Source organism: Phacochoerus africanus, chromosome 10, assembly GCF_016906955.1.
Source record: "Phacochoerus africanus isolate WHEZ1 chromosome 10, ROS_Pafr_v1, whole genome shotgun sequence".
Lineage (NCBI taxonomy): Eukaryota > Metazoa > Chordata > Mammalia > Artiodactyla > Suidae > Phacochoerus > Phacochoerus africanus.
In genome coordinates this window covers 136,828,584-137,954,811 of record NC_062553.1, presented here as the reverse complement: position 1 = coordinate 137,954,811, position 1,126,228 = coordinate 136,828,584, and the positions used below count along the sequence as shown (strand labels likewise).

Sequence of the window (1,126,228 nt, the reverse complement as noted above, 5' to 3'; positions counted from 1 at the left end):
ATTAAGATTTTTCCCCAACTTTAACTAAGGATCCAAGTTTAATACTTTAACTTTCTGCAGAGTAAAAAGCACCTAATCATTAAAACTGCTAGCACGAGTAGCTTGTAAAAATTCCTGTTTATCTTTACATATGCCTTTGAGACACTTGCTAAGGCTATAAGGTCCGAGTCAAACGCATGGATATATTTTCCAATATCTTACTCATCTTTTGAGAGGCTTCATCAGATATAAACTGTACTATCAGTTGCCTCTGACAAATTATAGCCATAAAAAATTAACTGAGACATTACTCTGTCATGGCTAATTATCAAATTATGTTCTGTGGTTCAATGTCTTTTTTGGAACTAAATGGCAGTTTGCAGAGCTAATATAACCATGCTCTACAAATAAAGCCAGTTATTAAAACTCTGAAAACATAAATACCAAAACATCCAAAATGACTACGTTCATAAAAACGGTGTCGGAGCTGGAAGGAGCATTAGGATCTCCAGTCCGTCCGTCCGTCCATCCGTCTGTCCGCCTGCGTCCATTCTGTGGCTGAGAAGCTGACCTGCTCAATTCCAGCAGGCCGGCTGTGGCTAGGTCTACGGTCTAGGTCCTCCGTCTGTCATCCTACTCTTCAGCCCAGACAATTCATACACTCTGAGTTAATCTCCACCTCTGCCACTCTGTCTCTGTCTCTCTCTCTCACGCGCACACATTCACCTTAATATAGTTCTTGCAAAGCAACCCCAACAAGCCTATTTTCATTTGCATTTTACACGGTGTGCTTTCTTATCATCATTTTCTTTTGGCAGAAAAGCACAAAAATAAAGCGTATAAAAAACATACGGCTCGCTACATTATGATTCCTTCTTTTATCAAACTGACTGAATTAGATCCTACTAAGTGGAGAAATATTAAAAAAAAATTCAAGTGTTCTCAGAAATAAGCCATAAATTCACTAAGCAAGATATTAATCTAGCTTGAAACTAGAATATGAGCTGCATTCACTTCGTTAACTGCACATAGACAACATCCTCCAGCTTCTTCAAACTTACAGCAGATGTACCAGAGTTACTCTAAAATTCTAGAATATACATTTCTTTCATTACTAAAATAATGTACATAGCTCTCTTCTGTGAACAAATATCCATCAAAGTTTGCTAGTAGCAATAAAACACTAATACGCTTCCTTAACTAATGTGATGCTGTATAAAATCTAGCAAAAGTTAACCACAGGCTTTCTGCTGGAGGAGGAAATTACAAGATTTACAGTATTTGTAAATGTGATCAGATTATATTTTCCCCTCTTAAAACTGAAAACTAATACATGTAAGCTGATCAGTCAAAAACATTTTGGACACCTTCATGGCCATAATATAGGCTGTTCTAATTTTTTAAAAAATAAACTAATAAATTGCCTCTGAGCAGTAAACAAAGGTTAATGGTATTTAGATACTCAAGTTCACAGAGACACCCAGATCTTGCATTCAGTAAGGATTTATTAGAAAAACAAATACTGAATAATTTATGATTTAAAGTGGTTAGAATGAAAGTCAGGAAAAGTATAAGCAAATCCTTTCTTTTCTAACCATTTAAATTATAGGAGGTTTAAACCTTACATACTTTTGCCAAAATAGTAATTATCCATAGATGACAGATGCTGCTCCCTACTTAATGGAGGGTCTCAAATTTTACTCTGCATCTCATTGGGAAAGAAATATAAGAATTTAAAATAGAATTAACTTGGGGGAAAGGCATCAGTGCTGCAACTCTTAGCACCAAATGTTTTTTCTTGGAGCACCAAATGCTTTAAGGAAAACATTCCAAGTATCAAAGTTTTCAGATAGATAAATATTTATGGATCAAATCCATAAAGAACAGACATTGTTATGAAATATATATAGATGCCTTCAAAACTTTCTTTCCAGGCAGAGTAGACACATAAGTTAGGAGTCATTTCCCACTTAATTGTTTTTGCAACCTTATGCGACACAAATGGATTGTGGATAAAGACTTAACTCGTTTATTCACAGAAAGTAGATCTTGACTGACACTGTGTCCAAAAAATTAAACAGTAGCTGTTTCTCTCTATAAAATATAAAATGTTATTAAGCTTATAGAAACGGCTTTATTTTAACCTTTTATTTTCTTAGTTGGAAGGTGTAGAGGTTTTCAACTGAGTCCTCTGACGAGAAAACAGTACTCCTTCAAGCAAATTCTTCTGTTTGCTTGTGAGCACAATCAAAGAAAATCAGAACCTAGCTCTGCTTCATATCTTTAAGTGCAATAAAATTCCATCTGTCTTTCAACTTAATGAATGATACTTTTTTAGGCTACACATAGACCGCTGCCACTCCCTCTTCAGTGAGTTCTTCATAGTGGGAGTAGAACTGGAACTCCATTGGCATTACCATGTACAGAAAGCTGTTTTGCCATTTACGGGCAGAGGTCTAGTTCCCTTGCTTGTGTAGCAAAATAAAAGTGCCATACAAATGCCATATGACACCAGACAAATTCAAAGCAGCTACCAAAGCAACAGCCTGGGCTTCTGTGGTGTATCATGATGCTCTTGAGCCGAGTAGGGTGCGGCAGTGATCAGAAATGAAGCACCCGCTTAGGAACGCAGCAGGAGGCCCGGCCCCAGAGGCGCCGCAGAGCACCGGTCCACAAGAGCTCGGTGGGTAGATATTTGGTTTCCCAGGCGCACTTGCACATGCGGCTGATTACAGTATCGCTTGAGGACATCAGGGACAAGTTGCCACTGGATACACTCTGTCCCTGAAACTAACCAAGACAACTAAATATTCAACCAAACCAGGCTTGACTTGATGTGGGCTTAAAGAAAATGAGAGCCAAGGCACAGGTAAAATTTTATTTATGAATAGGTAAACACATGACTGTGGATCCAGCCAGCCAGTGATATAAATAAACTTGAGCCAAGGATTCAAGCGCGAGGATACACATGGCTATATCTATAGAGAGCTATATAGAAAAATCGGTGCGTGAGTAAGGCTTCTTGGAGCAGTGCCACAAATCCGGACCCCAACCATCCGAATCACTGCGTCCTTTGAAATTTCCATTACGAGCACAATGGGGGCAATTACACCGGCTGCTCCCCACCGCTGTTTCCGTCTCGTGCACTCACATGCCCGCCAAACATGCAATGTCCGCCTTCTCCCTTCCAGTGTGATGGTTGTTGAACTTATTTTTAGTGTCATTTGATAAGCCTCTGTGCGCACAGAGAGACATCCCACTGACCCAGCCACTGGTCATTGTCTATACCAGTTCCCATCAAAGCAGGCGCGCTGTGTCAGGTCTCCAGTCGAATATCCATTTCGCCTCTGAAGGACAGTATCGAAAGTGACTGGATCATCTGAGCTTTTTCCTTCGGCTGCTGCCTTCGTCCTCCCCCACAGTGCTTCCGCTCCCGCTAACACAATTTGGCACCGTCGACGTGACACGAGGGTGGCTCTTCTTCAAAAAAATGATCATACGTACATTTTCGCTATTTTGTGGTGGTCGACCCGCCTGAAAATTTAATTTCCAAATTGATGGGGGAGGAGTGCTTTGTTCTTCTCCCTCTAGGACTCACAACCAAGGTGGGGTGCCCCTCAAACTCCGAGCAATGCTCATACAGTAATAGGTCATTCAATGTCAAAAGGCATAAAAAAGATGAGCAAAATCTTCACAGGCTGCTGCTTGCTGTTGCCTTTAATTATATTAATTAAACTTTGAAATTTTCATGCAAAGAGAGTTGCTGGCTTGTGACGCTGAAGAGCCTTTGGAGACTTGGGGGAAGAAAGACCCTGAGCGGAAGCTTTGTGGTTCCTGCTTCCTTTGCATCAAAAGCAAAACAAACTCCTGGCTTCGCTTAGAGCTCTTACTGCTTTGCGCACTCCTGAGCCCCAAACAGAGAAAGAGGGGCAAGTCCGCCCCTCACAGGGACAGGTCCCCAAGTCACGAGTCCCTTAATTCCACCCAAGGTCTCTGGCTAGAGGCTGCTTCCCGTGGAATAATGCGCTAGCAAGTTCCTCCTTTTCCCAGGGGCGTGATGAAGGAGAGGTGGCTTCAAAAACTCAAGGGCAAAATCTCGCTCGCTCCCAGCACCTCGAGGCATCCTGCCCAATTCCGCCACGTGTGCGCCCTCCTCCGCGCTGGAGGGACACGGTTTCCCAGTCCCAAGCTCCCCGGGAGGCACACGGTGAGAGGGGCGCGGACGGATTTCGCGCCCCGACAGAGCTGCGAGGCAACAGCCTCCTCGAGCTGCTCGGCCCGGTGGCAAAGCTCACACGCCGCCGGGGCGAACCCGCTTGCCGTGTAAAACCCAGTGCCGCGTTTTCACGTGGAACACCCCGTTCTCCACGGCAGGTCCGCCGTCGCCATCGTTTCGCGGTCCCTATTTTGAGCTCATGCACACGCTTCTGGTTTTGCTTTCTCCTCTTCTACACATTCAGACGGACTCTCTTGCAGAAACCACGGCACGGAGGTTATAACCGTGCTCCTCTCTGTGGCCGGTGTCCTGAAGCAGGCGGTGCCCCTGGGTTTCATCAACGCCCATGTAGATGGCAGAACAAGTGTTTGAAAAGGTCTGGTGTAAAGCAAAGCAGAAGAAGGTAGAGGAAACATTTCCTGACTGAGACGAACAGAGCTGCTCTTCCAACAACTTCTAAATGCACTGGTTTTCATCTGGATGGAAACCGGCCTTGTAGATGGACCTTCTTCATACCTCTTGGTCTTCCAGATTCGCTTTATTGGGAAGGAACCCGGGAGAAGTTTATGCACCGGCCCTAGGAAAGACACAAATCCTTATTGAAATACTGCAGTAATTATTGAAAAGAAAAGCATCAGAACACATAGTCTTCCCACTATTACGTAACAAATGATTAACAAGGTCAGGTCAATGTCACGATGAGACACGAGGGGCTAAGTGTCCTTCCTTGGGTCAAGGCATGATGGTTGCTTCAGGTCTTTTCCACAGCAGGTTCATCTACACAATGGCAATGGGACAAGGAGAGTGAAGAAAACACTTGGGAAAACAGAGCCGTGTTGTCGCCAAGTAAAGAGCAGCACTACTATCCTAAAAATAAAAACAGCAAAGCCAGGACCTGTATGTTCCTAGAATGAATGAAAACGAAAGCATTCCTTCATGCAATCTGGCGCATTTGAAACCAAGATAAATCGGGTGCTTCTCAAATGGATGCAGGAGGAGTGTATTTAAGTAGCAAGAGACCGAGGAGGAGAAGAAGGGAGAAAGGGAAGAAATGCCACCTCATCTCTTTGGGACTCCGTGCCACAACACGCTTCGCCAAGAGGCTCATTCGCAAACCTGTCTGCTGCTGTTGTCCATTTGTCACAACCGCTCGCCACCACTAGGTGGTCCCTGCGAACGGCGACTTTATTCGCATTCCACGCTTCCAAGGAGTTTGCCATGCCAACCTCTGCGCAGTTGGGCGAAGCTTGTGGAAACACACTGTGTCATACGTAATTATAGCTAATCCAAGAATTATTTGAAAATAAAATTTCCAACGCGTCACAAAAGATCCCGTTCTTCTCTCCCTTTGGTAGGCCACTGGTGACATCTTGTACTATATAAATCATGTCCAGATTCCTTAATAGGCCAAAAGGTAGCATACTGCTTTCTAATTTAGGGTCCAGATTATCGCTCTGCTGAGACCTGCCTCTTTCTTAGAGTACCTGTCCTCTAACTTGATACTTTAAAACTTCTCTTTATTTCCCTCTAGACATCAACAAGATTGTCTTTAACATCCAGTACATCCAATGCACACGCACCTTCAAAAGGAACAACTGGGGAAAAGAGCTTGAAACATAAAAACAAGATTTTGGGAGTTCCCGTCATGGCGCAGTGCTTAACGAATCCGACTAGGAACCATGAGGTTGCGGGTTCGGTCCCTGCCTTTGCTCAGTGGGTTAACGATCTGGCGTTGCCGTGAGCTGTGGTGTAGGTCGCAGACGTGACTCGGATCCCGCGTTGCTGTGGCTCTGGCGTAGGCTGGTGGCTACAGCTCTGATTGGACCCCGAGCCTGGGAACCTCCATATGCCGCGGGAGCGCCCCAAAGAAATAGCAAAAAGACCAAAAAAAAAAAAGATTTTGGTCCATTTTCCTCTCAAAAATAACTGAAACAAATCTATAAATTTCTGACATTAGAGAAGAGACAGAGAAGTAAAAAAGCAAACTAGTTTGCATTTGTTTTTGCCTAAAAAGCAAATATTCACCAGATTATCTGTCTTCTAAATAATTCTGGCAGCAACATTATTATTACAACTGTCAATTTTATTACTTACATTGTGCCTAATTTTTATAAATAATATCCATGCAAAAGGAAGGGGAGAAGAGCATGGAGACAATTACCTTAGAATGAGGTCAAAATTCCTTGGTAATGCAGTGGGCACAGGTCACACGCAGACTGTGTCTTTGTACTATCTAGAACCTTCAAACAAGGTTTTTAGAATAAATACTAAGTGAAAGGATGCTCTTCTCCAAATTAGGTAAGAATGGCATCAAGTGCCAAGAAAACATTTTAAAATGATGTGTCCTTTTACAAAAATTTTTTTCCGGGGGCAGTAGGAAAATGACATAATAAATATTTGAGCAGAGCAGTAGATCAGTCCTTCTGAGCCACAGCAGTGTGATCATATAACTCTACGCATGATGAGAAATGGATGTTAACGATGCATATTAAGCAGTGATGAATATTAAACATATCATCTTCCGACAAATTTCCAGGATCAGACACGTGCATGAGGAGTGACGTTACGATGGCAAAGAGATGAATTAATGGCATCTTCACTGAGATATCGGATAACGTTCTGTTCTACAGAAATTCAGAAGTTGGAACCTTAGAGAAAAGGTTGTGTTCAAAAGCCACCTCCTCTGTTGAGCATTTCCCAGCTCTCTCAGTCAGAGGGCTCGTCCCCACAACTGCATCTCTACCGCAGCCGAGCTACACTACACCAAACAGTACAACCGTCTGCTGCAGCATCAGAAGGAAAGATGAGAGTGGTTAAATCTGAGAGCTCCAAAGCCTAAGCAGGCGTCCCAGCCCTGCTGCTGCTTCATTGTGTGAGCGTGAGCGACTTACGATTTTTCATCAGTAAAATGAGTATGTGAGTGCCTGTTGGGCTCAGTGGGTAAAGGACCCAACATCGTCTCTGTGAGGATGCGGGTTGGATCCCTGGCCTCACTCAGTGGGTTAAGGATCCAGCATTGCCGTGAGCTGTGGTGTAGGTCACAGACGAGGCTCGGATCTGGCATTGCTGTGGCTGTGGTGTAGGCCGGCGGCTATAGCTCCAACTGGACCCCTAGCCTGGGAACCTCCATCTGCTGTGGGTGTGGCCCTAGAAAACACAAAAAGACACACACACACACACACAAACCGTTATTATCCATTTCCCCTCTACAATGTCACTGCAGTGTCTGACATAGAGTTTCTAAGTTGAATACTCACTTAGAAACAAGTGGATGGATAGATTGGGTATAAAAAATGAATACATAATAACTAGACCTTCACTGGGGGAGAAGCCATACCTTAAAAATGGGAAGATTTAGAAAAAAGTATGACTTGAGAGGATAAAAGGGATTACAAAGGAAAAAAAAACACAATGATGGAAAAAGACAGAAGATTACATAGCGAAAACAGAAGCGAGTAGTTCTAAAGAGACAGAAAAAGAATAATCAAAAAAAAAAAGAGAGAGAGAGAGAAAGAAAGAAAGAAAGAAACTACTGGCCAAGGACATTTTCATTTAGTAGTCCATCAGGCATCTCACTCCTAGGACGTAATTTCATGCTAAATGCTACCATCCACTTACCAGAATATTCTAAAGTCAAGGCAACATACCCTGGTTGCAAGTGGCTGTCATGAGGAGTCCGTGGCCCTTCAAACACTATTCAACACCGCCTTACAAAATCCATCAATCTAATGCTAGTTATGTTTAAGGTTGAGAATGTTTGGGCTGCTGTTGATATCATGGCAAGTGGTCTATGCCAGAACACTGCACGGCAGGCAACTGCTATTCGCAGGCAATGTGACATGACAAGGCTTCAGGTCTGCCATATCCTCATGCGCATAATGCCTATACAATGAAGGTATGTCACCAAGGTAACAAGCGAAGCGACAGAAAACAGCTTGAGCATGACAGCTCATTACTGACTAGCACAGAATGGAAAATATTAGCAACTAGTGTATTTTTCTGAGACTATTTCACTTTAATGGCAAAGAACACAAAAGTTATGAAAACTTTTTAAAAGTGAATCAAATGGCTTAATAAGTAACTATTCGATGTAACCTAAATACATAGAAATATACATAGAAACAGAATTGTAATACTTTATTCTCTATATAGAGGTTAACACTAGTTTCTGGTAACAGAATTATACAGTAACCACTAAAATTGTATAACAATGCTAAACAAATGAACACAAGATTTCTGCTGGCTGAATGTGTAAATGAGTAAATGCTAGTTAAATGCGTAACATTATGCTTGTTATATTTTACAAAGTAATTCAAGAAATTTGAATACAGGGTCGTGGCTCAGCGGAAATGAATCTGACTAGGAACCACAAGGTTGTGGGTTCGATCCCTGGCCTCGCTCAGCGGGTTAAGGATCCGGCCTTGCCATGACCTGTGGTGTAGGTCGCAGATGTGGCTCGGATCTGGTGTTGCTGTGGCTGTAGCCAGAGGCTATAGCTCTGATTAGACCCCTAGCCTGGGAACCTCCATGTGCCACAGGTGCGGCCCTCAAAAAGACAAGAGAATTAAAAAAAAAAAAAAGAAATTTGAATACAGGTGGCATATGTGTTTAGGGAGTAATACAACATGTAGTATTACATTATAAATCATAATTATTAATAAAGACAAATAATACTAATTTTCTGCATTTTTTTTTAATTAAAAAATTTTTTTTTCTTTTTATGGCTGCACCTGCAGCATAGGGAAGCTCCCAGGCTAGGGGTCAAATTCCAGCTGCACCTGAGGCCTATGCCACAGCCACAGTAACGCAGATCCGAGTCGCATCTGTGACCTACACTGTAGCCTGCAGCAATGCCCAATCCCTAACCCACTGAGTGAGGCTGGGAATTGAACCTGCATCCTCATGGATGCTATGTTGGCCTCTTAACCCACTGAGCCAGAACAGGACCCCTTGTATATTTTTAATTTTTAATAAAATATTTTTAAAAAATAATTTTCTTTACTTAAAATCATGCTCTAATCATGCATCTAAATTATGGATAAAATCAAAGTATATTCTTTCATAATGCTTTCGGTAACACCCATATTATTTATTCAATTAGGCAATCACTACAAACAATTTGAACTTGATATCATGCCTTATAAGTCACTAGGTCATAAATTTCAACAATAACAACACATAGTTAATATAAAATGGAGCCAAATTAGTATCTTAGGAATGTATTGGTTTAAAAATGAACTATGAGTACATTCCATTCTTCCACCTTGGGATTACAGAATTCTTCAGATGCAATGAAGTAATTGTTAAATTTATTCATTTTGCATGACATAAGAAATTACGAGTAAGATTTCTTACACATTAAAAAAAATAAGGTTAGGTAGAACAATGGAATTTAACTACTGACTCTAGGTTGTAGCCAAATACATTTAAGGTACATTCATTTCAAAACTGATAATTCAGACAATGACTGACCAGGTTATAGTTTACCTTCTCAGTATATTTAACAAGCAGTTAGGGCAATTAACTATAAACAAGATTACTATTGACATGGTTGCCAACTTAAAATAAGTTCTAGAATATTAGAAAGTCATTTATATATTAAGAATTGACACCACTGTATTATGATCTTGGTATAACATTCTATTTGCCTATTAAACATTCTGGCTTAAAAAGGATAAAACCTCCTCCCTTTTAATGTCTACTGTCTTATGCAGCCTTATCCTGAGCACGTTACCTAATTAGTGAGCTTCTGTGGCAAGAAAAGAACTCTCATGCATTACTAGTGAAAGTATAGCCTGGCAAAAACCACAGAGTAAAAAAACGTATGTAGTAAGTCTTTGAAGGCTTGCATTCCTTGACTCAGTAATTTCATTTTGGGAATTTGGCCCAATAAAGTAGCTAGACAAAGATTTCAAAATATTTACCATGGGAGTTTTATAATATGAAAAATATAATCAGTCAATTTATATTTATTTCTGTCTAACAATCAGAGAGTAGTTCAGTAAATTATGATTCATCTATTTAAGTGTTATGCAGCAATTGAAATAGAAACATTTTTTAAATTTTTAAGATGTAAGGAAATGATAAGTAAAAAAAAAAAATCTCAACTTGTACAGCTATATAATCAGGCAACGTATGTCTAAAGAGCAAAAGACAAGACTAAGAGATTATTCCAACCTGCTATGAGTAGTAGAACTGGCTATGGCTTCTTACATTCTATTTTACACCTCTTCTGTATATTCATATATTTGATAGTTTAAAAATCAGTTTTCAAAGAGCAAATTCCATCAGCAGTAATTGAAGAATTCAATCAGGGATCCTTTCTAAACATGTATATTTATGTATTTTTATTACTCAATGAGTTTATTACATTAATAGTTGTGCAATGATCATCATAATCCAATTTGAAATCCTGTATTTATGGTTTTTAAAGTCAGTCCAGGAACCTGTTGACTACTTACCCCCAGGAATCACCACCAACTATCAACTATGGCAAAGTTTTTCAACATTCAGTGTTGCCATAGGTCAACTCATCTACTCCTGTCTAGGCTGTCTTTTGCAGTTAATATCCTGGTGAAGACACGCGGATGCAGTTCTTCCCAAGGGTGCAGGAGGGTGGCAGAAGCCAATGCTTAATAAACTTTATAATCCAGTCCATTTTCATTTTTATGGTACACAATCCTGTTTCCATAAGATGTCTGTTCAAGCGTTTGTCTGGGTCACAATTAGCAATCTAAGTTTTTAAAATGTGGTGTGTGTTGTGTGTACATGGGCACACATGGCCCACCTCAAGCCCTGTACACACTGGAGTTGATTATATTTAAATACTTAAATAAGGGAAATCTAATTTTCATACAACATCAAACTTTCTAAAGACATGCACAGTATCTAGGAGATATATATATATATATCTTTCTATATACATAGTATCTCCATTTGATCAACAACATAGACTATACCTCAGACACTTCTCAATAATAATTTTGGAATCCTTTCTTTCCAGGTCAGTGGGCAAAGCATTTTTGATAGTGAGGTTACAAGTGAAAGCTGGCCATCAATTTCTCTAGGTCACTTTTTTTTTATGCTGTAGTCCATGAAGTCCTGTGGGTTCTATAAGGTACCTCAGGGGCCACTATGGCTGGAATGGCGCACAAGAACGGAGCAAGCAGGCACCTGCAAGCTCTCAGTCCTAATTGGAAGCAAGAAGCTGCACTTTCATTTTCCCTTTAACACATAATTTAGTATAATATTTTCTTTTTGTTTACACTCAAAATGTACTTTGATAACTATTATTCAAACTATTCATACCAAGCCAGATCACCAGCAAACTGTCAATATACCTGGATTTTGTTTCTTTCATTCTTTTTTTTCTTTTCTTTTCTTTTTTTTTTTTTTTTGTCTTTTTTAGGGCCACACCTGCAGCTTTTGGAGGTTTCCAGGCTAATGATCAAATTCGAGCTGTAGCCACCAGCCACAGCCACGCCAGATCCAAGTTGCATCTCGACCTACACTACGGCTCACGGCAACGCTGGATCCTTAACCCACTTAGGGAGGCCAGGGATTGAACCTGCGTTCTCATGGATTCACTTCCACTGAGCCACGACAGGAACTCCCAGATTTAGTTTCTTTACTTCTCTTTTGAAATGCCTTTCCAAATAAACCTATGACAAGATTATAGCATTATTCCTTCAACTTTTGGCCATATCAAGAGCCCACATGAATTCTGGTCATACATAGAGAATTTTGTATTTTGGAAAACTGCTATTAAGGACGCTGATAGCAAGAGATCAATTCTTGGAGTTCAGAGCTGGCTAGAAAAATTTGTCTTTTCATAAGCTTGTGTGCTTCCTATTTATTATATAATAGCAATTACATAACAGACATTCTTTCTGTGCCTTGACTTTCAAAAAGCTCAGATTTACATCATGTTCTAAAAATACTGCTACTCATAGTATATACATTTTCTTGTATAGCAGCTCTATCTTAACTTTGGTCCATGATTATCTATTATTATTAAGTTTTATGGTTTTTCTCAGTTTTATGGTTTTATGTTTTTCTCAGTATTTCTTTACAAGTAGATCAGGTACAAGTAAATGTAAACTGATATATATTCTCAACTTTCTTAATCATAAAGGCTTGGCATTCATCTTAATCTTCAAAGCCCTCCAACAAATGTATTACCCTCAACCTCTACCTGTACGAAAGACCATACCATGTCTAATTCCCTTCTTTGTTGCCCTTTCTTATTCTGATAGGACTTAATGAAGTACCAGTCAAATAGGTGATGTCCAATGATGACTCATTTGAACTTCATCTTAACTGAGTCAACACAGATAATATGAACTTGAAGCCTACAGACGCAAGCGTGTTGAAATCACACCCTTCCAAAAAATCCCAAAAGTCCTTCTGCAAGAATAAATCCCCTAGGTCTAAAGACTGAAAGCTTAACTTCATTTTCCTTGACTCCTAGGAAAAATAAGTAGAGCGTGATTCTTTATAAACTAGAAATGTATTTATACCCCAGTTCATCTCTTAAGCAGAGATCTTGCGGAGGCTTTGCTTCATTACTCACATTCCCTCAGTATAAGAAGGAACAGAATGTACCAAAGATAAACCACAAACAGAACGCTGGTCATAACAAAGGCTAAAGTCACAATTAGGATCAACTTCACTTAAGTGATTTTTGGGCAACACCAAGTATCTACTGAGTAAGAAGTTCATTGACATTTCATCGTTGTCAGCCCTTTATCTTGGATTTCATAAGGAGGAGTGGAAAGTTGATGCCCCCAATAAAAAAGTCCAGTCCTATCACTGTTCTTCAGTTAACTAAACCAAAAGATAAAACTAGACAAGAGTAGGAAACAATGCATTTGCTATTGTTTAAGTATATAGACCCCAACTTTGTTGCAATATCTGAAAATTGATTTTGCTATTCATTTTCACTGTGACCAGTAAGAGCAGCATTAACCAGAGCAAGTGTTACATTCCCCATCTCATGAGCATTAAAATTCTGCTGGCATTAACACCTGCAACTTCCTTTACTAGCTATCTGCACAGGATATATTTCAGTGCTATAACTGTTATAGTTTCATGCTCACCGCATAAATATCCACTGACAAGCGGAAGCATACAACTGCACTTTAGTTCAGACTTTTCAAACACAGATAGATGATTTATTTATATCTCCACTTCTAAAGAGAATTTACTAAACCTTCATGCTTTGTGCAGCAGTAAACAGTGATTCAAACTTAAAATTGCATACAAAGCACAGATACACAAAGAAATAAATACAAGACAATTCAAGACATCCAGGAAATCACAAATATCAGGAAAGAAGGTTGACTTGAGAACACAATAGTTTCTCAGAGTGAAGATTTCCTGTAGCAACCAGAGGTACAGAGTGAAGCAGGGCACATCTCTCTCCACCAACCCCCTCTCTCTCTCTGAATGTCAGAACTTCCTGAAAAGCTTACTTCATTTTCTGTTTAGTAACTGGGCAAGTGAATGGTCCTTACATTTTTACTAATAGGAAAAATAGGACTATATTCAACTCAGCTACACACACACACACACACACACACACACACGTATGGAGAGAGAAACAGAAAAATATATCTATATACCCACATGTATATAACATATATATAAAAGAATCTGTGTTATCCTCTGCTTTAAAAAACTGATAGACTTCAGGCTGAAATATAAGTTCCATATACTATTTCTAATGGAAGCTCAACCTATAAATGTCTCATTTTACAGTAGAAACAACACACCACATGGATATTCAGTTGATCTCATGAAGGGAAGTACTAAGTTTGCTTGATAAATTCACCTTCAAAAGTTTTTTCTTCTTAATTCTGTTACGGTACTTGCAAAATTTTAGTGATTCTACACATTCTGTTGACATTTATTTTGCAAATATCTATGTATCTTTATTTTCCTTGATATTCAGGCATACAGTTGGCAGTTAATGAAACATCTAGCCCATACCTAATAATAGTAAGATATGAAAAGTAAAATAGCCTTCATTAAGTGCAAGGCTGAACTGCCAAAAGCTGAGGACACAGCAGGAAAGCTGAGAGATCTCCAGAGAAAGAGTACATGACATTTTCCTTGAGAGCAAAGTAGTAGTGAACTGAAGGCTAGGGAGAAAAGTGAGAGGGCAGTGAAATAATTCCTCTTTTCAAAGACATATTCAATCTTCCCTAGGGGAAAGGAAGCAGCCCATTGAAGGTTTGAAGGTTTGGGGAATGGCAAGGGGAATGAGAAAATAAACCTGAGGGACTTAAACCACATGGCAGAGCAGAACTGGGGGCAGAACGGAGAAAGATCCCCCTAAGACTCATGGAGCCTTCTGAGAGTGCAAGGAATAGGGCCAGTCAAAGGCTATTGGAGGAGAATTAATATGGAAACAAGTCTCTTAAGGTACAGAAAGTAGTGGTTGGTGGGGATAGGGGAAGTGTGGTCCTGGTAGAAGGAAGGCAAAGAGAACTCCCCTCTATAAAGGAAAGAGCTATAATGGAGAGAGACAGGGAGAGGCAGAGGATGAGGAGGAGTGGGGGGGGAGAGGGAGAGGGAGAAGGGAGAGGGAGAGAGAGAGAGAGGGAGAGGGAGAGAGGGAGAGAGGGAGAGGGAGAGGGGGAGAGAGAGAGAGGGAGAGGGGGAGAGAGAGAGAGGGAGAGGGGGAGAGAGGGAGAGGGAGAGGGGGAGAGAGGGAGAGGGAGAGAACTCTGCTAAAAGGAAATCCCTGATCCTGTCCTCAAATTTTTGGAAGGCAGTAGTAAACTAAAAATAGCCAAGGAGAACAAACTGAGACCCAGCCCAACTACAGATTAGCAACATGACAAAGGAAGTATATGTATATTTCTAGAGGTAGATATAATTTAGGTTAGTCTATTTTTTTTATGTCAGGGTCCAGCATAAAAATCACATATTATGGTACACACAAAGAAGCAGGACAAGAATGACTTTAGTCAATGGGAAAGTACAGTTAATATAGGCAAACCTACAGTTAAGAGTTAAGGACTTATGATATGATAAAAGTATTAAAAGTTCTAATGAGAAGGGTGCATAAAAATATGCCCTGCATGTATAAAAATATGGGGAATTTCAGGAGGAATATGGAAACTCTCAGTGAGAAAAAAAATGGAAAAACTGGAGATAAAAAAAGCAATATCAGAGCTAAAGAATGTTTTTGATTCATGTAAAAATAGGCTAGATGTGGCAGAAGAAAAACCCACTGAATCTGAAGATAGGAGACTAGAAATTGTTCAAACTAAAAAAAAGAGGAGAAAATAACTAAAGGGAATCAGAGATCAGTGGAACAATATCTTATGGTATGTCACATGAGGAATTAGTGTCTCAGAAGATATAAGAAAGAATGGGGAAGAAAAATTTGAAAAAAAAAAAAAAAGGCTAAGAATTCCCTAGAATTGATGAAAGGCATAAACCTACAGAACAAAAAAACATAGTGACTTTCAATCACAGAAATACATAGAAAACCTTATCAGGGAACTAAAAAAACCTAGGAAAACCAAAGAGTATCATAAGAGTATATCCCTCTGTCCCTCATCATCCCCGAGCCAAAGACATTCTATACAAAGAAAACAACTATAAGAATTACCGCTAACTTTTTATCGGAAACAATGGAAAGCACAAGACAATGGAACTATCTGAAATGCTAAATGCGGAGGAAAAAAGTCAACCTAAACTTCCACATCCAGAGAAAAACCATTCAAGAATATAAGCAAAGTAGACATTTTAAGACCAGCAAAACTTGACATAATTTATCAGCAACAGATTTCAACAACCACGGGTAGTAAATAAAGTTCTTGTAAATAAAGGAAAAGACACTAGATGGAAGCCTAGATGTGCAGGAAGAAATAAAAGCAGGAATAAATATAAGCATAAACATGAAATATAAATGCATAAAAGAATTGAAATTTCTTTATGATGCTATTAATTACTTAAAGCAAAAATAATTATCAGGAGTTCCCATCATGGCTCAGTGGTTAACAAACCCAACTAGTATCCTTGAAGACTCGGGTTCAATCCCTGCCCTCACTCAGTGGGTTAAGGATCCGGCACTGCCACAGGCTGTGGTGTAGGTCAGAGACGCGGCTCAGATCCTGTGCTGCTGTTGTTATGGCTGTGGCATAGACTGGCAGCTACAGGTTCAATTCAACCTCTAGCTTAGAAAACTCCACATGCCATGGGTATGGCCCCATAAAGACAAAAAAAAATCATGTTTTTTTGAATCATTACTCAATTCATAACTTATGTAGAAGTACAACATACGATAATAAGAGCTCATAGAAATAGACGGGGGAGTGGAAGATAGCCATGGTAATGTTTATATATTATTTTAAACTAGTATACTATTATTTGCTTGTAGAGTGTGTAAAGTTTAAGAAGCATATCATTATCTCAGCAACCACTGAAAACCAGTACAGAGATAGAGCTTAAAAAGATAATACAGAGGATGGAACAGATTATTGAAACAATACTGTATTAATCCAAAAGAAGACAGAAAAGTAGAAACAGAAGAATGAAGAATGGGTAAGATGATTAGAAATAAAATACAGTACACACGTAAACTGAAACAAATGAACCAGATATATAACCACATTTGCAAAAGGACTATTTCAAGTGACAGTATTTTGTTTGCATACCAACAACAGAATATCATCTCAGGATAAACAGACTGGCAAAAAATGTTTTATTTCATTCATTAGTTTTAGTTTTACTAATACCATATTATCATTAATTTGTAGCTAAATATATTATAGGATAGAGCAAATAAATATTTTAATATTGGTAAGGCCAAGATTTTTCATGTAAGGGAAAAGAGGTACAAGTATAAATTCAAAAATATTCAATAAGATACCTTAATGCTAAATTAGAGTTGGAAAATATATCATAAACGCATGGTTTTTGTTCAAAACTATTGAATTTGCTAGTTTTGCATGCTGAAAACACTTATAACCAATGAAAACCCAATAACAATTAGCACCCCTACTATCCAAATATGTTCTTTAAATACTCTTCTACCAAGAGTATAGAAGGCTCCTTGGAGTTAAGTGATTTATTCCAGAAAATGTAAAAGGTGAGCCTGGGACATACCATGTCAAAACGAAAGACATTTATCAAAGATGAATATGGGCTGTGTGAAAAATAGACAGTAATCAACATGATGAATTAGGCTTTTACAGCATAGTTTATCTGATCATGATGGCTAATTGAAAACTCAATCCACATCTGAGTTACGTATTTAGGTAAGTGTTAGACAAATCCAAATGAAAAGTGTATCACATCACTATTCTTCAATCCGGTGGTGAACAGAATAAATTTATGCACTCAGTCTGGAAGAACAGTGCATGAAAATCTTAACTTGTACCTACCTGAGTATCTCTAGACTTAAAATTTTAACTTCGGTTGTTAGCATCACAGAGCAAAACTTCTACATGCAATGCATATCTTTTTCCTAAAAAATTAGATATTGAAATCATTCATTTGTCCTATCAATCTGAAACTGCTTTCTGACATATCTAAAGAGAAAGCCTGAATGCCTATACACCATTATCACTGAAAAACATTTACTGGGGGACTTTGCCTATGTACGCAATCTTAGAAATGCAATGATTTATCTCTAGCTAAGTTTAGTCTCTAAGAATTAAATCCTCACTTTTAGGACTCTAAAACAGTCTGTTGCCCCAGTTAAAAAATTAATAACTAAAAATGTGTTGGTGAATTCAGCCTGCATGTGATTCATATAGATTTTCACTTGCTATCTCTACTTCAAACTATTCACATATCTCTGGTTGTTTGTTAGCTAAATTCCCAGCTAATTTAAGACTAAGGGCAATCATTTAACAAGATCTTTCAAAGGAAAACAAATGTTCAAAACTTCACTTAAAATTAATACTTTAGCAGTTCCCGTCATGGCGCAGTGGTTGACGAATCCGACTAGAAACCATGAGGTTGCGGGTTCGATCCCTGGCCTTGCTCAGTGGGTTGTGGATCCAGGCGTTGCCATGAGCTGTGGTGTAGGTCGTAGACGCGGCTGGGATCTCGCGTTGCTGTGGCTGTGGTGTAGGCCAGTGGCTACGGCTCCGATTCGACCCCTAGCCTGGGAACCTCCATATGCCGCGGGAGTGGCCCTAGAAAAGGCAGAAAGACAAATAATAATAATAATAATAATAATAATACTTTATGGAAAATAACCAGCTAAAGATACCTTAAAGAAATATACAGTTTTTTAAAGCTTCACTTTAGGGAAACTATACATTATAGATTAGAAATTTAAAATTTTACTAAAAATCTCCCTAAAGCTTTAGCTGGAAAATTAGTTATTGAGATGCTGTTTTCCTGCAGCACAGCAAATACGTAGTGAATTCATTCTAGGCGTTCAGGCCTAATAGAAGACGTATGCATGTATTCAACTTCCAGATAACAAATTCATGCGTTAGGTGTATTTTATTACAATTAGGAAAAACCATTTTAACCGATCACGAAGTCATTTTATATTTAATAATGACATCCAAATCCCCAAAGTCAGGATTGGATTTAATTCTGAATATTTATTGCAGACTAGTATTTAGATGTATGATATGAAATGATATATGCTTTCCTAAAACACAAAAGTAATGTAGATTAAAATTCTTCACGTTTCACTTCTACCATCTAAACTGCTAGCACAGCAGCCAAATGATTACATTTATTGCTAAATTTATACTAAGGAGAACAAAACTTCAAGCAGCATCTTAAATTGTTTATAGTAAAATTAGGTCGGTAACAGCGTGAAGACTCCCCCTGCTTTTATGTGCAGATGCAACTCGGAACTCGCCTTTCATACACAGCCACAGGGATTTATATTATCACAAAGATATGTGCTGCTGTGCCCCAGATACCATTTCACTTATCAATGAGGATACAGTGGCACTTAATGGGAATCCCTTATTCACGCTATGAAAAGAGACTAAACATGAATTCTGTCCTTTGATCAATACAGGATTCCTAGGTGAAACAATGTATCAGCTAACAAGAAGGACTCTTAAAATAATTGAGGTGATATTAAACCATCTCTAGAGATTATAATTAATCCCCCTCAAATGGAAAGAATAAACTTTCAAGGTTTAAACATTTATACATAAATGAGCAAAGGGATACATTCAAATAAGTAAACAAACATGATTGTTTGTTTAGTATACTAATTACGTAGTCATATGTAATAAGTTACTTCTATACAAGGACAGTTCTTCATCCACAGAACTCAAAAATGCTGAAGATTTGTACATTTAAGAGTCAAATAACTAAAAGTGATTGGCTTTGATTATTTAATTTCCATTTGATTGTCTATATATAATTATTCAACATAAATCCCAGAGCTGGAAACTAGAGTTTAGGTCTGTCTGCAACTCCAGTACTGGTCTAGTGTTGGTGCAAATAGATGATGAATGGACAGATGGATAGACTGGTGGGTAGGCAGACAGACAGATAAACAAATAAAGAATATATAGAGATAGATATGGATATAGAAAGTCAACTTTCAGTTAGCTTAGAAAAGCAAATTCAGATACATTCTAAACCAAAATGATTTTCTAAACCAAAAATAATATAATTAGCCTAATATGTTATCCTACTACCAAAAAAATACAATTAGATTCCAGAGGACAGCAAAGTTTGTTCAGCAGTATTAACTCCTACTTTTTTTTAACAAAAACATCTTAAGTATTGACTTAAACTCTCCATCTTCTTCCTAGACTCTAAGTTCCATGATTGTTTTTTCACTGCTGCTTTGCAAATGCCTAAGATGGTGTTTACCCTGCAGTTTAAGTGTTTAAAAGCATTGGCTGAATGAATGCTGACTACTGGGTTCGAAATACCAAATTTGATCCATGCAGCGAACATCTCTTTGAAAACACATAATTGACATTAATATATTCAAATGAATATTGAGATGATTCAACCTACACAATGATTGGCAATCTATAAAATAAGAGTGGCTCACGTGCCTCAACATACAAACACAAAACTATAAAACTACACTTCAGTTTTTGCTAAACGATTGGTAATCAAGCAATCGTGGCAGTCGTTCCACAGCAAAAGTCTTCCTGGTGGATTCTGGGACGTGGGTACCAAGCAGCTCTGAGGTCTCTTTTTCTGTATTTCAGCCCAACGGCGAGACATAACAGGGAAACGGCTGAACCGGAGGAGAGGACTGCTCTAAGCTGGCCAACAGGGAGGCACCAGGGAGGAACGGAACTTAAGGCCAGTTTCAACGGAGAGCGGATGGTGGGAAGTGAGGCCTGCTTCATGCCCGAAACCACCAGCAGACAGAGAGGATAAGACTCTGTATTCCAAGTCCATTACGCTTCTTAGGTCCACATGGGACACATGTTTGACAAGCAGGACGTGGTCACTACGAGGAACCTAACCACATGAAAACATTTTATGAAGTAGTGAAACACCAAATCAGTGCCCAATTAATTAATTGATTTTGCGGGTGTTTATTTTCCTTTTATGGCTGAATTTCCTGTCAAAGAAATCAATATTTGAGGAAACGATGTCTGTTCACACAAGAGGCAGAGCACTTTTGCTATCCCTCCGGGTGTCAATAAAATTCCAGCGACCAAGTTCCACATCCGGAGGGATTACTCACACCATTAAATTTGAAAACAATACGCACAATTCATGCAGTTTCCCAAAATACACACTTTTAAAAGCGCTCTTAAAATTGACGGCATTTGCTGACGAATGTGAAAGCTTAACATTCAGTTCATACTGGACTCTATCAACAAAGATTTAGGCTTAAAAAGAATGCAAACAGTCTGAGAGGAATAAAACATAACTTACTAAATCAATTTCCATTACTACTTATTTGAAAAGTTAGTGAGATAAGTCTTCAATCCACAATGATTGCTGGAGTTGCTCTTTCTTTGTAAGAGACTATGAGAAAGTATTCATATTCTACGGCAGGACTGCACATAGAACAATCTTCAGAGTCCGAAACATCAGAAGAAAAGGTAAGAAGCTGCCTTTGGCAACTGCCAAAAACCCTCGTGTTCCTCAAGCTCGCTTTCTTTACCTTCATTCCCTGACACACTTTCAAAATACGACCCTGAAAATTCAATTCCACCACCTGGCCCCTTGAAAATGTCTTTGGACTGAGACAAAAGGGAGGTGCAGGCAGTCAGGCATCACTCAGCACCCCAGTGAGGGCTGTGCTGAGCCCTCCTCCTCCGACCCAGCACCCTGTCATCAGAGACAGCGAGGCTATGTGGGATGACAATGCAATGTAGTGTCTAAATGGCATCCCTGAGAAAAATCCAACTGCAGCAGTACGTTTTTAGATTTAAATACGAAAGACTGGTCATTCGAAATACAGAGCATTGCATTTTTTCCCATCAAAGTCAACATCTGTCTTTGGCACTCAGAGAAGACTGAATGAATAAACTACTACTGTATTGGCAAGCCCCAAAAGTGGGCACTGCACCAGCAGTTTTTACTCAGTCTCTTCTGACAACATCGATGCACCTTGTAGAAAGCAAGCCAGATGTTCCCTCTAGTTGGTGCTATTAAAAGTCGTTTTACAGACTTAAATTATATTCACTGTTCCTCTTTTTTTTTTTCCAAATGATGACGGCATTGAAGCCTCTGATAATGAAGAAAACATATTTTTATGTGGGTTTTTGGGTACTTCTAGCTTTAAATACACAACTTAACATATGTTTAAAACAGAGCATATGGAAATCAGAAAAAAGCAAATCGAAATCCAGGCACAAATATTTCTTTATAGTAATCTCAAACCAGGCAGGTTATTGAGACTCAGAACTAACAAAAATACAATCTCTTTGCCATAATTATACTAACTTTCTGAACCTAAAATGTCCACAGTTATAGCTTATTGTTCAGGCTCTACAACATCATTCCCAAATTTTAGTAGGAGTATATCAAGAGAATCCTCTTCATGTGGTTTGGGGTCACTTCTTACTGAACAATATTAAAAACAACACCTTTAGAGATCAGCCAGTGAATAAATTAATTCGCAGCAAGCAGTACTACCAGTGTAACTACTTCCTTCCGTCTCTCCGCTGAGCTGCATTATTGCAGAGGCAGTGTCCATGAACAAGTCAGTGTTGGGCAAAGAAAAACATAACATTCAGCCGTCTTCTAGACAGGAATGTTTAAAGCATTTTTCTTTTGTTGCTTTTCACTTCTAACAAAATGATCCTACCATTTATTATGGGAAAAAGAGAGGTTTCACCTAACAAAATGATCCTACCAATTATTTACCACCTGTCGCTGTGTTCTTAAACAATCACTTCAACATCCAATGTTCCTTTTACCTTGGGAGAACCGCAGACCTAAATTTGATTCAAAGTGATAGCTTTGCAACACTTTCAAGGTGGAAAAAAGACCTGCTGAATTATAACACTGATTGATATGTGTTGACCAAAGCGACCACTATTTTAAATGGGAATTTGAATTCAATTCGTTTAAGAATTAATAATCTATTAGTTTGCGGTATAGCAGAAATTGACAGACCACTGTAAATCAACTATAATAAATTTTTTAAAAGAATTAATCATCTATTTATGATTCCTATTTTCTTGCACAAGTTTTTGAGAGGACTTAGTTAACCAGAATATTTGCTGCCAAAACATAGCAATCTTAATTATGTCTATTGAAAAAAAGGTTTATTAAACCACGTTATCAATGACATAGGGATACGTCTAACTTGACGTCAGGAGGTTGCAGTTCTAACCTTACTGTTTGACAAGTCGTATGTCGACCTCCATCACGGGGCTGTTTTAGTTTATGTGGGTTCAAAGAGGAGGGAGATTGTTGCCACACTGAAGCAAATAAAGAGATCTGCTTTGGGGCTTAGAAATAAAAATGAGGATTTATAAAAATCTGTAAAGACTTGCATGTGAAAATAACTGTTTTCTTTTAAAAATATATCAATTTCATCAAATGTGGAGACAGCTAGACATAACACGTCCGTCGATAGTTTTAAATGAACTAAGAAGTCCAGCTGTGTTTCCTACACGGAAAGCTGCTATGAGCTTCCCATAGCCTATTACCTACATTTTTTTATCTTTGTATTCCTATGCCAAGCAAAATGCCTCCGTTAGAAACAGCTACCACCTGTTTGCAAAGGGAAAAAATGAGTGGAAAAGTAAAAGCAAAAATCCCAAACTGTCCTTATCCCACTTCACACCTCTTATCACACAAGCAAAGAGGACCTAGCAAGTGTTGACGAAGAGGCGCAGGAAGGAGAAGCCTCGCGCGTTTCTGCTGAGGGGTATGTGAAACAGCGCGCTCTGGGAGAGGGAACGGTAGTTCCTTAAAAATTACAGAATTATCATATGATTCAGCAATTCCACATCTGAGGATACACCCCGAAGAACTGATGGCAGAGAGTCAAACAGATATTTGTACACCTGTGCTGACAGCCGCACGATTCCCAACAGTCAAAAGGTGGAAACAACCCAAACGACCACCCACATGTGAAAGAACAAAGGAATGCGGTACATACACCTAGGCTATCAGTCAGGCTCAAATCGAATGACACTCTCACTCATGCTGCAACACGCGCGAGCTGCAGAAATGCTATGCTTCGTGAACTAAACTGACAAAAAGGACAGTATTGCATGATTCCACTTCTACGTGGTACGCAGCACAGTGAAATTCATAGAGACAGAAAAATAAATAACGGCCTGGAGTGAAAGATCTGTCATGGGCACGCCTGTGTCTTGGGTCACTGCTGCGGTGTGAGTTTGATGCCTGGACCAATCCCTGGCGCAGGAACAACCGCATGTTGCGGATGCGGCTCAGAAATAAGGAAGTGTTACTGGATGGGAATATAAGTAAAATGCTCAACTCTACGAAACTTAGGTCCAGGGGGAATTCGGCAATTAAATACTTTATAAACCAAATCTGAAAAACATTATGAAAAGGATTCTACAATTTTCAAAAGGAACTTACATGAAAGAGACCTTACCTATTTGAGACCGTAGGCCATGAACTCAGATCTCCAGTGCTTGCACACAACAAGCTAACAAGTGAGGAGAGGCACGGATTAACCCCATTAAATCCTGACACTTCACATACCTTCCATCCAGGGGGGTCTCTTTTCAATAACATGCTCGTATTTCTACGCTCCTAAACTGAGTTGTCTGCACATGTTCTCATATCCCAGACAGAGCTTTCAACGATGAGTATCGATTACTATACTAGGACGTAGTCCAGCCACGTCCTTAGGGCATTCTGGGGAACGGGAAGCTGTTTCTTCCCATGTTAAACGCGTCCAGACTGCAGTGTTTGTCTCAGTTCTCGCGTTCTCTTCCTTGCAACTCTTACCTCTCACTACTGTGACGTATCCATTTTTTCCAGCACCCCACCCCCACCTCAATTCTATGGTACAGCTTTGAATTTGCCACGGGCTCGAAAAGCAAGTAATCAAATCCACTCAAACTAAGTATCAGATGAATAATAACAGTGTAAATGAACTAGGACTCTTGTTACCTACTTTTACTCATTGGAAGATTATTGACCTATTGCCATTTACAGCTCTAGAGTATGTTTTCGGTGTGAAGGTTGCTGGTCTATAATGTATATCCTTTGAAATAAAATAATCTCACAAAGATTCTACAGAATAAATTCAGTACACTGATTATTTATTCAACATAGAGCCACACTTTTCCTACATGTGACTGTAACATTCTTAAGTCTTGATTTCAACACATTTACCGAAATAGAGTCCAATTCAAGCCGTCTACCAGAGCTAATCAACAAAACCAAACTTACATTATGTATATTCACTATCACAGGAGAGCACACATATTCAAGTTGTACAGAATTTTTCTCAACTTGAAAATTTTGCAAATGTGCTTTGGTGTACTTCCTTATTTAAATGCTTGTTTTTAACTTCTTTGGCATATCATGAGCTAGAAGTCAATAGCTATTGTATATGTACACATATATATAAAGATGCATATATACACACACTTTTAAGAAAAAGCAAATGAATAGAGTTAACTTTATAAGCTTGAAGTCAGAGAAAACCAGCTGCAAATATTTTATCCTATTCTAAATTCCACTTGTGCCAACAGTGAATAAAATAAATGTGCTAGGATCTCTCTCATTCTCTCTCTCTCTCTCTTTCTCCCTCTCTCTCTCTCCACTTTCAGATAAATGCCAGTCATTTGGCCAGGGCTGTACTCACAGAAGGTACAGCAGGCACAGATGGTACTAATGCATAAATGTAATCTAGCAAAAGAATGCCAACGCCAACCCAGAAAAGGTTCCAAATAACTGCAGTGCACTTGCAGGAAGTCTGTGATTGGCAAGGTTAAAGCTGCAACTGTGAGAGCTCACTATTTGTTCCCAGATCGACAATCGATATTCTTGAGCAAATGAGCATATTTAATTTGTTTTATTTACCATAAGTGTATTAATTCAGACGGTGTTTAGATAAGTGATCCATCCTTAGAAATAACACTCAATGAAGATAACCTAATTGCTGCAACTGTCTGAACACACTCACAAATTCATGTGCATCTGAGTATCTGCAGACTCTTTCCCACCCATTCTCTATTTCCTTACCTCGTGTTTTTTGTTTCCTTTTTGCTTGGTAAAATGGTATGTTATCATAAAACTATGCAACAACATAAAAATAATAATGATACAACTTTAAAGCAGGATAGGCATTAGTATTTATACAGCATGATTGCAACTATATTTTAAAAACACGTTCAGAGAATTTCTCAGGTAATACTTTCTTCCATGGTTTCAGTTTGTGTGATATGCATAACAAGAGACTTTTTCTTCTTTGTTCTGAAATCTCTGCAATGTTTCTTTAATAAGTATGTATGTATTTGTTTTGCAATAACAAAAAGTTAAAAGGAAACGTACCACCTTCGTTATGTACATATTTTTATCCCATCTTATTATGCACCTGCACACAACAAAAATCAATTCCTGGAAAAAGCTCAATCGCCGTTAAGGTTCTGAGTTTTCTCTCAGATGTAAAGTGTGGTACGTGGAAAGCATGTGCGAAAAAACGGAACAGAAGTTCTGGGACAAGAGCACCGTGAATGACCGTCCGAGCTTCTGAACGAGAAGAAAGCTGTGGCCAAACACGCAGGCGCTTTCTTCCGTCTTCAGAAACCGAGTCCACCGGGCGAGGGTCCCTTGATGGGGAGCAATGTCTCTTTTCCAGTTTACTGTCCTCATTCACAAAGTGGGGACAACACCAGCGCGACCTCCAGGACTCGGCGGGAGAAGGACGCGCAGGCCCAGGAGGTTCGACGCCTGGCGCGTGCTGAACGCACACACATGCCGAGGGTCGTGTGTTCCCACCCGCGCCGCTGCCCGACACAGGCGAACCGACAAGAGCCTGGGGCCCAGGACTGCTGCAAAATAAAACTTTGAAGCAGATTTGGGGGCAAGAATAAAAGGCTTTCATCGGTCCAGGGCCAAAGCAAAGACAGATCTCTCTCTGCAGCAGTGCTTTCACGGAGGAGACCCCCGGTCGTCTCAGCGAGACCTTGGGTGACGGCCGAGGACGGCCTCGCGACACTCCACCGGGACGACACCTCGGCGGGCCTGGCCACCGCTGGGGACAGGCCGGCGTGCGACGCGTGCTCCTAAAACTGAAGCACGGGCCCTGCACCGACGCGGAGACGGCTGAACCTGTCCGTTCCTTGCGGGAGAAAGGCACCGCCAGGGCCGATCAGGACAAGCAGCCTTTCCTGAGGCCGACTCCGCTCGGCCCGCACAAAGCGGCCTGGGTTTCAGGGACCACCGCCGCCGCGCCTCCCTTCGTTTCCACCTTTACCGGGATGGAACTTGCTGGACGAGAAGCGCCATTCCCCAAACCACTCGCTCACCGGCGGGGGCGCGTCGCAGGCCACAACTGCGAACACGAAGTCTTGGCGAGGAGTGCGGGCGCCTCGTCCAGGAAGAAACCCGGAACCCCAAAAAGACGCTCAAAGGCCAGCTGGGCGGGAGAAGGGGACCGAAACTGAAGGAAATGCCAGCAGCAGCAGCAGCCGCCGCCGCAGCTAGGGCGAAAGGCAGGTCCAACTTAACATGAGGAAGCCAAGTGGGAAGCAAAGAGCGAGAGAGCTCACTGGCAGCCAGGCCTCGTGTGCCTGAGGAACGCGGCGGCCCACAGAGAGAAGAAAGCCTTCCTTCTCTTGGCTGCACAAAGTATCATGTGAAGAAACTTTTTACGATGCTTACAACGCAAAGGACCTGGCTGCCTAAGGCACTGGGAGGTGAGGCTGTGCCGGCTCATGTGTGTGCCGGCAACTTGCTTGGGAAGGAACACTTGCTGCTGCCCATCCACTGCATTAGCAGGTGGTGCCTCTCCCCTGCTGTCCAGCTGCCACATGGCCAAACTGAAGAGGGACACCTGAGTTAATAAACCCTCAGCAGATGACGTAGTTTCCAGTAGGATCTGTCTTCGTAAATAATAAATGCCTGTTCAAAACAAACACACAAAAGAAAACAAACAAAACACACCAGCAACTGCGACTCCCTTCTAAACTTGAAAGAAAATGGGGTTGAACAGAATTGGACACATGCACAACCGACTACAGGTCACCTCTTCTGACACTAAGACACGACTCACAGTCCCGGACGCAGGAAACCGCCCCGCGGCTGCCACCATCGTTTTCACGCTGCGCTTTAAAGGCGTTCGCTGTCTCAGTCGTCACGCTCGGAGAAGGACTACGGATGAGCTACTACTTATTTAGGCGCGGGTGCATCCTTTTCGCTGGATATCCAATTCATCTCTATTCAGATAAATTTTTACGTGACTCAACGCCATTTAGCCGCTATGTTCAGACCTTCCGTCATCAAGACCTGGCTCCTCATTCCAAACTGTCACCGTCCTCTTTCCTAAATCAGCACGAGCGGCGCCGCAGTCACCTTCCTATCCACAGATTCCCCTCAGCCAACTCAACCAAGCTGAGTGCGGGAGTATTTGAAAAAAATTCCAGAAGGTTCCAAAAACAGAACTTGAATTTGACGTGCACTGGTAACCATTTGCATAGCACTTACAGGCACTAGGTATAATAAGTAATCCAAGACGATTTAAAATATACAGGAGGATGCGTGTGGGTTATACACAAATACTACTACTATTTTATCTAAGGAACTAGAGCAGCCGCAGATTTTGGTGTCTGCAGGGGTGGAGGGTCCTGTGGAACCAACCCTCTGTGGATGCTGGATACCAAGGGACTGTAAAATCCTGCTTCGAGGATTCCCACACAAGAAGTTTCCCTCAATCTCACATCCCAAACCTAAATGAGCGGCCAAAATGTTCCCAACAAATTCTATAAAAGTTTTGTTTCCTTTTAAGATAATTTATTTCCTCATAAACATTCAGGTATAACTGCTGATGGAAGGAAGAGTGAACTATTTCAACAGCATTCAAGCTGGTCTCAGGGACTAGAGAATGATGCAAAAGAAATAAAAATCCCTTATTAAACCTAAAAGATTGCAAAGGAGAAAAGAACTAACATGAAATAATCAGGAAGAAATTAATTTAAAAATTATTGCACAATATTAAAGTAATTCACTTTAAGCTCTGGTTATTTATTGCACTCTGGATTATAATGAGTTTTGCACTTACAATCATTCCTCCTAGCACTATATAAGAATGAGAATTATTCTTTTTTTTTTTTTCTTTTTAGGGCCGCGCCCGCAGCATATGGAGGTTACCAGGCTAGGGGTCGAGTCAGAGCTACAGCTGCTGGCCTACACCACAGCCACAGCAACACTGGATCCTTAACCCATTGAGCAAGGCGAGGAATGGAACCTACAACCTCATAGTTCCTACTCAGACTCATTTCCCGCTGCGCCATTATGGGAACTCCAAGAATTATCCTTATATTTTCCATTTTTATATCTCTTGCACAATTCTAGACACAAAGTCAGCAAGTTACAAGTAATTTGACTATGCATTCATTCAATCATTTGGAGACATTTCTTATTTTAATCTTTGTCACAAAGAAAAAAAAAGTATTCTTGATTTTTTTTTGCTTTATTCTTAAGAAGTTAATAAAGGAATGAGCCCTAATATTATACATTTTGAAATCATCTATAAATTTAATTAAGCTTTTAATTCAGCTATAAAGAATGGGAGTCAATCACCATGGTCTCAATAGTGGCGTTAAGAAAACAAGGTGCCCATGCCCGTTTCTTAATGAGGCAAATTACCAGCAACTGGAAAACCTCAAAGGACTCAGATTTGGCTCAATTAGATTCCCTGAAAATCCATCTCATAGAACCATTTAAAATAGCACAAAATAAGGCAGAAGAAGAAATTCTCTGGAAGACTATTTGCAATATCCAGCCAGTTTCTGGTTCTCTGCATTTGGAAGTATCTCCACTGAAATTCTCACTAAGGTACGTGCACAGAAAATTGTCTGTCTGTGAGTGACGTTTCTGCCTCTCACTTGAGCCACTTCCTCCCAACTCTAATTTGCAACTCCTGTCTACCCTGACAGAGATACTGCCTGGACTGTGCTGTCTTCCAACAACAGATTTCTATTTCATCATCGAAACCAGAAATAGAGAAGTCATCAAATGCTGTGTGTCACTGCCAAGTACAACCTGAGCAATCAAGTATCCACTGAGTCAAATATTGGTACCGGGCGTCAACCCTGCTACCTAGTACTGTGCTGCCGTCTTAAAAATGCCCTGGCTCCTACGCAGACTCATCTCCCGCTGCGCCACGACGGGAACTCCCAGAGTTATTCTTATATTTTCCACTTTTCAATCTTCGTTGCTTTTCGGTGAAAACGAGGACTGATATTTCGACATCTGGTTACTATCGTATTCCACTTTTCATTGATAAACGATGGCCTTATCTAGTGCTAACTTTTAGGAGTTTGCTGTTTCAACTCTTTGTAGGCTTTCCCGAGGCCGGTTCTCAACACCACCACTGCCCCTTTAGACAGAGACGCCAAGGAGGAGAGCGCGCTGAACGAAATGGAAGCTCTCTTGCGACGTCTGAAGGCGGAGTGTCTCTCACCTCCGCGTTTGAATCAAGCTAATTAAAACCTGCCAGAGGCTCCGCAGAACCCACCATCACCGGCAGTGCTCCCCATACAAACGACAAAGGGTCTCCCTCCAGAGGGTCCCCTGCGAGCCGCCGAACAGTAATGGGAAAGCAGGACAGAGAAGAGAGCTCTAGAATTCAAGCTCATTAACTCTCTCCAAAACGCTGCTGCATGCGCGCCAAGCCCTCTGTAAGCAATTCGGTCCCCACAGAAAAATCTAAATAATGCTGAAAGAGGAGTCCAGTACCTGAAGTATTGCCGCTGTGTAATCCATGGTGGTTAATATGCTGTATTATGTATGGGAATAATTACTACTGTTAGACTCATTAAAAACCACTAAATCACAAGACCATTTTAAACTGCTGCAGCGGGAGGAGAAAAATGTTCGGATTTTCACAGTATCGCCTTCTGGCACCACACCAAAAAAATGATGTACTGCCCTACTTGGGAGAAAAAATGTGAACGCGAGTTCTTGTACTTAGTGTACATTTCTAATTTGTGTGACAAATAAAGGATATTTCTTTCAGCCTTCAGAATTAAAAAGCACTACCCTAGGCCTGCCATATTATAAAAGCAAGCCACTGGCCTAAGCCGTAGCCCATATGGTTGTTACACATGCAGTTGTGAGTTTGGTACAGCGAGCTTTGTGTTGGCAATTTTAATTTCAATAGCCTATTAATCTTTTAAATACATTAAGCATGTCCATCCCTGCTGCCAGAGTCTCCTGCCTCTTTGATTCTCCTTCCTTCTAGCCTAGGGTTTTCTCCCTAGAGCTTGAGGTTTCAGCAAACAGCAACTCCTGCCAACAGGAGGGAAAGAAGTTCACTTAAAATTACAGAGTGGTTTGGTAACTGTCTTGTGACGCTGCAATTTTCGCTACATAAACTTTGTAAAATCAAGCATAAGTGCTTTTCAAACAGATAATTCTTGTTTGTTTAGTTTTTTTTTTTTTTTCAAATGTTACCTGAATTATTTATTTCACTCATGAATCTAGGCTTCGTTTCAAGCACCGGTCCACACTAAGCGACCTCGATGGTGCGCGAGGGTCTCTCCCCCCCCCCCCACAGAGAACTGCCCACCGACGGCAAAGGGGAGGAACTGCACAGGCGGGGGGGGGGGGGGTGCCCTGCTCGACAGAAGCCAGCTTCGCACAATCTTATGCACCAAAGTCCAGTATGGAACTCCCTCTTTTGAGGAGTATACCCCGGAGTTTCTTTATAGAGCAGTAGTTAACCTAAATATGGAAATAATCAAAATCCCCACTTCCATTTCAGCTTCCAGATTTTTTAAAAAATGAATGTTACTGGCGTAGAGTTGACTTAAGTTGTATTCGTTTCAGGGGTACAGCAAAGGAAATCCGTTATGCACACACACACCATTTCCGATTCTGTTCCCCGCACAGGTTATTACACAGTATCGAGTAGATTACCCTGTGCTACAGCGTAGGTCCAGATTTTTAAGTCAACCATCAGCCACCTTAAATCATTTTATCGGAAGAAATGCACTGATTTCCTATGTACTAACAGCTAAAATATTTGTTCACATTTATTGAGCATTTACTCTATGCCAGGCAATGTCCTAAGGGTTTCACACGTGGGAACTCACACAGCCTTCACCAAAATGAAGCCGCATGTTGATGTGACATAAAACAATGCCAGGGAAGCAACTTCATGCTTTCTGCCTTCGTAAACCTACTATCTACCAGTCAGAGATCCTCAATGCCAGCTGGCACCAAGGTACTCAGTTTCATCAGATCCCCGGGCATCACAGCCATTTGGCACCACGCTACAAGTTCAGCTGTCATTCCTACGACAGCGGTAAAAGCACCGCAGAGTCAAAAAGGTCTGAATTCCACCAACTAGAACCTAACCTAAATTTATTTTGGTCATCACAGATAGGCCCTACGTTAATATATTTTTTTCTCACACATTACTATATGCCCCAGATTTGCCCACTAAAAATTTTAGCCGTAAAAATTTTTAAAGCTGAGAGCAGGGAAAGAGCAGAACATAGGAAGTGGTCAAAGGCAGAGAATGACACTGAGGAACAGACACTACCAACTGCGAAAATATAGTAGTATGGTAAAAATAATATCAGCAACTAGTTAATAAGAACTTCCTGGGGTTCAGTCACTGGGCTATGTGCTTTACCATCTCACTTGAGGAACCCTGTATGCTAAGTGCTATTATCACATCATTTTCACGCTAAGTATTAAAAAAGGAAAGCCTAAGAATCTCCTTAAGGGCCCAGAGTTAACAGTACAATTGGGGATCGAACCTAGGAATCCTAAATTAGGTCGTGTGCCCCTGAAAATTGACTAAGATGAACGTGTGTGTGCAGAACGTTTGCTGGGGGGTGCTTTCAGAAACACGCCCTGTTTCTGTGAAGAAAAGTGAGAACTGGTTTCGTGCTGCATTTTCAACAGAAGCCTCAACCGATCCCGGGGGGCTCTCGGGAGCTCCAAGGTGCTGAAGCTTTGCTCTCCTCCGAGCAGTCAGTCAGTCACCGACGGGCAGCCCATTCTGCTCCTGCTGAACCTTCAAAGGAAACACCGCTCTAAAGAGCTCTCACGAACCGTCAGGAAAAGAAGAGAATGAGGGTCATAGGCACGAAACCCTCCCTGCTGTTTTAACTGAAGGCTTTTTTCTTTCTTTTTTTTTTTTTTTAGGGTAATGCTCCTTGAAGATCTACACCAGAGAGTTTCTGTCTTATCAGAGGAAGGCCTGGTCCTAAAACTGGAGAATCTAGACATCATATAAAACAAAACGGGCACCAGGCTTTCTCTCTTTACTCAGGAAAGTGAAAAAACTTATAGAGCCACAAAGACAATGTTCCAAATTGCTGAGTTTCTTCTGGGTGTAAAGGCCTACTCACTCTACCAGAAACAAATAGGAACCAACTATAGTTAATCACTGAATCGTAAGCCCTACTTCTCAGCCAGGTGGGGCTGGTTTAGGACCATCGAGAATAGCTACCCTAAAGCAAAGCAGTTCTTTCCATTAGAAATGTTCTCCTCTCTCCAAATTCTAGGCTAAGTGGATTATTTGCATTTACTGTACTGTATTTTTATTTCATTTAAAAATTATATTGAATTTGATGTATGACATTATATAAGTTTCAACTGTACAAAGTAGTGATTCACAATTTTAAAGGTTTTACTCCACTTATAGTTGTTATAAAATATTGGCTGTATTGCCGGTATTCTACGATATATCCTTGCAGCTTACTTGTTTTATTTCTAGCAGTTTGCACCTCTTCTTCTTCGGCCCCATGTTGCCCCTTCCCTCTCCCCACTGCAACCAACAATTGTTCTCTATTTCTGTGAGTCTGCTTCTTTTTTTATATATTCACAGTTTGTTTGTTTTTGAGATTCCACATATAATTGACATCAAGATTTGACAACAGAATTTTTCTTTCTCGGAATTATTTCACTTAAGCCTAAGGCCCTCCAAGTCCATCCACGTGGCTGCAAATGGCAAAAATTCTGTTTGTAGCTGAGTAGCATTCCCTTGTATGCAAACACCATTTCTTCTTCACCCATCCATCTGCTGATGGTCACTTAGGCTGCATCCACATCTTGGCAACTGTAAATCATGCTGCTACGAATACTGGGGCGCGTTATGTTTTTGAAATAGTTTGGGGTTTTTGGGGGGGATATATACTCAGGAGTGGAATTGCCGGGTCATATATGGTAGTTCTAGTTTCAGTTTTTTGAGAAACTTCCATACTGTTTTGCACAGTGGCTGCACCAATTTACGGTGGATGAAGGTCCCCTTTGCTCTACATCCTCACCCGCGTCTGTTACTTGCGTCCGCTTTGAGGACAGCCATTCTGACAGGTGTGAAGGGATAGCTCATTGTGGTTTTGATTGGCATTTCCCTGATGCTTAGCAATGTGGAGCATCCTTTTGGGTGCTCGTGGGCCATCTGCATTTCCTCTTTGGAAAAATGTCTACTCAGCTTTTGCCCATTTTTTAATTGGGTTGTTTGGGGGGGTTGATATTAAGTTTTATGAGGTATTTATATATGTTGGCTATTAACCCTTTATCAGTCATATCATTTGGAAATATTTTCTGCCATTCAGTAGGCTATTTATTTTGTCAATGGTTTCCACTGCCGCGCAAAAGCTTTTAAGTATAATCAGGTCCCATTTGTTTATTTTTTAATCCCCTTTGCTTGAGGAGACAGACCCAAAGAAATAATTCTAAGATTTGTGTCAAAGAGCGTCTGCTGTTTTCCTCCAGGAGTTTAGGGTTTCTGGTCCTACATTTACACCCTTAATCAATTGTGAGTTTCTTTTTGTATATAGTGTTAGAGAATTTTCTCGTTTCTTTCTTTTACATGTGGCTGCCCACATTTCTCTTATTTTAAACTGGCATACGTACAGAGGGAAGAACGTGCTCATAAGCAAACAATGAAATTAAAGAAAAAATAGGGATCGCGCTGCTCTGCACTGCTACCTCCTCTCATAAGCGAAGCCGCTCCTGCACGTTGGCCCCCTCAGGTAAATGTGATGGCGCGGTCCTACTCGCAACGAGGACTGGCCTGCCACGGCCACCACTCCTGTTCTGAGTGTCACAGAGACTAGATAGCGAGGCGGGCTCGTAACACCAACACCAGCATAAAAATGCGTTGTTTCGCTCCGGCAGAGCATTTTCTAACCTACAGCTTCTGATCACCTCTTACTGTGGGCGACGTCAAAAACACTTATGACACAAGCAGAAATCTGTGTTTCCTTTGCCACAGACAATAAATCTTTAGTGTCTTCTCCCGATACGCATCACTCCACTTGCTCTCAAGAGGCACTGTCTTGCCTCCCCTCACCTAACAAGGTCACTTTTGAGTGATGATACAACTTATTGCAAAAGTGTACAGGCAGGCACAGTCACTGTTACCTACTGTTAAGTATCTGGTCAGAAAATATTACAAAACTCTAAAAAAGGTTGCTTTCCAAACTTAATGCATACATAAATATAGATCTGAATAAGCCCATCTAAAAATAGATTTCTGCCCTGTCCCCTCTGTTCACTATTGCTATAAAGTTGTACTCTATCTAAAAGGTAGATATTAGATAAATTTTAGTACAGAGAAATCTTTTTATCAAGTGATAATTTGGGAACGAAAAAAAAAAAATTGCTAGTTGATGGCATTCACCTCTAGCTTACAAAACCGAAGCTTTTTCTCAATTCATGAGAAAAATAGTGGCAAAAACATGAAAAGCGGAATTTTTTTTTTAACCCTGATTAGCCTTTCTCAGCCAGGGTTCCCCGAGTGCATGAAGACCTTTGGGCATCTATTGTGTGTGACAAACTAACCTCTCACCCGAGCCGTCTGCTAGTTGTGTAGTATCCTTAGGAGAATGAGGAAATAATTCAAAAATAATTCTTTAAATGACTCTCTCTGTTCTCTGATTCGCATAAAAAGCCTCAGTTTAAAAATGCTGTTAAAAAAGTTCAGAGAGGTTATACAACTTGCTCAGGGCCAATCTGTTGGTAAATTCAAAAGTTGGTATTTGAACCTGGTCATCTGACAAAAAGCTGGGGAGATCACATGATGAATACAAGGGCATGCGTTATTCCAAATTGCAGGCATGACATTTTGTTTTCTTAAAGTGCCAGATTAAGACACACAAAAATTCAGAAGTGCATTTTAGATGGCTTCTCCTAAGTAAAATAAACCAAAACATATGAGTGTGAGCAGAGTCTTAAGCAAAAGAAAGATAATACACGTCTAAAAATATAATAATATTATGATCATTTAAAATCTGATGGAGGTCCTTTCCATTTTGATAATTTAATGAATATCCTGGGTTTTATAAAGAGACGAAATAAAGAAGGGAGGGAGGAAATTGTCCTTGGAAATAACTCAAACTTTGAAACTGAAACAAAGTTTTTAATACAGGAGTTACAATACCTTCTGTACCTGACTTACCTGTTGGGGCTTGGTCATCATTCTTTCATCAGTCAGCACTACTATGCCTCTCTCTGGTTTCCCCCCTCGCTCCCGGATACGTCTGGCAGGATGAAGAGAGACTCTAAACCTGCTGACCGTGCTTTATGTTCAGAAAGTACGATCCCTCAATGGACGCCTGGATAGTATTTAAAAATCCTTTCCGTATGAGTGACAGGATGAAAATGCTCCCATTTAGGTATAAAATGTATTTGAACATCAGGAAAAAAAAGGAAAGACAGAGGACACAGGTGCCCAGAACAAGGATGAGAGCACAGGAGCTAAGATGCGTTTGGTGTATTATCATGTGCGCTTACATGTCTGGGATGACTAAGAGCTGTCGGTTAAATAGAGGATGACAGGTAGTAATTATTCTAATGCACTACATTGTATACTAAACAAGGATGGCTGGGATAAAGTGTCAAATGCAGGTCATTAATGATGACAAGGGCTGGATTCAGCTGCAGCAGCTGTCACCGTCCCAGGTGGGCGACCATACTGCCATCATTCCTATCTCCATGGAGGTCCTTCCTGGGAAAGTGCAAGCCAGTCCTGCAGGTTAAAAAGCAGCAGTAATAATATACACAGGAACATGCACATAAAATCTCAGTGTCTCAGGCACCAAGAATTTACTTCTTGGTAGCTGACAGCTTTACGAGTCACTAAGTTCAGTGTAATGTAAATGAACACCATGATATCATCAAACTCTGAGTTTAAACTTGACGACCTGCCAGCTGTTCAACCCCAGTTAACATCCTACATGCCGAACGGAGAATCTACCTTTTATGAGGACAACAGTGAAGAATGAATACACCATTGCCAGCATGCTGAATGTATGGGATGCCTGGAGTTCCCATTATGGCTCAGTGGGTTAAGGACCCAACATGTCTCTTTGAAGATATGCGTTCAATCCCCAGCCTTGCTCAATGGGTTAAGGATCCAGTGTTGCCCCAATCTGTGGCATAGGCCAGCAGCTGCAGCTCTGATTCAACCCCCAGCCTGGGAGCTTCCATATGCCACAAGCGAGGCTGTAAAAGGAAAAAAAAAAAAAAAAGAGAGAATGTATGGGATACATTTCGATTCTCTCCTAAATAACTCTGGTTGGTCAAATCTAAATTGCTTTCCATTAGTGAACAAGTACCATTCCCACAAAGTTTTGCTGGAAGTACATACATTTACAAATACTATACTTTATGAATTATGGGTCCAATATTTTAAAAATAAGGCAAATAACGGATGGCTATATCTGAAATTTGGGGATTAGGGAGGGGCTAGGACAGGTTTCCCATCAGTGCTGCCCTTCTTAAATATGCACAATTCCAACTAAATCTATAAAACTACTTGAAAACGTCCATTCTTAAGAAACCCCCACTCAATACTCATTATTTTATTCAGTATCTGTCCACATTCTTTTGAACTAAACAGTCATCCTAAGACTCTCCGCTGGATTATCAGTTTTAGAAACAGCCGTAAAAACAGCCAAACATACCTTTATCGTATATTCATCCCCACTCTTCCCCGGTCTGCAGAAGACTTCAGTTGCTCCTCTCTGCACCAGTCCTTTCCCAGCATCCAATATCATCGCTCGCATCATGCCTTAACCCTTCATTTTCCGACCCGGTGGTCCACAAGAACCCACAGACCCTCATCCTCCAGTTCATCCCACATTAAATCTATGAAACTCCTGCTGCTTTAGGAGAACGAAGGTCTGTATCTCGTAGCTACACCTCTTGAAAGAACTAAGCTGCTGAAAAGAGCTGGAGCAAGTTCACAGCTTCAGAATTTTATGAGCCAAAGCTCACACTTCTTCTTCTCCCTCTTTCCCCCATTCTCTCTGCTGACCCACTCTCCAACGGAGATTATTCAAACAGTACTTCAGTTTTGGTATATTCCATGTTATCAAAAACAGTGGAGAACTGGAAGATATATGTCAAGGAGAGGTTAGGATGCTAATTCTAATTTTAAAAAAGTAAAAGAGGCTCATTCTGACCCATAGGAAATAAAATTTCCAGTATGAACAGTAGGAGAGAAACGGTCCCCTCTGTCTCTGGAACCCAGTTTGGTTTCTCTAAGGAGCCTCTCCAGTCTTCACGTCCAGTCTGATCTTTTAATTTCCTCAAAACCACTATTTCTAACTTTCTACTGAGCATTTCCAACTCTTCCTTCAAGCTCAATTCCATGACCCCACGGGTGCGCCCTCTCCTCCTCCTCCCTGCCACACATTCAGCTCCTCTTAGTAACCAAGTCCTGCTAGAGGCTCTTTTTCAACCCGTATTTCCCCTTCCTATGGAATCCCACTGTCCCTTGCTCTGGCCGAGGCCCTCACTCTGTGGTTCCTGCTTTAGTTCAGCCTTCTGGCCTTTCCTTTAATCTATCATGAAACTAACACTCTTGTAAAAATGTCTTCAGGAAGTCCTAACACAGAACTAGAAAACAAAATTCAATGAAATGTTTTGTCTACTGGGACGAAAGTTTAAAAGCTTGAGAAGCGGCGCAGTGAAGTACTTGCTGGCTCCTGACTGCTAATACAGCAGACCTTTCAGAAGCGGGTATGACACAGCTTTGGTCCCCGTGGTTCCCCCACACAGAGCTTGGAAGTAACTAAAGCAAACAGCTGAGCCACGGTCCTGGACCAAATGTAAACTCTCCTGCCTTCTCTACCTGTACAAACCCTTCTTGGTTACTGTCATCTTACTTCCTCCTCTGAAGGGCTTTTTCCTGATAACTCAAATAGCAATTAATGTCTAGCCCATTCATATGGAAATTAATAAGGTGACACTTTTGCTACATCTCTTGTTACTTCCTTAAATTGGTGTTTAAATATTTCATTATTTTATTTTCTATATATGTATTCTGGGTCCTTTGAATAGATTAAAAATTTATTGAAGGCTATGTACTAAATATTTTGGAGTCTCAAAGGTTGCTTAAAAATACTGGGTGCTCAAGAAAAAAATATTAATCCTAATTCTAGCTCATTTTTTAAAACTACCAATTGCTTGATGTGGAATTATAATTGTGGATAGATATACATGCATGAATTTATATACATATTTATACCATTCTTTGCTGTATTAATATATACTACAGATTATCTGTAATACCTTTGTTATGTGTTACTAAGAATTAATGTGAAGCTAAAATATTAATACTTCAAAATACAGTACTTGCCGAAAGCAGCACTACCAAAGATTTCACGACCACACAACGGTAGAAAACCTGATTAGAAATTAGAACCATCCAGATTGTACATGTGGCTTTATCTTCTCCTTTTGTTTTTAAACTGAATTATAACTTTTGAGGCTTTACTTTATCCTCTACCCCAAACAAACATACATTTTTAGATGGTAGGGACCATTAAGTCATCATTAAAACTTTAAAAATATTTCTCTTAATTCAGAGAAAAGAGTTTATGGACAAGATTACAGTTCATTTTCCTTTCAGTCTAATTTTACTGAACATTTCAACCAAATACTTAGAAAAGACAAAAGCAAAACATGTGTTTAAATGTGTTTTCCAGCACACCAAAGAGAAAAAGCCTAGCATCAATACTTCAATTCAAAGAGACAGTTACCTGCAGTCTTCTAGAAGGAATAATTTCATTAATGTTATCAATGGTGCCAGTGTTTTCCCTGTTTCTTATTCCTAAAAAATTTTCAGAAACAAATCAGGAAATGTTTATAAAGGGCTGGAAGAACTGCTTCCTATAAATAAAATAGCTTAAGCTTTAAAACATAGTTTAGGGAGTTCCCGTCGTGGCTCAGCAGAAATGAATCTGACTAGCATCCGTGAGAATGTAGGTTCGATCCCTGGCCTGGCTCAGTGGGTTAAGGATCCGGTGTTGCTGTGAGCTGTGCTGTAGGTCACAGACGCGGCTCGGATCTCGCGTTGCTGTGGCTCTGGCGTAGGCTGGTGGCTGTAGCTCCGATTCGACCCCTAGCCTGGGACCCTCCATATGCCATGGGTGTGGCCCCAAAAGACAAAAGACAGAAAAAAAAAGGGGGGGGGATATTGTTTATATGGATATTGTTCTTATGTCTTCAGTTAAATAGTCTTATCATTACTATTCATTTTGATATGAGTATTTCTATATGAGAGCGTGCGCACAGAACGATACCTTGGAAATAAGGGAGACCCTGTCCCTTATAATTGGGTAAAGAGGTATTTTCTCAGCAGAATAACAGCAGCAGTAATGATAACCTCAGCATGCCATGACATGAAAGTTTTTCAAGATGCCTCATCAAAAACAGGATCAAAACCAGTTTTACTATGAGGAAACCCTGTCTCCCCATGGGAAGTGGGTGGAACAGAAGAACCACTTACACTGGAGGCCACTGGCCTGCAGCTGTTCAACCTGCAGCTCTAACTACACAACACTCCAGGGATTGCTCTGAAAAGTAGTGACTGGCAGCCCATTTGCTTCCATTTTCACGAATGTATCTGCAAAGACACTTGGAAAACCGTTTCAGTGGGCTTTTTAGGATGATCCGGGGCACACTGTGTGTGGCGAGGACAAGGGATACCCTTGACAAGTGCCACCGGTTGCTCCATAGACCAAAATGAGAGCTCAAGCAAGAAAGGTCAAGGAAACAAACAATGAACTCAAAACTTAACCGAAGCTGCCAATGATGATGAAATAGTCCGAAAACTAGATTTTAAGAAGGATTCTGAACAATAAATTACATGACTGTGCCAACAGTATCCTAAACAAAAAAATGACGGCCTTTCTATAGCGAATGTGCATTTTGATATGAAGCACTCTTGGAAAACATAACTTGGAACTGTGTCTCAGTCTCTGGGTGGGACTCTCCTTTTTAGTCGGATTTCATAGATTAGAAATAACAATTGATTTTAAAAGCTTGATACTGAGTAACCTGTCAATATGTTTTCTACCACTAATTTTATTTCATTTCTTTTTTAAAGGAAAATATATGTTTCCTAATTGTTCCTAAGCCTTGGCCCCTGCATAATATCTGTAGGTGTCACAAAACAAATCCACAGATAATTTTCTAACCCCAATATTTACAAAAATGTGAATACTTAATACTTAAAGTTTTGAATATTTTGTACTTAAATAGTCCTAGTGATTCCTATGCTATTTAAATAGTTGATCAGTAGTTTTCCATTTCTATGTCAGATTTTGCAGTGTAATTTCATTAACATAACTTTCTCAATCTAGTGCATAGGCCTATAAATTACAACTAAAACACTGAATTCTAAACTGCAGTACATTTTCTATATAATTGGCCGATTTATTTTACAAGATAAAGCAGACATTAAATGGTACACTAAATTTTCCTATAACCTACTTAAAGTTCAAACAAACTGAATACCACTCACTTACCACCTCTATGGCTGATGCTGGCAACTTACCTGTTCCTTCTTATCCTCAGTTTCCTCATCCATAAAAAGGGAATAAGGAAAGTGAGTTGTTTTGAGATTAGATCACATATGCAAGATCACTAGCACAGTGCCTGGCACGTGGCTGTTCTATGCTTCATGCTGGTGTCTCATGTGTTAATAACGGCGGCAACGCAACTTCCACAGAAATACACTCTTAACCTTTTCGTTAAGCATGTGCTTCAGGCTGTGACTTTCTCCGCTGGCCATTACAGTTTTGGGTCCTGACACTGTCCCAACATCAATGCAATTATCCAGGGCGTGTGTTACATTCGGATTGGGATCCTTCCTGCTTTCTGATCTTCTCTGGTTGTGAAAATGTAGTTAAACACTACTGTGTTTCCAAGTCTTGCCAGATCCTTGAATCTCCCAGGAACATGTTGCTGTTTCTATCCACACTATATTTATAATGAAATATTTCTGATATACATTGAAAATATCAAAAGTCTAATATGTGTGGTTAAAATAATATTAATTCAGAATTTGTCTATCTACAAATAACATCTAAAAATACTTTAACCTAACTGATCAAGAGTAACATAATTCTAATATAAGAATAAAGTTATGATCAAGCCATTGTCCTCAGAGGTTTAAGTTAGAAGCATCCAAAGGCTAAAGGTCACTGCCAATGTCATCTGTCATGTAGTCAGCTGTAGGGAAAAAGACCACTTAATAAACGGAGTGTATGTAGCCGATTTAAACTAAAGCGATTAATTTTCATTTGACATTTGTTCCACTATTGTTAGCCCAAGTTGGAAAATCAATTTCAGGATGACCCAATGGGAGAACAGTTCCAAGCAGCCATACATATTTAATGACAGGAACACATGAGTACTGCACTGCTTATAACAGTATTAAATAAAAGAAACTTTGTGTTTAAATTATTTTGCAGTTGTGACACAAGGCAGAAAATTGCAACATTTCAAAATGACAATGGAATTAACCCAGTATCACACATTAGTATCATCACTTCCCTTCCTTTGGAAAAAAGCAGCAAAAAATAGGCATATAGCGACAGAACACTGGCATAACATTTAAGTATATTTCGCTCTCTCAAATCTGTACCCTCTTTACTTTCTTCCATGGGCAGTTATTCTTCAATGTACTTAAAGCATAATCATATGAAATATCCATTACAGATCTAGACTGCAGCGTTGTTATAGTCATTCAAGCGTGTTTCAGAATGCTGAGGGATGTGTGTCATTTAAAAATTCTTTCAGTGGCCTGTAAAATGTTTCTATTTATCAATTATTCACAGCCTCATGAACTCTCTAATTACTAAAAAAGTATGAATTAATGTCAACAGATTTGTAAACAATGGACCAAATATTCTACCTCGATAAATTCTTTCCTTCCTCAAAGACCATTAAAGCCCACCGCCTGAGAGGCAGTGCCCAAGACCCTGCCTGGTGTTCTCCTAGCGCACATTACAGGCAAGGTGCCATCTTTATGGAGCTGGCTTGGTTGGAATTAGATAAAAAGACAAGATTTTGAGAATTCAAAGCTATATCCTTGTGATCATTTATTCCCTAAATACAAAGGAGAAAACTGAGGACCAGAGAGATGAGGAAATTTGTGCCAGGTTTCAAGCTCATCAATGACAGCATAGAGATCCCACTTCTTTCCATTCAATGTTGTGGTCTTTTCAATATGCTACCAAGGGCTTTAGGAATGGCTGTAATTCTGCCTTCCTCTCATGACTTAACCTTCCTCATAACTTAATCCCAGTTTCCTGCTCCAGCCTAGAAAACGACTTGCAATTCCGGGGATATACGAACTATTTCATCCCTCTTGTGCCTCTAAACCTGTTCTTCCTTTCGGAGCCCAGGCCTTAGGTGCTGGCGGAAGCTGCGGGACGAGAAGGGCCTTACATCACCTCGGAGGGCCTTTATGACGCAAAAGGTCCTTATTCCACCCAGCTCAGGAATTTTCTGTGGGATGTCGTACTGCCATTTCTAGACATTATCTTTCATTTATAGGTGAATGCAAAATTAAATTATTTTTAAAATCACACACAGAAATAAGAGGTTAATACGCATGCATTCTGAATACATTTGTCCCTCTGCCCTCAGGATCTGTGGGGCACTGGTTCCCAGACCCCTGAGGACACCACAATATATTCACGTCCAAGTCCTTCGTACAAAATTGTCCTTCCTACCTACACTCGCCACATCTGCAAACTCAACCACTCGCAGGGTGAATTTCAACTGCACATGCTAAAGTAATGTATCAATACAGACACACAAAATCGATCACTTTGGCTGTAAGAGAACCAGATTCCAAACTGGAAATTTAAAAGTACTCTTCTACCTGTAACAAAAGCCCTAATGCACTCAGTCTTTGATTGAACAGGGGAATAAAGTGCTGGGCTGGCCAACAGTGGCATGGCATGCTGGGGCACTCCCTCAACTGGAAATAGATCAAACCTGGGTTTGAATCTAGGCTCTGTCCTTTTCAGCAATGCAACCTTGGTAAATTCACTAAATGGCTCCGAGTCTCATTCTTTGTCTGTAAATGGGAATAAAATGACACCTGTCTTTGCACTAAAAGTTGAACCTACCTGACTGAACATACCTAAGACATAGCAGGGGCTCAATGCCTGATAGCTGAATTTGCACTCTAAATTTTTCCCATGAGGAGAAAGCGTTCCCTCTTTCCCAAAACTATGAGTGTGCCCTGCTGTCACCCCCCATCAGACATGTAAATATCGCCCCCCGACATGACCTGCGCACCTGAGCATATGAATGAATATGTGCATTCATGTGCATCCGTACTGCAGGTCTGAGCTTCAGTTATCTTTCTAAATACCCCAAGACTCCTGATAAATCAGGAAAAATGTGTGAAGCCATGACTTTCTGACTTTTTTTTTAGCTAATGAACCTAAGTTGGTGTTCCAAAAAGGGGGGGGGGGTTCTATTAGAAAAAGATGTTATTTTATCCAAGAAACCACTTGACCACTTAACAATCCATCAGATCTACTGAAAATTAGAAAATTCATAATTTTCATGTGAATCTTTTTGCAAGTCAAAATAAAAGACTATATATAAAGATAAAAAACATTGGTACAGGGCTAAGCTATACAGAAAAACACATACTATCTTCACTCCTGTCCCAAATTTATTTGAGATACTTTTAAGAGCCTAATTCTAATTTTATTTGATCATGTTATTACCCAGTTCCAAAACTTTACTGGCTCTCCACTGCTATGAATTAAATCTAAACTCTTGATACCTGCAGATGTTCACATTGTCTCTCCAATAATTAGTGGCTGCATATGCAAAACTAAATAGGCAGATACACAAATACTATTTCATTTTCATGTTTTGTCCAGTTTACGTCTACGGCTACTCAGAAAAGGAAGAAAATGCTGCTGTAGAGAGTAAACATAATATATCTCAGAGGCAAATCTGTGATTTTAAATTTGTAGACAACCATATTCGAGTCACTGGCTATAACTTGCTACTGAAATTCAGTTGACAGTCATCAGAAGTAAGATATATGTGTAAAAACTAATTTAGTGTGTTGTATATTTTCATTACAGATCTTTTCATGTTGTCCATATACATAGGGAATTTGAAATGTAATTCTGAGATCATAAGTCTGAAGCTTTAAGCCTCATCCACTTTTTAATATTTCCCCTGGAGGAACTGCAAGCTAGTTTTCCATAGCCTCCATAGACAAAATATTTATAATATGATACAGTGAGTTGCAATTTCACATTGGAAAGTACCATGGAATAACAACATAGATTGAATAGTGAAGGGAGATAAACCCAACAAACAGGAGTGGAATATCCACAGTGGGGAGGAAAAGAAAGGATTTAAAGGAAAGACTGCTTGGTCATTTCAAGGTTCAATTTGTTTAATTCCAAATGATAAGTGCTGCAATAGCGGAGTATAGAACCATACAAGCATATAGCTTGTACTTTATTATTTAAATAAACCCTTAATTCTCCTATTGCCTGCAAGTTTATCAGAGGAATCCTCTCCTCTTTCTTCATTTCTTTTTCCTTTTTATTTGCTCCTTTTCCCCTTTCTGCTTCTGATCTTCCCTCTTTCTATTTTAGCCCATAATCTGACACTTCCTCTTCAGCGAAGTATTTTGTATGCTGGTAAACATGAAAGTAATATTACTCAGATTTACCGCTGTAGCTACACCTAGGAATTTTATTTGGATTTATTGTTACTTGTCTATAATTCCTAACTGCCCTACAGTAACTGTCAAAAGGTGAAGGCCTGAATATTAACCCCGGAAAATCTCTGAAAGATGTAAATGAAAATATTTATGTAACATACACACACACACACACACACAAACATACACTCTTCTCTCCCTCCCAAACCTCTTATCTTATAAAAGAGAATCGGATGCCAAAGCATGAACGGTGTATTAGGGGCTTAACTTCAATATTAATAACTCAGATTTAAACTCCTGGCAATTAATTAAGATTAATGACAGAAGTCACCCTCTTCTCCCCAATGTAACACTTCCTCCCATCTCTTCAATTCCCCACTCCACTGACCCTTCCATGCTCATTTCAGGCTGTGAAAACCTGAGGGCCTGAAATTTTGATCCTGTTATCTGCTGCCTTTTGTATCTGAGATTAACGAAGAAGACATTAGCAAATTTACAACCAACAGCTCAGACAGCTGCCCCACTTTAAGCAGTTAATGGAAAAGGAACTAATCTAGTTAAGAGCATAGGACTAGTTCATAAATCTGGATTCAGAGGACAGATAAAGCCATCACACTTCTGGAGAGTAGGAACTGAATTCAGTCGTCAGCCTCTTGTCAGTGTTTGTTGGGAAAAGCCAGCATTTCTATAAACTGGACTAATGAGACACTCAGAGCTGGCATAAGCCACATGTGGGCCTGCCTAAAAGAGGATAATGCAAGAGACGGACATATAATGCATGATTTCACCGAGATAAATACACCCCTCACAAGAATTCCAATCACTGAAAACATCTCTTGGATCAAATACGAAACAAAGATTAAATCTGTTTTAGAAAAAAAAAGAAGAAGAATGCAACTGCAAGCAAGAGAATAATAAACATATCCTAATAAAGAGAATGAATAAAAATGATAAGCCTTCATCTATTCAGAATTCGACCTAAGGGAAAATGATTGTGTCATGCTCCTATAACTCAGAAAATGTCCAAGAGATTTAACTGTAAATTAAAAATTAATCATCATCCCCAAATGATAACTCGTAGCTCCATATAAATAGCATCTTTATACTATTTATCAGCATCCTCAGTCATATATTTATAAGAGATAATTCAAATTTGTCAAATTGAGAATTGCTCTCATGTCTTATTTTTCTCAGTAGCTTAGTTTCAGGGTAGAATCATGAAGATAAAATTATGAGTCCTGATAATGAAAAACTTTCAAGTTCTGCAAAGTCAAAATGCTCTATCTCTTAAGACTCAGTAGTCTGCTGCATGAATTTATCAATAGCTCGTTTTTGCTTCTAGTCAAATTGTAACAAAGCTAAAAGTACTATTAGCACACAAAATTCCATTCATTGTCTCAGGATCTTGTGCGCATCACAGGGAAGACTGATCTGTTGGCCGAGGACACCACGCCCAGACTTAGGTCAGGGCTTGAGTCTTCCCGCTGAGGTGAGGGACGCGTGAGGTCCGCTGGAGCTCAGCTTGATGCATCGGAGGAAGGGTAGTCAGAACGGCTGAGAGCAGAGTTAGACTGGGAAAGCCAGACAGAAGGAACGCGCTAGCCCAGTTTAACAAAGATCACGTGGCGACAGGAGGCCACCCAAAAGGAGGGCTCATCCGAGCTTCCAGAGAAATGCAAGCGGGGCTGAGGAGGAGGACGGGCTGGTCCAAAGGGACGCGCGTAAGGAGGACAGCAGAGCAGCCAAAGTCTCCGCGCCCTTTAGAGACAGGAGGATGAGGGGAAACATCAGACCGGGGCTGGGCCCTGGGAATCAGCCCACGTTAGGAGACAGGAGAGGCAGAGAAATGAAGGCCTCAGAGAGAGAATCAGAAAGTAATCGCTCTTTCCCTTCGACCGCTTATCTGCATGTCGTGCAGATCGATGCAATACTGGAGGTTTTTAAAAATTCGTATGGCCACACCCATGGCATATGAAAGCTCCTCGGCCAGGGATTGAATCCAAGCCACGGTTGTCACCTCTGCAGCAGCTGTGGCAGCACCAGGTCCTATAACCCACTGTGCCAGGCTGGACCAAACCCTCACCTCTACAGCAACCCAATCCACTGCAGTGGGATCCTTAACCCCCCCAAGCCATGGCAGGGACTCCCTATTTGAATTTTGCTATTAAAGCATAGTTTTATAGATTTATTAACTCTGTGAGACAATTGAGATTGGACATGATATGCTATAGGGATGTGTGTGTAATTACAATCCAAAATGTGCTTAATACTGGGCAGGCTTATGAAAAAAAATATAATAAATACTGTTTTCAGTACACTAACCTTCTTTTGAAAAAGCATTATGGCAATCTAAAGTTTAAGAAATCAGAACCCTATTTTTCCCACATTTTCTAAGTGAAAAGAAGCTAAAGGAGAGGTAAGCAGTACATAAGTAACTAAAATTATTTTGAAATAGCAAAGAGACTGAGCTTCAGTAATTGGGGGGAGAAAAAATAAAAGGATTAAGAAAAGTTCTTGTAACCCTTTCAAATAAAAAAGTTAATTTTTAATCCAAAGTCAGATAAATAAAATGGTAAATAAGTGAGGGTCCACTGGCATTCTTAAACAGAATTTGTTGCAAAGTTTGAACAGTAAATCATTTTTTACACCTCACAGTTACAACAGTTTCAAGTTTCACAAATGTTAGAGGCTATGATTTGATTCAGAGTGGAACTGATGGAGCACATAAGTAAAAATTAAGTGATGCAATTTTAAAGATGATTTTCTTAGGGACTACAAGTGTATATGATAAAAATCACAGTGTTTCATTGAGAGATAAAAAAGGAAATGAAAGCTATTGAACCGAAAAGTCACTTATTTCTCCTTAGAAGAATATATTTAGGTAACATGTTACTATATATTCACTTTTAAAAAGAAAGGGGCAAGAAGAGCTTCCTACTCAGGGCAATTTCCTCCACTGAGTTATGAAGGTTTCCTTAAACTAAACTGAGAAATGGGAGTCTGGCAGACAGGAAGGCACCATCATTATCACTCTGCTACAGAATAAACTCTCTACAAAATAATGCACTTTGTTCCCTCCTTGGACCGTGTCCTTTGAGCTCTAAATGGAAAACTGAGTATTTAACATATGCAAAATAATAAAGATTTTTATCAAGCATTAGAAGTTGTAAAGTGCTTATTTAAATTTAATCTCCTGAAATGAAAAGTACATAAAGACTGTACAAAAAGTACTCAAAAACAGAAAAGCAAAAGTGTAAAAATTCCGTCTTTGCCGACATTTCAGCTCTCCACTGGATGAGGTAATGAATATCCAGCAGTGTACTCTGCATCAAAGCGGTATACGGAGCCTAAGAAAAGAATGTCCTTAGACCACCAGTGTTAATGCTCAGTGTTTTAAAGTGTGAGCCAAAGGTCTTTGGTTCAGTGTGCCAAAGGTCACTGATGCCAAAAAAAGTTTGTCTCTAAACTCAGCGCATTAATCTGAGAAGAGGTACATACACTAATTATTTTCATCTCTTGATTATCAAAAGGTTGCTGATCCATTTTAACCAAGAACTACCTCTACCTAAACTTGTAAATTAATATATATCATATATATCATATGCCCCTACAGAGAGGTTACTTTGGGTCAGAGAGGTAAGAAGTCAATTAAAGTTCTATGTATACTTTCTTTGAAAAACATACATCTTTTTTAGTAATTTAAATGATTGAAATTTGCATATTCTGTACTTCACTTTATGGAACCAAACTGAGTCAACGCTTTTGCCAGCATATATACATAATTAAGAGTTGGTTTTATTTAAGCTACGACATGGCATCAAAGCAGCACGCTCTTTCATGAATTTGTGATTTTCCACTGAAACAGACATTAGCTGATGATATACACACGGAGAAAATATGTTCTATAGGACTATACACACATATATTTATATTAAACATATTACACACACACATATGAATCAGACAGTGGAATTGTAGTAAAAATGGCATGTTTGTGACGTGAGCTACGCTAGTAAAATTTTGTCTTTCAAATAGGTATAAACCAGGACTTCCCGTCGTGGCTCAGCAGAAACGAATCTGGATCCATGAGGATGCAGGTTCGATCCCTGGCCTCGCTCAGTGGCTTGGGGACCCACCGTCGCCATGAGCTCTAGTGTAGCTCACAGACCAGCTCGGATCCCACGCTGCCGCTGCCGTGGCTGTGGCGTAGGCCAGCGACTACGGCTGCAATTCGACCCTTAGCCTGGGAACCTCCACATGCCTCGGGTGTGGCCCTAAAAAGACCCCAAAAAAGTATGCATAAACCAAAGTTAATGTCTTCTTCTAATTGAAACAGGATAGTTAAGGCATTTTAAGGTTATCCCGAAATATAAAGAGATCCTAAGAATGAGAGGTACTGGTGGTAACACAAAGGACAGAAAACCCAGCGGCCGTCTTTTCCAGGGAGGTCACATCAAAACTGGCCTGAAGGACCGTATACGATTTCAGCGCTTATAAAATATAATCAGTCGCCACAATTTTTTAAATTTTTGACAATTTTGTCTACTCCTTCATTAAGTATAAAAAAGGAAAAGTATGAAAGTACTTGAGGCATTTTGTGTTCAATAGGACTGACTCAGGCTAAAATAAAAGGCTATCTCACAGCCCTAAACCTACTACAAAGTTTGGCCGTATGACACAAAATATTTAGGTGGGAACTAAAAACTCAGTTTAAGAACGCAGTCATTAGCAGCAGAATTCCAAGCACTGAGCACATTTGACTTATCAAAGCATCTGAGCGAAGGTTTCAATCTGCTCAGAAACACCTGCAAGTGGCTTACGTTTCACACGTGATGGGGAATTTAAGGGCAGGGTAGCAAAAAATCTCGGCTTGCCAGATGCTTCTTCAATCAGCAGATGAAGTGGCTTAATAGCACAGAGCACCGGGTGGTTTGCAAACATGACACAGGGCTCAGAGTGATCCTCGGGAAGGTAAGAGTTACTGAAAAGGCCACCAGTGCAGTGGGTGAGGCCCGTTTGTTCCCAGCAAGAGAATTCGGAAGCCAGAATGGCAGAAAAGAGCAATAAATCTAGAACCGGAGATGACAGCCAGAGGTCCAGCCTGAATCTGTTGTCGCTGAGATTATCAGGCTTCTCTGGTGCCTTTTAAACCATTTGTTTTTATGGCCACATTGCAGGCATGCAGTTCCCGGGCCAGGGATTGAACCTGTGCCACAGTAGTGATAACTCAGAATCCTTAACCAGCTAAGCCACCAGGAGACTCCTCGGGTGCCTTTTAAATGAACCTGTGCTACTTATGTTCTAAGATTGTGTTTTGTGTTTGTTTTATAGATTTTTAAAAAAATCAGAGTACTCAGAGATCCCGTCGTGGCGCAGTGGTTAACGAATCCGACTAGGAACCGTGAGGTTGAGGATTCGATCCCTGGCCTCGCTCAGTGGGTTAAGGATCCGGTGTTGCCATGAGCTGTGGTGTGGGTTGCAGACGAGGCTCGGATCTGGCGTGGCTGTGGCTGTGGATGTGGTGGAGGCGGGTGGCTACAGCTCCGATTCGACCCCTAGCCTGTGAATCTCCATATGCTGTGGAAGCAGCCCTAGAATAGGCAAAAAGACAAAAATAAAATAAAAATAAAAATCAGAGTACTAACACTAAATTCTGTCATAATAAACATTTTTTAAAAACAGCTACCATCAGTCATCTTAAAAAATGAAAATATCTGCATCCTTAACAGATGTCCTCTCCATGCAGTGAGTGTGGCTTCACTGGAAACTCACTCTGCGCTTACCTCACCAGCGACTGAGGAAAAACCTTGCCACAGGCCAGCATCACTTCCCACCACCCACCTCCATCTCCCCCCACCCAGAGGAACCTCCTGCAACTCCCTTTCCTTTATCAGAGGGGTGGCACCGCTATTTGCTCAAGCCAAGCAGCCTAAATATTATCAAGGACAACAGTTTTCATGACCATAGAATCTGTATTCCCTACCATTCCCTGGAGTTTTATATGTCAGGCTAATATTTGCACCAAACCGGTTATGCCATAGATGTTTACGTGCTCAGTTAGGAGTTTTTGCCATGTTCCCAGCAAAAATTATCCAAATCCCTAATTTTAGGGGTGGCTGAATCCAGGTGCCTGAGAGGGAAGCTTCCTCCAAAGGCAAAACGCTTCCTTCCATTGACGCATCATTCTTCTGACTTTTACCATCCAACTCTAGGCATGAAGCCCTTACCAATGGAAAAGCAAAGGCAATGCAATGTTCTAAATTCTGTCTTCCTAAGAAACTACACACATCTGGAAACCAATCTCATTCTATTTCATCTGCACAGAATAAAAAAGCGCCGTACGTTTCAAAACAAAGGAACGGCGAGTGAACGTGGGCGTTCCTACCGCCAGGATTGTTTTACTGCCCTGCTTAAGTTTCTGCCTGCTTCGGGCGCCCGAGGGACTGCGGTCTGAAGGTGAACACAACCTCCACGACAGACAGGAAGCTCCCTGGAGATGCCGCTGCCTTGGGGGACAACTCCAAAGCCAGTGCTGCGCTTTCTTCCTCGCTTTGCCGCTTCTCTGGCGCTTGTCGAATAAAAAAGGGGAACGCATGGTAATGCATCATTTATAAATTACCTTGTTGTTGCAAAACAAAACGCCGCTTTGAAAACCAAACGCACGCCTGCTGCGAACTGCAGCATGTTTGATGGAGGCCCTTCAAAAGAGTCCAGGGCTTAACGGGGGGTGTTTATGCGGAGCCTCGGATCTGTACCTGCTGTCCCCCATCACTCCTGGAGACGTGGCGGCAGATGTTGCGGCGTTCAGGCGTCTCTGAAGTGGCTTCCGGCCCTCCTCTCGCCACCGCAGCAGAGTCAGGCGCATTAGATCTCGCTATTTGTGCCCGAGGCAAGTTGGGGAGCGCAGCTGCGGCCACCCCCACTCCTGCCTTTGGTGTTTCAGGCCTCCAGGCAGCGCGCGTGGGACCGAAACGGTTCTGCGGCTCCCGACGACCTCCGCTGACAATCGCGCCGCTCGCTGCGGCCGCGGACGCCGCCGCCAACAGATGTCGGCGGCGACCTGCGAGCTCACACCTGCACGCGCGGCCCCAACCGCGCGCCTGGGGCCGAAACCTCGAGGGCTCCGGGGGCGGCAGCCCCGGCAAAGCCCCGCGCCCGGCGGCGCGCAGGGGCAGGCGGCGCCGAGAGCGGGCGGGAGCGACAGGTGCCTCGCGCTGCTTCGACCCTTGATGCCCGAACTTCAGGGCCCTGATCAAGGGCCTCGAGTCAGCAGTGGATTCTGCAGAGGAGCCGTGCGGCCTCTGAGCCATAAAAGGAGAGCATTTGGCTCGAAATCCAGCGTGACGGGACTTGCAGAGTAAACGTGCGTGACTCCGGGTTTAGTTCTACACACGCTGATTTGTTTATCACAACTAAACTCTCCAGAGGCAGAATCTGCAGTAAACAATTTATAAATAAATGACAAGATCGGTTTCCAAGGTAGAAAACACGCTGTTGACGAGGCAGAGGTTGTGCAGTTTGGAACCTTCTGCCACAACCCGAGGACTGTTGTGCTTAGTATATACGAAAGAGCGTGACTATGACCCCCTTTAAAATACAGAAATGAAAAAGGCTCATTTGTTCTTGACAATATAAAACAAAGTGCATCCAAGTCCAAGGATCAGAACATGCTTCCAAAAGTTCTTATCTCTACAACGCACAGACTGCTTCAAACACACACCCACCCCTTCTTTACACACACCTTTCATAAGAAGCATACTCGACGGCTAACACACATAAGTGTTTACAAGCACAGGAAAGTAACAATTATGTGCAAAATTTATATACCACCTTACATGCTGATGAATGAGGAAGTTTCTTTTCAAAAGAATTGGCCTTGGACAGCTAACATGCCTTCCAATGAATTATTTGCAATGAAGAGACAACGCTTTTTGGTGGAAATCAATATTAATACATAGAGATACCATATATCTATATATACATAAATATAGGTGTGTGTATAGAGAGAGAGAGGAGAAAGAACGCAAATATATATGAAATCTCTCATGAGTCATCTGCGTAGTCTAAGATTTTGAAGTAGTTGCATTGAGTATTGACTGCTCTCAGAGGAGTGACCCTGAACACACTTTTTTTTACTTTTCCTTATGCCTTGAAGCCCAGTGACTGGTAAGTGTGGTTACCTAAAGCTATCAAGATAAACCTCCAAGCTAGTTTTCTCATTCAATGTTTATGCCCTGGCTTGCCTAAAATATTCAAAGAATAACCAGAAATAATTAGCAGACACTGCTACTTGGACCTCTTAGATTCCTAAATTTATTTACTTATTTATTTTTGTCTTTTTAGGGCCACACCCATGGCATATGGAGGTTCCCAGGCTAGGGGATGAGTCAGAGCTGTAGCCGCCAGCCTACACCATCGCCTCAGCAACGCCAGATCTGAGCCAGCCTCTCTTCGACCTACACCACAGCTCAGGGCAATGCTGGATCCTTAACCCACCAAGAGCGAGGCCAGGGATCGAACCAGCAACCTCATGGTTCCTAGTCATACTCATTTCTGCTGCACCATGATGGGAACTCCATTAGACTCCTAATTTAAATTCTCTACTCCATGTTAATCTGATGACACAAATCACGTCTATATAAACTCAACTGGTAAAAACTATGCATAGAGTCCAGGCAGTTTAATTGCTGAGGGCGAAACTAACTAGCCACAATAAAGAGAAGGTAACAGTGAGCCATGGTCTTTTCATGCATAGACAAGAGCATTACCAAAGCAAATCAACCCATCCTAATATCATCCATCAAAATTAACTGGGCCAAATTGGCCTAAAGCTCTTATTCTCTTTCTGCTTCTGTGTCCTCAATTTCTTATTAGGTAAATTAAGTTTCTTAAATGAAAGGTACTCCAAAGCAACAAAAGTACTGGAATTTTTAAAATATTACATATTCTTTTTTAAAATAAAATTTTTGGGATGCGGGACTGTCAGTACAGATTATGCTAAGCACTATGCAAATGCAGTTTTATTTAGACAAATTATTAAACATTACTTTTAGATAATATTTGATGTATTCCAGTTTATTATAAAACCTTTTAAATAAAATCCACGAAACATTTTTATGATTCAGTGTCCTCTGACTGGTGCAGACTGTCTGGAGCTAAAATCCCACAGAGTCACATGGGCTGGCCTTACCAATAACGATACTTACTGTGCTCATAACGAGAAGAACAGAGCAACTGAAAGCTTCATTCAGAAGCAGCCCAAAGAAAATTAGCTGTATATAAGAAATGCAAAAACTGGATAAGAAGTCAGCAACTGTGAAAGTGAAAGCACAGTGGATACAGATGTGTTTGAGAAGAGACGAATTCAGTGAATGAACGATGGAAGAAAGATGGACAGAAAGGGATGGGAAGGGAAGGGAGGAAAACATTCTGGCATATTCTGGAGGCCACGCAGCTAAAGCAGGAGGATGGCTTCCTAAAACATAATGTAAACACATAAAAAATGCCAGGCCTTTGTATTTCTTTCTGGCTGAGCCCGCAGTGCATAGAAGTTCCCAGGCCAGGGATCGAACCCATGCCACAGCAGTGACCCAGGCTGCTTCAGCGACAATGCCGGATCTTTAAGCCCCTGTGCCACCACAGCACGCCATCAGATGCCCTGATAATAAACACTGACTCTGCCAAAGTATTAAAATGATTCTTGCTGTGTAATCCTGCCATTAAATCTCTGGGAAAAAAATACAGGTTACAGTGATGTGTGGGTGCGACGGGAAGTTTCTACTGGAATTAATTCTGTCCCATGAGGAGCATCCGGTCGATGAGGTGGAGCTGACAGAGACACGGATGTTCTCAATGTCTCGTGAAGCACGAAAAATGTGGGGCGGGAATGAAAGAGAGAGGCGGGCAGAGCCTCCCCAGGAGGTCTAAACACAAAAAGCTGTCTGCTGAAAACTACAGCCTAAAAAATAATAAACATTATAAAGGGTCATAGCAAAAACCAGAAGCAAAGGAACAAATCACGGCTTCTCCTGTCAAACAATTTCGCATCATTGGTTTGGCTGGATGAGGGAATACCGCAATATACATTATACCTTAAATTCAGCAAACTAACAATATTTATTAAATACCCTTGCGAGTAAGACGGTACACCGAGTTTATACTACTGGGGGGCTACTGGCTCTACCATATTAACATCCATGAACGGTGTGCAGGGTCGACCCGTGTATGGAAGACTTGCATGGGGTACCCCATGGAGGTGTCAGCAGTGGCTTGAAATAAAGTGACGAAAACCTGCAGTTGACAGATTTTAGAAGGAATAAAGCTATCAAGAATAGGTACTATGAAGAAAGATCAGTGCTTGCTCTGGCAGCACACACACTAAAATTATAGAGAGAGATGACATCAGGCTATGTCAGGCACACAGAATCATACATCTGAGGGGAAAACACACCAACTAATTGAACCAACGATTGATATTGAGCAAGCTTAAAGTCCCGCATTTAAATAAAAATAAAGTATTAAGAAATAACAAATCACATATATTAAGTGAAGAGTGAAAAAACTGAAATTTTGGTTAATAACACACAATAAAGTTTTACTATATTTTATCTACATTTTTGAAATATGAAATCTTTGGAAACTGCAAGTTTTGTGTTAAGTTTGTGACCAAAATTCATTTGGAAGCAAAACCTGACCTGAACTAACTTGAGGGCACTTACGGTCTAATTTATCCACTTGCAGTAATTAATATTATCAATAGCAGACTGTCTCAATAATGAGTTCAGGAGATGATGCTTTACAGAGTATATGATGTTTTCAACTACATCAGATTCCTAAATCTGAAAAATTCTGAATTTTGAAACAATTTAACCTCAAGTAGAATAAAAGGCTTTAGGATTATATTAGACAGAAGTGTGACCAAATTACTAAAAACAAAGGAAATCTTGGTGAAATTAATGGCAGCGTTATTCTTCAATTGTGGAAAAAGTACATAATGCTTTAACCTGCTGGGACACCGTATAGAGTGTTCTAGCACTGTAATTTAAGAATGTCAGCTTTACTTGGTATCTAGCAAAGTGCTTGGTACATACTAGACGCTAGATAGATATTTATTGAATGAATGAAAGAATAAGTATAATGCATTAATCAAAAGCACAAATATCTCAGTTTATCCAAACTCAAAGATTTTTTTGCTTCTCTTCCCAAGCTACAATTCTGGTGTTAATTCCCAAGCTCTATACTACCTTGTATTCCACAAATCACTGTCTCATAGATTTTCCTTGTGATGCTTCATCTGTAGAAATACTCATTCCACCTAATTCCATCTCATGAAACCCTACCCTTATTCAAAGACAGAAGACCTATTTTTTAAATTTTTTTGTCTTTTTAGGGCTGCACCTGCGACACATGGAAGTTCCCAGGCTAGGGTTCGAATTGAAGCTGCAGCTGGCAGTCTACACCAGAGCCACAGGAACGTGGGATCCAAGCTGTGTCTGTGACCTACACCACAGCTCACATAAACACTGGATCCTTAACCCACTGAGCAAGGCCAGGGATCAAACCTGCATCCACGGATACTATCAGGGCCTGTTACTGTTGAGCCACGACAGGAACTCCAAGACCTTTATTTTTTAATACGCAGTCCCAAATTCCTCCAGGAAGAGTTAATCTCTCTTCCTCCATGCACTCAAGAGTGCTTGACACCTACCTACAGCCCAGATCACATTCTGGAACAAAATTTATTTTTCTATGTGTCTTGTTTCCCAAAGTAGGTTTCTTAAGGGAAAAGGCTATAGTTTGTACCCACCCCTCAGTATTACCTGATGCCATTACTTGTGGATATTTATAATCGAGAAATTATTGAATTAAGTAAAAATTAGTATGAATGATAAAAGGCCAAAACACCAAATTTTAATTATGAGAGTTAAAGGAAATAATAGAAAGTATTGACAAGAGGCTGGATGGAACCACCGTCTATTTTCGCTAATGCGCCCGTCATCACTGGCACTACCTCCAACACTTAAAAAGAGGAAAATTATTCAACAAACGAGCTAATGTCGAACTTGGGAGAGAGAAAACTAAGATGATGCATGAAAACAATTCTAAAACCTCCACAGTGAAAGTCTAAATTATTGCAGAACAGTGTTGGCATGCGCTGTTCTAGGAGCAGAACTCCAGATCATGCGTAAATTTAAACAGAGGCATAAATTTCATTAAATATAAGAACTTTCTATTAACCACAGTGGTTTGGTAATGAAAGAGGCTGCTTCATAAACCACCTGGTTCTCTCTACCTATCATCCCAGCAAAGGGTAAATGTTCTGCTGGGAGTATTCCAGGAATATTTTCTCAAATTGGCTTTCTGAATGGTTGAACTCAGATGTTTTAAAAATTACCTCCATCTCATAGAAATAAAATCTAAAGATTTCCATGTTTTGGTCTTTTAAACACCAAAACTGGAGTCACAGAACACTAAATGTAGCTTGGCAATAAAAAAAAATAGGTATTAACCTTATCAATTATTTCATCCTTAAAAAAAAATTTACCCCATCAGGAGTTCCCATCGTGGCGCAGTGGTTAACGAATCCGACTGGGAACCATGAGGTTGCGGGTTCGGTCCCTGCCCTTGCTCAGTGGGTTAACGATCCGGCGTTGCTGTGAGCTGTGGTGTAGGTTGCAGACGCGGCTCGGATCCCGCGTTGCTGTGGCTCTGGCGTAGGCCGGTGGCTACAGCTCCGATTGGACCCCTAGCCTGGGAAACTCCATATGCCACGGGAGCGGCCCAAGAAATGGCAAAAAGACAAAAAAAAAAAAAAAAATTTACCCCATCAGACCTGAATAACCTCAAGTCCTTTAAAGCTGAATGAGCCTCATCCATTTGTTAAAAGAGAAGGAGGGTCACACCGACACACAATGAAGCAAAACAAGTTCTGTTATGATTGCTACCAGTGTTGTGTCCGAGACCAAGCTGCCGTCATGAGATATGAAATGGTTTTAAACTATTTTCCTCATATAGATACAATAGGACGTGGCGCTGATCTATGGAAGAAATGATGAAACTACAACGATTCTAGCCAAGTTTCCCAAGACAAAAAAGCTTCAAATAGGCTTCCCTGAGAAGGAAAACGCACGCATGCGGAAGCGTGTGCGCATATGTGCGTGTTCTTGGCGACACACGAGAGTGCGCTCACCACCGCAGATGCCACGCCGCGTTCTGACTGCAGCGGCGCCTACACTCAAAGGATCCGGCTGAACCTTCTCGGAGGCAGCCGCGATTCGCGCATACCTGCGGCAACCGATTCGCATATACCTCCGGCAACTGAGGCGCCGCGGCGGGCCGGGCCCCGGGGCTGGTGGGCGTCAGGAGGACTGCCCACCCCCAGCCTGTCCTCCCCCGTCCCCGGGCCAAACTCAGGACGCCACGAGCGGGACTGGTAGAGCCTGGGCACGGCCGACCTTCATTTTCGCGTGTTCCTTGAACATGGACCAGGGTGTTCAACCCGGCTGAAGACAGGGTCTCGGGGCAGGTCACGATGGACAAAGCTCCCGCGAAAGAGGCCAGCCTTGCCAGGGCCAACGGGCGTTCCTTCCTCGGCCATTCCCTGGGATTCTCAGACCTGAGCAGCCAGGGTCTTCCCAGCCCATCCCCACATACAAACCTCGTCTCCTTCCTGAGGTCGCATCAAGGACACCCGGTCGTACTGCCTCCTCAGCAAAGCCCAGAGCGCGTCCAGCCGACCCTGAAGGGAAACGTGACCTGTAAATCCCCAGGGCAGGTACTCAGCCTGTTTCTCGAATAAAGGAGCTCCAATGATGACGGTGAGGCCTTCTTCTCCAGTTTACGTGCAGTAAACTCATTTTGAAGACGTTTAGAAATGTAAAAGCACACATAATCTAAGACTCAAGCTCGCTACGAATCACAAACACCTTTCTAAATAAACTTAGAAAATATGTGAATATCATCTAGAGTCTCCTTACTGGTGAACCATCCACCTAGGATACATTACAGCCTTCAATAATACTAGAGAAAAAACTACAGAGACAGACCACGATGGGAGATGATGTAAGAAAGGGAATGTGCGTATATATATACGATTGGTTCACTTTGTGTTCCCTTCTTTCATAAATTAAACTACTAAGCAAATAAGTAATAACAAAAATGGGACTTCCCACTGCTAAGAACGTATTCAGTTGTGGAGTTCCCGTCGTGGCGCAGTGGGTAACGAATCCGACTAGGAACCATGAGGTTGCGGGTTCGGTCCCTGCCCTTGTTCAGTGGGTTGACGATCCGACGTTGCCGTGAGCTGTGGTGTAGGTTGCAGACGCGGCTCGGATCCCGCGTTGCTGTGGCTCTGGCATAGGCTGGTGGCTCCAGCTCCGATTCGACCCCTAGCCTGGGAACCTCCATGTGCCGTGGGAGCGGCCCAAGAAATAGCAAAAAAAAAAAAAAAAAAAAAAGAACATATTCAGTTGTGAGAAGGAAAATTGAATGGCTGCTGTTTGACGGCCCCTGCTCCTCCTTCAGACAGTAGCGGGTGGGGCGAGGAGACAAAGAGGGGTACAGTTTCTCTAGGAAGCTGCAGTCGAGTCACACAAAGCTTAGACAGTCACCTTAATTGGCGTGTACCACTTTGTCTGAGGAGGCTGGTGTGTGGGTTTGGCGCGAGGTGGTCTAGGCCTGACGGGTTCCTCTGGTTCTTCAGGAATCTTCACGACAGCATTTTTGGCCTTCTCCAGTCTTGCACCTTCCTCAGTAGATCCCTTATCACCCCAACGAACCTTTCAAACAAAGAGAAATAGTAGAATCAGACACACACAAGCTCTTCCTTAGCTCGTTCTCTGACCCACCTCAGAGTCAAAAGGTGAGGAGGTGTCACAACTCCAAATTCCTCTTCTGAGACTCGGCAGGTTTCTCCCCTGCCTTACGCATTTCATATCAAATCCTAGAAATAAAGGCCCTTCGTAAAAAAAAAATCTGGCATCAATTAAATTTGATGCAATCATTTCTCCATTGTCGCAAATAAGGAGCTCATAGGTGGTTTCTATACGAAAGGCGTGCAGTGTGCAGCGCTCTTCTTTAAACTAGGCACGTGGGCTCCAACCACACACACACCCATGTACACGGATGGCACTGGGGGAAAGAGAGGGGAACCACGCTCTCAAGTAGGACCCGCTGAAGGGTTACTAAGCGCCCAGCTGCAGGCAACCCTCGCGAAAGTGCAAGGAGGCAGACGCCGTGTCTTTCCGCTTCCAGATGAGGAAAAAGACACACAGGTTTAAGGACGAGCCCAAAGCCACAGAACTAGTAAGTGACAAAACAGGGAGGTGAACATACGAGTCTGAAATGAGTCATAAGTTTCAAATTAGATTTGAATTTTACCAATATATTTTATACAAAGGAGTTAACTGTTCCTTCCAAACTTCCCATCACGTCTGACTAAGTCAAAAAGCATGATTTAACCACTTAGCCTCTGGAAGCAAAATAACTATGTATGTTTATCGCCCTTTTGTCAAGCTCGACTGGGTAGTTTTCAGTCCTCTGCTCTACTCGTACAAATGCGGCTGTTTGACTATCGGTTTCCCATTGAGAAAGGCCAATCTGAGAAGACGCTGCTTTGAAGAGAAAAATCTAGGGACATCAGAGAATTCCACAAATTTTAGGGCATTCTCTTCTCTGAAAACTCTGGAGATTGAAAAGCCACAAGGTCAAGCGATGCTTTATTTTTCCATGAAAATTGGCTAAATTGGAGTTAGTTTTTTTCAAGTGTGGGCATGTGAAGAGGATGTGCCCCCTGGAGGAAGGTTTCCTCCAACCAGGAGTCGTCGCGGAGTCTAAAAACCAAGGGCACCGCCAAAGAAGACAAGGGGCGGCGAAGCTCTAAAAGGAAGAGGACAGCCTGCCCAGGGCACACGTGACTCGCCGGACTTAAGGAATCTCTACAAGGAAAAAACGATGAAATGCTTTTAAAAGCATTTTAATGACCTGAAGCAGTGGGTAGGAACGCAAATGATACTGTGCCCAGAAACATCTACTCATAGCTTTTTGACAAGGCTTCCTTGGGTGTTTTTACCTTATTACTACAGTTTTAGACTAGGTTTTCCATTTCAAGTGGACCCTGTTGAGTCATTAAAGTGTATCTGTATCTTTCAGAGTGACCAGTGGCCCTAGACGGTTCTCTACAAGGTTGTGCAAACTGTTTTAAACGCCATGAAACCTTTAGAGCTGGACAGCTGGCTTTCTTTCCGGAGAAATGACCTTCTCTTTCAAATCTTTACCTAGATATACTAAAACTTTAAAAATCTTTAGATATACCTAACTGAACTAAAAAACTCCAAAACCAAGACACACCTCCTGAAGTTGCAAAGTCTCCGTTTTGAGCGGAAAAAAACAAAAGATGATACCTAGTCAAATAAGCCTATGAATAGCGTAACTCAGAGAAGTACTTCAGAGTAGGAATACAAGTAGGTGCAATTGAGGTCCACGCAGAAAGCAGTGACTTTTAAGTTCGATTTGAACTGGCCCAGCCTCCACAGTTGGTATCAGAGCTGACGGTAACGGCATTCTTCCTCCAAGGGTCACTGGCACCATTCTTAGACATCGAACACAGAACTGCTGAGCTAGAGGTGGGACCCAACATGGCACTTCTGGGGACTCGGCTCTCAAAGGACTGAACGTACGATATGCACTTGCTGAAGTCTAAAGAAAATGCACTAAATAAATCCATTAGTGTTAGTTTATGAAGTACCTGTTTCATCATTATCACCATCACGACAAGCAACACGACAAGCAATGCTCACTCAGACTCAAAGTCTAAAAGTAGGAAACACTTTATAGAGTTTTCCTAAAACTTTTAAAGGCCATTAAATATACATACACAGTTATATGTATAAATTTTATCTTTTTAGTTTGAGATCGTCAAAAAGGAAAAAAGAATAACAAGAGTAGACTGCCAAAGGCAGCCTGAAGAGAATTACTATATCTGACTTTTTATGACTAAAAAAGTAAATAAACAAAAGCAAACCCGATAGCTAAATTCTTCCAATCCTACTTGGCTTTCAAGATCAACAACAAAATTCCATAATTTCCAGAGCACATGTGGATGACTTGGAAGGGTGTGTCATAAAGGAGCAATTTCAGAATTAAGAAAAGCAGCAGAAGCCGCCTCCCACCGAGCTGGCGGAAACCGTGTAAAGTCTTCGGGTGTGGGGGCCAGTTGTGCTGACAGGTGTTACCAACATCAGCTCAGTCCCAGCTCCCTGCAAGCTGCCACCACCACAGTGTTTAAATATTTAATGTAAAGGAGGAGGGAGGAAACACTTCCAGGTAAAACCCCTGTACGGGCTTAACATAAATATTGAGTTATGAAGATTTATTCTTTAATTCAGAGGTGCTCATAATTTCTATAATTCTGTTTACTTTTCCCAGTTTAAGTTATTTTTTTAAGGAAGGCACTTTCCAGGTTTGAAAAGATATGGTTTTAAAACAGGTTTTGTTTTCTATTTTTCTTCTCCAAGTTTAAAAAAGTTGATGTTTGAATGACACTTCATTCTCAGTTTATTTTTTATCATACAGTTTTATGTATTATGTTTCCCTCTGTGATGCCCAGATTTACTTTCTCATTTTTTCCCTCATTCTCATTGCCTATTTCCTGCCCACTAATGGAGTACTCCATAAAATGTTGCCAAATTATCCATGGCTAAAACGGACTCCAATTTATTAAAAGTAGGTGAGTTCTTCCCATAAACTTTTTACAGCTACAAAGGGCAATATAATTTCACATTAATTAAGAGTAAATATCTAAAAACACAAATAAATTTCAATTAAATTTAACTTAAAACTTAAAGGTTGGGAGTTCCCGTCGTGGCACAATGATTAACAAACCCGACTAGGAACCATGAGGTTACGGGTTCGATCCCTGCCCTTGCTCAGTGGGTTAACGATCCGGGCGTTGCCGTGAGCTGTGTTGTAGGTTGCAGACGCGGCTCGGATCGGATCCCGCGTTGCTGTGGCTCTGAGGAGGCCGGTGGCTGCAGCTCCGATTCGACCCCTAGCCTGGGAACCTCCATATGCCGAGGGAGCGGCCCAAGAAATAGCAAAAAGATTTAAAAAAAAAAAAAAAAAACTTAAAGGGAAAGAGTCAATAACTCTTTAATGGGAGTTACTCAAGCATGTTCATGAGCCCTTGGCTTTTTTTTTCTTGGACAAATTCCAACACTGTTCCTTTTCACGCAGGACCCATTCAGGAGCTCAACACGTGCTTTTCGCTGCTGTAGAATGAGATCTTGATCTTTGGAACACTAGAATATCGGAGTAACGAGAGTCTGCCACAATTCTTCATGTTTTTAGCAAGAACTAATGTATCCAAACCTCACTGTCACGTGGTATCTTATATGTGAGGATTTCAAAGTGGAATTAAGTTTATTTATTATTCCGAACAGAAGCCAGTACCTGCTCATGGTCTAATAAGTTAGGAACAAACAGGGAAATATATAGCACAAATTGAAAATCACTGCATCTAGAGAAGCTGCTAAAATGTTCCGCAGTTTCCTATCCAGCACTTTCCCCCTTGCATACATTTTTACACATAGATTTTGGAACGAGACTAAATACACTAAAAATAAGCTGTGACAGATCAATTTGGATATTCACATGTAACAATTTTATTTATAAGACTATTTTTCATACTCGTAGGACATCCAATCCGCTCTTTCCTCACCCCTCCAAGCCTACGGTATCAAAAGCAAAGGCAAGGAAAAGGACCTTCCTTCCACATGGAGCAGCAGGAGCTAGCCTAGCCGTGTTCTCTCGGACTGCCTGATACTCCCGGTTACGCCCATGCCAATACATGGGCAGTGTCTTCTCCAAAAGACAAATTCAAAGGCACCTGCCTTTTCCATGACTTACTGGCAGTGAGGTACCTGCCTCAGAGGATATTTAAGCAGTAAAGCGGCAAGCTCTTAGGAAAATGTGCATTATCTTAAGATCTAATGTGGTCAAGGAAATGAGAATCGCTATCAGATGATTTGAATAACCACGTCATTCAATGACACGTAATGACAGCCATGTTTAGTCTGGGCTTCTTTTGAAGAATACTGAAATTTATTCTGAAAATGGGAAACTCTCCCTGGGAATCTGAATTTTATTCAAACGTATCAAAAGAGAAAATTGCAACAGTTGCGAGGTTGTTAATTAGCAATTTTTGCTGGCAGTATGGGACAAAGCGGACATGGCAGTGGGAGACATGCCATGATTGTGAGACACATAAAAACTCTTTCTTATCAATACGTAAACTAAAAGAATAACTAATGAGACGGAAATTCCAGTCAATGTATCAGTGAGAAAATTCCTCCGCTTGCTTTTTGGGGCGGGAGGCTGGCCTGTCTCTACTGCTGCGAAGAGCTCAGTGCTGACCATGTGTGCTTATTATTTATTTATTTATTTATTTATTTTTTTGTCTTTTTTTTTTGCCATTTCTTGGGCCGCTCCCGCGGCACATGGAGGTTCCCAGGCTAGGGGTCGAATCGGAGCTGTAGCTGCCAAGCCTACGCCAGAGCCACAGCAACGCGGGATCCAAGCCGCGTCTGCAACCTACACCACAGCTCACGGCAACGCAGGATCCTCAACCCACTGAGCAAGCGCAGGGACCGAACCCGCAACCTCATGGTTCCCAGTCGGATTCGCCAACCACTGTGCCACGACGGGAACTCCCTGCTTATTATTAATTAATCTATCATTCTGAAAAATATTCCTGTGGTGGTAACAAGACGTCATTTGATCTTCAAGACACAATCCTAAATTCAATTTTAATCCACACTTTTTGCCAATCTAAAAATTCAGTACCTTCTATAAATGGCATTTAATATTAATTACGATCATTCCTAAGTGGTAACTAAAAGTTTAAAAAAAAAAAAAGCCTTAAATGTTCTTCCTCTACATTTGTGATAAGGTCATATTCACACTATTGAATATTTTTAACATTTTTCTCCTCAAACTGTACTCAACTCTTGGATCTTTTCAAAGGCGAGCATTGTTGCAACCTTAAGGAGCTGGCTTCTTCAAAGTTGTTCTCTGTAGTAATTTTTTCCAAAACAGAGGGAAAAACCCATCTTTGTTTTGCCTCTTAGAATTCGGACATCTTATCAACGCAATTCTCTGACTAATGAAGTCAGTGCTTCTTGAATAGCTTTGAAATGGCTATGGGATTATTTCATAAGGGGGGGAGGGGAACTTGTCTAGAAAAAGACTTAGTGTTAAGTAAAAAATGGACGATATTTGAATATTCAGTTGTGAAAAGTACAGTTTCCATGACTCAATAGTTCTAGAAATACATCTTCCAGATTAGTGGTTTTTTTTTTTTTTTTCTTTTTAAGATACCAACCTCCATTCTTTTAATTCCTCCAACCCCTCGGCCACCATAATAGGAAGCATCCACGGTTGGCCATTTCTTGGTAGGCAGAGGTTCTTCTTCCTCCTATGTAGATACACATTTTTAAAATGAGTTAAATTAATTTCTTAACATGTTACTTAGACCTGGCTCACATTTAAACATTCTTCTGAATAATGCCACTGACAAGGAATAGATGCAGTAAGAATTACATATGGCACATACAGAAGTACTTTCGCTGACATTCACACATTTCAAGTAAAGTCCTACAGAAATTGAGAACTCCTTCCGTGCCACAATTTTAGGAATCGACCTTATTTTGCTAGGCTACTAGAAGGTGCTCCTTAACCATGAGCATCATTTCCTTTTTTCAGGTTTATTCATCACTTCATATTTAAAAAGATAAAATGTTAAATTAGGACCATCTTGTGATAATCCTTTAAAGCATCCACCTATGTATAAATTTGAACTCTGCAAAATGTGCACTAAAAAGCTAGGTAGTTGAGAAGCTTTGAAAATGCATGAGGGCATATTTCCTGTTGCTAACACAATTTTGGCTGAGTAATATTAAATAATTGCTTTTTTTTTTTTTTGTCTTTTTGCTATTTCTTGGGCCGTTCCTGCGGCATATGGAGGTTCCCAGGCTAGGGGTCGAATCGGAGCTGTAGCCACCGGTCTACACCAGAGCCATAGCAACGCAGGATCCGAGCCGCGTCTGCGACCTACACCACAGCTCACGGCAACGCCGGATCCCCAACCCACTGAGCAAGGGCAGGGACCGAACCCGCAACCTCATGGTTCCCAGTCAGATTCGTTAACCACTGTGCCACAACAGGAACTCCTAAATAATCGTTTTGAAGAAAGTCATGATATCTTTAAACTGCCAGCTTGGATCTTCCAACTTTTTCTACGTGACATCAGAACCACGGATATATCACTATAAAAAGAAAATTAAACCGCTATGTACTATTGCTCTTGATGGCCAGTCTACGTTTATCAATGTGTAAAGATCTCAGTCCTCTAGCACATGAAAGAAATCATGTGAAGACAAAAAAATGACAGCTGATTTTCATAAATTCCAAAGCCAATAGCTAGGTATTACAGTTATCTAGTAACAATGTCATTGATCAAATTTGGGGATAATGTCTAAATACAGAAGAGAAAAACCCACCCACATCACCTATTAGGCACTCATTTTACCTCTTTTGGTGCAGGAGGTGGTGGTGGAGGAGGATCCTTGATAACCTGTACAAAAAAAAACACCAACAAATGTAGACACTTCAGTGGCACAGGGAGGAGGCAGTAGGATATGCAGAAATAAATGGATTAATAATTAGATTAGTAGAATATTGTGGTGGTGAAACTAGCCTCCCAACACATATGCCTTTGAACCTGGGCTTATTTGTAACTAGCTTTGGACCAGCTAGCAACTACTAGGTGTTTCCGACTAACTAGCTAAGTCACCTGTACATTCATTCCTTTTATCTCTATGATATAGATACATTATAGCTTTATTTTTCAGGTGAGTAACAGAACAAAAATTGTCAAATACTTTGCACCAAGTGGTTCTTCCAATGACAAAATGCAAACATTTCTCAGTAGATTACAGTACCTCCCCTCGACGGAGTAAGAATCGACAAGCAAAGTCTTCCTACTACGACTCATTGATTTTTTTCACAAACTGACAATACAAATGTTAGCTTGTCTCAGATGAGATAACAGGGAAATTAACGTACTCTCTTTCCCCACCCCTTAACCTAGAAACACATGATCTTTTAGCCAAGATTCTTTTCCTGTGAAGCATCACTCAAGATGTTAGTTCAGGAAATGTGATATGGTTAATTTTTTATGTGGGAGGAATACAGACTGAGATCTAATTTAAATGACCTTTACTGATCCTGGGTATCTGAACTTTCACACCATCATGACAGAAAAATCACTGACCAAGGGCCAGTAGTTTCTGATAGTTCAGGTACACATCCAAGTCTCTATGTTAAGATGGAAATTTGTCTGAAAATATAACTGCTTCACATCATCTAAGGTCAAATGCTGCAATTATGTTATTAAAATTTTAAAGCGTTAAAACAATAGTAGCTTTGAAAATGAATATCATCAGAGAGTTACTGCTACTGTTCAGATATATTCATATTATCATGAATATGTTTTTTTAAAAGCCGCTTATATTTTAGAGGTATATACTGAAATATTTCCAGTTTAAAAGATATAATCCTGATTATTTTCATCAAAATAATTTGGGGTGGGGGGGGTGAATAGAGCTATAGATGAAACAAGATTAGCCATAAATTGAGAATCACCGAGCTGAGTGAAGAAGACATGGGGAATTCATTATTTTACTCTTTTTCTTTGTATATGTTTGAAATTTGCCATAATGAAAGGGTTTTTTTTTTTAATTGTTACTGATAATGTTCAGAGAATTGACTCATAATTTTCTTTATGTGTATTACTTTCATAATTCTAATTCTAGTTTAGATCTAAACCTCGGGGAAAAAATACACAAACAGTAACTACAATCACATAGATACAACTAGGCAGTAATTTAATCTGAGTCGCAAACTCATTGTAGCAAATCAAACTTTTGAATGCTGCAAGAAATGCTGTTATTCCTATTTAACCCTTCTATTTAACTCAGCTTTATTTCATCAATAAACATAAAATTCCAGTTCTTTTTAGTAATTCTGAAGAGTAAAAATTTGTGAATTTTTACAGTTAGCCCGGAAATAAATGCCAGGAGCTGATTAACACTGAAAAGAATCCGGTAGTGATATAACGGTTATAAAGTTACAGGGCCGTTCCTTTTAGGAAAAGGAAGCACTCATGTCATTATCAATCTGCCCGTTCAAAATCAGTCGGGGAAAACCAGATCCATCAATAGTTCACACCCAGGGTCAACACCAACCTAATCGTTTCCCTTGAAAAGCCAGCTCTTCTTCCTATTTCCATTTCTTTCAAGTAAATCACTCTTTCTTTAAAGTTGCAGCCGTAAACTTGTCTCATAATCTACCAATTATTCTCTCTTCTAAGTGACTTCACCAAAATCATTCACCATGTCCAATACTTTGAAATATTCCTCTCTCTCTCTCCCCATTTCCTGTATTTCCCTCTCCTCTTTCCCGCACCATGAATTCCTCAGTTTCCCAAAGCAGTCCAGACCCCCTTCATACGCATAGATGCTGCTTTGTTCTCACCTAGCATTGATCACAACTGACAATCTTATCTAACTCCCGGTCTAACCATAATTTTTATGAGGATGTATTTCATGTCTGCTTTGCCCTTCCTGTATTCCCAGGACTCAGTAAAGTGTCTAGGACAAAAGAGAAGTTAGGAAGAGAGAAAAAGGAAGAAGATGAGAGAAAGAAAAAAAAAGGAGGAAGAGATACAGAGGAGGAGGAAAATAAGGGAAAAGAGGCAGGAAGAAGGGAAGAAGGAACAAAGGAAAGAAGAAAGGAAGCAAGGAGGAGGAAGGGGCGGCAGAAGGAGGGAGGGAAGAGAGGAAGGCCAAAGGAAGAAGGAAGGTTCCTTGCCTTCCATCCCCACTACCATTACCTAAAATCATGAACTCAAGATTCTCTGGACCTTAACAATACCTACTACAATATTTTTCAACTTCTCCAATGCACATCCAACCAAAACGTCATTCTTCTGAAAAATTCCCACCTAGCTGTAGTCCAACTATGTTTGAGTTCCTGCAACAAAGAGAAATTCACTACTTCACGAAGTAACTGGTTCCACTGGCAAAGAACTCACATCATCTGGAAAGGTTTCCCCCAAAGGAAGCCGAAGCCGCCTTCTCCGTAGCTTCCCCTCTTTAGCCCTGGTCCTGGGGTGTGGACACACACACACACACACACACACAACTATGTTTAATTCCAGAAGAGAGCGGTTCCTACTTTTGAATACTGAGATAATGACCATATATCTATTAAGCCTACTCATTTGGAAGCTAAAACATCACAACTGTCTTTCACGTAAGGATCTGAGTTATTGGGTCATCTTGGTCAGTTTCTTTAGCACATATTCATTGATCAGTATCTCCAAGTGTGGTTTCTGGAATGATAAATAACATGCATTCTAATTCAATACATGGTGCTCAGGCAAAACAGATCCACCTCAGCAGTCCTCGCTCTCATCCTATGCCCCTTCATTGACAGCATATTGGTAACACTGACTGAGAGCCTATAATTACCAGAGCTCTATGCTGGCATCCATGTCTGCATGCTTTACTTGCAGCCGCACTAGACATCCAGCTTGTTTCTCTCTCTCTACCGCATCCTTCATGCTAACCTGCATAGCTAGGTCAATATTTTTCTAACGGAAGTTTAACTGATCATTTCTCCAGTCAAAATAGATTAAAGTGTTCACTGACCACAGCTGGAAATCAAGGAATTACCGAATTTTTGGAAGACCCTTACACATCATGCTTCCACTCAGTTTTGCAAATTACCATGAAGTGCTCTCTAGTTTTCTCACTAGAAAAGGCCTCCCTGAGTATAATGTACTCATTTTCATACCCTTTTGAAGATTTCAAATTTACCCTGCTTATTACCTGTACATCTTGCATATAAATTTCTGAGGCCAAAAACAGCATCCCTAAGCCTGTTCTACATTATCTGCTCCTGAGAATTACCAAACATCCCCTCCGTAACACTTCGTTTTGTTTTGCTTTTTAGAGCCACACTCTTGGCATATGGAGGTTCTCAGGCTAGAGGTCGAAATCAGAGCTACAGCTGCCGGCCTACACTATGGCCACAGCAACACCGGACCTGAGCCGCATCTGCAACCTACACCACAGCTCAGGGCAATGCCAGAACCTTAACTCACTGAGCAGCAAGGCCAGGGATTGAACCCTCATTCTCATGGATACTAGTCAGGCTTGTTACCACTGAGCCACAAGGGGAACTTCCTGCCTTCTTTATCAAAGACCATTCATCTCTTATCATAAGCCACAGCCTGGAAAACAAAAGGTTTATATCTACACAGTCACCTCTTGTGTTCTCATTGTCCAAATACCTCAGCATTGGTACAGTTCAGCCCAGCACCCTATCTTAAACCTCCCTGCATGCGAACCTCTGCTCCAAGCTGACTGAAGAGCCCTTTGCTGCCCCAAAGAAAACCACCATCTCCACGTCAGGTCCCATCCAGCCTTCACAGAGTAGTCCACCAACTTTCCTTTGCTTTATCTAAAAACTTTAAAACTTCTAAAAACACACGCTGCTGCCCAGTTGAGCCATTCATGCTTTATTAACGTGGGATAATAAGTTTATTTTGGAATTTTTCAAACACCTCTCAAAAGTGTAGGTTTCTTAGGGGCCATAGCGTCTCTCCCTCCTTATAAACATCATGGTGCCTATAAAGCACTCTGCAAATAACGGGTCCTAAAAATATGGTTGAAAGTGAGCTGAAGGACCTAGCTGAGAATGTTCACAAAGGCTCATAGCCAACCTCTAAATTTACAAGAAAAATACGGAGGAAAAAGATATAAATGATGACTGATAGAGATGGAGTTCCATGAAGCTAAAATTTGCTAGTTCCAAAGAAAACGAAATATCAAATTTCTCTTTCAACCAATAATGTCAGAGAGCTAATCAACTCAAAGGCGGATGGGGAAATATAAGACCACGCTAAGTTTCTTCATCTGGCAAAAAGATGTGATTCACTGGAGGTCCTTCCCAAAGTGAAAATTCTAGTAGAATGATAAAGCAAGACACATATCACAATATTTCCACCAGGTCTTTTGCTTCTGTGCTTTTACATAATTAAGAAGGCCATATGTCTACAGGCATTTGTGTTCACCTTACTCCAGAAAAGAACACTAGGGTTTGTTTTTCCAATAATGTGTAATTACTCTTATGCATGACTAAATGCATGGCTTATTACAAATTTAAATGGATTTTGAAATCCTGGCAAGTATATTTCCTACATTGTTAAAAAGGAAAACAAAACCCTTAAAAGTCTACATAACCAAATTGCGACGTAGTAGATTAAGAGACACAACCACCACCACAACAAGTAAGAGCACCTTCAGAAACCCAGCAGAGCTAAGGCTCATCTGTGCGTTGTTAATACTGCTAACAACTACCGCTGTGATTGGTGCTACCATATGCCACACACTCTAAGTCTCTCTCACTTTCCTAACAGTCCTGTGACGTCACCATGTTTATCTCCATTTTAAACAGAAGGAGAGGGAGGCTCCAGCTTCAGCAGCTTGTCCGAGGACATACAGAGAGAACAACCAGAATCAGGGTTCAGGCCGAGGGCCCAGCTCATCTCCCTCCCATGAGTGAGTTCAACGTGTGCCACATCACTTTGTTTTAAGTAAAGCTTCGTATTGCAAAGGGCAGGGCCTCGGAAGAAAAGGCTAAAGCTTTGGTGAGTAGTCAGTCTGTTACTTGTTGGGAGGCATGGGTGGGTGAATGACTGGATTCATGGGTGACGGCCGGATGGATGGATGGATGGATAGGTAGGTAGAGACAGATACGGGTCAATATTTACAGCAACCGTGTGAGGCAGATGTGACCTCCCCAGTTTACGGAGACATAACATATTCATTCATACGCCCAACATCACTGCCCTAGGAATGCCAGAAAGGGAAATAAGTTGTGGGCGGGGGGAAGGTTTCAAAATAGCCCTCTCTCCATTCTACCACAAGCCTCGAAAGTAAGAAAGGAAGGTGAAAACAACCTGAAAGGAAATTTGACTATTGGTCCAAATACATTAAAAACAACAGTCCTGAGAAACCCATTCTTGTATTAAATAGTGCAAGAACACATTCATCTCAGAAAAGCATGTATTCATAGGCACCATATTTTATGAGAATTTGCAGATTTTAAAAGGCATAATATTGCCTAGTTGCCAGAATTTTTCCACTTAGCATCCTTCAGCTCCGTACTGAAAATTCTGGAAAACACTTTCACCACTTTATGAACCATATGCAGAGTTTGATTCTTCTCCAATTTTTTTTTCCATTTGTTATTATCATCATCAGGGAGGATTACATCTCATCTACTTAGCTGCTAGAGTGAAGATTTCAGTTTGGAGGAGAGCCGATTGCTTAAAAAAAAAGAAGTTAGCTGCTTCAGGCAACAGTCCTTTTGATCTGCTCATTAACACTTTTCAAATGTTCGAGTGATGTGGGCATTCTTTGCGCTAGAAAATGTCAGCACTGGAGCCTGCAGCCAGCTTGATGCAATCATATGTTCCGATATTCAGAAAAAAGTGAAAAGAACTGTCAACAGCGAACTGCCTTGGATTAAAAAAAAAAAAAAAAGATACTGTACAATGACTGTAGATCAAGTAGTATTTCAGAACTGATTCTTGCCAGGGACAAAAACAAATGCCCAATTTATCAGCAATGTCATCAAAGAGCCTAAGAGCCCACAGGCTCCTAGAGAAATTGTTCTTGGTGTGTCTACAAAAACTTGTTTAAAGTATACATGGGACTTCCTTTCAATCTTCCTTGTCTTTTTTGGTAAGATCGGAGTGCAAGTATAGTCCCTTTCTTCTCAAGGGCATGAAAACAAAGTTCTGACTTTCATATTTGGGAAGTCCTTTTCTGAATCCCACGAAGCTAGATCCAGTCCCAGACACGGTCAGGGTCAGGGTACCTCCCTTTCCTCTCCTCCTCCACAGACTCATCAACGTTCAAAGAGTCTGCGTTGAACAAATAAATAACTGGTGGGAAGTCTGGACAATAGATACAATTCTGGAGTTCCCGTCGTGGCTCAGCGGGAACCAATCTGACTAGTATCCACGAGGATGCGGGTCCGATCCCTGGCCTCGATCAGTGGGTTAAAGAGCCGGTGTTGCCGTGAGCTGTGGTGTTGGTCGCAGTCATGGCTCAGATCTGGCGGTGCTGTGGCTGTGGTGCTGCGGCTGTTGCTGTGGCAGCTACAGCTCTGATCCAATCCCTCGCCTGGGAACCGCCACAGGTATGGCCCTTAAGAGACAAATAAATAAACAAATAACCCAATATAATTTCAAGCGCCCAATGAAGATTAGGAAGAACAGCGTGAGGGTGTGTCCTCTCGGCCTTAGGCAGAGGTGCTGCCTTCAGAGCCAACACAGGAGACGGGGGAGAGTCTGGCACCCTGTTTCGTAAAAGATGCTCTGCTGGAAAAGATCACCATGGAGGGGGGGCCCCTGACGTCACACTCCACTCCAAGGAGGCAACCAAACATAAATCATTTTAATTAATGGTGCAAGGAAGGCATATTAAAATGGAAATTACTTCTGTTTTATTGTGCACTCCGAAAAAAAAAAATCAGGCTGCTCTCAAAGTAACCCAATAAGGGCACCAAGAGCCCTCCTCAACAATAAAAAACAAGTGCGGTGTAGAAGCATTATTACTGTTCAGAAAGAACAGCACAGCTGTTGCTGCCTAAGGAAATGATTCTATAGAGCCCCGATCAGATATATCCTCATCACGAAAGCACCACTTACTTATAAGGAAATTGGGCTTTAAAAAGCTAACTTTTTAAAATGGTTTTTAACATTAAGATTTATGAGCTTTATGTAATGTCTCAAAGGCACTAAGGCAAAACGAGCTTGCAGTTTTCCCTTGCGGATGGAGAACTTTGGCCAAGGACGCGGGAGCGAAGTGAACATTTATCATCTCCAGCATATTCAGATATTTATTTGCAGCTGTGTAACACACATGCTAATTGACAACACTCCAGAAAGCCTTTGTTTGCCACCTCATTAGCCTTACATCTGTAATTCTGCAGAATGTCTGGTTACTCCAAATGATGCAGCTAGAGGACTGTCAGTTCTGCCATCCTGAGAGTAAAACATCTGCCGTAAATTCAACATAGCTTCTAAGCTAAACAATGATGAAAACATCCAAATCTTCCAACAACTCACTAGTAAGTCAATACATGATTTTTCTCTCTCTTATTTTCTGGGGGGGCCACACCTGCGGCATACAGAGTTTCCCAGGCTAGGGGTTGAATCGGAGCTGCAGCTACTGGCCTACACCACAGCCAAAGCAACACCAGATCCAAGCCACATCTGCGACCTACATCACAGCTCATGGCAATCCACTGAGCAAGGGACTGAACCTGTGCCCTCATGGATACTAGTTGGGTTCTTCACTGCTGAGCCATGATGGGAACTCCAATACATGATTTTGTTTTTAAATCTCTCCTGCCCCCTCTTTTAATTGAAGAGAAAAGGAAGGCCGCTGCTGCTGTTTTCCTTACAGAAAAGCAGTTGTAAAGGATGGACTGAGGCTACTCAATGAGTGGGATACAAGCTCCTAAACAGATGGTGATAAATATCTTCACACGAAAATGACAACTTTCCCTCACGGAGGAGTTTGTAAACGCAACACACTCTTAACTCACTACTGGCAGTGCCTAAAGATTCCAGCTTTGCATGAGGGTTCCTTTATTATTCTTACGAACGTCCTCGAAAGATCACTGGTTTAGATCCTATTTGTCACACAGAGGACTCAAATCTGCATTTTAAATGCTATCATGTCTCTCTTTTACCTTTGAATGTACTCATTAAAATGAAGAGAGAATTGAAAGTTACCAGAGTCTGATAGTAAAGGTAAATCTGTGGTGGCCAGAGACTCTACTGCAGGGTTTTTCCCCAACCTTTTTTATTCTACATCCTGCTCTAGCAATCTGGTGAGCCTATGAACCCCTCCCCAGAAAAAATAAGCTACATTAAAATACACAAGGTTAAAAGGAATTCAATTGTACTGAAATATAACTGTCTTGTTAAAAACAAAGAAACCAAATCTGTGATACAAGAATGCCACGTGCTTCTTTATCAATTCATTAAGAAACAGAATAGTAAGCCAAGGGACTATCAAATCTTTTGCAGTTGACTTGTAATGTTGTATTCGTTTTAGTTTCAGGTGTACAGCACAGTGATTCAATATTTTTTGCTTCTCAGGGCTGCATCTGCAGCATGTGGAAACTCCCAGGTTTAGTGGTTGGATCAGAGCTGCAGCTGCTGGCCTGCACCACAGCCACAGCCACACCAGATACTCAACCCACCAAGCAAGGCCAGGGATCAAACCCACACCCTCATGGATATTAGTCAGGTATGTTACAGCTGAGCCACAAGGGAACTCCTGATTCAACATTTTCATTCCATACAAAGTTCTATCAATGTTATGGCCCATTTTTCTCTGTACTGCGTATTATATCCCCATGACTAATTTATTTTATAACTAGTAGTTTGGACCTTTTAATCCCCTCACATATTTCACCCACCTCCCCAACTCCCTCCCCTCTGGCAACCACTGATTTGTTCTCTGGTTTTTGTTTGTTTGTTTTTGTCTTTCTAGGGCCGCACCTGCGGCATATGGAGGTTCCCAGGCTAGGGGTCCAATCGGAGCTACAGCTGCCGGCCTACAGCACAGCCGCAGCAATGCCGGATCCTTAACCCACTGAGCGAGGCCAGGGATTGAACCCGAATCCTCGTGGATACTAGTCGGGTTCATTAACCACTGAGTCACGATGGGAACTCCCTGTTCTCCGTATTAGTATCTGCTTCTGCTTTTTGCTCCTTTGTTTTCTATAGTGCACCGTGCTGTGTGTCGGAATATGAATGGGATTGTACTGGCCTCTGCCAGCAAATAACAAGGAGTGACATCCCGAGGAAACTGACCATGGATCCTTGCTGTCAATAGGTTCTAATAATATATACGCCTTGGATACTTGCGAAGATTAGAAACCCGTTTCTTCAACAAAATCCCTTGTTGCTCTGAAAGCAGTCAATAAATTCTACTCAGTTTATAAAGCATTATGCATATTTACAGTTACTCAAAACGAAACAGAACGGTAATTCTAATTTTAAAGAATGCACATGGATTTTCACTGCCATGGAGGCTTTGTAAATATTCTGAAGACTATTTCATTATCTCCCATCTTACAACCTCTTGTACTCCATAAACACTGATGTAATGACTTGGTCTGAAAACACATAAGATTTCTCCAAATCATTAGCCTGAGCAGTGATTCCCAACCTTGGCGAGTATCAGAATCATTTCAGGAATCTATTCGTTTCTTAATGCTGCTGTGTCACAAATTACCACAAACTCAGTAGTTGAAAATGACCGATTTTTTTTTTTTTTTTTTTTTACAGTTCTGGGTGCCAAGAGTCCAAATTGAGAACTACAGAGCTAAAATCAGCTGTTGGCAGACCCTGTCATTCACAGGTGCCCAGGGTGTCTCTGCTCCTTGCACCTTCCAGCCTCTGGTTGCGACTGGCGTCCCTGCCTGGTACCGGCCGGCATCACGCCAATCTCCGCCTCCACCACTGCGCTGCCTTCCCCTGTCCGGGGGTCTTCTCTCCTCTGCCTCCCTCTTACAAGGACACTTGTGCCGGCCTGTGGGGCCCACTTACGTCATCCTGGATCATCTCCCTATTTCAAGAGCCCTAGTTTAATCGTATTGGTGAAGCCCTTTTTGCCATAAAAGATACCATCCATGGTTTCAAGGAGTTAAGACCTGGGCCTCTCGAGGGTCTGTCGGGCAGCCTTTCCCAAACTGCACTGATCCCTGGGCGTGTCTCATCCAGCCATCCTCTCCCCTCGAGAGAGGCACCGCGGGTGGGAATTGGGCAGCTGCTGCCCTGAGGGCTGTCCAGGTACGAGGAGCAGAAAAGAAACGGAGAACCACCGCCCAAGAGAGAAGCCACGCTGTCCTCTCTGAGCCACTAATGAGACGTGGGTGAAATTTTAATCTCTAAACAAGGAATGGCTAAGTTATTTCGCAAGATACTTTAAAAACATATGAAATGACTGAATGAAGAACGAGTGACAGACATTGGTGCCTCCATCTCGGGGTTTTTTTCCTCCAGGATTTCTACCTTGATAAGACCTTCTGAGCATGCCATTCTCAAGGAGGGGCTGCTGACGTGATGCAAATGTGCCCGAAAACAGACACTTTAAGCTGTTGAGTCATATTTCAGGTAGGAGGTGAAATACTGGCCCCAAGACTTAAAAGACAAGCAAAAGAAGTTTGCCCAAGAGCAAAGCTGAGATGAATGTATTCCATTGCCCCTTAAAAAGCAGGATTACTGGTAACAATAGGCAGACAAAGAGCAAAGGGATTCCTAAACAAGTTAATGCTGCTAAGAACTGTTTCATGAACCACATTCTGACGTGAGCAGGGCAGAAATACAGTCTCTAAGCATAATGAAGTGGACACTCTGCCGCTGAACCACCCCCCTCTGGTGCCCTCGGGAGCTCTGTGTTCACGAGGTTCAGTCTCCTCCTCTTTCCCAGGCGCACGGAGCTTCCGTGCGCACTCGACACAGCTCAGGCCGGGTCTTCTTTATGTTAAAGGCTGCCCTCCATCTACAGTTGCTACAAAACACTGGCTCTGTTCCTCGTCTGGCATAATACATCTCTGCAGCCTCTTGCCCGAGGGAAGTCTGCACCCACTCCCCACCCCTAGGCGGTGCCCCCCGCCCCCGCCATATCCAAGGCCCGCTCTCTGCCACTGGCCTTGCGTTTCAGTTATTGACGGAACTCAGCTGGATGGCTTAACCCCCACCAGGACCAGACCCAGCAAGCACCACACCAAGCCAGCAAAACTTCTTTTAGGGGACTACACTGATCAAATCTTTCCAGTGGCTTCTTATCATCCCTGGGGTGAGTACAAACGTCCTCAAAGACACAGGAGTGGCCCCCTGAGGGGGTTCAGGGCCCCCTTTCCCTGGCATGCCAGGCCTCAGCCTGGCCCTTCCGGAAGCATGCCTGAGTAACTCGTCAGTCCACACGCTTCAGGGGACGGCCCCTCTTCAACTGCGGTGTCTCACTACATTCAAAACTCGGTTGGGAGTCAGCAGCCCGGCTCCACTTCTCTGAAACAACCCCTTAACTCTGGCAAAACCCTCTTCCTTTGTGCTCCTCACACATCTTGCTACCGGGACACACGCCTCCATTTATAAGCTTCAACCTCCGTCCACACTTCGCCCACGGTTCTGGGCTTCACAGGAAAACGTGCTAATCACGTCATTGCCGTGTCCCCAGCTCCTGGTACAGTTCTGGCACATGTGACAGTGCTAAGGGCTGAATGCAGAATGCCGCCTCTACCATCTCCCTGGGGTTTCTTGGGGGTTTTTGTTTGTTTGTTTGTCTTTTTTGTCTTTTCCAGGGCTGCACCCACGGCATATGGAGGTCCCCAGGCTGGGGGTCTAATCGGAGCTGTTGCCACCGGCCTACACCACAGCTCACAGCAACGCTGGATCCTTAACCCACTGAGCAAGCCCAGGGATTGAACCCACAACCTCATGGTTCCTCGTTGGGTTGGTTAACCACTGCTCCACGACAGGAACTCCCCGTCTCCCTGTTTTTAAACTTACTTTAGGAACCATTTGCTAGGGTTCATTTATTCCTAGGCCTAAGGACAAGCTCGTTCTCAGGGCTGGCTGCTCTTCAGTCTATTTCTAAGTGTAAAATAAAGACGCTTCTCTCTAGGAAGTAAAAGCTCCAGGAATGAGTAAGCACATGCTGTTTCTGAGAAGAGGAAGCCCTTCTGACTTCCCGGAAACACACCTTCATGCTGCCCCAGGGTGCCTCGCACAGAGAAGCACGCCTGATTTGATTTGCCACCGGCAGGGACGGGAGGGCTCTACGCTCACCCCCTGGCGACCGAATCCTTTTCTGCAACATCCAGCATGAGGGTGGAGACGTCACTGAGCGCGTCCCGTCCCGGCGCCTCCCAGAGAAGCTCGCTGCAGTCTTCCACAGCCGCCTTTTATTTTTTGGACTGTTTAACTACAGCTGACTTACGACATGCTGTCCCTTTCGGCCATCCGGCATGGAGATCCAGTCACACGTATATACACACTCTTTCTGCCACATTCCCCTCCCCCGCGTTCCATCACAGGGGACTAGGTACAGTCCCTGGGCTGTACAGCAGGACGTGTCTTTGTGAAAAATCAAAATGCTTTGACACTTTCGAGCCCTCTGATCAATATTAAATGAAACTGCAAAGTAATGCAAGAAGGAAATCTGCCACGGTGAAGTTTAAATTAAAAAAACAAAACAAAAACAAGGATCATGGATCACATGAAGGTGCCTTTTTGCTTTTTAATTTGAGACTCAAGAATGCTCGCTTGCCTAAAAATCACCCTAAGATAATCAAGATTACAACAGGAAACTGAGCAGAAATTGCTACGGCAGGAAACTGATTAGTTCAGCAAAAAGACAGCACGCTTCTTGTCTCCACTGGTGTTGCAGTTAATTCTGTGCCTCCTCCCTGGGCCAACTGCTCTGAGATAAAGGACTGCAAAGTTGCCTCATGGAAGCAGACTGAAACGCAATGCAGGAGTAAAACAAAGCACTGCCTGAAGTTGCAAGAAAGTGGAAAGCAGTGAACAAAGGTAAGGAGAAGAAAACACAGTCTGGTAATACCATGTAAAACACTAGTGACCTACAGATGACAGCATTCCATATAATGTGCTGGGAAGAAAAGGCGTGCTATCAAAATAAGGTGGGATTCCCTTTCCTATGAAGTCTGAACAATCCAAGTTGCATTGCTTGAAATGTGCTCATGTTTATTACTCAAAGTTCCACCCTGGGGTAGGAAGAATCACAGTTCTATAATGATGTCCACACCCTAATTCCTTGGAACTGTGACAAAATTGCCTTAAAGGGCCAGAGACTTTGCTAGGAGATTAAGGTTAAGAATCCTGAGATGGGAGATTATCCTGGATTATTCAGATGCATCCAACCTAATCACATGGTCCCTTTCCCAGGGGTTCAGAGTCAGAGGGACCAGTGATTACAGAGAAATGGTCGCAAAGATGCAACCTGGCCGGCTTCAAAGGAGGAGAAGGGGCCCGTGCAGCAAGGAACAGCGGTGGCCTCTGGGAGCTGGAGGAGGCGAGAGAGCAGATTCTCCCAACAGCAGGAGAGAGGAATGCAGCCCTATCGATACCTGAATTTAGCCCAGTGGGACCCATACTGGAGGCGATTACGTAGCAGCTTACACTGGTGTGGCTCTAAGCCAGCAGATGCGCGGCAGTGTGTTACGGCCGCAACAGAAAGGTTATACACACCCGGACGCTTTCAGGTTTTCCTCACAGTCAAAAAATGGCACAACCTAAAACCAACTGTAGTAACATCAAAGTGACTGTTTAACAAATATCCTAACACTTGCACAAGACTTCTTGCTTTTTTTATTGAAGTCCGGTTAATTTACAGTGTTACGTTAGCGTCCCGTGTACAGCAAAGTGACTCAGTTTCTCATACATATATTCTCTTTCATCTTCTTTTCCAATGTACTTTTATCACAGGATATTGACTATAGTTCCCTGTGCTGTGCAAGAGGACCTTGCTGTTGATATGCTCCTTATATACCGGTTTGTATCCACTAATCCCAAACTCCCACTTCATCCCTTTCCCACCCTCTCTCTTCGTGGCAAGCACAAGTCTCTTCTCCTTGACGTGACTTATTTCTAAAATGTTTTCTCCAAGAGGCAAAGAGAGAAGGTCCTAAAATAGCAGAGATTTCAAAGAGGTAATGAAACACTCGATAAACGCTAAAAAAATCAAAAACAAAAAACCCTGACCGATTACCAACCTCTCCCAATTAATCCGGCAGAACACATCAACTCACTTGAAGTTCTTTTGCACTGGAGCAGAAAACCCTTCATCCCATAACCTCTCCTACCTTCTTCTCCCCTTCTTCCCCCAAACCTGATTGCAAAGTGTCTTCTGGATGAATAAATGTTCATAATAAACATTCTCTGGAATGCATGAATAGAATTTTATTATAGTGATAAAAACTATTAAAATTCAATTTGCTAATTGAGACTCTGCTGTTGCACAATGTGGCACTGACTCACACTTCAGCCTGACTTTATACCTCAGTGTTGTAGGTCTGCAAATCTTTCTTACTCACCACTTTGCAGCAAAGGGGCCAAAACCACCACATCAAACCGATACCCAGGAGTAGCAGTAACACCAAAATAGCGATGACGGCTGCAATCCCATTAGACTAGAGGAAGCGGAAAACAAAAGCAAGGCAGTCAGCAAAGTTAAGGATCAAATCCCAAACACACTTTTTTTTTTAAAGGAAACAGCAGAAAGTAATACAGAAAGCAACAAAATGTCAAACTGGATTTCAATTGCATTTCTTTAAATTCTTTACATTGTATAAATTACCTTATATCCTATTTATATGATATTCCTTTTTATTACACTTATATATTAAATATACTATAATTTGTATTAAATTCCCTTACATTTATTTCACATATACTATGTTAAGACAGGCCACAATAAAGATGAAATCTTCCAAAGTGTTTTAAATTATGCCTTGAAGAAACATAAGGCAAGCAAAACCACAATTTGGAGCTGTACGCATGGTCGCTGCGGCCCTTTCTGTCTCTGGGGAGGATTCTTCTGGTTACGAGCATGAGTACCTCCAGGCAGCACTTCCCCAGACTTTGTGAAAACGGAACACTACTTGTTTGTATGTTCAAATGACAGGACAAGATGAATATCAAAAATCACCAAGCAGGTGACGACGCAGCAACAACGGTTCTTCTCGGCAAGTGGAACGTGTGCGGCAGCGTAAATGCAACCTCACACCTTCACAGATCAGATCTCTGAGGGCAGCTCAAGTGCCACCCACAGGAGAACCACACTGGCGTTTTCACCTCCTAATGCTCAGCTCCTCCGGCCCAAAGGCTCTGCCCTGCTCTGGGCTCTGCTGCCAAGGCCCAACCCTCTTTGTCTACCGGCTCCCTGTTCATCCTACGGGGCTTAGCTTAAGTCCCTTCCTGGGGAAGCCTTCCTTGTACCTCCAGCTAGAAAATGCCCCTCTTCACCATAAGGGCGTGGTTCTCTGTTCTTTAACCTTTAGCCTTTATCACAGTCTCTTGACGGGTGTCTTCGCATATTTATTTACGATGAGATACCATTATTTACCTCATTTGCCTTTTTCATATTCACTGTGAGCTCTGGGAAGGCAGGGCCCACACCCAACTTCCCTGCCCAGGCAGACCGCGCTTGGCATCTCCCTCTGTTTACTAGGCGCATGGGCACAGCCACAGCCACAGCCACAGCAGAGCCGAGCCACGCCTTTGACCTACACTGCAGCTCCTGGCAATGCGGGATCCTTAATCCGCTGGGCGAGGTAAGCGACCAAACGCACCCTCATGTACGCTAGCTGGGTTCTTAACCCGCTGAGCCACAATGGGAATGTCTTAGTTTTCAAAGACATTGATTGCTATCTGCTGTAACTGCTATCATTACTTTCAGTTTTAATAAATTTACTAAAAATAACTTTAAAATAATTCTCAGAGCAGTACAGAGAATAAAACATTCATTAATTTCAGAAATTTTTAGGAAAAGATTAAGAAGCAAGTATACATGAACAATTACAGCTGTGCTTTGATTTCTAACTTTGCATCTATCTGGATATGAGAGGGAAAAATCATACAAGCTATTTCTACAGCTGACGTTAGGCTGCAAATGAACCAAAACAGACACCACCAAAATATCGCCCAGAATCCTTGATTACTTCATTTATTTTTCAGAAGACAATGAAAATAACTACAGAAACGTCACATACACACAACCTTCATAGAGCTCTACTGTTTCCTAGTAGAGCATTCTTAAGGCACTCAAAGATGCTCTCACATGACGATTACCATAAGGAATTTAAAATATGAGAAATAAAAAGACACACACTCATCTAGAATTTCTTGATGTACGTTTGCTGAAATGAACATGTAATCTCCACATGCGGTGACTGATAAAGCCTAAACATCCACATCAGAGTCTTACCCAAGAAAGTTGTGTGTGTGTGTGAGAGAGAGAGAGAAGATAAATACTTTAAGAGAATTTCCAGGAAAATATGTAAATGTTCTGCCCTCAAAACCAAAGAAAGTAATTCAGAGCACACATCAGGCTACTGAAGAAAATACTCAGTAGTGCACCTTTCTGTACAGAATTCTAAACATTCACGAGCAACTCCTGCAACTCTCCACAGGCTTGACCACGCTAAGCTCTAAAATCTAGACAACTAAGAGCACGGCAGGAAGAGAATGTCGAAGAAATACATGGCAGCTCTGACGTGCTGCGGGAGAAATGTCGTCAAATGTATAAATTCATGATTCCCCTCCAAAGACAAGGCCCCCCGGCCAGTGCCCGGCCACGCGTGCTCAGCAGTCCTTGCCAGGCCTTTCCCACGTGAGGCCCACGCCACAGCATCCTCGGAACTGGCTCGCCATTCGCCAAGTCGCTGCACGACTTTCAAAGGGTCCCATCGACCTTCGTTCTCCCCTCTCTTAGAACTCAAGGCCTGTGTTCAGAAATAAGGATGCGAAACTGGGGGGTGTAAATAAACTAAAAGCCCTAGGGTTAGTTTTCTCTTTCTACAAATGTTTCAAGAGCAGGAAATTCAGAAAATCACACTGACAGAAGTTAAAATGGATGAGCTGGCCACGACAGGCAGTTAAAATTCTTGGGTTTTCTTTCCCAAAATACCCCTGTTAGGAATATCAACAAAACATTATGCACATCCAGAGGCAGACATACATTTTGCATGACGATATTACCAATTCAACGGATTCTTAAGACTAGTCTACAAGAAAACTGAATATGAAAATACGTGGACTTCCCACTCTGGCTCAGCGGTTAAGAACCCAACACAGTGTCCATGAGAATACAGGTTTGATTCTTGGCCTCTCTCAGTGGGTTAAGGATCTGGCATTGCCTCAAGTTGTGGCGTGGGCCACAGATGTGGCTCAGATCCACTGTTGCTGTGGCTGTGGTGTAGCCCAGCGGCTGCAACTTTGATTCGACCCATAGTTTGGGGCCTTAGATATGCCACAGGTATGGTGATAAAAAGAAAAAAGAGAGAGAGAGGGAGAGAAGAAAAGAAAATACATACTTTCTAAAGATCTAGAGACCTAATCTTTATTTAAGCTAAGTATGATGGAAACAGGTCCGAGGAAGCGAAGAATTTAATGCAACCCAACTTGCCACAAACACGGCCCTGGATGCCCTGGTCCCAGACATTGGCTCACTTAACTGGATACAAATCTAAGCTTTCCCAGTTCCTTTGTTTTGATTTGCCAGAGCTGTTATCAGAGCATGAAAGACTTTAGCCTTGAAGGGGAAATAATTTTATTGTTCCCATCACTTTATAAACAAATTAAGGAAAGGTCAAAAACACACACTGCAGTCCCATGAGAAGACACCATGCTGGAGACTGCAGACTTCGAGTCAGGTGAAACTTCAGCGTTCCCGCTGTGGCTCAGTGGTTAACGAACCCGACTAGTAACGATAAGGTTGCCGGTTCAATCCCTGGCCTCACTCAGTGGGTTAAGGATCTGACGCTGTGAGCTGTGGCGTAGGTCACAGATGTGGCTCAGAGCCCAAGTTGCTGTGGCTGTGGTGTAGCCCAGCAGCTGCAACTCCGATTGGACCTCTAGCCTTGGAACCTCCCTCTGCTGTGGGTGCAGCCCTAAAAAGACAAAAAAGACCAAAAAAAGAAAAAAAAAAAAAGAATCAAGTGAAACTAGGTATGATTACTCACAGATCTGAATCAGAGGTGGCCCTAACAGCCTCTCACTTCTGTTTAGGCATGCGGCTTTTCCACACCCAAAAGCTGCAAAGTTACAATACTGGACAAATCTTCGTGAAGCCACGGGTTATGTGGAAAGAGGAACAAATAATCATAAATGAGAGGCGTCTAGAAGGCGAGCACACGGAAACGGCCGAGAGGGAACCAGCCTTGCCTGGGGTTCTGAGCAAATCTGAGAAAGCCCAGAAGGGAGTGTGGGTGGAAGGCGTGGCTTCTCCAAGAACAAGAAAAAATAACTTTGGCTGGAACACAGACTTGGAGAGGACTTTGTAGTACCTGAAGCAGCTGAAGAAATGTACGAAACACAAATTTCTGGAAAGCATTAGTCCCCTTTACTACAGAAAGAGCCAGTTGCTGGATGAATGTCTGTCTGTTAGATGACCTTCCAATCGGCCATTTGTTGGATCAATTCCTCTAACTCTCGTTCTGAACAAGGGCCGTGTTCAGATGTCTACCAAACAAAGCCAGCTGAGGAGTCCAGTTAAAAACAGTTTCCAGATGTTGACCAAGGCTTGAAGTCAAAATCCCTTTAAGGGTTAACCGAGGACTCCTAGAACCTTGAGCTTGATTTTAGGGTCAGAAGAATGTATTTTCTGGGCATCCTGCACCCATTCAGTTTTTGAACTTCATCTGCATCTAATTTCCTTTTTCTCATTAAAAACAAGTGACAACGTACAATCAAAAACTTTACTCCACCAAATATAACTGAAATTCCAGCTAACAGAACATCAGAATTAGAAAAACACATCCGTCCTACTGCACTTGCAAAATAACTGTAGGAAAAGAGGAATCACTTAAAAATTTCAAAATTGCGTGAAAAGTATGTTGCAATCTACCTAGAAAATAATTAATCACAGCACCACATCAGAATAAAACTGACAAAGAAAAGGGGAACTAGGTCTTCACGATTCTGTTTCCATAAATTTGAGCTAGGGGAAGAATAAAAGGTCCTGGAATAAGTGATGATTTCATTTACTGGATTCTTTTGAAATACTCCATATCGGGAATTAGTCAACCATGGCCCAAAGGCCAAATCAGCTCATCTATTTCATAAGAAGCCGTGCAAACTCAAAAAAAAAAAAAATTTTTACATTGTTACATAGCTGAAAATAATTGAAAGGAAAATGTATCACATGAAATTCAAAGTTCAGTGTACACACCTTTTTGAACAAAGCCACATGCATTTGTTTGTATGCCTATGGTTGCCTTTGTGCTACAGTGACAAAGCTGAGTTGTGTCACCAGATAGCCCCCAAAGCCTGAAATAATTACTACCTGACCTTTTACAGAAAAGAATTTGCCAACCTCCGTCTCATATAAATCAAATTAGGACCTGGTCACAAACGGCAGCTCGCGCAAGTATTCGGGCTTGGGGAAGACAGACTTGGGTTCAATTCTCAACTCTAGTGTTTCCTGGACTTTGAAACCGAGCAAGCAATTTAATCTCCACGGCTTCTAGGCTCCACGTCTCCCCTTTCTGGGGGCAGTGAAGGCCGAAAGCAGCCAATATTCTGCTCATCAAGCCCTGTACCCGGCTGAGGGCCGGGTCCACCCACTAGAAGACACACATCTAATGCGTTTGCATAAATGCGCACTAAGGATTGAAGGTGGGAGTTCCCTCTGTGGCGTGGTGAGTTAAGAATCCAAACTACAGCAGCTCCGGTCCCTGCAGAGGCTCGGTTTCGATTGCCGGCCCAGGGCAGTGGGTTAAAGGATCCAGTGTTGCCGCGTGGCTTGGATTCAATCCCTAGCCCAGGAACTTCAGTATGCCGCAAGTACGGCCATAAAAAATAATAATAATAAACAAATAAATAAAAAGATTGTTCCTTAGCTTCCTCCTCTGTGAAATTAAGGTGATAGTAATAACCTCTTCTTGAGGGGTGAGAACTAAGTAAAAATGCTTTTAGCGCATGTTCAGGGCTTAGCACAGGGTCTGGCACTTAATTCATGCTCAGAAAACCTATGCCCTTAGTATATTATGCCAAAAGAACTGGTAGAGCAGTGGTTCCAAGGGGAGGGAAAGCACCTTTTGCTGACTCTTTTTAAAGCAGAGAGACATCTGGGAGCTCCTCTGAGACAGACAAAGAGAAAGGGCCGCCTGAATCCAAACGCTCCTCAGACTCTAATCCTCAATCGCTAAATTCTAGACCTTAGTTTTCTCACTTTTAAACTGAATGTGCAGGTACCTCGCCCACTCCTTCACCCAGTCACCGTGGAGCACCTGCCTTGTGTAAGGACCAGGCACCAGGACGGAGGCAGTGAGCAAGGCACAGGCTGCCGAGAGAGACGGAGGAGTAAACAGGAAATTACAGCCCAGTGACATAAGTGCCTAAATAGCCTGAGGCCGGATGCTCTTGGAAAAAAGAGGGACTTCTTTATTTATGGGATTGCTACAAGGATTAATCAGGTGCAAATGTAATGGTGTTTTATTTTGTTTGGCTTTCAAATGCCTGTGAAGAGCCAAAAGCGTCACACTACATGAGTAAGCTCACCAACTGCATCTCTCTAACGACCACATCCGAATATGCCTGAAAGGCTGGGTATCACCTAAACACAACGCCTGGCATTTATCGTAATGTTACCCACTGTCCTCATCTCTTCTTAACAGAGATGCAACGCACACACCGGCACGTACGTTCCCATCAGCTCCAGTCTATTACCTATAAAGCGGTGATAATACTCCCGCACATCAGAGGTATTTGAGTTTGAATCAAAATAATGGTTATAGCTAATGAGAAAGAAAAAGAATTATCCCACGGTGACAGAGGTCAAATCATTATGCTGTACACATTAAACGTGCACCGTGCTATATGTCAACGATCTCTCGATGAAACTACAAGGGAAAAAACCCTCCAGCCCTTTGTCTCAGGAGAGCTGAGCTCGGTCTCCCGAGAACACCATGTGAACTAAGAGATTTTCTTTCCTTTTTTTCATTTCAACACTGACACCTCTGTGTACGGAAGCTGAGGAACCACAGACCTGTAGGAAGAACGCTAAACTCCTTTTTTTTTTGCGGGAGGCGGTTAGCGGGGGCTATTGATAATCTGGTCTAAAATTTCTATTTGCAAGCTTTCCTTCCACTATTCTATTTCTTTTACTCCAGCCAAATATATATCTACTCTCAGTCTCCTTCTTTTTGGGGGGGGGGGATACCCGCAGCATATGCAGAAGTTCTTGGGCCAGAGATGAAACCCATGTCCCAGCGGCAATCCAGGCCGCTGCTGTGACACTGTCAGATACTTCACCTGCTGCACCAAAAGGGACCTGCACAAGTTCTTTTTCAATGAATAGTTTATTAACGTACAGCTGCTTTACAATATCATGTTAATTTCAGGTCTCCCATTGAAACTGAGTCAGAATAATGACTTAGTGTTTTTGCAGATTATATTCCGTTACAGGTTATTACGAGATAATAGGTATAGTTCCCTGTGCTGTAGAGTAAATCCTTGTTGCTTATCTATTTTATATGCAGTGGTTTATGTCTTTTAATCCCACATCCCTACTTTATCATCCCCCTACAATTTCTGCTTGCTATTTATCTGTAAAATGCTCTTCCCTCCTCTCTCCTTTTAAGACGCAGTTTATCTTGGTTCCTCCATCAATTCTAAACTTTTCTCTGGTTTTTCTTCCTTTCTTGCTCTACCTCCTGAAAGCTCCTTTTTTTTTCCCCCCATTAAAAATCATATGGACTTGGGTTGACTCTTTCATTCCAAATGACTCCTAAGTGTGCCTCTCCAGTCCCTACCTCTGTCTCCAACTCCAGACTTGTGTATTCAGTAGTCTTTCTGACATTCTACGGAGGTGATAAATGGACATCTTTCCCTCAATATTCCAAAAGAGACCTTACCTTTTCCCCAAAACTGCTCTACCTGATAACAACTCATCTATCTGGTCGCTCAGGTGAAAAAGCTTACAACTACCCTTATGGGCTTTTTCTCACACCCACATCTAATCTATCTAGGTATCCCATAAACTCCACCTTCAAAATATTTTCAGATCTAACCACTCCTCGCTGTCTCTGCTGCTCTCTCCCTAGTGGAGCCACCCTCCCAGCTCCTAGATTACTGAAATAGCTACCTCACTGGTCTCCAGGTCTCCACTTTGGGCCCTACCTGCAACGTCTATTTGAGAACACTGTCATGCCGTTCCACCTTCTACTGGCCCCTTGTCTCACTCAGCAGAAAAGCTCAGATTTTCTTCCGATGACTCACAAAGCCCTTCCTCCCCTCTCTCCTCTGGTCTCAGGACCCGTCTTCCCTCCGCTACTCCACCTGGCACTCGGCCACCCTGCTCCTCCGAGACCAGCCAGATCCGGTCCTGCCTTAGGCGGGTGCCACCCCCCGCATGAACACTCTTCCCCTGCGTGGTCTTCAGGGTTCACTTCCTCACCGTCCTCAAGTCTTGGCTCACATCTCTCCTCAAGGAAGAGGATTTGGAGCCTTCGTTGAATATGACAACCTGCCTCCCCACTCCCTCATCTCGTCTGACACAACGCAGGCCCCTTTTTCTGAAATCGCCTTCCTCTTAAACACCTCAAGCTCCCCGGAGAACATGCGACATCTAGAAAGACTTCCTCTTTCTAGGAAGCACGCTACCTGTAAATTCCAGATGAGTCATTCAACTTCGGCATCCCCGCATGTTGAAACTGCGTGGGTTGGGGATCCAAAGATTTGTTTTCCTGTTTGTGTGGCAGAGAGGTGAAAAAGGACGGCTGGAGGAGCAGAACAGGAAGGAGGATGGAGAAAGAGCGTGCCACACTGAGAAACTACACCGCAAACCTCTGTAAGCTCAACCACATCCTGAGGGGCCAGAAACTGCCACATCCACAAAACCTACAAACTGCAACGTGCAATGAAGATTAAAAGGAGGAGAAAAAAAGAGAACACCTAGCTACTTTCAAACTAAAGACAGGTGTTGATAAAGAGTTACCCAGGGAATTCAATAGCGACCCAAGAGTCCATGGGGATGTTTCCTTTCCCTGCAGTGGTTTCCTACAGCAAGAGACAAACGATCCTTTATACAGACGACATTCGGCTGCTTTGTTCTGTTCTCTGGAGGAAGGCAGTCTCAAATAAAAAGATCAAAATATAAAACCGTGAAACCGTAAGATGTGGGAAAATGTTTAGGTTTGGGGTTTTTTTTTGTTTTGATTTCTATGGTTTTTACAAAGAAAATGTACTCATAAGAACATGGCTATGTGATCAGTTCCTTTTAGTGCTTTGTGTTTTCATGTTCAATAATCTAATATCATGACTTTCCGTACACCAAAAAAATTAACTACAAGGAAAACACTGTCTTATCAATGGAGTTTACATTCCAAAATACTCAATCTTCTCAACTAAATTACCGTTGCAGTGCAGTTTCCAACCAAGATATTATCAAGCTACCAAAATCAAATTCCTTCCTCATATGAGAAAGCCCCAACATTAAAACGGACACAACAATAAGCCTGCTCATTAAGATGCACTAGTAATTTCAAACAGACGCATGTCTTAGATACTATAACGCAAGCTTCATTGACAGAAAGATATTACTTTCATTTACATAGTTAATGTTTAAAAAAAGGCTTCATTTGGAAATCATTCTCCTACCTTATTTGGATTTTAAACATGACTTTCAGTTTTATAAATATGGAAACAAAATGTACACTCTCTTAAAAAATTCCTTTTAAAGAAGACTAAAGCAAAAAACAACCTAAAATAAACATTTTCTTCTAATGGTCTCCACTGTTACTGCTTCTATCTTCTTCATCGTGGTACATGCAACAACGCTGAAGATCCAGAAAGTATTTCTGGAAAGGATTATTTTTAAAGGGTAACTTTATCAAACAGTGACTTACACATTCTGTGGCCGTGACAATTAGTGAGCTTGAGATGACAGACTTCCCTCCGTTAAAACTCACCGAAACATCAAGAGTTCTGAAAGAAAATGGAGAAACAATAATTTAAAATAAATTAAAAACTAGGGCATTGTGGGAGATTCACATTTCCTTAAATAATTCAAAATTATGAGCCAGGACGTCTGCTAAAAAGTTTTCGATGCATTATCCCAGCTTTTTTCTTTCTTTGTTCCAGTCATTATTCAGGAGCCACAGGCAAATTCCTTAAGTGATTTAACTATTCCTAAAAGAAGCATTAACATAAATAGAAACAGGAAGAAATTTCTATTGTGGCCATTATTTTAGTTTAAAATAATAAATTTTTAGAAAAAATATAATGAAAAAAATCCTTAATCCAGAGAAATGCTGAGATTGTTTCTCGTTCACAAAAAATCCTTTCATCTCTGTCTCTAGATATTACCGTTATCACAAGATCATGGTTTAAGAATATAAAGATGGAGGGAGTTCCCATTGTGGCACAGCAGAAACGAACCCAACTAGCATCCATGAGGATGAGGTTGGATCCCTGGCCTCGCTCAGTGGGTCGGGGATCCAGCGCTGCCGTGAGCTGTGGTGTAGGTCGCAGATGTGGCTCGGCTCCCCTGTTGTTGCTGTGGTTGTTCCATAGGCGGGTGGCTACAGCTCTAATTTAACCCCTAGCCTGGGAACCTGCATATGCCGTAGGTGCAGCCCTAAAAAGGAAAGAAAAAAAAAAAAAAATATATATATATATATATACACACATATATGTATATAATGGAAATAACAAACCATTCAAAGTGAAAAAATAGAGAAAATGATAAAGACAGATAAACTGAAGGAGGAAAAAAGAATTTGATCTACAAATTTATAGGCAATTTTGTTATGATGTCAGGGTTTTAAAATATCCTGACAAAGGTAGAAAAAAGAGAAATTTTTGTCAGTGGCTAAGAAATATCATAATTAAAATACAGTTCTCATTTTGAAAATATGATTTCAAATTATAACACCACTAAAATAATTAAAATCTCATTAATTTAGATTCTAGTAATTCATTATTTGGGATCAGTTGGTAATTTTTTTTCAAGTTCTAAAAATAAATAAAAGGGGAAACCATGACAAGAAGGAGATTTTAAAGTATTAAGGAAACAGCTCTTTTCCAAAAAAAATTTCCCAAGTATATCACCATATAATAATCAGTATACCAACAAATCTATCTGTTCATTAAACTGAAAGAAGGCAACATTTTGTTAACCTAGCTTCCATACAATGCCATGCTCAATGCTCACAAAATATCCTAAATTCCAAGAACTCATAGCAAGAAATTTTGCCTTAATTCCTCTGAATGAACAGCATTTTATTAAATTTAGATTTCTTCTCTATTCCATGAATTGTGTGCCATGTACTGCTATGGAGAGTTAGAATAAAACAGAAACAGTCTCAAGCCACCGATAAGATTTTCAATGATGATGCTAGAGAGAAGGTAGAAATGGTATTTAGTCTCTGCCACGTGCCGGATGCTGTCCTGGGCATTTTATGGGTATCACGGCATTGAATCCTTACAAGAACTCTTAAAGTAAGCAGTGTCACAGTTTTACAGCTGAGGGACGTAAGGCACAGAAACGTTACCTTACCCAAAGGCCAAGAGATAAAGCCAGGATTCTCACAAACTTTGAATTCTTTGCATCATCCCACAGAGGCCTGAAGAAATGAACGTCCTTGATGCGTTTTGTTTTTTTTCCTTCAATGTGATATTTATTTTGGATTCTTACAGGGCTAAAGCCACCAGGAGAGATATGCCTAGCACACTTCTAGCTAAATTCTTCTTCAAAATTCAGGAGCACGCCTATTATAAAATATCACTCTTATAAAACGTTCCCTTCAAAACATCTCATTTTTTAAAAAATCCAGAAAAGAACAAGAAATTGGAGTATTTAGAATATCACCTTAACTGAACTTCTGAACTAGCCCAACACTGGAGGCCAAGTGGCGTATTTAAGAAAGAAAACTTAAGCCTACTTGCTTATTCTGCAGAACTGAGTGTCTTGTTTTGTTTTGTTTTTTGAAGACTAAGCATAACAATGCAAAACTAACCTTTCCTGGCTCCTAATTCCTCTACTTTAAAGCACGTGCCGAAAGCGCAAGGCACGGAGGGCATGGTTTTAGTTTGGGGGGAAGATTATCTGATTCCAGATAATGTGTGATTGTTGCAGGTAATCACTGACTCAACTTCGAAGGGGTCAGTAGACACTGACCAAAGTTGTTTCTCAACCGGCTTGCAGACGGTTCTGCAAGCAATGCAGGAAACACACAGTGTGTTTAATGCTGCTCCAAAGGGAGTAAGAACAGAAGAGACACTGACAACAAAGTTCGGCTGTAGTGTGCGGATGAGATCCCACCGGCAGCCGAAAGCAACCACGTGGTTCCCAAACCTCAGGCTCCAGGGATGAAGCTGGCATCGAATAAAACAGAGTTAAGTCTCCACAAACGGGGAGAGGGACCTGATGATGTTTTTGGTGCATGGACTCAACTGGAACAGTACGATCTTCACCTTTCTGAGAGCAGCAGTGCATGATCAAAACACTAACAGCAACAACAGTGCTGACAAGGATGGGGTCTCTCCGTTCGCTACTCAGAGCCAAATGTGTGAACTCGTCTTCTCGTGTGCTTCTCACAGCAACCCACCTAGGGAGACCCTAGCATCATCTCCATCCTACGAATAAGGGACCCGAACCTTAAAAAGGTAACTTGCCCGAGTACTGGGACTTGCCTGACTCTGGAGTCAAAGTGCCTTCCCTTCTACTGCATTTACCAGATCCCTGATAAATGCTTTGGGGGCTCATGTCCAAGCTCCTCTCATGGGCGTGAGCTTTGTGTCACTCCCCCAGCGTCACACCTTCAGTGTTTTCCTATATTCACAAACGTCTCGTGGTTAACTACAGTGGCACTTACTGTCTGCTAAGACATTCATTTGTGAATACATATGCATATTTTATCTGTATATATGTTTGCTGGGAAATTTTTTCAAAAGTGTTGCAAACATGAAAAACCCACTCTAAGAGTTCTTCCTGCTTTAAAATTTTGTTGTTTCTTTAGAAAAACAGCTTTGAAAGCAATGATATGCTATTAGCACTGTTAGGAGCTTATCCTTTCTCCAAAGCTCTGCTAGTCCATTGCTGGCACACAGTTTGATAAAACCATCTCACCCTCAAACTCATTACCTTAACCTTACTTTGCCCCAAGACTCAACTATATGGATGGCATATCCTGTCATATTTTATGTGGCTTCCATCAGTGTCTATGGACTTCTCATTCTGATCGCTATATAACTTGTACCACTGGTCAGTATATTTACAACAGTAGAACCCATACTCTCAGTTACAGAAGCTTTACGATGGACAAAAACGTATTAAAGCCATGTTATTTTCACTTCATTCCATACATAAGTGAGAGGTGAGTAAAAATTTCATCTTTTTTTGCCCCAAGAATGAAGTAAAGCTGAAAAGGGGGCTAGACTGAGCCCACGTGCTGGGGAATCGCGAGTTCTAGGTTTGAACTCGGGTCACTACACTCTCGATCCCGCATCTTCAGCCTGTGAAATGGAGATAAGTGCACCCATCTCGAGGTGTTTGGGGAGGGGAGCTTGATGAAGTAACGTACATAAAATGTCCAACACGGTGCCTGGACCACAGTAGGTGCTCTCTAATTTCCTGTAACATCTGACTGTTTTTCTGAAACATTATTCAGACTATCAAGGTACTTTTGCATAAATACTTTAGATCCAAGTTAAAAAGCAACACGGATAATATAGAAGAATGTACTGCAGCAATGAAATAACTGCCTAATACTTTTCTGTTTAATTTCAAGAATTTCTATTCTACTTAATTTCATTAAAAAGAGAGAGAGAGGAGTTCCCGTCGTGGCGCAGTGGTTAACGAATCCGACTAGGAACCATGAGGTTGCGGGTTCGGTCCCTGCCCTTGCCCAGTGGGTTAACGATCCGGCGTTGCCGTGAGCTGTGGTGTAGGTTGCAGACGCGGCTCGGATCCCGCGTTGCTGTGGCTCTGGCGTAGGCCGGTGGCTACAGCTCCGATTCAACCCCTAGCCTGGGAACCTCCATATGCTGCGGGAGCGGCCCAAGAAATAGCAACAACAACAACAACAAAAAAAGACAAAAGACAAAAAAAAAAAGAGAGAGAGAGCGCTAAACTGTTCCAAAGATGTCTGGCATATAACGTCAAGAAGGTGCATGTAGAGAAATTTTTCAAAGCTGTTTCCTTCCTGTTACAAAATGTTATCTTGATAAAACCCAGCCCTACAACTGTGTTGAGCTCTGTGTTTGAACCTAACACTTAAAACCACACTCCAAATTGCTTTATGAATGTTTGCCAGTAAGTTCAATCAATCACTCAATCAGTCTATTACTAATTATACTAATATTTATAAATTGCTTATAATAGGCCAAGAAGGCCGATGCAGTAATAAAACACAGCATTACAATGTAATTGAAAGGAAGCCACATAAGCCATTAGGCCGGAATGGGCTATTAACTGAAACAGGTGTAAGCACAGAGGTACAAGAGGACAGACGGGGACACACGATCCTCTCAGCCTCGCACAGGGGCATCAGCAAAGACTTCCCGCAGGAAGCTGCCTCTGTGATGAATCCTAAAGAATGACCGGGAGGTAGTTCCGAAAAGAGATCCCAACGGGACCCAAGGGGACGCAGCGCTCTCTGACAGGCTGGAAGGGCACCGGAAGGCCCGCAAAGCCATTCGCCGTGGCAGCAGCGCAGACGGCGAGAGCGGGAGTGCATGGCTTGAGGCTGAAGAGGATCACAGAAGAAGGGTCATACGGAACCCGGGATGCTACATTTCGATATTTGGGATTAGCCCGACGAGTTTTTAAGCCCGGCAGAAGCACGGCCAGCGCTGTGTTTTACGACCATCACGCCCGCTGCGTTGCAGAGCAGGGGTTGCAGGAGCAGCCTTCCGCAGCAGCAGACCAGGGAAGACGGTCTCCGTGTTTCACTGCTGCGAGGAACACACATGGGTGCAGCCACTCGGAGGAGCAATACGGAAGTTCCTCAAAATTTAAGAACGGAACTACCACGCGGTCTAGTTAGTCCATGTCTGGGTACCATCGGAAGCACACAAACACACCAGCTCAAAAAGATGTGTGCACCCCGATGTTCACCGTGGCATCATATGTACAAACGCCAAGACATGAAAGCAACCCAGGTGCCCCCGAGGGGTGACGAAAGGCTACAGACACGGTACACACGGGCAGGGGGACACTGCTCAGCCACAAAATAGGGAATCCTGCCATGTGCGACGGCACGACGGACTCCGAGGCTGCCAAGTGAAACACGTCCGATGGAGAAAGATGTACGATTTCACTCATGTGTGGAATAAAACAAACAAAAACAGACACATGGATACAGAGAGGAGACTGACGGCTACCAAGGGGGGAGGGAGGGAGAACAGCTAAAGGGGTCACCTGCTAGTGAGCAGGTGGAGACCAGACTTGGGTGGGAGCACGCGCTAGTGTACGCAGAGACCAAGACGCCACACTGTACACATGACGCTTAGACAATGTCATCAGCCAGCGTGACCTCTACACAAATTCTTTCACAACACTTCCTCGGTGTATTTCAAATAAGAACCAGACTAGAACTGAAGCAAATAATGGCAACGAGGAGAGTGGGAAAACAAAAAGGCGGAGACAGGAAGGAGTCAGCATAAGCAGGACGTGCAGAGTGACAGGACGTGGGAGGTAAAGAAGAGCGGGTAGTTAAAGATGACTTCGAAGGTTCTGCCTTGCACAGGAAGGTGGGTGATCTCACACCGGAAACCTGAGAAGAACAGACTGGAACAGAGGTATACGAGTTCAACTTGGGAACTTCGGGTTCAAGGTGGTGGGAATCCAAGTGAGTGAGCTGACATGTGGATGGCAGACACTGGCACGGTGGGTTCAAAGCCAAGGGAAAGATCCTGCTGGGAGGTTCGGAGCTCAGGAGCAAAAGGAAGCCTTCGAGAAGATGAGTTTATGGGTCAGGGGCTCGGTCACGGTGAAAACTGAGAATTAAGACTGTGAGAAGAGGAGCTTGAAGCGAGGCCGTCGGAGGAGAAACAGCCAGGGGGGCGAGACTCGGAAGTCATGCCTGCCAGGGAGAAGCTGCTTCTGACACCGGCCGGGGTCATGCTGCCGATTATTCTGGGTGGCCAAGGAAAGTAAGGCTCGGCGCTGAGGACTCTTTCAACTTCCTTTTCTATACACTGGTTCTCCCTTGATCAGAATTGCTTACCAATACCTGCATCTGCCCTTTGCTCCATCCTCAGCACATTTTTTAAAATACACGGGTAGAAGAAACCTAAACAACTTAAAAGAGACGGCTTGAAGTTCGCGTTAACATCCAGCCGGTACTCAATTAACAGTAATAAAACCCGGAGTTCCCGGCATGGCGCAGTGGCTAACAACTCCGACCGGAAACCATGAGGTGGCAGGTTCGATCCCTGGCCTCGCGCAGTGGGTTAAGGATCCGGCGTTGCGGTGAGCTGTGTGCAGGTCGCAGATGCGGCCTGGATCTGGCGTTGCTGTGGCTGTGGTGTAGGCCGGCGGCTACTGCTCTGATTCGACCCCTAGCCTGGGAAACTACACATGCTGAGGGTACGGCCCCAAAAAGACAAAAAAAAAAAGTAATAAAACTAAATTCAAGTGCACTTGGAGTTGTCTTGTGGTGCAGCAGCCTAAGTACCTGGCTTTGTCACTACAGCAGTTCAGGTTGCTGCTGGGGTGGGGGTTCAATCCCTAGCCCGGGAACTTCCACAGGCTGCCGGCAAGGCCAAAATACATACATACGTACGTACATACGTACGTACGTACATAAATTCAAGTGTACTCAATTCATTCCACCTAAGAAATGATTAAATAGCATTGCGGTATTTAATTAGGTCAATAAAATTCAATGTGCTAACGGTCACAGTGCTCTATCTGATGTTCAAAGATGTGTGACAATTCCAAAGCAGGAGGCCAGCTCACCGCCACACGGCAAGGTTGCTGTGATCTGAGAATCCTGCCATACGGCTGACACTTCAATCCACAGGAACCGATCTGCAGAGTGTTCATTTGCTGCTGCCTTTATGCACAGCCAACCAAAGACTGCCACTTTATGATCCATTAAAAAAGATGAAAAAATTAAGCAAAATTGTGAAAGACATTTGCTGGAAGTAATAAATAATTTACCTCCAATTTGCACATACTTGAAATTAAACTGACAACTACTCAAAAAGTTATTAAAATTATGGTGACTTAAGATATTTTGAAATCAAGTGCTACCATTGAATACTCTGCAGAGCTTTTTAAAAGTTAGCTTTATACATAATAAATTATGACTTAAAATAATGCTTCATATTTGTGAAGAAGAATTCCACTTCTACTTATGAATATATGTAAATTAATATTTGTCTAAGGACATTTTCTTCAAAGAGGTTAAAGGATAAAATAATTGAATAAAATAATTTCTTTTTGAGACATCTCCGCATATGAATACAACGAACACAAATATTGCAGTCAGGAAGACTGTTAGATTTCAGAAGAAAAAAAGCTATACCAGAGATGTACTGGACATTACCCCTAAAGCTGCATTGCGAATGTTTTCAGAATTACACTAAAAATAACCCCTTTTTATCTGCTTTGTATATTTTTAAAAGATAAAAAAAGGATACTTTGAAACTACCACTCAACGTCTAGTGCCTTTCATCCAAAAATGTCAAATGTCCTAATAACAGTAAAAACTGTAACAACAGAAAATTCAGCAGCAGACACAGAAGGCGTAAATACACATCTGAGGACTGTCTTCCACGCCATCGCACTGCTGTCCCCTCCGAACACTTCCAGCCACCAAAACACTCACGAAATGCTTCCAATTGGTACAAACCCTTCCTCCCACTGAGCTGAAGTGGCCTCTCTTTACCTTCTACTCTTTCTCTTGTTCTTGGAGCAAAAAGCAGCAGCCAAATCTATCTTTCACACGACAGACCTGATGTTTAAAGAGAGCTGATGTGTCATACCTGAGTCATATCTTTTTCAGTATTTTCACTGTAGCCTGTTTAACATTTTCATAATTGTCAACATTTTCTTGGCCACCCCTAGATGTATTTGAATTAACTGTGGTTCCTCTTACAATTTCCAAAACTGAATGCAATATTTAGGATGGATATGTAGTTCAGATTAGGTGAACTTATCACATTTATAAGTATAATCAGAAAGCAATACACCATGTGAACAAAAAGATAAATATTCCACCACTGGGGGAGGGGTGTAGAGAAATATTACAAACTGAGAGGTCCTCAGCCTTAACCCACTTCACTAAGATTGTAATGTTTATATTCAAAATATATAATTAATTTCCTGGTATCCATGATAAAAAAAAAAAATCAAGTCTCATTCCTCACAAGGAAAAGACCAACGCTGTAATTGCATCCTCTGCTACTAAGATAATGGTTCTTGGGACTCTGCGCAGAGAAACAGACAGATGATATCTGGCCAACATGCGGCCTAATGCTCCCACAATGGGGGCTGGGTTCCCTTGCAGACACTCACCCAGGTCAAGGGGCTATCAAGGCTGTAGCTTGGTGTCCCCCGCAGTCCGATGTCTTGGCAACTGGAAGGAGACCCAGCGACTGACCCATTCGCATCTGAAACGTCTGCTATCGGGCCTGAGGGCTGTGGATGCTACCACGCTGCCCATCCTCGGGTAACCCCACCACAAGAAGCTCACCTCTGGCCATGGCTTTGCCCAGCACCAGGGGTTATTTGGAAGGACACAAGCAAGGCCAAGGTGGCTGATCTCAAAGGTCACACAGCTCAGGTCCTACGTCAGACCACCGAGCCCAGATGGGGCCCTGCAGCTGTGATGTGGCTTCGATTTGGACCCTGGACAAGGGATGACGTGGGAGAAGACAGTGTGGCCAGAAGCAGCCTCATCCAGCAAGTCATCAGTTGAGAACCAGCTCATCTCCTCAGTTTTTGTTGATCCTCTTTTTAAGTTTTTCTACTAAAGTCATGTCTCCCTCTCAAAAAAAAAAAAAAAAAAAATCTGATAAGTTCACCTAACCATACATATACAGGTATACAGTTTAAGTGTTCATATGAGAAGCTATGCTAAAGGCAGAATTTGTCCAACCAAGAAAGGGAAACAGAACGAATCAATTTTATTTCAGGCAAAGTGAATTATAGAAAAAATAACAATGTTGAGGAGAATAAAAAGACTTTATGACCAAGTCGGCCACATGCTCATCTCAATGATCTTTCAGTATCAGCTGCATAAAATTTTCCACATACACTGACGTCCCACCACTTCTTACTCAAAACACTCTGTCAACTGTCTTTCTACACTGCCTTTTAAGAGAACTAATATTATCAGTTTCCTCTGATTTAGATATTTATCTCATATTTGCCAGAAGATTCTGGCCAATGTTTTTGAAAGCACATTTAACTATACCATATGCCTCCTTAAATCATCTCTATCAAACAAGCTGTAGGATAAGGCTCTGGTTCATTCTGTTCTGTTTTTCTTTCTTCACAATGTGTTTATGTATATTTACCCAATTTGCTCTGTTCTTCTTGCCAAATTACAGGTTTGAGATCTCAACTATGGCAGAGCAGCTGTGCTATTGTTGATGTCTCACTAAACAAGGGTCAGGGAATAAGCCCATTTTGCAAGAACTGGTGACACCTGCACATGACACCAGGAGGTGACTGCCCTCAAATGGGCGGGACCTACAGAACTTCACAGGGTCTTTCCCATTCAAACGTCAGACATTTGGGTACAAAGGAACCACTGGCAGAAATTAACTCCCAAACCATCTGCAGATTTTTCTAGGTAAGATGATTTGTTTAACCATGTGATAGTTTTTTAAAATTAAATTGTGTCCAATGGAAAAAAAACAGAAAAGAACCATCTCAGTGCTGCCACCTTTACACTCCTTCTGTTTAACAACTGAGATTTGTTCATTTTAGTCTCAACTTCTATAACAAACAAAGAAAACGTATTAATTAGCGATGCCGCTCAGAGGAAGTACTCCAAAGACCCATTCCGACAATGCCACAGGCAGTGATATACTGGGTAAGATGCGCCCAGGTATTTTAACTTCTCTTGACTCCACGACGTCGATTTCCAAAGGCACACTTTCGCTCCAGCTCTTTTCCTACATTCTCGGTTCCCATCTCCAAGTAAACATCGTCTTAGGAAGCCTTTTTCAAACCCAAATCCACGCACCCTGGCTGTTTCAACGAATAAATCCTCAAAGAAGATGTAACTCAGGAAAAACAACATAAAGATGAGAAAGGAACTGAAGGAGCGCGCTAATGAGATGAGGCACAAGCCCGTGGATCCAGCTCTGAGACTGCGCATCTGGCTTTGAGGCTGTCTGTCTAGGGTTCCTGCACCAGCATGTTGTTAATTATTTAAGTGAGAGAACAGGGGACCATCACCACATCTGTCACCCTCACACAGGAACACCCTTCACTCACGGTGGGCCAGATGTGTTTATTTGAAACACAGACTAACTAGCTACTTAATGGGTTTGAGTCCTTAGCCAAAAGCTAATTAGACAAACATATTAAGCATCAGTCACCTCACAAGGCTAAACTGTTTCGGTTGTGTTGATTTTAATCCAATCTCATAAGAGAGTGCATCACCTACAAAGCATCTGAAGGAACATCCCAGGCAAAGGAAAGGTCCAAATTTCTCTTTGTGTACTCAGTGGAGCAAACAATGTCGCCAAATGTCCAGAACTTCAACACATGAAATCTCCCCAAACTTTGCCTCAGCAGTAGCATGTGCTTGATACCGGGGGCGGGGAACAAAAGTAATTACTTTAGACAGGTCTCCCTGCCATATTCTCAGCTTGCTTATGGGTGAAAAGGTAACGTCAAAAGCATACAAATGACAACTTTTCATGCATGATATCTGCTATGCTTATGTGATTTTTAAAAACCACATCTCCTGAGTGTTTAGCCAATCTACAAATCACTAAAGAATATCGGTGCGGTGCTCTCTATGGCAGTCTATTCAAAAGGAAACTATGCCTCAAGGCAAATTCTAGAAAAAACAAATTCGGTGTCAGACGTAACAGGCAACTGCATTTTACAACAACTTTGAAGAAGAAAGTTGGCTACCTTCCTTAACTAGTCATTCCTACGAAAAAAACAAGATAATTTTCTGCTCTCTCAAATGGCACGATCCCCAAAACGGAATTCTGGTCATCTTTCCCCTATCTGATAGATCCAAAAATCAAATGCACTCTTTCAGCTCTTTATATAAATAGTATCTCAAAATGTTTGAGAAAAAAGGTATTATTTTTCATGGAACAAACGGTAAGTGAACCTACTGTGTGTCCAGCATTGTTCTAGGTGCTAGAGATACAACAGGACACAAAACAAAATTCACCCCAGCAGGAAGGAGACACAATTTTTAAAAACAAACAAACAAATGCTTTCGAAGGGAAGTAAACCGTGAAAAGAGAATCGAGTGTGCTCCACTCAAGGGAGGGGGAAGACGGTGTGATTAGATAGGGAAGGCCTTTCTGAGAAGTTGACATCTGAACAAACTTGAAGCAGCTGAAAGAGTGAGACATGAGGGGAGGAGCACTTCAAGCAGAGAACAGCAAATGCAAAAAAAAAAAAAGCTGGAGTTCCTTGCAGCACTATTCACAATAGCCAAGACATGGAAACAACCTAAAAGTCCATCCACAGACGAATGGATAAAGAAGATGTGCTACATTTACACAACAGAATACTACTCAGCCATAAAAAAGAATGAAATAATGCCGTTTGCAGCAACATGGATGCAGCTAGAGATTCTCATACTAAGTGAAGTCAGAAAGACAAATACCATGTGATATCATTTATATGTGAAATCTAAAATATGATACAAATGAACCTATCTACAAAACAGAAACAGACTCATAGACATAGAGAACAGACTTGTGGTCCCCAAGGGGAGGGGGAGGGAGTGAGATGGACTGGGATTGGGGGTTACTAGATGCAAACTGTTAACATTTAGAATGGATGGGCAGTGAGGTCCTACTCTATAGCACGAGGAGCTATATCCAATCTCTTGGAATAGAACATGATGGAAATAATTTTAAAAGATAATCTATCTATGTATCTATATGTATCTATCTGTCTAACTGAGTCACTTTGCTGTGCCGCAGAAATTGGCATGGCATAGTAAATCAACTACACTTTAATAAAAGTTAAAAAAACACTGGGGTAAGAATGAACTCACTTGGTTAACAACAAAGAGGCCAGGGTGACCAATACAGATGGGGCAAAAAGAAGATGAAGCCAGAGACATAATGAGGGCCAGACCCTGTAGAGCCTTAGAGAGACTGCAGTGCTTACCCTTCACCCTGACTGTCACGAGAAACTCAACATTGGGAGTTTTAAGTGGAAGAGCAACATAAAATGATCTTTTAATGGCATCACTTTTGCCGAGGACAAAAGCAGAAAGCCCAGGTGAGAAGCTTAGCCTAGGATGTGGTGGGGAAGGATCGGATTCTGAACATAGTCTGAAATCAGAGCTGAGGTGGGCCGCATATAGTAGATCAATAGGGACCCAAAGGTTTTCACCTGAACAACAGAAAGGACAGACATTGCACAAAAATAAACTCAAAATGGCTGAAAGACTTAAATATAAGACAAGACACCATCCAACTCCTGGAAGAGAACACAGGCAAAACACTCTCTGACACCAACCTCATGAATATTTGCTCAGGTCAGTCTCCCAAAGCGATAGAAATTAGAGCAAAAATAAACCCATGGGACCTCATCAAACTGAAAAGTTTTGCACAGCAAAGGAAACCAAAAACAAAACAAAAAGACATCTTAAAAAATGGGAGGAAATAGTTTCAAATGATGCAACGGACAAGGGCTTAATCTCTAGAATATACAAGCAACTTATACAACTCAACAGCAAAAAAGCCAATCACCCAATGTCAAAATGGGCAAAAGACCTGAATAGACATTTCTCCAAGCAAGATATACAGATGGCCAACAAGCACATGAAACAATGCTCAACATCGCTGGTTATAAGAGAAATGCAAATCAAAACAACCATGAGATACCACCTCACACCTGTCAGAATGGCCCTCATTAAGAAGTCCACAAATAACAAGGGCTGGAGGGGGTGTGGAGAAAAGGGAACCCTCCTACACTGTTGGTGGGAATGTAAACTGGTACAGCCACTATGGAGAACAGTTTGGAGATACCTTAGAAATCTATACATAGAACTTCCATATGACCCCGCAATCCCAATCTCGGGCATATATCTGGACAAAACTCTACTTAAAAGAGACACATGCACCGCATGTTCATTGCAGCACTATTCACAATAGCCAGGACATGGAAACAACCCAAATGTCCATTGACAGATGATTGGATTCGAAGTTGTGGTATATATACACAATGGAATACTACTCAGCCATAAAAAAGAATGACATAATGCCATTTGCAGCAACATGGATGGAACTAGAGACTCTCATAATGAGTGAAATGAGTCAGAAAGACAAAGACAAATACCATATGATATCACTTATAACTGGAATCTAATATCCAGCACAAATGAACATCTCCTTAGAAAAGAAAATCATGGACTTGGAGAAGAGACGTGTGGCTGCCTGATGGGAGAGGGAGGGAGTGGGAGGGATCGGGAGCTTGGGCTTATCAGACACAACTTAGAATAGATTTACAAGGAGATCCTGCTGAGTAGCATTGAGAACTATGTCTAGATACTCATATTGCAACAGAACAAGGGTGGGGGAAAAAATGTATACATGTAAGGATAACTTGATCCCTTTGCTGTACAGTGGGAAAATAAAATAAATTTTAAAAAAATTTTGCAAGTAGGAAGCTGGAAAAAAAAAAAAAAAAAGAAAGGACAGACTTGCCAATGACTCAGATAGAGAAGACAGCTCTGAAAGCAGGTAGGAGGGAACAATCAGGAGAATCAGTATGGAATTATAGATTCAATAAAATAAGACCAAACTTTAAGTCAATAGATGTATCATTGCTAACACGAGACATCATTACTCAGAAAGCCACTGAGTCCCCACTCTGTTCCTGGGATAAAAATGGCTCTGAGCAAAATGGACCTGCCTCAAATTCCAAGGCCAGACTAATTTAGTCATAGGCATGTTATCAGTTAACACTAGATTATGACATGACACAGGAGGTGAATACTTTTTTTATAGAAAGCGTCAGACAGTCTTGCTTTTTTCAGTTATATTATGCAGCTCTTTTCAATCAATTTAAAATAGCTGACATCACTCTAATTTACTTGGCTGATCGGAAGTGATGTCCAGGAGAGATCCTGAATATTTAAGCATCTTCGAAAGTTTAAGTGCTTAAGTCCATTTCAAACTACTGATTTTCTTAGGTTCCGCAAAGGAAAATACTATCTTTGCTCTGCGCTAATCCAGACTTTGGGTTGGGAGTTTACGCATTTCCGCTTCCTCTGCTCTGGGTGCGAGATCACTGTAAAGTGAGTCCTGAAGACTGCACCCTACGCGTTATCCGAAGCACAGCGCGTCCCCTCCCCTGGACAAGAGAGCAGTGGAGCTCTTTGCAATCATTTCCTTCTTTAGAAAGAGGGCAGAGGAAAACTCGTAAATGGGAATATTAAGTGCTGGTGAATTATCTGTGAACAGGTGCTTAAAAAGAAGAGCCCTTATCCAAACGAAATGGCTCTTATCTTCGCTAGATACCGTCATTGATTACTGCCACACCAAAGCACCTGAGATACAGTCCTTAACAGGACTGGGATACAAATTAAAGCACAAATATTTCCTAGTCTAAGGTATGCCCTACTGAGCCATGTTCCTTTTGCTCCTTAATCTTAATATTTAAATACTCTAGTAATTATAGTTAGTCAAAATCCCACTTTGAAACTCATGCATTTCTGTGCATACCTGTGTGTATGTAAATTCAATACTCCAAAGTTCCAAAGAACATCTATGGTTCTTATTATTTCAACACAGACAACAGTTCTCAAATCTATTCAAATAAATATTTTTAGAGCCTTTTAATCAATATTTAAGAAACAAGATATAACACACTTTACTATTTTCAACCGAAGAATATGTATAAAGTACTAACCAGAATGATTTGCCTTAAGATTGGTAATTTCATGTTCAATCTTTATATCCGGAAGAGATAAAATAAAACAAATGTGTATTTTGTCACCATTACCTAATAACTTGTAGCTAAAAAGTTCTTAAATCTGGGAGTTCCCGTCATGGCGCAGTGGTTAACGAATCCGACTAGGAACCATGAGGTTGCGGGTTCGGTCCCTGCCCTTGCTCAGTGGGTTAAGGATCCGGCGTTGCCGTGAGCTGTGGTGTAGGTTGCAGACACGGCTAGGATCCCGCGTTGCTGTGGCTCTGGAGTAGGCCAGTGGCTGTAGCTCCGATTCAACCCCTAGCCTGGGAATCTCCATATGCCACGGGAGCGGCCCAAAGAAATAGCAAAAAGACACCAAAAAAAAAAAGTTCTTAAATCTTTTAATGAGGTACTTACTCTCCAACTTCATGCAGGGTAGGTGCAGGACAAAGCATGGAATTATGTTCCACACTCACTGGCATTACACCTAGAAAATACAGTGCCATTGAATTAATAAATGGTTTTAGGTATGTCACAGTTTCATTAATAATATTAGGAGATACAACAATCAGAGTTCAAGTGTGGAACTTTAGCTATATTATCATGGAAAACCAAAAAGATACTCATATAAAGAAAGAGGAGGAGTTCTCGTCGTGGCGCAGTAGAAATGAATCCAACTAGGAGCCATGAGGTTGCGGGCTTGTTGATCCCTGGCCTTGCTCAGTGGGTTAAGGATCCAGTGTTGCTGTGTGCTGTGGTGTAGATCACAGATGCGGCTCGGATCTGACGTGGCTGTGGCTGTGGGGTAGGCCAGCAGCTGTAGCTCCCATTCGACCCCTAGCCTGGGAACCTCCATATGCTGCGGGAGTAGCCCTAGAAAAGACAAAAAAAAAAAAAAGGAAAAGAAAGAGGAGAAGGAATACAGAAATGTAAAATAGAAAGAGATAACATGTCTCATTGATATATTTATGAATTATGAATTACGGTTGTTGTATTTTTGGGGTTTTGTTTGTTTGTTTGTTTTGTCTTTTGTCCTTTTTTAGGGCCGCACCCGCCCTGCGGCATATGGAGGTTCCCAGCCTAGGGGTCAGAACCAGAGCCACAACAACGCCAGATCCAAGCTGTATCTATGACCTACACCACAGCTCACGGCAACGCCGGATCCTTAACCCACTGAGCAAGACCAGGGATCGAACCTGCAACCTCAAGGGTCCTAGTCGGATTCATTTCCGCTACGCCAAGGTGGGAATTCCAAATTATGGTGTTTTGACTTAAGTTCACATGTCATTTGGAGATACTATAAAATTATCACCTTCTCCTGCTCAATTTTCCCAATAAGTTAGATTTTCAAGAATAAATGATATTTTTAAAATCAATATAAAAATGGTATAGAAAAGAAGAAAAATGTCCAAAGGATAATAAATTTATTTCAAGGGTTTAATAAAATAATTGCGTCTATAATACATAAATAATTTTATAAAGCTGAATGATTAAATTGCCCCGGTAATTTTAATAATAAATGAGAAAAATTATCTAGATTATAAATATTTAGAAAAGTTATATAATCAAAAGGAGACCCTTAGAATGCAAATGATGAAAATACAATCTAGCTAAATTTATTTGAGGGTTTTCTTTAATAAACTTAATCCCATGTAGCTAGGTGTAAAATATATTTATGTTATAATCAACTCAAATATGTAATCATGAGGAGTTGGGTAAAGCGAATGCTTAGACAAATCGCTGAATAAAAACACTAAAATTACTCTGTCCTCTTCAACTGCAGAATCTACTAGGAAGAGAGCTCGTAACAAACAGAGAGAGGAATTAACGATGGCATGTCTTATGCTGAGAGCCTCACCCCTTTACTTCAGCCAACACGTGCTGAGCAGTTACATTCTGTGGAGCTGGGTTTAGAACCATCCAGTAAACAATAAAATTGTAGATGAACCTCTCACAAAATAATTCCACCAGAGTTCAGCTTCTGCCTTACAGTTCGAAATTTTAGAAGACAATATAATCATCAATTATAAGAAAACATCTTGGACCCAAAATGCTCAGAAATACTAAGATCTATTTTTAAAAGAGGAGTTTTTCTGAGACTGAAGAAAAATAAGCAATACTCATCTTCTGCTTTTTTACTAGCCAAGCTAGGGAACATTAAAAACTAATTCCAGAAATACGACAATTCGCAGCAAACACTGTGCTGGGGGGCAGGGTGGGGGGCACCGGAGATACACCTGTAAGGCCAAACACCTGTCTTCGGGAAGCTGGCTGACAAATTCTTGGGAAATTAGATAAAGAAAACAAGTGACAATAAAATAAGGCAATAAGTAGTAGAGTAGTCCAAGATAGATTTTCAGGCAACAATAACAGGAAACAGTTTTCCGACGGAATTAAATCAGGCGGTGGATACCGTCCATACAGAGTGCAGTCGGGCAAAGTGAGTTCGACTCTCAGCCCTGCCCATGATTAGGTTGTTTGACTCTTTCAGCCACAAGGCCATCATCTGTATAATGAGACTACTTAGGAGAGGGTCCAGCATTTAGTAAGTTATAAACAAATGTTGCCATTATTAAATAACTATTAAATAATTAGTGTTGTTACTCCTTTCTTTCCTCTCTGATTAAAAACTACGGCCAGTTGGTCTGAGCTGGGGAAAGGAGGAAAACACGTGAGGCTGACACGCTGTGCAGACATCAAGGCGACGCTGAGGTGACAGACACCTACTCTTGGTGTATGTTTCATTCACGGTGTAGGTACAGAGGACACTGCCCTTCCGACTGCCCAAGCTGAAACCTCTTCCATTCAAAACAATTTGAAATTCCTCTAGAAGTAAAAGGAAAAATAAATTGAATCAATACGTAGTAAAAAAACAACAACCAAAAAAAAACAACTTGAAGCAAAAGCATCCACGTACAAAGCATGAATTTCTTAATACTATTCAGCCAAATAATAACCTCGAAGAGACGGTTCTACCTGCTTTCTTAGATCTTCCAGGGAAATACAGGGAGACGCCAGTTGCTACCATGCAGAAATGCATTATTTTATTTTTTAAACAAAGCATTTTCCAATAGTGACCAAGATATTAGAACTGAAGCTAATAATAGGTCAGTCCCAAGGATCCTATAAAAAACTCGCCCATCCCGAGGACAACAGCCACAGGAAAGAAAACTCTTTTGTTTTCCTCTCCTCTCAGGAACTGAGGAGCGGGAATGCAAAACGCTGAATTTGCTGCCGTCTACGAACCCCAGCCAGGGCTCGGTGACGGCCTCCTCCCAGCCTAACCCCGGATTCGTCTTCCGAAGGACCCAGACTCACCATCTTCAGCGGCCACGCGTTCTGGACTAACCACACCCTAGAGCCAGTCGCTGAAGGGAGGGGACGGAACCTGTCTCTATGCACGAGGCGCCCTCGCTGAATGTCGGGGAGCGAAATAATACGCTGGAAGGACAGCGAGCCCATCAAGGCTCTTGACCGACAAGGAAAGGCTCACTGCCCAGCAAAGGCACGTCAACTATTTTAACAGTAATTCACTTCCGGTCCTCTCAGCGACGGCCCATCTAAGACAAGCTAACACGGACACAGCAGTTAACTCCAGGAGAAACACCACCGTGTTTTCCCTTATACATTATTTATTTATTTATTTACGGTCTTTTTTTGCCTTCTTCTAGGGCCGCTCCGCGGCACATGGAGGTTCCCAGGCTAGGGATTGAATCAGAGCTGTAGCCGCCGGCCTACACCACAGCCACAGCCACGCCAGATCCGAGCCATGTCTGCGGCCTACACCACCGCTCACGGCCACGCCAGGGGATCCTTAACCCACTGAGTGAGGCAAGGGATCGAACCTACAACCTCATGGTTCCTAGTCGGGTTCATTAACCACTGAGCCACAATGGGGACTCCCTTTTTCTTATAGATTAAAGCAAAGTGCAGGTGAAACTCAAAATGTGACTCAGTAAAAAGAAGATGAGCTTCAGGAGTCAGAGAGGCAAGAGTCTAACAGCACCTGCCTCTGTGCCAGTTCCCTATCTATGACTGCGAGATTATAAAACGGTCCGATACTGCTGTTATGAGGACTAGGTAAAATTATAAACTCGGAGAGCCCCATCCTGCTCTGGAATGTTCAGAAGCACGATTCCTCTTAAACATCTCAGTTACCATAAGGGGGGGTCAAAAAGGTGCAGACCTTCATCCAGGTGTCGCAGTTAGGAAGCTTTGCAGAAAACTGCAAAGCACGTCTCCTTCCCCGCCAGACCCAGTATCTTCCCTTTTTAAAGGCAAGTCGGGTTACAACGAACTCCAGGTCCGACTTGAAGAAGACACAGAATAGGCCAGAGAGAATCTCTGGGTTGGAGGGCGTGACAGCGCTAAAACCTGAGTCTGTTTTGAGCACCAGCCGCTGAAGCCACCTGCTTCTCTCCTGCCATCCCCCCATAAATCGCTTCTTTATGAGTCCTGAGCGGCCAGGTACTGAGCTTTGGCCGGGTCATCATGGCGCGATACACCAGCGTCCACAGAAGCATGACTATTTGTACAATCAGATGAGAGAGAAAAGTTCCTATCTTATTTTACTTGTCATAGGAAAGGTCTCAAACATGAACTAAATATACAGAAGATTTTAAAAGCCTGTCACACAATATGTTCATTATTTAAAATAACACTCCAATCTTAAAAATTTGAATTTAAAATAGAAATATTTCAAGGAATTATTTAAAAATTCTTTCAGAAAAAGATGCCAAAAAAATTAATTTTGCTATTCTCTTTCCAACTTGAGTTTCAAATCATATATTTTAACTAGGGGAAAAAAAAGTACAATTTCTAACAAGGTATTTTTAAATTCTAATCACTTACCCCCCACACAGACACTTGAGGGCCGCAATTCCAGGATTTCAGTGCATGACTGAGCTAGTATCTGAAAAGGAAAAAAGGGGAATTATACAATTACTAATAACCTTGTGGCCCTCCCCTTAATTTCAATGGAAGGCAGAGAAAATTTATTAACCATCGCATATTCAGGCACCAAGCTCTTAGGAAATTTCCATGTCGTCTTTCAGTATATATTCTGAGATAGCACTATAGCAATCTTTATTTGATTAGAGTAAATACAGATAAGCACAGACAAAGTAGGTCGTTGCCTCAAAGTCTGTTCGCCTTGGATATGAAAACATAACGAAAATGTCCTGATGGCCGTAAAAGCAATGCTGACTCTCCCATCAGGCAAAAAACAAGACAGCAAATCAGACCTTCTGCTTAATTATGCTAATTTGATGTTTTCTATTAAAAGGCTCGATACAATATCAATAAATAAACACTTCTTTATTTGATTCTGGCATTTCTATTCAATTTCTCTGCCTCAATTCCCATGGATGCTAATCCTCTTTACATGCATCAAACATTACACTTGCAGAACACAGGCTCCTTGTATGAGCCAAATATTATTCGCAAAAACACAGGCTCTGTACTCCAGCATTCCCAGAGCACAAGAATAGAGTGGCTCTTCTAAGCTTGTTCCGAGAAACAGAAACCACCATACAAGGCACAGGCTACAAGTGAAAAACAACGATGATGAACTAAGCTGCTCCTAATGGACTCCACAATCCTGCCTTTATTTTTAGAACTGCTCTGCACTGCATCAACAAAGTCAGACAAGCTCCAGATGATCTTTGAACGACATTCCTGTCTTGACGGAAGCTGAAGACAAATGATGTACAGTAGTTTCTAGCATCTCCTGCTCAGAACTAAAACAGGAAGGAAGGACTGTAGCCGGAAATAGAGACGCTTTCCGTGCTTTCTTTAATAACAGTGGGAATATAAATTGTCAGACTCTAAAAATCAGCTGGGTCAAATCAGGGAATTTCTGTTGCTGAATATGCATCTCCGAAAGAAGGAATCATTCGCCGTTTTTCAGATCACTTCCCAGTGAATCCACTTTCGCATGGTGATTCGGGGGAAAAGGAGTACAATTTTACATCTGAGAAATTCCAAGTGAGCTCGATTTAAACTCGATGTGACCGAAGAGATTCCACAGTTTCCCGAAGGCGTAGTCTAGGTCTGCTGGTCTACCTCTGATGCTCAACACTCGCTTCTTTGGAGCGTGACTATGTTTGTTCAAGTAAGAACTGGGGGCCACTGTCAAAGGTTAATGTGCCCTTTCGGAAGGGAAGCATCTCAAATAACTCACATCTTTAAATATTTTGACATAATTCAGATAACAAGACTCCGAAGGGAAGAGAATACAAGAGTGGTGCCAAAGAAATATGAAGCCAAAAGCATTCCAACTAACAAACTGGGGCTTTAGCTTTGAAGGATTTGAGACAAACGTGAGAACTGAGCCAGGAAAATGCAAAGTCCACGGAAAACATGAAGCCCCCAAATCTATTTCATCTGCCAGCAGTTCTGAAAGAATCTATTTTAGAATAAATCCCATGAAGGAGACTGACGGCATGTTACAGCTCACAATCCTTTTATTAGTTATTTTAGGCACACCACTGTCGGCATTACAGAAAAACGTTTCAAACATTGAGAAAAATAGGAGAGAAGTTTACAGACTGAGTCGACTGGAAATAGAAAACGTCTTTAAAAAATCCCTTAGAATAAGGCAGATCAAGAAATTACAAAGAGAGTTTCCAAAAGCCATGTCAAAGACTATGCCACCCAGAATGACCTGTGTGGGTTTCCGAAATTATGTTGATTTTCCCTCTCCTACCAGAATTGGCCCTGATAAAATCAGATCTCAAAATATTAAGACAAATGTCTGTATACTGACTTCTTTTGATTTGGTGTATTCCATCAAAACACTTCTAAACTGATAGTTCCAATAGCAAGAGCAAATGATCGGTTCTTATGGACCTACCAAACACCGGAGGATAAATCCTCCAAGGAACTTGATGGTCTGTCTACTGCTCTGAAGCCAGACCCTATCTAGCCCCTGGTAGGTCTTTCGATTTTCAAGAAATAGTTCAGGATAATTTAGAAACTTCCCTTGTATTCAAGTCTGAGGTTAAAGAAATCAAATTACCTTCAGCGGAGATTAAGAACAACTAAAGGTTAGTGGCATCTTGCAGTAACGTGTAGAATATACGTTTATACATAAAAATACTTAATTAGTTTAATATTGTACTTATCTTAACAAAATGAGTTTCACCTGGATGAGTTATTGAGTGAAAAGTGACTCCGATAACACATTAATTGAAAGACAAAGTGTTTGGACCCCGAGTCACAAAACTGGCATCACCGCGTGACATAATCCAGTTGAATCCCCCTCAGAACATTATGTACCTTTCTCCAGGTTTATTTGGAATTTTTTACTCCTTAGGACCTTACATTCTATTATTTGAGTGTTTGAATCACCTCCTCAACGAGAGGACTGACTCTCTGAGTACAGACATGGGATCACATCACACTGAGCAAGTCTCCCAGGACTCACACGCTCTGTACATGCAGTACAGCCACCAAGGGCTGGGAGAACACAGGCCAAATGCACGAGTTAATGGCAGTATTAAAAATGTCTACTAGTAAGCAAAGCAACAACCCTAAAAGGACTAAAATAAAGCAGAATAAAGTTAATTTATGTGAAAAAAAAAACCAAAACACCTGGCCTTTCAATAAATTGCAAAGGATGGAAATCCAGAGACGCATAATTTGAAATGAAGTCCGCCAAAACCATTTTCACAGAAAAAATAATCAGAGAGGAAGAGAATGTGAGCGAGGTGAGAAGAGAAAGGAAATGTGGTTTTAGAACATGAAAATCTGTTCTAAGTTTGGTTTTTCCATCTAGAGTTTTTACCACGTTGCTACACGAAGAAAAACTAGCAGTCGCGGTGATTTAATGTGTGTAGGCAAATAGTTTACATCATTAAATTTCTAAATGATCATTTCTATAAGTAAAAAATAGTTTATAACCTACTCTCACCAAGTAATTGCACAAGTTCAAATGTTCAAGATATCAAAATGGATCTGTTACATTAAAACTGTCATCACTAAATGACAACTGACAGAGGGGCCAATTATTTCAAACACTAGCTAATTTTCACCAAATTAAATACTGTTATTGATTGATTGAACATTGGATCAGGTGTCCTATCTATTGTAATTGATGCATTATCTTTCATACCCTGCACTTTCATCATTTGTACAACAGAGGATCTTGCAAGGATGTTTCTTCAAATATGTGTTGCCATCTGTCTTCATTAAGTCTCAGTAGAAACAGAAAATAGTTTCCAATAAAGGTCAGCCTTAGCTGACATCAGAGAGAGCTAAGAGCACCACAGAACAAATTTAAAGACAAGGCAAATGCTATTAATAAAACCACGGCACTTTTAAGTCATGGACACAACTAGATGCAAAATTGCATCATTTGAGATTTTGGGGTCCATTTACATATGTGTACATATGTGTGTGTATAATTTGCAAATAACTTGATGATCACTATGAAAAAAAGTATACTACTGAAGCATCTGTTCACCTGAATAATAATAGTATTAAGAAATATTTACAAATTTTAAAATGTGTACATTACTACCTAATCCCTAAGCTCAAATCCTCAAATGTTAATAAGGATGATAAAAGCCAAACTTTCTAAAATTTTAATACAAATACCAGTAGTCAAAAACCCAAAGGAATTTTTAACAATAATAATAATTACCATTTGGGGGGGCACTTATTATGTTCCAGGAACTGGGCTAAGCACTTTACCTGAATTTCTTCAATTAATCCTTCCAAGTAGTAAGAGTACATAGTATTTTTATTCCCATTTTATAGATGAGAAAATTGAGGCTTGGGGAGTTTTTGGGTTTTTTTTTAGGTTGTCCTGGAACAACTAGCTTTTTAAACAGCAGAGCCAGATCTCCCTCGGTTTGACTGAATCCAAAGCCCATTCTTCTAATCAGTGCTCCCTGGCCGCCTCCAGGCCTGTGGTAAACGGTCTACCCATTACAAAACCTAGTACTCAACAAACTAGCGAAACTCAGTTACCTGTTTTGCCTGGATGCCTTTTATACTATCAAAAAACAATCTCACGTGGACTTATTTCTTATTTTCAAAGCTTATGTCACTAGGCTTTCATTTTTTATTGGACTATTTATAGGTTTGTTTTAAAATGCCCAACACCACTGATTTGCATAAATTCAAATTTTAGCTCAGCTTATGAATGAGTAATATACAGGACCTCCAAGTGCTTAGGGCCTCTCTCTTTTTATTTTTCACCATTGTCTTAGTTTACCACAGCTTGCTTTCTCAGATTTGGTTTGTGCAGATGCAACACCTGCACTTTTTACTCCTTAGCGCCACCCAGAAGCTAAAGGACAAGCAGGCCACACGGGCACAACAAGCAACCAGAGGCCCTGATGCAGGGATGGGACGGAGCAAGCACTCGGGAACTAAAATCAAACTGTGCTCTGAAAAATGAATTTGTGCTTTCATCTTAGAACATATTCTTTTCCATAAACACGAGGGTGTCCGTGGTATTTAGGTTTCACAATTCAAAAACTCTAGAATTTACCTGAGTCCTGGGAACAGAAAGGACATTCAGAGACAAGAGGCAGAAATTTTGTTCTGCTTTTTGCTGTTTTTTCCTGGATGTGGAGGTAACTTCAGGCAATTTTTTTTTTAATTGACTGAGGCTTTAACCCTCCCTTCTCATTGTCTCACCTGGGATGCTAAACACACACTCTTTTTCTAAACACAGTCACAATCCAGCTTTGACCTTGCTCCCCAAATACTCCATTTCAACACAGTTGCTCTCAGATCATGAACTCATTCATACTAATGGGAACGGATGACCTTTCAAACCACCTGGACAGGATTATCTATTTCTGAAGCCGTGAAAATCACTATTCATGGAAATTCAGGCAGCACAACCATTAGCAAAGCAAGAAATGCAAGTGGCGTGAGAGCAAACCAAACTGGAACGCCACCGCTGGAAAACAGGCTCTGCCTGCAGGTCTTCCGGAGGGAGGTCTAGCCCTCGGCTATTCTTCCCTTTACTTTCCTTTCCTCCTATACTTGTGAACGACAAAGTCTTTAAACGTCTTCAACCTACAGTTGTACCCACGGGGCACAGGTTGGATAGGAGATAAAAGGGTGAACTTCCAGGAGGGAGAGACCTCAGCAGAGTAGCTGACGGAATACACACGACGACCCCGCAAGATCATGTTTGTAAATGTACAAAACTGTAACAGCAAAGCTGCTTTACAAGTTCCCGTCACGGCTCAACGGAAACAAATCCGACGAGGAACCAGGAGGTGGCGGGCTCGATCCCTCGCCTTGCTCAGTAGGTTGCGGATTCGGCGTGGCTGTGAGCTGTGGTGTTAAGTCACAGACGCAGCTCGGATCTGGTGTTGCTGTGGTCTGGTGTGGGCCGGCGCCTACAGCTCTGATCAGACCCCTAGCCTGGGAAGCTCCACATACCGCGGGTGCGGCCCTAAAAGGACAAAAAAAAGAAAAGAAGTTGAATTATATATAATTCTAAATTCTGCTACTTCGTATAAAAGGTCTACATTCCAGCACGTTGTCGTAAATGGTAAATTAAATGCCTAAAGATGGTTTTGTATATCTAATCTTTATGACAACATTCATTGTTCTTTCTCACTATCAAAACTTTGTCCCAGTTAAAATATATTTGTCTTGAATGCCTCTTTTAAAATGTATGATAAAAAGCCTGCCGTACACTATCCTAAGAAAGTGAAAATCCAGGTATTTCCCCTTCTCTGGGTTGTTTGGGATAAAACTGAAGAGGAATAGCATTCATCCTTACAAACTACAAATATTTATTTTCTGTTGCTTCTATGCTCGTATACAATTTTGATAATGTGGAGTTCCCATCGTGGCGCAGTGGAAACAGACCCAACTAGGAACCATGAGGTGGCGGCTTTGATCCCTGGCCTCTCTCAGTGGGTTAAGGATCCAGTGTTGCTGTGAGCTGTGCTGTAGGTCACAGAATGGCTTGGATCTGGCGTTGCCGTGGCTCTGGCATAGGCCGGCAGCTACAGCTCTGATTAGACCTTGGCCTGGAAACCTCCATATGCCTCGGGTGCGGCCCTAAAAAAGTCAAAGAGACCAAAAAAAAAAAAAAAACAATTTTGATGTTATTGTACTATTCCGATCATGAGGATGCTCTGACTAGTTGGGTGAACTCTCTAAACATGAGTTTCATGGAACTTCTCTAGCTGCCAAGGGCGCCGAGTAAAGTAAGATAAGGCTGTTTATGCCTCCCTCTGCGATAGTTTTGGTTTGCAGGAAGCCCAGATGCAGCCTTAGGAGTCCGCTCTGACCTCACTGCCCACGGGCCTCTGTGAGAGTACAGCTGTTTGGCAGGATGTGAAAGCAGAATCCATTGTGTTGTCCTTCTCGGAAGTTCGCCTTGAGTGAAGCATCAGAAAGATGTCTCACCCCAGATGCTCCGGGCATGTTCCAAATTAATCTGGATTGAGTCTGCATCCAGTGTCCTGTGGTCAGGCTGCAGGATCCCACTAAAGGCCAAATTTGCACACAGAGCAAAAGTGGCAGATACGCACTTTGGAGCCAGAATTGGCACGATTTGTGAGGGTGTGAGAACCACTGCTAAGTCAGACACACAATTCTCCCAAGAATCTCACTGACTACAAAGCAATTCCTTATCCTCTCTGTCTACAGAGTTAGGATTATATCTTTATAATTATTAAATAATAACCAAGCAAAGTGACAATATTATCAAGGAACCATCCACAGCAGAAATAACCAGACAACATCAGACTTGACTTCTTTCTTAGATATTTGAAGACACATATGAAACCACATTTTGATTGAGATCGTGTAAGTTCTGAACACATTTACCTAATGGACATGTTATGATAACAAATATGGAATGTGTGGGAAGTAGTAAAAGCCATATCATGGCCTGAAAAAAAAACTGCATACAATGGATATAGCTGTGGCCTTTTTCTTCTGGTATTGAAAATAAATGGGATGAATTTGTGGAAAAATGCAGTTGGGATACATCCAAGATAAAATTTAGCAAAGGATTAGTTAAGAGGAGGGGATGAAGTCAAGATATGATTTAGCACCTAAAATGCCTTTGAAACAAGTGAAATTTGGGGAAAATATCTAAGTCTTATGCTTTGAAGATCAAGCATCAAACAAACAAAAATTCACTTCCTACAACTAACATAAACAAAGACAGATTTTAAAATCTATATTCTTTTCCAATTTCTAAATGGCAATGGAAAAGATATTGTATTTGGAAAACAGAATAGAGCCCACTCCAGGAAAAAATTAGGTAAATACTTTTTAAATGAATAATAATACTTCATATTCAAAACCAATCTAATATAAAAAGTATATAACACAATATGTTATCAAGAGCAACTGCTCAATGTTTGAGTTACTTGAAAAGTAACTGTAAAACTTTGCAATAAAAAGCACAAGCATTTTGACTCTAAGAGATATGTAAATAACAATGAAGAGTTATGCATATTTAGAATTACAGAGCTTAATGAGAGGCTACTTGAATTAATCAACTCACATCTTTGGTCCACATAATGAAAGGAAATCTGATTTGGATGGGTTTGGTAATCAAGGCACTGAGCCAAATGCAAAAAAAAAAAAAAAGAAAAAGAAAAAGAAAAAGAAGTAACAGTAACAACATGAAAAGAAACAAATATGCATCTTCTCTTAAAAAGAGGGCTAATTCTAGATAGGAAATGTGAAAAGAGAAAAAGGATATTAAATCTCATTGAATAGTTTCCTCTGTGACTTCCTTTTTTAAGGTCAATTCTGAAGGAAAAGATTTTCTCCAAAAATGCATTATTTCTTCACACTTAAAAAATTCAATATGCTACCCAAACATCTCCAACAGTTTAAAAACTTTATTCAAAATTCAAAATATTCATTCTAGCAATGACTGTCTAACACTGACTTTGGGTATGTAACATCACCCACGCCAGAACACTGCAGATAATCCCCAAGTACCCTCGGAGTATCTTCAACAAATAGAAACTGCTAATACCCATGACACGCGTATAGCATGTCAGAAAGTATCAGTAAGACTCAGAAAGCCTAAAAAGGCAGGCTCACTCTTTTCTGACTCACTGAGAAGCTTTCAGCACTACAGGAGTCCGTCCCGAATAGGACGGAGTCCAAGTTTAAATTTCCTAAGGAAAAATCACTCACCAGCATTAAAGCACTAAGCCCTAAAATAAAGCTTTAGTAATTAGCCTCACATATGCATAAAATAAGCAGTTAAAACAACTGGAAACATGTTTCTCACCATCTTTTCTCATTTGCTTTTTACCTTACAATATTCAGATATATGATTTTTATTTTTTCTCTAGCTGCCAAACATCCCTCCCAAACATATTTTTTTCTAAGAGGTAATACTTCAGTGAAAAACAACTGTAATTTGTAATCACATGCTTTGGTTGTGCTCATTTAAAAAAAAAAAATGCTTGGAGCTTCAAAACACCAGTTGCTCAATACAGCATGTTCTGCACAGACCCATTTCTAAATATGGATTTTTCTCTTCCTTTGCAAATAAGTGAGTAGTATAACCACAAGCGACAAACTCTAAACAAATTTTTACTTTAATAAATCTAGGGAAGAATGTCAGTTATAATCATTGCCTTTTACGCTTCTTAGCTCTAAACATAACAATGAGAAGTTCTGACTACACTGCTGGTGAAATTATGCCCGTACCACAAACTGCGAAACAAAACCCAAACGACATTTAAGTTTCTCCACATCTTACAATTGCAGTTTTCAAAAGAAATCATATGAGCAGGTCTTCTTTTCTCACTAAAATATAGAAATAGGCCCACAAACGGATTGTGATATGAAGCAAACGTTTGTATGCCTCTACTTTTTCTTTCTTTTGTTTAATACAAACTCAGAATAATCATTTAATGCTTTCTTAAAGGATGAACAGACTTTCTATAAAAATTGCATTCAAATGACTGGATAATATAATAATAAATGTATTATTTGATTCAAAATCTAAAGAAATTGAGTCCCAACATGTTTTTCACTTTGATGCAAATATTTCATACTAGTCTTACTAATTCACTCTCTTTGTTTCATTAACTGAAACATGAAAGAGACCTGCCAAGCATGGTAAGTCTATATTTGTTCTATTTGATTTTTCAAAAATCCAAAGTGGCAAATAAAATATTTCCCTATGCAACAAGAATAGGGAAAAAAAAAAAAAAAAAGCTTCATCGGTTCTTTTGATTTTACAAACATATATGCCTAAAAATTGTGATCTAAGAGCAGTCAAGGGTACCACATCCATCCTTGTAACCTAATCCCAGAAAAGTGGCTTGAACACAGTAAGATTCAAAAATAACAAAGCGACTGACAAGGGATTAATCTCCAAAATATACAAACATCTCACACAGCTTTATGCCAAAAAACTCAATTAAAAAATGGTCAGGAGTTCCCATCATGGTGCAGCAGAAATGAATCCAACTAGGAACCATGAGGTTTCAGGTTCGATCCCCTGGCCTCACTCAGGGGGTCAAGGATCCGGTGTTGCCATGAGCTGTGGTGTAGATTGCAGACGCGGCTTGGTCCTGCGATGCTGTGGCTATGGCGTAGGCTGGCAGCTACAGCTCTGATTAGACCCCTAGCCTGGGAACCTCCATATTCCATGAGAAGCAGCCCTAGAAAAGGCAAAAAGACAAAAAAAAAAAAATATATATATATATATATATATATGCTTCCAGGAGTTCCCATCATGGCGCAGTGGAAATGAATCCGACTAGCAACCATGAGGTTGTGGGTTCGATCCCTGGCCCTCGCTCAGTGGGTTAAGGATCCAGCGTGGCTATGAGCTGTGGTGTAGGTCGCAGACTCGGCTCAAATCTGATGTTGCTGTGGCTCTGGCGCAGGTCATCAGCTGTAGCTCCAATTCGACCCCTAGCCTGGGAACCTCTGTATGCTGCAAGTACGGCTCTAAAAAGCAAAAAAAAAATACACACACACACACACACACACACACACACACACACACGCTTCCAAATAAATTAGGAATTACTACCTGGGGGAAAATGAGATAAAACTAAGAAATTACGTATTCACCCATTATAATATACACCAATGTTACATTTAATCATAAATCTTAACCATTTTATCCCCCTTTTCAGCGTCCTCCTACTCAACAGAATTTGCTTTTTCAGAAACAGGGGAACCTCTAAAGGTCATCTCCTTTTGTAGCCTAACAGATTCACATTCAGAAGAAACAGCAGGCACTTAATTTTGGCTCTGTAACCTGGTGGTACCACTGTAGTTTCCTCACAAAATACCACAAAGTTGTAACTCTTTATCTGAAATAGATTTGATTTCCTTAAACTACAATCCCAACAAAGGAAAGAGCAAGGAAAGAACGACGCTATTACTGAGTCAAGCTATCATGCGAATGCAAACAGGCCGCTGGACCGTGGAGGTCAGGACTGTGAAATCTCCTTAGATTAGAGGAATACTTTAAAGCAAATTTCCTACTTGTATTTTTGAGTTCATTGGAATTCAGAAGTAATAGAGCGCCTTATTAGAGTATGTCAGAAATGCTTGAAGCGTAGTTGAGCATAGTGGACTGTCGTCGCTATTTTTTTCTCACCCGGGATTTTTTCACCTCCTTGCATGTCCACGAACTGTGTTCACCTTTCTGCCGGGGAACCTGCTCTCCGCTCCGTGTGGCCCTCGAGGGGCTCTCAGGCATGACAGCTCCGCCCTCGCCACCTTGCTCCTGGCCTCTCATCATGGGGCTGAGCGTGTCACTCCGACTGGGGCCAAACACGCCTGTTGGCCGTAAGTGTTACTGGAATGTGCACTCGACCCATCGAGTCCTTCGGAGGCCTTACCTGGGACCGAGCACAGGACGCCCAGAGAGAGCAGCTCTCTCCCCCAGGGGGCCCGCTCACCAAGGCCCCGGAGGCCGAACCCCTCGGCAATCGCTTTCTCCCGGGCCGCGAGGGGACAAGCGCAGAATGAGGCTAGGAGGCCTCCAGGCCCACCGCAGGCGGACCGGAGACCTCAGAACACGGACGGGCGCCCTGGATGGGCCTGTGCTGTGCCTGAAGCCATCTCCTCCTGCGGACCCACCGGGGGAGGGAGCTCAGCCAGTGACTCTCCTTCCCTCTTCAGCGAACACGAACTTGGTTTTTGTCACTTGCGACCGCAAGTCTTAGAGTGGGACACAGAGAGAGTGAGACCAAAGCACCACGGAATCAGCAGTCAACAGAAAATATTTTCTGGCAGAAACAAAGGGGGCATGGATTTTACTTATTCGTTCATTGATAAAGAGGAATGAGGCAGTGACGGCTCGCCCGGCGTGGTGACGGGCACTCGGCAAAGAGGAGGAGGAGGGAGACGCGGCCCCCACCTTCCTGCCACTGGTGTGAAAGATGTGGCAACGCGGTGCCTCCTCTGCACTCGGTACCGAAGAGCCGCAGACAGACACACAATCCCGAAGACGCCGACCAGAGCGGGCCTTACGTCGCAGCCAGTCCTTCTTAAGAGGAGTCCTGGAAACTGCCTTCCAAATCTAATCTGTACCAGGTTTGGGGGGTTGGCTGGTTTGTTTTGCTTTTTAGGGCCGAACCCGCTACATTTGGAAGTTCTCAGGCTAGGAGTTGAATCAGGGCTGCAGCTGCCGGCCTGCAGCACAGGATCTGAGCCACATCTGCGACCTACACCACAGCTCAGGGCAATGCCAACCCTTAACCCACTGAGCCAGGCCAGGGATCGAACCCACACCCTCGTGGATACTAGTCAGACGTGTTTTCTGCTGTGCCACAACGGGAACACCCCAGGACTCGGTTTGTTTTGTTTTGTTTTCTGTGAATATATCTCGATAGTTAGCGCGGACTTTAGGTTTATCATCCATGATTTTATAAATAGAGATTTGCACAACTAAGCCGTCAACATTCATAGCAGAACCTGCCCAAAGCATCTAAGCTAAGGTCTTATCAGAATGCTTATTAAGCATCCTTTTCTATGAAAATGATTTTCCTGTAGAGAAAATGATTTTGCAATGTCTCCTTGTTCCATTAAACCATGGTTTAGACACCTTTCTTAGATCCTTTTAAAAAATAAAATAAACAATGATGGACATGGCTAAAAAAGCAACTTGGCCCTGAAGGTTAAATGAAGCTTGTGTTTCCAGAACTATGAATAAAGTTACCTTTTGTCTTTCGAAATGTACATGGCACCTTTTCCCTTTGTAAACAATCTAGGACAGTTTTATCTACATTTTCTACACGTATGGGTGGCCATTCCCTTCCTGTTTCTGCTCCTCTACTTCCTCATTAGGCACTTAGGAGCCGGCACTTGCTGCCATCGCCTGGGATGCGGCGTCCTTAATTCTTTTGGATCAGGGTCATTTATAAAACCAGCTTCATAACCGATTCATCTCTTCTGCTTAAGACTTTCTGAGGTACTTTACCCCCAAAAAATGTATGCAAATAACTGCAAAGACAAAACATCCCAAGGCCTTGTTTTTAGGGGAAAAGGGGGGAGTGGGTTTCTATAGACCATTTTTGTTTTCATTATTTCCCAACTATTCACGAGTCGTGCTCTTGCTTCACGTTTGATGGGCTCCTCCCAGCACCACCTTACCCAAAAGGCTGCACCAGAAAGCACGCGGTACTCCCAGGTTCTATCCATTTTTTAAGGCTTCCGTTTTTATTTCTAACTGCACCGCCATCACCATTTTAACAGCTAGTATTTGCCGGAGCCTTCAGAGCTTAGCTCAGCAAGAGCAGAGTTTTATACCTAGAGGTTCAGCCCCACCCTGTTCCTGACAGAAATCTGACCAGGGCGGAGAATGTACCAATCAGGTGCCTCCCCTGCAGTCCTGGGCCCAGCTTTACTGTGAAAGCCCCTCAGCCCCGGGGCTGGAGAGAAGCCCTAAGGAAAGACGGCCCACTGGGGACGTGGTTCCCCTTAACAAAGCAACAGTTCGACTCCCAGCCTCTAGCCGACATCGCGAGTTCCAGCACAATTGCGGCCCTTTTCTGAGTGGAGGTCCTGAAATTCTTTGTTGCTTTTGTCATGGGCCTGCAGACTCTCCTTTGCTAGCTGTTGGCTGGGTCCTGCCCCAAGGCCCAAGGATTTGGAACTGGGCGCAGCTGCACCATCTAGAAATCCTTGTTGTTTTAACCCGCTTGCTTTATCAGATCCTTGCACACATCCAAACCGTGCCCTTGAAACCGAAGTCACTGACCCCGTTGGAAGGCCAGGCCTCTCTCTCGGCGAACTGCTCCACAGAAGGATCAGCAGCCCCGTCCTGCAGGGTCCTAGCTCCCTGCCATTCCCAGCTTCCTTCCATACGAAGACCTAATCTGAGTGAGGTCCTTCTTAACCATTACCTCATTCAAGCCCCCAGCGGCAGGCACACCTGCATCCTCCCTGACTGATGAGGCTGGGTACTGCAGGACGCACCCACCAGCTCACAGGCCAGGCAGTGGCAGAGCCGGAGCCCCGCTCCCGTCCTCCCGTCCCCACCTCCCCCACCTCGGGCCGCCTTCGCTGTATGAGGTTTCCTCCCACCACGTCTCACGAGCATTTTTGCAAGGCTTATAACACAGCCTTGCACCCACCCAATAATCCCACGTTTGACTATAAGAACATTCTATCTGGGAGTTCCCATCGTGGCGCAGGGGAAACAAATGCGACCAGGAACCATGAGGTTGCGGGTTTGCCCCCTGGCCTCGCTCAGTGGGTTAAGGATCCGGAGTTGCCATGAGCTGTCGTGTAGGTCGCAGACTCGGCTCGGATTATGCACTGCTGTGGCTGTGGTGTAGACCAGCAGCTGTAGCTCCGATTAGACCCCTGGCCTGGGAACCTCCATATGCTACGGGGGCAGCCCTCAAAAACCAAAAAAAAAAAGAGCATTCTTCCTGAATGCTCACTGCTCTGTGATAATTCCCATGCCCGAAGGTAACCTTCCCCAGCGGCCCCACGACTCACACAGTAAGTGTCAATTCACCAGCCAGACATCTGAGGGTCTCCGTCATCGGGGTGCAGCCCCCACTGCTCTCCAAGCCAAGAGCCAAGCCGTCCTGTGCCTCAGGCACTGGGCCCGGGCTGCTTCTGAAGTTCTGTGCTTCTTGTCTTCAATGCCCACCACCAAAAGCTTCCCGTGACTTCCCGTAACGAAACTGCTTCCACCCCCTGTCAGCTTCACTCCAGCCACGTTGGCATTTCAACAACACAAGCAGTGTTGCAGGATTCCTCTTTATCGCATAGGGCGATGACTCACTGAAATTTCCCTTTTCCAAATTCCCACATCTTGCCAAGTGTCACCATGTTCCAAACCTCAAATCGTCATTTTTGGGCCCCTTTAGAACACAGAATTTGTCATATTTAAGTTTGTGTCCCCTCTTCCAAGCCTAACACAAGGCCCTAAGCATAGTGAGAGCTCAGTAAATGAGTAACGAAAGAATCCATTACATGATGGGAAAAGAAGGGTGAAAAATATCAAAAGTCTTTCATTAGTACCTACCACCTTGATATAATAATTTCTAAACTCTCATATGTGCAAATTATGACTAGAAGTTAACCCAATACTATAAAAAAATGTTACGTACCATGTTTGCCTGGGTGGAAATCTAGAAATTTTGAAATAACAATATTTGTCTCTAAATTAAAACAGAACATTAAGATGATTTACTGAATCAAATAAATTTTAGAAAAGGTATTAAGTTATTAACATGCAAAATCTTCCTAACAAAGGCCTTTTGCAGTCCTTTGATTTTTGAAGTTATAGAAGATAGAACTACTACAGCATGTCTCCTTTTCTTTTTTATTTATTTATTTTTGTCTTTTTGCCTTTTTCTAGGGTCCCACTAGCAGCATATGGAGGTTCCCAGGCTAGGGGTTGAATCGGAGCTGCAGGCACCAGCCTACGCCACGGCCACAGCAACGCCAGATCCAAGCCACATCTGTGACCTACACCACAGCTCACGGCAACGCCGGATCTTTGACCCACTCAGCGAGGCCAGGGATCGAACCCGCAACCTCGTGGTTACCAGTCGGATTCGTTAACCACTGAGCCACCACGGGAACTCCCTTTTCTTTTTTTAAAATACAAGAAGAAAAGCTCCAAAATGAAACACTTATCCCTGCTGATTAAGAAGCTGATTCCAAACAAACTGTGCTGGAGTCTCCTGTGACACAAGAGTTAAAGCCTCAGGTCACTGCTGTGGTTTGGGTTCAAGCCCGGCCCAGGAATTTTCCTGTGCCCAGGCAAAAAATAAACAAACAAACAAACAACGTCTTTACAAACTGTGATCTCACACAAGGGGACTCCAGGTTCCTGGGTTTTAGTGGCAGGGGAGGGCGGACAAGGAAAACAAGAAAACCATGCCATCCATTTGCCTCAACAAAGATTAACGTCAAGGAAACTAAGGCACTGACGATTAATAAAGCCAGATGTGGTTAAATAAATTCTAGCAGGAACAATAACTTATCACTCAACGTAGCAAGTACTTTGCCTTCAGAGTACCGAAAACCCTGGAGACGTAAATTTTCTGATTTCTTCCATTTGCTTAGCTTTGTGTAAATACATTCCTCGGGACAATTCTGCCCATTAGTTTCGTAAACCATGAAGAATAGAGATGCTTGCTCTTTCTGCCTCACCCTGAAATAGATACACCGTACTTGTTTTAAACACCCTATGTTATTTTTTAAGACAAAGTAATGCTTTGTAAGTATAAAGAGCAATTCAAATTTGAGGCAGAAATACACCTTTCGTATATCACCAGAGGTGAGGCTATCTTGAAGAGAGATAAAGTGCTTGATGTAGTGCCTTAAATTTCTGTGAAGCAAGCAGAAATCCCAAGCTACCGTCATGTCGATAAACATCTCAACCATTAGTGGAGTTCCCCTGTGGCCCAGCAGGTTAAGTGTCCAGTGTCACTGCACCCTACAAGGGCCCAGGGTTGCTGCTGTGGTTAAGGTTCAATCCCTGGCTAGAGAACTTTCACATGCCACAGGCACAGCCACAAAAAGGAAGAAAAAAAGACAAAAGAATCTCAACCATTAGGGAGATCAGCTTTTTTTTTTTTTCCTTTTGTCTTTTTAGGGCCCCACCTGAGGCCTATGGCTAGGGGTCGAATTGGAGCTACACCTGCTGGCCTGGGCCACAGCCACAGCCATGTGGGATCCAAGCCATGTCTGCGACCTACACCACAGCTCACAGCTACACTGGATCCTTAACCCACTGAGCAAGGCCAGGGATCGAACCTGCGTCCTCATAGAAGCTGGTCAGATTTGTTTCTGCTGAGCCACGACGGGACCTCCAGGGGGATGAGCTTTGACTGTAAGGACTCCATTTGTCTACTGGCCGCCTCTGCCAGGTTACTGCCAGGATTTCCCCAGAGGCTGCCTCCCTGAGGGGAATCTACTCCTCCTTTTGTGACAAAATAGCTGCAGTTTAACCATAATGAGAAATTAGCTATAGCCATCAGCCCCCTCCAGATGAAACTCAAGAGGCTTTGTTCATAATTTGTGGCTCAAGTAACCCAAATTTTTCTACTTTCATGCTAAATCTTTCAACATAACCCACTTGACCTCAAGTCCCTCAAGAACTTCAGGCTAGAAACACTGCAGTTAGAAATTCCATCCTAAAGTTTCCTTAAAACAAATTTTAAAAATTTGTATTGAAACTGAACAAATGAATATAATAAAACAGCAGCAACTTTATCTCTTCCAATAATCAACTATCAATTTATTGAAGGAGAAATCTGTAGCCATAACCTACAAAAAGAGAGTTTTCAAAAGCCAATTAGTCACACGGAGAATCTTGAGTTAAACTTTTTGTACAGAGAAAAAAAATTCCAGAGGGGAAAACCCACAGAGGTCGTTTCTCCTTCCCAGTTTCACTACAAAAAATAACTGCAAATCCCCAAGTACAGTAAAATTCTATTTAAAATACAACACGCTGATTTGTTTTTTCATAGGGCCAAATTATCTTCCCTTGTGCACTGTCAGTACGTTTCCCTATATTTTAAAACAAATCACAGTTTAAAGTATGTACCTTGAATCTAGCTATAAAAATATATACTATGTTTTTTACATTTAATTTTTTCCTAAATCTAAACACACGAAAGGAATCTCCCAAAATAACCGAAGTTCTGTTACATTTTGCACTTACGTCTGGCTCGTCCACTAGTCCTACTGATATGTGACAGAATCGAATGGCATGGTTTTCTCTGAAAAGCTCCATGGATTATGGGGAAAAAAGCCTACATGCTTCCAAAAATGAATTCAGTAAATACTACTCTGTGTTTCTGAAAAACATGATCTTCAAAAAGAAACGTTCAATGCCAGAACCAAATGTCAGAAAAAAAAACTGAGACTTTTTTCCCCCTTCAATAAATACCTAGATTCAAGGAAAAGCTTTGGCTTGGAGAATATATGTTATTCGCTTCCATTTTAGGATGTTGTTTACCGAAATATCATAAATACTTAATAGCAACTGTTCCTAGTGCTTCTAGCAAAAGGCAGTAAAACGAAACATAAACCTCAGCTGTGAAAGCCCGGGAGTCTTGCTTCGCATTTCATCACCGCACTTCCCCATACCCTTTTTAGGATGGCCCAGATTCTAATGATCAAGAGACAGCTCAACTGAATTCCAAACAGAAATATTATGAGCTCCAGTGAAACTATTAATCATTAAAATGGAAAGAACAACAACGGCACTCAAAGACTCAGCCGCTGGTTCAAGCTGCTGACTGATAGCTCAGAAATACCATATTTGGAGGAAGAGGTAATCACACATTCCAATCCAAATTTTTATTTTACACTTCTGTAAAGCCTGTAAAACTTTCAGGATATCAAGAGAGTGAGGAACTCCATGCTCAAAGGGTGCTCTGACAATGTTTATGAAACTCTGCCACTTGACACCACAAGCCCAGGCTCACAGAGTTCAATTTGCAAGAATTAACACCAAGTCTCACCAAGGAAATCCAGATCTTTAGAATTTCCCTGCTTGTGCAATCTTAAACAAATTCTTTAATCTCCTTCTTGAAGATAATGACCCACTGAACAGGACATCAAGATCACCTCCTACAGTTTAAAACATATCTACAATTACGAGCCTTTCCCGCCCCCGGAGAAATACTTACAGAATTAATTATTCCTTTAAGAGCTTGAAATCCACCTGTGACAGGGAAAACCTGCTCCTTGGAATCGGCAATTCTTTCAAGCTTTAGGAAGAGGAGGAGAATTTAATTCAGGGGTGGTTGAGACACACAACACTTGATACACTGCATGACATTTCAGGGGCCTTCATCTGAGAAAGCACTTCACTGTCAGGACTGGGAGGTGCTGGTAAGAGTGTCACCGTCAAGGACTGCGACAGAGGGAACTGAGATCGAGGACAGACCCTTTACAGTGGCCTCAAGTTCCAACTTGGAGACAGCAGAACTCTGCCAGCTGTCAGTGTCACGAGGCACAGGAGTCCCAGGCAGACGCGACCAAACACTCAAGTGAAAAACCGTTTTGTGAATGGGAAAAGAATTTAATCAATAAACCTGCAAAAAAAGCAGGGTTTCGTCAGGAAAATCATTAAAAATTTCTCCTACACGGGCTTTCCAAATCCCTGCACTTCCAAGAACTGGATTTTCCATCAAACTAAAACATCTAAACAAGATTTGTCATGATAATCTTGACAACTGAGTTGAAGAAGAATATTCATATTATTTTAATCCAGAAGTTTTTCCTATATTAGTTCCTTCTAACCAAATAAGTGTCCAAGAAAATTAGTTTTTGTTTTCAGTAATGAAACCTACTAGAATCAGATATGATTATAGCACAGATCTCAAGACATCTGCCCATTTTTTTTTTCTCTTTGGATGCCGTGGACGCCAGTGAGGTTCGTTGACCACTGAGCCACGATGGGAACTCCATTTTTTTCCTCTTTTTATGCCCTCACCTGCAGCATATGGAACTTCCCAGGCTAGGAGCCAAATTGGAGTTGCAGCTGCAGGCCTACACCACAAGCCACAGCCATGGGGGATCTGAACTGCATCTGCAACCTATACAGCAGCTTGTGGCAACATCAGATCCTTAAGCCACAGAGCAAGGCCAGGGATCAAACCTGCATCCTCCACGGAGACCATGACAGGTTCTTAACCCACTGAGCCACAAAGGGAACTCCCTGGCCTTTTTTTTTTTTTTTTTAAGGGATGCACCTGTAGAATACAGAAGTTCCCGGGCTGGGGCTCAAATGGGAACTGCAGCTGCCGGCCTGCACCACAGCCACAGCAACACCAGATCTGAGCGGCATCTGCAACCTATATTGCAGCTCATGGCAACACTGGATCTTTAACCCACTGACAGGGGCCAGGGATTGAACCCGCATTCTCGTGGATACTAGAGGGGTTTGTAACCCACTGAGCCACAAGAGAACTCCTCACTGACCATTTCTATAGAAAATCTTTAACAAGTTTTAATAAGTGTTTTAGTAAGTCATCACTGAAGAAAGTTTGATAAACTCTCAAGACAATTAGGTGATTTAGAGTAAAGTTTGCAGTTCTGCTGCACTTACCTGAGCTTGTTCGAAGTCAAGGACACCAACACAATAAACTCTGGCCCCCAGTGACCTGGATATCTTTGCCTATTAGGAGAAAGAGAGAGAGAGGGAAGCAGAGAGAATTATTCAAATCTCGAACTACAGCACGCAGAGACAAACAGTAGAGTGCACTGGGCTGTAAAGAGCAGATTCGGCTCAACACTCACCTCCTTCTCTGCGTACGATGGCACCAGACCGTCCAACTTACCGTCTGTCAGAGCAATTATGATACTGGAGGTTTTCAGGCCTCCTGCTTTCTCAATTTGTTCATTTGCCTGAAAATGAAGAAGAATTGTCCAACTCACAAGTTAATCTAAATTTTAACCGACACATTCAATCGACCTAAGATTATAAGACCAACAAATCAAAATATTACAGACTGGTCTTTAAGACACAGTATTTTGTGTTAAACATCTTAATTTGAAACATACTTATAGTCACATTATAGAGTAGTTACTATTGGGCTTAAATGACAAGGACCTTTTTTTTTGTCTTGGTTGACTATAACCACAGAGAAAACGTGGTTTTCTGAATATAACCGCAAAAAAAATGTGAGATTTCTTAAAAGGCAAAATACCATCCAAACTTTACTTATCACCATGGCAAATGTTCGCTCTCTGTCTTATGCCTAGAACTGAAAGCATTTTTTAAATTTTAAGACAAACATGCAATGAAGTCCGTGCATTTTACCAGAGTTAAAGTTTATTTCATTACAGAGTAAGAAAACATTCTCTCCCAAACACGCAAACAGAAAAGAACCTACTAGCTTTAGGCCTTCATGGATGTACGTCTCTCCCACGGGACTGACCCGCTTTAGATTGTCCAAGCCTTCACTGATTTTGCCTCTGAAAATAATGTATTATAAAATTACATAAAAGAGAAACAAGGAAAGACCACAAGAAGCAGGTCTCAAAAACACGGCAGTTGTGCAATTCAGGATCATTTCATAAGAAGTAAAGGAAAGAACATGGGCTTTCAAGGCAGATAGCTCCTCATTTGTCCTGTCATTTTGATGAGTATTTAATCATGTCTGCATTTCAACCATAAAAATTAAAAGGACTCACAACGAGAAATAACTTGGAAAAGCTAAGCACAGTCCAGGCATTTTGAGCTAAGAACAGATATCTTCTATCCTATTTGTTTTACTAAATTCTAAGGAGTAAAACTTGTCCTTCATTTAAAAAAAAAACCCAAGAATTGAATAGTTCAACTTAAGTGAAAAACGTATTTCTGAAACACTCACCCTACCTCCGTACAAGTTGGAAATTTTCTTTGTAATCTGTAAATTCCTAAAGCACATTATTTACCCCTTAATCCCTTAATTACGGAAATTAATACTTCCTACTTTTGTCCCGTCCCCCCCCCCCCCCCCGCCCCCGCCCCGAGTAGTAAATCTCATGATCGAGTCACTTCCGCGGCATCTTCTCACCCGGCCAGACACCAGCTCCTCCTCTTGCATATGTAGGAACCTAATGCCTATTTGATGAACAAATCAAAGAATAAATGACTGGATAGATGGGTGGATGCTAATGGATTCTTGAGAAACAAAGAATCTGAATATAAAAGAGGCAAAACCATAAGAATAATCTTTCGTCACGACTAACCAGTTGTCCCAATAGAGTATATATAAGCGAAGTATGAATACAATATTAAGAGCTATTTCGTGTATAAGTTAAAGACTTATTTTTCAGGTTTTTTAAATATGGGTTCCAGAGTTCCTTTGGAAATAGAGAAACCACAAAGATCTTGAGATAAATAGAACCATGTCGCAAAAACAATCCAAAATAAACTCACGTCACCTTTTTAAAACTATGATTTAAAAGATCAGAAGAGAATAAAATACCCGGGAATACACCTGACCAAGGAGGTAAAGGACTTATATGCCGAGAACTATAAAACATTCATCAAGAAAATTAAAGAAATGGAAAGATATTCCATGCTCCTGGGTTGGAAAAATTAATATTGTAAAAATGGCCATACCACCCAAAGCGATCTGCAGATTCAATGCAATCCCCATCAACTTACCCACGACATTTTTCACAGAACTAGAACAAACAATCCAAACATTTATGTGGAACCACAAAAGACCCAGGATTGCAAAAGCAATTCTGAGGAACAAAAACCAAGCAGGAGGCATCTCTCTCACAGACCTCAAGCCATATTACAATGCCACAGTCGTCAAGACAGTGTGGTACTGGTACCAAAACAGACAGACAGACCAACGGAACAGAAGAGAGAACCCAGAAATAAACCCAGACACCTACGGTCAATTAATCTTTGACAAAGGAGGCAAGAACATAAAATGGGAAAAAGAAAGTCTATTCAGCAAGCATTGCTGGGAAACCTGGACAGCTGCATGCAAAGCAATGAAACTAGAACACACCCTCACACCATGCACAAAAATAAACTCAAAATGACTGAAAGACTTAAATACAAGACAAGACACCATCCAACTCCTGGAAGAGAACATGGGCAAAACACTCTCTGACATCAACCTTACAAAGGCTTTCTCAGGTCAGTCTCCCAAAGCAACAGAAATAAAAGCAACAGTAAACCAATGGGACCTCATCAAACTGACAGGCTCTTGCACAACGAAGGAAACCAAAAAGAAAAACAAAAAGACAACTTACAAAATGGGAGAAAATCATTTCAAATGATGCAATGGACAAGGGCCTCTCTAAAATATACAAACAACTTCTACAACCCAACAGCAAAAACGCCAATCACCCAATGGAAAAATGGGCAAAGGACCTGAATAGACAGTTCTCCAAGGAAGACATACAGATGGCCAACAAGCACATGAAACAATGCTCAACATCCCTGATTATTAGAGAAATGCCAATCAAAACTACCATGAGATACCACCTCGCATCAGTCAGAATGGCCATCATTAAGAAGTCCACAAATAACAAGTGCTGGAGGGGGTGTGGAGAAAAGGGAACCCTCCTGCACTGTTGGTGGGAGTCTAAGCTGGCACAACCACTATGGAGAATAGTATGGAGGTACCTTAGAAAACTGTATATAGAACTACCATATGACCCAGCAGTCCCACTCTTGGGCAGATATCTGGACAAAACTCTCCTTAAAAAAAGACACATGCACCTGCATGTTCATTGTAGCACTATTCACAATAGCCAAGACATGGAATCAATGCAAATGTTCACTGATAGATGATTGGATTAGGTAGATGTGCTATATATACACAATGAAATACTCCTCAGCCATAAAAAAGAACAAAATAATGCCATTTGCAGCAACACGGAATGGAAGTTGAGACTCTCATCCTGAGTGAAGTCAGAAAGAGAAAGACAAATACCATATGATATCACTTCTATCTGGAATCTAATATATGGCACAAATGAGCCTTTCCACAGAAAAGAAAATCATGGACTTGGAGAACAGACTTGTGGTTGCCAAGGGGGAGGGGGAGGGAGGGGGAGGGACTGGGAGCTTGGGGTAAATAGATGCAGAATGTTGCCTTCGGGGTGGATGAGCAATGGGATCCTGCTGTGTAGCACTGGGAACTCTGTCTAGTCACTTATGATGGAGCATGTAATGTGAGAAAAAAGAATGTATACATGTAAGTGTAACTGGGTCACCAGGCTGTACAGTAGAAAAACATATATATATAAATAAATGATAAAAAAATATATTATTTTCAGAATTTTAATTTTTAAATAGGACCAAAAAAATCCTTTCTACATAAATGTTTACTATTACTTAAAACAGTAAACAGAAGTATAATGCTTTAAATAAAACATGAAGAGCATCCCTACTACTGGGGAAGACAGGTGGAAGAGTTACTGCAAAATGCATATTATTTGAACATCAAGGAACTTACGGGGTCACACACAAAATTATATACACATATATATACACACACATGTATATTATATATATCATTAAGACAGATGTCAAAAATAGTAAAAATATATATATATTTTGTTATCCTACAGTATTGTGTGTCAAATACTTGAAATAAGTCATTTACCAGAGCCTCATTCACATTTTAAAAGTTACTTATTGATTCTATTTTGATATTGTAATGAAAATTATTATTAGACAAGTTCTCTATCTCAAGAAGTTTTCAGGAAACACAAGACAGCTTTCAAAACATGCTCCTCCCCAAGTCTGTCGGCTCTACCAATCACGCTGACTGGCTCTCTTAATCCTTGGTTTAAAATCTACCCACGCTGAACCCGTCTCCACCTTCAGCACGCTCTCTGTCTCGGGTGCCCCAAACTCATCCCTGTTCAGCTTTTACTACAATGAATAATTTTGTTTCTTAAAACATTCCACTTTAAAATAATTTAATTAAATATTTTCGCTTTTCAACTAGACTGGACGTTTACAGTGGACTACCAACAGAGCTATTATTTACAATGTATCCCCAAGCTCTGCACTTATTATTTACTGTAATGACTTTTATGAAGCAAGCGTTCAATCAATTTTTCAACAGGAAGAAAATTCATAATTCCAAAGATGATGGAATAAATTACATAATTTATAGACTTGTTTTATCTAAATATTTATGTTTTAATATCTACAGAAACAACTTGAAACTGATTGTCTGAATGCAGATAAAAACGAAATACTTGGGGCTTCCCAGAAATGAGTGGCAGCGTGTCCTCAAGCATTCCTGTTTGCTGCCAAAAGAGAAATGAAAAAGACAACTGAAACTCAGCTTTACACGGACAGATTTTGTACGGCAAAAACCGCCTCCTCCATTCAGTGCAGACTCGGCGCAGCCTCCTTCTGCGGACCAGACACCACCAGGAGAAGACTCTAAGCTGAAGGAACCTGCCAAACGTGGGATGCAGAGTGTTTGGGAAGGCAGGTCTCCGCTGGCGTCTTTCATCGGAAGAAGCCAATCACCTCTTGCTTTTCCATCCACGCCCACACCCGCCCGCCTTGACATTCTCAGTTGCCCTGAACTGCGCCCCTGCTTCCGCAGCTTCAGGATCCCAAGAGGGAACACATCCTCGCCCACATCCAGTAACATCCAACACACACCCCCACACACTCCTCGTCTGTCACTTTTCAGCAGAACCACATACTCTGTCAGCCTCCCTCCATCGAGTGTCACAAAATGGGAGAAGAGAAACCAAAACAAGATGCTGCCTGCGAAAGATCCTAAGCAACTAACAATAAATTAAGCTTCTGTAGCAGTAAATGGTCAACGGGAGGAAAACAAAATCACGGGGTAGGTAAAAACAGAGCCCATCCGTCTATACTGCGACCTAAAAAACGCTAAAGGAAACCAGGGGCAAATGGTAAAAATAAAAGGAGGAAGACGAACGCGTCGTGAAGATCAGCTCAGATGCATCTTAGAAGATCAGTTTCACTGCCCTGAATTTGGCTTCGACGTTACGTCTTTCAACTACAAGGCACAGAAATACAGAAACTACTTTTGGTGTTTGTTGCGAAGCTGTCGTCAAGGATGCTGCTACCGTGACACACGCGAAACCCCCTATGCGGTCACATGGCAGGAGTTTCTTTGGCATCCCAGAGTCATCGCTCCGCAATTCCTCCTTTCTGCGCTAACTACAGCCATGCAAACGGTTTCTCGCCTGACTCGCAGGAACCCCACGGTAAATTTCCTACTCATTTAGAAAATTCTGCTAAGTCCATACGGTTGTCCTCCTTTCCGAAATCCTGACTCTTCTTTGTAAAAGTTATTCATTTTCTGCAATGTCATGACATTCTGTACAGCTCGGAATACTTTCTGGGAAGAGACAATTTAAATAAAGTGGGATGTGAAACCTCTGTTTTGTTGTTGTTCTTGAGCACTGGGGACCAAAACCTATCATCAACTTTCTTCTTGACTTTATGTTGACTGAAAAGAGGCGGGTGTGGTGCTTGGGGGAGACAAAAACACACAGACTCATTTTTTTAATCTATAAAATTAACGCTCTCAGCTCTGCTGGTATCTCTCAAGTTTCTCTGCTGAGTAAGGAAAAGAAGAGATAAAAAGGGAAGAGGAAGGATAAGAAGATAAGAAAAGGGAAGGGAAGGAAATAGCAACTACAACTCCTGTGCCCTGGGCCACATCAATAGCTTTCCTCCATCCATAGAACACTTGCGACTGTGGCAAGGTTGAATGTCATAAAATAAAGATACATTTTATAAAGAGCGACATAATAAAATGGTTGGCAGAAAATCCTGACTTGACCAACTAGCACAATCGAGCTACACTTTTAAATACCTTCTATTTATGACCAATGATGTGCATTTGTTTGTTTGTTTGTTCGTTGCTTTTTAGGGCTGCATCTATGGCAGATGGAAGTTCCCAGGCTAGGGGTCCAACTGGAGCTGCAACAGCAGACCTATGCCACAGGCACGGCAAGGCGGGATCCAGCTGCATCTGTGACGTACACCACGGCCCACGATACCACCAGATTCTGAACCCACTGAGCAAGACCAGGGATCAAACCCGCATCCTCACGGCTACTAGTCAGGTTCGTTACCACTGAGCCACACTGGGGACTCGCATCTATGTATTTAACTTGAGCTGTTCAATGCGCATCATCTTAAGTGTCCAGATTTCAAAGCTCTTTCCAGGCTTCAGCCCGTCGATCTACATACACACCTGCTGGGCACCTGCCACACGGGAACACTGACCCTCCACTCACACCTGCTCCACGGCTACCCCCACAGCCAGCTCCACAGACGCAGAACGGATACGAGAGCAGACAGACAGGCAGGGACGGAGGAGTGGGAAGTGCCCACGCAAACCGCTTCATCACAGCTCCTCCCCTGAACTGCTGGGCTGCTCTTCTAGAAAACCTAAAAGGGGGGCAGCCCGGATGTGAGGTGACAGACGGCACAGGGGATAAGACTCCGGGCTCTGGAGCCAGGCTGCTCCCTCAACTCATCTGATCTCTGCAACCTTCAGTTGTCTCATGTGAAGCAAAGGCAACACTCCCCCTAACTCCACAGGGGCACGTGACGCATCGAAGCGGTTAATGCACCCAACGCACCGTACACGGTGAGTGGCACGCAGCTATTGGTTGCTGTTATTTCACCACGCGATGTGTCAGGGGCCGAACAAGGCCCTCCGCCAGCCAGCCCTCAGGCCTTTAACTACGCAGCGCGGCGGCATCCACCTACGAACGCAACACACACGTCAAGCATGGGGCCTTGGCCACCTTCCTTCCCAGCGCTGACACTCACGAGTCTCGGTAACTGCGGGACTTTGGTACGTCACGTAGCCTCTCCGAACCTCCACTTCTCCCGTCTGAAAGCGGGGGTGTGGATAGTACTTCTGTTGTCATGAAAATCAAAGGGGCCATGACATTACATAGTTAGTCCGCTGCACGGCACCTGAGGCTTCAATTCTCCACACCAGCTACTCACATGAATTCGCTGAACTCCCATCTCTTAACCACACAGGAGAAGGTACGCGTGCGTTACCAGCTTGGTTTGTGACAGTTTGTAAGCCTCACTTGAGAACCTCCCTTCACTGGTCCCTCATAAGACACACAGAATTTTAATGCTTTATATTAAGTCAGACAAACGCTAAATCGTACGTGTAAGTGTTCAGTACTGCTCTTGAATGAGTGCCACCAATCTTAAACTGTACTTCTTTAAAGCACAATTAAAAAACATTGTAGGAAAACTACCGTCGTTGCCAATAAAGAAAACTTCAATTCTCAAATTCCTACATACTGCTAATTCTTACAACCTCGTGAGTGTGAATTTAATAACACTATCCAAAATCACGGCAGTAAAGGGAGACGTGCCTTCTAGTCGGACCTGGCTCAAGAAGGAAATAACGGTAATGTTAAAATAATAAAAGTAAAAGAAAAGCACTAATGTTCGTAAATAAACAGTTTCAATTTATACAAAAGAATAAGAGGAATGGGAGCGAAAGGCTAATAATAAATAATCAAAGTAAATAACACCTGTCATTCAAAATTTGCCGAGATGGGTCCTGGGTTCACCAAAATCTAAAGACCGAATTACCAAACTAATTTATTTTGTTACACACAGGTTTGTTTTGTTTTCAGATGGCATATTTATTGCTGAAAAATATTCACCTTTCACATTTCAGTATTATGATTACTCTCCAGACAATCTCAACTACAACCTCTATCGATTCCTTCCAGCTCCCTGTGCCCACTCTCCCACCAAGAGATGGAATTTGGTCCCCAGCTCCTTGAATCTGGCCCAGCCCTGTTGCTGCCTGGCACTAGAATAAGAAGTGACGTTCTCCGATGTCTGAGTGCAGCCCTTGAGAGAACCGGAGACTTCCTGCATCGTGTAACACGTGCTCTCGGGATGCTCTCTCAGAACACGCTGTGGAAAGCCTAGGCCACACGCAGAAGCAGCTAACAGCTCGAGGTGCGGTCCGGAGCCAGTCTCAATGCCGACAGCACCAGGTCACATCACACAGGCCACAGACACCTTCCATCTGAGCCATCGACCCACAGAACCATGAGAGGGAACAAAAGGTTCTAGGTCTGGGTGCTTTTACCATCGCTGTGCCAGCTCCAGGCCCAAAAAGCCTTCATGAAGCTGGGGCATCTCCTCTGCTGTGGCCTTGGCGGCTAGCTGCCGTGTAACTCCGACCCAGAGACCACCACGGTAGGAGGAAACCCAACCTGGCCGTGCGCAGAAGCCACACGCAAGAGAATAAAGACTCCGGACAACAGCCAGCACCAGCACCAGCACCAGCACCAACTTGCCAACCACGAGGGAGAGGTTATTTCAACTCTTCTCGCCACGCCACCTTCCCCGATGACAACATGCGAAGCAAAGGAACTGTGCCCATTCAAGGCACGGTATCAGGCGAGACAATACATTGCATTCACACCGCTAATCTGGGGGTAGTTTATTACGCAGAAATAGATCACCAAGGTAGAACTGTCCCGAGTAAAAGCGAGATGGCCCTGAGGAGATTCGCAGTAAAGACCAGAAGGGCAGCGAGCAGATTTGTTAGTGGGGTTCAGCTTCACGTTCACGTTCATGTCTGATGCATTCTATTGGTTAAAGTAAGGCACAGGCCCATCCCAGGTTTTTATACGTGTGTGTGTACACACACGTATATACAGATATATATGTTATACATACTACGTATATAATCATATACACACATGTATGCACATATGCATGGATGCATTTTGCGTTTCATTGGAGGTTACAGAAGAACAATCGATCACAGAAGCTAAAAGCTTCACACATCCATGCCGACCAGATGCCAAGTCAGAAAACTGCATAAACATAAATGTTGCAAGTATTTATATGATAGGTCAGTTCTGTTCTTTGTCCTTAGCAGATTATCAGCTAGAGTTATTAGTTCTTGAAATCAATAAAAACTGCAAACAAATGTAGGAATCCACAAGAAGTTTACACTGATTAGCCAGTTACACAACACCCAGCACCATTTAATGTCTCTCTGATAAGGTAAAACACAGTAGAAGGAGTAGAATCTGAAACAAAAGAATGTTCTCCAGATGGTTATTCCTGTCTACGCACAACGACTCCCGATTTATACTCCACCTAGCGCTGCACGTTACCAGCGCGATGACAAGTACAGCATTTAGGAGAACGTCTGACACACAGCAAGTGTTCCACGAGCTTTCCTGCCCTCACTGTCTCCTTCCACTAATACCCCACAGTATTAATCAGCCTGACAAAGCTAGAACAAAATTACAGGAGGGAAAATCTGTTCATTCACTCAAACATGCCCACTCTAGCTGTCCACTTCCTTGTGTCATTATACGCTGCTACACAACATACTATAGGAAGGATAAATTGAAAAAAAATTGCTCCCTACTGACTCTTCAACTTAAAATGTTTTAAAAGTTTCAAAAGAGTGAAAGATGATTTTCCGGGCACAAGTATTGCTGATATGGTCTATGACCTTAGCAACTTGTACTTTATATAAAAACTCGCTTACTGTTTATTTCGCATGTCTTTCTAAGGCCAATATATGCCAAGGTCTCTGCGGTCCAGAGCCCAGACCCATGAATCCCAGGCAATGGTCCTAGATTTGAAAACACCTGCTTAAAATGCTCCACGCAGTCTGGCGTGTGAAACGTCGTCTCCAGCTCAGTCTACACTTACCAAAGTGTGGCCCACAGACCAGACCTTGAGTCCACACCTGCTGCACTGCACGTATTTTCACTCCATATGCCCATCAACGTCTCGGTGGACCATGAGAAACCGACCTCTGCGTCTTCCCAGCTCAGTGTGCCCGGTGTGTCTCCCAGGCACAGGTGACAATGCAGTTAATTTTCCAGAACGTGCGCATAAACCTGTGACGCTTGATGGGACCCTTCACTGCAAGGAACGACTCACGTGCCCACACCTGGAGTCCCGGTTGCTGCCCTGCCCAGACCTCTCAGGACGAGCACAGTGTGTGGCCAAAGCCCACGTTTCGAAACAGGGGTGATTCCTTCCCTAATAGAATCAAAACAACAGCAATTACGGCCACTTCCTCTCACTATGGCACTGGCCTACAGACTGGAGTAAATTTAGAGGATGACTACATGCCTTTGCACGAGGACAAATTCTGACTAATTATGCAAACCAGGGAAGGAGGAACAGAGAATCTGCGGCAGTGCGACGGTTAAGTGCGTCCTGGCCCTACGACAAATAGCACACTATTGCTGAAATAAAACGGACCAACCTAAATGTATGGGCCTAAAAAGCTGAAGGCTCTGCCAAGCCTGGACCTCACTGCTCAGCCAATAATGTTGCTGGCAACGGAGGGCCCATCTGCCGGATTCTCTTCCATCATAAAACCAAAAAAAGTTAATTTGTGTGTGTGTGTTTATTTATCATCCTTAACAGAGGTTTCTGCGACCTCCTTTTCTCAATCAGTATCTCTCACATATATTTTCCACGGGACACACGTGGATTTCCAACTTTTTTTTTTTTTTCTTTTTTGGCTTCCCTGCGGCATACGGAGTTCTGGGCCAGGGATCAGATCTGAGCCACAGCTGTGACCTACGCTGCAGCTGTGGCAGCTCTGGATCCTTTAACCCACTGTGCCAGGCCAAGGATGGAACCTGCGTCTTGGTGCTGCACCGACACCACAGAACCTGCTGCACCGCAGCAGGGAATCCTCCAACTCCATTCGATGCACATGCTCTCATTTAATGACAGCATTATCGATTAAGGGGTACTTCAGTTGAATGCAGTCGTCACCACTGTGAACGGCGCTGCAGGGTTTAATTTTGCACACATACCTCCATCTTCCACACTGGGGCTGATATTTCAGTAGGACAGAGTCCGAAAATGTGGGAATTTCTGATAGGAAGCTCCTAAAGTTTTACAGACACCAACAGATTTCCCAGTGAAATGAATGAACCAATTTATAAATTACCAACTCTTATGAAAGATTACAAGTAAATTTCTAATTTAAAGAAATTAGAAGAAATCCTTTTAAATAATAGACATGTGTATATTATTTACACTTTCATGTAAATTTATTCTAATGACTTCTCTTTAATTTTCTACAAGTTTGTCTAAGGCTTTTCCTAGTAATTGATTATTTTTCTCAGGTCAAACAATTAGATGACTTTTCAACTTGGGGACAAGTAATAGAAAAAAAGAGTTGAAAATGTTTGTAATTGATCTGTAACTGTAGGAATGAGAAAATTAGCAAATATAAGTCATGATTTAACACTTCTCAAGGAGAGAAAACAAACGACAGCAGCTAATAACCCAGGTTCTAGAGTCAGACCAACCCAATCACTCATTCGACCAGTATCTACTGAGCATCTGCTCTGTGCCAAGCGCTGTTCTAGGTGCTACATATATGGGTGAACAAAACACAGGCGACCCTTCTGCTCTCGTGCAGTTTACATTAGGATTCTGGAGATAAAATAAATGGATTAATTAACAGAAAAACTTCACAAAGTCATAGCCAAATAGAGTATGGTGAGCCATTCCTGGGGAAGTGAGGCAGGATTCCTTTAGACGTGATGGCCAGGCAAGGCCTCTCAGAGGAAGGGATGCGAGGATGAGGCCTCAGTAAAAAGAATGAGGTAAGCCACAGGGAAAGAAAGAGCAAAAATGCTAGTGTGGAAACAAGCGTGGCCTGTTTAGGGCACGGAGAGGGGGCCAGGGGGCAAGACTGTGGCACAGGATGTGGTTGGAGAGGATTGGTGGCCATCGGGTAGGGCTTTTCGGCTCCTGGGAGCCACGTGCTTTCTAGCCTAAGCCATCGCATTACCTTCAGCATGAGAACAGCATGACCTACTCCACTCTGTAAGAGACCATTCGGGCCAGTACACTCCGGACCACTGACTGCCGTGTCCTTGGACAAGCTACGTGACCCTTCTCACCTCAGCTTCCTCACGGATGACACTGAGATAACAGGGTCTATTACACGGGCTCCATGTGAGGATTGAGAGAAGTGACGCGGGGAAAGCATTTTGCACACTATCCAGCACATAATAATGGTTCACTAAATGTGTTCAACTAAATCACTTTTACATGATGAAAATGACACTGAACAGAACTAAGCATAATTCACTTCTCTCAATTATGTCACATAAGAACTAAAAATACAAGGATGGTTCAACATACGCAAATCAATCAGCATCATACACCACATTAACAAAAGAAAAGTCAAAAATCATATGATCATCTCAATAGACGCAGAAAAAGCATTTGACAAAGTCCAACATCCATTCATGATCAAGACCCTCGCCAAAGTGGGTATAGAGGGAACATTCCTGAACATAATCAAAGCCATTTATGATAATCCCACAGCAAATATAATCCTCAATGGGGAAAAACTGAAAGCCTTCTCACTCCAATCTGGAACAAGACAGGGATGCCCACTCTCACCACTGCTCTTCAACATAGTTTTGGAAGTCCTAGCCACAGCAATTAGACAAACAAAAGAAATAAAAGGCATCCATATAGGAAGAGAAGAGATCAAACTGTCACTGTATGCAGATGACATGATACTATACATAGAAAACCCTAAGGACTCAACCCCAAAACTACTTGAACTGATTAATAAATTCAGCAAAGTAGCAGGCTATAAGATTAACATTCAGAAGTCAGTTGCATTTCTGTATACCAGCAATTAAATATTAGAAAAGGAATACAAAAATATAATGCCTTTTAAAATTGCACCTCACAAAATCAAATACCTCGGAATACACCTGACCAAGGAGGTAAAGGACCTATATGCCGAGAACTATAAAACTTTAATCAAAGAAATCAAAGAAGATGTAAAGAAATGGAAAGATATTCCATGTTCCTGGATTGGGAAAATCAATATTGTAAAAATGGCCATACTACCCAAAGCAATCTACAGATTCAATGCAATCCCTATCAAATTACCCAGGACATTTTTCACAGAACTAGAACAAACAATCCAAACATTTATATGGAACCACAAAAGACCCAGAATCGCCAAAGCAATCCTAAGAAACAAAAACCAAGCAGGAGGCATAACTCTCCCAGACTTCAAGAAATACTACAAAGCCACAGTCATCAAAACAGGGTGGTACTGGTATCAAAACAGACAGACAGACCAATGGAACAGAATAGAGAACCCAGAAATAAACCCAGACACCTATGGTCAATTCATCTTTGACAAGGGAGGCAAGAACATCAAATGGGAAAAAGACAGTCTATTCAGCAAGCATTGCTGGGAAACCTGGACAGCTGCATGTAAAGCAATGAAACTAGAACACACCCTCACACCATGCACACAAATAAACTCCAAATGGCTGAAAGACTTAAATATACGACAGGACACCATCCAACTCCTAGAAGAGAACATAGGCAAAACACTCTCTGACATCAACATCATGAGTATTTTCTCAGGTCAGTCTCCCAAAGCAACAGAAATAAGAACAAAAATAAACCCATGGGACCTCATCAAACTGAAAAGCTTTTGCACAGCAAAGGAAACCCAAAAGAAAACAAAAAGACAACTTACAGAATGGGAGAAAATCGTTTCAAATGATGCAACCGACAAGGGCTTAATCTCTAGAATATATAAACAACATATACAACCCAACAGCAAAAAAGCCAATCAATCAATGGAAAAATGGGCAAAAGACCTGAATAGACATTTCTCCAAAGAAGATATACAGATGGCCAACAAACACATGAAAAAATGCTCAACATCGCTGGTTATAAGAGAAATGCAAATCAAAACTACCATGAGATACCACCTCACACCTCTCAGAATGGCCCTCATTAAGAAGTCCACAAATAACAAGTGCTGGAGGGGCTGTGGAGAAAAGGGAACCCTCCTACACTGTTGGTGGGAATGTAAACTGGTACAGCCACTATGGAGAACAGTTTGGAGATACCTTAGAAATCTATACATAGAACTTCCATATGACCCCGCAATCCCACTCTTGGGCATATATCCGGACAAAACTCTACTTAAAAGAGACACATGCACCTGCATGTTCATTGCAGCACTATTCACAATAGCCAAGACATGGAAACAACCCAAATGTCCATTGACAGATGATTGGATTCGGAAGTTGTGGTATATATACACAATGGAATACTACTCAGCCATAAAAAAGAATGACATCATGCCATTTGCAGCAACATGGATGGAGCTAGAGAATCTCATACTGAGTGAAATGAGCCAGAAAGACAAAGACAAATACCATATGATATCACTTATAACTGGAATCTAATATCCAGCACAAAGGAACATCTCCTCAGAAAAGAAAATCATGGGCTTGGAGAAGAGACTTGTGGCTGCCTGATGGGAGGGGGAGGGAGTGGGAGGGATCGGGAGCTTGGGCTTATCAGACACAACTTAGAATAGATTTACAAGGAGATCCTGCTGAGTAGCATTGAGAACTTTGTCTAGAGACTCATGTTGCAACAGAAGAAAGCCTGGGGAAAAATGTAATTGTAATGTATACATGTAAGGATAACCTGACCCCCTTGCTGTACAGTGGGGAAAAAAAAAAAAATTAAAAAAAATTAAAAATAAATAAATAAAATAAAAAATAAAAATACCCTTTAAAATCAGTCCTGATTCAAATGCTCTCATTGAGAGGCTGGACATTTCCAAACTGAATCAACACTTGGCGCTTTCCTCTTACCTGATCCTGTAGCACAGCCCTGGGCTATTTGGGTGATTGTGTACGCCCTACTCCCATGTGCAGGCAGGCGATTATTCATCCCTGTGTTACTCCAGAGCCCGCAATGCTAATACATCACAGGTGAGGTAGCCAAGGCAGGGAGGTCGGTGGGTGGACTAACGGATATGGGAAGGATAAAGATGACGGGGCAAGAGAAAAGGAGAGGGTTTCAAAATAATGAAGTCTTAAATCAGGAGGATGGAAAATGTACGGCTGACCATTTCTTGTGTCATTTTTTCTTATTCTATTCGTGAATTATGCAGCATCAGATTTCATGCTGAAGCCTTAACAGAAGATACAGCCCCACCATGAAGACTTACTGCCTTCCAAGCTTGCCCCATTTCTACTGAAAATATTTAGCAACCCTCCAAGAAACAGAAAGAAGTACTTCTCATATCTACCAAGGTGCTGAAGAATTATGAGTAAAAGCACCAAAGTCGTGAAACCCACTGTGTTTGATCTTTGTGTTTTTCATGCACTCAGATCGAGCTGAGTTTATTATGTAGAGCTTCCCTTTCTAGTCTTTGAAACAAGGATCCCCAATAGTTGTGCAAACATTTGTTCGGTGATCTTGCATCTAAATATGCAAATTGCTTCTACACACTTAAAAGTGAGCAATGGATGAAAAGTGGCCTTATATCCAAACAGAGAAGACCACAGAAATTGGAAAAGTTACAGATGTCATTAAATAAAAACAGTAAAAGAACAACTAGGTTCAAAAAATAATATCCTTTAGTGGAGACTGTTCTGTGATACACAAAATATGTATTTTTTTTTTTTTTGCATTGGCTTATTTTCAGTACTTACAAGGCTTTTACGAAATCATGGTAGATTATGTTTGCAGTTTATAGACATTAAAACTGACAAACTGAGTAGATGATTTACCCCAAGTCTCTAAACTGGTAAGTGGCAAAACCAGAATTCTAACCCAGGTCTTCTGGGTTACCCCAAAATAATGCAACATGCCAAACTGTGCAGTTTGTTAGAACTGAACTTATTTCCATTTAAAAAGAGACAGAGGAGCCAACCATGTAAAAAATAAGTTGCAGGTAGCATTATTAAAATTCCTCCTGCAGTATTACAAATGTTTTCAAGCAGGACAATGATCCCTTTATTCCAGCATGATTCCTCCCTGACCATTAAAATACCACACACTCCCCCGCTGCAGAAGATAAGAGTAACCACAGCAAAGCGCTCATCTCCTGAATACATACATGCCAGACTCTGTCCTACATTCTCCACATTCTTTCAGTTCTTACAGCAAAATCTTAGGAGGTAGTAGTATCATCATCAGCAGCAGCAGCAGCGTCCTCATCATTACAGAGACGGGACAAGTGCAGTAGAAGGAGCTGAAGCAACTGGTCCCTGACCATTTGGCCAGTTAACTGGCTCAGTGACTTTAGCGTCAACATTATGCTGCCTCTTAAAACAGAAGCCCCTTTATCCCATTCTAACCTCTCTCCCATCAGATCCAATGATAAGGGAAGGATCCCTAATTGAGATTAACGATTTAAACCCCTTCCACGCACGTCTAAGCAGTACCAACCCTGTGGACCACTGACTGTACTTCATCGAAACGATGGAGGACACACATATAAAGTACCCAGCAGAGGAGCTCCCATCGTGGCTCAGCAGTAATGAATTCGACTATTATCCATGAGGATGTGGGTTCGATCCCTGGCCTCGCTCAGTGGGTTAAGAATCCCGCATTGCTAAGAACTGTGGTGTAGGTCACAGACGCGGCTCAGATCCTGCATGGCTGTGGCTGTGGCTGTGGTGCAGGCCGGCGGCTACAGCTCCGATTTGATCCCTAGCCTGGGAACGTCCTTATGCCACGGGTGTGGCCCTAAAATAGCCTAAATAAATAAATAAATAAAGTACCTAACAGAGAAGCCGGCCCAGTGTATGCAGGTGACAATTCCTGAGCGTCTTCTCTGTGCCTGGCATCACAGAGGAGCGCTTTTCTCTGCACAGGCGCTCCAGAAACGTTAACGCGGGGTTTTTTCCCCTAATGGATGGGCTGGACCAAAAGCTGTTTCTTTCAAAATTAAGCTGGGCAATGGAGAAAACTTCTTTCCATGAAGGCGAGGAATGTCATATGCATGGGTTTCAGAAGCTGTTGTGTGGGAGTCCCTAGGGACCCTGCTGCTGCTCTGGCCCTTGAAGAGACCCTGGGGCACGCGAGCGAGGATGGACCGAAGGATCAGTGGGACAGCGGAGGTCAAGAGCTGGACTCCCCGCCTACAGAGAGATTTCCCCTCCCGGAAAAGGAAAACTTGAAGCACAGATAAATTAAGTTTGATTTTCCACATCCATTCTGCGGATTTTAAATACGTCATCTCCCTGAGGCCTTTTAAATATTATGCATTTTAAAGAAAAAACACTTTACTCAAAGAAACTGTACACGCATAATTTTTCAGAAATCTACACATATTATGCAAAACAAGGCACAACAGCCACCCTTGCAACAATTTCAGTCTGGAGAAGTTTGATTTCAGATCACACTAACCCATTCATTCATTCAACACGAACTGAGTGAGAACTGCCCTGCATACTTGGTGTTCAATGACGCAGACACCGAGATAAAGGAGAAAACCTCCCTTCCCCTTCGGGAAAGCAACCATTCTTCAGAGCATGTCAGTGACCACCTCCAACTTGCTGCAACGATGGCTTCAAATGACACAGAAATACAAAATGCCGTGACCATGGTTTGGGGGAAAATCACATATGTATGAATTGATGGATCCGTGTGTATACACTGCAAGCGAGTTCCTTTATAAAGGCAAACCTGCTCAGCATCAGTGGACCTCAGAGGACGAGGTCTGTTCAATCCAGTAATTTATCAAAATCGACCCCTATCTTTCATCTCTCTAATGTTCTTCAAATTCCTAGTTGATTAATATACTACATCTGAACAAGAAAGATGCAGAACTACTTACAGTAACAGAGAGGGGGAAAGATGGGAAGTAGTAAATACACAGCTAAGGAGAGAGCTGGGTTTCACTGTAAATTCCACAGCCGATATGAATGATAGTGATTTTCAGGTGATTTGCTCGTTTATATTATTCATACCTCCTTTCCCCTCTATTAGTGAAGAGAACTAAATTGTCTCTGCACTTGCTTGATTCCACTGAGAGGCCCAAATCACCACTTGGAAGTATCAATCATGCCTTTAAGATTAGTCTCTACTAAAAGCCTGCAGCCAAATGATAATGCACTAACCTGTCTCCAGTTAATGGCAAAATAATGGTTGCTTGAGAAGAAAACACAATGAAAGATAATCTCATTTGAGGGCTGCAAAATAAGAGAAGAGGCAGTTAAAACATTTGTAAAAGAAATATTGATACAATACAGATGTAGAGCTGGGGAGTCTCACTGAAAAGCAGTCTCACTGAATGGTCCAGGCTCCTTTCAAATGGAACTGCCTCAGCAGATCCAGTAACTCTGCTCAACATCACCGCAGAAGTCACGGGATTTAGTCGGGGCTTCTCAGCCCTCAAGCACTGCTCCCTGACCCACAGGGCCCTCTCGGAAGAGCAGCACAAGAAACACGAATTCCAGGCCAATGGCAAATTCTCTTGTACAAGGTGCTTCTTCCTTTGGCATTCTCCTTCATCTCCTTCTAGGAGGCCCGTCCCTTTCAGGGTGTTTGGCATTAGCAGTTTCAGGACTGGAGAAGAGCCGGTTTGATTTAACTGCCACAACCATGAACAGAGTTCATGCACAAGTTAGCCTGAAATAAGAGCACCTAAAGGGCGTCATGGACAATGGGAAAGAGACGAACAAACCCCACTCTGACTAGACATTTTCAAATTTTTCAAGTCTCAGCATCACACTTCCAGGGGGCAACAGCTGTGCTGGTCAGCCACCTCTTTAAGCTTTAGGCCTTGACCTCACAGAATGGGTCTTGTTTCCAAGACGTTCTATGCAGCTCTTACCAAGACCTGAAAACTGAAGATGTGAAACCAAGACCTCTAAACCGAGGCTCAGAGTGATGTCAATGGGCTAAACACACTTGAAAGGTCACCCTCGGCCCCGACAGTGCTCTGCTGGTGAGTAACTGAGCACACCGACGTGGGCCAGGGAACGCGGGGCTGTTTTAAAATGCCGCCTTGCGCACCAGACCAAAGGAGGGCCCTACTTCCTGAAAGGGGACCGAAATGACCCACCGCTTCCAAGCAAAACCTGTGGGACCCTGCACCCTCTCGGACGAAAGCAGGAAATTTATAAACAACGGTCTCCTCCGCCTTTGACATTTAAACATAGAGGGCCTCGTTTCTCTTCCTTTCCTAGACAAGTTTACCTCCGACTCTGTCCAGAAATGACTGTTAGGCTTGGCTTCTTGAGCAGGAGCCTGATGATTGAACATGGACAAGCATACATTTTTATAGGGATAAGCTCCCTGCTGCCAATAACGGAAAGCAAGGATTGCCTAGGCCTCCACAGATTGTTTGAAGTTACTTGCAACATGACTTTCAAAATGTTTTGATCATCCAAGCCTGTTTTACAGAAAACATTTGGGCTAACAAGACTGAAAGAAGCAATATTTAATGATACGGCTCCTTTTCATGTCCTTTCCATTATCTTGATAAACTTGCATTTGCTCAGTGCATTTTCTTCCTCCCTTTAAAAAAAAAAAAAAAAAAAAAGGAAAAAGGGGCGGGGGGGGGGGGGGGGGGGGGAAGGCCTAAAGAACCTAGTGTCCTAGGGTTATTTTTAAAGAAGGATGCCACTAATTCCTAGTTACCTCTAAATAACAGAGGAAGCTGGATTTCATAGCAGTTATGCTTTTTATAGGAGAGAAACCAATTTTTCCTAGTAAAGCTTATTGCATATATAGAACAGTTAAATTTTAAACCAGCCACACACCCACACATTGTGTAAACATAAGTCGGTTCTTTAAACACACACAAGTGCCTTTTCTGGTAGTGGGTTATTAACACATGTTCATTTGAAGTTTACCAACACTTTTTTTTTTAATAAGGACTTCAACAATGCTAAGAATTGTGTGGAAAGGAAAATATATTATGGATACTATTAGCATAAAATTTTTAATGTGATAAATTATGAGAAAGCATAACTGAAGTTCAAAACAGATGAAAATTCAGAAAGGAAAAGACATTTGGAAATTGTATTTGAAGAGACTTCCCCAGAGCCTGAGCCAAGTTTCTGGGATCCAGATGAAATAAGCCCTCAACTACTGAAGGGCTGTCCTAATAACAGCATGTGTGTGATAAGACCTTGAGGCACTTTTTAAAAAAATCACCATTTCAGCAACGGCTTTCCCTGCGAATGATTTCCAAAAAAGGGTACCCTACCTCCCTTTTGCTCTACTTCGCTCTACCTCCAACTCTACTGCTTAGGAAAGGCAAGTGGGAGAAATACCTCACAAATCTCTCTGTAAGTTGATGGACAAAATTGTAAATTTCAATCCAGTTATTGGCCACACTCCCAGACCTGAAAAAGGAAATCGAACTGATCAGAAAAACAGCGCATTTGCATGGGGGTAGCCTGACCTCTTCTTCAAGCAAGGTAACAGTATCCAAAGCTGAAACTCAGATGCCACCACAGTCTAGGAAGTCAACCCATCTTCAGGGACCACCTGCCTGCTAACTGTCCGGAGGAGGTTCCCAGCTCTTCGAAATAAACACAGCCTTCCTGGGATGGAAATGCAACCACACTGGGTGTGCTGACCTTGGTCTTTGCCTAGCTATGATGAAAGCTGTGCTTGGGAGAAAAACCAAGCAAACTTGAGCCAGTGTGAGGCAATGAGGCCAAGGGGGGCTGAGAAAGAGTCTTGTCTGCGTTCCAGGGTGGCAGAAGGCTACCCCAAGTGGCCGCACTCCGCGGTCTCAAGAAGCCCCCTGACCGGTCAGCAGTGACTGCCCATCTCCCTAGAGAGCCTAGGGGCTGGGCATCCTCCCCTCACCCCGCACACATCCGAACGCGCTCGCCTCTCCGACAGCAACAGCCCCAGGGCACGGGGCACCCCTCCCCGGGTCGCGCACACACACCTCAACCTCGCCAGCCACGGCTCCCCACCCAGTGTCACGCTCCCCAGAAGCACTCACTTGTCCAGGACGAAGTAGAGATCAAAAGCTCCACTGCAGGACGGCTGCTCCTGGGCGCTCACCAGCGCCCCAGGGCCGCTGAGAGCCAGCAGCCACAGCCCCGGGACCAGCCAGCTCCCGGGACGGCGGGCTGGGAACGGCCCCGCCACCATCCTGCGGCCGGGGGCCTGCGGCTCCCTCGGGCTCCGAGCCCCCTCGGCGCGACCCCGGCGGGACGCTAGGGTGGCAGGAGGGACCGGGACGCACCCCGGGGTGGGGGGGCTGCGGGCAGCGGGGGCGCCGGCGCCTGGGTCCGCGGGACCCACTCCCGGCCCGAGGAGGAGGGAGGGAGGGACGGAGGGAGGGAGGTCCTAGGAGGACAAAGGGAGGCTCGCCGCCGCGGCCGCCGCCGGAACTCTCGACGAGCCCCGGGGCAGAGCGAGCCGTCCCGCCCGCGATTCCCAAGCGCCGCTGCCCACGCTCAGGGCCCACGGCGGCGGCTCCCCGGGCGAGCTGCTCCCGGCCCGCGGGCCAGCCTCCAGCGGCCGCCGGGAGCGCGGACTCCGGGGGCCGCGCGCGGCGGGACCGGGGCCCGGGGCCCGCTGCGTCCGCGTGGCCGTCCTCCGGCGGGCGGCCCGGCTGCCTTCGGCGCCCCCGCCTCTCTTGCCGTCCTCCTCTCTGGCGGCGCGCAGCCGGGCGGGCCCCGGCAGGGGAGGAGGCCGAGCCGGCCCCGGGGCTGCTGGCTCCGGAGAAGCCGCCCTCACCAGGCCGGCAGCGGCAGCCGGCCGGTCCCCGCCGGGGGCCCGAGCCCAGGCCCGCGAGCCGCACACGCACACTCGTGGGTTCGTGCACAGTTAAGACGACGAACGCTCGCCGGCTTTCGGGAAGCGGAAAAGTCGCTTCGGAAAACAAACGTCCTCCGCAAAGTGCACGGCCCCTGGCGCCGCCGGCCCGGCCTGCTGCAGCAGCTGCGCGGAGCCCTGGGCGCCGTCGGGAGACTGAACTCCGAGCTGTCCCGACGGGGTGACGGCCCTCGCTCTGCCCCACCCCAACGAACACAAGCACCACTTGCTCCACCCTCCCTAAGGGAGGCAGCTTCCTCTTTTTTTCTTTTTCTTTTTCAAGTGTATAAACCTACTTTGTAGTTTCATCTCAACGAGCCTAGAAAAGGGGGGGCGGGGGGGAATGGGGTGAGGGTGGTGACGCTTCAGGAGAAAGGAAAAGTTGTAGCGCAAACTATTTCACCCCACTGTCATTCACGTCAAGCGCCAGATAGTAAGCACATCATCTTGGAGCCAGCTCGGGCACCCTTGCCAAACTTGTGACTTCAAACTTGCATCTGAATTCTCTGCTTGCTCCCTGCCCCCTCCTTCCCGCCCCTCCCCCATCCCATCTCCGCCTGTGACTTCGGCCTCCCCCCCCTTGTGGAAACCGGCTTTCAGAACCTAAGGATCTCCGTGGTACACACACCACGGACTAACAGTAACATGAAGTGTCGCCTCCTCTTTCTCCTTGGAATTAAATCAGTGCTTTATGATAAAAAGTTCCTATCGTGCTTAAGCCCATATGGTCTTAGCAACTGAATCGGTTGTCATGTGTATTTAACTTTTCACCCCCGTTATTTCTGACACAGAACCAGACTCACAAGCTCTTTGAGGGCAGAAACCTGTCACTTTAACAAAGGTGTAATGAGTACCTACTTTGTGCTAGGCAATGTGCTAGGACCTAGAGTTTGAGCATGGCGAGCCCTGGTTTCCATGAAGCTTGTAGTCTGGTTGAGGAGGAAAAACAGACAAAAACATATGAGTAAATGTTCATATTAGAAGGGAGTTTTCAATTCAGAGGTTTAAAATATGCTGATATGGTAGAGGACGACTGACTGGAGAGCCAACACAAGGAAGACAGCCCCTCCGAGAGTTAGAAAAGGACACATTCCCAGCTACTGCATCTTTCCACGTGCGTTATGGAAAGATAACACATCCAAGAACCACAAAGAAAAACAACGTGGTTAAGTTTTGTAAGAAAGAGGAAGGAAGAGAGGTAGGCAGAGGCTAGATTAGGTCCTTTGTAAACTCTGATAAAGAATTCAGATACTTTATGTTGTATGACTAGAGCCCATTAAAAGAATTTAACCCCAGTGGTGGGGAAAGGCATAAATTGGTATTATCTGTGTTTTTCAAAAATCTTTCTGGCTGATACAATGAATTTGGAGGCAACGAGAATGAAAAGAGGAAGACCAGCGAGATAGCTGCAATATCAGGGCACAATAAAATGGTACCTGGGGAGTTCCCATTTTGGCTCAGCAGGTTAAAGGATCTGGTGTTGCCCTGAACTGTGGTGTAGGTTGTAGACGCGGCTTGGATCCCGCGTCGCTATGGCTGTGGGGTAGGCCAGCAGCTACAGCTCTGATTGGACCCCTAGCCTGGGAACCTCCATATGCCACGGATGCAGCCCTAAAAAGACAAAAGACCAAAAAAAAAAAAAAAAAAAAGGTACCTTGGACCATCCTCCTATAGTGGCTAAACCGAGAGACACGAATGGATGGCAGCTTCCATAAATACCGATGGATCCCCACTTAGAAATGTCTGCTACTTAGAGAAGGAAATGGATCCACCACTTCTTTTCTGATAAGGTAAGAGGGTACTGATGGGGCCAGGGGCTGAGTGAGTGGAGGATGACAAACGCCTTTGCTGGAAAGAACTGCACATCCTCCATTGTTTCTACAACAAAATAAACCAGTAAGTCCAACGAGAGGAATGGCTGTTACGAGCATTCTGATCTGCCCTCCTTGTCCCATCTTAAGGTCCAGAAACTCTGATTCCTCTATGGCCATCAGGCCTCCAGGGCAGTGCCACCTCTCATTTCAAATCTGGTCCCCACTATGGATACATTAATCTCTTGGACTTCCCACGGCAACACCGAGACAGGCTGGCATTTTCAGGAAACTTGTATTAACAGCGTGTTAAAGTCCCCCCCCCCCGCCAAGGTTTTTATTATTTACTATTGGTTAAAACAGCTCTCTATTTTCAACTTTAGTTTTAAAGACAGAATCCAAAATAGCATATCCCTTTAGCAATACCGTAGCGGTACACGACTGAACAAAATCAGGGGGGCGGGATCTGAAATCTGCTAAAAAGTAATGACAAGTGGCTTCAAGTTAGGAGGGGACAGAAGGTAAAGAAATAGGAGAGACACGTTGCTCACCATGAACTCTGTCCTCATGATGAGGCATTTTAAACTCATATGTACTGGCTTCCTTTCCCCCAAGCTTCTTGACTCACTTCCTGCTCAACTTCTGGGCCCCCACGAACTAGTCTGAGTCCATCCTGTGCGAGGCCCAAATGAAAGCAAAATACCTTGGGCCTAAAACTGGTTCTTGCTCAAAATCCCTAGGCCCTCCTCGACTTCTCTCATTCAGTTCTTTCCTGACCAGTCAGCAGGTGGTGACTGACAGACGACCGTATATTACCTTTCTTTTGTTTGTTTGAGTAATTAATTCAGCCCAGTTCTGAACTGTCATCATTTCACTCATTTGCTCAAATAAGTTCTTCGGTAAAGCAGGGACGGGGCCGCACCTGGCCCAGACCAATGACTCATCAAATCACTTGCATCTACCAAAAATCAGTGGGACGATCATTCATTACGGAGGCAACCAACGGTCCCGATCTGTCCCAGACGAAGGGGAGTCCAGGGACACGGGACTCCTGGTGCTGAAACCGAGGCAGCCCCTGCGAGAGTCTCTCGAGGAGGCTCTTGGTCGCTCTATGTCCAGCAATCGTGAGGAAGGTGCAAGGAAGGGCAGACCTGGGGATCTCAACAAGCCATGAAAAAGGAGCAGACACAACAGCAGCACTTCTCCCTCCGCCTCAGGTGGGCGGACTCTCGGGTATCATGTCAGCTGGACACCAGCCAGGTAGGGCTTCAATGTGATTTCTGTTCCGAGACAAAAAAGCTGGAACAACAGTTGACTTTCTCTTTTAAATCAAGAGCAGGATAGGGAATGTAGATTTTTATGCAGAGGGAGCAGTTAGACAATTATTTAAACAAATATAAAATATTTCTATTGGCGTTCCCATTGTGGCTCAGGTGGTTAAGAACTGGACTAGTATCCATGAGGATGCAGGTTCGATCCCCTGGCCTGACTCACTGGGTTAAGGATCCGATGTTGCCGCAAGCTCTGGCGTAAGTCACAGACGTGGCCAGGATCCGGTGTTGCCCTGGCTGTGGCATAGCTCAGCAGTGGCCCTCCATATGCGTAGGTATGGCCCTAAAAAGAAAAAACATCTTTTATCAAATCGTCTGCATTTCTGCTGAAGTATCTTACTTCACAATCCACAGAAGCCCCTACTCATTGAAAGTTATTCAAACCAAACTTATCGTTCAACATTAGAACTTACTACCTTATTACATAAAATATGCTAATAAATCCCCATTTTCAACTCAGTTTAATGCAGTTAGAATAGCTTGACCTTGACACCTAATGACTGAAAGTTTCTACTAGACTCTCTATCCTTGCCCATCTCTTGTACCCACAGAGCTTCTCCGGACTTCATGCTAAATTTTATGTAATTATTTATTTCCTGATTTTTATTTAGAAAATATTTATTGATACCTAGTATGTATCTTGTAATATTCTCAGCATAAAACTTATACCCTCTGCTGTCAGGAGTTCATCGTTCCAATACTCTATCATTAGTTTATTTCCATCTCCCCCCAACCCCCAACAAAGACAGGAGACAAATAAGCAGCAATAATAAACACATGAAAATAAAAATAAATGTATTCTTTATGTGTAAAAACTCATATACTCTATATAATTTACAAGTAGATAACTTTGTGTGACAGCCACAATGACAAACATGACTCTCTTGCAGGCAAAGCACCACACTGGAAGTGGTTCATGTCCGCATTACATGTGCAGTGATTCACTATATGGTAACTACCATGATTCAGCAGGAGGAAGTAAATCTACCTATAGGTGACAAAGCTCACATATAAACTTGCACCAGTGTAGTCGTTAAAGAACTAGATTCCCCAATGTCTGAACGCGTTCCCGAGAGCGAACAAAATGCTTTTGGAAGATTCAGTTACTTCGACTTAATCTCTCAATGTATGACCACAGGGGATGTCAACCAATGACGGAAAATAATTACCAACATCCGCATTTGGGATAGGGTGTGTTTTAAATCCATTTCCCAGAAACAGACCTGGGACTCTGGGGTTTTCCTGCAGGAGGTGCTGGGTCATGCTCTTAGGAGCAAAACCTGTGAGGGCCAAGGGAAGCAGAAATGGCCAAAGGGAGAGTGGAACACTGACACAATTGCCAAGGAAGCTTCAGCCAACCCTGGTGGTAGTTCTGGGGCTGGACTGGCCTTTCTTAGTCGTCCTGAATTGAATGAGCCAGTGGGCCAGGGTTTGGGGTCTCCTCCATGGAGCAATCATTCAACGTGGGCTGCCCCTTTAGAGAACGCACGGCCTTGGGTAGGGCAGCTTCCTCTGGCTTAGGGCAATGACAAGGAGGAACTCAGTGATGAGCTGGCAGCGCTCCAGCACTCCTGGCTGTGGGCAACGCGTGCCTCAGTCCTGGAGGAGGAAGCTAGATGCAACCACCGCATCCAGAACGTCCACGAGAAGCTAGCCACCTGGCAGCTCGTTTGATGGAAGTCTTACGTGCCATGTCAGACCTACACAAACCAGTGCAGGCTCAGATGGGCATCCTGGAATGATGAAGCCCTGCGAAGGCATCCCGTCCTCTCACGCCCTCCAAAGTAGACCTGGGCAAGTTTCTCAATTCCCAGTGAAATTGTTCCAATAATATTGCACCTTCCCTTCTTCCCACACTCCTCAATGTGATCCATTTTCCTGAAGTGCAAAACCAATCACACCTGTCATCTACCTGACAACTGCCAATGCGACATCATCTCCTCCGTGAGACCTAAGCCCCTTGGCGACATCGCAATTTGCTCCCTCTAACAAGTTGAGCCCCTCATGGACTCCGTGGTCCAGAGAAACCAAGGATAGTAGTGGGGCTCCCCCCAGGCACACAATTACACCTTTGGGACTGCCGTCTCCTTGTAGCCCCGTTTCCCTGACGCCAAGTTCTTCCTCTTCCCGTCCACTGTCACTGACCAATCAGGCCAAAAGCCTGAGCTGGGGCCAAGCAAACGGTGTTTCGGGGGAAGGGAGCCATAGCAAGGCAGGGCGGCGTGTGAGAGGCAACCTGAGGGAGGAGTGTGTCCCCGCGGTGCCAGGAGGGCAGCCTGGCATGGAACACCGAGCCAGAAGGGCGAGGGAGAGATCCACACGGGCGGGCAGGGGCCAGCGGAGGAATCAAAGACCAGGCGGGGGAGGCGGGGGAGTGAGTGAGTGAGTGAGTGTGTGTGTGTGTGTGTGTGTGTGTGTGTAGAGGGGGCACAGCCCAAGGTGAAGTTTCTGAGCCTAAGTGAGGGGAGGACGTCCACTGCGGAGTAGTTGGAACCTACACAGAGACGTTCACGCAGGGAGGCGGCCCCAGTGCAGGGGGTCAGAGCAGGAACAGGGAGGAAGAGAGTCTTGAAGCTGGAGGAGAAGCTGTCCAGAGTGTTGGAGCCTGCGGCAGGGTGGGGCGGGGACAAGGCATCACCGGGCCACACCTAAGAGCCCGAGCCGTGTGAAAAGGAATTCTGCACAGGGGAGCCAGCCTGGCGCACGGCGGAGCCCAAGCAGGGCAGGAAAGGCACCTGGCCTGGGTTACTGAAACCCAAGGAACACTTCGGGGGTCTGCCCTGGGGTCCCCCCCACAGGGTACCAGAGCCCAGAGGAGTTCTAGAAAATGCCCGGCCAGGGTGGCAGCCAAGTACAGGGTGTCAGGGTGGGGGCGGCAGGTGGACACGAAGGCCTCCCCTCCTGCAGGACGAGGGCCCCGGGGAGGGTAAGGCGATGAGAAGGTGGTTACAGACAGGGGAGAAATGCATTAAGTAACACAGATGACTCACTACCAGAGAAGGAGGTTTACAAATAAAGAAACGCGAAAGAAGTTATTCTTCTCCAAGGCCCCTGGTGCGTCTTGACACAACCTGACTCGAAAGCCAGTTTCCCAATTCTAGTCCTTTTGCCGTTTGTGAGCGGGCAACTGGGGGCAGTAGAAGACAATGGAGGAGTTCCCGGCGTGGCGCAGTGGTTGACGAATCCGACTAGGAACCATGAGGTTGTGGGTTCGGTCCCTGCCCTTGCTCAGTGGGTTAAGGATCCGGCGTTGCCGTGAGCTGTGGTGTAGGTTGCAGACGAGGCTCGGATCCCGCGTTGCTGTGGCTCTGGTGTAGGCCGGTGGCTACAGCTCCGATTGGACCCCTAGCCAGGGAATCTCCATATGCCGCGGGAGCGGCCCAAGACCAAGAAATAGCAAAAAGACCAAAAAAAAAAAATAAAATAAAAAATAAAATATTTAAAAAAAAAAAAAAGATGACAATGGAGACCAAAGTTGCCTGAAAGGCGGACCCTGAATGAACTCACTCAACACCGATCCGATCCACCTCCCACGGCATGTCTTTCCGCATATGCTAGAAAGAGCTTCAGGCGGACACGTCCTCAACTCCCGCATGGACTCTCCGCCTGGTTTCGAATCCACCCACACGGGCTCACGCCAGACGTGAAATCCGGGTTCCATGCGGAGACAGGCAGGTGCGTCGTGTCCCGTGGCTGCGCAGGTGCTCGGGGCAGCCTCTGGGCTCCTGACGTTCTCCTCCTCCCGCATCTCACAGAGCAGGCAGCTCCCTCACCGCCGGCGCTGGAGCGTGTCTGGGGGGAGCTGGGCCTTCGCTATCCTTCTTCAGCAATCCAGATGCTGTTTACGCTGCTACGTAAACCCCCTCCATTCAGAGCAGCTGGACCAGATCCTGCTTCCAAAGACAATGACAAGCTCTGACCACCCATAATCCCTGTGAACCCGACATTAGTGACTTTGCTGGTATTTACAATCATGATCAAAGGTTACAAATTGAAGAAAAGAAATGTAAGAAATTGAGGGGGGTTTGTTTGTTTGTTTGTCTTTTTAGGGCTGCACCCGTGGCATATGGAGGTTCCCAGGCTTGGGGTCAAATCGGAACTGCAGCCACAGGCCTACACCACAGCCACAGCAATGCCAGATCTGACCCGCCTCTTCGACCTACACCACACCTCACGGCAACGCGGCTCCTTAACCCACGGAGCGAGGCCAGGGATCAAACCTGCATCCACATGGATGCTCGTCAGATTCGTCCTGCTGAGCCATGACAGGAACTCCTGAAATTGAATTTTTAAACTACCCATTGTACTCGTGTTATTACTCCTCTCCTTCATAAACTCAGATACACTGAAGGGAAAAGGGAAATTAGATTTTTTTTAAAGAAGAGCTCTCAAAAGTGGTTTACAATTCTCAAAATTTTACACACACACACAAATTTCTCTATAATCCAATCAAAACTCTTTTTAAAATCTCCTACCCTTATATCACCCCTCCCACCCCCCCTCTCCCCGCTGATAACCACAACCTTGTTCTCTTGAAGCTGTGACTCTGCTTTTTGTTTTATTCACTAGAGTGCTGTATTTTTTAGATTCCACATATAAACGCTATCATACAGTATTTGTCTTTCTCTGTCTTAGTTCACTTAGCATAGGATTGAAAGTTGTCAAGCACTACAGGATTTAAAGAATCTTTCATTCAATAAAAAAGTAACCTGCATAGTAAGCAAATTGATAGGTTTTTACATAGTGAAAAAATTTTCTTTTCTCTTTTTACTGTCACACTTGCTGCATATGGACACTCCCAGACTGGGGTCAAACTGCAGCTGCATCTGCGATCTACACCACAGTCACCGCCACGCGGAATCCTTAACCCACTGAGCTGGGCCAGGGATAGAACCTGCATCCTCATAGAGACTGCACAGCATTTCCAAAATGAAAATTTTAGTGAAAAAAAGACCCAAACTACCTCTTCTGAGGACCTCGTAAGGCAAGGACAAATCTTTTTAGACTTCCTAAGAACATGGAAGAAGGATTTTTTTTTTCCTTTTTCTTTTTTGCTTTTTAGGGCCACATGTGTGGCATGTGGAAGGTTCCAGGCTAGGGGTGGAACTGGAGCTGCTGCTGCACCTACGCCACAGCTCACAGCGATACCAGATCCTTAGCCCACTGAGTGAGCTCGGGGTTGAACTCACGTCCTCACTGATAACTAGTCGGGTTCGTTACCACTGAGTGGCAACCCCAACTCCCCGGGAGCAGGGATTTTAAGTAACAAAACTCAAAGAATGGAAGTTGTTGTATATAGAAACAGACAACTCATAAGGGAGACGAAACAAGTTAAAGCAAAGAAGTTTCCCCCAAAGAAACGAATAAGAGAGACTAGACCACCCTGCGGACGACAGTCAAAGGACGACGTCTCCGGCCCATCCATTCAGCGGAGGGAACTCAAGTTCGGCCGTCCTTGTTCCCGCGCCCGAAACCCACAGCGAAGAAGGGGTCCCCTCCCCATATCTCCACCGTTTTCAAAAAGGAAAAAAAAAAACTTTCTTCTAAGCTAAGCACTATATTTAAAGACTGTAGGCAATATGAAAAAGAAACTTTTTTTCCCTCTTTCAAACGTGTTTATGTAACATTTTAAACAGCCACATTGTTTCTGCTCCAAGATATTTAAACTTTGGTATAAACTATTTTTTTAAGATAAAAAAAGTTTTAAATGTAATTTTTCTATTTGGAGCGCCTACCATAAGTACTACAATTAAAAAGATTTTTCATATTTTAGAGTCCTTGCGTTTCTCATGGAAACCGCTTGATTAGTGCATATCCAACTTCATTTTAACAGCACATATGGCACATAGATTATCTATCCCAGTTTTCTTGGGAAGTTCTTTGAAAGGAGCAGTAGGAAAGTTGTCAATCCCCAAATGGCCAATGGGTTTCATATGGAGCAAATTTGGCAAAAATACCCACTTGGGTTCACCAACACGAGGCCATTAGTGCCTGGGGCTATTTTTTAAAGTTTAGTAAACCAGAGGTTTGCGTTTGAACCTGATCTTTAGGCAGAGTTAACACTTGCTCATCAACTAAAGGGAGTCTCAATTTGAAGAAATTCATTTTTACAATTTTTTGAAGTCTATTTATCAAACAAATATTTAACGCCTCCTCTCTGCAAAGCACTGATCTAAGCTCTCGGGAAGACAGAGTGTATTGAGATACTCCGGTGAGATAGGCTAGTTATTGAAATGAGATCATTAAACGACCAGGATACCAAGTTTAAAATGACGTGATGGGGGGGTAACAGGAAACACAGAGTGAGAAATTACTCATAGCTGGAAAGATCAGGCTCCGTAGAGGACAGAGCGTTTAATCTGCTTTTCAAGAGGTGGGTAGTGCTTTTAAGATTAGCACAGGTGAGGGAAGAAAAATCCGCAGGAAGCGAAGGCACAACCAGCTTCCATCCGAAGGTGGGGGTGCTGAAAAGACGGCATCAGGAATTAGGTCGGGCGGAAGAGCAAGCGTGTGTATTTTTGAGATACGACCTTCTTTACTTGTTTCATAGGCTCAGTATTGCGTTTTCATCATGTCTTCTATTGTCCTTTCTCCAGAAAACTGTCATCCTGCTCTTCACAAGGAGCAGGACTCCATGACACACTGAAGTGAACAGCAAGGAACCTCCGTGGGAAAGGTGCTGGCGAAAGAGCAGGAGTCCCTGAGCCCCACTCCCGCCTGCCCGCCAGGGAACAGACGCAGGGAGGAGCGGGTGTGCAGAGGCCGTGAGAGCCACAGGAGAGAAACCTCCTGTCCCTGGAGCCCTGAGAGCACGAAGGGCGAGGGAGACGGTAAAGCTCCTCAGGCTGAGGACGGCCCGAACTGTGGGTCTTGGGTCCATGCTGCCCACTGTGGGTTTTTGCAAATAAAGTGTTATTGAACACAGCCGTGCCCGTTTGCTTTCACAGCGGCTACTTTTGTGCTCCCGTCGCAGAGCTGAGCAACTGAGACAGAGACAGCTCACAAGCCTACGTTAGGGCCCTCAAGCCTAAAGTATTTACCATCCAGCCTTTAATGAAAAAGTTTGCCAACCTTTGCATTGATGAAAACTTTCAGCACAGGAACACTTTCGTGGAACAAAGTAGAGGCAGTAACACATTTAAGCACCACAGGAGTTCAAACAGAGCTTTGCTTTTAGAAGGATGACCAGGGTGCTGCCGCAGCAAGAAAGGGGAGACTGAGGAGCTGAGGACACTTAAAACTATAATCCAAATAGATACGATTTGGTATTCCTTTAATTTCCTGTTTCTCTTGTGTTCAGCGGAATACCAAAGCTTATGTTGACTCAAAACTGTAAAGAAGTTAACGGTCAAATCAGAAGAATGACACCTTTTTTTGTCTTTTTCTTGCGGGGGGGGGGGAGGGTTGCGCCCGAGGCATATGGAGGTTCCCAGGCTAGGGGTCTAATCGGAGCTGCAGCCGCCAGCCTAAGCCACAGCCACAGCCACACTGGATCCTTAATCCACTGAGCAAGCCAGGGATCGAACCTGCATCCTCATGGATACTAGTCAGATTCGTTTCTGCCGAGCCTATGACAGGAACTCCAAGAATGACAATTTTAAGACCGAGACGGTAAAGGATTTCTATGCCTCGGAAAAATACGTGTCGTTGAGAAGTAAGTTCTGCCTGGAAAAAGGTGGGAGACTGGGCAGCTGTGCACAGACTGTGGGTGAGAGGGCTCGGAGGAAAGAGTCCGTGGGAAATCCCATTACTGGTGGAGAGTCTCAGAGGCCTTGATGAGAGATAGCAAGCCCGCCTTTTCTAAATCGCAGTCTTCAATTCCACCCACAGATTTACCCCAGGGAAGAAGTAAATGTGGTTATAGTAACAGAGCCCAACCTGAACGAGGGAAAGACAAGAGGAAATAACATTATGCTACAGAGTCTCAGAGAAACTCGCGAGACACTGTGACGGCACTGACGGACGGAACTGGAGTCTAATCTGGAAGGTCCACGTTCCAATTTCAAACTCCCAGAAAAGAAGGCCTTGTATGGACCCAGTTTGGATCCAGTGTCCACCCTTGACTGAAACGCAGGTTCAGAGGCAGGAACATGCAACCGACACGTGGCAGACAGGGCGCCCTCCACCCTCTGGGGTGAGGACACTGCCTAGAGATGGCACACTAGGGAGACACCCTAAAAGGGGTCCTCCACTGGAGGGTAGCCCCTCTTCTATAAAGGGAGTCATCAAGGGAGCAAGGTCCACTTTACAAAAATTCTACTTCGAGCCAAAGTCTTTGGGACACTTCAGCTTCATGGAGTACAAAACCTGTATTGTTTATACTGACCATACGCCCATCTCTTTTCTGTCCAAAAGATTTTTCTCACATGAAGCTCAATTAGACAAAGAAAAGACTGGAAATGACTTCCATAAAATTAATTCTTGAACAATTATAGTGAACATTTTGATTGATAATCTAACCAGCGATTAAAGAGAAATAAAATGCAGTGCATGGTTCAACCAACAAGCTTCTGTTTTTGAAACTCTGACCTTGACAAATTTGCATTTTAAAGACATTCTTTAATGATTCCCCTTCTGTGGCACAAATGCTGAATATAAACCAAGGGAGCATGAGTAGGCGCAAACATCAGTATGTAAAGGATATTGCAGATAAATGCATTGCACCTTGAGGTGATTAGTTTAAAACTCATTGAATTTCAAGTCTTTGAATTAATGCCTTTTTTGTTCATACATGATATAGTACAAGAAGAATCATGTGGCAGTCAAAAAAATAAGCTAACAAAGTTGATATCTTCACCATTCATCATATCCTTGACACTTCTAACAAAATGGTTTTCCACCCTGAATTGACAGTCAAAACAGAAGGACTTCACATAGAATTTTAAACTGCATTCGTGTTAGATGGTATCAAAACACAATAGCAAACTCATGAGATCAAACAAATAATTTCTCTTTTCCCTGATGCAGACTTAAGAAGTATATCATCCCTTTTAACTAGCAATTTTTCTTACAAGAGACTCTTGTAAGAGGTAAAGTGCATTGACATTCTTCATACATTACTAGAGCCTGGGATTGAAACTGAAAGCAAGTTCTGTAGGGAAACAAGGAAAAAAATGTTTCGAAGTCTCCTTGCTGTGGCTTACTGAGAAAGTTAATCATGCAGACTAAAAATGTGTAGATCAGTATAAAACTAATTTCTGGGAGTTCCCATCATGATTCAGTGGTTATGAACCCAACTAGCATCGATGAGGATGCAGGTTCAATCCCTGGCCACACTCAGTGGGTTAAGAATCCAGATTTGGCGTTGCCTTGACCTGCGTTGTAGGTCGCAGACACAGGCAGGGATCTGGGGTGGCTGTGGCTGTGGTGGAGGCTGCCAGCTGCAGATCTGATTTGACCCATCACCTAAGAACTTCCATATGCCATGGGTGAGGCCCTAAAAAGCAAAAAACAAACAAGTTTCTGAAGAAATATGGCAAAATGTTTTCAGTCAGGCTTTTACTAAAAGTGATGAGCCCTTCCACTTCCAGAGAATGGGGTGGATAAACCTTGTGACTGTGTCTGTGTTATGGGCTCTCTCTACTAAAAAGACCCTCACTAGAAAAATACATATTTAATATTTTTATCCTAATGATTCATGAGAAAGATGTGGATTTGGAGGGGGGTATTTACCCTTTCCAGAGAGATGTCCACCCACCTCTTTCTAATTTATTGAACTCTTGCGAACTTGCAGACTTATTGATCCCATATTTACATGCAGATACCTTTCTGAACCATTTGTCTGTGAGCACACATATGGAGATTAATCACCTTGCCTGTACGAACCTTCAAACCAGCCTCAAGTAATGGGTCTTCCTCTCCTTTCACCTGTGCCTTTGATGTTGGCGTGCTCAAGATTAAACATTCATTTCATCCAACCTTCCTTCCTTCTCTACAGGACTCTGCATTTGGAGTTTGATATCATCTGGATGAGAAAACTGAGGCACAGACAGTCAAGACTTAGCAGGTACACTGAAGAGTCTTTTGATGGGAACCCTCTGTAGTTTTCTTTCCACTATGCCTTGGCCCTTGCTCTGCAAGGTCTTCCCATCAAAGGGCACAGCTTGTCAAGCAACTTCCTCTGCACAGGTCTAGACTTACTCCTTCCTGACCTGCTCCTACCTCACTCATCCTTTATAAATCACCTCTCCATTAGACCATTCGCTTTGAATATTTTTTATGTTTCCTATTGGGAACCCAAATGGTATATATAGATCACCCCTAAACAGCACTCTCCACCTCTCTCCCAACCTCCATCCCATTCTCACTGCCGCCAGGCTCCATCCCCACTGCTCTCTCACTTGTTCCCATTAAAGAACTCATTCCTATAATTCTTGCTCTAAGCAAGTTCATTAAGCTTTCCTCATAAAAACAAAAGAATCTGGTAAAAAAAAAAATTCACACTAATATATGCAACACTAATAAATACTTAATGTATTACCTTTCCTTCTACCCCCATCTCCAAGCTCAGCAACAATATTTGCATTTTTGCATTAATCTCAAAGAATAACTATCTAATGGCAGGATGCCAGGCATCTGTTGTGGTGGCTTAGGGTCAGCTCTTTTTAACCATGTAGGCTCACAGGTCTCTAGCTAAGGAGAAGAGTTGTTGGCTAGGGCTGAGTTTCAATGCTATTTTTGTAGCATCAAATTCACTCCCTCCCTATGCGGAATCTGGCTGGTGATAAAAGCATCAATAGGTAAAAATTGATAAATAATATATTACTATTAAATAAGAGTAAAAAAGTATTTTTTAGATGCAAAGTTCCAAGAGGGCTTTCTATATAAGACGACTGTGTGTGTGGTCTCCAGTTCTAATCACATGCGCAATTTGCTTAATCAAAAATTTTTTTCTAGGACCTCCCATTATGGCTCAACGGTAATAAACCCAACTAGTATACGTAAGGACACAGGTTCGCTCCCTGGCCACACTCGGTGGGTTGAGGATCAGGCATTGCTGCGGCTGTGGCATAGGCCTGCAGTTGCAGTTTCCACCACTAGCCTGGAAACTTCCATATGCCATGGGTGGGGCCCTAAAAGGCAAAAAAAAAAAAAAAAAAAAAATTTCAATGAGATCGCATAGTCAAATAATTTTCAATGAACATATTATTTGTTATTCCATGTAATTACTCATTTTTTCCTATTTGATATGAATGCAAGAAGTCTTATGCACATTTCAACTAAATAAAATATGCATTTAAAAATATAAAACTAAACACTTCCTGTGGACTTTAATAGACACATTAGAGAGGACTAAAGATTGGATTGTCTGTACATTATCGAATAATAACCCAAATAAAAATATGCTTCCAGACATGTACAGATGGCTGTTTTATAATCACTGAAACTTTAAAAATGGTGAAATATGGCCGGCCTTTAGGCTTCCTGGATGAAGTCTATTGCAGGATGACTTAGCATCTGAGGATCCAGAGGATGTATAACAAGTGTTATCACCAAAACAATGTTGGATAAAGTCTTCAGCCGAGCAGAAGTAAGAAAGCAGCCTGGGGCCTTGGGAACCTTCTGTCTGGCCTGTGGCACCGCTATCTGCCACAGTATCTAGTCTGTACAGAAACCTTATTTTAATTTCACTTGGGATCCATATGTTTATGCCGACCTTTCCTTGCAAAGATGACTTTTTTTCCCACATTTTGCTATTTTCTGCTTTCCAAGCATGTGGATATTTTTAAAAATTCTTTTGGTTTTGTTGAAGTGACATTTCACTAGCAAAGACAAACAAAGCTTCTAACATAAGGGTAGTGATTAAAAGCATTTGATAGCATCTTAAACGTACACATAATACAAAGAATTATATTTGTAGGCTGTGCGTTCTCTATTCTGACACTGGCACCTACGCTTCCAGTGCCATGTGTGTTTAATCCAATAATCATCTTTAGCTTCATTCTTAGCAAAATGAACTCAAGCTCATTTTAATGAATTGCTGGGTTCTCTTTGAAGAATATTCAACAACCATATGGATACATCACTCGTTTTTAATCCCTGCACAAACTGAGTTTTTCCAGTTGTCATCTGAAATACGTACTGCGCATCAAGAAGGCATGACTGGAATGCGGCTTGACGTGAGTGAAGGCTTTCACCTGCCCAACTGCACTAGAAGACCGCTGAGAGCACGTGTCACCAGACAGCCTGCATGAAGCCAGAGCACCCGACTCTGTCAGCGCAGTTTCAGCACCACCCAGAGACAAAGGTGACCTGGCCACCCGACATGGACACTCTGGCTGCTTGGCAAATACTGCCTTACAGTATGGTGGGGGACAGCATGTGTCACAATTTGATGATATCAGCCATTAAAATCATCCCACGGCTGTGCTCTGATGGCAGTTTCTACCAACCAATTTGAATTTCCATGGAAACACTTTTTTTACTGGGAAGAGAATATGCAAACCAGGTGATAAGTGGTATTTTAACTCATTTGGCAGTTGTCCTTTTCACAGGAAACTAACAAATGGTTACAGTGAGTTGTAAAATAGGTGCCTAGGACACAGAGATGGCCTGTATCTTGCTTCCATAGCTCTGCCAGCGTTTAAGCCACTCATACACTTTCTTTTCTTTTTTTACCACCTTGCCTCTTTCATGCCTCCTAACAAAACCAACTGAAAGGTGTTGTCTATTTCACAGGGGAATTACGAAAATAAACTGAAAGACTATAAATTAAAGTGATGCTACTAAAATTGTAACTACACAATTTTTATAATTGAAATTAGTGCCTGGTACTCAGTAAATCCCTCGGATTTATTTGTATATTACCTTGTTTCACAAAGAAGGTAAGTCAAAAAAAAAAGATTACTTAGGAAATATCTCTCTTTTCCTTCCTTGCTAGACTTGACACTGTTTCTTTTAACATGGTCCTTTAAAGTTAAACACAAAGGAAAAAATATAACTGTCCCTCAGAAGTTTTACTCTGTCTACCCCTCACTCACCTACATAAAAAGAGAGGTTTTTTTATACTCTCTGTGTGTGTATGTCCTGAGAACCAGATATTTATTCCTGTCCTTACTCTGAGTTTATTTTTCTTCTATTTTTCAAAAACACTGTCACAATATTAGTTAAGCTTTATCGAGTACTCTACTGCATAGTTAAACACATTATCACATTTGTGTGCAAAGTAACCCTCAGATGTAGCTATTATTCCCTGAACTCACTGGGAGCTTGATCCTATTTTCCACGTTTTCATTTACCAAGGAGAGAGCTGGAGGGCAGAAAATTTAAGCACCATGGCCAAGGTCACAGAGCTCAGAGATAGAGAAGGTGAAATCTGAATCCAGGTATGTTTGACTCCATGGTGCTCTACTGATTGTTTTTTGTTTGTTTGTTTGTTTTTGGGTGTTTTGTTTTGTTTTGGTCTTTTTGGCATTTCTTAGGCCACTCCCGAAGCATATGGAGGTTCCCAGGCTAGGGGTCCAATCAGAGCTGCAGCCACCGGGCTACACCAGGGCCACAGCAACATGGGATCCAAGCTGCGTCTGCAACCTACACCACAGCTCACGGCAACGCCAGATCCTTAACCCACTGAGCAAGGCCAGGAATCGAACCAGCAACCTCATGGTTCCTAGTCGGATTCATTAACCACTGCGCCACGACGGGAACTCCACTCTATCGGGTTTTTTTTAATTCTTTTGTTTTCGTATTTTAAATGAAGTAGTCGACTTATACTAGTTTCAGGTGTAAAGTGTAGTGATCCGGTACTTCTACAGGTTATGCTCCATGAAGAGTTAGCATAACAGAATGGGTATAATTCCTGTGCTACCCAATGTATCCTCATGGCCAACCTATTTTACACAGAGTAGTGTCTCTCTCTTAACCCTTTACCCCGTGTCTGCCCTCCCCCTTTCCTTTCCCCTTTGAGAATCACTGAGTTGTCCTCCAGACCTCTGAGTCTGGTTTGCATACACATGCACTTGCATTACGTTTTCAGGTTCCCCACGTAAGTGGCACCACGCAGGATCTGCCTTCGTCTGACTTGTTCCACTGTGCACAATATTCTCTACATCCACAGCGACGGTCTTTACGTTTTTATTATTACTATGGCGCCACCCATTTCTCATTTTCTTACCCCAGTCCTAATGCTTGGTAGGAAGAGGAAAATGGACGCATCGACTTTCCAATGCTTTAGCAGACTCTTCTGGTATTGTCTTGATGTTTCCAATGCTATGTGGTAACAAATGACACGCTTATTGTGATATATTCTGATTTGTCACTAGAGACTACATGCTACCAAAGATGAGATCTGAGTCCCTGACACCACTGCCTTGCATGTAGGCATTTCCCTCCCCCACCTTCCCCTGAAGAGCTGTAGTATCTGCCGATCTTCTTCCATGGGCTGTGCGCTCCCAGAGAAGGATCCCACACTCTCCCGCCTGAGGAATATGCACTCGGCCTCCAGTATTCCGGATGTTGCGATCCCCGCGGAAAATGGCTCTGGGCGTCACATTCTCCAGAAGGCAGATGTTCCCAAGTTCCGCCTTTTTATTATGGCATCTCGTACCCACATCCATTCCCAGCTCTATCGAGAATATCTCTACGAGCAAAATGTCTTTCTCTCAGCCAGGTAAGCCCCAGGCTTCTGCCTGGGGAGGAGAAGGAACAACGGGGAATGGCCAGTGTGTGACAACACTGTCCACTTGTTTTTCTGCCGCCAGCCGCGCTGCATTCTCAGCTTCAGAAGCAGTGGTGGTTGCAGCTTAGGAGCATCTGCAGGGTTGAGCAGCTTTAATTCGCCTTTTGGTGGGCTTGAGTTTCAACTCTCCCAGATCTGCGAAATCAGTTACCACCTATCCAACTGTTTGGCAGCCTCCAATTACCCGTTGTTCCAAAAATGTCCTACAATGTTACGGGAGTAACTGAGAGGTGAGGCTTTAGATCAGCGAGAGCCCGCTTGACCAATGAGAACACACTTGCCCAAGGGTTCTCAGCATCCTGGCCTTCTCCAAAGCTCTCTAGGGAATGAGAATGTCGACTGAGAGAGGAAATGGTAGACTCTCCAATTTCCACTTGAGTCCGTGATTAAATAACCTCATGTGAAAGACGACTTGTAAGAACACGGTCCTGTCACCATTTCACGGAGACTCTGCTGGCTGCTTGCCAACACTCCCTCTCCCTGAGCCATCGGTGCTTCTGTCACTGTGTCCCCAGTGTCAAGCATGTGCCTGCCCAAACACTGGTGCTCAGTGAACGTTTGCCGGAAGAATGAACACAAAGACCTATCCCTCAGATAGAGGTTTATTCTGTTCAGCAAGAGGCTGCCCCCACGGCACGTGGAAGTCCCCAGGCCAGGGATCGCTCCTGATCGCTCCTTAACCCACTGCACCAGGCTGGAGATCAAACCTGCACCCCAGAGTGACCTGGGCTGCAACAGAGATGACACCGGATCCTTAGCTCACTGTCCCACAGCGGTAGCTCCAGCAAGAACGTCTTAGAGTTTAAGAAACAGACTCACAGACAGAGAGAACAGACTTGTGGTTGCCAAGGGAGAGGGGGCTCGGGAGAGGGACGGAGTGGGAGGTGGGGTTAGCGGGTACAAACTATTGTGCATAGAATGGATAAACAGCAGGTTCTACTGGTAGCACAGGGAGCCATATTCAATATCCTGTGACAAACCATAATGGAAAGGAATCCGAAAAGGAATGTAAACACGTGTGACCGAATCACTGTGCTGTGCAGCAGAAATTAACACAACATTGTAAATCCACCACACTTCGACTTTTAAAAAGTCGAAGGAAAAGAGGAAAAAGAAAGCTTTAGGGTTTATTGTTATTGTGTTTTAAAACAGAATTATACTGCATCAACGCTGGCTTCCTGATTACAGAGAACAGCAGTGAAATCCTCATGCGAAACCTCCTCACAACTCACAAGTGTTGCAAAAATATGAATTTTTCTTAAGATATTCTACCTATTGTCTACTCCGTATAGAAACTGGAAATTTAAGAGGAAAAATATTCATGTATATAAGTTTCATGTTTGAATCTCATCCTCAAAATCAAGATGTTCAGGAACTAAATATTACTTGCATTGTTCTAACCACTAAATTTCTGCTGAGGCAGAAGGTCCCTGAAGAAATGAAACAAGCTCAATGCAGCTTCGTGATTCCCCTCTCGCCTTTTCGGGGTGCGTCTGCCATGGGCGGGACTTCCTCACCCAAGGGATTTACATCCGCAGAAAGAGTGGAGCATGGACAGGTGGCACCTGGCCCCAGGGTCACGTCCGCATGGCATGGACCAACCCTCTGGTCTGCACAGGGAAGACGGGCTTAAGACGAAGGACAGCGGGAACGGAAAATGCCACCGAAAACTTGATTGACATCTCAGAAATACCATCCCACCTTTTCTGGTTGCAATCCCATGGGTTGATCCACTTCAATTTTTATTCTAACACATCCTTGCCCAAACTCTTTTCTTATCCTTCCACAAGCTCTCTGCAGCCCCCTCCCGCATTCCCCAGTGGCTTATTTCGCCTGGGCCAGGCTGTTTGTTTGTTTCTCACAGTTGTCCTGCTGCCAAGAGGGTGGGATGACCAGGCTGAGCCAAGTTCTCCGATAATGTCACTCCTGGCAGGAAGAGGGACTCGCAGCAGCAACACATTTGCGCCTTCCTCACATTCCGGACACTCCCAGGAATCACGCGGGACCCACGCATGCAAAACTGGCTCTGTTTCATTCATCTGGCAGCCAAGACCCACAAACCAGATCTGGTCTCCAGCAACAGCAGTGGCAACATCAACAGCAAAATGGTTTTTTGTTTTTTTTTTTGTTGTTGTTGTTGTTGCTATTTCTTGGGCCGCTCCCGCGGCATATGGAGGTTCCCAGGCTAGGGGTTGAATCGGAGCTGTAGCCACCCGCCTACACCAGAGCCACAGCAACGTGGGATCCGAGCCGTGTCTGCAACCTACACCACAGCTCACGGCAACGCCAGATTGTTAACCCACTGAGCAAGGGCAGGGACCGAACCCGCAACCTCATGGTTCCTAGTCGGATTCGTTAACCACTGCGCCACGACGGGAACTCCGCAAAATGGGTTTTGATCCATATTCCACAAACGCAAAAGTTCGTTTTTTATTTGCTTTGACAAGTACTCCTGCAAGCAGTGTTTCTGGAGACCACCTCCAACCATGATTTGTGCTGAGAACTTGACTTTTACGAATCATAACAATAATAACATCTGACATACAGTGAGTACCATTCTGAGCTTAGGCTAAATGCTTTACACAAACGATCTCACTAAATCCACATCACAATCTCATCTCCATTTTATGATAAAGAAATGGGATTACAGAGAGTAGTTACTTTACTTGCCTAAGGTCATATAACATAAATACTAAATCCGAATTAATCGAGAATTTTATCAGAAACTGAATTCTTAACTACTACCATATCTGACGAATCAAATTGACATAAGAATTTACAAGAAACCTGTAAGTTAAAATATAGGACCAAAAATTAAGCATCATTAGGAAAAGATAAATTTGGACTTACGTTAACTGTTCTAGGTTAAAACATTTATTTTTCAATTAAAATATTGGCAGAGATATATAATTAACACCAGAATGTATCCTGAAGAAAGCATGAGTGAATAATGGGTCCATTTTGTTTAACTTTAGAGACAGGCTCATAACTACCCTAATGGTGAAACCATTAACCAGAAAACCAACCCACACCAAACAAGCCAAACAAAAACCTATCATTCCATTTCCACCTCTACTCCTTTTCATGATTTTCCTCTCCTGGTACCTGGATATAAAAATATACAGAAATATACATTTATTTATCTTCATATTATTGTTTTTGGTTTGGGTTTTTTTTGGGGGGGGGGGTTTGTCTTTTCAGGGCTGCACTTGTGGCATACAGAAGTGTCCAGGCTAGGGGTCCAATTGGAGCTGCAGCTGCTGGCCTATGCCAGAGCCACAGCAACACAGGATCCAAGGCGCGTCTGCAACCTACACCACAGCTCATGGCAATGCCGGACCCTTAACCCACTGAGCGAGGACAGGGATTAAACCTGCAACCTCATGGATACTAGTTGGGTTCATTCCCACGGGCACGATGGGAACTCATTTCTTCATGTTAGGAAAAGACAGCCTGAAAGAGGAGAACCACCACTAAACCTGGACCTAGAGACTACATTTAGTGCAAATTCATCCACTTACCAGTTCTGAAAATGTGGTAGACATGTTTCCTCATCTCTCGGCCTTAACAAAACATTCTACGGCATAAGGGGGCTGGATTGAATACCACGACAGGTTCTTTCCAGCTTGAATATTCTATCCTATTAGTTACGTAGCTCATGTTACAAATATTCCTTTTCTGAACTAGCAGACGCAGAGGAAGCTCTTCAAGAAAAATATAATAGAAAACTAAAAATAATTAAGAACCTCTTATTACAGATTGAGCCCCCGATTCCGTATTTCTAAAAGCTAAGTAATGCCATCCTCTCAGACGTGCCCCGGGGACTTCTCTCTCAAATACCACCCGCCTCTCTTTGTCTTCCTGCCGCTTACTGCTGTCCCTTCTCGTTCTCGTCTCACATGTAATTTACTCCACGAAGTTCTCCCTGACGCCCTTGGGAGGAAGATAAATGCACCCTCTGTGTAACCCAGTTCTCTGCGCATTTCCCAATAGTGACTTTTCACAATTTTTTGTAATTGCTTATGAACTGATTCGCCTTGAAATAATATCATAAACTTGAACTGAGAATCTGTCTCTTTTTCTCATCAGCACCTACAACAGTTGCTGACACATGATAGTTCCTCAATAAATGTTGCTTAAAATTTTCTCTAGTCCAGGAGTTCCCGTCGTGGTGCAGTGGAAAGGAATCCGACTAGGAACCATGAGGTTGCAGGTTCGATCCCTGGCCTGGCTCAGAGGATTAAGGATCCGGTGTTGCCGTGAGCTGTGGTGTAGGTCGCAGACACGGCTCGGATCCCGCGTTGCTGTGGCTGTGGTGTAGGCTGGCAGCTGCAGCTCTGATTAGACCCCTAGCCTGGGAACCTCCTCGCGAGTGTGGCCCTAAAAAGACAAAAGACCAAAAAAAAAAAAAATTCTCTAGTCCAATTTCCTCACTTTACAGGCAAAAAACCTGGAGCTCCTCGACATGAACGCTAGACTTCCAGGAAAGAGTTCTTTTACCACACGGCACTGTCACTCAAACTCATCTGACGTCTACATTATACATTATCATAGTAACTTTAAGTACAGGTGAGGAGGATGGTAACGATATTATAGCACGCAAATAAGATAAAATACACATGGAGTTAAGAAAAGTCTTGCCATAGATAAAGGCAATCAGAAAAACATTTAAATTGCTAACTGATAAATTAGATATGATCAAAGAAATTGCTGACAGGTCCTCAGCTGTTAAATCAGATCACAGGCATGACCAATTAAAGATATAACATAAATATTTAACCCCAGGACCTGGCAAAAAAAACAAGGGAAGGTCCAGAGTAATCAGATTTAGAGGGGATGAGAAAGTTGAAAACTTTAATAGATGGACAAGAATGATTTGCGCACACACACACAGACCCACCACCACCACCACGCATATGTAGGAGTTCTTAAGGTTTTAAACATGTCCACAGATGTACTTGGGCAGCGTACAGAAACATTTTGCCTAGTTAAACACCAAAGTAATAAAAATTCAATTACTTATTCATACAAGGCAACTATGACTCAAACAGCAGGTACATGATTTTATTCCTACCTTTAACTCTGACTCGGTGCATTGGCTCCAGGACTGACCCCCGAGCCCTCTGCAGGCAGCATAGCACCCAGTGGTCCCGCTCATTGACACGGAGCTGCCCACAGTGCCCCCGAAAACCGAAGGGAGAAAAGGCATGGGGCGAGGGGTGATGAGGGTAAGACGGACGCTAAGAGAAAAGACAGAGAGACCAGAAACGAGGGGCCAGCGAACAGCCCCTTCCTCATCCTTTACCTCCCTGTCTTTTCAGGGCGGGAGCAGTTAGTCACCTGGAGTCCGTGAGGAAAGGAGCATGGGAATAAAACCCATGCTCCCAGGACGACAGAGGGAAAGAGCAAAGGCCTGTTGAATGTCACTTGAAAAGATTCTTACGATTCAATGCGGTTTGATAGAACAGAACAATCACTGAAAAGACGTGATTTATCGTCTATCGTAAACCAAGTAAAGCTCACCAAGAAGTTAAAAATAAGCCGTGGACCAGGCCCCTCAGCCCCGTCCAGCACTCGCATGTACGCATCGCTGACCACACGACCACCTGCACCTCCCAACGCAGATATTAACGTTAAGGAGTAGTTGGGGATATGATGAAAGGAGACTTCTCGCCTGTTCCTACCTAAAATCTTTTTTCTTTTCCTATTTGCAAAGGGTTGAAAAGTAGCCTCTTTCTCATGCTTTCGTAAGGAAAAGGGAACATATCTTTCCCTGTAAACCCTCCAGCTATTTTGTTACAAAGTGTAGCCTACCCTCCGATGTACAAATCCCACACTCACCAGGACATGTCAGCAAAAGTCTGTGTGAGCTCACGTATATGTGGAATCTAATATATGGCACGAATGAGCCTTTCCACAGAAAAGAGAGTCTGGACTCGGAGAACAGATGTGTGGTCGCCGAGGGAGAGGGACTGGGAGCTTGGGGTTCAGACTGTTGCCTTTGGAATGGATAAGCGATGCGATCCTGCTGTGTCGCACTGGGAACTCTGTCTGGTCACTTGAGATGGAGCCTGATCACAGGAGAAAAAGAATGTGTACACGTATGTGTGACTGGGTGCAGCAGAAAACTGACAGAAAACTGTAAATCAGCCATAATGGAAAAAACAAAAACTGCTACAGAAAAATTAAAAGCAGAGGGCTCATGGGAATTCCCCTGTGGCTCAGTGGTTAGCGAATCCAATGAGGATCCATGAGCATGCGGGTTCAATCCCCGGGCCTTGCTCAGTGGGTTAAGGATCCAGCGTTGCTGTGAGCTGTGGTGTAGGCTGCAGACCTGACTTAGATCTAGCGTTGCTGGGGCTCTGGCGTAGGCCAGAGGCCGTAGCTCCGATTCGACCCTAGCCTGGGCACTTCCATATGCTGCAGGTGCTGCCCTAAAAAGCCCCCCCCCCCCAAAAAAGCAAAGGGCTCATATTAAAATAGAGCAAAAATGCCTTCCCCATTGGAGGAATACGTCTTATAAATATTTAGAATATTATGAAATAATTTATCTGTTGAAATTTAGATATTATTCATAAAAACAGGACTCGTGCAAACAGTGATGGAAAAATAAAGAAGATGGAATTTTTTTTCTAGATCTTTACTGATCTTTACTGAGGTATAATTGACACAGCACACGGCACTTTTTGACGACAAGTTGCTCACCGTATTATGCTCCTGTGAGTGCAGTCTGACAGATGTACACACCCATTAAACCATCTCACCGTGCAGATGGTGAGCAGTGCACCCTCCAAACTGCCCTTGGGCTCCTGGCGTCTCTGTCCCCAGTTTTTCACTTCCCCTCTTGCTTCCAAAAACAGCCTGAGTTCTGTCAATATAGATCAGTTTATATAGCATTTTTAAAAAATTATATCCTCTCTTTGGTGTATAGATGTGTGGTTGGTTTCTGAGTATGGGTCTTATATCTACAGCTACCTTGCTAAGTGTTCTTGTTTATTCTAATACAATGTCTCTAGATTCTTCAGAATTTGCTATGAAGCTAATCATCCCATATTCCATCAATGATGGTTTCCTTTAAGAAGAAGGAACTTCAATTGGAATTTTTTAAAGTATCAAATGTCTCATTTTAAAATATGTTGCAGTTTCTTTTTTTGAGATAATACGTGTGTTTATTATAAAAATCAACTTTTCTGCATATGTGAAATTTTCATAATAAAAGTTGGTATGTTGTAGTTTCAACAAGGCAAAACGGAACATCGAAACTGGAGAAGACAAAGGAAGATCTTTTAGACACCTTAAGGAAAAGAAAACCATCAGAATTATTAAGTAACTGAAAGCTGAAGAACTCCACCAGGAGTTCCCATCATGGCACAGTGGTTAACGAACCTGACTGGGAACCGTGGGGTTGCGGGGTTCGGTCCCTGGCCTTGCTCAGTGGGTTGAGGATCTGGCGTTGCCGTGAGTTGTGGTGTAGGTTGCAGACACGGCTCGGATCCCATGTTGCTGTGGCGTAGGCCAGCAACTACAGCTCGGATTGGACCCCTGGCCTGGGAACCTCCTTATGCCGTGGGAGCAGCCCTAGAAAAGGCAAAAAGACAAAAAAAAAAAGAACTCCACCAATGTATCTGTCTAAGACTTTTTTAACCTTTAATCATCTCTCCAACTACAACTTAACATTAATGTAAGTTATGAGCTATAGGCTGTTGTGTGGTTAGTTACACGTAAATAAGAAGGCCCCGGTGGTGGGGTGGAGAGCAGACTTCTCTAAGGAAAGGCTATCCCGCCTTGCCTCACCTGACCTTCTGCTCCTGGTCAACTGCCAAACCCGAACGGCTTTTCTCTCCAACTCTTCTCTGCATCCCTCTGCTTCAGATTCCCCCACAGCTGGGCTGAGGGTAGTTTTTCTTTTTGCATTTGTGGAAAACTATACTAAATGAAAGGTACTGCTCCACCTCACTGTCATTTTATAAAACTCTCAGGTTCCAAGATTTTTCTCTAAAATTCCCTTAAGAAAGAGAAATCTTTAGATAACAAGAGATCACTCCTTCACCAGGAGTAGGTATGGGAAGAAATTATAACCCAAGGGAGAAAAAGTGATAAAAGACAACTGCTTATAGTGGCGTTTGGAGAAAATTATGTAAATATTTATGCAAAGACAGCTTTGCACAACACATCGAGCTGCATCAGAACCGCTTGTGCCAGTGCACAGGCAGCCTCACAGTTGGATCAACAGCCTGAAAAGCAGATGTGCCAATTTCCTGTATTTGATTATGATGATTCCTAATTATGCCAAAGCTGCGGCAATGTCCTTCCCTAGAATGACTCTTAATTTTGTTTTGCTAAACCACATGCACAACCTGTTTTGGATGTGTAATTCATTGTCACGTTAAGTCGATGAACACTCATTTGTTTGCCCAATAGTTCTGAGGACAATGGCTCACAAGGATGCTGTTTTCTTTTTTGAACGTGTCATCCTCAAGCACACAGGGGTAAAAAGAAAGAAAACATGCCTCATGATGAAGCCCTTCCCACTGCAGTCTGTAATAAAGGGAACACCAGCAGACGGTGGTCCTTGAAAGGGCAATTTTCTCGCTTTACTTGTGTTTAGCTTTACAATCAACAAAAACTCGGCACCCCTTACGATTAGGCATGGCCTATGAGCCGCAGCAACCAGTCTGGTAATAACCAGATGTCAAAACTAGCAAACAGTTTGACCACTGAGGTGCTGAGAACTAACCGTACAATGGCTGGCGGGGGTGGAACCCAAAACATAGTCAGAGAGCCTTTCAGGAGCCTGACCTTTCACAGCACACCTGCAGGAGTGTTTGCCAACCCGGACTTCGACAGGTACCCTCTTGCACACTTCTGACCCCACGACTGATAGTCACACTTGCATCGCCATTTAAAAAGTGTGTTTTTCGCTTATAAGCCTTTATTTATCCTGCACTACAATTCTGAGGTCAGTGTTGTCATGACGCTCATTTTAGATGAAGCTATAAGTACGGAGAAGTTAAATTACATGTTCAGAGAAGTAGAACCAGGACTTAAAGGCCAAACTGTACATAAAGCAACACTTATTTATTAAGTACCTACCTATTAGACTTGATCCTTAGGAAAAGTAGCGACAGAGGCAGAGCCTGAGTTTGGCCCCTTCCTACCTCAAACTTTTAACACACTATAACGGTGGCTCTCTCCCTCTGGGAATCTAGTGGCTTCCTGTTTCTCTCCGTATGAAGAATAAACTTAGGCTCCTCTATCTCAGGTTCTGGATCTTTCTGTCCAGTCTTCTCTCCAATCATACCTCATATACCTTTTTACAAACCTAATCCAGATTCACTCGCTGCGGAAAAACTTCGAGGAGTCATTGCGATGTGCGCTACAATGTAATCTTCCGAAGAAGGATGGTGTTTTCTCACCCTGCCCTTCCAGCAGAACACCGAGTGGTGCCTGCAACGCTGCCGGGGAACCTGCGGCCTCAGTGAACACGGCCGTGGTCCTCGCTGAAACTCAGGAAGGAACTATCTACCTGCCACAAGCTGGGCTCTCCAAACACAGAGTATCAGATGAGGACTCAACGTGCGGTCTTTCATGTGGAAGAGGCTCTCCGGAAGCAGCATGGAGGAGGAGGAAGAATAAATCAGGGCAGGAGGAAGGCCGAAATGCGGTTTCACAATCCAGGGTGCTTTCTAGGAGGGAGTTGGTCGCGTTCCCTAGGACACTCACAGAACTGTCCACTGAGACACAGAGACGGGAGCATTTGCCTCTGGGCCCTGCGGCAGGTGGGCCGCCCTGGCGGTGTTAACACGCCTACGCTGCCGAGAAGCACAAGCAGGTTTGCACAGCTCTGGAGAAGGCCCCGAGAAGAAAGTAGAGAGATACAGGACAGTAGATGCTTTCGACATGAGGCAAGTCTGAGTTTACAGGAAACTAAAGCTGGCAGCAGCAGCTAAAATTAGACATGGGCAGAGAGGATGTGAAACAAAGAACCAAAGCCTCTGCTCCCCACACAAAAGAAAACAGGTTCGCGATACTTCTTCTTCTAAAAGCTAAACGAGGAGGATTTCTGGAAATACCACTAAACCCGAAGGATTTCTGGAATTCTAGTAACTCGGGAAGATCATCTTCCGATGACTGAAAGAGTCAAATGTCTCAAGCCCTGCAACTTCTCTTTCAGTTACTCAACAAAGTGGAAAAACACCTGAACATCAGCTCAAATGTAGAGATGCCACAAGCTGAATGACAATATTCTTAAACCATATGTTCCCATAGAAAAGAGAAGTCCAGAGTTACATGGTTAAATTAACTTCCACATGAAGACTGCGATAAGAATTTAGAAATAATTAAGATTTAAAATCTAAAACAATAATTTGTGGGAATGCAATCAGGTATAGCTTTTTATTCAAGATTGAGAACTTGTGACATATTGTTACCAAAGGAACAAGTAAGCAAGTGCTGCTCAAGCTGAATCTGTACATTTACCGTCTCAAAATCTGAGGACATGATCTGGGAGGGCTCAGAGGTGGAAGACGGCATAGCTAACAGACATAGATGCTACATACACACACAGTGGATATGTATACACGCACAGAGATATTAAATATATATATATATATAAAATACATTCTGGATCCTCTGGATGACCACGTTATGATGGAGATACCCAAAACACAGAATTTTCTTTCATATTTAAAATTGAGGAGTTCCCTGGTGGCTCAGTGGGTTAAGGATCTGACAGCATCACTGGTATGACATTGATCACCGCAATGGCACAGATTCAGTCCCTGGCCCAGGAACTTACGAATGCTGTGAAAATGGCCCAAAAAAAGGAAAGAAAAAGAAATAAAATGTAAACATTCAAATCCTATTTGAATAACAAGGCTTAAGCTAACAAGTAAAAAAAAAAAAAGCCATGAACTTAATATTTTTGACAAGTGAAACTCATATTATGGCATGCACTAAAAAGTATTTATGGTTTACATGGAGAGAAGTGATAGAAAAATGAGCCATCTCATCTCAAATATGCTGTGGTATAAGCACTCTCAACTCCACAAAACCTGCTCCAGAGAAATGGGTACCAGTAATTCAGTCTTAGCAAAATAATGTCATCTGTTGTATTAAATTAATGTTACTGGTTTTCTAATTTTGTTCATATTTGATTGGTAAATTTGCTTTTATTAATATAAGAACGCTATGCATAGAGAATTTAGCCCCAACATTTGTTTTAATTAGTTAAGAATCATTATAATAAAATAAGTCAATTCCTTTTAGAAGGAATCCTCACATTACGTAGAAACTCTGAGAAAGGCTGAGTTAGTCTGTAATATGCACCCAGGACCAGTGCCTCTATAAGATTTTACAAAAACCTCAGAGGGTTAAAATAGATTTGTATTGTTTGAGCAACTATTAAATCCATAACTATTATATATAAAATGTTGGGTGCTACAGGAACAATAAAATGAGAGGAGTCAAAGTATAGCTGCAAGGAAACCAGCACCTAGCTGGGAAAATACCTCACTGTTGTCCTAATTAGCACTATAGTTAGTGCACTATACTTGCTAAATAAAAGGTGAGGGAAAAACTCCTAAGAGGCAGACAGTGACGTTGGCTTGGTCGAAAAGGGGATTTCATAAACAAGACGAAATTCGGAGTAGGCCTAGAAGGTGAAAAGAATGGGAATTTGGAAAACAGAGAAAAGCTTTCTAGGCAGAATGCTAGCACAGGAATGAGAAATTGGAAGAGTTTATCCCTGGAGCACTAGATAAATTATTTCACAAAATGGAAGTATATTTTTAAGAATAATGGCAGGTAAGATTAGAAAGGTAAATAGGGGTCATATTTAAGAGAATTGAGAATTACAACACTGTAATTTGAAAGTTCAAGCTCTGGACAATGATGGATAGGCAGAAAATGTGGGGCAGGTGATGGGGCAAGGATTGTTTTCAAAATACTAGAACAATGTCGGTGATGGCCAAAGCAAAAATAGGCCATTTTTTAGCTCAGCTTCAAATTTTCCAAACCTCTAAATGAATTAAAGTCATAAAAGAGTGTCCTTAAATCAAAGAAGCCAATATAAAATGTCTTGGAGAAAGATGCTCTTAGGCCTTAAATCATCTCTATAATGTTTTATATACAATGTCAGACATGCAGTTCAAATTAAAGAAGAATAAGAGAAAACAACCATCTGATAAAACACAATAAAAACATGAGCAAATAAAATGAGGGCCACAGAGATGTCAGCAATAACTTTAAAATAACTATGCTTGATATGTTAAAGAAAATAAAAGAATTCTGACAGAGACCTAAAATTCATTTTTAAGCAAAATACATTCTAGGAGTTCCCATTGTAGCTCAGCAGGTTAAGAACCCAACATAGTCTCCATGAGGATCTAGGTTCGATCCCTGGCCTTGATCTGGGGGTTAAGGATCTGGCATTGCCACAAGCTGCAGCATAGGTCACAGATGTGGCTCATTTCTGGCATTGCTGTGGCTGTTCCAATTCAACCCTTATCCTAGGAACTTCCATATGCCACAGGTGAGGCCCTAAAAAAGAAAAAAAAATACATTTTAAAAAAGAAAAATGCAATAACCAAAATTAGGAGCTTCATGCAGGGATTTATGAGCAGATTAGCTAAGTTAAAGAGCTGGTTAATGAACATGAAGGTGAGTCAAAGAAAAAGATTCTGACAAAATATAAGGAGACAAAAGTATGGAAAATAAGAGAATAAAATGATAAAGACAAGAGTTCCCACTATGGCTCAGTGGTAAAGAACCCGACTAGTATCTATGAGGACGTGGGTTCTATCCCTAGTCCTGCTCAGTGGGTTAAGGATCCAGCATTATTGACATGAGTGTGGTGTAGACACTCCACACTGGTACAGACATGGCTCAGAGCCTGCATTGCTGTGGCTGTGGCTGTGGCATAGGCTGGCAGCTGCAGCTCCAATTCAACCCCTAGCCTGGGAACTTCCATATGCTGCAGTGTGATCCTAAAAAGACAAAAAAAAAAAATGATAAAGACATAGAAGAATCATTGAAGAAAAATCTAACGTATGTATAATTGGAGAAATAAGAAGGCAAAAAGAGAGAAAATTGTGAGAGATGAATAGAAATGATGGAAGCCAGAAGGCTATGGAATACTTTTAAACTGCTGAAAGAAAATAACTGTCAACTTGGAATTTGCCACTGAAGGAAAATATCTTCCAAAAACTAAGGAGAAATAAAGCTCTCCTAAGACAAATATCAAGAGAGAATCTGTTGATCTCAAACAGAAATTCTAAGTAGTGTTCTTCAAGCAGGAGAAATATGATCCCAGGTAGAAGTTTAGAGACTCAAGAAGAAAATGAGAGAGAGAAAAAAAAAAGATAATTGTGTGGGTGATTCTAAATATTGACTATTTACACAATAACAATAATGTTTTGTGAACTTTAAAATTTACCAAAAATTAGAATAGGTGGCAAAAATAGCATAATAATCATGAGAGTGACGAATGGAGTTCAAGTGAGTTAAGGTCATCCAGAAACAGAAAAAAGCACTAATTTACATAGCTTTGATCATTTAAGGATGCATGCCTTAATCTCTAGTTTAACCACTAAGAGAATAGTAAAAAGTAAAAGGATTATCAAATAATATAAGGGGAAATTAGAAAAAAATTTAAATACTGAATAAATTTAAAGAAGAAAAATGATGAAAGGAAAAATAGATGAGTTGGGATAAACAGACAGCACATAGAAATATGGAAAATTTCAATGCAAATATATCAGTAACTGCATTAAATGTGAATGGCTTAAATGTCCCATTTAAAAAGCAAAGATTGTTAGGGTAGATTAAAAAAACAAAACTCAACTATTTGCCCTCTACAAGAGAAACAAGCAGGAGTTCCCGTTGAAGCACAGTGGAAAGGAATCTGACTACTATCAATGAGGAGGAAGGTTCAATCCCTGGCATCGTTCGATCCCTGGCCTTGCATTGCCATGAGCTATGGTGTAGGTCACAGGTGTGGCTCGAACCCCGCATTGCTGTAAGCTGGCAGCTATAGCTCCAATTCCATCCCTGGCCGGAGAGCTTCCATATGCCAAGGGTGTGGCCCTAAAAAGCCAAAAAAAAAAAAAAAGAAAGAAAGAAAAGAAAAAAAGAAAAAGCAAATATAAGGATTTAGAAAGATTGAAAATAAAATAAGAAGTTGCTGGGTAGTGCAGTAGTGCAGTGGGTTAAGAATCCAGTGTTATCACTGCAGGAGCTGGGGTCACTGCTGTGGTTCTATCCTGGCCCAGGAATTTCCTCATGCCACAGACATCGCCCAAAAAATGAAAAGAAAAAAGTAAAGAAAAAAGGTAAACTGCAAACATTAACCAAAATAAAGCTGGTATAGCCATATTAATATCAAAGTAAACACACTTAAAGGCACAAAGCATAACTGGGCTTAAGGAACATTTCATAGGGACTAAAGTCTCAATCACAGGAAGATACAACCATTCTAAATATGAAAAACAAAAAACAAGAGAATCAAAAGAAATAAATAAGTCTACTTCCATAGGAGGACATTATAATATACTTCTTTGAGAAACTGACAGAATAAGCAGAAAAAGATTAGTAAAGATATGGAAGATTTTATCAATATGGTTAACAAATACAACCCAATGTCATGTAATAAATAGACACTGCATCTAATAATTGCAAAATAATGTAATTTTTGGATGCCTACAGGACACTGACAAAAATAATACAATTTTTGGATGCCTACAGGACATTGACCATATGCTGGGCTATAAGTTGAAACTGTGTATAAAATACAGTGGAAATAAACTAAAACCAATTTAAAACTCCCTGTGTTTGAAAATACACTTTAATAGATACAGATCTGAATAATCAAGCAGTCAAAGAAGAAGTAACAATTTTAAAGTTAGAAGTTATTTTAAATGCATGACCATAAAATGCTAGTTACCAAAGTTTGTGGGATTCTGCTAAAGCCAAGATTAGGACCTTAAATAAACATATAAAACTAAACAAGACTGAAATTCAATTTTCTAAGCATCCATTTCAATCAAGAAAAAAACAGCCTAAAGAAGACAGGGGGAAAAAGAAGAAAGTTAAGACATATAAGCAAAAAAATTAATGAAGTGGGAACAAAAATAAAAGGATCACACAAGTCAAAAGCAGGTCTTTAAAAATAAGGCACAGATGTGGCCAACAGCAAAAAGTAGAAAATTGGGGATAAATGCATCATCTTTAGGTGACCTATAACAGTAACAGTACCAAAGATCTGTCTTCCTATTTTTAATCTTGAAATCTGATCCTCTTGCTTCCAGGCTAAGCAACCTCCTTCAGTCTCTCTCTCCATCTCATTATTGCCGGGGAGATGATGCAAATGTTTCTTGAGCGGAGGGATTAATGCTGCCTACATGTAAGAATGACTTCTCCTGAGGGTCACGGGGATCCCACCCTCTACACACGAAAACCACACTACCTGACCGAAGCTTCTTCAAGGATTCAGAGAATTATTCAACCTCCGCCAGAAGTTACTGCTCTTTCAGTGGATAAGCCCTAGTCTAGACCATGAAGTTTGACCTCAGACTTCTGCTCTGACACAGAAGCACATGTTATTCCATTCGGTATAACATGTTGCCTTTGGCCTCTAGTCTTCTAGATCTTCAGCAGATTAAGAACCATTCATCTTTGCCGTTATATAAAACCATGGAGAGCTTACTTGGGTAGAAGTCACAGTGACGCCACAACCATCTCCGCTTCAAGCTGCTGTTTGCTGCCCCTAAAATTCAGGCTTTCCTTCTTCAAGGTTCTGAGACTATTCTGTGAGGCTATAGTGAATCACACTGCCCACTCTCCACTAAGCAGCCCTCCCGACCCAGCTTCACAGTCCTCATTCAGGCACTTAAAACTACATGTTCACGGGAAAGGCTGAACGGAGAAGGATTCTTAAGGCTCTCAAAATATTACAAAAATAGGCCCCACCTGCAAAAGTTTAACACAGCTATCCTCATACTACCAGCTAATCTAGGCTTCACCTTATGATGCTCAGGTTTGGGCAGGGGTACAGCTCATTTAGACTATAACAACTAAACTGAAAGGAAAATGTTGAAAACCCCAAAAGATGTCCTATTTGTTGCTTTCACCCAGGAATAGCCTTACCCCCAAATTATCATTATGAGGTTTTTTTCAATTCCCCCAATAAGGTAGCTGGGGAAAAAACACATCTGGGCATGGGTTCAAATTCTAGCTCTGTCATGCATCTGCTGCATTATGTCCAGCAGGTCCATTAATTTCTCTGTGCCCATTTCCTCATACATTAATAGGTAAAATAAAATCTCTACCTATAAGATATTTGTGAGGATTTGATGAAGTATATACACAAGTAGCCTAACAAGGTCCTACCACAGAAGAAACACACAAGAAACGTAATTGTTAATTATTATTTTAATGTTAGCATCCTTTTCTTCTATTCAATTGTCACCTTTCTCACCCCCCTTTCTCCTCCCTTCTAGTCACTTTCTTATTCTGTCTCAGAGCATTTCTATCAGGGGAAAAAGAAAAAGATAAGCTATTCTAGATGAGTAATACCTGTTTATTTCTTATAGTTTGTATTTTAAAAGAGGGAATTGAGTCACTAATAAAGAAACTTTAGGCATGAACATGAGAGCTATGATGCAAACCCGCCAGGTAGTCTGTCTGTTAAAGACCTTACTTTAACAACTTTCCCGAGGGCCACCTATCTTTCAAGCACTTTTTTTCCTTCTCTGATGGGAGATTTTCCCTGGCTTGCTTCTCTCTGAGTCATCTCCCACTCCCAGTCTTGTTCATATGACAAACCACCCTATGGTTAATGAATCACCTCTATTTCCTGCCTTATCATTTGCTTTTTTCCCCCTTATACTTCCCAGAGGGAAAACAAGTGGGGGGGGGAGCCATCTAGGACCAGAAAATTGGATATGCCCATGGAAATTCAATGCCTTAAGTACCTCTGGATCAAGTTTCAACCCAAATGGTAAAATACCTCTTCCCTCACTTCTCCCTATGTCAGAATACACAATGCTAACCTGTTCTCTTCTTTATAGAGTCTTCAATTAAAACCTTGGGTACAAACCCTTATGTTTATTTAGTGATACATGGTCTACATTGGGAATACTTCGGGAAATGCAAGCTTAAATAGAAGTGGGGTGAAGAAAAAGAAGAAAGGAAGGAAGGAAAGTATGAGAAAAAAGGGAAACCAGTAAAAGGGAGGAAAGGGGATGATGAGGGTATAGAAAAAGAGAGAAGTAGAAGAAGAAAGGAAATCAGGAAAGATGAGTGAAAAATGGAAAATGAAAAGTAAAAACTAGACTTACAGTATCCAGTTCCAGGTATAAGAATTTTGGAAGTCATGACTCTGTTCCAACAACAAGTAAAAAGTTAAATAGACTGAAAAATTAACAACTCTTCTTAGATCCATAAGCGATGGGAGGACACAGGGAGAACTCTGCCCTAAGACTGGACAGACAGACAGGTGGACACAGAGACTCATGGCTTAACTAGAACAGCAACTCACAAATAGAAACCACCATGGGAACAACTGCCGGGGTGGGTAAACCTGAGCTGTAACTGATGAACTGTTGGAGGCTCAACTTCAAAGAGACCCAGTCATAGGAAGAGGCCCCCAAATATTGGGAGTTACCCAAGTTCTCATAGTAAATATTGGAGAAAAATCCTCTTGTGTTTCTGGCAAGGGGAGGGGAAAAGGAAACACTTTGAAATATGTCAGAGCACAAGCTGGGTGGCAGGGGAGGCTATGGGATATCTTCAAGACCCACACCCTCGAAGGTGAACCACAAACGAGAGGACAACCAATGGCATAGGTTCTACCCCAGTGAGGGGTCCAAGCCTCATACTGGCTCCCCAGCCCAGGGGTCCTACATCAGGAAGATGAGGACCCAGAATGAATGTCACTGAAAGCCAGGGAGACTTGCTCATGGGAGAGCTGGGGAGCTATAGGCAGAGAGACTCTGCTCTTAGAGGGCACGCACACAATCTAACATACTCTGACACCCAGTACAGAGGCAGTAATTTGAACGGACCCTGGGTCAGACACAGTTGTGATCTTAGGGAGCCTTTCAGAGAGGCAGGAGGCAAGGGAACTCCTGCTGGGGATGTAGAGGTCAGCAGCAACTATTTTCGGGAGCTCATTCTACCACAAGGGCCACTGGTGACAGCAAACACAATTTTGGGATCTTCCCTCTTAGCCTATCAGCCCCAGGGACTTGCCTACCAACCAGCTAGTTGGTATTACTCCCAGAACTCCCGAAGCCAAGTAGCCAGGTATGTGGGGACCCAGCCTGACCCACCAGCGGGCCGGCAGCCTCTGCATGAGCTAATGCCTGTCAACCAACAGGCCAAGGGCAAGCCACACCTACCAGCATATCTACAATACTCAGCCTCACCACAATAAAAGGGCCCATGCAGCCCACATAGGGACATCCCTAGAACATACAGCTCCGGTGACCAGAGTGTGATGTGCTTCTGTGTTCCATTAAAAAATAACATACATAAAGCCATTTCTCCAAGGCTGTGAAATGTAAGAGACTTAACTAACACAGAAAGATGAAAACAGAGAATTGGGCAAAATAAGGTGAAGGAGGAACATGCTCCAAATTAAGAAAGAAGAAGAAACTCCAGAAGAAGAAATGGGTGCAGAGGCCATAAGCAACCTACCTGGTAAAGAGTTCAAGGTAAAGATAATAAAGATGCTCAATAATCTTGGGAGGAGAATTTTAACAAAGAGTTAGAAAACAAAAAGAACCACCAAAAAGAGTTGAGGAATGCAATAACTAAAATAAAAATATACCAGAATGAATCAAAAGTGGATGAGGTGATACAGAGGAACGGATCAGTGAACTGGAAGACAGAGTAGTAGAAATCACCCAAGCTAACAGAAAAAAAAGAAAAAGGAATTTTTACAAAATGGGAAAAATTAAAGCAACCCCTGTAACAACATCAAGGATACTAACATTCACACTGTAGGAAACCCAGAAGGAGAAGAGAGAGAGAGAAAGGACCAGAGAACTTCGTCAAAGAAGTTAACAGGCAAAAACTTCCCTTATCTCGGGAAGGAAATAGACGTCCAGGTCCGGGAAGTACCGAGAGGCCGAAACAAGATGAACCCAAGGAGGCAGATACTGGCGTACACTGTAAGTAAAACGGAAACATTAAAGACAAACAGGAAACTTTAAAAGCAACAAGTGAAAAGCAATTTGTTATATACAAAGGAACTATCTTAAGATAATCAGGTAGACTTCTTAGCCGAAATTTTGAAGGCCAGTGGGAGTGGTATGATACATCCAAGGTGACGAAAGGAAAAAATCCTACAATCAAGAATACCCTGCCTGGTAAGGGTATCATTTGGATTTGAAGAAGAGATGAAGAGTCTTACAGACGAGCAAAAGCTAAAAAGAACTAAGCATCACTAAACCACCTTCACAAGAAAGGCTAAAGGGGTTTTTCCAAGTGAAAAAGAAAAGATCACAACTGAATTTGAAATTTACAAGAGAAAATGTTCATTGGTAAAGACAAATATCCACTTAATGAAGCAGGAAGACTAAATACAAAATAGAAAATTACCTACATCCAAAATGATCAGTTAAGGAAGACCCAAAAGGAAAATATGCACAATATCACGTTAAAAATGATAAACACAGAGGGTAGTTAAAAGACATAGTTGTTAAACTGCATTCAAATTTCAGATATCATCAACTTAAAATGATCTTATATAAATATACATAGGTTGCTATATATAAATATCATGGTAACCATAAAAAAATTTATAATAGATACACAAAAAAAGAAAAATAAATCTAAATATAACACTGAAGGCAGTCATTAAATCACAAGGGAAGGGAGAAAAAGAAGAAAAAGGGGGGAAAAAAGAAGCATAAAACTACAAGAATCAGTTAACAAAATGGCAGTAAGTACATACCTATAAATAATTAACTTTAAATGTAAATAGACTAAATACTCCAATCAAAAGACACAGCTTCATATATATGCTGCCTACAAGAGACTCACTTCAGCTTTATAAAGCTATAAAAACTGAAAGAGAAGTTATAGAAAAAGTTATTCCATGTAAATGAAAATGAAAAGAAATCTGAGGGAGCAATACTTATACAAGACAAACTAGATTTAAAAGACTGGGAGAGAAGACAAAGACAATACATGATGATAAAGGCATCAATCCAACAAGAATATGCAACAATTATAAAAACATGTGCAACCAATATAGGAGCACCTAAATACATAAAGCAAATTTTAAAAGACATAAAGGGAGAGATTTATAGTAACACAATAATACTAGGGGACTTGGGAGTTCCCGTCACGCCTCAGTGGTAAACGAATCCGACTAGGAACTATGAGGTTGCAGGTTTGATCCCTGGCCTCGCTCAGTGGGTTAAGGATCCGGTGTTGCCATGAGCTGTGGTGTAGGTTGCAGATGCAGCTCAGATCCCACGTTGCTGTGGCTCTGGCGTAGTCCGGTGGCTACAGCTCCGATTAGACCCCTAGCCTGGGAACCTCCATATGCCATGGGAGCGGCCCTAGAAAAGGCAAAAAGACAAAAAAAAAAAATAGTAGGGGACTTTAACACCCCACTTACCTCAATGGACAGAAAATAAATAAGAAAACATTGATCTTAAATGACATATCAAATTGGATGGAATACATTACATTCTATCCAAAAGCAGCAAAATACACATTCTTTTCAAGTGTACATGGAACACTCTACAGGATAAATCACATGCTAGGCCACAAAACACATTTCAGTGAACTTAGGAATACTGAAATCACATCCAGCCTCTTTTTAACTCATAATGCTATGGGACTAGAAATCAACTACAAGGGAAAAACTGCAAAAAAAAAAAAAAAAAAAACACAAAGACATGGAGGCCAAACAATATGCTACTAAACAACCAATGTGTTGATGAAGAAATTAAAGAGAAAATTTTTAAAAATACCTGAAGATAAATGAAAATGAAAGCGCAGCAATGCAAAATCAATGGGATGCAACAGGGAAGTATATAGTTATACAAGACTGCCTCTGGAAACAAACAAAAACTTAGTGAAAAAAAAAAAAACCTAACGTTATACCTAACCTAAATAGAAAAATAACAAACAAAACCCAGAATTAGTAGAAGGAAAGTAAAAACAAAGATCAGAGCAGAAATAAATGAAATAGAGACTAAAAATAAAGAGGATCCAGAAGTTCCCATTGTGACTCAGCAGGTTATGAATCCTACTTGTATCCATGAGGATGCAGGTTTGATCCCTGGCCTCGCTCAGTGGGTTAAGGATCCAATGTTGCCATGAGCTTGCTGTGGCTGTGGCATAGGCTGGCAGCTGCAGCTCCAATTTGACCCCTAGCCTGAAAACTTCCATATGCTGCAGGTGTGGCCCTAAAAAGCAAAAATGGAAATGAAAATAAATAGAGAAGATCAACGAAACCAAGAACTGATTGTTTGAAAAGATAAAACTGATAAACCTTTAGCCAGACTGGGCAAGACAAAACGAGAGAGAGCCCAAACAAATAAAATGAGAAGTGACAAGGAATACGTTACAACACATCACAAAAAAATCAAAGGATCATAAGAGATTACTACAAATTATTATATTCCAATAAAGTGGAGAATCTAGGGGGGGAATGGATATATTTCTAGAAACATGCACTCTCCCAAGACTAAAATAAGGGTAAAATATGAACAGAAGGATTACCAGGAATAAATTTAAATAGGCAATAACAATAATAACAAAGACTTCCAAAGAACAAAAGCCCAAGACCAGATAGCTTCACAGATCAATTCTATCAATCATTTAAATAAGAATTAATATCTATCTTTCTCAAACTAGTCCAAAAATCTGAATAGGAAGGAACACTTCTGAACTCACTCTAGAAGGCATCACCCTGAAGCCAAATCCAGATAAGCACATCACGGAAAAAGAAAATTGCAAGCTAATATCACTGATGACCACATGTGCAAAAATTCTCAAAAATATTAGCAAACTGAATTCAATGATATATTAAATGAGCAATATATTATGATCAAGTGGGATTTATCCAAAGGATGCAAGGATAATTCAACATTCACAAATCAGTCAATGTGATAAACCACATTAACAAACTGATGCATAAAAATCATATTATTATTTAAATAGAGGTAGAAAAACCTTTTTCCAAAAATCAAAATCCATTTATGATAAAAATTCTCAACAAACTGGGTATACAGGGAAGCACATATCAGCATAACAAAGGTCATATATGACAAACTTACAGCTAAAATGACACTCAGTAACATAAAGTTGAAACAATTTTATCTAAGGTCAGGATATAAGACAAGAAAGCCCACTCTCTCCACTTTTATTCAATGCAGTATTGGAAATCCTAGCCACAGCAATCAGATAAGAAAAAGAAATGAAAGAGGCCCAAAGTGGAAAGGAAGAAGTAAAACTATCACTGTTTGCAGATGACATGACACTATATACAGAAAACCTAAATGAATTCAGTAAAGTTGCAAGATACAGAAAATACACAGAAATATGTTGAGTTCCTATACACTAATACTGTATTAGGAAATTAAGAAACCAACCCAATTTATATTCACATCAAAGAGAATAAAACACCTAGGACTAAAACTAAGGAGGTAAAAGGAATGTATTCAAAAAAACTCTAAAAAACTAACGAATGAAATTGAAAATGACACAAACAATGGAAAGATATAACATTCTCATGGACTGAAAATATTAATGTTGTTAAACTGTCCAGAGCACCCACGATCATCTACAGTTTCAATGCAATCCTTATCAAAAATGGCATTTTTCACAGAACTAGAACCAGTAATCCTAAAACTTGAATGGAATCACAAGAGAGTTGCAAATAGCCCACTTTAAATATAAAGACACATATAAATTAAATGGATAGAGAAAATATGTCAGACTAATACTAATCAAAAGAAGCAGGAGTACCTATATACATTTCATTCAGCAGACTTCAAAGCAAGGACGGTTCTCAGGGATAAAGAAGGGTACTACGTAATCATAAAAGATGAAATTCTCCAATAATACTCACTAACCTTTAACACGTTTGCACCTAACAACATGGAATCAAACTATGTGAGGCAAAAAGTAATAAAACAGCCAAGAAAAATAGGTAAAATAACTATCAGGAGTTCCCACTGTGGCACAATGGGATCAGTGGTGTCTTGGGAGCACTGGGATACAGGTTTGATCCCCAGCCCAGCACAGTGGGTTGGGGATCCAGTGCTGCTGCAGTTGTGGTTTGGGTCACACCTCCAGCTCAGATCTGATGCCTGGCCTGGGAACTCTATATGCCAAATAAATAAATAAATATCATACTTACAGACTTCAAAACCCCCTATCAGAAATGGACAGATCCAGCAGGCAGAAAACCAGTAAGTGCACAGTTAAACTCAGCAATCCTACAAATCAGTAGGCATCTATAGACTATACTTCATTCAGCAACAGCAGAATATACATTCTCCCTAACTTCACATGGAACATTAAACAAGATAGAGCATGTTTTGGGTGACAAAACCAGTTAACAAATTTAAAAGAGCAGAAATCATACAATGTTTCCTCTCAGATCATAATGGAATTAAGTTAGAAATCAGTAACAGAAAGATTACTGAAAAAAACCAAAATACATGGATATTAAACCACACACTCCTAAATAACAAACAGGTCAAATTACCTCAAGATAAATTTAAAATATTTTGCATTAAATGTAAATAAAAGCAGAAAATTTATGGGATGCAACAAAAGCAGTGTTTAGATGGAAATTTATAGTGCTGAATTAATACAGTAGAAAAGTAGGAAAATATAAAATCAGTATTCTAATTTTCCACTTAGGAAACTAGAAAGAGAAGAGCAAATTAAATTGGAAGTAAACAGAAGAAAAGAAACAATAAGAAGTAGAAGAGACATCAATGAAATTGATAATAGGAAATCAATAGAATCAACAAAACCAAAAGTTAGTTCAGTGAAAAAATAAATAAAATCAATAAGCCTCTAGCCAGGCAAAGACAAAAAGAGAGTGGAACCAAATTGCTTAAATCAGAACGAAAAGTGGGAATATTACTACAGACCCTATAGACATTAGAAAGATAATAAAGGAATAATATGAACAACTCTATGCACACAAATTTGATAACCTAGATGAAAGAGACTAAATCCCTGAAAGACACAATTTGCTAAAACTCACAAAAGAAGAAATAGACAATATGGATATGCCTATACCTATTAAAGAAATTGAATCAGTAACTATTAACCCTCTAAATGTAGAGCACCAGGCCCATATGGGCTCACTGCTAAATTTTATAAAAAATTCAAGGAATAGGAGTTCCCATTGTGGCTCAGTGGTTAATGAATCTGACTAGGAACCATGAGGTTTGCAGGTTCGATCCCTGGCCTCGCCCAGTGGATTAAGGATCCGGCATTGCCATGAGCTGTAGTGTAGGTTGTGGAGGCAGCTCCGATCCTGCGTTGCTGGGCTCTGGTGAAGGCTGGTGGCTACAGCTCTGGTTAGACACCGAGCCTGGGAAACCTCATATGCCATGGGTGCAGCCCTAGAAAATACAAAAAAAAAAAAAAAAATTAAGGAATAAATTATACCACTTCTCTACAATCGCTTCCAAAAAATACAGAGAGAATATTTTTTTAATAAATTCTTGAGTCTGGTATTACTCTAATAACAGACATAACAAGAAAAGAAAACTATAAACCATAACTCTAGTGAACATAGGTACAAAAGTTCTCAATAAAATATTAGCCAATTAAATACAACAATGTATAAAAAGAATTATACACCACAGTCAAGAATGATTTCCCCCAGGTATGCAAGTCTGGTTCAATATTCCAGCATCAATTAATGTAATACATCACATAAGCAGGATGAAAAAGAAAAGTCATATGATAATATCAATAGGTATATTAAAAGTATTTGACAAAATCCAGCGTAAATTCATGATAGAATTTCTTAGTAAACTGGGAACAGAGGAAAACTTCCTCAAATTATTTTAAAAATGCATGAAAACTTACAACTAACATCATACATAATGGTGAGAAACTTGAAGCTTTCTAAGATAAGGTACAAGACAGAGATGTTCCCTCTCACCTCTCTCTCTCAACATCATACTGGAAGTTTTAGCTGATGCAGTAAGACAAGACAAGTAAAGAAATACAGATTGGAAAGGAAGACATGGTTGTCTATGTAGAAAATCTGAAACAATCAACCAAAAATACCTCTCTTGTAACTAATAATTGATCATAGCTTTCCTATATATCACGATGAACAAGTGGAATTTTAAATTAAAACCTTAATACCGTTTACATTAACACCCCCAACCATGAAATACTTAGGCATAAATCTTATAAAATATATACAACAATTATATGAAGAAAACTATAAAACTTTGCTGAATGAAGTCAAAGAACTAAATAAAGGAAGAGCTATCCCATGTTCATGAATAAGAAAACTCAATATTGTCAAGATTCACTTCTTCCCAACTTAATCTATAGATTCGATACAATCTCAATCAAAATCACTGAAAGTTACTTGGGGCATAAGAAGAAATTAATTCTAAAGTTTATCTGTAGAGGCAAAAGACCTAGAATAGCCAACACAATATTGAAGGAGAAGAATACAGTTAGAGGACTAACACTACCTGCCTTCAACCAGACCCAATCAGAACTAAAAAACTGCATTTGCTGTACAAAGGGCCTCCATCTAAAAAAGCCGGTCTGAGAGTGAAGCCAAACACGGAAGAGAGGAAAGTACAAAACTTTTTTTTAAAAGGTGAGTTCCCGATAACATTACTTGAGGCTTGAACTTAGCAGTTACATGAACTAACAATGTGATAAAAGATTTTTTGGTTTGTTTTTTAGTTTTTGCTTAAGCTGGGTTGAGTTGGATTTTCAGTCATTAGCTACTGATGGAATCTTACCTAATAAGGCTTTCATTTTAATCAACAAATACTATTAGGTGCTAGAGATACAATAGTAAAGAAGGCACTATTTCTAACTTCAAAGAGTATAGGATCTAGATGAAGAGGGGAGCAAGTAAATGGTATGCTAAGCGCTGAGACAGGAAAAATTAAGGAAGCTATTTGAATACATACACTTTCTGGATAATACCGGTTCTCCGCATCAGGTAAAGACTAGATTATCACCAAGGTATTCATTTTATACGAGGTGGTGAAAACTGGATGGAGTTTAACCCCAACCTTAACCCTGTTCAAATTTGTAGAAAGGCCTTTTTAACTCTGGGAGCGTCAGTGGCCCAGACATCAACCAGGATTCAGAATCCAAGTTCCCTACTGATGGGAAAGTATTGATGAAGCAACTACTCACCAAGGGCCAGGACCCATTTGGCAGAGTAGCCTCAAAACAGTGAGTTTTACGTAGGAGAACCTCAAGACAGTTTTCTCATTATATACCCACAGTGTTCTGTAAGTCCCCTCGAACGGAAGATTTGGGAATACCACAGGGGAAAAAAAAGAAAAAAAGGGAGAGAAAATCATTTAAGTTTCACATTCTAACCTTTATCAAGTTCAAATTCCCCCCTTTCATATATCACTGAGGGGGAAGAGGGAGCTTAACACAAAGTTACAGTAATCAAAAATGTGGCATTTGTGAAATAATAGACAAATAGACCATTGGAACAGAATAGAGACCAGAAATAGACCCATAGAAATAGAGTCAACTGATCTTTGACAAAGTAGAAAAGGCAATATAATGGAATAAAGATAATCTCTTCAACAAATGGTGCTGATACAACTAGCTAGCCCTGTGGAAAAAAATGAGTCTAGCCACAGCTTACACCCTTAACAAAATTAACTCAAAGTGGATCACAGACCTAAATGTAAAATGCAAAACTATAAAAATTCTATAAGATAACATACGAGAAACCCTTGACGACCATAGGTAGGGTAATGACTTTTTAGATTCAACACCAAAGGCATGATCCATGAAAGAAATTATTAATAATCTAGACTTTGTAAAATTAAAAACCTCTGCTCTGTATAAGACAATGCCAAGGGAACGAGATGACAAGCCACAGAGTGAGACTGTTATCCCAAAATATACAGAGAACCCTTAAAATTCAGCAATAAGACGACAACCCAATTTAAAAATGAGCCAAAGATTTTAACAGACACCTCATCAAAAAAAGATATACAGATGGCAAATAAGCACATTGAAAATGCTCCACACCATATGTTATTAGGGAAGTACAAATTAAAATGAGATACCACTACACACTTTTTGGAATGGCCAAAATCTGGAAAACTGACAACACCAAAAGCTGACAATGGGGTGGAGCAACAGAGGTTCACTGCTGAAGAGAATGCAAAATAGTACAGCCACTTGAGAAGACAATTTTGTGATTTCTTACAAAACTAACTATGCTTCTCAATATTTGTCCAAAGGAGTTGAAACTATGTCTACACAAAAACCTGCACATAGATTCACAGAAGCTCTATTCATAACTGCTAAAACTTGGAAGCAACCGAGTTGTCTCTCAGCAGGTGAATGGATAAATAATCTACAGTACCTCCAGACAATGAGCTGTTATTCAATACTAACAAGGAAATGAGCTATCAAGCCATGCATACACATAGAGGAACTTTAAATGCATACGACTAAGTGAGAGAAGCCAATCTGAAAAGGCTACATGCTGTTTAATCCCAACTATGTGATATTCCGGAAAAGGCAAAGTATGGAGGCAATAAAAATATCAGAGGGTGGGGGGGGAAAGGATGAGTCGGTGGAGTACGGAGGATTTTTAATGCACTGGAAATACTCTGTATGATACTAGTGTGATGGATCCATGTCATTACATATTTGTCCAAACCCATAAAAGGCACAACAGCTAGAGTGCACTTTAATGTAAACTATGGGCTTGGGATAACTATGATATGTCAATACAGGTCCATCAGTTGTAACCAATGTACCATCTGGTGAGGGATCCTGACAAAGGGGGAGGCTATGCGCATGCAGGGGCATCGGTATGTGGAAAAGCTCGGCACTTCCTCTCGATTTTGCTGTGGACCTAAAACTGCTCTAAAAAATACAATCTTAATAAAAATAAAGTTAAAAAATCAAGCTAGAGAAAGCGGGATATAATTAACACCGTGGTGAAGAATACCGGTTATAGGTCAGAGCGGCCATCATCAAAAAGTCTACAGACAACAAATGTTGGCAAGTGGGTGGAGAAAAGAGAGCCCTCCTGCACTGTTGGTGGGAAGGTAAGTTGGCGCAGCCGCTCTGGAGAACAGTACGGAGGCTCCTCAGAGAACTGAAAATAGAACCACCATATGATCCAGCAATCCCACTCTTGAGCATGCACCCAGACAAAATTGTAATTTAAAAAGGTGAAAAGGTACATGCACCTCTAGGTTCATAACAGCAGTATTCACAACAGCCAAGACATGGAAACAACCTGTTCTTTTTTTTTTTTTTTTTTTTTTTTTTGCCTTTTAGGGCCACACCAGCAGCATATGGAAGTTCCCAGGCTAGGGGTCAACTCAGAGTTACAGCTGTCAGCCTTTGCCTCAGCCACAGCAATGCCAGATCCAAGCCACATTTGCCACCTATGCCACAGCTCACAGCAACACTGGATCTCCGACCCACTGAGTGAGGCCAGGGATTGAACCTGCATTCTCATGGATACTACTCAAATTCATTTCCACCACACCAAAAGAGGAACTCCCCTAAAAGTTCATTGACAGGAGAATGGATAAAGAAGATGTGGTACATGTGTATAATGGAATACTACTCCTCCATAAAAAATAATGCCATTTGCAGTAACCTTGATGGACCTAGAGATTGTTATACTAAGTAAGTAAATCAAAAAGAGAAAGACAAATACCATATAGTATCACTGACATGTGGACTCTAAAATATGACCAGAATGAACCTACCTATGAAACAGAAAGCAACTCAAAACACAGAGCATAGACTTGTGGTTGCCAAGGGGGAGGGAGTTGGGGATGGAAGGCTGGGTTAATCCAGGTAAGCTGCTATACATAGCTATATGTAGATAAGCAACAAAGTCCTATTGTACGACCCAGGCAACTACATTCAACGTCCTACGATAAACCACAATGGAAAAAAATCTTTAAAGAATGTTTCTATGCATAAATCAATCACTTTGCTGTGCAGCAGAAATTAACACATTGTAAATCAACTATATTTCAATTTAAAATTTTTTTTTAAAAAAAGAGTACCGGTTATAGAGTTTCACTGATTTCATTCACATTGCAGCTTCACCACTCACTAGTTACACAACCTGGGGCAAAGGAGTTAACTTCTCAGTGCCTCAGTTTCTTTAAAATGAGGATAACAGTAGTACTTACTTAATAGGGTTGTTGTGATTAATTAGGTAACGTATGAAAAGCACCGTGAACAATTCCTGGAACATGGTGAGTGCTCAGAAAGTGTAGCTGTGGTTATTATTAGTTGGAATATTAGGGTCATAACAGTAATAGTCAGATTCTTTAAATTATCCATATTTAGAATTTCTGCCAACACCTGAGTATCTACAAATCCAATAATTAGAAAAACTTTTACTAGAGATGTCCAATATATTTGTCAGTGATATTGAATGTTACTATCGCACTAAGAATGTGCTAATGAAAATTCAGCAAAACAAGTCTTTTCACAACTTGTACAAATGTGCTGCAAACACCCAGGGAAAAAAAAAAATCTAACCACATTTTGTACTGGATTTAGTGTATCTATTTTAGAATATCTAGGCACCATCCTAGAGGCAGGACCTCCCATTTAAAACTACTAGGAGGGGTGGAGGAGATTCAAGAGCCCATGCGTTAAATGTGCTTCCATTTATTTCACAGAGAGCTGACCCTAAATCCCAGCATGTGTGTATAACTGTCTCAGATACCTACAAGTAAACAAAGCAGATAACTAGTCCTGCCTATTGAACCAACATAAACGTTCCGATCAAAAAGATCTCTTCATCAGATGTTCACATATTCAAAAGTGTACCACATCCCATAATGTGTTGACATGTTTACCAGGATTTGCTAAGAAGCAGGGAAGACTTTTTTCCACTTAACAGGAGGCTGCTACAGTCAGGCTCCTGAAGGGTTTAGCGGTCCAAGCAGGTGAGTGACAAACGTGATTACCACCAACAGGAGATGGAGTTAGAGCCGCTTCTTCTCCAAGTGCCCCTTCCCTATAAAACATCTCACATTAAACTGCCAAAATGATGAACTTCAGAAAATACTCACAGCCCAGTGGCACTCACATTTTCAAGTTATTATTAACAACCAGTCGGACACCTAATACTGCCTTTTGCTTTGTGTAACTGGAAGATCCGAGTACCTCCTTTTCATCATCTCCTGATACTGTCATCTTACAGGAGCTGAGGCAAGACAGAAGAACTCAAGAAATGGAAGACAATGTATGTGATATTCTAGGAAAGGAAACGAGCTGCAGTTAAGAGACCTTGGTTTTGCCATTTAAAAAATGGAAAAGAAAAAAGATCTTTCACGTGAGTCGAACTTTGCATTAGTCTTCACCCACATGCTACCTCTTATCGTCTTCTCGACCGGGGAAAGAAAGGCAACCTCTAAGATTACCCTCGACGAAAATCTCAAGGGATAACCTTCCTCGTGGGCCGAAGAACAAAAAAATCTGAAATCTTGAGGAACAAATACTTCCGCCAGAGAGTCTTCAGTAAGTCTGGTAAATGCATTATCTTTATCACAGTATTTTTATATACGTTCTCTCTGTAAAAGGAGCATGAAGCTCTCAGGCAACAAAAGTCAGGTTTGCTAAAATGCACCTTTTCATTTTTCTACTGACGGTTTTCCGCATAGCTTTCAAGTTCACTCTAATGGAAAGCCTCATCTTCCTAACTCAAGGTGGCTCAGTCATTTCCAGATATACCGCAATCTCTTTTGGTTTAATGATCTATTATCTCATGCTTTTCTCCTTGTCCTCTCTGCCCAGAGAGTCGAAGTTTTACGAGGCCCACACTGTGTCTCTAGTATCAGGCCAGGAATGTCTATGAAGCATGCGAGCCTCCATTCTCACTAGCCAACACTGTGTTCGGTTCATTTTGCCTTTGAGCACTGCTTTGTCACTTGATGTCTGTCCTAACTTGGGAGCCAAGTCTATGCTGTCATTGCCTCTAGTTAGGAGTGGATAAGGCTCTTTCCCCGTAGGATTACTGGTCTACCCCTCGCCCGAGTCTCTCCCACTAGGGTCGTCTTCGGCGGGTCAATGCACCACTCAGGAATGCTGCTGCCCTGTGAGCTTCTCCGTAACTCGCATCCTGAAGGCTGCGCCCTGGGGCAACACCACTGTCGCACCTGCTGTGAGATCCCCACACACTTGACTGAACTTTCTCCCCCGCCCCCCACGAGGTTTAGACTCCAAAGAATGGAAATAAGCAGGGCCCTTTCTGGCACCACCAAAGCTCCAGCAGGTCCCTCTTAGATGGTACTCTCCCCATCGACTAATTGGACTTTCATCCCCTTTAAGTGACCTAAAGATCCTCTGATTCTACATCCTACATCTTTGCCAACTCACGAATTACTAACAGTTATTGAGTCAAGGGACGTTATGCAAAAAGTGTGCATGCACCTCAAAGGTTGGGGTAAAGGAGAAATTTTGTTCGCAATTACTTGGTTAGAAGGCTAGAGAGTATGGTAGGCTGAATAATGGCCCAGCAAGATGTCTAGGTCCTAATTCCTAGAATCTGTGGCCTTACACATCAAAAGGGACTCTGTACACATGATTAATTTAGGCATCTTGAGACGAGAGATTTTCACGGATTATCCAGGTAAATCTGGTGTCATCATAGGGTCCTTAGAAGAAGACAGCAGGAGATGGAAGGGAAAGTGGAGGATGTAAAGACAGAGGCAGGACGGTGATTGTGAGTCAAGGTATGTACCCAACCACTAGAAGCTGGAAGAGGCAAGGAAACAGATTCACCTCTCAGAGCCTCCATCAGGAAATCCACGCCAACAACAACTTTGCCTAACCCTCAAGACTCATTTTGTACTTCAGACTTCCAGGACCGTAAAACAATAAATATGTGTTGTTTTAAATCACTAAATTTATGGTAATTTGTTATAGCAGGAACTACAAAATCAATACAAAAGGTATGAATCAAAAATAAATACATTACTACCACTTCAAAAACAATTTGGCAACTTATTATAAAGTTAAACATGTATTTGCTATAGGATCCAGCAATTCCATTCCTAAGTACTTGCCCAAGAGAGTCTTAAGTTTTCACAAGTGTGCATTTTTATTCATGACAGCCCCAATGAGATAACAGCCCATACGTCCAACGGGTGGATGGATAGACAAAATTATGATATACTCATACAGGGGAGGACCACAACCCAGCAAGAAAGAGAAATGAACTACAGACGTTCACAGCAACACGCATGAGTCCCTAAGCAATACGCAGGCCGAAGCCGGGAAGAAAATGTACACACGATACAATTCTACTTTGATGAGTTCTACAAAAGGAAAATCAACCTATCGTGACAGAAATCACAGCAGTGGTTGCTGAGGGATACGGGGGCACTGCCTGTAAAGGACCATAAGGTGGAGCCAAGAAAATGGTCTACGTTCTGATTGCGTGGTGGACACATGGTTGTGAAAGGGAAACAAAACTCATCAGATTGTCCTGGCAAACCAATGGCTCTTGTTCAAGGCGAAAAAACGTGAAGGACATTAGTCTACACGACAGCCTTAAATTCACATGGACTCTAAATGTTTCCACCTGATCTCCAGGAAAAAACACGGAGAAGTTCCCATCGTTGCTCAGGAGAAACGAATCTGACTCGCATCCCTGAGGACGCAGGTTCTGTCCGGGTCTCGCTCAGTGGGTTAAGGATCCCGCGTGGCTGTGGCTGTGGCGTAGGCCGGTGGCTACAGCTCCGATTCGACCTCTAGCCTGGGAACCTCCATAGGCCGAGGGAGCGGCCCTAGAAAAGGCAAAAAGACAAAAAAAAGGGGGGGGGGGAAGCACTGGAAAATTACTGGATAAACAAATATTTACCTGACAATTTATAAGTAGTAAAATAACAACTTAGGGTATTATTCAAATTATAACAAAGAGTTGCTTTTTTTAGGAGAGATACTGTTCCTTTGAGAAAGCCTATATTTTAGGTTTAATCATGTGAACGGCACCACTGTGTAAGTTAAAATTTTTTTGAATATCAGAAATTTCATATGATTCAACCTAATGAAAAGGTACTTTTTCAACCCACTCCACTTCACTGCCCACTATTAAAAAATGACTGAGATATTTGCTTTTTCTTATGCAGTAAAAAATGATATTCTTGGTGAACAACCTCTTTCAATGCACACTTTAAAAGTTAGACCATAATGACTGTCCTTGTTTTATTCTGTCAATTGAGTTTCAAATATAGTATATGTTTTTTAAAGTATTTTTACATACAAGATGCTGTCGGTTTAAAACACCCTGCATATATTTACATCCCAAATCAGTGTCACTTCATCATATGTTCCCAAAGTGGTGTGTTTCTTCTGTGATGCATGAAAAAAAAAAAGAGCAAAAACAGGGTATTCTTAAGCAAACAGACTTTGCCAAGCTGCTCTGCAGAGCTCACTAAAAGTGCTTGTTTTCGAGTACTTCAGGTATTCATAACGACCTAAAAGCAATCGAGAGAGAAGTTATAAGCCAATTCAGGTCCTTCCTTTAAGGCTTCCTGCCTTTAGTTACTGACAAAAATAGTGGTCCTGTTATGTCTGGAAACTGCTGTCCTACGAGTGACTTGAGGTGACAGACATAAGATGAGAATCTATTGTAAAAATAAAAATTTGAACTCAGAACATATATGCTATCTGCTTCTATTTGGTAGTAGCAGCCCAAATGGACCCGGGTGAGGAGCGTTCTCTGGGAGACTCGTAACGCTTCTGTCTTCTTGCTTTCTCTATCGACGGGCTTAAAAAGAAAAGAATTTAGACAGACTCTTTCAATCCTTTTGGAAGAACATATCCTGAAAGCATTAGTCCTAGGAATCTTTTTCCTTTGGCTAAAAGGAGCCAAAGGAAAGTTTGCAGTCAGGAAAAAAAAAAATCTGTAAAAGAAAAATACAAAATGATGCATCCTATCAACATGGGGGGTTTAGGGCTTGGGGGAAAGCCCTATTAAATTCTGCTTTTCATTATTAGAACAATACCCTCATTGCTGAAAATGAAACAAAGATTGGTATACCACCCGGCAGGTATTTTCCCCCTGAATATTCAGGAAATATCCAAAATATGTTCTCTTCCATTCTTAAATTCAAAAAAAAAAAAAAAAAGAAGAAGAAAAGAAAAAACAAAAAGAAAAGGAAGAAAACAGCATTACTTTTTTTTTCTGAGAGGATTTTCATCTTTGGGAACTCTAGACAGTATTTCATAGAATTTTCAGTGTTTCTCATCAAAGCAATGGATTCCTTTTTTCACACATATCAAGCCTCTCCCTTTCTTCTTATTCCCAATATTTAATCATTCTTCTTTCCCCATTAAGCCCAAACTAACAAATTCGCTACAACTCCAAGTTAGCAAAAGATACAATGCTCCAGAGTGTTTTCATATGTTTGCTGGTATAGCCAAGACCGCATATAATCCAATACTGAAAAAACTATGCTTGGGAATAAGGAGACATATTTCAAATACTTCTTTTTTGAGATGAAAATAAAACCCTCTTGAATTGTTTGTTTCTCCTTAAACAGCCTTACTTTTAACCTTCTGTTTGCCAGATGGTGGAACTGAATATCCACTTAATATGAATATGGTCCCTAGATAGGTTAGATTAAGCCCTAACAAGAAGAAAAACAGGAACGCCATATCTCTACGCTTTCAAAAAAAGTATGCTTTTTATTTTCTCCTCATTTGTCTGACTCTGAGACAGTGAATACTGATTATAAAAGACACACTGGTGCACCCAACTTCAGTCCATTTTATCCATCTGGGTAGAGAAAGTATGACAGGCGTGCGTGGGTGTGGATGTGTGTTGTGAGAATGTATAAGCAGGAATCCAGGCTTGAGAGCGCGAGAAAGTGAGAGCGAGAAAATGGACTGTGAAAATTTAAGTCTACCCCAAATCCTGATTAACAAGTCTGTTATTTAATCTTCATTTATCTTAACTCATTTTGTAGTCAAGGCACATGGGCATCATTTTTCTCAAGGAAGCTTTCTCTGATTAGAAATGCAGAACCAATAGAACTGTGGGCTATTATCTGATATGCTTCCCTGGTCTTTGTTTTCGGATGCCTGTCTGTAAATACAGATGCAAATGGGAAGCTCTCAGGTGCAGTACCTAAAACAGAGTAGAGGAGGCAAAACGGTAACACCAGTAGTGGAAACAGATTAAACCCAGAGCTGCCAACTCCCTCTTCAGTGCTTTGCCTGCAGACGCTGATATTTCCTTTGAACTAGACTTTTTTTTTAATGGAAATATAGTTGATTTACAATGCTGCATTAGTTTCAGGGGTACAACACAGTGATGCAGCTATACATACAGATGTACACTCTTTTTCAGTTTCTTTTCCATCACAGGTTATTACACAACATTGAGTATAGCTCCTGTGCCATCCAGTTGGGCCTTGTTTTCACCTATTTTATATATATATATATATTCACATATATTTGCGTGTGTGTAACATTAATTCCAAACTCATAATTTATCTCCCCCATCTGCCCTGCTATTCCCTTTAGTTACCATAAGTCTGTTTTCTATCTCTGTGAATCTATTTCTGTTTTGTAAATAAGTTCATTTGCATCAATTTTTTATATTCCATATATAGTGATATTATATAATATTTGTCTTTTTCAGACTTACTTCACTTCATATGATCATCTCTAGGTCCATCCATGTTGCTACAAATGGCATTATTTCATTATTTTTATGGCTGAGAAATATTCCACTGTGTATATATATACCGCATATTTATTCATTCATTTGGCAACGGACATTTAGGTTGCTTCTGTGTCTTGGCTACTGTAAATAGAGCTGCTCTGAACACTGGGGTGCATGTATCTTTTCAAATTAGAGTTTTGTCTGGATATATGCCCAGGAGTGGGATTGAACTAGACCTTTTTTTGGTTTATTAACTTGGCCGTTTTAATGCTTTTCCCCTCTAAACTACCATTGTTGGCCCTCCCTTGGTTTGTCCCTTGATTTATCTTTAATCTTCTACCTACTTTACTTTCTCCAATTTCTTGCCCTCTAAATTTTTTTCTTAAGTTCATATTATCATTTATATCAGTGACTACAACTTTTCTTAATATTTCTTTTTACAAATTCTAAGCTTTCTTTTTCTCTATAAATGCATATTTGTTAAAATTTCATGACTAATGGGTAACTCTTTAGGGGAAGTAAATGACCTTGCCAGATTCTGCTTGGATTCACCCACTTCTCATTGAAGGGAAGTACGTGAAGCTAATTAGCTATAAAAAATACTCATGGAGAGGAAAACGCCATTTGTTAACCAAAAGCCCAGGGTGACACTTACAAATTAATGTACTGATAGGCAAAGGTTTTTTTTACAAAATTCTTCTCATTAACATTATCTCATTTAATTCTCACAGTGAAACACTATTATGGGCTCATTTTATAAGGGAAGAACCAAGACTTAGAGAAGTGAAGCCCTTGCTCAGAATCACACGGGCAGCAAGGTGGAAGAGCAGGACCTGAGCCCAGGCTCTGCGTCTTCAAATCCCATACTTTTCTCACCAGAAAACCTTGGGAAGAGCAGCACAGGTCTTAAACATAAAAGCCTACTATGTACACAGGTTAAACTAAGGACGATTTCTATAAAATACGGGCTTTAAGGCAATACCTTTACTTTTTGCATAAATTATGTTTCATTAACATCATTGCTTTTATTTTTTGTCTTTCGTCTTTTTAGGGCCACACCCACGGCATATGGAGGGTCCCAGGCTAGGGGTCGAATCGGAGCTGTAGCCACCGGTCTACACCACAGCCACAGCAATGTGGGATCCGAGCCACGTTAGTCATCTACACCACAGCTCATGGCAACACCTTATCCTTAACCCACTGAGCAAGGATAGGGATGGAACCCGAGTCCTCATAGATACGAGTCGGGTTCCTTAACCACTGAACCACAAGGGGAACTCCCCCCTCCCCTTATTTTAGATGTCAGCTGATCTACAAGCCAAATCAGGGTTGGTTTCTATTTTGGTAGATACAGTTTTATGTGGAGAAGTACCCTCGCTTCTTTGTTCACACACTGTCTAGGGCTGTCTTTGGATTGAAAAACTGCAACAGGGACCAAAGGATCCAGAAAGCCTAAAATGTGCATTATCTGGACCTTTTCAAAAAAATGTTTTTTGACCCTTGTCTTAGAGTTTTTTAAAAAATCCTTTAAATTCTTTACGTAACTGAGACTAGATCAGAGCCAGCAAAGCATGATTTCCTTGGAAGTAGGCTATGTCAATGTACAGCTGTCAAAGTCACCATTCAAGTTGCTTGTGAATAACATCAAGGGCCAGTCACGCTACGGTTGACTTATTCTATCGTAGGTTACTCTTGATTAGTGATTGAAAGTCAACAGCACGGGTTGGGGTCCAGTTAGTTGAGATACATAAACTCAAATCACAAAAATACTCTGTAGTTACCAGGTGTTCGGCAGGGATTTTTCTAATATTGGCCAGGCTTCCTCCGATGAGGATTCCTTGATTTGATTAAGAAAGAATAATGTTGAGAAATGTTTCTGTTTTACAAAGATGAAATCTGTTAGATGCTCACTGCCTTGTCTCAGTAGTAACTAAACAATACGATGTGACAGATGTTTGAGAAACTCATGTACTAATTATACATCTCCATTTTTAACTTCTCGACTCAGGAAACTCTTGGTCCTGAGAAGCTGCTTTTTTTTATCTCTGATGGCCACCCAAGGATAGGTAATAAGAATATTCAGTTTAAAAAGCTAGAAATTAACCCATGATCATTATTTCCCCCTTAGATAACAATTTACGAATGAGTGTTATTAAATTCATTTTGGAAATTCTACTTGCTTCAAGAACTTCTCTCTGGGAAACGAGTTTCATAAAGTCACTCTCTGCTGAATCTGTTAATTAAAAATCCCTTTGGGTTTTAGCTCTGTTTTGCCTCTTTGGAGAGAGTTACCCAGAGTACACGTACAGAACAAAACCCTTCAGGATTTTGCAAGTTTGAGCTCAACTGTCTCTCCAGCTTTGCCACTGGGCGTCGGCGTTTGCATCTCTCTACTCTACACGCACATGGCAGCATCGTCACTCTTCCTGGTTGTTTCAGATGTCTCAGCGTCTAGGGCTTCTTTTCCATCACATTCTTGAAGACAGTGATCAGACCTAGAAACAGCATGCCCATCTGCATCCTGATTTTCTGTAAGAGGAGGGATACTGTGTTTCATTTTGTTTCCCTACCTTCCTGGTGGTCGTCAGAACTTTCTTAGCCTTTAATAGACTCGAAACTGTCCTCAGAGAAGAGGCTACAATGATCCCTGAGTTATAATGGGCAGATACAAAACCATTACTCTGCAAGTATAGTTTGGATCATTTTCTTCTGAAATGCACTGGCTCATTATCTTACCCTGTCCTCCCTGAGATTCATGTGTCAGTTTTCGGTTCACTAACATAGTTCATGCGGTCTTCCTGCAGCTTCTCCCCATCTGCTTAGAATTTTATTGATGAAACGAGCATGGGGTTATTGGCAAATCTGGGAATTTCATTGTGAATACTTTTCCATATTGTTCATAAATATGTTAATAAGTCCAGCCTCTGAGCGAATCCTAATATTAAAAGGTTGAATAGTTCACTAAAATAAAATAATTCATGGAGACAAATTAAACTCTGCATTTGTTATTCCAGTGCAAGAGATGATGTTTCTTTTTTCTTTTTTTCTTTTTTTTTTTTTGTCTTTTTGCCATTTCTAGGGCCGCTCCCATGGCATATGGAGGTTCCCAGGCTAGGGGTCAAATCGGAGCTGTAGCCACCGGCCTACGCCAGAGCCACAGCAACGCGGGATCCCAGCCGCATCTGCAACCTACACCACAGCTCATGGCAACGCCGGATCCTTAACCCCCTGAGCAAGCCCAGGGATCAAACCTGCAACCTCATGGTTCCTAGTCGGATTCGTTAACCACTGAGCCATGACGAGGCCTCCAAGAGGTGGTTTTGAATCAATGTGATTTAGAAGACAGATGAATTAAACCAACTGCTATAGAAGGTGACACAATATTTAAGGAGACCCTTAACTATTCATGGTGAAACCCGGTGGGAAACTACTACCCCCCCCTTAAGAAAACACAAATAATGGTCCAAGTCAGTCACATGGACGAGTCTGCGGTGTCCTCCAAAGCAAATAAAAATTGTGAAGCCTTAGCCAAGGGAATGCAGAAGGCGGCATCTTTTAAATCTAATACAGTGGCCCAGCCTGCTGTTTCTGGCATCTGTGAGAGGAGGGTGTAGGGTTGGGCACCCGGATGTAATGGGGCCAGTGCCTCATTTACCAGCTGTAGGTCTTGCACGAGGCGCCGACCCCGTTAGGCTTTTGCATGCCTGGTACAGGGGCTGCTACATCTGATGGACAGTCGCTGTTCTTCTAGGGTTCTTATAATTGGGATAAGTCCCCATCACGCCTCGGGTCTCAGAGGATAGTGCTTTTGGCAAGGAAACATAACTCGGACTGTTTTGCCTCAGGGATTTGGAGCCAGCCTCCTTCATTCGCACAGGCGGTAGCCAGAGAGTTGTCGAACTGCTTACAGTTATTCCATCCGTGGCCGACATTCTGCTCCGGGCGGACGCTGGAGAACAACCTCGGATAACTGTCAGTTACACACGGACCAAGGAAACGGCCTACAAACACTGCACCGCCAGCAGAGACATCCGAAAAATCATACAGGTTAGATATTTTAATCAAGTGCATCAAATATGGGATCAATGTATGCGCATCACTCCTGCGCAGGGTTATTTAACCCAGCCCGCATCTATTTGCTGGGAGCAAAATAAACACTACGTCTGATTGGGGGACGGCCCCCATCCTCCACTGAGCTAAAAGCTTTAGGCTATTTAGCAACAGAGCATTGTTTACAAATCATCCAGGTTACACACAATCCCGATAAGACTCCCAGGTGGCCTGGAGCGGACTGGGGATCTAATCCTGGCGAGTACACTGCTAGCCCTGAACGAATTTACTGGATGTGTGGAACTAATCTGGGGCCATGGCTGCCCCCAGGATGGGTAGGGCGCTGCTCTGGGACTGGCTTTTGCTCATGGCAACACTATGAAAACTCTGAGCCGAACGCCAGCCGACCCTCCCGTTACCTGCTAAATGGACCAGATCAGCGTTCCACGGGTGTGAGTCCTCAGCAACGACATTCATGCCTTCACTGGGAACCACTGACCTAATGCTGCAGGTGGAAGCCTTAACTGATTTTACTCCACAAGCTCTTAACGATACTGCAGAAGCTCTTTCTACCCTAAATATGGAACAACAACAAATAAGAGAAGTAGTGCTACAAAACCGAATGGCCTTAGATATACTCATTGCAGCTCAAGGAGGTAGCTGTGCTATGATAAAATCTGAATGTTGTGTCTATATTCCTGATTATTCAGAGAATGTGTCTGATGCCCGGCTAGATCTCCAGCAGCAGATTCATAAACTGTCCGACCCAGCTCCGGCGTTTGGAGCTGCCTCTGGAACGGGCTGACCCCTCCTCCTGGTGGAAACACTTGCTCCCCACAATCATCACGTGCCCGCGATCCTTTTATCCGGACCCTGTGTAATTAACTGTATTTCTCGCTTCATTACGTCCCGATTAGAAGCTATCAGCCTTCAGATGGTGATAGAAGGGGTGCCCAGTGCAATGCCCTGAAGCCCACTCGACCGTCCCATGAGTGGAGACCTAACTGCTTTCCCCTGACGACGCCCCTCGTCAGCAGGAAGCAGTCAGATCAGTCGTCGCCCACTGCCCACCCCCCCACCCCCCAGGATTAGAGTCGCCAACTCTAGGGGGAGGACTGAGGCAGGATAACAACTCAGGTCGTCAGTGGAGGAGCAGGGGCTGCGATGCCGTCTTTGATGTGCAATGATGAACGTGTGCAGCTTAAGGGCTCCAGGGAGTAGCATTCCCACAGGCCTTGTTTACTGCAGGGAGTGGACCTGCACCCAGAGGGACATTAATCCCTAAGCCCCTGTGCCTCAGTCTTCGGGAAGAGAAGGGGACTTAGGGGACATTTCCACCCCTAAGATGCCTATTGGACAAGGACTAATATTGGTAACTGGGCGAGGCCAATGGGAGAAAACCACATCTCTCCGGACCCCATGTTGGTACCCCCATCTTTAAGGGATTAAAAACCTCCATAGAACAATAGAGAGGGGACTCTCCTTCCCCTTCCCAGCTGTCCTGGGAGCTGTTTGCTTTCCCGTAATAAACACTTTGCTTGCTTGCAGGAAAAAAGAAAAGGAAAGAAAGAAAGAAAGAAAGAAAGAAAGAAAACACAAATAAGAGAAAGTCTCCCCAGTGAGTCTCCTACTGGAGAGTCCCTTACTCATGAACCATCACCAGAACATAAGACATGGATGCTATTTTCCCGCAGCATTAAGGGACAATTGTGAACACCAAATCTTTTCCTTAATATCCATGAGCATGACAGACAATGGACTAAAACACTTCAACAAGGTTTTATTTAAGGCAGGAGGGCAGCAACAACAAAAATACACAGGAAGAAACTGAATCTAGAGAATCTGACCATAAATGATGAATTTTTCTTTTCCTGGAGCATAAGTTGCTCATCCTACCGGGATTCTGGCTGGCCTCAGTACCCACCACTCAGTGCCCACCCTAGGGATGGTCCACGCTCCCTTTCAACACCATTCAAGAGGATACGGACTTTGTAATCTAGGAGTCTCTGACTTCACTCTTGTAAAGGAAATCACTACACGATAACCACCATGTTGAAGTCACAAACATATGGTTTGTACTAGAAACACACATACAAGAGAAAGAGGAGTGACTTCCTCACAAGGACCCATTTACACTATTAAGAATGAATGTCAGTACACAATTATTACTGCAGTAATACACACGAGTAGCTTAAAGTCAGTACAACATAAAGGACATCTGGACTGACCGGGTCAACAGAGTGGTGGATAGATGGACGGAGGTAAAGACACCCATACACCTGGCTGCTCTGGAATTGGGCAGGACTCAAAGCAACATCATTTGTGAAAAACCAAACAGTTGTTTAGCTGGACCAGGTCAACAGTTCCAGGACTTACTGATGGGATGAATTTACCAATTGGTTGCTCTCTCTTGAATATTTTGAGTATTTTCTGGGTAATACCCAAAGCAGAGCCCTGTGCCCCATCCCTTCAGTTCACCCTGGTGTCAGCCGAAGCCATGGCGGACAGATTCCGTGCCCACGGCAAGCATCCCCAGCCTCCTCAAGTCCCTGCTCTATACACGACCTTCCTTCACTCTGCCCACACGAGAGGCAGCCCAGAAGTTGGGGGCAGTTCATTCTGCCAAGAGCAACCGTCCACTGAGGAGCAGGGCCACTAGGCAGAGGACCTGGCCCCTGGGTCTCCCATCCTCTGGAGGAACAGTTCTGAGGGCATGTTCTCCATTGGTCCTCACAGGAGAACTGGGACCCAGGGGCAAAGAGCGGAAACCGCCTCGGGAATACCGACACTGTCCGTCGCCTTGCCCTCCTTCCTGCCTCAGCCTCCTGGAGTCTCGCCAGACCCCCAACCCAACCCCCAGTCAAATAAGCCAGCAGCACCCTTGTCTCAATCTCTGCTTTAAGGGAACCCAAGGGATCTCGGTACCTGTCTGTCAGAGTCATCCACACACTTGTCATCCAACAGTCCATCTTAATACATGGAAAATAAAAGGCGACAGTTTGCATCTCTTAACCCCAGACTCTTGGAGTGGATAAGCAACGAGGTCCTGCTGAACGGAACAGGGAACTATACCCAGTCACTTGTGATGGAACATGATGGGGGATGAGGAGAGGGAAAAAAAAAAAAAATATATATATATATATATATCTATGACTGGGTCACTTTGACAGAATACTGCAAAGCAACCGTAATGGAGAAAATAAAAATCACAAACAAGGAAACCAAAGGCAATCCGTCATCGTAGCCCTCAGCAAAGTCAACCACAGGTAGCCCAAACGTTATTAACAAATCGAAGTAACTACTGTCCACTAAGGATGCTCAAATGAATAACTTTTGTGAGGAAGTAAAATCATAGAAGAATGACTAAAAGCATGTCGCAGTTCGAACAAAGTGGCGAAATACACGCCCGATTTCGTAAAAGACCGAGCTGTAGGTGTAAGGTTTGTGGAAGAGGAAGTACACGCGTAACAAGAAGTCAGCACCACTCTGCCGTTTTTAAGCAAACTGAACCAAAGGGAAAGGAAACTTCAAACTGCTTCCATGACTTGAAGACAGAACAATGCTGGAGTGGGAATAACAGATAACACTCTTCCTTTCATAACCATGTTCTCGACTAACTAAGAGAAAACAAATGGAAATCGAAATATCGCTTTTATGCTCAAGACTGGCTTACAGGCCAGGGACTTTCCTTATCCTTAGTCATTCGACCACAGGGAATAATCTGCCACCTCAAGCATCCCTGAGTAGAGAGGCCTGCCCTTGCAAAGCTTACCCCAGGAGGAGTCAAACTGTGTGTGTGTGTGCTTTCTGTGCAGCTAGATTTCCAAGAGAAATGAGAGCTGAGAAGAACAAATTCACTTGCCCAGCTTCTCCTTCCAAACTCATCAGATAAATCACGCTCTCCTCTCTAAGGGGACAGGAAGGGCACAGAGGACAAGACCCTCACACGAACCGAACACCTTCCGTGTGGAATGAGACCTCAGGAGTGGGGAGAAAGCAAAACATCTCCCTCCAGCATGTGCTGGAAGAAGCGCCTCTGGATCTGTCGCCAGCTGAGACACCACACCACCTCCCACAGCCCCTGCCATCTCTACGGGCAAAGCACCTCTACCTTCTCTGAGGGGGGAAGTGTCTATTTGTTAAAGTGAATTTGAACATAACATGGGAGATCACAAAATAATTACAGGCCAAGAGTTTCTTTTTTAATTCTTTCACTTGAATTGGAGTTCCTGGGCAGCCAGAAATGCAAGGAGTGCCAAGGATAACTCTCAACCAAATGGGGACAGTCGCTGGAAAAAGTCTTGGCTTCCTGTATTTTATTTTATTTTATATTATTTTATTTATTTATTTTCAGGCCACACACACGGCATATGGGAGTTCCCAGGCTAGAGGCTGAATTGGAGCTGTAGCCATTCACCTGCACTACAGCCACAGAAACATGGGATCCAGGCTGCATCTGCCACTTACACCACAGCTCATGGCAACGCCTGACCCTTAACCTACTAAGTGGGGCCAGGGATCGACCTGCATCCTCGTGGATGCCGGTCAGATTTGTTGCCACTGCGCCATGATAGGAACTCCGGCTTCCTATATTTTAGAGAAAAAGTGTATTGTTTTACATGATTCCACAAGGTCCTGCAGCAGGGTTGGGCTTTAGTCACCCAGCAATAACCGGTTCAATAATATACCCAATATCCAAAAAACTCATCTTTGATTTTTGACCAATAGTTAATATTATCCAGTTTGAATAATGACCATTCAAAGATAATTCAGAAATAATCTTGGCTACTAAGAAATGAAAGGTAACATGAATAGTCTCTAGAAGTCACTCTCATTTACACTGGAGGAAGATGGCCAGGAGTCATGAACAGTTCATAGGCATTTAAAATTCTGGGCGTTCCCTTGTGGCTCAGTGGTTAACGAACCCAACTAGTATCCATGAGGATGCAGGTTCAATCTCTGCCCTTGATCAGTGGGGTTGAGGATCCACCATTGCCGTGAGCTATGGTGTAGATCGCAGATGCGGCTCGGATCCGGCGTTGCTGTAGCTGTGGCGTAGGCTGGCAGCTGCAGCTCCAATTCAGCCCCTAGCCTGGGAACCTCCATATGCTGTGAGTGCAGCCCTAGAAAAGACAAAAAACAAAACAAAACAAAACAAAAGCTCAATTAAATCTACTATTATTAGATTTTCTTGTTTTCTTTCCAGTCGGGTTTGTTAAGCACTGAGCCACAACGGGAACTCCATCCTTTTTGAATAAGATTTACAGTGAGTTTAGAGAATATATCTTCTTAGCAGAACAGTCAACAGAATGAAAAAGAGTCGTTTCTAGCCCAATTAGCAAACTCCAGATTATCTGCCACAGATTCCTTGCTGGGACATAGGACAAGAATGCATGTAAATGTCATTCCTCTGACCTTGCCATTGCAGGTGTGTTAATTACCCGTTGCCACATAACGAATTACTCTGAAACCTCGGGGTTACAGCACCGCCAGCTATCGGTCAGCTCACAGTTCCCGAGGGTCGGGATGTGGGCGTGGCTTGGTGGCGCCTGCGGCTCAGGGTCTCTTATGAGGCTGCAATTGCACAATCATGGGAGAAAAAAGAATGTACACATGTATGTGTAACTGGGTCACCAGTAGAAAAAAATAATGTATTGGGAAATTAAAAGGGCTGCAGTCAAGGCATTAGCCAGGGAAACAGCCATCACAAGGCTTATCTGAATGAGTTCTCGGCCCGTTCACTGGATTGTTGGTGGAATTCTCCTGGCTGTAGGACTGAGGGTCTCAGCTCTTCGCTGGCTGTTGGCCAGAGGTTACCCTTAGCGTCTTGCCACGTGGCCTCTGCGCAGGGCAGCTCATGACATGGCAGCTGGCCTCATCAGAGGAGCAAGCCAAGAAGCCAGAAAGAGACAGTGATGCCGTACGTCGGTCTTTTTGAAACGAATCTAGGAGGAGGTATCTTCGCTTTTGCTGGGTTCTATTTACTAGATGGAATGACTTGGCAAGGCCCTCACTCCGAGGGAGGGGGTCGGGCAAGGATGCAATTCCGGGAGGCAAGAGTCACCTTAGAAACCTGCCCGCAGCAACTGGAAGTGTCCTGCTGTCTCGGCTGCACCGCTACGATCCGGAGTCATCTGAGAGTTTCGCCGCTCAGCCGAAGAAGGCACAGCTCCTTCGTGGAACATCTGGCTTATCTGCCATCCCCGTTCGCAGGCGAAGCCTTCCTCCCCTTGGTTACTGTGGGTGTGACTGCTGCTTAGTCATCAGTACCTTGAGGAACCACCAGGACTGATCATCTGTTCGATTCACTATTTTCTGTATTCACTCTTCTCTCATTACTCAGAAAGAGGCAAATCTAACTATAATTTTAAAATCCATATGCAGATATAAAAAGAACAAAGCTTTTCTCTACATATCGAAATAATTTTTTTTAAAAAATCCTATGTTTTCACGCTTTTTTCAAGTTTTTCATAGTTACAACTTTTTGGCATGTCATTATGAATTCATAGGCTTTCACACAATCCACATGTCAATTAAATTAATTATGTTTGGAAGTTCAGGTTTTCAAGACTTGAACTTTATTAGTTTCTTTCTCCTTTTAGTCTTCAGCCCATGACACTCATAAACATTTTTTGCTCTCTAATGAAACTATGTGGCTTTTTTTTTGGCCATGCCTGTGGCATGGGGAAGTTCCAGGGGCAGAGATCAAGCCCACGTCACAGCAATGACCCATGCTGCAGCAGCGACACCACCAGATGCTCAACCCACTGAGCCAGCAGGGAGTTACAAAAAATCTACACATTTTAAACCTGCTGTTTCCAATCCTTTTTTCTGCTTTAAGACTGAAACAGCAACTGTGTGAGTTGTGATTCCCCTCAGTGGTAAAGAGTGTTAGAAACAAAATTTTAAGCACTAGAGGTTCATACGTTTGTGCAGTTGTAGGAAAAGGGCTAATACTATTATTAAGTTTTAGAGAAAATATGGAAAAAGTTTTTTTCGAGTCAAGTCACAAACTGACTTTTCTAACATCATGTGTAACATTATGCTGTGATATCCCACTTTTTTAAAGTGAGACTTTGCAAACCACTAAGAAGCATGATTACAGTCAGGTAAGCAAACTCCACCTCTTTCCTATAAAGGAAACGAAGACGGTCCCGGTTTAGCGCAAGCCACCAGGTCTCAGAACGGTAAAAACGCAAACTCATTTCCAGTCTGTCGACGCCGCGGGGCAATCTTTATGTGCACCTCTCTGTTTCTCCTAGTTTTATGCACTCCTTTTTCTTCTCCATCTTTTGGCAGTTTCTCAGTGATCTGCTGTGCACCATCTTTGCAGTCTAAACCCCTGTCTGTCGAGAAGTATTGTAAATGAAGAAAGAAGTCTATCTGGCACTTCCCCAGCCCCACAAACCACTGCCGGTATCGCAGAGGCCCCGCCAGCCCCAGCCCTTCCCCTGAACAGAGTCGAACACACCTTCCTCTCTCCGTAACGTCTGCCACCACCTCATCCTCATTCTACACCTTAAAAGATGTGCACTGTCAGAGGAGCCGGAGCTAGAACGAAACCGAAATGCGCATGTGTGTAATGCTGTTACACATTTTCCTGGTCACACCTTGCTGTGCCCCTCTTCTCTTGCTGCTTCCCACTCCAGTGGGAAGGAAAATGATGTACTCACTTGAACAGTCGTCAGCACAACTGGGCTATGCACCACAATTCTGGGCGATGACATGGGAGTTGCTACGTTTTCATGCAGGCGAATGTTTGTCTTAGAGCACTCTTCCTGAGGAGTTACACTAAGACAACAATGAGATGGTGGTAACTCCAATAGTACTGTGACAGCATAATTAGACTCTTACCTCTGGCAGATTGGGATGGGGTTCATGGGACAGAGGACCCCCGGTTTATGCAACACCTCTGAGTTTTGAGAGGCGAAGCGACAGTGGCAATGATAAGACCTGTGGCGATGAGAGGGTTGTTATGCCATCGAAGTGAAGGAAGAAAATCAAAAGTCATAGCATGGCGCCATGGACTCAAAACACGGTAAAAGCCACTGGTGAGTTACGGCAGTAGTTAAAGAGGCCCTTCTCTTCAGCAGTCAGCAGACAGACCATGCTAAAATCAGGCTATGGATCTCACTAGGAAAGTAACCATTACAAACAAAAGTTGAATTTACGATCCCCTGGCAAGGCCTTTTGCTAAATTCATGGCCCCAACGGGGAAGAAGAGGACCTAAAATCCTGAACAAGAAAAGCTAGGTTTACACAGATAAGACTCTTGAGTCACTAAATCCTCTAAAACTCTGTAGCAAAAGCAACTCTCTGCTCCTTGGCAGAGAACCACAGTCTTGCCTTTCCCTGAGACTCTGAAAAGTCCTCACCTAAAGCAGATGACTCCCAAAGTGATGTCTGCACGCCTCTAGGTCACACCTCAAATGCCCCACTTCTCCTCACGTCGTCTAGATGAGTGGTTCTCAAACTCAGCTGGCATCCACATCACCTGGAGTCCTTCGAAATTGAGGATTTTTGAGCTCTCACCCCCAGAGTTTCTAAGACAGTAGGTCTAGGATGAGACCTGGGAGTTTGCATTGCTAACAAATTCCCAAGCGATGCTAAAGTTGCTGATCTGGAGACCACACTCTCAGAACTAGTATTTTAGAACAATAATCAGGAACAACTCTAGGTCCAGTCTAAGTTAGGGAAGCACTATCGCTGCTGGAAAGAAAGAGGTTGTTTACCAAAAAAGCCACAGCACCTGAATAATTTATTACCATAGGAATCAAGAAAATGTGCCCAAGAATGGATCTGGGCGTCCAGAATCTAAAGCAGACATAAAGCAGCTTTGAGTCTTGAGTTCTGATCTGCACTCTCTCATGACTCAGGACCCTGGAAATGAAGGTACCCTGACCCAATCCTAACAGCTGCTGGGACAGCTCTAATGTGATGATAGGGCCTATCGTCCATGAAACAGAATCGCCTCCGCAACGTGTTTACGATGGAGTCAAAAGGCTCAGAGAGATGGGTATGTTTCAGTGGGTCTTTTAGGTATGACCAGAGACCCTCAGCTCTGCTCCTCAGGAAGACACAAAGGAAACGCCCATTGTTAATGCAATAAGGAAGCACCGGCATCCTTGCGTACAGGTGGCTACCCTCTTTCACTCCTTGAGTTTCCTACTTTCCATGGGGATGACGGAATTCCAAAACTGGAGAGGCCAGGTGGTAGCACTGAACTTCCTGAAGCAAGATGGACATAGCGAGCAAAGCCAGAATGGCAGTGAGGGGCCCTCACGCACAGAAACCGTATGGCAATAACTAATATACCCTGGAGTTCCAAGAGGCAAACGTGACAGACAATGTGGGTGTTGCCTGTATAACCACCAAAGATGACGAGCAAGTAAGCAGAAGGTTGGTGTCAGTCACTACAATGAAGTGTCATGACTCTTCACCCAGTTCTAAGATTGTGGCCAGTTCTTGGACCCATAGGCCACTGGTCCAAGGGGATTCAGTCTCCCTGAGGAAGGACCTTCATGCTACAAGTGTGTACAACAATACGTGTACAACAAGTACTGTACAGCAATACTCCCCAGAGTGACCTATAATCACTTATGAAAAATTCTACACTGATAAACGTGTGGTACCCACATAGTTACAGGGCTGTTGGATACAAAGATGAGATAATACTAATATGATGCAAGCATTTTATGAAAGAAGGAAATACATCAACACTGGACCCCCTGCCTTTCCCTACACAGAGTCATCCAGACAGAACATGGAATGACCCCTTAAAGGAAAAGCCAACTGCTACCTAGGGTGGCACCCTGCCACACTGGTGCTGTCTTTCCAGATGGGCTGTCTGCTTTAACCAACGGCCATTATATGGTGCTAAATTCACTACCAAGAAGTGGAAGCAGGAACGCCTCTCACACCGTTATTCCTTGGAGTTCCAAGAGGCAGGCTTGACAATGTGGGGATTGCCTATTTAACCAAAAAAGATGATGACAAGTAAGCAGAAGCCTGGTGCCACTGACTACAATGAAATGTCATGACTCTTCACCCAGTTCTAAGATTCGGGCCAGTTCTCAGACCCGCAGTTGTTCCTAGTGACTCCTCTGAGGGAATCTGTGCCTCCCATTCCCCAATTTAAAACTCTGCAGAACCAGAATGCCTGATTCCCCGGGGTGACCCTTTCTACCAGGAAATTCGGTGAGTTCTCCAACAAACGTAAAGCTGCAGCTGCCACCTCATTGGTTCAGGCAGAGGAAAGTCCCTGTACTGCCCGATTATCCATCATGATACTGGCTGAGATCATAGAAGAATGTCTGGAATTCTCTGAAGCGCCTCTTAGTCCGTTGCCTGATGATAACCACAAACAGAAAAAGTGGAAAATTACAGCAACCGCATCGGACGAAGGCACAGTAACTAGGGGCTCAGACCCCTCATGGTTGAAGGTTTGGGGTTCTTGAGTGAGCTGTCGTGCATGGGTGAGGAGAACCTACATGTGTGATAGAGCAGGAAAACCAATGAATTTCCGTTACAACCACGGTGTAAACTATAGAAGTGGGTTCTGTAATTTGCCACACAAACCCTCTTTCTTAAGCTGTGACCAGCCACAAATCTGAAGAATCAGTGATGGAACAAATTCATCATGAGCCATGAGTGTATCTAAGTGGTGTCAGGAAATAGACTGAAGCAGAACCGCTGAGGCCCCAGCCATACCCCTCAGCCTTTACCACGTGTGCATGCCAGCCTGACCTGCAATACTGGACCTTTGGCTCTTTGCATGAGGGCTTTCTTTGGCCCTCTGCCTCCACATGCAGCACAGTTCTTGAATATGAATGCCCCATAAGGCCAACCTCCAAAAATGACCACTGGACACAATCTGCAAATACTCAAATTCCCTTGACCCACATGACGCTGAGGCTCATGTTCTACTGTTAAAAATCACATCTTAAGCTGTTTGCTAATTCTCTCTTTCCTGGATTTCTTCCTTTCCCAGTCTCCCTTCCACACTCCCTACCAGCATTTCCGTAGATCCTCTCCCAAATACGTGTGCGCTCAAATACTTACTTCTGCTTCGGGAGCTGAGGGGGGAATGCCCTTAAATACATACAAATATACAGAGTGGGAAGGGAAGAGCTCCTCCCCTTTTTCACTTGGAATTCTGGCACATAATCAGCTAAGTTGCCCATCATCACAGGATATCTGACAGAGATGAGAAACTGACGTGACACTTAGGCACAAGAAAAGGGGCCACAAAAACAGCACCTTCTGAGTCGTCCTCTGTGAAGTGTGTAAGACATTCAGAAATTCTGAGGCGATGACTGATTGCAGAGCCAGAAGGCCTGCCAGGGTGAGAGGAGAAATGAGGGTGGCGTCAGCCATGGAGCTGCTGAGGACCAGCGATGCCAAGAGTTCAGGTGGAGCCGCTTCAGCAAGTGGAAGAGCACAGGGCCACGACCACACCTAGCGACCAGACGGCAAGTTACACTAGCACCAGACTCCTGCAAGCGATTCCACAAGGGTGTCTGTGGATGAGGGGTGTTGCCTAGAACCCAGGGAAACAGTCTCTTTCCCCATGACCACAGAAACACACAAGGCCTCTTAAATCCAGCTATCCTTCAACTAGGATAGCAGAGGAGTGATAAAAACTGAACCTTGGGTGTCTGAATAGTTCTATAAAACAGGGCTGTTTAAAATCAAGAGACTGAGTTCATTTTAACTGACCTTTTTTTTTTTTTTAAACTTTTTAGGACCCCACCCACGGCCGATGGAGGGTCTCAGGCTAAGGGTCGAATAGGAGCTGTAGCTTCAAGCCTACACCACAGCCACAGCAACGCCAGATTCGAGCCGCATCTATGACCTACACCACAGCTCATGGCAATGCCGGATCCTTAACCCAATGAGCGAGGCCAGGGATCAAACCCATGTCCTCATGGATACTAGCCACGACAGGAACTCCTTAAATGACAATTTTAAATGCTGCGACAGCCAAATAAACACCATCCAGCTAAGGGGACCTCAAGGGGAAGATTTTACATTAATGTCACCCCTCTATGTATAGATTAATGTCTTCAAAGAATAACTGAATTCACACTTTTCCTCATTTAGTAAGGGCGAAACGTTTTTGATACATATTTTAAAATATAATTAAAACAATATAATACCCTAGAGTGCATCGAGAAGTATATGCTTACACTTACACTTTCTGGAGGTGTGAAGAGAGGGAAAACCAAGCAGAGCAGCACGGCAGGCTGCACAGACAGGACGGTCCTTGGATGCTGTACCCCCCTGAGACCAGGAAAGAGGTGAGGCTGAGTGTTACAGGATGCTGGGCCTCGGGGAACTGGAAGGAGCCAAAAGGCCAAAAGGCAATTAGCAGCTGTCCCTGTCTCTCCTCCTTCTCTCGGGCAACGCTGTCCTTTCACTTCTCCCGTACCTGTCCTATGTCTTCTCTTAAAAACTTGTAATTCGGCCACTCCGAACCAAAATGCAATTAAGAAAGATAACCTCACACGAAGTGAAGCTTTAGACAACTTAGACCTGAAGAAGTCCATTTAGATGAGGAAGTATTTTGTGTTTTAAAACTCTGTGAGGGAATTCCTGTAGTGGCTTAGTGGTTAATGAACCCAACTAGTATCCATGAGGTTGCGGGTTCGATCCCTGGCCTCACTCCGTGGGTTAAGGATCAGCGTTGCCCTGAGCTGTGGTGTAGGTCACACACGAGGCTTGGATCCTGTGTTGCTGTGGCTGTGGTGTAGGCTGGCAGCTGCAGCTCCGATTGGACCCCAGCCTGGGAACCTCCATATGCCCTAAAAAGACAAAAGAAAAAAATTTAAAAAAAATAAAACTCTGTGCAATGGATTCTAACACAGAAATTGAACATGAGAACCGTGAGGAGTTCGGAGGTTAACTTGTCCACACAACTGTAAACCTGAGCTTTAAACCTACATCAGGGTGGGTCAGAGATGCCTTCAATCGCGACTCTGTAGAGCGCTGTGCAAACCGCCACATAAGCAAGGGTGCTATTACTGGAATCTGAGACAGAGGAGGCAATACAACATTTAACGTTGCTTTTACAGATTCAGTCTGATAACTAGTGTGGGAAAAAGGAAAATGAGAATTGGGCCTTACGTACGGCTGGGAAGTAGGAGAGATGCTGACGAGGAGGCAGTCGGGGGTATCACTAAGGCCTCTGCCAAGGAAAACAGCAAAGTCAAGTCATTCGAGTCCAGTTTGGGTACCAGATGGACTCGTATTTTAATCCAGTTCTGCCATCTGCTACCTGTGCAATCTTGAGCAACTTATTCAACCTTTCTGAGAATTAACCGAATGTCATGAAGATTAACTGAGATCACATGAAGTTTAAGGAACATCACAGATGCCCAATAACTATTCATTTTCCCACACCATTCACACCCACTGCCCAAATCTAGGAGAGGGAAAGGCTGCAGTCTCAAGTACAGCCTGACTCTATCCGCCTCAGGAAGTGGAATGACTTACTGGACTGGTAGATTTGGGAAGAACGGACTGGAATGTTGTTAGCTCCACTCCTTCCTGCTGCTTCCCAGGATCCTGTTGCCAGTGGCCTTCTATTGGGAACCTACCACCTGCGACGTCTTTAGAGACAGACTCTGTCCCTACAGTGAAGCTCCCCCAAGTCCAGCATTATCTGTTCCCAGGCAATTCTACTGACCCTGGGCTCAGTTAGCAGAGGCATTTAGCTTCTGCATGATTGGTTTACCTTCTTTAGGCAGCAAGGTTCTATTTTGGCCTACAGCAGCATGCCTTTGTATTATACATATCAGGTTGGGTTTTTTTGTTTTTTTGAAATTGGTTATTGAAGACTGCTATTTAGTAAGTTCCTAAAGAATCCCAGCACTTATTTTAAGTAGGATAAGAGCCATACGATTTACTCAAGAAGTCTTGGTTTTTACATTCTTTGACCCAGAAATTTCATCTAAAATAATTTAAATGTAGAATACTATGCAGATATTAAATATAATACTGTAACCTTCAAATTCTTAACAGATAAAATAAGAGGCCAGATTTACTCTCCCAATTTTAACAACATGGACTAATACGTGAAGAAACAATTTTCAGACGTGGACTGAGAAGCGGCACAGGACTCTGATCCCTCGAGGATCAGGAAACAAACTGAGTCTTGTATTTACATGAGCTTCCTGCTTGGAGACAGTTTCCAGTCCACAGAACAGAAAGGAAGAATTCAACCAAAATCATCAGTACTGCCTAGTTTAGAAGAAAAGAGATTGCATTCAAGGCAGCTGTAATTTTCAGGGCAAGGTAATGAAAAAGAAGGAGCTCCATATGGAAAGAGCTCCGTGGCTCTGCAGATGGATCCCACTGAGTCTTTAGGGGAGTACTGGTCTGCACACGTCTAAGAAAGAACTGCACACGGTCATGGGGAAAATACCCAAAATCCATTTGTCTAGGTACCTAGACAAAACAATTCTGGAACTCACATAAGGCTGGGAACAGTTTGTCTTCCCATCAGTCAGAGTGGAAAGATCTCAGGATACACGGCCATCAGTCAGAGTCCTCAGAAGGGCATCGCCTTAGTAGTGGAGCTAAAATAGTCCCAGACTAAGAGTTCTCTACGCTGACATACAAATATTAAACCTTGAAAAAGTACAACTGATTAACTGTGGACATGAAAAAAAATCTAAGATTACTTAAGAGAATAAGTAACCCATCAATCAACAACATAAATTCACAATCAGGTATCTAATCAAAAATTGCAAGACGTACACATAACCAAGAAAATATGGCTCATAACCAGAATAAAAATCAAAATATACAAACACACAGAAAAAATACATAAATGATGAAACTAGCACCCAAGGATACTTAAAAAATAAATAAATTCCACATATTCAAGAAGGTAATAGAAAATATGACCATGATGAGAAAATAAGTAGGAGTGAGTTATTTTTTAAAAATTGGGGGAGTTCCCGTCGTGGCACAGTGGTTAATGAATCCGACTAGGAACCATGAGGTTGCGGGTTCGATCCCTGCCCTTGCTCAGTGGGTTAATGATCCGGCGTTGCCATGAGCTGTGGTGTAGGTTGCAGACACGGCTGGGATCTGGCGTTGCTGTGGCTCTGGCGTAGGCTGGTGGCTACAGCTCCGATTCGACCCCTAGCCTGGGAACTTCCATATGCCATGGGAGCGGCCCAAGAAATAGCAAAAAGACAAAAAAAAGAGAAAAAACAAACAAACAAAAAAATTTGGCCCTCTAGAGATTTATAATATTATAACCGAAAAAGAAAAAAGAAGACAACGAAATGGGACCAAGAGCAAATTAAACACTGGAGAAGAACATATGAGTGAATTTGAAGACATAACAATATCAACTTTCCAAAACACAAGACAGAAGGAAAAAAGTACTGAAAAATAAGTGGGCATAGCATTAGTAATCTAGTCAAACTTACAAGTGGTTAGAACCCCAAAAGGAGAGTGGGGTGGAAACAGAATACAATATTTGAAAAAATAACAGACAAAAATTTTCCAAATTTGATTAAAATAGTAAACTTACAAATCTAAGTGAATGAATCTCAAGCAAGACAAACTTGAAAAAAAAATGCCAAGACATACAATAATCATATTGCTGAAACGATCAATTCAATAAATACAACAAAAAAAGAATAGCTGATCAAATTCAATATCCATTTCTGATAGAATTCTCCATAAGCTACAGATAGAAAGGAATTTCCTCAATCTATAACTCTTTAAAAAAATACCTATCACCAATAGAATACTCAATGGTGAATGATTATCTTACCTGCACTTTTTGAAAAAAGCAAGGGTGAGCACTCTCGGCATGTCCATTCAACACTGCCCTGAAGGTCTAGCCAGTGTCACCAGGAAAACAACAATAATCATAACAACAACAAAGTCACGAATTAGGAAAAAATTAAATTCTCTTTTATCGGAAAGGACAAGTGGTCTATGTAGAAAATTCTGCAGAATCTACAAAGAACCTACTAACTCTAATAAAGCAGCAAAGCAAAATCACAGGCTATCAGGTTAACCTACATATAGTGATTTTATTTCCATATCTTAACAATACACATTCAGAAATTAGGTGTTGTCAATTGTTTAAATTTTTACAATTTATTTTTTCCTCCCAAATAAATATTCACCTGCACTTAATTTTCTATTCATCATTTTGTATTCTTATTCTTAATGAAATTCTCCAAAATTTTACAAGCTTCAGGCCCCTGGGTCCTTCCCTAACACAAATGTAGGGTCTACATAAATAATGTCTTACTGGGTACCACTATAATGTGGAGCACCCTTAAGAAACAATTAAATTTAGGGAGTTCCCATCATGGCTCAGTGGTTAATGAACCTGACTAGTATCCATGAGGATGCAGGTTTGATCCCTGGCTTTGCTCGGTGGGTTAAGGATCCGGCCTTGCCATGAGCTGTGGTATAGGTCCCAGACATGGCTCAGATCCCACATTGCTGTGGCTCTTGCTTAGGCTGGCAGCTACAGCTCCTATTCGACCCCCAGCCTGGGAACCTCCATATGACATGGGAGTGGCCCTAAAAAGACAAAAAAAAAAAAAAGGAAAGAAATAAATTTATTAATGCAACATTCTGTATGCTTCCTTCCAAAAGAAGAGTTCTGAATTATCAGTGAGATCATAGATGGAAAGCACTCTGCAAAGTAGTAAAACACTATATATCAACGCAAACTGTTATCTTTATCCTCCTTTTAAATATAAGAAGCTGGAGCTCTCAACATTTGATAACTATTTTTGACCTTCTGGTTAAGTGCATGACACTCCTGGGGCTGTGGATGGTATAAAGATAAAATACATCCAATACTTGCCCTCAGGGAGCTCAAAGTCTCCAGTAGGAGAATACTGCAACTGAACACAAAGTTAAGACATAAACTCTGTGTGAAGTGCTATGAACTGAGTTATGTCCTTCCAGTATTTATGTTGAAGCCATAACCCCCAATGTGATGGTATTTGGAGAAGAGGTTTGAGGAGGTAATGAGGTTTAGATGAGGTCATGAGGACAGGACCCTCCCGATGGGATTAGTGCACTTATCGAAAGAGACCCCGGAGAGCTTACTCTCCCTGCCCCCCAAGTGAAGAAGGAGCCGTCCGCAAGCCAAGGAGAGAGTTCTTACCAGAATCCAACCATCTGGCACCCTGATCGCCAACTTCCAGCCACCAGAAATGTAAGAAAATGAAGTCACGTGGTTTAAACCACCCAGTTGATGGTATTTTGTTATGTCTACCAAGGTCAACTAGTACAGTGAGCAAATTTCAACATTTTAAAGATTATAGTCCACATTTTAAAGTGAAAATTACAATCCAACACACACACGCACTCAAAGGTTTCATAAAATAATACTTACACTTATATGCTTTATACACTTTCTCATAGTTTTCTGTTCTGTTCTATCTCATTTTGTAAAATGCCGGTTACAACTTCATTAATTTGTTTCATAATCTCCTAATAAATCACATCCTATCATTTGAAAAATGTGACCATTTTATCCTATGGGGTGTGTACTAAAACTCCATAAATAGAACCTACACAGAAATCTCCCTTAGCTCTAATAAAAATTGTTCTGAACTCTACAGAGTGAAAAAGACGACACTGAAATCCTAACAGACCCTGTCTCCCAATTATCCATATGCATATTAGAGCTAAGACTTCAGCCGTCCTCCTCCGTGCATACCTGTTCGAGAGTGCTCCCACACCCGTGTGTCTATACATTAAAATTGATTGCTTTTGCACAGTGACAACTGCAATGAAAGCTCCCTGCAGGGACTCACAGGAGTCGGAGGGAAGGGGTCATTTCAGTGGTTCTTCACCATCCGAGAATTGCACTGAGCCACCAGAGCTTTCTGACAGGACTTGGCAAGCTTTGCATTATATTCAAGATTGTTTATTCTATTGGAAAATTAGTCACAAAGGGGTTTGGCTCTTTTCTAAAGTATGTTGTGTGTGTGTGTGTGTGTGTTTGCAGGCATGTGCAGGCATGTGTGTGCATGTGCACATATGTGCATATAAGTGAATATATAAATATTTTATATAGAGATATTTTCTTAATTCTTTCATGGCAACATTTGTACCTGAGTTATTACTATAATGATAAATAATTATTTACTTAGAAAATACATCCCGTTGAGGGAATAATGCTGAGATTCAACCTTCTAACCACAGTGTTTGTCTCTGCTTAGACTGCAGTTTTCAGAATCACCTCTGCATGCCTTAGATGAGCCACGAGAATAGGTACAGTCGTTGTGCAAGCAGAAAATATGTTTTAGAATACAAGAATATTAATAGGTTCTATTGTTCCAGCAGGTGAACACAAGGTTTACCCCATTCATTTCTCTCTCTGCACTGAAGACACCCTTCTTCTCCACTGTTTCCTCAGCCAGAGCTCGCTAGGAGATTCGCTCCCTTGGTCACTTCAGGAATGGGCAAGATCGGACTGGAGGAAGGCCATGAACAGGAGTTTTAGGGCATCCAAGAAATGTCTCTGCGGTAACTCCGGACATCAGGCACAACAGTCTGTGATAAAAATCAGTTGCTTTCAAACCCCCAGCGGTTTAACCATGCCACAGTACCAGGTGGATTAGCTACAGAAATATCCAGTGAAGTCAGAGTTGGGGGATAAACGGAATGGGGGATAACAGGATGTGGAAATCCAGAATTACAGATATATTGACTGCCAACTGCCATTCGGACCTGTGCCCAATTTATGCCAATTTTGTGCCAATTTATGCATTGCCCCTACTAGGTGACTGATCACAATAACTGCACCCAATGATTTCCTTATTCAGCATAGGACTAATACAATTAGTATTAGTACCTTGCATTTTCGAGTTCCCAAATCTCTAATTTTTTTGTCTCCGTAGATTATTTTTCCTGTAATATGTATTTTCCGTACATTTCAATCTTCCACGTCCTGCCTTTTCCAGTGTGATTCTCTGGGGCCTCCTAAATGCTCTTCGATGCTGTTCACTGTGACTGTGAGGTCTCCCTCCCTTTAGAGCAGACCTGCTTCATCTCTCAAGATCAAGCTCAGATGCTCCTCCTTCTGTGAAGCCTCCTCTGGCCAACACTCCCTACCTCATTCCACGGCCACCGGGCCCTCGGAGTCTTTCGGTTTTTCTCTTCCTTCTCATCTGTTAGAACATAACCTCGCTGAGGGCTAAGACGGTTTCACATTTATAGTCTGTCCTCAGTGTCTCTTCTAGAATCTGGTTCTAGGGCGCTGAGTTGACGAAGCGATTGCTGGATCCGCTGATGTGTCTGTCCTGCTTAATACGTCAGCTGCTCCTGGGAGTCCTGCTTTGTGACGAAGCACTTTCTCTGTCTGTTCTGAATTTTCCAAAACACATTTCTTCGAAGTTCACGAGGGTAGTCTGAACTTCCTCCCCACCCCCACCCCGCCAAAAAAGAAAGGAAGCATCATTCCTGGAAGTGGCTGATACTGTTCTCTGGAGCGTGCCTGTATGACGCGCATTCCTTCTAATGGTCGGAGCAGGCGATCCCAAGCTCTCATCAGCACTATTGCTTTTGTCTTATTGAAGGATTTCTCTGGTAGAGCAGATATATCTAACAAGTTCTCGTCTATGATAAACCTGGGGTCACAATACGTCACCGTTTCTGCTAAGTGTGAGGATGCTGTCTCTCTAAAGCTAGATACCTCCATCGGAAAATTAAAAAACTTAATTGTTAATGGTCTCAGACCTGGCATTATTTCTTAAGTAATTGGAGCCCAATGATAGAAGGATTACTTGTTTCTAAGTGCTGATTTTCTGCGTGTTTGTCCACTCTGCCATAGCTGCAAGGAGAAACAGTGTTCCTGTACCTTCTATTTTTTTATTATTTTTTCCAGGCAGAAATTTGGAACTATTTCAACTATGTGGAATGATATGGTGAAAATCAATCATAAATAACATCCTTTTATCTTCCTTGGAATTCAAAGACAAGATTTACATATATAATTCCTAAACAAAAGAAGCTTTCAAGAAAGGGTTCATTTTGTTTGTTTTCTGTCTTCTTAGGGCCACACCTGTGGCATATGGAGGTTCCCAGGCGAGGAGTCAAATCAGAGCTGTTGCTGCCGGCCTACACCACAGCCACAGCAAGACCAGATCCCAGCCACGTCTGCAACCTACGCCACAGCTCACGGCAATGCGAGATCCCTGATCCACTGAGTGAGGCCAGGGACTGAACCCTCAACCTTGTGGTTCCTAGTCGGATTCGTTTCCGCTGTGCCACCATGGGAACTCCAAGAAGGGGTTCATTTTACTTTCAGTTCAGTGACAAAACTTTTCAAAAAAAAGCCCAGCAACCTTGAGCCACCTTTTTAAAGAGAAATAGTGAGAATTACCAGTCTTATTACCTGTACCCGTGGGAATGAAAAGTTATCACTACCGGGCAGCATACCAGGGATTTGGGGCCCATTTGGGGATTTTTCCATAGGGTCCCTGTAACATAACCCCATTGACTCTTCCTACAGAAAGTCTAACTTCTCCAGATTCCCAGAGAAACACTCCTTCCAGACAATTTTCACCTATAGGTAAGAAGAGGTTTATCCTCCGGTCCCGATGTCTGAGAGCGAGCCTACAAGACAGGCAGTTCCAACACCTGCTCTCCTGGGAGTTGCCACCGTATCCTAGAGCTCCCTGATGCTTGACCTTGACCTCCTCTTTGGCATGGCTCTGCACGTCCAGGTCCGAGGCATCCTGTCTCTCCTCCCGACCTTCTGCTAACGTCCTTAACATCTCTTCATGATTACACCTTGGATCTCAGACTAAACGTGGAGGCAGCTTCTTGGTCCTGCCAGCTCCATTCTCACTTCCCTCCCCAAAGCCCTCAAATTGCCATTGCTGCCACCACAGAGTTATTAGGTTGAATATTAGGTAGAAGACTATTTCAAAAACCTAAACAGAAATGAAGACCTGGACTGAGGCTTAGTGAAAACGAGAGGTTCGCATTTCAGAAGCGCCTGAGTTACAAATGAACTGGTGATTAATTGGGGTGATAGAAAGAGAAGTTATTAAACAGAACTGGAAATCAGACTGCTCTTCTAGCGACTAGTTACTGCTTGAAAGGGAGGGGGGTGTGTGTATTATCATGGGGAATCACAGGGAAAAAGCCAAAGGGAACCAAGTGAAACTTCTGATACTGGACCATGTTTGACCTATAAAACCGTCTATTTCACTCAATTTAAACTTAAAAGAATCAGACCCCAAAGCAGTTGTGTGCACTGCTGACAGTCTCATTGGCGCATTTCCCAACCTTCCTTCTAGGCTGTGTGTACGGAGAAATACCCAGTGCGAAGCAGTCCAAGCCTCCTCAGGTCTCGAAACCAGCAAATCTACAGATGCTTTCTTCTTAATAATAATAATGCTGGATCAGAGCACTTCCGCAAAGATTACAGCATATTATCCTCCCAGTAATATCCCCAGGGAAGATAGCATCCTCATCACACATATGGAAACAGGCTCAAAGAGGTTAAAGGGCCCGTCTGATGACAAACGGAGAGTGACGACCTCGAAGGACCCTCGCCGCTGGTCTGCTGTTCTTTCCGGTTTGGGTGGATCCCCTACCTAGGAAACAGAAAATAGACTGGGTGTGCTTCCCATCAGCTATGCCTAAACCAGCAGGGGAAAAAACCAGTAACACAGACAAGGTCGACTTTCATTCTCTAAATTGTGATCACTTCTGGCCTCAAAAGTTATTGAGGTGGTCGCGCCCGCTCTTGTCTGGAGTGTTTACACCTGCAGACAGTCCTCTCCCACTTCCTCCCGTAGAACCTGGCTGCTCAGAAGACCACGGCATAGCCTCCGAGGAAAGTAGCTCCTGTTCTCCTGCCCAAATCTGCCTTTCCTCGCGTGAGCGGCTTTGCCCTGAGGACTGCTGTCTGGAGAACGTGCCCAGTGCGTCGTCTTTGTTTCAGAGAAGAGGCCTGCAGAAGACTTCAGCTTTTCATTTGAAAAATAAATAAACGCCCTTGAAGAAGGATGACTGCATTCCCCTAGGCCTCTTTCTTCAGCATGAGCCTCACGAAATGCAGAGTTCAGCGGTGAGATTCAAGGTTAGAAGCAGAAGACCACACAGACTTGGAGAAGCCTTAAAACCAAGAGGAAAACTCGGTTTATTAGTTCTACTAGTTACAGAATGAACAGCATATTGTATGTGCTGTGTTAGAGGTATGTTATGAATAACAAAAGCCCTGGAGCATTTACATATTTGTTTTCAGCAATCCTGGCAGTTGGATTTCACCATTCTACGCCTCTTTGCCAGAATCACTAAACACTGGCACATATGGCATCTGAAGTACCATATGCCATAGAAAATGTTAGCTGATGCCTATACTTCTATATTATATTTTTATTTCAGATTTTTGCAGTTTGAACAAAGAATAGTAGAAAAAACAAAATATTGGACAAGCAGTAAACAGTAAAGTGAAAAAAATGCCTTCAGAGAAAGCAAATAAAGGAAATGAATCTACCACGAGTTAACATGGCTACATGATAATGAATCGGATTCGTGAAGTAATTCTTTTGCGTGAACAAAGTTAGCAAGCCTTTCAACTATTATTCAGGAGTTAAAGGCTGCAACATAAATAGTGAGAGTTGACATATTTTTCTTATCTTATTCTTTCTGACATTTCTTGCTAAAATCATAGTCTCCATTGGATTGAAGTTAATTAACAGGAAGCCTACAGTCAGTGACATCTAAATCCAGGTTAAAACAGACAAATTCAAACACCAGGAATTATTTTGCAATATTTATTTAGATTCTTGACTGAAATGTTCAGCCAGCATCTCAGTTTTTTGGTTTTGTTTTTGTTCTTAGACACAGGAAGCCTCTAAAGTGAAAATCCGTATAATTGAATATTTGGCTCTCTCAGAACAGAGAAACAAACAAAAACCCTATGGCCAACTGCAATATTGTGATTTATAAGAACTACGTGTATTTGGTCATTCGGATGTGGCCAGAATTTACTTCTAATATATATGCGCTCTTCCTTCACTGTTCGGGGCTCACGGCTCCCAAATCCCTCGGAATTTCCTGAGCAATAACAGCAATAGGAGCTTCTTTTGTTATAACAGTTGGTCTCTTGTCCTCAGTTTCTAAAAGCCTGCTTCCGAGCCATCAAGGTGAGACATTATTCATAAGAAGCCCTTTCCACCCCAACCGAGAGTGAATCAAACACCGACAGCCACTGAGTTCCTCAATCCTGCTTATGCAATGAAGCCCCTTTAAAAACGCAGAGAGGGTCTGGAGAGATTCCAGGCTAGGCAACCAGAACACTTCCACGGGCCACGATTCCAGGTCCCAAGCTCCATGAGAACAGAAGCTCCTTTGTTTGGGACCTTGCCCTGTAGATCTCTTCATCTGGCTGTTGATCTGTATTCTTTAACGTCCTTTGTCATAAAATGGTAATCCAGTAAGTCAAATGTTTCTCGGACTTCTGTAAGCTGGCAAATTCACTGGGCTCGAAGAAGGTGGCATGGGAACCTCTGATTTGTAGCCAGGCTGTAAGAGCGAAGGGTAAAACCCTGGACTTGCCATTGGCATCCTGAGTTGGAGGGACCAATGGAATCTCCAGTGTGTAGCAAATGGGTCAGAATCACAGGCAACAACCTAGACTTGGCCTCCGCAGTGTAGCACGGTCTTGTCGGACAGAGCCCTTTACCTGTGGACTCTGATGCTGTCTTCGGCTGGTATCTGAGAACTGGATCCAGGAACCCACAAGACCAAACTTTACCAATAAGAAAAACATCAAAATAGCTGGATCGCTCTGGTACGTAACAGGTAAGTGACGGTCCAACGGGTATGAGTTGGTAAATATATTAATCCTAGGAGAAAACTGCTTATTCACAATTGTCCAAAGGCATGTAACTCTTTTTAATAGTCTACAAAACAGGACACAAAATTCTTAGACTGAAATTGGTCTGGAAAAGGCAAGTTATCCAAAATTGCGGAAACTGATAAAAAAATTAGGCTACCTGATCCCAGTTAAATGAAGGAATTTAAAGGATTAAGGGGTGAGAGAAAAGGAAAAAACACAACAAAGTACAGAATAAAAGTCGTAATAGTTTGGCTTAAAATCTTCTAATAATATTAACAGTTTTAAAGTAATTTATGTAGTATTTTTGTCAGGGTTCCCCAGAGAAACAGAACCAACACAGAACTAGAACCAAGATAGACACATCGATAGACAGAGAGATAGACAGCTATCTTATGAGGAACTGGCTCACATAACTATGGAGGCAGAGAAGTCCCACAATCAGCCACATGAAAGCTGAAGACGAGGACAGCTGGTGGTAACTGCAGTCCTAGTCTGAAGGCCTAAGAACCAGAGAAGCCGCAGATGTAAATCCTAGTCCAGAAGCAGGAAAAGGCCAACGTCCCAGCTGAAGCTGGCAGGAAGAAGGGAATGCACGCTCCTCCTCAGTTTTCTGCCCTGTTCAGGATGTCGGAACAGGACCAAGACAGATCAGGCGCTGCCCGCCCCCACCTGAGAGCACAACCTACTTCACGCAGTACATCAATTCAAGTGCTCCTCTCTGGGGTTCCCGCCACGGCGCAGGGGATCTGACTAGGAACCACGAGGTTGCAGGTTCCATCCCTGGCCTCGCTCAGTGGTGAGGATCCGGCGTTGCCCTGAGCTGTGGGGTAGGTCACAGATGAGGCTTGGATCCCGCGCTGCTGTGGCTGGGATGTAGGCCAGCAGCTGTGGCTCAGATTCGACCCATAGCTTGGGAACCTCCATGTGCCACACAGGCAGCCCTAAAAATCTTCAAGATGGATATTAGTTCTTTCCCATTTCAGAGATGAGAAAATCAGCTCAGAAAAGTTGCCCTCTGGTCCTTATGCCTTAACTACATGTTGGAATTACACCCTGTTCTAGAGGTCTTCCCACCACACACCGAGAAGAAACTGAAAGCAGGTATCTTTTCCGGAGGAGCTGCGTATTTCCCAATAAGATGCAAAATATAGATGATACAGAATCTTACACTCTCCCCAGAAATTTTCTCCACACAGGGCCTGTAAAGATATCTGTGTAAACTCGGGGCTGTATTTTTCATGTCCCAATCATTCCAGAACCAAAACGCTCAGACTCCCAAATTTATACAAAGAAACCAAAACTGTACGAGGGCTCTTCTAGAATGCAAATATGATCCTCTCTTGACTGAGCTGTAACTCTAAAACAAAGTAGGTGTATTTGCTGGCTAGGGTTTCCGTAACAAATTAGGTATAAACTCCATGCTTAAAATAACAGAAGTGGGTGCTGGAGGCCAGAGGTCCAACATCAAGGTGTTTTTTCTCTGAAGTTTAAGGGAAAACGTCCTTGCCTCTTCCAACTTCTAATGGTTCCAGGCCTTCCTTATTCCTTAGCTCACACCGCCCAAGTCAGAGGTCTCTGCCTCCATCTTCCCCAGGCCTTCTCCCCATCTTCCTATGTGTCATTCTTCTGTGTGTCTCTGACAAGGGCACTTGTCACTCTGGTAATCTCCTCTTAAAATCCTAACAATTACATTTGCAAAGACCCTTTTTCTAAAGAGAATCACATTCTCGGATTCCGGGGATAGAATGTGGCCATAACTTTTGGAGGATGGAACCACTTAACCCATTAGAGTCTACTCCCTGGCCCCCCAAAAGTCACGTCTCATGTAAAGTATATTCACACAATCCTAACACCCTCCAAAATCTCAGCTTATTACAGAATCAACTCTTACGTCCAAAATTTCATCAAAATATCATCAGCTCTAGAGTCCCAAATCTCATCACCTATATTAGATATAGAGCAGACTCTGAGTATGATCCATCCTGGGGCAAAAGTTTTCTTTTTCGTTTTTTTGTTTTGTTTTGTTTTTCATTCTTGGCCACCCTGTGGCACATGAAACTCCCAGGCCAGGGATCAGACCTGAAACACAGTTGCAACCCAAGCTGCAGCTGTGGCAACACTGGATCCTCGACCTACTGGGCGGGTGATCAAACCAGCCCTTCAGGGCTCTCAAGATGCCACCAATCCCATTGCACCACAGCAGGAGATCCTAAAAGTTTTCTTCCTGCGGACATGTGAAACAAGAAAACAAGTTATCTGCTTCCAAAACACAATGGTGGGATAGGCATGGATATTAGATACAGACTAGATGGATATTCCCATTCTAGAAGGGAGAAATTAGGAGTTCCCATCATGGCTCAGTGAGGACATGGGTTCAATCCCTGGCCTTGTTCAGTGGGTTAAGGATCCAGCATTGCCATGAGCTGTGGTGTAGGTCGCAGATGAGGTTCAGATCCCATATTGCTGCAGTGTAGGCCGGCAGCTGTAGCTCCTATTCAACCCCTAGCCTGGGAATTTACATATGCTGCAGGTCTGGCCCTAAAAAGACAAAAATAAATAAACAATTAATTTTAAAAATAAAAGGGACAAACTGGAAAGAATATAGGGGTCACCAGTTCCAAGTGAGTTAGAAATACACAAGGAAAAGGATGTCCCTTTTGGTCCAAGCTTAGCAGTATCCTGCTAATATACAACATTCTCAAAAACCTTGCGGGTCTCCCTTGTTTGTCACAAGGGTTGTTCTCCAGAGGTATTTCCTGGGTAACCCCGCCTCTATTTCTGCCTTCTCCTAAGATGACTGAGGAGATCCATGAGTCACATGCCTAATTGCTTCAGCAAAAGCTTATCCAGAACTTGGCCTTCTCACCAGAACACATTTCCTCAACAATGACTAAATGTTAGCATCCTTTGAAATCTGGATGGGCCGAGAAGCTTCCAAATCCTGAAACACTGGTTCCTTTTTGCTTAATACGTCCTTCTTCAATGTATTTCTTCCCTCCTGTACTTTACTAACCAGAAAAAAAAAAAAAGTAAAAGAAAAAAAAGCAGCATCTTTAATATTTTGCTTAGAAATCTCTCTGGCAACATATCCAAATTCATCATTTCCAATTTCTGCCCTCTCCGCAAGTACAGAACATGATGAAGCCAAGTCTTCTGCCACTATAACAATCCTTCTCGTTACATATAAAATTCCTTTCGTTTCCAATAATGAGTTCATCTTTTCCTTCTGCATCCTTACAAGAACTGCCTTTAATACACGTACTTCTCCCGAAGGGCTTCTCAAAGCAATCTAAATTTTTTTCTATTATGTGCTCAAATTTCCTCCAGCCTCTACCCACTACCCAGCTGTTATATAAATGAGCCAGAGTAGCCTCTATCAGCCTCAGAGGCGGCTTTACTTCTTCACAGAAAGCTCCACCATCCGCTCCACCACTGGCAAACTCAAATTTTCACATGCCCTGTGGTTTTAAACTTACCCCCAATAAGCAGATTTTCAGCCATGTGAAGGCTGCCTGCTTTGCCTAGCCAATAACATTGCACACAACATCTGCTAGCCATAGATAAGACAAACTCTAGAGCCGAAAAGATCCAAACTGCTGCTTCCCTTCAGAACTCTCTGACCCGGAGACCCCTGTTGGGTCTCTGAGCAACACTGCCGCTCCTAACACCTTTGCAGTCCCTTGCCCTGCTCCCTTTCAGAGTGGCAGCCCCTACACTGCACCCCCTGGACAACCTCACGCTGTGAGGGATTGTACCTAATACGCAAATCTGTCAAATGCTGCCCAAATGAAGCCTATTCGTGTAACCACCACCTCATCGTCCTAATTTTCCAGAGATCAGCCTCTACCTACCTCGTGACTGCTGAAGGAGTGCTAAGGATGGGGCAGCCATTTCCAAATGTTTAGGTACAGGTTGCAGCAGCACTCCACTTAGCGCTGTAGTTTTGTCTCTGAGACTGGCACATAAATAGACATGATAACATATTACCTTTTCATATTAGCTTCTTTCACTCAGCTTAATGGTTTTGAGGGTCATCCACAGTTTTCCATATGCCAATAGTTTATTCCTTTTTCTTCTGCGCGGTATTCCCATCGTATGTATGTACCAAAGTGGTTTATCCATTTACCCAATGAAAGACATTTCAGTTGTTCTCAGATGGGGTAACTGTGCATACAGCTGCACAGTTGAGTTAGATTTATTCACAATGAATGAATATTCATTTATTCATATACATTTCCCTTTTTAAATCAGCAACTTTTGTAATTTTTAAAATAACTTTGTGACTTAATCATTCACTGCTAGTATATAGAATGACTGTTTTGTGTGTTGACCTTGTAAACTTAGGTTCAGTTACTTTGTTTAACTCGCAATCTTTGTCCTAGAATTTTACAAATAAATTTCTGGGAATTTTTTTATGTTGGAAATCATGTCATCTGCAAATATGGACAGTTATTTTGTTCTTTCTACCTCACACATCTTTTATGTATTCTTTTTGCCTTATTGCAATGGCTATGTGGCCAGGACTTCTAAGAGGTATATTCAATAGCAATGATAAGAGCAGGCATTCTTTTCTTTTCCCAATCATGGAAAACATTCATTTTACCAGCAGTAAGTACAATTTTTGCTGCAGATTGTAGTTGCCCTTTACAAGACTGTAAAATTTCTCCTCTATTCCTAATTTGCAGTTTTTATAAAGAATGGATGCTAGGGAGTTCCCTTGTGTGTACAGCAGCTTAAGGATTCAGCATTGTACTATAGCCCTATGGCATGGGTTTGATATCTGACCTGGGAACTTCCATATACTGCAGGCACAGCCAAAAAAAAAAAAAAAAAAAAAACCAGAATGGATGTAGAATTATTCAGGATTGATTAATATGATCATGTGGGTTTTCTTCTTTAGATTGTTAACATGGCAGATTAAATTGGTTAATTTTCATATATTGACCCAGCTTTGCCTTCTTTGTATTTTCTATTGATGTGTTTAAACCATTTGCATTTAATGTAATTACTGATACATTTGCATTTACTTCTACCATTTTATTTATCTGTTGTGTTTTTTTGTTTGTTTTGTCTTTTGTCTTTTTAGGGACACACCCGAGGCATATGGAGGTTCCCAGGCTAGTGGTCTAATTGGAGCTATAGCTGCCGGCCTACTCCACAGCTCACAGCAACGCCAGACCCTTAACCCACTGAGCGTGGCCAGGGATCGAACCCGCAATCTCATGGTTTCTAGTCGGATCCGTTAACCACTGAGCCATGATGGGAACTCCTATTTATCTGGTTTTTGTTCCTCTGTTTTCCCTTTCTAACTTCTTTTGAGTTATCAAAACATTTTCTTAATTGAAGTATAGTTGATTTACAATATTGTGTAAATTTTAGGTGTACAGCAAAGTGATTCAGTTATGTATTTTTTCAGATTATTCTCCATTATCAGTTATTACCAGATATGAATACAGTTCCTTGTGTTATACAATAAACTCTTGTTGCTTATTTATTTTATGCAGAGTAGTTTGTATCTGTTAATCCCATGCTACTAATTTATCCCTCTCTTCCCTCTCTTCCCTCTCTTTCTCCTTTGGTAGCCATAAGTTTGTTTTCTGTGTCTGTAAGTGTTTCTGTCTTATATACGGATCCATTTTTATTGTTTTTTAGATTCTACATATAAATGATATCATACAATATTTGTCTTTGTTTGACGTACTTCACTTAGTATGATAATCTCTAGGTCCATCCATGTTGCTGCAAATAGCAATAGTTCATTCTTTTTATGGCTGAGTATTTTTTTTTTCACATTTTCTTAAACAAATTGATGATGGGAACTTGGATTGTTCCCATGTATTGACTATTATACACAGTGCTTTTATGAACATTGAAGTGTATGTATTTTTTCAAATAGGAGTTTTCATCTTTTCTCAGGAGTGGGATTGCTGGATCACATGGTAGCTCTATTTTTAGTTTAAGGAAACTCTGCACAGTTTTCCGTACTGGCTGCACCAATTTACATTTCCATCAACAGCATAGGAGCGCTCCCTTTTCTCCACACTTCCTCCAGCATTTATTGTTTGTAGACTTTTTGATGACGGCCATTCTGACCCGTGTGAGGTGAAGCCTCACTGTGGTTTTGATTTGCGTTTCTCCAATAATTAGTGAAGTTGAGCGTTTTTTCATGTGCTGTTGGCCATCTGCATGTCTTCTTTGGAGAAATATCTATTTAGGTCTTCTGCCCATTTTTTGGATTAGGTTTGTTGTTGTTATTGAGTTGTGCGAGCTGTTTGTATATTTTGGATATCAACTCCTTGTTAGTCACATAATTTCCAGATATCTTCTCCCACTCCATGGTTTGTCTTTTCTTTTTGTTGATCATTTCCTCTGTCACGCCAGAGCTCGGAAGTTTGATTAGTCCTATTTGTTTATTTTTGCTTTTCTTTCTTTTGCCTTGGGAGGCTGCTCCAAGAAATACTGGTGCAACTTACGTCAGAGAATGTCTGCATTCCCGCCAGGAGTTTTATGGCATCATGTCTTATACTTAGGTCTGTAAACCATAAACCGTTTTGAGTTTATTTTGTGTGTATGGTGTGAAGGAGTGTGTCCCAGTTTCACTGACTCACATGCAGCTGTCCAGTTGTCCCAGGCCCACCTGCTGCAGAGATTGCCTTTGCTCCATTATATATTCTTGCCTCCTTTGTTGTATATTAATTGGCCATAGGTGTGTGGGTTTACTTCTGGGCTTGCTATTCTGCGCCATTTATCTAAATGTCTGTTTTTAAACATTTCCAAGTATTCATTTCAATGTATTCATTACGTTTTTTACTATATCCCTTTGTATAATGTTTTAGCAACTGCTCTAAGGATTATAAGATAGTTATACTTTCACAGTCTACTTTAGAATATTTCACCAGTTTAAAAAGAAGATAGATATAATACCACCATATGTCTCTTTACCTCCCCCATGAAAACTCCATCATAAAATGTCCCCTCGCTTGCAGTGTGTTAAGATAAAATATAAAACATAAACTTTACCATCTAAACTCTTTTTAAGTATACAGTTCAGTGGCATTAAGTTTATTCACACTCTTGGGCAATTTTTATCATCAGAGCCTTTCCATCATCCCCAAAAGGAAACGGTACCCATCAAACCATAACTTCCCTGCCCCACACCACCACTATTCTACTTTCTGTCTCTGTACATTTCCTGTTTTAGGAGTTCCCATTGTGGCTCAGAGGATTAAGATCCTGACTAATATCTGTGAGGATGTGGGTTTGATCCCTGGCCTCGCTCCGTGGGTTAAGGATTCAGTGATGCCTCAAACTGCTGCGTAGGTCACAGTTCCAACTTGGATCCTGTGTTGCTGTGGCTGTGGCATAGGCTGGCAGCTGCAGCTCCAATTTGACTCCTAACCTGGGAACTTCCATATGCCACAGGTGTGGCCCTAAAAAGAAAAAAGAAGAAAAAAATGTTCCTGCTCTAGTTACCTCAGGTAAGCTGAATTATATATTTGTCTTCTTATGTCAGACTTATTTCCCATAAGCTTTCAAGAGTCATTCATATTGCAGCTTGTATCAGTACATATTAGTTTTTATGGCTAAATATTATTCAATTGTTTGAATATAGGATAATCTGTCTCCCCATTCATCAACTGATAGCTATTTGGATTGCCTCCACTTTTCAGCTATGATGAATAAAGCTGCTTTGAATATATGTGCACAGGCTTTTGTGTGGACACATGTTTTCAATTTCTTTGAATGTGTATCTAAGAGTAGAACTGCTGGATCATAGATTACCTCCACGTTTAACTTTTTGAGAAACTATCACATACTTGCCAACACCTATTATTATCTTTTTGGTCATAACCACACTAGCGTGTGTGAAGAGATATCTCATTGTGGGTTTGATTTGCATTTCCCTAATGACCAATAATTTTTTTTTCTTTTTTTGCCTTTTAGGGCCATAATCATGGCACATGGAGGTTCCCGGCTAGGGGTCTAAATGGAACTACAGCTGCCAGCCTACACCAGAGCGACAGCAGTACCAGATCCGAGCTGCATCTTTGACCTACACCACAGCTCACGGCAACACCAGATCCTTAACCCACTGAGCGAGGCCAGGGATCGAACCCACAACCTCATGGTTCCTTTCCACTGCGCCACGACGGGAACTCCAGTAAATCTGAGTGTCTTTTTATGTGCCTATTTCTTTTTAGAAAAATATATATTCAATTCCTTTGCACATTCTTTAACTAGATTATTTACCTTTCTATGCTGGTGATATGGTACCAGCAGGATTCTCTCTTCTATCTTTTGTCACACCCAGCTGTTAAACTCTACTAATTCCTGATCTATTGCTCTAACGTTTTCAACTGCACCTTCACATTTTTCAAAGAAACAGAAAAAACAATCCTCAAATTTATATGGAACCAAAAGAAACCCTGAATAGCCAAAGTAATCTTTAGAAAGAATAATAAAGCTGGAGGCATCACATTTCCTGGTTTAAAAGACTATTAAAAAGCTATAGAATCAAAATAGTGTGATAATGGCATAAAAACATATAAAGCAAAAATGGAACAGAATACAGAGCTCAGAAATAAACCAACGCATACAATCTCAACTAGCTTTTGAAAACAGTGCCGAAAAAGCACAATGGAGAAAGGATAGACTCTTCAATAAATGATGTTAGGAGCCCTGGATTTCCACATGCAAAAGAAAGAAATTGGAACCCTATCTTACACCACTCACAAAAATCAACTTGAAATAAATGCAAGACCTGAAACCCTAAAACTCCTGGAAGAAAACATAGGGCAAAAGCCTCCTGACAATGTTTTCAGCAATGATTTTTTGGATATGACATCAAAAGCACCGGCAAGAAAAGCAAAAGACCAGTGAGACCACATGAAACTAAAAAGCTTCCACAGAGCAAAGGAAACAATCAGGCAAATGAAAAGACAATTTATAGAAAGAGAAAATATTTGCAAACGATCTCTCTGATAAATGGTTAATACCCAAAATGAATAATGAACTCCTACAACTCGATATCCAAAATACAAATAATCTGATTTAAAAATGGAGAAAGGGAGTTCCCGTCGTGGCGCAGTGGTTAACGAATCCGACTAGGAACCATGAGGTTGCGGGTTCGGTCCCTGCCCTTGCTCAGTGGGTTAACGATCCGGCGTTGCTGTGAGCTGGGGTGTAGGTTGCAGACGCGGCTCGGATCCCGCGTTGCGGTGGCTCTGGTGTAGGCCGGTGGCTACAGCTCCGATTCAACCCCTAGCCTGGGAACCTCCATATGCCGCGGGAGCGGCCCAAGAAATAGCAACAACAACAACAACAAAAAAGACAAAAGACAAAAAAAAAAAAATGGAGAAAGGACCTGAATAGACAGGTAGGCAAAAAGATGCTTAATAGACAGACCCATGAAAAGATGGTCAACATCACTAATCATCAGAAAAATGCAAATCGAAACCACAGTGAGATACCATCTCGTACCTATTAGGGTTGCTTTAGTCAAAAGACAACAGATAACAAGTGTGGGTAAGGATGTGGAAAAAAAGGAGCCCTTGTACACTGTCGGTGATAATATGAATTTAGGTAACACTATTACGGAAAACAGTATGAAGACTCCTCAAAAAATTAAAAATACAACTACCATAAGTCCAAAGGAAAGAAATCAGTATCTCAAACAAATATCTGTATTCCCAGCGTTCACTGCAGTATTACTCACAGTCACCAAGGTATGAAATCAACTTAAGCATTTGTTGACGGGTGGTGAGTGGATCAAAGGGGGGGGGGTGTGTACATATATACACATACCTCCTTTTTTTGGCAATATATATACATGCAATGGAATATTATTTACCCATAAAAAGAAGGAATCCGTCAGAGATCCCATCATGGCTTAGCGGTTAACGAATCCAACTAAACCATGACGTTGCGAGTTCAATCCCTGGCCTTGCTCAGTGGGTTAAGGATCCCGTGTTGCCGTGAGCTGTGGTGTAGGTCACAGACGCGGCTCGGATCCCCCTGCGTTGCTCTGGCTCTGGTGTAGGCTGATGGCTACAGCTCTGATTAGACCCCTAGCCTGGGAACCTCCAGGTGCCATGGGTGCGGCCCCAGAAAAGACAAAAAGAAGAAAGAATCCTGCCATTTTTGTATTGGATGACATTATGCTAAGTGAAATAAACCAGAGAAAACAAATACCATATGATCTCACTCATCTGTAGTATCCAAAAAAGAAACTGCACTCCTAGAGCCAGAATAGAATGGCCCCAGGAACTCGGCCGGAGGGGGGCGGGGGGTAGATGGCGAAATGCTGGGCAGCGGGTACAAACTTTCAGTTACAGAATGAGTGAGTTTTTGAAGATCCAACAGTGACTAGAGTTAATAACACTGTATTGTGTACTTGAATTTACAAAGATCTTAAGCTTTCTCAGAAGATAAAGGTAACTGTATGAGGAGACGGATGTTTTAATTAACTTGGCGGTTATCACTTCACAATATCTGTGTATATTAAATCACCACCTGGTACACTTTATACACAATTTTTATTTGTCGATTTTGCTTCAGTAAAGCGGAGGGAAATAATTTTAAAACAACAAACAATTCCCGAGAGCAGAGTTCCCCTACAAACTAACCCGATCATATTCTAGCTTCTTAGAGGGAACAGTTTCTCAGTCAGTGTTTGATACCTGTACTGACCCCGGCAGGATTTCTTCCAGCAGTTCTTCCTGGATTCTCTAATCCCAACTAGCTGGTTTACAATCTGGGCTAGCTCTTCAACAGATTCGCAGTTCTCCGGACTCGCCTTTCCCAAGACCTCTACTGTTGGGGGGGGGGGGGGGAGGAGCCCTTAGGTTTAAACTTCACCATTCTGTTGCAAACGAAGTCAATTCTTTCAGGAAAAGAATGGGCGCAATCTGCTTCCGGAGCTAATCTGCCCCCTCCCCGAGGCAAAATCTCTGAGCCTGGGCTCTGGAGCTGGGTGTGGGAACCCTGATAAGCTTCTCTCCGCATTCCTGCTCTGGAAGCCCAGTGCGTGGTAAGGGAGTGGGGGTGGGGTAGGGATGGCAACGTCCTGCACTGCCCTCAGCTTGCTTCTCCTGGCGGGATCTCAGTCTCAACCACTGGAGAAAGGGTTATCTGAGCTCCTGGATCCTCAAGGCTCCACAAGTAAGAGCTGGGCGGAAGGATATGCTCTATCGCCTCATCACACCCACCTGAGACGGTCTCCGCAACAGGCAGCTAGAGGCAGGATGAGAAAGGCAGAAATCCTACTCCTATTGCAAAGAAAATCTTCCTGTGTTCCTGGCTGCTGCAGTCTACAGTTGAGTTTACGGCTCTCTAAGTTAGAAGGTGGATTTGGAAGGGACTGGTCTCGGTTCAAATACCCGAGACTCCCACCTTTCTTACCAAATTTTCATAGATTTTCTTGAATAGGTATTTCTTCATTTGCTGTTTGCCTTTAGGACCATTTTCAGAGGCTTTCAATGACTGGGTGTTTTTTGTTCATTTTTTCCGTGTCAGCAGCACACAGAAGTTCCTGGTCCAGGGATCGAACCCACGCCATAGCTGTAATCAGAGCCACAGCAATGACAATGCTGGATCCTTAACCCACTGACTGAGCTGAGAGCAAACTCTGAATGGCTTTTATATATCTATTACTTTCACCAGTTTCACTGGGGAATTGGTCAACAGAGTTCCCCATGCTGTCACACCATGGGGAACAGTTATGTCATTGTTGGGTTGTATCTAGTACTTCCAAAATTATTCATCTTTGCTTCTCACTCTTTCAATTTTTCTATGGTTAACTTGTTTCTCTCCATTAAAAAAGTGACCACTGGAGTTCCCATTGTGGCTCGGTGGTTAACAAATCCGACTGGGAACCATGAGGTTGAGGGTTTGACCCCTGCCTTGCTCAGTGGGTTGAGGATCTGGCATTGCCGTGAGCTGTAGTGTAGGTTGCAGACACGGCTTGGATCCTGCGTTGCTGTGGCTGTGGCGTAGGCCGGCGGCTACAGCTCTGATTCAACCCCTAGCCTGGGAACCTCCATATGCTGCGGGAGCGGCCCAAGAAATGGCAAAAAGAAAAAAAAAAAAAACTTTATATCAGGCTTCTCAATTTTTTAAACGCTTAGTTTCTAGGAAATACAGAAATGAGGCTTTTTTTTGGTTTGTTTGTTTTGCTTTGCTTTTTAGGGCTGCACTTGCAGCTTATGGAAGTTCCTAAGTCAGGAGTCAAATCGGAGCTGCAGCTGCCGGCCTACACCACAACCACACCACCACCAGATACTTAACCCACTGAAGCAAGGCCAGGGATTGAACCTGTATCCTTACGAATACTAGTCAAGTTGGTAACCCACTGAGCCACAGGGGAACTCCAGCAATGAGGCTTTTGATTGTGCTAATACATAGAGTGAGCACTCTAAGACTCTGATATTACAGTTTTTACCTAAAACTGGAAAAGACAATATGTCTCTTTGCCATTGTTTCCATTATTTGTTTACAGGTTAGTTCAGGTATAGGAAGAAAGGATAGGCCTGGCAAAATCGGAAGGAGTAAAAGTTACTTAAATTTGAAGTCCGTGCAGAGTTTGAACTCAAGAAGAAGCATCAGTAGGATTTCCTGCTGCGATGAGGTTGACCTGTTATGAAGGAGTCACTTTTTGCTGAATCCTGGCTGGCTTCCTTGAAAGCAACAGTCAGCAAGTGACTAACCATGCCTAGCAAGACTGATCTTGACACAGGAAGCCACGAAATGATGAGAGACCTGGGGATGCCCAGCGGAAACCAACAGGACGTGCTGGAAAACTCTTCCAGGTCTTGGCTAACAAAGTCTGCCAAGATGCCTGGAAAGCGTTCCTGAGAGCTAGGAGAAACTTTCGGCCAAAGGGCTCTGAGAGATGATTCTTTACAAAACCTGTGGAGTTTTTACTTCCAGACGGACTTGTGCTTTAAAAAGGTGTTTATAGGGATTGCTCTCAGACAATCTTATTGATAAATAATAACAGTCATGTGCTGATTATTCTCCACTTGTCTCCCCAAGATCTGTTCTCCAGCCTTCAATGCCTGACTCGGGGTCCTCAAAAGCTGACCTACGCAGGTTCACCATCATGCTCCGGTACACTGCCAGCTAGTTTCCAGGTGCGTTTGTCCAATGGAAGACAGCCATGTGAATCTAGAAGATGTGAGAAGAGAAAGACTGGGGCTTTCTTCCCTGCTCCCTCCTTGCTACACTATGGCCTCCCTGGCAGTACCTCTGTCCCCACGACTCTCACTGAGCCCCTCCCCCAAGTAAGGTTCCAGTGTCCTTACTGGGCTCCAGAAACACTAACTCCTCTGCTAAAAGCTTCTTGTTGTGCTGTTTCTGTATGTTTCATCATCTCATTTGCTCCCATAACAAGGCCCACATCTTTCTAAGTAGTCTTTTCATATGATCTATTTGCACTGAATTCTGATTCCTGCTGGGTCCCTCACAATGACCACATTTAAAAACCTGCCGTTATTTCTAAGTTTTACTGTAGTCCTGCAAGGCATTATTAGCTTTACTAACCTAGTTGCAGATCAGGACGGAGACCTAAACAAATAAACTACCCAAGGTCACACATCTAGCCTGAGTCACAGAGTTGGGTTTAAAACTCTAGTCCTTCTAACAAAAGCCATTTTTCTTGTTTCATTTAAATTTATAAACAAGTTCTATTTATACTTTTCTTCCCAAAACTAATTTTGTTTAAATATGTCAGACTTAAAGTCTGCTGTCTTATGAACATATTGATTAAGATTCAGCCCTTATTTTGTAATAGAATTTGATGAAATTCACAAAGAAATTGCTAAATTCAAGTGTGGTATCCCTGACTAATAAGTTTTAACGACTTTAAGGAAAACAAAAGATTTTACTTAAAACAATATGCTAAAACTTGGTATCTCCTCTTGCCTGGTGCTCACATTGTCTTGCTCAACCTGAGGTTTTGGCCAGACACCCCAGACTGCAACCCAACAACCATTCCCAATGCCCCTATCTCTACCTTTTTACATTTTTAAAGTTAGTTCTCTCAGATTCCTTTGTAGGTATCTGGGTCCAGGTAACCTAGGTCTGGCTAATAAAAAGTGAAAGTACTTCCTTCACATAAAAGAAAAGAACTACTTTCTTTGTCTCATTCCTTTCTTCGTGTTTAGAACAAAGGTGTGATGCCTGGAATTACAGCAGTCATTTTGTGACCATGAACCAGTGTACATATGCCCCAAGTATTTCATTCTAAATATTTATACTAAAAAGAGTAGTTTAATTTTATACATAATACATATACATTATATGTCAGTAAAGAGCTGTTATACTTGACTTAAACACTGAGTTCCGCAAGCCCTCTAACCTTTGACTTTTGTTGTTGTTTTACTAAATACTCAATGGACAGAAAGAATATTTATAAAATATGTGCATGACATAAAGAAAAACAATACACTGACAACCTGTGACTAGGCAACCGCACAGCTTAAGGAAAACAACACTTCAGAGGCAACTTCTATCCTAGATTTTAACAATTCCCTTGCTTTCTTCCGTTCCTATCTATTCTCTCTGAAAAGCTAGACTTTTTTTTTTTTTTTAATTCACATCGTTAACATATGCAATTTTTACCTTTCAAAGTGCTGTAAAGAGAGCCTGACAGCCTCCCACCCTCCTCAAATTACAAGGCAAAGAGGATGGTGCAACCTAAACAGCCGGAAAGGTGCTCTTTACATCTGTGATGGGAAAGCCTTGAGGCGGGAAGAGAGTTCCTCTTTCCAGAGACAGATAAACAGAGGTACACCTAAGGTGGGGCAGGGGTGGAGACAGAAAGGTCCCAAGGTGGGAGGGGGTTGACCTTGGGGACTCGGGGGGAGCAACTCAACTTTGAGGTTTTCAAGGGGTTCCCCTGGCCCTCCCTTAGCTCATGCCTAGGCAGGCAGACCCCTGCCCAAGCCCCAGCCCCCTCCTGAGATCCTGCATATGCTTTCTCGCTAAATGACTCCTCGCACCGTTATCTCCTCACGGGATACATCTGCTGGGTGCCTCTCATCCTCAGCTCCGCTTTCATCTCTTCCTATCGCAACACATTGTTGCCTCCAGTCCTTGTGCCAGAGTGGAAGGGAGCCATCCCGCCAGGCCGCGCTCTGGGATTGGCAGCGAATGAATGATTGGCAGCGGGCATCTCTGTCAGGGCTTTGGCATGCTGCAGAGTAGAAGCCCTGTGCTAATGAATGCCATCTACACCTACCAGATGTGCCACTGGGTGACATGCCAGATCTTTTACATAATGCCATTCTGCCGGACAAGAGACAGCTGGGGGGGGGGTGTCTTTTAATGCCTTGGGGTGCCTTTTTTGTCTCACCCAGACTTCCCGCCACCACCCACACACCCAATCAGTCCCCCCTACGTGGAGCTATAACCTATGGCTGAGGGCCTTGCCTTCAGAGATGGCCCAGAAGCAGGAAAGCTGGAGCTCCTGGACCTGCTCCCTCGACTCTCCCCCACACTCTCACCCTTCCTGGAGTTTGCCCCCGCCCCCATCCAAATTTAGGAAAGAGGAATTTTCCGTTTTTAAGTTAAAGCTATAAAAACGCTAGACGCATATGAAATGAAAAAAGGAAAGGGGAGAAACGACGCGTCCTTTCCTCCCGCCTCCCCCCAATTATCCTCCACTTCCCAGCCCGAAAGTGGGAGGACGAGCCCCCCTCGCGCCATTCTCCTCCTTTTCCACAGTCCGCCTGGACTAGATGGTGTCCGTCCCGCTTTCTGGCTAAAGCGGTTGTCGGAAGTAACGTGGAGGGTCCAAAAGCCCACGCCGTGTGGAGAGGACTCTTTCCCGGCGTGGGATGGCCACGGCGGGCGGGAAGGGAAGAGAAAACCACTTCCGATGGGCGATGGGCGGCGGGCGTGCGCGCGCGGGCAGAGTTTAGGTCCACGCCGTCCCCTCAGGGGCATCTGCAGGTGGGAGGAGGGGCCGCCGCGCTCTTTCGCTGGACCTGCTCGTGGGGACAGCCCGGGAATTGAAGGGACCTAAGAGGGACAGGCCTCCCCCCAGCCTCCGCTCCCACGCCCGGCCCCCGGCCCTCGCGCGCGCCGCGGGCGGAGCCGCCAGGCCCCTTCCCTCGCCCCCGCGCCCCCGCCCGCTGCCGAGGCTCCAGATGGCGGCTCCTCGCGCTCGGCTCGCGGCCCCCAGACGCCGCCCGGCAGCAGCCGGCGGTCGCTCCCTCCCTCCCAGCTGCTGCGGCGGAGCCTGCGACCCGCTCGGCGAGGAGGGCGGGCCCCTCGGCGGGCTGGGACCCGGGCGGAAGCCGGGCGCCGAGGGGCGCGCAGGAGCCGTGCCCGCGGGGCAGAAGCCGTGCCCGCGGGGCAGGAGTCCTGGAGGCCCCAGGTGAGGAGGCCGCGGGGAGCGCGCGGGGGGGGGGGGGGGCCTGCCTCGCGCTGGCGCCGCCGCCGCCGCACCCCCGCGCCGCTGGGTCTCCTCCGCTTTCCTGCCGGCAAGGCGGCCGCCGCGGGCCCAGCGGGCGCGGGCCCGGAGAGCCACGCAGTCGCCAGGAGGGGGCGCCCAGCACCCCGAAGCCGGGGCCCCGGGGCGTCCCGCCCCGCCCAGGGGAAGGCTGGTCCGGGCGGGAAAAGCGCCCCCTCCTGCCGGAGAGCGGTAATGCCCACCCGCGGCGACCAGCCCCTTCGCTTTTTCTCCGCTCTTCTCCCTAAACTCTGCTCCCTCGCTTCCCAAACGCCTCGCTTTTCTCTCGATTGCCAGGTTTCCTTCCTTCTCCTCGCCTGACCCCCGCACCCCAGAACTTCCCCCTCCTTCCCCTTTACCCGCGCGGTCAGGGTTTGTCCGCCCCTGGGGCGGTGGGAAGGGGTATGTATTTCGTGCCAGGGCTCCGGCTCCTCTCCACAGGTGCCTCCCTGGGAGCCCCCGACATCAACCCCGAGAACGGCGTTTCGAGGGGGTCGAGGCCTGAGCCTGGCAACTCGGTAACCTGGGGGGAGTGATGCGTTTAGGAGCAGCGCGTCCGCTCGACACGGAATTCCCTTTACTGGACGGATGGATAAAGTTCTGCGGCCTGGTGCTGAACCCCTTCTACCCCCAAGTCAGGACACTTCGAGAGCATTTTCCCTTACACAGACCCTGTAAGACCTAACGTCCGTCTCCCCGACAGTCCTCACTGCGGTCCTCCGTAGCAACCGTGCTGGGGTCGGGGTAGAGGGAGGAAGGCGCTAAAAGGCCGGGGAGCCGGGCCTCCCACACGCATCTGACGCCCCCTCTAATCCCCCACCCCGCCCGGCGCTCCGGGCGCGTGTCCGCAGACCCTCTGCCGGTCCCTGCGCGCGGCCGTCGGGCATTAGACCCCCGAGAGCAATGTTCCATAAGCTCCCAGTACAAATCCCCTCGGAAACATTAATCACAGCCACCAGTGAATGCAAAACGTGTGCCCGTGCCGTGTCTGCCTTTTAATCCCGAAGGCAATTCTGGAAAGCAGCCTCAGACCGGGCTCTATTAATCCCTTACACCAGCAAATGCAATCTCTGACCTACTAGATTTGTTTGCCTGCAATTTCAGGAGGAGTTGGCCTCGACAGAGAAATAGACAGAAGGAAAACTATGGGTGACTCGCGGCGCGGGGCACTAACGCAACAATGGGGTGCGTTTCCGTCAAAAGGCGCTCCTGCTGTGGCGGGGGCTCAGCCGCCCCGAGTCCTGACATCGCCTGACATCACGCGGGGGCGGCCTCGGCGTGCGGGCGGGGAGGGGGGGGGAAGGGAAGCTGGGTGGCGAGTGCCTAGTGGGCTCGGAGCCCAGAGGAAACCCAGTTCTTTTTCCTCCGAAGGCTTCGACCCCAGGTGACCTCCTTTGGGGCTGTCCCCTTGCGACGGCGCTCGGGCAGGCCGAGGGGTCAAGGTTCCATCCCCTGAGGCCTGTGCCTCGCACTTGAGATTTCACTCTCCACTATTCTATCGCTCAATCAATCATGCTTCTCTTCTCCCACTTTATTCAAAACCGGCTTCCAGTTCCCTCGTAATCGTCATTTGCACCATTGCCTTTTATCTTTGATTAATTAGGAAATCGAAAAAGATAATGGAGGGTCGGGCCGATAAATTAGTCTGAAGAACCGACGGGGGGACGTCTGGGCCGCACGGTGGGTGGGCCCTGTCCACGTGGGCTGGAGGGGCTGCCGCCGGGCTGGCGGGGCAGGAAGGGGTTAAGCAAAGGCGCGGCGCCGGCGAGGGGAGAGCTGCCCTAAGAACCCGGAGGGCTCGGGCAGAGACTTCTCGCCGAGCTAAGTGGGGCGGCGCCAGTGATTTTTAGCTTTTTCTGTTGGGGTCTAGAAAAAGAGCAAAGACCAGACTGGCACAGGGTTGAGGGCGGGGCTCCTGTTTCCTTCCCGGGGGCCTCCCTGCTGGCGGACGACTGGTTTAAAGCTCGGAGTTTCTAGGCTGGCGACTGTGTCGTCCGGGGATGGGAAGTTGGCTTTACTTTTGCAGCCTCTCCTTCCCTCTCTAGCCTCCTGGTCTGAAGGAGGGTGGGTGGGCGGGAGGGAAGGAGAGAGAAAGAGAGAGAGAGATTGAGAGGTTCTGTTCCTGTGGTCCAATCGGTAACTCCCAGGCCCAAGAGGCCGGCTCCGTCGGCGGAGCTGTCCCCTGGCCCAGCGCCCGGCGAGTTCCGGATTCTTTTTCTTCGCCCTCCCGCGAAATCGATCACGCCTCCCAGACGGCTGCAGGCGAGCACTTTGCCACTCTTCACAGCTTCGCCCCAGCCTCTTTAGCTTTCAATTGAAAACCAATTAAAGGTTTCTATAAATCTGTTAGTTCCCCTTTTATCTGGAGACCCCGATGCATGCGATATTGCCCTTTAGATGCCTCTTCCGTGTTTTGTTTTACAATTGCTGCATCAATATAATGCGGCCTTTCTTCTCCTGTCTCTATAGATACAGATACACAAGGAAAACCAAAGCTATTCAGTCTCCTCATTTGTCCGGCAGCCTAACAGTGCTGCCCTTTCTCTGCTGCTGCTTTCCCTGCTTCGGGAGCAGCAGTTATGGTAGAAGCAGATGGCGACTGATTGGGGGAGCTTTGTGGCTCTAATACTGAATACTTTATGGAAAAGGACTTTATCATGCTTCGTTGGGCAGAGGAACAAGGGGATGAGATTTATGGCCAGGAAAAATAAATCTTTTCCAAGTTGCAGCTCCTTCTCACCAGTTGTTGCATTTGTGTGTCCCGTCCCCCCCGTGGAGGGGGGGGTGGAACACTGAGAAATTGGTTTTATTTCATTTTCTTCTCTTCTCTGCTAACGCACTTTTTAGTTGGGGTCTGAGAGGAGAGCGGAGGAAGAGCCAGAAGTTTATTAAATACCTTAGACTGTCGAGCTGCCTCCGCGCTCTCTGCCCCAGGAATAAAGCAGAAGGGCAGGGTCTTGAAGGCTGCTTGGGGCCATGTCTTCCCGAGGTCCTGCTGGTTCCCGGTAGAACCTCATCTGCCATTATCCTATTATCCATAGAGAACAAAAAGGATGTTAGTTCTCCCATCTGAAAACCAGGGGCCGTGCTATTGAGGGAGTGAGGCCTGCTGAGGCCTAAGATAATGTCTGAAGGGCTCTGAGTTCTGAGGATGGTGGAGGGATATCTGGGAATGTAAACTCCTGGACTCTGAATTGTCAAGCTTTGGGGAACATGCAGATTCCAACCTGCCACGAAAGGCCTCATTTACCCCAAGGTAACTCACCCACTGTATCTTCCCCTCCCAGAGGCCAGGACATACTGTCACACCGAAATGTCCCCACCAGTGCCCACCTGCAGCCACATGCAGGGAGGGGGAAGCCAGTGCCAACCCTGGGGCTGCCATTCCATTTCAGTATCTGAAATGCCACTTTCTCCTCAGACGTTAGTTGAGCATCTTTTATGTCCTAAACCCCTTCTCCCCACCTTTCCTGTTCTTTGACCTTTTGCCCCTAGGAACTGAAGAGGAAAGGCCAAAAGGACAGGCATGCTGCTTCCGAAATATAACCTAGCTTACGCCACAAGCAGTGTCCCAATTCTGTGTGCACTGCTACCCTACCTAGCGACATGCACCTTTGCATTTTGTTCCTCTCTGGAGAGGATAAAAAGATTAGGAGAGCTAAGGTTTGGAAATTGTACCTACCCAGCATTTCAGAGTGGCAAACACTGTGGGTTCGTACTATGTGCTAGACGAAATGTTCCCAGGGGCTTATCTCATTGAATTCTTATGACTCTGTGAGTATTATTAGCACTAGTTCATTAGATCCCCTTCCTTCAGAGCAAAGAGAAGAACTGAGAAGCTAACGCAAGCAAGTAGGCCAGCTGGGTTCTGAACCCAGGCTTACTTTTAGAATATTCATAGTCATCCTATGAGACAAATCGCCTTTTTGCTGTGTCACAAAAGGAGAAAATTAACTAGCTAGACACACAGCTAGTAGACTGCAGACCTGGGGCTCACACTGACGTGTTTAGGATCCAAATTTCGACCTCGTAACCACTGGCTCCAGGACCCTTCGGAAGGAAGAGCCCACGCCGACCTCTGTCACCGGTCCCTCCTGGGCAGGAGGTTTGGCAGGACGTGGGACGGCGGCTGCGCCAAGGCAGGCAGCACGGGCCGGCGACGAGGCTCAGCCCCGCAGCGGGGAATGGAGACCCCTCGGCCGTGCGGCCCACGATGCCGCGCGCAGACCGCGTGCGGCCGCCGGGGGCGGGGCCTTCTCCGTGCCGGGTCCGCCCAGATCCGCGGGGGAGGGGCGCCGGGGCGGGGCGGGGGGGGGGAGAGTAGGTGGGGGGGGCGCCGGGGCGGGGGGGGGGGAGAGTAGGGGGGGGCGCCGGGGTGGGGGGCGGGGGGGGGGGGGGAGAGTAGGTGGGGGGCGCCGGGGCGGGGGGGAGAGTAGGTGGGGGGCGCCGGGGCGGGGGGGGGGAAGAGTAGGTGGGGGGCGCCGGGGGGGCGGGGGGGGGGGGAGAGTAGGTGGGGGGCGCCGGGGGGGGGAGAGAGTAGGTGGGGGGCGCGGGGGGGGGGGGGGAGAGAGTAGGTGGGGGGCGCCGGGGCGGGGGGGGGGGGAGAGGTAGGGGGGGCGCCGGGGCGGGGGGGGAGAGAGAGGAGTAGGGGGGGGGCGGGGGGGGGGGGGGGGGGGAGGGGGGGGGGCGCCGGGGGCGAGGGGGGGGGGAGGGAGAGTAGGTGGGGGGCGCCGGGGGGGGGGGGGAGGGATGAGAGGGTGGGGGGGAGCGGGGGGGAGAGTAGGTGGGGGGCGCGGAGGGGGAGTCCAGGCCTGCCCCCCCCCCCGCCCCCGGCCCCAGGGCTCCTCCACTCGCTCCTCCTCCCGTGGTGGCCGCCCAGGCTCCCGGGTGTCTCTGCCCGGCCAGGCTTCGGCTTTCTGGTCTGGGTACTTGAGTCCCTAGCGATGAGTTCCTGGGCTTCTGGTCCCGTCGGGTCGCACTGCCTGGATTTGCCCGCGTTTCTAATGCGGCGCCGCTGCCAGGTCTAAAGAAAATACTCTGGCCGGAGATGAGGGATACAAGTCGGGCAGAAAGCTGCTCGCTCCTCCGTTAGAGTCAGTGCCCGGCCCTTCCTTGGGCGTTGGCGGGGATTCCTGACACCTGGACACAATTCCCCCCCGCCTACTTACTTTATCCTCCAGAGCCTCCTTCCCGTCTTCCTAGAAACATCCAGAAATCCTCAGCCTCCGTTGCGCGGCTTCGAAAGCCGGTGCACAATACAATTAACTCTTCTGAAAAGCAAGTGAAGGAGCAGCCTCTTGTTACGAACACTAACGAGAGCCAGGTGTTTCCTGTGTGGCAGGCATTGTTTTCCGGGGCTGCTAAATATCAGCTCAGCCTTCGTGAAAAGAGTTGTCTATAAGACCGTCAGTTCACAGAGGAAGGCCTCAAGCACCAACAGGTGAAATCACCTGCCCAGCATCAGGGGTCAGGAACTCTGGGCACAGGTGGATGGTACCCCTCATGGAGTCGTGGCCCGAACCTGAGGTCTGGATCCGTCTTGGGTCAGTTCTCTAGACTAGACGTCTGAGAAGAATGCTCCTTAAGGAAGGCACTGCGACCTCTCTGGGATGTCCAAGGCTGAAATGAAACTAACCCCGGCTCTTGGAATAATCACTTACCATCTGCTCAGCAACTGGCTTTCCAGACCTGCGCCTGCCCTTGTTCCCTCGCTGAGGCCTCACCTCAGCCCCTGGGAGGCAACTCTTGCCAGACTTACTTTGCCTAAGGAGGAAAACGAAGGCTGGGAGAGGTCCCTGGCAGCCCAGCTAGTGAGAGATGCGAACACAGACCCCGGTCCTGGGAAAGGTTGGGGGAGGGGCGGGTGGGGCGGGAGAGGACTGCGCAGGCTCGGGGGCTGAGGCTGGGGTAAAAGGAGCTGCGGCTCCTCAAAGCCTGCTCCAGAAGCCTTTCCACACAGAAGGCAGTCGCTTAGCAGGAGGCAAGGGGTGGGTCTAATTCCGGGGGGGCGGTGGGAGGCTGGAGAACAGGGAAGAAGTGGACGGAAGCAGGGAGCCCTCCTCCCTGCTTAGTCCCACGCGTGTCCGTCCCGCACGAGCGTGGCATCTAACTTCCCCTCCACATGGTTTGCTAGTGCAGCTTCTTAAAGAGTGACCTTCCGCTGAAGCGTGTCCGCTTCTGTCCAGGTCCCTTCCAGTGTCACTCTTCGGTGACTCAGCCCTGGTGGGAACGCATGCCCTTGGCGATCCTCTCAGCGTAGTGCCCTTCCTCCGTCTCTGGCAGGAGATCTCATTCGCCCACATCTACGTCCCTCTCTGCCGCTTGGCCTTCTCTGCACTCTTAGCTCTGTCGCCCTTTACTGCCACGTGGACACGGGAGAATCTAGACCACGGGAACTGTCTGCAGCAAGCAGGCATTTCCCTGCCCGGCCTTGAGGCCCAAAGGTTGGGCCCAAACTCAGCTGTGAGTAGCTTTGGGGACACGGAAGATAGGGGGCCCAACGCATCCTCAGAGCATTGGCTTCCCCCAGGATATTCCCACAGGTTCAGAGAATTCCCCCCTTTCTGGAAAGTTAAGTTCCTGGGGCCTCAGGTGAACTGACTCTAAAGTGTAGATAATGCCATGAGGCCTCTGATCACATGCACAGGGTACTTGATACTAACATCATCCGAATAAAAAGTTCTTTAGAACTCTATTGTCCCGCTTCTCCAAGACCAATTGCTGTCCTGTATGACTTCACACAAACTGTTTTCTTGAAACCACCTCACAGGAAAATACACGGCAAGGAGAAGTGACTAGTTTGTAGACATGTACCCAAGAAAAATCTCACACACGCACACACACACACACACGATCGTGTCTGATCTGGTATAAAATTGTTCAAACCTAAACTGGATACTAGGCCTTTAGGAAACTCAACATCTAGGAATTCGTGAGTGATTCACTTGACAGTCTGGATATTATTTATTTTTAAAATATGAGTTTTTTCTTTCAAACTTTGGGGAACATTATCAAATTTATCTTGTTTAGCTTTATATTACATCACTAGAAGACTATCAAATCAATCTAGGAATTGGCTTTTCAGTAAGTAAATTCAAGAGAACAAAGATTCAATCCCCCTGCCTATTAATTTTGCCACTTTGTAATGTACATATAATATTGTTTACAGTAGTTATGCTGTTCCTGTTGTGTTTGACAAGTTGATCTTTGAATTCCTTAAGAAACCACTTCTCCAAGTAGAAGAATTGAAGAGAGTCCTACTTTTTTAGTGCTTATGAAAATCTGTTAAAGGCTAAAGGCCTTCCATCTAATATTTGGGAAGACATTCCCCCACTGATGCTAGTTTAATACCCCTGGATTAAATTATGAAATACCCTCAATTCATTTGAATTGAAATCATGAAAGATGATTTTCACTCAAGCAATTCAATTTGCAATATGATCGAGTGAACAGTTCGGATATGAGAACATAGTTTGTGAAAAAATTAAACTATTTCCAAGGCTCTAACAAAGCAAAGTGAATCATCACTGTTGTGGTCACTGATTGATGTATACTCCCCAAATCCTTTCTTTCCTTCCTTTTTTTTTTTTCCTGCCTTTTCCTTAGAGAAAATCAGATGTCTCTCTTCTCATTTTTCAAGCAAGTATGCCATGGACAGATTCTAAGCTAGGAAGTCCTGGGCACATGTGCCTTCTGCCTGGACCTCATCCCCAGGAGAGGAATGCTTTATGCCACCCATCCTCCAGCAGCTCAGTTTACAATCTAAGTCCACACTTCATACGGCCAGAAAGTCGAGTCTGCCTGGTGTGAACCCACTGTGTTTCAATAAGTGCCTCTCTTTTAACTCAAGAAATACACACCGCATAAAAGAGGAAAGTAGGGGGAACTCAGGTACTAAGTTTTGGCGTAATGTCCCTTCTCCAAGCTGTGTAGGGAAATTTGATATAGAGCCTCTCAATGACATTCCTGGAGTCAGTTTGACGTTCCTTCTCAAACTCTGGTGCCCCCCACCCCGTTTGAGACCCCGGTGCACCTTTCCAGCCGGGCCCAAAGGGTGAGGAGACTGCAGCCCTCCCTGCCTGCATGTCCTTCCCCCTCCCCTCCTCCTCCTACTAGGGTACTTTCGACGGCTGTGTGCATGATTCTGGGGAGGACTTTGCAAGCTGCAGATCTGACAGAAAATGCCCTGCCAGATCTCTAGATACTCATCTGGGTGGGGGGTATAAAATCGGGGAGAACTCAGGGGGTTAGGATGCTGGACCTTGAGACCTGGCTCACAGACTACCTGCCCACGGGTGGGCAGGAGGCACTGAATTCAGGTCTGCAGAAGGTGCCTTCAGCATCACCACAGTTGGCTTGCCCTGCTCGATGATGCCCATGACCCATGGAGTTGGTTCACCAAAGCTTTCGGTCCAGGAGGGAAAATGAAGGACACAAAGCGCTCCACGACTCTCCAGCTTGAAGCCAGACTCCAACAGAAAAGCAAGGGGAACTTAACACCCCTCAGAGAGAAGGGTTTAAGCTTGAGAAACATAGGTTATAACTATAATGAAGATAGTTGTAGCAGATGTAAAAACAGCTCCCATTTATTGAGAAGGAGAAAAGCCGGAGAGAGAAATGGGAGTGAGGAGTAAAGATCCCACAGCCGAGAGCCTGGAGTCCTCCTCACAGCCCACAAAACCATCCATCCTCTGAGTCGTTAACTGGCCCAGAATGCGCGTGGGAAACCTGTATTCACTCGTCACCTACTGAACCAACTATAATTCTTGGTGAGAAACAGACCCATACTGAGATTGCCGTGTATCCTTATAAAAAAAACCACGCAACAGGGTGCCTGCTCCCCATCCCGGTAAACCTTTATCCAGCTCAGCAAGTCTGCCTCTTCTAGCCTCTAGGTTATCACTTAGAAAGTTCCTTAGTCTCCTTGGGGAAGCTCGGCAATGCAGTATCCCTCCCTGGGAAGCTCCATGGTCTGCCTCCCCGAGACCACCCTGTGAGAAATGAATACATTTAGGAAAAAAGTCTCCACCACCTGTCTGCTGCTTCGACATCCTCTTGTCTTCCAGCGAGAATTTATACACACACGAAGCCCTTGGGGGTGTATCCATCGGCGATGCGATTAGCAGGGGATGTGCCAGGACCTAGAATAGGCGGGAGAGAGGAGAGTATACTGTGTTTTCACTCTTACGCAGTCGTAAGCCCTCTGCGTGAGCTATTATGAGAGACTTTGCCGCCTTCTAGCACAGAAGTTGAGCTATTTGGGGCCCCATTTCTCTCCTCAGGGAAGAGGGACGTGCTCAAATACTCTCAAGAGTCAGATTTCTCAGCCTTTCTCCACCCTCTCACTTAGGTCATAAAAGGCACCACCTTGGGAATCATTCACCGACCTCTTTCCGGTCTTCTCTTCCAAAACAAGACTGCAAGAAGCCTTGTTAAAGTGGAACTTCCTCACTCTTCCCCGCCATCCCTCTCATCATTTAATTGGAAATGAAATCCTGGGGAAGAGGGCTCCGAATCCAGGTATAAACCCATTGCTCCACGTCAGTGAGATGAAACTGTTGACTGAGATGCATTTCGGTTGTACTCTGTGAGGCTGAATAAGGACTTCGGCCTCTCGTTTAGCATCCAGCGAGTTGCAGTGAGTAATAATGCAGAATGATTTCAAAGTAGTTTATGCCCCATTTTAGCCCACACATTTCTGGAGAAATAAAGAATCTGTAGATTTTCTTTACTTCCTGTTAAGAATTTTCATTCAGACCCTTTATATTACCTAGCAAAATATGTGCCACTTTAAAATGCAGAGAGAACCTCAAAGTAGGAACTTCAACCTTCTTCTTACCTATATTTGGCTTTGTTGTTGTTGTGTGAATCATCTAATTCCTTAGACAAAGATTTGGTTGGACTCGTAAAATGTAGAAAATTCTTTTATTTGGGGATTTTTCATCTAAAATCAATAGGGAACATCTAAGTAGGAGGCAGATAAATGAAACTGAGAGGAAATATCATCTGATGGCTGGATCCTCACTATACCTCTCCCTTCTTTGACATATAGAATCTTATTTTCTAGCTTGAGATTCGGAAGATCAAGCGTATTCATTCCAGTTTAAGCACCGGAAACATTGGGTGTTTGATACAAATTGGAGTCTAGGTTTCAGTCCCTGGAAGGAGGTACAGACTACGTGCTCTTTACATTTAAGGAAGGAAAGGCCAGGGGGAAGGAAATGCTTGCCATTTAGAGCTTAAGGTTTTCCAGAATGCCCACATTCTGGGGTAGATGCTTTACAATATGTAAGAGGGTTTTTTAGAGTGGCTTGCATAGACTAATAACTTTTCCTGGGAAAGGCAAACTTCCTATACTCTAAAAAAAAAAAAAAAAATCCAGCAAAAGAAGGCCCCAAGGACTGTTCTGTTCTATAGTTTAAAGAAATGAGGTTGAAAGCCACTGCTCTCCCCCTCCCCCACACCTTTGCTGTTGTTTCTAAGGAACCACAACTCTCCGGTGGCTCCTTTATCTTAATTGGCTGTTGTTTACACCTGTTTGTCTTCTGCCCTTTTTCCTTTCCTTCCTAAGTGAATTCTTCAACACTACAAGTTATTTTTTCAGGTGTTCGAGGCAATACTTTGGACATTCCTCATCCCATCACCTTTGCTTTAAATAAGTGACGGGGAATGTGTTGGGGGATTGATGGAGTACACAGTTATAAGCCAACTGGTGGCTAAATACCTTTGCAGGTTCTTATAGCGAGACATGTGAGAGACCTCAGCATTAAGCCGTGGTCATCACATGAGTTCCCCTTAGCCAAGCTATTTTAAAGTGTGTGCATGCACATGCAACAGAGAAATGATATATTAAGATGAAAGACCACTGCAGTTTGAGAAAGTTCCTTCGAAAAGCTAACCTGGAAATTAAGGGATAATTCTCCCCTTACTCCCTAGTATATGGGAATTTTGCAACCCTCTCTCCCAGTCCCAGCTTAATCCTTAGGCAGCAGCTCTGTCTGGTAAGGACTTGGAACTTACCAGGGGAGGAGGGGGGCTGACCAGGGCCAGATGAAAAGAGAAGGGACAAGGGGGAGAGACAGAGAGACAAAGGAGAAGAGAACTCAGTGGGAAATTCCTCACATTTCTTAAAAAATTTCTCCGGTGCAAAATCCTTTCCTTTCCAGACCTCCATGTACCGGAGGCGCCAGAGGGAAAGGGAGCTCTGTGCCTGATGGCCTCACTGAGTGCCGAGGGAGGTCTCAGGGCCAGGAGAGGATCAAAGTAACACTGCAGGCACCTTTTCCTTTTAAGCTGCTCTTTGCCAACCCCCAATCCACTCACCTTATTTCAACACTGGATAAAAACAAGGCTGACTCCGCCTTAAGCCGTGGTTCTGCTTTGTCCACTTTAGCCACAGCTAAAAGTCCGATTATTCTAAAGCTCAGAGAGTGCCCTCCTCAGTGTCCTGGTGTGTGTGGGGGCGGGGGAGGCGAAGGAGTAGGACCGTCTATGCCACTCAAAGAAAGGTCTTTCTTCCCTTAGGAGCTTGGAGTTGAAAGTTGAGAAAATGTGTTGCAAGCCCTGTGGAAGGAGTCAACTTTCAGGCTCTTAAAGACCTCAAGTCATTAGCATCAGCTGCTGCACCAAAGGGCAAGCCAGCGCCTCTAAGTGGCTTTAGCGCGCAAACGAGGCTCCAGAGACGGCCTCGGCCACTCCATCCGCTCTTCCACCACCTGCTGGACGTGAGAAGCTCTCCGGAGCCCATCTGGGCAGAAGGTAATAATTTTTACGTTAACTCACCCTACCCACTCCGGGGGTCCTAGAATACCCGCCTCCCCGGCAAGGGACCCCCTTGGGGACCGTGCGGAACGCGCCTGGCAAAGGGCGGAGGAGCAGGAAGAGCTTGAGTCCGGTCGCCCGACTTCTTCCCACCCATCTCCTCCTCATCCCTTCTCCTGCCCCAGCACTTGTGTCCTGGGACCAGGAAACTCCTGGAAATCCCCTTCCGAGGTCCGGCGGCGCCCCCACCCCGCCTCCGCGGTCGAGGAAAGACTGAGCCAAGTTCTCGCCAAAGCGCATCCTTTCTGAATCTGTTCCTAAGGGCTTCCTTTCCTGGTGCGAGCGCTCCTAGAGAGCGCCGGCGCCGGTTTCTCCCCCGCAGGGACCCAGCGGCGCGAAGGAGCCGCGGCTCGAGGGCCAGAGAATCGCTCGAGGCTAATCCGCGGCCCCCCTTCCCCTTCTCAGAGCTCGGACTCGGGAAACGCGCGGGGTCCGTGCGCACGCAGAGCGGCCCGCTCCCCGCCGGAGGCTGGGTCTCCGAGTGAGAAACGGAGAAACGGCGACAGGCCCTCTCCGGGGCCTCGGGGCTTCCCTTTCCGACCCTGACACTGATCTCCCGCCCCCACGAGCGGTCCCAGGGGGCCGGGCCTTTCGGAGGCGGCGGCCGGGCGCGCGCGGACCGGCCTTGCCGCGCGGGGACGGCTGTCGCGGGCTGCGGGGCGGCGGGCGGGCCGGAGAGACGGCGCGCAGGCAGGCGGAGCCGGAGGGAGCGCCCAGCCCAGCAAAGAGTTAAAGGGAGGGGACGTGGGCTGTCACGCGTCATTGGGCAGATTATGTGCAGCAAACAAAAAGTGTGTGTCTGCGTGCCAGTCAGTCACTGCATCGGGTCCATCTGTACAACTCTCTCCCCCCGTCTCCCTCGCCGTCTCTCCGTCTGCCTCTCCCTCGCCCCTGCGCGCTCGCTCCGCGTCTCTCCATCTCTCTCTCCTTAGGCAGAGCCTACGCGACCGCGAGCCCGACACCTCCGGACATGGACGTACACGGACGGATACAATAGGCTCGAGAAACCCTCGATCGCAGTTCCCGGCTCCAGGTGGCTTTATTTGGGCGACTGGATCCTGACCTGGTTCCGGGTACGTCTCTTCGCATCCGCGGGGGAGGGGTGGGAGGAAGGGAGGCTTGGTGGGGAGCGTGGAAAATTTTGGCCGCGGGCTCCTTGTCCAGGAGAGGGGGAGAGCGACCGGTTGAGGGGCCCTCTGCTGCCCAGAAGCTTCCACAAAGAGAGGGGCGGCTGCCGCGCACTTTGCGGGGAAGCGAGCGACGCGGAGCGCGCGGCCGCAGACAATGCCTGGCGCCCGCGGGGGAGGGCGAGCCCGGCTCGGAGGACGCCCGGCGGCCGGGAACCCGGGCCTGGAGGAGGATGCGGAGCCGGGCAGGGATGGCTGGCACAGGCGGCGGCGCGCGGGCGGCGGAGCCCTGCCAGGCTGTCGTCGCCCAGCGGGTTTGGGGACCAGCCCGAGGCTCGTGGCGGCCGCCGCGGCGACGCGAACCCCTGGCAGCGCGGCGTAGCGAGGGTCTTTGCACCGTATTGTCCGGGAGACTGCATTTTAATGCCTGCGTCCCTGCTGCCGCCCCAAGGGAAGGGGCGACCTCTCGGCACAATGAAACGCTTGTGTGAAAGAGACTTTTAAAAGGAAGACAAAAATTGGGGCATAAAACGCTGGATTGAGGAAATTGAAAAGCAGAGAATAGGATTCCGTTGAGAAGGAGATTCGGAGGGATTTTTTAAAAATGCATTTAAATTTGCAGTTGGAGATCAGAAAGGCTGCCTTGTTTGGGGTAAAATGCCCAGGGATAGATGCTGTAGCCTAACGAAGTAAGTTTCTACTTTGTGGCTATTTCCTCTGATTCCTGTCTGCCAAATGCAGCCTGTTACTTGACATTTGGAGGGTGCAGTAAGAGTGAATGGAAGAAGAGGCTGACCAAAGTTTCAGGCTCTGTTAGCTGGAAAGAGGGGGGGGGAGCCCTACCTTGTAAGCATATTTGCAAGATTAATTGGGTAATAGACAGTAAGATTAAAATGGACATTGCTAATATTATTCCATAAAGAACAGCCTTTTGGGAAAAGAATTACATCTCTTCTTTTCTGCCACTTATACAAAATATACTTTAAAAATTGCCCATGGTGACGTCGTTAGGGAAAAATCAACTTGGGGGAATCTTTTCATTAGAGTGAACAATGAAGGTAGTTCAAAGCCACTTTAAAATTTAAATATCTGTTTTGTTTGTTAGTGTTTTCAATGATAAGTCTTGTGGGGGGTGTCCAGAAGCAAAGAAAGGGAGAAGTCTCTTTATAACAACTTAATGGTAGGAGAGCCTCCATCGGGGGCATTACTTTCTAAATTGCTGCGGATTAAACAGCTGGAGAGCCCACCGAGGTCTCCCCAAGCAGGGCAGCCTCCTCTTGCCCAGACTAGGTCCTATCTGGGTGATGGAGATAATTTCCAGTCATTACACACGCGGTATTTCAGACAGGGGATGCATCAGGCCTGCCCTGTACCTGCTCACTTCCTGAGGCGCAGGCCACTCTACCCACCCACTTGTATGACAAGGTAACTGGGATTCACCCTCATCCATAAATAAGCATGTCGTGAAAAAAATAATTACCTCTGCTTGCTGCTTTTAATTAAAGCCTCGGAGGGACAGTGTTGGATTATGGTAATAAGCAGACACACGTCCCCTCTTGGAGGCTGCAGAGAAAGGTTAGCTGACGTGGAATCAGTGGCCCTGACACTCCACTTGAAATCCATTCGCCATGCTCCGCTGTCTCCGCCTGCTCGCTCATGCTGCTCCCCTCTTTGGAAGAAAAAAATAAAATCGGCTCCCAGGCGCCCAGTTCAATACATAAGAGGAGATGAGAGGAGCTGTCTCCCCAGGGCTAGAAGTTCCTTTCAGTTTGAAAAAGTCTATAAGCTCTTTGTTTGTTTTTTTAATAACCCCCCCATTGTTCTCCCCTTCCTTTACCCCCATCCTGCCCCATCCTCCCCCAAAAGGTAAAGCAAAAAGCCGGCTCCTCTCTCCTAGCCCTCTGTTTTCTTTCTAGTGACCAGTCCACTGTGAGATCCCCATCATAAATTTTTTTTAATTTTTAAAGGAAAAGAAAGTTCTCTTCATTAGCATCTTCAAAATATGCCAGATTTGATCTGCCATTGGCTTTATTTTTGAAATAAGAGCTATGCAAAAACCAGGCAAATTCAAGAAAAATCCGTTAAGTAGCTAAAACATTCTGCCTGGATTCACAGAGGCAGAAGGAGGAGTGTAACGAGCTTCGATTGTCCTGTGTGTCTGTCTCCAGTGATGGAGGACCCCGGCATCCAGCGAGGCATCTGGGATGGAGATGCCAAGGCTGTGCAGCAATGCCTGACAGATATTTTCACCAGCGTTTACACCACCTGCGACATCCCTGAGAATGCTATTTTTGGTCCTTGTGTCCTGAGCCATACTTCCCTATACGACAGCATAGCTTTCATAGCTCTCAAGTCCACGGACAAGAGAACAGTCCCTTATATCTTCCGGGTAAGTCTTGGCTGGTGCTGCGTAGGGTACGAGGGTAATATCCTGTTGCAAGTGGATGAAGAATCATTCTAATGACAGGTAAGAAAGGTTCTGAGTGTAGAAAACGCAGGGATGCATGTGCCATCTTATTTCACACACCAAAAATTAGAAAAGGGTAATTAAACTCAAATTATTGTCAACTGATCTTTAAAAATAAATGACAAAATTTGATGTTGGATGTCAGGTATGTCTAAATAAGTGCCTCAATTCTGGGATTTCCTGGAGATGAGCCCCACTTCGGTAACTCTCTGGGAGATTTCACTAGGGTTAAGGCTTTTTGCATCCTAAGTACTTTCCATAAGTACTTCTCTGGTAAGTTTTGGGTGCATTTGCTTTCCAACCGCAGAGACCTCTGGTTCCCCAGAATATTACTCTTTCTGATTGAGCTACCTAGTGCCCAGGGTATGTACTCCAATCAAAATGTTCACGGTTTGGCAATAAAACATCATTAAAGCGAAGTGTGAAAAGTCCTCTCACTTCCTATTCTTACTTTATGAAGAAAAATATGAATTGCTTAAGCCAAGATTAGGTAGATGAGTGAATGCCACAGAATAATTTCTAAAATCTAAACTTGCTTTTCCTTCTAAAACAAACAAAATTCCCATACTTTTTGTACCGTGGCATAATGTAGACATGCATTCCCAAGAGGTTAACCCTCATTTGAACGGTCAGAAGAAAGGTCCTCATTCGCTGTTCACCCAACACACGACAACAGCACTGATGTATGAAAGGGGTGCAGCTGGCGAGGGACATTCTCTTGCCTGCTGGTCACAGACAGGAGGCCGGATATCAACTCGGTCACGTTTTCAGAGGCAAGGTCTCAGTTCTTCGGCAGAGAATCACAGAGGAAAAGGCCCTGGTTCCTGGGGTTTTAGGCTCTCCCCAGAGCCTCCCTCCCTCACCCCCGTCCTGTGTTCTCTCTTCTCTCTAAACTGTAGGTAGACACCTCGGCGGCCAGCGGTTCCTCCGAAGGTCTCATGTGGCTGCGTCTGGTCCAATCAGCCAGAGACAAAGAAGAGCAGAACCTTGAGGCCTACATAAAAAACGGACAGCTCTTCTACCGCTCTCTCCGCAGGATTGCCAAAGACGAGGAGTTGCTAGTTTGGTACGGGAAAGAACTGACGGAGTTACTCCTGCTCTGCCCCTCTAGATCCCACAGCAAAATGAATGGTAGGTTGGCTCGCGACCTGCGAAGGGGCCCTTGGCTGGCGGGGAAGCGACGCCGGGAGCGGCGGGGCTCCCTCCGGCGCCTGGCGCGCCTCCCCTCCCCTGGGGTGCCTCGCGTGGAGCCTCTGAGCTAGAGTCTGGAGCTGGGACAGACGGGTGAGGCCGAACGGGGCACGCTTGGCTTACTGGCTGCACCCCTCCCGCCCCCGCGGGCGAGGCAGCTCGGGTCTCCCACGCCGTTCTCCTCGCGGGCCCTCGGGCCCTGAGAGGTGAAGGGGGCTTTGCGAAGGGGGCGATGGCAGAGCGGGCCGGCGACGACGCTGAGTAATCGTGTGATATGCGTGTGTGTGCGTGTGTCTGTGTGTGTGCGCGTGCTGTTTGCTCACCAAGCAGGGTCGTCCCCTTACACATGCCTGGAATGCAGCCAGCGTTTCCAGTTTGAGTTCCCCTATGTGGCGCATCTGCGCTTCCGCTGCCCCAAGAGACTTCACAGCGCAGATCTGAGCCCCCGAGAGGAGCAAGGCGGCGGCGTGGGCACCAAGGATCACGGGGGCGGCGGCGGCGGCGGCGGCGGCGGCAGCCCAGACCAGCAGCAGCCGCAGCAACAGGACGCGCCCCTGGGTCCCGGCCCCAAGTTCTGCAAAGCCGGCCCTGTCCCCCACTACCCGGCCCCGGCCCCCGAGGGCGGTAACCCGCCCGCCGCTGCTGGAGGCGGCGGCGCGAAGCCGTCCACGGACTTTCACAACCTGGCGCGGGAGCTGGAGAACTCCGGGGGAGCCCGCCGCTGCTCCCCGGCCCCCAGCCTCCGGAGCGGCAGCGGCCACCAGGAGGCGGAGCTGAGTCCCGACGGCGGCGCCGCGGGTCTGGGCAAAGGGAAGAGGAAATGCGCGGAGGAGGCGGCCGAGGCCGGCGGCGCGGGGCTGGCCGGGGGCCGCGGGCGCTTCGCCGAGCGGCCCCTGCCCGCCTCCAAGGAGGACTTGGTGTGCACGCCGCAGCAGTACCGCGCCGCCGGCAGCTACTTCGGCCTGGAGGACAGCGGCCGCCTCTTCGCGCCGCCCAGCCCCGAGACGGGCGAGGCGAAGCGCAGCGCCTTCGTGGAGGTGAAGAAGGCGGCCCGCGCGGCGGGGCTGCAGGAGGACGCGGCCGCCGACGGCGGGAGCTCGGCCGCCGAGGACCAGGACGCGGGCGGCGGCGGCTCGTCCACGCCCGTGGCCGCCTCGCCGGCCGGCGCCGAGCAGCTGCTGGCCCCGCGGCCCGGAGGCGCGCTGCCGGGGCGGCTGGAGGGCGGCAGCCCGGCGCGGGGCAGCGCCTTCACCTCGGTGCCGCAGCTGGGCGGCGCGGGCAGCCACGGCGCGGGGGGCGGCGCGGGCACCGGGGCCGCGGGCGGCGCGGGCGGCGGCCAGGGCGCCGCGTCGGACGAGCGCAAAAGCGCCTTCTCGCAGCCGGCGCGCTCCTTCCCGCAGCTGGCGCCGCTGGTGCTGGGCCAGAAGCTGGGCGCGCTCGAGCCGTGCCACCCCGGCGACGGCGTGGGCCCCACCAGACTGTACCCCGCCGCCTCCGACCCTCTGGCCGTGAAGCTCCAGGGAGCCGCGGACCTGAACGGAGCTTGCGGGGCCCTGCCGGGCGGCGGCGGCGGCGGCGGGGGCGGCGGGGGCGGCGGGCTGCCCAAGCAGAGCCCCTTCCTCTACGCCACCGCCTTCTGGCCCAAGAGCTCGGCGGCCGCGGCGGCCGCGGCAGCCGCGGCGGCGGCGGGGCCCCTGCAGTTGCAGCTGCCCTCGGCGCTGACGCTGCTGCCGCCGTCCTTCACGTCGCTGTGTCTGCCGGCGCAGAACTGGTGCGCCAAGTGCAATGCCTCTTTCCGCATGACCTCTGACCTGGTATACCACATGCGGTCGCATCACAAGAAGGAGTACGCGCTGGAGCCCTTGGTGAAGCGAAGGCGGGAGGAGAAACTCAAGTGCCCCATTTGCAACGAGTCCTTCCGGGAGCGCCACCACCTCTCCAGGCACATGACCTCGCATAATTGACCCTGGCGCAGAAGACCCCAGCTTTCCCCGCGCGCACACTCACAGGCGAGCCACCTGCAGGGACAAACACTCGAGGACATCCCCCACCTCTTTGTGACCTGAAACGTCATCGCATCCAGAGAGGCAGACACACACACACACACACTCACACAGTGCTCTCTCCCCGCCTTTACCTCCAGACGTTGACCCGAGCCCTACACACACACACACACACACACACACACACACAGGATGGTGGACTTTTTTGATCTGCTGGGTTGTTTGAGGGGTTTTCCTTTGAATGCACGCATTTTCACTTTCCCAAAAACAAAGGTACATTTTTTAAAATGTCATATATTGCAACATATTGATGCATTTGTCATACGTTTCTACTTAAATTATTAAGCACTTACGGTTTAGATGTAATAATTATATGTAAGGGCAAATTTTATTTTAGATATAAAGTCAAGGAGGAGAGGGAGATGCTTTCTGCATTTCTTGGTTACAGTTTGTGTTCTTACAAAAATAAGCAAAACACGTAAAAAGGGCGTCCCCATTGAATTTAAGTTTCCGAGGAAGTGCATGTATCATGAAATGATTATGGACTTCAGTGAAGAATGTCATCGTTATGTAAATACGTATTTCCTTTTAATACAAAATGTAATTTTGTGCCAGTGAAATGGAGTCTGAATAGTTATGTGTTTCTTTTATCCCTGGAAAGATTTATTAAGCTTTATAGATTATCTGGGTATGTTGGATGCTTTGACAATAAATGACTATTTTCTTCAAAGCAATTATTTGGAAAGTGTTTTGAAATTTTTTTTTAATGTGTGGCTACTGAGTCCCTGGAAAGTAGAGGTAGCAGAAAAGAGGGACAATCAATCCTGTCCCACTTGCGCTATTTACTCCACACCACTTTAGAGCCTAAAGGTGAGAAGGCATGGTTTGATTATTACTTGGAGAACCTTTATCTGGAACGTGTTGAGATTCTTGATCAAAGGACAGATCATTTAAACAAAGATGCCTGCCGTTGAAGCTAAGCTGACCCTGGGATGTCAGCATTCCTTTCAGCAGCAGGATACCAGCATTTCCACAAGTGGCCAGAGACTATTTCCAGGCCTGGGCCAGGGAGAGCAGCTAAAAAGCCCACTTGAGGTTCTACTAGTGATGTGGACATGAAAGGGTGTCCTGTGCTCTAGAACCCTTCCGCTTTCATCATCATCCATTAAGAAACCATATGCAGCGCTTCCCTAGGAACCAAGGTGAAATGCCCATGATGGACTGTCTATTGCAGGGCCCCGCTTTCCTTCTAAAGGCTTGAACAGCTGCACAGCTCTGGAAAAACCAGCCCTGGAGCATTACAATGCAGGAGACCGGATGACTTTCCTCCTCTCCCCATCCTTCCTCTTATAAAAAGCCCCTATGTACTCTTCGCATGCTGACAATGGTTCTTAAACAGGGTGCACGCATGCAGGGGTATGTGATATGTCCAGCAGCCGAGAAAAGCAAGAGCAAATGAACATCGATCCTTTAGGTCTTAAGGCAGTGACCACTTCGGAGTCCCTCTATAGATGCTCTAGTAACCGATACTACACTGGCTTATCTATCTATCACAGGAGGTATTCTCCCCCGGTTTTTCGTCCTTCACGTATGCCAACCCTCCCTTGTGTCAGAAGGAGAATATTCGTGAAAATGTCTGAGATGGGAAACGGGCAGAAGTTCTCATTACAGGCCTTAACCGGTCTTCCCTAAAACGATTCTAAAGCTGTCATTATCCTAAGGGGCAGAGACCAGGGGTAGGGCGATGAGAGATCCACAGCGAGACGGAGGTGGGTGAAAAGCAGGCTGGCTTTCTTAGGATTATCCGAACACTCTTTGCGCCACCTTTCTTTGAGGCCTGCTCTCAGTTTTCCTAGGCAACAGTTGGGTGATTGGAAACAGTGGCCCTCCGCGGCAGGTGATGAGAAGAGCGGTCCCAGACCCCATTCTAACTCTGCTCTGCGCGTCCCCTGTGACCTTGCATCATTATTGGCATCATTAATTCAGCCGCTTCTTGGTTTTCTTATCTGTACGAGGAGTGAGACAGGTTCTGCTCTCTTTGCAGCACTTCTAGTACCTCGGAATTGCTTCTTCTAATGGGCTAATCAGGCTCCAATTAAGTTTGAAGGGGGCTTTCTAGAGAAAAGACCAAGGTTGGTTGTGGAGTAAATTTGATGGCAAAAATTGAGAAAGATATCTGAGGACAAATGGAAGGTGGGCCTCAAGGCTGGCTGAATTGTCCATACCTAGAACACTAGTGGATCTCTGGAGCAAACGTTTTAAAAAACCAGTCAAACAACCAACCAACTCGGTTGCCTGGGGCCTAACTTAAAAGCGAAAACCAAATAACAAAAAGGCTTGAATGCTATTTGGTTTCTGTCCCATCCTTCCACTTCTTTGCTATGGTGGCTTTATTACCTGTTGGAGTGTCAAAGGTAAACTTAGATTTAAAGAAAAAGTAAGCCAAAACTGCAGTTTGCAAAGGACTTCCTCATATAGCCTATAATCCTTTTTTTTTTTTTTTTTTGATGGACATGTGGAGACACTTCCCGAGCTTCCCCTGTGTTTCCTTTCTGCAGAGCCACAATCTTCATCACCAGGGAAGAAAGTCGAGCCTTGACAGAGCTATCGCTCAGGCGGTCCAGGTACATGGGTTCGTGGCAGACACTTTAGGGCTGGGCAGCTTTTCTGACACATCTGCCCACAAGATCTTTTGGGCAGGATGCACTGGAGGAAGGGTGCCCAAAGCCAGTTTTGCCTTCAGCCAAGGCAAACTGAGAAACCTTTTGTTGTAACGTTGCATTTTCAAGCTTTCAGAGGTACCTTAACTTTCTCAGATGAGAGTTTCTAAGATTCCCCAGCCCCATCCCTCTGCTGAGCAGCTGAGGTTGAGGGCTGAGGCCATAGACAGAAATGTCTGCACACAGCTGCGGAAGAAACAGGTCACAGGGTCACGCAGGCTTGGAGCTGGCTGGTGCCCTGCAGTCCAGGCGAGTGGCCTGCGGAGACCGCGGATCCTAAAGCCTGGGGAAAAGGAAAGCTCGGCGGCTCCTGCACCGCCTTTTGCTGCGTCCCAGTCAAGGGCAGACGGCTTGGGATTGACCTGGCGCCTAGCGTCTGCGATCTCCAAGCCCCCTCGCTCCGCGCGGATTGCGAAGCCCTCTCCTCTTCGGGGGTTTGTGGAGGGGCGGGGCGGGGGGGGAGGTTCGGCCGCCTTTCCCAGGATCCGCCGACCGCTTAAGCTCCCAGGCGCGCGGGAGCCAGAGGGCGGAGGAAACCACGCACGCGCATCCCTGCACCAGTTCGCAGGCGCTGGTGAGCTGAGAGCGACCCCGGATTCCCCAGGGAAAGTTCCCCAGGTTCCGGACCCGCTTCTGGGCTCTGCGGCCCCCTGAGGCCCGGATGCCGCTTTGGCCGCCGCAGTCCTGCGCCCGGCGGGTGGGCGCGCACCCCGGCCTCTGGACCGCTCGGCGCCGCCCGCTTCCCGTCCTCTGGGAAGTTGGTCGTGCCCGCAGCGGGTCTTTTCAGGCGCCGCCCGGTGAGCGGGAACGGTGGACACCCCGACCTGCCATGCCCTGAACGCGGCCAGGAAGCGCACCCTCGACCCCGACTCCCAGGGTCCGAGCCCCACGGCGGCTCGCCTCGTGGGTCCGGAGCATCTCCTCACGTTCCCCACCCACCATCGGCCCGGACTCCGCTCCGCCCGCCCCGCCGGGGCTGCGCAGCCGGCTCAGGCGGGGAGTCCGCCGGGGTCCGCAGGCCCCAGCAGGTGCGCTGGGGGAGGCGGCGGGGTGGCGACCACGCGGCCAGCAAGGACCCAACCCCGAGGTTTCTGCGTTTCTTTCTTTCTTCTGTCCTTGCCCCAGCTCGTGATCTGGACTCCGTTTGGCTCATTCTGTAGCATCTCCCGTTTCCCCTGCCCTCAATCCCTCCCCACGTCCACGCTCTGCTCCTCTCCGTGTCTTAAGTACTTCTGGAGGTTGGGTGTCATTCCTGGAGTTGCCTTAAGACCCCCCCGCCCCATGATTCTCAGCCATTCAGTCAACCTACTGCTGTGGTGGTCGCACCAGCCCACTGAGCACGGAGGACTTTCTCGCACCCTACCCAGGGATTTGAAGAGACAGACAAGTGCCAGTCCCTCCCCCCCAACACACACACACACACACACACACACACACACACACACACACACGGGCTGGCACACAGTCACTTCTTGAAGAGGAAGCAGCCAGTCTGACTTTTGAACTGATGTGCTTTTGGCCTTGCTTGGAAAATTGTTTTCCCTTGAAGGTGCAAAAATACCTCCGAGGGGTGTGGAAAATTTAGCCCGCCCAGAAACTGAACCGGGACTGGAGAGAGAAGCTGGGCACCTCCCCTTCCACTTCCAAATGTGTTCAGGTTGACAGGTGGGCTGTGAGGCCTAGAATGTTGCCGTAGAAACATATGGGTTAGACTGGTGGGCCTGAGTGCCTGCGGCTTCCTAATCTGGCTGGGTAGGTGGGAGGGGTGCTCTCTGCACCCCCCCCCCAGGCCCTATTCCTAAGGCAACTTTTGCTTTGCTTTTCTTCTCATGTGAGTGTGTGTGTGTGTGTGTGTGTGTGTGTGTGTGCGCGCGTGCGGTGGCTGTAACATACAGAAGTTCCTGGTGCCAGGGATGGAACCTGCACTATATCAGTTGTATCAGTGACCCAGAGCCAAAGCAATGACAGTGCTGAGCCCTTAATCCACTAGGCCACCAGGAAACTCAGACTTTTGCTTTTCTTATTTTAAATCAGACCTAAAACTTATAGAAGCATGTCTGTTCTTCAGGACTAGAGGATGAAGAAACTGAAGAAAGAGTTCTTTTAAAAATTCTTTTTTGTAATTCTCTAGGGTTAGAGGTCTGGTAAGTTGTCCTACTCGAATAGCTGAGCTGGTTACACTAATTGCTATTATCCCTTTTCAAGTTGTGTGTGTACTGGTATATATATGAATGCATATTTGCACAGATAGTATATATTTACATGTGTGTAGGCATATTTACACACATGTGTATTTATATATACAAATGTACATATCCATTTTAGTACACACATAGACACAGAATTGGCAGGCACTATTCTGAGTACTTTTCCTACATTGAGTTGGTTTCATTCTCACCACCTACCCAGGAGAAATCCTGCTAAGGGTCCCAGTCCGTCATGCTTTACAACTGTACAGTTGGGATGGCTGTCATTTTAGAGCAGGAAGATGAGATACACTTCCATAATGTAATGGCACGAATAGTGGCTCCTAAATCAGAAACCTGTTCCCTATTTTGTGGCCTTTCCATCTATGTGTCTCAGTCTACTGGAACTTGTGAATACTGCTACCTGTGGGCTCATCACACAGCTGTGTCTTGAAGAGCAAATGAAATCATCCCTGTAGACGCTTTTCATACTATTATGCGTGATTGACTTCCAGTTGGTGAGAAATATACTTTTGCCAGCTTCTCTTCCTCAGGTGGCCAGGATGCTCTGGTACCTCTACAAGGATGCTTTTGTGACCTTGACTTTCTTTAATGAACTTTGCCCATTGTTAAGCTGTGGTGGGAGTGACAGCTGGTTCAATTTTGTGGATGTGTAGTTAACTACTTAATGCTCCATCCTTCTGTCCTAAACTTATGGAAGGGTCGGTGAGAAAACATTTGAGAAATAAAATCAAGTAAGCCTATGGGTCCATCCAGGGATGTGTAGTTTTGTTGGCTTAGCTAGAATAATTTTAAGTTATAAGCACAATGTGCTCCCAGTCCTTAAAAATTATATGCAAGCAAAAAACTAGGAATGAACAGGGCTGTCAGTGGAGTCGTAGCCACAGTTTGCGCTGCTGTTGAAAAGATGGTCAAAATGCAGAAGAGCCACCCGTTTCTCTTCCTGGGTACCACGTAACACATGGCATCTTGCTGAGAAACCTCCGCTGTCTTAGTGCTTTCAGAAAACAACTCTGGGTCTCCAGATCATGGCAATCCATGAATGGAACCAATCAATCCGTCAGCATCATTAGAAGGGAGCCTCGACTCCAGCTCATGGGTTTTAGTGTTTTTAAATGGACTTGAGCTAGAATGCATTGTTTTATCATAACTCCCCCTCTTTTGAAGTGGAGATTTGAAGAATGCCTACACTCTTATCTCTGCCCCAAATTCTCCAGGGAGTCAAGTCTTCAGGGAAATATTAAGATCCTTTGTAAACTAAGAGCAGGAATGAGATTGGGAAGAAAAATTCATGGGTCAAAAGCAACTGTAGCTCTATCAGTTCTTTGTCCCTTCATGTCTCTTCAGCTCTCTAGCCGCTAATTCCAAGTTTCTTTCACTCCCCACTCCTTTTTTGGCTTTCTTTGGGGGGTGGGGTGGGGTGGGGAAGGACTGTGGGTTTCGGGGGAGAAAACCAAAAACCAGTTCCACCCTTGACCAGGATCCCAGAGCACATCTGCTGTGGGGGTTGCAATCTGGGAAAATGTAGTCTAATTAGGCTTTTCTCTGGCGATGCATCTCAAATGGGTGTGCCGGTGTCACACCATCGCTTGTAGGACTCAAAGAGTAGCTTTTTCTGTGTTTAGTAACTTTTTCTGTGACGTGTGAAACTTCAAAAAAAAAAAAAAGATAACTCCTTTTCTCTTAGACAAACAAATGAATTAAGATCTGTTTTCCCCTCTGGCAAGATTTCACTGGGTCTTTGAGAAAGAAAACCATAGGCAAACAGCGACACCCAGCCCAAGAAACAATGCAAATCATGCAGTTAGAAAACTCTTAGTATCCACAGGCTCCTGCAGACTCAGGGGTCCAGCACAGGAGGCAAATGAGGGTGGAGAAAAAGATGAAAAAGGGAATGTAACTGTAGGGTGCCTCCCAGAAAGAGGGTAAATGAGATTCCTCTGTTAAAACGCTTTTGGAGAGAGTGTAAGTTAAACTATTTGCTTAGCAGGGTTAAAATAATGAAGGCCATGAAGGTTCTCTCTCTCTCTTTCTCTTTTTTGTGGCTAACTCCCTGGCATGGGAAAGTTCCTGGGCCAGGGACTGAATATGAGCCGCAGCTGCAGCCTGTGCAGAAGCCGCGACACCACCAGATCCTTTAACCCCCACTAAAACAGGTACCTCCATAGCCGCCGAGCTGCTGCAGCTGCATTCCTAAACCTACTGTGCCACAGTGGGAACTCCTGAAGCTTGTCTTTGTGGACATTTAATCTGCTCGCTCAGGACTTCTCATCCGCAGCTGCCTCTGCCTTTTATTAGATGCCCCTTAGTCCTTCCCGCCAGCCAAGAGGTGGCGTAGAAAATTCCCACCGGTGTAAATACATAGCAAGAAAAAAACACTTGATTTTACCTGAAGGTATTTTTCCCCCATGGCTCTTTCGGGCTTAATTTCTAATTGTGGAACCATCTAAGGAATGGTGAGCACTGATATGCAGAGATACCTCACTTCTGGGGGTGATACTGCCTAAAACTGCTTCCAAATCAGAGATCTTTGATTTGGAGGCTGCCCTTGAAAGCGCTGATTAGGCCTCAAAACATGCCTAAACTTAAAGCCAGGGAGATGCTTAGAAAACCTAGTTTTCAAAAACCTAATTCCACGCATATAGTAAAGATAATAGCATGGTAAGACAAGTTTCAACAAGTTGCATGATTGCCAGCAGCTCACATCTGAATTTCTTAAATCCTTTAAATATTCAAAATACATCTATTTTGGTATGAAGCCAATTTTATAGTCGCTCAAAAACAGGACCTTGGGATTTCAGACAGCACACATTTCCCTCTTCTCTGGAATGGTGGCTTCCCTTGAACACATTTCAGGAGGAAAATTTTCAGGTTTAATAGGTACAGTTTCTGAGTCTCTGTCCTACCAGCTCTTCCCAACAGCCTACCCAGGGACCGAGGAGCACAGTCAACTGGGAAGTCAGGTAACGATCCTGAAAACAGAGGCTCGCTAAGAGCAACTGCGCCATGTCATTGACTTGGCCAGTAGACAGCTCCTGAAGAAGATAACTCCCAGAGACTCCCCGTCTCCGTTTTCATCAGAGCTGCCAGGACAGAGGAAGAGCGATAATATCCTTGGACATTCTAGAAGTCCTAGAGAGAGAGCTGTCTAAATCGCCTAGGTAGCTGTGCAAATGCAGAGTCTCCAACTCACTTCTGGAAATTGTGTAGCTCTCACAAGCAATCTTGAGATTGCCCAGACTCTTGCATTTTACTTATTTATTTCTTTATTTTAGGGCCGCACCTACAGCGTATGGAGGCTCCCAGGCTAGAGGCTGAATCGGAGCTACAGCTGCCAGCCCTCACCACAGCCACAGCCACACAGGATCCGAGCTGCATCTGCAATCTACCCCGCAGCTTGTGACAACGCCAGATCCTTAACCCACTGAGGAGATCAGGGATCAAACCCGGCATCTTCATGGATCCTAGTCAGGTTAATTTCCGACTGAGCCACAACGGGAACTCCAGAATCTTGCATTTTAAATAATCAGCCTAGGTGATTCTAGAGAAGGTGGTGTTTGTTGTTGTGGTTGTTTTATGGCCTCACCTGCAACATATGGAAGTTCCCCGGCCAGGGGTTGAATCACAGCTGTGACCTACACCACAGTTGCAGTAACTTTAGCCTACTGTCCTGGGCCAGGAATTGAACCTGAGACTCTGCAGCTATCCGAGATGCTGCTTCAGATTCTTAACCCACGTACCACAGCAGGACTCTGAGCAGGTGGTTCTTGATCCACACTTAGAGAAACATCATGAAGGGTTTAGAACAGCAATCCTATGGACACTTAAGTTAAAATGTATGAGTCCTCAGTCTAGAAAATTGCTGTTTCTGAAATATTGAAGTTATGTTGAATTGTAGTGCTATAAATATACATTAAATTAAAAAACCTTCAGTGATGGTCTTTGTTTCAGATCAGTCCCCCCCCACTGCTGTGGATTCCTAACATGTCAACATTTTGCTGTTCTTTTCTCAAAGTCTGGGTCATTTTGAACATCAAAAAAATAAAGGTGACTGAGAAAGCCTCCTGTTAAAGAAAACCTTTAAGCTGAATCTTTTTTCGTCTGTTTGTTTGTTTTTGTCTTTTGTCTTTCTAGGGCCGCATTCGCACATATGGCGGTTCCCAGGCTAGAGGTCGAATCGGAGCTGTAGCCACCGGCCTACGCCACAGCCACAGCAGTGTGGGATTCGAGCCACGTCCGCGACCTACACCACAGCTCACGGCAACGGCAACGCCAGATCCTGAACCCACTGAGCGAGGCCAGGGATCAAACCCACAACCTCATGGTTCCTAGGCAGATTTGTTTCTGCTGCACCATGACAGGAACTCCCTTGAAGCTAAACCTTTATGGAAAACATTTAAATGTTCATAAATCATCACCCCCTGGGGGGTTTGATTTTTATTTTTTGGATTCAGTACATTAGTTTTTCCCAAGTCATGTCACAGCTTATTTGTCTGTGGGTGTTGTTATGGCCCTCCCCCACCAACTCAGGATCTGACACCAAGCTCCCAAGAGCTCTCTATACCCACGGGTTTTGTTTTGTTTTGTTTTGCTTTGCTTTTAGGGCCGAACCCCCAGCATATTGAGGGTCCCAGGCTAGGGGTCTAATTGGAGCTACAGATGCCGGCCTGCGCCACAGCCACACCAGATTCTTAACCCACTGAGCAAGGCCAGGGATTGAACTCGAAACCTCACGGCTCCTAGTTGGATTCGTTTCCGCTGCGCCACGACAGGACCTCCTATCCATGGGGTTTGGATGGAAAAGAGCAGCCAAACTGAAAATCTCTTGAGCTACACATTTGCTCCCTGATCCAGCTCACTGATCGGCCAGCTGACGCCTGCACAGAGGCCGCTGCTTTCTGATGGTGAGTGATTCCAAACCAGCAGCTTCTGCCGCAGAAGCTACTGGTGCCAGGGAAACAGATCCTCCATCGGCTTCATCTCACTGAAGTTGTTAACAGCTCCACCTAGGACGCAGGCCTGAATCTGAGGAGGTGGGGCGGCAGAGCCTGGCAGCCCGGCGTGACGCAGCGTTCACAATGAGCCAGCAGTTCCGATGGTGCCCCTTGCCCCTGCGCACAATATAGAGCTTCACAGAATGCATTTGATTTCATTATCATTATTATTACTATTATTTGGCCACACCCAAGGCAAGCAAAAGTTCCCGGGCCTGGGATCGAACTGCGCCACAGCTACAACCAGAGCCACCGCAGTGACAAGGCCAGATCCTTAACCTTCTGAGCCATGAGGGAACTCCCCGGAATGCACTTGAAATGGAAATATAACGGTAATAATTCTTACCTATGAGCTCTGGATTTGTCAGGACATGCCTGATTCACGCGGTCCGACACGGGGACCAGAGCGACAAGGTCGTCTCATGTCCACACAGCTCTTGATTAACACAGAGGACCCTCCTGGAAGATGAGATTTGGTTTCCGGACACCTAACATCTGATCTCCTTTGGCTCCGCCATCCTCTAGCTCTGCCCTTGGATGAGCGACTCACTAAGCCTCAGGCTTTTCATCCGTAGACCAAGAGGGACGGACTAGAGCTTCTCCGACTTGGGGTTGATAACCACTACTAGGGTGCTTGATAAATGGACTTAGCTCCAATTCTGGGGATCCAGAACGAAGGCATTTTAATAAAACTTTTGGCTGAATTTCTATCCACCTTTGGGAAATGTTTGTCTAAATCAGTGGTTCTCCACTCAGGTTTCATTTTAGAAATGATTGGAAAGTTTTTTTTTTGTTTTTCTTTTCAGGGCAGCTTCTGCAGCATAGGGAAATTCCCTGGCTAGGGGTCAAAACAGAGCTGCAGCTGCCGGGCTACACCACAGCCACAGCCGTGTGGGATCTGAGCCTCTTCTACAACCTCCACCGCAGCTCGTGGCAACGCCAGATCCTTAACCCACTGAGCAAGGCCAAGGATCGACCCTGCATCCTCATGGATACTAGTTGGGTTCGTTTTGGCTGGGCCACAGTAAGAACTCCCGGGGAAGTTTTGAAAAATGCTAATGACTGACCCCACTCCAGATGAATTCTTCAGAACATCTGGGTGTGGGACCAGGCATTGGCGTGCTTTGAAGGTCCTTCTGCACGGGAAGGGCCAAGAGTCAGGGATTAGATCATCTCTAAGATCTTTCCCTAGCTCTAGAACTCAGACTTCCAAACTAGGATTTTTGGTTCTGTACCCAATATCTCAATTTAGAAAATGAGGCACTCTGTGTATGGAGATTTACTAGCTGTATTCCCCTTACATGCGTTCGTATATTGAAGTCCTAATACTTCGTACCTTGGAAGGGGACTAGATTTGCAGTTAGAGCCTTTAAAGAGGCAATGAAAGTAAAAGGGCCATGTGAGTGAATCCTAACCCAGGATGACTGGTGGCTTTGAAAGAAGAGGAGATGGGAAAACACACAACAGAGGTTCAACCACGTGATGACAAGAGGGGAAGGCAGCCACCTGTGAGCCACGGAAAGAAGCTTCAGAAGAAACCCACCCTACCAGCACCTTGACCTCTAGCCTCCAGAATTATAAGAAAACTGACTTCTCTTGTTTAAGCCCCCCACCCCCACCCACCGCGCGCCGGTCTGTGATATTTTGTTATAGTAGCCCCAGCAAACTTTAGTCAAACAATTTACTGGAAACTATCTGACTTTATTGTCTCTGTCTTATTGTTTGTTCAGAACCAACTTCTCTCTAGTATGGAAACAAACTAAAACACACACACAGTGATTTGATGAGCATTTTTTTCAGGGTCCTGATTGAAGACAGGCTATGGAAGTAAGTAATGCATTTTAGAATACTATGCCCTAACCTTGAGGATGATGTTTCAAGACGACTACGAAAATTTTCAGTGCTTATTGCTACTGCTAATAAATAAATTTGATTTCAAGTAAACAATGACTCACTATCAAAATTTTAATGTGGTCCTGTAAATTTGAGGTAAATTTTAATTATGAGCATACATGAAGCAAAATGTATTAATTTTTACTCTGGGTTTTATAGACAACCCTGTCCTCTTTCCTAATATATCTCTAATTTCTCATGTCTCTTTCTTAAGGCTTCTTCCATTTCAATTGGGCTGACTCAAAGAAAACTACTCAAAGATGTGTTTTTCACCATACCCTGGAAAACGCCTTTAAACTGTAAAGAAAAAGATACATCGCCACCTAGTGGAAACAGGCAGAATGAGCTGACTGCAATTTAGCTTTACTACAAGGCGATTGGTACAGGAAGTGCTTTAAAATGTTTTGGATCATGAGTAATTACGCTTTGTGAACGAAAGACTGTCTTCCACGTTTAGCTGCAATATCGCTTTTGAATTTTAATTTATATGTTCCTTATTTTTACGTAGCAGCTAGTCACATCCATATGCGAGATGCTGAGTGATAAGGTTGAACGACCAAAGATACTTCGATCAAGTGACAAAAGAATTTACAGCTCGGTACTAAAAACATTCGCTACCCACACACACGTCAGTGATACAGTCAACAACCAATGAAAATATAGCTGACGGAGTTTGGCCAAATCACAGCTCCGACTGTTTCCTCATCGAAAAAAAATGGGGTTGACGTACATGTTTTATAAGACATTTCCAATTCTAATATATTCGGATCCCGTGTTTATAACACGCACGGAGAGTTATCACGTTCAGGTCTTCCTAACAGTTTGGGGAGTGCCCACACTTGGTTTGAGAGGCAGTGTTGGTGAATTAATAGGTGTGTAGCTTCGGAGTAACATTTCAGTGCGGAACGGCAAGGAGCTTATTAATGGGAAGGAAGTTCCTATCTATTTATTCGGTTGCCAGGTTCCCAGGGTTTTTTCCAGAAGAGTAAGGTGACCTGGCTAATTTTAACTGCAGCCATCACATTCTCTCCAGCTAAGTTGTCCTCGCAGCTTCTATTTGGATGTAGCGTGTTTGATTGTTTCCTGTCCTGAACTTTTAGGAAGTCACCAGGAACTGGTTTGCTGTGACTGACCTTTAAGAAGCTCAAAGGAGGACATTAACGACTCGGTAACCCTGCCTTTCTCACCACAGGCCCGGGAAGGAAAGGAGGGTTTAAAATACTTCCCTTATAAGAGCCCTTGGGCTGTCCCAGGATTGTCACCGTCCTTAATGAGTTAACCCTACTCTGTGTCTGCCCTCTGAAGAGGTCCTATTTCAGACGAAGTCATTCGGGGGGCTTAAGTTTTCAAATTGTGTGGGCGCCAGCTTATTTCTGTTCTGCAAGAAGGTGGAAGTCTTTCCTTTTTAAGTAGGATGGGCTATTGTGCAAATGTCAATGGGTGTATAAGAAATAAGAAAGAATGCTAGGTTAGTAGGTGTCATGAAATGCTACAGACAGGTAGTTTGCTATAATCACTCCACTTGTAAATAATTAGCTGGGAGAAAGCACATTTATAAATAAATACAACAGAGGACATAGAAAAGGCTGATAATCACCTTCTGTTAGAAGTTTTGTCCAGAGATAAGGCGCTCGGGAATGCTCATTATATTATTTCCAGTAACGTCCTTTTCTTCCCCCTTTTCCTCTCCCTCTCTCATCCCCCACTCCAACAAAGGCAAGAAAGAGAAGGAGCAGAAGAGAGAGAAATGGTGACATTTTCCAGAGTGCATTTATTCTAGCAAAGTCTCGGAAAGTTGCTCCTGAGAACTGAGGCGAGCAGAGAAGATGGCGAGGGTCTCGTTTTTATTCCTAGAAACTCCTCCGGCTTGTTCTTTTTAGTAACAACTGATTCGTAGGTGCCTGTTGTGGGATGTGTTGCCCGTCTCACCTCTTCTATTTTCAAACAAGCAGAATCGAAGAAAAAGTTAACGTTCTAAGTCTCAAACACAGCACAGAGCCAACACTGCCTTCCCTCCGAGAAGGCATATACCTATTCCTCCTCTACTGCTTTTTCTGTACACATAACCAGATCCACCTAGTTCCAGAGGTAAAATTGTTTTATCCCAGCAGGTGCCTGCTCTGCATCGCTTTCATTATCGATTGCCGGCCTGTTATCTATCTTTACATTTCTCAATTAGGGCGGTAGCTTCCCTGGTAAATATGAGAGGAAGGTACTGCATGCCTGAAGCAACAGTTGGATGTGACAAGGACAAAGTAAAGGTCATGACACCTGTCATTAGAAAAGCAATTTCCATAGATTTGAAAAAACTCTCAGATTGATTGATGACTTAAATTTCAATATAATTTAATACATCTGTTCCTTGAGCAGATACATCTGTCAACTGATAACCATTATTACTCTCCTTAAGGTAGCATTTCCCCTCTTTGCAGTGGAACAGTATTAAAGAACACGTGTAACAATGAACACCCGTTATTAAAACAGTCCATTTCAACTAAAAATGCATCCCGCGTGCAGACCTGCGGAAGGGGTGTTTCACGTGGCAACTTTGTTTTGATGGCATTGGGATTTTTTTCTTTGTATTATATCCAAATGCACTTTTATTTGCAACATATTCCAGGGAAGCTGTTTTAAAAGTCCATGGTTTTAGTCACAATACATGAGAAGAAAATTTTGAAGTCATGCCATGTTAAATTCCAGGCATTTTCTCTGGCTCCCAATAGAAAGAAGTTGTAGAATGAAATAATCTGGAAACACTGCTCATACTTAGAATTCAGAGTGTTAAGAGGGGAAAATGTCCCAGAAACACAGGCAAAAATGGCAACAGTTCTTTCTGGTAAAACATTGGTCTGCTTTGGTATAAAATGTTTTATTACCTCTCAGGTCTATTGTTCACGTTTATGTATATACATGATAATAAGCTTATTTATACTCAACCAAACATTCATTGGCAAGCATCCTAGAAGAGTCTAGAGTTCTAAGAGTCAAACAAATGCCTCCGGGATTCCGAGCCTTTGTTTCTTTCTCTGCACCTCAAATCATAACAACTCTTTGTCCTCTTGCTGCTGCTCTCTGAAAAGCAGGTTAATTGACGGCGCTACTCAGGCTGCCTAAATGGTCTTCTCCAGCTACCTTCGCGGCAGAGCCTTCACTGGGGGATGAAATCGGATCTCTTTAACACCTCTGTGCACGTGCGTGGATGAATTTGGCTTCGGGGTGGCCCGAGAAACGTCACGCGTTTTCGTTTCATTTGCTTTGCGGTGGTTTCCGTCCCCTTTGCGTCATCGGTGGGCCAAACCTTGTTAGGGTAGGGTTCGCAACGACTGGCTCGGCAGCGAATAAGAACGAAGACTCAGATCCTGAGACCGCGACGACGCGGGCCGTCCTAGGATGCCTTGGGAGGTAGGACAAAACAGGTGCCGGCGTCAGAAAGATCTGGGCATTTCTCTCGGTCGGCGGGGGCCAGTGTGTGGTGTGGCGGGTCCCCTTGCTTTCTCCAGGCTCCGTGGTCTCCCCGTGAACCGGACGACCGAAAAATCCCATCAGCTCCTTCCAAAGACCGGAAAGAAAGTCTGGAAGCCCAAGGCACGTGGTCGGCACCAGCGCCGTCACAGTTCTGGTCATCGCCCGCTTTTCGGGCCTCTGCGAATTTTCCATTTTCTTGGGATTTCTCAACTTTATAAACTGCTGTCTCCTTTTGTGGAGGAAGGGAGGCATCTTGGGTTCTCTTTCTGCGCAGAGAGGAGGATGCTGCTGGGAAGCTCTGAAGGGAGGTTTTCCGGCATACAGACTGTCTCTTCTTGAGCAGTGTAGGTGGGAAGCGAAGATAAACGAAGTTCGAGTCTGAACCACGGACTCCTCCACGTGACGGAGCAGATTCCTTAGCTCCTCGGCGCATCTGGGGTAAACCAGCGCTCCAGAAAGCTCTCTTCCCTGGCGGGCCTGGAGCAGCCCAGGAATGCTGGCCTAATTTAGGGCCCATCCGCCAGACCTGTTTGCTCACTCAGCAGCATGGGAGGTCCTGATAAGCTGGCTTCTTAAGCACCTAAGGAGGGCACTTTCTGAACACTGGCACAGGCTGGCGAGACAAACTGTCTAGTAGCCACGAAGTCCACATTTTTTTTTTAAAGAGTAAAGCATGGATTTTATCAGTACATTATCTAAGCAGAGCCCTCAAAGACGACTCTATATAGAAGGGTTTGCAAGTCTCTCTGTTTAACTTTGGAAAAGAATTATCCTAGCTCTTTAAATACCCTTTCAGGGCTCCAAAATTACGCAGGTGCTAAAAAAACCGAAAGCAATAAGGATGAAAAACTCGTGGTTCTGTCGTTTTCATTCTAATGGAAAAAGAAACACCAAACATGAAAAGTAGACCAGAGCAATGCTAAGCGCACACCCCCCCATTCCATTTCAATATATCCCCGAAGGGGGGGGTGAGCTAGCACAAGTTTTCAAGTTACGGAAATCTTAGTAGTCTCGTGAAATTGTATTCTAGCCGTTGAAGACCTGTGCAGCTCTGCTTCTAAACATCTCATCTCAAGATGATTACTGACTTACAATTTTCAGAAATTAATTTTTAATTAACTTTTAATGGTAACCAAACATTACAGTTTTTCCAGGTTACAAAGAGTAAAATGATCATTCTAGGAATTTCTATGCCCTTTGGAATTTGAGGAATTTCTATGTTTACTTGGAAATATAGCTTCTGAATATATTTCCTTTTATATTCAAGAAATTTCATCTTAACTTTTTTTCACTCTTTGGAAAAAAATGGTTCTCTCTTTTTTAAGTAAAAATATACTCTAGAGTGATTCTGAAGAGACATCTCATCTCTAACTTGGTGAGGCTCTTTCCTGCTTTCACTGTTCTTTCATCTTACTGTAAACCAACATCTTGCTTCCAATTTGTGTGTTTTAACAAATTTCCTTCAAGACGCTGCAGTCAGGAAACAACTGGTGCTGGTTTGTGGCACTTGTTCATCAGAGACTCTGGGCCTCTGCAGAGGAACAGCTGTATCTTTTTTTTTAATCGGAGCATAGTTGATTTACAATCTTGCATATTTACTGTACAGCAAAATGTTTCCTATATATATATTTTTTTTTCTTTTTCACTATGTTTTATCACAGGTTACTGAATACAGTTCCCTGTGTGCTACAGTGGATCCTGTTGTGTATCCATTCTATGTATAAAGTTGGCATCTGCTCACCCCAAACTCCTAATCCATCTTTCCCTACCCTCTCCTCCCCGGCAACCATAGGTCTGTTCTCTACGTCTATGAGTTTGTTTCTGTTTCACAAGTAAGTTCAGTTCTGTCCTATTTTAGATTCCACCTATAAGTGACATCTTTCTTCCTTTGTCTCTCCTTTTGACTTATTTCCCTTAGCATGAAAAGCTCTAGGTCTGCCCATGTGGCTGCAAACGGCATTACTTCATTCTTCTTATGGCTCAGTCTTCTTTTAGAATGGGAGAAACCAGCATGTGCTGTGGGTGTGCTGGAGATGCGACTGGCAAAGGGGCGGGTGAAAGACAGGGAGCGCGGGGCCCACAGAGACAAGTGCAGATGAGGCCACGTCACTCATTTCTCCTGAAGATGAACTGCGTCTGGCCTGGCCTGGCTGAAATGAATTGTTGGCCAATAAACACCATTCCGTGTGGGAAAAGTACTTTTAAAGTTTACCTTTTTTAAAATAAATTAGATCATATTGGAGAATTGGGGAATTTCTTTTGAAACAATGATTTTTACATTTTGAAAACAATCAGAATAAATACATTATGTTACCACATGTTTTTGAAATACGTTGTCCGCAGTCTGTGTCCTCAGCAACGTGCATTCATAATACACACTTTTATCTTTTTCAAAATGAAAAGAGCCAGCTTTATACATGAAGCTAAGAGTCCACTAGAGGTCACTTTTTCAACTTATTTCCCTTAAAAATGGGAAAATTTAGCCTTGATTCCTGCCATTGAATCTTTTCTACTTGCCTTTGTTTTCAATGTGGGAATTCTGATTCCTCTGAGAAAAATTTCTTCTGGTTCTCAAAGTTTTGGTTTTCCCGTATCAGCAAAAGCTTCCTGATACTGGAGTCATATGTTCTTATATTTCAAATATATTTTCTATTGTGACATTTTTAAGAACCTTCTTAGATGTCTAATTCGGTCTATGTTATTTTTGATTATTTTAGTATCTCTGTTTGAACACTGGCGTCTAGAGCACACCTGTCTATTTCCTAAAGTTTTCATGGGCTTTCTTTTTTTTTTTTTTGTCTTTTTGCTATTTCTTTGGGCTGCTCCCACGGCATATGGAGGTTCCCAGGCTAGGGGTCCAATCGGAGCTGTAGCCACTGGCCTACGCCAGAGCCACAGCAATGCGGGATCCAAGCCGCGTCTGCAACCTACACCACAGTTCACGGCAACGCCAGATCCTTAACCCACTGAGCAAGGGCAGGGACCGAACCCGCCACCTCATGGTTCCTAGTCGGATTCGTTAACCACTGCACCACGACGGGAACTCCTCATGGGCTTTCTAACGCTGTATTAGTATGAAAGAACTAGAGGTGCACAGCCTCCTTAAGAAGACTTAGAAACAGCCGTTCAATTTCTCCTTGCCACAATCACTAGTTCTGATGAAAAATGTATAGCCTCAACACCTGTTGAATTGAATCTCTGAGTGTCATCATTCTTGATTTAATTTCCTGAGTGATCCATTAGAACGATGTTTTGAACCCCCCCCCCCCTATTTTTTTGTTTTTAGGGCCGCACCACCAGCATATGGAGGTTCCCAGGGTAGGGGTCAAATCGGAGCTGTAGCTGCCTGCCTACACCACAGCCACAGCCACACCAGATCCCAGCCGCCTCTGTGACCTACACCACACACAGCTCGCGGCTGGATCCTTAACCCACTGAGCGAGGCCAGGGATTGAACTGCATCCTCATGGATTCCACTCAGATTCGTTTCCGCTGAGGCAGGACAGGAACTCCTAAACCATTTTTTATAAAGCCGTGTCTCTAAACGTGAATGCCTAATGTATTCTGGTTTATCTAAGGTTCTTTTTTTCTTTTTGGCTCGAGGCTCTGACGAGCATGAAAATGTTCACGAGCTGCTGTTACGCTGTTAGTGCACCACTGCCTGTGCATAAAAAGTACGTTACAGACATGTTATATCTCTGTGTATGTATAGTCTTGTGTATTTCTAAGCCATCTGGCATGAATTACAACTTTCTGGCTTCCAGTTGAATAAATACCCTCTCCATAACTGTATTGATTTTAAGACATTTTCAGCTACTCTTAGATTTTACCTCAAATCAGCAGTTTTGAACTCAGAAATAGTGCAATGTTTTCATTTCTCTGTGAACTGGAGGCATTTGTAGGAACACCAGATAGAGATTCATTCTTCCCTTCTCAAACGCCCATCTCTTTATATCATTCAGCGACACTACCTCTAAATGCATTAGAACAGTAGGCCCCTGCAACGAGACCTACCACCTTGGAAAGATCTTATTGAAGAAAATATTTGATAATCTGAATCAAAAGTTAAACTAGCAAGTGTGGGAGTTCCCGTTGTGGCTTCGCGGGCTAAGGCCCCCTGCCATTTGTCTCTTTGAGGATAAAGGTTCCATCCCTGGCCTTGTTCAGTGGGCTAAGGACCTGGTGTTGCTGCAGGCTGTGGCTCTGACTCGACCCTTGGCCCAGGAACTGCCATTTGCATAGGTGCGGACCTAAAAAGAAACAAAAGGAAAAAAAAACCAGCAAGTGTGCTCTAAATCATTATACACATAGTATCTAATTTTAATAGTATTGTTCATCGAATTTATTTTCATGCAAGAATATCATACATGAATACTTTCCCATGTGAAATACTAAAATATTACAGAGGAGAGGCAGCAGCCACTGTTTCATTCGTGCTCATCTCCAGACTTTCCCAAACACACCTCCTGTGGATTCTTCCACACCTTGTGATGAACATTTACACTCAAATGTTTCAAACACCTAGAATATACAGCGTAGCATTTTGTATTATGTACACATGTGTTTCTTAAACAAGTATTTAGGAACAGTAAATAATAACAAATTAATAGTAAAGTGCCCAGAAGTGATTCTGTGAAAGCAAGGAAATTATTATTATTATTATTCCTGTCTTTTAGGGTAGGGCCACTTGCCTGCAGCATACGGAGGTTCCCAGGCTAGGGGTCGAATCGGAGCTGCAGCTGCCGACCTACACCACAGTCACAGCAACGCCAGATCCTTAACCCACTGAGTGAGGCCAGGGATCGAACCCACAACCTCATGGTTCCTAGTTGGATTTGTTTCCACTGCGCCACCATGGGAACTCCAGGAAATTTAATATCATGGAAGTAGCATTTTAAATCAGTAAGAACATGTCCACTATTCCTCAAAGAGTGTATGGGATATTTACTATCCACTTGGAAAGTGGAATGCAGTGAGATTTGTACCCCCCCCCCACCAAATACTCCTCAGAAAATCTGAAGACTTAAATAATAATAAAACTTCCTATGAGAATTAGATGAAAATATAGAATGTAAGATAAATACATAAAACATATATTTGTTTTGAGAGTAAGAGTAGGAGTGCTTCTTAAGCGAAATACCAAAATTAAAGTCACAAGAGAAAGACTTAATAATTGACAGCATACAAATATTTTAGGAGTTCCTGTTGTGGGTTAAGAACTTGACATAGTCTGCTGAGGATGTGGGTTCGATCCCTGGCCTCGCTCACTGGGTTAAGGATCTTGCCGTTGCTAAATAAGCTGTGGCATAGGTTGGATCCAGCATTGCTGTGGCTGTGGCATAGGCCACAAGTGAAGCTCCTGATTTAACCCCTGGCCCAGGAAATTCCATTTGCCCCAGGTGTGCTGTAATTTGTAATAAGAAAAAAATTTTAATTTTATGATAGAGAAACCATAAGGCAAGTTATGTCGAGAGGTAGACTTGAGAAGTTCCTGTTGTGGCGCAGTGGAAAAGAAGCCAACTACTATCCATGAGGTTGCAGGTTCGATCCTGGGCCCTGCTCAGTGGGTTAAGGATCTGGCGTTGCCGTGAGCTGTGGTTGTAGGTCGAAGACATGGCTTGGATCCCGGTTGCTGTGGCTGTGCTGTAGGCCGGCAGCTGTAGCCCCCATTGGACCCCTAGCCTGGAACCTCCATATGCAGAGGGTGCGGCCCTAAAAAGAAAAAAAAAAAAAAAAAAAAAGCCAGAAGAGGCCTTTAAAGGTACTGAAATACAAGCCTTTCCCCTTTTCTTCTGAATCTGTCCCTCAACTTGGGCAGGCAGGGTTTGGTTTTTTCATTAGCTGTTTAATATTGTTCTAAGCAAAGAAAAGTTTAATTAATTAATTATTTCATTACTTATTTTCTTGGCTTGTGTTTGGAGCATGCAGCAGAACTTCCCAAGCCAGGAATGGAATCAAGCCACAGTAGCAACAATACCAAATCCTTAACTTCTAAGCCCCCAAGGAACTAGGGGAAAATTTATAAATTTAAGTTACTGCATACATTTTACTGCTTATCTTCATATTCTGTAATGCCAGTTTTAAATGTAAATATAAGAATATTGAACTGGTTTGCAGAGTCGATCACTGAAATTACACACTTCTATTTTATACCTCATACACATGACTTTGCACTTTTTAATTTTATTATTATTTATTTATGTTGCTTTTTAGGGCCCTCCTTGTGGCCTATGGACGTTCCCAGGCGGCTGGGGTGGAATTGAAGCTATAGCTGCTGGGCTTACACCACCACCACAGCAACGCCAGATCCGAGTTGCATCTGCAACCTACACCACAGCTCACAGCAACACTGGATCCTTTAACCCGCTAAGCGAGGCCAGGGATCAAACCTGCGCCCCTCACGGATGCTAGTCAGATTTGTTTCCACTGAGCCACGATGGGAACTCCTGTATTTTGTTCTTACCAGAAGAGCGGCAATCCGCACCAAACTAACTCAACTCTTTCTGTTTCCTTTCCTGAATAGACACGCATTCTACCTGAAGGCTCCACTTTCGGCCTCCTGCTACGCAGGGAAGCCCTGAAGGGAAAGAACCGGTGCTTCGGCCTCTGTGCCCCTTCCCTTCCCCGTCGTTCTGGCCGGCCCGCGTGGCCGGCTGGTCCTGGGCAGCAGCGCATCTCCAGGCTTTTTCCTGCTCTCACAGCAAGTTCTGGTTCGGACCAAACGTGTGGCCTCCCAGGCCTGCCGGCAGCGGCCCTGCACCCGGGCCTTGCTCGGTCTTCAATGCGTCCAGCCCCCCTGGTGCTGGCCGGCAGCCCGGCTGAGCTCCCGCACGGCCCGGAATTCCCACCGGAATAGTCCCACGGGCACAGCACGGGAGTGGGGCAGCGGGGGGACGCAGGTGGCCCAGCCTCCCGGGTAACTGCTCGGCCCATGAGACCTCGCTTCCAGAACACAGCTTCGAAGTCACATCCGCAAGAATTTTAAGGTGGCGGGAGCAGAGCCTCACACCAAGGGGCGTCTTTCGGAGCCGGGGCCTGTGACCAGGAACCGGACCCCACTTCGCGCGTTCCTGCATCAGTCGGGAGACCCAGCTGGTGGGCTTCGGGTCACCGCTCCCTTCCTCCCTCGCTCTTGACCCAGAAACGCTCCCTTCATTCCTCACACGCATCTTCTACAGAGTTTCCACTGTTTACTGAGCTTTGATTTTATTGTATATCGTTTTATTGAACGTCTCTTTGCACCAGTAACGCAAAGGACCTAAGGCACCGTGTCTCTTTACGAAACTTCCCGTCTTAACAAAATCATTTACTATGAACACTGCACATTTTAACAAAACTAGCGTCTATTTTTCTTATTCTTTTTGAAGTACTGCTGCAAATACAAGGCATTTCTTCCAAAAAACTTCCCCAGGAGTGTGTCGAACATTAGTTTCCATGTCGGAGGGCGACTGTCTCCATGCAAGAGCAACGGTCGTAAATACGTGGACCAGTTCCTTGCTTTTCTCTTCTAAACATTTGTGTTGTCCAAACTTCATTTTTCTCTAAATGGGTAGGAGCTAATGATCTTCCTTCTTAGGTATTTTATCACGTGATGTTTTCATTTAGTTGCGCCATCCGTAATGTACATTTGCAATGACTTTGATTTTGGAAGAAATATAATAATATAACACACTATAATAATAATGGAGTCAATTTTCTTTTGTATTTTATACTTACCAAAGCGTGTCATTTTATACTTTCTCACTTGATCTTCAAGGCAACCCTGGACAAGATCCACAAAAGCATTTTTAGTCTTAAAATTATTAAATAACTGTTGTCTTATCCCCTTGTCATTGTTTTTTCTTTTCTCCCAATTTGGTTAAGGAGTAACTGACCCACGGCACTGTGTGGGTTTATCATACAGCGGAGTGACTTGCGTTGCGTGTACTGTGCAATGAGTCCCACAGCCCGGCCTGGTATCCGGATGGAAGAAGAGGAACCGTGTTTTTCCCTGGGATGAGAACGCTGAAAATGTCCTTCTTCCTCTTTTTTTGGGGGGGGGGATTTTTTGGGCCGCACCTGCATCTGGAAGTTCCCAGCCTAGGGTGGAATCAGCGCTGCAGCCGCTGGCCTCCACCACAGCTCAGGCAATGCCAGATCCTTAACCCACGAGCGAGGCCAGGGATCAAATCCGAGTCCTCGGGGATACTGTCAGGTTCGTGACCCTCGGAGCCGCAAGAGGAACTCCCGGACAGCTCTCGGTCACCCCGCCCAGCAGTTTTAACTGTCGTCACTGTGGGGTGCACGTTACATCTCTGGTACCTCCTTATCTTGGAACTCAAAGTTTGTACCTTTTGACCGCCTTTATCCGCTTCCCCAGCCCGTACATAAAGGTTTGAATAGCATATTTTAACGTGCTTAGTCCTCTCACGGTGAGGTTTAAACTTTTACGAGAACGCCTTTGGAAATGACACATTAGCCCTCATCTCCCCCTGCTAAAAGCAGAGAATATCAGGTCTGCGTGGCAACGAGTAGACAGCCGTTCCGAGGTCAAGTCAGCCGGGCTGGTGGCCTACTGCGGTCAGTCCCAGTCTAAAAGCGCAATAGCGTAGCTTTAAAATAAATGCTTTGTCTCACACACGTCAAACGGGCCCTGTGCTTATGTTCTAGGTCAGGTGCAGTGTGGGGTAGAAAGCAGAGCCTAAGCAATCGGGCCTGGTTTCGGGTTGCGGCTCTGGTGACAGAGCAGAACTCCGGATTTGATTGTCACGAAATATGGCTACAAACACCGTATAAAACCAGCTCCAAGCCCCCAGTTTCCTTGACAATATTTCATCCATTTTCTCCTTCCGAATTTAAATTCACTCATTCTCGAAACCGTAATTGCCGTAACATATTCTTTCTTACCGTGGAAACGCGTTCGGAGAATTTGGAAAACCGCTCGACTTTCACGGCTGGTCAAAGGAACCAACATTCCCGGGTCGCACAGGAGCACAGTCAGCAGGCTCCTAAAGACACCGCTATTGTGACTGCATCACCCAGTGACTCTCCTGGAAACGACAGATATGTGTATTATGCAGTAGACATATAATCGCCATGCTGTAGACCTACAATTAAATGATACAAAACATGTACTACTTAAGCGTATCTCTATGGTCAGGAATCATTTGATAGAGGCTCTAGCTGTCTAGCCTTAGGTGAGCTTTAACAAAGGTCTCAGGGCTTGTTGCCTTCTTTTCATATTACTCGGATGCCCAGTTTCTATTGGAAATTCAGCTCTTTTCCCCGGTCACGCTCCGATCCCTCAGCCCAGAGAGGCCAATTCTGGGAGCACCTCTGGAGCTCCCTCTTCCTCCCGTGCGGTTTCCCTTCCCTTCCCTCTTCAGGGGCTCGGTCTCTCCTCCCTCAGGGCCCCCCTCCTTCCTTCCCGTCGGAACAGCCAACAGCCGCCTGCCTCCCAGCCGTCGGGTCCCCCCCGAAGGGAGGCGGGAGGGGCAGAGGTGCCCGCTGCCTGCGGCCCCTTTCCTGCTCTGGCTGCTCCTCTGCCCGCCCGGCCCCCGCCGTGCCTTCCTCTCTGCGGCTGTTAACCCCCTTCAGCCTCTCCTCCCCTTCTCTCTTCCTTCGGTCCCTGGATTCTGCCCCTTTTACTCCTTCTGCACCGTCTACGTGGCGCCATCGTGTAGCCGCTGCTGTGGAAAAGGAGACACGCGTGGCCTCAGTCACTGAGGGTCGCGCTGACCATCGGTCTTGGGTGGTGTCCCCACTGCTGGGCTGTTCCGGGGCCCTCCCATCCTTCTTGTGGATGATGGGTCTTTAAGTGGGTCCTGGCTTTCCACCAGCAAAACCCACATGAGAAGTGGGTGCCCGCACTTTTTAAAGAGCCCAATAGGGCATGAGATAATGACACATTCGTGAAAGCAACAGAAGTGTGGCTATTGCCCATGTCTTAAGAGAAAAGTCTGTTGAGTGTGCAAAGAGTCGCTGAGAATGTTACACGCACGCAGAGACAGGGATGCCTCACGCTTTATCCTCCTGGGCCCCCTGGAAACGATCCACAGGAAAAATTTACCAGCCTGTAAGACTGGTTGATGGCACTGGGAGCGGTGAACTCCCAAAGAGGAAGAGGAAGAGCTCGACAGCTCATGATCGCCTTCTTCCAGTCGCTGAAGTGCTATTAAATGGGGGAGCAATGAAATAAATAATTCATTTCTAGAGGGTGGTAATTGGACCAAAAGTAGAAGCATATTTTCACCACTTTAAAGACAGTGAGGGAGTCTTTGGCCTGGTGGTACGTTTCCCTCTCTAGTCAGATTATATCCTTTTTTCTACGGCTTAGCTACTCTAGGTGAAAGGGGTGTTTTCTTCATCCTGAGGAAGATTCTGTGCCTGGCTTGACATATTAAATGGAACGAAAAGCGATTTAGTCCCTCTTCTGTCAGAGAGGTTCTCAACTACAGGTGGTTTTTCCCCAGGAGGTGTTGGGCAGTGTCTGGGGATCTTTCTGGTTGTCACATGGAGTGAGGTGCTGCTAGGTAGAAGCCGGTGGTGCCGAGAAACAGCCTACAAGGCACAGGACAGTCCCCCCAAAGCAAAGGAACTTCTCTAAGCTCCAGAACCCCCTGTCTATTGGGACAGTAACCATTTTCGAACCAGCCCTGCTGCTTCATCCCAGGAAGCGGTTGCTCGGGCACCTAATTGGTAGTAGAGTCGTGGTTCCTGCAAAGCAGTCCTATGATATACAAGAGAGGCCCCAGGATAAAGAACCTTCCAGCCCAGTGTGCCAGCAGGGTCGAGGCGGAGAAATCTCGTTCCACCCTAGAGCACTCAGCCCCATCCCAGCGTCTCCCCCACTCTCCTGTCATCAAGGTTTTCCTCTCACCCAGGCCTTCCCATCTTCAGACAAACGTGTGGTTCCTACCCTTTATCTTAAAAAAACCCCAAAACCCAAACCAAAAAAAACCATTTTTTTCCTCATTCTTACATTCCCTTCCAGCTGCCTTTCCATTTTTTCTGATCTCCAGGAAACCAAATTCATGAAGGAATGAGTTTTCCAAAGCCTCTTTTCTTGTTCTCTCTTGAACCCGCTGCACCCCAGCTTTCTGGGTCACCCATCGAAGAATCAGGGTCTGTCAAGGTCACTGAGGAGGATCATGTCATTTCTGGTTCTTATCTGACCTGACCATCCTCAATGAACCTGAATGCTCACCTCCTCCTCCTCGAAGCCGTTGCTTCGCTTGGTTTGCGGCCACCTCTCGGTTTCTCTCTTGCCCCACGGGCTGGGGGTTTTCGCTCTGTTTTGATTTCATCTTCTTCAGAGCTGAGCTTTAAAATCTTTCAACCTCGTTTGTATCTACACAAGTGTCCTGGGTGACTCCCTCTGGCCCACGGATTTGCGTTTTACACCTACGCCCGTGGCTGTGGGGTTTACATCTCCAGGGCCAACTTGGCCCTAACTCCAGACTTTCGGAGTCAGTACCCCGTCCATGTCTGCACATGGGACCTGGGAGCCAAACGGAACACCCCGGTTTAGACTCTTCCAGGATCTTCCCGCTTGCGGTCAGTGGCATATCCATTCTGCTAAGTGGCCTGGTTCAAACATTTTTGTATTCTTCCCGGCTACTTCTCTTTCTCTTGTTCTCCATACATTCGATCCATCGGTAGCTCTTATTGCTCTTTTTTAAAAAAAAAAATTGGTGGGAAGTTTGGGGTTAATAGAGGCTCTATCTCCCCCCGCCCCTTTGTGGCAGTGCTTGCAACCTGTGGAGGTTCCCAGGGTAGGGGTCAAATGGGAGCTGCTGCTGAGGCCTAGGCACCGTCACAGCAACACCAGATCTGAGCTGCAACTGCGACCTATGCCACAGCTTGCAGCAATGCTGGATCCTTAACCTACTGAAGTGAAGCCAGGCATCAAGCCCACATCCTCGTGGAGACTGTGCTGGGTCCTTAACCCACTGAGCCACAATGGGAATCTCTCCACGGCTCTGTCTTTAAAATGCATCCAGCATCCAACCACTCGAGTTTCTCTCAGTACAAATACCTTCGTCCAACCATATCATCTCAGCACTGGATTATCCACGGCCTCCTAATAGAACTTCCAGTTTTGACCTTTGTGTCCCCTCCGATCTATTGTCCCTTACCGTCTATTGCCCCCCGACAGCCAGAGGGAGCCTTTGGAAAATGAAGTGAGATCGTCTAGGTCTGCTCAAAAGCCTTCGACAGTTTCCTTCACTTCTCAGAAAAAACTTCACAAGCCTGAGTGTCACCTATGAGGTCACACCTGATAAGCATCCCCACTTCTCGGACCTGGGGTCCCACAGTCTCATTCCCGCTCACTGTTTCAGTCACCTTGGCCTCCTTGTTTTTCCTGAATTGCAGCAAGAGTGCCTTTTGCAGAGTTTTCCCCGCATCTGCACAGCTTGCTTTCATCACAGCTCCTGTCTCTTTGCAATGGCAGTTTGTCCCAGATGCTGCTCGGAACCACTCTCTCTATAAAATCGCAACTGGCCGCCCTCCGGCCAAACAGCTCCGTCCTCCTGACTGCGACTTGTTTGTTTGTGGTTTATGTTATCATTTGCCTCCCTTCACTGCAATGGAAGTTCAATAAATGTCTGGGCCTTCTTTGTTTAGTTTTATGTTGTTCTTTGTTTCATTTCATCTCTAGCACCTAGAACCACCACCTAGTACAAAGTAAGCACTAACAAAACATTTTTGAATGAATAAGCCAATCTTGTCATAGCTACAAGATGCAGTTAAAAAACCACCCCTTCAAAAAGTATCATCAAGTGTATCAGAAAACAAAATATAGTGTAAGATACCGAAATTAAACTCTGCTTTGCAACTCCACTCTCCCCCCAGCAGGACTGACACTTTGGAATCCTGGAGGAATATCTTCTTATGTGCGACAATTTGTCAAAACAAACATAAGAAAATATTGATGCAATCCCATCACAGCGAATTAAAATGTCATCACACCATACAGTCACACGGTGTCAGAGCAGCCTCCAAACCCAGCACGGTGGCGGTCCTCGGCAACCCCTTGCTTTATAGGACTTTTAATGCAGGAATCTGGCGTCGGTAAATATTTACGCAATTGAACGGCACGAGAGAACTGTTCCACCATCGTCTGTAATTAGCTATCCTGATCCGTGGTCTCAGCACAGCTACAGAGCCAATAGATTTGGGGCTGTAACAAGGTGTTTTATCTGAGTCTCCACCTAAGAACTCTGGGTTCTTAGAGTATGTGGGGAGGCCCGGGTGTGTTCCTTTCAGATCATGGTTCCCTGAGTGGCCACAAAACAAGCAAAGCATCAATGAGAAAGAAAGAAAACAGACAGACCACTAAGGCTCACTTCTCTTTGTCTTCCTCTCTCGGCGTGGCTGCGGTGTGTGGCCTGCCTCTAGCACGTGAGCTCTGGGAGACTTGCACGCCTGCCGGGGCACCGCAGGCTTCCTGGTCATCCTGGTGTGATCATCCCAAGCCAGTTTGGGGGCTGCAGGCGGGCCATTTCCATTCGCACCACGTTTCCTGTTGGTGCAGGGGGGACCTGTCTTCCTGCCACTACAGTCTGTCCTGCCCTGCTCCTCTCCCCCCACCCCGTCTCGGCTCCTTCTCTGCTCCCGGTAGCGCCTGAACTCTGGTTCCCGACAGCTTGCCAACAGCACCCTCTGTGCCCTTGTCATCTCTCACCTATCACACCTGCTGCTGCCACCTGTTCCTGTACCTTGCCAACATCTCCCCCACCGCCGTCAGGGCTGGCTCTGCTCCTTCGGGAGAGGAAGGATTTTTTTTTTCTTTCTTTCTTTCTTTTTTTTTTTTTTTCCTAATGGGGGGCTGCTGCCGGACAGCGACAACTAAACAGTGACATCTGGGGAAACGCTGCCCTCTGCCCTTGAGATGGTGTACTCACTGTCATCGTTGCCAGGATACTTAACCACCAGCTTCTGAGGGCTGCGGTGTTTCCAGGGTTCTAGGAACACCCCCGCCTACCCCCGCTTTCTAGCTTTCTAAGAACTGCAGCCTCTCCCGTGTCTAACTGTTAATTAAAGCTACCCCATTAAGCTTGTTTCAAAAGCCATTGCCTTTGATTCTCATGTCAAATTTGAGGTGTGGGGAGATGAAGGGAGGGACACGGGCAGAAGTCTGGTTTCGGCATCACTGGCATCAGCGAGGGTGATATAGACATAAACCAAAGAGCCCTGTCGTGCTTCGAGGTTAAGTCTGAATTCAATGGTTAGATTTTAAAGTGAATATTAAGTTGGCATATGACCTGTAAAAGATACACAATTAGGATGCTGATGACTATACCAATCTGTCTGAGTGAAGAGTGTGCCCCATTAGTCTGTTTTTTTTTTTCCCCAAAATGCTAAAGAGAAACTGGGGATGGAAGACAGAGAGAGAAGGAAAATGAGAGAATCTATGAGAGATGGGTATCCATTTTCAGAAAGCAAGACTTCTTAATAACTTGCATATCTGTAGAGTCACAGATGAAGGGCGATCCAAAGATTACTAGAAGTCAAAAGATACGGAGCTGCTCCATAAGCAATAAACTATGATGCGAATACAAGGGTTATTTTAGACAGGTTATTTCCAAAGCACAGCTTCCAGAAACAGTAAACGGGTCTCTCAAAAAGGCAGACTCTGTTTCATTTTTAAATAGCCCTAATTGCTAGAAAAATCACACAAAGCCAAAAGCCAGTTTCACTCGTACTAGTTCTGTGTCTAGAAAGATGCAAAATAGTCCAATCTTATTAGCAAATCTTTGAAAGTAATTGAAGACATCTTCATAAAATCCACAATGTCCGTGTTTCTGCACAAGTGGAGAGAAGAGAGTTTCATGGGTTTTTGCTGAAGGAGTCTGTGGAGAGGGAGAGCTTTTTGATAAGGAATTTGCCAACATTTATTCCAATACAAATTGCTCATAACCTTTGACCCAGCTATCCAAGTTTTGGGACTCTATCTCACAGAAATTCAATCAAAGTACATTTGAATGGTTTGCATCGTTACAATTGTGGTTAAAAAAAAAAAAAAAAGTACTGGAGGGAGTTCCCGTCGTGGCGCAGTGGTTAACAAATCCAACTAGGAACCATGAGGTTGCGGGTTCAATCCCTGCCCTTGCTCAGTGGGTCAAGGATCCGGCATTGCCGTGAACTGTGGTCTAGGTCGCAGATGCGGCTCAGATCCCGCGTTGCTGTGGCTCTGGTGGAGGCCGGTGGCTACAGCTCCGATTGGACCCCTAGCCTGGGAATCTTCATGTGCCGTGGGAGCGGCCCTAGAAAAAGGCAAAAAGAAGAAGAAAGCAATACTGGCAATAACTTCGATAGCCAGGAGAGACTATGTGTGTACCATGCGTGAGTCTGCGGAACACGCAGAACAAATACTTCAGAGAATGAATGATTGAGATGCGTGTGTGCTGACCTGGTCTAAGAGGGTCGCCCTTAGTACACTCTTTCTGTGAGGGAAGCACAACCAAGTGTACCATAAATCTCGTTTCTTAAAACAAACCCCAAACAGCCCAGATATTATATATTTGGGGATATGTGATTGAAATAGCATAGAGAAAGGCATGGAAGAACATACGGCAGACCAAAGTTGATTATATATGTATTTTTAAAAAACATATAGGTCTCTTTTATTTGAATAGGTTTGCATTCTTTTTTGAATTTAAATTATCTAATAGCTAAACACAAAAATATTTTTAAAAAGTAAGTCTCAATCTATGCTGATCTATAACTGTACATGAAATTGAAGGTGCTTCTAGGATTTCTTCTGGGGTGGAAATTATACACTAATTTCCCCAGTCCCAGTGACCAATTTACACTAAGGGATTCTTGATCCTCATATAGGAATCCTTAGGGATCCTGTTAATAGCTGTTCCACTTTCATGCAGTTACGGCCATAAGGCCTCTGTTGTTGTTGTTTTTTTAAGTACTCACTTTTATATTTGGGTTGAAACTGGGAGTACGTCCAAGTCAAAAGGTTATAACTCCAAGAAAAGGTATAGTCCTTCCCATCTTATTTGCTAAGGTCAAGATGCTAAGATCTTTCAATAAAGTAGCAATATTCTCAGATCTTTTATGTGGTAGAGGCTGTAATTCTCTGGTTCTATTCTTCAAATATGCTCCTCTGCCTTGGAAACAGCTATCCACGTCTTTCTTAAAGTATCCCAATATTGCAACTGATTTCGAGAAGCCTGGTCTCAGCAGAGACTGACATTGAGACTGCGGCCAACTCATAGCCCCAGGGTCTTTCAGCTGTGTGCTGTATTTGTGAATGTGCTGACACAAACTAGGTCAGATTTGCTGTCATCGATCCTGGACCGCAGCAATCGATTTTTTCAGCCTAAATGTAAGACTTTATCATTATCCATTTCAAACTGATTGTGTTCCCCATGTTAAGATTTTTTTTTTTTCTGGTCTTTTTTTGCCATTTCTTGGACCACTTCCCCAGCAGATGGAGGTTCCCAGGCCAGGGGTCGAATCAGCGCTGAAGCCGCCAACCTACGCCAGAGCCACAGCAACGTGGGATCGGAACCGCATCTGCAACCTACACCACAGCTCACGGCAATGCCAGATCCTTAACCCACAGAGCAAGGCCAGGGATCGAACCCGCAACCTCATGGTTCCTAGTCAGATTCGTCAACCACCGAGCCACGATGGGAACTTCCCCCATGTTAAGATTTTAAAAGGAACTAAATTGTACATACGGTGTGATTAAGACCATGTGAAAAAAAAAATCTACTTTTTAAAAGATATAAAACAAGAAAATAAACAGATCAAAATTATTGACTATGAATGTGGTTAGGTGTTTGACTCATAAGAGATTTGCCCTCCCCACTCCATTTTGAAAGTTTTCTGACTATCTTTAATGCTAATTCAACGATATGCTATATTCTTCTAAATAAAAAAAATTAAAATGACCTTCATCTTGTTTGTGTGAACAAACAACAACACACCTGAGGATGACACAACAGAGAACTTGGGACCATTTAACCGTGGAGCAGCAAGAATTCCTGTCTGATAGGATCTCGGGTGCTGATGTGGCCTATCCTCCAGCTCACAGACGAAAGGCAGAGGGAGAGGGGGAGCTGTGGTTTAAAGGGTGTAAATTTTTAGTTTTGCAAGACAAAAAGGTTCTGGGTGTCTGTTTCACAACAAAATGGACCATACTCAACGCTGCTGAACCAACCTGAGTTTCTTTGCTGTGTAAAGGTTCCTTTGTGCCATATATTAGATTCCAGGGAGAAGTGATATCATCTGGTATTTGTCTTTCTCTTTCTGACTCACTTCACATAGTAGGATAATGCGAGAAAAAAAGCATGTACACATGTATGTGTGACGGGGTCACCTTGCTGTGCAGTAGAAAATGGACAGAACACTGTAAACCAGCTATGATGGAAAAAAAATCCTTATTAAAAAAGACAAAAAATAAATATAAATACAGAAAAAAAGATGGCCAGCTTTATGCTCTGTATGCTTTACCACAGTTAAGAGGAAGGGTGAAAAGATCAGAACGTCAGTATTAGACACGGCGGTGGAAGAACTTGGTCCCTTGAGAGCTTCCGGCTGCCGCGCCTTGGCCGAGGGCCCCCGCGGGCACGGAAAAGCGAGTCGGGACGCGGAGCCGCGCTGCGCAGTGACGCTCTCCGCACACGGTACCTGCTGTGGCGTCTCTACCGCCGGTCCCTTGCCCGCCTGTGTCAGCACCGCTGAGGTGCGGGGATCCACGCGGATCGTCAGGGCTCCATCTCAAATGGGAACTGTTGTGTCTCTGCGTTCCACCGCGGGGCTTTTTTCCAAGGCGTGGGTGCCCTCAGGGGGTGCCCACAGGTAGCCTGGAAGTGGGAGGGAGGAGGAATCAGGGGGTAATTGCTTCAGCCACCCCTCCTTCTCTGAGGCCGTTTGGAGACAGGTTCCACAAGGTGCCCAGCATGTCCCAGTTACTGATGCTGGTAACCAGTTCAATAGTCCATCCTTTTTTTGTATGGAGGTGGGGGGCTCTTTCCTCATGTCTGGTTTCATCCTCTCATTCATTTTTTTCTGCTTCCTAGGATGGACTTCCAAATAAACTCTCTACACCCCGTTCTTCTCTCAGGCTCTGATAACATCTAAGCTAAATCTAGGAATAATATTTAGGACATGATGAAGTTTTAGGAGTCTTTGGGAGATGCACTGAAGAGATCCCTTAGAAAGTTTGAAATTAATTGCCGCCACCTCAAGAACACAGTCTTCCCCTTGTCTTCGTCTGTTTTGCTCTCCGTCCTTTCAAAGATGCTCCTCGCGCCACACATTTACACTTGTTCTGTGCCCCTTCTCCCATTTTACTGTTTGTTTGTTGTTTTGGAAGTCTGAGCTCTAAAGAAAGTTGACGGAACATAAATTTTGCTTCATGTGCCTCACCTGGAATTCCCTGGTGGCCTAGCAGTTAAGGACTGGGTGAGGTCCCTGCTGTGGCTTGGGTTTGATCGCCGGCCTGGGACCTTCCTCATGCCACAGGTGCAGCCAAAACAAAAACAAAAAACAAAAAACAAAAAAACCCCACTAACTAAAATGCCTCACCGATCACCTCTTTCATCCTCCAATAGATCATACCTGCCTATACACAGATCTGGCTTCTTTGCAGAGAATCTTTGGTCCCTCTTGAGTTTCTGGCCCTGAGGCCACGGCTGATTTTTTTCTCAATCTAATTGCTCTGAATAAGGGCATGTTCTCTTTTGTGTGCCATTATTTCGTCACACTCAAAATCACGTCCTTCAAAAAGAAAGTGGAAGAATATAATAGAAGATATTTTTATCCTGCCTGGTATGTCTAGGAAAGGTTTACTATTTTAACAAAAACCTGGGATTTATTTTCTTTTTAAACATATCTCTAGGAACCCATTATGTCCATGTGTCATATCTCATTGGATGCACAGTGTGGGAAATGCAGTTAAAACCTGCAAAAATCCTGGGTCTTTGGCACTTTTCCAAAGGCTAAAAGGAATTCTTGCAAAAATGAAAGCTATTTGTGTCCCGGGAGATGTGAAATTGTTCTGCTTGAATCAAAATTGCTGTCTTGAAGAGAACCAAACATTTGAAAAGTTTGGGAGATGAAACGGTGCTAACCCACTCGTGAAAGCTCGCGTACCTTTCCCCTGCTTGTGGCCGCGAAGCTGCGACTGTGTTTCCTTTTACCCTAATGCTTCCGTAGGCGCAGCGGCCCCATCTCCCGGCCATCACTGTCCCTCCATGTTGTGTTTCTCCCAGTTTTAGATCTGTGTTCTTCAGAAATAACTACTTTTCCATGATACTTATCATCTTTACAAGGTTTAGAGGACTTATTAATTTGAAAGTTTTAGGAAAATCATTGGCAACTAGAATTTTCACAAAAAGAGTAACTTAAACATATTTAAGAAACTAGAATAATCAAATGTTGGTGATAAAAAAAAAAGGGTCAGAAATATCCTAATTCTCCTCCTAAGTTTGCGTAGAAGAAGGTGAAGATCGGTGCAGTTTATATAATATACAATGCCACCTACAAGAATCAGCGTCGCCGAGACGAAAACGCACTCTTTCTGTCACTTAACGCAGTTTAGTTGAAACAGGCTGCACCATGGTGTGTACGGCCTGAGAAAAGGAGTAGAGATGAGTGGCTATGCCTGGCTGACCTTGCGCTTGTAACATCTGTCTCATCCTTAAGGACTTTGAGTGGGTATCTAATCGAATTGCTTTTAGAGATTTTTAAGCGTTCCAGTTGAGGAAAACCTGATCCATGGAGAAAGTAAGTAACTTGGTCAATTACATAGTTAATCAGCGACGGAGCCGGAACCGGAACCCATCCTTCCATTCATTCATGCGTTTCTCCGCTCAGGCAATAAATACTTCCCCACTGCGATCTTAGGCATCCTGTGGATTCATTGGCTCCTGGTGGGGGGGGGGGGAGGCTTGAGCCCTCCGATCTAAAACTATAAAAGACGGTAGGCTTATGGTTTTTGGTTTCCTCTTACCTCTTCAGGCACTCAAAGGACTGAATAAGCCAGCGCGCAGAGTAGCCTGAGGAAGACAGGAGACACGCTTCGTCACATGCAGTCACTCTCTGTAAAATCCTGCGGTGCATCAGCCTTACGCTCGGGGACAGGCTTGTTCTGTCGTAAGAAAGAATGACAGAAACCTGTGCTAGCATCTCGCTTGCCTTCCTTGCCCGTATGTGAACCTAAATGCACCTTGGCGAGGCGGCCAGGCTTCGAGTGGACCGTCCAATGAAAGCGACTAAAACCGGAGCTCACTGTGCGGTCGAGCCCCAGGCGGAGAGACGCTGGTGGCCATTCGTTGTCTGGAATCAGGTTCATCTCCAAAAGCTTCCACACGGAACTTCATTTGTGTACCTTGTGAATCCTACTGCTGATGCTCAGCCGCCCACACCCATCCCGACGTTCACACAGCTTTTACCCAACCGTCGGAGGAAAGCGGCCACGGCACGGTTAAGAATCTGACAGTGTCAGGCTTAGTTTATCTTCGAGCCTGAAGAAAATGTTGGAAAGAAACGCCATTTTTGGAGGAACTAAATCAATCACATTCCCAGCTCCCTTTTCAGCTCCGGCCACGTGGGAGAAGGACTTGGGCTAATTACCCCTACAGAGCTAAGAGGAAGAAGAGCTGCACAGATCCAACTGTGGTAAGCGGGGATGCTTTATAAAAACGGGACGTTTTGAAAACACAGCACAGGAGGACCTAGTCTAGATGTGGGGTGGGAGATGAGTCAGGGCCGGCGCTTGAGAGAAAGCAGCTTTTAGGCTATTTTTTAAAAAAGGAAAAAAGAGAGTTCCCTACGTGGCTCAGCAGGTTAAGAACCTGACGTCTCGCCTCGCTCAGGGGGGTAAAGGATCCGGTGCTTCCGCAAAGCAAGCTGCAGCGTGGGGCACAGACACGGCGCGGATCTGGTGCTGCCGCGGCTGTGGTGTAGGCTGGCTGCTGCCGCTCTGATTCTGCCCTTAGCCCAGGAATGTCTGTATGCCACAAGTGCTCCACTAACGAGAAGGAGAAGCAGAGCAAAGCAAGACAAGAAAAAAAGAAAAGGAAAGAAAAAAAGACGAGATTGGTAGCGCTGTGCAAAGCGGAGGGCGTCTTTCAGAAGACAGGCCCACGTCCCTGTGCCTCGAACACTCCCCCGGGTCTTCGAGTTTCCCCCGAAAGGACTCCGTCACCTTGCACTTTGTCGTTGATATCGCATTATGTATGTCCCAGGGCCAGTTACCACCGGATGAAGGTCTCGATGTACCCAACATCGGGGCACCGAAAAGAATGGATGTCCCTCAATATAATCTTTTAAAATAGAGAAAACACGATGAAACAAAACGCGAATGGGGCGCTGATGACTGCGGCCCCGCGGCTCCTTGGGCTTCATGAGGAGAAGCAGCGAATGACTCAGAAGCGTGCGCAGGATCACGTGCGCTGCCTGGACACTCATCTTCTCCTGGAGAATGGAAGGGTCGCGCTGGCTTGTATTTGCGTGTTTTATGTTTCTAACACGAGAAGGACTCTTTAGTGTGCTCCTAATGTAGGATAGGCTAGGAAAATCCCTGGACGAAAAATGTGTTTCATGACTTACTGACTTGGCAAATGGAGTGTCCTTTGAAGGCTTTATTCGGGTGCGACACAACAGGGCCTTTGCCATCTAGAAAAGATGTGCTCCGTGCACTGGGAGACCCCGTGACACAGGTGCCTGAACGTCACCACTCCAGTAATGGGGAGACAGGTACCCACAAAACTTGGGGACTACTGTTCGGTCGGAGGCCTGTCACGTCTCTGCCCGTGTCCTGATGACATTGTCGGTGACATTTATGACCAAGGAAACCCCTCGTGGTTTCACCCAACAGGATACAGAGCATTTTCTTTCCCTTTCCCTGAACTGAAGAAACCTGACATAGAAAAGGAAAAGCCATGGAGGGGCATTTGTTGACTTGCACCAAAACGTGAATCTCTCTCTCCCCCAAACTGATGTGCCCCAAAACACGGGAGAGGAAAAAAAGGGGCTGTATTTTTTTGGTCTTTTTGTCTTCTTCCAAGGCCTCACCCATGGCATATGGAGGTTCTCAGACTGGGGTTGAATCGGAACCACAGCTGCCAGCCTGCACCACAGCCACAGCAATGCCAGACCCTTAACCCACTGAGCCAGGCCAGGGATTGAACCTGCATCCTCATAGATGCTAGTCAGATTTGTTTCCACCGAACCACGATGGGAACTCCGGGACTGTATTTTGATGGTTAACAGAAGTGAGGCCCTGATGTGCCAGGAAAGGATAGTACTGGTTTGTTAATGTGCATTAGCTCCTTAGCTTTCACGACAGTAACTGAAGCCGCACTCAGAGCCAGAGGCTGTCATTGTCTCCATGTCACCCATAAGGCCAGTGAGGCCCAGAGAGGTTAAGAAACCTGCTCCAGGTTGCAGAGCTTGGAGCACTGTGCCTGTGAGAAGACTGAGTGTGTGTCTGAGGTGCCAAGGCCAGGTGTGTTTGTGGAGGGAGCAGTGCTGTGAGATTCACCCACGCGGCCTCGAAGGCTGGCGTTTAGGCGCGTGCTGGTGTCTTCCTGGTGGGTGCCTGCATCTTGGGTCAATTCACATGAAGATCTCAGTACCAGAGTTCTCACTGCAGCGCAGTGGAAATGAATCCAACTAGTATTCATAAGGATTCAAGTTTAAACCTGAATCCCGGCCTCGCTCAGTGGGTCGGGGATCTGCCGTTGCTGTGGCTGTGGTGTGGGCCGACAGCTGCAGCTCAGATCTGACCCCTAGTCTGGGAATTTCCATATGCCTCAGGTGTGGCCCTAAAAAGCAAAAAAAAAAAACCCCGCAAAAAACAAAACCATACTGCCTGGTTCTTTAGCATTTACCTAGAAGGTAGTTTCTGGAGAGTCCCTTTGAGAAGCCGTAACCGGAGGTCCCCCGGATGTTGCTTCGTTGACAACCCCGCTTCCAAGGGCCGCAGATTTAGGTGTGACGCACTCGCAGTGGAAAGGACGAGAGTTCCCTCCCCAGTGATCAAGACAAAGGAAACAGTTTTCATAACAATTTCAAGGCTTTCAAAATGCTTTACCTTGGCGACAAACCAAGTGATCCTTGCTCTGAAATAGACAATTCCTTTAGGACTCTCTTTCTCTTAAAATGCACTGACTTTTCAGTTTTTAATCTTCCGAGTTCCCTTTGTGGCTCAGGAGGTTAAAAACTCAACTCGTATCCATGAGGACGCAGGTTCCATCCCTGGCCTCACTCAATGGCTTAAGGATCTGGCGTTGCCCTGAGCTGTGGTACAGGTGGCAGCTGCAGCTGGGATTTGATCCCCAGCCTGGGGACTTCCATATACCCCGGGTGCGGCCCCAAAGAAAAATTAAAAAAATTTTAATCTTAGACATGCTACCCGATTTTCAACGTGACGGCTCATTACAATAAACATACTGATTGGTTGCTCATCTTCTCCAGACAAACCAAAACGTATCACAGATGAAGCTTCATGTGGTTAAGGGGCCCTAAAATGCTTTCCAAAAAACTGTGAAGATTAATCATATATGCGGAAAACTTAAAGTGGGCAAGCTTATGTTTTTGGGTTTTTTAAGAAGGATTACTGTTTGAAGAAGACAGGTGCAAACGCGGATTGGGCTTCTTCACTGTGGTTATATCTTCCTTTCTTCTGGTGGCCTCAGAACAAGGCCAGTACCTCTCATTCGCCCTCCAACATGTGTTCCCTGCAATTGTCTTCCAGCTGCCGCAATACAGCTGCAAGGTGGGGGATCAGAATCCCGCCTTCTAAAAGCTGCTGGACCAAGCTCTTCCGCCACAAATTATGGCACACAGAGCATTAATTTCATTTATTTTACTCTCTGCACTTCTCCAAAGGCAAGATGAACAGATTAAAATATCTTTATACTCATCCATTGCTAGTTTTTTTTTTTTTTAAATATGTTAAGCAAGTGCATTCCTTTTTGTCCTTTAGGGCACCACCCATGGCACAAAGAGGTTCCCAGGCTAGGGGTCCAATCAGAGTTACAGCTGCCGGCCTACGCCACAGCCACAGCAACAAAGGATCCAAGCCGCATCTGTGACCTACACCACAGCTCATGGCGAGGCTGGGTCCTTAACCCACTGAGCAAGGCCAGGGATCAACCCGGGTCCTCATGGACACCAGTCAGGTTCCTAAACCACTGAGCCACAACGGGAACCTCCACAAATGCACTATTTTGACAAGTTTAACAGAAATAACTATACTTTTTATAATTACATAATTTTCATCATCGATTAAATGTATGTCATAATTTCATGTTCAGAGTCACACCTGTCTAACTGCTCCACACAGAACAGAAATTGTTAGCCCTCTTTTTACAGAGGATGAAAATGCGGCTCTCAAGTTTGACTCACTACACAGTTACTGTGTGTGTGTGTTTAGATCAGGAGCTGAGCTGTGGAATTAGAATGGAGGCATATATCGGTTCTCATGAGGGACCTTTGCCGCCGCTGCCCCTGCTGTCTTTACAAAATGAACTAAGTTCTGAAGCGCTGCAGACTTCCACTTTGCTGTGCTGGAATGTTGAAAGGTATGAAGTTTGCTTTGTTTTGTTCTCCAGCGTGAGCACCACAGAGAAGCAGCTGCATTTGCGTCTCATAGTCCACCCCCACTTTCTGCTTCCCGATCCCTCTTTGTGTTGTCCCTGCTCCAAAATTCTTAGAGCAAGAAAGGGTTAAAGGAAGCAGTGTTTAGCAGGCGCGTGTAAGACCAGGCGCCTCTTTCTCTCCCCTCCCATTTTCCACCCCAAACTCAGGGAGGAGGAGAGAGTGGAGTAAGGGAAACTGAAGGTGAAAAGAGAGTCAGAGGGAAATACAGCAGCATCCAGGAGGCAGTTACGCTCTTTGAAAAATTATAGGGTGAGGAGTTCCTGTCATGGCGCAGTGGTTAACGAATCCGACTAGGAACCATGAGGTTGCAGGTTCGATCCCTGCCCTTGCTCAGTGGGTTAACGATCCGGCGTTGCCGTGAGCTGTGGTGTAGGTCGCAGAGGCAGCTCAGATCCTGCGTTCCTGTGGCTCTGGCGTAGGCCTGTGGCTACAGCTCCGATTCGACCCCTAGCCTGGGAACCTCCATATGCCGCGGGAGCGGCCCAAGAAATGGCAGAAAGACAAAAAAAAAAAAATTATAGGGTGAACTAAAATATGGAAACTAGAATGCTATTTCCCCTTGCTCCACCCTCCCTGAAGCCCCTAGAGGATAAAATGAGATGTGGCTATTTTATAAGCCTGAAATAATGCCTCTCAAGCTGGGGAGCAGACTTTCAATCATTCAGTTTATGTATTCATTCAAAGATATTTGTTGGGCAACCACAATATAGGCCAAAAATCGTTCTTGGTGTTTGGTAAATGTTTGTAAGTAGAAGGAAGATTCCTGCCACCGTGGAGTTTACATGCTAGCCGGGTGAAACAAACAATCCTCAAGGAACACAACACACAAGCGCATCCTGCAGTACGTGAGTTCGAAGGCGCTAAGTCCTTCAAGCACAGCTGTAAGGGTCCTTGCTCTGAGGGTTAGACTGAGTTCTGGGGCTCGGCTCTACCACCTCCAAGCTGTGTGACTTGGGTAAGTTACTTACCCTCTCTGTGCCCCCGTGTTCTTAAGACCTGTAAGATAGACTAGACCATACTGCCTGCTCCATAAAGTTGCTATGCGCATTAGATGAATCAGTACCTGGCAAGAATACCTGGCTGATAGTAAGAGCTACCTGGTGCTTATTAAACAAATAGCTGCTGTGGGAAAAAAAGTTAAAAAGGAAAGCAGCACAGAGGTCAGGGAGTCTGGAGGGCGTAGTTTATAGCGGGTGGTCAGGAGATGGTTGTGAAGAAAACGCATGAGCAGAACCTTAACGGCGGTGAACACGTTAGCCGGGCAGGTAGATGGGGGCAGAGCTGTCCAAACAGAGGAAGTGAACTTTGCGAGCATCCTGCGGGGACCTGAGACTGCTGAGCTTCGGGAACGGCCAGGGAGCCCGTCTGGCTTGGAACCGAGTTGGCCTGCGGTTCAGTTAGGGGCTGCAAGATCACTGGGAGGAGTTTAGCTTTTCGTTTAGGCGTGAAATGAGAGGTGATTGGTGGGTTTTTGTTTTGTTTTGTTTTTTTCTTTGTATGGCTGCACCTGCAGCATATGGAAGTTTCCGGGCTAGGGGTCAAATCAGAGCTGCAGCGGTGGCCTACACCACAGCCATGACAACACTAGACCCAAGCCTACTTCTGTAACCCACACTGTAACTTGCAGCAATGCTGGATCCTTACCCCACTGAGCGAGGCCAGGGATCAAACCAGCATCCTCATGGACACTGGGTCGGGTCCTCAACCCACTGAGCCACTAAGGGAACTCCAGTTGGTGGTTTTAAGGAGAGGAGTGGCATACACTGACGTTTTTCCTCAAAAGATGAGTACGCTGCACTGAAAACGAACTGAAAGGAAGAAAGGCCTAAATCAGGGCCTTGGGGAGGTGATGATGGCTTATATTTGGGTGGCTGCAGTGGAGACGGTAAGCAGTGCGTGGGTTCTGCATAGGTCAGGATAAAGCCAACAGGAGTTCCCGACGGGTTGTATCTAGTGGATGCAGGAAGGAAAAAACATCAAGAGGGAATCCAAGATTAAAAGGTCTCCTAATAATTTCTCCTCTTTGCTTTCCTTCCTGCCTATAATTTTACTCGTCCACCCGTTTTCTCTCTGCAACTCAGGCCAGGAGAGCTCCCGAGCCTGGGAAGGCTGTAACATTGGGAAAGGAGAGTGGTTTTGGGAGAGATGATGGGACAGAAAGAGAGAAGCCAGATCCATCTGGAGGGGGGGTTCAGGCTGGCAGCTCCCCCCCGAGAGGAGAGCAGTTCCAGCTGGGAAGGGGTGCAAGGGACGAGGTTCCCGGGCGCCCTCCTGCTACCCAGCTCTGTGGGTGAGCTTTCCCGGGTGGACGCAGGATCGAGACGTTTCTCTGAGCCGGCAGGGATTTCTGTATATCTTGAATATGGGCAACGAAAAGTTAGGAAATCCGAAAATAAATATTGGCCCTAACACCTCTCTTTGAAAAACATAGGCTCTTGATCTCTCTCTCCTTCCCAAACCTTCGTGTCGTCTCATTCTCTTCTGTCTCCACGAATCTATGCATGTGAGCAGTCACAGGAATAACTGCTAAGTTCAGGAATTGACACTGACTTTTTCCAGTAAAGTCTGTTAAGCCGGATAGACCTCTCCCGGCATAGAACACCATGAATGCACTCCAAATGGTGATTTGCTTTTTCTTCTTTTTTCTTTTTTGATTGCACCTGTGGCATGTGGAAGTTCCTAGGCTGGGGATTGAACCCGTGCCACAGCAACAACCCTTGCCGCTGCAGTTGACAATGCCGGAAACTTAACCTGCTTCTTCTTTGAAAATAACCCCGAAAATGGTGCTTTTCTGAAGGAGATGGTCACACGGAAAAAAGCCTCCTGTCTCACCGTAGTTGCTTTCCCAGTGCTTTGCGGCGTCTCTCTTTCCCTCTTGCTTCCCTTCCTGCACTCTTAAATCAACCGAAGAGTCATCCACAAAGGCCATGCAGAGGGTGAGGCCGCAAAGCCTCCTGCCTGCGAAACCACCGGCTCCCTTAGAGAGGAATGTTCCTCGAATCCGACCACATGTTCATTCGCTCCTTAACAGCTGCCGCCGCCCCAGGCTGCATTTCCGGGGCCGAGGTAGAGAAAGGGAAATGGATTCCTGGACATCTTCCGTCAGAAGCCCAGCAGCCACGCGGCAGCCCTCCTGGGCCCTACGCAGGTGCTCTTTCCTTTCTTCTGACAACAGCAAAGCTTCCCAACAGCCCAGATGACAATCTCTGCGCTAGGACTTAGCGGCTCCCTGGACAGGTGTTTCTCTGTACAGCCAGACGACAGGTGTTTGCCCGGCGCAGCCTGCCAAGAGCCGAGGAGCCAGAGGAGAAAACAAAGCCCGTTTGTGAAAATGATGACCGTAATTAAGAGCTACGGCAACGCCAGCGATGAAAGCCCAGGCGCCCTGGACACGGGCGCGGGGCGACTGCGCGTCACAGAGCATTGCCGCTGGCGTGGCAGCTCTCACTTCTCGGGGGAGAGACTGAAGCGGTGTTAGAGCATCTTTGAAACCATCCCTCAGAAGGACCCTCATTTCGGATTTGTGTCCCCGGGCACTGGGGGCATCCACGGCAGCGCCTGCAGAAGAGACCGCCTTCCTGGTTGCTTGAGAGACCGATGACACAGGAGAAGCCAGCCCACGCCCACGTCACAACGCGCTGCGTGGGGACCCTCATTCCCGGGAGTTTCGCTGTGTTCCTCGGGCTCCCAGCAGGGACTTCCTCCTTTCCAACCAGGTCTTGACAGTGACGTGCCGTGTGCACCTCAGCTCCTCCCCTAGGAAGCACCCACAGCAGAGCGGTCTGCGGAACATAAACACTTTCTTAAAAAAAAAAAAAATCTGTGGGAGTTCCCGTTGTGGCTCAGTGGTTAACGAACCCGACTGGCGACCACGAGGTTGTGGGTTCGGTCCCTGGCCTCGCTCAGTGGGTTAAGGATCCAGTGTTGCCGTGGCTGTGCTGTAGGCCGGGAACCTCCGTACGCCGCGGGTGCGTCCCTGAAAAGACAAAAGACAAAAAATAAATACATAAGTAAATCTGTGAACATATATTAGTCAGTCATTTGTTCTTCAGGAGCTGAGGAGCTCCCGCCGCTCTGGCCCGAGGCAGCGACTGGAATGCGAAGCGAAGGGCGGGCTGGGCAGAGACATCACGGACCTCACCGATTCGACTTTCTTTTCTTTTTTAAAAAATACTGTTCCCGAGGGAGGTGCTCGCCAGGGTTGAAGGGTTTCAGGGTGTTAGCCTAGAGGGTTTCGGAGTTTTTTGTCCCTTTAGGGCCGCGCCTGCCGCACATGGAAGTTCCTGGGCCAGAGGCTGAACGGGAGCTGCGGCCGCCGCCTCCGCCAGGGCCACGGCGTCGCCAGATCCCAGCAACATGTGTGACCTACGCAGCAGCGGGGGCAACGCCGGATCCTTAACCCGCTGGAGGAGGCCAGGGATCAAACCCGCGTCCTCGTGGACAGCAGTCCCGTTCTGCGTCACAATGCGAGTCCTCAACACGATTTTCATGTTACGTATATGTGATCACAAAAGACAAAATAATTATAACTGCTCGGTCCCTCCGCTCCATTTTTAATCTTTCTTTTTTTGGTATATTTTGACATGGGAGCTGAGGAGGGACACGTGTGGGTAGTTCACGTCTAGCCGTCACATGCTGGGGTTATTGAACACTCTTATGCTGTGACTGCTGCAAGAATGGTCCAGGATTTCTCAGCTAGCTATTTTGCAGTGTAAAAAAAAAACAAAACAAAACAAAAACAACAAAAGCAACACGAAAGAAATGAAAAGGATGCTCCACAAATTATTCTTCTAGAGGTGTAGACATGGGATGCTTTTTTTTTTGGTTTGTTTTTAAACCAGCTTTTAGTTAAGCTGAAAAAAATGTTTGGACTTCTCAGCAAGTTCTTGATTTTAGAAAGACAGGCAAGGAGTGTTTCTCTAGAATGTGAGTCTAAACTCTTCTTGGGAGAAAACTGGAACGGAAGGAAAACACCCACTTAGCACTGTTGAAGCTGTCTTTCAAATTTTGTTTGCTTCCCTGCCAACAGCTGCATCTTTAATTTTGGCCTCTACCCCTTTGACACTGAAGAAAAATAAGCATTTTATTGGGGGGGGGGGACAACTTTGTGTGTACTGGCTCTCAGACTTAGTCAGAAATCAGCTTTGATCCAATCACTTCCTGAGCAACTGGCCTTTGACTGTCTTGGCGCCGGGATAGGCCATGAGCCCCGGGTTTCAGCAGCTTCTTCTCTGTTTATCACTGGTACCAGGCTGGGTCTCCCTTCTGTTCCCTCCCCACCTCCATCTCGATTGGCACAGGAGGGCTGTCCTAGAAGAGGCCACCGTGCCTCCTTTCCACCCCCGCCCTCATTCTTCCTGAGCCATTTGCTTATGGCCTGTCTCCCTGGATAGAAACCAAACACCCAGAAGCTAAAGCTATTCCAACAGCAGTGACGCCCCTTCTCTCAGAGGTGACAAACGTCCCCGAACCCTCACCCTTTTTGTCACAGACACACTTCTTACGGAGAATGAAGACAGAAAACACCACCCTCGCCCCCGATGCCCAGGGCAGCCGCTCTAGACGATATTAGATACAGCTTGTGCCAGGAACGAAACCCTTCACGAAGGGCCAAGTAGGCTCTGATTGGGGGCGGGGGATGGTGGCCTGATCTCAAATCACGACTTTTGCACTCCTGTGTGGCCAGCGCAGGGAACTGCCCCCTCCACCGTTCCTGGCTGGCCCTAGACAAGAGGAGGGGCTTCCAGCAGTTTAAGAGCAGTTACTTCCTGCAAGTGGATATTGTGTGCTGAGATAACTGGGGGGCCTGCAGAGCTCTGGGACTCAGTACAGGGCCGTACCAGAAGCGAAGGCAAAAAACAGTCACCAGGCGTTTTCGTTGTGGCTCAGCAGTAACAAACCCAACTAGCATCCATGAGGAGGCAGGTTTGATCCCTGGCCTTGCTCGCTTGGTGGGTTAAGGATCCGGTGTTGCCATGAGCTGTGGTGTAGGTTGCAGACACGGCTGGGATCCCACGTTACTATGGCTGTGGCGTAGGCCGGCAGCTACAGCTCTGATTCGACCCCTAGCTTGGGAACCTCCATGTGCCAGGGGTGTGGCCCTAAAAAAAAAGTCACTGGGGAAGCTGGAAAGCACCAGAGATGAGCTATATGATAAAAAGTAACTGATTTCATTGAGTCCATTCACAAAAGACCTTTCTGCTGGCAAAGGCTGCTCTGCTTTCTGACTCCACAGACGCGGAGGGACCAGCTGCTTGTGGCCATTGCAAAACAGCTGCCTCTGCAGAGAGAGAGGAAGGGACCTGCCACCGGGCCTGCAGAGCCCCTAATCACTCTGTCAGCACCCTGCCTGCGCGGCCCAGTCTCTGCTTCCTCCGAGCACAGACGCCCTTCCCACCCCTCCCAGCCTGCTCAGGGCTCTTGTAGCCACAGGCTATTTGTTCCTGTAGTTGCTGCCAGCTTGGCTGGTAAGGAGCCAGGCCTGGAGGAAATAGAGGCTCCTGGCAAGAAGCAGCGCTGACGGCCCCCGCAGGGACAGTCCCAGACCCCTCCCGCAATGCAACTGTGCCTCCACCCAAATCCTATGGAGCCAGACGTCGCCGCGGGGTCACCGGGGACCTGGTGAGCAAAAAGCAGTGCTGCTGTCTGGACACATCCTCGGGGTGTGTGGCAGGCGGAAGGAACTGGAGAGGAGGCCAGGCTCAAGCCCTTCACTTGGGAAAAAGTCCGAAATCCTCTGGGCTTTTGTCTGCTTGAATCAAGCGGAAAACCAGTCTGCCCTGCAGTGGGACAAACCTCAGAGCCGGCAAAGCTCCAGCCGCAGCCAAGTGAAGAGGCTGACTCTCGAACAGGCCCCAGGCACCCCGGCAGCAGCGTGAGCGCTGGGCAGGGAGGCTTCCGGGACTCTGGCTTGCGCCGCCCCAGGGCCACTCCTCTGTCCCCAGGACCTCTTCTCCTTCCCTCCGTCCCAGCCTGATGCACCGTAGGAGGCCCGGGCTTTGGCCTCGCCTCTGGGGCCCTGGTCCCAGACACCTCTGACCTCTATTTATAACCAGAGGAAGGCCGTAAACAGTAGGCTTGTCCCTCGGGGGGCAGGGCCCTTTGGCACTGACTTCTTGGCCCCGAACTCTTTCTGCCTAGATCTTTCTAGACTGTTGAGTGCCAGCCTGAGGACACAGGTCTTTAGATCTTGCTTCCGGTTGACTCCTGGCGCTAGATGCTGCATCCATCGTGGCTACAGCTGCAAAAGCCCTAAGAGAAATTCCCCCCTGGTTTCCCACACGGAACTGGGGGAGCCTGAGCTGGGCGAGTAGCTGAGGGAGGTCAACGGGAAGGGCAGGGGACCAGAGCTGCGGCCCAGATGACTGGTGGGTCCCATTAACTCGTGGGGTAGGTTCTCGGTGTCCTGTCCGTGGCGATTAGGGGGAGCTGGCCTCGGAGGGCCATTCCTTCCTCTCTGCAGGGAGCCAGGAGCCAGTGCCTTCTCCCTGACCGGGCTCCTGGCTCTGGCGCCCTCGCCCTGGCTCCTGGGCCTGGGAGTGGATGTCCGAACGAACCTCTTCTGCCCAGGGGCGTTTGACGGTCCCCAAAGCGGTGAGAAAAAATGTAGTCCAGGCTTGGTCTTCTGCCTGGAGTTTATGGGAGCAGAACGCGGAGAGTTTATGGGTAGCCGAGACGGGAAAATCAGAGGTCTTCGGACCCTGACGTGCGGTGAACGCAGGCTCAGCGGATCTGCCGGCGGCTGGTTAGGCACGGGGCCGGGTACGCGGGCCCAGGTGGGCAGAGCGGGAGCGCGGGGCGGGGCGACCAGCTCCCCTCTCTGCGGAGTTGCAGAGCCAGGGGGCTGGGGGTTCCGCGCGCCGGACAGACGCACTGCTGTCTTCTTTCACTGATCAGTTCTTGAACTGGTACTGACCCAAATACCTGTTCCACCTTCCTGTAGATTTTCTTTTCTTTTTTTTAAGTTTAGCGGCACCCATTCCACTTGCTCCCGCACACTCTACCGATGGTTCTAAGCGCGCACTTTCTAAAGTAGCAACCAGGAAAGTTGAGAAGGAACTTGGGGTCTGGTTTGTCAGACTCAATCAGGAGAGAGGGTCACTTCCCTCCACGTAGTGAACGCTCAACTTTTGGTAAAGTCTCCCCCTCGGACCCCAGAGGAGGTCGGGGAGTGCCTAGCCCTCTATGGGTTGAGATGGGCTAAAAAGCTGAGCAGGTGTCTTGGCCTCCCTGGGTCGTCCCTAGACAAAAGTGTGGAGTCTTACAGGAGATGATTAGGGATACAAGACTGGTTGTTTCACTGGGGGTGGAGATGGAGGAGCTGGAAGAAAGAAAAGAAAAGGCGGAAGCTCAGCTCCAGAGGCTCAGCCCCCGCCTGGTTTTGGCCTCTAGGGTTTGGGAAAGAGGCAGGCGGGGCCAGCCCCTCTCCTGCTCTTTCAGCAGACTCCTAGGGCAGAGGAGGGGAGACACAAACAACTGGATTGGCTTTGGAAAGTCTTTGCCACGTGAGGCATGGTGTTCAACGGTGTGACACACGGGGAAACTGACTGATGGCATCCAGCAGCACCAGCAGGCCTCAAGCCCTGACAGCTTTGTCAGAGACCCAAGGACACCACCTGCAGAAGGCACAGCGCCCAGGCTCAGCATTCCACAATCATTCAGCCTGGAAAGAGCCAAGGCCAGTCAAATAGACTGTTCTGAGGCACTGCCTGTTTGTGGTCAATGTCCGCTTGCAAGGATTGCCTTGCAAGGGTCTGGCTACCCATGGTGGTTAGGCTGGAAGCATAGAGCTTGAGTCTAGCACAGCGGAAAGAGAAGGCGCATTTGGCCCAAGACAGAATTTTCTATCGTGTCCGTCTGGCGGTTGTGCCCAGGCCACGCACATCTCTGGGAGGCACCTTCACGCCCCACTCCCATCCCCAGCGACTTCGCCAAGTCGTCCAGGTGACTTTCTGTTTACAACTGCCTTGATGTTAAGTATTCTAGCCACGGAAGATTTCCAACCCTGAAAATTTCTCCGTGTGTTTTTCTCTGCTTTTCATTATTGAGAAAGGAATCCTTAAGTGGGTGCTCAGCAACGGATGAAGCCGCGTCTTAGCATCCACCTCGGCTTAAGCGAACCCATCTCATTGGTCAAGATCACAGCCGCTTCATTAAAACGACCAGTGACTAACGCCCCAGAGTGCAGTTTAAAGCTTCAGATAGGTTTTCAGGGGGAAATATTTCAAGAATGTAAGCCAGGTATATTTCTCAGATAAATGACAGGAGGGGCATTGCAGACATGGAAATTCTCGGGTCTCAGGTTTCCTGAAATCCAGCGCGCGCATCATTAATCATTCATTGGGGTCGGCCCTTCAGTCAATGGCAGCTCTGAGGAAGCTGAAGCTAGCCGTTAGCTAATCCTTCCTGCCAAGGGATCCTGGGGCGAGGGAAGACAACTGGACAGTTGGTCACATGTGCTGGTGCCCAGACCTTGCCCCGCTCCCCCGCTTCAAGCACGGTGTGCGCTGTGCGTGTGCGCGCACCCGCCGCGGGACGCGGCCCAAGAGCCTCCCAGAGGGAAAAGCAAATTCAGAAGCACTATGTTTAGGCGACAAAGAGTTTGCCACGGGAGAGCAGCTCAGTCCCTGGAGCAACGACTTAGGGTGGCTCTCTGAACCCTCGACACATCCACTCGTTAGCTCTTTGGTAAATCGGAAGCAACAACAAGGACAGCAGCCTTCTCCCCACCTTCCCAAAGCCTTCCCAAGTCGGGCTGCGCATCCTCGTGGGGCTCCTGCCGTAAACACGTGCAGCCGCGGGATCCGCGGGTGGGACGCAGTTCCCCGGGCCGGGCCAGGGGGCCGGGGGGCCGGCGGGGGGGGGGCGAGAGTCCGGTCCCCCGGGCAAAGGGAGGGGAACCTGGAAACTGGGTCCCGGGAGGCGAGAGCGCCTTGCTGGGGCCCAAGTGTGCGGCGGCGGCGGGAGAGGACGAGAACTCACTCGAGCGCGTGAACCCCCGTGCCCGCGGCTGCCCCAGGAGGACTCAGCGGCTCGCGCGGAGCCGAATTCCGCGCGGCGCTGGCTCGGGTGGAGGGTGGCCGGGTGGCGCGGGGGAACGGCCGGGGTGCGTGGCCCGGGGTGCACGCGCCCGGCGTCGGGGTGCAGCCTCTCTCCGTCCGGCTTCTCCTCCCCCTGGCCCTCGCCCATCTCCTCCCTCCCCCCGCCCCCGCCCCCGCCCCCGGGACGGCGCGGCTCCCTCCCCGCACCGGCCGGAGAGAGTACACAAAGCGGCGGGTGAGGGGAGGCTTCGCAGGCGTGCACTGAGCAGTGAGATCACTGGCGTTATAAATATCCCAGTGCCAGCGCCGAGATCCGTTCGGGTGGCCTCTCTCCCCCGCCTCCCTCTCTCTTCCCCGAGGCTATGTCCACCCGGGGCGGCGAGGGGGGCAGCGCCAGAGGCACGCAGCCGCGCGGGGGCTACGGAGCCCGGAGCCAGCCCTACAAGATGCACTTCGGACCCCCGCGCCTGGAAGAATGAGCTTGTCCTTCCTCCTCCTCCTCCTCCTCAGCCACCTGATCCTCTGCGCCTGGGCTCCCGGGGAGAAGCGCCTCGCCTCCAAAGGGCAACCAGGACCGGCCGCCACGGGTAGGAACGCGGGAGGCGCCAGCAGCCGCCGGAGCAGCAGTAGCGCGACGTCTTCCTCCTCTTCCTCCGCCGCCTCCTCCCCCGCGGCTCCGCCGGGCGGCCCGGGAAGCGGCTCGGAGCAGAGCAGCTTTCAGTGGAGCCCCTCGGGGCGCCGGACCGGCAGCCTGTACTGCAGAGTGGGCATCGGTTTCCATCTGCAGATCTACCCGGATGGCAAAGTCAATGGCTCCCACGAAGCCAATATGTTAAGTAAGTTGCTCGCTCCCCCACAGAACCTGCCTGAGCGGGCGGCGGGGACTGGGGAGGGGCAGCGTGTTCTTCCCCGGGCCACAGGCGCACCTTCCGGAGCCCCGGCCCCTGGGATCCCGCCGGCCCGGCGGGTCGGGGGGTGACGCGTGCCTGTGGCGCGCACACACTTACCCCTCTCGTGGGCATGAGGAATGGCGACTCCTGAGGGGCAGGCTGCCGCGGAGCCTGGTGCAGACAGGCACCTGGCTTTCAGTTTGCTCTGGTCCCGACGAAGAGCTCCAGCTCCCGTGCCTGCAGAAAAAACACAAACCTTCTCTCTTGATTTCTGCTTCCCTTTGATACCTTTTACCAGACTGGCCATCAGAGTGCACCCATTTTCCCTGCCCACAACAACAATTTTTTTTTTTTTGGAGAATAATCAAATCTGACACAACACCCGCCCCCCTCCACTACTACTGCCATAACCCCCAAATTAAGATTATAAGTAATGTATATATGTATATGTCTATTGTAGATACGTGCATATTTGCCCATTATAAACATACAGAATATAAGTTAATATATTGTACGGGAGACCAGGCATACCCTGCTTAGAAGACGACAGTGATCTAGAAAACTGGACACGTCTAGAGAGGGGACGTGATGGACATTCGAATGATTAATGCGGAGTCGGGTTTAGCAACGTTTAATATCTTGAGACCATGACGAAACCTTGTGAGGACGAGGGGCCAGCCCTGGTCCTCAAGGACGATGGGGAGAAAGGGCTTTCTTTTAGAAGAAACTCCGAGGTGGTTCAGTTGGGCACAGGTGCCAATTTTGTAGGTGTGCTTCTTTTTTATAAAGCCAAGATTTAGACATTCTTTTCAGGTTTTTTCTTTCTTGCTTTCCCTCCTTCTCCATCTCCTCCTCTCTTCCACCGAGTTTGCAGAGTGTCGAGGCCGCAGAGGGCGGGGTGGCTGCGGGACTGGGGACGTGCCTGCGGGCCTCTTCCTCGGTAGGGCCAGGAGGCGCGTCCAGCCCGGGGTGCGTCCACCAGATACACGCGCCTCGGAGGGACGCGGGGGGGGGGGGGGGGGCGGAAACGCGGCCAGGAGAGGGTGCGGTGCGCGGCGGGCCCCCGGCTCCCGAGTGTCCACCTGGTGGCTCCCAGGCGTACCTAACTTTCTCAGTCTCAAGCCAGTGACCCCACGGGCCGCTGGGCTGCTTCTTACCCAAGCTCGGGAGGAACGCGAGCGTCGCAGCGGGGCTGGCATCCGGCAGCCGCCCCCACCCCCTCCCGGGGGGCGAGGTGCTCGGGGGGGTGCGCACGTCCGCGGGCTGGAAGCTTCCTCCGGGGGTTCAGGAGGCGGGACGTGGAAGGCCTGGCGGTTGGCACCAGAAGGGCAGGGGGTGCACGCCCGCCTCCTGCCCCTGACCGGTCTTTCAGGCTCGGCCGCTCCAGCTGGCTGTGCTGCACGTGGCGAGGTGGCCTGGAGCCCCGAACCCGAGGAGACAGGGCCTTTCGCATCCGCCCCAGCGAATCCCAGGGCCTCCCACACGTTCCTCAGAGGGGCTTGCTTTTGCGGCTTAAAGTTCAATGCGCTCCTTAAATACCTCACCATCTTGGGTCATAAAAAAGCAAGGTCAGTTAGGGGGAAGGGGAAGTTCCTAAGATTTCAGGGTCAACAAGGGTTATATCTGTTTCATCATTTCCATTTGTCCTTCTCATTGTGTCCCATCCAACTCTTTCCTCCTCCAGACATCAGAGCTCATTCCCCACTTCTAGGTAATCTTTCCCACTTTGTCCTCACACCAGCAGTTTCTCCTGTCTTCTTGTAGCTTATTCAGGCAATCAGCCTGGACACAGTGGACAGCTTCTGTGGTCCCCAAGGGAGACCCAAAGGTAGCCTGCAGGGAACAGCCAGCAGGCTGGATTCCAGGGGAGTAAAAGCTGTGACTGGGGGCTGGGTGAGCTTCCCTGTGCTAGAGGTCTCTGAAAAGCAGACTCACTTCCAGGATATTCATCCTCTTCTTTTAGAAGAAAACACAAGACAGAGATGTTTGCATCTTGGGCCTTGTGGAGGGAAAGTTGTGGAAAAGCACAGGAAGGAATGAGAACAGATTGACCAAGACTGCAGCTACCTACAGAAGACATCAGCCTATAGTCATTTCCAGGATACACTTTCTTTTAAAATCCACTCCGAAAGATAGCTAACAGGCACAGGCACAAAACACTGTTTAATTTCTTAAACAAAACTAGATGAACGTGCCTAAATAAAACTTGTTTCGTGTAACTAATACTTGTCTAATTCATTCCAGTTTACGACAGCCTCGTGGAGTGTGGTCTGTATCTTTCACTTGGCTTGTGGTCACCCACTTGTTCCTTCATCCCTTTATCCCTGTGCCCCACAAAGGGGACGTCGCACACCGAGCCTGATAGTTTGGTTAGTTTTGGATGAGTTGGGAAGATTTCTTTCCTTCCGCGGGTTTTTCTCACAGAAGGAAACTATACTTTAAATGCTTACATCATGGAGATTTCTGATTTTGTGACGTCTGGAGTGTCCGACACTTTCGTAAGATTTTGCTGCCATTGACGGATGAAGAATTTATGAGATATGTCACGTTTAAAAGCACAGCATGGAATTTGAGAGTTTAAAATGAATCTCTGTCTTTTAAGTAGCTGTGAGAGACAGAATCTGCTAATTGCAGTTGGTCCTATATCTCGTTGAAGATAGGACTTGATGGTTTCCTGATACATGTGTAAACCAAGGCGGCATTTGTGGAATGTTGGGTAGAGCGGATGAGGAAACGTTTGTCCAAGACATTGAGAGAACCAGGACCACAGGGACCATGGAGGGTACATGCTACTGTCGTGAGTGAGCAGTGATAGAACACTTACATTATTTGGTCACAGCTTGCGACTTCAGCAGTCAAAACTTTGCCAGGAAACTGCTTTCTAGCAGGTTCCTTTACACGCAATACTTTTCTGCAATGCTTGTCACAACAGTTAAATGTATATGTGTATACATGATTCATAACTGTCATTTCCCAGTAATATTTTGCAAACTGTATGTTCTAGTTTCACCATCAGCAGTACACTGGCCATAGACTTTGAAACATAATGTGTGTCGTTAAGGTATACTCACTTGATATAGTCTCAGCTTCTATTATACAGTTGTTACCCCAAGTTTTGAAGACAGAAGAAAAAGCATGCTCTTTGCACACTGAATCTTATGATGAGGAAACACCAGGGAAAGATGAAGAAAGACAGGCAAGAAAGACAGATGATACAATCCCGCGACCGAATAGAAAGGCTCTGACTTAACTTCTATGCTTTCAAGTTTAGTTCCAATACAATGCCTCTGCTGACCGCTCTTGTGCCACTGAAGAATAGGCGATCGAGTAATTGTCAATTTCTGGAGCCAAAGTGGAAGGCTATAGCTACACAAAGCCAGGTTTTTCATATACATTGTGAAAATTCCCATCATGTATTTTGGCTCAACCAAACGGTCAGTTTTACTATTTGTTAAAACACTTGACTTCACTCTTAAGTTTGATGTTAACATGGCACCAACACAGTCCCCAAAGCTAAATAAACCAGAATTTGTATCTACTGTATAGAGAAACTCAAGTGGGAAATCTCTGTTACTAACGTAATCAGCAAAGACCGCTAAGTTGCATATTTCAAGACTCAGATTTGCTAAAGACACGGCATATCTGTTGCTGTGTGGACACAAGTAGAAAAACTTCAGTTTTAAAGGATTTTTCTTTGAGGATTTTTCAGATGAGCTGCTGAAAGCTTCTGAATGCTTTGAATATCTGTACATTTTTCTTCCCTAAAAACCAGAAAAGGGAGAAATCTACGTAATTGCATCAACCATCATCGTTAGGGTCCTGTTGTATCAAAAATTCTAATGGGACTAAGTAAGAAGTCTAGATATAGATTTTCTTACTGGACTAAGTTTGCTTTGTAATGCATGCGTATGCTTATAAGTAAGTGGATGAAACAATATAATCGGAGAGACACCCAGTTCTTGCATCCTGCAACCTAGATGTCAATCCCAAAATTCTACCAGGAGAAAATAATTCCCTCAGTTAAGCACTGCTTTTTTCTTTTGATCCTCTTAAATGTGAACATACCAGGAAAGATAACACAGTATCACTTGCACTTTAATGTGAGTTAATTTATTCTGACCCTCTCCCCTTGGCCCACTCCCCCAGCAGCAGAGGAGCAACATAGAAGGAAAGTAACAAGACATGTTCATGCATGTGGACAGGGGGTGTTCTGAAAAGGAAGAGAGGTGGCGAGAAGGTCAAAGAACAATCCGATTCAGCGAACATCCACGGACTATCTATGATCTGTGAGACACACTTGGCCCTCCCCAGTTTTGCTAAGAGATACCATCTGGGCTTTCATAATGTGAATTGTAAATTCCCATCAAATTTATTACTGACTCCGAATGAGAGTGAGTGAATTACTGAAAATGAAAAAAAAATTGGTTTTAGAGAAATGTTTTCTGGGATTTATATAGGTATGATTTAATGCACATGGGCTTAAAATGCTTAGAATTCTTTAATGAGTTACTGAGATTTGGAAAAGTAAGACTGTAGGCCTGTGATCTCTTCGAGGTGGGGGGCAGGGGGTTGGACTGTGGCGCTTGCTGAATCTGCTCCAATGTCTAAGGAAAAAGACATCATGAAATTACTGTTGAAATTACTTTCGAAACTATGCTCTTAACAGTGTCCCAGCATTATTTATACCATAATTACATTAAGATTTAGAAGATCATACCAAAGTTGCCTGTGTGAAAAAAGCTATTTCATCTAAACTCATCTTTTTCTTTCTTGCATTCTTCATCATCTTAAGTTGAATGATACATGTAAAAGTATATGTTTAGGCTTTCCATTAAATATAATTTTCTTAAAATTGTAAAATCCTTTCATTCTCAGGAAATACACCATTTTTTTTTGTCTTTTTGTCTTTTTTTTGGTCTTTTTGTCTGTTGTTGTTGTTGCTATTTCTTGGGCCGCTCCCTCGGCATATGGAGGTTCCCAGGCTAGGGGTTGAATCGGAGCTGTAGCCACCGGCCTACGCCAGAGCCACAGCAACTCGGGATCCGAGCCGCATCTGCAACCTACACCACAGCTCACGGCAACGCCGGATCGTTAACCCGCTGAGCGAGGCCAGGGACCGAACCCGCAACCTCATGGTTCCTAGTCGGATTCGTTAACCACTGCGCCACGACGGGAACTCCCACCATTTTTTTTTATACTGGAACTTACAAGAAAAGAAATCATGCAGTGTGTAATAAGATAACACTTTCACATATATTATTTCATCTTCCCCATATTTAAATTTTATTACAATGCTAATTTTACATAACATAGACATGCAGACTGTACAGTATGCTAGGAAACAAGTTGAGTCAAAAATGGGTCTTTCTTGGAGTTCCCGTCGTGGCGCAGTGGTTAACGAATCCGACTAAGAACCATGAGGTTGCGGGTTCGGTCCCTGCCCTTGCTCAGTGGGTTAACGATCCGGCGTTGCCGTGAGCTGTGGTGTAGGTTGCAGATGCGGCTCGGATCCCGAGTTGCTGTGGCTCTGGCGTAGGCCGGTGGCTACAGCTCCGATTCAACCCCTAGCCTGGGAACCTCCATATGCCGAGGGAGCGGCCCAAGAAATAGCAACAACAACAACAAAAAGACAAAAGACCAAAAAAAAAAAAAAAAAAAGGGTCTTTCTTAAAAATAGAGTGTTGTCAGAAACCAGTGGTTTACGTACACAAAGCAGCCTTTCCATTAAACAAATATTTAGAGCGCTTCTGTCTTGATCTCTTAAACGTTAGCCTGCAAACACATACACTTCATGAGAATGTTATCTTTTACTCTACTGTGTACCTTTTTCCACTAATACACAGCAGATTTGCACCCACAAAACCAGGTGCTTTTCCAGACAAGGGTATGAGAGGCCTCTGACAACGGAGAAGCAGGGGTGAATTGAGGGAACAAGCCAGAGTCTCCTTTTCTCCCAACTCCGTGTTCTCCCTTTTGTGTCTCTCGTCCCACACAGACAACTTCTCAGGTCTTCCTGTCTCAGTCTTTAACCCAAACTTACATGATATTTACAATCACATCCCCCATCTCCCCAACATCCAAAACCATCAATGCTGTTTTCAGTATCTTTCTGTAATTTTGACAGAAATGGAACTTTGTATCAGATGTTCTATGCATGTTTAGTAAGAATATTATTACAATGTATTGCACTGTATAGTACAGTTATCTTTACAAAGCATTCTGGGTACTTTGTTACTATATGATAAAATGATGATGCTTCTAAATCATCCGGTGTGCATCACAGCCAAATCATTTGTCTATCAAAATCTAATATAAATAGCATTTTGAAAACATTTTGAAGAATTCATGAGACCGTATTTTTAGCAATTTCTTCCTAAAAGCAAATTGCCTTCAGATCTTTTTTCTTAATTCTAAAGAAACATCCAGTAATAAAGTGGTAATAGCAGTTTTTTTTTGAGCTGCGTTTTATTTACTCCAGGCTAAGAACACTTATCACAAGAACAATAATTCCTCCATGAACTTTCTGATCAAGTATTTTCAAGAAACCAAGTTGAATAAATAAGCAGCAGTGTTTGCTCATTATAGGTATTAGGTCACATCGCACATCACAAGTGCTCTATAGTCATATATGTATTATATGTTATATAATATATATATGTACTCACAATACACTGCCTTTATAAGTTGAATAATTTTATATGTACTTCAAATACTGCAGGGAGAGACTGCGATTTTAAGAAAAGTCTTGCGAATTTCTCTATTCAGCAGAGTCCTATTGCGATCTTCTTGTTATAGAATAGATGCTTAAAATATTATAGATTGAAATACTGTGATTCCTTTCCCTCCCGTCCTTGCTTCCTTCCTTTCTTCCGTGATACGTCTCTTTTTAGTGAACTATGTTGTCTTTTTTCCCCTTCTTTTTGCAATTTGATGTAGGCAGTTAACAAACAGCACTATGATTTTTTTTTCATGTTCATATAACACTATATACGGGTTTATGGTAAACAGGCAAGAATTCCAATTATAGACAGACTATGAGTTTCATCTTCTTAAAATACTCTGTGAGAACTATGGTGTGTGTCTCCCTTGACTCAGTGGATGTGGACTTTCAAATCAGCATAGGAGACAGAGGGACGTGGACTTGGTAATACTGACTATGAAATACCAAGTATAAACAGTAACGTAATAAAATACCTCATTAAATTTTTTTCCAGATAAGTCATTCAAACTGCAGGATGTCTCAAACTGTAATTCATTAAACACTACATTGAGCCAGTAATCCCAAATTATTTATATTGCTTTCAGTACCTTGTGATGTGTAATCTTTAAATGAGCTCCTCACTAAGCGATGGAGTAGGATATGTGTTGACTTGTACTTTGATGATTATGGTAAGTTGAGAAGAGGGATTTCCTTTACGTAAATAAGCAGTATTTTCAGGCTTTCAGCGGTTTGTACTAATCTTGAGTACAGTTTTATGTGCTTTATTATTAAAAGTACCGTATTATCTCTCACAGGAAAGACATTGTATAAGCATTATTTTGTAAACCATTTTAAAAAGTCTTTTCCATTCCTTTAGAACTTGAAGAGTCTGTTGTCAAACACTGATCACCAAAAGTGACTTATTTATACAAAAAAAGAATTACTAGTGAAAGCACAACTAAATTTTTGAACCTTGAAACATCATTTTAAATGAACACTTGGGTGAATACTAGACTTTTTTTTCCTACATAAATACATAAATGTCAAAAAATAAGGATGTTAAGTCCATGCCCATTTGAAATGTGTGACTTTGCTGCTCTTCCTATCAATAAACAGTCTAATTTTCCAAAAAAAAAAAAAATAAGGATGTTAAATATTTTTTGAAAAAAATCACAGTAATAAGGAATGGAAAGAATCTATGCAGAAATTTAATTCTTCACAATGATATATAGAGGAGTCTGTGTTTTATTTTGGGATTTCTGTCATCCTAGGTATTTTGGAAATATTTGCTGTGTCTCAGGGGATTGTAGGAATACGAGGAGTTTTCAGCAACAAATTTTTAGCGATGTCAAAAAAAGGAAAACTCCATGCAAGTGTAAGTAGAACCACTTTATATTTGTTAAAGGGGTTACAGAGATTTTACATTTGTAAAAGGGAATGAAGCGATTTTTCAGATTGATGGAAAGGAACAATTTGCCCAGAGAACCTAATGTTTTTTGTTGTTGTAAAATTGTATCTCTTACATTTAAGCAAGAGAATCGCACGTGTTTTTGTAAGTAATCATTTAAATATTTTATGGTCTTGTAAAGCTAAGATACACTCCACAAAAAACTTTCAGGGTAAGTGTATTTGAAAATAGCATCCTCTAAGTGATTGCCACTATTTATTTCTTAAAAGTGGTCCAAGTGAGGAGGAATATTATGGAAATAGCGTATTTTTAATTTACATGTTTATGGTGATTTTGTGTGTGTCCAGTAGATCATATTCTTACTTACTTTTAAAACCTGCTCATGATGTCAAAAATGGGGTTTAGTGGAGTTCCCGTCATGGCTCAGTGGAAACGAATCTGACTGACATCCATGAGGCTTCAGGTTCGATCCCTGGCCTTGCTCAGTGGATTAAGGATCCGGCGTTGCTGTGGCTGTGGTGTAGGCCGGCAGCTACAGCTCCAATTTGACCCCTAGTCTGGAACCTCCACATGCCGCAGGTGTGGCCCTAAAAAGACCAAAAAAAAAAAAAAAAAGGAGTCTAAGCAATGTAACATATATTCATATTAACAAGTATGGAGGGAAGAACCAGTAATGAGAAGACTTTAACCTCTATTAGAAAAATTTAATTTGATTTGAGAAATTGTCATTTGTATTTTTCTTGCATCAAAAACAAGTACTTCTTAAAACTGGAGACTAATTTTGCCCTCTTAAAAATGTTTTCAGACCACTTTTACAGTTTGTAGTCAGGTCACACATTACACATTTCTACGCTTTGCTCTGAGAATGGTCATTACCTGGGAAGCATTAAAAATGTTTTAAAGATCCTCAAAGATATTTAGCTTAGTTTTCCCAGCCAAAGATTCTGTTTTTCGTATCAGTATATGAAAACAGCCCTTAAAAGTGATTTATGTTTTTTTCTGTAGCGTACTAAGTTTTGCGACTTTCAGCTATTTTATAAAGTAATTCTTTTTTAAAGCTACTCCTTTAATTCTTATTAAATGAATTGGAGAAATATCACTGTTCCAGTTTTCAAAGAATATAGGAAGTTTTAATCAAGTGTAATCAATTGAAACTTAAAAATCATGATTTCTACTTTACAGACTTTTAAAAAATTCAATGAGAATTTCACTTGGTTCAGTGTTTAAGACTTTAAATTTCCTTTCCCTAGCATCTGAAGGTGGTTTGTTAACTTCTCTTGGAGGAGACAGTAGAATTCAGGCTATTGCTAGAGTTGTTTGAAGATTAAATGAGATACTATATATAAAGCTCTTTAGAACAGTATTAGGTACAGTTGTTAGTGCTCAATAAATATTACCTATTCCTATATTATAATTTAAATATATCTAAACATAATAAACTACTAAAATCTCAGTTTATTAAGGTAAGTGGAAAATTCTTATGAACCTTTTTGCTCATCCATTGAAAGAATTCTAACCAGATTTACATATTTCATTTTCTGAGTTGGTTGCTATATTCTAGTAAGGTATTGCATAGTATTCATAAAATAATTGTTCTTTGATTTATTTTTTTATTTTAAGGAGCGAAGTTCTGGATTGCTATGGAAAAGTAGGGCATGCTATTTTATTTGAAAATATTCGATTTTTAAAATCCACATACGGAATAGAAAACAATGATCAAACACTTCTGCACTGAATAGCTTTTCCTTGGTCTACCTTAAGACTGTAAAAGAAACACCTTGAAAATCTAAGTATCATAATAGTATGCAATGCCTGAGAAGACAATTTCCTTTATTGGTGGGTTTGTTTGGGGTGAAAAATCTTCATTTTTAAAATATTCTGATGCATGCCCTAGTCCATGCAAAAAATAGACTAACTTGGGCCAGCTTTAGGGTAACTGCCACAGAAAGCAAAGTATTACAAATGGATGCCAATTAGGAAGGTCAGACTGAGAGGTTAGGATACATGATTCCTCTGTCAAGTGCAAGTAACAAATTTCCAGAAACTTGACCCAAATGTCTAGGGACGGCTGGCCGAAATAATGCAGATAACGCAAAAACAGCATCTGTTATTCTTTCTCGTCTCGGCAGGCTAAAGTTATTTCATGGAATAATGACTTTTAAACAGTACAAAGCCAGTCTTGCTCTTGTCACTCACTGAAGCCCTTTGATATAAAAGTCATTCCGATGACTTTGAGCTGAAGTGTAGATAAAAAATTAAGCCCTACGATTATGTGGATTCTTTTTAAGCCAGTGGTCCAGGCCACTGTCTCTTATCGGAGCATTTATTAGCACTTTTTCTCCGGATGGAAACCTAATTAATTTATAAAGTGATTTATTTTTAAGGAAGTTGAATTTGAAAATAGTACTAATCCTAGCAATATGAGTTTTATGCTAGATGGTTTCTGTCTTATTTCCAGTTTCTCATTAAACATATTGGAAACTTGTTCTTATAACTTTCAATACAAGTATTTGATGTAGTTCTTATTTTTACAAAATTTCATAACCACCAAAAAGCCTTATACTTTTAGGATTAAATGGGTAGTTAGTGAGTTGCTTTAAGTTAATACTTGTGCAGAGGCATTTAAAGAGCACCTGTAGAGTAATTTCAAAAATAGATGTATAACCTCATTGTGCTGTGCAGCTTAAACTTACACAAGGTTGTGTGTCAGTCATATCTCCGTAAAGCTGAAAAAAAATTAAATTAATAAATAAGGGTAACTTTAGGGTTTTATTTACAAAGCCCCTGTGAATTATAAATGTAAATTATTCATATAATTCACTCATAGTGTATTGAGAAATATTCATGGATCATAGTAGATTTTCAATTTGGTTTTTATAGTAACAATCAGACTATTAAAAAATAGTAGGCAGAGATGGAATATTTGCATATTTCTTTAAAAGCCCTTTCACTCACTATATCTCTTACATAGCTGGGTGGGGAAACAGTCTCAGAGATGGTAATTGTTTTCCTAAATTACCGCAGTTAACAAACAATTGAACCAGAATTATATACTTTTAAAATTCTCTCTCCTTTTAGAGGCTGTAATGCTTGTTAGGGAAAAGTTAGCCTGAAAGAAGATACTTTGTTTCATTTGGAACTCTTTACACTGTTCTCAGCTATTGTTTGATAGGAATGAATAATTGCGTGTTTTAATAATAGTTTTATATTACATTCTAAGGAATGAATATTGTGATTTATCCTTAGGATATTTTTGCTTGTTTCTCTCCTTTTTCTCTCTCTCATTCCAAGCTCTTTTTGGGGGGACCTTTTTTTCCATCTATTTCTGTGTCTCCAGTACTAGATTTTTTTTTTTTTTTTTTTTTAGGGCCACACCCGCGGCATGTGGAGGTTCCCAGGCTCCGGGTCCAGTGGTAGCTACAGCTGCTGGCCTACACCACAGCCACAAGCCACACAGGATCCGAGCCGAGTCTGCGACCTACACCACAGCTCGCGGCAATGCTCTGGCATCCTTAACCCACTGAGCGAGGCCAGCGATCGAACCCGCAACCTCACAGTTCCCTCGTCAGATTCGTTTCTGATGCGCTACCACGGGAACTCCTCCCAGTACTAGACTTTGAAGTGTAGAAAGGAAGGGAAGTCTTCGGCCACAGAACCTATCACAAGAGTTTTCTAAACATTGGTGACTCACTGCGATGATGAGTTGCATCGGGAAGCCCTCTAGGATGCACTTTCAGAAGCGAAAAGAGATCTGTTTTGTTCACAGAAAATCTTCGTTTAGAAAAGGCTTCCTTGTCAGTGGATCCAAAGATGGTAAATAACAGTATCGGCCCAGAGCAGTTCGGGTTAGGCAGCATGTCCATTGATTTCCTTGGTATGCTGAGTTTAATTTGCTAAGAGAAGGTTTTTTGTTGTTGTTCGTTTAGGGATTTTTTTTTTCTTTTCTTTTCTTTTTTTTTTTTTTTTTGGCGGCGCCTGAGGCCTGGGGAAGCTCCTGGGCCAGGGATGGAAGCCATGCCACAGCAGGGACCCAAGCCACTTCGGTGACAGGGTGGGATCCTTACCCGCTAGACCACGAGAGAACTGCAAGAGACGCTGCATTTAAACTTGGAGCATCTCCGTGTGCTCTGCTGCCTGCACGCCTTCAACCTGCAGCCTCGGATCAGTATGAAGCCGCAGGCCACTGTCCTCAAGACCCGGCTGCGGTGCCCCCAGGAGCCCTGCGGCCTGATCCCGGGGGTGCAGGTTTAGCCGGCACGACAAGGATGGAGTGTGGCGTCCCCGAGGGTGGGAGTGGATAATCGCCTCCCGGAGCCGGGAGGGTGGCGGAGCCTCTGCCTCGGCCTCCATCCTCTTGCTCAGCTCATCCCAGGCGGAGCTGCTCGGCGGCCGGAGCGCCCTTCTCTCCGGCCTCGGTCTCTCCCCTGCCTGTCCGTCCCTGCGCCCGCTCTCCCCTCAGCCGTGTTATCTTGATCCAAAGTCCCATGGGATTTATCTGAGGTGGGTCCAGATAGGAGAGTGAAAGGTTTTGAGTGTGGTGGGGAGCGCTCGGTTCAACCGTGTCATTCTACCTATAAGATAAACTGGGTGTTGGTACTTGATCTTTCTTTTCCTTGGTTTGATCAGCTATAAAAGGAAGAACGTGGAAGTAGCAATACACGTCCAGAGCTGAGCATTTTAAATGAGATAATATGTGTAAAACACCTAGAATAGTGCCTAGAAAGTACGCAGCCTTGAAAGTTAGATTTTCCTGAATATTTTCAGGCAGCTGTTTGATGACCCTTCACCTCCTCTCTTAGAATACTTTCTGATTTGGGGGTCAGGCAGCTGTGACCCCCTCAGATATTTAGACCAGCTCCAAATCCCATTTATTATTGCCGTTGTTTCTTTAGGTCCAAACTCGTCTTGCATGCAGCGGTCCCTTACTTCCTGGGTTTTCCTTTTTCCAAGGAACTTCACTGGAAAACCAGATTCCCAGGTTTAAGATCTTCGAGGCAAGGATGTCATATGGCCATAATCTCATAATTCTTTAAGATCCCTATTGTGCATCTTATTTTTTTTTCCCTTAAAAAATAGAAATTTTGGCAAAGGGGGTTAGCGTGAATTCTTCAGTCTTTTCATAAAGTGTGCATGCTAGTTCATTGCCCATTGGGGAAAAACATTTTGGCTTATTTTAAAGATACAGAGAGAAGCATGTGGTAGAATTATTTTTGTTTCTCAGGGTTTTAGGGGATCATGTTTGGAAGGAAAGCTAATTGCAGAGTTTACGAAACAGGCGTGGAATGTATGCTTGATCAGCCCTAAGCAAGGACTAGAGCGTCTTCCTTTCCTGGTTGCAGAGGGTGCCAGCTGGCTAGGCTGGAATGAGAGTCTGGATTGGACTTCCTGCGCTGGGGGCAGAGTGAGGGAGTCAGCAGCCCCTGAGCTGGGCATGTTAATTGAGAGGGGAAAGGAGGCTTGAGTAATACTTCTCATCCTCATTAAAAAAATGTTTTATTAGGCACTCCACTCTTTCAGTCAAGACCCTGAGCTTTGTAAGGGCCTTGCCTAGAAACACCCTTTGCCCTCTAACAGCTCTCAGTTTGCATAGCAAAATGGAGTATCTAGTAATTCAGGCTTAAAAATGGGTTCAAGGCTCTACCTCTGCATAAATGTCCGTTTTCCCTTAATTTCACTCTGTGAATCTGGCTGGGGGGGCTGTTTTTATTGAGGAAGTCTGGGCATGATGAATCTGCTTATAGTGAGAGGCGGTGTCCTATGCCTCAGATGGGCTGGGGCGGGACACTTGTTTTTTATCAGTACTTTAACATGGGGCAATTTCAGGGCGGGCTGGACTACATAAAAGCCCTGGAGATGCCCTTGGGTTTGCAGAGTGTTACCGAAAGGGCTTGGATCCATAGGAGTCAGAGATGAGATTTAAATCCCAGGCCTGCCCTGGCGCTTATAAATGCAGGGCTTTGGATGAATCATCTTCTTTGCTTTTCTGCCTGGAAAATCAGACAATAAGTCATAGAATTACGGTGCAAATAACACCTGGCACATTATAACCCCTAACAACCCAGCTTTTTATGTTTTCTTTCTTTTTAGGCCGTATCTGCAGCATATGGAAGTTCCTGGGCTAGGGGTCACATCAGAGCTGTGGCTGCCAGCCTACACCACAGCCACAGCAACGCTGGATCAGAGCTGCATCCATAATGTACACTGCAGCTTGCAGCAACGCCGTATGCTTACCCACTGAGTGAGGCCAGGGATAGAAGCTGCATCCTCATGGATACGAGTCGGGTTCTTAACCCACTTTGCCACAGTGGGAACTCTGAAAGGCAGCTTTTGAGCTATTAAGAGCATCAGAAAGGGGCTCCTGTCTTAGACCATATGCTTCTCCAAGTGCGGCTCTTCCTTCGCCTGCATCAGAATCACACAGGATGCTGGTTAATGACGAATTCGGGGTCTCAGCTCAGCCTTACTAAAACAATCTCTGGAGAGAGGGCCTGGGGAATCTGCGTGTGACCTCCTCCTGAGTAACTTTAAGTCCAGTCATGAAGTTTGGAGGAGGAGAAGTCCTGTGCTCGGCACTCCTCAGTGTGTTTTGTCAGGTCGATTTATTATCCAATCCCACTTATGTATCTCTTTGGTTGCTCAGCATGAAGAAATGAGACACAGAATGGCTAGATATCTGGGCCCAAGCAGGAAGCATGGCCACGCTCTGGTGAGCGCATGGTTAGGTCCCAGCTGATCATAAGATGCTTGCAAAGAATGAGGAGTAAGAGGCAGCCCCCCGGGACCTGCTGCCCTGCTCCAGGGGGCTTTGAGTGGGAACACGTGGGGCAGGGTCTGGCCTTCAGCCTTCTCTCGCCACCAGAGGTGGGCACTTCTGTGCTGGGAACACCCTGCACCGCCACGCAAAGCAGCCTGGGCTGGGGGCACCCGGCCCCGGCGGTCCCGTTGGTGGGAGTGTGTGGATGCGATCCGAAAGCCTGAGTACGGGGTAGGGGCTGGAAGTAGGCGTCCGGCAGCAAGAAAGGTCTGCTTCGGGCACAGTTTGGTCTATAACTGTCGTTAGTACGGTCTGTAACAATATTTTACTCCCTTAATAATAATATATAGCCTATGATAGCATTAGAATTATTCGTATTTGATTATTTCTTGACTTTATAAAGGATTTCAAGAGAAAGAGGCAAATCAAAGAAAACAAGTGAAAGAATTACAATGGCTTGACCACCCTGCAGACTCTGGGGTTTGGACTGCTGTCAGTCCAGAGTCAGCCCTCTTTCATACCTCGCACACTCTACATCCTGACTTAGACATCTGTTGCACACAGTGAGGACAGGGACAGGTTAGCTTCACCTCAACTCATTTGCTACAAGATTCTCAATCACCATAGAGCATGTTTACTAATGAAAAAACTAGGTTAAGAGGCTTTGGAACGTTTGTATGAATGCTGTTTCAGAGGAGCTCCTGCTGTGGGCAGTAGGTTAAGAATCTGACTGCAGCAGCTTGAGTGGCTGAGGGGCCTCAGGTTCAGTCCCCGGCCCAGTGCAGTGCATTAAAGATCGGGCATTGCCACAGCTCCAGTGTGGGCTGCAGCTGTGGCTCGGATTGAGTCCCTGGCCTGGGAACTTCCAGGTGCAATGGATGCAGCCATAAAATATATATATTTTATATTTGTATTTCTGGACTGTCCCAGTCGATCAAATTCTACTTTCTTTGAGTTGGATCTTTCTTTTAAACATCCACTGTGTGCTCGTCCTGTGTGAGACGATGAGTAGAATCAGGCAAGATGACCATCGAAACCAAAAATTCCTGCTGTATTTAATAGCACTGCGTTGCCCTGCCTCTGAAAAGTTTGGATACGCAAGCGAAAGTAGTTTAACTTTTGTTAATTAAGACTATTTTAAGTTGCATAGAAATTAAGTGATTTAAGTATTTTAATTTTGCAATTATGGCTTGAATGTAAACTGTTTTTACACTTGTAAGAATCAAAGAGAATTTAAAGAGAAAAACGGAGGTAATTTAACAAAGAACGTGGCCAGGCCCCTGTCCATATTATTCTTCACTGTGAAAGGAGCAACTAGCGCAGTGTCCAGCATGTGACACAATCAGCAACCATCAGCTTGATAAATTCATGAACAAATGAATGAGTTTGAAACAGACCGGGATTCTCGACGAACATCTGAATGACTGGTTTTGTCGCAGTGGCTGAGAGTGGGAGGGTGGCGGTGACGGGGTCCTGATTTCAAAAGCTATTTGAAATTTGATTCACCTCTCTACTTCACACGTGAACTGTAGTCTTTAGGTCAGCTTCAATTTTTCTACAGAAATAGTCCAGGTCTATTATTTAAAAAGTATGTTCGTATGCATTTTACCAATGACCTTTTTATTATTTTTTTTTTGTCTTTTGTTGTTGTTGTTGTTGTTGCTATTTCTTGGGCCGCTCCCGCGGCATATGGAGGTTCCCAGGCTAGGGGTTGAATCGGAGCTGGAGCCCCCGGCCTACGCCAGAGCCACAGCAACGCAGGATCCGAGCCGAGTCTGCAACCTACACCACAGCTCACGGCAACGCCGGATCGTGAACCCACTGAGCAAGGGCAGGGACCGAACCCGCAACCTCATGGTTCCTAGTCGGATTCGTTAACCACCGCGCCATGACGGGAACTCCTCAATGACCTTTTTATAATTCAAAGATTTCAAAAATTAAAAGTAGCCTGGACATTTTATTATCGAAAATTGTGTGAGGGGGGATTTCCCTGGTGGCTCAGTGGGTTAAGGATCCAACACCGTCACCGCTGTGGCTTGGGTCACTGCTGTGGTGCCGGGTTGATCCCTGGCCTGGGAACTTCCTCATGCCGCAGGCATGGCCAAAGAAGTAAATAAATAAATAAAAATAAAATAAAATTGTGATGGTGAATGTGTATTGACATTTAAATGTCTCTGTTGTTTGGGGTCTGCTTATAAAGAGGCTTCATGTGAAACATTAGGGACAGAGATGCACTGCTTGGGGTCATTATCTTTTTTTTTTTTTGCTTTTTAGGGCCGCACCCACAGCACATGGAGGTTCCCAGGCTGGGGGTGGAATGGCAGCTACAGCTGCTGGCCTGCGCCAGAGCCACAGCCATGCAGGATCCAAGCCACATCTGTGACCTACACCACAGTTCACTGGCAACACCGGATCCTTAGCCCACTGAGCAGGTCCAGGGCTCAAGCCCACATCTTCCTGGGTGCTAGGCGGGTTCGCTACCGCTGGGCCACAGCAGGAGCTCCGGGGTCACCATCTTGTCTGGAAAGGGCCAGGAAGACTAACAGGAACAGCCAGTGCCTCTGAAGAAACCAGATCTCCTGATGAAAAAAGATCACTGAAATGTTCCTTTCACACAGTAGCTTTTCAGACAAAACATGAAATTAGACGTCAATTAGGAAAGCCAAAACAGTCTGACTGCCTTTGCTCCTGTTTTAGTGTGGGATTTGGAATGGCTGGGAGTCTTGAGAAGTGTGAGGGTCCTTAGAATTCAGAACATCCCCACCCCACGTGACAGGGGGCCCTCGAGAAATCTGGAGCCTGAACAGCCATCTCCTTAAAGGCTTTTCTAAGAAAGAACTTCAGAACATGAATCTTGAGGAAAAATAGGGAAAGTTTTTTCATGGAATAATTTTAAGGAGTGGTCTCGGTGGGCTTTCACTCCTTTGAAAGACTGTAGGGTGGAATTGTTATAGGAGAATACAGTGTGTGTGTGTGTGTGTGTGTGTGTGTGTGCGCGCGCGCGCGCGCGCCACATCAATAAAAAAAAGACATGCTCCTTTTTTATTTTCGCTGACAGTGTCAGGGGAGAAAAGGTTAAATGATGCAGTACACTTTAAAAAAAAAATCTGTCAAAATTGACTAAAGCCATCACTGCTGTCTCTATTTCAGGAACTGATTGGTGTGTGTGTATGAAACAGAGGCAGAAGTCAGGTCAAAATATCATGATTATACATTAAAAATGTTTTTTAAATACATTATAAGAAAAAAACTGAGGCTGGGTAAATATACCTGCTACGCTTCTTAATGAAATCTCCCACACTTTCTGAAATGCTTGTCCTTTTATGTAGCAGGAAGTATTCCAGATGGCTGAAGCTCTTGTTTTAAAATAAAACTTTGGGATTATCTAATTGAACAGGGGAACATTTGAGTCCTTATAAGAAAGAACTAAGCAGACACATCTATGTTTGACTTGTAAGAGTCTTTGTATCTTTTTGTTTTCTTTTAAGGGCAAAGCTATGGCATACAGAAGTTCCCAGACGAGGGGGTGAATTGGAGCAGCAGCTGCCAGCCTATGCCACAGCCACAGCAGCATCAGCTCTGAGCCATGTCTTTGGCCTTCGCTGCTGCCACTTACGGCAACACGGGATCCTTAACCTGCTGAGTGAGGCTAGGGATTTCCCTGAATCCTCATGAAGATTACATCCAGTTCTTAACCCCCTGAGACACAAGGGGAACTCCAGGAAAGTCTTTTTAATTAAAAAAAAAAAAAATAGGAACCTTCAACATGTGCTCTTCTCAAGTGGTGTCAGCAGAGCACCACTGTCCCAGACACGGGCTGGTAGCTTATGACAGGATGAAAGAAAACCACAGGCAGTGGTTCTTTAAAGCTCCAGCCTGTAGCCTCCTAGAGACGCAGTCAGGGGACTCGCCAGGAGGCAGGTGGATGTTCTCATACATAGCTCCATAGCCCTCGAATACAGATCGAACTACGCTTGAATGTAAATAACGTGGGTAAATCGTCATACGTCAGATAAATGTGCTGTTGGGAAAATTCTGAAATCGGTTATCTTCTGATATTGGCAGTACTTTACACACGTCATAAATTCTCCTTGGCCATTCGCAGTAAGTCTATGTAGATTACCTTGCAGGGTTCAGACTTCCAGGTTACAGTGCTGGGGGGTCTGTATTGCAGAAGAAATATGGCATGATTAGAAAATCAAGGGGGAAAAAAGTCAAGGGAAAATGAAAAAAACAATCAAGGAAATTAGAGGACTTTTAATTCCAGTATAGAATCACTTGGTTCGATATGAAAGAATCCTATTTGTATAAGTGGTCTCTTGGTTATGGGGTCAGGATATTTGGTATCCCCAAGCCCAGAACACTTCTACAAACGGTGCTCCTGGAAACTGTGAGACACGTGGTCTGGTTGAGGTCTGGAGCTGCACTTCTTTGGGGGTCATGGATGCGTCTGTATCTGACGAAAGCCCGGGATCCTTTCTCTGGAGAATACTTGGATTCTCACAATAGATTTACGGATGTGAGGATGGCGGTAAAGGAGCCCGAAGCTAAAAACTTGAGCGGTAGAAGTGGTATTTGATTGCACGTTGTCTAGTAACAGCTCACACGCTTCCTTCTACTGGGTTCGTTCGGTTTCCTCAATTCAGCAAACGCAGCCTTTGCAGAGGTTTCCCTGGCCCACTTTGGGGTTTCTTTGAAGTGATTCAGCTTTTTTTTTTTTTTTTTTTAATGATTTTTATTGTTTCCATTATAGCTGGTTTACAGTGTTTGTCAGTTTTCTACTGTACAGCAAGGTGACCCAGGCACATGTCCATCTGTGCGTTCTTTTTCTCCCAAGTGACTGGATGCAGTTCCCGGTGCTACCCAGCTGGACCTCACTGCTCATCCAGTCCAAAGGCACCCCCGGGCCCCCTTTGTCCTCCTCTTCTCGTCTTCCTCTCTCCAAGCACTCGCGTGGAGGTCACACTGAGCTACTTACGGTCAGGTCGCTCTGACCCACGAACACACTGTTCCTGCTCCCGGAAATCCGGTCGGACCTCCCCTGCCTTGGGAATACCTCGCTGTACTTGAAGACTCAGCTCACAAGTCTCCTTTCCCGGGAAGGCCTTCCTGCCCTCTTCCTGCCACCTCTGTCTTCTTAGACGCCCTCTCCCAATGCCGTCACTGTACCCTCTGCATACCACTGTCCCACTGCCACTGATCAAGCTGCACTGTGACTACTTCTCGCTTTTCCCACTGCTCTGTCAGCCTTTCAAGGGCAGATGCTGTGTGTGTGTGTGTGTGTGTGTGTGCGCGCGCGTGCGCGCGCCTGCCTGAGAGAATGAGACAGAGATAGGACTAAAGTGCTGCTAGTGACACCAAAAGGTACTTTTTTCCTTCCTGTCATCAAATACAGCCCCCTGTACCCCCGTGTGAAGATACATCTTTTTACTGAAGGACTCCAACGTATGCAATATTAATAGGGCCATATGCTACCCTTCCCTCAGCACCACGAATCGCACTGATACCACTGAAAAATGTATCCTCGTTTCAAAGGATAACATGACCCCATTTCTCTGAATGAATCTATGTTTTATAGGCAACCGTTTCTTAGTAATACGGTGCTATTTATTTTCCTGATGGTTTAAGAGGGGGAAAGTCCTCTGTTGAAAGTTAAGTTTTTAGCTAAAAATTTCAAAGTCATTTAAAAAGAGCAACAGAATTTAACTCTATTAGGAGCTCCTCTTACCATTTGTATACACAGCGATAGTATTTCATGGTTGTACACAGTAGACAAATCAGCATTACAAAGATGAATAAAGTAAGGATACAGAAACGAAAATGGTCATTTTAAAGTAATTGTACTTATTTTTCATGAAGTCACTTTAAAAGAAGCAAATGTGTCTTTGCAAAAGGGAATGGAGTTAAGAGGACAGGGGATCAATGGAATTCTTGGTGTCTTCTTTCTTGTAGGAGACCCATTTTATTACATGCTGAAAATATTACCACTCCTTAAACCTCCTCTTTTATTCCCTAGGCCAGATTTACAGACGACTGCAAGTTCAGGGAGCGATTTCAAGAAAACAGCTATAATACCTACGCTTCGGCAATACACAGGACTGAAAAAACCGGGCGCGAGTGGTACGTGGCCCTGAACAAGCGGGGGAAGGCCAAGCGGGGCTGCAGCCCCCGGGTGAAACCCCAGCACGTCTCTACCCACTTTCTGCCCAGATTCAAGCAGTCGGAGCAGCCCGAACTTTCCTTCACAGTCACTGTTCCTGAAAAGAAAAAGCCACCCAGCGCCGCCGTCAAGCCAAAGGGTCCCCTTGCCGCCCCTCGGAGAAGCCCCAACACGGTCAAATACAGACTCAAGTTCCGCTTTGGCTAAGAGTCACCTGGGCCTCGGGAGAGCCACGCCTTCCCCGCAGGAGCCTCCGGAGGGTCTTCCGTGCTCGGAGCCGAAGTCTGGGACACAGCTTCGGCTCCGGGACACTGGACTAAAGTCAGGTCGTTTGTCTCAGCTTGACTGGAACAAACATGTTTTCGATGGGAACCGGACTGGAATCGTTTGTACCTACGTAGGGAGCACGCTGCTTCCGACGTGAATGAAGCCTTTTGCTTTAGGCTCGGTGCACACCGACCGGAACTCGGTTTCCAGAAAGTTGAATGGTGGGGGCTGTGTATTTTTCTGACGTTTACGGATCACTCGGGAAACAAAAACAAAAACAAAAAACCATCCATGATACATTTTTATTTTTGGTTTCCAAAGGATATTTTGATGCAGATAAAAATATTTTATTAACTTTCGTTTTTGTTTAAGTACCTCTGCATTGAGCATATTTTCTTACTTTTATTATTTTTAATTAATAAGACATAAAACCATTTAAATGCAGCTTATGAATTATAAATGTGTTTATAGCCCATTTGTAACATGTGGATTTCTTTTTCATTTTTCTTACTCATTGCACTTTTAATTTTTATTATGTTTTTTTTTTAACCATACCTCAGATTATATAAGTTTAGTCCTACATCTTAAAATGTTTAAATTCTCTGGAACAGCACCAAAGGCTCCGCTTGGGTGTGTGTGTGTGTGTGTGTGTGTGTGTGTGTGTAAATTCATGATATTATATGGAATCCTATTTCTTTAGTGGCTGGGCTACAACGGGTTAGAAGTAAGGAGAAAATACAAGGGTTTCTGGTGGAATTGAAAGCTGGAGACAAGGAAAAGGAGCAGCGGTCCGAGGAGACCGAGGGCGCGGCAACACTGGTATGGAATCCTGGGCGGGCTTCCGGTCTCCTCTTGTGGCCCCCCCACCCCCCATTCTGTAACAGCTGGACGAATACATATTCTTCTGTCCGTCAGGCATCCGCTGTGAAACCACAGTGCTTCAAATACCTCTTCCACGACCCTCGGCCAAACCGACTGCGAAGATCCACAGGGAGCGACCCACTTCGTGCAAAACACAGGACACCGGAGGAGACCAACCGCGTGCAGGTCGCACACGTCGCGGCCACTGTCCAGAACATGCCTATTCCGCAGTCAAACGCTCTGAGCGTTTCCTGCCCTGAAGGCAACCATCCCAGGGACTAGACCTGCCTTTTTAGAAAGGAGATTTCCTGATACATCATTTTAAAAAGTTGGCCATGCGACGTGGGCAGCTTAATTTGGGAATTTGATGAGCTGAAAATGGCACTTAATTGTCAATCCAAACATTGAATATTGGGCATAAGTTATAGAAAATTTAGCTTAAGGGAACTCACAATTTATTTTCTTGGGTAATCATTTTTATGGAGTTGTATGAAATATATGTTTATCTTCAGAAATGTGGCAATAAAAACAGGAAAGCTAATGTTTAAACGTATGTCTCATAGGAAGAGCAGAAGCGTTCACAGAAAGTTTGTGGTTTGTATTTATGCTTTTCTTTTAAAGAATATTGCTGCACTTTTTTAGAGAAACAAAATATGGTTTGTTTGGTGCACAAATGCAAAGTCGAAACCCAACAAAACTGAACTTATTACCACGTAAGCAGACTGCTTTGTTTTAATGGAAACAAACTATACAAATACATATTATACATAATATATATAAAATCCATCAAAAAACGAAAACATCACTCACAGACTCTACATGGTGTTTTATTAGGAAAGTAATAATCTGATTACACATTGTTTGCATTTAACCCATAATTTTTAAAAAACAAAGTAGAATGCTTCAAAAGTTTTAATTAATTTATACATGAAAAATCTCCTGGATTAAATGAAACATTTGCCAACAAAGGTATGTCCAACTCTTGTCCAGTTGGCATATCACCTTGTAGGCACAGAATTTAGCTAAAAACAATCCTCTAGTTTATTCTAATATATTGTGCACTGTATGTCAAGTTCTCAGTACATCCAAAAAAATGAAATTGCCGAACAAGAGAACAGTAGACATGTGTTCCTAACTGGGCAAGAAAAGGGGATATTAATGGTGATTAACAACGAACTAAATTAACGTGTACACTGCCTTAGGCAAAGGCTGTTGGTAGTTTACGTTCAACTAAAAAATAGTATCTTGTACTCCTCACTGGACTGCATGAGCAGATGAAGGTTAAAGTAGCACAGCTACCAAATATATATTATGCAAGTCAGGAATCATTCATTTCAAAATTTAAAGCCAAGCTAATATTAAAAAAAACTTTAAATTATAGTTTACCCTGGCCATGCACAATTATATTTAATTAAAGCTCACTGAAGTGTAAACTTAACTAGATTAATAAACTGAAAGAACTCATGTGGCAAAAACATGCATAAATATAATTCCTTACTAATACCTGGCACTTTTAAGGGGGCCCTTGCTTCTGTCGTTTTGGTGATTTTGAAGGAACTAGACCTGCCCCACATTCAATAACGTTGTTTACTTGTGATTGTGTTGACCCCCAAGTTTCAGTGACTTTTGCATTCATTCCAGCACAGGAACCTCACTGGTGTAGAAGAGAGATGACAAACCCCTTCAGACGGACATTCGGTTCTATTATTTGCGTTTCATTTCAGAGAGTCTGTAACATAACTAGCGGTAAATAGAGGCTTTCAAAAAGGTGTAATAACACTGTGTCTTTCAATTTCACAAACTATATCATCACTTCCTTCTAAAGAAACTAACTCGAGCACGGGGTGTGTAAAAATCACCTTGGTGCTTTTGGCTGAGTTATAGCAACTCCGCTGTACACAGTTGTATGACAACGACAAAGGGCACTGCGGAAAGTTATTTCCAAATTTAACCGTTATCATCTTAGATGCTTTTATTTCTTTTTTTTTGTCCTTTTTTTTTGTTTTTGTCGTTGTTGTTTTTGTTGTTGCTATTTCTTGGGCCGCTCCCGCGCCATATGGAGGTTCCCAGGCTAGGGGTTGAATCGGAGCTGTAGCCACCGGCCTACGCCAGAGCCACAGCAACGCAGGATCCCAGCCGTGTCTGCAACCTACACCACAGCTCACGGCAACGCCGGATTGTTAACCCACTGAGCAAGGGCAGGGACCGAACCCGCAACCTCATGGTTCTCAGTCGGATTCGTTAACCACTGTGCCACCACGGGAACTCCGCTTTTATTTCTTGTACCTGAGAATAAAACACCATAAACCTGGCAGGTAAATTTTCTACAAAGTTGACCTTTGTAGAAAAGTGAGCAATTTTCTTCCATTAACATTTTTATCCTTCCAAAGGAGACAGGAATTAAGCCATCTCACATTTTCAATAACAAAATGAAAATATTCCACTCACCACAGAATTGAATTCTGGCACCATTTCTACAGCTACAGAATATTTCTTGCACAGGTCATTTTTTTCTTTAAATATCTTTTTACTAAATTATAGTTGATTTACAATGTGTGCCAATTTCTGCTGCACAGCAAAGTGACCCAGTCATACATATATATTCATTCCCTTTCTTATATTATCTTCCATCGTGGTCTATCTCAAGAGACTGGCTAGAGTTCCCTGTGCTGCACAGCAGGACCTCATTGCTTGTCCATTCTAAATGTCATAGTTTGCATCTACCAGCAGCAAACTCCCTGCCCATCCCACTGCTTCCCTCCTTCTTTGTTCAGTTAATTAAAAAAAAAAAAAAAACCAAACAGTATTATAGACATTGCTGCAACAGGAAGCAAACAAAAATATCTTGTCCGAGGAATTCTCACCTTCTTTAAGAATTATTTCGGGAGCTCCCTTTGTGGCTCCGAGGTTAACGAACCCGACTAGGATGCATGAGGATGTGGGTTTGATGCCTGGCCTCGCTCAGTGGGTTAAGGATCCGGCGTTGCCATGAGCTGTGGTGTAGGTCACAGTTACAGCTCTGATTTGACCCCTAGCCTGGGAACTTCCATTTAGTGCAAGCACAGCCCTAAAAAGCAAAAAATAAATAAAAATAAATAAATAAATAAATAAATAAATAAATAAATAAATAAATAAAAGGCTTTATTTCATTGCTGCATCTAAATTTTGATCGTGTGAAATCTATTTTTAAGTCAATCATCTTTTTACAAATTTTGAAAAAAACTTTTAGATAAATGAACATGGCTCCTCTATTTTTCTTTTAGAAGGCAGACCGTACTAGTTCGTTTTGGAAAGTGAGATTATCCCATGAGTGGGCGTCGGGGTAAGAAAAGCGTTGCCTCCTCGATCTCTGTGGGAGAGAAGGGAGGAGAACCCAGCCTGGGTCCGTGGAGGCGCTTTTACATCTAAGAATCACATACAACATCCAGACGACTGAGCTACAAATCACCCGCCCGTATTTAAGCAACCTTAGGTCATGAAAGTGCTGGGTTAGAAATCAAGAACTCTTACATCCTTTCTATCTTATCACGCTGTCTTTTGTCCTGACTGCCGTGTAACCATCACAAGGTCATTCTCCAGGCCTCGTTGCTCGTGCGACCTCTAATGTCACGTCCAGCTTTGCCCACTGATGAGTGTGTGAGGTTTTTGTTTGTTTGTTTGTTTGTTTGTTTTGTCTTTTTTGCTATTTCTTGGGCCACTCCCACAGCATATGGAGGTTCCCAGGCTAGGGGTCCAATCGGAGCTGTAGCCACCGGCCGACGCCAGAGTCACAGCAACTCGGGATCCGAGCCGCGTCTGCAACCGACACCACAGCTCACGGCAACGCTGGATCCTTAACCCACTGAGCAAGGGCAGGGATCGAACCCGCAACCTCACGGTTCCTAGTTGGATTCGTTAAGCACTGCGCCACGACGGGAACTCCGATTGTGTGAGTTTTTAAATGCAGAGGTACTAGAAAGATGACAGGATTCCTGCTTTAGGTAAAATGAAAAATCTATGTCAAGATGAAACTAGACAACCACATGAAAAAAGTTGTCAAAGAGGTAATAAGCAGATTTTTTTTTCTTTTGGTCTTTTTAGGGCCGCTCCTGCAGCATGTGGAGGTTCCCAGGCTAGGGGTCTAATCAGAGCTGTAGCCACCGGCCTACGCCACAGCCACAGCCACACCAGATCCGAGCCACGTCTGAGACCTACACCACAGCTCATGGTAACGCTGGATCCTTAACCTACTGAGCGAGGCCAGAGAGCGAACCCGCAACCTCATGCTTCCTAGTCAGATTTGTTTCTGTTTTGCCACAATGGGACAACACAGATATTTTAAAATGGTGTTGTCTTTGAGGAAAAAATAGGAGTTACTCTTGTGGCTCAGTGGGTTAAGAACCTGACATAGTGTCTGTGAGGATGTGGTCACCCTGGCCTCGCTCAGTGGATTAAGGACCTGGCATTTCACGAGCTATGGTGTCGGGTGCAGATGTGGTTTGGATCTGTGTTGATGTGGCTGTGGCACAGGCGGCAGCTGCAGCTCTCGTTTGACCCCTAGTCTGGGAACTTCCTTCTGCTGCAGGTGAGGCTGTACAAAGAAAACAATAAAGAAATAAAAAAATAAACTGAGTATGAGATTGGATCAAGAGATTTAAAAAATGGGGATCAATTCTTGGCCTACCTTTTTGTGAGAGACTCTGCAAATCTGCAGTAATCTGCATAGGAATGGTCAGAGTAGTATTATTGTTGAGAATAAATAGTTCAAAATCTTAATTAAACATGTAATTTTTGAATATCTCTGTTTTGACTAAAATCCCACTTTCTCCATGAAGCCCTCTAGACAGTCAGGGAGAAATAAATACAAGCTCGTCCCGACACCGTTCCGTCGAACACGTATGTAGCTCACGACGCATCTGTCCATCAGCACTGCCTCTGCCATCCACTGACTCAGTTTTCTTCTGAGATCCTGCTCTGCCGTGACCTCAGCCAGTGCAGCATTTCTCTACTTGCGCAGTGCTCGTGCGTTACGCTCCTTGTCGAGGTGAACAGCAGTGTATTCTCAGTTCTGAACTTCTGCAGGGAACCCAGCTGTTCTCTCCTGGCACATTGTCCAGCCCAAGTTCCAGCTAATAAAAGGAACCCGAGACAGGCTCTCCGCTGACCATTCCGAATGACGCGTTCCTATGACTTCAACCCTTCGTGGAGGCTATTGGACAATCTACATATGCAAATACTGGCTATATACATTTATAGGTTCCTTGGAATATGTTAGGTGCTCAAAAATGCTTATAGAATGGACACAGGTGCTGAATAAGATTTATTTGATGAAGACGCCGATGATGGGTAAGAGAATTACATACATGAGATACGAAAGGGCCCCAACGAGAGTCAGAACACAGGCTGCCACCCTCACTGTACCTGGATTTCTCCAACACAACCCCAGATTAAAACACCAGGCACTTGCAAACTGCATTTAAGGACCAATAAATTAGTCATCGCATGAAACTTCCATTTCATTGGCAACTGTAAAAATAGGCTATTGTGCAAATCCTGACAATTTTCCCATTTGCAGGCCAAACAAGCGGTCTAGGGTCTAGCGGGGTGTCAGTGGCTATCACTGACTTCACTTTCTGGTCATTTGTGGGGCTTTTTCCTTTTTCTCAGATAAACCCCCAACGAGAAGACCGCCTTTTTCTGTACCGTACAGAGAGGTTCCCACACGGTGACAGGTGCGGTTCCAGCGTGTTCCTCATTCAATTCTGTTGTTGCCTCCGTGGGAAACTGGAAAACGTATCAGATTTTCAAACCGGGAGGTGAATTTCTGCGGAGGAGGCAACACAAAGCTTTGCACTTACGGCTCTGCTTCCAGAGTCTGCTTGTTTTTCCACAGGGCTCCCTCTGTGGGAGGGATGTGTGCGTTCCAGAATCTGCTTCCAAACTTTGACGCAGGTTCAACATTTACACTTCTTAAAGCTCAGGGGTTGCCCTACGCTGCTCTCCATAAAGGGTCCCTGAGAGCAAGTGGAGCTATACGAGAGTATGGAATGTACCGGAAGATGAGACACAGATGCCCCGACAGTCCCCTTCCTAAACAGAGAGTGGGACAGAACCAGCCTAAATGCCAGCAACCAAGAGCAGCAAAATGTTCTGTGTTCTCCATCCATTCTTTTTTTTTTTTTTTTTTTGCATACAAGACGCATTACAAAGAGGTGAAAACATGTTTTCTGTTTAGGTAATGAAAGAGTAACAGTCTCGGCAACGCTGTGATAAACCTCTTCTGAGACCCCACGTTCCTATAAATGACGATCAGGAGGAAGGCCATGCCCGTGTGTGTCACCCCCTTCGTAATGGCACTGGGTCATGAAACTGGGGCAGCTGTGAGTGAGGCTTTCCCCTTAGAAATCACGTCGCCTGAGATTTTCAGCCTTTACCATCTGAAGAGCGGAGACTGAGTGGGAAAAAGACCCAGAGCCCAGCACGCTGGCGCAGGGCACACACCACAGGCTCTGCTAGTCAAGGGAGTTTCACGTTTAAGGATGAGAAATCAACTTGTCTGGCAAACTCCAAAGTCTAAAGGAACCTACTCAGTCTAAAGGGATAATGATGTCTTGGGTGCTAATAACATATGGCGGAAATCTTTAGTAAATTTCTAATAAAAACATTAGATGTTCACTTATCCTCTTAAAGAGTATTTGCATTGTGCCGAGGTTCTGGGGTAGAACTAAACATAGCACCTATTTTGAGGGAGCTTACAGTCTTGCTTACAGTATCAGGGCAGTGGATTTTTTTTTTTTTTTTGAGTGTTATATCCATTACGCAGTTGAAAACGACACTTGCAAAGGAATATAATACATTGGAATACTATTTACCACAATAGACCCCAAGGCTTAAGTTTAGGTAACATTATAACTTTGGAAATACTTCAAAAATTCTTTTGGTGCTCTCTGGAAATTTATAGCATATTTTCCATTGGTTATTGACGAAGATGGAAGATTATCCTACACTGATTGAAAGATCATTAGGAACCCAACAGAGCATGGGAAAATGGGACGTGTATTTTCCTGCGGAGATCTCTAATTCCATAACCCTGACCTGACGGCTGGGATGGGAAGGTCCATGGCCACCTAACTGCCGTCTTGCTTAGAAATGGGAAAACTGACTTGCGCTTCCTGGAGTCTGATTTAGTTCCCACGACGTTCATGGGATAGAGACAAGTGTGTGGTGAAAAAAATCAAAAAGTGAGTGTGGCCTGAGTCTTGCCTAACTTTCAGCTCTTTCCTACCTGTTTGCAGGGAGCTGGGAAATTGTTAACAATTTAGCACTTAACACAACCACCACCACACCACCTCCCACTGTCGGTCTTAAACAAAGGATTCTATCAGACTCCCCTTGAGAGCAGCTGCTGCTGTGGGGGCCGCTGGGATTAGTGCACATGAACCTCCCCCAGGACACGGAGGGGGTTGGCAAATGCTGCCTCGTCTGCCTGGAGTGCTCCGGAGGCACCTTGCAGAGCTTTTCAGCCCGCGTTCCTCTAAGGTTGGCCTGCAGTCAATAAACATCTCATGTCTCTCGCCCCGAGGGTGTGCTCAGAGGACCACCCTGCTTCTGCGGTCACAGCTTCAGGCTGTGGGCGGAATGGTGGGTGTAGAGCCAGAGGCAGGATGTGCAGGCGGGACCCAGTGTGGTTGGACCTGGGATCACTGGTCTGGCCGGAGGGGAGCCGGAGTCGTCTTCAGGTCAACACTCATCCTAGGAGGAGAGGCACGTCCACCAGAGCGTGATTATCAAGCATCGGCGTGACTCACTCAAGGGCTAATGGGAGGGAGCTTTCATAAGAGGCGAGGCTGCAGGTTAGGAGAGAAACAGAGGCCTCTCGCCCCCTCACTGGGGCTTGCACGGCCGAGGCGGTGGTGTAGACGGCCGTCGTCCGTCCAGGGAGGGCACGCTCAACATCTCCCAAAGGCGGGTACCCGAAGGGGAAAGAGTTCTTGTCTCTCTTCGCTCTTTAAAACCGGACATGAATCGTGTCCCGAAACAGCAATGCACTCAGCGGGTAACTAACGAGCGGCGCGTCACGAAGTGGTCAAGGTTCTAAGCGCCTGATAAGGAGACTCAGAGCCAGAGAGGGTACAGCCAGGTGTGCATCGCGGAGGAAAATAAGAGGAAACAGGAAAACGAAGACTCACGTTGACTTGAGGGCCTGCGATCAGCTCCCCCCAACCCCCAAGAGGGTGGGTCTCGCTGTGGTCAGTCATCATGTGGATGCTGACTCGGTATCTCCTACGTCTCGGCCGTCCACAGGCGCGGGCTGAGTGCCTGCTGTCTGCCTCCTGCAGCACCGAAGGGCAGGTACAGAGAGACAGAGAACGGACACTGTCTCCTCCATGGAGAAGCATGCAGTCTAGACGGGATGGTGGACACCTGAAGCAATAAGCCCCAGACATGTTACGGTGGAGAGGCCGGGCCGGGCTGGCCATAGCGTGTTAGAACTCGGCTACTGTAATCACTGCCACCCCTTACATCTGAACAGCACTTTCTGGTTTTAAGTTAGTGCTTTGGGTGTTCAGAATATATTCAGCTGCCTTGTCTAATTAGATATAGTTAAAAATCCTAAAACAAAATGAATCCTTTCTTTCTTTCTTTTTATTTGTCTTTTCAGGGCCACACCCACGGCATATGAAAGTTCTCAGGCTAGAGGTCGAATTGGAGCTGTAGCCACTGGCCGGCACCACAGCCACAGCCACACCAGATCTGAGCTGTGCCTGAGACCTACACCACAGCTCACGGCAACGCTGGATCCTTAGCCCACTGAGCGAGGCCAGGGATTGAACCCGTGTCCTCATGGATGCTGGTCAGATTCACTGCCACTGCGCCACAACAGGAACTCCGAAAACGAATCATTTCTAAAGTGTGGGCATTTGACCCTTGGACACTGTGATGCTCCATGCAGATCACAGGTAAGGAAGCAGATCAAAGACAACATATTCAGTTAAACCTAAATTCCAGGTATAAAATAAATACTGTTTAGTACTAGTGTATTCAAATACCGCACGGGTATCCTGTATTTTCAGCCACTGCGTTTGGCAACCATCTTTATGGAGGTTCCTCTCAAGAGCACCCCTAACACGCCTTCTGGGCATTAGTCTCAGCCACAGATTGTTTCAGGGCGTCTGTTCTCTAGGAAGCGTCATCAAGGTGAGTAGACATCAGGGGCTCTTGGACCGCGTGGGAGGACTCACCACTCAGCGAGGAGCAAAGAGGATCTAGAGGGTGCTCTTTCCACAAGCGGGGGACACACTTCCACATTCTCATGAGCACAGAGGCCTTTACATTCACGAACAATGCCAAATTCAGAAGTTCGCGTGGCTGTGCCGACGCTAAGCTAGTATTTATTTATGCCTAGTGATCTCAAGGCATCAACTCTTGATTCCACCCAGGTATTAGCTGTCAGTTTGTGTGTTTCTGTGTGTGATACAGAAGTTCGTGGATGGTATTTTCCCAAAATATACAAGGGGTGTCATCGTGTTGTGACTTACCAACATTTCTGCAAGGCTCTTAAAAAGACCACCACGCCTCCTCGGTGAAACGCTCACTTCCGTTCTTTTCCGAAGTTGCCACGAGCCCCGGTCTCTGCTAACGCAGCGGCGGCTCCTTCCTTGTCTCTTTGGCCGGTTCCTCTTCCACCTGACCTCTCAACCTTGCAGGACCCCAGGGCTCAGTTTTTTGCCTGTTTCCTACTTTCTCCCCAAACCCACGCCTGCGTGATCTCACTTCTGCTCTCAACGTCACCTGCGTGCTGGACGCCCCCACATTGGCGGCTCCAGCCTAAACCTTCAGAATAAATCCCGATCCTACTTTGGTCCAAGCTGCCCTCATCTCTAGCTCCATCTATTGCTGAAGCCTCCCAACTGGTCCCGCTTTCTCTCACAATAGTGGATTTCACAGAGAAGTCAATCTGGGAAAAATTTTTAAACTTAAATCGGGAGTTCCCGTCGTTCCGCTCAGCAGAAACGCATCTCACTAGGATCCATGAGGACGAAGGTTCGATCCCTGGCCTCGTTCAGTAGGTTCAGGATCCAGCGCTGCCAGGAGCTGTGGTGTAGGTCGCAGACACGGCTTGGATCCTGCGTCACCGTGGCTGTGGTGTAGGCCGGCAGCTGTAGCTCCGATTCTACCCCTCGCCTGGGAATTTCCACATGCTGGCGGGTGTGGCCCTAAAAAGTCAAAAAACAAAACCCCCCAAACAAAAAAGCCCCCCCCCCCAATTTAAATCATGTCACTGTCCTGCTCAGAAAGCTTTGGTAGCTTCCCGGCCCACCAGAATGGGTCTGGCCCCTTCTTCACACTCTCATCACACCTCTGGGTCTCGGTCAGCCCCACGCCCTCGGCTCCAAGGGCAACTGCCTGGCATGCCTCTCCTCCAGCTCTTCCGACCTTGCTCCTCTCCTCAGAGATGCCTGCCCTGCTGGCTCTGTTTCAGGCTTCTTCGTGTGTCTTTGAAGGTGCTCCAGCTCATCCCCTCTTTCTTTTCTTTAGGCTGGCTTCTCCGGGAGAACGTAAGCAGCCTGTGTCCCGCCAGTGGAACGTACACGCCTCGGAGGAAGCCCCCTGTAGGGATTACTCATTGCAGCATCTTGGGCACCAGGCAATGTGCCTGGCACACAGGAAGCACCCCATCTTTATGGGCCGAAGGAACGAATACAGTCCGTTTGCCACACTGCTTCTTTTGAAAACACTGATTTATTCCAACTCGAATGCCACGTAAAGGAAAATCTTAAAATGCGAATGCGCCTGCTTCCAGGCAATTTCATCCGCGAGGAATGCTGTGCATTTCAGATGAATCAAACTGCATAGGTATCCACAAGAGATACGGCACCCGCCTCAGGAAGCCAGTGAGTCACACGGGTCCTCGCTGGGTTTGACAGCTTTCCACCTGATCTCGACAACCCTCCCTCAACCATTTTATGGACTGAATTGTGTCCCCATCCCAAAACTTGTGTTGAAGTGCTGTCTCCCAGTGTATTTGAAGATAGGGCCTTTAAGGAGATAATCAAGGCTAAATAAATTTATAAGAGTAAGTCTCCAATCTGATAGAGCTGGTAGGACTTTTTTTTTAAATAAAAGTATAGTTGGTTTACAGCGTTGTGCCAGTTCCTGCGGCACAGCACGGCGCCCCAGTCACACACATGTATTCATTCCCTGTCTTGTATCATCTCCCGTCATCGTCTCTCCCAAGAGACTGGGTGTATTCCCTGTGCTGCACAGCAGGATCGCATTGCTCACCATTCTCAGTGGGATCGTTTCTACCCATTAACCCCAAACTCCCCGTCAGTCTGGTGTCTCCATGAGGAGAGGGAGGCCGTCAGAACGCTCCCCTGCCCGCGCCCTGGCCATGCGCAGTAGGTACACAGGGAGAGAGGCCACTGAGGACACAGGGAGAAGAAGCCTGCTGGAACCTCGGTCCAGGACCCTCAGCCTCCAGGCTGCGAGGAGAGAAATTTCTGCTGGTCAGGGCACCCCCTCTGTAGGTTATTGCGATGGCATCCCAGCTGATTCCAAACCCCCCGAGGGTAACTCAAGCCACACCCCTTCCCACAGCCACCAGGCCACACAGCCCAGCCCCTCCCTCCCTCTCCCTTCCCTCTTTCTCCCCCCAGTCTTTTTGGTATTTTTTTCTCTCTTTCTCTCTCCTTTATGATAAAAGCACTGTCTCATTTTTTTTTCTATTGCTCTTTCCTTCTCTGCTACTTAGAGTGCTCTGGAACTTAAGTATAAGCAACCGTAAGACTTTTTTTTTAAAAGGTAAAATGACATTTATTACAGCATTTATATATTTCCGTTTTTTATTTGTTTTTTGTTTGCTTTTTTTGCTTTTTAGGGCTGCACCTGCGGCATCAGAAGTTCCCAGGCTAGGGGTCAAACCTGACCTGCCTCTGTGACCTACACCACAGCGCATGGCAACGTGGGATCCTTAACCCACTGAGCGAGGCCAGGGGCCAGCTCTGCATCTTCATGGACACCAGTCGGGTTTGTTGCCAATGAACTTGTGCCCGTGCTTCTAAGGCACCATCCAAATTTAAGCTTTAAGAAATTCACGGAACTCCCTAGTTATAAACATGTTGATTGACCAGCTGCTACATTCACGACAATTTAAGTCAGTTTTTGAAAGTCTCACTGAGGTGGAAAAGCATGGCAATAGCCCTCAAAGGGACTTCAGATGTGTTTCAGCATTCCAGCGATGAGCCACACGTTCCGATAGCGAGGTACTCCTTCAGAAAGCTGGCGACCCTGTCTCTTGAGAGTTACAATTCCTTTGCTGCGTCTCTTGAGTGGGAGGAATGAGAACACTCCTGCCGCCAATAACAGCAACAAAACGAGCAGACGGCTGACGTCTACAAAAGAAGGTCTGTTCTGCCATCAAGACACAGCAGGGGCGAAGGAAAGGGCACTTAAAGGGCAGGACGATGACACACACATTTTTCGCAGAAGTCGTGACCACGCGTGTGATCTAATCAAAGCCACGTCCCATCCACACACCAGCTTGGTGCTGGCTCTCATGCTGACGGAACTGTGTCTCAGGCGCCTTCTCTATTCATGTGGACGTGGAGGAAGGCGGCAGTCATGGCAGTGGACACACTGAGAACCTTTCTCCTGGGGCTCTGAGTCAGTCTCCTCAGTGGATTACTAAACACATTCCAGAAATCTCCTCCGTACCTACTGGTCTAAAAATGGATATTAATTAAAGATGAGTAAACCTACCGCAGAGCTTGATGTAATCTTTGAGGGTAATTAACACAAACTATGAACCATGGACTCTCATGCCACTTCTCCAAAGACTGCAATACGCCACTGCAAGTTCATATACCTTTGCCACCGCAAAAGCAGCCCTCCCCCAAGGCAGTCACGCAATGCACAGCGCTATCGGCAGTGGGACAGTTCTCGAGCACGTAAATCCAGCAACTATGGTTTACCCTTTGACCAAAGCCAGGCTAAGATCTGGGGATCCCTCATGGCTTTCAGAACTTCCCAGAAATTTACCAGTACATACGTTGGGGTTCAGGAGTACCTCGATTTGGGTTGATAACTTCCAATGCCCAAGCTATGATTGTCTCAACTATGGCTACGCTACCAAGTGGCTTTTCAGGGTCAGGGGACAGATGACTCATTTCTAAAATTCTCCTTTTTTTTCCAGGTCTGGTGGAGTGTTATTCAATTCTAGAAAATAAGGCTCTTTTTCTTGCTGTCTCATAGTTTTCTCTTAATTCAGACAGGGGTTTTCCATGGTAAGGCTTTCCATTCTATGTGGACTTGCCAGAAGACGTACGAAATAAGGCCATTTCTCAATAGCGAGCTTCATCTTTTCACTCACAACTGACCGTTACATCTCAGAGGCCGGGTACAGTGCCGCGAGCTTTCTTCTTCGGCGCTCACAACCACTGCGTGGGCCCGAGGAACTTCCCCCTTTCAGGTTAATGAAGCCGAGGCTGAGGGATTCCCTCGTCCAGGATCACGAGGCAAAGCTGACAATCAGATCGGGTTTGGGTGTTCTGGCCCCTATCTTCCAAGTCTTAGCACATACAGTGTGCTCATCTTGAGACTCCGTTACATATCGTTCAAAGCCTAAATGTTTCCTTCCCTACTGAGACGGCTACTCCGGGCGGGCGGGGGGTCGGGGGGGGCTCTAGGGTTCAGAAGAGAAGAACAAACGGTCAGATGTAAATGTGGTTTTCTGAGTCGGCAGGAGAGTGTAGGAATCCATGCGCTGCGATGCGGGAGAGATGCGCCAAACTCTGAGAAATAACTCGACAAAGTGAGCGGGTGGAGGAGGCCGCTACTGAACTGACTTTCTTTCGTCACCCTCTACATCCGGAGGCACCCACTGATCTTTTAGGGCACTGACTCCTTCGTTCTGGTCCACTCTGACTTCTGAGGAACAATACACAGGTTTTCTTTCCATAGTTATACCTAGATACCAGGGAGTCCAATCCCCTTTAATTTTTAAATCCAAAAAGTGTTTTAACTTAGAGCTCACTTGCAACGCTGTGTCAATTTCTGCTGTACCACAAAGTGATCCAGTCATACATGTACATACATTCTTTTTCTCATATTATCTTCCATCATGGTCTATCCCAGGAGATTGGAGACAGTTCCCTGTGCTGTACTGTAGGACCTCATTGCTAACTTTAAGCTTTTTACATCCAAGAACCAGAAAACACACTCTAAGAAGCAGTCATCAAAAAGCTCAGGCCCCAAAATCCATCTTTGAGATACCTTTGTCTCATTAGAATTTGACCTGATGGTAGCTGAGGAGTAGTTGAGAATATTTCCCTTTTTCTTAGCTGTCAAAATTCAGTTGATACATCACAGATCCCTAAAGCTATGTAGGGAACTCTTCCCTTAATTCCATCCGCTTCATTTCTAAGCTGTAAGAGTCACGGCTGGGTTCAGTGAGAGTTCTGCTTGCCATGAGTGTGAGATCATGCCCTAAGTAATTACAGTGAGCGTGCAATGAAAATATGTGGTGAGTATAATGTCAGGAAATCATGCAAATTTTATTATCATCAGTGAAGTGGTGGCTGGCGGAGAACTTGTCAGTATTTGCAACTTGAAGCTTCTAATTACCTTGATTTACTTGTAGTTCCATTCATAACCTTGCTGCTGAGCTGTTCCTGACAGCACTTTGGCATTTTACAAGAAAGGAATAATGCTACATAAATAATTTTTACACAATAAATCATTTAGAGTGGCTTTAAACTAAAACCTAATGCAGTAGCTGGCTGAGGACTTGCAAACTTGACAGGTAGCTGGCATGTGGAATTCATCTATGTATCTTAAGTATTTACTTTAAAAATTCCCCCATCCAAATCAGGCCGACTGAAAAAAAAAAAAAAAAAAAAACCTTAGCCTGCTCCATCCTGAAGAGTAGCTGTTACCTTTTGAGGCAAAATGGGAAACGGAGAGAGGACGTTTATAGAGGACAATTCCACTTAAAACACAGATTTGCTGGATTATGCTACGAAAATGACTCATGAGGGCTGCTTCCCCAGGTAGAGCGGGCTGAGCCTCAGGGGGGCACAGAAACACCCCTCCCCTCCCCCACGGGGCGGGGGGAGACTGGAGGGGGGCAGGGGAAGAGCAGGATGAGCGCACAAGCGGGGACACGAGCAGGTCCCACCTACTCGCAGGCTAGGAGCGCACTCTTGCTCCGTGGGTCATTTCTCTTCACCCAAGACAGAGCAGATAATGAAAAGCAAAAGCCCGCCACGAAAAGCCTCCCCTTAAGAAAAAAGGTAGGACGACGTCCATTACGCCCGAGGGGCAGCTGGGTCTGCCAGCTGCCTTTGGACAACTGACTTCCTACTGGGTGCCAAGCAGGTCATTATCTCTTTTAATCCGCACAACAATTCTCTGAGGTAGGTGTGATTATCCCCTTTGATAGGTAAGGACCAAAACTGAGCTGGATTAAGTCATTTCGCCCCAGACCGCCAGCTCGGAAGGGACCTTCCGAGTCGCGTCTGAAGCTGCCTGACGCGCGCGGCATCTTTGCTCCATCCGCTGCCTTGCAGCCCCCCACCCCCAAGCCCCACGAACCCCGCCAGCCCTACGAGCCCCCACCAGCCCCGCGAACCCCGCCAGCCCCGCGAGCCCCGCGAGCCCCACGAGCCCCACGAGTCCCAGGAGCCCCACCAGCCCCACGAGCCCCCACCAGCCCCACGAGTCCCAGGAGCCCCCACGAGCCCCACGAGTCCCACCGGCCCCACGAGCCCCGCGAGCCGGCTGGGTCTCCGACACCCCTGTGAGGCCCCCGGCGACCAATCGGAAGGGTGGAAGCCGGGTTGGGGAAAGGCACCCACCCTGCCAGTCCCCGAGGGGGCGGGCCAGCTCTAAAACATGCTCTCGCGAGGGGCGCCCCCACCGCCGGCCGCTGCTGCTCCGCCTTTGCACCCGCGCCCTCACCAGACATTCTCCCCAAGTTCCCAGCTATCTTTTCTCACCATGCGTCTTGCAGGGGAGACCTCACCAGACCTGTTAAAATGCCAACGTCTTTTTTTTCCCTAAAATACCGACACTCCAATATTTCTTTAGAGTGATGGTTCTCAAACGTTAGTCTGCCTACGAGTGCCTGAAGCACTTGCTAACACACAGATTACCGTCTTGTGAATTAAAAATGTGTAATGCTCTGGCTTCTAGCAGGCATCCAATAAATGTTAGTTCCTTTTTTCAGTCTACATTTTATTTAAAAAAAATGTATTATAGTTGAGTTACAATGTTTCTTCAATTTCTGTTGTGTAGCAAAGTGATCCAGTCATAATATATACACATTCTTTTTTTTTTTTTTTTTATGGCTACACCCACAGCACATAGAAGTTCCCCCAGCCGGGGACTGAACCCGAGCCTTCACAGCAACCTGAGCCAGGGCAGTCACATTCTCCACCCACTGCACCACAGTGGGAACTTTTCTTTTTTTTCCTCTCCTGCTGTCTGCAATCACGTTTCAACCCAGGAGACTGGACACAGTTCCCTGCGCTGTACCTTGGCTCCGTCTTAAACGACCCTCCTGTTTGCCTGATTTAATGTTTATCCTGCTGTTCCCCAGAGTTTGGATACCAGTTGCTATGAATCAGCAGCTGGTGTCTTGAATTAACACCTTGAGAAGAAGGAAAACCAGGGGCGTTTTGACCCACTTATTTGTTCTGCATAAAGAAGCAAAATATAACTCACTCGTGCCCTCTCACGCCTCCATGGCACAGGCAGGAGGCATAGTAGTGAAACCTCCTGTGCTGCATTCATGGCGAGAGATCTTGTCTTTAAAAGGTTACTCTGCTCAAATGTACTTGAAACGTTTTGAGGGAAAAAAAAGCTCATTCCAGGGGCCCAGGAATCTGCGATCTAGCCTCCAGGGCATTCTGATGAACAGGAAAGTCTGAGAACACAGCCGAGAGCAAGTTTCCTAAAGTAAAGGACAAAAGGGGGAAGGAAGATTACCTTAAGGCATTAGCTGTGACTCCGGCTGGCACTCCCAATGGTCTTTCTTTCACAGGATGATTCAGCGAACAACAGAGCAAGGGAAAACTGGAGTTTTCTCCACCCTGGCTGCACCTGGGGACACGTGAAAAAATACCCCAACCCCCAACCCAATGGAAAACCCCACTCAGGGCTGCATTCTAGCAATTTCACTTTCCTGGAGGAGGGACTCTAGGCTTCCCTATATATTTCTGGCTGCACCTCTGGCATGCAAATTTCCTGGGCCGGGGATTGAACCCAAGCTATAGCAGTGACCTAAGCCACAGCAGTGACAATGCCAAATCCTGAACTGCTAGGCCACCAGGGAACTCCCCAGGCTTCCATATTTTTAAGGCTTGCTCAGATGACTCTACTGGAGTGTTCTGGGTTGAGGATCACTGTGGTAGAGAAGTGAAGCTTGGAGCTTAAAACACCGTAAGAGAAAGTGACAGTTCTTCAAAGCACAATATAAGTACTGGATAGTAACAGCTACCCGTTAGCTGGGTTATCTGAGCTCCTGTACAGACTGCAAGGCTCCTGCCATTGCTCCTAGGCTGACCCGTCAGCAGCCTTTATGGACTGCCCGGCACATGCACGAGGAGAGTGAAAACCCTTAAGTCCAGCCCACTGGCCCTTCTGCAGCTATGCTCTGCACGAGGGGAAGGAGTCAGAGGCTCATGGAGAGAACGTGGTCTCAGAAGGAGAGTCCGCACGGGAGCGCCTGCCTCGCCACCAACACGCTTTGCAGTGGGGTCAGATAACGGAAGCGCCCTGCACCTGTTTCCTTGTTTGTTCCACTCAATATACGCCCCCCCCGCCCCCACCCCAGCTCGAAAACACAGGTTTCACTCATCGCTCGCTCAGTTTCACGCAAAGTGGACATCTGTACAGTTACCAGTTCCGAGACGGCACTGTCTGACACATCCCAGGTCTCAATCTTTGGATCTCATTCCTTTGGCTTTGTCATTTATTAAAGTTAACCTTTCACGCTGTGATAAATGAGTTTGATGCTCTAAGGGAAAAACAGTCCCAGAATTAAGTTCATACTGTGGATGGACAGTGTCCATTTACCCCCCCCCCTCCTTTTTTTGCGGGGCTGGGGGTGCACCTGTGGCATATGGAGGTTCCCAGCTTAGGGGCTGAACCAGAGCTGTAGCTGCTGGCCTACACCGCAGCCACAGCAACGTGGGATCCTTAACCCACAGAGTGAGGGCAGGAATCGAACCTGCATCCTCATGGATCCTAGTTGGGTTTGTAACCTGCTGAGCCATGATGGGAACTCCCACTTCACCTCTTTCTACTGTAAGCTCAGCTGAAAGCAATCCATTCAGTTACCTGTGAAACAAAGTTTCGTGAAAGGAATGGAACTGACTTTAGAAAATAAGAAGCTTCTGGAGTTCCCCTGGTGGCACAGAGGGTTAAAGACCCTGCGTTGTCACTGCAGTGGCTCGGGTTGCTGCTGCAGCACAGATTCATTCCTGGCCCCATAACTTCTGCATGTCCCGCGCATGGCCAAAAGGAAAAAAAAAATTCTCTGGCTGCCTTTTTAATAAGCTATTGTTAGATTGCTTAAACTTGATTTCATGATTCTCTTTTATTATGAAGCCAACTTATAAGCTAATCCTCTCATCAATGATGGTCCAGATAGTACGTGAGTCTGAGAGGTACCATGCGAAGCACACATGTAATTATTACGGTCCATTCATCGTGGTTTGTTTTAACTGCTGCATCTGGAAACCATACAAGGATCAGATGAGAATGGAGTCTTCAGGAAGGAGACAGGGGCGGCCTCTATCTTCATTGCTCCTATGCTCTGTCCATCTTACAGGTGACTATTGTAAATATTCCTTCTGCTGGGGCATAAAGTAACTCTTCTCATCTCTCTCTCGTCCCCCTTCCTTCTTTCCTTCGTACTCTAAGATGGCTCCAAGTATTATTAAATCAAAAAAGCTCATGTGAGAGGTACATGTAAACTTGCATTTTGGCTGAGGTGCAGGCCAATGGATAAATGGCACTTTCCATTCAGACGCTTTAAGCAAATCTCAAAATACACACGAGTGTGCGGTTACATATATGCACCCAAGTGAGCATGCACACACACACAGACACACATACATCTGCAGCCTCGAGAGCTAAACCACTCCCTTGTCTTTAACCAAAACATGGTCACGGGCCAGGCCCAGAGGCTGAACCAGGAGGCGCTGGACTGGAGGAGACAGACCTCTTCTCGTTACTAACGCTGGTACTTTCTAGCTGGCATGCAAGACTGTCGTCAGGGAAGACAGAAAAACATCTGCTGGGTTTCAGCAAGACCCTATTAGCTAACTGTGCTATGGTGATTCAATAGGAGTGTCTACATGGCCCCTCTCCTCTATGGGGCCATGTAGCTTATGAAGAATATTTTTTCAGTTACAACAGCTAGTTATTTAATTCATTAATTGAAACATTATTTTATTGTAGTTGATTTACACTGTTGTGTTCATTTCTGCTGTACAGCAAGGTGACTTTGTTATATATATATTCACTAGGTTTTAAATAATTTTTGTTATTTATCAGTACTTCAAATAATTCAAATATATACATTCACACACACACACACACACACACACACACACACACACACACACTCTTTTTCATGTTCTTTTCCATTATGGTTTATCCCAGGATACCGAAGACAGTTCCCTGTGCTAAACAGTAGGACCCTGCTGTTTATCCATTCTACATACCATGGTTTGCGTCCGCTAACTCCAAACTCCCAATCCATGCCTCCCCCACCCGTCCTTCCCCTGGCAACTGCAAATCTGTTCTTTATTATCTCAACAGTTATTTAAAATCACTTATTGGGGAATGCCCTTGCGGCATAGCAGGCTAAGGATCTGGCCTTGTCCCTGCAGCCGCTTGAGTTGCTGCCATGGTGTAGGGTCAGTCCCTGCCCTGGGAACTTCCACATGCCACAGGTGCAGCCAAAAATACAAAAAACGAACAAAATCACTATTGAAACATGATGAGTTTAGATCGCCAGCTTTGAACTGCTATGCCATAAACGATTAAATCAAGTTAAAAAAATTACAAGACAATCATATTGCTCTCAATTAAAATATTAATATTAGAGAAAAATTATTTGAACTATTGATAAAAATTTATTTGAACTATTGACAAATAACAAAAATTATCTAAAACATAGTGAATTACAAGTTATCTCCTCCTTTTCAACTTCAGTTTCACGCAAGTGTATAGCACATACGTGACATATAATTGTTGCATATTCATTTTCCATGGTTGTCAGGGAAGGTCACGTATGTAGGGGACGATCTCTAACAGAAGATTCGTAACAGAAGAGACCCTACGTGGGTGAGTTGGAGTATCGGGTTCATCCACAAGCGAGGGCAGCGGCAGTTCTTTTATGGGGACACACAGACCAAAAGTAACAACCCAAAGCCGCTACAGATCTTACGAGGACTTATAAGGAGGTAACTGCTTAATTCAGCAGGAGAGATGCAAACTGTCTATCAAGTTCTCCAACTACGAGTTGTGAAATATTTCACACACACAGTAAGAGTCTGATAAGCAGAGGTACTTGTGACGATATAATTTGTGTGGCACCTATTTCACTTGGGGAATTAGATGCTAAGAGACTTTTCACAATCCATTTTATATCCACTGAAGATCAATCATACCTCCTGTTTTCTGTCTTAGGATATAAACAGGAATTTCAGGTGAGAGAAATTTCAAAGTAAAAAAAAAAAGATGAACGGATCCATAGGTAGACAGATAGACAGGCAGACGAGTGAGAACTATTTCAACACCAACCCCCACCAAAGTCTCTGCACCTTTGTTAAAGATTGTTTTTTATTGCAATGTCATTGCTTTACATGCTGTATTAGTCCGAGAGCACGGCGATGTGATTCCGTTTTCTCTGTATATCGTCTTCACACTCTCCTCCCTAGTAGGTCATTACAAGACACTGAGTAGAGCTTCCTGTGCTCGACACGAGGTCTTGGTTGGTTACCTACTTTGTAAAGAGCAGGGCCTATATTTTACTCCTAAACTCCTAATTTATCCCTCCCTCCTCCCCTTTAGGAACTCTAAGTTTGTTTTCCATGTCTGAGTCTACTTCTGCTGTGTATAAAAGTTCTTCTGTATTACCTTTTTAGATTCCACATATAAGTGACAGCATATGATACTGGTGTTTCTCTGACTGACTTCACTTAGTATGAGAGTCTCTAGGTCCATCCGTGTTGCTGCAGATGGCAGTATTTCATTCTTTTTTATGGCTGAGTAATAGTCCAGTGTGTGTATATACCATAAAGGCTCCATACCTTTTCAAATCAACCCTATTAATAAAAGATTATTTGAACCCAAACCCCAAATTTTATATCTTTGTTTATAAATTGCATGAAGTACTACTGTACCATTATATAATTATCAATAACGTGAAAACAGAGTAAATGTTTTTATATTGGTTTACAGCATATCCAAGGGGACTTTGTGTCTTACTGTTTTTCAATCTACCTTATCACTCCCCTATCTGTCACCAGGTATGGGATGCTTTTGTTCAGTGAAAACTTTTTGAACTTATATTTCCTAGGTGCAATACTAAAATCTCCAGTGATACACAGACGAAATAGGCTTGTCACAACTCATCTATTGTGTGCCTAGTGCCTCTGAAAAAGATACTCCCTAGAAGAGCAGCTGTTGAATTAATGTGGGCATATACTGCAATGCAGGCTGTGGTGTGGTATCTGCTAGTCCTCCATCCAGGGGGGCACTGCCTTCCTGGAAGCAAAGGAGGTAAAAAAGTGAATGTTAAGGCAGAAAGGTTGGAAAATTACGTACATAATATATATGTGTTATATATATATATATATAGAAGCATATGTATGCTTTATACATAAAAGTACGCTTTACATACAGCATATATGGTGTGTATATAATATACATTATACATTTATCTTTTAAATTTAAAGTGTTTTATTAATATTCATAGTAGACAGTATCAATGTATATGCTTTAAGAGGAAATTACGGTATATTCTTATTAACTCTCAAGTATAATTCAAACAAATGTGAGTGTAAGACAAATTCTTAAAGATTTTCAGACAACTGGGCTAACAACAGGAATGGAATTCAAAGTCTATTTGAGAACTTAACCATGAGCCAAGCATTGTGCTAAATTCTCCAGCGTGCATTTTCTCATTTCATCCTTTAAGATAACTCGTAAGATACGTAGTTCTACTACTTTCCATTCACAAAGAAGAGAACATGCTCAGGAGAGATTTTGAGATTTATCCAATAGGACTCAAACACGAAAGACAGATCCAAGGTTAAACTTCAGATTATTGTGGTAAAAACGAAGGCTCTGCAGTCAGTTCTGATCGAATTTCCTACTTCTTTCCGAATACGGATGCTCCAGTGTTCTCACTGAGACGAAAATCAGCAGCATTTACATACAGTTTACGAGGGCATGTTCGGATAAGTCGCCTGTAAGTAAGCATTCCTGTGGTTTGTTTTGCTATGAATTAATGATAACTCAGGCTATCAACTCTGCCAAATTTTAATATATGTTCGATAACTGTTTTTATAACAGTTACAGCTTGGTCTTAAAAAATGCATGAGGGGGTAATGGTTAAAAACATGAAATATAACCAGCCAGACTAGGGGACTAATTACTGAAACCTTCCCTGTGCTTATATTTCGTTTAGAGGAGCATGTATTACAAAGTATCTCGGGACAGAGCTAAAGTTCTACTACAGATTAATCGACTTCCTTCTGATGAAGGAGTGCAACCTTGTCCTAAATGCAGCAGCGCTCTGGGTGTGACTCTCCTGCGGGTCCACTTCCAGATAAAACTCCTTAAGAGGGGTATTTGCCTGAGAGGAACTTCATGGCCATCTTCCTTATAACATTCCCTGGTTCTGGAGGCCACGTCCTGGGGTCAGGAGGGTGCTCCTGAACGCAGCCCCTTCTTTGGTAACATAGCAAATCCATCGGCTGAGCGCCTTACTGAGCGCCTCGGAAACGCCACTCTAATGAAGACAGCCATATGCGGATGATAGATGGATTCTGGACAGAGACAGAGAGACATGCTGACAGCCTCACAGTGTTCCCGGAATCAGCTGTATAATTCTTGGCTAATTCTTATTGCTCTGCTATCAGTCTTGTGCCAAATGCTGGTGGTTTCTTTTCTTTTCTTTTTAATTCAATGTGTTACAAAGCAACTGTAGTGCAGTTTTCTATGTAGAGGGGAAATTAGCCATAGGTGGCAGGTGTTTATGTTTTTTGATGTAGGGGGCACATACATCAGAATTTTACTTGGCCTTCTGTGGACAGACGTCCTATTGTCATATTTACATGACTACAAACTTGCTGCCATAGTGATGGGACACGGTTCTTCTGCAGATTGCTGTGTAAAACGCTAAAGAAATTTCTTATTTTACTGAATCAAATACTATCAAGCCTGTGATTGATTAGATAAAATAATCCTCTCTAAATAAATGGTAGTAACATCCTTCTTTTTTGCAGAAAGGTAACAGTTTTACCAGGGAGAAATAAGTGGTCAGAGACAACAACTGTTCAAGGAATTTACATTAAAAACAGAAAAGCGGAGTTCCCGTCGTGGCGCAGTGGTTAACGAATCTGACTAGGAACCATGAGGTTGCGGGTTCGGTCCCTGCCCTTGCTCAGTGGGTTAACGATCCGGCGTTGCCGTGAGCTGTGGTGTAGGTTGCAGACGCGGCTCAGATCCCGAGTTGCTGTGGCTCTGAGGAGGCCGGTGGCTACAGCTCCGATTCGACCCCTAGCCTGGGAACCTCCATATGCCGCGGGAGCGGCCCAAGAAATAGCAACAACAACAACAACAATAACAACAACAACAACAACAACAACAACAAAAGACAAAAAAAACACCAAAAAACAGAAAAGCAAAATGAGACATCATCAGAGCTAATCACTTCTAGTGAAAAGTGGGTTGACGAAAATGAAAATCCACGTATAAATTCTCATACATGGACATAGTACTTTCAATGATTTCGTCCAAGGCTAAAACGTTGGAAAGTATTATTTAAAAAGGCACTACTGAGAAGCAAAACTATTTCTATTTGAGATTACATGATATTATTATAGAAAATACTAAAGAATCCACTAAAAATTATTAGAATTAACGGACACATTCAGCTAGGTTGTGGCATATAAGATACACATATAAAAATCTCTATATTGTATATACATGTAAGGGTAAATATTCCATAGCCTTGAAATGAAAAATCCAAAAATGAGATCTTAAGTAATTTCATTCATATAACAGCATCGACTAGAATAGAATGCTTAGGAATAAATTTAATAAAAAGTGTGAAACTAATATTCTGAACACTACAAACTATTGTTAAAACTAATGATCTAAGTAAAACAGAAACACATCCTGTGTTCATGGATGGGAAAACTTAATATCGTTAACACTGCAATATTCCCTAAACTGATCGAAAGACCCAATACAATCCCTACCAGAATCCCAGGGGACTTCTCTGCAGAGACTGACATGCTGATCCTACAGTGCATGCAGAAATTCAAAGTACCCCAAACAGCCAAAGCAATTCTGAAAAGGAACAAAGTTGGAGGACTTGAATCTCCTCATTTCAAAGCTTCCTACTACAAAGCAACAGTAATAAGACAGCCTGGGACTAGCTATGAAGATCGACATACAGATTCACAGACAAACAACCCCACATATCGACGGTCAATTGATTTTCAGTAAGGTGCCAGGACCATCAATGAGGTAAGAAGACTCCTTTCTCCAAAGGTCAGTAGGACAACTGGGTACCCACCGTGAAAGGAAAAGCTGGACGACTACTGCTATTGCCTGGGAAAACGAACCTGAAATGTACTAAAGACAAATAGGAAATCTAACCTATAAAACTCTTAAGAGAAAAGAGAGGAATAAATCTTCATAATCTTGGATTTAGCAACGGTTTCTTAGACACTCTACCCAAGACATGAGTAACAAAAGAAAAAGATTAAATGGACTTCATAAAAATTTTACAACTTCTGTGCTTTAAAGGACACCATAAAGGAGTACACGTGGTTCAGTGGTTATGAACCTACTCGTATCCACGAGGTCTCCCTGGTGGGTTAAGGTAGGTTACGAACCCTACTCATATCCATGAGGATGCGAGTTTGATCCCTGGTCTTCCTCTGTGGGTTAAGGATCCTGTGTTGCTATGAGCTGGGGTGTAGGCTGGTGGCTGCAACTCTGATTGGACCCCTAGTCTGGGAAGTTCCATATGCCTCGGGTGCAGCCCTAAGAAGCAATAAATAAATAAACACATAAATAAATGACACTATCAAAAGACTGAAAAGAAAATTGTCAGAATGAGAGAAGTTATTTGCAAACCATGTAGCTGATAAGGGGATTGTATCTTGACTATAGAAAGGATTCCTATGACTCAATACTGAAAAGACAAATCATCCAGTTTAAAAACGGGCGAAGGGAGTTCTCTTGTGGTGCAGTGGGTTAAGGATCTGGGTTGTCACTGCAGTGGCTCGGGTTCAATTATTGTCCTGGGGATTTCCACATACTGCAGGCACAGCCAAAGGATATGATCAGACATTTCTCAGAAAATATACAAATGGCCAATAGGTACGCGAGCAGGTGGTCAACGTTATTTTAGTCGGATTGGAACAGCGAATCAAAACCACAGCGAAATGCCATTTTCACCCACTAGAATGGATATAATCAAAAAGTGTTGATGAGGATTTGAAGAAACTGGATCCCCACCACTGCTGGTGGGAATGTAAGAGGGAGCAGCCGCCCTGGAAAGCCGTGTGGCAGTTCCTCAAAAAGTTAAACACGGAGTTTTCTCCACAGCCGAATTCTAATTCCAGGTATATATTCAAAAGAAAGGCAAACACATACATATACATCTTCACGGCACCATTATTCATAACCGCCGAAGGGGGGACTCAAATGTCCATCAACTAGTGAGTGGATAGACAAGATGTTGTATACCCATAAAATGGAATATCATCCAGCCAAAGCCTGCATGAAGTATGGATCCATGCTATACCATAGATGAACCAGATGCTAAGGGAAAGAGGCCAGTCACAAAATACCATATATTTTGAGATTTAATTTACATAAATCGTCCAGGACAGAAAATCTCCAGAGACAGAAAGTAAACCAGCGATTGCCAAGGAGTGCGGGTTGGAGCCTGGCTGGATGGGGATGAGAACTAAAGGGTACAGGGTTTCTTTGGCGGGTGATTAAAGTTATAAAAGCACTTGTGTGGATTGGTTGTTCAGCGTTTTGAATACACTAAAACCCACTGAGTTATACACTCTAAATTTTTGTGAACTGTATGGCATGTGAATTATGTTTCAATAAAGCTGTGAGCAAAAAACCCAATATTTCTTTCTTTTTGTCTTTTTGCCATTTCTAGGGCCGCTCCCGTGGCATATGGAGGTTCCCAGGCTAGGGGTCAAATCCGAGCTGTGTCTGCGACCTACACCACAGCTCACGGCAACGCTGGATCCTTAACCCACTGAGCAAGGCCAGGGACCGAACCCGAAACCTCATGGTTCCTAGTCGGATTCACTAACCACTGCGCCACGACAGGAACTCCAAAAAACCGTTATTTCTGAGGCAACAATCACACACTCGTTTCCTCTGGCCGAGTCCCTGGCATGGGGAAGTTCCTGGGCCAGGGATCGAACCCAAGCTACAGTAGTGACCTGAGTCACAGCAGTGACAATGCCGGGTCCTTAACCTGCTAGGTCACCGGGAACTCCAACAATCACACCCTTTTAATATTAAGAATCCAGCCCTTTCAACGTGGATTTTCCAGTTTCGTCTGTACAACATAAGGAATTTTTTGAGGGTAACTTTATTTGGTCTGGATGAGGAAATGTCCAACATACAGCCAAAATACAGATCCGCTGACTCTGTGGTACGTTGCAAAGCTTATCAGCATTGCCAAGTTAATGGTTTAAAAGGTCAAGGGACGTGAAATAGGAGAAGGAGTTCTTTAGACTTTTTCCCTTTTTAACAGGTGCACCATATCCAGAGAAACAGTTGCTGTAACCCCTATATCCGTCTTTTTTGGCTGAGCATCTCAGCAGAAAATACTATTTTCAGAAAGTATTGTCTTGCCCACAAGTTCTCCACTTACAGCCTATCATGCTCGCCCAGCTATGAAAATCACCTCCGGGCACGGCTCCAGGAGCCTAAAGAGCGGGCGCGAGAGCCAGTCCTGTTCGCCTCTTGTCTCCCTTTTGCCTCTGAGCCTTTCTACTCAACGCATTCGTCACGTCACCGTGGTTTTGGATTCTGCTTTCCTAAAGCTCTGTTCTAAGTGAGCTGCCGCTCTTCCCAACTAAATCCCCCCCTCTTTGCCATCTTTCACCCTGTGCATTTCCAGACCTAAAATGTCGAAGTATCAAGCAGATGGGGTTGCATTTGGAACACTGGTTTGGGAGGGAAGGACTCCATGCTTTCAGCGGATCCGTAGTATTTTTAAAAACAACAGACTCTTAATAAGAGACTCACTGAATCCAGTTCTCTGTCTCAAGTGACTATTCTGTTTAGATAAGATATTCGCTACCATAAGGTAAAATCAGCACTGGCCATTTGGCAAGGTACCTAGGATGTTACAGGATGCCAGATTTTTGTCTAGTAATTCTTCAGAAGAAAGGGTGTTTGGTACACTTGGGTACCATTCAACACTTCTTTTTTTGCTGCATCTGGGCTAAAAAAGCTAAACCCTCTTCTAGCCTCGTTTGAGCAGAAGGCTCGAATAGCTTCCTCTCTGCCAGGGTCTCATGCCCACGGAGCGTCGGGCAAGGATATTTTGTTGTGCCCTTAAGAGGACGGGCATTAGGTTTCCTTTCATTGGAAGAGTACAAAGACGTGTTTCTGCGACTGGGAGTGGGTCCTTTTTCTTATTCGGTTTTGGACCTACGCGACGGCAGCCACGCCGCACGGCCCCGCTGACTGCGGCGAAGGAACATGTGGGGCGACCCGGGCCGAAGCCACTGACCAGGAGCCACAAGTCCTTCTGGCTTCTCGCACCATCTGCCTCTGGCTTCGGGTAACAGTTCTACCAGGCGACCAACATTTGTAAGCACACACTGGGAAGGCACAGAGTCCTGTTCAAATGCCTAAATGCACAGCATTTCAGTTTCCTTGTCTGCAAAACGAAACATGGTTTTTTAAAGTGTTGATTTTACCCTATGATCCAGAGAGCAGAGGGCAGTTAACACGTCTGACCTTTCTTCTAGAGAATTCAGAAATTTTACCCGTTTTCGTACGCTTAGTCCAATGCTTTCTCACTCTCAGAGCTAAGCCCCTCCTTTTCTAAATGGTGTTAAGAACGTCTGTACTTGCCTTAGTTAAATTCTGAAAGTCACTTTTAATGCAGACTGTGTGTGTGCCCACAGCAACATGGTAAAGTCCGCAGTGGAAAGGTGACGCTGGGCAACTTACAGTGTGGTGTCGCAATTTAAATGGCTGGAGAGTCCCTCCAGCCTGAACAGAGGAATGACAAGATAGCTCGTTGGTTGTGAAAAACCGTCAGATTCTAGTCCATCTGCTCTTTTATTTTTCTTTCCCTTTTCAAGGAAAAAAAGAGCAAATGCAATGGGGACCAGGGTGGCTCTAGCTCAGGGGTGGCTGACAAGTGTTCTTAGTCGCAGTCACATTATGGGATGTGGACCACGTGATAAACTGCCCTTTGATGCTTCGGTTCTGCTCACGGCCGATCTTCTTCCTCGTGGTGGGGGTGGGGCCTGGGCCCTGTATTTTCAAGGGTACCTTCCTTTTCTCGCCCTGCGGCTCCCGATTTGAAGTGTTAAGTGGCCAAAAGAACAAGCCCACCCGTATCTGGATCCTCTCCTTTCAGACTGGGCTCCAGGTGCTGGGATTCCAGAACTGTGTTAACAGGGCCTCCACCCTGCAGGTGTATGGACCCCGCCTGGCATGGATGCAGATTAAACCTCTGTGTGTGAATCAGGGATGAGAGGGGAACGGGGACGGGCTCCAGGCTGGGTAACGATCGGCGCTGGGTCTGGGAGCAGCTATTAACACCTCTCATTAGACGTCCTCCTGTGTGTACGTTGCCATGGTTACTCCCTCTCCTCCGCAAGGAACACACTTTTTCAGAACAACTTATTTCTAAACTCTGGGCAAAATGGCCAACTTGGTTAAGATCTCCCTTTGGGGAAGGGTAGACTGGCGCAAAAATCAGAATAACTCACATTTTCGTAGGGGAGAGAGGAAATAGCAAGTAGAAGGAGAAAAAGGATTTGGGAGGATAACGGATATATTTCTTGTCTTTGGGGGAACTAATATGGGTACTCACTTTTTTTTTGTCTTTTTGCCTTTTCTAGGGCCACTCCCGTGGCATATGGAGGTTCCCAGGCTAGGGGTCTATTTGGAGCTGTAACCACCGGCCTATGCCAGAGCCACAGCAACACCGGAGCCGAGACGCATCTGCAACCTACACCACAGCTCAGGGCAACGCCGGATCCTTAATCCACTGAGCAAGCCCAGAGATTGAACTCGCAACCTCATGGCTCCTAGTCGGATTCGTTAACCACTGAGCCACAACGGGAACTCTGGTATTCACCTTGATATAAACCATTTTGGGTGTTTTTAAGTGGTACTATGATTTTCAATAAAGCAACGTTTTTTAAAGCTTCAGAAAGGACGCTCTCCCTCTGGCCTCCTCTGTCCCTCCTTTACGTCCCCTCTCGGTCATGTCAGCCATTTGGTCCCAGTGGCCCAAGCACACTGTAGTCCCATGTTTATCACTGGCTGCTCTTAAACCCCTATCGAGCAGGTGACTTCACCTGGACCGGGCTCCCGCCTTTGATCTCTCATCCTCTCCCTGACCCCAAACCAACATGCCTAGGTCTCCATTTGTTTCAGGAAGTGCTGTGCTGCGGTAAGTAGCTTAATTAGTTAAATGTATCTTTAATGATCCATTTGCTAATTAATGTGTTCTTTGTTCCAGGCGACAAAAGGCTTAACCTTGTTAAAATCTACCTCTGCTCACAGGGCATTTATAAAGAAAATAACCTCCACAGTGAAAGGAAAACTCCTAACATCCTAGGTTTTATGACGCAGAATTATTTCGTGAAGACTCCTCCCTGTGTGTCCGTATTTGCTTGGGTTTTTCCCACTCTGGTCACACTTCCGTTGTCATCACCTCTTGTGTGCATACAATCTCTTGTCCTTAGTGAGGAGGCAAACTTATTTTTCATACCTTTTTTCTTTCTAAATACTCAAGTAGAATAAAAGAATTACAAACTACGTAAAACTATTGCTCACCAAGCACCCTCTGTTCTAACACAGTTGTTGAAATCTTAAGACACCTTTCATGCTCAGCAATCATGTCGGGAGGCGTTTCAATAGAAAAGGTAGGAGCAGGGCAAGAAAGATTCATATTCAAACCAGCACTAATGATCCCTGGCTGGAACTGCAGGTAGGCTGCCAGGGGAGGCTTTGGCTGGCGGCTCCATTGCCCTTCAAACCACACCATGTTATGGCTTTCACCTGTGGGTAAAGCTGTTCCTGCAGGGCACCTCTGGCAGACACTGAAGCAGCCACTGAATCACGCTTTCAGACTGGGGAGACTCAGGCAGGAGCGCCACCCACAGGAGGCGGGAATAAATGTACTACTTGGGGAAAGAGGAAGCAACATAGAAAACTCCATCTTCGGGCCAGAAGCAGTGGCCAAGATCCTAACTGGGGGAGTAGGGTAAGATACGAGGCAGAAAGGCAAAGCTAGATTGTGAGTAGAAAAATAACAATCTTCCTTATCATAATAGAAAGGTCAAAAATTCGTTGGAACACAGTGTATAAATTAGAGCAGGTGCTTCTGGACCTGAACAGTGATTAGAAGCCAGCTGTCATTTGATGTCTTAGATGCAGAGCCATGGAATGGAGAGTGCGTAACTCAAACAAAAAAAGGAAACGTGGTCTCTGTTTTATGTAGCTCATTTCTCTTAATTAACTTGGCCGCTTAACTATGACTTAAAGCTGTAATTTATTATCCCATTCTCTCAATAAAGAAAGATATAAAGGAGTTATAGGATTTGACTACGGTTCCCAACTAAATAAAAATAATTGGGCCATGATTTTCTAGAACCTAAACCAGCACTCTAGCTATTAAATGTTGGCTTCTCAGGAAAATTTGTTTTTTCTTGACCCAACGAAATGTTTAGTTACTTTTTTTCTGTTCATATCCAAATTCCTACATAAAATTCCATTATCCTGGAAAAGCTGTCAGTTAAGACTAACAAGTGGGGGAACAGATGAGTTACCCCTCATCTATATCATCATATGGTCAGTAAATTACACAGGCCCGTGACAGAAAGAGTGCAAGTATTTCATAAAAAGAAGATGAGTCTCCACTCTTGAACAACTATGCAAGCCAAATGTTCAGAAGTCAGTGGAAGTTTTTTTTTTTTTTTTTTTTGTCTTTTTGCCATTTCTTGGGCCGCTCCTGCGGCATATGGAGGTTCCCAGGCTAGGGGTCTAATCAGAGCTGTAGCCGCCAGCCTACACCACAGCCACAGCAACACGGGATCCGAGCCGTGTCTGCAACCTACACCACAGCTCACGGCAACGCCGGATTGTTAACCCACTGAGCAAGGGCAGGGATTGAACCAGCAACCTCATGGTTCCTAGTTGGATTCATTAACCACTGTGCCACGACAGGAACTCCCGAAGTTTTAATTTTTTTTTTTTTGGCTTTTTAGGGCCTCACCTGCGGCATATGGAGGTTCCCAGGCTAGGCATCGAGTCAGAACTGGAGTCACAGGCCTACACCACAGCCACAGCCAGGTGGAATCCGATCTGAATTTGCAACCTACACCACAGCTCACAGCAACGCCAGATCCTTAACCCACTGATCGAGGCCAAGGATCAAACCTGCATCCTCATGGATACTAGTCAGATTCTAGTTTCCACTGCACCACAACAGGAACTCCTAGAAGTTTTAATTTCATTTTCAAATCACTTAGCACATTTTTAGTTTGCATTAAATTAGAAATTAGATGTCCCCCTGTATATTAATAATTATTCGGAAAAGTTGAGTGATTTAGGTTAATCAGAATGACTGTCGCTATTCACGTGTTCTTGACAATGGTGACCGCAGTAATCCTTTCAGGCGAATACTAGATTTTCATTAAAGTAAGGGATCGTACGCTTAAACCACATTGTTTTCAAATTCCGGAATTTCTACCACTCATACGTTCTTTCCGGAACAGGTTATCTACTGGGAGGCCTTGTGGAAGAACACAAGGTAAAAGCTGTTGTTCTCCACCGTGGTTGTCCTGAAAGCCACTCAGAGACTCTGCAACCAATTTTTACTATCAGCCCTTTACCAACCCCTCGAAATCCACTGATTGGCCCATAAACGAAATGGTAAATGGAAGGGGGAAAATGAGGACCCAGGGCGCATTACACACGGGATCCCAAACAGACGCCTCCGTTATTATTACTGCACTTGGTTCCTGAGAAGCTCCACTTTACACGATAAAACCGTAACGATCACAGACTCACTCAGAGCCACTTCCGTCGTGCGGCTGCCATCCCCTCCTCTGTCTCAATGTTCCATGACGCAGGTCGGCGCCACTAAGACCGATGGGCCCTGGGGGAAAATAACATTTAAAGACATTTGACATGCTGAGAACGGCAACAATTTTGAAAAAGAAAATTGTGGCCCAGTAATTATGCAGGACAGTGGAGACCATGAATGAACATGGAGAAGGAGCAGTTTTAGGAGAAAGGAGAAAAGACGCTGAGAAATACGCATGTGACCGAGGCCCTGACGGAAGAGGCAGCAGCTGGGCACCCTGCAACGCGGTCACAACACCACCTTGTGATATGTTATATGTTCACTGTGCTAACTTTACTTTCAATGTGCCTACTGCTGAGACACTGTAGTTGCCAGAAATACTCTCTCTTGGCTATTGAAATTAATATTTGTGTGTGCCTTTGGCTGTTAACCACGCCATTTTGGCAAGTGCTAACAGTGTCTATCGTATCTACTCTATGTTTTCCTTTTTTCTCCATAAACACACTCTAAAATATTAATATATTTAGTGTTCATGTTCTTTGGCTAGGGTTAGCTTCTATGTCTGAATTTTCCTGACAATAATACCCATCTTGTCTGTTTCCATATTTAAAAGTTAAACTGCTGTGCGGATGTGGGTGTTGGTGGGGGAGGGATGGCGGAGGGGGGAAGGGACAGAGACGAAAGAGACACCTCTGAACAGGAGAGAAGACGGGAAATACACTTTGTTTGTTTGTTTTTTAGGGCCACACCCCAGGCATATGGAGGTTCCCACGCTAGGGGTCCAATCGGAGCTACAGCCGCTGGCCTACACCACAGCCACAGCAACTTGGGATCCGAGCTGCATGTGCGACCCACACCACACCTCACAGCAACCCGCTGAGCAAGGCCAGGGATCGAACCCGCCACCTCATGGTTCCTAGTCAGATTCATTTCCACTGAGCCATGACGGGAACTCCCAGGAAATACATATTTTTTTTGATGCAGCAAGACAATGTGATAGTCTTGCCAAGCATGCCGAGATTTGCGGTGATAAACGAATTTGGTACAATATGTTTTTCCTTTCTTTTTATGGCTGCACCTGAGGCATAGAGACATTCCCTGGCCAGGGCTCGAAGCTAAGCCACAGATTTGCCCTACGCATCAGCTGTGGCAACTCTGGGTCCTTTGATCCACTGCACTGTGCCTGGGATCAAACCCATACCTCTGCAGCAACCCAACGCACTGCAGCGAGAGTCTCAACCCACCGCCCCGCAGCAGGGACTCCCAAGAGGTGTTTCCTTACGGCAAAGCACGTTACAGAAGTACCGTAACGCTCTTCTCCCCGGGACTTCCTTGGGTTAAACCCGCACACGTAATACTCATCTCTGTTAGGACGGAACATCACGGGCTTTTGAGGCGAGATGTGATCTCAGAGATAATCAAGTTCCTTCAGAGAAGACGAAATTATTTTCTGATTTCTTAAAACACAGCCTTCTTGCACTTATTAAGTTTCTCCCTCATGTAAAGAACCAGCTTTTCTCACCTATATCCCACTCTGCACACAGCAAATATTTTTATCATGGATCCCATAAAATTTTACCTTCCTCATTTATTGAAAAACTGTGTTTCTCAAGCCTGCTTAGTTCAGCTCCTTCTTGTCCTTCACTTAACCAACCACCAGTTCAGGCACGCTCTCTCCCTTACCGAAATTACACCATCCTCGAAGATACGAAAGACCAGGCTTTAGTTTTTGTTGCGCTTTCAGGGCCAGCACAGGGCCTGATCAGGTTAAGTTATTGCTGAGTGATTCACTGCTCTGATCAGTAAGCATCAGTGGGAAAGATGGACCAAAACATCTTCCACTGTAATTACTGTGATTAATTTATCTGCAGTTAGAGAATGTTTGATACCCTGGAGAAGTTCAATGAGTGAATTAGCTCTTGATGGATTTGGCGTCCCTTCCCTGAATGCTTCTCCTGGAGCGTTTGATGAAGTCTAGCGATCTTTCTCCCTTTTTTTTTTTTTTTTTGTACTGGCTTAGCTGTGGCCGGAGTTGTATCATCGCCACGACTGCAAATGCACTCGGTACCTGGCGAGCTCTGACGCTGTACTCAGAGGCGAGGAAGAAGACGGTGGCTGAAAACAGATCAAGCTTCTCCTCTGAAGAGTTCCGAGGTGCTAAATATCCTCCTCAAGAGAAGCAGTTTGTACCACCTTGCGTCTGGAGTTTCAAAGAGGCCGCTTTTTATTTTCCACAGAAATTTCATCTCAATGTCTATTTTGAAATTTTTTTTCAACCTTCAAGTCAGCCTCATTATTGAGCTTATTAAGTACTAGCCAGGGTTCATTAAAAACCAGTCATATCCCTGTATTTCTTGTTTTGAGCAGGCAAAAGTCTGATCTAAAATGAAAATCTTCTGAATCTTATTTGAGAGCTAAAAAATATGTATTGAATTTGAAATCAGTGGCTCCTCTATAAAATTCCTTCTGCAAAGGTTTCTGGAATCCATCTCTCCTACATGTAGCATGTGAGCCGGAGGCTGGAGAGTGGCAGATGAAAGCCAGAAGGTGGAAGGCCTTGTCAGCTGTGCTAAAAAAAAAGAGGAAATTGACTCTGAGGGCAGCGGGAAGCCAGTGGAGGTTTTCAGAGGAGTGTGACGAGATCAGACGGGTGTTTTAAAAGAATGCTCTGCCGCGCTGTGATGAGAGGAACGGAGAGAGTCAAAGAGGTGGGAGGAGATCGGAGAAGAGGCCGCCTTGGGACTCTGGATGCCAGTCTCTGCTTGGGCAAGAACGCAAAGGCAGCGGGATTAGAGAGAAATGCAAGCCTTCCAGGGATGCAGCTGGAACACTGAAATAACAGGCCACATATTCTAGGGCTGAAGGAGAAGCAAGGGTCACCACTGCCTCCCAGGTTTCTTCCGTGGGCCACGCAGAGGCGAAGAGAGGGAAGCTGTACAGAGGGACTCTGGGGGGGGGGGGCACGAGTTTAGGAGGCATGGGGAGAGACGAAATTCACCTTGATGTGCATTACCACTCGGGGATGTCTGGTAGGCAGGTGGATGTGCGGGCTGGCGTTCGGCTAGTGACACAAGCTGGGAGCCATACGCACGGAGGACAGATGTAAAGCTATGGAGTTGGATGTGGTCTCAAAATAAGAGAGTGTAGAGACGGAAAAAGGCCTATGAGAGAACCCTGAGATGCTCCAACTTTTAAAAGCTAACGAAAGGGAAGAGGAGCCAGCCAGAGAGACGGAGAAGAACAGCTAATGGGAAACCCCCCAACCAGCCGACCAACCAACGAGTCTCAAGGCGAAGTCACGTGACGGTTGCAGAGGAAGAGCTCCGAGGAGGAGGGAGTGCTCACGGGCGCAGGTGTTCCTGGGGGTTGAGCAGTGTGGGGACAGAGCCAAGCCCAGATCACAACGCACCGTGGTGGGGGGAGGTTTCAGCGGAACAGTGTGTAAAGGCAGATTGGAATGTGTTGGGCAGACAGTGGAAGAGGATGGAGACAGCGATGGTTTCCAACCCTCCCCGGAAGCTTTGCTGTGAAAGACGAACGAGCCTATAGCGGAAGTGGGCTGTGGGGTTGAGAGAGGTTGTTTTGGGATTCATCTGTTGAAAATGGGAAAGGAAGGTGGGAGGGAGGGAGGGAAGGACAGAGAGAGAGGGGGATTGAGAGAGTGAGAGGAAGAGAGATGGTGATACAGCAGTGGGAGGGAATAATCAAAATAAGAAATCCTGATGGAGTTCCCATTGTGGCTCGGCGGTAATGAACCTGACTAGTATCCATGAGGACATGGATTAGATCCCTGGCCTCGCTCAATGGGGTTAAGGATCTGGCACTGCTGTGAGTTGTGGTGTAGGTTGCAGAAGCGGCTCAGATCTGGCGTGGCTGTGGCTGTGGTGTAGGCCGGTAGCTGTAGCTCCGATTGGACCCCTAGCCTGGGAACCTCCATATGCCGCAGGTGTGGCCCTAAAAAGACAAAAGCAAGCAAGCAAACAGAAACCCCGAGAAGGCAGAAGAATCGAACCAGTGCAGAAGGAACGTCTAAGAGGAAGTGAATCTCTTCTTTTGCACCAAAGGGAAGAATGAAGGGGTTGCTATGTGCCTGCGTTTGTGTGTGTACTGACTGCAGGATACCTGCTCTAATGCCTCTTACTTCCTTTGGGCAGTAGGAGTTAAGCTGTCTGATCTGGGACGGGAGGACGCAGGATTAGAGAGAGAAGAGGAAGCAGGAAACGCCTTTGTCGAGAATGAGCGTGAACTGGGGGCAAACCCAGGAAGGCTGCGGGCGGTGCCCAGCATCCATTTGAAACGGGCAGCTCTGCGCGGCTCACGTCGGCCATCCGTCCAGGCGTGATGTCTTCTGAGACCTTCCGGCCACTCCGGGGCAGTGGTGTTTTGGGGTAGAGCTTGGTTTCCATGCAGGCAAAGAAGGTGAGGGAATTTTCAGTGACATTGTTAGAAAAACCCTATAGAGTCCCTGAGAGCCCAACTTTTTTTTCTGTTCAAAGCGGATGGCTGTGGCTACTCTATCCATCAGCTACTGCAAAGCACCGTCATTTCCAGACCTTTATGGGTCACTGACACCTGTCAACCCTACTCCCGGGGAACAGTCCCCTCCTACTTGCCTTCCTCTCTTCTGGACCCTTCCTCTCACACTGGCAGACACAGGCAAGGGGAAATCTCTGGAGTCATAACACATGAACACACCAGGTTTCCAGGACCGAGAAGCTGTGGAACCGGAACCCCAGCACTTTAGACGGTGTGGAAGTCCAGGGGTCTCATCACAAGAAATAGCTGAAATAAATTCAGCGTCGTCATTATCACGAAGTGCAAAAGAGCGCTCCTTGGCTGATGATTCAGCAACAGTCCCGCACCTGCAACCCACAGACACTTCATAAGCAACCAGGCACCATCAGACAGGCATCTCTTTTTCGAGTGAGCGTAGGGTTTTGTTCTTACAGTGAGGTATACAAAGCCCGTTTCAGCAGAGCTGCACATTCTTCTCAGTGTTCAGCATCTTACTAACACAATGCGCAAGCCGCTCCCCTCCTCTCGGGTCAAAATGCCAAAAGCATGCCTTCTCTTCACTTTCCCAGATGTCATGATATATTGCTGACTATTTTGAATAGAAAAGCTTAGAGTTTAATTTGAGATTCTTTGACATACTTCCACCAAGGATCACTATCAAAGCCTGCTGATTTCAAAGAGATTCCGTTGCTTAGATTTTGCCTACATTCCTATGAGCTTCAGTTGTACGTTGTGCCATTTTAAACTCGGTAAACTTAGCTCAAGATGGCAGATACTCTGCTATTCTTCCTTTCTTATGTTTTGGAGTTTTGTTGTGAATATACATAATTCTTGCTGGTCCTTTTGCAAAGAATGGAGTATCTGGGATCGGGTGCCAAATCCAGGTTTCAATCTTTAAAAATCCTGGACTTGGAGGAGGAATGCATGTTATCCAAAACAAGGTATTCCCTGACCATAACAAACTTTGCAAGAGGAACTAGAGACTTGCTGAAGTCCCTAATTTCTTTGTTGCCATCCTTTCATGCAATTTCTCAGGCACAGGGCTGAAAGTGGTTTTAAACTGAGAGTTAAGAAAAACGCAACCGAATTAGCCCTACTATCATTCAAGCCTTTCTGTGCAGAACAGGGCTGACTTTATAAATTTTCATTGTTTCTTTCAATATTCACAGGGAAATCAAGTTGCTGAACATTATCCTCAGTATTTTGAGTTGGATCACATGGCTGGATTCACTCACCGCCTGAAAACACTGTCATGACGTTTAACTTTAGATGTTTAAGAGATTACCTCCCTGAAGAGCTGTTAACCGCGTGGTAAACTTAGTGAGGTTCCCGCTGAAAATGCACAGTCACAATGGATCATAATAGAATGACAGGCAAACAAAACTAACAAACAGGCCCTTGCAATCAAACTGCTACAGCTGAATGAGCCAAAAGATTCCCCAGATGCCTTGCAGTTTCTGGAAGTGATGAGACCGTGACGGAGGAGGACTTGGAAGCTCACGTACTAAACCCAAGCGCTCCGGAGGCTTTAACAGGAAGACGCGTTTTGTCCAGTGGTCCCTGACCACCACTCAAAGCCCTTTTCACTGCGCCCTCTCTTATTCGGGGGTGTGGTGGCCACCTTCGCAAACCCCTGATTCAAGCCTTCTGGCCAATCCTCCTCCTTCACCTCCGACTTCTGCCCCCTGCTCCCCTTACTGGGTCCCTCCCAGCTGGCAGATCAAGGCGCAGCTTTCTCCTGCCCCGAACGCAATCTCTTTTGGGTCCACAGCTTGGACTACGCCATCACTTTTGCTCCTGTATTTGTGCTGATCTATGTTTCCTTTCACAATAGGACAGGTCTATTTTTTTTCCTTTTTTTTGTCTTTTTTTTTTTTTTTTTTTTTTTTCCTGTCTTGTTGTTGTTGTTGTTGCTATTTCTTGGGCCGCTCCCGGGGCATATAGAGGTTCCCAGGCTAGGGGTGGAATCGGAGCTGTAGCCACCGGCCTACGTCAGGGCCACAGCAACGTGGGATCCGAGCCGTGTGTGCAAGCTACACCACAGCTCAGGGCAATGCCGGATCCCCAACCCACTGAGCAAGGGCAGGGACCGAACCCGCAACCTCATGGTTCCTAGTCGGATTCGTTAACCACTGCGCCACGATGGGAACTCCCTATTTTTTTTTTCTAATAAACACACACAAAAAGAACTTTCACAGTTCTGCGCGGCCCTTCAAGTCTCTACCTCTGCTTTCGCTTTCTGGGAAATCAGGAGTAATAAGCTGTGTAGCTAGGAAGTGGCTGGAACTTTCTGTCTTTCCTGTGCTCAGTTCATCCAGAAGAATGCCTCCTTGGGGGTGGGGGAGCACTTCCAGAACTCTCTAGATAGCAGAGAATACTGAGGCCTATGGCCCTTAGCAGAATGACTTAAGTCACAGGGTTTCTTCTTGTGTTGGGCTCTTCGAATTTTCTCATCTTCTTTAGACATCAGATGACGTCAAAGTATCGGTGGCTGTTCGTTTGGCGCAAATGCGAGTTAAAATGTAATCCATTGTTGGCAAGTAAGACACAGCCTGGCCGGCAAGGTGCATTCAATAAATGGTATTGCTATTATTAATGTTGTTGTACTATGAGAGTCCAGGGCTTCTTTCTCCTTTCTTTCTGTTCTTCTAAATTAAAGGATTTCATTGCATTTAAAAATAACGTCTAATATGTCTTTTTAATTTTTTTGTTTTTTTGTCTCTTTAGGGCTGCACCCATGGCATATGGAGGTTCCGAGGCTAGGGGTCTAATCGGAGCTCTTGCTGCCAGCCTACACCACAGCCACAGCCACAGCCACGCCAGATCTGAGCCACGTCTGTGACCTACACGACAGCTCATGGCAACGCTGGATCCTTGACACACTGAGCGAGGTAAGGGATTGAACCCACGTCCTCATGGATGCTAGTCGGGTTCGCTAGCTCCACCAACAAGTCTTTCAAAACAATTCAGAATATAATAATTAAAAGACAAGTCAGTGATATGCTAGAGATATTGTGTACATTACTTAAAATTTGTATATTCATGACATTCTGATTTTGAGGTGACCTTTTTAAACTAAGAAAGCTACCTCAAGGTATTTACTAGATGTTTTCATTGACTTGTTTTCACTTCTGTGAAAATCCTCAAAATCAATTCAATAAATACTTAGCAACTACCACAGGCACAAGTGTTAAACTATGTATTAATTCCAAAGACGATTCCTAGAACGTAAAAATCCAAAAATGGATCCTGGAAAGTTTTGCCAGCTGCCAGGCTGGATTACTTTAAATCCCTGTTTTAAAAAGGCAAAACTTTGTTCTAAGGAAAAGTCCTTAGTAAAAAAACCTTTACTTTCTAAATTTCCACAAGTATTTTACCCTTTAAAAAAGGCAGCTTCAACAAGCCAAGATCTTTCACTGTGTGCTTACTTTTACTTACAAACTAAAGAGACAAGAAACCTATGGCCCCCTCTCCCCCCAGGTTAAGAAAACAGGCACTTGGGGCCCAAAGAGGCCCCAAAGCTATTTTCGTTGGGTGTCTTTCCTTTAGGAAATTCATAAGTTCTTCCTCGAACCCAAACATTAGCAACACTTTACAAAAATAACAAAATCATCAATAGACGTTGCTGTTGGATTTGGTCGCAAGGCTATTTCCAGAGACTTCTGTTTTGAGATACTCTCCTTGCGGAAAATGGAGCTTCGGTTTTACCTGAAAACTGACCTTCACGTTTTTTGTCCTTCACGGCATGTTGTTCCCCACTGCGGTGAGAAGCGCTCATCCACAGCACTTGGCCGACCCATCCTGGGAGTCGCAGCGTTTTTAAACGTGGGCCTGCAGCCTGCACCTGTCCCGCAGCGCCACCTCTCGCCCGAGCCCCAGTCAGCTGACTTGGAGGGGGCGTTCCCCGGAGCCGGGCGGAAGCCCCCTGCCCGACCGGACGCGCCGCAGGCTGCGCGGGGCCGGGGGCCGGGGAGGCGATTGACGCCCACGGCTCCGCCCCGGCTCCGCCCCGGTCGGAGGGGGCCGAGTGGGTGGGACTCTCCGCCCCCGCCCCCCGGCCCCTGTCGCTAGGGACGCGGCAGCCGGGCAACCGCGATGGGCCCGGAGGAGGGGTCGACGCCGGTGGACAACGTGGTCACTCAGTTCAGCACCTATGAGGACTTCCTGGACTCGCAGATCACCACGGTGGACTTGTACTACCTGGAGGTGAGGGGGGCCGCCGCCTCCCAGACCCGCGGTCCCTCCCGCGGGCCCGCGTCGTGGGACGTGGGCTCTTCGCCCCCTGCCGGTGGGCCGCGGGGACCGTAGGCCGCGCCGCGTCCGGACGGCGGCGCCCAGGCGGCGGCGGCGGCGATTCCGCGGCGTCCGTCCCGCCCCGCGCTGCCCGGGTGGGTTCAGAGGTCGGGCCCTGGGGGTCCCCGTCCGGCCGCAGACCCCGCGCGTGCGCACGGGGCACGCAGACCTGCGGGGCCCGGACCTTGTGCAGCGCCGCCTCCCGGCCCCGCTGCCCTTCCAAAGTCGTGCTCGCTGAGCAGGTGGCGGGGTTCCGAGGCCGGCAGCTCAGGTCTGACACTTTGTTTCTCGTTCCTTTGCCAGTTGGTGTTAAAGAAAGGAAGACGCTATCCTCCCGGGTGGAGCTGGTGTTACCCTGGGCATGTGGGTCCATGAACTTGCACCGCAAGCGGGTTGAGTCAGAAGGCCCTTTCTTTACGGGTACAGGTTACAGCTCCCGTAATTGCAGGCAGTTCCTGACTCAGGTTTATCGAGTCGATTGATCACAGCTGATGTGGGGAGTGGAAACAAGTCTGCAACACCGCAGCGTCGGACGTAATTGGGATTGGCGGCTGTCTTCCTATCCGCACCGCTTCCCCCCCCCCCACGTCCCCCCCCCCCCCCCCCCCCGGCCCCGCACCTGCTTCTTAAAGGTGTGTCAGTGCCCGGGAAGATGGGGAAGGGCGGGAGGAGGCGGAATAGAGTTCGCGTCCTCTTCCAGGGGAACCAGCGTGAGCGGGAAAACGACAGGCCACTGGTCCTGAGAAGCAGGAGGTGCACGGTGGGGCCCTATAGCGCTGATGTATTCCCAGGCCAGGCCAACTAAATGGGCACTGCCCGGGAGCCATGCCACAGCCCCCCCAATCTGCCCTCTCTCTGCTCTGGGTAGTCACTCTGCAACTGAGTTGGAGAAGCATTTGTATCCTGCTGCCAACTCCCCATACTCCTTACCTGCAACAGTGTAATTCTGCATTTTAGTGGATTGAAATTTTTGGACTCCAGTGATTATGTTAAAAATGGGATTTTACCCCAGTGTGGATTCCAAGGTCTGAAAAGTGCTTATCCTCCATTACACACTCATGTGCTAGGTATGAACATAATTTTAAGCAAATAGAAACATCTAATTGGAGTCCTGTCTCTGCCACAAACAAGTTGTGTGACCTTGGACAGGTAATTTTATCTTTCTGAATTATCTAGTAGAAAAAGTCCAGGTGGCATTTCCAACATACCGTCTGACTTCAAAAACAAGCTTTTTAATATTTTATGTGGATAATATGTTTAAAATCGTGAAGGTTGCGTTTTATGCCTTTGCAGCAAAGTCACTGAAATGAGGGGAAAAGTAATGGCGCCAAACAATGTTTGCGTCTAAATTTTTGAACATCCAACAAACAAGGAGGAGACAGAATAAATAGTCCAATAGGATATAACCATCTGTGTGGCACATGTGGAAAACTGTCCAACCTAAGCTTCATCTCATTAAGACGGGTTTCAGTTGTTTTTTTTTAAGTCAGAGTCTTTCGTGTGAATAGCAACTAAAATCATTAATGTTGACTAGGAGTGAGAAATTAATACTTTGTGTTTCATTACTCAGAATTTTACATGTCTCCAAAATGGAAAATGGTGACTGTGTTTGGGGGGAAGGGTAAAGAAATTTACTTTTAAATTTGGCATTGGTTGAGCTTATGATTATTGTACTTTCAGAAAAAACAAGGTGAAGATTTAGCTGAATAGTGATCTAAAAGTATTTGTTTTTGGGTTGAGTAATGGAAAAATTTAAGTGCCATTAGCTCTGGGGACCTGTATTCTCAAATGCTTTCTGTAGATGCCACGCTCCTTGCCACACAGAGACAAGTGAGCCGCTCAGAGTTTTTTCAGTCGTCTAGCTAGTATGGAGGGCAAGCATGGGTCATGGATTGTGTTTTGTGAGGTGATTGCTCTTTTTTGGGGGGGGAGTCTTCTGTCATGACTTTGGTCTGGATGGAGCAGTTTGAGTGGTGAGAGAGAGCATATTATAGTTAGAAGAGCCTGGAGTCGTGAGATGAGGATTCTAATTCTGTATCATTGTGTTTTAAATCGATTTGAAACTTCAGTTTCTCATCTGCAAAATGAAGGGGCTAGCGTAGATGACATTCAAGACTCTTACTGTAAAATTTTATGAGTCGTCTGTGGAGCCGTGTGTCCAGCATGCACGTATGTAGTCATCCAACTAATTAATGAATCTGCCATAGTCGATTTTACCTTCATGGCTAGGGATTGAGGAAGACGCAGTTCTAGACTTCAAGTCCTCTCTCCTTAGCGTGGTGCTTAGAGGCCAGTCTAAGCGCTTCTTCCTCAGCAGACAGTTCACAAGAACTTAGGGTCATCCCGGTTCGTTTTCCTTGTGGGGGATCTTCTTCCACTGCCAAAAGGTTTGTCTTAATTGAAAAAAATTAATACCAGTGACTCATACACCAAATGGCCAGATTGTCTTAGCTGGATTCATTCTCTACCGTACTTACTCTTGGCTGTGCCCTTGGAAGCGGTCCTCTCTGGTCATGAACAGGCCCTTTTGGTTTGGTGTTTGCTTCTGCCCTTCGGCGCTTGGAGGGATGGAGGAGAGTTAGAGAACTTATTCCTTGTCATTGTCATTGTGCTCCTGGCTGGGGTTTGGAGGTGGCTGAATTTCTTTCTTTCTTTCTTTCTTTCTTTCTTTTTTTTTTTGCATTTCAGGGCGGCACCCGTGGCATCTGGAGGTTCCCAGGGGTTGAATCGGAGCTGCAGCCTCGGCCTGCGCCGCAGCCACAGCAACACGGGATCTGAGCCTCGGCTGCGACCCACATGGCAGCGCAAGGCAGCGCCCGATCCTTAACCCCCTGAGCGAGGCCAGGCATCGAATCTTCCACCTCGTGTTCCCAGCCGGATTCGTTTCCACTGCGCCGCGACGGGAACTGCTTTCGGTTCGTGGCTTCATGGCTCAGGGCGGCCAACTTGCCTTGCCCGCAGCGACAGGTTCTTTCCCGGTGCCCACGCACCCCCTTCTAGGAGCCGCGTCCTCTCCTGCCTCCTTTTCCGTCTCCTCTTCGCTTCGCGACTGCTCACGGTGCTGGCCCCAGGATGCTCCACTTCCCCCACGTCGGGGCCCCTTGATCCTGCCGAGAGCTTGGTGAATCGCGCTTTCATTCTTCTTCATCCTCTCTGGAGTTTGCCCGCCACGACCCTGACTCTAGGTTGTCACATAACATTTCAGACCCCTGACCCTCATGCATCTCTGTGCTCATCCGTCTCCTTACTGAAGCTGCGGCGGTTGATAGGACCTTAATTGCTAGGATTTAAGTAAAAGTCAGTTCTTGGAGGTATGAGGGGTGTGTGACTCTAACCACCACCGTGCTTTTTATGTGAAGCTTGACTAGGAAAGAAGGGAAGGAGGCGAGGAAAATGGAGACTGGCATCAGCTAACTATCCGACGAGCTGCAAAGGGAGGCGGTGGTACAGGAGAGTAGAAGGCTCCTCCTTCTGTGTCCTCGGGGCTCTGGTCGTTTCAGTGGGACCCAGAAACATGAACTTGATAGCAACTTTAACAGTCGGGTTTCCCTCTGACAGCCTGAGCCACACTGTTTGTTCTGGGAGTTAGAGTCATCCAACTTAATTTAACTAGTCCTCTAAATCAATATACAAATACTTTAAAAAGTTTTGGCAAAATTTTGGCATTGTAATTTTCCAGATTCTTTTTTGATGCTTCTTCTTTGTTCAGTCAACGCTCTTCCCTCATTTCAGTGGCCGCCTGTGACCACTGGAGAAATGAGTCCTATTGAATTGCTTTTCTCAGGTAAGAAGTCAGAGGGTGTTTCAGAATTATTTAAAAATTTCCCCGATTTTTTAATGGAGCCCAATCATGGCTAAATTATTTACAGAGATTAGCAACGCGGAAGTTTTTTTTGGAGATCATCTTGCCATTATTTAGAAAATAGAAATAAACAAATCATACACATTACACCTTTTTGATATAATCTTAAAAATTTGGCAGCCTTAATTAAGGGAGGTTCTATGAAAAATCCACTAACATAAGTTGCCAAGATTATACAATAAGCCAGTTAACCACCAACCGTTTTTTTCCATTATTTGTTGCGGGTACAGAATAAATTCTGTTTCCTATGAAATAGCTTTATTCATATGTTTCAGAATCGGCTGTAATATTTTCTCTTTATTCAGTAGTAAATTATCTGCTCTCTGCTTGAGAGGAGTCTTGTATTTTTGTCTTTAGGCTCACAGAGGTTTTTGCCTTTAGGTTCACAGAGGTACTTTTCCCTAAGTAAAATATCTAGTTTGCTCATGGATATCAATTCTGATGACTGGGGAGTGGAACTGAACTAGGAAAGCCTCATCCACTGTATTTCCGAATCTTTATCACAGTGATAAGATCAAAGTACCGTGAGCCTGATGCCATCTTCAGTTTCTCAGCTGTATCTCCACCAAGCCCCTACAGTCTATATTCTGGGTATTTAAAGTATGTTCCTTTCAAGTTTTGTTTATACTGACTGAGAATTTTAGGATTTGCTCTCTTGGCAGCTGACAGATACGTCACACAGCGGAAGTGGAGTCCTGGTGGCCATCACGTCTCCACCGCGTGTGTCTGTGTACCTGGAGTTTGGAACCTTTGACCACCTCATCTTGTTCCCCTCCTCTCCCTGCCTGTAACTACATTGCTGATCTCTGCGAGTTTGTTTTGTTTTTAGATTCCACATACAAGGGTGATGCAGTATTTTTCCTTCTCAGTCTGACTTGTTTCAGTTAACATAATGCCCTCAAGGTCCATCCATGTTGTTGCAAACGGCAGAATTTTCTTCTTTTTTATAGCTGAGTAGTATTCCGTCGTGTGTGTGTGTGTGTGTGTGTGTGTGTGTGTGTGTGTGTGTGTATTCAGTCATCTGTTGTTGGACACTAGGTTGTTTATTTCCATACTTGGCGATAGTAAATGATGCAGTGAACGTGCGAGTGCAGATATCTCTTCACCTAGTGTTTTTGTTTCCTATGGAAATATTCCCTTGATTGTGTGGTAGTTCTATTTTTAGGGTTCCCTTTCTCTGCATCCTTACTAGCATTTGTTATCTCTTGTCTTTTTTTTTTTTTTTTTATTGGCTGCATCTGAAGCATATGGAAGTTCCTGGGCCAGGAATCGAATCCAAACCATAGCTGCTACTTACAGCACAGCTGAAGCAACACTGGGTCCTTAACCTGCTAGGCCACAGTGGGAACTCTATCTGTTTTTTTGATGATGGCCATTCTATCAGGCTGTGATAATATCTCATTGTGGTTTTGATTTGCGTTTCCTTAATAATTAGTGATGTTGAGCATCTTTACTTGTTGCCGAGACCAGCTCAGCAGGATGGGGCTGAAGAACGGTGCTGTGAAACTTAAGGAAAAAAGTTAACATAAAACAAGACACAAAGGCATTTATCTTAAGTAGAGGTGGGAAGCCGGGGACTCAAGGTCTCAGGGACCAAGAGCCCCGCCTCAAGAAGCCCCACTGCTTTTCTGGTGCTCTTGAGGATGAGGCCAAGTGAGGAGGGGCTCTGGGTGGAGGATATAGGGTGGTTTTTATTATGTCATAAGTTCTTTTATTATTTTAAAAGTCACTTAGCTGGTAGATGGTTAAGCTTTTACTCGGATCTTTAGGCACTTAACAATCATTAGCATTTGAATTAGCTATGCAGAGCCTTCCGGAGAATCCTCCCTGTGCTTCCGCAGAGGGCTTGCCTGATTGCAGCAACCCGCTGTGCCTAGGTTTGCACCTTGGTTCTCTTTGCTGATGCATATTCTGCTAATGACCGCTCATGAACCCCTTGGGGCCATGAGGTTCCTCTTTGTCTTATTCCTTAGAGGACATGTGCTTGTGCAAACGGCGTGCCAATCTGCACAGGTCCCGCGTGCCCAGACCAACACATCATGTCCTCATTCAGCTGACCCTATGAACAGCTTATGCCTTTAGGTCTTTGTGCTTAAGCTTAAGTCACTTAGCAGCACTGTGACTGTTTTTCAAGCAGGAAGATGGGGTAAAGTAAAGCAGGACAAGACGGAGTTTTCAGCAAAGAGGCTGAGAAAATACGGCAGAAACATGTCTCGCGACAACATGTACCTGTTGGCCACTTGAATATTTTCTTGGAACATATGTCTATTCAGATTCTTTGCCCGTTTTTATTTTTTATTTTTGGCTCTTTAGAGCTGTACCCGTGGCATATGGAGGTTCCCAGGCTAGGGGTCAAATCGGAGCTGTAGCTGCTGGCCTGCACCACAGCCACCGCAGATCGAAGCTGCATCTGTGACCTACACCACAGCTCAGGGCAACGTTGGCTCTTTCCCCCACTGGGCAAGTCCAGGGATCGAACCTGAGTCCTCCCGGATACTAGTCAGATTCGTTACTCCTGAGCCACAGCAGGATCTCCCCTTTGCCCATTGTTAAGTTGGATTATTTGTTTTTCTGCTTGAGCTGTATGAGGTTTTTTTAAAACAATATTTTGGATATTAATCCCTTACCAGATATACGATTTCCATGTCCTAGGTGGCCTTTTTATTTTACTGATTATTTCTTTTGCTGTGCAGAAGCTTTCGAGTTTGATATAGTCCCATTTGTTTATTTTCGGTTGTTGAAGCCGTAGGAGCCAAATCCAAAAAAATCATTGCCTAGACCCACCAATGAGCTTTTTTCCTTTCTTCGTCTATGAGTTTTATGGTTTCAGGCCTTGCCGTTAAGTCTTTAATCCATTTCTGGTTAATTTTTGTGAGTGGAGTAAGATTCAGATCTAGTTTCATTATTTTATATGTGACTGTCAAACTTTCCTCGCCCCTTAGGGACTCATTGAAGAGACTGTCTTTTCTCCATTGAGTATATTCTTGTTTCCCTTGTCAAATACTGGTTTACCAACATGCAGACATGCCTGGGTCTATTTCTGGGCTCTTGATTCTGTTCCATTGGTCTGTGTGTTTGTTTTAAGCCAGAATTATATTGTTTTGATTACTATAGTTTCATAATATAGCTTTCAGTCAGGAAATGTGATATTCCAGTTTGTGGTTTTTTTCAGGATTGTTTTGACTGTTTGGGTTCCATATACATTTTAACTTTAATTTTTTTTCCCTACTTCTATGGAAAATATCATTGAAATCTTGGTGGGAATTGTATTGCATTTTTTTTTGTCTTTTGTCTTTTTAGGGCCGCACCTGCAGCAAATGGAGGTTCCCAGGCTAGGGGTCTAATCGGAGCTGCAGCTGCCAGCCAACAGCACAGCCACAGCAATGCCAGATCCGAGCCACGTCTGTGACCTACACCACAGCTCACGGCAACGCCAGATCCTTAACCCACTGAGCGAGGCCAGGGATCGAACCTGCCACCTCATGGTTCCTAGTCGGATTCGTTTCCGCTGCGCCAAGACGGGAACTCCTCTATTGAATTTTTTGATGGCGTCTTATGGAATGAATATTTGGTCACAGACACAGGGCTCTGCATAACAGTAGGTCAGGCTAAGAACCTGTTTTACAGCAGAGTTGCTGTGGAAATAAGGACCTGACCGTGTGGTTCACCTCTCATAATATGTCCTAAAACACTCAGAGCTGCCACGCGCTAGATCATTGGGGTGGGTTGCTGAAAGCACACACGGGGTGCCAGCTGGGAGATGACTATAAGAGAATGGCTGCCATCCACCATGGTACCGTGCATAGCTGGACTCAGACGTCTTGGCAGTGAGCTTTGTTCCCTTGTTCTGGAAACTAAGAGGTTAAAGCATCTTACTCAGTGATCAACGTGGGGAGTTTGTACTTTCTTTCCTCATGGTAGGCTCTGCAGGGTTAATTGTCCCCCTAGTGAACGGGGGACCATGCTCTCAGGTGACTGGGTGAGAGTCAATTGAACTATAGCTGTTGCCTGGAATCTTCGGGATCTTTGTCTAGGAATCAGGAGGCAAGAAGAGAATCACCATGTTGGCCAGAAAAATTGAGCCTTATTGTCAGGGAAAGTTAGGACTTACAAAATCACTCATGAAGGAGGGCCTTTGAAGTTCTAGAGATTCACTGGATGCCTCTTGGTACTCCCTTTCTCAGTTGTGGTGGTAACTGTGCAAGTGCAGCAACCGAGGCTTGAAAAGGGGCCTGGTCACCAGGGGCTCAGACCGTCAGGAGGGAGGGTGGGGCTCGTGGCACTAGACATGCTGCTAAGACCAGCACGCACCTCCCTCCCGCCCTCCCCTCCTTCTGTCCCTCCCTCTTTTCCTCCATCTTTCTCTTCCTTCCCGTATATAATTTGTCTATCCATTTTCTTTTTGTAAATGTGAAAAAGAGTAAATCTATACTAAAACCAGGAAACAAGAAGGGATGCTACTCTAGGGACCAGAAATTGTGCCTATTTCTTGTAAGTTGGAGAGCAGATAGTATCAGATTGACAGGGTAGACAAAACCATAGCCCCAAATGAATAAAGAACAGAACTGGGGAAGTAAAGCAGATTTAGAGAAAAGTCAGAGGCACGGTTGTACAGAGAGCATGAGGGAACCTATAATTGATTAAAGATGTTCATTCTACTTGGCTAGGCCAGGGATAGACCCTGTCCCCGCATATATACTTGCAGGGTTTCACTCAAGGGTAAATGAGAGAACAGCTTTCTGAGAAAGTGAAATACGAATCTAGAAAGCAGTCTTGGAGAGTGTTAGGGGTTGAGAGATAATCAGAACTAGGATGAAGCATGCTGAAGCGTGAAGTAGCTAAGCAGTGCCCAAGTCCAGGATAGAGGTTGAAGAGGAGAAGAAAACCGGGAGAGGCTTAGGTCATTTTTACTTTGGCAGTTCCGTTGGTGAGGGTGGCGTGTATCCCAACCTTCCTTTCCTCTTCGCGCCCACGTATCCTCAAGGGCAGTCTGTGCATTGTCCTACGCTGCTCTTTTACGCGTAACTTCCTCTGGTCACCTGTTCAGAGGAGAGACCAGTTAGGGAACCAGATTTGTACAACTATGGAGGGAGTCTTTGCTAAGGACTTTACCAATTAACCCAGTTCTCTGTTCATAAAAATGTCTCCCCAGATGTTTGAGAGAACACAACAGCGTGAAAGACAGGGCCAGAGATGAGTAAGGACGGAAGTAATATCAGACAAAAGAAGACATTCAGAACTCAGAGATGACGTTAAATAAACCCCAGCTTTCTACCTTAGAGGCATTTTGATAGGTGTTATTTTTCTTACAGAATTAACTATTAGCAGAATGATATAGACTGGTGTGAAAAGGGAGCAATCAGAGAGCAAGAAAGAATTCTTAGAAATTAAAAACTTAATTGATGACATTTTAAAAAGGGTTAACTAATAGAAATCACTTTTAAAGGACAAATTAATGATCTGGAAGTTAAAGTTCATGTAATTACCCAGAATGTTTTGAAAAAAACAAAAACAAAAACAAAACAAAAAAAAATGATGGGGAAAATAAGAATGACATGAAAGAAACTATGAAGAATAATTTCAGGAGGCTCAATATCTCTCTAAGAGATGTTCCAGAAAGAAATTATATAGAAAATTAAGCAGATAAAATAATCAAATAATAAAAAAATTTTCTATGTTGGAGATAAGTGTAAAATTGTAAGTGCCTGTCTGACAATTAGATGCTTAGCAGGATGAGTGAAAAAGATCCATACCTTGGCAAATAGTGGTAGGATTTCAGAACTCTGAAAGTAAAATGAAAGCTGAAAAATAATTCAAATCAGATGGCATCAAAATTAAAAACTTTTGTGGAAGACACCATCAAGAGTCAAAAGGCAACCCATACCATGGGAGGAAATATTTGCAAATTATATCTGATAGGGGTTAATATCCAGATTATATAAAAATTCCAACAACTGAACACCACAAAAGCAAACAATCCAATTGAAAACTGAGTAAAGAACTTGAATAGGCATTTCTCCAAAGAACACGCACTGATAAGCAACGAGCACACAAAAAGATGTTTAACGCCACTAATCGGTAGGTAAATGTAAATCAAAACCACAGTGACATACCGCTTCACCTCGTTAGGATCGCCGTTATTAACAAACAGACAATAGTGAGTGTTGGTGCAGACGTGGAGTGACTGGCACGCTGACACTGCTGGTGGGAATGCAAAATGGGGCAGCCATTGTGGACACGGTAAGGCAGCTCCTCAAAAAGTTAAAAAGAAAATTACTTGATGTTCTGGAAATGCCATTTCTGGGTGCTGCATAGCCAACAGGATTGAAAGTAGGAATGTGAACAGGTATTTATACACCCACGTTGACAGCGTCATTATTCACAGTAACCGAAAGGTGGAAATGACCCAGGTGTCTGTTGATGGATGAAGGCATAACAAAATGTGGTATGAATCTGCAGTGGACTGTTTGCTACTCAGCCTTTAAAATGCAGGAAATTCTGCAACTTGCCGCAGCATGGAAGTCTTGAGGACAGTATACGAAGCAGGATAAGCTGTAGCTACCAAAAGACAAATACTGCACAATTCCGCTTATACGAGGGGCCTAGGGTAGTTGAGTTCAAGTAGAATGGTCCCTACCAGGGTCTTAGGGGAAGGGCAATTGGGGAATTATTGTTTAGTTGGCACATGGTTCGGGTTTGTACGATAAAAAGGGTTGTAATGACAGATGGTAGTGATGACAACATCACAGTAACGTGAATGTACTTAGTACCACTGTCCTGTGTACTTCAAATGGACAGGTTTATGCACTGTATATGTTACCACAATTTAAAAGATAATTCAGCGTCCGCAAATAGCCTATAAACGAGAATCAGCTTGGTCTTAGACTTTGCATTTGTGCCAGTGATTCCTAATGAAAAGGGAGTAATATCTTTCAACTTCTTAGAAAATTCTAGAGTTTTCTCCCTGGCTGTATTGGATATTCTCTGTTTGCCCTTGAGATTCTGTCCGACCTCGAGTTCTAGCCTCCGCCACCCTGCCCTGTGCTCCATGCCCCACGAGGTTGTCTTATGGGGGCACTGCTTCAAAGGGGGGCTCCCTTTCCCTTTGGCCGGGTGGGTTCAGCCAGGAAGAGGCACCAGCAAGAAAGCGAAGCCAAGAGGTTGTGCATTTGTTTCCGCCGCCTTCCTCGTGTGCTGCAGGTTGGCGGTGGAGGTTTTTCCTCCACCGAGCCCGGCCCGGGTTGGAGAGCGCTGCCCTGTAGCCTCACCCTGTGTTCTTTCATTGCTCCCTCACTCGACCGCAGTTGGACTGGCTCACGGCTGTGAATAGCTTACTGCCAGGTTGCTGGCTACAGGGTACTTCACAGTCCCTCTTGGATGTTTCTTAACCTGGTCAAGACCTTTGTAAGTTAACTCTGCCATTCAGTTTCCTTTGGTTACCCTATTTGAATGCATCATCTGTTTCTTGCCTGTACTCTGATTGATAAACTAGATAAACTAATATTCAAATGGGATTGCCAAATAAAGACTTTTTGGGGAGGGTGTGGATCAGGGACTCACAAAACCACCTACAGATCTTTTCTGAATTTGTAACGTGAGCAAATGCTTCACATATTTTTGTATAGATTTTCTTTCTTCCCTCCTTTCCTCCCTCCCTCCCTCCCTTCCTTTCTTTGCTTTTCAGGTCTGCATTTGCAGCATATGGAAATTCCAAGGCTAGGGGTCAAATAACACCTGTGGCTGCTGACCTACACCACAGCCACAGCAGCTCAGGATCCGAGCTGCATCTGCAACCTACACCGCAGCTCATGGCAACGCCAGATCCTTAACCCACTGAGTGAGTCCAGGGATCAAACCAGCATCCTTATGGATACTAGTCAGTTTTGTAACCTGCTGAGCCCAAATGGGAACTCCCTAGATTTTCAAATTATTACTATAAACTTGTATATAGTTTTCTTTTATTTGTTTTATGGCTCTTTCCTGATTTCTAAAATTGTTTGTATATGCTTTCTTTTCCACCATCAATCTTGCTACGTATTATCTATTTTTTTGGTCTTTTTAAAGATTAACCTCTTGAAATCAACTATTCTTCAATTAAAAAAAAAAAAGAATAAGCCCTTAGCTTTCATTAGATAATTAAAGCAGATTGGATTTGTGTATTTTAATTTCTACTTTGTTCATGTTCCTGTTGTTTTTATTAATTCTTTCCTTCTGTATTATTTAAGTGTGTTTTGCTATTCTTTCTCTAGTTGAATGGTTAGCTGGTTATTTTCAAACTTTCTTTTATTTAGTAAATGCAATGATACAGTTTTTTCCTATGTACTTTATTAAGGTTTGAAATGAAATTTCCTTGCCATGAATGACAAAATATAACAAATAAATCAAAAGATAAACAACTGCCTGAGAGTAAATATTCACAAAGTATATGTTCAACAAGGACTGGCGTAGGGAATAAAGCCCTATAAATTGATAATAGATAAAATCCAATATAAAAATGAGCAAATTTAATAAACAGGTAGTTTTCATACGGACACTAAAAATAGTCAATAATTATACGAAAAGTTGTATATATATGCATAATATCATTTACAGAAAAAGTCTTAAAAATCATGGAACTTGAAGTTCCTGCTGTGGCTCAGTGGGTAAAGAATCTGAATGCAGCGGCTTGGATTGCTGCAGAGGCATGGGTTTGACCCCTGGCCTGGCACAGTGACTTAAAGGATTCGGTGTTGTTGCAGTCGTGGTGTAGGTCTCAGCTGTGGCTCGGATTTGGTCACTGGTCTGGGAACGTCCATATGCCGCAGGCGCAGCCGTAAAAAGTAAATAAATAAGTACAAATCATGAAACAATACTAAATATTTTCCCCTTTCACTGTGGGGGTTAGTCTCATGTAACTAATCTGCTACCAAGTGACTGGCTAATCCGAAACCCTGGACTTCTCATGTTTTTTTCCCATGGCCTTTAGCACACTTTGAAGCAAGCAATGCCGTTATATTTCTTATTGCCGCCGAATTGCCACAAGTGATTGGATATAGTTCCCTTGCTATGGAGCAGGACTTCATTGCTTATCCACTCCAGATGCAATGGTTGGCATCTACTAACCCCAAACTCCCCGCCCTGTCCATCCCACTCCCTCCCCTTCCCCTTGGTAACCACAAGTCTGTTCTCTATGTCCATGAGTTTGTTTCTGTTCGGTAGATAGGTTCATTTGTGCCATTTTGGGGATTTCTTTTAGAAGAGCTTTTGCTTCATCCTCTAGATTGTGGATCGCTGTTTTCATTTGTCTCTAGGAGTTTTTAATTTTCTCTTTGGTTTCGTCAGTTATTTCACCATGATTTTTGAAAGACGTTTTTGCTGGGTGAGTGTTGCATGTTGACTTTTTACCTTCCAGCACTTTAGAGACGTCCTCCTATGTTCCCGTGGCTCGTGCTATTTCTTCTGAGTTCACTCGTTCCTGTCTGAGCTCATGCTTGCATGCCTATGGTAAATCACACTACTTAAAAGCAGTCTTCAGTTGTCTCGGGTCTGTCATTTCTTAACATATTCCTGGATTCATTTTTAATTTCTTTTCATCCAACTCATAAGTAAAATTAGCCTTTAGCTTTCCATTTTGTGGTATCCTCTTCTGTATTGACGTCAGGCTACATAAGTCCTACAATATGATTTAGGAATATGACATGCTTTTCTTTTTGTTAAGTTTTAATTATACAAATCAGACATAAATACATTCTCCTTGTGAAAAATGAAAATGTAGCTGATGCAGTGAATTTGTATTCTGTCCATGTAGCTAATCTGGAGCTTAGTTTCTATAATTTTGCTTCCTTAGATAGTTACAAGTTAGGTTGGGCCGTGAGAGACATTTGCAGTAGATGTGGAAGACAGAAGAGGAGCGGCCACAGTGTTCAAGCTCTTGCGGGATCTCCTCCATCACCTCCTCCAGCTCCCGGGTCAGGTTCATGCGGATGTATACTTCTGTAACTAAGGGTGTCAGCTCAGGTGGATGGCCTGAGGATGTATAAGTCTGTAATTCTAAGGGTGTCAGCTTCTTCTGCAGGTCTCCTCACCATCAAAGTTGGACCTGTGGAGTAGCTGAGGGCCCAATCCAAGTTCCAGTTTGTGTGTGTGTGTGTGTGTGTGTGTGTGTGTATATATATATATATATATATATATAAAATTTTGTGTGTGTATATATATATAATTTTGTGTATATATATAATTTTGTATATGTATATAATTTGGTATATATATATATAAAAAACTGGGTCAGTTTGCTGTATAGCAGAAATTGACAGAACATTGTAAGTCAACTATAATAAAAATTTTTAAAAGGGAAATATATAACAAAACACGTTTTTCAGGAAGCAAGAAAAACCTCAAATAAAAAAACCTAGCCTTACACCTAAAGGAGCTCAAAAGAGAAGAACAAGCAAAGAGAAAAATGTAAACATCAGAGCAAAAATAAATGAGATAGAGACCAAAAAACAATACAAAAGATTGGAGTTCCTGTTGTGGCTCAGTGGGTTGTGAACCCAGACTAGTATCTATGAGGATGCAGGTTTGGTTCGATCCCTGGCCTTGCTCAGTGGGTTAGGGATCTGGTGTTGCCGTGAGCTGTGGTGTAGGTTGAAGACACTGCTCAGATCCCACATTGCTGACTGTGGTTTAGGCTGGCTGGCAGATGCAGCTTCCATTTGATCCCTAGCCTGGGAACTCCCATATGCTGCATGTGTGACTCTAAAAAAAAAGAAAAGATCACTGAAACTCAGAACTGTTTCTTTGAAAAGAAATAGTAAACAAATTGATAAACCATTACCCAGTTTCATCAGAAAAAAGAGAGAGGGCCCAAACAAATTAAATCAGAAATGAAAAAGAAGTTACAGCTAACACCACAGAAATTCAAAGGATCTTAAAAGACTATTATAATATGCCAGTAAAATGGACAACTTAGAAGAAATGGACAAATCCCTAGAAATGCACAAACTCCCAGGAGTGAAGCAGGGAGAAATAGAAAACATGAACAGACCAATTACTAGTAATGTAATTGAATCAGTAACAAACTCCCAACAAAAGCCCAGGACCAACTGGTTTCACAGGTGAATTCTACCAAGTATTTAGAGAGTAGTTGACACCTATCCTTCTGAAATGCTTCAAAAAAATTGAAGAGGAAATAATGCCTATGAACTCATTGTACAAATCCAGCATCATCTCGATACCAAAACCAAAGATGTCACATAAAAAAGAAAATTATAGGATAATATCTTCAAAAATCCTCAAAAAGATACTAGCAAGCCAAATTCAACACTACACGAAGAGGATCATACACCATGATCAAGTGGGATTTATTCCAGAGATGCAGAGATGGCTCAATATCCACAAATCAGTATAAGTGATGCCGCATATTAACACATTGATGAATGAAAACCATATGATCATTTCAATAGATTCAGTAAAAGCATTTGACAAAATTCAATATTCATTTATGATAAAAACTCTCAACAAAGTGCGCATAAAGGAAACATACCTCAACATAACAAAGGCTGTATGTGATGAGCCCAGCTGACATCATAGTCAATAGTGAAAAACCGAAAGCATTTCCTCTGAGATCTGGAATAAGACAAGGATGCTCACTCTTGACACTTTTGTTCAATGTAGCCTTGCAAAAAAAAATCCTAGCCACAGCAATCAGACAAGAAAAAGAAATAAAAGCATCCAAATTGGAAAGGGACTAAAACTGTCACTGTTTATAGAGGACATGATACTACACATAATAAGTCCTAAGGATGCCATCAAAAAACCTCTAGAACTCAGTGCATTTGAAGTTGCAGGATACAAAAATTAATATCAAGGAAGCTGCTGCTTTTCTGAATGCTAACAATGAACTATCAGAAAGGGAAACCAAGAAAACAGTTCTGTTTGTAATTGTGTCAAAAAGAATATGACCAGGAATAAATCTAAGGAGGTAAAAGACTTGTACTCTGAAGAGCTTAAGACACAGATGGGAGAAAACGAAGAGGACAGAGACAGAAAGATACATGGTGCCCATGGGTTGAGGGCATGGAGAGGAGAGAAATGGCTGAGGGAGGGTAACGACTCAGACTCCAGCTGCACAGAGTGAGTGAGTCGTGGGTATGAAATACACAGCGTGGGGAATAGACTGTGCATTTCCGTAACCATGTAGTATCTTTGTATGGTGATGTGTTTGTTTTTTCTTTTTTCTTTTGTCTTTTTGTCTTTTTAGGCCGGCACCTACGGCATGTGGAGGTTCCCAGGCTAGGGGTCCAGTCGGAACTGAAGCCGCTGGCCTACACAGCCACAGCAACACCAGATCTGAGCTGTGTCTGCGACCTACACCACAGCTCTTGCCCACGCCCAGATGCTTAACCCACTGAGCAAGGCCAGGGGTCGAACCTGTGTCCTCATGAATGCTAGCTGGGTTCGCTAACTGCTGAGCCACGACGGGGCCTCCTGGCGATGTATTTGTTCAGCAGATGTCATGGTGATCATTTTGCAACGCATGGAAATGGCAAATCACTGTGTTGTGTAATAGGAACTACCGTAGTGTGGAAAGTCAGTTCTTCAAAAACAGACGGACAGACGTGCTCGTAGAAAAGATCAGATTTGTGGTTACAGAGATGGGAGGGGGTGGAGGGAGCGGGGGCTGAATGAAGGCAGTGGAAGGGTCCAAACTTAGGATTACAAGAGAAGTAAGTACAACCCGACAAATAGAATCAGCGCTGCTTTATGTTATGTCTGAAAGTTGTTGAGAGTAAGTCCTAGAAGATCTCGTCACAAGGAAAAAAATACTTATTTTCCATTTCTTTAACTTTGTATCTATATGAGAGTTATGCAATAAACTTACTGTGGCAATTATCTCATGGTGTATGCAAGTCAAATAATTAAGCTGTATAGCGTAAACTTGTATAGTGCTATATGTCAGTTATGTCTCAATAAAACTGGAAGAAAAATAGTTAAGATGAAATAAATTTTTTTTCAGTCAACCAAACGCCAAGACAATTTGTTATTATCAGACCTTGGGTACAAGCATTGCTCAAGGTTTTTAGGTAGAAAGAAACACACATCAGTAGGAAATTTGGATCTATTTTTTGGAACGAAAATCACCAGAAGTGCTGAATATGTGAATTAATAAAAATATTTTATTTCCTAGTTTTTTTGGTAGATAAATTCCTTAAAGATTACTGATCATTTAAAGAAGAGAGATGGTTCGTGATTCCACCAGAACATGGTCATGTTTAAGTGGGCGACCAGCTTCAGCTTTCTAGCTGTTTTCTCAGTAGATCTTGTTATTTGTTCCAGTGTACATTCATGTCCACAAGTGCAGAACTATTCAAAGGATGTCTTACCTGAGCCGCACAGGAATGCATAATTCACGCCATGTAAAACGTTAATATAGCAGCAGTGTTTTTTTTTTTTTTTTTGCCAAGCACTCAGCATGTGGGACTTCCAGGGCCAGGGGTTGAACTTGACCTATAGCAGTGACAGTGGGACCCTTAACCCACTGAGCCACCAGGGAACTCTTACTACAGCAACTTTTGAATGGTCTTTGTTATATAAAATACTCTATTGATCACGAGCAACTTATATTCCATCAGAAGAGCCCCACAGTCGCACAGAACTCAGCTGCGAGTTCTCCCCTAAGTTCACTTTGAATAATATATTTAAGGAAATTTACACTCCAACCATCTCACTTGTGCAAGTCAAACTGAGATCCGCATCGCTTTTTCTGTTAAACGTTAACTCCACTAGGTGGCGGCATTGGCTCAGTTTTGTGGTTCCTGCTAAAGCAGCCTGGGGTTGCGAGTGCGGTTTGCAGGGAACAAGTCCAAGGCCAGGAGCCCTCCCAGGGCCTGGTGCTTTGCACTGTATCAACTTGGCAAAGGTATCCAGATTGCTGCAGAGCTCACTGTTTGCTGTTAGTGTTTAGCAAAACAAAGTCGCCAAGTTTTCTAGGTTGATAGTGTCTACATTTTAAAATTTTGTTTGAACAGCTTGCACTTTAAAAATAGCCATTATGGGGAAGTCCAGTGGTGGCTCAGCAGTAATGAACCTGACTAGGATCCATGAGGTTTCGGGTTCGCTCCCTGGCCTTGCTCAGTGGGTTAAGGATCTGGCGTTGCTGTGAGCTGTGGTGTGGGTCACAGACGCGGCTCAGCTCTGGCGTGGCTGTGGCTGTGGGGTAGGCCGGCAGCTGCAGCTCCAATTTGACCTCTAGCCTGGGAGCTTCCATAAGCCATGGGTGTGGACCTAAAAGGACAAAGAAAAGAGCCCCTATGGGTTGAGTAGCTTCTTAACCACCTCTTAGGTCTTCTCCTTTAATCCTGTGAGATGGTTCTTGGTTCAGCAGGGAGGTGGTCGGAGTCTGCAGCAGTAAAACATATGCTGTTTTCACTCTGTTTCAGGCATCTCATGTTGAACGCAACAATGTTATATGTTAACGGGCATATTTTATGTGATCCTTAAGCCTTTGTGTTAGTAACTTCAAGTACAGTGTCACCTCTTCAAGTTGCAGGGAACTGCTGTTCCTTTTTGTTCTTTTTTGGATATGCTATGCGCATGACAAAAATGAGTGAGACGGTTCTCGAATTAACGAAAACATGAACGGTTTGAAGGGTTGCGGGAAGTGATTTTGCAGCGAAGCTTTTTTTCTTTTTACCTGCGGCATGTGGACGTTCTAGGGACAGGGGTCAAACTGGAGCTGGAGCTGCAGCCCACGCCACAGCCACAGCAACACCGGATCCTTAACCCACTGAGTGAGGCCAAGGATTGAACCTGCATCCTCACAGAGACGTGGGTCCTTAACCTGCTGAGCCACAAAGGGAACTCCACTTGGAAGCTTTTGTGGCCGTCTACGTGGTTTTCTACTTCTCTGTCTCATTAGTGTGAACGTTGTGTGGAAAGAATATCTTTCCTCCCACATTGGAAATTCATCTGCTCTTATTTTGCGTTTGAGGTTAATGGACTTCAAGGAAGTAAGGCTCTAAAATGTTGAACTTTCTGAAAACAACCTAATTGTCTTGTTGTGCAACTGGTTTTTAAAAGTCTTTCTTGTATGAATCCTATTGTCTCTAGTTTTATTGTCTTAAAGACACTTTATTAATTGTCTACAGCTGTTCTCATAAATTGACTAAAAGCACAACAGACTTTTGCCTTCCAATCCCTGAGAGGAAATTCGGTGACTGATGTTATTTTTCTTTTCATCTTACATGTCTGGGAAAGGGAGGACAAATCCGACGTTTACAAAAGTCTCGTTAGGAACTAGAAGTCTGCCTTCTCATATCTACTCGCTATTATCTCATTTTAAAATAACGCATCTTCATTCCAAACAATTGTTCCGTGTAGGCTGGGTTCAAATACGGTGCCTTCCTGCATCCGCGCGTCTAACCACTGATTTTCTTTTTAGGACGAAGGCCTGGCCCGCCAGCTGGTGGAGCTAGGCTACCGAGGAACGGGCGAAGTGGTGAAAAGGGAGGACTTCGAAGCAAGGAAGGCAGCTATAGAGACTGCGAGACTGGCCGAGAGGACCCAGAAAAAGTAGGTGTCCGCGTTCTGAAGTCGGGTTGTATGCTGTCGCGTCTCTGGAGCAATCCCCTTGGTGGGCATTGTTGTTTAGCCGCCGTGGTCGGAGCGGGTGGAATTGGGCTGTTGTCAGCGCGAGTTCTGCCCATCAGGAGCCGAGGGCCTGTGCTGTCGCTGCGAGGCAGCACCTTGCAGCTTCGAGCTACTGATGGAAAAAACAGACGGCGAACTCCGGTCACGACGCGCCCCTGGAGTCCTGTTCAGACACACCCCGGTGCTGTTGGCTGTACACGCTTAGGTACTAAAGACACGAGTGACTTCTGCCTCAGAACTCTTTGCACTTTTGAGGCCTGTGAATGTTTGGCATCATTTGCGTTCTCACGTCTCCATAAACACTGATTCTTTGAACTCGATTCGTGATCACTGGCTTTTGTGAAGTGGGACTCCTAAGTGGTCATATAAAGTGTGGATCCGATAGACTATATTGACTATATAAGGAAAGATGCACATGTAAGGTGAGCCATATCAAACTGACAAGACAGTTGGAAGAAGGCTTAAAGTGATTATTTACTTTTTAAACGTGAATGCTAAAGCTGTGCATGTTGGCGAGGATAATTACTGAGAGTTTGGTGTGTTATTCTTAGATAGCATTTTTAAAAATACTATTTTATGAAAATAGTATTCAGTAGTGGAATGAGATTTGGTTCTGGGAATGTGCAATTTTAATGGATCGTTCTAGTAGTTCCTTTATTTCAAAACCACAGAGTATTGGAATTTAATCTGCTGGCATTCGGTCATATATTTGCGTCCCATTGCTGCCATGATACATCACTCACAAACTTAGCGGCTTAACACAACACAAGCGCACTCACTCACAGTTCTGCGGGTCCGAAGCCCGAGTACAGTGGCTCAGGCGGGTCCTCTGCTCAGCATCTCGTAAAGCTGAAATCCCCGTGTTGACTGGACCTGGTTCTTCTTGGAGGCTCTGAGGATGAGCCTGTGTCCACACTCCTTCAGGCCAAACTCAGGCGCTTGTGAGTATAGGCCTGAGGTCTTGTTTCCTGTCCCCAGTCGGACTGGGGACTTGTCTTTGCTCCTGTAGGCTGCCCACCTTCCTTCTCTGGGTTTCTGCACAGCTGCCCTACAGCAAGAGTGGGTCCAGGTCCCTCCCAACCTCGAAATCCCTCCGACTGCTCCTTGTGCAGTGTCTGTCCTGGCTCCAGGGCTCGTGTGATCACAGTGCGTCCGTCTCGATAATCCAGGGTCATCTCCCTTTTCTAAGGTCTGTTACCTTTAATACATCTGCAAACCCTGTTGTCAGGTAATACAGCATGGGAACAGGTTCTAAGGCTTAAGGCATAGGCATCCCTGAAGGGACTGTTCTTCTTACCGAAGGGAATTTATATACAACGTCGGTACTTTGCTCAACGTGGTTACACCCGATTTCTGTTCATAGGAATTGAAGTGGCGCAGAGGACACGTGTACATGCAGTATGTTTTCTGCAAAACGGCAGGGAGTCTTCTCTTTCTGCGGGTATCAGTAAATGTCTGTCAGCAGAAGGAGAGGGATTTTTGTGGGATGTTAAGGCATTAATGTATTTTCATAATTGATTAGAGATGCATCCTACTTTATATAAAGAGAACTTAGTCTTGTCTAAAGTGTAAGTTCTGTCCAGGCGCATGTCCATTTTGTGTTGGAGTCAAAATGAGTATTTACTCTCTGCAGTGGTCTCTTTAGTGGCCAGAGCTGGACACCATCAGACTTCGTAAGTACCAGTCGTGGGAGACCTCATCCCCACCCAGAACTGCTGACACTGGGAGCCTTTTCATCTGCGCGGCTTCTCATCTGCCGTCTCATCTGCCATGCGTGCCATCTGCCTTGGGCCCCATACGTTTCCTCTCGCCCGTGGGGGAGTTGCTCTGTTCCCTTCCCTGCCAGCTCCTCGGAGTGTCACTGGCAGCAGGGCCAGTGGAGTGTGGACCCCAGATCTGTCCTGTGCCCATGTCTGCTTGAGGGTCGCTTTGAAAATACGCCTGAGCATCTGCCTGCCTGCCCGTTGGTACCAACTCGGAAACACGGGATTCTCGGTCAGATTAGCTCACATCCTCCTCTCTGCTGTGTGGACGAGCGGCCCCAAGGGGGTCACAGCCCTCTGCCAGCAATCACGGAGCACCCGTTTCAAGGCGTGCCGGCACCTGAGAGTGGGGTCCTTCTTAGAATTGTTTCATACATGGTTAAAGAGATTAGAAGGGGTGTTTTGATAAGTATTTGCCAGAAGAAGGCATCAGGTGAAAACAGTTCTTTTGGCCTCTAGTTTAGCCACTGGCTTCACAAATACTCCCAGGCAACCGTATTGCCTTAGGCGCTCTTCTGGGCGTGAGCATATGATAGCACCAAAGAGTTGGTCCCTGCCCTTGGGAAGTTTGAGGGCTCGCAACTCGTAAGAGACAGCACGTTGCTGGTGGGAGTATACAATGGAAAATACTTTGGCAGTTCTTCAAATAGTTAAACGCAGAGTTACATGTGACCCAGCAGTTCCACTCCTAGGCGTGTAACCCAGGGAAGTGAAGACGCAGGTCCGCTTAAAGCGTAGACACCAGTGCTCCTGGCAGCTTTATTCTTGGCCACCGCAGAACGGAAACACCCAACTGTCTGCCAGCAGGTGGATGGGTAAAAACGTGGCACAGAGCTTTGGTGCAGTGTTCTCCGATCACAGAAAGGAGTAAGTAGCTTGCAAACACTCCTAGCAGAAGAAGGTAGACAAAAAGCATGCAAACGGTATAGTCCCCTTTATACAAAATGTCCAGAATAGGTAAACCCCTAGAGGCAAAGGTAGATCTGCGGTTGCCCAGTGCTGGAAGGAAGGATGCAGCAAGTGTGATGGCTAATGGCTGTGGGGTTTCTTACCTGACTAGCATCCGTGAGGATGTGGGTTCGCTCCCTGACCTTGCTCCACGGGGTAAGGATCCCGCGTTGCCCTGAGCCGTGGTGTAGGTCGTAGACGTGGCTCGGATCTGGCGTGGTGGAGGCCGGTGGCTGCAGCTCCGATTAGACCCCTAGCCGGGAACCTCCGTATGCTGCGGGTGCAGCCCTAGAAGCCAAAAGGCCAAAAAAAGGGCAGTTACAACAGATGATAGCAGATGCTGCCGTGGGGCTGTGGCCGCATCCTGCAGTGGTGCGAAGTCACCATTCGAGGGGTTGAAGGGCAGGGAAAGTGCGTCCGGAGGCGCGGCTGCCGGGTGATCTTCTAAAGGGTGAGCAGGGGTCGGTCCGGCGAACAAGGGTGTGGAGGTGGGCACGTCCCTTGGCCGCGGTTTCCTCCCGGCTCGTCCTTCTCTCTCCCCCTTTATCTTGATGTGACCCGACTCCCTTGCGGGACTCCCCGCCCGCCACAAGCTGGGCCAACTAGAGGCCTTTGCTCACTCTTACCCCCCTGGCGGCGGCGGGGGCTCTGCCTTCCCCCCGCGGCTTCGAGCTCCGCTGCAAAGCCGGCTCGGCCTCGCTGTCACGCAGACGTCGGCTCTTGTCCCCCTTCCACCGAGATTCACGCCAGCTGGGTTTGGTGGCCGCAAGGCAGAGACTGCAAAGCTTGGACCGAAGGGATGAGATTGGCTGCGTGTCCTCAGGGAGCGCCCACCCTCAGTCCTGGAGAATCTCATTTTCCAGGAGGAGTTCCGTCGATGCCCACGGGTGATGGAGAGAGAAACCCTGGCACAAAGGTGAAACGCTGGGTGCTTAGGGCCGGTTAATACTTCTAACTGATCCATCACTGGGGCTGAACCCTCTTCTGAAGGAGCTTTTAAGAGCATCCGCCTCCTTACTTGACTCGGCTTATTTTTTTTTTCTTTGTCTTTTTGCCTTTTCTAGGGCCGCTCCCACAGCATGTGAAGGTTCCCAGGCCAGGGGTCTAATCGGAGCTGTAGCCACCGGCCTACACCAGAGCCACAGCCACTTGGGATCCAAGCTGCGTCTGCGTCCTACACCACAGCTCACGGCAACAGCGGATCCTTAACCCACTCAGCAAGGCCGGGGATCAAACCCACAACCTCATGGTTCCTGGTCGGATTCATTAAGCACTGGGCCACGACGGGAACTCTGAGTCAGCCTATCTTTTGAAGAGATGAATTAGCTCTTCTTAAAACTGCTATTGACATAATGACCTTATTTACAGAAACACAGCATCTGAGACATAGATGGAGTAAGCGGTACCCTTGGTGGAGCTGGTATTTGTACTGCTTGGCTATTGCCGTCTCCTTGAGAGACTTTGTGATGAGCCGTTGAGAGTTTCTGTACCGGGAGCTGGACAGGAGTCTCAGATGCTGAAGATACAGGGATCCCTGGGGTCTTCTTTGCTGAAACCAAAAGATGATGTAGGAGGTTTTCTTATGTCCTTTTATCATCTGGTACATCTGGGACTAAATTTAAAAAGCTGGACGAGTCCCTTCCCTCCCTCTGTCTGTCTCTCTTCTCTCCCTCTCTCTCTCCCTCTTTTTTTTTTTGTTTTTTGTTTTTTTGTTGTTTTTAGGGCTGCACCCTTGGCATATGGAAGTTCCCGGGCTAGGGGTTGAACCAGAGCTACAGCTGCCGGCCTCCACCACAGCCACAGCAACGCCAGGTCTGAGCCGCGTCTGTGACCTACACCACAGCTCAAGGCAGCGCCAGATCCTTAACCCACTGCGCAGGGCCAGGGACGGAACCCGCGTCCTCACGGATTAGGCGGGTTAGTGTCTGCTGGGCCGCGGGAACGCCTCTGCCTTTGGCTCAGACAGCAGTCCCGTTGCTTTTGCTGTTCAACAGCAGTCACTCTTCACCAGATGGTGTCCCTCCTTCTGCCTCCCGGTCGCCGGGCACAGTGCTCACGTGGCAGCTGTGTTCAGAGGGGCATCTCCCCAGCAGGCACATGTTGTCTTACGCTTCGTCTCACGTTGCTGCTGCTGGTGGTGGGAGTTCGTGAGACCCTAATGGAGGGGAATGGGCCACCTCCTCAGGGTCAGAAGATCCAGGGGCTGGGGAGGTCGGAGTCTTCGAGAGCATCTACTCACTCGTCTCCATCCTGTGGGCCGGGATCCCAGGGTTTCCTCATCAGGGCTCTGGTTTCGGTGGAGCCGACCCACGCCTGTTGGCCGTCCGTCTGCCTCTGGACTTCAGCCGCTGCGCCTGTCAGGTCTGTGCTCCATCTTCATCTTCTGCCCTCCCGCTGCACGGGGCGAGCACTGCTCTGGCTCTCGTGCTTTGTTACAGTTATTGGCTCATCGCTCTTAGCTTTGCATTATTAATCCATCGGGCAGCAATGCAATTGAGCCATAATTACCTGATTCCCTTGTTCTTACATTTATCCTTCCCAGTCATCCCCTTGGCTAGGGCATGCCACTCTAATTGACTAGCCCCCCAGCTTATCGCATGAGAACATTTCAACGACTGGACCCCCACCTTGTGGGTTGTCTGCATACCACCTGCCTCCAGGGCCTTGAACCTCATTACCAGAGGGCTTCCGCTGAGACCCCAGTTCCTAAACTCCATCTCAGCACCTGTTTCTCAAGCTACTCCAGGTACAGTCTGTCACAGACTAACCTTTCTGGGAAGCAGGCACAGAGGTGACTTAAGAATTCAAAAGGTTACCTGGGAATATTACACATAAAGAAAAAGGGTGGAAGCAAGACTGGGTAGGTGGGGCTGTCAGACCTTCGTGCTCTCTTGGCAAAGTCTCTGCCGGGCCGCTGAAGGTCGCAAAGCAACCACCACCTGTTGGAAGGGTCCTGTATTTGGTGGAAATAGTAGGTCTCTGAGCCATTGTCTGGCTCAGTGATTTGTGGAGGACACCCCAAGGAGAACATGACACCTGCTCAGCTGCTGGGGCTGAGCAAGGCAGTTAACCAGAAGCTGCCTGCTGACCGTATGCCTTGAAGCCAGGCAGCAAGTCCTTTTTTGTTATACTTTTATAATTTGTTTTTGAAAGTAAAATTTATTGATGTTTTAAAAGTGTTTAATTTGATGAGTTATGACAAATATACCCGGTAGTGTGACCCCCACCACGATCAGGATAAGCACACTTCTATTACCGCCCACAGTTCCCCACGCCTCTTGGTATTTAAGCTTTTCTCTCAGCCCCGACAACCATGCCCTTGATTTCTGTACATAGAGTTTTACCTTTTCCAAAATGGCATTTAGATGGATGGTAAAGTATGCAGCCATTTTTTTTTTTTCATAAATTATAAGGCCTTTGAGACCATATGGTTGCATGTAAGCTTGTCCTTGTTTATTGCTGAGTAATATTCCATTTTACAGATGAATGGACAGCAATTTGTGTATCTATGCTTTCTCCAGTTGATGATGGTTGTTTTGAGTTTTAGGCCTCTCTGATAAACTTGCTATAAATATTCACAAATAGGCTTGTAAAGACGTATATTTCCATTTATCTTAGGTAAATACCCAAGATAGGATCGCTGATTCATATGGTAGGTATATGTTTATTAGAAAATTTCAGGAGTTCCTGTCGTGGCACAGTGGTTAACGAATCCGACTGGGAACCATGAGGTTGTGGGTTCGATCCCTGGCCTCGCTCAGTGGGTTAAGGATCCGGCGTTGCCGTGAGCTGTGGTGTAGGTTGCAGACGCAGCTTGGATCCCGAGTTGCTGTGGCTCTGGTGTAGGCTGGTGGCTGCGGCTCCGATTGGGCCCCTAGCCTGGGAACCTCTATATGCCGCGGGAGTGGCCCTAGAAAAGGCAAAAAGATGGAAAAAAAAAAAGAAAATTTCAAATGATTTTCCAAAATGTCTAAATCATTTACCTTCTCACTAGCAATGTATGAGAGTTCCAGCTGTAGTTCCTTGACACACAGGAACACAGAGTATTTTCAGTTTTAAAAGTTTCAGCCAGTATAGCAGGTGTAGTGGTTGGTATCTGAGTCTGGTTTAAGGTATAAGTTCTTTACTATTTAAGGGTGCTGAGCATCTTTTCATGTCCTCATTTGTCATCCATAAGTCTTCCTTGGTGAAATATCTTTTTATTATTGATTCTAAGTGTTCTTTATATATTCTGGTTACAAGTTCTTCGCCAGATATACATTTTATAATTATTTTCTCCCTCTCTGTGCATTAACGTTTTTTTCTTAATGATGGCTTTCAAATAGTATTAATATTTTAATTATAATGAAGTTCAACTCAATTTTTCTTTATGGGTCAGGATTTTTGGTGTAATATTTAATTATTGCAAGGTCACAAACATTTGTCCTTAATTTTTCTTCTAGAACTTTTAGAGTTTTAGGTTTAATATTTAGGTATATAATTTATTTTGAGTTTTTTAAATATATTTTGCATGGTAAGGTTCAAGGATTTTGTTCTGTTCTGTTTTGTTTTATTTTTTGTTTTGTTTTTGCCTTTGCCTGCAGCATGTGGAAGTTCCCAGGCCAGGGATCGAATCTGTGCCACATCACTTTTTATGCATTGATAATCCAATTTTTATTTGATTGATTTTGTTCATTGCAGTGTCTCAATCTTCTTCATCCTCTAACCCCACGCCACCCAGTGATACATCTGTGAAACAGCTTTCAAAACATCTCTTTCCTCCCGTCCCTTCACCTTTCCAGCAACATATAAATCTGCATCCCTACAAAAGAGTAATGGGGTGGTTTACAAGGCGAAATAGGAATATCTCATGGCAGCAAGACTTCAAGAGGTGGCGAGAAGGAGAAGTAAAGGGGGAAGCCATGCAGAGATGCTGCGGTTGAGGCGAGTGCCCCACGTGCACCCCAGATTTGGGAAGATAATTCAAAGAGGGCAGTATTTACCTCCCACAAGTCATCGTGCTCACCTGGAACAACAAAACCGTCCACAAGACGTGTCGATATCCCTGGTGAGTTTTATGTTGAGAATTAAGATCAGAATTATTCAGTAGTTTCTGGATAACTCAGGGCTTTTTTTAAATGATGTTGATATTAGAAAAGGAGCCTTTATAGAGTTTGGCATTCCATCAGCAGTGTTAAATTCATAATCTATGACTGACAATGTCCAAATATACTCTTAGTGCCTCGGAAATCATTTTGTCTGCATTTTAGCTGCTGTGATCACTTGGATGCTGGGGTGAGCTTGAAAGAAATGTCCCGGTGCCCATCCCAAGAGATGGGGGGAAACACCTATCTAGTGCTCCATCAGGACAGAAAAAATTCACGCATGATTCACGAGAGGCGAGTGAGGGAGAGAGGGTTGTTCAGAAAAAGTAATGCAGGAGCCCAGAACATCGAAGGCATCAGTATCATGCCTCCTGGCCCCTTAATTTAAGGACCTCAGGAACACAGAGTTGAGTTTATTGTGCTCTTCTTACCATTGCATGCTCTTTTTGTGAAACCTTGCTAGGCTCCTCTTTAATGAAAAAAATTTAATATTTTCCTTCCTTATGTCACATTTCGATCATACTTCTTTTCCTCCTAACATTCCTATCCTAGACTATTTATTTTCCTTGTTTTCTTCCTTTCATGCATTTATCTAAATATATGCTTCCTAGAGAAATCGTGTTTAAAATTTTAAAGAAATACGAATTGAACTATATATACCTTATTTCTTATTATTTGTTAGTAGTTTGGGGCAGTGGGGTTTCAATGTAGGTAATCCTATCATTTGCAAATATGATATTTTTGTCTCTTCCAATAATTTTGCTTAATTTTTTTTTTAAATAGAATTTTTGGTTAAAATTTTTATTTATTTACATATATACATATACACATATATAATATGTAATGATTTTTATTTTTTTCCATTATAGCTGGTTTACAGTGTTCTGTCAATTTTCTACTCTACAGCATGGTGACCCAGTTACACATGCATGTATACCTTCTTTTTTCTCACATTCTCAGGCTCCATCATAAGTGAGTAGACATAGTTCCCAGTGCTACACAGCAGGATCTCATTACTTATCCATTCCAAAGGCAATAGTCTGCATCTATTAACCCCAAGCTCCCCATCCATCCCACCCCCTCCCCCTCCCCCTTGGCAACCACAAGTCTATTCTCCAAGTCCATGATTTTCTTTTCTGTGGAAAGGTTCATTTGTGCTGTATATTAGATTCCAGATATAAGTGGTATCATATGGTATTTGTCTTTTTCTTTCTGACTCCCTTCACTCAGTATGAGAGTCTCTAGTTCCATCCATGTTGCTGCATATGACATTATTTCATTCTTTTTTATGGCCGAGTAGTATTCCATTGTGTTTCATATACCACATCTTCCGAATCCAATCATCTGTTGATGGACATTTACGTTGTTTCCATGTTTTGGCTGTTGTGAATAGTGCTGCGGTGAATATGAGTGTGCATGTGTCTCTTTTAAGGAAAGTTTTGTCTGGATATACGCCCAAGCATGGGATTGCAGGGTCATATGGTAGTTCTATGTATAGATTTCTAAGGCACCTCCATACTGTTTTCCATAGTGGTTGTACCAGCTTCCATTCCCACCAACAGTGCAGGAGGGTTCCCTTTTCTCCACACCCCCTCCAGCCCTTGTTATTTGTGAACTCATTAATGATGGCCATTCTGACTGGTGCGAGGTGGTATCTCATGGTAGTTTTGATTTGCATTTCTCTAATAATCAGGGATGTTGAGCATTGTTTCATGTGCTTGTTGGCCATCTGTATATCTTCCTTGGAGAACTGTCATTCAGGTCTTTTGCCCATTTTTCCATTGGGTGATTGGCTTTTTTGCTGTTGAGTTGTGTAAGTTGCTTGTATATTCTAGAGATTAAGCTCTTTTTAAACTGTCCTTGTATGGCACTCCAGTACATGGGTCAATGGAAATGTTGATAGAGGGCTTTCTTATCTTATTCCCGATTTTATTTATTTAGGCTGCAGGTGTGGCATATGGAAGTTCTCAGGCCAGGAGTCCAATTGGACCCATATCTGCGACCTACACCGCAGTGCAGCAACACCAGATCCTTAACCCACTGAGTGGGGCCAGGGATTGAATCTGCATCCTCATGGATACTATTTGGAACTCCTGTTGCTCCTGATTTTAAAGGGATCGTGTCTACTGTTTCTCTTCCTGTGGTGGTGGTGATGTGTGTGTGTGTGTGTGACGTGGAAGTTCCCTTCTATGTGCAGTTTATTGAGAGAGAGAATCATATTTTTTCCCCTTTATTAAAGTGAAGAAAGATATTTAAGGTTTTCTGATGCGGAACTGTCCTTGCATTCCTGGATAAACTCAAGTTGGTTGTGTTTATTAGCTTTACCCAGATAATAGTGACTTATCGGGGTTGTTTCTTGGATTTTTCTACCAGTAGTACCTGCTAATCACTTTACCTGGTGTCACTGTACCAAACGAACTCTTCTCTTCAGGGTTTCCCTGTCTAACCATTCCCCCATTTCATTCTCCTCCCGCTCTCCTCGGGGTTGGTCTTTTATAAGCCCTGTTTTAAGAGTCTAAGGATTTTTAAAAACACACTCAGTTACCATAGATCTGGTCTCATACTCGTGGAACTAAAAACCAAGGCTGTCTCCAGCTGTTTCTAAATCAGTACTTTAGGCAAGAGACCTTGGCTCAGAATGGACAAAAATCAGAGCAGAAGATTAAGGGTGTCTGAGGGACAAAGGATGAGTGGGCTCAATTTTGATTTTAGCTGCATCAGGGAATAGGGATGCGTAGAATGATAAGACTTTTGCAGAAAATATTTACTTGGGGGCAAAACTTGATTCTGTCATTAAGGAATCAAGATCTACTGCCTGGGTAACTCACTGGCCGAGTCAGAGGCAGTCTTTCTTTCTGGCTCCATTGACGAAAACTGTAAACATGACTGAACCCGTAGCAGCATTCAGACATTTAGTACTGAAATGCTTTTCATTAGTATTTACTTACATAATTGTTAAAATATTGCATGGATGATGAAATCGAGGTACAGAGAAGTTAAGAGACATGGCCCAACGTGGATGTAGCTGAAGTGTTAAGTCCAGGCCAGAGCCCACGGTGGCTTTTTCTACTTTAAGAATTGATGACCAGAGATTTTAAAACATTTTCTAAGGATCATGCCTTCAGTGAGAAGCTTGTAGTTTGTATTTAATGAGTTTTAACTTGATTATTACAAGCTATTAGATAAAAGTTTTGTTAAAAGAAACAGAATAATTTAAATAAACCTGCAGCATGTAGCTTTCTGCTGTATTTATCAATTTGAATGAAGTTTTAAAACCAAATTCAAGCCCATCAAACTGCTCAATTTTTATCAAGTCACTAAATCATTTACAGTTAACAATCTATTAATTCCTTTAACGCCTGCTTACTTTTTTCCTTATAGTAGGTTCAACACTGATGTGGTATTAAGGTTGTGCCTGGAGAATCTAAAACATATGCCATGTTCCCCCCCCAACACACACACACACACTCTGTCTCTCTCTTTGCCTTTTCTTCCTCTCCCTTCTCTTCTAATGTGTTTAGAGCCACTGCTGAGGGAAATACACTAACAGAACAACAGATATTTTCCACAGTGTTGTATATTGCTCTCAAGTCTTTTGGCACATTTGATTAACTAGTTTGCTTAGCTGACAAATTATTTTTCTTGTTTTAATTTTTATTTAATGGGAAAATTCTTTAAAATGTAACTGTCAAGCCATGTATTTGCCCCAAGAGGAGGATGGCAAAACCCCATTGAGTGGTCCTTTCTCAGACGCTCACTTCCAGTTACCAGCAGTCACGTGGAGCGGGGTCCGGAGATGGGTAAACATTTTTCTTCTAGTTCCTCATATGTCAGTTCAGTACCCTGTAAACACTCCTGTTTGCCTCAAACATATTTTCAAGGGTAACTGTAAACACTGATCGAGAAAATAAAGTATATGTTGTATGTATGTAACATTTCATATAGATGATATTCACATAACAAGTTCTAAAAGTTTATACTATGAATTTTATTAGCATCAGTATTAATTTTAGACGTGGGTAATAAGCATTAATTTATTTCAAATGTACTTAATCCTACTAGTAGAATTATTCTGATTAAGATGTTTCTAAGTGATCTTTTTTAATTTGAATGTTGAAACAATTTCCAGATGTGAGCTAATTTCTTGACACAACGTACGCATTCTAAAAAATGGATTTTCTTTTAAACAGAGGGTTTTTTTGTTTGTTCATTTATTTTTGCCATAACATGAAATGATTGTATGGCACATCCTTGAGACAAGTTATCATAATAAAACCACTGGATTTTAAATTAATTAAAATTTAATTTCTGTATCTGTGGGCTAATGCTATGAGTTTTAAATTTTGTCCTTTATGTATTCTCTCTCTGTCTCTGTGTTGGTAAGATATACATCAGTGATCTATTTATGTCTTTAGAAACAAACTTCCTGGGAGTGAGTAGCTTGACAGCACGCTGCTCCGAGGGCATTTCTTGTATGATAGTAACAACAGTGAGGCCGATGACGGTGGTAATTAGTGGTAACAGCAGATTTTAACTTGGACTTGCTGATACGTGTCAGGGACTGCGGAGCATTTTCTGTGTTTTAACTTCTTGAGTGTCTACAGCCGCCGTGGTGGGTGGAAGTGTGACTCTCTCCATCCTGCAGCGAAAACTCTGTGCGTAGCGTTTACAGACAAGTTTCAACAACCCTTAAGCAGCGGATGGAGGGTGAGAGCTTGAGCGCTGTGGTCTTGGAGCCTGGCCACTGCGGCAGCCGCTGCTTTCCCCGCCTAAGGAGAGAGGTCGTTAGGCGCCGAGGGCCCTCGGCCCGTTCTCCACTCGGGGTCAGGGGCCCAGACCGACGAGGCGGAGTCCCAGGCAGCAGGTACTACCCGATAGTACTGTGAGTGGAGAAGAAATCCTGAAGAGCGGCTTTATCTTTGTCAGAATCCAAGCAGCTTGCTTCTTCACTTTAAGGAGCAGATAGGGCAGGAGCGCTTTTTGATGACTAAACATTCATGTCCTTAATGTGTTTACTTTAACATAATATTCAATCAGTTCTGAGAAGGGGCAGGTGTGTTTGGGTAGCTTTTCTCTAAGTGGTGAATTTGTAGCATTAGCAAGAATGTTTTTGCACCTGGATGTGGACAGCGATAACAAACTTTCTCAGCCGAGGAATAAATTTGGACTCCTTTAAAATTTTTTTCTGATTTAAAAATATTCTAAATCTAAATAATTTTAGAAAACCCACAGCAATACAGAAATAAAATTTGTTTACATAGGTGCCACAAAACGCTTCCCTTTAAAGGGGGCTGTTTCTACTTGTAACAGGTTAATAATGTGCAAGCAGGAGGAGCTGGGTCAGAGGCAGTGATTCGTTTGTGGCGTCCAAGGATGTTAAGCCTGAGGTTAAGATGCTTCTGCTCTTCTGAATCCTTTTTCGCTTTTCTTTTCAGTCGTACGCGGTAACTGATGTATTTCTCTTGTGGACGTGGCGCTGGTTCCTGGCAGGGGCTCCGTACTGGCTGGTTTTTTTGCTTGGAGAACTGCCTGATTGGTCCTTATGTGGCTGGCTTCTTCCTGTCATTCAGACCCCAGTCCGTGTCTTCATATCTCTGTAGAGCTACCCCCGGCTGCCCGTCCAAGCTGGCCATGCAGTCACTCGCTTCACCATTGCTCTATTTTATTTTTCTCTGGGATCTTAATTCTTCATAGATTCGTGTTTGTATTGATTTATTGATCTGTGTAGTCTTTCTCTTCAGCTTCACATAAGCTCCATATGAGAAGATGCCTATGGATCCCTTCTCACTACTGTCTCACCAGAGTCAGCGATAGTGCCTGATAAATAGTAGGTTCTCATCTGTTGGTTGAATAAATGATTCTTTTATTCAGGACGTGAGCGTGTCCTGTGCTGGGCAGGGTAGCGGTAAAGTGGTTTGTCATTCAGTTGGCAGCGCTAGTGTGTTTACCTGGCATTGACAGTGGGGTCCCAGGTATGGCACCCACAGCTTTACCGGAGTCAGTAACTTAATTCATGGACTTTGAACCTATGTTATTTAAAAAAATCACATTACCAAAACCTATGCCTACATATGTCCTTAAAAAACTTACCTCTATGTGCAGTTACGTACTTCAGCAGATGGCTCCTAAGTTAGATTGTGAGTCAGTGACAATGATGAACAGGTCATTGGTTCAGTAGCAATTACATGTCACATGTATAATACATATATGTTTTATTTTTGTGCTATAAATACCCATTTCATAAACTTTGCCATCTTCCTCATTTTAACATATACAGCTCAGCATCGTCTGTTTACCTTATGGTGCAGCCCATCCGCAGGGCCTTCTGGTCTTGCAAAACTGAAACTCTCTATCTGTTAAACAAAACTCCCTTTTTCCCCGCCCCACAGCCCCGGGCAACCCCCATTGCACTTCCTGTTCCTGGGAGTTTGACGACTCTAGGGGACCTCAGGGAAGTGAAATCGCACAGCGTTGTCTATTTTGTGACTAGTTTATGTCACTTAATGTGATGTCCTTTAAGGTGGTCCGTGTTGTAGCATGAGTCAGAATTCCCATGGTGATTTTCTGAAGGGCATATTATTTTTTTGCATTTCAGTCTTTTTTCAGCTCCTGAAAAAGCGTTCCCTATATCCCAGATACAGTTATTATCTACAGTCTCGACAATAGGTGTTAACACCAACTCACGTGCTTTTTTAATTGATCAAAAACTGCAGAATTATGGGTGATTTTTTTTTTATTATTGTATCTGCCTATCAGGATGCACTACGTCTTAACTGAAAAGTAAAAGAGGTAAGTCACATACAAGACTCAAGAGGAATAATTTTAGACTCAGGGAGGCTGATTCATGCAGCACACAGATTACTTAATGGGCTTTGTCCATTTGCTTCCCAAACGTCCTAAGCTTGGGTGCTGGGCGTGTTCTCTTGGAAGAGGCGGGGATCTGAGGGAAAGAGATCCAGGCTTGGAACTAGCAGCTGTCAACTCTGTGCCCCCCTCACCTAAGCGAGTCGCAAGACCAGTCCAGATTCTGGGTGAGGCGCGGGGGGCATAGACTCTGCCTATCGATGAAAGGTGCGAAGTTATCTTACAAAGGGCATACCTGCAGGGAGAGGTGTGAAAGATGGAGCCCGTTTTTGGTAATAATTTGAGTCATTTTTACAATCGCAGATGAACCCACATCCTGAATTCTGCATTCACCATCCTCTTGCTTCCCTTTTAATATAATTTTATATCTATACGTGTTCCTAAAAGATAAATGTTAAATTTGAGTAGTTTTGACTTTGCCAAGGATGATAGTGCTAAATATACCCTTTTGGGACTGACTTTTTCATATAATAGTTTATTGGTAAGAATAATTCATCTTGTAGTATGTTGCTATATTTTATGTATTCTTGGCCTTCTGTGTAACATTCTATTGATGCTGTCACCACGGAGCCTTAAACATTCATGTTAATAGGGATTTGGGGTTTCGCTAAAAGGTTTTCCTGTTGTGAACATAGCTGCTATGAGCGCATCTTCTGATGCACGTTTCTGCTGGGCTCTGCCACCCACGCGTATAGCAGTTGTAGGGGGTGTGAATGTTTAACTTTACTTCCAAAGGAGTTGAGCCAATTTGCCTTCCCACTACCGATTTAAAAACAAAAAATCTTGGAGTTCCCGTTGTGGCGCAGGGGTTAACGAATCCGACTAGGAACCAGGAGGTTTTGGGTTCGATCCCTGGCCTTGCTTAGTGGGTTAAGGATCCGGCGTAGCCATGAGCTGTGGTGTAGGCCAGCGGCTACAGCTCCAATTAGACCCCTAGCCTGGGAACCTCCGTATGCCATGGGAGCGACCCTAGAAAAGGCAGAAAGGCAAAAAACAAAAAAACAAAAAAAAAAAACACACAAAAAAATCTTCTGGCTCTCCATCCCGGCTGGTACTTGTATGGTCAGAACTCCTTTTATTGTTGCCATTTGAATATTTTAGAGTGACTTTTCATTGTGGTTTTGATTTGTGTTCCCTAACCATTAAAGAAATTGAATTGAAAATACCTTCGTATTTTTTTTTGTTTTTCTTTTGCTTTTTAGGGCCCAACCTGCGGCATGTGGAAGTTCCCAGGCTAGGGGTCATATCAGAGCTACAGCTGTTGGCCTGCACCACAGCCACAGCAACACAGGATCCGAGCTGTGTCTGCGACCTACACCACAGCGCACAGCAACGCCAGATCCCCAACCCACTGAGCGAGGCCGGGATCGCACCTGCATCCTCGTGGGTACTAGTCGGCTTCGGTTCTGCTGCGCCGCAGTGGGAACTCCAGCATGTTTATCGGTCATAAAGGTTTCTCTTTTGTGCTTTTCTTGTTTTCTTGCAGGACTGTTTTATTTATACTTATTTCAGCTCTATGTGCTTCAAGTAGTTTCTTCTAGTTTGTAATTTGTCTTCTCCCTTAACAGAAGGCGTCCTCTGACAGTCAGAAGGTGAAATTAACTTGGGTCCGAGGTTGCGAAGAGTCCCAGAGTGGGTGACACACTTGCCGTCAGCCGTGTGTAGCACAGAGGTGCCCATTGCCCTTCCTTCCACACGTTCCTTAGACCGTGTCCTGCTGTCTGAGGGAAGGTTAACAGTGGCTGACACCCAGAGGAGGCTCTGAAAACATGGGACAAGTTGGGGGAAGAATGCCTGTTTAAAAGTTAATTTCTAAAATGAAAAAAATAGTCTTCACTATTTTTCTTAAAATCATTGTAACGCTTTTTTTTTAAATATCTTTCAGTTTTAGCATTTCTAAGCAATAAAATGGACACATGGTATCTTAAAAAGAGACATAACTATAAATATGTGTTGGGCAACTGTATAATTCTGGCTTGACATGTTTGTGAAATGAGAATTTGTACATAGTTTGGTATCTTCATGAGGATAAACAGACAGAAGGAAAAAAGACCGTAATTTCAGCTGGTTTCAAATACAGTTATTTATAATAGTTCAAAATAAAAAAAATAGCATTACTGGCAACTCTAAAACCCTCAGAAACATATCCCTTGATAAACACATTCAAACATTTAAAGCAATACAGGTATCAGAAAAGATATGCTTACTATGTATTGTGAAAAGGTGGGATCTTGATTAAAACGACTGAACTCCCACCAGACTTAAGATGTGCTCGGACTCCCCATTTTCCCAAGTGGCTTGACAAATTCATCTGCCAATTTCAACCTTTTCCTTTGTAGTGTTATTACCTGTTTACAAGTTATTCCTATAAAATCTGTCAGATGATATCTTAAATTAGAAGAAAATGGATTTCTACATACATATGGAGAAACTGTATTTCTTAAACGTCATCAAGATGTAAATGTTGATAGTTATTTCATGGATTGTATCAACTTTGACTTTATTTTTACAGCTTTTCATTGTAGCTTTCATAGAAGGTGGGAAAATGTTCTGAAGCCATGTGCTTCTACACTTGGTCCTCACTGACGGGGAGGGACTCCTCGAAGCGCCTCACATCTGGTCTGCGCCTTGGAGGAAGGTGCCACGAGATGACAGCCGTACATGATTACAAAGCAAGGAGGTTTAGGAAGAGCAATGTATTTTTGGAAAATAGGGCAAGCACACCACTTGGAATGTTTTATCAAGAGAGAGATACAGACGTGGAAAGTAATCCCTCTGCTTCGTTTGGCATTATTGCTGTGTTCGATTTTGGTCTTTGCATTTGGCAAAGTGTGTAGAGACTCTGGAGAGGGTCCAGCGAAGATCAGCCAAAGCGATGTAAGGTGGGGACCAGCCCCGAAGAGAGGGCTCGGTGGGCGCAGGACTGGCTGCCTTGCAGGAGGAGGAGGACGAAGGGGCGATGTAACTGTCTTCACGCAAGGGAAAGGTCATCACGGGGAAGGCGCAGGACACACGTCCTCTACTCCCACGGGAGACGGAATGAGAGAACGTTTTAAACTGTAGCCAGAGAAAGAGTTCCGTCGGTCCTGACGATGGACATAGTTACAGGGAAGGGATTAAACACTGAAGCAGGTCCCCAAGGAGCGTGGGGACGTTCAGTCCCCAGAGATGGTTAAAACGAGCGCCCGACAGCCGTCTGCCCAGGAAGGTGTTCGTGTCTCCACCCCAGTGTTTCTTTCTGAAACTCCTCCAATTTGGAGACTGCGTGGACGTTGTTTCTAGTCTCGTGGAGTTACCCGGAAGACAGTCAGTCAGGAGTATCCAGCCAGGGATCGAGGCTAGGACTCAGCCAAGGCCGAGATCGGAGGGCTACCCGGCGGTCCCCCGATTGTCCCAGAACGCCTCCCGACGCCGTAGGTGTTGGCGACTGGACCAGAGGGGAGGAAGTATTCTCGACTGTTCCTTTGTAGGACTGTGGTGTACGTGTGCTTTCTTCGCTGAGCTTTCTGAACATGCCGTGGTAATCAGGGCATTTTACTGGCTACTGTTGCGTGGGAGGTCACGCTCTGCACTGAACGATCTCAGTCACAGGGAAGGGTACGTGCTGCTGCTTTCACAGACAGGGAGGCGGAGACGTCGGGAATTTAGTCACTGGCTTCAGGTCCTTCAGTGCATCAGTGACAAAGGCAGACTTCTCGGTTGTACTTCTTGTTTGTGTCTTTGTCCCATTCTTAAGGAGAGGCTCTACGTGCGGCAGCCTTCTCTGTTGATAATGGCAGCTTTTGTTAATCGTGAGACTAGAATCTGGGTGCAAAAGTAATAAGCATCGTTAGGAGAATGTAGGAGAATGCGCGGTGAACGGGTGATGACCAAGACTCAGGTTTGCGGTAGAATTTGGTGATGTTTGGTGACAGGCGTCGTAAGGAGGCTGCTCCCTTCCCGGAGGCAGCAGTGTGTGTGACCCACGATGATCACTTCCTCTGGCCCTTTGGGCTGGAGTTAAGACGACTGAAGGGTGGCCTCACGAGTCCTAAAAACTTCGCAGTTCAGATAGGCTTTGGAATTTGAGCGTCTGCATTTCCTAAAGACGTGAGTGACCTGGGACGTGGCAAAACTTCCACAGTTAATAGGTTAAACACAAAATGACAGTGCAGCTCAATTTAGAGGAAATTTAAATTAATAACACAGTTTGTGTTTACTTTGAAGTTGAGTCACTAATTTTTAACTGTCCTCAGTCAATACTTCATTTGGTTGTATCACTGCCTAAAGTTTGTCTAGCGTTAACTTCATCTGACTTCTTGTATTTCTAGTAAAAATGCTTCTGGGAAAATGCAAATTGATAAAAGGGATCCAACCGTCTATTTTTTAAATTGAAAAATTAGCAATGAGCATACTACAGCATTTAGCTCGATTTTAGACAAACGGTACCTTTCTTATTAATTTATTCAATGAAAAACGTTAAGAAGAAACTGGGCATGTGCTGTGTAGAGCACGGTGCAGAGGCTAAGTAACTACCCAGGTCACCCAGCGAGTAAATGGAAGAGCAGGGATTTGTCCCCAGGCTATCCCGAGAGCATATTTTTGGCCTCCTACTGTGCTGCCTGTCTGTCTGAGACCACTTGCTTATGCAGAAATAGCATAATCATTTCAGCCGTCCCACGCTTTCGCGTCCTTATTTCTGATTAAGAGTCTGAATCAACATGCAGTTCTTGTTTTTTTGCTTGGTGAACATGAATCATAGAACCTTTAAGGAACTCGCGGTCCAGAGAGGCGAGGAATGCCTGCCTCCCACGGAATGTGGGCTCGGAGCAGGAGGGCCGAGCCGGTGCAGAGACGCACCACCAGCGCATCCCAAAGCCCAGAGGACGGAGCGGTTCTTTCCCACCTGGCGAGTGTCGTGCGGGGGGCGCTTGCTTAAGGGAGCGGGAGCCAGAGGATCCGTATTAAACAGGGAACCGTGAGGCGGCGCGGGGGGAGGGGGGCGCAGACCATGCGCGGTGGGAAAGACGGGTGGCATCTCCTGCAGCTTGTGCGCAGCGAGGCCGCGGGGGCCGCAGCAACGTGCACATGTGTGCTTCAGTTATTTGCTGGATTGTGAACATCAGGACCTGGCGCCTTGACACGTCCCATGTATCCACCCATCCGGCTGTTCACCTTTAAAATCAAGTCTCTGGTTAAAGTCCTCTCGGGTGTTTAGGCGGTGACTGTCTTCCTCACTGGGTGTGCATGTTTTCAACCTTAAGAAGCTTTGCAATGGAGTCTAAAAGGGGTTTAAGGCCCAAAATTAGAGCATTCATTAATATTTGTGTGTTAAGGTAGAAATCTGTTCATAATTAGTGTTGAATTTGCTTCAGATGAGCAGATCTCAGCCTTTTAAAATGATACCCTGGTTGCTTCAAATTAAAATGCGTAATGGAGTATGTAGTTTCAACTTGTGGTTTTATGTATAAATGTTTCTAAATTTGTATGTTGTGTTGGAACATTTGAGAGAACTTAAGATTGCCCTTTTTATCTGTTTAATTTGCTAGTATATAAAAATGAAGTACTTTGGAAAGTTTTTTTCCCAATAAGGCAGTCGAAGTATTTTAAAAGGAAATGACATACATTTGAATTTGTGAATACGCTTTCGTATGTTTGAAGGTATTTAATGTTATGAATGGAACTGAATGTCAGTCAAAGACTACTTGAACAGACCCGTAAACGTTTCTAGGCTTATAACTAAGCTTTATCAGCAGAGTTGAAAGGCTTTGAAGAGAAGAAGGTGGTTTGCATCCCAAAGCTGTCTGTGGGATGCCATCAGTCGAGGGGGTAAAAGTGTAATCGGAGTGGGTTTGAAAGAGAACGAGAGGAGTGCAAGTGGACAGCAAGCGTGCCCGGAACTGTAGACCCGGACTTCAGTGTCATTCCCTTTAGGTGCTGACTGTGGCGCTGACGGCAGCTTTGAAGGCTCACCTTTAGCTGATTGTGCAAATCACGGGCTTCCTGAGAGGGCCCAGAGTGGGGAGAGAGGACAAGACTTTGTATGAGCTCACCTGTGACAGCTCCCAGGGTGGGATTCAGGAGCCAGAGGTGCTTCCAGCTATGCTGCCAGGGGCTAACACCTGCAAGTGCAACTTAGGACCTGTAGGAAAACCCTGTTTGTAATGTACAGACTTCTGAGGCTGAAACTCACTCTGTAAGAGTTTAAAAAAAAAGAAAAAGAAAAAGAGGAAGGAAAATCTGGGACAATGAAGGGACCACGAAACTGGAGGAGCTATGGAGAGCAGCTGTTGTAGAATTCTGGATAGAAGGGACGGAAGCCCATTTTATAGCTGGGTCTCATAAGGCACCAGAACCTAGGAGCTCAAAAATCAGGAATGAGACTGTAATTCGGAAAGATGTTCACTGCAGCGCTGTTCCCAACAGCCAAGACATGGAGACAACCTAAATGTTCACTGACAGAGGAAAAATGGCAATGGAGTACTACTCAGACATAAAAAAGAATGAAATAATGCCATTTGCAGCAACATGGACGCAACTAGAGATTATCGTAAAAGTGAAATAAGTCAGAAAGAGAAAGACGGATACCATATGATATCACTTATATGTGGAATCTAAAATATGGCACAGATGAGCCTATTTACAAAACAGAAACAGACTCACAGATGTAAAGTGTAGACTTGTGGTTGCCAAGTGGGGGAGAGTGGGAGGTACCGGGAGTGTGGGGTGAGTGGATGCAAACTGTTCCATTGAGAATGGGTAAGCCGTGAGGTCCTGCTGTGTCGCACAGGGCACTGTATTCAGTCTGCTGAGATGGACCGCGATGGAAGGTAATGTAACGGAAGGATGTGCATCTGTGTAGGACTGAGTCACTTGGCTGCGCAGCAGAAGTGGGCACAACATTGTAAATCCACTACTTTAATAAAAAAAGGCAAAATTTTTACAAAGATAAAATTAAAGGAGGAAAAGGAGTGACGTTTACTCTCTCTGTCTCTCCAGCGTCTCGTGGTCCCTCACTTCTGCTTTGGTCTCTGCCTGTCTGTGTCCTTCCTCTCTGTCTTTAGCTACACACCTGCTTCTCTGTTTCTCTGTTTCTCTGTTTTATGCTGTGAAATGACCGACGGCGCTGTTACGTCTTTCTCTTCAGTGAGAAACTCAGAAAAGTCATGAGTCACAACTGCACATTTCCAGGAGCAAAAAGTGTGATTGACCCCGATCTAGCCAGACTTCTGGCTAAGGGAGCAAAGTCTACAGTCCCTTGTCCTCTTAAGAAGCATGACATCGTCTCGGAAAAGGAGACCCGGGCATGGTCTTGGAGCGGGGCATGAAGAGCCTTTGGGAAACGATGAGCATCGCAGATGTAGTGGGACTTGGAAAATACAGCTCAAGAAGAATATCAGTCCCAATCTAATTTTAAAATAGAAAGCAGTTTAAAACTTGATCCATAACAATCAAAGGATATTTACATAGCTCTAGAGTCATTCTAGAATCAAGTTCAAGGAATAAAATGAAGCACAATTTTAATTAGGTCAGTGATTTTCAAAGTTTTTTGTTTTTGCTTCTGCAGAATCTTCTTCTGCAAATGAAATCTGCAGAACCCCACAGGATGGGACAGCTGTGGGTGGGGTGCTGTGCCAGAAGTATTGCCAAGGAGCACAGGTCCCTCCCGGCCCCATCCTCTGAAAGCTGTATATGTCCCCATAGGCTCCATCTTCTGTTTCTAGCTCCTTTTCCACCCCCGGCATCCATATGAAACTACTTTTGGGGTACCTTCGAGGAACTTCATCCTTCTGGACACATTTATATTAGTCGTGTATACTCTTCATTTTGGCATGTGGGCTCTGTGAATAGTTTCATATATGTTTGTGTTTAAGGACCATGAGGGGTCCTTCTGGGTCACCACTGGGACCCCACCGTCTTAGACCACTGGCTGCAACACAGATGTGCTGAAGCAATAGTTGTCCTGAATTAATACAGATAAATTAATAAAATTATAAAGACAGGGACCGTGTCACACTTAGAAGAATATCCACCCAACAAAAGTCTAGTAGTTGTGCAATAAGTATTGGCTGAATTCAGTCAACTTAAAAATGAAAATATAACCTCTATTTAATACTACATGGTGATATTACACTTGTGGTTGGGACAGCCTCGCTAATGAAAATGTGGCAGTCATTCTGGATTAGCCAATGCGTGGTTCAGGCCTGAAAAGTGATTTACAGGCTTAGAAGTAACTTCCATGTTACTGCTTTTCTGTTTCTGAGTGCCTCCCCCCCCCCATAATTCTATACTGCAGCGGAGGTCCTGTAAAAAAGTTCTCTTGTAAACAGTTACCACTTGTATAAAACGTACTGTTACTTGTACAGTGGATTACTGATTTCTGTATCATCTTATCTCGGTACATTGAGTCTAATTGAAATAATTTTTTGAATTAAAAAACACGTATTCAGATTAAGGCTTAATTTTGTAAAGGCGTTTTAGGTTCACAGCAAAACCTAGAGGGAGGTGTGGAGATTTCTCACCCCCTTCCACACACGCGTAGCCTCCTGTTATCAGCTGCGTCTGTCACAACCGATGAACTTTTTTTTTTTGTCTTTTTGCTATTTCTTGGGCCGCTCCTGCGGCATATGGAGGTTCCCAGGCTAGGGGTCGAATCGGAGCTGTAGCTGCCAAGCCTACGCCTGAGCCACAGCAACGTGGGATCTGAGCCGCGTCTGCAACCTACACCACAGCTCACGGCAACGCCGGATCCACAACCCGCTGAGCAAGGGCAGGGACCGAACCCGCAACCTCATGGTTCCTGGTCGGATTCGTTGACCTCTGCGCCACGACGGGAACTCCCTGATGAACTTCTGTTGGCACCACAGTAATCACCTGAGATTCGTGGCTTACGTAACTTTCATTCTGGATGTTGTACCTTCAGTGGGTTTAGACAAACGTTTTCATTTTTGGGGTATCACACGGAGGATTTTCACTGCCCTAAACAGCCTCTCTCTTCCATCTGTTCGTTCCTTCCATAGCGATCCTTGACCTTTTTACTGTCTCCATAGTGTTGCCTTTTCCAGAATGTCGTGCCTTTGCAGCCTTTTCAGATTGGCTTTTTTCATTTGGGAATATGCGTTTAAGTGTCCTCTGTGTCTTTTCATGGCTTGATAGCTCATTTCTTTGAGCGCCGACTGTTTCGTTGTCTAGAAAGATGACACTTTGTCTGCCCATTCAGCTGCTGAAGGGTAGCTTGGTGCTTTCACGTTTCGGCAGAGCCAGGAATGGAGTCGATGTGAGGATCTGTCTGCATGTTTTGTGTGGACCAGAGTTTCAGTGCCTTTAGGTGAATACCAAGGAGCACAGTTGCTGGGTCATATGATAAGGTTATGTCAGGTTTTGTTAAAAACACCTGCCAAACTGGCTTCCCGAGAGGCTCTGCTGCCAGTAGTGAGTGAGTTGCTCTTGCTCCGCATTCTTGTTGGCACTTGGTATTGTCAATTTTGGGGATTTTGGCCATTCTAATAGGTGTATTAGAGACGTCTTGTTTTTTTAATTTGCAGTTTGTTGATGACGTATGGTATGAAGCAGCTTTTCCTATGCTTATTTGCCATCTGTATGTCTTCTTAGGTGAGGTATCTTTTAAGGTTTTTGGCTCATTTTTTAAGTCAGCCATTTGTTTTCTCATTTAGTTTTAGAAGTTCTCTGTATACTTTGGAAAACCATCCTCTATCAGATGTGTCTTTTGCAAATATTGCAAAGCCTTTGCTTGTTTCTCCTTCTCTCTCCATTGGCTTTTTGAAAAACATTCCTTTTTTGAAAATGTGAAAGCAAGTACAGGTTATCATTAGCATAAATGCTCGAAAAGCTGTTGATGCCCATATTTCCCATTATTAAAAAGTTATAACAGGAGCGTCTTAATTATTGGATGTCTTTATGATGATCCATTTGATTTTACCATGAAAATTATGGCCTTGCCACATAACAAACGTGTTAATAGTCTGTGTTCTCTGATTGTAATTTGCCTCATACCTATTTTGTGATTTTTATTTTATGTTGTTTTATTTTTGTTAGGTTTTGACAAAGGACCTACTTTCCTAGAACACTTACAATTTGTCATAAAGCTGAAATGTGTTAAAAGCAGATATATTCTGTATCTTACCATAGGTATAAATGCCAGGACGACTTACTTGCCTAAGGTGAGAAATCCACACATTCCTGCCCATTGGAAATAAGAGAAAAGCAGCAAGTTTCTCTATATTTCTGTAAGCTTCGTTCTTCCAATCGTGCATGTGAGTAAAGAGAGGACGGTTCTCAAAAGATGCAGTTATAATGAGCGAGCCAGATAATACACGGAGTTATTTTGTAAATTGCCTCATTGCGGTACAGTTACTGACTTAAAAAGTTAATTCAGAGTGACCTCCCCTGTGTAGCTGGTAAGGGCTGGGGATGTGGTCAAGGCCCGGACGAGGACATTCGGAAGGGAAGGCCCGGGGCAGGAGTTGTGTCACAGCGGCTCCCCAGCAGGAAAACAGCCCCCTCCTGCACGGGAGATCCAGAGTGCATGCTCTGATGGTGTGGCGGTGGCTCTTTCCTCAGCATGCTGTGTTTCTCTTTTGTCACCAGTAGGGCATTTTTTGCCATTATCCAAGGGTTAGTTTCCCAGTTAGGTGGCAGTTTGGACTCCAGTTCTACTTTCCATGTCATGCCGCTGAAGAAGGGTGTGACCAGTGCTTTGCACCCGCGGTGCTGGGCGGTGCCCTCGCCAGGCAGGGGGGCTCTGACTCTTCTGTGGCGCCCAGGCCTCCTCTCTGCCCGTCGAGGTCACACCCTGCTCCTTCCTCGCGCCGCCGCCGCTCTGGTTTGGCTTCTCTGTAGCTCACAGCCCTTGAGCATTGCTCCCCTCTCTCATTGCTCCAGCCGACTTTTCCCGCCTGAGTCCTTGCAACGCCTCTTAGTGTCTCCCGTCACCAAAACAAGCTGCTCCCCGTGCCTCAGGGAGGCCTCGCGCGGCCCTCCTGCTCTGCCCTCGCATCGTCTTTGGCTTGTCCGTCCGTGGAAGACCTCCGTGCTGGGGCTGCCCTGTGCCGGGCTCCGCTTCCTTCTCCTACGAGGACCCCTCTGTCTCTGTCTCCTTAGATGCCGCCCGTGCCGTCTGTCTCCAAAGCTTGGAGAAGGCGCCTTGGTTACCCTGCTCTCTCCTTCCGGGGCTCAAGCTGGATGCTCACTTTATCTGTGTCTTGCCCGTGGCACGTTGCATTCGATGTTGGAGTTTTGTCACATGTGTGCGGCTTTCAGAGCTGTCACGAGATGACCGTCTCCTCGGGGACGTAGACCGTGTCAGTCTCTCGGGTCCCCACGGTCCCTCGCGCGGTGCTTTGTAGATCCTCACAGGCATTTGCGGCGTCCGTGATAAAAGCAGCTTGTCAGTCAGTCTGAATTCAAACTGACTTTCCTGTTGACAAATCAGGAGACCAGTGTCTCTGCTTTACGGCATTTTGTGGTCTTAGTACAAGAGGTTGGATGTGCAAGGTAAGTGGGAAAAAAATATAATTCAGTGTGGACCAAATCATGCTGGTGCCTGGCTTCTCCAGACTCCTTGGAGGGGGGGCTCCATGAGTGGACTTTGGAAGGTCTGGGGACTCCGTGGTATTAGGTGTAGATCTTGTTGTGGGTCAGTCGGTTGTTTTTTATCCAATTCTCTATCCAGTTCTCAAAGACGTCTCCCACACAGAAGCAAAACAAAACCCCACCGTTCTGATCGGTCTCTCTGTCCTTCTACTTTATCCTAGCATTTCAAGGAATGTCATGCTATATGAAAGGCTTTTTGGAAACTAAATTCTACATATAAATTGATTTAAGAGATTATGGTTGTTAGCAAAAGGCCATGCCATTAAAATAGTTATTTCATATGACTGGCTAAGAGACCACTTATCAGTAAGACTTAGAGACGCGAATGCCAAAGTTGCTTCTTTTCTTCCCCATGTTAATGAGATAAAATAGCAAAAGGCAAAAAAAAAAAAAAAAGGAAGAGCAGAATAAAAAGACAACCTATGTAATGGGAAAAAATATCTGCAATCATCTATTTGATAAGGTTTAATATTCAAAATGTATAAGAAACTCATACAACTTAATAGCAAAGAAAAGAAATAATAATAATTAAGAAATGGACAAGGGACCCGAATAGACATTTTCCAAAGAAGCTGTACACATGGTCAGCAGGTACATGAAGAAGTGCTTCGCGTAAGTAACTAGTTATTAGGAATGCAAGTAAACACCACAGGAAGCTGGTTAGAATGGCTACCACCAAAAAGCTATGAGATAATAAATGCTGGTGAGAATGTGGAGAAAAGCGGAACCCCGGGCACTGTTGGCGGGATTGTAAACTGAGAGAGCCACTAGGAAAAACAGTATGGAGAGTTCCCCCAAAATTAAAAAGAGAACTATCTTGACCCAGCAATGCCACATCTGGGGATATATGCGAAGGATGTGAAAACACTGTGTTGAAGAGATACCTGCTGCTGTGCCTCGCAGCGCTGTTTTCAGTGGCCTAGACCCAGAAACAGCCTAAGTGTCTTACCATCAGCAAATGAACGGATAAGAAGAGTGGCGTGTATATAAAAAGGAACCTTCCTCCGCCTTTAGAAGAAGGAAACTGCCTTTTGTGACACCACGGAGGGACCTGGAGGATGCTATGCTGAGTGGAATAGGTCGGGGAAAGACACTACTTGCGTGATCCCATTTATGTCCAAAATCTAAAAAAGAGAACAGTCTAATCTCCGAAGAGATCAGCTTTGTGGTTTTACCAGAGTCGGAGGGAGGTGGGAGGGGCAGTTGGAGAAAAAGTGGCCCAAAGGCACAGCCTTGCGGTTGGAAACGGACAGGGGGACGCGCTACACAAACGGTGGGTCAAGTTGGTGCCGACACGCAGCCTCTGTCCACTGGGGCCGGATAGAGACGTGGAGACAGTTGTGGGTGAGGGAGAAAAAATAGCTCTATTGCTGTGCCAGGCAAAGGAGGGTGGCAGCCGTCGGAAGACTGTGCCCCCCCTTGGGAGAGAACAGGAAGGGGCTGTGCAGTTTAGGAGTGGAAAATAGGGCCACGGATGAGCATCAGGGTAGCTGCCAGCTTGCGTTGTTTTTCAAAGCTGGTGTTAAGCGGTCCCAGGACCGGTTCTGGGGGTCCTTCTTTCCCCAGTGAAGAAGGCTTCATTAACATCTTCCGTTTGTGGGCGATTCTAGCTCTGCAGGAGAACTCGCGGATGGTGTTATCTCTGTTCCTTGAGGAGGGACCAGGACCTGCCCCAAGGCTGCACCATTGTCTCTTGGCTGCTCTCTGATCTCTGGATTCCCTCCCTTCCCTGATGAGCCACTGTTTTAACTCAGGAGGCTGAATGAGGCCTGTTTCCTAAAAAGCATTGGGGGACGTAGGCTTTTCTGCCGGGGAGCCTCGCAGGGCCCTGCTGGGTTTCAGAGTCAACCCTGCTGTGGGGTATGTTTGCAAGTTAAGAGAGGAAATCCTGAGAGTTCTCATCCCAAGGATAGCTGTATAACAGATGGCACAGAAAGAATTTGTAACTGTTTCTCCGCTGGGGATGATAAAAGCTATTTTCCTCCTATAATCCAGCACATTTGCCATCGCACGTGATGGTCTTCGGTCCCACTTAGGGAGCTCCAGGGATACCTTTGCGAGATCAAGGATCAGTCTCGCCCCTTCCCCTCCTTGGGGAAGAACTGACTCGCGCTTCTGAGACGATAACCTTTAATGATGTTTTCTCGTTCCATCGTCTGTTCCTAGGCCTTTTCATTTAGAATCTTTGTGAAACAGGTGTATGAAGAGAATTGTTTTCAATGAAAGGGAACCTTGCCCTTAGCAAGCCTCTGAACAGTCCTGTCTGCACCTGCAGTAATGAAATTCCGGAGAGATAATGTACTGAATTTTAATTACATGTTGCCTTGTTATATATTCACCGTTTAAAAACCTTTCCTTTAGTGTGGCGTTGTTTGTGAAAGGGCGGTGTTGCCAATTAAGCCACTGACTGGCCTGGGGAGTGATTTTGCCCTGGGGAATGCCTAGAGTCCTGTGTAAAAATAGCAGGCTCTCAGGTTAAAGTGAAAAAGACTGGTAAGAAAGCTCGGTGAAATGCTATGCTCACTAGAAATACATTGTGTGTGTGTATGTGTTTAAAGTTATAGATGAAGTTGGATTTTTATCCAAATACACAGAAAGGGGTCATTGGGCCACCAGCAGATGTATTGAAATTTTGATAACACCAGTATATTTAATAAAATTGACCCGAGAGGGAAAGGGGCAGATTTAGCATCCCCAAATACGCCTCTTTGACAAAAGGATTATGTTTACCTGGTTATTTTTTAACAGCAGACAGGGGAGGAGCTTTGAAAGTTGACTGGATGTTCCTCCTTTATGAAGGGCATTTGCGTTGATGAGAGAAGCTCCTTGTGTGAGGGCGTCTCCCTCTGATCAGTGGGGAGGGCAGGGGCCCACACATCTGCAAAACAGCCTTAGCCTTGTTCACTGGGCTTTGCCTGGTCGTCTCCCAACACTTCTGTCCTTAGCCAGAGATGGCACTAGGTGGTGGCTTGGGCCCTTGTGGGGACTCACTCAGTTTCCCTGTGTTTCGCCCGTATTTCTGGAGAGACCTGTCATCTTTTCTGCTGTTAGGCTTCTGCTGTAGCTGCTCGCAGCTGAGGCCCTAGAACCGTAGAGGGAAGGTGATTCTTCTTTTCCTGCACCGCCAAAGGCAGTTTGAGCTCTCAGGGCTGTCAGTTTTCTTTTTGTTATTTGACTTTTCAAAAATATCCGTCTGGCCTGACATTTAACGTGTTGACTGCTCCCACATTTATTTACCTGGACGTAGTAAATGCTTGTTTAGTTAGAGATTATTTCAGTTGTATTTTTAAAGAGAATTACGGAAGGGAAAAAAGTTATTATTATTAGCCATTATTTTTACTGTATATTTTAATATGACCAGTACATTATGCTTTGCTATGTTTTCTGGAAGGCTCTGGATGTTTCTTTGTCTTGGGATCTGGAGATCGCTAACAATCTCCTTAGACTATGTAAAAAGGAAGAAAGTATCTGCTGTTGTTCTTCCTCAGATAAAAATGTGAATCAAAAAGCTAAGGTTAATGTATGTTAGAAATGTCCAGGTTACATGTGTGTTAGACTTTTCAGAGTTTCGGTGTAACTGTGGGATTTTTCACCTTTGCCTGTTCGTAAGACTCTCCTGGGTGTGTTACCTGGAAACCGTGTTCACCTCTTGGTGGGAGTTGGGGCAAAAGATACAACCAAGTCACAGCTGGCGAGGAGAGAGGAGGAGGAATTACTCACATACGTAAAAGTTCGAAGGGGAACACCGGGGATATATTTCCCAAAGTGTCCTTGTTTCCTGTATTGGACCTCTCGCTAGTGCAGAACTTTCTTTTTGGCTGCGCCCGAGGCACGCGGAAATTCCTGGGCCACAGCTGTAATTCCCCGCACGGTGGTGAACAGGCTGGATCCTCAACCCCCCGGTGCCACCAGGGAGGTCCGAACGCAGATCTTGGGGCCCCAGCCTGCAGAATCAGAATCTCCAGGGGCGGACCTAGAGTGCTTGTTTAACACAGAAACAAGTAGTGGTAGGAAGCAGGCGTTTGGGACTAGACTATCTAGTTAGAACCTTGATTTCATCGTCCTCACTTCTGAACCGGCTGTCCACGGGGAAGATGTGAAAAGCTCTAAGCTTCAGTCTTCTGATATATAAAATGGGGGCAGAGTTCCTGTTGTGGTGCAGTGGAAACAAATCCGACTAGGAACCATGAGGTTGGAGGTTCAATCCCTGGCCTCGCTCAGTGGGTTAAGGATCTGGCATTGCTGTGGCTGTGGTGTAGGCCGGCGGCTACAGCTCCGATTCGACCCCTAGCCTGGGAACCTCCATATGCCGCGAGTACAGCCCTAAAAAGACAAATTAAAAAAAAAAAAAAAGAATTGGGGCAATGGTAATACCCGCTAAGAAGGTGGCGGGATGGTAAATTATGTCAGGTATTTACCACAATGCCTAGCACTAGGTAAACATTCCATAAATATTAGCTATTATCATTTGTAGGATAATATTTAGGACATATTGAAGTAATTTGTCTCAAAGAAATTATAATAGCCACTACTTAGTTTAAATAGAATGGGTATTATTTAATGTGGGAATCAAGTGAACCAAAATGCTATTTTCAGCTCCTGGAAGCTATTTCAGTCTTTTGAGTTTTTGCCTAAAAGAAGGCACATTTATACCACGTATTCTGGCATTTAAAAAACTACATAGCATTTTCCTGAAGTAAAATATTGCAACAGATGTAAAAGGGGATTTTTGTTCTGTCGCCTGTAAGTTACTTTGAACACGTCTGGACAGAAAGTGTGATACATGTGTAAATCCTCTTGAAACCACATGAGATGACCTACCCAGGAATCCACAGACTAAGGGAGGTTAGCGTTTGGAAAAGACAACGACCTGAGTCTGTAAGACAGGGCTTACTGACTAGCGTGAGTGGTTGTAGACGTGTTTTTCATTGACCACATAGGCGCTTTTGGGATATGTGGACGGAGTAGCTACTGTACAGGCGCTGCCACTTTTGCCTGGCTGGGGTAGAACAGTGAGGCGCATCCATCAGCTCAATCCCTTAGGGTTGAAACAGCGATTCAGGCTTTCCTTCCGTCCTTTATCCTGCCTCTCAAAGGGTGGGCCATTGTGTGATTCACCTGGACACTCCGGTCAGCTCATCCTGCCCATAGAATGCTGTGTGGGCCTCTGAATCTTTAACAGGAGGCCCTTGGAGAGTCCAAGGGCAGGTGAGGACTTCACCTCACTTCCAGACCTGGGTTTGTGCCTCCTTGCTAGCTATAAATGTTTATACATGTGGCAGAAGTCGCTGTGAAGCTGACTTTGATGGATTCTGGAGGTGAGTTGTAGAAAAGGCCGCTTTGAGACTCACCTGCCTTTAATCATTAGAAGCTGCTAAGCAAGAGATACTTAGAGAGAAAAATGTGGCAAACGTTGAGTGACCATGGTCAAACGATAAATTGAGGCATGTTAAAAGTTTTTAAAGTTTGAGCAGAAATTGGTTCGAATTGGGCAGTGCCAAACCGGAAATGACTAGGAGTGCTCCTGCGACAGGAGCCAGGGGAAAGACCTGTATCGAGAGGGTGCAGAAGCCAAGAAAGGAGATTGTTTTTGATTGGCTGTAGCTTAAAGCCCGGTTGGCTGTTACTGATGGGTTGTCCTTAGCATGTTGATTTCATAACCTTGAGGCACTGGCAAGCTTAGATTTGGGTTTGTTTATTAGACCACCCAGCCTTAGCATCAACTCAGTCCGATGGCTTTTCCTTCAGTCAATTTAACACCACATAAATTTATTTCAATTCACAAATGACTCTTAGTTTAATCCCAAGTTTTATAGCTTGAGGGGAAAAATCTTAGGGGTCTTAGTGCTCATTTTCAATCCTTGGTGTCATATACGCAAAAGAAACAATTCTGCGCATCTGTCCCAGGTTCATGACCAGCTTGAAATAGAGCATGGCAGGATTATTTATAAGTTGGCAAACTCTACAACCCCCGCCACCCCACCATCCCCCCAGAGCTGCTTGTTGAATATGTACTTGGCCTTTCATGGTTTAGTGTCCATTCTGATAGGTCCATATTCATGATTCACTGGATTTAAAAAAAGATTCAGGATAGGACCCTTGCAGTAGAAGATAAAGGTCAGCAAATACTTTAAAAGGTCATGACTTTCTTGCTCTCTTTTTTGGACCATGCTGTATGTTGGAAGAAGACAAGGCATACAGTCAGCTAGAAGCACATGGGATCGGGCTGGGCCTTGGGCAGGAGAGGTTGGTTGAAAGAAATTTTGGGGATAAAACCCAGATAAAACCAAGACAGATGGTGGAGCTGCATAGACACTATGGTTTGTGTGTTAATTTCCACAAGGAGCTCATAATTTTCTATTGATAACGAAGACCGAAGACATATTTATTGCTGTTTAAGCAAATGGCCTTGAGTTAACGTTTTTATTTTGAGATGTTTGTAGCTTTATTTGTAGTAGTAAGGAATAATGCAGAGATTCCATGTACCCTTCACCCCTTCTCCCTCAATGGCAACATTCTGCAAAAGTGTGACCCGCCAGAGCCGTGACGTTGACCTTGGAGCCGAGCACTTCCATCACTGCAGGGATCCCAGCGATGCCCTTCGGTAGCCACAGCCGCTGGCATTCACCACCGGGCCTTTGCTATAACCCTTGGCAGTCACTGATGTGTTCCTCATTGCCGTAGTTTTGTCATTTCAAGAATGTTATATAAGTGGAACAATGCAATGCGTAACCTGCGCGAATGGCTCTTTCACTCAGCGTAATTCTCTGGAGCTTCACGGATGTCGTTGGGTGTATCAGAAGTTCACTCCTTTTTGTTGCTTGGTCGTTACCCGCGGTATGGATGTACCACAGTTTGTTTAATCATTCACCCATTGAAGGGTGTCTGGGTTGTTTTGGCTGTTATGAATAAGACTGTCATAAACATGGGTGTACAGGACTTTTGGTGAATGCTGTTTTTAATTTCTCTGGGACGAATGCCCGGGAGTGCAATCACTGGGTTATATGGTCATCATGTTTCAGTTTTTTAGAATGTGCCAAACTTTTTAGAGCGCCTTATCATTTTACATTCTGAGCAGTATGTTGAGTGATCCAGAGTCTCTGCATCCTTGCCAGCCCGTGGCGGTGTTTCTAGTTTTTATATTAGCCATTCTTGCAGGTGTATAAAGATTATCTCATTGTGGTTTTAAGGAGTTGCTACCGGCTAATGATGCTGGACAGCTTTTCATGTACTTATTTGCCATCTCTGTATCTTTTTCATGGACATGTCTCTTCATGTCTTTTGCCCATTTTCTTTTTTATTTTTATTTTTTGTCTTTTTAGGGTCGCACTCGAGGCGTATGGAGGTTCCCAGGCTAGGGGGTTGAATCAGAGCTGTAGCCGTTGGCCACAGCCACAGCCACAGCAAGGCCAGATCTGAGCCGCATCTTCAGGCTGCATCACAGCTCCTGGCAATGCTGGATCTTTAGCCTGCTGAGCAAGGACAGGGATGGAACCCTCATCCTCATGGATACAGGGCAGATTCATTTCCGCTGAGTCAGGACAGGAACTCCCTTTTGCCCATTTTCTAGTTGGAATTTGTTTTTACTGTTGAGTTTTGAGAGTCCTTTACGTAGAGACTAGTCCTTTGGCAGGTGTGTGGTTTTAAATGTTTCTCCTGGACTGTAGTTTGCTTTTCACCTTTATCACATGGCCTTTGGTAGAGCAAAAGTTTTAAATTTTGATAAGTTCTAATTTATCATTTTTTCCTTTTGGTGTCATCTAAGAACACTTTTTCTAACTCTAGACCTTTAAGATTTTCTTCTGTTTTTCTAAAAATTTTATGGTTTTATATTTTACATTTTATTCTGCAGTCCATTTTGAGCTAATTTTTATGTAAAAAGTGGGAAGTTGAGTGTTTTTGGCTTATGGATGTTTAATCGTTCAGCATTATTTATTGAAAAGGTGATTTTTTTTTTTTTTTACATTGAGTTTCTTTTGCACTTCTGTCCAAAATCAATTGGGTATGTTTTTTGGGCCCATTCTGGTTTCTCTGTGCTGTTCCAATTTCATTGATTTCTGCTCTTTACTTTCTTCATCCTGTTTGCCCAGGGTTTATATGGTTCTTGTTTTTCTAGGTTGTTACGGGAGCTTAGATTATTGATTTGAGAATTTCCCCTTTTCTACTGTGTTAAGTTCATGCTATAATTTTTTTTCTCTCAGCACTGCTTGCGGTCTCCCATCAATTGATGCCCAAATAGTGTCTGTGAAAATTAGAGGAAAACACTCCCACTGGGAAAAGAGTTATAAAAAGTTGCCATTTTTAGGGCTGCTGTAGCCACCCCACGACATATGGGCTGAAGTTTCTCCCTCACCTCTTAGCAAGGTCCCTCTCTGCTGGCTCAACCTGCCCCATTGTCCACCCTCCCTCTCTGAATTCTCTCATGTAATTCAGAGATAACACTTCTGAAGTATGAGTATCCAAAATTATGTGGTTTTTGTTTGTTTGTTTTTGTCTTTTGCCATTTCTTGGGCTGCTCCCGAGGCATATGGAGGTTCCCAGGCTAGGGGTCGAATCGGAGCTGTAGCCGCAGCCTACACCACAGCCACAGCAACTCGGGATCACAGCTCATGGCAACGCTGGCTCATTTAACCCACTGAGCAAGGGCAGGGACCGAACCCGCAACCGCATGGTTCCTAGTCGGATTCGTTAACTACTGCGTCACGACGGGAACTCCATATGTTTTGATCTGAAGAAATTTTCTGAGAAATCTGCTCAGATGTATTGTTTTTTCTTTTATTCTGATATCTTGGTTTCTTTCAAGAAGAATAAAATATAAATGAAATGTAGATTTATTTCCATTCAAAATTCAGTATTGATCAAAACAACTGTAGCTCTGACCATACTCATTGTAAGTAATTTCCAGCAACAGCTAACAGGTATTTCTAGGAAAGGGAATTTCATGGTCCAAAAATGTTGAGAAAATGGAACATAACCTATCCCATCTTTGTGTATTTATATAGTAACAACTCTCAAAAGTTGTGTGGTAATGAAATACCTGCTTAACTTTGTTCAATCTAGAATTTAAAATATAATTCTACACAATTAAATTACCCGGGCTTAGTTAATTACGTAAGTCCTTTCCAATATATTTCATGTTTTTTAACTTTGCGTATTATCAATTGATAAGTTTTAGTCTATTAATACCTATTAAAACTAATTTTAGCTTGGGGAATATAAATTAAAAGTCCTTTATTTGGGTCCTACAATTTATGGGATGTCGTACTATGCACTGATATGATGAATCTCACCTGGCTTTTTTTTTTCTTTCTTTCTTTTTAGGGCCACACCCCTGGCATGTGGAGTTTCCTAGGCCAGGGTGCAAATTGGAGCTGTAGCCACTGGTCTACACCACAGCCACAGCAATGTCAGATCCTTAACCCACTGAGCAAGGCCAGGGATTGAACCTGAAATCTCATGGTTACTAGTCAGTTTTGTTTCAGCTGTGCCACAACGGGAACTCCCTCCCTGGCTTTTTAAAGGTAATAACAAACCTGTAACTTTACTGTCATCTCCTCTATGGGAAGTTTACTTAATCTGCATCCTGTGGACCTTTTCAAGTTTCATGAGTGGCATGAACAGTCCCAAGATCGGGTATGGCATTTTGTGTGAGACACATACATTTCTCTAGAAAGGGCTCATTGTTTTAAAGTCGGATCTTCAGAGAGTTATGCGGCCCTCGTGAGATTAAGACCTCCTCTCCTGCTGCAGGCCGTTGCTACCTTCGTGTGTTTGTCCTTTTCCGAAATCAAAGCACTGCATTAAACAGCAGTTCAGGTATCTGAACAAGATACGAAGATACATTATAACATATTGGTGAAGGCATTTAGGACACTTTGTTTTTATTTCAACCACCTGTAATGCTTAGAATTTGGATAGAAGGGCAGGGGAAGTCATACTATTTATTTTCTTGGATTTCATAGCAGATTCGAATTTTACTTTTCATTATCGCTTTAGTTTCCTGATGTGTTCATTTTTTGTCTACTTATGTTTATTCACAAGTAGTTATTAAATGGCTACTATCTGCCATATGCTAGATGTTATGAAATAAAAAGAAGAATCATCAGGGGATTTAAGGGGTAGCTCCTCATTCGAACTTTACCTTTCTTAGAAGCTAATTAGTGAGACTAATATGCTAGACAGAAAGCCATTGCAAAAGCTGACCCCTTGTCCCCCAACACTCCCTCCAAAAAACCCCAAAAAACCCAGAAATTGAAGGGATGCGTTTTGAGCAGAGTTTGCTGAGCAGCCCAGTTTACTCCTGTTTGTACTCGGAACAGCTGTTCTGATGCTGTTTCTGGCTCTGTTCCGCTGTACTTCCCATTAACGATCGTTCTTTTACACTTCTAGTTTGATTCTTTTTTTCTTTTCCCTTTTTTTTAAGGGCCACACCTGCAGCATATGGAAGTTACCAGGCTGGGAGCTGAAGCTGGCATCCTACACCACAGCCGTAGCAACAGGGGATCTGGGTGGCATCTGTGACCTACACCAGAGCCTGTGGCAACACCGGATCCTTAACCCACTGAGTGAGGCCAGAGACCTAACCCACATCCTCATGGATACTAGTCAGGTTTGTTCCCACTGAGCCACGGTGGAAACTCCCTCTAGTTTGATTATTAATTCTATAAACTTTCTATAGTCATTCTTCTATTCCTGTCCATCCCACACCGTGTTATAAAAGGTCTATTCTACCTTGAAAACAGGCAGGGACCAATTTTTTTTTTTATCTGTATTCTATAAAATGATGTGGGTAGGACTTAGGTCACAGGGTGTAATTTTAATACTTTTGGTGATTTGCATGGGAAAGAGGAGTAGCTGGGGGCGCATGATCTGGAACCTTGACCTTAAGGACATCCTGCTTTAAAAAGCGGAATTAATTACTCTACGAAATAACGTGCAAATGTAGTCACATGTGAAGAAAATGTTTCCTTGGGAGAAAAGTGAACTAATTATGGTAAAAATATTTCAGCAGAAACAATACTGCATTCTTTTAAAGTGAAACCATAAATAGAGGTAAACAAATATTTCCAGAGTTATTGACACTCTATATACAATGTGTGTATTTTCCTTGGCCTTCACTGTTTTTTCCACTAAATGAGGTTCATTGCATTTGGCAAGATTTTCAGAAAGAGCAGGAGGTTATTTGTGGGATGCGTATTTGACATGTTCACATAATGTACAGTTCAGAGTTCAAAGTTGAAATCACAGCACTATTTTTCTTGACAAGAATTCTCTCTGGCAAGTTGCCTAGGAAAATTCTGGTAGGTTTCCATGCATCCCACCCAATATTCAACTAATATTATAAAATCAGTCGTCAGCTGGGACTAACTAATTGCTCTAGGGTTATTTATCTGAGTAAGATGACTCTCCGTTGGCGTTGAAACAATAGGAGACATCTAATTGAAAGACTCAAGTGCATGTTTGCCCAAAAATTGGTGGGACAATATATGTTGAATTTGTATCTTTGAGAACATGACAATTATTGGTAAGTTGGAGTTACAGCAATATCAGTCTATCTTAGAATCGAATCTAAGAAGGAACTTTCTAGAAATGTTTCTGCTTTAACGTCATTTAATGACATGTTACTGTTGCATTCTTACTATGCCATCAACATTTCTTTCTTGTTAATTTATGTTGGTGGCTACAGCACTTATAGGTTGTCATTTTGAACTATAAACTCTACTCTATGGAAATATTATCCCACATTCAGAGAGTATAGAGTCAGCGTGGCTACTATAGCGTGAGCCTAAAATTTGATGTTGAGAGTGCGACTGTATCGCCAAAACCAAGTTTGTGCCCCCCCCACCCCCCGTGAGGCCAAACAGATGGAAACGTGAGTTTGGAGCCAGCAGAGGTTTATCGTGAGGCCAACCAGGGAGAACAGACAGCTCGTGCTCAAAAAACTCAAGGTCCCTGATGGTTTTCAGGAAGGGGTTTTTAAAGGCAGCATTGGCGGGGGTGGGGGGGGGGAGGCTGCAGGGCGTGCGACTTTCTAATGATGGGTTGGCGGTGAGGTGCCTGCACTGCTCCAGGAATCCTGAGCTCAGCCTGGAGTTCCCATCCTCCACCGGGGGTGGGGGAGGCTTCCTTGCTGTAGAAGAAAGCAAGGTATGTTATTCCCATGTATCCCTTGAGGAGGAGCTAGGACTCTGCTTTGTGCCGCAGGGTTGCCTGACTGCTTTTCCTTCAGTTCCCTGGCCAGTGGCTGAATCTGCCCTCTGGGACTCAAGGAAGGTCTAGGAGGCTGAAGCCTTTTTTCTACAAATAAGAAAGGGGGGAGCACAAAAAGGCTTTGGACCTGGGAAGGTCCTGCTTGGATTCAGGCAGACCATGAGGTGTTGAATAAGGAACATGCTTCTAGTGGAGTTCTTCGGTGCCTTTCAGTAGAATTAAACGTTGCTGTTTGAAAGACGTTGGTTTGGGATTAAGAGCTGTGACTTGGAATGTGTCCCCGTACCGTTACGTAAAAGGGCCGTGTTTGTAGGTGTGCCAGGTTTAGGTAAGATAAGTAATTTGGATGCCAGTGCACAAATTAGGGGTGCGAATTTTTGTTTTATTTCCAAGTTTTCTATGTACTATCAGCTCTGGATTTTGTAGTTCAATTGGTGTCATCTAGAACATGAAGCTTTATGGCCCAGTTCTTTTTTCTATCTAGCAATGTTTACAAACATTTAACCATCCTAAAACTTTTTATTTTATTTGGTATTTTTATATTTATATTCATAACAGATTCATTCATTCCTATGCATTTGTTGATCATTAACTATGTACCAGGCACTGTTCTAGTCCCCGCAGAACTTAGTAATGACTGAGAAAAAAACTCCTGCCGAAATGATGTTGACATTACAGCAGGAGAGAAGACAAAACAAACAGATCCCCTGGCCAATTCTCAGTTTTCATCTGCTTTGACTTAAAGCAGCATTCAACATAGCTGATCTTTTTTCTGCTTTGCAACTGTTTCTTCCCTTAGCTTTGGGGTTTTCTCAGGCTTTCTACTCTGGCTCTTCATCCTCTGTTTCCTTTGCTGATTCCTCCTTGTGGTCTCAGTGTCCTAATATCGAAGGGCTTCAGGGCTGCCCTTGAACTTCTTTTGCCTTTGTCTTTGCATCCTCGATGATGGTATTTATTAGTGCGGCTTTAACTACACTCTCTCCTCTGACCGCCGCCTTCTCGTTTGTCTCCCCCCGAGACCTTCCCTGGGTCTCCGGATTCACTGTGGGATTGTCCGCCCCTGTGCCTTACTGTGTATCTGATACGCATAAGCTCCTGATGGTCCATTCCAGATCAGCTTATCCTGCCGGCTCTTCCGTTTGAGTAGATGGTAACCTCAGCCCCACATCTAGGAGTCACCGGTCACTTCTCTTCTAACACATCTCTGACCCATTGTCCTTCCATCGCAGGGCCCCTCACCTCTCCAGCGCTAGTCTCCTTGTGGTTCCTCCAGGACACCGTGTCTGGTTCCACCTTCGTGCCTTTCTCGGAAGTCTTGTCTCCCAGATTTGCTCGTGGCACGTTCCCTCACATCCTTCGGGCTTGTTCCCAGACTTTGCTCAGTGATACTTGGCTGCCCATTCTCTTCAAATACACACCCTCGCTACCCTACAGCTCTTGTGTCTTCCTTGTTTATGCTCCTCGGTACCTTTTTCTTCCTTGTATTTATCCCTGCGTGACCTTCTGCATGCTTTGATTACTTTGTCCTTAGCTCCTCTCCCACTGAGATGAGGGCTCTGTGGGCAGGAGTTTCCACCTCTCCTGTTCTGTACCTGGAATGGCGAGGGGCACCAGCAAGTCCTCCGGGGAACGCGGGCCCCAGAGCAGAGGGGCCCCGTCTCTGCCGGGTTCCCCCCGCTTCTTCCCTCGGCGTTTTCCCACTCTCCCCTCTGCCCGCCCCTCCTACCTTTCTGCTCCCCTCCTCCTCCTCCTCCTCCTCCTTCATCATCATTCCTAACAGGCTTGGAGAAGCCGCCGAGTTAGGGCTGGTTTCCTGCTTCTCGCTCTCTGGCCTGGCAGCCTCTGTCTATGTGGCAAATCGGTGCCTGGTCCTCCCGAGGTGCTGGCTGCCTGGCCATCGCAGAGAAGCCTCTTCACCTGCGGAGTCACTGCCCACTGGCCCTGCAGTTGGGATTCTGCTGCTGGCAGCTCAGCAGCCACTGAAAGCCATTGACGTGGGGCTGCACGTGTGCCGTCGGGGAAGTGGCTTGTCCCCGGGCGGAGGGTCCCGGCTGCTGCCTGCCCTCTTGGCTCGGAGACCTGCTTCAGCACCTCCTGGGACCCCGTGCTACAGTCACAGCCCCTTCCCCAGGCTCCATGGCAGTGCCTTGTAAGCTCTGTGAGGATAGGAACGTTTTCTGAATGTCAAGGCCTGGAACGGCACCTCCTTCAGGAAAAGAACATGCGTATTTGTTGAAAAAAGGAAGGAATGTCTAAATCTCACTCATAGGTAGAAAATTGAGAAACAAATAAAGATGCACACTCCTTTGTGATGATAAAATATTGGCAATCAGTACGTAGTTTTTTCTTTTGTTTCATATGTGTGATTTCTAAAAGAAAGTCGTTGGAGTTTTTAGCACAAAGGTTTCAGTTCTTACACAAGCACATCCTATTTTATGTGCTTTTGTTGGTGTTGCTGGGAACCCTGGAGTTGGATAAGTGGAATAACTATATCTTTCCCAGGATATGTTCGCCAGTGTTTATGTTTAATAAAAATATTTCTCAGATTTTTTTACTCACCGTATATGCTTGCTAGAGCACTAAATGACTTTGCCCACCTTCGAAGAAAAAAACTTTACTCTCATCAGGGAGACTTAAAAAGAAACCCCTGTTCTTGGTGTGGCCTGGCAGGTGTTGAGCTGTTGTTTTCCTGCACTTATCGTCCCTGGTTTTTTTCTGTTTATCTGTTTGTTCCCAGAGATGAAAAACTAAAGAGAAAAAAAAAGTGTCGTAAAAGGCTAAAGATGTGTGATTTCTCCTAAGCTGTTATTTTGTGGAAACATCTGGATGTCATGTACCAGCATGATTAAAACAAGTATCTTATATGTGTATGTAGACAAGTCACTGCCCTTGACGTGTGGATAGTCTGCTAAATAATATATTCCAGGATCTATAGACGTGCATTCCCCAAACCGACCTGTGTGAGAGCTCAGTGTTGCTTCTGGGGATGGAGGAATAGAAAAGAGAAACATTTGTGGGAAAAGGAGAGGAGCAGTTTACCTCAATGAAAATACCCATTTCAAGTTCCGGTTTTCTCGGTTCCTCACAACTGCAAGTGACTTATTTTATTCTTCATGTAAAAGCACAAACGGCTTTGATGGTTATAATGACATTGTTCACTTATATATCATTGATTTAAATTACTTGAAAATCCTCTCAATTTTATTGTTTTTATTTATTTATTTATTTATTTTGCTTTTTGTCTTTTCAGGGCCGCACTCGCAGCATATGGAGGTTCCCAGGCCAGGGATCCAATCGCAGCTGTAGCCACCGGCCTACACCGCAGCCACAGCAACATGGGATCCGAGCTGCATCTGCAGCCTACACCACAGCTCACAGCAGCTCATGGCAAGGCCAGGGATCGAACCCGCCACCTCCTGTTTCCTAGTCGGATTCGTTTCCGCTACACCACTATGGGAACTCCAGATCATCTCAATTTTAATCGGACATTTACATGTCATAGTTTCATGCTAAATGTATAGTTACTTTTTACTAAAATCTTAAATCTAAGATTCAGCGTAACATAAATATATCAATTTGGTATAATATAAAAATTATATAAATAAATACCAATGAATTCATTTGCCCTTAGAGTAACCCTCTCACTCAGAGTGAGTTAAAAAGAGGATATCCAGGGAGTTCCTGTCGTGGTGCAGTGGTTAACGAATCCGACTAGGAACCATGAGGTTGCGGGTTCGGTCCCTGCCCTTGCTCAGTGGGTTAACGATCCGGCGTTGCCATGAGCTGTGGTGTAGGTTGCAGACGCAGCTCGGATCCTGTGTTGCTGTGGCTCTGGCGTAGGCCGGTGGCTACAGCTCCGATTCGACCCCTAGCCTGGGAACTTCCATGTGCCGCGGGAGCGGCCCAAGAAATAGCAACAACAACAACAACAAAAGACAAAAAAAAAAAAAGAGGATATCCAGTTTTTGTATTTTATTTGAAACTATAAAATTATTTTAAGAAAAAAATTTAATTTAGAAAAGTTTTATTTTGTATACAATCATTGGGAATTGTGCTGAACATTTCTTGATGTTATTTAACAACATTTATTATTTATATATTATTATTATTATTATTATTATTATTATTATTGGTCTTTTTGCCTTTTCTAGGGCCGCTCCTGCGGCACATGGAGATTCCCAGGCTAGGGGCCTAATTGGAGCTGTAGCCACCGGCCACAGCCACAGCCACAGCAACTCGAGGTCTGAGCCTGCACCTGGGACCTACACCACAGTTCACGGCAACGCCGGAGCCTTAACCCACTGTGCAAGGCCAGGGATTGAACCCGCAACCTCATGGTTCCTAGTTGGATTCGTTAACCACTGTGCCACGACGGGAACTCCTATTTATATATTATTATTTTTTGTACCTTTATTAGATGTGTATAGTGCTTCATGCTGGTGGTTCCGTCAGGGAAACTGCTGCCAAGCTCTTGCATATGTCATGTCTTTTTCTTTGACATGTCCTCGGTATCTAACGCGGTTATGGCCTCATAGCAAGGCCTCCTATTTGTTAACTGGTCAGTTCATTCATTCTTTCATTCAGTAGTTATTTATCAAATGCCTATTATGTGTTAGACATTTAATGCAAAAGATAAACTGTAAATTTACATCTATATATACCAAAATTTGTATTTTGGGTGTTATGCCTTCTGCAGTATTCCGGAAATATCATTAGGCTGGCCGATGTTCTCAATGTCTAGTCGGAGTTCTGTTGTGGCTCAGTGGTTAAGGACCAGACATTGTCTCCGTGAAGAGTGGGTTCGATCCCTGGCCCCGCTCAAGGGGTTAAGGACCCGGCAGTGTCACAAGCTGCAGTGTAGGTTGGATCCCCTGTGGTCACGGCTGTGGTGTAGGTTGCAACTGTCACTGTGATTTGGCTGCTGGCCAGGGAACCTCCATATGTGCAGGTGCGACTGCAAAAAGAAAAAAAAGCTTAGTCAATTTAATTCTTATTGTTAGAAATACTAGTTCACGATACACCCGACGTTTAGGTCCAAATGATGCCACTTGCTTTAAGACTGTAGCGAGACCTGGTTTTGGTGCCTAACCTCCAGGACCCTCGTCCCTGCAGTGCGAGGACGCCTGCTTCGTGGCAGGACATGCGGCTGCAGAGTAAGGACTGCGCTTCCCAAGCGCCCTTGGAGGAGGTGTTGCAGCTTCCAGACTTCCCTTCAAGGAGGAAGCGTTGTCCCTCTGCCACCTTTTCCCCGTCCTGCTGCTTTGGTAAGTGCTCATGGTGATAGATTACCTAGCGTCATCGGATAAGAGCAGTATCTTGAGAGGTGACAGAGCTGCAAAGCCAGGGTCCCGTAAAATCCCTCGACGACCATTTCCAGTCTGTAATGTGAAAAGGGTAAACCTGTTTTCTTTGTGGACTGTATTTTAATGTCTGTCAGGCATTTTAAACCTTCACTGTGGGGTCCGTAACCTAGGTCTGGCACTTGGGAGGCAGAAAGCAGAGACACGGATATTAGAGGTTGAAAAGCTGGTTGGTCCCTGATAAGCTGAGGCAAAGCATTGATGTAATTGTGTTTGCACTATTTTAGAGGGCAGATTAAATGGTGACAGAGGAGTTCCCGTCGTGGTTCAGCAGAAACGACGTGAGCTGTGAGCTGTGGTGTAGGTCACAGATGTGGCTCGGATCCTAAGTTGCTGTGGCTGTGGTGTAGGCTGGTGGCTACAGCTCCAATTTGACCCTTACCCTGGGAACTTCCATATGCCACGGGTACGGCCCTAGGAAAAAAAAAAAAAGGAAAAAAAAATAAGTGGTGACAGAGACCATACATAACGTTGGGGGAAATCATAGGAGAGCCGCTGTCTCTTCATGTGCGCTGGCAGCTTCTTGCTCTGCCAGCAAAATCCTATGGCAGAGATGAGCTCAGGCTAGAGTTAACCAGTCTGCAAGCAGAGGTGGAAGGAATGCAGTTCTGTTAAGAAAGGCTCTTTGTGCCAGGTTAGCAAAATCATTCACTGAGAGTCCTATAATTTGAGGCCTTTGAGGGTTGAAAAAGTCAACTTCTGTATTCCAAACCAAAGCAATTATAACTGGTAGCTTCAAAGCCACTGCCTTAGTGGGAGATAAGCTCAATGTCCTGCCAGATTTGGGAGCCAGACCAGAGGCAAAATCAAATTAAGAGTATTGCTTTTCCACCCAAACAAAATGGTTTCGATAGCCTGGATGTAGCTTCCACCCAGAGAGGGTTGCAGGGCACGCAGGGTAACAAGGGAAAGACAAGCATCTTCAGGCTTAAAGACGTCGTCTCGATGAGATCTTTGGCTAGAGTTACTTACATGTGGAACTAATCCAGAACAAATTGCCTGGAAGCTGCTCAGGTTTTGAGGGAGTTGTATGGCTACAGAGCAGCAACACAGCCTGCAAAAGCCTGTAATTGTTCAACTCTTTAGGAAATTCCTGGGCCGCCCAATCTAGACCAGCAAGGAGCAGGCTGCACAAACATTGCCGTTTCCAAGAAGAGCAGTCTTTGTCATGCCTGCTTCTTCGGGGCAAGGAAAGACAAAAGATAAGAAAGCACTTTCCACAAGAACCAAGGGCGCTGGAAGAAAGTGGTCAGTTCTTTCAGGAAAGCAGATTCAGGGGCTTCCAGAGGAGATGAAGCCATTGTTGGCTCATGGAATATTTGTAACTCCTACCAAGTAGGACGTAATTATTGCCATGGCCCGGTGACTGCTGTAAGTTTTCTAATCCTTCTTTGCTCAGGAGGGGCAGTTTAGTTGGCAGTGTCCACCTTCACAAGCGTTAAGTGTATGGGCAGAGGTAAGCTTGCTTTAGCCTGTAGGTTGCCAAACCACGAGGCTCCACATCCACAATTAATGAAGGGAAGGGGCTGTACATCGCCCAGAGAGGAGAGTTTTAGCTGCGTGCAGTAACCAGTGGGGTTTTGGAATTGTCTCCCTTGTGGAGGTGTCAGTATATTCTTTGTGAAGGAGAGAGACTGTGATAGATATTTGGGTTGCCATGGGAATGGACTGTGGCAAATAATACTAGTCGTATTTAAATTTCCAGTCTCTTTCTTTTTTAAAATTTTGTTATGGTTGATTTACAATGTTCTGTGAATTTCTGCTATACAAAAAGTGACCCAGCTTTTTATGTATATGTTCTTTTTCTCACGTTATCCTCCATCATGTTCTGTTCCATCACAAGTGATTAGATATGGTTCCCTGTGCTATTCAGCAGAATCTCATTGCGTATCCACTCCAAATGCAATAGTTTGCATCTACTAACCCCAAACTCCCAGTCCATCTGACTCCCTCCTCCTTCCCCAGGGCAACCACAAGTCTACTCTCCACGTCCATGAGTTTGTTTCTTTTCTGTGGAAAGGTTGGTTTGTGCCATATATTAGATTCCAGATACGAGTGATCTCATATGGTATTTGTCTTTCTCTTTCTGACTGACTTCACTTAGTATGAGAGTCTCCAGTTCCATCCATGCTGCTACAAATGGCATTATTTTGTCCTTTTTTATGGCTGAGTAGTATTCCATTGTGTATATCTACCACATTTTCCTAATCTGTCAGTGGACATTCACGTTGTTTCCGTGTCTTGGCTGTTGTGAACAGTGCTGCAGTGAACGTGGGGGTGCATGTATCTTTTTTAATGAAAGTTTGGTCAGTTCTCTCCTTTTATAGAGATACCTCTGAGATGTTGCAGGTTCGGTTTTAGACCCCAATAAAATATCGCAATTATGTGAGATACACAAGTTTTTTTGTTTCCGAGTGCAGATAACAGTTATGTTTATACCATACTGCAGTATATTAAATGTGGAATAGCATTATGTCTAAAAAACAATGTGTAGGAGTTCCTTTCGTGGCTTAGTGGTTAACGAATCTGACTAGGAACCATGAGGTTGCAGGTTCGATCCCTGGCCTTGCTCAGTGGGTTAAGGATTTGGCGTTGCCATGAGCTGTGGTGTAGGTTGCAGACGTGGCTCGGATCTGGCGTTGCTGTGGCTGTGGTGTAGGCCGGCAGCTGCAGCTCCGATTGGATCCCTAACCTGGGAACTTCCATATGCCGTGGGAGTGGCCCTAAAGACAAAAAGACAAAAAAAAACCCCAAAATACAAAAAAAACCCCAAAAAAATGTATAAGCCCTACATAATATCCCGCAAGGGAACTCCTCTAATTTTTCTTCTGACCTGCACTTTTGCCTTCTTATCTAACTTGACCTCTTAGGGCTCTATTGTCATTTTATCCATTCTCACCTTAATTACACCATTTTCTTTAAGCCTTGTTCTTACTCCTGTGACTTTGTATTCATTCTTTCTTTCACTCTTCAAATGCGTTTTGAGCACTTGCTATGCTCCAGGTAGTCTGATAGGCACTGAGAAGTGAACAATACAGAAAAAGCACCTTTGCTTTTGTGAAGCTTGCAGGCTAGTTTGGGGAGTCAGGTAATAAGTGAGATAAATGGTGTATAATATTTTCGGTGGCGGCAAAAGTATTCAGGAGAAAATGAATGCAAGGAAAAGGACTGGGAATGGGGAGATTAATGTGGGTTGCAATTTGAGAACAAAGACTTTCCTGAGAAAGTAATGTTTGAATAAAAATCTGAAATAAGTGAGCAAATCTTTGGTTCTAGTTGAGGGTGGGTGGACGAAGCCTAGGAAAAGCCAACAGAAAGTGCAGGGCCTTGTGTGTCTGAGGAATAGCACGGAGAGTTCTGTGACTTATCTGTTTATTGCACAGCTTCTAAACGTCATCCTGACTGACAATTTCATTTCATTTTTTCTTCTACAGATTTATGGGTGTGTGTGTGAGGGGTGCGGGGGAGAGAGTGAGAGATGCTTTATCCATTTGTGAGAGTTAAGGTAGAGAATTTTTCAAAAGTTTATCTAGTTTTTCTAAGATAATTTATTGAGTCATCTTTTTCTTTCTCCATTGATTTGAAATGTTACCTTTGTCATTTAAAGTATTAAATTCTTATCTGAGTTAGATTTTTTTTAAAACTTTCTTCTGTTCCATGTATCTGTTTGTCACTTTTTGGGGCCATGGCCATGGCATGTGGAAGTTTCCTCTGGGCCAGGGATCAAACCTGCGCCACAGCAGTGACTTGAGCCACAGCAGTGACAACACCAGATCCCTAACGTATGGAGCCACCGGGGAATTCCTGCCAATTTTCTTTAACTCACTAGTAAGTATTTTAATTATATAACATCTTTTTTTCTTTAATTATATAACATTTTTTGATGTTCCTCGTTTTCCCAGTTGCAAAGTATAATCCTTATGTACAATTTCAGCATCTTCTAGGCTTTTTAATTTACATGGCACTTGAGAGATGATAAATAGGTAAATGAATATGGTAGCTGTATTAATATTGAGCCCTCTCATACAAGAATGTGATTGATTAATTTATTTAGCTATTCTTTTATACACCTCAGTAGATATATAAGGTACAATAATGTGTCTTTTTGGTTATTAGGTTTATACGTAGGCCTTTTTTTCATTGGCATTTAGGTGTTAGCAACATGAATGTAATAGAGAAATACACATCTCTGGACTCAATTTCAGCAGTTAACATGCTTTACTGTCAGCCTCAAGGAATTCGCAGAATTCAGGTTACAGTTATTTTATTATTCTAATGAAATTATGACATCTCCAATAGAGAAAATTATTAAACATGGTTCTTGGTGTCCTGGGCTCTGCCTGTGTAACGGTGGTGAGGCAGTTGCAGATCTTGGGGCAGACACACCCCCAGATGATCAGCTAAGCTTCTCCCTCGCCCCGGGCACAGCTTAATTAAAAACATCAGGCAAAGTAGCTTAATGTACTTTTTGGAGATTTGGGTCAAGACCAGAAGGGCCACATGTCCCTCTGGCACCGTCGCCAGCCTCTAAAGTCCTCCTGCAGGTGGTCTCACATCCCAGTGGGGCGACACTGTCCCACCTGCGTTCCTCTGTCTTGTTGCGATTCGTGGTCAAAGTCTGCACGATGCCGTGGAGACTCACTCTCCCACTCCCTTGCCTCCCAGAGTCAGATTATCATTTAAGTCATGAGTCAGGATGCTTGTCAATGACATTCTTTGTTTTGTAGGAAAAAGTCAAGTCTTCACTTTTTCTTAGGATTGATTTTGTCCTGAATTTTCACATGGAAACTGTTTCATGCTTAAGTTTATTGTTTTTGTGACTCGTCTGTTATTAGTGTTCAGACATAAAACAGAATCACGTTGTTAATGGCCTCCGCCCTCATCCTAGTTTTCCTTATTTCCTTATTGATTATCGAGGTTAACAACTGGCCAAGTCTGATTCCTGATGAATTTCCTAATCATGTAGAGTAGAGAAGGTTTATTTTTAAAAACAAATAACTGAAAATAATTTAGTAATTTTACTAAAGGTGATTTTGTGTCTTACCGGATTCTTAAATTGATTTTTAAAAAACTTAATGATTATAATTGATGATTATATTTTTGGTATTTTCCAGGATAACAATGAAAATGAATACTGTATCAATATTTTCTATTTTTCTAACCATATGTTAGCTATCACTTTTTTTTTTTTTGTCTTTTCCTGGGGCCGCACCCTTGGCGTATGGAGGTTGCCAGGCTAGGGGTCTGATCAGAGCTGTAGCCGCTGGCCTACACCACAGCCACAGCAACATGGGATCCGAGCTGCGTCTGTGACCCACACCACAGCTCACGGCAACGCTGGATCCTTAACCCACTGAGCAAGACCAGGGATCGAATATTCTATAGTATTATGTCCACAGAAGAAATTTCATGTTTCTTACTAAATGCTAAACTTTTTTGAAAGTTCATTTATAGTCAGTGTTTTAAGTCTTCCCTAATATTCTGTATTTTTTATATATTATAATCATAAATTGCAAAGAAAATGTAGGACTTTTTCCTCCAAGCCTTGTATAGATGATCTGAATCAATTTTGTGAAAATTTTTTGTGTCATTAAAAAAAAGGTTGTGAATCACTTCTTTACGAATCAGCAGGGAGAACAGTGAGTCAAGGATTGGGGGCAGTATAAGGGTGGAAACAGCAGGATCTTTGAAAAGAGGCGGCGAAGGAGGTCGTGGTTGGAAAGACTGGACTAAACCGAGTTGGACAGCTTTCATCAGGATGAAAAGCAAACGAGGTGCACGTGTCCTGCATTAAGGAAGATAGCAGTTCTTGGGAAGTCAGGAAACACTGTGAGTTTTAGACTGCTTTTTTGTTTGTTCTGTAATTGTGCTTCTCAGTTCTGTAAAGCGTTTCTGTAATGCCTGGAATGGGAGGAGTACCCAGCCCAGCAGCTAGCCCCCTCCCAGCCCTTGATCCTGCTCAGGTACCGTCTGTTGAGTGAATGGGGCTTGTATTTCTTGGCTCAGGCAGGCATGATAAAATGCCCCGGGCTAAAACAACAGAAATTCACTTTCTCCCAGTTAGAGAGGATGCAAGTCCGAGGTCAGAATGTCTCAGGGTTGGTTTCTTCTGAAGCTTCTGTCCTTGGCTTCCAGGCGGCTGCTTTCTTGCTGCTTGTGGCACAGGCCCCTTGGTGACTCTGTGTCTAAATTCCCTCTATGATGCGGACATCAGCCAGGTCAGAGTAGGTCTGTGCATACGGCATGTGATGCTGATGACCTCTTCAGAGGCCCTGCATCTTTACAGTCCTGCTCTGGGGTCCTGGGCTTGGGACTTGAGCATATGAATTATGGGAGGAGACAGTTGAGGCCGAAACAGGAGCCCGGCACTGATTGAGACGCTGTAAGAGATCATTTAAAATTTTTTAGTTGAGTTGAATCTTTTCAGGGTGGGGATGATATTCACGTTATTCAGTAATGATAAAGGAAACAGTTCTTTCTGGTACACAAGGAAGAGGGCTGATGATCCATTGAAATAGCTACTTTCATTTAAACCAACTTTTTTTTAAATTGTCTGATTCAGTGTTTGTTTTCAGTCTTTTGACAACATAATCCATCGGTGTCCTTTCCTCTTTGACTGCGTTATACAATTAGAGGATAGAAATTTCCACGGATAGGGTGACTTGGTCGCCCCCCCATCTCTGCCCACGACTGTAACAGCCTATGCTGTGGAGACAACAGAGGCGCAGGTACGGCTCTATTGATGCGACAGTTACTCAGTGAAAGACTAGATCCGTCAGACCTGAAGCCTGAACCTGTCACCTGGACAGTCGTTCCTAGGACACTGACTGTGAATCAGTAAATGCTGCAGGTCGTGCAGTAAACACTCAGAAAATCACTGGGCACGTTGCCCCGTGAACTTGTGCCTCATGGGCGCAAGAACAGGTGGTGGAGGTAGAAATAGAAATCCATAGGAAGAAGTATAAAGGGAACTTCTAGAAGGCCTTTGTAGGCTTCACTGTACAGAGACATAACGTGATCTTGGTGAAGCCTGTTTGGCGGAGTTGAGACCAGGAAGCCTGCCCTCTGCCCAGATGCGCTGCCGTGATCGGGGCATGCGGTGAGCTCTGTGTTGTAACCTGAGTCCTTTCCTTACCTTCGAGGAGCAGTGCCGTCTCTGCCATGGCTCCGTGCGTCTCTGTTAATCAGTTACATCATCCTGTTGGGGCCCATGGGCCCTCAGCTATGCAGGTCATTCCCTGCTCGTCTCTCTTGATACAGAAGAATCCCCAACAGAATAAATTACAGGACATGTGGGTCCAAATTTGTTTCCGGCTACTGTCACTTCTGGGAAAGCGAAGTGGATAGCATTTCTTTTAGAACTTCTGAGAATTGTTGGTCTCTCAGGTTTGGAAAGGCCTTGGATGTCCTGTACGGAACTAGCTCAGTTATGTTAACGTGCTGCTGTTTGGGTGAAGACTATTATAAAATACAGCTGATGGTTTATTTTAGATGACAGACGTGTCCTGCCTTTTGGAGCTTAGCGCTATTACTGTTAATATTGTTCGTGCTAAAAGGGCTGTCGAACCAAGCTGACTGAGAACAATGTGGTACAACAATGAGTTTGAAAAATAATGTAATTAAGTTATTGCATTTTACTCGAGTACTCGTTAAGCAGTAGACGTTGGGGGGGCCGATTATGGGATTTGTTTGAGGACACATTTCCCTGAGTGAAAACATCTGTCCACACTGCTGTTTCCATTCGTCGTCTTCAGAGATGTGCATGTAGCTGAAAACAGTTCACCCCACTCTGTTGATGATCAGTTTGGAAATGACGTTTGCCTTATTAGTTGAAGTCAGAGACACCATGAGAAATGGCAGTAAAAACACATGGCCGTGAGGATGCATTCGGTACCGAGAATGTTGACACTACAGCAGCCGCTGGTGTTTGCATGGGGATTGGGAGCAGAAGCTGAAGGGGCCACGGGGTGGTTGAAATGCCTGACTCCGAGTCGACGCAGGCCCCCAGCCGGGTCTTAGAGAAACTGCAGTCTTATCGGCAGGCCCTCACCTCCTGCTCTGCAGGGTTTAGAGGGGGCAGGGACGACTCAGTCCTCTTTACTTATTTATACTTGAGGAAGGGTTTTAAAATCATCAGAACCGTTGGAGGAGATCATGCTTTTGTCTGAGGCACACTGCACATCGCAAACAGTCCCATTTCTAACAGACAACAGAGTTTTCTGTGCGCATTCAGGCCGAGGCGATTAAACGCCTTTGAGGGCCCTCGTACGAAGAGGTGCATGCTCGTATTTTATCCCTTTGATTCACCTGTTCCCAAATTTTCATGTGCGAGTATCCTCTCCTAAGCAGCTGAATTAGTCAGTATTTGGCCCAGACGCCTAAAATTTTAACAAGCTTTAGACATGCTCTAAAGCATGATTTTTAAAAAATCGACATATACCTCGTCCTCAAATTATTTAAAAGCCAGTCCCACATTTCTACCCATTAGCTGTTTTCCTAGCATTTTAACTGTGCAGTGGTTCGAACGCTCAGAGCAGGGTTTTGGTTCATGAGGGCACACTCACCATTTCAGACGCCTCAAAGGGCCTCAAACATGTAAACACGCCATGAGGAAGCTCATAGGAGGTGACCAGTAGCAGGTGACAATCTTCAACAATTTTCTGGCGGACAGAAAGCGGTTTGGGGAGAGGTCCTGGAAGAAGCAGGATGGGGGAGCCCGGCCCTGGGAGGCCGTTCATTGGCCCTGAGGAAGCGTGAGGAGCCTCAAGAACCTGGACCTCCAGGTCGTCTGAAGAGCAGGAGGGAAGGCTGAGCTGAAAAGCAGGACCGCTGAGGTCTGTGTGCTGCAGGTCACGACACCCTCAGGCCCCGTGGTGGGCGGATGCCCGGCGGTGAGATCAGGCCCTGGGGCCGAGCAGGGAAGGATGCCGCCTCTCGGAATTGCATGGGGACAGCTGGCATGGGCACTGGCGTCCAAATCAAGGACCTCAGCATCCCGAGAGGTAGGGGTTCGCCAGCCTAAGGACCAGCTCGTCACCCAGAGATTCTTCCGGCATCCACGCACACGTGCCTGCGTGTTTAGGTTTTTGCCGCCTCATTCCTAAATGTGAAAAGACAGCTAAAGCTCAGCGGATATTGGAGGAAAACCTGAAGCGTGAGAAGGAAAAACTAAGGTAAACATACTTTTTAAGTGCCTGTAAACGCACAGGTGGTTTGCAAATGAAACAAAAACTCAAACTATGTGGGGATTTTGGTGGATGCTTCCGCCACCTCCTCAGACATACTGGCACACTCTGTTCACTTTTCTTAAAAACAAGGATACGACACCCTGTACAAGCAACAAGAAGTATCTTTTAAAATAGGCACAACGAAAGATTTCCAATGCAGGGCTAGTAAAGTTGAGGAAAATTCCTAGAGTGTAGGAAAAAAATGACCTATATCATTTTATAACATGTAGCCTAAGAGAATAAGCACGTCCTTGAAATTCCTTTAAATGTCTTAATTTACTATTTTTTTTTTTTTGTCCATGCCAGTGGCATGTGGACGTTCCCAGGCCAGGGATCGAACTGGCACCACAGCAGCAGCAGGAGCCGCTGCAGTGGCAATGCCCGAGCCTTAACCCGTTGCGCCACAAGGCAGCTCCTCCTTTAACTGTTTTCGTGTTTTCAGATAAAAACTTTGAGAGTCACCAGAATATGATATTCAGTACTTCACACACCAGTGAATCGTCTTTTATTCATTCATTACCTTGTACTGATCAAGCACCTGCTGCTTATCTGCCGTCACTCTAAGCACCAAGCAATGGCCGCCACATTGACCGAAGCCCACAGAGCTCCGTGTCCACGGAGCTCATGCTTTAGTTGGGAGAGACAGACAGCAAAACCTAAAACTCTGTAGAGTGATAGATTGTCCTAAGTGCTTCGGAAAAAATAAAGCAGGTATAGGAAGATGCTGCCGGCTGAGGGGCTACAGTTTTAAAATGAATTTTCAAGAAAGACCTCATTGAGAAGCTGATGTTGGAGCTAAAAGCTGAAGGATATGATTTTTCTGGCAGCCGTCTTCACCAGGCTCCTTATCCACCCGTGTCTCACAGGGCTTGTCGTTCCCCGTTGAGTTTCTAGACCATTTCCTGCATCTTCCAGTACAATCCTCCTTCTACTCTGAGATTTATTCCTGACACCCATTCCCATCCTTCTGTGACGTAGTAATCCATCTCCCGTGTTTGTCAAGAACTTTGGCACCTGTTGTTCCAAGGGCTTTTATTTTTCACCATGACCTCCTGTGGTTCACACAGCTCTGAAAGTTCACAGTTCTTAGGGTGACCTGCTGGGGGGCTCCCTCTCATTCCCAGGACTCCTCTATCTTTGGACTGCAAGATTCTACTCTCCTTACCTCTAGGCGTGACCTCTGCTATTTCCAGCTTCCCCTCCTCTACCTGGCGATCTTACTCTCCAGTTTCTTAACTGCTTACACGCCGAGTCTCTCCTTCCCCTTCTGCCTTAACTGCTTCAATCTTCCTTTGTGTTCTCTGCTCCTTTGTCTCTGTCTTCCCCTCTTTCCTCCCTCCCTCCTTTCCTTCCTTTCTTCCACTTCATCTTTTTATCAGTCATCCATCCATCCATCCGTCTTCTTGAAACCCACTCCCTGTGTCAGAAACTTGGCTAGCTCTACACCAAAACCCCCGCTTTCTTCTCTTCCAGGCACCCAGGCATCCAGTTAGGTCTTGGCACGTGTCTGAGGTCTAACCAACAGGCTGTGATTAGAAATGATGTGTGCCCTTTCTAGGCCTGGTTTATATAAACCCCTGGCATGACTCTCTGCCTTCTCCCCACTCCCATCTGCCGGTTGGATGACAGCCCTCAGTGTTCTTGGAAGTTACATGCTGAAGACGGGTGAGCCTTCACTAGCCTGCTCTCCTGAATGACCTCATGGCTAAGTCCCTACTATCTGAATAATTTTAAGTGAATGTGAAATAAGCTTCTGTTGCTAAACCATTGACATTTCTGTCAGTCTGTTACACCAGTTAGTGTTATCACAACCAAAGACAGATCCACGCCTCTGTCTTTTTAATTTCCTTCCCCATCCTTGAGCCGCCACCGAGTGGTTCCTGGAGAAACGCGCGCCATCGTGTGGACTTGTCCCCAGATCTGCCACCTTCAGCTTTACCTGGGTTGTCAGTTGTGCTTGGTGGACACTTTCTGTATCATGTTGCTTCTTTTTCTCATTGCCTTCAGTAATTATTTATTTACCACAAACATCCTCAGTTGGGGTTCTCACGTGCATCCTATGTTCTGGACATAGCAGGGCCTGGATGGATGACCTTCTCCGCACTCCCATCCCCCTTCTCTGCATCTGCAGACACGTCTGCATTCATCATGCCCGTCCACCCTGGTTCTGTGAAGACTTGGTTCTCCCTCTTCTTGAGGCTATAACGATTCCACCTGGACATGCATCTCGTTTACCTCCTTAGAGTCTCCCGTCCTTCGGGATTCTCAGCAGGGCAGCAGCCATGCTCATTTAACCCATCCTTGGGTACATGACACATGGTGGGTGGTCAAAGCAAGTTTCTTTTTGCTTTTTAGGGCCACACCTGAGGCACATGGAAGGTTCCAGGCTAGGGGTTGAATCAGAGCTGCAGCTGCCGGCCTGCACCACAGCCACAGCAACTTGGGATCCAAGCCGGGTCTGCGACCTACACCACAGCTCATAGCAGTGCCAGATCCCCGACCCACGAGTAAAGGCAGGAATTGAACCCGCATCCTCACGGATACACATCGGATTCATTTCTGCTGTGCCACAACGGCAACTCCAAAACGAGTTTCTCGAATGAGAAAATAAATGCACTTCTTTTATTGCATTTTCAGCAGCACCCTCTCTACGGATGCTTTTCCCACTTTTGCTCCTCAGTGTATACAGTTCTGTCCTCGCGAAAAGCACATGGAAGTGAACAAACCTTCTTTAACCTCCTCCACCTCTCGTCTGTGAGCAGCCTCTCTGCGTGGTTACCTGCGTGCTGTCTCCTCGACCTCTGCAGCCAGACTGCTGTCTGCATCCTTTCACTGCACCTCTGCCCTAAGGCCGGCAAGAGGTTTGCAGCTCTGAGCTCAGCAGGACATCAGCATATTCTTCTGGTCTTCGTTGCCTCCATTTCTCCGTGGAATTTCACGCTGCGGTCACTTCCCTCCCTGCACCGTAACGTGTTGCCTTGACACGGGGCTTTGGTTTTCGTCTTATCCTCCCACCATCGATTTATCTCTTCACGCGGGTGGGACGGACTTGCTGCTTCTCTCTTTGTAGACTCTGGGTGATCTCATCCTACCCCTGCTTCCCCAGTTTCCTGAGCTCTGTCCAGCTGCAGATCTGCTCATGCAGCTGTTCCCTGGATGACCCATACATGCTTCCAACTCCACGTGTCCCTCTGTGCACGCCCCACCCTGTCACCTGGGGGAACTTCCTTCTCTCCTTAAATTTCCCGTTTCAGTGAATAGCAAAGTCCTAATAACAGCCTGTACTAGAAACTTTAGTCTTTTTTTTTGGTTTCTTCAACATACTACACCCTGGAGTACAGAGAATGAGGGAGGGAGGCCAGGGGAAGTTGCCCCCTGGGGACCACAGACTGGGCCCGACTGGCTCTCTGAGCAGGACGGGAAGTAGAAGAGGAAGCGCTTCACATCAGGTATCAGGCTGTTTGAAGCTGTGGCCCTGAGAAAACAAATCGCCTATGCCTGCCGAACAGTCTGTCCTTGGCCAACGCTAAGTCAGAATAAAATGACTAAATGTTAAAAAAAAAAACCCCTTTAAACACAAGGCCTAATAAGTCTTTTATATAACAGAGAAAAAGAGACGCCAGACCACACATTCAAAAGAAAACCAAAACTCTGGAAATCACCTGTTAGCAGATGGCTATTTTAGAAACACGATGGTAGGAATGAATCCATGAAGCGTGAGCACAGAAAAATGATATGAAGAAGGAGCACGAGGTATGATCAAGAAATTGCTTGGAAGAATTTCATGATCAAAAGGAAAGAAGATTAAACAAAGTAAACATGTTTAGGTAAAATAATAACATAAGAATAATAACGTATTATATGTTTTAATCTGCAGGGCTACCATAAAAAAAGAAAGAAAGAAAACAAACAACAAAACAAAACAGGCCGAGGGGCTTAAACAACATCAATTCATTTTCTCACAGTTCTAGAGGCCAGAAGTTCAAGATCAGGGTGCCCTCAGGGCTGGTTTCTGGTGAGGCCTCTCTTCCGGGCTTGTAGACGGCTGCCTTCTCCCTGTGTCCTCCTAAAGCCCCTTCTCTGTGCACATGGAGAGAGAGAGAGAGAGATCCGGTGTCTTTTTCTCTTCTCACGAGTCCATCTGCACTGTCAGATGAGGGCTCCGCTCTTATGACCAAATTATTTCATGTTAATTATTTCTCTGAAAGGCCCTCTCTCCAGACGCAGAGGCATGGGGCATTAGGGGTTCAACAGATGAATTTTAGGGGAACACGGTCTATTCTGTAACATTATACCAAACACAGGAGAGGTTCATGGAAGTGACATTTTGCTTCCTGGTCGTCTTATTGCTCCCATGCCACCAGCTCACGTGCACAAACTTCCCGTCTCTGCCAGTTGGACCTGGTCTTCATTATCTGCAAAAATCTGCAACATTTCAGTTTTAAAGCCGAAACTGATTTTAAATAAGAGATGCGTAAAAGTATCTGAATTCAGCCAAGATCGGGTTATTTTTGGCCACCTTTGACTAAATAACGAGAACGAATTTTGACTTTATTTTGTAAAGCAAAAGAAAAAACTTCGCACACCCCACTAAAGAACCTTCACGCCAAGTTTCAGCCTGGAGCCCGTGTCGAAACCAGATTGGGACGCCCTAAGACGTGGACGTTTGCGAGACCTGTAGCATTTTTACTGCCAGCGCCCACTGTCAGGTTTCCTGGCTTCACTGGGCTCGAAGCTGAAGGAAACTGAGTGCGGCTGCTTGATTCCAGGCGCGTGAGAGGATGGCTGTGTTTCCCAGGCACTCGGCGCTTTTCAGCGTCACCAGGAAGATGATGGTTTCCACCTGGACGTGAAGACGGTGACGTGCACGGGCCTCTCAAAACACTGCACGGCGTGCCCGACGCCGAACCTTGAAACAATGGGTGTCTTTCAGTTTTCCAGTCTTTCAAACCGTGCTCCTAACGTTCAGAGCTTTGCAGATGAGGTATAGCGTCCAGATTCCAAACTTCAAAGGCTTGAAAAGTAAACTGCAAACTAGCAACCTTTCGTTTTCGTTTTCCTTCCATTATTTGTGTAACCTTTCCTTTTAAACACATTTTTTTCCCTTGCATTTGCCATTTGCAGATAAAGTTAGTAGGATTGAAATGACTCATTTAAAAATAAATTTTAAATGGGCTAAACTTTCTGTGAGTTGTACCAAATGACATAAAACTCTACATTCCAGACATTTTATAGTTTCTGCTTTCTTGTCATAATATTTTGACATCTTCTAGTGAGCTTCACACTAAAAAGGTACCTGACATACTATTGATTAGTAGAAAAACAAAGATCCAGAAAATACTTATGTCTTTTATTTTTTCGCTTATTTGATTTTCTACTCTGGCAAGGTAAAACTGACTAGTATTTTTTTCTCCTGACGAGCCTAATCTTTTTATTGGCATTAAAATTATAAATTATCTCACAATTCCACTTAAAAGTTATTGTCCCATGGTTAACTTATTTTTAGGCAGCAGTCAAATTTTATTTATAATTAATAGCAGAATAGAAATTACAATTCTTGCATGTGTGTGGGACCTAAATAATCCATATTATTTAGTTAAATTCCTGTGCATTATACGTACTGGACCTTATCTTTCAGCAGGCGTTAAGTCAAGAATAGACAAAAAAAGAATTTGACTTTTTTTTTTTTTTTTGGTCTTTTGTCTTTTGCTATATGGAGGTTCCCAGGCTATGGGACTAATCAGAGCTGTAGCTGCCAGCCTACACCACGGCCACAGCAACACGGGGCCTGTGAGCCATGTCTGCCACCTACAGCACAGCTCAGGGCAATGCCGGATCCTTAACCCACTGAGCGAGGCCGGCGATCGAGCCTGCAACTTCATGGTTCCCAGTCCACCGCGCCACGACGGGACCTCCGAATATGACATTACTATTTTCTATCTGCCCTGGTTTCGGGTAAAATGCTGAGATACAGACTAAGCTGACAGGCGAGGAGGGCGATGGTGTTGGGAGGTTATGATTCCGCAGGAGGGGAGGGACCTGAGGGGGCCGAGTTTACAGCATCTTGAAAAGGCGGGAGGGGTCACGAGGCGAAGGTTCTAGAGGGCCCCGCAGACCCTCAGGAGCAGCTGGAGACAATGCGTCGACTGGCTGGAGGGAAGCCAAATCTTGACCTTCCGTATCCTTCGCTGCCCTTCCCCATTCTAAACACGCTTCCAGGTTCTGAGGAACATGAACCCGGTCCCCGCCCTGCCCTCTCTCTCTTGGGAGAGTGAAGGAGACAGAATCCCAGGGAACACGTGGCAGAGACGAGAAGAAAGCGCAAACCAACAAGGCCCAGCTCTGACCCGGGCGGAAACCTGCAGGCCCTGGAGCGGGGCTTTGAGACCCGCAGCCCCAGGGCAGAGCGGGCGAGGCGTGTGCCTGCTGCATAAACACTGTGCGATTCACATTCACGGCTCCGAGGCCTGCCGCTGGGCGGCTCGGCCGTATTTCACACACACGAATGTAAACGCCTCTTTCATTCACAGCCATCATTTCTGGGAAGAAACAGATCCTCTCAGAGGCTCGGAGGAGAGAGGAATTTCCAAGGTTTGAGGGCCCCGGTTGCAATTTCTTAATTTAAATGAGGATACCTGAAAATAATTCAAGGTGCCTTAGAAAAGCCCGGACCATTTTTGCGTCATTTAAAATGTGTAAGAGCCAATGATCAAAGGAAAAAATATCCAGTTTTTATGTAACCGTATCTCAGACTGAATGGCATTTGCTTAAATATTTTCAAACATGGCACAAAGTGCAAATGAGAGGCCCTTTTTGAGCCCAGATCTTTCCAGTCCCTTTCTACAAAAAGGGAGTCACAAGTGTGAGTCATGGAAAGACCATCAGAATATTCGTCATTTCCTTCAAACGAAAGGAACCAAGTATTTTAAGGTTTTAAACGTTCTCTGTGAATTGCTTATCAATGTTTGAAGAAAGGAAATATGTGATAAATTTTCTCAAAGTATTTTTAAAATAAATATGCCTAAGTATCTAAATTAGGTACAAAGTGTCTCCAACTGTATCTCAGGATGTTGAACCGGAAGGCTCAGCTGGGAGGTGCGGTGGTGAGATGCCCGGGCTGGAACTGTGCCCAAGGGGCATGGGGCCTTCTCCTGCTGGCCACTTTCTGTCTTCGAGCTCCCTCGAAGCCCGCTGCGGTAGAGAGGCTAACCCCCGCCCCAGCCCGCCCCAAACACAGAGGGTCAGCGGGAGGCAGCAGTTGCCGTCCCTGAGCTCCCGAATCCTCTTTTTGCTGAGCTAGCCCCGGTCATAGTCATCAGCGAGGCTCCCTCACCCTGGGTGGCTACCGTCTGGCCTCACATCCCCCAGACCCTCGCACTGCAGGGTGGGTGCTCAGCGAGGGCGGCTGGAGACGTAGCTCAACACCCCGCCCTGGCATACCTGCCTGCTAAGGCCGCATCTGGACAGTCGAGAGAAGGTGACCTCTGCCTCGCTCTCGGATACAGAGATGTTCTCTCTTCTACTGAGAGGATTTCAGGGTCAACATTCTAGAAGAGGCTGCGGAAGAGGCGGTAGAGAGCTAGGTCTTGGAGCCGTGTTGGCAAAGCCTGTCCACTGAATTTCTCTGAGGTCGTGGTGGGTTTGGGGCAGGTGCCCACTGGGCACTTCTCTTGCCAGATAAGCCAGCACGTGGTAGCTTGAAATTGGCCACGCTTGAGATTGGCCACTAATGCCTTTACACCATGTATGCTGGCAAATGCTGTCACTCTCTCCTCCACCCACCCAGCCGGGCTTGGGGATATTGACCATGACTCCAGCAGAGCAGTTAAAGCCATTCGAAGCCAATGCCTTGGTGGTACCTGTCTCTTAACCGCTTCCTAAAATGCTAACCTTGCCTCAATTTTCTCTTTTTTCTTGCATCTTCATTTTGGTGTAGATTCCCCTCCAGACAAAGCCACCGCTCCCTTTGCAATTTTGCCCATTCTGTCTCTCTTGTAAAATCATCTGCCTCCTGAATCTCTTCCCAGAAAGCTCCCCAATTCTTGCCTTGTCTCAGCCCGGCAGGCTTGGAAGCCCGCAACTTTGCCTATATTTACATCCCCCTCGTTCAACAGGTAGGAGAATATTTTCCTTTCGTGTGCCCTCCAACACTGGAGTATGATGTAGAGACTAAATAACGCAGCTCTAAAAGCTAAGTGATATGGTACAAGTATGGATGAGAGTCAGCTTACAGAAAGAAAAAGCTGATACCCCATCGGCATTGTGTTACCTGTTTTGCGTGTGTTTGTTTTTTGTCCTTATGTGTAATCCAGACTTTTCTCTTACAAAATAAGATGGAACAAAAGAAATGTGACCATGTAGATGTCTTTAATAGGAGAAGATCGTGAGACCCTGAGTGAGTGTTGGCGCCCTGGCTGGCTTTGGAAAACTCATGGGCAAATGTGGCTTAGAAAAGGATGTTATTTCTAGGTACCGCTTGGGGCTCCTCTCTTATTATTCTTTATCTCAGTGACTGGGCTTATCACATAAGTTCTGAATGACTGATAGAAAGTCATCAGCAAAAATCCTCTAGTAAGTGTGGTATATGTTTAGAAACTAAAGTGCTAGGCCAGTGGCTCTCAATATGCGTCCCTGACCAGCAATGCCATGGCCATGGGGGAGTGTGTTGGACGTGCAGATTCTCCGGCTGCACCTCGCCTCTCCTGAATCAGAAGCCCTGATGGAGGGCAGGGCCTGTGGTCTTTGTTTTTCGCAACCCTGCCGGGTGGTTGGTGCCTGCTGGACTTGAGCATCACTCCTCTGGGCTCCGGCCACAGAGTGATTGCCAGTGCAGTGCTGTCTTTTTATCGGAACTGGGATTTAGAGTGGTAAGATGTGCGTAGGTATTTATGGTAAAATGCGGAAGTGTTTACTATTTCTGTGCCTGAGGCAAGCTACTAAGTTTTCTTGCCATTAAGTGGGAGTAATAACAGTATATAATTAAAAGACACTTTGTGTGAAAACATAAAATTATGCATTGTTATGTATTTAACATGAATACTACTACTACTACTATTAAAAATAGCCAACAATATATAGAAAGATGCTCGGTTGGGAAAGGGCATCATTTCCTACGTTATTTGTCGATCTCCAATCAAAGAGAGCAGGTGAGAAATTTCCTTTACAAGTTTAATGGCAGGGAAAGTATTTTATTACTCCTCAGGAAAAAAGTGCTGTCATTCATTTCTGTTAATGAGAATTAGGTAATTTTTTATGTGTTCAGTTTTACTTTGGTTACTCGGATACTCAAGGCCTCATTTGATACTCAATCCCATCAGTTATTTAAGGCTTCTTGTGCAATATATTTCCTTCTCCTTTTTCATGGTTCTTGTTATCCATTTTTTAAAGATTTACCTTATTTTTTATGTGTTGCTACTATAAGCTCCCTCACACTTACTTTTTTTCCCCCCTCGCCCAAGTGAAAAATAAGACAGAAGAAAAAAACCTAAGAGTATCATTGGCCTTAGCAAAATACCTTTGCTTAAGGACGCTAGGACCAGGGAAGTCGGCACAACTGAAGGAATGCCTCTGTGCTTTCTGTGGTCAGAAGCTTTCTCAGGCTCAGCCTCTCCTGTGCATAAGGAAAAGTGATTCTCCAGTACCCCGGAGTGAAGAGAGCAGTAGACAGTATTCGGAAAGACCAGCCACAAGCTTCTGCCGCCTTGGACACGTCATATATTCAGTTCCCTCATCTCTTGCACGGATTGTGAAGATCAGATAAGAAAATATGTGTAAAATCACTAATGTGTGGAATTTAATAAAGTGATAAAAAGAACTTACTCAGAAAACAGAAAACAGACTCAAAGATTTTGAAGCCACTTTTATGGTTACCAAAGGGGAGACGCTGGGGGAGGGGTGAATGAGGCCGCTGGCATTAACCCACATGCACCCTCACGTCCGTGGGGCAGAGGAGGAACGGGGACGGACTGCAGAGCCGTGGGAAGGCGCCTCAGTGCTGCGTCCTAACCCACGTGGGAAGAGCTACGAAAAGGAGCGGATGTAGGTTTAGGTACAACTGATTCCCTTTGTTGTGCACCCGAAACCAACACAACATGGTAAACAGGCCATCCTCCAGTAAAATTTTAAGAAAGAAAACAGATGTAAAAATGCTTGGTAAAGGACAAACTCGACCCAAGTCGAAGCTGATGTGGACAAAGTTTTGGTGACATAGATGCCGTGTGTGAAGTAAGTAAATGAGCAGTGAATGACTGCACCTGGTCTGCCTTCTCTTTCCCTGGTGCTGCTGTTGTGCCAGAGTGTACTGGTGTCCGGGACAAAGTCTAGGGCAGTGCTTTGTAACTCAGATTCACTTTGTCCTTAAGAACATGATGTTGAGTTCATGTAGATATCATCTCCTCAAATGAAAATGTGATGCCTTTTCTTCCTTTCTTTTTTTTTTTCTCTTTTTTGGCCACACTTGTGGCATATGGAAGTTCCTGGGCCAGGGATTGAATCTGAGCCACAGCTTCGACCTCTGCATCAGCTGCGGCAATGCCAGATCCTTAACCCACTGTGCCGGACCAGGGATCGAACCTGTGCCACGTCAGAGAGAGTGCTGGATTCATAACCTGCTGCACCACAGTCGGAATGCTGGAAATGTGACACTTTTTAAGTGCCTTATACAAATGTAATTGCTATTATATGTATTATTTCCAAAACACTTGATGTCGTGTCATGGTCCCTGCTTGTTGTTTTCTTCAGATTCAGTTGCAGATATGCTAGTTGTCTCAACTTCATGAGACTATTTTGTTGCCTTAAAATTTGTCACTTATTTTATGAATCAGGAATGCTGGCATGACATATGATTACTGAAATCCTGGGGTGCATTTCAGCAGTTATTTACCAAAGTTCCATCTTTGATCCAGCAGAAAATTGCCTCAAGATCAGTGTTCAAAACGGAGGAGACTGGATAGACAAGGGGAGAGAGATTATATTTTAGCAGAGAAATTCATTACAAATATATTTATTTCCATTTTATAGTCAGTCATTTCATACAATCAGGCAGTTTGGAAAACATATCAATTGAAGTTAAAATCTAAATGAAATGAGCTAATATTATTACAGGGTTAAAATCTAAATGAAATGAGCTAATATTATTACAGGGTGGTGATACAAGATTAATATTTATTTTGCCCTATTTCCAGGCTCCGTATAATCCACACAACAACCCCCTCCCAGGGAGATATCGCACTTATCTGCGTTTTGCAAAGGAAGCCTGAAGTTGGAGAATTTACATCATCTGCTCAAGCCTCAGATTTTGGTTGTCCAGCGAAAATATCAACTGAGACTGGCCGCCTTCAAAACCCGTATTAAGCACTGGCCACCCCAAAGGTTATTGGACACTATGTTAACCCTGTTTTCGGTAACAAGAAGACAGATCCATCCGAAAACTAAACAGATCCCCATCACCCCCCAATAAGACCCAAAACAACCTCAAAAAAGCAAATCCCTGAAAACGAAGCAAATCCCCCAATCCCAAACCTAGTAACAAATGTTATCATTTTGATGAATTATATTGGTAATGTGTGGCACAGACCTGACATATTTTTACCAAGCACTGCTATGCCATTGAACAGGCTTGGGCAGGAAAACTCCTCCTGTGGCATTAAATCCATGCAACCATAAAAGAATCCTTGCTAAATGCCAGCAAATGAGGTGGTGATAACTTCAAACTGCTTTACTCAGCAGGGCGATGCTCAGCGGGGACGGGGGGGGGGGGGAAGAGCTGCTTTTTTGCCATCGCTAAATTTTTCAGGGTAAAACAATGGCATGAGGTTCAGGTGTGCTTCATGAACCCTTTGAGCTGAGCCGGTATTAACCTGCGAATTAAAATGCAGCGGTTTTATAGAAACGATCCATTTTCCACGTGTCGCCTTCAGAAGCCACAGCGTGACTGCCCGTGTTTCTTTAGCAGCCGGAGGGGAGAGCGCCTGCGCCTTGCCGCACACCTGTGTTTACCCTGCGCCGCGGCCCGGGCCCCGCAGGCATCCCTCCCTCCCTCGGCCGCTCCCTCGCTTGCAGCCCTGGGCTCGCTCGCAGCCCTGGCCCCGTCTCACTGGCGCGCCCTGTTCGAGTGTTGACTTAGGAGTCCTGAGCTTGAAATTTGGTATAAATCAGTTTGTTGAATCACACTCGTTTTAGAATGCTACTCAGACATTTTCTTAAATCCCACACTGGAATCGATTATGTCTTGTAAATATCGTTGAACTTGAAAAAGGGAGGAGGGGGGGCGTGGTTTTCTGGGTACTTTTTGCTTTTATAGGGACTTAAGGTATTTCTCCCCATTTGCATCTTTTGGAAAATAGGGGTCGGGGACTTAAAATGAATTAGTGACGGAGCAAAACAGATAGCAAAAACGAGGGGGAATGATGTTTCTTTGAGGCTCCCTCAGTTTCAGGTACAGGATAGTAAAGCAAAAGAAATCAATAAAATAATACACCTTTGCAGTGACGATTAACGTTTTAAGTGCTACTTATTATGAAAAATTTGATGCATAAGTAGGCTTTTCATCCAATTGTATGCCATTGCTGTCAGAACCTGATACCTGAAGAGTGGAGGGCCTTGACCTCTAGGTTTCGTGGGGAATATCAGGTTCTGGGGCCACATTCAACTACGGTGAGTGTGACTGATGTGATTAACTGGCGGTCGGTTCATTGATTTCAGAAAAGCCACAGCAACGACTGTATCTTCCAATAGCTACATTGTTGAAGAAGGTAATCAGCTCTTGCCCACAAGAAGCTCACCACTGTTTAGGGGTAGAGATAAGGGAATAGACTGTACAGTCGTATAAATGAGAAGTGCAGAAGGCTCTGAGAATCCACAGGGAGGTGCCCGGGGGGTCGCCAGGGAAGCCTGCACAGGCAGGGAGATACAGCCAAGCTGAGACCTGACAGGTGAGGAGGTAAGGAGCTGGGTAAGGAATATTCTAGGCAGGAGGCAGAGATGCATACGTTCCCAAAACCAAACATATGTTTCTCCAAAAGAAATTCAGTAAAACAAGTCTGAGGCCTCTATCACTAATCCTTCCCAAGTGGTGCCAAGGTTTAGTTTTAAATGCATAGCTTTTGGTAGGTTTAAATCATCCCATGCTCTTAAGAAAATCCAGGATGCTGCTTACTTAGGGAGGCGGGCTGTCTCTCGTGGAGTATCTCTCTTACTTAGATATTTTGTGCCCCTTTGGAGTAAAAATAGAGTATAACCCCTGTTGGAAAAAATTAGAAATTTTGTTTTCATCAATAAACTACCAAAGAGCAGTTGATTAAAAGCTACATTAAAACTAAAAATCTGAAACGAAAGTCAGTTTCTGAACACTTCGGGTTACTACGGTATTAGCAGTTCATGTCTAAAAAACAGTCTAGGACCATTTTCTTCTTTGTGGTGGAGCGGGGGCTGGAGAGTAGGTTTGTTTGGATATGACCTTCAGACAGTTTTGTGAGGGGCTGTTCAAGGTGACCTTGTAGGAGGAGCCTGAAAACTCCCGCGTCCCCCTGGACACATCAGATCTACACCTTCATCTGGAGCAATTCCTTCTGAAAAGGGCCCGAGAACTAGCTGAACGGCTCCTCCTCAACAAAGGATAAAGGGGCACGTCGAGAAAACCTGCCCTGGAAAGAGGAGCCCCCAACAGGTCTGCCTTTTAAAACCCACGGGATTTGGATCCAAGGGACCCCAAGGGCTACAGGGAACAGAGCTCTCACTCCTAAAGGACTCATACCCAGACTCGCCCGGGGACGTAGTACAAAAGCAGCAGTTTGAAAAGCACATAGACCACATGTTTAGGAGATACACTGGATAATCTTAAAACATCTGTCGGGAGAGCAGGAACCTGTTGGGGCCCCCCCACCCCGGGAGCAGAGATGACGGCGGGGGCCACTCTGTGTTGTCCCTGGACTTTGCTAGTGGGCTTGCCGTGGCCCCACGCTCTTCTGCAGTCCCACAAACGCTGGTGGGCGCGCCCCAGCCCCGTGCACACCATGGACCTGTTAAAGCTGACTGGAGCACGCTGATGCCACACTCTTCTGTGGCTCTGCTAAAACGGGCAGAGGCATGCAGTCCACCCAGCTGGTGCATGTTGAGCACCTGGCTCTGGTGGCTTCAGACTATACCTTTCTGGTTCCCACAGAACTGAAAACAATCAGAGAGACCGATCCTGGCAGGCTTTGCACAGCCGGTAGGCTGAGGAAGCACACCCCCTGTTATCCTGTGAAAAAGGCCTGTGTACTCGTCCTGGCGCCTCAGCCTGAGGGACAGTCTTCACCAGGCGTGGAGAGTGTGCTGAGGTGCAGACCCGTGATGCCTGATGGCACTTAGCCCGCCTGTGCGCTCCCCCTGGTCTTGCTACAGCCCGCCAGTGCTGCCCGGGTTTGTCCTGGACGGGGAGAATTAGTACCACTAAAGTGTCCGTGTTACCCAAAGGGATCTGCAGGTTCAAGCAGTCCCTGTCAAATGCCAATGACATTTTCCAAAGAAGTAGAATAAACCTAAAACGTATATGGAACCACAAAAGATCTGAAATAGCCCAAGCAGTGTTGAGAGGGAAGGACAGAGTTGGAAGCACCACACTTTCTGCTTTCACACTACACGGCAAGTTCTAGGAATCAAAGCAGTATGGTACTGCCGTAAAAACAGCACAGAGATGATTGGAAGCGAATGGAAAGCCCATGAAGAAACCTGCACATATCTGGTCAATTAATTTCCACAAGAGAGTCAAGAGTATACAACGGGGAAAGGACCGTCTTTTAACAGATAGTTTTGGGAAGACTGGACAGCCACATTCAAAAGGATGAAATTAGACTACTGGCACCGTACACAAAAACCAGCTCAAAACGAATCGAAGGTTTGAACATTAGAACTGAAACCACAAAGCTCCTGGGAGAAAATACAAGGGGCAAGCTCCTTGACTTTGGCCTTGGCAATACTTTTTTGTATTTGACACCAAAATCAAAGGCAACAAGCCCAAAAATAAACAAGTAGGACCATATCAAACTAAAAAGCTCAGCACAGCAAAGGAAGCCATCAGCAACATGAAAAGGCAGGAATACAGAATGGAAGACGATATATGCAAATCATAAGAGATTAATATCTAAACTATGTAAAACATCATACAACTCAACAATAACATAAATCCCAATTAAAAATAGGGTCAGAGGATCTGAGTAGACATTTTTCCAAAAAAGACGTTCAGATGGCCAAGAAGCATGTGGAAAGATGCTCCCCATCACGCATCATCAAGAAAATACCAATCAAAACCGCAAAGAGATATCACCTCACACAGGTTAGAATGGTGGTTGTGAAAAAGATGAGAAATAATTGTCGGTGAGGATGTGGAGAAAAGGAAATTCTCGCGCACCGTTGGTAGAATGTAAACTGGTGCAGCCATTGTGGAAACCAGTACAGAGGTTCCTCAGGAAATTACAACTAGAACTGCCACATGGTCCAGCAGTTTATTTCCAGGTATTTATCCAAAGAAAACAGAACACCAGTTCCAAAATAGATAGATAGCACTCCTGTGTTGTTTGCAGCATTATTTATAACAGCCAGGAGGGAAACATCCTAAGTACACATCCGTGGATGAATGGGTGAAGACGTGGTTTATGAAGTACCGTGCATACATGGAATTCTATTCATCCATGAAAAAGAATGAAGTCTTGCCATTTGTGACAATGTGGGATGGCCCTTGAGGGCGATATGCTAAGTGAAATGATTCAGACTGAGAAAGACAAACATGGTATGATTTCACTTACATGTGGAATCTCAAAAAACAAAGCAAGTGAACAAGTAAAACAAAACACCCCCGACTAGTAGAGGTAGAGAACAGATTGGGGGTTGGTGGAGGGGCGAGGCGTTTGGGGCGGGGGGCGGAGGAGGAGTGGATGAAACGGATAAGGAAGGTCAAGGGGTCCAAGCAGCGTTCCTGCTGTGGCTCTGTGGGTTAAAGATCTTGCATTGTCTGGGTGGTGGTGTGGTTTGATACCCAGTCCGGCGCAGTGGGTTAAGGATCTGGTGTTGCCACAGCTGTTGGCATAGGCCACAGGTGTGGCTTGGATTTGATCCCTGGCCCAGAAATTTCCATATGCCTCGGGTTTGGCCAAAAAAAAAAAAAAATAACATCTAAGAAAGTACAGTGTGGTGACTGTTGTCAATAAATTACTGCGTATTTGAATGTTGCTAAGATAATAAATCTTCACAGTTCTTTTTTTTTTTTTTTGTCCTTTTTTTTTGTCTTTTTGCTATTTATTGGGCTGCTCCCGCGGCATATGGAGGTTCCCAGGCTAGGGGTCGAATCGGAGCTGTAGCTGCCGGCCTACACCACAGCTCACGGCAACGCTGGATCGTTAACCCACTGAGCAAGGGCAGGGACCGAACCCACAACCTCATGGTTCCTAGTCGGATTCGTTAACCACTGCGCCACGACGGGAACTCCCTAAATCTTCACAGTTCTTATTGCAAGGAGAATAATTTTTGTGACTTTGTATCTCGGCAGGTGATAACTAATTGTGATAATTTTGCAGTGTATACAAATATCGAATCATATTGTACATCTGACACTAATATAGTGTTCTCTGTCAGTTATACCTCAGTTTTAAAAAAAAGGAAAAAAAATTGCATCTCCCCATCAATGTACTATGACAATTATTTAAATATGGTTTTATATGATGTGATAGGATGCAGGAAATAGATCAGGTTAGAAATAGTTTGCAGGATGCAAAGAAGAATTCAGTTGAGTTGTGTAAGTCAGTAGAATTGGAGGTTTAATGTATAAAGCGACAAAGAGGAATGAGAATGTATAGAACATATTTATTGACCATCGACTTATCCCTCAGTTCTTTCAGCAATATTATTTGGTGATGGAACTGTCTGGGTTTTGGCCAGAGAAGCTGGGTAAATTTTGGCGCCTCTTACTGAGGTAAGGGGATGAATAAATCTGAGAAAGCAGACAGTTGTTCTGGGGGTATGAAGGGAGTGAAAATATCTTTTGGACATGTTAAAATTGAGATGTCTTCTGTCATCCAGGTGAACATGTTCGGTCACCTGTTGACACGAATTTTGAACTCAAGACAAAGTCAGGCTTTAGAAAAATGACTCAGAATCATCAATGAATATTCGGTGTTAAAAGCTCGTTTAGTGGGACTAATCAAGAGCCTCCAGGGAGGAGGTGGAAGTAAAGAGGCCAAGGTCAGATTCCTGGACCATCTGGACCATGTCAGCCTTTAGGTGTTGGGGGAGGATGACCTAGCAAGGAGGCTGCGAAAGAGCCCGTGAGGCAGGATGGAAGCCAGGAGGATGCACTGTCTCGGAGGCCAGTAAGGAAAGAGGTGTTGACTGGAATAAAAACGCACAGCAAGAGAGCTGTGAGTTCCTGTTGCATTAGCGACTTACCGAGGACTAGAGCCCAGCAGACGGCTTCCTCAGCAGCTCCGAGGAACCGCGCCAAAGAGGGAAGGGACACGGTCAGGCTCCGTGTAAGGAAGCGCCTTTGGAGAAGGGGTCAAGCCCACGGCTGGGTGGGTGACCTGGTCACAGGCACGGATGTCTTAGGAATGACTTGTGTGCTTTCCTGAGTGTGAGAAGATGCAGGAAGTTGGGCTCACCAACACTCCTCCGGAAAGCAGCCGTCTGAAGACACATCCTGCCTTTTTCCCCAGAGCACCGACTGCCTCCTCCATCTCTGCCTGCACCCCTTGCAGGGTGTGTTGAAGGTCAGCAGCTGTGGTAGCTGACGACTCCGTCCTTGTCGAGGCAGATGGCAAGGGACATTCTTTAGTTGGCAGAGGCGAGCAAACGCTTAGTAGCCCCTGTTGAGACCAGGTGCTCTGTTATTTATTTACTTATTTTTTGGTCTTTCTGCCTTTTCTAGGGCCGCTCCCGTGGCATATGGAGGTTCCCAGGCTAGGGGTCTAATGGGAGCTGTAGCCGCTGGCCACAGCCACAGCTACAGCAACGCGGAATCCGAGCCTCGTCTGCAGCCTACACCACAACTCACGGCAACGCCAGATCTTTAACCCACTGAGCAAGGCCAGGGACCGAACCCACAACCTCATGGTTCTTAGTCGGATTCGTTAACCACTGCGCCACGACGGGAACTCCAAGACCAGGTGGTCTGTTCTTTTAATGGGTGGATTATGAAAAATAAGACGCACACAGGGCTCTTACAAGGCTTCCCTCCTCCAGCCTCTAAAGCATCAATGGCAGGAGTGACAGAGGAGTTCTTGAATCTCCAAGGTCCTGGAAAGATCCCCTGTCCCCAGTCCTTCTTCTTCCTTAACGCTCAACTTCCCTGACCAGCACCATCTGCCCTGAGCGGCTTGGGATGACGACTTGCCCTCTTCCCACTTGGGTCTGGTGACTGGGGTCATGCAGATAAATTGACAACAGACAGATTAACGGGAGAAAAAAAATCGAGGTTCATTTACATGTTCGTGTGTATGGGGGATGTGCGGGCTGTTGAGTGGTGGGCAGCTCAGTAGCCAGGATGAAAAGTTTGTATGCCGGACTCAACAAGGGTGGGGTGTTGGGTTAGGGTTTCCCTGGAAGGTATGGACTATTTTGTGCTTTTTGATGCTGACAAGAACGACTGGTCTGTCTTCACGGCAGCTGAATTCATAGGAAACTCCCTTGGAGGGGCTTAAAGGTAGCTGCATGGTTGGGAGACTCTAGGTCAAGTGGGTAATGTTCAGATGGTATTTCCCTCTGCATCTTCTGTAGTTCAAGTGTTTTCACTTTAATCATGGCACCAGCTCTTGGGATCCCAGTGGCTCTCCCTCAGGGGCATCAGCATTAATCGAACGCTCCGTTTCCCTGTTTGTCAGTTGTGTGGATACTCAGGATTTCTCGGCGTCCTTACTCCTGGGATTTCATTTCCTTTTCTGACTCGATCTTCCTTTTCTTTCCCATGTCTGAATCCCTTTCACTGTGCTCTCCGGAGCTCTTCTTTGATGGTCTCTTCGTGGCCAACTGGCTCTTCCTCAAGGACACTGTCTCCCTGAAGCCCTCCTGAAATGGCGGCGTTTACGTTTTCATGCCCCTGGGACTTGGGTTTCTAGACAATTTTCCTTCGTCTTCTCCGGTCTCCCAGCTTTGAAAATCATGTCTTCAGACGACAACATCTCTCACCCCTGCTTCTTGATGTCCTCCGCAGACTTCAGCTTCAGCGCCTGGATCTGTCGGTCTTGTTGAACTGTTAAAATATAAACTGAAGCATGTGAAAAATTTCAAGAGTCTACTTGAGCAAAAAATGATTTTAATCAGACAGCGCCAAGCCAGAAATGATTAGGAGAGCTTCATCGACAGTGCTCAGGGAAGGACTTTTGTAGAGAAAAGGCAGATACAAAGCAAGGAGGTTATTGATTGCCTGTGGCTTAAGGTCCTGCTGGCTCTTGTGATTGATTGTCCTTAGGTTTCCATTTTGTAACCTTGAGGAATTCATCGCTTAGATGTTGATTTGCTTACTTGTGTCAGCCTCCAGGACAGGGTCACCTCAGTCAAATGGCCTACTGTTTAAATAATTTAACAATCCCTACGTCTGTCATCCGCCTAGAGACTCAGTCAGCATGGTGATGAGCCTTCCAAGACGGCCACTCAGATCGGGCTCTCTTCTCCTCCAATGAACTTGGCGGCCAACCAGCCTCATCCGTCCCTCCCCACCTTCAGACCCCGGGTCTTACCAACATCTGCTGTCCCTCTGCAACCTCAATTTCAGCATCTCTTTTCTCAGCGCTACCCCAGCTCTCTTTAGTTCTCTAGATTTACTCTTTGGCTCTCACGAGTCCTGTAACCCCTTGTTCCCACACCTTTTGAAACGATCCCTTAAGTCTCCGTTCTCCCATTTCCCCCAAAACTTAGTTTATTTTTTTTAATTTTTTTTAATTATTATTATTTTTTTGCTATTTCTTTGGGCCGCTCCCGCGGCATATGGAGGTTCCCAGGCTAGGGGTCGAATCGGAGCTGTAGCCACTGGCCTACACCAGAGCCACAGCAATGCGGGATCCGAGCCGCATCTGCAACCTACACCACAGCTCACGGCAACGCCAGATCCTTAACCCACTGAGCAAGGGCAGGGACCGAACCTGCAACCTCATGGTTCCTAGTCGGATTCGTTAACCACTGCGCCACGACGGGAACTCCCTCCCCCAAAACTTAGTTTAGACTCCACGGTCCATCATTATAACCACTCCCTTGCAGACACTGTCAACTCACTCGCTTCTATTTTTTGCTTTATTATTGTTGCCTGGCAAAACGCCAACTCTGGTTCAATCCAGTGCCCCTCCCCCTCCACACCTGCACGTGCAGGCCTGCATGTGAATGGAGAAAACCCTGCAGAAGTGGCTTTTGTCTCATTTTGAATTCATGAGAACTAACCTGCCGAACCCCTAGTGCTCCAGCAGTGCTGCTGCCTTTCCTTCATGCTGTTGTTTTCTCCCCCGCTTCCCTAAATCTGTGCTCTTCAAACATATTGTTCCTTTACTCCTAGAAGAGTTTTAAAAACTCTATAGTCTTCGTGTATTTTTTTAAGTTTGTATCTAACATTTTCACCATAATTTAAATTCTTATACAGGGTGTCACACCTGGTATATTGTATGCCACCTTTCAAGATGTATCCAATGGAAACTAAATGCCAAAGCAGATGGAGACACTAGATCCCATTCAAAAACCCAGGCAAGCTGTTCTATTCAAAACGTTTCACGCTGATGTCATTCCACTTACCCTACAGAATTTTACTTTGTTTTAATGAATTTTTCATATGTTTGATAGCCTTTTGTTTATCACCCGATCATACTTACCTGAAATAAGAATGCATGTAAATAAAAATTTAAAAGTTCTTTCTCTTCCATGAGTATAGTCCTCTAGCCATTAAGGTGGTTGATGGATTATTATCAGTACTGATATTTTTAGTAGGCAACGGATCAAATAAAAAGATCTTTTATGGGAGTTCCCGTCGTGCCTCGGTGGCTCATGAGCCTGACTAGTATCCATGAGGACACGGGTTTGATCCCTGGCCTCTCTCCGTGGGTGAAGGATCTGGCGTTGCCCTGAGCTGTGGTGTAGGTCACAGGCATGGCTCAGATCTGGTGTTGCTGTGACTGTGGCATCGGCTGCCAACTGCAGCTCTGATTTGACCCCTAGCCTGGGAACCTCCATGTGCAGAGGGTGCAGCCCTAAAAAGACAAAAGACAAAAAACTTTTTTTTTAATCTTTTATGTATTTTAAAAAACAATAGTAAGTTTAAAAATAAAAAATTACTGGAAATTCATTGTCAACAGGGTCTAATTTTTAATCACCAATCACTGTGCACCCAATGAAACCGTTTTGTTTCTGAATTGAGTAATTGGGTATGAGTCGATTCTATTTACTGACATGTTCCTTAGGTTGAAAATATAACGCCCTGTCTTAATGTATTTATTATGATTTAATTATGAAATTTAAAATACTTTGCTTAGAGAGACATGGCTGTAGTGGAGTGCCTTCGCAAAAAAAGAGCCACGGGGGTGAGGGTTGATACAGTGATTTCACATAAAATTTTCAAAGAATCCCACTTTACAGAGGGAATGTGCAGCAAAATATCTGACCAGGCTCGATGTTTAGAGTGGTTCCTGATTCTTGCAGTGCACTGCAGTCACTGGCCTGCTGTAGTTAGTGGCCATTCTTATAATTCGAAGTGATTGTAGATATTTTTGAAAAATATAGGGAAAAAAATAGGGCTTTGGTCTATCGAGTCTGCCGACGTGGAAACCAAGGTTTGACGTGGCAGTTTTATGGTGCCAAGCACAGTGCCTTGGTGAGTGTTTGCTGCATTGAGGGGATCATGCAGAAGTTGAGGTTGAAGGTCGCCCGTTTATCAACAGCCTCTGTTAAAAAAAAAAAGAATGAGACTTAGTGGGGCTTAAAGGGAGAAAATATAGATTTGGAAAATTTGAAAACAGATTATTTAGGCAATAGAAATGAAGTGTACAAAGAAAACTTGGCCGTATCTTTTCTGTCTCAAGCCTTTTAAAGTACTTTCTGTGTGATGCAGTGTCCCCCGTGGGTTAAGGATCTGGTGTGGTCACAGCTGTGGCACTGGGTCTCACCTGCGGTGTGGGTTTGATCTCTGGCCCGGGAACTTCCAAATGCCATGGGTGTAGCCCCCACCCCCCAAAAAGTACTCTTTGCCTGAAGTTAATATTCTTTATGGAATGTAAGGATTCCACAGTCAAATAAATTTGGGAAGTGCTGAGTTAAACTCAAACTGATTTATTGCAAGATTTCTCAGACCGTGTAATAGGCTAATGTGCATAAGAAGCAGATGACATCCTCCCATAGTCTGTGGGACACACTCTTGGGAAAAAACAAATTACTCTTTAAATAAATGTTTCCGTCACTAAGTGGTTTTTATCACTGTTGGATAAGACGAGTACACATTTCTGGTCAAAGAGGCAGACATTTGCCGCCGCTGAAGTAATGATGGATTGCTTCCTTGCTTTGGCTTGACAAGCACTGGCTCCATGTCAGTCTGGGACCAGGGACCGAACCTGGGCAGCAGCGGTGAAAGCACGGAATCCCAACCACTAGACAACTACAGGGAACTCCCAGGAGTGAGTTACTCATTACGAACACTGGTCTCTTTGGAATAATAACATTCTAAACAAATCCATTCGTTACAGAAGTCAGAGTGGGTATTTTAACGTTAGGTGGTCATGGGGAACTTCCCGGGACATCAGCAAGAGCTCTGCCACTTTAGCCGGTCAACTCGTTTGTTCTGTGAAGTCAGCCTACACCTCGAAAGGTCTGTATCTTGGTACTAACTGAAGCAAACGGACACCTGGAACACGGACACATTTCGGGAAGCCTTCAGAGAACCGATGACAAAACGCTCACAGCCTGTTGCCGCGAAGCTAAAACATGTGTTCTGACTTATTCTGGCCAAGTATGTGCTAATAGCTGTGTCCAGATTTTTTCAGCTGTAACAATTCAGTGTGAATCCGGGCAGTACCTAGGTGATGTGGTCTTTTCCTCACGTACTAGGGCATTTTCCCTAAGAACACATTAATACAAAATGTTTACCTCTGTCCCCATGCCTCCTTGTCATAGTGTGTGGTACTCCGGGATAGGAGTGTGGGCATTGCAAAGATGCTGCTGGTTGTTTACTGGGTGGATTGTCTCAACGAATTACATTTTCAAGATGCTGTATTCCAGTCAAAATATTTCCAGTTGCCGTATGGGTGGAAAAACCTCTGAAGTGCTGGTATTGTGTTTGTTCTGTTTGTTTCATAGCTCAATGCAATTTACAAAGAGTGCCATAAAATACACATTTGTCCATGAAATCATTCTACATTCATTTAGCTCATAAATTTTCTACACAAGTAAATGCTGTTGTTAAACATCAGCTGTGGCCAGAAAGCCAGTCATTATCCCTGGAAAAGCATCAGAATTCCCAAAAGACGTATTTTTAGACTATTTGTCTCATAAAGCCATGTGAGCGGAAATAGCGTGTTCAAAGGCAGTTGTACCGTTATGTGGGGCAGATGGGACAGCAGAGTTGCCGAGACGTCTAAGAAGAGGCAGCACTTTGCTGAAAAAGCTTAGTATTGGAGTTCCCGTCGTGGTGCAGCAGAAACATTCTGACTAGGAACCATGAGGTTGCGGGTTCCATCCCTGACCTTTCTCAGTGGGTTAAGGATCTGGCGTTGCCATGAGCTGTGGTGTAGGTTGCAGATGCGGCTTGGAGCTGGTGTGGCTGTGGCTGTGGTGTAGGCTGGCAGCTGCAGCTCCAATTGGACCCCTAGCCTGGGAACCTCCATATGCCCTGGGTGTGGCCCTAAAAAAAGAAAAAGAAAAAGAAAAACCTTAGTGTCAGTAGAGGTGGCCAACAGGTGTTCTGAAGAGTTTCAGTCTAACTTTTAAAGACAAATAGTATAGACAAGGATGACAGGACTTCACTGAAACGAAGGCGCTCTTGTGAAGCTCATAGCTGGTTGTCTCTGAAAAACCTCCATATGCCACACACGCAAAATAATGTGCTTAAGTGATTAATTATCGCCAGGTAACATCGCCGCAAACACATAGCAAATAATATATTTTAAGAGCTATACATGCATTACTTAGCTGTTGCTTTTTTAAATTAACAAAATTGAAACTCACTGCAGCGACTGTACTTAGCTTAAGGCATTTAAAAAACCCTATTGAGAGTAAATTCATTTACTTTACTGGCTTTGCAAAATACACATGAAATAATATTGTTAAGAGGAATTTTATTTTCTTTAGAGAATTTTGATTTTTGACTGTGGCCACTAAATGCAGATAAAAATTGAAAGCTAGAAGGAAATTTGGAGGCCTAGGTTTTATTTCCTTATTTTACAGATTGAGGAAATTAAGACCGTGAGGGCTTAAAAGTCACTTGTTTAAGAATTTCATGCTGATTAGTGGCAGAGTGCCGCTAAAGTAAAGGTGTTTCTCCTTCCAAGCTGAAAATAGAAAATATAATCGAACAAGTATATATTTTTTATTAGTGGTATGATGATACCACTGCTACCATGTATTTTTCCCTACATTTATTCTGTTTGTTTAAGAATTTTCCAATATGATGGAGTTCCCGTTGTGGCGCAGCGGAAATGAATCTGATGAGGAAACATGAGGTTGAGGGTGCGGGTTCGATCCCTGGCCTCACTCCGTGGGTTAAGGATCTGGCATTACCGTGAACTGTGGTGTAGGTTGCAGACCTGGCTTGGATCTGGTGTTGCTGTGGCTGTGGTGCAGGCTGGCAGCTGCTGCTCTGTTGGACCCCTAGCCTGGGGACTTCCATATGCCGCGGGTGCGGCCCTAAAAAAAAAGAACTTTCCAGTATGAGCCTGGTTTATATTTGGGACCTGGTACAATACTCAATATCAGGCATTTAATTAGAATCCTATTCCAAGAAGTGCAGAAACAATATTTTGTGTTCTAGTATATGTGGCATTATTTGAAAATGCGGGAACACACATGTTTTGAGTGATTATATGAGAAAGGATTACTGTCTAAGACTGGATCATAATAAAAGCAGTGGAAGAGTCAGGGAATCTTGTAAAATGGCTCTGTAACTGCACAGGCGGCAACTCTATCTGGGAATAGAGTTTAGGGAAAGATTTTATGACGTTTGACATTCTTTTACCAGAAACGAGGACTAGATCCATAAGAAAGTACTGGCTCTAACTGCCTCTCTTTTCTTGGACCGTGAAGAGATACGAGAGGATGAGAGCAAATGCAGAGTCAAGTCTCATGGACGTTTTTTGTCTGGATGATATTTCTATTGTTTATTAACAATAATATAACCCATAAAGTGTTCCTTTTGGAAAGATTAAAATATCATTCAGGGCCATGCTGTTCCTAAGAAGCTTCTTATTAAGTCACCCAAGAAATGAGGACGTTTTAGCATATGAACTTAATAAAATGTCTTGGCAGGCTGGCTGCAGTGACATGGGCATTTTAGCAATTGTTCAAGTTAGTAAACAGTAAAGAACAGAGCAGCAGAAAACAAATTAAGGAAAACAGTCTGAACCCTGGGAAGAAATTCGAAGCGATACTAAATAGAGTATGTTGTTTTCAATAATCTAATAATACCAGCTAGTGTTTTCTAAGGACTTACTATACCGAGTCAGGTATTGTGTCCAATCTTTTACTTCAATTGCCTTTGTCCTCACAATAATCCTGTGGGATATTTTTTTTTCTCAGTTTCTTACAAGAGGAAAGCATTGCCCAGGTAATTTCAAAAATAGTAAAAGTTAAATCAAATTGCCATTAAATAAATACTGAAGCTGAAATTTGAATCAGGTCCCACTCTGACCACTAGCTCTTAGTGAATTGTAATGTCGCATCAACTTTTGTTCTTTAAATGTGTTTATTAATCTGTATGTAGATTCCAGAGCAAGGACTTCGGAGAGAACTGAGGCTGGCAGAACAGTGGCCCCCAAAGATGCCCGTTCCCACCCCCCTCCCCCGCCCCGCCCCGCCAAGTCTGTGCACGTCACTTCCGTGACCAAGGGGAGGAAAGCTGTCCACGGAGGTGGCTAGCTCATCAGCTGACATTAGGGAAGGGAGACTATCCTCGGCGATCCTGGCGGCCCACTGTCATCCCAGGGGTGTTTGGAAGTGGTCCACAGGCAGAAGAGAGGCCGTGTGATGCTTTGTGAGAGGACTGGACCTGCTTTCTGGCTTTGAAGACTGAGGGAGGCCACAGCCTGGGAATGCCAGGGACCTCTAGAATGTGAAGAAGACCAGGAACTAGGTTGTCCCCTAGAGCCCTAAGGCACAGAGCAGCAATATAATAAAGAAACAGTAGTACAGTATAATAAACACATCACCGAGTGTGTGGTCATTTGTTTTAGCAGCAATAGAAAACCAGTTCACCAGGTGCAATTTTAGCCTTCTTCTTCTTTCTAATTATGTTTTAGAGGAGTTACATTGATGACTTCTTATTTTTCCCTCCGGTCGTTGGATTATGGATAAAAGTATTAAAAAAGTCTTTTTGTCATTCTCAATTTTGTCTTTATTATATACTAACTTTCTTTGTGTCTTTTAAATATGTCTAAGTAAGATTAAGGTGTACTTACAACTAGATGAAATCTAGGATCAATTTTAAAAAAGCTGAATGAAAGTATTAAAACACCTTCAGGTGTTGTTTGTAGTTGTCACTTACAAACTGTACCAAACAAACTGTATCCATCAAGTGTTGAAAATATTTAAAAAGTCGTGTTCTTAAAACTTCCCTCCTTCCTTCTTCCTTCTGTTCCATACACAGACCTTTCTGAATCAAAGACCTGGACTCTTGTTGTTGCGATTCATTATTTTTATTTGAATAACAATTCAAAGTTTATTTACTTTGAATCTCTTGTTAAAACATTCTTTTGCATTTAAATAATTAGACTATTGAATGTTCAAAATTCTGTTTTGTCCTGCCCCAATTGTAATACCTAATTTTTTTGGCAGTGGTTTTTTTTTTGTCTTTTGTCTTTTGTGTCTTTTTGTCTGTTGTTGTTGTTGTTGTTGTTGCTATTTCTTGGGCCGCTCCCGCGGCATATGGAGATTCCCAGGCTAGGGGTTGAATCGGAGCTGTAGCCACCGGCCTACGCCAGAGCCACAGCAACGCAGGATCCGAGCCGCGTCTGCAACCTACACCACAGCTCACGGCAACGCCGGATCGTTAACCCGCTGAGCGAGGCCAGGGACGGAACCCGCAACCTCATGGTTCCTAGTCGGATTCATTAACCACTGCGAAAGACGGGAACTCCTGGCAGTGGTTTTGAAAGCATTAGTTTTTATAATAGTCTTAACATTTTCTATATAAGAACAAGCTCTTAACGGTAAGTATGGTAGAGAAAGGATCATTTTATTCAAATATAGAAGATGTATTGAAATAGTACAGTAATTTTTAATGATAAATGAGTTGCTCTCAACTTCATCTGTTTATTTATCTTTTGCTTTTCCTTTTTCTTTCCATCTCAGTGAAATAGAGCATTTTAAACAAATTTTGCTAAATGTTATTAATTTCAATTTCTCTGTAACTTGTAATACCCCAATAAAATGGATAATTGAAGAAATCAAATGTAAAAATTGATTTCTACTAAAAACATCTAAATCGTATTCACTAAAGATACCTAACAAGATGCATTATTGTGTTAAAATAAGTGCATTGGAGTTCCCGTCGTGGTGCAGCGGAAACGAATCCGACTAGGATCCATGAGGTTGCGGGTTCAATCCATGGCCTCACTCAGTGGGTTAAGGATCCAGTGTTGCCGTGAGCTGTGGTGTAGGTCACAGACCCAGCTTGGATCTGGCATTGCTGTGGCTGTGGTGTAGGCCGGCAGCTGCAGCTCCGATTAGACCCCTAGCCTGGGGGGAACCTCCACATGCCGTGGGTGCAGCCCTAAAAGGACAGAAGACACACAAAAAAGAGAAAATAAATGCATTAACTTAGTATTCCTTTGATTTGAGTGAGTGTAAGTGAAGTGAATACTGATGGCAGAAATTGTTTTAAAGTTCAGGGCTAGAGGCTAAAATTTTTGGGGGGGGTAAGATTTGCCTTCCTCTATCAGAAAAGTTTGTATAACAAATTTTAATTCACCATTATGAATGCAATTTTATAAAAAAATTAAAGAAAAATTATTGCAAATTTCAGCTCCTACTAACCCAGTCCCTTTAAGTATTCCTGCTCTTTTTTAGTGCATGTATTTTTATATAGCTGGGTAAAGGAAAAGAAGCATTTTCCAGTTTTGCTTTATGCAAATTATATTTTGAGATAGAAATGGCTCCAGTTGCTAAGAGGACATTCTGTATGGAAAAATTCCGTTGAAGAACCATAGAATGACTGTCGGCACCAGCAAATCAACTTTTGTAACCCTGTCGAAATAATTGAGTCAGTCGCTAGCACCAATGATTGCTTAAACCATTGGGAGAGGGTGAAAAGGGAGTTTGTGATGGAAGGACCAGGCTGTAATCACCTAGGCTTCCCATCCCTAAGTGGGGACAGTGAGACGTTAGGTGCCCTCATGCCATGCTGGTATATTTCACACCACCGTCTAGGGGGTAGTCTTGCTAAAGAAACTGAACTTAGCTAATGTAGCCTTTAACTCTACCTGCACCTTTTATGATACATAAAGGATAAAGGAACTAGTTGAATTATAAAATAAGAAGCAACCACGAAAACTCAGAGTGTGAGATCTTCTCAGGACAACCAACTGCATTTCTCCAGCAAGTCAGTGGCATGCGTGGGTGGGCGGAATGGGGCGTCCTTAGCGAGAAGCAAATGAAGAAACCGACTGTACTCTTCGTTTGGATCCCAACCTTATAAGCGAGATGTTTTTGAAAATAATTGGGAGAAATTTGAATATGAACTGATAGTGAATGATGTTGCTGGAATTTTGTTAATTTCCTTGTGTGGTAATTGTAATTATATGTTTTTAATATGTTTTAATATTTTTTATAATATAAAATTATATAAGTTTATTTTTCTGTAATACCTATAGAAATATTTGGGGAAAATTACATTATTTGAGGACGGACATTATCTTATAATTTTCATCCATGGGAAATAATATATATTAAATATTATGTATTATTCATCCACGATACAGTAGTGAGAGTTCAGTATCTTACCTCTTTTCTGTATCTGTTGGAAGATAGTATAGTTTACAGCACCTTCAAACTCATCTGCATGCTTATTTTTATTTATTTTATTTTTTTGACCTTTAATTATTTTATGTTTATTTTTAAATTTTTTTTCTTGTTTTATTATTTTAATTTTTCTCCACTGTACAGAATGGGGGCCAAGTTACTCTTACATATATACACTTTTTTCCCCCACCCTTTGTTCTGTTGCAATATAAGTATCTAGACATAGTTCTCAATGCTACTCAGCAGGCTCTCCTTGTAAATCCATTCCAAGTTGTATCCAATAACCCCAAGCTCCCGATCCCTCCCACTCCCTCCCTCTCCCCCCGGGCGGCCACAAGTCTATTCTCCAGGTCCATGATTTTCTTTTCTGTGGAAAGGTTCATTTGTGCTGTATATTAGATTCCAGTTATAAGTGAAATCATATGGTATTTGTCTTTGTCTTTCTGACTCATTTCATTCAGTATGAGAGTCTCTAGTTCCATCCATGTTGCTATAAATGGTATTATATCATTCTTTTTTTATGGGTGAGTAGTATTCCATTGTGTACATATACCACGTCTTCCTAATCCAATCCTCTGTCGATGGACATTTGGGTTGTTTCCATGTCTTGGCTGTTGTGAATAGTGCTGCAATGAACATGCTGGTACATATATGTCTTTTTTAAGGAAAGTTTTGTCTGGATAGATGCCCAAGAGTGGGATTGCGGGGTCATGTGGAAGTTCTATGTATAGATTTCTAAGGTATCTCCACACTGTTCTCCATAGTGGTTGTACTAGCTTCCATTCCCACCAGCAGTGTAGGGGAGTTCCCTTTTCTCCACAGCCCCTCCAGCCCTTGTTATTTGTGAACTCATTAATGATGGCCATTCTGACTGGTGCGAGGTGGTATCTCATGGTAGTTTTGATTTGCATTTCTCTTATAATCAGGGATGTTGGGCACTTTTTCATGTGCTTGTTGGCCATCTGTATATCTTCCTTGGAGAATTGTCTATTCAGGTCTTTTGCCCATTTTTCCATTGGGTGATTGCTTTTTTGCTGTTGAGTTGTAAAAGTTGCTTGTATATTCTAGAGATTAAGCCCTTGTCCATTGCATCGTTTGAAACGATTTCCTCCCATTCTGTAAGTTGTCTTTTTGTTTTTCTTCTTGGTTTCCTTTGCTGTGCAAAAGCTTTTCAGTTTGATTAGGTCCCATGGATTTATTTTTGCTTTTATTTCTGTTGCTTCGGGAGACTGACCTGAGAAAACCTTTGTAAGGTTGATGTCAGAGAGTGTTTTGCCCATGTTTTCTTCCAGGAGTTGGATGGTGTCTTGTCTTAGGTTTAAGTCTCTCAGCCATTTTGAGTTTATTTGTGTGCATGGTGTGAGGGTGTGTTCTAGTTTCATTGCTTTGCATGCAGCTGTCCAGGTTTCCCAGCAATGCTTGCTGAATAGACTTTCTTTTTCCCATTTGATGTTCTTGCCTCCCTTGTCAAAGATTAATTGACCATAGGTGTCAGGGTTTATTTCTGGGTTCTCTGTTCTGTTCCATTGGTCTGTCTGTCTGTTTTGATACCAGTACCACACTGTTTTGATGACTGTGGCTTTGTAGTATTTCTTGAAGCCTGGGAGAGTTATGCCCCCTGCTTGGTTTTTGTTTCTCAGAATTGCTTTGGCAATCCTGGGTCTTTTGTGGTTCCACATAAATGTTTGGATTGTTTGTTCTAGTTCTGTGAAAAATGTCATGGGTAATTTGATGGGGATTGCATTGAATCTGTAGATTGCTTTGGGTAAAATGGCCATGTTTACAATATTGATTTTTCCAATTCGGCATGCTTATTTTTAAATGTCATGACTTTTAAAATGGTTGACACTAAAAAGTTAATAGTAATAATTTTGAGCAGAATACCAATATAATTTACTAGTATATTTAAAATATAAAACACAAATTTAGACAAATACTATATCCAACTGGTATGAATATATGAATATGTGAAGAGATCTCTAAGAAAGTTAAAAAACCTTAAGTCTTTGTTATGTTTAGGTAGTAAAATGAAGACTTAACTGTGACAGCTCTCCGAAGACATAACCCAAGTGAGTGGGTGTAAATGATTCCCGAGGGGCTTTGGAAAAACAGATGTGCAAACCCCAATCAAGGATACTGGAGTTCGTGTCGGGCAGAGCTGGATCATGACTGCAACTGAAAAATTTTACACACCATCCATCCGTTTGTTCATTGGTGTTTCTTACCTGTGCTTGGCTGTCACCAGAGTCTGTGCTAGGGAAGAGAGCAACAAACAAAGTAGCCTGGCATTCGATTCCTTGAATAATCAGCAGAGTATATTATATATTTTCCAAAGGAACCAAAAGATGGTTGAGCATGGCATCTGGAATCCGGTGGCAAGATTATGCTGGTGTCTCTCCTGGCACTGCCCGGATCCCCCTTGGTGTTTACCTGACACAAGAGTAATTACTCTGTATTCCTTATCCTCCAAAAACAGTGATCGTATTTGACAGAAAGGGTCACAGCCAGAAGCAGAGGTGCTGCGGCCTCCCTGCGTGTTTCTTCTCTAATCTTTCTGTTTCTTCTGGGAAACGGGTTCAGAGGTAGATCCCTGCTCATTGGACACCAAGATCTTAATTATCCCACAAGGTACACCCAAGAGTATTTCTCCTATTACTTTTTGAACGATTTCATGCATGGGTTTTGTTGAATTGGGAGCTACCATTCAAAGACTGCTGCTCACTTATTCTGTGGGTGCGCCCTGAAGTTGGTGATTCTCTTCAACTGCTAAGGAGGGAGGCGGCGTTGAATCTTAGGGCAGTTGGTCTTAGGGCAGCACGGAGACTCAGTCTGTTAATACCCGCTGAAGTGCAACCTCCGTGAGCGTCACAAGAAGACAAGAGGTAGTGGGGAAGATGGGGGAGGCGGCCGTAGAAAGCAAGCGTGGCCCTTCACGTGGCCGCGCTGTCACCGAAGGCACTGGCATGTGCATCTGTCTGCGGAGGAAGGAGCACCCAAGGTTACACACAGAGAAAAGACTTTATTTTAGACACCTGACCGCCCCTTTCTCTCTGGTGCCAGGAGTCCGAGTTCCTCTTCCCGACCTCTCGGCCTGTAAGAAAGCACTGCTTTTGTCTGAGAAGTGGTGAAACACGTTCCTTTGATGGCTCTGCCAGAGCATTCAGACTTGTCGGTCTGCTTGGCAAATACATCCTGCAGTTATCGTCTATTCGGCTAGAAATTATAACTTCATTTTTAGTGGCATTAAGATTATTCAGGTGTCTGCTCTTGTTGGAACCCATGGCCATTGAAGCCACCGTTTGACTGTGAATTTGCTCTCTGCAAAGATTCCCTGCTGCGAGGACACTAAGTAATAATTGGCTGATGCAAACTTCCTAGTGTACTTGGCAGTTATAGTTTCCAGTGCAAATGAGCTGTCGGGTGTTCCGTCAGTCTCTTGGGGTTTTGGTTATAGCAGAAATCCGTATCCCCTGAGCCTGAGTACCTGTGACAACGTGCCTGTGGGGCCAGCCAGTTACTTCAGACATTTGAGTCCTAATTGCAGCTCAGCTCTGTTTTTCTAGACCATACGATCTCCTGCACACTGTGATATTCTAGCACGCAGAACCTTCTTCGGGAATGCCACGTCCCGGGTGTATTTGCGCAACTTCAATAGATTGACCTCTTTTCTCCGCATGTCTAGGTGCTGCTGTAGTGTAGCATTATTTCATTATGTCAGATACTTTGGGAAATTGTACAGAACTTGTATCACCAAAGGCATGCCAAAATTAAATTTCGTAATTTCAAGCTCTTTGTTACTGCATTTATTTATTTATTTATTTATTTTTTGTCTTTTTGCTATTTCTTGGGCTGCTCCCGCAGCATATGGAGGTTCCCAGGCTGGGGGTCTAATCAGAGCTGTAGCCGCCAGCCTATGCCACAGCCACAGCAACGCGGGATCCGAGCCGCATCTGCAACCTACACCACAGCTCACGGCAACGCTGGATCGTTAACCCACTGAGCAAGGGCAGGGACCGAACCCGCAACCTCATGGTTCCTAGTCGGATTCGTTAACCACTGCGCCACGACGGGAACTCCCTAGTTACTGCATTATTTTAGCAAATATGGAAGGTGCACTGAATTAGAAATATTTATCACCCACGACCTTTGCCAGATATGATGACTTAGGTTTTTGAAAAGGTGATACGTGTTCATTTCCCTCTGACATTTCTCTTGTTGTTCTACTTAATATCCTTCTGGGAAACTTCACACAGTCTAACTCGGTGGTTTCCGGACAGAGCTATAAGGCTCTTTTCATCCACCCATTGCTGCTTTTTTTGGGTTTTGTTTGTTTTTTTTTTTTAAACACGGTAAATGTATGGCTCTCTTCCGTCTGCTTCAGGTGGCTCTTATCACCTGTGGTTTTCAGAATCCTTACTGCACCTCCTGATGGTGACCTGAGCTTTTTTGGCGCTTGGTCTTGCGGTAGTTTTCTCTTCCGAGCCTCCTTACTTTGCTTTCACAAGTCACCCTCCACCTCTGTTCTACTTTATTAATGTTCATCCTGCAAAGGAGAAGATGTGCAGGTGCAGGGGCCTCTCCTTTCTCATTCGCGAGTACCTGGAAAATAACGGAGTTCGCCTACTGTATAAATGCTGACTCAAGTGCCACCTTATCTAATTTTTCTTCTCCGACATTATTAGAAATGATGTGATTTATATATTATGGGATCTCCCTATTTCCATTCTTTACATTTACCAGAACTTTCCGGATTATTTTTGTTTGTTTAAATTAGCACTTTGAAAAACATCCAACACATTTATTTTGCGACCTCGTAATTTGAAAATCTGTTACATTAAATAGTCATTTTGTATAAGATTTAAACCATTACAACTACCCACTACTTCAGTAAAATATTCTACAAGAAGGGGTTTCTGTCTTTTTAAAGACAATGTTACCTGTAACTTTTTATGGCATAAATTTCATTTTCTCTAGTAAAGAGGATTTTTTCTTGGTTAATCAAACGTGTTTGCCTTTCATAAAATGGAGAGACAGAACTTTTACTTTTAGCAGTGCCTGAGTAGTTTGTCATTCTCCCAACAAAAAGCTCAGTTTAGCACATAACGGGGTTTGCCAAGAGTAAAAGTATTCTAGTGTGAAATGCTTTCTTCAGTGTGTTTCGTTTTGTCTAATATGGATATCATTAAGCTGTGGATCAAGATTATTTAATTGTAATGAAAATAATTGTAATATGCTTTTCAGGAAAGGCCACACATTTTATGTAACGACTGTTTTAATGAGCAAGATTTTAAAAAAGAATTCTAAGGATAACTTCAAGTTTTAAAAATAGAATTAATAGAGCCTGGATACCAGATTTTCTGGAAGCTTCATATTTTCATAAAAATAGAGGTAGCAAATTAAACTTAGAATTCCGAATGCCACTTGATAATAAAAGTTCTTAATAGTGAGCTTTGCTCAGGCTTTAAAAAAGAACGCATCTGGGGAGTTCCCATCGTGGCGCAGTGGTTAACGAATCCGACTAGGAACCATGAGGTTGCGGGTTCGGTCCCTGCCCTTGCTCAGTGGGTTAATGATCCGGTGTTGCTGTGAGCTGCGGTGTAGGTTGCAGACGCGGATCGGATCCCACGTTGCTGTGGCTCTGGCGGAGGCCGGTGGCTGCAGCTCCGTTTCGACCCCCAGCCTGGGAACCTCCATATGCCGTGAGAGCGGCTCAAGAAAAATGGCAAAAAGACAAAAAAAAAAGACCACATCTGGAACATATGTTATGCAGGACGACGTATATGACATGCCCGTAAACACTGTAATGGGGCCCAAGAATCCCATAGCCAGTTTCTTCTCCCTTTAAGGAAGTGTTTTGTTGTAGTTGGGTGAGCGCAGTGTTCTTACACAGCCCACATCTCCGGGGAACAGCTGATGATGATTCTCCTCTTCAGTTCATTTTCGCCAAGTTTCGTTAAGTTGCTCTTTCGGCAAATCCAGCAGCAGAAGAGTTAGTCAAGAATAAAGATGGCTGTGAAGGTAGATGAGCACGTGCAGCCGCTCACGGTCAACGAACTCAGTGAGGCTCCAGGGAAAACGGTTGTCACCGAGAGCAGCCCAAAGGCGGAGAGCTCTTTATGGAGGAGAAAGTGGAGCAGCTTGGAGTGTGTGTAGAGGAGCCGGGAGGAAATGCAGCTTCGTATAGTGTAACGCCGCCAGTTGCCGGTTTCAATCAGGGGCTCTGGGGTATGTGTGAGGCCTTCTCTAGTTGGGTGGTGCCCGGGCTGGGTGATCAGGACAGGAGGATGGTAGCTCGGGGTGTGAGAGTCTGGCACAAGGTCTGAGTAGGAATGGGTATGCTTGGGCCTTTGAATTGATTGCTTTATGTGTGCGGGCAGGTGCACTTTCAGGGGAATCCTTCACTGTCTCTAGGAATTGGTTAGCCCAAGGAGGGGCCACCTCTTCAGGGTCAGGAAAGTCCCAGATGAATAAATTAGAATAAAGGGATCAGAATAAAAAGCCCTAGCTCTTTATTAGGATACAGAGATGCGTATCCTAATACGCGGCAGGTGTAGTGTTTATAGGTTTCTACCTCCGTGTGTCATACATTGCCCTGCTCTTAAAAGAACCTAGATGCTGATGCCTCTTAAGGTTTATCCAGCTCTGGCCTCTCTTTGAGCTGACCCTGGTATATCTCCTGTGTCATCTCCCGTCCCATACCTGCTTGTATTGTATTCTTGAGGTTAACATTCTGCGCGATTTCCAAACCCATTGTTCATCCAAAACGGCTCCCTCTTTCTGTTATCCTCAGCTCAACTTAGACCAGGTACCCGAACTGTTCCCACTTGCTGCTCTCCTGTAGTCCTTCACATAATAGGCACTGCGATTTTTTGTTTTTAAATATGTACCTGATTAGCTAACTTCCTTGCTTAAAACCTCTGCTTGGCTTCCGTTCCTGTAGAGAGTAAAATCTGATCTCCTTGCTGTGACTGATCAGTCCCTACGTGATCTGACCATTGCCTGGCTTTGCATCTGTATCTCGGCCACTCTCCCTGTGCTCACGTGCTCATGACCCTCTGGCCGTCCGAGCCTCACATCCCAAGTGCGTTCTTGTTTTGCTGACCTTTTTTTTCCTCCGATTACATCGCTCTGCTCCCCGTTCTGCGTGTGTGATTCTCACCTTTCTGGTCTGAGCTCAAACGGCAGTTACATTGAGCAGTCTCCTGTGACCTCTCGGCTTAATCAAGCCATCCTTTGCTCCTTAATCCCATGTCAGTTTGGTTTATCTCCTTCACAGACTCTTTACAGCTCTAATTTATAGGTATCTCCTCAGTCCTTCAGGTACTGATTTTCCTTCACTCCTCTGACCTGAAGCCCTTGGGAGCTGAGACTGCACCTGCCGTTCTCTTGTCCTTTCCCAGTGCTCTGATACCACCCTCCGTCTTAGTGACTGGAGCATATACACAGCCACTGTTTGTGGGATGAATGGACGCATGAGTGTAGGTGGCAGACGCAGAGCAATCGAAGCGCTCCCTGTGGCAGGCGAGAGTCTTAATTCCAGTGTCTCTGACTCCAAGTCCAGCAGTTTCTCAATTATCATCTAAAGATTGGTGTGCATCTGTTTTACCTCATGTTTTAAAAGAAAACCGTCACAATTTATATGCGGAATTTTATTTTGTTTTGTTAAAGCATATACAGGGAAGCTAGATTTTACGGGTCAGTGTGCGCCCACAGTGTGAATATTCGGTATTAGCTTATGTTTTACAATGAAGGTAGCAAGAGGAAAGAGAAGGAGAATTATTTAATTTGGCTGAAACTCTAATTTCCTCCTTGAAATATATCTTTATATAGCTTATTTTCCTAGCCAAAAAAAAAAAGGGTTTGCAGCAAGAACAGTTTTTACCGACCCATATATTTAAAATAACATTTTAAGAAATGATATAAACATCACAGACATAGTTAGCTGCCAGTTTCCGGTCATCATGAAATTTTTAAGGTAGGTTAAAAAATTTATGCTTAATTTCTCTTTATTTAGAAGAAAATTTTCTTTAAATTCTACCGAGGTAATTATACAATTCATATCAATTTCTCTTTTTGTTTAATTTTCTCAAAGCAGTAATGCTATTTTTGTTAGTTTACATGTAACTTTGATCATTTCTTTTTTCACTTAAAATTATTCTTCTACCATTTTTAAAGGTTAGTGTTCATTTACAATTATTACAAAATGTTAGCAGTATTCTTTCTGCTGTGTAACTCGTCCTTGAGCAGAGACCCCCCCAGTAGTTTGCACCCTTAGCTCCCCGCTGCTCAGCTGCCCTCCCCCTCTGCCCACCGGTAGCCACTAACTGGTTGTCAAGTCTTCTTATGCGGCTGTGATCAACGAGCCTCTCGAAATAAAACAGAAACATGTCAACCTAGAAGTTAAGGACTAGAGTATCAAATGAGATAAAGTCAGTAGTCGTTACTCTAAAAGTAAAACCGTTCATAAAAGTGACAAACCCAGCGTTCCACGTCAGCTCCATTTCAATAAAAAAAAATTAAAAAGTGACGTACACTCAGTGCAGAAAATAAAAAATAAAAGTGATAAAGATTGCCCGTAATTCTGCCAGCTGGTTTTGGTATATTGATATCCTTCTTTCCCTTCATTTTTTGATGTACATGTGAATCTGTATTTTATGTATTATTTAAAATTTGGATCATGCTATGCATTCCATTTTGAAACTTACTTTTTACCTGAATGGTATATTATGAGCAATGTTCGCAGTCATTGGCTATTTTCACTATAAAACATTTTTAATACAAATTTATATATTTAAGGCACGTAACAGGGTGATTCGATGCACGTATGTGCTGTGGAGGGTTCGTGGATTCCCACCATTAGGTGACACACCCGTCACCCCCATAGTTACCTTTTTGGGGGAGGGGAGGGGTGACAGCACCTAAGTCCTACTCTCAGCAAATTGCAATGATCCGATACGGTTTTATCAACGGCAGTCACCATGTTATACACTCAGAGCAGAACACGTTTTTTGGCCTTTTCACAAGTCTCTCCCTATTTCCCCACATGCCAGCCCCCGGCAACCACTATTTCTATTGTTTCTCTGAGTCCTCCTTTTTTTTGGTTTTTGGTTTTACATATAAAGTGGGACCACGCAGCACGATCGTCCCTCTCTATCCATGGGTTCTGTATCTGCAAGTTCAATCAACCGTGGATGACGAATATTGGAACAAAAAAATTCAGAAAACTCCAGAAAGCAGCACTTGAACTTGCCTCACACCAGCAGCTGTTTACATAGCATTTACTTTGTCTTTATATGGTGTTTACTAGAGATGAACTATAGGACGTAAGAAGAAGTCGGTACGTAGGCTGTATGCAAGTATGACACCGTTTTATGTAAAACCTGAGTATCTGCAGATTTCGTGTATCAGTTAAGGAGGAGGTTGGAACCAGTAGCTCACAGATCCTGAGGTGATTGTGTCTCTCCTTCCTTGCTGGGTTCGTCATTTCCCTCCAGGTTCATCCATGTTGTTGCAAGTGCCAGGAACTTTTTGTTTGTAATGGCAGTAATAGTCCGTTGCTTATGGAAACCCCATTTTCTTTATCCATCCATTTGTTGAAGGGCACTTGGTAGTTTCCGTATCTTGGTAAAGTGAATAATGCTTCATCGAACATGGGAGTGCAAATAACTCTTTAGGATTTTTGTTGCATTTTATATTTCACATTATTCTTTTCCTGTAATACAGTATAATAATGATAATTTGCTTCAAACTTGAAGTTGCTCACTGGGACACCAGTAACATTATTTTTGCCATGTAATGATTTCACCTTGAACCTGACGTTTCTGACATTAACTTTCTGCACTGTGGTACCTACCAGTACCATTTTCCCCCATGCACTTTTTTCATCCCCTTAATTTTTGCCCTTTTTTGGTATTTTGATATAGCCACGTCTCCTGTTAACAGTATGCATATAGTTTTTTTTTAAATATTCATCTAAGTGGAAAAAACCTAATAGTTACAAGAGAACGTAACCTACTTTCAACACTTTTTTGTTTAATTTGTATTAATTTTAGTGGGTGGGTGCATGTGAGCGAAGCTTAGGTACATGAGGTACGCTGACCACTTTAGTTCTAGCTCTTTTTTTTGTTGAGGTATAAATATATTAGTTTCATGGATACAGCACAATGATATGATACTTTCCTATACTGCAGAATGATCACCACAATAATTCTAGTTAACATCTGCCACCCTGCAGAATTTCAAAGATTTTTTTCTTATGATGAGACCTTTTTAGATTTACTCTTTCAGGAGCTTTCAAATATTTATTAGAGATTATTAATTATATTCACGATGATATTTATTGCATCCCCTTAATTACTTTATTTTATGCTGGAAGTTTTCATCTTTCAACTCCCTTCCCTTTTTTTCCCCCGCTCCCCCAACCCCCTGCCTCTGGCAACCACCAGTCCTGTCTCTGTATCAGTGAGGTTTTCTGTGGTTGTTGTGTTTTAGATTCCACAGGTAAGTGAGATCATGGGATATTTGTCTTTCTCTGTCCGACTCATTTCGCCTAGCACCATGCCCTCGGAGCCTGTCTGTGCTGCTAAACGTGGCGAGATTCCGGTTTTATAGCTGAACATTTGGATGAGTACGCATGCACACATCCCATTCCTTCCTCCGTCCATCCATCGATGCACACGTTGGTTGTTTCCTTCTGTCTCCCTTGACAGCTGTTTTCCTAAGAGTAATAATAAGCACAAGGTCAGTGTTTCTCTGATTAAAGCCCACGTTCCAGAGTGTGATGGCAAAACGTCTCATAACTTCTAATTAGACCTTGCCAGTTTACACCTCCGATTTTACTTATGTAATATAACCAGCCTAGCTCTAACGGAATTTAGAAACCTACTTACTGAGTTCATTTTTTGGTTGTTGCTATTTCAGTGACACGTCTGTGCTATGCACTTGTGTTTGGCAATGTTAACGTTTTATCTTATTTTTTTTTTTGGTGAAGGGGAATCTTAATTAAATTTCCATTTAGTCTTCAGACCACTGCAATCTGGATCGAATCCAGATTCAATCCAGAATGGCCATCTGAACTAGAGTTGCCTTGCCAGCATCGTCAGTGACTTCCACGTAATCAATCCATTGGTCATTTAGTGCTGCCGTCTTAACCAATCTCTCCGATGCGTTTGGCGTTATGGAAAAGGGATTCCCCAAGAAGACGACGGTGGGAAGCCACGAGACCGTGGTGTCCTAAGGGGCGTTTCCTCCGGGTGGCCTTTTTCCACGTATGGAAAGCAGTTTCGCTCGGTGTGCAATCTCTGAGTCTGTTCTCTTATGATTTATTCATTTCTCCTTGGGAGAGCGCATTTAAAAGCTGTTTCCTGATTTTTCACACACGAGAGTCTGATGTATTTTATTATAATAAAATTTTAAGTTTATTTGTGTGGATTTCACAGGATTCATAAAATTAGACTATACCAAACTACCATATTTTAAATTGCAGTAACCCTGCCAGTTCATTGTTGGAATAACCAGCTACTTTTCTGAAACTGCTGTCAAAGCAATAGTAAATTTATTCTAAAATGTTTTAATATTTGTGGTGTTGGCAGCATATTCAATACGTCTTTAATTACAGCTGATAGAAATACATGTTCCATCTGTCTTACATGTGTGTCCTACTCCAAGTATGGCACCAGGGCAAGTCCGTTTCCGATGCTGGTAAATAAGATACCAACAAACCCACAGTATTGGTACAGACTGTTCTGGACCAGGTTCTAAAGCGTAACCACAGGAAGTGATTTTAGTTCTTTTTTTAAAACCATTTTTCCCTCCATCAGGCCGCCTACGTGCTCGTTGTGGCGCTCTCGATGTCCTGGCTCTTGCAAGTACTCAAAGTGACTGGACAGGCAAAGGGCAGATGATCTTACTCACTTAAATAGAATGGGGACATGTAACTAAAATGACAGCTGTCTAAGTCTGACCGTTCTGAAACCGGGGCTTTAGTAAAGGCCGTGGAAGCTTGTGCACTGTGTGGTCCACAGCACGCACAGGTCGGTGCATTGCCAAGGGACCTTCCTGATAGTTTGTGAGGTAACTTGGGCCTTCCTGACGTTGCCACTGCTCTTGGGCACTTCTGTGTAGGACACGAGGTGTTGCTTATTGACATTTAACTTATTTTAAATGAGACCAAAAGTACTAAAAATGGTACATTGTGTTTCTTAGTGGACTCAGTTTTTCTCAGGAGAGGCTTTCTTTTGTAATTAAAATAAAGTGTTCATTATTGATTTGAATTTATATATAAATATAAATAAGTATATACTTGTCGTATAGAACTCCACATGGCAACCACTTATTAAAATCAATTTTAAAGTTAAAAATTTGTATTCGTATAACTTTGGATGGATTTCTAAGAGTTTTCTTCACAGTTTGAACTTGTCTCAACATTTTTGAACACAGAAAAAAAATTCCACAGTGTTCAAAGGTGGCATTATTTTTTATTTAATATTTCTTCTCTTTATTTTTTCTTGTTTATGATAGAGAAAATGAGGCATATAAAGTTTCATAGTTTGGAAAATACTGGTTTTTCATTTTTTAGGATGAACTTTAATTATTCTCATCATTTTGCCAAGGTTATAATTCAGTGTCTTGCTTCTGCTCAGTTCCACCCAACTGCCCAGTGCTTTACCATATGCTAAATATTTTGAAAAGCTTTCATGTTTTGGGTGGTCCATTTTAATTATGCTCAATCGAGGAAGACTGATTGTATAAAAGGTGATGATATGATCCCTCTCCCACTGTTGGTACATGATGAAATGCTTAGATGAGTGAGTCAAAGTTGTGTGGTGTTGGCAAGCCACAGTTTTATTCAGGACCTTTGTGGGCTAGAATCTAATTTTATCAATATTTAAAACTTGTTTTGATGTTCTGCAGATATCACTTTAGCAGGTGATTTGTTAAATAAAATAAGGGGGGAAATAGAGTATTATGCTGTGTATTTTGATGGGTAATATGCGATAAAAATCACCTATTTGATACCGAAAATCACCTTTATCTAATACTGGAAACCAAAGGTGTACTCAGGGCTGCTTCGCCCACATAGTTTCCATTAATGCCATAAAAGGCAAGTCAGTTTCAAAACTGTGCCGCTTTCTTTAAGTTTTGCAACACAAGGCACCTATCAAGTAAATGAAAGTTGCAAATTTGCTCTGGTGGGGGCAGTTTCCAGAAAGAAAGTGGCAACTAGGAAATGTAGGCTGACGACCTGCTCCGTATTTACTGAGAACGTCATCGGGTGTACCCTTGGGAAAACTCTCCAGGGAAGCACCGGCTTAGGTGGTGAAGTGGACAGTGGGCTGAAAGGTGTTAACTTCCTGGAGGGCTTGTGGGAGCAAGTGCGGGGCCAGAGATCTTTCTGCAGGGTTTGGGGAGACCACACTCCCTCCCTGGTAGGGATTACTAAACCGACGTGCCACAGAACACCTGAGGAATTCATGGAACTGGCGAGCGCTGTCTGAACAGGCTACTCTGGCCTATTGGTTTTCCCAAGACTCCTCTTCACCGTGACGCTTCTTTAAGATGTAGTTTGTGTTCAGTGCTTTCGCTTCTCAGTGCTTAAATGTCGGTCTCATGTCCTCCTGCCGTTTTATGAGCTATTCTGGAAAAATCGAAGTCCACTGTCATTTTTTTTGTTTGTTTGTTTGTTTGTTTTGTTTTGTTTTTTGTCTTTTTTTTGCTATTTCTAGGGCCGCTCCTGCGGCATATGGAGGTTCCCAGGCCAGGGGTCCAATCGGAGCTGTAGCTGCCGGCCTATACCAGAGCCACAGCAACGTGGGATCCGAGCCTCATCTTCAACCTACACCACAGCTCACGGCAACGCCGGATCGTGAACCCACTGAGCGAGGCCAGGGATCGAACCCACAACCTCATGGTTCCTAGCCAGATTCGTTAACCACTGCGCCACCACGGGAACTCCCTACTGTCATTTTTATCTTCATCTCACCGATTGTCTCATAGCATTTGGCCAGCATCTCCTGGATGTTATCTCAGCTCCTGTTTACCAGTCACTCCTCTTAGTTTCCCTTCTGCCTCCGGTGACTTTTGTGGGGGGGGGGGGTTCCTCCAGGATCTGCTTCTGTGTGACCTCACGTCTGCTGTTCTGTTCTCCATTCGGCATGCTTTTATTTGTCTGTCTCATTTATTCCCATGGCTTCAGCTGCTACCTCCTAGTTTTGCAGGTGTACAAACCCTCTTAGCTGGTGAGCTTGGATGACCCATGACACATGATGAAGTCTGTGGTGGGTGTTAGACCGTCCCTCCAGGAGAGCTAGGACAATAGATGAATAAATTAGAAAAATAAAAGGGAGCGTCTGACCTGGTGGGGCAAGGCGGTTAGGGAGGCCTTCCAGGAGAAACTGAGGCGGATTCCAAGGCAGTGGTGGAGACGAGTCATGAAGCCGGGGGAGCACAAGCCAGAGTCTCGCGTTCTGTCTGCAGCGGAATGTGCCGGATGTCATTCTCGTGGTAAAAGTATTTGACGAAGATCCTTCAGTGCCCTCTCATCACCGACGGAAGAAGGTTAAAACCCTTCAGTCTAAGACTCAAAGTCCCTCGTATCTTGGCCTCAAGTTCATTTTCATCTGATTTCTAGCACCCCCTTTGATCTGCTTGGTCGGTCCCTAAACAGTGGGTCAGACAATCAGGCTTTGCTGCTGCTGTGGTGCAGGTGGTACCTGTGGCTTGGATTCAGTCCCTCACTGGGGAACTTCCTTTTGCGGTGGGTGTAACCATTAAAAAAAAAAAGATTTTGTTTTCTACTATTTTCTTTTCCCGAGTTGTCTTTTTTCTTCTGCATTTTGTTTCTGGAGAGCATCTCTTACTCATCTTTCAAAGCCTATTGAGATACTCTGCCTCCGCAAGTTTCTCACCCAATCACTTTTTGCAGAACTCCCTTTTTTTCTTTTCGTGGCCTTACCCTCGACCTGTGGAAGTGCCTGGGCGAAGCACTGAATCTGAGCCACAGCTGCAATCTGCGCCGCAGCCGCAGCACCTCTGGATCCTGTGCCCCTCTCCACCGGGCTGGGGATTCAGATTCAACGCATACCTCCGCAGGGACAGGAGCCACTGCGGTCCGGCTCTGAGCCCACTGTGCCACCGTGGGAACTGCGAGGGTTTCTGAAGAACTTATTGCCTGACCTGATTCTGTTCTCACATGTCATTCTCACAGGCAGGGTCGTATTGACCCTCAGAGCGATGGCTCTGGACACAGGAGGCCTGGAGTCAGCATCCTGATTCCTCTGTTTCCTGTGCGATCTCGCCCAGGTTTGTGGTAGACCTCCCTTCGCTGGGCGGTAAGCACCATCCATAGTTGCTTCTTAGAGCAGTGGGTGAGTTGTGTTAAGCAGTCAGTGTTTTGGTGGTTGTTTTCATTACTTTTTTGTTGTAATCATCCTGCATGTTCAATCTTTAAGCCTTTTGGAGGCAGAAGCTGTCTTATTCACCCTTTTGCTGGCCACGAAGCAAATGAAAAAATAGACATTTGTAAGTTTGAGCTGAAAGGTTTACCGTGGCTTAAGTGGTCTGGCTTTCGTTAGTCAATAGGTTGGTACTTCCTGCTGTGAGTCAGAACCATTCTTGTATTCATTCAACAAATGTTTTTAGAGCACCGAGTCTGTGCTGGGCACACTGCTGGGAGCTAGAGATGAAATGGTGAACAAAGAGACACAGTTTGTGCCTTTGCGGATTTTACACACGGTGGTTAAGAAAGCTGTTAAGTAATTATGCAAATAGATACATAACTGAAACTGTGTCTAGTACTGTGAGGGGGCTGGTGTGCGGCATTTCTCGTGCTTATCGTGGGAGGAGGTTGACTTGGTTTGGGGGGGTTGTGAATGGCTCCCCTGAGCCATGGTGGATGCTCTGAGAGGGGACGGGTGGGTGACTTGGTGGTAGGGGGACCTGGTAAGCAAAAAGGAGAGCCGTCTGTCCCCTGGGACAGAGCGAGCGGGGAGAACATGGTCAGAGGTGGGGGCGGTAGAGGCAGGTCTCTGTAGCGGGGAGTGTGCTTTGTATCGTAAGAATAATGGGGAACTCTTTTAGGTGCTGGGTGTTACCAGTTTGGCATCTAGAAAAAACTTTCTCTGCATGCAGTGTGGAGAGCAGATGGATCGGCCTGGAAAGGGTGTAAGTTGATATCTTAGGAAGAAGATGAGATGTTCTCACGAGTTTGATGATCGCTAAGTAAGGTATGGAGAGACTTGGATGGATTTGGAAAAGAGAAAGGAAGATATTGCATGGGATACTGATGGGCCTTCCTGGAGCTTATGTCCAGGGAAAGCCTTAAAAACACACAAAGTAGCAACAGGTAGAAAGCTGCTGAGCATTTTTTACTTGAATTTTGTATTTTATGATTTTTTTTACTAACTTTTAAATTTTTACTTAAATATTTACTTAAATTTTACTTAAAATCCCACCACTATAGATTTATTTTTTTATGTTGGAAGAATGAAATGGATCATCTCTTTTGAAACTTCCATTCAGACACTACTGGGAAGGCACGACATTAAACTGTTTTAGTTTTAGTTTATTAATATACCTCGGTTATAAGATTTTTGTTAGTTTGTGGAAATAGGGGAGAGGAAGGTGCTTTAGTAAGGAGAGATTACATGGGATTTTTTGGCAAGGTCAAGGCAAGTGGGCTGAGAAAAGGGCAGCACGTGATCACTGAAGTTTACAAGGAGCAGGAGTGAAGAAGATGAAGGGGTGTGTGTGTGTGTCGTGTGTGTGTGTGTGTGTGTGTGTGTGTGTGTACAGAGAGAGAGCAGGAGATCTTTTCGGATATATGTATGTGTACGAGACTGGATATATATCTAGGCAGCAGCCATAGATTAGGTACTTAGAATTCCAAACTTTTACCTCTTTCATCCTCTGAGGAGTATTGATCGGTACCGCTGAGTTACACGTGTAGTGACCAAGATTGAATCCACTTCTTTCCTGGTGGAGGAATTAACTTGTTAACGTTTTAAGGTGATGGTCTTTTCCCTATTACTTCACTTGTGTAGGTGCTAATTCATGTACGAAATAGTCCCCTTTTATTAAAGGGCAGTGCCATAAGCTTGCATCACTTTCATGTGCAGTTGTATTTGTTTTGAGAGAGTCTGGGAATGATGTGATAAAACTGTTATAAGTAATAATGCAAAAATGACTATTACTGTAAAAATAGTCATTATCCGAAGGATTAAAGTGTATATTTTATTACCTCCAGAGGAAATCCTTTGGGTTGTACCTTTGCACTCCTTCAAATAATGTTTATTTGGCATTTTCTGCTTATGGATAAATTTGAACGTGTTTCTTTACTCAGTATAGGAGACGATGTTTAGATGTAAGTGATAAAAATGACATTGAATTGCTTGAGACTAAAATTCTGCTATTCATAAATCTCTAGACTGAGTTATAGTTGACAGATATATTTTTAACATCAGTCCTTATTTTAAGAACTTTTGGATATAGTAAATGCCGGTGAGACTTTGAAACACATGTTTATGTAAAGAGATTTCTGGATGTGGGAAATCTTATTTTTTTATAGTTGTGCAGTTATTGGAGTTAATGGCGGTTGTGTACATGCAGAGATAACACTGTCACCGAGACAGTGTGTTTGTACAGGGGAAAATCCCATTGAGGCTGGACTAGCTACATGAAATTCTGTGATTTGCTATTTCTAAGAAATTCTTTGAATGAAATTTTTACTACTACCTTTGTTTTAATGTCTGTGCATGGTTTTGTAGGAAAAGAGAATTGGAGGAACCATCTATAATTTCTCTGTAATTTGAATTTTTGGTCAGTATATTGACTGATGTGTTGATATAACATCCCCAGAAAGCCCTCGACTGAATTGTGAGGTAGGTAAAATTTGTCTTTTTTACCTGCATTATTTCCCAAGCTCTTCTCCTATTCTTTTTTTTTTGTCTTTTTGTCTTTTTTTTTTGTTGTTGTTGTTGCTATTTCTTGGGCCGCTCCCGCGGCATATGGAGGTTCCCAGGCTAGGGGTTGAATCGGAGCTGTAGCCACCGGCCCAGGCCAGAGCCACAGCAACGCGGGATCCGAGCCGCGTCTGCAACGTACACCACAGCTCACGGCAACGCCGGATCGTTAACCCACTGAGCAAGGGCAGGGACCGAACCCGCCACCTCATGGTTCCTAGTTGGATTCGTTAACCACTGCGCCACGACGGGAACTCCTCTTCTCCTATTCTTAACATCAACTAGCCATTCTTTATCTCCGGCTCATAAAGTTCACGTCTCAATTACCTGATGAGCGTCTCAAAATCAGTGGGATGTAGGAAAGTAGCACACAGATTGGTGTGAATTACTGTCATTGTTCTGGTTCTAGAGTTGGCTGTTGAATCCATTATAGTTCAGCCTTAAGTAAAGGAAAAAAAGAAGTGGCCATGCGTGGCCCATGGTGATTAATCTCCCTCTGGAAACTGAACTCTCACGGTGTTTCCCACTTGAGATGATGCAACTACAGTACTTTTGAAAGTTATTGGCATTTTAATTGGAAACTGAGTGCTTCAAGTTAAATGGAACCCGTGTCTTAATCACTTAAAGCTCAATGCCCGATTGTCCCGTTATTTCCATTTCGAGAGATTTTTGATTCTCCTGCACCTTATATCCGCTCAGATTCTTTCATGAGGGTTTCTTTCTTCATGTTCAGAGCAAACCTAGCTGTGTTTGATGTGGAATAGCTGGGAAAGGAGCTGCCGTTTCAGCTCAGGTCACTGCATTGCTGCACGTTGCTGCAGGTGTCGCTAACAGTGGAGTCTCAGGGTGACAAGCCGTGGGCAGTGTGACGGGAGGGCATTCTTTGGGCCTTCGCATGGTCTTCCTGCTCCATCTGCTTCTAGGGCAGATCCTGACTGTACTTATTTGAAAATGCTGTTAGTGTATTTGGGGCCCTTAGAGCATATTCTGTAAAAAGAACGGGACAGTTTTTCTAAGTGGTGCATTTACGGAGTTGCATTAATTTCGCAGTACTGGCTTTAGAAGCATTACTTTCTTGGCTCTTTCACAAGTGTTCTTTTGGGAGATTCTCTTTGAAAAAACCAGCCTAATCATTGTTGACACTTTATTGCGTATCCTCTGAGACATTTTCCTATGCATTTGCATTCTTTGAAAAGTTGTGTTATACACTCTGGTCTACAGTTTGCTTGCCCTCCCTTTACTGCTCGTTTGTAACGTCTTCGGTCTCCGTAAATGGCTGCATAGTCTTCTATTGTGCACACACTGTAATAGGAAGATACATTTTGTCTGAAATCTCATCCATCACCAAATCATGTTGATTCCAGTTCAGAAAGAGATCTTAAATTCTTTGACGCCTGCCGGTTTTCACTGCCACTGTTCTGGTCCAGTCACATCATCTCCTTCGTGGAAAGAGCCACCGCGTGGGCCCCCATCGGGCCTGGGTGCTTACGCTTCCACTCCTCTTCTCCGCAATCCCCGTCTGATGCTTTTACTGCGGAAATACACTGTGGGCGCCAGACTCTAAACCTCTGGAGCTCTTGTGATGGACTCCTAGGTTCCAGAAGCTCCACTTATTGGGGCTTTGTGTTGTATTTCCTTGATGCAAAAATGATAAATTACAACTGATTTCCATATAAAGACAGATGACACTTTAAAATAACAGTTTTGTCTTTATACTATACACTGTAATTAGACCAAAAATAACTTTAATTATACTAGCTAGATACATTTTTAAAATTGGTCTCAGCTGGTATACAAGAATAATACATAATTGAGACCTTAAAAATTATGTCATGTCTACTGCACCCTAGGAGAAAACAAAATTTGAGAGAACCTATATTTACACTGAGAAAGGTGTTATTTCTCTAGGGGAAGCAGTTCGTGCGAATTTGATTTCTTCCTACTCATCTACTTATATTCGGAAATTTCCATACTTCTGCCTTTTTAGTATCAATATAGAAATAAATTGTCTATCCATGCAATAAACTGCTTCACAGAGAAGGACTGTGTAGTGATACTAGCCTGTGATACAGTTCTGTAGAATACAATTATTTTTCTATCATGTGGTGGGAAGATATTTTTTTCTGATCACAACCAATTCTTTGGAATGGACAGTCCCATAAAAGTAGTTTTTTGTTTTGATTAGTTTTCCATCTGCTGTAATAAACAAAATGTGGACACCTTGTAGTGAGTCTTTCCTGCATCAAGTAGATATTGTCTTCAGAGTCATTTCGTCTTTTCAATTCTAATCAGCCTAACTGACTATCCAAATTAAATTTACTGAAGGAAGACTACTCTGACACACCCACCCACCTGCACACGTGAGGGGTGTGTGTGAGAGAGGAAGAGAGGGAGGGAGAGGGAGGGAGAGGGAGGGAGAGAGATAAAACTAAGGTGGATGTGGCGGATTATCACCAAATGTCACGATTTGTTTCGTAGTAAAGTTTCGTCTTTCCTGTTGATTTCAGTAGCCACTGGCTGGACATCATCTATTCTTTGATAGTAAAAGGTCTTACAGACGGAAGGCTGTGGTTTATATCAGTTACCGTGAAACATTTCTGGGTGGTTTCAGTATCTTGCACTACTCCAGTTTTTTTGTTTGTTTGTTTTTGTCTCTCTAGGGTTGCACCCGCGGCATGTGGAGGTTCCCAGGCTAGGGCTCGAATTGGAGAGGTAGCTGCCCGGGCTACGCCACAGCCACAGCAACGCCCGATCCGTAACGTAACCCACGGAGCGAGGCCGGGGATCAAACCTGCAACCTCATGGATACCAGTCCGGTTCGTTAACCACAGAACCCATGACAGGAACTCCCGATACTCCAGTTAAGCGGCTCCTTTGCCTTCCCAGGCGTGTCATCTTCCAGTCCACTCGGTGCCTCTGTCCCAACGCCACAACCTTGTCGGTATCGTTGTTCAGCCCGCCTGCAATCTCAGTTTCAAGGAGATCATTCTCCAGCTGCCATTTATGTCTTCAGTTCACTTTCTCAAGGATTTCAATTCCAAAGATTCTTCAAACTCACTGGGACCGACAGCTCCCTTACTTGATGCCTTTTCATGGTCTGCTCATCTTTTCATATTTTCACGTATGTTCTCCATTGCCAGCTATCCATTTAATTACACAGTCCACCACTGTAACCACGCATGTGTAGACTCAACTGCTTACGCCCGTGCCCCTTTCTCACTCTTTCATTTTTACCTACGAAAATCCCAGACTTCTTAAGATGCAGTTTTCTGCTTACTGTTGTGCCTGTACTCCTGGAGCTGAACATATCTAGAAAAAAAATGCTGTGTTAAATCTCACTCCCAAATTCATGATCACTAACCCGGGTGTCTTGTTAGTGCTTCCAGACAGTTCTGTTGCATTTGCCTAATCCATTTGCTTTCCTACTCGGCTAGATGACTTTTTTACACCTTTTTCCATCTGTTCAGAACTCCCCACACCCACTCTCACTACCCGGACTCTCGGCTGATGACCTTCTTCCGGTCTTACTGGGGTAGCAGAAACAATCAACGTAAACATTTAAAAGTTGCTACCAACGCAACAACTCCTCCATCCACATTTGTACCCGTGTACTTTTAAAAAAACTTTATTGAAGCTCAATTGCTGTACAGTGTTGGGTTAGTTTCTGCGGGACAGCAAAGCGACTGTTTGTTATACACACTCTTGTCCACTTCGGTTTATCACAGGATGCCGAATGTAGCTCCCTGGGCTACACGGTGTGTCCAGTCTATAAGTAATCGTTTGGATCGGCTAGTCCCAAACTTTCTCTCCTTCCCTCCCCGCCCCTCTTTCTTGGCAGCCGCTCGTCTGTTCTCTGTTATCTGTCTGTTTCTGTTTTGCAGACATGCTTATTTGTGTCATATTTTAAATTCCATGGTTTTTGTCTTTCTCTTTCTGGCTTGCTTTGCTTAGTAGGATAATCTCTATACTTTTGACTTTCCTCCTGTTTTTATCAATGAGCTGGCTGTGCTTTCAGTAAAAGCTAATCTTTTCACTGATACACAAGAGCCAGTCCCCATTGCCGACTTAAGGACGTGGCTCCAGCTACCCTCTCTGCTTTCAGCATAAACTTTTCTCTCACTGTTAGGTCATTCATGACAATAGAAAATTTTCTTTTTCTCATCTCACAAATCCCTACTATCTTGAGTCCATATTTCACTCTAGAAATCATTTCTTGATTCCTCTTTACAACAAACTGCTTGATACAGTTACTTATATTTTATGCATCCAACTCTTCTTCTCTTATTATTTCTCACTTTAGCAAAAATTGTATTCAGATTTATTGATTACCACCATGTAGTATACAAGATCTGTTTTATTCTTTCAGGATTTCTTGAACTAATGAGTTTTATATAATTTTGCATTTAATATATTGAAATCTTTTTGCTTTCTCTCTCTCTCTCTTTTTGTGTGTGTGTGGGTGTGTGTGTGTGTGTGTTTTAGGGCCACACCCATGGCATATGGAGGTTCCCAGTCTAGGTGTTGAATCAGAGCTGTAGCTGGTAGCCTACACCACAGCCACAGCAACGCGGCATCTGAGCTGCATCTGCAACAGCAACACCGGATCCTTAACCCACTGAGTGAGGCCAGGGATCGAACCTGGGTCCTCATGGATGCTGTCAGATCCGTTTCCGCTGAGCCACTACAGGAACTCCACTTTCTCACAGCTTAAAAACATGGCTATTAAATAGTCTCTCCCTTTTAAAAATTCCCAATGAAGATACTTAAATGTACCATTCCACTTTTTAAAAAACTCATGGGGCATTTCGTAACTACTTTCGTGACACGATAGTTACATTTCATTGTTGGAGTTGACTGTATTCACTGGCAAGAAAAGCAGCTTATTGACAAAAGGCTGTCTGGTCTGGTCACACTGCAGGAGGCTCTGACTCGACACACATACCAGTGTTTTTGCTGCCACAGAGTTTCCGGGGCTTTCTTCTTGGACCCACTGTAAATCAGGCTTCCTTCCATCTGCTTCTCTTCACTGAATCTTCTCCTGCTCAAGTCGCCATTGGGCTCCATATGTTGTTTTTTCCAGTGGCTGATCCTCAGTCCTGGTCTGACAGAGACTATTGCTTCATTCCTCTTGAAGCAACGACTCCACTTGGTTTCTAAGACTCTTCCAGGAAACCATATTCCCTGCCTTTCCCTCCCACCTCATGGGCCATTCCCGTTCAGCTTCACTGAATGGTTCCTTTTAATAGTCCATACTTATACATGCTTGGGTACCCTAGAGCTGAGATCTTGACCCCTCCGTAGCCAACGAAATGTTGTTACCTCCAGGTTCATACTCAAGATTCTTCCCCTAAGCCTCAGACTTTTATATTCAAATTCCTGCGGGACGTCTCTACCTAGACGTCTGCCGGGCAACTCAAATTTATCCCCAGACCTTCTTCTCTCACAGGCTTTCCTATATCAGGAAGTGGGAAATCCATTCATCCATTTGCTCAGACTAAACAAGAAGTGGAACCATCTCGATCCTTCTTTTCCTCTCTCACCCCAAATCAAATCTGTCAGCAAATCATATAAGATCTACCTCTTAAAATGTATCCAGAACTAAATCATTACTCACTACCTCCACGGCTCCTGGCCTGGAATCGTATGTACCGCATCATAGCCTCTTAACTAGTCTGCTGATTCTGGGCCCTTCCTGAATCACTTTCTCTCAATCACTTTCTCTTGACCACTCACCGGCTAGATTGACCATATTAAGTTAGATTATTTTAGTTTTCCACCCCAAACATTTGGTACCCTTCACCGTGCCAGTCAGAGTCCACACAGTGGCTTACAAAGCCGCACCCCGACTGGCTTCTCCTCCCCTTTCTGGCCTCTGCCCTCGGACCGGCTTTCCCCCTGCTTCTTCACAGCACCCACGCTGACCTTAGCATTCATGCAGACTCCTACTGATGCCTCTGCTCTTGCTGCTCCTGCTGCCTGAGACACTCTTCCTCCAGGTCGTACCTTCTTCGTGGGTCATAACCCCTACCTCCTTTGCACCTTTGCTGATGTGTCGCCTTCTTGGCGAAGCCAACCCTACCACCCACCCTGTGACTGAATGTATATATGTACTTGTGTCTTCATAGTCTCCCTGCACGTGGGAAAGTCAACTCTAAGAGGAGAGGGATTTTTAGGCCAGTTTCCCCCCCTGATTTTCAGATGCCTAGAACAGTGCCTGGATTACACCAATGCTATTAAATGAATGAGATGCAACGCGCGTGTCCTCTATCTTCACCCTGCAATTTTATCCATTCTTCAAGTCTTATTTTATACTTCACATCCTTTGGGAAGGCTTTATTTCCCCTCCTGCCCCCGCTATCAAGAGTAAGCTAGGAGTTCTCATTGTGGGTCAGCAGCTTAAATACCCAGCTAGTATCCATGAGGATATGGATTCAATCCCTGGCCTCACTCAGTAGGTTAAGGATCTGGCATCGCTGCAAGCTGTGGTGTAGGTCACAGATGTGGCTCAGATCTGGTGTTGCTGTGGCACTATTCACAACAGCCAAAACGTGGAAACAACCCAAATGTCCATTGACAGGTGAATGGATTAAGAAGATGAGGTACATATATACAGTGGAATACTATTCAGCCGTTAAAAAGAACAACATAATGCCATTTGCAGCAACATGGATGGAACTAGAGGTTCTCATACTAAGTGAAGTAAGTCAGAAAGAGAAAGACAAAAACCGTATGACATCACTTACACACGGAGTCTAAAATATGGCACAAATGATCTGTCCACAAAGCAGAAGCAGATGGTGGACATGGAGGGCAGATTCGTGTTTGCCGGGAGGTGGGGGGAGAGAGGGAGATGGATGGGGAGTTTGGGGTATGCAGATGCAGACTGTTACATTTAGAACAGATGGGTGGTGGGGACCTGCTGTACAGCACGGGGAGCTGTGTCCAGTCTCTTGGGTTAGAACATGGTGGAAAATGAAAAAAAAAAAAAAAAAAGAAAGTGTGTATATGGGTGGCAGGGCCACTTTGCTGTACAGCAGAAATGGAAGGAACACTGTAGGTCAACTATACTTTAATGAAAAATTTTTAAAAAATAAAATAAAAAAGATTTTTAAAATTTTGAAGCAATGTATTTGGAAAAAATTCTAGAAGGCATCTTCATGTCTAGTCTTATTCCTTATTTAAGAAGAGTAAAGATATCTATGTTAGAAGATCTTCATAAAATTTTAAAAATAAACTTGGTTTGTAAAGGTTTACAATCGCTTTGGCTAATTGAAAAATGTGTAAGTAGAGCTATCAATTCTCAAGTATGTTGGATACAGGAAATGGCATTTCACACTTTTATTTTAATTAATTGTACAATACACGTAAAAATCAACCTACGTGTCATTGTTTTAAGAAAATATTGTTTTCAAGTTATATCTCTCTCAAGAGTTATTTCAGGCTCAACAATCTTTTATTAAAAATTTGCATAAATAACTGTCAGTCAAGTTTGCTGAGCAATTTATAAACAGTACCTGAAATCATTTGTAGCCAATTTTATTTTAAAGTATGTTCTGCTTTTCTTTTCCAGATTTTTGGTGGACCCTGGTCCATCTGCCATTCCATTTGCTAGGAAAGTCTTTGTTCATTTTTCTAGAGGGGATACTAAAAAAAGAAAAATGTCTAGGGCGTTCCTGTCATGGCTCCGCGGAAACGCATCCAACTAGTATCTGTGAGGTTGCAGGTCAGTCCCTGGCCTTGCTCAGTGGGTTGAGGATCCCGAGTTGCCGTGAGCTGTGGTGTAGGTCGCAGATGCGGCTTGCATCCCGCGTTGCTGTGGCTGTGGCATATGCTAGCGACCATAGCTCTGATTCGACCCCTGGCCTGGGAACTTCCATATGCCGTGGGTGTGGCCCTAAAAAGCAAAAAAAGAAAAAAGAAAAAAATGCTGGGAATAAAGGGGAAAAACAAGAGCATGTTTTGCTTCAGGAAGGTGTAGGGATGGGGCTGGGGAGAACTCAAAGGAGAAGTGATAAAGGCTTTGACTCGGTCTGGAGGATCCGTGAGAACGAGTCCCGACCCCTCGCTGCCTCTCTCTAATCGTTGAGCCCAAGTGGAACTCAGTAGAGATCTCAGCTGAGCTCCCAGGGACAGGGACTCCTAGACCTGACCTTTCCGGAAGAGCCTAGGACCTGGAGAGGGAGGCTGGCCCCCAGAGTGGAGACGGCAGCAGACTGGCCTGAGGCTGACCTATAACTTTCCCGTGGACCACCATGCTTAGCAGTGACTAAAATCTTCAGGCACCCAAGAGGGTCATGAAAATAGCGGAGGGAGCTTCTGGACAACATCTTATGAGTGAGAATTAGGTTTGACAGAATTGTAACCTCCGTAGACTAACTTCCGAGGGCCAGGCCGCAGAGGGGTACGATTCAGAGAGTGTGAGCACGGGCAGATGTTACCAAGGACGCCTTCAACCCTCGGCTTTAACACCGCACAAGACCCGTGGCGTGTAGACTCAATCCCAGGCAAAAAGAGCTGGAGTTTGGTGAGCTCAGAGATTAAATTGTTACGGAAGAGTGAAGGTTGTTTTGTTTTTCCCTCACAACTGAATACACGGCGAGAGCCTCATTCCTGCTTACACTTTTCTCCTTCAAACATGTCGAACATTTTAACGAATGTATATCTTTGGCCGAATAGACAACCACCGTTCTGTTGACAGCTGAGAATTGCTTACTTAGCTACATTCCAGGGACCGCTTGGCTGGCATACGGAGCACTTTGCAAAGCTCAGATTGGCAAAAATAATTCCTACATGCACTGTAGAACAGGGATTTCCCTGACTCTGGGGACATTTGAAACCCATATGAGAGGAGAGGCCAGATCCTCTTTCTCACACACACAAAGACACCACGGCTACGTAAGTTCCCGTCTCTTGGGCCTGAGACTGAGTGAAGGAAACCATGCTCAGAGATTTTCAGGCTTCCAGGTCCAGTGCGGAGTGGTTTCCACGCTCATGGTGAATTGCCTCCTCCCCTCCATGTTTACAGATTTTCTCTGGAACACAGCTCTCCAGACGCCCTAACAGGCCAGATGACAAGTTGCCAACAGAGAAACGTGGGAAACGGTTGAGAGTACTTTTTAGACGGAGAACCATAAACTTCTAGAGCTGAAGGTCAGCTCTAGAAGCTCAGCCTTCCTTGACTACAAATCCTGGAGATAACTTCCTGACCCCGCATGTTGACCGTGGTAACTAGTGAAGGGAACGAGAGAAGACGTTTACACCGCAGGCTGTGGTGTGGTTGGAATTAGATGCCGAAGTACGGCGGATGTAAATTGAAGATTAAACATCTTTGCTCATGTCGTCTGTGACATTATGTCATTTCAGTTTTAAACACCTTGTAAAAATGACAGCAGGGCCCTCTTTGTTTTTATTAGTTTGTAGCCTGGTGAGATGCACTGCTAAATCTTGAACTTCTGTGAAACATTTTAGACCAAGCTTGAGCAGAGGAGATGGGGCTGGAGTGCTCTGCATGCAGGGAGCAAAAGGTTTCAAGTTTCCCGTGAAGTAGCCTTTTACTTAAAGCGAAAGGAAAGCTGAGTAAGGACCAACGTCTTTTGTTATCTTCATGCGTGAATGTGGCTTGTAGTCAAAAATACATTATTATGTACATCATAGTCGTTTTCCTTAGTCAAGTCTTCAGCCTTGACCTTTAAGTGTGAATATTGGAACTCTCTGTTGTGGTCTTGTAACGTTGCTTATTTCTGAAAAAAATAGTAACTGGCAACAGAATTTGTCAGATCATAAATAATTTGCAGAACACTGTGCATTAGGGATATGTAATTATTATTTGTGTGCATAGAATTGCCTGTCTATCACAGATGCTAGTATTCACTAATCAGCAGCAGAAAGTCACCATGCATTTTAACGATGGAACATTTTGTTTCATTGAGGTGACTCATGATGAAAGTTAAAAAAAACCCGTAGATTTCTCTCAGAACTGATTCCCTGATCATCTTTTTCCTTTTCCCAGAAACTACTAAAAAATACAGATTGGAGGGAGTTCCTATTGTGTTTCAGTGGTAACAAACCAGACTAGTATCCTGAGGATGCAGGTTCGATCCCTGGCCTCACTCGGTGGGTTAAGGATCCGGTGTTGCCATGAGCTGTGGTGTAGGTAGAAGATGTGACTCCGAACAGGCATTGCTGTGGCTGTGGTGTAGGTTGTAGATGCGGCTCAGATCCCACATGGCTGTGGCTGTGGTGTAGGCCAGCAGCTGCAGCTTTGATTGGACCCCTGGCCTGGTAACTTCCACATGCTGCATGTGCGCGCACCCCCCCCCCCCAATAAAAGAAAGAAAATTCAGATTGGGGCTTATAACTCATCTCTTTCAACTTCCGTTGGTTCCTCATTGTTCACGGATTCCTCACCTTCAAAGCCGGCTTCATGTGGAAGTGTCCTGTGTAGCTGCGCAGAGTCCCACATCGAGAAGGGGCCCAGGCTTGGTTTAATGCTCTGTCGTTGTTTTGAAGTGACTAATAATTTTGAACAAGGTGTCCCACGGTTCACGTTACACTGAGTCCCACGAATTATGTGGGATCCTTCTCCAGCTGCTCCAGTAGAAGTTATTCTTGCTTCCTCTTTGTTCTTATGCTTTATGTGCACCTGTCTGAACTGTGGCACCAACTTCATGCCAACTTGGTGATCATCTGCTTTCTTTCCCGGGCGGTTGTAGTGAGTGCCGCTGCTACCCACCCAGCCTCTTTGACCAGTTCGCCCACCTCCTCGGTGCTGTGAGTGCCGGCTGCTGCAGTGGCCCACAACCAGCCTTCCCCAGAGCACTGCGCCGTAACTGTGCCTTGAGGGGCTGCTCTATGGTGCCAGCCACCTTGCGGAGCTCCCCGCGGGCTCCCTTAGGATCAGCCGAGGCGAACTTTAGCTGACCCCCCCATCCTTGCCTCGCTTTGTCCTCTGACTTACGGCTGTTCTCCTCTGAGCGTTTCCACAGCAGGACCAAAGTACCCAAATCCCAGTCTCAGGCTCCGCTGCTGGGTTGCGCACGTCTAAGCCGGTCATGAATTAGGACGGAGACCATTCGTTACTCAACTCCCCATCCGCACCACCGGCAGAGTTCTTGGCACATTATAGGTGTCTTATGATATTAGGGTAGGTTATTTGAATGGTAAGTTTCTTTGCATTTAGTGTTGACCAAGACGTAATTATGGAGGGTATAAATTTTGCTTCATTCATCCTCCTTCATAGATAGACACCTTCTCCTGGCTTCCTGGAGTGGTCTTTCCAGTAAAAGGCCTTTATCTCTAGACCGCCTCTATCTCTATCTCAGGTTTTAAAAATGTCTATGTCTTTGCATATTTTAAACTCAGTTTCTCTGGAAAGGTTTTGAATTCACAGCATTTTAGGATGAGAGAAGCCTTAGAGAATATCCAAAAGGAAGTGATAAAAGAAAAAATCTTGGAGATTCAGGAAGCAAGAAGAAAGAATGGAAAGAATGGTTACGTATAATGGGCCGTCCTTTTCCTCATGAGCCTTATAAACCCTATTTTGATGATAGTAAAAAAATTAAAAATGATCAGTTGTAACTCTCTGATGCACAAGACAAGGATATTTAAAAGGGAGGAAAGTAAAGGGACTTAAATGGAATTCTAGTGTCCATACTTTAAATAGGACTGGTAAAAATGATAGCAGTAAATTATTATAAGTCATGTGTGTATCTGTAATAATCTGAGCACACTGCAAAAACTATACAGAGAGATATACTCAAGAACACTGTAAATAAATCAAGCTGGGATCCTAAAACATATTCATTTAATCCTTAAGAAGGCAGGAAAAGAGAAACGGAAGAATGAGTTCCAGTGGAGAGAAACAGAAAAATTTAATAAAATGGCAGACAAGTTCTAGAGCATTGATAATTACCTCAGTGATACCAATCAAAGACAAATTGGCAGAATGGATTAAAAAAAATAATACAACCGTATGCTCTTTACACTTCAAATTTAATGACATAGTCTGAAAGTAAAAGGTAGGAAAAAGTACACATGGAAATACTAATTTAAAAATGCGAAAGTGACTGTATTCACATCTGATGACTGCCAGGGACAAGAAAATTACTAGACTTGAAGAGCTACGAGAAAGGCAGAATGATCCTAAGTGTTTATACACCAAAGGCTCAAAATTTAAGCGATGAAAACCGATAGAGGCAACGCAGAGTAGTTATGCTCTGAGCCGCACGGGAAGTCCACAGCTGATAGAGACGAAAGGAGAGGCTGACACATCTGCACTCATGTGGGTGACTTCAACACCACCCCCTCAGCAACAGGTAGAAGCACGAGGCAAAAGCCACAAGAGTAAGAAAGATCCGGACAACATCCTCGAACCAACAACATCCAGTTGACACATAGCAGAAGACTCCATCCAACAAAAGAAAGAACGCGGTCTTTTCAAGGGCCCATGGAGCATTCGCCAAAATAGGACAGTTCCTGGACCAGAAAACAACCTCAACAAACGTGAAAGAACTGAAGGCACACATGGAGGGTTCTCTGATCAGAATGTAATGAAACTAGAAATCAGTGACAGACAGATAAGAGAAACATCTCTAAACATGTGGACATTTCCCGCTTCTAAATAATGCTTGGATCAAAGAGAAAGGACTAAAAGGAAATAGAAGAAAATACAGAGAACTGAATGAAAATGAAAGTACGCCTCAAATTAAGTGGACTGCAACTGAAGTGTTGGGTAGAGGTAAATTTCTCACTTATAAACTTATAATTGTTTATGACTTATAGCTTCCATTGAAGAGAAGATAAGGCCTTAAATAACTGAATTCTTATCTAAGAACGTGGAAAAAGAAGAGCCTGATAAACCCAAAGCAAGGAAAGCCAAAGTAAAAAGAAAGGTAATAAAGAGCAGAGCAGGAATAATGAAATAATGCATTTTTTGTAGATGTAAACAAGCTTATTCTAAAGTTTACATATAAGGCACAGAAGCTGCAAGAGTCTTGACAGAGAAGAGTGCAGTGGGAGGAGGCACGTACCCAGCACCGTTTGTACTCAGCTCGATGCTGTTGACCACGCTAGTGCTAGTGCTGCCCCGTAGCGCAGTAAAGACCACGCGTTATTGGTGGGAGGTCACAGCGATCAGAATAGAATAGAGAACCCAGAAAAACACTCATACAAATATGCTCAGCTGCTGTTTCAAGAAGATGCAAGAGAGAAAAAGTCAGTGAATTAAGGATAGCCTTTTCAACAACTGGTGCTGGAGTGATCAACAACCCTCTGGCGAAAGACGCAGGAGGAGCAGGAGACGGAGAAAAAGGAGGAGGAAAAGCAGGAGGAGGAGCAAAGAATCTTCGCCTAAATCTCACATCGTGTGCAAAAATTAACTCAAACTGTACCATAGAATTAAATACAAAATGTAAACTTTACAATTCTAGAAAAGGCAGTGGAGAACATAGTATTCAGAGCCACTCAAAATGTTTTTAGATGTGACAGAAAAAGCATGATCCATAGAACAGAAACTTAGTAAATTGGATTTCATCAAAAGTTAAAACTCTTGCTATGCGAACATTCGTATTAAAAGGATGAAAAAAGCTGTAGATAGGAGAAAATATTTGCAGGCTACTTATCAACAAAAGACTAAAAGGTGAAGTACATAGAGAACTCTCCAAACTCAACAGTGAAGAAAGAATAAACATAAAATGGAAAAAGTGACATGAAGAGGCATTTCAATGAAAAGGATACACAGACAGCTAAGGAGGCGCGTAAAAGATGTCCCACGCCAGCCACACAAATTACAACTTCAATGAGCTGTTGCTGTACATCTACGAGAAGGGCAAAGGCGGAAGAAGGAGGTGACAACACTCAGTGCTCCCGAGGATGCGGTAAACGGGCCCACCACTGGTGGGAATGGGGAACGGTGCGGCTTCTCTGGGAAACAGGTTGGCAGTTTCTCATGAAACGAAACACGCCATCGTCGTGTAACCCAGTGATCGGACTCTTAGGCCCTTTTCCCAGAGAAATGAAAACTTATGGTCACCTAAACTTCTGTGCGATGTTCATGGCAGCTTTCTTTCCCGAACCGAATGTCCTCAGCAGATAAATAGCTAAACAACTTGTGTATATACCATGGAATACTACTCAGCGACAAAAACAAAGGACCTGATTCATGCAACCAATTGGGCAAATCTCCAGGAAGTTATGCTGCGTGAAAAACAGCCAGTCACCCAAAAGTATATACGTTGGTTCCATTTATAGAGCGTTTTTTAATTGAAGTGTTGTTGAAGTACAATATTGTATGTTACAGGTGTACAGTATGGGGATTCAAGATTTTATTTATGTCTTTATTTTTGTCTTTTTACGGCCGCACCCATGGCATATGGAGGTTCCCAGGCTAGGGGTCCAGTTGGAGCTGTAGCTGCCAGCCTACACCACAGCCACAGCAACGCCGGATCTGAGCTGAGTCTGCGACCTATATACCACAGCTCACAGCAACACTGGATCCTTGACCCACTGAGCAAGGCCAGGGATCGAACCTACAACCTCATGACTGCTAGTTGGATTTGTTTCCACTGCGTCACAAGGGGAACTCTTGATATTTTTATAGTTATAAAATTCCTTGATAAAATGGAGCTGCTGATACTTTTTTAATGTGTGTCCAGTTGTGGCTTTTTTCCTTCCTGACCCCTGCCAATTCTGACAATGAATGTCCTACAATTTAATTCTGACGTTAACTGCAAGGATTAGAGTCGGACTCCTCAGGTTTCAGGACCTAGTCCCAGGTCTTTCTCCACTTCAGACACCGGTTTCAAGTGGGGTGCTCAGGATACTCACATTGCTGCCTGATTGAGTACGAATTCAGGGATTCCCAAGACCCCCCCACAGGTTTGATCATCCACTAGAAAAATTCCCAGAACTCAGGAAAATTATTACCCGTTCAGTAGAAAGGATATAACTTGGGGACAGCCAGGTGGAGGAGATGCACTGGGCTAGGTAGGGGGGAGGGGCGTGTGGGGGCAGAGCTTCCGTGCCCTCTCAGGCCCCCCCATCCTCCCTTACCAGCCCAGAAGCTCTCTGAACTACATCATCTGGGATTTTTATGGAGGTTCCATTACGTAGGCATGATTGATTGAATTGGCCATTGCTCATAAAACTCAACCTCCAGCCCCTGTCCCCTCCCTGGAGTTCGGGGTTGGGACCGAAAGTTCCGACCCTCTATCACTCGGTTGCGTCTTCTGGCAGCCAGCCCCCAACCTGAAGCTAAGATCCGTTGGACTGAGTTCAAGTCCCACTTCATTTATCTGTTATCTTGGGCAACCTGTTTAGCCTCTTCGTGCCTCTCTGGAGCGGTCGTAAAGGTGCCTGCCTGCTTCACGAATGAACTCGGTTAGAACCTATGAAAAGATGAGCACCGAGGACCCAAAGGAAGCCGTCTGCTGATGCCGATGCTAGCTAGTTACTGCAGTTACTGCCGACGCGAAACTCAGGCGGTGCCCGCGGCCTTTGATGGCTTAGGTTCGAGTGCATCACATCCGTGGTCCATGCTGATTTATAACTGCCTTTTCCTGAAGACACAAAATGATGACACACTTTCACTCAGCTAATATTTTCTGTAAGGAAATAAAATAACGGTTTAGTATAACTCTAATACATTGAGGTGTTCAAAACTGCTTGTCTATATTTTTCCACTAAAATGAGTATGACTGAAATTTTAACATCTATTTTGTTTTGTAAGTTGATAGCCGCTAGCAATGGAGATAGTGACTCTGGATTTGGTAATGAAATGGGTCGTTGTGTAGCACTTAGGGTGTATTTCTTTTCTTTGAAGTATTAAAAGCCAGAATCTTCAGACAAACCATATTGTGGCATTTATAAAATAGTGACTGATCCCAGGCCCGTCCCATGACCTAAAGACTGACTAGAGAGAATCTTTATGTATCTCAGTGGCACATGCAATAACTGTCGTCAAACCAAGCAGGAAATAACAGGTCCTCTTCTTTTTAACGTTATATGAGCTCGGGAATTGACTTCATGCTGATTTCTCTTAAGAGCATTGTAGGCATCACAACCCTGACTAAGTTGTCCCATTGAAAATCTTGAGAGATTCATAGAGGCCTAGGCGTTGAATTTTTAAAGTTAGGTTTGAATGACTGGCCGACATTTATTTTATATATAAAAATACATTAAAGAGAAGGTTCCACCCCTTTCTTCAGTTTCTTCAGGATCTGGGACAAATCAGATTGTTCAGCTCTCACTCCCAACACTTGTATGTGTGTGAAATCAGATTAAATAAAGATCGAGTACAGCCATTGGAGAGGCAGGTAACAGAGAGGTCACTTCTGCTTGGTGCTGACGGCAGGCACACACTGTACAGAGGAGACACTGGTGCCTTGGCAGTTTTTTTGAGTGTAGGAAATGGAGCACATCTTTAACTGTCAGACAGCCGCATGACGGATTACCTAGCTGTCTACTAGGTTGAAGAAGGCTGGAGACGGTGACACCCTTGCTGTGCGAGGAAGAGCTGTGTCCCGCAAGAGGAGCCTGAGCTCAGCTTCTAAAGAGCACCTGGAGAGCAGCACGTGCCGATGGAGCACACGTGGAGAACAGCTCTAGACGGCAGCACCCGGTGTCGTGACGCAAGCTTCGGATCCAGATGAGGATGCGGCCCTCAGGGCTTCTAGTGGATAAGTTGATTATGCGTGCGAGCCGCCTGACACAACAGCGAGAGCACTTAGTAGTGGGCACGAGAGGACAGGCGCCACCTGGTTCGCTCAGAAGGTCACACTGTCTGAGTCGTAGCCCAGCTCTGCCGTTTACCAGTGGGGCCTTGTGTGGCTTAATGTCTTGCCGGCTCTGAATTCTCCTCTGAGACGCGGGAGTAGCGATAACCACCTGACAGCGTTGTTACAGGGAGTGAGTAGTATTCTTAGAACAAGGCCTACGACATAATAACCACTCAGTAAATGCTACTTTTAATTTCAGTATTTGGCAGTTAAGTAATAAATTCTGTGCAGAATTTAAGAAGAAAAAAACTTTCCTGTTTTGATTTCCACTTGGTAATTTGGTTAACGTTTCAGGTTTCTTTTCTCTCTCTCTCTCTCTTTTCTTTCTTTCTTTCTTTCTTTCTTTCTTTCTTTCTTTCTTTCTTTCTTTCTTTCTTTCTTCTTTTCTTTCTTTCTTTCTTTCTATCTCTCTCTCTCTCTCTCTCTCTCTTTCTCTCTTTCTCTCTTTCTCTCTCTCTCTCTGTCTTTCTTACTTTTCCGCTGTACAGCATGGGGGCCAAGATACACTTACATGTATACATTTTTTTTTCCACCCTTTGTTCTGTTGCAATATAAGTATCTAGACATAGTTCTCAATGCTACTCAGCAGGCTCTCCTTGTAAATCCATTCCAAGTTGTATCCAATAACCCCAAGCTCCCGATCCCTCCCACTCCCTCCCTCTCCCCCCAGGCGGCCACAAGTCTATTCTCCAGGTCCATGATTTTCTTTTCTGTGGAAAGGTTCATTTGTGCTGTATATTAGATTCCAGTTATAAGTGAAATCATATGGTATTTGTCTTTGTCTTTCTGACTCATTTCACTCAGTATGAGAGTCTCTAGTTCCATCCATGTTGCTGCAAATGGCATTATATCATTCTTTTTTTATGGGTGAGTAGTATTCCATTGTGTACATATACCACGTCTTCCTAATCCAATCCTCTGTCGATGGACATTTGGGTTGTTTCCATGTCTTGGCTGTTGTGAATAGTGCTGCAATGAACATGCTGGTACATATATGTCTTTTTTAAGGAAAGTTTTGTCTGGATATATGCCCAAGAGTGGGATTGTGGGGTCATATGGAAGTTCTATGTATAGATTTCTAAGGTATCTCCACACTGTTCTCCATAGTGGTTGTACCAGTTTACATTCCCACCAACAGTGCAGGAGGGTTCCCTTTTCTCCACAGCCCCTCCAGCCCTTGTTATTTGTGAACTCATTAATGATGGCCATTCTGACTGGCGTGAGGTGGTATCTCGTGGTAGTTTTGATTTGCATTTCTCTAATAATCAGCGATGTTGGGCATTTTTTCATGTGCTTGTTGGCCATCTGTACATCTTCCTTGGAGAACAGTCTATTCAGGTCTTTTGCCCATTTTTCCATTGATTGATTGGCTTTTTTGCTGCTGGGTTGTATAAGTTGCTTGTATATTCTAGAGATTAAGCCCTTGTCCATTGCATCGTTTGAAACGATTTCCTCCCATTCTGAGAGTTGTCTTTTTGTTTTCTTTTGGGTTTCCTTTGCTGTGCAAAAGCTTTTCAGTTTGATGAGGTCCCATGGGTTTATTTTTGTTCTTATTTCTGTTGCTTTGGGAGACTGACCTGAGAAAATATTCATGATGTTGATGTCAGAGAGTGTTTTGCCTGTGTTTTCTTCTAGGAGTTGGATGGTGTCTTGTCGTATATTTAAGTCTCTCAGCCATTTTGAGTTTATTTGTGTGCATGGTGTGAGGGTGTGTTCTAGTTTCACTGATTTGCATGCCGCTGTCCAGGTTTCCCAGCAATGCTTGCTGAATAGACTTTTTCCCATTTGATGTTCTTGCCTCCCTTGTCAAAGATGAATTGACCATAGGTGTCAGGGTTTATTTCCGGGTTCTCTATTCTGTTCCTTTGGTCTGTCTGTCTGCGTTTCAGGTTTCCTTTGCCCGTTGATGCCTACCTGTTTTCCACATTTAAAATACATTATTTTAAGAGTGTGGAATATGAACTATTTTGTAATCTGTAATTTTTAGATATGATCATATCTGACTATATCAGAGAGAATATTTTTTCATAAGCAGAATTCTGTAAAAATGCAATTTACTTCATTATTTCCTCAGTGATGCGTCTCAGAGGCTGAACGATTATAAATAGGAGGCAGGTGTGATGACTCTTCAACATACAGCTTCAAAGTCATCGCAGATTTTTAACCTAATTGCAGTCACAAATATTTACCTCTCTAGAACCATTGTAATGGAAAGATACATATGGTTGAAGGCCCAGAAGTAAGGCCGTATTTACATTCTAACACAACTCTAATATTTAAATCCATGCCAAAAGCTAGCTAGTGAAAACACAGTGCAAAATTGGTTGATTCGTACTTCATATTTTTATTTAAAAGGTTACATTCTTAAATAAAGAACATTCAGGGTAATTAAAATTTTTACTAATTTTAATTAATTCAATAAATTAATAATTCAATTGAATTAAATAAATAAATTCAATAAATAAATTCAATCAGGGAGCATTTGAAGTTGTAGCTTATAAAGTACCAATTTGAAAACTAAATTTTAGACTTAAATGCTAATAGATTGTAAGTAACTGTACCTTTCCTGCAGCCCCCAACACCAGTCCTGTTACAGGACAGCAGAGGGGTCAAGGGTCCAAACACCAAGACAAACCGCCTGAGTTCAAATCCTCGCTCCTGCCCTTGTTAGATGTGGGATTTTGACCTTGGGAAAATTATTAGCCTCCCTGTGCCTCACGTTCCTTCTCTATGAAACGGATTGTACCAGGACCCACCTGTGGAACTTCTCAGGCTGTGACTCCCAGGCAGTGGTGAAAACTACGTGTGGTCATAGCAGCGTCAGTTCTTCGGCCTGGTCCTTTCTCCCGATGCCGCTTTATGAGGCATCCTCCACATCCTTTGCCGTCCATGGTCTTCGAAGTGAGAAAGTATCACTCCTTTCTAGCCCATTTTACTCAGAGCATTAAAAAGATTCAGGTCCAGTCTTTCCCTAAACAGATGAACATATCTAACCTGTTAAGATTTCCATTTGTGCGGCTCTTAGGAGTCTGTGTCATTATTCAGGAGAGGAAAACTGTTTCGGAAGCTACACCTTCCTTAGTCAGGTTCATTCTCAGATACGCTCTTGGCTTCTGGAAGCACGGCCCTGATGTGGCATCATACCCGTTATGCAGGAGGCACCCAACATGTATTTGTTAAATGAGTGAATGAGCAGCAATGATAGTTTTCTAAACGTTAAAAGATACAGTAATTTATTTTAAGTTGATGGCTGAACTTTTCAAGTCATCAAAGCCACAGTGAGAATGATATAACATTCTTACCTGAGAAGGAGCCAATCACGAGTTTCCACATTTGTTAGGATACATTAGGGACAATTAAATTGTCCAGTGTAGGAGTTCCCGTCTTGTCGTAGTGGTTAACGAATCCGACTAGGAACCATGAGGTTGCGGGTTCGGTCCCTGCCCTTGCTCAGTGGGTTAACGACCCGGCATTGCCGTGAGCTGTGGTGTAGGTTACAGACGCGGCTCGGATCCCGCGTTGCTGTGGCTCTGGCGTAGGCCGGTGGCTACAGCTCCGATTGGATCCCTAGCCTGGGAACCTCCATATGCCGCGAGAGCGGCCCAAGAAATAGCAAAAAGACAAAAAAAAAAAAATTTAAATTAAATAAAAAAAAATAAAATAAATTTTTTAATTCTCCAGGGCAGTTGGAAGAGAATTATTGGCGTAAAAAAATGAGCTAATTCAGGTAAATTACCAAAAGGCGCCTGGCAGGCCACACGGAATGAAGATGGTTGTTTAAAGCCCCCTAGTCCCTTGATGTTGGGCCCGAATCCCATCAAAGCACCAAGCTTCACATCCTCTTGTCATTCCTATAACCACACTTCTGTGTTCCTGGGGACGCTTTTCTTACCTTTCTCACTCCTTTCTCTTGGTTTCGCCTATCTTTTTGAGTAGGGACTCCCATTCTGTGTCCTTTTTAGGAAAAATACCTAATGAAGATAAAACCATGGCTACTTCAGAGTTCAATAAGTACACATTGAAATCGCTGGAATAAATAAAAAAATTTAGCAGTATCTTACATGATTGCGATAAAGACTAATTTGTCTTCCAAACTGAATTTGATAAGAACAGTTTTCTTGATATAAAGGGCACGAAGTATTAATGAATCACTTCAACCCACTCAGGACCATGTCTGCTCTAATAGGGAAGAAAAGCACCCAGCAAACTTTTGCTTAAATGTCTTTTGACTTTGTAACACTCAAATATCAGAATCTGTATGCAGACCCTATGGCATCTTGCTGTACAGAGAAAGAAAATGATCTAATTGTTTCTTTAGAACCTTTTGTTTTAATATTAAAAGCCCAAGAAATGTTTTTAAACCAGGCGTTAGCTGTTATGCCCCCACTAAGCGCTTTCCCACTAAACCAGACTTCTTGAGCGGTGAGAGTGACAGCTTGAGGAGAAAATGGAGAAATATGTCTGTGAGCAGAGTCTGCGAAAATCTGAGCTTCTGTTAAGAGCTGAGATCGTTGTTGGGGTAAGGGGTGCTCAGGCCACTTTGACACACGCCTTCTGTGTTGTTGCAGAAAAAGCCCAACGTTATTATTTTACTGTCCTCTTCCTTGATCCGATGTCCTGGATAATTGCTGTTCTGCCCATTTCATTTCGCCTTTACAGGCACAGTCTTTCTCTTTGAAAAAATATCGGCAAAAACTCGGTTGCATTTAGAATCGCCTGCCTAAATCCTATTTTACATTTTATTATTTTATGGCTGCACTTGCAGCATGATGGAAGTTCTTGGGCTAGGGGTCGAATCGAAGCTGCAGCTGCAGGTCTGTGCCACAGTCACAGCAACATGGGGTCTGAGCTGTGTCTGCGGCCCACACCTCATCCTGCTGCAGTGCAGGACCTTTAACCCACTGAGCAAGGCCAGGGGTCGAACCACATCCTCAGGGAGACTTCACTGGGTTCTCATCCCGCTGAGTCACAATGGGAACTTCTTTCTTTTTTTTTTTATTCTGCATATTTTTGTATTGTTTTCCTTATCAGCATCTTTATGATTAGTTGCTGTGCCACCAGTTGAGACACAATAGCTTTAAATTTATTTCTGTGTAACTCTCTAGTTAGAATTCCAGGAGGATGTCACAGGGAGTCAGGGACACAAGCGGTTCTAGCATATGACACCCTAATGGTGTAGTGTGGTAACACTAGACTCACACTATATAAGTGATTCCTGTGCTTCATGAAGTCTATAGAAGCCAGTAAAACTGCCTTTCTCTTTTGGGGGGTGATCGTGAACTTCACGATTAATCACTGTTCTTCTGTTCACGTGTGTATCCATTTATCTGTTCATTTAACCATATTATGTGTGAGGTTCTGGGATGTAGTTGGAAGACAAAAAGAGAATTTAACAAGATGCCTGTGCTGCAGGAGCTTATGGTTATGTGTGGGTGACGTATGATTTATCTGATCTCAGCGGAAGAAAGAAGATGAGGTCGAAGGCAGTGCCTTGTCCTAGGGGAGCAGGAAATTTCATCATCTCCACCTTCCGGAAAATCACTGCTCTCTTCCAGCTTGGGAGGCACTGTAGGGGTTTAGGACAGGCCTTCCCAAAGTGTTCTGCTTTGGCCTGTGGGTTATTTTGAGCTAAAGACAATCAGAACCCTTTTGTCTCAAGAGAAACTATTCTTCCTGCCTAGATTACCTAGAAGAAGTTAAATTGGGGATTTTTCCCAGAAAAAAGTGGGTTTTTTTGTTTGTTTGCTTTGTTTTTTTACCAGAGATAAATTTTATCTATGTGGTCCTACCTGTGGGGCAGTGCAAACATCTCATTACTAAACATCTGCTCTCTTTACTGTCCTGTGACCCTCCCTCCTGTCCGTGGGAGCCCAGCCCCCCTCCCATTTCTTAGCTAAGCATGGCATGTGTAGCTCATTTACTTTTCTGGCTGTGGCTCCCTCATGTACGTGGGATTCTTGTATGTATGCATAAAATCTGATTTTTCTCCTGCCTCATTTTAGTCTGTCTCATTCCAGTTTACCTCTTAGACCAGTCAGAAGAACCTAGTAGGCTAGAGGACAGATTTCTTCCTCTGACTAAACTCAGATTAGAAGGTTTAAAAGGCAGTTTGGGAGTTCCCTGGTGGCTCGGTGGGTTAAGGGCTCATCATTGTCACTGCCATGGCACAGGTTCGGTCCCTGGCCTGGGAATGTCCTTATGCCGTGGGCATCAAAAACAAAACAGAACAAAACAAAAAAAACATTTGGGCAGGAATGTAAAGAGGTCAGTTCGGAAGTGAAGTTCCTTCAGTAACTGTTTTTCTCAGTGTGCGGTTAGCACATTATCAGAGTTGATATTCACAAGGGCAGCAGTGCGTTTATTTTTTGGTCCAGCTCTATCTTTAGTGCCTAGTTGCTGGCCTTAAAGTAATGGGACTCAGTAAGTATTTATGGAACGAATGAGTGGTGGGAGACAAAGACAGACGCGTTTTCATTGGATTTGGCAGAAGGAAATGACTTGCAACTTTAGTGAGATTGATTTTTTAGTGACATGTTTAGTTTTGCAATTTGTTGAGGAGTAAATGAGAGGTATTTAAATATAAGCCTGTATATAAGCAGCACTTTCAGAATTTTGATTGTGGATGAGGAAAGACACTTGTTTGAGTAAGGATTTCTGTTGCCCATCAGAGAGAACTTAGTATCTTGAAAGGCTGGTAAGAAGCCTCCTGCAGGGAGACAATACAGTTAACAGCGCGAGGTCTTTGAGCAGCTGTCAGAGGGATGATTCGCACGATGGGAAGAAAAATTACCCCTCTCTGGTTGGCCAAAACCCCTCTCCCACTGTAGCAGGAGAGAAGACAGAAGACACGCATGTGGAAGCAGCTATGTTGGTAGGTCTGAGGGTAGAAAATTGAAGGAATTCTGTTGGCTTTAATTTTTGGTGTGTAATGTTAAGGGTATTATTTTATATGGAACAAGGACTCAGCCAGACTGCAGTGAGTGAGCTGCTGATGCTAGAGAGACCATGGGTCTTTAGTGACCCTGACCTGCACTGCTCATTTCTCCAGCAAGGTACACAGTTTTCCAGAAATAGCAGACAGACACTCAGTGTGAGTCAGTGAGGCTGTATTACAGGGACAAGCAAGGGAGTTGAGGACATAGTAAGAGTGACTGATACACTGCCCTATGGAGTTGAATAAAAGAGGAGATAAAGTGAAGATGCGATTGGTCTGTTTGATAGGAAGAAAGTAGAAGCATTAGAGATTGGGTACCTTGCTAAGATCAAAGACCAGGTGCAAGGGGAGAAAAGAGCTGAGTGCTAGGGCAAGAATAATGGACAGCTGTGGTTGTTTGAGTCTTAGGGTTTAGCAGTGGAGCAGTTATGGGCGATGACAAGATCCAGGATATGGACACGAGAGTCGGACAGCAAAGCGCAGTAGAAGTGGGGTTCACTGAGGATGAGGAAGCCCCGGAACCAAGAGGTTGAGATTGTGCTTTTGGAGTTTGGAGATACTCATATTGCGGTTGATGTACAGGAAATAATGCTGAGAGGATTACAAAGCCTTCAACGAGTGTGTGTGGGGGGATGGGTAAAAGGTTGAGAGATAAATAGTCATAAGGAGATTTGGAGAGGAGAAAGATGGAATGCTCCATAAGCCTTTGAATTTCAAAGGCTCTCACAGAATTACGTAGGCATAAAGATCTGGAGAAATCATTGAGAATACAGGACAATGCTACCCAGTCGTCCTGACTCTCACATGAAACAATATGAGAAAATGAGTACATTTTACTTGTGAGTTCTGTGTGGGAGGACCAAGTTTGAATCAAGGCAAAAACATAGAGAAGGTATTCAGTGAAAATGTTCGGAATGCATGTCTATTCTTCATGAAATACTTGTTTTTTGGAGGGGGGTGGGAGCATTCTATGTTAAAATGGAGGGAAATGGCTTGACTCTTTGGTCAGATGAGAGCAGCCCATAAAATTATGGGCTCAGAACTCAACATGAGGCTCAAGGTGTGGAGGGACTGACTAGTAGGTTACTAGGCTCTTAGCCACTTTGCTTTTGTAACTTCTAGGGTGCTTTCTTCTAATGCTTCTTGAATATTTGGTCAGAACTGTCTGGAGATATGAATTTAAGAGAGAGGAGATCACGGACAAAGCTTACACCTTGGCCGGAAAGATAACAGGACCGTGTGGGGCAAGCTGGCTTGACACGCATCAGGTTTCTTGTCCTGGAGGGTGGGAATGTGAGACCCTCTGCTTGCTCAGAACAGCCTCCCATGGCCTCGTTTGGCACTGAGGCTAGATCCTGATGAAGGGAGTAGGATTCGCTTAGAAGAAAGCATGGGGAGCCATACCAATCAGAAGGACTAGCACTCGCTAAGAAATACAAGCATGAAAGTACTTTTCAAGTCAAGTGAGTGCTGCCAAGTTCAGTGTGGATAGTGCCGCAGGATGTGTGGGCTGCAGTAGTAAACCAGAAGGCTTGATTGCAAAGGAGCGAAAAAGTTTTATCAGTGCCAGTGGTTACATGAAAATTAATTTTGTCTTTTTCACCTCTATACCCCGCTTCCTAGCGTAGTTACTGACACACAGAAAGCGCTCCATTACTGTTGCTAAACAGATACATTCGCAGTTACCTGAAGCTTTGGGGAATCAATACACATTTGAATTAGAGTTTAAAAAAATGAGAACAAGCTGAAATGGCCCAAACCATTGAGATGAAGTTTAGCGTAAGGACCAACATACAATTTTAGTCTCATGTTCAAGAAGTTAACCACCTAAGTGCACAGTGGGTGTAGAGGTGGGGTGGTGAGCCGGGTGGAAGAGCGGTCTAGGACTAGAAAATGCAGGAGCTTTAATTGACCATAGCCAAATACATGGCAGCACTATTATACAACTGCCCCAAATCATGGATTCACAAGTATATGCCGCACCCTAGAAGTTACAAAAGCAAAGTGGGCAAGAGCCTAGGAACCTACTAGTCAGCCTCATTTTGAGTTCTAAGCCCGTAATGTTATGATTCATATAGTGTAATAACTGTAGTTCGTGAGTGTAGGGATGGGCCAGGACAGAGAGGGTACAGAAGAGAGGCTTGCTACTCCTTGCCTGCCTCCCCGTCTCTATTCTAGGCAACCATTAGTTTGGGGTTTCACTGGAGAGCTGGCGACAGATATTGGGTGGAAGTATGGGAAGAGCATATGTTGACTTTTAGAGCTCTTGAAAAGCTCTTAATTCTCTGTATGGTCACTCTGTTCGAAACAGAGTATGTTTTACTTGTGTCTTAAGACACAACCAGAGAGAAATAAGCCTGTCTAAAACACTGTTCTGGGAGGGGCATTCCTTAACTCAGTTTATCTCCTCCGAGCACCAGAATACTGACTTTACTAGCTAGGTGGGGCTTATGAGCAGCATACGTTCGAGTTAGTTCACTTGGTCCTGTTCTCTCTCAGCATTCTTTCTGTGATAACCTCCTCTGACATACTAGGCAGGGCTGTACTCTGCTCCCATCTGCCAGAAGAATTTGCTTACTGTTTAAGACTTTTTTCCTTAAAATTTCCTCCTTTCCCTTTAATATGGAAGTGTCCAAACATTTCCCAAGATGATCGTGACGTCAGCAGCACAGCAGCATAAGACATTCCTGGTTTTTGCACCCCCCCATAATAACAAAAATTTGGCATTCATTCATCCTCAAATAAAATTGCCTCTCTGAGAGTTGTGGGACCCAGCACCATATGCCAAGGGGCCCAGAAAGCATCTTGTCCACCTTTGCACTGGGTAACAGACTGACAGACCTCAGTACCAGCTGTGGACCCTGCAGTCGCCTGTGAACAAGTTCCAGCCCTCTCGGCAGTGGACCAGAGCACCTGGAGAACACCACCTTGGACTGTCGCCCACAGGGACAAGAGAGCCTTTGTGGAAGGCCAGGCTTCCAGAGAAGAAGTTGTAGCACTCTGCTAGGAAAATAAAAACATGAGTTCAGATGAATTGGCGTGAATAAGGAGAACAGCTTGACTTGCCCGCATTACCCCTACCCCCCCCAGCTGGCACAGCTTAGGCCTCCTTGAGACCCATTTGGCCTGCATTTCTCCCACAGGGGAAGGGAGAGCTGGTGCATAAGTGCAAGGCTTCTCCAGCTGTGCAGGATGCTGCCAAAGAGACTCATTTCTCTCTCAGAGCATCCAGTGTCCTGAAATGGGAGCTCCATGATGGGAGGGGGAAGAGGAGATTGGGAGAGAAGCAGATATGAGTTGGAGAGGGCTTTAAAGGATATAGCTTCTGATGACTCCATTAGGAAGTTGGCCCATGAGCCACTGGGGAAGCCTCGTGTGTGAATTCCCCCAACTGGGCACCCCCAGTATCTGCATGCCTCAACCTCCCTCCCCCCCCATTGCTGGCTCCCATTGTGGCTCAGCAGGTTAAAAACCCAACTAATATCCATGAGGATCCAGCTTTGATCCCTGGCCTTGCTCAGTGGGTTAAAGACATGGCATTGCCGTGAGGTGTGGTGTAGGCTGGCAATTGCAACTCAATTCAACCCCTACTCTAGGAACCTCCATATGCCATTGGTTCACCCTCCCCCCCCAAAAGTAACCACAAAGCAATAACCAAGAGTAGATTCACAAAAGACAGAGAAGGGAATCAGATTATACCACTACGGAAAACCATCAATTCACAGAGGAAGACAATAACAGAGGAGGAAGTAACCCTAAATACTAAAGCAAATACTAACACATCTGAAAGGATAAATATACAATAATATCATAATAGTAGGGACATTTAATGCCTGGCTTTCAACAATGGATAGACTATCTGGACAGAAAATCAACAAGGAAATGCTGGACCTGCATCAAATAGACCTAACAAACATATATAGAACATTCCATCCAACAGCAGCATTATATACATTCTTCTCAAAAGCACATGAAACGTTCACCAGGATAGATCATGTGATAGGCCACAAAACAAGTCTTATGAAATTTAAAAAGACTGAAGTCATACTAAGCATGTTTTCTGACCACAGTAGTATGAAACTAGAAATCAACAACAAAAGGAAAATTGGGACATTTACAAATATGTGGAAATTAAATTACATACTCCTCAGAAACCAATGAGTCAATGAGTAATTCAAAAGAGAAAAGCAAATCTTGAAACAAATGAAAATGGATATGCAACATACCAAAATCTATGGTATGCCACAGAAGCAGCTCTAAGAGGGAAATTGTAATGATAAACACTTCTATTAAGAAAAAAAGAAAGATCTCAAGTAAGTACTCTACTTTTATGTCTCAAAGAACTAGAAAAAAAATCTAAGCAGATGGAAGGAAATAACAAAGATGAGAGTGGAAATGAATGATATTGAGACAGGAGAACATTATAAAAAATCAAATATATTAAGAGCTTGTTTTTCAGATAGATAAACAAAATTGGCAAATCTTTAGCTAGACTAGTAACAAGAGAGACGACTCATATAAATAAAATCAGAGATGACAAAGGAGACCTTAGAAATGATACCACAGAAATACAGAAGATTGCAAGAGTCTACTGAGAACAATTATGTCAAAAAGTTGGATAACATAAAAGGAATTGATACATTCCTAGAACTGTGCAACTTACTGATCCTCGATCATGAAGGAATAGAAAATAGGAGTTGACAAATAGTGAGTAAGGAGATTAAATCAATAGTCAAAAGCCTCCCAACAAGAAAAGGCCAATAGCTTCATGGGTAAATTATGCCAAATATTTAAAGAAGAATTAATGTTATTTCTCAAACTCTTCCCAAAAACTGAAGAGGAAGGAACACATCCAGAATCTTTTATGAGGGCAGCATTACCTTGATACCAAAGCCAGATAAGTCCACTGTAAGAAAAGAAAACTACAGACCAACACCCATGATGAACATATATGCACAATGTCTTAGCAACGTATTAGCAAACTGAATTAAATAGAACATTACAAGGATCATACACCATAATGAAGTGGAATGTCTCCCTAGGTTGCAAAGATGTTTCAACATGTGCAAATTAATAAGTGTGATATACCACATTCATACAGTGAAAGCCAACAATCATATGATAGTCTCAATAGATGCAGAACAGGTTTTTGACAAAATACATCTTTCCTGATAAAAACTCTCAACAAAGTAGGTTAGAAGGTACATTCCTCAGCGTAATAAAGGCCATATATGGCAAGTTCACGGCCGACATTGTGCTCAACTGTGAAAGTTTGAAAGCTCTGCCTCTAAGATCAGGAATAAGACAAGAGTAACACCCTTAACACTCTCACTGAACAAAGTGCTGGAAGCTGCAGCTAGAGCCGTGAGGCAAGGCCAATAAATTAAAGGTATTCGAAGCAGAAAAGGAGAAGAAAAACTGTCATTATTTGAAAATGATATGAATATGTATATATACATATATGTTTACATACATATAAAATCCTAAGGACTCAATCAAAAATCTCTTGGAACTAGTCAAGGAATTCAGTAAAGTTTCAGGATATAAAATGGGCAGAAATCAGTAGTGTTTCTGTACACCACACATGCACACACAATTTCCTTCTATTGGGCCTTCAATTCAGTCGATGAAACCCTGTGATCATGTGATCACTCAGAATAAACAGTGCAGGGAGATACTCTATACTCTTGGGTACATTTTTTTTTTTTGTCTTTTTGCCATTTCTAGGGCCGCTCCTGTGGCGTATGGAGGTTCCCAGGCTAGGGGGCGAATCGGAGCTGTAGCTGCCGGCCTGCACCACAGACACAGCAAAGCGAGATCTGAGCTGCGTCTGCAACCTACACCACAGCTCATGGCAATGCCGGATCCCCAACCCACTGAGCAAGGCCAGGGATCGAACCCTCAACCTCATGGTTCCTAGTCGGATTGTTAACCACTGAGCCACAATGGGAGCTCCCATTTTCTTTTTCTTCCTTCCTCCCTTCCTTCCTTCCTTTCTTTCTTTCTCTCTCTCTCTTTCTTTCTCTCTCTCTCCCTCTCTTCTTTCTCTCTTTCTCTTTCTTCTTTCTTTCTTTCTTTCTTTCTTTCTTTCTTCTTTCTTTCTTTCTTTCTTTCTTTCTTTCTTCTTTCTTTCTTTCTTTCTTTCTTTCTTTCTTTTTAACAGTTAGAGGGCTACATTATTGGACTTACATACCCAAATAATGATCAGCTATAGAGTGTAGTATTTATATGTAAGTGATAATATTGGTCTGTAACATTAGTTTAAAAACGGGGACAGGTTCATTCTGTACATTTTGTTACCTTTTACAGAATAATAAAAGAATTACATATTAAAAACTATGAGGAGTTCCCACTGTGGCACAGTAGGCTAAGGGTCTGGCATTGCTATTGCACAGATCTGGCTTGGATTCAATCCCTGGCCTGGGAACTTCCATATGCCCCTGGGTGTGGCTGAATAAGGAAAAGAAGAAATAAATCAAACCAAACAAAAACATGAAAACAACATTAAACTTTCTGGTCCTGAAAGTGCAGACCTGGGAATAGCCACGAGGTGGCATGAGGCCACACAGGACACTCCAAGATGTGTGGCTGGGGCTGGGAGTGATTCCAGGGGTCTCCAAGAATAGCCCTCCACAGGCAAGTGCTTCTGGTGAGCTCAGGAGCTCCTTTCCTCAGGTCTCAGAAGGTTTTCGCTCCAGCCCAGGGATCCCAGGTGTTCTGTACACCAACAACAAGACATCTGAAATAAATAAAGAAAATTATTCCATTCACAGCAGAATCAAAAACAATAAAATGCCTCGGAATACATTTAACTAAGGAAATTAAAAATCTGTACACTGAGAACTACAAGACTTGGATGAAAAGAACTGAAGACACGAAGAAATGGAAAAATATTCTAGGTTCGTGAATCAGACGGTTAATGTTGTTAAAATGTCTATGCTACTTAAACCCTATGTAGACTCAAGCAATCTCAAAATTCCAACATTTTCCTCAAAAATTGACAAAAATCCTAACAATTGTATGGAACTACAAAGATCCCTAATAGCCAAAACAATCCTGATAAGGAAAACAAAGCTAGGGGAACCACACTTCCTGGTTTCAAATTATATTACAAAACTGTAGTAATTGGAACAGTATGGTACTGACATAATAGTAGGTACATAGGCCAATGTAACAGAATAGAGAGCCCAGAAATAGCCCTGAATATATGGTCAACTAAGTTTTAATTTGGAAGCCAAAAATACTCAATGGGAAAAGGATATTCTCTTAATTAAATGATGTGGGAAAGTGAATAATCATATACAGAGAAATGAACTTAGACGCCTGTCTTGCATCACTCACAAAGATCCACATGAAATGGATTAAAGACTTAAGACCTAAAACTGCAAAACTCTTAGAGGAAAACATAAGGAAAAGCCTTTTCACATTGGTCTTGTCAATATGACACCAAAAATATAAGCAACTAAAGCAAAAACAGTAAGTGGAACTACATCAAACTAAAAGGTTTCCCATCGGAAGAGAATAAAAACAAAAAAGTAATCTACGGAATGGAAAAAAATATTTTCAACCATGTATCTGATAAAAGTGTAACTCATACAAGGCAGTAACAAAAACAGTCTGAGTAAAAAGTGTGAAGAGAATCTGAATAGACGTTTTCTAAAGACAAACATACAGCTGGTCAAAATGTGCATGAAAAGGTGTCAGCACCAGTAACATCAGGGAAATGCAACTTAAAACCACAGCGAGACATCACCTTGAACCTGTTAGAATGGCTCTATCCAGAAGATAAGAGATGACAAGGGTTGGCAAGGGTGTGGAACAAAGGAAAACCCTTATGCACTATTTATGGGGATGTAAATGGGTGCATTAATGGAGAAGAGTACAGAGATTTCTCAAAAACTTAAAAATAGAAGTATTGTATGATTCAGAAGCCCCACTTCTGGGTGTTTAACCAAAGCAAATGAGATACGTTTCCGTGTTTATTGCAACATTATCCACACAAGCCAAGATTTGGACGCAGTCTGTGTCCATCAAAAGGTGAAGGCTAAAGGAGTTGATGATGGAATACATTTAGCCACGCGAAAGAAGCCCATTCTTCCATTTGGGACAACATGGATGGACCGTGAGGCATTATGCTGAGCGAAACAAGTCAGACATGGAAGATATGTATGGTATCACTTATCTATGGAGTTTTACAAAGCCAAACTTGTGGAAACAGAGAATAATACAGTGTTACCAGGGTTTTGAGACCTGGGGAACGAGGCGATGTTGGTCAAGGGTGCAAACTTCCAGTTAGAAGATGAGTAAATTTGGGGGATCTAACGTAGAGCGTGCTGTCTACAGTTGAAAACACCGTATTATGTACTCGAAAGGTGCTCAGGAGTAGATCTGAAATGTATTCCTCCCAAAAAGGAAATGGGAAGTATGCGATGCGGTGATGGTGTCAGTTAATGCTACAGTGTAACAAGGTTGCAGTACAGAAGTGTATTAAATCAACACTTTGTACTTTTCAATGCATACAATGTTGTATGTCAACTGTACCCAGTAAAGGTGGAAAAATGCTTCCCATGGATCATCACTAAACATTCCCTGGAGGCAGTCACTCAGCTACAATACAGCTGCACCACATCATTCCCCAGTAGCGTGCAAATCCCGGTACCGAGGTCAGCCTTGTGTGTGAGAAGAGAGAGCTTGATGATCCACGTCTACGCAGGCACAGGTCGCGGGCTCGCGAAAACACCCACATCACACGCACTTTCAGAACAGTGACTTCAGAATTACAGACACATTTTAAAGAATGGAAACTACGCTATAGTTGTGCCCTTTAAGAGGACTTCATGCTGATTTTAAAAATAATAATTTGTTCTAACTTATGCAAATAATGTAAGGGACATTATAGCAAGCAAATGTGATTTAGGAACAAAAAAGAAAATGAATAAAAAATACAGAAACATGGAGCTAGGACTATGGCTTCTGTGAAAACTCTTTCCACAGAGCTCTGTGCTCTTGAATAGCAGGCTCCAATGTAAGGTTTTTATCAGTCAGTGAAAAAGGAGAAGCAGACGCATAGATATAGCAAGGTGGTCATTGCCAGGGTGAGTGGGGCAGTATGGGGGTGAGGGGCTGGGAAGTGCAAAGTATTGGGTAAACGGCTCAAGGGTGTCTTGCGCAACATGGGGAATTATACCCAATACTTTGTAATAATTGGTAAATGGAAAGCAAACTTTAAACATTGTATAAAAATTAAAAAATTAAAAAGTTGAACTCATAGAAAAAAGAATTATGTAAGTAAAGAAAAGAAGTAAGGAAAACCTTTGCCATTAAAGCAATGACACCAAATCTGTAGATGAAAGAAGGTCTCGGAGTTCCCATTGTGGCTCAGCTGGTTGAGGACCCAGCAATGACACCAAATCTGTAGATGAAAGAAGGTCTCGGAGTTCCCATTGTGGCTCAGCTGGTTGAGGACCCAGCATCATCTCTGTGGGGATATGGGTTTGACCCCTGACCTTGCTCAGGGGTGGAAGGACCTGGCGTTGCTATAATTTGCTGCCTACGTTGCAGATGCAGCTCAGACCTGGCACTGCCCTGGCTGTGGCTAGGGTGCCGAGTTGACCCCTACCCCCAGGAACTTCCATATGCTGCAGGTGTGGCTTTAAAAAGAAAAAACAAGTCTTAGGATACCTTGAAAAGTTAAAAATAGTACAACAGCTTAGATATTAATAAGTGGAAAGATGGAGATTTTAGGTTCATTCCTAAAGGATTAAACTGACAAAAACATTTCTTGTATATATTGCTCTAAGTAAAACTTTCACCAAGTGATATCAGATTGGTTACAGATTTTCCCTAGACACAATGAGAGATGACTTTTCTTCTAATTCTTATAGGACTACCACAAAATTGATGGTCACTTGAATTTTTTACTCTTTGATTTAAATTGCAGTGATTTCTATTTCTGTTACATGAAACTAATATTTTTATACTTAAATTTTATGATGTGTAGGCTTTGGCTATGACGAAAATAAGAGAACGGTTTTATTTTAACATCCATAAAATGTCTCCTTCTGTGCCAAATGTTTTATACACTTTTCTGAAAATTGTAAATTACTTAAGCAAAATATTAAAGTTATTTGACCACTTTCATAAATTTTCCTGAAATAAAAGGTAAACACAACAAATAGATGACATAAATTCAGAGGAAATTTTTCATAAATAGTCTAGTGGTTGCAGAACAGGAACTTAAAATTTTGAATCTCATGCCCAGTTCTGAGTTTTATCGCCATATGCTCTTGAACAAATCTGTACTATCTGTACTGTAATTTATGCTTATACAATAGAAATCCATCTCTCCTAACATGAGATGATGTTTTCAAAAGAGAGAGCAATAAAAGTACCACTTACGATAGTAAAACTAGAGACTATTTATCATTTTAAGTAAACTTCAAGGAATGCCCTAAGTCACTGTAGAGGCAGCTGAAATTCATCCAAAATGAATAAGACATCAGATAATTTGTTGACCCATCTTTTGTATATTAGACAGTGTAACCTTGAAAATCAATCCATTCATTCAACAAATATTTAATAAATATCTGCCTCTTCAAAACACTGTGCTGTTTTCAGTGCCAAAAAATAAAATGACATATTCTCAGCCCTCAGGGAGTTGACAGTCTAATAGCAGACATTAGACTAGTACAAATGTATTAAAATGAGACTTAAAGCAAGCTCAGGAAGGAGTCGTAGTTGGAGAAGGGTGAATGTAATTAAGAAGAGTTTTATCAGTGGACAACGTTAAGTTTTGACTTCTAGTATAAGAGCTGAAGACTGCCAAGAGATACCTTTTATTAAAAACACCTCCTTCACTATGGCTTTAGGTCCCAAAGACTTTTAGGTTATTACCTTTTAAATGGCAGTTTAATCATTAAATGTCTTGGAAATTTAACATCGTCAGATCTAATGATTTTCCAGTATTTGTTTTTGTTGCGCTAGCAAGTGAAAAATCTTGGGGTAGTGGAGGAAGGATATGACTTTGAAGGTCAGAAGAGCACACAAAACAGATTCTGTAAGCTCAAGTCCTATGTGATCTCCTTCTGAGTACTCATTTCTTTCAACCCAGGTCCTGCTTTATGTGATCAAAGATAGGATGCCAGCCTGGGACCCTGCACCTTAAAGCTTGTTGCTTATCAGAATGCACTAAGATTGCTGCCTGCCGGTCTCCAGAACGTTGTAATATTTTTAAGACTCTCATTGATGATTAACTTGCTCCAGAATGGGTGACTCCACGGACCCCTGTCACCTGCCCACTGTTCCCAGAATTTATTTTCTGAGTGCTCCTTTACCTTAATATTTAAATTCATTGAAACGAACCTGTGTCTTGCTTGAAATAGAGTCTTCACTATTCATATGCCTTGGGTTCACTCTCATCTCCCAATTTCTGGTCACCTGCCAACATCTCTCAATTTTACCTCCAAATGCATCCAGAGTGCACCTTCTCCTATCTGACTTTAAGGCCATTTATCTGTTTCCACTCTTCCGTGCCACTGCCCTGACCTCTGTTTGTTTCATTAGGGCTGCCTTAACAAAGTACCATAAATTGCATGGTTTAAAACAATAGCCATTCATGCTCTCAGTTGTGGAAGCTAGACGGGTGAAATTCAAGTGTTGGCGGCTTCATTAGAGCTCCGAGGGAGACTCTGCTCCCTGCTCTCCCCGGGCCCGTGGTGATGGCCAGCAGTCCTTTGGTGTTCCTTGCTTGGCAGATGCATTGGGTCCAGTCTGCCTTCATCTGCCTGTGCTCTTCTTCCTCTCCCTGGTAATGACATCAGTCACATTGGATTAAGAGTCTGCCACACCAGTGTGACTTTGTCTTAATTCATCATATCTGCCATGACCCTATTTCCAAATGAGGTCACTTTCGGGGGACCTGGGGGTTGGTGCGTTATTAACGTCTTTCAGGTGGACAGATTCAGCCCACAACAGCTCCTGGCTGAAATGCCTGCCTCTAGGCTGGGATTGTCTTTTGATACAACCTCTGTACAACCACCAAAATAGCTTCCCTAAACTGAAAGTCTGACCTGTCAGTTTGTTCCTTAATGATACGTAAAGTGTTTCTGTCACATACAAAAGCCCAAATTCTTTAGTGTGGCTGGGACGCCCCTCATTGATCGCTCCAGTTTCAGCTCTTACTGATCGTAAACTGCAGGAATCCCTTCCTGCTGTGTTTCCTTGAGTACTTCACACTTCTTGTCTCTGTGTGATTTTCTCATCTTTATTTAGAAGTTTCTCTCTTTTTTCCTATTTCCTATTTAACTGGTTTGAGGACGTCAAGTCTCAGGCGTCAAGTCACCCCAAAGACTTTTGAGACCTCTGCCTTCTCCCCATGCCAATTTAGAGCCATCGTTGTTATTGCTCTCACATTCCTTAGTGTTTCTGTCACTTATGGAGCAAGTCCTTAAACAAAGCTTGGTTGCACAGGCAAGAATTTTACAGGCCTCGTGCAGTTTTGGTTGCAAAAGTTAAAGTTTGATGCTATGCATCAAGCTTGAGGTTCATATATGATTGTAACAAATCATTGAATCTTGGCTTTTTGTTTTCACTCCCCATGGTCTTTCACAGGAACCTGCCCTGTTTCTCAGAGCCATTATCTGTTGCTTGGGTCTGGTCACTTTCTCTAGGTGAGCTCCCCAAACACTCTGGCAACAGGGCACGTGAAGGGTTGCAGGTACCATGGGTGCGCGCGGCACCCGCTGCGGGCTGGGCCGAGTTTGCGCGTGTGTTCGTATCCACGGCAGCGCGGCACCTGTTCAGCGGGGCTTCACGGTTCCCACTTGGAACTTTGATGTGTGGCAGTGTGATGTGACTGCTGTGCATGTGGTTGACTGCAATGGTATTTACTTGACTAGCAGAAGGAAAAGAAACATAATGTTTTATTGACATATTCTCTTGTCATTGAGAAAGAAATAACCTATTAACAGTGTAGCTCATAAATCTCTCTTACTGTCTACTCAGGGAGAAATCGACTTTTGTTATGTGTGTGTGTTGAACACTACTCCACTTTTGAAATTTTTGTTTTTTGCATTTTGTCTAATCCAGACCCTTAGAATCCTTCTTCCCAAACTATCCCATAAACATCCCTTTATTTTAAAAAAATCTCGTTGCGGAAGTTCCCGTCGTGGCTCAGTGGTTAACGAATCCGACTAGGAACGATGAGGTTGTGGGTTCGATCCCTGGCCTTGCTCAGTGGGTTAGGGATCCGGCGTTGCCGTGAGCTGTGGTGTAGGTTGCAGATGTGGCTCGGATCCCGCGTTGCTGTGGCTCTGGTGCAGGCCGGTGGCTACGGCTCCAATTAGACCCCTAGCCTGGGAACCTCCATGTGCCATGGGTGCGGCCCTAGAAAAGACAAAAAACAAACAAACAAAAAACAACCACGTTACACTTTTCTGAATCTCTTCTTTATTCTGGCTTTTGTCTAGCTTGCTCTTCAACCATATTCAAGTCCTTTTAAGGGAAATATTTTTAAAATTCATTAAATTTTCTGTATCATTTGATATGTCATTCATATTGGAAAATCTATTTTGTTATTACATGTATTTTTGAGGAGAATTTTAGATATACACACATATGTAGAGAATTGATTAATCTGTTTTTGAAACTAGCACTATTTACAGGAATTTTTCAGTTTGAAGTTACTGTTATTCCTTTTTTGTTTTTTCTTTTTTTTTTTGTCTTTTTTGTCTTTTTGCCATTTCTTGGGCCACTCTCGTGGCATATGGAGGTTCCCAGGCCAGGGGTCCGAATCGGAGCTGTAGCCTCCGGCCCACGCCACAGCCACGGCAACGCGGATCCGAGCTGCGTCTGCAAACTACACCACAGCTCCCTGCAACAAGGAATCCTTAACCCACTGAGCAAGGCCAGGGATCAAACCCGCAACCTCGTGGTTCCTAGTCGGATTCGTTAACCACTGAGCCACGACGGGAACTCCAAAGTTACTGTTATTTCTTATTAAGAGTTTTTGTATTATAGCTTTTCTAAAATATTTTTATTGCAAAATAACATATGTATCATTTTAAAAGTCGAAAAATAAAATTGTGTAGAATAAAAAAAGCTTTACGCTCTTAATCCACTCCTTGGAATAAGCTACTAAAATATTGTGGTTGTCATTCTTTCAGATGTTTTAAAATAGAAAATATATAGTTTTTATATATGTACACATGCATTTACTTTTTACATGTAAATGGAATAATATAAGGTATTGTGTTCTTTTTCATCATTTACCAGTATCTTTTGAATGTCACTTCACTTGGTGGGTAGAGATTTACTTCTTTACTTTAACATATTGATGTCCTATAATTTGTTTAACTAGGTTCCTATTGGTGGACATTAGATTTTTCCCAATTGTTCACCTTTATCAAAATGCTACAGTGTTTGCACAGCAAAGGAAACTATAAACAAAGCAAAAAGACAGCCTCTGGACTGGGAGAAGACATTTGCAAACAATGCAACCAACAAGGGCTTAATTTCCAAAATATTCAAATAGCTCATGCAACTCAATAACAGCAAAAAGAAACCCAAACAAAAAATCGGCAGATTTAAATATACATTTCTCTAACGAAGACATATGGATGGCCAATAGGTACATGAAAAGATCCTCAACACTGCTAATTATTAAAGAAAAGAAAATCGAAAATACAATGAGGCACCACCTCACATTGGCCAGAATGGCCATCATTAAAAATCTGCAACTAGCAAATGCTGGAGAGGGTGTGGAGAACAGAGACCCTCTGTGCTTTTGGTGGGAAGGTAAATTGGTGCAGTCACTATGGAAAACAGTATGGAGGTTCCTCGAAAAACTAGAGTTGCCATATGATTCAGCAGTCCCATTCTGGGGTATATATCTGGACAAAACCATGACTCAAAAAGATACATGCACCCTTCTGGCCATAGCAGCACTGTTTACAATAGCTACGATATGGGATCAACTTAGATGTCTATTGATAGATGAGTGGATAAAGATGTGTGTGTATGTTCATATGTAAAGATGCATATATATGTTCGGTGAAATATATATATGTATTATGTATGTATACATACACACACTCAATGGAACACTACTCAGCCATAAGAAGGAACGAAATAATGCCATTTGCAACATGGCTGGACCTAGAGATTATCATCCTAAGTGAAGTCAGTCAGAAAGAGAAAGACATATACCATCTGATATCACTCATACGTGGAATCTAAAATATGATGCAAATGAACCTGTCTACACAGCAGAAACAGACTCATGGACCTAGAGAACAGATTTGCAGTTGCCAAGAGGAGGAGGGTGGGGAAGGGATGGGTGGGGAGTTTGAGATGAGCAGATGCAAACTATTGCATAGGATAGATAAACAACACAATTCTACTGCATAGCACAGGGAACTATATTCAATATCTGTAATAAACCATAATGGAAAATAATATGAAAAAGAATATAGGAAGTTCCCTTCACGGCTCAGCAGAAACGAATCTGACTAGTATCCATGAGGATGCAGGTTCGATTCCTGGCCTCGCTCAGTGGCTTAAGAATCCCGCATTGCCATGAGCTGTCATGTAGCTCACAGATGCAGCTCAGATCTGGAGTTTCTGTGGCTGTGGTGTAGGCCAGAAGCTCCGATTTGACCCCTAGCCTGGGAACCTCCATATGCAGTGCGTGCGGCCCTAAGAAGACACACACACACACAAAGAATATATATATTTATATATATATATCTGAATCACTTTGCTGTATACGAGAAACTAATACAGCATTGTAAATCAATTGTACTTTAATAAAACAAATTAAAAACAAAAATGCTGCAATGAATATATATTAATATATTTGCTTTCTTTTATTAGTATGTTTGTAAATTCTGAGAAATAGATTTTTGGCCTAAATTATGTGTGTGTGTATATATATATATATATATATTTTTTTTTTTTGTCTTTTTGCCATTTCTTGGGCCGCTCCCACGGCATATGGAGGTTCCCAGGCTAGGGGTCCAATCGGAGCTGTAGCCACTGGCCTACGCCAGAGCCACAGCAACGTGGGATCCGAGCCGCATCTGCAACCTACACCACAGCTCACGGCAACGCCGGATCGTGAACCCACTGAGCAAGGGCAGGGACCGAACCCGCAACCTCATGGTTCCTAGTCGGATTCGTTAACCACTGCGCCACGACGGGAACTCCCTAAATTATGTATATTTTTAATTTTAATATATATTTCCAGATAGTCCTCCAAAAAACGTTACCAATTTACATTCCTAAAAATGGGCTATGAGATTTACTGTACTCAGCTACCACAGGTTATTATCAAACTTCTTTTTTATCTTTTCAAATTCCCAAAGGAGAAACGGAACCCCATTATATTTTTACCTATAGGGTTGACTCTCGGACAACACACGTTTGAACTGTGTGGGTCCGCTTACACACAGTGGGTTATTTTCAATAAATATGTACCATAGTGTTCTAAGAGCTGCAGTTGCTTGAGTCTGTGAATGCAGAACTGCTGATAAGGAGGGCCGGAGGGCCGACTATAAAGCTAAAGGCTGATTTCTCAACCGCGCTGGGAGAGGTGGGCGTCCTTAAGCCCCACGTTGTTCAAGGGTCAGCTGTACTGAGTTAATTTTGAGTGATGCACAACTTTTCACGTATTTATTCATGACAAGAAAATCGGAAAAAAAAAAAAAAAAAAGGAGTTCCCCTTGTGGCTGAGCAGTAACAAACCTGATTAGTATCCATGAGGACACAGGTTCACTCCCTGGCCTCGCTCAGTGGTGTAAAGACCCAGTGTTGCCATGAGCTGTGGTCAGACACGGCTCAGATCTGGTGTTGCTGTGGCTGTGGTGTAGGCCGGCAGCTGCAGCTCTGATTTGACCCCCAGCCTTGGAACCTCATATGCCACACGTGTGGCCCTAAAAAGTAAAAAAAAGACAAAAAACCAAAACAAAACCTTCAAATTACTGCAGTCATGAGCACCGCTAAAATTCAAGGATGACCTCACAGAGACTCTGATCTGTCCTAGAAGATGATGCCCGAGCAACCCTAAGACGTGAGGGGAGACGTGTAGGTTTTTATTTGGGAACCAATGAAATATTTTGGATTCATATTGGACAAGGAAAGACTGAGCGAAGAATTTATGTAAATTTCTCAGACATGGACCGTACGATACACTGAACATTGGCTGTGACTGTATGATGACCTGCTGTCGTGTGTTCCTTATTGGGTGAATGCTTTTATGGGCCAGGCCTGCCGGTCAAGAAGGGAAGTTGACCTGGGTGATTTTTTTTCTCTGCGAATCCACAGATATCTGAGAACACAGTTGTGGGAATCAAACCATACCCCACTGAGGTTCACAACAGCCAAAGCCTGGAACTCACCCTGGAACACTCACTTCTCTTGAAACTGCATAGCGGGTGAGGTCACCGAAGGAGACTACAGCTTAGAAGGGGAGGTGCCGAGGACAGACGCTCAAAGAACCCGACCTCGTGACAGCACACGCTCTCCTCTGCTTTTCTCGCAACTCCGTCTTTGACTGCTCTGCAGGTTACTCTTTCTCCATCCAGCCGTAAAATGTGGACCTTCCTGAAGGCTCAATTCTGAGTTATCTCAGCTGTCCATTTTATGTTTTTTTTTTCCTAGATCATCTAATACCATGCCCTTGGCATATATTGTTTACACAGCTACGTATGTGTTTGTGTATCTAGACCAGAGTTGCCCCACCTTAGAATTACTGATTATGTTTTTGAGGCATGGAGCTCTGTTCTGTGCGTTTCAGGATGCTTGGCAGAATCCTTGGCATCTCTCACTAGATGCCAGTGAGAGAAAGTGCTGCCGTTCGTAGCGGTCACACATGCTTCTAGACCTTGTAAACATGTCCCTGAGGATAAAGCACCACTGATCTATAGCCCAAGGCTGCTTTCAGCCCCACACATACAAATATCTAATTGCCATGCTTCTCGAGCATGTCCAGGAACCACAAATTCAACACGTCCAAAGCAAAATGAATTGGCGGAACTGCTGTCTCTAACCCCACGTGTTCACTAGGCTTGGTTCACTCCGTGAGAAGCACCGCAGCCTCTGCCCGTGCAAGTCGGAACCAGATATCATCTCCCTTTTTCTAGATGTATTAGTTTTCTACTGATGTGTGACAAATCACCGCGCATTTAGCAGCTTAGAACCGCACACTTTCATTACATCCGTTTCTGTGACTCAGTCGGAGCCGGCACGTGGCTCGGCTGACTCCTCTGCCGAGGGTCCCAGCGGCTGCGATCCCGTGTCCAGAGGCCTCTATTCTCATTTGAGGGCTTGATCAGGTTAAAATTGCCTTCACGCCCCTTTGGTTGGTGCTGAGTGTATTTCCTCAGGGCTGGGTGACTGAGGCCCTCTGTGTGGCTGTCGGTTTGGGGCTGCCGTCGGGTCCTGGAGGCCGCCCCCAGCTCCCTGCCGTGTGGCCAGCTCCATAAGCCGTTCACGGCGGCGTGATATTTGCTCCTTCAAGGACCGAAAGGGAACGTCTCTCTTTGCGGCGCCTTAGGACAGTCTTCTCGAATATAAGGTAATCAGAGCGTAAAGCCCCACTACCTTGTCCAGATTCTGTTAGAAGCAAGGGAGGCGCGCCGCCTGCACGGAAAGCGAGGGCGTTTTCCCAGAGCCTGACTCAAGGGGGGTCATCTCAGGGTGTTATTGCCCCACCAGACGGTCAGTGCGGCGCCACACCTGTGCCTTGCATCTCAACATGTTTCTCTCGAGCAGCTTCTTCTGTCTCCCCTGCGGCCTTTATCGTGAGCCTATCCCAAGCTCTCATCGTCCCTTACCTGGGCTGTTGGCAGCATCTTCTCTGATGAGTTTGTCTGGATCCTCTCTGGAGTCCATTCGCCACGTGGCCAGTGCCGTCTCTCTGGAAGGCAAATATGTTCACGCCCCCCTCCTGCTTCAGTCTTTCTGAAGACCGTCAGGGGTTCTTCGTACTGTGATAAAACTCCTTATTGAAACTTGCGGGGGCCCTGCAGAACTGCTCATGTCCTACCCAGATCTCTGGTCCCTTCCCTCCACTGTCCTTCTGTGTTTCTGCTCCCATCGTGCCGGCTGCTTCAGATCCTCTGGGGTCTCTGCACACACTTTCCTCCTCGCCCTGCTCTTCAGCCTGCTCACGTCCTCAGAGCTGTGGGCAGAACCTCTCGACGACACGTCCCTCGCTTGGAGTTGGTAGTGGTCTCAACTGAGTTTATAGGCAATGGAGTCGCTCTCTCTCCACTAGACAACAAGCTTTTGGAAGGCAGGGGCCATGTCGCCTCTGGCTCACCATTTAGCTTCTGCACGCAGCACTACGTCTGGCACATAGTAAGCATTTACATTTGTTTTTGTCTTACTAGTCGAATAATTGACCAGAGAGAAAATTCAAGAAATTGTACTCCTGTAGGAGATATGAATACTTTGGTTTTTAATATCAATTGGTTCTAGAAAGACAGCAGTACATACACGCATGACTTACCAGTTAGGTATCTCACAGCTTTGTGGGTCAGGAGTCTGGAAGCAGTTTAGCTGGGTCCTCTGCTCGGGATATTCCATGGTTTGAATGTTTTATGCCCCCTTCCCCAGGTTAATATGGCGAGGTGCTAACCTCCCAGGGTGATGGTGTTAGGCCTTTGGGAGGTGCTGAGGTTGTGAACATGCAGCTCTCGTGTTTGGGATGAGTGCCTTAGAAACAGAGGCTCCAGAGAGATCCCGGGCTCCTTCCATCATGCAAGGACACAGAGAGAAAGTGCTGACTAAGAACTGGGAAGACAGCTCTCCGCAGAGAGTGCAACTGTGCTGGTGCCTTGGTCTTGGACTTACAGCCTCCAAAGCTGTGATGAATACGTTTCTGTTGTTTATAAGATACGCAGTCTGTACATGGTACAGCATCCCAAATGCTCTAAGGTAGGCTGCAGTTAGATACTCTGAAAATTTCAACTCAGATGAAATGCTCAGCAGTTTTAACCAAGACATTAAGAAAATACAATCCTTTGGAAAGTAGCTTGAAAGACCACATTTTGGCAGAGAAAACAGAAAAGTCATATAAGAAGAAACAAATTCAAAGTGAAAAATCTTTTCCTTTCTTCCTTTAGGGCCCCAAATCTTTCTAATACCCAGTTAAAAAATTCTTTCGTGAACATTCTACTAATACATACTAAATCAAAATCATAAATCTCTAGAGACTGGTGATATAATTTCTACTTATGCCAATGTATACTTATTGAAGAGCAAATTAAAAATCTGTATGTTATCTCTTCGATAGCATTCTGTCTTAGTGATTAAAAGGGAAATGAAATCTTGTAAATATTGTAATGATTTAAATTTTTGTTTTGTTTTCTTTTTTTTTTCTTTAGGGCTGCACCTGTGGCATATGGAGGTTCCCAGGCTAGGGTTGAATCGGAACTGTAGCTGCCGGCCTATAGCACAGCCAGAGCAATGCAGGATCTGAGCCACGTCTTTGACCTACACCACAGTTCACGGCAATACCGGATCCTTAACCCACTGGGCAAGGCCAGGGATTGAACCTGCGTCCTCCTGGATGCTGGTCAGATTCGTTAACCTTTGAGCCACAATGGGAACTCCTATAATATGAGTGTAGATTTTTTTTTATAGTTGTGCAGTTCTACAATGGCTATTTATAACTTTGAAATCAAATGAGGTATTGTCATTTTTTAATTGGCCGTCTTGTTACTGTGTTATTTTAGTAAATAAGGTGTCTGTGCAGTTTGTAAGGTAGGTACTGTGATTCTAATTTAAACTAACCAACAAACATAAGCAAGTAGACAAACAGGCAAGCAGAGTGGGTTGACTTGGCTGTTCTGTTACAGCTTATGTCCCTTTAATTCCCAGTCCAGCCACACTGTAGACATTCTAAGAGTCTAATCACTAATTCTTGCAGAAACATATATACGGGTACTTTATTTAAAGATATTACAATTAATTAGAAAAAAAGTGTAATTTGAAATTTTTCCGTCTCTTTCTAAAGTACGGTGTGTGACAGCAGGATACCAGCTGTGTGGCCTTGGGATGGTTACTTCATTTTTCAAACTACATTTTCCTCATTCAGTACCTACCTTGTCTAGCATGGTGAGGATAAAATGAGATACAGCGCAAACATGCTTAAGAGAGTTCCTGGTTCATATTAAGCATATTCGGGTCCTATTAGCAGTTGTTATTTGCTGTCTTCCCGGTTGACAAATCTCATATTCTCTGCAGTAGGCTTACATCCCACTTTATTTCAAGTTGACTCTGCTCTTTTCATACCTGTACATCCCACTGTGTATTAGCTATTTCCTCTTGAAATCATTGAAAATTTATTTACTTATTTTGTCTTTTGTCTTTCTAGGGCTGCACCTGCAGCAAATGGAGGTTCCCAGGCTAGGGGTCGAATCAGAGCTGTTGCTGCCGGCCTACACCACAGCCACAGCAATGCAGGATCTGAGCCGCGTCTGCGACCTACACCACAGTTCACGGCAAGGCCAGATCCTTACCCCACTGAGCGAGGCCAGGGATCGAACCCACAACCTCATGGTTCCTAGTTGGATTCGTTTCCACTGCGCCATGATGGAAACGCCTCAGAATTTATTTACTGAACCCCTACTATGTACCAGGAACTTTTCTGCATGACAGGAGTCATGATCAAAACGGAGCAGTTTTTTTCCATGAATTTTCCATCCCACACGGTGAGGGAGAGAATCAGCACATACATAAGTGCGGAACAAATTTCCAGTGGTGATGCGCATTATGAAGAAAATTAAGAAGGTTTAAACAGTTGGAAAGGGACAAGGTGATATTTTAGATAGGTTCCAGGTGGGTTCGTCGGGGTTTATCGCTTCCTGATGAAGTGAGGAGTACAGCAGCGAGCCACGTGGATGTCTGACGGCAGAGTGATCCCGGCAGAAAGAAGGACACATGTAGAGCCCTGAGATGTGGGCCTGCGTGGCTTGTTTGAGAAATGGCAAGGAGAACAGTGAGGGGGACAGAGAGACATGATCAGAGAGGCAGGAGCGGGGGCATGACCTGGAGGCTCTGCCCAGGACTGTGGATGTCATTCTGTGTGGCCTGGGAGGTCTGTGGAGGGTTTTGAGCCGAGCCAGGCGCCATGTGACTCCGCTGAAAAGAACCTCCGGCTGCTGTGTTGCACACCGCATGCGAAGGGACAGGCGGCCAGTTAGGAGGCCGCTGTGAGCAGCCCAGCGAGACGTGGCCTGTCTTGGACTGGGATGCGGGCAGAGGAGATGGCGAGAGGTGGCCACATCCGACTCCGGATCTGTTTTGACGTCGAATCCAATAGGCTTTGCTCATGGACTGGATGAGAAGAGACAGGGCTTCCTCCTGGGTTTTGGCCCCGAATGTTCCACCGTGAAGACGGCGGACGCAAAACGGCTCTTCCTCTGGTGTCTAAAGGTCAGCGTCCCGAGAAGGAAGCCAGTGTCCCCTCTTCGTTCTGGCCACTTTGTCCCCTTTCCGGGTCTGGCAAACAACTCCCAAACCCTTACGGACCCCAGTGTGTTCACTGCCCTTGGGCCGCGCTCTCAGCCCGGCCGGGCCCCGCCTTGGCTGCCTCCCTCCCCGCCTTCGCAGCATCTGCGCTTCCGCCCCGCTCTCCGCCCCGGGGCAGCCGAAGCCGCTCCCGCAGACGCGCCGCGGCCGTGCGGTGATTCTCGAGCCTCTGCGATCGGGCGATCGTTGGCCTGCCCTCCCTCGGGCCGAGCCCTTCGAGCCCCGGGCTCCTGCCGCGCTGCCTGCCCGTCTCCCCGACCCCGGGCCCTGGGCCGCGCTCCCTGCCCGCAGGCTCTGCTCGGTTCCTCCCTGCAGGTGGCATCGCTCACGTCCCCGTCTCCGTGTGGTCAGCAAACATCTGAGACGCCCCGGCCCCCACCCCAGGTCGCTTTCAGGCGACACTGTGTCGTGCAAGGCAAAGAGTGTTGTCATTTGCCAAACAGAAACGAAGGAGCGTTGCTGGGTTTTCCAAAGAGTGCTCCGTGCTGTTGTGTTTCCTCTCAGCCTGTGCCCGTATTTTCTCTCGTGTGCAGTGAAATTGGTGCCGTCTGGCTCGCACGCCCATGGTTTCACCACTGCTGAAATACAGTGATTTCGGGGGTTTAATCCCTGCTGAAATACAGTGATTTCAGGGGTTTCACCACTGCTGAAATACAGTGATTTCGGGGGTTTAATCCCTGCTGAAATACAGTGATTTCAGGGGTTTCACCACTGCTGAGATACAGTCACATATTTCTCAGTTTTGTCCTGAATTTGAGCAGAGAAACGTTTTGGAAGGGCTGTGCTCAGCTTTGTTTGCTCTTGCTTTCCTTCCCTGTGTGTGTGGAGACAGGTCAAGGACCCCTTGCTCCCTCAGCTCGGCGACTCCCTGATTAGATCCAGTGCCTTCCTTTCCTCGGCAAACAGGTGGGTTGTGAGAGCCCCCCACCCCCGGGGCTGAAGGGCACTGGCACCAGCCTCCCCATACGAGGGAGAAAACAGAACCGAGCTGTGGACCCCACGCAAGGACCGTGGACGACACGCAGGAAACTGCATTGAAAAACAGCAGACTTTCCTCTTTCTAACACGGTACAAAGTCTTCAATACCTAGGCTCTTGTTTTGAAAATGTTATCTGAACACGGTGAGGAAGAAGAAAAGTGACCTGGGGAAGACACTGCAGAAATCACCAAGCCGAGCTACTTTTCCTCACGGAGCGTACATCCTAGTTTTTAAAAACGCGTGGCGGTTAGCAAAGCAGGTCAGACGCTGCTTACAGGATGTTTACAGGAAGCACGCAAGAGACCTGCACTGCCAGGTGTTTGCTTCGGAATGCGATCGGAAGCACATCGCACATGTATTTGAAAACCTATCTGAAGCTGATCGTCATTTCAAACTGAAATGCAAAGGATAGCGAAATCCGGCTTTCCTTCAAAATGGTACAGCTTTTCTTTGTAGCGTATAAGTAGCTCCTGAAATAAAGTGGAATGTTTTTCAGGTACTTTAAAATAATACAGGCACTCTGCTACAAAGATGCTATGTTCTAGAAAGTATCATTTGTAGAAATATGCAAAAAAGAAAGGTATTTAATTCAGCAGCAATCCAGCTTTTTTTTCTATTTCTGAACTCTAGGGCTTTTCTTCTTTTTATTTAAATGAAAATGTTCAGGAGTTGCTGGCAGCATAGCAGTTAAGGACTCCGTATCACCACTGCTACGGCTCAGGTTCCATGGGCAGCCTAAGAACTTTCGCACCTGCCTTGGGCCAGGCCAGAAAGTGATAGAGCCCCGAGGAAATGAGGTTCAAGGTCTGTGGTGTGGGGGTGGCCATGGCACAGACCTCGTAGGACCTTGTATGTCCGTCTACAGATTGAAGTTTTGGAATCTTTTAGCCGGTTAAAAGCAGAGGCAAAAATGGTTAACATTTTAGACGTAGGGTAGTGGCCGCTGTGTTGAGAGTCCAAGGAGGAAGTGAGGAGACCAGTTAAAAGTCTAGTTTTAGGAGTTCCCACTGTGGCTCAGCTGGCTCCGAACCCGACAAGTATCTATGGGGATGCGTGTTGGACGCCTGGCCTCGGTCAGTGGGTTGAGGATCCAGTGTTGCTGCAAGCTATGGTGTAGGTCGAAGATGTGGCAGGAATGAGGCTAATGAGACCAATGATGGTAAGAGAGTAGAAAGAGAAAACCATGCCAGGTTCCAGGTTCGTATGGACGGTAACTTTCAAAAAATTTCCTGATATATTAGATGTGAAATGTAAATGAAAGAAGGAAATCATGAATTATTTAAAAATTTTCACCATCAATACCTCAGTTTGTACATTTCTATTTAATGTTCAGAACATAATTTTAAATGTTTCTTGAGGCCCGAAGCCAAGTGCTTGCGAATTTTACTAACTTCTATTATTGTGGCTTGTGACTCAAAAGATTTGTTTTCAACAGCCACTCCACATACAGCTGATATAATTTTTCAATTTGGAATCAAAAATTTAATTGTAATACAAAATTACGGTATCTTATCATCTTTCAAAACCCACAGCAAGAAACAAAGAGACTTTTCTAGTCTGTGAGAAGCAACGGTTGAATATCCGCTCATTCTCTTCTTCATTAAGAATAGATCTGAGATTTGGTTGGAGGCGGAAACGAGCCCGCTAAGTACACGCACGTGCTCAGCTTCCCTTACAACTGGCCGTGGCCCTGCCACCGGTTTCCGAATGTTCAGGTGTCGGAGGGCAGCAGCGCTGCCTGCCTTTGCTGCTGAGGCTCTGGGAAAGGTCTTTTAAGGCGCAAAGACGCCGATGACATGGTGAGTCTCCCTGCTGCCTTTCCCTCTTGCTGCTTTGACCCGAGTCCTCTTAAACTCTCGGTTGAGGGTTTAGTGTCTGGGAGATCTGGCTCTTGTGGAAATAGTGCTGTTGAATACTTCTCTTTACTTCTGTTTTTTAAACAAGAGAAATGAATGTAGGGAAGAGTGTGGCACTTTGCTAGATACTTTCTGCGAAGTGTTGGCAAAAAGTGTCAGAGGGAGCCTGATGTAAACAACGGTAATTTGTCCCTTGTAAACTTCGTTTTTGTTCCTTTCTTTGCCACATTCTGGAACGTTCGATTGGAAAGCCGTGTTTATCTTGCCCACTCCTCGGTAGTATTAGGTAGAGTTAGAACGGTCTCCTGCCCAGAATTGCCGCTATGGTGCAGCCGGTAACGGATCTGACATTGTCTCTGTGGTGGGGCAGGTTCGATCCCTGGCGGGGGCGGTAGGTTAAGGATCCTGTGTTGCTGCAGCTGAGGCACAGGCTGTAGCTGTGGCTTGCATTTGATCCCTGGCCCAGGAACTTCGGTATGCTGTGGGTGTGGCCATTAAAAAAAAAAAGAATTGTTTCCTGCCCTCTTCCTTCATCATTATGAGCTGGATAAGGCTGTTTTGTCATTTGTAAAGTAAGATCAGAAGTTATTTTCTCATTAGTTCATTGCGAGGATTACATGGCAAATACTGTTGGTAAAGGATGTAAGTCCCGAGAAGTCCTGTAGCCTGTGTCTGGCACATGTAACAGCTAATTACATACTAACTCCTCTTATAATCGTTATTATTTCATTGGCACTCAGACATCTATACGTTATTTGACTAACACAGGAAAAAATTTTGCAAATGAACTTGACCACATCTTTTATAAAGCAGAAAGAAAACTCCACACAGCTAGAGCGACTGCAGATTTGATGTGGCTGCACCAGTCTTCCGCCAAATGAGTAGGAACTTCGTGGATAGCTAAGTACTATTCTTTACCATTTTCTTCTCGTTATTTTAATGTTCACTGGGCCAAGCAGGTCAATGCTAACAAACGTCTTAATAATTCATTATCCTCCTGTTGTGTCTGTTTTCCACCTGACAACGTCTAAACCTTCTGTGTACTATGCCTCATTGAATTCCTTGAAAGTCTTGTCTCTGTTTGAAAAGCGTTTCACCTGTTCTGCTGTAATCTGAGTTGAGCAATCTCACATGCTTGTCTGTAGAACAGGATTTAAGAACTCATTAGAAATATTAAATCCAGAGGCAAGCACAGGTGCATGACTTCTGGCTTCAATTTCATTTGCATAATAGTGGCTGGGTAATTGAAGCTGTCGGTGGTTCCCTGGCCAAACACAAAAGGTAAAAACACTGTATTCAAGCCTGGTTCCTAAATCTGCCTGAATGTTGTCTTTACGAAGTTGAAGGAGTGCCCTTAACATCTGTTAGCGTGCACAGGTGTGGGTTCTGGGATTCCTACGTATAAATTCTTCTGCATGAATATGTCCCCAGTCTCTTCTTTAAACCTTGTTTTGACTCTTCCTTAGCTAGAAAGGACGTTTTCGCCGCTAAATACTTTTTTTCCTTTTAGGGTGGGTACCTTTTGCAATTTTAATTAGAGAAGTGCCTTAAGTGTTGGCAAAACAAAGCTCCTGGGTTTCCTGCCTCAGGGGAACTTTAAAAAAAGGATTGGGGCCGAGTCTCTGGACTAAATGGGTAAGGTCCAGTCATTTCTCACAGTCTTGCAATATTTGAAATAAGCCAAAAAAACTTTTATTCAAAGAGACTTCTAGGAGTTCCCATGGTGGCTCAGTGGTTAACGAATCCGACTAGGAACCATGAGGTTGCGGGTTCGGTCCCTGCCCTTGCTCAGTGGGTTAAGGATCCGGTGTTGCCGTGAGTTGTGGTGTAGGTCGCAGGCGCGGCTCAGATCCTGCGCTGCTGTGGCTCTGGCGTAGGCCGGTGGCTGCAGCTCTGATTCAACCTCCACATGCCAAGGCAGTGGCCCTAGAAAAGGCAAAAAGACAAAAAGACAAAAAAAAAAGAGAGAGACTTCTACCAACAATTTAGCAACACACATCAGAAGTGTTTTAATGCCCATGAATTCCATACCCTATGCGCACATGCTCCCAGAACGCTCATCATTGAGGTATTTATAAAACAAAACCCTGGAAGCTTTGCGCTGTAACTGAAGCCTGCAGGCAGCTGAATATACTAAGATAGTCTTTAAAGTGGTTCTGTTCCAGGACCTGGGAATATATCCTTGGCTTCTTGAGCAAAAAATAAACCCCACAAATATGTTGCATAGTATTCTATGCCCGTGATGGGAATATACATAAATGTTGTTAGACCCAGTGCTGTGCTCCGGAGGCTTGTGGGGCACATACTGTCACCACCGGGAAGGAACCCGAAGATTAATTACTGACACCTGCCGTGGGTAAAGGAGAGGAAGCTAACATCCCGCATGAGGTATATTTAAAATTCTTGCCCCAAACAGTAAAACTGATCATTTCTGTGGACGTGGGACTGAAGAGGATTTTATTTTTCTATTTTTGTTTATCTATGGTTTACAAACGTTTGAGAAATGATTTTATGAGTTTATTACATTGAAAAATACCCGACAAAAAATTTTAAGATTCTTTCCTTAAAAGCACGTTATCCACAAGTAAATCTTACCAAAGACTTACGGATAAGTCTACCCAAGTTTTCTAATATATTTTTATTAGGGCTTAGAAGGTTCAGATAACTTTTGTAACCTTTCTGTATGAGGTGATTCCATGGGCAGTGTGTGCTCTTCTGGTCTTAGCAGTTAAACGTACTTCACTCCCATGCACGATTAATCTTGATTATTATACATAGAAAATTATGTCTTAAGATTTTGATGCTTTTTCCTAGAGTTTTGCATATTTCCTTTTGTTCTATTTATCTATGGAAATAAAATGATTTACTTCAGTGTTAAAAGAATATTTTCCACAGAGAATTTACTCAGCTTGTTGGCGTTTATCTCGAGACTCAGGAAACATCTAGTCTGGAAAATACAAAGACGTTTCTAAGAGTTGTACAAGGAGAGAAGGTTTTGTAGATGGAGTGAAGCGTGCAAGAACAAAGAATTTACACGGGGCATTTGCTGACTGGTTAAAGCAGGGTGCTTTCCTCAGGGGGAGCAGAGGAGAGGATTGGAGCCTGGTCAGGTCCCTTGTGCCGAGCAGGTGCATGTTGAGAGTGTGGCTCAGTCCTTCCTTTTCTGAGGGAGCTGGGCGTGGAAATAGAGTTAAGTTTTGGTTTGCTGATATGGGGCTTCACCTGAGCTACTCCATCTTGGGTCTTATCTGGTTACTTCAACCATAGGCATCGTGGAATATAAAAAAGTTTTTAATTTATAATTTTATGTCTGGGCTATAAAGATATTTTGTTTCAGAAAATAAAGCACGGGCTCCTCTTACAAAATAAAGACACTTTCTTTTACTAACCCACTTGTAGGACAAAGATATTTTAAGAGTTCCAGAGTTCCCGTTGTGGCTCAGTGGTTAACGAGTCCGACTAGGAACCATGAGGTTGCGGGTTCGATCCCTGGCCTTGCTCAGTGGGTTAGGGATCTGGCATTGCCGTGAGCTGTGGTGTAGGTTGCAGACGTGGCTCCAATCCCCACGTTGCTGTGGCTCTGGCGTAGGCCAGTGGCTACAGCTCCGATTCGACTCCTAGCCTGGGAACCTCCACGTGCCACAGGAGCGGCCCAAGAAATGGCAAAAAGGCAAAAAAAAAAAATTAAAATTAAGAAAAAAAGTTGCACTGGGAAATTTATGAATGATAGTCTCCAATTTAAAGAAAATAAATGAATTTCTTTATTCATCAGTATTTTTAATTGAACGTGATTCCCCCTCCCCCCTTTTTTTTCTGATGTAGGAATGATGGAAATGTTTGGATGATAGGAATAGCCAGAGAGAAACTTGTAAGAATTTCAAGAAGCCTTTTAAAAATTCTAGATTCAGCAGGGTTTGTTTTTTTTTTTTAAACTTGATTTCTGGACAATAAAAGCAATAAGGATGACGAGAGCTTTCATCCCTCCTGTGTCAGTCCCAGATGAGGCGATGGGGCACAGCTACGTGGCAGGGAAGACCCTCGCTTTAGCCAGTTTGTGTGCAGGTGCCTGTTTCGCGAGGAGAATCGTCTTGCACCTGGGCAAGGCAAAGCACACACCATAAAGACGTAAAAAGTTGAGAGTGAAGCATATTTTCTAAATCCTATTTTTTTTTTTTTTTTTTAGCTCCCACAACCCACATATGGGGTGGCAGAGAAGAATGGCCATTTTGTCCTCAGAGTCATTTCTAAGACGGGAGACCTGAGAAGGCCCTTCCTTCATTTTCCAAGTGGGGGGAGCGTCAATTCAGAGCCTCCAGACTTGGGCGCTTCATGGCAATCCCTGGCCCTGTTCTGGAATCTCTCAGTAGACAACGGACTGGTGAACACATAGTGAAGGGGGCTATTGACCCTGGAAGAGAACCTTTGGATTCTTAGGAATGTAATTTTCAGCAAATTCTTCTCCTGTTTTGATAAATTTACTAGCTTGGTAGTCATTCTTTTCTCCTCAAAGCTTCCACAGGGCGTGACGGAACCTTGCCAACACCCTGGACCGTTAGTTAAAAGTGACGTTAAGGTTTGTTCAGAACAGTCTGTGTCACCAGTGTGGTTGATGTGAGTTCTTCCCAGTGTGGGCACAGTACACTCAGTTAACCACCTGCAGAGTATAGTTCTCAGTGGTGGGAACTTTATTTTGTGGGAAAGACTTAACAAATTGGGGGTTATTCATTTGAGGGTCCTCAAGACCCCAGTGAGAGCCCTAGAACCATGTGAAGCTGTTAAGGAACTGGCGAGCTCTCAGGTGGTCTCGGAAAAGTCATCCGTGAATGGTTGAAGATATGCCTGATGGATGGACATAATCGTGGGCCTTAGGAAAACAAGCTTGGAAGAAGCGGGTGGTAATTACAGGGGGAAAAATTTCAACTCAGAGTAGGGAACTATTTTCTAATGGTTAAAACTGTTCAATGGTGGCATAAATAGCCTTTAGAAATTCCCTGCCATTTAAGATATTGCCTCAGAAGCCAAATTACTGCCTTTCAAGGATGTCGCTATATAGATTCCTATACTGAGTAGGGACCTTACCTTCTCTGGTTTTTACGACCCTAGTTTTGTTCCACATAAACAAAACTGCATAATTATTCTACTAGGAAGCTCTGAGTCATGATATATTTGTATCATTTACGTACACTCGTAATCATACTAGTCTGAGATTCATTAGATGAATATCATTTCATTAACAAAAACTCCTGAAAGGTGCTGCATTATCCATAGCTCTTCCATTGAGTACCTTAAAACGTGTCGTGTAAACTGTGATGGAGCTCGCGTTTCCCCGCTGTGCTTCCTTCGTAGATTTTCAGTCGGTCTCACAGCTCTAAGGACATCGTCAGATCAAGGACAAGTTTACAGAACGTAGTAGTGGTTCTCCGGGGAAGTCTCCTAAAGTGAAACGTGTCTGCAGCTTCTCTCACTAAACTTAAATGGAAAACTTTCTGCCAGTAAAACAGTCTCATTCACCTATTAGATATACTGGTCGTTGATCATACTTGTGTCCCTACAACGTCTTTGAAACACCTGTCCTATGTTTGGATAGTTCCTCAGATTATATGCCTTGGACTTATGTTCTAAGATAACATAAGTCTTAGTGCCCTGTGTTTTGTTTTAATTAGGTGTGGCAGGGTGACAGACAAGGACGTACCTGCCTTTGGAAGAGGAATCTATTACTTACATTTTCCAAGAGAAGAGCAATGCCACGCCTTGGAGGGCTGCCTGGAGAAGCACCAGGGTTTTTGGTTTTTCCAGGAGGCGGAAGCATGAGTGAGGGGGAGAGTGTGACTGAGAGGCATCGTTGTGTTTTCCTTGGGAGAGGCCAGGCAGAGCCAGGGAACCCTCTTGTTTGAATAATGGCGGCAGGCTCTGCGCCACAGGGATAGTCTCTCGTTCGGTGCCTGGCTCCGGTGAGTTAGGACAAGAGGGGCATTGGCGTGGTGTGCGAGAGTCAGGGAAAGGACGTGGCGGGGATGATGGAGTAGGACTGGCTGGAGGGTTTGTAACGTCATCTTCGTACACCTGCCAAAGCTGGATGACAAGGGAGATGTAAGCAATTTCGGCTGTTGTGATGGCCTGTGATTACTGGGTGCCACACAGACAAACACAGAGGGTTGTTTTTGTTTGTTTTTTAGGAAAACACAGGATGCCTCCTTAAAATAGAAGTCAGGATCATTTTGCTAGCATCTCTTTCTTCTAGGGCATAAACATGTGACTTCAGCTTAGAGTCTCTTGATTTGCAAGAGATTTGTATTTGTAGGTGTCCAAGGTGGGGGAATCAAGAACACTGGGGATACTTTTTGTGGTGAGTAAAGTATCTAGTTCTTGAGGCCTGCAGTGGAGAATCTTCTGGAATTTGGTCTTAGTATTTTGACGTGAGCTATGGAGTCCATACAAGCACAATGTCTTGGTTAAAGGCAGAGGGCCATAGTGTTTTTGCTAAAGGAATCCATTCAGTGTGATTGAGTGTTTTCCAATAGCTTCTGTTCCTGGATTTCTAACATTTATCAAAGTTATATGAGCTCTTACGAGCCTTTGATAAATTTGATTTATGCTTGAACTGGCCAGAGTGGACTCTATTGTTTGCACCTGAGAACACTGAGATATATACTGACTTTCTAGACGTCTCCATTTCCCTAAATTTTCTTTTAATAAATAGAGAATCCAAATGTAAATAGTTGAAAATATGTTTGACTATTTTAAATAAATGTGATTATCAGTAAAATAATTATGGTGTGAAACATAACGAGGTACCATATCATACGATGAAATGGAGAACTTGCAAGCAGATGAAGCAAAGAGTATGTTGCAAGACCATATAATTCCAATATCCCAAACAAGTACAAGAAATAAAAAGTAGGCAAAATAACTTGTAAACTGAAAGTGTAAATGTAGAGTTTTGTGACCGTGTTGATGACACGAAGAGACTTAGAGGAAAATGACTCTTTGTAATGAGCAGCTTTAGCTAGAAACCAAAAGAGAGTCTGCTTGTGTGGAACAGAGAGGAAGGACAGAGTTGGCAGCCACACGGCGGGGTAGCCAGCACCACCCTCCCCATTGCTCGCAAGCTAAACACCTCTGGTTCAAATAAAAAGGGTGAGGTGTGTATTTTCTCTGCGTGTCGGTTTTGTTTCCATAATGTAAAGTAAATAATGTAAACTTTTTAACTTACAAATAATGAAGAGTTCTTAATATGCAACAAATGGCCGTAAGTAATTTTTTCCTGTGCCATGTAAGAAACCTGGGTGGTGATTCGTAGGGAGCTATCTAACCGACGTTTTCAACTCTTGCAAAACTCCCGTACTGTTTCTTTGGTGGGGATTTTCATTCTTGATAATTATCAGAGCCACTAACCACAGAGAAAGATCCGAGAAGCAGATGATTCAGTTCTTGCTCTGATCCCTGTGTCTTAACGCAAATTAAAACCGTCACCAAAAAGAAACTTGCTTCCTCTAAGACCCTCGATAATGATTTTGCTTTTTCCAAGAAACATGATGGAGATATTATTTTATGTGATTTAGGCACAGTATGAACAGCAGTGTTTCATACGACAGGGAAGATACTTGTGAGAAATAATACACATGTCGGTTTTTCTGACTTTCCTTAGACGTCGCAGAAATACGAATTCTCTGTTTATGTGTATTCCGTGTAAACATGGTTAAGTTTATTTGAACTCTTTTTCCATGTTGCTTCATTGTGGTTCATAGTTTTCCATTATAAGGATTAAACATTTCTTCAAAGAAACAGAGGGGTTAGTTCAATCAAAGTTAAAAATGTGTTAAATATGTATATAATAGATATACATATATATGTATGTATTTTTCTTCTTAGCATTTTAAATTAGTTAACAGAACTGTAGGGTATTTTTTATGTAGCAGTATATGCCATTTCCATGGGCTTACTTGGCACTTGTTGTGCCTCATAACTTTCATCAAACTTTTAATTATTTGCTTAATGTTCTATCTTCTCCTCTTGCATTTAAAACTTTTTAAAGGAAGGCGCCGTGAGAACTGATGCAGTGGGTAACTTAAATACCAATTTCCTCTGTTCGCAGACATCTCTTGAAGCTCTCTCCTACTCGGGTATCGAGAGTTAAGCAAGATAAAAAGTTCTTGGACTCACTAGATTCAGAGGCATTTAATGAACCCAAAAGTAAATGTGATAATGCAATAAAGACAAAGCAAAGGATTCTCTGTGAATTTATGGGAACTCTCAAATAATGTGGTAGGACTTGCAAGGAGTTTATTTGTTATCATGGTCCTGCTGAGCCGCTGGCCAAGGACTTAACAGGAAATGAAGGTTGGGAGGCATGTTCATAAGGAAAATAAGAAAGAGCCGTGGTCAAAGCTGAGACGTAGGCTCGGCAAATATCCACCTACGGAAGGAATTGTGGAAACTCTGCGATGGGAAGAGCTTGTTGCATTGCCGTGTGTTTTGTCTTTTCCCCGAAAGGGGAGCTGTGGCCTACCAGTCTCCTCTCGGTGTGCGTTTGTGCGAATTAAGACTGATCAGGATATGATGGTTTGCTTAACTCATTCTCTCTCCAGTGTTACCAGCTTTTGTAATAAAACTTTGGTTTTAATCTGCTGTATTTTCAAGCACTGTAATGATGTTTCGTTGAAATTCTGTAATTGCCTAAATTAGAAAGGAGTCAGGGTGGCCTCTCTGAGGATGTGACATTTAAGCCGACATGTTATAGTTAAGCAGGAATTAGAGAGACAGAAAAACCCCAGGTATTATTTCTAGTGAAGGAAACATGTTGTAGAGAACACCCTGAGGTGGGGAAAAGCTAACATCTTTCAAGAACTGTCCATGGCCGCTGCAGGCAAAAGAGTGAGAGGAAGACAGTGGCAAGAAAAACCCTGCAGAGCCTTGCAGGACAGAGTCGTGATTTTTGTATTTTATTCTAAGTTCTGTAGGAGACAATTAGAGGGGCTCCATCAAGCAAGCAAGCAAGCAAGCAACACACACTCACACACTCACGCTCGCACATTTTTAGGGGAATCTGGCTTCACTGAGGACATTGACTAGAGAGCAAAACTGGGGATGTCAGCTAAGTGGTGACTGTGCTATTTCATGATGATGATGATAGGTTGGATTTAGGATAGTGGCAAAGAAGATAGAGGAAGTGGAACGGATTCTAGATTGTATTATAAGGGGCGACTTAGCAAGACTTGGTGAAAAATAAGAGGGAAGAACACCAGGTGACAAAGCTATTGAGGAGTTCCCATTGTGGCTCAGGGGTTAATGAACCTGACTAGGAACCGTGAGGTTGAGGGTTCGATCCTTCGCCTCACTCAGTGGGTTAAGGACCTGGTGTTGCTAGTGAGCTGCGGTGTAGGCCGGCAGCTGCAGCTCCGATTCGACCCCTACCTAGCCTGGGAACCTCCATATGCCATGGGTGCGGCCCTAAAAAGACCAAAAGTAAAATAAAGCTATTGAAATATTTACCACAACACTTCCAAAGACATGTTTTATATGTTTAATAGATGTTCTGTGAAATGACAGAAACTCATTCTGTGGTCAAATTAATTTTGGAATTAAGTTTAGGCAAAGTTAAAAAGATTTCTTTAAGACTTTTCAGTGTCTTTAGTATGCTAATGTGCATTGTGGATTTTCAGCGGGGTGATAATAAAAACTATATTTGATGAAATTGTTATAAGCTTAATCTTTTTGAAGTATACTTTGAGATTTACTGCTTAAAGGAATAAATGAGCTCTCATATAAATGCATGTAATTGTTCATGTTAAACTCTATGTTATTAGTTTTTTCTTTTAGCTGATTGAGTGTGTTTTAGGAATAGAGATAAAAAGGGATTTTGGAAAAACCTTTGAAAGCAGACTATGAGTTTGATAAGTTTATAAGACAGAAAAATATGTTTTATAAAATGTATTTTCTCATTGCTGCAAAGTAAAAAAAATGAAAACTTATCTACAGAAATTATTCTTTGTCAAAATTTTCTTTGGTTTGTTGAAACTCCTTAAACTTTAAAGATTCATTAAATAACATATTCATTTTTATATTATGCAGAACTTGATCTACAAAATGCCATTATGACCAATATATTATAATTACTATATGTAGTCATGGTGATAGCCGAATGCAGTTAAAGTTTCACACAATATAGCCTTAATCTATTAGATTTTATTTATCTATTCAACAATCATTTAATAATAATAAATATTGTATTAGACATATATTATATAAAAGTTATAAGTAAGACATGACAATTCTGTCTAGTCAACAGTTAGCAAGTATCCATATTTATTGGTTGATATTAAGTGCAGGTATCCCTTTGTGTTTTAACTGAATCATCTGATTCTTGAGTCACCATATCCAACTCTTTCTGTCCTATGTTTTAATACACGTTTATCAACATATGTTTGATCTGATACAGGCAAATTTTACCATTTTATAGTCTCAATTGAATTTTTTTTTGCTTTTTAAGTTCACACTTGCAGCATATGGAGGCTCCCAGGGGGCTAATCAGAGCTACAGCTACCGGCCTACACCACAGCCACAGCAAGGCAGGGTCCGAGCCGCGTCTGGAACCTACACCACAGCTCATGGCAAGGCCAGATCCTTATCCCACCGAGCTAGGCCAGGGATTGAACCTGCAACCTCATAGTTCCTAGTCGGATTCGTTTCCGCTGCACCTCAACGGGAACTCCAGTTTATATTTTTGATTGGGTGATAACATCTTCTTGTTTAAAGTCACTTCAAAATAGAATCTGTTTTATTATTTGCTATTATTCATTTTTCATGAGCTTGACCCTGACTCCTCTTCTTTTAATCTCTACTATTCTTACCCTAAAATTAACATTGTTCCTAACTTATCTTCCTGTAAGTTTCCAGGGTGTAGCAGTGTATATATAACGTAGAATATTTTCTAAATATTTTGAAGTATCACTCAACACACACACAAACACATGCATACGTACACACACAGGCACACACTCCTACATATGGAATAGGAAGTACAAAAAGTACCGCTTCATACACCCTGGGCTGGACTGTAACCGCATTAGGAGAGCTGCTCAGCTACAGGTTTTTTTTTCCCCTTTCTGGAAGTGATGGGGTTTACAAACTTAGCTGAAAGCTGATAAAGGAACTTTAAAATATATGTATTTATATATTGTTAATGCCGGGTAAGTGACATGGGACATGCTGCTGGTAGCTCTGTTAACTGTTTGAAATGTGTGTGCCAGTATTTGGTCAGGTGTGGACTTCCAGTGTAAAAGCCAAGACGCCGGTAACCACGGAAACTGTGGAACTGAAGTGTGCGAGCGGTGATATGTTTTAAATCATTGACTCTGTGGAGTTTCAAGTATCATATCCTAAGTGTAGTTTTTACAATTACTCGTTCATTTTATTAAACAATAAAACATGCGGTATTAAGGTCCTTACAAAGGCATTTCCTGTACCTTAGATTATGTAAGTAGCAATCAGATTTTTACAGTAGAGTTTTCAGCTCACAGCATGCCGACAATGTCAAAAGGACGCACAGTCCGAGCTTTAACACATGACCTCCTAATCCAATTATTTCTTGTAGAGGAGAGCCCATTGTCAAAGTATCTTTAATTTAGAAATAAAGCACATGATCGAAAGACAGGGTATGCATAAAGAAATTTTGTTTATTCCGACAACATCATTATACCTTGTTATTTCTAATTCATATGTAAGTCCAGATGGCAACTAACTGTACCATAAATAATATCATGTGTTAATTTTTCTTTGAAATTGGTGTAGTTTTATACATGGAAATTTATGTGTGCCGTTCCTCCAGTATTAAATCCAAGATTTCTTCACATGACTAATACTTGTGTTTTTGTGTGTGAAATGTTTTCGTGTAAGTTGTATATCTGCTAATGTTTTGAAAGGAGCTGAAACCGTTTTACTCGGTTGAGATAAAAACAATAAAATCCTTTGCCTTAAAAACACAATAAAATCCTTTGCCTTTCAAGGAAATATTTAGATACAAATAGTCACTCAAATAATGGAATTGTATTTGTTTTCCTTACTGAGGCAATATAGCAAATAAATGCTCTTTGGGACCTCAGTTCATGAAAAGTATTAAAATATTGCTGGTTTAAATTGAAGTATTCTGTTGGTAATAAGGCAGGTTACCAAGCTGATTGCTTTTGGATTTGGGGAAATGTAAATAGATTGCTTTCGACGGAGTAGAAAGGCCATCCAATGGAGATGAGAAAGAAAAATGTCTTCTCCCCGGCCCTGACCTGTTAAATGTTTTCATAGCCTGTATGTAACTGTGCCACCACCTCTGAGCCAGCCAGGTGAAATTCCCCACCGGAATAGCATGGGCTCGAATGCCTTTCATTGGAAATGAGTGGTTTATTTTATCATCTAGACTCAAAACTCTTCCAACATGTCTCCTAAGCGTTTGTATGGTCCGGGATATTACAAAGGAACCTGGAGAGAGGAAAAGAATTATAGGAAAAGGGAAATATTTTGCTAACATGAAAGCTGACTTCACAAAGATTTAAATACATATTTCTAATGAGAGTTTATGACTACATCCAGCAGTTCTGTTCTTAGAACATGTGTGAATGAATAGCCAGTTATGAGTGGTAGACATATTTATGAAATGAAAGATAAAATGAAACGTGGCCTTCCATTCACTGCATGTGAGAATCATTTATTTTGAGCATAAAGGTTTATAATATTTTTTTCCATTCCACATCTCCTAAATAAATATTTGTTCTGGTTATCTCTTGTTTGGCCAAACACACCACAGCTTTAAATATCTGCTTGGTTTTGCTCACGGTTCTGAGTCAGGACCTCAAGAGGGCTTGGCTGGGGAGGAGGCTGTTTCCTTAGACGCGGAGGGGCTGGAGCTGGAGGGCCCCCTTCCAACACGGCCTCTTCACCGATACAGTTGGGGTCTCGGGACTCTGCCAGGGTCAGTCTGCCTGTCTGTCTCTCCCTGTCCTTCTCTTCAGGCGGCAGCTCCTTCCCCAGGGTTCCTTCCTGTGGCTCGGGCTTTTCACAGCATGGAGATTTCAGGGTAGTTGGCTTGCATGGCAGTTGTTGTCCAAGACGGTGTACATTCCAAGGGAGAGGGAGAGAGGATACCAGTGCAATTACAAGCTGCGTTTATTCTTTTGACATTGTTATAATTAATTTTTATTTTTTAATTTTGAAGTTTTATTCAAGTATAGTTGATTTACAAGGTTGTGATAATTTCTGCTGTACAACAGTGGTTCAGCCATACATAGACACATATCCATTCTCTTACAGGTTCTTTGCCCACATAGATGATCGCAGAATATTAGGTGGAGTTCTCTGTGCTACACCGCAGGTCCCCCTTGGCCAATCATTCCATGTGCCTCAGTGTACACATGCCAGCCCCAAGCCCTTAGTCCATCCCTCCCACTCCCCACCTGTCCTCCTTGGTAACCATGCATTTTTCCAAGTCTGTGAGTCTGTTTCTGTTCTGCAAATGGGTTCCTTTGTGTTCTTTTTTTGATTCCACATATAGATGATATCATGTGATGTTTGTCTTTCACAGTCTGAAGCTTCGCTTTAACCATCCATGTTGCTGCAAATGGCATGATTTCATTCTTGCGGTACAGCTGAGTCGTACAAGTGGGGTTTAGAGCCGGCACAGTGCTATTGCCCTGTATTCTGCTGTTCCAAGTAATCAGAGTTGAGGAGGTGGAGAAAAAGAGACTATTCCTCTGTTGGAGGGATGGCATGAGCACAGTGCGTGTGTTTGTGGGATGGGGGCTGTCACTGCTGCCGTCTTGAAAAATGCCATCTAGCCCCATGTCCAGTGAATTTTGGAAAGAGCAGTGGTCTGGACGGAGACTTTGTGATTAGCCTCTTTGGGCTGCCCACGTATCTCCGTGATTGGAGCGTGGGGAAGGACAAGTGACGATGAACGGCTCAAAAGTTGGATGTCGGAGTTTAACGTTACTACACCAGGTGTCCCTCTCCGCTTTGATGCTCCGTCGAATGACGGTCATGAGCGTCACGACAGCAGCAAAAAGTAACCGTATTTACTGAGCGCGGTGTGTCAGGCGGTGTTCTGAGGACTTTGCATGGGTTACCCTGAAGCCGCAGCGATGCTGTTCCCATCTGCGTTACACCAACAGGTGTGTGCTGTATCGTCAGGGCTCTTTCTTCCTTCTGAGTTGACTCTGGGCTGCCAAGATTTGCCAAGAGGCAGCTGGAATTCTCACCAAAGCTGCATTTGTTTAACGTCCTTGTTCCTTTGAACTTGGATAGATTGATCACCAATCAGAGTGAGATATATTGTTCTATATACAAAGAACGGAATGTAGATAATGTTAATAAGAGAAACAAGCATGTGCATTTCTCATTCTTATAAAATTAAAGAACTAACATACTATAGGAAAAGTTGGAAAAATTCATTTGTGAAGTGAAGAATAAACTGAAGAGAACACAGGTGTGAATAAACGCCATGCACACTGCTTTAGGAGGAAGAGTAGATGGGGGAAAAAGCTTAAAGATGATACAGGGTGGAGAGATTCAAAGGACTTGAACAGGAATAACAACATCATAAAATTAAAGCTAAGCATTATACTTTAAGGAAACTTTCTGAAATAAAAGGCTGGAAGAGCATACCACTTTTTTCCTAGGGAAAAAACCGCAGAATAACCTACAAGACATGAAAAATGGAATTTCTGGGTTAAAAAAAAACCTCTGGCAATACAGGTTTACAAAAAAAAAGGACTTCTAAGGGAAAGAAATTCAGCTTGTCATCAGATTTTTCAGTATTTTGTGCAGTAAATAATGGAGTAATATTTACAAGACTCAAAGAAAGAAACTACGCACTGAGGATTCTGTATCCAGCAATCTAAACTTCAGGTACCAAGGCTGCAAACATGCCGTCACAGGCGTGCAAAAGCTTAAGATTCTTGTTCCCATGAGCTTTCTAAGGAATTAACTGGAGACCACATTTCAGACCACCCAAATGACCAGAAAGACAGAAACCAGTGGACTCACGGTCAACAACAAATTTATCTCTATCTGTAAAACTAAGACCAAATGAGATTTAAGGGAGAGGGTATCGTATTGCGTTGCGGTATGCACTGTCAATAAAAAGTCAGCAATCGGAAACAAGCAAAGCATACGAAGAATGGGATACGTTTGCTTACTGCCTTGTAAGTATTGACTGAGAGTAAAAGGCATATAATTCCAAAGTAGATGTTTAGGGTAGGAAAGAATGAAAAAATGCTGTTAGCCAATTTCAACATTTTTCACAGGAATAATGAACGTTAGCTAAAAAGAAAAAGGGAGATGGCAAGAATTTTACATAAAAGTGTTCTTGTGGAAGTAATCACGTGAACAAAATGTGAACCCTCTGTAATGTCAGGGAATATATGGAAAAAAAGAAGTAGCTGTCTAGTGAACAGCCTCTGTGTGTGTGTTATGCAGTATGAATCAGTATGGCATATGTATAATACAGAACAATATGAGAAAACCAAGACCAAATCTATCAGTCCCATCAGTGTATGTAAATGAAGTTAATTCAACTTATAGAAATGGTCCGTGTTTTAAATAAAAGATATCTAAATTAGAGAAATGCAGAAACATAAAAATAAAAACCCGCAAATATTCTGATAGTCACAGTACAAGTTATAACTTTGATAACTAACAAATTACTGTTCCCATAAAAAAGCATTACTAGACAATGAAGGAAATTATAGAGCTTAAAGCTGTAATTCACCATTGTAGACATGAGTTTTTAATATTCTCCAATTAATTACCCAGATAAAGCAGAAACTGCAATAAAGGAAATCAGTCAGACAGAGAAAGAAAATCCTGTGTGAAATCACTTATATGTGGAATCTAAAAAATTCACCAAACTGGTGACTCTGACCAAAAAGAAGCAGACGCACAGATACAGAGAACGAGCCATGCCACAGGGGAGAGGGAAAGGCAGAGAGGAGGTATAGGGTGGGGGAGGGAAAGGTGCACACTATTAGGTATCAAAGAAGCTGCAAGGAATCTAGGCAATATTTTATAATAACTATTAATGAAGGGTAAGTTTTAAAAGCTGTGTATCTCTGTATTTGTACCCTTATAACTTACAATACTGTGCAGAACTATACTTCAATGGAAAAAAAACAAGAGTTACCTTCAGGCCTGTGTCAATCCGCTGGCACTACAGAGTGCAGACAGGCTTTCTGTCTTCGCTTTCTGCGGGACTGCACGGCATTGAGGGAGCTTTAAGTTGAAATTGAAATGCAGCCTCCACTAGAAGAGTGTAAAGGCGTGTCATGAAACCGGAAACGTCCCAAGCGAGAAAGTGTGCCCCAGTCCTAAGTTTTCTGTTAATCTAATACATGTAATATCAGATTAAAACCATGCGTTTCGTGATTCTGATCACAAAACTGAGTATTCTTAAGTACAGTCAGGTTCGGCACCATCTACTTCATTTTGTCTGTAATAAGTTTACTCTCAATCTCTAACAAATTGTGGATAGTTGTGTTTTTCTAGAAAAAACTTATCTATTTCATCTATTGCTTACAACTTTCTTTGTGTTGTGTAAAGTAGCCTCATTGATTTTTTTTCAAGTCCACTTATATTGCTGCAAACGGCGAAATTTGGTTCTTTTTTATGGCTGAGTCGCATGATTCATGGTAGTTATAAGAGCCTGTTCTTTTCAAAAAAGAGTTCCAGGCACAGGTGGTATGACAGGAATTCCACCAGTCTTTTAGATAAGATAGTCCCAGGAGTTAGACTACTTCAGAATTTTGAAAAATAAGGAAGACTTCTAAATTTATTTTATGAAGTATGCCTAACATTGATTCACAAACCTTACGTGTAAAATATATATGCTAACTTTGCTTATGAATGTGACACAAAAATCTTAAAGTTTGAAGTAATCCATCATGATTAAGTGCAGTTATCCTAGGAGTACAAGGGTGATTCAATAGATGGAGACAGGAAACAATGCAATTCCGCCTATAAAGATCGTTTCTATTTGGGTAATTTACTGCTACAAGTCAGACCACCTCTAAACTCAGTGGTTAATTGCAATCGTTTATTTATTTGCTCATGATTCTGCAGGTTGGGCAGAATTTGGTGGGACTAGCTTATCTTTACTTCCTGCGGCATCTGTAACAGCTGAAATATTCAAGGTGGCTTCCTTAGTTGTATGTCTTCTCAGCTGGGCTGGCCAAACATCTCGCTCTCTCCATGTAGCTAGCTGGGGCCTACATATAACATGACAGATTCAGGTCAAAAGTGCGGAAGTGGAAGTTTTCAGGCCCTTGTAATGTCACTTCTTCGTGTCACTCCTTTTGGGTCGAAGAGAGGGTAGATTCTACCTCTCAGTGGGAGGGCACAAAGCTATGAAATAACATGTCGGATGGGAGATATTGTCGCAGCCATCTGCAGACAGGAAAGCTACAACCTGTAGAAACTTAAAGTAGTCCTGGCAAAGGACCATCAGCTTTTAAGGGGTTTGGGCAACTAGAGAATTTAATTATAAAATTAAAAAATTACTTGCTTTAGAAAAAGCAAATAAGCGAGAATTTCCACAAAAACCCTGAAAAGGAATGGCAGTGAGAGAGGTAACTTTGCCAGATATTGGAACATATAGCTTCTGCAATCAAGAGAGTATGGTACTAATGCATGAACAGACGAGGCGACTGAGCAAAATAGAAAACACGGAGATAGGCTCCAGTGTATACGGAAATTCTCAATTTGATGAAGACGTCATCTCAAATCAGTGAAAAAAGCAAAGGTGGACTTTTAAATAAAGGGTGCTGGGAGCAGCCCCACGGAAAAAGTTAAAATTGGATCAATTTATCACTCAGTAATTATGTTGAATTCCAAGGAATTATAGAGCTAAAAATGTTAAAACAAGTAAGGAAAAAACCATTCAAGTTCTAGAAGAAGACATGTATGCCTTCCTGCGTAATTTCTCATTCAAAATCTGTAGTCAGTAGGGGAAAGATTGATATTTTTAATAACTCAGAAATAAAACATTTCCTTGGTAAAATGCACTCTTAGCAGAGTAGGATGACAGATGAAAAACTGGGAAAATATTTGCAATTCGTAACACAGAGAATAGCTAAAATTCTTCATGTTTAAAGACGAAAATAGAAAAGAGGCCAAGAATAGTATAAAAACTTAGGTATCAACGTACAGTTCACAGAAAAAGAAATGCAAATAGTGTAAACATGAAAGTATGTTCACTTTTGCTTATAATAAGATGAATACAAAAAGTGTGCTGAGATAGCTTCTCACCTGTCAAATCAGCAAAAATATAAAGGTTTTGGGACATACTTTGTTGATGAGGTTCTGTAGAAACTTATAAAAGGTACTCTTATAAATGACAGGGAGGACTGCAAAATGGTCCAATCAATTGAAAGAGAATTCGATAATATTTAACAAAATAACATGCTCATGTGCTCTTTGACCAGGAATTCTTCATCAAGGAATTTATCCCAAAATATACTGGCAAAAATGTGAAGTGACCTATGCCCGAAGCTATACACTAAAGCAATATTTCTCGTAACAAATAACAGGGCACCACCCACATGGCCAGAAGTAGCTAAGTGACTGTACTATGATATATCCCTATAATAGAGTACTATGCAATTAAGAAAGGAGCTAATGGCATTATTTCATTCTTTTTTATGGATGAGTAGTGTTCCTCTGTATACATGGACCACATCTTCTTAATCCACCCCTCTATCGATGGACATGTAGGTTGTTTCCATGTCTTGGCCATTGCGAATAGTGCTGCAGTGAACATAGGGGTGCACTGCTTTACAGCAGAAATTGGCGCAATATTGTAAGTCACCTATACTTTAATTTTAAAAAAATCTATTAAAAACGAAGAAAGGAGTGAGACTCTCTTACTACTGTGGGATAATTATGGTATATATTTCCCTGAATATAATGCTAAGTGAAAAAGAAAGGTTGAGGTAAAAGAGCATAAGGTGCTGCTATTTGCATAAATAAATACAGAGCCAGCTAGCTGGATGATAGATAGATAGATAGCTATGTTTATATTAAAGTAGTTAAAAAAGCAATACAAAGTTAATCCTTTTGTTTAAAATGATGAGATATATATAGAGAGAAGGGAGGAATAGAACAGGATAGAGGGAACTAGAGAGATGCAAGTTAGACTGCCTTAAATATCTAAATTGTAGACCTGACTTTAGAATCCTAAGAATATTTTCTATAATTATAGGGTGTATTTTAAAATATCTTAAAAACTAAAGTGAAATTAATGAATGAACCCAGCTGTACATCTAGCTGGGTCATAGCTATGAAGAAGGGGGCATTTTCAAGTGGCGGGACTTCAGCCACAGTAATCTGCATCCCTAGAGGGATCCCTAGAGGGATGCACGCAGAGGAAAGCAAAGATGGCAGGAAGTCTCAGGGTTTTCTTTCGTTCTTCTTTTTTCGGTCGTGCCTGCTGCATGCAGAAGTTTCCAGGCCAGGGAGCCAACAGGTGCCACAGCAGCGAGCTGAGCCACAGCAATGACAGACGAATGCTTAATCACCTGAGCCACCAGGGGATGCCTTAAAGCATATTGATGATGATAATATTGGCGATTTTATCTGAGACTCTCATTGTGAGAAAGCAAATGAGTTATGTCGAACCCTGGGATTTTTGTTTTGGATGAGAGGAGGTTGTGGTTGTCAGGAGACTACACCACCTCTCAGGGAGTATAATCAACTGAGGCTCCATCCGAAGCTCTTTGAAACCCATTGTGCTTTTGCACCCAGGCCACACCTCCCTCAGGCTTCTTTCACCCACCGCCTGAGTGTGGCAGGGGTAGTAAGGGTGGATCCATTTCTGGGAGTCGTAACTCTTTATTGGCTGACGTTGGTTCAAGGACATAGACATGGCTTGGCTGCACCTTCCTTGGTGTGGCAGTTTAGGATACTTCTCTCTCTCCGTAGGCTTCTTGTCCTTTCTAAACTCTGTCTGTCTCTAAGGGCTCAGAGTTGCATCCCAGTAATGCAATTTTTATTAAGGGAGCAACACAGGGGTTCATGCAAAGGACATGGGGCAGCGAGCATACCTAACAGTCTTCTTTGAGTATCTTTCTCCCCAAGTCCCACACCAAATACCTCTCTGCCCCCCTTGTGGCTGAAATCAGTATGGGGGCTTGGTGTAGGCTTCCTGATGGGAGGGGCTGATGCCTGCCCACTGGTTAGGGTTAGGGTTAGGGTTAGGGTTCTAATCCCTCTGGTGGGTGGGGCTTAGTCTCTGGATGGGATTAGAGGCCACTGTGTGCCTGAGGGGTCTTTAGGCAGCCTGTTTACTGAGGGGCGGGGTTGTGATCCCACCTGGATTGTTGTTTGCCCTGGGGCTTCTCAGCACTGACTGATGGGTGGGGCAGCTGCTGAATATTCCTAAAAGCTTTGCTTCCAATGTGCTCCTTTTAAGAATGGGGTCTCCCGTCCCCCAGTCCCGTGGAGCTCCTGCACACAAGCCCCACTGGCCTTCAATGCCAGATGCTCCAGGGGCTCTTTCTCCCAGTGCCGGATCCCCGCACGTGAGGGTTTGAGGTGGGGCTCAGAACTCTCACTCCGGTAGGTGAGTCTCTGTGAACCAGTTAGTTTCCAGTCTGTGGAGCTTCCCACCCAGGAGGTATGGGGTTGTTTATATCACGAAATCGCCCCTTCTACCTCTTGATGTGGCCTCCTCTTGTTCTTCTGGAGTAGGGGATCTTTTTTAAGGTTTCCGGTCCATTGGTGAAGAGTGCTCAGCCTTTAGTTGTGAATTTTGTTGTTTTTTTAGGAGAGACGTTGAGCTCCAGTCCTTCTATTCCGCCGTCTTAATCCGCTCTTGCTGTTTTTATGTATGTTAGTTATTTTTCACACACGTAAAGGTGAAAATAATCCTATAATGAGTATATTATTTTCGTATAAATTCACATGCAAGGTAAGGAGCAGGACATTTTTCTCTGTGCTATTTGAGGCAGATTCCTTTGGTCAGTCATCGGGGTTTCGGGAGGGGTCATTGTCTTGAAATTGTTTGCCCCTTGCTAAATAAAGATAGCTGGTCAGGAACAAATAGTTTGCTGCAGTAACTTAATCTAGCATATCTCGAGAGGTACAAACTTGTTAATTTACCCCACCTGATAAAAGAATACTTGAAATAGTTCCAAGGGGTACACAGAGGTGATAAGGCAAGCACGACAGAATATTGGTAGAAAAATAAAATATGGGAAATGAGGTGGAAGGGAGAAAGAACATGCTATGGGTAGACTTGTGTGCCCCCACCCTGCACTCCCACTCTGCCAAGTCCTAAGTCGACACACTAACCCCCAGTGGGGTGGCACTTGGAGACCGGCCTTTGGGAGATACGATGAGATTATGATGGTGGGGCCTGTGATGGCTTTACTGCTCTTCCAAGAGGAGACACCACATTTTATTTTACATTAGAGTTGACTTACGGTGTACTAATTTCTGCTCTGGGACAAAGTGACTCAGTTACACACATGTGTCATTCTTTTTTTTCATCTTCTTTCCATCATGGTCAATACCAGCCCTGTCTTACATGTGACTAGAGAAGCAAACACGCTAAATAATATATTAGCCAAAAAGAAGAGAGAGAGAGAGACTCTAGCGGGCTTGCGCTTGCTCTCTGCCATCCAAGGACACAGCGAGAAGGCAGCCCTCCCCAAGCCAGAGCGAGCTCTCCTGGGAAACTGAACATTCTGGGGCCTCACCTCAAACTCCCAGTGCCCAAGAGCTGCGATAATACATTTCTGTTATCGAAGCCACCCAGTCTGTGGTACTCTCTCGTGGCAGCCTGAGCTGACAAATGCAGAGCAAATATGCAGTGGTAAATTGAGAAAAGGAATGCAAAGATTTACCCATCGTAGAGATATTTATTAAACATTTTACTTGGGGAAAAGTTTTCTCCCCCTCTTATTTATGTAAAGGATAAAACAAAGGGTGTCACTGGTCCTGGAAAAAATGTATTCAACCATCTCTCCCTGGTAAAGCAACAGGTGCCCTACATCAAAGGGTTGTAAAAACATTTCTCCATATTTCATACTCAGACACTCCAGTGAGCCACTTAAAAAGTCACACACTGTTTTAAATAACATTATATATTTTTATCAAGTTCCTGAACAGTTTTTTTCCATTTTGGCCTCTAACAAATCAAAATTATATTATTTGAAACCACACAACGACACACACATACAAGTATTTTTATCAGTAAAATTTTCCTGGGAAATAAAGCTACTTCTGAAAACTGACTTTTCATAAATAACTGTGCTTGTTTCTTAAGACTATATACTAGCACAGAATTTTTATAATAAATATTTTTCTCATCTACTATTTTTTACTTTACTCTCCACATTATTTTTCCAAACGGAGTGTACAAAAACCTCATTTTAAAGAAACTGAGGAACAGAGAGTTTGAATTACATCATCAAACGAGTGCTAATGAGTTGAATGGGAATTCTAGAAATATGAAATATGAATGTGGGATACATAAACAACATAATTAAATGACAAACCCAGTAGCCTAATTTTTGAGGATTAAGAATATAATTAGAGTAGTTCTTGTAGAATTATACAAATACGTTTAGCTAATGATTAAACCAGGCTGGTAAGAAGAATTAACTCATCCGTACAACTTTTAGCCCATTCTGCAAGTGTGGTGGGGGGTGAGAGACGGAGACGGAGGATTTGCCTTCTTAAAACTTATAACCCTCGGATTTTGTAAGAGAACTACTTCACTTCTCGAGGAAGTAACTCCTTTTGTAATATTTATTTAAGCAAGGTTTCTCAGGTCACTGGCTGTTAAATAAATCTAGTTAAGTAAGAGTAATGCATGTTAAAAACTTAAGAATCCCTTCCCACACCCTACACCCTCTGTATTACCTTTCTGTTCCAGTATTTCTCCTTGCAGAGAAGTTTCAGGTTCTCCGAACATGCGATAATAATTGATTATTTATATAACTTTTTTACTCTGTGCCAAATAGCTTGGGGGGTTAAGAGCCTCCCAATTTACATAATATTTTTTTTTATCTTCCGCATGGAGGTTATAGGAAACGACTAAGTCTGTGTACGGAAGGCTTGGGTGATATTCAAAAGGAGCAGTATGACCTTAGTGTGTTGTCAGCATAATGGTCACATTTCTTTCTTTCTTTCTTTTTTTTTTTTTTGTCTTTTTGCCATTTCGTAAGCCAATCCCAAGGCATGTGAAGGTTCCCAGGCTAGGGGTCCAATCGGAGCTGTAGCCACCGGCCTACGCCAGAGCCACAGCAACGCGGGATCCGAGCCGAGTCTGCAACCTACACCACAGCTCAAGGCAACGCTGGATCCCTAACCCACTGAGCGAGGCCAGGGATCGAACCCGCACCCTCATGGTTCCTAGTCGGGTTCGTTAACCACTGAGCCACGACGGTAACTCCAATGGTCACATTTCTTAGACTGATTATAAATTAATGTTTGGTGGTTGATGACAGAGTATGATCATTTTAAATTACAGATTTTACAGCCACTAGGGGTGAGGGATATTTAGTCCAACCTGAAACTCAGGTTCAGAAAAAACATGGTGCGTTGGACTAGTCAGTTGGTAAATGAGTGGGAGTTAAAGACTGGTGTCCTCTCTTACTTTTCGGTTTAATTTCCATCATCTCATGCTTCCACTACAATACTTACCTTTCTGGACTTCCCGTGTGGCTCGCAGCACATCTGCTCGGCGTTGCTTCTAGCATACTTAACTTTCTGATTATTTAAAAAATGATTCATTTAAACCAGATAAGTAATCTGCCTGGGTATCCTTAGAATATCACCAAGAAGGTTAAACACTACTTTGATCCCCAAGCTCATCCCACAACCCTGTCTTTGTCAGAGGGTGAGCATTTCATATGGTGAATGTGTCTGTTTAGATTGTTTACTTGAAAATAATAGAAGACCCCCAAATGACAGTGGATGAAACAAGATATAAACTCTTTCCAGTCTCATATTCCGGAAGTCTGGATGGTGTCCACGAAGGCTGGGTTGGTCCTCCAAGGTGTCAGGGGCCTTGCTGCCTCCTCCTGTTTCTCCGTCGCAGTGGCCGCCGACCTGGATGGCAGCTGGAGCAGCCTCATCACGTTGTGTTCCGACAGCAGGGTAACTGGCACCCACCCCCTTAAGGACACTTCCTAGAAGTTGTATGTCATTTTCACTTGGGTCCCATTGTGCAAAAGTTAGTCATATGGACATAAATAGCTGCAAAAAGGTTAGGAAACACAGTCTTTATTCCAGGAAGCGGTATGTTCAGGTGGAAACGGGAGCTTTATTTTTATGGCAGATGGGAGAAGAGTGTCTGCCAGAGTGCGTGTCCAGGGACAGCGAAAATTCTACTGCAATTATTCCCTTTTCCTGTCTTCTCTTGATAGCTGCTAAAAAAAACCCTCACGCATTAGCAAGAGAGCCAGGCCTGGCAGAGTATTAGGAGTCCCTTCCCTGTAAGTGAATGGTGCCTTGAACTCTATTCTGGCTTTTTCTGTCTGATAAAACTGGGAATAATTTTACTCTTCTTGGCACTCTGACAAACATCTGTTCCCAGGGACAGTAACAACAATGCAATATAACAGTAAAAAGCTGCAAAATAGGTGATGAAATGAACAGCTCCCCAAATGATGCCAAAGGAATTGTGGGTACACAAGTACATACATAAGCAATAGAAAATATCCTTGAAAGATGCGTGCAGAACTGATCATGATGTTACCTTTGGGGTCAGGGTTGGTGAGCAAACCGGACTGCAGCTTATCTGGAGTGTTCTAAAGATTTACAACAAAATCAGGTGTGACTGAGGAGGTGGGAGGAATGAGGAGTAGCCTTTTACTGTGTGGAAACCTCTCTGAGCTCTGCAGTATCTTGACCAGATAACGACTGCAGCAAATATGCACTTCGGTTGTGAGCCGTAGAAACCGATTCTAATGAACTAAATTGAAAAGGGGAATGTATTGCAGGAACACCGCCTACCGGAGATTCGAAGATGTTGAATGATGAGGCTATGAGGTAGGAACTGAGGACAAGGACTGCAACTCCAGCTGCTTTTCATCCTTGGGTCTCCCTTTATGATGTGCAGTCTCGTGAGGTGAAGCGACGTTGGTTAAATTTGAGACGTATTTATTAGCTGATGCTTGGGTGGTTAAGAGTTGTGAATGAGTGGGTACCTTGATTGTGTTACCAAGGCATAGGACATAGGAGGGACCATTTGCCAAATAAAATTTAGGATTCTGTTATGAAAGAGCAGGGCAGGAGCTCTGGAAGGCAAAACCAACAGGTGTCTATAACTGTCACAGGACCACATACCAAAGTCTATTTTAATCCTTCAACCATAATTTTCAGAGGTTCTGTGGGTCTGTGGGAAAGGGTTCTGCTTTGGAGCTAAGATGAGTGATCTTCATTTCGAAAAAGGTCTTTATCTGGTTAAGTCACAGTAAACTGTGCTTAGCCGATTTTCTTTGCCTTTCCGTCTTGCTTAGAAATTGTTTTCTCGAGGACTCTTGTGACTGAGCTGTGCCCTCTCAAACTGCGGCTGGGATGCCGTGGACGTGACGCTGCTTATGGGTGCTTTTGCTACTCTTCCCTGGCGAGGATTATACCGCCCCTCCCCTTGAGTTCAGGCACGAAAATAATTGCTTTAAAGCTTCAGCTTAAGTGATTTTTCCTTGAATAGGTAGGATATTTCTCTTATGAACTCCTTCTCCATCTGTATCCCTGTCACGACAGTGAGCACGTGATAGGATATTCACCTCCGTGAGACCGCAGGCAGCTTGAGAGCAGGAGTTGAGTTTCATTTATCCTTGTCCCTGGCGCAGTTCCTGGTACCTAATAGACAGGCAGTAGGAATGTTTGTTGGGTGTATAGAAAATTGCCAAACAAAGAAAGGATTCCTGTTTCTCTTCAAGAGCAAATCACTCTTGAATTCACTCTTTATTGTGGTTCAGTGTTATGAGATCACTGCGATAAACTTTCTTTAAGATTTATTTCCAGGGAAAGTTACTTCTCTCTTGAATTCTTAATGCTTTCTTTTATCCGACAGAGATCACCTAGTTTCTTGTCTTGCCTTGATTACTCCACTCATGGAGATAAAATTAGTGTTCTATTCCAGTAACTACATGGGCTTAACTGGCTAGGACTTTAATTTTCTTATACTGAATAAATACATTGTACTTAAACTACAGGCAATTTAACATTATTGTGGGTAGTGAGAGGAATAAATACATTGAATCTTCGTGTCATGATGAAGAAGAAAACTTTCCTTAAAAAAGGCACACGCATCCACATGTTCATTGCAGCACTATTCACAATAGCCAAGACATGGAAACAACCCAAATGTCCATTGACAGATGACTGGATTAGGAAGATGTGGTATATAAAACACAATGGAATACTACTTGGCCGTAAAAAAGAACAAAATAATGCCATTTGCAGCAACATGGATGGAACTAGAGACTCTCACACTGAGTGAAGTTAAGTCAGAAAGACAAAGACAAATACCAGATGATATCACTTATAACTGGAATCTAATATCCAGCACAAATGAACCTTTCCACAGAAAAGAAAATCATGGACTTGGAGAATAGACTTGCGGTTGTCTAGGGAGAGGGCATGGGATGGATTGGGAGCTTGGAGTTGATAGATGCAGACTATTGCTTTTGGAATGGATTAGCACCGAGATCCTGCTGTGTAGCACTGGGAACTACGTCTAGTCCCTTATGATGGAGCGTGCTCATGGGAGAAAAAAGAATGTATACATGTATGTGTAACTGGGTCACTATGCTGTACAGTAGAAAAAAAATTTGTATTGGGGAAATAACAACAAAAAATTTAAAGAATTAAAAAAAATAAAATGAGCATGTAAATGGAATTAACTCTATCTTGGTGTAAGTATTGATATTGTTTATAAACTCGGTTCCAGTTATTTGTGAATGAAGACTGCAGTTTTATGCAGTTAAATTGAACCATCTAGCCGAGTATAATAATTGTGTATGGTGTATAATTGTGTATAATGTATATATATGGGTTTAGTGTTATAAAGAATTGTCCCTTGGAATAAAGAAGTATTATTTTTTTGTACCCAGAGTATTTTAAATGTACTTGCTATTAATGTCCTAAAACTGAAAGACCTGCTTTTTATAGGACATTGGCAAGCGCTGGCGAAGACCTGCAAGATAATTTTCTGAAGGCTCTGGCAGTGAGAGAAGGCGACAATCGCAGTGGAAAAGTGAGCGTGAGTACATGTCATTCAAAGGCTGGAGACGTGCAACCTACAGTCACAGCTAGTACATAATTCACAGTTAGTAGTGATGTGACTTGTAATATTGTCTCTGAAGAGTAACTCACGAGCGATATCACACGGCCATTTATCATTTATGTATTACAGGACCGTGTGTAGCAAAATATTGCGGTTTGCGTCTATAGAAGTAGCAAATGTTAGGAAATGTAGGTAGCAGTCTGTGGGTCTCCTGCGGAGAAAACGCCTGCCTTTGGCAGACTGGTTGCCGCCAGCTCTGAGCAGGTCCTCCGTGGAGACGTCCTGCTTCGTTTCGTTTCGTTTCGGTCCATCCCCCGGCGCGTTTCTCCAAGTCATGTCCTGTCCTCATCCCCAGGTTTCCCCCTCCCTTCCCGGTGTTGTGCTGCCTGTAAAGGTGGCCTGGAGCCTGCTTGATGGCCCCAGATTGGAGCATGTGACCGAAACCACGGAATGGAGAGACACGATTTGGGATCATCCAAGGAGAACGTGCTTTTGTTTTATTAAAATATTTGCTAGGTCAGATTTTTTAAATCGCTAATATTATTTGGAATAACTCACGTTCACATTTTGCTAACATATCATCAGTGATAGCAGTCTTTCGTGAGTCTTAAAATGTTCCACATTAAGGCTAAAATAGACAAATATTCATGCTGAAGCCGTAATAAGGAACTTAACAGGAGAACAATCGGAAGTTCTCCGGTGAAAAATTTAGAGCAACTGGAAAATATGTTATAAGGAGTTTTACCTTACCACTTTTCTCAGTAAAAAAGTTGGCATTTTTCTCACTTTCATGTCCCTTGAAAATTTCACATGCAGAAAAATTGTCAATGTACTTCAGAGTGAAAAAAAAATCACGCCTTGGATAGATAATTGTATAGGTTATCCTGGACTCGTAATCGGGGAGGGCTTCTTGGTGGAAGTGGGCTGAGTGAGATTTAAAAGAGATGAGGTTGGGAATGTGGGCAGAGGCTGGAGGTGAAAGACCGAATAGTCTGGAATGGATCTGACACTTAGTAGGAAGAGCAGCTGGAAAGGCAGGAGGAGGGCAGAAAAGGGTGGTGTCTCGGGAATCCATGATGAGGACATCCAAGCAGCGGTAGCTGGTCTTCCGTGACCACGCAGGGCAAGGACTGAAGAAGCATCTTCAGTGTTTGGGAACAAGCACATGAAAACAGAAAACTGACAAGTACAAACTCCGTCCGCAGTAAGGCTCACAATCCGGTTTCTTCGGGTCGAGGAAAATGGCTGCTGGGCAGGCAGTAGCACCAACCGACGCAAGCAGCTTTAGGGACCTTAGGCCCATGCTTTTGTTGCTTTGTTTTGTTTTTTTACCGCAGTGGTATATGCATCCCCTCAGAAAGGGCTTTTTAGTCTTTCTGTCCTGTCGGTATTTCTTTCGACAGTGAAGGCTGGCATCATCCACTCCTTTACCCAGATCTGCTGTGAGTTTATCTATTTTTTCCTACGTTGTTTCTCCAAATTACCTTTGATTACGCCATGATGATGCTTCCCCTTAGAAAACATCCTAAATTTAACTTTTTTGAGTCATTTACTGTTGGGTAGGTTGCCACCGATTTCAAAACTAGAATTGTTTTTAGATTCATCACGTACTGACTCTGAAAATAACATTTGGTCATTTATTTGGGCCTTTGAATTTGTGATACTATTATAATCAGCAGCATTGTATCAAGGGTGGCATTTATGGCTTAATTTTCTATTTTCTACTCTTGTCGTAATGAGGACTCCGACTGGTTTTATAGCGAACCACGTACAACAGAATGCAACGCATTTTAGAAAGATCTATTTATCAGGATCGTAGGCATACTTAATGGCCATTTACTAAATGGATACGCTTTTTAAAAAGTAGTCCTATAAAACATACAATATTCCTGAGATTTGGATCTATATTAATGTGCTGTCAGCAGAAATTACATGTGAGTTTTATGAGGTCTAAACTCTCCAAGGGAAGTGATTTCCTGAGCATTGGAAATTCTCTACATGATGTGTAGGTGCAAAATAAATGGAGAACTTCAACCCAGAGGCACATTTGTTCCTCTTTTTGTTTCATCTTATTGAAAGTATGTACTAGAAAAATTATGATCCGGTTTTGGAACTGACATGATTGACCTGCATGGCCTAGTAAAGCTTGAAGGAGTAATTCCAGGGCAATTTTCCCATGTAATTTCGTTTGAACATAGCTAAGAAATGAGAAGAAGATGAGGTTCACTTTCCCACACTCATAACTTTTTAAGGTTGGCGATCCCAGGTTTCCAGTACTGTTTCGTGTAATCGGATCTGTTCTGAGCGTCCTCTTTCTCCCTCTGGTCAACTAATTACACACGTGGTTTATTAGTTTTCTCTGTTTAGGCTTTGAATTTACTCTAGACCCTGGAGCTTGAGAAAACAGCACTTCTCTCCAGCCCCTTCCTATCCCCACCCCAACATTTTCAATGTGCAAGTTATAGGATTATTTGCTTATTGTATACCTTCATTCCATTCCCACAAATCTGCTTGCTTGGCGGTGTAGTCTTGGGCTATGCTCTGGGAGGGAACAGGGTTTTGTGAGAATTAAAAGTTTATATACCTGGTACTTGAAGAATAAAAATTCTTGAAAATGTACTTCCTTTAACGCTTTCAGTGGTTCGGTCGGCCAGATCTTATAGACATAGGTGTTTATTGTTCGGCTAAATCCCTTTTTAGAAACGCTTGCAGCAAGCCAGAGGTAATTTGATTTAATTCAAGAATTAGCATTACTTTATGAATGCCTCTGAATTTCATATGTAATGTATACAAAATAACATGCCTTTATTCCACATGTGTGTATGTGCGTGGATGCACACGCACACGCACTGTATGTAAATGTAGTGTGTGCGCATATAGGCACACAGGTGTTTTTACATCACCTCCAAACTCCTCTGTTTTCAATTACTGTGACATTCCGTACATTTTGTTTCGATAAGACATGGAGCCTTGTGTACAATGCATGTACAAAAATGTTTGAAAGGATTAATGGTGTAGCGCCTCAAATGACGGGGAATTAACTGTTTAATTTTATTTTAAACGTAAGCGGTTCGTGTGAGAAAACATTTCTACCTCATGCACCGTGTATTTCAGATTTAAAACTTTTTTGAGGAGTAAAACGAACGTTTTCTTGTCGTTTGTGAGCAGGCTCGTTGTTTCCTGAGAACGTGCTAGTGTCTTAGTGCGTGTGCCGTGAGGTGTGTAACGCTGCCATCACAAAGCAGCATTTCTAAGTGTATCACAAGGGCTTGGAAGAGCACATTCAACAGGTTGGATTCCAGATACCTAGAACCTCAGATCAGAGGCAAATCGGTGACGCCGGAGGATATGCAGAAAAGCTCACAGAGAGCGGGACGCGTTGCATGGACACCTGAGGTAGTGCAAAGTGGGTTTTTCTCAGAAAAATCGGTGGAAATATTAAATAACTAAATATTTAAATGAGGGTGAGATTGAGGTTTGTTTTTACTTTTTGCAATTTCCAGAAATGCCATAATAGAAATGGTAGGATTACAGGGGACGCTTGAATGAAGATGTAACATCTTGAGGGCGTTTCACGTCTATGACAGAGACTCAGGAAAATATTTGAGGTCAAGATGTGATGGTTGTATAAAGAAAACACTGCATAGACAGCCACGTGAAGAGTAAAATGGGTTAACCTGAGACAGCAGTATCCAATTTCTTTTTGAACTACTCTGAGGTATTTGTACAGTTGATCAATCTGTTTTCTTGCCTCTCTTGGTGTCTGCAACATGATTATGTTATATTTTTCCTACTTTCTTATGACTTTTCTTTTTTTCTTTTCTTTTTTTCTTGTCTTTTTGCCATTTCTTGGGCCGCTCCCATGGCATATGGAGGTTCCCAGGCTAGGGGTCCAATTGGAGCTGTAGCCACCAGCCTACACCCAGAGCCACAGCAACGCAGGATCCAAGCCGTGTCTGCAACCTACACCACAGCTCATGGCAACGCCAGATCGTCAACCCACTGAGCAAGGGCAGGGACCGAACCCGCAACCTCATGGTTCCTCGTCGGATTCGTTAACCCCTGCGCCACGACGGGAACTCCTCTTCTGACTTTTGACCTCAGTCTTTCTTGGGCCGACTGCTGTACACTTCCACTTGACCTGCACTTCCTCCACTATGAATGTTTGCCCTGATGAATCACCCAAACCCATGAACTCACTAACTGTATGCTTCTTGCTGTCAAAATGGAGACTTATGTCTTTGCTGTCTTTTTGGAAATGTATTCAGTTATTTATTAAATACTGATAATTGGCTCTATGCAAGGCATTGTGTGAGCTTCTGAGGATACAGTGGATGGCAAGTGCCTTACAGAGCTTAGAGCTGCTTGGAAAAGAAAGTGTATGATCATGTAAGCCTACACAGGAAAGCGAAATTGCAACTGTGACAGGTGTTATGAACGAAAAACAGAAAAACTTCTAACTGCGTATAAGTGGGTCGAGAGATGATATGGTCATATTTTCCGACGAAGAAGTCATGTGCCTTCGACGTAGAGAATACATTACATGGAGAGCACAAAGCAGATGCCAGTCAATGTACTGCAAAGTCTGGGAAGAGAAGACGAATGGCAGCCTGGACCAGGAGGATGCTAGGACGATAAAGAGAGCCGACCTGAGAGCTTTTGAGAAGGCGAGCCTGGCAGGAATTGGTGACGGTTGGGGTGCGGCCGAGGAGAGGGTTGAGGCAAAGGGAGTGGCCGTGGATAATTGGCCCTCACAGCTGGGTAGAAGGTTCTGCCGCCCTTTGAGATATGGGGCTACCCAAAGACCGGGACTAGAGGACAGAGACCCGAGTTGGAGTTGTCTTGGACAAAAGGAGTTGTCGAGGTGCTAGGTGGAGAGCCGGAGGGCTCCTGAACTCTCCTCCAGGGTCCAGCCCCACCCTGCTGCGCCTCAGACACTTAGATTTAATGCTTGCACTGCCTTACAGCTGAACCCACCTGCTTTTCCTTTTCCATTCCTCCCGTGTCACATCTAGTTGGTGGCCAAACCTGGTCATTTCGACCTTGTAATTATGCCTAAAACAGATGTGGGGCAGGTGGTGAGAAAGCAGAAGCGGTGGGCAGCAGACAGCTCTGAGGGCCCTGCTGTGCTGTGCTCAGTCGCAGGGCCAGTGCCCTGAAGCCGAGGGGTATCCATGAAAGAATTTGGGCAGATGGCCCATGGGATCAGATTTTTTTTTTTTTTTTGGTCTTTTTGCCATTTCTTGGGCCGCTCCCGCGGCCTATGGAGATTCCCAGGCTAGGGGTCGAATCGGAGCTGTAGCCGCTGGCCTACACCAGAGCCACAGCCATGCGGGATCCGAGCCACATCTGCAACCTAAACCACAGCTCACAGCAACGCTGGATCCTTAACCCACTGAGCGAGGCCAGGGATCGAACCCGCACCCTCATGGTTCCTCGTCGGATTCGTTAACCCCTGCGCCACGACGGAACTCCCGGGATCAGATATGTATTTTAAGGGCCCACTGGCAGCAATATGTAAGGCTAAGTGTGTGTCTGTAGGTAGGACATCAGATACGGAACAGACAGGCCAACTGAGAGGCCATTGCAACGTTTCAGGTAGATACTAAAAGGCTGGGGTGCTGTGAACCAACTATAATGGGAAAATTAAAAATCATGAAAAACCGAAAGAAATAGCTCAAAGCCTGGGACAAAGAAGCGGCAGAATGAATGGTGGGGAAAAGATGGAGCTGGGGATCAGGAGGTGACTCCCATATAGGAAGTGGTGAGAGGGAGCCTGGAATCCTGTTGATGCATTTCTGCCTGGGAGAGTCAGTGGAGCCTGGAAGCAGCTGATGGTAGTTTTATTAACGGGAAGAGGAGTGTGATCCTGGCTTTACGGGCTTTGGTGTAGTTCAGTGGTTAACAGCATGCAAGCTGGAGGTGGACAGCAACTAGTCTCAAGTTGCAGATTACTACTGACGCAGTATTACAAATCGCAGGAGGACTGTGCTAGTTTTCTAAGCTGTGGGGTCCTGCTCTGTAGAGATTGAAAGAGCACCCTCATCTTAGTATTGATTATTGACAGGAAAATATAGGTTAAACCCTTGGCACACTGCATCATACAAGTATTTAACAAATAATGGGATTGCAATTTCTGCAGTAAAAGAGACTTTTTGCTAGGACTAAAATTGTAAGTGGAGAAAATCTGCAATACTTTTGTTAATAGTTTTTAAGGTAAGCAATGAGTAGTTTTGAGACTCTCTTTAGAAAAGAGGTTTCCTTGAGACCTCAGATACTTAGAGATTTTATTAGCGACCTAAAGATTGTTGGTCATTGGCAAGATATTATAGTGTTTTTAAAAGCCTCTGTATTATGGAATTATTTATTGTTACAGGAAACCGTATAGGAAACCACAGTCCATTTCATTAATTTTCTGCTCTGTGCAAACCACTTGGCGAGTTGCCATCCTATCTGCTGTTTTCCAAAGAGGAAAAGGACGCAGGCCTTCCTCCCAGTGTTTCTCATGTCCTAGAATTACGCGATTCTTTTAAGTAGCTGAGTGACAGGGGCCGGGGAGAGATGTTATTTTTCAGATGGTAGTAAACTAAGACTCCTTCCTTTATTGAATGGAATAAACAAGAATCCCAGAGTCCCTTCCTCAGCAGGAACTGATGAGACAGAAATGAAGGGTCACATGCCATTCCAGGTTGGGAAGGTGGAACCTGTTGACACGTATTTTCCCACTGAATGTTGACTGTGTAAACAGTTACATGGCTGGCTCACTTGGGCTTTGAAATATGCATTATTGAAGCTGGTATAAAAGCACTTCTTACAGATTTTCCTTCAGAGCCATTCAAAGAAACCACTGTATGTGGGTCAGGAAAGCCTACGAATCGGGCAGTTCCTAATATACCCATTTCCTGTGTTGAAATCGCTATGAAACATAAGATTGTATATGACCAGTCACATTGTGCTGACATGATCTTTTCCCTCCTTTACGATTTTCCAACTTCTATAAAATGTACCCTTTCAAGAAAATGAAGGTATTATACACGTGTTTATTTCCCTTTTTATTGAATCCATGCTTGTCCACTAATAAACCCTATGGAAATTATATGACTCATACAATCTTACCTTCTTTTTAAACAAATTACATCAATGTTTGCAGAATAGAATGCACATCAATTTCCACTTCAGTAAGAAAAAGGTATAGTTGACTAGATCTTTAATTTTTTATTTCCTGGAGAAAAAATAGGATACAGAGGCAGTGAGAAATCCTAAAGAGTAGAGATTATGGAGTCTACTCATCTGAGTTTGGTCCTTGGATTTCCCACTTATTGTAAGTACGCGTTCTTCAACTCTGTAGTCTGGGTTGCCCCACCCACCATATGGAGATGATGACTTTCATATAGCTGAGATATTTCTGGAATAAAATTATATCATATTTAAAGCACAACTAAGCTAATCCTTGGCAGGTGTTTAGTAAATTACAAATCCTATGTGCTGTGTGTCCATGATTGTAGAGAGGAAAACAATGAGCAGAGCTGTGGTTTTCGTGGAAATCTAGCTCAGTCCGATCACCCAGGGAGCTCTAGAGCGTGACTGGTATCAGATTTGTTCCGCTTTGAGGCAGGGGATGCGCTTCTCTGCATCCTGCTTCCCCGTTCCTGTCTCCGTCAGTGAATCCTCAGCTGCCACAGGGTGGGGAAGGAGGGCAGTGGCTCCAGTCGCCTACGGGCAGTCTTTCCGGAGGAGATGCAGGTGCGAACCACTGGCCAGTAACACCTGTAGCCCCTGGAGCTGAGTGCAGCCGCCTGGGAAAAGGGAATCTGGGAGGGGCCCCAGCAACCTGGTCTCTAGATACGAAAGCTTGGTTTCAGGCATTTGGGAAGGGGAAGAATACGGCCCTTGCACAAATGTAATCTTATATGGCAGAAAATACTTTAAAGATACTTAAATTTGTCATTTTATGTAAAAATTTAATAATTGCTTTTAATCATTTGAATTCACATAAAGTGAGTTATACCGCAGAGGCATCTCCATTTACAAGTATCGGAAGTCCAGACACGATTTTTCAGGTCCAGAAATTCTGTGTTTGTAATAAGCTTTCCCATTTAAATCTAATTTCCCCTCGTACATTTCCCCATATAGAATTGCTGCTGCTTTGTTTGGATCGACAGAATCAAGCCAGTAAATCTATTCGCGAGCGAGCAGCCAGCGTTGTGTTTGAATGCGTTCCCCGAAGATATGCCTGTGAATATAAAAAGAAAGGTGGTATAAGTAACGGAGACACCGCTTACTACTTTTTAAACTGTATGCATTTTCAGAGCTAGTGCAGTATTTTTTTGGGTAATTTTGACTGCTTGTGGAATTTTACAAAAAGTTAAGTAGATGGAAGGTCACCAACATTTGAAAACAATTTCTCTGTCACATTATGTAGTTACTATATCCCAAATGCTCCATGCAACCAAGTGACCTTGGTTATTTGTCTAATGGTGAAATTAGGATTGCTTAGGCATTAACAGGGCTGTGAAGAGCCTAAGAATGCATCTCTCCTCTCCATAAATGAAAACGGGGCTAAAAATGATTTAAAAAATGCGCCAAATTTACCGACAGTAAGAGCCTTGATACGCAAGGTTATGTGACCTTCCAAGCCCATAATCCCTTAGCCACCAACCTAAAGTCCACAAAGTCCTGAAAACCAAAGGACTTTTAAAGGTTGGAATAAGGCATTTTGCTAATGAAACCTCACCTGACATAAGGCTATTTGTAGAGTTTATGTCATTTAGAGTAAATGTCTTTTTAGTTTATCACGAAAAAATTAATGAAATTAAGTTTAGTGAGTGGCCCTAGGCTCACCTGGAAATGTTGATTAATGTTTGAGTATCTACCACATTGCCTTACTAAAACCCATATAGTCTGAACCCTAAAATCACTCTAGCTCCAAAGAGTTCAGATAAAAAACTATGAACCTGTGTAATATAGTATGAAGTATTAATTATGGTGACGTGAGCTGTGTGAAAACAAAAGAAATCTTAGTGGTTTAATATAGTAAAAATTTATTGCTCTCTCATTTCATGCTCAGTTGCTAATCCATGTTAGCCTCACAGGAGGGCTCTTTCTATTTCTAGAATTTATTCAGGAACCTATATTGATAGATGTGCTCCAGTATCTTCACTGTGTTGCTTCCGAAAATGCCCTGGATATTGAGAAGCAACTCAGGGAAGAGAGAGAGAGAAGAATCATGACGAAGATTCTTTATGGGTCAGGCCTGGGAGTGTGTGGCTTTCAGTACTGTGTCCCAGTTCATGTGCCTGGGACTCAGTCCGTTGGCCGGCCTCGGTGGGATGGCTGGGAAATGCAGCCTAGCTGGGTGCCAGGAGGGAAAGGAAATGTGACTGATGGCCCTGAGATCTGCCATGCGTGCCTATGTACACATGACATTGCATATATTGCTGCATCGTATTCCCCAAACAAAATACTCACAGGAAAATTATTTTTTAATTAAGGACATTCGTGTCCCTTAGTAAAGGAACAACATTTAAATTTCTAAAATAATGGGAAAACTCTGAAAAAGAAGCATAATCGTGTGATTCACTGGTTTTGCCAAATAATAGCCTATATTAAAAAGCTATCGTGGAGTTCCTGTCGTGGCTCAGTGGTTAATGAACCCAACTAGCATCCATGAGGATGCGGGTTTGATCCCTGGCCTTGCTCAGTGGGTTAAGGATCCGGCGTTGGCGGTGTAGGTCGCAGACGTGGCTTGGATCCCGCGACGCTGTGGCCCTGTGTCTACAGCTCTGTTTGGCCCCCTAGCCTGGGAACCTCCATATGCCATGGGTGCGGCCCTAAAAGACAAAAAAAAAAAAGCTATCATTATGAATATATTATGGTCTTGTAGCATGAAAAGAGGCTGCTCAGCCGGGCCGGTCATCAGAGGAATGAAAACGAAAAGGAAAAGGAGTTACAGTTCACACCCACTAGGTTGGCAACCGCTGAAAAGCCTTTCCAAAGGCAGGTGAGCAGGTGCAGAAGCAGGAAAGCGTGTTGACAGGTGGCAGGAGAGGGGGTCTGAGTGCACCTCAGAGAGCAGCTTGGCCAGTATCTGGCACAAAGAAAGATGTACGCAGGCTTTAAACCGCTGGCTCCATAGCTAAGGGAGACCGTTAATCACGTTTACAAGGAGAGACTCAGAGGTCAGTACATCATAGCATTGCTTAGAAGAGCAGAGTAACCTAAAGGTTCATAAACGGGAGAACAAGTTGTGCTCTGTCTGTGGAAGGGGATATGGTAGAGCAATCGATGTGAAAAACTAGGTGTGTTCTTTATGCCAGCGTGGCATAACCTTAAAACATTAAAGGAAAAAAGCGCGGGCAGTGTCGCAGGCAGGGTAACCCCCCCTCGGCCGCTGACAGCTGTCTTCCTCGCCGCGTCTGTTTCCTTTTCTGTCTGTTGGAGTCATGACAGTGCGACGTTAGTAGAATGGGTGTGAGGATTAAAAGGTACTCACACAAGCGGAGTGCTTGGAACTCTATTTGGACAGTAAGTGCTCAACAGATATGGTCATTAAAGGTATTTGCATAAAGTGTTAAAACATCTAAAATAATTGATGATTTTTAATGGATATGCATGTTCTAATGGTAGTAAAAACTACATGGGGACATTTTCAAAATGGCACATTTTCAAAAATGGTTACATGGTGCAAGGTAGGAGTAGGCGGTTGGAAAGGAAAAAGGGGAAAAGACTAGAATTGAAGACTAGGCTTTCATGTAACGTTTTATTTCTTTAAAATGTATGATGCCAGTTTGGGAGAATGTGAAGATCTGAGTAAGCTGCTTGGCTGGATGTTGGCGAAGGGGCATTAATTATCGTACTTATGTTACTAACTATTATTTATGCCAATGTCTTTTGTAATTTTATTTATATTTAAAGTATTTTGTGGTCATAATGAAAGTGAAAACGTAGATTATGCTATTTTTGGAAGAATTTTACATGAGTGAGTTTATGATGTCTAGTAAAATGTTTATAAGGAGATAAACCAAAAATGCAGCCTAGGGTCAAACTCAACGGACAGACCCCGGGGTGGCAGCTCACGACAGTTCTTTTTCCTCTGGGAGTGGAACCCAGATCCAGACGAGGGCCTCCATGAGCCACAGACGTCCGGCCGTCCCTGCCCATCCTCATGACAGGTTCGTGGTTGAGCCAATAGGATGCCCTCTGTTGGGAAGCGGTATTAGAAATGCTTCCAAGAAGTCATTGGCACTAAAAGACATGGTCCCTGGACTCTAACTTCTGAGTTCTCTGTATCTACCAATATTTCGAACATTGAATCCTGCCTTTGAATTTGGGAGATATTGCAGGACCATCCAATAAAACCTCCATTTTGTCTAAACTGGATTCCAGTTCTTGGCTTATAGTGAGGGAACCTACATTCTGAAAATTAGTGAAGTTTACCTCTAATGCAGAGGGATAATCACTTAGCAGCATCCTTTTGTGGGATCAGGTTATTTCCAGTTTCACCCAGAAGAAACCTCCAAAAGCATTGGGAAAGTTGGTGTGTATGGATTCCTGCTCTCTGGGAATCTAAGAAAGCTTTTACTTCCTCTAAACCCAGGTCTGTGTACTTACTTGTCACACAGCAATTCCAAGGTTCAGTGCTACAAATTTTAGAGAGATTCAAGGCAAAAAATGAAGTAGGTCCAGGAAAATGTAAAATTAATGGATGCATGGATTATGGTGATAGAATTACCATAATTACCCATGAAAATCATTTGCATAAGTTTTTAAAACCTCTGAAACAATTGATGATTTTTAATGGATACACGTGTTTTAAATGTATTAAAAACTACGTGGTAATCCATTCCAAAGGCAATAGTTTGCATTTATTAACCCCGAGCTCCCCATCCACCCTACTCCTTCCCCTCCCCCTTGGCGACCTCAAGTCTATTCTCCAAGTCCCTTATGATGGAGCGGGATCATGTGAGAAAACAGAATGTCTGCAAGTATGTGCCAACTGGGTCACGGTGCTGGACTGCAGGAAAAAAAATTGTATTGGGGAAATAACAACTAAAAAAAATAATTACAGAAAAAAATTAATTAAAAAAATAAATAAAACAAAAAATATGTGGGGACAACATATGCCACATTTTCAAAAATGGTCCCATTGTGTAAGGTAGGAGGTGGTTGCACATCAGGCTTTTAAAAAATGTTTTCTGTTCATAAAATTATAAATATGCTACTCTAGATAACCAAGGAAACGGTTACAGATTGTTTTGGATTTGGACATGGCTTTGAAGGCCAAATATATTCAGGAGACTCTTTGACCACTGATGCGACGTGCGGTGGTATTTCTTTCTTCAAATCCCTAAATTTTAAGAAGAAACTTCTGGTTGCTTAATGCTAACAGATACAGTGACTTTCATGATATTAATGATATAAAACAATGGGAAAAATTCTCGATATGTGAAATGTGTTATTATAAGTGATTGAATTAAATAGCTCTTCTGTCCACAAATTATTTCACTTTTCTGCAGTTAACAGAAGGTCTCCTAAAGTTTCTACTGAAAATTAGCTCTCAGGGAAGATGCTTACTGTACTATGTATAGGAAATAATGGAGCTGCATTCAGAACAATAAGAGGGATTTGACAATGATCATTCTTTAAAATTTATTTACATCTTGCTCAACCTAATTTGCAAAACACGTGATGGTGACTTTGACAGCCGTTCTAATACCTAACGGTTCTAAGTAAATGTTTGTACTCTTAGGAGAAAATTGTTACATCGTATTCAAATGCTTTTTTTCTTCTGATTTTTCAGTTGAACATAATTCAGTACTTTGAGGTTAAGAGAGATGGTCTCAGCAAGGTCTGGACCACAGACAGAAATTTGGCAATCATGTTGATTTCTCAAAACTTTCCTTCCTTCACTCCGCTGTGTGGAGAATTCGAGTGCTCTTGACAGGCCAGCCTCTGAAGTGATAGTCCGTCTATTTAGATGCTGTAAGGAAAAAGGAACAGTTGAGGCTTCCTCCTTCCTTCCCCCTGCTTTTTCCAGTCCAGGGAAGTGTGTATTTTACAGCGGTCAGCACGCAGGCGTGTGCTCCTTTCCACGAGAAAGACAGTGCCGGGTGGGCGGGTGTCCTTCTTCGGCCCCTTCTCCGTGTCCGGCCGTTGCTGGTCTCTGCTGGCTCATCCTGGGCAGAGCGCTCAGGAGAGGGGAACCGAGCTGAACCACTGTCTTCGCTGCTCTCGAGGTAGCGAGAGGGTCTGCTTCCTTTGGCATGCGGGAGCCAGATGCCTTTTCACTCTGCTGTAGTTCCTGAGAGATGGCGGGAGAGTCTCAGAATGGTGGTTTATCTGTCACTCTTTTTTAGAAATCTGTGCTTCTCTTCATCTTTGTCCACTAGAGAGAGAGCCTTCACAAGGCTAACGAATCGCAATTAGAATTAAGGAAATTATCTTTTATTGAATGCTCCCACTCTTTGTTGGCACTTATAGTTTGTCAAATTTATTAGCATAAGGTTATTCATAATATTTCCGTATCATTTTAACATCTGTAAGAGCTATAGTGTTACCCACTCCCGTTCCAGATATTGGTAATTTGTGTCTTGTTTTTTCTGAGCTGTCTGGCCTGAGATGTGTCAATTTTATTGCTCTTATAGAACCAGTTATTTGCTTCATTGATTTTTTTTCTATTGATTTTGTGTGGTTTATGCCACTGATGTCTGCCTTTTATTATTTTGTTTATTCTGCTTACTTTGGATTTTATGTATGCTTTTTTCTAGTTTCCTAAGTTGAAAGTTGAGGTCATTGACTTGAGTTTTTTTTCTTTTCTAAAATAGGTGTTTTAGTACTATAATCTACCTTTTAAAAACTGCTCTAGTTATAGCAGATATTTTGATAGTTCCTTTTTATTTCCATGCAATTCCTTTTATATACACTACAAATTATTTTCTGATTTCCCTTGGGATTTCGTTTTGACCCATGAGTTTTCTAAAAGTTACTGTTTCGTTGCCAAATACTTGGATATTTTCCAGCTTATGAGATTGCCCCAGGGTCTAAGATTAATTTATTGACTTCCCCCCCGCCCCCCATTTGGCCATGCTTGCAGCATTTGAAAGTTCCTGGGCCAGGGATGGAACCCACGCCAGAGCAGCGACCCGAGCCACTGCAGTGACAACCCCTGATCCTTAACCCAGTGCTCCAAAGGAGAGCTTCTACCTTATTAACCTTGATTGCCTATTCCTCGTCTTCCTTTACTGTCAAGGTCTCATCCTTTGAGATCCAGGTTGAACAGGTCTATCACTGTTCCCGCTAATGTCCTTTCATCTAATATTGTGTTCTTGTGGGATCTCTGTGGAGACTGGAGGTTTGGTTTTGTTTTGTTCGTTAATTTTCTCTGTTGCCTAAATTACTTCTGCGTCTTCTGGGGGAAATCATTTTCTATGTATTTTTGTCTGTCGTGCTGTCTGTCATATCCGTTTTCTTAAAGTCGTAGTGATATGCATGTTCACATTTAGGAAGAAGGCAGCATAAAAGCAGACTGAGCTCTGATGGGTTTACATGAACTCGTAATTGGCCAGGGAGCTCACCATTAGGCAGAAGCCCTTTTAAATATGGAAGAGCTCGTTTGTGGCACCAAGAGCCTGTTCTGATTTTCCCCAGGGACTGTGTTCGGTTTCTTTACAAACTAATCTTCACCGCTTTAGCTGAGTGTTTGAGGGCAAGACTCTGCAGCTACTGATGCTGCTGCTCTTGCAGACCGAGTGTGAGCTTTGATTGGCCTTCTTATTTCTGTCCCCACTTTTCACTCTTTGACTCTGATGTAACTGGAGTCTCCGAGGTCTGGGCTTCTCCAGGGTTCTGCTGACAAAACTGGTTTCCCGCTTGGATACAGTCCCCTCTCTCCCCCCTCCTGCCACTATTCTGCCTTTGTTCCTCCGTGAAGAAGTCCACTTATCCCCGGTCCTCTTTTATTAATAATGATAGGGACGCCAACTACTGCATTTGGAGTGGATTAGCAATGAGCTCCTGCTGCGTATGGCACAGGGAACTCCATCTGGTCACTTGTGATGGACACAATGGAGGACAATGTGAGAGAAGGAGCATATATGTATACGTATGTAGGAATGACTGCGTCACTTTGCTGTGAGTAGGAATTGACAACACTGTAAGTCAACTGTAATGGAAAAGATAAAAATCCTTAAAAATAATAATGATAGGTATATTTTAATCCTTGATACTTACAGAGCTTTCTTTTTTTACAGCAGAATTTTGCCACTATAACCTTACTACCAAGAATCTAATATTTGATAGGAGCATAGCATGCTCACATATATACGTAATTTATAAATTATATAGTAAAATGGTCTGTTCACTTATTAATGTATTTTTGGTAAAGTGGATTTTTCTCATGTTTTTGAAGATTTGTAGAAATACCAGGAAGTGTAATATATGCGCTAAACAATACGGGAACTCTGGGTGTTCTGCTGCAGGAGCTGGCTCACCGCTTTGTATGTATTCGTTGCTTTGCCAGAGATGCTGTTTGATAGGCCAGAACTAAGATGACTTTTTAATTGAAGGCCTTCTACCTTATTGGGTTAAGGTTAAAAGTAATCAAATAAAATGACCTCTCAATTACTCGAGAGCTAATATGTTGAAATGAATGTAAAATTCAGCAAGGAGCTGTTGTTCTGAAGAACTGAGGGGTAGTGTGTCATTGAAAGGAGGCTGCATCTGCTTTGGCGTCTGTAGTCAGGTATGAGATATTTCTCAAGTTATCTAGCAAGGGCAGTCATGCACATGTTTTCTTGTGTGCTTTCCGAGGGAGTGGAGTTCTCCGAGGTTCTCTAGATATTTGGGGAGGAGAAACATCCAGTTCCAAGGTGTTTTCTCCTTTGGGGGAAGCGCAGTGGGCAGGGCGTGGAACACAGAGCCCTCTCCCGCTGGCCCGTGGTGGGGGGCACCCATCACACCTACCCATCTTCGCATCGCTCGCCGGCGGGAAACAGAGTTGGGGAAACAGAGGCTCTTCCTTCCTGTGGTCATCTTTTTGGCGTTTGGGAGCCAGAGGGGGTTGTGGAGGGAGGAGAGAAGGACGCGTACATTTGACCCCAATTTCACCCTGAACCACGGCGTCTTAGAAAGAAAAAGAGCAGAGTGCATCTTGTTCAGCCTCTTCTCCAAAACTGAAATTCCTTTCTCAGCTTCTCTGACAGACCACTTTAAATACTTCCGTTGCTAGGTAGTTCATTTCTCTCAAAGTCGTCATGTACACTTCAGATTCTTGCAGTCAGAGCTGGGAAAAACCTGTGTGTTTTTTGTTTGTTTGTTTGTTTGTTTGTCTGTTTCTCTGTTTGTTTTTGCTTCTTAGGGGTGCACCCGTGGCATAAGGAGGTTCCCAGGCTAGGGGTCAGATTGGAGCCACATCTGGGATCTACGCCACAGCTCACGGCAACGCCAGATCCTTAACCCACTGAGCGAGGCCAGGGATCGAACTCTCATCCGCATGGATACTAGTCTGGTTTGTTTCTGCTGAGCCAAGATGGAAACTCCCTGTCATCTCTCTGTTACTTGTCTTCTGGAACAATATAAATTAATGCCACTGCCACGCTGATTTTTTGAGAGATAGCTTTCAGTTTTTTCTTTTACATTTTCTGGGCCTTTTTAAGTTGTATCTTTATTTCCTTCAATCACCTTTACTTAAACATTCAGTATTCTGGTTGCATTCTTCTTGATACTCCCTAATTTTCAATGCCTCTGAACAAGCCTCTTTAAATTGAAGTATCACGTACATGTGAAAGTATACAACTTAGAGATGTGCAGCTTCATAAATTACCTTAGAATGAGCAAACTCTTTGCTCAACACTCTCAAGAAGGGAAAAACATCACAGCTGTCAAATAAGTCCCCCCATGGGCTCATTTACTCTCCTACCCTCAAGTATGATCGTATTCTGATTTCTAACACCACTGGACAATTTTGTCATTTTTGAGGTTTTGTATAAATGAGCCACATGATCTGTGTTCCTTCACGCAATACTTTGTTTGCGAGAGTCGTCCATGTTGTGTATAGTTGTGTATGCGATTTCATTTCTCTGGTTTTCCACTGTGCGATGACAATTTGTTTTTCTGTTTTGCTCTTATGAACAGTGGATCGTGGGCAGTTTGACACTGCTGCGGATAATGGCGAGCTGCGGCTGTTCTTGTCCCTGTCTTTGTGTGCGTGTGTCTGCAGACACTTCCACGTCCACTGGATGTGCTTGTAGGTGACATTGTCAGGTCACGAGTTGTGTACACCTTTGGCCTCAGAAGATGAGCCAAACACCTTCCAATGCGATTGAGCCAACTTAAATTCCCAGGCATCGTGTATGAGATTATTGACATTCGTTTATGGTACTTTTCGACTTTAGAAATTCTAGCAAGTGTGTGATGTTATCTCGTGGTTTAAATTTGCGTTTCTCTGATCACTGATGGCGTCTTCCGTCTGCTCCTTGGTCATTCGGATATGCTTTTCTGAGAAGTATGTCTTTGACATGCTTCCATTTTTCTACTTACCTTTTGCCTTTTTTCTAATTTATTTAAGGCATTTTCCGGATGTTCATGATAAAAAGCCTTTGTGGATTATATGTGCTGGAAATATCTTCACCCACTCTGCACTTTGACTTTTTGCTGTCTTAATGAAAGTTCCTGATTTTAATGTAGTCCAATTTATTAATAATTTCCTTTATGGCTAGAGCTATTTTTATCTTGTTTAAGATGTCTATGATATTCCAAGATCACAAATATATCCTCCTGTGTTCACTCTAGAAATTTCATTGTTTAATGTTTACATTAGATGTGTATCTTACCTGCTACGTGAAGGAGAGGTCAGGTTCTGTTGAGATGCTATTGTACATCCTAGCAAAGATGTCAGGCAGGCACAGATGCAAAAATTTGGATTTCTGAGTGGCGGTCTGCATGGAAGGTGAAGTTTTAGGCGTGTTCCCTGGGTAAATGCTGCCTGAACTTATGCGATCGGATGCTCTTGTTAGAGAAATGTGAGCATAAATCGAGAAGAAGCCTGAGGACAGAGCCCAGAGGCATTCCGGCGTGTAACCCAAAACCACACTCAGCGCTCCGCCACGTGCCGGTGTCGAGTGCATGTACGCTCGCGGGGCATCGAGGGCTACTGGTTCCTCCCATCTGGATGCTAAGGAGACGTGCATCCCGTGGGCGTGTTGGCTTGTACCACAGTCAAGTCAGAATATACACGTAACTGACTGTCACGGTAAGCCGGAATGTCCCTTTTTTCGAAACAGTTACTGTGATTTTATTTACGACATGAAAAAGTGTAGTTTAAAAAAATAAGTATGGAAATTTTTAATATTTATTTTTTATTTTTTTAATGATTTTTATTTTCCCATTGTAGTTGGTTTACAGTATTCTGTCAATTTTCTACTAAGAGCAAAGTGACCCAGTCGCACACACATATATACATTCTTTTTCTCACGGTAGCCTCCATCAGGCTCCATCACAAGAGACTAGATAGAGTTCCCAGGGCTACACAGCAGGACCTCATCGCCTATTCATTCCAAATGCAATAGTTTGCATCTATTAACCCCAGACTCCCAGTGCATCCCACTGTCCTGTTTTTTTATGTGAATCGTTACTAAGTGAACTGCCTCATTCTGTACTAACGGAGTAATTAGTTGACACATAACCGCAAAGATTTATTTTTTTTTCTTGAGCATTTTGTGAGGTTTCCACATTATCCAGGTTATTTGTTTCAACCTGTGGGGATATTTTGGAGTTCTAAATAATGAATCCACATGGTAGCGCTCGCTCATGCATCTAGGTGTTCCGTATTTGTAGCTTTGGTACCTGACTAATAGGCCATGCTGGATACTGTAGGTCACACATCTCAAAATCTTTGGTATCTAAGCTTCCTCCTCCAGCTGACACTGCTCCCTGTCTCGAGCCTTGTGTGAGCAGAGCTGCTCAGTTCTATTTAACTTCCTGTCACCGTGTTTCCTTAGCTTGTCCAGGGAGGAGATCATGAGAGAAGCCATTTTCTTTGAATTCTCACCTTGTGCAGTCGTGAATGGGGCACCTAATGCTGGAATCTTGCCACATTCTTGTCAGCGTAAATTACTTCCAGTGTCAAGTCCTCCGTGAAGAGGTATGGTGTATGCCCGCATGTCACACTGGGCCTCTGGCCACCTCCAACAATGCGAAAGTAAAAACAGCTTTTATTCAACTGAATTTAAGAGGAAACAGTCCCAGGGCGTGCGTGCATTTCAGTCGCAGCATTTCCGAAGTGCTTGTTTTATGCAATGCACTGTTTTAAAAGGTCTCCAGAGTATAAGATGAATTATGAATCGCCTCCATGATAAATACCTAATTTACATGTCTGTCACTCATATGACTATTGAATCCACAGCTCTGAGTTTTTCTTCATTTTCCACATAATTTCTACCCAAATCATTTCCCGTGATGTCATTGCTTCTTTAAGATAGTTCTGTAAGTTGTTGCAAGGTGCTTTTCTAAATTCTTACTAGTAGTGACAGTATTTGACTCTTTACGGTAAATGCCTAACATTCATGTCCTTGATTCTCTTTTTTTTTTCTTTTTACGCCCACACCTGTAGCATGGGGAGGTTCCCAGGCTAGGGGTTGAATCCGAGCTGCAGCTGCAGGCCTACACCACAGCCACAGCCACGCCAGACCCGAGCCACATCTGCAACCTATGCCGCAGCTTGTGGCAACCCGGGATCCTTAACCCACCGAGGGGGGAAGGAGACCGAGCCTGCAGCCTCACGGATACCATGTCAGCTCAACTTGCTGAGCCACCACGGGAACTCCCGCATGTCTCTGATTCTCTGCGGTCACACACAGGCACACAGGGTTGGTACCGAGAGATAGGAACACGGAGTCTTTTAGAGGTTAAGCCGTGGGATTCCTCGCCAGTGGGACGGAGACCACAGAGAGCCTCATCTCCAGCTCTGTTATTTTTTCACTAGTGTGCAAAGTGTGACTTCAAATTTGCAGAGGCATTGAATTTAAGGACCCCTATTGGCAGGGAGTACAGACTCCAAACTCTCGTTAGGTGTTGCTCATGGCCGTGTTGCTGTGAATTTCATGTAAAGCGAGGTGCGGCCACTCCTGATCTTACAGGCTCCTTGTGTTACACGCTCAGGAAATCTTTGAGGTCTGAAGCTTGTCCTTCGGTTACAAGGGGTCATTTATTCCCGAAACAGTCACAGTCGTGTTTTTATAAGGCATGTGACCAAATCATAGTATGTGCCTTTAGCAAAGAAGGAACAACGGCTGTTGATTATCGGTAGGAAACGTGGATGTCATACACTTGACATTGGGATACAAACCAAAACGAAAAGCTGAAGATCACCAGGCCTCGGAGGGAAAAGTTAGTAATCCACGAATGATAAACAGAGACCCTATTGCCAAAAGGCTGGGTATCAGAATACCTCTGAGGTCCGTTTAACATGTATGATCTGCACGTGCAGGAAGCGGATCACCGAAATTCAGGCTGACCGCGGGCCCTGTATGGGGGACTTCTGAAAGCACGAGCTGCGCTCAAACAGTTTCCGCAGTGTATTAGGCACAGCCGTGCTCTCCTTGCACAGCTTTCCCCGCCTGTTTTTTTTTCCCGAAACAAGCATATTATCTGATGTCACCAGTCCAAAGAAAATTCGCTCTTCCTCCACGTGAACGAACTCCCCTCTTGCCCTTTGGCTAAACCCCGAGTGGTGGGGCAGGTCGGGATCGGATGTTACACCCACGGCACTGTTTGGAATCCCTTCAGTGGTGGAGGGACTCGAACCAGCTTCTGTTAAACTCGCTTTTCTCCTTTGGCGGCGTCAATTTATTTTTCAAATGCAAGTGGATGATAGTACGAACTGGACTCCTTGGGCTGATATGAGATTAGAAACCAAAAATCAGCTTTATCTCAAAGTCTTTACAGCTGCAAACAGTGGCAAGAGTAAGAAGGTTTCGTCCACTCTGTACTGTAGCTCTGGCGACAGTTCCTCTAGCCTGTAGCTGTCAGTTTTCTTTCGTCCTAGGAATGGACAGCTCCGGAAGGAGTCGATCTGGGTGTCCAGCACATGAGGGAGCTTTCTAACGAATGGACTCAGACTCGCTCTGTGACTGATTACACAAAGTGACGGGTGCTGGGGTCAGCGTTCTAGACTTAAGACTGAGCTCCGATTCTGCCAGTTCGAGCACTTTGAGAAAGTCACATGCCCGCTCCGCGCCTGAGTTTCCTCAGCTGCGGAATGAAGGTGGCGGTGGTTCCCAGTCACCGACTCACAGCATATTTCGAATGAGACAGGGCGTGTGACGTGCTTGCTGAGCGCGCAATAAATAGTAGTTATTACTAAGAGCGCACCCTCCTAGTTTATCCTTCTGCCAGCAGGTCCTTCGGTAACCGTAGGTTCCGTTTCCGCATCCTCCTGCTCTGTGAGTGGGTCTTTTAGATCGTTTTTAGGGTTAGAGCCCACACGCTACTCTTTCTGTTTGTCTCTCCACACGCTAGGTATTTGTCTTTGTCTGATTTCACTTAGGGGGACCATTTTGCAGGTTAAGATGAACAGATACGCACTGCTAGGTGTGAAATGGCTAAGTAACGAGGGCCTACTGTGCAGCGCAGGGAAATCTCAATGCTGTGTGATGCCCTAAATAGGAACAGCATCTGAAAAGGAGCGGACGCGTGTCTCTAGGTACAACGGATTCACTTTGCTGTGCATCTGGAACAAGCACAGCACTGTAAGCCAACCATACACCGATAAAATTAAAAAAATACAAATATCAACAAAGCAAGGAAAAAAGGATTTACACACAAGATCATTATAAACAGTAGTGACCTTCCCACAGGGCTGAAGAAAGGAATCACTAGGAAAGATGAGTAAGGTTCAGTTATTTTTGGCATACAGATGATGAAATTGAGATGCAGAGGTGACAGTTCACTGTCGCTGCCTTAATTATCTAATAAGGTAAATCGAATCTTATCTTCCTGGCTTATTGTACTGCATTATTTGAAGTGGAAATATGTGCTACTGTACCTTAATTTTTGCCTAAATTTTGAGTTTATCTGATTTAGATATTTCTTAAATTTTTCGTCTGATGAACTTTCATTGATGAAAAATATACCGTATTTTGTGCATTTTGAAATTTAAGGGCTATGAATAAACAATAAATACTATTGGAGTTTGAGGACAGTGTATATTATTTCTCTGTGCCTCACCTAAATTTGGATTTGATTTAGAGAAGATCCTAAAAGTCGGATAGAATGAGAAAATAGTACTGATTTTCAAACAGATAAATAAATCTGTATTGAAAGAATGTCTTAAAATGAAAACCAATGGGCTTTTGCCTTTGCTGCTTTTTTCCCCCAGGAGAGACTTGGGAACAACCTGCCGAAGGGACAGTTTGCCTAGAGAGTGGGCATTTAATTTTGGAATTGTATTACCTTTTAAAAATTAATTAATTTTTTATTTTAATTTTTTTATTATTTTTTTTCTTTTTGTCTTTTTAGAGCCACACCCACGGCATATGGAGGTTCCCAGGCTAGGGGGTGAATCGGAGCTGTAGCCAATGGCCTACACCAGAGCCACAGCAACACCAGATCCGAGCTGCGCCTGTGACCTACACCACAGCTCACGGCAACGCCGGATCCTTAACCCACCGAGCAAGGCCAGGGATCGAACCCTCAACCTCATGGTTTCTAGTGAGATTCGTTAACCACTGAGCCACGCCGGGAACTCCTAATTTATTTTTAAATTAGCGTATAATTGATTTACAGTCTTGTGTCAATTTCTGCTGTACAGGATGGTGACCCAACCATATATGTACACTCACATGTGCACATGATACGTATGTGATACACACATTCCTTTTCCCATACTGTCTTCCATCCTGGTCCATCCCAAGAGACTGGGTATAGTTCCCCGGGCTGTACAGTAGGGACCGCGTTGCTTATCCATTCTCGATGGAATACCTCGCACCCACCGCGTGGAGGGCACGCAGGACCGCTAACTGGACCACTTCTGCAGGGAGGAGAAAGAGGTGGAACAAAGCCATTTTCTTAACAATCCAGAAGTTCCAAGTACATGCGAATGCGGAGCACACAGCACGAAACCCTGGATGTGCCCATTAAAGTTGGACCACATGGCAAAAGAATGTCGGCCATCACTGTGCTTGTGCTGCGTCATCATCATCCTAAAGGCTCTGGCTCAAGAAATGACCTAACAAAATAAATAAAAGTATATAAACACGATAAGGAAGAATTCAAAGAACTGATAGTGGACAGTGATGATATTTTGTTCTGAAGCTCTAGAGAACTAATTGGTAAATTATGAAAACTACTATTTAAGGAGACCAAATATCAGATCTTTGCCTTATGCCAGAGAATTCCAAGATAAAAATTTAAATATGAAAAAGATCAACCATTAGATTTATGCTGATGAGAGACAAATCCAGTGTCCCTGGCAGCCAATCTCGTTTCCTCTCCCAGTTGCTTAGCAGAGAGCTGGCTCAGCAGGTGTGAGTTGGTTCTGCGCGAGAAGAGTCCTGGGAGCCCAGATGGCCTTTCTAACAGGGCCATCACCTGACAAGGAGGTGTCTGCTGACAGGGATCACACAGATTCCCTGACCCTTAGCCTTACAGGTGTGTAGGGTGTAACTGACTCGAGTGTCCCCTCTGCTGGGACATTGGCCACGTACACATAGATAGGAGCACTGGGTGATGGGGTTGGGAGCAGGGGATGCTGTGTGTTCTGCTGCTTCTCTGCTTCCCCGTTTTCTCTCGATAACGTGCATGTTCTGTTTACACTGTGAGGTGGTGGCGGTGTGTGCCCACGACTAGCAACTGGAGAGTAAAGAGGGACACCCTTGTTTCAAGGTGAATGCGGGAACAGCAATCAAGAGCCAAGTTATGCACTGTGCAAAAGTATGAATTGCACATCACATCAGAAAGGCGGGCTGGGTAGATTGGAGACCTGTCCCCTGAGGCCGGTGTGGTACAGAAGGAAAACCTTAACCCTAGGTGATCAAATGGAAAATGGGAAGCGGGAGAATTCCGAGCCATCAGAATATTTTTCTTAAACAAAGGGTGTTTCAGCTCAAAAAAAAAAAAAAAAGAGCCCAAACCGAGTTTATTTTATGCTGGCAAGATCACGTATTTTGCCACCAGTTGAAATGGGGACTCATAAGGTAAGTTCAGTTCAGTTACAGAGAAAAATTGGAAAAGTTCCATTTTCCATGGCTGAGTTATGAAAATTTCATCTCTCAGTTAAAAGAGAAATTGTTATTTGTAATTCTGCTTGGGGTCCTGTCGAGATAATTTCTTTGTGTTTTGGAGAGTGAGAGTTGATTGTCGTTGAGGAGATACTTGCGTGCAAATACGTTTTCTCTTGAGCAGTGCCTACTTTCCAACCAAATGCTTAATGCGCAGGTCTGTGCCTTTTTTTTTCCAAAGGTAAAAAGTGTCCTAATGGGAGAAGAAAAATATCAAAATGATTTCCCTGAAGTGTTTTTATAATAATCATTTTCCTTAAACATAAAAAAGTTACAGTAATGCATCCAACTCTAGATGTGACTGGAAAACTAAAAGCCAGATTCTAGAGCCAAAGAGGAAATAACATCCGTAAATATACTCCCACTGATTTACTACCTTTTAAGTAGAAGAAATAGCAACAAATGTCAGGAATGTGTTTGCTTTCAAGAATGAGCTTCTTCCTGGTGGTACTTCATTCCGGCTCTAAAAATAACTTTCAGATGAAGTGAAAAGAGGACGTGACCAGCTTGTTTTGTCACCTACTTGATACCATTTCATTATGCCAGCTTTCTGTGTTTTTGAATCTTTTTAAAAAAGAAATAATATTAACCTGAAGAAAAGACTCAGGAATAATGCAGACCTCTGCCCACCTCTTACCCAGGTGCACTTATTGTTACCTCCCGTTTTGAGTGGCTCTTTTCCAAATCTGATTACATTGAGCACTTGAACACAAGTTAGTCACACCGCATTGGTGTGTGTTTCACGGGCGCATCCTTGTTTCCAGGGAGGAAGCTTTGGCCAGTCCACCCAATCCTCTTAGGGCGATGGGAGCCAAGTGGCCTTTCTCTTGAAATCCTAAGAGGGACCATTCCATTTGTTGATAGAATAGTCAGTGAAGCTCCCAGTGATTCTACCTAATGGATAAATTAAAAAACGATAAAGAAACCTTATTTAGGTTTTGGGGGTTTTTTTGCTTTTTAGGTTTGCGCCCACGGCATATGGAAGTTCTCAGGCTGGGAGCTGAATGAGAAGTGCAGCTTGCAGGCCTTCGCCACAGACGCAGCAGCGAGGGATCCCAGCTGCCCCTGTGACCTACACCACGGCTCATGGCAGTGCTGGATCCCTGACCTACTGAGCGAGGCCAGGGAGCAAACCCACATCCTCGTGGATACTAGTCAGATTCATTCCGCTGAGCCACAATGGGAACTCCCAGTAAGTCTTTATTAATAGGTATACATTTAAAAGTGAGAGTCCCATTTTCCCATCTCACTGTCCCTTCCGCAACTAACAGTATCTTGGGTACCTTTCCAGAAATACTCTGTGACTATACAGAGATGTATAGTCATCATCATAGCGCAAGGCACATGGTTATAGACATACGTAGAAATATAAATAACCGGTAAATTGAATTACAGATGGAGATTTAGAAATCTGCTTCCATACATACTTTTACTCGTCTGCAGCTTGCTCTTTCCAAGTGGCGCTGTATCTGAATTAGCTTGTGCTATTAGGCTAAGTAGATCTACTTCAGTCTTTGTAAAAACTGTATAATATTTCATTGCATGTTTTTGCTGTGATATTTAAATCTGTACCCTAATTGATCAGCATTTAATTTTTCCTTTTTGCACTTTACTGTTACAAAACTAGCGAACACCCCTCTCTTATCTGAGAGTTTCTGGAAAATGAATTTCTAGCAGGGTATTTGTGCATTTAAATTGCGGTACTGATTGTGAAATACTTTTGACAATGGTTCTTTGATGTGTCCTGTGTTTGCAACGTAGTGTGCATTCAGAAGTGTTTGTGGAAGGGAGGGAGGGAAGGAGGGAAGTCAGCAAGGCTTGTCTCTTGGGGACAGTGTCCTTTCCCTAAGGGAAGGAGGAGGGGGGCCTTTCAGTCAGGGTTAGGCTTGCCTTTACCCACCGGTTCTCCACTGTGCTTTCTATCTTTGCATTTGCGCACTTTTCAACCCTGTGTAGTTTTCCGTCTTTTTCCAATGTCCGTCTCCTTAGACAAGCAAGAGGCACCGTAGGATGAAGACCGTGCCTGTCTTGCCCGTCTGCGTGAGAATGTCGAGATGCTCGGCATTTGATGAAAACAAAACAAACAAAAAAAAAGTGGGAGAGAAATAGTGGCACAGAGATAGAAACAGACACACACACTCGGAGGCAGAGAGAAAGTGAGGACGGGCAGGAGTGGAGGAGGGAGGGGGAGAGAGCCGAGGGAAGGGTGATGCTGCCAGGGGTTGGAGCTGTAAGTGGGGGAGAAACAGTTGCAAATCAATGGTAAGAAAGAAAACCCCTCCCAGATGTAAGCCATGAAAAAACAGCTAAAAACCAGTGGTAAGAAAGGAAAAAACTCACAGATGCAGGCAGATGTGAGGGATGTGGTTCCCTGTACAGCACAGGAACTATATCCAGTCTCTTAGGATAGCACATGGTGAAAGATAATATGAGTAAAGAATGTTTGTATGTGTCACACACATATGTATGCGTGTGTACATGTAGATGTTTACACGTGCACGTATGTATGACTGGGGCGCTATGCTGACAGCAGAAATTGGCACAACATGTAAATCAACTACACTTTACTAACTAACTAAATAAATGGAAAGAAAAGAATCGCAATATTTTCCGGCTTTAGAATCGGGAAATGTTGGGTTATTTTTCAGAAAGCCGGAGGCACTGGCCGTAGCTGGATTTCTGACTGCGGAGTGAAAGATATCAGTGTGGAAGGGCATGGGTCCAGAATTAAAAGGATGGTTTGGAGAATTTGCTTTTCCGTTGAAGAGAACTGAAAAGATATCACTGTAAAGGTGAAATACCTGCTTTCCATTCCTCATGCTGTGGGACCAGAAATGTAATTTCAGTCATGAACCCTCACAGTGGGGGCAGCTTGGAAGTTGCATTGGACCCGAAGCTCATGTAATGTAGCAGCATGAAGATTCTATGAGGTGGTTTTGCTTATTTTTATTTTAGAATAGAGTGTGCTGTAGTGGAGACATTTGTAAAATGTTTCCTAGCTGAACTTTCTTTTTAAATCTACTATATTATAATTCTATAACTCTCTGTCTATGTATACATATAAAATATTTGTATAAAAAACTATGAGGGACGGAGACATTCGCATTAAAAATGAACCATCTTGGGAGTTCCCTTGCGACTCAGTGGGTTAAAGACCTGGCATTGTTTCTGCTGTGGCTCTGGTTACAGCTATGGCATAGGTTCCATCCCTGGCCTAGGAACTTCCACATGCCACGGATGCAGCTGGAAAAAAAAAAAAAAAAAGAACCATCTTAAATTTTGTACCATTCACAAGTGTTGTTAAACCTAAACAGTTTGGAAACAGATTATTCAATTTATAAGCTTCTTGCTTTTCCTATTTCACTCTCTCTCTTTCAGGCCACGTTTCTGTTTTCACCACCACTGGGTTGTGGAAAGGGAATATTTAAATAATTGCAAGTTGCCCATTTTTCTTCGTTCTGCTTCTCGATGGTCTCCTCCTCGTCCGTGTGCCTGGCTGAGGACTGACTGTGTGCTCACAGAGGGTGGGACTCAGACTGTGCTTGGCTGGGATTTGTTAACCTGCGGAACGGGCCTCTCTTGGGATTTCCTCTCGATTTACTGGAGTTAAATCAGCAGGAGGCTGATGCTGCTCAGGCCTTGAAGAAGCAACCAGCAGAAAGTAGTGCTCATGGAAAAGTTTCCTTTACAAGGTAGAAAAACATTTTGGCTTCATCCTGCGTATACCACACGCCAAGGTCTATTGCTACTGTTTTCCGAATTACTCACCGGCTTGATGAATGGCAGTTACGAGTGGTGCTTTTACTGCGATGCACAGATGTTGGTTTATTTCCACGAGTTTCTTAAAGTAAAAGGAGGGCTTTCATGCCCAAAAAATTCATTTTGGGTGTGATAAAAGAACCTAGATTTCCACTTTTTGCAAATCCATGCAGCTACGTCTTTATTCTTATTTTTTAAAGAAAGTTTATTAAAAGAACCTGTCTTCCTTGGCACTGATAGAAAGCAGACGTTACCTAATGGGATGACGCCTGGAGGTTTAGTGAGAATGATAGTAACAGAAGAGTCGTGTTGTGGGTCAGAAATGGGTTAGAAGTCTCAACCCAGGAAAGGTAACTCTGTGGGTGTGTGTGCAGAGAGGCTGAGAGGGAGCAGATGCAGAGGAGAGATAAATATAAGGAAAGACTGGGTGAAAGGATTTCGTGATAAAATTCAGTTCTGCGGATGATTTGCGATTACCTACACGTAAAGTTATTTCAGTGTGTATTTGAGGTTTACCAAGTGTGGCAGACTTTTAAATTAGAGCTTTTTGCTCAACAGGAAAAAATATAGGGATGAGTTTCTTGGAAAAAGATTCCAAGGTTTTTTGTTTTTTGGGTTTTTTTGGTATGCATATATTACTTCCTATTTTAACACCTTACTGTATACCCAGAAACTTAAGGTTGTTTTGGAAGAAAAAGTTCACATTATGTTAAATAACATGATTTTCTAAATCGATAGGACTCTTAGCTTGTGCGTAATTATTGATACTAGCAAAACCTTACAGTGAAGTCGGAGGGATGTTCGTAGCTATTAAAGCAGGTTTTCCTCCCCCCGTCACCGCCGTGCATCAGCAGAGGGAGGGCTCATCTGTTACCGTTGGTGAACCTGCGCTGGTGTCTCCTGACCACCCAAAGCCCATGCTTAGCGTTACCGTGGGCTCTTGGTGTCGGATGTTCTATGGGCTTAGACAAATGTGTAACGACATGTACCCATCATCACAGTTTCATGCAGAATATTTTCTCTGCCTGAAAACCCTCTGTGCTCATTCATCACCCCCCCACCCCCCAGCCTCTGGAAACCGCTGATTTTTTTTTTTTTTTTTTGCTGTCTGCATAGTCTTGCCTCTTCAGAAGGTCGTACAGTTGGTATCACACAGCATGTGGCCTTTTCCGATTGGCTTTTTTCACTTAGCAATATGCATTTAAGGTTCTTCCCCGTCTTTGCATGGCTCGATAGCTCATTTCTTTCTAGCTTGGAATAATATCCCACAGTTCATTTATCCCTTCACCTGCGGAAGCTCATGCTGATTGCTTCCAAGCTTCAGCACTTGAGGAGTAAAGCATCTGTGTGCGGGTTGTTCTGTGGACATAAGCATTCGACGCTAATGATTTTTCAATGGTGCTTTGCATGTTTACAGCGTTCCCTGTTTTTGTGTATATGGTATAAGTGGAATTTCTTAGAATCTCTATTTTATGTATAACAGTTTATTTTGGTAGCTTCCCATTAACACCCAGCCTGTTCGCTGGCTACATTCTGTGATTTTTTTGGTGGCCACATCCCTGTATCCTCTAGTGGGTTTTGTCTGGTACAATAGTGATTTTTGTTTGGATAGTTCCTAAACGACCCTCAAAATGGTAAAATGAAATGAAGCCAGAAATTCTAAATTGTGTTGGAACGAACCAAATGTATTCTAGTAATTATGTCCTTCTTTGAATCACAACTGGTCAACATTTTACCTGTAGGAAGTTTCTTAAAACTTAGAAAAGGCAGAATGATACTCATTAATATCTGTGGATTTTCAGACAATTTGCCTATTTATTTAAACTGTATATTTTATGAAGTAGTTCTAAGTAGTTTATCAATTGAAGACATTTCAGTTCCCCTTCGTAGCCTCTTTCTAATCACAGCGACAACTTCTTTAACAAATGAAAATAAATAACATCAGCAACGGGCAGAGGGAAGTGAGAGTCTGCTTTCTGTCCACAGAAGACATGGCACTGGCTTCATGGGACGGAAGGTTCCTGAACTCACAGCACCCCCGTCCACCCCACCGGACCCCGTGCTGAAGGAGTAGAAAGGTGCACATTCCCAGAAGAGAGCAATTTTTCCAGCTGTCTATGAGCTGTAACTGGCAAATGAAAGTGACATCTCCTTAAGCACACGATGTGGTGATTTGATGCACATACAAATGATGAAATTTCCACAGTCACGTTAGCATACCCATCACCTCACAGGTTTTTCTGAAGGGAACACAAGGACTGCTCTCCTAGCCAATTTCAAGTACTCTTTACATTATTTAGTCACCGTGCTGTACCTCAGGCCCCCAGAATCTATTTCGGTGATAACTCTTCCTCTTGTACCCTGACGAATAGCTCCCCACTTCCCCACCCACAGCCACTGGCAACCATCATTCTACTCCTTGTGTCTGTGAGTTTGACTGTTTTAATTAAGATTCCGCATATGAATATTGGTTCCTCTGTGTCTGACATTTCGTTTCGCGTAGTGTCTCCAAAGTTCACCCACATTGTTGCAAATGGTAGGTTTTCCTCTTTTATGGCTCAATAATGTTTCATAATTATAAAACATAATTATAAAATTATATATATGCACATATACGTACGTACAGTGGAATATCACGTTTACCACGTTTGCTTTATCCATCTGTCCTTTGATGAACACTTCGGTTGTTCCTCTGTCCTGGCTGTTGTGAATGAGGCTGCAGTGAGTGTGGATGTGCAGGTGTCTCTTTCGGACCCAGACCTCGCTTTCCTTAGCGGTGTGGCCAGAAGCTCTATGGAATCCTCTTTTTAAGGAGTCTCTGTGCTGTTTTCCATAATGGCTGTACCAGTTTACTTCCCCATCAACAGGGGGCAGGCGTCCCCTTGCTTCCCACCCTCTCCAACCCTTCTCTCTTAGCTTTTTGAGACCATCCTAACAGGTGTGAAGTGACAGCTCCTTGTGCGTTGATTTGCATTTCCTGATGGTGAGCGATGTTGAGCAACTTTTCATATGTCTGTTGGCCATTTGTGTATTTGTTTTGTAAGAATGTCCATTCAGGTTGTTTGCCCATTTTTCAACTGGATTATATGAGGCTTTTGTGCTGTTGAGTTGCAAGAGCTCCTCGTATAATTGGCACGTGAGCATCTTATCAGGTATATGGTTTGCGCATATTTTCTCTCAAAACGGTTATTTCTGACAAAATGCTATGCTAACTTAATGTCCAAAAAGAAATAGCCACTTCTTGTTTTTGTCTCCCGTTCTACCTTCGGTCTTTCCTATGATACTCATTGCATTCTTCCTTGTAGTAATTTCCACTTACATCTTTCTCCTTCATATTTTTAATTTTTCTTAAATTTAGCTGCTAAGCCCAATGTCTTAATGATAAGAGAACGGAAGATATGCTGGTTTAACTAGTCAATATATTTTAAAGACCTTTTATCTGAATGTTTTAGTGGAACAGACTTAAAGCTAAAAAGTCCTATAGGATCTTATTCTCAATACCATATAATCACAAAAGTGATGTAATGTCCTTTCTAAATGTCCGCCCATGGTTCGTAGTCAGTGATAATTATAAAGGCTTTTTGGACCCCATCCCCGATCTTAAATCCTGTGATTCGCCCAGAAGCCTGCTGTCAGGAGGGTTTCGTCCGTCAGGGTTCATTCGCTCTGGGCGGCCTGTGGCCATTATGTCATTGTCAGCTGCGAGGTGAGCTGGTCACACTGTTTGTAGTTTCACCAGGTTGTTCCACCAGCTCTCCAGAAGTAAATGCAAATAAACGGGTTCCAAACCCCGGCAGCGCACACTGTAAATCTTTGTAACTTCATGGCCAAATGGTAAACCGCGGGACCACGTGACTCAGTTCTCTGGAGACAGCCGTGTTATTCCTGCCGGACTTTTCTCCCTCATTCATCAGCTGGAGGCTTTCATCTCCTGTTAGAGTCGTGGCCTTTTGAGTAGGGGTGAGATTACACCTGTCACTAATAAATGTGCCCAGTGCTCACCGTCCCTCTGTCATTTCACAAACGCCATTAAAAGAAAGCATAGCTTATTCCATGTTAGGTTACCAATGCTTTTTGTCCTTTTCGCCACATGACTTTTACAGACATCCCTGTTATGTAATTGTTGTGAGACCTTCAAACATTCTCATCTAGGGTCATTTAAAAAATATTCCCCTCAATCGGGAACCTTGGGGAAATTGGCTTCCATGTGGGCTGTACATTATATTCAGGAACTGCATTTAACTTGCTTGACAGGAAGATTTAGCTGGATGCATAATCTGCAGTGACCATCTAAACGTGCCCTTCAGCACACTTGTTCTGTTTATTTTTTCTGCGTTACCCTCTGATAACTTTGCGGTTGCCAGTCATACCACACAGCAGGTGCACCTGGACGCCCACCATTTTATTTACACAGAGAACAAAGTTAATATTTCATCAAATGCAGGTCACACCTGGGTTGGGACATGAGTAGGAAGCAGGGTTCAAATGAAAATTGCAACTCGCTTTTGGCCTGACATTTGAACTCCACTGAGGAAACTCTCTTGAGTTCTCTTGAAAGGGCTGAGCACGTGGCCCCTTCATTCCCCATTGACCGAAGGACGAGGGGAAGCTGGAACGCGGACTGCATTGCTCCGTGTGCTGCCACTCTCTGTGGCAGGTCCTGACCGAAGCAGGCAGAACCGCCAGGATCGTGTCATCACGGCCTGTGCCACTCGCTCCAGAGAGGGTCGCGGCGCGAGCATTCTTGAAACACAAATGCGCCCGGCCTGATGGACGTGACAGCGAGCGAAGGGAGACGTTTTCAACAAGGTCCTGAAACTCAGCCAGAGGAGTGAGCGCCCAGAGCGTGAACTCTGCGATCCCTGGTCCCGGTCGTGCCGTGAGGGCTTTTCGTCGTTGCTGTCCCCCAAGGAGAAAGCATGTGCCAGCTGTTTTTAGATAGTGACACAGCAAAGAGTGTGTGAGTACAGTTAGCCATCCACAGTCATTAGCAAAACATTCCATTATTTCCTTTCTTTCAGAGCATCAAGGAAATAGACCATTTTATTTCTCTACCTTGCTTCTTACCCTGTGCCCTCCTTGTTCTCATTTCCGCAGAGGAGAAAAATATGCAGTAAACTAAGAAACAGAGCACAAACCTTAGTGAAAAGGGTGAGTTGGTTTAGCTTGTTACTAAGTGAAAGAATTTAGTATCATCTCAAAAGCACAATGCGAATTTAATTTCTGTAGAAATGATTAGGATTTGATGAGAAAAAAAACCCTAAAGTGTCTCTTTCAGGCTCTATCAACAAATAGTTTATTTGTAGAAACATTCTCCACCATTTATAAGGTTAAAATCAATTACTATTCTTTAATACTGTTCTGTGGAATCTTTTGTTGTTGTTGTTGTTATTGTTGTTGTTGTTGCTATTTCTTGGGCTGCTCCCGCGGCACATGGAGGTTCCCAGGCTACGGGTCCAATCGGAGCTGTAGCCACCGGCCTACGCCAGAGCCACAGCAACGCGGGATCCGAGCCGCGTCTGCAACCTACACCACAGCTCACGGCAACGCCGGATCCTTAACCCATTGAGCGAGGCTAGGGATCGAACCCAGAACCTCATGGTTCCTAGTCGGATTCGTTAACCACTGCGCCACGACAGGAACTCCGAATCTTTTTATCGGTATAAATCAGTTGTGAAATTGAGTTAGTCCTATCTCTGTACCCAGACCACCCTTATGCCAAATAATTTTCTGTGGTTCAATTTAAGGTGTTCTAATGTGTTTCTACCCAAGCAGAGGTTGAGCAGTCCTTTCAGTCCTCTGAATTAAGTACAAAAGGCCCCTGAAGACCCCAAGCCCCAGCACTAGGGCCCTGAGCGCTCACTCCAAGTCTTCATCCATTAAAGTCCTGGTTCTTAGGAAGCTTGTTTTTCTGTTTTGTTCACCTTTAGAGCGTAAGCAGCACCAAACTAAAAGAATTAAGTACAAAAACGAGAAAGGAGAAACGGACAGCCAGGCAGATAAAGGAAATAGCAGTGGCGTGCTGGGTTCTTTGCCAGTGGTGCATCAGTGTCACAGTTCATTCTCGCAGCCTTCCTGCATGTAATGGTGTATGTCGCAGCCGATGGCGTTCCCCGTCCGTTTACAACTGCAGAGACCAGCGCTCGGCCAAAGTGCAGTTGACTGAGACAAAAGTGACGGGGAAAGCAAAAGTCTGCCTTCCGTTTATCGCTCTGACCACTCTTGGCCGTGCTTCGCCTTGTGTCTCTGCCCACAGAAGTGGGCAGGCGCATGTCTGAGCCCCGCTCGCTCGCCAGTTGTTTTAAGTTATTAATGGCGTTTCCCAGTTAGTACAGACCTGGGTGTTGTTAACTGGCGCCGTTGTTCATGGGCCCTTGTCCTGTTTAGGTACAGCTTCGATCTGTATTCCATTTTCTCCTTCTGCATATTAGCAAATAACCCATTTGTAAGTCAAGTGCACTTCAACGGATTGTTAATGTCAGTTTGCACTGAAATTATGATGTGTCTTCTTAATGGGAAGAGGTTTGATTAAAATTAAGTGCTATCTTAGAATATTTTCATACTTAGTATTTAGGGGGGATTAGAAACAAATAGAAAGAGTGTTCCTGACAGTGTCCTGAGAGGTGCATCTGTGCGACGAACAAAGGCCTGGTCCCAGCAGCTGTCTATTTAAGAGAGACGGCAGACGGTCCGTGCCAGTGGGGAGGCACTGCCTCTGAGCAAAGGCACTTGTGGAGGCCTTGAGGTAGCAGATACGCAGACACCCCAGCTAGAGACGATGGCTCCGACTGGGTGTGAGTGATGGGGCAGAGCCGTGCCCAGTCTTCTGCTGCAGGAGCCTGTGTCGGGAGCCTGGGTGCACTCCTGCAAAATGAGGAGGCAAAGTTCCCGTTGTTTGGCAGAGAAGTTAGGAGATATGGGACAGCGCTTTATTTTTTATTTTTTTTTAACTCGGAAGACAGCTATGATCCCTGACCTGAGAACTTATGCATTCCGTGGGCAGAGCCAAACAAAACAAAACAAACAAAACAAAACAAAACAAAACCTCGAAAATTAAATGTTGACCGTTTCTGACAATGTGGCTCTTCCTAAATGTGGCTACAAGTCTTAAATTTAAATGAGTAAGTGGCAGATTTGGGTATCCATACAAGCTGCCATATACAAAATAGATAAGCCACAAGGATGTATTGCACAGCACAGGGAATTTTGGCCATTATCTTGTAATAATCTGTAAAAATGCCAAATCCTGCTGCTGTACACCTGAAACTAATGTAGTACTGTAACTCAGCTCTGCTTCAATAACAAAAAAACGCTGTGTTACCTCATTGCATTGAATATCAGTTAACTGGATGTCAGCCTTCATAGAGCTTTACTTCAGAACTAAAAATAAACTTTCTCGTTAACGTCTACCTCAAAAAATAGATGTGTTAGTTCTAGTTCTCAAAAATTTTGCATACACATGCTATTAAAATGTTGTTTGAAGTTGAAATGTTTTGAAAAAAAATTATTTTTTTGATCAGAAGCGAAAAACATGATTTTAACGTCAGCATGAAGAAGATGCCTTTGGTTGCATTTCTACCAAATCTTTATGAATGAGTATATTTAACTATGGCCTCGTTTCCGATTTCTTCACTGATATATTTAAATGTTTACCAAGCAATTATAGTTTAAATCCTATATTCTATTACGGATTTCCTCAATGTAAAGCATACTAAAATTTCACTGGATTTCAATGATATACTTTACCTGAAAGTCTCTGTATTCTTTTTGCATCAGCTCTTTCCTTCTCTCTCTGCAGCCAATAAATAACTGAGAACGGAAACTGCTAATATTTACTAATATGAGCAAATTAGTGTGCCAAGCTTGAGAACTCCTGATTTGATCTTAGCGAACTGCAAACAAAGTGCAGAATTTCAAAATCATTGGCTGTTTCCTTATCAAACGTTGTTCATTGGCTGTGGGTAAACAGTGATAAGGAAGCAAACTTGAACAAGTGCAAAATAAATAACAATGCGTTTACTTTTTTCTAATTTTCCATCTATTTACAGCAACATATTATGGGTTATTATAAGTTAAACTTCTTTACAAAGTGAAGCTTTAGAAACATTTTAATACTTAACTGTAGTGTGTCTGTTTGGAATAAAAGACTGACACCACTGGAGAGCTCCCGCCGTGGCGCAGCAGAAACAAATCCAACAAGTAACCATGAGGTTGCGGGTTCGATCCCTGGCCTCTCTCAGTGGGTTAAGGGTCTGGTGTTGCCGTGAGCTGTGGTGTAGGTTGCAGAGGTGGCTCGAATCCTGCATTGATGTTGCTGTGGCGGAGACCAGCAGCTGTACCTCTGATTCGACCCCTAGCCTAGGAACCTCCGTATGCCGTGGGTGCGGCCCTGAAAGCAAAATAGCAACAGCAACAAAAAATTGTTTGATTGACACCACTGCTTGACGCTAGGGGGGTGTGCATCTTGATACTTCTAGCAGTGATAACTTAGAAGTAAATTACATCTTCCCCATTTCACTTAGCAACGTCTGCAAGACCCTTAGGACATTGTCGGAAGAAAGCACATTGTTGCTGGTGGGCCTGGAGAAGAGGAGGCTGAACTGGGAGGGAAGCCGGGCCCTCTCTCCGTCTCCTTCAGAGTAGAGCCCTCTCAGAGGTCACCCTTAGCTACTTGGGGGCTGGTAATTAGCTCTCCTTTTCCACTGCTTAGTTTCTAAGCCTGATAGAAGAGTGGGGCTATTCCTTCTGATTGGTCAGTACAACTTCAGGTGTCTAAGAGTTAACTTCACATAAAACTACAACAAATATTGCATTGTATTGTATTATATTGTATCATATTCTGTTTTCATGTAAGTTTTGTTTGTGTGTCTTCCCAGGTAGACTGTAAGCTGTGTATTCTGGGTGCCAAGCCTGGGATCAGAGCAAAGTGGCTCTTTTTTTTTGTGATCCCAAGCCTTCTGGCCGATCCCAAGCATATAGCATTATAATGAAGGGTTAAGGATCCCTTATAATGTATAAGCACCTCATGGTCATTAATGGAGGCCAAGTCTGGAAAGAGTAAGTTTGTACTCCTTCAGGTCTTTGAAGAAAAAGTGAGAGGTAGAGCAAGGTATACTTCTTGGAATTAAGAAATAGAAGGTAGCTTATAGAGACAAGTTCTTCTTAAAGAAAAAAGTATTATCTGTAACGTAAAATTTTTATCTCATGAGCATGTAAATAAAGTAGACAGTTTTTCTTAAACAGAGATACAGAGCTGAAGGACAGCGAAGTAGACAAGTAATGATAATAATTAAATATAAGTCTTTCAAGTTTGTGATCGTGTACCCTTCCATTCAAAAGTATAACGTGGATACAGAGACGTTAAGGACCCCACTGTGTTAGAAAAAATTAGAGCTATTTGAAAATAGATGAGACATGGAATCATGTGAAGTAAACATCAACGAAGTCTTAGAAGATAAAATGGAAGCACAAACCAAAATCATATAAAATATTTGTGAAACGCAGGAAGGGAGGTATTTCTGAGGGTTCTTGCAGCCAGATCAGTCGCATGAGCTCTGATTATTCCCATGACTTTTATTACTAATAAGCTAAAAAATACTTTATATCAATTTTTCCCAAGTGGATTTTTACTTAGAATAATCAGGGTAGGGTTTACTGTGTTATAAGTAGAACAAACTATTAATTAAGGACTTAAATATATTGTAATAGTAGAAATGAAATAAAGTTTTTATTTAAAATATATGTGAAATCCATACTAAAGTTATTTATTAAAAAATAGAGGAAATATGACATCTATCTATGTAATATTCATTATCCTTTTGAATTCCTGGATCCAATTCCAAAGTGTGTGTGTGTGTGTGTGTGTGTGTGTGTGTGTGTGTGTGTGTGTAGGCTTCCTCACAGCAACCAGCAATTCCTGGATACCAGGGTCCAGGAACGTAACCTCATTTTGACACCATCTACTTGGAGATGGCTTCACGTAAAACAGGCAAAGGCTCAGTCACACAAGATCACTCTCTACTTCAGATGCCAGTCACAAGTCCAGGCTGTCACCTGTACTTCTGACCCATTGACTGCAAATCAGCTGTAAATGGGTGGCTCCCATGACCTCATCCTTGGGTTTAGTTAATTTACTAATAGCTCACAGAATTCAGGAACACCCATTTACTTACTAGGCTACTGATTTATTACAAAGGCTATTAAAGGATATGAATCAACAGCCAGATGAAGAGATACGTAGGGTGAGGTCCCAGGCAAAACAGCTTCTGTCCTCGTGGAGCTCGGGGCCCAGTTGGGTGGCACCTGGAAGTGTTCTGTTTCCCTAGCCTAGAGCCCCTCTGACCCCCTCCTTTGGGGTTTTCATGGAGGCTTCTTTACACAGGCATGATCGATGAACTCATTGGCCATTAGTGGTTGACTCAACCTTTAGCTCTTCTCCCTCCCCTGGAAACCCCAGGGTGGGGCTGGAATTTCCACCCTCTGATCACATGCTTGGTTCTCCCGGCCATCAGCCCTCATCCTTAGTACCTTCCAAAAGTAAACATAAACTCAGTTGTGATGGAAAGGGGTTTGTTAAGAATAGCAAAACATGCGTTTCACCTTAGAAGCTCTGAAGCACTTCCAGGGACTGAGGATGAGAGATCAAATATTGTAGGAAACGATGTTCCCGTTCTTCTTATCACTCGGGAAATATGAAGAGTTTTGAGAGCTATGAGCCAGAAATCGTGGTTGAAGATCAAGTATTATGACCAAGTGTGTATGTATTTCTCATAAATCATCATGTTGTGATTACTAAAGTGATCTCTGGTTACCTTCAGTTTTTCCACGTCATTCACAACTCAGGGGCAATTGTAAGTTGAAGAGGTCCCACTGTGGCTCAGTGGGTTGAGGATCTAACATTGTCTCTGGGAGGATGCGGGTTTGATCCCTGGCCTTGCTCAGTGGGTTAAGGATCCAGCATTGCCGCAAGCTGCAGTGTAGGTCACAGATGCGTCTCAGATTTGATGTTGCCTTGGCTATGGCATAGGCTGCAGCTGCAGCTCTGATTCAATGCCTAGCCCAGGAACTTCCATCTGTCGCAGGTACAGCTGTAAAAAGAAAAGAAGGAAGTTGGTGAATATTGTATTTTTGTATAAGATGATTGATTGACTTGTGTGAACATGTGAAAACAGAAACGAGATATGAAAACTAGAGATGAAAACCTATGCAGCATTAAGATTCAGCAAGACTCAGTTTACCACCAAAGTAAATAATTGGAAGATTCCTACTCCAATTCCTAAGTCCTCAGGGTATGTTAGGAATGGATCCCTTATCAAAACCCATTGAATTAAATCTCCACCAGGTGGCAGTGGTCTGCTCAAGGTGAGGCCTTTCAGATGGTACTCTTGGAGCTCATGTTATATTCCCTTCTTTGTTTTTTTTTTTAATTTCTTATAGTTGATTTACAATGTTTTGCCAGTCTTTGCTATACAGCACAATGACCCAGTTCTACATATATATATGCATTGTTTTTCTCCTGCTGTCTTCCATTGTGCTCCATCACAAGTGAGTGGATATAGTTCCCTATGCTATACAGCAGGACCTCATTGCTTATCTGTTCTAAATGTAATAGTTCAAACCTGCTAACCCCAAATTCCATGTCCATCCCACTCCCTCCCCCTCCACCTTGGCAACCACAAGTCTGTTCTCTATGTCCGTGAGTCTTTCTGTTCTATAGATAGGTTCATTTGTGCCATATTTTAGATTCCACAGATAAGTGATATATGGTATTTGAAATTACCTATAAGAACTGTTTTTGTGGCATCCCATAGGTTTGTTTGTTTTTTGGTCGCCTGGTAGCTCATTTACTTATTTATTTATTTTTATTTTTATTTTTTTAAATTTTTTTATTACTCAAATGAATGTATCACATCTGTAGTTGTATAATGATCATAACAATCTGACTTCACAGGATTCCCATCCCACAGCCCAAGCACATCCCCCTATGCCCCAAACTGTCTCCTCCAGAGACCATAGCTTTTTCAATGTCTATGAGTCAGCATCTGTTTTGCAGAGTTCAGTCTGTCCTTTTTTCAGATTCCACATGTCAGTGATAGCATATGATGTTGGTGTCTCATTGTCTGATTAACTTCACTTAGCATGATAATTTCTAGGTCCATCCATGTTGCTAAAAATGCTGATATTTCATTCTTTTTGATGGCTGAGTAATATTCCATTGTGTATATGTGCCACATCTTCTGGATCCACTCCTCTGTTGATGGACATTTAGGTTGTTTCCATGTCTTGGCTATTGCAAATAGTGCTGCAATGAACATCGAAGTACATGTGTCTTTGTGAGTCGTGGTTTTCTCTGGATAGATGCCTAGGAGTGGGATTGCTGGATCCAGTGGTAGTTCTATGTTTAGTTTTCTGAGGCATCTCCATACTGCTTTCCACAGCGGTTGCACCAATTTACAATCCCACCCACAGTGTACTAGGGTTCCTTTTTCTCCACACCCTCTCCAGCACTTATTGTTTGTAGACTTTTGGATGATGGCCATTCTGGCTGGTGTAAGGTGGTACCTTATGGTGGTTTTGATTTGCATCTCTCTAATAATGAGTGATGTTGAACATTTGTTCATGTGTTTTTTGGCCATGTGTATGTCTTCTTTGGAGAATTGTCTGCTTAGATCTTCTGCCCATTTTTGGATGGGGTTGTTTGTTTTTTATGTATGGAGCTGCAGAAGGTGTTTATAAATTTTGGAGATGAATCCCTTGTCCGTTGATTCACTTGCAAAGATTTTCTCCCATTCTGTGGGTTGTCTTTTCGTTTTGTTTAGGGTTTCCTTTGCTGTGCAGAAACTTTGAAGTTTGATTAGGTCCCATTTTTTTATTTTTGTTTTTACTGTCAATACTCTGATAGGTGGATCTGAGAAGATGTTGCTGTCATTTATGTCAGAGAGGATTTAGCCTATGATTTCCTCTAAGAGTTTTATGGTATCTGTTCTTATATCTAGGTCTTTAATCTATTTGGAGTTTATTTTTGTGTATGGTGTTAGGGAATGTTCTAATTTCATTCTTTTCCATGTGGCTGTCCAGTTTTCCCAGCACCACTTATTGAACAAGCTGTCCTTTCTGCATTGTATATTCTTGCCTCCTTTGTCATAGATTAGCTGGCTGTAGGTGCGTGGGTTTAATTCTGGGCTTTCTATCCTGTTCCACTGATCTATATGTCTGTCTTTGTGCCAGTACCATATGGTTTTGATAATTGTTGCCTTGTAGTCTAGTCTGAAGTCAGGGAGCCTGATTCCTCCAGCTCCATTTTTCTTTTTCAGGATGTCTTTGGCTATTGTGGGTCTTTGGTGCTTTCAAACAAAGTTTAAAATATCTTGTTTGAGTTTGGTAAAAAATGTCCTTGGTAATTTGATAGGGATTGCATTGAATCTGTAGATTGCCTTAGGTAGTATAGTCATTTTGATAATATTAACTCTTCCAATCCATGAGCATGGTATATCTTTCCATCTATTTGTGTCATCTTTGATTTCTTTCATCAGTGGCTTATAGTTTTCAGAGTACAGGCCTTTTGTCTCTTTAGGTAGGTTTACTCCTAGGTGTTTTATTCTTTTGGATGTGATGGTAAATGGGATTGCTTCCCTAATTTCCTTTTTTGCTCTTTTTTTTTTTGTCTTTTGTTGTTGTCATTGTTGTTGTTGTTGTTGTTGCTATTTCATGGGCCGCTCCCGCGGCACATGGAGGTTCCCAGGCTAGGGGTTGAATCGGAGCTGTAGCCACCGGCCTACGCCAGAGCCTCAGCAACGAGGGATCCGAGCCACGTCTGCAACCTACACCACAGCTCACGGCAACGCCGGATCGTTAACCCACTGAGCAAGGGCAGGGACCGAACCCGCAACCTCATGGTTCCTAGTCGGATTCGTTAACCACTGCGCCACGATGGGAACTCCCTTTTCTGCTCTTTCATAGTTAGTGTATGGAAATGCCGTTGATTTCTGTGTATTGATTTTGTATCCTGAGACTCTGCCAAATTCATGGATGAGCTCTAACAGTTTTCTGGTAGAGTCTTCAGGATTCTCTTGGTCTAGTATCATGTCATCTGCAAATAGTGATAGTTTTACTTCTTCCTTTCCAATTTGGATTCCTATTCTTTCTTTTTCTTCTCTGATTGCTATGGCTAGGACTTCCAAAACTATGTTGAAGAGTAGTGGCGAGAGCGGACATCCTTGTCTTGTTCTTGATCTCAGCAGGAATTCTTTCAGCTTTTCACCATTGAGAATGATGTTCACTGTGGGTTTGTCATTTATGGCCTTTATCATGTTGAGGTAGGTTCCTGTTATGCCCACTTTCTGAAGGGTTTTTATCAGAAATGGGTGTTGGAGTTTGTCAAAGGCTTTTTCTGCATGTATTGAGAGGATCATATGGTTTTTATTCTTCAGTTTGTGAATGTGGTATATCCTGCTGATGGATTTGCGGATATTGATGAACCCTTGCATCCCTGGGATAAATCCCACTTGATGATGATGGACGATCCTTTTAATGTATTGTTGGATGCGGTTTGCCAGGATTTTGTTGAGGATTTTTGCATAGATGTTGATCAGTGAAACTGGCCTGTAGTTTTCTTTTTTTGTGGCATCTTTGTCTGGTTGTGGTATCAGGGTGATGGTGGCCTCATAGAATGAGTTTGGGAGTATCCCTTCCTCTGCAGTTTTTTGGAATAGTTTCAGAAGGATGGGTCTTAGCTCTTCTCTAAATGTTTGATAGAATTCGCCTGCGAAGCCATCTGGTCCTGGACTTTTGTTTGTTGGACGTTTTTTAATCACAGTTTCAATTTCAGTTCTTGTGACTGGTCCATTCATCTTTTCTATTTCATCTTGGTTTAGTCTTGGAAGATGGTACTTTTCTAAGAAGTGGTCCATTTCTTCTAGGTTTTCCATTTTATTGGCATGTAGTTGCATATAGTAGTCTCTTATGATCCTTTGTATTTCTGTGATGTCCGTTGTTACTTCTCCTTTTTCATTTCTAATTTCATTGATTTGAGTCCTCTCTCTTTTTTGCTTGATAAGTCTGGCTAGGGGTTTATCAATTTTGTTGATCTTTTCCAAGAACCAGCTTTTCATTTCATTGATCCTTTCTATGGTTTTCTTTGTTTCTATTTCATTGATTTCTGCTCTGATCTTTATGATTTCGTTCTTTCTACTAACTTTAGGTCTTGTCTGTTCTTCTCTCTTGAGCTGCTTTAGATGTAAAGTTAGCTTGTTTATTTGAGCTTTTTCTTGTATCCTGAGGTGGGCTTGTATTGCTCTAAACTTTCCTCTTAGAGAGCTTTGGCTGCATCCACTAGATTTTGGAGTGTCATATCTTCATTGTCATTTGCTGCTAGGTATTTTTTAATTTCCTTTTTGATTGCTTCAGTGATCCATTGGTTGTTTAGTAGCATGATGTTAAGTCTCCACATGTTTGTGTTTTTTGCAGTTTTTTTCTTGTTGTTGATTTCCAGTCATGTAGCATTGTGGTCAGAAAAGATGCTTGATATGATTTCAATTTTCTTAAAGTTGCCAAGGTTGGACTTATATCCCAGGATGTGATCGATCTTAGAGAATGTTCCATGTGCACTTGAGAAGAATGTGTATTCTGTTGCTTTTGGATGGAATGTCCTATAAATACCTATTAAGTCCATCTGGTCTAATGCGTCGTTCAGGGCCTGTGTTTCCTTACTCATTTTCTGTCTTGTTGATCTGTCCATAGCTGTAAGTGGGTGTTAATGTCCCCCACAATTATTGTGTTATTGCCAATTTGTCCTTTTAAGGTTGTTAGCAGCTGCCTTATATATTGTGGTGAACCTGTGTTGGGTGCATAGATATTTAAAGTTGTTACATCATCTTCTTGGATTGATCCTTTGATCATTGTGTAATGTCCTTCATTGACCCTTAAAACATTTTTCATTTTAAAGTCTATTTTGTCTGATATGAGTATTGCTACTCCAGCTTTCTTTTGATCCCTGTTTGCGTGAAATATTTTCTTCAATCCTCTCACTTTCAGTTTGTATGTGTCCCTAGAAGTGAAGTGAGTCTCTTGAAAATAGCATATATATGGGTCTTGTTTTAGTATCCATTCAGCCAGTCTATGTCTTTTGGATGTGGAGTTTCGTCCATTAACATTTAAGGTAATTATTGATATGTATGTTCTTATTGCCATTTTATTCATTGCTTTGGATTTGGTTTTGTTGCTCTTTTTTCTTTCCTTCTTCTCTTGTTCTTTTCTGCCAATAGAAGTTCCTTTAGTATTTGTTGTAAGGCTGGTTTAGTGTTGCTGAATTCTCTCAGCTTTTTCTTATCTGTGAAGGTTTTGATTTCTCCTTCAAATCTGAATGAGAGTCTTGCTGGTTAGAGTAATCTTGGTTGGAGGTGTTTTCCTTTCATCACTTGAAGTATATCATGCCACTCACTTCTGGCCTACAGAGTTTCTGCTGAAAAATCTGCTGATAAACTTATCAGGGTTCCCTTGTACATTATTTGTTTCTTTTCCCTAGCTGCTTTCAAGATTTTCTCTTTGTCTTTAATTTTGGTCAGTTTGATTAGTATGTGTCTCAGTGTATTCCTCCTTGGGTTTATTTTGTATGGTACTCGTTGTGCATCCTGGATTTGAGTGAGTGGTTCCTTCCCCATGGTAGGGACGTTTAGCTATTATCTCTTCGAATATTTTTTCTGTTTCCTTCTCTCTCTCTCTTCTCCTCTGGCACCCCTATAATTTGGATGTTTGTGCATTTAATGTTGTCCCAGAGTTCTCTGAGACTCTCTTCATTTGTTTTCAATCTTTTTTCTCTTTTCTGTTCTGCATCCGTAATTTCCACTAATCTGTCCTGCATCTCGCTTATTCGTTCTTCTGCCTCCTGTATTCTGCTCTTAGCTACTTCTAGTGAATTTTTTATTTCAGTGACTGTATTTTGCATCTCTTCTCATTGAAGTTTGATATCTTGTATCTCTTTGGTCAGTGTTTCCTGTAAGTTATCCATCTCTGCCTCCAGTTTATTTCCAATGTCTTGCATCATCTTCAGCATCAACAGTCTAAAGTCTTTTTCCTGGAGGCTAAGAATCTCCTCATGGCTTAGCTGATTTTCTGGGGTTTTTCCTTTCTCCCTCATCTGAGTTATGGTTTTCTGTCTTTTCATTTTTGTAGATTTTTGGTGTGGTGGCCTTTTAACAGCTGGTAGAGTTGTAGCCTGTCTCTTTGTTCTACCCAGTTTTGTGGAGGGTTTCTTGCCCTTTTTTGCAGTTAAAGGTCTTCTGCCAACATTCAGTAGATGTTTTGTGTGAATCGTTCTGCCTGTGGAAAGGGTGTGTTGGATGTTTTTGTGGGAGAAGGTGAGTACCAGGTCATATTCCTCCACCATCTCAATCCCGCCTCCTGCTTTTTATAGTTTTTGATTGTTGAACTTCCTGGTTAAGACACATGAATTTTCTAGTATATTTAGTGTTGGAAAACATTTAATGACTCATTTCCTTAACCTGAATTATCCTCTTCAATCCTTAAAGAATATATTATATTTAATGTGCTAGCCACCTAACTAGATGCCTTACATATATTGTATATCTAGAATGTAGCCAAATATTTAGCAGAAATTTAATACTTGTGAAGAACTGAATATGGTATATTTCCCTTCATCTCAAAACACAGTGCAAACAGGTCTTAACTAAGCCCCTGTTAAAACTCACTCTCTAAGCTCCTATAACTGGTTGGGATAGTTGATTTGACTTGCCTGTGTTAAATGTCTGTCCCCTCATGCCTTTTATATTTAGGCATGTGTTCCAGGGTGATTGTGTCTGATAAAATGCTTTTGTAATATTTCTTTCTCTATTGCAGTGGGCTCAGGTTGAAAGAATTTGTCATGATACTGTAAACTGTCCATTTTCTGGTATGAAAGTGACTAAATGAGCTTTAAAATTATTTTCCAATTTCCATACAAATGTATTGATATATTAGTGGCAAATACCATCAACAATCAGAAGCATCAAGAGAATAAATAATGTAGAGTTGTGGAAACAATTTTAAAATACATGGTATAAAACACAAGGCATTTTATAATTGTTATTGTTCTTAGATTGAATGCTATGTATTTTCATGAGTTACATTTATGGAAAATGATGCAACAAAACAATCCTTCCATTAGTACACACTTAACTCAGCACCTGCAGCCACTGTACAGTGGTCAAGGCTGTGCAGTGAATTTAGACAGGAATCTTTGGGGACGGTTGTCTGCCATTACCCTTGCTCACTGGGAAGAGCAGTAATACATTGTATATGTGTATTTATGACTGGCTCATCAGCAAGTGAGTCTAGAGAAGAATGAAAAGAACAATTTGCTGAAAAGAGGGGTGACTGTGAAGGTGCCAGGGATGTTGTGTTGATGAAGGAGATGTCGTCCTACTCTCAGAGTAGAGGAGGATTTCTGAAAGGGCTTTTTGATTGAGAGCCATTGTGACTTTCTCCAAAGACATTCATAAACCAGTTTTGAAATGAATTTCATTAATCTTTCCTTTGTCTTTTGTGTTTGATCTACAACCCAGTGAACTTATACCATGTTCCTATTGCTTCAGGGTGATGGCCTGATTCGTGATGCCATACTGATAAATTCAGCTTGGTCTCCTTATCCCTGTCATCATTCTCATCACTTGACTTAATTAGTTCTTTGAGGTCATGTTTAATCAACTTTACACTGACTGACCGATGGTCCTTTTGCCTCTTTTTTCTCCTTAAATCTGTGCCCTATAGGTAGTCAGAGCACTGGTTTTACAACACTGTAGATCCGTGTTCAAATTTTGGCCTTTACCATTCTCTAGCTATGAGATTTGGGGCTATTTATCCTCTTTAAGCCTTCCTTTCCTAGTGTATAAAATGAGAAAAATAACATCTGCCTTTAGGGGTTGGTTCGTAATGAAAACTAAGTAACAGAATGTATAGAGCCCCTGGCCTATGGTATTTGAATACATCGAAGGGGCTGTTTCTGTGACTGCCACTTACAGACTCTGTACTCACTCTGCAGCTCTCTCTATTTTATCACCAAGTGAATGGCCTTTAGCAAAGTCACTGAACCCTTTTCCAGCGGTCCCCAGTGAATATTTCCAATGGAGAGCTTACCTCATTCAATTTTTGTCTTAAATATTTGATATATCATAGAATTTTTTTTCTCTAGGATCTAGTTATAGGTATGAAGCCACATCTGTTTTATCCAAGATGCTTTGAAATGTGTGCTGTGAATGTTCGCCTTGAAGATGATTTCTTTCATTTTCCCGAGGATGAGGCTTGGAACCTACTTAAGAGAATAGTTATATTATGAAGGCTTATGAAAGATTAAATACCAGATTACAAAAAATTGCTTTTGAATTCACTTGGGAAAAAAAATCTCAACTCTTAGTTAAAGACAAACATGGAGATCTTGGGTTGAATGAAATAAAGGCTCTTTCTAGAAGATTTTAATTGTAATTATTTGCTTATAAATAATTAATAGAATATGATAAATTCTTCAAATGAAGTGTGAACCCAGTGTTGGGACATGCACGAAAGCAGATTTTGTCCTGGGTCTTTAGGGAATTGAGAATTTTCTAGGACATTCAGTGAAAGTGTTGGCTGCTGAGGGGAATGTACTAAGGAAAAAAGCAAATGTTTGAGGTAGAGGAGCCATAAGGAAGAAGATTTTTATCGTCTCATAGTGAAGCATTGTCTTAGGAATGTTTTGGTTGACAAGGAAGGCACTTAAAGTTCAATGTTACAAGCTGAGACTGCAGATTAAGTTGAGGTCAAATGCTAAAGACCCTCAGTGTCAGAAAGTCATCCTCATTCCTGTAAGCTCAGGGAAAATTTGGATTCTTTAATACGAAGCTCTGCCACGATCATTTTTTTACTTGGGATAGTGATTATTCCGGTCATGAAAGAGGAGAAGCTGATAACGGGAGGCTACTTGGGAGACTGTTGCAAATGTCCAGGTGAGCGAGAAAGTGAGATGAGCTGAGAAGGGCAATAGCACTGAATAGGAACTCAGCAGCTCATCTGTAACGTGAACTATGCGGGGAGCCTCAGTTTTCTTCTTCACATCCACATGGAATGATTTTGTCTGCACATGGCATCTCCATGTGCCAAAGTGTTCTTTCTTAGATAAGGACTTTTACATAGGCATCTTTTCTAAAACCGTCTTGTTTCATAATATGTTAACTTCTCTGGGCTTTATTATTTTTCTTATAGATATATTTTTAATAACAACCTGCATTTCTGATTGGGATAGCACAGTGAATTCATATTTAAAGCACCACCTTTGCCTTAAAAAATAGCAGTAAAAGACGAAAGTAAAGAATATCTAACAGATGCAGCTGGGCTCAAGAGCAAGATGAGAATCTCTGTAGACCAGAAACGTTGTCTAAGTCACACAGTCTAAAAATCTTTATGTAATACTTGAAACTAGAGAGAGTGGACTTATTGCTTCGTGTCTGGGAAGGGAATGACTCTGGTCTGTTCCACTTTTACTCAGGAAAGGAGGTTAGAGTTATAGTTGCTGTTGTGAGCCTGGGGCTCTGGCTTTATAAGACACTGTAGGTCAAAGGAATCAAGAATACCAATACATCACTTTTTTTAAAAAGTTGGAAATAAGTCAAGTTTCTCATTGGCCTAGTGGCTAATTTAGTATTATCATTGCTATCACCACTAAGAAGGAACATGCTTTTCATTTGTGGCCACCCTGCAGCACATGGAGCTCCTGAGCCAGGGATCAGGTCAGAGCTGCAGTCACAACCTAAGTCACAGATGCAGCAATGCTGCATCCTTAACCCACTGTGCTGGGTTGGGGATTGAACATGTCAGTGCTCCCAAGATGCCACATTGGGAGCTCCAGAAGTAGCTATTTTATGGTCTGATTCTGGGCTTAACCCATTAAGACACTAAGTAGAAACAACTAAAGTACAGAAGAATAGGGAGGGCTTATAACAGTGAAGAGAGAGAGAAAGAAAGGATGCAGACGAGGAGGGATGCCTTACAAGCAACGAGCTTGCAAACCAGGATTCCGCACAATTAATGTTAAGAAACAGCCAACAAACGAGACAAACGTTCCCAAGAATGCACTGTAGATGAAATTAATTTTAGGGAATAGTCTGTTAATAATATTCATGAATAAAAAACAGAAATTAAGAAAAAAGAAAGAAAAAAATGACTAGTTATAATAGAATCAATAGATATTGGAAACACAGATTTTTTTTTTGAAGTTACTCAAAGTTCTAGATAAAATAAATTCTAGATTGAACGTAGTCTAAGAGAAAATTAGTGAACCGGATGGTAGAACTGAGGCATTCACCCAGAATGCAGCACAGAGAGGCAGAGAGATGGGAAATATGATAAAAACAACTGTGAGATAGGGAGGAGAGATTGAGAGGCTCAACACACTGTGAATAGGACATCCAAAAGTTAATGGAAGTAATGGTACAAAAGCAATCTTTAGGTATGTGCCTGTTTATTTTTTCTTTGTGGTGGAGAAAAGGAAAACACTGTCTAATGGTAGGGTAATATCATTTCAAATTCAACCTCATCACTCTGCATCTGTGAAAGCTGCATATCATTTTAGCCAGACTTATTTTAGCAGTTATCAGAAAAGTCTATTACATTTATAGTTGTACAACAGTCATCACAACCAAATTTTATAGCATTTCCATCCCAAAACCCCAGTACATCTCCCCCACCCCCCAACATGTCTCATTCGGAAACCATAAGTTTTTCAAAGTCTGTGAGTCAGTATCTTTTCTGCAAAGAAATTTGTTGTGTCCTTTTTTAGATTCCACATGTAAGTGATAGCATATGATGTTGGTGTCTCACTGTCTAACTTCACTTAGCATGCGAATTTCTAGGTCCATCCATGTTGCTGCAAATGCCGTTATTTCATTCCTTTTAATGGCTGAGTAATATTCCATTGTGTATATGTACCACATCTTCTTGATCCAGTCATCTGTCAATGGACATTTAGGTTGTTTCCATGTCTTGGCTATTGAAAATAGTGCTGCAATGAACATTGGAGTACATGTATCTTTTCGAGTCATGGTTTTCTCTGTATAGATGCCCGGGAATGGGATTCCTGGATCAAATGGTAATTCAATTTTTAGAGAAAAGTCCTGTCTTTAAAGATAAATGTATTAAAATGAAAATTTACAACCTGCGCTAAATTTGACTTTTACTTTGTAAATTGGTGAATACCATTGTTTTAAAGGCTGTAGCTCATGTTAACTAAATTAAGAAGAGTGCAATTTTTAAATAAATAATGAGATTGATAAGCTTAAGAAACATGTTTTCAGATGCTTTAGAAAAGACCTTTGTGACAATCATAATGCTCATATTATTTATCTAATGATATTTTTTCATTTCCAAGCACATGAAAGATGTAAGTTTATTTTTAATAGCAAAAGCTCTGATAAATACCACTTCAGTAGATCAGTGATAGTCGGTAATCATAATCGCAACTGTAAACATTTTCAAATTATACAGTTTCTTAGAAAATTTAAAAAACAAACAAACCACGAAGTTAAGGGATGCAATATGTTGAAATTTTGAGAACATTTTAATAGTGCTCTGTAGACGTACTAGATTTGCTAAGATAGATGCTGTGCACACATACGCATCACACCAATAAGCCACTCTATCTCATGATTCTAATTTGTTTTCAGGGCTTGCTTATAGATATGCTTTTCATAGTTTCCTAAAACTTTATAACTTATGAAGTAGTTTTCTTGGTATAGTATTTGAAAATATCAATTTTATTTTATTTTGGAAACAAATTTTTCTATATTTTAATTTTCTTTCTTGAGGATCTTTAATTTTTATTTGACTTGGATAAACTTGTCAAAAGTCTGCAATAGCCCAGAGACCTGGAAAATGCATTTCTTTAAGGCCAGGGGACTCATTCAAAGAAGGACAAAATTAAGATAAGTTTTCAGCGTATACTTTTAATTGATTTAATACGTGGCATTTATATTTTTTATTCATTGCATGTTCTTAATATAAATGGTGAGTAATGATCCACCCATTATTAAGTAATTCATTGACCGAAACTGCATGATGTTTTTATAATGACCTAAATGATATGACTTGATTCATGGTAGATGTTCCATGAAATAAATTGCAAGAATAAGCAGACTTATACATTTTTTTACCCACATATATTTGAGTTATATTAACATATTAGTTTAGCACAATGTATTTTAGAGATTAATTAGGTTTAAAATGAGAGTGTCCCCTCACCAAATCCCCTTAATATCAGAATGCCATTTAGACTATTAAAATATTAAACTAGAAACCGTAAGAGAAATGTGATCAATTATAGAACTATTCATAAAATATAGTTACTTCCTGTATTAGAGTAATGGGATTCAAATGAATTATAAAGTAACATCCTGTTCACGTCCGTTGGCCCAGTCTTGGATATTTTAAACTGTTATGGTGACAGGGATTATTATCTTTTTAAATTTTAATTTCAGAGTACAATGACAGTGTTGATTTTGTGAGGATTGGGTGTTAACCAGATTAATAGATGAGAAGAGTAAACTATTATTTTATAATAGATTTTACATGATTATATGATGTATGCTTTATTAATTATACTTACATGTATACTATTGCCTAATAAATCATATAACTTTCATAAGATTCAAGGCAAATACTTAAAATAGATGACTGCATAAATACAAAGCACAAATTATGAGTGAAGTAAAGACTAGGGCCAGATATTAGTAGTTGATAAAATTAAATATTGAAAAAAGAAAAATATATATGATGAGATTCCTAGCCTTATACATTCCTCCCTTTTAATAATTTCCTGTTAAGTAAGCATCCTTTCCTTGACGCTTTTTGGTATATTATAATACCAATGGTTCAGAAGTTCAAGTATTTATCTGTTTCATTTTGAAAATGAGGAGGCACACTCTGCTTTGCCTCTTGGAATGTTCAAGCACTAGCATAATACTGACTGTATGAACATACTGTTTTTAAGTTAATTTACATAAATTTTCTTTAATTTTTTTTTTTGTCTTTTTGCCATTTCTTTGCTGCTCCCACGGCATATGGAGGTTCCCAGGCTAGGGGTCCAATTGGAGCTGCAGCCACCGGCCTACGCCAGAGCCACAGCAACGCGGGATCTGAGCCGCATCTGCAACCTACACCGCAGCTCACGGCAACACCGGATCCTTAACCCACCGAGCAAGGCCAGGGATCGAACCCGCAACCTCATCGTTCTTAGTCGGATTCGTTAACCACTGCGCCACGATGGGAGCTCCTAAAATTGTTTTCTTTTTAATCCATATCATCATGGATTATGATTGCTTTTGTCATGTAAACAATAGTAAAAGCATTTTGGAAAATTAGAATTATTGAAACCATTTTCTTTATAGTTTCATGTTGTACTTCATTTTATAGATTTAGTTCATTGTGATAGGAACATTTTGTGATAAAAATCATTTTCTTGTATCAAAATTATTTTTTAACAATATGAATTTCTTTTCCTAAAGGCCAAATATACCCGAAGTTATTATTAACATTTATTTATTTCTTTTGTCCATATTGGCTCATTCGTTCATGTAGCGAATCTACCTTTATTGGGCATCTGCTGGGCACTTTGCAAGTGTTAGCTGCTGGGGATGAAAAGACTGTATTTACAAGTCTCTGGACATTAGGGAAATGAATGCTCCGTAAGAGAGATGGACAATAAACAAGTACATAAATGAATAAAGTAGTGTGATAACTGTAATACTACAAAGAAAACAAAGAAGGAAAAGAATGACTTATGGGGGGGCATGCTAATTTACATACACATACTTAGGAGCATACATATGCTTATCACTTTTCATTCATATAATTAGAAGTAAAATCATTTTTTTTGGGTGAGGAGGTGGCTTTTTACAAGTTTCTTTATATATATTCAAACAGTGATAATAGAAAAATATATTATCAAGTAAGTAGAAATTGAAATATTTCCTAAGATATCACTAATGGAATTTTTAAACCCATTTACCTAACTTGTAAAAGAAGAGGAGGAAGAGCTTAAAAACTATCTTGCATGTGAAAATGTCACGTTATTATTATTATTATTTTTGCTTTTTAAGGCTGCACCCATGGCATATGGAAGTTCCCAGGCTAGGGTTGAATTGGAGCCACAGCCGCCAACCTACCCTACACCACAGCTCACAGCAACGCCGGAGCCCTGACCCACTGAGCAAGCCAGGGATCAAACCCGAATTCTCATGGATAATAGTCGGATTTGTTTCTGCTCTGCTCTGCCATGACAGGAACTCCCTGAAAATGTAATTTTAATAAGCACAATCCATATTGTGTCAAAAACTCCCAATATGATGAACGAATAATTTTATATGTGAATTTTATTTGATAGAACCATTAAGACATAAAAACTAGCTGAAGGACATATGATTTAAACACAGTGTTTTTTCGTCTTTCAAAGGCCATTTTTGAAAAAAAAATTAAATGTTTAACACTCATTTCTTCTTAAAATCGAGAAACTTGCAAATCATATATGCGTAATGGTAGTAGAATGCTCTTTTCTTAAAATACGACCATGACTACTTAACTTTTTAAATTATGGGTTAAAAATTACCGTGCTAACTTTAATAGGCCTTCTGATTTGTTTCAGTTTTTCATTCTGAGGACACACTTTATTGGGTGATGCCCTGGCTTAAGGGGTTTAAATAGGACGGGCTAGGACCAGGGATGTAGATACCTTCTTTTCTGCTTTTTCTCTGAGTCTAACTTAGCCATTAAAAAATAAAGTCTTGCTCCTTGGCTTGCTTCTGAATTTCATGGGAGAATAATTTATTTTGAACTGTGCTGATTTTATACTTTGCTCAGAGACCACGTTTGTACACCAATGCCACTTGTATTAATGCGTGAGAAGCACTCTTTCCTGAAACTAATTTGTCATCATTACGGGTTTTAAACATGGTTCAGTGTTTTCACTCTTTAAGCACTTTTAGTATTGTAAAGAATAAGAGACCGTGGAATTATTAGAACAAAAAAAACCTGAATGTAAACTCTTGCTTATTGAGAAGAAAACCCTTGACCAGTACAACATAATGGCTAAGAGTAGAGGTGGGGGGGCTAGGACCAGATCAAGCTCACTCAGGTCAGTTCTGCTCTCAGCCTCTGGGGCAGGTGGTCCTCAGTTTCCTTGCGTGTAAAGCAGAGACGATAAGCTCTTCCATATATATGTGTGTGTGTGTGTGTATATATATATATATAAAATAACACGTACACCCACACAGTGGCCCATCTGAAAGAACGTGCCTGCTGTTTTATAAGCAGTATATGAATGTCAGCTATTATGGCTTACTTACGTTTTCACGTAGCTGTGTAAACACTCCACCTTGATTTCAATCATCACAAAGCAGTGCCCTCTTAGAGCGTGGAGGTTGAATGTGTGTGTCAGAACACAGGTTTTTTTTGGGGGGGGGGATAGGGTACTGTAATTGAATCATTAAGTTGTACTCAAAAGTACCCCCCCAATGGATGTACTGATTTGAATTTTCTCAGCTTCTTAAAGCACTTAGGGGATTTTTTTCAGTTCTTTGGAGACATCGTTATGAACGCATATTGTCATTTTGTTGTAATTGTATTAAATTTATGGTTGACAAGGAGTTCCATTTAGTGAATGCCGGTCAGACTTGAGTTGCTCAAAGGCAAACAGTGTCGGAGACCCTTCGTCTAACTGGAAATGATCAAAATGTGATGGTGAAATTCAGTTAACGTTGTATATTCCACTGAGGGCATATAGTAAACCATTTCCTACTATGCTATCTCCTGAAGGAATTTAGTAAATGAAATGCTTAATTGTACAAAAATGATACGTCCTTAAAAGAGGCGTCCTTAGAGTAATCTAGCTTTATTTATTTGTCTTTTGTCTTTTTAGGGCCACACCACGGCATATGGAGGTTCCCAAGCCAGGGGGTGAATCGGAGCTGTTGCCACCAGCCTACACCACAGCCACAGCAATGCCAGATCCGAGCCACGTCTGCAGCCTGCACCACAGCTCACGGCAACACCAGATCCTTAACCCACTGAGCGAGGTCAGGGATCAAACTGGCAACCTCATGGCTCCTAGTCAGATCTGTTTCCGCTGAGCCACGATGGGAACTCCTCTCGCTTTATAAAATTCTGTAATTGTTAGAATTATAAAGTAGGAAATGAATTTCATGCATGTTTATGGAAATTTTTCATTTACAATATTTTAGCTCATCTTGCGTTTTATATCCTTGGAACTAAGCTGAAAACAGTTGAAAAAGCTATTGTCATATGCAGCTTTCCCCACAGAAAGTGTATTTCATGAGAGCTGGTACCCCCCACAGAATAGTGAATCTTGAATGGAGTCTCCCTACCATAAATTAAAGATCTAGAATCTGCTTTTTCTTTCTCCGTTTTTCTACCTGCTGCAAACAGCCCTCCTGTAAAAGTAACAGCCGCTTTCACTGTTCTACTTTACTTCCATTCTGTTTAAACAAAATAAATAATAGTCAAAGAAAATAATTTATAAGCTTGGTTAAATGCAGCATTTTATTAAAAGCTAAGATACGTCCTCCAAAGCAAAATTGCTCTCAAGTTTAATGAATGTTAGTGACTGCTGAGCACTCTTTATCCTCTTGTCTTAGGACTGAAATAAACGAAGGAGAAACATAAAGGTAAAATAAGCGGTTACTTCATGATTTTATATGCTCATTTACATTTTCACAGCTACTCTCAGAGTCCCTTCAGGTAATAAAGCAGGAATTTGTTAGCAAGTGGATTTTGATGACCCATGTTGGTATTGAAAGTAGCAGCAGGCATTCACCTGTCAATTAGTCTTTTAACAACAACTTGGTGCCTCACGTCTTCAGCTTTATCACCTGCGGAGAATTTGGAGCTCTTAGATCTTTCGTTAAATATGGGCCACTGATAAGTGGATAGTTTTACATTCTTATAGAATTATAATTTGCATGTTTCTTGGAAGAAACTTCTCATAAATTCACTAATGCTCCAAGGAAATGTGCTGTGAAAAGCAAATCTTATCAGCATTTTGGCGAGTTAAAAGGAGTACTGTATTATCATCAAAATTTGACACACCTTTTGGGCACCACCTCGACTGTCATGTTTAACATTCCTCAAAGGGTTTAGAAAATTAAAGGCCCATCCTTCTTCTGAAAGCCCCTTCCCTTCTTCAGAGGTACAAATAGGAATTCAGGTGAAAGAGGGCATCTGCCCGGCAGGACAGATCAGCAGCCTTTACCTTGGCTGTTCAGGCAGTGTCTATTCAAGCGGTATCGGACACCAAATTCTCTGACCTTTCCTTTGCAGTATTGAAAGCTCACCTGTGGGTGAACAGAGGGTTTCATTAACAACCATTCAGAAATTTTATGGAGGAGTTCTAAAAGTTTGCTTTTTAAAGAAAAGCAGTCGAACAATAAAATATTTGGCAAAAGAGAATCTTTAAGATTACAAAAAACCTGTGGACAGGTTTTGGCACTTAGCTTCTCGGCAAGTGTTCGGGAGCAGTGAAGCAGATGCTGAGGTGACTATTGAAATGTTAGGGTTTGATAACATTCACCTGGACCAGCTACCTTCACATCGCAAATGAGGAAGCTCAGATGGGCTAAGAGACACGTCCAAAGTGTCACAGCTGACGGAGAAGTATGTTCTGGAGTTCCCATCGTGGCACAGCGGAAACGAATCCGACTAGGAACCAGGAGGTTGTGGGTTCGATCCCTGGCCTCAATCAGTGGGTTAAGGATCCAGCGTTGCCGTGAGCCGTGGTGTGGGTCCCAGGTTCGGCTCGGATCCTGCGTTGCTGTGGTTGTGGTGCAGGCCAGCAGCAACGGCTCTGATTCGACCCCTAGCCTGGGAACCTCCATGTGCCATGGGTGCAGCCCTAAAAAAGACAAACACACGCACATACACACAAAAAGGAAAGTTTGTTCTGAATCAACCTAAGTCGGCATCCTAGGTTTACCGTTTGTGCAACACCAGGCATGGAATAGGATAGAGCAGGGGTCAGGAGACTGTGGCCTGTGGACCAAATCCGTCTGTTTGGACAGCAGGGACAGCAGGCCATCGGTGCTCATTCATTTACATACTGATTACAGCTGCTTTTGAGTTAGATGGCAAACTAATTATAATACAGACTGTATGATGCCCCAGATAGAAAGGACATTCTATCTGGCTCGTTTCAGAAAAAGTTCACCAACCCCTGGTGTAGAGAACTAAGGTGTGTCTGCTAGAAAAGAGGTAAATTGAAATGTTTTTAAAACGTGTTGTTCTTTGTACCTATCAAAAAATAGTTTGAAACTTTACTGTGAACCTCCAGTCAAAAATACAGCCTATGGCCATCCAGGGATGCTCTAAAGATGGGGTCTTTCATAAATTACATTTGTTCATTTTCTGAAAGATCGAGCATCTGTTGTATTATGTCTAATGAAGATAAGATGTTAGCATGGAAAGGCTATCAAAAGGTATGGATAATATTCTCTAAATTGTATTCCGACAAAATAGAGGGAAAATGAGAAAAAAATCATTGTCAGCAAGGCATAATAGATATAATGTACAGTAAAAGGGGGAAGTGATAGACATGCATTTTCATTTTTGTGAAACTCCCTCATTTTGGAAAGAAATGGTTGTCAGTGCCTGTGCATTTCCCTGACAGGGCATCCCGTGCTGCACAATGGCAGCATTTGTCTTTGGTCTGTGGACCTGAGACGTTTGGTATTGATGGGACCTTTTTCAGTACCGGTAATAATAAGGTGGTCAGTCATGCAACCAAAAGATCGAGTTTAAAGTTAAAATTAAAGAATTCCCAGCACTATAGCATTTCATTGTATGCGAAGCGCTTCCCCAGCCAGGCTCGTTTACTTGTCATAGGTCCCCGAATGAGAACATAAGTTTGACATGAACGATACCAACAAGTAAGGTCGTCTCATTCCTTAGAGAAGCCAACAGAAACACTAGAACAAGCCTATTAGATGACCTGGAGGAACGGCAAGAAGAATAATGAACAAAAGTCTGCAATCTCTATCATGTCTTTTAAAAAATAACACGTCCAAGCAGCAGTTCAGCTAAGGGTCATGGTGTCTTACTTCCCAGTGTTTGGCGGAGAAGCCACTGCTGCAGAGTCTGTACAGGGCGCTTCTTTCGTCACACATAGTTGACGCTCTTAAAACGTGTAGTTGATAGTTGCTTTCTAGCAGCAAAGACAGTTCTTTTTTGAACTTCCTCCGTGCACGTAGCATTTAGACGGGAGGGATTGGGTGACTTTTGCAGTGTTCAGAGCTCAGGGAGAGTCACCTCCCAAGCCCTCTCGTGTTGACAGATGAGGAGACGTAGCTTTATTTCCAGAGTCACACAACGAGCGGGAGCATGTGGTTGCTAAGACCAGGAATGAACGAATCCAGCCTTCTGTTAGAGACTCTTTTTGCACAGTACCCCTCCAGTTCCCTGTTTGGGGAACATTAATTTACTTGTTGAGGTGTGGCAGGGAGTCAGCTCGCGCCAAAGGGCACCGATTTGAGGACATTTCCTTCAACAGCAACCTGCTATTGTGCGTTGTGCTGGTATGTGCGCTTGTGATCCTCTAAACGCTGAAGCCTAAATAGCCAGCCTGCTTAGGTCTAGTCAGAGGGGTCCAGAGGTGAGACTCCAGGGCTGACGTGAAAGATACAAACAAGGAAGACAGCCTTATTCTTACTTCTTATTCCAAAGTAAAGGAGCGAGAGACTTCCAGAATCAGAGACACTGGGACCAGCCTGTTGGATGACTGACTAAAACATGGATTCTACGACGTGGTCACACTCTCCCGAGACTGTAAGTGCTGGTTCCAGTTCGCGGTTCCGGTGACTTAGTCAAGTCTCTGACTTGAGTTTCTGCATCACCAAAGCCATCGAAGCCCCCAGTGTTCTGCTGTTTCTCCACCAACCCTCATCACGTTTAAAGTCCCGTGGCAGATGTCAGGTGTGTCCGTGGGGAGCACGAGCTGTTCCTATGCTCCGTGGACACGGTCGAGCTCTGCTTTGTATCAGGATGTCTCATCTGCTCAGGCTGCCGTCACAACGTGTCATGGGCTTGGGTAGCTTAGACGAGGGAAGTTTATTTTCTCACCTTTTCTGGAGACTGGAAGGCTGAGATCAGGGTGCTGGCACGGTCAGGTTCTGGCGAGGACGCGCCTCCTGACTGGCCACCCCTCCTCGGTGTGTCCTCACGTGGCAGGAGGAACAGGAGGAGGCTCTCTGGTTTCTCTTCTGACAAGGACGCTCATCCCATCATGGCTTTTCCTCTAAACCTGACTACCTCCCAAGGCCCCATCTCCGCATACTGTCACCCTGGGGATTGGGGCCTCAACATATGTGTTGTGGGACGTGAATCAGGACTCTACCAGGCACAGAGGGTACAAGGATACATCAGGGTACAGACGTTTCCTCTAGTGGGCTAGGCAGACTTTTAAAAAAAGGATAAGATGGACTTCCCGTCGTGGCGCAGCGGAAACGAATCCGACTGGGAACCATGAGGTTGAGGGCTTGATCCCTGGCCTTGCTCAGGGGGATAAGGATCTGGTGTTGTCGTGCTGCGGTGTAGGCCAAAGATGCGGCTCGGATCTGGCGTTGCTGTGACTGTGGTGTAGGCCGGCAGGTGTAGCTCCCATTAGACCCCTAGCCTGGGAACCTCCATATGCCGTGGGTGTGCCCCTAAAAATCCAAAAAAAAAAGATAACAATGCAGTGTGAAGGGTGCCCTCAGACACTCTAAGGTGTGTAGTGGGCTATGTCACCTCTTCTTCATCTCACAGAAGAGGTGACATTTAAGTAGAGCTCAGGAGGACATGGAGGTGTTTTGGGTGTGAGGAAAAGAGAGGAAGGGAATTCTGATTATTCACAGCAGGACTACCTACATAATTGGTGATAACCAGCAGAAAATGAAAATGGAGGGGCTCGTGTTCTACAATCAAGAATTTCAAGGCAGTGACAGTGACGCATTAAAACAAGTACTGGCAAGAGGACAAAAATTGTGTGATTCCATTTATGAGGTACCTGGCGGAGTCAAATTCAAAGAGCTGGAAAACAGAGGAATGGCTACAGGGGCTGGGGGAGGGGAGAATGAGAAACTGCCTTTTAAGGAGTGTGGAGTTTCAGTTTGGGATGACGAAGTTCTGGCGATGGATGCCACCGTACCCCAAGGTCAGTGTACGGAGCCCCATTGGAGTGTACGCTTTAAAAAGATTAAAATGGTAAAGTTTACGTCTGTTGTACCACAACAAAAAGTAAAACCAAGGAGGGGGCTCTTCTGCGTCCGGAGCGCTGTCTGACTCCTGGGAGGCACATCCATGAACCCAGCTCTGATGTGCAGCCCCTGGGGAAGTGTTGAGCGCCCACATCTGCCGGAATGTCAGAGGCGTGTGTGTGGGCGTCTCAGGGCTGGTGGGAGCTGAGAGCTGGAACGGTAGATTGGGGCTGGGTCCTTCTGGCCCGTGGCATTGCTTGCCTCCCCAGCGAGATTTACCCTTCTTTCCTCTTAGTTAGCCACCTGTTAGGCTCAGGTATACATCCCTTGGGCACAGTGACCTTATCTCAAGTTCAGGGCTTCAATCTGAGTTTCCTGTGAAAACAGAGTGACACTCAGGGTATTCTCATTACCAGGAGTTAGTTACGCAGCAGCCCCCCAAATTCATCGGCATATATTTCCCCCATGGAGTGCTAGGAAACATGTGTAATCATGTTTCAGGATTAGTCCTGGGAGTTTTCTGATTCCCCTCAAGTGAGCTCCAGTGGTGACACTAGGTGTCAGCTAGAATCGTCCCTGTATTTGTTTAAATGTAGTCTGGTTTTTCTCTGTGTCTCTTTTCTGGTGAAGTATTCTTTTCCTCCTGTGTGCACACTGCTTACATTCTGTGTCTCGGAGGGTTACTCAAGATTAATTAGTGGCCCCTGTGTATAGAAAGCAACAACCCCTGCAGTGTATCATGAGGGGATATCATGAGTTACTTTGCTCTACAAAATCCACATGAAAACATTTTACATTTCCATTCAAGTATTAATGTGATATGTAAATAATTATGCTGCATCCACTAATTGAATTTCCTGGGTAATTCTGTCATTGTAGATAGAAATTTTTTGTATCTGCTAAAGATGACATCAGATACATGACACAAAATTGAAAATTTTTGTTATACCGAGTATTTTTTTTGCAAGACTTGTTTTTTGAGCATCCAAGCATATTTTTAAACCGAAAGCTTTATATCCCTATGTGGCATCACTGGGTCTGTCATTCAAAGCGTTTTCTGTCAAGTTGATAAATATATTTATCACAGTACATATTCAGTTACGTGAACAGTTTCTCTTTTAAAGCCAGCATCACAATGGTTTCTATCTGGAGATGTGCAGCATTTATCACCTTAGCTTAAGTACTTTTAAAGTTAAGTCTCTTCTCTGTACAAGGTATTGTGCTAGGCACTGTAAAGAATTGAATCCCAGATAAGAAATCTCCCCACAGGTTACATTTCATGTAAAAGTACGAACGATTGTAACGAGGAAAAGCAGAAAGGGCAGCGTATGAATATGACCTAACGGACCCTTATAGGGACAAGCAGTGGGGGACGTTCATGCCCTCGAGCCAAAGAGGAAAATGTGTGTGGTGAGTTAAGGCAACAGCACGGGGAGAATGTGCTGGAAGCTGAAATGGAGCAAAGTTCAGTTCTGCAGGTACTTAGTGAAAGGGTGAGTAAGGGCAGGGAGGAAGCTGTAAAATCAATAATAGGTACTTAGTGTAGGAAAAAGGGATGACTCTGTTTCCTGGGTATGGAGGGGTAACTAAGCTAGTGGAGGGGGTGGATTTGCACTTAATCTGCTGCTTTGAAGAGGTTAAAACTTTTATAAATTGCAAGTGGTCATTCTCAGGCTTCTGTTTAGGAGAGAGTCATTTGTTAACAGTGTGAAGATAAACTATGGACGGACAGAGGCCAAGGGATCCAGTTGGAAGGGATCCAGTCAACATAAACCTTAGGGGAGTTGGCAACTGACTAAGTTTGGCTTTAAGTATTGTTCTGAATAATCTAATTGGTCAGGGAACTGAATGATGGCATCATTAATTGAACTAGAAGAGTCAGGAGAAAAGGTGGTTTATGAGACCATATGGTGAATTCTGTTCAGCAATTTTACAAGCTAACAGGAACTCTTAGGTTTCACTGTGCCCAAATTACCAATATCTACCTTTAGAATTCAGTGAAAAGTCAATAGGTTTTCAAGCAGACCTTATTCAAGTGTTGGGATATTAAGCAATTAATAAAACAGAAACAAAACCTCTCCCCTTATGGAGCTTACATTTCAATGGAAGGGGAAGTGAATGCAGTACGAGGTAAACCCAGAGAGATGCTAAACTGGAAAAGTAAATGAATTGTTTAAAATAGGGGAGTGTGGTCTTCTGCTGGTGGAGTAAGAGGAAGGCAAACAGATGGTCGTTAGATTTGGCAAAGATGGGCGTTTTCGGTGACTTCGTGAAGAACCGCTTTGAAGAGAAGGTGAAACTAGATGCCTGAGTGGAAGAGGACCAATAAAAACAAACAAACAAACAAACAAACAAAAAAGAGGAGGGAATGAGTGTAGAAGACCTACCACTTGCTAGAAGACTTTGCCATAATGGAGGGTGCATGAATAGGCCAGTAGCTAGAGAGGAAAGAGGGGTCACAGGCTCGTTGTCTTGTCTGTTTTGAAGTAGGTGAAATGTAGGATAATTGTTTATCAAGGGGAAAATCCGCTAGAGAAGGAAACGTGATGATAAATTAAATAAAGGATAGAATTCTGGAGCAAGGTCTTTGAGTAGGTGAGAGGCAGTGGTATCCAGCATGCAAGCTGGAGAGTTGGCTCTTGGGAGGGACAGTGGATGATTCATCATGTACGACAAGGGGGGAAGCAGAGTTTTGGGGTCCAGATGCAGGGACTGATATGTATATAATTGGGGGAACATACGGAAATACTGTTCTTACTGCTTCAGTTCCATCTTTGCTCCAGGAAATTAAGAATCAAGGAAATTAGTTGAGAATGAGGAGTTTTCTTATTTCACTCTCATCAATAATTGGAAAAATATTATTTTATAAGGGAAAAAGAGGAACTATTCATGTTACAATGTTATATGCCTTTTTGAAAAATATTTGTACAGGTTGCTCTCCTATCTGTGTGAGATACTGATTTTTGCATCATGCAGATTCTGATATAAAATACCTCTAATGGTCATCAGTGGGGAATGGTTGAATGCATTATGGAACATCTGCACTGGGGAATATTGTATAGTTATTAGAAAATAAACTTAAGTTAGATCTATAGCTACTGGACTGGAGGGATTGCCAGTATATCTTTGTCAAGTGAGAGAAGCCAGTTACAATGTAATGTAGTTACTAAGATCCCAGATTTTATAGACACTAACAAAGCTTGTGTCTTGTATGCATTTTTGTATGTCATATTACTCATTTGCAAAAACCATGCAAAAGGATACATAGCAAGCTATTCGCTTTAATTAGCTCTTTTTTTTTTTTATTAGCTCTTTTAGGGGTCGAGAATGAAAGTATAGTGGAAGAATGAATAGCTTTGTTTTTATAGATGTTTTCACTGTTTCGTTGATGATGGGTAAAATTTAAAAAAAAATTAAAACTAAAGAGCAAACAGGTCTAGAGACTCTATGAATCATTCAGTATCTCCTTTTACTAACATACCCGACGGCAGAAACCAAACTTTCATTTTATGATTCTTTTTATGAAAAAAAATTCTATTGACTTCTTTTGTATTTTGGACTTTTCATGCTACTACTCTATTTTTATCTTTCTGGAGCCATGTGGAATTACACATCAGTGGGTAACTGAGTTGAAGGAGACAACAACAGGTGTTTGTTGAAGGCTCTCAGAAACCTAATTCAGATGAGCAGACTGTTGAGAGAATGCAAACTTCTGTTTCTTGGGTAGATTTTGCAACCTATTGGGAAGAATTTTATGCCAGAGGCAACTGCTGCCCCTGTAATGAGCCTATGTGTGACTCTGGGCTTGTTGCCTAGCTTCATAGGGCAATATTTCTTACGCTTCATTATGACATAAAGTAATTTTTAGAATGCCTAATTCATTAAAAAAGGAAACATTTATTAGAGGCAGAGGTATTTTTCCCCTCCACTCTTACTGATCTTTCATTGCTGTTTGTTGCTTTTAACCAAGCTTAATCAAGCTTCTTAGCACGTCTCTGTCTCCCAGCTCAGCCTTCCTCCCAGAGTCCAGAGGACCTGCTTTGCATCCTTTTCCCTGAATTGAAACTTCCAACCGGACGTGGCTCAGGCTGAACTCTCCATCTTCCCCATCACGACTCACAAATGTTGAGGGTCCTTATAAATACTTGCGCTTCTTGTAGGTGGGACACGGAGGCAGAAGAGGGGAAACCAGAGAGCGAGAGGTGGTGATCGTTGATCCGGTTGCGGAGATGTCCTGAAACCCTAGCAAAGAAGGGAGGCCCAATAGCCTGTGAAGGCCTTCGTTCCATCCTTCCAGAAGCTGTGAGATGAGCTTGGCAGTGCATTCTCCCCCAGTCGAGCCTTTAGGAAGTCTGATACTTCACGTCTTTCATCCACTTCAGTTTTTCCCATTTTCTTAGACTGTATTAGTTTCCTATTGCCGCTGTAACAAATTACCACAGACATAATGACTTAAACGACACAAATTCATTATTTTAAAATTCTGGAGATCAGAAACTTGAAACGGATATCACTGGGGTAAAATGAAGGTGTTGGCCGGGCTGCGGTCCTTCTGGAGATTCAAGGGGACAATCCCCTTCCTTGCCGTCTCCAGCTTGGGGAGGCCACCTGCCGTCCTTGGTTTGTAACCCTCTAGCAAAGTCGGGTTGTGTCTTCCCAGCTGTTGTCCCTTGTTGCCCTTCATCTGCCCTCTCGTCCGTTTTCTTCATAAGGCCTTTACGATTACTTCGGATCCAGCGAGAGAATCCAGGATAATCTCTCCATTGCAAAGTCAGCCGATTCGCAAGCTTGATTTCACCTCTAACCTTAATTCCCCTTTGCCATGTAACTGACATATTCTCAGGGTCTGGAGATTAGGATATGAGTATCTTTAGGGGCCGCCATTGTACTTAACACATGGGTTCACCCTAGAAAGTGTATGCCAATCAGATACGCACACACACACACACACACACAGCAAAGGAGAGTAGAGGGCGGTGTCAAATATTTATAAGGTGGTTGGAGAGAGAATGTGAGAGCACCCATGATCTGAGCAGCAGGAAGGGCTGTGGGGTCAGGACTCTCCTTTCCTCCCATATGCTCAATGTTCCAATGAAATCACACCTGCGCCATCTGAGTTGAGGGTACGAGCATGGAAACAGTAGACTAAGAGGATAAAATGAATTGGTTCTTGGAGATAATCGATGCTAAGTCCTAGGCTCTTTGTGAGAGTGCATCTCCTGATGCCACACTTGTTCAGGGTGGCTAGCGCTGAGCAGTTGGGAAGCGGAGCGGTGCTGAGACCAGCCCAGTCCCACCTTTGATCAGCTCCTTTCTTGGGCAAACTACATCCTGTGTCTCCATCTAGAAAATAAAAAATTCTCTTCCACTTCCAAAGCCACATGATTTTTATGGTCAATACTAGCCAAACATCATGTTAGGGCAGACTCTCCTTTGTGTTGTGGAGGTAGTCTGACTTTTATTGTACTCTGAAAGGATAGATGAAATGTCATTATTCAAGTAGATGACTTTGAAAGCAAGAAGTCTGACTTTATACGGTGCAAGTAACTGCCTAAAATTATAGCTGATATAAATTAATGCTGTATTTGGGAGCGGAATTAATTAATTTTTTTAGCTCACTCTGCAAGAGTCAGTGTCAAGTTGTCTAACATTTAAGAGATGTGAGATACCTAGGACAAAAGGGAGAGCTAATAGCTCTGCAAAACGTCTTCCTATCGCTTGGCTTCTTTTTGAGGTAAGGAGGAGACGCTTGTCTTCTGTCCTCTTAAGGTCTTTCTATTATTTGGATATTTCCTCAGGCCTTCTTGACTTGAAAGGTTACATGACGGTTGTACCTTTTCGCACAAACAACAGCAAGTAAAAATGAGGAAAAGCTTGTAGACATTATCTGCCAAGAATTTTCGTTTCGAACCTGTGTTTTTACTGTGGTCGAATTGCTTTCAGTATGAAATATCTGAAATTTAGCATCCTTTCCAAACATGTGTTTGTTTCCGATCTTTAGCTTCTAGGACTTAGCTTTTAACACACAGTCACTGAAAAGGCAGCATCGTTTCCTACATGTAGTAGTAGCTTTGAACCACAAGTTAATGAAAATGGATGATCTCAGCTGCAACCCACAGCAGTGCCTCTCGTGTCTGTAACCTTGCTTTGAGCTGGCGCAAATTAATGTGTTCTACAGCGCTATTGGAGAGGTTAGCCTTGACCTTCCTTCGTCCCATGTAATATTTGTGAAATAAAAGGAGGAGAAAGGAGCAGGCATGCTTCACCCGTTGTGCTATGTCGTCAGCCTGGCAGTTCTTCCACCGTGTCTTTCCGGAAACCAAACAGCACCAGCCCAGCGTGGGCCCCTTGCATCTAATTTAAACTGATGGTGGCTGGTGAATTATTACCCTAATTTCTCATCAGCTAATTACAGTAGACCTACTGTCCAGAATAAAGGTGCTGCAATTTATTCCAAAAAGAAGCTTTATTCTGTTTCATGTTTACAAATGCTGCCTTTAATTAATTACTTCTTATGTGAGCCACTTGAATTTTTGAGTGTTTTGAAAGGTTAGAAAAAAGCCGTTCAAATCGTTTTGAAAGTTTGATCAGAAAGCAAGGTCACGTATCACAGTTTCATCATGTTCTTTTCTGAAAACTGCATTGTGACTGGTGACATCCACTGTCTTTTCTCAGTCCCAGACTCCAGGGAACACGGGACTCTCGATATTGTTCTCGTCGCCTCTTCCTCCTCCTCCTCTTCCTCTTCCCTTCCCTCCTCATTCTTCTTCTGGCTGCACCTGCAGTGTATGGAAGTTCCCAGGCTGAGGGGTCCGATCAGAGCTGCAGCTGCCGGTCTACACAACGCCCGAGTCAAGCTGTGTCCGTGGCCTACACCACAGCTCACGGCAATGACAGATCCTTAACCCACTTGATCGAGGCCAGGGATCGAACCTGCATCCTTATGCACACTGGTCGTGTTTGTTTCCACTGAGCCACAGACAGGAGCTCCCTGTTTTATTCTTCTTTCCACTTTCCCTTTTCTCCCTCCCCTTCCACTCTCTCTTCCCCTCTCCCTCTTTTTTTTTCTTCTTTCAACTATAATCCATGTTTAGTTGTGCTAATGAAGTACCATACATACAGAGTGAATTCATAAAGGTTTTAGTTTTATAATCTATTCTCCAATCTGATGCTGTGATTTTGAAACTCAGAGTGAAAAAAAAAAATGGATTTCAACTAGGTTTTTCACTTCTTTGAATATATAAATATTTCTAAGGCACTGAAAAAATAAAGTGTAAGAATATGTTCTGTTGTTCAAGCATATGAACAGCTCTCCTTAAAAGAACACATGTTGAGTGATAAATACTCTAGAGAGAGTATCTGTGCCAGACAGTGCCCTCAGTGGCCAGAACAGAGAGCAGTGGCTTTCCAACCACATGCTGGCCAACGCTAGGGTTTTGCGGAGACTACGAACATTCCTTAAATATAATTTCAAACACTCTCACGTGTGTTGTAAATCTTTTTGGGTCCACCAATTTGTTACCTTATGGAGGCAGGTATATTTGCTTTTGGTATAGACCAGGAAATAAACTCTCTTTTAGTAACGATGTGCTTGACTCGTCTGATGACTTTTTACTCAAACGGACGACTGCATCTTTGCGCTGGTCATGTTGAAAAGAAACCTCTCTTCGGTGCCTGTCCCTGTTTGTAAAATGGTGGCAGTAAAAAAAAATTCACATTTAGAAATCTGGAATCCAAAGTTGACGATGCATATTTCATAAAGCATCATACGTACGAGCGTGCATGCGTATAATTTATAAATACACATATGTGCATATATGTATATTGATAAGCATAGGCAGATGTAGATAATCTTGGGATACTTTCACTGGTAGCGATGCGAGAACCGAGGCTGGAGGCTGCAAGTCAAGAGTATACGTTCTATAAAGCAATGGGTCTTCTCATCAGTATACTTCTCGAACTTAGCACAGTGTATTAAATGTTTTGTAAGTCAGTAATTATTCATTAAATTATTCAGTGATATTCCAAAAGTGATAGTGAGGGCGTGGGAGATAAATTAGGAGTTTGGTGTTAGCATATGCATACGACTACTGTATATAAAATATAGACAACAGAGACCTAGTGTATAGCGCAGAGACCTAGATTCAAATGTATTTTGTAATGACCTGTAATGGAAAAGAATCTGAAGAAGAGTATATATGTATATATATATATACACACACACACACACACACCACCTTGCTGTACACCCAAGACTAACACAATATGTAGATTAGCTATACTTCGATTTGAAAATGGTTAAAAGAAAAACCAATATGATAAAAACATTAGCAGTGATAGCTACAACTCATTTGCATAGAGCTCAGTGATCAACAGTCAAATCTCAGATACATCTGTATGCTTTTTTTTTTTCAGGGGGGTCACACTCGCAGCATGTGGAGGTCCCCAGGGTAGGGGCTGAATCAGAGCTGTAGCTGCTGGCCTACACCACAGCCACAGCAATTCAGGATCCAAGCTGCGTCTGCAACCTACACCACAGCTCACAGCAACGCCGGATCGTTAACCCACTGAGCAAGGCCAGGGATCGAACCTGCGTTCTCATGGATGCTAGTCAGATTCGTTAACCGCTGAGCCATGACTGGAACGCCTCAGATACATCTGTTTGATGTATACTCTTACGTTTGTCGTCAGTTGAATAATATCAAATAATGTTTTAGTGGAAATAACTAACATAGTGTTATAGGTAGATTTTACATATATTTTATATTTTCTCTGTATTTTATATTTCTAACATGGAGTCCAAATATCGTTAAATAACCAGTACAATAGAAAGCCTGAAAGTCTGCATATCATGACTCACTGGACTATGAAATGCTCCATTTCCCCTGAAAGCCCATGGAGGGATGGAGGCTCCATGTGAGGGAGAGGCTTGGTTGCAGGCCCCTGTGTGCGCCTGCTCCCTGTGGCTGTGCTAAATGCTGACCCAAGAGCCGCTTATCGTTATCTCCAAACCTGTGTCTGCTAGTTGTTCTCCTGTTTACTGCCACATTAAATGAAGCATGTACTTGTTCACGCAATTGAATGTTACATTAAGGAGACGAAATACAGGAGTAAAAAAGAATTGTTGTTTCCAAGAAAAGTAAGTTGAACACTTTGGAAAGTTTGATTAAAATCACAGTTAAATTAGGTGTAGGAAAAAACAATGATAAATTATTGGAAAATGAAGCATAAAACTGTAGATGTTTCCTGTGCATGTGTGCTTTGAAAGTATGTCTAAGTTCCTGCTATGTTTTAAAGAAACAGATACCAGATTTTATAGAAAATACGTTGAAGAAAGAAGGATTATAAGAAGCTTGGAAGTGCACCTGCTGGCTTGGAAAAGACCTTCCTTACCCAGAGTTTAAAAATGGCAACCATGGGGACCTTTGTGTGTTTTACATAAAAAATTAAGTTGTATTCCCCCTTCATAATTTTCTCCTTAACTGTTTTTTTTGGGGGGGTGGTTATTTTTGTTATTGTTTGTTTTTTGGCTTTTGGTTTTTTGGGGACACACACAGACTCCTTACCAGGCTGGCTGTGTCTGTGCGGCGGACTTTCTGCCAGAGTTCTGCTTTGAAATTTCCTTGACTTCTCAGGCAATGATACTGAAAGATACCAAGACTGAAAAACAAGGTGTTAAAAAATCTATTACCATTTGCAACTTGATTTTGTGAGTCATGGCTGCTTGCTCTTGTACAACCTAGAGAAAATGCAGAAATAAGCGGGAAAGTACAGCCGGTAGATGTGAAACTAAATGCCACTCAGGTTCTCTTTTCACATGTCTCTCAAAAGAGCCTTATGGTTTTTCACCGATGAACCGCAACATGAGTGACGATAATAACTGCAAACAACAGCAAGAGATTCTAAAGCAGGTTAGTATATTGAGGGATTTGTGTATTTCTCACCGAAAAGTGTTTCCTGATAAAAATATGCCTCACATCCTCTATTTTAGAGTGTACAAAAATGATTCAGATCTGGCCTGGGCTTTCTAGAAACAAGAGTAAGAGCGGAACAATACCACAGGGACACAAAGGCAACCGGTGGGTGGCGAGCTCACTTCCCAGCAGGAGCCTAAGGGAGACTTTGCCCAGGAAGCAAGGTTTAAACTCAGGCTTCAGAGTTTTTGGCAGACAGAAGCAAAGGTACCTGCAGAGAGAGGAAAACTCAGCAAGGAATGGTACAAAAGAGCAAAGTATTTATAGAGAAGGGCAGAAACCATTGGTCCTGCAGTCAGGGGAGAGAGGGAGGGAGCTGCCTCAAGGCCAAGGCCCTGGAACTTTCAAGTCAGTTGCTTTTTTGAGCCACTGACATTGCCTGCATGGAAAAATAATACTTCTTAGTTTCTGGAACATCTGTTAAGATGGGTGTAAAGTATCACGGGAGAGCCTATGACACCAGGATGGATTCTGCCTTGAGGGAAGCTCCTTCACAGAAGAGACCGCACTTCATTTTAACGTGATGGACACGTATTTGGGGCCCCCTTCCTGGGCCTCATTTGAAGAGCGGAGAGTTCTGAGGCCGAGATAGCAATGCTAATGGGATGCGATGCAAAATAATCCACGATCTTAGTTGAACAGTTTCCCTTCATTTTAAGGCAATTGCTGTTGATGTTTAAAAATAAATTCCAAATTAGTGGAGTTTAAGGCATTTTCATTTTCTTCTACTTTATGGGTCCTTGTTGCCTTGTAGTCAGAAGGCCCTCCATTAAGTCAGTGTCTTGGAGGCATTTGACTAAAATTAATCGAGAAAGCATTTCTTTTCAGAACTGATCATTGTATCTAAATAAAATGAAAGGTAAAAATAAAAATACAGTTTCATTGTGTAGAAAAACAAAATGTTTGCTCAGATTTTATTGCTTATTAAAAGACCACTAAAGTTGGCATTTGAAGTGTTTTTGAAGGATTACTCATTGTTGTCCTGTGGTTCAGTTTCATGATATGTTGGAGTTTCCTTCCATAAATCAGTAAAGAATATATTCCTTGTGAAATGGACTTTCAATTTTATCCGTGATTAGTAATGGAAAGAAGTACAATGGTACCATTTTTTTCAGGGCTGTACTGCCTTTCAGTTGAGAGGTTAGCTTGTAAATAAGCCAAAGAGTAAGAAAATAGCCTCTCAGTACAGAAATGCCTTATATAATACTTCTGGTATAAGAAAATGTGAATATATTTTATATAGAAAATCATTAGAAGTATGTTGGGAAGATTCATATTTGCAAGAATCTGCAAAATTCTTATTCATCTATTATAGTAATTAAATAAATATTTTGTGTTTTAAATCATTTTAAATTAATACTTAAAGAAAAAATTTAGAAACATCAACAAAACAAGACAAAAAAATCCCTTTTTATTCTACCATCCCCCCAAAATACTTTGTAGGGTATATCTTTATGGATACATAAAACTATGTAACCTACCTTCTTTTTTTTTTTTTTTTACTATTTTCTTATAAAAATATATGCATACATTATTTTTTAAACTTTAGTTCTTTATTTAGCATATCCCTTTGGCATCTTTTAATATTCAAAGTCACTTTTCAAGAATGGAATCCTAATGGCTTATATAGATGTTGTCATATTGCGGTATCTTCTTTTATTAAGCCAGTCATCTCGGGTCGGCATTTCTGCTGTTCGTGTTGTTTCTGATGTAACCGTGAAGGTGACCTGCCTAAGACTTAAAATCTCTGCCCATCTCTTGAGGACAGTACAGGGATATAGGTGGTGAGCATCTTAAGGTTTTCCTTCCTGGGGTGAGGTGACCACCATCCAAATTTACACGCCTGCCTTCTCTGAACTTGCCCAGTCTAGGTAGCATCTCTATTCCGTTGTTGTTTTCGCTGTTTGCTATTCTTTGTAGTTTCCTGCTTTAAAATAATTTCTTTGATATTGAACGTGTTTTACCTCTATTGGCTATTTGTATTTTTATGAATTTCACATTAATGCACTTTTCTGTGAATTTACATACTGCCTTTTGTCATGCAGGTTGCCAGTATTTTTCTTTTGTTCTTTACTTTGATATTTTACGGCATTTTTGAAATGCAGATATTTACAATTTGATTAGTCTAACCTAAATATCTTGCTCCTTTCTCTAGGCTGGTAGGTGCATGCATGTTTGTCGGTGTGTGTGTGTATGTGTGTGTGTGTGTGTGTGTGTGTGTGGTATGAAGCTGTAAATGGGCACATAAGAGGAAAAAGCATGGTAAATTTTGAAATTTTTCAAATATTAATCCACTACATATTATTCATTCAGGACAAAGTCAAAAGCCTATTTAAATGGCCCATATATTTATGAATTTGCGGATTCATTTAAATTGCCAAGTTGAGGCTTTAAAAATATTCTGGGACTAATGAATTTTCTCTAAAAGAAAGATAATGCTCTTACTTCCAATCAGAAACTAGGACATATTCTTCTCAAAATCAGTATATTTGGGTGGTTTTGAAAATAGAACAGAAGAGAGAATTCCTAGGAAGATGAAAAGCGACACTTACACTAGGAGATAAAAATCAGTGGTATGATTAAGTCTCTCAAAACACTCAAGACAAATTAGGCTGTGATTGTCACAGCAAAATTTTCATCTGCTGAGAACTTAAAGCTGACTACACGGTTGCCAGTAAATGTTTCCTGTTAGAAGTGACACTGTACATTTTAGATGATGAAATGCTGCTGTTAATGGATGTAGGACTCCAGCGGCGCCAAAAATATTTCATCAGGTGGATTCTCTGTCTGCAGGAACATTTCACCAAGTGCAAAAAAATTTATGAACAATATTTTAGAAAATACGTATTCAGACATTTGGCAAACTACAGAGAAAAGTTAAAAAGAAGAAAAACTTAAATTTCAGGTTTGTCGTTGTCTCTGGGAAAGAGGGAAGGGAACGGAATCAGGAAGGGTAAATGGGCCAACAGAGGTTCTGAGAATGTTCAAGTCGGTGGTGCTTACACAGGCTTTTATTGTTTTTATAATTTCTTGATAAACATGCATAGGCTTTGTTTGAATAAGCCATTAAAATATTTAGATAATTCTTTTTTTACATAACAAAAACATTTAATATCAGTACAATGGAGTCAATACTTAGTGCATCCTGTGTGCCAGGTACTCCCCTTGCTCTGGGTCCCTCTCCCCTCGTGTTCCCATGTATTGACCTCCTATCCACCTAATGTTTCCGTCCCATCTCTGATGCCCCCTCGCTTCTCTCTGGTGGATGCCCTCTTGGTTTGGCTGTTCAGTTGACTCTGCCAAACTCCTCCCCAAGCGGCATGTAAATGAGCTTGAGCTTCTGAACCTGACTCACTCCAATTTACTTGCCTTATATGTGCTCAATTGCCGCAGAGGCTCAGATTCAGGCCCTCATGTTTTCCAAAGAGAGAATCAATGAGTCTGAAACACATGTACCGTATGAAAATTGTCGATGAAAAGGTGTCAAGCCGCTTCTCCGTCCTCTGTCTCGTGTTATCGATGGCCTTCAAAGACAGTGTCCCACGCCTCTGCTGTTTATTTAAAACTGTGAGACGATGTTTGATTTTTATCACAAAACTCTTCTCTCAGGTCCCCACTTCTGTGTTCAGTGGCACCCCCTACTCGTGTAAAACCGGAGGCATAGTTTCCCGCTCTTACCCCGGATCGCCTCTTCCTGTGCCACGTCTTGATGAACGTCCAGACTCCTGCCAAGTGGTGCAGAGAAGACTCCTAGCAGAGCGGCTTAACGTCGTCCCCCTTTGATCGCCCCTCTTCTAGCCACGCAGCCCTCGCCATCTGCTTCTTTTCCTCCTTCCCTCTCCCAGCTGCAGTTTAGGGCTTCACTTTTTTTGGCTCAGCTACATTATGTAAATGGTAAAAAACGAGACATTGCAAATGGCCTCCTCACTGACCCAGCGTGTTGCCGACTCACGTTCCTCTCCACACAGGATGAATATCCTAGAACATTGACCCGTCGGTACGATCCTCCTGTTCAAAAATCGTCTCCTCCATGTCTGTGTCAGTGGTCTCCAGATTGCAAACCTCAGGGGTGGACACGACAAGCCAGGGTAGTGCATGAAGAAAACATGAGCCCTTAGGTTTATTTTATATGGTTATTTATTTATTATTCTTATATAATCAACATATAACATTGTGTAAATTTAAGGTGTACGATGAGTTGATTTCTTACATTTATGCCTTCCAGTGTGATTAAGGTTGTAGCTCTAGCTAACGCCTTTATGATATCACATAATTACGATTTCTTTGTTGTGCTGAGAACATTTTGTGTTTGTTTTGAATGGCGAGTATTAGGAAGAAGTTAATCTTTATTAGTATTAAAACATAGACTGACTGGGTTGGCACTGTTGTTGTTTTTTCCCGATCCTTGTAGTCTGTGGGCACTGGTTATGAACAGTAACAAGACGTACGGAGGAAAGGGAGGGAACTTCAAAACCCCAGCAGCTGCAAGTTGTAGCTTTATTGTTTTCTTTCTTTCGGCACATGTGACATTGCAATTTATGTGTGTCAGGTTCATGGACACATTGATTTACTGATTGTAATATTTAGTTTTAATTAAACTAACCCTCAGAAAATTAGTAAGAAACTAACACATATTTCTTTAAAGTATAAGCAAGGTAGAGAGGAGGGAGAAGGAGGAGGAGGAAAGAAAAGGGAGGAAGAGGGGAGGAAAAGGAGGGAGGGAGAGGGGAGGGAAGAAGGGAAAAAACGAGGGAGGGACAAGAAAGTCTGCCCAGCGGAAATACTGCTAATGATGAACACACACGTGATAATTCGCAAGTGACAGAGCTGCCCCTTCCACGTGTGGTACAAGCCCGTATTATCACATTGGAGATAAAAACAATAGTGAGCTAATTAGAGGGACAAGACGCTGGCCAAACTAAATTAGATTTTGAGACTGTGGATTTACAGCCACTCTCTTTAACAGTGAATATCACCAGAAGGGTATACCGAGGCTTCCGATAGGAGTAACAAACGTATGAACCTCCAGCAGTTTGCAAGTCAAGCCCTGAGGGCATGGAGACAAACCACTTTTTGAAGCAAACTCTTGCTTGCTATAGGAGAGAGTATTTTTAAAATTGAATTGAAAACGGCCCACTATTTCATTGCTGAAAATAATTTTGGGGCAGTTCTAAATAATCATCTATGCATTTAAAATTTAAAACTCTTTAAATCTTTTAGAATATTTTTAAATGAGAGGGTGTGTGTGATTTTAGGAACTATTTGTTGAAAATAAAAAGTACTTTCTCTAAACACTGTCTTTCCCGTACGTAGTAGAATTTATACCTTCTTCTAAACGAGGAAAATCTTTTAGGGACACCAAATCAAACAAAGGACTTTTTTTAAAGGATAAATAAAAACTAGAAGATCTAGTATCTTCCAGTTAATTTGCCAGGAAAAAATTAACTTTAGAAAAGATAAGAAATTTGGAGTTCCCTTTGTGGCTTAGCAGTAATGACCCCAACGAGTGTCCATGAGAGGGCAGGTCTGATCCCTGGCCTTGCTCAGTGGGTTAAAGATCTGGCATTGCCATGAGCTGTGGTGTAGGTCACAGACACAGCTCAGATCCTGCATCGCTCTGTCTGTCGTGTAGGCTGGCAGCTACAGCTCTGATTCGACCCCTAGCCCAGGAACTTCCATATGCCTATGCCACAGGTGTGGCCCTAAAAAAAGACAGAAAAATAAAAAAGAAAAGATGGAATCGCTCATTGAATTTTAACCAAAACTATTGTGTAATTTGTGGGTGTAATTGAAAAATGAGTGTCGTGATTCAGTAAGTACATCTTGGTTTGGTTTGTCATTTTTCTACTTGCATCTAAGTAAGTTTGTGAATTATCTTTTTTCAGTTTTGATAGACATAAGGAGTAAATGGGCAGCGAATCCAAATTCAGAAAGACATTTTTAAGGCATTTTTTCACCAAATGTTAGATGTAAATTTGGGGGGGGGATTAGGCATGTTTATATTTAAAATATTCTGTATTTCATCTTTAGTGAATCCTTTTAAATATATATTGGATGTGTGTTTAAACATTGTAGTAAAGTAATAAATATATATGTGTATATTTATCTATTTAAAATTTAAAAAGTACAGACTTAAAATACTTTTGTGTTTTCTTTTTGCTTATGTGCATATTCTTAAAAAAAGTTAATAAAATTAGCATAAATTTAGGGTGTTTATGGAAAATGGGCTGCTTAGGAAAGGCAGGATAAAATTAAAGTTAAAAGTTTTGACAGGATAAAAAGGGCAATTCGTAGTCCCGACCGTCTAGTTTAATTCTGGTTCACACTCTGGTTTCCCAGCTCTTCGAGAGGAGGGTACTTGGGAGGCAGGCACAGCCGTGCAGGTGTGAAGAGACAGCTGTCATCCCGAGGGGAAGGGGAGCGTCAGAAGCTCCTTCCAAAGTGGTTGCTCAGCTATACAATACTTTCCATAATAGAAGATGGATATTCGTGATGGTATCAAGAAATACTTCATTTCTGTATTAACTTTTTACGTTTAAATTTATTGGAGTAGAGTGACGTACAGTGGTTTATTCGTTTCGGGTATACAGCAAAGTGAATCAGTTATACACATAAATGGTTTTGATTGCCACTAATATTATTCCAAGTTTATCACTAAAATAGTCCACTCCAATACTGAAAATTTTTTCACAGCCTAGTTTTTCTCAGTGAATTAGACAACTGCGTAGTGTTCTTTTCTGGCTGGACATCTCATGTGAGCGTTTCGGGACATTATTCACGGCCATGAAGTCCGTGTCCAGTTTGCTCACGCATTGGTAATGCCTGTTAGGTGTAAGTGGGTATGCATAGTGTGCTCCTTAAGGAGCATAGTAGGCACGCATTAGGCTTTTTATATATGAGCGTAGTAGGCACGCATTAGGCTTTTTAATGATTTTATTTCAGATGCTCACTCACTTGTCGTAGCTGCTGCATTTCAGGTGTAAGGTTTGCTTCACGTTACGGATAACCTGATTATAAAACTCCAGGACCCTGAAGTACCAGGGAATGAGGGGCACCTTCTAAAAGCTGATTAGTATGAGCAACAGTATCAGTGCACTGTTGGGTTCGTGTGTATCTTTCTAACGTCTTGTGTTCAAGGAAGGTGAAAGCACGTTTACTGATTCGTTTTGCTCTCGGGATAAAGAGAGACACAAAAAAGTATTCTTTTCTTGCTGGACGTTTGATGTGAGTGTTTTATGAAATTATTCACTGCTACAAAGTGGCATAAAGTTAGATGGCAGGTTTTAGGTGGTATTCACTGGTCAATTTAGATGGCTCATGGAATTTTCGTAAACTCTGCAGTGCTCCAAAGACCTGATGGTTTTTATTAGGTCTTGTTAACCTCTGTGCTAAATCATGTATGTGTAGCTCTTGGTCTCTTTTTTCCAGCTTTTTGATCGCTCCGTGTTGTGCGTCTGCTTAATGTATTATGAAATTTTCTGATATCAGTGAATGATTATTCAGGAATAAAGTGTCACTAGAAAATTAAACACACAACTGTAAGCGTGTCCATATTCCACTAATTTATATTGCCCATATTACACTGATTTATTATTGTGTGCAATTTTGCATTCATTATTCTAAATGATTGATTTTGAATAAAAGGTATTTCCATTGATTCAAGAAAGAAATATTCCAAGACTTCTTTTCCTTGTCCCTTTACCCAGAGCCCTCCCCCACCAAGAGAATATTTTTGTAGACGAGATTAAAGGATAAATTCTAGGGGTATTACCACCTAATTATCAATATTAACTAATTACTTCTGTTTCTAAAAATAACATCCCAGGAGTTTGTATTCTGTACAGAATTCATCAAAGGTGGTGAAGGCTTTCAATGAAACTGATTAACTTGAATGGATTTCTCCATTAAATTATTGACAGTATCCAAGTTGTCCATTTATCATTTCCCATAATCGGTTATTTACTAAGCATGATGGATGGAAAGAGACGATTTTCAGTATCGTAAAGATGACCCTGGCAAGAACTCTGATAAGCTGTCTTCCAGTGGTGCCTGGCACAGTACCGCTGAAACACTGAACTTCTAAACAAATATTCTGGCATCATGGCAGGAAATACATTTCATGTGTCTTAAATTTGAATATATGGAAAAGCCCAAAAGGCTACTGGGTAGACAGAATAAGTATGATAAGTGGGCCTTGCAGCTGTGTTGGCTTCACAAATACTTGGCATGTGTTGTTCTTGAAGAGCAGATAATAAAGCATCCCCTCGCCTTCCAAGGGCATGAGAATATTTTTTTCCTTTTAATGATAGGCCCAAATATGGGCTTCATTTAATTTTCTTTAAATGTTGGAAACAGTGAGTAGACACTTCCCCTTGAAGACACAGCTGTTCGGTTGATCAGGCACAAAAGAAGCCCAACAATATCCTCAAAGAGAAACTGCAATTGTAATTATGCAAATTTCAGCTACTGAAATTATAAATGTGGGCCCCTCCAGGAAAGCTGGAAAGCTGCCAACTGCAGTTTATGAAAACATTCACGGATATCACAAAGAGATTTACATTCTATCACCCTCTTCTCTTTATTGAGGTGTAAACTGTCACCTGCCCTTTACCACTCTTCCTTCTTCTATTTTAAAGTGGAAGTTGGGTGGTTGGAAGTTGCTTTAATGATTTCCTCTCATCTGCTCAAAATGAGCAGCTGCACTAAATTGTGCAACGTCATTTTGAATATGCAAGGACCAGCGTTCAGCTCCGATGAAAAGTGTGACTCTGTCTTCTCGGCGCTTTCATTTTTAAGGCACAACAATTATTGTTGCATCTTGGAATGGCACAAAATGGGCCGTTATTGTTGTGGGACCTTCAAGATATGTCTTAAATGACTTCCTGTGTCCTTTGAAAGTTCCTAACAACCTCTGACAAAAGCTAGAGAAAGTTTTTATTTTCAAAGTTTCCAAATAATTCTATTCAGTTGGTTTTTTTTTTTTTTTATGATTACCCCTCAAGAGTAACACTATTTTGGTTGTCAAAGGTAGTCCTTTGCCTTTGTCGAGGCATGTGAAATAACTAATCTGCTCCCTGCCATGTATTTCTTGCTATCAAGACAACAAGGTAAGGGTCTAACTTTATTAACTTTATGTTTCTGTATGTGGCTATCCAGTTTTCTCAATACCATTTGAACACACTCTTCTTTCTCCCCTGAATGGTCTTGGCACCCTTGTTGAATATCATTTGACCATACATGTGAGAGTTTATTTCTGGGCTCTCTACTCCGTTCTGTTGGTCTGAATGTCTCTCGTTATGCTGGCACCGCACTGATTCCTTTGTAATAAATTTTGAGATCAGGAAATGTGAGACCTCCACCGCTGTTCTTTTTCAAGGCTGTTTTGGCTGTTTGGCACATGCCTTGAGAGTCTCTCTGAATTTTAGTTATCGACCACGTTGTTTTGTTCTTTGGCTTAGTCACACAAATGGCCATAAGAATAAAAGCAGTTTGTACCCCATTAATTTTTTAATGCAGGAGAATATTGTTATTTTGGGATATTAGTAATACCTGGACCATTAGAAGACAAAGAAGGTAGTATTTTGTAATGGAAATAACCTTGGGATAGCAGTTGAGAGTTGAGAGATTCTGGTTCTAACCTCTAACTAGCTGTGTGGTCATCAGCAAACTAGGTCACCCGTCTTGGCCCCAGTTTCTTTATCCTTGGACTGAGGGTATGGAAATGGATTATGTCTAAGCTGAGTTCCAACTCTGAAATTTTTATGAAAAATATCATCTTTGGAAAGCCTGCATGATGGTGTATGAGTTCCTTTCCATATTACTCCTTGCTAACACTGTGATTATGAAAAATATTCCTTCTCTCTACTGAATGTGTATTCTGTGTATCCCTTCCTGTGGCAGAGGGAACTCTCTTGTGAATTCTGTACACGCATATGTTTGTTAATGTTCCATCAGTCCCGAGATGGATGAGGTGGAAGTTTAACAAAGGGTGAAAGACAAGTTGTACCCAGGTGTGCAGAAAGAAGGAGTGAGTTGGGTAAACAAGAAAACTCACAAGGGGTTAGCACCAGAGACAGTTACGCGAGGCCAGTGGAGGGAGTGGGAAGCCTGTGGAGTTGGCAGGTTTGGGGCTGCGACGCTGGAGACCTGAGCAGTGGAGGACACTTCTGCTTAAGCATCCGAGCTTGAATTAGGACGCCCCGCTTCTTTAGTGGCCCGGGAACCTAGAGAGATAGAAGCAGAGGAAAGGAGAGAACTATTCCTGAAGTGTCGAGAGAGAAGAGTGAAGCCTAAAAACAGGATGAACGAGAAAGGGAATGTAACACAGCACAGCATTAGCCAGAGGAACCCCGGCAGCCGGCGGGGTGATCCGACCAGCACCTGCCGGGCACTCCCACACGTCCCTAAGCTCGTGAGTGGTTTGTGTGAGAGCCGTCTTGGGCTCATTTTCATGCCTGGACCCGTGCAGCCCGAGGCAGAGGCAGCCCTTGGGGGCTCCCGGACCTGGGGAATAGTAGGCCACCAGAAGCTTCCAGAACTTGGAGGAAGGCCTTGGAGATTTACAACTTCAGGCACTGGTGGAGAAAAGGGATACAAGACGCTATCGGAATACATGTGAAAGAGAAGGAGAAGTTAGCTGTTGAATGGGCCAGTTTCAATGGGATATGCAAAAAGGTCCATTTTATTTTTCTCCAACCACTGCTTTCAACTCTTTCCTGTGGAATCCACCTTCCTATACCCTGGGTAATGTAACAGGCTTAGTTTTCTATTTTTTCCCACTAAAAATAGTCTCATGGTTAATTCAAATCCACTTTATGTCTTCAAAAGTCCATGCAGTTTCAATCAAACGTTTAGTCCAGCGTGCAATTGTTCTTATCAGGTGAGGTCTTACCTTACATTTGGGGTAGGGAGCCATGATCTTACATTCCTTTGCGTGAGAACGGTAGCTAAGGTGTGCAAGCTTGGTTGTCTGCGCTTTCTCTACGCGTAGCACATTTATTCTCTGTAGCAGCTTTGCCATTGCCTCCATCACAAAAAAATGAGGGAGCTGAGACTTAGAAGGTGAAGGCCCCTTCTCACAGGTCATGTGTTCATTGCTTTTAAGCTAAATCTTCCCCCACCGAGGCAGCATTTTACACATGTCACTTAGATTTCATTTTTCAAGTTTCACTCTATCAATTCTGGCCCATTGAGACCCTTCCAGTGTTTCTGTCATTCCCCCTCTTTCTCCTAGCTCTTGAAGGCTGCAGTCGATGAGACCTTCCCACCATCATCCCAGTGGTTGATAATCAGCTTGTCTAGATTGGTGCCAAGACCAGAGCCCTGAGGTCCTCTGCCAGAGAGCTGCCCTTACCTGGCATCAATTTATCCGTCACCATTCTGTGAGGGCTACTGATTTACAGGCTGTGAAGTAACTCTCATATAGCCCGTTAAAAAAAATCTGACCCAAGAATGCATCAGATCCTTTGTCCTTCTCTAGTATAACACTTCAATCTCAAAGATAGCGTGAGAATTAATTTTCTATTCAGTGGGCTGATGTCAGGATGGTGGCAGGAAGAATACAGTATAAATATGAAGCCTCTCTAAACTATTTGCAGATTCACAAAGGTGAACATATCTCAAGGGCTCTCCCAATACATTCTTCTACATAGCGATACATTAACAATTATTACATAGTTCCTAAATATTTATAGGTCCCCATGCTTCCTAGCAACAAAATCTAGCGGCTGATGTCTAAATTTTCAGAAATTCAAAACTCCTACAGAAGTTCCCCTTGATTATGCAATCTAATATTTTCTTATTCTATCATTTTCAAAAGATGTTTAATAAAGGACACTGTTTTATAACATAAGAACTGTAAGTATACCTGAAAAATCTCTATTTTCTTTTCACTAATCTAATATGGATTTATACTAATATCAGTCTATCCATCTAATTCAATGAACTATCTCTTGAACAAATTTGTGTTTTTAGCTTAACTTTTAAAATTAATGAGTTCCCTATGTTTACCACTTAACTTCCTAAAATAAGTATTTAGAATTTTTTTTATACTTTTAGTTTTGAAAAATAGGAATAGCACAAAATTTATGAGATATTTATTGAGTACATACTATTTATATTGTGCCTTATCCACAGCAGATGCTGAATAAATATTTATTTAAAGAGCTTTTATGTTATCATGGAAATCTAGTGTATTTTCTTTTCTATATTATAAAATGTCTTTCTTTGAGTGTTAAGGAGTGCACATTAGTTCTAGTCTTAATATTTGGGAGAGAAGTCCATTTTATAAGTTTTAGGATTTTGTAGATTTAATCATATCTCCTTTAAAATTTCACTTTCTAAACTGGAGTCCCAGTTGTTTCCAATATAATCCTATATGAGAGCTACATACCATCCTTGTTAATAGCAGTTGTACATTTCTGAATCTTTGCTAGATTAGTTACATCTTTCATGTTCTAGAACTGATTAATCAGAGTGCCAGCTTCCGAGTGGCCATTAAATGTTGTTTCAGGGCATCTTAAGACTTGTTTCTTTGTTCTATTTCATTTATCCTGAGAGATATATTTTTTAATCTTTATTATATGTCTGTTTAATTCTGTACAATCAGGAAGTAATTCATATTATCTCAACTAGACCCCTTCTGTTCCAAAAGAATTCCATTTTTCTTGTTTTTTACCCGTGGGTAAGATTTAACCACCATTAGCCAGGACTACTAGTCTTTAATGTCACGAAAAGCTCTCCTTACAATCACCTTCACACTTTTCTTTTTTCGAGCAAATGTACCTCTTTCTACAAAGTCTATTGTGACTGTTTACATGGTCTCAAAACTCTGTTTCTCTTCTGCTGAAGCTTAGGCACTTTGGACCTGTATATATTCTGTCTGTGTCAGTAAGGTCTTGGAAGAAAAAATTTTATAGTAGATAGAAATGGCAAAATACTAAAGTTTATATAAATGGTACAGTGATATTGATATGTACTCTTTGTGTAATTATACACAATTTAAAATATATTAGAAAATTATTTAAAATTTGTATCTGGATATCGCTTTCTCAAGGCAACAAAAATAAGAAGTTTGTTCACGAAATCAGAATTGAATACTCTCTGCAAAGCTGTTGTCCTTTAAATTTTTCAGATAAAAGAGGCGCTGGGGCTGGCCTCACATGTTCACCTAGCATTTCTCTGGTGTTTTCATCACTTGTTCTGGGGAGCTCTTGTTCAGCAAATGAGTTTCAGACTGTCATTAACTTTAGGCTGCTCGTTCCTTAGGTTTGGTTTGAGATCGCGGGGGGAGGGGGAGAACCTGAGCTTCGCCACTAGCTACACGCAGCGCATCAGGTCTGCTTTCCAAACAGTGAGCGGGGAAATGCGACCCCGGGCTTGGGGCTTGAAATCTCGCCAATTGCCCTGAAGTGTTACATTCATCATGTCACCCCACACACATCTGATAAGGAAGACCTAATGCTCGTGGGCGGGTTCCTGCACACGAGAGCTCCACAGGTCAAGGAAGGGGCTGCTTCTCATTTAGTAAACTGAGCTGTGCAGGTGCTAATCTGGACCACATGTAGGACAACGCAGAGATATGTTCCTCCACCGGGGGATGGTAGCATGTGTGCAAGTTGATAGTGAGGGGGATTTTTTGATTAATTAAGGCGCCTATGCTCTGGTTAATTTGAACCACAGAAATCAATTAACATACCTTTGCAAACAGTAGAGCTCGCAGAAAACTGTCATACCGGCGAAATGTTTCCTGTTCCTTGTCTTCCTACACCCTGGCTTTCTGAAGCTCCCAGTGGACCAGTTCGTCTGAGAGAAACATGCTGGACACTGGGAAGGGCCACATGAGAACTGAGGCAGTGACTGACTCTCTCATTAAATCTGCCTGCCGTGGGATCTACACAGTGTGTCTGGCTCAAGTAACAGTGAGTGATTCAGGTTCTTAATATTTTTCATCTTCTTGTGGGAACTAAGTTAGAAAAAAGGACCCCAGAGGTAACACGCTAAGAACCATTTTCGCAATTTAATTACAGATTTGCACCAAACCCAGTATGGCCTACGTGCTGAGGATTAACTAACTCCACAAGCACTTGGAGGAAAATTTCATTTGAATGCTATTAGAATCAACTCCTAGGGGAACTGCTTAGATCTGTTGACCTACCCAATGAAATCCACATCGTGCAGCCTTCTGCCCTCCAGAGTTGCTCAGACGCCTCTCTAGGTTTTTTTGTTTTTTGTTTTGTTTTTTGTTTGTTTGTACGTTTCTTCTTGCTCCTTTTGAGATTATGTTCTAAAAGTCCTCCTATTTGTATTGCAAATATTATTTTCCTCCTAAAAAGTAGACCTAAGTAATTTTTTAGTTCATTATGGTGGTACAAACGTATGCGAAGAAAAATTTTTGTCAGCCCCCTGGATACAGAAACGGTGCCCCAGTTCTCAGTGTTTGCTGTGCTTTGCTGCTGCTGAGCAACCACAGGGTCCGTGAGGCAGTGGCAGCATATGGATGGCATCCTTCACTCTGAGAAGCAAGGAGATTTCCAGAGAGTATAATTATAGATTGCGTATCTGGCACATAACCAAGACATGGCCATCCCTGAGCCTCGATTTCTCCTGTGATGTGAAGCATCCGCCCTGCAAAACAAAGGGACAGACTCACTTCCTCCAGAGATGCGGGTAGAAGTGGTCTCCGCACTGCGGCGCAGTGGTCAGGAGACCGTGTGCTTGGTATACCATTTCTGTTTTTCCCTTTATACTCCCAGTTGAAACCCATGAGTCATGCTCCTAATGTACCTGATCCTGTATCCCGAGAGCATTAATTGGACTTAGCACCTCTAAAACTCCCATATATATCAGTTTCATAGGTCTCTATAAAATGTATGTTGCGAAAGTTACCCCTTCTCCCTAGAAAACACTCTTGCCTCTCTAGTAAATCGTGAACTGCAAGCTGCATAACCAAGTCATTACACCATCTGGCCCAACTTACCAGCCACCTTTCTCCCCTGCTTCCCTCCAGAGCGTCTCCACTTGCGCAAGTCTGTCCCATCACTGGACTTACGAAACCACCATGGCAGTTCCTCTCCTCTGTGCTTTGCTCCATTTCATTTCCCTGGAACGTGCTCCTCCCTCCGTCTGTTTATTAAAACTCCATATTTCACATTCTTATCTCAAACTCCAGCTCAACCTCAGCCTCAGAGCTCTTGAAGTGAGTTTTTAAAGCATCTCAGAGTGTTCATACCTAAAGGGGGCTTCTAAGTGACCCATCTTAATATCCTCATTACATTTTACGGTACGAAAACTGAGACCCAGGGAAGATAAAATTAACAGCCGGCTATTGCAGAAAGCTTTAAAGATACACAGAGGAGGGATTTGTCCTGAAGTGGGGCATCGCAGTTGTAAATTCTTTGCGGTCAGGGTTTGGGTCTTCTACCTGTCACCTAGCAAGTGTGTAATGGGTACTTGGCAAATTCCTTGATGAAGACACCCTAATCAGGTATCCATGCTAGAATATGGTGACCCATTTGTAGGTACCTAAAGGCAACCCAAAGCACAGAGTATTAGCGTCCATCCTTAGAAACTTTACAACAGAAATAATTTGTAAAAATCATTCATTCATCTCAGCAGATTAATGCCCTTCTAGCTATAACCAACGGCTAAACTTAATCGTAGAGGAAGTCATTTCTAGTGTTTCTCTAAGATTTATACATAAAATTATAAAAATCTTGTATTTGAAAGTTCCTTGTGAATAAAACTGTCACCGCCCTAACAACTGTGGTGTTTCTGCCTCACCACTTAACACTGGAAGTACAAGAGTTGAGTTCTGAAAGTCACACATGGAGTACATTCTTTTGAACCTTCTTTGTTTGATCATTGCTGAACAACACGCAATGCTTTGTATTTTTTCACCTGAATAAATAGTGCCCTGCATTTCACCCTTTGAGGTCAATACATACGTCTCACAAGCAGGCGTTCTTCAGTTCTTTTCCCGCAGATTCTAATGAAAAGCAAAAGCTCAGCACTCAGGCCCCTGACCAAGAGTGGAGGAGTCTGTGTTTCTTATTCTTGTTTTGCAGGTGGTTGTATACATGGCCGGGTTTTCTCAGTGGGAAACTATGTGCCGCGCTCAACGTTGAGTAACTACTCATGTAGTGTCAAAGCAGACGACTTGCCAAATGCCAAATTCTTTGAATAAATTTCATTGTAATATGTAGTAACAGGTGTGTGAAAGAGTGGTCGGTACCTGCATAGCGTTTTTGAATTTAATTATTACTTGCCAGAATAATTGATACTTAATTGATTTCTTGAATCCTAACTTGGCAATAGCTCTTTAAAAAGTTTCAGCTTTCTTTCAGGAGAAATCATATTTATTACTTACGAATGTCAATTGTGGATGGAAAACATACTATTTTTAAGAAATTTCAGTTTATTTGTACCACATACGAAGTTGAAATTTTTTTTTTTTGGTTGTATCTTGGATTTGACACATTTAAAAAATGAAGTTTTAAAAAAAAACCTACTGTGATCTAATTTTACAGAACATATGCATTCTACGCCTCAGAGTCCAAGGAAGAAACAGAAACAGAAACTTCATTTCCATACATTTCCATAGCTTGGCTGAGTCTCCCTAAGTCGACCTTCTTCTTTTTGCTTTAGATACGAGTGCTGCGTTTTGGGGGCTAAAGTTACTCGAGTAGTTACCAGACCATTAAAATTTGCTAACAAACCCTGTACATGCTGTAGCATTTGAAAGCATAGTAGACTATTCTGGATAATTCTAGATACGTTAGAAAATTGATTCCGTTAGCATTTCTTCCCAGTTAAGTCTAGTGATAATATATGCACTACTAGAGGCTGCTGCTTCTTCTTCTTCTTTTACTTTAACCACCTAGCTTCTTCCCACGTACCTTCCTCCAGGGACAGCTTCCTCACACACAGTGAGTTCTGTTGGCGTCCTTGGCAGACACCTTCACTCCGCAGATGGGACAAGCTGTATTCTCTTCATCTACACGCTCTTTTTCGGAAGGAGAATAGGGCCCCAGTGGATGTGAGCACGCTTAGGAGTATCGGTTGTGTTGGTCCACACCGCCACATCCTCACATGATCCTCTCCTTTCATTAAATGAGGGTCGACTGTATCCGACCATATCTTTATCATCTTAAATGCTACAAACACTTGGGCACTGACGGACAAAAGCCTCAGGCATGTAGAATTTTTTAAATTTTAGAAGGAAAATTTGATTCACGGTGTCTTAAGTATACTCATTTCAAATGAGTCATTTCTTCAGTGGACACATTGGAAAGAGAAGAAGATGAATTTATGAAGTATATAGTGTGGTCTCACTGCACCACGTGAGAGGAGAAAATCCTGACAACAGTCAGAAGTAATAAGTGACAATCAAATACCAAGGTAAGAAACAGAAAATTAGGGACAGCAGCATCCAGTCTGTGAAAATACAGTGCATCTACGAACTTCATCACCTGGTCTCTAAAATGATTCTCTTTTTAAATTTTATTGAAATGTGGTTGATCTCCAAGGTTGTGTTATAAAATGACTTTTCTTTAATAATTCCTGTCTTCTATGTTCTAGATAGGAAGGATTCAGAATGACGAAGATGGGGATAGAACAGCAAGTTAGCATCTAGACACTAAAGAGGTAGAGCAGAGGTAAAACGAAGTCCTCTTTCTGTATAATTTATGTTCTGTTTTAGGGAGACAGTTGACTCATAAATAAAAATAACCTTGATAAGTCCAAGGTTACATGCAAAAGGGAACAGACACGAGGTGTGTGGTAAAGACCTTCGAAGGCTGGTTGTGGACGGCTCCTCTGAGATGGTGACGTTTGAGGGGAGGGTCGAATGGCTAGAAGATCCAAGGGAAGGGCTGATGGGAGGGTTCCAGGCAGAGGTGAAGACCTTGAGGCCCAAATAAGCTTGACCTTGACCTGCGCGAAGAACGGTGCGAGGGCCAGTGTGCTCAGACCCTGTAAGCTCTTGGAAGAGTAGACGAGGGCGGGAGGGGTAGGCAGACGCAAATGGGACCTCTCCTGAGGAGAAGCCCTTGGCGTGGTTTTCCGCTGTGTCATGGAAGCGATGACGTGAGCTTCCGTACTCTTGTGGCATATAAAGGACTGATGCTTTTAGAAAGATTTTAATCAAGGGATGTAAATCTTTAAAATCAGTCATTCCTTAACGCAGTTATTTCTGGTTCCGGGAAAAACTGGGGAAGCTGGTTAAATGGGACCTTAGGTGGATGAATTTCTTTATAGGGTGAGCCGAGGTTTGGGGGTCATTTTCAAAGCCAGTTATGTTTGTAGGTCTCTGTTTTTATTGTCCTTTTTAATTGCGGCCACTCTCATAATAGAACTCTATCGCCTCGCCTTTCTACGTCTGTTCATCAAAGTCCAGGAGCCACGACTAGCCTCATTTCCAAACAAATAAAGAGAACAAACAAGCCACCATGGCCAAAGACAGACTGAAACAAGAATCAAGGGGCTCCTGGCCTTTGGGGCTTGGTGTTATGAACCTGCCCCATTTAGGCAACCCTCAGCAGTGACCCTGGATGACTCCCTGGGAAGGGTCATGGACGCGCCTCTTAGTTTTGTTGAATGGTGGCCTTGGGCCAGGATGAAGGGGCAGCCTGTTCATAGCAATTAGATTTCTCACGACAGAGGCAGCAAGAGCAAGATTTACGGCTGCTACCGCCGGCTTCCTGTTGGCCGTCCAGTTTCACAAGTGGGAGCAGGGCATGGGACAGTATGCCCTGAGATGACTTGCGGTAGACGTTTCGTTTCAGTAGAAAAAGGAAGGAACGAATCCAACTAAGGATTCCATAGACATTCTTGCTTTCAACAAGTAATCTTTAAATGGAAATAGTACCTGACATGACAAAACAATGTCACTGTCACAGCTGAGTGAGGTAGGATTGAGGAACGGCAGCACTGACCCAGCACGGGCCCCCAGACTGACATTCGGGCTGTCACGTCCTAATTGTGTGACTTCAGCAAACCCCTTTCATCTTTGAGGGGCCACTTCTTAGGAAGAGGGAAAATATTCCAAAGTTGGTCATTGTTTTGTGAGACTTGAGATGATTTGTTTACGGACTTGGACGTGTTGCAAGTTGGCGGCTGCCTTTGCTGTTTTCTGTGACCGTGAGGCTCCTTGAGGACAAAGGCTTTCTTTTGCACCACTTCCATTGCTAGAATCTAACCAAGTGCTTTGCATCAATGAATATAAGGCTTTCTTTTGCACCATTTCCATTGCTAGAATCTAACCAAGTGCTTTGCAATCAATGGATATTCTTGAATAAATGAAAGAATGGCTGAATAAATAAATGAATCTATTGCATTTGTATTTCTTAGTAAGTTAAATTAATTGCATGGGGGCATGCTCCTGGCATTCAGAAATTCCCAGGCCAGGGATCACCCCCCCCCCCCCCAGCAGTGATTTGAACCGCAGCAGTGACAACCCTGGCTTATTAACCACTAAGCTACCAGGGAACTCCAAATTCATTGGATTTTTTTTTTTCAACTTTCGTGCAATCCCGTCACTATTTTTAAGGTGCCCGGCATGTCCTAAAAAATCCTTCTAATACAGATAAGGATTAGAACAGCAAGCAAGTCAAGTTCACTTGGAAACTTACCAAGTATTTAGTATTTCTGGCACGATTTGAATTTCCTCAGTGCTTGTAAGCTTACCGGTACCCAAGAAGTCATTTAGCAGTGATCCTTAAGTTGTGCAACTTCTTCCTCCTTTGCAGCGTGCGTGCCTTAGGCTCCTAGACCACAGAAGACTATAAACGATATACCTCTGCACCCGGCAACCTAGTTTTGTCTGAGACGAGTCCGTGTTATCTCAAACATGTTTGCGTAAAACCTTGTTCCAGATAGGTCCTGCCTTTGCTCTGCTGGGCGGGGCAGGCTCTCTGCTGGGCTGTGGGTGGCCTGTCAACAGTTCACCCTGCAACCCTTCGTTGCTGCTCTAACAGATACCCTGTTATCTATGGCTGCTTTTCCAGACGCACAAGGCACAATCACTGTTTCACCAGAAAGTACCAGAAATGCTCTGCATCCCTGCAGTGCCAAGGTGGGAAGCAGTCTGTGACAAACGGGCTGCAGGAAGGTGACTTTCTCTCCTCTGCCTTACACTCTGTGAGAGTGTCCCAAGAAAGGCTGTTTGCTGGTGTTTTATGGCTTCTTCAGTGGTTCCAGTAGTCGAGTTCCAGGGAACCACTGAAGAGGTGGTCAGTGGGCCGTCTTTGAAATAACTCCTGGCAGTTCCCACTGCGGGTCAGCGGATTATGAACCTGACTCGTATCCACGAGAATGCAGGTTCGATCCCTGGCCTCCCTCAGTGGGTTAAGGATCCCTCGTGGCTGTGGCTGTGGCACAGGCTGGGAATTCCGCGTGGCCCTAGAAAGAAAAGGGGGGAGAAAACAAAACAAAACAAAGAAAGAACCCCTTACCTCTGATAACCAGGCGTTGTTACTAGTGCAAGTTTGTTCACTGTACATTGCCATAAGGAATTGCCACTGGCTCTTCAAATTCAGTATTTACAAGATTTAACTCATGGTGTTATCTTGCAAACTCACCTTGACTCCTAATCTCCTATCCTTTTTTTTTTTTTTTTTTTTTTTTTTGCTGGCCAGTTCTTGGGTTGGTTGGTTTGTTCGTTGTCCCTAGGTTTAAATTCTCCAAGAAAGTTCCTAAGTCCCTGCTCAGGAACTGCTAGGTTATCACACGCGCCTGACCTTCAGTCTTGGACACAGCCTACACTCAGTTTGGGATCTTCTTCTTATTTTAATATTATCAAGTGTGTGATAGAGGCGCTGGTAATTGAAATGGGCAATAGAAGAGGCAAAACGTATTTGCAAATGAAGGTAATGTTTTAATTCAGATCTACTGAGTCTGAAGAGCCGGTCACATATCCAGGTAGCAACGTATAGCCAGAAGATGAGGCTGCAGTTCTAGCAAGGATTCTGGCGAGAAGAATGTGAGAAAGTAAGACTGCCTTCTGAAAAATGTGCTAAGGTTTGGGAACTAAACAGGAACCAGTGCGTTCAGAAGTAAATAAGGTGTGAATGTGGTGATAGGATGCCTCGCATAGTCTTTCAAGAAATTGTGGATGAGAGAAGAAAATAGGTATGGCAGTAGCTAGAGAGGGAGGCATTTTTAAGTAAAGAATTTAAAAATGAAATTGTCACACACTTTAAATAAAAATAGAATGGTTCTAATACACTTATAGACCAAGTTTATACAGAGCCACAAGCGGGCAAGGAAAGGAAAATGCCTAATAAAAACCAAGATAAAAATTAGCATGTACTCCTGAAAGACTTGTTTTGTGTCACAGCCGCTGCTCCGAGCACCGACGTGCATTATCTCGTGGGACACTCAGAACCGGGCAAGATGCGGGCTGGACGAGGAAGCTTGAGGTTGGAGAGGCTGAGCTGGAGTCACAGCCTTGACCAGAACGGCCTGCCCCAAAGCGCTTGTCGCAAAGCCCTGTACCATTTTGGTTCCCATACTCGGAATAAAAGGGAGAATAGACAATGATCCTGAAAACGATAGCAGGGGTCAGAACCCAGAACAAAATGGAAGCGTCAAGAGCATCTCCTGGTTACAGGTAAGACGTGAGACTCTTTGGGCTGGATCAGAAAGGAGGGCATTAAAGGGCCACGAGGGTCTGGAAAACCGATTGGTCACGCCTCAGCCCTGCGAGCACAGGAATGGCATTCTTCGCATTAGAAATCTTTGAACGCTCGTGTTTAGTTGTCAAACACCAGTCATCAAACAAGTTTAATGAACGCACTGCTGTTTTTCAAAAATACCTAAAGCGGTTGGTTCTCTTGAGAAAGTGCTGAGACTCCTTTGGCAAGATGGGTTTGAAAGGCATGTTTAAAAGTCATAATCCTAGATGAGCGTCTGTTTCTCTACGCTGATTTTAGGCAGGAAACACAGCGGGATTTACTGATGTGTTTCTTTTCTTCCCACAGTGGTCTGAATGTGGTTAATGCGGTAATTGTTAGCAGAAATCTTTCTTCTTCTTACAGCAGTGTTGGTGGGCTTTAAAATCCCTTGTACTGAAATTATCTTTCTCCCTTGTTTTAGCTCTGCAGTATTTACTCGAGAGAGGGAAAAAAATCCCTACTGATTCATACCAGGCTTAGAAAACGGAATGTGTGCTTCTACTTTTTATAGGCAAATGAAATAGAGTGATTATAAACAACGAACTTGCCAACGTGATACTGCTAATCAGCTTGTTTAAACAAAACCCAAATCATGTGCCAAATACCTGCCATCTTGTTAAGGAACAGTGTGTGTTCTTTGTATGTGGCCAGATTTTATTCCCTGGAGATTCGATGCTATGAGGCTGGAATTCAATTTGTATGCGGTTAGGAATGATATTAGGTTCTAGACACCCTGCCAGGTCATATCTTTCCAAACAGGTGGGAGAATGAGGTGGATGGAAAAACTCTACAGCGATGCTTGAGGAGATGCATAAATAGATTTATTATTATAACGGCCTTTTAAAAATCTTCTCGGCCCTTTGTAATTACTCAAATTAATCGCAAGTTAGGACGTTCTCATTACATACTTTTATTGTCCGTTACTTGACACGGTGTAGAGCATGTATTTCCGTGTCTGTGAATGTTCATTTTTCAGCAACTCTTTCTACACACATCTCATGAGTCCACACTTGGTTTATTCCATTCTTCCCTTCTGTTAAAGAGACATTTATCAATTCAAAAAACTTATGGCATAGAAAATTCCTCTGGGAAATGCTGAAGAAATAAATTATTTTTCTGCTTTATTACACAGCACCAAGCTGTTTCTTGGTGGAATGGAGATAAATATCTTACCAAACGTTTGAAATGTTGGCACCAGAGCAGGGTAATCTGCATGCACGTCTGTGGTGGATGTTAGGTCATTCTAGAAAACTGTGCTCAGATAAGACCATATAACTACTTCTGTTTGTCCCTGTTAAAGTTACTGCTATTTGGGTGAATTCTGGAATTCTACTGAATATTTTTTTCCTGGCTGTTTTGCCTCACAGTCTCTGCTAAGTAAGAAACAAATCTCTGAACATATTTTACATTTTATATTAAAAAAATAAACCTATGAAGTCTCAATTAAGTTATCCTCTCTTTTAAGCAATTCATCCTAGTTAATTGGTAGTGGGACTTAAAATCTTGTCTCATATAGCAAATAATCTTCATCAGATAAACTTGGAAACTATTCCAATTGAGTCTGTATCCTGATTCATTGAGCATTTCAGGACTAGCCTTGGAAAAATTGACATCATGAAAGAAAAAAATGCTTAACTTTCTGGAAAGATATTATGGGAATAAGCCGTGCTGTTGGCATCCTTCAGAGTTAGATCAACCTCCAGCCTGACGTATAGTCAGCTGTCTTTTTCCCGTTTCAGTCCGTTTTACCTTCCAAGGCCTAGACTGACCTAGGGAGCCTCGAGGCGAGACTACCCCTGCCCCTCAACACGAGCATGGCACATGCCTACTTAATAAAGACGTTAACAGGTCTTGGTTGCCTCAGGTTCGCCCCAGTTAGCATCTGTAGTTTTCTTGTTAATTAAACTGAGATCTTTCTGAATGAAGACTGTCTTGGACCGGACCTGGCTCTGCTGATCTACTGCCATCTGTAACTAGTGCTCTGTGACCTCCTGGGAAATGCCAATTTCCAAAATCTCCTTAAAGACAATGAGCTATTGTACAGTCAGGTTATTGAAACGATATGGAAAATCAGCATGTATTTAGTCCTTCTGGTACAGAATAATCGCACCTTTCTTGTGACCAAGGATGGATATTTTAAACACCAAAACTGAGACTATGTTAAACTTTGGGAAATTACGACTATAAACAAAAGCAAAATATCTGTAGAAGTTTTTAGAAATATCTGTAGAATTATTTCTGGTCCCTGACCTTCTCTTTTCTACAAGAAGCTTCTGATTCCCTGTTGCTCTGCATTTGTCCTTTTGTACTCAACAGTGCATGAATAATCTTGGCCAGAAAAATAGTTAAATTTCTCTTTAGTTATTACAGAATATTATCTAATGTGAAAACCAGGTGAAATGACACACACACGTTTGCTTGTTATTGGGAGAAAATAGGACATCACTTTTCTCAGGTCACTTCCCCTGAGGTTGTGATATTTTTGTGAAAACACTCCTCGCCTCTGTTGACTATGGAAACTATTTTTACTGAAGCTTAGGGAAGGTTGTCCATATAAGTGGCGACTTTCGGTGCCTTAGGACGGGTCCCAATTGTGTGATGAAAAGATTGCGGACCAGGAACGGTTGGCCTGGGCAGACCCTGTCTCTTCCCTTTTATCTCAGACCCTAGCTTCTCTGAACGACTTTTCTCATTTTAAAAATTAAATATGTTCATAAATGCAAAGCATATGGAACGGTGTCTGGAGCGCAGAGAAGAATCAATAAGTCAAAAATCAGTACATCAATTCCTGTAGACGGTTCTGCATATACAGCCCATGGACTTTGTTTCAACAGGCACCCGGAAAAACACACCTTAACTCTGAGAAAGCGCAAAGGAACGGTGGCAAGTGCATACGTTTAATTCCTAAAAGAGCAGATCTGTTCCTGAGGCTGGATCATTGGCTCTCTGAGCTCCCCGTTAGTGTCACAGCAACCTTGTGAAAGACTCACGCCTCAAGAGGCCCCTAAGAAATACTGGAAGTGGTGTGAACAGTTATTTCTCGTTCTTTCAACCAGAAAAACACAGAGTTTTCTTCACTGTATGTCATATATTTTGTGAAATACATGACAGTGTCCGTTCTGATAGTGGCAAAGACAGCTGTGACTTGCCATCATGTGATAAGGGCTTGGATAATTAGATGTGGTATGCAGGCCGAAGAATGTAATAATAAGAAATAAGGGATAGGATGTGGCAAAGGACAGAGACATGGGACCGAGAAGAGTAGCTTGGGTCCCTTACCTAGTTCCCCGAAACTGATGTGTATGCTCATGTTTTGGCAGTTTTAGAGGTTGTGAAGTGTTCATCTGCTTAAAAAAAACTACAGTGAGACTGCTGAATATATGCTACAGCATTCGGGGCCTCTGTACTCTTTCATAACCTACTTTTCCAGCCCTTTCTCCTTTCTTTCCCTGCAACCGCCCAACAAGATAAATGCATTTCTCTCCAAACACCTTGTCTTACCTTCGTTCCTCTATGTCTGTGCCTATCTTTGCCCATCTTCAGCTGACAGTTTTCAGCCCACTTCCTCATAAATCTCGATTAAGACCAATTAAGGGGCTAGTGGCTGGGGAAGCAAGAGTAGCAGAAAAGGTAAGTTATCCTTGTAAACATTTTAAGAGGAAGGAGAATGAATAATACTGAGAGTCCCCGAGGAAGATTTCCTTTCCCTTTTTGTCCTTGTGGAGAGGCGGAATTTTGCTCTAGACGGAGAGAATTAATCGGGAGGCCGAGAAAGTTGTATATACTGGGAAGATGCGGAAGCTTGAGAGAGAAGACCTGGAGGAGGTGCAATAAACCGACTCAAGGGTAAGGGTGGAGGTGTATCGAGGGCCTGGGGGGGGGGTCCACGATCAGGCTCCCGACAGATGCTGGAAAAGTGTTCGTCTACCTCCGGGCACAAGGAAGAACGTGCAAGTAAAGCCCTGAATCTACAAAAGGTGAAGAATACGAGTGAGCTCCTTATGACGGCCTGCAACTTCCCAGCACGCAACTGCCGAAAGGGAGAAATGCAGGGTCGGGGGTGGACACGGAGAAGAGCAGGAAAGTTCTGGAAGGGCTCTCCTAGGAATTAAGATAGGCTGTCAGCTGAACTGAAGGGATGCAGAGTTAAACTGAAGACCTGGTTGAGATTGGATACCCTTCGAGATGATGCAGTTTGCAGTTAAGGAATCTCGTATTTTGCTCACTTCTGAGGTTAAGGCGTATGATGCGGAACAGTTGCATTTTATGATTAGGTTCCTGGTGGACACAGCAGACCATAGGCAGAAGTACATATGCCAGTGTTATTCTTGGCAAAAGATCAAACATTCCTGAAATTGCAGGAGCAGGATGCTTTCCTGCAAGCTTTTAATTTTAATAAAATGGATAAATATAGGTTGCCAAAACAACCTAATGTAATACCAGCCTGGCCCAGATAGAGCTACTCTGCAGACGTACCAAAACCTTTTGGAGGTTTCACTCCATTCTAGTATGTTCTGCTTTGTAGAATGTGGATATACATGGTTTCACATTATTGGAGTTGTTGGCTAAGAAGAGCCAAGACTATAGGATTAAATTATTATTTTACCAGTTTTAGATGTGATGATAGAAATTGGATAAGGCTTATCCAGTTTTTGCACAGGTAGGAGATCGTAGAGCCATTGACTTTAGACTACTGCGGGTTCAAGTACAACCTGGAGACGGTAAAGAGAGTGAGGTCAGAAGTGGTATGGGCAGGGGGGGACGAGAGTGCTAGCAGTTTTGTCTCGGGAAGAAGAGAGAAAATGCAACCTCCTTTCTGCCTGTAGCCCCAATTATGTAATAATCGAGCGAGAGTAACCTCCGTAAAGAATGGACTGTAGCACTTCCATTTGCTTGACAGCTAGTTGATTTCTTGCTCGCAGAGCAATCCTGTGCTATTCCAGTTTGGTGGAAAGTGAAGGATCTTTCATTCCACTTCGTCATTCAGGAGCCCAGGTTGATGGGGTCTCTATTGTCTTCAGCACGGGGCTTCCAAGGCTGTACAGCTGTTGCCTTCCGAAGAAAGAACGAAGGCCGTCCTGGAAGCTGGCTTCGGGGAAGCTCGATGAGCCTGTACAGAGGTGGCGCATGTCGACCGTGCCAGTGGTCTATTATCCAGACCTCTGCAGTGTAGCCAAACCTCATTGCAAGGGAAGCGAAGAATGTTTCCTGCTTGTGCGCCCAGGAAAAGAGGACGAGCAGCGTGGAACAACTCTGTTTCATAGCCGTTTCCGTGCTAAAGCTTGCTTAGCATGGTGACCACTGCAGCTGGGGTGCTAATTTAATAGGGCAAGTTATCACCCGCACAACCGCAATCACCACGGAATGACTGGCGACACTTGGCTGGTTTCCTTCTCGTTGGTTCTTGCTGGAATACATTCTTAAAATGAAGAAATAAGCAATTCACCTCAATATTCAACATATGCAGACTGTTGAATATTTACTTAGACTTCATCTACTCAATGCCATCACTATAAACGACCCTTTGTGATGATGATAAGGCAATGCAGAAAATGCTTGTTTTTCCAAGAAGGATGCAAAGTTTTATCCTCGCCATGATTGGCAACTGTAAAAATAATGAGTGCATTTTAATGAGGGAGCTGGACAATATTGATTTGTTAAAGTAATAGGATTTTGCCTAATTTTTTATTTAAAAATTTCTACTATCTCATTAGTCATTCAATAAAAACTCTTGCTTGTCTAATGATGAGTAAAAATTTCTCAAATGTGCTTAAGTGTCTGTGTTAAGTTAATGTATATGTTGTATGTAAAAGGTTACTATGGAGTTTTCGAAATTCAGGTTATACTTCTCTTATAATCTTGATTTTGGATGTAGGCTCTTATTAGCAAGTAGGCTCAGATGCATTCTTTAAACAGTTATCATCATTATTGACTTTTGTTATATGTGGTCTGTGCTCTGTTTTAAGAGATATTGTTTATTCTTTCTCATATTTTGGAGTTGGGTTTGTGTGTATGAACATATCTTAAAATGTTAAAAACTTTAAGACAAATGAGAATATTCCAGAAACCTTGTATTGTCTAAGGATTAAATGAAAAATTATTTATATTACGTCTTGGCCTCCCCAGTTAGCACAAGCTTCAGAGTTTCAAAAAATAAAGGTTTTGCCGAAAAGAAAGGTTTTCTGGGGAAAACATGAATTCAAATCAGACTTGAAATTATTATTCTCTTCTCTCCCAAAACCTTCCCAACATGCAAAGATAGAAATTCCTGATAACCCTAGGTAAAATCGTGTATGACATTATAGCCTAAGTAATTATTAGGAGAAACGTATCAAAAATTATAGGTACCTTCAGTTGTTTCTTGCCATGAGAGAGATGATTGTGTGTGTACTTTGTGTGCATGTTTACCGTGCGTGTGAGCCTGAGTTTTCTGGTTTCCCTTAGTCCTGGTACTGCTTCATCCGAGTGGGGCTTACTACGTAGGTTTCTGCCACAGTCCGTTTTGACGACAGTCTGTGCAGATAGTTAGATACACATACGTACTTCTCTGGCTTCACTCATGGGAATGAACCACTATTTGATTTGGTCACGCACAGTACCTACCCAAACATCTCCAAATTAAGCAATTTGTTCTTGAACATTAGTACCCACAAACCAACCAGAGAGATGAGTAAAAGTGTAGATTTCTAATAAAGTGAAATTGGAGGGGCATAAATATGCATTTATAATAAGCATCCCTTCCAAGAAAGACGCCTACGTCGTGGATCGTTTGTCAGGTAACACCGGCCTTGTCACTGCTATGGCTTGGGTTGCTACTGCCGCGAGGGTTCAGTCCCTGGCCAGGGAGCTTTCGCATGCTGCAGACATAGCCGAAAGAAGAGGCAACGATGCTAAGTTTCTGAGTCATTCATTTTTTGGTTAAGCAAGGGAAGTCATTTGCTGATGTCTCGTTAATTAAATCATGTTTGGTTGCAGTAGTTGAAGAAATGTATCCGAGAAAACGAACGTGTCTGAGACTATTGGTCTTTCATAAGAACCGTTGCTGAAAGAATTGGGGATGTTGGGAGCAACATCAGTAATTAGCTGTAAAACAAGGCAAGTGATTTTTTTTGTTGTTGTCGTTTGCTTTTTAGGGCCTCACTCGTGGCATATGGAGATTCCCAGCCATGTCTGCAACCTACACCACAGCTCACAACAATGCCAGATCCCTAACCCACTGAGCAAGGCCAAGGGTTGAACCTGCAACCTCATGGTTCCTAGTCAGATTGGTTTCCACTGCACGTGGCGGGAACGCCAAGGCAAGTGGTTTTGTTGAGTGATTTCCTTGGCTATCCATCGGCCAACAGACACTGCCGCTGCTGCTCAGTACTGCTGTTTATTTGAGGAATTAATATGCCAAGTGTAAAGTGGCTGAAGAAGTAGCCTTTATGAAGAGCCTGCCTGGAATGATTATGAGCAGGAAATTTGTAATGAAGTTGAAAAAAACGGATTCAATACAACCTGAAGTGGAATCAGCTGGGATGTAACTGATGGTGCTGAGCATATGTATTTAGCAGAGAAAGGATTAGGTATACAAATGTACAAAGCTTATGAAAATGAAAAGGTGTTTAAGGCATTATTCATCATCAGGTACCTTGTGGAAAATATTTGAATCTATGGTGTATTATTAAACTAATCGTATCAAAGGTGAACTTCATATGGTTTTATTTCACCACCGTCAGTTCCAGGAGCTTTTTGTCAGAAATACGTCGAGTTGCCCCGCCATGTGGCAGTTCAGTGGCTGAGCAGTGGTCAAGTTGTGTTACAGTTTTCTTTTTCAACTCAGGGCTGAGATTGATATTTTTATGAATAGGAAGAACAATGAATAACTTCTTGAATGACCTGAGTGTTTTCAAATATCAGGTGATTTGGAGAGTTAGTTTTACTTCAGAGTTGATGTTTTTTTTGTCTTTTTGCTATTTCTTGGGCCGCTCCCGCGGCATATGGAGGTTCCCAGGCTAGGGGTCGAATCGGAGCTGTAGCCACCGGCCTACGCCAGAGCCACAGCAACGCGGGATCCGAGCCACATCTGCAACCTACACGACAGCTCACGGCAACGCGGGATCCTTAACCCACTGAGCAAGGCCAGGGATCGAACCTGCAACCTCATGGTTCCTAGTCGGATTCTTAGGAACTAGTCAGTTCCTGATTCCACAACGGGAACTCCCAAGAGTTGATGATGTTTTTTAAACTTAAAAGCAGAACAGTGCTTATGTGCGCAATTTTAGTGTAGTAAAGTCATTTCAATAATAAATTACATCGTTTGCATTAAATGTATTACTGTTCATTGGTATGTAACACATTCTTACAAAGGAGGCAGCTTAAAGCAAAACCTGTTTATTAACTCAACAGGTATTCCGAAATGAAGTATTCTGAAATGAATATGTCAGCCGGGCTGAGTTTTCCTATGAAGGCTTTAGGGAATATCCCACTTCCAAGCTTCTTCCTGTCATTGGCAGAATCCAGTTCCTTTTAGTTCTAGGACGGAAAATCACGTTTCTTTAGTGGCTTCAGCAAAGAGCCACTCCGAGCATCTAGAGACTGCCCGATTTTCTTACCACGTAGCCCTGTCCATTTTCAGACCAGCAAAGACGCATCAAATTCTTTTCGTTCTTAGAATCTCAGGCTTCACTTATCTCTGACCCCTGGGACAAACGTAAAGGGCTCCAGTGGTCGAGCCTAATCCCGGGAGTAAATTCCATCCTGTCCACAGCCCCGAGATTGTACGGGGTGGGTATAGCAGAGGGCGAGGCTCTCGGGCGTCGTCCTAGAATTCTGCCTCCACTTGCTGGTCATGGGGCTCTATGCACGTCCTGTCCTGTCCGATGGGACAAGGAAGAGCGAGGTCTCCTCTTGCTCACAAGTGTTCACTGGCTGCATTTTCTGAACTCGAACTGTAGATCCAGTAGTGTCTCTCAGACCTCTCTCTAGAGACAAAGGCAATTTCCATGATTAAAAATCCATTTAACTATGCCATGGGGAGGCTTCTGCGTAACTTGCAGTTCACAGTGATTAATCAGCATATAATACCATGATACAGAGAAAATATCTTAAGAATGATGTAATAAAATTCAACAGATGCCTTCCATGGAATGCATATGCTCAAGTAAACTCATTTGGCAGATTGATATCAGTATTTGGCAGTACCAGCCTGTGTAGGAAGATACCTTCAAATGTGAAATACATAGACGCTCACTAAAGATCAGCATTAACAGAGGAACATTTGAGATTGATTTTGATGCTGTGGAACAATGCATTTGAACACCAGTCAAATTATTTTAATTATTATGTAAAAAACAAGGAATTCCATTCTTGTTAACAGACCTCTCTTACAAAAGGTTGAATTCCATCATTATTTTATTGTTTGAACGTCACCATAAAATTTTTGTTAAATCATAATTACGTAACTACATAATTTCCTCAATTTTCTAAAATGACCGACAAAGCTTAAAATATTTACTGTTGGAGTTCCCGTCGTGGCGCAGTGGTTAACGAATCCGACTAGGAACCATGAGGTTGCAGGTTCGGTCCCTGCCCTTGCTCAGTGGGTTAAGCATCCGGCGTTGCCGTGAGCTGTGGTGTAGGTTGCAGATGCGGCTCGGATCCCGCGTTGCTGTGGCTCTGGCGTAGGCCGGTGGCTATAGGTCCAATTCGACCCCTAGCCTGGGAACCTCCATATGCCGCGAGAGCGGCCCAAAGAAATAGCAAAAAGACAAAAAGACAAAAAAAAAAATTACTGTTGTCATTTTAAAGGAAAAGTTTCCTTGCTTTAGAATCATGAAGTTGTCTGTGGGGCCATGAGGACAGTGATAGCCTATGTATTTTGATGTGTGTCTCTGAGTGACCCCTCATCTGGGACTGAGTATACAACACCCCCCATCCGGGACTGAGTATACAACACCCCCCATCCGGGACTGAGTATACAACACCCCCCATCCGGGACTGAGTATACAACACCCCCCCCCCATCCGGGACTGATCCAACAGCCTCATCAAGATCATCTCTGTGATTGGCCATCTTTGAAGTTCTGCAACTCCTCAACCAACTCAACTCTTTCTTTCCATATTCACTAATTTAATAAATATTTAGCACCTTTTTAGGGGTGGTCATGGTGAGGAGAAACCGGGTGAACAAGACAGGCTTAGTTCCTGCTCTCATGAGTTTTCATTCTAGTTTGGGAAGCAGAACAAAAATTAAAATAAATTCAGTAATGTAAAGTAATACACATAAATATGTAAAATATTTAAGAATGATAGCTTCTGCTAATCATTCATTCATTCAGAATATTTATTGGGTTTCTTTCTCTGAGCCAGGCACTGTTCTAGGTATTAGAGTGGTGAACAAAATGGTCAAAAATAATTTTCACAATGCAGTTTACATTTTAGTGGGAAGAAACAGGAGTCAAAAAGAGTAAATGATCAGGGGCTCCATTATATCCAAAGCAGAAGGGGTTCTTTCCTGTGGTGAGCATAGAATTGGACCTAAATGGTGGGAGCTGTTCATGCAAAGAGTGGAAGGAGAGGGTCCTAACTGAGGGAACAGTGTGTACAAAGGTCCTGAGACAGGGCCTGTTTTGCTCATCAGCATCCGCAGCACCTAGTAGGTCTCAGTAAATATATCTTTAAGTTTGTTTTTGTGGGATGTAGCATAGCGTGGAGGAAGAAAGTGGCACAAGATGGAGGGAAAAACATTTTTCAAGGCAGTTCACACTTTAAAAGGAAGTCTGACTTACTCAAAGTGAAAGGATACGCCATTACAGAGCTGATTTTTTTTGTTTGTTTATTGTTTTTTTCCAGGGTTGCACCCGCAGCATATGGAGGTTCCCAGGTAAAGGGTTTAATAGAGTTGTTGCTGCCGGCCTACACCACAGCCACAGCAACGCCAGATCTGATCCAAGTCTGCGACCTACACCACAGCTCATGGCAACGCCGGATCCTTAACCCACTGAGCGAGGCCAGGGACCGAACCCGCCACCTCATGGTTCCTAGTCGGATTCGTTAACCACTGAGCCACGACAGGAACTCCATGTATTTTTTTTTTTTTTTTTGCATTACAGTGTCTTAAGTGAGGGATAAAATCCCAGATTTATGTTTTGTGAAAGTCATTTACGACAACGTTTCCACTTCTCACCACCCCTCGCAATCCGCTCCCGCACTCACCCAACTACACGTCACGTCCTTCCCTAAACACCCCAAGCTCTACCTGTACCCCCGCCTCTGCACGTGTCTCCACCTAAAGGACTCTTACACGCCCTGTCTTCTCCGCTGTCTCTTCCATGGCCTTTCAGACCAACTTCATGACTGACTCTTCTTTGAAGTCTTTCCCAGATCTCCTAATGGATTTAGTTGCCCCGCTCCAGCAGGTTCCTTAGAGCTTTGATATTTTCAGAGTCCATAGCACATATTTACATTTGACTCCAGTGACTTGAGCATCAGTTTTCCAAATACAGGCTCCAGATATCTTTGAAGAAACAGCCACTCTTTGATTGTTTTTTTTAATTAATTTATTTATTTTTGTTATTTCTCCTAGCACACTTTTTTTTTCCCTCTGTATAGCATGGGGACCAAGTTACACCTACATATATACATAATTTTTTCTCCCATTGTTGTGCTGCATTGTAAGTATCTAGACATAGTTCTCAGTGCTACACAGCAGGATCTCATTATTAGTCCATTCAAAAGCAATAGTTTGCATCTGTTAACCCCAAGCTCCCAATCCCTTCTCTCCTTCCCTCTCCCCCCAGGCAACCACAAGTCTATTCTCCAGGTCCATGATTTTCTTTTCTGTGGAAAGGTTCATTTGTGCCGTATATTAGATACCAGATATGAGCGATATCATATGGTATTTGTCTTTCTCTTTCTGACTCACTTCACTCAGTATGAGAGTCTCTAGTTCCATCCATGTTGCTTTAAATGGTATTATATCATTCTTTTTTATGGCTGAGTAGTATTCCATTGTGTATATATACCACGTCTTCCTAATCCAATCCTCTGTCGATGGACATTTGGGTTGTTTCCATGTCTTGGCTATTGTGAATAGAGCTGCAATGAACATGCGGGTGCATATGTCTCTTTTAAGTAGAGTTTTGTCTGGATGTATGCCCAAGAGTGGGATTGCAGGGTCATATGGAAGTTCTATGTATAGTTTTCTAAGTGTTACCTCCATACTGTTTTCCATAGTAGTTGTACCAGCTTCCATTCCCACCAACAGTGCAGGAGGGTTCCCTTTTCTCCACACCCCCTCCAGCCCTTGTTATTTGTGGACTTAGTAATGATGGCCATTCTGACTGGTGTGAGGTGGTATCTCATGGTAGTTTTGATTTGTATTTCTCTAGTAATCAGGGATGTTGAGCATTTTTTTCATGTGTTTGTTGGCCATCTGTATATCTTCCTTGGAGAACTGTCTATTCAGGTCTTTTGCCCATTTTTCCATTGGGTGATTGGCTTTTTTGCTGTTCAGTTGTGTAAGTTGCTTGTATATTCTAGAGATTAAGCCCTGCCCGTTGCATTGTTTGAAACGATTTTCTCCCATTCTATAAGTTGTCTTTTTGTTTTGTTTTTGGTTTTCTTTGCTGTGCAAAAGCTTGTGGGTTTGATTAGGTCCCATTGGCTTATTTTTGCTCTAATTTCTATTGCTTTGAGAGACTGACCTGAGAAAACATTTATAAGGTTGGTGTCAGAGAGTGTTTTGCCTATGTTTTCTTCCAGGGGAAGGATGGTGTCTTGTCTTGTATTTAAGTCTCTCAGCCATTTTGAGTTTATTTGTGTGCATGGTGTGAGGGTGTGTTCTGGTTTCACTGATTTGCATGCCGCTGTCCAGGTTTCCCAGCAATGCTTGCTGAATAGACTTTCTTTTTCCCATTTTATACTCTTGCCTCCTTTGTCAAAGATTAATTGACCGTAGGTGTCTGGGTTTATTTCTGGGTTCTCTCTTCTGTTCCGTTGGTCTGTCTGTCTGTTTTGGTACCAGTACCACACTGTCTTGATGACTGTGGCTTTGTAATGTTTTTTGCGGTCTGGGAGAGTTATGCCTCCTGTTTGGTTTTTGTTCATTAGGACGGCTTTGGCAATTCTGGGTTTTTTGTGGTTCCATAGAAAGTTTTGGATTGTTTGTTCTAGTTCTGTGAAAAATGTCATGGGTAATTTGATAGGGATTGCATTGAATCTGTAGATTGCTTTGGGTAGTATGGCCGTTTTTACAGTATTAATTTTTCCAACCCAAGAACATGGAATATCTTTCCATTTCTTTACATCTTCTCTAATTTCCTTGATTGATGTTTTATAGTTCTTGGCATATATGTGCATTGCCTCCTTGGTCAGGTGTATTCCCAGGTATTTGATTTTTTGGGGGTTCAATTTTAAAAGGTATTGTGTTTTTGTATTCCTTTTCTAAAGTTTCATTGTTAGTACAGAAATGCAACTGATTTCTGAATGTTAATCTTGTATCCTGCTACTTTGCTGAATTTGTTGATCAGTTCAAGTAGTTTTTTGGGTTGAGTCCTTAGGGTTTTCTATGTATAGTATCATGTCGTCTGCATACAATGACAGTTTTATCTCTTTTCTTCCTATTTAGATGCCTTTTACTTCTTTTGTTTGTCTAATTGCTGTGGCTAGGACTTCAAATACTATGTTGAATAGCAGTGGTGAGAGTGGGCATCCCTGTCTTGTTCCAGATTTTGTCTTGTTTCCAAAATTTCAATGGAATTTTTCCCCATTGAGTATTCTATTTGCTGTGGGTTTGTCATATATTGCTTTGATCATGTTAAGGAATGTTCCCTCTATACCCACTTTGATGAGAGTTTTTATCATAAATGGATGTTGGACTTTGTCAGATGCTTTTTCTGCATCTATTGAGATGATCATATGATTTTTGACTTTTCTTTTGTTGATGTGTTATATGACATTAATTGATTTGCATATGTTGAACCATCCTGGTGAACCTGGAATGAATCCCACCTGGTCATGGTGTATGATCTTTTTCATATGTTGTTGGATTCAATTGCCTAAAATTTTGTTGCGAATTTTTGCGTCTATATTCATCAAAGATATTGGCCTATAGTTTTCTTTTTTGGTGGTATCTTTGTCTGGTTTTGGAATTAGGGTAATGGTGGCATCATAGAATGTCTTTGGGAGTGTTCCTTCTTCCAGAACCTTTTGAAAAAGTTTAAGGGGCTGGGCACCAGATCCTCTTTGTATGTTTGGTAGAATTTGCTTGTGAAGCCATCTGCTCCTGGACTTTTATTTGTAGGGAGAGTTTTTATGATATATTCAATTTTATTTCCAGTGATTGGTCTGTTCAGTTGGTCTGTTTCTTCTTGACTCATTTGTTTTTTTGATATTAAGTTGTATGAGCTATTTATACATGTTGGATATGGGCCCCTTGTAAGTCACATTATTTTCAAATATTTCCTCCTGTTCTATAGGTTGTCTTTTCATTTTTTTGATTGTTTCCTTTGCTGAGCAAAAGCTTTTAGGTTTAATTTGGTCTCATTTGTTTATTTTTGCTTGTGTTCCTTTGCCTTAGAAAACAGATCTAAAAACAGTATTGCTCTGATTTATGTAAAAGAGTGTTCTGCCTATGTTTTCTTCTAAGTATTGTATGGTTTTAGGTCTTTGCTTGGCTCTTTAATCCATTTTGAGCTTGCTTTTGTGTATGCTGTGAGAAAATGTTCTAATGTCACTGTTTTACATGTAACTGTCCGGTTTTCCCACCACCACTTTTTGAAGAGATTGTCTTTCCTGCATTGTACATTTTTACCTCTTTTGTTATAGAATAATTGACCATAGGTGCTTATGTTTATTTCTGGAATCTCTATTCTATGCAATTGATCTATGTCTGTTTTTGTGCCAGTATCATCCTCTTTGATTACTATGGCTTTGTAGTATAATCTGAAGTCTGATAAGCTGTTATCTCCAGCTTTGTTCTTTTTTTCCTCGAGGTTGCTTTGGCAATTTGAGGTCTTTGGTGGTTCCACATGAATTTTTGGATTGTTCCAGTTCTATGAAAAATGTCATGGGTATTTTGATAGGGATCAGATTAATCTGTAGATTGCTTTGGATAGTATGGACATTTAAACAATATTAATCCAATGCAAGAGCACAGAATATCGTTCCATTTCTTTGTATTATTTTCAGTTTCCTTCATCAATATTCTATAGTCTTCAAAGTATAGGTCTTTCACTTCCTTAAATTCATTCCTAGGTATTTTATTCTCTCTCTTTCTCTTTTTTTGCCATGCCAATGGCATGTGGAAGTTCCTGGGCCAGGATCAAACCCATGTCACAGCTCGGACCCGAGCCACAGCAATGACAATGTGGGATACTTAACCCACTGTGCCATAAGAAAAATCATATTTTATTCTTTTTGTTGTGATTTTAAACAAAAATGTTTAAAATTTTCTCTTTCTGATAATTCATTCTTAGTGTATAGAAAAGGAACAAATTCCTGTATATTAATATTGTGTCCTACAACTTTGCTGAATTAATTTATTAGTTCTAATTGTTTTTTTGGTGGTGACTTTAGGGTTTTCTGTATAAAATATCATGTCATCTGCAAACTGTGATGTTAAACTTCTTACCTTCCAGTTTGGATGCCTTTTCTTTTCTCTTCTTGTCTGATTGCTGTGGCCAGACTTCTAATACTACATTAAATAAAAGTGGTGAGAGTAAGTCTCCTTGTCTTGTTTCTAATTTTAGCTTTTTATCATTTAGTATGATGCTGGCTGTGGGTTTGTCATAAATGTCTTGTATTATGTTAAGGTAGGTTCCCTCTATACCAGTTTTGATGAACATTTTCATCATGAATGGGTGTTGAAGTTTGTCAAATAGTTTTTCTCTGTCTATTGAAATGATCATGTGATTTTTATCCTTACTTTTGTTGATGTAATGTATCACATTGATTGGTTTGTGAATCATCCTTGCTCCTTGGAATAAATCCCACTTGATCATGTGCATGATCCTTTTAATATATTGATACATTTAATATATTGCTGTTTGTTTATATATTGTTGAGGATTTTTGCATCTATATTTATCAAAGATATTGGCCTGTAGTTTTCTTTTTTTTTGTAGTGTTTTTGTCTGGTTTTGGTATCAAGGTAATGGTGAGCTGATAGAATGAATCTGGGAACACTCTGTACTATTCAGATTTTTGGAATAGTTTGAGAAGGATAAGTTCTAGCTCTTCTTTATATGTTGGGTAGAACTCTTCCATGAAAACCTCTAGTCATGTAACTTTCCTTTTCTGCGAGTGCTTGTTACAAATTTAATTTACTGCTAGTGATTGTTCTGTTCATAGTTCTGTTTCTTCTTGATTCAGCCTTGAGGTTGAATCTTTCTATAAATTTGATCAGACCATTTTTTGGGGGGCAGGGGGCAGTTGTCCAGTTGGTTGGTATATAACTGTCTGTAGTATCCTCTTATTTTTTTATATCTCTGTAGTATCACTTGTTATTTCTACCCTTTAATTTCTCATTTTGTTTATTTGAGTCTTTTTTTCTTCTTGCTGAGGTGGGCTAAATAGATTTGTCAATTTTGCTGATCTTTTAAAAAAAAACGGCTCTTGGTTTCATTGATATTCTCATCTTAGAGAAGTTCAATTGGGAAAGACTGTTGGTTGGTATTTTCCTTACAAAGTTTGCTAGGATTCTGTTTTAATGTATTGTAAAATATTTATGAAAAATGCCTTTGATGTTAGTATTTTTTAACATACTGAAAGAAATACCTGTCCAAACAGTTTTTTCAATGAAGAGAATCATTTTGGCAATTTGCAAAGTGGTTTTACTGTAAACTCTATCTGTGATCACTCATACACAAAAACAATCCAAATAATAATGTAGTTAACAGCAAATTTCATAGCACCAATATATCATAAGAAAATGCCAGTAAGCTTGGACTTTGAGTTACTGCTGACCAATAGCACAACATAAAATATTAAATTCGATGTCTATAAGCATTGTTTTCAAATATAAAGAAAAATATGTTTGAAGAACGAATCAGGGTATGGTTAATTTGGCATCTGATCTGTAGAATATTGGCGTTAAAACTGCAAAAGTCACACAAAGTAAATGTCAGCTCCGTTTTTACTATTATAAATACTGTGACTATTAACACTTTTGCTTTTTTTCAATAACTGGGAAAGCATATAAACCAAAGTGAGCCTAATACATGTTTTAATGAAGGCAGATGTATTCTTATAGCCAAGTATTTTTACATTTAGATATCAGTAGCTAGAAAAATCCCCTTTTCTTTTTGGAGTTCAGCTGTTCCTCCTCCCACGTTTTACATTTGTTTAAGGACGTGGCTCCTGTGAAGGATGTTTTGGCTGACAGCTTCTCTGCTGCATATGCCTAAAGGAAAGCTAATGACGCTGTTGTAGAGTAAAAAGATGAAAGAAAAATTCGCCCTGGTGGCAAGCAAGTGTAAGCCTGTAACACACAAAAATAATCTGGGTTAAATATCAAGATTGTCAGAAACAATGTTATATATTGTTGCTTTCCTCATTCGTATTTTGATATAAATCGCGACCCTTATGATTAAGAACCACTATTGAGCAAGTTTCTTCCCAAGTGTAAATTGCTTCTTCAAAGTGAGTGGGTCAGTGCTTCACCTACCCGCCGGTAGGTCAGATGTTAGGCACTCTGATTCAGCGAAGGCCCGTGGTGTTCCGCCCTCTGTAGTCTAGATAACATGTAACACCAACACAGCCTGGGTCCTTTGGCTCATTGGGCACCGGGTTGAACAGACTGGTTGAACAAGAAGTATATTTTGCTAGGTCAGCACTTCTAAACGGTGGTCTAGTTGTCACTCACGTTGTTGGCAGTATGCAAAGATCTTGGGTTTTGCTTCAACACTGCAGGAGCTCGGCAAACACCCGAGGGAGAAAGGGAGGAAGATAGAGAGGGCGCTCGGGCCAGTGTGTAACGGGGATTCTCGCTTTCTTTGAAATTATTTTAAAGTCCCTTTGATGGTTATTAAGCACATAACGAATGTTAGCAGCTTTCACAGTTATTCAGCCAGAGAACACTAGAACTTGTGTACTTAATATGTATAGCTATGCATATGCAGTAAGTAGTGCGTATCTGATTGACTTCTCATTCGATCTCTGATAAGCACTGAAAACCAGTGGCTATCAGGAAACTATTAAATTTATCTGAATGCCAGCTGGAGAAACTGATCTCAGAATGATGACAAAGATATATAAAGATTGAACTGTATAAGACCACGGTGATACCAGAGTAACTGCATGAATTTTTATGGAGTTAAAAGTTGGGGTTAAAGGAGTTCCCGTCATGGCGCAGTGGAAACAAGTCCAACTAGGAAGCAACCATCAAACCCTGGCCTTGCTCGCTGGGCTAAGAATCTGGCGTTGCCATGAGCTGTGGTGTCGGCTGCAGATGTGGCTCGGATCTGACGTTGCTGTGGCTGTGATGTAGGCCAGCAGCTGTAGCTCCAATTTGACCCCTAGCCTGGGACTCTCGAGATGCTGCAGGTGCGGCCCTAAAAAGCAAAAAAATGGGGTGGGGGGGCTTAGGAAGTTCCCATTGTGGCTCAGTGGTAATAAGCCTGACTAGTATCCATGAGGGTGCAGGTTCAATCCCTGGCCTTGCTCAGTGGGTTAAGGATCTGGCATTGACGTGAGCTGTCGTGTAGGTGGCAAACAAGGCTCAGATCCTGTGTTGCTGTGGCTGTGGCATCAGCCAGCAGCTGTACCTCCAATTTGATCCCTAGCTTGGGAACCTCCATATGCTTTAGGTGCAGCCCTGAAAAGCAAAAATAAAAATAAAAAATAAAAAAATTAAAAATTGGGGCTTAAAAAGGGAACAAATCTGTAACCAGCTACCTTCAAGATTAAAAAATCAGAAGGATGTGAGTTGGGAGAGCATTTTATCTGAGCCTCCGTGCCCCGTGTGGAGGTAGGTGAAGTTTTCTCATTGGCCAGGATGGTTGAGGAAAACAGGTTCCCTTTTGTCCAAGGAAAGCAGCATGCAAAAAACAGAAAAGAAAATTAGATTTTTTTTTTTTTTTAGTGATGCCAGAGACAAACTCAGGCTTAAAAGAAAGAAACTCAAGTAAACCTACTAGGGTAGCAAGTGTCTGATTCTAACTCTGCCCCAAAGCTGCTGGGCACTGAGGGCAAATTGACGCCTCACTGAGCAGTGACTCTCTTACTTTTACTAGAGTCACGTTGGCATATCGGGCATCACAGATTGATAGCCTGTCTCTAATCTGAAGAACTGAAGTGAGACATTTTTGTCCATGATGTTAAAAAAATTGGGGGTCTAAAGCCTTGAACTGGCTTTTATATACCCCCTGATTCTACCACGTTCTACCAAGACTCTCTCACTCTACCTTTCGTCCTCCTCACTCAGGCACCTGCTTTGCCCTTGACAGTGAATTTAAAATCTCTACCTCTCTTTCTATTTTCTTTCAGGCTTTTTTTTTTTTTTTTTTTGCTTTTGCTCTACAATTTTATCAGTCTCTGCAGATAATGATAGGATGCATAATAATACTGGCTAATTATTGGCTGCCTTTTACATGTTAAGATTAGCCTAGCCGTGAGAACCACCTTACAAGATCAGTAACGTTGTTTATTTTATAGGTGATAAGATTGAGGTTAAGGGATGCTAATGACTTGCCTGAGGCCGCATAGCTTGTGGCTAGCAGGACCCAGGTCCTAATTCGCTCTAACTGGAACCGAGACTAAAGGTCTTCCCGTTAAACCATACTTCCTTAAACTATTGTTTATTATTGCTATTTTAAAAATTACAGACTGAAAAAGTGAAAATATTCCGTGGTCTTAGAGATGTTCTCATCTCACCTGGAGAGACATTTTCTAATTATGCTGGAAAAATGAGTTGCTATCCAGATAAGGTCACTTCAAGATTGGACCCTCCCAGTAGCCTTAAGAGATGCTTCTTTGACCAGGCATCAGAGAACACAAGTTCCAGGAATTGATACCATACTCTTAAAGCAGATTACATTGTGAAGGTGCAGGTGTCACCCCAATGTTTACAGTTCCACCCTTTGCTTGCATTTCTAAAGTGGAACATCCTCTGTGGCTAAATTAATGTTAGTAATAAAAACCCAATAGTTGTTTAGTTCACAATACATTCAAAACCTCCTCGAAAGTTTAATTAAGCCAAACTTCTGTTGAGTTCGCACATGCTGAGGCTGTGGTTATAAGGTAAGCACACCTCTCAAAAACTAAAGGTATGGGTTTCTGACCACTTGCCCCCTTTATTATGTATTTAAGGCGTTTGGTTACTTCTCAATAGCCGTACTGTGCTGAGAACCTTTATCTCCTAACATTTGCTTTGTAAGTGCTATCTGAATTATGACTGTTCAGTATACTGAGAAAGAAACAAAACCTATATCCAAATCACTGTTCATATTACAAAACCGATATAGCCAGGATAGAGTAGATTAGCTTCATTTAACTTTGTGTATCAACAAAACTTCAGATAAGTACTCAGTCCTGAATCTAGGTTATATGTGATAACATAAAGTATGATGAAGACCAGCTGATAATGACAGCCTTCGCTTCTTAGTGACTAGCTTGAGCTTGTAGTGCTGGCTGTACCAAAAAAAAAAAAAAAATCTTGTCGTGACTTGTGCAATTTAAATGTGTAAGTCAGTAATGATGACTAATTGTATGATCCATACTTAACAATTTTAAATTATTTTATGCACCAAACTTTGTAAGCTTTCAAATCAACATCCACCTGTGTTATAATAGAGCCAAAGACTTTTTAAAAACCAGATACAGAAATGATCCGGAATCATTTGTCTTTCCATAATAACTTGATTAATTCAACAAAACAGTGAATAGTTTGTCCCCAAATGGGTCTGTAGATGTAACAAAATGGCAGTAAAAGGCTAGCTTTATATATATGAAGACTTTTGTACACTGACCAATACCGTACTTTAACCCTGCAAACAGAAGCTTCCTCATGCTTCCATTTCCTCATCTGTCTGTAGTAGAGGAGCCTATCAGAGGGGTATCCTTTCACCCATTCTTTGCGAGCTGACAGTGTGCCAAGCACTCTTCTAGGCTTTGGGGAACAGCGGTGAGCCAGCCATTGAGTTGGTTGGTTAGGAGAGTGTGTGAGAACTGACTGTTCCAGGGTACGCAGGAGGTAACCTGATGGATGGGGCATGAGAGTGTGTTCCAGAAGAACAGAGACCGGAGCAAAGGCACAGAGGCGAAAGACAACACCGTGTACAAAGGACTAAAGGTTGATGGTGTTAATGGATCATAAAGTAAAAAGAACAGGCTGGAGAGTTGGGCAGATCCTGGCTGCAAGGACTCTATTAACAGTTTGAGCCTCTATAGGGAGGCTATTGAAGAGTCGAAGTCAGGAGAATTGCATATCCAGCTGTGCAACAGGCAGCTGTGTGCCATTTTGAGAAGAGAACGATTGGACTTTAAGGCAAGAGGCCAAGCAAGAGATGATGATGGTCTAAAGTAGGCTGTTCTTGTTCCATCGAAAGTAAACTTTTTTATAATGTAGGAAGAATCCGAGGACATCAGGAGAATTCCACAGAGGCGTCTCCAACGGCAACCACAGCAACATCGGCGGCAACAGCAGTGGCAACATCAGTGGCAGCCAGAATTTATGGAGCGCTTACTGGGTGCCAGGCATGCTGCCAAGACTTTACATGCTCCAGGGCCATCCTTACTATGACTCTGTGCGTTAGGTACTGTTATTATTTCCATGTATAGAGAAGGTCATACACCTAGGAACTGGGTGAGCTGAGATTCAGAGCCAGGGTCTCTTTTAGAGCTCTGGTCTCAACTACAGCACTGTTCTACCAAGCTTATTTCATTTATAATGTAAAGTTTGCATAAAATAACGATGACTCTCAAAATAAAAACTGGATAAATTTGTCTCCTAAAGCAATCAAGTAAGTGGACTCTGTGACTGCTTTTGCCCATGCTTCAAAGAGGCATTTAACTTCCAAGTTTGCAGTCATTTTGACAGGTGCTTAAACTCCAGAGAAGGAGTCTGCTCATCCCCAAACAGAAGTGAGCTGCGAAGCAGGCCCTCTTAGATTCATGAAGTGCTAGAATAGATCTTCAGCTCTTTTGGTCTCTTCACCTTTATTTCTTGTTGACTTTTACCCTCTTCCCTTAGGGTATCTGTGATGTAATGCTCTCTCTCTCATGTCTTGGGATAAATTACTGAGAAACTGATGTGAACATCTTTGTTTGTTAGTGATTCAGTGGGATGTCCCTTACAGAGGATTTTTTTATATGAAGAGTGGGCTATAGAGAGGCAGAGAGGACAAGAGAGGTTTCAGAAATGCTTCGAAAGGGTTGCTTCCTAAAGGAACTAACTCTCATTTTAAAATAGTCGTCTAGTGCAATGAATTGAACATGCAAACTACCAAGTAACGAACCCTTATTCACATTCCATCCTTCAACGCAAATGTGTGATTATATTCTGTCTTTCATTGTTGGATGGCCTGGAGAGAGTGCTCTGAGTAGAGACTGAAGTACCTGGATACATGGGCAGCCAACAGTTCTCAATTTTAATCCTTAAAATAGCATCTAATTCTATCTGTGACATGCCTACGAGTTTTGGTTAATGTGAGTCTGCTTCTGAGATGCAGATCCCTTCCCAAATGTTCACATGTGAAATTTCTAAGTCTAACACACTGAAGATAGGCTTGGCGTAATGGTGAATCCTCAAGGAAAATGCTCTCTTTTATTGCTGTTTGGCACTAATCCAGTTTGTTTTCTTACATTACACCTTTACTTTGCTATATGCCTCTTCCCTTTGGAACATCTAACAAGACCTATTTAGAAACTCAAATTGTAAGCATCTCAGGCCTTGGAAGGGAGATAGCGTTTTGAGAAAGCTGACTTTCCCATTACCTCCAGGCCGTATCACGTAGGGAAATTGAGCCAGTTTTGGAAAACCTACTAATCGCACTTCCAACATCAATGACGTCTTACCTTATTCCGAAGAAAAATATCAATTCCGACAGCTGACAATTTTTATAATTGCATTTAATCAAAGAGTTTATTTTATAGCTGCCTAGAGGTCTTACTGCATTCTACTTGGCTGGCTCTTGGCAAAGCTTGGAGTACTGATAGTCTTACTAAAACCTCGTAATTTTCCAGGTAGTTCCCTGGTTTAGCCAATAAATCTCACTTTCTCTTCTCAAGAGTTATTAGACTTCCTGGGCAGTGTACTAAGTTGGGCAGATGTTTTGAAGATGTTCTGATCAATCCAAATTAGGAAATAGGTATTTGAAGTTCACTGCATAAACATAATGGCACTGAAACTTGGCTGTGTGATTTGGGTGGAACGCAGTAAAAGAAACACAAAACATTTTGCTGCCTCTGTATGACCCAACCTTTGAGAGAAGAGAAAAAAATGACAAGTTGGCTTACCTTAGGTATATTTTGATCTCCCTGCAAATCCTGGCGATCCTTAGGCCTGTTTGCTGTTGATAAAAACAAATCAAGAAATATTCTCCACAAAAATGTTTGCTTTGTGTTTGGTCATGGCATAAATTATTTTTCTTGTTTCTGATGTGGAAATACCATACCTTTTAATTTCCTGAGGGTTGTCATAAATATTGCACTTCTGAAAGACCTAACTGAGCCTGAAGAGTGTTGTCAAAGAAATATATTCCAGCCCTCATCAATTGTTAGTGTTATGAATAAGTACTTTTCAGAAATAAGGCATTTGTGTTCTTCTTAAATAACAAAGAAACATTGAGTTTAGATATAAAAAAACATTATCCTTTGAATGCATGTCTTCCTTAAAAATTGACTATGTGAATACCCCATACACTCTTCATAACATTGCTATTTACAATTTGATGGAATTTGATGATTTTAAGGCATGTAGAGTTTATTATCCCCATTTTATTGGTGAGGATTTCAGACTAATAGTTGTAGTGCAGGAAGTTCCCTTGTGGTGCGGCAGCTTAAGGATTCGCCGTTGCCACAGCTGTGGCATGGGATTGATCCCCGGCCCTAAAACTTTCACATGTCGCATGTACAGCCAGAGGAAAAAGAGATAACGTGAGTTGTAGTGCTAATAAATGCAGAGTTATGTCTGAAAGTCATGTCCAGTGTTGATTCCCTCAAACCTTAACTTCGTACCTAGTTCAGTGATAACTAACACATAGCAAAACCTTAGTGTAAAAAAATTGCTATTTTCCTGGGACCGTGAATTGATTTTCATTATGTCAGAGACTGAAAATAATTCTCTTTGTAAATTTGCTGGGACGACGTTCATAGGACTTTACGAATGCAGGAATAGTAACCTGTAAGGCTATAAAACTCCCAGTGGAAATAAGGAAGAGAACAGACCTTGTTTTGGTCAGTGAAATAGAACAAGAGAATCAAGATGGTAGGTGTGTTAACAGGCTCTTTAAATCTTTGAAGCTCTGTATTAACACATCTGACTCATATATGGGTTATCAGGTTTCCTCGCAATGACCCTGGGAGAGAAGCAAGGCACACAGTCGATTCACTTTGCCGATAAGGAAAAGGACACTTAGAAAACTAGAATATCTAATGTCTGAGAGCAAACGAATGTCAGTAAGGGCAACTCTGACTCCTAATATATGCTACACCCAAGCTCATTTGAGCCTCAGTTGAGTCCATTGATGACATGTGCAGACCAGCTTACACCCGTGTGCAAACAGCTTAAATACAATCACTTCACTGTGTCTTAAAACATTTCCTCCCAACACATAAGCTTATGTCTTGTATGTGCATCTTCATTCTTATACTAACAAACACAATGGCTTTGCTCAAGTTTTGATATATTTTGTAGCCATTTTCCTTATTTATAATAGAAATGATCATCCTGCCCCCTTATAGTTTTTGTGCCGTTGAGAAAAAAGACATGATAAAGCACATGCCTCTTCGCCTGGTATAGAGCTAGTTCTCTACAAACTGGTTTAGTTGACTCTGAATGTGTACACACCCAGTGCGTGGCTATGGATGAAGGAGGTCTAGCTGGTGCCAAGGCAGGGCCGCTCCTAAAGGTCTCCGAAGGTCTGCGATGATTATCAGCGATGGAGAGGTTGTCCTGGGGATGCACATAGCATTTCCTCACTCTGGTAAGGCCTTTGGAGGAGTGTGCTGGAGAGTCCTCTGGCGTTTCAGACACAGATTCTAGAACTACCTGGCTGTACATTGAAACTGGCACGCCTTTTAGGGAATTTATTCATTTACTCAGTCATTTATTTAATATTTATTGAGTCGCCAACATTGTGCCAAACAGTCTGCATGATGCTAGGGCAAGAACAGTGAAAAAAGACATGTCTTCTCTTTTTATGGAATTTGCAATATATTGAGAAGAAATACAGCCGAAAGAAGAACTATGAAAAATGTGTGATGAATCGTATGGAAGGGAATTTGGGATTAGAGCCACTTAGAGGAGTATAGCCTAAAGGGGATGGCTCCACTGAGGAAGTGAGCATATTTAAGCAGAAAACTGAAGGATGAGTTGAGTTAGCTGTTTTTAAATAAGAGAAGAGAACCAGAACGCCTGGCAACGATTTTCTCCTGTGCAGTTCCAGCTTCTCCCATGACACTTGAGATATACAAAGTCATATTGGAGTGCTTTGTTGTGACCACTGTGTGTTACTGGAAATAAACTCAGGTCAGCAGAAATTACATTTGACTACTACTCTTTCTTTCCAACTACTGGTAGACAAAACATCTAAATTCCCCCAAAATGTATCCCAGAAAGCCCTTTAAGTTATTTATGTCTCAAGATCATTGTTTCAAAAAAACCTTTTTCAATGTCTATCTTTGTGTAAGACTGCATTAATAATAATGAAAACAAGAACTACCATATACCCAGTGCCTGCTACGTGTCAAGAAAGCTCTTGCCTTTGTGAGTTCTGATCTTATCAACAACTTATCATATTTTACAAATAAAAACGGAGGTGGAGTTAGTCTAATTTTGTTCTATTACTCATGAACAAAATATTCATGAGTAATATTTATATAAAATACTTAAAATACTGAGTGTGCGACTCTGTGCTACTTGAAGCATTTGGCTTTCTCCATTTCACCAATGCACTCGTTATTAATCATTGTTATTTTTTGACCGTTTCAGTTTTACAATTATAATTGTGTATTAATTATCCCGTATCTATTTTTTTCTGTGACTTCTCCACTGATTTTGTACTTAGTAATGGGAATGCCCTACCAATTGTTGAAGCCAGAGACTTTGCAAAGGACATGACGAGGTGACAGGGACGCACAATCTCGTTGCGGTAATCACCAGTCTAGTTTTTCTAGACAGGCTCTGCAATACTTTGAGGAACACTCGAAGGTAGGAGTAAGTCTTTGAAGCATTGTTTTTTGAAATAAGGATAAAAGCCATGAGTGATTGGAGCAGAACCCAAGGAGGAAGAAACACGGCAGGTCGGCACACTTCCTCAGGAACAAGGACCATCTTCAAGCCGGTATCCGTGGGGCTCACACCAGGCTCAAATTTTTGGTGAACTGACGAATACACAGGTGGAGACGAAAGGATCTCTTTAATAGGGAATCTGCCTAAAATGGTTATTTTCATTAATTCCAATGTCCTGAAGCAGTGTCTCTATACAGTATGTTGAAACAGTAGTCGAAAGCAAACAGTTCATGGTAGGGGGACTTTAGGGAATTGAATGGAAGTCAGAAAATTTTTAAAATATCGAAAATAAGAACAAAGATAAAATAATTCTTAAAAACACATTTGTATTTAAAAGATCGGTTATATGTTATTTAGGTCACAAATAAAACATCAGTAAGTGTGCTTCTGTAAAAATATTACCAAAAATACTCCAATCACAAGGCCATAAAATTAGATGTAATCTACAACAAAAGGACCAAACTGGCCCTTCCATCTGTAAATTAAAAATAAAATCTTCTAGGAAACAACCATCGGATAAAAAGGGGAAATTAAACCAAAGTAATACCATTGCAAACAGTAGAAAACCGTTTACATACTGTATATCGAGACCAATGGCATGTATTTAGTCAGAAGAAAATTTGAAGCACCATATGTTTTTCATCACAGAAGAATGAAAAAATAAAACTTCATGAATGAAGACCGCTGCTGCTTAGTGCATAGGTGGAGAAGTGGGAGGAGAGGCAGATGAATGAGACCCCCTGGATGGTTTACAAATAATTAAGATATTTCCATCCCTGACTGTGATGGAGTAACGGAGACCAGACTTACCTCCCTCGTGAAACAGGTAAAGTATTTGAAAATCCAGCCATCCTGACATTGGATAGCAAGGAACAAAGGACAGCTATTACCCCTGAAAAAGGGTGATGAGATGAGCCCTGAAGTTTTCCCAAACTGCTGCCCCTGGAGAATATGTCCGGTTGCAGTGCAGGGAGGGGAGACCTAACAGAGCCCAGGCGTCTCCATGAGCTGAAGAGAAGAAGACGGCAGCCTGGGGAGGCCGGGGAACTGCGGTTCACCTAGTAGTCGCGTGGTGGAGAAGAGCGAGCTGCATCCACAGAGAGACAACGTCTGAGATCTGGAGAAAATTCCTCTCAAGCAATCAGCTGAGTATCAGTGAACAACTTTTCTGCGGTGGGAAGAATTAATTACCTTAAAGGATGAGAAGGAACAATCTTTTTTTTTTTTTTGTCTTTTCTAGGGCCGCACCCGTGATATATGGAGGTTCGAAGGCTAGGGGTCTAATCGGAGCTGTAGCTCCCGGCCTACGCCAGAGCCGCAGCAATGCTGGATCCAAGCCACGTCTGCCACCTACACCACAGCTCACGGCAATGCCGAATCCTCAACCCACTGAGCGAGGCCAGGGATTGATCGAACCTGCAACCTCATGGTTCCTAGTTGGATAAGTTTCCACTGCGCCATGATGGGAACTCAGAGAAGGAACAATCTTTAAAGCCAATACAGGACCACTGACTTGGGTGGAAATCCTGACAGTTCACAGAGCTGTAGTTAGAGAGCTCAGAGGGGTTTTGCCCAGGCAATAATGAAAATTAACCCTAGTTAAATGGCACTCTGACCTAACAAATCTTAAAAGCAAAACTAAATGGATGAAAGTAATCCCAAGTAATTTGACAACTTCCCAGAATAAAACTCAAGAATTTTTACAGGAATTCAGAAATACCCTACACCCCAAAAGATAAAATTCAGGCATCTAATAGAAATTACCCAAAATACAAAGAAACAGAAAAATACTACATGTAGTAGATCCTATTGATTGAGGAGAAAATCAACCAACAAAACTGACTCAGAATAGTGGTCAATCATATTAAAATATTTATTATAATTATATTCCTTATATTCAAGAAATTAGAGAAAATACTTAAAAGTTGGAAAATATTTTTAAAGGACCATATTGAATTTCTAGTGATAAAAACTATAGTGTTTAAAATAAAAAATATACTGGATAGGGTTAATAGTAAATTAGACATTGAGGAAAAATATTAACAAACAAGATACAGTTGTAGAATTCATGACAGAATCCATCCAAAATTAAACATGAGGGGGAAAAAAAGAATGAAAAAATATATACCAATTCTGTAAGCTGAGGGATAATGTCAAATGGCCTAATATTTGTGCAATTTAAGTTCACAAGGGATAGTAGGGACAGAAAAATATATGAGAAGATATAATAGCTGAAAAATTTAGAAAGCCACATATCCAAAAAGCTCAATGAACTCCAAGAGTAAGCGGTATAAAGAAAATTACACAAAAGCACTTCAAAATCAAATTCCTTAAAGTGAATGATAGAAGATCTTATCGTCAGGAAGAGGGAGAGGAGAAAGAAGATACATCATATCCAGAGAAACAAAGATAAGGAAGACATTATTTTTGGTAGCAAACAGTGCAGGTGGGGAGACAGCGGAGAAGCATCTTTAAACAACTGAAAGGGAAAACTGTCTTCCTAGAATTTCCACCCAACAAAATTATTATTCCAGAAATTAACAAAATAAAGACTTTTTCAAACATAGAAAATTACTTGCCAACAGACCAGGACTACAAGAAACGTTAGAGGAAGTCATTTAACCAGGAAGAGAATTATGCTAGATAGAATGCTGGATCTACAGGGAGAAACGAAGGACACTGCAGATGATAACTGCATTGGTAAATAGGAAGATCTTTATGTATTTAAAACATAATAAATTGTTTAGATCAAGTATAATGGAAAACTGTGGGGTTTCTCATATGTAGACATGTAATCCGTATAAGGAAAATTGATAAATTTATACATATATCCATGGATGATTCCACTTATACAAAATTCATAATGTGCAAACTAATTTATAGTGTAAGAAAGCAGATCTGTGATTGTCGCAGGATGAGAGGTTGGGGAGAGGTGGGAGGAAGGTTATAGAAGGTGGCAGGAAACGCTTGTGGGTAACAGGTGTGTTCATCACCTTTATTCTCAGAATGGTTTTATGGCTCATGCAGGTAAACATAAATAGTACACTTTAAATATATGCATGTTTTAATTTATGTCAATAGTACCTATTAAAATATAAAAATAAGATGAATAAATGGGTTAAATGCCTTTAGCCACCACCTAAGGAAATGAGATTAAAAAAACAACAAACCAAAGGAAGCTCAAAGGAGGCATTATTAAATAGTGAAGATCAATGAGGTAGATAATGGAAAAAGAGTTTTCATAGCTAATAATTCAAATTCTGTTGTTACAATGAACAGAAAAAGAAACTAACCAAATAGACAAACCATTAACTAATTTCATAAGGAAAAAGGACAGGGGAAGCAAGTTATACAAAATAAGGAATTATAATATGTAAATCACTATTAAAACATAAAAATCTCATTCACAATAAATTTCAGAAATTTTAGTACTGTCCATATTTTTGTTCGAGTTCATTTCTTCTTAGACTCAACAGCAAGGGCAACAACTCTTTAAGAGTTAGATGCACACAAACATGTGGGTAAGAATATTTATCACTGACCTGGTTTAGAATTGTTGGCTCATGATAATAAAAAGCAGACTACTTTTAGTTGGTTTTATTAGTTTTAAATTTTCTACACACAGTGCCCCCTCTCTTGCCTGTACAAAGGTAAGACCACCACTCCCATTGTCCCACCCTTGATATATCGCTACGTCTAATTACTTTCTTTCTTTTTTCTTTTTTTTTGTCTTTTTAGGGCTGCACCCATGGCAGTTTCCCAGTCTAGGGGTCCAATCAGAGCTGTAGCTGCCAGCCTATACCACAGCTCACAGCAACACCGGATCCTTAACCCACTGAGCGAGGCCAGGGATTGAACCCACGTCCTCATGGATAGAAATGGGGTGCCTTAACTGCTGAGCCACAACGGGAACTCCTCTAATTACTTTCTTAATATTTCCTATTGAATAGTCTATTTCCATTATTTTTCTAATTATCAAAAGATTTGCCTTATTCTCAGAATGTTTCTTTTTACATCATGGATGAACTACTTTCTTTGAACTCTTGGAGGATATTACTTTTATATATTTTGAGGTTTGTTTTTGCTTTCTTTGTTGATGACATTTCCTCTGAGTCTCCTTTTCTCATCATCTTTATTTTATGTTAGAAACTTCCCTCCAATGTCTGGAGGTCCTTGGTTTATTTAAATTTAAGAGAAAGCACTAAAAAAGATATTTGGAAGATCTCTGTATTTGTGGCTGACTTTTTCCAGAGGTACAAAAATAGATCTCACCATGGCAGTAGGAGTTGAGAAGAATCTACTGAGTTAAGGGATTCTTTCTTTTCACCAGCAAGGAGTTCTCTAATCTTCTGCCGGTAAAGGGGATAAAGAGGTGGCAAGTATAGACCTCACTGCCACCTAAGAGTTAAAGTAGAACAAGGGGCTGGGGTCTTCTGACTCAGACTTCAGATTTGTTGACTTTCTCTTCATGATCCTGCTTTTCGTGTGGCTTCTGATCCTCCTGTTTGACTGATCTGAGTTCCAGAGACCCTGTGTTTTCCAACTTCTCTAAATTTGAGCACTGGTAAGGGAAGGAGAGACCCTTTCCTGGCTGCCCAGGCTAGGGAGCGGATGGGATATAGTTCCACTTGGTACCCATAGTGGCTTTCACCCAATCTGGATTTCAGCCCCCTACCCCCCGGAACCTTCATGCACCTCGCGCCTCTAAAGTTCTTTCCCCTCTGCAGAGAACATTTGGGCATCAAGCTCTTCTGCTGTTACGAGCGCTCAACAGTCTGCTTTATGCCATCTATGGTTTTGGGGATTTCTCTCTCTGTCACTCACTTTCACCCTAGTTCTCTTGCCCTTATGCATCTGTGCAGTTTTTAAGCCATCAGGCTTTGCAGAGGGAGCAGAAGTAAATGGCGTTCCATCTCTCAGGTGTAACCAGCAGCGTGGGCTCTTCCTTTATGACACACTTAGAATAATAACGTTAAAATTTATATGTCGAAGCTGCCTGTAATTTTCAAGTGTTTGGGTGGGTCTTCTTTTGCCTTTTTTTTTTTAAAGAAGTGTCCCATTAGCTGATCACTAATATGCTTGGTCAATTTAATTTAGAAGCGAGAAGAAAATGTCCTTAGGAAGTATCCAAATACATTTATTTTATACTTCTTTTATACCATATTTACTTTATATATACTGAAAACAGATATGTTTATACAACCTGTTTTCAAAGTTGAATAATTATCAAATAATGGGAATTAAAAGGAAAGAAAAAACAAAAGGTATCAAGAGTTATTTTTTTTCCCCACACTTCGCTGGTGCTGAAATGTGTTCGGACCTGTCTTTTCTTGGTAATGCTTTTGGCACTTCACATTCATAGCAAATCAAAACTATCATATGCTCTTTCCCCGATTTTCCGTTTCTTCACCAACTTAAGCGTGGTGGGGACCGGCTCTATTACTCACCAATGAAGGAATAAAGTAGTTGGCTTGGAATCGATTTAAATTCAATCTGGTATTTCAAAGCTATAAGCCATCTTATATACGCAGCATTAGCACAGCATCAGTTGGATGCAGTTATGTGTTTATCAACTGGTCTTTTCTCATCCAGGAATACTTTTCATGATTGTATTGTTTTTCTTTCAGTTCAGTAATTTACTTCAAAGAAAATCTAAATTTTTCCTCTTCTCCATCCCCCACCCCCCAGCCTTCTAGCAAAAATAAAGTACAAATAAATAAAATAGATCATTATGAGGTAGGGCAATGTCCTATATGTCCCAAGAGAACATTTAGGTAGTTTAAGAAAAATATTTACTTTCGATGTGAAAGAACGTCTGTGTATCCTTTCTAGAAAAAAAATTTTATTTTGGCTCCCTGGTAAAATATGACATAGTTTAGCATTTCAAGTCATTCAATGAAGGTATCTGCCTGTTCTTATTTTCCTTCTGGGACATTTTATTTACTCCTTTACTACTCTAAGAATTTTTAAATAGCAGACTATCTTCAGAAAATGATTTTGCTAGGCTGTACTTCACTTTACTCCTCCAAAAGGCTAAAGAATATAGAACGTGAATGGTATGAATTACATGCACTGCGTCATTGCCTTAGAAACAGCATCTAGAAAAACATGTAGAGGTGGCTAAGAGTACTGGACTCTTGAGCCAGAGGACCTGAATGCAGATCTTTTGTCTCGTGGAAGCATGGCCCTTGATGTCCTCATCTTAAAGATAAGGCTAATGAAGGCGCCACCTGTCAATGTTAAGAGATTTAAAGAGATAAAGCTCATAAAAAGCATTGCATAGTGTCCGTCACTTAGTAAGGACTCTGTAAATGGTGGGTATTAATTGCCATTATTATCATTAGCAACATCATCCTTCCAAGTCCAGGAAGCTCCCTACAGGATGTCGCCCAAGCATGTTCTGTTAGATTTGGGACAGATCTTTAGGTCTTGATTCTTGACTCCCTCGGCTTCTGTGGACAAGCCAAGTATGTTTCAGAAAACGGTCCAGAAAACAAATGTGAACTTATTGGTGAAATGCATTAGGAAAGTCATCATCCTGTTTTGAAGTGACCGCAATATTAGTAAATTTGTGAATAGGATTTCTTTTCGCAGCAGTTAATTGGTAGTTTAAGAAAAGTGCAAGTCAATTACGCGCTTAGTGAAATAACAAAAGAACAGTTTCTATGTCTGAAACCATGAATGTCTGGGATTTTCCTTCAGAACACATTACAATTTAAAAATGAATCGCAATAACACAATTCCAGTTGGTTTTAGAAAGAAAACTATCTGTCCTTAATTTTTCTGTATTCAAACCTCAGTGAGTAATCTTAAAATTTATATGATTTGCTGCACACTAGTGATATTCTTTTTTATTCCCCTTGTTTTTCCAAACCTGTAGAATATTATTTCCTCTATTCTTGGAGCTTTTTTCTTTAATTCTGAGTGTTTTAAATTCTGGCTTAGCACTTTCCACATATTCCGATGACAGTGAAGAAATAGATGAAAAAATATTGTGGAAAAACCAAAAAGAGTTGACTGAAGAATGTTACTATGGATTCTGTTTTCTTAAAACAAATACTCTTTTTTCCAGGAATACAGTTTGTTTTAGTTTTTAGTCACTTGCTTTTGACCTCAGATTTATGACGCAATTTGGAGCCACATGCGGTATTTTTCCTTTCCGGTTATCATTTCTTTCAAATTTACGTTTCCCTCTGTCTTCCCAAATGATCACATCACGGAAACTAGGAAACCGGGAACCAACCCAAAGCCTTCCTTCTCCCACACACTCTGTGCTCAATCAGCCCGTCGTCATCGTGTGCATTCTCCTCTGTGAAAATCTCTCAATTTCATTCGTCTCTTTTGTCCCCGTCTCAGTTCCTGCCACAGGTGCAAACATGAGGTCTTGGAAGAAACAACCATCCCTGAACCATGGCACTCAGACCCATTCTTCCTTCCACGCTTCTGTCAGTGTGCTACCTGCAAAACGTAATCCCTTCAGAGGTCACACCTTGCCCACAGCATAAATGTCAGCTTTTTAGTGTGAGAGAGAAAGCCTGTCTTTGCTGGTTCCCGCTTACCTATTCAGCATCTTGCTTTGACCTTTGCACAAATGGTATATTGAGTTTTTAAAAGATGCTTCTGCTCCCCCAACCCACATACCAACAAGAGAGATCAACTGCTCTTTCCTGTGATCAGCAACAGTGAATTTGATTAACCAAGACAGAGTTTCTTAGACGAAAATGAAGATTGCAGGTTGCTGTTGCTGGTTATCCCCGGCAAAGGCGAGGGCGAGATTACACAGAGAAATCAAGGTAGATGCGTCTTTATTCTAATGAATGTCTGTACTCTGGGTGCTACCACAGAGCTTCGGCAGATTTCCTAGTCATCTGCAGAACTGAGACCCCGGTGAGGTCACATGGGCAGAACGGTATCTTCGTTCTGGGTCAAAGCTTTGTTTTACCCAAGGCCCGCTCAGGGCTCTGTTCAGCTGTTAATTCCTCAGCCTCAGCACTGCCACCTTAAGCTTGCCTGGAAGGGAATTCCCATGTGTTTGTGGTAGGCAGCTTCTTAGGCAGGCAGCTTCCAGGCTTCCTCCCCTCCTGATTTACGTGCCCTCCTGCCAACTCCTTCCTTTGAGTGGGATGGACTCTCTGACTCCCTTTTAACACGTAGAATCCAACAGAAGTTACAGTATGTCGTCTTGAGACCGGGTTAGAAAAAGACTGTAGCTTCCTTCTTGAGCAGCTCTCGTGGACGACGTGTTCTGGGGGGGGGAGGGGGGAAAGGCTGACAGGTGAGGAGCGGTCCTGGGAGGAAACCCACTGGAGTGAGCCTGGAAGTGAATCCTTTATTCCCCATCAAGCCTCGATGGACCGTAGCGCTGGTCAACAGCTTGGCCACAACTTCCTGGGAGACCCTGAGACAGAGGCACCCAGTTCAGCTGGGACCAGATCCTTGGTTCGAAGGAACAGTGAAGTACTAAGTGTTTGCTATTTAATGCTGCTAAATTTTGGGGGCGCTTTGGGAGGCGAATAAACAATACGTTGTTGTTCACCCCTGTCGCACCTCCAAGCAATGCCTTGCGCGCTGTTAGCTCATCCGGCCGCCAAATTAATGAAAGACTTTGGGAATTCCCACAGACACTGTGTCGTTTCGTTTCTTCCTCCCTGTTCCCCCCTTTTCTTCTTCCTGGACGGCCCTTCATCTCCACATGTTCTCTGCCTGGAGATTTCCTGAGGCAGTAAAACCTTAAATAGCACTTTCTCTGTGTTCCTTCTCTGTTTTGTTCCTACTGTTCACATTCTATTGTATCAGCTTGAGAGATCTGCGGACTCAGAAACATCATGTAATTCCACGTGCCTCTTTTCTCTGTGTGTATTTAAAGATGACACCTGCTTTTCCTCTTGGAAAATATAAAGGAAAACCTTCGTGAGAGTAGTAGGGGCCTGACTTAGTTATTTTTTTAGCTTCTGAAACCTTCAACATGCCAATCAAATCACATGTCGAAACAGGTATTAGGTAGTTAAAATATTGTTAAACTGAACATTAAGTTAGACTATGTGGGTAAACCAAACTTTAGGTACAGTAAAATCACCAGAGCTTCTGCGGTTAAAAATGCCCTGTGGCAATTTTCCTTGAAGCCTCCATTAACAATAAAAAGGAAGGCATGCATGAGGAAATGCACCATAATGGCTTGCAAAACAACTTTCAGATTACAAGGAGTCAAACGTTCTGGTTTCTGTCAGGGCCCAGTGGCCATTACCAGGCTTTAGTGGCTGCAGGTGCACTTGGTCCCTGACCTGCTTTTGCTTCTACTTAATCCCCTTCTCACTGGCTGTTACCCCAGCGCCAGTCCCGTCTGTTCCCCCTCAGCACTCACTCATTCAGCGCTGCCTTGGCAGAAGCCTGGTTTGCCAACGGAAAGGAAAAAATTCCGCGATGTCACCATAACCTCGTAGTTGAGTGACCTTGTATTCTTAAGCTTATTGGCCTAAAACTATGGAAGCCTTTGGCCAGGTTGCTTTTCATCAGATTGTCATGCTTTGTCTCATCAAGTCAGATAATTACCTGCTTATTTCCTGGATATAGAATTCTAAAAAAAAAATCCCTGACTTTTTAGAATTCTCATCCAACTTCAGTTTGGTTCTTTGCTGCTTTATCTTTATAATTCATAATTTTTATTATCAGCTTCTTATGTGTTGGCTATGCTCTAACCCCGAATTGCCTCATTTCTAAAAGCTTTCATAAACTTTTCTCTTTATTATCAGTTATTTCTCCTTTCAAATGCTGTGCAAAGATTTCCCTGCATTAAATATCTATCTATATATCTACATATATAGATATGTCTATATATATATAGTGTGTGCGTGTGCGTGTGTGTGTGTGTGTGTGTGTGTGTATTTTGAGTGTAGACACTGAAGGCAGGAAAAAGACCATTCTGATTGGAAATGTGCCAGAAAGGGAGGGTTGTTTGAAAGAAATGGGTTCAGTTTCATGATTTTCCTTCGCAAATCTGGCTGTTTACTTGGAGAAAAGCCGTAGTTACTCTGGGAGTTGCTTTAAGAATCACACGCCTTGGACTCTGAGTTCTGGGGGCTGTTTCCAGATGCATAGGTTGACATGCTGCTTATTCTTCGATTACACATTAACCTCGTTTCCTCAGCTTTTTGATAATTAAGAAATTCTCTTTCCTTTGACTGAACATACAGAAGATAATGAGACCAGATGTGAGGGTTAGTTAGGAAATGCATCGACCTAGGCAATAAAGAAATGAGCAACTGGAGAGAAATTATTTTGCAATATTGAATTATTACTGCTCCATTTCAACTGTTAGCAGCAGAGCAGCAATTGCCCCTCCTGGTTATGAGCCTTCTCTTTTTTCTTGGCGAATTCCTCTTCTAACTTCAAGATCAACCAGTCTCCTTGAGGAATTTCTTCTCTGACACCCTTTCCCAGTCCCCACACTGAGTAATTGCCACATCGCCTTATTATCTTCTGTTTGCTCTAGACTTTGGGCTGATTCTTGTCTGTTTTCTTTGTGTTCCGAAAGAGTCGGTTACATAAGAGACTCTCAACAGATGTTTCGAAGAAAGGAAGCAAGAACTTAAGTATAAATTTTTTATCATCTGCCGAGAGCTATGACAATAATTTTAGCATTGTCTTCTAACTCTTGATGAATTATAAACCTTATTGGAGTGTTTGGTATGGGTTACTTTTAAAACTCCAAGAATATGCATGTATCCTACTATATCAGTATTAATTGGGCCCATATCAGTCTGTCACTATGCTGGTTTATCATTAGTATGTGGCTGTAATTTGGAGATGATGACATATTATGTTCCACACATAATTTTAAAGGCTACACATGTCTTCCACTCTGAACTATAACTGAGAATCTAAGAATAAGTATTAAATATACATTAAAATTTGTAAAAAGGCAAATGAACCTTTACTGAACTACCAAGTCCCTCTTTAAACATGTGCCAGTTTTAGTGAACAGCTAATGTTGCCTCAGCTTAACCTAAGGCACTGAAGAAGGAATAGAAGAAGAAGTGCAAAGATGGAGTTCTTATAGAAAAAATAAGGCATTTTCTAATGGAAGTCATTACATTTATTTATTCATTTCCTTATTCACTCCAGAAATAATTACTGAGTTTCTAAAAAGTGCCAGGCATCATTCTAGTTCTAGGCTATAGCAGGAGATAAAACCAATTCCCTGCCCTCCCGGAGGTGACATTATGGCGGTGGAGATGGACCATAAACAAATCTGTTGTAGACTGAGGATAAGCAGACACAGTCAGACAGACAGACGACAGATGGAAAGGATGATGTCAGCCTCTGAGAAGTTCTGTGAAGGAAACCGAGGGGAGGGGTCAGAGAATCCGTGGATTATTTGGGTAGGTAGTGAGGGGAGAACTCTTTATCAGAATGATCCTGGCAAGATCTGAAAAGGTTCTCTACAGGTGAGATAATTTTAAAGCCATATGACTTTGCTACATCTTTTTATTGAAGTGTAGTTAATTTACAGTGCTGTGTTAGTCTCAAGGGTACAGCAAAGTGATACAGTTATACATAGATATCTATGCTTTTCCAGATTCCTTTCCATTATAGGTTATTATAAGATACTGAGCTGATGTCCCAGTGCCAGGTCCTTGCTGTGTACACACTTCATATATCATAGTGTATGTGTAAGCCCAGACTCCTAAATTATCTCTCCCCCACCCTTTGATAACCATCAAGTTTGTTTTCTATCTGTGAATCTCTTTCCGTTTTGTAAATGAATTTTTTGGTACTATTCTTTAGATTCTACATATAAGCAATATCATATAGTATTTGTCTTTCTCTGTCTGACTGGTTTTATTTAGTGTGATAATCTCTTAAGTCCATCCTACCTGACATTATTTCATTCATTTTTATGGCTGAGTAATATTTCATTGTGTGTGTGTGTGTGTGTGTGTGTGTATCACATCTTCTTTATCCATTCAGGACTATATGATTTTAGAGAAGCGTGAAATGTAGGAGAGCAGCAGTGGATGCCCAGGGAAACCAAAAAATACTGGTCTTAATTCAGTTTGACATGTAGAGAGCTTCAAAGTTCTGTGCTTAAAAGCTTAAAACAAAAAAAATTCACCTTAGAAACAGTTAATGTTACATCTTTATAGGAAATGTGACTCCCTCTGGCAGTTCAATTGTCTAGGTTCTTTGTATGTGAAAAGGTGATTCTAATATATATGTAGATAGGGGTACTATTTATGAAAATTCGATATTATGTGAAAAAGCTTTTAGAAAATGTGAAATCAGTTGACTTGCTTGCATTTAACTGCATCTGTAGTTCTCAACCTGATTTTGTAGCTTGCTGTCAAATTTAGCATTCATTTTGTTATTGAAAGTTATGTGAGTATGTATGTAATATGTGTTGATGCACACAGTGTATCTGTTATGTAATACTGTGTTTCATTCATAGCAAGGTTCAAACATCTTTTCAGACTTGTGTTGTTACTGATTGTTGAAGTGTTAGGGTTTCTTTGAGAGATATTGGCAGTAATTCACTAATAGCAAACAGTCAAGTAGTATATTTATTTCTAGGAAAAAGTTGGGTTGAAGTCATTGGTTTCTTTTTCAAGTTCAGGTAGCTGGTAACATTTTCAGACAAGATGAAAGTTTATTCTCTTTATCAGCAGATGAGTGTTGGATCTGGGAGGATATATTGCACCTAAAATTAAATCAAACTGTTTGATTCCCACTTGGTGAGATCTTGATTACATAAGGAAATAGTAAATACTAGTTTTGAAAGGATATTTCTAAATAGATTAAACAATTATCTCTTCCTTATAGAGAAGATCTAAATCCTTGCCCCACAAACCATAAAAATAACCATTAATACATTTAAATTCATGAATACCCTTAATTTCAAAGAGTTAATGTACTGTCTTGTGTGGTCCTAAGCTAGGCTTCACTCCACATTAGCAACTCTCACTTATGGTACATAATTCCTTGAATTTCCTATGCTAATCCTGTAACCTGGATTATAAATGCTAACGGAGCAATCTCAAACCAGCACAGAAATATTCAGCAAAAAAAACTGTAGCACTATGACTTATACACATATAACTTACTGCTATAAATGACAAAAGAAGAAGAAAAATTTTAAACATCATAACCCAACTTAATTCTTTAGATAATTTACGTCTATTTTTACTATTTTTTATGCACACACACATACATGCAGAGATTTATCTGATCCTGTGGTGAGCACTGACCTCCGATAAAATAGGAAATGCATTCGATGATGGCCATTAATATATGTGTATAAAGAATTATAAATATAAAATAGTGTTAAATTGAATTTTGATTCCACGGTATGCAATAACTTGTTTCTCATGAACTAATTTCTGGCTTAGCCTAAGTAGGGATCTTTAAAAGAGACCATTCAGCTGTTCAGTGGGATTTGAGAATGAGTGGAATTGAAATATATAAAATATGACTTAATTTGCCACATGTCAGAAGCCATAAAAGCAGATGATTCCAAAGGCCTTTCATGCTGCATGTACAACGCGAGTGGTCTTTTTCATCATTTATAGGAAATATGATTGTTGCCAGATTGTAAATATGGACCCAGGATGTTCCTTGGGAAATTTAGTTCCATCTGTTTTCAACTCTTTACAGATGTGAGTTTTCCAAAAGATAATATCTTTATACTTTGCTACAAACTGTGAATTCGATTATTTCATTGATCTCTTAAAGGTATGTGGTCCCGTTACTTGCATAATTCATGTTGGGACTGAATGCTCATGCTTTTCTGTGAAGGACGATGATAGGGAAAGGGTAGCACCTTCAGAGGGCAGCTTCCCCACCACAGAGACGTTTCATCTTCAAGAAGCAACGGACGGGCCTTACCCGAAGTGCTGTTGCTGTCTGTCCATTGGCCTGATGGCCCAGAAAGAATCCGGGGACCGCGTGCCTCATTCGAGTCCTAGTTGTAATCTCTGCTCTGTCCTCTATCTCTGTTTCCTCCTCCAGACGTCACCAGCCATCGCAGAGGTGTTTACTGTAGTTCAAAAGAATAGGGGAAACAGTGGAAAGCATAAGCATTTTCACTTTTGGAAAACTTGTGCATATTTCATTTTGCAAGTCAGCCCTGATATTTTGCATTTTTAGGGCATCATTTCTGGCAAAGAGCCCTGCGTCCCGGCCTGGGAGCACTCCTTTCTCTCACCGTTTATGCTTTTCTTGTGTTCCTTTTTAAAGTCAGTTTGCTTTATTAACCCTCATTAACACACAAGATCTACCCAGCATAAAAATTATTCCTTAGGAGTCATTTATATGGTTGATCAGGAAGTACATTGCTTTATTAAGAATTTGATCACCTTACTATAAAAATAAGGATATGCCTCAAATCTCTTCTCCACTTGAAGAAGCAAGGGCCACGACTAAAAAGAATCCCAGTCATCTCAGATGCAGATCACTGCAGAAAAAGTACGCCAATGCTGCTCCACTAAATGGGGAGCTGGCAGAGAATATTCCTGAGGGATTAAAAAAACATTTCTGAGAGATGAATACAAGCATTCTGAACGAAGGCTCACGCGACCAAAAGAGGAGTTTCCAGTTGATTCTTGGCTTCAACCAAGACAAAGCCAAAGATTCATCTGGCTTACAAAAAAGGAAAAGGACAGATAAAAACTGACTTGGAATAAAGATCCTAAACCTACGAAGCGTCTAAGCCAACGCTGAGTGCAGGCGGGCATTGAGTCACGGGGAAGGCGCAACCCCGACGTGGTGAGCCAGCAAAGCCTGAGAAACGGTGGCTGCACATCACTGTGCTGCGACTCCTCCACATTCACGCCTGGCGATTCAGAAGGATGCCGTGTGCCTTCGCCCGTCTGGCAGGGGAATCGCAAAGGGCTATTTCTAATCTGCTGCACACACCCTCAGAAAGGTTTTAGACGGTTACAAGCAGGGAAGCAAAATTTGATGTCCTAAATTCAAAAATAATGTTTGGGAGTTCCCGCTGTGGCTCAGCGGTAACAAACCTGAGTAGAATCCATGAGGATGTGGGTTGGGTCCCTGGCCTCACTCAGTGGGTTAAGGATCTGGTGATCCTTAACCATGGGCTGTGGCATAGGTCACAGACATAGCTCGGATCTGGTGTTGCTGTGGCTGTGGTGCAGGCCAGCAGCTGCAGCTCCAATGTGACTCCTACCTTGGAACCTCCGTATGCCACACGTGTGGCCCTAAATAATAATAATAATAATAATTTTTGAATAGTTTAGCAACACGTTTTAAGAGCTAACATATATGAAGATCTTCCATTAGTCTTTATTTCATTATCTCATTTCATCCCAGCTGCAGTCTTGGGAGTTATCAATTGTTACTGCACTTTACACACAAAGAAACAGAGTGAGATGAGTTGAAGAGTTTGTGAAAGCTTATGCCCTGATGATAAGTATGAAGCTAATGACATAGGTTGTATAAAAATAATATGTCTAAAATGACTGGCAGACCTAAAACAGAATAGGAAGCAAAGCTTGATTAAGGGGAAGCTTGGCATATTATACATGGATGTGATTCACCAAATAAAATTGCCTTTACGTGTTTCCGGCAAGTCTTCACCAGACGTTTGCATTCACCTGGGCCAGGGGTCGAATCGGAGCTGCAGCTGCCAGCCTGCGCCACAGCCACAGCAACACCAGATCCGAACCATTTCTGCGGCCTCCGCCCTACGCCGCAGCTTGCAGTAACAACAGAACCTTAACCAGCCGAGTGAGGCCGGGGAACTCTCATTCTCACAGACACTATGTCAGGTTCTTAACCCGCCGGGCCACAATGGGAACTCCCTGCATGCAGTTAGAGAATTGTGTTTATAGGTCTCATTTTGTAAAAATGAATTATAGGGCAGCATTTTTTTTAACTTTTTAAATAAGCTTTTTATTTTGGAATAGATTTAGATTTACAGAAAATTCGTGAAGGTAATACCGGAGGTTCCCATCAACCCCGCACCGAGTTTACACTATTGTTAATGTCTTCCATCGGTACGAAACACCTATCAGAATCAATGAACCAATGCTGATTTATTACTGTCGACTAAAGTACCTACTTTATACAGACTTCCTTAGCTTTTGCCTAAAGTCCTCTTTCTTTTCCAGGGTCCCATCTAGGACCACATGACATGTAGTCATCATGTTTCCTTAGGCTCCTCCTGGCATCTCTGTGTTGTTGTTTTTTTTTTTCTTCTTCTGTTTTTGGCTCTTGTCCCTTCAGGGCCACACATGGAGGATCCCAGGCCAGGAGTCAGATCAGAGCTACAGCTGCCGGCCTACGCCAGAGCCACAGCCACGCCAGATCTGAGCCACATCTGCGACCTACAACACAGCTCATGGCAACACCAGAACCTTAACCCACTCAGCGGGGCCAGGGATCGAACTCACATCTTCATGGATGCCGGTTGGGTTTGCTAACCACTGAGCCACGACGGGAACTCCACTTCTCTGTTTTTAAAAAGACTTGATGGTTTTGAGGACTATCGGTCAGAACATCCTTCTGGAATGTGTTTTCATTTGCCTGATATGTGTCTTGAGTTAAAATATTTCTCAAGGAATTCAAATTCTGCCCCAGTTTTCTAGAATCTTCTAGCCATTAATCCTGTCTGGGATGAGGTAGTCATGGTATAAAGAACCAAGGTACAGGATTTTAGGACATGGAGCTTTCCTGAACGTAAAAAACTGGGACTCTCACAGAAGACAAAAAGGACCTTTGCTTGAGTATTGCTTCAATAGCTCATTAGATTTCTGTGCTTAGGAAAATAAAGTAATCTCTCAAAGCCAGTTCACTCCTCAGATAAAGCACCACCTTCCACTTTTTTTTTTTTTAAACTTGGCAAAACTAACTACTTTTATTTACAATTGCATGTATCACTTTAGAAAGTGTTCCAAGAATTAAAAGAAATGAAACATGCTAAGTTCTCGATACAGTTTCTTGACATAGTAAGTTATTAATAAGTAGTAGCTTTAAAAATATTATTAGATACTACATATGAAGAGTTGGGCACAGAATTGGGCTTTATGAGAATCTATTAAAAATGAGTGATTTGAGAAGTAAGCTTACTTAATTTGTGAAAATATTTAATTTGAAAATATATGCTATTATCCTAGGGGAAGTAACATTTTTGCACTTGGTTTTCCTAGAAAGACACCATAGCAATTTCTCTGAGTGAAACATCTATTTAGCATTTATAGTGCTACAATTTTGTTGTCCCCCAAATTTAGAGGCTGATATTAAACAGGTTGACTTGACTTCCTTCAGGAGCAGAGATGGGTCAGCTCCTCAGTGTCTGATCACCTTCCAGTAACTAGTGGTTAAAAGTACATTCATAGTCAAACAATAATTAATTCTATAGAGAAAATAATCCAGTATTGGACCAGTCAGCTGTCTTCACAGACTTCTATTCAGCGAAGATAGAAAAATAGAGGGTATAGTCTTACTGGTAATGCATTTTTCAGTGAACCTATGAAAAGTAACCTAGTCAAGCCCATTCAAAGCTTGTGTGCACAAATAAGAGAAACAAACTAGAAACTAGGAAATGGTCGTCGGCATGACAAGCTGGGTAAGATTGAGCAATCATTTTAATAACTACTGGCCTTCGTATCCATGGCTTTAAAGAAACCAGAATGGGCTCAATGGAAATTGGGCTCTGAGCCCAAGAAGAATTAGGCAGGGAGCCTAAAGGAAATTTAATGTTCTCTGCTTCTTCTTTCTGCTTTCTATTTAATTTGGCTTTGGAAGAAATCTCTATTTATAGGACAATTTTAGTTTATCTGAAGCAGGTGGAAGATAGTTTTAAGTTTACTGAGATGGAGAAGCAGAGAAAGATACAGGAAAAGAGAAGTCACCCCTGGTGTATGTCAGAGAGACCACGGGAATCTTCCCAGATAGAATCTGATGCTTATAACTTTCCATGGGGGAGCTGGATATCTGACTGTCTTTGTTTCATAATTTAGGTAACCTATCCTCCATTGTTATAGTATAATTGTAATCATCTCAAAATAGAACTGGTAGAGTTTGATTTACTAGACAACATTTCCACTGAAACAGGTTCCATATCTTTTTAAAGTATATCTAAATGTAAAGAGGGGACTCCTGTTGTGGCACAGCAGAAGGGGATGCTACTGGTCTACACGAGAATTGAGGTTTGATCCCTGCCCTCATTAGGGGAATGGGGGTCTGGCATTGCTGTGAGCTGTGGGGTAGGTCACAGACTCAGCTCAGATCACTGCGGCTGTGATGTAGGCCATCAGCCGCAGCTCCCATTCCACCCCTAGCCTGGGAACTTCCATATGCTGTTGGTGTGGCCCTAAAAAACAATAAATAAATAAAGGACTTATTTTGCTTTAAGCCACATTTTAATTTTTGAGACTGTAAATATAAATGAGTAACGATCTCAAAATTCAAATGGGAGCACATATTTATTGTGGGAGCAGAAGATGTAATACATCCAATAAGAATAAAACTTGGATATAATACATCCAATAAGAATAAAGTTGTTTATACATGTACGTTGTGCCTAAAATGCTCTTTAAGGTTTCACTAAGAAAAGTTTCAGAATATATCAAGTATGGAAGAAACTTTAAAATGTAACTCAAACAGAGTGCGTAACTAAGAAATTTACAAAGAAACTTACTCTACATCTCTTTAAATCTTCAATAAATATAAATAGTAGCTTCATTTTAGTTTTACTAAATTTAGTCAAATTCTCTTTTAAATAAAAGGGCATAACAATTATCACATCAACTACAGACACTGAAGTCTAAGATGGACTCAGAAATAAATTGATGGAAATAATTGGCAGAAATATCTCAAATCAACGATTAATGACATTTGTGAATAGAATATAAGTAGATGTTACACAAAATAATTCCTTTCCAGCTCTAGGGACTTGGGTTGCTGTTTTTGAGTGGAAGAGCTCTTACACATAGAGTAAGAGGAAGCAAAAACAACACCGAAGAGATGCAATTAACAAACTGAATAATAGAGTGATACTAAGATGATGCTTATTTTATCCTAATAAATTGGTTATATAATTAAGATCTAAAGAATGCATTTTGGCACATTAAAAGTACTATTCTTTAAGTATAAGATAAAAATTGAAACTGGAGAAAAGGTATTTTGACTACAATGCAGAGTTCTACCTAAGTTTGTTGCTTAAAATATCTATTTTGGAACAAACCTTTTCATGTCAGGACCATCTATAAGTTGGAATTGTTTTATCTATAAGTCATATTGTTGTGCAGATTAGTTGAATCTGGTGTAGGCTCCAAATGAAAACTGGAGAAAACTCTGAAAATTATAAAGTGCCCTGGAAAGCAAATATTGTTAATATCTCTATTACACAAGAGTGAGCTTCCCAAGTTAGCACATTCAACAGCCTTCACGCTGAACATATTTCTAGATAACAATTATAATTATAATCATAAGAAATACAGACTCATTTGGTGGTCTCATTGTTTACTGCTTTGTAAAAACAAAACAGCATTAAACTTAATGAATTTCGAGGTACTCAATATGGCCAGTGTTTCTGAACACATTTTGCAAAGGTGGGAAGAAAAAGGACAGAATGGCTAGGTGGACAAAGAAGAGAAGTATTCTTACGTCCAAGCTTTCTATACTTTGTTAGCTTTTTTAGGAAGGGCATTGTGGAACTCAAAAGCCTCAATTAAATTAATCAGTGAGCAAACAAATGGCAGCCTTCTGTTTGGAGCCCAACTGGTTTACAGATGTGTCTGTTCACTCTTTGACTCCAGAGGCCACGACATCCAGCGTATCTACGGCCAACACCCCGTGTATCCAGCTCTGTTTCCCTAAAGCAGCCTTCATACATACATTGCCAAGGCAAGAGTTCTCAACAGTCAGAGTCTGTGATTCCACTTCTAATCAAATTATTTTGACAAGGAAAGTCACTTGAAAAAAAAAAAAAACAAACGAGGGTGCCAAGACTGTTGGTACTTAACCACTCAGCCACACAGTGGTGTGCTTTCATGGCTAAGCAGTTGCTAGCTGAGGGCTTTCTCATCTGCTCAGTGGAAGTCTCAGTGGAGTAGGGGAGCTAGCCTTTCGTACCCATCAGTTAGTAGGCACACATTTATCACGTGCATGGAAGGATAAAAATTTATCGCACTGACTAGAGTTGCTGGGATTTGACTGGCACTTGTCTGGATGTCTTAAAAATCAGTATCCCAAGCAGAGATTGATGCCTCTCATGATCTTGCTCTTTCTCTTTTTCTGCATCTCCTTGCTCCATTCTTATAATGATACTTTCCATATTTCCACAGGTTCCAGCGTGTAGTTTGTCTTGGGATAGCAAGTGGCAGCTATTAGCCAACCAGTGATGATTTTGTTTGTATGTGCATGTTACTGAACAGATGCCTGTTCCACTCTGACTCAGCTTCTACCTAATTAAAATTATTTCTGATATGGATGGGGGGAAACCCCTTAATTTCAGTGAATTTGATGTGATATATATGAGAGATGAAATAATTTTTATGAAATATGATTTAAAACTGGGTGGAAAGTTTAGGATCCATAAAAGAGGAAGCAAACACCAGGCATTAGAGTGGTTTCCAGTTACAGTGCCACTATGAAGCTGTGCATACATTTCTATAGGAAATATACATACATACATACATGCGTGTGTATATGTTTGTGTGTGTATGAAATAGCAGTAGAATTGCTGGACCATAGGCTGTTTTTAGTCCACATTTAGTAGAAAATATTAACCCTCGTCCGTAGTGGTTGTGACAGTCCATATGCCCTCTGGAAGTGTCTGAGACTTCCTTTTGTTCTGCAGCCTCATCAAAACTTGGGGTTGTAGACATCTTTTTAGAATCTGATGAGTTTGTAGAGGTAGCACATTGTGGCGTGTTTCCTGGGTTTCCAATTGAGCTGACAATTGTTTCATGCGTTTTCTGGCTACTTGGATATCTCTCTGGCGAGGCTGTGGAGGCAGTTGTGAATTTTTTATTGGTTTGTCTTCTGCTTGTTGATTTGCATGTTCTTTCCATGCTTTGTATTTGCACCTTCGGTCTATTATATGGATTGTAAACATGATTTCTCACTCAATAGCTTGACTTAACATTTCTTAAATGGTGTCTCAATGAACCAACGCTCCCACTAGGAATGTAGTCCAGCTTGTCAATCTTCTTTATGAGACTATTGTTATATAGAAAATAGTTATATAGTAGGTTCTGGAGCAAATTTTGACTTCTTTTTTTTCCTGAAGATCTTGTGAGCAGCCATGGACAATAAGAATAAGCCTGGCTATGGTTTCTTTTTGTGTTATTTACATTCTCACCATTTATAATGTCTTGGTAGCATTCCACATGCTAGTTTTACTTAATGAGCATTTTCCTTTGTCTACTGATATTTGTAGTACTTACTTGATTTTCTTGTTCCTTCCCAGTCTCTTTTGCAATTTCTGTGATATCCAACTTGAAATGGTAAAATTCATAGAGCTCTCACTCCTGGGCTTCTTTCTTTCCTCACTGTTTACTCCCTGAAAGGTGTTTGTACCTGTATTCATGTTATACGCTAATAACTTAGATATTTACATTTTCAGATCAAAAGTCTTTTATGATTTCCTGATTTATGGACCCAACGAAGTAAAATCTCTACCTGGATGTCTTAATGGATGCTTGAAATCACATATGTCCCCAATGAACTCACGAACTGTCCCCTGTTCCCTCATTAGGTAAATCACATCACCAGGCATTGTCTAGTCCAAGTTCTAGGGAATCGCCTTTTATACCCACCTCTTCTTTTTCATCTGTTACGGACTGTCACCCGGTCCTGCCTTCACTTATTCAGTGGTTCTCTTTTTTAAGCCACTGTCAAGTTAGGTAGATTATATCAACAGCTCTCTAGTTAGTATCCTCACCTTTACCCTGTAGCCCCAATTCCTTCTTCACATGGAGAAGTAGCCTACTGAGAATGGAAATGGTAGCTTTCCTGGCCTTGCTTAACCCCTGAGCGACTTCTCATGCTTTTGGGGTGAAAAAATTCCTTTATCTATTGAAGTAGCTTAAACAATCACGTATGATTTAGTCTGCTGATTTCTTCATCCTCAACTCTTTTCACTCTCTTAGGAAGTGTGTGTCTTCCCTGCTAGATTGTAAATTTCATGGAAATGTTATGGTGATCTTTTTGGACACTTAGTAGTATTTCACTGTATTGTTGTTGAATGATAAACAGTATCGTGGTATTTTCTACATTCTCATTTACACTGGAGTATCACTTTTTTGAGGTTTATTTATTTATTTATTTATTTATTTATTTTTGCTTTTTAGGGCCACACCCGTGGTTCCCAGGCTAGGGGTTGAATCAGAGCTACAGCTGCTGGCCTACACCACAGCAACAGCAATGCAGGATCCAAGCCACATCTGTGACCTACACCACAGCTCATGGCAATGCTGGATCCTCAACCCACTGATCAAGGCCAAGGATCAAACCTGAGTCCTCATGGATGCTAGTCAGATTTGTTTCCGCTGAGCCATGATGGGAACTCCCCTTTTTTGGCTTTAGGTGTTTATCACCAATACAGTTCATGAATTTGCTCAAACTCATTTTAATGCAATGACTTTATTTGTTATTCCTAAGACCATCTTCTCATCAGTGTGTTCTGCCTCCATATGCTTATGGGCCTGAGACTGTGTTTGCCCTCTTGGCAGGATAATTCTGATCATTTGCCTGCATGTTCAGGTTGTGTATTTTTTTTGCCATGCTACAACAGTGGGTGGGGTTCTTCCTTTCTTTGTGACCAAATTTGGCGGCCCAATATTGAAAGTACACTTCTGCCCAAATACACAATACAGCAGTGTTAACGCCATGCTGCTTCCTATTTAATAAGTCTCTTAACTTTCTCTTTCCTGGTAGAATATGAGTTTTGGTCTCTTTAACCACTTCACATGCTCTGTTTAATAATAGGAAACATTTATGCAGGCGTATATGCTATAGCTCTATTTACATGTCATTACATAGACAAAGAACACTCATCCCTTTATTTCAGAGCATGTGTTGACTAGTTGGGGATCATGAGTAATAACGGTGCATTGTGTGTCGTGCCTGGAATGTAACATTGAGTACGAGGCACAGAGAGGGCTCTGGAGTCCGTAGCCTGGTTTTGCGCCTTCACTGTACCACAGAAAGAAGGTTCAAGGTACTCGCTTTGGTTTCCTTTTATATAATGTAGAAACAAATAGAATCGCATCTTATAGGGCTGTTGTGAGGATCAAAAAAGAAAGCACCGTCACAGTACCTGGCACTTGATAAGCAATGAATAAATCTTAGCAATTACTAAAATAAAACGTAGGGTGAAAAATCTTTCCTTTTAAACTCTCGCTTATACTATAAAATATATTTTGAAATATGATGATGGCAATACTTGTTTTTAATGGAAAATTTCTAATATTGTATGAATAAGCTATGCAAATACATGACAAATCATTTAAACTGTATATATGGTTTATAATGAATAGTCTCTCTACCACCCTCATGGAATTACCTTTGAAAATAGTAGTATTTAAAAAACGTACAGGCTGTTCCTTTAAAATAGTCATCATATGCTTGACATGTCTAGATGCTCGTTGAGGGCTTTGTATCCTTAAAGGGGAGGGGGCTCCACTTAGTTTTCAAGTCACCGTTAGACTGCGCAGTGTGTCACATCCTTTCTCATAATTGCTGGGTCTGCATGTGGGATAACGCCGTGACCAAGAGCATCACGTGAATGGTCACAGTGAAATCTGTGACGAAGAATCATAAATATCGTGTGATAGGAATCCACCTGTGGCTTTATGGTCTTGGAACTCAGCCATAGTTTTTCAACTCCAGTGAAAGTACACCCATCTACCAGATAAGAAAACACGGTGGTCGTTAGTTATGTTCTTTCTTTCATTATCTTATGGACTTGGAACCAGTAATGTTATTTACAGGACAGGCTTTGTGGTTAAGTCACGTTGAAAGCTGCAGCCCATGCGGAAGCTACTTTTGCAATATCGTGGTTTGATCATATTGTGAAGATATCAGAAACAAAACGTGCTTTGGATTATGGGAGGCTCTGCTTAAACTGTTGTTTAAGGCAAAATCATAGAGAATGTTGCCGGTTAATGCTGTGTTCAGAGTTGCAGCGGTTTGCTTCACCCTTGACTTGCTAACTTATAACAGAGGCCTGAGGATGGAGGGGCGAGGAGGAGGAAAGCCTGGATTCCGGGTAGCGTGATCGGTTCCCAAACACAGAGTCTGTCAAGGAGCACGCCTTCCACGTAGAGAAAACTGAACAAATTGGGGTACTTTGTTCAAAAGGGAGGGAACTGTCTTCCCAATTATTTTATCTTTTAAAATTTATTCATTGACAATTTAAGGTTCATGTTACTTTCATTTTCCCTAAAGTATTTACATTATTTTTTTCTCCCCTGCCTTCTCTGAATATCAGAGTTTCTTCTCACAAATTTTTATTTTTCAAAAACATTCCTGACAGGAGGTCCCGCTGTGGCACAGTGGGTTGAGAATCCCTTGAGTTCCCATTGTGGTTCAGCAGGTTAAGAACCCAATATAGTGTCCAAGAGGATTCGATCCCTGGCCTCACACAGTGGGTTAAGGATCCAGCCTGCTGCAAGCTACAGCATAGCTCACAGATGTGGCTCAGATCCAGTGTTGCTGTGGCTGTGGCTCTGATTCAACCCGTAGCCTGGGAACTTTCATCTACTGCAGGTGGGACTGGAAAAAGAAAAAAAAAAAAAATCCAACTGCAGCAGCTCAGATGACGATGGAGGCACGTGTTGATCCCCTCCTTGGGGCAGTGGGTTAAGGATCCGTTGACGCTCCAGTTGTGGTGTAGGTCCCAGCTGTGGCTGGGATTCCATCCCTGGCCCAGGAACTTCCATATGCTGCAGCCACAAACATTTTTCAAAAAGCAAAACCAAACAAACAAAGCCCTCCTGACACGTAAACAAGGGCTGAGAGAGACAGCATGAGGAAGGAGTAGAAGAAGGGGAGGCAGGGCAAGAAGACAAAGACAAGACAGGAAGAGGAAGTAGAACAAGAGGAAAGGCGTGAATCCTTGATCTCCAGTGCCTAAAAAGGTCCACGAACAGTTCTCTTTAGCTGAAGGGTACAGTTGTGTACTCTGTTAGTTGGCCAGGGCCACCATGACAAAGAACCACACACTGGGTGGCTTCAAACAGCAGCAGTTTCTTTTCCGCAGTTCTGGAGGCTAGAAGTCGAAGATCAAGGTACCAACAGGGCTGATTGCTTCCAGGGCCATTCTCGAGCATGGCTTGTAGGTGGCCTTCTTCTGGTGTCTTCACATGCTCTTCCCACTGCGTCTGTCTGTGTCGTAATTGCCCCTTCTCATAAGGACACCAGTCATACTAGAGGAGGACCCACCTGTAAGACCTCACTTTACCATAGTTACCGCTTTAAGAGCTCGGTTTCCAAATGCAGTCACATTCCCAGGGTTAGGCTTTCATCATGAACTTAGGGGGAGCACAATTAAAGGTTGTGAAAGAGTACAGCAATTAATTCCAGCCAAAGGAATTTGGGAGAGATTTATGGGAGAGGAAATATATATTCTTTTGTTGTTGTTGTTGTTGTTTGGGGGGGGGGGCTGCACCCACAGCATGTGTAAGGTCCCGGGCTAGGGTTTGAAACTGAGCTGCAGCTGCAGGCCCACGTCACAGCTACAGCAATGACAGATTTGAGCCGCATCTGTGACCTACACCACAGTTCATGGCAATGCCAGATCCTTGACCCACTGAGGGAGGCCACAAATGAACTTGCATCCTCATGGATACTGGTCAGGTTTGTTACCACTGAGCCACAATGGGACCTCCAAAATAAATATTCTTCTTTTTTTTTTTGCTTCTAATTTTTATTACTCAATGAATTTATTACACTTATAGTTGTACAATGATCATCACAATCCAATTTTATACGATTTCCATTCCACACGCCCAGTGCTTCCCCCCACCCCCCAAACCATAAGGTTTTCAAAGTCTGTGAGTCAGTATCTGTTCTGCAGAGAAGTTCATTGTGTCCTTTTTTCAGATTCTATATATAAGTGATAGCATTTGATGTTGGTGTCTCATTGTCTGACTGACTTCACATAGCATGATAATTTCTAGGTCCACCCAGGTTGCTAAAAATGCAATTATTTCATTCCTTTTAATGGCCAAGTAATATTCCATTGTATATATGTACCACATCTTCTTGATCCACTCCTCTGTTGATGGACATTTAGGTTGTTTCCATGTCTTGGCTATTGTAAATAGTGCTGCAATGCACATCGGAGTACATGTGTCTTTGCGAGTCATGGTTTTCTCTGGATAGATACCCAGGAGTGGGATTGCTGGATCAAATGGTTCTTCTATTTTTAGTTTTCTGAGGCATCTCCATACTGTTTTCCACAGTGGTTGCACCCATTTACAATCCCACCAATAGGGTTCCTTTTTCTCCCCACCCTCTCCAGCACTTATGGTTTGTAGACTTTTGGATGATGGCCATTCTGGCTGGTGTAAGGTGGTACCTCATGGTGGTTTTGATTTGCGTTTCTCTAAAAATGAGTGATGTTGAACATTTGTTCATGTGTTTTTTGGCCATGTGTATGTCTTCTTTGGAGAATTGTCTGCTTGGATCTTCTGCCCATTTTTTTAATGGGATTGTTTGTTTGTTTGGTATGGAGCTGCAGAAGATGTCTATAAATTTTGGAGATTAATCCCTTGTCAGTTGACTCATTTGCAAATATTTTCTCCCATTCTGTGTGTTGTCTTTTCATTTTGTTTATGGTTTCCTTTGCTGTGCAGAAACTTTAAAGTTTAATTAGGTCCCATTTGTTTGTTTTTGTTTTTACTGTCATTACTCTTAAGAGGTGGATCTGAGAAGATGTTGCTGTCATTTATGTCAGAGAGGGTTTGGCCTATGTTTTACTCTAGGAGTTTGATAGTGTCTGCTCTTATATCTAGGTCTTTAATCCATTTGGAGTTTATTTTTGTGTATGGTGTTAGGGAGTGTTCTAATTTCATTCTTTTCCATGTGACTGTCCAGTTTTCCCAGCACCACTTATTGATCAAGCTGTCCTTTCTGCATTGTATATTCTTGCCTCCTTTGTCATAGATTAGTTGCCTGTAGGTGCGTGCGTTTAATTCTGGGCTTTTTATCCTTTCCATGGATCTATATTTCTGTCTTTGTGCCAGTACCATATGGTTTTGATAATTGTTGCTTTGTAGTCTAGTCTGAAGTCCGGGAGCCTGATTCCTCCAGCTCCATTTTTCTTTTTCAGGATGTCTTTAGCTATTGTGGGTCTTTGGTGCTTCCAAACTTTAAAATATTTTGTTCAAGTTCTGTAAAAAATGTCCTTGGTAATTTGACAGGGATTGCATTGAATCTGTAGATTGCCCTGGGTAGTACACTCATTTTGATAATATGACTCTTATTCAATCCATGAGCATGGTATGTCTTTCCATCTATTTGTGTCATCTTTGATTTCTTTCATCAGTGTCTTATAGTTTTCAGAGTACAGGCCTTTTGTCTCGTTAGGTAGGTTTACTCCTAGGTGTTTTATTCTTTTGGATGTGATGGTAAACGGGATTGCTTCCCTAATTTTTCTTTCTGCTATTTCATTGTTAGTACATAGAAATGCCGTAGATTTCTGTGTATTGATTTTGTATCCTGAGACTCTGCCAAATTCATGGATGAGCTCTAACAGTTTTCTGGTAGAGTCTTCAGGATTCTCTTGGTCTAGTATCATGTCATCTGCAAATAGTGATAGTTTTACTTCTTCCTTTCCAATTTGAATTCCTTTTATTTCTTTTACTTCTCTGATTGCTGTGGCTAGGACTTCCAAAACTATATTGAAGAGTAGTGGCGAGAGTGGACATCCTTGTCTTGTTCTTGATCTCAGCGGGAATTCTTTCAGCTTTTCACCATTGAGAATGATGTTTGCTGTGGGTTTGTCATATATGGCCTTTATCATGTTGAGGTAGGTTCCCGTTATGCCCACTTTCTGAAGGGTTTTTATCAGAAATGGGTGTTGGATTTTGTCAAAGGCTTTTTCTGCATGTATTGAGAGGATCATATGGTTTTTATTCTTCAGTTTGTGAATGTGGTATATCCTGCTGATGGATTTGCGGATATTGATGAACCCTTGCATCCCTGGGATAAATCCCACTTGATGATGATGGACGATCCTATTAATGTATTGTTGGATGCGGTTTGCCAGGATTTTGTTGAGGATTTTTGCATAGATGTTGATCAGTGAAACTGGCCTGTAGTTTTCTTTTTTTGTGGCATCTTTGTCTGGTTGTGGTATCAGGGTGATGGTGGCCTCATAGAATGAGTTTGGGAGTATCCCTTCCTCTGCAGTTTTTTGGAATAGTTTCAGAAGGATGGGTCTTAGCTCTTCTCTAAATGTTTGATAGAATTCGCCTGCGAAGCCATCTGGTCCTGGACTTTTGTTTGTTGGACGTTTTTTAATCACAGTTTCAATTTCAGTTCTTGTGACTGGTCCATTCATCTTTTCTATTTCATCTTGGTTTAGTCTTGGAAGATGGTACTTTTCTAAGAAGTGGTCCATTTCTTCTAGGTTTTCCATTTTATTGGCATATAGTTGCATATAGTAGTCTCTTATGATCCTTTGTATTTCTGTGATGTCTGTTGTTACTTCTCCTGTTTCATTTCTAATTTCATTGATTTGAGTCCTCTCTCTTTTTTGCTTGATAAGTCTGGCTAGGGGTTTATCAATTTTGTTGATCTTTTCCAAGAACCAGCTTTTCATTTCATTGATCCTTTCTATGGTTTTCTTTGTTTCTATTTCATTGATTTCTGCTCTGATCTTTATGATTTCGTTCTTTCTACTAACTTTAGGTCTTGTCTGTTCTTCTCTCTTGAGCTGCTTTAGATGTAAAGTTAGCTTGTTTATTTGAGCTTTTTCTTGTATCCTGAGGTGGGCTTGTATTGCTCTAAACTTTCCTCTTAGAGAGCTTTGGCTGCATCCCATAGGTTTTGGAATGTCATATCTTTGTTGTCATTTGCTGCTAGGTATTTTTTAATTTCCTTTTTGATTTCTTCAGTGATCCATTGGTTGTTCAGTAGCATGTTGTTGAATCTCCACGTGTTTGTGTTTTATGCAGTTTTTTTCTTGTTGATTTCCAGTCATGTAGCATTGTGGTCGGAAAAGATGCTTGATATGATTTCAATTTTCTTAAAGTTGCCAAGGTTGGATTTGTATCCCAGGATGTGATCGATCTTAGAGAATGTTCCATGTGCACTTGAGAAGAATGTGTATTCTGTTGCTTTTGGATGGAATGTCCTATAAATATCTATTAAGTCCATCTGGTCTAATGCTTCATTCAGTGCCTGTGTTTCCGTATTGATTTTCTGTCTAGATGATCTGTCCATAGCTGTAAGTGGGTGTTAATGTCCCCCACTATCATTGTGTTATTGTTGATTTGTCCTTTTAAGGTTGTTTGTTAGCAGTTGCCTTATATATTGTGGTAAACCTGTGTTGGGTGCGTAGGTATTTAAAGTTGTTATATCTTCTTTTGGGATTGACTCTTTGATCATTATGTAGTGACCTTCCTTGTCCCTTAAAACATTCTTCATTTTAAAGTCTATTTTGTCTGATAGGAGTATTGCTACTCCAGGTTTTTTTTGATTACCATTTGCATGGAATATTTTCTTCCATCCTCTCACTTTCAATTGTATGTATCCCTAGATGTGAAGTAGGTCTCTTGAAGACAGCATATACATATGGGTCTTGTTTTAGTATCCATTCAGCCAGTCTATGTCTTTTGCTTGGGGCGTTTAGTCCATTAACATTGAAGGTAGTTATTGATATGTATTTTCTCATTGCCATTTTATTAATTGCTTTGGATTTGTTTTTTTTTGCTCTTTTTTCTTCCCTTCTTCTCTTGTTCTCTCCTCTTGTAGTTTGATAACTATCTTTAGTGTTGTATTTGAGTTGATGTTTCTTGTTTGTGTATCAGTTGTAGATTTTTGGTTTGCCATTATTCTGAAGTTTTGATATGAGTCTATATACATACACAAGATTGTTTTAAGTTGTTGGTCTCTTATTTGCAAGTGTATCTCCAGTGTCGTGCCTGTGTGCCCTCCTTACGACTTCTGATTTTGGCGGCATAATTATGCGTGGATGATTTTGTATCTTTACTGTATATATACCTTTACCGGTGAGCGTTGTCATTTGTGTTATTTTTGTTTCCAGTTGCGGCCTTTTCTTTTCTGTATATTGACGTTCCTGTAGTATTTGTTGTAAAGTTGGTTTAGTGTTGCTGAATTCTCTTAGCTTTTGCTTATCTGTGAAGCTTTTGATTTCTCCTTCAAATCTGAATGAGAGCCTTGCTGGGTAAAGCAGTCATTTTTGGAGGTTTTTTCCTTTCATCATGTGAAGTATATCATGCCACTCCCTTCTGGCCTGCAGAGTTTCTGCTGAAAAATCTGCTGATAACCTTATTGGGGTTCCCTTGTATGTTACTTGTTTCTTTTCCCTAGCTGCTTTCAAGATTTTCTCTTTGTCTTTAATTTTGGCCAGTTTGATTAGTATGTGCCTCGGGGTGTTCCTCCTTGGGTTTATTTTATATGGTACTCGTTGTGCTTCCTGGATTTGAGTGGGTGGTTCCTTTCCCATGTTAGGGAAGTTTTTGGCTATTATCTCTTAGAATATTTTTTCTGTCTTGTTCTTTCTCTCTTCTCCTTCTGGCACCCCTATAATACGGATGTTGGTGCATTTCATGTTGTCCCAGAGTTCTCTGAGACTCTCTTCATTTGTTTTCAATCTTTTTTCTCTTTTCTGTTCTGCACCCGTAATTTCCACTAATCTGTCCTCCACCTCGCTCATTCGTTCTTCTGCCTCCTGTATTCTGCTGTTGGCTGCTTCTAATGATTTTTTTATTTCAGTGATTGTATTTTGCATCTCTTCTTGTTTAAGTTTTATATCTTGTATCTCTTTGCTCGGTGTTTCCTGTAAGTTATCCATCTCTGCCTCCAGTTTATTTCCAATGTCTTGCATCATCTTCAGCATCAACAATCTAAAGTCTTTTTCCTGAGAGCTAAGAATCTCCTGATCACTTAGCTATTTTTCTGGGGTTTTTTCTTTCTCCCTCATCTGAGTTATGTATAGTTCTCTGTCTTTTCATTTTTATAGGTTTTTGGTGTGGTGACCTTTTTACAGCTGGTAGAGTTGTAGCCTCTCTTACTTCTGGTGTCTGCCCCCCTTGTGGCTGAATTTGGTATGGGGGCTTGCTGTAGGCTTCCTGATGGGTGGGACTGGTGCCTGCCCACTGGTAGATGGAGCTGATTCCTATCCCTCTGGTGGGTGGGGCTTTGTCTCTGGATGGGATTAGAAGAGGCTGTGTGCCTGAGGGGCATTTGGCAGCCTGTTTACTGAGGAGTGGAGATGTGATCCCACCTGGGTTGTTGTTTGCCCTGGGGCTTCTCAGCACTGATGGGTGGGGATAGATTTTCCCAAAAGGGCCACCTCCAGAGAAAGGCAGCTGCTGAATATTCCTGAGAGTTTTGCCTTCAATGCCCTTCCCCGACAAAAAGCCACATTCACCCCTGTTTTCCCAGTATGTCCTCCAAGAATTGCAGTCAGGTTTGACCCAGATTCCCATGGAGACTTTGCTTTGCCCTGGGACCCAGTGCACGTGAAAGTCTGTGTGCGCCTTTTAAGAATGGGGTCTCCATTTTCCCCAGTCCCGTGGAGCTCCTGTTCACAAGCCCCACTGGCCTTCAATGCCAGATGATTCAGGGGTTCTTTCTCCTAGTGCCAGATCCCCACACGTGGGAGTTTGATGTGGGGCTCAGAACTCTCACTCCTGTAGGTGAGTCTCTGTGAGCCAGTTACTTTCCACTCTGTGGGGCTTCCCACCCAGGAGGTATGGGGTTGCTTGTATCACATAATCACCCCTCCTACCTCTTGATATGGCCTCCTCTTTGTCTTCTCGAATAGGATATCTTTTTGAAGGTTTCCAGTCCATTTGATTGAAGATTGCTCAGTATTTGGTTGTAAATTTTGTTGTTTTTTGGAGAGCAGTTAAGTTCCAGTCCTTCCATCCAAAATATGTACTCTTAAGTTCATATACAGGTCATCACATGATGACAGGTTTGAATTTTAGCACTCTCTGCATTTTCAATCATTACTTAATATATTGAATGTACTGATGATATATGTATGAGTAGGATTAATTTTTCAGGAAGCAAACTAAATATAATGTCCTTAGCTTCTATTTATATAGGAGAATTGCTGAAACATGCTAAACCCTCTGCTTTACATTCAATTCAAAGAAATATTCTGTATTACAATATTTTTTTAGTTATAAGCATATACTTGGGTGACTCTAAAATTACTTGCAAATGTATGTGCTCTAATACATCTCCCTGCTGTTTTACCTCTTTGCACTCACTCTGGCATAAAAATTTGAAATACAAAAGAATTAGGTATATTTAGTTTAAAAGGAAAAAATAATCCTTTTTTATTATGTTCAAGTTTTTAAAAGTTGTAACCAAAGAACTGAAAAATTATAAAGGTGTGCAGGCATTCTAATCTGAGTTGTCTTCTTTTTATTAAATAGTACATCTTCTTTTAAAAAGAAAATGCTGTATTTTTGTAAAACATAAGCAGGCTGGTGTTAAGTTCAGCCTAAATTTCTACTGTCTGCAAGTACTTCTGTACTGAAAAGATGAAGCGTTCTATTTGCGATTTAATTACTTTTATGTTTTCTACATATGAATTTACATGTCTGCTATAGACTGAATGCTTGTGTCCCCCGCAAATTCATATGTCGAAACCTAATTCTCTCTGCGCTGGTGTTTCGAGGCAGGGTAGGGCTTTGGCGAGATGATTAGGTCCAGAGGACAGAGGCCCCTTCAAAGAGATTAGTACCCTTGTCAAAAGACTGGCAGAGCTCCTTTCTCCCCTTCCACTGTGTGAGGACTTAGCGAGAAGACGGCCATCTGTGAACCAGAACAAAGATTCTCAGCAGACACTGAGTCTGTCGGCACCTTGATCTGGGACTTCCCAGACTCCGTTACTGTGAGAAATAAATTTGTTGTTTATGAGAAATAAATTCCTATTGCTTATAAACCCAGTCTCTGGTATGACAGGCGAAGTCTCTGTTGGATAGCAGGAACAACTTCAAGAAATTCATCTGTGATTAGGGGGGTAAAAGCCATTTCAACATTTTTAATAAGAAAAATCTTGGAGTTCCCATTGTGGCTCAGTGGTAGTGAACTCAGCTAGTATCCATGAAGATGTGGGTTTGCTACCTGGCCTTGCTCAGTGGGTTAAGGATCTGGCATTGACTTGAACTGTGGTGTAGGTCGCAGATGTGGCTTGGATCTTGCATTGCTGTGATTGTGGTGTAGGCCAGAAGCTACAGCTCTGATTAGACCACTAGCCTGGGAACTTCCATATGCCATGGGTTCAGCCCCAAAAAGCCAAAGAAAAAAAAAAAAAGAAAGAAAAAAGAGAAAAAAAGAGAACTCTTAATAGAGGAAATCTAATAGATTTTTAAAACAATTCGGACAGATTTGTGGAGACTTTCCTTAAAGATGTGAAGTCCTTACTTATGGCAAAGTTGAAGATTAGGACTCGATGATGAGGGTGGTGAGTAACTAAAATTATTCAGCACTTGGCGACTCCCTTTGGTTCCCCTTTATTACTTTCGGTCCAGAGGAAAGTGGTAGGCTGTTTCAGAGATCTGTCCCCCTAAATATACCAGGTCCAGATAAAAGTGACCTATAAATGTTACTTGATAGGATGAAATTTCTGCAGATGTGATTAAATTAAAGATATTGGGGTGGGGAGATGATCCTGGATTATCCGGATGGACTGTAAATGCAACCTTCTGTATCCTTTTAAGAGGGAGGCAGAGGAAGAGTTGACACACACATAGACGATAAGGTGACAGGGAGTCAGAGCCTGGTCCATACAGCCCTCAGACGCTGGAAGAGGCAAGGAACACATTCTCCCCCAGGGCCTGCTGACAATTCGATTTTGACTCTGGATCATTTGCGTTTGAGCCAGAACCATGAGAGAATACCTTCGTATTGTCTTAATTCACCCGGTTTTTGGTAATCCGTTAGAGAAGCTTTAGGAAACTAGTACACATGCTTTGCACGAGTCATCTCTGCTGTGTAGTGTGTCTTTTCACTGTGTGAATGGCGTCTGATGACAGGAAGCTCCCAACGTGAATGTACTCCAGTTTATCAGTCTCTTTTTTTCCGGTTAGTGCATTTTTCCTGCCTTGTTTACGAAACGTCTGCCTGTCCTAATGACATGCAGATATTCTCCCATGTTCTCATATTTTACCTTTTGGATGTATGTTGACCAATCACCTCGAATGGATTCTTGTATATTAAATGAGGTAGGGAGATTAGTTTGTTTGTTTGTTTTCCCCCTGTATGGATTATGCCTTGGATTTGGGACAGTTTATTAAAATTGTCCTTTTCCTCTCTACCCTTCAGAGGCAGCTTTCTTGTAAATGAGATGATGGTGTTCCACAGATCTGTTTCTCTAAATTTGCTTCTATTTAACTGATCTATGGATCTGTCCTTGCACTAACACACCTTGATATTAAGCAGAATAACTTCTCCCACGTTGTTATCCTTTCAGGTTGTCTTGGCTGTTGGACCTTTGCACATCCATAACTGTGTTACAGTCATTCTGTCAGTTTTCACACACACACAAACATTGGATGGAATTTTGAATTCTATTGACTCATGAAAAAATGTGGAGAAAATGGAGGGCCTGTAAAAAAATGGCCTTTTCAACTCATGAATATGATATTTCTGTCTATTCATTTAGGACTTAATTTTTCACTTAGGACTTACTTTTTATTAGATTTATGTCTAAGTATTTGATAAATGGTAACTTGAAAATGTAATCTTAACTCTTTGGGGTTGATAAATAGAAGTATGGTTGATTTTTTTAGACTATTAACTTTCTATTAAGCCAAAAGGTTAAACTCACTTATTTACCTTCTAAATATTATCTTACATTTTGCATATACACAATCATAGTATATACAAATAAACCATTTTTTTCCTTATAAAACTCATATATGTTGCTTTTTTCTTTCTTTTTCCATTTTGAAAATTTCCTTGGGGAGGTGTTCCACAGCAGTTTGAATGAAAGTGCTGAGAGCAGAGGTCTGTATTTTGCTTCTGATCTCAGAGGGAAAGATTTACCACTAGGCATGAGGTTTGCTTAGTTTTCTCTTCTTTTTGATGTTGATCTTCTTCACCAATTAAAAATATTCCCTTCTAATCTTAATTTTGCTGAGTTTTTTTTTTTAATCACCAATTTACATATGCTTTGTTCTGGGTATTTTTTGAGAGAATAATTTTATTTTCACCCCCTTTTCCTGCTTAATGTGTTGAATTACAACAGCTGATTTTCTAATATTAATAACCCTAAGCCAGTAATGACATAGTAATCTTTTATATAGAATTATAATTGGTTTGTCAATATTTTGAACATAAGTATGTGTAGCTATATTTATCCATGAAATCATCCTGTAATTTTCTCTTCCTGTAAATGTTCTTTTCAATCTGAAATGTAGAATATTTTATCATATTGCCATCAATATTCTATTAGTCTCATAAAATAAGTTCAGGTGTATTTTCTCTTTTTCAATATTCCAGAAGAGTTTTATTTATATTTTTATTTTTTTATTTTTATTATTTTTTATTGTTGTTGTTGTTGCTATTTCTTGGGCCGCTCCCGCGGCATATGGAGGTTCCCAGGCTAGGGGTCGAATCGGAGCTGTAGCCACCGGCCTACGCCAGAGCCACAGCAACGCGGGATCCGAGCCGCGTCTGCAGCCTACACCACAGCTCACGGCAACGCCGGATCGTTAACCCACTGAGCAAGGGCAGGGACCGAACCCGCAACCTCATGGTTCCTAGTCGGATTCGTTAACCACTGCGCCAGCCACGACGGGAACTCCTCCAGAGAGTTTTTACAGTATTGATGGTATTACTTCCTTCAACGATTAGTAAGACTTGTTGATGAAACTATCTGAGCCAGAGTTTTGTGGTAAGACTTTTATTTATGATTCAGTGAAAGTATTTTCTCCTATGTCAGTGTCGTAGGATATGCACTTTTCTGGGAAAATGTTATGTCATCACAGACTTTCCCATTCATTTGCATAAACTTTGTATACAGCTTTTGTGATCTTTCTAGAGTCTGTATGGTCTGAGGTAAGCTTCCTTTTCCCATGCCGGGAATTGATTGTGCTCGTGCCCTCTCTCTTTCTCTTTTTTTTATACCTAATGAATGTTATCACATTTATAGGTGTACAAGTCATCACAACCCGAGTGTATAGCCACTCCCTCTCTCTTTTTTGATCAGTATCACCAGGTGACACTTTTATTATTTGTATCAAAGATCCAAATTTGTCTCTGAAATTCTCCTCTATTGCTTTTATCTTTTAAATTCCCTTAATTGTATTGTCCTTTTTTTTAAAAAAAAATGTTTTTCTCTCTCATCTCAGAGACGAATACTTAGGCACTATTGATTGCCGCCTTTTTTTTTTAATGTAAGTATTTTAGGCTGCTGCACCCTGAACCGTAGGTGTTTCCTTTGCACGGTGCCGCAGGACTGTCTCCTACGACCTCCTCTCCCCAAGAGTAAGAAGACTGCTGCTATGCCCTGGTGTTTGCTCTCCTGCCGGGGGTGGGGGACAGGGGTGTTTTTTCTTGCTGAAGAACTAGGTTTAGGTAAGCTCTTTGTCCATGGGTATTAAAGTAGAACATTCTCAGTGACCCTGTCCCAACCCCAGATTCAGGTCTGGGCCATACACATGCAGCTCCCTCCCTCCCCCGCCTCCCCCAGGGGCAGAGGAGAGAGAGTTTTTCTTAGCTCCCTTCTCCAAGTTATGGCAAGTTTCCAGGAGGTCCCTACGGTGACTGTGTTTGTTGTCAATTCCTCACTATTTTAAGGTCTTTTTCCCCCCATAGGGGAAATAAGGGAAGGATCTGGGCAGGTGTTGAAGTTTTTCTGAAAGTGGTTGCTCTTTAGCTCCACTAGGCCTAGGTCTACACTTTGTAAGATGCTTTCTCATGACTCTCACTGGTCTTTTTTGGCAAGAAGGACCTGAGTGACTGTATGAATGTCCCTCGTTTGTGGTTCTCACATGTTCTGTATCCTCTTGCTATCTCACGGTCGGCCTTCAGCAATTTGTTAACTTTTGTAGCTAAATTCTTCTAAATGTTCATTGGTATCCACCGAAGGTAACCAAGTGCTGCCATGCTGTCTGTGGAGACGGCTGCTGGTCTTTTGACTTCATGTTAGTTTGTGACTTCAACTCTGATTATTTTGAGAAAAGTTGCCGAAGCTGTTGTTGTAAGGGTGGTGGCAATCCTTTGTCCTTCTATCCACCTCCTGAGTGGAACCAGGTGTTCATTTTTAAGTCATTCATTGTCCACAGGCAGCAAAGATTCTAGTCTCAGGGATCGGTCAGGGCAGGCTGAGGTTTTCTAGCTCAAAGGAGAGAGAGTGAATCTGTGACAGTCTAAAGATGGACGCGGTAGACTGGACAGTGGTGTTATTTCTATTTGCTGCTTATTTTATAGAAACCATCAAAATGCAGCATTATTTGGTCTGCTCCTTCTTTGAGAGAGGTGAGTAGAACCTATAGGAGTTAGACTAAATGCAACATTGTCTGTCTAACGAAAGAAAAGAAACAACCAAACAGGAATCCTGGGTGAAAAATGCCCAACTCTTTGTCACATTAAAATGTAGTATTTCTTTCCATTTCACTGAATTGATTTTGAAACCATTCTTTAGTGTTTTCCCAATTAGGTATTCCCACAAAGTATTTTGAGAATAAAATGAAAGGATCATAAATCATATAGAACAAATACTTAGCAGATTATTTAGAAGATTCTACCATTCAGTTGTTAAATTCACCCTTTATTCTTCAGGATGACAAGTGGATAATGAAAGTAGAAGTTGAACTACAAGGGAAATAGAAATCCAAACATAATCTAATGAATGGTAACTCCTAGATGGGTCTTCATCAATGCTTGAGAAACTCAAAGTCTCAGGTTTGAATTCTTGTGCAATGAAGCAGTGAAGTTTTCATTAAAACTCTGTGGGCAGCAGAAACATCCACTTAATTCATTTTTCTAGCGAGTATTTTTGTGCTTTTATATGAATAAAGGAAAGAGACTGGCTCAAACAGGCCCATCCTTTGGGGCTTTTGCTAACAAAGAGCTAGTCTCAGTTTTAGGGCAGCCCTCCCATCTGGCCGCAGTCTGTCTCATCAGAGATATTCCAGAGGGTGTGGACTCTGCTCTCCTCACCTTCCAGAAAATACCAGTTCTCCAATATGTGGAATGAAGGGCAAAACACGTTCTCCATTAGACTCCTGGTTGTCCATCAAAATTGTATCTTTTCAAATGGAACCCATATACCTCGGCTTTGTAGTTGAGGTAGTTTTATTTAGGTTTTAGTTTTTTTACACTGCACCTGCATCATATGGCAGTTACCCGGCTGGCATAGACTTGGAGCTGCAGCTGCTGGCCCACACCACAGCCACAGCAACACGGATCTGAGCCTCATCTGCAACCTACACCAAAGCTTGCAGCAACGTTGGGTCCTTAACCCACTGAGGGAGGCCAGGGATCAAACCTGCAACCTCACAGAGACAATGTTGGGTTCTTAACCCACTGAACCACAGTGAGCACTGCCCAGGTAATTTTAATAAAGGAAACAGTGTGCCTCTTTTGAATCAATTTTGAATCTAGATCTCCAACTAGAAAGTCAAATAGCATGAGAGATTAACCTCTGTGGCTTCACTAATTTTGTTATTTTCTGTGCCCCCAAGTTTTTTACTTTTTTCCTTTCAACAAAGGAAGTATGGTTCAGATATTTGGCTGGTTGCCTTTGCACAGTGTCACTGTATCTATTTTTCTTTACCCAAATGTAGTATGTTTGATTGTCTAAGTATAAAAACATAGGATTATTTCTGTACGGTCTGACCCCTATCAGTGAGCTTGAGGTTGTTATCCTGCAGCCGGACTCAGTTGATGGGCTCCTCTGTGTTCTGTGTCAGGATCTTGCAAACTGTGGCCGACAGCCCCAGTCCGGCCCACTGCTTGTTTTTGTACACTCAAGAGCTAAGAATGGCTTTTACCTTTTTAAAATGAGCTTTAAAAAACATCAAAAGAAGAGTGATATTTTATGACATATGAAAATTATTACAGTCAAAGTTCAATGTCCATAAATAACGTTTCATTGGAACTTTAACATTTTTTTCAAAAATTTATTGGAACAGCCACACTCATCTGTCTTTGAACTCTTTGTGGCTTTCTGCTACAGTGGCAGAGTTGAATAATTGCTACAAAACCGTATGGTCCACAGAGCCTTAAATACTTGCTATCTGCCAATTTAGAAGGAAATGTTTGCTGGCCTTCGCTGTATACAGAGTATCCAGATTGAGCCAGATCAAGAACATTTCAAGGGAACTAAGTGAACTGGACAATAGAGGATGCAGATCTATTGTTATTGGGTATTGTTATCATTACTGCAGAATTCATGACTTCCTGAAATGTATTAAATGTTTACAAAATAACGTATTTGACATTTGTGGTTACATACAGTTATGGCTGGTACCTCCTCAAGAGCGCATGCACTCAGGTTTGGGATTTCATCATTTCGTGTGAAGAACCATTTTAAAATAATGAGAATTACTTCTCCAACCACAGCTAGACATCAGTCCTGTTTTTCTTTCACATAACTCATCAGTGTTTGGTGTGGTTGTGTTCTGGTCACTTTCTATAAAAGCTTGTCATTATTTCACATGAGACATTGAACAGGATTTTTTAAACAGAGAAAACAAAATTATAATTAAAAATAAATTATTGGATATCTGGTAACTACTGGAAGTTCAACTTTTAAGTTATTAATCAGAGGATTGTTTAATATTCAAAATTCAGTAAAAAGTAATCTTAAAATTATATTTCTCATGATTACAAACAGTTGGATTTATCCAATGAGGTTATCAATATTTCAGGGATTTTTCTGTAGGAATTTTTATTTTATTTTTTATGTTAATAAAAATTACATTAATATTTTAACTCTATTTTTTTAAAACATTTACTGATAGAAAATTTATTTATACCAAACTTACATTCTTTTTTAATTTTTTTAATGCCAAGACAGTGCCTTTCTCCTGAAAGCTTCTATTATTCCTATTTCTAGTTTAGTATTAGATATTAGCAAGTTAAGTATTTCATTATTAAACATTAGTTTAACTTTTCACAATGTTAGTTTTTTATTTTTCTTATCTAAATAAAATTAAACTGGTATTTCCTCATAGACCTATGTTTCACAAAATACTCATTCTATAAACAATAAAGGATAACAGAGAATTTCTAAATGACGTAAGTTTATAGACCTAACTAGTATTAATACAAACATAACATTATTTCCCTTTCCGAAGTTTTTATTCATTTGATTGCAAAAATATGTGTCTCAGTCATGTAAAGATGGTATATTTTCTAAGGCTAGCACAACAGCGAGAATTAGATGTCAAAGATGACCAGAAAACAGATGCAAACTTTCACAAATATGGATAAAATTAGGGTAGATTGTCTTGGCTACAAAGAGCATCTACAATCTTCCAAATATTAAAATGGCTGGAAAGCATTATTGATGTTTCTTGTACTGTCCTGGGTTCTTAAAATTAACTCTGAAAAAAATGGTGAAGCTCTTTCAGATTGCTTTGGAAATATATATCTTTATAAGAAATAAAAAATCATAACCACAAAAAGACATATAGCTTGATTTGTGTAATACTTGTGCCTAAAACCTCCTATTTCTTTTTTAGCATTGTTCAAATCACTTTAATTCAGTAAATCTTTTTGAATGCCTCATATGTGCCAGGCACGGTGCTAGGCTCTGAAGAAGGATGTCAAGTTGGTCCGTGTGTAGAAATGATTCTCCAGGTGCCAACAGTCCAACAGTTGATGGAGAATTTGGATAAGTCCTACATGGCCACATGTGTATCGGATAAGGTTATGAGAAAAAAAAAAAAAAGATTTACAGTGGTAGTTTGAGATTTGGTTAAAGAGAAACACCTACATGCCATGGTTATACTCTGAACTTCATCCTTGACTCATTAAAAACTTTTGAACTGAGGGCAGTTGCGATTATGGTTGTGCTTAAAAGCCATAGAAGAAAAACATGAGCGAGTCGTCTTTTGTTTTATTGGTTTAGCTTTGTTGTTTTATTTTTCTCCTTTCAACCGTTATTCTCATCTCTGTTAAGAGGTAGGAAAAAAGATCAAGTTAATGATATTGGCTATTTTGTATTCAGGGCAGTTTCGCCAACTTCATTGCTTCCTTCCTCCGTGGAATTGGCTTATGGTTGTTCTGGTTTTTTGACTGTAGGACAGACTTTCCATAAACATTGAAAACTGGAATTATTTGATGTCAACATTACATGGATTTAACAATAAGAGAAATAATGATGATTTGCATAAATTTTACACTGAATTTATTTAATGACTTAATTTCATAACTTTATTCCACATTTTATTCCTTATTGTCCATAATTTTATTCACCGCTATATGACCCTGGTCTCCTTAGGGTTTTTTTTTTTTTTTTTTATCTTATGTATTAAAAAACCCTCTACATCCCATCACATCACAGCAACTTTTTCTTTGGAATTATATTATGGGGAAGTTTGTCCACAGCTGCAGACAGCCTCTTAACAAGTCTAAGAAACTTGTTCAAAGCCAGAGAAAAATTTTTATTTAGCTTACCCTGATTTAGTCAACTTTCTGGCTTTCATAAACTCTTAATAAAGCTAGACTGTCTTTTTAAATTTCCTTATTAGTTTAATTTTTTTTTCTGCAATGAAAATCTCTTAGAAAATCCCTAACCTCAATTTAGCATTTTTAACAAAGTGCAAAATAACCTGAGCGAGAAATAATCAATCAGGGTTTCCTCAGAAAAGGAGAACTACTTTGAACATTATGGAATAATGGCCCCATTGTAGGAATTAGATCTTACATAGCCATGAAAGAAGTTGAGGGATGCTTGGACGTCTGGAAGGAAGAAGTGCCGGACACAGAATAAGGGAGAGACAGGGGCCAAGTAGGACCCTCCTCCCCTGCGTCTGCTTCCACCACATCTGACGACAGTGACATTCAAAACGCAGTGTTCAGTGGGTAATTTCCAGTTTCTATACCTTGTGCTGTTTTTGTTTTTGCCTAACGTTAGCCACGAACTATCCATGGAAGAGGATGCGGAGAAAACAAAGTTTCGGCTTAGCTGACACAGGACGAAACCACCACACTGCACTTTTAAAACATTCTTTACACATCCTGTCATTTATTTTACGATTATTTAGTTAGCACTTAACAGCCGTCCAAACTCCTTGTTAGTTATTGAAGGTAAGATTCTAAACAAGAATGCCTCTTCTCAAAATTCAACTTTTTTCAGGGACAAAAATATAAGAAACAAAATAAAAGTGTAAGGAGAAATACAGGTAAAAATGGCAGAGGATGGCCGAGGCCCTTCCAAAAGAGCTCACCAGAAAAGCCTTCCTCGGCGATGAGACATCTAAACTGACGCGGGACAGATGCGCTGGATGGGGCGAGAGACAGAGGAAGGAAAGTAGCGTGTGAAATGCCCCCAAGCCAAGACTTACCATGGTGTCTGGGAGAAGCGAAAAAAGTTCAGGATAGCTAGAATACTGAGTTCCCAGGAGAAATGGGGAACCCACATTCTTTGGTAAGCTGTTATAAATATATTCAATTTTTTTCCTGTCCCCATACTCATTATTTTTACTTTTATTAGAGTGCAGTTGACTTAACCATGTTTATTAGTTTCCATTGTTGTATTAGTTGCAGCAAAGTGAATCAGTTATACCTATACCTACATCCATTCTTTTCTCCTACATAGGTTATTACAGACTATTGAGTAAATTTCCCTGGGCCATGCAGTAGGTCCTTGCTTCACAGATTTCACAGTCAGACTTTTGGTTACCATAGGGGAAACCATGGTGGGGGGGGGGCAGAAATTTGGAGGATGGGTATAACGCACACACGCTCCCGTATATAAAATAATTAACAAGGACCCATACTCGTTTAGATAGTTGATCAGTTATCTGAGCATTGTCATCTAAAAGCTCCTCTGATCCTACATAAGAGTGTTTTCTAATTGGTATTATTGCCTCATAGCAGATGTTTTGGAAATAATTAATCAGACAGAAACAGCATTTTATTTTAAAATCTCAATTTAAATTTGTCCAAAAGTACAATATAAACAAGACCATGTGTTTAAGAAAACATTTTCTTCCTCTCCATAGTCTCCTAGCAACAAGTCCTTTACTTCTGGGTGGTCACTATGGTGGCCTTTGTTTTTATACAAAGGAAAATATAGGCAGACTCTCCTGTAAACTAAATCACAGTGGGATTTTGCTTAGAATTAGACTACTAGAGAAACCACAGTCATTCATTACTTGCTGTGGTTATTGTCATCATGGCCAATCTCTAGTTACAATGATGTGCTGTACTCTTTGAAACTGAAAAATTGATACGTTTGTTTGGGAAGGGGAAAAGAGAGAATGCTTCACCTTATATTCAAATGCCCAAACTTAAACACTAACCTTATTTTCAGTGAAGTAGATGACTACACAATGTATACAGAAGAAAAGCAAAATATTTCCTCTGTATCTGTGCTAGTCAGCTCTGTAAAGGAAAAATTAATAATAAATATAAACTAATTAAGCAAGTAAATAATAATTAGACAACTAGCTCAACAAAAATACTCAGGTTCTAAATAATGGAATAATCTCCAATCAAATTTCCATTGGTAGTTTTAAAGGTGATTTTAATATTTCTTTTAAGTAATAGCCTGCGTTAGGAGAGCATAAGAGGATCTTGTAGAGTAAAAAAAAACTCACAATTTCAAAATTATGAAAGTATCATCTATAAATATCTGATAATATGACATTGGTACAGAAATTGATAAGCAAATTAGTGGAGATGAATAGAAAACACAAGAACAGAAATGTGGTTTAATATCTTTGTGCGTGTTTATGTGCATTTGATATTCAAATGTAATAAAGTATCATTAATTAATTATTCCATAAATGGTGCTGGATATTTACATGGCATAAAAAATAACAGTATATTCATATATTACTTCAGTTCTGTTCAATTCAGGTGAAGTTTTTAAAATTGACTAAGATAACCTGAAAAACTTCCCACGTATACGTGTCAATTCTTGGGATGCAATATAAGAACAAAAACATTGACTTCATGGGTAAAAATCATAAGAAAGAGAGCTATTTGAAATAAATAATATACTTCCCGTTTTCCTGGAGCAGTCTTGTGGCCCGAGTGTAAGTGGACTTTTGAAAATGTCTCTTTGAATGATTCCCGTCATTGTAAACAGGAACTAGACGCTCATCAGCTGTTAACGCACCTGGTCCTGGTGTGGGGAGTAGGTTGTGGTGGGGAGATGGAGTTTGTGATTTTGAGTCAGAGAGCTAGAGCACAAGTTTAATGCTGCTGTAGGAACAGGAGATGAGGTCTTGGGCGCTTCAAGTCGGTCAGGCAGTAAATGAGGTGCTTCTAGATCCCCTTTCAAGAAAGGGCTTCTCATTCCAGCTCTTAGGAGTGCCCGACAGAGGTCCTTTGCTGCCAGCCCCCTGTGTAGAACCATTGCACCAAAGCCATGCCCCTTCCCCGAGGCAGCCAGCACCCCGTGACTGACTGACAAGGGTGTCAGGTCTGGCCCTGTTTCCTCAGTGAGAAACGGCTGTAAGGGGCCATCCCAACTCCAAAGCCACACGTCAGGTCGGCAGAGGCAGTCGATGAAATTGTATCCCAGCTCTACGTCTTCCACTGTCCAGTCCTGTTTCCTTTCTTTTCCTTCCAGAGATGTTAATTCCAAGAGCATTCCTAGCAAACGACTTGAGCATTAAACTCCTTTTCAGTCTGTTTTTCGAAGAACCCAAAATGTGTGACATGTACACTTGGTGAAAGAGTGGACTAGAAGCAGTTTTCCTAAGGGCACGGGAGGGCTGTCTGTTTTCCCAAGACCCTGGATGGGAAGGTTAAAAAAAAGGCTATTTGAGAAATCTAACTTTTGGGTATGGGCCGAGACTATGTGAAGGTCCAGCTTTATTTACCATGTGGTTCAGGAAGCCTTATGCTTTAGGAAACATATCAAGAAAATTCACTGTGGATTACCGATAAGCATAAATATATTAAAAAAAAACTAGAGTTTGAAGAATTTAAGATAAATAGATTGAAAATTTAAAATTAGTGTTTTTAAATGCATAGATTAAAAAATAACGTAATTGGGTCGTCAGAAAGAACAAGACACTATGAAAATGTTAAATTTTAAAAGAAGTGGCGAGAACTTCTAAAATGTATTAAAAACGCTGTCAGTAAAGGAGGGGAAAAACCTCAGTGTGTAGATTAAATCACACTAAAGAAATTAAAAAGTAGTAATTCAGAATATGGAATTAAAGAAGTTGCCCAGAATGCAGTACACTTTGTAACTATAAAAGAAGTTATGACGCAGAGGTGATAAAATGAGATGTTGGAACACACATCTGCTGCATAGTTTTCAGAAGGTCAGGAGAGAGAGTGGCAGTGAGGCAGTACTTGAAAAAACGATAACCAGGAGGGGCAAGATGCGGATAGGGGATTAAGAGGTACACACTACTACGGAGAAGATAAATAAGCTACAAGAATATATATTGTACAGCCCAGGGAATATAGCCAATATTTCATAATAATTATAAATGGAGTATAATAAAACTTTTGAATCACTATACCTAAAACCAGTATGACACTGTAAATCAATGTTTAAAAAATAAAATTAAAAACTCCAATAGCCAATTTTTAAATAGATCAAAGTCATGAATCTTAACACTTGAGAATAATAATGAGTTAACAGCAGGATAAATAAAAATAAACCATCCCCTAGACACAAGGCAGTGAAACTGTATAATACCAAAGACGAAAACTATTCAAAACAACCATGGAAAAAATCCAGATCGACTGCAAGAGAAAACCAGTTAGACTGACAAGTTAAAATGTCTGCAATAGTTTGAAATGTCAACAAGAATAGAGATCAAAAAACGACGAGAAAATAGCTTCCACTTTCACAAGGATGATAAATGTTATACTACAGGATTCTAGATTTAGCTAAACTGTTGTTCGGGTAAAAGATTCTATTTTACAGCCATATAATGTGTACAGGAAATAATTTGCTTGTTTTTAAGTGCTTAAGATAATTGAATTTTATCTTCTCTGCACAGTTGCAATTAGAAATCATTGGCAATGGCCAAAGACTAGTTTTATATCGTTTTTGGTGTCTTTGCAGCTAATACAACATTTAGATAACATTTCTGTACGGCCCTCAGACAGACAAACAGACAGACGCGTGCGCGCACACACACACACACAAACACACACACTTGAAGTCTAAGTAACTGAAATTTTGCCAGATTTCATCAAATTTTGCTTCACAAATGCCGTAAAGCCATTGCCTCATTACTGTTAACTCTGATTTAAGAATCTTAAATGGAGAGTCCATTTGTTACAAATTGTGTGTGTGTGTATGTGTTTTAAAGGATAGATTTTTTTACTTTTTTACAGCCACACCTGTGACATATGGAAGTTCCCCAGGGCAAGGGATCAAATGGGATCCAAGCTCCATCTGTGACCTACACTGCAGCTTGCAGTAATGCCAGATCCTTAGCCCACCGAGCAAGCCCAGGGATCAAACCCACATCCTTAAGGAGACTACATGAAGTCCTTAACCTGCCGAGCCAAACTGGGAACTCCTAAGAGGGTGGATTTTAATTTTAGCAGATATGAGTCTTACTGCATTTCTGTAAAACCTGTATGGTGTGGTAAGGACAGTAACAGAGTTAGTGCTATTTTCAGTATTCAGTTGTCTCCTTCTTATGACTTTTATCACCTGACTCTATTATTGGATGACTTTCATTTTTTTTTGAAGAATTTAGGGTGATTTTCCTACTTACTATTTATCAAAAACAACTCTTTTTTTTTTTTAATCAAAGTAGACTCTATTTTTTGTTTCGCTAGTTAATTACACTTTCCTTTTAATTACCCTTATACACCTTGTCAAAGAAATTAATATTGGCATTGTAGTGCTATAATTTCTAGCAAAAAGCAGTATTTCTGGTCATATACAATTTGTTTGTCTTAGACATGAAAATGCTTTTTGTGCTTTCAGTTTTGCAGGTTAGAGCATTTTAATCAGTGAGGTCCAGAGTGCCACCAGCAGTTTTGGCATCCATTTTTTCCCCTTCAGGAAGGATGAATCTTCAATAACCAAACTTCAGAATGCTACTTTGGATTCTAAAATACAGGTTTTTAAAAAGCAAAGAGGTTTCCACAGATATTCTCAAAAGGTTGTGCGATGTACCTAAAAAGTAAGAAGGCATCATCTATTGGTAGCTTGTATCTGTTTACTATTTTAAGTATTAATGGCTTACCCTAAAGCTAAAGAGATAGAGATTGTTCAACAAGAGATTTTCACTAAAAGAATAAAAATCAGTAAAAAATAAAAATTCAAGTTCATCTAGGTGATGTTTTGCTTATATCTACTGAACAAAACATTTGATTTTTAACTGAACTTTATAAAGTAGTTGGCTGTTCCATATACTGTGTAAAAACTGGCATGAAATGAGTAACTGTTAAAGATGGATTCATGTTTTAAGCATGAAAATAAGTTTATTATCCATCAGGCCTATTGTATTTACTTTGCCTAAGTAGGTCCAATATTTAACCATTATAAGTGTGTAGAAAACCACCCTATGTTTTGGTCATTGAAAATTCAAAATGTTTCCTTAACTGAATACATCATGTAGAATTTTCTTGTGGCGATTCATTTTAATTCAATATATAGGGATTAAGTTTCTACTTTTTAGGCAGGGGTCAAGTCCAAGGCAGAAATATCAAGAAGAATAAAACTTATTTCAAACAGCCTGCCATTTAAGGGGAATATAGGCATGCAAAGAGCCAGATATAGGGGAGGATAAATTATGCCTAAATAGAATTACAAATAACAGATACTGTCGTTGCAGAAATCTTGGAAGTCCTCTCAAAGTTGTGCTTACCAAGATCTGTTCTTTCAAATGCAAAATGCGTTCACTTCCCTTCCAAAGTGCCCAAGAGACTCATCCCTTCACCCCATCAGCGATAGTTCAGAATCTCATTATCTAAATAGAAATGGCACGGTTCATTCAGTCTAGAGTTGGATCTAAATCTCCTTAGCTTAGGGTAAAAGCATTTCATCATCTAGGTCATCTTAATTTGGGACAGATGAAGCTCCTGCTATAATCCAGCGCCCAGAGCCCACTTCCCTCCAGCTGTGGACCTCTAATAGTAAACAGAAAAGCTGTCTGCTCACAACATTCTCAACATACATGATGAGACAGGCACGTCGGAGAGCAGTTATAAACATCTGATTCAAAAGAACACAAGTGGAAGGACAAAGGAGTCACTGGTCTGAAGGAGTTTCTTTTTTTTTCAGATTTTATTTTTATTTTTCAATTTTAATTAATTTTTTTCTGCTGTACATCATGGGGACCAAGTTACACTTACAGGTATACGTTTTTTTCCCACCCTTTCTTCTGTTGCAATATAAGTATCTAGACATAGTTCTCAACGCTACTCAGCAGGATCTCCTTGGTAAATCCATTCCAAGTTGTATGCGAGAACCCCAAGCTCCCGATCCCTCCCACTCCCTCCCTCTCCCCCTGGGCAGCCACACGTCTATTCTCCAGGTCCATGATTTTCTTTTCTGTGGAAAGGTTCATTTGTGCTGTATATTAGATTCCAGACATAAGTGATATCATACGGTATTTGTCTTTCTGACTTATTTCACTCAGTATGAGAGTCTCTAGTTCCATCCATGTTGCTGCAATGGCATTATTTTGTTCTTTTTTAAGGATAAGTAGTATTCCATTGTGTATATATACCACATCTTCCTAATCCAGTTGTCTGCTGATGGACATTTGGGTTGTTTCCATGTCTTGGCTATTGTGAATAGTGCTGCAATGAACATGCAGGTGCACGTGTCTCTTTTAAGTAGAGTTTGGTCCAGAGAGATGCCCAAGAGTGGGATTGCGGGGTCATATGGAAGTTCTATGTATAGATTTCTAAGGCACCTCCATACTGTTCTCCATAGTAGCTGTACCAGCTTACATTCCCACCAACAGTGCAGGAGGGTTCCCTTTTCTCCACAACCCCTCCAGCCCTTGTTATTTGTGGACTTATTAATGAAGGCCATTCTGACTGGTGCGAGGTGGTATCTCATGGTAGTTTTGATTTGCATTTCTCTTATAATCAGCAATGTTGGGCATTTTTTCATGTGCTTGTTGGCCATCTGTATATCTTCCTTGGAGAACAGTCTATTCAGGTCTTTTGCCCATTTTTCCATTGGGTGATTGGCTTTTTTGCTGTTGAGTTGTGTAAGTTGCTTGTATATTCTAGAGATTAAGCCCTTGTCCGTTGCATTGTTTGAAACTATTTTCTCCAAGAGTTTCTTGATCTCTTTGTAAAGGGTGTGAATAATTCTCTGTGCCTCTTTGTTCCACTCCCTGGGCTCTTGGTCCACCCTCTGAATCATCCTTTCTTTTTAAGAAAAGTAGTTTGCAGTTGACTAGTTTATCTACCTGCCTCTTGTAGTAGAATGCGGGGGGGGGGGGTGTCTGACAGGCTCCTTTCTTTTGTACGTCCTCTGTCCTTCTCAGGCCAAGCTTGAGATGCTTCTGCTGATAGATATAGATTTCATATATAGATTAGCATACCTCTGTAACCAATTGAGAAAGCACGTTTTCCTAATAGGCACTGTTGTCTTTATCACTGTCATTAGAATGACTTTAATGATGTAACTGCAGAATCAGCATAGCTCTGATATAAGGGATATAATCAGATATTATTTACATATTCTTAGGAATTGTGGCCTGGCATACTGTAGATATGAAACAAATTCAGAATAGAATGAGACAGGAGATAAATCCATTTAATCCTAGTAAACTGGTTAAGTGAGCAGAATATGATTCGAACTAGGCAAAAGGTAATCTCTGCTAAAGTGTCCTGAGTTGGGAGGCATGAGTAGGTGCTAAGAGCCAGCTCCATTTGGAAGGTCTGGTCTTGAGTCCCTCATGGGCAGGGACTCCCTCAGTGGGAGGGAAAAAGCCATCCGGATGTCTGCAGTCCATTTTTTTCTTTCCTTCTGCAAAAAAAATGATCATCCCAGTTTTCTTTTTTCCTTGGTGGATAACTTTCTTTAAAAGTCTAGAATCATTAGAGTTGCAAATATAGTTAGTAAAGGTAAATTGTTAGCATAGACTTACTATGTTTTTCTAGAAATGCAGATTTTATTGTAATAATTTCATCAGTCATTTTATTTTATATTTAAAATGTTTTAATAAAGAATTGGAAATAATATTTAGCAGATAAGCCTCAGAGTCCAATTAAATGTGTATCTGGGCAAGTTTTTGAGACTTGCGATCCGAAGGTCAAAGGTTATAAAATAATTTTTCATGTTATCAATGAGTCAGGTGTCATTATACTTCAGAGTTTAATATATTTGGGTTACGAAAGTGTTTTAAGTACTCTAGCAAATTACTAACTTGGAGTAATTGAATTACTTCAAAAGAAAGTTAATAACAAATTTATACATGAGCTGTAGTTGAAAGTGCTTCAAGGAATTTAATTAAGTTAGTAAATGGTAGGGATTGTTAAGAAATTTCAGTTTGTTTACATTAGACTGTGGTTAAAGATTAATCAAAAGCCCTCTGAAAAGGTATTGTTGAAATTTACTCAATTTATGAAAAGAATAATGAAGAAAACTGTAAGATGATTGAAAACTCGATGTTAAAACCTTAAGTAAAAGAGACCTGTGATTTTGTGCACTTATTAAATTTCATATGAATTTAAAGAATCCAAATAGCTATAATTAATTTTTCCAGACACAGGAGTTACCCTCATGGTCACTAAAATTGGACACAAATATCTTCTTAGGTGAAGCATAGTGCTACTTATATCTTGAAAAACAAAGGTAATACCAATTTAAACAGAAGTACATATAAAAGCTAAATATTTTTGTGCACTTCTAAACATCCCCTTCCACTGGCATATACCCTTTCTCAAATTCTCTGCTAATATAAAAACACAAATTTATAAAATTTATTTTCTCTTTTTTTTGAAAAAGCACATTTCTTTGGATAAAGTTTTCTACTGAAGTTTGATTTATAATTTATACTAATTCCAGGTGTACAACCTAGTAATCAGTATTTTAAAGGTTACATTCCATTTTAATTTATCAAAAATATTGGTTATATTCCCTGTGCTATATAATATATCCTTACAGCTTATTTATTTTCTACAAAATAGTTGGTGCTTCTTAATCTCTTATCCCATTTCATTGCCACCTCAGGTAACAACTGGTTTGTTCTCTGTATCTGTGAGTCTGTTTCATATTTTGTTATATTTATTCATTTGTGTCAGTTTTATATTCCACACATAAGTGAAAACACGCAGTATGTGTTTTCCTCTGACTTGTTTCACCAAGCCTGCTTCCCTCTGGGTCCATCCTTGTTGCGGCAAATTTCATTATTTTCTATGGCTAAGATACACATCTTTATCTATTCAACTGTTGATGGACAGGTAGGTTGCTTGGCTATCGTAAATAATGCAGCTGTGAACATCGGGGTGCATGTATCTTTTCAAATTAGTGTTTTCACTTGCCTTGGATATGTGCCCGAGTGGAACTCCTGGGTCACATGGCAGTGCTCTGTTGAGTGCCGTTTTCTTGAGGGACGTCCATCCCCGTTTCCACAGTGGCTGCAGCAGTAACATTCCCACCGACAGTGTGCAGGGTTCTCTTTTCTCCACACTCACACTAACGTTTGTTATTTGCGGTCTTCTGAATGATAGTCATTCTGGTAGGTGTGCATTCTCAAGGGGGATGTACTGTCTCACTGTGGCTTTGATTTGTTTTTCTCTGCCAATTAGCAATGTTGATCATCTTGTCATGTGCCTTTTGGCATCTATATGTCTTCTTTGGAAAAAAACATATTCATACCTTCTGCTCACCCTTTGGTCAGGTTTTCTCTTTTGATGCTGATTTGTCTGAGCTGTTTGTAGTTTTGGGGATATTAACCCCTTACTGGTCATATCATTGGCAAATATTTTCTCCCATGCAGTGGATTGACTTTTTGTTTTAGTAATAGTTTTCTTTGCTGTGCAAAAGCTTTTAAGTTTAATAAGGTTCTATTTATTTATTTTGCTTTTGTTTGCTTTATGAAACAGATAAAAAATATGGCTACAATTTATGTCAAAGAAATTCTGCTTATGTTCTCTCCTAGGATTTTTATGTTTCTGGTCTCATATTTAGGTCTTTAAACCATTTAGAGTTTACTTTTATATGTATGGGGGAAAAAATTCTTTGATATGTAGCTGTTCAGTTTTCCCAGCACCGCTTATTGAAGAAACTGTCCTTTCTTCATTGTACTTCCCTCCTTTATCATAGATAATATGACCCTAAATCTATGGACTTATTTCTGGGCTCTCTCTTCTGTTCAGTGGATCTATGTGTCTATTTTTGTGCCAGGTTCATGCTCATTTGATTACTGTAGCTTTGTAGTATGGTCTGAAGCCATGGAGTGTGATACCTCCAGCTTTGTTTTTTTTTTTTTTTTCAAGACTTCTGTGGCTATTTGAGGTCTCTTGAGGTTCCATGTAAATTGTAGGATTACTTGTTACAGTTCTATGAAAAATTTCATGGATACTTTCTGTTGATTGCTTTGGTAATGTGTATATTTTAAATATATTAATTTTTCCAATCTGTGAACATAGGATATCTTTCCATTTCTTTCTAACACTTTCAGTCTCCTTCATCATGTTCTGTGGTTTTCACAGAATAGGTCTTTTACCTCCTTGGTTAAGATTATTCCTAGAAAATTTATTCTTTATGATATGCCTTTAAATAGGATTGTTTTCTTGCTTTCTCTTTCTGATAGTTAATGACAAGTGAATAGAATATTAACAGATTTCTGTATATTAAGCTTGTATTTTGCAATGTCATTGAATTCATTTTTTAGTTCTAAAAGTTCTTTGGTGTAGACTTTAGGATTTTCCATATATAGCATCATGTCATCTGCAAATAGTGACAATTTCACTTCCCTTCTAATTTGGAATGACCTTTATTTCTTTTTCTATCTGATTGCTGTAATTAGGACTTCCAGTACTATTTTAGATAAAAGTGGCAAGAGTGGGCATCCTTATCTTGTTCCTGATTTTAAAGTAAAACCTTTCAACTTTTCACCATCGAATGTGATGTTAGCCGTGGGTTTGTCACAAATGACCTTTATTATGTTGAGATATGTTCCCTCTATACCAACTTTGATGAGACTTTTTATCAGAAATGGATGTTCAACTTTGTCAAATGCTTTATCTGTGTCTGCTGGGGTGGTGAAGTGATTTTTATTCTTTCTCTTATTAATGTGGCTATCACATTGATTGACTGAAGATTTAAACCATCATTGCATCTCCGGAATAAATTCTACCTGATAATGGTGTACGACCCTTTGTAAATATTGCTGTATTAAGTTTGCTAATACTTGATTGAGGATTTTTGCATTTATATTCATCAAGGATATTGGCCTGTGACTTTTTTCTTTTTGGCATCGTCTTTGGTTTGATATCGGGTGATGTTGGTTTCAGACAATGGATATGGCTGCCTTCCCTCTTATTCAGTGTTTCTGAAATAGTTGGAGAGGGATAGACACTAGCTGTCATTTATTTGGTAGAATCCCTTGTGAAATCATTCAGTCCTAAAATTTTATTTGTTTGGAGGTTTTTTGTTTGTTTGTTTTTTTGGTTTTTGTCTTTTCTGGGGCGGCACCCACGGCATATGGAGTTTCCCAGGCTAGGGGTCGAATCGGAGCTGTAGCCATGGGCCTACACCACAGCCACAGCAACGCCAAATCTGAGCCGCGTCTGTGACCCACACCACAGCTCATGGCAACACCGGATCCTTAACCCACTGAGCAAGGCCAGCGATGGAACCTGCAACCTCATGGTTCCTAGTTGGATTCATTAACCACTGAGCCATGACGGGAACTCCGGGAGTTTTTTGATTGTGAATTCAACTTTGGTACCAGCGATCCATCTATTCAGGTTGTCTGTTTTTTTATTCAGACTTGGAAGATTGGGTGTTTCTAAAAATTTACCCATTTCTTCTAAGTCGTCCAGTTTTTTTCTTATTTCTTGAGATAGGTTGTAGCTCTATAAAATTCTTTCTTCGAACTGCTTTTGCTACATTCCATAAATTTTGGAAAGTTGTATTTTTATTTTCATTTGTCTTGAGGTATTTTCTGACTTCTTTGATTTCCTCATTGAATCTGGTTTTGTTTTTTTTTTAGTGACATGTTATTTAGTCTCCACATGTTTCTGTTTTTCCCATTCGTATTCGGTAATTGATTTCTAGTTTCATACTCTTATGGTTAGAAAAAGCACCTGATATAATTACTATCCTCTTAAATTTGTTGAACTTTGTTTTGTGGCCTAGGATGTGATTTGGTCTGGGGACCATTCCATGAGCATTTGAAAAGAATGTGTACTCTGCTGTTTTTGGATGGACTATCCAATAGATATCTATCACATCTGCCTGGTCTAATGTATCATTTAATGAAATCCTCGGAAACCTGGCCCGAGTCCCTGGCAGTTTGAGTCTGCTTCCTCCACCTTGTTCCTGGGAGAGAGTAAATGTGTGTGCATTCTTCCTGAGCAGAATCTAGGTTTCCTGCAGCCTTTCTGTTAGTCACACTTGCTTTCAAACTAGCCAAGGAGACTTGTCTTCCCAGGGTCAGACCCCAGGGCTGGGGTGTCCAAAGTGGGGTTTAAAATGCTCCCGCTATGGGGAGGATCTCCGAGCCCGCGTAATCCTCCTCCTTTTCTGTGCTCCCCTAGGGACACAGGTTTCAACCTGATTGCTTTTCTTCCTTTTCTACCTGCCTCCATATAGCCTTGGCTGTACAGGAGTCTTTCTGCCAGTCTCTAGTTAGTTCTCAGTGATAATTGTTCCACATTTAGATATATTTTGGGTGTGTGTGTGAGCAGAGGTGCGCTCCGCATCCCCCTGCTCTACCATCTTGCTCTCCTTTTTGGACAAATATCTTAAATAATCAACTTATAAAAGAAATATAAATGGCCAAAAATATGTGGAAAAAGTCCAGACTCACCTTCAATTAAATAAATTATATAGATAAATACTTAATTTTCATATTTTAGTTTGGTAATTGTTTGATGAATACTGTTGGCAAAATTAGTCGTGTGAAATGAGCACTCACACACATGGAGAATGACCCTAAAAGTGGCCGACTCTCTGGCAGATACCTTGGTGTGTGTATCAGATAGCTTAGAATGTTCACATTCTTTAATCTACTGATTCTATTTCTATATATTTATGGACAAAGATATTCATCCTAGTCCTATTTATTAAAAATGTCATAAATTAAATTTCCAAAGAAAGGACTGACTAAAAGTTTGTCTGCATTTAGTGAACTAGAATATAGCTATTGAAAACTGTGTTTTCAAAACAGTTGTATGAAGATATTGCTTCATGGAAAACTAAGCTATAAACCTATGAATAAATGTGCTTCAAATCAAAATAAACATTTAATATAGAGAGATATATTTGTAAAGTATAAGAGAAGACAGGAAAGTATTACAACATAATTTTAATATCTCAGGGTGCTAGAATTATGGATTTTTAAATATGTTTTCCTTTGTATAGTTGTATATCCAAATTTTCCTAGTGGTCATACATTACCCTAATAATTATAAATACTAAATTATTTAAAACTTACTGTGAAACTAAATATGAGACCTGACACTCTAAAACTCTTAGAGGAAGACATAGGCCAAACACTCTCCGACATAAGCCACAGCAATATCTTCTCAGATCCATCTCCTAGAGTAATGATGATAAAAACAAAAGTAAACAAATGGGACCTATTTAAACTTAAAAGTTTCTGAACAGCAAAGGAAACCCTAAACAAAACAAAACAGCAACCCACAGAATGGGAGAAAATGTTTGCAAATGAAGCAACTGACAAGGGATTAATCTCCAAAATTTATAAACACCTCCTGTAGCTCAATACCAAAAAAAAAAAAAAAACCCACAAACAAACAAACCCATCAAAAAATGGGCAGAAGATCTAAGCAGACAATTCTCCAAAGAAGACATACAGATGGCCAAAAACACATGAAAAGATGTTCAACATCACTCCTCATTAGAGAAATGCAAATCAAAACCACGATGAGGTACCACCTTACACCAGCCAGAATGGCCATCATCCAAAAGTCTACAAACCATAAGTGCTGGAGGGGGTGTGGAGAAAAAGGAACCCTAGTACACTGCTGGTGGGATTGTAAATGGGTGCAACCACTGTGGAAAGCAGTATGGAGATGCCTCAGAAAACTAAACATAGAACTACCATCGGATCCAGCAATCCCACTCCTGGGCATCTACCCAGAGAAAACCATGACTCAAAAAAATACATGTACACCAGTGTTTATTGCAGCACTATATACAATAGCCAAGACATGGAAACAACCTAAATGTCCATTAACAGAGGAGTGGATCCAGAAGATGTGGTACATATACACAATGGAATATCACTCAGCCATTAAAAGGAACGAAAAAACGGCATTTTTAGCAACCTGGATGGACCTAGAAATTATCATGCTAAGTGAAGTTAATCAGACAATGAGACACCAACGTCATATGCTAACACTTACATGTGGAATCTAAAAAAAAGAACACAATGACCTTTGCAGAACAGATACTGACTCACAGACTTTGAAAACCTTATGGTTTCCAAAGGAGACAGGTTGGAGGGTGGGGGGATGTGCCTGGGATTTGGGATAGAAATGCTATAAACTTGGGATGTGATAATCATTGTATACCTATAAATGTAATAAAATTCAAAAAAATATATAGGTGAGGTGGCAAATAAAAAAATAAAATAAAATTTAATGTGGAAATAATGGAAATTCAATTTTATGTATTCATTCATTGTATTCACTGATTCATGACTATGCCTCTTCCATCTGTAACACACTGTATTTATTTTCTTGCTCTTTGGCTCTGTTTAGCTGATGTATTTTTAGATCCTCTAGTTAATCAGTTTGGGGAACAAAATTAGAACACAAAGTCTTCCAAATTCCATCCAAGCATTTTTTGCCTGAGACTACACTGCAAAATAATAAATAATTTGAAAAGTCACTTTAAAAAGCACCAGAACACTAAAAATGAAAAAAAAAATTCAGTTGCAAATATGTTTGTACAAAAGTTTAAAATCTTGGGCTTGTGAGAATTTTGGAGAATATTTTTAAAAAACTGGTCATCCAAATAAAACACGTTTGTCTGGGATGCAGATTCATAAACAAAATGGTTGTATGAAGTGAGAAAGGCATGAGTCTTTGTTTGCTTCGATATTATTTTTAACACATTGAAATATTCCAGTAAGTGATTTGAATTGCAATTTAGGAACCAACTGAGTCAACAAAATAAATATGACAATTTGATGCCATTTGAGGATATTGGCATTTTATAAAAGAAATTGTCTCGTAGAGTAGATGGTGGTTCTGGCTTGGGTTGCATCTTTTTATTTTTTCTTTCTTTCTTTTTTTTTTTTTTTGGAAATCGTTGCCACCAGGTTCAAAGTATTCTCTTGCCAACTCTAACACCATGGAAATAATTTAAAAGGTGCAATGGATGAAATGCTTCAAAGTAATGAGGCTTTTATGACTATTTAGGATACAAGGATATCCTTGTACAGGTGATCAAGAGAGGGAACATACAGATATATCATGCTAATTTGGCAATTTTCACACTTATTTTAGGACCATTGCCAGAAGTTCATCAAAGCTGCTTCTCTGCAGTGTCAGGCCACAGCGGTTGCTCAGCTTCTACTTAAATGTTTCTAAAGCAGAGAATTCTCAGCATCTCCTAAGTTTTTCATCTGGGGTCACAGATGCCATAGGAGAGCCTAAAGGAGTTTTGGGGATCAGATAGCACCTTGACGTTCTAAGCGAATTTTTGGATTCATGTGTTAGTTCTCCTATCTTAATCAAATTCCCCGAAGTAGCAGTGTCTTCCGAAGAATTAAGAACCACTGCAGAGTACATTTCCAAAGGGATCTAGTGATTGGAAAGCCACATGTGTATAGACAGATACTCCACTCCTCCTGAAATCTCCTTCGCCCTCAACACTCGTTTTCTGAAGCCTTTCCTTTCTGATGATCGGCTGCCCCATCTTCATAACCTGCCTATTTTATACCTGCCCCGCTTCGATCACTTACTGCTTCTCGAAGTAGGTTCCCAGCTTGCAGATTTCAGCTGTCATCTAAACCTTCAGCGCCAAAGAGGATCAGCCCTCCTCCTGTTCTGTATACTTATATTAGTGGAGAGATGTTGCCTGTTGGAGGGGCCGTGGCAAATGTTTTTCCTCTTTGAAAATCAGTCTTTCAGTGTGTTCCGATGATACTCGCTGCCATCCCGTAAAGGGTCCTGCAATTGCGAACCCCTCATCCTGCTCCGGGCCCTAAGGACCGCTTCATCCACGCTTTCCTACCACTGGGAAGTTTGGCTGTTTGACTTCGCCTTCTGTTAAGTCCGTCAGGTTCTTGCTTTGACTCCTCCTTGATGCTGGCGTGGGTCTCCGTTTAACCCCATCGGAGATGTTCTTGATCAACCCGCTTAAATTTCCCAGCGTGGTGTAGGAGGAATGCAGGTCACCCAGATGCAGAACACCAAAGCTGATTCTTCGTTCTCTCTCTCATTAGTTGCGGTTAACCCGGGCAGTTTGGTTAACATTTCAAAGCGGCAAGTTCCTTATCTTATCAAGGGGAAGTATTACTGTCCAATGCGTAGTGTTATAAAAATAGGAAAGATTATCTATACATACTTTTCTCTTTTTGTTTCTCAGGGACACAGCTGTGGCATATGGAGGTTCCCACACTAGGGGCTGAATTGGAGCTGTAGCCGCTGGCCTACACCACAGCCACAGCAAGCTGGGATCCGAGCCGCATCTGCGACCTACACCACAGCTCACGGCCATGCCGGATCCTTAACCCACGGAGCGAGGCCAGGGATCAGACCTGCATCCTCATGGATGCCAGTCAAATTTGTTAACTGCTGAGCCAGGACAGGAACTCCTATACATGTTTTTCTGAAAGAGCTTTATTCTTTCCCTCTTTTCTATAGTACATTTTAACAGTGTCAACATATTTATAATACTATATACATAGGAGAAAACTAAGGAATTCTCAGTAAATGTTAGGCCTCCTACCTGTGCATTCCTCTACCCTTTAATGTATCCTTCTTCTACTGTCCCCCCCCCCATTCTTCAGTTTTAGCCATGCTGACTTTCTTGCAATTCCTAAAACATTCCACACCAACTCCCACTTTTGACTTGCTGGTCACTTTATCAGAATAGTTCCCTACTTTCCCTTCCCTTCTTCCCAATAAAAAACTATTTCTTATTTCTTATCTCCTACTTCATGTCTTTACTTTTCTTTTTTTTCAGTTGCATATGCATATATATTTAATTTCTTTTTCAGTTATACAAATATATATATATATATATAATGTCTTTATTTTTCAAATGAAGCCAGCCTATCAAGATTGCAACCCTTTCCCTCCTCCAAACATAGCAGTTAAACTTAGAATATCCTGACATGCTCGAGATCAAGGAGGCTCTTGGAGAACCCCGGGGTTGTGTAGAAGACAGTTTCACAATTAGAAAGAAGAATGGCGTGCAGATGAAACTTCTGTTTCTGGCCACTATGGAGTAGTCCGTATCAGGGTATCCCTTCTACTGAGTATAATTATAAGGGCAGGGTTAAAAATTCATAAGTAAATGAATACAGTGTTTTAAAGTTAATCAGTGACCAACTAAAGCAGCCAGAATTTGAGGACTCCACATTCTAGAAGGAAATGTAGCTGACTCAATTTTCTTTGTTGCCATTTTTCCCCATGGAATATGAGCCAAATTTCAGGCACAGCACAGAGGGGAATCAGAAAGTGATAACCTGAGGCAGGAGTCAGCAAACTGCTACCCGAGGGCCATGTCTGGCCTGTTGAACACACCATATGCTCCCCGGCTTCCCACTGTCTGTGATGGGACAATGGCAGAGCTGAGTGGCTTTATCAGACACTATCACGTAAACAGACACGTTTTTATGTCTCTCAACACAAGTGGAAGGACAAATATTGGATTTTCGGGCTGCCAATGCCTTAATAGAAAGGGAAGCTAAACGTGTCCCAGAGCCCTGGAAAACACATATTTTTCGGTTGAGACATCTGAAGCAGCTCTGCTCTGTGAATGAGAGGAAACTCGAGCTAGACAGACTCCACAACGCCTCCCACCTGGCCCTGCACCCCCCCCCCCGCCCCCCGTCCCCAGTCCTTGACTGGCAAAGTTCTCCATTTGTAGCAACACCTCTTGCCAGCTTGAAGAGTGGTGCTTCCTCTCTGGAAGAGTGTAACTGTATCCACAACGTCTACGTTGTTCATGCTCCGCCCTTGACATTTAGTCAGTAGCTACCAGGACATGCGAAAAACCAGAGAGGGACCAGCGATGAAAAGGGACCTTAAAGTGTCGCAATAGTGAAGCTGCTAGATACACACTTCTAAATAACTGCTTCACATATTTAAGAAAAGATAGACAGTACCAATAAATTACTGCAGAACCACGATGTATACAGAAATTGAAAATTCTAAGTGAAAAATATAGCTAATGAAGTAAAGAACACAATAGATGCGTTTAGCAGCAGAAACCATACGCCTTTGTAGACACCATGTCTTAACTGAACTATCATAAAGGTAACAGCTAACACATATTTATATTTAATATATGCCCAACAGTGTTCTGAGCATCCTGCCTTTTCTCCCCAAATACTCAGAACAAGCTTAGAAAGTAGGTATTCTTTATTAGCTCCATTTTTTTTTTTCAATTTTATGGCCACACGCCCCGCACATGGAAGTTCCCAGGCCAGGGATTAAATCCAAGCTACAGCTGCCACCTACACACCTGCAGCAACCCTGGGTCCTTTGAACCCACAGAGCAGGGTGGAAGATTGAATCTGCAGCTCCGCAGCAACCTCAGCCTCTGCGGTCAGGTTCTTAACGCACTATGCCGGAGTGGGAGTTTATTATCTCCATTTTAAAGATTAAAAAAGTAAGCCACAGAGAGTTCAAGGACTTCACTCCTCTATCACATAGCCAGGGGCAAAACGGAACCTTGAAATACACCTTCCGATCTGGTATCTGCGCTCTTACTCTTTCTGCATGTGCTCACAAATTACATTTTTTTTTTAGTTCTTCTATATTTTATAAATGGGCATTAATTGAGAATTTTTGAGTCAACATCCCTATTTCAATCATCTAGTTCCGCCATAGAAAAGTTATTTTTTGTGACTCTAAGTTCAGGTCACACCCTGGTCATCACCTAGCTGTCTATCCATCCTACCTTGCTTAGAATTAAATGAGATCTGGCAAGTCGACTGTCTAGCAGAGCATTGGAGAGATAACAGCAAGAGTTATTTGCCTTCTTTTCCCTTGAATCTGTTGTTTCTTCTTTATTTCACCACCACTGGGTCCAGACCCTGTCATCACACACCTGAATTCCTCGAGGTAATAAATTAAGACATTCAGATATGTTCATATATAAACTGTAACACACCATAGCCTTTTTTTCCCCCCCTTTGGCAACTCCCAGCCTTGCCTCCACTCTCCACCCACACAATGACACTTACCATTCTTTTCATTCAGCTGGCACATCATTTCCTAAATCCTCACCCACCTACTCAGCATTTTAGTGTCTTTTTCTCAGTCTTGGCTGTCAGCTTCCTTCCTCCCTCCTTCCCTTTCTTTCTTTCTCTCTTTCTTCCTTTCTTCCTTTCAAGAAGAGTAGTACTCTTTATTAAAGAAAGCATATGCAAAATCCTACTATGTAATTAGCATTTAAAAAAAAAAAAAGGCTGCAGAATCCCACTGCCTCTGAGCTCCAGGCTCTGTGGAACACAGCTTAAAAACACCTGTACTCGTAGTCACTCCACCTTCACATTGTTTCTTACAACTCGTTCCCTGCCTCTGGACCTTCCTCTCCTCTTCTCCACGTTTCCATCTGTGTTGTCATGATTGTTCGCTTTTTGCTTTGAGGTAAATGTTTTATCCTCACCTGGGATGTTCTCTTTCCTCCTCTCTGCATTTTCAATTCCTAATCAAACCCTGTCTGAGACACTGCTTCCTTTTCTTACTCCACTCCCACTTATTATTTTCCCCTCCTGCATCTCTTTGACTTCTGTGGCCTGCACCAGTGCATCTTTTTGGCATTTAATAATGTTATCTTGTGTTGGCATTTATTGCTGCTAAGGGTCTCTTTGTGCCATTACACACTCTTGAATGGCAGTGCCACTTTTTTCAGAATGCCTTCTGAGCCAGTATGTAATCTTGGGCAAATTACTTCTTTGCATTCCCATAGCCCTTAGCAGAGCATACTGCATATGGGGCCTGCTCAGACATTTTTTTATTAAATGGATAACTTAAATGTTTACAAGATCATAGCCTGGGGTATAGAAATTATGTGACATACTCATGCTTAAGGGAAATATCATTTAAATTCTGGGTAACCTTAGAAACAAGCAAATGATTCTTATTGGCTTCATAGTTTGCTCAGGCTCAATCATCTTATTCATATCTCTTTCTAGGTATTATATAAAATGATACTAATAAAATAATTCCATCTATCTAGCAATAGCCATTATCACTCATATCTGTTGCTAGATAGATGGATACACACGCGCACACACACGCACACACACACATATATATCTTGGTGTCTAAAACAAACTGGTGCTCAGGGATGGAACCAGAACGTCTGTGTGTCTGTGTGTTAGTATATTCTGGATACTATTCTATTGGCTTCACATCCATATCTCGTTTAATCCTTACGATTTTATCAGGCAGGGTAGTATATTAGTTACCTATTACGGCAAAACAAATTACACCAAAGTTTAGCATGTGTTGTTTCATCGTTTCTGTAAGTCGGGATTTGGGAATGGCTAATTTGATGCTGATCTGGCTCACAGTCTTTCATCAGCTTTCAGTTATGGTGTCATTTGGGTCGCCAGTATCTGAAGGCTTGCCTGGGGCTGGAAGTCCACTTTCAAGATAGAGTAAGTGATCGGACAGAGACAGAAGCTTCACTGTCTGTCATGATTCAGTCTTGGAAGTGACACTATGCCACTTACATATCATCCTGCTGCTTACACAAGTTGCCCCTGGTTGGTGTACGAAGGGGCTACCCAAGGACGTGAATACCAGGTTACAGGGTCCATTGCGTGCCGTCTTGGAGACTGGCTAACCACACAGGGTATGTTATTATCTCCATGTTGAGAAAGAGGAAATTAAGACTTAGAGCTTTTGCTCACGGTCACATAGCTATTAAGTGATAGAACATGATTTGGGACTTAGCCAGTCTAATTCTAGAACTTGCTCTGTTAACCGCAGTGCAGTGGGGTTTTAGGTAATTGTCTCAGTAAAAGTTATCCTTTATTACTTAATTATAATGTATTCAGCAACTCATTTTCCTTTATAAGTGGAAGTGTAAAACTATAGGATTTAAAACTTAATGTTTGTCTCTATCACTTTAATGTTGAAACCTATCTTTGTTTTAAAACTGTACTAAACATCAGTAGAGCTTAAAACAATGCATCCTTGCAAAAAGCTGTTTCAAAAAGATTTCATGTTTATTAAGGCATGTGGAGCAATTGTCCTGGCCTCTCCCTTGGCCAAACCCAGTAAGAAGCCACCCGATGTGGGAGCCTTGAGCGCACCTCTGAGGGTCGTCCTACAGGGGATGGAACCAGGCAGAAAAGGGCAAAAAAGTTCCTCGGAGGCAAACAGAGAATTATAAGCCCAATATCCCTATGCTTTTAATTAGTAAATAATTTACTTGGAAAGAAACAAATCGTAAGTAAAGTGAGAACTGTGTTTAGAGCACATTTTAAGGGGCTTTCCCCAAATTTATTTTTCCCCAAAATATCCTGAATAATTAATATTTCATCCCTCTTCCTTCTTTCTTCTTGCTTTAAATAGCCTGTCTCTTCTCATCCTTTCGTACTGAATCTTTTTTGGACCAACGGTATATTTAGAAGGCCTTACTCAGTTCGTAAAGTCAAGGGTTTAATAACTTAAATGCCTTTATGGTCTGCTGTTTATGTGGCATTTTCCATAATTATCGAACAGGTACATGCTTTGTAATTGAAAAAGAAGACAAATCGTCTCACATAATTTTATTTTAAAAATTATTTTAACAGAATCAAGTTGTCTGATCTATTCTGCCAAATTTTGATGTCATTTTCAGTGAGAAATTGTTTGTGAATACCCTAATAACGAAAAGAAAACCATTTAAATATGTTCTTGTCATTGTGATGTTAACATCTCTTCTTTAGTTTATTATTTACTTACTTATTTTAACCTAAGAGTCTTACTTTACATGTGTGAAAAGTTCCCTGATGAAAGCTCAAGGTGACGCTTTCATGGACGTGTCTACATATGACACCCTACTTCCCCTCCTCTGCCAGTGGCGTGCCTCTTCACCTTTGTCCTCAAGCGAAGGTCTTTCTTCCCCATAATGTCTAGGATTTTTTTTTTTTTTTTTTGTGGAGCGTTTCCAGGACCACTGTTTTCTTTCCACTTCCTTGACCAAAATTTTAATCCATATCCTAATCACTTTGGGGGATCCTGTTGTGCCTCAGTGGATCAAGAACCCAACATAGTGTCCGTGAGGATGCAGGTTCGATCCTGGGTCTCATTCAGCAGGTCAAGGATCCAGCGTTGCCACGAGCTGTGACCTACGTTGCAGATGGCACTCGGATCTGGTGTTGCCACGCAGTAGCTGCAGCTCCAGTTCGGCCCCCTAGACGGGGAACTTCCATATGCCACAGGTGCCGTTGGTAACTCTCTACTGGGCTCGTGCATTAAATGTCCCAAACATTTATGTACTAAAAGGAAAATATAAAGTTATGGAGTCTTATGTACACAAATTTGTTTGGGATAATGATGACAAGGTGCCATCTGTAGAATTATTAGACTGCATGGAGCATAAAAGGGCAGGATAGACCTTCTGATCTATGAGGCATATAGAGCTGCTTTATGAAGCTATATGAATATATATTTTTCTCAGTGATTACTGCAGTTAACATTTTTCACAGTGTAACTTTTTTTTGAACTGAAAGAGTCTATAATTAGTTTCATCAATATAGGAAAGAACCTTGGTTCAAAACATAGTTAAAGTAACTCAGAGCACTAAAATAATATTTTTGAGGTACCTTCTTGAGTCTGGCAGTAAAACTCAACGTTCAGGGCCAAGCAGAACAGAATAATGAGGAAAAAAAGAAAACATAAGTTTTACTTGTTTTTTTTTTTTTTTTCTTTCAACGTCAGAAAGGACCTCCACATATTTTGTAGAAATCTTGCAATTTGGAATTGCTATTGTCTTTGGCTCTGGTCTAACCAATAACCTAGTTACCCTGAATTCTAAGACACTTGTGATAGACGTGTGGCTGGTGAAATAGACCCTCTGGTTAGTGGGCTATGGTTTCTTCAGAAAGGACTGTAGTACCTCCAGGCTATTTTAATATCATGGCTTTAAAAGGATAACCCGAGTGCAATTAAGTCATAGTTTGGAATGGAAAGGAGGGGGAAAGGAGATATTAAAACCAGTGAAAACACTGCTGACCGAATTGCTTTGGCTGTTTGATGGAGCTGATACATCAGATTCAAAACTGGTGATTTGCAGTCTTAGGTACAGACTGCAGCCCAAGAGGATTTGACTTTCAGATTCATGAAGCTGTAAAGAAAAATTGCCACCTATGTGCTGGCCGACTTTTCGAGTGTGAAATGCTTAAAAACTGAAGTCTAATTATGGACTATAGTCCTTCTGTGAACATTAATAAAAGTCTAACCAAACCTAAATTCTGCTTTCCACAACCTTTTTAAAGTCAAATAAAAAGAAGCAAACCTCAACCAATTATAGTAACAGTTCTGGGTAGGAGGTTTGCAAATATAAGATACATTTTGACAGCTGTTTTTACTGGACTCCTATCAAGACAAAATCACTAAAATATTTTGAATGCTTGAAATGAGGGAACGCTAAATTCGAAGCTGCGCCTCGGCCGTCAGAGGCCCCGGAGTTTGAAAGCGATTTTTGGTTGCTACGGTGCTACCAGTTCTTGAAGTCAGCCACATCCTGAAACTCAGATTCCCCAATGATTGATACAAAATATTACTGTGAAAGTAATCTCTCACTGCTCAAAATACTTATACCCTTTATGCAAAGAGGTCGTCCTTCTGACCCAGTTGATCAATAAAGTGAACAGGTAAGGCATTCAGGGATTAGCCTTATAAAATGGGCTATCAAATATAAAATCATGATTATAAAATAATACTCCCAAACTTGTAAATAACAGGTTGCTGGCAAGCTACAGGAGGGGATAACTGGAAGTGTGCAGAGCTGCTGCTTGACCCTGACATTGTCAATAGTGTCTTCTATCTCCTGGTCTTTGAACTGTCTGTAGTAACTATGTAATAGCCAGCCATGTCTCTGCGGTTAACCTTCATTTCTCCTATGTTGTTTTGTAGTGTTGTTGTCGTGTGTGAATTTTATTTCTAACAAAGTTGATCTGAAATTTAGTTAAATCACCTTTTCCTATCCTTCTACTCCTCCTCTTCCCTCTCTTTGCTCCAAGTCAGGCCCCTTTACTTGGATGTGTCACAACGCAGCGTGGGCCTGGAGATTCTGCATCTATCTGGAAGCTCCTGAGTGAGGCTTCCTTCTGCTTCTCTCCTTCTCTCTCAGCACAGTAGCCCTCTCGCGCCACCTAAGAGCATCCTGAGGAAGATCCAGAAAGCTGTGATCTGTAACAGGTAGCAAACAGGAAACCCAGAGTGTGCCTCGACCTCCAGGTCTCCTCACAGTGGATCCCGAAGGGATTTGCTCCCGGCCTCGTGCCAAGCACTGTATGAGACCAGAGCGGCCGCGTCGAAGGCACACACAGAGAATCTAATTCCAGATGATCTGTTACCATCCCCTGCTTCCGAGGTCCAGTTTCTGGGAGTTTCAAGCAAACAGCATTCTTCTCTCTCTCCGTTTATTAATGGTGTCCATTGTGCCTAGAATCAAAGGCGTAAATCCGCCCCCCCCTGCCCCACGCTCAAGTGTCTGTCCCTCCAGGAAGCCTTCCCCACACCCCCACCTCAACCTGCCTGCTTCTTTCTAATCCCTGCCTGCTGAGCCCCTCAAACCTCAGTGTGCACCAGACGAAGCTGGAGGGCTTCTTGCAGCACAGATGCCTGAGTTTCTGTCTCAGCCGATCTGGAGTCAGGCCTGGGATTTTGAATTTCTAGCAAGTCTCTAGGGGAAGCTAATGTGGATAATGAAGGAAGACACTGTGAGACTCGCTGTTTCAGGTTCTAATCAAACACGGGAATTGATAAGCAATGTAGAGCTCCACCAACTCTACTGCGAACTCTCTGGAGGCAAAGGACTTGGTCTGGAATCCGTGGGTGCCGAGCCTGCGGATGCAGAGGGCCTACTATATAAGCCGTTTTATTTTTTTTAATGTTTATTTATTTTTTAAACATCAAGAGTTTAATGTATGATTAGTTGAATAAGTCATAGTGCATCATTGAATTGCAAACATATGTTGCAGAATATTCAATGAGATTTTAACCAAATGCAAAATAATCAGTACCAATATAGAGTAAGTTTGAAACGCCAATGATTGAAACATACGCTTATAGAAAAAAGAGTGGAACTATATGCACTAAAATGACATCAGCTATATATAAGTATAGTATTTCCTCAGTTTCCCATTTCTGATGTTCAAAATTTTAAGTATTTTCTTAAAAAAAAAAAACGAATTTATTTGAAGAACAGAACAGACTCTCAGACTTTGAAAGACTTAGGGTTACCCAAGGAGACAGGTTGCGGGGAGGCATGAACTGGGGGTTTGGGATTGACACATGCACACTGAGGTCTATGGGAAGATTGGCCAGTGGGGACCTGCTCTGTGGCGCAGGGGACTGTACCCACTTTTCCATGATAATCTGTGCGGGGAAAGAATCTGAGAGAGAATGGATGTTTGTGTCTGTAGGACGGAATCCCTTTGTCTTACAGCAGAAATTATCACAACTTTGTAAATCAACTACACTTCAGTAAAACTTAAAATAAAGTAAATAAGCCATTTTATAGAAGGGGCAGGAGCCTCCAGGGATTTCGGCACTTGGAGAGGTCCTGCAACCCACCCCCTGGAGATACTGAGGAGTGATTGTGCATGAGCACAGTGCCCAACCCTCCATGAGCAATCAGTGCTGAGTAAAAGCTCGTAGACTTGGGAGATAGAAAAAAATGGATCTGTAGCTTTCCTGCACCAGGAACTAGCTTAGCTATGTGTTCAGTAACTTGGGGATCTAATTCTTATTTTATTTCTTATTTTTGCACCCACAGCATATGGAAGGTCCCAGGCTAGGCGTTGAATGGGAGCTGCAGCTGCCAGCCTACACCACAGCCACAGCCACACCGGATCCGAGCCACATGTATGACCTATGGTGCGGCTTGTGGTGACACCAGATCCTTAACCCCCTGAGCGAGGCTGGGGATTCAACCTGCATCCTCATGGATACTAGGCAAGTTCTTCACGTACTAAGCCACAAGGGGAACTCCCATTGGGTATCTAATTAATTTTAGCTACCAAGCCTTCAGTTTCCTGAACTCTATTTAAGGATTAAGAACCAGTACACACCATATCTGGTTATTTTTCGAAGTTAAATGTATTGGCATATGTTACATCTAGAAATATATGTTTAGCATACTCTCTACTGGTTTTGGACAGTGTGTGTGTGTGGCATGGTGATGAGCTGTTGGCTAGTGTATCTTAAATAGTTAGTAAGTGGTATCTTACTGGATTTACGAATAAAGGTTAATAATCAATCAACTGCACAGCGTCTGTGAAGGGTGGCGGTTGGGCAGCGGACGCAGGAGGAGGAAAACAGCTTCTTGGGGAGGAGAGGACACGTGATAGGTCTCTGAAACACGATTTTCTGTGGTAAGTGCAGAGTCCTTGTTTATTAAAAGTGGTTGAGGGTTAGACAGTATGTTCTTGAATTTTCAAAGCTTTGGTTTCCATTGGAACGGGGAAGCCTTTAAATTAAATGCGGTTCACGCGACGTAAACATCTAATGCTTTCTTCATCTCCTCTATCTGCCGCCCTGGCACGTCGCCACGTCTCTTGAGGGTTTTGCTGAAGTACAGTTCCTGACTCATGATCCACAGCAGGAGGTTCGTTTTCCATCTGGAGGTTTTTACACAAGCACTGAGGGCTTTGGGCTACACCGAAGTCTCAAGTGCTAGGAGGCGTAGGTGAACAGCCATCATCTGATTGAAATACACAGCGGGGCTGTTCCGAGCAGCGTTGGGCAGGAAGGAAGGTGCCCCCGTCTGTCAGGCCTTTAGGGTGTCACTGAGGCCATTCTTACCACTGAATCCTAAAAACTGGGAGCTGTCGTACTCCTAGGCTGGAGCGACCTCGGTGCCAAGAGTAAACTGATTGCTCGGTACAGTTAGGTGAGGGCTTGGTTGGGAAGCAGGCAGTTGATTTCCGTTAGAACCTAACCTACTGGACTTTGCTTTAAATAACCAATCCACTCGGGCAATCGTTGCTACTGATAATTACCTGATACAGGATTATGAGAAGACGAGTTTGCTAAAACTCTGGTAGTTATTCTGCCCTAAATACCCTTCCAAATCAATGCTCAGAGACCTTCACCATCTGCAAGTGAAAAGCCAAGCATTATCAGGCATGCACTGTGTTTAGGCTCTTTGATAGATGTTTATTCTTCATATGGCCGATGTGTATCACGGCCCTAAGAGGATCAAACAGAAGCTCTCAATAAGAGCTACTTGCCCAAGAAGGTAACTGTTAGTGAGCAGACGTGGGACCAGTTTCTGACTGTAAATCTAGGATTTGCTCTATTTCCGCTAAATCCTTCTCCACAACGAAACTCTATTCACACGTTAGATATTTCACCGCTGTGTTCGCTTTCTCCGTATGTCAGCCTTCCGGTCATTTTGCTGACACAGACCACTCACCAGAACTTAATTTGCCTCTGACAAAAATGAAAGTGGGCCTTCTACCCTTACGTTTTCCTCTTGCAGTAGGTAGGTAGAGGTCGGCGCGAACATTCTAGCAGTGTATTTCCTTGGTAAGAATCCGTAGAAGACTTGCTCGAGATTATCCAGTACGTCAGCGTCTACAGCACTGTATTCTCTCCTAAAAGCCATTTTTTTGCATTTCCATAACATTCCTGTCATTATTCTTTGGTGCATAAAGTAAGATCAAGTGACATCAGTTTTATGGAAGCATTACTGTCATTTACTATTTAAGAGTTCCATCAGGTGCCATCTTAAATACACAGGTTTCCTTGAAATACGAACTCACCTGTGGCCAAAGTGTGTTCGTCACTGTCTTCTGGTTCACACACCGCTCTGCAGTGTGGCACAGACAGGCTTCACAAACTCAAAAAGGTTTGAAAGTCCCTGTCATGATATAAGCCCTGGGACTCAACTTGAACCACAGTCAGAAAACACATGATGAACTAGATTTATCTGCTGACGCTATCACAGCCAACACATGTGAGCAAAGAACATTTAATTAAGGAATAAGATTAGTAATATTTTACCAAAATCCTAAATAGCAGAAATGGTTCCCATGTTAAAATTCTAATGGGACATTATTTTTGAATGTATCTTAAGCCATGGATTACATAAGTGAGGTTTTACAATTTCTAATTTTATAATGCCGAACACACACACACCTCTTCCCTCCAGAGAAGGACAAAACTCTTAAATTTTCAATGACTAGATCTTTACTTGCTAGAAAAGTTGATTTTGGGGACTGGTTGCAGTTTTTGTTATTATTCTAGAGAAGGAAAATATGTCCCTTAGCAAGTCTACTTTTGTTTCATGCGTGTGAAAGATGAAATTTCACCGTTACGGATGAGAGGTTAAGGGGAAAAAACGATTTAAGTCTGTGGGCTTTAAAGCCAGACAGACCGGATTTGATTCCTAGCTCTGTTGTCTCCTCACGGTGTGAACTTGGACAGACATATAACCTCGTTGAGTCTTGGTCAAGGGCATGTCCATGGGGCTAACACTGCCTACTTTCAAGAGCAGTCGCAGGATTAAGTGGGATAATCCGTAGAAAGTGTGTAGTGCCATCCTTGACACCGGAGGTCCTCGATATGTATTGGCAATTACAGCAGGTGCTGAGGTGTGGCGCACATGTTAGCAGAAAGCTGTCCACGCACTTTAGAGCCTAACACTGACAATCAAGGAATGAATACGTTACTGGTGAAGAAGAAGTAGGACAGCGCATGCTTTACTGCTCCTTTGCAAACCCTTAAATAGCTGCAAGCTGACTTACAAAGGAAAGGAGGAGTTCCCTTCGTGGCGCAGTGGTTAACGAATCCGACTAGGAACCATGAGGTTGCAGGTTCGATCCCTGGCCTCGCTCAGTGGGTTAAAGGATCCGGCATTGCCCTGAGCTGTGGTGTAGGCTGCAGACATGGCTCGGATCCTACGTTGCTGTGGCTCTGGTGTAGGCCGGTGGCTACAGCTCCGATTCGACCTCTAGCCTGGGAACCTCTACATGCCGTGGGAGCGGCCCTAGATAAAGCAAAACAAAACAAAAACAAACAAACAAACAAACAAAAAAAAAAAAGAAAGGAAAGGAGTCTGGGGATAAATGCCAGTGAGTGGAGATTTCAAGGAGTTAAGCCAACATAAATGATCCAGCTCATCGAAAAAGGACATTGATGCCGTATTCCCTTTCAGAATGAAATACTGACACATATATGTTTAAAATGCATAAAGTCTTCTTTTTGGGGGGGGGGAGGGGTCTTTTTGGAGCTGTACCCGCAGCATCTGGAGGTTCCCCGGCTAGGGGCTAGGGGTTGAATTGGAGCTGCAGCTGCCGGCCTGCACCACAGCCACAGCAATGTGGGATCCGAACCGTGTCTGCGACCTACACCACAGCTCATGGCAACACTGGATCCTTAACCCACTGAGCGAGGCCAAGGATCGAACCTACAACCTCATGGTTCCTAGTTGGATTCGTTTCCACTGCGCCAGGATGGGAATGCCAATGCATAAAATCTTAATTATCCGCATGTTCTTAGAAGCATGGAAGGATGACATTATGGAGCAGGGTTATCAAAAATATAACAGGCCGGCAAAGGGCTGCTAAAGCAGAAGACCCGCGGAATGAGCTGAAATTAATTATTTGATGTCACAATAAATTTTACCTGGAAATTTAGATAGTGTAGTTATCAGGGTGTTGTGTATAATTTTATGTATGTAGTTTGAAACATTTATCAGGTAATAATTTTCCAATATGGGCACCTACTACATGTGAGCATTAAAATTAGTATTTCATTAAAATTAAATTAAAAATCTAATATTAGTGATCCTAAGTTAGATCTTTAGTCACAAAAAGAGAGAATATGATCTCTTTTTCACACTACTGATTTGGGAAGGCTTTAGTAGGCATCCAGCAGAACCATAAGGCAAAATTATATCTGAGTTGATTTTGTATCACAAGACAGTTGAATTTTTGGACTGAGTTGCAATAGAATTTAGTGTTCTTTTAGATTAAATCCCTGAACCGTGAGTGACAGACTGGGCAAGTGAGTACTAAAATGCCTCCTAGTGATAATAAAAGAATTAAACAACCTTTAGAAAAGGTAGAAATGCATAGAAATCTAAAAGTTTGGGGTGAATCTCAGTGTTGATGTTTGATACTGTCATTATAGGGATTATGTGTCCTAAGTGTAAATGTTATTTATTTAATCATGAAAATATTATTTTTTTCAGTGGCTGTGGGTTTGAGACAGTATTGATAGACAAATAGTCCAAGTTTTGTTAAGTGAATCACACTTGGAACTTCTTTTCTTTATATCCCTACATAAACAAAAATTGTATTTTGAAATGTTTGTTCGGGTAAGTTTTCTGTATTTATCCCGTTCACAAACCAGTTTGTGGAGGCAAGTTTGAATTTTGCAAAATCAACATATATCCATGTACGACTCTTAGGTCTAACTGAAAACTTGGCCATCGCATGTTTTTATTTAACTGGATCAAAGGGAAGTTCTGAGCTTGGTCCTTCCATAATGTTTATCTAAAAGTAGGGACCTGGTGGCATCTAGTTGGTTTACTTTCTGACCATGTAATTGAGGGACACCTATTTCTTGTTCAACAACAAAAACCATGAATTTTGAGCATCACACATCATTTTTGTTACGCTAAATGATTAATTTTTGAAACAATGCTTTTGAGAGTTTTCTACCTGTTATTCCTCCCCCCAAAAAGCATTGTGCAATAAAATTCATGAATAAAAAATGTTGGTAATTTATTGATTTTTACCAATAAAATGGGTATCCTTTATCACTTTACTCTAAAAACTTTAGTGAAATCTTCTGTGAAGTGAAATTAAAATGGATAAAGATGGATTGTCAGTCATTACTTAAAAATGACTGACTAGGGGAGCTCCCATCGTGGTGCAGCAGAACCGAATCCAACTAGGAACCATGAGGTTGCAGGTTCCATCCCTGGCCTCGCTCAGTGGGTTAAGGATCCTGCGTTGCTGTGAGCTGTGGTGCAGGTTGCAGATGTGGCTCGGATCTGGCGTTGCTTGGCTCTGGAGCAGGCCGGTGGCGGCAGCTCCAATTCAGCCCCTAGCTGGGACCCTCCATGTGCTGCAGGTGCGGCCCTAAAAAGCAAAAAAAAAAAAAAATAGTTGACAAGAAGTTGCTAAGCTATTCATTCAATCTATATACATCGGAGAGAATAAAGCTGCATTTTAAAGCATGTATTCCAAATCGGTTTTATGAATTACTAATCAGAATCTGGTTTTAGCAGAAGGAGTGTCGGTCATGTCCACTCATCAGCAGTGACTGTTTTCAGATGCTTCTCAAGGTCTGTGGAGTTACAGCATCAGCTGGGAAGGACAGGAGAGCAAAAGAGATTGTCCCTCAGACTGGAAAAGGACAGCCCTCGTGCAAAAAAAAGTGCCTCTAACTTTCACAAGAATGGGTTAACAGTAAAATCTCCAAACCGTTCTACCCAGCATGGTTGCTTTCATTCTTTGCTTCTTTGCTTTCTCATATTCAAACTCCTGTGAAGTTGAGTAGAAATTCAGTCCTTATGTTTCTGATTCATTTTCAACTAATTCAGCACAACACTGTTTTGCAAGCACTTTTTGATGTCTGAGAAACATGTCGTGTGTCTCTATAAAACCATTTTTTGCTGAAGCGGGAAGTCACAAATTAGCATAAAGAACAAGATACTGTATTTTTCAAAACATGATTCATATGTTCATAATGATTGGTCTAAAACCTACCAAAATATGATTGTTTATTCATCGTGATTAAAGAATTTGAAAACATACTTATCTCCAATACCTGGCTTCTTTGACAGCGGAAAGACTAGATGCAGGGATTGTAGGACTAGGAAGAGGGAGCAAATACCTAATTTTAACTATGTTTTGAATGCCCGGGGATAGAACATTCAGGCTTAGCCGTCTTGAGGCTTTGCTCAAAATACATGCTCTTAGTCGTGGGTGGGTGCTTTGAGTTGTGCTGCGTAAGATTGTGGTATTGTTTCTTTTTCACTTCTTATTCTCATTCTATCGTGTTTCATTTTAAAAGAATAATAGACTTTTGGGTCCTCTAATACATGCCTTCCACGTGGTTCCATTATTAGCTGCTGTCGTGTCCGCCCACTGTGGTCATCTCTGAGTACTTTAGATTTTCCTTCCACTGTCTTGGAAGCTCCCAGATGCGCTCCGCTCTCTCTGCCATCAGAAACAGTCTTTGCTATTTGAAACCTCCCGTGTTTAGAAGAAATTCTGGGAAAATGATCAGTATTTGAAATGAGCCCTACCACATGCCGTCTTTTCATTTCTTTCCATCTCCTCACTAAGTATAATTTGAAAAGATTATTTTGTCTTTCACTTAGCCTTTCTTCCATATAAGCATTTTTTGTTCATTTCACTATAATGAGTGTCCTAAGGCTAAAAAAAATATGATGTGTAAGACGTTGCCATTCTAAATCATGCATTATTGCATTATTCATTTGTATGATTTGAGTAACTTTTTATACTGAAATCTCTCATTAACCTTAAGCCAAAACCTGGAACATCTTTATTTATAAAACCTGGAAACATCCTTTATTGACAAAATTTAAATGGCAAGGAAGTTGATATAAAGGATGTATTTTTTTAAAGGAGTGTCAAATGGTATGCAACAGATACCATAGTAACAAATGGTATGTAACAAATACAGAGTCAGCTCAATCTCTTACACTACCTGCATAATAGAATTTAAATAAGGTTTTTAAATTCACGTATCTAATTCGCGTTGAGGACATAATTCAAAGAAAATCCTATGTTCTTTTATTCTATGAGCACTTTGGAGAGTGGCGTAGGACAGTGCTTACAGTATGGTACAATGAGGGGAATTATTAACATAGTGCAGATATGGCAACATCGTCAGTGAAGAAGGAAGTGGTCCCTGTCACCTGGGTAGAGCAGAGAAGACCTCTTGGAGAAGATCATGAAGTACTAGCAAGATTTCACCGGGGACATAAGAAATCGAGAGGCTTTCCATCAAAGATATCAGGGTGTTTAGAAGTCTGAATATATGTAAGAGTATCACAGTCTGGGTCTCAGAGTCTATATACCAAACTGGATTACAGCCTAGACCACGGGCTGATTCAGTGATCAGCGTAGAGTTTGGAGAGGAAGGTGGAAACTAACGCAAAGGGAAGCTTACATTTATCCTATGGATCAGTTCTGTCCAGTAGAAAACAATACCCGTTACATATGTAATTTAAAATTTTCTAGTTGCCAAATTAAAAAGGAAAAAAGCTTGTAAATTAACTTTAATGATATCTAATATACAGAATATACTATATTGTATTTTATACATAATATATCAAATATATTTTAAGTAAAATGTCTATTACCATTTCAATATAATCAAAATCAAAATCATTAAAAAGCTATTTTATATTTTGTGCACTAAGTTGTCAAATTCTTACGTATTTTACACTCATGGCACCTCTTAATTTGGACTAAGTACATATCAAGTGCTTTAATAGCCACAGAGCCACCCTACTGAATGATTCAACCTAGACAGTAAGAAATATTTTAAGGAGGGGATAATATGACCAACCTGAGTCACTTTGTTGACAGTTTAGGAGGTGGGTTAAAGGCAGACAAACTGGAGGCCAAGAGGCTCGCCGAGAGGTTGTTGCAGTGGTTCATGCAGTGATGAAGAGGGTTTGAGCAAAAGTGGTGCTGAGGCGAGTGACCTGGCAAGGAGGTTTGATGGTAGCGCTGATGGGACATCATCCACTTGATGGAGGCTGTGAGCGAGCAGGAGGGGCCGAGAATGATGCATAATTTCTGCTTGAGAAAGGTCTTGGCTGATTATCTTATAAACCTATGTATCTTATAAGATTAATATGTATACCTGTCAGCTGTGAAGTAATTGATAGATGCTTCATTACGCCGTAACATACACATTTTAGGCCGTGCTCATCACAAAGAAGCACCTGAGAAAACACAAATTATTCGAGACTTTTATTTCATCCTTCAAAAAATTCGGTGACTCAAGTACAATACGTAAAATGAGTCAGTCTTTCATAGGAAAATGCCCTCTTAAAATCTGATCTTTGACGGAGTTCTCTGGGTATCAACCTTAAGTCGTGGCACAATGACTTGAAAAGATGCTGTTCTTTCTGTACTAGCAGTTTAAAGAAGGGCTTTCGCATTGAATAAACACGTCAAAGAGCATTTATTTAAAAAATTCTGATAGAGATTTACTCTGTTCCCCTAACTAATGACATTTTTCAGACATTTCAGAGGTTAATGCTAGGGAGCCTCAGTTCAGTCATGATATACCTTGAAGCTAAAATGAAAATATGACCCATTTCACTGTATGTTCTCATCAAAAGTCAGAGGGGAGGGCGGATTGACCTCATTAGTCGAATTGCCCTATTTCAGAAATTTGCGTGTGGATTCCCAAACAGGGAGAAACAAGGCGAGAACCTTCCTAGGGCTGGGAGCAATTTAAACACAGTCGGGAGCAAAGAAAACGAAGGGGGAGACAAGCATTTCATTTTATAACATGCAACTTTTAAAAACATTGCGCATCAGTGAAAGGATTCTGTACGTAAATGCTCAAAAGTTTGTAAGATTTTATTTCAGGATTTCCATTTTGATGCTGAAATGCTGAAATATTGAGTCAGACCAATTAAATTGACTGTTAAAATGTTCTCAGATGCATGTGTTTACCATTATGACAAAACCATATTCATCAGTTACGAGTCAAAATTCAATTTGAAGATGGAATCTGGCATTCGTAGATCAGAATATGCTGCTCGCCTGGATGACCTTCGTGAAGGCACATTCGCACGCACAACGGAAATACCAAACATAGTGATGTGTTGTCAGGCTGTATTTTAAGTTATTTTCCTGCAGAATAGCACTATCAATTCATGGGAAAAAAAGGTCACGTTTCGTTTTGAATTCGAACGTATCCTCCCTAATGCCCTAAAGCGCATGTTAACACTGACACGCAGGACACTTCCTGGGTTTTGCGAAGGGAAGCTCTTCAACTTCACCATGTGTTACAAGGTCAGCCTCACACCTTCGCACTGACTGTGTCGTGATCCTTTTCTGTCTGTCCGCAGAATACGCATTTCAAAAGCTACTGACCTGCCACTTCGTGTGCCGCCCATGTTGGCATTAACTAATATGACTTTTCAAGCATCTCTTGCATGTGACACATTTAGGACTAAAACGCTTGCAAGAACCTTGATTCTAAGAGCCACAATTACAGGGTAGAGCCCATTCTCCCTTTTTATTTGCGGTTAAGTTTTAATGTGGTCATGCTACATATCAGATGATTTACAATCAGATGGATTAGCCACTGACTTATGCCTCACATAAGCATTATAAATTCATACGCATACCTTCCAGATGCAGGGAAAATGCAGAGGCATTTTCATAATGGATTATTCAGACCATTTTGAGTGGAGGGAAACCAATCCAAAGCAAAAACAGCTTTTACATATGGCAACCATAGCTGTAACACTATTTTGTAGAAAATGTTCAGATGAAGCAAAAATGTCCTGACAAAGACAAAAAAAAAAAAAAAATTTCAACCCAATAAACTATTTATAGCTATAGCTCGAGCTGTCAAATTTAGAGCAAACCTTTAGCCTGTAACCACATTTGCTGCAGAATTCTTCTGTCTAATTGCAGGCTACTCCTGCTTTGCATGGAGACGTCTGTACTGGGGCGCACCCTACAATTATATGGGGAGGGATCACTCATGCTTTTGTTGATAGTGTATTATAGTGCAGTCCTTTGAGTGGAGACAGAAGAATTGTATTATTTCGATCGAGGTGACAAAAGGTTCAACTTTTTTGAAAAAAAACTGAAGTATAGCTGATTTACAATGTGGTGTTAATTTCAGGTATACAGCACAGTAGTTCAGAATACAGAACTGAATATATATATTCTTTTAAGAGATTCTTTTCCCATACAGGCTATTACAAAATATTGAGTGTGGTTCCCTGTGCCATACAGTAGGTCCTTGTTGGTTCCCTGTTAAAGTTTGACGTCTGAGGAAGTGAAATTGTCCACAGACTAACCCGTGCAGGTGATCAAGCCCCACACTTTTTCTTAACTGCACAAAGTCTCTTTAACTTTTGTGAAAGAGACACAGAGAGGGACCTCTCCACAGCCAGGGTTATTCCCTCCAGTATATTTTTGGAATGAGTCATAATCACCGCTCCCCTCGAGCAGGCCCTTATCAATCCTTGACTGTTGACCATAAAAGCTTCTTTGTGCAGAGGTCTCCTAGCAGATGTCATCAAGATTCCCATTCTTCAGTCTTTCCTGGACAGTCCTCGCTGGCACAGTCTTCCCGCTCCCCTGCTCGTGTGTATCATCGACACATCCTCTCATCAACTTCCGTCACTTCGTTCCTTACAGAACGGAGACCAGATTCCCTTCCCTGGCTTCCACAAACTTCCAAAGCTGTCGGAAAAACCCCCTTCTTGGGTGTCCCTTCCTAGAGGCCTGCGTCAGCACTGGGTTTGGAAATGCCCCTGACCTGCTGAATTCAGATCATCGAAAAGTCTGAGATCCAGTCACATTTCTTAAAACCTGCGTGACGGGGGCCAGTGGTCTAACACCTCTGGGGCTCAATGTCTTCATCTATAGAGTGGTTCCAATAATTGCACCCCCATTTTAGGATCTTAGTGAAAATTCAACATATTAATAATCCACACGCGAAAACACTTCTGTGAAATGCTTGCAACAGTGCCTGGCGTATAGTAAGCACGCACACATTGGAAGCGGTTTCACTGCTGTTGTTGTTTATCGGAGGACACAAACTGGGTATCCTCTGGCTAAATCTTTCCTTCAGAAGTGTATTACCTGGCAAACCATGGTTTAATTATTTGCATATTTGTAGACTGATCCATTTACTGGTTGCACCAGCCCTTGAAGAAATTGAAGGCATCCTCCACCTCTGGGAGCACTACCTGGCCCTCTGCAGTGGATGGAGTAATGTCCCCCCCAAGAGTTCCTGTTCATCCCGAACCTCAGGATATGACCTTATTTGGAAAGAGCAGCTTGAAAGACACCGTTATTTGACTCTGGAAGCAGTAAAATCATCCTGGGTTGACAGCGAGCCCTAAGTTTCTTGTCTGGGGTCCCTCTAAGCAGAAGAGAGGACACAGAAAGACCCTGAGAAGAAGAGCCTGGGAGGCAGAGGTAAAGATTAGAGGGCACCTCTGCACACCAAGGACCAGTGGGGATTGCTGAGGCATCAGAAGCCAGGGGGAAGCATGGGGCGCTTTCTCACTCAGGACCTCCAGAAGGAGCCAGCCTTGGTCACACTTCGGTTTCGGACTCCTGGCCTCCAGAAGTGTGATAACTCCCTGTTGTTTTAAGCCATCAGTTTGTGGTCATTTGCCATGACAGCCTCAGGAAACAAATATGTCAGCCTCACCCTATCTATCTTCCAGTCTCGGTTTAATTCCCATGCCTATGGCGAAAGCTTTGCTGATGAAATCCCTCTAGCCAGACACGAACACCCTCTGCTCTGATCCTTCACTGAAATGGGCCGTTAGCTCACTCATGTGGTTCCCATCCTGTCCTCCCTTTTTGCCTTTGCATGTGTCTATGTCTTGGTTCCACAGCGGGACCCCGAAGTTCTTAAGGCTGAAACCTGATCCCCATACATTTTTATACTCCTTAGAGCAATTTTAATACCATAGGCTGTCATCAATGTTAATTGATTGATCCGAATCACCTCTGAACTTTGAATAATGCGGGTCTCTAAATTTATTGAAAAATCTGCCATAAAACACTGTAAACCAGCTATAATAGAAAAACAATCATTATATATTACAAAAGAAAAATCTGCCATAAAAAGAATTCACTTGAATTGCAGTCATCTTTTACCAAGATATTGTCAGTATACAAATTATATATTTAAAATTATTCAAAATGTACGTATACATATAAATGCCTTTTCAGTGATATAGGTCACAATGAGAGCCAGAAGCATATGTACCCAACATCAGTTGCAGAAACATGAAGATATATTTCCCAAACAAAAACAAACATGTAATATACATCCATTCTAGTATAGCTGCTCTTTACACTGTAATCAGCTATACATTGTGATCGGCTATAATAATTTCTGCCTCATGTCAGTTCTTTAGATGAAATGTTTTCATGCTTGAAAATGTGTGACTCAGACTTGCCGTCTGCGTTAACATGACAGATGTATCATAGACTGTTTTCCTGAGTTGTTTGTGATTCTTGCCTCGGGACCATGACTAAGGCCATGGGTTTGATCTCCTTCTGGCCTGGTCAGTTTTGCAGCTACACACTGTCCCCTTTGTCATAGCTGGTTGACTCACAAATCCGTGGTCACCGAGAGACGTGACCTACCAACCCTGGGTCAGTTGTGTCCACTTTGCGTTCAAAGGGTAGTGAGTTGAGAAGCTGCATGACTGGAGAGCTGGCTGTAAAGGGGTTCAAAGATTGAAGAGAAGCGTCTGGCACTTCAGACCTGCGAGGTTAACCTTGATGTAACCAGAAATGATGAAAAGGACAGGGGGCGTAAAAGGAGTAAAACACAAAGGCAGATTTGGAAAGAATTAGGGAGTCAGGACAAGCTAGAATAAGGCAGGATTATAGAAGGTCATGAATACATAAAAATGCTATATACGAAGTAGCTGAAAAACAAAAAAGTTGTGTGAAATGGGATTGCAATGGCAGCCACCTAGTTTCACCAATGGGAGAAAAAGTCTCTTTTTAATGACTCAGTAATGTATTTATACATTCCAAAATTCTAAAAATAAGCTTGTAAAAATGGTGACTAGCATGTGGCTATCATCTGTACCCAGTAATATGAGTTGACCAATAAGTCACAGCTGGAGGAAATTGTTTTCTGATTACCTTGATTTTTTTTCTTTTCGCCTCAACATTTATTGATCACGTGTTATGTGCCAGAAGCTTCTTTGCACACATCGTCCCCACTCCCCACAAGACTGCGAGGTGGGTGGATGTACTGACACTCTTAGAGTATAGGAGACAAATGTTTTCATAGAAATTCGTATGTAGAGGGTTGCATATTACATAAGAGGGTCCCTGCCCTTGTCTTGGAATTGAGCAAGGAAAGCCTCCCAGATGGCACACTGAAGAAGGAGGCTCTGAAAATTAGTAGAAGCACTGCAGTTTATCATGAAAAGTGGCTTGTGTTTATGCCTTTATTTAGTTAGTAAATTTTTATTGCAACACCTGCTATTTTCAGAGTGCTACAGAAGGCTTGGAAAACCTTGAGAGCTTTGCAATCTAATCTGGATGTTGCAGTCCAATGCAGATTACTGATGTAATCAAATTAGTAGGAACAGGTGTTACACTACTTTCAAACTGATAAAAACCTTCACCGGGGGGAAAATAGAGCCTTTGTATTAAAAATGGAATATGGCTTCAGAGGAAATACTTTGGTTAATCATAATTTACCTAAATAATTTTCAGATCACTTTATTCTAAAGACTGGCTGCAATATGGCTGAGACGTCTCTATTAATTACTGCAGCATATGTTGGTTTTAAATTTCGCGTTTGGGCCTGAAACTGTCACTTGCGTGTTTATTTACAGCCACACTGGCTGAAGTCTGCAGACGTTTCTTTAAGAAATTATTGACATTTCACATAAAGTGTTATTATTGCTATCACAGTGTTTTATTAGTCAACTTTCAGAAAAAATGTTAAACTAGAGAAGAAAACTGAATTGTTTTAAAACTTTAAAATATTTTAGCTGAACACTTCAGAATATCAGACTAATGTGAAAACCTAGCAGCACGTATTAGCTTATAGTTCCAGCAGACATGCAAATGCTTATTCTACTTATATGCACAAATGTTGATATACGTGCATAAATCTACATGCTTAAAGTACACTTATTAACACAGGGCAAAAAGTTTATATCATCAAAGTTTAAATCGTCATCAAGTAGATGAGAAAGGTTATTATTACCCTGGGTCTTGGACGTAATAAACTGAGAAGCAGTTTTCTCTCCCTCAACAATAAGAAAGGCAAGTTTCCTGACAAGGGAATTTTTCTGGAGTTCAGAAGCTCATTATAAAAACTATGTTAGGAGTTCCTGTCGTGTCTCAGCAGGTTATGAACCCAGCTAGCATCCATGAGGATGCTGGTTCTATCACTAGTATCCATGAGGATGCTGGTTCTATCACTAGTATCCATGAGGATGCTGATTCTATCACTAGTATCCATGAGGATGCTGGTTCTATCACTAGTATCCATGAGGATGCTGGTTCTATCACTAGTATCCATGAGGATGCTGGTTCTATCACTAGTATCCATGAGGATGCTGGTTCTATCCCTGGCCTCACTCAGTGTGTTAAGGATCCGGCGTTGCCATGAGCTGTGGTGTAGAAAGCAGATGCGGCTTGGATCCTGCATTGCTGTGGCTGTGGTGTAGGCCGGCAGCTGCAACTCCGGTTCAACCCCTAGCCTGGGAACTTCCATATGCCACAGTGCAGCCCTAAAAAAGAAAAGAGAAAAACAAAAAAAGAGATAAAACTTTATTAAAGTCTTTGAAGGATTTTTTTTTTTTTTTTGGCGAAAATCAAGAAGAGTTTTCTATATAGGATAGCAAGCAATGGGGCAGAGTCGTTCTCTGTGTGTTTACAGCAAGGACATCTGTTTCTCCTGGTATATTCATTGGAAGTCGGTATCTTTTCCAAATAATAAGCATTCTAGCCTTGTGAACAGACATTCTGGCTCATCAACTCTATCTGTATCAAATGACAGAGAACTTAGGTGAATCGTCTTGGATTTAATTCACATAGAATTCCTTTAAACATCTCTTGGGTGGGGAATGGATATGTGGAGTAGCCATAATGGGTGTTAGAAGACTAGCAAATAAAACAAATGAAAATAACACATCATTCTGACAAAAATCATTATTAGAAGTCTCAGTATAGATTTGAAGCCAAACCTAATGCAGCCAAAAATGTGGTATAATTTCTTACTCAGGAAAAAAAAACTACTGTGAAGGACTATTTCAAAAGCCCTTAGCTTATTGTAAAGTCAGTTTGATCAGTTTGTCTGCATTCATTGTTATTGCTGAGATAGGCTGCATTTGATCTTGTTTAATTTCTCTTTTCTAACGAATCGTGTTTATAGCAGTGAATGTACCATATGCTACAGATTCGCATCTGCTGTGATTGCTAATATGTTAACGATTTCTCAGAAGTGTTAGTTACCACAACTGCTTTCCTTTTTCTGTCCTCATTGCTGCATCTCAGAGCTCCAGGAAGGGGACGTCCACGTCTCAAAGCTTTGTAAAGGGCGCTCGAACAAGCTGAATTCCAATACGCTTCCTCACTTCTCTTGAACAAGTGAGCTAATGATGCTCTTTCCTCTTCAGACGTCGTGGAGACATCCTCACAGGCTCCTCCACAAGCCCCCAAGCTTGTTCAAAGCGCGGGCCTACTTCATGCTTTGGCAGTGTGTTTGATGTTGGCTTTCGGATTCAAACCCAGGTGGACACGAGTGTCCTCGTATCCTTAGCGGAACCCGCAGAGAGGCAGTTTTTCACATTTAGAGTGGATTTTGAAGGCATTGAGATAGTTTCATTGTAAGGGGAATACTTGAGCCAGAACACACATTCCATAGAAAAATATGCAAGAAATCAGGTCCTCAGTGAGTCTTGTGTTTATGTGATTTTTTTCTAAGATTCTTTGTAATTTGGGAGTAATTTCAATGCCTCCAACTAGTTTAAGCTCTAAATATGTGATTTAAAATACTTCCTTTGAGTATTTAGCAAAATTAATTTTTCCTACTTGCTCTCAGCTATTAATTTAAAATGAAGGTTAAAGAAATCTTCATTTTCTTTCATAACAAATTAAACAGTTTGGCTGAGCGTAACTCCTTGGTGAATACTGACATCAGAAAAACAAGCAGGTCAAAGCCTGAGGTCACCTCTTATCCCCATAAGGACAGTCGAGAAAAAATTAAAGGACAAGATTTGCTCCTAGGATAAAGTCCTCATTGAAAATTCTGACCCAGATATCAGGACTGTGCCCCAAGACATGTAAAATCTAGAAAATGTGCCACCCATGCTTCTGAGATGGAGACACATCCTGTGCGTGCACGCATGTACACACACACATACACACACACACGCACACACACCGGCCAGAAGTTGGCCAGTGCAGCTACCTGGTCCAAAGGCAAACTGGAATTATCAAGTACAAATATGAACAAATAAACCTAACGTGCCAAACATTTGAGGAAAACCACTGGCCAAAGAGGAGTGCCAAGTTCAACAGAAGAATTAGCAACCAAAAAGGCGTTCATAGTGAACACAGAGAAAAACTTTTAAAATTGGCATTTAATGTTCTTGGCGTTGAGAAGACATTGCATCTATAAAATAAAGTTAAACCACTAAGAAAGGGAAATAAACATTTGTGAATTAAAAATATGATCTGGTCCCCGAGGCATCTTTCCTCTCTCAACCCTGTTCCGAGCTCTTTGCAGCAGACCCTGTCGCGTCCTAGAGCCGGGCAAGTCTGTAGTTCTCCAGCCCTTCTCCCTCTTGGGTCCTGTGTGGACCTCGCTTGCTTCTGAAAAGGAGAATGTGCTGTGTGCGGTTTGGAAGGCAGACGTGAACATCCCGGGGGAGAGGCCACACTTGAGCTGCTTTTGTTGTGTCTGCTGGCAGGCACTCTCAGGGAGGCATTTGGCTTTTCTGAGGCAGCTCTAGCAGCGTTCCAAGGGTCTGTCCTCTGGTTTCAGGGCCCTTCAGGAGCAGCATGTGACAGCTATTCACTCGTACGTGTCAGGGCTAAGGCTGCCTGATCTGTGGCCAGCAGAGATATAACGTGATGGCACCTTATTGTTGGACGGGGGCCGAGGCCCTTAAACATGGAGCCAGCGATTGTGGTGGCAGATTCTTCATAGTAGAAGCCCCAGCCTGGCTGGTTCTATCATGTTCTGGAAGTTGTTCCAGAACTTCCCAGTTTCAGACTGCTCCTCTTGACCTTCAGATGATTTTGTATAATGAAATCTGACAAAAATTTTCTACCTAATGTAGCCAGAGGGCAACTGGAACCCTGATGGCTACACCTGATCATCTAAACATACAGCTTCAGGTGCATGGGTGGGAGCACAAAATAGCTGCCTTTGAAGGAGTCAGTTGATGAGCTGTAAGATCAAACCAAAGCAATCTCTAAAGTGTGGCGCAGAAAGACCTAGAGATGGAAAATATGAAAGAAAAGCCAAAGCACAGAAGGTAAATGTATGAATTCTGCTGTTTTTCTAAGAGGACTTCTAGAAGTTTAGGACAGAAAATGCAGGGGAAGCAATAATCAGAGAAATAAAAGAAATTCCCAATATTGAAAATAATTTTCAGTCAAGTCTCAGAAAGTCACTAACTACAGACTCTTTCTACTATAATTACTTCTAACTATTATGTGAGAAATTTGAAACAATAAATTTGAATAAATTCAAGAAAGAAGAAGACATCCAATTAAATAAACAGGGGTATTGACTGATGAGGCATTCATTTAAAATTTAACAAGGGCAGGAAAAAGAAGGTATCAAATATTACTAATCGCAATAAATACTAATTGATAACATTTCTCTATTGAAATAGGTACTATACCATCAATTTGTTATAAGCATAATGTGTCCTAAAAAGTTCTCTGAGTCATCGATCACAAAAATAAAATATAGCACGTAGCAGAATAATGTGTAAATTGTGATCACAATTATGTTTGAACCTGCGTTTGGTATATGCGCATAAATGAGAAAGTGCAGGTAAAGGGTTAAAAGGTACACATCGCATTTTTAGCCTTTCCCTCTGGGGTAGGAATTGAAGTAGGGTTGGGGGCAGAGATGGAAAACTGCCGTGAATATTTTTTACCCGTAAAACATTTTCGTAATACTTGTAAATTAAAACTAATGTTGTGCTACTTTCCAAAGATAATGCTATCAATAGCAAATATTTTGAGCTCAGAAAATGATGACATATTTAATCATAAAACTCCTGTCTGACAAACCATTTCTACAACGCCCCTTGTAAAGTCAGTGTATTAGTAGAGTACATTAGAATTAGAGGGTAAGGTTTTAAAAAATGACATCATCTTTGGAATAATAATTCATGCAAAATATATGCAGAAATTTCCCAGGAGCAACTCATACTGCAAATGATTTATGAATGGTTATGGATAAGGTTCTTCCAAATTTATAACCAACATGTAAACTATAAGAAAGATAAATCCACGTTAAGTCTCGGGAAAAAACTGAGAAAAACAATTTTCAGTGTACCTTTCAGCAGTAAAGGAAAATTCATCCTTTTAATACAGAAAATGGTATAAGGTGACTGTCTCACTTTGAAAGCAGGTATCTTTTAGTACCGTTACTTTTTCCCCTGACACAGTATAAACCAAGAAACCTCCTGTTATCCTTTTGTCTTCACAAGGAAATTCTGTCCGACTTAGTAGAGAATGTGCTGTTGGCCAAGACCGTGTTGTGGTTCTCTTGTTACGCATCTCAGTGAAAATGAACACATCGGAGTCTTGACACATACTTCACTCTTACGAATTGTGTTAATGTGAACCTGTTCCCTTTGTTCTTACCAAGGGAGAAATGGATAAACTCAGGATAGGAATAACACCTTTAGACCCTTGCTAATTCTGTGCAGACCCGTGACAGCCCTTTGCAGATACCAGCGACTTTCAGCAGGAAACCGTCAGGGTAATGCATGCTCTGTTGCTCCACTCTGGTCCCCTTCAGATCCAAGATGCTGACCTCCCCAGCTACCAGCAGCTGAATCCCTCCCCAGGAAGGCTCTCAGCCAAAAGAAGCTGCCCTCTCCCAGATCAGATCCCGTTCCTGGAAGTAGCTTGTATCCAACGACTGATCCCTGTTTGGGGTAGGGGAACATAAAACACCTGCCCCCTCTGCCTCATTTAGGACGTCTCTGAGGACCTGCTAGGTCTGGAGCTCCCCAGAGGATAAGGTGAAGTTTCTATTGTGACTGCATTGCAGTTTAGCTCTCCCTCTGCCGTGTCCTGCTTCCCTTCCCCTTCACAAGGATTGATCCCTAGAGCGTGCCTTGCAAATATCTCCATGCAAATAATTCATCTCAGAATCCGCTTACAAGGGAATTTGATCTAAGATTATCAGCTTTTCTGGTCCATTCTAAGTTCTATAAATTGAATGTATTCAATTTACCTTTTTCCCAGTTTTCTTCCTTTATGTGTTTTCTTCCTTTATGTGTTATGTATTTATTCCTTTCATTGAAAGTAGCTTTTTTGCAAAAGAAATAAATATTTATAATCAAATGTAAAAAAATACAGCAGAAAAGCAAAAACAGGTTTTTTTTAAAATGAATAAGTACATAAATATGGCTACTTCTGTTTGCCATATCTTATTTATTTCAAAAAATAAAATCATTTAATAAAAATGTTTATAAACTATTTTTTACCTTAATAAATGGTAAATGTTTTTCCATTTTTTGATATTTCTTTATATCCTTCTGGACTGCTGAATGATCTTTCAGTGAAATAACAAATAATGCATCGTATATCTGCTTATGGACTTTTGGTTGTTTGAAAGTATTTAGCCATGAAAATGACTTTTCATGGAGTTCTCGCTATGGTACAGCAGGATCAGTGCACCTTGGAGGCACTGAAATACAGGTTTGATCCCTGGCCCGGCACAGTGGGTGAAGGACCTGGCATTGCCGCAGCTGCAGCTTAGGTTGCAACCACGACCCATATCTGATCCCTGGCCTGGGAACTCCATATGCCACAGGACAAAGAAAAAAAAAAGATTCTTCAAAAAATATCCTTGTGTTTACATGGTAGTGCAGACTCATGATAATTTCCTTAGGACATGTTTCTTGGTGTAGAATTCCTGGAACAAAGAGCATGCACAAATTTAAGGTTCTCATGGCTCAGTTTCCCTCCAGAAAGATTGCACTAATTTAGCAACCACACATATTTGAGTGAGTACTATATTTGGAAGAAATTTTCTATTAAGCCATAAAAATATCTTGTTTTAATTTGTATTTTTTTCATAACAAGTGAGAGTGAATATTTCTCGTGTTTATTGGTTACTTAATGAATTTCTTTGATGAGCTACAAATTCATTCAATGGTCTATTTTTCCTATCAAATGTGGTTTTTCTTATTAAACTGAAGAATTCTCTCTATATTAAGAATATAATGCATAGTGGCGTTCCGGTCGTGGTGCAGCAGAAACAAATCTGACTAGGAACCATGAGGTTGCGGGTTCGGTCCCTGGCCTCGCTCAGTGGGTTAAGGATCTGGTGTTGCCGTGAGCTGTGGTGTAGGTCGTAGACGCGGGCGGCTCGGATCTGGCGTTGCTGTGGCTCTGGCATAGGCCGGCAGCTACAGCTCCCTTTCCACCCATAGCCTGGGAACCTCCATATGCCGTGGGTGCGGCCCTAAAAGGACAAAAGACAAAAAAGAAAAAAGAATATAATGCATAGTATATTAATACATGGGCTGATAAACATATGGTAATAATATAATTGACATGTAAATCTTTGGTTTATATGTTTTATAAGTATTGATAAATGAATAAATTACGATTAGTTGGTTTTACAATATTAATATGAATATACTAAAATTACGTTACAATCCAACTACCTTAAGGTGGTCTTCTTGATTCCAAAATACAAGTTAGGGTGCCTTCATGTTATTTTTTTATACCATTGAAATTTTTCTTCACAGATCTTATCATAGATTCTAACAGTATATTCGTCCATGTGGGTATTCACTTAATCGAACGAGAATTTGTTTAATTCCACTAGACTGGAACATTTATGAGAGCAAGGGCCATCACGGATTCACATTTAGGACAAATCTGACACATAGTATGTAACTAGAGTGCTTTCTTCTTCATAATCACTTTCGTAGGTAGGATCAAATCTTTTTTCCCGAAACGTTTCTTTCCCTCTTAATCGTCTCTGTTTTAGAGTCGAGGGTTCAACGGAAGTTTCTGTGATGAGTATTTCTTCTGATTATGGCTTTGGCGGATGTTCAGCGTGTTCATCATCGTGCCGGCTTTTTCCTCGAGTGCCGCTATTTCCTCTTCCAGTGCTTTTACAGTTTTCCTTTTATAATTCAGTCGTCTTTAATCTATACGCAATTATTTTGATTTTAGAAAGCAGTTTTTAAAGTTTTCTTTTGCTTGGGTCCAAATCCTTTGCCGGTTTTCTTCTCAGTAGCTTTGTTTAATAAACGATTCTTTCACCAATGTTTTGAAACACTTTTTTCATATACTGAATTCTTTTAGATGCACGTATGTTGATTATATTGTATTTGGTTCCATTGCTGACAACATCTTGGCTGGTAGTAGGATAGTAAAGTTTAGCTGAAAATGCTTCAGTGCTTTTCTCTTTAACACATCATTAGATTCTCTTATATTCTTTCAAGGAAATATAAGAAATTATTGTATCAAGTCACCCTCACAGAACCAAAAAAAAAAAAAAAGTAATCCAGATGTGGAATAATTTGCTGAAATTGGAAAAAGTACATCAAAGAAAGCTATTAGAATAGAGATTTGGAGAGTCTTGGTAACAGTTGGACATGGGAACTAAAAACAGTGAGTTTCATATTAAAATGCCGTGTAGATGGCATCACTTAGCTGTGTATGTGGTACATCAAATCGAGCTGTGTACCTTAAATACAGACGATGTGTATTAAAACAAGAGCAGCAACAGCCTGGTAATCCCTGATTCGAGACTGGGAAATACATTCCCCCTAAAAAACCTGTTCCACCAAACCAAAGAGGATTATACGCTGCCCTGGCAAGTGGTGGCTGGTGGACCTTCCCTTTTCTCTGCTTCTCCCTTCCCTCAGGCTTCCCACTGCCTTTTTTGAAATGCTGTCTTTTTACCCATGCTTCTAAAGTTTGGCTTCTGAAGTCATGATGATGTGATTCAGTTGAATTAAATAAAACACACCCACAAAAAGGCTTTTTAAAAGAGAAAGAAAAGAAGCACCCGCATAGCTGAAGCACATTGATGGGGAGGTAAGCTGAGAGGCTCCCCTCGCAACGGGAAGTGGCCTGCGAGGGGAAAGAAGATTCTTTCACATCCAGATGCTACAAGCCAGGCGTGGGCAGTGCGTGCGTGTAACTCAGAGGGAGACGAGGACCCGCGTAGAAGCCCAAGGAGAACTGAGGAAGGTGCCTTTCTCTGACGTGGGTACATGAGGAAGTCGTTGTGTGTGCAACTGACTTCATGTGTGGCGAGAGGAAACTGAAAATGATCACGTCTGAGCAGTGAGCCCTTGGCTGGAGGAGGCGCTGGAGGGTTTATGAGGGCTTCACGTCAGCAACACAAAGTTCAGCGAGTAAAAATGGACTGTCTGTGGGCTTCAGAAAAGTCGCAGCAGGATTTTAGAACAGGCTCCGTGTAAAAATACTGACTCAGGGCAACCCTCATCAGGGAGGACAGGCGACCGAGGGCTTATGGTCACGCGTGTTCAGAATGTGTTAGTTGAAAGAAGAAATCAAATTACCTGGTAGATTTTGGAAACTGTCAAAAGAATGGCTTCCGACCAAAGATATGTTAAGGAGCTAACCAGGTCCACAAGAAAAAAGTAGATTTTCAGGTCAAATAAGCCAGAGGTGGTCCAAACTAACGTGATGGCTGCACAAATAAAAAGGAAAAATAGCTACCTGGTGTAACGGAGGAAATTGCGGAATCTTATGATGTCAGGAAGTAGGGGAGCGATAGAGTTATTCATTTCCAGGTTAATTGCAGAAGCAATCTCTATGGACACTGACCTTAATCATTTCTTTTCTATTTACCTAAACTGAAAAAACCTATTGAGAAACATCGCAACTCAAAACATCCAAAAAAGCTTTTAGCCAGAGTAAGTCCTGTGAGAGTCTTAATATAAAACTGACAAAACCAAACATGATGGTGTCAACACCAGGCTCCTACTGTTTTAGAAACCTTTAAAAAGGCTCCATTCTCACGGACAGCTGAAGGCTGAGGAGTTTTCCTAAGACTAACTCCGCAGGCTAACAACTGGCCCGAGTTCTTGCAGACCAGCTGAAAATGGTCAAAGGACAGCCGTTTCTTTCTTTTCCCCCTTCCTTCCTGCCTTCCTCCCTTTTTCTTTCTCCCTTCCTTTCTTCTCCCTTCCTCCTCCCTCCCTCCTTTCTCCCTCTTTTCTTTCTTTCCTTCTTTCTTTCTCCCTCTTCTTTTCTTTTTTGGCCTCCAATTTGAGAAGTGATGAGAGAATTACAGATGAAAGTGGCTGTATCACAGTAGCCAAAAGAAATATTAATAATGTCATAAAGCTTGAAAGAAATGATGCTTTTCTTGACTTCTAAACACTCCTTTAATAGCACATGGATTTACATTTAAGTAAATTTATATTTTAGGAAATAGAGACAGGTGTATGATCACTGTAACATCTTAGAACACTAAATATGTATGGTGATGTATTAGGGCTGATTATTCACGTCTCTCTCTGACGGCTTAGAGACCAAGTATTGATGCACTCATTCAGGTAGTGACCAAATATTTATTGAAACTGTACTAGATGAAGGACTCTTTGGACAGACCCAGGGGATACAAAAGGGTAACACCGAAAAGCTCTGACCTCCTGAAGTTTGCATAAGAGATGAGACCAGCGCTAGAGATTAGCGACAGCAGAGTCGGGTCAGGAAATGAAGACCATGGAGGTGACAAAGAGAGATGCCCTCAGGATCTGGAGGACAGCAAGTCGGGTGCAGATGCCGAGTGTATTTGAGGAACAGTAGGAAGCCACCGTTGCTTGAGCAGACTGAGGGCAGGAATGGGGCAGGACATGAGGGCGAACGAGAGGGGCTGGCCTTGGAGGTTACCTGCTTTAGGCAGAGGAGCTATGCGATCCGACTCACATTTTCCAGGGATACCTCTGGACGCCATGGGTCAGTGCAGGGCCTGGGCAGAAAGACACCCTTGTTTGCTTCGTGTCACTTTGCCTTGCCGGCACATTGCTTGGCACACATTGGTGGGTCAGCCAGTGCTCACTGGGCGAGGAGAGGAGTGAGCGAGGAGGTTTACGACCAGTAATGGATTTGGGGATATAAAAATGGCCACCTCTCAAGTGACAGAAGCCGTTACTTGGAATCATAGAGGTCGTTGGGCAGAGAGAACTGTGTTAAGCCCTGAGAACCAGTGGAGAGATTCCCAGGCTAATAGTCCCGAGTCACTTTGCCCTTTAAATGCAGAGAACAGGGTCTGCAAGGTGATGCGAGTCGTTTTGGGGAAAGGTGGCAAAGATGGTCCCGGAGCTGATGTCTCGTGTGACGGCGATGCTAAACGATTTCTGCGATTGAGCAGTTCCTTCAGCAGAAACGGGTTTTGAATATTGTAATGAAGACATTAAATTTGATACACTTTGAGTGATCCTAGCAACCAAACCGGTAACTCAGCGATGAATTTCCAAATACCACTTAATATTTGGAGACCAGTAATTTCCAAATATTAAGTGGTATTTGGAAATTCATCGCTGAGGAATCTTGATAAAAAAGCTCCGTCTTATTCTTGGGTCCCTGAAAATGTAAGCAGAGGAGGAAAAGATGTTTATTATTTCTTTTCATTCGACGGTGAGGAATAGATTTGAGAAACAAAGTAGTTCAGAATCATGTGAACGACTCTGAAATCCTTTGCTAGCAACCCCCCTCCCTCCCTTTTGGAAAACAAATTATACAAACAAACTTCTGAAGAAGAGAAATGCCTCGGAACCGAGCAGAGGATGTGTTCCTCTGGCGAAAGCTGAAATGAAGAGGCAGCACACCTGCTCGCAGCTGGCCCCCCTCGTGTGTCTCACCCGGCCTCGCCACGTGAAGTCGCGTCCAAGTCAAACAAGTAGCAATTTTAAAGCAGCACCTCCAGAGGAACTCGGGCGGAGCTCGCCAGCAAAACCCCAGGCCCTCAAAGTCTCTGCTGCACAGGCTTTATTTGCATTTCCTTGACCCATTTGCGGAGAGTTATTGCTGATGGCCCGCGAGGCCTCCCTGTACACAGCACAGCCGTAATAAACAGAGGCCAGCTGACACCCAGAGACACCTGCAGAACACACTCACAGTGCAGGATTGTTCAGCCGGCGGGGGTGGGGGTGGGGGGGGGAGGGGTAGCCATCCACTGGCTCAGTACACACACACACACACACACACACACACACACACCCTGTGTGCATGCACGTGGACATGCGTGCGTGCACACACACACACCCCTGAGAAAAGTTTACCCCAAATCCTCCCCAGGGCCTGCCCGCCGGCCAAGAGACCTAATAGGAAGGAACCGCCGACTGTGGGGAGCAACGTGTGAAAAGACCTCTGTATGCAGTTGTCCCCTTGTAGCCCAAGCTCTTGGACTTGCTGAAATTAATTTTGCAAAAGTTTGGTGGAAACTGCATGCAGGCATTGACACAAAGACTTGAAGGCATGGAGCGTATTATTCCACTTTCTCAGCATCCAACTTGTTATTTATTCATAAATTACATATTTGCCAATGAAAATACTTTGTTGAAGGTCTGATCAAGCAGGTGCATTCAAGTAACCTGAAAAGCCTTCACTAACATTTGAAAACGTTTCAGAACTGGGTTTCTTGGAATTGACAACAAGGGTCTTTTTTTCTTCTGTGAAGTCAAGTTTGAAATATTTTTCTAAATAATTCAGAAAATATGATTTGAGTTGGTCATGAATCAATAGGAATGTATGTCATAACATTCACCATGTTATGAAAGAAATATTTCAAATATATTCAAATGCAATAATTAACATCTTTAAGGAGACTGCTTAGTATTTAAATATTCATTACACTCAATGCTTTTGATTAACGCTTATTCATGACAGGAGAAATAAATGTGTGGCTTCAAAAACCTGAGATTCAGTTATATATAATGTGATGAGATGGCATAAGAATAGAAAAATATTGAACCCAAAGATGTATCATAAGATAACCAAGGGCCACATAAGCAGGGAGGGCAGAGCTAGCATGGAAATGAGATCTCAAAGCTCTGCTGCACCGTGCTCTCTCTGGAGCATAGGACGGCCTATCTTGGGCACGTCTTCCTTCTGTATCTGTCAGTAACACAGATGCCTTCTGTGAGGAAAATGAGTACCATTGAGTACCATCTCTAAAATTGTTTAGGGATGCTAGCAAGTTGAAATCTGTTAGTTTTTTTGTCTCATTTTTTTCTTTCCTCATTAACAAAGTGCATCTTTCTGAAAGTCTTTAAAATCACTTACATCAATCTTAGGAAAAGTCCAAACCATTCCTGGACGAGAGAGAACGCACCAGCTGCGGTTTAAGCAGCAATGCAGCTGTAGAAAGTATGTGAGCGAGACCTGAAGCTGGAGAAAAGCCAGTTTGTCTTAAAAAATTCCACCTGGACTTACTTAGCACCTCCTTCCTTGCCCTAACCCTAAACACATGCCCTTGGACTCCTCAGGGACAGGAATGAAACCTGGAGAGAGCAAGAGGCTTGGTCTTAGTTTGTGTTGGCAAGATTTTTCCAGGACTCTTCTATTTCCTGCTCCCCATACCTCCCTTCTTTGTTCCAACAAACAATTGAAACTCAGTGTAGCTAGTAGTCACTGCTACATATTAATAAGTCAGAAACCATATTGCCTGCTTGTTGTTTCTATAAAAGAAATCCAAGGAATATCCTGGAGACCTGCTTTCAGTGCACGTAACCAGAGCAATTTAAGTAGTAAATAACTGGGCTGGTATAACACTTACAATAGGTATATTTTTTTCAGCTATTAAGAAGAAATTTTCCATGCTCTTATTTTTCACAATGCTCATTCTTAAATAGAGACATCGCTTTTCTACATCCAGCAGCTGAAATATAGATACTAAAGTTCTTTTAGAAGATATAGGAAATTTATTATGCCTTTGTTTATTCATTCACTCATTTATTCAACAAGTACTCATTACTCCAGCTTACACTAACTGTGTGTATCTATTTTATGCCTGGTAGTAGGTTAAGTGTTCTGCAGGTATTATAACATTTAAAATTTGCAGCAATGCATGAAGTAAGTACTATCATTATTCCCCTTTTCTAAATAAGGAAACTAAAGTTCAAAAAGCTTAAATAACTTGTCCAAGGTTAACCAGCTAAGAAATTATAGAATTAAGGTTTGAATAGAGTTGCTTACAAAAATGTTAATTATAAGATCTAGGCATCACATGTATGAGGGTTCGCTGTATAATTCTTTCACCTTTTCTGCATTTTTGTAAATTTCCATAATAAAACGTCAGGTGTAAAATCACTTTTATTTTTATTTCCATGAAGTTTTCATTGCTACATCATATTGTGACTCATCTGATATTCATCTGAAGCCACATTATAAACACTTATGCAAACTTAAGACATTCCGAGATAAACAAAGCTGAGGAAGTTCACTACCATAGACTTGCCCTGCAAGAAATGTTCTGGCATCCTGCGAGTTAAGATGAAAAGACACTAGATGGTAGTTTGAAGCCATTGGAAGAAATAAAGATCTCAGGGGAAACATGATTGGTGATAAAACCTTCACAAAGTAGTATCAGCATATATTAGAATAGAATTCAGCATATATTAAAATGTATACATCATGACCAAGTGGGATTTATTACTGAATGCAAGGATGGTTCAGACTATGAAAATCGATTAATATAATATATTAAAATGGAGGGAAACAATTACATGATCGTCCCAATTGATGCAGAAAAAGCATTTGACAAAATTCAGCATTCTTTCATTATAAAAAATATGGAAACAACCTCAACATATTAAAAGCCATTTATGAAAAATCCTCAGTGCAAATCACACTCAATGGGGAAAAACTGCAAGCTTTCCCTCTAAGAAGAAGAAAAAAGTAAGAGTACCCACTCTCACCACTCCTTTTCAGTTTAATACTGGAAGTCCTACTGAGAACAATTAGGAAAGAAAAAGAAATAAAAGGGACCCATATTGGAAAGGAAGAAGTAAAATTATCTTTGTTCACAGATGGTATGATCTTATATAGAGGATCATAAAATCACACACACACACTCACACCCTCTTAGAACTCGTAAGAGAACGTAGCAAAAGATCAGTATACAAAGTCAACACATAAAACTCAATTACATTTCTATGTAGTAGCAATGAACAATCTGAAAGGGAAGTTAAGAAAATAGTTTCCTTTACAATAGCACTACAAAGTATAAAATACTCAGAAATCAACTTAAGGAGGTAAGAAATGTGTAAGTTGAAAACTATAAATCATTGCTGAAAGGAATTAAAGACATAAGTAGAAACACATTCCATGTTCATAGATTAGAAGATTTACCTTTAGTTATTAGTGTCCATTACTACCCAGAGTGATCTACAGATTTTATACAATACCCATAAAACTCCCAATAAAGTTTTAACACAAATAGAGAAATGCATCCTAAAATTCATATGGGATCGCAAGGGACCTCAAGTAGCCAAAACAATCTTGGAAAAGAACAAAATTGGAAAACTTTCTGATTTTAAAACTTATTACAAACCTATAGTAATCAAAACAGTATAGTACAAAGACAGAGATAGATCCATGGAATAGAATAGAGAGCCCAGAAGTAAACCCCCACATATAAGGTCAAATGATTTTCAATAAGGATGCCAAGATCATTCAGTGGGGGAAAGGACAGTCTTTTCAATAAATGGTACTGGTGAAACTGGATAGCCACATGCAAAAGAAGGAAATTCAACTCTTACCTACCTACCACCATATACAAAAATTGACACTTTTTAATTAACATTAAAGACTTAAATATGAGATGAAACTATAAAACTCTCAGAAAACATGAAAAAGGCCTCATGACATTAGATCTGGCAGTGGTTTTTTTGGATATAACACTAAAGGCACAGGCAACAAAAGAAAAAATAGACAAATAGAATTTCATAAAAATTTAAAGTTTGTTGATCAAAATATTCTATCAATAGAATTAAAGAGAGTTCCCATTGTGGTGCAGTGGAAATGAACCTGAGTAGCACCCATGAGAATGCAGCTTCAATCCCTGGCCTTGCTCAGTGGGTTAAGGATAGGGTATTGCTGTGGTGTAGGTCACAGACGTGTCTCAGATCCCGTGTTGCTGTGGCTGTGGTGGAGGCTGGCAGATGTAGCTCAATTGGAGCTGTTGCCCAGGAACTTACATATACTGCAGGTGTGGCCCTATTAAAAAAATGTTTTTTAAGGAATTAAAAAGGCAGCCTACAGAATGAGAGGAAATACTTGCAATTCACATATTTGTTGAGATTGATACCCAAAATATATAGAGATCTCCTAAAACTCAATGACAAAAAACAAACAACCAGATTCAAAAATAAACAAAAGACCTGAATAGACATTTCTTCGAAGACATATAGATGGTCAATAAGCACATAGAACAAAATGCTTAGCATTTCTAACCACAGGGGAAATGCAGATCAACACTGCAGCAAGATACTCCCTCACAGGATTAGGATGGCTCCTATTTAAAAAAGAAAAGAAAATGCTGACAAGGATGCAGAGAAATTGGACTCATGGGCACTGTTGATGGAAATTAAATTGTAGAGCTTTTGTAGAAAACAATATGGCAGTTCCTAAAATTTTTTAGATAGAATTACTGTATGATCCAGTAATGCCACTTCTGAACATAAACCCCCCAAAACTGAAAGTAGAGTCTTGAACAAAATGTATTTGTATACTCATGATCATGGCAACAGTTTTCACAACCATTAAAATGGGGGATCATCATGGCCCAGGAATTGCATTAAGCACTTTATATAAATCATCTTATTTAATTCTCACAGCAATCTACTACGTATTTTCTAATTTGGAAATGCTGGATAACATTTGCACAGATTAGAAACAGAAGAAGTAGGGCTGCAATCAAGGACCATTCGTTCCCAAACCCATGCTTACAAGTGCTACCTAGACTCACCTGAGCCATTTACTGAAGAATAATGGGAGAGAGTGTGTTGGGAAGGGGCTCAAGATAATGAAAATATTTTTTGAAACTGATGCAGATGAATGTTATATACAGTATTTTCATGATCTAGGTATCAAAAGAAGTTTTACTATTTTTCTGGAGTTAAATAGGTTACATATTAGAAGAATTTAACGATAAACAGCCAATAGAAATTAATTCTACTTACCCTAGTGTTTCTCAGCCTCGCTGCAAGTCAGAATCACCTCTAGAATTTTTCAAAGCAAAGCATGTCTGGACTTCACCCCAGGGAATAAATATATGGAGAGGCATCTGTGTTTTTCTAAATCTTCTCAGAGATGCCAGGTTTGAGAGCCAAAATTATATTTGGTTTATGGCAGTGTTTTTCAGAATGAGAGAGACTAATGGCATCAGAAATTTCGAGTACTTATTAAAAATGTAAATTCTAGGTCCCTCCCCATGCTTTTAAACAGACTCTCTGGGAGTGTGGCCCAGAAACTACATTTTATCTAACTTCTCAAGAGACAGTTATGTACAGTAAATTATGACAACTATTAGTATTTGGTATTTATCTGCATTCGTATTATAAAGGTGTTTTAACAAACTGTACCGTTAATCTTCCAAATGTGTAACACTAATACTATATATTGAGGACCTAACCATTTTAGCATGTAATAATTTTCATTCCTCTTTGTTAGCTGTTTAAAAATGTAATACCCATTTCCCACCATTCCTAAACCAGCCACTGTGTGTGAAAGAGGGAACACAAATCCTTGAATCAGCAGGAGCTGGTACTTGATAATGGTGTTCCAAGTAATTTTGCATGTCAGAACTCTACTATGCCCATTCATAATAGATCTAGGTCATGGTGGGGTTACAGGAGCTGTTTCCAAATAAAACATGATTTGTTTTTCTGTGTCAGAACAATGAGCACAATATAAGTGGACTTTTACTCCTCTAATGCTCCAAAGTATTTCTTGTTTATTTCTCATGGACTTCAAGCCCTCCTGGGAATGGACCTCTCTTGTGTCTATTAGTTAGGAATGTCACGTACAGTGGTGCAGGAGGTGCACTGCACAACACCGGGGAGCACCATGCATATTATGGCCTATGATGTGCCAACTCTCAGAAGCAGTAATTAAATCCCAAGGGAATTTTTAAGTTCTAAATTAAGTCTTATTTTATAATTTTCTATTACACTGCATAGGAAAATATGTTCTTTACTTGAAATGATACATGCACATTGTTGACTAAAATAACTTAAAAGCACATTGGTAAATAGAAAAAAAATCAAGAAGTGTACTCACCAGAGATAAGATCATTGATAATTTGGTTCAAAAAATGATAAAGAATGTTGCAGCTAGTCAAAAAAATGTTTATACAATTTTTGAAAATGCTAAATTTTAAAGTCCTGACATTTCCTTGTTTTGGCTTTAGCTTAAAATGTGAAGATTTAGCGTTATTTATTTTAATCTTGAATGTTTAAGTGAATAATAAATTGCTTTTTAATGCATTCTCAAAGCAGTAGTGTCGGTTATCACAAAAGCTAAAGTCCCACTTAGAGAATATGTTTTTCCACTACAGAATATATGTTATAACGATTAAGTAAATTTTTTTCTCAGAGATTCCAGTGTAGGAATTTTCACTTTACATTTACAGTAGAAGCAAGAAGATAGTATGTCTCAAAATTTCAAGAAATTTTAATTGATATCTTCAGGACACTACATCCAAAAAAAAGCAGAATACACATTCTTCTCAAATGCTCATGGAACATTCTCAAGAATCGACCACATATTGGGACACAAAGCTAATCTCAATAAATTTAGGAGCATAGAAATTATCTCAAGTATCTTCTCTGACCGCAATGCCATGAAATTAGAAATCAACCATGGGAAAAGGAAAGAGAAAAAACCTACTGCATGGAGACTAAACAACATGCTACTAAAAAACCAATGGGTCAATGAGGAAATCAAGAAGGAAATTTAAAATTACCTTGAAACAAATGATAATGAAGACACAACCTCTCAAAACCTATGGGATGCTGCGAAAGCAGTGCTCAGAGGGAAATTTATAGCAATACAGGCCTTTCTCAAAAAAGAAGAAAGATCCCAAATTGACAACTTAACCCTCCACCTAAATGAATTAGAAAAAGAAGAACAAAAAAGTCCTAAAGTCAGCAGAAGGAAGGAAATTATAAAGATCAAAGAAGAAATCAATAAAATAGAGACTCAAAAAACAACAGAGAAAATTAATAAAACCAAGAGCTGGTTCTTTGAAAAGGTGAACAAAATTGACAAACCCCTGGCCAGACTCACTAAAAAGAGGAGAGAAAGAACCCAAATAACCAAAATTATAAATGAAAAAGGAGAAATCACAACGGATACAGCAGAAATACAAAAAACCATAAGAAAATACTATGAACAACTATATGGCAACAAGTTTGACAATCTGGAAGAAATGGACAATTTTCTAGAATCTTACAGCCTGCCAAAACTGAATCAAGTAGAAACAGACCAACTGAACAGACCGATCACTAGAAATGAAATTGAAGAGGTCATAAAATCACTCCCTACAAATAAAAGTCCAGGACCAGATGGCTTCACAGGTGAATTTTATCAAACATATAAAGAGGAATTGGTGCCCATCCTCCTTAAACTCTTTCAAAAGGTTGAAGAAGAAGGAATACTCCCAAAGACATTCTATGATGCCACCATCACCCTCATTCCAAAACCAGACAGAGATACCACCAAAAAAGAAAACTATCGCCCAATATCATTGATGAATATAGATGCAAAAATACTCAACAAAATCTTAGCCAACCGAATCCAACAACATACCAAAAAAATTATACACCATGACCAGGTTGGGTTCATCCCAGGTTCACAAGGATGGTTCAACATACGCAAATCAATCAGCATCATACACCACATTAACAAAAGAAAAGTCAAAAATCATATGATCATCTCAATAGACACAGAAAAAGCATTTGACAAAGTCCAACATCCATTCATGATCAAGACCCTCGCCAAAGTGGGTATAGAGGGAACATTCCTGAACATAATCAAAGCCATTTATGATAAACCCACAGCAAATATAATCCTCAATGGGGAAAAACTGAAAGCCTTCTCACGCAAATCTGGAACAAGACAGGGATGCCCACTCTCACCACTGCTCTTCAACATCGTTTTGGAAGTCCTAGCCACAGCAATCAGACAAACAAAAGAAATAAAAGGCATCCATATAGGAAGAGAAGAGATCAAACTGTCACTGTATGCAGATGACATGATACTATACATAGAAAACCCGAAGGACTCAACCCCAAAACTACTTGAACTGATTAATAAATTCAGCAAAGTAGCAGGATATAAGATGAACATTCAGAAGTCAGTTGCATTTCTGTATACTAGCAATGAAATATTAGAAAAGGAATACAAAAATACGATACCTTTTAAAATTGAACCTCACAAAATCAAATACCTCAGAATACACCTGACCAAGGAGGTAAAGGACCTATATGCCGAGAACTATAAAACTTTAATCAAAGAAATCAAAGAAGATTTAAAGAAATGGAAAGATATTCCATGTTCCTGGATTGGGAAAATCAATATTGTACAAATGGCCATACTACCCAAAGCAATCTACAGATTCAATGCAATCCCTATCAAATGACCCATGACATTTTTCACAGAACTAGAATAAACAATCCAAACATTTATATGGAACCACAAAAGACCCAGAATCACCAAAGCAATCCTGAGAAACAAAAACCAAGCAGGAGGCATAACTCTCCCAGACTTCAAGAAATACTACAAAGCCACAGTCATCAAAACAGTGTGGTACTGGTATCAAAACAGACAGACAGACCAATGGAACAGAATAGAGAACCCGGAAATAAACCCTGACACCTATGGTCAATTCATCTTTGACAAGGGAGGCAAGAGTATAAAATGGGAAAAAGAAAGTCTATTCAGCAAGCATTGCTGGGAAACCTGGACAGCGGCATGCAAAGCAATGAAACTAGAACACACCCTCACACCATGCACACAAATAAACTCAAAATGGCTGAAAGACTTAAATACAAGACAAGACACCATCAAACTCCTAGAAGAAAACATAGGCAAAACACTCTCTGACATCAACATCATGAGTATTTGCTCAGGTCAGTCTCCCAAAGCAACAGAAATAAGAACAAAAATAAACCCATGGGACCTCATCAAACTAAAAAGCTTTTGCACAGCAAAGGAAATCAACAAGAAAACAAAAAGACAACTTACAGAATGGGAGAAAACAGTTTCAAATGATGCAACCGACAAGGGCTTAATCTCTAGAATATATAAACAACTTATACAACCCAACAGCAAAAAGGCCAATCAATCAATGGAAAAATGGGCAAAAGACCTGAATAGACATTTCTCCAAAGAAGATATATAGATGGCCAGCAAACACATGAAAAAATGCTCAACATCACTGGTTATAAGAGAAATGCAAATCAAAACTACCATGAGATATCACCTCACACCAGTCAGAATGGCCATCATTAATAAATCCACAAATAACAAGTGCTGGAGGGGCTGTGGAGAAAAGGGAACCCTCCTACACTGTTGGTGGGAATGTAAACTGGTACAGCCACTATGGAGAACAGTGTGGAGATACCTTAGAAATCTATACATAGAACTTCCATATGACCCCGCAATCCCACTCTTGGGCATCTATCCAGACAAAACTCTACTTAAAAGAGACACATGCACCCGCATGTTCACTGCAGCACTATTCACAATAGCCAGGACATGGAAACAACCCAAATGTCCATCGACAGATGAGTGGATTCGGAAGAGGTGGTATATATACACAATGGGATACTACTCAGCCATAAAAAAGAATGACATAATGCCACTTGCAGCAACATGGATGGAACTAGAGAATCTCATCCTGAGTGAAATGAGCCAGAAAGACAAAGACAAATACCATATGATATCACTCATAACTGGAATCTAATATCCAGCACAAATGAACATCTCCTCAGAAAAGAAAATCATGGACTTGGAGAAGACACGTGTGGCTGCCTGATGGGAGGGGGAGGGAGTGGGAGGGATGGGAGCTTGGGTTTATCAGACACAGCTTAGAGTAGATTTACAGGGAGATCCTGCTGAATAGCATTGAGAACTTTGTCTGGATACTCATGTTGCAACAGAAGAAAGGGTGGGGGAAAAATGTAATTGTAATGTATACATGTAAGGATGACCTGACCCCCTTGCTGTATAGTGGGAAAAAAAAAAATTCAAGAAATTTAACATAATTGTTACCATTTAGAGATATCTAGTTTAAAAAAAAAATTCTTAATCTTTTTTTTTTTTGTCTTTTTGCCTTTTTCTAGGGCTGCTCCCGCAGCATATGGAAGTTCCCAGGCTAGGGGTCGAATCAGAGCTATAGCCGCTGGCCTACACCACAGCCACAGCAATGCAGGATCCAACCCACGTCTGCGACCTACACCCCAGCTCACGGCAATGCCGGATCCTTAACCCACTGAGCCAGGCCAGGGATTGAACCTCCAAGTCAGATTCGTTAACCCCTGCATCACGACGGGAACTCCCAAAAAATTCTTATTCTTAAAAAAAAAATCAGGTATTTCTCTTTTACTTTTGACTTGTTTTGCTTTTTTAAATATTCTAAATCCAAGTATTATAGAAGAGTCTAAATTGGAAATATTCATAACTGGAAGAGAGTATTATACTTTAACGTTTGTGGGCTTATAGTAATTATATTTTCTTAACCATATATTTTAACAGTATTTTACTTTACTAAATTAACATGTGATTATGCAAAATAGATTTTGCAGTATTTACTGAACTTAGTAACCAAAAGTGGGTCAAATATTTCAGATAGTAAAAGGCACATTTTATAAGCCCATAAACTTATTTTATGTAGTACTATCATTTTAATTTCAGAGTGCTCTAGTGAAGGCAGATATATTAAAATTCTTAAACTTGAACATTATTGAATATTGATAGTTAAAATCAACACATGCTTATCTGGGAACTGAGAACCCATAAGACTCCTCCTAACATTCGTCTGGCCTTCCCCAGCTACATGCTTCATTGTTAATTTATACCATTATCAACAGTTCCGTGAAGACAGACAGAAATACCATGCATTGGACCTACTCTGTGCCACACAATGGGTGAGGCAGGTACTTTTATGAAATCTGGAGGGAGAGAAAAGAGGCAAAACATAAATGAGACAATTTTGTCACCACTTGGAAATTCCAATAAGCTTAATAAGGAAATACATGGTATCACTGATTAAAAGTATGTTTAAGGATTTTTCTCTGTATTTCATTTATCTATTCTGATTCTCCCCCAATAATATGACAGCTTGATTATTGGAGATATTTTAATAAATAAATAATTTTAAATCCAAGCACACAGTGGAACCTACCCTGCATGGCAAACAGTCTACCAGAGTATGCCTATTCAAAAGAAGGAAACAGCTTCCTTTGTAGACGTGAAGTAACATTTGGTCTCTCTAGCATTGACACTGCTTCTACAATAATATGCAAAGCAACAGTGTACCAACCTTCTCTATGAAATCCAAGGGTAACTTTTGGCCCAGTGTAGAGTAAGAAGTAGAAGCTGGCAGAGAACATCCCAAATAAGTCGTATATTGGAGAGTAGATGAAAGTGGTAAGTCTTCAAGCTTACAGGTAGAGAAGAGTAAAAAGGTAAAGCTCCGAGTTCTCATTGTGGCTCAGCAGGATAAGAACTCAACTAGTATCCATGAGGATGTGGGTTTGATCCCTGGCCTTGCTCGGTGGGTTAAGGATCTGGTGTTGCTGTGAGCTGTGGTGTAGGCTCCAGATGTGGCTCAGATCCAGCATTGGTGTGGCTGTGGTGTAGACCCGCAGTTGCAGCTCCCATTTGACCCCTAGCCTGGGAACTTCCATATGCCACAGGTGTGCCTCTAAAATGGAAAAAAAAAAAAAAGTAAAGCTCTTTTAGTCATTTCAGACAGGAAATAGTTGCTGTTCACTCACTGTATGTGCATCTAAAGAAGAAGATTGCTCAGGTTTTGTTTGTTTATTTGTTTTGGGGGGTTTTATTTTGTCTTTGTTTTTCCCCAAAGTGCATGCATATTTCTAAGTTCATTTACATTACCTGGCCCTCAACAGATATTTTATGAATGAACTAGACACATTTGTGATTAAAGACACTGGATGATGCCCAGTGAACTAGAGGTGTCCTGAAGTGACTGGGGGCCAGACCTGCAAGAAAGTCCATAGTCTTCTCATTGTGAAGTGACTTGTAGGTTGCTGTGAGGATTATTTGAGACCATAAAGCTCTTTTAGAGAGAGTGCCAGGGACTAAATAAGCCCTTAAAGGTTGCTAGTATCATCATGTTGTTATCAATACTATAATTGCAGATGCGTTACATGAGGACAAAGTATTCTGGAAACTCTGAAATTTATGACTAAATGAATTTTCACTAGTTCTATGAAAAATACCATTGGCATTTTGATAGAAGTTGCATTGACTCTGTAGTTTGCCTTAATAGTATGGGCATTTTGACCATATTAATTCTTCCAGCCAAGAACATGGTGTATCATTCCAGCTGTTTGTGTCATCTTCAGTTTATTTCATCAGTGTCTTTTAGTTTTCCAGGTACAGATCTTTTACCTCCTTAGGTTTTTTCTTAGGTATTTGATTCTTCTTTATGCAATGGTAAATAAGATTGTTTTCTTGATTGCTCTGATAATTTGTTGTTAGCATATAGGAATGCAGCAGATTTCTGCATATTAATTTTGTATCCTGCAACTTCACTGAATTCATAGATAAGTTCTAATAGCTTTCTAATGACCTTTTTAGGATTTTTTTAAGTATAGTATCATGGAATCTAAAACAGTGACAATTTTACTTCTTCCTTTCCAATTTAGATTCCTTTGATTTATTTTTCTTGTCTGATTGCTGTGGCTAGAACTTTCAAAACTATGTTGAATTAAAGTGGCAAGAGTTGGCATCCTTGTCTTGTTCCTGATCTTAGAGGAAATGCTTTCAGCTTTTCACTGTTGAGTATGATGTTAGCTGTGGTTTGTCATATATGTCCTTTATTATGTTGAGATAGGTTCCCTCTAAGCCCAATTTCTGTGAATTCTGGGCATAAAGGATTGTTGAATTTGGTCAAAAAGCTTTTTCTGCATTTATCAAGATAATCACGTGATTTTATTTTTTAGTTTGTTAATGTGGCACATCATCTGGATTGATTTGTGGATACTGAAAAAATTTTGTGTCCCTGGGATAAGATCTTTGGGTTCCTTTCCACTGGGCCACAAGGGAACTCCCGACAAGGGACGTTTTACTCAACTCCTTCTGGTTCCCTAAAAAGTCTTCTCAGAAAAGGAAGAGTCTTGATGGCACCAAGAGATGAAAGGAAACCAACCACTGTCCATGAAGATGCAGGTTCAATCCCTGGCCTCACTCAGTGGTTTAAGAATCTGGCATTGCCATGAGCTGTGGTGTAGGTTACAGATGCAGCTCGGATCTGGTGTTGATGTCACTGTGGAGTAGGCTGGCAGCTGCAGCTCCAATTTGACCCCTAGCCTGGGAACTTCCATATGCCACACCCGAAGCCCTAAAAAAGAAAAAAACAAAAACAAAAAGTCCCTTGTCTGATATCTTCATATTACTGCATGACATAACTTGATCATTTTCCTTCCATTTTACTGTTCAATTTCAGATACACTTACATATTTTGTACTGAGAAATTTCTGTGTCTCAATTGCTAGACCTGTTTACTTAATTCTTTATTGCAATTCTTAAATTGGTTTAGCACTTTTGCCCTAAGCTTCTGTGTAATTGATTATAGGATTTGATTCTTCTAATAATCTCTAATTGTAGTTAATATGTCAATAACCCCTCCTAGTGTAAAAGCAAAGTAATCTAAATTTCTTGCTGCATTGTTTTCTATGCAACTCATAACAAATTACCATCAAGTTAGAAGCTTAAAAACCACACAATTAAGTCTCTTACAGTTTTGTAGTTCAAAAATCTGACATGGGTTTTATCAGGCTAAAATCAAAGTGGCAGCAGAGCTGGGTTCCTTTCTGCAGATTTATGGAGAGAATTCATTTTCTCATCTAGTCTCTAGAGGTTGCCCACATTCTTTGGCTCATGGCCCCCTTCCTCTATACTCAGAACACCAATGCTGTATCTCTCTGACCCTTGGTCAAGAGCCATAGCTCTTCCCTGATCACATCTGGGAAAGATTTTCTTCTTTTAAGGACCCTTGTGAATTCATTGGGTTGTCCCAGATAATCTAGGCTAACCTCTGCATCTCTAGGTTCTTAATCTTAATTATATATTCAAAGTCTTTCGCTAAGGAAAGCCAGCTATTTACAGGGAATGGAGATGCAGACGTGGACATCTTTGGGGTCTGTCCTCTAGCCTTCCTAGTTCCACAGCCTCATTTTGATGACATAGGAGATGTTAATATTTCATATTACTTTTGGAAAATAGATGCATCTTTTTGATTTTCCATCTTAACTATTTTCTAAGGTCACTCACTTTAAGTACTTATTTAAAACATTACTCATCCAAATATTTTATCTTTGCATAGCACTGCGACATACAGTTCTAGGCGTTCAGACATTTTGAGAATCATTACTTTCTATCCTGGAATGATTATTTTTCCTAAATTAAGTATATATACTCATTTTATTAGTACTATTTAAAATGTATTTTTCGTAACTTGTTAAATGATCTCTCTTGAAGCATATGATAAGAATTACTCTATTTTTATAAATTAGCAAGCGGAGATGGAGAGATTTGCCAAATCAAAACAGAAAAAAAAAGAGGTAAAATATGAGGTCACAAATTATTTTACCTGTAATCCCTTTTGTGGTTCTCTGAATTCCACTGTAACCAAGTTATTTAACATATTGCACTTTTTAACATATTGACTGAATGCGTTGCTTAAACATTACAGAAAACTAGCCAGCTCTCATCTGCTGACTTTTTTAGGTACGTGAACACGTCTGTCTCAAATCCACAGGTTCATCAAAATCTGTATATATTCCTCTCTTTCAATCAGCCTATCTTGATTATCCCAGCCCCCAGTAATATGGTTCTTCCAAAACTTTAAACTGCTTCTCTCTTACATTGTTCATTCAGCACATGTGTGCTGCCTTGAATTATTCATTGTTCTTTATATGGGTAAACATTTTCTTCCAGATGAATTGGGAACTACTTGGTGGCAAATGCTATTCATTATGTTTCTTCATGTTCCTCTGTGCTTGTCATACTGCTCTGCCCATTGTCGGTAATTATGTGTGTTGTTGATTGTTGATTGGTCAGCAGCATCACATCCCCATCCTCATCCTCGTTGTCAGCATCATCGGTAGGCTTTTACTGAGACAAGGACCAGTCGTTGTCTAGAACAGCAAAGAACGTCCTCAGGAATGCTTAACGCATCTTTTTCCTGCATCATACACAGGAAAGGAAATACTGTCTCTTGTACTGGTGAATTCATGGGCCAGTTATGAACACAAAAAGGCAATATGATCTAAGGAACACTTTAGGGGTTGAAAAAAATAAGGAGTCTTGCCTGCTACTCCTTCAGACCCTCATTAGCAAACTAACTCTAGTCAAGATAGGTTATCTTTGATGGAAAGCCTCTCGATTTCTTATGTCCCCGGTGAAATCTTGCTAGCACTTCAAAACTTGCTTCGATGATCTTCTCCAAGAGGTCTTCTCTGCTCTACCCAGGTGACAGGGACCACTTCCTTCTTCACTGACGATGTTCCCATATCTGCACTATGTTAATAATTCCCCTCATTGTACCATACTGTAAGCACTGTCCTACGCCACTCTCCAAAGTGCTCATAGAATAAAAGAACATAAGATTTTCTTTGAATTATGTCCTCAACGCGAATTAGATACGTGAATTTAAAAACCTTATTTAAATTCTATTATGCAGGTAGTGTAAGAGATTGAGCTGACTCTGTATTTGTTACATACCATTTGTTACTATAGTATCTGTTGCATACCATTTGACACTCCTTTAAAAAAATACATCCTTTATATCAACTTCCTTGCCATTTAAATTTTGTCAATAAAGAATGCATCAACTATTTCTACACTCTATCAAAAATATTTGCCATTTTAATAGGCTTAAAATGCTTAAACAAGTCATATAGGCAGAAAGGACTTGGATGATTTGATTTTTTTTTATTTTCCCACTGTACAGCAAGGGGGTCAGGTCATCCTTACATGTATACATTACAATTACATTTTTCCCCCACCCTTTCTTCTGTTGCAACATGAGTATCCAGACAAAGTTCTCAATGCTATTCAGCAGGATCTCCCTGTAAATCTACTCTAAGCTGTGTCTGATAAACCCAAGCTCCCATCCCTCCCACTCCCTCCCCCTCCCATCAGGCAGCCACACGTGTCTTCTCCAAGTCCATGATTTTCTTTTCTGAGGAGATGTTCATTTGTGCTGGATATTAGATTCCAGTTATGAGTGATATCATATGGTATTTGTCTTTGTCTTTCTGGCTCATTTCACTCAGGATGAGATTCTCTAGTTCCATCCATGTTGCTGCAAGTGGCATTATGTCATTCTTTTTTATGGCTGAGTAGTATTCCATTGTGTATATATACCACACCTTCCGAATCCACTCATCTGTCGATGGACATTTGGGTTGTTTCCATGTCCTGGCTATTGTGAACATGCGGGTGCACGTGTCTCTTTTAAGTAGAGTTTTGTCCGGATAGATGCCCAAGAGTGGGATTGCGGTGATCTGATATTTTAAATTGACATCAATGTAATTAGATAAGTTTCTATTTTGTCTCAAAAGTAAATCCTACTAGATTATTTTGGCGTAATTATTATGGTTAAGAACAAACGTATTTTAAATGGGCAGATAAAAAAGATAAACATATTATCTTTTTAATCTTGAGATCACAATTTTTTATTGCACATTACCCTTAAACCACATCCTGCATGCTTTGAATTTCAGAGAGTTTAGGATTAAGAGCAGTTCTTTTTATCTAATGCTTATTTTCAGAATTTGTTTTGTTTTTTTTTCTAGCATGAGACATAAGAGTTTTAAGTTCTTTAAAGATCCTCTGGACTTATGAGCAAAGGAAGAAGAGGATCAAGATGATTTTATTTTTATTTAATATTTAATAAACACACAAATTATTCCAGGATTTTTGCAAAACACCAAACTAAAATAGCCTCAAAAAATGTGTTTGTCTCTCAGATTTTTCGATTCAGATTTCTAATTATTCCAGCTGCTTTCCTTTCACGCAGGAGGAAAATGAATCACAAAGACCTTAAGTTGCTTATTTCTCATCGTATAGCTGGTTAATGGCAGAACTAAGAGGAGCCGCTGGTATTTTCGCTCCTACCCAGTCCTGACTCTTTCCACTATCCCAGACTGCCACCCATGACAGCTAAATGTTTCCAAGAAGTGGAGTGCCCATCATGGCGCAGCGGAAATGAATCCGACCCGGAACCATGAGGTGGCGGGTTGGATCCCTGGCCTCGCTCAGTGGGTTAAGGATCGGGTGCTGCTATGGCTCTGGTGTAGGCCAGCTGCTGTAGCTCTAATTGGACCCCTAGTCTGGGAACCTCTGTATGCCACAGGTGCAGCCCTAAAAAGACCAAAAAAAAAAAAAAGTTTCCAAGAAGCATAAATGTGTAATTATAGCTGAGAATGTAGGAAAATGAGGGCAAAGACGGTGACATGCTCATCTGCGCACCTGGCACACAATGACAACAAACACTTCATGACATACGTGGAATAACTGAGCTGCCACCAGCGCCCGCTTTGCTGTCACATGGCATTGGCTTCAGTGTGTCACCTTTGACTGAAATAAGCATCTCAAGTGAAACCTGGCTGTTCAGTTAGCCTCGGTTTTATCTCCCGGGCAATGAAGGTCACAGCCCTTTCCTCTCTGGAAGGAAACAACCTCGACAGCGCTGGTCCCGAAGGCCTTCGTGCTCAGAGTGACCGTGACAAGTTCCTGTGCAGGTGGTGTTTTAGAAGCACGCGAGGTGATGTTCCAGCACCATCACTGCCTGTGCGGAAATTTCTGTCTCAATATATTCCTTAGACAGGGTTTTTAGAAACCGAGGAAGTAATTCAAATGTTATAAAATTTTGCTGGGTAACATCAGTTATCATTTTATCCCGTTCTAAATCTCAAAAATGACATTTGAGCCCCGGACAACTAAAACTTGTGGAACAACAACCTTTCCCAGTAGGACGCTAAACTAGTAATCCAAGCACATGGGATTTTAAAATGAGGCTTTTACCCGAGATCCCCTGGTGAGCTCAGCTAAACCGCACGAAGGGTGGCTTTTTCTCTGTACCTGATTTTGCTCTAAATAACCCAAGACACCTGGAAGAAATCGAGAGGAACTTTCACCCAAGACTCTTCTATAAATCTTTGTTTACCAGTCTGATGAGGAAGTCTTGGCAAGAAAAGAAGCCAGGACTTCTTTCTGGAGCCAAGAGGAAACCAGCTAATCTCCTCACCCCAGTCTTTCTCGGTGGGTAAGCAAAGGGACGAGACTGCCTGCCCCCAGAACCTCTGCTAGACTCGTGTCCTGGAGCCTGACTCATCCTTTCTCCTGGGGGGTGGTGCGAGGGACGTGACCCTTGGGGGTGGGAGAGCTGGTGAACTTTGGCTGGATCTGGCTCTAGACAGAAACAGCAGATTACACACAGATGAGCAGAGGCTGCAGCCCGCTGTCGGGCAATATCCATGGGTTACTGAGTGCTAATCCCGGCTCCACACCTATTGTACGGCTGAACCTGGCCAGGTTATTAACCGGTTCTACCCTAGACTTTGGGGAATGGTCGGCACCTCCTCACCTTTTCGTATATCTAACTGCTTCATCTTTCCCCCACTACCAGAGTAGCAGAGGGGCAGACGAGCATAAGGTGAAGAAAACGGGCTCAGGACGCAGACACACTGGATTCTGATTCTAGCTCTGTTACATATAGCTGTGACTGGGGGAAATTACTTCTCTCAACTCACCGTTTTCTAATCAGTGGATGTGTTCATGTGCTTGTTGAGCAGTTTCATTGCGGGACGAGATGAAATAATGCATCTGAACTGTTCAGCACCGTGCATGACCCAGCCTGATCGTTCAGTAAACATTAGATTTTAACGAGAGTAGCTGCCTGCGGGGCCATTCCCTAGCATCTCTCCATGGCTTTCTCGTTATTCAACTTTCCGTTAAAACATTTCCTTCTCAGAGAGGCCTGATTCAACCCCCCCCCCCCCATCGGAAGTAGCTACATCTTTTCCAATTAATTTCCACCTCACTTTTCTCACGGTGCAATATCTCTACGTGCAGTTACGTTTTTACATATTTATGCTTCTTCTCTCCCTCCTGAAAAGCAGTGTGCTGAGAGCATGAACCTTATCTCACTCACCATTTATCATCAGTGTCCAGAACAGTGATTTGCTTCTGGATTCTCAATAAATATTCACGAAGTGTAAGAATGAATGAATGGCCTCAAGTAGTCCTTTAATCGTAGACTGGCCAACTCCCTTTTCTGTTTCTCTGAAATACATTCAACATTGAAAACGAATGTTTAGGACTTTGCTGCTTGTGTAGCAGTATCTTTCCCCTTTACCTTCCCGCGTAGCCACCCTGCCTTTCACATTCCAGGTAGTGCTGCACAGTCTTCCCTGGTTCATTTGTTTACGGACTGCTGGGTGGGGCATCATCGCCTCTCTTTGGGGGCTGAGGAGGGAGAAGTGGACACTAACTAAACCTTTGGATAAGCCCTGGTTTCCTCCGGAAAGGACCCGCTTCCAGACACTGTGGATTGGGGACCGCTTCTAGAGCCAGACAATCTGTGTAAGGGGGTGTGACAGTATCCCTGTGCTCCTAATTTATACACAGGGCTGAGGACGTCTTCCTAGAGTATGTGCTAGATGTCACAGAAACAGGCTGAGGCTCACTTTGAGACTTTTTTCCATGCTCGCTGGTGAAGCAGGGAGTGAAGAATGCAGATGGCAAACCTCCACGCAGAGCTCCAACTTGGACTCACCAGCTGTGAGTCCTTGGGGAAAATCTTTAATTTTTTTATGTGATTAAAAAATGAAAGTAGAAATGCCTAACTCACTTAGTAGAAGTTCAAGGAAAGCCCCCAGAACACAGAGGATTATCAAACCATTACGGCTGTTACACTTCTCACCACCAAGCATGCACATGATTCATGCCCACCTTGGGGTTAACATTTGGAAACTGGGTAGAAGAAAGCTATTTTTATACTCTTTTTGTTCATTCATGTATGTAATCAATAAATACTATTGTATATTTTCTCTGTGCTGGGCATGAACCTTGGCTGTGGGGGAGCCAAGGTATGTGACAGCATCTCTGATCACAAGCAGCTTACAATCTCATAGGGGGACAAAGCAGTCAAGAGGCCAATAAGACACAGTATGATAGTTTAGGGAAGAGCTAAGAAATGGGCTCTGGGGGGAGGGGGGCACAGAACAGGGGCAGAGAGCATTGGTCCACAAAATCTTCTAAGAAGATGAGCTCTCCAAATAAGAGGAAATGCCCAGACAGGACAGGAGAATAAGTTTTTTTCCCCCAGATTTCTGTTTGGAGACGTTTTCTGTCTTCTTCGTTAGACTGTGAGCTCCATGAGGTCAGGGTCTTATTTTGCTCAGTATTGTGTCTCCAGCACCTAGGACAGCACCCAGTAGCCATCAGCCTCGCGTTGTGTGTTTGAATGAGACCCTCCAAAGCCTAGGATGATTAACTCTATTCAGAAGGAAGCCTTTGTTAAAAGATACAGATGAGCTTTTAAACGTCAAGTTATATGGAAGCAATGAAGAGATTTTCTGAGGTTGTGACAGGATCCAGTCTACAAGGAGAGCGATGATTTATGGCTCATGCGCAGTCGATGAATTATAAAGCCTCACTATATAGTGAGTTCAAATATCACTTTATATTTCTCCTTACTAAGGAAGTGGTTTGAACCCATAATTAGTGTCTTGTCAATTGATGAGACTCTATTCTGGCTCTGTCATATCCTCATTGTCAGGAAGCAGTTATCCCTCTGGGATGACCACGCGTCTGCCAGCCTCTCTTATTTCTGATTCCTTATTCTTTGACTGTGCCTGAAGCCATTTGATCCAAACCAAGGACACCCTGAAAAATTCAAAGTGCCTATCAGCTTGCTGAAGAGAATCCCACCACCATGGTTGTAGTCATTTTCCTCTTATTCCAAGACTGTCCCTTTTTCTCCTGCGCAGTTGGGTTGTCGCTACAAGATGTGTGTTGCATCAGTGTTGATGGTGGAAAGGAAATAAAAATCCCTCTGTCCAAAAGAATGACTTTGTTTTTGGAAACTAAATTGAAAATGAGACCTCCCTTCTTGCCTGCCACCCCGTAAGCATGGCATAGGCTTCATCGTCAGATGCTTGGGCAGAGATCCCGACATTATCACCAACCGTTCCTTGTAGCTGTTTTGTTGCTTCAGAGGGTCTTCTGCTCTTCGCTCCACACTGCTCTCCACCTAGGGAGGCTGCTTCTATGGGGATTCATGCATGGTATTGGGGCTTTGGCCCCAGGTAGACTTGGCCAAGTTGAGGCTCCGGCAGGAGGGGATTGATTCCCTTACCCTCCTTCTGTGAGGTTACCTGCAGCTCTCTATGCCCCTTGAGATCAGGTTTCTGCTCTTCCCTAGGATGGTCTCAGCCTGACCCTCTCTCTCTCTCTCTCTCTCTCTCTCCCCTCCCACTTCGCCTGGGATCCTGATAAACTCTTCCACTTGGGAGTACAGGAGAGGCCTGGGGCAGGGATTGTGTCAGTTTAGATACTAGCAGCCCTGGCTTCCTACAGTATCCTTTGTTTGACCCTACGTGCCATCCATTAATCCCTGTGTAAAAAACAAACAAACAAACAACAAATGTCACTATTGTTTTCTGTTGGAATTCTGACTGACTCACTAACCAAGTGAGCCTAGGCCCTCGCACCTCCTCTTGCTTCAAAATCTTCTTATCTTTAAAATTGGGTTAATAATGGTACCTATATATGGGACTGGTGTTAGGATTAAATGAAAGAAAATTTGGCATATAGTAGACACTCTTTAAAAATTTGCTCTTGGCACTGCTATTATTTTGTTGCATGGTGATGCTTTCTGTGAAGCATGATTAAATAAACACACAACACCTGAACGATTGCCTTGTTGGACTTTGTTTAATCACCTCAAATACAAAACCATTTTGAACCAAGAAGCAGGGGAGATATTAGGCATACAGAGTTACATAAAGATACGGCCTCTAGCCTGCAAAGACTTCAAACACCACAATATAAAATAGTAAAAGGAGAGCTATTTTAAAAACTGTTACAGGAAATCAGGTGACAAGCAGAGGAGATTCCCAAGATGCTTCTATTTGAGAGAGAAGATCATTAATGTGAGAAAAAAGGGTACCCTTGAACGTTTGAGGAGAGAGGATATGAAAAACACTGGGACGGTGGGAGAGGGAAGAGCTTATCCTAGGCAGTTACTGGGCGAGGGCTGTGGGCCCAGAGGAGTGGGTGGTCATTAATATTTGTGAGGCCAGTCCTTCTAGTTTTCTTTTCCTCCAACCAGACTCAGCCTTTGTCATGAAAAACAACAAAAGGGAAGTTGGTTTGAAAAATATTGGAATTTATTCAATGAGTGTAACAGCCTGTGTGCAAGGAATTGGAAGAGGTGTGCAAGTGAACAGTTATGAGGCTGCCCCATGAAATCTTAACTAGATAAAGAGGCAAGTGAATATATACGAAGGGTGATAAAGAGTGAGACACAGTTTAATGGATCAGCAGTTCCAAAGATCCGAAAGGGCTTCCAGAGTATGAGCAAGAAAGATAGGAGACGGAGGTCAGAGAGTGCTGCGTTTGGAGAAGAGATTTCGGAATTGGGTAAAGAAAGAGTAGACATTCATTGCAGAAAATTTAGAAAGTATCATGCTGTAGAAAAACATATACACCATATGCATACACATTAATGGGTATAGGTGTGTTTCTGAAGTTATTACTTTCCAGTATCCATCTATCACTGTACCAGTGACATAAGATTTTTAATTATTATAGCCTTATATCTAATAATGCAAATTCTGCTATTTATTCTTCCTCTCCAGAATTACCTTAGATAATGTCAGCTACTATCCTCAAGATAAAATTTTAAGTAACCAAAAGTACCCCATTGATATTTTGTTTAAAACTTTAAGACATTTATTTTATAATAACGTTTTCTTTAGCAATGGACCCTCTTTTTGCGTTTTTTACGTTATTTTATAAAAGATTTTCATCAAAAAAGTTTGGAGGAATGTTATAATTTTTAAAAAGCATAGTACAAATAAAGACTGCATGCACTGAAGCTAATAACTTATTGCTGGTGTGAAATGAACCATTAGGTTTTTGTATAGCTATTGTGCATGGGTTTCAGTTAGTTGTCTCTGATTTTCTACATTAATTATCCGTTTATATGCAAACATATTTTTTTCCTTTCCAGTATTTAGAGCTTATATGTATTTTTAATATTATTTTCATTAACTAAAATTTCCAGAACATTTTGGATACTAACAGTGAGGCCAGACATGCCTAAGTTATTCTTAACCTCACTGGTAATGCAAAAAAGGAACCTTTTCAAATATAGATATTTTTATGAACCAGGGGAGAAAAAAATAACAAAGTCAATAAGTCCTCTCAGAAATCAAATCTCCAACTGTTGAAAAATGAGCAAAACTCTTAGGTTCTTTATGGTAAATACTTAACAGTTTGCCAAAAAACGGCCACCTCTCCTTTCTCCGTGCTCCTTAGCAATGACACTTTGGAGCTCCTCCCATTAAAAGTCACTCTGCCTACCTCTTGAACCCCAGCTGGCCTGTGACCTGCCCTGGGCAACAGGATGTGGAAGTAAAATCTCCTGGATTTGAGAATAAGCCTCCCACAGCGAGGACAAAGAACGCTCTTCAGCGTAACCCAGCGAATCATGAGAATAGTGAAAAGATGTGTATAATTGCAATGGAATGAGAAGATGGAGAATTTTGAAATAATTATCAGCAAAAAATTTTTTAAAAAAACTTGTTCCAGAGAAATTTATAATGGCAAACCTTTGAAAGGTTATAAAGCAATTGCTTTTCAGAACTTAGACTCCATTTGCAAAATCATTTCTCTTCCAAAACAAAAAGAAGATTCCCTAAAATTAATGATTCATAAAAGCATTCCAGAGTCTTAAAATTCTAGGAGATACATGCTGGCAGTCTCAGAGGGGACTCACGAGAACTTAGCTTGTCTGACAGCTTTCATACCCTAAGATGGATGTTTCAGTTTTCGTGCAGCAACATACTGCTTAGTGTGCTGTTTCTTAAGTAACGTTGGCTTCAGTGTTGAAAAAGTCCCATTTCAGTGTATCAGGTTTATGTCTCCTCATTAGTGTTTGGCAAGAAAAATCAGGCAACACATGTACTCAACTTATAACAAATTTATGAATTTGTATTTTAATCCACTTCTGGGAAAAGACAAGCAGCCAAAAATCCAAATGATATATTAATGGTCTAAATTGTATTTTAATTCATCTTTTCCCAACACATAGCAAATTATGAAGACCTAACTAAGAATTCCGTAAGTTTTTCAAGTGTAAAGCAATGTTTACACTTGAGGTCACAGACCATCTCAGTAAAATCTCAGGTTCCACATGCCTCTTGGTGTCTGAGCCCCCACTTCAATATCAGCAATGCTTGTATCTTGATATTTACAATAGCTTGTCCTTGTGTTTTTCATTGTTGTTGTTTTTGTTACTCAAACAAAACTTTGTGTTTTCTGCTTAGGTTGCAAATAAATGTAGAACATTATTCATAATTTCAAATGAAGATTATTTGATTTACTGAACTACTTGTGTTGGTTCTACCTTGACTTATCTAGAAAAGATTAAAGGGTGCTATTAATCTAAGGACAATGAGCATTTTGGAAGTTTTCCCTTTATAAGCATAATCTCATCATTTCAAAGAACCCTGAGATATAAAGTACAGTTTTCATGTGTCTTTTGGGAAATTAACTGTGATAAAAAAAAGTTATTAGAATAGTAAGATCATATAGTGTATGATTCCATTTATATGAAAAAAAATCTAGAAAAAGAAAATCTATAGAGATACAAAGTAGATTAATGGTTGCCTAGGACTAGGCGTAGGAACAGAGACAGATGGACACAGGGGATCCTTTTGCGGGGATGAAAATATCCTAAAACTAGATTGTGTGCGCAGGTCTACAGAGTTACTAAAAGTCATTGAATTGTACACTTAAAACTTGAGGAAGAATTGTGTGTTATGTAAACTATACATTAATAAAGCTGTTGTAGTTTTTACGAGAGAAAGAAATGTTAGCAGAGAAATTTGAAACAATCATAATATTTTCTAGTTCCTATTGAAATGATAGAGGACTCCAAATAAGAAAGCTTTCAATTACTAAAATATGTCAACTCAGGCAGAAATAGGCCTGATTCTTTAAAGGAGCTCTGTTAACGTATTATACCCATTTTGAATGCCAGTATCATGACCTTATTGTCAGTTGGATCCATCCTGTATAATACCTGGAAATGTTGTTTAAATTGTAACTTCAAAATACATCCAGAGTTTTAATTGAGAATGACTAAATTTAACATTAGGTTCATAAGGAATTGAACCATCTACTGCAAACTAAGCATAATTATACACACATAGGCTATGGAAGTCTGATAAGATTATTCCACTTCCTTATCTCTAAGGAATTTACACAAGTCTTAATATGGTATAGCTGCAATAGGGACGGTAATACCAAAATTTTAAAGAGCAGTAGGTAATATTTACTGCGTGTTTACCATGTCCTAAGCGTTGCTGTGTGCCTGGCAAAAATAGCCTCATTTAACTCACAAAGGAGCCCTAAGAGGCAGGTGTTATGACCATTTTTCTAAAGAGGAAACTGAACTTTTAAAAGGACAGCTCGTTTATTAACGTCACAAAATACGCAGGTGGTCGGGCCCGCGTTTGGATCCCGGCCTGTGTGTCCACTGCACGGTGGCTGGGGACGTGGGAAGTGTGAGAGCGTGTGTGTCCCACTCTCTAGCTATATGTCCTCGGGGAGGTTCCTCAAGTTCTCAGCACTTCGATGTCCTACTTTATAAAATGAGGACAATAATGCTATCTACCCATTACGCATATTTTTAGAGAATTAAATAAGATGGTAAATATAAACCCCCTAATGTTTTACTCAGGACACAGTGGCTTCTTAATAAATGACGGCTAGTAGTATCAATGGCAGGAGCAATTAGTATCACTTTGGAGGAAAATACACATTTTATAAACGAACACATTAAATTAATTAATCACAAGTGTTAGTTAACGTCATTCTAATTTTCTAATGACCTCTTCTGAATCATTGTTTTTCTATAACCTTACACTGTGCTTTCATAAGGTTGTATTTCTCAAGTTAAATATTGAGTTGTAATTTCTTGATTATCACCAACTACTATACATTCATAATTCTGATCGATTTTTAAAATAATTTTGTAAAGCATTTGTTCATTAGGAAGATTTTCATTTTTAGCATTTTTTTAAAACTTCACAAAAAAGTTCTTTTAATACACTTTTACATATATATGGTCATACTTAGAAAGCATGAATAAAGTAATTAGCTCTGTATGGATTTGTGTGAAGACAGAGCCTTGTGATTATTTTTCTACGCTTAAAGTGACAGAAAGTGTAACTGAACATTTTCTTTCTATTAAAAATGAAAGAAATCACAGATAAAATTATCACCAGAATTCCCATTGTGAAAGAAACAGCATTTGTGTGTCACCTACAAATTCGGTGAATAGGGCAGAAGGCAAGGCTCTGACAGCACCTGAATAACTAAGCGGTTTCATCCACTGCAGAGTTGACACAGAGACAGGGAGAAGGGAGGTGCAAGAAGACTCACGCACAGCACTGCATTCGCTTTGGTGCACGGCATTGTGGTTTTACATTTTTATAGATTTTACTCCAAAATTATTGCAAAGTATGTTCCCTGTGCTGTGCATTACATCCTTATACTTTATTCACTTTATAACTAGCGGTTTAATCCCCTTCATCTCTTTTGCCCCTCCTCCCACCCCACTGTACTCTGGTAACCACTGGTTTATTCTCTTTATCCGAGAGTCTGTTTGTACGTGTTTGTTTTATTTTTTTTTTTATATCTCACATATAAGTGAAAACATATGGTCTAAGTCAACTATACTTCAGTAAAAAATAAAAAGAAAAAAGAGAAAGGAGGCTCAACTAACCAAATGCTTAGGTCCAAACAGGCTTATGGCCTCTTGTTTATTTTGTTAGATTTGTTTTGTTTTGTTTGGGGGGATGTTGGGTTTGGCTCGGTAGGGACTTGCTGGATTTTTCAGGAACCTACCCAAGGGCACAGGACCTATGAATATAGAGGGACAGGAGGAGTTTGAGCAACCTGACCAAAGACACACAGTGAACATGGAGGAACCCACAGTTACAGCCAGTTTGGCCTTACTTGAAGTTATCTAGTTTCAGAAAAACCCCAGATCTAGGACTGCCAAAAATCTCAGAGTGAACACTTAACTCTCGTAAGACTAAGAGATGTGAGATTTGAAATTTATTCACATTTTCACGGACCAGGGACTTTAACGTACATGGGAGGGCTATTTAGATTATGTTTCTATGTATAATTTAAAATAGTGAAATTATGATCAAATACATATCATTTTAGACTGTCAGGTGTTTTACCGCAAGACCATTAAAGACTAAAGATGATTAGGCACTTGATTAAGTTAAAAACTGAACAGTCAAGCTTATGCTTTTAGTTCTTTACAATCTGTATTAATTTTATAATATTTGTGTGTTTATTGTCTTTGATATAGAACATTAAATGATAGAGATAAATTTACCACAGTGATGATAACTTATTCTATAGTTCTGTCAAATTTTGCTTTAAATATTTTGAGGCTGTGTTTTCAAAGGTTCATTCAAGTTTAGGATTGTTATTTTTTTTTGTGAATTGAGTCTCTCATCATCATCTAGTGACTCTCCATTTCCAGTAAAAGGCTTTTTACCTTAAAGTCCATTTTGCCTAGTATTAATATACCAAATATCAGCTCTCATTTGGATAGAAATTTTCTTATATGTATTCCTAGATCATTTAATTTTCAACCTTATATTTTATATCATATTTTTGTATCCACTTTAATAATCTTCCTTTTTTAACTTAAACATTTGGCCATTTACATTTATTGTAATAACATAGTAACTTTATTATCATATGTATTCATTTTCTAGCGCTACCAGAATGAAATACACAGACTGGGAGTTCCCATCATGGCTCAGCAGTTAATGAACCCAGCTAGCATCCATGAGGACAAGGATTCAATCCCCAGCCTCGCTCAGTGGGTTGAGGATCTGGCATTGCCATGAGCTGTAGTGCAAGTCACAGACACGGCTCAGATCCCGTGCGGCTGTGGCTGTAGCGTAGGCTGGCAGCAACAGCTCCGATTAGACCCCTAGCCTGGGAACCTCCATATGCCATGGGTGTGGCCCTCAAAAGACAAAAAGACCAAAAAAAAAAAAAAAAAGAAAAGAAAAAGGAAAAAGAAATACACAGACTGGGTAGCTTACATGACAGAAATTTATTTTCTCATAGTTCTCAAGGCTAGAAGTCCAGACAGAGCAAGGTGCTGGCAGATTTGTTTCCTTCCGAGGCCTTTCTCTTTTGCAGATGGTCCCTCCCACTGGCTCCTCATGGTCTTCCTTCCACGCACATAACCCTCTGTTGTCTCACTGTGTGTTCAAACTTCCTCTTCTGATAAAGTCAGATTAGCCCACCTACAGGGCTCATTTTGACTTAATTACCTGTTCACTGTTCATTATTCTCTGAGGTACTTAGGGTTAGGGCTTCAACATATGGATTCTGAGGGGATGCAGTTCAGCCCATAATACTATCCTTTTATTAGTGAATTTTATTTGTCCTGCCTCTTCCATATTCTTCCTCTTCCTGCTTGTCTTCTGTTTCATTGATCGATAGCTTTTTCTCACTTTATTTTTTCTCTAATAATTTAAAGATGATATACAGTCTCCTGTAGTGACCTTAGATTTATACATACATATTTATCAAGTTTAAAATTGATAAACATAGCTGCCTTCATTCTTAAAGTTTAGATAGTCCAACTTTAACTTTGATAACCCCCTCCAAACATATGTTTATATAAAAAATGTAGACATACTGTTCTTTTCACTACTGAAGATATTATTTAATACAAACACTATTTGTTTATCTATATATTTATAATACTGTTCTCTTCTTTACTCTGTTATTTCTTATCATTCTATTCTTTATTTCTAAACTTCCAGGTGAAGTCACTTTCTTTTGTCTGAAGTATATCCTGCAGAATTTCTTCAAAAAAGAATCTGTCGTTAGCTAAATCTCTTATTTTTTCAGTCTGAAAATAATCCATATTTTGCTCACTATAAAAATGTTTTCTCTGGATGCAGAATTTTAGAATGATTCTTCTATTCTCTGGACACATTAGAGATATTTTTGTCATCTGTGTGTGTGTGTGTGTGTGTGTGTGTGTGTGTGTGTGTGTGATTCTCAGTTTTATGTTGAGGCAGGAAGCCCTATTAGTCTCTCTGTCTGAGAAACAGGATTTTGTTTCCTGTCACCCCTACTCGAAATAGTCATGAAATCCTTGCTGAAAGTCCCTGAGGCTGGGCAAATGCCTACACGACAAAGCTGACTACAGAATTCTGTTTTCCTCTCTGGGCTCCTGCTTTCACTTAGTTTTTGGACTCTGAGTACTCATCATTTTCTTATCAGTGTATCCAAGCATATTGCAAGTTGGTTTTTTAGACTTTATCCAAAATTTGTGTTTGTTTTCAGCAGGAAGTTCAGTCACAATATCTGGCATCTGCCATTCTCTCATTTAAAGAGAAAAAGAGACACAGTTAAAAACAGAGACAGAAGGGCTTTCTTTTCTGTTAATAGAGTTCCATTTTGCAAGTAGAGGACTTATTTTGGACCATTTTTTTGCCTCTCTCTGTCCCTGCACGACTTACCTAACATCAGAAGCAGCCTTACTGGAATAAGATTACAAGCACCTTTCATATTGCGTATGAAATAGTGACAGCTCATGGCATTGTTTAAACAAGGACAGCACTGTTAGCTATTGGTTTAGTGGTATGAGAATTGCAAGAAGTCTCTTTGAGGTACTATCCATTTAGATTTTGTGCTGTATAAACTAAAAACTAAATGACTAAGAGCCTGCAGAAATCTACATAAATTTAGCTGGGAGTTATGTGGGGGGAGTGAGAAGGACTAAGGATTGAATCTGTATAAAACTGAGTAGGAGAATAACAACGAATGCTAATTCCTCTAGCCATATCTGTGGGAAGCATCACTAAGCCAGCACAACACTGCCTTCCCTTGAGCCAAAAAAGTGCCTCAAAGTCTTTGCACAGTGTTCTCAGGACCCGGTGCCATACCAGAGTAGGCTGGAGGATCAAACATCAGCAGAATAACAAGCGTGTTTCCATTATTCTGTTTTTTTAGTTGGCACGTTGTTAGCAACATCGTTCCATAGGTGTCACAGGTGAAAGAATGGTGTCCATTTTCTAACTTTGTTTGGAAGCTCTTCTGTCTAAGGTAACCCACCTTAGTGCTCCCTGCAATTGATTACACAAAGACCCAACAAGTAGCAATCCAGTAATTTCTCAAGAGGAAAAGGAAGGTTTGTTTACAGGTTCTTTCAAATATAGAATTTTGCATGAAATTCTACACTTTGATCTAGACTTATTAATCTAGAAATCAGTACATTAAGAGCTTTTCCAGACACAGTTAGGGTTTTGTTGTTGCTTTTCTTTTCTTTTTCCTTCTAGAACTTTGCAGTCAATGTCTATTGTCTTGGCTGGAAAAGACTACAATTCCTTCGTTGGTATTACCTTGTTGCCACCTTAGGGCCTCTCTTCCAGCTGTTTCCTTTGCCTGGTAGGCTGCTGTTCTGGATCTTTACATGGCTTTGCCTCTTCACAGCCTTCAAGTCTTGGCTTAGAGCCCTCCTCAGGGGCTTTTCTCATTACTCTTCCTGGGGCAGCCTTCACCACCACCAAGTCCTTCTCTGGCCAACCACTTTTTTTTAAACTTGCTGTGTGGCATTTATCCCTCACTGTAAATACTGTTTTGTCTCCATGTGTGTTTTCTGCAACCTCAGGAAAAGTTCGGGAGGGTCAGGACCTTGGCCGTCTTCTCTGCCCCTGTGTCCTTGGCTCCTCCAACAGTGCCGAGCGTGCGGTGGCTGCTCATGTTGTTTGTGAAGGAATTAAGAGGAAGGAGAAATGCATCCTCCTTTCTGCAGGGTCTTGACCTGTGGACTTAACTTTGTAAAGAGAGATTATAAATCTCTTAATTTGTAAAGACGTTTTAACTTTATAGAGATTTTTTGACTTTCATGTTAATAAAATGAAGGGACTGAATTTCTGCCTGTAACAGAAAAATATGCATGTGTTCAAATGGAAAAAGAATGCAGTAATTAGAAAGACGAACATGTGAGCCTGAGTTTTTCAATTTACTAGCTGTGTGAGGTACTCAGCCCCTCTGTTACTCAATGTTGGTTTTTTTTGTTGTTGTTAATTTACAAAATGATGACAAAGAGAAGACAATAGGATTGAGGAAAAAGGAAAGAAATTAATGTATCTCAAACACGGAAAATAATGTCCGCCCTTTGGAAGATTTCTATGACTTATTTAGTGATATCGTTATACAAAATTACTGTAAGTGCACATTATATGCATGTTCCGTTACCTTTTCATAAATTTCTTCATCTGTCAGGAGAAAATACTACTACCCACCTCATAGGATCCTTGTAAGGATATGGAACATAAGGCACTTAGGATAGGATAGGACACGTGTCACTCAAATTGTGGCTTTTGCTATGTACGCTCTTTACTCAAGTGGCCGTTATTCATTTACTTTTCCTCTCTCTGTTTTTCTGCATTACCAGTCGGTGATCTTTATTCGTGACAGAAATTCTCATGGGCAAGAGGTGTCAGGATACATTGACTATGCCCACAGGCTAAAGGTTGAAGATTTTGAAGTCTACTTCAGTGGGAAAAAAAGACTTCTTCCAAAACCCACGGATATGAGGTAAATTGGACCCATTTCTCACAACTTCAGTCAGAGAACAAGCTCTTCGGAGGTAAAGTTAAAGCACTTTTATTTCATCTTCTGCATCGTGCCTGGAATGCTAACGTATATATAGCAGAAATGCGGTAAGAGTGATTTGAATAAACAATGCATTTTAAAACAGGGAAAGAATATAGATGCTTCAGTTGACAGCCTCAGGAAGGGAACTCTTCAGAGGTGACATAAGTAAAGCCTCAGTGACATTCCTTTTAAACGGTAAATAGAGCCTAAAACTGCTCATCTCCAAGGCTCTTGCACCACTTAGAGCTCCATCCATCTAGAAGCCTCAGGAGGAGTCCATGGGACACATTCTCCTCCCCCAGTCTTCTGGACAATAACCCAAGTCCAGGTGGAGCTGGTCGATGACCTCACCCACATTTGCTCTCCTCGCCGGGCTGTCCTGGGGTGCCTTCCGCTCATCCTCCTTTTGCTCTTGACCCTGCCCTTTCCTCTGAGCCCGCTTCCCATCACACAGAATCTATTCTCCAAGCTCCATCTATTTACGGACCCTGATCCTTATGCCTTCTTCCGAAAAGCTCTCAAGCTAAACTTTATTCTTCACCTCTCACTGTCATAGACCACGAAGCAAGTAGCAGCATTCTGCTTTAACTCTCGCCTGCTGGATCCAGATTATCATTTGGCGCTGTCCCAGCACTCTTCCTCTTATCGTAACCATCTTTATGGTTATCATCTAAAGACTTCCTGACCCATCACCGTTTCATGAATGTGTCCATTTCCCACCTCGTACCCCTCACTTAGATGCACGCAAATCACTTAACCCGCCTCTCGGAATGTCCCGGCTGCTGATGTCTTTCTGTGCCCAGGTTTTATCTGTCCTGCTGACCCTCAAAAGTGGATTGACACAGTCGTCCCCTCTTGCCTGCACCTGTAGCTGGACCCCAGGGTCCTGCTGAAGGACATTTTAGGAGATGGCACGAAGGTGTGGATGGCTGCCACTAGTAACTTATGGTCTCCAAACTCAGCCGGGCCCTTCGTGGCCCTCAGCCACCCACTTATGTACTTTTTCTCAATTCTTAATTTCACCCTCCTTGTCTCAAAATATTCTGAAGCTTCATCACTCTCTCGAAGCCGTAGTTCACAACTGCTGACCCTGACTCCTCTCTGTGAATGATTTGCCGAACCTTCCACAGAGAACATTGGATCTAGACATGAGAATCACCTCCTGATGTGTCTGTCTCTCAATCAACCAAAAGCATCTTTCTCATAATCCAGTGCCCCCCACCCACCCCTTACTGTCCTTCCGATCCCAGTCGCAGTTCATTTTGGCAGCTACTGGCCCCTGGGTCTGCCGTCCACATTCAGAGCACACCGGCCCCTAACTCTCGGAACCCCACTGGGCCACCTTGTCCTTCAGCCCACCTCTCACAGGCCCGATTCACTGCGAACTCACGGCACGGCAAGGCTCGGGCTTCCTCGAGAACCACGAGGGAACAGATACCCCAAGATCGACTCGGACTTTTCTGGTGACATGTCTGACATAAAGTAAGTTGGACCCCAGGTGGCTGCACTCTCTACTTTTAGGAACTTTTTTTTTTTAAATTAGTAGTTCATTTTTAAGTGAAATATTCCTTTATATATGTGTCTACTCTCACTGCATTTTTCCAGAGTCAGAGAGTAAGAGGGTCCTTGTCTTGTTCAAAAGCTAATTTGTTCAGCTTGGTTTTTATCCTTCTCGCCCCTCTTTGCACTGAAGCCACACTTCATCTATTGTTCTCTCTTTTTCCAGAGATTCTCAAACTGACCCTCTCAAACTTACCTCAAAACTTTGTCTTACCTCTAAACAGGCTGAAACCATTGCTATATTAAAGAAATCCTCTTACTTTTTTATTGAAGTTGATTTACAGTGTTATATTGATTTCTGCTGTACAGCAAGGTGATTCATGTATGCATATGCATACATTTTGTTCGTATTCTTTTCCATTGTGGCTCATTGAAGGATACTGAATATAGTTCCCCATGCTGTGCAGTAGGACCTTGTTACTTATCCATTATATATATAGTTTGCATCTGTTAACCCCACACTCCCCATCCATCCCTCCTCCAAGCACCCTCTGCTTGGACAAGCACATGTCTGTTCCCTGTGTCTGTGAGTGTGTTTATGTTTTGTAGACAGATTTGTTTGTGTCATATTTTAGATTCCACATATAAGTAATATCATATGGTATTTGTCTATCTTGGTCTGGCTGACTTCACTTAGTATGATAATCCCTAGTTCCATCCATGTTGCCGAAAATGGCATGATTTCATTCTTATGGCTGAATAGTATTCCATTGTGTATAAGTATCATATCTTCTTTTTTATGTATATAATGATTTTTATTTTTTTCCATTATAGCTGATTTACAGTGTTCTGTCAGTTTTATACTGTACCGCATGGTGACCCAGTTACACATACGTATATGTTACACATTCTTTTTTCTCACATAATCAGGCTCCATCATAAGTGACTACACATAGTTCCCAGTGCTACACAGCAGCATCTCATTGCTAATCCATTCCAAAGACAATAGGCTGCATCTATTAACCCCAAGCTCTCCATCCACCCCGCTCCCTTCACCTCCCCTTAGCAACCACAAGTCTGTTCTCCAAGTCCATGATTTTCTTTTCTGTGGAAAGGTTCCTTTGTGCTATATATTAGATTCCAGATATAAGTGATATCATATGGTATTTGTCTTTCTCTTTCTGACTTACTTCACTCAGGATGAGAGTCTCTAGTTCCATCCATGTTGCTGCAAATGGCATCATTTCATTCTTTTTTATGGCTGAATAGTATTCCATTGTGTATATATGCCACATCTTCCTAATCCAATCATCTGTCGTTTCCATGTCTTGGCTATTGTGAGTAGAGCTTCAGTGAACATGTAGGTGCATGTGTATTTTTTAAGGAAAGTTTTATCTGGATATATGCCCAAGAGTGGGATTGCTGGGTCATATGGTAATTCTATGTATAGTTTTCCAAGGCACCTCCATACTGTTTTCCATAGTGGTTGTACCAGTTTACATTCCCACCAACAGTGCAGGAGGGTTCCCTTTTCTCCACACCCTCTCCAGCATTTATTATCTGTAGACTTTCTAATGGTGGCCATTCTGACTGATGTGAGGTAGTACCTCATTACAGTTTTGATTTGCATTTCTCTAATAATTACTGATTTTGAGCATTTTTTCATGTGCCTCTTGGCCATCTGTATGACTTTTTTTTTTTTTTTCCCACTGTACAGCAAGGGGGTCAGGTTATCCTTACATGTATACATTACAATTACATTTTTTCCCCCACCCTTTCTTCTGTTGCAACATGAGTATCTAGACAAAGTTCTCAATGCTATTCAGCAGGATCTCCTTGTAAATCTATTCTAAGTTGTGTCTGATAAGCCCAAGCTCCCGATCCCTCCCACTCCCTCCCCCTCCCATCAGGCAGCCACAAGTCTCTTCTCCAAGTCCATGATTTTCTTTTCTGAGGAGATGTTCATTTGTGCTGGATATTAGATTCCAGTTATGAGTGATATCATATGGTATTTGTCTTTGTCTTTCTGGCTCATTTCACTCAGGATGAGATTCTCTAGTTCCATCCATGTTGCTGCAAATGGCATTATGTCATTCTTTTTTATGGCTGAGTAGTATTCCATTGTGTATATATACCACAATGTATGACTTCTTTAGAGAAATGTCTTTTTAAGTCTTCTCCCTGTTTTTTGATTGGGTCCTTTTTTTTTGTCGTTGAGTTGTATGAGCTTTTTTTTTTTTTTTTTGATACTAAGCCCTTGTTAGTCACATCATTTGCAAATATTTTCTCCAAGTCTATAGGCTATCATTTCATTTTGTTTTGTTTATAGTTTCCTTTGCTATACAAAAGTTTGTAAGTTTGATTATGTCCCATTCGTTTATATTATTTATTTATTTTTGTCTTTTGTCCTTTTTAGGGCCGCACCCATGCATATGGAAGTTCCCAGGCTAGGGGTCTAATCAGAGCTGTTGCTGCCGGCCTACACCACAGCCACAGCAATGCTGGATCCAAGCCACGTCTGCAGCCTACACACAGTTCATGGTAACGCCAGATCCTTAACCCACTGAGCAAGGGCAGGGATCGAACCCACAAACTCGTGGTTCCTAGTCAGATTTGTTTCCACTGTGCCACAATGGGAACTCCCCATTTGTTTGTTTTTGCTTTTATTTCTATTTCCTTGGGAGACTAACCTAAGAAATAAAACATTTGTATGGTTTATGTTTTGCCTGTGTTCTCTTCTAGAAGTTGTATGGTGTCGTGTCTTATATTTAAGTCTTTAAGTCTTAATTAAAGTCATTTTATTTTTACGACTAATGTGAGGATGTGTTCTAACTTCATTGATCTACATGTAGCTGTCCAACTTTGCCAACACCACTTACTAGAGATACTATCTTTTCTCCATTGTATATTCTTGCCTCCTTTGCCAAAGATTAATTGACCATAAGTGTGTGGGCTTTTCAGGGATCTCTCTTCTATCCCATTAATCCATATGTCTGTTGTTGGGCCTGTAGCACACTCTTTTGATTTCTGTAGCTTTGTAGTATTGTCTGAAGTCTAGGAGGGTTGAGCCTCCTGCTTTATTGCTTTTCCTCAGGATTGCTTTGGCAATCCTGTGTCTTTTGTGGTTCCATATAGATTTTAGGTTTATTTCTTCTAGTTCTGTGAAAAATATCGTGAGTGATTTGATAGAAATCTCATTAAATCTATAGATGGCTTTGGGTAATATGGCCATTTCAATAATATTGTTCTGCCAATAATATTGTTCTGCCAATCCAAGAGCATGGGTTATATTTCCAAAAGAAATCTTTGAATTCCAACTATTGACCTACATCTCCTACAGTTTCTAGCTAAGTTCCTCAAAATAACAATTCTCCCCAATTCTCACTTTTCGTTAGGTGCTACACATTGTAATTAGCCCTCTGCTACCATTATTCAAGTGAAACAACTACTAAATTCACCAGTGACTGCCATTTCAAAATCCTATGGATTATTTTCAGTTCTTATCTTATGTAACATTATTTGCTTAGTGTTAATTAATCATTATGCTGATTAACTCTTTCTTCTCAAAATTATTCAAATATTCTAACCTTTTATTTTCCGAATCCCTCACTGAACTCTCCCCTTGTTTATTTCATGCATGTTGGTAATACCCAGAGTTCACCCTTGGACTTCTTTCCTTAACACCTGGGTGATTCGATCACTTTTCTGAAGTGGAGTCATCTTTGAAACTGTAATCCTAGCCCAGATCCCTTCTTTATTTAAGACTCAAACATCCTATTGCTCACTTGAGAACCTTTTGGGTAACCAAGTAGCACCTAAAACTTATTTTCGAAATTAAATTCATTTTTATCTATGAAACCTGCTCTTGCTTCTGAGTCCCCTTTCTTGGCAAGTATCACCACCCTTGCAACCCAAGGCAAAAATCCAGATGTTATCCTAGACCTCTTACCCTGTATCACCACCCCATAACCAATGATTTACCTAAAATACTGGACTGTTACCTTGACAGCTTTATGTTAAAGCAAATAGAAAACGTGTCATTTCACCTGTAAATACTTCAGTATGAGTATTTATCGGATAACAGTTTAGAAGAAGCCGTCATGACATTACACTGAACAAAATGATTCCTTCGTGTCATCTAGTACCTGGTTAGTCCTTATTCATATTTCATTGACTATCTTAAGGTTACATTTTCATAGTTGGTTTACCCAAACCAAAATACAAACAGTGCCTTGTTATTCTCTTACTTTATAAGAGTCTCCCTCTTTTTTTTATCTTTTATGCTGTTGATTTGTTGGAGAAACCAGGTTATTTGTCCCAAGAAAGGTCTCATATTCTAAATGTGGCTGATCACGCTTATGCTGTTGTTTGTTACATGCTCCCTCTAGTCACCTAATCCCTGTCGATTGGCTTTATGTATGAAATTCAGTTTCAGTTTGGGGGGGGTGATATTTTTTAATATGTGAACCTCTGAGTTTGATCAGCGGGTTCAGTGACGTCCATCGGACCACGCCACTGTAAACTTTCCATCGAGCTTCACCCAGTGGTTTTAGCACGCAATGATTACGGCTCCCTAAGTGTTTTTACGAAGGTTTATACAGTGTTGATTTTCTAATTCTATCATGCATTCCACATTTTTAGCTAGACTTCTACCACAGGGAATAACTTCTTGAGCATGTATTTGATTGCCCTGAGATAGATTCAATTCATGCAGAAAGACAAAATGAATATTTTATTATTTTCCTAAGTTTATGGGAAAAAATGCAAATCCAAAAGCACAAAAGCGTGTAGAGGCAATTCCAGATTATTTTCACAGTGGCCGTGCTCCTTCGTACCCACTGTAAGTACCGTGGGGGGGCCCTCGTTAGCCCTCATCCTTCCCAGCACATGACATCAGCAAACTCATTTTTTCCACTGCGGTTAAGTTATAAATGATCTCTCATTGTGGTTTTAATTCTCTTTTCTGTTGTTACTAATCAGGTTGGGTATCTTTTATTGGTTGTTCATATTTACTTTCTGTGAAGTATATAGTGAGACTTTTTCTCATTTTTTTCTATTAGTTATTTATTCTTTTCTTGTAAATTGTAAGAGTTCTTTTTTATTTTTTGAATATTGATTAATCCTTTGCCTTTTATATATTTTGCAAAATATCATTTTCCAGTGTTTAATTCTCTTTCTACTAACTTTAAATTGACTTTTGATGGTCAGAAGTCAGAAGTTTTGATACTCAGGTTACTTTATTAGTCTTTTCCTCAGAGGTTTGTATTTTTTTGTTTTGTTTAACAAATCCCTACCTTTCTGAAAGTTATAAAGATATTGTTCTAGGAAGTATTGTAGTTTTGCTTTTTATTTTATGTCTTTAGCCTACCTGACTTTTATACTGTATATGATGGTTAGGTAAGGTCCATTTTTTGGTTTTGTTTTCCATAGGACTAAATGATTTGTCCTATAGCAACATTTATTGAAAAGTCTACCATCCCTTCTCTCATATCTGCAACACTGTGTCTGAAGTTAGGTTCTGTATGAGTGGTCTGTTTCTAGGCTCACTATTTTACTTAATGGTCTCTTCTTAAAATAATAGGATCTTACTCAATTGCTGTATGTTCATAATAATTCTTGATAGAAAGAAATTTTATTTAAATTTTCCACCTTATTTTTCTTTGTCAGGAAAACCTAGGCTATGCTTGTCCTTTATTCTTCCATATCAATTTTAGTCAGCTAGTAAAGATCACACACAAAAAATGGTGTAATTTTGATTGAAATTGCTTTCAAGTTATAACCCAATGTACATTTGATGGGCATGTTTATGATAGTAATGCTTCCATTTATTCATTTACATTTATTTATGCCTTCTTTAATGTCTTTTAATAATATTTTATAATTTTCTCTGAGAGTTTTATCATTTGGGTTTTTTTTTTTTTTTGGTGCCAGATAATTTCTGACCTTTTAAAGAAAATTAGTAATATTCCAATGATCCCCCTGTATAATTTTTACCACACTGAGTTTAATTTAAGCCATCTATCAGAATCAGACTTCAGATTTTTCACTCAAGAGATTTTCATGCCAATAAATGACTTAAACAGTTGTTACTAGGGGAGAAAAATATCTTTGGTATCCATGGCTCCATACTTAGTTTGATCCGGAACGAAAGCAAAGACTTTAAAATTAAAGCTTTCAGGTTTCTTTCTACTTATTTATCTTTTGACGTGCTATTTTGTTCTGTGTGTTCTGTCTTTCATTTTTACTGTGGAGAACATAAAAGTCATCTGACAGCTGCACCTGTCATGAAATAAAGCCATGGGAAGGGCTGAGAACTTAAATCATCTTGTCAGTTCAGACTTCGTCTTGACCATGTGCTTACGTTTCAGTAGCTTCCTCTGGGCATGATAGTGCATAACTTGCCCGCGCAGAGCGTGTTGCAGTTTACAGAGTTCCTTTACACTTCCCTGCAACAACTTCGTGAGACGTTGGTTCCATAAGAGTTATTCTTAACCTCTGAGAGAGGATAAAAGAGGATACACCCTCTTGTGTTCACAAGTGAACCAATGATACATGAGAGTAAGTTCTTAGTAACTAATTCACTCCAGGCCACTCTTGTAAGTTTAAAAGTAGGTGTGTCCTGAGGACTATTGCACCATATAGAATTCTTGAGGTACATTCTGCCCCACATTTAACTGCTTAAATTTCCATATTTATGTATTGTTGAACAAAGATCTAAGGTCTGCCTTTAAGCCTCACCCATCCCTCAAATAGAATGGTCAGGAGGAAATGAAAAAGTTCTCTTTGTGTTTCTCTTTGGAGAGTCCATGAAATTTTCATACCCTTGACTGAAGAATGCCCCTAAACACTAAAGCTTGAGAGTATTATTGTCAAATTTCCCTTGCATTCCCATTGTCTGTTTTATTAAAAATTGAACATGCCAAATCTCTGAAGTTAGAATTTATAAAGTTATACTTATCCTGTGCTTAAGCACATTCTCATGAAAGCATCTGGTAATGGATTGGCAGATTCTCAAGTTTAAAAAGAAAAAAAAAAGGAGTAAATGACTCAGTGTTTCTGCAAGTGGTATATAAAATATTTCCTATTTTTAAGTTATTAATATTGTTCCACATCTAAATATGGTGACCAGGCATTAGAATATAAGCTTAGTCTCTTCAATAGATATTTGCTGAATTCAAAAAAGAGGGAATGCCCCAAGGTGGGTGGGGCAAGATGCTGATTTAAAGAAACTTGCCACAGCCATCTAGCTCCTTGCTATTCAGCATGGTCCATGGACCCGGACACTGACACACCTGAGAACTTGTAAGAAGTAAAGTATCTCGGGCTCTATTGTAAACAGTGAGGCAGAATTGACATTTTAGTTTGATCCCCCAAATTTCAGTATGCATATTGAAGTTCGAGAAGCATCTTCTTGACCGGGACTGTCCCATAAGGTTGCCACTAGCCACACATGGCTGTTGAGGGCTTCCAGCGTGATGAACCCTGAGTTAAGATGTGCTGCAATTGTAAAATACACGCCTGACTTTGAAGACATCGTAAAAATATAAAATATCACATTAATAAGTTGCATTAATTCAATGTTAAAATAATAGTAAGCTGGATATGCTGGGTTAAATGAGATACATTATTAAAACTATTTTCACCTACTTCTCTACTTTTTTTCAGTATGGCTACCAGAAAATTCAAAATGACATATATGACTCATGTTTATGGCTCCCATTATATATACAGAACTGTTACAGTCTACGAGTCCCCGAACCCAGAGGTTCAATCCCATCCTGATATTTAGGATCAATACTGATCTTAGATAAATGTGAAATAAGAAGCCATAGACCAGACATCACCAGCTAGTAGTATCTGGCTGCAGACATGTTTTATTTGGCCTGCACAATGCATTTAAAATTTGTGTCAGTGTGCTAGAAACAGGAAATGTCATATACAATATGTTTGAGTTGCAAATTCTCCTAAAAACCAAGAAGGTCTTCCCACACTGAGCCTGCATTCTCTCATTCCAGCCATGATCTTGATTTAAATAGCATCTACTCCATGAGAGGGGGTTATGTTCTCACCAGATTGACACAGATTTACTGGTGTCTGCACTGTCACCCGGGAGTCGCTCGTTTTTAGTACCTATCAGATTTTCTTCTAGACATTTGAATTTGTGACTTCTGGTCTAAAACCACCTTGGGTGTTTGAAGTCCTCTTTGCCATTAGCCCAGTCCTGATCTTTGCGCAACCCCTTCAGGTGGGTTTTTCTTCAGCCCTTGGGTTCTCTCAGGTTGTTCCATAAGCACTGTGCCTGGACTGAGTCAAAGTCTGAGATGATTGCGATGCTGATAAAAATGACCTGAGCACTTGCCGTGCGCAAGACACTGTGCTGAACAGTGTATATACCTCATTTCACTTACTCTTCATAACCACCGTATGGGTGAGGAACATTTTTTCACACTTTAACCCCAAGGAACATGCGTCATGGTGGCGTTAGTTGGTTTAACTAAAGTTACCTGCAGACATTTGCACTCACAATCCAGGACCAAGGAGAGATCGGTTGCAACCACTGATGCCATGATTTTTTAAAAATCTATGCTTATAATTCTCCTTTAGGACTTTAGCATGAAAAAGTATTTTCCTCTTTGGTCTCATATCCACATCCTAGTCGTTGTCGGGTCATGTATTTCTTTTGCATATGTATATCTGAGTTGACAAGACCTGATTTGGGATTGTTTTTGAGAATTTTGGCAGTCCTGCTCTCCGCAGCTAAGACTGGGATCTCAGCCGTCCTGTGCCCGCCCTTGCCGCTTCCTTCTTTCATTGAGTTTGGCAGAAAACAAGTCTTTGTACTGAACCAGTCTTTTATTTTCGGTCACTGTGAGTAAGAATTACCGTGTCCCACAGCTTTGTGTGTGGAAGAGCTCTGGACAGAACTAAAAGTAGCCTTTAATTGTGGCTTCAGCCGAAACGTCTTTAGGGGAAAATTGGCCCTGACTTGTTGAACCTCAGTTGTGTCCCAGGATACTTTCAGAATCTATTCATATCCTCTGCACTGCGGTTCACATCGTTTTTGTACTATTTACTTGAAATTCTTTTACAAATAAATTTAATTTCCTACAACGTAAGTCATTTTAGTTTTCCCTTATCCGAAGCTAAACGTTAAGTACTGTCTTTCATGGAAAACTCCAAGGTGGTTAACAGAGATCTCGAAGATAGCCCCTCCTGAGGGTCTATAAACTCAAATATACTCGCGCGGTTCCTGTTGAATCCCTACTGAAATATCTGTCTGCATTATTCTATGGTAGAATTTTATCCAGGCAGTTTGGCTCATTGCTTTAAAAAAAAAAGTCAGAATGCCAGAACCCTTATCTGGTAGTATCTGTAATTGCCTAGAATAGGCTGCCCTGAAGATTATGTCTCTGGGTAAAGCGTAAGTGAATAATTAAAGATCTGAGACACCCTCTAGTTTATTGACAGTCTTTACTGTGGTTATGACAGTATTATTCTTTCACAAGCTTTTACCAACATTTCAAAAAACTTTGGTAAGATATACATAGCATAAACTTTACCATTTTAACCACTTTTAAGTGTGCTATACAGTAGCATAAAGAACGTTCAAATTATGCAACTATTCCACCTAAAAGTTCAAAGAGCAGTACACTAAATACCAATACACTCACAGCCTAGACTAAACAGTTGTTAACATTTTTCCAAATTTGCTTTAACACTTTTTAGTATGTTGGAATGGATGTATGGGGTGTGTGTGTGTGTGTGTGTGTGTGTGTGTGTGTGTGTGTACCATTTTAAAGTAGTTTGTAGATTTCATCTCTAAATATTTCGTCATGCAGCTCGTAAGAATAAGAGCATTCTCATATAAATTATCAGTATCCTATATAAGAAAATTAATAATTATTTCTTATTATCATCTAATATCCAGCTCTTATTCAAATTTTCCTAATTGTTCAAAAATGTGTTTTGTAGCTAGGTTTGTGAACCATCATCCACAAAATTGTTGAGAAACTGCATTGCTGGAATTCGCTGCTGGTGCTGGGGGTTAAGAATCTGGTGTTGTCACTGCTGTAGCTTGAGGCTCTGCTGTGGCTCCGGTTCCATCCCCGGTCTTCTGCCCATTTTTCAATTGGGTTGTTTGCTTTTTAGTTGTTGAGTTGTATGAGTTGTTTGTATATTTTGGATTGCAGTTGCATTGCTTACAACTGTTTTCTCCCATTCCATGGGTTTTCTTTTGGGGTTTTTGTTGGTTTGTTTTATGATTTCCCTTTGATGTTCAAAAGCTCCTAAGTTTGATTAGGTCCCATTTGATAATTTTTGTTTTTATTCCTGTTACCTTGGGAGAATGACCTAAGAAAACATTTGTATGCTTGATGTCATAGAATGTTTTGCCATATTCTTTTCTAGGAGTTTAATGGTGTCTTGTCTTATGTTTAAGACTTTAAGCCATTTTGAGTTTATTTTTGTGTATGGTGTGAGGGTGTGTTCTGGTTTCATTGATTTACATGCAGCTGTCCAGTCTTGTCAGCACCACTTGCTAAAGAGACTGTCTTTTCCCCATTTTATATTATTGCCTATTCATTGTCTATTTTAAAAGGTAAGGACATTTGCCTTTTACATTGTCCTGTGTTCTGGATTTGTCTGATTATTTCCCTGTGGTATCATTTGATTTGTTCTTTCATCTCTGCATTTTCTTTAAACTAGGAGATAAGTCTAAAAGCTTGATCATATTAACTGTAAATAATTTTTTCAGCAAGAATACGCTCTTGAAGAGAACTATATATTGCAACATATCAGAAGCTACTTAATGTCAGGTTGCCCTATTTTTAATGATAATCAATTTGACGCATATTTAAAGAATTGTTAAATATTTCTTCTGAAAAGATTTAGTTTAATTTCTTAGAAAAATTTTGTAGTAGCTAAACTAGTATGAACTAACATTTATGTCTTTGTTTCCTATTTAAAATCTACATTTTTAAAAATAAAGACAATTAGTCACAAATTAACCTTGATATCCAGAGTTTTTCACGTAATTTTCTAAATTAGAAGAAAAGATAATATTTGCTATAAGAGAATTCAAATAGAGTGAAAGTTATACCATAGAACTGTCAGGAAGCATGGACAACTTCCAACGTGTAGATAAACTGGGCATCCAAATTGCACTTGTTTGTTGTTTGGAAAACTCAGAACCATTTTCCTAGAAAAACTATCAGTTTTCTGTCATCTCACAAAAGGCCAAACCCATTATTTTCACTGAAAAATTAATTTTGTTGTATGTAGTAAGAAATTGGATGTAGTCAAATAAATTTCCACCCTGTTGCAACTTCCCTCCCTCAGCTAAATGACACCTATCTCATTTGGGTTAATTAAATAAATAGGGAAACTCCTGAATAATTTCCTTCAGATAACATATCAATGGCCATGATGAAGTCAAAAAGGTAAGGTAACATGATGCTTCAGTGAACACACCTTGCTCTCTGCAGTAGGAGGCAAAATCACTCTCTATTCTTGGAATGTATGTAAACCAACACACTCCAGGTAGATTCTGTGCAAAAGTTCAGCATCCATAATTGGGGAACACTAGATATCTGGTGACGATTGAAAATCTAAAAATCTTAGGATGCTTAAGTATAAATCTCACGAATGAGAAGAGGATTAGTGGCTTGCCTAAGTACAAAAGAGTAGATGTAGCAGAAGCAATGTGAGTTACATTTTCTTTCCGTGCTTTCTCTGGAGCTGAGAGAACACTGTGGAGAGAGCAAATGTAGTGGCAGGGGAGAAAAAGCTATTAGAACTAGACTGTCAGCTTTCTGAATGGTAGCCCAATAATTCTAAACACTGGGTTTTCTGACAAAGTTGGTCTAATCTTCAATTCTTATACTGTAGCATGCTCCTGAATCATGTAGAGGACTTGTTAAAGCCAGAGCTCTGGGCCCTACTCCAGAGTTTTTAACTTAGTAGAGTTAACATAGGACCTGAAAGTCTGTATTTCTAGCAAATCTGCACGTAATGCCAATGCTGCTAGTCCCGGGACCACACTTGAAGAGCCATTTGTCTAGAGGATGTCTCTCCTCCCTCCTGTCAACATCAGACATCAGCGCTATCTGACGAAAGGCTGCACCTGCAGTGCTGATTCTAGGGACTCTCAAATTCTTTTAGTCATGCAGCTACAACTCATTAGCCAGCTACCATCTGAAGGCAGTTCGTGAATGTTAAAAAAAAAAAAAAAAACTCTCCAAGGAGGTCTGTGCCAATTTTCCAATGCATGCCCCTCTCCCTGGGAATATGTGGCTCAAAGTAAGTCCGGTTGGACACCCTTCAAACCAGTTACTACTTCACGGAAGGCCTCTCGTATGGGAATGTGAAGCAATAGGTTTTTCTTAAATATTTACTTTCTACCAAGCCAAATGGTTAAATTCACTATTTTTCCTAGCATTCTTTATTTTATTTTTTTTTTATTTTTATTTTTTAAATGATTTTTGTTGTTTCCATTATGGCTGGTTTACAGTGTTCTGTCAGTTTTCTACTTTACACAAACATATATACATTCTTTTTCTCACATTATTCTCCATCATGCTCCACTATAAGTGACTAGACATAGTTCCCAGTGCTACACAGCAGGATCTATAACTTATCCATTCCGAAGGCAATAGTTTGCATCTATTAACCCCAAATTCCCAGTCCATCCCTCTCCCTTCCCTTCCCCCTTGGCAATCACAAGTCTGTTCTCCAAGTCCATGATTTTCTTTTCTGTGGAAAGGTTCCTTTGTGCTATATATTAGATTCCAGATATAAGTGATATCGTATAGTATTTGTTGTTCTTTTTCTGACTTACTTCACTCAATATGAGAGTCTCTAGTTCCATCCATGTTGCTGCAAATGGCATTATTTCATTCTTTTTTATGGCTGAGTAGTATTCCATTGTGTATATATGCCACATCTTCCTAATCCAATCGTCTGTCAGTGGACATTTAGGTTGTTTTCATGTCTTGGCAATTGTGAATAGTGCTGCAATGAACATACAGGCTCTTGTGTCTTTTTCAGGGAAAGTTTTGTCTGGATATACGCCCAAGCATGGGATTGCTGGGTCATATGGTAGTTCTATGTATAGATTTCTAAGGTACCTCCATACTGTTCTCCATAGTGGTTGTACCAGCTTCCATTCCCACCAACAGTGCAGGAGGGTTCCCTTTTCTCCACACCCTCTCCAGCATTTGCTACTTGTGGACTTGTTAATGATGGCCATTCTGGCTGGTGTGAGGTGGTACCTCATAGTAGTTATGATTTGCATTTCTCTAATAATCAGTGATACTGAGCATTTTTTTCATGCACTTGTAGGCCATCTGTATATCTTCTTTGGAGAAATGTCTATTCAGGGTCTTTTGCCCATTTTTCCATTGGGTGATTGGCTTTTTTGCTGTTAGGTTGTGTAAGTTGTTTGTATATTTTAGAGATTAAGCCCTTGTCAGTTGCATCATTTGAAACTATTTTCTCCCATTCTGTAAATATAATGGATAACAATCTGAAAATATGTATACGGATAACTTAAATAACTGAATCAGTTTGTTATACCTTTGACAATAATCCAACACTGTAAATAAACTACACTTCAATTTTTTTAAAAAAGAATGCTACTTCTCCTTTTATGTCTGTTAGTATTGTTCTTTTTTTAAATTGAAGTATAGTTGATTTACAGTGTTGGATTATTGTCAAAGGTATGACAAATTGATTTAGTTATTTAAGTTGTCCGTATACGTATTTTCAGATCGTTTTCCATTATAGGCTATTATAAGATACTGAGTATGGTTACCTGTAGGTCATCGTTGTTATATCTATTTTACATATAGAAGTGTGCATGTGTTAACCCCAAACTCCTAATTTATCTCTCTCTCTGACACCCTTTGCAAACCATAAGCTTGGTCTCAAAGTCTGTGAGTCTGTTTCTGTTTTGTAAATTAATTCATTGTATCATTTATTCAGACCACATATAAGCTATATCATATGATATTTGTCTTTCTCTGTTTGACTTACTTCACTTACTGTGATAATCTCCAGCTCCACCCCTGTTGCTGCAAGTTGCATGATTTCATTTTTAAGGGCTGAGTAGTATTCCATTGTATTTGTATACCACATCTTCTTTATCCACTCTTCTGTTGGTTGACATTTAGGTTGCTTCCATGTTTGGCTACTGTAAATAGTGCTGTTATGAATATTGGGGTGCATGTATCTTTTTGAATTATGGTTTTCTCTAGATATCTGCCCAGGACTGGGATTGCTGATGATATATTAGTGCTATTTTTATTTTGTCTTTTTTGTCTTTTTTAGGGCTGCACCTGTGACATATGGAGGTTCTCAGGCTAGGGGTAGAATCAGAGCTGTAACTGCCAGCCTGCACCACAGCCACAGGAAGCCAGATTTAAGCTATGTCTGCAACCTGTACCACAGCTCATGGCAACTCCAGGTCCTTGACCCACTCAGCAAGGCCAGGGATCAAACCCGCCTCCTCAGGCATCCTAGTCGGGTTTGTTAATCACTGAGCCATGACGGAAACTCCTATTTTTAGTTTTTAAAGGAACCTCCATGCTGTTCTCCATGGTGGTTGTATCAATTTACATTCCCACCAACAGTAACTGTAAATTCCTCTGCACACCCACTGCAGCATTTATTATTTGTAGACTTTTTATTCATGCCCATTCTGATGCTGTGAAGTGATAACTCATTATAAGTTTTGATTTGCATTTCCATAAAAATTAGCAATATTGAGCATCTTTTCCTGTGCCTGTTAGCCATCTGTATGTCTTTTGTGGAGAAATACCCAACTTTGGATGTTTTGCACATTTTTTGATTTCTTTTTTATGTTAAGCTATATGAGTTGTTTGTGTATTTTGGAAATAAGCCTTTTCCATAATTTGCAGATATTTTCTCCTGATCTGTAGGTTGTCTTTTCATTTTGTTTATGGTTCCCTTTGCTGTGCAAAAGCTTTTAAGTTTACTTAGCTGTTTTGTTTATTTTTGTTTTTATTTCTATTACTCTAGAAGATAGATTCAGAAAAATATTGCTGCAATTTATATCAAAGAGTATTCTGCCTATGTTCTTCTCTAGAAGTTTTATAGTATCTGGTCTTACATTTGGGTCTTTAAATCCATTTTGAGTTTATTTTGTGTATAAAGTGTTAGAGGATATTCTAATTTTATTCTTTTATATGTAGTTGTCCAGTTTTCCCAACACCACTTATTGAAGAGACTGTCTTTTATTTATTGTATATTCTTACTTCCTTTTTTGTAGATTAATTGACCATAAGTGTGTAGATTTATTTTGGGGCTTTCTGTCCTATTCCATGGATCTGTGTGTCGGTTTTTGCACTAGTACCATACTGATGACTGTAGCTTTGTAATATAGTCTGAAGTCAGGAACCTGACTCCTCCAGCTCTGTTCTTCTTTCTCAAGCTGGTTTTGGCTATTCAGGGTCTTTTGTGTTTCCATGCAACTTTCAAGGCTTTGGTTCCAGTTTTGTGAAAAACGCCATTGGTAATTCATTAGGAATTGCATTGGATCTGTAGATTGCCTTGAGTACTGTGGCCATTTTAACAATTTTGATTCTTCCAATCCAGAATACAGTATATCTTTCCATCTATTTGTGTTGTCTTCAGTTTCTTTCATTAGCATTCTGTAGTTTTTGGAGTATTGGTATTTTGCCTCCTTAGGTAGGTTTATTGCTAGTAATTTGATTCTTTTCGATGCAATGGTAAATGAGATGTTTCCTTAATTTATCTTTCTGATATTTTGTTGTTAGTGTATAGAAATGCAACAGATTTTGTATATTAATTTTGAATCCATCAACTTGACTAAATTAATTGATGAGCTCTAGCAATTTTCTGGTAGCATCTTTAGGATTTTCTATTTATAGCATCATGTCCTCTACAAACGGTGGCAGTTCTACTTCTTTACAGTTTGATTTCCTTTTATTTATTTTTCTTGTCTCATTGCTGTTGCTATGACTTCCAAAACTATGTTGAATAAAAGTGGCAAGAGTGGATGCACAGAGTGACAAATTAGAAGTTAACAAAACATTAGGAAATGTAAGTAACAGCCGAATAGAACTAAAGAATACAATAAAAGAAATGAAAAATACACTAGAAAGAGTTAATAGTAGACTAAAGCAGAAGCAGAAGAACAGATAAGTGAGCTGGAAGACAGAATAGTGGAAATCATTGCCACTGAATAGAAAAAATAATGAAAAGAAATGAGGAAAGTTTAAGACCTCTGGGACAACATCAAGCATGCTAATATTCACATTATAGAAGTTACAGAATGAGGAGAGAGAGAGAGAGAGAAAAGGCCTGAGAAAATATTTGAAGAGATAATAACTGAAAACTTTTCTAACCTGGGGAAAGAAACAGTCACCCAATTCCAGGAAGCACAGAGAGTCCCATACAGGGTCAACACACAGAGGTATACACCACAACACATTATAATCAAAATGACAAAAATTAAAGAGAGAATATTAAAAGGAACAGGAAAAGCAACAAATAACATACAAGGCAACTCCCATAAAGCTATCAGCTGATTTTTCCCAGAAAATCTGCAGGCCAGGAGGGAGTGGCCACTTAGTGATGAAAGAGAAAAACCCTACAACCAAGAATACTCCATCCAACAAGCCTCCCATTTAAATTTGATGGAGAAATAAAAGTCTTTGCAGACAAACAAAAGCTAAAAGAATACAGCACCACTAAACCAGCTTTACAACAAATACTAAATGAACTTTGCTAGGTGAAAAGAAAGAGCCACAACTAGAAACAAGAAAATTATAAAATGTAAAAGCTCATTGGTGAAGGCAAACAGACAATAAAAGTAGGAAATCATCCATGCATAAAGCTAGTAGGGAGGTTAAAAGACAAGAGTAAAATCATATGTTTCCACAATAAGCAGTTAAGGGATGCACAAAATAATTAGATGAAAAATATAAAATCAAAAGTGGCAGTCATGATGAGCAGAGAGTACAAATGCAGGATATGTAAAATGTGTTTGAAATTAAGAGATCAGCAACCAAAAAAATAGGCATGTAGGAAAATATAGATTCCTTTACGAAAAGCATATGGCAATCACAAAACCAAAATCTATAATAGATATACACACAAAAAAGAAAAAAGGAATCCAAACAGAACACTAAAGATAGTCATCAAATAACAAGAGAAAAAAACAAAAGAGTAAAATAAAAAGATACCTACAAACAAAATCAAAATAATTAACAAAATGGCAATAGAAATATTCATATCAATAATTACCTTAAATGTTAATAGAATAAATGCTCAAACCAAAAGACACAGACTGGTTGAAGGAATAAAAAAAGAAGACCCATATATTTGCTGCCTACAAGAGACTCACTTCAAAACTAGAGACAGTGCACACTGAAAGTGAGGAGATGGAAAATGGAAATAAAAATAAAGTCAGATTTGAAATAGCCATATTAGACAAAATAGATTTTAAAATAAAGACAAAGAAAAATACTACATAATGATAAGAGGATCAATCCAAGAAGAATATATAACAATGGTAAATATATATGTACCCAATATAGGAGCACCTCAATATGTAAGGCAAATCTAACAATCATAAAAGGAGTAATTGACAGTAACACAGTAATAGTGGGGAAATTCAACACCTCACTTACATCAATGGACAGATCATACAGACAGAAAATCAATAAGGAAACAGGCACTAAATGACACATTAGATCAGATAGACTTGATTGATATTTATAGAGCATTCTATCTGAAAACAGCAGAATGCACATTCTTCTCAAGTGCCTATGGAACATTCTTCAGGATAGATCACATCCTGGGCCACAAAGCAAGGCTTGTTAAATTGAAGAAAATTGAAACCATATCAGGCGTCTTTTCTGACCACTATGAGATTAGAAATTATCTAAAAAAAAAGAAAAACTGCAAAAGATACAAACATGTGGAGGCTAAAAAATATACTATTACACAACCAATGGATCATTAAAAAAAATCAAAGTGGAAATTTTAAAAATACCTAGACAATAAATGAAATTGAAAAAAAAAAAGATCCAAAATAAGGCAGAAATGAACCTTTCCACAGAAAAGAAAATCATGGACTTGCAGAATAGACTTGTGGTTGCCAAGGGGGAGGGAATGGGGTGGTTGGGGAGCTTGGGGTTAATAGATACAAACTATTGCCTTTGGAATGGATTAGCAATGAGATCCTGCTCTGTAGCACTGGGAACTATGTCTAGTAACCTATGATGGAGCCTGATAATGTGCAAAAATAGAATGTGTAACATATACATATGTGTAACTGGGTCACCATGCTGTACAGTAGAAAAAAAATTGTATTGGGGAAATAACTATTAAAAAAATAATAATAACCTTAAAAATAAAAAACCGTTCTAACAGAGAAAAAAAAAAAACCTATGGGATGCAGGAAATGCATTTCTAAAATTGAAGTTTATAGTGACACAAGCTTACCTCAGGAAACAAGAAAATTCTCAAATAAACAACCTAACCTTATGCCTAAAGCAACTAGAGGAAAAAAAGAACAAACAAAACCCAGAGTTAGTAGAAGGAAAGAAATCATAAAGATCAGGGATTATATAAATGAAAAAGAGAAAATGAAAACAATAGAAAAGATCAATGAAACTAGAATCTGGTTCTCTGAAAAAAAATCAACAAAATTATTAAACCCTTAGCCAGACTCATCAAGAAGAAAAGGGAGAGTGCCCAAATCAATACAATCAGAAATAAAAAATAAGTTACAACCAACACCACAGAAACAAAGGATATTAAGAGACTACTTCAGGCAACTATACACCAATAAAATAGACAACCTGGAAGAAATGGACAAATTCTTAGAAAGATACAATCTCCCAAGACTGAACCAGGAAGAAATAGAAAATATGAACAGACCAATTACCAGTACTGAAATCGAATCAATAATTCAAGCAAACAAGCAAAAGTCCAGGACCAGACGACTTCACAGATGAATTCTATCAAACTTTTAGAGAAAAGTTAACACCTATGCTTCTGAAACTACTCCAAGAAATTGTAGAGGAAGGAACACTTCTGAGATCATCCTATAAGGCCACCATCACTCTGATACCAAAACTAGACATGGATATCGTGAAAAAAGAAAATCACAGGCCAATATCACTGATGAACATGAATGCAATACCGCTTAACAAAGTACAAGCAAACTTACTCCAACTACACATTAAAAGGATCACTCACCATGAACACGTAGAATTTATCCCAGGATGCAAAGATTTTGCAATATCTGCAATCAGTGTGGTACACCACATTAACAGCCTGAAGAATAAAAACCGTATGATCATCTCAGTAGATGCAGAAAAAGCTTTTGATAAAATTCAACATCCATTTATGATTTTTAAAAAAACTGTTCAGGAGTTCCTGATGTGACTCAGCAGTAACGAACCTGACTAGTATCCATCAGGATGTGGGTTTGATCCCTGGCCCCCCTGAGAATCCAGTGTTGCCATGTGCTGTGGTGTAGGTCACAGACACAGCTTGGATCCTGTGTTGCTGTGGCTGTGGTGTAGGCTCATTCAGCCCCTAGCCAGGGAACTTCCATATGCCACGGGTGAGGGGAAAAAACAAACAAACAAACAGACAACGTCTTCAGAAAGTGGGTATAGCGAGAACCCACTTCAACATAATAAAACCGTATATGACACATGCACAAATAACATCATCACTCAACAAATACTGCAAGCATTTCCTCTCAGATCAGGAATGAAACAAAGATGCCCACTCTTGCCACTCTTATTCAAAAAATAATTAATTTTTGTTATAATATTACTTTCATTGCTTTCATAAATAGCTAAAAGTATAGAGTGTGATATGTACAAAGTGTCTGAATATCCTTCTGGTTTTAGTACAGAACTTATTTTCTTTATATTATCAAATTCCCATTTGGTTCTAGTTTGTTACATAGAAGTAATATGTTGGGCAGTAAGTTGGGATACAAGAGCTTATAAACTTTAGAACTTCAACTGCCAAATTACTTAAAAAATTAAGTTCATTCCATTTCTACTAATATATGAAATTGAGTAAAACAATGTGAGAGCAGTTTCTTCAATAATATATGATTTTCTTTTCAAATATTGCCCCCCAAAATTTTATGTTTCAAAACCAGAAAAACTATTAGAAAAATCAAGCTGATCCTAAAGATTTTGTTGTAAAAAGAACAATCCGTATGTTATTTCTTATTTTCCCCACCCCTATTTTTAGGAATAAAATGGTCATTTTAAAAGGACTGAATAATTCAGTTCAATTTGATGACTACCCAATTTGTGTTCATGAACAAAGGGGAAGAATGAAACCCAAATCCTGATTTGATTATGTCTTACCTTTGTAAATTTCTAAAGGAAGATCCAGGAAGTACAAAGGTTTCACACCTCGTGCTTACTTAGGACTGATTAATCCACTCAACTGAAGCAGGCAAACGATTACAGTTTCTTTGAGCATTTGAATTCAGGAGCAATTAATGCAATTCTTTGACTTCCTGACTTTCCTGCATGAGCAGAATTAAATGTTATTTAACTGTGGAAACAGCAGTAAAGAGTATATACTCAAACTCACACAAATATTGTAAAGGCTTGTTAGCACATTAGCCTTCTGGGTCATTTAGGTTTGATCTCCTATTCATTCGGTTAAAGTCGCGGCAGAAGGAAAGTTACCTTTTGATGACATGCCCCTAAAACACTCTACTAACACCTTTGTTCTTTTAATTCTCAGTATGTTTATATCAACATTTGTGTTTGACTTTTACTTATTTTTTACATAATCATTTCTAAAGAAAGAGTATGAACCAGATAAGCCCTCAAGCCGTGTGATGCTGATTCATGAACACACGTTACAGTCTGGTAACGTGTGCAGGTACTTTCAGTGCCAAAATATAATGAAATGGAATAAGGGCATTTTAAACACTTTAGCTTCCTTAGTCATAACCCAGACTTCAACCTCTCATTTCCTGTCTTCAAGTAAGGAGAGCAGTAAACAAGTCCAACGTGAAAAGGCAAGTCATTGGCAACGCCCGCGCACCTTCTTACTGGCTCCCTTCAGCCGCATCCATCATCATCCACCTGAGTGGAAGCCTGCGCGTGAAACCTTCGGGATTTTACTGTTGAAACTGAAGAGTGTGCTGGGTGCTCACGTTCTTTGTCTGTGATGCACTGTCAAGAAAGTGTGGGAGACGAATGTGGTAAAGAAAAGGAAGGAAAATAATATACTGCTTCTGTTCTTCAACTTCTGTTTATTGAGCCATTTTAAAGGCATTTGGGTGAAATACTCTGTAGAAATTGGTTAGTCAACCTTTAGTCGATAAGAACAAAATTAGAAATGTTCTCTCAATTTTCTGGAAAGATCCCGTTCTCTTATTTTTCAAAGGCATACTTTTATGTGCTTCATAAATCGAGGCCTTTTCCCCACTATTTTCAAAGCATACACAAGATTTGAAGGACGCAGATTTGGATAATGCTGTTTGGTGCTTGTCTATAGTCAAGGCCACTCGAATACTTACGGAAAATAAAAATATATATGTAATAACTGTCACAAAGAGATTTCAGTCACTGTGTCTGTGAAAGCCATATAGGATTAGCCCACAGTTTAAACTTGTCTAAAGATGAAAATGAGCTATTTAGCTCATCTGGGAAGCAGCTGTTCAGTGCTATGGAAGGCAGTGGTAAGGAAAAACCACTATTAGGTAAACAGAGCAACAGAAAAATGGTGAAAAGGTAAAGGAATAAGAAATTAGAATCCATTCAAACAAAACTTACTTGAATGAATGGGGAAGAAAGTCTTTCTGTCAAATCAGTAAATCTGGAAAAGCACGTTTCCGGCTTATGTTTAATATTGTAAATATTACCTCTTTGATTTTTTATTTTTGATGTAAATGTTGGTTTATTAATAAAAATAAAATAAAAATCAGTGGAGAGATGTGGTATTAATATTACAAATGCTAAATATTTCAAAAATATTCAAAACACAAAATAATATCTATTCTCTAACATGTGCTAATGAAAGTTTCTAAAGAAGAAAATTTTAAATATTATAAATAATAATCATTTTTATTGTTTGAATATAAGTCACCTAATATATTAAATACTATGAAAAAAATTCTCCAAATGACCAGAAGAGTAGTTATTTTGGTATACTTATAATGTAGCATGATTTTCAAAGTAAGTATAAATGATTTAAAAGGAAAAAAGGAAGTAAAAATGATCCACTTTTTTTATTTGTTTGAGAACAGTATTTTAATGTTTCTGTGCAGGGATGAATTTGTTCCAAATGAATTATTTCTTGATTTTCTGAGGAATTACTCTGAGGGAACCTTCTACTCTTCAAGTCAGACGCACAAATTTACATGTGGCTTCCAAAGCCTTCCTGGACCTTCTTTATAAGGCTTTTAAAAGTCAGGTCATGCGTAAGTCGGTCCATAAAAAGAAGATAAGTGGAATAAATTGTGGGTCTACCTAAAAAATGAGAAATAAGTGAAATTGGGCAATAATTTCCTCTGCTTCTGCATGTAACAATAAAGATAATATGCTATGTTTTTAAATTTGTAGCACATTTTCACAAGCATTTTGCCATGTTAACGCTCTTCACTCATACGTTGATTTCACCCAGTAATTCTAACACAACGACTCAGAAGCAGAAAAGGTTCTTATTCTAGAAAGGTTGTAATGAAATGTCTACAGCATATTGCAGGAACACAGATTAAAGTGTAATTAATTAATCACTGGGGGAAGTACAAGAAAGACTGCTGCAGGAAAATACTTTGGCTTGTCCTTGAAGAATGAGTAGGAGTCTGTGGGGTGGAAAAGTGGATTACAGGGTATTCCAAATAGGAACAAAAGCAGGAGAACACATGACAAGTTTTAGTACTAGTAAGAAGCTGATACCTGTTTAGCAATCTCAGGCTCCTTGATATATGGTATATTCTAGGACCAAGCTGAAATGAAATAAAGAGGAAGGTGGGCTGGCAGGAAGTTTTTTTAGAGGATATTCCACAGCAGTTTCTATCACTGCAGAAGAAATTAAACATTTTTAAAACTGTCATGAAATTCAGTAATTACATATTAATACCTACTGTAAGCGGAGCTGTACTTTAACAGTGGGAATTCAGCAGTCTGCAGTAAAAGGCTAACTTCTCCTGAAATGCTTATATTCCGGTAGATTAGATAGACACAGAAATGATTAGATGTAATGACAAGGCTCTTTCTTAGTTGCAGACAACATAGTCTACTCAAGCTGGTCTAAGCACAAAGAAATTTAATGAGAATATGAACAGTTCACAGAATCATTTGGAGAACTGAAGAAACAGACTCTGGATTTAGTTTCTACGCTTAAGCTACACGACAGAAGTGAGCTGGCAAAAATCTACAGCTTCCACCACAGTCAGGAAACCCCATTATTGAGAAGCTTCCACGGTTGTTAACAGCTCCAGAAACATGCTGCTTCTTCAACCATCAGAGCTGCAATACCTTGAATCTTCTGCCACACCTGCCGCCTTGAGAATGATGCCTTTCCTGCCATAACCCCTTTGAGTAAAATTGGTCCTTGTGTCCTATGTTTCTCCAAATTAACCTAGTTCCAAATTAACCATTCCTGTGAGGGCTTCTAATTGTTGGAAACTAAATCACAAGGAAAAACCCAGCTTCAGGATAATCTTTGGAAAGGAGATTTTGAACTCTCCCACCTCTGCAGTGTAGGGATGCATGCCAGAAGGGGATTAGAGTGGGTATTGAACAAAACGATCTATGGTGTCTAACACAAGTGATGAGTGAATTGTATGACTTACATTTTTTTTCCTCAATGGATTTTATTACATTTCTAGTTGTACAATGACCATCACAACCCAATTTTATAGTATTTCCATCCCCAAACCCTAACCCATCCCTCCACTTCCCAACCTGTCTCATTTGGAAACCATACATTTTTCAAAGTCTGTGAGCCAGTATCTGTTCTGCAAAGAAGTTCATTGTGTCCTTTTTTTTAGATTCCACATGTAAGTGTTAGCATATGATGTTGGTGTCTCACCATCTGACTCACTTCACTTAGCATGATAATTTCTAGGTCCATCCATGTTGCTGCCAATACCATTATTTTGTCCCTTTTAATGGCTGAGTAATATTCCATTGTGTATATATACCACATCTTCTTTAGCCACTCCTCTGTCAATGGACATTTAGGTTGTTTCCATGTCTTAGCTGCTGTATATAGTGCTGAAATGAACACTGGTGTACATGTATCTTTTTGAGTCATGGTTTTCTCTGGGTAGATGCCCAGGAGTGGGATTTTTGGATCAAATTGGTAGTTCTGTTTTTAGTTTTCTGAGGAATCTCCCTGCTGTCTTCCACAGTAGTTGCACCAATTTGCATTCCCACCAACTGTATAATAGGGTCCCTTTTCTTCAGAGCCTCTCCAGCACTTATTGCTACTAGACTTTTTGATGATGGCCCTTCTGGCTGGTGTAAGATGGCACCTCATGGTGGTTTTGATGGGCATTTCTCCAATATTTAGTGATGTGGAACATCTTTTCACGTGGTTTTTGGCCATCTGAGTCTTCTTTGGAGAGTTGTCTGTTTAAATCTTCTGCCTATTTTTTGATGGGGTTGTATGACTTACAATTTTTAATGAATAGTTTCACATTAATAAATAGGAGGCTGAGATTGAGGATAAGCAGGCAGGAGTTGCTCCAGACAAGATGAGTAAGGACTTTTCTGAATAGGTAAAAGGTAGGCTCATTCCTAAAAGAGGAGAATACTTCCTCACTTTCCACATGAACATTAAGGAAAGATGATTTTAGACAAAGAGATGTTTTTATATAGAGTCTAAAAAAGAGTGAGGTCTTTAGAGCAAAAACTGGTTTGAAAAATGTTCTCTGTTCCTTACTTATTTTATCTTGGGAAAATTACTCAACCTCTCCAATTTGTAATCCTTGTTTATAAAACAGGGAATTCAAATGGCAATTTTTGAGGAAGAAAAATGAAAACTATTATATAACTTTAAAGGAAGATTTAACTCAGAGTTCTCTTTGGAAATTGTAAGCTTAATAAGCCTTTAGGCATATGTAAGCAAAACTAGGTATCCATAGCTGAAAGAAATGAGAGAGTTGGACAAATAGCTGCTAATGATTGAGCCAGGCAGATAAAATGTTAATCATTGTTAAATCTATAGTCCAGAAACCTACTATTCTAGACAGGGGAATAGGATGAAAATTCACACAGTGCTCCAATATCAGTGGGTTTTAAAATCCCAAGTAGATAAAACAGGCTGTCATACACCTGTGGCAATACCTAAGGAACTGGAGCACCTTAGGACTGACAAAGTGAAGCCAAGCATCTGTCTTTAAAATATTCACTGTGGAGGATAATATGAGAGCAAGGGATTTCTGCGGGTTGTTTTTTTTTTTTTTAACCCTCGGAAAGACCCAGAATGTTTAATACAAGTATCTGGTAGCACTCATAACATCATTTTGCTGCTTTATCCAAAGAAGAGAATTTCTCTAGCAGATCCTGAGAGCTGCTAAAAAGAAACCAATCCTTTCCTTTCTAGAAAAGAAAAAAGAAAAAAAAGGTAAACACTCAAGAGTGGCACTTTTTTTTTTTTTTTTTTTAATGGCCTGCACCCACAGCCCATGGGAGTTCCCAGTCCAGGGATCACATCCGAGCCGTCGCTGCGACCCAAGGTGCCCACTGCACCTCAGTGAGAACTCTTAAGAGTGGCACTTTCAAATAGTAAAGCTGGGATATTTTTTCGTCCAAGTCAGGTGCCTCCCTCTTTGAGATGCCCTGAAGTTGCATCTCTTTGTGAGAAAAGTTTGGACGTTTTCCCTAAGAAGGAGAAGCTGCAGAATGGAATGCAGAGCCCCTTCTTTCTCTGGGGCCAGGATGGAAGAAAGCGCCCTCTCAACCGTCTGCATCTCCACAGTAAATAGGGGCTGGGAGATGGCTCCTGGTCTTCAGGATCATTCTCCTTTTTTAAATCGGATGTCGGCAATCCCTCGTTAGGACTGCGGTACAGTCAGCCCTCCGTGTCAGCAGGTTCCACATCCATGGATTCCACCAACTGTGGAACGAAAATATTCAGGGGAAAAAAAATTCCAGAAAGTTCATAAAAAGCAAAGCTGGAATTTGTCATACTCTGGCAATATTTCCATAGCATTTCGATTGGACTTGACAGCTATTTACGTAGCACTCACATCGTATTAGGTACTGTAAGTAACCCAGGGGTAAGCTAAAGGGTGCGGGAGGACGTGCATCGTCATCTGCATATGCGGCACCAGTGCAGTTTGTGGAAGGACAGGGATAGCCACAGAGGTCGGTGTCTCCAGGGCATGGACATGCCAAGGGATGACTGGGATCATTGGTCCTTCAGTCTTCAGTTTAAAAAAAAAAAGAATGGTGGTTTTGCCAGCCACGGAAGAATCTGTTTCAAGACCGTAGCACTTCTTATAAGTTCAGACTTCTCGCAGTAATTTTTAAAGAAGTTGGTAAACAACATTTAACCTCCGATTCAGTCTTATAACCATTCGAATCCAAGAATAAATTACTTTTACAGAATAAAATGGTATACAGACATACCTCATTTTATTGCGCTTTACAGATAGTGCATTCTTTATGAATCTCAGGTTCATGACAATCCAGTGTCCAAGAAGCAATGGCACCATTTTCCCACCAGTATTTATTTATCTTGTATCTCTGTGTTACATTTTGGTAATTTTCACAATATATCAAACTTAAATTATTACTATATTGGCTTTGGTGGTCTGTTATCAGCGTTTTTTGGTTGTTACTGTTACAAAAGTGACGATGACTTTGCTGCAGGATTGGGTGATGATTAGCGTTTTTGGCAAAAAGTGTTTTTTAAGAATAGCATATGTAGGGATTGATTTTTCATCGAAGTAAAGTTGAGGTACAGTGTTGTGTTAGTTTCAGGTGTACGCAATAGTGATTCAGTCCTTTTTTTTCTGATGATATTCCATCATCATTTATGACAAGACATTGAGTATAGTTCCCTGTGCTATACAGTAAATCCTTGTCGTTTATGTATTTTACGGGTAGTAGTTTGCATCTGTTAACCTAATGCTCCTAGTTTGCCCTCTCCTTGCCCTCTCCCCTTTGGTAACCCTGTTTGTTTTCTATGTCTTTGAGTCTGTTTCTGTTTTGTATATGGATACGTTTTTATTGTTTTTTAGATTCCACAATAAGCGATATCATGTAATATTTGTGTTTCTCTATCTTATTTGAGTAAGTATAAAATTCTCTAGGTCCATCCATGTTGCTGCAAATGGCAATATTTCATTCTTTTTTATGGCCCAGTAATATTCCATTGTGTATATGTACTGCATCTTAAGCTAATTGATTATCTGTTGATGAGCACTTGGGTTATTGTAAACAGTGCTGCCGTGAGCAGTTAGCAAAAAAGCATTCTTTTTTTGTCTTTTTACCTTTTCTAGGGCTGCTTCCTGTGGTATATGGAGGTTCCTAGGCTAGAGGTCTAGTTGGAGCTGCAGCCACCGGCCTATGCCAGAGCCACAGCAATGCCAGATCAGAGCCACGTCTGCAACCTACACCACAGCTCACAGCAACGCCGGATCCTGAACCCACTGAGCAAGGCCAGGGATCGAACTCGCAACCTCATGGTTCCTAGTCGGATACGTTAACCACTGCGCCATGACAGGAACTCCAAAAAAGCATTTTTAAATTAATGTATGTATTTTTTCTAGCCGTGATGCTGTTGCACACTGAATAGAATACAGTACAGTGTAAACATAACTTTTATATGGACTGGAAAAATAAAAAAAAATGTGTGACCTGCTTTACTGTGATATTTGCTTTATTTTGGTGGTCTAGAACTGAACCTAAAATATCTCTGAGATAAGCCATAAGAAAGAACAAAATAATGCCATTTGTAGCAACATGGATGGAACTAGAGACTCTCATACTGAGTGAAGTAAGTGAGAAAGAGAAAGACAAATACCATATGATATCATTTATATCTGGAATCTAATATACGGCACAAATGAACCTTTCCACAGAAAAGAAACTCATGGACTTGGAGAATAGACTTGTGGTTGCCAAGGGGGAAAGGGAGGGAGTGGGGTGGATTGGGAACTTGGGGTCAATAGATGCAAACTATTGCCTTTGGAATGGATTAGCAATGAGATCCTGCTGTGTAGCACTGGGAACTGTATCTAGTCACTTGTGATGGCGCATGATAATGTGAGAAAAAAGAATATATACATGTATGTGTAACTGGGTCACCTTGCTGTACAGTAGAAAATTGGCAGAACACTGTAAACCAGCTATAATAAAAAAACATTATATATATATATATATATAAAAAGAAAACATAGCCATGTGATAAATTAGAGAAGACACCCAAAGAATTAATATGAATACTGAAATAGGGTTTTACTCATTTAAAAAAAAAAGAATGCACACCTACAATAAAAATGATTTTTAAATTAAAAGAAAATCTCTGATATATACCTGTGTATAGGACATTACGGCAGTGGTTTATTGAATTACATTTATACATAAATATGTCATATGTTTATACATATTATAAATAATCATCAATGAATATTATGCTGCAAAGAAATTAAGATTATTTCAATATTTTAGTATGATTTCATATAAAACATTACAGTATAACCAGATCATTATGATTTAATAGACTTAGAAATAAATCCTCAAAGATAACTTTTTTATTTTCTTATTTTTTTTGTCTTTTTGTCTTTTTTTTTTTTTAGAGCTGCACCTGCAGCATATGGTGGTTCCCAGGCTAGGGGTCTAACCAGAGCTATAGCTGCCAGCCTACACCAGAGCCACAGCAACGTTAGATCCGAGCTGCATCTGCAACCTACACCACAGCTCACGGCAACACTGGATCCTTAACCCACTGAGTGAGGCCAGGGATCAAACCCACATTCTTATGGATACTAGTCAGGTTCATAACCCACTGAGCTACAATGGGAACCCCTTAAATGAATTTATTGGCAGAGACAAAGTGGGAAAATCCATATAGGTTATTTTCCAAACTATTGAGTAGATTTCCCATCTTGTTAGAAACTCACAGGTTTCATAGTTCCTATTGTGGCTCGGTGCAACGAATCCGACTAGTAACCATAAGGTTGCAGGTTCAATCCCTGGCCTCCCTCATTGGGTTAAGGATCTGGCTTCACTGTGGCTGTGGTGTAGGCCGTGGTTACAGCTGCGATTCGACCCCTAGCCTGGGAACCTCCATATGTCCTGGGTGTGGCCCTAAAAAGTGGGGGAAAAAAAGAAACTCACGGGTTTCAAAACCAGTCTTAGTGTTACTGTAGGGAAAACCCGGAGGGGGGAGGGAGGAACTGGGAGGGTGGGAATAACATGTCCACACTGCTGTATGAAGACATGCAGATGCCCAAAACCACATGAAAGAATGCTCGACATCACTAATTACTGGAGAAAGGCAAATCAACCCTACCCTGAGGTACCACCTCAAACCAGTCAGAATGGCAACAATCAAAAAGTCTACAAAGCATAAATGCTGAGGAGGGTGTGGAGAAAAGGGAGCCCTCCTGTACTTAGGTGGGAATGTAAATTGGTGCAACCACGGTGTGAGATAGTGTGGCAGTTCCTTAGATGTATGCATGCATACACTTAGTAGGAAAATCTCCCACTGTCTATTTGGTAAGACATTCCAGAGACATCATGCTATTTTAAAATAATTCTTGTAATGTGCTTGTATGCTTTAGATTCTGTGTAGAGCAATACATGTACAGGGCAATGAGCTCATCTTGGACTTAAAGTAACATTGAAGGTTTCCCAGTTTTGAATGTATTGTTTTTGGAAATATAGCCTTCCTGGCTCTCTGCCAAGCATGATGCTAAGTGTTATCAGGCCTCATCCTGTGATCCGGTTGGAGGAATGAGTACATTTGGCCTGAGGGACACTGGCGCCAAGCAGCTCTTCTCAAAAGAATGGTTCAGAATCAAGCTGGGAACGTGGAGTACATATCGGCAAGTCAATGAGTGAGGGCTGCTGCAGTAAAGACAGAAAGACACCTGCCTCTCTCCAGCGCATCCCACCCCAAGGTCCTGGTCAGACTGGCAGGTGGGGGGCCTCTGCTTAGATGCTATGAGGAGCCCTTGAAGAAGCCCTAAGGTGGATAATTTTATATTTTTGTTTTATACCCTAGCAAAAGGAATGCTTTTTTCTTCCTCATTTTTCTTGAAGGACTTTTTCTTGGGGTTTGACTTTCCTCACAATTGATGTGGTAATATCTGGAGGAGCCTGTATTAAAGATGAGGCCCTGAGAAAATGGACAGGGAAGCTGCTCGGCGTAGTTTTTTTTAGGGCTTAAGTTGACCTGGTCCAAAGAAAGTGATCCATGCTTCAGCCTAGCTCTCGGGAGAATACACTGGAATCTGGGACAAAAGCCTAACAATAAAAATCCTCCATGTTCACATCTTAGCGAGAAGATGCGAATCTTTCGATGTGCAGTAAAACCAATACTGATCCTCAGGGAACCCCGCGATATCTGCCATAAGAAGCAAACGAGTGTCTTAAGTCTTTGTCACAGGCCATAAAAACCATGTGCTAAATGCGAGAGGGAAAAGCATTGTACTTTAGGAGATGAGTAAAAAGTGGTCTTGCAATATGATAATCTGCCGTTCGAACATCCAGCTCTATGATAGGTAAAAGTATGTGCGAGATAATGAAATTCTACATGAGAAAAGTTTGTAATAAAAACATGATCCACATTTTATAAGTTAAAATAATATCCAAAAGACACATTATTCCCACTCCCCATACTTTAAAAAAAAAAAATAAAGCTCCTTAGTTCTTGAGATTGGAAAAAACTGGAAAAGCTTAGTTCATTTAAAAGAGCATTCTTCAGTTACAAAGCAAATATATGTACTATTTGCCGGTGATCTTTCATTTCAGTCCATCAAGTTAATCACTATATTTGAGTTTAGTCCATTCAGCGAAAAAAGCCAGGAATAAAAGGAAACGGCTATGAAATCAAACTTACTGGTGAATTTGCCCATAAGTATGGAAGGCCATCTAATTTCCTTGTTAGTGGATTTCCATTGTTCCTTCTAATCACCACAATAGTTTTTAATCAGTGTGTGTGTGTGTGTACATAATTTTAAAGACTAGAGTTCTAAAACCTTGGATATGCACAGCAGTAATATTCTTATTCCTCAAAAAAAAAATCTCCTGACAGTGTTTTTCCTCTGAATCTCCCTCACCCAGAGTGGTTGCCAAAAAGGCATCCAGTCCACCAGGAGAACCCTGCCAGGAAGCTTAAGGGAGTCCGTGTCCCATTGCCTTGGTGCTTCAATGGAGGACGGTATTTTCGTTCTTGGCTTTCAGTGCCGTTTTCTCTGTGGCAAAGAGCCCATCCCTGCAATTTTTCATCATGCTTTTTCATCTTGAGATTAACAGGCAAATGCAAAATATTTTCAGACTTCACTCGGGGTTCCTGAAGTGTCTTGTTCATTGGTGTTCGAATTCCCCAACCCTCACCAACTCTTCTGCTGCTCTCTCGACGGTCCCCAGGAATCTCTGTTAGAGCCTAGAATGAACTGTGGTGTTGTGGTTGACATACCTAACACCTTTATACAATGACCACCTAAGGTCACATTTATCAGTGCTGTGAAAACAGATGCAAAACACAAACTCAATTACACTTAATTTATTTTGCTGATAGCATGTCCCATCAAGTTTAAGCTTTAAGAACTTATCTTTTTTGGTTCAAATTTTGTTCTCCCCCACTTCTTTGTTTAAAATTTTGAGATGTGGGCTTAGCATGAAATTCCTACCTGCTTAGGTAGCAAGGTTTGGGGAAAAATGAATCAAGAAGTGATCCAAATGGAATTGCTCTCATGCTAGAATTTGATTCTTTCATGTTTTGTTTTGGTGATGCACCTGCCCCTACACCTAGGAGTCAGCAGAGAGAAAGCATTTCTTTAAATGCTGCTTGTCATTACATCTCCAGATCCAAATGTCCTTCGGAACTGAGCGTGCAAGCCAGATTGCCTCGTGGGTACGGGCGTACCACCCTTTGGGTAATGTTGCTAAGGCTGTTTAAATTGACATGTTTTCTAAAGCAGTTTGCAAGTCTGTTGAAGTTATTTTTAGGTGCTAATGCTCACCTCTGTCATCACCACTTCACTCTTGTGCATGATATGTACCAAAAACGTAACTCTGGATTTAATGCATCATTTGAAAATGCACTTTAAACACACACACATTCGCGTACCTGTGTGCACACAAACATACATGGATGTCCATTCTGCCTTCATAACACCTGATTGGAAATTACACCCGATGCTGACATTAGGACCCAAACTTCTGGAAAGACTCATAGAATGAGAAAGGCTTTGTACTAGACAAATGCGTATGTAACTTCGTTAATTCTCACAGTTCTCCCCAATTTTACAAATGCAAAACCTGTAATCACTTACTTAAACGACTGTGTGGTGGTTGTGAATTTAAATCCAAATCTGTCTTACCGATTGCTCTTATCTCTTCTACTGCTTGAGTACCATCAATTAACTAGGTTTAGTTCAGCATCCACCAAACTTCAGTTAAGTGCCTAAGGTTGTCCATAGTCGCAGTGAAAAAGGGTTCAGTGTTTTCTAGAAGAGTTTGTATGGATATTTATTACAAGATTTAGTTTCTGACTATGACATCAAATTAAAAGGTGTAATTTATTTGTGATAGTGATTTTAATACATTTATAATAGCTGTTCTAAAAAGATATGGGTTATGAATCTGCCATGTAATGGTCTAATGATTTCAAAGGAACACATACCAATAATATGTATTTTAGAGTCCCAGAAAATATTTAAATTTGATATGCAGTGCATGCCTTGTCATTCTAAATTTTGTATCCTGAGAAAATACTTTTCATTATGACTTGCCTTTCTTAAACTTCAAGTGGAAAGAGAATTTACTGTCATTTAAAAATTCTTATTCTCGTCTACAAGTTACTTCATTTCAATATTTCAAAAGAATAAATAAAATCTGTGATTTTAAAAGGAACAAATGGTCTCTGTAAAATTTAGGAAACAATAGGCTTTAAACTCTCTAGTCAATTTCATTATTTTTCTGAAACTGGCTTGCAACCATAACAGGTTTTTTTAGATGGTTCAGTTTAGTCAAATAATTGAATTTTTTGAAAACCACAAATGGAATTTAGACAACCTGTTATTAACTATATTTTTAATAGCAATTACCTGAATTCATACTTTAAAAAGCTCACAAACTAATATTTACACCTAAATTCAATATGGAAGGAAAAACTTTGGAATAATTAAATATATGTTTGACCATAAAAGAGTCCTCTTAGCATAGCAGATTAGCACATCAAAATGTACAACTGAACTTTATCTCCAAATAGACAGTTTATTTTACACAAAGTATTGACTTCATTAAAATAGGTCACTGTCAACATTTTATACTCTAAAAGTAGAATAGTCTGGGAAATATGAACTGAGTTCTCTGTAAGATTTGTGCCGTCTTCTCTGCATCACAAGATAGATTCCTGGAAGTGCTTCCAAATAAAAAACAAAAAACAAACAAAAAAAACCCTCCAAACAATTTGGAGTTCCCGCTTTAGCACAGTGGGTTAAGGATCGGACTGCAACAGCTCCGGTCACTGTAGAGGGGCAGTTCGACCCCCCTGGACCAGCACAGTGGGTTAAGGATCCAGTGTCGCTACAGCTGTGGCATAGGTCATAGCTGTGGCTCAGATTCAGTCCCTTGCTCTGGAACTTCCATATGCCACGGGTGCAGCTTCCGCCCCCCCCCAAAAAAAACAGTTTGAAAAATTTAATAAATGTCCAGTAACTATTTATCTTACCAAATTTTTCCTAATCTTTGCTTTCAATTTTTTATCTCACCCCAGACTTAATATTTACTTCTTAAAATAAGCGTTTGTATTTAAAGTATTTATTCATTTACAATTGAGCACTTCAAAGTATTTATTTTTATTGAAGTTGCTTATCTGTTTTATGTCTGGTAGTTTGTATCCGTTAATTTCATGCTCCTAATTTAGCCATCCCACCCCTCCCTTTCTCCTTTAGAAACCATAAGTTTGTTTTCTATGTCTGTGGCTTTATCTCTGTTTTGCATATAAATTTATTTGTATTTGTTTTTGGATTCCACATGTAAACGATATCATATATTTGTCTTTTTCAGACTTACTTCACTTAATATGCTACTCTTTAAGACCATCCATGTTGCTGAAAGTGGAATTATTCCATTCTTTTCATGGTTGAGTAATATTCCATTATGTATATATATGTGTGTGTGTGCATGTATATATATTTATATCTATGCACACATAGATACCATATCTATACCATATACATATACCATATACACACACACACACACCCCATATAAATATGGTATGTAAATATATATACCAAATTTTTTTCAGCCATTTGTCTGTTCATGGGTACTTGGGCGTTTCCATGTCTTGGCTGTTGTAAATAGCACTGGTATGAACACTGGGGTGAATGAATCTTTTTGAATTAGAGTTTTCACTTTTTCTGGATATATGCCCAGGAGTGGTATTGCGGGATCAAAAGATAGATCTATTTTCAGTTTTGGGGGGAACTTTTATTCTGTTCTCCAGAGTGGCTGCTCCGATTTACAATTCCCCCAGCAGTGCAGGAGAGTTCCCTTCCTCCACATTCTCTCCAGAATGTGTTGTTTATAGACTTTTGACCATTCTGACCAGTGTGAGGTAATAACTCATTGTAGTTTTGATTTGAATTTCTCTAATCATTAGTGATGTCCTGCATCTTTTCATGTGCCTGTTGGCCATTTGTTTGTCTTCTTTGGAGAAATGTTTATTTAGGTCTTCTGCCCACTTTTTGATTAGGTTGTTTAGGGCTTTTTAAATTTTGAGTTGTATGAGCTATTTGCGTACTTTGGATATTAACCCCTTGTCAGTCTCATCATTTGCAAATATTTTCTCCCCTTCTGTAGGTTGTCTTTTCATTTTGTTAATGGTTTTCTTTGCTGGAGCACTTCAAAGTATTTAAATAAAATAAAGCATAAATGGTTTGTCCCTTTTTATGTTTCTGTGTCTCTGGTATGATCCATCATTTCAAAGTTTTTCCTCATTTTTGTTTGATTTTTTTAAGCCATTTTGTGTGCGTGTGTGTGTGTGTGTGTGTGTGTATGCCATTATATATATGTGTGTGTGTGTGTGTATATATCTTCTATTGCAATCACTCTTTTTTTTCTAACTTTTCCCATCTTTTACACTCATACACTTCTCACGTTCTATTCTGCCAAACTCACATTTGAAAACATTTTTATGACATAAATACAAATTGGTTTACAAGAATCTTCACATCAAATATGCCAGTGAAGATGTTGATTGAAAAAGAAAGAGAATCAAAAGGCTCTTGGTTTAATTCTATGACTAACACAGGTGTTGGGTAGATTTGGAATCAGGTATGTATTCCAAATGGCAGATTTTTTTTTTTTTTTTACCATTTATTTGTCTATATGCTAAAAGGAAATTTAAGTTGAGTGCATTCATCCTCTAAATTGATGTCAGGCTTAGGTTGTTAGGAAAAAACCTGGCTGCAAGAAGATTCTGGTCAATTCCATAAATCTCCTGATGACTTTCATGTCATACCAAAGTACATCACACCAACCTTGAAAACCATACCACGTACCGGAGGAAGGAAATTGGAATTGCTTCTGTCAGGATCAACATAAAGCCACAGAATTTCTTGAAAGGGAGAATAATCTACAGAAAAAGAAAAAAAGAAAAAGGAAGAGGAAGAGGCACTTGTTTTACATTCAAGAAACCTGTGTTCATTTACTTGGTCTCTTTTTATACCATGCAAAGATAGTTTAGTCTCTGACCTTATAACTGACTTAGAACTCTATTTCAAAAGCAGAATTTGTCTGGAATCATCTGAAGAAAATGTGTATTTTGCTTTTTCTGAATTTAAAGAATGCCGACCTGAACGCAATAGCCCATAATATTTACAAACTTCTTTCAGAGAGAAAATGTTAAGCATCTGATCTTCTGACCGAAACATTTGATTTATTAAGAAGAGTATCCCATGGACCCTTCAGTCAGTCTGCCAGAGGAAAAACACACAAACAACAAGAATCGCGTGCTAGTGCCTAAGAGAGCCAGATGCGGTGGGAAATGCAAGAGATGTAAGATGTGGTGGCTCTTCTCAAAGAGCTTATTCTATCTCCAAGGGCAAAATGAACATTCAGGCTAGAGTTGGGCATCAGGTTATCACCACACAGCTAGTTTTACCAGGAGATAGATAAGGGGCCCATGGTCAAAGGGAATGAAGAAGCTACCACCTTAGAACCACATGGCCTAGGACAGACCCAGGAGGACACGATGTCACCATCTCCGTCAGCGTCAAGAGAGAACATCCGTCGGGAAGGCTAACTGGCAGAGCTGAGCAATGGCGTTGAAAGCCCAAAGAAGATGACCATGGCCAGTCCTGGAACAGTGCCTCCCTCATTATGTGGGACCTGCAGCAGCCATGGGGTGCTCTAGACCTGAGGAGAGCTGCAGTCATAGCAGAGAGAGCTGACTCATCCACCATATGGTGACCTGGCGTCCTGAGCTCTCCCATGTCGGACATAAGTGAGGCTCACTCAAAATCAACCTCAGCCCCATTCTAAGCAACACAGCCTCTTGTGATCCCACACGAGAGGATTCAGCTACTGGGCCCAGGAAGACTGCGGAAGTGGGAGTCCTGAAGGTCCTCAAGTCTCCTGGCTCATCCCACAAGCACGCGTCAGGGATGACGGAGGGCCGGAGAGCACCCTCAAGGTGGGAAACAGGTCTTAATGCAGATTCTCCACCCACAGCACTGCCTCCCCCATGGATCTTCACCGCTAAGTACGACTGTAAGCGGACTGTGAGGGTACTTTGACTTTTTTTAGAAAAGGCCGTCTTCAAAGAATGGGGACCCTTGAGATGTAATCCTTGCTTCCCTGGCCTCAGGGCAGAAAGAAGGGCTGGAGCTAGGCTTGCAAAGATAGTGAGGAACCAGAAAGGAAGAAAACGTAAGCAAGAGACAGCAAGCAAGAGAGAGATCCCAAAGAGAAAGAAGGAAATAAACATACTACATGTAAGAAAGAGGAAAGAGAGTAGGCAATTACTGCTTGAAATTGCGCTGAAGAATTGGGGCAAATACTTTGGAGGGGCTCATTTGTTTGGGGCTCCAACTTCCACTTAGTATATATTAATGTACCATGGAATCTGGATAGCTAAAAATCACACTGCTGCAACTCCAGCACAGCTATAGGATCCTGACTGAGAGAGGTTTCCTTAATTCAGTTTGGAAGTGTGTTTACGGCAAGGGAGGTAGGCAGTGAGCATCCAGTCTAGGGGTGTGAACCATGCCTTGGGAGGTGGTAGAGGGAGCTGGCATTGTAGACATAGCTTCCAACTTGGGCAGAGGGCTTCCTAATTTTGACAGAGGCTGAGTGATTCTAAAACCTTTAGTTGTAGAAGGGGTTTCCCACATTTGGCATGCAGTTTTTTTTTATTTCCCTCTGTAAGCAGTTTATTTTGAGATATAATCTACATACCATAAAACTTCTAGATTTTAAAATGTGCGATTTATGTGTTTTGGCAAATGTATGCAGTCACACAAATACCCCCACCACAGTCAAGATACAGAACATTTTTATCACCTCCTAGAATATAATTTTTGCCTTTTTTTTTTTTTTTGGTCTTTTTGCCATTTCTTGGGCTGCTCCCCTGGCATATGGGAGGGTCCCAGGCTAGGGGTCTAATTGGAGCTGTAGCTGCCAGCCTACACCACAGCCACAGCAACGCGGGATCCGAGCCATGTCTGCGACCTACACCACAGCTCGCGGCAATGCCGGATCGTTAACCCACTGAGCAAGGGCAGGGATCGAACCCGCAACCTCATGGTTCCTAGTCGGATTCATCAGCCACTGCACCACGACAGGAACTCCCAATTTTTGCCTCTTTGTAGTCGACCCCCAACGCCCACTCTGGCCGCAGTGATCTACTTTTTGGTACCATAATGTGTCTTGTCTTGAATTTCTTAAAAGTGGGATTAAACAGCATGTAGTCTTTGAAGTATGGCTTCTTTAACTGAGATTCATGCTTTTGAGATCTGTCCATGCCAGTTGCATGCATCAGTAGTGTGTTCCTTTCCACTGCTAAGATTAGATAGGTATGCCACAATCTATTTATGCATTAACTAGCTGATTAGACATTTGAGTTCTCCCCAGTTTATTGCTAATCTGATTAAAATGGATATGAGCCTGAACAAGTCTTTGTGTGGACACAGATGTTCATTTTTCCTAGGTAAATACCTAGTGGTAGGATTGTGGGACATGATAAGCTCATATTTAGTTTAAGAACTGCCAAACTTTTTTCCAAAGAAGCTATACCATTTTTCACTTCCACCATTTTGTGAGTTCCTTTTGCTCCACATTCTTGCCACCACTGGTACTGTGAGGTTTTTTTAATTTTCACTACTGTGGTGTGGAGTGTGTGTGTGTGTGTGTGTGTGTGTGTGTGTGTGTGTGTGTGGTGTTAGTTTCTTAAGCTCAGCACTGTTGACATTCGGGGCCATACGGTTTTTTCTTCTGCTTATTGCAGGATGTTGAGAAACATGCCTGTCCTCTGCCCACTAGATGCCAGTAACAACCCTCCAGCTGTAAAAACCAAAGCTGTCTCCAAACGTTGCCGAAAGTCTCCTGGGAGAAAAGGTGCACTTCCTCACTGAGAGCTGCTGATGCAATGGTGTATCATCGTGGATGTGACTTGCATTTCTTTAATGATGAGGGCAGTGAGCATCTCTGAATGAGCATACGTGTGTATGCTGTTCTTCAGGTCATCACATTTCTCAGCTGAGCTTTGATAGCTTTGAGCTTTGAGTGTCTGTCTTTTAAAGAACTTTTCAGTCTCATCTAAGTTGTCAAGTTTACTTAACATAAAGTTGTTCGTAGTAGTCATAAATCATCCTTTTACCATCTCTAGGGTGTATCTTCTCTCTTTTTTCTTGATCAAGGCAACTAGGGTCTTACTGGTTCTATTGATCTTTTCATGGGACAAGCTTTTAATTTCAGAGGTTTTCTTTCTGTCATAATTCTGTTCTCAATCTTATTGATGAATACTTTTTATTATTTCCTTCTTTTTTTCTTAGATCATTGGTTTGAGACCCTTTTCTTTCTTTTCCGGTGAAATAACTTATTGCTCTCTCTCTAAGCATGGCTTTATCTTCATCCTAAAAGTTTTTGTATTTCTTTTTTTCACTTCCATTCATTAAAAGTATTTTCTGAATGCTTTCATGATTTCTGTTTTGATCTGTGGGTTATTTGTCATGTCTGGAAATTTCTCTCAATGACCTTTGTAAATATATTTAATTTCATCTTCATTTTTGAAGGATATTTTTACAGTGTATACAATTTTAGGTTGACAGATTTTTTTTCCACTAAGTACTTTAAAGACGGCATTCGATTTTCTCTAGCTCACAGTTTCTGATGAGATATTGTCTATCATTCGTACTCTTTTTTTAATCTGCACCTAATATGTCTTTTTCTCTGGTCCTTAAGATCTTTCTTTGTGTCATTGTTTTTCTACAATTTGGTGTATTTTCCATGATTTTTTGGTGTATTGTTTCCTTGATGTCGTTTTCTTAAGGTACCTTCTACTTGAAATTCATTGCGCTCCTTACAACTGCCGGCTTACAGTGTTCATTAAATTTGGAAAATTTTAGGCCTCTGTTTCTTCAAGAATATTTTTTCTGAATTCCCTCTCTACTATCCCCTCTGGATCCTCCATCTCTCTCCTAACCTTTGTTTTTCTTTCTTCTTTTTTCTTTTTTTGTCTTTTTAGGGCCGCACCTAGAGCATATAGACGTTCCCAAGCGAGGGGTTGGATTGGAGCTGGAGCTGCAGCTGCCAGCCTGTGCCACAGCCACAGCAATGCCAGATCCGAGCTGCGTCTGCCACCTACACCACAGCTCATGACAGTGCCAGATCCTTAACCCCACTGAGCAATCCCTGGCCTCGCTCAGTGGGGTTAAGGATCTGGCAGGGACTGTAGCCCTCCTGGATGCTAGTCAGACTCGTTACTTCTGAGCCACGATGGGCATTGCCTCTCTTAACCTCCTTTTAGGACTCCAGTCAGTCACGCATATGTTGGCTCACTGACCTTCGGTTACTGTTTTTTTTTTTTGGATAGCTTCTGTTGCTATGTCCTCAAATTCACTGGTACTATTTTTTTCCTTTTTCTATGTCTAATCTATTTATTCCATCAAAATTTTTTTTTCAATACTAAATTTTCCTTACATTTCACTTGAGTTATTTTCATATGTTCTATATTCTTTTTTATCTACATTTTAAGCATATTTGAAATACAGGTACTGGCTCTTTAATAATTGTCTGTTAGTCCCATCATCTTTGTCACTTCCGAGTCTGTTCCCATTAACTGATATTTTTTTCTGGCTTTGGATCATATGTTCCTTCTTCTTTATATGTATAGTATATAGATTGGGTATTGGACATTGTGATTTTATATTGTGAATACTATATTGTTTATATTATATTATATATAATATAATACTGTTTATATAATATAAACAGTATACTGTTTATATAATATTATATAATATAATATTGTTTATATTATATTATATATAATATAATATATATTATCTTATGTTTATATACATCTTTTTTTATTCCTTTAAAGAATGTAGCACTTTGTCCTGAAAAGAAATTAAGTGACGTGAAATCAGTAAGATCCTTCTAACATTTGTTTTCAAGCTGTGTTTGGGCAGATCTAGAGCAAGGACTCTACCCAATTACCCAGGTATTGAGATCTACACTCCAGCTGAGTGGAACACGAACTGCTTTCGACCCTTGTGTGAGTTCTGGGAACTCTTCCTTTGATACTTTAATAAATTCCTTATTTTTCAGTTCAGCCAGGGAAGGTTCCACAAAATTCTAGCTGAAGGAGAATGACGGTTGCTGGAATTATATAATTAGGAGAAAATAAATGATAAAAGACATTGGAAGTCTAGCTGAGCAGCCAAGGTACAACTTAATTCAAGAGTAAAGATATAACCATTATTGATTTTTGTAAAAGTAACTGATACAAAGGAGTAAAATCTGGGGTAAAGTCATTCATGTCATGCTTTCAAGAAAAGAAAGTCACAAAATTCAAGAAAATAGGGAGACCGTCTGGGACGTCCAGGGTTTCCCGATAGAGATGAGTGGGGAGCGGTGGCGACAAAATGGTTAATGCGAACAACACTGGGAAGGAAGAAATTATCTGAAAGGCCTGGTGACAAACTGGACATAATGATACTAGGACTGGGGGAGGGAAAGCTCAAAGCCAACTCCAAGATCTCTAGCCAGGGTGGCACTCAGGAAATGGGGAAGGAAAAGTGGCTTTCAAGGGGAGAGGACGAGCAAGCTTTGGCCTGGGGTCTTGTGATGAAGGTGGCACATCCAGGGAGCCCTGTGCTGGAGGCTGTTGAAAGACAGCCTTCTACTTTGCAGACGGCAGATCCAGGCAGGAGACCCAAGTCTGGACCAAAAAAAAAAAAAAAATGACGTGGTATGGATGAGCTTAGTGGCTTCTCAGATGTATTGCTCTTCAAAATTCTATCCTCATGTCAATCTTACTTTGGTAAAAGAAAAACTAATAATAATATTTTCTCTGTTTTAGATTTTGAACGCCTTTTGGTTTCTAGATTTGAAAAGGAATTAGAAATATCATAATAATGCAAGGGAAGCTATTCTTCTGTGTAATTACTTACACAAGTATTGGAAGCCTCACATAAAATGTTGTGTTTGAGGGAACTCCAACCCATATTCTTTACCAGAATTTTGGCTAACCTTCAGATAAACAAGCCTCCAAATAGTTCAATAGTCACCACCAGCAGCTGCCAGGCTAATGCTTTCATTTCCTTTCCATGGCACAATTCCCAAAGAATCTGAGCCTTTAGTGCTTTGAGGAAAGATTTCATACAGCATAAATCGGCTCTGAAAACACCATGGATAACTCTTTTGCGCATTTCATGATACAGACAACTTCCAGAATACTTCACACAATTTTCTGTACTCTATAATTTCCTAGGGTAGTAATCCATTCACTGTGGCTACTCTAAATTAATCATTAGACCAAAACATAAATTATAGCATTCCAGGGAACTCTAGAAATCACCAATTCCAGATGCTTTACTGTGTAGATGTAGCAATTGTCAGTGAAAAGTGGGATACTTTCCCGTCCAGATTAATGGCACAGGTAGAACTAGCATCAAATATGTCTGCTCAGTGCTACATGCTGTACCATGCGCTCCTTGCAAATACTTTTTTAAAAGCTTCTTAAGGTAGGAGCCAATGAAGCATGATTTCTTTGATCTATTCACCTTAAATGTCAGCATCTCATGTTGTCCTGGCTTTCTGTTGCACTAACAAAGCAGCTGGGGTCGTCTCCAGTTGGCCTGCGATGATTCAGTTGCTGTCACAACCCATCTAAAACAAGCATTTTGCCTGTATCTCTTCTGTTCCTACATGCCTGGGCTCTCATTATGAGAGAAGTTTCTAGTTTCTGTGGCTGTGAACAACAGAGCACGTTTTTCTTCCCGCTTTAAAATGGTGGGAAAAGCTAACACATGGCAGACCCCGATTTACGGCTAATCATATCTAGCTCGTCCTTGTGGATCCCAATTTGCAAATGATCTGCGGTTCGGAAGTTTGCAGACTGGCTATTGGAAACATTTACCGTCTTTTCCCAACCATATTGTCAGCTCAGTGATACTCTTACTTCTCTAGTGTGTGTGTGTGTGTGCGTGTGTTTAATGGCAAACTGATAAACTCTTTTCTCTATAGTAGTGGCTTTATGTAGTAAACATTTTACAAGTCCTAGTGCTTATATCGTATGCCTAACATAATCTAATAATACATAACATCCAATGAGATCGTTTTCTTCACTCTAAAGATAAAAAGGAGACTTTTCTACCCTATCTAGGCACAAGGGTGGGGGGGGGGAGTGGAGAAAAGGGGGAGAGGGAGAGAAGAGGGGGCTGATGGAATCTTGCAGGCAATGTTTAGGTTGCTTCAATGGCAGGTGCTAAACTGGGGCAAGCTCAGGTTCAGGAAAGTGGTTTCTGAGGAGGTAAGTTCATTTTCAGCGTCCATCTGCAAGGAAGCTCCATGGACATATACAGGATCTGTAGACTGTGACGATGGCTGAGGTATCCAGCAGCAGTGGGAGCCCATCTGTCCATCAGGAGGGTGAAAGGAGAGCCCACACACAGTAACGCGTGTGATCCTGCATTGTGTGGGCAAAAGCCAGGGACTGTCTGTGGTTTCCACAGTTTGGCACTGAGCCCAACGCCCTGAGGACCTGCACCTATTTTCTTCTTACCATTTCAGTAAATGCACGTTTAGTTCTAAATAGTAGTTGCTAAAGCATATACTACAAGGAGCAGATTACAAAATAGAATATTCTTAGTTAGAATGGTTTCCAGATTCCACAACTCAGGATATAATCCAATGTATTATATCAGTATTTAGCCTCTGTATGTTTTAATAACCATGTTGTATGACCATGCAACCCTCTAATTCACCTTATTGGACAAATGTGGTACTTGAAGTTCAAGAATTTATCCTCTGGCCACAATCACGTCGAAGACAGAAATGCAGTCATCTGCAGTTCTCAGCACATTATAATTCAAGTGGGTAGAATTTTCTATTATAGTTTCAGGCTATTGCAGTGTTTTCCATTTTCAACTATTCGTATGAGATCCTCAGGAGAAGTTGAATTATCCATTACTTAAACTTAAGCAGTTCTCCCGTTTTCCAAGCTACATGAGAAACTAGTTTCCCTCTGAGTCAAATCTGTGACTCACAAATTCAATATGTTTGGGTCATTTCATTACTAGGTGGTTATCATTTTCTATTGTTTTAGTCCAAATTTTTCTGGTTCACATAGAATCAGGACATCAAGTTCATTCAAGGAAAATGTATTAAGAGTCTGTTAGTTCCGGGCCAATGTTAGAAACTACTGTTGCAGAGAGACCGTCATCCGGGTAAAACCTAAGGGGCCGTAATTTCGTTACACAACCCCCAGCTCCCAGGTGACAAAAGGAGGATGCCCACCCCAGGTCCCTTGCAGAGGCAGGTTTGGTGTGCCCCCAGTGTCGGTATGTAGGCCTTCTAGGATTCTCCATCCAGTTCCGCATTATAGGCCACAAACATGACTTCTCTCTCTCTCTCTTTTTTTTTGGCTATTTCTTGGGCCGCTTCCACGGCATATGGAGGTTTCCAGGCTAGGAGTCTAATCAGAGCTGCAGCCACCAGCCCACGCCAGAGCCACAGCAACGCAGGATCCGAGCCGCATCTGCAACCTACACCACAGCTCACGGCAATGCCGGATCGTTAACCCACTGAGCAAGGGCAGGGACCGAACCCGCAACCTCATGGTTCCTAGTCGGATTCGTTAACCACTGCACCACGACAGGAACTCCATGACTTCTCTCTTAAAGAGTTATCTGACCTGTTCTTTTTTAAATTCTTATTTAAAAAAAAAAATGGACTTGGAAAACCTCCTCTTGCGCAATGGTGCTCTTACATTTTTCAATTCTCCATCTCCAACCCCAACCAGTGTCTTCCTCTGAAATCAATTCAACCCTTCGATGTCCCCTTGCAAACCTACAGAGTAAGACGGACCACACTGGTCAGAGTTCCTTCCTGAAAACAAGCTCATAAGCAGAATTTGTCAATAAACATCAGGCGAACATGAAGCTGGACTACTAGCTCCTCGCTCTGAACGTGGTTCATCTATCTTTCCTCCTTTCAGTATACCCTGGGTCCTAGGAGTTGAAAGTAGTTCCTAACTAAACCACATTGAGGCAGAGCTAAGCGAATCCATGGGGGTGGGTCGTACCACAGGGGAGCCAGACTGTAGTGTCCGCATATACCCAACCTGCTCCCAGGACCGCCGGACAGGCCAGGATTCAGCCCTGAAGTCTTCATGTGACGTCCTTGGGTCTGTAGAGGGTATGCCCCACGGAGGTCCCCTTCTCCTCGAGGCCCAGCCTCTTCTCCCTTCTCTACTGGTGTGATGTGTCTGAGCCAGGCTCCCCTAAAACATGTGACCTTTTACCTCAAAAGAGTGATGCCCCAGCCTCCAGCCTCTTTTTGTTGCTTGTTAACATTGGTCAGAATCGCCCCGCATGTCCATGACTTCCCTCTGCAGCAGGAAGTGGGGTGCTCTAGCCTCAGTCTCTAGTGCTTTTTGAGGTATTTGGGAAAGGACCCGTCGAGATGTGGTTAAGATAGGGAGGAGGGCTTCATTCTGGGCTGTGGCTGACTTTCTAAAAGTAACCGAAATGAAGGCCAATTTACGAATAAAATATGTTCCTACTGAGAGTTATCCAGCATAATACTTATAAAACTCACAAATTCCTTCTGTTAACCTGACTTTCATCCTACGTCTCATGAATTAATAGCCACGTTCCTATCTATTAATTTGCACATCTGTCTCCTTTCGGTCTAAATTTTCATGGTCGTTTGCCGCGTATCACTTGACAAAGCCAAGCACCAAGCCCAGTTCTCACGTGTTTACTCCCCAGATTTGAGGAAAACAGTTTCGTTTATCCTCCCACACATCATTTATTAGTACAGTTTTTAATTTTTTTCTTATGGTTGATTTACAATGTCATTATTATTTCTTTCTCTTTTTTTTTTTGCTTTTTGGGGCCACACCTGTGGCCCATGGAAGTTCTCAGGTTAGAGATTGAATCGGAGCCTCAGCTGCCAGCCTACAGCACAGCCACAGCAACGCGGGATCTAAGCCACATCTGCCACCTACACCACAGCTTATGACAACGCCCGATCCCCAACCCACTGAGTGAGGCCGGGGATCAAACCCTCATCTGCATGGATACTAGGCTGATTTGTTTCCACTGTGCCACAACAGGAACTCCTCATTTATTATTTTATACTTTAAATTTCTATTTATGGTGAATAAGCAATGAGATCTGGCTGTAAAACACAGGGAACTGTATCTAGTCACTTGTGATGGAACGTGATGGAGGATAATGTGAGAAAAAGAATGTGTGTATATATATATGTAAAAATCGGTCACTTTGCTGTACAGTAGAAATTGACAACATTGTAAATCAACTATAACAAAAAATTTAAAAATAAATAAAAATTTAAAAACTATTTATGAACCTACTATAAGTTGGGCACAGTGTTCAGTAATTCTATAAAAGATAGGATATAGTTCCTTTCTTCAAGGAACGCATTGTTTATTAAAAAGTTAGACACAGAGATAATTATAAAAACAGTTTGGAAATAGAGTGATATACACATGCCTAGGGCACATCCAATTATAAAAGAAAATATGGAAAGAATTCATGTGAGGAAAGGCAGGGCTTCCTAGGGAAGATGCCCACAGAACTCATTCTTAAGGAATGCATAGGTGTTTCTAGGCATGGAAGATGGAGAAATGGCATTTCAGCAGAGGGGACAGCACAAACAAGGGCGTAAAACTAAAAAACACATGATATAAGAAAGAGAAACTATTAGCAGTTCAGAGTTGCTCCAGCATAAACCTCAGACTGGGAGCAATAAGACGGACAGGCCAGGCAGACCAAGTTAGGAAGCTTGGAGTTTATCCTATAGGTGATGCTGAGTCATCGAAATGGATTTGCCTTGGAAGCAAGTGGTTAACTCGGAGCATGAGAAACACCCTGGAGGCTGCCTTGAAGGTGGATGGAATAGATACCAGACGGGAAGCAGGAGGCAAGCAAGCAAGGGACCTGGATTAGGGCAGTGGTGGAGGGAGGCAGGATGACAAGGGACCGGACATGAGAAATGTACCTGGAGGGTAGGGGGCTGAACTGAGCAGAAATGGGCTGAGCAGAGAGGGGACAGTCAGGCACAACTCCAAATCGACCAACAGGTGCCAATGACTGTAAGAGAGAAAATTCAGGTAATGGTGGTTCAGGCGGAAGGTCGAGGATTCGGTTCTGGACGTGTTGCATTTAAAGTGCCAGTGGAGTATCTAGAATACGGTAGACAGATAATATAATTCGGAATCTCTAAGATATCCAGGCAGAGAAATGGATGTAGAATTTTTAAAATGTATGTAGTAATTAAACAATATTATCCAAGGAGGCTGATCTTTGTACCATTAGCATGATGCTGTTTTTATAGAGCACCTGTTTTGTTTACTGGTTTTTGAAGAATGACGCTCATTACTCTGGGGATACAGGAATGGCACATATGTTTTGAGATATGCAGTTGGCAACTCTGATGAACCTTTGCTTGTAAGTTAGAATATAAAAAGGTAAGGAAATAGGTACACTTTTTTTTTCTTTTTCCTTTTTTTTTTTTTTAATAACGGCTGCACCAGCAGCATATGGGAATTACTGGGCTAGAGGTCAAATCAAAGCTGCAGCTGAAGACTGTGCCACAGCCACTGCAACACAGGATCTGAGACACATCTGTGACATATGCCACAGCTTAAGGCAATGCCAGATCCTTAACCCATTGAACAAGGCCTGGGATGGAACCCGCATCCTCACAGAGAAAACTTTGGGTCCTGAACCCACTGAGCCACAATAGGAGCTCTGGTATACTTTTTCTCAATTTATAACTGAACACTTGTGGGGTAATTTTAAATATTATTCTTAAAAATAAAACAGTGACAGTGTTTACAGGTAGATTTCATGTCAATCCTTAGTATCCTGGATAATAACCTCAAGAACACTCTTTCTCAAAATGAACCCCAGTTCATACGTCAAGATTTTTCATATAATCTTACAAAGCATATCACATCCTGCCAGTTATCTGGAGCCAAAAGAAAAACATGTATTTTATGTATCTATTTGATATACATATTATAATGAAGAGTTATCTCTTCTGTTTGAAAAGAAATGCTTTCGCTCCTTTTGGATGTAAAAATAACGTTTACTCATTGTGGGAAATATGTGAGCTGTAGAAGAGTATAAAGTGTGAAGAGAAAACCAAAATTTCTCCGAACTCAAAATCTTAAGTGTTATAAATGTTAAAATGCTATAACAGAAAATTTTATAAACATTTAAAATGACATAAAAATAGTATTCATTCATATGTAACACACACACACATAACATGTACAGACACATAAATACTAAAGAAAGAAGATTGGCTATTGGGCAAAATGGCATTCACCCCATGAGTGACTGACTGTGGGTCGAATGGGTGCCACTTGCTAAACAAAGACGAGAGCAGCAAACGTTATATTTCTTACGTAACCTGTTCCAAGAGGGAAATACCACCGGCTCAAGGAGGGTTTCCTTCCTGGTTGTCATGGGCTTTGCCTTCCAAGGACTGCTGCTAAGACAGGTTTGCCCCCAGCCCGTCAGGGGAGGGGTTACAGACATTCTCAGGTGCACCTGTTTGTGGAGTTGGAATTTAATCGACCTGGATCCCGAACTGACCCTCTCATGACACCCACCACTATTCATTCCTTCCACCACAGCCTTTCGCTGATGCCTTTCACTGTGGTCTCTCAGTTGTATACAGAACAGCATGCATGGCATGTATGTCACTCTGAGGCCCAGACACCCTCGGGAACATACGTACCCATTCTTACTGTGAGGTTACCGTGAGGAGGGAAGAGTTCCATCAAAACTGACAGTGACTGCCGGGTGGTCAACCATAGGCTACGTGCATTCATGGGTGTGTTGGTTTGCTGTCTTGTTGGATACATGAAACTCCGAATCTTATTCTTTCATAATCACTTTATTGTCTTTGTGAAAATACCTCATGGTTATCAGTTACGAGAGCTGCCAGTATCTCATTTTATGGTGCTGTTCTTTAGGTAACCAGTTTTCACTGCAAAAGCATTTCAGTGCCTTCTGGAGCTCTTTGCCCTCCATTGGTTGAACTATGGACTTTGGATTCTGAGTTGAGCAAACCATACACTAAAAAAGGAATTAACAAATTGGTGAGATTTGAATGCTAACTGGGTACTTGGTGGTGTTGGGGAATTATTGTAATATTAAGGTATGATAAAAACTAGTAGTTATATTATTTAAAAGAGACATCATTTAGAAATTAAATGAAAACCGTTTCTCAATTTACAACCCCTCTGAGACCTAATGTGTGGGAAGCTTTCCCCTCACCAATCTTCCAACGCTCAGGATGCCAACTGGGTCTCGCCCCATTAATGCAGGTCTGACACTCACTACCCAGAGCGAAGAGTCAGACTTCAGACTCCACAAGTTTAAGGGCTCCGTCCCACAAGACTGCCCTGATCCGTGGCCAGTCACGAGTAACGGATCCGCAGGGCACCTACACGTCTGTCCTCACTGGCTCTACAGTCAGGAGCTCCCACAACCCCTTTTCCCATGAGGTCCAATCATTTGCTAGAACTGCTCAAGAGATGAAAGACCCAGACAAACAGCCAGAGGAAGAGGTTCATGGGGTGAAGTCTGGAAGGATCCATGGTGCAGGAGCTCCCGTCTCTAAAGTCTGGGGGGCACCATCTTCCTGGCAAGGAATGTGTTCTCCAAAGCCCCGTCGGTTAGAATTTCTGTCAAAGTCCCATTTGTGCAGAGGCATGAATGATGACATCCTTGGCTACTGATGATCACCTCAGTCTCCAGCTTCTCCAGCCAGCCCCTTTCCCTCCCCCGGAGGCCTGAGGGTGGGGCTGACCCTTCTAACCCTCTAACCACAGGTCGCTTCCTGTGGCCATCACCCCCATCCTGAAGCCATCTAGGCGCCCCCCCCCCCCCCAGGAGTTTCCTCATCAGCATATGCTCAGGAGTTTACTCTGAATAACAAAACACTCTCCTCTCACCCCTGCAAGAAATTACAAGGGTTTACTGGATGAAGACCCAATGTGTGTGTGTTTCCTACTTTATGTATATTTCTTATTTATATATATCTAAGTGTATATATTTCTTATTATATCACAATATCAGTGAAATCCATACTGAAGTTTTTGCAGATGAAAAGATAGAAAGTCAGGAACTTGCTAATCTGGTTGGTGAGGGTGAGTTTTTAGAAGGGAGAGCTGAAACTGAGGGACCCTTTGTGGCTAATGAATGATGCTGGATGATGGATATGTGGGGATTTGTTACACTAGTCTCTCTACTTTTAGGTATGTTTGAAATGTTTCACAAGACATTTTTTTAAAGGGGAAGGGGGATTACCTGCATCTCTAAATAAATATGCAGGATAAACATCTTGCCCTTTACCCAGTGAGGTTCCCACTGGTATTTTCTATGCTAGTCCACACTATTCCACATTTTTATTCTGGCTGTTACCCAGCACATCGATTTCGCAATTCAAAAAAAGAAAGAAAAAATCACAACAAGAAAGTTCCCTTGTGGTGCAGTGGGGTAAGGATCCAGCATGGTCACTGCAGCTACCGTGGTGTGGGTTTGATCCTTAACCCCGGGAACCTCCACATAGTGCAGGAATGGCCAAAAATGAAAATAAAAAAGAATGACAATATCTGCTGTTTAAAAGACACTGTTCTTTCCATGTTCGGACTCCTAGTCTGTTTTTTCCCACTACTAACTCTTCATTGCTACTGCTAGTTGCAGACCTAGTTTAAGTAAGAATATGCCTCTGAATTGCTTAGAATAAGAGTTTGGACCACATAGGCTGGTTTCAAACCCTCACTGTTATAGGTAATACTGTGAAGAGTCTTTTCATGCATGCGTCTTTGTAGTTCCTGCAAGTGGGATTCCTGGGTCAGGTGGTGTAAATACTTAGAAGGGTCGCTAGGCACGTTGCCAAACCACTTCCTAAAATGTAAAGCCTTCCACTCTCAGACGCTGTCAGTGCACGTGCTTGCTGTCTCACGGCACCTCCTTAGCAGGGAGTGTTACACACAGCTTCACTGTTGCCCTTTTTCTAAAAGTCAAAACACTTATTTTATTGTTAGCACAGTTTAGGCGCCTATCGATGACGTGTTGGCTATTATTTTATTTTCTATGACTATCGGTCCCTTTCACCTTCTTTGGAGGCTTTATAACATTCAAAGTATATTGTCTCTTCATCTTCTTTCTCTATCTTTACTGAGCAAAATATTGCTAATTCACCTTTTTATGATTTGCCATTAATATCACATTCAAAATAATGGTCAAAGACATATCTTACCAGCTTCTTAATGACGAAACAGTGGATGTGAAACGCAGTGCATTTTGCCCGACTCTAACGACCTTTGCCATTCGGTTTCCAGTGGGGTGCCTGATAATTCGGTCATCCTGACAGGAGAATTATGCTTTGTACAAACAAGAGAGGTTGCTGAGCATGTGATGTGGCTGAGGGAGAATCAGGAAACTGCCTCACCTCACACTCAAAAATGTGTTCTCTTAAAAGTAATAGAGTTGAGTTCCTGCTGTGGTGCCATGGCTTAAGAATCTGACTGCAACAGCTGGCATCGCTGCGGAAGTGTGGCTTCGATCCCTGGCCTGACACAGTGGGTTAAAGGATCCAGAACTGCACAGCTTAGATTCAATCCCTGGCCTAGGAACGTCCAAATGCCCTGAGTGCAGACATTAAAAAAAAAAAAAATAACAGAGCATACATCCCCACATTTGGAGATGCATGACACTGGCCAATGAAAGAAGGCGCAGATTATTTTATGCTAAGGTATGAGTAGCTTATAATGTCCTGACCCAAGGCTTTTAGCAGGACAGATGAAAACCAAAGGAGAAAGAAGGCGATGGTAGACCCCAGAGCGAAACAGAAGCTGGTGCTGAAGGGGAAAGTGGAGGCACCTCCCTCATGGAAGACTCTTAACAGCAGAGAGATAACATGAACATTTGTGGGAACTAACCAAGTGCCAGATGCTGCAAGAAGCTCTAGGAATAGTCCCCTGAAGGCGGGTTCCTCTCCTTATAGGCTCACCGGCTAGTTGAGAAGACAGAATATAAACCAGTTGTAGCAGGACAGAACTGTGGAGTGGACTAGCTATTCATCCCAGAGACTGGAGTATAAATTGGGGTAGGTGATGGTTGTAGGTCCCCTTGGTAGGTACTGTGCAACATCATATTTGGAAAACAATTAGAACCTAACCAGGTGGGAAAAAGAGATGGGGGGAGGGCAGTCCAGGCAAAGAAAACAGCATGAGCATGGTGAGCCTGGACTGGTATGTTGAAAGAAGTGCACGTAGTAGAAAAAGCTTAAGAGAAACAGGGGATTGGGAGTGTGGGGTGGCCCCTCTGACAGCTTCCAGGTTTTGGAGAGTTTGTGTGCTAAGCTACAGAGTGTGTTGAGAAAACCGTAGGAGGTAGGAAAGTATTTTAAGCAAGAAGACAGCATCTGATGTTATATTTTTAAAGGCATCTGTGATTTGCGAGGATGACGGAGGAGAAGGGATGTCAGGTTATGATACGAATCGAGGTAGGATGCAGCTCTTGGAGAGCGGCGGGTGGACTCGAGGGGTCGAGGAGATTGGATCTGCACGATTTGATGAGAGACAGGATGCGGGAAGCCAGAGAAGCCTGAGGTAATCCACATTTCTAGAGCAGGTGACTGGGTGGGTAGTGGCATCACTCACCAATGACTCATAGTCATCAAATCATGACTCATAAACATGATAGGACGTTGTTTCTGGTGTTGCACTGTTTTAAAAATAGCAGCAAAGGAAGGCGAAGGAAAATCATGTGCAAGAAAGAGACCGAGGAGCCTGGTAGTGAAGTGGAAAGAGTTCAGGTATAAAAGTTTGGGGAACAGACATAAGGAAGTGGTCTCACTGGTAAACATAAGACATGGCACATTTTACTAGTGGCGTTAAGAAGCCCTTCAGAAGAGTCTGTCAGGCGAGGAAGGGGAGCTGACGCGTGAGCAGCTTTGATTCCTCCGCGCACCCTCCCTCCTCTCCCCCATCTCCACCGAGGCCCAGCAAGCAGCTGCTTCCGTTTTCATTCTGCCCCGAGGAGCCAGCGCGTCTTGCCGTGGTTTGTCTCTGTACCGCTCGGCAGACGTTCCGTAGACATAGCTCTCCGTAGTGTGTGCAGAGACGGCGACCTAGCCAATGGTAAGCCCAGCGTTGTGAGGATTTGGCTTTTCTCTCCACCTAAGGTTGTTTTTCTACTCCATGGGTTCTCATTGCTGTCTTCTTGGGTTCATAGGTTTTTTCTTCATGGGTTCTCACTCTTTCTTCATTGCTTTCTTGGGTTGTTTCAGTGTTATTTTTGTTATGTGTTATTTACTTGGTATTTATTGTCTCGGTTCTCCGTGATCACATTCTGGTTGTAACACCTATTCCTGTTTCACCAATCTTGAGTACGAAATGAGGTCACATTCCTTTTAATATTCAAAATAAATTTTAAGCCTTGGGTCCGTTGCACCTTCCCAGCTGTGATAAAGCGTTTATTTCCTCCTCAGCTTTACTCCCTTAAGGTAACTCCAAAGCCCTTACAATGCCCAATGTCTTAGCTTTCTAATGTTGAGTAACAAACTACCACGAATTGTGCAGCTTGAAATAACCTCATTTGTTATGTCACTCTCTGTAGGGCAGAGGGCCAGCGTGGTGCGGCTGAACTCTCAGTTAAGAGCCTCAGGAGACGAAGGTGTGGGCAGAACTGCATTCCTTTCTGCATGCCCTGGGGAAGAATCTACTCCCAAACCATTTAGATTGTTGGCAGAATTCAGTCCCATATAGTTAAGGAACTGAGGTCCCCGGGCCTCTCCATCTGAAAGCCAGCAACAGGGCCTCAAATCCTTCTCATGCTCTGAATTTCTCTGACTGCTCTTCTGGCTTCCTTTTCTGTTTTTAGGTGCGCTTAGGATTGCACTGATCCCATCTGGATAATGCAGGATTTTCTCCCTATTTCAAGGTCAGACAATCAGTAAGGTCCCTTTTGTTAAGCAACAGGACATATTACAGATGCAACACCCTAGGGTATAGACCACAGAGATTTTGAATTCTGCCTACCAAGCCTATCTGCTCCTCAAGGGCTAAGTCGTGGTTACTATCCTTTGAAGGACACAAACAACAAGACCATTTGCAGTAGCCAAGGAGCCCCCTTTCAACACGTTGTCCCTGTTGAAACCCAGCCACCCAGCAGCTCAGGTGCCTTCTCTTTCTAGAGAGTTGTGATTTAAACACAGAGACTCCACCTTTCTCAAAATCATCCTGCTTGTGCTGCCACATGATCCCATTTCCTGGACAAGCATGCAATCCCAGGAATTTAACGAGGCAGGCACTGCATCCACCTAGTAAAACTCCTGGCCACTGAAGAAAAGGACTTTAATGACTTGAGTTTCCGGGGCTCATCTGGGCACAGTCTCTCCAGGGAGAGCAGCAGAGAAGGACGCCTCTTGCCTCCAGTGTTAAGTTCCTGCGTCATGGCTTCATGCCGCCTAAACCTCAGTTCATAGCACTCACTTATAATATGGTTGTAAATGCACATCTCTTTCCATTTACACAAATCCAGAGCCGTTTCACCTCAAGGCACAACTACAGCACCTGAGCCCAACGGTGTGGCTAGTCTCCCACACAGCACACCTGCAGCCCAGTCTCTTCTTTCTTCCTTCTCCGCCTGACCCTCGGGATCCAAGATCTACCCGGATTTCCTCTCCCTAATCTGCTGACTTTTCTTTAATGAAAAGCCTTACCTCATCGCATAGTCATGACTAGAAAATTATAATTCTAGAAGTAAATCCACAGATATGACGAAAACGATAGTGACTACAGTGCAGAATTGGCTGCTACACAGCGGAAGATCAATAAACCTAAAGAACATCTCCATATTCATAATGTAAAAATGAGTGATGAGGTTGCTGATGCAACAGCTCGACGTATTTTCATATCCATAAAATTTGACTTGCCAAGATTTTCCAGGTAAAGTGTACATCAAAGAATGTTTGTTGTTTTTAAATAACAGAATGTTAATTTTGTAATTGCACTGGAAGCAATAAAGATATCCTTATTGATTCAATCACCTCAGCCTAAGATAAATGCATGCCAGCCCCAAAAGAACAGTTACCAACAGCAGCCAACAAATTTTGGTCATATTGTCATTCTTTTCTTGCATTTGACAAGGGGGATCCCCTCATTATTTTTTTCATAACTTTTATTACTTTTGGTCCTCGCGGCATTCTCTTACCCCCCCCCCCCTTACATTTGCATGCAATTCTCTGTCACCTTCTCTGGCTCTTCTCTATGAATATCCAGTATAAACTGTGACATCAAAAACATAAAATGTGTCTGCAAATAACAAATGTTGGTGAGGATGTGGAAAGGGGAACCCTTGTACACTGCTGGTGGGAACGTAAATTGGTGCAGCCGCTATGAAAAACAGTATAAAGTTTCCACAACAAACTAAAATAATAAAATAGGACTACCATACAATCCAGCAATTCTACTCCTATTCACTGTGACAAAAAGAAAAAGAGAGAAAACACTAATTTGATAAGATACATTCACCCCAGTGTTCATAGCAGTATTATTTTTAGTAGCCAAGATACAGAAACAACCCAAGCAAGTGTCCATCAAGAGATGAATGGATAAAGAAAAAGTGGTATATATACAATGGAACACTACTCAGCCACAAAAAAGAATGAAATTATGCCATTTGCAGCCATGTAGATGAACCTAGAGGGTATTATGCTTAGTGAAGTAAGTCAGAAAAACAAATACTGTTATCACTTGTATGAAGAATCTAAAAAATAAAACAAACAAATGCATATGTCAAAATGGCAACAGACTCATAGACATAGAACACAAATTTATGGTTACCAAAGAGAAGAGGGAGGGAAGGAGGGACAAATTAGGAGTATGGGATTAACAGATATAAACTACTCCACATAAAAATAGATAAGCAGCAAGGATATACTGTATAGCACAGGGAATTATAGTCGGTATCTTGTAATAATCTATAAATAAATACTCTGCCTAACACATCGTTATTCTGGACATTAAACAAGAGTATAAAGGTGAAAGTTCTTTGTAAATGACCTAGCACGACACTGGTGCAAAATAACATTAGCGACAGTTGTTTTAATAATGATATCAGAAAGAGAATGAAATTAAGGTTGGACTCTCTGTGACACCCACCCCATCCCGGCATAATTCCCTCAGGTTTCTGACTTGGGAAAGTGCTTCCTCTTCAGTCTCTTCGCCAGGATTGGCCACTTAGCCCAACTGCTATAGGACTAGCTGGCGGTGTTCTTGCTTGGCCTTGAGGTGCTCACTCTATTACCTGCAACGGAGAGGTACTCCAGGATGTTTCCAGTGTTTGCTCGGATTCCAGAATCAGAAAGAGCTCATAAATTCATCTCCACAGCCCTATCATAGGGACATATGGCTAGCAATACATCTGTCACTGTCATGCATTCCTCTCCCACGGCATGGGGCTGGTGCGAAGCATTCCAGATGCCCCCCTCAGAGGGCTAGGGTCCCCAGAGAGGAGGCCAGCATAGGAGTACGGAAGGAAGTAGAGAATCCTTGCTCAGAATCGCTCCCTGTAAGAAGGGTCCTCAGAACAAGGGTTATGTTACTCTCTACTCTGGAGGACCTATCGCAAAGTCACGTGTCCCAGGTATTGTATAGCATGCATCTCTCCTGCAGCATGTTATGGAAACAACCGTATGGAAACAACCCAAGTATACACACACACAATGGAATATTACTCAGCCACCAAAAAGAAAGAAATTATGCCGTTTGCAGCAATGTAGATGAACCAGGCCATACACTTGACATTGCACTTTTGGTTCAGAACATAGGACATGATCAACAGGCCAGACACCTGCCCATCTGTCTTCTTACTCAAATGAAAATTAGGAGAAATGGCCTGCTGGCAATGAACACTCCCTCTGTCCTTGTGCCATAGTGTGGTGAGAGAGCCAGCCTTTCCAACTCTTTTTGGTTTCTGTGAGCTGAGCACCCTCCAGCCCCCGGGGAAGGCGCACCCAAAGCTCCTGCATTTTGGTAGAAGACAATGAAGATGCACGTTTCATATTTAATTCTCAATCCACAGCAATGAACCTTCTGCTTCATCAGTGGTAAACTATTGAAAATCTCTCATAAAGGAATACGGACGTGTGCATGGTTTTCAATTCTTATCTAACTTGTACTATCCTTTCTACCTAGAGCACTTGTCCTTGCTTCTTTCCATCAGGAAAATCTCAATAGAAATATGTTTCACCGTGATATGTATTCTTTTTGGACCTCCGCAGTCCAAAAATACCTTCCACAAATTTCGATTGTGTCACTTGCCATGCTGTGTTAAAATCCTTTGTTTGCGTTTTTGACGTCTTGAATTGAATGACGCTTCCAATTCCTTGTCACTAGGGCTTTTAATGTTCCTAGTTATTTTAATAGTTACAATAGGTTGTTCAAGAGTTATCTGTATTTTCCCGACTGGCACACACATTTATTAAATGGCTGACTGAAGTCAGAGATATATTATATAGTCATGAATAGGAGCCAAGGGAACTAACTTATGGAAACACTGAATTTTAGGTTTCATATTCGTACCAACCAAAATAACTGATCAAACCTATATTTTAACATGGAATACGATATTTCAGGAAATTAGTTTTGTTATAAAATGTTTTACTGCTTTGATATTATTTGAAAAATAGAAAAAGGACAGGAGTACTTGTTATTCTAGATTAAATTTCATGTCTTGATACCACAATTGCAGTTTCCTATAATATAATTTTTCCATAGCAATAAAGTAAAATAAAAGGGATCAACCACAAGAAAACATGTTCTAGCAGTGTTTAAACATCTTTATCATATTTTTGGCAACTCTGTGGCAAAGCTTGGGAAACATTTGAGACAAACATTGGCCAAATCAACTCTAAAACATCAGTGTTTAAATGAAACGTAGGTGTGGAGCCCACACATCTCAGTTTTCCTGGCATTGTCTGGGCTTACTCTTATTGTCTTGGCACAATTTGTAGCAGCTTTTTTTCTTTCTCAGAAGGATCCTAGTTTGGACAGCAAAGTTGTAAGGACTCCTCCTTACAGACTCTATCTACACAGAGATTATAAAGGAGACATAATGTTTAATGCGTCAACGTCCCGATGACTCGTACAAAATCCCCTGAATTTTCATTTTTCTGTAAAATCTTTAGGTGTCACCAAAATTTGTTTTGTTGGTTTTTAAGTTTGTTTCTGTTTTTATTAATATCCTTAAAGAATGATGCTCTCTCTGTCTAAAAATTATATGGTATAAATACTCTTTCTTTTTCTCTCAAATGGAATGTTTTAACTTTATAAGCATATGCAAATATTAGGTACTATAAACGCCTACTAAGCCTGCTGCTTAAAACCCACAAGATTCCATTATTAATGGAGACTGAAACAAAAACTTCCTCCCGATCCTTGTGAGCTGTTGCTTCTGTTCCCGAGGAAAATCTCTCAGATGCTGACGGCGTCTGTTTCAGGGGTCTGTGTTCCGTGTGACATCAGATCTCCTCTTCAAGTGGCAGTGGTCTCACTTCTTCTCTACGCTCTGTGTACTAGAGACTCGCTTGTTGCAGTCTACGCTCTGTGTACTAGAGACTCGCTTGTTGCAGTCATTATTTTAGTTCTGCCTCTCCCGTCAAAGACCTTGGCTTGCCTTTATTTATTTGTTTTGTCTTTTTAGGGCCACTCCCGAGGCGTATGGAGGTTCCCAGGCTAGAGGTCGAATCAGAGCTGTAGCCGCCAGCCTATGCCACTGCCACAGCAACATTGGTTTGCCTTTAAATGTATTTGTATGTGAAAAATTTTCTAATCGTTCATAACATTGTCCATTTTGTGCTTTCATAATTTCCCTATACATGCACTTTCCATTCCATTTCAAGGACGATACTGCGCAAAACTAGGGCGCAAAAGGTATGCTGGAGACGAAGGTGTTGAAATTTACTCACCCTGGTGGTCCAAAGCTCTGTTGCCCTGTGAGGTCATAAAAATCTTTTCTCTGCTATTAGGAGTTATCGTGTAAAATAGATGACAGAGAGGTAATTGTTTCCAAAAATATATATGAGGTCCCTTTATCACTTAGTGAACAGATTTCTACAGATATGTATTTCATTTTGTTACTCCAACTTATTTGTATAAGTTGTTTATAAGTACTGTCCTATACAGTAATTCCTAGGGTGTATATCATGGGGAACAAGTGGAAAATTGTTCCTTCATTCCAACACTTTCAATAATTTTGCATAATTTATTCCCTAAGTTCTTCTATCTATTTTAGATGTAGGATGCTTGCTCTTTTCTACACATATTTTCTAGATGTGGACACTTAGACTTAAAGCAAAATAACGTGGTGAGTTCCTGTCGTGGCGCAGTGGTTAACGAATCTGACCAGGAACCATGAGGTTGCAGGTTTGATCCCTGGCCTCGTTCAGTGGGTTAAGGATCCGGCGTTGCCGTGAGCTGTGGTGTAGGTTGCAGACGCGGCTCGGATCCTGCGTTGCTGTGGCTGTGGAGTAGGCTGGTGGCTACAGCTCCAATTAGATCCCTAGCCTGGGAACCTCCATATGCCGCGAGTGTGGCCCTAAAAAGACAATAAATAAATAAATAAATAAAGTGTAAAAACTCATTGAATCAGAGGAGGCTTTCGTAATATTAGACTAGTACTATTATAAAGAGCTTTTGCAATATGTAGTTTGACCCCTAAACGTTAAATAAGAGAAAATTGAAACCAGTGCGTGAGAGCTTAGATTTCCTAAGCCGCAGATCAATGTTCCAGATCAATCCTCACCATTACCTTTTAAAATAACTCTCCTCGCTATTTCTTTATTTTAATTCTGTAATAACCAAAAATAATATTATTAATCGAATCATAAACAACAGTAATAGAGACAGACATACATCATTCATTTGGTCACTGAACACTGATTGATGCAACTTGTTAATATAGATAGTACAGTGAGAATAAATAGGTTTGGAGGGCAAGAAAGAAAAATTTAGTTTTTGATACGTTGAGATTGAGGACTCGATAGTTTATGCCAGTAAGTACAATTGAGCAGGTGAGAGAGCTGAGATGGAACGGGGGTGAGGTCAGCTGGCATAGAGAAGACAAATCTGATTATAATATGTTACGAGAGAACTGGGATGACCTGGAGAGAATATGAATTTGGGGAAATTTCAAATCTCTTTTCTTTCCTTTCCCCTTTTTATCCCTCTTCTTGCCTTTCTTTACTTCTTTCTATCTGCCTCTCTTTCTCCCTTTCTTTTTTTCTGTCCTCTTTCTTTTCCTTGTTCAGCTGAAATCATTTATATGTGTTTGTTATTTATGGGAAATTTTAATAGTGAAGTGAGTTTGGTTACATCAGAAAAATGTTGAATGACTATTGAGGTAACAAAGAAAGCAATAGGAATGGAATTCAGAAAAAATATAGAAATTATTTTTTTATCTTGGAAAGGAAGAGGAGCATTTATTCTGAGCCGAATTAGAAGACATTGTCGGTATGAATTTGCTAGGGATGGGATGGGATGGGATGTTGATCATGTTCCTTTTTTTTTTTTTCTTTTTGGTTTTTAGGGCTGCACCCGCAGCCTATGGAAGTTCCCAGGCTAGGGGTTAAATCAGAGCTGCAGCTGCCAGCCTACACCACAGCCACAGCAATGTTAGATTCCAGCCATGTCTGCAACCTACACCACAGCTCATGGCAATGCCAGATCCTTAACCCACTGAGTGAGGCCAGGGATTGAACCCGCATCCTCATGGTTACTAGTCAGATTTGTTTCCACTGCACCACAACGGGAACTCCATGTTCCCTTTTAATGTTATTTTTCTACAAATAAAGTAAGAGGTGAGATTATCTTTGGAGAATAAGGAGGAGAGTGGAGGAGTAGGATACATGAACAACATAATAAATGATAGAGAAAGATAGCTAGAGACATGAAAAAATTACTCTGCCGTGTCTAGGAGCCGACTGGAGTTAGAGATTTGAAATTTAGAATCCCATCAATGGTACAGTATGTTATTTTTAGAGAGAGTTGTCAGAAAACTATATGCAGGAACAGAGAAGGCCAACATTTGAATTGACCTAGAGCTGGTATTTTTTAATATAAAGAGGGTCAATTGAATTAGAAAGTTGTGATTATTGGCAAGTGTCTCGAGAATAATAAGTAAAGAAGTTAAGAAATTAGTTGTTGCAAATTAGAATAAAAGGGGTGATCCAGGGAACCCAACGGCTCAGTGAGTTAAAAACAGTACTGTAGATGAACTACCAAAGAACACTAAGAGACTATGGAAATTCAAGTAGAGTTAAGAGCTATGATAACATCTAGAGTGTGTATCTGGATGTAGGTGGTGTAATACAAGTGGAATTAAGGTTTAAAGATATATTAACAACTCTGCATTGACGATTACTTTGCCACTTAAAAGGAATCAAGAAATAGAAGATTAAAAAGAGCATCTAGATTGGCAACATCAGCAAGATAGCAGAGTAGGAAGCCCTAGATTCTCCTTCCCTCCACAAATATCCATATTCAGCAGCAATTCCCAGACAAATTCCCTTTATGAGAAATCCAAAAACTAACTGAAATATTCCTGAACCATAGGAAAATGCAAAACCAGGCTCACCAAAGCCAGTAGCGAGTTTTGTGACACCCTCTTACTGGAATCCCTATTGCCAGCATAGCACCATACTATCAAAAAGAAACCTCTTCCTTCTCAGCTTCTCCCGTGGGAGGCAGGAATTGGATTGTGTATCCAGACTCCCAGCTCTTCTAAGGGGGTTTCCCAGATTACTGGCTTCAGTTTTCCCAGAATTGGACTTCTGATGGGCCAGGCACAGTCTGTGCACCTACAGGAAAACAGTGACAGCAACTTGGGCTGATGGACATCGTAGATCCTACTCTCTTCTCATCGTAGAGCAAGTGATAAAACTCACAGCTGCCTCCTTCTCCCTGAAGAGGGAAAAAATTAGAAGAGACCAACAAATCTCTGGCAAAGTTGAGTGGCAGAGATCTTCTCCTGTATAAGCCTAGTCCATGAAGACTGGGAGAGGTGCCTGCTTTGTTTAATATATAGGCAGCAACACAGAAAATCAAGGAAAATCAAGGCAAGAATGTTCCTCAAGAAAGGAATAAGATAAGCCTCCAGATACTGACCCTAAAGAAAGATAGTAGTCTGATATACCCGAAAGAGAATTCAGAACAACTGTAATAAAGATGCTCACTGAGATCAGGAAGACAAGGCAAGAACAAAGGGAGAAATTCAATAGAGATATAAAATAACAAAAGGTACAAAATGGAAATCATGGAGCTAAAATGATAGTTAAACTTTAAAAAAAAATCACTAGAGGGTTTCAACATTTGGTTAAGCAGAACAAGACATTGGTGAACTCATTGGAAATAATTAAGTCAGAGAGGAAAAAGAAAACCATGCAATGAAAGAGAGTGAAGAAAATTTAATTGAGTTATGGACCATTATCAGGGAACCAACAAACTCCTTATGGGATTCCCAGATTGAGAAGAGATAAATAAAGGATCAGGAAACTTAATCACCTCCTACGCTGTTGGTGGGAATGTAAATTGGTACAACCACTACGGAAAACAGTATGGAGGTACCTCAGAAAACTAAAAAAAATAGAAACTGGGAGAAAGAACACTTGTTTTAGATTCTACAAACTGAATTTGAGGCTGTATTCTAGCAGTTACCAGTTATGTAAACTTCAAATTTTTTATTTTCTTCTAGCTCCTGTTCCCTCATCTATACAGTAGGAATATAGTAGTTACTGCAACTACTTTTCCTGTAATAGCTTTCCAAGTGCAAAATTCGTTGGACTCTGCATACCTTGTCTAATTTATGAGGCATTTGGCACTGTTGTCCTTCTGAAAGTGCTGTTTCTTGATATATTCTCTTCTCTTCCGTTATTACAAAATAATTCTCTCCTGGTTCTTTCGGATACTTCAGATCACTGTTTTTTACTCTCCTCTGTTGATTCCTTGTAAAATTGATGGTTCTAGATTTTATCCTTATGTTCATTTTCCCCTTTGTTCATCTCAACCACTTCTTTGAAATTAAGTACCACTGATGCTCTGAGATATATTAGACCAATGAAGAACTGTCTAAACTTAAGAAATTCATCCATTATCTATTTATTCAATTAATATGCATTCAGCAGCTACCATGTGTCAGGCTTGAGCTGAGAAAAGGAACTGGAAATAGGGCTTAAACGACACAAACCAAAATCCTCATTTTCCTTTTCTTGGATGTTTCATGAGATTTCAGTTTCAACACATCTAAAACTTAACTACCCTTTCCCCACCAGCACCTCCTGCAATCTGTTATTTTCCTTGTGTTTTATTTACCAGTAAGTAATTCCACCCACTTAGGTATTCAGGCCAGAAATCTGAGCATAATCCTAGACTCTTACCTTCCCGAGGTCTTTCTCATAACCATTAAATCCACTTTTCAGTGTCTTCTCAAATCCAGTCCCTCATTTTCATCCGCAGGTGCACTTCAAGATCACCTGGGCTCTGCATGTATAAAATGGGACAGTTTTATACCTACTTCATGGGATCAATAGTAAGATTAATGATCTAATGGATTCATTAGGCTCAGAACAGTACCCAGCACATGGTGCTTCTTAAAGAAATGTTAGTTGTCTTTATTAAATACTATTATTAGCTATTAGAATTTGCATATGAAATGAAGCTTGTTTCTCTTCCCTGCCTAGGAAAACAAAAGTATTGGGAAAAAAATCTGAATCACTTCATCAAAAGTACCATCTGCTATACAAATTAACGTGTGTGTGTGTGTGTGTGTGTGTGTATAAAATCCACCTGGGCTTCAATAAGGCTTTTAATTTGAGATCTGAGCAACAAGATAGGAATGTATGATATAAACCATGCCACTAAACTCTGAACATAACTATGACTCAAGCATTTACTGGGATTATCTATATCTATATATCTCAGAAATAACTATATAGATGTGTATATATATACATATACACACACACGCATATATTGACCTTCATCCTCTTGGCTGTTCATTTAAGGAACTGACAAATCATGAATTCAGCTGCCTTGGGGAATCCAGCCTGGGTGCATAGTCAAGATGGCTTGTAACACCTTTGCCAGTGAACAGACCTTATCACCGCTACCATAGGCTGCTCTCCTGTCGTCAACCTCCTGGGCACTGAGCCCGCCCTGATAAACTTCACTTATGAAACAGCTACAGGGAGGACTAGAAAGCCATGAACATTCAGCGCCTTTCCTCAGTTCACTCATCAGATAGTCGTTCCTGCACCCTTGGGTCGGTTTGGCTAAACAGACAGAAGTGGGTGGAAGGCAACCTTTCCCAACTCTGTGCCTCAGAAATGTCAGACACTCCTAGGTCTTGGCCATAGAATGAGTAAGAAGGAAAGACACACACTAGTTCTCACTAACATGCACCCCTAGAGATGTACTAACTATGATCCTGTCCATTTATCTTGAATCTGAACTGCCCCCAATATTTTCTGAAATGTACTTGTCAATTTAAGGCATTCTGCACACTAATTCCTAATAAATATTTATTTTTATAGCTTTTACAACTGGGACAGTCATGTTGCTGTTTGGAACTCAACTCCCAACTACCAAGTGATTGCTGATAATCCAGAAGGCTTGCTTTTCAAATACAAAAGAGACAGAAAAATCCTCAACGTGGACCCTAAGGTATTTCAGTCTGCTTTTACACTTATGTGTCTCTCTAAATTTTATCGTATCTCTACCATTATTCAAAAACTATTAAATATTTGACTCTTAAGTTTTCAAAGTTAGAAATGAAAATGTATGTTGAAACTTAGAGCATCTATTATCCCTAAAGAAAAAAAAGTCCTCAGAACTTAATAAATTATCAGAAATTAACAAAGAAGAATGGGGGGGTGTTAAACGGAACACTTCTCCATGCCTGGCAGCAGAATTAGATCAGGGAGCCAGTAGGCAGTACACCTTATAGTTCCTTTTGTTCCATGGCAAGACATCAGTCATGTGGCCTTGCCACATGGAAGCCTGGGAAGTCTGTATTTGGATAGCCATGTGTCCAGCCAGAAACAAGAGTTCTGCAAAAGGGAAAAGCGAGGTTTGGGTGGACAACTAGCAAATTTGTTACCTGCTTGGTGTTATGGGCCCCCGTTTGGGCCTCAGCAGGGAAGTTCTTTCCTTGTTGGGATTCACACAGCCAATAATGAAACTGATGCTGATTGAAACAGTACAAGCTTTATTCAATGGTCAGAGAATGGAGAAGCAGGAACTTAGTTTGCAGATCAACTTCTAGTCAGGAGGTGACCAGAAGGCAAGATTTTTAAAGGTAGGGTTGATGAGGGGGAGGCATATACATTGGTTTTCTGGGAGTAGGTAGGGTTTTTCCTGGAACTGGAGAGCCACCTCTTTTTCTTCCTTCTGCCATCTGGTACTTCCTGTTGTGGCCACGGGCAGGCCCGTCGCTTGGCATGCTAATGTATTGCGGTGGGTGTGAGCACGCAGTGAGGCTCAAAGTCTCCTGGAGATAGGATCTCCCGCCATCTTAGATTTGGTCGGTTCCAACCAGTTCGGGTGGCATCTCGTTTTTTCTCTTCGAGGCAGTTCCTGTACGACAAAGAGAACACTCCTTACAGCTTACATTCCCTCCAGGGACTGGGAGAGTTAAGCTTAACAGCCACGGTAACAGTTTGTGACACAACACTCTCTCCTTCAAAAGAATGCTACTCTTCCTTTATTCTCAGGTTCTCATTAGTAAGTTGAGGGACCTGACCCCCAAATCCCTAGGGCAATATTTATTAGGAATCTATGAATAGCAGAGAAGTTTATGAGCACGTCTCCTCTCTGGTGGTACGTCTTGATTCATCATAGATGGATGTCAAAATGTCATCATTTAAGGCGAATTATAGAAAACTTCATAATAGCATTCGCAGAGGCTTTTCCTTTTTAAAGGCTAAACTACATGCATAAGAAAAGGTATAAAATGTTTAACAGCATCATTAAGGTGTGTGTGAGACAAATTTTCAAATCCGTTTTGAATGGCATCACACAGACTATTTTAGGGCTCTGTTTTAACTAATACCCTATACATACATCAAGAAGGTATGTCATGAATTATAGAGTTTGTGAATGTCTTTGAAGAATCATTATTGAATCCAAATTGTTACTTAGATCGTTCAAATAATTTTAATGAAAACACTCACTTCCAAAATAATCATAAGATTTCAAAGAACTAGTCAACAATCCATAAAATACAAAATCTTTTTTCCTGAAAGATTTTTATCATCACTCAAAATATTCATGACAAGTCTGAAGGAAAAGTACTTTTGAAATCTTGAATAAATAAGGATTTACCTAATTAGTGATAAAAGTAAAGAATTATTGACGGAGACATCCAATGATATTTAGGTACTGAGAGTTCTTTAAATGTTATTTTGAAGATAAAAGCTTACCGAAAAAGAATGCTGGTTTCATACAATGAACACATTTCTAGGCCTTACTTTGCTATGACGTGGCTACACGGCCTGGAGAAATTCACTTAACCTCCCAGGCTCTACTGTTCACAACCCAAGGTGGGAGTGCGTCGTATCGGTGTTCTCTGATCTCTAGAGTCCCTCTACAACCCCAGTTCCAAGTCGCAGAGCCACTAATTCAGCTGGGCCCAGAAGTTCATATTTTCAGAAGCAGCCAGTGTGATTATGCTGCACGTTGTCCACGAACCACAATTTGAAAAAGCCTTCTCTATAAAAAGCCTTCTCGAGATCTGGGGCTCTGTTTCCAAACACAAGTGCTCTCAAACAAAATATACCACGTATATTTTCATTTTTATGGACTAGGTATAAAATTAGCTTGTACATTGCCTACTTGATTTCTTATTCACATTCTCCAAAGCGCTGTGATCCTTTTGTATTTCATGCATCCACGGAGCGTCTCTTACAGACCCATCGGAGAATCAAGAAGTAAGCCAATAGGTCAAGTTTCTAGAACTGCAAACAATATGAGTTACATTTTTATACTCAGTAGTTTTCTTAATAATTTTGCTTGAAATTCTTCGCAAGATGAACACCTTCCTAGAACACCATAAAGTGCTATAAAATATTGTAAGAAAAACACAACTCAGCTCTTCTTTTCCTTTCCTTCAAGGACTCTCTTTGAAATATTTTATGCTTGAAATTAAAGAGGTCAAGGTAAGTGAAAGGTGGCAACAGTGGTAAACAGGATGTGTCTCCCTTGTCTGACACGGATTAGACTCGTTAATGTTCCCATGAAACATCGTCGTTAGTGAATGGTGAGAGTGGAAAAACGGAAACTGTGCAGGCCTTAGAAGAAGTAATATGAGTTCATGGGTTTAGAAATTCCAAATGCAATAAGAGTTTGGTTGCATTGAAGACAGGACCACTGGCTTTAACTTCCCTGCAGCTGTATAACATCTGGAACAAATAAGGCCGGTTTCTATTTTTGAGTGAAGAATGCTTGGCTGAGGGATTCACACCCACCAAAATGTTTCCAGTGTATTATCTTTAGAAGGATTGAGTGGACACACTTTGCACTCACTCCCCTACATTATCTGGGAGATTAAAAAAAAAAAAAGGCATTTTTCTTTTGCTTTTGGGAAACATTAAACATGAAAGAGTCTGCTTTGAGTCTTAGCCTATCATAGGTGGTTTAAAACCTTCACGATATGCTAGTAAGATGAGACGTTGTGTAGAATGGTTAAAATAGGCAAAGTCTTCCGTAGTTACACCAGCTTTCCCCCCTTCCCTCCCCTCTTCTGTTTATGAATGTGAAAACCCATCGCCTAGAAAAATGTCTGGTTAATAGATACTCAAGTACTCATAGAATAAATGAATGAAAGAGTGATTCTCTCGAAACACACAAACATAATGCTATTCTGATTAAAAGTTGAAAGTGGATTATGTCTCTAATGCTTGAGCCAGAAAGGATACATGCAGTTACTCCATTCTATATCGATCCAAGTAAGTCAGGGAAAAAACAAAAACAAAAAAACTACAGGAATTTATCATCGGAAATAGCTAGTGTGGCCATAATTTTAGGTTTTGTTGAGGTTATACAGAAGCTTTTATTTTGGTGGGCACTTTCAAGTGTTCTTGTGCAGTCCCGGCATATGTAATGTAAGCCGCCTCAAATGAAGGCCATTAAGTTAGAATATTAAGACAAAATAGAATAGGTTTTTGATTTATGAACAAATTGACACAAACAGGTTTAATGACGTGCTCAAGGTCCCAGAGATCATTAGGAGCAGAGTCTAGTGATAGAGCTTAAACTTAAACGTGAGACAGCATGGAGAGTGCAGGGATGAGCAAGAGTCCAACCCCTGCCTTTTACGTGCTCGGAGGATGCTTAAGGAAACAGGCATGGCAAAACCTAACTGCAACCTAAGGAAGAAAATGCCATGTCGCAAAGAAGAGAAAGGCTTTGGGAATTCAGTGGGAGGCGAGCTGAGCTTTGACCTGGGGCGGGAGTCAGCGGAGAGGGGGTGGTGAGGGGCAGCCCTGGGGATGGGTAGGTGTTTATCTTTTAGCTGGGCTTGAAGACTGGCTGGAATTCAACTCACAGAAATGGAGAGGAAGGTAATACCAGGAATGGAAGCTATTAGCAAAGGTAAGATCGCTGACAGTGAAACAAAGGAAAGGAACACCTCAATAGTTCCCTTTGGCTGCTGCACTGGTCTGGAGAAGGGGCAGAATGGGAAGGAAGCGTGGCAAGCTCACGAAAAGCCTTGAATGCAGGACTCGTGAGGCTCCTGGAAGCGTGTCCAGGCTCGTGTACAGGGAAGTAACAGGATGAGAGTTACGTCGTGAAGAAATTGGAAGGTGTGGATTAGGACAGACTAGGGAGAAAGACCGGAGCCATGCGAGCACGACAGTAATCGGGTAAGGATGAAAGAGGACTGGAACTAGCAGTCCTGCCGTGGTGCAGAATTTTCCGAGTTGGTGCTTTAAATATCGCCATCACCTGAACATTGAGGTAGAGAGAAAATTTAGAGGATGCATCTCTATGTAGAAAAGTGGCTGAGAGGGCTCACCTAACACCAACACTTGTTGCGGGGGTGGCCGGAATTTCTGATGCTGCATGAGGCCAGAGAAGAGGGTGGGCTGCATAGATGTCGGTAAACTCTGTCACTCTCCACTCTGCCTTCTAGCCGCCTCTTCCTCATCTAACGTAACTGCTGGCACTGTGGAGTATACAAAGTGAATCAGAAAGGTGGGTTTCTTGCCCTAAAAAGCTTACAGGTTAATTGATGGGCACGTGGGAAAATAAAATATGCATAGAAATGGCAAGCTAGAAAAGTGTCTATAAGAATTCAGAGAAGGCAGAATTTCCTTTGCACCTAAGGTGTTCCAGGACAAGTTAACCAAAGAGGTGGCATCTGAACTGAGAGCTGGGGATGGTGACAACAAGAAGACTGGAGCAAGTGAGGTGTTCTCGCAGGACGGACCATCACATTACAGAGGGGAAGCACAGGGCAGGGGCTGATGGGAAGGGAGAGGAATGCCTTTTCGCTGAAGAGTCATTCTCAGCATGGGCAAAATATCACAGTCACCTAGAACATTTTCGAATGTTTGACGCCTGGCCTCATCCTCAAAGATTCTAGTTCATTTGGTCTGGGTGGAAGACCCGGGCATTTGTAGTTTTTAAGAGCCCCCGTCCCCATGAGATTCTTAAGTACAAGTAGGGTTGAGACCAAGTCACAGGAAAGGAAGTGATAGCAGAGAAGCCGTGAGAGAAAACTGAACCCCCAGTGTGGAAGCCAAGTCTAATGAGTTCTTATCATTCTACGAAATTCAGTGGACGCCTGTACCATTTGTGTCATGACTTGGAATCAAAATTTCTAAGTACCAAAATGATTAAGCCGTCTTGAAAGGAGATGATTTCTCTGAGGGCTGACCTTCACTGGTGTGCAAAAGAAAATCAGTTGTATGAAACAACTGAACTTCTGTAGGACAGAGGCTCCTTTTTGTTACTTTGGTGTCTAATAGAGTGCATGTTGAATGAAGTTGCTTGATAAATGGCTGATGACAAAAGCAAACAAACCAACCCAAAAAATATGGTCAAAGATCTTCGAACTGCATGGTTTCTATTAGATGTAGGAAGTTGAAACAAAAGACGCTATTACAGCACAAACCCTCTGCTTCACTCCCAGGGTCGCAGGACAAGGAAGGGACGTGCGGTGCCCCCGTGCCCTGACTTAGCGGATTGTGTTTCTTCTGTCCTTGCCTGTCAGTCTCCTCACTGGGCAACAGGAGCTCCCAATCCAGTCTCCTCTTTTGGAAAAGTACACCTGTTCAAACATAAAAATGTACTACTTTGGAATGCAAACGGATGTCAAAAGAGATTTTCAGCAACATCCAGCCCATCATGGCTTGAAGTAGTAGTTGGAAATGGGGAAAAAAAGAAGAGTTGGGGGAAAAGTAGCAATTTCTGTCAATTCTACATAACTTTCCCCCTTCCTCTCTCCTCACACCAGCCAATCAGGAGAACCCTAGGCTCCGCCCACTTTAGGTTCAAACTGCACTGGTCTGTGGCCAGGCCCAGGAATCTGTATGTTTAAATATCTCCCCAGATGAGCTTAAAGATAAGCTGGATTTGATATACACTGCTTTATGATATTTATTAGCTATGGTTTTATCTTACCGTATGTCCGTAAGGTAACCAAACGTCATTCCTCTAAAACAAGTTTTCAGTCAATGGCCTTAATTTTAAGTGGTCTAATTTACATATTCCTGAGACTGCACAAATAGACTAGAAAGTGCAGGCCATATACCAAGACTTCTGAACACCCTCCACAGTAATGTGAACGGCCACAGTGGACGCTTCCACTGATAAACCACTGCTATTTTCCCTTCCTTACTTGAACGGCCACAGTGGACGCTTCCTCTGATAAACCACTGCTATTTTCCCTTCCTCACTTGAATCGTTATAGGACGAAGGTGGTGTGCCCGTTCTCACCATCAAGGCCTCATCAAGACTCATTTTGTCAGGTGGGTTTGTCCAGAGGCTCCTCTGAGACATATGTGACAGGGACTTCTAAAGCATAAGCTGAAACGTGGGGCAGAAACCCTTTCTGATAGTTTCACCATTGTCTCTCCCACGCCAGCATATGGTAGGTACTCAGCAAATATCTGTGGAAGGAATAGACTGAATACTAAATATTTGCTAAAGAAACCAATAGTAGGGCCAAAAGTAATCCTGGAAACTTTTGAGGTTAACTTTAAAATATTTTAAGATCTTAGACACTAGAAACATATGTAGAGCTAATGCTACTTTTAGTTGAAAATGACCAGAGTAATTGACTCTGGTGTGTTTCTCTCCTTGGTGGGTGCATGAAGCCTAGGGGCAGGTGGGGGGTTCTTTGCTGAAGGTCAGAGTGCTGACTCCAGGTGTGGAGGGCAATGGCAGTGTGTTAGGTTCATTTGGTTTGTTCGTTTGTTTGTTAATAAATGGGTAGGCATTGTAGTCCTTGCTGTATGTGATACAGAAGCATAAAAACAAAAACCCAAAGCAAAAAGCCAAATTTTACTTTCTTTTTCTTTGTTTTCATTAGTAGAAGTCAGTTTTAGTTTTAAACCTTGTTCACTTACCTTCTGCTGATGAAAACACATGTAACATGGTGGTTTGAATTTAATCTCCTCAAGCTCCGTCCTCCCGGTGAGGGTCCTCCATTTTGCACTCTGTCTTCTCCCAGGGCCCACGTCTATTTCCCACCGGACTTAAAAACAAACAAAAACATACTGGAAAGAATAAGTTTAAGAGAAGCTGTGATTTCTTCAAAGCCTCAGACAGGGTTCCCTCAACTCCACACCAACTTGACTGGTGGGGCAGAGGACGTACTGAAATCACCAGCACCCCTTTTTTGGCTCCCGGATTTTCCTCTGAGGCCCTTGTAAACGCTGTGTTTTAACTGTGGCATAGTCACCGTTATTAAGCAAAGCTGAGGCCTTGCCCACTTTCTGGTCTTGCTGCCCAAATTACTGAATGTTTGGTTGATTATAGCCCTAAAACACCCACATCCTAGGACACTTTTAAACATTTTCTCCCCTGGGCAATCACCTGGTATACCCGAACTAAAAGTCTGCCACATATCACTTAAGCATTTACTCAACTAACTGCTGCTCAAATCAATGGCCTTGAGGAATACATTAAAAATTACACTATAGAGCTTGGCTTTTATGAATTAAAACTCTTGAAACTTAAATGTTATGCCCTCTTCTTGACCTGGAAAACTGGTTTTAATTTTATACGCAGTGTTATGGCACAACCCCTAGAGATAAGCACATTAGTGTTATGCATCCGATATATGAACTCATGGGTGTAGCACAGAAAAGTTATGCTGGAGGAAAGAAAAAAATTAAATATATAACTTAAAATTACTGTATGTATATCAATGCTTAGTAATAAAAGTATGAGTGATAACCCTTCACCATCCCAGGTGAATGTCTGCAGTGAAGAGTACATATTTCAATAAAACATACATGACAATGAAAAATTGCTGTTATAAGCTTCTCGCTAGAAGAACAGCCTAATTAAACAACGTGCCAAATACCGAAATGAGAATAGAGAAATTTGGGAGAGACAACTTGAGCCCCAAAGTGTGTCACAAATCAGGACAAAGAGCATGGTGAAGAGTGGAAGGTTAGTTTCTTGGCGGAATGAAAGGATGGAAGAACAAAATAATGACTTCCTTTATGACTTTGAAGACCTGCTAACTCGTGACAGAGAAGCAGGCACCGGAAACACAGGAGTCAGCCGTGGAGCCATTGTAGGTACAAAACCACAGTGAAGGGATGGTTTCCAAAACAAAGCAAGCGTGACTTCTTCCGGGTTTGAAGAGGTAGTCAAGTCCCATCCACCACCCGGCAGATGCTCTCGGTTTCTGAGGCACTGACATCCCAAAGGAGGTTGCAGGATATGAAACGTGCTGGAACATGGAACCAACAGCACAGCGATCACGTCTGGATAAGAGAGAGAATCTCATGTTGACAACTTCTAAACGGTAACTGCTGATTGGGGTATCTTCAGCAGAAACATTGGTGGCTGCAGTGACACATACGGCCTCAAAGAGCTGAAGCAAGAGTGAAAACACAATACAACAAACAAACAAAGGGCAGCCTCAACTTGGTAGCCCGGGACACCACCTCACAAGCACATGAGGCTGCTCCGGAGGATAGGTTCCTAACCTCTGGGGAAACACAACTTATTTTATTTTTATTTATTTATTTATTTATTTATGTTTTGCTTTTTTTTTTAGGGCCATACCCACGGCATGTGGAGGTTCTCAGGCTAGGGGTCTAATCAGAGCTACAGCTGCCAGCCTACACCACAGCCACAGCAACGCAGGATCTGAGCTGCATCTGCGACCTACACCACAGCTCATGGCAACGCCAGATCCTCAACCCACGGAGCGAAGCCAGGGATCGAACCCACAACCCCATGGTTCCTAGTCAGATTCATTTCCACTGTGCCATGATGGGAACTCTGGGAAACACAACTTATTTTAAAAATCTAGCATGTTCTATGGATTTGCTCAAAAAACAAAATGGAAAAAATAGAAGTAAAAAACTGCAATAACAAAAAAGAGACATTTCAAAAAAAAAAAAAAAGAAAAGAGGAACAAATGCACACGTAGGGCCACACACAAAGTACTGTAATAACATTTTAAGACATTCAAACATTTGCCTGTCTCGTGAGAACTGAAGACCTAAGGACTCTCGGAAATACCTGGGAGCAGTTGACAAGAGCTAAGAACTCTAAGACAAGCAGGAAAGGATGGAGAAAATCTACCTAGACTGAGGCAGGAAAAGCCCTTTGAGAGGGGCAGTAGGAAACGAGTTGTCACTAATAGACCTTATCGGCTTTGTGATTAGGGCAAATTACTTGACCTCTTTGGGGCACTTCCCTACCCTCGTTTTCTCATCTGTTAAATCTGTAAAAATAACCATGACACAAGGTTTTTGTGAAGACTAAATGAAACAATCCATGTAATATGCTGCTGAATAGGTGCTCAGTGAACAAATATTGCTTCCTGGTGCTGAATGAACTTACAATGAAAGTTCTAAAAGGGTTTCATTTTTCACAGTACTTAAGAAATGGAAATAATCTATATGTCCATGACGGGACAATGATTAAATAAATTGTGATACATCAACACAGTAAAATAGTATGCAGCAGTTTTAAAAATGAGTTAAAGCTGCACTTACTGAAGCTTGCGTGCTAGTATGAATAGATGTTTGAATTACACTATGAAGTGAAAAAAGCAAGCTGTGAAACAATGTAGACAATATTCTGTAAAGTAGTCATAATTTATACAAGAATTTTCCACCGATGGACATGTAGGTTAGTTTCTGTTTCTCTCCTCAGGTTTAAATAATAACTCCCTATAACCAAGTTTGTTTTTTAATTGAAGTATAGTTGATTTTCAAAATGTTAGTTTCAGGTGTACAGCAGGGTATTCAGTTTTATATATATATATACACACACACACATATATGAATATTACATACAGGTTCTTTTTAAAATTCTTTTCCATTATAGGTTTATTACAAGATGGCGAATATAGTTCCCTGTGTTATACAGTAAATCCTGCTTGTTTATCTGTTTTATATAGAGTTGTGTGTCTGTTAATCCCTCCACCTAATTTACCTCTCCTCTTCTTTCCCCTTTGGTAATCATAAATTTGTTTTCTATGTCTGTAAGTCTTTTCTGTTTTGCAAATAAGTTCGTTCGTACTAATTTTTTAGACTCTTCTATAAGCGATAGCATATAATGTTCGTCTTTGTCTGATTTACTTCACTTAGGAAGATAATCTCCAGTTGCATCCATGTAGCTGCAAATGGCATTATTTCATTCTTTTTATGGCTGAGTAGTATTCCACTGCACATAGGTACTACATATCTTCTTTATGCATTCCTCTGTTGATGGACCTTTAGGTTGCTCCCCTGTCTTGGCTATTGGAAGTAATGCTGCTATGAACATAGGGGTATATGCATCTTTTTTAATTATAATTTTGTCCAGATACATGCCCAGGAGTGGGATTGCTCCATCGCACGGTAACTCCATTTTCAGTTTTTTAGGAAACCTCCACACTGTTTTCCACCTGTGCCAATTCACGTTCCCACCGACAGTGTGGGAGAGTTCTGTATCTCCATGCCCCCTCCAGCACGCATCCTTTGTAGACATTCTGAAGACGGCCACCCTGACCAGCACGAGGTGATCCTCCTTTAGTTATGGTCTGCATTTCTCTAATAATGAATGATGCTGAGCCTCTTTTCATGTGCCTACTGACCACCCATGTGTCTTCTTTGGAGAAATGTCTATTGAAGTCTTCTGCCCATTTTTTGCCTGGGTTGTTTGCTTTTCTGTTTTGCTTTGTTTTGTTTTGGCATTGAGTTGCCTGAGCTGTTTGTATATTTGGAAATCCGGCCCTTATTGGTCTCACCATTTGCAGATCTTTTCCCCAGCCCATCGGTTGTCTTTTCATTTTGTTCGTGATTTCCTTTGCTATGCGAAAGCTTAGGTTTTCATTTTTTTCTTCAAGATGGATTCCTAAAACTTTAGAGAGATATTATTAAATCAGTTTGCAGTTAGACCATATCAACTTACAATTATAACTGAACTGCTTAAGACTGTCCATTCACCATGCTCTGTTAATTTTGCATATTTTTAATTTTTGTTAATTTTATAGTTCAAATGTATTGAAGTCATTTTAACTTTTCCTTTAATTATTATTAGGGATGAATATTCCTTTCACATGCATGTTTGTATATCATACTTCTTCTGTAATTGTTATTGCTCTCTACACACTTTTCTATAGAGTTTTGCTGGGTTTTTTTTTTCATTAAATTTTAAGTATTTTTTATTTAAAAAGTAGAATACCTTTAGCTGTCATATTTTTAGTGACATTACAATTTTTTTTTTGGCTGTACCCATGGCATGTGGAAGTTCCTGGGCCAGATATCCAACCTGCACTGCCGTTGCGACTGTACCACAGCTGCAGCAGTGCTGGATCCTTAGCCCACTGTGCCACGCAGGAACTTCCAGTGACACTGCAATTTAGGTATCTGTATTTTAACATTTGTAATTTTTTTGGAGTGCAAGTTTTCAATTTTTATATAATCCAAACTATTGAGTTCCTTTTCTAATTTTTTCTGCTGTATCTATGTTTTAAAATATTCCCATACTTAGATTCGGCAAATATTTACCTATATTTTCCTTTAGATTGGTTCATAGTTTCCTTTATACATCTAAACTATAATGTTTCTCAGACTTTGTAGGGTAGAGTTAGAGGCCTTTTACTTGGTTCCATCCATTGTTTCTTTCATTAATTTATACCCAATGATCTTATCGCACCATTTTATTTTTCCCCATATTTCATATTTGGCTTGGAATCCTGTCTCTCTTGGGACCTAGTGATGACATCAGACAGAGGTCCTTTAGCAACTCCCCACAGTTCATGAATTTGAAGTCAGAGTTTTCTAGGTGCTGAATTTTCTCAACCAACTGCATTATTTGTTGTTTGTTGTGTGTGTGAGATTATTTCTAGCATTCCTGTTACCTATTGCTAAGGAATATTTTTAGAAGAATGTAGAATCATGATTCTCATATAGATTTTAAAATGCAAGTGTCAGAGTTCCCGTCGTGGCTCGGTGGTTAACGAATCCGACTGGGACCATGAAGTTGCAGGTTTGATCCCTGGCCTCGCTCAGTGGGTTAAGGATCCGGCGTTGCTGTGAGCTGTGGTGTAGATCACAGATGCGGCTCGGATCCTGCGTTGCTGTGGCTGTGGCGTAGGCCGGCGGCTACAGCTCCGATTCAACCCCTAGCCTGGGGACCTCCATATGCTGCGGGAGCGGCCCTAGAGAAAACAAAAAAAAAAGACAAAATAATAATAAAAATTAAAACGCAGGTGTCAGCATTTTTTAACTCCTTAATTAATGAGGGACCAGTAGGTGTTACTATTGGCTCCAAGAAAAATTCAAAGAGCAGAGACATATAAAGGGAATAAGAAATTTTGAAATGAGTTTACAAACAGACGCAAAACTGATCTATCAAAATCAGTGCAAACATCATCTGCATTCCATCAAATACAACCACTTTGTGGTTATACAGACAAGCATTTTCATTGCTATCAGACTTCTGCATTTTACAGAGTCGTAATGTCACTCAGTGATGAGAAACCCTACATGAGTGAGTGGTCAGGAAGCCACTATTGATTTTCATCCATTTCACAGGCTCACAACTTTCCCTGACAGTGTCCTCTCCTCATTTTATCATCATAATTTCAAAGAGAAGATTGTTATAAAGTAAAGCTAGTCTTCTTAGTGTTGCCTAACTTTTTTCATAGATGCTATAAAGGTGTTATTTTACCATATAGGACATCTTAAAGTTTCCTTTGTAAAGTCTAAATCTGTTCAGTTTTGGACAAATAGTAAATTAAGTCATGCCTGGAAGTTTTCGTAAGGAATCTTAAATTGGGTTTTAAAACCCTCAGTTATTAGTCAGCCTGAGGCTCGGGAGGGAAGCCCAAGGAACTCCCTCCACCAGGTTTCACCTGAAATACCTATAAATTTGGATAAATCCCTCTCTTCACTACGTCTCCCAAATATTTTAAAGTTAGTTATGTATAATAATAATATTCTTGGAGTTTTTAAGCCAAGAACTAGGTCGGGGCTTTGTAGGCATTTCTTCAGTAAATAAAGACATCTTAATCCCTGAAGAGTGGCCGTTTCTACGGATTAAATGAGCTTGTTTTCAAGCACGTGCCATTCCAGGCAAGGCCCTGGTGCCACAGTTCATACAATCAGGTGATATTCAATTGGATGTGACAGAGTTTTACTGAACCTACGTGAATGACCAAATGGCCATGGAAAGTAAGGAGACATTTAAATTTCTGAATCCTAGAGGAGTAAGTAGGAATTAGATCTCATTTTTAAATGTTTCGTTTCAGTTTACAAAAGAAGACTTCAACAAATTGCAGTGGATTACATATTGCTTCACAAGAAAGAGATAGGTTGGTTTTTATGTCTGTGGAAAATAAAACATTAAACGAATATGAACGACATTCCAGACAAATAGCTGCAATACAATTCGTCCTATTAGGTCATTCAGTCCTATTACAATTGAGACCTGTTCCGCTGGATCTTGGCTTGGCTGTCACATGCAGTCCTCTTTTATGGCCTGACTCAGTGCATTGGTGGACTGAACGCGGTCTGAAAGTTGTCTCATCCGTATCAGCTCAGCTTCGAAATGTCAATAATTGAAATACCTGGTATAGTCCTTTTCTACAAGATTCCAAGATTGTCTTTAGTTGAAGACACAGGTTCTCACCTATTACCTGTAAGAGAGAGTTCAGGGAAGCATCAGAGAAAAATGATACCATCTGTAGATGATAGGGACCAAAATAGCCTCAGTGATTTATAACTAATAATTTTAAAATGTAAACAATTTGATGAGGGTTCATAAGAAGAATAGTTCAGAAAACAAACAAAAAAAAAAGTTAGTTCTTTCTGTGACATGCAAAACAAACATGAAAAGCCATATCTCCCCTCCCCCCCAAAATACTAGACAAACCATCTAAAGATAGAGATTAAGCTTATTTTTAAAAAAGTTTGTGAATGCTGTATCTGATTCAGAAAAAAATGGATGAAAATAATTTTACAGAGAAGCATTGAGGTATGACATAAAATAATCCTAAGATATAATGGTTGATATCAGGACTATCAAGTAAGGAGATTAGAAAGTCTGCAGTAAGATCTAAATATTTGTATCTCTTAAAACAATAGCTGAGGAGTTCCCACCATGATGCAGTGGGTTAAGAATCTGACCGCAGTGCTTGGGTTACTGCAGAGATGCGGATTTAATCCCCAGCCAGTGTCGTAGGTTGCCACAGCTGCAGAGTAGGTCGCAGCTATGGGTTGGATTCGATTCCTGGCCGAGGAACTCCATATGCCATGGGCCTCGCCAAAAAAAAGAGCTGCAGTTATGACAGGTAATGTTGTCCTACTGTTGTCTCATATCACCCGGCTCAGCCCCACCAGAACTCTGATAAATTTGGGAAAATCTGATGGAAATGTTCCCAAGAGTTGCAGTCAGCGTTTCCCTGAGAGTGACGTCGTATGACAAGACAGCAGGCCGTGGCATAACTCCAGAGACTTTCCAGATGCACACAGGATTTCTGGAATATTAATATTAGTGGGACTATACCTATAGAAATCGTCTTGGTAAGGCTGAGAACCTCTTCTGGTTTCAAAACCCTTTCCATGGCTTTCTATAGAAAAGTCTAATTCTTTCTAGTAGCTCTGGAAAGAGGGGAAAATTGATCTTTGTGGTTTTTTCAGCGGCCCACTGGTCAACCTCAAAGATAGTTTCGGGTGTAAAATATATCTTGAAGGTTTTATTTAATTTTTTTCTATACTTAAGGTCCAATTGTGGAACGGCAAAAATCAGGGAAAAAATTGTCAGAGGCTATTTGGACACTTAATTAAGATAGGACCAGGGTGCTACAAAAATAATAGAGTTAACCATTTACTTAAATAAACGTTAAAACAATAAAACATTTTAAAATAAACATTACACTAACGTAATTTTAAAGAACCATAGGTCTTTATAAGTGAGGAATTTTAGTTCTTTGCTTTCTTTGATTTGTTCCCTACTTTTTAACTTTGATTTGTTTCTACTTTCCTAGAAGTACCGTATGATCCAGCAGTCCCTTTCCTGGGCATATATCTAGACAAAACTATAACTCAAAAAAATAAGGCACCCCTTTGTTCATAGCAGCACTATTCACAATAATCAAGACATAGAAACAATCTAAATATCCATCAGTAGATGAATGGATCAAGAAAATGTGGTACATATATACAATGGAATCCTCCTCAGCCATGGAAAAGAAAAGAAATAATGCCATTTGCAGCAACATGGATGCAACTAGAGATTATCATATTAAGTGAGTTAAGTCAGAGAGAGAAAGACAAATACCATACGATATCACTTTTACATGGAATATAAAATATGGCACAAAGCACACACAAACTCACAGACTTAGAGAACAGATTTGTGGTTGCCAAGGAGGAGGGGTGAGAGAATGGAACAGACGGGAAGTTTGAGGTTAGTAGACACAAACTATGACATTTAGAATGGATAAGACAGCGAGGTCCTACTGTACAGCACAGGGAATCAGAGCCAGTCTCTTGGGACAGACCACGATGGAAATAATATTAAAAACGAAGGCATATATATGTATGACTGAGCCATTCTACTATATATCAGAAATTGGCACAACATTGTAAATGAACCACACTTTAATAAAAATAAAAAGTAGTGTTTTTTAAAAAGTTCCTCAAGGTCCTCAGTAAATTGCGGGATTTTACACGGGTGCTGAGGTAGAACAATAACGAAAAAAGAAACCTGAAAAGCACTCCCATATATAGTACATATAATACAGTTATTGATAACATATATAGTATGTAATTATAACAGGAAATGGTAGTATTTATATATATGTGATAAATATATGAAATTATACTACATATAAAATTATAAATATATACAATTACTGCTGCATAGTGTTGGAAAACCTCCAAACTACTTCCTCTTTGACACGCAAAAGCAAACGGTCATATTAGTCTTCCCCTATTACTTCTTATGGAGTCTCACTCATTAATGTCACTTGTGATTTTTAACCAAGTAACTTCTATTTCAAGAGAAAACCGGAGGTAGATCACTAAGAACTGCCTCTATTCCCAAAGCACTCCCACAGACACGAAACGTGTAGGTTGCAGCTTTCTGCGTCACATACGTATCTTTCTAAAGAGACAAAACATACGCATTCGTTAACAGGACCAAAGATAGGAGCTTTCCGTAGGATATAAGCAAAAGTATATAAACTTAAAATTATGCCTAATAATGAGGCATCCAATTTTCAGTATTCTAGCTTACTTAGAAACTGTCGCGATGTCATAGGAATATCCATTACGTAATTCAGCCCAATAGCCATCTCAGTTTTTATGTTGCCTGAAGATCTTGGGAAGGATATTCAAGCTGACATACTTAAGAAGCAAAATTACTATTGAAATAAAGTTGTAAGCATATGATTTACTTTTGTTGAATACAAACTTACACCTCTCATTATCTTCAAGATTGTGTGGGAGTCATGTTAGCTTATTTGATCAGTGTATCTCAATAAGTTTAAGAAAAGTAAACCCAAATGCAGGAATAAAATGTATGCTTATGTACTAACATAAGCATACATTTAACACTGATAAATCAGAGGATGAGCTGTTTGTTTTAAACCAAAATTATTACACTCGTCTGATCTACCAAATATTTATCTCAGTTATAGGACCTTAAATTTTTAAAGCATTTCTGTGAGAATAACTCATTAGATATAGCACATTTAAAGTATCAAAACTTTAATTTACACATTTTCCTGGAATTTTATAAATATTTGACTTGCATAAGAAGTTATTTATGTAAGAACTCTATAGGTCAATCAGAACAGATTTTCTTTAATTTGGGAGACTTTTAAGTCTAATTTATGAATTCCCTCCAGAGATAGGAAAATATATACCCATACATATAGACATAAAGGCCTTTCTGAATTCTAAGCATATATACACACAGACACTTAGGGAGCTTATATCTTCAAATCTAAACATTAGCCACAGCTCGAAAGTAAACATGGAAAAGTTATCAGTCCGTATATCAACAAGCTGTCCTCTTTCCTGATGAGCAGGAGAGTCTCAATGGCTTCCACGCAGACAAAGAAAAAAATACCAACAAATCAGATTCTCTGTTTTCTCTCAGTCAAGAAAGAGTAAATCTCAGTAATCTATTAATCTCTTTACAGAGATCACAAAGATTAAGCCATAAAAGCAAATTCCAAATCATTGCAGTCACCAGTGGGGAATAATTTATTCATGGTAGAAGTTCCAAAAACCAAACCCAGAAATAGTAAAAAGGAAAATACGTAAAGAAACAGAGGCTCAGCAAAATTAAAGTTCTGTTGCTCCTAGGGATTTACCTCTGGGAACCAAGAAAAAAAAGTATTTAAAGTTGCCCAGGAAGCATAATACTCTAGCAACACAGGCTGCTCAACCGGCAGGTGAATCCACTGGGCCTCAACGTGGAACCTCAAAAATGTTTACAAGACCATTTTTCTAAAAAGGATGTGATGGGACTCCCACAGTGATATCAGATCAGTGTCAAAGATTTCATGTAATTCACTAACTGTGGAGTTAACCAGTACGATGCTACAGGCAGCCCGAAGGAGAATTCAAAGAGCAAGACTTATACAGGGAAAAGAAAAGTTGCAGTTAGTGTGCCAGTCAATGCAAAGTCGATCCCAATACAGGGCAAGAGTCAACTGCATGCCGCGGGGCACCATGAATTTGCGTCTTTGTAGACAATACTATTTTGCATCACTTTCAGTTTTTCCAACTTAAAGATTTATGAAATAGCACAAAAACAGAAGAAAAAAAAAAACATGGGTTAGTGAGCCATTTCAGACATCACTCTTTTTGTCTCACCCATTTCAAAATCTTTACAATTTTACTCTCTCTATTTAACAAAAGACGAGTCTGATACAGTCTTTCTTGCTGGCACAGCAGATGAATGCCGTGAGGGGAAGACAGTATCAAAGCTTATCCCTAGTCTCGGATGTAAATTTCTTATCATCTCTTCTTATGAGAGAAGAAGAGAGAACAAGCGTCTTTTGTACTTCAAATATAGAAGAAGCCCAATGACTGGGATTTTTCAGTGGTAGATATTGTCTAACTCTTCGAGTATCTGTCTTCTCTCTTATCAGCACCACATTAATGAATACTTGCTCCCATAGGAGCTCCTAGGAGCCTAGAAGTATAACAAACTATCCTGAATAAAAGCAAAAGGAGCAAATTTTTTTTTCACAAATTATAATGTGTGGGGGGGAGCAGATCAAATAGTTTTTGAACTGATAAGAAGCACTTCAGGAAACCCACCATGCACAGGCCGTTAGTTCCACTAGTCTGAACCAGCTCCAAACTTGAGATGTTTTTATTTGTCAAACTAAAAATCAATTTAGGGTTCCTTTTGACTTGCTACCCTGCAATCACCTGTTTTTACAAAGCCCTTCCCTGGGAATTCTGCGGAGTTAGTGACCCATGAACCTGGGACATTGCTTTGATCCTAGGTACTTCCAGCAGCGTCACAACTTGGAGTCTAAAAACTCCTGATGGGAAGTATTACTGCTCCTGAGAGAAAAAATCTAGGAGGAAACATAAACACGTCTCCATGGCCACAGCCTTCTTAGTTCTGTTTGCTACAATGCTGAAGCAAGAAGGAAATTCATTTAACGCTAATCACCTGCTTGGACTGGGCTGATTAACCCTATGATTTGTGTATTTTAGGCTCAACCAGGTGACAGCTCGACCAGAACCCCTATCCGAACAGATCTCTACATGCAGACTGTCATTTTTGATCACGTTTCCAGAAGAAAGACTTAACTACCAACATGTTAGATGGCTCCCTACTGGCTTGCTAAGCGGAAATGAATCCTGGACTAGATGCAAATTCGAATAATAAATGAGTCCTGTAGCTATAAGGCAAATCAGAATAAAAAAGTTAATAAAGACATTAGAAGGAAAATCCTAATCTTGACTGCTTTTTTGTGGTACAAATAGCATCTTTTTGTTGTTACTGTTGTACAAATAGCATCTTAACCTGATTTGAAGTTTTGCTAAATTTCTCCCCTAAACACTGAAGCCGATTGCCATAGTTCACAGGAGAAAATCTTGTTCCCGCTTCACAGATATAGTAAGTAGTGACTTATTTTGTACCTCTGATATTCCACATTTCCAAATATTCCAAAAATGTTCCAGGTCCTTACTCTTGCCAAATACCGTGGGCCAAGCCTTATGCCACATGGCGGCGCTGTCTCCAAAAATCATTGACTATTGATGAGCTCTCACACTGGAAGGCGGACACAAGGAAAGAGAAATACCAGATTCCCCGTGGCACTCCAGCAGTAAATACGGCCCAGAGTCTCCCCTGAGAGCCGGAGTAAAATGATTGAAGAGTCTGATATGCTTATGTGCCCAGACAAAGGAACCATGGCTGAGGAGCCGAGAAAATGAAATCTGAAGGAAATCAGAGGATTTGGGGAGAAATGGGGACGCCAGGGCAGTGGCCGGCACGTTTTCCTAATGCGCCCTACCGGCGGCTTCTGTGCAGAGACCTTCGGAGGCCGTTTGTGATGTGAAATTCCCGTTTGATTCCTCTTCTCCTTCCCCTGTCTTCTCCTCCCTTTCTAAACAATCCAGGTCACAGGCAGGTGGGAAGTGAAAGTTGCTCAGTGGGGGGGGGGGGGGGGGCAGAGCAGGGCATCCCTGGTTCCAGTGGGATAAGGAGGGCGTGTTCACGGCCGGGTGATGATGGGGCCAGACGTGTCAGATGCCAGTCTGGGTGGGGAGAATGGTGCTAAATTGCGTGTCCTGCTATGATCTCATCCTTTTCAAGATAAACGACGGGTTCAGAGTATATGCTAATGTGTCTGTGCGCCCCCTTCCTGCACTCGGGCGACCGACCGCTGAGAGGCCCTGACTCCCAAGAGCCCTGAGCACACCTGGCGCCCAGGTCTGAAGTTGCCCCACCTATCTTCTCCCAGCGGGAAGAGAGGATCCTTGGGAAGAGGACTGAGTCCAGGGCTGACTCGGGGGAAACACAAGCGTGGCGGGTCTATTTCTGTGTCAGAAAGCCAAAGAGTTCAGGAAGGATGCAGGGAACTTCATCCAAAGAACACAGAATCCACCTTGAAAGGGTTCTCACTGGCCAAAGCTGGGACAGGTTGGCATCAAAAATAAATCCTGGTAAAATAAAAGGACATCAGTTTATCCTGAACTGTGTGAATGAATAAATGGGAAGTTTGGTGAGGAATGGGAATATTTACATGGGTCTCCCGCAAAAGAGAAGGGGCAGCAGAAAAGCTTGGAAGACGCGTCTTTCAGGAAAGGATCAAGGAGAATATGAGGAGCCCTGGGGTGAACTGAGTTTGGGCCTCGCCTGATAAGACGCAGCCGAGGACCTCAGCACCCCTTTTGCCGTAATCGTGCCAACGCTGCGTAACCTGAATCCAATCAAGAGAAAACACAGACAAATGCAAGTCTAGGGACAGTATTACAAAATGCCTGGCCGGACGTCTTCACGAGTGTCAAGATCATCGAAGCAGAAGACTGAGGGGTCATCTCAGACTCGAAGGAGACCAGGGAGACAAACGCAGCACGAGCTTCTGGGTGGTATTCGCATCCCGTGAAGGGCACCTGGGGACAGCTGGTGAAGACGGAGGGCTCTCTGAGGGCGAGGTGGTAGCAGCAGAAAACGCTTCTGTCCTGATTTCGATGATTATGTTATGATTTTATTGAAAAATGTCCCCGATTGTAGGAAATTACACTAAAGCATTTGGGAGTCAAGGGGCATCATGTCAGCAAATTATTTAAACTGTTTCAGGGGGAAAAAAATTTTGTGCTGTCCTTGCAACTTTTCTGTAAGTCAGATGTTTTTGAAATAAAATAAATATATGATATGATTTATAAATTCAAAATTCTACTTATATTTTAAGTATATATACAAGTGTATTGTTCTACTTATTGAGTCGATGAAATTTTAGCACTCGTTTTTATAAGTTCCATAGTATAGTTAACTGAATTCCTTTAAACCTTCGAAATTTTATTTATGAACTTCATTACATTCAGTTTTCTAATGATTTCAAATTTCCAGCTAACAAATAAGCTTTCATACACATTTAAATAACTATCTTAAATTTAGTAAATTAAACTTAGGAATGTAATGACTTATATTCCCTTAAAAGCTTCAATATAGTTCGCAAATCTATAAAATTTCAGTTTAGTCTCAGTTAATTATTCAAATATCATATTTTATTTTAAAATAAAAGTAACTATAGCAAGATTTACTTTTTTTCTTCCTATGTTTTTAGGAGCTGCCTCCCCAACTGGTCTAGGTCAAATTTTTATTTATTTGTTTTCTTTGCTGAAGTATAGTTGATTTACAGTGTTTATTAGTTTCACGCATACAGCAAAGTGATTCAGTTATTTTTTTTTTCTTCAGGTTATTTTCTTTTTAGATTATTGCAAGATACTGAATGTAATTCCCTGTACTTTTCGGTAAATCCTTGTTGTTTCTCCATTTCATGTGTAAGAGTTTGCATCTGTAATGTCATACTCCTAATTTACCCTCCCACTCCCACCTTTCCCCTTTGGTAACTATAAGTTTGTTTCCTATGTCTGTGAGTCTATTTCTGTTTTGTATACTTGTTAAATTTGACTAATAAGCCTTACCTATTAGACTCGCTATACTATAATATGCCAGTGGTTTTTAAGTGTTTTAACTCTTTTAAACATTTTTAAGTATAGGTAGTTCCAATATTTCAAATGCTTAGTATAGTTACAGATTATTCCTATTTAATCCCAATTACAGATTATTCCTATTTAATCCCAATTACTTATTTTATAAGTAATTTTTACATTACCTCCCGAACTGCATTTAAGGATGGTAGATACAAACCGGAGATTTGAGCTGGGTTATGGGCTGTATTCGTTTGCTAGGGCTGCCGTAACAAGATACCCTAGACGGGTGGCTTAAACAACAAAACCGTATCGTCTGACAGTTCTGGAGGCTGGAAGTCCAAGATCAAGGCATCGGCCAGTTTGGTTTCTTCTGAGGCCGCTCTCCTTGGCCTGCAGATGGCATGTGCATCTTGCGATTTCATCACATGGTCTTCCCTCTGTGCAGGCACCCCGGGTGTCCCTCCATGGGTCAGAATGTCTTATTTTGGGGAGAACTCCACTCAGATTGGATCAGATTTCACTGTGGTGACCTCATTCTAACGCCATTGCCTCTTTAAAAGCCCTTTCTCAAAGTACTGTCACTTTCTGAGGTACCAGGGATGTGTTGTGGGGTGGGGAGGGCTTTTACTGTGAATTGGGGCACAATTCACCCCATAACATGCGTTGGGGACTACACATAGCCCAGACATTCTCATGATTAGACCCTCTCACCCGCTACTAAGCCATGTCTAGACTTCTGAGGGTTCCCAAATCATGTCTTTTACATGTGGGTGCCCTTGGATTCAAGTGTCGTATTGCCTAATTTTCCAGCCTGATTTAAGTTCACAGCACCCATCCAGGTTGATTGACATTCAATGAGTCTATGTAAGGTTTCTTTCTATTTCTGATTTGCTTTTATGTTCTTTCTATCAACAGAGCCACAACTCCTATGCATGTTAAATGATACCTCATTGTGGTGAGCTTATCTCTCGTGTCTTACCTTGTGCTGTGGTCACAGTACTAAGGTCAAACGAATGCAGTTGTTGGAAATTGGAAATCCCATTTAGGGAAGCTCATGAGGTCAATTTTTACCCAGTAAAGAAGAGAGAGCTGTTATGCCTGAGTCTCGGGTACACGAAGAAAGTAATTTTAACTTGAAACTAATGGCTGAATGCAGAGCCAGGGAAAGGGAATATCTGAAATGTATGTGAGCATCAGCAGAAGAGTGGGCCAAAGACACCGGACCAAAGAAGGAGCTAGCCGACCACAAGGAAATGAAACCAGAAATTGAGCAATGCAATAAAGAGTCAAGAGCATTAAGAACCAGACTATTTGGCAAGCTGATGTTGGTGACTGGCCAAATCACTTTATCTCTCCAGACTTTGGCTCTTGAAGGTCCCTTCAAAATCCAAAGCATCTATGATTTCTCCTTGCTGTTTTTCTAATCTATTTATAGGCTCCCTCAGCTGAATAGAATAGCCTTGCAAATTCAGTGTCATTTTCTCCAAGTGATAGTTCAAGTGCACTGTCCAAGACTCTGGTTGCAGGGATGGCCATCCAATTTGAAGCTTTATTTTAAAAACACCGAGGTGTCTCCTAGAACTAGGGAAAGGAATATGTCTGCATCCTAGGAATAATCATAATCAAACACTTGAACCCTGTCAGAAGTCCTTCCCTGTCTCATTACTGTGGTCTTAGCTATGCGTCACTACTCTCTTCTGACAAAACAGCCTGTTTCTCCAGATGCACCTCTCTTCTCCTTCTCTCTCTCTTTCCCCTTCCTCCCTCTCTCTCCGTCTCTCTCCCCGCCCCCCTTTCCATCTCCCTCTCTTTTCCTCCCTCTTTCCTTCCCTCCTTTCCCCACCCCTGCTCCCTTTTTTCCTCCAAGTCCAGAATCCCAGAGAAGGGAAACGGGATGGCATCAATCAGGAGCCCAGCCCCAACTAATATTTAAATTCTAGAAAGGCCAGGTGACGCAGATTTACGTTCTCCTTAATGACAACAACTATGACATTCTTGTGAATGAGTGAGAATCTTCAGAAAGGCAGGCAACTCTACGACCAGACAGTGCTTCCATGTCAACGGAGTAGAGAGAGAGTGTAGGAGAGAAAAAAGGGAGAAGTCTGGGATGCTGAGGTCCTTGGTCCCTGGAGCACCAGTTCACACTTCTTGTCACTAGTGGTGACAACAGGGAAAGCAGCAGTGGCAAGGTGACTGGATGAATATTCTCTTTGTAGGATTTCTGCTTTATGACACAATTTTCTAAGAAAGTATAGAATTAAAACTACTTGATCTGTGACAAGCCTCTTCAAATTTTATTGTATACCCCAGAATGATATGATTTAGACAGTCAGCAACAACCAGAAACTATCTTAACCTCAAGGAAACTAAAAGAAAATAGCTACTTATTCAATTATGGGAAATGCACCACTTATTTGTTTATTTGGGGGGTTATTTCTTTATTGTGAGCTAGATACTCTTTTTAGAGGCACAATAATAAATGCATGCTTCCCTCAAGAAATTCACCAGCTTGGATTAAAAAAGAACCCGAGGATCTTATGTTTTTATTTTTGCTGTGGCTGCTATTATGAATGGATTTCCTCCTCATTCCAACCACCAATAGCTTGTTGTAGATAGGACACAAATTGTGTGAAGTCCTGAGAATTATGATGCTGGTTTATTGGGAATACCACCAGGGAAGTATTTCCCAAAGAGTATATTCCGAAGCACACTAATCTTTTTAAAGTAGCTTCCAATAGAAAATATTCTGTGGTCAAGTAAGGTTGTGAAATTGCATACCGCAGATTTCTCCTAGAGACTCACAGTGTGACATTTTGTTGACTCTGAGAAGTTCCAAAATAAAGAGAGCTCTGTAAGCTTGTTTAAGTCCCCACACAGACTGTCCACTGATCAACACCCTTCCATTTCACCATCAAACACCTATTAGTGTCTGAGTTACTGGAGGGTTTTTGTTGCTGTTTTGTTGCATGCCACAAAAACAAATCTCACACACTTAAGCAGAAGGGGGAGTATACTAGAATCCAAGGAAGATTTAAAAGCCAAGACTCAGGAAAGAAAGAATACAGAATTCTGGAAGTGCCTCTGTCAAACCTAGTCTAATAAAACCGAGCCCCACCTTCTTCCTAGTCCTTGTTAATCCCAAATTTCAAATTCTTTTTAAAAAATTTTTATTATAGTGGGTTTACAGTGTTCTGTCAATTTTTGCCGTATAGTTATACATATATATGCTTTTTTTTTTCACATTATCCTCCATCATGTTCCATCACAGGTGATCAGATACAGTTCCTTGGACTATACAATAGAATCTCATTGCTTATCCATTCCACATGCAAGAGCTTGCATCTACTAACCCCAAAATCTCAGGAGAGGAAACCTGATCAGCCACAGGAGGGTCAGGTGCCCACCCCTGGACCACCACTCAGCACCAGCAAGGTCATATGGTCAGACACAACACTGGAGGTTCATCTAGAGCTGTTTCTAGAGAGAGGGAGAGTGCCATGGGTTGGGAAGGCACCCTAGGAAATAGCTGCCATGAAATCTCTTGAAACTAGAAACACACCTCGTTAAAAGCCGTTAGTACGATGTTGACTCTCGACTTAATTTAATTCTTAATATTGTTTTGAGACTTAACCAGGAATGCATGTCAGTATTTCCTTCCAAATGCAGTTTTGTCATCAACTGAAATTATTATTATAAATAAAATCAAGTCATGCAGTATGCTATGGGTACAAATTTTGAGATGCTTTCCAGGTAAAAATGCTTCTTGAAGTATTTGAAAAAAAAAACTGTTTTGTTTTAATACATATTTAAACTTTGTTAACATATTACCCAAGTACCTATATCTCTTGTTTTATGTGTATATCTATCTGCATATGCATATTTACATGTACGAATATGTATATACTGGCCCATCAAAGACTAGTAGAGCTATAGCCAGGCTTTCTACTAAAAACAGTGTTTAGTACTCCTTATAAATCTAACAATTTTTGCTTTATCAATTGAAACTCTTCTTTTGCTATTCTTCGTGGGCATTGTCAGTATGGATTCTACCTTTACTAAAAGAAAACAACTTTCAATTTCCTTTTTTTGTTTTACCTGAATCCTGTTTTTTTCCAAACTCAAAAATACCAACCATACTTTATTTGTTTTTATTTGTCTGATAAATGAGTGCCCAACTTATTGCCACTCCCAACATTTTTTAGTATTCATTAATGTAATCTGAAGGTATAAGCCTGTATTATTATTTTAATATAGCCTCTCTTTCAATAATGTTAACTGAAATTGAAAAATCAGTTTGTAGCAATATTTATGATGATTGTTCTCGATTCTGTTCTTTAACTTTTTTTCTTGGCCATCGCCACGGCGTGTGGAAGTTTCCAGGCCAGGGATCGAACCTGTGCCACAGCTGTAACCAGAGACACAGCAGTGACAGCGCCAGCTCCTTAATCTGCTAAGCCACAGGTTCTATTTTTCAAGAGCTTGCATGTCACCATCAGTCCTTTTATGGAATGAAATCCCTACTCTTAAATTCTAATTTTCTCAAGTAATTTCTCTGTTAAATTCCAAAATTACATTTACATTCTCATAGTAGATAACTCAAACAGAATTGAAAACTAGAAAAGTGGAAGCAAAGTCCCCCTCCTCACAGGTGAAGTGGAGGGTTAAACAAGTGAGATGCTCCAGTGCAAAATTTAAGGAAATACTTAATCCCAAGGTAGTTCCCCCAACCTGGAGCCTAGACGTCTCCTTTCACCTCACCCTACGTCTGGCCCTGCTTTCTCGTACTCGTTCCATTACAGAAAACTACCGCTGCTAATGGTTCCTTGTCGCTTTTTTCATAAAACGGTCTGTGATTGCCTGGGTACGGACGTGTGGCTTTTTTCCCTCCATACTTGGAGCCGTGGCTCCATGCTGCTCCTCATTGCTCCGCCCTTAGAATGAGGGCCACTCACTCACTTCAGTAAATACTACTTAAGATGCCTACCGTTCTAGGCATCTAAGCAACGCAAATCAAGACCAAATGGACATGGGCGTATTTCCATCTTCCTAAGTCCTGCGTGGGCCGGTTCCAGCGTGGAGATGACCACACTGTTTTAACCAGTTTGATAGGAGGATATTTAAGTATTTGTGGTTGCAAATGATACTTTTGTGAATGTTCTTTGCCATGTATTTTTCTCCAATAGCTATTAATTTGTCTCAGTATTTTTCAAAATAATTCACTTTTGGAGTTCCTGTCGTGGCGCAGTGGTTAACGAATCCAACTAAGAACCATGAGGTTGCAGGTTTGATCCCTGGCCTCGCTCAGTGGGTTAAGGATCCGGCGTTGCTGCGAGCTGTGGTGTAGGCTGGCGGCTATAGCTCCGATTTGACCCCTAGCCTGGGAATCTCCATGTGCCGCGGGAGCGGCCCAAGAAATGGCAAAAAGACTAATAATAATAATAATAATTCACTTTTTCTTCACTAATTCAAAACCCCAAATTTATCATAATAAATTCACCCTTTTTAAAGTTTACTTCTAGTATCTCTATCTTATATGTTGCTGGGTCATTGCATGCTTTAATTTCTTTTTTCTTATAATAGTTTTTAATATCTTTTAGGGCTACAAAAAAATTACTTTTTTTGTAGTTCACACAATGATTTTTTTAGGTTATCTTGAATATCATTTTTCAGATTCCAAAAGAGCATATGAGGATTAAATGGGAAATTAGTGTACGCTTTTAGAATAACCCCTGTCACATGGTAAATACTCAACACATTTTAGCCACTTAATTTAATTGTCCAACGAAGTAAGATCTGTCTGGACTTCATCCTTGCTGCCAGAGCAGATGGCGCCACTTCTCTGGTAGCCCCACTGAGGTTGAGCAACATCCAAGGGCAGAGAGACGGAGACGGAGACTGAGTCTGCCCTTGGATGTTGCTCAACCACAGCAGAACGCAAGCAGCCGTCCTTAGAGGTCATTTCTGTTGTGCTTTCTCCTGGGCTGAGTTAGGACTTTCTCCTTTGCTCAGCATGCCAAACACCGAAAGATACCATGACAAGTGGTAAGTAAGCATGCTGTTTTACCAAGATTCTTCCTGTCTGCCCAAGGGTCTTGTACATGGAGCACAGATACACACACCCTGGCAGGGATTCCCTCTTCTTGTCCAGTTATTTTAAGGGTGGTAAAATGGTGGTACCCATGTCAAAAGTACAATTGCTTTTTATTTTTTTATTTTGGCTTTTTTATGGCTGCACCCGCAGCATATGGAGGTTCCCAGGCTAAGGGTTGAATCGGAGCTGTAGCTGCTGGCCTACACCACAGCCACAGCAACACCAGATCCAAGCCGTGTCTGCGACCTACACCACATCTCCAGCAATGCCAGAGCCTTACCCAATGAGCAAGGCCAGGGATTGAACCTGTGTCCTCATGGATCCTAGTCAGATTTGTTTCTGCTGTGCCACGACGGGAACTCTGCTTTTTGAATTGTATTCTTCAGAGCCCTGAAGTTATGTTAAAAGCCTTAAAGCCCACCTCAGAGGGAAACAGAAGGCAGAGCTAATGGAGCTTAAAGACTCCTGTGCGTTTTCAGCCATCATAGCTCTCCTTATTTTTCAAGAAATACTTCATTGGAGCAAATAATGAAATTAATTTTAAAATAAAAGTTGGGGATCGGGGGACAAGACCATAGAGAGACTCCAACCCAACGCTCTAATTAGCATAGACTGGGATCTTTCAATATCAGTCCCAGGGATGCTCAGAGCTACATGCTGCTTTGCTGCAGGGAGATATTCTGCGAACTGCAGAATGGCCTCTAGCTGGTAGCAATCCTTACACAACTGTGACAACTGTAGACACTGCCAAAAATCGCATGGTTGGCAAAATTGTCGCCAGTTGAGAACCACTGGTACAGATCATACCTTCACACAGTGAGGCCATAACAATGGATGCACGGGCACCTCATATCTCCCGCCAGCTTGACAGGTTTGCTTTTGTCAAGTTATGTTTTTCAATCCAGCTCATCAGACTTTAATTAGTAGAGGTTCCCCCCGTCTCTCTTATTAGCTCTAGTGATTTAGTGTTTTATAAACCTTCTGGGTTAGGAAACCTGCATCAGATTGTCCCAGTGTGACAGCCTTTAATACCAGCTCTTGCAAGACTTTAAATGCCAAGTTACTGGCCTAGTCGTAAGAAGCTTAGTTAATGATGGACAGAAATCAACCTAAAACAATCAAGCAGGGTCTTCTCTTCGGCGGCCTTCAGCCGCCAGTAGCCCATCACAAAGCGCGGAGCAAGTGGACACCTGGTAACAACGATGCTTATCCCGAACCCGAGTCTTTGTTGTTCTTTTGCTTCTGTCCCACCTGATCAGTCTGGATCCTTGATTTCTCCAACATTTCGTTTGCTCAGTTCTTACACTTTGCAAAGTAGATCCATGAATGCCAACACCTTTCAAATCTTCCTCTTAGTTCTCCCAATTCTCACCACCGATGCTTCTTATTTTAACAATACCTATTTTAAAAGATCACAACTGTCAGTTGTTAAGAAAGAACAATATTTCCTTTCATTTTCAAGTGGTGAGTAACTGGAAAAAAATATCTGAAAGCTCTCCTCTTCTCAGAAATAATTTCCTTCCAAAAATATGAACATTCAGCCAGTAATGTGTGGTTATTTCTTTCAGGAAATCCAATGAGTAGGTGTCTGCTAATCTGATTATGTAATAAGTAATATTTAAAGTTGAAAAATAATTTACACTTTTTCTTGGAGGTTTATTAATTCCATAGCTGGCAGGTGATAATGAAAAAAAAACATGCACTTACTGTATAAGTTATAACCACATATCAAAGTTAAAATATTAGTGAGCTTATAAGCCAAATGTTTAGTTTTTAATTTGCCAATTATTTTTAAATTGGTCAGGATGTCCTTCAGATTATCACTGAAAGAGGGATGAACTATTATAAAGATGAGAAATTCCAGCCTAGGTCCTAAAATGTGCTGAGGAAGCTGAAAACAGAAAATCAGATGCACGTGGCAGGGGTGCGGAATCAAACAAGTAAAACCTTCCAGAAGTTCCTGGCAATGTGATAAACAAAACAGCCTATGGTTTTGAAGGCACATTTTCCAAACTCTGTTTCCACTGTTGCTGCTGACTGTGACTCTGCCCAGCCACAGATGTAACACAAAGTAAGAGGGTACCATACGCCTTCCCCCTCCCACGCCGTGGATACCAACACAGCCCAGGCACCTTCACCGGCCTCAGCCTTAGAAGATCCACATTCATTTTCTGATGTTCTGCCCCTTGCAATTTACTTGAGTAAGTTCTTTTAATTGAAATACAGGTGACTTAACAATTTTGCGTTAATTTCTGCTATACAGCAAAAATTCAGTTTCTCTCTCTCTCTCTCTCTCTCTCTCTCTCTCTCACACACACACACACACACACACACACTCACACATTCTTTTCCATTGTAGTTTATCTCAGGATATTGAATAGAGGTCCTTGGGCTACACAATAGGATCTTGTCATTATCCATCCTATATGTGAGTTTGCATCTGCTAATCCCAGACGCCCAGTCCAGCCTTCCCTGCCTCTCCTCCCCCTTGTCAACTGCAAGCTGGCTTTGAGTCCAAGTTCTTTAACCGCTCTGGGCCCTTCTTCAGCTGTGCAGCTCTCACATGTCCTAGTTCCTTGACTGCAGTCACACAAAGTTGAGAATGTTGTGCAGGAACCTCCCCTCGTGTGGGTGTAAGACTGGTGCGTGAGCACTCCTGCCGTTATCCTCTGGGGAGTGTCTTCACGCAACTCGTAGCACCTGCAGGCCTGCATCTGAAACTGTCCCATGCCGCGAAATGCCTAGAAAAGTGAACTTTCACTACCTAAGTAATGACATGGTTGAAATGTGTATTCATTTTCTTATCCGTCGATCCAACAGATACTTACCAAGCACCTACTATGTGCCAGGTAATCTTCTAAGCCCTGGGACGGGAGCATTAAAAGTATAGTCAAAGCCCCTGCTCGCCAGGACCTTACCTTCCAGGGGGGAGCACAGACAAGGGAGAACCAGCCAGGAAGAGCATTTTTCTCTAACTGCGTGCTTCTAATATTGAGGAATGACCATGGTATATGATATAAGAGCAGTGATTTTGGACACAAGTGACCTTCATTTGCGTGTCAGTGTATTCACTTTTCAGCTGAATTATTTTAATTAAATCGCAATTTAATTTTCTGATCCTCAGTTTTCCCCCCATGAAAGGGATAATAACGTACACTTTCATTAGCATTAACTGATGTAAGACTTGAAACAACCCCTGACAACCAAATATTGAAAAACAGAAAATATTTATAAGGATAAAGTCATCTTCAAACAGAGCATTCTTTCTCAGCATGAGCACTCCTAATTGTCCTTTTTACGGACAAGACCCCAAAGTGCAGACTCCTTCCTGTTGCCCAAAATAAAGCCTATCCTGGTTCTGTTAGTTTCAGTGGGGTGCCAGTAGCAAAGGGAGAACAACGTAGGCGCAGGGCCGGGAGAGAGGTGGCGAAACCCCAAATTACATACAGATGAGCCAATCTCAGCTGTTAGCATTTTTTAAGACACAAATCTCAGTACCCTGATATTAGACTGAGATTCCAATGCCTGATACTTTGATATGTTTCTTTGAAATAGATGCGACCACTTTAAAAATATGCCAAAGAAATTGACTAAACATAATGAAACCTAGGGTGGAAATATTAAATGCCAGGTCAAATTTTTGCATTTCAGTCTAAAAGCTGACAACGTAAAATAAGGAAGAAATCATGAATTAGAATTCAATACAGGGACCACCAATTTTGCTCCATTAAGTGTATTCATCTGACAAGATGCAGTCTGTTTTTTATTTGTATAATGAAAGTTATATAAGGATACTTTATCTCAGCAGATATGTCACATGGTCGGTAGGGGTACACAGAGGCCCCAGTGTAGGAACATCTATTTTTACTGTAATATTTCTGTGTCTTGGTCTGTGTCCCCAGACTCAGATGTGTGTTACCAACTGCCTGTTGAATTTTTCTGCCTGAATGATGCTCTGGTGTGTATTAGCTCAACCAACTCAAAATGGAGTTCACAATATTTCTTCCTAAACTCTGTCCTTCTGATACTCCCATTCCCATCGACGTCACCCTACAACAGCCAAGAACTTCTCCTTCGTTCAAAGTCTGTCTAGTAGGTCTCCCCTATGTTTTCAGTGCCACCTCCCTAGCCCATTCTATCCTGGCCCTTACCTAGGCCAGATCAAAAGACACCTAATTAGTTCTCAAGACAAGCCTCCCCCCACTTTCAAACCACTTACATTGTGGAAGACATAACAATGGCCCCCAAGGATGGCCACATTCAGATCCCCAGAACCTGTGACTCCATTGCCTTACACAGTAAAAGGGCACCTTGCAGACATGGTTAAAGTGAAGGACCTTGAGATGGGAGATCATTGTGGATTATTCCGGTGGACCCAACCTGATCACAAATTCTTAAAATCAGGGAAGCTTTCCTCATGTGACTCAAGGGCAATGTGACTAAATAAAAATGGTCAAAGGATGTAAAGTTGCTGGCTTTGAAGGTGGAGGGAGAGGACCATGAGACAAGGAATGCAGGCGGCCCCTGGAAGCTGGACAGGGCAGAAAAGGGCCAGGGAAACGTTTTCCCTACTGCCTCCACGTGGAAACACGGTCCTGCAGACCCTTTGATTTTAGTCCAGCAAGTCCTGCATCATACTACTAACCTGCGAAATAAGACAATTATTTTGTGCTGTCTTGTGACACTAAATTTGTGTGAGTTCACTGCAGCAGTAATGAAAAGGAATGCTCGTGTGCTGCTAGTTTAATCACTTTAAGAAAGTCCCTCCTCTTATTCCAGCTCAAGACTCTGCAGCAACCCTTCACCTGCCGTATGTAATCCCATTGACTCGACATTACATGTAACAGAATTTATCAGTTTAGTGTAGACCCTCCCACTACCTCCCTTCACTGTTACATATCTGAGAAATGTCTGTGAGCTGCTCTCCAAGCCCCAGTCCTTCACTTTACCCCACTGCTCCTTTGCACATCTTTTGTTTGGAATTTCTTCCTCTTCAGCTCCCCTTGCTAAAAAATTCTAGTTGTCCTTCAAATTCAAAGTCCATTACCCTCTCCTCCAAGTAACCTTTTCTGATTCTCTAGCAGCAGATGAGTCATTTTTCTCTTCTGTGCTTTCTTTACCACTATGTGTGTCTCTTAATTTTGTTTTAATTCGTTCTACCTTCTTTATACAGAAATGTTGTTTTGTCCTTATTAAATCTATGAGCTTTTCTTGAACAGGAATCTTGACTTTTGTCTTTGAACTTCTAATGTGCTGGGTTCAGGTCCTTGCAGTACATAAATGCTGAATTTTTTTTTTTTTTTTTAGGGCCACACCCACAGCATGTGGAAGTTCCCAGGCTAGGGGTAGAATCAGAGCTGCAGCTGCCCGGCCTATGCCACAGCCACAGCAACATGGGATCCAAGCCACATCCGTGACCAACGCCACAGCTCACGGCAATGCTAGATCCTTAACCTACTAAGCAAGTCCGAGGATCAAATCCACATCCCCATGGATACTGGTCAGGTTGGTAATCTGCTCAGCCACAATGCGGACTCCAATAATTTTTTTTAATTGAACAAAAAGAATAAAAGAATGAATAGATAAATGTGTCAAAAAATACACAGTGGAATGCTATTCAGCCATAAAAAAGAATGAAATAATGCCATTTGCAGCAATATGCATGGAACTAGAGACTCTCATACTGAGTGAAGTAAGTCAGAAAGAGAAAGACAAATACCATATGATATCACTTATATCTGGAATCTAATATGCAGCACAAATGAACCTTTCTACAGAAAAGAAAATCACGGACTTGGAGAATAGACTCGTGATTGCCAAGGGGGAGAGGGAGGGAGTGGGGTGGTTGGGGAGCTTGGGGTTAATGGATACAAACTATTGCCTTTGGAATGGATGAGCAATGAGATCCTGCTGTGTCACACTGGGAACTCTGTCTAGTCACTTATGATGGAGCCTGATAATGTGTGAAAATAGAATGTGTTCGTGTATGTGTAACTGGGTCACCATGCTGTACAGTAGGAAAAAAAATGTGTTGGGGAAATAACTATTTAAAAAATAATAAGAATAATAATAAAAGAAAATGACAATTCATGTCATTTCCTCTTGACTGGTTTAAAGAAGCACTGGTCTGCATCAAGAGGAACGCTGTAGATTTTAAAACTAATTTTGTCTTTACTGGCGCTAAAGAGTAAATATTATATTATGGTCTCAGAAGGCAGTCCTAATAAGAATCTTCTGAAAGAGGAATATCATCCGGGTCTCTCTGTAACATACAAGGCAATAAATATTGTAGATAATCTTTAGACCGGGAACATTCTTGTAGGCTGAACAATTCCCTACAGTTGATATGGTTCCAATGTTTGTGGCACCATTCTCTGCTTTGCTTGTTTTTCCATCTTTTGAAAATGACAGTGCCGTTGTCTTGAAACCATGTCGGCCCGGAGCTCCAGGCAGACGGGGTGAAACAAATGTGCCAGCGTACAGATGACAGGGGAATGATTTTCCCAGACATGATAACCACGCGAAAGCTCTAAGGATGTGTCCTCCTTGGCTGAGGGACTTTTTAGCCAAAGACATGGCAAATTATATGGGCTGAATTGGGAGCCATAAGAAGGAAGAAGGAACTGGTTCAATATTTTCATAAAAGAGCATCACCTCTTACCATTCAAAATAACCTCATTATTCCTGCAGAATACTGACCCTGCTCTGAAAATGGCAGTGTTGGAAAATGGCGTTTCCGTGAAACAAAAGCATCGGTATTGTTGGAACCAACGTTTGGGACACAAAAAGGGGGACGCAGTTCATTTATGGGGGAGGTAATTTGTTGAATGCCTGCTCTGCTCGGCACTGGACTAGGAATTGGGGACACCAAAATTAATTATACAACGGAGTTCCCATGTGACTCAGCAGGTTAAGGATCCGGTGTTGTCACTGCTGTGGCTTGGGTTACTGCTATGTCTCAGGTTACATCTCTGGCTGGGGACCTTTTGCATGCATCAGGTGCAACCAAAAAAAATTATATAAGGCTTTGCCCTCAAGAAGTGTTCGTTTCTAAGCCAGCTCATACTTGTTTAATTCACTAAGGAACCGTTTGGCTTTTCATTATTTATTTTCAGTGTTCAACTTTTGGTAAATTGCCTTGCTGCTGAGAATTTCTGAGAACTGAGAATATGGTAGCAGAAATAGCTAATTCAATGATTTCGATCAAGTGGGGTAATTTGTATGACAGACGTTTTCACAGGACTGTTTGACAGTCTGAAGAAGAAGCACCTGAATGAGATGATAGCCAAGGGCAAGACATCCGCAGTCAAACAAGGAGAGAGAGAAGAGCATGTGAGCCAAGGCCCCCGGAAAGCGGTGTCTGAAGTCGGATGTGCCAGGTGAGGCAGGAGGGGAGGTAAACGGCAACCAGACCATGGAAAGCCTCAGGCACTCTCCACGTGCATCTGAATTTCATTTTGACGAACCTGGGAAAGCCACACAGGGACAGTTGAAATCGCAGTAGGACTGAGGGAAGAGGAAACGGAAGAAGGGGAAATTTCATTTGTAGCTTAGATGACATGGGATGGAAGAGAGAGAGGGGGAGGTTGGCTTAGTTCCCGAGCCTCTGCAGAAATGTGATGGGATTGCTCAGTGCAGTGGACACGTTGGAGCTGAAGGGATGAGAGACAAGAGGGTCACTTAGGAGGCACGCGCAATAACTCATGACGGATCGGAAGGCAGTGACAGAGGTCCAGAAAGAAGAAAGCATGCGAGAAATATGGAGGAAGTCATGTTAGCCTGATTTAGAGACCACCTGGCTTTGGGGAGGAAGAAATTGCAGACGACCTGGTGATCTCTCGCCTGGAAAACTGGCAAAGTGATGAGGGCGTTAAGGAATAGCAAACCTAGTGAAGGTGGCATCGCGGGAGGGGAGAGCTCGCTGGGCTATGTTGGCTTTGCCCGTATCAGCCCAGCCTCTTCAGGGAGTAGCTGAAAGCGATCCAAGAGCTAAAAATGGGTAACTTAGTATGTTTTTTCATTGAGAATGTTTTCTAAGATGTTTCCCAAGCATATCATGAGTACATTCACAAGATTCCATTCTGGGCGGCAGATTAGAAACTTCTAAGGCTTCTGAACCAGTCTCTTAGAGTTGTTTCTGTATGTTTTTACTTCGTCAAAGGAAAAGGCACTAATATTTGCTGACTACTTAATATGTGCAACTGTTTTGAGTAGTTTTGTGTACTATGTCCTCTAATACTCACAAAATTTCAAGAAAACCATGTCCAAAAAGCTCAGGAAACTCAGAGGTGGGCCTCTCCAACTACGGCCTAAACTATTGCACTTGGTAAGTTACTGGTTTTCTTTGCCCAAGGCCACTGACTAGCACATGCTCTTCTTTTGTGAGCACAGAGGTAGGCCACAGACAACTAATACTTCGCATTTCGAAGGCACTTAGCTTTGGGCATGTTGGGAAAGTGCTCATCCATTTGGTGCTGCGGTGTGTGAAAGGTTAAAATTGTAATATATCATTTGGACACTGGATGGCAATATTCTGAATAAGCGCATCTACTTCCCTGTGTTGGGGACAGCCTTACACGGGGCTTCTATAACGAAGCTTCGTTTCCGAAATCCTGTTTAGTCTCTGGCTTTCTGAGCCTTGGACAGTGGTTGTGCCAATAGAAAACAGAAAAGCCCGTTTGGCTAAATCTGCCCGTCAGTCCGTCCAAACCCCTGCAGCAGGTCAATCAATCATATTACCCTTCATGATGGAGGCAACAGGCAGTAAAGTCACCCCAAGAGGCCAAGAACTAAATTTGCTTAGAGTGAGATTAAGAATCCGAACGCATTCAAGTAATTTCTGCCCCCGCACAAAGTGTCAGTCTCAGTGCTCCCGCAGCATCCACATCTGAGGACAGGTTCTGAGGTGCATGTGGTCTGGATGTGCATAGATGTCGGGGTCCCCCAGATTAGGGGGTCTGTGGAATCTGTCATGATGTGGGTCTGTTCTGGGCAGCAGATTAGAAGCTTGAGGGGAGAGATGAGAACAGTATCAGTTGGCTGGAATTTGGTATCAAGACGAAAGAAAGGCTTGTATGTGGAAATGAGGGAGAAGGGGCTCCTTTGCTGATTTATCTGTGCTTGTAAAACAAAAAAACAAAATCAACTAAGACTTTCCTCATCCAAAAGAAGGACTATAGATCTGGGCGTCTTTTGATCTTTTGTTTTTGTTTGTTCTGAGAGAGCCAAAGATGTGACCTGCAGCCAGAGTTGTATAATTTCAGAAAATCATCTGCCAGTTCCCTTGGTGGTTCACGGGCTAAACTCTGGGAAAAGTCCCTGCTTCATCCAACTTTTCAAAGATAGACCTTGACCATCAATTAGAAATCAAAGCTAATGCATACATTTCTGAAGCCAGCCATGTGTCCTCAAGGCACCAATTTTGGCTGTTTCCCTGGGCAGTGTCTCCAGAGGGTGATGAGAAAAAGTTCAGTATCAGGCATGACGTTCCGCCAAAAGCACCTGATGAAGCTCAGCACTCGGGAAGGGCTGTTGGAGCTGAACCTGCTTTGGGAGCAGATGTGGATTCAGGCCAGAAGGGATTTAGCCTCATCTATAACAGCTTGTTCTCCCAAACTCAGCTGCCATGCCCTTTATAGTGCAAGCAATATTATGAAACCAGGGCGGGGGCGGGGGGGGGGGACCACTTAAAACAAATGAAAAGCCTGCAGCAGCATTCCCGGGAGAAGAGCCTCTACTACGTGTATACCATTTGAGTGTTGCCCGCTGCTGTTTCACATGATTAGACATAGAATGTGAGTCTTACTGAGCCTGCCGAAAATGACAGAAGATGCTGAAACGTGAGCTCAAAATCGTCTTAAGTTTTTAAAGAAACTAAAGAAAGCCAATTGATTTTATTGGATTTCCATCCCTCTAATTTCTAGAACAGTGTGGAATTGAGGATAGTTGTATCTTCTCTGAGAAGCCGATTGAGAAGCTGATTGTTGCTTTCTGGGTAAACATCAACATAACGGCAACACAGTAAAGAAGATTCTGGAGTTCCCATCGTGGCTCAGCGGTTAACAAATCTGATGAGCATCCATGAGGATGCAGGTTTGATCCCTAGCCCTGCTCAGTGGGTTAAGGATCCGCATTGCCACGGCTGTGGTGTAGGCCAGCAGCTTCAGCTCCAATTGGACCCCTAGCCTGAGAACCTCCTTATGCCACAGGTGGGAACCTAAAAAAGCAAAAGAAAAAAAAGATTCCATTTAGAATAGAGTGTGCATTTGTTTGAGCAGTATAGGAAGGAAAACATCGTTTTTCTTTTACTTTTTTCTTTCTTTCTTTTTTTTTTTTCCCACTTTTTAGGGTATATGGAAGTTCCCAGGCTGGGGGTCGAATTGAAGCTGCAGCTGCCGGCCTACACCACTGCCACAGCAACACAGGACCCCTAACGCACTGAGTGAGGCCAGGGATCGAAGCCACATCCTCATGGATACTAGCTGGGTTCATAACCCAGTGAGCCACAGTGGGAACTCCACAAATACCGTTCTTCTACTTGCCATTATATTGTGACATGTGCCGTTTAAAAGGACTTGAGTGTATGCACTGCTTCTAGGCCTCCACACTTGCAGAGAGGCAGCAACGCAGATAGTTATAGGCAGGTGGCTGCGGGGGTGTTCAGAGGGTGTCGTCCATGAGTCCGGTGGCCTTAAACTTGGCTCAGTAGTTGGGAACGTCTTTCTTTTAAATACGTATTCTAAGCCACACGCCGGCTCTAATAAATCCGCATCTTCAGACAGTGGCACCTTCACCTAATATTCCTAGAAATGATGAGATAGCCCCTTTCGTTTGAGGCGCCATGGCCCAGTAGGAGCCCTCTGGGATAGGTAAACTCCTTTCAAGAGAGTCCAAACCAACCACATGCCTAAATGTCCCTTGATCTCCAAAAAATGGCATGCTTTATTTTCCTGCTTATCCAGCTGTGGTCTTCTTTCCTCACTCTGCTAGCTTCCCACTCTCAGGATTCTCCAGGTGGGAAGCAACCGCTAATCCCTATGTCTGCGTATACACTCCCAACCCCAGGCAACTGCACTGAGGTCACACCGACGCTTTGGGCTGCGCCTATGGATGTGCTCCCGCTCAGTCAGCATCTGGTGCGCACCTGCCCAATCCCCTTCAGTGTTTCTTGGCTTAGAGACTCTTGTTTGGCCGGAAAAAGAAGTACCATCTTCTTCTTTTCTCCAAGAAGAGAAAGGTCAAAATACGTCCTACTCTTACACATTTCTTTAGGAAATTGATCTTTCCAAATTTTAATTTTATTTCCTAGATGCTGGAGATGAGTCCTGGTGATTAAGAGACAAGCTCATCAATGCAGAAAGAAATCCAGTAGTCTTCTTTAGAATAGGGGAGCATTTCTCTCTTCATGGTTCCAATTTTCAGCTTTAATCAACATTCAGGAAGTCTCTTTAACACCTTGTTTCATAGATACTCCAATTCAGTGAGCCGAGTTCAATAATAAAAATACTGTGATGGTTAATTTTATATGTCATGTTGACTAGCTATGGAGTATATGGGTATTTAGTTAAGCATTATTTCTTGTGTATATCTTTTTCATTTTAAACAAGAAGTTTATTTAAACAACAAGATGCTTGACTTGCAGGAAAAACTAGTCAAAATTCATTTCTTTTAGAGTAACATATCCCGACTTCAAGAGAGATTGCCCTACATGTAACAGCTATACACCAGAAAGTTATAAACTTGTCCTTGGTTTTATAGTGATAAATGAAAAACATTTATCCCTCAGAGTGATTTTGGATGAGATTGCCATTAGAATCAATAGATTCAGTCAAGCAGGTTCCCCTCCCCCCACATGGATGGGCTGCCTCCATCCATGGAAGGACCGAATAGACCACAAACGTCGAGTAAGACAGAAGCCTCCCTCTCTCTGCCTGACTGTTTTCAAGCTGGGTCATAGGTCTTCTCTCGTCTTCTAACCTGGACGTGGGCCAAGAGCTTCCGTGTCAGCTCTCCAGGTCCTCACCCGCACTCCGATGGGAAGCCAACCATTGGCTCTCTGGGGCTCCCTCTTGCTGACTGCAGATCTGGGGGCTTCTCAGCCTCCAAACTATTTGAGCCCATCCCTTTTAATAGATAGATAGATAGATAGATAGATAGATAGATAGATAGAGGATAGGCAGATAGATAATAGGTGGATAATAGATAGATAGATGATAGACAGACAGACAGACAGACAGGTAGATATCCTGCTGGTCCTGTCGCTATGGAGACCCTAGAACAGATACGTGAGGTGGATACGGTGGTGAGGAAACCACTCCCTGCGAGACGGATTCTGGCGGCCGTTCTCTTGCTCACGTCACCCCACCCCACCCCCCACGACGTCATGAGGGAAACTTATCCCATCGCTTTTCTCTTCTCTCTTTATTTAAAAACAGTCTCAGCTCTAGAGCTTGTACCAGTTCAGTTAAGTTTTAAATCTGTCTACTATTCAGAGAATTTTCAGGCTAGTTGTTAAAGTTTTAGTAGCTTGATATTGGCCCTCATGGGAGTCTATACACTCAAAACCAGTGACTGCTAAAAATCAGGGTCCGGGGACGGGATCCAATTTTACCAGCACCGGTCAAGGGGAACAATGTAAAATTTGACTTCAAACAACGCCCTCCCTGAGATGCATGCATTGTCGTAGATACACGAATGTTCTGTCAAAGAGCGGTGATGAGTTTCTGCTGTGGTGCAGCAGGTTAAGGATCTGGCGTTGTCCCTGTGGCAGCGCAGGTTTGATCCCTGGCCCAGGAACTACCATATGCCACAGTGTAGCCGAAAAAGAAAAAAAAATGACGTTAACAAATTTCTTAAAAAGTTAAGATATAGGAACGCCCCATTCCCCTAACCCCAAGCCTGTGGCCAGCTCCAGGCTTGGACACCGAAAAGGGGGGTGGGGGGGGAACCGAGGAACACGACGAGCTTCGAATCCACAGACAAGGACGGAGAAGCAGACGCTCCCATCTTGCTCTGGGGGTTCTCCTCGCCCGCTCATCAGCTGCTGTTCCTGGCCTTTCTAAGGAGCCATGTCCAATGAAAAGAGGTGAGGGAGAAAGGACACAGCTTTAGGTAGCTGGGACCGTTGTAACCTGGCCTTGGTTCCCCACGGCCATGGTGGTCCCACAGTCCATTTAACTCTTCTCCTGTAGGTGTCTCTTGAGGTCCGAGTACTCAGGCTGGGGACCTCCACCCACTGGCCTCTGGCCGCTTCCACGGTCATTCTTTCAGCCTTCGGACTCACGGTCCAGCCTCCTGTTAAGGTTACATGGCCCTTCCAGGCAATCCTTTTAGATAAGCTCCCCCAGGAACACCCCCCACCCACCTACATTTGCCCTCTCCCTGCATCTCCTCCCTCAGAGCCGCCCTCAGTCTGCTCTATCCCTTAGGAATGTTTGACTTTGCAAACATGAGTCAGGTGCCCTCCAAACTCCAGATCTCTAAGCAATTCTCCGGAAGCATCCTTTCCCACGTAGGCTAAAGTGAGAGGGAAGATCACCCAAGTGCCCCTCACTGCAAAGAGGAATCTGTAAAGAGAAAGATGACCTTCTAAAAATACTGTTTCCTTACTTTCTTTTTATAGCCTTGTATCGAATGATGGGCCAATAGCGGCCATGCCAAGCTTTGTGGCTTCCGAATACATCCTGAACAGACCGTCTAGTATTTCACTTTACTACGTGGGGAGAATTTGGTATGTGGGTTATTCCTCTAGGAACAATAGCTCTATTGCTTTTGGAGCCTCAGCAGAAATTCTGAGATAAGAAAAAAGTCCTATTTAACATTTTATATTATGTATGTATCTATAAACATGTTTGAATGTATATATAAAATATCTTGAGCAGTGCATATATTTATTACAACTTAACCTCTGGGGAAAAACATTTGGGAGGTATATGTGCTTTTTACCTATAGTTTTCTGTTGCATGTAGTTTAGTTTACCCAACAAGTATCCCTGAGGATATGGGCTCAATCCCTGGCCTCAGTCAGTGGGCTAAGGATCCAGCTGTGAGCTGTGGTGTCGGTCATAGATGTGGCTTGGATCCCACATTGCTGGGACTGTGGGGTGGGCTGGCATCTGCAGCGCCAAATCAAATCAATTCCAGCCTGGGAACTCACATATGCTGCAGATGGGGCCCTAAAAAGCAAAAAAAAAAAAAAAAAAAAAAAAGAACCACCTCCCAAAAAATCACCAGGATGGCTCTTGGTGCCCATTCAGTCTTAAGAACCTCTGACCTCTCAGGATCTATTATTGTGTTTGAGGAACTTACTGCAAAATCTGCAATACTTCTGCTATTCGTGTATATTTTCATTGTGTTCTTCACTCTCTAAACTCTAATGTCCAAGGGCTTTTGTGTTTGTTACTAGTCCACCCCTGGCACGAACCGGTCAGTGGATGTTCTTTGTTTTTGTTTTGGTGGGGGTGGTGGGGGTTGGGGGGAGGTGGCCACGTTCACAGCATACAGAAGTTCAGGGGCTGGGGATGGAACCCGTGCCACAGCAGAGACCTGAGCCACAGCAGTGGCAATGCCAGGTCTTTAACCTGCTGAGCCACCAAGGAACTCCCAGTAGATGTTATTCGCTGAAGCAAAAATGAGAGACATAAAAATGGGAGCTAGCGGAAGTGGTTATTCAGGGTGGGTTGGTAGGAGAAAAATGGCAGTTGGAACAATGCTTTTCCATGTATTTGTGTTTGTATATTGTTTGGCTTCTGAACAATGTAAATGTTTTGTATTGTTCAAAAATTTGAGTTCTTGAGAAAGAGAAAGCTGAAACAAATACAGAGGAAAATGACTTTAATATATATGTGTTCTATTATCTTCTGAATTTTGGGTACTTTTAAATATTTCATAATTTGTAAATGTTAAGGAAAAGATAAAAACAAAAACTCCACATGATGCAATAGCTTAAAAACATGTAGTGGTGAAGCCAGAACTAAACACCAAATCTGTTCTGTCCCCCCTTTGTCCCCTAGGTTGAGCCACAGGGACTTTAGGCAAGTGATCTCTCTGTTTGTAAAATGAAGATGGCAATCATATAATCCTTAAAAATGATGAAGTATGTATTGAAGGGCCTTGTAAAATCTGACACAGGATGCTAATATTAACACTGCAAGTTCTTTAAATTTGGGATCACACTTGATTCTTCTTTATGTGTTCCCCAGCCAGCAGCTCGGAACCTGATTTCAGGACTACTATCTTTATTTCCTGAAGATGAACTAATATTTTTCAAGGTTGGCAATAAAAAGTAATCTCTACACGGGAAGAAGTCAGTAGGCATTGTAGCCTTAACTTTTTTCCTTTGAAATTTGTCCTCCGGTGGGGAAATGGCTGTTATTTATGGCTGCCAGTCACTCAGCAGCATCCAGGGCCGCTGCACTCTTGTTAGTGGGGCCTCAGTGGGGCACCCATGACTTCCTTTCCTGATCTTCGCATGGCTGGCAATATGCCAACACATCAAATAGACTTTATTAGGTACCTGGAGATAGCGAAGGAGGAGAGGAAAGAAGGGGAAAAAAAGAGGAGGAAGAGGAAGGAAAGCACACCAGACCAAATAAGGATTTAAAACACTCAGTAAAAGATACACTGGAACAGCCAAGCTTATCTATAAAATTTGCTTCCTCTTCAGAAGCCCCAGATCCCATCCCCAGCCTAAGCAATTATCCTGCCTCCGTGGAGAGGACTCCGTGTTAGACGTACGGTCAGAAGATGCCCACCGAATGACATTTTTACAAGTGAAAACGTATCATCAAAGAATAGGACACATACACCCACACACAGTCACACACACGCACAGCTGTCTCTCCACGCAGACTTGATACGAAGGCTTCTTCGTCAACCAGGACGTTTCTGGACTATTCACCAGGCAGCTAGGATTAGTGTCGCAGAACCTCAGAATTTGAAAGGGGTTCCAAGCTTCAAAAAACAAAACATCTGCTTGTTTGAGTTTGATATCAATAGCATGATCCATATTATGCAATTTAGTCGAAGAAACTAAGACATAGTACAAGCTGAAGAGTTGCATTTTGTGATTTTCTGCAGTCTGAAAACACATGCCTGTTTTCCAGCTTAAATAAGATAAACAGTGTGGAGAGAGAGAAGACCGTAAAGAATTTTTCTATAAAGTTTAAATAGTTCTTATAACATAAAACTCAACTAAAGAGATTGTTTTTGTCCCTGGAGAGACATTTTCCCCTTGCCTATTATTTAATCCCTAATATGTTAATAGAGACAGTCTCAAAGCTCAGGAAGCGAAACAAGATAGAAAAAAATGCGTAGAAGCTCTTGAGGTATAAATGATCTCGGGCACAGTTCAAAAATATTAGAGCCCTCATTATTTCAGGAGAATGAAACAGGGGCTTCCTAATGAAATTAGTGAAGAAAAAAAGCCTTCCACTGCCAAATTATGGTAGTCCGTATTCTGAAATAAATTCACATTCTACTATGAGGAGAACATGAATTATGTCCAATTACATAATTTGAAAACTCTACCAAAAAGGAAGAGAGTGCACTCAGCAATCATTCAGAAAATAATCCAGATATATGATATCATATGGTATTTTTCTTTCTATTTCTGACTTACTTCACTTAGTATGAGAATCTCTAGTTCCATCCACGTTGCTTCGAATGGCATTATTTTGTTCTTTTTGATGGCTGAGTAGTATTCCATTGTATGTATGCACTGCGTCTTCCTAATCCATTCATCTGCCAATGGACATTTAGGTTGTTTTCTTGTCTTGGCGGTAGTGAACAGTGCTGCAGTGAACATAGGGGTGCATGTATCTTTTCAAATGAAAGTTTTGTACAGATATGTGCCCAGAAGAGGGATTGCTACGTCATATGGTAGTTTTCTGAGGTACCTCCACACTGTTCTCCATAGTGGTTGTACCAACTTACATTCCCACCAACAGTGCAGGAGGGTTCCCTTTTCTCCACACCCTCTCCAGCATTAATTATTTGTAGACTTACTAAAAATGGCCATTCTGACCAGTGTGAAGTGCTACCTCATCATAGTTTTGATTTGCATTTCTCTAATAATTAGTGATATTGTGCGTTTTATCATGTGCCTGTTGGCCGTCTGCATGTCTTCTTTGGAGAAATGTCCATTCAGGTTTTCTGCCCATTTTTCATTTGGGTGGTTGTTGTTTTTGCTGTTGAGCTGTATGAGTTGTTCGCATATTTTGGAAATTTAAGCCCTTGTTGGTCGCATGGTTTGAAACAATTTTCTCCCCTTCTGTAGGTTGACTTTTTGGTTTTTTTATGATTTCCTTTGCTGTTAAAAAGCTTGTAAGTTTGATTAGGACCAAAATTCAATAGATAGGAACTTGTCTTCTCAATTCATTTAAAGTGTTCCATATACATTACCCTTTTTGAATAATTGCAAATATTAAGCAGTCCTAATGGCAACTCCGTAATGATCCAACCATTTCAGATCCACTTTCAAGCAAATTTCAGCTTCTAGAGCCCTTGCCTGTGGAATACATGTGGGCAAAAAATGCAGTGTCATCCAAGAGTCTAAGGTATTCGATTATTCCCTTCCTAGGTTCAATACATTCAAAATATAGCCAGTTAAGTGCAGATCATGTACCAGTCTCAAAGGTGGGAAAGACATCACCTGCCTCTACGGGGCTCCTTAAATGGCAAGGGAATGGCTACACAAATAACATAATGTGGTGAGTGCCGTACTTCGAGAGCTACTGTACTCTGAGGAAGTACACGCAGAAGCAACTAGGTGTGGCATGGGCTCTGGGCGTGTGGAAGGGAGCCACCTCCAGGGAAGCGATCTGATCGCCCTTTATTCTCCTGCCTCCTTCTCTCTCTCTCCCTCTCTCTCTCTCTATGCCAAATATGTTTCTCTTTTTTTTTTTTTCTCTTCCAACCTAGTAGTTTCTTTACTCCTTCTGCATAGGACTTAAGCAACAGTCCTTTTTATAGCTGAAACTCACTTAATTCACATCCAAATTCAGTTTCCTAAAACCACACAGAACCATACAGCCTTGCCAAGTGAGTATTGAACTTGTAGTCAAAAGATCTGAATTCAAATCCTGATTTTGCTGACTAGTAGTAGCCATGCGGCTGAGGAGAAATAGCCTCCCAGAGTCTCGAGTCCTCATCTTCACAATGAACCTGCCTTACGGGGATGTTGAAAAGAGAGATGTCGTGAAAACAGTGCAGAACATGGAGAGTCGAACAAAAGGGTGAGGTAGTTGGGATTATATTGTGCAAACGTTTATTTCGTTCTCAATGGACTTTGTTAGTGAAAAAATCTGAGCATCCGAACAAAACTGATGGAGTTTGGGGAAATGTTTAAGATAATATGTTCATCTTCTGTTCCACCCTTTCCACTTGTGTAGCATCTTCTTTAATGATAGCATGAAAGCTTCTTACTGTGTGAATCCTGCAGGCTATCTTAAGCATAGAATGGAATTATTGGGTTGTTCAAAATACTTAGACGTGGATTTATATTATAGTCCACAGTTTTTTAAACATCTAGTGATACTGAGAAGTCTACCCTTTTTTCTATCCTCTGAAATTACAGAGTCCTCAAAGAAATAGCAGCTCCAAGGAAAAAGAATACAGAATTAGTGAATTACTATAGTCTATTCTTACCAAAACCAAAAAACTAAAAAAATCCAGGACTCCGAGTGATAACCCACTCCTCTCTTTTAGCAGCTCCAGATGGTGAGTCACCTTTTAGCAGAAAGTTTGGAAGAGTGTAACTTAGACATACATACATATGTATGTCTTTAATAAAGAGATTTTGTTCTACTTTGTTTTCTTGTAAAATGGTTTTTGTTTCCCTTTCTTTGGACTAGGCAATGTTCAACTCAAGGCATTTCGGGAAAACTACTTCTAGTTTGGTTGTTAACTAATTCTGTCACTCTGTGAACAAATATTTATGGAGGAAATAGCGTGTGCCAGATAACCTTTCAAGGGTTATTCCGTTTAACTCTTGTGACAACTCATTTTAAGGGTAAGGATACTTAGAGACAAACCAAATAAAATTCTGTCAAGAGTGCAGGAAGCCTTACTTTTTTGTTCTGTATATATATTTGTCTATATATGTATGTATAGTGCACTGTATATTATACTATATATTTTTAATTTTTTATTGAAGTACAGTTGACTTACGATGTTGAGTTAGTTTCAAGTGTACAGCAAAGTGATTCAGCTATACATGTGTATATATCTATCTTTTAGATTCTTTTCGCTGTAGGTTATTATTAAGTATTGAGTATAATTCCCTGTGCTATACAGTGAGTCCTTATTGGTTATCTATTTTATATATTCTAGGGCATTATGTTAACCCCAACTTCCTCACCCACCGCCCTTTCCCCTTTGATGGCCATACGTTTGTGTTCTATGTCCGGATCTCTTCCTTTTTCTGGAAATAAGTTCATTTGTTTGGGGTTTTTTTTTTTATTCTGTACATAAGCGGTATCATACGAAATTTATCTCTCTCTCCCTTGGTACGATCGTCTCTAGGTTCATCTGTATCGGTGCGATGGCAAGATCTCATTCTTTTGTGGATGAGTGGTGTTCCATTATCAGTATCTTCTTTAACCATTCATCCACTGATGGACACTTAGGTTGCTTCCATATCTTGGCCGTTGTAAATAGTGCTGCAGTGAACACTGGGGTGTCGCTTTTCAAATCATGGTTCAATGTGCACCCAAGAGTGGGACTGCAAGATCACATGGTAGCTCTATTTCTAGTTTTTTAAGGCCCCTCCATACTGTTCTCCATAGTGGTTGTACCAACTTAGGTTCCCACCAACAGCGCAGGAGGGCTCCTTTTTCTCCACACCCCCTCCAGCACTTGCTGTTTTGCAGACCTTTTGATGACAGTTATGCTGGCCCAGGTGAGGGGGTCGCTCGTTGTAATTACAATCTGCATTTCTCTAATAGTCAGCAATGTGGAGCATCTTCTTCTGTGCCTTCCGTCATCCATGTCCTTCCGAAATCAGTTTGCTCATCTAAACACACGAATAGGTAAATGTCCAAACCTGTTCTGAATTGTTTGCAGTGGAACCCCTTCACTGTAAAAGGCAGTTCAGAGTCACTGTGTCTTGGCTGAGGCCGTTCAGTCAGATTTCCACATCCCACAGCTACCGTGGTGGTGGAACCTGGCAGAGGGAACAGGATCCCAACTCACATCTGGAGGATCTGCCACCTAGTGGTGAAGCTTAGCAAACTTTTTGTTGTCAACTAAGGCTGCAACTTGCTTTCAAGTGTACTTTTCTCAGCTGTAGATAGGTCCAGCTTTGCTCAGCTACCTCCAGTGAACAATGCAGACACATTTTCATGATAATAAACCAGCAGGCAGAATTTCTAGGGATGACAAGAAACCTCTTTGGCTCTCCATTCCTTGAGGACAGGGCAGAAGTTCACCCCTTAATCAAATGCTGCTTCTTGTCGAAAAGGTCTGATACTGTACTCAGCAAAAACCACCCAAGCACAAACTGCAAAGAGACATCACAGAGTCTCCTCCAGTCGACTGCATTAGAAATTGGGTGCTTCTGGATTCCTGCATTATCTGCCCCTAAATTATCTGGCTTTCAAAGGGGTATTGGCAAGTATTTTCCTCCTTGGGTTCCTGCTTTTTTAAACTGATGAAAAACAAATTTCAGTATTTCTCCCCAAATGACAAACTTGAAGCGCTTTGGAATTTTCAGAGGAACAGTGTTTTTGCAGACACTGCAGTTTGCCAAAAATTCTGGCGTTGAAGTCTGAAGTATGAGACTTTAATTAAATGACCAGGCAACAAGTCCACCATCTCCGTTATCATCTCTAAGGCTTGCGTAGGTATATATTTGCGTATTTTACGTTACAATCCAATGCTGCCGCTGAAACATTCATACTATTGAGATTTGGGGCCAGAAGGAGACTTGAATTTAGAGCGGGAATGAATTGAATCCCTCATTCTCAGATGAAATGCACTCAGTCGAGAGCTCCATGACGATCTGTGAGACAGATGGGAACTCCTGAGGCATACCAGGCAACCGGTCTTCAGCAAAAAAAAAAAAAAAGAAAGAAAGAAAACCAAAAAACAAAAACCCAGGTGCAGAATATATTGGAACTGTGCAGATGGGCCTTCCAGGGTGTTCACTGTTTACAGAAAAAGGAATGGCGCTCTCCGCATCGACTGACCTCTCTTCCCCGGGATCTCTTTCCCCCAGCTGGTCTCGAACGGCATATCCCCCCTAGGGCCCAAGCAGCAGCTGTCAGTGACCCCTGGCCCTTCAAAGGGAGAGGCTGGGTGGCCGCTGTCACCCTGTCAGGATGTGCTAATTACGTCAATGCTGAGAGTCAGAGCCTACAGACTAGAACCGCTTCTCTGCAGCCCGTCTGCTGCCCACACGGCTTCCTCTTAAGTCTTTTTACGGAAAACCATTTACATCTGTTTCTATACAGATTCCTGGCATCGCTTCCATCCAGTTGTAGGTTATCAGCTCCCGGTTCTGTCTGAAACGGGCAATTATTGGGGGAACTGAAAGTTAACTGTAAGAGGAATTTGGAAAGAGAGAAGGGCTCTCTTGATACTCACCCTACGCCAGGTGCATGTCCGTCATTTGCAGAAAAGGCTTCATCTGATGGTCATAACAACCCCCAGACGAGAAGACTGCTGTTCACACGTGGGGGGCGAGGAAGCTCAGGCCTGGGGGGACTGATACTCTTCACTACCCTCCAGCCTCCCTGCCTCAGTGTTTCTTTCAGATCACCTGATTCACCTCTCTTTTTTTTTTTTTGATTGACAGTCACTTTAATTTGGGGTTTTATATATATATATATATATGTTTTTAGTATAGTTGATTTACAAGGTTCTGTCAATTTCTGCTGTACAGCAAAGTGTCCCAGTCATTTATATATTCATATGTATATATACCACTTTTCTCGAATTACCCTCCATCACGTTCCATCACAGGTGACAGGATATAGTTCCCCGTGCTACACAGCAGGATCTCATTGCTTATCCACTCCAAATGCAATCGTTTGCACCTACGAACCCCGGACTCCCAGCCCATCCACTCCCTCCTCTCCCCCCTTGACAACCACAAGTCGAATTTTATCTTTTGAAAATTCTGATTATTTTAGACTCCAGTGTCCTTCCCTTGTCTAGTCCAGGAAATGCAAACTGCTCTGTCTGCCTTTTAAGATATCGTCTCAGCCTGACCTCTGTCAGCTCTACCCCCAGTTTCTGCCCTTCTCCAGGCCACGGCACCTGCAATCACCTGCCTGTCTCACCCTTGACTCTCACCCTTCCCTCAGGGAAATCCCACCAGATTTTGCAGATCGGCCCGGCCCACGTATCGCCTCCCTCATGAAACCTTTCCTCTGCCCTTAATATGTGTTAAGCCCATTACAGCTCTTATCACATTAAAATCGTGCCTTTTGGGTGGTGCGGAACTCTGTACGCCCACCCTTTTTAAAACCATCACCAAAATGCAATGTTATAATGGTCTCCCTGGGACCACTGTGGGGGCATCATGGAAGGAGAATGAGGAAAGGAGGATGCATGTCTGAGCTCTTTGGAGCTGGGCTGAGAGAGAGAGAGAAACAGAAAAGAGAACTGAGTCATGTAACATAAACCAAGTGTGGAGACGACCGTGGGAAATTGAGTTTCCAAGGAAAAAGGGATTTGCATTCTGTTTTGGCTGGAGGTGCTGAAATCACAGCGTTTCAGACACGTGTATTCCCTCGGGATGACTCGGGTGAAGGAAAATTTTGCAATTGACGCGAACCCATGCCTTATTTTGCACCTGAGCAGAGATGTCCTGACACAGGTTTAACAGTGGGGTCTCCGAAATAAAAGGGGGCCTTAATTTATAGTCTTTGGCAATTTGTGTCGTGTAAACGTTTCTACTACTCTTTCATTTCCAAGCTCACAAAGCTGTGCCATCTTCGATCACAGAGGCAGAAGAGATGTCGGCACCAGGCTGGGGCAAGCTGGCACGGGGCCCCGCAGCCCACGGCTCTAAAAGCCAGGGCCTGCTCCCGTGAAGCAGATGAGGAAGCTGGTGGTCAGAGGGCTTTTAACTTGCGCAAGAGCACACTGTCAGTACCCGGGAGATGCGCGTTTGGTCTGAAGACACGTTCCGCTCGTGCCCTGCTGGAGCGCCCGCCTGGACGGTGTCAGGAGGTGACTGAGTCAAGGACGCCGACCACAGACACTTCTCCGTCCCCAATGCTTCTACCAGGATTAAGGAAGCAGACCTCAAAGGGAGAGGCACACGGTGGGCAAGGGTACAATGCCATGTTTCGGCAGAGGAGAGCAGTCAGAGCATGTGCTAAGGACTGTCTCGGAGAGAGCCGAGCCCGGACAGAGCTTTTCACACGTCTTCCTCGCTCACGCAGGCCCCGCGCTTGGGTAGAAACCCCACCAGGTTCCTTTACGCCTTAAAATAGCCGCACAACTCACTTCTCCCTGTCCTTTGCATTTTGCCCCTCCCTTATGTTTTTCCCTTCCCTCCTTCCTTTCTCCTTTCTTTCCTTCTTTTTTTTTTTTTTTTTTTTTGTCTTTTTGCTATTTCTTTGGGCCGCTCCCGCGGCATATGGAGGTTCCCAGGCTAGGGGTCGAATCGGAGCTGTAGCCACCGGCCTACGCCAGAGCCACAGCAATGCGGGATCCGAGCCGCGTCTGCAACCTACACCACAGCTCACGGCAAGGCCGGATCCCCAACCCACTGAGCAAGGGCAGGGACCGAACCCGCAACCTCATGGTTCCTAGTCGGATTCGTTAACCACTGCGCCACGACGGGAACTCCTCTTTCCTTCTTTTTAAAAACACTTTGTTGAAGTACAGCTGATTGACGTGTCCGTTTCTGCCGTAGAGCAAAGTGACAGTCCTACCGACATATGTTCTTGTCACTTGTCTTCTCCTGTTGCCGTTTAACCACTGGCTCTTTGCTCCTTTCCTGCCGCCGCTTCCCTCTTCCTCATTTTCTTTCTTTCCCTAACACGATTTCACGCTTGCGCTTTGGTGATCAAGGGTCTGAAATCACACATGACGCTGTTCACCACGGATGTGTATCGCGTATCATTCATCCTGTGAAAGTCATTTAGCCAAACAGAATATTCAGAAGCAGTCACAAAGTCAGAATCTGTTAATGGAGTGGACAAAAGCGTGCTTGAAGGTCAGATAAATTTGCCCAGAGGCGGATAAAACGCCCCGATTAAATTTGGGAGTGAAAAATTAATTGGGGGTATCAAGCTGAATTTTGATTCTTCTCAGTATGTACAAACCGAGCTCAAGGCCTAGCTGTTCGTGCATAGAATTTTCAGATCCTCGTGTCTCACAGAGAAAAAGGTTATAGTGCTGGAAGGACAGCACAAAGTGTATTTCCTTTTCTTCCGTCGTGAGTTTGCCTGATACCTTCAATACTAACATGAATTTTAACTCAGCCTTTATAATAAAACGGACCCTCTATAATAAAACGGACCGAATCTCTGAGAGTTGACATTGCATATTAAATAAAATGTAAAACAACTCATGACAAAAAGAAGCCTTCCAGGTCAATCACATGAGGCTTCTCAAAAGGCACACACTCAAGAATCACTTTGCAGCCCTTAGCTTTTTGTGTAAAGTATTCCCAAGGGGAGAATTAGCCCCTCTCCCACCCGCCAGCCCCCTCCTCGTGTCTCCCATTTGTCAAGGCATTTGTCAGCACACAGCGGTTATCCAGCGGGCCTGGACTTTGTCAGATTCTCGTCTGGGAGGCGCAGCAAAGCTGTCCAGAGTCACTCACGCAGCCACCTCCTTACCATGAACAGAACCCGGCCTCCAAGAGCCCTGCCCCTCCCGCACCACGTTCACGGCACAGAGCCCTCCGAGTAGCTGTGACACGTCCATCTAGAGGACCTGAAGGGATGAGACACGGGATGCAGACGTGGCTCTGAGCGGATCCAGGCCTGTTTCTTCCTCTTCACCTTAGACTGGATCTGGACCCGAGGCCTTTAGGCTGGTTTCCAGCTTGAAATCTCTAGGACATAAATAAAAGCATCTCCAGGCTGTCGTTGACTCTTTTAACGACATAGATAAGATTCAGGGGATTCTACAAGTAAAATAAAGTAGCTTAACTTTGGGCCTGTTTGTCCCAAACAGAAGAAGTGGGAGGTACCAGGGTGTGCTTTGGAACTTTGCCTAGTCATCTTGGAAATTCTGAAATAATGGATTTATAACCAAAAGATCTCAAGAAGGCATGCTACCTGTCTACACGGGAGCGAAAGGCTTGACACGTATTAGCACCCACAGTGGGTGCAGTACATAGAAAAAGCAGGCCCGGAATTCCCCTTGTGGCGCAGCAGAAATGAGTCCAACTAGTATCCATGAGGATGCGAGTTCAATCCCTGGCCTGGCTCAGTGGGTTGAGGATCCAGCATTGCTGTGAGCTGCTGTGTATGTCACAGATGAAGCTCAGATCTGGTGTTGCTGTGGTGTAGGCCGATAGCTGTAGCTCCAGTTCGACCCCTAGCCTGGGAACTTCCATGTGCAGTGAGTGTGGCCCTAAAAAAAGCAAGCAAGAAAAAAAAAAAAAAAAAGGCAGGCCCTCTGCAGATGGCAGCACCTTGGGGGGAGGTAGAGGCTGGGGTCACCACCTTCTGTGGTCTGCTCCTAAGCGGTCACGGTTTGAAACATAGTCACAAGTGCATTGCTTCTCCCGAAGATAAAGAGGCTCGAGGAGCCTGCGTCACGTTGAAGACATAGTCACAACTGCCGTACGAGGACCCTCTTAGGCGCTCTCCCCACGATCTGTATCTTAGGGCCCCAGAGCCTTGTCTGTCCCATCTCGCAAGATGAGGGGGCAGAAGTTTGGAAATGTGGGGTCACCTGCCCGTTCATGCAAACTGTAAGGCAGAGCGTGGCCTCAGACCCTGGTCTCTCTGGTCGCAAAGCCCAGTTTCCGGGATGTTCCACACGGAACAGGGGGGCCCAAGACCACGGGTCCCAGAGTCACCCGGGACGTCTGTTTATAACGCAGGCTCCTGGACTCCAGGCTGAACCTTCCAAGCGTGTGTGCAGGCGTGTCTGTGTGTGTCTCTGTGTGTGGCTGTAGAGGACAGGGAGCAGAAAGCTAGATTTTTTTCAACTCCGAAATGATTGTTTTACCCATTGAAATTGGAGAACTGCACAATACTATGTTGCCTTTCAAAGTAAAACTTAACAATACCTGGTATGACACAAGATGCAATTACGGAAAGAGTTATCACAAGAAATGTAGATGCCAAGAACTTTGCAATACTCAGGTTTGCTGGAACTATTCTGTCCCAGCACGTGAGAAAATAAGCTGTTGTCAGGAGGGGACTGGTGAGCGAGCGTGGGGTGAGCGTGAAGGGCTCTGGATTAACTCAAGAGTCAGGCCATCATGTCTGGGTCCACGATGGGCCAGCACCTGACGAGGAAGCTCTGCCTTGGCCAGACCTAATCTGCACCGATGGATGCTGGCTCTTTGTCTCCCTGACCAGCTCTGATCTCCAACGGATACGCCCCGTCCGCCTGCACGCCACTGACGGGACCATGGAGCTTGTTTTCATCTTCTGAAGAAATAGCTCAGACCCTTCTGTTGGAACAGGATGCTTTCCTGACTGCACTTCTGCAACTTACTTTTTCAGCAGGGAATGGTTTGCAGTTAATGTAACTATTACTCAGCCATAAAAAAGAACAACATAACGCCCTCTGCAATAACGTGGATGGAACTAGAGACTCTCATCCGGAGTGAAGTAAGTCAGAAAGAGAAAGACAAACAGCATATGATATCACTTATATGTGGAATCTAATAAAAATAATGCAAAAGAACTTATCTATAAAATAGAAACACACACGGATGTTGAAATCGAATTTGCGGTGATCGCAGGGGAAACCATAGTGGGGAGACGTCAGGGAAGAATAGGATGAACACACACACACCCCCCTGCACGTAAAATAGACAACTAACAAGGACCTGTTACAGGGAGTCTACTCCATCTTCTTTAGTAACCTACATGGGAAAAAAGGATGGCTAGGTGGGAGTTCCCGCTGTGACTCGGCAGTAACGAGCCCAGCTGGTATCCATGAGGATGTGGGTTTACTCCCCAGCCTCACTCAGAGGGTGAGGAGTCCAGCATTGCTGTGAGCTACGGTGTAGGCTGCAAACATGGCTTGGATCCCAAGTTACTGTGGCTGTGATGTAGGCTGGCAGCTGCCACTCCCATTCAACCCCTAGCCTGGGAACTTCCATATGCTTGGGTGCGGCCCTAAAAAGACAAAAAATAAAAAACTAAGGAATGGGTATGTGTGTGTGTGTAACTGATTCACTTTGCTATAAACCCGAAACTAATCCAACATTACAAAACACCTATACTCCAATAAAACTTTTTTTAAAAAATTAAATAGGAGTTCCCATCATGGCTCAGTGGTTAACGAATCCGACTAGGAACCATGAGGTTGCGGGTTCCATCCCTGGCCTCGCTCAATGGGTTAAGGATCCGGTGTTGCGGTGAGCTGTGGTGTAGGTGGCAGATGAGGCTCCGATTAGACCCCTAGCCCGGGAACCTCCATATGCTACAGGTGCAGCCCTAGAAAAGGCACTGATAGACACTGCTTTAAGAACTTGTGTTGCCTTAATAAATTTTAATTAATTAAGCAGCCCTCTGAAGGAAGTCCCATTATTTGTCCTCGTTTTACAGATGCAGAAACCGAGACACAAAGAGGTCAGGTAAATTTCTGAAGGTCACACAGCTCTAAGCAACAGAACTGGGATTTGAACATGGGCAGCTGAGCATTCTCTTATCTGCCCTGATATATTGCTTCTAAGAATATTTTATATGCTTATTTTTGCTATTTTTATTCTCTGATAGTGACAAAACCTCTACATTGAGATGACATTTTTTTAAAAAAGATTGTGAATGTAACAAAAGCTAACTGACTCAGCATTTTATGTAAAATAATGCCATATATATAATATATATAATCACATAGAAGAAGACCTGAAAAGACTCAGGATATCTTTATAATATCCAATTGTCATCTTTCCAGAAGCATAGCCCCCATCCTCATTCAAATCACATACTATAAATGTGACACAAAAATTGTCCCCGGGAACATAAAGCCAAACGATGAAACCGTGTGATATAAATAGTATATCGCTTCTCCCTTCTGGTAATGTCAGCCCTTCTATGTGTCTGGATAGTTTTACTAATAAATTATGTCAGAATCAGAAGAACTTAGGTTAATTACGCCTTTGATTTCATAATACTACCCTTACCGTATCACTGCCGATGCTGAGGATGCCCTCCAAGTACACTGGGATAATTTGCACCTTTTGTATTTACTTTTGAAAGATTCCTTTGATGCCATCGGTAGGTGAGGGTCTGTAGGAATGATAACAGGCCAGCTGCAAGCTCTGTTTCTACTGCTTTTCTCTTGGTTGTTGAGCTACACAGTATCTTGAAATTTCCACCCTGTACTCACCAATATCTCTGCAAGGTCTCTGTCAGAGAGAGAGACAAGGCTACTTGAATTTTCCAAAGAAGTGACTTAGGAAGCTGTAACCTCTGTGGGAGTTTGGAACTGGACAATGTTTCCTGAAATGTTTATCTGATTTTTATAAACAAATTAAAGGAGCGAGAATTTCTCCCTTCCCCTTCCCCTTCCCCTCCACTTCCCTTGCCTTCATTTTATGTTTAGTTGCTAAATGGTAACCAGTGTACAATAGTTCTCTTTTAAGACAACCCCAGCAAACTTAACCCAGTCGAACTGGCAAAATATACTATAATGCTGCATCAAGCCTAGATTAAAGTTAATTATAGGATGGAGTTCCTGCTGTGGTAAAGCAGGATCCAGGGCATCTCTGCAGTGCCAGGATGCAGGTTTAATCCCCAGCCCAGTGCGGTGGGTTAAAGGATACGGCGATGCCCCAGTTGTGGTATAGGTTGCAACTGTGGCTCAGATCTGATCCTTGGCCACCGAGCTCCGTATGTCGCAGAATGATCAAAAAAAAATGTTAATTATGAATATTACAAGACTGTTTTAGACTTCATTGCTCTAGCAGGTAAGTCAAGTATACAATCAATACGTGAATTATCAAAGATTAAATATTAAAATCAGTCAATGAAAGATTAAATGATTCCGTTTTGGGTGAAATATTAGATAGACACTGACAGCCCTTAAAAAAGAATATTGGAGTTCCCATTGTGGCTTGGCAGTTTAAGGACCTGACATAGTCTCTCTGAAGATGCAGGTTTGATCCCTGGCCTTGCTCAGGGGGTTAAGAATCCAGTGTTGCCACAAGCTGCAGCATAGATTGCAGATGTGGTTCAGATCTGGTGTTGCTGTGGCTGTGACGTAGGGTTCGGCTGCAGATCCAGCTCAACCCCTAGGGCAGGAATTCCCATCTGCTACAGGGCATGAAAAGAAAAAGAAAAAGAATATCAAGTCATCTTTCATTCTAGAGAAGAAATATCAAATATTCGCCTTACGCTTAAGTCCTGTGGTTAACTCCTTGATGAACTTGTAGTCAATCCCAAACCTCCCAAGGGATTTCCAAGACAACCTTGACTTCAAACATCCTGCCCTCTTCTCCCCAGACAATTATTAGGTAGCCTCTATATCCCTTGCAAATATTACTGTATGTCAAACGAGGGGTCTTAATTTTTTGTTTGGAAAATATAGTCAGAATAGATGTTTGCTTTCTTTACTGTAAGTAGGCTTTATGAAGGTGCCCTTTCAAAATGTATCTGATAGAACTTAGACTTGAATGAGTTAGTTTCAAGATTGATGTTTATTTCAATCTGATGTTTCTCCAATCAGATTGCCGGGGTTCATAGCCCAGTCCTTCTTGTTACTCACTTGTTGTGTGAACGAGGGAAAGTTAACTTAGTATTTCATCTAAGCTGACTATTGATCAATTTAATTAACCCCTGGATAAGGCCAATACAGGGATAGGGCCCTGTGCAGTCGGGGTTAGCCGACGTGCCCTATTATACTGGGGGGAGGGGTTAACAACAAGGTCCTACGCTATGGAACTATTTTCAATGTCCTACGATAAAGCGTAATGAAAAGAATAGTTTAAAGAAGAGGGTCTATGTGTGTAACTGAATCACTTTGCTGTACAGCAGAAATGAGCCAACATTGTAAATCAACTACACTTTAGTAAAACACACATGCACACACACAACACGACTCTGTACAATAAGAGGGGCATATGTTTTGTACTATGCAGTTGTTGATATAATTTAATCCATTCCTAGAAAATTCTCACCTTCTACCTTGCTCTTAATTTATAATGTATAACTACTGTATTGTTGTATACCTACCTCACAATGTGAGAAAACATTTTTGTCACTTTCTTAGTGCCAGGAAGTTATTACTTTAACTGCTTCCTAGAGGAAAACCCTTTAGGATGAAAATATCACATCTTCCTCGCGACCTGTCTCCATACATTTTCAAACAAATGGACACACCTGTTACTCCAAGACCAAATTATTTCAGGTACTGCATCCAAGATACACTTGTTTGCTATTTTCTTTTTTGGTCGACTATTATTTAGCATTGATATGTATTTTTAAAATCATTTATCTTATTTTCAATGTCTAATAGAATGTTGGCAAATGAAACATCTATGTGGCAATTTTTTAAACCTGGAATAGGAAATATTTATACATGAGCTTTTTTTCCCCCCAAAACACAACCTAAATAGAAATAATAATCCAAAGAAGAAGATGAGCAGGAGAATCTGAGTCCAACAAGTAAGAATCCATTCATTCTTGAAAAGCAAATGCTACAATAATTACAAAGGTTCTAACTGATGCTTGCAGAAAACCAGTTCTCATGGGTCCACTGCTGGAAGGACGGATGGCATAATATGCGGAATTGCTTGTGGAGCGCTGAAGCAGAGTCAGAGCATCGAGGGGTGGAAGGAGGGCGGGGGATTTGCGGGCAGAGCTTTGCTGAAATGCCTGTAGTACAACTTGAAACCGCACCATCTGACGATAGCACTTCCCTGTCATGCAATGGACGCAGGAATTCAAGAAATGTTAGCTGGATGAATGAGTAAATGGATAATTTTGATCCTGGACAATAAGAGGATAGAAAGCGCAGACTGTCACGTGTTGTGGGTTGTCTTGTTGTTGTCGTCTTGTTTTAATTTGTTGGGTTTGGCGGAGTGGTAATCAGTTAGCCTCCCTCTCTAACCTCAGTTTCTTCTTTGGAAACTGTCTACAGAGATAATGTTATAGTCAAGCTCCTCCCTGTCCCAAAGGCTTATTGCGACGTTCAGATGAGGGCAGTCTGGAGGTTACAAATGCTCTACACAAGTAGGCAATCTTTTTTTTCACTTCCTTGAAAAAAGTGAAAAGCTGGAGTTCCCACAGTGGCCCGACTAGGTTACAGACCCAACTAGGATCCATGAGGATGCAGGTTCGATCCCTGGCCTCGCTCAGTGGGTTAAGGATCCCGTGTTGCTCTGAGCCATGGTGTAGGCCGCAGATGCGGCTGAGATGCTGTGTGGCTGTGGCTGTGGTGTAGGCTGGCGGCCACAGGTCTGATTCAACCCCTAGCCTGGGAACCTCCATATGCTGCAGGTGCGAGGTGTGGGGGAGGGGGGAAAGAAGTGAAAAAGTGAAAAACCACTGGGGGGAGGAAAAAAGAAGTGAAAAACCACAGATTTTTGTCCCTCTCGATCTACCTTTATATTCTGCGGAGGTGTGGGGATGAGGTTAAGGGTGGAATGGAAAATGGAGACTGGGCATTGGGACAGAAGCAAGTTGGAAGGTCTTCAGTTGTCTTCGTCCGCAGCAGGTGCGAATGAGAGAAAGCAGCCACCGTTGTTTCCCTCTGAACGCCGAGCACCGGATGGTTTGTAGGAAACAAGGTGTGGTGAGTCCCTGAGGAAAAAGGTGAGAGAAAGCAGTCACAACCACCAGCTGAAGAACCGTCGTCACACGTTCAAAGTGTGAAAAGCATCATTAGTCAAGCTTGCCTGTTTGGCGCTCAAAGCCAAGCCAAGCGTGAGAAGCTCAGCCCTCCTTCTGCAAGCAGAAGGGAGACAGACCAGAAAGGGGAATCAAGGTTTCCTGTGTTAAAATATTAATTATTTGCGGGTGGTACTTTTTAAACCCAGCCAGGAGTTGCCATTGAAATGCAAATGTGTGTTCATTGCCCCAGAGGAGATGTTGTAAAAAGGAAAAAGTCAGACAATATACTCAGAGCTGGAAATTGCCCCCGGGCCAAAGGGCAGATGTTGGGCAAGAGCGCAACCCCGCAGAGAGGACAGGACCAAGGGAGGAGGGGCAGGAGAAAAAGGGCCGGAAAGAAGTAGAAAAGGCCAGCGTGGACATCCGGGAGAGCTGATTAAAAAGTCACAGCGGAGCCAGCCTTTGTCACAACCCGAGAAAGGATTCACAAGGTGTCGTGAGCGAGCGGTCAAGCACCGAGGACTGAGACTCTCTCCCCACCAGCAGCCACCGTGGCAAAGCCCATCTGTCCTGCTTTAACGGTGTGAGATGATACTGCACCTCCACGACAAGGACCCTCCTTCTCTCACGGGTACGCTTTACCCTCCCCCTAGCGTACAAGTTGGCGTCAGGATAAAGCGGCCTTGGAGAACCCAAGTGCAGAGCTGGACTGTACCAGCACCAGGGATGAGAGAGAAAAAAGGCGGAAAAGGCTAAATGTATGTGCTGATTACGGGAGAGACTTCCCACTCAGCGTCTTTGCCCACTGCATGGTGATCGGAGAGAAAAATGAAGACTTGTGAGGAATGGGTCTGGAAGAAATAGAGCGAAAGCGAATGATCAAATGCCGTTGTTTCATCATTGTCCCCCTTTAGGCCAAACCAGAAATATGAACAGAAACAACAGCTAAAAACAACGGCTAGACTTAGACACACTCCATCACCAGGAACCATTGTGAACCATTGCTCTTTCTGGGTGATTTCATATATAAAGGCAAAATGCTAAGGAACTCGAATATCTACAGGTGAGCTGAGAAGCAAGAGCGAGAATAAATTCATACCTTGATGTCTCCCATAGACTCAAAGAAGCTCTGCATGTGACTCCATGCTCGCTGGTATGAAGTGTCACAGACCGTGTATGTCATTTAGAGGCTAAACCCAAGTCAGATGGAATTTACAGTTCATGGGTTTTCATTGATTTGTTCAATCAAAAATTATGCATGAGTGTGTCCGCTACGCCGCGTGCCCTGCATGTCTGGGGATAGAGTGCGATGGGCAGAAGTCAGGAACTTCACGTCCAGGTTGTAGAACTGAAAGAGGGTTGATGTGTTCCTGTAAGGTCATGCCCTGCGTTACCCAGGCCTTTTATCCTTAACTGGATGGACAAGGGACCATTAAGTGTGGTTTTCCAGAGGGGGGAAAAAAAAGTGGAATCAATTTATACTGCATTAGCCGTCTGCAAAATGGATGGATGGGCAGGAGAACCAAAATTTTGAAAGGCTGGAAAATTGTCTCACAAGATCGCTGCATAAACAGTTCTCAGGACACGGAAAATGTGAACCAGAGTGGTGTCAGTGAGAATGTATTTTAAAGGATCAGATTCTTACCAGAAGAACTGGCAAAACTTGGAAACAATTAGAGGCAGAGGATAAAAGAGGAAGGAAAGATTCCAAAATGATGAGAAGTTTGGGGTTGAGAAAGATCACCTGACAGAGAATAATTTCCTAGTATAAGAGACCCAAGTCATTCTACAAAGCAGAGAAAACCAAGGAATCAGGAAGCTTTCCTCCAGGCGGTGGGAACTGATAAGACTTGTCAGAATGCTCATGGCTCTCCAGGCACTGGGGTCAAGAGTGGTTCTTAGATTTCTAGGTTTCTTATCTTAAATGCATCAGTAAGAGCCCTAATGTTAACATATGCTGCATTAGAGCGAAGTTTGTTTTACAACTGGGGGAGATATCCTTCATTATGCCAAAAAAAGGTAAGTGTTAGAGGAAGAAAAGCACGTTTGGGGATGATCTCTTATTTATTCCTAAGGACATGGCTTTATCGACTTGCCTCCTTTCACAGACAGAAGAGCTCATCAGAGCACACTAGGTGTCAACCATCCCAAATTTAAAATGAGAGGGAAAGTCTTTCCATCTAGCACAGCGAGCTCTACCCAGTATGCTGGGATAAGCTATTCGAGAAAAGAGTCTGAAAGAGGGTGGATGTGTGTACACGTATAGCTGAGCCACTTTGTTGTCCAGTAGATACACTCACAACGTTGCAAGTCAACTACGCTTCCTACAACTCTAAAAAATGATAACAAATCTAATTATTGTAACTCTTCCGGGAAGGTTGGTTGAGGAATTTTTAAATGGCAATAAATTTGCATTTTGTTACCAAAAAAAAAAAAAATTAGGAGTTCCTGTTTTGGCTCAGCAATAATGAGCCCGACTAGCATCCTTGAGGATGTGGGTCTCGCTCAGGGGGTTAAGGATCCAGCTTTGCTGTGAGCTGTGGTGTAGGCCGCAGACACGGCTCCGGCTCGGATCTCCTTGCTGTGACGTAGGCCGGCAGCTGAAGCTCTGATTCAACCCCTAGCCTGGGAATTTCCATGCGCCTCACATGCAGCCCTGAAAAAAAGCAAAAACAAACCCCCCAAAATTAGAAGGTAAAGGTTAAGGATAAAGTGTAAAGAACATTGGATCAGGAAGAATTTGATTTCCTGACCCTGCCCTGGCACTTGAAGAAGAAAAGCAACGCACTGCGGCTGAACACACACACACACACACACACACACACACACACACCCGAGAAGTTAGTGGCATTCGTTCACTTGTTGGCTCATTCATCCTCTTTGGACCAGGCACTGTTCACAACCCCGGGGAGTGACAGAGAAGTTCTAAGCTACTAATAGTGACACACAGGACAACACAGTGTGCTGGGAGAACTTTCCAGAAGACTGGCAAGTTCCCCTTTGGCTATGGAGAGATTCCCGAAGAAAGTGAAGTCCGAGCTCTCTCGAGGCGCGATCAAGACTTTGCCCACGTGCCCCCCGCAGATGACTTTCCTGCTAGAAGGAGCTCCCTCGTAATCGGAAGACAAAACCCGCTGTCTTGGGACTTAAAGGCTGTATTTTGACACCAACCTTGCACATTTTAAACTTAAAAAATATTTTTCCAGAGAATAATAACATATTCTTTTGATAAGAGGTTAATAGGATGTAAAGAAATTGTCCTCTTTGGGAGAAAATAAGAAATGGTACAGCCATTTCTGAGCAAAATTCACATTCCCGCGTTCCCATATCATCTAACGTAGACGGAGAAGAATAGCGACTTACTCATCCGGTATTTTACAAAGTACACGAGTTCTGGGAGATTTTTCGCTGTGTTTCAGTCTTGGTTCTTCTGAAAAGACCTTAATGATCTTGATAAAGGGGGAAAAAAAAAACCCACCCATCGAGTAAAGGATTCTGATCAATTGCACGAGCATTTCTAGAAGCTTCCCGATTTTTCAAAATCTATGTTCTATTCTTACGATTGGGAGAATCGAGGCAACAAGAATTTGTCTTTTGAAACAGCAGTTGCTTGATTCTATTCCATAATTCTGTATATCGACACATAAGGATTCGCAAAAAGTCTAACAGGCAACAGTTTAACTCCAACTCTCAAAAACATTCCAAAAATGTTTTCTGTGGTTTCTTTGCGATATAGGTTATAACATGTGTTTTTAAAGGTAACTTTTAGAAATGATGTATTAGAACAACCCAGTAAAATTTGCACTGAATAATCTCTAAATTAGGAATTCCCTGGAGGCTCAGTGGGTTAAAGATCCCTCGTCGCTACTGTGGTGCGGGAACCTCTGCGTGCCACAGTCAGGGCCAAGAAAAAAAGAAATTGTTTTAAATCTCTAAATTAGAATGAAGTGACACCTTATCTTGAAAGAGGAGAAAAAAAACCTAGCTACAATTTGCTGAGTTGCAACTTTGTACCGAGCACATTACATTGTCTTATTAAATCCAATAAGAAGAGAAACAGTCAATTCTTATTATTCACAATAGCTTTCTTCCACAAAGTCACCGCAGACCTTGCGTTCATAGATAGGGAACCATGGTTCCTGGGGAAATTCAGGGTTAGGCTCCTGTGAGGCTCCGGTCATAATATTTTCATCCACCCAGTCATTATGTAACCTGGTTTTATGTGTTTCTGGTCATTATGTAACCTCGTTTTATGTGTTTCTATTTAAAGACTCTTAGCTAATATATATTGCTGATTTGTTAACACCGAACTCAGCCAGCATTCAGGCGTAACTCCTGCCTGAGTGAAGTTTATATAACCCAGGGATTTTCTTTTCGTAAAGCCTATCACAGCCTCATGCTTAAGGACACTGGACACTTGAGCTTTATGTTTACGACCATATTGGAGGCAAAATCACCAAAAAAGAGCCCGAAAATGTGGAAAACATGGCATCAGCTAGTCTCTGAAAAGGACGCCTCTGTGTGGTATGAGCTGAAATAAGAAGGCAGCGTGTCTCCTTGTTCACCTGCAGCGGGGGATATGCACACGGAACACTCATGCTTCACCACCCTGCCCAAGTTCATGGGCGCTTGCAAAAGTGTCAAATGCTGACACTTTTAGCCAGTAGGTGAATTTGCAGATACAGAGTCTGCAAATAATAAGGATTGACTGCAGTTATCATTACTCCTGCTCAAGAGAAAAACAGAGATGCAGAGAGCTCAAATCCTTGGCCCCAGCACATCCGTCTGGGAAATAACTGCATCATAATTATTTCAAACTTGGCCTCCTCTAGAGACTTTAACCTTAATTAAGTTTTTCAAATAGTCAACGTGCTGGAAGGACCTTAGCTTCTGGAATCTGAGTGCCTGGGTCCGAACCCTACCATTTACTCTGTGTTTGACCTTGGAACATTGGTTAATTCCTCCAAACCTGGTTGCCTCACTGGGAAAATGAAAATGGTAACAATCCCTGCATAACTGGGTAATCGTGAGGATTCAGCGAATAATGCCTGGAAAATGACCAGCACAGCTCTTAGCACATGGACGCGCTCGTGCCTTAAGTACCTTAAAAGCTCTATTACCCCCTCCTCGGGTACCGTATGATGACGGTCAGACACGAACCAGGACCTGGTATTGATGTTCTCCTTCCAACAACCTTCTGACAGACTTTATAGAGGGGTAAACCGAGGTTCACGGAGCTTTGCTAACTTGTGCAAGTCCCACAAGCCGTTAGGAGAGAAGCCAAGATTTGAACTGAACTCCGACTGTAGCCAGTGTGTTCTTAATGCGCCCTCCCCCTGCATCTTTGGTCATCACTGCAGGATCAGGACTGGAAAAGTAGTTATTTCCCTGGGATGACACGCACCATAGCATAACATGCTACCTTCTCCGACCTGCTCTGTGCGTCTACATACACTTTCAGGTGAATTGGCGACTTCTCTAATTGCAGATGCAACCGTGTCAGCACCTAAAGTGTTCTTCACGATTCTGTCAATTTGATAAAAAAAAAAAAAAAAAGGATCAGCGTCATGTTTAATGTCCTGAAAAAGTATACCATCAACCTCCACGTTGTTCTCACATGTCTTTTTGAAGTACTTTATTTCCATTGCTTCCTCAAGATTGCAGTTTTGTAGATGTCAAACTTCCCAGGAGGCATTTAAGGTAACAGAAGTGTGACGACTCTAATCTTACGTGTCAGCCTGGCTAGGGTTCTGCTGCCTCTGTCACCAGACCCTCGTCTGGATGTGGCTGGGAAGATAGTTGTGGATGTGATTAACATTCACGGTCATTAAACTTCGGTAGAGCAGGTGGTTTTCCATAGTGGAGTGGGCCCCATCCAGTCAGCTGAAGGTTTAAAGGCTGTAGAAACCTGACCGATTCAGGGACCAACCATCACGGTTTTCCCAGGATGGCGAGATTAAGTGGGACATGGATTTTTCAGTCCGAAAGCCAGGATAGACTTTGGCAAACCAACAGAAGTTGGTCACCCTACATTCAAGCATCTTTTCCCTACAGCAAAGTACATGACAGAAAAAAAATATTGGTGCTACACAGATTTGCAGGATCCTTCTAATTATTATTGGCACACATAGTCTAGCCAATCCCAAGTCAGGTCATATTAATTTAGCCTGCACTAGGTTGTGTGGGTATACAGTGAAGCACACCTAATACAGAGTTTACCATTCAGGGAGTTCCCATTGTGGCTCAGCGGAAACAAATCCCACTAGTGTCCCTGAGGACGCCGGTTTGATCCCTGGCCTCGCTCAGTGAGTTAAGGATCCAGCGTTGCTGTGAGCTGTGGTGTAGGTTGCAGATGCCACTCAGATCCCACATGGCTGTGGCTGTGGTGTAGGCCAGCAGCTGTGGCTCCAATCCCACCCCTACCCTGGGAATCTGCATATGCTGCGGGTGCAGCCCTAAAAAGCAAGATAATAATAATAATAATAATAATAATAATAATAATAATAATAAATTATCATTTAAATCATTTTAAAGGCACACACCAAGGTGCACACATCACCACTATCTACTTGCAGAATCTTTGCATCACCCCAAAGGTAACCCCATATCCATTAAGCAGTTAGTCTCCCCAGCTCCTGGCAACCACTAATCTGTTTTCTGCCTCTACGGATTAATCTGTTCTGGCAAATGCATCATATTGAATGAAGAGTCTGCCTGAAGGAGCTGAGTTTTGAGCCAGATTATGAGAAATAATTAGGAAAAGTGTTTCAGGGTTTAAATCATTTATTCATGCATTCAACGACTCTTGATTGAACGGCTACTATGAACCAGATGCTGTCATAGTACTGAGGCTATAATCGTCCTCAGAGTTAGAGAGGTGACACAGAGGGTCAGACAATAGTGCAAAATGATTGGATGCATTGAGTTTATGAGAAACTGTTAATGGAAATGAAGCCAATGGAAGTTAAACGCCCTGGAATCCTGGACCGAGAAGTTCAAAGGTTAACCAATGTAGGTGCCTGAAACATGAGGTGCTGGCTCTTCTTGTCCTGTTTCTGGGTATGGAGAGAGATATGGGACATCAGCAAGCACCTCTTCTAAGCTGGCTTGAAGATGAGTGTGGCCTGCCACGGAAGAGCAGGATAACAGACATGACCTTGGAAATGGAAAGGAAGGCCTTCCACTTTTTCACGGGATTAAAAAAAAAAAAAAGCTATCCAACCTGCTTTCAACAGGGCCTAGCTGTGCATTCGGATATTACTCTCTGATAAGAAAAACTATAAAACACCTGTTAGGTAATAAAAGTCAACATCTCCTTTCTATCAGGGCTTAATCTGTTCTCATCAATAGTTAGTTGGACTTCTACCAGGGCCTGGGAAGTAGATACAAAAAGGTTGACCTCTCCGCAGAACCAGAGATAAGCACTTCCACCAAAGGTGACCCTTGTGAAGCTAAGCGGATCACCTTTACCCTGCTGTAATAAAACCACTAATAACACTTTGTACCTACGAACTGCCTGACCCTGAAAATCTCCAATGTTTTATAGACCATAAATTCTCCCAACACCCTTCAGAAGATAAAGAATAATCACTCTCCCCGACTAACAGACAAACCAGAAACTGGCGTCGTTGAGCAACTTGCCCAAGGCCACCGAGGTAAGACGGAAGTCCACTTGTTCTGGAGACTAAGACGGGCTCATCCTGGACCGCAGAGTCGGGAGGCGGTGCTCCACCCCGCGGGATGCTTCTACTTGCCCTTTCTTTTTCTGGCAACTCTCCCAAGTTTCCCTCCAGGTGTGAACCGAGACCAGTGGATGCTGCTCAAGGTGGGAGCCTTCCCCAGGCTGTCTACCTTTTCTTAGGGGGCCCTCGAAGGCTGGCTGCATTTCACAGAGCAAAGGAAGGAGCTCTTTGAGTTGCTGGTGGCAAGCGTGTTCCCCCTTATGGGCCACAAAGTGTACCTGCCCAGGAGACCCTCCATGCTGGAGACCATCTCCAGACAGAAACCCCTTCTCCCATGTCAGCCAGTCAACTTTTGCTTTGTCTAAAGGACAGAAGCGAAAACCAAAGAGTCACCTTTGTGCCCAGGACTCGCCGACATCAGGATGCATCTGGTTCTGTCTGAGCCATCTCCCCATCAGGCAGCAGGACCCCTGAAGCGATTTTCTCCCTCTGTTCTTTGCGCCCAAATAGTGTCAGTAAGTGAACGGTTTCTTGACATTTGCTGGAATACAGTCCAAACACTGCCACCAGGTGGGACTTCTTTCACTTAGCAGGGCAGATATTTCCCGCAGCACTTCCAAGATCAAGATTTAAGACCTCTTCCTGCCTGAGCGGGGAAAATGGAACAATTTGAAACCACTAGAAAAAGGCCTGGTTGTCCACTGCCTTTTGTCGGAACTCACATCTGATTTCCTAAATTGATTTCAAATAGCCTCTTGCACATGATTCAAGGGGAAAGTGGGAAACAGGAGCTCAGGGGCTGAGGTTTGCTGTATGATCACTTGCATATCTTTTATGATATGCATCATTTAAAAATATGGGAAGAGGAGTTCCCTTTGTGGCTCAGCAGTAACAAACCCGACCAGTGTCTGTGGGGACGAGGGTTCCATCCCTGGCCTCGCTCAGTGGTTTGGGATCTGGCGTTGCCGCAAGCTGTAGTGTAGGTCGGCTCGGATTGAGGTTGCTGTGGCTGAGGCATAGACTGGTAGCTGCAGCTCCTACTTGACCCCTAGCCTGGGAATTTCCATCAGCAGCACATGCAGCCCTTAAAAGACAAAAAAAAGGGGGGGGTGGAGAAGGTAGCGAAGGTAGCCACTCTTATGTTACATAAAAGTGCCGAATGCACAGAGCAAAATATTGAATTTTTTTTCTCCTAATCATTTCATCACTGGAAGAGAAGTATTAGTGCTTTCCTCCAAAAAGGAAAGAATGTCTGGCATCAATGTCAGTTTCTCTGTATTTAATGGGCTGCGGTAATAGACTATCCCAGGTTTAAAAAAGAAAGCCTCACTTCTTTGTATCTCTCCATCATCTTAGGTGACAGAATTAGGGTATCATTATTTGCGTCTCAGTGTTCTTATTTCAGCTGCTTTTCTTGAGGGCATTTACAGAATACCTACAGCAGGCAAAGAGCTCTCCCAGGTGCCACGCAAGATTCTTGTCTTCAGGAGGCTGTAGTATAAATTGAGATGCAAATGTACACAAGTGCCCTTTTTTTATAATCAGTTCTAACTTCTCCTGTATTTATATATCAGATAATAATGCCTAGAGTCTCCAGAAAGGCTTTATGGAGAACAGCAAAATCTGAAGCGCGTTGATCTGGAGAGGATTCCCATTTGGTTTGGGTTGGATGTCTTATCTTGAGGACATTTGCACCAGAGTGTTTTAGAGCAAGCATGACTGCTGCAGGACAGCAGCGGTTTCCTTGAGGGGGTGTCTTGTCATTTCCTTATAATTCAAAAATACATGCTGGACTAACTACAAAGGGAATCGCGAGTCGTTGTAATTATTTACGCTTCTTTCAAAACATGGATTTTGATAAAAATGTACTTTCTACTTTGTATAGGTGTAGGGATGACAAGGGTGGGGGGAGCAGCCTTTGGTCTTGGTGAGTTTAGGCTCTGTCAGTTTCCATTCAATTTCAATTCCGATGGAGCCAAATGCGAGGGAGCTGGCCCAGCCCTCCTGGACTCTCCTGCTCTGTTTACAGCTCAGCAGTAGTTACCAGGATTGACAACATGGATACCTGAAATATTTATACAGCGTTTATGCAATCACTCCTCATGGCCTAGTAAAAGACTGGTTTGCAGGGGCTGGCCCCTTGCCAGAGTTATCTAGCTCTTAATTTTATAAGGCAAGAATTTACCCACAGAGTTCAAAAATTGAAAAACAGGGTGGAGGAGTTGCTGGTGGTGATCATTTGTGGTCAAAGAAAGCTGTTTGCTTTTCTGTGGGCAGATATCCAGGGGCAGTTTGAAATGACTTCCCTCAAGGAAGAAAGGGCAGAAAAACACCTGGAAATCCTGAAGCGAATGTAGAGAATAAAACTAGTTCCCAGTGGTGATATTTATCATTTCTACACACCTTCCCCCCCACACACACACATCTGTCCGTATTTTTAAAGCATTCGTCACCATACCTAAGCAACCTTAATTGATCCTGTTAAGGTTTTTACATGGGTCGTCTGAGCAGCTACACCTGGAAATTTATTTGCAAGGTGAAAAGGCAGATGCTTGCAGCCATGCCCGTGATTGGATCCCTGGGCTGCTGTGGCGACAAATGAGATCACCTCCCTCCAGATACGGGAGGGTCAGCAACCTCTTCCATGCACAGTCCTAGTGCCAAAATCATCTCGAGGACTGCGTTTAGGGCTGGGGCCGGTGGGAAGGAAGAGCAACAAAAGGAGGTAGAGTCAAGACAGCAGGACAGCAGAAATGGCGCGACATCGTAAATCAACTGTAATTTTTTAAAAAATGAAAAAAAAAGAAAGAAAGAAAGACAGTGGGAGAAGGTACAGTGGTGTGAGCCTGAGAGCAGGAGGAGGAGGAAGGCAGCAGCCCCAGGCATTTCCACATTGCGGGATGGCCTCCCCTCCTGGGGCTTAGAGGCATGACTGCCCGGGAGAAAGTGCTATGGCACCGCAAATGGAAGTGGCTGAATTGTGTACGGAGCGATTGCTAGGACACAAAATAATGGAAGTGTGATGCTTTCAGAAACTCAGTTTAGGAAACAGTCACCAAGGGGGAGGGAGAACAGAGAGAAATTCTAAGAAGAAAATATTTTTTTTAAAGTAACAACTGTTCCCCAAAGAATCAAACTCAGTTAGCAGGCATGTCCAGAAATGGCTAAGTCCCAGAGAGAGAAATCTGCTGGTAGAAAGGTCTTTAGGAGCCATAAGAATTTTTTGTCCTTGCACTGGTTTTCTTTCTTTTTTTTTTTAAAGTACAGTTGATTTACAGTGGTGTCCATTTCTGCTGTACAGCATCCTAACCCAGCCACACATATACATGCATTCTTTTTCTCATACTCCCTTCCATCATGTTCTATCCCAAGAGATGGGATATAGTATCCATTCTAAATGTAATCGTTTGCATCTACCAACCCCAACTCCCTGTCCATCCCTCTCCCTCTCCCCTCCCCCTTGAGGGAGGCCATAAGAATTCAAACACAAATTACAGAGGAAGGATGCCACCTGAACTGCCTGCAGGAAGAAACGGGGTAGGATGGACGGCAGGTAGATAGAGTTCCACACGCAAATCCTCTAAACCACACGCGGAAAACAAGAGGAGGAGAGAAGCCACTTCGACTGTCAAATCACAAGGACTAGATGAATAGGCAAGGAAAGCTTCAAGGCAGGCTTGCAGAATTTCTCAGGGTGTGATCGAAGCACGACACAAACCATTCTACCAAGGGAAAGAACATCAGTTGTTTAAGAAATATCCTTTCCTTTTGGGGGAAGAGTGTTGGGACTAAGGGAAGGTGGAGTGGAAAATTTTCATAATATTGTCATCAGCTGACATTTTCGGTATAAGGGAAATTGAATAAAGACGGGAAAATGTGACCAGGCATGTCAATGACATAGAAAACCTTAGCACACGTGTCGTTCTGGTATGTGGATGATGAAGCAGAATCCACACAGTCAAGCACAATTATTATTATGTTTAATAATAATACATACATAATACATAATAATAATTATATTATCCCCAGCATAATATAATTTATTTCTTTATAAAACAGAAAAAAAGTCAAAATATTGAAGGATTTTAAAGATAAAACGAGCACGCTCGACGCCCTAGGCGTAGAAAAAGGAGACTGAAAAGATTTATCCCAAGATGCTAATTTTAGTTTTGTTTGGGTCCTATGACGACGGGTGATATGAAAATATATAAAATACTGTTTCTGCCCTCAAGGATCTGACTAATTCTTTTTCCTTATTATATTTGTTTAGTCATCTTTCATTTTCATATCATTCAAATTTTAAGGAATGTCAATTGAAAAACAGATCAAATGAATTCGGAAAAAAAAGGAAACAAGGAAACACTGAAAGAAAGTTATTTTGTATTCTAGGAAGATAAACATTTTTCTTCTCTGTGTTTATTAGAAAACAAATGTGCTTGGTGGGGGCTACCTGGTGTAACACCCCTTCAGCTTGTCGCTATTAACTTGGATTCTGTTCACAAATGTTATGTTAGGCGTGCAATGATGTGTGAGGAAATTAGAGGAAGGCAGTGAGGATAAAAGATGGATAACTATCCTGCACACCAGGTCTTTGCATCTATTAAGAAGTCAGATCAATGTCAGGACACTTTCCCTCTCCCCAGCCCCAAGTCTATGCCTTGACTTCTTGTCCAGTTTTCTCGTTTAGGGCAGAGAAGAGGAGCGAGCCTTTGGGGGAAATCCTCTGAATGACCGGTTTTCCTCAGTGCAGATCTTTAAGAAAGTGTGAGATCCTCAGCCACTGCAGAGCCCTCAGCGGATTCTCCTTTCTGATTTTTCCCTAGTGTTCGGACCCTTTTCCTGCCAGGCCTTTTCCAGCATTCAGATCTCAGTTCAAATGTTGGTCAAATGCTCAAAGAGATGTCTCTTGACTATTTCACCGTCCTGGGACACCCCGCCAGCCCCAGCATCCCCTCCAAACATACACACCATTCTGGATCCTCTTACTTTGTTTCAGCAGCTTTCTGATACCTATGTGAAATTCTGAAATGGTTTGGTTTTAACGTCCATTTCCCTTGGAATATAAACTCCATGAAGGCAGGACTTCATTGGCCTTTTGTATGGCTAAATCCCCAACTTCTAGAATGGTGTATGGGCCATAATGTATGCTCAGTGAATACTTATGGGTTAGGGTTAGGTTTAGGGTTAGGAACAAATGAGGAATCACCTGCCTCGGCCTCTCCGGGTCTTACAGTCTTGATCCTAGATTCAAAAAAAACAAAAAACAAAAAATTAAAAACCATCACTTTGTTCCCACTGCATCTCTAGCACCTAGAGGGATTTCTGATTCATCGTAGATGTTCGGTAAATAATTGTTACCAACAATGATGGTAGGACAGGAGCCAGGAACGAAAAATCCCAAGAGCAGAAAATCAACATGTGGTGAAAGCCAGATTAGGGAGCTATGTATTGATCTCTGTGTGTTTATTTCCATGAGCCTTTAGTCAATTATTGTTTGCAAGTTCCGGGCTTGCTTCAACTATGTGACAAAAACCCCAAATTACATTAGTTGTCTATTCAAGCTCAACCAGAGTGGGAGCGAAAAGGCATGGCAGAGTCCTTTAGTGCAGTGCAACAGTAAAAACGGGAATCAGCCCGAGAAAGATGGGGCAGATGGAAAATCTAGGGGGATGAAGAGTCCAACAAGAGGTCCAGCCTTTGTTCCCCAGGTGGAAGGTCTCCCACTGCTGCCAACCCCGAGGGAGCTGGGTTTTATTAGAGAAGCAGCTATGTCTTTATCAAAGTAAACACAGGCAGCGTGCGACAGAATTTCTTAAGTGCTAGGAGAGGTACTAGATGCCGTGAAGCTTTAAAGGATTAAGAACTTCCAAGCCGTTGGACAGATACAGGATCCCTGCTCAGGAAGGGAACATTTTCAGGTGGGTCTTGAGGAGCCCAAACCAGGCAAAGGAAGACTGTGAGTGAAAAAAAGAACCACCTCCTGTGGCTAAAGCATAGAGCATATGTGGGAAACAGAGAGCCATCAGAAAATAAGGTCAAGGACAAATTGCGGAGGGCCGTGAATACTGAACTGTGGATTTATTTTGTTTAGCTTAAATTTGGTTGGTAATGAGCAACCACTTACTGGCTTTTGAGAAAATGTACAATGTTTCTGAACTAATTTTTAGGAGGCTAAAGCATAAAGATGGGTATGGTCGGGCTTCAGCTTTAGACCAAAACATGCAAGTAGTTCTCTTAAAGCTGTTTAAGCACCTGTTACGTGCCAGGCGATGTAGTAATGACGGTCTCATGAATTTTCAGCACCCTGTGTGACCGACACTTGTTTTATACTTATATCGCAAATAAGAAAACGGAAGCACACGGAAGGGAAAGTGTATGCATCTAGAAAGAAGGGTAGGCACTGGAACCCCAGCAGTCATAGCACTGTTTCTACAAATGAAGAACTATGTGGAGGAGTTCCTGCTGTGGCTCAGCGGGTTAAGAACCTGACGCGTATCCATGAGGATGCGAATTGGATCCCTGACCTCACTCCCTGTGTTAAGGATCCGGTATTGCTGCAAGCTGTGGCATAAGTTACAGATGCAGCTCAGATCTGGTTTTGCCAGGGCTGTGGCACAGGCCGGCAGCTGCAGCTGCAACGCCTGGCCCAGGAACTTCCATATGCCACAGGTGCAGCCATAAAAAGAAAAAAAGAAAGAATAACGTTGGCAAACATAGCAATAGAGCTAGTTAGCTATGCACCAGAATTAAAGGGAAGGAAGGTAAAATTTTAGCAATGCATCCTGGGAGAGACCCAGAACTAGTATATAAATGTCACAGGTCACCACCAAAGCAGAAGATTTTTTTTTTCTCGAGTTGACATCCTTCCAGGGCAGTGTGGAAAGATGTGAGAAACTCTGAAGGCAAGCCTAGAAAGAGGAGGCAGCTTGCAGAACTGAGAGACAGCAGAAAGAAGAGGGGAAGAGCCAAAGATTCACACAGAAAACTCAGAAAGGGGGAGAATATCCAGGGCCTGCGGAATGTTGCAGTCGGGTCTTCATTACTAATCACAAAAGCCGTCATATTCTTTACGCCAAGCGAAGATCACACACGTGCGTGCCTCACAACCACCCTGGAAGTGCGTGTTAGTATCTGCAGAACAGCTCCAGCGATGGCCAAGGGCCAAAGCCAAACCACAGTGGGTTGAAAAGCGACTCAGTGCGGAGAATGTAGTCTGCACGGGGATAAATTTGGGATATGAGGGGATTGAGCCCCCACTAAAGACCGGCCAGTGCGCCAGCCTCTTCAGCACTGTTTTCTGTCGTCGTCCAAACAAAACTCTAAAAGGGATGTGGCCTTTTTCACCTTCCAAAAAGAAATGAAGATGTGGAAGCTCAGCGTGATCCCACAGCCTATATGTTCTTCCCCTAAACCCCATCCTGCTCCTGCCGAGGGGACAGATAAGCTGCAGGGAACATCACTGAGGTGTTTACTGCGGCAGGCCAGGCTCTGTGCTAAGAACGTTTCCATGGATTGTCTCACTGAAACTCCAGTTCAAATGCTAGTTTCCTTAACAGTGTCCGGGTTAACGGCCTAAGCCCAGGAATCAGACTCCTTGAGTCTGGAGCCCAGCTCTGCCATCTATGAGTGTCCTTTTGTCTCAGTTTTCTCATCTGTAAAATGGGCTTCCTTGTGAAACCCCTTTGAAGATAACACACTTGAAATCCAAGAACAGCGAGTACCTAGGGTGAAATGAGTGTGGGGTAGAGTGTTCGCTGGTAATTTCATCACGATTTTACAGCCAGGAAATAGAGGGAGAAGAAGTTTCCCAGAGTTAGCAAGGCTAAGAGCCCCCTCTGGATTCCAGCGACTCCCAGAGGTCCTCCTATTTACACCACGGCAACAATCCTGCAGAGAATTCTCTTGAGGGGCAATATGAGAACGGGTAGGTGTTTGTGGTGCCCTTGCTTGTTCATTTGTTTGTTTTAAGATGGGATTGACTGGACTCGCACATCTTTTTCTCCTGGGGCCCGGGGTGGGGGGATTTGCAAAGTGAAGATGCGATGCGGAAGAGAAGGCTCTATGACGGATAAGCGCCCAGGGAGGGGAAGGGGTGGCAACCCCGCACAGGTGCAGGGTCCACAGCCTCCATCAGGAGAAGCGCAGGAAAGGAAGCGAGGATGATGTGCCGGTCTCCGTTTCGTTAGGAGTCAGAGGAGGAAGAATTCAGGAAAAAGTCTGTTTTCCCTGCCCTCTTGCTGGCCGGGACCCAGCCAGTGCTCCTGCAGGGATTAAAAAATGATGCCGTGCCCCTCCTGCCCTTTCTTTCTTCCTCGACCGCCTCCTCCCCTCCCTCTTCTCTCCCCCACCGCCCTCGGCCCTACTTCCTCTTCTCTCCCTCCCCCTGCTGGATGCCGGTCATTTCCCCCTTCCCGGCTCTCCGGGCTCTAGTGGGGTCCCAGCTGCCTGGCAGCGCAGGGAGGGAGCGAGCTTGGCCTCGGACGGCACAGATCGGCCAGAGAGGGAACTTCTCTCTCCCCCGCTCTCTCCCTCTGCCTCTCTTTTTCTCCCCCTCTCTCATACTTCACACACACACACACACACACACACACACACACACACACACACACACACACACACACACACTCCCTCCCTCCCTCCCTCCCTCCCTCCCTCACTCAAAACTCGGACCGGCCGCACCGCGGCAGCTCCGATCCTTGCAAAAGGCGGACGAGCGCCCTCCGGCCCGCGGCGCTCACCCGGCTCCGGCTCTGCGCCCGCCGCAGCGCTGCTCCCCGCGCCCGGCGCGGCAGCCCCGCAGCGTGTTCCCGAAAGCAAAGGCGGCGGGGAGGGTACGGTCAGATCCGAAAACACCCCCGCCACACGCGCCGCGACCTCGCCTCTTGCTCGGCGTCAGAGCGGAGACGGCGCCGGCAGCGCCCTGCGCCGGTGACGCCGCGCCGCCGCCCGCGAAAAGCCCACCTGCCGGGCGCGATCGGCCGGCGCGGAAAGGGGGGGCTCGTCGCCGTCCTCCTCCGGCGGCGTCCGGCCTCGGGCGCCCCCGCCCCACCGGCTCGGGAGTTCGGCGCTCGGCGCTGCCGCCGGCGCCCGGAGCCCGGGAGTGTCCCCGCAGGACGCAGCGGCGGGCGCGGCGCGGCGGGACCTCGCTATGGCCGCGGCGCGCGCTCTGCTGCCGCTGTGGCTGGGCTGCCTGTGCGGGAGCCTGGCGCAGGGGCTGAGACGCCAGCAGCCCTTCCCGGAGCTCCGCGACGCTGTGCCCGGCCACCGCGCGGCAGGTGGCGGCCCAGACCCCCCGCTGCAGCCGCTCGACCCGCTGTCCGAGCACATGCTGCGGCTCTACGACAGCTACAGCGGCGGCGCCAGCGCCGAGGCGGCGCGGGCCCCCGGGCCCCCGGAGCCCGGCTCGCCGCCCTTGCGCCCCCAGCCCCGGCGCGAGGGCAACACGGTCCGCAGCTTCCGAGCCGGAGCGGCAGGTGAGTACCCGAGGCGCTCCTTCTCCGCGGCCGGCCCCAGGGGTCTCCCTGGACCCGCACAGCTCCCTCGCCTGCCCGGTGCTGCCCAGAGACCTCCCGGCTCCGCCCGGCGGCCCTTCGGGCCCCGCGGTCCGCGACACACGCCGCCTTCGGCCGGAGAAGCGGCCCGATGATCGAGTCAGCAGACAGCTTGAGGGAAGGGAGAATTGCGAGGCAGAGTGGAGAGCCGGGCGCCCGGCCCTGGAGGGGGTCGGCTGGAGGAAGCGCGGGCATCGAGGGACGGGTGCCCGCCCTTGCGCAGCCCTGGGCATCGGAGCCCCTGTGGCTGCCTTATGCCAAGACTTCTTTAAGTCGGTCAGCGGACATTCCCTTGGACTGGAGTTTAGGCGTGTTTACCTAGACGCAGCTGTCATTTTATGCCAACCCCGGGCACCAGAGAAAAGAGTCACACTCCCCATGTCCTTTTAGACGGTCGCCTCTCCAGACCCCGCACCCCCTCTTTGCTCGCGTCCTCTGTGTTCCTATAGTTGACACTTGCTACTTGATAGCCCCTTGGTGGCAAACACACCAGCTATACCAGGTGCTCGGATGTTTGGATGATTTCAAACCCATCTGAGCAAATAGGGGCTGTACCGCCCACCCTGGGAAGGGCTGGGAGGGAGGGGAGCAGCCCTGGATGTAAACACCTCTTGGACTCTGGGATGAAAATCTGCTCATCCCATTTCGCAACACACAGATCGCTGCGGACTGAAATTCAGGGCTTAACAAGGCTTCTCTTGGCCCCTGCGGTGAAGCGAATAACTTATGCGAACAGCCTGCCTCCCGCGTGCTAACAGCTTGAGGGAAAGTTTCCTGGACACTAACTCAGTTTCTCAGCTTTGAGGAGGCACCCAGACTTGTTTGTTAAGTCCGTGCACCACCATCGAGGGAAACACAACTGTACAGCCTGTCTTCAGTGAACCCCTGAAAAATAGCCAAGAACCTTCAAGTCAGGAGGCCATGCCTCATAGGCTCTATCAGGTCTGTCAGAATCACTAGAAAGACATCTCCCAAAGCTTTGATAGGTAGGACTCCTGGAAAAGAGGAACACAAAAGCATCCATCAAGGAAAGCCCTAGGCTGACGCTGTAAATATACTCCAGAACTCAGAGGCATGATGACATTTACAATAAATGTGAATTATGCTTTCTAAGGCAGAAGTCTTTAGCTAGCGTCTGAGCTGAACCAGATTTCACTTGCTTCTTAAAACCACGAGCATGGCCTATAAGGAGCTGGCCTCTGCTCAGGGAACCGAAACTGGCTCTGGGTTGTCCACAGTGTGTCAGCCACCTGAGGAGGCGCTCCTGACAGCCGACCACACCCGTGAATGCCCTGTTTAGTGCAACTCCGGGGGCACAGCTCAGGAGCAGCGTGGGAAGAACAGGAGAAGTTGGGTGGGCAGGGCAGGAGGCAAGGATGGAGATAGGCTGAGTCTTCGTTGATATTCATCTTCCTAGTAATATTCCTAGGGAGTAGCCGAGGCACCCAAGAGATGAGTAGCATTTTTGGTGTCAGCAGGTTTCATTGCGGTGTGACTCCGAGAGTTTGGAGGTGGTATGTGAATTTGTTTCATTCACACCTATTGTAGAGTGTTTTGTGTGTCTGTTTTAGACAGAGGGAACCATGAGTGGGTGGAAAATGGATAAGGATTTGAATAACTCAGGCCCCCTTTACTTTTTCGGCTTCAACTCCTTCCATGCGTTATAATTTCAGCGTGTCCCCTATCAGCCGCTCTGTAGTCTTACACCATCAAATGATAAACTCCGCCACACAGGCCAGAAGTTCCCTTGAAATGATGAACTGCAGCTTGCAGCATATATACAAGACTGTGCGCCCTGATAAGGAAAGTAATTTCTTGAGCATCCTAGAGGCTGTCTTAATGACTTATTCATCAAACCATTAGACACTGGGTTTTGTGGAAGCTGAGGTGTCCCGTTACTACATTGGAGAGGTAGTTCGTCCTGGAGCCCTTCCAAGACTGTTTAGTTACTGATACACTAAAAAGACCGCATTATGAGGTGGTTCTGGCTTTAATAAGGCAGGACTCCAGGAGGCTGCTAAGGCTTTCTTGTGCGTCTCTCTCCTTTATCCGTAGCAGCATTTCCGGAGCACACTTTACCTTGTGACGTGTTCTGATGTAGGTGAAAGATGCTGTCTGCGGTGATGCGTTAGATAGACTTTCTAGTCCGTGGTCCTTAGGTGCCACAACATACTGGCTTCTCTGGACTGAGGATGGTACAGATGTTCCTGGAATGTCAGGTGTGTGTTGGAATCGTGGAGTAGCTGCTGATCCGGCAGGACGTTGCCAGTGCTTATTCAGGCTGAGTTACAGCCTTAGAGCTCTAGTTGCTCCTTGGAACATACCTGATTAAAATTATTTATTGTTCTAAACCTAGAATATCTTTGGTTGAAATTTAGCTGCTGTGGTCTCCCTCTGATTACTTTCTACTTAAACCATTACTTGATGGTGGGTGGCATTCATCCCAGATACACTTTCCGCTAACCCCTTTCTCCTCCCTCTGCGCTCTGCAGTTGGTGTGCCAAAACCATAAGTCTGGAGTGTTCATAAGTCGTTTTGTGATGTGTAAGGGTTTGCATAACGATAGGTTTTAGCCTGCCCTTTGTAAAAGGTAATTTACAAAATTATTGGTGACAGAGAAGTTCAGCTTTAGGAAAGCACATCGTCTTGAAAGAAGACAAGAGGGACGTGAAATCAGCTTTTACTTTAATCTCAGTTTAAGTTGCCCTTGGCATCTGTGTAATCCAAGAAGGGTATTTTGCGTGAGGTTTTCTCCTGGCTGATCCTTTAAGATACATAATTTGTGTTCATTAATCTCTCATCATGTCCATAGTCACTTAATCTTGCTTTTCTCAATCATAAATTTAACCTCTTTAGGGAAAGTGATTAAAGCACAGATGTTCTTATTAGGAGACTATCATTATTTTAGTTTATGACATACAAATACAAAAAGGTTGCGTTTCAGTGGATATATGCCACCTTTTTTTTTTTTTAAAGAAAATCACACAGACTTCATAGATAAAAAAGAAAGAGGAAAAGTCGGACCCAAAGGTGAATATTTTCCTTCAGTGAGAAAGGGGAAAGTCTTTCCTACTATAACCAAAAATCTTTAAAAATCAAGAATTATCATTTGACATGTTTTTGGGGTGCAAGGCTAACATGTAAGCCTTTAGGAAAGATATCATTATGGGCTGAGCAATCATTCCAATAGGAGCCGGTGCTGTGAAATGCATAGGCCAGTGGGAAAGCATCCTTTTGGATGGATTTGATAAGGAGGAGATATGATAACTTTATGAAAACATAGTTGCCTTGAAATTTCTGGCACCTAGGAACTAGGCTTGAAATTAAAGCTTATGTAGATTATGTGATGTTTTTATTCAAAGAGCAAGAGTACATCTGGAGAGGGGAGCTGGATGTGCAGATGCTTTGAATTACACACTGCTTCGAATACATGATAGCCCTTAATGAAGCTTTTACTGTCATGGGCAAGACAGCTTTACTGTCTCTGACAGCGAACAATCCACAGTACCACGAAGGCTTGATCATCTACGCTAATGGAAAGGAGAAAGAGAGAATGAGTTACATGAAAATAATTTAAATTTAGCTTTCTGGTAGAGTCAGACATACGCAAAGAGACCAAGAGACCATGAGGGTCAGTGAAAAAAGAAAAAATATCCCCTAAGCATGCAACTCACTCAGAGGTATTTGTACAGTGAAATATATATACATACTTAAGAATATGTTAAGCGGGTTACAAACATATTATCTAAGCAGTGGAAGTTTATAAGCACTTTATCGACCTAGTTCAGATATTTCTAAAAATTAAATAGGGGCATGTATGTCAAACCTGCTCATGCACATCGTGGAATTTGGAAGAGGCTCCAAAGAAAGCAGGTCCGACCCCTGATTTACGTGGAAGAAGAAATAAACATGATGTATTGGCCACACAATTTTTCGAACACACCGATCTCATCTCAATACCTATTATTTCTAATAATCTCATCTAAGTTTCATAGGAGGAGATTTTATAGAAGAAAGCCTTTAAAAGATGTTAACAGGCATTACATAACGTTGCGTTCCTTGGTTAAATCCATTTGGAAGAAGTGGTCAGTTTTCTTTGCTTGGGGAGCTTCCAGGGCCTTTGAAAGCTAGGGAACCCCCTTAAGAGCGGATCACTGTCTCCCTAAGAGAGCACTTTAGAGAACTGTGGTGCTAAGATATCCATTTGGGGAAACTGGTTCAGAGCCTTCCTCGTGTCTCACGAAAGAAGATAGGTCAAGTTCAAGTGAATTTCCTGACGGAAAACCGTCTCATTTTCTCATTTGTTTACTCAGGATGTTTAGTCATGTCGTTAGGTTTCAGACTCGGGGCCCATGGCATTGTACAGCTGGCCGTCCACAGATCCAACCCCAGATTGAAAATATTCAGAGGGGAAAATTCCAGAAATTTCTAAAAAGCAAAACTTGGATTTTGCTGAGTTATAAGTAATCTAGAGGTGTTTGTTTGTTTGTTTGTTTGTATTTTAGGACCGCTGGTGGGACATATGGAAGTTCCCAGGCTAGGGGCTGAAAAGGAGCTGTAGCCGCTGGCCTGCGCCACAGCCATAGCCACGGTCACAGCAACCTGGGATCCGAGTGGCGTCTGCGACCTACACCACAGCTCATGACGCCGGATCCTTAACCCACTGAGCAAGGCCAGGGATCGAACCCAAGGCCTCGTGATACTAACCGGGTTCGTTACTGCCGAGCTACAAAGGGAACTTCCTAGAAGTGATTTAAAGTATACAGGGGGATCCGTGCAGGTTATATGCAAGTCCTATGCCATTTGTGTCAGGGACTTCAGCATCTGTGGTTTTGGTGTCTGTGGGGTCTTCTCCCTGCGGATACCAAGGGCCGACGGTACCATCGTTCTGATTTCTTGTTTTAAACGTCTCTGAATGTACTTTTAGAGTCTCCGTCACTACGTTTCACTTTGCCTGTTTCCTTATGAATGCTCCTTCATTGTTTTTCTCTCTAGCATTAATATTTATTATTTAGCATTTAGTCTGGTATTATTCTTTTCAAGAAAATCTACTTGATTTGTGGAAAAATTCACTGGCGCTCACACACATCACTTTGTTAACGTTTTATCGCCATTGATCCCTTGGTTGTAGAAACCGATCAAATCCCTCACATAGTCCCCATTGCTTGCTGTATTTAGTACATATCGTAAAACTCACACGTATCAAAAAGCCTAGTGAAAATTATTGAGCAACCTTGTATTTGCTGTGCAGGATTTTTTGCTCCAACGTTGTAACTTTTCTCCTAAACTTTTGATGGGTTCCCCCATCTCTTCCGTTTGCATGTCCTAGTAATCAGCATCTTAATGACTGCCTCTCAGTGGTGCGGTGGAAGGAAGCTGGGCATCACTAATAGTCTCTCTTTGAACGTTCCTATGCCAGTTTTCAGTTCAGAGGGGACTTTTATGATTATGTTATGAACCCAGGAAAACAGAATTTTGTCGTGGACACACTGGCATAGCCCTAATAAAGTGACACAGGAATACCAGGATAACATCTGCCTTGGAGAGTAGTAAGCCCTGGCGCGGGGACCAGAAATCCATGAAACCCCTCGTCTATGCACGTGTCAGTAGTGGTGGTTTCCTGGAATCTTGGCACCTACAGCAGTCCTCTCGGCAGTGTCTCTTCAGGGATGATGTTATGAAAGGCAGAGAATGTCTTTTTATTTATGTGAAACACCCACATGGAATGAGGAAGCCAGTCGACCCTGGGGGTTTATTGACTCCTTCAATGATCTGCCTTCTTTTAAGAGCCACCATTTCTTGGCAGTAGAACCACAGCAAAGGCAGGGCCTTGACTTCATTTGGGCACATTCTGGTAAAAGTGTTTGAACAAAGTAATCCCACTGTGTATGCCAGCTTCGCTGTTCTTCTTTATGCCGCCAGTAAATACTACTATTAAATATTATAGTGTGTAGTAAATATTCCCTTCATGAAATAATTGCATCCAGTAGCTTCAGCAATGAAAAGTTCTTTGCCCAGCTCAGATTTTACAATTAAAACTACTGAGGCCCAACATGATCTTATTTGCTTTTCCTTCAAAGAAAATTTTAATTTAAATACGCGAATTAATCTAAAGACTGTTTGAATTGAGTGTAATTGCTGCACTTAAGGCATGAGTTAAGAAGGGAGGAGAGATTCCTAGAGTTGCAATTTCTCTTACCTGAGGCTAAGCATGAAGAGTTAAATGCTAGTCTTGGCTAAATACACACAGGTTAAATCACACCTACTGTGCTGGTCCCACAGAAAGATGCTGAAATAATGAGAAAATTGAATGTGAACCTGCATGAAAAGTTTAGAAGCCCTAGGTAAATGAGAGAGTCTTTTTTTTTTTTTTTTGCTTTTTTAGGGCCACACCCGCAGCATATGGAAGTTTCCAGGCTAGGGGTCCAGTCAGAGCTGCGGCGGCCAGCCTACACCGCAGCCACAGCAACGTGGGATCTGAGCCACGTCTGCGACCTACACCACAGCTCATGGCAACACCGGATCCTTAACCCACTGAGCAAGGCCAGGGATTGAACCCACAACCTCATGGTTCCTAGACAGATTCGTTTCCGCTGCACCACAACAGGAACTCCCCAAATGAGATATTTTTTAATGTTTTGAGAGATTGTCTCTCTCTAGCTCCCCACAAAACTTGAACCATACCTAAAATATGGATCATGTACAGTCATTTTAGCACAAAGGCTATATCTGGTGGCGGTCTTTTTGTAACACAATCTAGGATATCCCAGACCTGCATTTCTGTCCTGACCTTGGTGGCTGGGTGGAGCAGAGTTGTTCCTTTTTTTTTTATTTTTTATTTTTTTGCTTTTTAGGGCCTCACGTTGGCACAGGGAGGTTCCCAGGCTAGGGGTCGAATCAGAGCTGTAGCCGCCGGCCTGCACCACAGCCACAGCCATGCAGGATCCGAGCTGAGTCTGTGACCCACACCACAGCTCACGGCCACGCTGGATCCCTAACCCACTGAGCAAGGCCAGGGATCGAACCCGCAACCTCATGGTTCCCAGTCGGATTCGCTTCTGCTGCGCCACGACGAGAATCCTAGTTGTACACTTTTATAGTGATTTCTTCAAGTTAGGTTTTTGGCGAAGTATGGTCCCTGGATGAGCAGCCTCAACCTCACCTGGGAACTTGTTAGACCCTCTCCAGCCCTCCCAGACCATCTGAATGCGGCTCCGAGGGTGGGGCGCAGAAATCGGTTTTCTCAGAACATCGAGGTGACTCTGATGCGTGTCTGAGACACTCTGCGCTAAGCCCGCGTCCCTGGAGTTTCGAGGATCTTATAACCAGGGCCTGAAATCCAGGATTGATTAACGTTCTGGACCTGGTCTCATCTGGCCCTTTCAGTGGGCCTTTCCCCAGACAAATGGTTTATTAATTTATATCAGGGTACGCTTCTTTTCACTTTGGAAGGTCTACGAATGTCTTTATGACAGTTTTCCCCTGGGGAGGCGTTCAAAAGTGAGTTAATAAAGACGTCTTGCCCTTCTTTCCCAGCTGCGGGGAGTCTGGGGCCTGGGAGGTTTGCTAGAAAGAGGATGATGAAGCAGAGGCCAGGTCTCCCGAGGGCAAAGAGCAGATCTCATTTCCTGCTTGTATTCTGAGGACCTGGCATAGTTTGCCACAGAGTAGGCTCTCAGCAAATATTTCACTTGAGCTGAGTTAGATGTTCGGGGGTCTAGAGAAGAAAAGGTAGTAGAAAAGCTACCAACCAGGCAAAGAAACCTTCAAAAATAGACTTGCCGTGGGAGTTCCCGCTGTGGCACAGTGGGTTAAGGGCCCAGCATTGCAGCAGCTGGGGCACGGGCCATAGCTGTGGCTCAGATTCGATCCCTGACCCGGGAACTTCTAGGTGCGGTGAGTGTGGAAAAAGTCAGTCAATACATAAACTTCCAGGGCAGCGTTTCCCACAAGGCAGTTTACCAGTGTGTGTGGGATGGCACACACTGTCCTTTGCGCACCTCTGCTCTGGCTTCTTTTCCGCTGAACCGAAAGGAAGCTCCGGAAGGTCCTCCTATCCCAAGAGGCCTTTTGCCGACTGTGGGAACTTGAAACTGCTCGGACGTTTGTTCACTTTGGTGGTAGGAGGAACCACTTTGGAACCGGGTCAATGTACACAGTGGCTCATTGGACCCACTTAACAAATATTTTTTCAGGGTATCGGTGCTCCAGACGGTGCACCGTGCTAAGCGTGCAAAGATTGCCTGGAACGTGGGTCTGCCCTCCGAGGGCGCGCAGTCCAGGAGCGCCTCTGGCTGGAGGCTGAGTGGAGATACCCACTGGCCACCATTCTGCTGTCCTAGGGAAACACACGTGGCATCATCTTTGGCCTTGGACACTTTGCCTGGAAACTGAAGGTGGCGGAAAAGCACTGCAGCCTTGACTCCATCGTCTGTGGCAGGGGTTCCGCCCATGCCGACGGGCGTCTAGGGCCCTGTTCTAGGCACCCCTGGCATTCCCAGCAGCTGTGCTTTGTTTGGAGAAAGAGGTGGAACAAAGGAGTTGTTCTTAGTTACATATTTTCTGTATGACGAAAATGTTTTCCCTGCTTCCTGGGGATTGAACTCATCCTCAAGATTTCATTGTGTCTATTTGTTTTAAAATCAGACTTTCCATAGAAAGCTTTCCATTGTACGATCTAGGTCCCTTTGCAGACGTCCTGTGTGGGCCAGCGCGAAGGTGACCTTCCACCTGCCACGCCCCCGGCACCACCGGGCTCCTCCCCAAGAGGAGCTGAGCTCTCGCAAGAGTACGGCTGGTCCCAAGTCGGGTCCCAGGTCGCAGTCTGCCTGCTGAGTCCTTGGTTCCACGACGTGCAGGTGCTTTCTTTCCAGATGAAAACAGAAATAAGGCCTCTGCCTTTATCTAATAATCAAGCTTCTAAAAAAGTCCATGTAGGTGGTAGAAGACCTCGGAAGTCGAGGCTCCCCTCCACAATCAGTGCTCCTTCGCTGGCTGACTTTTATGGTTACGTGTTTACATGTCTACAGTGAGTAGGTTGGACTACATCTGTTTATTCATAAAAATTGCACTTACTGAGCACCATTTAAGAGGCAGGCCCCAGGCGAGGGGCTGGAGAGTCTGACGGGATGCCTTACAGGGCCTTGCCTTTAAGGAATGTATTGCCTTAGAAAAAGGAGTAACAGTATGATGAAAATAGGAATAGAGGCAGCGTCTGAACTGAAGGACCCTGGCTTCTCCTGACAAGCTTGCCTCTTCTTTGCCTTAAAAACCAAATCTGGATAAACCAAGAGACCTAGGCTGGGTGAAGGCATTTCAGGGAGAAGTGGCAGCAGCCAGTGTCCTAACAGAGGCGTAAAGGAAAGTATGGCTTGTTCCGAAATTCACCGGAGCCCTAACCCCTTTCCAATGCACAGGGACTATGACTAGAAAATTCGAAACAGAATTTTCATGCCAAGGGCACCTCCTAACCAGGTGTGGTCTCAGCAAGGAAAACCCCGGCCTCTGTGGGCGCCAGCAATCCGTAAGAAAACAGCACCACCTGTTGGTGGTTATATTTTGGCATCAAAAACATTTCCTTGCCAAGAGCTGGAGATACAGCCTCTTGGATTTCCTGGCCGGGGGTTGAGAGCCCTCGATCGAGTTCGCCTCTCACACCTTCGCTACCACGAAGGGTCTGGAATGCGGACCGTCGCTCTTCTGCCCGCCTGGTCCCACAGAGGGTCTCACTGCCAGGCCAGACACTTAGAAAGTCAGTACGCACAGCGACCTGGACTCTGCCTCCATCCAACCATCGCCTTGAGACCCAGTTCTCATTTTTGACCCTGAAAAGAAAAATCCCCGTCTCTCTGCAGGTATTTGCAAACAGTTCTCATGGCACTACTGACCCTTTGTCTCCTTCCTCCAGCACAGGTACATTCTCTGCTACTCGACTCAAATTTGAAAGCGGTAACTTTAAGACCAGGGTCTCGGTCACTTTCCCAGTGGCTCTCTTCTGTATCAGTAGAGTAGTGAAAATGAGAGCACCTAGAATTAACCGTGCAGCTCTGGATATCCCTGGATTAGGGTGGCGTACAGCTAATGTCTTCCTGGTACCCGAAGGCTGCAGAGAGCCTAACACTACATAAACTATTGTTTTGTAAATTGATAACCACCACCACTGTTTTTTAATATGATTATTATGTCAGTTTGTTCTCTTTTTTGTTTGTTTGTTTGTTTGTAGGGCTGTACCTGTGGCATACGAAAATTCCCAGGCTAGCCACAGCTGCCAGCCTGCACCACAGCCACAGCAATGCAGGATCTGAGCCGCATCTGTGACCCACTCCGCAGCTCACGGCAACGCCAGGTCCTTAACCCACTGAGTGAGGCCAGGGATGGAACCTGTGTCCTCATGGATGCTCGTCTGGTTCGTTTCCGCTGGGCCATAACAGGACCTCCTAGAATTGCCTTAATCTAATATGTCCTTTCATGAAGGACTTCCGGTGCATAAATTCCGAGACAATAATCTTTTGCCCAACTTACCTTTCAGTTTGCATATTTATGTTTAGCAGATTCCTCATTCTTCACTGTTTTTAGAGAAAAACGTGCCTATTTTTTCCTTTTGGATTATGTGACCACAAAAACAGTGGTCGTCCCACTGCCCAAGAGAAACTGACCTTGAACCACAGATGTGAGCCACATATGTAATTTAAAATTTTAGTGGCCACAGGAAATAACTGAAAAGCGAAAGGTGAAATTAATTTCAATCATATCACAGTTTAAATAATCCTGCCCCCGTTTCCTACGTGGCGTGGGGGACCCCACACAGCAAGCAATCCTCAAACAGCAGCGGGGTGTTTAGAATTCGATCACCTCGGACGTGTTCCACCCAGAGGTCGCCTCGAGTCCCGTAAGGAAAGGTTCAGGCCCGCGAGGCTGTCTTCCACTGCCGATCCCAACGCAGGCTGGTTCCTGAGCCTCTAACTACTGGCTGGAGATTGGAGGTTCCCACAAACCCATCCTTGGGTTCGATTAATTTGCTGGAGCAGTTCGCAGAACTCAAACCTGTTTGCTCACTGGATTACCAGTTTGCCATAAAAGGATGTAATTTAGGAACTGCCAGACCCAAGAGATGCACAGGACAGGTGGGGGAGGCCTTGGAGCCCACGCCCCTCTCCCCAGCCCTCACATGTTCACCAACCCAGAAGCTCTCCAAGCCTCGTTTTGTTTTTAATTTTTCTGGAGGCTTCGTTAGGTAGGCAAGGCTGATTGAATCACGGGCCATGGGTGAGTCATTCAGTGCAGCTCCTCCCCCAATCCCAGAGGCTGCGGGCGTGGAGCTGAAAGGACCACCTCTCTAATCACAGGGCTGGCTCCCAAACAACCAGTCCCCACTCGTAGGTGACCTCCAAAAGCCACTTCATTAACAGAACAAAGGACAGCTTCATGACTCTCATCACTGAGAAAATTCCAAGGGCTTTAGGGGTTCTGGGCCAGAAACAGAGAAGAAGACCAAAGATATATTTCTTATTAAAAAATCACAATATCACACTATTAACCCAGTGTGTCCAAATATTATCATTTCGACATGCAATCAGTGTAAAATGCTTTCGTGTGCTGCCGTGGGCTCGTTTTGCACTGTCTTCAAAATGCAGTGTGTGTTTTTCTTACACTGCCAGCACACCTCCATTCGGATGGCAGGGAGCAGCTGCTGTGCGGTCAGACTTTGCCATGCTAGGCAGTTTCTACTGAGTTTCCTGTGGGCTCCGTGAAGTACCTGCCTTCTTTTCAGGCATTCTCACAACGCCTCTGGGACTGAGGCTGCTGAGCTCATGTCACAGATGAGCAAACAGAGACAATGTGTTCGGGTACCTTGCCTGAGGACAGCTGTTGGATGTGGCGGAGCTGAGACCAGGCCGTGGGGCTCTGGCTTTAAACGAAGGCACAGAATTAAAGTCAGAGCCATCGGAAGGGGCAGTGTGCTGAATTCTGGGACCTTTATGAGATGATATTGAAGATTAGACCCAGGAGGAGCCTCGTTAACAGCAGGGCACAAGGATGCTGGAAACATGTTTGAGAGAAGGAAATATTTTGAAGCAAAATGTAGGCAAAAGGAGCAGGGTTGGTTTCCCCAGTGAGACACCAGCACCCCATCCCTCGGCGTTCCCGTCTCTTCCCCGCGGTGTGTTCCTGTGGCAACTATCTGATTGCCGTGACTTCGAACAAATGACTTCTCCTGCTTCCACTTTTTTTTTTTTTTTGTCTTTTTAGAGCTGTACCCGTGGCATATGGAGGTTCCCAGGCTAGGGGGCAAATCGGAGCCGTAGCTGCCGGCCTCCACCACAGCCACAGCAACACCAGATTCTTATTAACCCACCGAGCGAGGCCAGGGATCGAACCTGCGTCCTCATGGATGCTCGTCGGATCCATTTTCACTGTGCCACAATGGGAACTCCTCCCTCCTTCCGTTTTAAACTTCCATCTGGGTAAAAGTATAGGTTCTGCTGACTGGTGCGAATGAAAGCTGGAGTCTCTGAGCGAGCCTGATGCCATGGCTTTGTTACAAAGGTCTGTAAAATATTATCCTGGTGTCACGGATTATACAAACGCTCACAAACGCCGTTCCCCCCTTTCCCCTCACACCATGTTAGAAATGAGTAAAACATGTTTCCCACCACAGTCTGCTTGTACTCGGGGGCCTCCACGAACTCATTTTAAGTTTCCAGCTCTTTATAAAAGTGTTTTGTTTTTAGCGAAATGTGTTTTTGATCAAGAACATAATTCCACCATTGCGTGTATGTTTCTGAATTAAATATATTTAAGAAACAGGTGCATGGAGGAGGGCCCAGGACTGGAGATTCTTGGGCCTAACCTCCGTCTTAGCATTAGCTCATCAGGGGATCTCAAGAGCAGGAACCAACTTCTGCCCTTACTAATTCACCACCCATTCGGTGTTCTCTCTCATTTCTGCATTTAAAGAATTGGAAATACAGCGACCCGGGAGTCCCCCCTGTGGCGCAGTGTGTTAAGAGCCTGGCTATAGCACAGTGGGTTAAAGGTGCCGGGTCACTGCAGATGCAGCGTAGGCTGGATTCAGCCTCTGGCCTGGGCACCTCCTTATAATGTCGGTGCAGCCCATTTTATATTTCTTTTAAAGGGAAATACACTTGCTTGGTTTTTGTAATTTTGTCAAGACCACAGCATTCGACGCTTGAATCCATGTCCTGTCCTAAGCTGCGGACCAGCTCCGCAACAGCATTAACTCTTTATGACGCTGTTGAATGTGTGGCTCATTTTTTCAGATACGTTACCCGAATCCAAAAAAGCATTGCTTCCCTACCTCCATCCTGCAGCCTTCACTCTGTGCGGCCGGGAGACGAAGCTGCACATGCCCAGGGTTTGCACGAGCACTGATGACGTAATAATAAACTTGAGAAACCCTCACTGGACACTTTGTGGACTGCTTTACGCACATCTCCTGTAGGTCCGAGGGCAGCAGTGTTGCTCCAGTGAAGGGAATTAAGTATTTTTTTAATTAAAAAATTAAAATAAACAAAAAATAATTAACTTTTTTTTAAGCCAGAGCTTTCAGCTTTCTCTCTCTCTCTTTTTTTTTTTTTTTTTGGCTTTTGTCTTTTTAGGGCCACACCTGCAGCATGTGGAGGTTCCCAGGCTAGGGGTCTAATTGGCGCTGTAGCTGCTGGCCTACACCACAGCCACAGCAACACCAGATCCGAGCCGCATCTGTGACCTACACCACAGCTCACGGCAACGCCAGATCCTTAACCCACTGAGCAAGGCCAGGGATCGAACCCGCAACCTCATGGTTCCTAGTCGGATTTGTTTCCGCTGGACCACGACAGGAACTCCCTCAGCTTTCATATCACTAAGTTTATGATTGTGTTTCGGTAGAGGAAAGAGCCAGTTAGTGAAAAAGGCTGCTCCTTGCTTTCATCTTTATCCAGTGTATCAAATCAGTCCTGTTATCTTTTCTTTGTTTAATTGCGGTGAAGATTACATAATTTAAAAATAGTTATTTTTGAGGGAACCGTGCAGTGGCATTTTGTACCTTCACCTCTGTCGAGGGACCACCAAGCTTTTCTAGTTCCAAGATCTTTCTAGCCTCCCGCAGGACACCCCCCTACCCATTTAGCGGTTTCCTCCCTCTCCTCAGTCACTGGCGAACACCGGTTGGCTTTTGTGTCTCTGGATTTACCTGTTCTGGATGTTTCATGTAAATGGATGCCTACAACGTGGCGCCTTTTGTGTCGGACTCCTTTCATCTGGCGTGATGCTTTCAAGGTTCGCCCACGTTGTATCCGTCCTCATCCCGTCCATCACCCCTCATTGCTTTTTACGGAGGACCACTATTCTGTTATGTGCTGTATCCATTCATCTGCGGATGTCCATTGAGTTATTTCCATCCTTGGACTATTGTGACAGGGGTGCTGTACTTGTTTGACTACCTGTTTTCAATTCTTTTGGGTTTACGCCTAAGGGGAGAGTCGTGGGGCCATGTGGTATTTCTACGTTTAACTTTTTGAGGAACTATCCACCTGATTTCCATAGCAGCTGAACCACTTTACATTCCAGCTCGCAGTGCAAAAGGGTTCCAGTTTCTCCACAGCCTCGCTAACACCTGTTTTGTTTTTCATCATTAGAGCCCTCCTGGTTGGTGTCAAGTGGTCCCTCACTGTGGTTTTGATTTACATTTTTCTTTTTTTGGCTTTTTTTTTTTTTTTTTTTTTTTTTAGGACCGCACCCAGGGCATATGGAGGTTCCCAGGCTAGGGGTTGAATGGAGCTATAGCCACAGAAACGCCGGATCCTTAACCCACTGAGCGAGGCCAGGGATCAAACCTGCATCCTCATGGATACCAGTCAGATTCGCTTCTGCTGAGCCACAGTGGGACCTCCTTGATTTCCACTTTTCCGATGACTAATGACGCTCAGTGTCTCTTCATGCGCTTGTCAACCCTTTGTAGATCTTGGAAGAAGTGTCTGTTTGATTCTTTTGCTCATTTGTAATCAGTTTGTCTTTTTTATTGTTGACTATGAGCGCACTGTTTTTATGTTCCGGATACTAGATCTTATCATATATATATGAATTAGAAAGTATTTTCTCCATTCCGTATGTTGTACAGACTTTATTGATAATGTCTTCTGATTCACACAATTTTTAATTTGATGAAGTCTGTTTGATCTATTTATCAATTTATCTATTTTTTAAAATTTATCTGTTATTCTCTTTTGCTATTTTACTTTGGGTGTCTTATCTAAGAATCCACTTGTCAAATTCAAAGCCATGAAGATTTTTACACCTATATTTTCTTCTAAGAATTTCCTGATTTTTAACTCTTATATTAAGGTCATTAATTCATTGAGTTAATTTTTTTTTTGTCTTTTTGTCTCTTTTAGGGCTGTGCCTGTGGCACATGGAGTTTCCCAGGCTAGGGGTCGAATCGGAGCTGTTGCTGCTGGCCTACACCACAGCTCACGGCAACGCCAGACCCTCAACCCACTGAGCGAGGCCAGGGATCGAACCCACAACCTCATGGCTCCTAGTTGGACTCGTTTCCAACGACGGGACCTCCCCATTGAGTTGACTTTTGTGTATGATGTAAGGTAAGGCGTCCTGTTTACTCCTCTTTCTTTTTTTTTCTCCTTCCTAGGAACCCTTGAAAACAAGGAACTGCATATTTTTAACCTGACTTCTCTAACCAAGTCTGAAAACGTTTTATCTGCCACACTGTATTTCTATATCGGAGAGCTAATCAATGCCACCCTGAGCTGCCCAGCCTCCCGAGGATGCTCACACCATGCTCAGAGGAGGCACATTCAGATCGATCTCTCCGCATGGATCCTCCAACTGAGCAGAAACCAAAGTCAACTCCTGGGTCATCTTTCAGTGGATGTAGCCAAACCTCATCGAGACATGGCATCCTGGCTGTCTAAAGACATCACTCAACTTTTGAGGAAGGCCAAGGAAAACGAGGAGTTTCTCATAGGATTTAACATTACTTCCAGGGGACACCAGCTGCCAAAGAAAGTGATACCCTTTCCTGAGCCTTATATCTTGGTATATGCCAACGATGCTGCCCTTTCTGAGCCAGAGAGTGTGGTAGCCAGCTTACAAGGACACAGGAATTTCCCTGCTGGAGCTGTGCCCAAACTGGATCGCCACCTTAGGGCTGCCCTTTCTACGGAAAGGCGGAGGAAGCGTTCTACTGGGCTGCTGCTGCCTCTGCAGAACAATGAGCTTCCTGGGGCAGAGTATCAGTACAAGGAGGATGGGGTGTGGGAGGAACGAAAACCTTATAAGACCCTGCAGACGCAGCCCCCTGAAAAGAGCAAGAACAAAAAGAAGCAGAGAAAGGGACCTCACCAGAAGAGCCAGACGCTCCAGTTTGATGAACAGACCCTGAAAAAGGCAAGAAGAAGGCAGTGGATCGAGCCTCGGAATTGTGCCAGGCGGTACCTTAAGGTGGACTTTGCGGATATTGGCTGGAGCGAGTGGATCATCTCCCCCAAGTCCTTCGATGCCTATTACTGCTCCGGAGCCTGCCAGTTCCCCATGCCAAAGGTAGCCCCTCTTCTTTGTCCCACTTCCTATTTCTTTGTAGAAAGATACAAGTTGAGCGTGTGTTTCATTTACAGACTCCGTCCAGACCTTCCTTCCATGCGTTCTAAAGCCTAACAGGTAACATGGTTGTGCTTGGTTTTTCTTTAATACTTATTGAAGCGAAATGACGTCAATATTGGCGTGAAGAAGAACAGGAGAAAAAAAACGTGTGTGTAAACGTATTTTGCGGTGCGTTTTCAGCTGCATGGTCACCTCTGCATCTGAATCTGTCCACAACAAGCCCCAACTGCTAGAAGGCTGATCTCTGAAGGGCCTCAGGGAACGAGTGCCTATATGTCAGGAGGGAAAGATGAGCGGGTTTGATGCAGAACATTCCTGAGTCTCTCGTGAGGTGAACCGTCGCTGCGGGGGTCAGGATCCGGCTTGAGCCAGGTCCACCGGCCTCGTGAAATGTATTTATTTCATTTGCTTCCTGGGTGAATATCAGAAAGGAAGTCAGAACAGGATAAGACTCGTTTCACCCAGCCAGAGCTCACCTGAATCTCTTCTAAAATCAATAGGGACTGAAGGTTATCCAATAAGTACTTGGTATCTTGACAAATACACTCTCAGAAGCCTCCCAAACCCCAGCAATGCGTGTCTATTCTCTTTGAATTTAGGGCTAATAAAACACAGTGGTGACTCCCGGCCTTCAGTTAAGCTATGGCCACACTTCTATTCTTAGCTTGTAACAAACTGAATCTCTATTATACAAAAAGTGACCCTAAGCAATAGAAACCAGAGGAAGAATGGGAGCGGGGGTTTTTGTGTGTTTGTTGCAAAACTTGAAGGGAATCAGCTTCTGCTGTTGTACGTTAATGAAGGGGAGAAAAAACGCTTTGCCGCAAAAGGGGACCGGCTTCAGCTGATAGATCTTTAAAGTGGCATGTTCACGCTGCAGTCCTGTGGTTTCTGGGAAGCAAAGGGTAACACACGTAAAGCAAGGCCAGGTCAGCCTCAGGGCCAGGAGCTTAACTAAAATCCCATTTTCCTGTTAGAATGTTTCGGGGGGATGAGCGTTCTACATGTGGAATCTTGTGGAGTCCATCTTTTGTAAACTCAAACCCAAAGTAAGGGTTATATACATTTACAATGGTATAAACAACCTTATCTTGTCTAAATATTTATAGAGGATATTTTACTGATCAAACGAAACTTGTTCAAATGGGGATAGCATTTAAAACAACGCAACCAATAAAATGGGGAGTGACGAATCTTTCTTTTCCATTGTGACTCGCTCTGGGGCATGGCGAGGCGACGACGGATTCAAAACATTTCTAAATCTGGGGTGACTGATTTTAAGTGGGTCTCTGAGTCTTCCAGACAATCCCTCTCACTGTCACAGACTGAGGTTTCTCCCAGGCCACGTCTTCCTCTTTCCTCTCGACTCCAGATTTGAGGATCAGGGAGCCAGAAAATGTGGAGCTGCTCAGACAGTCCGACCGTCAGTCAAGATCTGACCTTGCTCCACAGTCTCCCGTCCCCTGTTGGCTTTGCTGGCTTTTCCCGTTCAAAAACCTCGCTGTTGACTCCACAGGTCTCTTTCATGGCTCTCAGTAATCTAATGAATCATACTTTAAAACTGAAGAGGAGTAAGTTAAGGAGCGCGGAGATAAGTTTGAGGAAAGAAGCGCGTTCGTGCAAGTTTCGTGCTCGGTCGTAGCTGGGTGTCTTAACCTTGACGCGCCTGCACATTGTCTGGCAAGCTCGTTAATCCATAAATTCCGATCCAGTGGCTCGGGCGGTAGAGCCCAAGCTTCTGCATGTGTAACAAGCTCCTAGATGTTGTCGATGCTGCTGGTCCACATGTCGTCAAACCCCTTTGGCTTAAAACTTGATTCTGCCTCTTATCAGCTACGGTTTGGGGAGAGACGTTACTCAAACCCTCTGTATCTTAGTTTCCTCATCTTTGAAGCAGGTGCAATGATGAACAGAAACATTACAGCGTGTACATAAGAAGAATGGTGGAAAATGAGATTCTAGAGCATCTTGTGCTTAGTAGGCAGTCAGTACATTTCTTGCTATTGACGGGACCGTGAACGATCGTGGTTGAAATGAACAGAAAATCAAATGTATGGTCTTAAAAAAAAACCATGTAAGAAAAGGGATCGAAAGAATAAAAGACTCAAGACAAGAAAGCGTTTTGTAAGATGTTTCTTGTCCCCTTTGGAACCTCACGAATTCTCCATTTCGGGTCCGACAGTCCCCGAGCTCTTTGGAGGGGAGAGAGTCAGGGGTGCGTAGAAGGCAGGACGGGACTCATGACACAATTTGTCGAGACTTGGTGTCAACGCTCGGGGGAGACGTAACAGGAGTGCGTGTGGAGTTTTCTCTCGGAGCTTGAGATGGGTCCGCATGCCGAGTTGAGACTGGAAGCTTGGCGACGACCTGCAGTTCTATCTCTCATCGCCTTGGGGGATCTGCTTAGCTTTTAAAGCTTTCTGGTGGCTCCCTTTATGCCTTCCAGGCTTTGTGTCTTTCAAGGGGGAGCCGTTGCCAGAAGGATGGGGAGCTCGAAGGAGTATGAAGCTGGGACATCGAGGGTTATTCATCAGCATCGCTGTTTTCAGCACAGCGTCCAACGTGGGGCTCGGAATAAACCACTTCAATGAAACTATTGTCTGAGCAACAGAGAAAATAAGGTCTCTGACCAGATCCGTATAAACACATGCGGACTAAGTGAGGCGCCAAAGAACTTTCAGTCTGTGGATATACACTCTGTCCCAGAGGAAGAGGCTCCCAGGCCGGTCCTCTCTGCTGGCCCTCCTTCCCCTGGCCTCCGGAGCGCAAGCTGCTCCCAAGGGCCGGGCGCTCCGTCTGCAAAAGTCGACAACCTGTCTGTAATTCAGAACAGCTGTGTTCTGCCTTTCCCAAATTCCAGGCTTTGCCCTTTCGCTGATTCCAATTAGTTAGTTTCTGGGCTGTCACACCCACGTGGGCCGGACTGGAAAATCGTGGCACGAAGCCCCACGGCCCACGTCGGGAACGAAGGCTCGGCCGATGAATCCTCTCCCTGCTATTGCGTCTGTAATCAAACCCCACTCGGGACAGCACCCGCGGCGTGGCAGGCGCGGGCCCGACCGCTGCAGGGTTCATTCACAGACACCGCAGCTTGGATTTTTCTGATTTCTAGCCCCTACAGCCAATGTGTTCTCCCAGGGGGAGGCCCCTGGAATTCTGCCATGAGATGAAAAACACCCCTAGAGCTTTAGCCAAGTCGTATGCCTTTGCCTCCCCTCACCGCCGTAGCAGAGAAGGAAAACAGAGATTCCAGATGAAAAGGATTGAGCCCTTGCTGCGGACAGAGGTCCAGGGGACCCAACAAGAATTGGAGGAATGAGGTCATTTTTGCATATGGATTGGGGCAAAGGCTGGGAAGAGCAAAGACACAGAATTCGGGAGCAAAGAAGCTCAACTCTTGAACCAAGCATCTTATATAAAGAAGAAATTCACATGGAATGAGTGCAAAATGATACACCCTCAATTAATCTCCTGAGGCCTCCAGTTCTGACCTCTGAGTGTGAAGAGGAACTCGAAGAGCCCGGAATCCTGATGGACTGAGCTACCGAAGCAAGAGAATGACCGCAGTGGATGCTGACAGGACGTTTCGCCCCCAGCAAAGAGAGAGACGGCGGAGGGAGATTACACGGGTTTGCACGTGTCGTTGCTGGTTTCTTAAGCTACATAAGTAAAGCGAGTCCCGAGCGCCGTGATGGGATCCCCAAAGCAAACGAACGCGACAGCCCGGCAGACGCTTGACACCCGCGGATGAGCGCATGGATCTTTTGCGCATGACGGAATTATCCCTGGTTGTGGCAGCTGGATCAGAGGATTCCACAGGGAGGAAGGAGAGGGGGCAACTCCCTTAGAAAACTGAGCAGTCCCTGATAAGACACACCAGCCGGGGATCATGGGCTTGTGCCTGGATTCCACTGAGCCCACCAGAGACGGCTTGTGGTTCCTGAATCTATCATTTGTGAGTTAGAGATTTTTTTTTTTAAAGGACAGGAATTTTCCTAGGGAACACCCATGAATATTTTCCATAACTACACCGGGTCATTTGCTCAGAACCTTTTATTTTTGTTGATGGGAATTATTTCCACAGAAATAGGTACAGTGAAGGGTATGCTATTATTTCTAAGTATTTCATCCATTTAGCAAGTATTTATTCAGTGCCTAGAGCCTATTTGGCTGCAGGACTGAGGACCAGGAGTGCTCAGCAGGACTTACGGGTTAAGTCCTCATCCACTTAAATAGATCTGCTTCTATGAAAATTAAACAGTATGGGAAGGAGGCGTGAAAACATTCGCAAGAGCAGAATATTGTCAGAAAACCTTTGACTTTAAAAAAATCCTTTTGGGCATCATCGTGTGCTGTTTGAATGACTGAATCTTAAGATAAATCAATAGAGAAGAATGAAGGGCTGCAAAGGTTTTCTTTAGAAATCACTGATAATGATGAAATAGCCAATGGTGGCCGTTGACCTCTGTTGGATGGTATGGATGGCTGTTTGTGCCAGTTCCACGTATGGCATTGATGCCATGGGGCACAGGATAAGCAACGCGGAACAACACAGACTTCCCATCTTTTTTTTTTTTTTGGCCACACTCTCAGCATGTGGAAGTTCCTGGGCCAGGGACTGAACCCAAGCTGCTGCAGTGATAAGGCCAGACCCCTAACCAGCTGCACCGCAGTTGAACTCCTGGACTTCCTATGCTCTGGGGGAGAGCAGACCTAGCTTTGCAAAGTTACGTAATTGAAAGTTAACTATTCTTTTTAACACACACTTAAAATCTCCGAAGAAAGAGTCAGGAAAGGAGCTGGCCACATCCTCAAGACTGATTTTTACGTAATTTATGCCTGTTAGCAGTCACATTGAAATCTAATGTAGAGATAATTTTTTTTTCACTGAAATATTTCACTTGCTTCTCCCTTGGCTTCTATGTTTGCCTAAACTTTTACCTTGTTCCAGTTTCCCACCTGGGGAGCTGTAGGTGTATACAATTAGAATACCAATTCACCGGGGGCAGAGGTGCCTCTGAAACATTGCTTGAAATCTTGAAATTAAAAAGCCAGAGTTTTGGCCGAAATCCCACTCCTGACCTGACATGTGATCCTGGCAAGTCGCCACATTCCTGTTTCTAAATGCATTTGAATTGAAATGGAAACAAAACTCGTTTTACCTGCTCAGAAGAGACACCGGGGAGCACCCAGGTGGAAGAGGAGGCACCTCGTGAAGAGGCCCTCACCACGCTGGCAGTGCCGAGACAGCCTTGGGCTTGGAGCAGGGATGCTCCTCCAAGCGGAGCAGGCTGGACGGCGGGCTATACAGAACCACCTGTGCCCCAGGTCGGCTCGTGGTCCCATCTGGCATTTCTCAGGAACAGATTTTACCCAGGCGTCTTGGGTCAAACTTCTGACAGCCCTGGGATTGTCTCTGGCCCCCTGGAGTAGTCCCAGAGGATATGCCCGGGGTTTCGAAGCCGGTGCACGCGACAGTGTTCGAATCTGAACCCGTGGAGCAACAGTGACCCCCAGCGGCCAGCGGTGTGGTCTTCTTAAGACCAGTTAGGAAGTAATCCCCTCGATTCATCCTGGTGGAAATGATGAAATAAGTCAGTGCCTCTTGACATGCTTGGTGTTATTTTTGAAACAAAGCGTGAACACCACTGTAGCAGTGGCAGAAATACTTACGTGAAATAGGTGCTTGTTAAATAGGTTCTTTATGATTAGCAGAGGCTCAAGATCAAGTCTTTTCTGTGGCAATCCTGTTAGTGAAAACCTAGGATGAGTGTTCCCGTGGTGGCTCCGTGGTTAATGAACCAGCTAGTATCCATGAGGTTCGATCCCTGGCCTCGCTCAGGGGGCTAAAGATCCGGGTTGCCGTGAGCTGTGGTGTGGGTTGCAGATGCGGGTCTGATCTGGCGCTGCTGTGGCTGTGGCGTAGGCCAGTGGCTACAGCTCCGATTCAGCCCCTAGGCTGGGAACCTCCATATGCCGCAGGTGCAGCCCTAAAAAGACAAAAGAGAAGAACCAAAACCAAAAACAAAAACAAAAAACAACCTAGGGTTTATGAACCCCTGTGTTTGGAAACTAAGTCATTTTTCATTAAATGATGCTTGCTTTGAAATCTGGATTCAGATCCTCACTGAACCGTCTACACAACTTTAGACAAGTCATTTCTGAGTCTATTTCTCTATCTGTAAAATGCAAGAAAGGGTAGTTTCGTTGTAAGGATTAGAAAGGCTACATGCACCACGCCTGGCACATAGCAGACACTTAGTAAATGACAGACACTTAGCATCATTTTGGTGCGGGCAACACTGAAGACTGGGCTAAATGGGTAACGATGCCAGGGCTTTAGTAGGTTGTGGAAAGAAATGCGTACTCTACACATTTTGGTGACGGAGAGTGGAAAAGCGTTATGTTCCGTCTAACTTGTGTTCTCTCATTTCTTTTCTAGTCTTTGAAGCCGTCAAATCACGCGACCATCCAGAGTATAGTCAGAGCTGTGGGGGTTGTTCCTGGAATTCCTGAGCCTTGCTGTGTGCCAGAGAAGATGTCCTCACTCAGTATCTTATTCTTTGATGAAAATAAGAATGTGGTCCTTAAAGTATATCCAAACATGACGGTGGAGTCTTGTGCTTGCAGATAACCTGGCAAAGAGCTCATTTGGAAGCTTCATTCAATCATTAGTTTATTTTTATGGACTTTTTTTTCTTGCACTGCCAATGCATTTCATTTCAAAAGATTTTTTAATAGTCAAAAGAGAATGAGCAAGTAGACGGACGCTTTCCGCTAAGGAGACCTGGACTGTGTTTCTGAATGTAACTAAAGGCAAGATTTTAGTAAATGTGGACGTCTCCTTTTTTTAAAAAAAAAAAAAAAGAAGTGCCCAAGAAAAATGATGGCGCAGACTGTTTTTAGAACTGTTCAAGAACACACTGATCTATTTTTGTAAAATGGGCTTTGAAATTAGATTGGAAAAGGAACCAGGAGCTTCTCCTTTATCTCTGCTTCTGGAGACTAGAGTCCCTTCCTCTTTTAAAGTCGGCTTATTGCCTTAGATTCCTGAGCAGCTCAGCAAGTGCTTATAATCCAGTCAGCTTCGATGTTTATCTTAAAATGTGTTGAGACTCTTGCTTCCCTGTGTTTTCCACAGGTCATCGTGTGGCTGGTTGCGTGGCGAGTGCGTGTTGAATGCCAGTGTGTGTGTGTGTGTGAGCGCGGGGCCAGGGGCCTGCGCCCTCCGTAGGCAGGTTTGCCTGACATGGTTTTATAATTCAGTCGGCACAGGATTCTGTCGGGGTTTTGGTGTTTGGTTTTTTTCATTTCATGTCCTGGCAAGCACTGTTCAATTCTGAGAACTTCACCAAAAGGGAGAGAGTCACCCAAGAGCACGTGCCCAGAGCCCCTCCGTAGCCCCGCCGTCTGTAGTCGTAAATATCCACGTTTTCGTTTCACGGCTCCAGGAAAGGGCAACAGCAACCCAGGCTTCAGAAACCCAGGTTGTTTCCGCTTCGGTATCCTTTTTCCACAAGTACTTTCATGTGTTCTTTTAAATTGAACTTAAAAACTCAATACATGTTTATTTCTCCTCCTGTGCCTTTACTTCCTAGCAAGTAATCAACAGATACCAAGGCTCAGAAATGGATGGAACATTGGAGATTTCTTGAAGTGACCCATCTAATCACGATCACATGTTCAGTACCATTGTTCAGCCACGAGCAGGTCCAGGCACTTTTCTCACATGGATCAAGGCTTTAGGCTCAGACATGGAATCTACACTTTAGCGAAGCTTTTACTAAAAATTATCCCCCAAGAAAGGGAGTCAAATACAGACGCCTCTTTGTTTTCTCCCTTCCCGCGCGTCGTAAATACCTCCTCTGACACTTTTGCTCTGGAAAAATTGTTTCAAAGATCTTTTCCTCACTGTGTTTATGTGTGTGAATGTTTTCAGCCTGTGGATTGTCGCTGGTGCTCCATCTGTGGTGACTCCCTGTCTCAGTTCAGTCTGACCTCATCTGAGACAAACGAGCCAATTCAGAGGTTGGGAAGTATCAGAAGACACAGGGTTTTGTTCTGTCTCTGCCTATAGCTATCCCGGCGGCGGCTCATAATTTAATCAATACTAGTTGAGCATCTGCTTTGGAAAAGGCACTTGTTAACTGTGTGTCTTTAGGGTTCTCATTGGTTAAACGAAGAGGATGATGAGCTGAGGTATAAGGGCCTTCTGCCGCTGAAAGTTTGAGCTTATGACACTTGCTGTGTCCTACACAGCTTTCTGGATTAGTCGGTAGTGATGGAGCTAAAACTTGCAAGTGTCACTGTTCCTAAACCCAAGACAAAACCATCCTGCGCCTGGGTGTTTGTGAGCGAGGATGGCCTTCCACGTGGCTTAAGCAGTGTTTCTCTTTTACTGGAAACCCATTAGTGGAGTGCCATGAAGCGGAGTTCGTGGCCGCTTTCGGAGTGTGTCCAGACGCCACGAAGGAGACACACCTGTTCTGAATAACGAGCGACATCCTGCTGCCTGAGTTACTGTGGTTTCTTCCAGCGCGTTTTTGGTTCTGATGGTATAAAGACTCAGAAAGACATTAGGGGTGAAATGATTTCTTCATCATTTTTATCAAAATTTTGAAAGCAAAAGTTTATAATAGAAGTGAGCCAATGTGTGGCTGCCCAATCCTGGTCATAGTGCCTTTCAAAAAGAAAACTTTCATGAGTAGATTGGATGAAATTCTTACTTTTGTTTTTTCTAGAAGTGTTATCAACCAAAACCTCTAGCAATTCGCAGTGGTACTTCTCAGCCTGCTTCTATCCAGATGTCTGTCTGTTACCTTTCTTAGTTTAAGTTGATGCCCACTTGAGAGGATTTAAGATTAAATCCTTACAATGGCCAAAAAAAAAAAAAAAATCTCTAAATAATAAAAATGTCCAGTGTTTTAACTAAGTTTTAAGGAACACTTGATATGACAAAATTACAACACAGTGAAAAATCGTGGATAGTCTCTTAGCAATCAAACTAGTTTTTGACCAGTAGTTATTTCTCAGTGACCTTATAACCATAATTTTCTACTCCATTGAGGAATATTATGGTACAAATGGGAAAAAGTTTAGTCTCAAAAAACAGGAAGATTGCTTTTTAATAGTAGGTGTTGAATTAAATGAGGTTTTTTTTTTTTTTTTGGTTATTTCTTGGGCCGCTCCCTCGGCATATGGAGGTTCCCAGGCTAGGGGTTGAATCGGAGCTGTAGCCGCCGGCCTACGCCAGAGCCACAGCAACGCGGGATCCGAGCGGCGTCTGCAACCTACACCACAGCTCACGGCAACGCCGGATCGTTAACCCACTGAGCAAGGGCAGGGACCGAACCCGCAACCTCATGGTTCCCAGTCGGATTCGTTAACCACTGCGCCACGACGGGAAGTCCTAAATGAGTTATTTTAATTAATGAAAATTTATATGAAGTAGTGGGAAAATTGAGTGACTCTTCCACACTTTGTTACTAGTGTCTCTGTAACGACTATATAAACTTTTTTAGCTCTCCTGATATTAAAGTGGCATTAATGAGAAAAGAAATCATGTTCATAATGCTATTTCCTATCATGCCTTTTTCTCTTCTTCTCTCCTCCGACTACCTTCCCACCCCGATTCCTCCACACGAGACACACACACACACACACACAGAGTCACTTAAAAATGAATTTTTTGAATAACTGTTTTGAATTCAAATTCAATTCAGGGGCTGCTGACGTCAATATAGTATTTTCAAAGTATTTTGTTGTAGCCTGTGTAAATACTCTACCATTTACAGGGTTTGGGGTTGTAGAATTTAAACTGGAAGATCGGACTCCCCAGATCTCAGGACGGCAACAGTCCAGGCCAGTTTTACACTCATCTGGCTATACACTAACTGATGATCATTTATTCATTAAGATTGCTTACCGTAATGTTCCTGGAAAAAACCTTTTTGCCCATTTATTATTTTCATAGGCAGTCATCTGTGTATAATATACTACATCAGCCTGGCTTCTAAATTTTTTTTTTTTTTAAGGGCCAAACCCACCGGTTATGGAGGTTCCTAGGCTAGGCGTCGAACTGGAGCTGCAGCTACTGGCCTTTACCACAGCCACAGCAACATAGGATCTGAGCTGCGTCTGCAGCTTGCACCACAGCTCACAAAACGCCAGGTCCTTAACCCACTGAGTGCAAGCAGAGATCGAGCCGGCTTCCTCATGGATACTAGTCGGGCTTGCTACCACTGAGCCACAGAGAGAACGCTAAAATTTTTTCTATAGTTACATTATTCGAGTCTTTCACTTTTCTCTGTGCTAGCAAGTCATGTCTGGATATTGATTTGGTGGAATCAAGGTGGGTTAGAAAATAGCTTTGCGCACCTGATGTGTAAGATTTATTGTGAGATTAAATAAGATATCTCGGGTGAGTCTGACTTCTCTGTGTATCTTTTTTCCCTTGAGAATATTGTATCTTAATGTAGTTCATAGGTGCTTAAATGATCCCTTTTCCTGAGAAGCAAGCCTTCCCTTCAGCTTTCCACAATAGTTTTTGTAAATGTTTTAGTTGAGAGCTGAATGCTGTACAGTCGATGGCAATTTAAAAAATATATAGTATATATGTATATGGAAAAACTTTAAAGATGCTTTTAATTTATTTAATGACTGTTGCCTTCCTATAATGGTAATAATTTTCGTACTTAGATGGTGAGAAAAAAAATCATTTCACTACGGTCATTACTGTGCAAAGTGGCACTCGGTTCTTTAGGACAGTCCCTCAGGGGGCGTACTGCAGTGAGACCGTGAAGGACGCCTCCCTGCCGACGTGTAAGCTTTGCTGCCTTTGTACACGGTCCTCCAGGAATGGGGAGCTTTTCGCGATACAGTTTGGAAATAAAATTGCTTCACTGAACTCTTCCCCATTCTCTCCTACGTATCATTGGGAAAGGCTGCACTTTCAAAATGTGGGGAAAGTGGAAAGCAAGGCTGCATCTGAAAAGAGATAATAAAGCTTTCGGGCACAGAGGTGAAAATTTTCGGATGGTGTCACGAATGGAGCATCATGACCTATAAACAATATGACATGAAATGTAACTAACCCTGTGGACATTGCTGAGATATACCCATAAGGGACATTCTTGTGTCTTCCAAACTCGAGAACTGAATCTAAGTTGTTTCATTCTCCTTACCCACCCCCTGACATCTCTTGTTTAACCACAAACTGCATGTCTCCCACTTAGAGATTTTTTTATTCCAGATGCCTGCATTACTCCTTTTAAAAATATTTTTCATTTACTATTATTATTATTGGTGTCTTTTTAGGGCCACACCCACAGCACATGGAGGTTCCCAGGCTAGGGGTCGAAGCAGAGGTATAGCTGCTGGCCTACGCTACAGCCACAATGACGCAGGATTAGAGCCACATCTGTGACCTACACCACAGCCTATGGCAACACCGGATCCTTAACTGACTGAGCAAGGCCAGGAATCGAACCTGTGTCCTCATGGACACTAGTCAGATTCGTTAACCGCTGAGCCACGAAGGGAACTGCCCTGCATTACTCTCTCAACAGTAACTTTATTTCATCTGTCATTGTTGCCACGTCCTGTCCATTTTAGCATGGCAGGCATATAATTTAATGCATCTGATCATTAAGATATATTTCACCGGTTTTGTTTAGGCTGTACCTTACTCTTTAAAAAGAAAAATGACCTGAGACTAAGAGATAAAATATGCTTTCGTCTTATTTCCGCTCATCTAATTTATCTCTGCTGCCTTTATTCGGGCTGTGATGTTTGATTAACCACTGGAGCATTTTAGAACCATCGGAGACTTTAAAGATCATGCGGAACAAGTGTCTCAGCCTCTCCGTGTCTCACTTCTCTCACCTGTAAAATGGGGCGGGAAACTTCTTGCCCTACAGGGTTGTTTGCAAATGACACTGCCATGCACTGGAAGCAGAATGAAGACTTAGTTACTGTCAATTAGTATCATCTAGTCTGGTCTTCCCATTTGCCACATGAGGAATTGCAGAAAAGATGTTTATACATACTGGGATGTCTACTCCTCACACCCACCTCTGAAAACCGGCTCCGTCAACAGAAACGGGTTCCTTGACACCAACGAAGACAGGCACCTGACAGCTCAGAGAGGGAACAATGACCGTGGCGCAGATAGAACACGGAGCCCGGCAGAGGCAGCGGGGGGCCGCCTTGTTCCTGATAATACTCCCGGTTCTGCCCCTGTCTCTCAGAAGCTGCACTTCCTGAGCCTGGAGGACGTGAGCTAGCGCTGCAAACTCAACGTGCTCACTTTGGCTTAAGGAGGTGTGAGCCCTTGTCTGTCAGTTGCATCCAGAAGAACCTTGACTGCTGCATACTGAGTGGCTGCGTATGCCAGTGCCGTGTGAGGAAAGGCTGAACAAGCTGGTATTAGAACCCTTAGTAACGCCACGGAGAGGGCACTGTCTTTGAGATCAAAAGGCTCTGAGTTAGGATCCTGGCACTGCCAGTCACTGCCAGGGGGATGCGCCCTGGGGAGTCATAACCGCCTCATCGCACTGTCAGGATGGTTAGTTCTGTGACTAATGAAGACTTCCAGAAGGGCTGCTATTGTAATTCATTGGCTCGGTTCTCTTGCCGGAGGAATTGCCTTGAAATACTTCTTAGGATAGGGCTGTGTAGCTCTGAAAAGATACGAGGGAAGTGAATTGAGAAATGGAATGTTGACTCCAAATCCATATCATCCCATAAATCACACGGTACAGGCACCACGGAGATGCTGGGAGGTCAGTTCCAGATCACGGCAATAAATCGAATATTACCAAAAACAGGCGAGTCCCACACAATTTTTGGTGTTCTAATGTGTGTAAAAGTTATGTTTACACTACATTGTAGTCTATTAAGTGTGCATTAGCATTACATCTAAAAAAAATGCACAGACCTTAGTTTAAAAATACTTTATCGCTAAAAAAATGCTTTGCCATCATCTGAGCCTTCAGCAAACTGCCATCTTTTCCCCTTTGTCACATCAAAGATGACTGGTCATGGCTCTCGCCATAGCAAATACAATAATAGTGAAAAACTGAAATATTGGAGAATTACCAAAATGTGACAGAGACAGAATGGGCAGATGCTTGTGGAAAAACGGCTTTCTTGGTGCAGGATTGCCACAAAATTGCGATTTTTTACACAGATTCTGTGAGGCACAAAAATGAGGTATGCCTGTGTTACCAAAGATGACTCGCCTTGTACCAAAGCCCTGTCTTAGATAAATGCAGATGTGCTGGATAATTCAGAGCATCGATGTCTAAGCTGTCCATGTTTTCCCAACCGGAGATTAGGTATCTGTGGCTGTTACCAAATGGACATCAACAAGCAAGAGTCGAGTCGTGTTTTAACGCCACCATGGGGAAAAGCACATGCTCACAGGGTCTACACTTAGCCCCACCACCCACAAAACTAAAGAATCCACGAGTCTTTTCTTCATGCTCTTGTGTGCACACACACACATGGAAAAGACGTTCTCATGGAACGAGTTTCTATATTTAATTTGGGTTATGGTATTCTTTTTTTTTTTAGTTGTATTTGAGGTAATCCCAGATCCTGGTGCTGGCATTGCTAAGCTTTGGGCTTGTAGGCTTTGTTACGTTCCATCCCTTCCTGGAGGCCTGAATTTTCTCTTCGATGGTCTTTAAAATCTCTTTCTTCTCAAGTGTACCAGATTCTACGACCCAAGCATTCTTCATAAATCACAAGTTACAAGTATTTTTGTCCCAATCACGTCTTAGCAAACAGCAACAGCGACAAAAGTACCGAGGCAAGGGACAGTGGGACGCACGAGGGGAAGGAGCAGGGAAGTGGTCAACCTTCCCTCGGTCAGGTGATCAGAGAGTCTCATTTTATCATGTGACGGTGTTTTCCAGACTTGCCTATCTTCCATACCTGTACTCAGACCATATAATCTCTCATTTTAATAGGAAAATGATTTTTTAAAGCTAGAGTCCTCCGTCATTAACTCGAGAGGCTAGCACAGGGGTTACCAGCTCAGGCTTGATGCCAGACTATTTGTGTTAGAATCTCAACTCTGTTTCCTGTTAGCTGTGTGACGTTGGGTAAGTTCTTCACCCTCTCTGTGCTTCCACGTCCTCCTTGTAAAAGAAGAACAAAACACAGACCCTGCCTCACAGAGGTGTGAGGATTACTTGAGGTACCACCTATGAAATACTTAGGAATGTTTAGAGCACAAAGCAAATGCTCCAGAATATTTGCTTTTTGATGTATGACCTGCCTGGTGTGCCTTTCCATGAATGCGTCTTCACCTGGTCCTGAGAGGTAGGATCTCAGACGTTATCCTCATTTGACCAATGGAGAGCATCGCTGGTTTCCCTGAGGGCAGAGCCCTGCTGCCGTCAGAGCTGGGGTTCAGGCGGTGGGGGCCCCTCCTAAGGGACCTTCTCTTGTCCGCTTTGCTTCCGACGCCGCCTTCCGAGAAATGCGGGGAACGAAGGCATCAGGGAGCAGGAAGTACGTTTTCACGATGGCAACGCTTGACTCGGGTTTGGACCCGAGGCTCTTCTCCCAGGGCTGCCCTTCCCTGCCCACCCCCGGGGCGCGCGCAGGGCCTCCCTGGAGCCGAGGTCCCAGAGGGGCGGGAAACGCGGGTCGGAACAGGTACTTCTGACGGCGGAAGGTCGGGGATGGACGGAGCCTGTCCTGTGGTTTCAGGTCTTCCCATCGTCGGTCCGCTCAGCGGGTCCCTTGGAAAAGAAAGACGGAAACAGGATCGAAAAATGTCGCCCCAACACTGGTCCCTGGCGGAGGGGCCAACGGAGACGAGAGGTGGGGGCGGCCCGCGGAGCCTCCTTCTCCAGTCCCCGCGACGCCGTCACGTGGGCAGTTGGCCACTTCCCTGCGTCCCGTTCAGCTCCGAGAGCCCCCGAAACAAGGGCACAGGGGACTGTGATCAGTGATCTTCCGTCTTCACCTGCCCCCCCTGAGAAACAGGGGCCGGTTGGGGAATGGCCAGTTCTGACTCTGTCACCCCCGGGGTCACCGAGGGCAGCCCCTCCTCCACCCGGACGCATCTTCCATGCGGTTCCCCCTTGACAAGGGGGGCGGAAGTCGAGTCCCGTTGGAAGGGGGAGAAATGGGATGAATTGTGATCAGAACTATATCACTTCTTAAAATCAGAGGGAACATTTATCATGAACCTAAACGGAGCCCACCAGTATATACAGCAGTAATTCCAGGCAGCTGTTCGGATTTCCTTTTAAAGAATCACCCCACCCTGCTTATTATGCCTTTTTTCTCCAGCCGCATCACAAGATGGGGAATGAACACCCATCTGTGCTTTGTCTCAAGGCCAAGGTTGTCTGGGTCCTGGAGCCGTAACCTGAAAGGGAGAGAGACGTCTATCCTGTGACACCATCCAATTGTCTGATACAAAGTCAGAATATGAAGCATATTCGTCCCCCCATCCGTAGTGGTGTCAATTTTAGTTTGGGACAACTTGGTTTTCCACCTGGGACATTGAAACCCTGCTGTGAGGGCAATAAGAAATCCAGTTCTGGAAAAAGCTAAATTGCAAGGTAGCAGGTGTTTTTCCTCTGCCACATTCCTTTCATCCCAGCCCCACACCCAATCTTTCCCTCCCTCCCTCCCTCTCTCTCTCTCTCTCACACACACACACACACACACACACACACACAAACACACGCAGAGAGAGAGCTAATTCCAGTGCAGTGTATATCTCTAAAGCAGGGAAAGAGATGTGATATATTCTGACCCCTTGACTCAAAACATCAGCCAACTACATTTTCAGACTCAAAACACACAGGCACACTGCCATCAGGTTCCCGTCAAAACCAGCCCCCACCTCATGACCAGATATGAACGCAGCAGTTCTGAGGGGAGGCAATTATGTGCAAGAACCAGGTGACAGCGCTTTTCCCAAAATGGACTTATTTAGGAGAAACGTTTTGGTGTTGATAGGACTTCAGCCCTGCTTTCTGGCAATTTTCCTATGTCTTTATAGACACTGACGTGCATACATAGGACCATGCGTGGACTTTACAACTTGAGGCCAGTCTATGTAATTTCATTACGTCATCTTACTTGTTAGAAATGGCAGAAATGAATGACACGATGTCACAATGTTGGCAGTGGAAACAGTCACTGAGACCCAGGCTATGCGCGGACTGGAGCCCGGACTCCGGTGTCAGTGACCTGAGCTGGGAAACCGGGAGCTGACAGTAGAGCTTGGCTGAGTTTCTAGCGCAGAGGTAGACAGCCTGCCCGCCTCGAGGGAGGCAGCTGAGCCCTTTGGAGCTGGGCTTTCATTTCCTTTGACCTGAAGCTCACTTTGTAACACTTACAAGGCACAATGGTGTCTCGAGACATGTTTCTACAATCTTTTCTTAGGCTCTTTGCTTCTGTTTTCTATGCTGAAAACTCTATCTTGTCCTGCTTTGCTTTACCCCATCTTCCTGCTTGGAAAACCAGTCGCAGTGCTGGTGAATGACATAAGCTTAAGCACAAAGACCTAGAGGCATATATTATTCATGGGGTCAGCTGAATGAGGACCTAATGCGTGGGTCTAGGCACGCTGGACCTGTGCAGATAGGCGCACCGTTTGCACAGCGTGCTGTGTCCTCTAAAGAATAAGAGGAAGATGAGCCTCAGGGCGCCAAGGGGCTTATGAGGGCTCGTTAGCAGGATTTGCATCAGCCAGGAGAACCGAGGTGCCAACCTAGGCTGATTCTCTAGATGCTCTGCATAGATAGCTGACACCGAGCTTCCTCAATGCTAATGATTGGTAAATGCCTAAAGGTCAGAATAAAAGCTTAATCACCAACCGGCTATGCGACTTCTAAGATAACTTTAAAAAGCCTCTATCCTGCAGCTACAACCCCCTCCTCACTTGGCCTCATCCTCAAGAGCACAATAAAAGCAGTGGGGTTTCTTGAGGCAGCGCTCTTGGCCCCTGAGACCTTGAGTCCCCCGGTCCCCACCTTTACTTAAGATAAATGCCCCTGTGTCTTGTTTTATGTTAACTTTTTCCCTTAACTTTCACAGCACCCTTTCTTCAGCCCTCAGCCGCTGAGCTGGTCTCGGCACAATGGCATATTCCAAAGAGAAGGTTAAGGCTGGATAGGCTGGTCTGAGAGCACGTTGAAGTTACCTGCTGCCTCTAATGTCGTATCTGCAGATCCCCTTTCCTCTAACAGTGTGGTATAGGACTTGCTTCTACAGCCTATCCCACTTCAGCTGGCTGCAGAATGAAGATCTAGAACGCATGATCAAGCCGAGACGTTTCTGTCTTGTGGAAGGCAGCCTGCTTGGCTGCATTCTGCTTTCAGTGCCTGAGAAAACCCATAAGAGAATTACCCTGTGGTTGGAGAACAAGGAAGAACTCACCTAAGCACAAGGATATTCCTTGACATTAAAATATTTCATTTTATTTATATTTAAAAATCTTAAAGTATCTTGAGCTTTTGTTATCATTCTTTCTCAGATCTCTTGCAACTCTCTGGAATAAAATCTGAATTTGTGGAGTTCCCGTTGTGGAGCAGTGGAAATTAATCCGAGTAGTATCTCTGAGGATGCAGGTTTGATCCCTGGCCTCATTCAGTCGGTTGAGGATCTGGTTTGTCATGAGCTGTGGTCTAGGTTGCAGACGCAGCTCAGATCCCACATTGCTGTGGCTGTGGTGTAGGCTGTCAGCTGTACCTCTGATTCAGCCCCTAGCCCGGGAACTTCCATATGCCCTGGGTGTGGTCCAAAATAAAATAAAATCTGAATTTGCGAGAAGCCTCCATAGCCCCCAAGAATGGTTATTAGGCACACATAGATAGAGGGTGGTCTACAAACCTGAATTATGATACCAAGAAAAAATAAGTGGAAAATGAAGTGATTGAATCCGCACATTCAATATTAACTTATTGAAAGGATTTTCTTTTTAAGTTTATTGAATTTGTGGGAAAATGACAGACAAGACCTGAGCATTTATGATTGATGAAAAATAATTATTTTGATTATAAAGCCTCTTACTCAAAAAAGAAAAGAAAAGAAAGGGAGAGCTCCCGCTGTGGCACGATGGGATCAGCAGCTTTTCTGCAGGACCAGGAAGAAGGTTTGATCCCCAGCTTGGCACAGTGGGTTTAAGGATCCGGCATTGCCACAGCTGTGGCTAGGATCCAATCCCTGGCCCAGGAATTCCGTATGCCACAGGGCTGCCAAAAAAGAACGAAAAAAGAGGAGAGGAGAAGAAAGACTAGAGAAGAGAGAAATGTCTGTTTTGAACCACTGGGAATTTGAAGAGTGTCACATGACCAAAGGTAGAGTCAAGAGGTCCTTTATTCATCAATCTATGTAAACAGTAGTGGCCTAAAGTGGAGGGACCCCAGACAAGATGTGCTTCCGTGGTCTGAATGGCAGGCAGCTTGAGTTTGCATTTTGGTGCAGGTTTTTAAGATCGAGCATCTCATACTAAATCATTCAGAAAAATTCCCTCTGTGGACAAAGAGTTAGAAGCATTTGACTCCAGGGCTGCACAAGTACCCGCGTATCGGCATCCCTGGACACACATGGCTGCTTAACTTCAAGTAAATTAAAATTGGATGCAATTACCAATTCCGCTCCTTCGTCTAACAAAGCACATGTCAAGTGCCCAGTAGCCACCTGAGATGAGTGGCTGCCTGATGGGACATCACAGATGAAGGATATTCCCATCATCCCAGAAAATGCTCCTGGACAGTGCTGAGCGAAGCATAAACAGGAAGCAGTTTGACTTTTCAGGGAAAAAGTGTCCGTTTTACACCCCTCATCTGGAAAGGTGCCCTATCAGGGACGGAGATCTCGGCCAGGACGCAGACTCGGAACAGGATAAAAGATGCAGTGCCCGCCTGGCTGACTACAACTTAAACAACTCTTACAATGTGTAGTTTCTAACCCACGTTTATTTGAGATTATATGTTACTCACCCTCGAACCCAGAATCCGCCTCGGGTCATTTCTCCCGGCACAGCGCCCAGGTCTGCTCACCTGCTGCTTATAATACAGATGCTAATCACCAGACCCAGCTGTGCTCCTCTTTCCCGCAGCGCATCACAGGCCACAGAGAGCTCCCAGTGCCTTTCCCGCGATGCGAAACGGCTTCATAGGATAACGTTCAATCTGTCCCCAGCTATTCCTGATCCATTCAGTCCACGTTTGCAGGAAATTGGTTGTTAGCCCTTTCTGGACATTTGGAATGTGTATAGATGAGAGATGGGTGGAGAGAAGTGAAATCCTGTTAAACCATTTCACCCTGTTATTCATCAACAGTTATCTCAGTTCCTCTTTGTTAATAACCTGTTCATTAATTTTTCCACAAGCAAATGATTTGACAAATGAAAGGCATTAACTACAGCATGTAAAACGTTACAGGAAAAAAATCACAGTGATGCTAAAATTAAATGGTTCTAAAAAAACAAGGGAAATGATTCCCCACATTTCTTGTCAGCCCTCTTGGCTTTGAAATAGATTGCTCTCAAAATAAGTAATAAACATTTAAAGATAATTGTCAGAAAGGTGCCATCTTCAAGCTAAAATAGGAAGTTGTGGGTCTAAACGAGAAAAAAGCAGGCAGTTTCAGACTTGCCAGTTGCTGCTCCTTCCCAGAGAAGCCAAGGGGACACCTTCAGTCTCTCTAACCCAGAGAGGAAACGCGCGCTTTCCGTTTCCTGAAGGACTTGTGTCCCTCTAAAACCCTTTTTCAGAAAACTTGTTTTTAACTTTCCAGGGTCCACAAGGCTGTGTCAACCCACGGGAGGTGCTCTCGCTTCTGGACTGAAAATGGGATGATGTGTGCGAGAACCACGTCTTAGTTATGTTTTCAAAATATGTAGAGGTGGCTCTACACTTGTTTCCCTCCATATGGCGTCTACAGAGATGGATGGATAAATGAAGATGTGTGCTGAGTTTTTCATTCTTGCTTACAAGTCAGTTTTGAGAAAAAGCCAATAATAAAGTAAGATTTTCGAGGTGGAAACTGTAAGCCATGATAAATAATAGATGATAATGACGTGGATACACCAAGTGTGAAAGTTGAGAAGACATCTACATTCAGATGGAGAAATCTACAAGTAAACAGGCTTGTTTACGTAGGAAGCTCGGTGGACCTAAAGGAGAATCCTCTAAAGACTCAGGAGTAAGTTGTTTCAAGCCCTGGCTTTGCGATGCTTCCAAGGCTCGCAACAAGTCGTTACAATTCTCTGCAACGCAGTCTTTCTCTCCTCAGATGCAGGAACATCTTGCCCTGTAGCCTCGATCTTTCTCACGGGTGGTGTGTAGACAGAGATGCTTCCGTGTTCGTGCACACATACACACCCACGCACACACAGTCCTAAGAAAGTATTTTTCCAAATATTCTTCTCCACCCAACAAATCTAAAAGTTAAACTCCCTCCTGTCTCTGATGCACCTGCATTCTGAGGTTCTGGCTGGGAAAGAGAGAGTGGAAACTTTTGGAAACGATCAAACTCCTCTTAAATCAGCCAGGTAAATGAGTTACACATGGCTTTTAGTGTTCACGGGAACTCCCAAATAATATGGTGAGGAAAAAATGCAGGCCTCGGTAATGCATGGAAACCTACCAACAGCCCATAGTTTATTCCAGCGCTGTGAATCTTGTTATTGGAGAAATCCAATGTGCATCATAAAATACTATACAACTTTTAGTTATTATGGGTTTCTATGCATTGCACCTATCAATTCTCAATTCCCAATAATCCAAACCTAATAAATCTTGTGATTTTCTAATTGTGAGCGAGCATGTTCACGATACTTTTTTATTTTCCAGGTGTTTCGTGGATAATAGAAACAAGAGTCATAAAATTCTACCATCTTCAGTAGGACTCATAATACTGATAATCTCTCTCATGTGTTAAGCAGTGGACACTGTTAATTTCTTTCCACAACATCCAGCTTCATCTAGACAACAGCAGAACCAGAGTCTTGGGGGAACTAAGTAAATGTGCAAGATCTGGTCGTTACTAAAAGGAGAGAGACTCCACCTGAATTCTGACTCAAATCTGAATCCAGAGCGGACGGCGTCGCCCTTACGACCCACAGCCACTCTCATGATGGTGTTTGCCCGGAGATGCGCTTCTGTGAGGTGTCGTTATTCCAATGCTACGGACACTGACAGTGCGACCTAAAGATAAGTATATTTTCTGAATTTATGACACATGACAATGTTCTTGCCACCTTTTATATTTTTTGGATTTTTTTTCTTTTACCATTTTTATTTTTTCGTTCCACAAATATTTATTGAACTTTGTGCCAGGCCCTCTGTAAAACCTGGGAATACAAGCTTGAACAAGATTATCTTGGCGCTTGCTCCTGGTCTAGTGGACAGGGGTTCGGCTGGCAAAGCAGAGAGACAACCAGGCTGCCGGGAAGACCAGGGGTGTCCTCCTCCCTCAAGGACTCCCGGCACATGGTGCGGAGAGCAGGGGGCAGCGACCTCCGTTCTTGACCCAACAGGCTGTAGAGATGGGCACTGCTGCCCCAGACGGACCCTCCCAGTGTGGTTATCCCACTGCTAAAAACTGGGCTTCCTGCCAGGAACCCCCCGGAAAATGCAGGAGCCATTTGCCGGCATCTGAGACGAATTGTTCCAGGGCAGCTGGTCATAAACATGTATTGAGCAGGTACAAGATGCCAGGCACCAGGGATGGACAGTCAGGGAGCATGGGACACTGACGAGCAAGCACATGACAGGAATGCAGCATCAGTTCACCACAGAGAAGTGCTTGGGGCTTCATGGGACACTCCCGACCCACATCCCACAAGGGAACCATCCAGCTTCAGTGTATACTTCGAAGGAATCAAATTAAGAAACTTAAAACCAGAGTGACCGTCCATCTTAATTTGCCCAGGTCAGTTCCTAAATCGCGCTTTGTGGTGGCTTGATTAAAGCACTCCCCTTTTACTCTCAAAAGCAATCTCGTCTGTTTGATAAATTATATCGTTTCCCAACGTGTGTCTCATGGGGGTGAATACCTGCTTTGCTTTTACATACAGAGACTGGCTTGATTTTCATTCCTGGAGCACTAAGGACATGAAGCACAGCGCTGAGGGTGCTTGCACCCCTCCCTTCACGAGAGCTAGAGGCAATGGTGGTATCCTTGCTCTTCAGGGGAGGAAACTGACACTGCAGAGTTCAGTCACTTGCCCAAGTCTCACGTCGTTACTGAATGATGCTAGGATTCGAACACAAGTGGATTAGGGCCCATGGAGCAGCAGATGGAGTAAGTTGGACCACGACGTTAAGAGCTAAAGAGGAAAACTGCCCTCCGAGAAGCTGAGGTGGGAGCCAGTCAGTCCCTGGCCCGTAGGTGCGGAGACACGACGGCCACTGCCATGGTCACCACTGTGCCCATAAAAGGCCTGTGACCTCAGTGGCCCCCACTAGCCCGTTGTCTATTCTCAGCTCTCACTGGTCATTTCTTCAGCTCTGACCCCCTCATTCTGACCACAGCACATGCACCACCATGGGGGGGATGACAGCAGGCAGAGGGGACACATCCTGACGGTGCAAACTCTTTGCTGACCGGTCTCCTTCGAGACCATCTTTGTGTCTCTGCAAGTTTCCTTTTCACCTCCTTCCATGTGGGTCTTAATATAACGCCTAAGGGATATGACAAGAGAGATTTTTTCTTTTAACCAGTGAAATGGAACTTTTATGGCCTGTGAAAGATACATCTCTTTTGCTATTTCCTTTATTTAGCTCTGTAGTGCAATAAACTGAAGCAGGAGATTATAGGCTCCAATTAGGAAACCCAGCGGAAGGCATCGTTCGAGAGTTTGGGGAAATGTGCCTCAGTGGCTGAAGCTTCCTTCCCATCCTCAGTAAAAGTTGCTTAATTGCTTTATCTGATAATAAAAAGAATTTATCATAATTGTGGGAAATACAGACAACAGAGGAGGCTGTTAAAGAAAAGTGAAAATTGTTTGTAATTTCGCCACCAAGAGACAACTGCTAGTAGTGTTTTCATTTATACCTTTCTGGATATTTTTTCATGCTAATTACACCTACACACTTACTATTTTAATAAAACTGGGGTCTACTGTAGATATTCATTTGTAAGCTGTTTCTCCTTAACATGTTATAAATATTTTTCTTATAAATGTAGATCCGTAAAGCTTCATTATAGTATAATAGTCTAATATGGGGCTTTATCCCAATTTCTTAACCATGCCCAAACTGCAAAATATTTAGGGTTGTTTGTTGTTGCCTTTTTGATATTTCTTTCACTGTTATGCAAAAATGCTACAACAGAGGTTGTTAGTACATTTCTGTGTAGCTGTCCATCCAAGTGCTTCTTTTCGGTCTACTAAAAACAGAACCTTTTCCGTCTTGATTCAGAGTGTCAGGCTTCATCCGGATGGATCAGTGCCACACACTGTCGCCAGCACTGCAGGAAGAGCCCACTCTCTCCATGCCCCACTTATAGTACTAAGTGATTAGCAAGCCTTTTAAACTTTGCTGCTCTAATAAGAATTTTAAATTTTATTGTTATTAACTATTAAATTAACTGCATTATTAACTGGCAAGTAAAACGAATTTAATTACTTAAAGTTGACTTAATTTGCTGGTAAGTTTTTTTTTTTTTTTTGTCTTTTGTCTTTGGAGGGCCTCACCCATGGCATATGGTGATTCCCAGGCTAGGGGTCTAATCGGAGCTGTAGCCACTGGCCTACGCCACAGCCACAGCCACTCGAGATCCGAGCCGCGTCTTCGACCTACACCACAGCTCACAGCAATGCCGGATCCTTAACTCATTGAGCAAGACCAAGGATCGAACTCGCAACCTCATGGTTCCTAGTCGGATTCATTTCCACTGCACCATGACAGGAACTCCTATTTGCTGGTAAGTTTAAATATATTTTGAACAGATTTTTGACTATCTGTAGTTCTTTTCTGAGTTACCTGTTTATGTCCTTTGCTCATTTGATCTCCAAGCAGCTTATTTTTTATTATTAATTTGTGAGAATTCTTCATATAATACTAATGAGATAAAATTTTTACCTGCTGTTCGTGTTCCAGATATTTTCCCCTGGTGGCCACCTGTCTTTTGTTGACTGTGAATGTTTTAGATTGACTGTGAAGTTATGTGTGTGTGTTTACACATAACACAGGGAATAGCTACGGACGAGGTTACAGCCATGGACAGTCACAGACACAGATGCAGTTGAACGTTCTGTCGCCTCCTCGCTCCTGCACCTCTGAGTAATTATCTAACCCTCAGACTCTGCAGGGCGTGCTCCCGTGGCCCTCCGGGACGGGATTTACCTTCCAGGATGTAGTCTAGGTATTTACTTTAAACCTCATCTCTCGCTTGAACGTGGAAGTCCCTGACCCCCAGGCAGCACTGAGCAGAGCGCCAGCAGAAAACAGCTTTGCATCCCACCTTCCCAACTGGGACATGACGACTCTGTCCCCCAGGGGTTCAGCCCACGACCTACCGGCTCAAAGTCACATGGCAGAGACGGTGCCCCGGTCGCCGCCCCGGGCCCCTGTGCGCCATCCTCTCCGGGTTCCCGTAACAAGAAAAGGCGTCTCACAAACCACCAGAGTGAGCAAAAGCACTGCACAGCCAACAGGGCCTCGGCCACCCAGGCTGCAAACGGAGGCCGTCGGAGGAGCTGATACGGAGGAAGCCTCAGGTTTTGTCCTCGCTGTTTTATTTGGTTCCTCCAGCTCCTCGGTCAACAGCAGCAGGTCAGACCTCAAGAACAGTACTGGTCTGTTGGAGTTGGCGTTAGGCCTCTTTCTGGAAGCAGCTAAATCCTGGTTGTTGTTATGGCCACTAGGTGGAGTCCAGTTATTAGTCTGAAGAGACAGCCCTGCCTGTTGACGTCCACAACCAGTACTGTGCCTGAGGTCTGACCTGCTGCTGTTGACCGAGGAGCTGGGGCTCCCAGAAGGTGACCGCCACATGCAGAAGGTTCTATGACAGCCCTTGCTTCCAAAGGGGACACGTCTAGAAAAGCCAGGAGATCAAAGGAGTTTGTCTTTCTCTGTGTCATGAACTCATTGTCCTCTTGGGATAAAAACATGCTCTTCAGTAGAATTTCAAGATTGAATTTAAATGTTCCTAGAATCCCACCCCCACCCCCTCCTTCTCTCTCTTTTATTTTTTGTTATTTTTAAAGAGAAAGAGGAGTTCCCGATTGGCTCAGCAGGTGATGAACTGGACTAGTATGTAGGAGGATGCGGGTTTGATCTGGCCTCGCTCAGTGAGTTAAGGATCCAGCACTGCCATGAGCTGTGATGTAGGCGGGCAGTTGCAGCTCTGATTTGACCCCTAGCCTGGGCACCTCCACATGCTGTGGGTGTGGCCCTAAAAAAAGCCAGCAATAAATAAATATAAATAAATAAAGAGAAAGTATCCCTCAGTCAGGTGTCTGGCCCCAGTCAGATGTTTCTGCCCCAAAGCATTCTGAGCTATCGGATTTGCCTGGTGAGGGTCTATTGCTTCACTGAAATAAGAAAAAAAAAAATCAAGGATAGATTCACCTCCTAATTTTTTTTTAATTAAAGTATAGTTGATTTGCAATGCTGTGCCAATTTCTGCTGTACAGCAAAGTGATTTCACCTCTCAATTTAATCTACAGGATTACATGCCAAACAGGGAAGTTCCTGTTATGGCGCAGAGGAAACGAATCCAACTAGTATCCATGAGGATGTGGGTTCAATCCCTGGCCTCGATCCGTGGGTGGGGGACCTGGCGTTGCTGTGAGCTGTGGTGTAGGTCGCAGATGCAGCTCAGATCCCTATGTGGCTGTGGTTGTGGTGTAGGCCGGCTGCAGTTCCAGTTTCACCCTAGCCTGCACACTTCCATATGCTGGGGGGGCGGCCCTAAAAAGCCAAAAAAAAAAAAAAAAAGCCAAGTGGATCTAGAATGGAATTCCTATTGATCACATGTTCAATTAAAAATTTTTCAGGAAATGACATTCAGGAGTGCATTTTGTCACACTATTGTTCAGTCAGGGAGGACTGGGCAAATTTTGCAATTGCCATCCTTTTCTATGCGCTGACTCCTTCTTACATTCGCCCCATTTTTAACAGTTGCTTGCACGTCCCTGACCTCTCAGATATGAACACAAATCAGAAGTGGCTGAAAGTAAGACAAACAGAAGCCGAATGGCAGGTCTAATCCTGAGCACTCATGCTTTTTAAAATCAAGATCATTCTGCTTCACTTGTACAAAAACGAATTGCTCCGGCTTCTCCAGGAGGCTTATCATCAGTCAGCTCAATCCTCATTTAGAAATAGAGAAGTGAGAATTCCTACCGTGGCACAGCGGAATTGAATCTGATGAGGAACCGTGAGGTGGCTGGTTCGATCCCTGGCCTCGCTCAGTGGGTTAAAGGTCTGGTGTTGCCATGAGCTGTGGTGTAGGCTGTAGATGCAGCTTGGATCTGGCGTGGCTGTGGCTGTGGTGGAGGCCAGCAGCTGTAGCTCCAATTGGACCCCTAGCCTGGGAACCTCCATATGCCGTGGGTATGGCCCTAAAAAGAAAAAAAAAAGAAAAGAAAAGAAAAGAAAAAGAGAGAAGTAGTATAGGTTTATACAAACATGTCTAATTTTCGCCCAATTTTTTTTTTTTTTTTGGCCATGCCTGTGGCACGGGAAAATTCCCAAGCCAGGGATCAAAACTGTACCAGCCACCCAAGCTGCTGCAGTGACTCAGCTGGATCCTTAATCCAATGTGCCACAAGAAACCCCTTGGCTTCCTCTGAACAGGTCAAGTTTGTAGCCCCTGTGACAGAGCCTCCATATACTGTGGGTGCGGCCCTAAAAAGACAAAAAAAAAAAGGTCCCTGATATATTTTTGATTTTATATATATGTGCGTGTGTGTGAGCATGTGTATATGTATATACATATTGCAATTGTCTATCCCTATAGGTTTTCTTTTAACGGATACAATTCATGCAGAAAAATAATCTAATGTCCCTAGTTCTCTGTGGTGTGGGTCGCAGACGCAGCTCGGATCCCGTGTGGCTGTGGCTGTGGTGCAGGCCGGCAGCTGGAGCTCTGATTCGACCCCTAGCCTGGGAACCTCCATACGCTGCAGGTGCGGCCCTAAAAAAAAAAAAGAAAGAACAAACGCACTGGAAGGTAAGGTAAGATCTGAGTCACAACTAAAGAAAAGAAATGTGGGGGTGGGAGGGGGACAAGGGCTAGAGGGCAGAGGGAGGAGCCAGGCAAAGGCCACCGGGGGGAGTCCAGCTGCCAGGCTGGAGGAAGGGCAAGAGGCGGAGGGGCTGGAGCAGAGACAGTGGAGGAGGAAGCGGGGCAGGACGTCGGGGGTTATGGAGATGGGGGTGAGTTAGACTCCAGCAGATGAGTGATTTGGGCTCTTCCTCGGAATGAGAGGAGAAGACATTCATAGGGTTTTGCAGAGGGAAGTGATACTGTGACATTTAAACTCTTCCTGGGCAAAGAAAGAAAAGTACTTCCAAATGCATCCCCTTAGCTGGTAAAATCATGATATCAAATTCTGCTGTATAACCAAAAAAAAAAAAAAAAAAGGACACCAATCCTATTTATGAAAATAGAGGCAAAAGGTGTGAGAAGGGCAGTAATGATCCAGTATTTAGCAAGCACATATATATATATATATATATATTTTTTTTCCCTTTTATGGCTTCACCTGCAGCATATGGAAGTTCCCCAGACCAGGGACTGTATCTGAGCCATGGCTTCGGCAATGCCGGATCCTTTAACGCACTGTGCCAGCTGCGGATCGAACCCACACTTCTGCAGGGACCCCAGCTGCTGCAGTCGGATTCTTGACTCACCACGCATGCTGGGATCCCCTCGGCAAGCCTGTTACACCTTCCTCTTCCGCTCAGGTGCTGTCCTCCATCCGGAAAGACATTTCCTTAGAGGGCTGCATGCGCCCCAAATTTTGGCATTCCCCTAGTTTACAAGAAAGCACGTTCCTTCTCTTGATGGCGATACATTATTTTGAACCCAAAAGGTATTGCTTATCATTCCTATTAGTCTATCTTTTCACACTTGACTTGTATGGGTTTCTGATGTGTTTCCATATATCCTGAGGCTGCCCTTTCCATCGAGAGAGAAATTGGAATAAAGGATAAACTGGTTCCTTACATGATTCTGTAGGTGTCCCCCTGAGTAGCCAACAAGTTGTTTAATATATACTTCGAACCACCCAAAACACTTGTTCTTTTATTTTCATATTTGCTACCATGAATTCAAGCCATAGAAGAAAAAAAAGGAAGAAGAAGGAGAGAAAATCAGTACATCTTATGTGAAAACTAGAAGATAAATTCAATGGTACAAGCCTGCTAGGAATAACCAGAATTGACCTTGAGTTGAGAAAAGAGTGCAGAGAACTAACCAAGGGGGGCTGTGAAGCTGCATTAAGTCTGTGCCTTGGGTCTGTTCTACAGAAGAGAGGCATGCGGACTTTTACAAAAGAAAGATGTGGTGCATCTAGAAAGTGGAGTCCATTCGAGCAAGAAAGCACGGGGGCAGCTCTGCTTCATCCCAATAAAAGCTAAAAAGGTAGCAGAAAGTGAACCGAGCATGAAGAGATAAAAAGCTCAAACGCTCCACCACCTAAAACCACTACAGCTTTACTTGTATATAATACACATGTTTAGACTGCCTTTGTAGAGCGTATATGCTTGAGAATATTTTGACCACAGCAGTTATGGCCGGTTTAAGTTAGTCCACGAAAGGCAAGTCTTTCTTTTTAACTAGTTTTGCACCCTGAAAATATACCACACCATAAGTAGGATTTAAAACCTTTAAAGAGCTGGCTGAATACATTTGTGAGTGTGTTAGTTTCTCTCCTCTCCAGGGTCAAGTTTCCTGTTAAATGTAGAAACAGGGAGTTCCCGTCGGGGTGCAGTATATATTTTATGTTTTTATAATTGATATTATAAATCAAATTATTATAAATAATATTTTATAATTATTTTAGTGTTTACTATATATTTTTATATATTCATATAATTACTTTATATATAATTATGTATATTTAAAATATTTATATATTTTATGAAATTTTATAACTATTATATACATACTTATTTTATAAATAACTATATATATATATATTTAAGCTTGAGGGACTTCGTACTGTTGTCAGTTTAGCCAAGCCAGAAATATGTTTCCTGGATCTCCCTTCTCTGTGTAATTCTGAGTTTGGCTTTGCTGCAGGAGAAATTTACGTAGGACCTGAAATGCCAAAGTGAGTGGCAGCCATATTTACACTCTAGAGGCAGGCACGAGACCAAGCCGTGTTGCAGCTCATGCCCAGGTTTGTTGCCCTGCTGGCTCACCTTTGTTTGTGAAGGGCAGCCGCGAGGCCTGTGGTGGCTCTGGCTCCAACCAGATGGCTCCTTTGGCGTCTGCGAATCCCGAGCCAGGTATAAGCGACGGCTGTCAGCTTATCCTACAAGCCACCCACCTGGCCAAGGTTGGCCACCATGAAAGACAGACATAGCTCCTAGTTTGTCTTCATGAGTTCTGGTTTGTCACCACAAATTCCAGTTTTGCCTCAAGGATTCCTGCCTGTCCTCTTGTGTCCACTTTGTTCTCATCCCCCCCCCCCCACCTCGTGTGCATCTTTCATTCCCAACCTGGCTCGTAAATTCAACACATTTCGTATCTCTCGGTTTCTGTGGCGAGGAATCTGGGAGTTGATATCCGACTCTTCTGGCTTATGACCAGGTATAAGGCTCGCGGGGCTTTGAGCAGGTGTTGGCTGAGATTACAGTCTCCTCTGGAAGTTCAGCGGAAGGAGGATCCAAGCTTACTCCTGTGGCTGTCGGCAGGATTCAGCTCATCACAGGTTGTGGGAGCGGGGGCCCCATTTTCTCACTGGCCATCGGCCAGAGGCGCCCGTGGTTATTTGTCACGTGAGCTTCTCCCTAGAGAAGTTCGCCTCAGAGCAGCTGACGTCCGTCAGAGCAAGCAAAGGAGGTGCCAAGGAAGGTGAGCCGGGCGGAAGCAGAGTCGCTTTGGAACGGAATCTCAGAAGTGACATCCCACCACTTGAGTTCTCTTTGTTAGAAGGAAGTTACTAAAGTCAGCCAACGTGCAAGGGGAGGGGATTATAAAAGGGCATGGGCACCACAAGCAAGGATCACTGGCGGCGTCTTTGAAGCTGACCACCATAGCCTTTCAAAGCGATAAAAGGCCCTGGATGCATCTTCAGCATGTGCTGTAAACACCCTCTCTTTGAAGAAACTAGAACTTCTAATCATCTTTTCCCCCCATAGCATCTTCACAGAAAAGATGTGTGAGTGTAGCTTTTGCATGATGCAGTGTGCCCAACCTAGTGGATCATGAATTCCTACATAGGAAACTCACAAAGTGTTTCAAGGAAATGTGTCCGCTTGGAATAAAGACACAGAGGTAAACAAACTGAAAAAAGGCATCTCTACTCCCAAACATTTACAGGCAGGAAACAGGCTAAGAAATCTACTCAGTTGCAAATACCAGCCGTCCATTGCAGAAAAATAAAAAGGAAAACCAAGCTTCTGCATGGTGGAGCCAAGAGCTATGGCCAGGACTCTGGGGAGTAGGACTAAGTTTCAGAACTCTACGGACCAGTCCTGCTTCACACCCCCGGTCTGCTCCCTCTCGGAATGCAAGGGTCCTCTGTGGGTAGCCTCTGGTCGGCCCATCATTCCGAGTCATGGGTTCGGGGATGGATGACTAGTTCACAGTTCACAAGCTTTCTGACCGGAAAGAAAGTGTCCCGGAAATTACACCTGAGGCGTCTTCACCTGCTCCTGGACTGAATTTAAATGACAAGACCTCGGACTGAGCCTGAGTCTGATGTCATGAGATGGTGTTTTTAGGGGGGCCCTTGAGAGGGAATACATTTATTTTGCATATGGCAGTAAAAGAAGTTGTCTCTGACCAGAAAGTGAGTTGTGGTCATTTTAAAACTTCCTCGCCAACTCTCTGAAACTCTTCATTAAGAAATGGAACCTAGGCAGCTGCCTTTGTGGCTAACAAACCCGACTAGGATCCATGAGGCTGTGGGTTCGATCCCTGGCCTCCCTCTGTGGGTTAAGAATCCGGCATTGCCGTGAGCTGTGGTGTAGGTGGCAGACGCGGCTTGGATCCCGTGCGGCTGTGGCTGTGGGGTAGGCCGGCGGCTGCAACTCCGATCTGACCCCCTCGCCTGGGACCCTCCATATGCTGCGGGTGCGGCCCTAGAAACGACAAAAGGAAACAGAAAGAAAGAGATGGCGCCTCCGTTCCCTTCCCACGAATCTGGGTGGTGGGCTTGGGCTTCTGCCCAGAAAGTGCGGCCCGAGTGACGCCATGTGATTTCAATGCCGGTTCATAAGGTTGAGTGCAGCTTCGGGGCTGGAATACCCGTCCTTGAAGCGCCGAGTCACCTCAAGAAGGCGTCTGATTACTCAAAGGACAAGGCGACGTGAGAAATCCAAACCGTGTCGAGGACGTGTGTAGACGCGCTGGACAGCAGTCCTGGTCTCTGTGTGGCCCCAGCCTGGGCGTCCGGAACAGGAGTGAACGAGGCTTCAGGCGATCCGAGCTCCTGGCCCGTGAGTCAGCCCGTCTTTGACTCTTCCCCCCAGGTCCCCAGATGCTGTGAGGCAGAGGCAAGCCGTCTTTGCTAGGTGCTGTCCAAACTCCCGACCCCCAGAATCTAGAAGAACAGTCAAACGGCGTCCAAAGAACTCAACTGTGGGTTAATTTGTTGCATTGTTACAGCAACTGGGACTAATCCATGCAAACCCATCACAGCTAAGTTGGGAATGAAAGGCATGTCTGAGGCCAGTATTTAGCTGGGAAAGCAGTCAATGATCAGTGTGTTCATAGCTATTTTGTTTGTTTGTTTGTTTTCTTTTTTGAAGGCCACCTCTCCGGCCTGTGGAAGTTCCTGGGCGAAGGGGTTCCACAGGAGCTGCAGCTGTGGCCTATGCTTGGGCTTGCGGCAATGCCAAAGCAATGTGATGAGACCAAGGACCCTTAATCCACTGAGTGAGGCCAAGGATCCAACCTGCATCCTCACAGAGACCATGTCAGGTTCTTAACGTGCTGAGCCACAGTGGGAACTCCCATAGTTGTTTTAAAATCCTGTGTGTGGAGTTCCCATTGTCACTCAGCAGGTTAAAACCCAAAGAGTGTCCACGAGGATACGGGTTCAATCCCTGGTCCTGCTCAGCGGGTTAAGGCTCTGGCGCTGCCACAGGTCGCAGTGTAGGCCAACTGGGATCCTGCGTTGGGGTGGCTTAGGCGCAGGCCAGCAGCTGCAGCTCTGACGCAACCCCTGGCCCAGGAACTGCCATACGCTGCAGGTGCGGCCCTAAAGGGAAAAAAAAATCTTGTGTGAATGAGATAATGGATGTAAATACTCCGAGTACAATACCTGGCAATAGAAAACAAAGATTTATTACTATACCAAATAAACGTGTGTGTGTGTGTATCAAATGATTGATTATTATCAATTACCTATAAGTAAAAATATTCTGGCCCCAATGTTCCAAAGCTTTGCACTTACCATCTCTAAGTTATAGGTGAAAAAAGATGTGTTTTTTTATTCAAGGTCACACAAATCTGGGAAGAACAAGAATCCAAGCCCACATATATTTACCTTTTACTCCAAATCTCTTACTTTTCACCACTACATTCTCCTTGCTCCAGATAATTTAATATTTAGAAAGAAGCTTAGGAATCAACCCTTGTGAAAAGCTGGCCCCCACAAGAGGCGGAAGAATGACAAATTAACACTGCACCAGAAAAGAGAGATTAGGAATGATTTAGTAATCAGGAATAAGATGGGTCTGTATATAGGAGGACAATTTTCTGTATTTTCTAAGACTATAGTATACTCTTAATTTATAAAAAAATCACAACTTAGAAACTTGGGTAAGCAGTGAGCTCTTGATAAAGCACTTTGTTTCAGGGAGGCTTAACTCTTAATTACACGCACTAAAGTTTGATTAACCATCTTAATGACTTAAAAGAAAAAGATAAGATGAAGACTGGCTTTAATTGGTGTAATTGTGCTTACAGATACAAATGATACTCAGATTCAGGACTAAATGGTTCTCAAGGCCCTTTTAATTCTAATAGCGATAGCAACAGTAGCTACCCTCTATGCAGCACTGATTATTTCATTGATATTGGCAAAGGACTCTCTGGATATCAATTTATTCCCCCAAACAAGCCCTTAAAGTAGGTATTACTTTACTGTGCCTTTTTCTACGGGTGAGAAAGCTAGGACTCAAAACGCAAAGTCGTTTTCCCACAGTCGCCCAGCTGGGAAGCAGGATGGGACTGTCTTACGGTCCAGTCTGGCATTTCTTCATCGTTATGAAGTCCTCTGAAGGAAACACAATCCAATCGCACGTGCAGATTAGACAGTGACCTGGCCAATCACGGCCAAAACAAACCTGCAGCACTCTAGGTGGTCTTATTTGTACGTGTGTAAGTCTCCTTTGAAGTACAGCTATTGATCACCGTTGAGAATATCACTGCTAGTTTAACTGCACAGTTCTGCTATCCACCCAACACACACACTGCCTACACTTATTAGGTGGGTAATTTAAAAATATATACATGGAAAAACATACAGTGCTTACAAACCAAATGCAAATGAAAACCTTTTAAAAATCTTAGAAATTCATTAAGCAGGTTATGTGATCCTATTAAAAATGCTTCCTCTATGTACAATACACAAACTTTAAAAATACTACTCTGGGAAACAAAAATTCTTTGGTTCAGCAAAGGGATTCTAAATGCGGAAATTCAACTCGTTAAGGATGCGCCTCCTTGGGTTGGGCCTCACTCATCTGGTTGAACACTACAGGAAGCCCAGAGCAGAGGCTCTGAATCCTGAAAGCCTGGGTGGAATGTGGGTGGAGGCTGCTCCTCCTACAGAACATTAGCAGAGGGAAAGCGAACCAGAAGGTTGACGAATGCAGGAACTCAGATGTTATTTTTACTCTGGCAGATGAAAAAAGATAAAGTCTGCTTCCCATCCATTCGGGAAGGAGGGTGGGGGAGAGCTCATGGCGGATGCAGAAAAACATTCTACTAGTGACGTTCTTGGGTGCCGGAGCCCAAAGCTATTGAAACAAATCCATTCATTACGTAGAAGACTGCGGGGAGGGCACAGGAGGGGGAGGAAGCTGCATGGGCCCTGTCACTGTCCCGCCACCTCTCTACCAGCTTGCCTGCCTTAACGATCTAAAAGTATAAACGCACCCATGACTCAAATGTCTTTTTAAAAAGTTACTAATGCAGCAGGGATTAGGCGTGCGTCGATATGTGCCAGCGGGAGTTCCATTAAAAAGCAACTGTGGTTGTTCTGTACTCTTGGTTTACTGATATAGCAACAATCGCAGAACTGGCCAAAATATCTCAGTTCCAAAGAGTGAACATTTTTACTTTTTGGAATTTTTTCTCCTCCATATGTAATGGGAAGAAAAAGCCTTCACATTTCAGTTTCTGCCTGTTTTCTAATTTGATTGTGAAAATATTGAGTATGTAAGACAAAACCTTTCCAAAGGTCCATCGCTTCGCCGCACATGACAACAACCCTTAACGAGACTTCTGAAGAGTCTCTGAGGTGCCACAGCTGGGCCCAGAACAACAAAGGGCCTTCTGCTTTGCTCCTGTTTTCTAGGTTCTCCAGTGAAATACAAGCAAATGGCTGGATCAATCAACTCGTTTATGTTAGGAAGTGGTACCCATAACGAAGACTCCAATAGGCATTCCCCCAGACCAGTTTCAGAAAAAGTGGGACTATATTTCTAGGCTGAAAGCAGGTGAAAAATCAGGCACTTCGACGGACTACCCAGTCCCTGCAAACCATGACTTGGAGGTGCCAGAATGCCTGCGTGGGGACGCTGAGAAGAGGGGACGTCTCCCAGACTGTGCGCTCGTCCTTACTTCCATTTTACTGACTTAGCTGCTCAAGGGCGGGACCCCTCCAGACCTCACTGGGACTCAGAGGAGACAGGTCTGGTCAGGATGGGGCACGAGAAGGTAGAGAAAGCGATGTCCCCTCAACGCAGATGGCAGTGACTTTGGCGAGGGGAAGAGGCTAGCCTTCACCCCTGAAGGAAAGCAAAGAACAGGATACATGAACAAGTCCCAGCATCTAAAGGGGACATTCTCCTTCAGAACCGTCTCCGCCCCCACTGTTTCCCACCCCCAGTTCAGTGGGCAGTGTCTTCTCTGATGGTCTTCCAGATGGAACAGTCTACACTGCAGAGCGAGCTGCTCCGTGCTGCATGGCTGGTCCTTGTCGTCCTCTTGCGTAGCACAGGGGTAACCGTCTTTCCTTCCGTCAGAAGTCCTTGTCCCAGCCCGAGAGCTCATCTGGAGGCACTCCCTTCTCAGGAGGATACTTGTCGAAGTAGCTGTGATCCGTGGGGCCACTGAGCTAGTAGAGAAAGGATTACACCAAAGGTGAGGACAGTGTGGACGAAGCGTGTTAGAATGTCCAGGGTATGCTTTCTAGACCTGAGCACTAACTATTCATTCATTCATTTATTTACGTCGTGTTTTGGGGGCCACACTGGCGGCATATGGAGGCTCCCAGGCTAGGAGTCAAATCAGAGCTGTAGCCACCGGCCTACACCACAGCCACAGCAACATGGGATCCGAGCCGCATCTGTGACCTACAACACAGCTCACGGCAACACCAGATCCTTAAATCACTGAGCAGGCCAGGGATCCAACCTGCGTCCTCATGGATGCTAGTCAGATTCATTTCCGCTGAGCCACAGGGGCAACGCCAAGCCATGACAGGAACTCCCTTTTCTTTTTCTATTTTTGTGTGGTTTACTTTAAAATGTCCATGTTTAGGACATAATAGAGGTTACACTTTCCACAATGATTTAAACTCGTGAGGAAAAAATTCAGATGTCAATCTAGAAATGTACAAAGGAAGAGGCAGATGCTCAAAATCCCTCTCCTGAGAACACAGCATAAACTCTGCAGGGTGCTGACTACATCAGCCCCCAGCCCCCTCCCCTGATTTAGCACATGTTCTGCTCCCTCCCGGGCTGTGCGGCCCAACCAGCAACGTGCGGGGACTGAGCCCTAGAAACGTGGCAAGTCCGGACTGAGACAGGCTGAGAGTGGAAGATCCACTGGAGATTTTGAAAATTTAGTATGAAAAAAAAAAATACAGCCTCTCATTAACATTTTGCATTGGTTACATATTGAACAATATTTTAATATAATAATTAAAATGAATTTCATCCCCTTCTGTTTACCTTTTTGATGTGACTACTAGAAAGGCTACAATTACATATAGGTTTATATTATGTTCTAGAAGCATCTGTCAGCCTGATGACCCACACTGACGACCTTGGAACTTGGATTTATATGTCATCTCTTCCTGAAAGCCGAGTTGAGGCCCAGCAAATAAATCCTACTATTGAGAGCCTACATTCACAACTGCTCCGAAATTTTCTTTTGAATTTAAAACTATTTTTAAACATTTAATCAAACACACATTACCCCCCCCCCCCCAATGTTTACAAAAACAAAAGCCTCGAAAAAAATCAAGCGGGTGACGTAGCGGATGCCATACCTCTCTCTGCAAAGGTGACGGAAGGTTCCGCGCTTTCAGCCCCTCCCAGTTAAAGCCATGTAACCACCTGAGAAGGAGAAAAGTAGAGAAGAACGTGATTTGTCTGATAAACTATTCGCATGTCAAGTTATCCGTCGGGGAGGAGAACGCTCAGCCCACATGCGCGTGTGTCGGACTTGAAACGCAGGCCCGCTAACGGCAGAGGGGCGTTTGCTGCCGCCCAGCTCTCAGTCTGGATCCCCTGTTGTTCCTCTCACTGTCACACCCTCTTAGGCTCGAAAGCCAAGCTCTGTCCTCTCTCCGCAAACGTCCAGAACCCCCTCTCCATCGTCCCTCCCGAATGATGGCCTGGCTTTCTATTTCACCAGGAAAACTGAAGCAGAAAAGAGAGTGCCTAGGGAGCTCCCCTTGTGGCTCAGCGTTAACAAACCCGACGGGCATCCCCGAGGACTCAGGTTAAGCATCCGCGTTGCCATGAGCTTCGGTGTAGGTGGCAGACGCAGCTTGGATCTGGCGTGGCTGTGGCTGTGGTGCAGGCCGGCAGCTGCAGCTCCAACTGGACCCCTAGCCTGGGAACCTCCATATGCCGTGGAGCGGCCCTAAAAAGATACAAAAAAAAAAAAAAAAAAGGATTTCACAGTTATCTGAAAAGAGGGCAAGATGAAATTCTTCCATTTTTTTGTTTCCAAACCATTCATCTGAAAGGACTCATCCGGTCTTCAGAACACACATCAGGCTTGGTGGGCTGGACACGCAGCACCGAAGTGAGGAGGCCGTGCTTCCCTCAGACAGAAACAATGTCCTCCGTCTCTCAGAATCTTACAAACAACACAGAGTCACAGTGTTCTGTCTCCTCTGATCCTTCTTCTACTGGGGCAGTGAGGTCCGGTCAGCCACCAAATAAAATTTATGGAAAGTCAATTTGGTTCCAGGCATCAAAAACAACAAAGACCCTGCTTTTAAGATATCTGTACTTTGGTAAGAGCTGACAAATGCTCAAACAAAAAATAAGCAATATACACACTTAAATTAATTTCATACAGTACTAGGAAGATGAACGAGGATAAAATGGCCCATGGCGACTGGGCTGGGGCTGGGCTGGGAGGTGCTGCTTTCACCCACAGGGCAGTATCCGAAGATGTGGCCTTTGAGCTCAGGCTAGACCGCGGAGAAACCAGGGGAAGATGTGTGGCAATGACCTTCTAAATGAAACAAGAGTGACAGGAGTGAGCTCAAGTGTGGCGAACGGAGGGAAGCTGGAAAAAACATGATGTCTGAGACCCAGCCAGACCCCTGGAATCCAGAACACAAGGAATCCAGATTTTATGCTTACGGACTTTCCATCAGGGCTCAGCGGTAACGAACCCGACGGTATCCACGAGGACTTGGGTTCGATCCCTGGCCCCACTCAGTGGGTTAAGGATTCTGCACTGCTGTGCACTGGGGTGCAGGTTACAGACGTGGCTTGGATTCCAGGTTGCTGGGGTGTAGGCCGGCAGCTGCAGCTCCCATTCGACCCTAGCCTGGAAACTTCCATATAGCAGGGGCGGGGCCTTAAAAATACCAAAAAAAAAAAAAAAAGGAAAAAGGTAAAAAAAGATTCTATGCTTACTGGGAGGCCATTAGAAAGTTCTAAGGAAGTGAGGCAATCGAAAATGTTTTCTAGTCGATTCGGACTGCTATGTTAAGAACAGCCCAGGGGCGCGCTGGGCAGGGTGGTGGTGGCAGGGGGAGGATGGAGGTGGCGGTGTGGGGCCTTCCATTCCTCTGTCTGCCGCAGGGAAGACGTTCGGCTTCTCTGCCTTTTCCGGGCTCTTCCCACGGGTGGGGTTGGTTTTGAGCTACTCCTTGACCGGATTTCCACGTCGAAGCTTCTAGCAGGAAACGAGGCACTAAAAAGAGGGCGGGCTGGCTCTGGCGCAGTCCATCTCAGACACCCTCCTTAACCCGGAGTGCCCTTTGGGTCTACACTGCAGAGACCCCCAAAGGGTGAGAGGCAGCAGTCCTGGCCGTCTGGCCTTTTCCCTGTCCTGGTGCAAAACCACCGAAGCCTCTCCCGCTGCCGCCGCCAGTGTCTGCACAGACCAGGGCTCCAGCCGGAAGGACCTCTGAGCACACCGGCCTCTGGATTCTTTCCTTTTGCCACCAACGCTGCCGCGATGCCTGCCCACGTGTTCCGCAGAGCTCTCCACCCCGAAGCGACTCCATCAACACCGAACCACAGAGCCTGTGCGTGTCTGGCTGCGTGCACCTGCGCCGAGGTGACTTACGGTAACGCGTCCTTCACACGACGGGCCGCTCACCTAACCCCTGGCCTTTCCTGACCCATAACCACATTTGAAGCAATCCATGTGCCCGCATGCACTCGCGTGTGAAAAATATTCACTAAAGAAGTATTAGCAGCAACTACACATAAACTGCTTCATTTTTAGACTTGCAGCTTTTCTCAAGAGAAATTCTAGAGACTCGAAATATTAAAGGGAACATTAAGAGACTTGAAACAAACTACTCCATTACCTAGTGGGAAAGATCTAACTGTCCCCTACAAATACACTATCCCGCTTTTTTTCCTTTACGTTTTTAAAATGAAGGTATAGTTGATTGACAGCAGGTCAATTTCTGCTGTGCAATACAGTGACCCAGGCATACACGTGCATACAATTTCTTCCTCATGATGTCGCCCTCGTGTCCCACCACAACAGATGGGTGTCACTCTCTTTTCAGGGAGGTGTTGGGAGACATGACCGGTACCTGGTTGATAAGTTACCTTATAAGTAGAAGAGGGAGAAACTCTTATTTTTAGGAAGGATGGTTTAACACAGGCTGGACAAACATATCACAACATGCCACACTTAACTGCACTGCTTTTAAATGAAAGCAAATAGCTCTCTAAGGAAAGTACAAATTGACTTTAGGGAGGAATGGGAAAATCTGACGGCAAAGTTTAGAAAGCATTTTTTTCTTAATTCTAAGAATATACCGGGTAGAGAAGGTATACGCCTTGGAGACGTGTGGAAGGTTTTAGAACATTCCTCTTTGAAAGCAGAGAGAGCTCTTGTTTTCAGACTCCCAGGTCCCAGCTTTGTATCTTAGAAAGCGCTATAACAATAAGATGAAATAATGTTTTGGAGCTCCCTGGGCTCCCTGGAAGGCAGTGTGTGAATTTGGTACATCTTATTAGTGGACTCTGCCCTACACACTGTGCCCGGCTGCTCCAGCTCCTTGGCAAAGAACACCCTGTCTGTTAGAAAGAGTGGGCAAGTTAATCCCTATGGGGAAGGAACTTCAGCATTCTTCATTACCACACGGGAGCGAGAGAATCCTGCAGCACCCATTTGCATGGGTATCCAATCCCACTTTGACAGCTGCATTTAAATGAGCCTCAGGTGAAGAAGAAGTAAAGATAAAACTGGACCCTGTCAACACTGATATCACGTCTATGCCCCCACTACCCCAGCAAGCCGAAGATACGGCTCTAATGAGACCAAAGAGGACCCCCTGGAAGAAGGGCTTTAACGGATGGGACATCGCCTGTTCAGTACCAGCGGGGTGTGTCTGTGTCATTTTATAACAGAAGAAACTGTGATAACAGCAGGTAGGAAGAGAGGGAAATGGGAACCTCAGACAAATAAAATGAGCTTTGCACCGAAGACCATCCAAAGGATGACAAAGAACAATAAAATACTCGAAGCATTCTGCTGTCTATAAAACCCACAGCTGTGTCTGGCTGGCTCCCGCTCCTGCTCCCGCGCAGCCTCCCCGCCCCCAGCCCTTCCTGCTATACCCTTAAGGCAGAGCCCCTATGAATTGACAATGCTGAATACATGGCTTTCTTTCAAGAAGGTTCATGAATAGATAGAGCAGGGTTGGCAGCTTGGCGGTTTTTCTTTTCCTTTTCTTTTGGTTTTGTTTTGAAGCTGCATCACTCCTGCTCGGAAAACCGAACAGCGTTCCTATTCAGCAGCCTCCCCTCCTTTATGTTCACACTGTGCGGATGGGCCCCTAAGGCTTCAGTAAAAATATCTGGACACGAATACAGTTTGGAAAGTGAACACAGTGGTGTGCTCAGTTTTTCAATTGTGAAACTCTCAAATTGATGTTTTGGTATTATCAATTCGTGATGGTTTACATGGAAAGCATAAGCAAAATCAAAACAGCCTAAGGATTGCAGGATGTAGTGAGGCATAAATTAAAAAAGAAATCTCCAAGGCTTGAACTTCCACACATGTCACCAAATCAGAGCATTTACACTATGGATGATTTTAAAGGCAGCTCTCGAAAAACACAGACCGGAAAAGGTGCCTGTTAGATTAACTACATGGGGATAAAACAGTGTCTGAAGTTATGTGGAAGTCAATGAATGCACTTTACCCAAAAAGTAAAACACAACACGAGGCTTCAGAAGATGGAGAGGCAGTCAATGGAAAATTATATTTAAAATAAATATGTAACAGTAATTAAAACTGAAATGCGGAGTTCCCGTGATGGCGCAGCGGAAACGAATCCGGCCAGGAACCATGAGGTTGTGGGTTCGATCCCTGGCCTCGCTCAGAGGGTTAAGGATCCCGCGTTGCCTTGAGCTGTGGTGTAGGTCACAGATGTGGCTCGGATCCAGTGTTGCTGTGGCTCTGATGTAGGCCGGTGGCTACAGCTCTGATTCTACCCCTAGCCTGGGAACCTCCATATGCTGCGGGTGCAGCGCTTAAAAAAAAAGACAAAAAAGGATTAAAAAAAAAAAAACCTGAAATAGAATGCTAACAATTGGTATAGCTGACCCACTCTCTTGAATTTTAGCAAAATGGACTGAATCCTACCTTAATTGCAAATCCAAGGTCCAAATCAGAACTTGATTCCTTTGTACAATCCAAGTTAATATTAAAAATAATATTGAAAAACAATAAAGATAGCAGCAGATAAAAAGTTAAATTGCTATGATTTGAATATGTGATTTTTGTAATTTGTTTTATAGCTTCATCCATACTTGATATGAATTTCTAACACTCATGAAATCACTCTGAGGTTATTATAACTGTAGCTAGTGAAGCACAAATTAAAAATAAAGCACCGAGAAGGAAAAGTTGAACATCTGTGGAGGGACCTTTGCAGTGCACTGTGAGACGCTTCAAGATTTTCACATTTTAAAAATAAATTTCTCCACTTTTCTGGGCAGAGAAGTAACTCCCTACCTGTGTTTCTTAATGTCATTGATTCCGTTCTTCAGGTTTCCCAGTCTTTCTGTCGGATTTTGCCTAAAATAAAAATTTTAAGTCCGTTTAGAATAACTGTGCTTGAGTGAATTTTACATTAAAATTTAACAATTCTTCTTTATTTATTTTATTTTATTTTTTTGTCTTTTGCAGGGCCGCGCCCGCAGCATATGGAGGTTCCCAGGCTGGGGGGTCGAATCGGAGCTGTAGCCGCCGGCCTCCACCATGGCCACAGCAACACCAGATCCGAGCCGCGTCTGCGACCTACACCACCGCTCACGGCAACACCAAATCCTTAACCCGCTGAGTGAGGCCAGGGATCGAACGCACAACCTCATGGTTCCTAGTCGGATTCGCTAACCACTGCGCCACGATGGGAACTCCAGCAATTCTTCTTTATTTACTCAATTTGTCAACAATAATCCCAGACCAGGCGCCCTTGCGTCAAAGGAGATGGAGAACACTTGCCTGCCCTGTGGGGCCCCAGTCAGCGACAGTCAGGACGTGCCCATCAGAACAGGGACACAGACAGAGGTACCACGCCCTGCTGTCAATGGGCTACGCATAAATGCTTGAAAGAAGTGGAGGATGCTACCTCACCGTTCTGCTAAGGAAACCAAGGAAAGCTTTAGAGCATCACTGACACCTGAGCTGAAATTTTAGAGGCATGCAGAAGGTTCTGCAGGCCACCCACAACTAGGTTTTACGTTCTAAATTTACTAAATTTCAATGCTTTCTTAAAAGTTCAAATGTGCACAAAAATAGAAAAAAAAAAAGTCTAAACAAAATTCTAGGTCTTCTGGAGGTCTTCCGTCATGGCGCAGTGGAAACGAGTCTGACGAGCATCCACAAGGACGAAGGGTTGGTCCCTGGCCTTGCTCAGTGGGTTAAGGATCTGGCATTGCTGTGAGCTGTAGTGCAGGTTGCAGACACAGCTCGGATCCTGCGATGCTTCGGCTGTGATGTAGGCCGGCAGCTGTAGCTCTGATTCGACCCCTAGCCTGGGAACCTCCATGTGCCGCGGGAGCGGCCCTAAAAAGCCCCCCAAAAAAGTCTTCTGTTCTCTGATAAATTCTTTTTTTAAATATACACAACGATTTTTTTTTCCATTATAGCTGGTTTATAGCATTCTGTCAATTTTCTACTGTACAGCATGGTGACCCAGTTACACATACATGTACACATTCTTTTTTCGCACATTATGAGTCTCCGTCATAAGTGACCAGACATAGTTCCCAGTGCGACACAGCAGGATCTCATTGCTCATCCATTCCAAAGGCAATAGTCCGCACCTATTAACCCCAAGTTCCCCATCCACCCCCCTCCCTTCCCCCCCCTTGGCAACCACAAGTCTACTCTCCAAGTCCATGATTTTCTTTTCTGTGGAAAGGTTCATTTGTGTCCTATGTTGAATTCCAGATACAAGTGATATCATATGGTACTTGTCTTTCTCTTCCTGACTTACTTCACTCAGGATGAGTCTCTAGTTCCATCCATGTTGCTGCAAATGGCATTATTTCGTTTTTTTTTTTTTTCTGGCTGAGTAGTATTCCATTGTGTATATCTACCACATCTTCCTAACCCAATCATCTGTCGATGGACATCTGGGTTGTTTCCATGTCTTGGCTGTTGTGAATAGTACTGCAATGAACATGCTGGTACATATATGTCTTTTTTAAGGAAAGTTTTGTCCGGATATATGCCCAAGAGTGGGATTGCGGGGTCATATGGAAGTTCTATGTATAGATTTCTAAGGCACCTCCACACTGTTCTCCATAGTGGCTGTACCAGCTTACATTCCCACCAACTGTGCAGGAGGGTTCCCTTTTCTCCACACCCCCTCCAGCCCTTGTTATTTGTGGACTTACGAATGATGGCCATCCTGACGGGTGTGAGTTTGATAAATTACATTTAATGGTAAGTAGAAATTTGGAGAATTTAAAATAAGGTCAGAGGAGTACATTTTAAATTTATTTGTTTATTTTCTTTTTCAGCCGCACTCCACCCCCCGTGGCATATGTCGGGAAGTTCCTGGGCTGGGGATCGCATTCAAGCCACAGGTGCAACCTGAGCCAGAGCTGCAGCAACGCCAGATCCTTAGCCCACTATGCCACAGTGGGATCTCCAAGGAGTACTTTTTTTAAAATGAAGATTGAAAGAGGGCATATATAGCAGTACCTTCTCATCACCACAGATTTTGTCTCAAAACAACAAGGCTGTAAATGATTCCTTTACTAAGTTTTGTTGTTCTATCTTCCTCTATAACCAGATGATTCTCAAAGACAATCTAAACAAGCTGGATCTTTTTAAAGTACAAGTAGGTGGTGTGCCTCTATAATATGAAGGAAACGCAAACTCCTAGCAAAGGCTGCAAAACAGGAAATAATTTCCCTTAAATATAATTTGGCTACATAGAAAAGTACCCAAAGGAAAGATATACCGACTTGTAACATACGCAGAAGCAGAAATGAGAGGCTGTCACACTCTCCCCAAGAACAGGGGTTTTATAGTCTTTCTCACCTGCAGAGTCTCCGAATCAAATCCTCAGGTCGTCTTGTTATCTTCCTGGGAAAATCCATTTTCTCAATTCCTTTGAGAATCAAGTTGTAGGTCATCATTTGGTCAATCCCAGAAAAGGGCGGGCTAGAAAAAGGCCAGAACAGAACCCTAGGACCAGCATCTGAGCCACCTTTACAACTGGATTTCTTGTCTCCTCCCCACCCTCTTCCTCTTTCCCTCTCTCCCCAAGGTTGTTGGAGAGCAAATCTGGATATACACTAGAAAACAATTTCACATCCCTTCACAAATGACACATACGCATAAAAGGAGCTGATCTGACAAGTGAGGACAAGAGTGTTGTTGTTACTGATTTTTTCTTTTTACTTTTCTTTTTTTTTTCAGACACAGCGGATAGGAAAAGCCTCTCTCAGATACTGACAGTCAAGCAGAGGTGAGAATGAACAGCAGTGTGCATGAGCCCACCATTTTCCTGTAGGCAAAGGATTCCACGTGCAAAAGCCATGAGTCAGGAGTGAACAAGCCGGAGGGGAGTGTACGCGTCTAAGACATAAGGGCAACAAGATCCTATAGGCCTGGCGGCTGTGGGAGGACCTGGAAGTACGTTCTCAGTCAGATGATCTAATCCACAGAAGCCCGAGTAAGTGCTCTGGAAACGTGTTGAAAATAAACGGGACGGAAGCAGAGGGGGAGTAAGGAAGGCCTGGCAGCCTCGACTAGAACAGGCTGGATTCCGGATGAGTTTCGGTGGGAAAGCCAACCGCATGTGCTAAGAGGGTGAACGCAGCGTGGAAGAGAAAGAGAGGTTCCAGAACGCTGTTAAGGGCTCCGACCTCGGGCATGGAGCTTGTGTTTACCAAGAGAAGAAGGACTGAGGCGGGGTGCGGAGCGAGGAGTGCGGGGGGCAGAGCAAGTGACGAAGGAGAATCAAGAGGAGTGTCGGGAAGATGCAAACACAGACGCCAAGCAGACAGCTGGGTTTATGAGGCTGACATTCAAGGGAGAGATGGGGGCTGGAGGGCCGACTCTCAGGCGTTATCAGACAGTATTTGCAGTCATGGGACTTGATACTATCACTCGAGGAGTGGGTAGACAGAAAAGAGGCCCAGGGCGAAGGGGCCCAGTGACCACTAAAGAGGGGTCAAGACGCCGAGAAGGAAGCAGCAACGGACACCGGGAGAGCGCGTCTAGCAGGGGGAGAGAAACGAGAGAAAGGAAGGCACAGGACACCTGTGAACAGAGTGCCTGTTCCAGAAAGTGCTGGAAACAAACCCCTGAATTGGGTTACATGTTAACACACACCCTCTGCTTTTACAAACACTCTCATAGCCAATTAATTGTGCCATTCAACTTTTAAACATTAAAGGTGATTTCCAGGAACGATTCTGCCGCATCTTGGTCATCCTCAAAGCCTTTGGCTGCCAAGAGGTCCCTCGCTCAGTAATAAACTCCAAACAAGGTGGGTGCACCACCCTTCCACTCATCTCTGTTCCACTTGAGAAGAAGACGAGGTAGGAAACAAAAACCGTTGCTCCCGTATCTTCAGCATGTGGATATATTTACAGCTATGTTGTGTTCTGGTTTGCTTTTGGTTTTTAGTTCTTTCCTTATTTTCATTTACCTCCTGACTTAAGGGCATTTAAAGTGAACTTCTCTCATGCCCTACCCTGAAAGCCTTTACAAAAAGTTTCTCAACTTCTTTATGACAGCTCAAAGTTACTGAGCTTTAGCAACTCCAAGTTACTGAGAATTTTTTTCCTCTTCCTTATTCCCTCACTTTATTTCCGACCTCTTGCACTGATTTATTCTAGCCTGTAAAGACTGAAATGGCTCCTCTCCAGTTACTGATAAGAGCCATCAGGAATCTTCTACGAAATGCTACGACAAATGTTCCAGAGGAGGAAACAAATTCCTGATGTAGAAATCTTTGTGTCCTGAGACCTTAAGCAACTTTCTCTCCGGTGACTGCCTGCAAAAGTTTCTCTTCTTTCCTTCAAAATCTTCAGCAATGAATATGTGAAAACCTTTACAGAAGTTCCCACTGTGGCTCAGGGGGAACGAGCCCGAAAAGTATCCGTGAGGATGCGGTGTGAGCCTGGCCTCGCTCAGTGGTTAAGGATCCTGCTTTGCCATGAGCTGTGGAGTAGGTCGCAGAAAGCAATTACAGACAATAAAAATAAGCTGTTATATCTATTTGCTCAGTGCACGTGGACAAGGATGAAGAATGGAGCCACAGGTAATCAGACACTGAAATGTGCGGTGTAAAACCTTCAAGAAGATTCTATGAAACTCTCCTTTTGTGAGGTAAGTACTGAGAGCGGAATCCGCATCACTGGGCTCATTCCAGCATTTGTTAGCCGTTCCGGATGCAAATCCTCCCTGAAATCAAGACTGAGACTGAGGGTAAAGGCTTAAAGGAATGACCAGAGGAGTTCATGGGACACGGAGGTAGAACACGGGAGAGAAAACTCATCTAAATCCTGTGTGTGCATCCACGCGCTATAGTAAAAACCTGTACATGTAAAAAGGCACAGTGTTTGCTGGAAATGGGTGCCACATTTGGAGTCAGAAAACCTGAGATCAAAGCCCTGATCTTAGGCAGACAGCACTCTGACCCAGTGTTCTAATCTATAGGATTTAAATCATAAAGTAATCATAATACCATTTTAAATCATAAAATAATAAAAACGTTCCTGCTTTAACCTCCACACACGTTTGTGAAGACTAAACTAGATAACACACATGAGTGCTCTGTTAACAGGAAAGGGCTTTACAAAGGGGATGTAATGCGCGCATGCGCGCACGTGTGTGTGTGTGTGTGTGTGTGGGGGGGGGGCACGCATATTGAATATTTGGGATCCTGGATTTATTAGCATCTCCCTTCAATCGCATCAGGAATAACAATACGATTTTAACTAGGCTATGTCCTGCTGGTCTTGTCTCTGTTCATTAGCCCCTCTAGAAAGCAGCTGACAAGGGGATTCAAATTGAAATCCAGCAACGTCGCCTTCTCTTAGCATTTCTGGTTAATGATTTATTGGGAAGGTGGCAGAACATGGCTGCATTTAATTGAGCAATGGATTTAACTGAACTGTGATTGCTATTTTCTCAATTATAAAAAAAGTGAGGAAATACTAACAGCCCCCAACTTCAATTCCTTTTCGTATTTTTATGACGGATTCCCAAAACCTTCGCACGCCTGCGATGTGATCCCTAGTGAAAGGCCTTGCATTTTAGGGAAGCCCCAGCAACTCTTCTCCTTTCCTGCACCTTCCTCAATCTTCTTACCATGTCATAAGCCAGAGAGCATACTAGCATCACGGGAAGAGGAAAAGGCATCAAGCTTAGTCACAAACATGTGCAAAATGCTAAATTCTTAAATTACATATTTTTATCGCTCGTTATTTTCGTACTTGTCTGAAGAAGAGACTGCACACACTCGAAGGAACTTACTTGCCCGTCAGCAGTTCATACACTAGAATCCCCAGGGACCAAAAATCCACACTGAAGTCATGTCCTTTGTTGAGAATGACTTCAGGAGCTACATATTCTGGAGTTCCGCAGAATGTCCATGTCTTCTGTCCAGATCCGATTTTTTTAGCAAATCCAAAGTCCACCTGGAAAAGAATATGAAAGAAATTTTCAGAGACCATCAAACCCAGGCTCTTAAGTCTCCCTCTAACTTCTCCAATCTCCGTCCTACCCCTCCTCCTCCCCTTCCCACAACACACACACACATACACACACACACACACACACACACACACACACTCCGCTGACCCTCTCATTCACTCCTTTGCAGGGCCGGGTGCAAACACCAGCAGCCTGGAGCAAGGTCTCGCGCACACCTCTTCGCCCCCGGCCCCAGGGGATGAGCGGAAGGGCTCGGCAAGGGGCGCATGGCAGCAAAGGTGGAGCGCAGGGCAAGCAGGCAAGTAATTCTCAAGTCAGCAGTGGATTCACTGGGAAGAGGAGACAAGGGCACGTGAGAGACCCCTGTGCCCTTCAGGACTTCACCAGGAAAAGGAAAAAACACCAGCAGAGTTGAGAGGCTGGGAAGGGGCCTCTGTTGAGAAGAATGGGGCTTAAAACTCTGGACAGTCTTTTAAAAAAACACTCTGCCCAATGCCTGCGCCCTCTGAATGGGGGCACTCCAGAGAGAGAGCCAGGCTCACCCCACCTCAACTGGCTGGACTCGGCCCATCTTCGGTCCCTCGCATGGTGCTGGATGGTAGGTAGCACCTACGCGAACTGATTTATTCTGAGAAAATATGCTCAGCCCTCACGACAGGCCAGGCTCTGCAGTAAGTTAGAGACAGAGCTGACCCGGAGAAGCTCCGAGCACGGGGACGGCTCACCCACACATGGCTGATAACACGCCCTGTGGGACGTGACAGAGTGGACTGTGCCAAGTGTGAAGGCACAGGGCCCGCAGACACGGGCTCCGGGACCACTGGCGAGAGGACGGTTGGGCAGAGGCTTCAGGGACCACAGCTGCACTGAACCCTGAATGGGGACGGGGAACCCTCCCTGGGGATACGTGGGCGCCACCTCATCCGTTCAGAATAAGCCCCCCCACTTGCCCGGGAGGCTAGTCAGTGACCTCCAGGCCCAGAATACAGACAGGAAGGGGCCAGCGCGGCGGAAGGCGGCCCTTGGGGCCAAGGTGTGCACAGGGCGGAAATCCTGCGGGCAGGACACACGGCTGGTTCCCTTGCACAAGAGGGATGGACACGTCCTTCTCTCTCCAACACGGCCAGACAGGATTTTAGTAAAACCACCCTCCACGTCCCCCGGGTAAACGGGCCCGAATGCCATCTGAACTTCAACGCGCACATTTCAACACCTGCTTTACACACACACCGTGTCAATGCCACGGCAGTCATCCGGGCTAAAGAATGAATCAGGGGAGCGTAGCCAAAGGGGCCTTCGCTTAAAAAAATGAGTCGGTGAACCGTAACACCCAAGCCTCATTTATTTATGCAAATACCAATATTTGAAATATTTGCTTTGCTTTTTAAAATGTCTTAGAAATTTGCCTTTTTAGTCATATGTTTGGGTATTTATCATACACCAGCAAGGATACCCTTAGTAGAAAGAGGGAATTTAAACAATCTAAGTTGAAGCGGGCTTTCACAGCGTTTTCATCTACACAGAGTGACTCACAAAGATGACATTTAAGAGATGGCTGGGAATATGATGAAATTAAAATGTGTAACTAGCTGAGATTAGCTTATCTACTTATTCCTCAGAGAAAGAACCAATATGAAAATCCTAGCTAATTTTATAAAGACTGAAATTTAAAAACTAAGAAAGCAATCTTATAATTGTATTTGCAAGCAGGCATACACGTGAACATTACATATATTTTGTTTTTACAACACCCTTTCAGCTCGTTTTTAATTTTCCTATTTAAACATTTTTAATTTTATTTTGTTGGCGTATGAGCTGATTTTCCGTGTGGTGTCCGTCTCGGGTGTGCAGCAAAGTGAACCTCAGTCACACATAAAATCCCTCCACTCTCTTCCCATCCAGGTCATTACAAACTACTGAGCAGATTTCCTGTGCGCCGCAGCACGTTCTTGTTCATCACTTATTCCACACGGTGTGTGGAGGTGTTACTCCCACCTCCCAATCCTTCTATTTTCCTTTTAAGGCTGACTGGTAGCTCACTAGATGTTTAGGAGTGTCTGTCTAGCTCTGAAAGGGATAAATTTTAATTTGATGACCTGGTTTTGCTTTTGAACTTACATACTGACCCAAAGAGATGACAGTAATTACATTAAGATTTTAAGATTTATGAAACTTACCACTTTTCTAATCTCTTCTGACGTTGTCAACTTTTGTCTAACTCATTTGGTTGGAGGAAACTGACCATCAGATCTGTCCAAAGTCACGTGCCAGACAGAGAAGGTCCCAGACCTTCGGATGTGAAGTTCTGTGTATTCTCTATAAAACTCCCACCACCTCTGTCTTGTACCCGCACAGATGCGACCAGGGAAGTCTCGGTCCCTTCTTTAACCCTGACTCTTCCAGGCCACAGAAATGTAGGATCTTTTCCTTTATTCGTTCAGTGAGTATTTCTTGAACACCACCACGCACACCAGGTAGCAAAGACCCCACTCCTCTCAGAGCTTACATTTAAGAGGAAGGGGAGAGCAAGCAGAAAAATGTGTAGCAGAGGAGTTCCCACTGTGGCTCAGCAGGTTAAGAACCTGACTAATATCTACGAGGGCTCAGGTTCGATCCCTGGCCTTGCTCAGTGGGTTGAGATTTCAGCGTTGCCATGAGCTATGGCCTAAGTCACAGATGTGGCTCGGATCCTGCGTTGCTGTGGCTGTGGCTGGCGGCTGCAGCTCCGATTCCACCCCAGCCCAGGAATTTCTATATGGTGCAGGTGCGGCCCTAAAAAAGAAAAAAATATACATATATAAGGTCATACATGATACTGCTGAAGAGTGGCATGTGCTGTGGAGAAACACAGCCCCGAGGTACCGAGATCAATACGAATTTGACTTCCAACTGGATGACTGGAAAAGCCTCTCTGGGGAAGCAGCACTGAGCAGATGTGAGCAGAAATCTCCGCGAAATATGAATGAGTGCTCTGTACATCTGAGCAACGGTGACGGACAGATAGAGGGCTGGCACAGAGGCCCTAGCCTCCGGGGACATGCAAGTGAAGGTCGAGGGCTGCCAGGAAGGCCTCGGTGGCTGGGCCGGAGCACAGGAGGCCGGGGCAGGAAGCCAGGGCGGATCACGCCTTGGTCTGGTAGCCGCGGAAGAACCCGCGATTTGTGTCTCCTGAGAGGCCGCTGAAGGATCCAGAGAAGGGTGCGTGTGGCCTGAGCAATGTGTTAATCACGCTGGAAGATGAAAAAATGGACTCGGCCCACTTTGAAAATGTTTTTTTCCTATAGCAGGACGGAGCCTTCAAGAAGAATCCCTGCAGGACGTGCACACAGACTTTTTCCCTCGTCTCTACCAACGTCCCACTAGGAAGGCAGCTTACACGACGCTGGAAGCTTAAAGACACCGTCTCCGAAGGTTTTAATAAAGCAGAAAGTTCCAAGATGTTCCTAAGTCTGCAGCAAGGACGGGTTCCTTCAGAAAGAGACAAAATGAGCCCTGTGGTTTGCCGGAGCTGAGGTCCAGAACGAGCTTCTTCCCAGAAGTGTCTCCCTGGGTCAGTAGATTGGTCAGCTGTTGGTTCTCTTGGTCACATCAAAAAAGGATACCAAGTGACCAGGCTAGTGAAGCCAGCTGATTCACAGAGATGTAACATTCCAAAACAAATACGCAAGTGGCAATTTTAGGGCACTTCTTTTGCCCACGTCTAGACAAGGGTAAAACGGGATCTGTTCTTCCCGCCCACCCACGACCAAAGAGGGTTGCACCCTCCTTTCAGCGCTTGTGATCCTGCGGTCCCGCCGGGAAAATGGGCCACGCGGACGGCGGCCGCTGGGCGGAGGAGCGAGGGAGGGAGGGAAAGCTGGGGCCGGGCCAGCCTTTCCCAGGCACAGCCCACTCTGCGGGGGCTGAGAGGCCTGTCGTGCGGGGAGGGGGCAGAACGAAGCGGGGCTGAGCCTGCACGAGAGCAAACCGAAGAATGGAATTGTCGGGGGCTCATCTGCTACGCCGCCGCCGCCTGGAAGCCCCCCTTGACCGTCCGGAGCCGGTCCCTCCTGACGCGGTCTTCACACGGTGTACAGTCCACAGTCACAGCGCGACGGCGGCGTCCCCTCGCCGTGGGTGCGCCGGTCCAGCTCCCGGAGGGCCGGACAACGTCCCGCTCGCTGTGCACCCGACGGCACCTGCAGCGCCGCAGGGCGTCACCACGTGCTTGGCGAACACCAGCCGCGCTTGGCGCTGAAACCGCCAACATCGGTCTCAGTCGGGGGGACACGTGTACGCGTCACAGCAGCTCTGGGCGGTCCGGGCTGCGTCGCCACGGTAACGACGGCGAAAGGAAAGTCCAGGAAGATCAGGGACGCTTGAGGCGAGGCTAAAACCAGGTTCCAAAGGAACCTTCCCATCCTAGGTAAACGGAGGGGTAAACAGACTTTTGAGGGAAAAGGAGCACCTTGGCGGGAAGCCCTGAACTGTCCTTCAATAAGGACACAGCTCGGAACCATCTGGCAAAAAGAATACAGAGTCCAGGGTCACTGTGACTTTTCAAGTCAGGAAGTACCAGACACATGTCAAACAGTACGATATATACGCAGATTACAAAGCACGGGAATAAGAACATCCCATACCCACCACCACTTTAATAATTAGAACAGAACCGATGCAGGAGCCCCGTGGGCTCCCGCCACACTGTCCTCCCCCCCGCTGCCAAGAGGTCACCATTATCATGAGTTTGTGTGTCTGTCATTCTCTGGTCGTTTCTCATTTCCCCACATATGTAAGATCCTTAAATGAAATACAGTTCTCATTTGTAGCAATTTCCAATAAATCATATCCATTCTTGGGCAACTGCCTTTCAGTTTTAATGTAATCCACCTTCACTGCCGTAACACACACCATTGAAAGAACATGGTATATACTTTTTGTCCCTTGTGTTGCTGTTGTCTTATAGCTAATAGTCTTGTCACACACAACAAGCTTCTACTAGCATTATGCTCCGCGTCGCCTCCTGAACCTGTGTGAGAAGGCATCGCATCTGGACTAAAGACAGGGTTCGCCCATCCTCCCTACGCATCACCCCGTCATTCTTCCCTGGGAAGCACACTACCAGCCCTTCGCCAACAGCAGGTCTGAGCTCCTGATGCCCTACAGCCTCAGCCTCGCCAGCCTTGAGAGACGTCACCGTGGGTTTCGCCATCCGTAAGCATGAAATCACTGTGGCTGTAATTTGCATTCCCCGTTAGGAATTGGTTTGGGCGAGAGCAGTATAATTAGTTCTGATATCTGAGGAGTTCCCTTCTACCCCATTCTTGTCTGCTGCCTCAGAAGTGTCTTGGCGATCCTTGGCCCTTGGCTAGTCTGTATGAAAGCTTTAGAATCAGCTTGCCAAGCGAGCTTCATGGAAAGCGCTGCTAGAATTCCACTGGAAGTGCAGCAAATCTGCAGGTCCTTTCGGAAACTATTGATACCTTTAGGATGTTGAGTCTTCCCAGTTTTAAACCCAGTACCTCTTTCTGAGTGAGTCAGGATAATGTTAGCTACTGCCACAAACATATCCAGGAAAGTATGAAAGCTTCAACTCCATGTTAATTAAATTCTTCCTCACACTGAGTTTTCCCGAGCAGCAGAGACACCTCCAAGCCTGGTTCAGGGATGCGGGCTCCTTCTGTCTCAGGGCTCTGCCACCTTCATACTGGCTCTGTTCATGGCCCACAAACCAGAAGGACCGCACAGAAATCAGCTGCCCAGGTCACCATCAGCCCCGGTCGACAGCGGTGCCCTGCAGGTCAGCTCACATTTCAGGAGCCAGAACTGTGCCGTGCAGTCACAACCAGCCACAAAGAAGGCTGGGGTATGTCTTCGGGCACTGTGCCCAAAAGAAAGGAGAATGAACCTATTTATCTAGGTCTTTTTTACTGTGTTTCTAGAAGTTTCTCCATAAAGCTTGTACACGTTTTTGTCAGGTTTATTCCTAGACACATTATATTTTATTTATATTGTATAAACTTCTACAATACTTTTTATGTTTTTTGTAAATGGCGTTTGTATCCCTACGTATCAACTATGTTTCTGGTCTTTAAAAATACACTGAGTTCTTGCGTTATTAACCTTACATCTGGCAATTCTGGATTTCTACAGCGTTAATCGTATCACATGGGAAAAGAGGTTTTGTTGTTTATGTTCCAACCTTTCTTTTAATTTTATCTACAACTGCCTGAGTCGGACGGGACCTCCTGTGCAATGCCGAGTACGAGCGTCTCCGCCACTGACTTATTTTAAGAGCATATACTTCAATTGTTCCATCATTATGTACACCCTTTACTCCAAATTTTGGTTAGGCATCTTTCCTGGGGTTAATAAAATTTCTTTCCAGTCCTGGTTTACTAAGAGAATTTATTAAAACTGAATGTAGAAACATATCAAAATTTTTTCAGCATCTATTGAGGTAATTATGTAATTATTTTTCTTTTATTAATCTATTAAGGTCATGACTTAGCTTGATAAAATATTTCATGCTAAACTATGCTTGTATTTCTGAGATATATCTAATCTTGTTAGGATGTACTGTTACAATTTTATTATAGTATTTGGCTTGCTAATATTTGATGATTTTTACATTAAATTCATGGCTGAAAATGAACATTGAATTGCATTCCTTGGGTGTTTCCTTTGCAGAATCAAGTTCACAAGAGCTTCATATAATTAGATGGAAACTACCTTTTAACAGTTTTCTGAGTGAATCTGCATAAAATTAATATTCCAAGTCCCTGAAATAAATTCTCTGGATCTGGTGTGTGATGGTGAAAGTCTGTGTCTCTCCAAAATTCCTGTGTTGAAGCTCTAATCATCAATGTGGTGGTATCTGGAGGCGGCGCCTAGGGGAGGTAGTTAGGTCACGAGGGTGAAGCCCTCCTGAATGGGATGCGTGCCCTTCTGAAAACAGACACAAGAAAGATGATCCTGCAAACTCTTGCCTTTGGAGTAGATAAGCAATGAGACCCTGCTGTAGAGCACAGGGAACTAGTCACTTGTGATGGAGCATGACGGAGGATAATGTGAGGAAAAGAAAGTGGGGGTGTGTGTGTGTGTATTTCTGCACAGCAGAAACAGACAGAACATGGTAAATTAACTGTAATAGAAAAAATAAAAGTCTTAAAAAGTAAAAAAAAGAAAGATGATCCTTCTTCTTCTGCACTGTGTGGAGACACAGTGAGATGACCAGTCCTCTGCAAAGCGGGAGTAGCGCTCTCGCCAGAGCCCAGCCACACACACGGATATGTGTGTGTGTGTGTATATATATACACCACGATCTATAAAACATCCACGCTTAGGTACTTAGTATGTTATACAGAGTGGGAGAGCTGCCCAAATCCTTTCTAATTCACACAAATCTCTACTGTAATGTAGTTTATACTCACTCCTGCAGCATTTATCAGCACCTCTTCTCTTTTTCTTTTGATCAGAATTTTCTGATCAAAAGTTAGTTTGTTGCCTTTATTCACCTTTTCAAAACATCCTGCCTCTGAATCCTTTTTTTTCTTTTTATGGCCACTGCTGCATATGGAAGTCCTCAGGCTAGGGGTCAGAGGTGCAGCTGATGCCTATGCCACAGCCGCTGGGACTCCAGATCTAAGCCACATCTGTGATCTACACCACGGCCTGTGGCACCACCAGATCCTTAACCCACTGAGCGAGGCCAGGATTGAACCCACGTCCTCACAGAGACAACATCAAGTCCTTAACCTGCTGAGCCACAACAGGAACTCCCTTATTTTATGTTTTATTCACTCATGCTATTAACTGTTTTCTTTCTCTTCTTTTCATTTTTCCCTTTTCCATCTCCTTAAGTTGAACACTTAGCTCAATTTTTAGCCTTCCTGTTTCCCAGCTGAAACATCAAAGGCTCTAAACATTAATCTCGCTGTCATTGTAGCTGCACCCCGCATGTGTTGCTATGTAGTTTTCATTACGCAACCCTGTTTTATAACACTCATTAAAACTTCTTCACTCAGCTGAGTTATTCTGAAATATCCTTAAAATTCCAGAGAGACAAAGTTGAAGTTTTCAGTGGTCTCTCCCCCATTCTGAAGACGCCCTTCCTCACTTCGACCTTCCACACTCCGATGCCAGGGGGCAAGAGCGTTGGGCTCCTACTTGTGAGCGAGGCCGAAGCTGCCTCACTGACCTCCGCCCAGTCGTCCACGCCAAGCGGGGCGCTGAGTCCAGGAGTAAACACGACAGCACAGTTTCTGCCACCACGGGGCGATCAGGGGGAGGGCGGAGCGATCATAAAGGGGCAACAACATCCACTTCGATATGTTTTATACCGTGTTTTCTTAAGCAATATTCAATATAGGTAAGACCGAGGTGTTCTTTTACCAGGTGAGGCGTAACACTCACGGGGAACAGCGCAGTCACATAGACCATTTGCTGATGCGACAGCTGAAATTTATTGGATTACAACCCAGTTTTCGCCTGTGCAACCTCAACAAGGCTATAGCTAGTATATAAACTCTGCCTGGGTGGAGAACAAGGTGGGCTTTTCTTTCAACGCTTTCAACTGTCCTACATCTTAGTATCACCCCTGCTGCAGTCACGATAACCAGAAGAATGGCTCTTAAGCACGACTGCCTTCATCAGCTCTCCTCGGCCTTGAAAGAGGAGAAAGTGTAGGAAATCATTGGTTGGGCAGGTGGGAGTTAGTAATGTGCTTTCGTAGTTTCTGCTAACCCTTGATCCCTACCCAGGGTGCTTCCTGATGGAAACAGCTTGGACCAGGTGGGGTCCGTGTGGGACGGAACCAGGCTGGCGCTCGCAGTCATGAATCAGGGCGAAGAAGAGAATGAAGTCTCCAGCCCCAACTGTGCACGTGCACCGTGTGCGACGACCACAGCATGGCATGCTCGGCGGCTCCCAGACATTTTCATGATCCAGACCTTTCTCCTGCCCACGTCTTTTTCTCCAGGCTTTCCCTGCTTATTCTTTGCTAGGAAAAATCGACGACGACAAAAACCTAGAAAGCTTTCCCTGTTGTTCTCCTTAGATATCTGCCCCCTCACTGATAACGCCCAGAAATGATAAAGGAAGATGAAACGCCACCTATCAAAATTTGTAGAATGAGGTCAAGGTCACCCTTACAAAGAGTCTTCCATGTCCAGGTCGGGACTGCTCAGTGGCCATCGCCCAGAGGTGCATTGCTGACGTGCTGGCCCAGGCACCTGCACTGCCCTCACCTCTACAAGGCCCCCAGGAGCCTTTAGCAGAAGCAGCGCTGCCAGGCTGCCAGCGGATGGTCCAATTCCTATTTTTCAAGTTTTATGAAGCTTGCTTAATGGCCTCGTTTTGCTCCTGTGGATTCTCTACTAAGGGCACAATATTCCACAAGCCCGTTACATCGAGTTTATCAACTGTACTGGACACATTGAGAGTTTCGGTGATTTTCAGGCTGAATGTTCTACCCACTTCTTTGAGAGGTGTATTAAAATCTCCTAGTTGTTCACTTCCCCTTTTACTAGTTCTGTCAACTTCTGCTTCTTATTTTTGCAGCATTTTAGTCGGTAAATTTGAGATCAGGATTTTTACATCATCTTGGGAAAATGAACTTCTTATAATCATATGGTAACCCTATTTCTGGTAATACCTCTCCCCGGAAACCAACGTAATGCAGCCTGCCTCGCAATCTGTTGACTATTTCGCAGACATAACCTTTTCTGTCTTTTAATGTGAGGGAACCTTTCTGCATCTGCATGTATTGGGTCTCTTGTAAACATCCTAACATAGCTGATTTCTTAAAATTATTTTTAAAATCTCTTTGACAGTGCTTGGTTTTTACCTAAAGAGTTAAAGTCCATTAGATTTCTTTTACTTTCTTTTTTTATTTTATTATTTTTTTTAGGGCCACACCCACAGCAAATGGAAGCTCCCAGGCTCCTAGGCTAGGAGTGGAACTGGAGCTGCAGCTGCTGGCCGGTGCCACAGCCACAGCGGTGCCAGATCTGAGCCATGTCTGTAACCTACACCACAGCTCGCGGCAACACTGGATCCTTAACCCACTGAGCAAGGCTGGGGATCGAACCCGCGTCCTCATAGTTACCAGTCGGTTACACGCTGAGCCATGACAGGGCCTCCTCTTTCACTTTCCATTTGCGGTTTCTCTTTGGGTTTTTTCCCCTAGGCTTCCTGTTCCCCCTTTGCTGCCTTCTATTAAAATGACTGACATCTTTTCCCACTGTAATCCCAACCACGCCTCCTCTCAGTCTACATGCTGCTGTTGTGTCGTCAGCTTCGTCTCACTTTCAGTGCTAATATATAGAGGCGTGATAATTATTACTTTATACCGTCATTCTCAAAGACCTAACACGTTTCCCATTTTCTCCACTCCCCGCTGCGTCCCCGATGCCTCAGAGAGGCCTTATCAGGCACATCCTGTCTGTAGGTGGCTGTAGCACTCTTCATCGCTGCAGAAAATTCCTTTCTTGGGCCCCTCTTGAAAGACAATTTCTCTGGATTCATAATTCAGGTTTGTCGGTAATTTCCCCTCAGAATTTTAAGGATGCTATTCCACGGCATTCTGGTTTCCATGGTTGCTGTTGAGCTGTCAACCGAAAGCCTCATTTTTACTCCTTCATGTGTAAAGTGTCACTTCTCTTTGGTGATTTTTAAGATTTTCTCCCGGCTTTTGCTCTGCACTTTTGCCACTACACTAGCCAGCATCCAAGCCGCCTCCGTGACCCCATGCTCTTGGCATCTAGCGATGCCTCCTCACAGCAGACCAGGGCTGGCCCCAGACCCTGGAAGCGCTGGGCTGTGACTCTGAGCCTGGGTCTGAGGGGGCCTGGTGGCGCGTCTTAATGACTCCTTCTGAGGGAAGCCAGACGCAAGGCCCTGAGGACGTCTGAACCAGAAAGAGACTCGTAGAGAAAAGAACTAAGAGCCCCCACTAACAAGGCAGCGTCAGTTCTCCAGCCAGATGAATGAGTCACCTTGGATTTGAGTCCCCAGCCCTAGTCGGCGAGCCTCGAGGTGACTACATCCCCCCCGCCAGCTCCCGAGAGAAGCTGCCTGAAACCTTGAATCGGAACCACCCAGCCAATCCACTCCCAGACTCGGGATCCACAGAAGCTGAGAGACCACCCGGATGCTCCGTGTTTGAAGCCATTAAATTCTGGAGCGATCGCTTAAGCAAAACCAGAAGCTACGATCAAGACACTTGGCCTCTGTGGGACTTGCTGGGCTTCCTTTGCCTGCTGATGGGTACTTTTAATGATTTCTGGAAAATTCTCAGCCATTATTTCTTTAAATACTGCTTCTCTCTCTCTCATTCTCTATATTTTTATCTTGAACTTCAACAGTTTCAGAACTTCTCACTCGATTCTCCAAGTCTCCTCCTTTCTCTTATATTTCATCCGTTGGTGCCTCTATGCTACACGCGGTGTAAATTACTTACCTTTGTCTTTCGATTCACTGATTTTTCTCGTATGAGTCACCTGCTATTCAACCCTTCCACTACGTTCTTCAAATGGATGTTCATTTTAAGTAAAATGCACAGGTTTCTGGTGGACCGCTCATTGGACTTTGACACAGATCGTGCTCACGTAACCACAGCCAGCACGTGGTCAAGTCCCAGATACTCACCTACCTCAGAAAGTCCCTCAGGGCCCTTTCCAGTCAAGTGCCTTCCCAGAGACAACCGCTGTGCTCACTTCTACCGTCTAGTCCACAACTTCAGCAAACGCAACCGCAAAGACAACTGTCCCCTCTGTGTCATCCTCTGCACGCTCTGTGCCAGGAGGGGCGTTCCACTGATGACGGTGCGACTGTGTGTTCATGCATCAGTCGGAGATGTGTAGTTGGGCTGTTTCTTTTCTTTCTCTTTTTAGGGCCACACTAGCAGCATATGGGAGGATCCCAGGCTAGGGGTCGAATTGGAGCTGTGGCCGCCGGCCTACGCCACAGCCACAGCCACGCAGGATCCGAGCCGCCTCTGTGACCTACACCGCAGCTCACGGTAGCGCTGGATCCTTAACCCACTGAGCGAGACCAGGGATCGAACCCGCACCCTCACGGACACTATGTCCAGTTCTTAACACCATGGGAACGCCTGACACAATGGGGACTCTTAACATAATGGGAACTGAGCCACGCTGGGAACTCTCATTACAATTTGATATTATAAATGGCATTTCATTTCATTTATAAAAATTAACTGCTAGTATATAAAAATTAAATTTGTATTTGTATATTTATTTGTACTATAATTGTGCTTAATTGTTGGCAAATAAAGACAAATAGCTTTTTCCTTTCTAATCTTTGGCCTTTCATTTCTTTTGCTACGTTCTCTGTTATAATGTTAAAAGAAAAGGGAGTGAAAGAAATTTTTTTTTTCACAGTCTAATGGAAAATTTCAATATTTCACTGCTAGGTGTGAGGTTAATTAACTAAAAGTTTACCTTCCGTGCCTTATACAACAAGAAGAGCTTTTGAAATGAGCAGCTGTACAAATATGGATTTCACCCAGTGTGGTTCCCTTTTTTCAAGGGTTGAATGTCTATTTCTTGTTGCTCTCCAATGCTTTCATGCATTTTTATACATGTATTATAGTAATCTCAGAAAGGAGTTTAGTCCAATGCAAGCTATTCCACCATTAATGAAAACTTCCATTGGATATTTCATTTCATTTATTATATTCTTAATTTCCTAATAACAATTTTTTTTTTCTTAAATACGCTAGATCTTGGAGTTTCCTCGTGGCTCAGTGGTTAACGAATCCGACTAGGAACCATGAGGTTGCAGGTTCGATCCCTGGCCTCGCTCTGTGGGTTAAGGATCTGGCGTTGCCGTGAGCTGTGTGTAGGTCACAGATGCAGCTCAGATCCCGCGTTGCTTTGGCTGTGGTGTAGGCAGGCAGCTACAACTCCAATTAGACCCCTAGCCTGGGGACCTCCATGTGCCACAGGAGTGGCCCTAGAGAAGGCAAAAAGACAAAAAAAAAAAAAGCTAGATCTTTTTGGAGAGTCTTTGATCCTAACTCATTTGTAGGTCCCTCTCCTACTTTTAAAGGACACCAGATGTAATTATTTCACTTTTTTTTTTAATGACCGCACCCACAGCACACGGAAGTTCCCAAGCCAGGAACTGAATCTGAGCCCCAGCAGCGGATCCTTCAACGCCCTGTGCCGGGCCAAGACTGAACCCTCACTTCCACAGTAACCAGAGCCGCTGCAGGCAGAGTCTTAACCCACTGCGCCACAGCAGGAACTCCTATTTTACATTTTGTATCAGATTATTCCAACATGGGAGACTCTTACATGCCTGCCAAATCATGCTCTTGGCACCTTTTCCCTCATACATATTTTTATTTTTATTTTGTAAAATGCGAGCTTCTATTCCCCGAAAGTTTATCTCTGGGAGTTCTTTGCATCCTGAGTTGAGTGCATGTTCTCCCAGGGAGAAGAGACACTGATTCCTGGAAGCCTGGGCGTGCTACCAACACGGACCCATTGTCGTGTAAGTTTTTGCTGGGAGTTTCCATCCTTGAAGGCTGAGCCCCCAAGACTCCCTGAAGGCCACACGTGGCCAAGTGTTCTTACAGGAGACCCTTTTGTTCCTCTGTTAAGAGCCCAGTAATGAGAAAAGCACCTTTTCCTGCATGTTCTCTGCCTTTACAAATTAGGTTTTTTTTTTCCTCCTGTTTTCTATGTCTCTGAGAATTCAGTCTGTACGATCCCTGGCTCTGGACAAGGTTCTCTGATTCAACATCCCACACTTCCCAGATCCCAAACTTGGTCTCCTGTTCCCAGGGGGCACAGCCACCAAAATAAAACCTCCAGGCCACCGAGGACTGGCGGGTGCCCACGACACAGCCAGCAGCTCCGAGGCTGGAGTTCCACCTACACTCCCGCCCAGGCCGGGTTCCCAGCCTCAGGGGAAGCCCAGGGCTTCCCTGTCGACTCTGCCAGCCGTGTCGCCCGGCTTTTCACGTTTCATCCAGTACTTCAGACCTTGTGCGAGAGGGAATGTCAGTCCGCCTGGTTTGAGACCCAGTTCGGAATGGAAATATGCGACATCTGCCTCTTAACGTCGAAGGCTTTAGTCGTTCTTCTCCTTTTAGCTGGTGGCCGATCAGCGAGCTGGACGGTAACAACGGCCAACAAAAGAGATGGTCCCTGACCGCCATGCCTAAAATACTGAATATGCCACCTGATGTCTTAAAAACAGCTATCCACAAAAAGAACGAATCTAAGGGGTAACCTGCATCCCTCAGGACGGTTTTACTTCCAGAATATTCCAGAAGGCTTCTTCGCTAAAGAGCTCCTAGAGGCACAGCCAAGGCTGGAACTGTGAAGACAAGCAATTAAGGCCTGGTGTTAGCACCGCACCAGTTCTCAACGCCGTCTTTCATGGGTAAAACAAAGCTTGAAGGGTCAAGATGTGTTTTGGCAGCCAGCTCTGTTTCACACGAAAGGACTTACTTTACTCCCTTACGACAGACAGAAATCGCTTAGCGATTACACACAATAAATTAAATTTCTAAGGCTACATGACACACTCTAACATGCGGATGATAAAATCTACCTCATCAACCGTTAAATGTCTTCACTGCACAATGTTTAGCGTAGTGGCTTTACACATTAAATAACAGCTCTTGTTATTTCTACATTTAAAAACGAGGTCGGAAGTGAGAAACGTTTACCATCCCGGCAAAGGTTAAGTGCAGAGATGGCTCAACGTCCTTGCGCTGCTGACAAAACGGCCTGAGGAAGACTCAGCCTGGGTTCTTCATCCTGATGGGGTGGGGTTCCCTCCCGAGATCCAACGTGCCTCAGTTTCTCCTCAATTAGGATGCCCAGGCCTCCTACAGCTCGGCACCAAAAGCAGCTACATGACGGGCAGCATTTTTTTCTGTTGTGTGACATGCAAGGGACTCGCGTTAGGCACGCGACCCACGACAGAGATGAGTGGCAAGGAAAGTTCCTGCTCTCAAGGAACCTACAGTCTAGTGCAGCGATTCTCAGCCGATCTGGCACCTTAGAATCACTTCAGAACAGGTTTTCAAAACTACCCACATTCACATGTGTATCTTTTCTCCGTATCCAGACAGAGTCTATCCTGGGAAAGCAGCCAAGCTGTCTTTTTTTCCTTATTCCTCATGACTAATCCCTATACATAGCACAAATTTATTGAAACCTACTTAAAATGATTATACAAAAAAGCCAACAAAATCCAACGTTGGGAGTTCCTGTTACGGTGCAGTGGGTTAAGAATCCTGCATTGTTACTGCAGTGACTAGGGTTGCTGCTGCAGCATGGGTTCAGTCTCTGGCCCAGGAACTTCCATAGGCCATGGGCACATTAAAAAAAAAAAAAAAATTTAAAGGCATTCTATAAAAAGCCAAAAAAAAAAAAAAAGACATCCTATCATGTGACTCCTTAGCAGGAGTCACAAATATGGTCGAAACATTAAATTCCTTGTCAGAAAGAACATACCTGTGAGATCGCTCCCTTTGTTAAGTGTGCTGATTGCAAAGGCCACAGCTCCCCCGGTGAAATAACTGATGTCCCCAAATTAAAGGAACATTGCAACGAAAACACAGCTTTGTCTTTAGAAATGCCTCATACGACACTGCACATTACAGAATTTGTCTTACCAACTTAAGATAGCCCTCAGCGTCGAGAATTAGGTTTTCTGGTTTCAGGTCCCTGTAGATAATCCCCAGGCGATGCAGGTAATCAAATGCTTCTGTCACGCAGGCCACGCAGAACTTGGAGGTGGGCTCATCAAAGCTGCCTCTGCAACGAGACCACGTTCCCTCTTAACACTCCCGCTCAAGACACACACCCTCACCGCGTCTTCCAGGTGTTAACCGCCAGCCAGAGTGTAGACTTATGCAACGTAAACGTTTTGGGGGCACCAGCCCTAAAAAGCTCTTCGTGATGCCCGTGAATTAGCTGGAGCATAAGGAAATTTAGGGGGGACTTGATGCAGGTAAGAACCACTGCACTAAAATTAAAACGTCTACATCTAAACAATTCCTCAAAATCTTTATTGGAGCACAGCTGACTAGCAATGTTGTCTTAGTCCTAACAGCCATTTCCGACAGTCATACCACATGGAAACAGGAAAACAAGGCTTTTTTTCAGACCTCTCTGGCAAACGTTGGAGAAAATGCGGCTACTTGGATGGAGCGCCTGAACCGGACGTCTGTAACTGACCACCTGCCGACAAAGGCCTCGGGGAGGCTGCTCATGTCCTGACCGCGCAGCATCGGACGATGCGCCACGTGGAAACGGGGGTCAGAGCTCTTTCCCACTTGGTGCGCCGTGATGATGGGTGCTGCCCTGCGAAAGCTCTGTGCCTGGGGCTACACACTGAATTATTACAATGCGGCAGATGTGCTGCGTGGCGGGACAGAAGGATGCGGCTTTGGAATGAGAGGAACGGGCTCTGAGGCCTGCTTCGTCCTCTCACGGCGTCCTTGGGCATGCTGTTCAGCTCCTCTGAGCCTCAGATCCCTCTCTGTAAAATGGGTTCACTACCGACTTACCTAGGCTGTTTTAAGGACCAGGCAAAGTGTCTAAGAGGTAGCAGGAATTTCTCCCTCTAAATAGATTTAGAGTTTCTACAAAGATCCGCCTGTGGACGCAATGACGGAAGACATGAATGCTTCTGCAGGTGTCCTGCGGGTGTCCTCAGCCGCTCCGGGTTCCCCCGTTTGGACCCATCCGAATTGTTCCCACACAACACAGGCATCTCCACCGAGATGCTTCAAGGTCTCTTTTCACATAGGTCTGTGATTACCAACCATGCGTGCACATTAGAATTGCCTGAAAGGCAGTTAAAAATCATTTCCTGGACCCCACTGTAGGTGAACCAAACCAAAGCCTTCGGCATTAGGCTCAGCAGTTTTACTCTATAAAAGCTCCCCCTGCAAATGTAATGTGAAGCCAGGGTTGAGAACCACGGGCCCAGAGGTCACCGTCTAAATGTTTGGCCTGGCATTCACCTCTTCAACCTCACACTAAGCCGCCTTCCCGTCTCCTCTTCTGCTGCCCTGGTCTTCCATTCAAATGCTGCTCTTATGACAAACCCACAGCAAACGGAATACTCAATGGAGAAAGGCTGAAAGCCTTCCCACTAAAATCTGGAGCAAGACAAGGATGCCCACTCTCTCCACTGCTGTTCGACAACTATTGGAAGTCCTAGCCACAGCAATCAGACAAACAAAAGAAATAAAAGGCATCCAAATAGGAAGAGAAGAGGTAAAACTGTCACTGTATGCAGGTGACATGATACTATACATAGAAAACCCTAAGGACTTAACCCAAAAACTACTCGAGCTGATCAACAAATTCAGCAAAGCAGCAGGATATAAGATGAACATTCAGAAATCAATCACATTTCTGTATACTAACAATGAAATATTAGAAAAGAAATACAAAAATACAATACCTTTTAAAATTGCACCTCACAAAATCAAATACCTCAGAATACACCTGACCAAGGAGGTAAAGGACTTATACGCTGAGAACTATAAAACATTAATCAAGGAAATTAAAGATGTAAAGAAATGGAAAGATATTCCATGCTCCTGGGTTGGAAAAATTAATATTGTAAAAATGGCCATACTACCCAAAGCAGTCTACACATTCAGTGCAATCCCTATCAAATTACCCATGACATTTTTCACAGAACTACAACAAACAATCCAAAACTTTACATGGAACCACAAAAGACCCAGAATCGCCAAAGCAATTCTGAGGAACAAAAACCAAGCAGGGGGCATAACTCTCCCAGATGTCAGGCATTATTACAAAGCCACACTCATCAAAACAGTGTGGTACTGGTACCAAAACAGATATACAGACCAATGGAACAGAAGAGAGAACCCAGAAATAAACCCAGACACTTTCTGTCAATTAATCTTTGACAAAGGAGGCAAGAGTATAAAATGGGAAAAAGACAGTCTATTCAGCAAGCATTGCTGGGAAACCTGGACAGCGGCATGCAAATCAGTGAAACTAGAACACACGCTCACACCATGCACACAAATAAACTCAAAATGGCTGAGAGACTTAAATACACGACAGGACACCATCCAACCCCTGGAAGAAAACATAGGCAAAACACTCTCTGACATCAACATCATGAGTATTTGCTCAGGTCAGTCTCCCAAAGCAACAGAAATAAGAACCATGGGACCTAATCAAACTGACAAGCTTTTGCACAGCAAAGAAAAACAAAAAGAAAACAAAAAGACAACTTACAGAATGGGAGAAAATAGTTTCAAACAATGCAACGGACAAGGGCTTAATCTCTAGAATATATAAGCAACTCATACAACTCAACAGCAAAAAAAGCCAATCATCCAATGGAAAAATGGGCAAAAGACCTGAATAGACATTTCTCCAAGGAAGATGTACAGATGGCCAACAAGCACATGAAAAAATGCTCAATATCGCTGATTATTAGAGAAATGCAAATCAAAACTACCATGAGATACCACCTCGCACCAGTCAGAATGGCCATCATTAATAAGTCCACAAATAACAAGGGCTGGAGGGGGTGTGGAGAAAAGGGACCTTCCTGCACTATTGGTGGGAATGTAAGCTGGTACAGCCACTATGGAGAACAGTATGGAGATGCCTTAGAAATCTATACATAGAACTTCCATATAACCCAGCAATCCCACTCTTGGGCATCTATCTGGACAAAACTCTCCTTAAAAAAGACACATGCACCCGCATGTTCATTGCAGCACTATTCACAATAGCCAGGACATGGTATCAACCCAAATGTCCATCGACAGAGGACTGGATTAGGAAGATGTGGTAGATATACACAATGGAATCCTACTCAGCTGTAAAAAGAATGAAATAATGCCATTTGCAGCAACATGGACGGAACTAGAGACTCTCAACCTGAGTGAAGTAAGTCAGAAAAAGAAAGACGTCATATGATATCACTTATATCTGGAATTCAATATAGGACACAAATGAACCTTTCCGCAGAAAAGAAAATCATGGACTTGGAGAATAGACTTATGGCTGCCAAGGGGGAGGGGGAGGGAGTGGGGTGGTTTGGGAGCTTGGGGTTAATAGATGCAAGCTACTGCTTTTGGAATGGATTAGCAATGGGATCCTGCTCTGTAGCCCTGGGAACCATGTCTAGTCACTTAGGTTGGAGCCTGGTAATGTGAGAAAAAAAGAATGTGTACATGTATGTGTAACTGGGTCACTGTGCTGTACAGTTAAAAGAATATTGTGTTGGGGAAATAACAATTTAAAAAAATAAATACAAGAGAAAGAAAAAAAAATGCTGCTCTTACTCAGCAAGTAAGAGATCTCATCCTGTCTCAGCTTTCCTGCTCTGTCTTCCGCCCCTTCCTCTCCAGCCTCCTGAATTTTGTCTTTAGAGCTCACCTCACGCCCCTCCCAGGCCATCACGTTTTTCCACCTCTCCTTACAAACTGCCAACTTTGCTGTATTTATGTTTCCACGTGAAATAATGGAATGTTTTAAAATTGCCCACTACATTAGCTTCCGAAACAAAACTGACACTCTTTGGAGGAGGACGGCCTGTGTCCTAGACTTCGGGTTAGGAAAGCCCATCAGGAACGGGCTCCGCCGTCCACTCGGGAGCCTGGTGTGTGGGCGGAGCTCGGTACACACCTGCGGTTTAGACCGTGTGGAAACCCCCCTTGGGGCGATCAGGATCTTTGCAGACCCCTCCCTCCGCTTTTCGGTCACCTCCCTTCTCAAGAGGTAGAATCCGGAACGTCTGGGTTTCTACTGACTCCGCCTCACACGCGCCGCGTGACACGGGCGGCCCACACTCCAGGCCTGCACGTCTCTGGTCCCTCACATGCGAGTGACAGGGACACAGCACATGACCACAACGTTGGCTAAGAAAACCTCACGACAGTTACTTTCTGGTCAAGGGTACTATTTCCGTCCACTCATCTCTTCCCAGCGTCCTCCCATCGCTTTAAAATGAGCATGAATAGAGCGAGCATCCTTGCGGCCAGACAGGGACAGGCAGAAGGTGCTGTTTCTACTCGTTTTGCATTACCTGTCCCTTAGTATACTCCACAGCTCCCCGCCTAAGCAGGCCTCCAGCAGCATGTAGACGTACTTGCTGTCCTTGAACGTGCGATATAACCTGTGGAGACAAAGACGGGCGCGGTGACGGCGACGAAGGCAGGTTAAGACGTCTTCGGGGCGGCCCAAGAGCATCACTGGCGGCATCTTGAGCAACGGTCCTGGTTCCCGCCCCCTCCCAACCTCCGACAGCCACTCTGGGCTGCTGGCTGACCACTCTGATCGCCCCTCCTGCCCTGCTTGTGCTCCTGGAGACCCCTTTGCTTAGACTCCCCCCGCCCCCACCTAAGTACAGATTGAACTTCTTGTTTTTTAATATTTATTTATTGTCTTTTTAGGGCCGCACCCATGGCATATGGAGGATCTTGGGCTTGGGGTCGAATTGGAGCTGCAGTCACTGGCCTCCACCACGGCTCACGGCAATGCTGCATCCTTAACCCACTGAGCGAGGCCAGGGATGGAACCTGCATCCTCATGGATGCTCGTCAGGTTCATTCGCACTGCGCCACGACGGGTACTCCGAAAATGAACTTCATCTCAGTTCCACTGCACAAGTGGTGTCTGCTTCTCAAAGCCAAGTTCACCTTCCCGATAAAAGAGCTCACTAAAGTGCCGACTGAAAGCAGCCTTTCCTTCCTCCCCAAGCCCAGAGACCTCTGTACAGTCTTAAGGCCTCAGTTATTCCTGCCCATGTCTTATTTCTGGACTTGGGAAATGGACTCTGAGACAGAAATTTGCAAGCAGGACGTTGGGAGGCGCGTGCTCTTGGGACCCATGGCCATGGAGGAGGAACAGGTGAACTCGGTCAGAGGGGGAGTCAGGCTGTGACCTGGTTTTACAAGAGCCTTAGCTTCGAGCATCACTGCATGTGGGACCATACCTGGAAAAGAAGTGTGGTCTTGGGCAAGATGCTTCTCTTCACCTGAGAGCAATGGCCAGAGGGACTGAACCAGACAGAGTCCCCCACCGGCAAGACTCCCCAAACCTGGCGGAATGCCAGCCTCACCCCTGACGTGGGACCTGGGCTGAAAGCAGCTTCGGATCTTACTCAAGAGACGCCCCTTTCGCCCTCATGCCAACACAGACCACGGAGCAGCGCATCACGTACAGGCAGCAGAGGTCGGCGTGCACCCCGGATCCAAGCTGCCCAGGCTTGAATCCCTGACTGGCTGTGTATTAGCGAAGCCACCTCGGTTTTCTCATCGTTCTTGCTCAGTGAGGACAACCGTAATATTTGCTCGTTTCATTACGAGAATCGTAACAAATACACATACTCGTTTGACTGTATATTAATCTGATTAATTTGATTAATATTAATCAAACCCAATATTCGATTATGTATTAATTATACATTATTGATTCTATGTATTAATTTAATATCTCTCTATATATAATATATAAAAATATAAATATAAAATATTTAAATAAATACATCTTCTATATATATCAGTATATATTTTATTTTTGTTTAGAAAAATACCTGGCACATGTTTCTTTCTCAATAATAAACACTGATTAATATTTATTCTTAATATTATTACTGTCCTACTCTACCCAGGTACTTTGCAAAGAGCTGGAAGTGAGAAAATGAATAAAACTTAATCTAGGCCCTGAAGCTACTCATGATAGTTTTTAATGAATTATTGATTAAAAAGGGGGGAGAGGGCACAGGTTCACATAAAGATAATTGGATGACTCTGTCGCTAGCATGGCCTGGGTTCAGAATCTTTTTTAATCTTGAGAAAAAATGGGTCTGAGAATACAGATAGGCAGAAAAATTCTCTCAAGGCATCTGATCAAAAAGCATAAATTCTATTACAGAGGAACTTTGCATCACCCAGGAATCTCTAAAGCTACACTCTGGGGCATTAAGACATGTATGAAAACCTAAGCCTTTACTGGCCTACACCACTAACCCGTGAATTGACAAGCGAGCTGTGGCCTATAACAACATTTCTCTTCCAAACCCTGGTGACAGCTATACAGTTACTGTTCGAGGCCATGGCTCTCCTGTGATGCGTGGGTTACGACCTTAAGGTTCCCAACGGGGCAAGGTGGAAAGGAGGGGTCCACTAGGAGGCTGGCATTAACACGCACACACTAGAGTACCCGAGAGGCGATCAACCAGGACCTGCGGTCCAGCACAGGGAACTCCACTCAATACTCTGCGACACCCACACGGGCGAAGAGTCTGAAAAAGAACTGAACCACTTTGCTGTGCACCCAAATCTGACAACACTGCCAACCAACCACATTCCAATATAAAATAAAAATTAAATTAAAAAATGTTAAAAAGCAAACAAAAAAAATTTATTAACTCTGGCCCTCGACTGAAACAAGACAAAAAAATACATGCAGCAGATAAAACCTTTACCCTGGGTTTTACTAACAGGTTCTTCCTTCATCCGCTGTCAACCATTTATGACCCTTAATTAAAATTTGTGACGTTAAAATAAAAAAGAAAGAAAGGAAGAAAAGGAGGTGGATCTTTTGGCATCCAGGCATTGCTAGGATCAGCTCCTTGGCAGCCTACATGAACTCGAATCAACAGCAGCACCTCCCCGAGGGGTTCCGAATGCCTGCTTGTCTCCCAAATTCTGCATTAGATCTGAATTAAATAATTAAAATTTTCCCACCTAATTTTATACACACACACACCACCACATTCCTGAGATTTCTCCAAGAATAAAAAAAATCTGGACTCTTGACTTCAGATCTCAAATTTCTAGCATTCTATGGATGGTCGCTGCGACCGGGATGCACCGGGCAGAGCAGGGCCTCCTCCTCCTCCTCCGACCTGCTGCAGGTGACACTCCAAAGAAGAGCCTATGAGGCTGCGTTCCGGGGGCCAAGAGCTCACGTACTTGACGATGAAGGGCGAGCACAGCTCCTCCAGGATCCTCTTTTCTGAGTAGACGTGTTCCTGCTGCTTAGTGTCAACTATGTGTTTCTTCCTTATACACTTCATAGCAAAAGCGACGTTCTCATTTTTTACTTTAACCTGCAGACGAAGAGAAGGAGCCCTCAACATGAACTTACTGGGAAGATGTTTACAACATCGCTGCAACATGTGTCAACTCGTTTCAAATTCGTTGAAGGAAAATATTCAAATTCGCTCATATTTAAATAGCACGTAAGCTTTTACCCACTCATCCCTCTGGGAAGGGAATTTTATTCAGGTGTACACACTTCCCTTTCCCTGTATTTCCCAAAAGAATGCACATGTCTGGGACATGGTTCTAAAATATTTGTACGAAAGTGAGAAAAATACTCTGGTTAGAAGCCTGAACGTTTAGAAATCGCTTCAGTTTTGAGTATGTGGCGTGAAAAACTTGGGCCAGCATTGCCAAAAACTGTTCTTTTTAAATAGTCACTTTTTGGACTTTCAAAATAAAACACGCCGAGTCAAGATTCACATCTGCACCATCTAGCAGGGCGGCCACGAGTCACATGAGGCTATTTAATTTTAAATTGATTAAAATCAAAAACCCAGCTCCTCGGTTGCACTAGCCGTATTTCAGGAGCCCGCCAGCCACGTCCGGCCAGTGGCCACCCTGCTGGACGCGCAGATTCAGAGCATTTTCACCAGCGCAGCAAGTTCCCCTGGACGCCGTGCTGGAGATGGACAAACGGGGTTGTCCCTTAAAAGGACATTTTTAAAACTGGATGGGTATTTATCAGATAGGCTCAAGCCGCCTTCAGCAGACGATATCGGACAAGTCATGAAATCATGTGCGGAAGTGGGGGCATCCCCTCTTTTGCTGCTATTTGCCATTACGGCTGCCTTCAATTTTTAACTGGATGGTATAATATTGTCCCACTTATTATTATCTAACCGTATATTAAAAAAAAAAAACCCTCAGCATTGTTAATTCAGTCCTTTTGCCAAGATTTTGGTGAAAAAATAGAGCAGATGGCTCTCTCTCTCATCTCTCCATATGGCACAAGACGCAGTGCAAATACTCACTGGCCTATTAAGAAATCCTTCCCTTTCCTTCCCACCCCAAAGAGATGAAGTATCGACTGGGTGTGAAGTGTACTCTCCAGAGGCTTTCTGCAGCACCGCAGATCTGCTCACACCAGGCCTCCCAGCAGACGGAGGCGTCAGCACAGCTCCCAAGGTTAAGGGGCCGTGAGCGGTTACAAATCTGCCGGGCAAAAAGGGCTTGGTGATTGCAAAGGGTTCGGGGCCCCTTGTACCCAGAAAGGTCGCGGCTTGTCCTTTTGCAGTTTCCCTGGAGCACTTGATCCACTCTGCTCCTCCGAGGAAGCTGGTTATTAAGCTCAGGGAGGTGGCGATTGGACCTCACAGCCCAAATCGGGCCACCGGTTCCCAGCTGTCCTGCTCTGCACTGCAGACGGCGGCTCTGTCAACAGCCCCTTCCATCCAGCTTTCCTGCCTTCCTTTCTGATAGATAATTTTGAGCAGCCCCAAAACAGGACAATGGGAGCCAAATACAGACGTGGCAGGGGAGTTAAGAAATGGAACCAGGATCTTAAAGATCTCATTTCACTGGACCCATTCTTTTTTGCCTGAGTATATCGTTAATGCAGGGGGAGTGAACACAAACACACATTTTGCTGTTAGGAAATACGCTGTACGTTTCACAGCCCTTGGTACATTCTCCAGTAACTGCCATCAAGACAAAATCACAAAAGGATGTGATGTGAGAAGCTTGAAATGGCAGCTACGTTATTCCCAATTACTTACTAGTGCAGACCTGCTATTACACAACAAACAGAAGGAAAAGGGCACTTTCTCAATTTCGGCTCAAAGCAACGTTTAGACACAGCAATACCAACACACATATTCCTCCAACATACACTGGAATATAAAACAACAACAACAAAAAAGTCAAAAGGCTTCTCTCGGATGCTTGAAACGTAAACCCCTTACAAGCTCAACTCTTCCGAACCCACCAACGCCCAGTGTTGCGATAATCTCAAGGTTCTGGAATGGGGACGAGGAGGAAAATCTGGCCACCTTCTCCTTCAGCTGAATCATCTCCAGAGAGAGGGCTTTGGACAGCTTCCAGCTAGACATGGACCTCCTGCCCAAGAGAAGAGACACCTGTCACATGCTGCCCTCGTCAAGCAGGGGTCACGCCACACATAAACCCCGCCCTGGCCACAGTCGGACGTCTGCCAGGAAGGACGCCCACAGGCGCCACAGAGGTTATCTCGACTTTCATAGGATCAGATTTAGGTACATGTGGGGAGAAAAATAACAGAACATACACGTTTAAAAATGGATCCACTCCTATATGAGAAAAAATAGACACGCGTCAGACTGAATCAACGAGCGGCAGGAGCAGGTGAATTGCGTGGTATTTAAAATACATCTCAGAATTCCCTGGTGGCTCAGGGGGTTAAGGATCCGGCGCTGTCCCTGCTGTGGCCTGAGAACCTCCGCCTGCCGTGGCCAAAAACTCAAGTCAAATAAAATATACCTCAGTAAAGCTTCTTTGAAAACAAAGAGGCAATGAGAAGGACTAAAACCAGAAAACCAGGGAGCTGTTTCCTTGGCTGCACACACAGGAGAATGCCACCAGAGAATCTTTGCCTTGTTTGGCTATTTTTGTCAGCTCTTGAAGGTTCCCCGGCTGAGCTAGAAGAACTGCTTTGTGAAACATGAAAAACATTTTTTATTTTATGTCTAAGTATTGTTCTTGGAAATACTCATTTTTTTTCTCTTTTCATTAAGTTTACTGCTCCGGATTATATATTCATAAATTGTTCTTACTACAAAAGGCCTTTGGCATACAAATGGCAAATATATTCCTTGGGGGGAAAAAAAAGCCTTATGCAGCCCTGACTGAATGGTTTAATTTAACTCAAATGGCAGTTTTCTAGAACTTTGGACTCTTCAGGTTTAAGGGTACTATCTGTTGAATATACGCTTAAGTGTACAAAATCTTTTAGCAAAGGGTTTTCAAATAATTTTGTTTTTCCAAAGCAGGCTTTTTTCCCTATTAACAAAAAAAAATTTTTCCCATCACTGTAGTTACATTTAGAACCCAACACTCACAACCCCCTGAGCCATAACGCCTTTCTATTGTGAAATAACCCTGCCTCTAGCTCCAGCTCTTTATGTAGAATCAGAATGAATGGGCCATGCGGGTTCCTTGACATGTTCCTGTTTGACTTCCTCGGGGAAGGGGGCCCTCCTTTCCACTGAGCTCAGTCACCAACCAACATAAAGAATCCCTTTCCCACAATCTCCTGTGGGGAAATTTCTGCCGCCCATTACCACTCGTCACGGAAAATAAAAAACTTGTAGACCAAAATGATACCCATACTAGGGCTGAGTGGCATCCTCTTTGTGGAAAAACAGTTTAAAAGAACTGCCCCCAATTTCTGAGTCACCCCACAGCCAATCGCCCCTCCAGTCCCCTTCGTCACCTGCCAGAAACTGCCGTCGGGGGGCTGAGGAAAACATTCGGCCACTTACTTGGCATGTCTTTTTTCATCATCCCGGTTCAGGTTTGCCACGTACCCTTCAAGGTATTTCTGGAGTTCTTCAAAAGTCCCCACTGTTTGGTTGAATGTTCTAAACGAATAAAATAAAATAAAAAGCTTGTGGCGGCTCATAGTTACCAATGCAAACTTGCCGTTCTTCTTAAACTCATAAAAGATGATCTGTACGGTAATTCACAGTTTTGTAGATTGTTTTTCAATAATTTATGACACTTCAGAGTTGCCATCAGGCGTTCCTGTTGTGGCTCAGTCAGTTAAGAACCCAACTAGTTTCCATGGGGATGCGGGTTCGATCCCTGGCCCTGCTCAGTGGGTGAAGGATCCGGCGTTGCCATAAGCTGCGGCATAGGTCTCTTTGATGCGGCTCGGCTCTGGCGTTGCTGTGGCTGTGGTGTAGGCTGGAGGCTGCAGCTCCGATTCGACCCCCGTAACCTGGGAACCTCCATATGCCGCAGATGCAGCCCTGAAAAGAAAAAAAAAAAGTTGCCTTCACGTGCAGAATAGTTATCTAATCGATTCTTTGCGTTTCTGAAGGCAAAGAGGCTATGGGTGAGAAGAGACCACATTTCTGAAATTGTCTGCCTTACAGTTCAGTTCAGGTTTACGAGCAATTCCCCCCCCCCCCCCCCCGCTTTTTTTTTTTTTTTTGCTGTTTTTTTGAAGAGGACCCTGCAAAGGAAAGCGTCTCCATGATCTGTTTCCTGAATCAACAGCTCACCTGGGTGACAGATTTCTGCAGCTCTGCTTAATCAAATCAAGCTGTTCATTTCTATTTTTTTTTTTGTCTTTTGTTGTTGTTGTTGCTATTTCTTGGGCCGCTCCCGCGGCATATGGAGGTTCCTAGGCTAGGGGTTGAATCGGAGCTGTAGCCACCGGCCTACGCCAGAGCCACAGCAACGCGGGATCTGAGCCGCGTCTGCAACCTACACCACAGCTCACGGCAACGCTGGATCGTCAACCCACTGAGCAAGGGCAGGGACCGAACCCGCAACCTCATGGTTCCTAGTCGGATTCGTTAACCACTGCGCCACGACAGGAACTCCCAAGCTGTTCATTTCTAAAATCAAGGGTAAATGTTCTCCCTCTCTGTCCGCAGGTAACCCCTCCCCTTTCCACATTCCTCCGTAAGTCAGGCCAAATTCCGTGCCTCACCTGAGCAGGTCTCGGCCGAGGCCCAGCCAGCGCCCTCCCTCCCTCCCTCGCCCTCAGGGAGCACAGCTTTGCGACTGGTCTCAGCCTTGCGCCCCGGGCCCGGCCCAGCTCCGGGAATTCTCACACGGCAGCTGCCCAAGAGGAAAACGGTCCCCTTCCCCACCAGCAACATCTACTTTCTGGAGTGCTCCTCCCTCGCTTCTGGCACCCACACCTGCCAATCTACCTTCACTTGTGATTTTGAGGGTTTTCGCTTCCCTCCAAATAATCAGTATTCTTCTAGAACCATGCTTTAATCACCTCCTCAGTAAATCGTAAGCTCCCGGACGTAACAAACGGAAAGGAATGAAAATTTACCTCCAAACACCTCAAACTAAGAAACCAGAGCCACCTCAGCACGAGCTACGGCCACTCACTGCCGCCTGGCCCCGAAAAGCCGTACCCCCGTGGAGCTTCCACTCCCCCTGCAGGTGTGCTCGGCCCCTCTCCTACCCTGCTCTGCGGACTGTCCTTTGCCGACTGCGGCCTAGTCGGAAAGAAACCCTCTTGCCACGCAACTCCAGCTTCCAAAGGCTGACGTTGTCAAGTGAAAGGAAATGCTGCTTGTACTTTGCTTTGATTTTACCTCTTTGGCTTGCGCGGAAGCTCAATGAGGAATTGTTGTCAACAAATTTTTTTTTTTGGTCTCACCCCCCCCCCCCCCCCAATTTTTTTTCCACGTCAACAGCTATAACCAGAGCCACCGCAGTGACAACGCTGGATCCTTAACCGGCTGAGCCATGAGGGAACTCCAGCCAAGTTTATTTTTTAGACGTATGTGACCCTGGTGTCACAGGTCTCTGGACATGTTCTGCAAGCCAATGTCAAGCTTAAACAGCTCCAACATTCTAGCTGGAACATTCAAGGACACAATTTTCTGAAAAATAATGAAGTAGGAAAGAAGAAATAAAGAGACCCAGGCTTGCAGCCACTATTTTTCATTGCAAGCCCACCATCTGGATCACTTCCCATGTGCCAAAGACGACGTCAGACACTGGCACGGCAGCAGCAAAGAACAGCGGACGTTTCTGCGCTCGTGAAGAGACAGAAGAGTGGGAAGACGGACGCCAAACAGAGCAAACCAGTGAGTGTGAACGACACACACGGGCGGGCGCTGTGGGAGAACTAGCAGGGGTCTTAATAAGACGTAAGTCACAGCTACGATTAGCATTCAAAGTGGGTGCCTATCAGAGTGAAGGGACGTGCCGATGACAAATGCGCTGGGATAACCAGAACTGCGCCAGGAGCTCCGGGAGGTAGGCCGACCTGTCATAACTGATATTCAGCCTCTCTTCCCCACAGAATAAATTCATGAAACTTTTTATGCCTCATTGTGCCTAACATGACAGTACTTTGAGTAAGAATCTCAACTACGCACGTGTAAATTAAACACTGTAAAATTATAAACTTCCAAGTAATTTATAGACTCCATAAAAAGCACTGCATCCTTGTGATGGATTATGAATACATGGGCTCGTGGATATCTGGTCACGTGATTACAATGAAGAGAAAGGGAAGGATTTCCTCCTTTCTGTATTTCCAGTCCTAGCATGTTGGAGCAATCGGTCAGGTTTTACTACACAGCTACTGTCGTTCAGTGCCTGTGCATATTTTTAAGGAACTCTGTACAGACAAGGCCTTATCAGGAGAACACCATTCCAAACAGGTTCCCTTCGAGAGCCGTCACCAAAGGTTACCTTTACCCGAACTCACTTTCTAGACCTATAGCCTCTGTGTTCAAGTTCTGCTTCCCCTGGACAGACTCCCACATTTCCTCTCTGCTTAGAAAACGCCTATTCACGTGAAGGTCCATTTCCACAACTGAAAACACCAAGTAAAACCTGTCCCACTTCACTGCATCATGCTTGCTTCTCTTCCTGAACACAGGCTCCAGGAAGCAATGGAAAGGCTGCGAAAGGACCTGGCAGACCTGGGCAGGAGCCCCTGCCCATCACAGACCACACTGCTGGGGCAACTCTTGAACGGACTTGGCTTCCTTTCCTCAGCTGCAAGGAAAAGACGAAGGTAATTCAAAGCGATACGGAGAGTTCCCGTCCTGTGTGTGACAACGGATGCCAACGTCCTGCGGGGATCCTTGTGCCACATATGCTGGACCCATAACTGTACACTTGAAATGAACAGAATGTTATGTGCAATTCTATCTCAATTAAAAAGATACCCAACAAGGACTGTTAACTTTTTAGGTATGTGATATTATTGTGGTCGTGTTTTACGAAGAAGACTTAGCTTTTAGAGATGCTACTAAAATACACAGAAAGTTAATTTTATGTTTGGAATTTGCTTTAAAATGCTACAGAGAAGCCAAAGAGGGCTGGTGAAGCGGTAGAGAGGAGGCTTGAGCTTGCATTCTGGGGTTCATCACACGCTAATTTCCAAATTTGAAACTTTCCATAATAAAAAGATTTTTAAAAAATATTCCAAAGTTCTCTCCAGCTCTAAATCTCTATGATTCTATGCTCAATAAATGTTAGATTCAATTAACAATCAATTATAGACTCTCTTGTGCTACTTGTTGCCATTTTACTATTTGCTGTTAATATTTCATATGACTACGCCTTATTTCTTTGTCTACATATGGCTTTCCTCAGACAACAGCCTAGCTTTGGTATATCTGACTTTCTCTTATTATAGCTAGGTAGTCAATAAATAGTCAACTGATTAATGAGCGATCCAAGGAGGCAGATTCAAGTAGGATGTGAAGTGAGTTAAGGATACAAAATGAGCCATCCTAAAAAGTGACCTAAGGCATTTACAGATTATTTTTGACACATCTCTTGCAAATTAATACAAATGTTAAATGAAGACTCCTCTGGGAGCTCCTGATGTGGCTCAGCGGGTTGAGGACCCAAGGTTAGCTCAGTGAGGATGCAGGTTCAACCCCTGGCCTTGCTCAGTGGGTTAGGGATCTGGCCACAAACTGCAGCAGGTAGGTCACAGATGCGGCTCAGATCCGGTGTTGCTGCAGCTGTTGCGTAGGCCTGCCACTGCAGCTCGGATTCGATTCTAGCCTGGGAAACTCCATATGCCCCAGGTGCAGCCTTAAAAAAATAACAACAAAAAATTTCTCTGGAAATACATCTAACAAATGAGCATTTTATATTTTGAGAGAGGATGGCTTTGTTCATAAAAATGTTTGACTGCTGAGAGCATTTTAGAAATAAATTATGAAAGGATTCACTCTATCGCATGGGGAAAAAATTTTCATAAAAGTACTAATAAGCTTATTTCTCTGGAAGATGCAGAACTGAAATCAGTCTATTGCTGATATTTATGTACAAACTTTGCACACAAAATATTTAGCCTGCCAGCATCTGCCGCTGCCACAGACAGATTCAGATCAGAAGGCCCAGTTCCTTCCCATGAATTTTAATAGGATGTGCTTGCAGCTGAGGATTGGCCAGCATTTCCGAGTGGTGATGAATGGGAAGACAGACGGGCCCCCGGAGGAACAGAAGGCCAAGTCTTCAGAGGTGGCAGCGGTCTGTGTCCCCAGCACCATCGCTATACTTACTCCCGATCTATGACCAGGCAGGCGACGTCATCTTCCTCCGCAATGATGTTAGCTGATCTGACATCCTCACTGCGGACAAACAGAAAAGTCACTTTTCTAGGGAGAAGTTAAACGTCTACTTTTATTAGGGGATCTGCCACTGGTGGGAAGTGCCATCCCTTAAGCCTTCCCAAGACTACGCCTTTTTGAACATCACAGTTTGTTCTCCACTCCTTCTCAAGACACGAATGCGAAATGGGTCCGAACAGAGGTTATGTACACAAGGCCTCCAGAGGAGGAGAACCGTGCACTGGGAATAGGAAGGGGTCGGTGAGTGAAGCCGGGAATGGAATTTCATTCTGTGCTCTGTGTCCGCCCAAATACAACAGCTCTCCTCTGATCAAACAGGAATTGCTGGTTAATGAGCAGCCAAAATTGAAATTAACCGATCAAAGGACTTTCTGAGAAAAACACTGAAGTAATTAACATATCATAAACCAACTAAGAATACAAACTGAAGAATGTGTTTTTAGTGCCATATCATCCAGAGAATTAGAAAAATACTAAAATCTGTCATTTCATAGTCTAAGATGTCCATTTTCCATTAAAATCTCTGAAGTCAGAGCATGTTGTACAATTGACAATGACTCACGGTATAATTAATAGCACTGTCTTTCTTTCTCGGGAATGCGTAATAGCGCATCTTACACCTGATGCCTTAGATACAATGAATTATGATATATGATCTAACGATGGTGAATTGAATTACCTAATAAATACCGACGGTCACGCAATGGGTCAAGAATTCCTAGAGACCTTTATTTACCTTAGTTTCCTCCCTCTATTAGCTACAAACTAAAGACCCTGGAAAAAGGTATATCCTTAGGGTACCCAGTGCTTTAAGATTTATTTAAGGGAACCTGGAGCAGCAAGCACAGTATAAGACTGCTCTAGGAGTTCCCGTTGCGGCTCAATGGGTTGAGAACCTGACACAGTGTCCGTGAGGATGTGGGTTCAATTCCTGGGTTAAGGATCCCACATTACTACAAGCTGCAGTGTAGGTCGCAGATGCAGCTTGGATCCCTAGTTGGTGTGGCTGGGCTTAGGCTTCCAGATGCAACTCCGATTAGACCCCAACCCTGGGAACTTCTATATGCTGCAGGTGCCGCTGTGAAAAGAAAAAAGAAAAGAGAAAAAAGGAAAAAAGATGGCTGCTCTAAGCAACTTCATCAAAAATGGCATCACACAAAGTATAGTTCCTTCCCATAATGATGAGACAGGGAAAATCCTGGCAGCCCATCTCTCATCCCAGAGAAGCCCTCTGTCCACACAGCCGGCATCCGGAGACCTTTCACGAGGTCCTTGCTGGACGTCCTTGGTGCCAACATTTCAGGTTGATGTGCTTCGGAGTTGGGAGTTGGGTAGTGTTCAGCTTGCAGGCGTGTAGATTATAGATTTAGATATGACCTTTGATATGGGTCAACTGTTGGATTTGTGAGTTCAAAAAATGAGCTATGGCATCCTTTTCACTTGGCAGTGTCATGACCTTGACCAGAAATACTCTCTGCAAACAGTTAATAAGGATTATATGTTTACAAAGACATGCATGTTTCTCTAATAGTAACTGTGTTAAGCGCCATGGATTGATTTTTGCACATAAATGCTGAAAGAACTCCTAGGACTATTTAATGTCAAGTCATGGAAATATACAGAATATTAGGACTATGGAGTCAGTCACAGTCAGTGGCCCTAGAAAGGGAGAGCGCCAAAACGCCCCAAAATGTAAAAATATTTGTATCCAACTACCCTCCTCGCTGATTTTAGCTTTCTGCTGGTAAATGCTTTGGGGAGTCAAGGGTCTTTACTAAATGGAAATTCCTATGTTTCTCATGGGAAAGCACTGTGATCGGCTACATGGAGCATAAATTACGTCGTAGCCAGCATCACGAGACAGCGTATTTCCTTCCAAGAGCTATTCTGAGTCTGCAGTGCACGTACAAAGTTCTCCGTACTTTCAAACTTCTGTTGTTCTGCTTGGAAGTATGAGAAAAATCGTGTTATTGTTAAAAACAAATACACCGAAGTGTTGAATAATGATATCCCATGATTATATTCCACGAATGTATTTATATGTTATCACAAATAAACAAAAAAGGACACCTTGATTGCTACAAGTTCATTACCAGCTAGAAAGATGGGACACAGAAACCGGTGTCTTTAAATTCAGTGTTTAAACTGTTTACAAACTAGCCATAGCTTAACTTACTGAGTTTACATGATTTAATTTTCTTTAAAAACGAGATCTTTATGATTTTTTAAAGCATCCAATTTGTCTTCAGGCAACTTAGGCCACGTTCTTTGCTCTGTACTGAATGGAAGCCTGACGCGTAAATCAGCAGAGCTGGGGCTTCACGGACAAAGATTAAAGAGGAAGACAAATGAGCTGAAATACTACTCACTTTATAAGAATAAACAGGAAATGAAAAGAGCGTAGTAATAACATAAATTTTGAATGCTTTCTTAACTAATTTCAAGTATTCATTTAAAAACATATTTAACTCCAAAAAAGTTGTTGCTCAAAATTCTAACTTGATCTTTATTATAAACTTATTTATATTTAAGAAACATTATTTTCAGACGTGAGGTTGTTTTCCGAGTTCCAGTAAAGCTCATTGTATCTCCTGAGTCATTTGATTAATCTTTATAAGTGTTTCTTCCATAAGTTAGATCCACTGTAAATAATCTCAAATCTTGGCCTAAGATTCAGGCAGAAACATCAAATACACTATTTTGAATTGTCTCTAAAACTTAGAAAACCAGCTGATAAAAATTCTTAAGAAAATGTTACCTGTGGCATAATGATTTAAAAGCACAAAAAAAATATGTAAAGTCGTTATTTGATAGCATTTTAAATGGTCAACGAGGGCGGTATTTCAAACCTTGAAAATACAAAAACTCATTCTTACAGGAAAACTAAAATTTTCATGTCTTTAATTTCTTTCTCTTTTAAACTAAAAATCCTAACAGAACCCCCATTTTATTTTCACTAGCGAACTTAAGATTTCCTAGGCAAAATTAATACCGTTATGTCCTACTTAACAACAAATTGTTCAGACGTCAGTTTAAAATTTTTGCTTATTCCCTGGATAACGGCTGCCATTAATTTGATGGATCAATGTGACACCTCCAAGTGACTAGCTGCACAACCAAAGAATTATTTAAGTGTGGTACAGAAATCACTCACCTGATGAGAGCTTTTTCTCCAAAATACTCTCCTTTCTGCAGTGTTTTTCGATCAGTTGCGGCTGATCGTGGCCTTCCGTACTCTGGGTGACTTGTACCTAAATGACGTCAGATAATTTTTGAAAAGAGAAAAGATTTAAAAAGGAGAACCTGAACACGCCTACCATCAACAAGCCCCTCAGATCTATAGGAACTGGACGGAACAAGGGAAAGGGTAAAAGCCTTTGCTTTATTTCTGCCGTAGACACAACAATCTGAATACAGTCAATTCATCTGCATGGACTAAAACCCTGTGATTTAACACGATCAAACGACTCCATCCTTTCTAAGAGGAAGCTTCTCTATGCAACCCTCACCACCCCAATTTTTTTTTTTACATAAATCCAGTTATCCCCTCCTAGGGATGCTCAAAGAAAATGATAATGGTCCCTGTGGGACCTTTTTTTTTTTTTTTCCCAAAAAGCCAAAAAGTCTTGACAAATCAATTGGGCATAAGACTGAGTATCGGGAGTTCTGCAGCAGGCGTCTACCACTGACTCGCTGACTCCTGTTCACCTTCTAACGCTGAAGGCAAAAGGTGGCTACGGGTCCACGGCTTCCATGAGAGTCTCATGGACATCTTCCCCAGCCCAGCACGGTTTGAGAGCCCCCACGGCAGAGCCAAACAAAAACTTCCATAGTCCTTGTTTGTAGCTAGACTTATTCCAATTCCACACGGCAAGAGGGTTGCTTCATGCTGGTTAGAAATTCTGATTGGCATTCATGGAAGTCATACTACATGGAAAATATTTTTAAAGGATAAATGCAATTTGTTTATTAACCAGAATTCTTTCAAAGCATGAGATCCAGATCGGGGGGAAATGATAAAAAGTGGTTCTGAGGGTTGAAGACTTCCTGAAACTATTTTCATTTTTGTTTCCATCGTGGGGGCCCAGTTCGAAGTTCAACCACAAACCCGTTTCGGGCAGTGCCTGACTCTCTGACACAGACTCTTTCCATGGAAGAAAGAGCATTTGTAAATATATGACGGTTTATAGACCCGGGTGCTCAAAGGTTTTCTCCTTTCCTTCGATGTTGCCCAAACGCCTGCTGTCTCTGAGGAGCCCTGGGAAGCGTCATCACGGCAACGACCGGCAACGTGTTGGCCACTCCCCAGGCAGGCGGAGAAAGAGATCAGCCTGTACATTGGCCATCAGCACCTGAATCGCCCTGAGCCTCCTTGTGAAGGAGGTGCCGTTCTGAGCCATACCGTCTACAGCTTGCTGCCTGACCAGCCCATCCGCAGCGGCCTCGTTCACTGTCCTCCCGTGGGATGGGAGAACGTTCAGCCCTGACCTTGGCCCTTCGGCCCGAGCATCACACACGCGTAACTAGAAGGGACCTTAGAAACGACCCAGTCATTTTGCATGCAATGACATGAGGCCCAAAGGAAGTCAAGTGACCTCAGGTCACTAGGAAGTTCCTGTCTCAGCTGGAACCCACCCAAGTCTCCCTGGGCCCCAAACCCAGTGCTCAGACGGACCCCATCCCATCCCAGGACTCCTTCTGAGCAGCAGCTCCTTTACCGACTCAGGGCGGGGAACAGGCTGCACTGCCGAACGGTGGCTGCCGTGGCTAGGGAACCAGACACGAAATGATGGTTTGGCTTTACTCTGATGACGCTTTAACTGATATTTACCTTTCCTTTTGCTAAGATGAAAAAGGTACTTCCTTCCTCGCCCTCTCTAATAATGTAATCTCCTTTGTCGTAGTATTCCTATTGGGATGAGAGAAAAACAAGAAGTTAGAGGCAGTGGAGACGTGCTGACGAAGACATCATGAGACAGAACTCCGGGTGTCTCTGAAAGGAGCATTCCACACCTGTTTCTGTTGTTTTTGGCTTACTAAGCTGTGATCTTCTGAAACATTGTTGTCATGAACTGTGGAAAAGTAAGGAGACTTTTGCTTTATTACCTGCACTTACGTCTGTACCTTTCACAGGGAAAAAACCCACCTGGAATACTGAATTTCAGGCGGGGACACAGGAGACAGGAAGGGACATCAGAGCAAGACAATTAGCACTGATCCTCAGGCGGGCCTCGCCCAAAATCTCCATGTAAACTGTTTAGTGACCTGCGACCATCTGACGCTAGATCTGGAGTTTAGAACGAGGACAAACGGTACCTGCTAAATTGAAAATATGATCCCCAGTAGATATGAGGAAGAGCAGCTGCAAGCCCTAACTCCTCAAAGAGCAAAGGCAGGGAAGATTCTATGTACACAGTAAGAAGCTCTTTCATAGGAGTGAATTCTCCCCCAAGATTTACCACCCTGAAAGACGGGTATCAGCATTTTCCACATGTAAATTCTGTTCTTCCACGTAGGGTTATCCTCACGAAATCCCAAATTGCGACCTATTTCTTTGTTTCCCTCATATCTGTGTGTGTGTGTGTGTGTGTGTGAAACCAGGATTCTTGGGCAGGGAAAAGTAATTCATCCACCTGTCAGACCAAAAGAGCAATGTAGTCTCTTAGAAAACCAAAGATGGATGAAACTGTCCATCCCCACTTTGCCTTAATTTGATGCTGTCTCAAAGTCATAGAACTAAAACGAATCTCAATTATTTATGCAAATAAAAAAATGGACTTGTTCAATTTTTTGAAAAAGGCACAAATAACAAGATAATTGCTCTCTCTTGGTTTTCTTTCAGACTTGAAAGTAAAATCCAAACCACTACTTTTGTGTCTACTCTATTTCAGTATCTTTTTTGGTCCTTAACTCATAAAACATAGTTATACTTATGGAATAAGCACTACTCCTAATACTAATAAACATACCTTTTATTTACATAGCTCTACATTTTATAAGACATTTCAACATATCATGGAAGGAAGCATAATATCTTGCAAGAAAAAGCACTTCGAAGCTGTAGAAATCTGGATTCAACTCTCAGTTCCGCTTTGAATTTCACGTTCACCAGTTCACAAAATTCAAATGACATTTACTTTCAAAGATTTAGAAAAGATACATGCATTACTTTTCCGCTGCTGCTGCAACAAATGACCACATACACTTAGTGGCTTAAAACAACACTCATTTGTTGTCTACACTTCTGTGGGTCAGAAAGTCCAGGCACGGTGTGGATCAATTGCATTTCTCTGCTTGAGGTCTCTGGAGACTGAATTCAAGGTGTGCATGCGACTGCGTTCCTTTCTAGAGGCTCCCAGGAAAAATCCACTTTCGAGCATAATCCGGTTGTTGGCAGAAGTCAGTTGTTTGTGGTTGTAAGAGAAGTTCCCATTTCCTGCCGGCTGGCAGCCTGGACCTGCCCCTCAGCTCCCAGAGACGTCTCTCCCGGCCTCGGAAGGAGCATCCCACCCACCCCCGTCAAAACCAGCCGCTGGCACACCAAACTCTTCAGACACTTGAGACCTCACTGACCTCCGCTTCTGCGGCCTCTCTCCAACTGCAGCCAGCGAAAATCCTTGGCTTTTAGGGGCTTTTGTAAGACTGTTTGAGCCATCCAGACAGTCCAAGATGATCTCCCTGTTTTAGGGCCTCAAACCTTAACTTTTGCCACGTAACCTGACACATTCAGGTGTTCCGGGGTCTAGGGTCCGGGCGCTTTGCAGGGGGTCCATTCTGCCTCCCACAGTAGAGCCCATTCAAGACGGCGGTGGTTCTGGACGCACTGGACGCACCGAAAGCACCTAAAATGCAGGGAACACCCCCTTCATGACAGCCGTGCCCAGGAGGAGGTGAGAACGCTCTGCTCAGCTGGTGCTTCCATCTCCGGGGGCTCGGTTTCCTTTTCTGCAAAATTCAGACGGTGCGACCTGCCACCTCTAACGTGCGAGGACACGAGGGGACGGTTAGTTCCTGAGAAAGAGGCTGAGAGAGGCTCGTCCTCCACCGCGATGCGCCGCTGCCCGGGGACCCGCACTCCCAGCCTCCCCGCTGAGGGCAGACGCGGGGCGGCCGCGGCCACGCCAGGCCCGCGCATCGTCCCGGGCATCTGCCTGCACACTCGCGCCCCGAGGTTAACGGCTCGGCCCAGAGAGCGTGAGGAGAGGAGCCAGGCTGGAGGGAGCAGAGGCGCCACGGGCTTGAAGGCGGCCACCCGGCTCCGCAACGATCCGGGGAAGCCAACCGAGCATCCTCCCCGCGCTGCTGCTGAGCAGGAGTCAAGCTGCTCCTCTACTGGGAAAACACTCTCTGCGTTTTTTACACCAGAGCCTGCTTCCGCCAGCTCTCTCCTCTTTCTCACACCAGCTCTGCCCCACACCTTCTCGCCATCACGCCCAGCGTGGCCACTGAGCAGCCTGGGCCTCCAAGAGGTTAGGCGACAATGCAGTCTGGGCTCTTGCTGATGGAGCTCATCTTCAGTTCTCTTTCCTACACCTCTGGCATCACAGCAGCGCCCGGTTCAGGCCGTCTGCTCTCAGCAGCTCACGTTCCCACCTCAAGCTCAGTCACCAGTCCCCCCACGGGGCAGAAGGAGGCTGGAGGGTTTTAAAGGGCCAGCAGGCTGTTCTTCACCTATTAGGAAACTCCGCTCTGCAGAGATGAGCAGCTTCAGCTCCTGACAGTCAGAGAAGTTACGAGGGAGAAGCTGGAAAGGGAGCACTGAGACAGGCTTTGTTGTTTCTCAAGGGGCAAGGTTCCTAGTGGTATTTTTCCCCAGAGGTGAGTCTTTGTCACCCAAAACCAAGGGAGGAAGATAAATAATACCTCCCAGGGTGTTGACAGTAACTTCATAGATCAGAAAAGCCCGTGGATGTAGGTCAGAACAAAAATACATACTGGTAAGTACTGGCTATGACACTAGACTGGCCAATGTTTGTCAACCGGGGAGTGCGGCCAGTCCAGCCAGGGTGGTCACCAAGACCAAAAGAGAGACGCAAACTGTGTGCTTTATTCCATTGCAAAGGGGTCCCTTAGAGGACAAGACGCCACAGAACCTACCCTGTGGAGCAATGGTTTTCAAGCATTTTTCACGCCGCCCCGCAGTAAGAAATACATTTTACATGTACACCCAAATACACACGTGTGAGCAGGCACACACACATTTGTATAAAACTGAAGCACGTTGGAACAATATTTATGCTTACGACGCTGATATTTTTTTTAAGTGTTGATTTCATGACCCACCAATGAGTTGTGCCCCACAAGTCTGAAAAAGATGTTTTAAAAGAAGAAATCTACAAATGATGAGAGTAGTTACTTAGCATATGGCAAAAAGGAAAAATGAAGGAGTCAATTTTTCCCTACAGCGGAAGAAAACTACACAAACAGCAACAGTGAAAGATGGAAAGAGTTTTTCACGTAGGGAAACGCTCATCCTGCAACAGCCAGCAAAATGCTAGAGAACCCGAGTGCCTGTAAATGGAATATATAAAATCAGAATTGAAATCCAAGGTGATGGAGGGCAAAGATTCAAGCCTAGGACGTCCTTAGCGTCTTTAGCAAGTGGCTAGAAAGCTTCACTACAAAGCAGTATTGATGATACGCAGTCATCGTGTGTGTCATCTTGCTCTCTCTCTGCTCATGTGACCACGTGCCCATGTTGACTGTTTAAAAAACTGCACAGAGTTATCTGGGTTTGTTACCTGTTATTTTTTGTTTGTCCAAGTACGAGAGACATGTTATAGCCAAAACACCTCTATCAACCATTCAGACATAACTTGGTACCTGATTTCTTATCTCCAAGGAAACAGTCTACAAAATGAAAACCAACAGAAATTCTTCCTTTTGAGGGAACCAAATGTATAGCATTCTGTAACCAAAACTCTGAGAGAGCCCATATCGATGGTGCCTGGCACCCCTTTATCTATAGCTGAGGAGACCCTGTGCCCACCAGGATTAACTGACAGCTGCGAGGGACAAAAGCAAGACAAAAAGCCCTCATTGCCAGACTTTGGACAAGCTAACTTCCTAGGACACTTGGGTACCTCACCTGTAGTAACTAAACTGGTCCATAAACTGACAAAATCCATAATTATCTCAAGTTTCTTATGGGTCTGGATATAACCATTCGAATGAGAAAAGGCTTCCGGCTTATGCAAGTTTAGCTGGAACTGTAAGAAAGGAAGTTTAGACCTGCAGAAAATGATAAAGAATGGAAAGTTCACGAAGGAAGTGAAGAGCAGACTGTGGAAAACCCTAAATATATGTATTTCATTCATAACTTGAATAAGCCTAAGAACTGCAGTTAAAATGTGGGTTTCTGGGTCCCTAGCCCCGTTTCTGATCCAGCCCGTGTGAGGTCGCACCCGGGAAGCTGCCTCTTGAGCAGGACCACGGCTGCCCTGATGAAGGGCAGGCACTTCCACACTCCTCACCCTCACCCATCTCACAACACCTCCCGTTTCCTGAAAGATGCCGCATCAGAGTCTCAGGGCAGAGGGTCACCAGGTCAAACACCAAAGCGCGGCAACAAGGAGTTAGGTGACTTTCCGATCCACCGCACTGTCCAAGGCCTGCTTCCTGGGAAAGAGAAACTTCTTCCACGCTGGTCCTCCATCCTGCGCGGCGGCCAGGGGCCCAGTCACACTGTCCTCTTCCTCAGCGTCAAGAGCGACCCTGCCTCTGGAGTCTGCATCATGCTTCCCAGTGTTCACTGGTGAACTCAGAGCACCCTGGTGAACACGGCGCTCCTGTCCCCACCCTCCTCTTCCCGTGAGAACCCGAGAAGAGGTTTAAAGGCCACGTCTGCCTCTAGGAGGGGGTGGTGCTCTGGGTGTTTTCGGCTCAAGTAAGAAACGCGGTGAGAACACTGCACATTCGGGCCATTTGACCTCGGAGTTCCACGAAGTCTTAACCGAACACATCAGATCAACTGCCTGGTGATGGGGAATCCTGACCACCCCTCCCCACGCCCTGCACAGAAATCGAAAACCACCCACACCAACTCCCAAACAGCACACCAGATTCAGCCTGCTTTTCTCAAAGATTCTGGAGCCAGTTTGTGGGACAGCTGGCCCTGCAACTCAGCGGGGGCCCCCTGTCATAGCCCCAATGCATAAGTGATTGGCTGCTGTCAGGACCCTGCTGATGGGTCATTAGTCCAAGCTCTGCTGCTAAATTATGTGCTTTTCTTAGTGCTAAATAGATCCCACTACTCCCTTGTCAATCACTTCCGAATCTGAGAATTTTCACACATTACAGAGACCTATTTGTTTGCCAGGTACAAATAAAGAGCCCTTTATAAACTGCACGGCTGTCTGCAAACACCAATATATAATAAAGCCTTTCTAGGGTGTTTTAAAAGATGAGACTTTCGAACCCGAATTGTGTGTTAATTAATACTAGGCTGGAGCCCCCATCTATACATTCTGTAGCGAGTGCCTGGGGCTGCTATAAATATGTCTAATTTACCATTTATTTTTAATGATACTAAATGTTAATATTTGCTGTCAGCATGGAATTCCCCTCTGGTGAATCTACTCTATTAGTATTACATTAAAAACAGATTTCCTCAGTTAACAGAAAAATATAGTCCTCTCCAGCTTTAAAAAAAAAAACAACTCCCAGAAATTAGGATGAATTATTAATTTGTAACATCTGTGACTGGGTTATGTTACACTGAGAACATCCCAAGAGATGCAGGGCACGGAGTCCTCTTGAAAATGACTTCATATCTGAACGCTCTGGGGACACAAGGCCAGGCACTGTGTCATCATGGCCTGTCCTTGATAAACTGCTGGATGGGTTCCATGGAGTGTAAGTGGAAACACTGCTGGTGTCGCTTACACTTAAGGATAAAATGGGCAGTGCTCCCTCCTCACCAGATAGTAGTTTACATTCTGTTTTGTGATTGACAGAGGCATGAATCTGTCAACAGTCCGTCTTGAGGAGTTTTTTGGGTTTTTTTTTGTCTCCCACTGGGAAGAGCTTTATAAAAGCCTAAGGTCTACATGTGACTCCTTTGTATGTGTTATATTCTATATACTATAAATATATCCTTATATTCCCCACCTCCTCTAAATGCCCCAAAAGCCATTTGGCTTCAATGACATGGACCCCGCCCCAAACTAGAGAGAGGCTATTTACTTCGAATGTTAATCTCCGAAGGGGTTTTCATATAATGCACATTATTGGAATCTAAGATACATGTCGGGTTATAAAAGCAACGCTCATGAAAAGACTTGACAAGTCTTGGACCAGAACCAACCATCTGCGTGGTGCCGAGTTTTTGAACATGTTCCCATTTGCCGTTTTCCCCTAGATGTTAAAATAGGTGAAGATCTCCTGAAGTGCAGGGTGTTTTTTGTTTGTCTCTTAATGTCTTTTCAGAGCCCAGAGCTTGCCGGTCTGGCGTTTTCACAGCCTGATTCGGAAGCCTGTCTCAAACGCACTCAGCCCGGCTTTCCTCTGCGACCTGGTCATGCGTCTCTGCCTCCTTCAGACTATGAAAACTCTGGAAGGGACTGCGATGCTGACTGTGGAAAATCAAATGCCTCTTGAGGGAGGCAGATGAGTTTGCTGAAATATACTAAAAAGATTATGCAACGTTACACGTGAAAACCCAATTTTCTTTCATACATTTCCAAAGAGCCCTGACCCCGTCCCAGCCCTTCATTCAGTGTGAATGGGCCTCGGGTTTTTCACAATAGACAAAGGCTCCTGGTCTCTGTGGACTGGTGATCAGCATCCTGTCCTGTTTGTTCAATGGCAGTGCACAGTAATGACACGACTAGAAGATCTTCTAATGAAATGCAGTTTTTGCTTGAAAATTTCTTACCACTTCCAAGCAGTCAATGATCTTCGTTAATTTATCTTCGGGTAAATTCTTCAGCAAGGATACACTTCAAAATGAAAAAGAAACCTATATTTAATTATCTTCCTGAATTAAAACGATGAACACACACCTCGACATAGATTCAATATCTTTGCATGCATTCTCAAAAATATCACGCACTTCAGTTTTTCCAAAGTAAACCTCTAAATCTATCACATATAAATAACTGGCTTTCAAATACACTGAAATTATATAATCACATATAATCACAGACATATACCACAGGCAAATAAATAAACATAGTACGGTAACGTGAACAGGAAAAAAATCAAGAAAAGCGTTCTTTATAGGCTCCTTTTATGGGCATGGGCCAGGAAGCTCTGCTTCCAGGGGAGGATCAGATTTTCACCGAAATCTTTGTAATTAAGTAAAGACCGAGTCCAAGGGGAATGTAGGAATTAGCATGGAAATCATCTCAGGTTCTTAGGCACGCTGTACTGTCTTCTAACGCGAATGCTGGCCAGAGGCGTGACAGGAACCTTCTTACAGATACTAACAGTACACAGAGACTGCAATAGAATACTGCTGCCTTTTACATATTAAAAATCATGTATTTCAAGTAAGGTGTTTGAAGAAAATCGGAAATTCCACTCAGTCCAGTTCACCAGTCAATGTGATTACACTGTTCTTGGAGAGAAGTCTCTCTTCTACTTGATCCATTTTCACACAGGGCTGTTGATACAATTTCTGTAAGGTAGACCCTTCTCTCGTACCATCTAAAATCCGACATCCCTAAGGAAAGAGGATGCTCCTCTATAAATAGCTGGTTGGATCTGATTTTTGGAAAAGAGAATCTAGACTGATCCTCGCACCTCTGCGCCGGGAGGCATGGAGCCGGGAGCCACGTGTAAGACTGTCTGCATCTGAGCCACCTGCAGTTGCAAAGCACTGGAACACCCCCAAAGGGAGAGCAGGTGCACGCCCTGTGGTTGAGTCAGGGAGCAGAGCTCTCCAACAGCAGAGATGACTGGACAAACAAAGTAGAGGAACCTTACAGAAATGTATTGAGTGAAAAAAAAAAAAAAACGGAGTTGCAAAAATGACACTCATTTTGTAAAGTTCCAAAATAAGTGAAATCGTGCTACAGGCAAAATAATACAGAAAACCACGGTGATGATGACTCGTCTCTCTGAGTAGAGATGACTCCGAGGAGAGGAGGGACCCCAAAGAAGGCTCGGAAGTGACACGGGGCGCACGTGCTAACTTCCTACTCGGGCGCGGCTGGCACTTGGTGGCACTCGTTGTGTTACTGTGTTTTATAACTTGCACATGCACCACGGGTCTTTTAACACCTCGCAGACTTCGTCATAAAAAAGATGCAGTGGAACAAGAAAGAGCTTACCGTGCCTTATGAAACAAAGAGAAATGTGTTTCTCTGCGACGTCTCCTCATCAATGAAAAGGTAAAAAGGCTACCAGACCTTTCGGGTAGTCAGTGACATGTACGGCAAGGGGCCACTTTTTACTCCTTTGCTTTAAGTGATTATCACGTGCCCGCGATGAACATTCTACTCTGGTCCAGACCGGGGTCTATCGTGGTAGGGAAAATTCTCTCCCATAAGCCGCTCACCTCTGGGGCTCGGGAGGAACCTGATCTGAGGCAACAGCTTCTTGTCTGTCCCCCTCCCCGAACGCAGAGACGGGCTCTATCCTGCTCACCGCTGAGTCCCTGCTGTCCACCGCCTGGCCCTCAGGGTGTGTTGAATGAGTGCGAGAACGAGTCACAAAAGGAAGGAAGGAAGGACCGGGTCCCAGCAAGTTCTCTGAGCTCTTTCCGCAAAGGCGGAACCCAGCAGACTCCGAGGGAAGGAACCGCTGTGCCCACGGCTTCAGATGGTGTCTCCTACCCGACGCGACCCACGGGCACGCGTTTCTTCACCCACAGCCACTCCTGGCCTCGGAGAAGAACGGCTCGTTCGCCTAAATGCTGACCTACGATTCTCAGGCGCTGGATTCTGAGACGACCTGTACTCAGGGGGACCCCGCAAGAGGATGACTGCAGCGCTGACGGCGTACAGGGAGTGACCTGCTTGTCCCTAGTGCCGCTCCCCGCCGGAGTCGTTAAGCGCCCGGGAGAGCAAAGCATGCCCCCGACGCGCCTTCCTTCAGCATCCACCAAGTCCCCACGACACGCCGGGCGCTGCGCAGCCGAGAGTCACGGACCTTGCAGGCCAATCATGCAAGACACAATCGCTATACTTAAAAAAGAGCTTAGAATTCATTTTTGGAGACGATAGGATATTTTACTGCTATTAGCATGCTGTCTTTCTTTACAGGATGTATTGCAGCTTCAGACACTGTCAAACCTCTGACAAAAGACACAGAAATCGTTTAAATGGGGACCTTATACTTCCCATAAAAATTGTGAATGTATAGCTGACTTTTTGGTTACATAGGTAGTTGTTTTTCTATAAGGTGATGCATCCAAGCTGTTGGGGGTTCAGAAGAGCTGACAAAATGTGTATGTTTCAAGGATCCATGCCACCATGGCCAGCGTAATAATGTTTTTGGCAAGTTAACTTGCTACAAATAATAGCAACCTGGAAGATGGTGTGGCTATGCTAATGAAAAAATATTTCTGGTAAAGCAAAGAAAGATGGTGAAATAAATTGAATTTAACGTTGTCCTTAATAAAAGCATTCATAGATTATTTTCTGCTATTCACTTTGAAATTACAGGACCTCTTTCAAACCCAATCGAGCAACCAAGTGAATATTTTAGGATTTGTTGCACACCTTTATTATACATGACTCCATCTATAAAAGGGAAAAATTAGCAAAAGAAACAAACCAGTGAACAAGGCCAACTGGGAATAAAAAAAGATTTTTCATCATCAAAAAACCTACAAACAATATATGCTGGAGAGGGTGTGGAGAAAAGTTCTGGCACTGTCAGTGGAACGTAAATTTGGTGCAACCACCATTAAAAAACTAAATATAGACCGAACATATGATCCAGCAATCCCACTCCTGGGTATGTATCCAGAGAAAATCATAATTTGAAAAGATACACGCACCCAATGTTCACTACAGTATCATTTACAATAGCCAAGACACAGAAGCAACCTTATGTCCATCCACAGAGAAACGGATAAAGAAGATGTGGTACATGTACATGGGATTACTCAGTCATGAAAGAATGAAATAATGCCATTTGCAGCATCATGGATGACCTAGAGATTATCCCACTCAGTGAAGTAAGTCAGGCAGAGAAAGACAAATACCGTCTAATACCACTTATACGTGGAATACAATAAAAAATGACACGAAAGAACTTATTTATAAAACAGAAACAAACTCACAGATTTTGGAATCAAACTTACAGTTACCAAAGGGGAACCTTGCAGGGAGGAATAAATTAGGGGAACGGGATTGGCATATATGCACCCTACGTATAACAACTGGCAAGGACGTGCAGTATAGCGCGGTGAAATCTACTGAGTATTTTGTAACAACCTATATGGGAAAAACGAGAATGACTAGGGGTTGGGCACATATGGATATTATATATGCACATACATATATAAAGCTGATTCACTTTTCTGTACACCTGAAGCTAACACATTGTACGTCAACTATACTCCAATAAAATTTAAAAAAAACACATGATTTTTTATATACAGTGGCATTTACTACAAGAGAATACTTTTGTTTCTTTGGTTTAATCATATGAGAAATGCTTGAATAGGAAAAGCTATAGGAAAATAATTACTCTGATAAAAACCATCACATCCACAATATGGCTCTACCACCTTCTGCTCTAATGTGTTTCTCTTACCTTCTGAGGAAATTTCTGTACTGTTCATCTCTAGCTTGAGCTGTTCTTCTCATTATATTCTGGAATACTTCTCGATCTAGTGCCCATGTTTTAACATTGGTAATAGCTTTAGAAAAATCAAGAAAATAATAAAATACTGTTTAGTTCTTAACCTTAAGAAGACATTCCAAATGTTAATCAATAAAATTTTCATGTACTCTCATAAAATGATATTTCTTGGAAAATGCATTAAGCATGCAAATGGAAGGAAGCAGAGATATAAAGAGGTAATTTTATAACGTCATTTTTGGCTTTGAAATGAACCATGATTTGGAAGCGAGCAGCAAAAGATTTCCTTTCTAATTTGTTTTGCTTAGGATAATATTAAAATTATTTGAAATTCTTAATTACACACTACAGCATCAGGATATATTTCAGATTTGTGCTGTTACACAATGGAAAGCCAGCCAGCCTGTAACTAATCCAGAGAATGAAGAATTCACAAGCAGATAATTGAAAGTGAACGCTCTGTGAGGGGGTGTGTGTGCGTGTGCGTGTGTGTGTGTGTGTGTGTGTGTTTTCATGACTTTTTATGTTGTTTAGACACTGCTGCCAATGAGAGCCAATATATTTTTAAAATCTCTATGGTTACGTTTATGTAAAATATATAAAATAATTTTCAAAGATATTATGCAAGACAGTTTTTGAGACAATTTATCATAGGGAAGTTATTAAAAATAAGAATGAAATCTAAAAAGGAAGAGAAGTAGCAGCTCTTAAAAAATCTATACGAAATCACAGTAGTGAGATTTTTTTTAAAGGAGTGATAAAAGCCTATAAAAGAGATCAAAATCCAAATCTCTGGTTTACTAAACTTTAGAGAGAATTAGAATTATTTTGACATTCTTGTTAGAAAGAGATCCCTGAGCCCTGACACCAGAGATTATTCAAGGTGGGGCTCTCAGAATCTGCATTTTTATCAAATACTGTAAAAATAGTGATGCATGTAACCCAGTCCCAAACCCTGAGAAACACCGATCAAGTAATTCAGAAGAAAACCCAATATTACCGTGAATAAAGTCAATACAAGCAAGAACCTTAAGGAGAGGCAATTGAACTAATCCCAAAAGTCACTCATGAAAATGCTCATTAATTCATACCTTTTGGTATTTATACATTCTATTGGTTTAATTAATTTGATTTACAATATAGTCAGAACCTCATGGAGGAATAAAAAGCCAACATTCTGAATGAACCAAAGACATATTTCTATGTAGTAAAAAAATGAAGTAGCCACTAAAGCAAATACGGAAATCAATTCTGTTTAAAGCCATATTCATATTTTATCTACAGGTATCTGATGGAAAGGGTTTTTAAACCCGAATCATTTAAACAAGAGCTTCAATATAAATCTTTTTATAAGTGTAGCATTTCTATTAATAAGGGCATTTGGGGCACCATGAGAGACAAAAAGACTCAGGATGGAATAACAACTTAGCTTATCTTTCACACTGCGTAACAAGTGAAAATACACCATGCCATTGCTGTCACCTTTCACAGAGGCTGTCCTTGTGCAGTTGTATAAAATGGCAAGTTCCCCAAACGTTGTCCACATAGGGATGGATGAGAGCAATTTCTCCCCTTGGAACACCTCCAGCCGACCCTCTATCAAGTAAAATGCAAAACAAAACAAAAATAATCAAAATCCACCTGGATTCCATAAAGTAAAAAAACCAAACACTCAGAAGGTACACAAAGCACGCAGTTATTTTGAGGTTCCCATCACTATAAAACAGTTAAGAGTTCAGACTGAAGCCCACGCTTTCTAGCTGCTTTGCCTTGAGAGTCACCCGCTCTGCCTGGGCTCCTTATCAATAACAGGGGCAGTGCTGACAGCATTTACTTCACACAATCCTAAGACGTAAATATGCTACCGTAGGTGGGGATCATAGAACAACCCAGCACACAGAGGAAGCATTAGAGTTGTTAATATTAGAATTGCTACAAAGCTCTTTCCCTGAAGCAGTGGATGGCAAGTATGTTGTTGAAAATTCATTCTATCCCATGAAAAATGTAACACATGAAGCTATTTCTCTTAAACAAAGAACATAGCAATCACTGCATGTCCTATGTCCTGAAAACACGGCACAGCTGTTCACACTGGCAGAAGGTCTAATGCGTCAGAACTGAGAGGTGGACTGGCCCTGCCTGCCTCCGACTGCAGGGCTGTATGCCCCTGCCTGGTCTGACTGTAGGGCTGCACGACCCTGCCTGCCTCCGACTGTAGGGCTGTACATCCCTGACTGCCTCCGACTGTAGGGCTGCACCACCCTGGGTAAGCTACTTCACCATATGTCTTGTTGTTGCCTAACCCCTCATTTATTGCAATGAATTAATAAATAAAGCCCATAAGAAGAGTGCTTGAGAAAAATACTGTAGGAGAATTAAAAGACAAGCCACAGACTTAGAGAAAATATTTTTGCAAAAGATACATCTGACGAAGGACCGTTTTACAAAAAATACAAGGAACACTTGAAACTCATCAATAAGAAAACAATCCAATTAAAAAACAGGCCAAAGACATTAACAGACACTCACCAGAGAAGATACACAGATGGCAAATGAGCGTATGAAAGGACCTTCCACGTCACATTTGCCAGGGAAATGCAAATTAAAACAACAGGGAGAGACGACCGCACCCCTATTCCAACGGCCGGACGCAGGGGCATCCACACCACGCGGTGGGGAGGATGCGGAGCAACGGAAGGCGCGTTCGCTGCTGGTGAGGACGCGACACGGTACAGCCAATGCTGGGTGGCTTCTTACAAAATTAGAAACACTCGAACCGGGCCATCCAGCCATTGTGCTCCTTAGTATTTACCCAACGGAGCTGAAAACTCAGGTCTGCCGAGAAACCTGCACACAGATGCTTACAGCGCCCTTATTCACAGCGGCCAAACCTGGACGTGATCAACATGTCCTTCAGTGGGTAAACGGATCAACTCTGAGACACCCAGGGAAACCTTACTCGGGGCTATGAAGAAATGAGATGAGAGGCCCTGAAAAGATATGGAGGGATGCTAAATGCATATCACTACGTGAAAGAAGCCAATCTGATGGGGCTACACGCTCTGTGGTTCCAACTACAGGACACTCTGGGAAAAGAGAAAACAACGAGAACATGGAAAGATCAGTGGCTCCCGAGGGAGGTGGGCGATGAACACTCGGAGCAAGGGGGAATTTTCTGGGCAGTGAAAATACTCTGTGTGATAGTACAATGATGGATACATGTCACTACACATTTGCCCCAACTACAGAATGGACAACCCCACGCATGGACTCTGAGTGATTATGACGTATCAACGTAGGTTCCTCCTCGGTTGAAAAAAAAAAGAAAGTAACCTGCTGGTGAATGATACTGATAAGGGGGGGGGGGGGCTATGGATGTGTGGGGTCAGAGGGTGCACGGGAAAGCTCTATTCCTCCCTGTTAATTGTAGGTAAACCTAAAACTGCTCTAAAAGCTAAGGTCATAAAGAAGAAAAAGCAGAATGCTTGTGCCAGTCTTTGTCAAGGCAAAGTTTGGAGGAGGAAAGACGGAACTTCGGGCAACTTCCTCACACTTCTTCTGCCCTGGTAGTTCCCTTCACCTTTCCCTGCGAACAAACGCGAACAAAACCGAACCTAACCAAAATCAAATGCAAAAAAGACTTATATCCATAGAGGAAGAAAATCGTGCGGCCAGCTCTCTCTCGCTTGAAGACCTAATCGCTCCTTCTCCCGGTCACCACTACGACCGCTCCATGCCCACCCGTGCACCCAACCCATCTGATTTGAATACTTCTGCTGTGCCAGGAAATGGCACAGGTGCCAGAGAGGCAGGGAAGACAGGAGAGAAAATATATTTTTTTTTCTGTTAGAACTTACATTCTAGGAAGAATGAATTCCCTTTGGGCTCTGAATCTTATAAATTAGATACGGAATTTATTCATTTCTCAGTACAACTAAATTCTATCCCCCTGAAACCACTTAATTGTCCTGTTGCGTCGGTATCATAGACTTTCTGCATTTCGAGTTTTTTGGTTTTAGTTGTTTTTTTTTGTTTTTTCCTAACTGGTTATGGCTCATGGGACTTGAGCGATACTGAATAATTACATGGAATACGAAAGTTTAAGCCAAATATGTTTTTAGTGTTGACTCTTGCTGCTGTGTTTTATAAAGGGGAGAGTTTAAATCAACAAACTAATTTGCTCAATCCGTTAAATCACCCAGTTCCATTCTTAGGTAACACTGTAATGAATTCAAACGAGACTGTCCAGTTTTCATTTCCTCGTGGGCCACAGCCGACTGCAGTAACCGCCTTGATGCTGACTTCTGTGCAAACCCTTCTCTCCCCAAGCCTTTCATCAGAGTTTCTGATAAGGAACGAGATGAGCTGACATGAGTTTCTCATCCTTTCTCAGCAGGTTTCACAAATATCGGTTGACTTGAGGACCTACCTTCTCCGCCGGAGCGTTCTAGTGTTGCTAAAGCAGAAGCGAGATGACCAAGAGACAAACTGAAAGGGGGGGGGGATGTGCTCTGGGCCACTGTCCCTAAAACTTGAAGGCTGGCTTAATTAGGACTAGAATTCACTTCTTGGGTAGAATAATTATTGGGGAATGACTTTAACTTTAAGGGCATCTACAAAGATGTATATGGCAAATAATATACCAGTAATTACGAAACTGGCATGTTTAAAGAATCAAAATATAGAAAATAATCTTTTATACACCATGAGTGGAATCATACACACATATGACTTCGGATATGCAACTTCTGCTCCGCACCTAAGGCCTCGAGGCAACAGGAGTCAGAAAAGCATCGCGTAACGTGGTTTCTTGGTTCCTGTGATTCTTTTCACCCTCCTCGCTGTACAAGGATCTGTCTCAACTTGCGTGCCCCTTACCAGAATGTAACCTCCCACAGAATCACGTCTCATTAACCGTGTGTCTCTCTCAGAACTCAACACTGGGCTTTGAACATAGTTGGCCATCAATAAAAATCATTTAAAAAAACAATCATTGCTCAGATTGCCAGGATCGATAATGCCAAAAAGAAGGCCCGAGCCAATCTCAGGGTACCACTTCCTCTGGGCAAGCCAGTTCGCTTTTTTCTCTAAAACTCAAAAAATTCAGAATGTGACAGGGCATGCAATAACCATAAGCCCCATTCAGATAAGTTCTTGCTTCTACAGCTAAAAACAAGTATTGAAACCGTCTCTAAGACTGATGCATTTGATCTACATTTGAGAAATCAGTCCCTTGCCTATCTAACCATTAGGATCTACCCAGCACAGAAGTAGGTTCAAGCCGTCATATGTGGAGGAAGCCATTTAAACGGCTCTAAACACACCCAGTTTTACTCTCAAGGTATTCCATTTCATCTGCCTGTTGGCTACATGAACTTAAATTACCTTTTGAAATCAGCAGTATATAACTAACATACTTTACAGAGCCACAAAAATAACTGTTTTCTTTTCCATTGGGCAACAATGGGAAAAGGTCAACAAAAGCAACAGTATTTTGAATATTTGGAAACACCTTTTTGTAGCTGTTGAGTGAGAAGCACTGTGACTGAAAGTACAGACTCTCAAATCAGACTGTTTCAATTTGCCTTCTACCTGCAGCACTAATGCGCTGTGTGGCCTTGGATAAGTTACTTAACCTCTCTGTGACATTCTACATTAGAAACGTTGAAGATAGTAGTGCTCGCCTAACAGAACTGGTGAAGGTGAGGCGAGATCTATTAAGTTCTCATAGGATGCCTGACATACAGAAACCCTCCTGTAAAGATGAACTATTCTCACCATGATGACTACAGCAACGAGGTTTCTCGATGAGCTCAAACTGCTTTGTTTTCCACACACAGAACAACCAATTTTCCATTTTTATAAATGCTTGCAAAAAAAACCATTAAGCAATGGGCAAATATGTTATACGATAACAGGAAGAATCTGGCACACCTACCTGCCAGCACGAAGATGTGGTTTCCTGGTTCTCCTTGCTTAATAATGTAACTGCCCTGCTGGAAGTTTCTCCCATACATGCATTCCACCATGTCCTTGATCTGCTGAGGATCCAGTCTTTTCAGAAACTGATTTTTATTAAGAGCATCTGTAATGAGCTTCTTCTCACTGGTGTAATGGAAAGGAGATGTTTGTTACCATTAGTGAAAACCATGTTTTGTTCTTTAGATTTATTTCATTTTTATTCTTGGTAGTACTACCCATGCATTTACAACTTTTCCAGAAAGGACAAATTTTTTTTTTCTTTCTAGCATCACCAACACTTGATCCCTATAACTACCACACGTTACTTGTAAATCCTCTGAAAATGTTTTTGAAAATTTTTCTGGTACTCTTTATTAAATCAGTTTTATCATCACTCTTAATTGTCATCATCACAAATGCAGCATCCTTCGAGACCCCTTGACACAATACTCATGGCCATGTGACTTCAGATGGAAGCAAATCTGATTGGCAGGCAGGTGTATCTAAGGGGTCGTAACATTCATTCACTGATGTATACACATGGGCCTGATTGCTATGGTGCTGGTTATTTCACACCTCATTTAATCCTCACCACTCTCCTATGAGATGCCTATTCCAACTTTATAGATAAGTAGACTAACAGCTGAGAAGCAACTTACTCCTCCCCAGGACTGAAATCTAAGTCTATGAGTCTAAAGTCTGCCTGGCTACTATTCCATCCATCCATTGCCTCTTCCGAGCTGGAGAACTTGGGCCCCTGGGACATAGAGGGTGATGCTGATAGTTGGGCTTTGCCTATGTTTTGACTCTCAGCATGTCTGGACTAGATAGAACCTACATTTCCAATCTCACAGCCCATTCATTCCCCAAATCAGAAGCCCCCTCGCCGACAATCCTAGAATACTCTACTTTCTTTTCAAAAAGAAGCGGCTCAAGATAATGATCTCATCTTCATCACCATGCATTGCAAGTGTTCTAACTGGCATACTTTATATGTAAATATCATAGAATCATGAGCTGGATTTTAGAAAAGTTGCCTTGCAGGTTAATCTGAACTTGGCACAATACTTATGGTCTCCCTCGAATTCAGCGTGTGTGCGCACATGTTTAAATAGGGCTGTTTTATAGTTCCCGTCGTGGCGCAGTGGTTAACGAATCCGACTAGGAACCATGAGGTTGCGGGTTCGGTCCCTGGCCTTGCTCAGTGGGTTAAGGATCCGGCGTTGCCGTGAGCTGTGGTGTAGGTTGCAGACGCGGCTCGGATCCCGCGTTGCTGTGGCTCTGGCGTAGGCCGGTGACTCCAGCTCCGATTCAACCCCTAGCCTGGGAACCTCCATATGCCGCGGGAGCGGCCCAAGAAATAGCAACAACAACAACAACAAAAAGACAAAAGACAAAAATAAATAAATAAATAAATAGGGCTGTTTTCCTGTGTTTTTCCTTCAAACTCTCTCCCATCCCTAGCTTTACTGTTTAAAAACTTGTGATCTTTTCTGTACAGAGAGTTCCCAAACACAAGGCAAAATGTTACGGAACGAGGTCCTGCTTTCAAGAGCCCATCGCGATCACTAGGCTGCAGGAAGAAAACCGACAACGTTTCACACAGAAATTCCTTCTCCCAACAAAGACTCCGTCGTCCTCGGCGCCATTCAAGCTCCGAGCACCTTGAGCAGCTCCTTCCTCCTTCATCTAATCTGTCATCCAACCTTATCAATCCTCTTCACGAGACACATCACTGTCCCTCCCATTTTAGTTTCCATTTCCAAGGATGTCACCACATCCAAGGAAAAACCCCTCAGTTCTGGGTAATTTTAACAGTGGCTTTTTTTTTTTTTTTTGGTTTTTCAGGTCCTAGGTTCTTCCCCCTACAGTCCATCCTATAGCATCCTACCAGATTCATCTGGGTAAAAAAAGGACTTTGTCCTGATTGCATTCTTCCTTCATCCAGTAAAACCAACGCTTCATTCAAACTGAGAAAAACTTCTGCGAGGCAGCCCTGTGAACAATGCTGCAAACGCTCCCGCTTTCCCGGGTCTTTCATGCTAGTGCAACATCCAGCAAGTGTTTCGCAATGCCCACATATCCCAATTTCCCAAAGTATGTTTCCAGAAACGTTGTTCCGGCGTTCCCACTGGGGCACAATGGGATCGGCTGCCTCTTGGAAGCGCTGGGACACAGGATCAATCCCTGGCCCAAAACAGCGGGTTGAGGATCCAGCATTGCTGCAACTTTGGTGTAGGTCACCACTGCGGTTTGAATTTGATCCCTGGCCCAGAAACTCCATAGGCCTCGAGGTGGCCAAAAAAAACCAAGAAGCAGCAGCAGCAATGGTTCCTTTATAAACAAAATTGTGCTGAGTTTAGACAATTTTGGAAATTCACCATGCACGCTTCAAAAGTTCAAAGAGATCTTGCAGTAAACAAATCTGTTAAATCAAACTTTCCCAAACCTCAATGTCTTCTTTCTTTCTTTCTTTGGCTTAACTTCTATGACCATTCCATGGAAGTCATGTGAAAACGCTTCTGCCCATAGAAGAAAAGCAACATCCCACAATCCGATATTCCCTATTCCCACACAGGCCTCCACTCTATGTAACTAGGACCTCCTTTCTAAAACTTTTGGTACAGAAGGAATGGTATCCTCCCTAAATCCTTTGGTACAGAAGGAATGGCATCCTCATTGCCTCCTGTGCCTCCCGCTCTTCCTTCTGGCTTTGCAAATCTTTTCTCCTTGGATTTAAACTTAGCCTCTTATCCCCTCAACCTCCACAAACATTATAAATTTACCAAGAAACCCCTTATGACCTAGTCAGCCCTGCTCAGATAGTGGCTCACACACAATCTTTTTACTCTACCCTAAACTCCTACAGTACTTGTTTTCACGCCCATTCATTCATATTTACCAAGCACTTACTTAAGACATAAATATTAATTAAGCATGGCCCACGGCCTCCAAGAGTTTCAAGATCCACTTAATGCATAAACACACTAGTATTTCTACTATTAGAAAAGGGTTGTCTCTATGAGTTTTTCCTCCAAACTAAATCATAAATTCCTGGAGGAGCGGCCCTTGTCTTGAATTTTTCTTTTATTTTTTTGTCTTTTCAGGGCCACATCTGCAGCGTATGTTAGTTCCCCAGCTAGGGGTCAAATCAGAGCTGTGGCTGCCAGCCTACACCACAGCTCGTGGCAATGCCGGATCCTTAACCCACTGAGCGAGGCCAGGGATCAAACCCGTGTCTTCATGGACACTAGTCAAATTCGTTACCGTTGAGCCACAACGGCAACTCCCCTCGTCTTAAGGTTTCTCTGCACGAAGCCACATACAGCCGTGGTCAAGACGATGGACTTTGCAACACCTCCTGTGACTGTGATGGGCTAGAGCCATTGTGAGCACAGTGCTCCCTGCTTGCACAAAACAGCCACAAAAGCTCATCGAAATGTATATTTACGAAGCTGTCTGAAAGCCCCGGAGACTTATCAACATAGCAACGGCCTGAAGAACGGTGATCAGCTGGAGAACATGAACTTGACATCCACCTTTGCTTTTCTCTTTAAGACATTTACTGATTTGTAGGCACCACGAAGCAGAGTTTTGGCAGTCTCAAAGGCTTGGGAAGACAGAAGTCAGTGTTTTCAAGACACATCACGACGAAGGAATCCCGCTTAGCACCCCAGGATTTCAGGTGGGACATCTAGAAGTAAAGACTGGCCAAAAGCAGGCAAAAAGACTGAAACCCAACTTTAAAACTATACATTCCTATTTTGGCTAAAATGATTTGCCCCTGCTCAATTGCCTGCCAAAAGCAAAAGTAAGTCTTTTCTGTAGGATGTTTACAAAACCTCAGACTCAAATTTTCTCTACAATTTTTCCAAAAGGACTAACTGGCATGATATCAAAACTTACCACACATACCAGGAGAAAAGATCAACTGAATGAAAGCAGATCCACAGTAGATAAAAAAATTATATGTATCCAACACAATCTGTGATGTAACTCTAATATATTTAGAAAATCAAGGATAAAATGAAAAATGTCATCAGAGAAAATGAATCTTTTAAAAAAATCAAACAGAGATTCCAGAATTGAAACATACAACATCTGCAGCTTAGAACTCAACAGATGGGTTTAAAATCTAAGACACAGCTGAAAAGGATTAGAAACTAAATATAAGCAGGTAGAATATATGCATATAGCAGACTGGAAAGAATCTAGGATAGAAAACAGAACAATAAAAACAACAACAAAACAAAACCCAGGAGACCCGTAAAGCATGGTTGAGAAGCGGAGCATATGTGTGGTCCGGACCCCAGAGAAAGGGGAAGAAGTGGCCCCAAACGACACACGAACGTATCATAGTCATGAGTTTTCTTAAATCAGTGAAAATGCATGAGGCTACAGAAACAACAGATTCACACATATGCATATATACAAAACCGTATTTAGTCCCATCACAGTCAAATTACAGAAAACCAAATACAAAGAGAAAAATCGATAAAGCAGCTGGAGAAAACAGCCAAATTACCTTTCAATCGCTAGCAAGAGTATGGACTTACTCTTCAAGAGAAATAATGGAAACCACAAGACAGTGGACGATCTTGAAAGTCCTTGGATTTCCTGTCGTGGCTCAGCAGAAACGAACCTGACTAGTATCCACGAGGATGTGGGTTCAACCCCTGGTCTCGCTCTGTGGGGGAAGGATCTGGCGTTGCCAAGAGCTGTGGTGTATGTAGGTTGCAGACACGGCTCAGATCAGGTGTTGCTGTGGCTGTGGTGGAGGCCGGCGGCTACAACTCTGATTTGACCCCTAGCCTGGGAACCTCCATGTGCCACGGGTGTGGCCCTAAAAAAAAAAAAAAAAGCAAAGTGCTTCAGAATTCCTATGTCAATATCTTTATCCAGTGAAAAGAGCCTTCAAAAAATGAAAGCAAGATGAATATATTTTTAAAATGTTATTCCCTTGGCAACAGACTTAATAGAGAAGGAAGGGAACTAGGAGACGTTGGAGGAAAGAAAGAACAGGAAGTGTCCCATCACCTGTGAAGTACTGGAAGCGCTCCTCCAGGTATGAGAAATGGGACTTTCAATTCCAACCTGAAGAAGAAGTCTGAGCAAATGCAATAAAATGAGGAAAAACAAAAGGAAAAAATATATACCAAAGACATAAACAAAAGAAAAGAATAAAATTGCCATTATTTCCAAAAGATATAGGTATATAAATGGAAAAGTCATAGAATGTACAGGTGAAACTACCAAAATTAATAAGTGATTTCAAAAAGCTCACTGGATTCAAGGTCACTACGCAAATTCAATCGTATTTCTGTATCAAAGTAAATGTAAGAATTTTTTAAAAATCAAAAAATCAACTATACATGATGGTGTCTAACAAAAATGTGTAAGACTGCTACACGGGAAGCACAGACTATAGAGACGAATGAAAGACCATCTAAGTAAGTGGAGGCACGCAGCACAGTCACGACTGAGACAGTGACATGTTTTTAATGATGTTGATTCTATTCAAATTGATTGGGTTCCATGAAATCCTAATAGACATTCTGAAAAAAAATTGTAAGGAAAACAGACAAACTAATTCTAAAATTCTTATAGTCATAAGAAGGCTCAAGAAGAGCCATCACAAAACCGAAGAATAATAAAAAAAAATTGGAAGATTTAAAGTAATGGAAATCAATAATTATTATTCATTTAAATAATTGAGAAACTATAGTATTGGCACAAGGATGGGCAAAAAGACCTTTGAAACCGAACATAAAATCCCAAAACCCATTTAAACATACATAGATACTTGATTTATGAGGACAGTTGTGCCGGAGAGCTACAGGGGGAAGCAGACATGGATGGAAAATAACATGCATTAAAAAGTACTCACCCTTGTTCATAATCGAGGAAATGGCAAACCAAAGCCACAATGAGACCCAGCCACACACCCATCAGAGTGACTAAAACGAGGAAGACTGGCAGTGCCAAATGCTGGGGAGGGTGGAGAGAGGCAGCACTCGCACGCCCATGGCGGGGGGATGTGTGGTCCACCACGGTGGGAAACGGTCTGGCAAAATGAGCTTAGATGAAAGGTACAACCCGTGAACTCCACTTCCAGGTACACACCCATCATATAAACCAAAACACGTGCGAAAATGTTCACAGCAGCAGGGTTCAAAACCGCTACACACCAGAATCAACCAAATGTCCACTGCGAGGAGAACTGATAAACTGTGGCCCAGTCAGACAGCAAACACTATATAGCAGTGACAATTAATGAGCCATTGTTCCATACGATGCCATAAATGACTCTCGCTACATAAACTAAAGAAGCCAGACTGTGGAGAGCCCATACTCTACAATTCCATAAAGTTCAAATAGGCAATCCTAATCCATTAGGATTATGAGCAGCTACCTCTGAAGTAGGTAATGGACAGGAATCAGAGGGAGAAGAAGGTGCTGATGAGGTTCCATTTCCTGGTCTGTTTGCTCGTTACATGGGCATGGTCACCTTATGACTGATGCACTTCAATAAAAAACTCATTTAAAACATAAAATGCTTGTCTGGCTTTGGAGGCAGAAGATCCTAGGTTCAAATCCCAGCTCTGCCACGTCCTAGCTGTGCGACCTTGGGCAAGTCACTTAGCCTTTCCAAAGCTCAGATGTCTCCTCAGCAAAGAGCTTAGTAATCATTCCTACGTCATAAGAATACCATGCACAGTAACCAAGATAAGGCGCCAATACGTGGCTAATAAGTGGCAGTAACAGTAGGCGTTGGCAATAGCAGTAGTTAGAGGATGCTTTTTGTGGGGAAAAGCAGGATGGGAAAAGTTCTAGACACCACGAGGAAACAAAGAGGCACTGCCAAGGACCTCTGCTCCATTCAAAGGGCCTCAACAGGGCTGGATCTCGAAGTTATGGCCAACCATGGCAGTATCCGCCACGAGCCTTTCGTAATCCTTTTATACCCCAAGCCGACATAATCAACATTCTTTGAAGCAATAAATTCTTGTCCTCTGAATTGCTCCAGGAAGTTTAATTTGTCAAAGTCCACAGACAGTTCTTGTTCAGCTGGGTCCTCCATCTTCGTGTTCTGGTCCTGTTTACTTGAGGCCTGTGTTCTCACTCCGTTTCTGTCCGGGCATACGGCACGAGTCTTCCAAGCTCTTTTGCACAAGGCTTAGTGCCCAGCAGGGACCAGGGACCTCCCCCTACTGTCCAGGATGTCTTGTGAGCACAGAGCCCAAGGCAGCTTTACCTGTGTGGCATTTCGTAGCCTTACACACAAAAAGAGAGCACAGTGGAGGGCCTATGCGTCGAGGGCCCAAGATCTAAAGCTGGAGTACCAGGGTTTGGCTCCTGATTCTGCCGCCATGAACAGTGCAACGCTGTGCAAGTCACTTCATCTTGAGTTTTCCCAGCTATGAAATGACAATAACCACAAAATCCACAGGTCGTAGGACTCTGAGAGTTAAGTTAGCTGGCACCACGGAGCGCCAAGAACATGGCCTGGCACACACAATGCAGTACTCTAGGGACAGCTGTCCACTTATGGGTCAGCAAGTCACCAGCAACTGAAAAACACTCACGTTAAAACAGCTCTTAGGGCGTTCCCATCGTGGCGCAGTGGTTAATGAATCCGACTAGGAACCATGAGGTTGCAGGTTCGATCCCTGGCTGCGCTGAGTGGGTTAAGGATCTGGCATTGCCATGAGCTGTGGTACGAGGCTTGGATCCCTTGTTGCCGTGGCTGCAGCATAGGCTGGCGGCTACAGCTCCATTAGACCCCTAGCCTGGGAACCTCCATATGCCACGAGTGCGGCCCTAGAAAAAGACAAAAAACAAACAAACAAACAAACAAACAAAAAAAAAGCTCTTAAAACTCTATACTTATGTCCATCGATAGATGATTGGATTAGGAAGATGTGTTATTTATACACAATGGAATACTACTCAGCCATAAAAAAGAACAAAATAATGCTATTTGCAGCAACATGGATGGAACTAGAGACTCATCCTGAGTGAAGTAAGTCAGAAAGAGAAAGACAAATGCCACATGAGATCACTTATATCTGGAATCTAATATATGGCACAAAGGAACCTTTCCACAGAAAAGAAAATCATGGACTTGGAGAATAGACTTGCGGTTGCCAACGGGGAGGGGAAGGGAGTGGGGTGGATGGGGAACTTGGGGTTAACAGATGCGGACTATTGCCTTTGGAATGGATGAGCAATGAGATCCTGCTGTGTAGCCCTGGAAACTATGTCTGGTCACTTATAATGGAACATGATAATGTGAGAAAAATGAATGTAAACATGTATGTGTGACTGGGTCACCTTGCTGTGCACTAGAAAATTGACAGAACACTGTAAACCAGCTAAAATAAAAATAAAAATCATTATCAAAAATAAGAAAAATAGAAAAATTAAAATCATTGTAAAAAAAACCCCTCCATACTTGAGAGCCACCTCCATTTACTACAGTGATGGTGACGCCTTCACAGTGTGAGACTCCTGACAATCCAGCCCCTGCCTGTGCAGCCTCCCATGCTCAGGGGGGCCCAGGCCGCCCGAACGGCCTGCGGGTCCCCAGTGCGCCAGGCCCGCTCTGTCGCCCGGCCGCCCATCCTCCTCCAGACCCGGCTCAATAGCGTCTCTTCTACAGAGAGTCCCCTCATCTCACCAAGCAAGGCACCCTCCCCTCGTCGCGCGCACCCATCTCAGACCATCAAGCACACAAGACTGCGATACATGCTAACTTCCGTTTCAAAGTCTCCTTGCAGAGACTGTGATCGGCCCCTTGCTCCATCCTCTTAACTAAAATCCAAAACTGCACCTGGCGCACGGGAGGACCCCAACAACACTGATGCTAAAGGACATCCGAATTCCTTCCCCTCGCGGAAAAGGCCCGGCGCAGGGACAAGCGTGCAGGTGGGAAACGTCAGTCACCTAGGAACCTGGCGCAGATAACAAGCAGGATAAGCATCTCTTGATTTCCTCCTCCCCCCAGTTTTTTGAGCAATAAAAACAAGAAGAAACAAAAACCCAGCTAATAAATGCACATGTTGCTAATCGGAGACCCCCGCATGAGAAAGATGAGGTCACTCCATGGTTAACTGGCAAATGAGCAGGACTTTCTCCTGTCAACTCTCTCAGCCTGTGTCGCGTGTATAATTAGGTACAGTTGTAACTGCATCATGCTTACTGTTACTTCAGGCTTACAACTAGCATTTCTCGCTCCCTTTCTTGAATGTGGGCCGATGATCCAATTCCCAGGAGCACCAGAGAACCGAGTTTAATAACGAGACGTTGAAAACCACCGAGACGTGCAAGAAAGTTCATCTGACACACGCGATGACACGCCACAGCCATATCGTCGCGGGGCTGCGGCGCAAGGAGGCCGGAATGACAGTCAGCAGCTCCCTTAGAGGCCTGTGACCAGCGCTGCTCTTAGAGCGTCAAGCTCAGTATTTCTGGAGTCAGCTGCAGGGAAGCCTGTCCTAAAACGAAATGGATCTCAATTGCCACAGCACCTTAGAATTGGCCAAGGACCTTCTGGAAACCCCAACACCCAGGGCCTGGCCTCACACCAAGTTAATCAGACTCCCTCGTGGCTGCACCAGGATGCTGTATCTTTTAAATACGCCCTTGGGGATCACAACGTGCACTTCGGGTTAAGAATTACAGCTGTAAACAAGAAGACGCGAGGGAGTCGGGGCTGTCCTTTCTCTCCAGCTCCCACAGCACTGGCGGCCAGGCTCCATAGAAGGCTCAACAAGCCAGGGATTGCGATTAGGGAATTAATGACTCATTAATTAACAATACGCCATGAATGTTGGTCTCAAGACTCTGCTATGTCTCATCCTCCGTTACAAGATAACAAGTAAATACGGGAAAGCACAGCCTTGCTCTCCTCTCCCTCCTCCCCGCATCCTACACGGAACCGGAACCGGCGTGGCTCTTAGGACCACGCGGTCACAGCAGGCTCAGGACTCAGGACTCTTTTGTTTTGTTTTGTTTTGTGTTCAATTATGGTAAAATACAGAACACAAACTGCCCCATCTTAGCTAGTTTTCAGGGCAGAATTCGCTGGCATCAAGCAGATGTGCACTGCTGTGCAGCCATCAGCACCATCCACCTGCAGAACTTTCTAACCTTCCCAGGCTGGAGCTCTGCCCCCATTAAACAATGACTCCCCGTTCCCTGCTCCTCCCAGCCCCTGGAAATTTCCACCCTGCTTTATGCATCTAGGATGTTGACTGTTCTAGGGAGCGAACATAAAGTGGAGCCACACACCATTCGTCCTTTTGAGCCTGACTTATTTCACACAGTGTCTTCAAGGCTCATTTCGGTGTCGCATGAAAGAGGAAGGGATTTCCCTCCTTTTTAAAGACTGGATAATATCTCCTTGTCCGTATACACGGCCTCCATCCGCGGGCATGCGGGTTGCTTCTACCTTTTGGCCCTTGTGAAGGTGCTGTCAGGAATACGCATGTTCAAGGCTCTGGCCTTTTCCAGGTGGCTTTACGGCTCTAGCACGGCCAACCTTCTCAGCTGGAGAATCCCACGGCAGAGATGTAAAAGGGGCTTTGGGCACGGTGTCAGGATCCTAAGATGGCCCTGTGATCGCTACCCCTTTGGTGTCACCATCTTATACAAACCCTCCCCCGAGCACCTGAACTTTGCTCCTGTGCCAACAGAACACGCCACGGAGAACATGGCAACTGTGAAGGGTGGGTCGCCGGTCCTTGTCAGCTAAGACACCTTCGTCACCCGTAACAAGAGCCTCCAGCTGGCCCTGAAGAAGTAGCTGCCCGCAGGGAGGGGACCCCGAGGGGCCCACGTGGCAGGGAACTCTGGGCAGACCTCTAAGAGCGAAGAGCGGCCCCGGCCGACGGCCAGCAGGAACACGCGGGCCTCGCTTCGGCCACCACGCGGAACCGAATACTGCCAACCCTCACGTGAGCTCAGCGGAGGCCCTCTTCCACTCGAAAGCTCGAGGAAAGACTACCGCTGTTGACACGTTGACTGCAGCCTGGTGAAACCCCAAGCAGATGAGCTGCGCGGCTGTGCCCGGACTCCCGACACCAGACAGAGGTCGTTTTCAACTGCCAAGCGTGTGGGAAGTCGTTATTGCATCACTGCGTTATTGCATTACGCGACAACAGAAAACCAATACTCCTGGGTTTCCCTGAGTCTCTAGTTCCAAGAAAGACTGAGGAGTATCACCTGCTCACGTCTTCACCCGCTTTTCTCACCTCATCTGTGGCCAGAAGAGACCGGAAGCTACAGAACTTTCTTCCCTTCAAATTTCCCAGAGCTTGATCTACAAGCTTAAAAAAGACCACCAAAGCTGATGCTTGGGATTTTCTAATTAAAATTAATTTGTCATGACGGAGTTCCCGTCGTGGCGCAGTGGTTAACGAATCCGACTAGGAACCATGAGGTTGTGAGTTCGATCCCTGCCCTTGCTCAGTGGGTTGACGATCTGGCGTTGCCGTGAGCTGTGGTGTAGGTTGCAGACGCAGCTCGGATCCCGCGTTGCTGTGGCTCTGGCGTAGGCCGGTGGCTACAGCTCCGATTGGACCCCTAGCCTGGGAACCTCCATATGCCGCAGGAGCGGCCCAAAGAAATAGCAAAAAGACAAAAAAAAAAAAATTAATTTGTCATGACAAAGAGATACCCCTGGAAGGATTAAAAGGAAACAGGGTTTCCTGATCTCGCATACTTGAATATGAATTTTATGTATAAGATACCCTCTGGTTGTTCCTGGTTATGGATCTCAAAAACCAAACAAACAAACAAAAAAACAACACCTGTAAAACAAGTCTGCAAGGAAACAAATCTACAACTCACCAATGTGTCTAAGAAAAGAGAGCATGACTGGGAGCAGACACATTATCTTAAAATGAGACTTTAAAGAGAGAAAACAGGTTTAGTTAAAGGGTAATTACAATAAATGTATCTTTTCATATAGAAAGCGCTTTCGGAGCCTAAAAACTGAAAAGCTTCTTTCCTTGGCTTCAGATTTTATTTTGTCTTCTTGGGAATTCAATTGCAGTCTAAACCCTGGAGAAAGTCAGGTGACAGGAGCTGAGCTGCTCAGGCTTTGCAAGGAAAAGGGAGGCTCCCTAGGAAGCGACTGCTGGCAAAAGGCAGTGGTGATGCTTCCAAGCAAGGATCAAAGGCCACTGTCCTCACCCCATGCTAATTCCACCACAGTCTTTCCTGGGAATCCAGCAAAAAAAACGTGCAATGTCCAGAATGGCATGAAATGCACGTGAGTAAAGGAAAAAAACAAGTCAGGAAAGAGCAGCCCGTTTCAGAGGACACTTAGAAGCTGTGAGTGAGGAGAGCTGGAGGCTCTGGCCAGGGCCCAGGAGAGTGGTTCAAAGCAGGGCTGCCAGAGTTCCCTCTGTGGCTCAGTGGGTTAAGAAGCTGACGTGGTCTCTGTGAGGATGCGGGTTGGACCCCTGGCCTCACTCAGTGGATTGAGTATCCAGCGTCGCTCCAAGCTGCAGTGTAGGTTGCAGGTGTGGCTCACATCTGGCATTGCTGTGGCTGTAGCACAGGCTGCAGCTCCAGCTCCGATTTGACCCCTAGCCTGGGAACGTCCATATGCTGCAGGTGCAGCCGTAAAAAGGAAAAGGGGAAAAAAAAAAAAAAAAAGCAGGACTGCTACCTACTACAGTCACCTGGAGTAACTTATTTGGAGGCAAGCAGATTCACCAATGGCTATAAATATCTTACAAATTAGTAAGATAGCAGGCAAAGTCTAATGAGTGTAGGATTCTGAGTTGCTCCAGTTGAGTGGCAGCTGTCTCGGTATTGAGGTGAAGATACACGGCATTGGTTACTATGGGCTAGTTGCTTCTGCTTGGTAAACCTCAGAAAATCACAGTCACCCGTCAGGTTTGTTGTGAAAATAAATGAGATAACACCGTGTGCCAGGCCCATCATAGGTACTTTACAAACTGGTACTGAAGGCCAGGGGCTAGTCTGATGCTGGGAGTGGAGGAGGACGAGGGGCAAACAAAATAAAACCCTAGGTGAGAAATGGGGGAGAGGAGACGGAAAGAACTACAGAAAATAAAGGGAAGAAAACAAAATTAACGGAATTCAATAATTGTTTGCTGAACTGAATGCGTTCATTTGAAGGTGTAAAGGGAATCTTTCTAGCCAAGGCCATTGGGTCAAAAACTGCTGTGGTTTTGCGCAGTATGAACAGATCAGAGAACACGCTGTGACCCAGGAACCCAGGAACGGGGCCACCAGGCGAGGGGACGCGGGCTCCGGGCGGCTGGCGCTTAGAAGCAGCACTTCGATTTTTTATTCTTCACAACAGCGAGTCCCGGGGTCCTGAGGGTTTCCTGAAGCTTAATTGCACATTTTCCCCAACACCTAGCAACTGACAGACTGGAAGACGTGACGATGACGCGAGAAGGAGCAGAGGGCGGCTATGAGGTGAGCAGAAGGTGATGGGGGGGGGGGGGCGGGGACCAGGCTCTTCGGCTTCTGGAGCGAAGACGAAAAAGCGGGAAGGGACGGGGCCTCCGCGCGCCTCCCCTCCCCCTTCCTGAAGCCAAGCCGCACTGCCCATCTCCCCCCGCGACCTGTGCCAGCTCTCGGGTGTGTGCGCACGCGCGTGGCGGAGACCACACTGGCAACCCTGGCCAGCCTTCTGAGCTTCCACTTCCCCTTGGGTCCAAGGTTAAAGCCGCATCCCCCTCATCTCATGAGGCAAGTCTCCAGCTTCCACGAGGCGATGCACGGAAAACAAGAGCCATCTAGCCACTGAGCGCGGCGGTCCCGTGTCTCCCCTCCCCGTCCCGTCCGTCCCCGGGTAGCCAGCTCTGAGCTGGACGTTTCCCGCACTTTCTGGCTGCAAAACTCAACCTTCCGGTTTCAAACCCCCTGAGGACTTCCACCAGACCCGCGCCCAGCTCCCTTCCCGCGCAGCATGCGAGCCCCCGGGACACCAGGTCACCGCAGACTGGCCCCTTCTCTTCTTCCGTCCTTTTTGTTTCTCGGGCGCCTGTGTCACTTTTTCGCTCTTCTGAAGACTCGGGTTAAGGCAACAGTATCTACAAACGCAGATGATTTGTTCGCTGCCCAGCTGACAATTAAGAGTCTATAATACTCTTCCAGGCTTTCATCATCTCCGTAACAGCTACATACAGAACCTCTCATACGGCAACATCTAAGTCACTATTTCGTGGAAGAAAAAAAGGGGTGCTTCCCCTCCTGCCCCCAGCAAAGTTCTCCTCCAATGCAAACTGCTACCAGGGCAGCACTTTCTGGAAGCACCATTTTCAAGGGGAAATAACAAGACCAGGGAGCTATTTGTAATCACACGAAAAGAAATGAGAGTGTCCGGCTGTGTAGCACTGGGAACTATATCTAGTCACTTAGGATGGAGCAGGATAATGGGAGAAAAATGTATATACGTATGTGTGACTGGGTCACCTTGCTGTACTGCAGAAAACTGATAGAACACTGCAAACCAGCTATAAGGGAAAAAATAAAAATCATATATTTAATTTTTTATAAGACTTTCCAACTAAAATATAGAGTCGTCTAAGTTTCATCTTGGTATATTTTAATTGTTAGGACAGACTTTTTTTTACTGAACTATAGTTGATTTCCAATGTTGTGTTAGTTTCAGGTGTACAGCAAAGTGATTCAGTTATATACGTATTCTTTTTATACATATATATAATTTTTCTATGTATATAAAATTTCTTTATATATATATATTCTTTTTCAGATTCTTTTCCATTAGAGGTGCTCACAAGATATTGAATATAGTTCCTTGTGCTATGCAGTCAGTCATTTAGAATAGACCTTAGGTAGACAGCAGATTTTCCGGATATGAATCCTGGTTCTGACATTCAAAGCTACGTAAGCTTAGGCCAGTTATTTAACTCTGCATGTCTCAGTTTCCTCATATACAAAATGATACAGAGTCATCCCACCTGCAATGACTGCAATACCAGAAACATCTCTCTTACAGGTTTGTCGTGAGGATTAAATAATCCACTATTTGGGAAGCACTCAGAGTGGCGCCGGCACGTCAGTAGTGACACGGAAATGCTGTCATCGTGACTGTGGTCATTACGATTCCACAGAAGCACTTCCGCTCCATGAAAGAGCCGTGTTCCTATCATGCGCAGTCACGTGCTTAGCGCTGCTTTCGAGGGGAAGCACAGACAACCACACACACACTCTTCCTTGATGTTTCTCCAGCTCTTGTTCACACGGGTGACTCGCCAGCATTTTCCGCCTTGACCTGTTCTGCTCCTGGGCCGGGAACGACAAGAGAGGCTCACGGTCCTTCCCAAAATGAGAGTCACCCTCTGCGGTCGGATGGCACGTCTTTGCTAGAACAGTGGTTTCGGAGGACAGTGTAAGCCTTCCCAGTGAGAGGCCGTCACACCAGCAACTTGCCAGATGTCGCTGATCAGTCTGCCGGTGGAGCCCCAGACATTCCGCTCGCGCTTCTAATTTTGCCTCTGCCGGTGCTGAAGTTGGCTAAACAACGTCTCCATCAACAGAAAATTTAATTTCAGTAAAAGATCTGACCTCCGGATGCCTGGTTGCCTTGGTGTTCCGGGCAGGTCAGACATGGACAGAAATGCAATCTGAGCGCTCACTCGCCCACCCGGCCACTGACTGTCAGGTCTCGGCCTTGAGAAGCCCTGTCCTCACTCCAGAACCCATTCGCGCCCGTCCGCATGTGTCACCGCCTGTGCCATCAGTCAGATCAACCCGTTCTCCGTGTCCATTTTACACAGGCCTGAGCTCTGAGGATCCGGCACGTGGTGGTGACTGAAGGGTCAGCTCAGCTCTGCTCTGCTTGGAAGCAGCCAGGAAGCACCCCTGCTCTTCCTACCAATCAACGCGGCGACTGGTAGGAATAGCAAATAAAGCAGACTGGAGTTCCGCTGTGGCTCAGCGGTAACGAACCCAACTGGGATCCATGAGGACATGGGTTTGATCCCTGGCCTCACTCAGTAGGTTAAGGATCTGGCGTGGCTGTGGCTATGGTGCAAGCTGGTAGCTGTAGCTCCAATTCGACTCCTAGCCTGGGAACCTCCATATGCTGCAGGTAAAAAATTAAAAAATAAATAAACGGAGCAGACTGGTGCCCAAAGTAACCTGCTGCGAGGCCTCTGACCTGTGTGGGTTAAGAACACTAGTATAGACAAATAGGATAGGTGACCCCCAAAGGAAGAAAGCCAGATATAACTTCCTTGACGTAAGAGAAGCCACTTTAGGTCTAAGCCGTTTTGTGATCTACGCCTGGCCACAGTGCTTGTTCTTGACCAGGCCAGGAAATAACCATTTCAGAGACAGTAAATCAGCTGTCAAGATTCCCAGTGCAGTTTCGGAGGCAAAGATTAGTCTGAAGCATTCTTGAGCTATTCTGCAGGAAATAAAAGTCCCTTGAGCATCAACCTCCAGACCAGCTGGAACCTAAGGGATGATGGTGCTGCTCTTTGCTGACCCTCGAGATTTCCACCCACTAAAGCCAGGACCCTGCCCGTCTTTGCCCCAACGCTCTGCTCAACTCTCCCCTGTCCACCCCCTCCACAAACATGCACGCGCAGCCCAAGCCCCTCCATAAATGCCCGGGCACTCTGAGCTTAAGACTTCCCCAAGGTGGCTGCTGAGGGAGGGGCCGCTTTGGGAAGTACCTCTGGTGTTCTCCTTCCTTGCTGCAAATAATAAATCCTTCCTTCTCCCAGTCTTTGGCTTGGCAGTGTCTTTGGCTTGAGGCGACTCCAGCCTGGGGGCAACGCTAGGCTTGTAGAGGGAAAGAACTGATTTCAAAGTCAAGAATCTTGGATCCTAATCTTGCTCTGCCTCTTACCTGGGCCTATTCTGCAACAACCCTGCACCTGTTTCCTCACTTCTCCAGTAAGAGGGGACGTGTGAAACGGCCTCGAAGATTCTTCCAGCTCTCAAGTGTTCTGAGAGGCACCAAGACACGTTTAAGTCAGAGATCAGAGTGTCTGATCTACTGTAATGCTCTGACTCATCATGATGTCTGATACTTGAGTGAGGCCAAGTACCTATAATAAAACGGGTGAGTGCCCATGCAGCTGTATGCTGCTGAAGATCTAAAACGGTCAGTGGGCACACAGCCAAATCCAGCAATAGCCTAAGACAGACAGCAGGTTGTGTGCAGCCGAAAGGTCCTTCCACGTGGCATGCACCAAAATCCGACAAGCTCATTCTCATTTTCTGGGGCTTTGTCCTAAGACCGAACACAGGTGTTATTCTGGCCTACGAAGTTTTCTCAACCTTTACGAGGTCTTAATTCCCATCTCGGGAGATAGAGGTTATAGTCAAAACCACATAATCTAGAATTGCAATATTCAATACGGTGGCCATCAGACACATGCGGCTATTTAATTTTAAAATAAATTGCAATTAAAAACTCAATTCCTCAGCGGCATCAGCCACATCTCCTGTGCTCAGTAGCCGCGTTTTGCTATTGGCTCTGCCATGGTGGACAAGACAGCGCAGAGAACATTTCCATCGCTAGACGTGCTCCCTCAGATAGCAAAGACTTATTCTAGAACTCCATCTTAAAAGGAGACCCTTGAAAGTTCTCTGGTGGCTCAGCAGGTTAAGGACTGGGCATCGTCACTGCTGCGGCTCAGGTTACTGCTGTGGTTCAAGTTTGATTCTGGGACTCAGAACGTCCGATTGCTGTGGACGATGTAGAAGAGGAAGGAAGGAAGGAAGGAAGGAAGGAAGGAAGGAAGGAAGGAAGGAAGGAAGAAAGAAAGAAAGAAAGAAAGAAAGAAAGAAAGAAAGAAAGAAAGAAAGAAAGAAAAAGAGGGAGGGAGGGAGAAAGGGGGAGGGAAAGAAGGAAAGGAAGGAAAGGAGACCCTTGAATTTTGCAAGAGACAAATTTCCAGAGCTCTCCACTGCCATTAGAGCATATAAGTTCCTCCATTTAAAGCAGGGAAGTGCAACCACACCATTTAAGCTACCCCTTCAGACCCTACAAGTACACTTGCTGGGGTGGGTACAAGACAACAAAGAAGGCACGTGCGGACTGCAGGGCCGTCGCTGAGTTCACTCGCCGTTTATAATACACCTGAGCACAGGAGCCTCGGCAGCTCGGAGACTGCTGCAGCATGGGGTTTAGAGGCTCTCATGAATCCCCAACTCTGAGCCCTCAAATTCCAAATCTACCATTTCCCCAAATGTTATTCTCTGATTTCCTTCAGGACGCCCTACCTCCCTCACGCTGTTGACTCTACAGGAAGGCTGGGAGTCTCTCCTTACTTGTTTCTTTTATTATTGTTGCACCCAAGGCACGTGGAAGTTCCTGGGCCAGGGATCGAACCCATGCCACAATCTCAGTTTGCATCACAGGGGTGGCGACGCTGGATACTTAACCTGCTGCGCCACAAGGGAACCTTCTCCCCTCACTTTCTTGCTCACTGTTAAGCATTCATGAGGGAGACATCCTTTCCGACAAAAAGACTGAAAAGCCATTCATTCAATGGCTTCCAGATCCAGCGTGGAGGGGGCACCTTATCCAAATTGTCACTGACATGCATTAGTAGAAACAAATGTCATCATAAATTCAGTCAGAAAACTTTATGAAGTTCAACAAATAAATCATGAGAACCTGAGAGTAAATGAAGGTACCATTTTGACTTACAGCTTAAAATTCTCTTAACTCTAACAGGCACTGCTTGGAAGAGGAGCCAAACCAACGGACCCTGTCCATCACCCTTTTACCAGTGAATGGCACTCATCTTTTCTAATGTTCTGACTTCTGGCAAGCTGTTTCTTTCAAAGTCTTTGATAGACTGTATAAAGGACAAATAAAAATATCCAGACTTTACATACGGCTCTTCTCTAAAGCTGGAACGACTGGAAAAAGGAACATGGATTGTAAAATTGAGCACTGTCAAAAAACTGGAAAACTTTAAATCTCTCAATTGATCATGTTAGCTACCAACGTCTACTCAGTTATTCGAGACTTGTGGGGAAAGACACTTTGTAAGAGAAATTGCTGGGAAAATTGAGGCACAAACATCTGCAAGGAAAAAGAAGACACAAACCAGTCAATGAAAAGAGTGGCTGCCATATTCTAGTTAATGTTTCAATTTAGAACTAAAGGCTATAAGAAGGCATAAAGGAAATATGAAGACATACATGATCTAATTTGTCTCTTTAGGACTTAATCATTAAAGAATCAATTATCCTGTCTCTTCATCACGTCCCAACACGAACTGGGCCCGTTTGGCCTGCCTTTATGATGGATGGGGGGAATCCCTGCTAATTCTTATTCGGGGACTATCTTGTCTTTCCTCTCCTGCGCCCCAGGGGGTCTGGTCCCAAAACTAACTGTGCCGAGCTACTGACCTCTTGGCCTGGTTGTGGCAGAGCTGAAAAAAAGAAAAAATACGGATGGATGTGTGCTTGGACTGTTCTGCTACCAGGAGGACGGTGTTTTGCTCAAGATGGGTCTGAGTCTCTGGAGCAAAACAGTTGAAAATAATCTCCATGTATGAGGAGAGAGCTAGTGGAATATGTAGGAGGAGGGTCAAAGGGGATGAACGGCTAGGAAATTCCCTCACGCTCTCCTCCACAGAAAAGCACGCTGCTGTCTGAGACAATTTTTCTAGCTAAACAATACATTGTGCTTATTTACCCATATATAAAGTATACACACATAATATATGTAGTATGTATGTGTGCACACGCATAATATATAATTACATATAATACATGTAATTATTATGTGCGCATGTATTTCTTAAACATCAAAAGAGAACCCTACAACGTTCAAGGTTTTTTTACAAAAAGCCTCAGTTTGCAAGCAACATTTATAATTTCTGAATTCATATTATTAAAAAAATAAACAATTATTATTTTCATAATAAGGACAGACGAGACCTTTTTCTTTTTTTTTTTCTCTCTTTTTTTTTGTCTTTTCTAGGGCCGCACGTTCCCAGGCTAGGGGTCTAATCGGAGCTACAGCTGCTGACCTACGCCACAGCCAACAGCCACGCCAGATCCAAGCTGCGTCTTCGACCTCACGGCAACGCCGGATCCTTAACCCACTGAGCAAGGCCAGGGATTGAACCCGAAACATCATGGTTCCTAGTCAGATTTGTTTCCAGTGACCCCCAGTGGGAACTCTGGATAAGACCTTTCTAAGCCAACTAACAAATAATCTCCTGGCTTTAAACAACTCCTTTGAACTTAATACTAATCAGATTCTTTCAACCACAGAGTATTATGACTAATAACCCAGCATGACTTGTTTCCTTAACAAATATTTATTGATCACTCACTATGTGCCAAGCGCTGTCAACAAACTGATGAATGAAACCTCCCTTTACAATCCTATTGTCAAAATTAATCATTTATTTGTTTAAGTCAGACCCTTTATTTCTTTATTTATATTACTTATGTGTGTCAATAAATTAAAAATTGTTTCAATTTCACAAACCTTGCATGTTGCAAGAGGGATTCAGGTTCAGCCAAGATATTATCAACACAAAAGACTGAATTTAACGAATACATTTTTTTACTCGTTTAAAAATAGTGCAGAAAGGAGACCCCAACGCATGATGTCTCCAAGCCATCTTTCCCAGGTAGGGAATTCAGACTCCACCCAGAAAAGAAATGTGCCCACACATGCATACAAATACTGTGGGAAATATTGTAAATATGTAGTGAGTCCTCATTTTTAAAATTAATTCTGGCTTTTAACTGTCCCTTCTGCCTGAAGGGCCTTCCCACCGAGTCTGTGCTCCCTGTCCTCCCTCGGGTCTCAGTTACAGGTCACCTTCTCAGGGGACCATCCCAATTCTGCCGCCTGCTTGTCCTTTTCTCCCCGAATCCCAGACCCCACCCGCTCTACTGCTGGTGCCATCACAGCATGCATCTTAACTAATAATTACTCAAGTTTCCGCCTGTACTACCTCCTCACAAGAAAGCCTCTGCGTCTGTGCATCCGCTGATACAAACTCAGCATCTAACACAGGGGCTGGAGGAGGCCAGTGTGCAACTAAAGCTGGGGGGTGAAGGAATGAAACGATCCCTCTGGGAGGTTCCCACGGACCCCTTTTTCGTGACACCAGCAGACTAAACGCTGAGAAGTGGTTTTTGCCGTACATATTCACAGGGCAGTGTGATCTGTGAACACCAGCAGGTCCGCTTCCACAGGAAGAGAGAAGGGGCCGATTTCCGCAAACTACTTTTTCCCTCCCCTGGTGTTTTCAAGATAGTGGAAAAAGGACTTTCATACACGCAGCTCCTTGGTTTTACAGATCACAAATGAAAGCCCAAGTGAAACACAAGTCTGGCTTCAAGAAGAAGTTCCCCTCAAGGGAGCTCCTGTTGCAAAACGATCCATTTTCGGAGGCCCTCTAACGCCCAGTCTGCAAGGGGCGTGTGTGCTCCCCGCGGAGGAAGCGAGGTACGTATCACCGAGTGCTTCATAACATGAAGGCGCCCGAGTCCACAGGGCACGGGAACCTCTTACCTGGAGTCCTTTCTGACTCTGGCTTTCTCAAAGGAAAATTCGGGGGGTTTGTTGAGGTCATAGGTGCGGGAGGTCGGCTCAGCAGACACTCCAGCCTTTGCTCCCCGCCTGCTGTGCAGGGAGACCAAGCCGGAGGCCTTGCGGTGGACCTCCAGAGGCACTTTATCCGGGGAGGCCTGCTGCGGGCTTCCTCCCTGCATGTGCACCACATCCTGCAGCTTGTTCAGCTGGATGCACTTGTTCTGGAGCTCCTCCGTCAGCTCAGCAATGGCCACAGTCTGCTTGGACAGCTGCTCTCGCAGCTCCTTCAAATGGTACTCCCGCTCCTGGATCTCAGCAGCCTTCCTCCTCAGCTCCCTCTCCAGCTCTGTCACCTTGCTCCGGAGGGCGCTGGCAGTGAGGTTCCCAGCGTGGCCATCTGGATTCTTGGAATGTTTGGGTTTCACGGAACCATTTCCCATTTTGCTTGAGGACCTGCAAGAGGGCACAGAATTGGCAATTACCTGGTGGAGCTTCACCACCCAAGAGCCCCCCGCCGTTCTGTTTCAGCAACAGAAACAGGAGCGCTCGTCGCTGTTTGATAGGCAGTAAATACCCGACACTTCCAGAAGAAACGCTATGGATGGGTTGCCTTGGTCCCTCCGGGAGCAGGAGCTGGCACCTGGCTTCCTGCCCCCATCGTGCCCTCATCAGGCATAAGCATCACACCTAAGCCCTTTGCACAGAAGGCCTGCCTTACCTGCTGCTCTCTCTGGGGGTTCTCTCGGGACGGCTGTCAAGAGCATCGCCACAAAACTGCGGCTTGGACATCAGCCTGGCCGAGGCAAAACCCCAACGAGCCGCTAGGGCAGCAGAGGCTTGTTAATGTCCCCACTCTCCCAGCTCCCTGCGCGGCTACGCTAAGGAGCCTTCTCCAGATTTAGAAAAGAACACATCTGCATCCCCCGGAGGAGGAGGCCTGGTGCTGCTTTATTAGCGCTTTTCTCCTGCCGGCGGTGCCTGTGAAGTTTGACTTAGAGAAGTCAAACAATGCTCGCTGTTAAAGAAAACTTCTGGATGGCAGTTACTAGAAGGTAAAACAGAGGTATGGGGGGCTCTTCTTCCTCCTCTCCTTTATGTCCTTTATGTCCTAAGGCTGAGAAGATGACAACCTATGGGGCAAGCCTGTTCCTGTCCTGGAAAAGAACATTCTCAGTGGAGGTGCCAAAGTGGTCACTCAACCAGTGAGTCCTGGGATGTGATACACAGACTGCCGGTTACGAGGCACGATCTTAGTTGACTCAGAAATGTTTTTAGTTCGGTAGTTATGCATTTATTTTAACATTCATTACAAATATAAATAATTGGCACCCCAAAACGTTGACGCGCAGTTGGGTATTTTGATTTACTGAGTCAGTCCAATGAAAATAGAGACGATACTATCTGCAGTTAATAAGCTCTTATGGGCAAAGTCAAAAATGAGTCCTCAAAAAGCTGAAGTCTGGGAAATACTGCTTTGATTAATCGTCATGAGGTAGAAGTCTTCTCGTCTAAATAGGCTAAGCTACTTCTTTCTTTCCTTTCCTTTTTTTCCCCTGCCAACCAGCAGCACGCGGAGTTCCAGATCAGATTCGAGCCACAGTTGCGACCTACACTGTGGCAATGCCAGATCCTTTAACCCACGGTGCCGGGCCAGGGATCGAACCTGTGTCCTGGTGCTGCACAGACGCTGCAGATTCCCTTGCACCACAGTGGGAACTATATGCCTAAGCTATTTAAACTCCATGCTGGAATTCCCGTCGTGGCGCAGTGGTTAACGAATCCGACTAGGAACCATGAGGTTGCGGGTTCGGTCCCTGGCCTTGCTCAGTGGGTTAAGGATCCGGCGTTGCCGTGAGCTGTGGTGTAGGTTGCAGACGCGGCTCGGATCCCGTGTTGCTGTGGCTCTGGCGCAGGCTGGCGGCCACAGCTCCGATTAGACCCCTAGCCTGGGAACCTCCATATGCCGCAGGAGCGGCCCAAGAAGTAGCAAAAAGACAAAAAATAAAATAAAAAATAAAAAAAATAAATAAACTCCATGCTTTCGGAGTTCCACTGTGGCCCGGTGGCTTAAGACTCCAACTGCAGCAGCTCGCAGTGGGTCAGAGGACCCCATGTGGCCGCTGCTGTGTCTGGGTTGCAGCTCAGATTCAATCCTGGCCCAGGAACTTCCATGTGCTGCGGATGTGGCCTAGATAAATAAATCCCACGCTTCTGCATGTGCAATTTTTGACTGCCATCGTAACCCAAGACACTTGAAAACCAAGTTTGACTTACTGCTCATTATCTGACATTTGAAGAGCTAGATAGATCTTCAAAGTTACAAATGCTGCAGGGTTGGCCCTCTTTCTCTCTCTCCAAATTCCCAACTCAAAGCGAAATGAAACACTTAGACTAATTTCATGAGCTCCAGAGGACTCATCATGACCTCTACAACAAAGACAAAGACACAAAACAGCCTCTAAGTTTCAAATAGATGCAACCCAACAGCCCATGCGGGTGGCCCAAGACAAATGGTCCAAACAGAAAATAAATGCTCTTATAAAAGTAATTTTGCAAAACCCAGACATTCCTCATAGAATTCAGGTTCAAAGTCGTCATTATGAAACATTACCTCCAGCGAGTTGCCTTAATATGATGCAGAGATGTGGCAGGTTTAACCTTTAAGTTTCTGTTGACTTGGCAGCATTTCCTATTTTTATGTATTAAGAATGTATAAAAAGGTTAAGGAGACTAGAATTCAGAGACGTGGCCCTGGACACCCTGGCTACCTGAATAAGAAAGTCAGAAGATGTCAGCGTGGGACCTGAAAATAAACTTGACGGGGAATGGGAACAACAGGCATGAGAAGGGTGCCCCCCAAAGGGGCCTTAAATGACTGTGCGCGCGAGCTGCTCACACGCAGCAGAGAAACATCTAGCTTCGCTTTCTGGTTCATGGACAAGCGTTCCTGGTCCGAGGCAAGAGAGAGGGAGGGCGCGGGCACAGGAAGAGGAACTGCTTTATAAAAAACAAGACCTGATTAAGTGTCACGTACTCTATCAGGGGCAGAGCGCCAGGGATTTATGGTCAAGTGTGACACAGAGACCAGTTCCAGCAGGCTCAGAATCATTCGTGCTCCATGTGCGGAGTCCAAGCACTCCATACCAATCCAGTAATTTGACAACGCGGAAACCCCGTTAGGTAGAGGTGGTTGAATTCTCCCCAAACACCAACTCTTCTCCAGTTTTAACGGAGCCAGTGGGAAGCTGCGTTAAGTCTTTTGAGCTATTCAGAATTCCAAAGAGCGGTGAAAACTGGAGTAGCTAACCCATCTTTCACGTCACTAATTTAAGACAGGTAAGGTACTGAATGACTCAGTATAAAGTCTGATGTCTTCGAGTTCACGCATTTCAATTCTGGCATCCCTCAAGCCCAGGCTTTGAGCGTCTGGCTTCATAAAACCTAATTAGCCTCCCTGCTTCCTGTGTATCAGTCCCTAAGACAGACAAGCTATTTCCAAATAGGTACTGCTAGTCACGATGGAGCCACAGGATGAAGCTCCATCAAACTAGCAACTATAGGTTATTAGAAACATTCTTACAGCCAGAGAACAGCTTACAGAGTAATAAGAAACGAGCTTGGAGATAAAGATGAGGATTTTTTTTCCTTCCAGTTGTACTGAAATATGATTAACACACAGCACCGTATGAGTTTAAACTGGACGGTATAATGACTTGTCTTACATGTATTATGAAATGATTACTACAATAAGTTCAGTGACCATCCATCATCTCATACAGACACAAAATGAAAGAAATAGAAAAATTTTTTTCCTTGTGACAAAAACTCAGGATTTTCTTGCTTAAGCACTTTCACACAGACCATACGGCAGTATTAGTTATATTTTTCTTGTTGGACATCACATCTCCTATACTTACTCATCTTAAAATTGGACATTGGTATCTTTGGGCTACCTGCATCCACCTCTCTGCACCCCCACCTCCAGTAACCACAGGTCTGATCTATTTTTCTATGAGTCTGTTTGTTAGTTTTCGAAGGGTAATGAAGTAATAAGAACGAGCATGGATACAAAGATCGGGGTTTAATAGAAGCGGTGGAGGCAAGCCAGCCAGGAAAGGAAAAAAATCTGCCTTTTTTGAGCTGTGTAACTTTCTATAAATTATTGAGACTCCTTGGTTTTCTAATCTAGACCGTGGCTCTAACTATACCACGGATAATTATGGCCATGCAGGTGTCATGAAGATCATGTTTGTAAGCCATCCTGAGCATCGTCTGGCAGGCAGGAGGCAGCCGGCAGCTCTTACACTATGTGACTGGCAAGGTACCTAGTGGCTTGGGATGAAGAAATATCCAGAGAACATCATGACTGGGTGGGAAGACGTCTAGTAGACTGGATGTCTTCCAGACCAAAGGTCTTTAAAGACCAAAATTATTGCGGGCAGGGGAGGGAGCATCCTTGCTCAGTCTGGATGAAGGGAGGAAAAAAGTTACTCTGGAACAAACACCCTGGGAAACCCTCCCAGCTAAGGGAAGCCCCACCAAATGGTCACAACTAGAAAGCTTCCTGAATGACCCAGCCCAGGTTCCAGCACTGTCAGAACCCCTCCTCTGTAATTCCCTCACGTAACCCTCCGTGTTTCCCCACCGCACTGAAATCCTTAAACCAAAAGGGCCACCTCATTATCTTCGAAAGCAAAAAAGTGGTACCCTGTGGAGGGGGTTACCTTCCGCATCAGGGACAGAGCAAGGAATATAACGAGTAGTGGCATTTAGCAAGAGAGGGGAAAGCTATAGAAACTCGTGAAAGATTGTTCGTTTAATCTCGATTTAGGAAATGTCATTTACAAGAGGTAACCAGAAAAGGTACAGGAAAAGCAAGACCAACTGTGCAAGCTCTTGCAGGCAGATTCACACCTGACAGCCCAAGTGGGGGAAATTAGCCTTGGCTGTCCGTTTTTCCTCCAGCCCTGAGGTCGTTCGAAACGAAAATCTTGGCTCTGATCCAGATGGTATCTATTTTTCTCTCTACCCATCTGGATTCTGATATATATATATATATATATATATATATTTATATATTTATACCATAAAATGGTATAGTGGTGGCTCATGTTATAGACCCAGAGACCCAATCCATGCACTTTCACTTAACCTTTAAATGCCCCTGGCCATGACATTGGGCATGAGTGTGAATAACAGAAGAGAGAGACAGACACAGAGAGAGACTGACAGGTACAATTATGCCACATGTCCTTCGGAGCTGTTAGACGGTTAAAGGAGATAAACCGTAAGAATGTAGCACGATGCCTGACACAGAGTGTGCTTGATAAATACTAAATACTAGTCTTATGACTGTTAACATTATTTACCCAATGAAATAACTCAGTTTAGTAACTTGGGGGGGGGGGGCACACCAAGGGCATGCAGAAGTTCCCAGGCCCAGCCCAGGGATCAAACCCACAGCACAGCAGTGACGAGGGCAGATGCTTAACTGCTAGGCCACCAGGGAACTCCAAAATAATTCATTTCAGTAGCAAAATTTATTGATCAAAAAGTACGTACTAAAGCAACAAGATATTTTAGGAGAAAGAAGTCAGAGTGCTGCTACTACCAGACTTTGAGACTTACTCTAAAGCTGCGATCCTCAAAACCGTGTAGTGTACTGTTGAAAGGAGAGACAAACACATCAATGGTATGAACAGAGAGCCCAAAAACAGACTCACAAAAATGGAGTCAACTTATCTTTGACAAGGGAGCAAAGATAACTCACTGGGGAAAGGCTAGTTTTCCAATAAATTGTGTGGGAAAAATTGGAACTCCACACACAGAAAAAAAAATGAATACAGACACAGACCTCACATCTTTCATAAAAATTATCTCAAAATGGATCAAAGTTGTAAAGTAAAACACAAACTGTAAAACTGCTAGGAGACAGCACAGGAAAAAAATCTAAGGGATCTTGGCTTTAGTGATAACTTTTTCGATAAAACAACGGTAGCACAGTCCATGGAGGAGAAAACTGATAGGCTGGACTTCATTAAAATTAAAAAGCTCTGCTCTGCAAAGAACACTGTCAAGAAAAAGAAACAGCCAGCCAAGACGACGAAAAAGAATTTACAAAATACCTGTCTCATAAAGGATGACTCTCCAAATACACAAAAACTCTTCACAGACAACAATGAGAAAACAAACAACCCCGCTGAAGAACGGGCCGAAGGTCTAAACAGACACCTCCTCAGAGGAGACACACGCGCACGGCACGTAAGGATAAGAAGAAAGATGCTCAACATAGACCACTGAGGAATCTCAAGTTAAAAGGAGGTACCATGATCCCTGGTATTTAACCAGGTGCTACGAACACCCAAGCCCACACCGACACCTGCACGTGGATGTGTACAGCACGCGCAACTGCCCAAACGCGCAAGTGACTAAGAGGTCCTTCCGTGGACGGATGAACAAACACACTGTAGTACATACAGACAGTGCCAGCTCACAACTACGGAGCCCCGAAAAGACACGGGGGAACCTGAAATGCATGCTGCTGAGCGAAGAGGCCAAGCTGTAAAACCAACATTCTGCGTGATTCTGGCTCCGTGACATTCTGGAAAAGACCGAACTTGGAGACAGTAAAAAGATCAGTGGTTTCCAGGAGACTGGGGAGAGGGAGAAAGGAAAGAATGGGTGGCACAGAGGGAACTTTAGGGTAGGGAAGCGTCTCTGCGCGATACTGTTATGGGGGAAACACGTCATTGCATGCATGCTTGTCCAAACCCACAGAAGGGGACAACAAAGAGAGTAATTGCTAAGGAAATATGGACTTTAGTTAATAATTTTTCAATACTGGCTCATGGGTCATAACAAATGCACCTCATTGATGCAAGAGGTTAAGAACAGGGAAAGGGAGGGAGACCGTGGAAACGCCTCCATACTTTTCACCCAATTTTTCTACAAATCTAAAACAGCTCTAAAAAAGCAAGTCTATTAATTAAAAAACAAAACAAAACACGTACTGGAAGTGAATGCAAGAAAGCTGCTGGCGTATTCAGGAATCAAGCTGAAACAAATGATGGGCAAAGGGGAGCGATGAGAAGTGAAGCTGAAAAAGTAAGATACTGGAGCAAAACACTGAAAAACCTCCTCTGCCATTTATAGCATCTGGGTTTTGGTGTAGGTCAAGTTTGTTTGTTTGTTTTCCCCCAAGTTATAGCGTCAGATTTGTCCTTTAGAAAAATAATTAACTTTTTTGGCAATAAATATGGACTGGAGCGAAAAGAGCTTAGAGAAAGACAGACAAAAAAAATAAGAGTCTATTGCATCAATCTAAGTAAGAAGGGGTGAAGACGGGGTTAAGGTCAGAAAGAATCCCAACCCCATTCTAATACCTTGAACTCAAGTAAAAAATGGAATAAGCTCCATGGTAGCCAGAAGAGAGACACATTATCGTAGGGTATTTGGTAAAAGCTATGGGTACAGGCAACTCTGCCATTTCTTTCCCTTCAATAAATCATGAGAAGTAGAACAGATTCTTTTGCATGATATGGGCAGGTTACCCTGAAGTCAAATGACTCCCACTGGCTTCTAGGAGTGGTTTTCCACTTCTAGTAGATCTGAAGCTGCTGCATCTGGTGTTAGTCAACTTTGTCTCACCAAATTTCTTCTAGAAAATCATTAGCCATCACTGAGTACACAAAGCCCTGCTGCTCCTCCCTGAAGCAACCACAAGAGTTGTCCTTCTTAGACACAACTCAATTGCATGTGGATTCCGCCGTGAAAAGCGTCTGTCCATCTGACTTGCGACTGTTGACATGGGACTCGGTTTTGAATCCACTGCTTGTTTTCTCTGTCCACAGCATCTTATTTTGGGGAGTAATTTTCTCTTGTCAGGCATTCATATGAGCTTCTTCTCATACCAAAGTTTCAGCTCCTCCTGAGGCATCGCCTTGAAGTGCCCCCCCCAACACATACACTCTGCAGAATGTTTATAGTTTTATAAATGCCACATCCCGTATGTTCACTGCCAAATGTAGTACCATTCCATTCAGCTATTCTGGGTGTGCCACAGCAGCAGATAAGCAGACAAGCACGCAGAAATATGATTTTATAGGTGTAGGTCCGGAGAGGGTAGCTGATGGAATTTGAGTGATGATAAGAAGGATAAAGAACTGGAAGTTTCCACTGTGGTAACTGGGTAAGAGACGAGTTATTAACCCAAGTGAAGAGCAGATTCAAGGAATACGATGGTGAGTTTAGTGAGTTAGTTTTAGCAGTTCGAGGAACCTGTGGAAACTTTAAGGTCAAGAAGTTCAGTAGGCAGGAAGAAGCAAGGGACTAGAAAATCAAAACGGGGAGCTAAAAATACTTGGCAATCCGAAGGAGAGGCTGAAGCTGAAGAAGCAGATGAAAGTGCCCAGGAGACTGGCCAACGAGGAGAGCAGCAGTGTTTAGGGCTGTAGGGCGTCTGAGAGAAAAAACGAGAGATGCTAAGAAGCCATTGTATTCGGCGGGGAGAGGACGTCAGGGATTAACTGCAAGGGCAGAACCTCTGACTGCGGTGATTAAACGCCAGCACCCCCGAAGGAAGTCAAAAAAGATGCCAGTGTTTTGATTTTGGCCGGCTGGGCGGAAGGCAGTACTATGAACTCATTCATTCATTAAAAATGAATAGAGCACCATCTACGGGCTAGGCCCTGTGACACCGACCACAGTCGAGAGAAGAAGCACGCTTTGTAGAGAAGGGGCTGAGTCTGGATTTATATTTGTTGAGGCTGAGGTGCCTGTGGGTCTTCAAGGTGGAAATGTCCAGCAGACGGTAGCAAAAGAGACAAGGGCAAGACAAGAGCACATTTCATAGAGGGAGGAACTGAAGTCCCACTTGAAGAGGAGACCACCAAGGGAGGGGGGGGGAACAAGGCAGGCCTCTATTGTTATGTATGTACATTTCGATGGTACCTGCGGATATTCCCTATAGGAAAAGAGGAGGAGGAGATGCACAGAGCACACGTGGCGTAGGAACAGTCGCATCGTCAGAGATCTAGAAGCATCCTCAAAGCAATGAGATGTTCCAGGGGCGAGCAGGCTGCAGCTCACATCCCACAGGCACACAGAGCAAACGCCATCAGAGGGGGAAATACTGACTCGAGCATTTCACAGATGAGCTGGGACAGAAACCACCTCACAAAGGACCCCGGGAAGAGCTGACACCAAGAGCAGGGACTTCAAGATGGTACCAAGGTTCATGTGATGGGCTTTTGGAAGTAAAAACTTGAAAGTATTTGTAAGCCCAGGATAAGGAACCAGTGAATATAGAGAAAATGAAAACAGAAGGGAAGAGGGAATAATTGATAGGACGATAGCCTGGAGGAAGCAAGACAAGATGGGAGCAAAAGACGTGGGCAGCATCCAGGCACCATATGCCTCTCTGAGAGGCGAACGAGCCTCGCTGGTAAGGACAGCAGCGCACTGGAGGGGAGCGTTTCAGGTACAAGAGACAGATCTCTGTGCACCATCTTTTCCTGCCGTTTATTCTCCGTCACACAACGCTCCAATGAAGAAGAGGGCCTCTGCGTCTGCAAAGAGCATTCTCCACCGTATTAGCCCCTACCCTCCTGGGTAAAACTACACAGTAGTATGGGCAACGGCTACTGTGAGGGGACGACCGCCTTCTCTACGAGTTACATAGAAAACTGAAAAGGAGACAACATCTAAGGAACTGTTGGCGGACGGGGGGGCTGGCAGGTGTCTGCTGCTCTCTTCCTTTACGACGAAGCCCCTGGGGAGCTCGGCAAGGAGGCGAAGATCAAAGCGTCGTCCTTTCTACCTGCTCCTTCGGCCTGCGTACTTTCTCTGCCTTCTCGGCCAGGGGCGCGGCGGCTGTGCCTCCGCACCCGAGTGTTTCTCAAACTTGAACCCCTCGTGTTTTCTCTCAGCCCCACATCGACGGGTTCGTTTCTGCCTGTGCGTCGTGTCTTCACCATCAGGAGAAACAGCAGGACACGTGAAAGCGCCTCAGGGTGCGGAGAAGTACACAGGACACCCACACAAGTTCACAAGTCCTCGCCGAGTCCCGCTCTCCTAGCAGCTCCCCGGAGCCCGGCGAAGCGGCGCCGGAGCGCACGCCCCGACCGCGCCGCCAAGCCCCCGCCGGGAGCCGCAGCCCCCCGGCGGCCCCGGGGCCGAGGTCGCCCCTCCCGCCCCGAGCCGAGCTGCTGGAAACAGCCGGGAGGCTGCGCTGCCTCCCGAGGCTCCCGGGTCGCGGCCGCCCCAGCGAACGCACCGCGTGCGCACGTCCCCAGGCCCGCAGCCCGGGCGGCTGGAAGCGAGGCGCCGCGCGTCCCCGCGCCCCCCGCGCCCCCCGCGCCGGGCCCCGGCCCGCGAGCCTCACCAGACAGCCGGGCGCGTTCCAGGTGCGCAGCTGGTCCCCTGGGCGCCGCCGCCGCCGCCACCCCTGCGTCTCGGCGGCCGCTCCCTCGCCGCCCCGCCGCCGGGCGGGCGCGGATCAGCGCAGCGAGCCCGGGCGCGGGGCTGTCGGCGCCGGCGCTCGGGCGACGTGGGAGCCGGGGGCACCGGCGAGCGCGCTGCGGGCGGGAGCTGCGGCGGCTCGGGCGCTGCCGCCTGGCTCCTCCGCGGGGGCCGGTGCAGAGGAGACGCGCCAGCGGGGCGGGAGGGAGGAGGGAGGAGGTAGGGAGGCGGGAGGGGAGGCGGGAGGCGGGAGGCGGGAGGAGGGGAGGGAGGAGGGGCGGGGGTCCGCCGGGCGGGGCCGCGGGCCGGCGGGGAGCCCGCGTCCCTGGAGCCGGGCTGACCGCGCGCCCGCGCCGGCCCCAACCTTTGCTCCCTCCCGAGACGCGCCCGCGGCGACAGCCGCAGTCTGCACGTCCTACCCCGTCCCCGCCGGAGCCAGCCGCTCGAGCAGGGAGATAACAGCGGGGTTGTAAGCAGGTTTCTTTTCAATGTTAGTGTTATTATTTCTGTCTCGAGCGTGTGGGACCAGGTCAGAGGAAAGTTCAGGAAGACGTCCCCCGTTTCCTTCCTCCCCCCCCCCCCCGCCTCCCCCAGTCCCCCAGGGCTGTGTTCACTGCACGCTCGCGCCCACCTGGAGGGCGCAGACGGGCGCACGTACCCTGGACGTGCTCGCCTCTGTCACACCAGTGCCCGTCTAGAAGACAGGTGACCGCCGTAACTTGCTTCGAGGTGGCCGGTTCTCATGACGCTGGGGGCAGAGATGTGACCTGAGTTTCAAGGGACCCTCGGCAGGCCTCCGTGGGTCTGAGGCAGGGCGCTTTCTAGATCAGCCAGGCGGGTCCCGCGCTTGCCGTCGCCTTGTGATCACATGTGGTTTCTCCGGAGGCTCGCAGAGGGTTTTCTAAACATACACACAGCCCACCGCGTTATTTGCTGTGCCCTGGGGCGGCGAGATCTCCGTGTGTCTTTTCCCCTTTTCTCCTGCCTCCAGCGGAATTTCCCTGGTAAATCCGAGGAGGACTAGGGCGGTGTCTGCGAGGAGGAACGGGAGGTACAGTGAGGGTCTACGCCCTGGGCCCCTAGAGAAGCTGGGGACCCGGCTGCCTTGGGTTTTAAACCGCTTGGGGGCAGTGGGACTCATGAGCCTCCGGTCTGCGCTAGAGCATATACAGACCTATAGAGAAATTTGGCCCATGTGAAGTATGTTGAATAGGGCCATTAAGTTTCAAGGAAGGAAGAATATAGTCCTGGTTTGTGTGTGTGTGTGTGTGTGTGTACGTGTGTACGCGCACTAACTGGAAAAAAATAGGTGAAAGTACAAAGTAGTTTTTCGTGAACACATGCCAGAGTCTTTCATTTTTTGCAGGCTTTGGAAGTAGCCTCGCTAGAGCTGATATGGAGGAGAATTGCACAGAAAAGGGAAAATAACAAAGTCATTGTTAAGTCCCTGTCATCATGGACATTTAAGTCAATGACCTGGATTTTTAGGAGCAGTTAAACAGCGGAAAAAAAAAAAAATCAGAGATTTCAAAGTACTTACATTAAATTTAGTATGTTTGTCGGGGGGGGGGTGCTAATTAATGGATCCAAAAATTGATATATTGAGCTTGCATTTTTTCAATGACATAGAATAGGACAAAACTATGAGACATTACACTTAATGTATTACAAGTAAATACGCTGTATGAACCTTTTGCTTCAGTTAAATATGTAGATGTGTGTGCACCGGTCAACCACGTAATGTGTATTTTCATACTGTTCCTTGAGGTAAAAGCTTGAAAGGCACTGATGTAGTGCAGCCTGCCGCCCAGGGTCAGCGTTTGAAGGAGAACTTAGGTTCCTTCCCAGTGGTTCTGGGCTCCTGGTCAGCTCTACTGAATTATAGAGACCAAGGAAGAGGGTGAGGAAGAGAGAAGAATGACCAGCTCTGTATTCATTCTTTCCGCCAATGTGCTTGAGTAGTTTCTGCGCTTGGGCCGGTGCTGAAATCTGGGAGTTCAGTGGTGACAAAGTCAACATGCCGTCTTGGCACTTTCGAATCCAGTGGGGACAGCAGACATCAAACCAATAAACATAAAAGTAGCTGGCTATGCGATAAATGCTGTGAAGGAAAATATGAGACCCAAAATGATCGCATCATCATTTAGAGGTGGGAGGCCACGATGAATAATTAACCCAGTTTAAACTGTCTTCAATGATAAGGAGATGTGCTGTTTCATATGCAGAAGTCCCAAGGTCAAGAAGCTCTCTCTGGTGAGTTCAGCAACTCAGGGCTGTCGGGGAATGCCCCAGCCATCCCGTTATTCCCTCTGCCCTCTCTAGCAGCCGGAGTTGTACCAGGTCCGACGCTCCCACCATCCCAGGAGGGCGGCGGAGTAGCTCCCGCTAAGACAGACAATAATGCCCCTCGGTAGAAGAGGGTCTTTCATCAAGAGTGGTACAGTCTTTCTCAGAAGCTTCCAATAGACTTCTTCTCCCTGCCCTTAGTTCCGACGGAGGCACATGCTTATGCCTCAGTGCTGGGAAGTGTGGGGGGGGGGGTGTGCATCACTGTGATTGGTCCAGGCACTTCAGGATTTGCCCTTGAACTTTCCAGGACCGCATTCTTTGCGGAGTGGAGACCGGCTCCCTAAACAGAAAGGAGGAGTTAATGGATGTTGGGTGCCAATGGAGAGCCTGCTGCAGAAGCTCAGGGATGACACCTCTGAAAAAAAATGGCATTTAAACTTAAGATGAGTGAGGGTCAGCAAGGAGCAAGGAGGCCGTACCTTCAGGCGGAGAGAGCCACGTGTGTGGCCTGTCTGTGCCCCGGGTTACAAGAGGTTCGTGCCATTTCTTTTACTGCATCGACCCCAAAAGGTAGGTGTCCCTGAGGAAGCAGGCTCATGGGGTTAAATGTCATGATCCGGGTTTCAGAGCCAGGAAGCCACAGCCCATCCATCCCATTCCAGAGCCAAAAATCTTGACTTCTGCCTCCAGGGAGACAGAGGGAAGCCAAGTCCCCTGGCCTTTCCCGGCTGTTGACCGAGAAGTGGAGCCCCTCCAGGCCCCTCTGCAAGGTTCCTCTGGGCGCAGGATAGCCCAGGACATGGGTTCATGAGTAAATCCTCCGTACTTGGTGTACCTCTGCTCCCCTGGGTGTCATGGTCCCTGCCAAGCACTGTCACCAGAGGGCTAGGATTCTCCTGGTGTCAGAGCTTGGAAGCGACCTGTGCAGATGTGTGGGATGACGGGCCTGTCCTGGGTTACCTTCAGAGAAGCCCTTAAGCAGTGTCGGTGCCATCCGGTTTCTCATGCTTCCTTTTTCTCGCATGGATGGGCATCCGAGGGGCCGAGCTGCGAGCAGGTGTTACTTCCACACCGAGCTCAGACTCCCGAGGCCCTGCCCAACTGGGTGCTGGTTCAAGCTTGTCGAGCCCGCATCCTGTTCTCTTGGGGTAGGCACTACAGATGGGGGGGGGGGTAGATGCGGGGGAGAGAGGGAGGAGGGGGACTAAGGACAAAATCTTGGGAAAATGCAGACTGAGTGGGAAGGGCTTTTAAGAGCGTGGGTGGGCGACTAGTCGGTTCAAAATGCGGGCCGCAAGGAGGCGCTCCGGCTACTCCGGGGGGGTGGGCGGGCGAGAAGGGCCAGTGACAGACTTTTTGTGAGATAACGTGCCCGGGCTCCCTCTCCTCCCAGGGATCAGCGGGGAGGGATGTGGCACTCGAGAAGCCACTGTCCCCTGGGAGAGAATGGAGAATGGTGCTCTCAACGCTGGGCCTGAAGGATTGTGTGAGGTGAGCAATGAGCTTCCCACCACCTGTCCCTCTCAGGCCTCCTGTGTCTTGGTAAATGGTTTTTGTTTGTTTTTTAAATAGAGACAGGAGATTAAGAGTGGAGTGGGGGGGGGGGGGTTTGCATTATGGAAAGACTTGGGCTATGCACGTTCTGAAGATATAAGAATGACTACAACAGAGTCCCTGATCTGAAGGCCAAGCAGGGAGAGGGACAAGCTGACAAGCCTTTGTGACTTGGGGCAGCACCCACTGAAGGGCCAAATCCTTATTACCTAGAAGAACTGTGCTTAAGTTTCCGAAATTCTGTAGAAAGCATTTGAAAAGTGCTCTGGATTTTCCTCCTGGAATAAGGACAATTGTTTGGAATAATGACACAATTTAGGAAATTAATAATCTGCCTAAGTAAGAAGCAGGTAAGAGTAAATTGTTTTACAAAAGACCAACGTATATATACATTTATGTTCTGGGTTTACCTACATAGACTGTGTTTCAGTCCATAATGCACTGACTTTCCTAAATAGTGATTTTTTCTTGGTTATGGGTGTAGCCAGTGTACACTGACTCTGCCCTGGGCTCCCAGGCCTGACATCTCACCATCCCGCGCTGTTTCAGAATCAGCGCAGACCTCCATCCAACACGTCGGCATCTCAAATCCTCAGACGTTGTACCCGGTAGTCTTCATGCCCATCCACTCAGTTTCAGGCACTCGCTGCCAGTTACACGTGGAATCTCCCCTAAAATCACGGAGGCAGTTAGGTCATGAGCGTCCCAGATCAGCCTGGCCCTGCCTGAGCCCAAGTCTTTAGCTCTCGGCCTTTCTTCGCAGACACAGCGGTCTCAGCAGTCCCGCATGCCGTCCCCATGGTTGTAAAGCCCAGGTGAACTCTGTCAGCAACCTCAGCCTCCTCTGGAGGGAGGACCAGTGCACACGGCCTCCGTGACACCCACTGTAGAGGGAGCCTCAGTGGTCGCGGCTCCCAGGTCCGACCTGACTGGAGCCACAGAGCTCTGGCTTCCCTCGCTGCTTCCTGGGGGGCCTGAAACACATGCTAGAGAGACAGTGGCGCTAATGTCCTGTGGAAGTGCCTCTGACCATTGAGAGCCAGGAGCCAGGAGCCAGGAAGAAGCCAGCAGATGATTGCTCTCCCTGCCTGCCCACCCAGGAGCTGTTCCGAGATGCAAGGTTTCTCTGCTTCTGGCTACTCAAGCATGACTCAGCGACCAGCTTTGTTTTTCTAAAGAAGCTGTGGGCAGATTGGTCATGCATCACCTTGAATCTGCTTTTTTCTCCTTCTCGCCCTCATTTCTGTTTTTCCTTACCTTTGCCTCCTTAGGATAACAGGCCTTCATTAAGAATTAGCACGTGAGCTTGGCCTCAGGCTGCTTTCTGGAGAACCCAGGCGACAGTGAGACCTTCTGACCCTTTACCTTCCATCCTTCAGTCTTCTGCGCTCTGTTACTTCTCTTCAGGTGTGTTTGACCTTAAAGTGACCTCTAGTTCCTTGACCCTCTGTTTCCTTCTTCCCTGGCTTTACCCTGCTTCGTACTCAGTTTAGTGGCTCTCCTCTTGGTCCCTCTCCCCAGTGGTGTATCCTGCAACAGCCAGGTGAAGCCCCCCGGGAGGAAGCCCACCTCTTAGCTTTTCTGTCTTGTATTTGGAGACGCGTGTTCATGGAGCAAGGTAGGAGTAGGCCCTCTTCTCCTGGAACTTGCATTTTGGATCCGCGGTAGACGATTAAACCGGTAAAACCATCATGGAGAGCGTCTTGCAGAGTTTACTCCAATGAAGATCATGTCCAGCCCACTGGCAAGTCTGCTTCTAGGTAGACTGTGTGTCCCAGAGAAAGTCTGACACAGCCCCCAAAGGGACATGTACAAGGATGTTTACTGACGCTTAGGAGAGACGCTTGGGTGTCCATTTCCAGGAGGGTGGACGTGTAAATTATTGGTGGCCATATGCTGTGGAATATCATGCAACTTTAGAACTGTAGATTCGGTGTTCACAAAGCAGAAGGATATGCCCTAAATATACAGTATCAAATAGAAAAATGAAAGATGAGATACATATATATAACAAAATACCTTTTGCACAAATTAAAAATGTGCGTTCAGCACAGTGCACATTTTGCAAAAACATATGCAAGTAAAAAGATCCAAAATTAGCCCATTGGAATGTTTGTCTCTACGGAGAAGGGGAAGGGAGAAGAGGATTTGAACAAAGGAAGCAGTAAGGCAAAAAGGGAAAACTCTGGGGAGGGAGAGAGGGAATTGAAACAAATAATGAAGAGAGATTTTCCAGTATTGACAAGTGTTATAAAGAGTATAAAACAGTGACGTAGGTTGGATTTGGAAGATGGCTTCTGAGAGGTGGGCAGAGGAGAACTCTCAGAGGAGGGAGCATTTGAGTGACGCCTAAAAGATAACACCGCCGTGGAATGCTCTAGGGGAAGAGCATGTAGAGCAGAGGGACTAGAAGGTGCAAAGGCTGGGAGGCTGGAAGGAGCTCGGTGAGGTGCAGGGGCAGGAAGGAGGGGGAGGCCGTTGTGGCTGGAACATGTGAGCTCGAAGCGTGTGATGCAGGATGAGTCAGTGCGGGAACGCCTGGACCGGATTGCTCAGGCCCCTGGAGGCACTCGTACAAAGTCAGGGTTTTTTTAGGCCATTATAAATTCTTGATACCAACCACGTCTGGCTACTGAAGCCTCCCTAGCCATCCTGCTGAGTTTACTTAGTCAGCCCTTTCTCTCTGCTCTACTGAAAATGGCCGACTCTTTCCTATTTCTTTAAACTGCCGTTACTCCTGGTGGTTGGCCTGACTCTTCACGGAGAAAAGAATGATAATAATTGTTAGGAAGTGAACTGCGTTCCCCTCTCTCCACATTCGTATATTGAAATCCCAGCTCCCAGTATCTCAGAACAAGACCTCATTTGGAAATAGGGTCAGGGCAGAAGCGATTACAAGGAGGTCTACGGGGAGCCCCTCTTGGGGAACTTGGCCGTAACGAACCCAACTAGTACCAGAGGAAAAAGTGCAAAATGTTGACTCGGATAGCTGCAAAACATGATGAAAAAATTATGCTAACTAGCAAGTCAAGTGTACGTGTGAGTTTATGTGTGTGTTTGTATGTATGCGTGCACATATATAATCACTTTTAAATCAGAAAACAAAAAGAATAATTTAGCTGTATAAAAACTCAACTTTAAACATTGTTTACATTTTTCATTTCCTTACCAGAAAAGTCTGCACTTGGAACAGGATGCCAATATATTTGCTTAATATGCTGTGAAAGTGGAACCTCCAAAATTCAGAGGGCGTAGGGCCTATAAAAATCCTCCAAAATGTCTGTCTTCAAAGCCTTCCCACTGCTCTTACTGTAAAGTCCCAGATCTTTCCAGCATGGCAGGCTGCGTTTGTAGCTTGCCTTGGGAGGTGTCCATGTGGGAGGCCTACCCTGGCCTCCCAGGAGGCCCCAGACCAGGGCATCACATCGTCCGAGGAGCTTGTTAAAAGGGCAGGTTCTGACTGACTAGGTCTGGGATGGGGCTGAGATGCTGTATCGCTTTTTTCATAAGCTCACGGTTGGTACCCCTGCTGCCGGTCCACGAATCACACTTGAGCGCAGGACCTCACAGGGCAGCCCTGCCTCTTTCTGCCGGGCCCTCCAGTAACGCCGAGAGCTCCAGAGGCTCTGCATTGGTTTGGAGGTTCAAGGGCTAGGACATGCTATCAGCCTGATGGAAAATTTTTGAGGAAGATGATTTTGAGGATTAGAAGATGAGCAACCACAGTGACTTCCCATATGCAATTTTGGAGCCGAGGGCAAGGGAAAGAAGGCAGGAGAAGCAGATACACTTACCTTTGTGTGTGTGTATCCTCTGAACACTCACGTAGCCCTGGACCTGCCCCCAAGCCGATGCGCTAATGTGAGAATCTGGCCGAGGCTTTGCCGACAGCACAGCTCTGTTAGCCTAGCTGCCGCCACTTTTATCAAGGCGTTTTATTTATTTATTTATTTATTTATTTATTTATTTATTTATTTTTTAGGGCCACATCTGCGGCATAGGGAGGTTCCCAGGCTAGGGGTTAAATCGGAGCTGCAGCTGCTGGCCTGCACCACAGCTCAAGGCAGCGCCAAATCCCTAACCCACTGAGCGACACCAGGGATCAAACCCACATCCTCATGGAGACTCATGTGCTTCATTAATGCTGAGCCACAAGAGGACCTCCTCAGGGCATTTTATACTTCGATGGGCATATACCTGTTTCAGGATTAAACTGTAAACTCCTGTGCAGTCACATGAGTCCTTCTTTGCAGTAATCATTCGGTGGCTGTCCATTCATTTTAAAACGATGTTAAATACCTACTCAGGTGTAACTTCCAGCCAGAAGGCGTGATGCTGGGAAATAATTCCTTTCCACAGGACAACCTCGTGTCCAATAACGAGAGATGGGTTAGCTGTTTGGACACTCAGATGCTGTGGCCCCAGCAAATGGAAATACCACATAGCGACAGGTCTATAAATGGCAGCCCTCGCTGTAAATTTACAGAGAATATCAGTGCCTACCTAGTCATAGTTAGGCTAACACAGGCTGTTTCTTAACAGCGGCTGTTTTCTTGCTGGTGTTCTTCGTTTGTTGTTAGATACTAATTTGTATTGCAAGTAGTGACAACTTTACCTCCAAAGTAATGAAAGATAAATGAAGTTAACGTGAATGTTTGTTATTATTGGTTTTCACTCAGCTCTCTGAGAATGTTGCATCATGTAGATATGGGCTGTTATTTGCTCATCATGTCATTTAAACAGAAAAAAACTGGGCTTCAGCTCTAGTACATTCATCTTTCCACGTGACCATTCAAGAGGCACTAAATCCATTAAGATCTCGCTGGAGATAGAAAGTTGTACTGTTTCCCAAACCCAGACTTGTCCGTTACCAATTCCTCTTCTCAGAAAATCCTCCAGACACGAAAAGTTTCATTTGATCCGTCATCAACAGTCCTTCCCTGAAATAAGG

General features: G+C 43.2%; 6 protein-coding genes and 1 long non-coding RNA gene across 12 annotated transcripts; 4 read left to right on the top strand and 3 right to left on the bottom strand.

Moving 5' to 3' along the window:
• Positions 1–2,843: 2,843 nt before the first annotated feature.
• ANTXR2 (ANTXR cell adhesion molecule 2) lies at positions 2,844–152,965 on the bottom strand. The gene is made up of 17 exons (XM_047798840.1): positions 152,443–152,965; positions 151,757–151,828; positions 149,594–149,665; positions 132,046–132,127; positions 131,450–131,557; positions 131,259–131,327; positions 129,835–129,915; positions 111,590–111,650; positions 109,466–109,564; positions 107,156–107,225; positions 91,557–91,635; positions 82,023–82,118; positions 67,336–67,380; positions 66,130–66,222; positions 60,362–60,529; positions 59,410–59,490; positions 2,844–4,772 (listed from the first exon to the last, which is right to left on the bottom strand). Exons 1-17 carry the CDS (start codon positions 152,592–152,594, stop codon positions 4,734–4,736), a joined length of 1,467 nt encoding a protein of 488 aa, XP_047654796.1. The 5' UTR covers positions 152,595–152,965; the 3' UTR covers positions 2,844–4,733.
• A 98,080-nt stretch (positions 152,966–251,045) lies between these two features.
• PRDM8 (PR/SET domain 8) lies at positions 251,046–270,673 on the top strand. 2 transcript variants are annotated; one of them, XM_047751667.1, is made up of 8 exons: positions 251,046–251,260; positions 251,777–252,009; positions 260,685–260,854; positions 262,859–263,092; positions 264,088–264,228; positions 266,451–266,671; positions 267,649–267,880; positions 268,271–270,673. In XM_047751667.1, exons 6-8 carry the CDS (start codon positions 266,453–266,455, stop codon positions 269,902–269,904), a joined length of 2,085 nt encoding a protein of 694 aa, XP_047607623.1. In that variant the 5' UTR covers positions 251,046–251,260; positions 251,777–252,009; positions 260,685–260,854; positions 262,859–263,092; positions 264,088–264,228; positions 266,451–266,452; the 3' UTR covers positions 269,905–270,673. The 2 variants fall into 2 exon arrangements, with proteins under 2 accessions (XP_047607623.1, XP_047607622.1); XM_047751666.1 differs by lacking the exon at positions 251,777–252,009.
• A 20,954-nt stretch (positions 270,674–291,627) lies between these two features.
• Positions 291,628–383,945, bottom strand: LOC125110369 (uncharacterized). The gene is made up of 6 exons (XR_007130584.1): positions 383,713–383,945; positions 375,462–375,549; positions 320,888–321,007; positions 294,109–294,251; positions 292,939–292,984; positions 291,628–292,858 (listed from the first exon to the last, which is right to left on the bottom strand). It is a non-coding gene; the product is annotated as an uncharacterized LOC125110369 (long non-coding RNA).
• On the top strand, positions 320,102–342,671 carry FGF5 (fibroblast growth factor 5). 2 transcript variants are annotated; one of them, XM_047751668.1, is made up of 3 exons: positions 320,102–320,716; positions 328,742–328,845; positions 341,649–342,671. In XM_047751668.1, the coding sequence occupies exons 1-3, from the start codon at positions 320,356–320,358 to the stop codon at positions 341,997–341,999; spliced, it is 816 nt and encodes a 271-aa protein (XP_047607624.1). In that variant the 5' UTR covers positions 320,102–320,355; the 3' UTR covers positions 342,000–342,671. The 2 variants fall into 2 exon arrangements, with proteins under 2 accessions (XP_047607624.1, XP_047607625.1); XM_047751669.1 differs by lacking the exon at positions 328,742–328,845 and having other exon boundaries at positions 320,121–320,716; positions 341,649–341,999.
• A 20-nt stretch (positions 383,946–383,965) lies between the features above and the next one.
• CFAP299 (cilia and flagella associated protein 299) lies at positions 383,966–915,042 on the top strand. Of its 4 annotated transcripts, none has more exons than XM_047751673.1 (6): positions 383,966–384,198; positions 403,566–403,696; positions 580,179–580,269; positions 824,477–824,619; positions 826,034–826,161; positions 890,727–890,782. In XM_047751673.1, the coding sequence occupies exons 1-5, from the start codon at positions 384,088–384,090 to the stop codon at positions 826,158–826,160; spliced, it is 603 nt and encodes a 200-aa protein (XP_047607629.1). In that variant the 5' UTR covers positions 383,966–384,087; the 3' UTR covers position 826,161; positions 890,727–890,782. The 4 variants fall into 4 exon arrangements, with proteins under 4 accessions (XP_047607629.1, XP_047607628.1, XP_047607627.1 ...); XM_047751672.1 differs by lacking the exon at positions 826,034–826,161 and adding an exon at positions 913,431–915,042 and having other exon boundaries at positions 383,972–384,198; positions 890,727–890,856; XM_047751671.1 differs by lacking the exon at positions 826,034–826,161 and adding an exon at positions 909,564–909,807 and having other exon boundaries at positions 383,977–384,198; positions 580,179–580,263; positions 890,727–890,856.
• A 52,115-nt stretch (positions 915,043–967,157) lies between these two features.
• Positions 967,158–993,296, top strand: BMP3 (bone morphogenetic protein 3). Its single transcript, XM_047799264.1, has 3 exons — positions 967,158–967,685; positions 983,413–984,323; positions 990,826–993,296. Exons 1-3 carry the CDS (start codon positions 967,361–967,363, stop codon positions 991,015–991,017), a joined length of 1,428 nt encoding a protein of 475 aa, XP_047655220.1. The 5' UTR covers positions 967,158–967,360; the 3' UTR covers positions 991,018–993,296.
• Positions 993,297–1,016,920: 23,624 nt separating this feature from the next.
• On the bottom strand, positions 1,016,921–1,117,535 carry PRKG2 (protein kinase cGMP-dependent 2). Its single transcript, XM_047799335.1, is given in 20 exon segments — positions 1,016,921–1,019,841; positions 1,021,000–1,021,066; positions 1,026,186–1,026,248; positions 1,028,727–1,028,849; positions 1,032,177–1,032,340; positions 1,047,997–1,048,138; positions 1,052,418–1,052,507; positions 1,055,311–1,055,447; positions 1,057,344–1,057,497; positions 1,058,898–1,058,996; positions 1,063,647–1,063,715; positions 1,066,870–1,066,916; positions 1,066,919–1,066,966; positions 1,068,547–1,068,624; positions 1,075,591–1,075,654; positions 1,079,424–1,079,529; positions 1,080,954–1,081,067; positions 1,085,410–1,085,576; positions 1,106,956–1,107,429; positions 1,117,358–1,117,535. Coding segments are annotated over 19 exon segments (2,289 nt in total). The 5' UTR covers positions 1,107,417–1,107,429; positions 1,117,358–1,117,535; the 3' UTR covers positions 1,016,921–1,019,745.
• Between the last annotated feature and the right edge of the window lie 8,693 nt (positions 1,117,536–1,126,228).

Coding starts and splice junctions, on each gene's coding strand:
- ANTXR2 (XM_047798840.1), bottom strand. CDS start 152,594: ATGGTGGCGGGGCCGTTCCCAGCCCGCCGTCCCGGGAGCTGGCTGGTC. Junction 149,666..151,756: donor CTTACAGAGAGATTTGTGAG/GTATTTCTCCCA, acceptor CTTATTTTGCAG/CCCTCAAATGAGATTATCTT. Junction 129,916..131,258: donor TTGACTTCGAACAAGCTCAG/GTAAGTGCAGCA, acceptor CTCTTCCTAAAG/CTTGAAAGAATTGCCGATTC.
- PRDM8 (XM_047751666.1), top strand. CDS start 266,453: ATGGAGGACCCCGGCATCCAGCGAGGCATCTGGGATGGAGATGCCAAG. Junction 266,672..267,648: donor CAGTCCCTTATATCTTCCGG/GTAAGTCTTGGC, acceptor TCTAAACTGTAG/GTAGACACCTCGGCGGCCAG. Junction 267,881..268,270: donor ATCCCACAGCAAAATGAATG/GTAGGTTGGCTC, acceptor CTCACCAAGCAG/GGTCGTCCCCTTACACATGC.
- FGF5 (XM_047751668.1), top strand. CDS start 320,356: ATGAGCTTGTCCTTCCTCCTCCTCCTCCTCCTCAGCCACCTGATCCTC. Junction 320,717..328,741: donor CCACGAAGCCAATATGTTAA/GTAAGTTGCTCG, acceptor CTGTCATCCTAG/GTATTTTGGAAATATTTGCT. Junction 328,846..341,648: donor AAGGAAAACTCCATGCAAGT/GTAAGTAGAACC, acceptor TTTATTCCCTAG/GCCAGATTTACAGACGACTG.
- CFAP299 (XM_047751670.1), top strand. CDS start 384,088: ATGGGCCCGGAGGAGGGGTCGACGCCGGTGGACAACGTGGTCACTCAG. Junction 403,697..580,178: donor GCCGAGAGGACCCAGAAAAA/GTAGGTGTCCGC, acceptor TGCTTTTTATAG/GACATTGGCAAGCGCTGGCG. Junction 580,270..824,476: donor ATCGCAGTGGAAAAGTGAGC/GTGAGTACATGT, acceptor CTGCATTACCAG/TCGGTGATCTTTATTCGTGA.
- BMP3 (XM_047799264.1), top strand. CDS start 967,361: ATGGCCGCGGCGCGCGCTCTGCTGCCGCTGTGGCTGGGCTGCCTGTGC. Junction 967,686..983,412: donor CTTCCGAGCCGGAGCGGCAG/GTGAGTACCCGA, acceptor TCTCCTTCCTAG/GAACCCTTGAAAACAAGGAA. Junction 984,324..990,825: donor GCCAGTTCCCCATGCCAAAG/GTAGCCCCTCTT, acceptor TTTCTTTTCTAG/TCTTTGAAGCCGTCAAATCA.